General features: G+C 41.1%; 7 protein-coding genes across 13 annotated transcripts; 5 read left to right on the forward strand and 2 right to left on the reverse strand.

Annotated features, from left to right (window-relative positions):
- The first annotated feature begins 2,322 nt into the window (after nt 1–2,322).
- Nucleotides 2,323–276,167, forward strand: GRM5 (glutamate metabotropic receptor 5). 4 transcript variants are annotated; one of them, XM_049823415.1, is made up of 11 exons: nt 2,323–2,408; nt 4,802–4,963; nt 12,763–13,646; nt 130,017–130,266; nt 215,071–215,306; nt 229,081–229,327; nt 234,505–234,673; nt 238,291–238,417; nt 249,209–250,148; nt 264,874–264,969; nt 274,127–276,167. In XM_049823415.1, the coding sequence occupies exons 3-11, from the start codon at nt 12,968–12,970 to the stop codon at nt 274,947–274,949; spliced, it is 3,567 nt and encodes a 1,188-aa protein (XP_049679372.1). In that variant the 5' UTR covers nt 2,323–2,408; nt 4,802–4,963; nt 12,763–12,967; the 3' UTR covers nt 274,950–276,167. The 4 variants fall into 4 exon arrangements, with proteins under 4 accessions (XP_049679372.1, XP_049679371.1, XP_049679375.1 ...); XM_049823414.1 differs by lacking the exon at nt 2,323–2,408 and adding an exon at nt 4,056–4,146; XM_049823418.1 differs by lacking the exon at nt 2,323–2,408 and adding an exon at nt 266,542–266,703 and having other exon boundaries at nt 4,678–4,963.
- PRSS23 (serine protease 23) lies at nt 66,159–964,753 on the reverse strand. Of its 4 annotated transcripts, none has more exons than XR_007508862.1 (3): nt 964,596–964,752; nt 957,741–959,575; nt 66,159–66,169 (listed from the first exon to the last, which is right to left on the reverse strand). XR_007508862.1 is itself a non-coding variant. In XM_049823477.1 (3 exons), the coding sequence occupies exon 3, from the start codon at nt 959,560–959,562 to the stop codon at nt 958,444–958,446; it is 1,119 nt and encodes a 372-aa protein (XP_049679434.1). In that variant the 5' UTR covers nt 959,563–959,575; nt 960,754–960,871; nt 964,596–964,753; the 3' UTR covers nt 956,387–958,443. The 4 variants fall into 4 exon arrangements, 3 of the variants coding, with proteins under 3 accessions (XP_049679434.1, XP_049679433.1, XP_049679435.1); XM_049823477.1 differs by lacking the exon at nt 66,159–66,169 and adding an exon at nt 960,754–960,871 and having other exon boundaries at nt 956,387–959,575; nt 964,596–964,753; XM_049823476.1 differs by lacking the exon at nt 66,159–66,169 and having other exon boundaries at nt 956,387–959,575.
- On the forward strand, nt 331,488–350,877 carry CTSC (cathepsin C). The gene is made up of 7 exons (XM_049823473.1): nt 331,488–331,686; nt 332,877–333,022; nt 342,384–342,550; nt 343,579–343,734; nt 345,336–345,451; nt 348,888–349,019; nt 349,759–350,877. The coding sequence occupies exons 1-7, from the start codon at nt 331,521–331,523 to the stop codon at nt 350,259–350,261; spliced, it is 1,386 nt and encodes a 461-aa protein (XP_049679430.1). The 5' UTR covers nt 331,488–331,520; the 3' UTR covers nt 350,262–350,877.
- On the forward strand, nt 370,329–390,357 carry RAB38 (RAB38, member RAS oncogene family). Its single transcript, XM_049823488.1, has 3 exons — nt 370,329–370,698; nt 378,593–378,873; nt 390,148–390,357. The coding sequence occupies exons 1-3, from the start codon at nt 370,494–370,496 to the stop codon at nt 390,298–390,300; spliced, it is 639 nt and encodes a 212-aa protein (XP_049679445.1). The 5' UTR covers nt 370,329–370,493; the 3' UTR covers nt 390,301–390,357.
- TMEM135 (transmembrane protein 135) lies at nt 668,398–845,329 on the reverse strand. Its single transcript, XM_049823474.1, has 15 exons — nt 845,086–845,329; nt 830,724–830,851; nt 824,768–824,860; nt 806,734–806,767; nt 771,038–771,103; nt 730,216–730,262; nt 689,340–689,381; nt 687,658–687,804; nt 685,439–685,508; nt 679,872–680,039; nt 676,435–676,498; nt 675,665–675,741; nt 673,937–674,035; nt 672,290–672,357; nt 668,398–670,645 (listed from the first exon to the last, which is right to left on the reverse strand). Exons 1-15 carry the CDS (start codon nt 845,224–845,226, stop codon nt 670,513–670,515), a joined length of 1,377 nt encoding a protein of 458 aa, XP_049679431.1. The 5' UTR covers nt 845,227–845,329; the 3' UTR covers nt 668,398–670,512.
- FZD4 (frizzled class receptor 4) lies at nt 862,827–867,210 on the forward strand. The gene is made up of 2 exons (XM_049823469.1): nt 862,827–863,068; nt 863,955–867,210. Exons 1-2 carry the CDS (start codon nt 862,937–862,939, stop codon nt 865,281–865,283), a joined length of 1,461 nt encoding a protein of 486 aa, XP_049679426.1. The 5' UTR covers nt 862,827–862,936; the 3' UTR covers nt 865,284–867,210.
- Nucleotides 964,754–1,012,500: 47,747 nt separating the features above from the next.
- Nucleotides 1,012,501–1,140,485, forward strand: ME3 (malic enzyme 3). Its single transcript, XM_049823457.1, has 14 exons — nt 1,012,501–1,012,890; nt 1,080,977–1,081,110; nt 1,082,646–1,082,795; nt 1,100,180–1,100,255; nt 1,105,430–1,105,591; nt 1,108,557–1,108,660; nt 1,122,900–1,123,009; nt 1,135,039–1,135,136; nt 1,136,147–1,136,260; nt 1,136,912–1,137,017; nt 1,137,621–1,137,763; nt 1,138,682–1,138,855; nt 1,139,277–1,139,375; nt 1,140,207–1,140,485. Exons 1-14 carry the CDS (start codon nt 1,012,717–1,012,719, stop codon nt 1,140,366–1,140,368), a joined length of 1,806 nt encoding a protein of 601 aa, XP_049679414.1. The 5' UTR covers nt 1,012,501–1,012,716; the 3' UTR covers nt 1,140,369–1,140,485.
- The last annotated feature ends 12,948 nt before the right edge of the window (nt 1,140,486–1,153,433 follow it).

Raw genomic sequence — 1,153,433 nt, forward strand, 5'->3', positions numbered from 1 at the left:
GCTAGGTTCAGTTTGGGATTTCTGAGTTTTCCCAGCTAAGAGCTGGGTCGCTTCCTTGCACGGAACTAGAACAGTCTTGGAAGTGTTGGGCATTTCAGTGCCTCCTTTACACCTATGCACAACCGAGAGTAAAAAATGAGTCATATATTCCTTAAAAGCACACTAGTAAAATACAGATATCTCTATAAGGAATAGGTACACTTTGTAATCTATGAAGAGAAGCGGGCACACCTTAATGCCTTCTTCCTTTGCCATCCTAAACAAAATGTTTAAGATAGATCAAATGAATTGCATCCTAGAGATGACAATTTCCCTGTATTCACTCTGAAAAGAACATGAAGTTTATATATAAAACTCTACAAAATAGACATATAAAGTCAGGCCCTTGCCTTGAATTCCTCAAGGTTGGAAGAACAGCACCAACTAAGGATTCTGAGAGCAGCACCTTTGTTATAACCTGGCAGGCTACTATTTTTTTTTTTAAATGTGTTGTATAGCATACTTTGCACCTTTTTGGTTTCCTTCTGCATAATACACTTGCCTTTAGGATACTTGCTTGGGAAGAAAGAATAATTGTCTTGATTTTAATTATGTCATGACTATAAGCATGCTAGATTGTTCCCGCTTTGCTCCATCTCCTCCATCTTTTCTAGTAGGGAGTAAATACTGTTGCATATGTGTGTATATATATATGAATACAAATACATCACATCCCTCTTTTCTTTTTTTTTTCTTTTTTTTTTTGAGCTTGTTTTACAGATTACTTTGTAAGAAAGCAGGCACTTGGCTCATCTTGGCCAGTACAATATCACCTTCTTGTCCACGCTGTCTTTCATTGTGCTGTCTGTGTCCCACAGGGTTTATCCATTCTGGAACTGTGGAGAGTCCAAATTAGTATTCCTTTAGCCTTGTTATTTTCAGTCTTAAAGTCATAGAGTGGTTGGTATGCTCTTTGGAGGTATTGATTATACCTGGAGAGTTATTCATACTTTTCTTACCCCTGCAGTTTTCCATATGCATGAGCTCCTCAGAGTGCAGAGATTCAGAACCTGTTCAGCCTTGCCCAATGTGTTAGTATCTATAGGTGCTACTGCCATGGAAGTAATGAGTGTTACCAGTAGTGGGCTTATAAAATGTAGTCATTACGTCTCCTTATTCAGGTACTGCTTTATTTATTTTTTTACTGATGCTGTTGCAAACAGATACAGGAAGCTTTAATTTTATTTACTTTAAAAATAATGTCAGAGTAAGATGGGAAATCTCCTGGTAGGGGAAAAATAATCTACTGTCAGTGAAGACAGTGACTAATTTTATGGATTCTGTAAAAATGGTTGTGAATGATTAGAAGGGAGGAGGGGAGAAGGGGGAGGAAGAGAGCAAAGGAAAAGAGCCCTTTATATATGTGTATTTATTGGGACCCTGTTTAAAAGGTCAATGAGAGGCATTAGGAATGTAAGTGCCACGGCCGCCCCCATCCATTCTGTTTGCCTCCTTTAATCTTTGATCCAGCTGCTCCAAACATCTGGCACAGTGAACTCTGACTCTGGGCTCTGATTCATGGGAAGTCCTTGGGGATGTGTGTGTAGGAGCTGCTTTGCATCCACCGTGGCTGCATCCGCACAACTCTGTGTGTCCTGCTTGTGTGGGGATCATCTCCCTCATCTGCTGTGGGTCACCCACCATCCTGCCAGCCAGCCGGGTGTCTCTGTTGCCGATGAGAGGTGGCTGCTTTCTGACTCCCTCAGCACACACATAGTCCCTGGGGAAGGCAGGGAACTGCTGTGACAGCCCAGCAAAGGAGTAGCACCTCTCCCCTCCCCAGATCCCTCTGGTGTTGTTTCTTTCCAGGGCCCCTCTGCACGATAATACCACTTTCCCTTCAGTCTCACCTTTCCTTTCTACAGACACATCCCTCCCCTCCTTCTTCCAGTACGTGCTTTCTCTACAAACATCTGTCCCCTCTTTTTCTCTGTCTCCAGCCTCCTGACCTTCTAATAATTTCACAGCCCATCGTTAATGGGAAAGACAATGTCTGAGGTGAGCGTGGGTGTGGGGAGGAAAAGGAAGGATGCTCCTTACCCATCACCCTACCAGGGCAGTGACAGGAATGGAGAAGCTGCTGGTAACGAGCAGTCTCTCCCCTCTCACACAACCTTCCTCCATCCCTTCAAGCACCAGCGCAGAGGCTCTTGGAGCCCAGTAGAGGAATGAACAGTTAGAGCCACAGGCACACACACTCCCAGTGCCCTCTGCTTTAAGAACTGGCCTCTGCCAGGGCTTCAGTGACTAGAGGAGCCGGGAGAGCTGGGGAAGGAGGAGAAGCAGGTGCCAGCTGATGGGCTCCCAGCCAGTCCTGGGCTGGGACTGAAGGAGGATGTGAAGGAGAAAGAGGCCAGGTTCCACACCTGGTAAGGGCAAATAGGATCCCTATCCTTCACCCTTTGGGTTGAACGGAGCAGTCAAGCTGGTAATCTGGTGGAAGAGAGGCAGCAGTAAAGGGATCACAGGGGATTAGGAATGTGGATGGAGCCATAGCAAGACTGTCTCTCTTCCTCCGTTCCTCAACAACTCTGTCGAAGTTACTGCAGATGGGCAGGGGTGCAGAGGAGGGCACGATGCAGGTCGGATGTAGCAATGCAGTCACCCTGGGGGAGCCACATCAAGTAGTGGCCAGGATTTGGGTCATTCAGTAGTCGTTCAAAAAAAAAAAAAAAACAAACCAAAACCAATATTTTAAGCAGCAACCCGAAGAGGGGGAAACCAGCAGGGAGTGCCAAGCTGTGGAACAGTGGCAGAGAAGGGCTGTTAATTCTCGAAAATGGATGCACGAGCTAATCCTCCCCTGCAAATACAGCCTGGTAAATAGTCGGACCCGGCAGCTTTTTAAATGCCAGATCAGCTCTTACTTAAATGGCATTTTTGCTTTATTATTTATTTATTTTCTTTTACTTTATTTATTTATTTACCAAGAATAGCCTTGAATAAAGAGATGATCTCTGCCTGCCTCTGCGTCGCGGTGGTCCCTCGTTGTTTGCTGCTCTCGTTGCTGCAGCAGGCGTGTGGGGAGGTGTTGAGTTTGTCAGGGCTCAGGCTACCTAGGACCCCTCCCAGCCCCACACTCGTACCCACACCCCCACCCCCCACCCCCCCCCCAGCCCACGCTCATACCCAGCCTTGTGCCGGGGGTCTTTGCCCACTGCGGTGCGGTGCAGCCGGTGGGAGAGAAGCGGGACGGCGGAGTGTGAATGAGAGTGGAGGAGGAGAGAGGGATGGGGGGCAAGCTTTGGGAAGATGCGGGGATGTCAGAGGAGCAGGTAAAGCCTCGGCCGGCTTCGGGAGGGAAGGGTTAACCGAGGAAAGGTAGATGTGCCGGGAGCGGGTAGTTAGCAGGGGAGAGAGGTGCTGTGGGCTTTGGGGGAGGGTGGGGAAGCAGAAGAGGGTACCGAGCTTGTGGGCAGAAGGTAAGCGGATAAGAAGCCTGCCCGTGGGTCTGCAGAAACGGTCCAGGGATGCTGGCTGCGGAGCCGGGGAGGGGCTGGCAGGGAACTGTGGGTCCAGGGAGCCCCGAGGGGGGGGTGCAGAGGGGATGGAGCTCAGCGAGGAAGGGGAGGAGGGTGGCTGCAGGTGGCACCTTGCCGTGGGGAGGAGCGGGGACAGCCCGTGGGGGCAGCTCTTGGCAGGGGCATCGCTCCTCCGACTCGCCGTGCCCGGTGCTGTCTCCCTGCAGCCAAAGGGAAGGGGCGAGGGCTGGAGAGGGCAACCTGTCCTTCCAGTGGCAAACAGTCCCTCCTTTCTGCTTGATATCGCTGCCTCTGTGTGTATGTGTGTGTGTGGGGGGGGTGGTGGTGGTGGGGTGGTGGTGGTCGCTGCTCTCGCATCCTCTTCTCTCCCCTTGCCAGGGAGCAGCAGGCAGAGCCCAAGGCTGGCAGGGCTGCTTGGTTTCCTAGAGGGATCTATGCCACTTGGTGGCACTAAAAAGTTGCGCTGAAGCCCGGTGCTCTCCCGGTGCAAAGGACCCCCTCGCCCCCCCCAAGCCCGGACCCGCAGCGGAGTGCCCCGGCCCCCTTTGCAGCGCGGTCCCCGGGGAGGGGGACACGGGAAAACTTTGGCGGAGCCAGTTCGCAAAAGGCTGCCGGGACCGCAGGGGTAAACTCTTCCCCGCGACTCGGTTTTAAACAGACCCTCCCAAAGCAGCTATCGCATTTTTTTATTTTTTTTTTTTTTTTTTCTTTCCCCTTTTTTTCTCTTTTTCTTCGGATGATGCTGTTCTGAACAGATCGTCGCTTTCTTACTTGCTGGAGGGTAGTGCGGGAGGGAGGTGTCGGTTTATAGGGGGACTTGACAACCTTCAGAGCATCTGGAGAGATTTCCTGGCAGGGCAGAATGCAGGGTTAGCCCCTTATAAATGCAGAGAGGTTGCTGCCGTGCATGTGTGAGGAGGGGCGGAGGTGTTTAAGCAGGTGGGTCAAGCTGCAGCAAGTATTTAGGAAGACCAAGGCTGTGGTGGCAGAGAGCAAAGACCCATCTGTTGTTTCATCGTTTGTTTGTTTATTCCTCCTCCTCCTCACGCCTCCCCCCCCCCCCTTAAATCCAGGGACCATTCACGCCTCTTGCAAATGAGACTTGGGCGATGCTGAGAGAACAGCGTGTTGCATGGCGTGTGTGTATGTGCATGCGTTCGCGGGGGTAGGGTGCTCGGTCCTCAGCATTTGCCTGTGATCAGAAGAAAACAGGATGTGCCCATAGCTGGAGGAGTGACAATGCTAGCCGTGTGGGGCTCACCTGCTGGTGATCTTTGCAGAGGCATTTGAGGATTATTCAGCTCCAGAAGGTCTGTGCGGGGAATGCTATCTCTGCTGTGGCTGAAAATAGGAGGTGCCTACCCCTACCCATCTTGATTATTGCCACCGAAAGAACCGCTTTGCCGCCACCATAGGAAGAAGCAATTGCTGCCACTGACAAGGTAATGCTGCGAGGTGGGAGAGGGGATTTATGTCCCCCGGGTTGCGGACAGAAACCCTCTGAATGCAGGAGGAACTCTTTCCCCTCCCTTCCTCTCTCCCTCCCTCTGTCCTGCTTTTGCTCTGTGCCCTGGTTGCCAGAGGACAAGCACAGCTCCTGGGGGGCCAGCAAGCCAACTGGTGGGGTGCACCTCTAGGGGCTGCTGGGGCATCGGCGGATCAGGGCACTGGAGGGCAGCAGGCACTGATCCCTCCCCAGGAGCAGGATATGTGTGGGGCCGGGGGGGATCGCGGTACTGCAATACCTGGGCTTGGTGGTGTGTGTGATATAGCCCTTCTGTTCACCGGTGGGGATTTGTCTTGCCAGGAAGGGATAATGGAAACGGGGATGTATTTGTTTTCCAGAGACAGCCAGGCTTAGCTCAGCCATAGACTTTTCTGTGTGACCTTGGGACAAATCACTTTGGCTCTGCTCGGCGAGTCCCGTCTGTTCCTTATTTAATAATTGGAGCTAATGGCTCCGCGTGCAAAAATGGTTCATTAAGGGCTGAGACGGACAGTGATACCACTAGCCGAGCAGGGAGACAGAGACCTAAGAACCAGCGTGTATGCGCGTCTGTACCCACAGCCACTTTGTAGCTGCGCTGGGAGTTAACCTTGTCCAACAGTTTCCTCTAACACCCAGCTCTCCGAATTTAATCTCTTTGTCAACAAAACGTGGTGCTTCACGGCAAATGTGACCACCACGGCAATGTTTACCACTGGTTGATTTTTAGGTTGGGGTTTGTTTTTGTTGGTTTGTTTTGCTTTTGGGTTGTTTCCCCCCCCCCTTCCCTAAACCTTCCCTTCCCTCAGCACCAGGGACAGCGCCCGCCCCGCCGCAGCCCGCCGCCCGCGGGGGTCTCCCCGCTCCCCGGCCCGGCAGCCCACTTCCACTCGAGATCCTCCCCGGGAAGGGCTTTCTGGTGGCGGTGGGGGTGAGTGGGTGTAGGGAGAGGCCGGACCTTTCTTTCTTCTAGTCTTGAGGATGAAGTGGGGGATCATCTCGAAAGCGGAGCGGCGGAGGGTTGTCTTGAAAATGCGCCGCTCTAAATAATCCTCAGAGGGGAAGATGTATAAAGGAGTTAACTACCAGGCTCTTTTCATTCTCTATGACTTTTTTTATATCACTGTATTCCTAAATGTTTCTATCACATACTAATATTTTGCGCATTCTCAAATACTTCAACTAGGTGCTAATATTTATGCTACGTGGTCAGGGGTGCCAGGGTCAATCATTATTTCAAATGATCAGAGAGTATTTTTGAAGTGTCTATATAGGTTCTTTGTCATTTTATTTGCCAACACATTTATGACTTTTTTTTTGGTATAGCGGTAGTACTGGAATGTCACTGTAACACCACTCTTGTTGAAACTTGTTAGAAAATGGTTTTTAGAATTGCTATTGCTTTTCCTTGGTCACCTCCTCCAGGTCATACAGTTTTGTTAATTAATAAAGTGTCTAGGATTACAGCCGAAATCACACCAGGGCTATAAGTTCCTGCATCATAAGGTATAATGGGTTTTTGGTTACAGCAGCAATAAGTAGTATATTTAGCAGAACTGCAGACATCACTGCAAGTTTTGCTAGGAAGTTTAGCACCTACATATTAAAACCAAAATTGTTTCATCAACCAGAAAGTGTGTGTGTGTGGGCATATAATATGGGGAAGAACTTCCCGGGATTGCTAAGGATCTTGCTGATAATTGTAGCATTCTATGCTTATTATCTATGAAGGCATGAGATCAGCACATCAGTCTGTTATTTTCAGTGGCTGTTCTGGCCAAATGGTTAAAATTCTTCTGTGCACTTAGGTTCCCTCTATTTCTAAGTGGAATCACAGAAAACTGCTTCATAGTCTCTCCTATTGTATAAGGCTGTTTCCTTTGTCAAAGGGCTCGATCCAATGCCTGCTGGAATTCACAGAGCTGATAATGCAATGACTAATGTTTGTTTGATCTTTTAAATTCTTTTCTTTTCTTTTCTTTTCTTTTCTTTTCTTTTCTTTTCTTCTTTTCTTTTTTTTTTTTTTTTTTTTTTTGTGAATGGAAAATTTAAACAGCAGTAGGAATCTCAAAACAGAACAGTGTGCTCATATTTCATGATTTTCAACTATAGACCATTAGAGTGCATCAGGTTTTGTGTGTCCAAAGTGAATTACATCCAAGGAGTGGGAGTGTGGGACCTCCTGCAAACTGAGCCTCTCCATAGCATTGGGAGGTAGATTGCCAAAATAGCTTGAACCCAATGCTTAGCATTTGCAACGCCAATAGTCAGCAGAACTGAGCAAAGGCTTAGCTTCCTGAAGGTACACTTTTTCCTCACATTGGTGCCCATCGAGATGAGCTGAGAGCTCTCTCTCCTTATGTAATCGTTTTTCTAAGGCAGCTCCCTCTTTTCTATCTAAAGATCTTCACTGTGAGATAAGTGGCAGGACTGACTCTGGACCAGTAATTCAGTTGCTGCTTGCTACGGTTTTGTCTTCTATGATGATGAAACCTGGGTTAGCTCCTTGGGATATACTGGTTTGATCCATATCTGTATCAACTTCTATTATCTCATATCTGATGTCATTGAATTAATTGGGTATGTACTGTAAATGAATGCCTGGAAAGCATTTAATCAGCAGGTATATGGCTGTAAGCTATAAAAACATAGTGTGTAAGTAAAATTTGTCACTACAAATCAATGGATTTGGGGGCCCTGAGTTTTTGTGATTTCTCTGATCCTGAAAATCCTTTAAAGAGACCTTAAACTTTAGGTAAGTCTTTACAGATGTTCGACCAATAGCATTCTTCATGTGCATATTCCTAAGTGCTTTCTTCGATTGGACCATCAGTTCTCATTCCTTCACAGCACTGTTCTGGGATCCAATAATCTGACATTTTATTTTTATTATTTCAATCTGCCTGAAGATTTAGAGACTATGAATGAACAGGCTGTAAACTTACAAAATTGTAACAAAGAAGAAACCTGAGGGGAAGTGTTGCTCTTTCTCTCTTTTTATTTTTTTTTTTTCCCCTGATACAAAACTGGCTAAATGAAAAACTTCCCTTTGCTGAGTTTGTGTTTTACCTATTAGAAGCCACACAGCCAGGAGAATTCAGACTGCAAAAAAAAAAGACGGGTCCTTCACTCGGGGGTCACTAGTGGGCGCTGCTATAATAATGTAAGTCACTGGGAAAGGGTTTCATAAGGTTTAAACACAGTTACACCTGTGGCAGTAGAAGCCCTTAAGAAAATTCAGATGTGCCCCATGTATAAACTCTCAGCCACATATATAGTGGAAAATCAGCTGTTGTGAACTGCTGTTCATAGTCTGATTTTTGATCAAGATTTAATTAATGCAGTTAGATATTAGGGCTCTTTTTGTTTCTTTTGGTCTGACCTACTGTAAATATAGATGGACTTGCATTTGAAGTTGAAATAAATAATTTTAAGAATTGTGTGATGTTTCATGGAATATTACAGATGCTAATTTTCTACTCGGTTAAACCTCAACATGAAGTAGCTGGAACTTTGCCCTAAAGGAACAGCTGAGAATTTCTCCTGACAGAGGCTGGCATAAAGTTTTTACTGCCAGGGAGAGCAGAGGTTATAGGAGCATGTCAAGTGCTACATCAGATCTGTGTCTTCAGTCATCTGGGTAGCCCTTGAATTTTTGTCTGGGGCGAGACTGAACAAAGGACAAATAAGCAGAGTTATCTTTCTGCCTTACTACTTCTGCAGTTGCTCCAAGTGTGAAGCTAGTGCACCGGAAGACTGTGACCAAAGTGTCTGTCATCTATTATTAAAGCGTGTGACTTCAGGATTAATTTATAGTTAGATCCATAGCTGAAATAAGCTAGTAACCTTGATACACCAGTAATTAAGTGCCTGATTCCATTTTGCCTATGTTGCAGTAAATTAGGAGTAACTCCCTTGACACTGAAGAAATTGAACGGTGTGAAAAGTAAATTTGACCCTAAGTGCTGTGCGTGTTGATTTGCTTGTCCATCAATGAAAACAAGTAAATGCAGATAAATTATTAATTGGGAAACAATTCCCACCACTTTATGCATGCATTAAACAGCTCACTGTCTTTGATGCTGCTGATACCTCAGTTCTCAGTCTGAAGGCTATAGCACGTCAAACTCCCTTTAGGGTTATCCCTAACAACTTAAACAGGAGTTATATTTAAGCTTATGAAATTTTGCTTAATTTTATTTTAGTACTCATCCTGCTTGTAATAATAAACTTCCTGTAGTAGGAAAGAATGGTAATCAAAATGTGGAATGACTTGTATGTGATTCTTCTGGGACAGAAGAGCAGTGTAATTGTACATTTGAACAGTTCCCTTGGCCATCTTCTTTTCAGGAAGACATTCTCCAGGAAATGTAATTAGTGTGCTTGGTCTATCAGCTCTCTGCTCAGCCATTCTGGCCTAAAATCAGATGTGTCACCTGATTACTTTCATGGCATCTTCACATGGCATAAGCAGCTGTATCCAGTGGAAGGATGAGAGGTAATAAGCACAAATTGAAACACAGGAAATTCTGTGTAAACGTAAAAAAAGAACCCTTTCTCCTGTGGTTGTGGTCAAATACTGGAACAGGTTGCCCAGAAGGGTTGTGGAGTCTCCATCCTCAGAGATATTAAAAACCTGACTGGACATGAAGCTGAGAAACCTGCTTTAGTTGAACTTGCTTTAAGCAGGGTGGATGGGCCAGACAGCTTCCCCAGGTGCCTTCCCACCTCAACTGTTCTGTGATTTTTCAGGTTCTAAGAGCAAGAGTAAGCCTATAGAACCACATATCTATTACACAAATAAAAAGCCACTGAAATTTAGCAGGCTCACTTAGCCATGTCAATATAAATTCCAGGTTGTTTCACTGCATCATGAAAGCCCACAGAATGCATTGACTTCAGATGCTTTGGATATGAGTCTTAGGCCTAACACTATAAAACATAAGCAGTTTTCTTGGTGTAATTAGGAACAGCTTTGTAAGTCCCATGTAAATTGACTCTCATTTTAGTACAAAGGAGTACGTGAAGAAAGTTCATTAATTCTGGAGCAACTGCAGTCTTCATCTGGCCCCTCTTTTTCCCTTGGATGCCATGGAATGGAAGGATTTGATTGCTTTCAAACATGCTTCTGGGCTACAGAAATGCCCTAGCTATGAGATCTGCTGTTATTATGGAACCAGAAATATAAAGGAGACCTTCAGCTTTGCTTCACTCTTTACTCTGTATTTTTATACTGATAGATACAACTGTAGACAGAGAAGAGCAAACAGCTGTTCTTTGGAGTGAAGAAGATAAAAATGGCCTTGCTGTCCTCTCTTTCTCATATATCCTGTATGGAAATTGTTTAATCCATAGACATGAGACCTGGAACCGTATTACTAAACTTGACCAGAAACGTGGTGGATCTGTGCTGTAGAATTAAAATGGTGGATGGGGTTTGGATTACTTTTTTGTGTCACAAGCTCACCCCAATCCTCTGAACTCTATTTGTACATATGCAGCTGCACAGGCAGCTAGGTTATAAAAAGGCATCTAATTGCATATCCAGTTACAGTCTGAGGCAGAGCTGGCATTTGTCTAGATATGCTTGTGCTCTGTACATGTAGCCTTAATTTGAGAAGCTCAAAAAAATAAGCGTCCATGGTTTGAAATAACAGAGTACTATTCCTGTTCAAATGTTAATAAGCCAGTAAATAATTAAAGATTTTTTTTAAGGGATAATACATTAAATTAATTGGAGGTATAGGAATTTAATAGCTGTGATATTGTGCAAAGATATCCCCTGTCATTCGTCCTTTGGACTGTTTGCAAATTATATGGTACCGTCTTCAGAGTCACGGAACAAATAATTGGAAGACATAAGCAGTAGTGATATTCTGTAATTAGAGACTAATTAAGTTGAATTGAACTGCTGTTATTCCTCAGTGGCAAAGGGTTGCAGTGTTGATAAGCCAACTCTTCACAGACTAAAAGAAAAACTTCTCGAAGTGTTCTACAGTTGTCTGAACCTTATTTCATTATTAACACTTTCTATTACTAAAAATTAATATTACATGAACCTATTAATATTGCAATTAATATTACAAAACCATTTCTATTTGATGTTTTCTCTTTTTAAGGCTTTGGATTTCATTTGGGAATACTCACTGAAACTATGTCATGATTTCCTCTGTAAAAATACTTTATAATTTATAGATGTCTAGGTAAAATAATAATTAAACAAGGCTAACATCAAGCAGAAAAGTGTTTTTAGGTTTGCCTGTTTCATCTTCAGAATCAGGAAGCTTCTCACTGTGGCACTGTACTGAATGACCTAGCTGTGAGGGGTAAATTCAAGATTCAAATACCGCTAGATTTTCAACCTGGAAGAAACAGAGGTAGATTTCTTATAGCAAGGGTTTCTTTCATTTTACAACATCTGAGTATTATTAGAGTCATTGTTAACAGATTAGAAATGATTGGTAGGTCTGAAATGTATGGAGATTTCTATTTTTTTTTTCTTTTTTATTACATCGAAAGATTTATGTCAATAAAACTGAGACCAGGCTCCGTCCCAGAATTTTGCAGTTGTTTTGCCAGTGGTTCATGTGCATGTGGTTCACTAAGTAGCTCAGCATCTTCCCAGGTTTCAGAGTGTGCTTAACTTTCTGTACTGTCAATGGATTCACTGGCAGGTGTAGAGCAATAGATGATACTTTAATGTGCTCAGGTATCATGACCTGGACAAACTACTGTTTAAGCACTATATTTAAAACCAGAAGGATCCTGCTGCAAATCCACTGCTACGTACAAAACATTTTCAAGTACATTTTCGAGTTCCATTAACCGCAGCCCAAGATATTAATTCTTTGCTGATTCTTTCTCTTTTTTTCTTTTTTTTTGATCCTTCATCAACACGAAAGCTGAGTGCAGATTTCAGACTATCAGCAAACATAGCAGACCAAATATTTTAAGCACTAATGCCTCTTTATAGTCTCTATGTTGACTTCTTTCTACCAGTGAAGTCTGTGTAGTTGTCTACAGTACCAGGATTTGTCGAATTAGTTATTGGTGATTTTTTGATTTAAGGATCTAGAAAGATGAAAAGAATTTCACTACTCTGCTGTTTTAGAATTGTTGTTCTTCTGCTGAAACATTCACTGCTTAAAAAAATACAAATATTAAAAACAAAATCAGTTTTCTTAATCCTGACTTTTTTTAAAAATTAATTTGTTTCATGTTGTGTCTTACAAAGAAAAAAACAATTTACAGATTTGAAGAATGAGATTCTGCATTCCTTAGAATATTTCAAGAACAGCTGTTTGTCAACAGCAGTTTCATACTGCTGTAATTGATAACATGGTACAGCCCAAGGTACATTAGTGTGACTTATGCATTTCTGCTATAGAAAGTGTCTGAAAGTAAAGGGAGTTGTTTTTGAAGACACACGTTAGAAATGGCAACATCTTTCTTCTATGGAATCAAATACTTGTCTGCCTTTTGTGTTTTTGAAAGCGTTTCCCAAAAGAATTTTTAAACAAGAGTGTCAAAGAGAAAGACACCAATTTATACCAGCAGAAGTACAAGCCTAAGATTACGAAACACTGAAGTGCAATAAAGTTTTCCAGCTTGAAAATGACGGAAGCAAGTGTATATAGGAGACAATGTATTACGGTCATTGACAGCAGTAGGAATAGGTGCAATTTTAGAACAGATGACAAAGCTGACTTTAAAACTAATTTTAAAGCTCTTTCTCTTATTTATTCATTTTTGAAGGTTATGAGGATTATGATCACATGTGCAGCTCTGCATAGCTGTCCACTCGGAGATGATGGTGACTCCTTAGAGAATACTCGCAAACTCCTGGTTAACCATCAGCATAGTGCTCCTTTTATCCAAAAGATTTGATAACTGCTTTTCACCAGCTCTCCCGATTTTTTTTCCATCATGTTGTCTCTACCAGCCTAAACCATTTCCTAAAATGGTCCTTTTGCTGTTCCTTGCAATCCTGTTATTGAAGGAAGATGTCTGTGGGAACTTCGGGCTTTTGGTTTCAGCACAGGCCAATGAAAGAAGGGTGGTTGCACACATGCCTGGTGATATTATCATTGGAGCTCTATTCTCTGTCCATCATCAACCAACTGTTGACAAGGTTCATGAGAGGAAATGTGGAGAGGTAAGAGAGCAGTATGGCATTCAGAGAGTGGAGGCAATGCTACATACCCTTGACAGAATTAATTTGGACCCCACGCTGTTGCCAAATATAACACTAGGATGTGAAATAAGGGACTCCTGCTGGCATTCTGCTGTGGCTTTGGAGCAGAGCATTGAGTTTATAAGGGACTCTCTCATTTCATCAGAAGAAGAGGAAGGGATGGTGCGATGTGTGGATGGATCTTCATCGTCTTTCCGCTCCAAGAAACCCATCGTTGGTGTCATTGGACCTGGCTCTAGCTCAGTTGCTATCCAGGTCCAGAACTTGTTGCAGCTTTTCAATATACCTCAGATCGCTTATTCTGCCACAAGCATGGACCTAAGTGACAAAACGCTGTTCAAGTATTTTATGAGAGTTGTGCCATCTGATGCACAGCAAGCACGGGCTATGGTGGACATTGTCAAGCGCTATAACTGGACCTATGTCTCTGCTGTACATACTGAAGGTAAGAGGTTATTTTTTTCCATATAAGAATGCTGTCGAACTACTCTGATGGGGTCTAATAGGTAGATGATGATAGTTTGATATTGTTCAGGTTTTGCCACTCAGTTGTCAACAGTACAGACTTTTACTTTACTTAATAACTTCAAATTCTCTATGGGGCTGAAGTAGCATCATGTTGATAATGGCTGAAAGCAAAGTTTGAAATACAGGATTGTGTGTGCTCTAGGGCCACTTGTTGCTAAAAGTGCTTACTCTGGAGTCTCCTAAGTGACCTTAATTTAATTTAGTCAACATTTATTTATTTTTTCTTTATCTACCAATCAGTGTATTTATGTAGAATAGTCATTTTGACTATATTAGTAACAATGGGTAATGAGAACGTGTCTGGTCTTCCTACTGCAGAAGGGAGATAAATCATCCTTTGAAACTGTAGCTAAGTCAGAATGCGTTCCTGCCTAATATCTGAGCCACAGAGACACGAATACTTGAAATCATGTAATTCTGGCTAATATTTGAATGCAAGTTGTCCCAGCTCCTCAAGACCAGAACTTTTTCTATCCTTTTTATAATACTGCATGGAGTACTGCACCCACTTCTTGCTCTGCATCTGGCCATTGCTTTTGGGAGTGAGCAAGGAAAGTCTCCTTGAATCTTCTTTACACAATCATGCTCCCTTAGGTGTCCAGAAAATCAGAATTGTGTGCTAAATTGCTTTCCTCTTTTTATTAATTTGAGTCAGAGTTTAAGCTTTTTACCCAGTGTTCAGAAGAGTATATGATTGAACAGAAATGCTATGGAAAAGCTTACCTGATTTTGTTATTCCTTGTATTGACAGAGTTGACTGGGTTCATCTTGCTGCCAGTGACCAGAATTTCATACTGCCTTAAAAGCAGGTTTCACCAGCCCCTGTCTAATGACAACACCATTTAATGAGTTTTCTGGAATTAGGTTCTGTGACGAATTTTAGGATCTCACCGGGTTGCCTCTGTTCAAACAGACAAATGCCAAATGGAAGGCTCAGAATATGATCTGGAAATGAAAAACGTTATTAAGAGATTGAGTAGTGGTGGCAACGTTGCTGAACAGCAGCAGATGCTGCTGGCTTCATTACAACCAATAGAAAGCAGATTGTCCTTCCCACACACTGAGTATGATTCTCTGGCAGACTTTATACTATTCAAAGCCCTTTTTGGGGAGATGCTGGTCTGATGCTAGTACGTAGAGATCATTTTCCTCTTATAGATATATAGAGAGCTTGTTCTGAAGTATTAAAAGAAAAAGTTAGAACTTGCATGCAGATTGTTGCATTCACGTTTCCATCATGATAATGAAAGCTGGTAAATAACTGCAGCCTCTGTTGTGTAGAGATGCATGAATATATTAGCAGTTTAATATAACAGTGTGTAAATCACTCTACTTCACATCATGTAGTGAAGGTATTCTATGCCAGCTGATGCCTTTGGCATGGCTTAGCATGCCGCCTTCACTTCACAAATACGTATGAATAACATCATGATCAAAAATAATGCCACTGATGCATCACATTAGCATAAAATTTTGTATCCTGACTACTTTGGATGACTCGTCTAATTTTTGCTATGAACAACTTTTACACCTCTGTTTATTGAGAGGGGATGCTTATATATTCAGTGCGGGAATTGTCAAGCTTCTGTCAAGGTCTGATTCTGCACAAAGTGAGAATACTCACTTTTACCACTTCCTGTGGACACTCTGTTTGGAGCAGATGGTAACATATGGCACGTTAATCTTATGGCAGAGGAACTTTGGACTGCGCATTGGAAAGAAGGGAATAGGGACACAAGGGTGGAAGCTGGAGGTAGCTGCTATGGGCAAGACAAGAGTACGAAATGACAGAGGAGCTGGCTGTGAAGAAGGAGAAATGATGAATGATATACCTAGTACAACACGTGCCTACTTCTGCCCATATTAAAATGGACAAGATATGTGGTACGTTGTTAATACCTGAGGCCTCATATCATTCATAGCATGTTCACAGCAACATACCACAATTTCAGTGAATGAACATTAAATTGGGGTTCTGGGAACCTTATGATCCTATCATCTATTTGCATGATCTGGTCATGACGGTGAATATGTTTCCCGGTTAAATAACATCACACAAATGTTTTCTAACAGTAGAACAGATGGTATTTATAATGGGATAGACAAATACAAACTAGTCAAGGTATTTCTTTGAAATGTGACAATGTCTGACGTTCTGGACACTTTCCAAAGATTATGGCAGATGTTGTCCCTTCCAGGAACAGAAAGATTCTTTTAAAAAAACCACAAAACACTCCTATAGATGACTGTTATAGTAAAAGAATTCGGTAAACAAGCAAAAGAGATATTCTTTATTTATATTATTTTTAGTTTTATAAGTAATCATTTTAATATAGCATCTGTTTACTTGTAAGCATTCTTAATATGCTCCTATACTCAGTGTCCTACATTCATAGGTACTATTTCAAAACAGAGAAAAAAAAATTGTTGAATACCACTCCTTGCAATTTTTATTGACTTAGGATCTTGCCCACCTATTGAGAGAGAACCTTCTTTCGGTGCGTCCAGTAGTTCTGGCCATCTACATTGATTATCTTTAGCTAATCTTCATGCATTAGCCAGACTCTTCTGAAATACAATCTTTGGTTTCTGGGAAGGATTTCCAAGGAGAGGGAGACTCCTTTCTTTCAAAGCTCGACTGGGAGAAAAGAAGAGGCAGAAACAGCTTGGTTATTTCATTGCTTTGGTAGTTCCATCGGCAGATAAAGTTATAGGTCTCTTTTTGGTCTACTATAAGAAAAACCTGCGATAAGTCAGTAGCTTCATAATAAAAAGCTTTCTGCACTTACTAATCATCTGTCTGCACTGGATTCTTATTTTGGAGGTTGATCTGAAGTTGTGTTGTTAATTCCTTATTCAAGACTTCCATTTTTAAAATACACAAAAATGTTGAGGGGTTCTTATAAGCTTTGCTCCTTTGACATTTAGCATCACAGTTTAATCTAGGTGATGCCTCCAGGTGTACAAGTAACCACTAAGAGTAGATTTTTTTCCTAAGAATGGTGAGGTAGCAAGCACTATTGTCAGTGGAGCTCTTGCAATTTTAAGGAGGAAGTTTCTGCAATCCAATTAGTAGGAAATATGAGTGAAAAATGAAGGATATTTCTCACAAAGCAACAGTCATCTCCACTTACTGTAGGGTGTTTTACATATGCCAGTCAGAAATCTCTGCAAGTCTTAAATAGTCTTGGGCTGTAACTCCCCTTGCTCAGCTCTGTCAGGAATATGTGCCACTGGCATCATTATCCTCCCACGCTCTCCAACTCTTCCTTGCATTTAATGATTTGTGGGGCTCTACTCTGAACCAATCTGGCTTTAAAATAAACCTTTTTCACCCACCATCAGAGCACTTTTAAAAAAAGCCTCATCAGTTCTGAAGTCCAGGTCACACCGTGGTCTCACGAGCAAACATGTTAACACTGCATGGCAGGGAGGGAGGAGTGAGCAGGCAAAGAGGGAAACTGTGATGGGAAACCCCCTGTACTGAGGACCTATCGCTTAAAGCCTGAAGTGGGTGCCCTCAACCTTATGGATTGCTACAACAGTCATGCAGGTTGTGCTGGAGACCATTTTATTTGAAGTTTGCTTACTGATCTAATTCTTTCAGCTGACCTTACAGATGTTTTTTTCCACTGTGATAGGACCAGAGCTTAAACAAACTTTCCTTAAACCAATTTTCACTTCTAGAACCAACTTTGCAGACAGACAGCAGGTCAATAATGCAGCCGAGAACTCAGTCTGTGCCTCTCTCTGAGTCAAAGTAGCTCAGCAGGGAGAAGCCCCCTGGTTTAGTCCCCCAATTTCTCAGAGCACACTAGGGATCCTTTTTAGCTCATGTAGCTGTTGTCCACCCCCAGGGAAATTAATGCATGGAGAAGGGTGTGGACAGGAAAATTTGTGCCTGTGTTCGGATTCTGGGTGGTGATGGCTGGCATGCAGATGGGCCAGGCAGCTCAAGCACCCCTCGTGTTTTGTCTCTGCCTTTTCTTGCTTAACCACTCAACGCCACAACTAACCAGAAATGGTCAGGGAAACGGGAGAGAAGCTGGCTGGCTGTCGCAAGAGACAAAGAACTGACTGTTTACCTCATTTCCCATAAGCAAGCATGATCTTTTTGAAAGATTAGAGAAAAATATATACAATTTTCTCTTCTCCCCTCATTGTGGTTTGAAGGCCTCATTGAAAGCCTATATGAAGTCAACACTCTCTTGTTGACTAGACTGAAGTTTGGATCAGACCTTCCTAGCCAGAAACAAGGTCAGTCCCTGAGAGTCTGTGCTTAAAATTTGTCTGGAGCCAAAAGAATAATTTGAAAGGCAATTTTCATTGCCATTGGAAACCATTTATCTTGCCACTCTGAATGGAGTGAAGAGGTGATATATTCTGGAAACACAGAACAACTGAAACGCAATAGGCTAAATTTATTCGGGGTGGCAAGGGATAAATTTCACTTCATTGTGTAAAAGATGTGATTTATTTTTGAACACGGCCTTAAGAAGAAGCCACTTTGTTAACATTTTCTTTAGACAGCTCTGCAGGTAAACATCCCACCAAACCCGTCCTCACAGTCCTCTCTGATTAATATTGCTTTCCTCCATTTAAATTTATCATAAGTGCATATAAAGAGGTGGTTCACATTCATTTTCTTAGGATGTACCCAGGCGAGCGTAACAAAAGCAGAACTTTTCTTTTCCTGCAGATAAGGGTTATTTCACACATCTCCTTTCATATTTGTTCAAATGTGCCTGGTTACAAGACTATTTTTGCCTACATCCTTTGCTACCAAGTAAAGAGCAAAATGAAAATTAGTCATAGTCTGTGAGAATAGCATGAAGAAATGAATGAAAGGGCTGCAACAAGTTGACCTTAAACCTGCTGCTTGGAACAAATTGTACTTGTATGATGTTGTGAAGATTTTTCTTTCAGACTCTACGTTTTTCTCCTTTAGATACAAAAAACTATATCATGGTCAGAAATATTATTTGCTTTTCACAAAATAATATGATTGAAAATTAGATTAATTTTATTTTAAGCATAGGTGATATTTTTTCACACTTTATATGCAGAAAAAATACACATAGAAATAATGTACCAAAAAAGGTCCTTGCTAGTCCATGAAAATATTTTCAGTTTCAAAGAAAACTTATTTCTAAAAATCTGTTTCTGAAAATTGAAGTGTCTTGTCTAAAGACTGGAGAATGTTCTGTTTCAGTAATGTTTAATTTTTGCCCTTGGGTAAAACAATTACTTGGGGTTTTCTATTTTTGAAATTACTTTTATCTTTTAAGACTTTTAAACTGTTTCAAACATAAATGCTGAGATCAGGATGATCACAATTTTATATGCTCTCAATCATATGAATCTTGTAGCAAAACTAAAAAATATCTCTCATCTGAAAGAAAATATGGAAAATAGAAAACGCAGTTCCAGTCCTAACCTGTTGAGTTGTTTGCTCATTTTTATTAAATGTTGGCATCTATAACAGAGGTGGCTTTTTTCTGCCCAATTTCAAATATTTATCCTAGGATCACAGTTGTCAAAAGTGAGCAAATTCTAACAATCAGCTGGGAATACTGAAACAGAAAAGTAGCATCAAGTTACTCTTTACTTTGTTCTGCAGTGACTGACTAACGGGACAGCACTTTAACACTGCTGGCAGACTGCTCAGGCCAGACATACCCACTATGAAGTATCTTGACTGACAGAAAAATACAAAACAAGGGGTATACTCTGGAGTGTAATGGGGATGGAGATTGTTAGGGGAAATGCCATGAGACAGTAAAGCAAAAGTGAGCAAGGAGGTGTACTATTCTAAAGTGTTTTTAAAAAAATCACTTTGAGAGGAATGATATAACGTGGACTTGCTAAAAGCAAGACATTTGGATCTTCAAAATGACTCTCTTCTTTTGTTTAAGAGCTAAGTGTTTGAATGTCACTTTTTCTGTCACTTAGACTCTATAGCTACTCAATGAAAGTTGCAGTGTCATGAAACTTACCTTTGCTGAGAAGAGACAGTGGGAGTCCAGCATCCTCTAGCTTCATCTTAAATTTTTCTTAGGCCTGGAAATAGCACAGTTCTTGTCCCCATCACAAGGGTGCACCTCTTCAATCAGGGAGGGACCTATCAAGTTGATGAGATTTGGAAATCTTTCAGGAAACAGGGTTTCACTGTACAGTGCCTGTTGGGTCAGATCAGTTTTATGAAAGACGGTCTGTCTAATATATGCTATCAGTTGACCATGGGTAGTGACAGTGGTTCACTTTCCTGTATCCCTTGTTGATATTTTATCTTTGAGATGAAAGAATACATTGTATAGATCTGGCTGGAAAACAGATATTCCATAGAATTGCAAAAAAAAAAAAAAAAAAAAAAAGTATTTTTTATGCCAAGTTAGCATTGAAAGCCAAAATAATAACTTTTTTTAGTGAATGAAAGCTATAATAGAATTCAGAAGTTGGTCAAAATAAAGTGCTTGTCTTGTGGTTACATTAAAAGAGTTGATAAAAGGTAACTTTATAAGTGTTGTGGTTTAACCCCAGCCAGCAACTAAGCACCACGCAGCTGCTCGCTCACCTCCCTTACAGTGGCATGGGGGAGACAATCAGAAGGGCAAAAGTGAGAAAACTCGTGGGCTGAGATAAAGACAGTTTAATAGGTAAAGCAAAAGCCGCACACGCAAGCCAAGCAAACCCAGGAATCCATTCCCCAGTTCCCACGGGCAGGCAGGAGTTCAGCCATCCCCAGGACAGCAGGGCTCCATCACGCCTAACGGGGAATTGGGAAGACAAACGCCATCGCTCCCAACGTCCCCCCTTCCTTCTTCTTCCCCAGCTTTATCTGCCGACCATGACGTCCTGTGGTCTGGGATATCCCTGGGGTCAGTTGGGGTCGGCTGTCCCGGCTGTGTCCCCCCCAACTCCTTGTGCCCTCCCAGCCTCCTCGCTGGCGGGGTGGGGGGAGAAGCAGAAAAGCCCTTGGCTCTGGGTAAGCCCTGCTCAGCAGGAACGAAAACATCTCGGCATTATCAGGACTGTTTTGATCACAGATCCAAACCAGCCCCTTACTAGTTACTATGAAGAAAATTAACGCTATCCCAGCCCAAACCATCACAGTAAGTCAAGTGGAAACTTCATTCAAAAAGGTGTAAACTTTTAAATTTTTTGCACAAACACTAATGTTCTTTGACAGTCATAATAGAAGGTGTTTTACTCAAGGAAGAGGTGGAAGGTTCCCCCCCATCCCATTTTGTTTGGCATGTCTTCTATACCACCAATCCTGTATAAAAGTTAAACATTTTTGGATACACTGACAACTCATTAATCCAACAGTTAAGTGGGGGCTGATGAACCAGGTCCCATTATTCATTATTTGTTATGATTTGTGGTATTTCTCCATCTGTTGTATTACTTTTCTTTCTTATTCTTGAAATGATGAATTTTTCTTTTTCCATGCATATTAACTAGTGACAGGAAATTTAAATTATGAATTTGTGGAGTAATTTTTCCTAGATTTCAAGGTCAAAAGTGCAGTTAATACACTTTGGTATAAGAAACTGCCCCCCTCCCCCCCCCCCCCCCCCCTTATTTCATATTCCTTGATATATATCCTGTTATAAAGAATCCAGGGGAGATCAGGGCCCTGTTGTTATGGGAGCCAGGAAGAAGGGGAGAGAGACAGAAGAAAGCTACCCAACACCAATGGAAGCACTAGGATGAGAACCCACTTTCCAGAGTGCTAGTTTAAGACCCCAGGTATGGAAAGACTTTACCAGAGAGTAGAATTTAATTTCCTACATAAACAAGGAAAAGGACGATGCCCTGCACTTGTCTGTGTCTTTATGCAACAAAAACATAATGTGGGTAGCTTAATAGTGCAGGAGTTAAATCAATGTTGCTTCAAAATTAGGAAGGTCCTGTATAGTTAAGGAGCACAATAGATATTTACATTGGCCCACACATGAAGGACCACTTGCTGTACTTAAAATAGCTAACTTGTGATTTCTCTGAAAGCTAAGAAAGGCAAAAGGCCTGTGCTAGATCTTTTAAAATTTCAGTCTTCCCTAAGGCAGTTCTGACTAGCTGATTCTTGAATGATGCAGGAGACAGTGATCTTGGCTGTGAATCAAAAATTATAGACTTTGCTTTAAATTAATTTGGAAGTGGACAGAGGATAACATTGCATCCATCTCACTAAAATCTGATTGCAGGCTCCTGATGATGTGGAGGCATACCATGATGTAATGCAGTGTATTATATATAAATACATTATATGTGTATACATTAAAGAAGTGATTGGCAAGGTTATTAACAGAACAGTTACCATCTGCCTTGGCAACCGAATTTTGAGACAATCCCATTCATAAATCACAGTCTTGTTTTTAAACTAACGTAATTTCACTCCTCATTCTAAATATGCTGACTAGGAAAAAACATAGTTAAGATTTCCTTTAATTGAGGGGTTTGATTTTTTTTTTTTTTCTGGAAGTGTCTGGCAAAATTTATGGCTGGTCAGATACATGATCCAGGTGATATATGTGGAAGCCTCCATATAAAATCAATTACATTGCCAAAGGGCAAACAAACAATGTATGGGGAATGGCTATTGCTCAAAGTGCAATGTGTACTAGACAAGTTGGAAAGATAATAACTGGGGCAGTTGGTAAATCAGCACACTGAATGAATCCCATGGCCAAAATCCAACCTAACTGTTGAGAACAGTGGAAAGATGAGGAAAATTATCTGTTCCTCAGTCTGTTGTGATCTAGTCAAATGCTTCTTACTTGTCCTTAACTAAGCTTTGATTTTATTTTTGGTTTACCTTTTCTTCCTGAGATAGATTTCTTCTGACTTCCTAGATGATGTTACAGGCATCAGGATGAAGATGAATAGAGGTACTGCCAAAAGAAAGGTGCAAAACTGTGCAAAGGACTATGATAAGGATCTAGGAAATTACCTTACCTCAGTGTTAAGTTTTTTTGTGAACAAGATAGTTACAGCAGGTGAACCAGTTTTCCAACATTGCTGTTTTGGAGTGCATAAAGATTTAGGCAAGTATATATAAATGACAGTTGATCTAGCATGGCAGAGTCACAGAACATGCTCACCTTTCTCTGATTTGAAATTCCCGAAGTCTATTTTCCACATCTTAATTTTGCTATGTAAGATAGGTAATGACAACCAGTCATTGGTAGTTATTGCTTGGGCTAAACCACAGTGTTTATGAAGATACACGCAGAGTGTCTTCACTTAAGGACTTCATGTAAAGACAGCTAATTTCCCCATTGGGTAGTCTGTTCAGACTGAATTATCTGTTCTTCAAATGAAATGACTGACTGTGTTGCTCCAACCTATAGCCCCTTTATCTTGATACGTTCTCAGAGCTTCTCTTCCCAGGCATTGTTCTAATCTTTCTTTTGGCTAAACCAGAGAGCTTTATTTCTCCCATCACTTCTGTAAAGTGGGTTTTCCAGATGCTAAGTTAGTCTTACATAACTTATATAAACTTTTCCAGTTTTGTCAAATCCTTTTTTAAGAGCATATACCCTTTTTATTCTCCTTTTTAGGGGGATTGGTACTCCATTTACTTCTACAATTTGTAGTCAAGCAGGAAATTGTTTTCCATAGATCAGCATACAAGTTGCTGTTTCTTACCTTATTAGCAAACCAATACAGTGGTGGCCTATAAACTTGCCCTGTGTTTTTTTTCCTTTTACAGTTATCTGTCTCCATCTTGTCATAACTTGTCTTCTGCCCATTTGGCTTACTATCCCAACTTCCTCAATGTTTGTTGTTCCTTTTTCTCTTCCTATCGTGTCTTCTTCTGGTTACATTAACTGCTTGCTTCTCCCCCTGGTTAGGTTTAACTTTTTTCTTCCTCTTATCCCTCCCCAGTCAAAACAAGATTACCAAACAATTTCAGATAAATAATTCTATGAATAAGGTAGGATGCACTTATTTGGAAATTTCTAAAACTTTTGGTTATGTGATCATGGTGTCCTTTTTTTGGCTGGGATAGCGTTAAGTTTCTTTGTAGTAGCTGGTATATTGTTATGTTTTGGATTCAGTATGAGAAGAATGTTGATAACACACTAATCTTTTCAGTTGTTGCTAAGTAGTGTTTAGACTAAGTCAAGGATTTTTCAGCTTCTCAAGCCCAGCGAGCGAGAAAGCTGGAGGGGCACAAGAAGTTGGGAGGGGACACAGCCAGGGCAGCTGACCCAAACTGGCCAAAGGGGTATTCCATACCGTGTGACGTCATGCCCAGTATATGAACTGGGGGGAGTTGGCCAGACGGGGATCACTGCTAAGGAACTAACTGGGCATTGGTCAGTGAGTGGTGAGCAATTGCATTGTGCATCACTTGTTTTGTATATCCCAATCCTTTTATTATTATTGTCATTTTATTATTGTTATTATTATCCTTATTAGCGTCTTCCTTTCTGTTCCATTAAACTGTTCTTATCTCAACCTATGAGTTATACTTTTTTTTTTCCCGATTCTCTCTCCCATCCCACTGGGTGGGGGGGAAGTGAGTGAGTGGCTGCTTGTTGCTTAGTTGCTGGGTGGGGTTAAACCGTGACACATGGCTATCAACCAATGCAGATTGAGCCCTGGCTAAAATAAAGGCCATCAAAGTTGCACACTATTTTTAAAGTTCCTCCACCTGGAGTATCCAGACTTAGTCCAGATGTCTTCTAAAGTTCAGGCTTTAAAGTCCAGATCCTCACTAAAAAAACATCTGAATCTCACTAGATACATTATTCAGCAATTCTACATGTATTCTTTCTTAAAGCCTTGAGTATCACAGTTGTTCAATTTGCAGATTTGGCATTTAGTGAAAAACAGAACATTTTATCTTTTGCAAGCAAAGCCTTGAAGGTGAAAAATAAGCTGAAATTCTTCTTCCCTTTTACCTTCATCTGTTTCAACAGTGTTTATTCTCATATTCTCAACTTCATTCTCCATTACACTGGAATAAGGTCCTTGGCCAAAACATCTGTTGCACTTGAAGAACCCAACACCATACCCCATCCACCACCTCTCCACCAGGTTGCCTCAGAGACGGTCTTTGTAAGCGAGACGAGTGAGCAATCAGGCAGCATGCTGACATGCTCTTGAGGGTGTTCCCTGGCTTGCAGAAAGCGTTGTAGATGGCCGTGATCTCAGAGCTCTGCTGAACGGGAAGCAGAGATGCACCCTGACAGCAAGTGAGTGGAACTATATTTAGGCATGGAAAAGGAGCAAAAGCCAGAAGTTTGGAAAGGGATCTTACACCTTCTGTTGATGGAGGATGAGCAGTGAGGTTCAGCTCCTTTCCCATTTCCATGCCGGCTTTGCAGCTTAGAGAATTTTATTGTAGGTTTCCAAAGAAGTCCAGGGAAGAAAATTAGTAAAATCTTGCAGGTGCTGCTCATTTGGTTCTATGAGTCGAACAGAACTTAAGGTTGCATTTGATAGGTAAGTAGTTCTTCCTTTTTCTTTCATCTTTACCACACAAAAATACGGGATTCAAATCCTTTTCACATTAACAGAAGCTTTCAAAAAGATTAGGATATGTGCCCAAAATAAGGATATGAGAGAGTGTGTATTATCTTTCCAATATAAGCTTCTCATATGTCTTCAGTCATGGTTATATATATATATAAGGCTGCTTTGTTTTTTTTCCTTCCAAAAGCACTGTGGGATGTGAAGTTACCTTGTTCATTTCCATGCATATGCAAAAAGACAGGCAATTTGTCTGACCTATTTCTTTCCCTAAAGGGAAAGGATGAGACTAGCTCAAATTTAAGTGGTCTAAAAAAATGCTGAAGTTGGATCAGATACTCTCTTTCTCTGACCTGCATCTCTCCCTTGAAAGCCCAGTGTAAAGGGTATTTAGATACTCAACTTCTTTTTGGCAACTCCATGCCTACTGAAAAGAAAGGGATACGTAGACGGTCTATGTCTTACTGGATATGGGGCTGAAGGTTTTGTTCACTCAGTCAGAACTTCAATGGAGGTGTGGGTTTTTTTCTTCCAAATCCAAGCATGCTTGAGTATCTCAAAATGAAACACCTGGTACAGCATGAATTCAGGGATCCCAACCTTACGGATTTTGTGTAGGAGTCGGACTTATGGAACGACTGGGAAAGGCTAGGAATGTAGTTCCTTCTGGTAAACTACCCAAGATTCAACCAAGGAGTGTAAGCTTTATAGTTATAACAACATCCTGCTACAGAGTTTTACTGAAAAGTGACGGTTACTTGACCTGTAGCCTTACCAATTTCTCTTTTCCTCCACCATTCCTTATTTGTCTGTTTCTTCAACTGTGCGACCTTCCTCCCCTCCCTCTCTCTCTGGCCTCTCGCCTGTTAACTCGAACTGTCAGAATCATCCAGGCTAACATAGTCCTTTTCTTTTCCTGCTCCCAAGCTGATTTTATTACAGCTCTATGCATTATTCATGCGTATCAACCAACAGTTTATGCAGACAGATTCTGCTACGCGAGCTGTTCACAGGCTGTTCAGGCAGGGCTAGACGATGCCTTTAGGCACCACCCTGGGGGAGGAGTGACATGTAAATGGTGCTGAACCAGGAGGCAAGGTGCTGACAAGCCTCTCAGTCATGCATCGTTGTTTATGACCATGTCAGGCCAATGATGAAGCCTCTCCATCCACATGCGATGGTGTATGTGCCACACTAAGCCACGCTATGAGAGGGAAGACTATTGTGTCCTCAACTCTGTGCTGTGAATCTGCCTTTGTTGTTTGGTTAGCTTATGTCTTGGTGGGCTGGAAACACTACTGTCTCTTCTTCTAGCCCCATTCAACTGCTCTGGTCAGGAGTAGAAGTCAATTAAATCACCTGAACTAGCAAATTTGGCCTGAGAATACTGGGTATGGGTATCAGGACAGTGTGGTGGCTACTGGAGCAGGGAGTTTAGGATGGTTTACGTGGACCACAGGAGGCCACACCTATGTGCCCCCGATGAAATTATAGAGATCAGGCCAATGCCTTATGATGGAGAGACTGGTTCAGATACACCGAGGTTGCATCAGGCTGTACCATTACGGTGTTGTGCTCAAGTTGATCAGCCCACTTGGAAGTACGACACAGGACGTGGCACTGTGGAGCTGAAGATCTCAGCTAGTGGCTCAGCGCGACTCGTTAGATCAGAGTTACACTGGGTGTGCCTGCAGCACCTTCTGTAGCCTGCTGTGGACATGCCTCCAGCCATCTGCAAGGGGGCCTGCTTAATGAATTCATAATGGTTCGGCATTTTGTAGGCTGAGAATTGGCACACGTGGGTGTCTTTAAGCATTTGCTCCAAACACCCACATTTCAAACGTGTGATGGAAGTGTTGTGAGGATCAATACTTTGGAGAGTAAGGGACACTCAGATACTTCTGGTAATGTAGGGCAGAGAAGCTCATGGACTTGTAAATTATGTACATGTTCTGTTACCCACCACGCACAGGTTTGTGCCCTTAGAGAAGGTACTCTGAAACATTATTAGAGAAAAAGTACCCTGATTGACATACCTCCCTTAGGAAGGCAGAAAGATAGAGGACACTGGAAGCTTGGAAAACTGGAAGTTTGAAGGCTGATTCCTATTTCTCTTTCGCACACAAGCTTTTAACTGAGTTGTTTTTTCTACTCTTGAACAGTTGGTAGTGTGGGTGTTACATCCAACACCTCCGTGTGACAAATCTCAGCCTACAAAATACTGACACGTTACATTTCATTAACCATATGGGACCTAATCATGCTGCCAGCTAAAATACAGGTGTAAGTCCCAAAGGATCCGTTCGCTCTATGTTCATGGGCCCTATAGAAACTTACAGTATGTTTGCCTACACAGAGCAGGGAGTTCATCTGACATTTGCAAAAAGCATGGCTTCATTGAGATGTGTAGAGCCTAAGCTTTCATATTGAACTGAAATAAAAGGTGAGTTTTTACTGACAAGAGGGAAAGTTTTGGGGGAGAAGGGGCAGTATCAGTGTGTGCATACTGATAAATGAAAAAAATTGTTGCGGTCTTCCCAGAAAGTAGCATTTCACCATTTTGCAGTCATGTCCATAAAGAAAACTGGCCAAAGGCAGCCTGAGTCCTTAAAACAGTGGAGCATTGCCATCCTCTGTCTGCAGACAACCTGGAACAAAGCAGCCTGGATTTGGCAGTGCTTTCCCTGCCCTGTCTGTCTCACTGGGATGTCGGTTCAAAGACATGAGAGCTACATAATACTACTTGCAGCAATTTCAGCACGGATTATTTTAGCAGGTAGGCTGTGGAGGGGTGGGAGTGATCCCTGTGCAGACTGGATATGAATGCCAAGAGGACTCTTAGCAAGAGGGAAGGAAGCAGAATATCAAAGGTCTAGGTGAAGGAGAAAGACGAAAGTACAGGGTTAAGACAAACAAAGTGCAGAAATAGCAACGGTGCTTAAGATAAACTGGTTCACTAATACATTTTCTAGATCTGAGCATTTAATACACCCTAAAGCCTATTGAGAACATGCCATCTACAGGCCCTGAAATGCCTCACAAATTAAATATAATGTTACTACTAGGGAACCGAAGGACTGAAAGCTGGCATGCTGTGCTGGAGGTCTACCACGGCACCTATCTTGTTTCCCAGACCTCTGGTCTCCCTTGTGCTAGGCTATCTTTCATGGCTGATGATCACAACCTGTTACTGTATGGGAGGTGCCATGTTGGGCCCTTCCCCTGTTGTTTGTGTAAATTCCATGGGGAACACAAGGCCTGAAGTTTTTCTTCAGATCAGAAGTGAGAATACAGCAAGGTGCTCTCAAGGGACTAAATATTTCTGCAGACATAGCTAAATTTCAAGCAAATGGAAACTATGGAATATAGCGATAACTCAAAACTCTGTCTGCATTTATAAGCAGTTGATTTGTCCTAAATATGTCAAGTAGAAATGACTGAATTTTTCTTTATAAAATGGCTCTTCAAATCAATCATGTTAATAACTTCTCATAAGCTGATGGTTTCTCTCTGGCTAGATAAATATGTCATTCTGATATGATCATGGTGGAGGTGCACTAGCTTCATTACATAAGCAAGAAATGAATAATTACTTCACAACTTTGTAGAGGAGTTTGTAAAAAAATCATAACTAGAACTATGAAAACATTTGAGAGGTTTTTCTGTGTGTTTGTTCTCTGCATTAATGTCAAAAGTATTTTTATAGCATTTTCCTTCATTTTTCTTTGTAGAAAATCAACATTTTATAGGAAAAGGGGAACAGTTGTTTTGTTGTCGGGTTTTTTTTAAATGAAAAATGCTTTTCAAAGTAGGAAGAGTGGGTGCCTGCATGTTGTCATTTTCTTTTGGTGGAATTTGCTGTAGCCTTATCACCTACACACCACACCTTTGGACAGCTATGGGTTAGGGTTCATATGCCCAATGGCTGTTTTTGATGTCCTCTAAAAATAGCAATGGTGACTTTTGCAGTGAAACTATTTTGTTAATCTGCATGGGTGTGTGAGAAGATGCTCTGACTTCAAAGATCAGCATTTTGCCTGGCATTCAAAGTTTACTGAATAAATAATAAGACTGATTGCTCGGGGTTTAAATATAATCTAAAAAGTATTTGGGGCAACATACCAAGTAATTGCATATCTCAGGAGTTGGTCAGATTGCGAATATGGTCTATTTATGGGCTTTGCTTGAAATGTTTTAATCTATAAAATGTTGTGTTATTCTGAAGTTCATAGTGAGGTTTTTGACTCACTGTAATCTTTGCAAATGAAAAGTCTCCAAAAATTTACCAAGTGACACTTTCTGATAGGGAGGATTTTGTAATAAGAAAGGATATTTACTGCCTTCTTTCCAATCACACATTGCTTTAAGGTTATGAATACTTTACAAATAATTAATAAGTGTTTACTGATTACTTACAAACTACATATTATTTAGGTGCCTAACCTTTCTTACAGAAAGTCAGTATTACCGAAACACTCAGTCCTTCAGTCAAGCAATCTCCGGAGTTATTCAGGAATTCAGTATCAAGGAGAGATACCTGACCTATCTGTGGATAATCCAGTTGTGGAAAAAGCAACCCTTGGGTGCTCAGACTGGTTCTTGGTCTGAGCTACGTAGCCTTGACTCAATGCTGTGCTTGTATGGCATCCTGTCATATATTTCTGTGCCGTGCCAGTAGTGTACACAAGCATTGCCAGTTTGTTCAACAGAAACATGAGGATTTCTCTTACAGTCCAAGAACTAATTTTTTTTTAATACCACTCTGTATTTATTTGTGTATCACTGTGATTCTGTTTATTTGCACTGAAAGCTTTCCCTCTCTCTTGTTATGCATTTGAATAGCATCTAGCATCAAGGTACCCTCACCTTAGCTGATGCCCATATATGTCATTATAAGTACTTTATGAAAAGAATTTCCATTCCCAAATAGTAGCACATGCAGTCTTGACTTACTTGACTATTAAAGCCTGAGTCCTTTTCTTTCATCAACAGTTTTATTTCTTTAGTCCAGAGAGTTCAATGGAATTGGACAAAAAGAGATGACGGTTTCAATCTATCATGTACTCTGCAGGGTTCTGGTTCAGCAAGTGCTCTGAACCCTTTTTGCTATTTCCACTCTGAGCAGTTCAACTGGCTAAGAAGCAGCAAATCAAAAAATATCCTTTCCTGATAGACAATAGACTTCTGAATGCATGTTTGGCAAGTTTTTAGTATTATCTGCTAGGACAAGAGCAATGCTGATTGAAGGAATTGCCTGCTTGCCTTAATTACACGTTTTGTGAAGGACTCTTACTGTGTGTGTGGCAATCAGTTTATTCATTTTCTTCCTTGCAATACTTTTCTCTGAGCAAAGCCCCTTGACTCTTTGGTCTTGACTGAAGCAGAAATAGCTATATTACTGTAAATTCTGTAAAACCAGCACCTTGGAATAAACTTGCTGTTGGAGATCACTGATGACTAGCAAAATGTTGATTCTATGTATTTGTGTTGTTGATATGAAAAATGGTACTTGTAATACGCTGGTAGCTCAAAATGGTATCTGAAAATTATAAGCACCCAGTGGCACTTTGGGCACTATTCCAGTTGTAATGTCAAGACCTTATATTTCTCATATTTCCAAGCGTAATTCTAGTCTTTTTGGAATAGATTAACCTCAATCTGTTTGGGAAAGAGAATGGAATCTCCCTGGGCATGTGTACATGTCCTGGGTTTGGCGGGGACAGAGTTAATTTTCTCAGGAGCTGGGAGGGGGCCCAGCCAGGACAGCTGGCCCAAACCAGCCAAGGGGATATTCCACACCGTGTGACGTCACGCCCAGTATATAACTGGACAGCGGGCGGGGGGGTGGTGTGGTATCACAGCAGGGGAGGTGGCGGAGCGTCAGGTTGCGGGTGCCGAGCAATTGCATTGTGCATCACTCGTTTTGTACAGTCTTTTATTAGTCCTATTGTTATTACTGTAACTTCTCTCCTTGTGTTGTCCCAGTAAACTGTCCTTAACCCAGGAGGTTCTGCCTTCTTTTTTGTGTCCTTTCTGATTCTCCTCCCCATCCCACCGCAGGGGGTGGGGGTTGGGGGTGAGCGAGCAGCCTCCTGGTGCTTTGCTGCTGGCTGGGCTTAAACCACGGCAGTTCATCACAAAATAAAAAAGACCAAGGGCAGAGCTTAAGCACTGCGCTTTCTAACTGTTAACTCCCGCTCTGCTTCTCTTCTGGACCACTGCAATGATCCCTATACAAAGCAAATCTGCGGTAACGAGGACTGGACCTAAGCAGTGGATGCAGACTAATCTGTGTTACTTGTCCTTGTCCTGTCCCTTGTCCAGCCTTCCGTTGTGTGAAAGCCCTTGTGTGAACATAAAGAGGCAGCACCCTCCTTGTGAGCTTTACAGTAGTAAATGCCATGTAATTCTCAATTTTCAGTTGCTATACCTGAAGAATCTTAATTTGCTTGTTCTTGAAAAGCTGGTGCAATCTGATCATACCAGACCTGCCTATTCTGAATACTTCATGATTCATACTATCTCCAACTGTGCCTGGGAATTATTTTGGACAGTTCTATTTGATCCAGACAAAAATTATTCCAGGGACTGTTATAGCAATTTAATGCCATAGAGAATCATGTTTTAGTACTACGGAATGCTCTCTGGTACTGCTTTGACATACTAATATAAATGTTACCTTTGTTTTCTGATAAATATCTTTCTTAACCTGCAGGCGTATATTAAAGAAAGCAGTTATGAATACAAGCACAAACACATAGATTTTCACTCCACTCAAATCTTTGCACAGTCTTCTTTGTTTTCCAAGGATCTTAATTTCTTTGCAACTCTCTACAGCTTGTTGAGATATTTAATATCTGAAAATGTATTATTATTAAAAGTGCTTTGTTTTATTGGAGTGAATAATAAGACATTAAAAAATACTAGCAGTGTACTCACTCAGTTTTAATTAAATGAATATATTTTCTATAAACGTTATTGTTTATTGGAAGAGGTTTGATTAACAGGTGTTTGAGAAATTAAGATAATTAATTATATAAATTAAACTACTCAGGTTCAGACAGTCAAATATAAAGCAGAAAGAGCACTAAAGCAAAGATGGCTTTCTTAACCAAAGTTTTCATCCCAGTTAACAGTATCTATTGGAATGGGTTCCACTGGGAATGGATTCTCCCATTGGGAATGGAGGGAAGAGATCTAAAATCCCACAGAAAGTTTATTTAGAGAGTGTATCATGGATATCCAAAGTAGTAATAAAGTAAAAATTGTAAAAGTCAGGACGAGTTAAATCTCACAAGTAAATAAAAACAGATCACTAAACTCTACTATTGCTGTGTGCAAATTTATGAAGAAGAACAAGAACAGGTTGAGTCAACATTAAAAGTAATTCAATCTTGGCCCTAAGCCAAAACAAACATTTCTTGGCATAGAAGTGGAGAAAAAGATGGCCCTATTTAATTTTTCTTCAACCTGTTAACTAAATTGTCCCAGAGACCCTATCCACTCCATGGAGAGTCACTTCCAAGGGGTGATTCAGCCCTCCATTTTATTTAACCTCTTCATTAATGACCTTGGATTACTGCCTTCCTAACTCGGGTGCTTCAGATAAGTATTTAAAATTACATGTGCTGAATAACAGTCCTCATAAAGATGAAGACTGTAGAATATGAAGGCAAAGGTAAGTTGATTGGCAGGGAGGAGAATACAGAAGTAGAAATGACGACGACCAAAGTGGAAGAAAAACTCATCAGTAAAAGTAAAGGGAGTGTTGGATAATTTTGGTCCCAGAGGATTAAGACTACTTATCTGTGAAATCATAAACTTGGCAGCAAGGTCTTTTTTGGTGGGACTTTTAGACCATCTTCCGGGTTCTTTAAAGAAAACATCAGGGGTGGCAGTGTAATATGGGGGAATAGCACAGACAGGCAGTATGCTTTAATGCATGTTTGGGTGGGTGGAGTGATCTCATTATCTACAGAGCATGTCTCTGCAGTATGTTTGCTTTCAAACAAACTTTGAAGAAGAGGATATAGAAGTAAATGTGACATCCCAGATAATTTTAATCTTCTCCCCCCCCCCCCCCCCAATGAGATTATTGATTTTATTTTATTTTTTTCTCCCTAAAGAGAGAAAATGTCATTTGGGTTTCCTCTGTTCAGGATTTTTAAGTGGTAATATAGTGCTACAGAGGAAATTAGAGTTAGGGTTTGGGTTTCCTAGTGGTTGGAAAATGCTGCCATGAAATTGAGGTGGACAGGAAACTAGGTGACTTTGCATAAGGTTCTTCACAGAAGTCTTCAGTGGTCAACACTGGGACTAGTTTCATGTAATGTTTTTGTAACTGATGTAAGTATAATTAGTTTAGCCTCTGGGATTTTCTAATGATGCAAAAATATTAACAACTAGAAAGGAGAAAAAAAGCAATTGTACAAGAAGAATTAGAGAGTTTTGGAGACTAGGCTGAAAGAAATTGTACCGGGCACTTAAAATCTTCCCTGTCTTTAGGTGTCTAACCTAAATAGTGCAATCCAGGAGCATAGTCATCCTAAGCTTTGTCTGTAAATCAGTAAGAAATTCTGACACCTGCTGAGGGTGACTCAAGTTTTTAAGTGGCTTCCAGAGTAGTTCTGAAGTGTGTAATGATCTCTATTGGCTAGGTGTGAAGCTCAGAGTGATGAAGTTCCTGTCTTTCCTGCCACATATATTCCTTTTTCCTTACCGATTAATGTTCATTTCTGTGGTTCCCTGAGAATTCAGCACTTAGGAAGAGAGTGTGCGGGAGAAAAGAGAAGCCAATATGATAAAGATATGAAAAAGGCAAATGGGATCTTGGAGTGGTGTTTTCAGGAAAAATAGAAGAGTGTTTGTCCTGCTGTACAGGATTCTGTAAATCATCATCTGATTGTTGCAGACTGGTAGTCATTGATGTTTGGGGAAGAGAGAATCAAAGTGGGGACAGCTGCGGAGAAGGGTTATTAGTGTAATCTGAAGAACCTATCATGAAACAGGAGCCCAGAAGATTTGTCTTTGTTTAGTGGAGCAAAATGAAACCTGAATAATATCACTGGTGTTTTTAAATACATCACATTGAATGGTAATGATGGCTGAAAGATGTATGTTAATGTGTAGGCTGAGTATTAGAAGGGTTTCCAACTATCAGGTGAATGTGGCTCTAGAATAGCCTCAAAATAGGTAAACTTTTTGTCCATGCTGCAGCTGGTTTTGAGTTACAGTGCATGCATGGTCTTCAGCAGTATTCTATGTGTATTTTTGAAGAAAAAGCTGAATCAAAGTGCATCTGAAAGCATACCTCCAGAATCTTTGAAAATAACAGCAAGGAGAAGAAAATGCTTTTAAGAACATTGGCATGTTTAATCTTAATGAAGACAGTAAGACATAATGAATTTTCAGGTTAGCTTAATTTCACTCCCCAGAAAAAACATTGGCATTAAGGATCGTTGAAATAAGCTGAGCCGCATGGCTGCAAATAGGGGAAGAACAGCAATTTATAAAATGGATTCAATACACCCTGATAAATGGAACAGAGGGCATACAGCCTGATGTTAAAATCTACACCATCATTCAAATAAACCAGTGGTTATGCCATGTTCAAGTTAGATAAGGAGGCAAGAAAAATGGCCTGTTATTGAATAAAGTTAGCTTAAGCAGTGTGGCTTGTTCTTCATTCTCTTGTCCCTTTCTCTTTTTGAACTGCAGTGTGCAATAAAAAAAGAAAGCAGGATTGAATGGAATGTAGTTTTATACGTAGGGGGAATCTGCAAATCCTAAAGGAATCATTTAATGGATTTTGGGCTACCTGGTATGCTAATTACAAATTGGAGGAAAAATCGATTGATCAATAAATTTTTCTCAGTATAGGAATAGATTCCAACTGGGGACTGACTACACAAGGAAAGAAAGAAACAAACAACCCCCCACACACACACCTGAGAGATATCTCCGTGTATTCCTAAATGCTAGGCCAGAGACCGGTTTTTTGCAACTATCTTTTTAAAAAATCCACACTACTGACTGCATCAGAGACTGGAATCTCATTGCCCAAGGTGAGTGCTTTCCTCAAAGCTGTTTTCTTGCTCTTCCCTGGGCACACTGAATGTTTGAGTAATTTGTACAAAACTAAAATCTGACTGGAGAGACTGAAGGAAATCCGTATCACCATGCCTTACAGTTCCCACTGCTAGGACATCTGCAGTCTCTGCTTCAGCTCAAACACAGAAGGAAATGGAAGCTCACTTCTCACACGGGATTATTATGCCCGAATCACGAAAGGACCGACCCTGCCGAAGTGAGCAACCCCAGCTAAAGGTTTTAGGTGCGACTGTCAGGTAGAGGGAAGAGCTTTGATCTGGCTAATCAGGCACCTTCATACTTATGCAGGGCAGGCCCTCTATAGTATTTTATGCTGTCTAGTTGGGGTAAAGGTCAAAGAAGAACGTTGATTTTGGAAGCTCTGGGTGGGCTCTTCCTTGCACTGCAGAAGAAGTCTAGCTGGCTATTTCTAGGCTGGGGTAACTGGATAGCTGGGTACCTAAATCCCTTTATGTTTGTTTGTTCTCTTAACCAGGTGGGGTCACAAGTGTTATCAAGGGGAACTACTCTTATATAATTGGGTGTTTTTACCAAGAGGATGGTAAACATTGCAACAAGGTCCCCAGAGAGGTTGTAAAGTCTTCATCCTTGGAGGCATTCAAAATTTGACTGGAAAACGCCCTGAGCAACCTAATCTAAATTGTCCCTTCTTTGGAGCAAGGGGTTGGACCAGATGACCTCCAGAAGCTTCTTCCAGCTTCATTGTATTCTCTGGATTAATTGTTGTATAAGGGAAAAGCAAAGAGATAGACCACAATGCATTTTGACTCAATCTTATTCCTCCCTTCTCCTAATGTAGTATTTCAGATATCATAATAGTCTCTCAACAGTCTTATGAGACAGACTGTGACCCCCCTTTTTGCACAATGGAGGGACGCAGGATGAGGCAGCGGTCACTGGTTATTTCTAAATTCTGCTGGTGCAGCAGGACTTCCGAATCCCAAACTAAGTCTGGGTCAGACCTTGTTTCATGTAGTAGGGTGTAACTACAGCTAATAGAAACCAGAAGCAGGTGGAGTCCTGATCTCACTGGCGACACTGGGGGGTGGGAATGGTCGTGTCTTACTGAACTCCGCCAAAGAGGGGTAGGACTGCAAGCCCGGTATCTTTCCCACCAAACTGTCTGAATTAATTTGGGCAGAGTATGAACTTTCTGCAGCAGATCCAGAAAGTTCTCCTCATAAAGTACTCTGGGCAACGTGCGGTAGGTAGGTGGAGGAAAATCAAGTCTATGTTCCCTATTTCTTGTCAAGAAAGAGAACATGTGCATATGAATATAAACAGTGCTGAATTTTGTAGGCCTATGGTATCTTTCCTAGGTATCAAACAATAGTTTTAAAAGCTAAAAAGAACTTCAAGATGGGAGGTAGGCATATTGGCTGTGGGATGATATATGATGCCAATATGTTGCTAAGTATTTTTTTTTTTATTTTAACCTTTGATTATCTTCTGAAACACTGGAAATTAAAGTTGAAGTAAAAAAACCCTCTACTTTTAACTGTTAATTTTAAATACATTTGCGTTATGAGAATCTGATTCATGTTGTGAGTTTACAGACTCAAACTGTGATCAAACTGGTGCAGAGTAGGATTGTTCCACCCTGACCCTCTCAGGAAAACAAACCAGAGCTTTTATGGACATTGCAGAAATACAAAAGGTTTTCATATCAAGACTACTGCATATCCATCTGGAAATCTGTACAGCAGGAGTGTGTACTCATTCATGTGGGTGTAATCTAACTCTCTAGCTAGGTGGAATGACTGTGTGGTCACTCGAGGTCCATATTCTCAGATGAAAGACAACATTATCAGTGGTTGTACCAGGAGCTGTACTGAAGATTTCTGCCACCTTCGTGTGTGTTGCAATGTTTCAGTGCTGGTGATTTGATTATTTTTTTTCCCTGACAAATGCAGTCAGACAGCAAGCAATATTTCACTGTGTCAAGAGATCTAAAGTGGATTCTAGCTTGAATAACTGCTATTCACAGAAAAGCAAAGATATATTCAGATTTATCTATGATGAGTAGATTTAAATAATCCAGTAACTGCAGACTAATTGACTTTTATGAGTAAGAAGTGGGGCACATACTTTTACGGAACCACATATTCACATGTTCATATTAATAAATAAATATTCACATATCTATTATGTGAAATGATTAAGGTCTGTTCCAAAGCTCAAAGAACTTGCATGGGACTATTTATTATGTCCAAATATGCAAAAGAAGGTAAATGTATATAAGGAAAAGGAAGCACAGAGGAAGTAATGATGTATGTTCTGCCTATTTTTTCTCTCCTTCATCTGCTCCTACTGTCCAGTTTTACAAATGTGGAGGCAGAATTTCCTTTCCTAGGTTAGTGTTTACATGTGGGAAGGGAAGCATAAGGCCAAATTTCATCCCACCCATGAGCAGACTCTCTGCTCAAATGAACAATGTAGAGAATATGTTAAAGATTGTTTTCTGTGTATTGCTGAAGACACATGATTCCTTTACCTGCTCACCCTAAGGCGGGCTTGTGTGTTGTGAGTTTTCACATTGCTCCATAGGTTTAAATGCCAGAAGAAACCTGTCTGCTCAGACACTCAGACCTTCTGCATAATGCAGGTCATGGAATTTTTACCCAGTAAATCAAGCAGTGGAAGAAATCATTCTTTCCTCTAATGCAAGTGTTAGCAAGCCCATGAACTTGTGACTAAACCAGTGTATATCTTATTGAAAGACATTTGGTCTAAATGTGAGGCCTCCAGGAGATGATTAATCAGCTACATCCTTTAATTATGTTGCAACAGTTAATTACTCTTGCTGTTAAAAGTTGTCTTGCTTCCAACCTGAATGTGTCTGTCTCCATGGCGACATTCTTCTATGGAAAGAATAGGGCACCGTGACCTCTCTCTTCATAGAGGTTTCTATTTGTTGTCTCTCTTTGTAGATTGTTTGTCTTAATCTCAAGCTACGATCGTTCCGCGTGATGGATGCGTCCTGATAGCTTGGTGTAAATACAGAGCTCCTTTAATCAATGCAAAAAAAGTGCTTTAGATTTACACGAGTACGAGGGATGTCAAAATCTGGCTCTCACAGTTAACATGCTGCTCTTTATAGCTAGAAGAAATCCTTGTCCGTAAAATGAGCTTCAGTTTGGCTTCTGAACCAACTTAGTGAAGATTTCCAGTTTTGATTTCCATTCAACTTGGCTATCAGCCTCAGGGAGGGGGAGGTGTTCCTGCCAATATCATAGATTTCACCTTCATAAAGACATACTGAAGAAGAAATTAATCTTTCTCGGGGAGAGGCTTGCCTTTTACTGATACCAACCTGATTTTATTATGCTGTCATGTCAGGGAGCAGTTACACAGCAGTCAGTACTGATGGCTTGAGGAACCTGCTGAAAACAGAGATTGACCCCTTTATTTTATTAATTTATTTTCTGCAGGTGATTTCTTTGCATCACTTAAGGTTTTGAAATCTGGGATTCTGAGCCAAATACTACTTAAGGTAGTCCATTACACACTCCTGCCTTCTCTTTCATAGAATGGTTTGGGTTGGAAGGGACCTTGAAGATCATCTATTTCAACCCCCCGGCCACGGGCAGGGACATCTTCCACCAGACCAGGTTGCTCCAAGCGCCATCCAAGCTGGCCTTGAACACTGCCAGGGATCAATAGGACATCCACAGCTTCTCTGGGCAACCTCTTCCAGTGCCTCACCACCTGCGCAGTGAAGACTTTGTCAGCAGTTCCTAAACACACACCCACACTCTGTTCAAGCCCCAGTCAGTTACTTTATGCGATCCAGGCCTTGGGAGCTTTGACATGTCTGTCTGACTAAGCTTGACCAAAATAATCATATTCGGCTATGCATATTTTTCTTCCTGATAAAACCTGTTTAAAATACCAGAATAATGAAAAATGTAATCAGTGCTTTAAAAATCTAATTTTACTGACCTGGGATACACTAGATAGCATTGATTAGTGACAGAGATATTCAGAACCAATATGCTTTGCATTTACTCTTACTCAAACACCATCTACTGTCCACATGAGGAGATGACCTCGAACCCAGCAGCATATTTGTTATAGGATCCTGTGCTGGAAAGGGTATGGAGCTGTTTTCATTTATTATGTTCTTCAGCTTCATCCCACCTAATTCCATGCTTCCTCTCCATGGAGACGAAGGGTTTGATATTGACTCACACATGCGACATCCAGGGGATTTGTGAATTGGAGAGGGAGGAGAGTCTAGGCTGACTTCTACTGCCTGTGCTCACATAACATCTTAATTCACTAATGATTTCAAAGGCTTTGAGTAAAATATTACTCCTCGTTAAGACTGAATAAGCCAGCCTACAAATTGGTCAACTTTTAGCAACAGCAGTTAAAAAAATACCGGTCCTAATGAGATGCCTAGAGAAACAGGACCAGCCTCACAGCATGTAAATGAAGGTCTGTTTGTCCCAGGTTGCCATATCTGAGAGTGCCTCACGGCTCATGTTTCAAGGGAAACCTGTGGTTGGATAATCTGTACCCTTATTCGTCTTCCTCTGGTTTCTAAGGGGTAGAAATCATCTGATACCAAGGTGTACTCAGCCACAGCATGCATCCAAAGACAGGGGTGGAAGGGTGCTGAGAGTGATGCATGTCCTGAAGCATGCCCCAAAAAACCTGGGGTGACCCCAAAGTCCTTTCTGTCTGTCAGTTCATCAGATAAACCTCTATCTGATTTAATACCTTCAGATTTCTGTAAAGTATGATCGTTCTCGCTGTTAGTTCTCTGTACAGGTATTCAGCTGTTACTCGTGAAATTCTTGACCCCGGTGTCTAAAATAATACATATGGCATGGCAGGTTTTTCAGGTCTTCCCTACCCTTGGGTAAGGCTTTGGGAAAGTGTGAACATATGGAAGTCAGGAGGACTTAAGATAGTGAGTGTTTCACAGGTTAGATTGTTTTAGGCCTCCAAATTTAGCAGCGGTGAAGGTGAATGGTGAACCTGAGGAGGAGGCTGGGCTCAGTGAAACTTTCCCTGCTTCCCTGCCAAAAATAGGACTGGTGAACTCTAGGGCTCTGGGCAGTGTTTGCAGGACAAGGTGGAGTCATCAAAGTGTTTTTTTTGGTTGGTGGTTGGTTGTTTTTCTTTCTTTGCAGCATTGAGATTGTAATCAAAGTTGCTTTGTGAGCCCTGGAATTTAAAAAGGTCTGATTTCCTCTCCAGATTTTTGTGTTTCCCTTAATTCCTCTATCTCAGTAGCCCTGGTTTGGTACCCAACCAAGTGTCAGCTGGTTCCTCCACGCAGGCAGGAGGCAGCACATGGAGTGTTATCAGCAGATGCTGCTGAACAGGGCGGTAAAGGGCTGAGCTCTGCCTCCCTTTCCCTCGGCAGAGGCAGAGATTTGGGCAACTCGCCTCTACCCTGACACTGATTTTTGTTTCATGAAATTTCTGGGAACACTTAGCATCTTTGTGACTTCCACCTTTTTTTTTATAATGTGGCCAAAACTGGCCAAGAATTAATTAGGTGATTGACAAATACACTATGTCTTCTGAAAAAAGCAAGCTACAAGCATTAGGAAGTCTTTATGGGAACAGAATAAAGAGTAAAAATGTGTACCTTTTCAGAAAAAAAATATTTTTGAACTTCAAAGATACGCATTTTGAAAGTGGTGCTTCAAATGAAAAAGCAGGCTTAAACTCTTCCACTATTTGAATTAATTTAATAATAGTGTACCCTTTAAACTTTAATTGTGTTTCATTTTTATCGTCACCTAGTATTGTCTCCACGTACCTATAGGACAAATCTTTGTGTTCATAATTTCTGCATCAAGTCATATGTTTTGTTATCAGATAAAGCAAAATTACTCACAGGGGTATGGCAACAAGCGTTTATGTGTCTTTTTATAGCTCAGAAAACATATGTGTGTTAATAAACAAAGCATTGCAATGCCAAAAGATTATTTTGTTTCTTAAACAGATACCAACAAACACATCATTGGGGAAATTATTGATACATAATTGTATTTCATTTACATAATTGTATTTCATTTAAGCACTTCAGAAATTAAGAACATAAAACATAAAAATGTCTCTTTTTTTAATAAAACAATATTAAAAAAATGTTATTCGTGGCTTTTTATAAAAAAGACCTGTCAAGCTAAGACTTACAATGAGGGATATTCCACCACTTCTCTTCAGGTCTACCTGTTCCAATCTTTATTTTGTTTCATGGTGAAGAATTATTTTTTTACGTGTACAGATGAAAGTTTCCCTGAAGCAACTTGTTCCCTTTGTCCCATCACATGGATTGCTGTGACAAGAGCACTGTCACCTACTCTATAATGACCTTTTAGGTGCTAGAAGACAGTGAATAGATCCCTTTGAGTTTTCTCTTCTCTAGACTGAATAAACCCAGTTCTGTCAACCTTTCTTCATATATCAAGTTCTCCAACTTCCAGCCATCTTGGTGGCCCTCCACTGGATGTCCTCCAATTTTTCATTTTTTCTTGAACTGGGGAGAACCAACACTGGGTACTGCCAACAAGTCGTCTTCCATCTCTGATGTCATCCACAGGCACTTTTTCTTGGACATGAAAATGTCATTTAGGTTTGAACCTGGGGATGGACAAGATTAATCCACCTTTCCTCCCTTTTCTTCTTTTCTTCTGTTCCTGTCTTTCCCTGCTTGAATATTTTGGGTGTCTGTTTTGATTTGTATTTTCTATCATACTCCATGAGGACTAGTTGTAGAAAATACTTACAAATCAGAAACCAAGCAAAATGTATTTTTCCTTATTCCTACTAATTTATCTCCAGGACCATTTCCATTTTACTTAATAAAAAGGGGGACATTTTCCATGTAACTTGTTTCAAGGTTTATTGCACTGGTATTTATAACATTTTTTTCATCACAGTAAATACATATACTTCTGAGGTATTTTTTAATTTGTTCAGAGCTCAAATATATTATGTGGGAAGGCAGTGGCATCATAATGGTCTGATCTTCAGTGAAGTGTATTTAGTGAGACCTGAAAGCATTTGGAACTTTCTGGGGTAGAATCCATAAGAATTAATTGAACAAAATCTTCCTTATTGGCTTGTAAGAATTATTTTCCTGGATTATCCTGTTCCAGGATACTATTTATAAATATTGCTATGAAACGTAGCAGAAGGTAAAAGAAATTAAGTCATGAACAAAAGCAGCCTACCTGCCATATTGCATTTCAGTTGTGGCTTGCAATATCTCATCTCTTCTATTTTCAAAACACAGAATCTTATTGAATTATTTAATCGTTTAGTGATAGAAGAACCTGCCCAGCCGCCCTCCCCCACCCCAGCTATTCTTACCATTTCCCAGTAGAAAATATTGGCATCAATGACCCTTCCCATGCAAGCTCCTTGCTGGGGCTCATTTTTCTATAGTTAGGAATTACACTTACATGTGTCTTGATTCTGTTTAACAATTATCAATGTACTTGTTTTTGCAGAAGCAGAACAGATGAATTGATTACTGTTTCTTTTCCCACTTAAATGCTGTAGCGACACAGACGTGAAGAGCAGATGAATATCTTTGCACTCATATGCATGATGAATTTCTCAGAAATATACTGAATTACTGAATGGTATTGTACCAAGTCATGGTCTCAACCAACCATCAATAAAGTACGCTGGCTCGTATGTCTTTCTTTGTGTACATTATGCTTTGTAACCCAGAGTTCTCTATTCCCAGTGCTTACTGAGTCAGCGTAACAGGTTCTTTCAGCCCCTAGTTCTCTCTAGAAAGAGCTTGGACACTCAGCTCATCATAAAATGACTGCTGTAGAGAGGAGAAAGAGTGAAAGCTCGTATTTGTTTTAATGCTGTTACTGAAACTGAGCACAGAGGTTTAAACTAAATCTCTTTTGCCTTTTCTGCCTTTCTTTGCATTGCACATCATATGTGTCTGCCAGGGTGGCAGGCAACATCTTTGCAGACAGGGTGAAGGTGGCAGATGTCACCTCCATCTAACCCCCAGTTTCCACGTTCCAGGGTTTGAAAGAGGTGGCAGTATAGGAGATGAAGCTTAATGATGTTGATGTGTCACAGTAGACATACCTACGCATTAGAGTAAATTAAATGCCCTATCCAAAGATGACTGACAAGCTCCTTTGACCCCATCAGGCTTTGGGTTTGCCCTCTGCCCTGACAATACTGTCATTGTGATGTTGTGCTGAAGGCAGTACAAACCTCATACAACGCTCCTGAGGGTGTTCGTAATTTCTCTTAAACCAAATATCCCTTCCCTTTTTAAGCAAGGCTTGCTTTAGGTAGTTGTGTGACCTGGCTGAGTGCTGTGTGAAACAACCATTTCCCTTGCCGGCCTCTGGAGTACGCTGCTTTTGATGTGTTCACCCATTATTTACCGAATCAGTGGAGTGATATTTGACGATGTTTGTATGATGGCAAAAAAAGAATCACAAAGATTAAAGATGACCTTTTAAAAGACTCTATGAACAAGATATGCACCTATGGGTTAGTGCTAAAAGGGACCGAGAGCCGTCGGCATCCTGTGAAGTCCATGGGAAGGAAGAGAGCAAAGCTCTCTTCTTTACAGCAAGTGCTTGGCACTGGTCAAGAAATTGCCCAAGGCAGGGTTTGCCCATCATTTCTGCACACACCTACTGGCTCCTGTTGTGTAGAGAAAGCTGATGTGTCTAGAAAAATGTACTTTAAAAAAGAAAACCACTTAATTTTTCTGAGGATTCAAAAATTTGGGTTAGGCAGAAGTTTGAAAAAATTCAGACACACTTAAAACTAACAGTTATTCTTTCTTAAAAGGAATTGTATGCACTCATCCAGTTCTCAAGCACAGGAAACTGCATTTCTTCATGATTCTGTCTGAAGAGACTCTGTACCTTGAAATCAGCATGGTGGTTTGCTTCTGACTGTGCTGTGATAATCTACATCAGACTTCTGCCTTAAATAAGGTCAAAAAAAAAAAAGGTGCCCTGTGCCAACACTTGACATGTGAATACAAGACTCCTGTCAGCACAGATGCCAGTCCCAGCTGCATAGCTCAGCTGTTCCTGCTGATGGGTGCCAAGTGGTGTAGTGGAACAACATATAAATTAAGATCCTGCATATATGAATTAAGTATTGATGAATGGACCCATCCTTATGAAGCTCCCACTTTCTTCTAGATGACATATCCATTTACATTTAAACAGTGCTTAGAGTTTAGCTGGGGCTTTGGCACCCCTTCAATTTAAGAGACCGTTCTTGATGTCCCAAATGATGTGAACCGTTTGGGGTACCCTTTTGAGTCGCCATATCTCCCAGGTCTTTGCCAGCCCGATCCCAGTTTCAGCCCCCACTGCAGGCACTCCCCAGGCTCCCAGCTGGATACTGGAGGAACTGGCACCTGACTTCCACTGCAAGTGGTGAAAAATTGCCTGTTTGCCTGTAGGGCAGTACTGCCAGGTAGCCATTCACCGTGCTGCAAGCCAAGATGAGCGAGTCAGTAAGTCGTTACCCATTACTTGCCGCCCTGCATTATTGATGCCGAATATCATTAGAATGATGTTAACATAATTCTGCTCTGCTCCAGCTTGCTGGCACCAGCCAGTATAACATCAGCAGCGACTGCTTGCTGTATTGCTCAGCCCTTGTTTCTTTTTCCCTTTTAAGTTTAGTGGTTAACTCTGCTTCGGTTTATGGATGCTCGCGCTTTGCTCGCTGGAGTACTGCTCTGACGTTCTTCACTCAAACGCCTGGCACTGAACACACGTGATAATCTGTGCAGTACTGGGCACTGCTGGGTATTTCCAGAAAGAGGAAAATGGCTTTATTTCATTGTGGGGCTTTTAGGAAAACTGCTACTCAATTCAGGGAGCTTTGGAGAGCCTCTAACGTGTCCCTTAGCCGGAGGTTCTATCCATGCATTTTACACATTCTTTTTAATGGGTACGGTTCAGTTGCATAATTAGAATTTAAAATAGCAAAACAGAAGCTGAAAGACTGGAGAGCAGAAAGAAAAGAGGTCTGAAAAGCCTGGAAAACTTCCACTGACACAGGACCAGCTGAGATGAAATCTCCAGCAGCAGGGACGGATGGTGAGTGCAACACTGCCATCTCTTGAATACCCTTTGCAAGATCCAGTTTGACACTGATGTCTTTTACCCAGCGAAGCCCAGTTAGGGCTGCAGCTCCACCGCCACAGGCTGGGTGCGGCAGGCTCCCTCTCGAAGGGTAGGGAATCTAATTGATGTCCAGATGTGCTGAGAGAGGAAAAGGAACAGCAAAAAGGCAGCCAGGAACTAGGAGGAAGCTGCTGGTAGTCTGGTTGCAGTGCTATGTGAAACAAGGTTTGTTTCTCAAATCCTTTTTCGTAGGTTTGAAGTTTTGGAGCGTTCAAGGGTAAGGAGACCATTAGATCATCTAGTCTGGATTCCTGCCTACTGCAGTGTGTTCAGGGTTTTTTTTTTTTTTTGCACTGAGCCTTGGAGCTTGTTATGAACTAAAGAGGAGCTTCTAGAAAGGTATTAGAGGCTGAACTGAAAAATGAACAGATTGAGAATCTCTTGGTGGTTTGAGTTACCCTCATTCTTAGAAATGCATGTGTAATCTGCAGTTGGAATATGTCCAGCTACAATTCACAGCTACTGCCTCCTTATGCCTTTCATTGCTAAAGTCACAAGTACCTGGTATTTTTGCCTCTGTGAAAGTATTTTGCATTACAGCCATGCCCTCAATGTACCCTTTGCAAACTGAACATGCACTTCAGAGAAAAAACCACAAACAAAACCCAAACAACAGATACAAATCTACCACACTATTGCAGCCACCTTACTGCGTAGCTTCTGACATAGGTTTTACCACCCATTTTAGGTTTGATACTCTTCAAAAGATACTTTCTGTCCTCTGTCACATACTCTGATCATAGTGAAATAGTTACTGTGGTAGTACTGAAAATACTGGTATATGAATTTAGCAGTACCTGGAAGGAATGTCTCAGTTTGATACATCAAAGTGATTCCTTAGGCTCTCTGCAGATTCAGAAGCAGACTCTGAAAATATTCTTTGAGTCTTTAACACCTATAAACAATCTTTTAAAAATGAAGCAAAATTTAAAACCACAAAGACTCTGGCAAATGACTGAAAAGCTTCCTGGAACATTTACCCTGAGCTAGTGCCTCACTTTCCCACAAGGACAGAGCTCTCACTTTGGGAAATACTGTGTTAGCTAGTGTAAAAATAATATCACAATTTTACTTTTTGATACAAATGAATGAAATAGATCATGTCAGACTTCTCTAGCCTTAATTTGTCCTCATGTAAATAGATTAAGGCTATATGCAAAAGAGAAATCACATACAATAACAGTCAGTTTCTGACAGTTTATCTATTTAACTCATTCCAGTTTATATTGTTTAAGAGGGGGAAAAAAAAAATCAAAATACATTTTTCAGTTAATTGAATTGCAACCCTTTAATTCTCAAACGTTTTTTTGTCTCCCAAATCTCATAAATCATGATTTTTACCATCCTAACAATTCAGTTTACAGTGCTTTAAACTTGATCTGGTACAGCTTTATTCCTAATCTTTAATCATGAAATGAAAATTACTTTCTCCATTCTACACATCACAAAGATGTGCTGAGTGAGGTTTCCCTAACATCATCCCGTGAGCGTAAAACAAAAATTTTGTCTGCAGTTCAGATTTTTCTTGGGTTTTCTGCAGTGCTTCTCATAGTGGTTTTAGAATGCAGAATAGCTGCTTTGTGCAGATTCATTTCATACCATATTCTCCCAGGCCATCAGTCATATAATCACAGAATGGTTTGGGTTGGAAGGGACCTTAAAAGATCATCCAGTTCCAACCCCCCTGCCATGGGCAGGGACACCTTCCCCTAGACCAGGTTGCTCCAAGCCCCATCCAGCCTGGCCTTGGACACTGCCAGGGATGGGGCATCAACCTGTTCCAGTGCCTCACCACCCTCACAGTGAAGAACTTCTTCCTTACATCTAATCTAAATCTACCCTCTTTCAGTTTAAAGCCATTACCCCTTGTCCTATCACTACATGCCCTTGTAAAAAGTCCCTCTCTGACTTTCCTATAGGCCCCCTTTAGGTACTGGGAGGCTGCTGTGAGGTCTCCCTGGAGCCTTCTCTTCTCCAGGCTAAAAAATGCCAACTCTCAGCCTTTCCTCATAGGAGAGCTGTTCCATCCCTCTGATCATTTTTGTGACCCTGCTCTGCACCCGCTCAAGCAGGTCCATGCCTTTCTCATGTTGGGGGCCCCAGAGCCGAACACAGTACTCCGGGTGGGGTCTCATAAGAACAGAATAGACTCACCACATATGCAGTTGCCAACATTTTTGTTCAAAAGTAAAATTTAAAAAAAAAAAAATCACCTGTAAATAGTCAATTTCTGAAGTAGTTACTCAAAGCACACAGAAAACCTTTAAGTAGCACAGAATGCACAGGTGTCTTGAAGAAATGCAAACTCCCGCAAGGTGCTTTCTAGGGACTAAGTAGGTTAAATAACCCTGTTCATTATATTTTCTTTATCTGTATCCATATTTTCCATTCAAACATTTGCAGCTCCTTTTTGATTGTTATATGGATTTTCTGTTCTGCCGCCTGACTATAAGAGGAAAGAGACTTAAAATTCCAGGCTCTTGGCTAATTTCCTCTATGCTTTTCCTCCCTCCAGTCACGGTAGCATGCCCATATTCATGCACTTATCAAACATGGTACCATGTAACAAATACGGTACCATGTAACAAACCTCTAAACTTGAACTAATTTGTCCAAGCTGATGACAAATTTTAATATAACTCACAAATCTTCAGTAATATCTTCACTCAACTTTTGCATCCACCCAGTGCCAGGGTAAAAAGCAAATGAATTTAATAACAAACAGGGCATTTCATTATTTTTAAAGACTAAAACCAAAGTAAACAAAGAGAAAACTCACTAAAACTGTAAGGTGGTTTTTGATAAGCAAAATCAAGCTGTTCTTGGAGGAGTTTGTTCTTTTCTCTCACAAAAGCAGTTTGATAAGTGAAATAAGCCAAACAAAAGCTATACCATATATGGCATTGGAAAAATAAGGTGAGCAAGGGAGAATTCCTACTGTCTGATGATCTGCACCAAAGTTCTCTTTGCAATGTAGCTCCTGAACGTAAAACTCTGGTGTTTGTACAGTCAACTTGTGCCTTATTCAGTGGTACTTCCTTACCTCCCTATAGTGCAGCTGAAAGGATGCCGAAGGCATGGTGAGCTACAATTCTATTTCTTGGCAGTGTGAAGGGTCATTACTGTGTAAAATTGTGCATGTTCTGATGTTCAGCTTGAGGAAGTGTAGTTCAGCTGGTGTTGCTTGTCAGAATTCTTGGTAGTATTGCCCCAGTGGTGGGACTGGTGGAGTAGAGTCACAACATTCATAATTGTAAAGGAAGACTGCTGGTACAAAGGACCAGATGTCAACATTGTAAATGTCAATTTGTTTGTTTGTTTGTTTTTTTTTTTTAACTTGGGAGCAGCTCTCCTCTGCTCCTAGAGAGTTAATGTCCATTTGTGCTGGTGTACAATAGGTGTGTTTTGCAGCACACCTTCCAGTTAATTTCATTCAAAAGGAACCTAGCTGCCATACTCTGAGCATATCACCATGTAAACCAGACCACAATAAAAGGGGAAAATTGGGAGATTTACTTCAGAAGTGCGCTTTTAGTCTGAACTAAAGGTAGATGCACTCATTATTTGCTAAAAAATATACAGAATGAAAAAATACCCACTTGCTTTTGTATTTATTAGAGGTATTATTCAGAGAGCAGAAAATGAGACCCCTGGATTTCTTTTGTAAGCTGTCAAGCCAATCTTGCCAGCAATATCTATTCAGATTACTTTGGTAAACCCACTTGACAAGTTGTTGGGAAGTGAGACCAGTACAGAATAAATATCAGTGAATTTCTTGGCCTTATCCCCAGACTGCTCTCCTTCTGAATTGGCTTTTTCCTTTTTCTCCAAGGTTCAGCAGATGTTTAGCACAGCAGGACAGATGTGGATATGCAAGAGAACTTGGCTGCCAGTAGTTATTCAGCAAAAAAAAAAAAAAGGGGAAGAGGTGATACATGATCTGTGATCGCTGATCAGTACAATTTGAGTTTGCTGTGTGACACTTTATGGAATGATGGAATAAATTTATGTGGCAGACTACAAAGTCAGCTCTAAGTTCTGCTGCATATTCTGCTTGCTTTCACTTTCAATACATAAAGGTTATATTAATAAAACACTCTTGCAATTAAGTCCTTGAATGTTTCCAGGCATGGGACATCTACCACCTCTCTGGGCAACCTGTGCCGGTGTTTTGCCACCCTTGTTTAAAACAATTTCTTCCTTATACCTAGTCTGAATCTACCCTCCTTTAGTTTAAAACCATTACCCCTTGACCTATCACTACAGGGCCTATTAAAAAGTCTATCTCCATCTTTTTTATAAGCCCCCTTTAAGTATTGAAAGGCCACAGTAAGGGCTCCTCAGAACCTTCTCTTTTCCGTGCCAAACAACCCCAACTCAGTCTTTCCTCATAGGAGAGGTGTTCCATCCCTCTGATCATTTTTTAAGTCACATAAAGAACATTTCAATCCACAAAAACAGATACAGAGCAAGCCTAAGGGTGAGGAGCTGCTTGCCTGTTACCACATTATAATGCATAAAAAATCATGTGCTACACCAGAAGGAAAGTGTATGTGGGCTACAGCTCCCTCAACTACTCTTTATTACTCTAGTACAACCATCCTTTCTCTGTCCTCTTCAGGTATACAACTACTTGATGTTAGTCAAATACCTCTGTGTAGTTCATCCTCATTTGGCAGAATATTTGCTGAACATTTGGCATGTCAAAGAGAATGGAAAAATATACTCTCCCAAGGTTTCTTTTGGTAGTTTTGCCAAGTGGGGATGCAATCAATGAAGGGAATGCCCATCTTTTGGCCACAGGTCATATCTTGAGGCCTTTGCAGAGTCCATGCTCTGCAAACTCTCATTAATTTAAGGAAAGCTTGTCGAAGCCAGTTAAAAAATTACAAAGTAAGCACCTGGTGAGTTACCATTCAAGTATGGTGCTTATAACCTGTTTCTGTCCTCCTTACACATACCAATTATTTTATGCTGCTTCTTGCAAAAGGTGCCCTACATTACTTTGCCTCTGGGTGCTCTGTTCTTATATCCCTGGCTTGTACACGATGAAGGGAAGAATCAAATTGTAGATCTTAATATGATAGGGTGAAAAAAGTAATTTCGCTGCTGGAAAACTGAATTGCTCCTGAACATAATCTGTGATATTGAAGTTTCTAAAGTAACAAAGAAAAGCTATTAAATAAATATTAAATAAAAGAGTATGAACATTGCTATTAATGGACAGTTGAACCATTATTTTGATTAGGTTCAGGAGATTAATTGAGCCAAGTTTATCCGAAATCATGAGTGATTCTGGGATAGCTGAGAGAGAGTGGGGCTGGAAACTAGCTGGGAGGAAAGGGTGGGAAAAGCAAGCACATTCTTTGCCCCAGAGCATCAAAAAAAAGTTTTTGGATTCCCTGGTACCAAAACTTTGAAAGTATTGATCAGCAGCTGTGGGAGCTTATGTATTTTTCTTCAAAGCTCCGTTAGAAAATCCTCACTTTGAAGCCCTACATCCTGAAACACTATACAGACTGAAACTGATAAAACAGGAGGGATTCACCAGGCAAGGTATATGTCTACAGCATAAGTGTCTTCCTCCGAGAAGGTCATGACTGGATCTCTACTGTCAAAAGACAAATATAGGCACTCCCAGAATGAGATTTATTTCATCCTAAAGCAGACATCTCAATGACACCAATAATCTTGCACCAGAAGTATCTGTTTTTCCTGCACTGACCTTAAAGAAAGCCTGGAGTGACAGTCGTGGCTATAGTTATGTGACAGTTATGGAAAGCCAGGTCATTGAGTACGTGTCTGTCAATAATCCAGTTGATTTCATGAAAGAAAAGGTAAATAGCAGTAGAAAAGTTGTCATTTCCATGCCTGTTCCTCCTCATTGAAGAGATTTGTTCAAGTCTGGCATTCATTTTGAGTTGCGTGTTCAACTTTCCTTGCCTGTTAAACTTACTTGCCTCTCTTGGCTCCACAATGAAGCCTCGCAAGTGCCAAACAGAAAGGAAGGATCGCTTCCTTTGACGGGTATGCTTTTGTTCATGCAGCCCAGGATGTGATTAGTTTCCATCACTGCAAGAGCACACTTGATGTTTAACTCCTTGATCACCTCGACCCTCAGGCCTTTTTCCAGCAGAGCTACTACCTAGCCAGTCAGTCCCCAGCCTGTATTGAAGCATATGATACCTCGTCATCCATCCTGTTAAATGGTTAGCAAACTCCCTACCCTGGTCAAATGCGCACTTTTACAGAAAGTCCAGGGCACGGTTGAGCAGTCAGGATAAGCGATCAGACTACGGCCACCCTGTTTTGGAAGGTAAAACACAGGGACGAAGGCTGGTCTCTGACAGTTTGCCCAGTGAGAAAGAATGACCCAGGGGACAGCTAATTCTGGTATCAACGTGAGCCTGGGTTACATTCCAGCCCTGGGAGTCCGTGGCCCTGGCCTTGGTTTCCTCACTTTACCCTCTGTCATGTTGTCCCCTTCACCCTCCTCATTATGGCTGATCCCAGTTAGCTACCGACTTACTGATTGCTTTGCCTTTGAGCCTTCTTTACAGAACAAATTGAAGTTCATAACAGGTGCTGACACCAATCTCATCTGTTATACAGTGATTCAGGATAAGAAACAACAGATCAATTTTTTCAGCTAGACTAGTTCAAGCAGAATGTGTTGTGAGGCAGAAACATGTAACTTTTATGACGCTTTGAGAATCTCAGACTCAGTGAAACTTACCTAGATTGGAGTCTGTTGTCAAAACTTGTCTAAGATTATGTACATTTTTTTTACTTAATTGTAATGAGATGAGAATATCAGCTTAATTGGCTTATTTTCTCTGTGTACATTTTTCAGTTTGTACTTTTAATTCCATGAGTTATACATACAGAATTGTCACGAAAGACTCTACATTTGTAATTTTAAAACCATATTTCATATAATTCTGGCTGCATTTCCAGCAGTTGCATTGGCAATTTACTCATCAATTTCTAATTCACACGAGGAAATATTTTTTCCCCCTAATCTGGCCCCTAGAAGACATCTTGTCCTCCTGTGTGTAGCAGTTAGACTTGCAGCATATGGAATGGCTGAGAATTGAGATGTATATGTGCAGTGGAGATCATATTGAAAGTCTGCAGGAAATGAGCTATAAGTATGGTCTTTTCTCAGCCTCACTACTCCCAGCCTCATCCATCAGCTTGGCTTTCTCCTATAGCAGGAATTATGTAACAATTTTAATTCTCTGTTTGGGCTTGGATGTCTGCCTTTGTGAGGATGCTGTGTCAATCTGATCGTTTCAACAACACATTGATTATCTCCTCCAAATGCATTTTCTCCAGTGCTTCAAAAACTTGATGGTAAATTAATTACCTTGTAAGAAGTGATTTATTTTGTTTAAGTCCACTACACTAAGATACTGAGTTTTATCATGCATTACTAATACTCTTTCTCAGATCCTTTTCAGTGCATCATAGAGAAAAACACTATGACACAAAGACAGCTGGATCCATCCCCCCAGGTCTCACTAGCTACTTCTGTGTTACTAAATAAAACAACACAGGAACTGGAGGCCCATTGGCATGATATTGCTTGTATCTCTACATCTAAACTCTTATTATACAGGAGGCCACATACAGCTGTCTACTGGAAATAGTCTTTGGCCATGCTTGTCCCTGAGCCATAGCCACACACTGTTTAGAATAGCATTAGTTGACCTGGACAAAAACTCGATAGGGACGATGATAAAGATTAAATAGCATAGATGAATGCTGTTTGAGCTGGTGTTCATACCCAAGCTCTGAACCTGGCTACTTAGTTAATATATATTTATCCTTAGTTCTCTTTTAAAAAAGTGATGAACCTTTTGCTTTTTTCCCTCTTGACTTTAATCACACACTTTTTCCTGTTTCTATAATGGACCTAGAGCACTGTAGCTCTAAGTTCATGCAATACCATACAGCTCTTGGTAAGGTGCAGTGCCAAGCTAAGTTGTATGAACGTTATCTGGACTTAATGTTAGAAAGTCAGCCTATCCTGTCACGAGTGGATTTTCTAGCTCTGCTCTCCATGAACTTAGTCACCTTGATGTTGTTCTCTGTTGCCTGGTTCAAAGCTGTCCTGTGTCATTGCTGCTGTATGGTAATTCTGGGTTTGGTAGCTGCAGTTCGTTCCTTTGTGAACCATTTTGGTGAAGAACTGAGGGTCAAAGAGCCTTCTTCAGCCAAAGTAATTTTATCAATTAGAATGCAGCACTTAGGGGAAAAAATTAACACATGATTTATGGGCCAAGCAAACAGATTTTCTGGCCATCCTCAAATGTCCAGGATATCTGCCTGAAATGCTCCTCACTTTTAGTCTAGACATCATTTCTCTTTTTTTTTGGCTTTGCTAGTTATGAGACAATTTGGCAAGCTAGTCTGAAGGTCAAGTCAGTCTCCTCAGAGCCTTTGGTTTGCAGTCCTGAAACATCTTACCTTCTCAGCAGTCCTCCTAGATCGTGACTTTATCTTCCAACTTGTGCTCCCAACAACGCTCTTGATTTAACTTCAAATAGTTAGTAAAGAGCCCAGTGTTTAATACAGTGTGCTTCCATAGCTAATACCACCAAAGGGGAAAAAATATCTGAGTATACTATATAAAGCTACCCTTCTAGATTTGAGACAAACTGCCCACAAGCCTTTGGATTTGTAGCACTGCATTGCTCATTATCCCTTCACCTCTCACAACTAACCATCCAGAACAACAATCAAGAAAATGGGGGGTTATGTTCCCATTACATTCCTCCATAACCTTCATATAGTGCAGTATCTTCATTAGGAAGGTTAATTACTCTCTTTCATGCCATACATGCACTAAATCTGTGTTAAACCCACATAGTTTTGTGCTTTCACAACCAGCCCAGCCCATGCTTGCTTATTTCAATTTGGTTTGCACCAGAAAAAATTGGTTATTTCCTATCCCACTGTTAGCATGAAGAGGTTTGACACTGATTTCAGTAATGAAGAATAAGATCTTTTGTATTTTAGTGTACAGACTAGAGGTGTGTGATATGGATATTTGTCATAGATTTCTTTATGTTGGCAGGTAAAGAATAGCATAAAGAATTTATCATCCTCTTTTCCAAGCCCAATTAAACTAATAGACATGTATAAATATGTCTAGATATGAGATTTTTTTTTTGAGAAAATAATTCTATGCAAATATGGTCTAATGGTTTGGATGCTAGCTTGGAAATGATCTTGCATAGAATCACAGAATCATTTAGGTTGGAAAGGACCTTTAAGATCATCGAGTCCAACCATTAACCTGACACTGCCAAGTCCACCACTAAACCATCTCCCTAAGCACCACATCTACATGTCTTTTAAATACCTCCAGAGTCTTTTAAATACCTCCACCACTTTCCTGGGCAGCCTGTTCCAATGCGTGACAACCCTTTCTGGTGAAGAATTTTTTCCTAATATCCAACCTAAACCTCCCCTGGTGCAATTTGAGGCCATTTCCTCTTGTCCTATCACTTGTTACTTGGGAGAAGAGACCAGCACCCACCCCACCACACCCTCCTGTCAGGTAGTTGTAGAGAGCGATCAGGTCTCCCCTCAGCCTCCTTTTCTCCAGGCTGAACAACCCCAGTTCCCTCAGCCGCTCCTCATAGGACTTGTGCTCCAGACCCTTCACCAGCTTCGCTGCCCTTCTCTGGACACGCTCCAGCCCCTCCATGTCTTTCCTGTAGTGAGGGGCCCAAAACTGAACACAGTATTTGAGGTGCAGTCTCACCACATGTTGATATCTAAGAACATTACTGCCCCAGTGAACTCAAATTTAAAATTTCTCAGTCTTGAGACTGAGGCCTTACAAGGCCATTGTAACACTGCTACAAGTAGTGAAACTTTGTGATATTATGCAAATGGAGCTTGCATAAATATTTTAGATAAAACAAATGGAGAATCTCCTTTCATCTTTGATCACTGTCAGATTTCTGTTAATAAAGTTATTGATATATAACTCTCATGAGTTTTATAAATCATTCTCTGCTTAAGTGAAGAACGATGTAAAGGAATTCAAATGTCTGAAAAGTAGTTTTTATGCTACTAGGGATACCTTACTGTGAAAAGGTAACAAGTTTGAATCTACCAGAATAAGCATATGTCTTTATGTTGGTAATGAGCCCAAACAGATAGTAATTAGTATTTGTAGCCTTTCATTTATAAGCACGGTTACTAAACACTGAATATACTAAAATTCTAACATAAGCTCTGATAATGCCAGTTACCTAAACTGCTTTAACCACAAGAGAGATGTGCTTTCAGAAAAGGGTAAAAACACCTGTTGTCACCAGGAGACAAACAAATTACACATCATTAACATTGTTTATTCTTTTTCTTTGTAGGTTTTTACAGTATGCAATCAATTTTAGTCCATACTTTTCACCTTGTCTTTACAGTCATAGTAATATTTAATCACAGTTGCAAGACCAGGGAAAAAAAATAACTACATAAAATGCAAATGCTGAGTTAAATAGGAAAAAACAGCTGCAAGAAAAGAGAGGCAACTTATTTTTATCCAGTCAGAAAATGCTTTGATGTCAAAAGCCTTTAAAGATAAAATGCTTAGTATAGGCAACCCATTGAAAACCAGGTTTCTGTTTGGTGTAAGCAAGTTCAGGATCTCGAAAGCTGATGGTTATTGGTGTGCTTGCTTGCTTTGATGTTGCAACATAGACTCTGAGGTAAAGGATATGGCTGTTTTCCCCCTATAGAGTCAGATTTTTAGAAAGAAAACTCAAATTCTGTCCAATGTATAGCATAGCGCCTTGAGTAGCAGTAACTCTGACTGTGGGAATTATTTTCTGCCAGAATGAAACAAAGTTATATCAATCCAATTAGTGGCTAATATGAGAAAAGACTTATTCAAAGACCTCAGGTTATAATGGATTTATTGCTTCCTTTGGACACTTGTTGAAGTTGCTAATTACCTTCAGTATTAAGAGCATACATGTTATTTCCAGTTTAAAGAGATATCAGAGCTTGCCAGGCACATGACAGCTAAATGGACATGACCTCTAACATCAAGATTTCACCTTGGTACATAATTTTAAACTGCTGAAGTCACCTCTGGCAGATAGCTTTTTTACCACAGTATACAAATTTTCCCCTTGTGTAATCTAGATAGCTTAGATGCTTCAATCAGAATTCTTAAAAATGCCTGCGTTTACAAAACCTGTTTGGTTTCCAGATCTTTTTAGTTCTATTTTCAAATGAGATCAAGCTGGGAATTATCTTTATATGCAAGGAAATTTCCATTGATGAGTTAAAGGAATAAAGATAGTACTAATTGGTTGCATAACGTTAAAATATCTGGAATGTACGTGAAGGCTCAGGCTGTTAATTAAGATAAATTGTGAAAATAGTCGTACAGACTATAATTTCCATGTAGACTTTAAAAGCAAGAAAATTATCTTGGTGAAGGAGAAATTTATGGTAATAAATTCATCTGAGGCTCTGATTCTGGTCTGATAGTTCCAAATCACCTGCTAGTAGCACATACTTTTTGGGTTCTCAGACTTCCTTCTGTCCCCAGTATCATGTCTCTAGGTTTCTACACAGATAGTGATGGTCAATTCTAGATGGTAATTCAGAAAACTTATCGTGGGCAATAATTATGTTAAAACTCTGGATAATTTGTTAAGAAACCACCATTCTCCCTGCCTGTTTATAAACTCAGATCACATATATCCAAGTCATTTATACCTTACTTTTACTTACATTTTACTCAAGAGTGGAAGGCACTCAGTGCCTTCAGAATGATTGTTAGAAGAGTCAATTATGATTATTGTTGCTTTCAGGTGTTTAATAAACAAATGCTGAAAAACAGGTAATATATCACAAAACAGGATCAGAAAAATCCACGTGTGGTTAAGTCTAGTCCCCTGCATTTTTTTCCTGGCTCTGTTGTTACTTTCTCACCACTGATTTATCTCACCTGTTCTTCAGTTTCTCTAGGAACAGAGCTTCAACTACCTCCCTTGGAAATCTGTTCCACTGACAAGCTGTTATCACAAGGATACATTTTGATGCTTATGCAATTGCCAACCCTTCCCTAAGACTTGTATATCACCAGTATGTTGTAATGACTGCTGACAAGACAAAGTTGTACAAACCCCACTGGGATTAGGGAGCTGCAGTACTAGATGGTGTTAGGATAAGAAAAAAAAAAAAATCATGCATGTCTAGTTAAGCCTCATGTAGTTTAGTGTAGATCTCATACTATTCTAAGCGCACTTAACAAATGCCCACCGGCTTACACGTATCTACTCTTCTAACCGAGCTGCATTTATGCAGCTATTTCATCTGAGAGTCTCCAAGTGGTTCAGAAATTAAGCCTGACTGCATGCCTGTAAGACAGATAGAAATAATACTGCTTGTAATGTACAGATGAGAAAGAAAAAGCATGGGATAATGTTTCACACTGGTAAGGGAACAATTTCACTAAGCTAAAAGAGATTCCAAGTAAGGGTGGTTTCGTTGGGCTAGCGAGGTTCCTGGGCTCAGTCTTTGCTCTCGTCTCTCACCACAGGAAGATACTGAGGGGGTAGATGCAGCGTCCCTCATCCTTCTAGAGGCCATGGTGCTGTGATTCAGTTTCAGACGCGTGTGCCCTGCGCCTCATCAGGCCAGCTTGTGTCTCTGGGCCTGCCTTCTCCCTCCTGCTGTTGCTTGTCTGCTGAGCGAGGCTGGATCTTCCCAGTCTCCTCCCATACAAATTCACATCTCCAGGGTTGTTCTAGCCCTCCCATCTCCAGTATCACATAGTCCTTTCATATCCAGGATCTCCAACCTCTAGCCCTTGTAACATCCCCACTCCCTCATTTCCGTCACATCCAATCTCACTTAAGCACTGTTCCGATATCTCAGTCCCCATTTAACGTCTTCCACATCCTCCATGTCTGGTTAGTGCCACCCCAGCCTTCTCACCTTAGCACTCACTGTCCTCAGATCATACCATTCCACTATCCTCGCCCATTCACCCCTCTTCATGGCCCAAGTTATTTTCCTACCCAAAGTTCCCTTCAATCTCAACATTATCCCACACAACTACAGCTGTCAGAGACCATCATGACAACTTCATAGCCCGTTTAACTGCACTCTTAAGCTTTATCCAGCTGTAGTAACACTTTGGTCATTCAACTCCACCATAAAGGTTGTGGGACTGTCCTACTCGACCCCAAGTCATCCCTAATAACTGTGTTCACTCTCTCTCTCTTCATCATCTTCACTGCCAGACTCTAACTCCCAGCACCATCTCTGTCACTTTCTTGAGCTTTCTCCACTCTCAGGAAGGCACATGGAATACTCTTTCAATAGTTACTTACACAGGAATCATAATTATTGTCTATCTATAATCTAACGCTCATTGACTATGTCGCATAGCAAATGTTTGCCACGATAAAAATGCCTGTTACAGCTCTCTGTTTTGAGAGGTGAAGAAAATTGCTGATTTTCTCAGCTACATGCCATTCAAAGAGACAAGCTGAGCAATTCACTGGTTATTACACAGAAAAATGAGTTTCCTGGATCACAGTTTACCACTGCCAGAAAATTGATGATAGTACATTAGTGTTTTGTTTTTTTTTTTAAAGGTAAAAATATATTTTGTGTTCAGCTGAAAGCTGAGGGAGAATTTCGTACCACTTTTTTACTATGTTCTTTCTAAACACCATCTTTTGGCTGCTGAAGGTGAAAGGCTACAGAGGATGAATGGACACTTGGTCTTAGCCAGTATATTTCCAAATGTTCAAAAATATTTCAGAATGGATATTCAGTGCACACCCTCTTGATATTTGAAGATACACATTTTAAATATTTAGATCTGTAGATTTGCATCATTGCATTATCAACTACATGGTTACTGTTTGTCCATCTGCTTGAAAGAAAGGCCAAAATAAGTTGAGAAGCTGGATACTATCTTTATTTAGATCAGTACATTCATTTCTCCAAGTGAACTACAGGGGAAACCAAACTTTATGAACTGGATTGCTAGGCACTGATTGCAAGAAATACTTGACTAAAGAATGAACTGAATTTAGATGAGAGGGTTTGGGTCCGTAATTGAGGAGCTGTACAGTGAGCTTGTCTCTTCCATTGAAAGCGCTTTGTGTGACAGCCTGTGGGTGGCCCATAGTGTACTGATTAAATTTGTGCAGAAACCTTAAAGTGGAACAGAAAGAAGAAGCTGTCATTGTGTTTTGCCATAAAAGATTGTATTAGTGGAAGAAGTAGTGCTTTCATATGTTGGCAATATAGGCAAATTCTTCAGCCAAACTCCCGGTGAACTCGGTGGCAACTTTACTAAGTGACAGCTGAGAAATGCAGTTGCATGCTGTCTCGCTAACAAACCTGTACTTATGAAATAAGGAAATCAGTCACTGTGGCAACTTTTGTTTTATGCTCTGAGGGTTCATTAGTGTACAAGAATAAAACCACCATAGAAATCATGCTTCTCTTGACGTATCTGTGTATTCCCATTTGCCCCATCCCTGATCATATGAGAAGAATGAACTGCACGATTGCTGGGCCAAGAATCCTTTTTCAGGGGCATCACAAATGAACTATTCACAGCCAATAGGTCCTGTGATATGTTTTAAAGTCTATGAGTGCTTATTCCTGTTTTTGTTGAAATCAATGGTGAGCCTCCTTTTGATGTCAGTGATGCAATGAGAGCCCCAAGCACTCTACGTGAGCCACGTCATATGGAAAACTGGAAACCTGAAGAAAAACAGGGAGCAACAGAAGAAAGAAGTTGTTATTTTGGGTTCAAAATGAGATGTTTTTCATTAAGCCTCAATAAAACTCCTTTGTATGGCAGGATTGCTACACGGGTGAAAGGAATAAATTGTTTTCTTTGATCCCTGTTTTTGAATCATTGACACTGCTAATCTGAATCTGCTACCATAACCATTACTCTTCACTGCCTGCTGCCCAGAATTACTTTCTACTTGAGATTTTGCATACCTAGAGGTAACTGTCGAGTAGCTAAATTTCGCCTGCCTGACTTCCTGCTGGCCTTCCTTTTGGCCTGCTCATCATCCCTGTCTGGCTCCACGGTAAGACGGGAGGCGAACTGAGACACAACATTTTGTAGTGAGCTTTTGTGTACAGTTCTGTTTCACTGGAGCTAGGGTGGTTGTCACACGTAGCCCTGTGCAGGCACAGCTTCTGTGGCTGAAAGGTACTTCCATGGTGATTTTCCTCTGTGGCTGAAAGGGTAGTTTGGAAGAGAGAGGATAAAGAGAAGCACATATAGAGGATGGATTTCAGCCACATAAACAGGGTTCTGGCTGCGACTGAAGCACCCTAGAGCATGCAGTGCACCTCCATGGGGTACACAGATATATTGCAAGAGCTACAGGGGACCCACTCCACTCTAGAACACTAACGGCCAAGCTGGATACTGCCTTCAGCTTAACATTGTTTTATGGGCAAAAGGGAAACATAGCTGATAAGCAGAGCCCCAAACTCAATACAAAAGTATTAGCTGATCTTCATTGAGAAGAAAGTGTGTTTGTGCGTGCGTGTGTGTGCTTGTGTGTATGTGGGATGTCCTACCGTAACATATCACAGCTCCCATTCTTCACCAGGAGGAGTACGAAGGTGATGGCAGGGATTTCTTCCTCCACTTTTTTTTTTCCAGTGTTGCACCTAGTTCAGGTTGGTTTATATGTTTTTAAGACAATCTGCCTACCAGCTTCTTCCTCACTGAATTTCAGTTCCGTATCATTCTTGCTTTTTTCCTTTGATATCCCTGAAACTGTTTTTAACTGACCCACAAGGCTGTACTCACTCAAGGACCAGTAATTGCACACTGTGTTCATATTTTTATTCTAGGGTCATAGACACTTCCTTCTACACAGGAAATCTGCTTGTTTCTACTATCTATTAATTGACACTAGGGGTTACACCACACAATTTTACAAAGCCAAACTAAAACTGAAACGAGTTCAGGCAATTGTCAACGGACTGCTACACTGCTGCTATTACAGCTAAGACAAGCTAAAATCAGCTCAAGCCAAGGCAAGGCCCTACACTGTTAGGCCAATAAAAAGTCTGGGGCCTTTAACCAGTAATGGCAAATTTATACGTACAGGGCTACAATTTCACAGCTACCAAAATAACACTATCAATCTGCATTCAGGCAACTGCATCCTTCCCCATCCAGGAAATTAACCTACCTAAAAGATCATGAAAAGGGTGTGAACATGCCTCACTTGTGACAGGCAATCCTGCTTCTCTTTACAGTCCAGACTGTTGTGGGGAAGACAACAATATGTTAGGGAGAAATGTTTGGATTAGTGTGTTTTCTTCATAAATCTTGCATATACCTCAGTCTGTCAGTCTGATATCGTCCAGCTTGAATTCATACAGATAGATAAAAAGTACTTGTCAAAACCAGGCACAAATGCTAAAACAACAGCAGGAATATAGAGCATCCTTTTAAACAAATAATGTTGGAGGTGGCTGGTCCTAACACTGCTGATGGCTGAGAAGAGGAAGAGTGCTGGTCTTTGGAGAGGGAAAGAAGGAAAAGGTGCCAAATCCTGTCCAGCAGCTGAGGAACAGTTTGTGAAGATCTGCAGTTCGCAAATAGCTGTTGAAACTAGAGGCAAATGGAAGATCCCAAAGTAAAGTCAGATCACTAAAAGCCTAGAGGGTTAAAAATTAGTAAAACATAAGTCTCAGTTTTTCCTCTGAATGCTGTATTCTTTTTAGCATTACGAATTTGCTTTTATTCTGGAGAAACAGCCTCTATCACTGTACATTGTCCACAGGTCTCAGAAAGGAAATTTTTGGGGTGCCAGCCCATGCTGGTTGACAGACTTACACCTGACTGGTCAACAAATGTCATTGTTGAAGTTAGAGGCTAGTTGGAGAGAGTCACTGAACTATGGGAGTTTGTGAATAAGGAGAAGCAGACGTGCAGAGAGGTCCTTAGAGGCTGTGTCAGAAAAGGCAGCTCTAGTTAAAGACTGAAGTAAAACCATGGTGGGTCCCCCACCATCTTCTTTGACTTCCGTGCTGGAAATACTACCAAGATCTTCATGTGGTCTAATTCTTTTTGTTTTCCTCATCTTGAAGAAATCTTTATGTTTAATTTAGCTTATATTTATATTTAATAGATTTTCACGTAACAAAAACCACAATCAAAAACTCTGTTGAGTATCTGTGGTTTGAAAAGATCTAAATGAAAAAAAGCAGTACTCAATTAGATAAAGAAACAGGTTTATTTATTTTCTTGCCCTACAGAAACACAGCCTCCCATTTTCAAACTGCCACAGTTCTTCTTCTTTAATTGAAAGCCTGCTCAGGAAAATGGAATTGTCTTCAGTAACACTGCCATCTCCATATTCAGGGACTGGTATAATACTTCTCTGAACACTTCAAATTAAGTGCTGATTAGTATGAAAAGTCCACTGGCTGTATTGGAAGCGAATAACATTGTATGGAGGATTTCAGAAGTTTAATTTCTATGGCAACGAGCGTTGTAATAATGCTTTGATTTAGGATGCAAAACCTTGACAGTTGTCTTGTTTAAATATTATTAATAATTTTGTACTTTAAAAATAAATGCATCATATCTGAAGATCTCAAAATACTGCTATTCTGGAAGGAAAGTAACAGCATTGCTCTTCAGGCATAAAACAATTTACTGTTTCTTCAAGGAAACACAGAACACAGGTGGCTGTCACAGGAGAATGGAAACGTTGGACCTCCCCAGTGCCATATTCCATGCCTTTATCAGACCCAGTAGTTCACCATTGGTTTGGAACTAGCGAAATAAATAAGTATGAATACATAAACAATTTATTGGTGTTATTCTGAAGGCTTTGCATAATCACCCTGAAAGCAGAGGATAGTTTAGGATGAAGCTTCTTTCCTTAGACTCTTTCATCATTGTGGAAATGAGGTTATTTTCTCAGTGAACATCCTTCAGTCCTTGTCTACTCATTGTGCTGCTCCATCAGTCTTTGAAAGTTCAAGTCCTGACAGCTGAAAAATTGTCACATCTAATTTTCTTGATTCTTGAATGACATTTTACTGCCTTCAATCAATCATGGATAAGCATAAAATCTACTAGTATCTATGATAGTTAAAACAAATGAGTGCCCTTACCAGCCCTATGTACAACCCTACCACATGCCTTGGAATTGTAATAGATGTAGGGACCTCTGCACTAAGGAGCTATATGCTGAAGTAATAGTTTGTGTGCCCTTTTCCTCCCCCACAGGAAATCCAAGCCTTTCAGGGCAGCTATTCCAAGCCTGGCAGGCTCCTCCAAATGACGTGACACTGATTTAATCAGTATTCATTTATTTGCTTGTTCATTTATGAGCCTTTCAGGTGCACTTTGGCTGCACTTTCCAGTTTTCCTCTGCATCTACTGGACTAAGAACTTTTATGTTCCAAAAGAGACTGTATTTCTCCCTATAAATCACATCAATTGAGGACATGGGACTTTAAGAAAAAAACAATCCGTTGTGATTTGCACTAAATTGTGAGAGTTGCTAGCACTGTGAACCAGGCAGATTTTTATTTCTACCCTGCTAGCCCCACATCTGTGACAGTGGTAAACAGTGGTACGTATGCTAACCTGATGTTGGAATTAGATTGAAAGAAAACATGCTGTTGAGATTAGCCTCAAGGCTGTAGAAAGGAATAGGTTTACGCAAGACATTCTGTCAAGATATAATTTATTAAAAATGTGATTAGTTTCAGCTGCTAATGGGAGAGGGGTAGTGTGGAAAAATGTTACTTATGCTGCCAATCTATTTACACCTATTTAGAAGTGTTACTGTAGTAAGTAACTTAGAAATGGGCACAGAATTTAATGCTGAGCCTTCAAGTTTCCTTGGAAGTAAATAAGAATATGTTTAACAAAAATAAAAGATAGCACCTTCAAAACATGAAGTGGAGAGGGAAAATTCATGAGTGGCATTAATCCTGTTTTCCTGTGTAAGAAGCATTTTCTTAAAAAATAGAAAGTTTCTCTGTCTTAGTATAGTAAGGCAGTCTCTTAGTAGAATAAGGCAAAGGCTTCTGAATAAAATTTAGTATCCAAATATTTGTGTATTTTTGTCTTTTTTAAAGGAGTTTGGAGTGGTTTAAAAAGCTTTTTCATCAATGTTGTATCACAACTCCAGTTTTTAGCTGATCCCAAGAAATGTTGTCCCTGAGAATACCCAACAAATCTGAATAGCTATCATATTAAGAAATAGTGAATTCACTAGTCCTGATCAGATTAATTTTTAGATAGAAATTTACACAATTAATTTATCAGAAATTATTATGCCTTTTTTGGAGGATGCACATATTAACTAGACCTGCTTCAATCTGTCTTAAAATAAGACAGATTAAAATAACCTTTATCAAGAAGATTCAAAACCTGAGATAAGAGGAAGTAAAGTCATGTTCAAGGCATTCAATATTTTCTACAGACAAGAGGAGAACTCATAAATTTGGTCACTGCTAACAGATTCTCGTATAGAAATCAGTTACCTTTTCACAAGAGCTTCTGTCATCAATTACTGAATGACTGAGTGCAATCCTAAGAAGATTTCAGTAGACCTGTAATTGGAATAACCAAACGTTATAGGATTTGGTTTTTTAAGATGTGGACTTCTTGCTTCTTTTGAACTGAGATTCTAATTACGCTTTTCAGTAGAAAAGTAAGTTCCCAACCTGATTCCAAAAATCCATGCCCTACTTTGTGAAAAAGCAGATCCAGATTTTTTCTCAGGCCTTTAAATAGCCTATAAGCTCTTTTGTCATCCCTAAGTCATGTGTCTGCACTATTGTTCTACACATATGGAATGTATTGCAATTTTCAGCACTTTGTGATCTTTGTCTTTGAGGAACACGAGCATGTCAGTGCAAGGAACTAGCTTGTTGGTTATAAAAGCATGATGCAGTATTCTTGGAATCTTAGACTATGTATATTTATTTATAAAAGTAAATCCTGTATTATATCTAGAAATTCTAACCAGATGAAGACCCCATCACGCCAGATTTATCACAGAAAATCCATGTTCCTCTCATAGCACTTGACTATGGTGAGAACACCTCCTGACCCGTGTCATCTTGTGAACCATGCCTGCCTGGAACATTGTTGCCTAATCTGAGCAAAACCCTGTGAGAGACTGTGGTTACAGTTAAATGGTATAGTCAACAGCAGGCCCATGTTTGAGTTACCCTATTTCACATACTGGTCTAGAGAAGTCCAAATGAAGTTGCCGAGGGAGACAAAACATTGATTAGCTGTAGAAATTTCAGTTCTAGAAATGAGTGTGAATGAAGAATTTGAAGAATGAAAAAGCATATTTTCTACAGAGAGGTTTCCAAACATGAAGCCATACACAGAACAATGAAGCCCTCAAAGAACCAAAAAGCAGGAAATGAAAAATTCTGATTTCACAATGATGGTGATCAAACAACAGAACAGGTTGCACAGAAAGATTGTGGAGTGTCCATCCCTGACGATATTTAAAGGTTGACCCTGTCACTCCAAGGTTGGTTGGGGCAGTCAACCACGTGATGTCCAGACATCTCTGCCAGCCTCAATTATCCTCTGATTCTGTGAAACAAGGACTGATATTACTGGTGTAACAAAGCTGAGGTTTCTCCTATTGATCTTTTACTTGGTTCCGAAGTCTAAAGACATGGGTTGAGACACTCGTAGATGTACTCCAAATCCCACCCCTCCGCACCACAGGTACAGTGCAGAGGGCCGTGACTGTGATGGCCTTGTGGCAAAAGAGACATTTGGCCTTACCTAATAACTCCTAAAACAAGGCAGTTTGTGCTGTGGCAGCAACTACTAACAGTAAATCACCGTGTGGAAAACTGCATGTGCATAGTTTCTCTTTGAAAAGCTGAGTCACACCATGAAGGTGGCTTTTATGACTGTGTAGGATGTTAATTTTTCTGCCTTAATCAAGGCCTTGTGCTTTCTGCATCCTGCTGATGTATTCTGCTCTGATCTGCCCTCCAGCGTGTCTGCCTTTTGCTGTACTTACATGGTATAAGTCCTTTGGTGACATTTCCTTCACTGAATTTATGGTGGTACGCACCATGGGATGTGTGCAAAGCTGCTTCTGAAACTGTGTGTTTGCCTCTTACACAAAATGCCACCTCTCATTTGATATGTTAATTTCAGAATCTAATGATGTTTTAATTAAAATAATTTGAGTTCATAATCATAGATCCTGATCCTCAAAAAGGAAGGAGGGTAATGATAGCAATTGAAACACAGTTATTCAATTCAGTATATATATATATATATATATATATAAAATGCATGAACTTTTCTTAATACAAATACCAGTTATGTTCTGGCTAATTAAAAGCAATGAATATTAAAAACTCTTGTAAGGGAGCTGAAAAAAGAACGTTCATATTTTTGTTTTGGAGAACATGAAAGGACAGGCTACCATTCTTCTGGAGCTCTTGAAGACTAACAAAGAGTAGAGTTTGGTCCATTTGTTTACTGAAGGTTTAAATAAGCTCGTGTCATGGTGACAATAAATGGATATTGATGACTGTCTCTGTAACCCTGATTCAGGAAAGTGTACTTCTCAGTTCCATTATAGATGAAGAGATGTGTGCAGTAATTAAATGTGTTGAAGAATTGGGATTTAATAACATAATTACTTTAAGATATAAAGTCCTGATTCAGCAGAGGTTTAAGTACAGGCTTTTTTTTTTTTTTTTTTTTTTTTTTTAAGTTAGCTTCTAGAAGAATAAAAACCTCATTATTTTATGTGTCTCCTGCTAAGAGGAAAAGAGATGAAAATATGATCAGAGAACACTGTTTCAGCTAGAAAAAGTCTTTCTTCCAAATGAAGTTACCATTGCTGGTTCTAGAGATCTGAGACCTTGATAAATATTTTTGGATTAAAGAAGAAAATTTACCATGCAGACTATGATCTGTATTATTAGCATCCTGCTGTCTGACCTAAATCGAGAAGCAAGGAGAATGCTGATTGCCGACAGACCTCAAAACTTCCTAGCTTGAATGTGCCATGTCATGTGGAATTCACTGTATATAACTTGTAGACAAACCTGTAAGTCAAAATCCATTCAAAGGTATTTTGATAAACAGGTTTAGTGTATTTTAGAAGTAAAAGCAAGAGCTATCAGGCTGGACTATTTATTTTTCTTTTTTTGGTCTTGGATTCTATGACTCTTCCTTGAAACCTTCCCTAGTGTATAGAACAGAAGGCACTTGGCTATGATAAATACATAATGTATTCCATACCGAAGCTATTGATCCCACACAAAATGAATAAAGTCTGTACTTTCTTATGTTAAAGTATAATTCCCTTATGTCTTTGTCTCAATTGCCAGTGGTATTATATGGAAAATGAATGGTACTAAAACATCAGATAACTACTAAAATGATCATGTAAAGAAAAATGACATACAAAAATAATATGAACTGCTTTAATAAGATCCATTCAATGACCAAGGACTTCTGGACTACATTACCTACTAATAGAAACCTGCTGACAACAACTTAGAAACTCAGATGCAAGAAAATGCTGATTTCACCTTTAAGTGATAGCACTGAATTATTTAAACATAATTGCCTATCAGATGATGTGCAGAGTAGGTCTGATTTTTCTGCACAAGCCTGAATATTTTACAGCATTAATCACATCCCACTCAACCTCACTTGCAGCTGACTCCACTTCTCAGATATGTGGGGATTTGTGGGACTTACTGGTCGGTGCCCTCTTGAATCAGGCGTGCTCGTTTCTGCTGTGATGCACATAGGGTGGCATCCTTTGGCAAGGATAGCAGGGAGCTGGGTCTGAAGTCCTACAAGGCCCAGGTGACCCTGGGTTGGTGACGTGAGTGTGTAGATATCCCCCATAAATTCTCTGTTCCCCGCCTTCCTAAAGATGAAGAGTTTGCGTCCAGTGCACCGATTCCAGGCTTTCAGATTTCAGCCCGAGTTTCTTTTTGCACATTGTTAGATTGTGTTCTTTACTCTTCCAAGATGTTAAAATTTGCCTTGTAATTGGTGGCAAACCAGTAGGGTCATTTAACCACTAGACCTCTTTGTCTACAGCATAGGAGTGCTCTCCACCCCTCAGCGCTTTTAACTCTTCCAGACCCTCTGGAATCCATGAAGAGGATTATATTCAGTAGCCTATGTGGTGCTGGCAGTGATATCAGAGGACAGTTGTAATAATTTCTGGCCTCAGACCTCTGAGTCCTCCTTGCTCTGTGCCTCAGAGGCTCACGCTCGTGGGGTGCTGGGGGGGATGCTCCCGGCACCTTCCCTGTGCACACCATCTGCTGCAGAGGGTGCACGCGAGATTTAAAGTCACCGGAATATTTCCTTCTCTGTTAATTTAGAACTCGGTGAAAACTAGAATTTGTAATACTCCCTGCTCAGTTATTCAGCCACCAGTGTTGCTGTGCCCAGGGAGACTGAATGGTAGTGACAAGTTATTAGTGTGCAGCTACTGTGTTTCTGCAACCATCTAGAAGAGAGAGAAACTGAAATTCAGTGTGTGCACAGAAACCCCAGTGGAAACGTTTTGATTTTGCTTCTGTGTTCAGTAACCCAGAAAAGACCTAGAGGAAACCTGAATGAAATTCAAATGTAACAATGTTATAGGGGCCCAGCAATAATTAATGTAAAACTTTTGCGTGCTTGATAGAGGATTTTTCATTTAATTAGATTGATGGATAACGTTTTTAAATGAAAATTTAAAGAGCAAAGGAACTTACAGACCTGAAATTTGTCAGGAAAACCATATAACTGTAGAGAGGAGTGAAAAATCTCTGTCACCATAAGACTGAATAAAAAATAAAATTTCACCTCATATTTTCACTCTTCTGTGAATAAGGTGCAGTAAGAGTTCATTATACTCATTCCTACAGTCTTGAGTTGTGTAAATATATATGTTACTGCAGGAATCTCAGTATCATGAGATTCTATGGAGCATGTAAGTCCGTTCTTGGTTCTGCCCATAAACAGTGTAGAAAAAAAGTGAAATAATGATCTTCATGAAATTACTGCGTTGAAGGAACTCTATGCACGGTTGGACCACAGCAGATTTTACTTGTTAACACTTCTTCCTTGTGATTCACAGGTAAAAACCTGACTGGAGTATTCATTTACTCTCCAGGAATACTTCCTTAATAACAGATGTTTTAATGCTTGGAAGAAAATATACAGGTTTAAAATGTGTTACTAGAAGCCACATGGAAAGTGTGACAGGGTATTAATTGAGAGATATTCTAGCAGATTTTTACTGTGATGCATTAATTATTTTGAAAGAAGCACATGTTTCACCATGGCTAAGACAAGAAAAGAGGGACAGTTAGGGACCAAAACTGTTAGTGAATTTGGAGAATTTGAAGAAGAATTTTGTTCTCCCCAAATTAGAGAAATCCCCAAAATATTAAAAGCTTTAAACCGTTTCTGGTTTATTACTATTTGGGGTTGCTTTATTATTATTATTATTATTATTATTATATTTCATTTCATTTTTTTAAATAGCATTTTTAGTAGCACTGTTAGGGAATCCAGTTGCCAGTGGGAGGGAAAGCACTCCAGGTATATCCTGATCACAGAAATAAGCTGGACACCCATATTGTCAGAGCAACAGCATGTTTATTGTCATGCTCCAAGCTGTTGTCATCAGGAACAGGGCTGCCTGACTGTCACCTGTAAAAGACCTTTGTCATATGATTCACTGTTTCTAACATTTGCTTTTTCCTCTCCAAATTTCTTCCTCTTCACCACCCTCATACCTTCTGTAACAAACAGCTCGTCCCTGTTTACTCTTTCCACATTTGCCTTGATTTTGCTGACTTGATACCTTTATTTGATGTTTATGACATTGCTGCCCTGGTAATTTCTACTTTGGTCAGCACTTCTGTTAAGCTAGTACCTCCTTTTCTATCTATAATGTCTCTCATTGCTACCACTTCCCATGTTGCTATCTTATTAGTGTAATCAGAAAAGTCAGAGCTACTTATCTGCATATGGATTATTACTATTTTCCCATACACATTATTACCATTTTGCCACCTGTAACACCATGAAATGTCTTATTAGTGTAGCAACAGATCACAGCTGGCCATCTGTACCCATGTCCTAACAATCACAAAGGACCAAAACTGTCAAAAAAAAGGAAAATTCTGTTTCCAACTTGGATCTAGCCAGCTGCTCTCTCTACAACTTCAAGTACATGTAAAGGCAGTGGTCTGTCTACCATTATAAACTGCCAGTCCTTAGGAAAAGCTGGGATATTATAATGAAATAAGGGTATTCTAATTTCAGAAAGTTTATTGTGGCCTTTGTAGAGTAAAAAAACACTTCCAGGGACACTTCAGGCTAAGCATACACAAAGGCAGGCTTAATTTTCTTTAGCCGTCACCCCTTTCTGGAAAAAGGTTTTGGCTTTTTTATTTCCCCTTATTCTGGAATAAGCATTCTTGAGTGTGATAAATCAGTTATTCCAGATGTTCCTTTCTAACTATATTAATGTTGGGGATGCAGAAGGATATGGAGATATTCATTAAGGATATAGAGAGGTAGGCAGCCAAATTTATACAAGATTTCACAGATTTCTCCCATGTCTGGAGAATCATAAGATCAACTTGCAGTTGCATCTTCAACAAAAGAAGCAAAACTATCCCTTCTTGGGTATACATCAGGTTGTAAAGCCCCACCTGACTGTAGCTCTTTATGGATAATATGGATAAGCCATGTGCAGTCAGGAACAGGAAATACTCCGCAAAAATTAATCAAAGAGCATAGAGAGGGATTTAGGAGGCTGTTGGGTCCTCTGCAGAGCAGCTGGTGAAGGTGCCGAGCTGCCCAAGGGACTACCTCAAGCTGCTGAGATCAACCCAGCACGCGGAGGGAGAAGAAGTCCCCTTTTAGAGAGCTTTGACAGCTGCCAGGAATGGGAAGGTGCCAGCCTACATATATTAAAGCTGCTAGTTCCGAAAAAATAGAGCTTCCCAGAAGACAACTAGGAGAAATCTCTGGAGTCAGGCACAACCAGAGAGGGAGGTGGGGAAGAGAGTCCTGTTGCTTCTATACAAAAAGTGGCTGAAACAGTCTATTCCCGATGAGGAGGATCAATCTGTAAACACTGTCATGGAAGAAAAAAGTCTGAATAACCTTACTTCGTGCACAAAACTGTTTTAGGTTCCTAATCCACTGCAAAAGTGTGGGGTATTTGTTTTTTTGTTTGCTTGTTTGTTTTTCTCTCATACAGTGTCTTGAGGCTTTTTGGTGTGTTGGTTGCAGGGTTTTTTTGTTTTGTTTTGGTTTTTTTTTGTTGGGTTTTTTTTGGTTTGTTTTTTTTTTTTTCTCTTTCTTTCTTGTTTTTTTTTTTTTTCCTGGTACAATCACCAGCACAAGCTTTTAGTCTAAGCCTCTTTTTCTTTAGCATTTTACAATGAAGTAAATTTTTCAAAGAATAAGGGCAGAAAAAAAGAAAAAGCAATACCTGTTTAGCCACTGAATGGAATAAAATAAATGTTCCTTGGCTAATCACAATATTGATTTTTAACATTGTGCGCCACCAACAAGGGACAAAGAATAAGAGAAAGGGGATACTTAGGTATTCAAGAATTCTAGTTGTAATCTTTCACAAGGTATATAGAAAGTGGCATCCCGGAAAGGAGACTTGCATTTATTAAGTAATAACTGATTGGAGACTGATAAATTATCTATCATTTGTGCAAAGAAGAATAACAAAAGAGAACAATGGTTTATTCATCTGGGCTTAAAAATGAAGCTTAAAAATAGAATCTGTCAAAACAGGTACAAATAGGGGATGCAGGGATTTTGGAAGGTGCTCACAAGCCAGCTATGTTTGTATAACATTTTGATTAGCTTGGAGTAGCTTGAAGCAACTCTACTAAATCCTTACAAATGTCTGGATGTTGATAGAAAAAGCTATACTGTAGAGCTTAATTGACCTGCTGGAGAATACAGCCATAACTTGGTGTGGGTTAAAGTGCCTGACAAATATTTTTTTTTCCTTAGGACAAAAGTTTATCAGTCAGGGGTTTTTAATTCAATGTTTGTTTTCCTGTTATTGATTGTTGGGAAACAACTAAAGTTCTGTTTATATTCTTGGGTTATAACATTTTTTGCTGATGTACCTGGAATTTGTCATCCAAACTGTGTCCCAAAGGAGATAACATGAATTAGTAATGATTTCCAATCACTATGTGTATGGACATTGTAAAAGAAATGTTAAAATAAAGCCTGATCAGATTATCAATTATGATTTGCAATGTCCGCACAACCTTTACCCTTTCTGGAAGAAAACAATAAAATAAAACTGAAAAAAAGGTGATTAAGTAAAGCTCACTTTTAAATAGGGCTGTTTAGCCCTGTTTGATCCTGTTAAAGCTGCTATGGTATAGCAAGCAGTCCTCTTCAGTACAAAGGGTAAAGTTCTCCATAGTACTCACGCATACCCATATGCATTCACAGCTTATTATACTATGAAGAAAAGCAAAAAGCACTGAGAAAAAAAATCAGAAAATTACTGCCTTTCTGCACTGACTCAATGCAATCAATAATTGTTGGGAAGTGTGGGAGATTTCATGTTGCTTATCTTTTATAATTTTTTTTTTTAAGTTTTTCTATTTATCAACAGTGTGAATGTGTGGAATCTCCATCCTTGGAGATGTTCAAAAGCCACCTGGACATGGCCCCGGCCAACTGGCTCTAGGTGGCCCTGCTTGAGCAGGGGGGTTGGATCAGATGATCTCCAGAGGTCTTTTCCAACCTCAGCCGTTCTGTGATTGTGTGACATTATATTCTGGCTAGTCAGAACTGTATCAGTCTATTTCAACTGCAGACAAAGTCTGGACAGCAACAGACCTGTGTCCACTACATTGCTTCTTGTGTCTCCTACATCACCACCTGCGTTTCCTACATTGCCGGGCCGTTTGCCCCTACTTTGACCTCAAAGATGTACCATGAGATGCAGAAGGAATAATACACGACCTGTTATGTGAGGTGTTTAATTCATGTCTCCTAACAAGTGCAGGTTTCTTTACAGTTTGCAAGTAGTCCTGGAAAGGCCAGCAGGGTTTGCCAATGACCATGACCATGAATTTTGTGATAAATGAACAGCTGCTTGTAACAACAGCTCTGATGAGCTGTACAAAGACCCGTTACTTCAGGATTAGATGTGGTGAATAATATGTAATGATCGCTTTTTGGACTGACACAGGGAAGAACGGCTTCACTAACTTGAAGCCTGAGTTAAAGAATTCTGTCTGGATTGATCTGCAATACGGACAGAAAAAAACTTCATTTTCTAGACTGAGCAAAGTAGAGAATGTGACACGTTTATCAAATACTTACAGCCTTCTGTCAAACTATTTCCATCTGGTGCTTCTTAGACCTGAAGCAGGCTCAGTGGCATGAAAGGAAAGAGGAAAGAGGAAGGAGGAAAAGAGGAAAAAGGAAAAGAAAGGGAAAGAGAAAAAGAAAGCAAAAGCAAGAAAAGGGGAAAGGGAAAGGGAAAAGGAAAGGTGTTGTAGTTTGACCTCAGCTGGCAACTAAGCACCACACAGCCACTCACTCACTCACCCCACCCTGCGATGGGATGGAGGAGAGAACTGGAAGGTAAAAGTGAGAAAACTCGTGGGCTGAGATAAAACCAGTTTGTATTAGGCTTGCATGGCAGAGTTTTGGTAGCAGGGGGGCTACAGCGGTGGCTTCTCTTAGAAGTTGCTAGAAGCTTCCCCCATGTCCGACAGAGCCAATGCCAGCCGGCTCCAAGACGGACCCACCACTGGGCAACGCAGAGCCCATCAGCGATAGTGGTAGCGCCTCTGTGATAACATATTTAAGAAAGGGAAGAAAAAGACTTTGCAACAGCAGCCAGGAGAGAGGAGTGAGAAGATGTGAGAGCCCCAGCCCTGCAGACCCCAGGTCAGTGCAGCAGGAGGGGAGGAGATGCTCCAGGCGCCGGAGCAGAGATTCCCCTGCAGCCCGTGGGGATGAAGACCCTGGTGAGGCAGGCTGTCCCCCTGCAGCCCAGGGAGCTCCACGGGGGAGCAGATCTCCACCTGCAGCCCGGGGAGAGAGGACCCCACGCCGGAGCAGGGGGATGCCCGAAGGAGGCTGGGACCCCGTGGGAAGCCCGAACTGCAGCAGGCTGTGCCTGAAGGACTGCAGCCCAGGGAAGGGACCCACGTTGGAGAAGTTCATGGAGGACTGTCTCCTGTGGGAGGGACCCCGCAGTGGAGCGGGGGAAGAGTGAGGAGTCCTCCCCGTGAGGAGGAAGGAGCGGCAGAGACAACGTGTGAGGAACTGACCCCAACCCCCACTCCCCATCCACCTGCACCACATTGGAGAGAGGAGGTAGGGAAAACTAGGAGTGAAGTTGAGCCTGGGAAGGAGGGAGGGTTGGGGGGAAGGTGTTTTAAGATTTAGTTTTTATTTCTCATTATCCTACTCTGATTTGATCTGTAATAAATTAAATTAATTTTCACTGAGCTGAGTCTGTTTTCCTGTGACAGTACTTGGTGAGTGATCTCTCCCTGTCCTTGTCTTGACCCACGAGCTTTTTGTTATATTTTCTCTCCCCTGTCTGGCTCAGGAGGGGAGTGATAATAGCAGCTTTGGTGGGCACCTGGCATCCAGCTAGGGTCAACCCACCACACAGTTTAATAATAATAAAAAAGAAATAATAGTAATAATAATAGCAATAATAATAATAAAATTATAAGAAAAAGATGAGGGAGAAGTAAACAAAATAACAAAGAGAGAGAAAAATAAAACCCAAGAAAGACAAGTGATACAAATGAAAACAGTTGCTCACCACCAACCGACGATGTCCAGCCAGTCCCAGAGCAGTGGCCCCCCAGCCAACATTCCCCCTAGTTTTATTGCTGAGCACGACATCGTATGGTATGGCATATTCCTTTGGTCAGCTGAGGTCAGCTGTCCTGGCTGGGTCCCCTCCCAACCTACTCGCTGGTGGGGTAGTGTGAGAAGCAGAAAACACCTTGACTCTGTGTAAGCCCTGCTCAGCAGTAACGAAAACATCCTTCTTTTATCAGCACTGTTTTCAGCAGAAATCCAAAATATAGCCCCGTATAGCTACTATGAAGAAAATTAACTCTATCCCAGCCAAAACCAGTAGGAAAGGGAAAGGGGAAAGGGGAAAGGGGAAAGGGGAAAAGGAAAAGGAAAGGGAAAGGGAAAGGAAAAAGGGAAAGGGAAAGGGAAAGGGAAAGGGAAAGGGAAAGGGAAAGAAGACAAGGGAGGATTTGTAGAGGTCACTACAATAATACATATAATTCATAGTACAGTCTGTTTCTTTCCATCCATTTACATTTTGTTTAGTTTTCTATTGATTGTTATGGGAGAGTGTAAAGAGAAAGATAGCATTTTGAACAATGGATTTTCAATTGTTTAATCTTCCGTGGTAGTTTTTACATGCAACTTGAAACATGGTATTTAAATATAGTGGAAGGAAACAAATAGAGGATGGAAAACAGCAGGTATTTTCCTCATTATTACAAAAATTCTTGAAGAAACACATACACCTTTTTCATCACATTCCCAGTTAACATAATACAATTTCCTTCAACAGCTGCCACAATCTCCTCTGCTGTTTGAAGCAGAGGGCATGCATTATTTGGTCAGATGCTTCTGCCTGACTTTGTTAAAAGAAAATTTGGATCGCAGGTCTTAAAGGTTAAATGTAAATGGCAAATCCAAGCCCCTGTGAAAATGAGTTGCCAAACATGTCTCAATTATTCCTTTCAAAGCTAAATTTGTGCATAAATGTCATTAATTTTAATTATTTTTAAGGGAACTTGTCAGAGAGCTAATAACATCATAACTTATAAATACTGATGCAGAACATAAAATTGCCTCGGAAGTCAAATATTTTTCTGGGGAGATTTAGATATGCATGCTCATGTGTCTGTGTCAGACACTGGCTTACTTACTTCTAAAAGATTTAGTTGCAGTGATGAAATCTCCCATCCTAGGTAGCTGTATTTCTTCATACGATGTTCGGAGAAACAAAGTATTTTCCAAACGGCTTTTGCAGCTCCTAGAAAATGAGATGCAAATCAGCAAAAGGAAAAGCATTGGGGAAGGACATTTTGGAAGTCTTACCTTCTTTTTTCTGATGTTACCATCAACCTATACTATGTAATAGGTGCCTCTGTGACCTGGGATTCAGTGTGAAGCCACTCTGGGACTTTAGGCTGCGCTTCTTTGGGAATGTGGGCAGGTGGGGATTTCTTGGTTTTATTTTCTGTTTTCCCACTGAAGATGACTGTCATACAGAATGAGAAATGATTCAAGGTGGTCTTTGACCTGAGAGGATTCAAGTTTCCCATATGGCAGGAAGCTGTCCTAAGCTGCAGGCTGCAAAATGCATGGCACTTCCCCGCTGTCTCATCAAAGCTGGGCCACTGAGCAGCCAGGAAGGTGCGAAGTCCTGAGAATAGCAAGACGACACTTGATTCTGCAGATGAGTATTTAGGATATTTTCTGTTCCTCATATAACTTCTTCTAAGGACTGTACAATAGAAGTTACCTAGTTAGTCCTAGAAGTAAGGACAAGATATGTACTGTAACCAACAAGAACCAGAAAGTTGTCATTTCTTGACTTTTCTCCATCCAGTTTAAGGACCATAATATTCTTGGCTACAAGGCAACGTTGATTAAATAGCAACAAGTTCTCCCTCACCTTCAAGCTTTTGGTAACATTTGTCACATCTACATCTCTTATGTTTATTACATATTGAACTTTTTACAAATGAGTGAGATTTGTAAATAGTACCCAATGGTCCAGCACTTCTTCCATCAGCTGCAAACCCCCAAATCTCAAAAGAAATCTTGTTATTTCAGTGAAAGAAGTAACAGAAATGAGTGCTTTGGAAGAGTTCCCCAAAACTGTTAATTCATTCAGTTACAGACAGACAGAGTCTACTTAGATTACACACATCCTTAGCAAGAAAAAAACCAGTCATGTGTTGTAGGGTATTCAGATGGCCATAGCACTGAAAACAAAGAAGCTACTATCCATAATACTTGTGCTTTAAGTATCGTGCAGTAGGAGTATGTGGATCTTTGTCCACTTATTACTGAGCTTTATAACAGGCTACTGAGTCTTTTGGTCTTTTCCAGTTACGTAGAGGTTTGTTCTTTGAGCTCTCAAGGCCTTCATTCAGCCCAGAAGCTGAGAAGGAATCATGAATGACCACTATAAGCTTTGGGACAGGGTGTTCTCTGATACTATCATTTGTGGAACATGAAAGGGAGGCAATATTTTTAAGAGTGTTTGTCCACAACTTTGTTTTGAAGATATCTAGAATAAATTTGTGAACATTTTAACACTTATTGACATTTATTTATAACAAAAAAAAAGGCTTTCTTCAAGTTTTATAAATGAAATCTTTATAGATTAATATAATGAGACTCAGTCTAGGCAACCATACGCCAGGAAAATCATGTAGCTAGATGAAAGCGATAATACTTGGACCAAAAACTAAAATGTGTGGGTGCAATAATGAACAATTTGTGTTTTTTTTGTTTGTTTTTTTTAAAATCATACAGTTGAATTATTTGCAGAATTCTAAATAAATCCCTTATGCCAATCAATCATTCATAATAAACATTTTGAGTGATGCTCAGATGTGCTCCTTGACCCATGTAAAGATTGTTATTGGTTATTGCACTGTGTAATCTCACTATAAATAGATTTATACACAAGAATACATATCTGTTAATTTCCAAATTACTGTCTTCATATGGCTATCAAAGACCACGGTTTTCTTGTTAATTGAAAGACTGCTGTATCCTCTTTACCTAAACCATCGTATCTTGCTTCTATTTACAAAACAAATTAATCCAAACAGATGTGACTTCTGCCCATAGTTTGCTTTGTGCACAAATAAATAAAGAATTCCCTCAGCTCTGGTGCTTGCAGGTTATTTAAATGTAAATAACATTAAATCTTTAGATATGTATTAGATGCATATATTTTTCTATTACCCTGATATCTATTTTTGGCTCTGTATCTGAAGATGGATTTCCACTCCCACCTTTTCTCTGCTAACATCTTTATGAACGTGACTATAAACAGAATACTCTGTCTACTCTGACCATAAATAAGGAAAAAGACTGTACAATTACAGAGACCTTCCCCCTCCTCAGGACACACTAGGATTAGTTCCCATTTATCAGGTCCTGAATACTTTTTAGTGTTCTTTAGTTTGAGAAGGGGTTCTGAGACTGAAATGCTCCAATCCTCCAATGGAAGGGTTGTAGGTTGTAAGGGAAGCAATGATTGAAAAGTTTTCCTCTTTCCTCGAGGGCAAGGATTCAGTATTGACTTGAACCTTCATCTTCTTGGTCTTTCTCTGTCGTTACTAGTGCATTTTTAGCCAGACAAATAACACATGCTTCAGGCCATGGACACTGATTACTGTAAACAGTAGTCAGCTGAGTTTTTTAGCTTAACATTTCATCTCCCATGTCACTGCACTGTAGATTTATTTTCCTCAGATGGATATTTAGACTGCAAATGAGCTTATTTATAATTGGGCGGTTTTGAACACTCAGCGTGGTGAACGGACAGCTCTCCAATAACCTTTGAAGCGTTAGCAATTCACACAAGTACTCCTAATCTGATACTACTAACAACCTACAATCAGTCATGTCAACAGTCTTCTCTCAGACCCCAGTCTCAAAACCTTCCTCCCTGAGGTTAAGACTAAAGAACACTTTGGGCACAAGAGGACATCCACTCAAACCCCTCTATTATGTCCAAGTCTGGCACCAGGTTTTGCAACTGCCCTATCTCAACATCGTTGATCCTTATGGAATCCCATTAAATACCTTCTCCGGTCAAAGGACAAAAGGATTGGGTTTGTAGCCACTTCTTTAGTTGGGAATACTATAGAAGTTACTTAATTCTGTTTCCTTATCCCCTTGCCTGCCAGGACCCATGGGCTATGGCTTATCAACTTTAAAATATTTTAAAATTCTTTGGCCCTTGTCGTTGATACATCACATGCAAAATTCTCATTACATTTGCTGTCTTCTTTCCCTTGACGCCCGTATTACAGCGTATTTTTCTCATAAAATAAAGACATCACAGGCATTAGTGTTTACCCTTTGCCAAATACTTAATGTCATCACCAATACACTTACGCTTATTCCTTATATTGGAAAAGCTCATAGATAAATTACTTTAGAAATGTATTAAGCTGACATTCATCTGAAAGGCAGAAGAAGAGAAGTGTTAACTAAAAGAAAAGTTAAGAAACCCAGCTTTACTTCAACAGTCTTACCTTGTCGTATTTATTTCATACAAATACCTTTTCAATCCACTTTTAAAGAAACAGATATGCCAGCTGTCCTGGATTTGACATTGATGGTTTATTTCATATTGCAGCTCTTCTATCTGGAAAGACGTTCTGACCAAAGTAATTTAGTAGCTGTCTCTTTCTCGGCTTAAGTTCATGTCCCTTGTTCTTGGATTTGGCATTTGCTCAACGAGCCTTGTAACAATTACCCTTCACTTTGCAGTTCTGTATATTAAAAAGTATAAGGCAAAACTACTGATCTATTACATTGGTTTTGACTGTAGAGTTCTCCTTTGCCTTGAATCTGCCATCAATTGCCTTAACTGCTGCTGATGGTTTGCAGGGTCTGGAACTGGCTAGTAATGATGTTGCGTCTGATGGATAGTAGTTGTAACCTTGCAGCTGACAACAGCAGCAGTTTATTGTGGGGAAATGATGTAGGTTGTTTGAGCAAGAAGACATTTTATGTCAGGCCCTGAGCTGTATCCTGCTGTCAGCAGAACCAATGCTGCAACTAAACAAACTCCATGCTGGTAAAACAGATTATAATGTTTGGTCACTGGTAACACATCTGCCAAACATTTGATAGCTTCATGCTTTTTATCCAAACATTTTAAAGAGCTTAGTTGCTTATTTAGCTTGCAGATAATGCTAACATTGTTTAGATTTAGCGTAGTAAAATCAGTGTCTTGGGAGCCATATTCAGTGTGAAATGTTTTGATTAGGATAAAAACAGGGCAAATTTTCCCCACATGCACATCTCTGCCAGTATGCATCAACCCTCCCTCGGACAGGGGCAGCAACAAATCCTCTACTGTGTAAATAGTTGGTCTGAGAGGTTTCACAGAACATCATCAGGGAAATCCCTTGGCTTATGTCTCTTCAGTTCCCTCGCTGTCTCCCACTTATCCTCCATGTCTTCCAGAATGATTGAGATAAATCTGTTTAAATAATTTGCATTTTAAAAGAATTTTAATTTTTCAGTGTTGCCATTACCATCAGAAAGTTTTTCTAGAGCAGAATCTGAGCTCAGGAATCCTAACATCCAGCACTTCTACCCAAATGCATGGCAAACTTGGTGCATTTCCAAGAACCCATCTATTCAGAGGAGACTTTTCTGCTTCTCCTAGCAATGTTCTGCCTCCTCAGAAGAAAGTGATCCGAACCTCCTTGACTGCCCCGTCAGATGCCGTGGTCTGAGGTCATATAATATAAGTCTGTCACATAAAACAGCATTATGCTTCCAAACTTACCCACAGTAATCAGAACTGATTAATTATTTTAGGAACATGTTCTGAATAGAATAATATGTGTTGAAGTTTTCTTTACATCAAGCCCTTCAAAGTTCAGTACTAATACATGAAAATGCAGCTTGTTTACAGATTTTTCCTGATAATTTTGTTGACATCACCCTATTATTGTTTAAGCTAGAGAAACGTGAAGTCCTCTGAGCAAAGCAGGAAAAAAACCTGTCAACAGCTACCATCTGTCATTTATGTGTTGCACTGTGTTTAATTATGGAAATGCTCACTTAACTGGCAATTGTCTGACATGAAGTACCCCAAAATTTATTTGGTTTATTTAAAAGCTGCATGCTGTGCTTTCTGATGTCCTAAAACTCAGAATGGGTGGTAATGTTAGTGTGCATAATGCCAGTCTTTATTACCCTCATTGTAATTTCCCGAATAAGAATCTTAAAATTGCTAGCTAAAATACAATGAATTGAATTAGTTCATTTTGGAAAACAAGCAGCCTATCAGATGTGCCTTAAGTGAACATTCTGCAAACATGATTACCTTTTATAAATTGAGGCTTTGTTTTCATGATTAAGTCTTTTGTAATATGTATTTATGATCTTTTATTACCAGATTAATCTAGTAAATTGGCAGATGTGGAGGAAAATGAAAGCTTTGCTGAACTTCTAAATAACTTTGTTTTAGCTAGTCTAGGTTTTTTTGTCTATATGTAAATAGTACCTTTTTTTGACTGGTAATTTGATTCAAATACAACCAAGAAACAAATAATGGCTTCATTTAAAGTACCTACTACATTAGTTTCTATGTACTGGTTGTTAGTATATTTCCACATAACTTTCTACACAAACTGAGGAAAAGACATAGTACTTTAACTAACACTAAAGTGTTCCATCCCCAAAAGGCAAATAAAATATTTGTGTCTTTCATAGGGGTTATCATGGTTTATGGTTAGCATATCACATTCCTATGTTGAAGGTTTCAGCAAGATCTGTAAATGTCACAGCACAGAACTGTCCTTAATAAACAAATATGATTTCATAGAACTTCAATCTGCCTCATCTGTTCTAATTATCCAAACTATTTCTGGGACTGTCAACAATGAAGTACTTAGAAATCAGCATTCCGGTCATGATTTTGTCTTGCAGTATTATTGAAATGATTCACACCGACAGACGGGATCGGAGAGAACAATGTAAACAGCACAATTCACCAGCAGATCTTTCTTAGTCTTATAAGGCAGTCAAGTAGAAATTGTGATTTCTTCAAGGAGTTTTAGTGCTCTGTCTCACTCAATATTTTTTCCATGATTCTTCTGTTTGTTTCAGTGCACAGATTGATTACAAACTGTTTGCTGCGAACACTCACCGCTGAAAATTGAGGAGGTATCAGTTAGTTGTGGTTTACTGGGGAGATGGGCTAAGGTACCTTTACTCCTCTCCCCATCCTCTCCAGAGCTGTAGTGTCTGCTCCAAAAGCACACAGTGCTACCAGAGGTGCACAACCCTGGTTCCTTCCCCCCGGTCGGGCTGGGTCTGTGTGTCCCACAAGAGATGCTGTGAAAGGAGTTAGCATAGTTCATAGTCAGGGGAAAGGAAGACAGAAAACATCATGTTGCTTCCCAGAAGAGCAATCTGAAGAACACAGGAGAGCTCCCTTAATCTTGCAGCAGACCTCATCCCTAGTAATAGTAGTAGTAGAAATAGACTTATTATTAGATTTGTGAGCAAGATTCAGTTTATTTCACTCTAGTCAGGTACAAACAAATGTAATCATGTGTGGGATTCACTCGAGTTAGCTGAAAAGGGTTTTGACAGAGTTAGGATGACATTTAGATTATATGGCCTTTTCATTCACTTATTGGTTAGTGCATAATTAAGTCCTGGGCAGAATGGCTGAGGTTTTTTCTGTCTTTCTCTTTTTTTTTTCTTTTTCCTTTCTTTTTTTTTTTTTTTTTTTTTTTTTTTTTTAATTTTGTTTTCTTTTATTTGGTCTTTATTGTTGTGGGGTGTTTTTTTTTTTTCCTAGCTTGATGGACCTACATATTCTTCTTCAGGGCACAGGGGTAATCTGAAAGAGTAGAAAAAAAGGAGTGCTACAGTATTGATTTGAATGAAATGCTTCTTGAAAATTGTGTATATGTCTGTTTGTTTCTTTCCATGAAAAAACTTTTTGAAAAAAGATAAAATACAGTCATAAACCAAAATCCATAATGCCATTTTTTTCATATAGTTTTACTTGGTTTACAGAATTTCAATGGTATGTCAATAGTAGAAGAATAAAATGATGTCACATCACTTCAGAATATGACTTGTCATATCCTTCACAACTACTCTTCTTACAATTTTTCAAGATATTTTGGTCATTGTGTATGATATGAATATCATCTCAAAATCTGATATACAGTTATGCATCATTTTGCTGTACTATTTACACATTGTGAAATAACATGAAAAAATGACAACATAAATCCATTCCAGAAAAATATCTTAATCCTCGTTTCATTTGAAGTATTTCTTTTCAAAGTAACTAATTTTGAAAAGTTCTCCAAATTTTAATTTAGAACAATTTCTGAACTTTCTGTTTTCATTTCAGTCTGAAAAGTATTGAAATTCTTAGTTATTGGTTTTAAAATTGCCTGTCTAAATTTTGGCCATCTCATTCTATTACAATCTCTGGGTTTCACAAGTAGTTCCTTTAGTGAAGCAATATTGGTTTTCCACATTTCCAAGTATCTCTTGCATTGATTTAGTATAATAAAACCATTTTAGAGTCTGATCATTTCCCATTGAAACTTTCCTATTAACCTTAAAAGGACCAAGATCTTAATAACAGTATGGATAGTTTAATAATGGATAGCTTAAATTCCCAGTGTTATTCCTACATATGCACCTGCAGATTCTCCCAAGATTTGCAAAAAAATTAAAGGAAATTATGTGAACCCCATAGAAACTAGAAACAGAGTTTCTGAATGCAGGAGAGTGATAAGAAGCAAGGATCCAAAAAGTCTATAGTAGTTAGTCTTTCTCTGATGAGTTGGTTAACTTTGTTGTTTTATGACAATCACAAAGAGACAGGAGAGGAGCAAAATATATCGATTTTTGTTTCATAACATTTCAGAAAGAATGTAGCTAAAAACATCACTGCAAATTGAAGTATAAATGTAACAATCTGATTTTCTCTTCAATGTGAACATTTAGGTCTGTTGTTTTATGGCCCATGTAAGGATTGTCCCAGCTGCAGAAAAGCTTATTGCAGATGTAAGCTACGTTTAAAAACAAACAAAGAAACCAACCAAGCCCCCAAAACCTAAGAGTTTCCAATGTCTTTGAATGCTATTATGTCTTTGAACTTCCAACTGAACCACTGTATATAGACAATCTATATAACTACTATTTCCAAGCAGCAGATCAGTAGGGATTGTGTGGTGGCTTTAGTCTTTTTTCAGTCTTTGCTCTAAATTTTTAAAATTATTATCTTGAAATAAGAAAACATAGTCCAAATGTTTCCAAATCACTTCGCTACAACCATTACTTTTCTGATTCTTTCTCTATCACTCACTGATTTTTGTTCTGAATATCATTCTGTGTATTTTAGGACAAAGACTCTTCAGAATAGCTCATCTAGCTGCTTCTTTTTAACAGAGCCTATGAATTTCACTGAGTTCCCTGATGCATCGCCTAAGTTGTACCTGATTTTGTGAGATGAAGACACTCACAGTTGGTTGATTCAGCTGTGCTTTTGTTCTGTATGTTGATCAGCCTAATCATAGAGAAACTCTTACTCCCAGTTCCAAGTTTCTAGCATAAATAGACATTTAACACCTGATGCTTTGCCTCCTTCAAAACAGCATGGCCCAGCTGCCAGCATGTAGGCTAGATCGAGACAGAAGTCTGCTCCCATGTGGTCTGCTGTTACACTAACCCACCCCACAGATAAAAGTCTCTTATTTCTGTGGACATCTTCCTAACAGCACATTAACATCAGCCACTCTGTTACGGATCATAATCAAGTCACCTTGTTCTTATTTCTCACAAAGCAAAGAGAATAAGCTTCATTAGTCTAGAATACAAGGCATTTTCTTGAGCCTTTGAAAAAATTCTGTGGGGTTTTACCCACACTTTTGCCAAAACTGAGAATACTGGGATATTTCACCATGTAGAAATGAATTGTCCATCTCTTTTAATATTGAAGCAACGGGTTATAGAAGTGCTGTGACATTGTTGTGGCTATAACAGGGAAGTTTTATCCTATTGGAAGATTTTCTTCCTAATGGTGATCACACAGTAGATTCATGAACAATTTCCATTATTTCCTGCACTGTCATTTACGAAAAAGTTTTAATTTCCACTTAATCCGCAACAACCTGCCTCTATGATCTTTATTGACCCAGAAAAACGCACATCTCTTGGCGATTATGGAAGCTGGGGATCTTCATAGCTGTGGAATAAACCTTAAACTGCTGTGAAGACTAGGCTAAAAATTCAAGTTGCTCATTGGAACCTGACTGAGAACCAGCAGAATCAGACCGGTCACAGCCCAAGGCTTTCAAACTAACCCTGAACACAAGATGGCATTCTGCATTACATCTCTAGCTAACTAGGTTCTCTATCAAGTCACTTGCAAGTCACCTTTAAACCTACTAAGGGAAGAAATTTCCAAATTAAAACTTAAATTCCATCCTTAAATCCTTAAATATTATTATATGTATGAAGATTATCCGGCTGGTGGAGACGTTTGCAGTATTGATGTATAATAAGATCAAGTAAGGACAGCATGTCAGCCATAAATCCTAATTTACTTGATTATCTCTGCCTGAGTCAGGCCACAGTATGGACATTTATTTCAGTTTGAGTGCCTCATTATCTGCCACAGGTACATTGTGTCAGTGTGGATGAGGGGGGCTCAAAAACAACTTTTAACAGAACATGAGCATTTTGAAAAATGTCCTTCATTTGATAGTTGTAGAGTCACTTAGCTTCTCCCTCTGAGCTTGAGAAAGTCCTTTCTCTCTTGGACCAGGACATATTTGTACCACAAGTCACGCCTGGCTGAGTGTCTCTCTGACACAACCCTAATTTGAAACCTGGTAGCAAGTGTTCTCTGTGCACCTTCTTCCATCCTTCTAACACAGGAGAAAATTGGCCCTCTCGACTAGAGCAAATAAGGTCAGGCAAAGCCTGCTGCTGACTCGCGTGAGATAATCTGCTGCAAAAATACATCTTCTCTACAAGTCGAATGTACAACATGAAAGTTTGGTCGGTTTTATTAAACTAATTGTTTACACACTCTCAGCCTGTATAAGACTGAGATTAATAATTTTTAAAATAGAGAGGTGTTCTTAAGGAATAGTGATTGATTGACAATTCTGGAGAACAAAAATTTTTATATAAGAACAGAATAGATACAATATGTGAAAATCAATATGTTTATCCCTCCCAGAATATGTCGTCTTTGAGTGTGGCCAAGAAGAAACCATTCAGAGATGATAACCATTTGATTTTTCAGTCTTTGGCCTGAAGCTGCTAGCATGTATGTATACAAATGGCAGGCCAAATGTAGTGGTGACATCTCCTGAGAATGACTTATCTTCAATAAAACAACAGACTGTTACCAGATAATAATGACTCTGAGTTGTTGCACCTAAAATTGATGTCTGGCTGCCCAGGAGGAATAAAAGACTTTGATTTTGTTTGCCATTCACAGGATTAGAATACTAAAGAAAAAGAAAAAAATGAGCAAAGCAATACAAAGTCTGTACAATATGTATGAGGAGATAAAAATTCAATCTTATGGTAATTTTATTGCCTGAAATTGTCTGAGTACCTTCCTGCAACCTTCTTTAGACATATCTTTTACAGCATCAACCAACAAACTAGATCTATATGTAGGCACAGTGTTGTTCTAAGAATTGTTGTTTAAAGTTTCATTTAGCTTTGGGATCATTGTGTTTGAATACTTATTCATAACAATAACTCCAGTCAGTGAGGACTGTGAAACTAAGAAAAAATGGTTTTATCTTTTTGTTGAACCATATTCTGGTCTTACATGTATCAGAATAGTACCATTATAGCACCAATAATTTTCCAGTGGAAAGAAACATGTTTGTTAAAGTTCTTCTGATTAGTCCTATAAACCTTTGTGAAGAATAACAGTGTAATTATTTCACTGTTCGGTCTGCTATAGTTAAAAGAAATACAAATTTCTGCATAAGATAGGTTTGAATTCTGTGTATAAATTTACAGTTAGCAACACAGTTCACTCCTTTACTAAAGTGGCACCTCTGTTAAGCAGAAGCTACTACAGATCCTTACGTAGGTGATGCTAGACAGGGACTGCTGTGAAAACCTTCTAGCACAGGTGTCAGAGATTCCTTGTGTTCACCCATTTTTTAAGCTACAGGGATCCCTTTGTGACAAGATTAGGTAAAGATATCTACATGGTAGGCATTTGAAGTTAAATGAAATAATCCCACTTTGCACGTCCATTTGTCTCTCCTACTCTGTGTTAAGTAATCAGACAGTGAATGAGTCACACAAGTTGCTCTTCATTTGCCTGAGCTAAACGGATTGATCTTTTCCACTCTTTCATTATATGACATGTCTTCTAATTATTTTGATGGTTTTTATCTGAATGATCATCAATCTATCATTCTCCTTGTTTTTACAAAATTAATCTAACAGTAGCAGCTGTATCAAGGCCAAACACATAGATAAGGTGACCCTTTATTCTGCTTCAATCTACCTCCGTTTACGTAGAGCCTTTTGAACATACTATTGCCCAGCAACCTATGCTCAGCTGACAAATTATTTCAAGTCCTTTTCAGGAGTCGTTGATTGTCTGAATAGAGCTTTCCATTCTATAAATACAGCCTTCCTTTTCTGTTCCTAGACATGTAACTTCACATTTGGCTATATTCAAACATTTCACTAGTTTATGGCCAACTTGCTGAATCATCCAGGACGTTCCATAACTTTGGTCTATTTTTGTTTATATTTTGCAGTTCGTCTGTCTTCATGCTGGTTTTGGAATTGATTAACACATCTTAATTTTTCTCCAGGCCTTTAATAGGAACGCTAAATGCCAGAAGGTCCAGGATTACTCCCTGCAGGATCTGGCTACATTGCATTCATTAATTCCCCTTTTACATGATTCAAAAACTATCAGTCAATTCTTAATGTGATGTTTAATTTCTGTAAAATACTTTTTTTTCAGGTTTCTTAATTAAAATATTGTCAATTACTAGGTTGAAATGAATCTTATCAACATTATTAACTTTATCAGACAAACTTCTAATTTAATTTTTAAAATCATGTTGGTTTGATAGCACCAATTTTTCATACCCCATTAATGATGCTACTCACTTGATTTCTTTTTAGTTGGTTAAATTTGAATTTTCTTTGGTTAGGATTTTTATCATTAGATATGCCTATTCTGCCATCTTAATATTGACTCAGCCAAATGCTACCGGTTTAAAAACAGACCATATGGGAAACCGTTTGGAAACAGACAAAATGGGAAAGCCTGAAATGTTCCTCAGCTGCAAGAGGCAGAGTGAGCAGTCCCTTCCACTTCTTAGAAAACAAGATCTGCTACTGAAAAGAAAATTAATGTCAATAAATTATTTTTTACTGCTATTGTTATGAATCCCAGAAGCACTTGTAATTGCTTCTACATAATAACTAGAGTTTGAAAGAGGGATTTTAATGAGAACTTTTAACTCAAGTTTTCAAGGTTTTCACATTGTTTGATCTATTCATTGTGTATTTTGGTATTAAAAGGGATAATTTCACGCTTGCTTAAATCGCCCTACTTTTTACTATTTTGCATGTCATGGATGTAATATTTATCAAAAGGTGGCCTATTTTAAATATGTATCCTAATTGTTCATTTTCTGTAAGTGACTGACTCACAGAACAGAGATATCCCATCCTAACTCAGGGATTCACTGTACATTTCTTGCAGTTCTAAATTTTCTGTTTAAATCTGGGAAAATTTCAGGTGTTCAAATAATTCCATTCTGGACCCCTGGATTCCTCAGAAAAGCTGATCACAATGCCCATTTTGTGTCTAAGTAAGGGATGAATTCCAACATGTCATCATTGTTCTCAGCTAAAAGAAAGATAAAAGACTGGCATTTCAAAGACAAAAAACTACAGGCCAGAAACAAAAACAAATAAGAATCAGAAAAAGATCAAACTACTGTGCATTGACAGCTGATATTATTTTGACACTTACTGAACTGAAATATTTCAAAATCTTTGGCCTAAGTTTTTTTTGTTTGACATCTCAGTGCTCAACTGTTGTTCAGCATAAGAGGCAAAGATGAGTGAAATAATTCTAGCTATGACAGAAATTCTTGCTTTTGCTTAGTTCTTTTTGTTCCTATGGACACCACTTCATTGCCTGATGCAATTTATACATACTCCCAAGTTATTAATAATTCTCTAAGTTATTAATTTCCCTTTTTAAAAGTTTAACCAGAATGCAATTTGCTAATGGATATTTAAAAAAAAAAAAAAAAAAAAGTCCTTTAGAAGAGTTTAATTCCAGATTAAGGCATTGATATATACCTACGTGCATGGGTGCATGTAAACTGTTGGTCTAAACTCCCATGATAGTCACTAGAAATCTATTCAACGGAGTCTAACGACTAGTCGTCTCACCAGAAAGTAAGCATCAGCTTTCATACAGTTGTCCTCATTGATCTCCAGCTGTCAGTCCCATAGGATATGTATACCCTATATGTCCTGAATCATATTTGCTAGCCCTACTTTTAAGTCTCAACAATTCTAGAGCCTTAGATACTGCCAGGCACCTACTGAACTGAAGCCCTACTTGCTGCAACACCGAAGCGCACGTGTATGCAACTCAATGCGGATATCTAAACCGAGGTGTCTTCACTGACTGACTCTGAACCGGCCCCCACCCTTGCTGTCACTCAGGCTGCATCTATACTGTCAGGTCCCTATGATCCAGAGTCCACCCCTGGATCACCCGCTTTGCCATGAGTGTCACGCCACGTGTTGTCTCCCACTCTTCAAGTCAGCCGTGGGGCTGGGCACAGTTTGCTCTGGAGAATGAGGTACATGCAGATTCCCTCTACCCTACACAGTCTTCCAACACTATCCCAATGGACTTTGTGTTGCAAAGCACTGAATTATGCCCTTATGCTACCTCAGGCTATAGATAAACGTCCTCGGTGTCATCCTGTAAAAACACCAGTGTGACATGGGCATGTGACGCCTAGAAAAGACACTGCTGTGCACTGTAGACATAGGGACTGGGATTCAGTTGCCCAGTTCTAAATATTCAGTGTTATTTAATGTGTTGACGGATATCTCACCTTGCCTTCAGCTGCTGTTCCAGAAGGATAGGGGTTTCCCGTAATGCCTGTGGCATTCGTGCCAACTCTGTGCAGATGGTTTGGATACATTAGGGCATATAAATGGCACTGGGAGCCAGTAATCAATTTTTGTAGTAGTTATTTTTAATAATACAGATATAATTTCTATCACGTAGTTCATAATGATAATGATAATATTGGCATGTTTTCTCTTAAATTTTCCAAGTCCTTCCATTGCACAAGTTGAAGAAAAAATCATATTTCAAAAGTCAAATGAAAGTTCTGCCTTTATGTATGCAGGGAACAAGAGGGAAATGTCAGTCAAGTACATCCTAGGTTCTGAGGACCAGAAGGCAACTAAGTAGAACCCCACATTCACTGATGATACCTCATATCATTTTTGACCAATTTCATTTTTGTTTTAATTTCGGCAGACAGTACACATGGGATTCCTGCTATTTTTGTATACTTATAGTTGATGATATTACATTTATTCAGAGTAAGCTTAGGGGCAACTTCTTTCCTTAGGGGAAAGAGCTAACCTTCAGTACACTGTGGGAAAAAATCATTAATTAATAAGTTGTGGAAAGGCTGCAGAGAGAGAGACTATCTTAGGACATGGAAGCATTGGAACAGCTTTGATTGGCGAAGCACCATCTGACATCAGTGTTCCTCTGTGTGAGACAAAAAGTCATTTGTAAACAAACTTTGAGACAGTAGTGATGACATTTGAGAGATGAAATCTGAAAACCTGTCCTGGTGAAACCAAAACAGAATAAATGATTCCCAGTGAGTCAGAAAAGAATTCAGAGCTCTAAAGAAATGAGTCAGAAACTAAATATACTGAGTAAGCTAAAGGCATGAAAAAATAATTTTAGCAGTAGAAAGAAGCTGCAGGAAACTCAACCTAATTCAGTCAGTGGCTAATGTGATCAAAATCTGTGAACCAGTTCGATCACTTTGAGAAAAGTAGAATTGAATAATCTGTTTGCTAGCAATAGGAATTAAGTCTTTCATGAGAAAGAATTCCAAGTAAGGGAACAGAAAACAAGTGAAGAAACAGAGGGCCAGATAAGGAATAAACGCCAAGAAGTGATAGAAGTTGCGTTGCTCCCCCACTGCACGGAGCTTGCAGCTGCAGCCTGGAGTCAATGGGCAGTCCGGAGGGCTTCGAGCCCCGTGCCGTTGCTTTGCCATTGTGACCACTTCCAGGTGCTCTGCTTACTATGGTATGCATCCACAGAATTACATCAGCTGTTCATGTAAATGTGGTGGTACTAATAAAAAGGCCTTTTCCATTACTGAATACTCAGACTAGAGTTTTGCGATGCTCGTAGCAATTTAAAAGCTATACATAAGCGTTTATGGCATGAGTCACCACTATTTGCCCCTGGTTTAGTCATTAACAGGAAAACTGCACATAAAATGGAAGTTAACTCTAACTAGAAAGCATTTTATATCACTCTTTTCTCTGTTCTAAATTACACCATCCGGCACCCTCAAAATGGAGTTGCAGATGAGATCATACTGGACATCTTACAACAAATTCCCTGCTGGCTGCATTCTTTGTCTCTTCTTCTTCTGCTAATATGAGGGTCTGTGGAGAAGTATTCTTACAAGTAATAAAATATTTCCTTATGCTGAATGTGTGGGTGTGGAAAAGGAGGGAAATGTAGCTTATTCTATTTGCTAGATCTACAGTGAGAATGTGAAAAAAACCCAGAGGTCAAAGGCAGAGAAGTAGGTAGCGGTGCCTGGGATCATTGTGCATACTTTGATTTGTATAATCAGTCTGAGAACAAAACAACAGGATGGAAATGTAGAGGGCATGGGGGAAATATGAAAGCATCAGCTGAAGTGAGTAATATACACGATAATAGAAAAGAAGCTACATTTGGGAGACAGTTACATGAACACCTTTGCGACTATTATCCAAGAGCAGATTCCTGTTGTGTCCAAACAAAAGGTTCTAAATAATTCAATGTTATTGTTTCTGTTCTTGCCATAGATAGTAGCAATGCATGCAAAAGGGGAAAAACGTTTATTAGACTCTGCCAATTTTGTGCTGTGGTTAAAAATAGCAGCTGAATTTCTCAACTTTACATACTGAATTTTTTTTTTTCTGTGAGGATAATATATGCCACTCCCCTCACATCCTTCCATTGCAAAATATTAAAAAAGTAAATGAGAACATTCTCAGTGGAAGGCAATTTAAAATTGATTGAAGATGTTGAAGATGCTTTTCTTCCATATGTAATATGTTGAGAAGAAATGGTCAGACATCATGTTTATTCTTTTCTTTCCCATCCCACAGATTACTCCTACATGGAAGCACGGTCAGAGCTGTGTCTTGACAGAATCAGAAACACAAGCATTCATAAGAACTCTTTGTTTCCTAGAGGAAAAATACCATACATTTTCGTAGTAAAAAAATACAGCTGAAACGGGAACAAAATGTTTAAATGGTATTGAGAATCTTGGAAAACTTATCAAACACTAATGGGATGATAGAGGGATAGTCAGATCATTGACTTTGAGCAATAAATTAGGCATTATAAAGTCAAATCTTGTAAGCATCTAGTCCTATGGAATTATTCAGAGCCCTAAGACTAAGACTTAATAATTCTCTACATAGCTAGTGCTCCTTTTTAATAGAGACGTACTAGAAGTCCTTGAGGGGTTTATTCAGAGATACTACATACTTAGCAAGAAACTACCTGATTCTGTCCATATGGAATATTCAGTCCAGCAGTGTCTGAATATGCTTCAGAGAAGGCATCTGTTTTTCTGCACTCTTTATGGTAGGTAATTGTCAGATATAAAATAAAGGGAAAAGGAGGGCCTACTGGCCACGCAACAGGTTGGTCCAGGGATAGCCAGATTACTGTTTTCCGTGTCTCCTAAAAGTACATCTCTAGAGAAAGAAATAGAAATTCAGAATCACTTTTGCTTACTTGGTCCTTTGCATGCCCACTGACATGTCTCACCAAGACAGGAGGGGGATGTTTCCAACCCTAATAGCATATGACCTGATAACTAGTGTTATCACTCTTCAACAGCAGTAGCTGCCGGTTCGGGTCCTTCTGTTGGAGGAGGAATTAAACCTAAGCCTCCCACTTCTGAAACAAGTGTTTCAGGTGAGACACAAATATAGAAGGAATGAGCACTGCTGCCACCAACACTGAACGAACTCTGCCCCACTGTCTGCCAACGCTCCAGTTTGTATGACGTGAGGAGGTACAATAATGCTGAAATAAATAAATTTTCAAAATCAATATGCAAATACACATATTGTTTATTTTAAACTAGTAATCCAACTTCATCTGCAGTTTATTTTTTTCAGATTTGCCAGCTAGCCAGATACACTAATGATTATTGTCTACATCTCATCTCACCTGTCTAGCTCCTTCCTACTTCATCTCCTTATTTGATATGCTCTTGAAACACAGGACATCTGTTTGTACCCCCTGCAAGATTCATTCAAAAACTGCAGAGAAATAGGCATTTTGAGCCACATTTTCTCCAACTAGTCCTAAAATGTCTCCTCTAAAATGAGGTGAACTTTGCCTTAAAAGTGCCGGTATCATTCCACCATGAAGAGAGTCCAAATGACAGTCTGTATTTGATCAGTTGATTTCCATCCTGTGTTAATTTATTTGATCTGATGGAATTTCTTTTTCAGCACCATATTTCTAAGTCTTATGATGACTAAAATTGCAAAGATCATAGTGCCAAAAAGTATAGACTCTTCAGCAAGAAGTTTTGAGGGTAAGTGTAAAGTAAGTGTGTGAAGATTGATGAACACTCTGTTTAAGAAGCTTCACAGCTTAAAAGTAATTATTTTTTAAGAGGTAGTTACATGAGTTAAATTATTAAGATACCTCCTGGGTTTATCGTGCCTTCCATCACTGATCCTTAGAGCTAACATTAGTGATAATAATAGATAATGGCAATAACACTTAACAATTAATAGTGACCTCTTTCTGAAGCTCAGATATAAATTAAGCTTCCCAATCTTTTTGTGAAGTCATATATACATTTACATCAAGGGCTAATATATTGTATGCTTCTATTACCATTTACCACATTCTTACTTTCTCTACTTTTGAATTATGATCCCTTTTTACAACTTCATTTAAATTACATTGTAAGGTTTTGAGAGCATAATTACCTCTTCCTTTAGATTTTTCATTGGCAAGTACTGCATTGCAGGACACTGCCATAATATTAATGATCCTGGGGCCTTACCAAATTATCACAAGACTGTCAACAGTAGAGTATGAATGGGGACCAGTTAAGAATTCAGCCAGCCTACCCAGATTTTAAAGGATATTTCAAGGATGATCCACACAAGCTGCAGGTGGATCCTCCTGAATGCACTTGTTCCACTATTGGAAGTCATTCTCTGTCACCTTGCTGATCTCCCTTCAGTATGTAGTGATGGATTAATGTGGTGATGGGTTAGATCCCAAAATACCTTGCTGAAGTGACACCTTACTGGAGGGATCATCATCGTTCCATAGTTTGAAATCCAGGGGGTCGCACATAACTATGCTGAATGAAGATGAAGTAGATTTGTTTCACTAGACACATTTATCATTTTAAATATAAAACTTATCCCAAGCCATTTTCTTTCACCTAGACAGACAATATTCCTTTTCTACTTTCTTCATCCTCTCAACTGTCTTGAACGTACTTCCAAGAGTCAAGACTTCTGGCAAGAATTGGGGAAAAGGAACTTGCAACTGATATCATAAGAACACTGAGGATCTAAATCTTCCTTATTTGATATGAAATGGCTATAAAGTATTTTTGTTCTGACTGGAAAGCACGCATTCTGTTAAGAGTCCCATTTCAAAATAAAATTTCATACTACTTGAAGATCTGAACCTAAACCTTGGACTTAAAATCTTTTATGTTGAGGGATGTTTCACATTCAAGTCCAGGTTTAGATGGTAAAATATGGTCTTTACTGCTGTAATAGGTCAAACCAAACTTAATTATGGGTGAGTGCTTTGCTTTGCTGCTTTCCAATCTGATATTTAAATGTAGATGCTGTCTTCTGTACTATCACATCCACTGTGACATCAAAACACTGTACATAGTGATGAAACTGAACCTGCTAAATATGTATTGGTGACCTTTCTCTACTGTTCCTTCTGAAAGCTCATCAATGAGGTTGAAAATTTAAGGCTCACAACACAAAGGTCACCCATCACTTACTTACATTTGGGCGGACTTTGGCCAGGAATTAAAAATATATTCATTAACAGGTCTGTGTTTCAAGAAGGCACTTTTTCACTAAGCTAACTGTCCAAAAGATGCACTACTCATAAACGAAAAGGCATCTGAGTAGAAGAAAAGGTTTCATTTCAAACAAATCAACAGGAATAAAAGACTGAGTACCCAGTGAACAGTCTAATAGAGGTGTGATGTAATTAGCAGGTAGTTGGCACTTCCTCTTCCACGCCTCCAGGTCTTATTTAGTAGGTACCTTGCACCATTAGTTTTTCAAACCTGGCACTACAGTCATCACTGATGTTGTCATGCTGAATGTAGGAATGGTGAGGGTTAAGAGCAGTCTAAGAAGGAAAGTTTAGAAAACAAATTTTCCTACAAACTGTCCCACACCCTCATTCACCATTCTTCAGCTTTGTTGAGTAATCTTTTGTGAGCATTCTGTTCTAGTTTCGTCCATTTTCCTAACAATTACCCTCAAATATGGCTTTGTTGCCTGTATTCTGTGTTACCTCTGATATAATCTTTGCAAGTAGCTATATTACAAATGAAAGAAAATCAGTTCCAAATTACAAACTGCACAGCAGTGTTCCTTTTACTCTTGGATATAAACCATGAACAGTCAATTGAATCAATAATATGCTTGCTCAATCCTTTTATTTGGAAAAAGAAAGGTCTTTAATTATTCCAATAATTTCGTTTCATCAAACGAACTTTACTCATAAATTGTGTATTTTGGAAAGCAGCAACTGATATTTTCATATCTTGGCAAAGACTAACTACAAATACTTTAAATGTGTAGTTGAATAATGATATGATTCAACTGATACTTTGCAGATGGGTATTTGTGACCTGGAAGAACCTTGATTATTTGTTTCTTGCAGTGAAGCTTTCCCGCTGATTACTATTTATTAGCTATAATACAGTGCTACCCAGCTCTTGCATAGAGATCTGGGTTTGCTGTGCTATGTACCATGTGAAGAAATGTACTCTGAGGTAATTAGGAACAAGTATCTAACAAACAACAAGAGTGAACAAAGAAGAGGATAAGAATGTGAGACCATAACGCTATGTAGCTAGAAGATTATTTCAGATCTCACAGCAATGATTTTTAACAAATATTATGTTATTTAGGATGAGGACAATAGTTGGCTGATTTACTGAAGACATTGTAGCAGAAGAGCTCCAGTTATACAAAACAACTAAGCACTTGGTTCAGGGATGTCGATGAAACCAATAATTCACATGAATAACAAAACCTGAATTTTCATTTTAAAGGAGTTTTTTCAATTTTGACATTTGCTTTCATTCCAAAAGAGAATACAGTTTTGGCTTTTATTTTTTGTAAAAGATATAATTTTAAAAATAATGGATTTTGAATCAGTCAAAATTCTTCATACTGTTGACATTTTCTATTCTATGTTACAGTAGAAAGTAGCATTCTTTTACAGCTTTACATTTCAAACTGAACATTGAAACTCCATTTAAAAAAAATGCCAGAATGAATGTTTTTTACAAGATCAAAATTTTCCAGTTTTAATTTTTTCAAACGTAATTTAAAAAAAATGATAATTTTTTAATGTGAAGTTTTCTGTCAAGTCCAATAAAGACTACTGTGTAGTAGGCATTGTGAATGTGTGAAGGTTTTGGAAATTTGATTCCAGGCAAGGGAATCATAGTCAATCTTTTCACCATTAGGGCATGAATCCACAAACATGAGCATGTTTAACTTGCGTTAGAATCCCTGGTGAAGACAGTGGAATCACTCACACAGATCTTGATTCTGCAGCTTCTTCCTGTTGTGCTCAACATTGCTACTATGGGTAGTAGTGAGTTAAATAAAACCACATGGGCTTGCACAGTCATGGCCGTAAATAGCAACAATACTTTGATCAGGATATAAAAATAACTGCAGTAGACCAGAAAAATACCTATTTTGACTGCTAATCTCACTCTGAGTGTGTTCAGATATTTATAGAACAAACATTAAATGCTCTTCCATGACAAAGAATGAGCTCTTTCACACACTTTCTCAGCTTTTGGCAAAGTTCAGCTTAGGACCTCCTGGTCCTGCAGTTATAGCTAAGTCTTTTTTGTGATCCAGTCCTTTTTTTCCATTAGTTAATCTACTTTATTTTTCCATTATTGAATTACATCATGTGGTGGGTTGACCTTGGCTAACCTCCAGGTGCCCACCAAGGGAACACAGACTGCTCCAGCGTGGGTGCCCTGCGGGGTCACAAGTCCTGCCAGAAAACCTGCTCCAGCGTGGGCTTCCCCCGGGGTCCCAGCCTCCTTCGGGCATCCCCCTGCTCCGGCGTGGGGTCCTCTCTCCCCGGGCTGCAGGTGGAGATCTGCTCCCCCGTGGAGCTCCCTGGGCTGCAGGGGGACAGCCTGCCTCACCAGGGTCTTCATCACCACGGGCTGCAGGGGAATCTCTGCTCCGGCGCCTGGAGCATCTCCTCCCCTCCTGCTGCGCTGACCTGGGGGGCTGCGGGGCTGGGGCTCTCACATATCCTCACTCCTCTCTCTCAGCTGCAATTTTTTACCCCTTCTTAAATACATTATCACAGAGGCACTACCAATGTCACTGGTGGGCTCAGCTTCAACCAGTGGTGGGTCCCTCTTGGAGTTGGCTGGCATTGGGTCCATCCGACAGAGGGAAAGTTTCTGGCATCTTCTCAGAGAAGCCACTGCTGCAGCTCTCCCACTACCAAAACCTTGCTACATAAACCCAATATACTTTTGGACTCTACAACACTCTTTGTTGGAGTTCTGCTGTCTATCACATTTCTGCTCATAAAAAAAGAGATATATATTCTTAGAGAGTAATATTCAGACACTTCTGCATTTCTCTTTCTCTCATTTTCTACAACAATAGGAAGATGTGCACCGTATTTTCATCTTCTGCAAAACTGCTTCCTTTCTTAGATTTGCAAGTGATTTTCTCAGGAAGTGTAAATGGTAAAAAGCATGTCCAATAAACCCTGTAAAAACCAGAACTGATGTTTACTGAATCCAGAGAAGAACAGCACTGATATTAAATTGTAGAATAGTTTTATTTCCATTCAGAGAAGGATATTAAATATTTTGGGGTGAGAAGGTTCTGAGATTAAATGAAGCTATGATACGAAATAGTCCATAATTATTCATTCTTCTTTTCTAGCATGGTGCATTTGATTGACATAATGTGTTTTCATTAAGAGGAGGATTTGAGCTACAAATAATGTCTTCAATGTATTTTTGCATCAAAACCCCTCATTGAATTCATTATACATAATTGAACATGAAAGAAAGAAGACAGAAAATCCCTTAAAAAGAAAAAAACAAAGTGTTTTGTACCGGAAGATGTATGAAGTTCATTTACTCCATTTGATATGTGGCATTTTATGTATTACTACAATACTTCAGTTTCGATAACCCCAAACCAATGAGATGTTCTCAATAGAGTAGTTCATAAATATTGAAGATTGCAATCTTCATCCAGACCTGTTGATTCTCAGTTCAAGCAGTGGCTTGTTGTCAAGAGAGAAAGCTTGCTATGGAGGCCAATAAAATGTATTACACTAAGACTAGTTTCATAACATTTTTAGTAAGTAAAGATAACTGACACATCACAGAAGGAGCCAATAAAAATTGTTTTCTTGGATGATGTCAGGTTGGTTTTGGCAGAAGCTGGGAGGAGCAGGTTGACACTTGGTCAGAATTTTTTATGGAGCAGAGGGAGGGGAAGAAGCGCAAGGTCCCTGTGTCAGCTGCAGCGGTGGCAATGGATTCATTGGGAATTTCGGATCCACAGCATGGGAGAGGGACAAGCACTAGAGTGAGGCATCAGCAGTGCAGGAGGAATACTCCAGCATTTTAATTTAAAGGAGTTTTGGCCCTCAGACCTCTCCATTTTGTATGCCCCTGGAGGCATGTCTGTGGCAGATAACTAATTTTGTGCCACTTTTAGTGCATCAAGTGAAGTAGAAAGCAAATTGTCACGCAGTTCCTGTGACATCATTTGGTCTGACCTGTTTTAAGGTGGCTTCTGAGTGGTCTTGTCTCCTCAGTGCGAGAGGGAATAACTTTGGTCATTTCTAGGACCACGTGATATCGTTTTAACAATTTTTTTTCTCTGAAAAGTACAGTCTAAAGGTAAACAAAATAATTTGAGAACTCAACTGCAAGTTGATAAATAGAAGGAAAAAAAGAGGTGAAAACAGGATGGTTCATTTTAGTGAGAAAATGGAAACTTTATTTAGGAACAAGCCCGATACAAACATTTCTGTCACTATGTCTAAATAAATACATAATAGAGCTACATAAATCTGTCTACTTATCTGTCTGTGATTTGATCTGTCTGTTCATCTGCAGTCATTTCTTTAAGGGTATTTTGTGTCAGATGGTTAAGGAAGACGCCCTCTCCAATAAAGTCCTTAGAAAATTCAGTACTGAAGAAAAAAGAAAAAGGATACTGATTGAAGCGCTTAGCCAGAACTAAAGAGATTTAAGTTCCACTCCTACAGGCACACACACACACCTGTACACCCCCTTTGTGTGATAATCAGGACATTTTCATGTTGAGCTTGTGCTGCCTAAAGAATTTGTTCCACCCACCTTTTTTCCCTGCAGTGTCTTCCCATCATTGCCTTGCTCTGGCTCCATAGACAGCTTGGGAAAGGAAAATAAATTAGATTTTTGCTGTTGCAATGTCATGAGCTCTGCAGTGTTGGGGAAAGAAGGAGGTGAGAAGGCATGACGAGGAGAGGTGAGAGAGGGTGTGACTGACGCTGTCGGGGGCAGCATCGCTGTAGATTGTCATAGTAATGAAATTGCTTCTCAGACTCAGTGTTTAGTATTTTTACATGAAGGAGCTAAGGCAGCCACAATAAGTAACTCATGATGGAGATAATGGGAACTAACAACTTTTTTTCCTATTAGTGGTTGTCACTGCAGCATTTTTTGATCAGTAAGCTTCACACGGAGAAAAAGATACCTAGGGAGAAAGCAGGATACTAGTTTATGTCCCGTGTCTATGGAACAGAGCTTGCTACAGCTAAATGATGTGTGAGTAAGCTGGGAAATTTTTAGAATTTACCAGTTCTTTTAAATGTATGATGAATGTTAACAAGTTAGTGTTGTTTCCTCAGACTTGCTTTTTATCATACTGGAAAGCTAAAAGAAGCCATTTCAAAGCTAATTGCAACAAACAATTTATTCAGTTGATTTAACTTCTTTTTACCTGATGATAAAAGTATGCCAGGTTGCCTTTACTCAGAAATTACTCAAGAGTAGAGGCCATGTTAGAACAAAAGCTGTTAGAAGATCTGAATTTCTGTCCCATGATAAAATATGGGCTTAATGGGGAAAAAAATCCTAGGAAAAAAAATAGGAAAAAAACCCATAGGAAAATATGTTTCAAGATACATATTTTCACAGAAAATAATTTTTTTAAAACGAAGAACAGATGTAAATTTTGCTTTTCCAGTTACCAACATAACAGAATCTTGTCCAACTCATTTTGGTGCAGACTGCTAGAAGAGGATGGAAAATATGAGAAAAATGAAATTTTTATAAGTGGGACATTTCTTCCAAAAAGTCTTTCTGATAGAAAATTCTACTTTGAAATCCATATTTTTCACCTCATCAAGACTGGATCTATGTTATAGCCTGATAGACAAGAGAGTCCTTTGAGTTAGAGCACTTATAGGCTCCCTACAAAAAAGAAAATGTAGATCAGAGGAAGAAAAAGCAGCTCTTTTTTTAATTGCTTCAAAATTAAATGATTGTTTAATTGTCAGCATATGAAATGTCACAAATGAAATCAGGTGACTTTTTGTTTCATCCAAAGAGCCTGTGACACAGGTATAAAAGTAATTGGGATGTGTTGAGCCCTCCCCAGTGTTTGACTTCAATCACTGTACAAACCTTCCTACACAAGTCTTGGTAGATATGTTACAAACAATACAATTTGATTCTCTACCTTCAGAATTAAGTGAGTGAAATTGGAAGAGGTTTAAAATCAGACTAAGTCAAATGAGTGGGTTCTATTTTAAGCAAGAAAGCGGTGATATTGAAGTCAGCTTATATCATAGTCTATGTCACCAATTTGTCTTGGTAGCCACAGGGACAAGATCATAGTTTTGGGATGACCATGAAGGGCATTTCTAACTAGAAGCATCTCCCAGCTTTTTGCCAGCACATGTAGAAGACGAGAAATGCTCCATACTCCTGTCACATAGATGCAGTACCAGCCTGCATTCACAGTCTTAAATGTGGGGGCAGGAAGAAATATGTAGCTGTCAAGAAAAAGGTGGTAGGTGGTCCTTACATTAAGCTGTTGCCTCAGTTTAATGCCATCTTTTTAGTTTTTGATGTTGACCTACCTATTCGTATGTTTATCTATGCTCCTCCAGTTAGGTTTTGCTAGTTCCTTTAGGTTCTGGGCTTTTGACAATCTCTTGAGTCCTTTTAGATATCATCCAGCCTATCTCACAATTGCTCTGTTCAGCATATTCTATCCCGTTATAAGGGCTTATATTTCCAGTCAATCCCAGGACCATCTGTATCTCCTTCTGACCATTGCCATCTGTTCCAGTTTCTGACCAATTGCCTTCGTCACTCTGAGTCTATAAATCACACAGAAGCTAAGCCATGTGGCCTTATTTGTGTTTAATGATGGGAAAACACCCAAACCTCCTCCCCCAAAGAAGACCTCAAAATTGCTTGTATGGCAAATACTTCTGCAAAATTTCCTTGCATGGAGCTTTAAAACTCTAAATTTCTCAATAAACTGCTTTTGAAACAAATATTGGAATATAAAAGGAAAATAAATAAAGTAAGAAAAGTATACAAAATACTTCAGGCTTTTCTGTGATTTTTCTTCAAATATACATCTGAGAATGCACTTTGAGAGCAGTCAAGAGATATAGTCAGTTTGATAAAGGCTTATCATTTGGGAAATTTACTATGATTCCCAATAGAATGAAACTGTATTTTGTTGTGCTTTTTTTATGAATTACAAGCTTTGTAGATATCCATCTTAAATTCTGAACTCTGAATAACCTTCTTGTCTGTTTGAAATATGGCTATCTTGCTGTAGAGAATGTTAAAAACCAATCATAAAGAATTTATAGAAATATGATTTTGAAATATTTTTGTAAGTACATGATCAGTTCAGGTCAGTTATTTGTGGGATCATATCACTCTTTCCTTAAATGTGTTTCGACATCTGTCAGTTCATGCAACTTGTCCTAATTCCTGACAAGTTGCACCAACTATATCCCAAATTATATTTATCCCCCCATAAAAAATGTGCCAGAATAATATATTTGTACTATTTTACTTGTGTGATTCAGTGAAGACACAAGCCGACATGATTTGTTTTGATCTGATAAGCAGAAAACCGTTAAGCATCTTGAAAGATGATATCACTTTGCATTAATTTTTTTAGCAGAGAGTTTCAAACCCTTGTTTTCTTATTTCAGTTTGTGTTCAGAAGTAGCTCGAGAGTAGAAGGTGGGCTACTTTTTCATCTAAAAGTTGATGGGTTTCCATAAATGATCAACCAGTTTTTTAAATGGCCTGGTCTTTCTTCCAATAAAGTAATAAAAATTTAGTTGAATTACTCATGATCAGACTTACACTCTGGCTGAAGAATATGTTTGCTGGTTGCATAGTGAAAGTTAAGGAAGAAGTTTTCTTTGCTTACACTATGAATGTCTCATTTATATGGCACCCTTTTGTACACCAGGGCCACATGTTGTCAGGAGCTGTGCAAGCAGAGCTAAAAGGTACTTTTTCTCTAAAGACTGTAAAATATGACTGTAGAGTCCAGTCTGTGTGATTGAAATGTCCCAGATGGGCACAATAGCCCTGAAATTTTGAGCAGCTGGCCTGATATACTCCTGACTGAAAGAAAGGTCAACCCAGTCCTATACGCTATGCTCCTATACACTCAAAGAAAGAGGCAGGGTCCTCTGAAATTCTGAAGCAAGCTATAAAATCCATATGTTTCATCGATCCTCTTTTTTGCTATTGACTGAGTAGGGAACGTGGAAGTCTCTGGAGGCAATGCCGGAGCATCCTGCTCCACCAAAAGCACAAGTCAACATAGCACATATTAGGTATCTTCATACATTTGTTTTGTTTGCTCAGCATCCTAGTGGCAGTTCTAAGATCCATTCAAATCTCACCAAACATGTCCTTGTCACCTAGCCAGTCAACAATTCGACAGCACTTTCCCCTATTTTTTTTGTGTCAGCTAGGCAAGAGTGAAAAGTCTCCATGAAGAGCAGGAGGGACTTCTCTCAATGACAGTGAAGTTTCCAGGTGAGAGGAGATGAGGTTTTCTTCCCTGAATAACTGGCTTTATGTTACAATCAAAGTATAAAACATGCACCTACAAGGAAAATGGGACTTGACAACATGACAGGCAATACCGTATTCTCAGTGCTCCAGCAATCAAATCAGTATTGAGCTTTGGGTGCGTCATGGTATTGAAGAGGTTTAAAGAGAACAACGGAGTGAGCTTGGAGATATCTATGAAGCACTTCTCCCAGGTGTGACAGAGCACACAAAAGTGCCTATTTAAAAATGTAACAAGCAGCTGTAGGAAGTTGGCATCACAGGCTGATCAGAAGTGGAACTGATGTTTCAGGACGCAGTGAGAGATGCTAGGGTAAGTGAGGAGAAGCTGCTAACAGCCTTGGAAAGGAAAACAACTGGAAGTGAAAATAAGTACTTTGGCAGGGACCTAATGGACAGGTGTACTTAAGTACACCCTTAACTGTAAAAACAATGATCCAACTGACTTTACTGGAATTACATTAATTAAGCATATCCATAAATACTTTATTAATCTGGGGCTACAAGGAGTAGGTACATGGAATACCCTGGGTTGCTGGGGGATGAAATCATAAAAAATGGAACACGATGGTTTCTTTTTAATTTGTTAGAATTACTTAACTGAACATCTATTAGTGTTTAGAACATACATTTCTAAATTCTGCTGCAGAATGTATTCTTTTGCACTTCTAAAAGGCCAGCTGTCCTTCCAGAATCTCTCTGCATGTGATAAGCAGGAAAGGACTCTTACTGGAAAATGTCAGCCTTTCTAAATCTCTGTGATGCCAGAGAGGAAGAGATACATTTAGCTACGATAGATACATGTCTGCATTAATAACCAGCATCTTTGCTGAGGAGACTCCCTTGAGGAAGCTATGTCCACATCAATGAAATGCCCTCAGACTAAGATGTATTATCTTGGCAGCTGTTCTGAAGTGAAACTCACAAAATCTGAGATGGTGATGCCTGCCAATACGTATTAACAAATAACAGAATAAAGGGATACGCAACCACAAAAGTTGAGCTCAAATGACACAGAGGTTTGACAGACCCAGTAATGCAAGACAGCTCATTCAGTGTGAAGGCTGAAAGTCTGTCCTGAATTCACTTTGTGGTCTATTATTCTAGAGCTTTTGCTGCTAAGGAGGTCAGTGATTAGTAAGGTCTATAGGGACGGGGTAATCTAGACTTTTATATTCCAGCATTGATTCTCTCTTTCATTAGGTGGTTTTATACAACCTTGAACAAATTTATTTTTCTGGGTGTCTATAGGATGTATGTGAAACAGTTTTAAACCTTATCTACTTTACAGGGTTTTAAAGGCATAGTGAATAGTTAAAATGCTTTCATAGCTTTAAATGCAAGCATCATACCTGTTCTTACAGACACACACAAACATGTTGTCTGAAAATAGTCATCCATTTTTAGACTGAATTGACTTGTAGCTATGACTGGTGAAAACCACATTTTGTGATTCCTTAGCTCTTTTTTTTTTTATTGTGGACAACCATGAAGCAATGGAGATCAACATGAGGTTGTCACAGCCTTGAGAAAGGGAGGAGGCAGGACCCGTTCTGCCTTTCTCATGGTACAAAGGAGGCCTCAAAGCATAATCAGTAAGCCAGTCAACATCAATGTACAGTGATCTCATAAATTCCCAGTAGTGCCCATGCAGCAGTGTAGAAAACTCTGGTTTCAACAGATTTCCAATAGGAAATGAATGCAGAGAGCATGATAAATTCAGGTGTATCATGAAGTTATGTACTTTTCTAATACATACTCACGTGTGTACTTATATGTTTAAAAGAGTCTGGAAGACTCTTTACCCAAAGTAGTGTTCAGACGTCCCAAGTGAAATTTTACCTTGTATTTTCATATTAAACCAAATGATGGTGCTTGAAGTGAAGCTTAATTTTGCCAGAGTTTTTGATGCACAAAATATGGACTCGATATCCTGCCCTGCAGAGAAACATGGTACAATTTGGGTCACATCATAGAAGACATAAAGCTTGGAAAAAAAAAAAAAAAGAAAAAAAAAAGATATTTTGGGGGGAGGGCCTCACACATCAAGAGGTTAGTCTGAAATATCTGATGGTGGATTTCTCCAATGTGGTGAAATTCTTTGGAGGGTCCAAAAACCCTCTGCAGCACCATGAACTGAAACAGCAATTTTTGTCACATAAGAGTTCCTAGAAAGGTTTTTCTGCCTTAGTTTACCTGTCAAAAACCCGGAAAATATTCCATAATCATGTTTATTTGGTTTATGGCTATTAGTTACCTCTGGTACAATTTCTGTTCCACATGTACTGAAACCCTGGTGAATTATGTGAAGAATAGAGAACTGAAGGTAGTGTATGAGAAAAAAAGATTTAGCTAGCTAAGATTTTAAGAAATGATTATTTGAATTACTACAAATGAGTGAATTCCAGCTGTGTGATGAACTGTTAGACAGTCATCCAAGTGGTATGTTAACTGATAAGTCATCATTTTTCAACATAATTCATGTTTTTGCAATGGAATAAGTAAACAAACTGGGGCATTAAACAATACAAAATACTGTCTGTATTTCTTTTTAAGTTTGAGCAGTTCTGTTTCAGGTAGGCATCTAGGGGCCAGTTAGTTAAATTGATAGACTCAGAATGGTTTGGGTTGGAAGGGACCTTCAAGGATTGTCTAGTCCAACCTCTCTGCCTTGGGCAGGGACATCTTGCACTGGATCAGGTTGCTCAAAGTCCCATCTAGCTTGACCCTGAACACTTCCAATGATGAGACATCCAAAAATTCTCTGGGCAACCTGTGCCAGTGTCTTACCTTCCTCATCGTAAAGAATTTCTCCTTATGTCCAATCTAAACTTTCTCTCTGTCAGTTTAAAACCATTGCCCTTTGTCCTGTAACTATAGGCCTTGGTAAAAAGTTTTTCTCCGTCTTTCTTATAATCCCCCTTTAATATATTGAAAGGCTGCAATAATGACTCCCCAGAGTCTTCTTTTCTCCAGGTTGAACCATCCCAACTCTCTTAGCCTTTCTATGGCTATTGCCAAATATTACAAATGTTCATTAGTCAGTTAAGAAAAGCTTTTGCCATTTTCATCAAATTAACCAGGTTTCCAGATATATTAATTTGTGCTTAAAGTTGGGAATTGCTCTGAGGGGATATTGTTAAAGAGGCTAAGGATAGTTGCCTTGTTTCTACCTCACATCTATGACTCTGTATCCCAAACATTTTAAGCAAGGGTTTTACTGTTAACATGATACAACAGAGCTTCAGCTGTTCCAAAGCTACTTTTTGCTTTCATCGATAATTAAGGAAGGAAGGAAGGTATTTCACTAGGATTCTTTTGGTGTGTAAATGAGGCCAAACCTCGGGACAAAAACTTAGTGTCAAGAGTTCTGCCTACAAGGCTACTTTCAAACAGTCTCTCTGCTCAGGCAATGATTTTCTCCTCCTAAATCAAGTACAGAGCTAGAGTGCATACTGAAGTGTGTGTTTTCAGCAATTCCTGTTAGATTAGCCCTTAGGCTGTTCTTCAGACATTTCTTTTTTCCTCTGTTGTACTGCAAAACAGCTTAGTTTCATATGCATTATATGGTTGATTGATTGATTGATTAATTATTTAAGGCTTATTGTAATTGATATTTCGGAATGGCCCTTGAGGGCCAGCTCTGTCTCACCTGAATAATGAGCAGAAATTAAGCAGTGATTATTTTCAGTTTTCTGAAACCCAGTTCCACCCTTTGCTTTTCACGGTGCTATGTGACTAGAATAACCACATGCCCCTCCGCTTTTGCTTAACTCCAATTTCTCTGATGCATATTAACGACTAGACCTTTACTTCATACAAAGCCATAGGGCAGCAGAGTTGGAGAGGAAAGGGTTTCCTGCCTAATCAGGACTTCACACAGCACTTCATACCTGCTAAAAAATACAACATACCCTGCTGCATTGACCTTGATGCTACATGTATGTAGCTTGTGTGCATGATTATTCTCAAAGATTTCTCCAATTTTCCGTAAAGCACTGACAGACAACTGATCAGAGCTAAGATCTGGGAAGCAATGGGCTGTGACAGTTTCTGTACTTTGACAATAGCGTAGAGAAAAAGTTTGGAGCATTTACTTAATCATATTGTGTCTCAGGTTCCAAAGCTGTGAGCATGAGGAAAAATTAACATTCATTTTTAACTAGCACTTAGACATCCTTGGGTGACTCATTCAATATAAGTGAAAGTTATTACTACTAATTATTTTCAATTTGGGGGAATAGATTTAGTATTGTTTTCTTCATGGTTTAATTAGTTCAGTTCCCATGTTTCTGGGTGGTTTTTTTTTTTTTTACTCTATCAGTTTGAGTTATTCTTGTTTCATTTCAGGAATATTCTAATTTTATTGTCATAAATCTACTCAGCTTATTGAGTTTCCTTTTAGATTTCTATTGATGCTCATAGCAGCATCAGTAAGGACCAAAGGTTCTTGAGGAACATTAAATAAATGGAGTTGGACCAAAACCCCATTAGCTATTCAACCTGAATAAAGATGCAAGTTCTCATGGGATTGATTGTGTTTATAGTCTACTCAGAATGAAAATTAACTTTTTTATGGCCCACAGAAGTGATAGTTTGGAGTGCCTCAGCTCCATTCCTCTATGTGGACTAGACCCTGCAAGCTGCATTGTTTGGATGGAGAATTGCTAACAAATACTAAGGTTAATAAAAAAAAATGAAGAGTAAATCTTGGACTTCAAACCAAGGACAGGAGGAGAGACATGAAGAGCAAGACACTGTGTGATACCTTCAGAGGTGGCATTCCTCTAACCAAACGTCTACAATGTAAATGCCTACAGTTATAAGAGACGAATCCTAGCTCAGCAGGTTACAAAGGTATCGTTATTTCTGGTACTGCAAGAAGCTGGTGAGCCTGGGTGTCTGAAAGCAGTTCCTTCCCTCCCCCCAGGCACTAAATGAAGTGTGCTATTTGCCTTAGGACAAATATTTTGGATGTGTTCTGGTCCTTACATCCCAACGCAACAGACAGCAAGTAAAAGTTCCAGTAACTATGGCCAACTTCTTCCACTTTACATTACCTGGCTTCCATGTATTTAAACTCTTGACAGGCAGTGTTCATGTAGAATACAGAAAGTTCCGTGATTTTCCCGAGTTCCTGAGGGTGTCCATAGCAGTACTGTGAACTAAGCAAAAATCAGACACAGTCCATAACCACAGTAAAATCACTTTCCCCCTGAACTTCATAGAAGACGTGGTCAGAGGTACAGATTTATTTTGTATGTGGGGAGAAGAAGGGCCATTGGGAGAGAGGAGTTTTTTAAATTGAAGTTTCAGGAATAAATAGGGATGGCTGAGGAATAAAAAATTATGGAAGGCAGGTTTCTGAAGACAGGATTGTGTGAAGAATCAGACGAAGACACAAGAATGTTCACATTTGATAGTAATGCTGCTGGATATCCTTCATGACAATACCTTCTATCTGGTAGTAAGAAATAAATGTTAAACTGAGCAGTGAAAGTAAGCAGAACAGTTATTAAGTAGTAGTACAACAGACTGTTCGTACAGACTGGCAGCACATCTTCAAGGCATTTTATTTTGCTTTTCAGTCCATCCACTGGCACACTGTGGCATTATTCTTTTCTATTTTCAGGGGGGAATTCTGTAGTAGAAATTCTGACTTCTATGCAAAACAAACTCATTTTTTGCTTTTATTATTTTGCTTCTCTCATCTCCCACTGTTTTTCTTTTTTTTTTTTTTTTTTCCCCAAGTATTGCATCTTACTGTTCTATCACATTTCGAACACTTCAAGACTGAAAATGTCTTTCTCTGGTATTCACAGTGATTAGTACAATGGACCATGGTCCTTTGATCCTGGCTTCTGTGCGTTACAGTGAAGCAGATAACAGCAAAGCAGTTGCGAATGACAACAAAAAGTCAATAACGTCACTTTGGATTCTCTGAACTCTAATCAAGTTCTAGTTGCAACAGATGTTACTGACCACACTTTCCACAGACACAAAGAAAAATCTTCCTCAAGGCTCTAAACCCCTAGTTTGTCCCCTTGTTACTCCCGTATTCCATGGTTAGCTGCTGCAGTAGCTCAGAACGCTGGAGGCTCTTTGCTCTCTCCCCACTGTCATCAGTGCAGGTTCTGTGCCTTAAAGGGAGGTGAGGACTCATCATGCCATGTTCAAGGGATAGTGTAATACGCAGCTTTGCAGGGACATCACCAGCAAGACACGGCAGCAGACACCCTCCTAGTTATTACCTGAACATCAGGTTAGAGACATGATTTTAAGCTGTAGAATTTAGTATTAAATTGATTTTATTAAACCTTAGAGAAAACAGTAACTCCCTGTATTTTTGCTGTTGTCAAGGAGAACTTTGAAGAATTTGCTTTAACTGAAAGCAAGTAACTAATTCTGTGGAAACAACAACAACAACAACAAAGTCTGTTGCTTTTGTTATGAAAGTTGACAACAAGCTGATCACAGCAGGTCCCTTTTTCTTTGAAACCCTCATATGCTGCAAATCAGCTTGGAAATTTCATGGGAAAGTTTAAATATATAAACTTTCCAAAAGGGGAGAGGAGGTTGAAAGGCATCAGACTTTGATTTCAGAACAGGGTATTGTCACATAATAATATATTGTAGGTAAAATGGAGACAGTAAAAATATTAGCGGATACCCAAATAGATCCTATAACGCATGTAGCACACTAGTGAAAAAGAAAGAAAGAAAAAAAAAAAGTAGAATTTCATTTTTTTCTTTCATACCCCACAAACAAAACCAGTCAAGATAGATCTATTTTGTTTGCAGAATTTCAGTCAGGATTGGCTGCCTTAAACTGCTTATAGTGAGAGGAAATCAACAAAACATCATTAACCTTTGGGCAGGAACCATACCCAAAAGCAAAAAAAGTGTCATTAATACTGCAATATATAGCAATGATAAGCTGGCAAACATGCATGCGTTCACTCACACACATAGGGACGCACCCAATCATTTGGAGGCCAGCAGGCATCATTACAGAAGTTTTCCACCTGCCAGCGTTGTTAATGTTATTTTTACTTATGAAGCTAATTTATACAGCTTATTGCAGCCTTTGGTTAAAATTACCCACATTATTCATGTACTTTTCAGAATTACAAATAATTTCACATACTATGGGGATAGGGAGCTGTGCAAAGCAGCTCTTCCTATACATACCAACAAAGCCCAGTGCAAATCTTCTCAAACGTATTTATTGAAGAATTAAAGCTGTTTGCGTATAACAAATTGGAAATCTGTGGTGCAGAAATATTATGCATAACCTTGTAAATCAGATTAACTGGTGTTCCTTCTTTCATACAATAAATTCCATAGGGAGCATCTGTTCAAGGCAGTGCCTGGCGACCTGGCACCAGATCAGAAAGCTTGCTGCTTTCTGCACTAATTTTGGAATCTGGTCCAAGTGGGAGCATCATTACTTAAACTCAAATCTATTTTACACTGAGATTAACATGCTGTGATACCTGCTCATTGTGGTCCATTAGTCCTTGTACCGTTTGAGCAATCAGCTGTGGTGTGTTCAGCAGCTCAGTCTGCTCAGTTTGAAATCCTAATATGTTTCATAACATCAACATTCAACACCGTTGTGACCCTTTTTTAAGCAAACACACCATTACAGTTGATGAGGCAATTAGAAATGCAAAGAGGTCTGAAAAATCAGAGAACCTTGTCACAAGAACTAACCAGGTTCTTAACTAGTATTTCTTTGAATTTAACAAGAGAAATACTCATTTATTATGAAAACTATGTAAAAGCTATTGAAGAAATATCTGTTTAAGACTAAGGATGAATAACTGTAGGGGCAAACTGTGAAGGAAGGGAATGGGGTCTTCATGTCCTCAAATAAGAAAGGAAAATGAGCTTTAGAGGTAACTGACTCAAGGGAAGGATACAGAGTGAAATTCTGTTATGCACCTCAAGTATGGTGGTGCTCTATTTCTTTGCCTTTATGGTGAAGCTTTGTTTAAACTGCAAAACATAATCTAGAATCGTTTTTGTAATGATGGAGTCACTTGAAAGGCAAAATGTTTAAGTGAAGCTTAGGATCTGGACAAAGGGATATAAAGGACTATGAAGGCAACAGGCACCTAAGCCGTACTGAAATAACAGGATAATTTTTGACCTAGTTACTTAAAATGAATAATAACTACTCTGGAAGAGTCATCAGTTTGCAATAATGAAGGATTAGATAATATCTACCAGTAGTCCAACTAGTCAACAGTGGTTGTTCAATTACGTAATAATGGTTGAAGAGTAAGAAACGTATTTCCTTACTGTTGGGAGGGGTACTGCAAGGAAATTGCATAGCCAAAACGAATCAATGTCTTTGTTCTAATTTTCACAAATTACAGGTTGAGTGGTCTCTGTATTTCAGCAATGTTTCAAATCAAACATTTGTATTTCCTGCATCAATAATGAAAAATGCATCTTTGCACTAAATGCTTGCACAAGTTTTGCACAGCATTGAAATCCTACAATAACCTCAGCTGAAAGCTTTATCTGTTGACAAGAACTTGTTGGGAAAATCTGATCTGATATATTCCTTATCAAACTTAATAACAAATCAGCAATACACTTATCAAATGAGGACTTCTTATATGATATTCTGTCTTCACACTTCAAGACAGATGTGAAGATTGACCTAATATTCTTTTCATTTTTATGTCTAAATAACATCATTGTGTACTCAACAAACAGTGCACTGGTTAGAAAATAACACTGCAATTTGTTGGAGCTGAGCAGGGACAATAAAATCTATTTATGTTTTAAAGTTTTATAGTAATTTTGATTACATTTGGCTAAAAGAAAGAAAAAAGTCCTTAAAAAAACCAGTATACCTTGAACAAATATTTTGCAAAGGATTAAAATTCACTTAAAATTATTCAAATCAAGTCTACTTGCCACTGATAATTCTTAAATGACGTCTAGTTTGAAGATTTGTTTTTTCTTCATCTTAAACAAGTGACCAAAATTCAATTAATAACAGTTTTGGCTGTAACTTCAGTAGTGAAAGGGATACCAGCCACTCCATAATAAAACCATTAAACCTTCAGAGATTGTACTGGGCCATCTAAATGAAGATAAAGGAAGTAGTCTATCACCTATTGTTTACAAGATATCATTAGGAAAATTTATTTTTTTATTTATTTTCCCCTAATGCACAATCAGCCAGTGGAATGAAGCAAGCTCACAGAAACATGGGAGGAAATGTTTCCCAAAATAAGAAAAAAATTTCTGAATAGCCCAGTTCTTTCATGTGAACCTAGTATTAGATTTGTTCTCTGGCTCAGTTTCCTACCCTTAATTGGGAGACTAAATCATCTCCTTGATGAAGCTCTCACTAGAGATGGAAATTTATTTTTAAGGGTGAGAAACAATCTTTTTCTGGTCCAAAAATACATTGCAAATCAAGAAGTTTTTCCTATGAGGAGAGGGAGGGAGGATTTTCTTGGAATTAGATTAAAAAATGAGAAAGACAGAGGTATTCCCACTTTAGTCAGTGGTTCAGTAGTCAAGGTACTCAACTGGCAAGCAGCAGATCTGGGCTTCAGTCCCCTCTTCTCTTCCCAAGGATATGTAACCCCAAATCACTTTTCATTTAGGAGAATTCCCTGACTGCAGAGTGAGAAGATCTGGACTGTAGTGTACTTAAACTCATTTGATGATGGTCTTTCATTTTGTTAGGAGCACAGCCCTGTCTGATTCTCGAGGAACAGCCACAAGTTAAAAAATTATTCCCTTCGTGTGTTGAAAAAGAGTTTTATAGAAGGACCTGGGGATGAAAAGCTGGACATGAGCTGGCAGTGTGTGCTTGCAGTTCAGAAAGCCAACCATATCCTGGGCTGCATCGAAAGAAGTGTAACCAGAAGGTCGAGGGAAGGGAATCTGCCCCTCTGCTCTGCTCTGGTGAGACCCCACCTGCAGTACTGCATCCAGCTCTGGGGCCCCCAACATAAGAAGGACATGGACCTGCACGAGCGGGTCCAGAGCAGGGCCATGAAGATGATCAGGGGGCTGGAGCACCTCTCCTACGAGGACAGGCTGAGAGAGTTGGGGTTGTTCAGCCTGGAGAAGAGAAGGCTCCAGGGAGGCCTTATTGTGGCCTTTCAATACATAAAGGAGGCTTATGAGAAAGATGGACAGAAACTTTTTACCAAGGCCTGTAGTGACAGGACAATGGGTAATGGCTTTAAACTGAAAGAAGGTAGGATTAGATTGGACGTATGGAAGACATATTTTATGATGAGGGCGGTGAGGCACTGGCACAGGTTCCCCAGAGAAGCTGTGGCTGCCCCATCCCTGGCAGTGTTCAAGGCCAGGTTGGATGGGGCTTGGAGCAACCTGGTGCAGTGGAAGGTGTCCCTGCCCATGGCAGGGGGGTTGGAACTAGATGATGTTTAAGGTCCTTTCCAACCCAGACCATTCCATCATTTTATGATTCTATGATGTAGCATGTTTTGGGTGGGATTCTTTGGATGTCTGAAAATAAGGCAACTAACCAAACCAAATTTTACACTCTACAACTCTAGCCACCTCAACTAGAAAAAAAGATGTGTAAGATAAGTAGATGTATCACCTTCTGCAGCTGCTGGTTCCACTCCATTTGCTAGAGGTGGAACACAGTGCCCAGGAGGATGCCTGTTAAGTTCCCAGCTAACAAGGTTAAGATTCCAACTAGCAAGTGCTATAAGGGACAAACCACCTATCTTTCCTGTGTAAATAATTAGTTGCCTGACATTTTGCAAGTCCTTTTATTTCATGTGACTTTATTTCCATTCTCATTCTTTGTTTTTCTTGTCTAATTAGAATTACCTATTTTAGAAAAGGGACTCTCTTACATGTCTTTGTGTCATGCTTAACATGGTGAGGCCAAGATCTTAGCCGGGGTCTCCAAGAGATGCTTAGTACTAGTTGTATTCATAGTAATAGTAATTAAAGATACAGAGTTGAAGGGTATAAACACTTAGCACAACATTGCTTTGTCAGCAAAGTAATTAGTAAAAAGGTCCCCCCATCCCCTTTCTGTCTCCCTCTTTCTCTCTTCTCTTACATATCTGTGCCACCTTTGTACTTTGGAGAAGTTTCCTTTGGTTGTCTCGTCTTATGAACACTGCCTGTTACAGTGCACCACGGTCAGACTATTCTGAATATTGATTGCTGCTGTGGTGTGGCTTGATTTTTATGATCTCCATTAATATCTGAAATCAATGCAATTTACCAAGTGTATATGTGATGAAAAGGACTTTGTCTTCCCCAGTCAGCCCTGAGCCTTGTTCCTGATAGGAAGGGCAGATGAAATCTAACCCCGGGCTGAAATCCTGAAGAATGCTGTCATTTCTTTGTATGCAGTACTTAAAAAAAAAATCCAGAGACTATGGCTGGTTTGGTTTTGTTTTGTCTCTTTATAATTTTTTATTTTATTTCTTTTCTCCCTCTTTCTGGGATTTACCTTGAGGATTTTTATAAAAGGCATTTTATAATGAAACCCTTCATTGTTGATGAACACTGTCACCAAATTCAGTATTAGGTGTTTAAACAGGTCTATGAGGTTTGCAAAAGCATTGTGAGTTAGTGGTTTTGAAAAGATAAAAATGAAAATGAAGCTCTGAGGAAGCTTTAAATATGGACAGAGAAAAAACCTTCTTTGATATCTCAGTCTATTCTCTGCCTCTTCTTTCTGTGTGCTCCTTAGTAATAGTTCATACTAAACTAAGTCCAGGCAGGTTTAGATTTCAGATTAATTTGTAGAAACTCACAAGGAAAGTATCCTGCCACAGTCTTTTAGACCTAATTGTGACCTTTGTGTATATCTCTAGAAGAGATGTAACATTAGGTAACTTTCTAGCCTTTTAAAAAATATATGCCCATTCTGGAATTAAGATAAAAATTAGCATTAGAGATTGATGGGAATCAAGTTTCTAATATTCTGATTTTTAAAAAATTCCAGCTCTGAAGGAAAAGTAAAAGTTCTGAATTCCTTAACAAATGGCAATTCTCTAAAGAAAAAGACTACAAGCCATTAAAATATTTTCCTTCAGCATTACTGGAATGTTTTGTTTTATGGGATGATTTTGAATGTTTTGGTTAATTTGTACTTTATTATAACATATCTGATTTCAGTTATTTAAAAATGTAATGCATACTTTACAAAACAAAATATATTTACCTGCAATATGCATCATATATTATAGTGCACAATAAAACCTATATTCTGTCGTTTTGGTTTAAAGGAAATGAACCAAAATAAGACAGGCTGACATTTCTGAGGCAATAAGGTAAACTCTTCCCATTAAAAATTATGGCAAAGTTAATATATGCTAAAAAGTATAGCTATTGTTTTTAAAAAACTGTTTAATTTAGGCATTTTAGAGGCAGTTTACAAACAATTTTAGTATTCTTTACTTTTCCCATTTTCTTGCTTTGGGTACTATTACCAGTGATGACATTATTATTATTATTATTATTATTATTCCAGATCTAGGAGTACTTATGACTACTTCTGCAATGATCTTATCAAGCTAGACACCACACAAATGTTAAACAAAAACTTAGTCCTTAATTCACATCTTTTAAGACCTTTGTCATGTATTTTATGATTTATTTCACATAGGGGAGATTACTTTTAATATTGCAAATTTTCTTTTTCTTTTTCCTGCTAGTAGTTACCACAATTGTTTTCCAAATGATTTATACATTTAAAATATTTACATTTGTACCTTATTGTTCTAGGAAATGGATGGTATTTCATGCCCTGAATTTTCAATCCTAGACTTAACATATCAACTCCCATCACAACTTCTGTCTGGCATGCTATGAGTGAATATCCTGCTGTCTCATATTTCGTAGTTTGCAAGAGACTACATGTGTAAAGTTGAAAGTTTTGTTGATACAATCAGTCCAGAAAAAGTTCTGGAGAGATTGCTGGATCACAGAATTCAGCATTGTTAATCAACTATAGGGAGAAGCAAAGCAGAAATATAATTTTAATAAAAAGTGGGCAAGTACCACCAGGAAAAATTAAGAGTACTCATCCTAGATTATGTTTTGACATGGTACGTAGGCTACTCACAGTGGAAGATACAGATTAGATACTCCTCAATCAGAGGGAACAGAGATTGCATTTCCAGCATCCTTTCTAAGGGTCCTAATGAGACAATATTACTGGCAGTTTGGGGAATAAAGGTCCAACAATTAGCATTTTTCCCCAGTGGAATAATATTCAGAAAAATTAAGTTTCTCACAAAGATTTTAGGGTGACAGAAATCACATTTTTTTTCCTGAGGTCTAAGCTAACAATGAAAAAACAATAAAACAAAATACAGACTGACAAGTCACTTGCATTTTTATTTAATGATATCACATTGCCAAATTATGCATTTTCCTTCTGCTTTCTCTATTGCCTTTGTTATTATCCTTCCACTCAGTCCAGAATTTTTAGTTTATGACACAGTGAGCCTGTTTCTTTTCCCAAATTTCTAGCCAAGTCACCAATATCTTTAGAAAACTTTACAATGTTTCTGTATCCTGGCTGGCATCCTCAGCATTGTCCAGTTCAAAGTCACTTGCAAGTTTCATTAACACGGTTTACTTCCTCTTCAGATCATTAAGGAAGAAGCTAAATATGATAGATGACAGTGTTTAGCACATCACACGAAGCCATCATCTTTGTAGTTGAGCATCTCACAGTCAAAAGAGTTTCAGGTCCTCTGATCATTTTGCCATCTGCTCTTTGGCCAAAAGGCTTCTAGTCCATGTCCTTCCAGGAGAGCCCAGTACTCTAGAGTAACTGCATACTTTTTTAAATGCTCCCCCCTAAGAAAAAACTATCTATCTTCAGCGTTGCTGCCTGCAAACATTTTGCTGATGGTTTTCCTTCCCACACCTCAGCAAACAATAGCAGTATGTAAAGCAAGAGCAGTGCCCAAAACACATTTCCTTTACTATCAATGGCATCCTTGAAATCATGCCAATTAAAGGGCACTTGACAAGGAGATCCGGCTAAATGAGCACAGACTGATCTTCCTGAATGCTCTGAACACTCATTAATCTGCCATGCCAAGTGCCAATGCTGATCCTGCAAATGCTGAAACTTCCAATGTAATGTCAACTATACTATAGGATCAGTTCCCCTTTGCTCCGTTCCTGCCCCCAACATTGGCATTCAGATTATGAAGAACCTTCTTGAAGAAAATTCGTTTGTCCGTGAAAAATATGGCATGGCTTCTAAAGGTACTGAAAGTAAATATTATTCCAAAAGGGAATGAAGAGACATCAAGTCTAACACTCCTGTTCTCTTACTAATATAATGGCGTAATATGTAGTAATGGGGTGGAGGAGAAATGTCTTAATAGTCATTTGATGGCCCATGGGAAACAGCCTGGCCATTTCAGTCCATGCCCAGATATATTATTTTTCCCACTTGTTTCATAGCCTGAAGGCGATTTGGGTTTTTTTCAGTACTGTTTTTTTTTTCAGTACAGGGTTTTTTCAGTAGATGAGTGTGCTATAGAAATGTTTTGCTACTCTGATACTGGATCAGTCAATTAGATACTATAGAGGGAACTATTTAATAAAACTATAAATAAGATGTTAGAAATTTGAGTCCAGAATTTCCCCCAACTGATTATTTGTTCTACAATTTCTATATTTTTTCTAGTTTATTTTCCAGCTTATTATTTTGGAAATAAACATTCTTACATAAACAACCCTCCCACCCACCACCAACCTGTCCCGCCCCCCCCCCCCCCCCCAAACAAACAAAAAAAAAAGATGGAAAAAGATAAAAATGGAGGCTAGGCACTGATATTATTATAGGCAGAGGACTAGAAACTTAAATAAAGTCCTAAATTTCCAAGTGATCAAACTATCTTCAGCTACAGCTGTTGTCTTCCAGAAAGATTTCAGGCTAGATGCAGAAAGGAGCGTATTTATCTCAGAAGCATGTACTGCAAAGTCTGTACTTTTAGGTTCCTGATCCTCATCATGGGATACCTATCTCTGTGTTTGGTACCCAAGCTCTGTCTAATACCTGAATAGAGAAAGATACTTGAACATGTGGTACAGAAAATCTTTATGTTAACAATGCACAAGAGAACAAGGCAGATACAGATCACAAGATCTTTAAGTACTACTGTTCACTTGGTTTCCTAGTCTGGACCTTACCCTGAAAATAAACTTATTTTCTCTTAAGACATGGGTAGAGGAGGAGGCTAGGTTTTTTATATCATGGCCTAGTAACTACAATATGCTTCCAGGACATACTGAAAATTTAGGTCTCATTCCCTCCTTAGCCTGAATGTGTTCAAATTCATATGCTTCAGTTTCCAAAAAAGTGCCATGCTCATCAGTGTATAACCTATTTTTCTTGGAAAGAGCGTGGAAAAGACATATACAAAAGAAGTGAGACCATAATTCATCCATCCTATTAAAATTATTTTTCTGGTTAAAAAATAATTCAGGATGTGTGAATCATTTGATGTAAAAGCATCTTACATGTACTTGGAGACTTGAACGTGAAGAAGACTTGATTAATAGTGACAATTTCAAATCTAGGCAGCAGTTGCTTAAGTATGTTAGGATTGCATTTTGTTCAAGTACCTAAATTCTGCCTGTCATACTCTACCTCATGCTAGAACAAGTAAAAAAGAATTCAGAAATTATAGAAATTTCTAGATATTAGATAATGACAAATTCTCAAATCATCTGGTTAATCTACCTTGCTGAATTGATTGAAACAGTATTGAAGATTTTAATACTTCTCCTGGAGAAATTTGGCATATGTATAAGGTTCCAACGGACTGAAATGAAGTAACACTACCTATCCTGAAAAAGAAGTGAGGAAAGAGCTCAGCCAACCTAATTTAACTTCTGCAACAAGTAAACAATTGTTCACAAGAAATGGGCAATTTCATTCTGGTGTCATAAAGAAAGGACAATATGTATTCTTCAAAAATAAATCATACCAAGCCAACCTAGTATCCAGTTCAGAGCATTTGTGAAGAATGAGTGACTGTATCTTAAAATCATTGAATTTTTTATTAACACACATGAACAGTCTTATAAGCACACTAAGAAGATATGAATCTAAACTTCCCTGTGTTAGGTGCACAACTGACTTTAAAACTTCATTCAAACTGTATTTCTCACTTGTTAGCTTTCCTACAGAAGACATAAGCTCAATGGCCTTCTTAGAGATCTGCTTGGAATCCATTTTTTAATTGACATTTCCAACACTGATTTGGATTATGATAAACAGAGTATGGTTATTAAATCTGCAAACAGTACCATGCTGGGTGAAGCTGCTCCTAGAACAGAATAATCTGATACTTAAATACTGGATAAGGAATGATCGACTGAGAAGCAGTTTTGCAGAAAACAAGACCTAGAAGATTAAAATGGATCACAAACTAAACTTGAGTCAACAGTGTCACTCCATTGTTAAAAAAGTTAAATAAACTGAAATTATACAAAAAGGTGATATCTTTTAGAGATATGAAATAGTCTTTAAATTCTACCCTGCTCAGGGAAGGTACAAGATGGAAAAGTACCATATCTTCACAAAAACTGCACATCATCCTGGATGGACAACATGAACTAATTGGAGATCAAACAGAAATGTGAAAAGAAGCGTAGAAAACAGGACCATCAGAGTAAAACTGGACTTGTTTAGCCTTAAAAAAAAAAAAAAAAAAAAAAAGAAAAAGAAAAATCAAGTGGAGGCATGGTGGTTGTCTCTTTCTGAAAACATCAATCTGAGAAGCTATTGTCAGATTTGATAGGACAAGATATAATCGGTTTGAATTGAGAGAGAACATAGAAGAACTAGGGAAGGAAAACTTAATGAAAAGACTAGTTTGGCTTAAGACAGATTGTCCAGGATAGAAATGAAATCTCCACTACTGTAAAGAGCTTCTAAACCAAAAATTATTCTGTAATTATTTAATAACTAACCATTCTTTTGCCCTAGGGCAGCTTAGTCTGAAATTGAGGAGATCATATTCTTGCCTTCAACCCTGGTCTATTACTATCTTTTCCTGCTTCAGTTTCTGCATCCGAAAGCTGAGGATGGCAATGTCCTACTTGGTAATTCCCTCTGAAGTTACAATTCAAAAGCCACCTGTACCCCTAACATATTCAAATGCATTTTTCAAATAGTCTTCTAAGGTGCAATCTTTGTTATCCACCAAAAGGAAACAATTATCCGACATGTTCCTAAAATGAGACTATCTCCAAGAAAGTATTTAGTCACACAGTATAGGGCTTCTCATCCCACACAGTATACTTTAAGAATGATTAATATGCCCCAAGAAACTTCATATTATCGCCTTCAAAATCTTTTGACAAGCACTCCTGGGAAATGCAGTCATAGATCTGACTTTCAGTTACTATTCTAAATATTCATGTATTGCTGATAGACCTCTCTGCTCTCAGAGTTCACATGGGGAGAGTCACGAAACCTACTCTTGTCCCAAATGAACGTGCTGAATATGAATGTGCACACCCAGTTAAAGTGAAATTGGGGTGCTCTCTTTGGAGTAGCCTTGCCATCATCTACAGTTACAGTGCAAAATATGAGGTGTTATTATAAAAAAAGATGTTAGACATCCAGAGTGATTGTTGCTATAATAAACACAATGTGGTTATTGTTACAGCTAAGCCAATGTGAGGTTTTGTGAGGCAAAACTGCCAGGTTACATTCGGTCTGTTCAACATAAATGTGCCCCTCATTACTGTAGTTATCTGAGTTTCCCTCAATCTGTAATAGATTTATTCTTGCACCACCACTGTCAGGAAAACCTTTTTACCTCCATTTCATGAATGAGGACATAGGACAGAAAGAGAGGCACTTACCAGAAAACTCAACAGATTAATTGAAGGCCTTCAGAGTCTATCTAACTCCTGAATTATTCTTCTTTTTGCTGGATGACTTCTGGTAGTGCTCATCTACTGCAGCAGCAGAACAGGACATCAAGTGTATTTCAGAAAAGAGCAGTTGCAAACCACAGCAGAGTTAAGAATTAATATTACATGAAGGCATGTTCCAGGTTGTGAATATATAGAAGTGTGATTTGTTCACTTGTAGAAGGGGCCAACTCTTTTGAGAGGTATAATAACTAATAGCCTAAGTCAGAACTGGGACTGGGTCCAAATACCAGTGAAGAAACCCCAGGCAGCTGCATTCCTTGGGAATTCGCTACACTCACAATGAAGGATACGGGATCATAGAACGAAGTGTTCCCACTGCAAAGCCCTCTCCTCTCTGACATTGCATTTGTCTCCTGAAAGGAACAGCCTCCAGTCCGACACTGCCAGTCTCATGTGTCCTCATTTTTATCTGAAAACCAAACAAAAAATGAAAAGTATAACCCTAAATGAAAATGAAAGAGCAGTTAGAGTATGCCTGGAGTTCACTGGGAACTGTGCTTTCATTAATGATTTCATTCTGAAATGAAATGATGAAATGATACAGGAAATATCTAAGGGAAATGTCTTAGGTAGATAGAAAGAGATATTTCACAAACAAAACTACAGAAAATTTTTAATGTCTCCAGTCTGAAAACAAGGAGAGCAGTCAGAGATGGCAGCATGTTTCTACAAAAGCTGTCAAGCTTAAAATCCTTTAGCAGACATTAACATCACGGAGGACTTCAAACGTTGCTCCGTGGACAAGGCCACAGAGCTGCAGACGTGCCAGTTAACAGGATGGATCAAAGGCAGCGTACAGAAAAGGCTGTTTCCAGACTGTTCCCTTTTCTCACATAACAGCAATGTTTAAATAAGTCTCTCTTTTAAAGTTATGAAGTGATAATTTAAAAATAAACAGATGTGAGGTGCATTAAACTGTGAAACTAGGTCATCATTTTCTTAAGAGGAATGAATTTATTATTTCAAAATAGACAAGAGAAGATGAGAAAGAGAAGAGAAACTTAGGTGTTAAAGCGATACTTCTGAGCCCTCTTAGATGAGGAGATAATGAACAGATAATTTAATGAAGTACAGTTTTGTTTGGTGTATATTGTATGTTACTTCACTAAAATAATTTAAACATTAGTTATTTAAACAAAGACCTTATGAATGGAGCTGGTCTAAATACCTTTGAATTAAAACTTCTAGTCAGGAAACACCTAGTAGCGGAAACTTAAAAACTTCACAGAAAAGAGCTTAATTAATTTCTTAATTAAACATGTTGAATTTATTTTTAAATGTAAAAATATTTCAGGGTTTTTTTTAATAAAAATAAATTAGTTTCCTGATTCAAAATACATATTTTGGTTTTATTTTACATTGTAGAAGGTAATATGAGGCGTATATGAAATGATAAAATGGTCGATATCTGAATTACATATTATAAGATCATTTCAACAAATTTTTTTCAATCAGACTGAAGTAAGACAATTAGAAGTGTGGGGGGGGGTTGGTTAGCTAATATTTTTGTGATTATGAAAACATTCCTTGTCCTCAGATGTAAAAAATTGAAAATCTCAAACCCATTCACAGATAAGGAAATCAAGTTTATAGCCAGTATGATGTTGTGGTAACTAATGCTTCTTTATATTGACACATCCTGAATTGTACTATCTTCATCTATCAAGCCACCAGGATATAGGTAATCCTTTCAGGTCTGAGTTTTATGAACACTTAGCAATAGATAAATGCTGTTCAAATTGCTTTCAGTTTGAATAGAAATGATGAACATCCAAGGAAATAGATCTATGAGTTCTCCATGATCATATAGATAGCTAAGGACAGAGTCCTAACTGCAGTCATCAGTGGTTTATGTCCTTTATAAGGCCTTAGCTGTTAGATCATGCCCTCTGAATCACTTTGAGACTGTCTGTGCTTAAGGAAGTCAGGTACAGCAGTTTTAAGGATGGAGTAAGTAGTATTCTTAAATTAATCACTGAGGGAATTCTTGCCCTGTGTTGCTCCTTTGCTGTTTTCTAGTTCTCTGACACCTCTCCAAGCCCAGCCAACATTGCCTGGCTCTTTGCTTGAGTAGCCATTTCTTTGGAGAACCCTTCCCTCAACACTGTCGCTTGGTTCTGCAGGAGGAGCAACAGATAAACCTTCTTGGCAACTCCTGTCAAAGAGCGTAAACTCACAGCAAAACAAGTCTTGTGTGAGAACTAAGTGCACGTAACAGGCCATATTTTTATCAAGAGGTCTTCCATCTTGGCCGCATACTGTGCTGTGCCTCAGTTCTGCAGCGGCCCCATGAAGAAGCTCCATAATGTTTTTTTTCAGTGTGTGGCTCCAGATGAGGCACGGTGCTGGACATGCAACACGGGGTCGTGCTGAAGGAAGCCTGGTCAGACTTGTTCTGGGTTGGTGTCCTTTCACCAGAGCAGCATTTGGCTACTTGTGTTCCAAATGTTAGAGATTTTTTATCAAAAAGAGTAGTACCCTTGCAAATGTGTGTGTGTGTACATAAATAGATGTATTTCCATGAAATCCAGACTTTCAGATTTAATATCTTGTGAGGAAAGAGCTCAAAGGCCTTGAAGTTACTATCTAGCACTGAAGATAATTGAAGAGGAAAGCCCAGTCTCTGAGTAATTAAAGAAAAGATCTGGTTGGAGATATTTAAGCAGAATTTATTTTGAGGAGCTATTATCATTTCAGGTATTTTTTAATGGGATGCTTTCAAAACAACCTTTGGATTTTAATTTTTGTTGTTTTATACATATACACTTAATATAGAAACTGAGATCCCGTTTTAAAATGATTTAAATAAAATATTTTGATTAAAAGAACACCGGTTATGATTTTTTTCAACTTTCAGCACACATAGACAGCTCCAGAATTTCAGGCACATGTGATTTGATTTCATTTGGTTTGTACTCTTTAGAATGAAATAACACTCTATTGTCCTGATCTATTTGCAGACATAACTGTACCAGGAAGGCTGTGATTTTCATAATGTTATATCAGTGGCATGTGGTTGCTGTAGCTGCTCAAGAGACTTGGTATTATGTCCCCATTCTTAGTAGTGATGAAACTTTAAAAGGCTTGTACAGTCAAAGCAGTTAAATGTGGACAATATCTAGTAGATACTATTGGTGTTTTACCATGATTAATTTGAATTGTAATATTCAGAGGCTTCTAATTTTTCCATTTGGGAAACTATTCTACATCACCATATCCTTGACTTTCAGGAAGATCATCCTTGTAATCAACCAACACAATGCCTTTCATAAATATCTTCCATTAATCCCACATGCATTTTCAAAATTATACCTACTGAGATTTTTTTAGGTATTTCTAGCAAAGTTCATCCTATTGATGCCAATGAAAGCTAGTAAAAATGAAGCTCCGTATTCCCTGTATTGCTTGCAAAAACATCTACTGAGAATTTTAACCTGACTTGGCTTCTTTTCTGTGGCTCAGGTACAGCATAGATATTCTGTGTTTTGCTCTTCCTTGTCTATAAAAATGATGGTAGCACTTCTGCTTAAATAAATATGCTTTGTGATGGTTAGGATTATTACCAGCTAAATGAATGACATACTGAATTTCTTCAGTTTCACTTGAGCCTCCTCTTCTTCTACTTTGTGAATTTTCACCATGTCCTGCCTGAATCCTAAATGTCTCCTAAAGGCTGATTCTCATCTTGTTCACTGAAACTCTTATAGACCAAATAATCACCTGATAACAATTTGTATATGCAGCTAATGATAAAAAAGCTCTTGTATTTAAAAAGAAATGTGTGACACCCCAAAAATACCTAGACAGTAGAAAACGTAGTTCATTATTCCATTTGGCTGTGGTGACTTTTTATCTCGTATTGATAACCTTTAGTGTGATAGAGCAGATGTCAGTGTATTTTGTTTATTATTTCAAGATTAAAAACCTTGCTGGTTTGCTCCGTAATACAGATAAGATCTTAACAGTTTATGTTCAGATAGTTTAATTGCCTCAATTGCTGAGCAGGAGAAGCAGCATGAGCAGCCTGCAGTTTGCCTGACCCTTTTCTATCAGATTGAAGTATTATTATGTACTGTACTATATTAAGCTTCATCTGGAAAAAAGCACAATCTGTTCTTTTTAAGCTTCTTAATAGTTTCTAGTACTGATTCATTGGAAGTGGAACTAACAGATTGTTATAGTTAGACTGTAGGTGGGGATGCATATGCTTGAGTTTTGAACAAAATTCCAACTCTGAAGCAGGGATAAGTCTTTTGCATGATGATGTAATGGATTTTTCTTTAAACATGCAAAGACATATGGGAGTAGCTTTTAGAGCTGGGCTTAGGGCCAGACATTCAGGTAGGCAATATGCAGGATTCAGGCTGGCATTTTAAAAGAACCCAGCTGCTAGTTGTTGCCATGTGTGTAGGACATATTTACAAAAGCCATCAACAGCTAGCAGCTCGGATTACTGACAGACAAACTTTCAAGAGGAGATGAACATCCAGTAAAAAATTGTGATACCTTCTCCTGCAGAGCCAGTTACAATATAGAGGTGCCGGTTTCCAAACACCGAAATGGAGATGGAGTTTGGTGGGGGAGGAAGAGCTGAATATAAATTGACCATATTTCAGCTCCAGTTTGTGTTGTTTGCTGAGTCTTTTCTGCTAAACTAGAAGTAACCAAACTAAAGTAAATCAATCCCTGCCTTCTGTTTAACTTTTCCTTAGGATCTTTCTTTAAATTTAGAAGTGGAAACAAAACAGCTACATGGATAAATTGCCAGGACATAGGCAGCTTCCATCGCAGAAGGGGGAACTCACAGAAGACATTGCTCTGGTTCCAGCAGAGGCGTTCTGAATTAATTTCATTTGGAAGTGAAACTACAAACTCCTTCTCAGAGTCAGGCTGCATAAGTCCTCACCTTGTCCATCCACGTGTGCAAGTCCAGAAGTCCCTGTATCCTCCTCCTTGTGTCACAGACCTGGCTGAAGAGTGGGAACTGCCCTGTGAGCGCAAACTTGCTCTTGCTGTGGCAGTTTTAGTAGTACTACTATGGAAATGCCACAGTTCAAGAATCGAAGGTCCATGGGGAGCCCAGTTCCATACAGAAAGCATGGAGACGCTTTTCCATTGTGATCCTCGCATCTCATCTTCTAGGAAATGATGTAATATAACTGCCGCAGTTTCCCACTCCCATTCCCTCAGTGCTACATGTCTACCTTCATGCACGTACAGGTTTTCCACAGAAAGAAAGATAGCTCAAAGGAAATTCATCCTAATATGTGGTACAAAGGAGTTTAGCAGAAAAGATTGTCTTTTTCCGTCAGAGTGTTCATTATCCCCACAGTATAGCTCAAATTAAATATACATACCTCATCAAACCTCTTGCACAACAGGGGAATTCACTATGAATAATTAATTAAGTAGAGTTTAATCAGCAATGATCATGACAAAAGCTCCACTGGTGTATTTGTACGAGGGTCTTGAAGCAAAGCTACCTTCTGTTTTCATCAAATCTCCCTTGAGCTCATGCCATACAGCTATATTTTTACCAGTTGAAGAACTCAGTCACTCTCAGATTTGGACTGCTCGGTTGTTTTTCTTCCAAATGTTAAGAACATAACACTTTGCTAAGTGGCCTTGGTAGTTTAACATGTTTCCTCTCATTTTGGATGACGCATTGCTTTCTGTATGGTTTCACAAAATCTCCCTGTCTCGATACATGATGACACCATGGCATTTGTGCCAGTGTAACCTTTATTTGACTGGAAAAGAGTTAATGTACTTTGTGTTCATTGCAAGACCTACTATTTGTCAGTACTGTAATTAAACCTATTCTCAGCTTTATAGCAAGACTCGGGGTAAGAGTTTGTACATTTATAACACTTTCAAACAAAGAGTGCAGTATCTGGAACATTGACGAGATCCAGTTCTGTAAGTCAGTTAGACCTGGCCATGACTTTTCCATTGACAGTTTTTTGACAGAAAATGAAGTCTTCAGAATTTCAGTCTCTTTGAGATATAATATGGAACAGGTTTTCCTCAAACTTCCAACCTCTATGGCAAAGTTTGATATGGGTTTTTTTTCCTTTTTATTTTCTCTTAGGAAAAATGAAACAGAACATTTAATGTTGATCCAGATTGACCTAAATGAGAATAATTTTAAACAAAAAGTAGTGTATTTCCTGTCAAACAGCTTTATTTTATTTTAGATGGCCTCAGGGCCCAGTGGGAGTTGTTTGTGACTGACCCCCATTTTTCCTTCAGACTGACTTCTGAGGTATAATACATCTTTCATGAGGCACCACATTTTTGACCTCTAGCTGAACTGTTTCAGCATCTCAAGGGAATCACTTGATGCTCATGTATCACGGGAAACATAGTTTTCCCTAAGAGCATGACACATGGGGAAACACTGGGCACCTGATTTACAACTCCCAGGAAGTATTGCAACAACTGAGTTTAAAAATCCTGTGACATTTTGTCCAGGCACAATTTGCATAGTAATGGCTTTTCCATCAAGCCTGATCACAGCAGGGAGGAAAATGAAAGTCATATTAGCTAAGGAGATTGGTATTCAAGGTCTCAGTGATTCATTCCTGATGTGAAACAAAGGTAATGGCATTTCTTCTCTTCTGGTCTTTGTCTCTTTTGGCTATTCAGATGGTAAGATCTTCAAACTGGAGACTGTTCTTCACGTTCATGTACAGTGCTGAGCCCAACAGCCTCTAAACTCTAGCGCCAGGGCGATAGGGACGATTTCCCAGGTGGGCAAGCTGAATGCTTGGTGGCTCCAATGTCCAAGGTCACAAAACCAAATGACAGCCCAAATCCAATTGTCTGATTCTCACTGCTTCACATGCATTTTTACTGTCGGTGCTCTTATATACTTGTAGCTATGCTAGTAAAAGAAAGCATTTTCCTTAGAGATTCTTCCATTTGCAAACTAACAGAAATAAGTGAAGAATCAGCAGTTCCTTGCAACAGCGTCACTTTAACACTCTCCGTCTTACTACTCTACTCACTGTGTTTCTGTGGAATATTACTGAGGGGTTAAGGCAATATTTTGGAGAAGGATTTCCTGCCTCAGAGGCCTTCTTATTTAAATGAGACATGAAACAGATTTAGACAGCCAGATGGAGGAGCACAGGGAACCAGAGAGACAATCCCGGTCAGGATGATTGTCAGTGGTATCAGTACACCCACTGTTTAAGCACTGTGACTTTTATGTAGGCCTGGCAATGGAGAATTTTCCATGGTGAGACAGAATAAATAACAATAAATGCATCTATCTGTTAATATTTATGATCGATCTATCCCACAGGGGAAGAATAGATTTAAAGAAATTATGAAGTTTTTCCTGTTGTGTTGGTAGACATTTCATTAAAAAAAACCCAACACAGTAGTACAATTAGTCCATCTGCAATCCTGTGATCTCTGTAATGCTAATCCTCAATTTTGCCACCCATTCTCCCAAGTCACCAGAAGTTCTTTCTTCATAGGATAAGTTTTACCTTTCAGTGTAATTAAAAAAATCGTTGCTTTTCAGATTGCATTACGAACAAAGTCATGTTGTTATGAGTCATTGTTTTGTTTTGCTTATATTTAAAATATTTATTCTGAACATATATTTTTAGATTTTCTGAAGTAAACCCCAGAGCACTTGGCCATATTTAGTCAAGAGAATCAGAATAGACTGTGCAATTTATACATACATTGTTGTAGACATTTGGGACCAGATCCTCAAAGGTATTGAGGTACCTAACAACCTTTTATTTCAACAGTGATACAGGCTCCTGAACAGAAGTAAGGTTTCTGGGAAAATATGTTGATCCTGACTTGAAAAACGGATTAATAAATTAAAATGTTAATGTTATTTTGTTAAGATTGGTACACTGATCTGTATGCAGATATGTTACATATTCTTTAAAATATTTGCAATTTCCAAACCAAGAAAAGCTTCTGCAAATTTTAATATATGCGTATGTGTTTCTGTTTGTACTTAGGAAACTATGGTGAAAGTGGAATGGAAGCTTTCAAAGATATGGCGGCCAAGGAAGGGATCTGCATTGCACACTCCTACAAGATCTATAGCAATGCTGGTGAACAGAGCTTTGACAAGCTGCTGCGAAAGCTTCGGAGCCACCTGCCCAAGGCGAGAGTGGTTGCCTGCTTCTGTGAAGGCATGACTGTGAGAGGGCTCTTAATGGCTATGAGGCGCCTGGGACTTGCTGGAGAATTTTTGCTGCTGGGCAGGTGAGTAATACTGCGCAATTATAGCCAGCCTTTTTACTGAGTAGGGCAAAAAAACCCAGGCTAGTCCAGCCAAGCATATGTAAAACACACACTCATGGTCTCTCCTATACATGCACGTATCTAAAAGACGGAAAATAACGTCAGCCATGTCGTAATGGTACATACTGTACAAAGACATGCGTCATTCTCATGGCATGCAGGGCAAACGCAAGTCTGTTTGGCCAGTCTTAATAGCATTGTGTAAGGGCAGGCTGACACACAACATTTGAGCTGTATCATCCATTTTGTTCACTGCAGTTTAAAATGCATCATGTACACAGACAGCCTGAAGCTATGCCTCACTCAAGTAACACTGTGTTAAGAACTGCTGATGTGGCCTCTGGGTGGACCTGAAATAGATCTTCCCAAAACAAAGTTTGTTAACCATCACCTTTTCTTCCTGAGCCAGTGTGCTGACGTGCATACTGTCCCAAAAGCAATATATAGGTAATTCTTTCTCTTAGCTCAATGATATCAGTGGTTCCTTCCCTAACCACCAAAGGGAGCAAGGAAAACTCACTCACGTGTGTTCACCCAGCAGAAAAAGACCCTGGGCTAGTAAGCAGAGAAGTAAAAGATATTGATGTAAACCTAATGGGATCTTTGTATTTGCCACATATTTAACAAGTGGACCCTAAGAGAGATGAGAAAAATGGTGTACTTACCACAAAATGGAGCATACCAGGAGGCAGCTAATGTGGCCAGCTGCCTTTCCAGTGCATTATTAGGATGACCTGATGCTGCCCCAAGCATGAACCCTACAGGAACACAAAATGGTGTCAGCAAAACCAGATGTCGTGGTGAGACCTTCAAGGAAACTCTATTCCCAGTCTGCCCTGCTGCACACAGCTGCCTTTCCCCCTTGGGCAAAGGGGAGAGCAAACAGGCAACAACAGGGACTCCTGCCTCTGCCCTTACCCTTTGGCACCAGCCTACACTTTGGCAATTTCAGATGTGAATTTCTTAATTATTTCTATCTTACGGCAACTGTGTCCACCCTTCCTTTCAAATAGATTTTATCTGTAGGCTCTTCCATGGATTATCTTGGTCCTTTTCTGAACTGACACCCAAAGAGACCACAGACCTCAGGGTGAGATTTACCTAAACATATTTAGATGTCTACAATTTCGACACTTCCATGTGGGCTAGCTATCAGGATTCCCTCTATAGTTAATGGAGAAAAGTAGGACCTTCTTAGGTCCCTTGTTTGTAACGTGGACATTTCAAGTAGCCCAGAGAAATCACATTCTAGAAAAGGGCTTGTGCAAAGATTCTCTTGATGACTAGCTTTAGTGGAAAAGCCTACTTGCCAATTGTTTAAAGAGGAGCAAATGCCACCTCCACTACCTCTAGCTGAATCTGGTGCCTCGTGACCTTTGCTGTCTTCTTTTATCCTAAACACAAGAAGTTGCCAATTCTCTGCAGCAGCACCTAGATTTAGAAGCACGTAAGCGTCATTTTCAAAAAGTATGTTGGCTCTTAACTCCTCCAGACTCCAAACCATACTCAATTTTGTATGGGATTTGTTTATGTACAGCAGTGCTAAATTTAGCCCTCTTAGATGCTTTTATGAATAAGGACTTCAGGAACAGGTGATTGTGAATAAGAATGGAGCAATACAGCTTAGCTCTTCAAAAAAGCAAGGTCTAGAGAGAACTGGCTTTGCTTTTTTTCAGTGAAAAATACCTGCTTCTAGCTGCAGTGGGAGTTGTCATGCCTAATTATAAGAAAGTTGTTATTCAGTATAAGACTTCCATTCGGTAGATTGAAAGTGATAGCTTCTTTCAGAAGTCTAAACTGTAAACTGTTTGAAGTTAAAACAAAAATCCTTAATTTTACCGGACCAATTTTTGTGTGTGCATGCCTGTGGCAGTACTATACAATTTATTTGTGAAAAATGTAGCATGAACTGGAAGAGTTTACAAAGAATGAACAAGAGAAGTGCAAGGATTTTTTTTTTCTATCTTTTCTATTTATTAACAGAGAGAGGTTCCAGGGTAATGGCTGAGAAGTGGCTACTTAGACATAGGTTAATTTGTCCCCAGCCAGTAGCTGCTGGGCACAGGTATAAACTAATTGCACTTACCTTCATCCAACCAGAGCTTTCCTATGGCTGCATCAGACAGACGGAGTGATGTAGTGTCTCTACATATGGCTCTGCACTTTGGAGATCCCGAGGATCTAGGAGCCTTCCGTCTCCTTTCTGTAGACTTGATTCAGATTTGGTATTAAAAGCAGCTATAAGCCAGAAATAAACAAGTTAGTTTTGCCTACTGAGGACTTTTGTTTGGATTTGAGTCACCCTTAGTCAGGAGAGTGGACTGGTTTATGTCCCTGCAGTGCCGCAAGCCTCATGTGCAGAGTGTGGGATGTTGTGGAGCTGTTACGTTACACAAAAGTGTTCGTTCTTACAGAAATATTCTCCTTCCGCTATGGGATAATCTCGAGGCTTTGCAGCAGAGGGGAAAGAAAAAAAGCAGAAGAAAAAGCAGAGAACTTGCAGGAAGGCTTCTTGACATAGAGGCGATGCAAGACAATAACATCATTGTCCATTGATGGCCTGAGTTCCTGTAGGGTTTTAAAGCTCCATTTTCCAGAATCTTGATGTGCTGTGTGCTCTCTTGGTTCCAGCTGTTTGGCTCTGTTGGCTACGAATATTTAACTATTGATCCAGAGCTAGGCTTGTTAGTGGCTTCTGTGGAGAGCAACCTAAGGCACTGACCTGGGATGGATGTGGCACCAGGACAAACCCAGACCTTACAAGCAGATTACGTTGGGGACTTTTTGGTGCATCATTTATATAGGGGAAAAAGGTGTTTAGCAGGATTTTGAAAAGAACAGATAGTTCAGAGCACTCAAAGAGGAAAGAGCTACATCTGAAATAGAAGAAGGGTCATGCAACAATTTCTCTTGTGAAGTTACACAGGAAAATGGACTAGGGTAAGATTTATACTTTCATTCATGCTCTGATCCTGGAGTTGCTCTGGGCTGCCTATTCAGCTGAGAAGGTTATAAAAGGACACTCCAAGTTTAGGGAGAGTCCTTGTGACTGAAATGCAATGGGTTCGAACAGAAAACTTCATTTACTAATGGGTATTTATTTGTTACCACCCAAACGCTTTTTGTTTCCTCCTTGTTCTGTGAAATGCAGAATTATTTTATTTCCAAATGCGCAGAAAGAAGTAAAGTCACAAAGCCACACAGTAGCTCTATGGAAAACCACAGGAAATCAACATTTCCACTTCCTCTTAGCTTTTTTTGTTCCATTTCTGTTTTGGGTTTACCTCTAATATTTCCAATCTGAAACCTTGCAAAAATACTGAGATTTTTGGAAGCTGTGGATTCCTCATAGCACCTGTTTTATGCTCAGGTAAACAGAAAATGGAATGGCCAAGGAGAGTGCATATCAAATAAATCACCTTGTAGAGCCCCAAGGGGAGGAGAAAAGATATCCTTCAATAAACACTCCACTCTTGACATACTATGCAGTTCCTGAAATTGCATTACCTGCCTGTGACAGAGATGAAAGATGGCAAGTCATTAGTGATTGTAGCATTCCAGACCTTTTTGATTCGTGGAAAACATTTTAAATGCTTAACAAATATTTACCTCATGCATGTTGAGGAATTGGACTTAACCTCAAATAAAAAGGTGAGTGTGCTGACTTTCAAGTGTGAAAAAAATGTTATTTTAACCTAACTGTTATTCAACTTAATTGAAATATGGACACCAGGCTTCTTCTGTTTGTCCTTATTGCTTCTGTCATGCACAGGTCATATGCCAGGGGATACCCTTACAGATAGTATTCATTAGAGAATAAATAATACATTCACATAGCAGAATAGCTTTGGAACATATTTCAGAGAGAAATATGGCGTATTAATTGTGTAGATAAAAACAATTTTGTTGTAGGTGATTTTCAGCTATTCCTCATTTTATGTAATAGTCAGCCTCAATAGATGACATTTTCTTTCATGTTGTACATACACCTTCATGCTACTCCTCTTGACTGCTAGTTTCTGATGGTTGGACAAAACCTCTGTGATAACTCTATCCAGTGATAATTTTATCTGATGCCTTTCATCTACAAGGATTCCAAAACATCTCTTGGAATGACTAAATATTTTAATGCCAGGTCACATGATTTTTTATAATACAGTAGAAACTATTATCTACAACCGAAATTTTGCATATTGACTATAGCTGTCCTAAATAAAATGGGTTCAGAGAACAGTACCCCAGTACTGGATAATTTTATTCTTTTTTTGCTTGTTGGCATTATTTTATCTTATAGCAACTAATACCTTTGGGATGGGAGTCGAGCACAGTGTTGGTGACAGCACTGTTAGGGATTGCTACCAAGAGGCAGTTTGGACACCGGCACCCTGTTTTGGCATAGAAGAATGTTAAGATACATGGTTGCAGGCCTTGCATGCCTTTTACCTCGAGACAGGAGACCTGCCCTTGGGTGGTTTTGTTTAGTAGTATAGAAGTAGTTATTGTACAAATCTGCAGAGCAAAAGACAGAATTTTTGCAAAGGATTCGTGATCCCAAATGCAAGACACGAGGGCTTTTCCTGCTTTAAGGAGATGTGAAGGGAAAGGAGAAGGTTAGATAGAGGCATATAGGGATAAAATGGCTTGCTCAACATCTCCAGCTTCCAAATAGCATTCCAGAGGCAGTATTGACCTACAAGGAATTACTGGGACTTCCATATTCTTCATGTTCTAGTATGTGTATTGCGTGTCAGATTTATTCTGGTATTAACTACCTTGTTTGAATAAAGAGAGGTTAATTAAGATTATGTGCACTTCCTTTTTTATAAAATGACAAAATTAAACACAACGAGCAAAGAAATCTAGCAGAGAAGGAAATGTTTCTTTAGACTCTAGTACTGGTTCTGATTTTCAGCCGTTCAGCTGGAGAAACATGGCCAAAATTTATCAGTCTGATTTAATCTCCGCATGGCTCTTAGATACTTCTTCAGTCAAGGGTTTGCAGTAACAATATAAAATTGTGTCTTGGTTACAATATCTGCAGCAATCGAATGGGAAGTCTAGAACTACAGGGCATCCCACCGAGTTTCTGCGCTTCTTTGAAGTGCAATCAAGACTTGATGACTATGTCCTTGCGAAGATTAAGAACCACATCCTGCATTTTCACAATTCACTCCATTCTGTGATATGAAAAGGGCTGTGCCTCAGGATAAGGGAACTCTTTCAAGCATGCCGTCGTTGGCAGAGCATGTCCGGCTGAAGGTGAATGAGGGGACGACACCAGTTCTAGTAGTGTGATGATCACAAGCAATTCAGGTGAGGCTCTGGGAGGGCGCAGAAGGCCCAGTGAAGCAGTGCCCGTTCTTCTCAGAACAGCACATGTGCTATCTAACTTTCACAAATCACCTCTCCTAATAAAAGATACCTGCTTAGCTCCTGAGGAGATGGATTGGAGGAAATCGTTACTGATTCCGAGTCTCACAGATGTTGCAGCAAAAAGAGCTAAGTAGAAGGTGAGTCGTAGAGAGGACGATAGGGAGGGAGAATAAAATGTGGAGGACCATTAGTTCCGAGAAGTCCCCAAAGTAATTTGGCTGATAGGAAACTCAGCAATATATGAAGAAAATCTGGTTAGCAACCGAAAAGGGCAACTATTGCTGAAGGAAAATTAAAGCAAGATAGATGATCTGAGGGAAATGAGTTCTTTTCAATAATTTAAAAAGAGATCTTTTGTGACACTTGTAAAAGTGACTGTTGGACGAAGAAAGATCTCGCTGCAGAGGATGTAATAATTTCCCTCCTGAAAGTATGCTGTGTGGTGTGGGTTAGCATGCCTTTTCCTGTGTTTGTATAAGTCCAACTGGTGGAGAAGTTCTTGTAAAATAAATGAGGATATGAAATTTTTCAGACCTGAAATATGCTCTAAATTAATTTTTGGTTATTTCTGCTGCTTCAGAAAAATTAATCAGCCAAAATTCTTCTATCTAGAATAGTCCTAACTGGATAACCTTTGACAAAAATGTGGAAGCAAAATGTAAGATAAGTGTGCAGATGCCTTCTCCAGGGACAAAATAAGCAGGTGAAAAAATACTTTCAGCGTACACTTATGCAAACCCAGCCTATATTAGGAGTCTACTCCCTTTTTCTTCAATCCACAGTAGATAGGAGCCTGCTACAGCCTCACCTGAATGCTGTTTCCTCTGAAGAAACTGTCTGCTGCCCACTCATTTATTTATCTCTCAGTTCTCTTGCTCAGGCATCAATGTGTAGCCCAAGGAAGCAGCTATCATATTATACCTAGTAATTAAATGCACTGCAATTAGCAGCATTAAGTTGGAATCTTCATTGCCACCCAAAAGACAAAGAACTTAACGGTAAAACAAAGGTTTGATTTTCTAGAGCTGTAAAAGGAATTAGGGAAGTGAAAAGCTGTCTTCCTTCCTATATCCAAACAGTGTCCTTAGAGGTAAAGCAGATTAGAGAATAAAGAATAACTTCATTTTGAAAAGGAGCTTTGTGGTCTCCATTTACCTGGCAGCCTTGTAGCTCAGAGACCCCCAAGGTGAGCAATAGCAGCCCCCAGCTGTGTCCTGCTGCAGATGGAAGCAGTGGAGTGGCTGGCTAAGGCTGTTTGTGTAATAACTGAAAGGAGCTTCGTTTTCTTTCTATGGTATGAACCACAAAAGATTAACGTAAGTAAGGACCCCACAAGCTATGTTTGAGGATTTTAAGGAGATGAGCATGGCAAAAATCTGCACTGAAAGCAAATCAATCAACCTAATTTTCTTAATCTTTTTTTTTTCTTTAAAAACCTTTTTTTTTTTTTTTATTATTTTTTTTATTTGGTATCTACCTGACTTGTTTCTAATAAATATTGCATCCTGCAGTCCAATTTCACAGTCACTAAGATGGATGGAGGTAGTGGGAGATGGGAGTAAACTCTAAGCATGTTTGGAAGAATGTCTTCATTTTGCCGTTGCAGGAATTCTGGGATGTGTGACTGTGACATGGTGTCAAGCAAACATCAGAGAATTTCCTAGTGTGCTTATTGGCAAGTAAGCACACCTTCTACTTATGTCAATAAGAGATGTGTATGTCTCTGAGAGGAAATTTAGGTCCTACGCATCTGAAAACATAACATTAGAAAATAAACGTGGCTGTATCAGGTCAGATCAAAGGTCTATCAAATCATTGTAGTGTTTCTGGAAGGGGCCAACAGCAAATGCCTGGCAAAAAGTGACAGCAGGCCAGGATGGAGCAAAGCTTCCCTGAGCAGTCTTAAATCTACGACTGATCTGCAGTTCAGGAACCTCCTAAATCGAAGTTGGTGTCTTTGTAAGGGAAGCCCTTGTGCAGTGCACTGCTATGAGTAAAAAGGAAGAAGTGCAGACAGGGGTAGATTATGAATGAAGAGCTTAGTCCTAGGAGATATGAGCTTTAATACTAGTTCTGGCACTAGATTTATTAGTGATTTTGCATGTGTCATTACATGTATATGTCTTTGCTTTTTCTCTGTAACTGTTTTTCATGACTACTTTAGACAGTGAACAACTCAGCTAGACACTGTATTTTACTATGTAATTGTGTTGCCCTTTGGACTACCATCTCCAAATATTTTTTGATTATTCAAGTACTATCATAAAGCAACATTACTTCAGTGAGGTCAATAAGCATTCTTGCTCAACAGGAAACAAATAATTAGTTGACATTGGTAATAAATATATCCTTCTCATGACATGACAAATCATGAGTGTGTCCAATTAAATGATTTACTTCCTGAAGGATTTGATCTTTCTTATCTAAAACTGGCATTAACAACCAAGGGAAGGTAGCTATTTCAGTCAATACACTTGAATAGAGTTGTGCCTTAGCACTGTAGAAAATGTCAGTGGTTAGGAAATCAGGATGTCATTCAAGTCTTTCAGTCCTGCACTGCAGGTTCGTCTCTGCCTAATTCATGCTTGATCCATCTTGGATGGATCTGCTTACAATCTTTCAAAGATAAAAATTCCACAGTCTCCTCAGGCAACTGTCTCCTATGCTTAACTACTCCTTATACTTTTCCTAATGTCTAACCTACCTTTTTAAAGTGTTTTTTTAAGCTCATTACTTCTTGTCCTATCCATGTGAACAAAGGAAGCAGGTAATTCTCTGCCTTTCTAAGACTACCATTTATATATTTGAAGACTTATGCTTTCCCTTAACCTGCTTTGACAAGTTTCAGTGTGAAAGGAAAACATGTTTTACACTTTGGAATAACATGAGATTTCTATTCTCCCAGTGGAAATGAGACATAGGGAAAAGCACAGAAGAAGAGGTAGCAAAGAATTCTGAAGCATTATATAACATTTGTTTTCACTGCAAAAGGACAAATCCATGAGATGACCTACACAGTTGAAAAACAGACAGTCAGGCAATCTCAAAGACAGCTCCATATCGCCAACAGACCCATATTTGCAGTTCTGCATGAAATCAAGTCAGTGGCATTGCTGGGAAATTGTGTCCATTTGTGGGTTCATCTCTGTTCTCCCACTAGAAATATGTGCTTCTGATTTTACTTTTGACTTTAAAGCTCTACTCTATCCAACACCTTACTAGAACTCAAAATGGGAGAAGTCTACGGGTGGCTCACTTAAGATTGCTCTCTTCAAATATGTCTTCTGAGGTGATAGGCAATGCCCAAAGAGAACTTTCTGATGTGACCCGATTTTGAGGATGAAGGAGACTCTTCCAAGTCTAAGAAATTAAATTTAAAATACTGTTGGAACAATGTAAACTTTTTCTATTTAAGCTTGAGAAAAGATGAGATGCTTTCTTCTCCAAAACAAGAATTCAAGAGCAGAAAAGAAATTAAGATGTTAAATTCCAGCACTGTTATTCTACCATTCTGTGTAGGATACATGATAAAAGGTAACTGTTTAAAAAGTTAAAACTAAGACTGAAAATGTGATCCAGTATATATTCCTGGAAAGATTTCAAGGTAGTTGGAACAGGATGAAAGTTAGTATTATCCTTGACTTTTTCGTATCTTCAGAACAGGTATAGACTTTTGGTTAATAAAGTTAAGTGAGCCTAAAATAATCTCCATTAAATGCTTGGAATATATTTGTCCAAAACCCCCTCCAAACCTATTTCTGCTCCTTTAAAACTAACATTGTGACAAATAGAGGTTTCCTGGAAGGTACTGATTAGCGGTTCAGGTCTGTTTCCTTTCTATTATCTTTCTCTGTAACATGTGGGTATGTTATTTTCCATTTTCTTTTTTTCTCTTTCTTTTTTTGATTTATCTGCATCATCCCAGAGCCTGCACCTAGGAATAGTGACTCACTGCACACACACAAACCACACAGATGTCTGGATACAGAGAAGGTATTTATGAGAGGGGAAGACCCTGGGGTTTGTAGCTCCATGTTACCATCTCCTGATAAAGAGCATCTGTTCCAGATCATATGGTCCAGGAAGTCTCTTCTCTCGGCAAATCTGCCATCAATTCGGTTCACATCTTACTTACAAAGGCCCTTTGTGTAAATAAACGGGAGAAAAGTGTGTGGCAGAAAAAAGGAAAGAAATACTGGACCACTGGTACGGTATTCATTCAGTTGTCCCAGCTTTGCGGCTATTGTTACACGTGCTCCATTTTTTGGTTAGAGAAGGAATGTGGGAATCAGAAAGGCAGAGAGACGCTTTCCTTAACTCCACATTTGAGATGATTTAGGAGTACTTACAACATCCCGAAGATCTGAACATAAAAACATTACCCATGCGGCAGAGATTTATACCGAGGAACCCATCTCACTAACACTGCTGAGTGATTATGGAAGAATCTTACTCGGAGTAATGAAAACTTCTGATTTGTAAACTTGTGGTGTAATTCATTTTTCTATCACTCTATTAAAATGACGAAGTAGCACACACAGCAGCACATTTCCCCCTCAGTATGGCTGAATTGATAGTTTCTAGTGAAGCCATTTTGTCTCCAGAGGTTAAGGCTGAAGGCGACTGATAACGTGGATGAAATACCAAAACACTCTAAACCTCATTCTGGTGGAATTCAGTTCACTACTGCCTTGAAAAGACATTATAAATCTTGGCAAGAAGATACTGCTTTCAGGAAGAACAGATAAAAAAGCCATGTACTATTTCAAGGAATAAGGCCCAAGCTGAATACTGTTGGTCTTTTTCCTATTAATTGGAAACACGGTAATAACAGAATGGATTAAATGAACAGTATTTTAATTAGGAAGGCAAAGTTAATAAAATAAAATAAAATCTATATTTACCAAGGGGTCATATCCTTCAACCTTTATTCGTGCTGATTAGTAACAATGAAGGAAATGGAGACTGGCTGAATCATAATAAGTCATCTCTATCCTGGGAAAATGTATAGTTATAAAACGTGGTGATTTAATACATTTTAACTGGTATGCTGTTAAACATTCTTTGTCTCTCAGTGCTGACAGTGCTGATGTTAATCTTGGATGCTGACACTTTTTAACCATGAATGGCTAAGCTGTGTGCTGGTCTTGGTTGAGATAGAGTTAATTTTCTTCATAGTAGCTAGTATGGGGTTCTATTTTGGATTTGTGCTGAAAACAGTGTTGACAACACAGAGATGTTTTCATTCCTGCTGAGCAGGGCTTACCCAGCGCCAAGGGCTTTTCTGCTTCTCCCCCCACCCCACCAGCGAGGAGGCTGGGGGGGCACAAGGAGTTTGGGGGGGACACAGCCGGGACAGCCGACCCCAACCGACCCCAGGGATATCCCAGACCATAGGACGTCATGGTCGGCAGATAAAGCTGGGGAAGAAGAGGAAGGGGGGACGTTGGGAGCGATGGCGTTTGTCTTCCCAAGTCCCGTTAGGCGTGATGGAGCCCTGCTGTCCTGGGGATGGCTGAACTCCTGCCTGCCCGTGGGAACTGGGGAATGGATTCCTGGGTTTGCTTTGCTTGTGTGCACGGCTTTTGCTTTACCTATTAAACTGTTTTTATCTCAACCTGTGAGTTTTCTCACTTTTACTCTTCTGATTCTCTCCCCTTTCCCACCGTGGAGGGAGTGACTGAATGACTGTGTGGGGCTTAGTTGCCAGCGGGTGTTAAATCACCACAACTGATTTTTATATAGTTATACCAACGCATACCACAAGGAAAATTATTCCTTATGTCCTAGCAGTTAAAACAAAGTAAGTTAAATTGTTTCTGTTTGAATAATTTTCCAAACTCTGCATGTGTTCAAAGGTTTCAAGGTTTGGCTAAATTGGTTCACTTTTCAGAGCCAAATGTGCATCACCTGGAGGTTGTCTGAGTAACAAAAAGTGCATGTTAACCACCCACAACCTGATTTTACCTGAGCATTTCTGACATGATGAAAATTATCCTGTAGCATGTAGTCAGCTCAGCGATATCTTGAGGAGGATGACTGTCACAAAATGCAGGGCTTGATGTTAGCTGTACACTTAATAGAGATTTGGGGGGGGCGTGGGGGTGGTAAGCAGAAGTAGTATACTAAGATGTGTTATTCAGTTACTTGCTCTGACCACAGATATTTATACAAACATCTGGAAACTCCTGCATAAAAGTGAATGTCCAGAAACCAAAACACTAAATGCAGGTTGTTCGTCTGGTTTTGTTGATAGCTGATTACTTGAAATTGCCTTAATATAATGAATACGTAGTGGGCTGTTTTTGATCAAAGACAGAATTGCTTCTGAAGCTGTCATCTCTTAGCTGAAACTTTTGAGGTTTATGTGTCTTTTTTCTTTTTACTATAAGATATATAACTGATATTATGTAGCAAGAATAAGAAAATAGATAGCTTAATTATTTATGTAGCAATAATAGGAAAATAGATAGCTTAATTACTTATGCAGCAATTGCTCTGTCAGAAATCTAATTAGTTCTTGCTGCTCCATAAGTCCTTGTCATGGGGGATCTCCCAGTACAAGGGCTTGGGTAAAGGTAATTAGTGTTTTCTAATCATCTCCCCCCGTTATTTTACACTACATTGAACTTAATACACCATTTTCAGCTACTGGCAGCCAGAAGCTCCGTGACAGTTTGCTATTTCATTCTGGTTGTGCTCTTGTAGCCAGAAGACTGAATGATTCATACTCCACAAAGCATTAACTTCTCTCTCCAACTGAAAACAATAGGGCCAAAGAAGCACCCTGGGAAAAACAGCAATAACAAACAGCAGCAGGTACCACAGAGCCTGTGTTTCACTCAACTACAATAATTCAGCTGGGAGGTGCAGAAAGTCACACCCACAGGAATGCGGTCAAGGTGTTTCCAATCGACCAGTTGAAACTACACGTCTTTCTTCTGAGCTCTCCTCTGAAATGCCCAGGAATCCACCCAGGGTCAAGATATAGATCCCAGGCAGGGAAACAAATCGTTTTTTTCTGAGGCTTTCTTATAGCAGGCGGTAGTTGACTGTTGCACTTCTCAAAGAGTGAAGCCCATCTTGAGCTCAGGGTATATCCTCTTCTATTCTCTGAAACGAGTATTGTCTGAACCGTCAGTCATACATGTCAGAGAAAAGGACTTATTTCTCTTCAAAATAAGCAGTAACAGGTTTAAACCATAATTTCATTTTAATTCAAATAGATTTTTATCTGGATATTTATAGCACTGACAGAGAAAAGCAAGATTCATCTCACCAAAGGCCAGTGCTAAATTGGTCTGAGCTCACTTAATTAGTCAGTGGAGAGATGCAGGCATGTGCACAGGGTGATTCAAATCTTAAGTAAGGTAAATTGTCCTCTGCTGTCCCCAGTAAAGGGGATTTGGGGTGAATACATTCAAACACCTGTTACATGCTGAGAATCAAGATAAACCTTGACCAACATATCCCTCTCTCAGAATGCATATTGGCTTCTTGGAAAAACAAAGGTGTCATTGGGTGGGCAGATATGAAGTGCTTACTTGGGTACAGGTTTAATGGACACCCATTCTTTAAAAGTGAGGAAGGTCTATGGAGGGAGTCTACTCAAGGGTAGGAACTTATCCATGTTCAGGAAAGAATTCTTCATTGAATCCTTTTTTCCAGAAATAGTAAATTCACATTCGCTACTTCTGCATCTCAGAAGAGAAATTTCAAGGAAGAAATTTGATTTCTGGTCTTGATTTCAGCCCCACTGATTCTGTCTGGGGATGTTCATCGTGGCATTTCTAGTGGTTTAGGTGGCTGGGAGCTGTCAGAGACAGACGAGGGTGAATCTGGATGCATAAAACTACAAAATACTTTCTAAGGTTGCTATCTGTTCCCTGTACGTAGCAGCTTTAATCACGCCCTCTCCTGCAGGGGTCTTAAGGCAGAACCCACGGTCTCATGCAGTGTTACTGACACTTTATATGCTTATAGCAAGTGAGTATTTACTATCAGAAGAAGGCAAGTGACTTTTAATATTATTCTTGCAGATTGTCTGCAAGGGTATTTTTTGAGCTGCTGTCTTTTGCAAATGAATTTTATAAAAGCACACTGAGGTTGTACATGGCCGTTTTGTTTTTATAATCTCTGTCATTGGTCAAGAACCAGAAAGCTTCATTTAGAGTGTTTAAAACAAACCAATATTTTTTTAAAAGAAATTTATTGATCAGTATTCATTAATGAAAGCACTACATATTTTTAATTGAAACGTTATTACCAACAATTTTTCATTAAAATGTTCACTTTAGAAACAAATGTAAGATTTTATTGTGATAGAAAAGAATTTTCACAGGAGAAGTCCTCAGATCTAATAATCCATGTTCTTTCAAAGTACTGAAAAAAACCTCCAGGAGTAAAAAAAACTTTCTAGAGTTCTACAAATTAAACTATTTTCAGTACCACAGTTGCAAAACTTTGCAGCTAGAAAGTTTTTCATTTATACTGTTTTTGGGGGGGGTTTCTTTTGGTGGACATTACCCTCCTTTCTTGTGATTCAATTCATTATAGTTGTATCGCACTGGGAATGTAGTTCTCATAACTATTCTAACGATGGCATTTAAATGGGCTCTCAAATCAGACGCAGCAGCTGCAAGCAATACCAATAAACATTTCTTTTCTTTGACTGTTTTGGGTGGTGTTTTTTTGTTATTGTTGATTTTTTTCATTCCAGAGAAAAATTCATTTCAGATGAAATGCTAACCTTATTCTATGCCAAACCAGGAGGAACAGTAATAAGTAATGTTTATTAATTAAGCTTCTGTCCATGAGTGTTTCAGGGAGATATATGATTTCTGCAAAACTCTTTTTGCCTTGGCAGCCTATTACTGCTGGGACATGCTTCCTATCAAGATCCACAAAATATCTCATCCTCCTTTAAATCTCTGTTTGCATATTCCTCTCTCTGCTCCTTCTAAAAGCATGGCAATAGTTAGCATACTAAACCATCAGCTGTCATATTACCTCATGATACTATTTATTTGCATTCCCCTATCTTCATGTATTTTTATGTTGGTTTTACCCTTGTATCTGATGTTCTGTCTGAGGATTTTCTGTGGCCTGTGGCTGCAGAGGTCTTAACACCCCAGACTCCTAGATTATGTCTATGAATCATAAGTTCTAAGGTAATAATAATGATAGATTCTACTCACTGCTCCTAGTTAAGTAGTTTCCCAACTATTGGTTTCCGACATTAAAATATTTTAGTCCATTTACTCCCTGTCTGAGCCTTTTACAGTTGAGTCCTCCCTCACATCCTTAAAAAGACATAGAGAGTTTGAGCATTCAGGAGAAAACAGGTAAATCAGTCATTTAAACCAGAGATTTTTCCCAGCCACTCCTCACAGAAGCAATTCCAAACCCCAGAGATGCTGTGCAAATCGCAGGGCACAATTTGTCTTTTATTTCAGAATTAACATCCTGGCTATCTTGTTATTAGATCTTAGAAAAAACATTCCAATGGTCTTTGGTAATTAATTAAGATACAGTAAATGGTTTTCTAAATTGAATTTTGTATCTTAGTGGATATGGTTATTGAAAAAATCAATTGAATGAAACAAGTATCTTAATAAAGGCTTTTCTTCTGCATTTGAAACAAGTTCTGTGCTTGGGTTAATGCTGAAGGAAACTTCTCTGGAGCCTTGAATTATCATTACCTTGAACTAAATACTTTGCAAACAAATGTAAACCTGATTTTGCTGTATACACCTTGCTCTTTACCTAGAACTAGTTTTCTGAAATGAAAAATTCTTGTTTATGAGAGAGTCACAGATTTTATACCATCCATTCAGCTTGCCTTTCTTGTATGACATGCTCTTCAAGTGTTAGGTTAGGGAGACTATGCATTAGAGTCCTGTGCCAGATTATTACTGACTATGTAAGACGAATTTGTCATTCATTAATTCACAGTTCAATTTCAATGGTGTAAAAAATGTGTTGAGGTTAGATAGCTCTGTCAGCGCTGAACATTATTTAAGTTACTATTTTGAACAAACTAACTTAATTCACACTGTTCATTACTGGGATTTTCTTAATAGCTGGACTGTGATTTTTCACTGTTTTGCCTCCATCCAGCTTTATGTTCAGAAACACTAACCAAGAAATTTTTAAATAACCACTGTACAAGTATGTGCACAACAAAACCATTCCCTAGCTTTACAGAGTGAAAATTTAACCCGAAACACCATTTTCAAAAATTTCATATATCTAATGAGAAGACTGGAGATTTCCATGATCTCTTCTTCCATACTTAAAAAACCTAGTACTCAATTTCCTTTGTGAAATTCAGTGAATTTTGGGATCTGAAACAAAAGTAATCTGGAGTGGGAAAAGACTGAAGATAACTGATATATATGACAACAAAGCAGATTCATAAGTGCAACTGAGTTATTAAATTCTTGTCTGCAGATGTTAATGACGTACCTTTCCTCATAGCATCAATATGTTGTAAGGATTGTACAGTGATCCACATTGTTTTAAACCTGTGCTTTGTAAACCTATGAGATTCATGCACTACTTCAAGAAGTCCACAGAAGGTCATTACAATTAATAAAGTCACATTTGTTATGCATGCTTCTATCAACCAGACCCCCAGGTATCTGAATATTAATGTAAATTAATATTAATAAATCTGTATAATAATGCAAAGCATTCAAAGGAAATTGATTTCTCTGTAAAAGAACCTTTCATTTCACCTATTAAAATCATTAGAGAAAGTCCCAAAGAATTTAATAAGATAGAGTCAGGAAGTGAGACAGTATTTCTGAATAATACTCCAAAAAAAATTTCTGGATCTCCTTGTATTTGATCTGCTAAAATGTATTAAAAAGAGTCAAAGTGCCTTAAGTACTTCAATAGCAAAACCAATTTGCACAGCCTTCTTTAACTGTCTTACGTGATTTCCATGAAACAAGCTTGGAGGGTCACTTTCAGTAACAATTAGGACTTTCTAGAATGAAAAAAATAGCATACAAAAAATCCACTACACTGAAATTAAAAAGCGATTGTAAGAATGTGTCTGGTTTTTTTCCCTATTTCTGATCTCCTCTCAATATATTGAAATATATTTGAAAAGTTGCAGAGTTCCGTGCTTATATTTTCAGGAAGAAACTTGTATTTGATGTATCTTTCCAGTATTGGCACTGTATTTTCTTTTCACAAAATATCAGTAATCCTTTGAAATCAAATCAGAAAAAATTAAGCTAAACTTTTCATGCCACATCAAAAGTTTAGAGATTATAACACCTGAAGTGCTCACCAAGCCACTTTCAATCATTTATCAGCAGTCCTGGCTAACCAGGGAGGTCTCTGTTGACCAGAAGCAAATGTGACTTCCATCTACAAGCATTCTTGTAGAAGGAGGATCTGGGGAACTTGCAGGCCTGTCAGTCTGACCTTGGTGCTGGGGAAGGTTATGGAGCAGATCATCTTGAGTGCCATCACGCAGCATGTACAGGACAACCAGGGGATCAGGCCCAGTCAGCATGGGTTTCTGAAAGGCAGGTCCTGCTTGACCAACCTGATCTCCCTCTGTGACAAGGTGACCCGCTCAGTGGATGAGGGAAAGGCTGTGGGTGTTGTCTACCTGGACTTTAGTAAAGCCTTTGACACCATTTCCCACAGCATTCCCCTGGAGAAACTGGCTGATTGTGGTTTGGACAGGTGTACTCTTCACTGGGTAAAAAACTGGCTGGATGGGGGCCCAAAGAGTGGTGGTGAATGGAGTTAAATCCAGCTGGTGGCCAGTCACAGGTGGTGTTCCCCAGGGCTCACTACTGGGGCCAGTTCTGTTTAATACCTTTATCACTGATCTAGATGAGGGGATCGAGTGCACCCTCTGTAAGTTTGCAGGTGACACCAAGTTGGGCGGGAGTGTTGATCTGCTGGAGGGCAGGAAGGGTCTACAGGGGGATGTGGACAGGCTGGATCGATGGGCCGAGGGCAGTTGTATGAGGTTCAACAAGGCTCAGTGCTGGGTCCCACACTTCGGTCACGGCAACCCCATGCAGCGCTAACAGGCGTGGGGAAGAGTGGCTGGAAAGGTGCCTGGTGGAAAAGGACCTGGGGGTGTTGGTCAACAGCCAGCTGAATATGAGCCAGCAGTGTGCCCAGGTGGACAAGAAGGCCAATGGCATCCTGGCCTGTGTCAGAAATCATGTGACGAAGTGATCGTTCCCCTGTACTGGGCACTGGTGAGGCCGCACCTCGAGTCCTGTGTTCAGTTTTGGGCCCCTCACTACAGGAAAGACATTGAGGGGCTGGAGCGTGTCCAGAGAAGGGCAACGAAGCTGGTGAAGGGTCTGGAGCACAAGTCTTATGAGGAGCAGCTGAGGGAACTGGGGTTGTTCAGCCTGGAGAAAAGGAGGCTGAGGGGAGACCTGATCGCTCTCTACAACCACCTGAAAGGAGGGTGTAGCCAGGTGGGGGTCAGTCTCTTCTCCCAAGTAACGAGGGATAGGACAGGAGGAAACAGCCTCAAGTTGCACCAGGGGAAGTTTAGATTGGCTATTAGGAAAAATTTCTTCCCCAAAAGGGTTGTCAAGCATTGGAAGAGGTTGCCCAAGGAAGTGGTTGAGTCACCATCCCTGGAGGTATTGAAAAGATGTGTAGATGTGGCACACAGGGAGATGGTTTAGTGGTGGACTTGGCAGTGTTAGGTTGATGGTTAGACTCCATGATCTTAAAGTTCTTTTCCAACATAAATGATTCTGTGATTCTGTTATATTCAACTTGTCTTCTGGTTGTAAAGTGGGAACATTTTCAGGTTCTGATGAGACAAGAAATTCCACATTCAGAAAGTCCCTGTACTATGGACCCTAAGGGACAAGTTTTACTGGAATAACCAGATCTGTTGCTTTAACCATTGTAAATGTGATTTTTTTTCCATTTTGTAATCCTGGTAGCGGTGCTATTCTTGGGTAGTTGAGGCATATCTGTATTGTATACATTTTCTCACTTTTGACATTTTTCCTTTGATTTTCTGTTTATGTGCATCATCTCTCTGGTGACTCCACCGTCCTGTAAGAACAATAAGTAAAGTAATTGAGAATTATCATGGAAATCTATGTCAGATGATAAATAAGTACTTTACGAATGAATATCTCATGATGACACTAATTTAAAAACAAGCTCTTTAAAATTGTGCATTTTGTTACGGCAGCTGAATTGCTGCCATGCCAAGGAGCTCACAACACAGAGAAGCTTCAAGTAGGCTGAAAAGCTCAATGAAGGAGAGTCACTATGTTAAAAATATCAAAGTGTTTTATACAAGCCTGATGTATCATTGTAAGGGAAATGAAGTGTGTTTGTTCTGAACTGAAACTTGGCTGGCTGTCTATTTTGCAGGGACATTGAGATGTTAACAGGAAGGGAAAAGTTGTTGGATTTTATGTACACTGGATTTTTTTTGTGCCATGGTCTCTTATTCCTTGAATTTGCAAGTATTTGTCAGATGTCTCAGGTGTTATCCTTTCATGTGGGACGCCACGTTTGATGTGTTGGGTCCTGGGACAGCTGAGAGACTGCAGTCCTGGGCTTCAGGTGGGGCAGTGCCACTTCATCCTCTCTGTTGGGCACATGGGTTCACTGACTCTGAAATTACTAGAGTATGGGTATGCTCTTACCCATGATAAAAATGTGATTTCCATGCAGTCCTGTTCACAAGCCTCTTTTGGGGAAAAAAGATGATGATGATCCTTGAGTAGACTTTCAAAATCAGTAAGAGCCAACAAGTATGAAAGATACAGTAGGCAGCATTCATGATGTTTATTTAACATTTGGGTTGGAAACCTATGGCTCCTGCCATAAATCACCCCCTCTGTTGTCTATAAAGGGAAACCAGTCAATTAGCTAATGTTAGACTCTGAGATTGGATGTTTTGAATAACCTTCAGAGTTTTAAATACCTTTAATAAGGGAAAAATGTATTTCATGCATTAAGTCAAATGCATTGTTGGACTTCACTTTCTTAATAGCTGAAAATTATATTGCCTAATTACTAATTGCACTGTTTTAAATGAAGTCGTAGGCTGTATGCACCATATGGGTAAATTCCCCAGTTTTGATTTACATGAAGATGGTCTCTAAGGAAGAGTGTATTCACACAAGTTCAGTGCCATCCTAAGGATCTGAACCTGGACTGTATTTAAACACTTTCAAATGCAGAAAGAGGAGCCCACACCCATCTGCATAACTATCACTGAAGTCACTTGTTCCTGCTCATGTGGAAAGTTTGTGAAATGCTTAAAATCAAACCTAGACTTTGCATATCCTAAAAAGAAACCTGGACTTTTTTGTCTCTTCAGTGTCCAAATTCTGTAAGTAAAGCAGCTGTCCTTTATGCCTATGGATTGCTCAGAAGACATTTGGGTGTTTAAAATCAATAATAAATAAAATAATACATAAGTTCTGTTATGTATGTGACATTTTCCCTAACGGCAAAAGAACCCAAAGGCATTTTCTTTTCCTTCCCCCTTGAAAATTTCCAATCAAACCATTTTGGCCTTCTTTGATTTGAAAGAAATGTCAGGTTTGGGATTTTGTCCTTCATCTTAGAATTAATTATGACAATAGATTTACAACCACTTGCAAAATACTGCTCATAGTAGCTAGTAAGAAAACAATATTCCTATTACTTATATAGATGATGTGTAGACTTTAAAGTGTGAATTCAGCTAATGCAAATTAAATTAATAAGATGCATATACACTTATTTAAACAGCACATCAATTTTCTTTTTGTTGTCAAAAGGCTTGGAGAAAAATCAAAGAGAAGCGTGATGGGGAGATCAGATGTTACATGCCAGTATATAGACAAATTAAGTTGCCGCTACTCATTCTCTGAATAATGATGGATAATGGCTTCTGATATTTTAGGATAAAGGTAATATGAAGAAAAATGGAACTAATGGATAAGAGCTAGAAAAAAAATGTATCTAAAAATGGAAGAAGACATAGTATAATAATATATTGGAAGACAGGGAAAACCTGATACACTAAGAAGAATGTAAACAATCATAAACTGAATGGAAAGGAAAAAATAAACAGAGAAGGTGCAGAAGAGAAATGATGTTAAGGAACAAAGGCAACTACTGTGATAATGAACCAGATCATCAGCTGTGCCTCTACTTGGAAAAAGTTTCCTTAGCAGGAATTGAAATCTTCCTTAACTCCCCTGGGCCATCCCCACCATCCCATTTACACCAAGGAAATATGTTGAGGATTGACAAATAAGAGAGGTTTTTTGTTCATCTGTATGATAACCTCAAACACTTACCCAAATTAAACGGGTGGCTCAAAGTGCCTTCTGCTAGCCAAGAATGAATCTGAAAACCCAATTTCTATTGCACTCTCAATATATGACCATTCATCTTACCACTAAAAGGTTTTAAAAATTCACCATCAAAGGCTACCTGAAAATAATATAATACCACTACAATTTTTATCAGTCATTTTTCTCCAATAACTTCGAAAGAATAAATAATTATCAATGCTCCCAAAGATCTTAATTGGTGGTGAGCAGTAATCCCTATGCCAAGACAAACATTTTAACTCAAATACAAAAGGAGATGTGTTTTGGAATACAGTTTCCACTTGGGCGTGCATGAGAGTGTTAATTAGGTACTGCTGAAACTAACAATTCCCAGAGACATCTTATCACATGAATTTTGTAGAAATGTGAGTTTAAAACCATCATCAAGACTTGAAACAGGTCCAGGCAAAGCTATTACTTTTAAGATGCAGTTTTCGTATTTGTGGTGAGCCAGTAACACATCCCGTTTGACACCAATGGAATGTTTTGCAGCTCAACTTGTGATTATTTAAGTACCAATATAGAAAAGTGGCAACACCAGTTGGCTTTTTAGCTGCTGTCATTTTATATGAGATTTCAAAAAGAAGCAGAGGCAACTGGAAATGACTTCTCAAGAGCTCCTCCATTGTATTTCATTATCACCTAGTGGCACACAAACAAAAATAGTCTGTTGTACATTGTGGAAATTTTACATAAAGAAATTAGGCAGTGTAAGCATGTGGGAATTTTACATAAAGAACTTAGGCAGTGTAAGCATGTCTGTGACCTTGAAGTTGATTGATTTCAATGTTTTTTCAAAAGCTTCAGAGTCACCATGCATTGGCTATGCAGATTTTTTGTGGTCACTTAGCATGTGTTCAAGTTTAAAATCTGGCATTACCAAACTGTAAGTGCTAACAAACTGCAGTTTGGGACAAGACTTTTAAAAAGTTATCCATAGGAGCTGGCTGGCTCAATTCTTTCACTAAAACTGTAGTATAAGCTAAGGTAAACAGACTTACAGATTAGGAGGACAGGTTTTAGTCAACATGTTGAAGCAATATTATATGTATGTTATGTAGACTAGAACTGTTTTACTGAGGTTAGAACAAATCTCTGATCCTTAGAAAAAGTCTGTAAGGGTACTGAGAATGCCTTGGGACCTGGCTCATTTTATTTAATTTTAGCCAGCTAAAAGTTGGATATCTGACCCAAGCTGGTAAATTAATTTTACTCTATGGTAAATGGAAAGAGACATTTCTGGAGGACAATTCATCCTTCCCTAAAATAGACTCCTGTCTTTCCGTCAGCTATAGAAGAAATATAAGATGTCAGTTTTAGATGTTGCAACTTAGTCTGTCTGGCCCCTAGCTGCCACTGGAAAAGGGTATGGATATCCTTTAAGTTCTGTTTTATATCTGCCAGCCTTTTGCAGACGTCTCATATGCTATAAGGTGAAGTAGAAGCCTGTATATACGCAGCCGGATCAAATTCCAGTTGGCAAGATTTGGCTAGATAAACAACTTGCAAGTGATTTAAAGTTTAAAAGGTAACCTCACCCCTACGGTTTTGAAAATCAATCTTTTCCCCTCTCAACCCAAAGGACCTATCGATTTGCAATAATCAGCAAAGAAGCAGTAAAACTTATTTTGACATAGCACTATTTGATAGAAGCACAGTGTCAGCTCAGAGATTTTTTTTTCATGAGTGTTATGTAAAACATATACTAAAATAAAAACTGCGTGGTCCCAAGTATGCAGGAATGCTCAAAGCATAGTGTAAAGTAGAAAAAGAATGAAGGAGGAGGTTCATATAGCAGAGTTATCACCTACCCTAGTAATGGGTCTTTTTAAATACATTTTTGTAATTTTCCATGGTGGCTCTGTTTACCATGTGTTTGGGGACTGAATCTTAGGCTAGCTATTTGATTAGTGTGAACAGCATGGGTATTAATTTGCCTAGTCTCAGGAAGAGAGTAGGCAAGCACTTAAGTCAAAATATAGTGAATAAATGCACTTCTACATGGCTGCATATTTGTCAGTGGCTTTAACCCAAAACGTGAGTTTTGTTTGCTATGAAACAAGCAATAAAAAATTTGTATATGTTTGTTAGTAAAACGCCTAAGGAAATAATCAGGAATAGTGGCCATCATACGTGGCCAACTCTAGAATTTATTTTCCAAAACCTCTTGGTACATATGACTATTTGCATATAACATTTGCTCTGCTTTTTTATTCTTCAGTCTATAGTTCAAGAAGATATTAGAAAGTATTTCATGCATGTGACAGTGTTTGTAAAAGCTTCTGTGTGTGTGTGGGCTTGGGGAGTTACGTGTAGTATTTTGAATATATTCAGTTACTTATTTCTAAACATTTACATGATTTAAACCAAATTTTTGACACTCATCTCCATTTTACAATTTAAACACAGACCTTGAAAAATGTTATGCATATGCCTAATTTTAATTGTAGATAGGATTTGAGGGATCCTCAAGCTGAGTTTGAGGCTTTTAAAGCAATGATTGCTGAATTTTTTATCTTGCTGGCAAGGCACCTATCCAAGTGTCCATTTTCCATCACTGAATACAGCTAGGGTAGGTGAATCTCAGCATCTGATTCTGCCTGCCTGACCTGTTCCTGTGCATAGGCAGTCCAGCCAGGTGGCGTGGCAGCCACAGGTTAACAGAGCCCTACATTTTGTTGAGGCAGTGTAGTAGTCATTCTATGAACAGTGCCAACTGTCTTCATGACATCTTATTAAAATTTTCTAAAATACGTGCATTAAAAGAACAAGGTAACATTAATTAATAAACAAACAAACCAAAAAAATCACAGCCAGGTGGCAAGTCTGATAGCTTTCCAAGACACGCCAGTCAGAAACCGTCTGTTCAGTGTCTAATCACAGGCTAGCTATGTCCAGCACTTTTCTGTTTTTTTATTAGGCTTGTTTATTTCAAATATTTTCCAAAAAGAATATGCTCAGTTACACTTTTGAGAGTCGTAGGAGACCCCATGTTTGTTTATGGCCCAGAATGGATTTTCATGTGCAGTTTCTGTGGCTCCAGGTGCTTCAATGACTTTCAGTTTTATCACATAAAATATTTCTGTTAAATGTATTTGGTGGGTTTTTTTGGTTTTTTGGGGGGTTTTTTGGGGGGTTTTTTTACTACTTAGAGTTGACTGTAAGTATAAAGTGAAGATTGGGGTCTTGCTGTGCTAAATAAAATAATGTGTCTTATCCTTAAATATTTATACATGCTAAGAAGAATTTTGTTAACAGAAGGACAGAAACTTTCAGGGTGTCATTTAACTCTCAGTTCATCCTGATTATAATGGAGTCCAATCAACTGAAGGTAGAGTGCAAAATTAACTTGAAGTGTTACTGCTTCTGAGATTTGTTTTTAAGTGGAAAGGTTATTTTGTATTGGTTTTTAAAAGGTTTTGATTAATAAGAGGCAATTTTTTAGAAGGTGCCTCATCAAAAAGGATTTTTTAAAATTCTCCAACTTGTTGCCATATGGGAAAATAATTTTGACTTAGCAGCGTTTCCTGATAGAACAGAGCACAAAAATCATAGAATCGAGCACCAGAAGTACAACTGAGACCCTGTTTTGCTTGCCTCAGTCAGTCTCCCAGTAATTGTTTATGCTTATCCATGTCCATCTTGGATATTCAGCTCTAAATCTGAGCTATGAATTAAAAACATTTAGGAAAAGATCGGAGAAAAATTATCACCAGCAAACAGAGAACAGGAGGTATAGTAGCAGAAATGGAGTAACAGTGGTCGATTCTGTGTAAATACTCTAACACTTCAGCATTCATTGGCGGTTCTGCATTCAGGTGCTGCTGCCAGAGGTGGCTGTCACAATCTGTGGGTGACACATGCGCACAGGGAAGAGGATAAAGAAGTTATCAAAACTCATAGAACATACATAAATCATCAGGGCCCCAAACGGTAATTCTTCTCCTGCTCCCGCCTCCTTTGAGGATGCAATATCCAACTCTTGATCTGCAACGATACAAATCGCTTCCTTCTCACCTCACTTCAGGTCTTGTCTCCTTTTACACACCCTTCTGTAACACAGGGAGTGCAGGAGTCAACTATGCAATGGTTTGGGGCTGTGTGATGCACTTCATGCATGACACAGTTGAGCCTCGTGTAGCCCGTATCATCATTCTAATCAGCTGCAGCGGAGAAAAAACATGGGATATATGACTCAACCTGAAATGCTGCAAACCATGCAGGGATGCCATCCAACCTCAGTTGCATGTCCAGCAAAGGTAAGCGTTCTTAAAGAAGCTGGGAACCTGACCCAGTATCTTGTTTCGTCAACAGTTTATCTTCTTTGTCCCATCTTTCCCCAAGTTCCTGGCATTGTGTTACTCCAGGGAGCCCTCTAGATTTCTTGGTCCCTTTATTGCAGATGACTGCATTTCTATGGATAAGTGTATTTCCACACGTCTTAAATGAATTTTCACTGTTTCACCATCTCCTCGTTACCTAACTATTTCTCCCTCAACCTCTCCGTTTGCTTAGAAGGCTAAATGTTTCAGGCAGCCCTGTCCGAATCTCTGGCAACAGCAACTGTAGCACTGCAGGCTGCAAGATGCAGACGCCTCCTGAATCCCACTGTAACGTGCCGTGACTCAGCAGTTCAAGTGGGTACCAGCCCTCTTCCAGTCACGTCAGGCCCAGCAGGCTTAGTTTAGGGCAAACATGCCCCCAAGGCAACTTGTGCACGTAATTTGCACTAGCGCAGAGTCTGTGTAGGGTGCAGCTGACTCGAAGTCTAATGAGCTGTGTAATTTGCTCAAAAAGGCTTATGAAAATAGTTGACTACCTCAGAATATAATCATACATTTGTGTTACTAAGTAACAGATGTTGCTGTTATATCATTTAAATTTAAATAATGATTAATCTCCACCTACACCAGACGAAATACAATAAGTCATAAATTTACCTAAAGAAATTAAATAGTAGAAGCAACAACTCAGATGTTTAAACACATGGCAAAAGATTAGCTTACACTTAGAAGGAGTGGCCTTTATCTCACGGTCAGGGAAGAGTGGGTTTTCATTAAAATTCTCTGGTTTTATATACCCCCTCAGATACTTTTGATGGGGAAAGTGAAACCTGGATCTATTTAGTAGAAGTTTTCAGAAGGCTGAGATTTATTTTTTCTGAAGCTTTAGTAACCCTCATACATAAAATTTTTAATCTGAGGCAAAAGCGGAAATTTCTTTTTTTTTTTATTCTGCCTGAAGAAATCACAACAATTTTCCTAAAGACAAGTGAGATTAAACATGATTAAAAGTCATACAACCTTTAAACTTTACTAACAGCAGCAGCAGCAAGCCATTCTCTTATATGTAAGTGCATAGCTCTATTTAAATCACATTTTTATACACTGCTACAAATGAAAACAGCTGATTTTGTCACACAGCACATTAAAAGCATTGAGAGTTACTATAAGGATACTCAGTAGTGGTGACAGATAACTGGAGTGCTGTGTCCAGTGCAGGGCTTTCCCGTTTGAACATTTTTGTACACTTTTGATGTACATCAAAGTAGTGATAGCAAAAATAAAGCCTCCAAAACCGAATTATCTTTCAGAGAGAGCCCGAGAAGTTTATGAAAGGGATTACACCACGTGGTACCTGTGTCATAAGGGAACTGGTCTTAGTGAGCCAGGAAGACTCTCCCAATCCTATGTTTCTATCCGGTTTTTAGTGAGGCTGCCGAGTAGTGAGCGAGTCACAGACTTGCCATGAACACGTGTATTTCTAAGTCTTCTAAATCGCTTTTTTGCAGCTCAGCAGGAGCAAGCTAGAGACCACAGTAAAAGCGAACTCAAGTACGTTTCCAGCACAGCTTCAGTGGCTTTGATTTCATCAGACCTGGGGGATGGTCATAGTTTTACGTTCATAAGTATCCCATGAGAAGCAGCTCTGTGAACTCATGCCTTTCATGGAGAAGGATGGTTAACACTCATAAACGCTTTAAGGACAGAAGCCAGTACCTCTCATTCTCTTGTTTCTACCACACTTAGTGCAAGAAAATAAAGGCATTCTGTCAAGCAACACAAGGACAAGAGCAGCTATTTAGACTGCTCAAGAGATCCAATAAAGAGATTAAAATGTTTGAAGAGGAAGGGAAATTTTACAAGGAAGGATCTTGAGCAGAGGTGGGCAGGCATCACCGTGGATGAGAATAATTTGACTCATTAGTTAAACTTAATTGACTAGACCCATAATAGTAATGCTATCATATTTTACAGTATCCTTTGAACTTGACAGGAATGCCTTTATTAGGTGCAACCATTTAAAGTCAATAGCACATATGTATCTACTTAACATTTGTGTCTTCTAAAGTAACCCTCCTCCCACTGCTCAAAATATGACAGCGGATGATAACATTCCCACTGAGCCACATTTGACATCGCTACTGGATGTATCTGGATATCCTATGAAAGGATATCTTGTCATATACCCAGAACCACCATACTCAAGTTCATCTTTATATTCATGCGTCATACTCAAACTCATCTGCCCACGTTCCCTGCACTGACACATTGCCTAACTATGAGTATGTGGCCCTTCTCTGCAACCTCAGATACTCTTCTAGTATAGAATGAGACAAGAGAGTGAAACCTGAGCATTTGGGAGATTTAAAATTAAATAAAATGAAGGAGGAAAAAAGTGAATATAGGGAATACCAAGTTATGGCTAGAGGATAAATTAGATGACCTCTGAATACGTTAGCAAAAAATACAAAAACAATTGACCACTAGGATAAGATTGGAAAAGATGATTGCAGGAAATATTTGGCGACACTTTTCACAGTCGTTAAGTTTTTCAGGTGCTTGAGTGCTTTGCTGAACTGAGGTGTAATTGAACGATGTGAATGGATGAAAAAGATGTGGAAAAAAACCTAAAAAGAATATTTTTTTCCTTTGGACTGAAATAATGCAAAGAACTATTAATTCAGTCATGTAGAAACTTAGAAAGTAGAACTTGTCTGGGTAGGTATCTGTGTTATTGTTCAGGAATTAATCTCTGGTTTTCTATAAAGATTGTCTTTAGTAAAATTTCATATCAGCAACAAAACAAAAAGAAATCTAGGTGTACTGAAGGTGAAATAAAACATTATATTTAGCCCATTAAAGATAGTTATGTGACTATTTTTAGACAGCAATCTATACAACATGTAAGACTGCAAATTTAAAGCATATGTGTTGACCACTCAGACCAGTAATTACAGATAAGAAAGACAGAATGTTAAATTTAGAATGTCTGGCATTTTTCAAAAGTGTTCAGGGACAAGATCTTCCCTTCCAATCATCCAGCTAAATCCAATCATCCAAATTGTTAAATTATCCAGAAGGGAATTAAGAAGTCTAAATAAATGGATTTATTTTACATTTAACAAATTATAATTAAAAGTAATCCATAATCCTTTTCACTGACAACTTTTTCAAACATTAAAAATTAATGAGGTTCTTTCTTGCCTTCTCTTTCACCCTGAAACATTCTCTCACAATGTTAAAAAAATCTAACTGCAAATTTAACTGAAAGTTTTGTACTGATTACAATTGCAGTACTTACTGTTTTTCATAAATCTTGTCCTGTCTCTCATTTTGTTACCAAATAATTCATTTTTTTCCTCCAGTGCCCAATCCTTCTGTACTATACTGTCTACACTGTCTTGACTATTTGCTGTGTTGCATTTATATATTGTCATATAGACAGAGTTCACAGTGAGAATAGTCAGTGTGATGATTTACTAAAACAGATTCATCTAATTCCTCAGTAACGAAATCTTCCCATTATGAACTGGAGATCCATGTCCCTTTTATTCAAGGGGTCTGAGTTTGTTAAAAAGTCAAGTTATAAAGCACTATTCTGTTCTCATTAGGCCCCTATTCTATAATCTAAGTGACACCTGTGTGTGATCTCTGTAGATTAGTAGAGCCTAGGGGTAGGATATTGTCATTTAGTCTCTCTCTCCAGTTGTGTAGGTAGAGGAGTTGCACTTAGGACATACAGGCTTAAAGGCCTGTCTTGTGAGTGGGTGACTGACCCTTCTTCATTAATATTGCAGCTGACTTTTAAGCAGTTTAAATAAAGTGAGACAATTCCACCCTAAATGGTTAGAAACTTTTTGAAGATACTGTCTTTTACTTACAAGTGCTAACCTAATGGCCCTATTATCAAAGGATTAAAACATTTAGAGATACAAGAAAGTGTTCGACAGTTTTCAAAATTTAGGGTACCTGTTTCCTGCCGGTTTGCTAATACAGAATTTCATTAGATCTTCACTAGACTCCTATCTGCATTGTAGTCTCACTTTTCTATTCTTTCAAGTCTTTACAATGTAGTCTTTCTTTTCTAGAAAAGTTTCCAGAAGTGTGTCCTGATATCTGGTATACATAGACCCGTCCTTTTCATGTTGTAACTTGCAGTCTGCTTGCAGTTTGCTAAATCAGCAAAGCAGTATGCAGCAAAGACTGAGGCACAAAGACAAGTCAAACAGCAAACCAAAAAAGATACGTATGCTATAAAAAAAGAAGATATGTATGCTATAATTTCATCCATTTTAAGTAAAAAAAATCCTATTTGGGTGCATCAGTATCAACAGCTATCATCATCAGAGACATAGGGTAACGTTGCAACTGCTGCCTTGCAGTAAAGATTTCATTTGCAGCACAGCTGTCCATATCAGATCATGTTCACTTGGCACCTTTTATAATGCTTATGAATCAAAAAAGCCGAGTGAATAGGAGCACACAACGAGCCTCATAAGCAGACATGAGTGTGGGAAGCCAGGATACCATCTGCGAGTATCAAATGTGCCTGCCACCAGTGTAGCCAAGAACAGCCTTAGTTTCCATATGCATTAAGAGGCTATAACAACACACCTCCAGCTCTTGGCTGAATTGCTAGATACACCTATTAAAACCAACTGTTGCAGATAATCCATAAAGAAAAGCCAAAATACTTTTGGTCTTGTTAAGAGGTGCAGGAGTTTTCACTTCAGACTAGAGAATAACATCCTTACTGACAGATGCCTGCCAGGACATGGCATTTTCCCCACTCTGATACTCATCGCATGTTTCCTTGTTGTATTCTCTAAACAGTAAGTAAATACTGACGGTGGGATTTAATTCAGCTGAGTTTAAACCATGTGAAACCTCTCATCCTGGCTGTGCTGTTTTTCTGCTATTTGAAGACCTTGGAGGGAAATAAGTGTCTTTCCTGCCATCAGGTTATGATTATATAGCTTAGCTTTGATTGTCTACTTTTCATTCAATCTTCTATCAGGATGAACTACAGATACAAACCTGTATGGGCATTCAGCCCCAAGATGCAGGACCTTTGGAATCTTTTTCTCATGAAGTTTTATTAATTTGGAGCTATTGCCCTTCTCCCTCCCATTAGTGACTCTGTGTTATAGAACAGTATCTCCTCATAAGGTATAAGACCCTAGCAAAGCTACTATGGCATTAATTTCTCCCTTAGCCACAACTGACAGAAAGTCTCTATAGAGAAATCCTCCCTCAAGCAAAGGTGGGTTCTGTATTTGTTAACACTTGACTTCTGCAGTGAGGAAGAGCAGGAGAAGCACATATGGTTATCTGATTTATCTCACTGAAATACATAATAATACAAATTTTCTCCCTAGAGTAATAAAACAGGAATGATCCATCTGCGTAGTAAAGGAGAGCAAACACTGGAAAGGAAGCACAGACACTTTCATTTTAGCGTCTTAAAGTTCTGTAAGACCTTGTGGAAGGAACTGATTTGATTCCATCAGAAACCAATTGCACTCCTTCAGCGCAGGAAAGCTCGCTGCAGGTCAAAAGAGTATATTAAAAGGGAGGATTGTCTGTGACTTACATTCTGATGGTTTCTGTACAGTCAGCATAAGCTCACATTCCGTTGGGTCTGGAATGGGTCATGTCTTTCCCAGCAAGAAGCTTCTCCATCAGAGCTGGATTTCAGTTGCACAAAGTGAATGTCAGTTTGAGTCTGAACCAAATCCTCTTGACAGCCTTTTAAGCAAAATTATATTTACTCAAAAAAGTAGCATTTCATGATCATTATCTTTTCTTAAAACTGTCACTGGGATTTTCAGCTGCCACCAAGGTAAAATCATCACATCTTTAAAACCTCTGTTCATATATAGTGTTGCCATCTTGACCTTTTTTTGTAGTACCTCATGGGTTACTCATTAGTTCCTTAAATATTGAAATGCCATGAGCTAGCTATTCTTAACAGATACAATAGTACTTATGTCACTAAATATCACTGAAGCAGAGTGTAACATATTTCAGGTTTCTTCTTGTCAATTTTGGCCTTCCATAGGTGTTCTATTCAGGAAAATAAAAAAAGGAAAGGAAGGGGAAAAGGAAAGGGAAAAGGAAAGGGAAAAGGAAAGGGAAAAGGAAAGGGAAGGAAAGGGAAGGGAAGGGAAGGGAAGGGAAGGGAAGGAAAGGAAAGGGAAGGAAAGGAAAGGAAAGGAAAGGAAAGGAAAGGAAAGGAAAGGAAAGGAAAGGAAAGGAAAGGAAAGGAAAGGAAAGGAAAGGAAAAGGAAAAAGAATCTAATCCTGTGAAACATCAGAAACTACTGCCCTACAGTAGCAACTGTATTTGGTTTTGAAGAGGAAATATAGTGTCTTTTCTTCTGGTTTTGCACTTGAAATACTTGCAGGCTTTATTCCAGACCATCATAATAAAATAAATTGTATGAGAATGGGCATGAGAATGCAGACTTATCCTGTGGTACTTTATTAAAAAATTATGCAAAACTCCAGATGCAAGAGAAATAACCATGAGCTGGAATAGAAAGAGCCCTATGCCACCAGAAAACAGGTTGGATACATAGACTACTTTGTTGCTTCTTCTTGTTGCCATACTAGTACTGCCAATGCCAATAACAATAACAACAACAACAGTTTACATTTGTATAATCACTCTTATTGCACAACACATGGCAAACCATAGGCCAAATTATTATTTGGTTATACAGCTTAGTACAGGCACAGATGTTTTCATTCCAGAGTTGCACTAGTGCTGTGAAGAGCATTTTTATCTTTACTCTTCACAAGGAGTAAAGAGTAATAATATGAAGGCCTCTTTTCGATTGGGATGCAAAAGTTGTATGGAAATACAGAATAGAAAACATATATTTTTCTCAGGACCTAAAGAACCCATTTGAAAATTCTGAGACGGAAATTGTACATCAAAAAAATATGTTTCATCTCTGCAAAGGTTATAGCAGAAAGCTAACATTTGTTGCTTGTAACAGCTCCTTCCTCGATGACTTGCATCACAAAGCTAGCAATGCAGCTTTCTCCAAAGCCTGAGTGGTACAGGCATACCAAGAGCCCCTACAAGTAAAAGAGCAATATGGTAGCAACATAAGCATTATCTGAACCAACTACCTACTAAAACTTTAGTGAAGGCAACCCCCAAAGGCATCCTGAGAGACATCAAAGCCTCACCTTGGATTCAAGAGCCTTTCCTTGTAACTCATTCTGAATCAGCACATTTTCTGGACATCCCATCCTATTCAAGCACCAGGAACTTCAACTCTTTTCACTGACTGGCTGAAGACCTGTTGTAAAGTCATTTTGTCTCCTCCACAGTTGGCAGAACTTCCCCATCTGGGCTTTCAGCCTGGATTTTGCCAGACCATGCGGTAAAGCTCGCCAATGGCTTTTTGGGTACATAGAAGAAAATGAACTTTTCTTTCAGATTGCATCACTTTTTATGTTTCTGCCCTGTATCCATCTTGCTTTCAGAGAAAAAGAGACAAGCTGAGCAAAAGATAATGCTGCTTCTTATAAGAAATTTTCCAATTTCAATTTCTTTTTATCTTTTCACACTGTGATAATCCTCAAGCCAAATGCATTTTCCTGTGAAAATGGAATGTGTGTCCAGCTGAGTGATTCCAGATCAAAATGTTGGCTTCTTTAATGTGGGAAAACCTCCAAGCCCAGAATACCAGTGTTCTCAAACATTGATTCGAGCAGATATTTTCTACCCTAGATGTTTCTGGAACTGGAAGACTTAGGGCCTCTCTATCTTAGGACAACACTCTAAACACCACTGTATAATCATAGAGTACAGCTTTATGCACTGTACTATCATAAAAATACTGCCAAAACAAATATTTTTTTCCTGGATGTTTTGGACCCTTCTAAAATTAAGAAAAAACCTAGAGCACAGAAGCTTCAACCTTCAATTCACTTGAACACATGATTCTTCATGTTATTGCACCAATTTAATGCTATCATAACTTGAAATCAACAGATGTGTGAAAATCATGTTTCAGATAAGAAAATATATCAGCATATTATAGCTATAATAGTAAATAGGGTAAAGTTGTGGTTTAACCCCAGCCAGCTACCACCACGCAGCTGCTCACTCACTTCGCCCCCACCCAGTGGGATGGGGGAGAGAATCAGGAAAAAAAAAGATAAAACTCGTATGTGGGTTGAGATAAGAACAGTTTAACAGAACAGAAAGGAAGAAACTAATAATGATAATAATAACAATAATAAAATTACAATAATAATAATAATAATAATAATAAAAGGATTGGAATATACAAAACAAGTGATGCACAATGCAATTGCTCACCACTCGCCGACCAATGCCCAGTTAGTTCCCGAGCAGCGATCCCCCCAGGTCAACTCCTCCCCTGTTTATATACTAGATGTGACATCACATGGTATGAAATACCCCTCTGGCCAGTTGGGGTCAGCTGTCCTGGCTGTGTCTCCTCCCAACTTCTTGTGACCCTCCAGCTTTCTCGCTGGCTGGGCATGAGAAGCTGAAAAAGCCTTGACTTTAGACTAAACACTACTTAGCAACATCTGACAACATCAGTGTTATCAACATTCTTCTCATACTGAACCGAAAACATAGCACTGTACCAGCTACTAGAAAGAAAATTAACTTTACCCCAGCCAAAACCAGGACAGGTAAGAATTAGAAAAAGGAAGAATTTAGATCATCAAAAACCCCAGTGATGAGACCCAAGAAAAGCCTCCAGAATTAACTAGCTTCCTTTCAAATTCTTAGTTTTTAATAAACCTAACAATGTCATACAGTGCTATGACTTGTCTGTGCATTCAAGTTTGCCCCTAACTGGCTTGTGAGAGCATGATTTTATTGACTTGCTTTCTGTCATTTAATAGTGCTCATGTAGTTGTTATTGATCTGCACCTGAAGCAAAGCAATATCTTCTCTTTCTCTCAGAAAATAGTTATCCATGGCCTGGAATTATCTTACCTAAATGGAGCATTAAATGATGTGCCTAAGTTGGAAGTGTTATTATTTAGATATCTTGTATAAAGGACTCTTCTTGATGACAAAAATAATAATTATGTTCTAGGCATGGTTGCATGGAGTACAGAGAGGACCCAGGAACAAGTGTTGTCTATTCTGAACATGACCAGTTTGTACTCCAGGCTTCAAAGCCAAGAAAGTCTCTAATGTTGCTTTATTTACCCATATAGGTATAGCCATATAGAAGTAACATATAGTGGTAATAAGATGTTAGACTCTTTCTGACTCTCCAGTTTCTCTGCTATGTTATTGGAGAAGCTACTCATGTTATTGTGGAAAACTACTCTGTAGTTGGCCTCAGCTGAGTAAAGTCCCACTGCAAACTCTCAGCACACCAAACAGGGCTGAAGAAAGACCATTTGCCACATAGGTGAATAAAACATAATATGGAATAAACCAGTAAGATGCCAAAGATCTGTTGTATTTGTTTGTTTTCCTGCATTTCTGTGATCTACAGCTAAGGCTGACCACCTGCTCATAAACAGCTGCTTTCATATGTATTTGGACTAGCATTCAAAATTATCTCAAAAAGCTTATAAATGCAAACTGAACGATAAGATTTTCAGACTATGCCACAGGACTGATCTGAAAGTCAGGCAGTAGAGCTGAAATAGGGTTAGAGTTCAAATAAATTGTACAAAAGCACAAATTGCCAATTACTCTACTTTTGAATGAATGCGAGTACCAGCAAGCTTTTCTTTCTCTTTTTTCGTTTTGGTTTTTTTTTTTTTTTTTTTGAAGCAAAGCAAAATTCAAATCTTTGATAGCCTTACTTACTGGCAGAGTTGTAAAGCTGGATTTATAAAGCATTTAATATAGATATGTCTGGATGTACACCAGTAATTGTTCAGTAATTAGAATCTCTCACTAGGTTTTAAATTGGTTGCATAGAAATAGATACCACCTCCAGCTAAGCTATGAAACTTTTAAGGAGTCCCAGTGCCAGCTCCAGAAAGTGCTCAACACGGGCAGACCTATAGGATACAATCTGCATTAATTCTTGCAAAAGTCCATGAAACCACAGTGCAGGAATACATTAACAGAAGGTGAACATCTTGTCCTATTTCACTGCCTACATAGGTACTTCAAGCATCAAGGAACTACCAATTATTTTAATTATCTTCTCTCTGCTAACAATAGTGCTTGACTTCTTAGGTTTTTGAAGATCTTTTTCTGGAAAACAGATACTTTGTAAATGGAGATACTAATCTAGGACAGATTCTGATGCTTTTACTCACACCAAGTATTAAATTTCTCTGGAAGTAGGTCTGCTAATTATCACAGACAAAGGTTGTTAGCAGCAGCAGGAGACATTTCAGGCCCCTTCTCTGAATTCTCAAGGCAGAAGGTAGCACTACTTTGGACATCAGAAGAAGTGTACAAAAATGCAGTTTAAACCATATCTTTCAATGAAGGACATATTTCAAGTACTTCACCCATTTGAAAAAGAATTTTGCGCAAGATACTTCTGCCGGGAACAAGAATGAGGCTTATATGAGCTGCTGGGGTGTGAGGAAATAAAAGTAGTGAGGGGGCTTCAATCTTTGGTGCTGTTGACATGGTAGCACTTAACTAGTATATTTGGGTACATAGGAAATCAAATGTTGGTTTTCTGATTAATTCCTTTGTTTATTTGGTGCATACATTAGAAAAATAAGCTTAATATAAAAAAGCTGTGGGGTGCACTGCCCAATGTGTGAATGCTGTGGGTCTTGGGAGGGGCTGGGTTCTTTGTTCTGAGGGTTTTCTTGTGGAACTTGGATGAAGCTCTTGTTGTTGTCATCACTAACAGACTCCATGTTTTTCTGTACACAGAGATGACTTGAAATAATGTCATGACCTATAAAAGATAAATCTGTAGTCTTTGGCCTCTGTATCTTGATGAACTACATGTAAATGACAAAATGTTGAAAGCCAGGTGCAGCAAAATCATCTTCAAGCAATATTAACCCCTTGGGGAATGATAGCAAAGATCTTCCATATTACTGTGATCTGCTACACACTGTTAAACCAAGAATATTGGTCTTAAGGTAGTGTGGGTGTTATGTTCCTTATCCTCAAGGAAATAGCAAAGTCCAAGCCTGCTTCTCCTTAGGAGGAGAAGATGCACAGGATGTTAACAAAAGGCAAGAAGATGAGAGGGATTAATGGAGAATGCTGAAGGCTAAAAGAAACTCAGCATGGAGAGAAGACAGGAACAGAAATCTGGGGTTTTTGGCTGTTAAAATATCTGTGATAAAATAGGCATCTCACATGTATGTATGCATACACACTCTGATTTTGATGGATGTTCTTGATCAACTACTACTCTTAGAGGTAGGTTTTCATTGAAAATCATATGACTTTGATTTACTTAGCTTAGCTTGATGAGGCCTTAGATTTGGGACTGTGGTTCAGTTCCTTCTGCATTTGGAATCAATTAGCAAATTAACGCTCTGGCTCTATATTTTGATTACAAATATCCCTGAAGTACAAAAGGTTTCAGAACTCATATTTGGTCCCTGTTCATTGGTAAGGAGTTTATTCTTAAAAAGACGATAAAAAATCTGTTACTGTCCTTTGGGGAATGCTCATATTGCAAGAAGATTTTTTGCACTAAATTGGGATAGGAAACCAAAATAACACACTCTTTCATAGAATGGAAACTCAAATGAGGAAAAAGTCAATTTGGAAACACTGGGAAGGCAATGTATACAGAGGCATTAATTGGATTAGCACTTATTAATCCCATGTGCATATCACGAAAACTGTAATGATGCCACTGGTTTGGTGAATTCCTCTTGCTTCAGTATGCATCACATCATGGTTGAACTAGGAATTTATAAGTCTGAAGGTGCAAGTAGATACAAATTAGATTAAACTCAATAGCCAGGACCAGTAACAATTTGCTTCATCTCTGGGCTGGATGCAGAAGGAGAATATTCACTGATAAGAAGGTAAACAACCTTGTATCAAATGTAACAAAGCTCTTTTAAAGATAAATTTTCAGTTAGGACTGAGTCTGATTGGGATCAAGAACCTGGAGAGACAAAATAATTGCATTGTAAAGAGGCATGCAAAAGGATAAATGGGCATATAAATCCTCAGCACATGAAAATCATGTTTAGTCCATGTATAATTTAGTTTGCAGTGGTATTGATCATTGATGATCCCAACACAATAGGCTAACTGTAGGCTAAAGTCTAGAAGTTTTAGTAAAAACACGTTGGTGCAGTTGTATGCACTGGCACATCTCCAGAGCGTAGAGCAAAAGTTGACTTCTTTGGCTTTGGAGAAGATCTGAAAAAATTCTGCTTTTGGGACACTTCTAGATTTTTTCATGAAGGCTAAAGAAACTGCTGGGGGAAACAGATTGCTGCAGCCTCAGTGTTAAGCTGAAAAATCAGTAGAAAATCCTGATAAATAACTTTGTTTTACTTTCTCTGACATGGAAATCTCCTTTTTTTCCTAGTAAAATGCTTAGGATCCTACAAAAAGTGCTATTTTTCTTAAATTTCATCAAGACAGACTGGAGTTGGATAGAAAGACTGGGTAGGACTAGTTTTTTTAGTAGCTTGCAGTCATTAAAGTGATATTTCTCTCTCCAGATTATCCACAATAAGGACATTATATCTGAATTGGTTGATCAGATTCACTTTATATAGATAATTAGAAAAAGATCCTTCTAAGATATGGCTGACCTCATCCTACAAAAGATAACTGGAAATGGCCACAAGAGGCCATAAGTGCCTTCTCTCCATTAACTCCAAGGAGGTCTGAGTGACTAGCTCAAGTGTAGGCAGGTACCTTGTAATGTCTAGAGTAAATGCAATGAATTTTAGGGCTTTTTTTCTGCCCATAATCACATAGTAACTTTTGGTAGGTGTATTTAGGATATCCAAGACATCTCCACGGGACTGGCGAACAGCCATGGGAGATTTGCACTCTGTGGTGGTGGCTGGATGCTGGTCAAGATACATTAGAATACAATCAGAATTGTTTAGGTTGAAAAAGACCTTTAAGATAATCATCAGGTCCAATCATTAAACCTAACACTGCCAAGCCCACCACTAAACCATGTCCCTAATCACCACATCTACACATCTTTTCAATACCTCCAGGGATGGTGGCTCCACCACTTCCCTGGACAACCTGCTCCAATGTGTGACAACCTGTTCGGTGAAGAAATTTTTCGTCCAATCTAAACATCCCCTAATGCAACTTGAGGCCATTTTCTCTCATCCTATCCCTTGTTCCTTGGGAGAAGAGACCAACCCCCACCTGGCTACAACCTCCTTTCAGGCAGTTGTAGAGAGCGATAAGGTCTCCCCTCAGCCTCCTTTTCTCCAGGTTGAACAACCCCAGCTCCCTCAGCTGCTCCTTGTGAGACTTGCTCACTAGAGCCTTCACCAGCTTCGTTGCTCTTCTTTGGACACGTTCCAGCACCTCAACGTCTTTCTTGTAGTGAGGGGCCCAAAACTGAACACAGAACTCGAGGTGCGGCCTCACCAGTGCCGAGTACGGGGGGACGATCACTGCCCTGCTCCTGCTGGCCACACGATTTCTGATACAAGCCAAACTGTTCTATGATTCTATGATTCTAGACTACCAAACCATAATCCTTTTGTTTTGCCTTTGAGTATCATCAGGCTTCCTGACAGGAAAGGAGCATGTTGCAATATAAACAAAAGAAGGCAATGATTGACACTATACTCAGAGACTCTGTAAAGATCTCAATGTCTGGGCACAGCAGAAGGAATTTATATATACATGTATCTCCAATGCAACTATGAAATGGATAAACTGACTGATGAACACAGATCCCTGTTCTGTCACCACATTCTTGGAAGTCATGTTTAGAGAGCTGATGCCAGCAGAAGGTCCGGTTTTCTAGATTTAGACACCGGAGTCACTTGCTACAGTTGCAGGATGTCTCTGTGCTGCTGTGACACATCTGAGGCTTGGGCAAAAGTCATTTAAGAATGAAGGTGATGGAAAGAAATGAATGGAAGACACTGAATTAACATGTAGAAAAAATAGTATTATTATTCAGCAGATTCATTGATATAGCCTTAGCTAAGCAATGCTTTGCTATATACACCAACCATTATAAATGTCTCACTTTATACATATAAGCCTGTAGGAGTGTTTGCAGAATAAAATAGAAGCACCTTATGCACTGCTGAAATAGAGCAACAGCTTTGCCTTCTTTTTGAAAAAAAATCTAGTCCTTTTTACCATTACTCTGTCTTTACTTCTTTTACAAGATGATAGCCAAAGAAATGAATTCATTTTTGGAACCCTGGAAGAACAGATGATGATTGGAGTTTATATAAGTAATTCTCAAAAAGAGCAGTTTCTTAACCTTAGAACAAGAACATATGACATCAAATCTGAACCTTCTATCTGAAAAACAAGAGTTCAGTACAAGGTCCCTTATTTTTGATTTATCTGGGAAAAGAACATCTGGAACTCAGTAATACGTTAGAAGACAAAACGAATAAGCACCTGGTTTTGAAATCTTTTTGAGTACTGTAATCCATAGATCTTTAGAAAGCACCTGAAAATCACCACTGTACAGCAAGTCATAGTTGTTAGAATGACTGTGGATAATTTAAAGTGAAGTGTTAAATCATGGGTTGGTTGACACATCATGAAAAAAATTGCATTGTGGATTGTTACAGAAAAAGACAATAGTGACTTCTTGCTTTTAACATGTGTGGATTTGTGGCAGAAAGGGGCGAGTTTGACTCCAGCAATCAGTAGGAAGAGAAGAATTTTCTGTCTACAATAGGATTTCTTTGAAGAAAAGCATTCAAACTCTGCATGTGTCTACACCCATGGGTGATTTGTGTATAGATTTGTGTAGAGACGACACTTGTCTCTCTTTTTGAGCTGCCAGGTTACAGGGGGCATGGTAGTTGTAGGATACACTACACCTTGCAGTAGCACAAAAGCATTTTTCAGGTGACCTCTGCAGCAAAAATAATGAAACACCATACTCTTTCCCTTTGTTACCCTCATTCCTGCACTAGTGGTGATGACCTTTAACCAGTCTCACCAAGAAGATGTTTGTGAATGAGGGAGTGAGGGGAAGTCAACCTGCCTCCACCATCCTTCCTCCCTTCACCATTCTCACACAGCTTCTCCCAGCAACTGAGGCACATGGAGAGAGGGAAGTGGGGAGTGGGATGGGCATGCAGCTGGCAGAGTCGTGAGTTTCAGTTAAGAGGCTGTAAGACTAGGTATTTCTTGTATGACCTACATGATTGGCCCTCTTCATAAGTCATATAAGGGTAAAGCTTTGGGAGTGTTGCCAAAGGCTTCAGCAGAATCACTGACTGTGTGTCTGGGAGAGAGGGTGTATGTAGTTACAGGTGTAGAAAATTCAAGATAAACTCAGATACTTTCATCTGTTTAAAACATTATTACTGCAATTGACAGAACTTCCAAAATGAATCAAGGTCTTAACAATTTTTTAAGTGGATATCATGGGTCCTCTGCCTTAGAAATGAGATGGTTTCAGCTAGTCCCCTTAGAGTAGATGTAGGGTATAATTTTCTATTTTAGTGTAATTGTTCCCAGCAGGTTTTTTAGGGTTGTTATGGTCAAATATTTTTTCTCTTTCTGTCCAGTGGCTAGTAAGGGAGCCATTAATCAGACACTGACACCTACTTTGTAGACATTTACTTGCTACATTAATCCTAACTCAGCTTTTCTTTGATGTACCTATATTGATGTCTTTGGGACCACTACTCACATGAACAAGGCCTAACAGAGTCAGACACAAAATTAGACAATAGAGACAATATTCTCCAAAGGTATAAATCAGCACCAATTCAATGACATTGATGAGGCAATATCACAGCTCCAAACTGCAGTAACATTACTTTGGGTAATGCAGCAAATATTAAATAAGTCATGGGAAAGATTAAGAAAAAATGTTTATCTCTCTCTTGTGTCTACTGAAGCAGGTTTCAAATTAAGTCAATAATTTTATGGAATAAATATTTGTCCACTAGAAGATAGAATTAGACCAGAAATGCATATTATATAATGTAAGCTCACAAATAGCTGTCACGTAATACCTTTGCCCGCATCTGTCAATTAGAGTTTAGCAATTCATGGGCTGATTATGACTTTAGCTACCAGTAAGTCATCCAGACCCCAGGTTTGTGTGCACGTGTGTATGTGTTTATTGTAGATATCCCTCACAGAGCTGGAATATGTGACACAGGATTTACTGATTCCTGCCAAAGCAGAAGTTGGAAGACGGGTGGGATGCCCTTGGGCATCACAAATAGAACTAGATGCTTATAATTAGGCAAATGAAACATGCCCTGTGGATGTTTATTTAGGAAAATATGAAAGAAAAGTTAAAGAGTTTCAGGGCACTGCTTTACTCCTTATCCCTCCTAGACTCTTGGTATGAGCCCCTAGCCTTTCCAGCCACTAAGGGATGACCTAGAAGCAAAAGGTGTACTTCTATTTCAGATGTCTCTTTATTATCCTGCCTGGCCCCCAGCAGTCATTCGTCACTGGCACAAGTTTCCCACCATCCCTGTATTGTTATCTGCCACTCCTGCACACATGGGTTGTAGAGCATTTGAAATGGTTCTAGACATTTATGTCAAGTATCCCCACTACTACCCTTTTTCTGGACAGAACTCCTGCAAGTCTTAGACAAGGCACTAAATTCCCAGGCCTTGCTTAACACTGGTCAGGAATATATTTATTGTATTGTGAAAGCTGTTGAGATTGCATAAAACTTTCAATTTGCTTTCTAAGATGTAAAGGAGAGAAGCACATTTTCCTCCAAGTGGCTAGTACTGCACCAACAGCCCTAGGCAAGTGCCTGCATCATAAATCTACTGACTACCATGGAAGAGGTGCAGAAGATAACTAATTTCTCTGGCAAGACCGATTTCTATTAACAAAGTATTAAATATTGGTTGTACTAGAAAATCAGCCTGACTCAATTTCCCTTTCTGGTGCAATGATTATGTTCGGGTTTTCTTACTGAAACAATCCCAGGAATAGAGAACTTTAGGCAGACTGTAATGCAAGTGCCACAGCATTCGTATTTGATACGTAAAAAAAGAAGCTTGAGCTTCTAGTCTAAATCAAGAATAGGGACTTGAACCACAAAGTTCCATATCTGAACAGGTTGCCATCAACACTGGTTACCTTAAGACAAAAAAGAAGCTCTTTTTGTCTCTGGCCTGAGCACTGGAAGCAAACCAACCTTCCCTGTTGAAATTGAGACAGGAAAAGACTTCCCAAACAATGTCTGATTCTGATGAATCACCTACGTAATTTTTCTAGAAAATTACCAAGCACCTTATCCTTGTGTATCAAATGAGATGATTACCTTGGTAGGTCACCTTGTTTCCCGTACTGATATTTTCTGCTCTCTCTGGAAGCAATGATAGGGATAACCATTGACGAGACACTCTCGCAGGGGTAAAAAAGGGATTCTGAAATCTGAAAAATTCAGACCAGGCAGACTGTCACTAGGAAGACTTGCTTGCAAAGTGTGTTTGCATCTTTCAGATGAGTATGGTGATCAGGCTAGTCAACATTTTGTTTACCTGTTGCTTTTCTTGTGGTTCTTTCAAAGTAAATCAATTCATTGACACGGGAGAGCTTTATATTCCGGTTCTATGATAGCTGTTTACTGACCCACACACAAACAGTGGTCATAAAATCATCTTATCTTTATTCTTACAAGGTTACATATCCTCTGCTACCACAGAACACCCTTTTCTATCAGCATTCTTAAATTATCAAATCACTATTATTGATATGGAAATTAGTGCATAGGTACAAAACTACATGAAGTCAGAACACTTCAAATAACAGAGGGAAGTAGGTAATTTATTAGACTACATATAATATAAATATCTAAAGCCAACGTACAAGAATAGAAAGAGAAGCCTCACAAAACCTAAGCAAAGTTTAAAAACACGTTTCAGTTAGAAATGTCTTTTAGCTGTATACCTACGACCAGTTGCCCCCAAATAATTATTTTACAGTCATATTTTCATATCTTACATAAATGCTGTTTGCTTTCTCTTTGCTTTGAAAGCAGCAAGTCTGGACAATATTGGCAAATTGACAGGAATGGTGATATCACAGTTAATTACATTTGTAGATCTCAGATGTAAGATCAAAAGAAATGCACAAGTAAAATCATTTGCTCTACAGTAGCAGCCTGATTTTACAGGAGAAATAGCACAGACTAGACACAAAGTAATGTCAAAGGCACAGACTAATGCAAATACGCAAATTTCTGAGAAATAATGGTTTACAGTTCTGATAAGCATGGGTCTTTTTATAATAGCAACCAGCAAAACAACCCGAGACAGAATTGTAATTTAAAATTGATGATCTCCTTTGAACATTGCAGCTCAAAGCATGAAAGCTGTGTATCCCTGTGCCCACTCTGTTTCGATATGACATCCAGCTGGGCTAAGCTTTCTCTGAGCGAGCTGTCCTTATAATCCACTCAAATCAGTACAGTCATAAAACAAATGAGGATTATCAACATCTACTGCAAAATTATGCAGCTTCTGTGGCTTCTAGAGTATCTTCTTATTTCAAATACAAATTCTGTTGGTTAAGCAGTAACCACAGGACCCCCAATATTTGAAACTTAAGTATTTACAGCGTTGTGATGTTGTGATGACCTAGCACTAAGGAGCTTGTATCTAGCTTCTATACTTTGCAGGGGAAAAGAGGTGCATTGTGTGTGGCCATGTAGAGAGAAGAAAGAGATTTTACCAAAGTGTCCATGGCACAAACTAAAGTCTCACACGTCTCAGTAAAAGCACAAAGGCCATTTCCAGCAGCTTTTCCTCACGCCACCAAAGCACAAGTAGGACTTGTACTCTTCTTCATGAATAAAAACCTTGTTCACATCACATTGGCCGCAATTAGGCAAGCACAGGTGGCAATGCCAGATGCAAGCTCTTTAACTCTCTTGGCACGACAGAGGTCTTTCGCCCTTAGTGGAGGAATCTGGAGTATTAGTATTTCACCTACCACCAAGCAGCCTCAGTACTCTGTGTCGTACCCCGTGAGGAGGATGTCTTCCCCACCTGATGGCACTGGTACATGAACTCTGGCCTGATTAACAGTTCCCAGCACGAGGCCCTAAATAGTAGCTCCTGAAGATTACTGTAATAGGGAGGGAATTTGTACTTGGTTAACTAAAAAATATGCTTTCTGAGATACGGGCAAGCTTTAAAGTAGAGGTGTTTGATTCCAGCCATTACTGCAAAGAGGTAACTGTCCTCAGGTGCTTTTGCAACCATTTTGTGTACTGGAAAGACATTAAACAGGACAACAGGCATCTTTATCTTCAGTGATAATTTGGTAGGAGAGGCTCCAGATAAACTGTTATCCTTGTTTTATTTAATGAAGCTTTGTGCTACTTTAAACTCAGTCTCTCTCTCTGTATTTTTTGTATACACATTATATCCATATACATAGGAACACATATTGAAAAAATGGATGTTGGGAGGTTAAAATCAAAAAGAAATTTTAAGACCTCTTCCCTGATTGGCTGGTGATTTACTTCTGCAGTTGATGAATACCTGTAACAAAGATCATATTAACTCAAAAAGCAGCTGTGTGGCAAAACACTTACTTTTACTAGAAATTTAAATTAACTGAAAAACTAAAAAAAATTAAATAATTAGTTTTTAAAGGTACCTGCCTAAATACAAATATGCTTTTCTTTTCCTTAACCATATGTCTTCGTATGTTGTCTTAATCTGTCAAATTGAACAGATTTGAAAGAGCTGTTGAATCATTGCTTTTCCTTGACTTTTCTTGGTTGATAGAGCATGTACTAAAATGAGCACAATATTCCTGGCAGATAAATTTTAATCTCAGCAGTTCAATATATGATGTCTGTCAGGCATCCAGCCTTTTACCTGTTTAGGTATATAATACATTTCAATTAAAAGAGGTAGGAATATAATTATGCTTAGGGAAACAATATCAGAATTCTACCACTTCTCTGGTATTGTTCTTTCCCTTGTTTGTATTATACAAGGGCAACTGAGCATACTTACAGACGTTTACATTACATTAAGGGCATTACATTTCCATTTTCCTCAGACCATTTCTATTTTTGGAAATGCCCGTTGACCAGCTACTCTCTTTATCCAGTATGTTCTGTCTGTGATAACTGGGTATCAATTGTTGGCAAGACATACAGTACAAGCCCAATCTGTTTTTCTCAAAAGGAATGAGAAAGTAATGAGGTGTGTCATCATAAAAGTGAATTGTATTTCAGTGTTACACAGCTTGCTGTGTCAAGCCCCTATCTTCGTCTTGCCCACTGATTTGCCAGCCTGTTCTTTGTGTCCAATTTAGTAATAACAGAACAATGGAGCAACGGTAAGCACTGGATTGCACTCTTTTTTAGGAGATTTTGTGAACTGCTCACAGCAGGAGAGGATATTAATCCAATAAAAATGAAACAGCAGACTTCTGTTTTCATACCACTTGATTGTCATGAAATAACCCCTGCTTCCCATTGCTGTGAGAAGATAAGAAAAGTATGTTTAATAAATAGGTATACTGTGATAAAGAGAATTTCTTTATATGCAGAATAAGCAACAGCATAAATTCTTACTGCTTTTTTATTTTCTTTTGTTTCAACTCATTAGAAATATCTATATAGCTTCTGATAGAGACAACTGAAGCTGTAGTCATGGTCCACAGGTCTCTCATTTAGCATACAGAGTGCAGTCACACCTAACTCTTTATTCAACCTGGAGGCATATTAAAGCTTCAGTTATGTTGCAATTTACAAATTAGCACGTTTACTCTCGGCTATGTCCATGATTATGCTTTCCACAGTTGTTACAAGAAAGTATATATGAGATTAAAAGTCTGATCTGGGGGAAAAACAAATTAATTGGTCGTACAGGCAGTCGGTGCTCATCTGAGGCCACTAGCACAATCACCAGCTTTGGCCAGCTAGCCCACCAGTGCAAAGGTGGAAATGTTAGGTCTACATTTGTGACTGAGCAGACTGGGCTTGATACACCTCTGTCTGCTTCATTTTGGAGCAGCATTTAGGCCGGCCTGTTCTGTGACAGTGTGGTGGGTATAAAATCCAGAATGGAAAGGTCTGGGCTAAAGGCATGTTTCCCCAGATAAACTGTCCTGGCTTGGTGTGAACTAGTACCTCCCAAACAGCAAGTATGGCAACGGCACCATGGAGGCAGCCTATCCAAAAAAGAGGGCTGGGAGACAGCCAAAGGGAAAAGCAACTCTAAAGTTAGTGACTAGCTATGTTGGACTGTGCAGAGAAGGGATGTAGGGGACTGTGCTATAAGGAGAAGCAATGAGCACGAGGAACAGAACATTCTTCAGAAAGGGCCTGAGGAAACATCTATCTTAATTTGTGACTACTGATTCTTGGACGAAAGATTGGAGAATTCCACACAGTAAAGGGCTACATTCCAGTTAGGGTTGTAGTCACTATGGCAGATTAAGAGCAGTAAAATTAAGCTAAAACCCTCCCTGAGCACTAAGAAGTGCAGTGAAGTTGAATTTCAGATTGCATGCATCTCACAGATCTACACCAGAGCTGTTAAGTGATGACCCAACCATTAAGGATGATCTAACCTGCCTGTGCAAAAGGAAATTGGTAAAGTTCCCTAGATATCCCAGAAAATCTGTTCTTTTTTGGGTTGTTTACTGTGTTCTCCTCCCCATTATTTGGAAAATCTCAGTTGCTGTTATTTCGTGTAATTACATGTTAATCTCTGGAGTCATTGTTTTCTGTTGGTCTGGTCAATGAATGAGAAGCAAGAGCGGCCTCTGGATGTAAGAGACGTTCCTGTTGAGTGCCCATTGAGTTAAATTCCATGCAGAATTGTGCATTGCAAACTGTCCTTAAACTCCACATGTTTTATGGGAAAGTTATTCTTACTCCTTCTAATTTAACATCTGTTTCTGCAGTACAGCAGTCCCTTCCACCCATGCAGAGTTTCATTTAAGTCGATAGGACCGTGTCAGTATAAAGCTCTGTGATAACAGATTGCAGTGCAAAATTGAGACATGATTATATACCATATTAGTTTATGCAATATAGAAGAATAGAGAAGATTTGAAGAATGTCTCTGTTGGAAATGGAGGATCAAAAATGCACCAGTGAGCTTAATTTTTTTCTTAAAATTGGATAGCAGATATTTGGCACATGAAACAACCTTATAACAGAGCTTCTATAAAACATTTTAGACCTGTGAAGCTGAAAACTATGTTCTTTTTAATGCTGTTAAGAAGAAGCAAAATTCAAAGGCTAACAAGTTGTAATTGCTTTTTGAAAAGAAGGCTGCCTAAAGTGAAGGTTATTTTGGTCCATTTATAATGTGTACTGCAATTTCTAGCTAAATTATAGAAAATTATATGCCATGATTTTCTTGCTGCCTTTAACTAGCTTTATATGAATCTCACAGTTCATCTTTGATAATTTGCTGCATTGTACCAATTGCATTAAGTTTACAAAAATGTTGTTCCCAGACAGCCCAGATTTCTGATAATTAGCTTTCTGCAGAGACTAATGATGAGCATGCTATTCTCTTTGATGCAAAGCTCTTCAGAAGACCAACCTTCTGTATTTTCTTTGTCTCTGCTACTTACAATACTGAATAAAGTTTATGGTCTTTGAGGTCAATCTTGGGGGAGCACAGATGAATTTATTAAAAGCAGCACCATGGAACAAAGAAGCAATGGAATTAATGTTTTGCTACTTTATAATAAAAAATAAACTGGGAAGTAGGTTGAGTTTTCTTGATATAATGCATTCAAATAATTGCTCAGTTCTTGAGCAGTGTATAGAAAACAAAAGAAAAGTGGAGATTGTTTCAAATATTTTCTTGGTCTTGAATAAAATCACATAACCCATAACATGCTTTAAATACATTATACATTAAAAATTGACATTGATTAATCTACACTTAATTGTAATGCCAGTGCTTTTTAAAGGAGTATGGGATCCTTTATATTTAGAAACAACTGCAGACAAATACGATCATTAGAAAATGTCTTCATTGTGGGAAAGAACATGAAATATCATTTGTTTTGGCATTCTTCCTCTGAACTAGAAGTTTTATTCTGTGATCAGTATTTAGATTATCCCTGTCATGTTTTTCATAAAAATGTGAAAAAGGAAATGTAAATAACATCAAAATGATAACCTCTGATATTATTTAGAAAATAAACATAATACACCAATATAATACGTTGGCTACTATAAGGAGAAATCAGGTAGTAATGCTTAGAGCCACAGGGTAGTGAAAGAGTTTGGAATCATGTTTGCTGCCTGCATGGTCAGTCGAAACACTGTGTAAGAGTACTGAGAGTTAAGATATTTGAGCCTAAAATGGCCCAATAAAAAAGGATGAGACAAATTCAGGAAAGGTAATCTCATTGGTGAATATTGAATGCAGTAGGACCAAATGCAACCTCTGGTTCAGGGAGTTGCTAAATTGCCAGTAGCAGAAAATGAGCATAAATTAGCAATGGAAAGGTAACTGTGCACATACAGCCACTTCTGGCAAACATCAGAGGCAGCATACTGATCCCCATGTAATTTTGGTCTGACCCACTGTGTTAGTGCTTGTGTTTTTAGATATTTACTCTCCTTTCTTTCTTTTTTAACCATAGTCTGAATTTTCTTAGAAGTTGGAACAGTTTTCTGCTTATTGGTATGCAAACAAGCACTCTGAATATGGGAACTTTAAAGTCAAAGTAAGATATTTTCTGTGTTCATTGCTTGCCAACAGCCATAATGCTTTTCCAACTCAAGTTGAGCAATTTTATTGCTGTTCTAGTGCCTATGTACTGGGAATAAACACAAAGCACAGGGTGCATTTCTATGTCCTTGGAGTTCTTTATTTCTGTGTGCTAAGAAAAAGTTGTAGGAGACAAGAGAGCCTACATTTCTGTGTTTGATGGACACGTGTGGCACAGGTTAGTATCCCATACTGCATGTTGGATGAACACACGTATACATACTTACAGACACAGAGAGATGCCAAAAGACTTGCAGTCCCTGATGGGAATGAATAGGGCTATGGTCAGGGCTTGTTTTAGTCTCACATAAAAACTTATCCAGTAACGCTGGGACATACTCTGCAGCCCCAAGGTTTCTATCACATCTGTTGTCAAACTGATCTGCTTTGCCTAGGTTGCTCAGTGTTTGTAAGGCTGCTTTGAGACATAAGGAGAAGGACGGAAGGAGGTTTAAGTGTCTAGCTGGTTCATGTCTTCCAGCTTTTTATCACTGTCTCATCTGATAGAGTTCATCTGGGAGCCTTTCCCAGTATTGTGGCAAGGTTAGTATGAGGACAGCAGTCAGCCAGAGAAGTCCAAAGCTGAGAAGACAGAAGTGGTTCTAGAGGCTTAAGGGAAATCGCTGAAGGACATGGCTGACTTACATCTCAATCCTTGGCTGAGGCTCTTTTCATCATCATTCACAGCTTGGGTGTCAAGGTTGACAGCTTCTGCACTAATAAATAAGTGAACACATTGGCTTTTTAATACTAGTGTCTGGCCAACGCTCCTGTGCCTATTTCTGTCCAACTTAGCGCTAATTTTAATAATCTTTTCTTACCTCTAGATTGAATTATTTCAACTCATAATACACTGCATATCACTAAGCCTCAGCCATTCAGAAACCTTCAGCCTTCGGCAGCAGATTTGACACAGCTTCAGCACCACCTCAGCAGCCTGAAGTCTCTAATCTGCTTCTTGCCCCATCTCCTGCTACTGCATTAGGGGCAAGTTAAGAGCTTGAGTTGAGAGTGCATTGGCTTATAAGCCAATGTAACCATTTGCTGCGCTCTGAAGGCTCCTGAACTCCATATTCTTACCTCAGACTCTGCCTTTACTCCTGAGTCATATAAAAAGAATCACATACTTTTTAATGCATCTGACTATATTAATCACAGAATCACAGCATCATAGAATGGCTGAGGTTGAAAAGGGACCTCTGGACGTCATCTGGAGCAACAGCCTGCTCAAGCAGGGCCACCTTAAGCCAGTAGCCCAGGACCATGCCCAGTTGGCTTTTGAATATCTTCAAGGATGGAGACTACACAACCTTCCTGGGTAACCTGTTCCAGTGCTCAGCCACCATCACGGTAAAAAAGTGTCTCATTATGTTCAGACAGCATCTCCTGGTTTCAGTTTGTCCCCATTGCCTCTGGTCCTGGCACGGAGCACCACTGAAAAGAGTCTGGCTCCATCTTCTTTGTACCCTCCCTTCAGTTATTTATATACATTAATAAGATCCCCCTTGAGCCTTCTTCTTCCTAGGATAAACCACCCCAGCTCTCTCAGCCTTTCTTCACAGTAGAGATGCACCAGTCCATATTTCACATCTGTGGCCCTTCCTTGGATTTTCTCCAGTATGCCCATGTCCCTCTTGTACTGGGGAGCCCAGAAATGGACACAATACTCTGGGTATAGCCTCACCAGTGTTGAGAGGAAGGATCACCTCCCGTGACCTGCTGGCAATACTCTGTCTAATGCAGCTGAAGATACCATTAGCTTTCTTTACTACAAGGGCACACTGCTGGCTTATGTTCAACCTGGTGTCCACCAAGACCCCCAGGTCCTTTTCTGCCAAGCAGCTTTCCAGCATGTATTGGTGCACGGTGCTGTTCTTTCCTAGTTGCAGGACTTTTCACTTCCTCTGGCTGAACTGATGTTCTTGACCGTATCCTCTTGAGACAAGATACATCTTGTAGTGCATGAGACACTGAGTGAAATCCTGTAACCACGGTGACTCAGAAGTTGCCCAAGTCACAGAAGGCAAAAGCAGGGAGTGGAAGAATGAAGAACCATGCATTGTAGGAGAAGATCAGGTTTGAGACCATCTAAGGAACCTGAAGGTTCACAAGTCCATGGGACCTGATGAGATGAATCCATGAGTCCTGAGGGAACTGGCAGATGAAGTGGCTGAGCCACGATACATCATATTTGAGAAGTTGTGGTAGTCTGGGGGAGTTCCCATGGACTGGAAAAGGAGAAACATAACCCCCATTTTTAAAAAGTAAAAAAGGAAGACCAGGGGAACTACAGGCCAGTCAGTCTCACCTCTGTGCCTGGCAAGATCATGGAGCAGATCCTCCTGGAAACTACGCTGAGGCACATGGAAAATAAGAAGGTGATTGGTGACAGCCAACATGGCTTCACTAAGGGCAAATTGTGCCTGACAAATTTGGTGGCCTTCTATGATGGGGTTACAGTGTTGGTGGATAAAGGAAGAGCAACTGATGTCATCTACCTGGACTTCTACAAAGCATTTGACACTGTCCCGCACAACATTCTCATCTCTAAATTGTAGAGACATAGATTTGATGGATGCACCACTCAGTGCATAAGCAACTGGCTGGATGGTCACACTCAAAGAGTTGCAGTGAGCGGCTCAATGTCCAAGTGGAGACCAGTGACAAGTGGCGTTCCTCAGGGGTCAGTATTGGGACCAGTACTGTTCAACACCTTTGTCAGCGACATGGACAGTGGGACTGAGTGCACCCTCAGCAAGTTTGCCGACGACACCAAGCTCTGTGGTGTGGTCGACATGTTGGAGGGAAGGGATGCCATCCAGAGGGACCTTGACAGGCTTGAGCAGTGAGCCTGGGTGAACCTCATGAAATTCAACAAGGCCAAGTGCAAGGTCCTGCACATGGGTCATGACAATTCCAAGGACAAATACAGGCTGGGCAATGAGTGGATTGAGAGCAGCCCAGAGGAGAAGGACTTGAGGGTGTTGGTTGACAAGAAGCTCAACCTGACCCAGCAACGTGCAACTTGCAGCCCAAAAAGCCAACCATATCCTGGGTTGCATCAAAAGAACTGTGACCAGCAGGTCAAGGGACGTGATTCTCCCCCTCTACTCTGTTCTCATGAGACCCCACCTGCAGTACTGCATTCATCTCTGGGGCCCCCAACATAAGAACAACATGGACCTGCATGAGCGAGTCCAGAGGAGGGTCACAAAAATGATCAGGGGGCTGGAGCACCTCTCCTATGAAGACAGGCTGAGAGAGTTGGGGTTGTTCAGCCTGGAGAAGAGAAGGGTCCAGGGAGACCTTATAGCAGCCTGCCAGTACCTAAAGAGGGTCTACAAGAAAGCCGGAGAGGGACTTTTTACAAGGGCGTGTAGTGATAGGACAAGGGATAATGGCTTTAAACTGAAGGGGGGTAGATTTACATTAGATGTAAGTAAGAAGTTCTTCACTGTGAGGGCGGTGAGGCACTGGAACCGGTTGCCCAGAGAGGCTGTGGCTGCCCCATCCCTGGCAGTGTTCAAGGCCAGGTTGGATGGGGCTTGGAGCAACCTGGTCTAGTGGAAGGTGTCCCTGCCCATGGCAGGGGGCTTGGAACTAGATGATCTTTAAGGTCCCTTCCAACTTAAACCATTTTATGATTCTATGATACTTTGGCAATTTTTTCCTGTGGATCCATTCATGGATGTGTGTTTTTCCAGACTTTATGCTACTGCCCTAGCCACTGGAGCTTGTTCATCCTTGCATTCTGTTCATAAATCACCTGAATGTGTCAACCTGGACAGTTGAAATTGTCTTGACTTGAGGGTAGAAATTGTAGCAGGCAAGTATGAGAAGAGGACTTGAGAGGAAGAGAAACTTTGATGTTTTCATTTTGCCTATCTTCTTTTAACACCAAAAAGTGACTAAGAAGGGAGCTATGACAGCTTCTAAACTGGCTGGAGAAGTCCTTGGTAATTGAACTGCCCTCAGAGATCATAGAAACATAGAATATCTTGAGTTGGAAGGAACCCATAATGATCACCAATGTCTCATATCCTGTTGTAGATCTAGCCACTACCCATTAGACCGTCAAGAATATTTAGCTCTCAGCCAGCAGAAACTTGTTTAAGTTATGCACATATTTATCTAGTGTCATTTGAAATGCCCTGTAGTACTTTTGCTTCTGGCTGCAGAAATGCAATGGTGTCCCATAGGTCTTTATTTGGCAGCCCACACACACCTCTTGGATCTCAAAGATGTCTAGGTGCTTATTTATGTAGGTAACTGAACTGAACCTTAGGCAACATATTCTGAGAAATCTAGAGAACAATCCATGTTACCTTGTAAAAGAAACCTAGAGCTCGATTCAGTTTTCTATACATTGGTTTCTGGAGCTACTTGGGATGCTCTAAGATATATAGAACATGTACATGAGGCTGTCAGATATGGCACAGGACCTGTGGGAGGCTTGCACCCCTCTGGAGTGGCAGAAGGGAGTCAGGCAGAATACCTCACTGTGCCTGAATGACAACAGTTATTTGTGCTTAAGCAACAGAGTCACCCTTTGATGTGATTCACTGCAACAGGAGTCTGGATGCCTAATTCACATGTAGACACTTACATGAAGAAACCTAAATGTATATGCTTTATGCTGGGGTTGGATATCACCACTACTGTCCTATATGTTCTGTTCATTCTCATGTGCCTGCTCCGATCACATTTAGTACCAAAAATGCAAGGACTATTACAAATGAAACATCTACTTTTCTGTGTAACATAAACCTTCTCACAGAACTCCTGTAAAGTCACCCTGAAGTGTTGATTAGATCTTTCTAATCAAATTCTTCATTCCTCTTAGCTTATGAAGTCACAGGCCTCCTAAATTTCCTTTACTAAACATTTCTTGCTATATGACTGCTACAATTATTCCTATGATTCAGCCACTACTTACCATCAGTATTATTGGAGAAAGTCTGAACTGGTCAGTTAGAGCTAATGATACACTTCAAAACAGTAATCTACATTTTGTAATGGCAAAATTTAAAATCAATACTTCTGTAACTCACCTTGAGTCATTAGAAGCCTCTACGATGATGTGCTACATGAAGCAACACTTCAAGCTTGGTAACTTACAGGTGTTCGAGTCCCTCCAGTTTCAGTATGTTTGCCTTTTTAAAACATAGAAACTAGATTAAAAAAAATATAGAACTGCCAAAAATAGATTACTAGATTTTGTTCCCAATGTGTAAAACTGAAGTATGCAATTTTTTCCATAAATAGAAAAAAATTTATGGAATTCTAAAGAAAGGTATCATTAGAAACCACATTAAAACATCAAAAATATTTGTCACATATAAACAACACCAGAAAGATGAGATTTAATATATATAACATGAGGATCAAGAATTATCCTGCTTTGAGGTTACTATTTTTAACAAACAAATCTAAATCCAAAAATCATTGCATAATTTTTTATCATTTTCCTCTATCTTGTTTTACTGGCGGGTAAATTTTCAAGCACTTACAGCTACAGTCATATCTGTTTCATTCATGACAAAGCAACCCAGAGACCCAGAATTTGCCCCTTTGTCAGCAAAGTAGGTTTGAGCCTAAGTAAATTCAGATGTCAAGAAGGGAGAAAAATATCATGGCTAATCTGCTGCTCAGAAGGGAGATTAACTGTTTCTGAAACTCAGCTACCACTGTGAGGTAGTTGAGAAAATAGAGCTTTCACTTTTAGTTTGTTTTTGACTGAGTTCTTTCTCCAGATAAATTTAATTTATCAAGGAATTGAGATAATAATGGGAGGCTGTTTAAAAAAAAAAAAAAAAACCAACAATTTTTCATCTTGTAGAGTCAATCAATTTAACTAATAAATAAAACTGGTTTTTTAAACTATGAATTACTGTGCAAGGAGAATTCAAGATAGGTCTTTCAGTATATGTGCTGTTTCCAATAACTGGCATTGAGCAGCATGCATAAACTTGCTGTTCTAAGGATATATATCATGTTTAATTTACAATGAACTTGCTGGCTTAGTAGGGGAAGAAAGTGATACATGAATCCTGGGTGTGCGACTCAGCTGACTCTGATCTGAGGGTAGCAGGAAGGCATCAGAGAGCAATTCTCACTTGGAATCCATTCAAAATGGAACTGCTGAATCCTTTCATCCAGTCCAGAAGAAACTCAATTACAAGAAGTGACATTATACAACATAATAAAAGTAGTGTCAGCTCCAAATCCATGAAGGCTTGTTGACACAGGGAATGAGTCAAACTGATGGGACCATATGGTGAGAAGGAGTGTGTGAACAAGCCTCCTTGTCTTCCATCCAGAGAAGTTTGTGGCAGCATTCTTGACTGCACATACATCTCACACCCTTTAAATCCACCCGTGCAGTGCCATGCAGGCAAGATGAATGGTGGTGAGCAAAACAAGGTGTTCTGTGAAGGGAGGTCCTCAGCACAGCTCTGCCACATCCAGGCGCAGCCCAAGCTTGCTAACGCTGAGCAGGTTAGAATGTTTGTACTGCCACAAGGTTCGCTCACATAATTTGTCATAAACAACATGAATCATTACACAGGAATTTGCTTTCCCACAATGGAAATTTAAAACAATTTATTCAGTGCTGAAATAAATTGTGAAATAAAGAATTTTAGATTGCCACCAGTTTTAAAGTATCCATGCTGAAAAGGCCGCACATTCACAGAAGACTAGAGAGTAGATACTTCTGAAGCTAGTTGCAGTCTTTCCATTGACTTCGGTTGGATTTGAATAAGCTTCAGAGAAGAAGCAGATCACCTAAAATACATTCTTTTCCTCCAATCAGATAAAAGCTGGTACACAAAGCCCAGGGTGGGAATAGTTCATACTCTGCTACACTCTTGGTTCCACAGAGATCTATTCAAATTGGAAAGGGAGAAGCTTATTAAGTAAACAATGAAGATCCCATGTTATAGGAAGGCTAGATGAAATCATTTGATGAGTTGACAGACTAGGAGAGAGTTGAATTTTCCCCTCTGAAAGAGTGAAGCCAAACATTGGGTGGGAGAGATCGAAAAGAAGAAAAACAAATAAAAATCATAAGGAAGAGAAAAACAATTTATTAAAAAGAAAAGAAGAAATTAATATCAATTAGCTATGAGTAAAGAAGAGTTAGAAATGTGATTTTTTTTTCTAATGATGAAAACACTAAGGTTCTGGGCCAGCCTTGCAGAGAACAATAATGATGAAAACTAGGTAATTTAAGGATGGAGCCTGTGTCCAGCACTACAGGAAGCTATTGCCCATAGAAGAAGACAGTTGAATACGATAACTCAGAATCTGCTTTCTTGTGTGTTTGCACTAGTTAAGAAACTAGTTAAGAACACAGAGTTTAACGCTAATCCATCATTGTCCTGACATTATATGATTAGCAGACTCCCAGATATGATTTTAGCCTGAACCCAGCAGCACTTTCCCAGACAGGAGCATGGTTTGGGAAATAAAACAGGATATATATTGTTCTCAGCAGGCAGTATTGATGAGACCATCTTGCTGAGGGGAGGGAGAGAAAGAAAACATTTAGTCACAGGCAAATTTCAGAGTGCCATTTGTCAGCAGTGCCAGGGAATGGCCCCAGAATGTTATAGAAGTAAAAATGTATCATTTAAGTATTGTATTCCTAGTAACTGAACTAGGCATTGTGCCTAAAGTCGAGATGCTCAAGTAGGGGAATAGACTTTGGAGGCTGGATACAGCCAGCTACTGTCGTGGTATTGCGAAGGGATTTCCAGCCCACCAGTAGCAGTGACCAGTTTATGGTGCTAAGCTAGTCTGCACAGTAACTTGTTTATAATTATTTACAAAAGTGACTTTTTTTTTCTTATTTTCTTATAAAATCCCTAAATAAGTCATTATATTACTCCCAGGGATCTTGCCAGAAAGACTAGAGGTCAGGTGTTTTGTTCTCAGTCCTCTGACTCCTACATGTAGGCTATCTAGTCTAAGTCTGAAGTATTTTGGTCCTCTTCCAGACTGCATTTAAATAAATTGGTAAATCTTTTATTCAGGACAACTCTTCCTAGTCCCTAAATTTACACACACAAACTCTCCAGATGGCCTTCAATGCACATAATAATAGACTGAAGAGTTTACTGCAATGTAATTCCAATTAGCTGTTTTACAAGTATGGTGTCTACCTTTAATGGACAAATAAATCTATACATGTAATTAGTTTTGGGTTGTGGTTTGGTTTGGTTTATATATTTCTTTTCCTTTACTGAGCAAAACTTTCACTTGCTGCAGTTTTATCCTGGGGGATAAAAAAATAAGTTCATTGATAATAACTCCATTTGCATAGTTTGCAGAATTCTCTATATTACAACTTGGGTTTAAAATATTCTTTCTTGTAGGTTAGAATAATTTTAAACTGTTTCATCAAATATCAGATAACTATAAGTGGAATCAAGTTCAAATGAACGCAAATAGAATTTAGAGCACAAGTTACTTGGCACTTAGTCAAACTATCATGTTAATGCTTCAGATGGGGATATCCTTCATAAGCTTATGATTTGGCAAATGGTTTATCAGGATTTTATTTTTAAATAAAATGTTTGGTTTCAAAATTTGTTGAGTTAAAGTTGATATATTGCATCAGGAGAATGACAGGAAACCAAATTTAGTCTCTTTAGTTGCTCTCCTTAGCTTTTTCTATGTTAAAACATAAGCTATAGGGTACCTTCTAATTTATTACAGCTACCTGAAGGGCTAATTCCTTCCTTATCCTCCTAGTTAATTCAGTGTTACTTTAACAGATCCATACCCTTAAATAAATCAGGTCTGATTCCTGAATCAGAAAAAAAGGAGACAAGCTGACTGATGTGGTAAGTCTAAATGAAATCAAAATTACAGCTCCCAGGTAGGTGATTCTGCAAAAATATTGGGGCCTGCTCTGGTCTTTTAATGATCTGCAATGCACCAGAATGGCCACTGGCATGTAGCTGAGCTACAGAAAGGACATTTTCCAAACTCAGCTGCATTCATCCATCTTCATAATTTCTACTTCATTGCACAGACTTACTGTTCTTTCTACGAGGCCACATAGCAGCCTCTTTAAAAGTGTCACTAAGTTGGGTACCTGAAACACCCATATCTGGGAAGGAATTTCATAGATGGTGGCAGTCCTGCATTACTACTCATTCTGGCCCACCATGTCAAAGAATCTCTGTACCTATTTTATCATCTTTTCAAAAATCTTCTCTCATCCTGTCATAGATGGTTTGAGACAAGGGCTTTGTTTTTATTCACCAGTTGTGTAGCACATAGTATACCACAGACCTGGTCCATTGCTGAGATTCTTGTGCACTGCCACCAAGCAAGTAACAGGGATTTGGGGACTAACAGGGATCTGGCTAGCAGTGTCTCCTCCTCCCAGTTCACAGAATTACTGGGTTAGCCCAGTCACTGTTCTATGCCTCTAAAGGTGCTGCTTCCCAACTTCCTGAGAAATACAATTAAATGTTTTTTGATTACTTTCTTTGAGCTGGGACATTTTTGTTTCTTTTTCCAAGACCCTGGGTAGAAACCCTCTTTATCTTTCCCTGCACTTTTTCCAGAGCATGAGTAGCATGTCTCCATCTCAATGCATTCCTTACCATGCCCACTACATCGTGAGTTCTCCTTGAGAAGGTTGTCTTGTATATACCTTACAGTTTCTGCTCTCCATTTTTAGCTCTTCTTGCTTCATTTGTAGTGGGAGCTTAAGTAGCTTTGTTTTGAAATGGGCTATTCTGGGAGTGTGTGACACTGATTGGAATCAGCATTGCTCTTTTCTCATCCTGATGTTCTTTTTGTAACAATCAACTTGTGACACCATCCTTACCCTAGTGCTTCCAGCAAAGCGTGCTGTCACCACTCATTTTTGAGTGTCTGGCCAGGCATTGTAGTCAGTGCCTACAGTAAATGGGACTTTCCTTAAAACCACTGTTTAGTTTACAGCCCTAACACCTTGCTTCCAGGCTAAGACTGCAACTCTAATGGTTCAATCAGGGTCGGATCTTAAGTTGCTGTACACGTCACTGTACACACAAGACTAAAGAAATCTGAGTACAAATCACAGATTTAATGGAAGTTATTCTGCTTGTCTTACAACAGGTGTTTACCTGATACCATATTCACAGAACTGGTGAATGTCACAGGCTGATTCACATCTGAGATGAAATGTTCAACAGTAAAATTAATGAGATTCCTGCTATATTGCACAGAGATGTAACCCCAGGTTTTCTAATGTTTGAGAATTAGCTGAGTTAAACCCTAGTAATGATGAGTATGCTTCATACCACAGTTTTCAGAAATGATGAGTGAAGTGAAGCTGAACTGACTACAGAGACTTCAGATTATGTTAGCTGTTTGAATTTCCTGGGTGCACAGCTTCAATATGATCAGTGGTTTTAGCCCTATTCTTGCTCCCCAGGCATAACTGCTTACTTAATAATGTATTTGGGTTTTTTTGCAGTAGTTGACCTTATTCTTTCTTTTTTATTGCTCACTGTGATCCTCCATATGGCCAAAATGGAAGACAGAATAGTGCTGGTGTAATGGGTTTATGTTGATTACAGACTGTTTTTCACAGAAGGAATCCTACCAGATTTGATTAAATCAGTTAATTAAGCTGGATGTGAAAGGCCCCTAAATACGAACAGAGTAGCATGGAGAAGCCCAGTATAAGAGTGAATAGAGTCTTAAGTTATACTCGTTCTTATCTATACACAGAGAACAAGCAATATTCTCTTCATTACCTCTATTCTGGTCTTGTCCTATTGCTCAGTGGTTCCCGTGACTTCAAACCAACTGAAGTCCTTCAGGTCTCAGGGGGTTGCAAGCAGAGTTAGGCACTTGCTGCTCACCTTGCTGTCCTCCATGTTCTGCCTGACCATTGGCCTGAGAGGTGGGAGAGGCCCATGTCTGTGCTTTTAGGCTTCTCAAGGGCGTATCATTCCGCTTCCACAGATCTGAACACAGTCATGATATTCCATGCCCAAATGGGGATTTGCAAGCTAGATATTCATGTGTCTCAATCCTCTTGCAGGTTTAATTAGGGCGTGTGCCATAGAAAACCTAACAGTTACAGGATTAATCCCCCCCAAAACAGTCACCAATACCACTTTTGCTAAGGCTAGTAGTCAGACACAATATTTACATTTCATGTAATAGCTTAATGTTTACAGCACTTGACCAGGAGAGGGCAAGCATGCCTTCTGGGCTTTCCACAGTCCAAGGCAGACTGGATTTACGCCTCTCAAGAAAACACCCTAAACCCAAGCTAGATTTGAAAAACATGTTAAGAGGATTTCATCATGCCTCCTTCATCCAGTCTGGTGTACATCCTGGGAAGCAGGCTATACTGGGATGGGGAGAGAACATTAAACCCTCAGTGAAAACGGTGTCTGAATGGCATACAAAGAGATATTGTCTCGATTTTTGGCTCTGCTGGCAGGACTGAAGTTGTAGTTTGTGTGAAATAGTCATTATATAAAAGTTTAAAGTAGGGACCAGCCATCTTCTTTCTCAATAGAGAGTGATTCTTCATAAAGTTCCTTTCTGGATCTACTTCTAGTCACATAAAAATAAGACAAGTAAACTAACTTAGACAGAAATGCAGAAATTCAAGATGTTTCTAAATTTGTCTCATAGAAGGTTGGAGTACTGCTCAATACTGTAGGCAGCTATTAATTATTTCATGCCTTAGAGGACACAGTCATGAACTGACACTTCACTGTACTCTACAACAAAACACAAACCAATAGGACTGTTTGTCTTTTAAGAGACAGGAGAGAAAATTATGTCTGTCACAAAGTTCACAGAATCTCAGGTCTTTTGGTAAAATGAGACAGAGATTTACTGCCTTACATCTCTTTCAATGGAAGTGAGGTCTACATACTTCAGTCTAGATCCCCTTTGCCTTTTTATTAGATTAAAAAGAAAAAGTGAATGTACTTTTGTTAAATTTTTCATTTAAGTTCTCAGAAGACATTGCTGTATACAGAAGATGTATTATTCAGGTTCACCTAATGGTTTGCCCTGTCCATCATTCTACCCAGTCATAGTAAATGTTTCAAAGGGTAGAATAAAATTAACATTTTATTCTTTATAAAAATATTAGGACAAGAAGTTTAGTTCACATACTCTGAATTAAGTTATAATAAAGTAGGCGATTCTAATTACCTTTCAATTTAAACCAGATGAATGGAATTACAATTGGTTTATAAAAGACATCTAAATCAAATCCACAGTACTTTTGCAGCTGGTTCTAATGAATCAGCATTTTACACAGCACACCTGTACATCAGTAGAAATCTTTGTCTTTCAAGAATGAATCTTTGAAAAAAAAGAACAAAAAGAACAGCTGTTTCATTATAAATTCTCAAGTCCAAGGAGTTCTCAAATCTGATGAATGTCCAGCATCCTTGAGAGCTCCACTTTAATAGCCTGGACTTCTTAATGTGCTACTAGATTGAGAAAACATCAAGGAACAGTGAAAACAAAATGCATCATGCAAAACCTGATATGTTCTGCTGGGAAAGGGCACAGGATCAAAGAGATGGCACCATCCTGTTTCATGGCAGAATAGATGGCTATTGAAAAACCAATAAATGTTAGCAAAAGACATGATGTTAAAGGAAGGTGAAACAAGAGATAGTCACTTCAGGATGCTCAACGACTATAGCTAGCTATCCAAACCCTCTATTTCTTGAACGCACACACACACACACGCCATCATGTATTTGCTAATATAAATAGTAGTTCTGTAACATTGCCTTTTAGATTTGGAGTTGGCACCACTGTTGCCTCTTTGCTGGCATGTTTTACTGTTGGCAGTTACAAGCATCCTAGAGAATAAAGTAAAGGAAAAATTATCCCTCTCTCATAGAAATAACTGCAGTCTTTTTCTTATACCTTCACTGTAAATATTCTTTGTTTTCTTCTTTTTCTGTAGTTTTCTGTGATTGCAGCCTTCAGTTATTGCTTCCTTCCTATTTTCATTTATGCTACATATGCCATTAAATTCCAGGTTGGACAGTTCCTGAGTTTGGGGTTTTTTTTTCAGTTTGGCACTGTGTGGCTGCACTCTTGCTCTATTATTAAATTCGCTTTTGTGTGTGTGCTTTTACAGCCAAGACCTCCTTCCCTGCAGAAATACTTTGAAGATCAGCAAACCCTAAATTAAAATGAAAAGAGAATTCTCTGCTGTCTTTTTATGAGCCACTGGCAGTGCTGTGCTTTGAGCCAAAGCAGAGACCTAGGAGCATAAAATGTTGTTGGTTGTATTAGTTTGGTTGGCTGAGTAAAAACTATATCTTACAATGTTAATTTTGTTCAGGGAATCATCCAGGTCTTTGCTGCCAAACACAATCCCGTGAAAGTGTCCCAAGACTGTTGACAGCAATCTGCTGGAAAACACCAAGAAAGCCATGAACAGAAGAGAATCAAAATAAAACCTCCCCTACATTCCAGATGCCCTCTGTCTTTTCCCTATCACACTAGCTGTGATCAAAGCCTTATGTTTTATTTTGCTGTCAGAAGTTTCTTAGGAATTTAACTTCTAATTCCCCCCCAGCCACCCACCCCCCCCCCCCCCCCCCGAGAATATTGATGCTATAGCAACACTAAGTACAGCTTTCTGAGTAACATGGGGATGTTGTACAGGCAATGTTCTGGATCAATAATTCCCAATTTTTATAAGCCAAATTTCATACCAGCCAGAACAGATCCCACTGAGAGAGTGTACCTCAAGAGGATTTATAAGTTTGGCTTTTGTCCGTGTATTGGGCTCATATCTCATGGTTTGGGAACCACTGCCCTAGATTAGGAAAATAACATTTATTCAAGTATTTTCATGTCTTCCCCCCCCCTCCCCCTTTTTATAACAGCTCATCATATTAACATTCTCTTCATTTTTGTCATTTAAAAGTAATAAAAACCTTTGGCACTTTTAATTGCACTGAGTATGGAAATTTGGCATTCTTTTTTTTTTCCTCATGAATTTCAGAGGATTAAGCTGGATTTTTTTTCTATGAATTAAAGTTATATTTTTAGGTTTTGGTACTATGTTTATCTGTCTTGTAAGGGTTTTTTTAATTCTTATTGCCTAACTTTTCCTTCTCACATAGGAACCTCAATTTCAGAATAACACCAACCTATTCCAAAACCTGCTTTATCAGTCTAAATTTTCTGTGATTAATATAGGCACCTTAGATAAGCTAGTGCTTATATTTTAGAAGCCTTTCTGAGTTGGGCAATCCTCACTTAGAGTAAGTACTTAAATTTCCTTTACAATCCTTTTGGCAGATCTTTAGAAGGCAGTCTGGGCTATAAAAGATCAAAACGTAAGAAATCTTCGTCTGTGTCAGACCCCAGCTGCCAAGTCGATTTTGAAAAAAAAGTTCCTACTAGAAAAACTTCTGATTTCTTTTTTTTCCTGAAGGTGTTGGTTAAGGCAGTTTTGTCTCTTCACTTCTCCACATCTCTTCTTCAACTTTCTTTTTTTTATGAGCTATTCAAGTGGTTAAAACACTTATAAAAATATAGATGGATATAAATATAGATGTGTGACAAATACAGACAAGCATGAGTCTTGGGTTCTTAGCGCACAAAGACTTCAGACGTAAGCTCCCAAATCCTAAGTATACTCTGATCATCACTATCACTAATTAGCTTTCTCATTAAAGATATCAAATGTATACCACTAAGACTAATTATTCTTCTAAATCTATATAAGGCTGGATGGTCCACAACATAGCAGACATTTTAAGAATATGAACTCAAAGTAAAAACCTCAAATATCACAAAATACAGTGATAATATAAGCCTGTTTTAGCATCAGGCATAGGAGTATAGACAAGTTTCAAAACTTCTGAGAGCTATGAAACCATCAGCACAAGTTGCTTTATTTTTGCTTCATTGAAGTTATAGTTCAACCGCCCTGTTACACTAATGCTGCGTGGGTAGGCAGGCAGTTGTAACACCCTAGACTATTCCAGCCTTATGGATACTCGGATTTATTATCAGAAACAGACAAAAAAAAAGCCCAAATATTTGTGTAATCTGTAGGAGAATGAGTGGCTTCTTGTTTATGACATCATTTGCCTGAATGTTAGGGAAATCCATCTTCATGATGCCTGTTCAGACCTCAGTTGTGATCACACTTTGTAATTGATAACATTTTGTATTAGGGTATTGCCTCCCAAGTTATAAAACCTTTCCCACTCAACTTAATCTGTGTAAACACTGTGGAGGAATCAAAGTAAGACTGGTTTCTACATATCATTAGGTTCTTTCCTGAAAAATTCTACATCTGCAATGACTTGTGTTTTGTTTGTCCAGTACTACTTGCACCTTTAATTTACATTTTCTCATGCTATATTACATATTACAGTTTCACTTCTTGAGTGAGGTAAAAAAAAAAAAAAGATAAGTAAGGCAGTATATGACCTACTCATTTAAGGAAAATGGTGTTCTGCTGTTACATTCAGGCCCAAAGTTACTGCTGCTTTCTTATACCTATATTCTGCCTTTGTCGGCCACATTTACCATGTAGACCTAATTTTACCTCATGTGCCATGACTAGTTTGACTAAATTATAGTTTGCTTCTGTCTGCTTCTGACATTTCTATCTCAGAGGGTGAGGTAGCTGTGTTTCCAACAAACAGTCACCCCTGAGGGCTGAAAACCGTGCAGTCCTGTGCTGGTTTCACCTGGGATAGAGTTAATTGTCTTTCTAGTAGCTGGTACAGTGCTATGTTGTGAGTTCAGTGTCAGAAGAATGTTGATAACACACTGATGTTTTCAATTGTTGCTCAGTAGTGTTTAGACTGAAGTCAAGGATTTTTCAGCTTCTCATGCCCAGCCAGCAAGAAGGCTGGAGGGGCACAAGAAGTTGGCACAGGACACAGCCAGGGCAGCTGACCCAAACTGGCCAGAGGGGTATTCCATACCATGTGATGTCACATCTAGTATATAAACAGGGGGGAGTGGGGGCGGGGGGAATCACCGCTCGGGGACTAACGGGGCATCGGTCAGCGAGAGGTGAGCAATTGCATTGTGCATTACTTGCATATTCCAATACTTTTACTATTACTATTGCCATTTTATTACTGTTACTATTATCATCATTAGTTTCTTCTGTTCTATTAAACTGTTCTTATCTCAACCCATGAGTGTTACCATTTTTGTTTTTATTCTCTCCCCCATCGCACTGGGGGGGGGGGGGGGGGTGTGTGAGTGAGCAGCTGCGTGGTGCTTAGTTGCTGGCTGGGGTTAAACCACAACAAGTTCACACACCATGGTCTCTACCTACACATCTGCAACATGTGAACCGTGGTTCTACCCCTACTACATATCTCTATCTTTTCAAACACAGTATTTTTTCAAGCTGGGCTTTTTTTCCTTCTTCAGCCAACACAGTTTCCCTCTTGTCTTTCCTCTCCCTACCATAGCCCCAAGAAAATCAAAACCACCCCATCCCAAATACAAAAATACATTGCTGAATTTCTGTCCCACTGCACTGGAGAAGCTGGTTTTCCTATGAATAAGTATTCTTGGCTGGGCAAGTGTCAGCAAACACTGTGATAAGCTCTGGTAACTAGCCCCTCACAGACCACATAAGCAGCTCAGTGGCAATGGTGTTTCCTTGCTGTCATGGTTTAAGCCCAGCTGGCAACAGAGCTCCACGCAGCTGCTCACTCACTCCTCCCCCCCAGCCATGATGGGACAAGGAGGAGAAAATATAAAGAAAAGCTCGTGGGTCAAGAGAAGGACAGTGAGGGATCACTCCCCACTTATGGTCTCAGGCAAAAGACAGGCTCAACTTGGGGAAGAAACAAAATCAATTTAATTTACTACCAATCAAATCAAAACAAGGACAATGAGAAGTAAAGCCAAACCTTAGAACACATTTCCCCCATCCCTTCTTCCTGCCTGGCTCAACTCTACTCCCGAATTCTCTACCTCTCCCCCCCACAGCGGCGCAGGGGGACGGGGAATGGAGGTTGGGGTCAGTTCCTCACACGTTGTCTCTGCCGCTCCTTCCTCCTCAGGGGGAGGACTCCTCACTCATCCCCTGCTCCACCATGGGGTCCCTCCCACGGGAGACAGTCCTCCATGAACTTCTCCAACGTGGGTCTTTCCCACGGGCTGCACTTCCTCACGAACTTCCCTGGCGTGGGTCCTTTCAGCAGGCCGATCTTCAGTCACAGCCTGCTCCAGCGCGGGCTTTCCCATGGAGTCCCGGCCATCTTGGGGTCCTCTGGTCCCCCGGGGGCTGCCCTCCCTCCTTGGGCTGGGGGGACACGGCCTGCCGCCCGGTCTCCCCACGGGCTGGGGGGGCATCCCCTCCTCCCCCGCTCCTCCTCCCCTCCTTCCTCCCTGACCTCGGTACCCGCAGAGGGGTTCCTCTCCCATCCCAATCCCCTACTCCCTGCAGGTTCCCCTCTTCACTCTGCTCTCCCAGAGGCACGACCGCCCTCACGGACGGGCTCGGCCTGGGCCAGCGGCGGGGCCGGCTCCCACCCGCCGAAGCTTCCGGCAGCTTCTCACGGGAGCCACCACTGCAACCTCTCCCCCGCTACCAAAACCCTGGCACACAAATGCAAAACGCTTGCATAATTTATTCAGAAAAATTACCTGCTTTCCTGTCTCCAACAGCTAGCTTTTACAATGTTTGTTCAAACTTCATATCTTTGAGACCACTACAGGTCACTTGTACTTGCTTGATATAGGCCAAGAGATTCACAACATGTTATCGAGGGGAAAGGGATACATGGGCTGATAGCCTAATAGTAGGAGACTTGTCTCTGTGGAGAAACATGCTAAACAATCTTTTATAGTAGAATGCCACAGTCATCTCACCTGTAACAAAGCAGCTTTCACAAGTCTGTGGTTGCACAACCCTCCATCATCCTCACCTTCCTGGAAAGCGTGTTCAGCTCCTCTCTGTGCCCAGTCAGGATAAAAATTGAACTAAGCTTTCAGTAAGTTCCTCAGAAATTATTTTGAGCTCCTTATCTCAGTCTCCTCACTACTTCTGTTCTACTACATAGAAATTACCAAAATGTTCTCTAAATCCCTTGTCTCCCAGATTAATGGTCTAACCATCAAACAGTTGAGTGATGTCCATTCAGACTTTCTAGCCCAATTAATAAATTGCTTCAGGCAGGTTTTTATTAAAAAACAATATCAACATGTTACTTACAGGAAAGGGAATGCAAAAAGAGATCTGATGATAAATATTTGTTTCATTTCATTAAGTAGTATAAACAAATATTCATGCCAGGATGATGAATACAACAGGATTAAGAATCATCATCCAATGAAAATTTGGCTTCCTTTGTTGAGATGCTCAGACTTCTGTCTGAGATTGACAAAGGAAAATAAATGAATTTATTCTGGTTTGTTAAGAATAAGCAGGACATTCTTTAATGTGGAATAAAAAAAGGAAGTAAATAAAAGAACTGTGACCTTAGAGTAAATATTATTTTAAACAACATACATTTAAAAATAATAAAATAAAATACTCAGCTTAAATAATCAATTTTTATTTGATTATCACAGAGTTGCATTCAAAAGATCAATAAAAGTATTTTCAACATCTAGACTGGCAGGTTTGCTACTATGAGCCAGAGTTTTGCTGAAAGGGTTAGCTGGTAAGAAAAGCCACAACAGCTTTGCTGCAAATTGATTGGGATTAAATGGTCCAGAAAACATGTTCCAATAGACTTTGAAATGAAAATGAATTAAAATTGGCATGCAGGTTCTTTCTACTAAACTTTTAAATGTCCCTCAAGGTGGACAATTGGGAAGATTTTTTTTCTTTTTTTTTTTTTTTCCTTTACATTGCTTCGTTTCCTCTGCTCCTTTTGAAGTCACTGTAAGTGTTAGTATTGACTTCAGTGAGAGCAGAATTGAACTATATGGAGCATTTTTGAAGAGTTTTTGTGCACTCTCTTTGAGAAGGTCAAGTAAGTCCATTGATTTACTATTCTTAGGTACTTCTGAAGATTCCAAGTGATTTAGCATTAGTTCATGGCAGAAAAGATGTGTAAGCAGAATAAGCAAAAAATAAACCCTTTTAAAAAATACTTCCCCCCCCCCCCCCCCCCCATAATTCTATTTAACACAGGCCTTCTGCCAGCCTGTTATCACAATTTTTAAATGACATAACTCTGCTTAGAAAAGCCACTATTGAGACTTGCCATCATGGCCAAAAGTTCCCATGGCACTTAACATGGTTTTGTGCTCCAAAGTCACTTTGCCACTATAACCTTACTAATTCTACTCCTCTTCATAGTCACTTCTCACTTTACCTTTTCTCATGCTTCTCGTAGTTAGGAAAGCAAGTATATGCCCTCAATTAATATCTCTTTTATGCCAGTGAAACAGAAGAATATCTCTTGATGCTCTCATTCAAGAAAGTACGTTCAATGTTCAACATGGCTTAGTGATGTGCTATGGCAAAGATGTCATCTTGACTCTAATATTTCTTTCTATATTTACATTCTCTTAGTTGTAAATGCTTGGCAACGTGATTATGGATTCAGTACATTATATTGTGTCTGTCTTTGAAAGATTACTTTTTTTGTTTGACAAACAGATTTGAGTTCCTCAGTATTTTTAATGTTACAGAAATGTTCCCATAAACTTTTATGGAATATCTAGAATATTGTAGGCACTGAACTAAAATTAGGGAACTAAATTATTGAACTAAAAGATTAAGATATAGAAAAACAAAGCATATATGTAGACCCTGTGTTGCCCTTAGTTCATGCTGACCATTGTCAATCAAATTTCTGAAACAGGTACTCTCTATCCATAAAATGTGGAACAGATTTTCCAGCACCTGGAATATTCAGATTAGGGTTTGGTTCAAATACACTCTAACAAATAAATTCATTAACTACTCCCAGCAGTAAACAGTGTTTGTGTTGCCCATGAAGCAGCGATAAATAGTTGAAGTCATTAAAACTCTTGCCCTTGACTTTAGTATGAACCCTGAATGAAAGGATATTAAATGGAAATGTGTATATAACATTTTTAAAAAGGGATCTAACCCTACAATTAGTATGCCATTTACAGAGGAATAGCTAGAAAATATATTAGCATACATGAGTCACATAATTTACCATTTGATTTGGAGATCTTTCAATTACCCAGCTGCCACAGAGAAAGGCCTTGCTATGTATTAACTGATAAATCATGATAGGTTATGCTCTGTTATCATAAGTTATCATTGGGTTAGGACATCAAAGGCCTGGATATGCCAAGAAAAGCAATAAAAAATTCCAGATGGAATCATACTGCCTTGTCCTATGTCTTGCATATCACTTTGAAATGTTAACAAGGTACTTCTCAAATGTCAGTTATCAGACAACCTCTGTGAAATTGCATTGCAAGACAGAAGAGCATGTACTTCATGAAGTTATAATTTATTTTACAAAAGAATCAGGTATTGGTTTTGCATCACTATTGCCTAAAATTTATGTCATCCGTGTGCATCTGTGTATAATTTAATTCTGGAATGTATTTTGCAACACCGTTTTTGAAAGATCTTGTCAAATAACAAACTATTGTGTCATTGCACTTTAGAAGAGATATTTCAGTTTTCTAGATAACCTCTATATGCTATTATTTTTTCTGTGGGCCATTAACAGTCATTTATTTTCAAAGACTTTTCTACCAGATTTATAGCCAAAAAAACCCCAAAACAGTACTTCAATATTTGCAGATGAATGCATAGATTTAGTGACAGACCTGTGTTTGTGGAGACAGACATAGAGGTGCTGATAAATTTCAGATGCGGTATTCACTGGCAGTAGCTGTAGCCATAGTACTGAAATCTCAAGCCTGATTATTATGTCTTAAGTGCCTTGTATGAGTTTAAGCATTGTTTTCAGTAGTTACACCCAAAGTAGGTTAAAAGAGTCCTATCCTATCCTTTGCAGACACAGTTAGATATAGATATTGTGTTAAATGACACATTTTTACTTGAAGCGTGATCATCTCATCACTTTGTTATGCTTTTTCTCTCAAGTATATCCTGGATTGTATTTGTTTTCAACTTTATACATTGGGTACTTGTATTTTTAAGCAAATATCTTATGCAGAAGGCAATTACACCCCTAAGGTGCAGATCACCCCTGGGCCTCATTCTTATTTTTGTTAAGGACAATCACTGCCAACTCAGTACAATAAAGGAGCCATAAAAGTGCCACTCAGTGAGAATCAGGCCCACCTGAGCAGAGAAACTAAGCAAAATTTAATGGTCTTGATCTAATGGCTTCTTCTGATCTTCGTATCTGTGAATTCTCTCACATTATTTTAAAATTCCTCCTCCACATGGGTCATTGCGTCTTAAAGAAATCTCAGCAATATTTATGCTGAGAGAAGTTAATGTTTTTTTGTGACATACAAAAAACAACAAGAGATGGTAAAGAAGCCACTGGCTGCACATTTTTTAAAGATTTTCTGTACTCCCCTGTTTTGAAAGTGATTTGGGAAAAAGCGGTTACGACTTGCACTCTTAACTTCACCTGAATTGGAATGATCCCTTGTGCCTAAAGACCACTTCAGGTCAGACTTCTACTGCTTTATGTTACTGATATAAATCCTCACCCATTAAAATGGAAGAACATGTGAGTTGGTGTTTGCTAAACTCATTCAAATTCTGTTTTGGGTCTTGACTGAATATAAGAATTTTTAACTGAACGCCATTAGGGAGAGAATGCTGGGTTTAGTGAGCTTTGGTCTGGGTTTAGTAAAGCAAGCTCTGTGTATTTGTGATACTGTATCTGTTATGTTTGTGTGGACGTCAACACAGATATCAAGGCAATGCCTCCCATTGTGGGAATTATGGTCACTTACTTAAAATGCTTAACTCCAAGCACTGGACAACTCAAGTAGTTGATTTCGAATGACTTAAGTGAAAAGACATGCATTCTTTTTTGAAAATGATGTATCTGAATCTGTGGAAATGAGAAATACAAGCTGCTTCAGCAAAAGAAATACAGCAAAGGAAATCACTCTTTGTGTTCGCATTACTTTGTGCCACCAAAATATGAACGTATTCCTGTGTGGACCTGCTCTGAGTCTTCTAAGAAATTTTTGATTTGCTGCAGCAAAGAATCCTTTAGTCCAGACTTCTCAAATTTTGTGATGTATATATTGTAGATTAGCTGTCATTTCAGCACATGTATTATAGCACACTGTTTTCAAGAAGCTGCCTTTGAATGCTGTAGAGCAAGTGATGAACTGGTCAGGTTTTAAGGTCTTTGATGCAATTTCTTCCTTCAGATGACAATGAACCTTTCTAGTGATGTTCCTCCTCTAATAATCATTAAAGTGTGAGTCTACCTCCTCAAATGGTTGACAGAAAGAACTTCATGTTTATAGCATATGACACCTGAGTTATTCTGAACTGAGTTTTAGAAGATGAAGGGCTTATAAAGGTGTTCTGTGAATATCTACAGGTAACACCAACGTGAGCGCAAGGGATGAGCTAACCATCACACATTATATTATCTGAAGGCAGGTACTGAATTAATTCAGAAGGCTATGTCTTGATCTGAGCATAGAGATAGGAAGGCAGTCCTGACTGATGTCAGAGGCAAAGCTTCAGCTGATTTTAACAGGAGGAGGAATTCAGGGTATTTACACTGCTTGGGTCATTATTCTATGTCTGACTTGGTTTCTTTTGCTATATTTGGCTCAGTTTGCTGAACAAGACGTTAAAAAAAATGACTGAAATTACGGATTCCCTGGGGGACTGTGAATATTAATTTATTTGTGTTTTTAATTAATTAAATGTGTGCTAATTATTGCAATTATTGGCTTGAAATGACTTATTCTTTCTCTGAAAAAATGCTACCTAACATTTGTCATTTTAAAACCTTTGCACACACAGAATTTGCCATCTATTGTGCAACTACAAATTTTATATTAGTCTCTCTAGTTTCACTATTACTCCAAAGTAGTAAGAGTCAGTATTAATAGATGCATTATTATTTAAAGTAACTGCTGAAATATAACATGTATTTATGTTTCCTTAAATCATCTGACATTTTAACTCACTTTGTTTAAAGTTTGCACCTCCTTAGAATACTTAGATATGTCCATATGTACTGATTTACCCATACTGTTTCCCTGTTTATACAGCCAAAGATTAAGAATATTATTTATGATCAAAAGTATTCTTCTACAGAAACAATAAGATGCAACATCGCAAGTGTTGTTTTGAATTACATTTCATAGTGACATAATAGGTTTAATAATTTCACAAATATATACAAGAAGGCACATAATAGCTAGAATACAGAAATGTGAGATTTTTTTATTGCATACTACTTTTTTCAGGCTAAAAATGCTGTAAATACATACTCACAGGAAATAAGCATATTTATGTATACACATATAGATAGTAAGGCTATCTCAGTTATCTGTTCATTAATATGACTATGTTTGAATTTATCATAAAGATTGTTGTTGCATATCCATAAATGTGGTGTCTGGATGTCTAATGGAGAATCATTTCATTACTGGCAGGCCCAGTAAATCATTGACACAAGATAATTCTGATTCAGAATAAGCTATATTTCTCCTGGTGGACTTGATATAATGAAAAATCCTCTCAATCAATGCAATGCAATAGTTAGTAGAAAAATGGCATTGGCTCATATTTATGGTCATATTGTGCTGTTATAGAATTGTGCTGAGGATTTTGCTGCATTCAGGGCCATCCCAGAAATATTTCCATTTAAGATGCATGGGATGCACAGAAAATAGCTTTGTGACAACTTTTCAAGACAGTAGATTTTGCTTATCATTTCTGTCAAGACCTGATTTCTGTACATAACTTTTTTTTAATATTTGCTTATATAGGGTTAGTAGGTACATAACGTTGCATTGCATTGTGCTTTACATTTTAGTGCCTGAGAAGCTATACTGAAGTCAAGCATTCTGGGGAAGAGAAAAATCAGTATTTTCATAGTAATAATATATATTTGATTGAAATGTTTTAGAGATGAACCATTTTTTTCTTTCCTGTTTTTCTGTTGTTGCTGACATTATGTAACTGGTGTTTTTCAGGCTGTCGTTATGAGAAGTTTGCAGTTTGAGGAGCTTAGAGTGAATTATAAATATGAGTCAACAGCATTAATATTGTTGAAAAGAAAGACTGCTGCCATATTTGGAAAATATACTTCAAGGATGTGAAGTAATCTTTCTACCCTGTAACAAAGCAGTGATGGAAGCAGTTCTCATGTCTGATGGCCAATTCCCAAATAAATTTTAGGTTTATCCTACAGCGCACACACCGTCCTTTGGTTTTAGTCTCTCTTTTAGCAGTCCTTCTCTAATATGAAACCTGAAAAAAAATGGTTCCTGCTCCTCTTTTCCCAACATGTTGTCATGAAAAGAAACCATTCACCAAGCTTTCTTCCTCTTCCCACCTCCTTATTGAAGGCTTAGCAGTTCCTCCTGGTAGTTATAGGGAGAAGACTGGGGACAGTGTAGGAACTGCCTGCGGACTTCAGTGTGGGAATGTGGACAAGCATAAGAGGTGCCCAGCTTGGGATAGGACATCCCTGTGTCTATACGGACCACAGCAGGGCAGTCCATCACTGCCATCTCATCTTTAGTCCACAGAACTCTCATTTTGGTGCTCACCAGCAGCCGCACCCAGGTCACATCCTGGACACTGTTTGTCATCACTTTCAGAGCATCCCGAGGTAGCAGTGAGGACCAGCTGGGCACTTTCAGGAAGAATGAGACCCAGAATGACAGCAAGTTAAGAAAACAGCTCTTGAGAGGAAAGTTGGAAGGAACTGGGTTTATTTAGTCTAGACAAACCTGAAAGTCTATGCAAATGGTTGCTCTAAAACAAAGGCAGTAAAAAAGTGAAGAACTTAAATTGTAGCACAGATTTACATTCTATCTTAGGAAAAACAACTTTAAGAACTTATAAAGTTGTCTAGGTATCCAAAATGCCTTTCTCACTGGCAATATGTCAAATATTTACATTCTCCTCACTAAAGAATTATTCAGGAATCAAGAGATTATACTGCACAGGTTGTGTATCTTGGTGTTTTAACAGGTAACATTCAGTCAAATTTCTCTTCAGTTTATGGGACAGCCCATAAAATTTATATGTATGGATATAACTTCCTTCAGTTAGTCTGATTAGCTATGAGAGCTTGCAAGCATGAAGAAGGGGCATCACACATGGGAAACTATATTTTCTTGCAGATTGGACTGCAGTCAGGCTGCATTACTTTGCAGTTCTGAACTACAGATGCAAACAGCTGCAAAACTCTGTTTTCATGCAAATTAGATGTTGCTATAGACTACCAATCTCAAATTGCCATCACAACCTTTCTCAGCTTGGGGAAGTTTGGATACTCTGCAAGTAATTAGTACCAGTAATCCCCTTGTGCAAGGTGTCTGCCAAATTCACTGCATAGCTACTTCTTCTAGATATCATCTTGTAGAAAACAGTGTGTCATACTGCCTAAAAATAATCAGTTCATTTCTTTCCTTTGAATTACCCTTAAATTCATTTCTCTTTACAATATGCATGAAAAGGAAGACAAAGATGAGGAATTGCAATCTAAAAAAAGCCAGGCAGCAAGACAAGAATTCATTGCATACACAGTTATTATAAAATGAACTCATCTAAATGCTACAATTTGTGGCTGCTCACCAAAAGCAATTCCACCCCTCCGATATTGACCAAACGAGTTTACTTTTGCAAGACTGGTAATGTTTTGCAGAAGAGTGTGAGGACTCTTTAATATTTTTGAGCTTTTAAGATGTGGGGGAAAAAAATGAAAGAGCAGAGAAATACTATGAAAGGAAAATTAAAGACAGCCATTCAGTCAACAAACTCCTACACAGGTGAAGAAAAATTCTCAAATATATTCTCAAATGCTATCGGTCAGATTTTTGGCAGGAGAGCAATTACATGTGGGCAGAACGGTAGTTTCCATCATCGTTATGTGGCCTGCAAACAGATTTTTGCATAACAAAAAAAAGACCGGTCTACCGCCTAATGAATGCACTCATTAATTGTAATAGTTTTAGCTATAGATTGAAGGGGGAGGGACTTCAGAGAAAAAGAAGTCAGCTCAACTGATCCCAAGATACTGCTGCATTTTCAATTTAGAAAATAAGTGAAAGTGTTTACAAAAGGGAGGGCGGGGAGTCTATTTTTGTTGTATACATGCATCTCTCAGTATTTTGTCTAATCTTAGAAAGAGTGGTTTAGAAATGCATGCTAAATATTCCAGGCAGTTATCACAGGGATCCTAAAACTGCATTCCCCAGCTTACTGTTACTGACTCATGACATTTCACTCATCACAATTTGTCCAGAGCCAGTAACTAGAAAGTTAGTTTTGGTGTTTTGAGTTACTTAACGGACCAAACTAGCAGACGTGTCTCTAGCTTTCTATGCTGTATCCCACTGGCGTAAAAAGACAGAGCATCAGTTAGCTGTTGAGACAATATGTAACGTGGTGAGGAGCTGTTGCGGGAACATCTCTTCAAGTTGGTAGTCTGGATTGTCCACTTGATTTGCAGTTGGTTTAGCATTAGCCCTCTCCCTGCTCCCCTCTCCCACCCAGGATTGGCAGCAGCCGAGAAGAAGCCACTCCACCATACTAGGCAAGGAAACTCAGGTGGTATCAAAGGAGTGGTAACAAGTAATATCAAAAGAAGTCTTAGCTCTAAAACCATCAACTATGGCACCTTCGTGGAATTTGGCTGTGTCAGAGACAGTATGTACCTTTTTACTCTCAAAAGAAAAAAATGTAAACAAAAAATCCCTGAGTCATTTCAGGGAAGTAGGGCAAAAAAGCATTCAAATAATCTTTGAATAACACATATATAACATAGAATTTGCTTTGGGTAGATCAGCTGGCTCTGTATGGAATTCATTATGTCATGAAGAAATTTGTGTACACTTTGGAAAAGACCAATTTAAAAAATCCACATTTTCACTTTACCATTTATCATAATTTGTTATTTAAGCAACCCAAGTAAATTCTTAATACCATGCACCCTTTAAGGAGGATGATTTCACATTTCAACATACCAAGTGTATAGAAGGCAGAAAATGTACTCTAGATCTTTCCCCATAAATCTTGATATATCGGTAGTAAACACCCGATACCTTGATAGCACACTCATGATTAGCGCTTTTTTAAAGTGAGCAACTAACAAAAAATCTCCCCACTGGCCAAAAAAGTCATATTTGCAATTCACTGTTGCTTAACTTATTAGTACAATAAAACTATAAGAAGTTTATGTCGAAGTTTCATATAATACAGTGACTGAAAAGGGTTGCAGTAGTTTTGGTGGCTGCCAATTTGCAGTGTCAGCTGGTTGCTCTGCTCCTCTTTTACTTTCCAACATATGCACTTGCTAAATTTTGAAGCAGATTATAATTAATACTCTTCAAATCATGGGTTGTGTATCTTTCTCTATATACTCAGCTCTCAGAAAAATGAAGTTCCAATTCTGATTTGATGCAGCAGGATGCTGCATGGAAAGACAACAAAAATGTAACAGGCATTGACATTGTTCAGGAACACTTAAATCTGAACCTGTCCTAGAAGGATATTGTGGTACTGAATGGAAAAATAATCAATTATAGTATCTATTTAATCCCTTTATCAGCATAGGATTTTCTCCTTTGGAAATTTTTTAGTCCACTTGTCTTTCAAAAATTGCAGACTTTCCCTGCTTCCTTGGAAGGCAAGGAATATTTTCAAGGAAGATTTTCAGATTCTTTCCAAGAATCTGAAAACATTCCTTTAAGTCAATATTATGAAGAAAAATCTGAACCCTATAGCTGAGATTTTAAGAAATGTCATAAACAGTATAAAAGACTTGTAATGTTTAAAAATAAACCTGCATCCATTTAGTATGTAAGCATGTCAGCTTGTGCAATCCCTTTGCTGTTGTTCAGATCTGACATCTTATCATTGACTAATTGGCATTAGAGTTTCAGTTCCCACAACTGAGGTGATCTGGACTACAAAACTAACAGATCTTACATATAGGGCCAACAATACAGAATTGCTGCTATGGATATTCAAAACTGAGCGAGAGCTCTTAAACTGCCAAACCTGTGTTTTCATCAGACTATTGACCAAAGTGTCTAAATTAGGGAATATAGAATTTCTTTTGTGCTTTAAAACCACAAGGGATTATCTTAATTATACTGAAAGATAGTGTTATTTGGAATATATCTCAACCCCTTCTTTTCACTCCCCAAAAAGTAGGTAAAACAATATAATTTTCATTTAGAGTAATTTTGAGAAGACTGAGAATTTTAAAAGCAGTAGAAACAAGCATTTCCAGTTCAGAGAAAAAAATGCCTTTTCATTTAAAATATCTTGACTGGGTAAAATGTTAGCTAGCTCTAATTAGTAGAATTTCTCCCACTGTTTCTCTCACCCTGTGCATGGGGAAGTGTTTTTCCACAAGGTTCATTTCAGTGCTTCCTCTCTAGAACAGGAACCCTGATTCTGTTGGGCACAGGTGTGTGACCCACCGCACATTCCTGAGTATTCCAACTGCATCATTGGAATTAGTTGTGTGTACAGTCAAACACACAATTAATCCTAAATCAATTTCTTTTGTTTGTTGATGCTTCCCATAGCAACTGCAGAGACAGAAAAAATACAATAACAAGAAAAGAAGTAAGGGAAAACATCATGAGAAGCTGGGGAAACTGTGAGGGAGGGGCATTATTTTAACCTTCTTTGCAATGTTTCTCTAATCCACTGGGTTTAATACAATCATCATTCCCAGACATATGTTGAACTTCATCATAAGCTAATAGAAATACAGGACAAAATGGATGCCGAGCAGTCAGGTAGGTTCCTGAACTCCCTTCATCAAGGCAGGGTCGTTTATATCAGATGGATGTTTGTCTATCTTATTCTCTGACACCCCCTAAGAGTCTCCAAGCTATCCTAGTTCCTCATACTCTTTACTGTGAGAAATATTTTCCTGGTGTCTGAAATGAGTCTTCATCCTTCCGGTTTAAGTCATGAATGCTTACATCAACATGATAAACAAATTATGATTTTTTTTGCTGCAGTTTTTTATGTACCTGAAGACAGTTATCACATCTCTCCCCTAGTATTGTTCAGTTCTTTAAGCTATAAATCTTCAGATAATTCGATCGAGCCTGTTTTCTAGATCACCTTCTCACTTTTTTGGCTAACCTTTTAACTCTGTTGCTAACCACTAGCTTTTCCTTTTGTGAAGTTTGATACTAAAAGCTGTCCTGGATTTGTCTTTAGTACCTTTCTCCTTGTAGTGAACTGCAGGCCAACATTTTCTTTATTCTTCATCTCACAATAAAATGGTTAGAGAATTGCTCTCTCTTGCTTCTGATGTCCCTTGTTTGTTGCAGCTCGTTTTGTGCCTTGGCCTTTCTCTTTTTATCGCTATCTAATGTTTTTCTTTCATGTTCATCCTTGAAAATCTGAGCTTCCTTCTGCTTTTCATATATTTTCATCTCTGAGATGGGCACGCTACTGACTTACTGTATTTCCTATCCTTCCTTTGCATGGCATTTTTTAATTAAGTACTTTTAAATTCTACAATTCCTTAGACATTCCTTACAAGAGATCTAACCTTAAAATTTTCTAGGCTTGCTGAAGTCTGCTATTTTTCCTCTTTGCTCTTTTAAAAGTCACAAATGTTATTTTTCATGGTTGTTCTTACCCAATTTGCCTTTTGTCTTAACCTTCTCAAGCAGTCCCCACCTACTGATTAAACACCTACAGAAGAACCTCCTCTCTCTTGTCACTAGGTACAGCCTGTATCCGAGTAGTGTCACCTAGGCTTTCCAAGAACTTGATAGACAAACTACTGCATTCTTCTCCTACCCCCCATTATCAATAAGTCCTGTGCTTTGGAGAATGCTCTGGTAGTGGCTCACAAAAAGCTCTCTCCACATCATCTTCCAGATGTGATGGCATTAATCAGACACTTGTCACAGAAAGGACCATATACTTGTCACCTGTAAGCATGACCAGTAATCAATAGCCCTAATTCCTTCCGCATTCTGCATCTCTGAACATGTGAATGAAATCTTGATGCAACACTTCCTACTCCATTTGCCTGCTTTTCCTGAACCCATTAAATATTTTTTCTATTATCTATTTATTTATCTGTGTCTAACGATCTCTTCTGAGCAACTGTCTTATGAACCTTACCATGAAATTAAGGTTTCCACATTCTCTTATCTACTTTAAGCTGGCAGAAGTTCTCTTCCTTTGTCCTGTTTACAGTGATCTGCAACTCTAATCATTTGCTAGTCCCATAGAAGGTGTCAGTAAGTTCTGCAAATCCCTGTTATCCCTGATAAGCAGATTGACATTAGTAGCGTACTCCATGCTGTTGATCGTCCTGCTACTTACCAAGTAGATCTGGAGCGCTTTTGGAGCAAGGTCCACCTTGTCTTTTTTAAGACATTTTGGGGAGTTAAATGTTTAGGTCATTGTTGACAGGGATTGACTAACTTCACCTTTTTGTAAATGTTTTTCAGGAGGGCTAGCAATTTCTTGACTGCACTGTATGAGCCCAAAGCAGCCATCACCATCATGCATATTGAATGGTCTTTATAGTCGTTAAGTGTCTTTCTGATGACCTCTTCAAAATGCTTCAAGCACGCGCTTGCTCCTGTGCTGCTCTTCACCTGAATGTTCTCCTCCCTCCATGGTGATTCTTTCCAGAAGAAACAAAAAGACTTCATTCAAACAGGTGGAGATTTCTTTGCAAGAGATGCAGTCCTACACTTCATCTTTCTTGGGTAGCAATGCTTTATTGTCAAAGGTTGCTTTTCCTTCCTCCCACAATCTCTGTGCATGATAAGCAAAGTGGATTGAAGTCAGCACAACAGTGCCACCCATCTGGGGAAGCTCTTACTGGCGCTGGCTATTTCACATGGAAGATGGGAACGATGGGAAAGGTCAAAACAGAAAATCCAGGAAGCCACGTTCAAGTTTCTCACATTTTACCATAGCAAACATAATCCTAAAAAGTCTGCACCTCTATCTTCTATGTACATACAGTATAACAATACGTACTCTTCTACAGTGACAGTCCTGCTTGTTCAGGTATGCTCAGCTAGAGTCTGAAGGCTTTTTCCCTACCATTAGCATCCAGGGTTGTAGGGAGGGAAGTGAGGAGAGTGCTCATGACCTGTGATCACAGCTGTGCAACCCAGTCATTTAATCAGGGTCTCATTTGTCTCTATTTTTTTGTTCAGATCTTTAAAAGTGATTGTATGTACAGTAATGATCTAAAACACTGAATTATTTTATTGTGTTTATACTTATTCATTGTTATAGTTATTCATTAATAAATTTTGTAAATATTGGTGTCTCTGTGACATCTTTTATTGCAGCCTTTCTGTGACATAAAGCTATGTTGTGATTTACTGTGAGTAAACTAAACAGACCTCTAACAAAGGAGCAGAACTCTTCCCCTCTGTTTGCTGAAGGATATTTTTTCACTAAAATCTCCATCACCCTGTCATATCCTTCAAAAAATGGTAGCTGGGACAACATACACATGCAAATAGGATCTGATAATGGATAAAGAACATCATGATAATGGCCCTCCCATTTCAAGTTCATCTCTTGCTAGTACTGCAAGAGTAAAAGCCACTTTTCCTTTTTTCCTTCCTTCTCTGATTCTGTATTTTCTTTGGTGCACAAGAACTTTCTTAAATGTTGGGGTTTTTTTTCTTTGTTAGAAACATCATTAACAATTATATATTTTGTTTGATACAGTATAGTTATTATCCTGTATCACACACCAGCCTTTAAGGAAAATACACCAGACATTAGTCTGACGGCCAAGAATATAAACACAAGAGAACTGGATGAGGGGAAAACACGTCATGATCCTGAAATACGATTCCCTGCTGTGTTGAATGTGAGTGTAATATTGAAGGCAGTCAGATGAATGATATATATGAATTATTACATACATCTGACAGGTATGTCAGCTAGGGGCTTTTACTTTTGGTGCTGCAGCTGTGCAACTTCTGCTTTCTTTCACAGCAAGGTTTCTTCATGTGCAACTTGATCTTTAAGTCTTGGTGGGATCACTTTAAGGACATTTGTCCATTGGTTAAAAACCAACACCATCTATTTCTAATAATCAGAATCACGTAATCACCTAATCAGAATAAAATTGGAAAGCACAATGTGCATGCAAGTGAAAAAAAAATGAACTAGTGTAGTGATCTGTTAAGGATATCCATGTCCCATTTAATCTCTTTGGACTCTTTCATAGTCATTATTGGAATACTGTTCACCTGAACTTATTTTACTACCTGTGAGGAAGCTTTTCTTAACCACTTGTTCACCTAAATATCCTCTACGCCCCACTGCTAACGTAAAGAACTGTTTCTCTCACCAGCATGCAGTCCTGCACTGTGTTAGTGGTAACCTATGCACTTCGCACCTATGCGCCATACTCTGTGGGTGAGAGTGGAGATTATACTGGACTTCATTTGAAGCTCCTTGTCATAGCCAATTTCTGGTGCCAGAGCATCTTTCTTCAGTTGAACCAGTAGATTTTAGCAATGGATAATATGATTTTGAACCTTTCATAATGCAACCGCCAAGGGAGTACAATGATATCGCCAGCTACTGCAATGAAGCTAAGCCATTAGGAGAAGAAAGAAGGTCTAAAGAGGGAGAGGGACGACTATGAAAGTAAGCAGGTATCTCCCTCTCTGTCCCTTTCTCCCTCATCTTCACACCCTTTACAGGGTTCAGAGGATGTCACAAGTCTAATATACCAAATACATCTATATCATCCTGTCATCGACATTCCATAAGTGTTGTTACTCTACTGTGGGTGCAGAATTTAAATGTCACACACTACCAGTGGGTTTTTTTATATTCATGGAAGCCTGTTTTCCTACTCCACTTTCTCTGGCCTTGGGGGCTCTGGGAGGCCTGACATAAGAAGGATACAGACATGTATGAGCGAGTCCAGAGGAGGGTCACAAAGATGATCAGAGGGCTGAAGCACCGTTCCTATGAGGACAGGCTGAGAGAGTTGGGGTTGTTCAGCCTGGAGAAGAGAAGGCTCTGGGGAGACCTTACAGCAGCCTGCCAGTACCTAAAGAGGGTCTACAAGAAAGCCAGACTTTTTACAAGGGCATGTAGTGATAGCACAAGGGGTAATGGCTTTAAACTGAAAGAGGGTAGATTTAGATTAGATGTAAAGAAGAAATTCTTTACTGTGAGAGTGGTGAGACACTGGCACAGGTTGCCCAGGGAAGTTGTGGCTGCCCCATCCCTGGCAGTGTTCAGGGCCAGGTTGGATGGGGCTTGGAGCAACCTGGTCTGGTGGAAGGTGTCCCTGCCCATGGCAGGGGGGTTGGAACTAGATGATCTTTAAGGTCGCTTCCAACTCAACCCACTCTATGACTATATGATATTAATTTAGCATTTTCTTTACCACCTTGTCTGTCTGAGGCTTCGTTATCTCTACACTGTTGTCTCTACAATGCACAGTTTGAGTACAACTTTTATATAATGCTCTTAAAAGCCTTTTGCCCAAGAAGCTAAGTTGAAATACTTATTTGAATGAAAAACAGTTCTGTTGAATTAAGAAGTCCTGTGGAAAAGTTGAGAAGAAGAGTTATGTAATATGAAGTTGTTATTTTTATCTTTTTTAATAACTTAAAGTTATAAAATGGTATCTCTGTAGCAAATCTTCTTAGAAAGGATAACTATTCATAAAGTAATACTATAAATTTTATAGCACTCTGCTGGATTAGATCTACAAAACTGTTCCTCTGAAAAATGATAAAGAAATTAATTACAAGAAAACAGGTTTTTTCTAAGTTGTTTATGAGACAACTCCTAAAGCTGGGATACTGACAGCACAGCTCTAATTCTCTTAAATTCTATTCAGTGAAAAAAAAAAAAAAAGCACTACAGAAAACCTGTCACTTCCTGCATTCATAAAACCTGTCAGATTTTATGAGGATGGATAAAATTGTTTAAAAACTTGCCAAAGATTAAGATGAATGTTTCAAAGAAAAGGTTAAATAGCTCGTAAATTTAAAATCTTTTCTGCGGCTTTTTTTACAAAACAACCCATAAATGGTTCTAACTCTTTGTCCAGTAAATAGTCCTGGTGGAAGGTGGGGAGTGTTTGCCTGTACTGAGCCTCCTGAGTGTGACTGGGAACATTAACACCTGTGTTCATCCCTAATTGGATCTAAGCTTAAAGGTAAATTTTCCAAGTGCTGTATTCAAGCTGAACATCAGTGCTCATCTTTCTCCTTTCATGAATGTGTATTTTACTCTTTTGTGATGAGTAAATTAGTGCATTTGAAATCTGAAGCATGTTTAATAGTCCCTTCATTTTCATTCCGGACAGTGGATATTATTTTTGCCCCTGGTGAAGCTGCTATTTATTGACATTGCAGCTGTGCTAATAAGATGTAGTCAAGAGTCCAGGCTTTGATGAAACCAGTGTCTTGTGCAGAAGGAGTCACTGTCTGAGGTCTTGACTTCTGCACTGTGTGAGGACAGCTGAGTCCCCATGTAGAGAACAGGGAACGTGCTGGGGACCAAGTGACTGCAGCAGGCTTCCTGCGTGCTTTGCAATACAGGAGCAAAGTTTAAGCCAGGCAGCGAATGATCAAAATAGAACAACAGAACCATACAGATAAAGGTCACCTAAATCAGTTACGCTATGACTAACTTAAAATAGGGATAGCTTTAAACAACTCATCAAGTTTTAAAATAAGACAAATTAAACTTATTTTTTATCCGTCAGTTATTCGATGTTTAGGATTTAAAGGTTCTCTCTGTAGTCATTAACATCAGTGCCTTTTTAGAGGGGAAAAAAACCAGTCTGAGATTCTTCTATAATTCTCTAACTGTAAGACCTGGGGCTTTTGAAAAACTGAAATATCATGTTCATGATAAAACAGTAGAAATCTGCAATGCTCTAATGAGATATTTGCATTCTTAGTGAGTTGAGTGAAACTTTGTAAATGCCAGTACTTCCAAGAAAATCCATTGTGAAACCAGGGAGAGGAGAATTACCCTGAGAAGTTTGTGACATCTTGTTTGATTTGGGTTTTCAGTCACTTCTGGCTATTTGTGGTCAGAGTATTGCAAGCAGAAAGGTTAACAGAAGGGTATTACAATTCTGTGTGCAGTACAGTGTCACACACCATAATACTCCAGCCACAAGCAACCAAGAAACAGGAGCAACACATGGATCTGCATGATGCTCTGGCCAGCTTCATTAGTCATGTCTGCAGAGAGGATTTATTGCTTCAGATGCAATGCCGTACTGTCTCAGCATCTGAGCTCTGAGCTGGTATTTCTGCTTGAGCAGTGTCAGCCCATTCAAAATTTGCTTCTGGCTCTTGGCGCCAGGCTCCATTGTGCAGTACGTGCATGTCTGCAACATCGCACTGTAAGAGGTCCTGTCCTCAAGGTCACCTCCTTTCAGGTAAGAGTAGTATCAACCCAGTGTCAGTAAAACATGGAATCCAAGATTTCTCCCCAGAGCTCAGTGAGGCTTAGCATGATGCAGAGATGTGCTTACACACAGCAGATTTCAGGATCTGTGATTTTTAATGTTGTTTCAATTACTTGAAGTGGAGGATGAAGAATATATCATCTGAGTAGAAGGTGCCAATGACAAGCAAACATAAGGGAAAGGAGAACACTGAATTCTTCTGCTAGAGGTATTACAGGCCATTTACTAAACTCCACTCAGAATCACAGGTGTGGGTGTGTGTTCTTAGGCTCCAAATTTTATTTTTAAGAAAGTTCTTATTCTTTCGCATGCTTAATGTTGTCTCTCTTTCACTTGTCCTTGCAGTGATGGCTGGGCAGACAGGTACGACGTGACGGACGGGTATCAACGTGAAGCTGTTGGTGGAATAACGATCAAGCTCCAGTCTCCTGACGTGAAATGGTTTGATGATTACTACCTACAACTTCGGCCAGAAACCAATCACCGAAATCCATGGTTTCAGGAATTTTGGCAGCACAGGTTCCAATGCCGGTTGGAAGGGTTTCCTCAAGAGAACCCTAAATACAACAAGACTTGCACAAGTAAGTGAATTTATTACTTCTGCTATATAAAGAAGTGTGACTGAAGGTCTGGTGTAAGCAGCTTATGTTGGACTGAGGCAGCCTGGTCTGGTGGAATAGTGAGTGGGGCTGGAAGGAAAGAGGCTGGAATTGCAATCCTTGCTCTTTCCAAAATGATGACAACCACAATTTTAAAAGTATTCAGATCTCTAAAGAAACAAATAGGTAGTGCCTCAGTACCTGACTCCTCTCTATATTTGAAAAACTTGATGCTACTCTACCTCTATAGGCATCTAAACACTTTCAAAAATGTTGTAATCTGAAATTCAATGCTTCTGTTCTGGAACAGGGTTAATCATATTGCTTCAGCTCACAGGAGCAATGACAGAGTTAATATACTAAAAGTTATCAAGTCCACATGGTAATGATGATTATTTTTTTGTACTTCAGATAGAAGACTAGCTGGTTTGGAAGATTTCATTAGGTTTTCTTTCAGCCATGAACCATTTCAGGAAATGCCATTTTGAGCTGATCTTTTTCATTAAATTGTACTTATTTTAGCAAAAACTGCCACAACATTTTGTCATTTTTGCAAGAGTGGTGAAGACTTTTTTTCCCAGAAATATGTGGTGTGGGTTTTTTTGGTTTTTTTTTTTTTAATTACTTCTGTTAATTACTCTTTGTTTTATGAGATGCCAAGCAGTACTAAGACAATGGGCACCCTGCCGGTGCTAGGGCAAAAGGTGGTGCCTGGTGCCATGCTGGGCATTAGCCCAACCACAGCTCTAAGCTCTAAGGGACCTTCCCTCATAAAAATGCTAATATATTCTGCATACCCGTGAGACCAAGAAATGGCTTTAAGAATCAAAGTCTTGGATTTACACAACACACAACCCCATCTAAGTCCCACTTAATGTTCATAAGTCTTTCTTTTGATTTGGACAACGTCACAGGGGGAGTTTGAGGCTGAGATCAAAATTGAATCTAGGAACCCCAAAATCTCAGTGTGCACCTTCAACATTCCACTGACTTTTCTCCACTATTTTTCTTCTGCTACCTGTCCAACACAGCCTGACACAGGTTTTGTTTGTGGTATTGACAGGTACTGCATATTAAGCAGTAATCTTCATTGATTTTCCCACGATAATGTAGATCTCTTTCCTGAGATGTCAGTACAGTGGGCATGGCTGGATACAGGTTAATAAAGACCTGGTTTCTATCACTGTGCTGTGTTAGTAATGACATTTCAACTTGACTTTTCTGGGTTTCTTTTTTTACTTACTTTTTACCGATGTTCGGAGAATCTAATTTCTGTTTTATATGAAAGATTGGGAACTGTGAAATGTAGGTACCTACAGAATCTTTTATAGTTCCTAAAATACAATTCACCACCATAATAAAATTGTCTCAGGGGTGCAGGGAGATGTTATTTTAGACATGAAGTAACCCAGTCGTGGATATGACACAACTTAATCACAAAGCTTGAATAGCTCGGTTTGAACAGCACTGATCGCTGAAAGGTTTCCCACAAAGAGATCCTGAATGAGCCACAGTTCAAATAGGTTCCTAAAACCTAGGAATGTCAAACACACAAAGAAATGTGCAAGAATTGCAATCTGCTGATTTGCAAATCATGAACAGAGAAAAGGACTAATTTCCCAAATAGATTGTTCTAATTACTTTTTCTTCAGCTTTATTGTCGTATTCAGTGCTGGGCCACGATGGCTATAGTGAAAGAATGAAAACCAGATTATAATAGCTTTAATTCTTTCTTGTTGCTGCAGGGCAGAAAATGTTAATTCAGTTGTGGAGTTCCCCAGATTAACAACACTATGCGCAGCGATCAATTAAATCTGCCCATTTAATCAGGGTTTTCACACAGGAAGTTATTAGTCATCCTGTTACTCAGTTTTATGGTTTTGATTTTGATCTAGACCATCTGTCAAAATTCACATAAAGGAAATTCAACAGTTGGCCAGAAAGATGACTTGTAGATTTACTTAATGACAATTTTTTGTGTCATAAGTGCTAAGACACCTATGCTGGTTTTTTTTTTCTCATAATAGCCCCAAAACTAGGCAAGGGTGTATGATAAAGTGAAGAAATATTAAAGTTAGACAACTTTGTGGATTTACCAGCAGGAAAGACACAAATGTGTTCTCTGAGAATTGCAGGAGTAAGAGATTTTGACGTTGGGAGTTTAACCTCAAAATTAACATGAATTTTTGAGACTGCCATGGTAGTTTTTGTTTCTACCTCATCTCCTATCTTCCATATGACACTGAAAATCCTGTCTTTGTATGGATTTCTACATTCATATTTGGTTTCTTAATTTCAAGCACTCAAAGTTTTGAGTCTTAAATTGCCTCAGTTCAGACTTCACAATTGTAAAGATGACATTTGCCCTTGATGGTCACAAGCATTTTATAGACTGCCCTGACAGTTTCTGCACAATGATTAATATATTAGTGCTGCTTCAGATTTATCCAGATAAGAAAACAGGCCTGTGCCCTTTAGTTTATCAAACCGAATACATTCTCTTCTCCAGCAGCTGCATAAAAGAAAAAAAAAAAAAAAAAAAAAAGATGCTAGAGGTGTTTCTTAGGATTCCAATTTAAGAGATTGAGTTTATCAAGAAATGCTGGAGAGAAATAAAAATTTATCTTTGCATCGAAAGGCAAGCCATTTTTTACTTCTTGGGATAATGATAAAGAGTTAAACATAAAGCTGATTGTTGTTGGTAGATGAGGTCATTATTAAATGAAGTTGTCTACGTAGAAAGCAATAACCATTACTTTAATGGGGAAAAATTAATTATTCTCCACAATCTGGTTGTACTAGCATGACAAAAAATCCCAATGGTTAACAGTATAAACAACTTATTTAAACAGCAAGAAAATAAGCACAAGGAGATATGGCTGAAACCTGAATACATAATTGACTTCACCTATGCCCCCAGGTATGAATTTAATTGTTTAAACCTTTGTATTTACTTTGCTGATCCCTGCCTAGTAAAATGGTAGGCTACATTTACCTCCATGACAGAAAATACATGAAGTCATAAGCCAATGAAGCCAGCTCTAGTGACTTGTGAGGGGGTTTCAGTTTTTTAATATAAGCTATCCATAGACAGTGCCAAACAAATATTAGTATGAAATGAAGACAGGATTTAGTAAGATACACATAATAAAACTGTGAAATCAGCCAAATAAAGAGATTCCAAAAAACAATCTAAAATTGTTTTTTCTCCATTCATTTCTATCAAGCACTAAAAGGTTTCCATCCCTTCACATACACTTAGTTCACACAGAGATGAAAATTTTAGCATCAAGCCCACTTTTCATTTGCAGATTTGAACATACTTAATCCAAATGGGTGTCACTGCTGTTGCTAAGTACATTGATTTTCTGCCCAGCTGGAGCACTACAGAAAGTGAGAAGTTTGCAGACTTATCTGACTTGATTTTCAGTGTAATCAGTTCCATGCCACAGGAGAGCTGCTACAAGCCAACTCCGAACACCAAGAGTCGGAGCAAAGAATTTAAAATGCATCTTTATAAGGAGACACGTAATGGCTTCCGAACACTAGGGATTTTATGAGAATTGGATTTGGCTTCCCCTCTGGCACTAGTCAGATATTTTTTTATTATCTAAGGCCACAATCCAGTAAAGTTCGTAAATAGGTGTGCAAGTTGATCCAGATGAGTAACTCCACTTAACGACCATCTTCAGGTCATAAAAGGCTAATCCAATCCTTTGGTATTGATTGCCTGTGGACCTCTGAAGACTAGGTATGTATGTGCTTGCTTTCTTACAGACAAGTGTCCCCACCAGAACGCAAATTCCTAGTACTTCTTCCTTCTAGTGAGGGTGTTTTACAAATGCATCTCAACATAGAGCAGAAACAAAACCCAATGCAAGCAAAGTATATTGTGAAACTCTGGCTCAGCTGACATTAGGGGAAAAAGTCAAGTCTTCAAAGTCACCAGGAGCAGAAGCATATTTATTACATTTACCAGTCTGTTAAATGAATCCTTTTGCCTCTGCTGCTAGGTGATCTTATTTTTCCCATGCTGTCTAAAAGCCAGAGGCATGGATGGAACAGCATTTTTTAGGGCGTTGGTTAAACACAGAGCAAAACCAGAATACACATCCCAAGTCTCTGTGATGTAAGTGTAAGACAAAAAAAGAGCAAATTAATAGAGGCCAATGCTGATGAAGCAGCGCAACATCTTAGTTTGGCTGGAAGAGGTTACAGACTACAGAAAAACCTGGTAGTTTCATGTAAAGGAACAATAGAAACAAGAATCTGAAGGAAAGTAATGGGGCACTTGTGCAGGTATTTACAGCAGGGTCCTGACATTAAATACGTGGTTCAAAGCAGCGAGGTAGAAAACACAAAGGGAAATGATGGAGGCTGGGTAATCACAGACAAAGATCAACCACAAACACGACATAGAGGGCACTGAAGGTGAGGAAAGCAACTTATGTCTGACGTGCTTAGGAGCAAGGAGCCGGTGGCAGGGTTTATAGGGGAGAAGAACATACTCAAAGTGATGAACAGGGAAAAGGAGATTTGCAGCAGTGTTCTGAATGGGTCTTAGCAGGATGCAGAAGTCCAAATATTCCATTCATGGTTTAACCATGTGGCTTCTCTGAGATAAAAACGCCTTTTCCAAGGGTGCAAAAGTTGCCATAGAAGAAGGATGACCAGTATATCTCCAAGCAATTAAGAACAGGATTAAGAGTTTATTTGCAGAAAAGGAGATTAGGGAGATTTGGGATAAATATGAGAAAAGTTTTGCAGCTCAAGGTACAGAAGGGCACATAAAATGTAAATGCAAACATTATCTACCTGTTTGCTGAATCTCATCGAGCTCCAGCTACTTTTAATGAGGTCAAAAGGACCCACAGGAAGTCCCACAGTTTCAGCTGAACAGAAATTTTGTTTAGCAAATGGCCCTTTTGGGTTTCCAGGTAGAACTAAGGATAAAATATGACTATCTAGTCTTTGCACTGCAACATGCTAATACTCTGTTGGTTAAATTTAAGCTCAAATGCCGAAATTGGTTTAATCAGAACCAAGCCAATAAAAAAATAAGTGCTGTCAGAACAGAAGGGTATTTTCCATATTTTAAGGAATATGTCACATTTAAACCTCATATTCCCCAAACTTAGCATTCCTACACTTTTATTTTTAGATCGCAAATGAAAACAAAACAAAACAAAGCAAACCAATTTAAAATTCATTTCTATTTTTCAAACAGTGAATTAAAGGGCATTTTAATTCTCCTGAATACATCCTGTCTGTCACTGAGTTTGATACTTGATATATTATGTGTCATGCTTGGGCACTGCCAAGCTGAAGGATGGTCCAGCCCTCATTTTTATGGCTCACATTCAGAACTGGAGCTTAAACACAGTTTATCACTACTTTTACAGTGATTCTGGGTCAGGTCCAGAAATTTCCAAAGGCGGATCAGCTGTAAGGCATAGATCCAGATCTGAATTTTCTAAAAGCCTGATATAATATGAGCCAGGAGCCTACACAGACATGTCACTATTTTTGTGACTCACTTAGAGAAAGAAGCAGTGTGGCACTAAGAACTGCTATATGCTCTGTTATACCTATTTGAAAGACTTTATAATACACATTGATCCTGATTTTAACACACCTGTAACTCAAACCCTTGAATAACTTCAGTCTTCTCAGTGCTGTTACAGAATTCATCAAACTCATCCAAAATCTGACTACAAAGCTACATCTATTTTTCCTTCCCTTTATGCTCCAAGCCTTCCTCCTTCCATATATACTTGATGATATACTATGCTACTGTGGTTTTATTCTTTGTATTATAATTCCTTTTCTCACTGCCTTTCTGAACCTTGAACTTTGAAACTGCCTTCTTATCTGGGAGAAATTAGTGCCATTGTACAGGTAGACCATGTCTCTCCAGCCTTAAGAATAAAAGTAAATTATAATTAAATGTATTCAGATTGTATACATTTATTATTAGATGTACGAATTGGAGTAGCTCCTGTCATTCTTTTCTCTCAGCAGTTCAACTTCCTATATAGATTCAAATACTTCATATAATCATGTTTGTAAGTACAGAAAGTTTTATGCCAGCATTTAATGTGCTTTTGTATCTGTAGCAGTTGTGTTTCATTGTCATTTATGACCAAAGAAATTGAATTCTGCAGAAAGTGAAAGGATAGTAATATTAAGAAAACGGTGTGAAGAAATAGATATGTATTTACTCACCTTCTCCTAGGACTTACTGTCACTGTTACTGTTTTTGCTGATATTACTGAACTTGACAACAGAAGCCAGAATTCCACCTGTTTGTAGGTACCCAAGGATGCAGGTCGTCCTCTAGTCAGACTTCTGAGAGTTCTGAACATGCCTTGTTCATCTAGGCTTAAATAGACATAAACCACCAAAGTCAATTAAGTACTTGGAAAAAATCCTTTGAAAGTCCTCTTGGCATTTTAGGACACTGAATTTGGCTCCTCAGTCATTCTCAAATTTAACGTTTTAGTGTTAATCATCACATAAAGTGTAACAGTGCTCATATGGGCTTTCAGTGGCAAACAGTGAAAGTTAGAATTGGTCAAAACATTTGGCAAGTGGATTGTACTGGAAGATATTTGCTTGTCAAATTTGAAAAATATTCCATAGCAGCATGTTGATTCAATGACACACACTTTGAAAGAAAAACATTGAAATGAGTAATTTTTTGTTTTCTCATTTTAATAACACTGAAGTGTTTTGTTTCAAGTTTATAATTTACTTTTACATTGTTTCAGTGTTATGCTATGTTTTTTGCCTCAGCATCAAATTGACATTTTCCAGTGTTGCCAAAGCTCTTTTTTTTTGCCACAGAATTTCCTTTTCAGAAAAGAGAAAACCCAATCTTGAGGTTTTGTATTCATTTTGAATGGAAAAGGACATTTCAACTATATGAAATTTCTCACAGAACAGAAAATATCTCTGTTCTTCAGTCCAAGAGCCTGTAAGAAATAAAATTAGGAAAATAAAGAAATAAACTATTACGTTTGATTTTTAGCAGAAGAATACACCTGGACCCTTACAAATAACAGAGAACTCAAAGTTACTTTTTCTTTCACATTGCTTTAACAGAAAGCTCTGATGACAGATTTTTGGAAAAGGTTCCAAAAGAAGTCTTTTTCTGTATCTTTAAAGAATGATAACTTAACTAGGTATGAACACTATGCTTTACCTTGGTTCATACGTACAACCTTTCCTCTATTTTATAAGACTCCACTCATTTCTTCACTGAAGAGACATGCATGTGTCTGGGGTGACTGACCTGGTGGCATGCCATCCAGCACACGCAGATCTCGGGAAGGTTACTGATGTGTTCCCAGGAGCACAACTGTGACAGCATGGATCTGTGACAGACCTAAGAAGTCACACACCATATTCTACAGCAGCCAGGCACTACTATGTCTTTGTTGCAAAGAAAGATGAGCCTGTTGTCCTAATTTATTTTTTTTTAGATATTTGCTAAAGCAAAGGGGAAAAAAGGGAAAAAACCCACGTTTGCTGGTGGGCTTGAACTTCAAGTAACGCTAGCAGAAAGTGAATATGGGATATATTTACTAGCAAAACTAGAACCCATTTCTGTCAGCCTCTTTTCTCCCAAAACAAAAATTAGCACGAAGAATTGATGAAGTTTTTAATGACATATGTCTGGAAACTATATAGAAACTAATTTGTGAATTAGTTATAGGGAAACCTTATGAGATAGTTGGAGACTGTAGGTTATATTTCTGGTTTCTTCTGTGATGTCCCCTAGTGCTTTGTCATAAACAACCTTTTGATCACCGAGAAATTTTAAAATTAAAAAAAAATGAAACACTTCCAATCTCCCTTTATTTCAGTGTTAAACTCATTGCATAGCAAACTAACGTCTCTGCACTTTGAAAAACTAATCTGCCATATTCTGTCTCGTATTTTGTCCTCTTGTTTCTCCTCAAAGAATGAAATAAGAGGGGGGATGCCTGGAATGTAAAGTATTTTCACTCTTCCTTTTACCCTTTGTCCATTCTTTAAAATTCAAAGTATTCTTAGCTTTGGAAAAGTTAGAAAGCAGAAAAAGCATATTGAACCATGGTAATTTTCCACTCTTTAACATCCCTGCTTGATGAGGCTTTGTAATGTCACCAGCTGGCAAACAGAAAAAAAAATTGTATTTCATATTCCTTGAGGGTAAAAAGGTTGGGGGGGTGGGGTGGGGGGGAGAGGAATGACAGGTTTTACATCAAAAATCCATAAACTGATGTATTTTATTAAAGAATGTTTTCTGTTTCTTTGCATACTAAGTCCTGGAAACAACAGTGAAATTTCAGAACTTCCTGCAAGATTTGGTTTCGGTTTTCTGTATTGGGGGGGGGGGGGGGGGGGGGGTAGGGCCCTGGGAGGGTTACTGAATTATCCCGACCCGCAGCTCCCCGGCCGCCCGCCCGGCGCCGTGCCCGCGAGGTGGAGCCACAGCCCGGCGCAGCGCGGGCAGCCCGGGCCCACAGGGAACCGGCCAGCGGCAGCAGCCGGGGGCTGCGGGAGAAATGCGGGAGCACGGGAACTGCTCAGCACAGCCCGTGCCGAGAACCGCCTCACGTTGTCCACCGGGACTACGAGCGCCCTTAAGTGCTTTCCTGGGTCCGTGCCCATAAGTACACTAATTGTTTTTAAATAGATCCAAGAAATGAGCAGTTGCCAGTTGGAATCCTTGCTTGGTGAAAGAACTTGTTTCTTTTCCATCATCTACGTACCTGTGATTTGGAGAAGTGACAGCTGAAGAGAACAAATTTGGACGAGGAGTTTAGGGCTGGGCAGTCTTCTGCACGGTTAATTACGGGTTCAAGGCTGGTTTCAAAGCCATCTCTGCCCAACTCCCCATATAAACTCCCAGGTTCATGCTAACAGGCTGTCTCAGCTCAGACTGCATAGCTGTGGGGTGCACATATCTGAGCTTGCCTTCACGTGGCCCCAAAACTTGCTTCCTGAGGTGTTGCTGAGCAGCTCTCTGTGATCGCCCTTCACAGCCCACCTTTATCCTCTGCTGTGGTACTGCTGGAGTGTCCTAAACGGGGTCACTCCCAGCAGTGCGGCCAGAAAAGGTACAGGTTACGGTGCTCTGAGTTTATACCATTCTCAGACTGTTCTTCACCTTTGGTATACTCACAATACAGATAAATCCAGACATGGAGAATATATATTTAAGCAGGAAAAAGCATGGGTATTAATCACCTACTCCAGTGGCAGCAAATTCCTAAGCTGTTATTGAATGCATTTAACCATAATGCAAAGGCTCGCCTGAATCCTCTGCATATAGATTCCTAAATGATCTGTAGAATAAATATTTACATACTTATATTTCCCATGAAATCCAGGATAATTTTACTTTCATTTCAGAGATAGCACAATAACACCTAAAAAATCCAGCCAGTAACAAGCCCATTTCACTAAGCAGAGGGAAAAAAAGGAAGATAATGAGAAGCAGTCCTCTTGCTGAGGAGTATTTAGACTAGAGAAAGATGGAAGATTAAAAGTAGTAGAAAGGAAATATTATTAGATCGGAAACTGAAGGATGGATGTGTTACCTGATTTGCCATAGAAGGGACAGGATTTGTCTATGTAATATTTTGTAGACAGAAATGGCTCTGTGACTTCAAATCTGGAACTGCCTCATGATCTCACACCTTGGAAAACAATAGGATAAGCCCTTATTTACTTACCAAAATTACCTGGACAAGAAAGATAAGGGAATAAACAGAAGAGAATTGAGGGATCTGCACACATGCTCTAACCACTGAGACTCCCTCATTTCTCAGAGAATTCCACAATGTTTGATCATTTATGATTGCAAGTACTGTCCCACTTTCCTCATTAGGAATGATTTGATTCACCCTGCATTATTCCATTGCCTTGTACATCTTAATTGCAGGAGGCAGAATTTTTATTTCTGCAGTAATTATCATGATAGAGTGTTAATACTTATTGGTTCTGAGGTACTGCAGTACAGATTACATTCTATAAACATTTGGACATAATCAGCAAACTCAGCACAGATTTATAAATAGGTTGATACTATTCCAAACAATGTTCATAGGAAAATGATCTACATCCTGAAAAAATTGTTCAGTCCTACCACAGAAAAGGTACTAAGCCTATCAAAATTGCGATAAGAATTGACTGGAGACCTACAAAATGCAGCTTTGTACCCAGCCCACGCACATTGTCACGCACTCTGTACCCCCAGCTCCTGCTCTCTGCAGCATCCTGGAAGTGATGTCGAGTCTGACTGCAAACTGTGGGCCAAGAAGGATTCACAACTCGAGGAAGGCTTATTCTAAACTGGCTGTAGCCTGGTCCTAAGGTTTGAACACCCGTTTGCAGCTGTGGTGCATTAGGTGCTTTCCTAAGACACTTTATCTGTGCTCTCCTGGGGCACTTTATGTTTCAGTGTCTTTCAAAAGAAATTTGATAAGTTGTTCCGAAACTGTGACAGCCAGTCCAAACCAAAGCACAGTGAGCAAGAACGATTTGGAGATTGGCTTTGAAAGCCCACACCTAAACTGAACTAAAACATTCATGTGAACATGTCCTGCTTATCCCCAGGTGCAAAAATTAAATGGCATCATGCTGGCTTTTCCCAGTCCACAGGAAAGCCAGACATTTCTATTTCATTCTTCTCAAATCTTTCTCATATGGAACTGTACAAGATGGAGAAAAACAGATCTTTTATAGATATGGGGTTTTTTACTATAATAGAGAAGAGTTCTGCTGTGGATATTATAAACAAGCATATGGGTTACGGTCTGTGGATATTTGTTCTCTGCCCAGTAATTCTGTAGGAAGTCCTTAACTTCTATTAGATTTTTTCATTATTCTTCATTAAGAATTTAATCTGTAAAGCCAGTTCCACTGAACATTACTGGTGTCGTCATCATTAAATTCATCCATGCCACCTCTCCATCTCATGATGACCCTGTGTCAGGAAAGGTTCTTGACTGAAGACAGCACTCATGGGTGAATTTAAGAACATGTGTTTGAGTTCCAGCAAGAACAATAGGCACTAGTGCTCAAGTGAACAATGTGTTTAAGGTTACCCAGATCACACTTGTTGCAGGGATAGATTTAAAATACTTTTACTTTTTTTTTTTCTGAGAGACTACCTTTTAGCTTGTGTATTCAGCCTTCCTTTAAAACCACTCATAGGATCGCTGAGGTAAATAGGGGTACTTATATGCTTCAAGTTTGGCATGCCTAAGTACTTTGTGAAATGGGCTGAAAATTACTTTCAGACTTAACCATTTTTTTAACAGTGGCATTTTTGAAGACCATATTATGGTATATGAAAGAGCAAAAATTTTCTTTTGTCTCAGATTTTGAGAAGTTCCCCTTAACTACAGTCTTGAGGTACTGTGAGCTGACAGACTTGGCAGGTTGTATTTGCCCCTATATAGCAAAGTGAGGCAGTTAACATCTCAGGGAAATGTTTTCTCCAGCTGCAGGAAGTATATTAAAATTCTCACAACAGCTAATTCCCTCACAACTCTGTCGACAATTGCCAGCAGCTTCTGTGAAGAGCTAAGCAGCCTCATTACAAATCATCAGGTGAACTGAATGAGGTTCAATGTTTAAAGGAAGTCAGAATAATAATTCTATAAAACTGAAGCACAAAGCCCAGCGGAGAGTGTTCCTGTAAGAATTAAGTTATTACATTTTTAAGCAATCATATGCAATAAAACAGCTGAAATGTTGTTTCGTAATAAATACTATTGCTGAGGCAAAACTGATTTATTCTAATGGCTACTACTATTAACTGCATGGTTTGCAAGCTGTTAATTTTGAGGATGATTAATTGGTTAAACCAAATTTTGTGTGTTGCAATGTAATACACTTGTTCAATTTTCCACTTAATTTCAATTAATATGGGTTTTACATGTAGTCCACTGTTGCGGTTTTATGCCTATTATTTTTAATTAGGAAAAAGCAATACCTTGGTAGAACAGAACAAATGAGCAACACTGTGTGTTGTTTCCCTTTTTTTTTCCGTTACAGATATTTCAAGGTCATATCACTTTAACTATCCAAAATGCTAATCACTGCTCATGAGGTTGAATGGAACTGGGAGTGCCAGCTCCCACATGAAACAGAAGGGAAAAGGGGATCTCTCAGTCCCCTCATCCACTTAACTGACCTCTACACAATGATTTTCAGTTCAAATTATGTATCTTTACTATCCTTCCTAATGTTTTCAGTACTCCAAAATGGTTTAGTGATTAGAACTGTGTGGTGATATTCTTGTTCACCGCTGAAAAGGTGAGCTTGTAGATGCACCTATTTTATGATGGGAACGATCACCAGCTGGAGATTCTTACTCACCTCCACAAAAGGTGCCTAGACATCAGACTGGATGCTTGTCTCCTGGATGGATATTGTTAAACTAGGTGAGTGCCACCCTCAGAGTCATATATTAGTCTTCATTTCTTCCCGGAAAAAAATTGTCTGCACATCAGTCTTTTTGTGGCATAAATCACTTCTCACATTGGGCTGCCCCTGCAGCTCAGAGGGGCAGGCGTAAGCTCCATCCCTGCTGCTTGCCAATGCCTCACAGAGTGGACAGAGGGGGTTATCTGCATTCCCTTTGCTCCTGGCTGCCCACACACGGGACTCCCTAGCTGCTAGGGATTGCTGCTTGACTGATAAAAGGAGAGCAAGTGTTCTAGTAGAGCTCTTTATCCTCCCTCCAGAGCCAAATCTTTCCAGGTGTCTGACAAATTCCCGGCACCACTGATGCAGTTGCTTTATGTGCGACTCTTCTCATTTCCCCAGTATTAAAGATCTGGTGGCTGGAGTGTAGCTGGCAGCTTTGCTGATGACATATGAGGCAGAAAACCTCCAGCCTACTCTTCCTTAGCTGGACTGGTGCTGCCAACAGAGCAAATCTGTGTCATTAATAACACTGGGTTATAAAAAAAAGGCCTTCAGGGTGCTGCTGAATGAATTTTTATTGTGCATTTCACAGAAGCTTAAATAGGAAATAGAAATCCAGACATTATGTTTTAAAAGCCAAACAAAGTAAGCTCAACCAATTCTGGCTAAACAGAGTCATTGCCTAACCCACATCATCAAACCTTTCACATTTTAATGCATTCATTTGCATTGCATCATTATCTTCACAATTAGAGAGGAGCAAGAGACATAGAGATAGGAGAGTTATTAGTGCAGGAACTTTTGGTACAGTAAAGCAGTTGTGCCTAGGTCAGTCTGTTTGCACAGGATTGGTACCCATGTCTCTGAAACAAGTGTTGTCTACAAGGTCACTACAGAATAGACCCCATGTTAGCATTTACACCACAACAAAAGATTTCAGAGGATTTGGAGAGATTTCTACAGGCAGGGAGAAGTTCTGAGATTCCCCAAAACATTATATTCTAATGTTCATCACGCATGCTTTAAAAAAAAAACACATGGAAGAGAAATAGTCAAAAAATAACATATGTGAGGTGTGGAGCTGCACAGAGAAAGGCCTCAGCTGGATAGTAAGTATTTACGAGGAACCTCTTCTGTCATTCCTTTCTTCTTTTTTTTTTAAACATGGTCAATGCGTGTACCAATAAGAGCATCTGCTATGAGCTGTTTAAGACACTTAAACAGACTTTTTCCACTATTAGTACCCAACCCACCAATAGATGTCTGAAGAGCTGACGGTATTTCAGCCCCATGCACTAACCACCCGCTTTGCGATGCTCCCCGGCAGGCCAGATGACTCTGAGAACACAGCACGTGCAGGACTCCAAGATGGGCTTCGTAATCAACGCGATATACTCGATGGCGTACGGCCTCCACAACATGCAGATGTCGCTGTGCCCAGGCTACGTGGGCCTCTGTGATGCCATGAAGCCCATAGACGGTCGGAAGCTCCTGGAATCCCTCATGAAGACTAACTTTACTGGGGTCTCTGGGGACATGATCTTGTTTGATGAGAATGGTGACTCGCCAGGAAGGTAATGTTGACATTTGTCAAACTGTTTAATACCAGATGTGTTAACTGTACGCAATAGATGCACGCAGACTTGACATCAGAGCTAAGATCTCGTACTTTTATTTTCACATTTCCTGACTCCTTGTGCTTATTTTTCCAAAATAACTCTTCTTTTTCTAATCTGCATTTTTTTATGATGTTTAAGGTTAAAGATATGAGCTTTCAGGCATAGAATCTTCCTGCAAGAATTTGAGTTTTCATCTATAATATTTAAAGTTATTACTTCTCACTACAAACCATCAGACCTTCAATTTTATGTTCATAGACCATGGCAGCCACCACAGCATTGCTCTCTCTCTCTTTGGGTATTTAAATATATGTGTTTGAGAGATAAGCAATCATAGCAGACATAGTTCTTTTATTAAAAAGGTAAAATAACATCATAAGTATTGTATTGATTTGTCTGGGAGTTTTTTTCCACCAGAATTATTAAAAATCTGCCTCCATATCTTCCAAATAAAACCTTTCCACTTTCATAACAGAATAAGCTGTTGTCACACTGTGCTGCTATTAGCCAATTTGAATTTAAACAAAGCTTTTTTTCCTGATAACTTACATACATGTATATACAGACATCTATGAAATATAAGACAAGTTTTTCTTTTGCTATGGCATAAGTGCAGTATCCATATAAATGCACACTGGAAAGAGTAATGAGGATTTTTTTCTGGGTTTCTGCCTGCTGAACTCTCAGAAGATGAACAGCAAGTGTGGTAGCATTCAAAGTACATTTTTTCCCTATATTTCAGTGTGTAGATTCCTGCCTCATTCACTGCTTTTCCTCCAGTTTGATTGAGGCAGCCCTTTCTGTCTGCATTATTGGGAAGTTTTTAAACATCTTTGTGATAGCACCATATAAACAGATGACTAGAGGGAAAATTGTTCATCCTGTACACTCATTTGAATTTTGTCTTCTCCCACTAATGTGAACTGAAAGAAAAGCATTAATTTCTGAGTAGAAATGGGTAGGAAAAGGTAAATCCATCAGTCAGAATATTTTGACATTTCCAAAAATTTCTGCAATTTCAGAACTGATTTTTTTTTTTTTCCATTTTATTTGAAAAACCTGTAAAGTCAGCATTCTCTGCAAAAGAGAGCAGGACAGCCACCTACAAAGCCATCTGTTTGTGTCTCTGAAGACACAAATTTTCACTCTTCAGACTCAGACTCTAAGGAAGTGTGCTGTGAGCTGGTAAGAGAACTCAGAAACAAGCTGGCAGAAACCCAGGAAAATTTCAGATGGAAATTTATTTTCAGCACTGTTTTGGTGAGCAAGGCTGTTTTCCGCTAAACATTTCTATTTTTACAAATAGCTGAATTCTGAAGAAAAGTGCTCAGTCTGGATTTTTCTAACCAAATTCTTTTTAAAAGACTTGTCCCAGACTTGTTTTAAAGGATTTCTGTTTGCTTTTAATGGTGCTCAGATGCAGTGGACTGCATCCTACATTATTCCTATGTGCTTCACTCATTTTTTGCAGGAAGACTGCCATGAATAAATGATATGTGGCCTGCCACGAATAAATGATATATGGCATGACAACACCAATGACAATATCTGAATGTTGCAGAGAGACCTTTAACTTTAACTTTTCCTCATGCTGGCATCCTTAACAACAATGATTTAATTCCATTTGTGGCAAGGAATTTAACTGAATGTCTTGGGTCTTTTTAAATTAAATTCTAAGAAAGACAATGAAGGCGTTATATCATATGCAGTCCTTTGCTCAGTCACAGGAAGACATTAGTATTTCACTGAAGAGCATGGGGACATCACGTTGATTGTGCACCTCAGGGTAATACAACTTTAAGAAAGTCCAGCCTCACCGGATTTGTGTGTGATACAGTAGTCTACTCAAACTAACAGACTGTGTGTGGTGATAAAATGGTCCCAGAGTTTGTTTACTTTTGAAACATAGTTCTTCGTTCCCTCTTCTCCTACAATAATCATATTATTAAATCCAGTATATGTGTTTAAATTAGACAACATTGAGTCAAAATTTACTTTTTCATGGTTAAGAAGGCTTTATAGGAAGCTCCGTCTCTAACGCCCAGGTTTTGAGTAGTTTATAGTCTTTTGAGCACTGTCAAACAGTATTTGCAACAGCTGGGAGGTGGTACAGCCATACTGGAACAACTCATCTCCCCTGTTCACTTGCGTTGATAGCTGCATCTTCACTTTGTAAAACAGAAATTTAAATCCTCACAGCTGTACTGCGGTGGTGATGTTAAGCAGGAAATCAGAACATAAAAAGCCTTTCTGACCTAGATAGCTCAGGATTTTGATGTATAGCAGAAGGGGTTTGATATTATACAACAGCTGATTAATCCCACAAGATGCTTTGAATCCTGGCCCTACTCCAAAGTCCTTTATGTGTATGTTGAGCTTTAAGCAGATAGACACTCTAGTGGAGGGCTTGTTTTAGGTGAGACAGAAGACATGAAAAAAACAAATTTGTGTGGAAGGAACAGCCATGATTTCTCAGGAAGACAACAACTATCTGTAAATACTATCAAAACTCCAAAGAAGAAATTGAGAAGGCAAGAAAAACAAGATGCTGATGTTTTGGCTGTGCTACCAATAGAATATGGATTCTCAGCAACTTCACGGCAATTCTGTTTTGAAACAAGAGTTTTGCACTGTGATTAGGGCACTGCTGGAAATGTGCTACTGCACCATCTGGTCTCCCCTATCCTAAAGTGACAAACTGTCCCTGTGGTACCTCAAGGAAGCTCCAGGGAACCAGTGACTCATGAACCACCCCTATAGCAATGGACTTACTGAGTCTGGCCATTACTATCAGTCCACCAATGCTGTTCTCCACAGAGAAGACAGTCACAACATATTGAGACAATAGTTTATTTAGTTTGTTAGGTTTCTTTCCAATATTCCAGTTCCACATCCAGTATTGGGATTTATGCATGCAACTACTATTGGAGGGCTAATTGGTTTAGGTCCTGCGGCCTGTTAAGCACTGGCAGTACTTTCGTTCATCTGCCCATGAAATGCTGAATTGACAGCTTTAACAAAGCAGTACTTAGAGGAGTGTTACAATGTCCTGACAATCCTGAATAGACTCCACAGTGGCTTCTGGCCTAACTTTTTGGTTAGTGTGTTTAGTCCTTGAGCAGGCTGTTACTATGCCTGGGTACCTTAGAAAAAACCCTTGGTTTATTACTATGCATAAAAGTCTGTTTATTTGGGTTTGTGTGTGTGTGTTATCTGGATTCAATTAATTAATGTCAGTCTGGCATTCACCTCTCCAACTTTGATGAGGTCATTCTCAAAGCTTTGGACATTTCCGTCTTTATACAGGATGGAAAGTGAAATATTCCAAAATCCAGGTATATCATAATTTTTTCTTCCTAGCTGTGTCATTGCTCATTTCTTCTTCTTTTGGAAAAACTCAAGAATCATATGATATGGGTAATATCATATTGACCATTTAGTCAGGTTCCACTTTCATTTTCTTTCAGAGGTTCCTTGCAGTACTGATCCTGACCTGTGTGTGATTTTGGCATTGAATCCCTGCCATAGTTTCCCCATGGTGACAGTTAAACTCTGTTTCCTGATGCAAAGCATCCCGAGATCCATAGATAGAGACTATTATAGGTTTACTGTAATTTTTTGATGTCAGCATGGGAAAAATATTGATGATAGATATAGTATGGCTACTGCTTGTCAACCTTAAAAATGTTTCCTCAAAACTTTAGAGAGATACTTGGGTATCTTAGTTAAGAGATTGTTTGATTTAATGAGCTGGTTCTTATCCTTATCTGTACATTGGACTTCACAAATTACAATCTGACAATATCACTCTTAATCCAACCCTGTCCATACGCTTTGCCTTGGGGACTAATTTTGTGCCTGCTGCCAGGAAAAATTTGTCTCCTCATATATGAGCGAGGCAGGTTTTCTAGACCTATGATTCTGTTAATCTTCTCAGTCTGTATCGTTTGCTTATTTTCCATCCGTCAATTTCATGTTACTTAGTCAGATTACTGCAAAATCCACTTAGGAGGAGGTAGAGAAAAGCACGACATCATCAGTTCAGGAGCTGCCCAACTTTCCAAGCATGCCTTACAGAAAGGTGGCCTGGTGTTTGGCATGCCAGTAGGACGCTAGTGACTCCTACACTGTTGCTCCGCAAACTTTCTGTAAGTCTCTGTGGGAGCTAAAAAGAAAGGAGGAGGAAGAGGAACATGAACCTGAAAACTCTGATCAGTTCTAGCTCTGCTCTTAACACTTCTGTTCCCAGATAACGAGGTGATCTGACCCAAAAGAAGCCTAGGACTGAGGCATGAATACTCCTCTTCCATACCATACTGTACAAGGAATTAGATGTGTTCTAATCACTGAGGAATTATGTAAAAATGAAGGGGGTTGTATGAGTGGGAGAGAATACCATTTGCTGCTGCAATGCTGTAGAAGGAAAAAAAAAAAAAAAGGCAAGTGTCAACTTCATTCTTCAAATGCCTGGACTACAAGGTGCCTCTTGATAAGAAGATCTCCCTGAGGCCTCCAGCAAGTCCCACAGTCCTGGAGTTTGTGCCTGAAGAATGATGCCCGATTCCTCTCTGGGTGCCACACCAAATTGCATCTTGCAGTCTCACAGCACAGGGAGTTTCTTTTGATCCCACAGGCCTAGGTTGCTTCTACCTCACTTTAGGAGCTTAGCTGTCTTCAGGCTTCCTCTCTCAGCAGGGGATAAAGCACCTGCAAACAGTGAGGAGCACTTAGCATTGGGAATTGCCATTATAGGTTTAGATTTCTCTGCATCTGCTATAGAGGGAGGCTAGGACAGCTAGGGTTCCCTATGCAGTTAGCTTCGGTGCTGAAAGTTACCCAGGATGAACCCTGTCTGGCTCATTTCATTGTTTTCCTTAAGCTCAGTCACTTAACTCCAAAGTATTCAGAGAACTTTCGTGGTGATAGAAGAAAACAAATTAAAATGAAAAGGAAAAGAAAGTTTATGGTATTACAAAAAATATTGGGAGAGACTCAAGGGCAAGCATAGTGCTTGAAATTTTGCCACCTTTGTTTCAACAAGCTTGATTTCGACTGTAGAGTGTTCCTTTAATTTGAAACATTTTGTGCTGTTCTCCTCAACTCAGCTATCTCTCCTCTCTCTGTTTCCAAAGATATGAAATCATGAATTTTAAGAAAATGGGGAAGGACTACTTTGATTATATCAATGTTGGCAGCTGGGACAATGGTGAGCTGAAAATGGACGATGATGAAATATGGTCAGAGAAAAATAATATCATCAGATCTGTGTGCAGTGAACCCTGTGAAAAAGGCCAGATAAAGGTAAATATTTTCTCCATTTAATTCAGTCATGTAGAATGCATAGCCTTGAAATTTGAAAGCAAGTTTTTCTTGACTCTGACATGCAGACAGTATCCCACACCTTAATTAAATTGTACAGACTTATGTATTTAGTCCTTACTCATACCATAGTCATCTCACTGTTTTCATAAGTTGCCATTTTCTTCTACTCCTATATCTGTGAACTGCTGACTTTTTTATATTCCAAATGCTTTAGAACAGGTATTGTTTTGGGGTTTTTTTGCTGCATATTTTTACAGCATCTGATTCAGTGGAGTGCAAATCCCTGTCTGGGATTTGTCAGTACAATTGCAGGTAAATTATAAATACTAATTGCTACAATTTCAGTGCTAGACATAGACACCTAGATTGGAGCATTATTACTCAGACCTTAAGTCTGTTGTATCATCAGACAACATCAATAACTACCAGTACATAGAACTTCAGGAAATGCAGGTAAGATTTTTTTTTAATCATACCTGGTTTACTGCTTCTTTGTTTCCTAGGGTTTTTTTTATATATTTCTTTCCTCCCTTTCCATGTTGCAGTAAGTAAGAAGGGTAGATGAATCTGTCATATACTAATTGTACTGTATTATCCTTCAGCATCCCATGACACTTACTGCAGAACAGTTAAAATGCTGCAAGTCCTTATCTTACCTTGCAGTCATTTATATAAAAGCCGGTGGGTTGAGGGGATGGGCACAGACAACACAGTGGCTCAGACTGAAAAAAAGCAACTGTAATTTCTGACATGTCTTATTGGAAGCTGGATCGCTTTTCTCCTGTGTTAACATGGCATGCCTGCAAAACATGGAAGCAGCTTCAGTGAGGGGGTGATGGGAGGCTGACCATGCTCTGCAACACAAAGCAAATCTCTGCAGTCTGAGTTTTCCAGAGTTTTAGGACCCAGTCACCATGTTTTATTCACTAACAGGTCTTTGGCAGTCAGTAAGTGAGCTTCATCAGACCAAATGTGTATGTCTTCAGTGCAGGCATAGATAGTTATACCAGATTTCTGAACTTCCTTATAGACCATGGAAATAACTTAACATATTACTCTAGATCAGGAGTCATCTCATCCTCATGTAGGCTTTGAAAACAGTTGAGATGAATCTTGGTGTAGAAACACTTCTTTCTCTTCCCTGATGGTAAAAGGCACCCAGGTAGGACAGCTGGCTCAGATGAGAACACATCTTCTGCAGACACGTAAAGGAAGGTGGGGTGAGTTACTGCCACAGGAACTAAACAGGGGTCTGATGGTAGCCTGCTCCAGCCACAAAGTCACATATGGGAGAGGGCAGAGGTGGATAAACAGATAATAACTTCAGAATGGAGCGGCTCTGAGTTCCTTTATGATCTGTTGCCACAACACACGTAATGGGAAGTACCTTGTGATCTTCACTAACACAGTCTCCCTCCACCTTCTGCCCATGCTCTCAAGGGTTCTCCCGAGAGGATTCCTCACTATGAAGCCAATTCAACACACACTTAGACACGTGCTTGAAGTCCAGTGTCTGAAATGTTCTTTAGGCTCCTCATTAGGTTATTGATTATGAATCTCAAAGTTTACTTATAGTCCTTTATCTTCATGGTCTTCACAGATGATGGGGAGAGCTTGACCCTAGCAAGCTCTGTGGTGGTTTTCCTGCAGAGTTCTGTGGGACTGAGTTATTATGAAGGAATTCGAAACATTCAGTGTAATGATACCCAACATTCAGCAACGTTTGGTCCATTCATTTGAAGGACTTGATAAAATCCAAACACAACCCAACTCTATACATTTGAAATAGTGCAGATGTATGATTATTTAAATAAATACAGGTTCAAAGGATTGTCCAGATGACAAAGGGAAGGGAAAAGAATTTTTGTTTTAAAGAGAATTATTTTTGTTAAACGGGACCGAAAAGATTGTTTTACAGTTAAGAGCTAAGGCAAACAATTGTTCACGAAAGGAAAAATAAATGGATAAGGAAATAGCTGACTAAGCAATTTAATTAAAAAAAAAAAAGTCTGACCTGGTTCTGGGTAGTGAAGAACAATTATTTTGACTCCCAGAGAAGAATATATAATCCTTCTCTGGATTAACCTCCAGTTAGTTCTGGATAAGAAATGTTCAGTGTACCAGTTTTCTGACAGATTTGTCAAATTCCAGGTATTTTATAGAAGATGTTGATTTGGTGAAAAATTTAACAGAAAAGTGTAAATTAATTGTTTTCATAAAAAGCTTAGGTATTTTGATAACAACAAATGGTTTCTATTTTGCCATTTAATTTTCTTGAGTATTTTATATATTGTAAAATTATGGAATTTTATAATGCAACAAGTTTACCAAAATATGTGTCTAAAAATTAGTACAAGCTTTCTAAGAATTGATTTTCCCAGACACAAGAAATTTTGTCTTTTATTCAACTTTTCATTCAAGTTTAAAATTAAAGAAATCCCAAGATATGAATTCTTCTGGAGGACAGATATTCTGTTTTGCAAGTAGCTCTAGTCTCAACACTTACAGAGCAAATCACTTATGGTCCCATGGCCTTTCTGCCAGTTTAACTATTCAGGTGTGGCTTTTTTTCTTTTCATACTCTACAATTTTAAAAACAAAAACCCAAAATTGAAGTTTTCAAGTCCCCATATTGCTGATGAAAATGATATAATTTACACATTTTTCACTGCAGCGTTGCAAAGAGCAATCTAATTCTTTTTGATTACACTCCTTTACTTTTCACTTATTAAAATTGCAGTAAAGAAATTTGGTTTTGAAGCCACCTTCTAAATTCATCATTGGAAAAGCTACATAAGTCAACCTACTTCTTATGCAATAATTGGGAGTATTCGTTTATAAATTGTTTGGGAAGAGCAGAGAAACTGGGAATACTTTATTTCAAAAGAAAGACATATTGACAAGAAGCACAGATGTTTTCAGTGCCCAGAGATGATAAACAAGGATCTTGAAAAATCTGCATCTCAATCATGAGCGTGCAATAACATTTGCCAGTAAATTATAAAACGAGAAATCAGGTCATATGTTAAAATGGATAAAGATAACATTCTCACTCTTAAATGTTAATTAGAAATGCAGTAATTAAATAATTCTGGAAAAGACATGTTCAGTTTGATGCCTGGAAAAAATCACTGTTAACAAATCGCTTACAACTGGATGAAAAATAAGCACCCAAAAATCATTGTGTAATGAACCCTTAGGGAAATAACACTGTTGGTATGATTCCCTGTATGGACTACAATGGAGTGAATTATATGCCTTCAGTATCATGTGCTGCCTTTTGTAGGCACATTGCCATCTATGAAATTTTGAGGTTTGCTAATTCTAAGAGGGGAAAAAACATCTTATGGTCATCCCATACCTCCACTTATACTTCTGTGGGGTTGATGGTTTCTTTCTTCTGGTATGTACGTGATGGGAGAACTGAGAACTTGTGTCATATTTTGTATAACGAAACATATCATGAAAAGAAACTCCCTGGAAAATAAAATTTAAAAAAAACCTCTATCAAAAAGAGGTTAGAAAAATAAATTAGCAACTGCGGCAGCATGAATGTGTGTTTATGCTGCTAAACCAAATGTCAATTTTTGTCTCAGGTGATCCGTAAAGGAGAAGTAAGTTGCTGTTGGACCTGCACTCCTTGTAAAGAGAACGAATATGTATTTGATGAATACACATGCAAAGCCTGCCAGCTCGGCTCCTGGCCCAACGACGACCTCACAGGTAAATGAGTTGTGGCTGTGCTTATGTTGTCCATGAAAATGCTCATTTGCTGAGCTGAAGAAACAAATGCCAGATGCAAGTGAGTATGAGGACTGTTTCGGTCAGATCGAACCTGGGATTAAAGCTGAAATTTGAACTGAGGCTGGTATTTGTCTTGTCTCCTCAACCTGACCCAGGAATCCTTGGTGTAATTTAGCTGCTTTCTAAAGACCTGAGTTACTAGATCTAGAAATAAAAAAAAAATAGTCTTGGTTTTGTATTCAATCACGTCCTAACATCTAGCTGGTGGCGCAGATCTTGTCCTTCCCCAAACAGGTAGAGAAATTAAGTCCTTGTCAGAGAAATTATTAAGGGAGGTCAAATTTCAGAGTTTTATTTTCCTCCCAAGCAGGTACAGAAGAGTCATGCAATACTTTCGGTTTTTAATCTGAAAATGTTATGAACCAGTTGCTGTAGTTACTGCTGCTAAATGCATGAGTGCTCCAAACAGACATAGGTTTGCATTAGTCCTTCGATCCCCAGAAAGTCTGCCAGAAAACAGGGTTCATGTTCTCCTTTCCATGGCATAGATCTCTATGCTCTTGCAGAATACCAGTTTGGCTACTTTAGAGATAAATTACTCCAACACTTGCATCCCACAGCTTGTCTTCTTTTTGACTAATAAACAGAATTCAAGTATTCTAATGCTCAGAGCACACACCACTTCAAAATGCTGTTCAGGGATCAGGTTATTGTACCAGGCTCTGTATAGCCAAGGGAAGAAGACACAGGTTTTTTTCCAGAAGAGCTCACAGACTTGGTTTGCTTATAATTTCTATGGATAAGGGGAGAAATTTTTGAGGTGAAAGAGAGGGAAGACAATGAAAAACCAGTTTGCTGGATGAGGAAGAGCGTCAGGCAAGGCTTGGCCTATAGACAGATTTTTGTATATAAAGTTAATCCTTTCCTGGTAAGGAATGTTGCATTGCTGTAATATATGAGCTAGCTTACCTAATTATTGCAAAAATATCATTTAGCCATGAAGCTGATGGGGTATTTTTCAGAAAATGTCAAACATGAAACTTCCCTTGAGAAAAAAACTTTTAACTGAGAAAACTGAAAGAGCAATAAAATGGGTTTGCAAGTGCTCCTCCAGCTCTGCTCCCCCAGCCCTCAGCAATCAGCCAGCAAAGCCTTCTCATCTCAGGGAAAGCTTTCTTGTGCCAGGACAATGGAGAAGGGGAGAAAAAGACACCCGGCCCCATGTGTCCCACAGAGCAGAGTACTGAGGGTGTGGTATAAAATGAGGTTCACATCCCAGCTGGGCCATCCAGAAGCCTCCAAAACCCACATTGGAGGGACCAGCCCATCACACCAGGCTGGTCAGTTTATGGAGGTCAACTAGTGCAAATGGTCAACTCTTCAACCAGTGGAGGTCTTGTTTGAGCTGTGCCAGATCCCAGTGCACATCTCTGTTTCACCGGGCACCTAGACTTTACCCAACGTAGATCAGCTGGAAAAGAAGCTGCTACAAGTCAGTTAGGAGGGAACTTGCTCCAAGTTCCTCATCCAATCAAAACATAACCCACTTCTGAAACCCCAGTGATGGGAACTGCCCATTGCACTGGTGAAGTTTGAGTATTCAGCCTGTAAGCACCATATGTAAGGCAAAGTGGAGCAAACAGCCGCCAGATCGGCCTTCAGGCTCCGTGCTTTCAGCTGGGTCCCCAGGGCGTGCAGATCTCCATGCCTCCATGAGGCACCAGTCTGGGCTTGTGGAAGGATTTACCCTCTGAAGGTCTTACTTTGCCCTCAGGATGGAAGAGCAGGATGTGGTGGCAGCTTGAAAGCTCTTACAGGATGAGTCAGTGATTTCCCATCCAGCTCTGATTGTTTTAAAAGACAGTAGTTGTCTCTTTAGTCAAGCCAACTGCTTTGTGCATTACATGAGCTGCTACATTTCACAAACCATTCATCTGGCTTTAGACATGCATTTTATGCCTTTATAGGGACTGAAGTCAATAGGCACACAAAACAACCCCTTGACATCTGTGCCAAGTAATGTTCCTCGGGAGATCTAAACCTTGTTCCTCAGCCCGGCACAAATTCAGCAGGAAGTATTTGGAAATGGAACCCCCTCTTTGCCTCCATGAACACAGCTGATAAAATATGCATTCCTGTTAATAGGACACCCATCACCATAGCTTCACGGCTCCGTAGTCCCCACCTAACTTATTATTCACACGGTGGCTGGATCTTGTCTTCTTTAGCTTTGTGTCAAAACCAGATTTTAAAAAGCCTATTCAAGCTTATCCATACAATATATTGAGCTGTATTTTTAAAAATCATATTTATAGTCCCAACTTTTGCAGCTAGTAAAAAACTGCCTCTCAATCTTGTTTACAACATAAGATTTAGTAATAAACGTGAATAAAAAGTAAGGAGAGGGAGATGTACTTTGTATTCTGGCAAGGAAATTTCCCTTCAGTTTTATAAAGTGTACACCAATCTCCTTGAAATGTCCCTACATCTGATACTGCAGCAGTCTATGTCTCTGCTGCTTGATAAAGCCATGTCTTAGGTAATGTCAGCTCCACAAGGCTACACATATAAAAAGCTCATTGGAATAAGTCTTCCTTGCATGATCACCTTCAGATGAGAGTCCTGTGAATATATCAGCCATGCACCTTTCAACGTGGAGCTGCACCTCACTGTTTGCCAGAGATCTGAACTTGGATAAAACCATTTTTGGAATCCTTTCTTGGCTTACACAAGAAAACATTGCTTCATCTTTCTTATGCTCAATGACAAGCATCAGTTTTGTGCCACAAACTTCACTATATAAAAGGTGTAATGGCAGGGATGTTGCTCACAGAAAGGAAGAGAGATTAATCCTTTTTTTCAGTCACCTGTGGAATATCAGAATTCAGATGCAGGAGGGAGAAGACAGAAGGGATGCAATATGTGTAGGAAAACGAAGTTATTCTCAGAACAGGAAAAGACATTGGAGTTCTGAAGTACAGAAAGGTACAGGAAGTCCAAAGGTAGTGGGAAAGACAAGTGGGAGGAAGAGTTTCTCTTGATTAAATCAGTTACTGGAAAATATCTCCATCTAGAAGTGAAGCTGAGGCAAGAAAGGGAATGTTTAGCCACCCATATTTTATTTCCTCACAAATTTCAGTTTCATTGCTTATGCATGCAACACTCCCCAGGGACCAGGCTCCTCTTTGGACAAAAAACTAGTCATTCTCTTCCTTTTCTCCAAATTTATCTGTACCATCCTGACATGCACACCAAGTCATTTTTTTCCTCCTGTTTTAGTATCAAGATGTGCTTTGCAATCTGCACTCCCCTTCTTCCCCATGCATTGTGTTTGTAACATTACAGCACCACTTCACACAGTAGTATGGCCAGTGTGCCTGAGCCACATACTCAATTAGAGCAGAAGAAACTCATGGGTTTAAGTCCAGAAGTATTTGCCAGCCCCTCCACTATCCCTCAAAGACCTTCTTTACATTATATTCACAGTGGAGGGAAGAGAAATAGATGCCAGACATGTTTAGATACAAATGAAGGGATTTTCTTAACACTGAGGACCAAACCTAAACAAAATTAATTTTTTAGTATCTTGATGAGAATGGCTTTTTGGTACTCCAAAAACCCAAGTGACTTTGAGGACATGACCTTCTGCATTCAAAAAAGGGTGTATTGGAAAGCCAGTTAAGTTTAGTTCAGCATCTCAGAGCTTTTTCAGTGAATGTAGGAACATCTTGGTCCAGTTATCACTAGTGTTTGTTTAAGGACATTTCTGAGGTGGGAAAGAGGCAATTATTCTCTTTTACTGTGATTCAGGGACAGCACACAACAATAACAGAAACCAAGTTTTGTCTGGTGACCTCGGGGACTGCAAGGAAAGTAGATGATATTAATTTCAGTGGTACCTGGATTGTCTTCAGGCTGTATTGACATTTTTCTCATTCTCTGTGTACTCCAAATACGCTGGCTATTTGATTTTCTTAATTGGATTCCTATGAAAATAGGAGCTGAAATATTTTGAGATGTTTTCTTTGCTGTTCAAGGATAAGACTAAATATCAGAAATATATATTTTTACTATAGTTACAAAAATGCTTTCACCAAGTAAGGTACAGTAAACCCAGGATAGCAGCGTCATGATCTTGTCTGCCTGTCTGAAAGCACCAGCTAAGAGCTGGATTATCCAAACAACCCTTGAATGGAAAGGGCTGAAAAAAGGCCACCCCACCTCTAAGTGACACAACAGCCGTTTCAAAAACCTCTGACAAGACGGATGCTATATCCCATTTGGCTTGTACCGATCTGGATTTCTCCCTGAGAAGCGAGGACGACTGGCTCCCTCATCCTGAGGTCCTTGCTCGTACAGTCAGCCAGAGCTGCAGAGAACGGACAGTACTGGGAGCCGCTGCTGTCTTGGCTTTGGGCACCCTCTCGTGCAAACCACCCGCGGGGCCAAGGGCAGGGGCGATGCTCGGCATCGCATCTCGGCAGATCGCCACAAGAGCTTCGTTGGCTCTTCCTGCAGCGCGCTGATTCGGGCTGTGGCAGAAGCTACGGGGGTCTGAGGCTCGGGTGTCTCGTAAGACTGGATTCTGCCCCCCAACACACACCCTCCAAGCAAAAAAAAAATCATTCAGCTCTTGCCCGAAATATTTTCAAATGGTAACTGCTTGCTGCCATCAAACTGCTTTCTTGTATTGTTGCTTGCAGTAAAGTTACAGGCATTGGTAATTTCAGCAATTGCCTGACAGTTGTCAGCACGAGGCAGAACACAGTTTAGCCTGTGCTGACATTGATTTTGCTGCTGAAACATTACTAGGATCTCGCTTTTGACCATAGCTGGTAAGGCTGTAATTCAGACCGAGGGTAGAAGGAAGACACAATTTTTATCTGGTTGTTTTTAGCACTATTCAGGCACATCAGCAGAGGTGATGTCCAGTTTTTACCCTGATTTTCTGTGCCCTGTATGGCTCTTTCCTTTTTATTTCTTATTCCAAATGAAATGGAACCATTTCCATAAGTCACTCTCACACCAGCCTCTTGGAGAAAGCAGATGAGGTTGAGTTAAGGGTTCAGGTGGCAATATTATGACTAGGATTTTTGGCTGCCATTTTCTTCCCTCCCTTGTTGCTGGGTTTGTGGACTTTTCTTCCCTCAGTTGGTTGTTCCAGGTAAGGTGTGGACTTTAGCTTCCAGTCCATTTACAACCCAAGACTCCAGCATGAGCCACACATTGCTTCAGGCTCAAGTGAACTAGTTCAAGAACACCGAGCTTGACAAACAGCTTTTGGAGGCTCCTGGGCTGGATGAAGGGGGACTTGCCAACAAAGCCAAAGGGATCCACTTGTAATTGTGTCTTACATTATGGAAAGTTTGCTGAACATGATATATTCTGAACAAAACATTTACAACACACAAAGCCAGCATTTTTTAGTGAAACCTAAATCAAAACTTCACACTAACTTAAGGATGGACCTGATTGCTGCTATTCATCAGTTGTTTGAGTCATTCTGCACGTTTGTGTAATTAAGGAATAATTCTCCATGTGGTTAGAGAGTAACTTTAATGTATTATTTTAAGATTCATGGCCTTGCCTTTTGCTGCAATGCACAGCTAAGTTAGTATATTTGAGTTACTAGGGACTTAGGCTCCTGAGCTACAGACACCCCATCTTTCATGGTTTAAGACGTGACCTATCCCAACTCCTGTCCCGCAGAAGGGGCAGAATAAACACATGCACAGCCCTCAGCTGTATCCATTGACTGTGCAAACCTGCCCTTGCTGATGGTTTCAGTAAATGTGCCAGCCTGGGAGTGGCAGCAGCTAAGAAGCCAGCACATGGTCACCTCTACATGCCCTGCTATTGTAGCAACTATAAAAAGTCCCACCAGAACAGGGAAAAGAAGTGGTGACCATAATAGTTTGCCATAGCACCAGAACTTATTACTGAAATGTTAAAGATGTGCTCTCTCGCTTCAGTTGGTCCACATTCCATGTGGAGTTCAGGGGGCTAATTTGTCACCCAGGGCTTTGGAGAGTAATTCTCACTTTTGCCTTGTCAGTTTGGGTAACAAGTTGGGGGTTTATTAAAAAAAAAAAAAAAAAAAAAAAAAATTATAAAAGTTACCCTGCCATCTTCATATAGATTTTTATTCTGGCTCCTATAGTTTTGCATCTCAGCTCTCCATATGTGAATACCCAAATAATTACTCAAGATAGCCTTTCTCCCATCTTTTGGGATTATAAATAGGAAACATTCAGAAACATTAATATAAAATATCTAAGAGCATCACATCAGTACGCTTTGAATAATGTGTGCCAAATCCTGTGCGGAGGCTCTCATTCACAGCTACAACGTGTCTAGGTTGTTTAGGTTTTAGCCTTGGTGTTTGGACTTCTTCTATCCTTGGAAGGGTCTGGGAAAAGTTACCAAGAAAACCAAGTCTTTTGTCAGTGGCTTGAACTCACTGCTTAGGCTGCCAAACCCCACTGAAAAATATTTAGGACTTACTAAACCAGCAGTAATTTTCTGCCGGTTTTAGTCTCCACGTGCAGATTCACTGAGCTTTAGCTCATGATGTTGACTTAAGAGACTTCACTGAATTCCCTTCACTTTCCAGAGTGCATCCTATTCACAAGCCTTAGTCTGTCATGTTTACCCTTTGGAACTAGTTTAATTATATATTTTATATTGCCTACCATGAAAGGGATTTTCACTGCTAAGCTAATACATGCTGAAGGCATGGTAAGGTCTCTTAGGTGTCAAGGCTATAATAACAAATTAAAACAGAGTCAAGATCAAATCTCCAGAAAATATGGACTATAATACAGTGCTCCCTATCTGTGAACTCTTCTCTCTGATGAACTAATTTTAACGCCATATAAAAGAGAAATAAGTGACAAGTTTACCTCTACAGAGAGAGCACAGGGTATTAATAGACCTATGGCAGCGATCAGGCCTTCAAGAGCTTCTCCTCTCTGTGTTTATGGTGCAATTTAGCCCATCCCTGAAGTAGCTAGATGTTTTTCCAAAATATCAGAACCTTTTTTTTCCCCTAGAAGATCCTTATACATCCTTATGTGTAAATTGTTGGTGATTTTTGATGCTCCTTTCAGAAAACCTTTCCCTAGCGTGTCAAATGGGACTCTGGTTTTTTATATCTGCTTGTCTTGCTATTCACATGCGTATCTAGTACCTTGCTCCCACTTGCTACATTTCTGGCCAGAAGAACATAGAGGCAGTTTATGTCAGTTTTACTGGGGCTCTGGTCCCAGAAGCAGTGCACTCTTGAGCAGAGTAGAACAACTCTACACCAGCTCCAAAACGGACTGGCTCCTATCAGCCTTTCCACAAGCCAAGGACTGCCTCAGCACACTGCAGGGACCACAAGACAAGGCTGCTGGCTCTGTTCCGCATGGATTTTCTGAGCCAGCTAGGAGAGAAGACTTTCCAGGTGCTTGGATATGGTGATGAAGTGGAAGAGGTGGGCTGTGGGGCAGGATCTTGTCCAAATGACAGTTGAGCATGCACATATTTAGGGGACAGGAATGAGTTCTTCTTGTGTTACCATTTCTCAGCTTTTGCCTTGGTGTAATCCTGGCCATCAACCTAACCTGGACAGTGCTGGTTTCCCATATTTCTTTTACTTGATCTAGTTGTCCCTTTCTGCAAAGTGCCATTGTCAGAAACCATTAGCTGCAAAGCTATTATATGAAAACCTCACCAATCATTTCTTTATGAAGACTAGCCAGTCCTTAAATCTTGACTGAGGAATAAATCATTGCACAGTTTAGCATTCTCCTTGTAAAGTATACGCAGTGATGGGGGGAAAAATGGGACAAGTTTTCAACTCTTTTCTCAGGTATTTTATTAAGAGAATGTAAAAAGAGTAATAAAGCAAGGAAGGCATGAAATAGTCTGAAACTAATGAGAAATGCTTGGTTATGATTCACCTCTGCTGCAACATTAGAACTGAGCAAAATTCAGCCCCTCTATCATTGTCTGCATGTAAAGGCCAGCTGTCAGATAAAGACCTTTTCTCTTCAAATTTCCTGTCCAAGGATATATAGTAGTATTAGAAGCTGGTAACAATTTGTTTCCCCAAAACATTAATTAGATTTTGGTAAAATCAGAAATACATTTAGAGGTCCCTTACTCATAAAACTTATTGGGGAAGAACCCACATGGGGATATCTGCACACACCAGAGTACACTTTCTGTTTTCCACCCTTCTTCCACCACTCTCACTAGTATAAAATGTTGATTTTAATGATGTGATTCCTGTGCTACATTAAATGTGATGAAGTCAGAATGAAATGCAGTGTCTTCCTCACAAGGAATAAGTAAACCCTTTTAAAACCAACAAGAGTCAAATAAGTATCATCAACTAATCCTATGAGTGTTTCATAAAAATCTAAATGTCTTTGTTACATTAAGACATGACAATAATTTTATTTTTGCAACAGAAAGCTTTTCACACCAAAGCAGTTAAAATATGGGTGGCAAATTAATGTGCATTCAGTAACCAAGAGGACAATTCTGTGACACTGGAGTGACTGCAAATTTGTATCCTTTAACTGCACTAATGTCAAAGACTTGTTTACCCTAATTCTGATTTTTCTGCTTTCTGCAAGAATAAAGTACTATCTGCCTTGTACTTTTGCCACACAATCTATTGAGTATACCACCTTATTTTAGGTATTATATTTTTGATATTATTAACGGTGTAGAGATATAGAATACAGAAATACTGGGAGAAGAGAGGAGCTAAGTCTAAATCTAGCCATACAATTTAATGAAATTATTTTTACTACTAACAATGTCAGTGACAGATTTGGAAAAACTTTAAGCTCCACTTAAAATAAAGGAAAAGGTAAAGAGAAGATCTTGCATATAGAAATTCCCAAATTATAGTCCTGATGTCTACATTTACTCCTGTCCATCAGGTCATTGAGGTCCCAGGTTCCCTAATTACTTGGGATTTCTTGGCATCCAGATGCCCATCAGACAGCGCTAATTACCCTCACTGCTGAAAATACAAATGTGAGCACCCAGCGCTCCATCCCCACGGGGGGAAGCACCTTGCCATGACCCACCCTGAGTCAGGCTGACACCCCTCTATCTGACCTAACCAGGAGACAGCAACCTGATTACAACAACCCTAAATTTGAGGTCATTTCAATTTTTCAATCAAGGTTAGTGAAGCTTAATACAAGTGTAGGGGAAATAAAAGCTTTTAGTTGCATTTCCTCCACTCTGTCACCTCCTTCTTGCTGTCCTGGCAGTGCCAGCCTGTCCACTGTTGTTAGGAAGTTGCACTCCGGAGCATCAAGGTCCTCCCCCCTTATTTCTATTGTATTGGGTCTGGCTGAGATGGAGTTAATTACTGGTAGCTAGAAAGGTGCTGATAACACCCCAGTGTTTTGGCTACTGCTGAGCAGTGCTCACGCACCATCAAGGCTGTCTCTCCAACGTTCCCCCCCCCCCACACCAGTAGGCAGGGGGTGGGCAAGATCTTGGGAGGGGACATGGGCAGGACAGCTGACCCAAACTGACCAAGGGGATATTGCATACCATGTCATGTCTGCTCAGCAACAAAAGCTAAGAGAAAGGAGGAGGAGGGGGGACATTCGTTATTATGACATTTGTCTTCTGGAGCAACCACTATTCATACTGAATCCCTATTTCCCGGGAAGTGGCTGGACATCACCTGCTGGTGGGAAGTAGAGAATAAATCTTTTGTTTTCCTTTGCTTCTGCACACAGCCTTTTGACCCATGAGTTTTTCCATCTTATTTTCTCCCCACCCTGTCCTGCTGAGGAGGGGAGTGATAGAGCAGCTTAGTGGGCACCTAGCGTCCAGCCAAGGTCAACCCACCGCACCTATCCAGGCTGTACAGTGCAAAAAGAAAGGAGGGATGGCAGCAACAAGTTTTCTTCCAGCTTTTACTCCTGTCCATTGATCTGCACAGTGTGGAATGAAAAGCTTCTTTGAATTCCTATGACATGCGTACATAGAATAACTTATTAAAACCTATACATAGACTGAAAAACAAGTATCCTTAGATGGGTTGCACTGCTAATTCAGCTTTGACAGTAGTTTATTGAATTCAGTTTAATTTCACGATTTAGGTGAGGTTTTTAATTCCTCAATTCCTCTCAAAAGGATGAATGACAGATAAAGAAGTGAGCAGGATGTGCCATCCCAAATTACCTGTTATCTGCAACTCTGATCCTAGAAAATTTTTATTAGAAAAAAGGTAGCATACCTGAGAAAGAAGCATTCTCTTTTTCTTGACAGATAGAATCTGTAAGATTCCCCTTCATAATCATTGAACAAGTACCAATATCCTTCACAGTGTACAATATAATTAGTAGGATTGACATCTGGTCCTCTAAGTGCATATAGTATGCAGACAACCCTGAAGCATTTTGCACTGAGGTAATGCAACTTGATTCTGAAATTTGTTCATAAATTACTATATTTAAAAGAATTTAAAAGGAAAATTCTGCTGTGAGAGGTACTTATCTTAATCAGCTTGGCCATTTTTTCAGTCATCATGTTATATTCCAGATGAAGTGTATTACTAAAATAAGCTGTCACTGAAATGTATTTATTATGCCATTATATTAACATAATCTTAGCCTACACTCATTATAATGGCACCCTCCTGAAAGACAAAAAGAAGAGAAATATCAGGAAAACTGTAACTATATCACTAAAGAATCTCACTCCTACATACTTCAGTTTACCTTCTTTTTTTTTCTTTTTCTGTAGGTTGTGACCTCATCCCAGTCCAGTATCTCAGATGGGGTGATCCTGAACCAATTGCAGCAGTTGTTTTTGCATGTCTGGGTCTGCTGGCCACCTTGTTTGTTACAGCTATATTCATAATGTACCGTGATACTCCAGTGGTCAAATCATCCAGCCGAGAACTTTGCTACATCATTCTAGCTGGCATCTGCCTGGGTTACTTGTGCACTTTCTGTCTGATTGCAAAACCTCAACAGATTTACTGTTACCTTCAACGAATTGGCATCGGCCTTTCCCCAGCTATGAGTTATTCTGCTCTAGTAACTAAAACCAACCGCATTGCAAGAATCCTGGCTGGAAGCAAGAAGAAAATCTGTACAAAGAAACCTAGGTTCATGAGTGCCTGCGCCCAACTGGTTATCGCGTTTATCTTGATATGTATACAATTAGGCATAATTGTTGCCCTCTTTATCATGGAGCCACCAGATATAATGCATGATTACCCAAGCATCCGAGAAGTCTACCTGATTTGTAACACCACCAACTTGGGTGTTGTAACTCCCCTTGGATATAATGGATTATTAATTTTGAGTTGCACCTTTTATGCATTTAAGACAAGAAATGTCCCAGCTAATTTCAACGAAGCGAAGTATATTGCCTTTACAATGTATACCACCTGCATCATCTGGCTGGCTTTTGTGCCAATATATTTTGGAAGCAACTACAAGATAATCACCATGTGTTTCTCAGTGAGTCTGAGTGCCACAGTGGCCCTTGGCTGTATGTTTGTGCCCAAGGTCTATATCATCCTTGCTAAGCCTGAAAGGAATGTACGCAGCGCATTCACCACATCGACAGTGGTCCGCATGCACGTAGGGGATGGAAAGTCGTCTTCAGCTGCAAGCCGCTCCAGCAGCCTGGTGAACCTGTGGAAAAGAAGGGGATCATCTGGTGAAACCCTTAGGTAAAGTTTGCTAATGTGGGAGTGTGGGGAAGCAATTATGATCTTCTGAGAGTTACTAATAGTGGAAGGACAAAGGAAGATATATTAATTCCCTTTGCCTCTGCGCTGGGAGAGGAGTGAGTCCTCTCTCCCACATCAGTTTCAGGCTTGATTTAGTCAAAATGCTGTGGGAAAACAGGAGACAGAGCAATGGACAAACAATTACAAGGCTGAAAATACTGGCGGTGTCAACTGTACACTTAACGTAGGGAGGGAAACAAGGGAAATAACAACAGAACAAGAAATAGAATTCATTGCCTTCTCCTGAATGCACCCATTTACAAGCTCTTTCCCTTAAATTAATTGCATAGTGTTTGTATTTTGCCTCTAATCACAGCAGTAAGACAACAGGGTTTCTGCTAGTGCTACGTAATCAAGGTGGAGTAATAAACAAGTGGCATCATGAGCAGCCACTCTCAGGCATCTGAGGATTTGTTTCATATGACTCTTCTGTTATACCTTTTATCTCTTATTCCCTTGATTTTCCTTTCTTGTATTATCTCTTCCTGCTTTCTTTCTTTTTGTCCTCACCTATCTTCTCTTCTTTACCTTTCTTGATACCTTTCTCTGTATTCATCCTAACTCTATCAAATTCAGATGCTCACAGGCCCTGCTCTTGCTACCCTTGCTGCCATTGAACAGATACTCCCTTGAGAGATATTTCTTTGTTTCTTCACGAGGAATTATTTGAATTCAGTGATCACGAAGACAACTTGTATGTTCAGTGTATAAAAATTACAGTAAGTGAACACTAAAGAGAAAGGAGATCTCTCGAGTGGAAATACTGTCCTGCTTCATAGACAGAGCATGTAGAAAAGCACCCAGCCTAGTGGTTCGTTTTCATCTTTTCATCCCTTTCACCTTTGATATGGGTGCTAGGGGGATGATTTGGGTTATTTAACTGCTGGCATAAACAAAGAATTCTCCCTATATGAAAGAGCAGGGAAACAGTTTTGTCATTCTTCAGCTATGCATGTCTAGCCTGGAATTGACAAGTAGGTAGATTTTCCTCCTCACTGAAACACAATTGGATTTTAGGATTGGTAATACAAATATTTCCAGACATGCTATTGTTCACAACTGGAGTTGGCATAAAACAAGGGAATTTGTACTTCCATTTGTGTGTGAACCACAATTTAGACTTGAGGAAGGATTTTATTAGTAATACCTGCAGGATAGATTATGCCAAAGTGATGATTTGTTTCTGTCAGATTACTACTAATGCTTCTCTTTCAGTGACTTTGAATTGGTACAGAAATGGCGAGTCTACTACACGCTATTTTATACCTATGATCAGTTAATGATGCTATCTTCCAGTTCCTTTCCAGGTGCAGATTAGGATGCTATTTTAAAATGATAAATCCTTTATCAGCTTAAGTGATGATTACCTGAAATGTCCTTTTCTACAGCCTCTGTCTGTATGCCTGAATGACCTGAGGTGTTCAGGATAGAAGCCCTATAACAACTTCTGGGCCAGCTAAAAGAGGTATTCGTCATAATATGTCCTCAACAGGAGAGCATTCTTCCTCTTTGAGATCATTACTGTTTTCCCCTCACTTTTGCTGCAGGGCTCATTTGCCATCTCACAAAGTTTTTACTCAACAAGATGAAGTTATAGATGACAGGAAGATCTTGGGCTTGCGAAGGATTTGTTTGTCATCTGTTAAGGCCCAGTTTTGAAAGGTATTGCTCAAAAATCTTTGTTTTGTTCTGAAAAGTAAGGAGCGTACCCCGCTATTAAATATCTTTAAAGACCAGGTGTACTTTCTTCTTTTTGAGGACTCTGTTTCCATTTCTTTATATCCCTCAATGTGTAGATAATACCTGTGGTAGAGAGTTATTAGCAGAATGTAATAGTCCATCATCAACAATTACTTCTTTTTCAATAGCACCGTCTTGGAAATGTCTTCAGTCCTGAAGAGCATTGAGAGTGCCTGAGATGTGTGTGTAGGAATGAAAAAGGCAGCACAAAGCTGGTATATTGACACATTTACCTAGATACAAAGAACTAGAACATTTCAACTGAAACTTGGAAAAAACCTTTTACGTCATCAGCAGTGTTCATCAACACATAAAACAGTAACAAAGAGGACACTCCTAATGCATGTGTCTGAATCCTCAGCTGGTTAAACTGTGATGGTGCCAAGGAGTTTAGCAGTGCTCAGTCAGTGTGTGCCTGAAGGGTCTGGGAATCCATGAGCAAAATGATTCCATCTATCATGGGAAATTGTCTCTAATCAATGCCTATTTGGTTGCATGAAAGAAAACAAAACAGAGGCCTGAAATATGCTGAGTAAATTTAAAATGCTGCTCAGGACTTCATCTATGTCTGATATCATCTCCAAGAAAGAATAAAAAAAACACTTTCAGCTTCAATTCTGCTTACTGTAGAGCATGAGCAAACAGTCTGACTATTTTACTTAATATTCAAACTTTTCTTTAAAAAAAAATTGTTGCACGAAGTAATATATTTCAAGGTATTATTCAGTACAATGTTCAAAAGCTTGTTTGGATAGTTACTCAAGTAAACACTGAAGTACTCAGAATCAAAGGAAATACACACTAGAGCTACATGGCATTATTTAAATAGCTGAGGGGCTTTATTTAAAAGAGAGTGAGTCACTGTTGAATTTTAAAGAAACATGCTATTTAAGTCACCAGTGCTTAGAGGGGCCTCTATCATTAGCATTTTGCTTCCTGACACTAATTTATAGCGCAGCGTAGTATTGCATCAAATCATTGTCAAACAGATAATGCCAATGCTCCATTCAGAGTTTTCACATCAGCTGCAAAATGACAGATAACAAGACTGCTTTTGCCTAAATAAAGCAATGCATCTGTTAGAGTCCTAAATGACTTTTTGCATGGGGTGTTCCTCAATCAAGAAAACTGAGGCAAGCTGTGGATATGTGTTGGAATGATTGAATCTTCACATACTGAAATATGTAGAAGGAGAGAGTAAAACTATTCATTACCTAGTGAAATGAAAACCATTTCATGTAGGCTATTGTGGTTCAGCAGTACTCACCAAAATATATTCTACCCTCATTTAAAAGTAGGGCTAACAAATCAGACATTTTCAGATGGAACTCCACAAAGAAGAACGCTGAACACTACATAGCTGGAGTCAAAGCCACACAACCTACGTAGAGAGGCGTTTGAACCTTCTGCTTCCAGTTATCTTACCAGTTAATTTCATAGGGACTAGGAAGTAGGAAGGCCATAAATAAATTGAGCAAATCTTACCTTAAGGTCCCAGGAACTATTATGACACATGCTACACAGCCTTTTTGCAAGAGTCCAAAATACAGGACTAATTTATCCTCTCCTCATTCTCAAATGACTCTGTATCCCAGGTGAGATAAGGTCTGTATATTTCTGCTACAAGAGCTGCTACTATATTTCTAGCCATGCCTGCAGACCAAAAGGTCTCAGTCATGCTACCTCGGCCTGGAGAATAGAGCAGATGTTCCAAAGTTTCTCTTACCTTTCTTATATCTTAGCCCTGGATTTCACACAGTAATTTCTCCACTGTAGTTGTTTATCTCTTCCCGAACATGTCTTTATATAGCCCAAACCATACATGGGCCGTTTTCCAAGCTTACATATACTGACCCTTTAAACACATGTATCTCCCTCCGCCTACCTATAGAAAAGCAAGTTTGATTTCCTTTAAAGCAGGTAATAAACTGTTCTGAATGGCCAGCAAAGTGTTAAAACCAGCCCTAAATACTGTCTCTCCCACATCTATGTACTAAGCAAGTCTTAAAAATCCTGCCAATGTTTTTCTCCCTGCCCTTTAAATTTCTCCCAAATCTTCACAGTGCAGCCAGTGCTCCTCCTCTCCAATTCTCCCACTGTTGGTTGTAGATGCCCCACTGGTTCCTGCCCTCAGCTGCTTCTTTTGGAGGTCCCCAACCCACCTTCAACATTCTTCAGTTGCTTCAGCAGCAAATTCTGCACTGTTCCAGCCTGTAAGTGTTATGGGAAAAATCAAGAGGAACCTGGCATCCTTCTATAGATCAAGCTGTGACCTGGACACAAACAGCAGAGCCGTTCAGGCAGTGAGATGGGAACCTCTGAAAGAAAAGTGAGGTCAGAAAACACCATTGCAAGCCCAAGGTAAGGCTCTCTGCTTGGAGATTAGAGGCTTAGTTCGTATGCATCCCTCTTTATCTATTTTTGCAGTGACAGTGAGAGGCAGAAGAAGGGAATTAGGCAGCTAAAGTGTTTTTTAACTGCCAGTTGGCTATTCTCCCTGTGATGATGTAGGACTCATTTCGGTTTCTTCTACCACATTCTCAACAGACAGGAGCTGGTAAGTGCCCAGTACAAGCCAAAAGTACTCTCCCAAAACAATACAAGACAGATTATCATTTTCTAAATGAGTTAGGATTGCTGAAATTAACTATTCATTTAAGCAAAAGGACTAAGCAAGTACTTTCAATCTGTTGCCCAGGCAGGTAGGTATGGTCACTCAACAGTAAAGAATCATCACCAGCAAATGTTAGCCATATTCAAGATACATTGGATGTTTGCGGTACTGTGCATAATTCCTCCATACAGAGGTGAACAGCACAATACTAGACAACAGAAAAAAGATGCACATTGATTTCTGCACCTTATCATAGACATTTATCCACAGCAACTCACAAATGTCTTTGAGATTAAAGCTTAATAGCCTGGTGTGGCAGTAATGCTGTATTCCACCTGGATTTACTAGATGATGAAGTATTTCCTAAATAATTGAAAATAAACTGTGGCTGTCAAAACAAATGAACTACTCATTTGTTTTTTAATGTGTTAATTTGTCCTCTTAAGAAGTTTGTTTACCACTGTGTGATTGCAGAACTAGGCATTGCTCTGTACATATACATATGCAGAAGTGATAGGAGTGACAGCTTTCATTCAGGAGTGGGGATCCCTTGCTCTAGCGAGCCAACACTCACCCTCAGGCGAACCATAGAATTTTTATTGTATAAATCACTATTACTTTGTTTTATCTTACTCAACTTAGACAAAGATGCTCACACATCCACGTAGGAGTCAGGTGCCATATGGGAACATTTTGTCTCCCTCTCAAGTGCTACACTGGTAGAGTAATAGCAGCTTGAGGGACCAAGCGCCTGCCTTGCACAGGCATCAGAAAAAGCATTCAGGTGTCCAGGCTCACCTGCTGTTAAATGCCATTCCCTGCCTCCTATGAGGAAAACATGATAAGTAAGGTAGATTTTTCCACTGGACTGGATTCAGCCCTGGACCACCAGTGGCTATAATTAGTGTTTACATCAGACAGTCCCAAACTGTCCCATAATGAAATATTTTGGAAACAGGTGTCCACCATCACACTGTGTGCTCTGATTTCTGCAAGGAACAGCTGGTTTCCCCCTTATCTGTTCTCTCTCTTTTCCCCTCTTATGACTGACTATATCTGTTTCATTACAATTCAAACAAGAGCTATTTTGATCCACAAAATAAGAAAAATATGCTTGGATCAGCCTAGAAGCTGCCATTCATGGTTTAAAAATATCACAGTCTAAGTATTATATCATACATCAGCACGTCATATCTCGGCATCAAAATCTTGAGATGAGTTTTTTCAGAAGCCTGAATTGAAATTTCTCCAAAAGCCCCACCCTTTTTTCCTCAGGAAATTTTTCAAACACTCCCTCTAATTCTGAATCTGATTGAAATCTATTTAAAGCACTGAAAAAACAAGTGAACCGAAAATTTTCAGGCTTGAACTAGCTTGAGCAATCTTAGCGTTTAAAACTTGTTCAAGGTCTGACTACTGCTATGTTGCACTATTAGGAAAGCCCCAGGAAGACATTGAGTTTCCAGACAAATGGGAATCCCCATCAGAATAAACCTCTGCTACGCACACCGTGCCGAGGGGCTCCAAGATGCAGGCCATGCAACTCCCCTTACCCAGATATCAAATTTTGACTGGTTGAAAGCCACGATCATGAATAAGTGGATAGATTTAAAGCCATGCCCATCAAGCTATCATCAAATGTTTTTAGAATTTGTGTGTGTATTATGAGCATGAGGATTTCAGATGTAAATGTGAGAGATTCAAATTCCCTATGCCTCAGGAAGAGAAGTTGCCTGAGAGATGAAACAGGGCTGTTATTTGTCATGGAGCTTTCAGTCCTGTAAAGAAGATGGAGTACAAGAAAGACTGGGGGAGTTTTGTGGAAAGCTGAAGCTAGCTCATATTCCTCACATGTACGCCCATTGAGAAAGATACTGATCGTGAGTTTCTGCCACAGCATGTTCTATTGGGACATATTTCTTACAGTACAACTGCCAATTTTGTCTTCATTTATATGCAGCTTGAACAATTTCTTTGACACATTTTGAATGATGATAAAAGAACACTACGCTTCTCCTCCAAAATTTTTAAAAACTTTTTACTTACCAGACTTTGTCAGGCCATGGGTTATAGGTTCATATCACAATTTTCACAACCAAAGAGCTGAGGTACTCTTGGTGATCTGGGTGGTCATACGGTACACTGAGACTAAGACTCCGTCAGCTCCATTGCCTGGCAAAACAAGGGAAAGCACAATTTTCCCAATCCGTAGAATAACAGTCACAGACTTCATAAAAATCATCGGTTCTGCAGTTTCTGCAGGTAGTGCACTGATTTGCTCATAGAAACATGAAACAGAATATAGAAGAGGTTGTAACCTCACGACACTGGGCTCAAGGCTGGGGTATCACCTCTTGTACGGAGTTGTGTCAGCAGCCTGTCAGTTATGCCAGCATGGATTGCTTTCCTAGTGGAGCCTGGTGGAACCATTCTACCTTGTATAAAATAAACACTGATTGGAAAAGGCAGAAAGTTATGTTCTAGCCTAGTGAAAAGAACAATGATTTTTGATGTCAGACAATAGCAGAGGAGAGATTCCAGCCTGAGTCTCTTGTACCCCACGAGTGCCCCATCTGTCAGACTTTTATATTAGCTTTACACTAAAAGAACTTTAGAATTCTGGTTTTATTTCACTGGCAAAAAAAAAGGGGGACATTATTTGAAATCCTGAAGTTTTATAGAATAGACAAATAATTTACTGGTGGCTTTTAGTTTTTTAAATTAGCTCTTGTGTGCATGGAGAACTAATCAGGACATTACCAAAGAATGTGGATCAGAAGAACTAATGCTTAAGAAGTTACATTATAGAAATGACTGGCACCATTCTTGAGCTGTAGCAGTGACCAGCTTTTAGCCATTGCTAATCTCAGTGCAATAAATCCCAGTGGAAGGTGAAAAGTGAAAGTGCTGCACAAAACAAGACCAGAGATTACTGTAAGGCAAAAGATGTCACTGAGAAATCATCATGTCCCCCAAAATAAGTTAATGTCTACAGATGCTGTTTAAGGGGACCATCGACTACAAATTGCATGAAAGTGCTTAGACGGCTTTGTACTACGAGACAACGGCAGAAAAGTGAGGGGTAAGCTTCTTACATGACATAATGTCATTAGAGCAGGTAACAATTCACATGAGGTGAAGGTTTGGATCAATGGGTATTGTTCTTATTTAAAAAACTAAAATCTAGCCATGGTGATACAACAAGATATTATTTGTTGGCTTCATAGCCTTGCTAGAAAAGAATTTTGATGCACGCAGAAAAAAAACCACATATGACTCTTCAGAGGAAGTCATCATCATTTTGACTGATTAGTCTGCATTTATTAATGAATCAGTTCCCAAATGGATCATTCAGAGTTTTTTAATCTAATATGCTACAAAAATTTAGGTTGAGAGATTACTGAATGGTTTGAGTCCTTCATTTTTCCCTAAATAATTTAGTCTTGGTGTCTTTTTGGACAAGCTTGATACTGTGATTAATTAAACTTCAAATATTGGGAAATGACTGAAGAATATTTTATGAAATTCAGTGAAAGGTATTAGGTCTGAAAGATTTTGATAAATTGCTGCTAAAACATTCCATCTTTATAATGAATTGTTACTCTTGAATGCCGTGATTACAGTGATGTTTAATTTGTGTACACTGCTAGTGTTATTGGTTTGAATTTTCCCCTCAACTTAAATTTAATTAAAATACTGATTGATTGATACAAATTGTTTGGCTGCATTAACTGAGCGCATGTATTCAAGCCTAATTTTTGGCATTGTTTACCTTATTAAGACAGCGTCCCCATCATTTTGAACCAAGTATCATAGCTGAATTGTGCAAATTAAATTACACTGTAAACAGTTCCCTGCCTACTGTTACACATATACGGTCTAAATGATAGCAAAATGCAGTCCTGCTAGTGTACTACAAAAAAAGACAATGAAGGAACAGTGAAGAAGGGATGCTGCAGTTTGATTATTTATTTTAGGTGAAGAAAGAGCTGAGGAGGAGCTTTCTAGTTTTTAACAACAGTGTCTACCCCTTTTACCTTTTTTTTTCCATCTTCAAGCCTGTCTCCCAAAATTCTGGTGATAAATAAATGTCATCATAGACTATATCAATATCGTCCTTCAGTCATGCTGAAGATCACCCAGACAAGCCATGCAGGTTGTCTCATGGCCTTTAGCGTGTATGATGTAGATCTTGTTGCAAACTACCATTTGACCTGAGCACAGGTTTGTTTACCAAAGGAACTTCTGGTTCTTTCCAGCGCAAACTTTGATATGAACTGGCATTGTAATTAACTTGGCAAACAGAAAACTAGGACATCCACCTTCCTTCTAAGGTCCAAAGACATGAGCCAGTCTGGCACTATGGAAATACTTGCATGAATTATAAAGAATTATATTTGTACTTGACTACTGAAAGTTAGTGTGGACTGGTAGAAGAACTGGAATTTCAGCTGACTTAGCACATTTGGTTACAGATATTTTTTAATAACTGTGACTGAAATTCAAGGCAGGTATCTGTTAAAGTATATAAACACAAAACTCTCTTTTAATTTGCTGTAGTTTTCGATTATAGCATTATATATTGCAGTGATTATCTGGTTTGCTGCTAGTTGATGACTTATAACACAATTAGACATTGCCAAAAAAAAAAAAAAATTAAGTCATTTTACAGTCCACTATCCAATAATGAGTTAGCAGAAAAAGAAAGGTTAAAAATCTAATAAACAAGCACTAAAGATGCAAAACATTAGAAAACCAAATAGAGTTAATATATTAAATATACAGCATAACATAACAGATCCAAGTAATAAAAAGCATTGGAAAAGAGAAACTTCATTATTATAAATCAGCAAAATTGAAAAACATCATGTTAAACTCAGTGCCAAAGTAAGGCTTTGCAAAGCAGGCACCCATCCATCCATTTCACAAACTTAGAGAAGTTTCTAACATTTAAAATGCTTCAGAGCAAATGAGATGCAGTTTCCCTTTTCAACATAATGAAGGAAATAATAAGTAAAGTAACGAGACCTTCTTATGGCATCTCTAGTTATATATACCTGGAAAAGAGAGGACAGAAGTTCAACATAGTGAATAGAATGGATAGAACTAGAAGTCTTGTGTAAATAAGACCCTACAGTACAAAAATCCTATACAATGGTTTGATCAACGTTTCAGAAATGCCCTTTCAGTAAGAAGGTAAATAAACATACTGGTAATATTTTGTTATTGGTCTAATCTTCCCTTGAGCCAATATAATGTTTTGTATATCATTCCATCAAAAATGTCATTTTAATTCACCAGCTGCAATTGCATATGATTGCTTAATTAGAATAAGCTGTAAAAAAAAAAAAAAAAAAAAAAGATTATGCTGCACTTGAAAAAAAAATTGTGAGTTTGGCTTTAAAGTAATTTTGCTTGCTGAAATTCTGCTATTAAGCAAACAATGTTTATATGCTGATTTTTTTTTTTTTTTAAAGGAACAAAAAGTGCCATGTTTAATAATATATAATTTATTTTAGCCTTTATATAAATGGAAAAATGTCACACAATAAGCTGAGACCCCTTTAAAAGTATTCGGTGCAAAGTGAGGCAATGTCAAGATAGCATGACCAATCTCACAGGACTACTTTTCAAGAATACAGCATATTTGTAGTTCAGAGCAGCCCCTACAGTAACAACGCTAAAAGTTTTTCATATTTCATTCTTTACCACTTATGCAGAAATCTTCAACACATATTGTCTTACCTAGTCTAAAGGCCATCCTTAACTCTGCTGCTATGAAATGCAAGTTCTTCATCATTTCTTAATATCAAGACAAACTAATATTGCAGGTGAAAAATACTACTTGTATGTTAGATCTGACAACTAAAATGTGTAAGTGGGTCTGGAAAGGTGGTTGGCTTTGTAACATTCAGCAATCTGTCCAAGTTCCAGGCACAAGAACATTGAAAAGACCCTGTAATAATGATGGAAAGCAAAAAGACAGTATTTCATCAATACACTGTAAAGCTTTCTGAATTCCTTCTCCTGTCCTCCTCTAATTTCATCCTTCAGGGCTTTAAAAAAGTCTTGCTTCAGATTTATTCCAAAATAGCCGAAATGAGAGGTTTGGGGTTGAAATAATAGATATTTCCTGCTTTGACTATTGTTAATTAGTGGGAAAAATCTTGATTCAGAAAGAGGTTTAGACACCTAATACCATTTCCAGTATCTCAGACCAAAAATTGGAATCCCATTAATTAACAAGGATCTTAGGAATTAGTCACTGCAATGCTGAACTTATGTCCCCAGTACATGATTAGCCATTGCCCTACAATGAGATTTGGCTGTACAACCATTCTCCTCTTAAGTGTTTCTGTGGAAACATCACTTTCTCCACCCCTGCAAGGTACAGTTTCATCAGGACATCACTCCTGCATTGATTAGAGCTACTCTGTTCCTCTGGGGTTAACGTTGCCAAGCACATATTTGGTGCTCAATAATTAATAACATTTCTGCATGGCACTATGAGATTGCATTTGAAATATGGATCGTTGACAGCTCTCCATCTCCAACACAGCAAATTACCTTTGCTTTGCATTGTATTAAAAAACCAAAAGATATCATGAGATATCTTTTAGTTGGTTAAACTTTTTACTGAAAAAGGAGAGAAAAAAAAAATCTTATGTTTAAGAGTAAAAGCCAGTTTCTAATTGCTGCGATATTTTCTTCCAGAGGACAGATTATCTGAAACAGCTACTTTTCTCTGTTGCAAGCACTTGTCTTTTGTGTAGTCTTTCTCAACTGGTGTAGTGTGGACATTTGAACAGAGCCTGTGTACTACTACCCATATTCTACACACAGACTATTTTTCAAGGATTTGACTAAGTCTTTGACCAATTTATACAGAAATGTGGGCTATGGCACATCTTCTAGATCTGGCCTGCCAACATCTCCAGATAGGAGATATACTACCATATGGAATGGACTGCTGGTCAAGGCATCCAAGACACTCTGCATGGAAATTAAGAGAGAGCAGGGGCTGGAGGGACCATAAGCACACCTGGGTCTTATCCTAACATGAAGTCAGGACCACCAGGATACCAGCACCTGGTTCTAAAGTGTAGGCATAGTCTAATAAAGTCCATATCTAAAGACTATCATCTCTTGTCAGTACAGGGCCCCACGCCTTCACTGGAAAAAAACAACCAATCAACCAACCAACTAGGGTTCTACACAATAAAACTGGTTTCTACAGCATTGTAGCCGATAAGTATTGGTCTCATTCAGGATGATGATTCCCATATTCCCCCTTAATTTCCCATAGCTTTCATTAATTTTGGTCTAAAGGGGCAGTTTTGTTGGAAGGTGAAGAAGGCAAGAAAAAGTCTAACAGTCCTTCAAACCGGAGTGGTCACGCTGGTGTTTCCTGCCATGTATCACCTGTACATCGAGTTCCCTAAAAGCCAAGGCAGTACAGACATGGTTTCTTTCAGCCCAGGAGTAATTTTCTTTCTCTCTACTGATCCCCTCCAGAGAGTGCAGAGCAGTGCTGTGTAGATAGAGTGATGTGACAAAAGTATTTGGCAAAGGGACAAGCACCGCAGTGATTGAATTACTGGGAATTACTTCTCAAATTTCCTGTCGCTGATCAACACTTATAAAACATATTAGTATGTATCATTTAGTATTTTTCTTAAGACAACTCACACCTGTGCAAAAAAAGACACAGCCCACACCACATCCAAAGACCCCAAAGAAACACGAAAATTTACCCAAAATCTTTTCAATCCTTCAACAGAATTTAGTAGCTGCCTTTCTGCACAGAAGCAAAGTCTTCTCTCTCTTTTCTAACCAACATATAGTCCTGGAATTGACAATGAGAAAAGAAATGTATTCTTGCACATACTGCTCACACTGTAGTGTTTTATGCCTCCTCCATATAGCAGCTGAAACAGCAAATTAGTTTTCACATTAGCATTTTTTATGACGACTGTAAAGGAATATTTGAGAGGTTTTTAGCTCCTCAGATTAAATCTTTTAAAACAATCCTTTGTTTTAACAACCAGGAAGGGGACATTTCTCTAATGCAAGACATTCTGAGGCAAAATCACATCCTTTGCTCTGAAACCAGCAACCCGTTTTTAAGCAGAACTTCTCGTTTGCCTTTCCAGAATGGTCACCCAAAGAACTTTGCAGCTTCCATGCACTGGTTAGATGCACGTTCCACGCTAGGAGGATCGATTAGAGTTTGGTCACTGTTTTCATAATTACATATATGTTTAGCACTGAATGAATGGCAGTGCCACAGCTACTATGGTTCAAGGCTTTGAGGCATTCTGTGACAATATACTATTTCTGATGGTGTAATTTGTTCTTGAGTGGATGGAAAAACTTGAAAGGTTCATAGTAGTCTCTCCACTGACTTTCACAGCAGTGAAATTTATGCTAACGACTGGGGAATGGGCAATTTGGGGGGTTTCTTTATCTGGGTCACATGCATCCTAACCAGGGTTCTTCAGGATGGAGTTAACAAGGACACTTACCTTTTGTTTCCTTCTGTTGGCTATTTTTTAGTATCCAGCTTATTGTAAGCGTTTAGATTCTCCAAATTCCTTCTCTTAGTCTTGACTTTTTCTCCTTCTGTCTTGTTGGGCGCAGAGTATCTCTTTTGGTTATCGGGTCTAAAAGTAACTGTTTCCTTCCTGCTCTTCCTAAACTCTGCTGTCTTTGATGTCTAACACCTTCACTCCAACTTTATTTCCTTTTCTTTCCTGTGAAGTTTCAACACATTCTTTTCTCTTTGCTCTTTCTCTCTGGCTACCGCAATTAAATTTGTATGATCCAGTTTGACTTCCTCTGTATTTTTCAGTGAATTTATCTACTCTCTAAGCCCCTCCACTTTTTCCTCTGCTCTAGGAATCGACTTCCATTTAATATGTATGTGTCCTGCACGAGCTTCATGCCTGTCTGGGGGCACTGCATATACCACACTCTGGATTGCCTTAAAACCTTGGTAGCCAGCCCGCAAAGCTCCTGTTGTTCCTCCTTTCAGTAAGGTTATAATTTTTAAATGAAAGGACTCTGCACTGAGCACACCTCATTTTTCTGTCTCCGGTTCACTCTCAGATTCACTAAGCTTCTTCCCTGGTTGTTTATGCAATATACACTGCCTCTGAGGATCTACAACTGCATCCAAACTTTAGCCTCACTTTGTGCGTACTCAGATTATTTCTCGTTTACAGGATTGTTCTCTTGAAGGTACCTTTTGCTATTGAAATCATAATGGACAAGCAATAAATAAGTCTTTTATTCTGTAATGTTAGCAGTGTTAAAAAGTACAAGCTTCCCCACAGAAGTGTGTTAAACACCCACAACGGAGCTCATAGTGTGCGGGAATGGGATATCACAAACTCTTTGAGAAGACATCTGCAGGCATTTTGCCCAAATTTTATTGAAGCATTTAAATAGGTATTTCAACACTTAGCACAAGAATTTGTACAATTAGGGTGAAATCCACCACTGGGAAGAGAGCCAGCATAAGACCTCTTCAATGCTCACATCCCAATTAAGTGCCCAGAGAGTAAACAAAGACCAGGTCTTATGCTGGTATCCTCTCCAGGGATTAATTAGATCCTCAAGTATCCAACTGTTTATCCAAGTGAATTTTTCATCCAAGTGCAAGGTATGGTATTTAAAACATTCACAGTACTGCACTGGGTGCTAGGATTGGGGCTGATTTCACTTGACTTTATGTCTACCTCTCAGCGAGTCCTCTAGCCTCCTTTTATTGCTAATGGAGAGAGGAAGGCCCATTCACGACATGAACTGTGAGCCTACCCAAATTTTATCCAAGCAGTTAACTCCACTTGGTGCTTGCTTTGACAAGCAGAGGAGCAAGTCTGACAGAGATGGAGGGTCAGAGAAAAACATTGTTAGGATTGAGAACGTGGCCACCAGCTGATTTTTCACTGATCCTTAATTGAAATGTTGTTTCCCTTAAATTGTTTAGCCAAACCTTGTGATCTAACTCCAAAAAATATTAAAGGCAAAAGGTTAGCATGTTATTTATTCGCTAGAATTTTTTAGCTCGTCCCATATATTAAAAAAAAAGAAAATGATGAGCACCTCTCCTGCATAGCCCTGTTTGCTGTAGCACAGATCCGGGGGTTTATGCAGTTATTCCACCGCTCCCACGGCTGCTTTGCACTATACCCCACCGCTGCCACAGTAGCATTCGTGTGCATGGCCCTTTGCACAGCAGCTGCCACCGAAAGCTGAGCCCACAATCACTTCTTTCTGTTTGCTCCTGTTGTTGTCGTGATTTATTAGGTACAAAGGCAGGAGACTGGCCCCGCACAAGTCGGAAATAGAGTGTTTCACCCCAAAAGGGAGTATGGGGAATGGTGGGAGAGCTACAATGACCAGGTAAGCAAACAGCAAGTGGCCGTAGGGCAGTGTGATATGTGTGTAAACAAGAGGAGCAGCCCTGGGACAATGCCAGGCCAGATCCTTTGTCTGTAATTCCTGTGCATCCCATACAGTATGTTTAGAAAAGAAAAAGAAAAAAGAAAACACATGGCCACTGCTGATTTCTATGTTCCATCTGACCGCCAAAAAAACCCTGCACCGTGTTCATTCGAGTGATTGGAACCACGTGTCCTGTGTGATGTTGTCATAATCGGGTGCTTTGGGGAGGAGAAACCTTACACCTGACTCATTAAGCCAGTAGAGCAGATGAAGAGAGGCAGCGTTCAAACTCGGAGTAAGCAGCTCCAGAACTCCTCTGGAATGGTGGTCCTGCTACATATTAGGGGTCACATCAGGTCTAATCAAAAGAGCTTTTAAAAAGAGCAGAGAAAACCTGATCGATGAAAACGTTTTCAATATGAAAATGTTGGTTCTTCTCAATCAAAATAGCTTGGGGGGAAGTGCTGAGTTTTACAGTGGTTTTAAGGAAGGGTTTCAAACTCACTTTAAATAGAGTTTAGAACACCTTTTTCATAAATTTCTCCATTTATTTTAATTCACGTATTTATTTTCAATTCTGTTTTGGCCATTATATATTGGATGACATTATACGCCAATGTTACAATTTTAATCAGTATCTCATACTACGTTTTTTCAGGGTTACCAGGATGAGCTGTTTCAATATGGCTATTTTGATGTTTTTGTATTGAAATATTTCAAACTATTTAATTCTGTGAAATACTTGGAGATTTCGGCTATTCATCTCATTTTGAGTCCAGTCAGATTTCCAAATGTTGAACTCTCCCATAGGACAGAAAATCCGTTTCTCCAGACATCTCCATTAATAAATTAATAAGCCGCATGTGTCACCAATGGTTATAAATCTTTCAGGAAACAATACTCTTAATAAGCATTGTATCATTGTGTTACATTCTACTACAAGTTAGAAACATTTTGTTCACACTTTATTAAAAGATCTACTCATTCCTTATCAACCCCTGTAAGTTATTTATAAACTTATTTAGAGCACGGTATGGCCAAATTATACCTTTACTTTTCCCAAGTGTTACACCACAGGTGAATTTCATCATTGCAGGAGGGTATTCAGTGAAACACTTGCACAGTGTTATGTTCCCCCTGGCTATAACAATATTCACTCATGTACAAAAGGCTATCAACTATAACGCCACATAGCACACACCTGGGGGACTCCTGCTGTTTAAGTAACATCAGGAACTTTCATCGCTGACTGTTGTACGACATGTATACACGCCTGTCATTTTTTGTCAGCTGGGTTTCTGTTTCTTGTCTGTGTGTTGTCTGGATTATTTTTTTTTCCCACATTGCATTGCCTTCAGTGATATTTATTCTTCATTTAAAAGCCATCTGGAGTCACTATATAAGAGAATTCTGAAGAGCAGAAAAGTACATGTAAATGTCAAAAAACTGTATTTTGTTGTGCAGTGTTCAGCTCTGTTTTGCCTGGCCATATATAAACACTTGAAAAACTTCTTTTTTATATCTTCACAGTGAAGAATCTGTTTGCATTCCAGACTGTAATCGATCTGAGTCAAGTAGAGAGGAGAAAAAGGTTCCTGTTAAAGACGATGCCCTAACAGTCAAAAAGACTGGAAACTGTGTCAGTCTAATAGTTCCACAGCAAGACTGTCAACCGCAAGACCTACTCAAACAGTTAAGAACACCTGCTGCTGCTTAACAGAGAGTGCAATTGCATTTGATGGCTGTGTTTTGTTGTCTCCAGCCACAGTGTCCTGGCCAGTGGTCCTTGTCAAATTCCGTGAGCTAAGTAGAGTTACCACTGAGTAGCTTGGGAACCTCCCAGAGAGAACGTAGATGTTGCAGAAAGGCAAGTAGGTGCCATTCTCCTGTCTCAGTAAGTATCAGACCAGTGCTAGAAGTCACTGGGATGAAGTGCAGATGGAAAAAGACAGATGCAGGGGTCTGACCGTTTGCAAATAACAAAAAAAATCTCATCATCTCACGGGACGAAGAGGCCCTGTGATATTGACCAAATCCCACTTAAATCCTTACAGTCTAAAAACGCTATGCAGTTTCATACTGGGCAGTATTGTTTAGCTTATGTTCTCACATCCCTCCTGCAATATTATTTTTGTGTTCCAACCCTAGTGTGGATATTTTTCACATCAGGACCTAACTATTTCTGTATATTAGTCTCACAAATGGCTTGGGATTTTTCAAGATGGAAAGCGGCATAAAAATAGTAGTAATGGGTACACTATAGGATGCTGTGTGAAGCTATTTCTTATTGAGAGAAATTACTACGTACTGCATCACCTGTGAGCATCACTCACATATATCTGATAAAATCAATTATGGAATGGGATGTTTTATAAGACTTTCACAAAGCAGGCATCACAACATCTTTCTTTTTTAATTTCTTGCATTGTGTTTGCATTTCTGATTTGATTAAATGCAACAAACAAGAAACTGCTTAATAATTCACAAGAGTAATTTTTCTGCTGGCAAGTCCCATGTGCATAAATACCTTTATAATTATTTATCAGGCATGCCAAACACCTGAAATTCCTCCAATTGTGTGCTCTTTGCAGAGGATAGAATTCAAATCAACCCTTGACTCTGGAGATACAACTGGGAGAGTTAAATCTTTTTTTTTTTTTTTTCTTGTGTACTGCTTGTGCTCTTGATTTCAGGGTCAGGTAAGCTGATGGTTCCTGTTTTTCCCAGTTTCCATTTCATACTTTTAGAAAATTATCAATGAAAAAAAAATGAGAAAACACATTGACTAAGCAATGTTGAAAGCATCTTGAAGCTTTGTGCATTAGGAAGCAAAACTCACAGTTCAAGAGGTGGCATTGTCCTCTCTCCATCCTGTGAATAGGACGCTCCGCTGTAGCAGAGGTGTGCTCAGAGATGCTTGAAGTGACATTTTTCAGATCAGAAGCAAAACCCAGCACTAGCTGCCTTAATTAACAATTGCAATGAGGTCACAGTAATAGAAGAAAGAAGTTACATCTGGTATCAAAATCACTTTTGCACTTTGGGTCATGATAATAAGCGTCTTAGAAATGTTTCATTCAGACACCAGACACTTCATTTCCTATTCTAACCAGGCATGCTGCTGAAACAGCTGCCCGCATTAGCATCGCTGGTGGCTGCGCTGGGAGGTCATTGGCAAAGTTTCTGTCCATCAGCTCTCTCTCACTTTGTAGTTTCTTTCATCCTTATACATTAAAGTCATTCATATAAATGTCAGCTGTGATTTTCATGAGGATAGGAGGCATCAACAGATTACAGTTCATGGAGTAATATAAATAAATGCCCCTGCTGTTGTTAACAGAAAATAACTCTGTTTGCGAAATAATTGCAAAATATGTTGTTTACTTCTAGAACTCGGGACAGGACAAAATGAACTTTTGCCCTGTATCATTCCTCTTTTGTGTTTCATTGTTATTTATCTCCATAGAACAAGCAACATGGGAATAATTTAAGCTAAACGGCTTGAATGATATATCACTAACAGGTTGTTTGTGTGTGGCAGAACTGGCTTTCACCCAGGGAAACAATTACATAGGCATGTAGAGGTTTCCTTAAAAGCTAATTAAAATGAAAGGAATAGCGATGACATAAAACATTACAGTGGTAGAACTGACCTCATTTAGATGCCTTAAGGTTCTGCATTGAGTTTTAGCCAGTCCTCCAGCTTGTCCTGCGGTCCCAGGAGAAACTATGACTTCTTCATACAGGTATATTGGAGTTTGCCACTTTAACCACGTATTTCATTTCAGTATTTTTAGCATGTTGCAAGGCACTTGCATTCTCCCAAGGATAAAGAATTTGTGTCACCACAAGCAAAATGTATATTGATCTGAGACTGGCTTAAGTGACAAGACTAGAGAAACAAAATACACACGCACCTGTGCTTGCATGCATCACAGGCACACACACACAGATCGCCTCTTATGAAGAGTCAGTTTTTAATTAAATCTACAGGTAGCACACAAATCTTTTTCAGGCAGAGTAATTATATCATTAAGTTTTTAATAAGGTTTCATCAGAGAACTCTAAAAGCACAACAGCTTCTTACTATTTATTTTGAATAACAAGAGTTCTCCTTGCCAGAAAGTTGTATGGACTAAGTTAAGTACAGAAGTTTATCCTGCTTACCATTGCCAGCTCCTTCTGTAGATAAGACAGAAGGACTTCTCCCTTAAAGAGAGGAGAAGACTGTCCTTAAGAAACAGGCTTGGTCTGCACAGTGTTGGAGCAATAACATAACTACATCAGCTTCTTAAAAAACAAGGTATTTCTTCAAGTGTGAATACAACACTCTACTTCAGCTATTAAAACACCTAACCACAAGTTTGCTGCCAATTTTAGCTCAATGAAATTAAGACCAGTGTTCTGAAAAATGAATTTTCATGCATGGACTTATAAATTAAAGAATTTTAAAACATTCCTTATGACGGTCTTGTGAGGACAGGTTGCAAACAGATCATACAGGCCTCCATCAAGTTATTGTCCAGTATCTGTTTTGAGTTGTATCATTTGAAATCAGGAATCAGATACTGATATTGGTATGTGATAGAAAACAAAAATTCCCTTAAATATTTCTGTTAACCTCTATTGATTCCCCTTCTATTCCAGTTTCCATTGGTGAATAATGCTATGTAGTTATGCACTCTAAGCTTTCTTAGAAAATAATAAATTCCATCATTTAAACTCTTTTCCCTATTTCATTTAAAGATATTAACAAGAGAATGAGTGACTTATTTTCAAATTGCATATGCTTTCAGTAACTGTCCCAATATTAGACCTTAGGCACTCATCATCAGAATTAATTTTAGCAACTTCAGGTAATGAATGATAATGGCACCCTTGCTAAAATATGAGAGTTTTCAGCTGCTATGACTGTCAGTTCCTCTTCCCGTTTTTCATTTCTTCTGCATTTTGAAGGACCTCACAAAATGCACTTGCTTTAATAGCATCTGGCTAAAGAAACCCTGGTGGCAGAGCTATGCACCATCTCATAGATAATCATACCACAGAGCAAGAAATGCTGAAACCAAAACAAAGGACAAAGTGATCTATTCTAGACAGTAAGACAAAACATGTGTGAGGGGAGGGGAACACTTTTCTTAACACCTAAGTGGATAAAAAACATTTAATATCCCTTATGAATACAGAAAAAAGCCCTAAAGACAAAACTTAAATGACTCTAAAAAGATTAAGTAAAGGAAGAAAATGAGAAACAATACTAATTGCTATTCTGTCAGCAAGTGGACAACTGTAGAGGAAATATTTGAAATATCAGAGACTTCAAAAGCTCTCTCATTTATACCACTTTCATTCCTTGAACATATAATATCATGGTAGGTCTAGCAGGCTGGGAAGAAGTCTAGCTATCAAAATCAAAGCAGCTTTTACTAAAGAGAATGGAGAAACTATTAGTATGACCTGTTCTAAGGAAATCCTTTTCATGTGTAAAACTGAACATAATTAACCTATACTGAAAGAAAAGAAAAAATGTGCCATTCAAAAGGTTTTGTTTTACAAAAAAAAAAAAAAAAAAAAAAAGTATTTTGCTAACATTTTAGTTCAGAAATTATGTCAATGATTGATTAGAGTTTGCTCTTCTCCAGATACAACCTATACTCTGTTCTCTCTACTCAGTGCAGTGTGCCAGTGGAAAAGCAGAGTGGAGTAGAGAAATGTGTATTCAGCCAAACTTGCAGTGGAATTCCTTTGAGAGGTCAAAAGTGTAATTCTGCTGCTCTCATCTGAGGGAGACAAAATCTGTTTGCAAGAAAACTCTGAAATTTCACTAACCTAAAGTTTCCTATCATCAAAGGGTCATGGCAGAGGTGGGCATAATAAATAGAAACAACTCCATCAGTAGACTTCATAGCCCATGTTTCTGATCTATCTTCATTTCTATATTTTTAAATTGTGTACATTATCGTGGTTTCCAGCTAAGTTGACAGAGTAGCAATATGCAATTAGATCAGAATCATAAACTACTATCACTGGAATTTACCTGTAACCCAGCTTCATACCAATATATGAAAACAAGTGGTGCTCCTTTCACAGAGGTTGTACATGATTGCACACCTCAGTCCAGTGTTGACTTTGTAGTTAGTAGGTGCAGTATGATAAAGCGGATGATACATTTCTGAGATAACAATTCCAATTATTGCTGGGCAAACTACTAGGAATTTAACTACAGAGTTCATTCCTTACTGATAAATTGCTGCTTGCTTCCTATTCAGTTTTTTATATCAAGGAATTTGCAATGAATAATGGTCAAGTCTTTCAGGCTTTTGCACAAAATTTACATCAAACAGCCACTAGGTCTCCTTTAGAGCCCTAGATTCTCCGTGAGAGCCACACATAGAGCTTGATTATTCTTATTTCAGTGCAAAGGCAGTGAACGAGTACATCAGCCAAGACTGACCCAAACCCAAACTGGGATTCAGAGCGGCTGGTGACAGCTGGTCCCCTGAAAATTTAACTGTCAGCTGCCCTTGCCCAGGGCTGGACACATCCCTGGATTTCATCCTTTTACGTTCCCCAGGTTCCTTAGCCTCCTTAATAATTGTCTCCTGAATGGTGACCAGGGAGAGACTGACATGTTCCCTTCACAACCTCTTACAATCCGACCTTCAGTCAACTGAAAATGTCTACATGCATTTAGTGCTCACATACGCACGTAAAGCCGTAGGGTTTGAACACCTGTACTAAGCCAGTGCTTGAAGTCAGGAGGGGTGCTAGAATATACCTCTTTCTTCAGGCGAGCGTTTCCATTTGCATTGGCCAATCCTTCATGTTAATGGCATTTATTTCACCTCTGTGGCAGACAGGTCTGTCACTGATCCCTCTGAGCTCTGAACTCGGCAGGAGTTAAGAGACCCCACCAGGGAGGACAGCCAAGACTGGAACCAGGCCCTCTCTTTCTGCCGGATCAAAATGACAAGTGCCAGGTCACCCAGCCTCCTGGTCCAGCTCAAACTCAGCAGGAGCTGGGAGGAGGTCTCATGGTCATCGTACCAGAACTAGAGGCAAGATCTCGCCTGCTAAAGGGTCCAAATCCTGCTCCTGCTGCTGGCACCAAGCTCCCGCTGAGTTCAGGACTTAGTATGAGCAAGGAGCCAGGGCTCAGCTCAGAATCGCATGCACAGAGATGCAAAGAGTCAAAGTGATGAGGGCTACAGGTTAGTGTTTGCTTTTCCTGCTTGCTCTGACTGAGGTACAGCAAAAGGAAGGGATTGTCTGAACAGGAACATACAAGCCACCGGCTGTTCTGCCTGGCATTTTGGGGGTAGGGGCATAGCAGTTAACTTCTAAGATCCAGATAACGTCCTGGTGATCACTGCAGCAAAGGGGTGAGCCCTTATACACTCATACAGATCATCTCCCAGTCTAGCCTGTCTTAAAATACCCACTGGTTTACGTTGTGTTTGTCTACTGGATTCTGTTATGCTGCTTTTGGAGGGGAAAGCTGTTGGCATATGTTGTGTTACATGATCCATCGTAATTCCATGTAATGTAATCGTGGATGTAAACCCACAAGAAGGTTTTGTTTACATGCAGCACACAACTTTTTTTTAGATGACTGGAAGAGCTATTAAACTGATAGTGCATGGCGAACCTCCACATGAAGGCTGGTATAAAGTCATCTGTGTTTAGTAAACTATGTGTCTTGCAAACTGTTACACTGCAGGCTAACATGTGTGAGTATATCTATTTCAGGCTTAAAAAGCAAACAAACAAACAACAAATTTGTGATACTCTGCCAGGGTCTCCAATGTGGTTGTCTTTCCAAAAATCCTAAATGGCTGTAGCAAATGTTTTGGAAGCCAAAGTGAATTGTTTGAAGTTCTGTTGCATTTTATATATAAATCACGCTTATTTGTATGTGGAGACTATGTTTTTTCCTGTTGACATCATTTCAGAGTCATTGTCTGTTTCAGCTAAAAAAATATTTCTAATGGTCTTTTTTAAACCCAAGAACTACAGGTTAATGTATGTACAAACACCAGCTCATCAGCCTATGGAAGGTGTAAAAGGAAAGGAGTGGTTTCATACTACATAAGTGCCACAGCTGGCTTTCCTTAGGTAGCAAGAGGAGAAAAATAAGAAACTTTGATAAAGAGCAGGGTATGATGGGATCTGAAGAGAAACTACCCTAAGAGGACTCATTTTGCGGTAGAGTGCAGCAAAATGTTTATTGCTATCTTCAGACTCAGGTCACCGTGAGGACCTGCTTGTATAGCTTGTCCATTATTTCTTTCCTACTAGGAATATAGGTTTATTCTCTGAGCTCACCTGTAATTAAAAAAAATTAACTTCTTTAATCTAGTGGTGGCTAATTTACCAAGTACCTTGATGAAGAAGATGTCACCCATTAGAGGCATCTCTCCACCCACAACCAGCATAGCCCCTTTCTGAGTATTGCTCCAGTACTTCCAAGAACTGGGATATAAACAGATTTATTTTTTTTCCAGCCATAATGGACTATGCTTCTCCATCTCCCAGTCTGCACTCCCTGCCCCATACCAGGAATCCACAGCCACCACCCTACCCCAAGCTCCTTACCACTGAACGCTCCCAGGCCAGCCTACATACCTGCCCCCTGCAACCCAGCCAGCCCAGGTCTCTCCTCTATTCCCTTCAATCATTTACCTCCTCCTCACTCCTCCAGGCATCCCTTAGTCCCTCATCCCCCCTTCCTGACACCAATCCGATAGAAGGGAAACCATCAAGCTGCTCCCTCCCCCAAGATGGACACTGCCTATGTCCCAAGGGCAGCAACAGGAGGGGTCAGCGGTGGCCATGAACTAGCACTGGGTAGGTCACGGCTGGATGCACAAATGGCCTGGGAAATGAGCTGGCACGCTCTGCTCGGTTTTCTGGAACACTTAGGTATAAATGACAGGTACAGATATATAGCAACAGATAGAAATAGATGTAGATACAGATGATATAGATACGGGTGAAATAAGTCAGCTTTATGATGAATATAAGCTCTGGGACACCACATACCCATGGTATAGGTACAGTGATTACATATTTAACTTTGATGCAAGTTACCATCTTGTCTTGTTTCTGTTTACAGTTCTAATGGGAAATCCGTTTCCTGGGCCCAGAATGAGAAAAGCAGCAGAGGAGCACACCTTTGGCAGCGGCTGTCGATCCACATCAACAAAAAAGAGAACCCCAATCAAACTGCAGTGATCAAGCCTTTCTCTAAAAGCACAGATAGTAGCCGACACAGTAGCAGCGCTACATTTCCTGAGGCCAGTGCCAAAACGCTTTACGATGTTTCGGAAGCAGAAGAGCAATACCCAGCTCAGTACCGACCGCAGACTCCCTCGCCTATCAGCACCTTGAGCCACAGAACTGCCTCCGTCAGCCGAACAGAAGATGATGCCCCTACCCTCCAGTCAGAGCCTCCTCAGCGAAGTAGCTCCTCTCAAGGCTCCCTCATGGAGCAGATCAGTAGTGTGGTTACTCGCTTTACAGCCAATATCAGCGAACTGAACTCTATGATGCTTTCGACAGCCACTCCGGGGACAATGGTGGCCACCCCTCTCTGCTCTTCATACCTGATTCCACGGGAAATCCAGCTCCCTACGACGATGACCACGTTTGCAGAGATCCAACCGCTTCCTGCCATTGAAGTCAATGGTGCTTCGCAATCAGCTCGGAAACCTTCAAATGGCAGCGTCAAAGAAGGCACTTCAGAGACCCCATCAGCCAAGCAAGACCTTGAGGAGTTGGTAGCTTTAACTCCACCTTCTCCTTTTAGAGACTCCATCGATTCTGGAAGTGCATCTCCCAGCTCTCCGGTTTCCGAATCAGCTCTCTGTATCCCGTCCTCCCCAAAGTATGACACGCTCCTCATCAGAGATTATACTCAAAGTTCTTCTTCGCTGTGAATGTAGTTCAAGACAACGTTGGATCTCAACAGCTACAAGTAGTGAGGGGACAGCCAAGCCTTCAAGATCTCCAGTGTTTACGCAGATAGAGTGAGAGGCGTTGGGTCATCTTGTGAGAAACAGAGAGGAAGAAGAGAAATTACTTGAGAAGTGGAAACATCAGATTAATTATGCTGTTTTAAAGACAAAATGACTCTTGGCAGATTATCGTGGCCTTAAAAAAACATGGGCTTTTCAGAAACACTGAATCTATTTTTGAGGGCTTATAAGGAGTCTGTTAAATCAGTTACATACCAAGTGCTTTGCTTTAGTATTACAATGAACCGTGTGTACAATATACGGGGCAGAGGGGAAACTAGATTGTAAACAACTGTACAATGGTTTGTTTGTTTACTCTGATTCCTTACCCAGAAGTGAACCTTGATCTTTTATCAAGAATAGAAGACCAAACATTGAATGTACATTTTCTAACGGACTCAAATCTGGGACCAACCTGTCAAGCTTTCTTTCTTTTTTTTTCTATGAAGATCTCAAAAAGCAGTAATGTATGTTCGATAACTACCAAACTTTTTGCTGAAGCATATTGTGTCCGTGATACGTTACACGTGGATAACACTAAGCTGAGGCTTTGCAGTGAGTGACTGCAATATGGAGGGCTTTACAAGTGACTTCTCAACCTACACGTTTGTTAATGAAATTCTCTTCTATCAGTATAAAAAATTCAATTTGTTAACATTGGATTCACCTTCACATCAACAAAACCTAAGGAAGATTTCCTGACTATTTCACCATGTTGCCAACTAATAATGAAGTAGCAAAAAATATTTTCTGGAGTACTGTTTTGTAATTCCCTTATCAGGGCAAGTTGTTGAGATGAATATTCTCTTTCTAGCAGCACTATCAAGCTATATTATAGCTGCACTCCCTACTGAAATTAACACATTTTTATGGACATTCTTATGCTAACATTACCAGTTAAAATACTTATTTGGGCTCCCATAGTCTTTGCTTGTAAGGAACAGGTAAACACCCTAAGGATTTTCTTCATACTTTGAATGACAGAATTCTAGGAGACCAATCTGGATTATGATGAATGCTAACTGTCAGTGGAAAGGTTGTCATAATCATAATTCATACATAGGAAAAAAAAAAAACCTGTGTCAAAATCTGCTTAGAGGTGATTTAGCTACTCTTTAATAAGCAACAATTTTAACTTTATTTAGCTGCTGATGCCTTGCAGCTATGAACTGTGACAAAAAAAAAAAAAAAAAAAAAAAAGAAAAAAAGAAAAAATACTTTCAAAGCAATACAGAGTAAAGGTTAAAACAGAGAAGACCTAATGAGATATGAACCAACAGAGTCTTTCTTTGTTTCTTAGCAACTCACAGAAGAAGCAAGAGGATTCCTCATATTTTTTTCCTATATCAAGGTAGTACAGTTTAGTGCACTTCATACTGTCACAGCACTTTTTTAATACAGGCAGGGAAGAGTTTTAAAGTTTGAATAGAAGCTAAATAATTTTTGATAGGTGTAGTTACATAGAACTTGTAAGTCAGGCCCTAAACGCACATTGTATTGGCTCTCTCCTTCATGACATAGCTGTCCTCAGGTGCCAAACTTTTATGGGTTTGTTTTATTTTATTTAAGGATAGTATGAAGTGGTGAGTGATGTATTTCAATTCAGAGTTAAGTTGGTGTAGCCTTATATAGAAGACAGCCTCATGGAAGGGAGCCTTGAAATAAGGCTGCTATGTTTCATTTTGAAAATCTTTAGATCTTATTTCTTTGAAGATAATAAATATTTTGTAATCAAAATTCATACCCTCTTTTCCTCCCCCATGTCCAAAATAATAAATATTTGATCAAATAAACAAACAAACAAAAGATGAAAGCACATTCACATGCTTTAGCAAAGAACATTTTCTATTCCTTTGGGAAGCTAGTTTCACCATTATGTGCTGCACCCCAATTTGCTGCTCAACAACATTAAAAAATAAAAAGTAATACATGACTGAATCCAGGCTAGCACCTCACAGAGATACTCTAGTGACTTTGTACATCCTGCACAAGGCAGTGTTATCCAATAGCAGTCTGTGGGCACGCTTATTTTGCCAGGTACAGTCATTTACTAGCTAAGACTATAGCATGAACCGGCAGGTCACAAAACAGCTCTACTCCAGAAGGCAGGTAGATATACCAAGTCATGACTGTAGGTCCTTGTTGCTTATATGTAGTTCTTGCCTCTTCGCTCGACTGATTAGCGCAGACTCGGTTCTGCGCAGCTGTATGGTTTCCAGACCAGAGCTTGGTTTTGCCCTCCTGGTTCACAGTACTAGCATGTCTCGTCATTCTTTAGCTGCTCAAGTCTTTAGGAGAAAGCATCTTCTTTCACAGGTTACAACCCACATTTAAGGGAAGGGCATGTCCAATCAGTCTGTGACACAAACATTCTCATTTAGGGAGTCTAGACCACTTAAATGTTGTTCCTGGAAGACTTATGTGGTAATATATGTTTCCCATCAGTGCAATATTGTTTTGATATATACGGAGTGTACTGAGATAGTTAATGTGAATTTCAAAGGGATTCTATTACTATCAGTTCTCTTATACTTTAAGCTGTTGACCAATGTCCTTATTAGAACGTTCTCCACCTTGATCTTTCCCTAGTCTTTTAGGTTCCCAGTTCTGTAGTCTTTTCTTGTGTTGGTGGACACTTAATATTAATGTATTCCTGCTAAAATCTGTGGGCTTCACTGCACTGTGAAATAATCAACAGTGGAAATAAGGTTCATAGAGACAGACATGAACATCTTTTCTTAAAAATAAAATTAGTAAAAAGGAGTGAGAAATAGAAACTGTCAAACTGTGACTCAGCATAAATATACCTCTTCTGCTCCCAAATTGCAATTCTGCACAATCCTGGCCACAGCTATTGCTCAGTGCTTCTTGACAACTTTCATATACAGTGTCAAGATGATATATGTATGCATGTGCACGTGCACGCATGCATACACACGCAAAACCTTCAGTCTAACACCCGAATACATGTTTTAAGAGGCTAAACCCCTAATGTTATACAATACAAATTTTAACCACTTTTGCTCACTCTTATGTTGGGAGGAGTCACGCATCTTTTGTATATCTGTTAGCCACAGCAGAAATTTTAATTGCACAAGGAACCAAGGATGGACCTTGCTGAGATGGTACCTCCCTATTGTCAGTCTAGCTTTAATGAAAGATAGGTCAACCTTAGTGGCATTTAAAGAACGCAGAATCCATTTTAATTGTAAAGGCTGGAATGCACCAATGTCACCTTGTATGATGTTTGGATTTCTACAAAGGGAAGAAAGGTTTTTGGGGGAAGAAGATAATAATTATGTAATGACTGTAATAGTAATTCAAAGGAGCCTAGTGGGAAATTTGCAAGACTGGAAAGTCCTTTGATAGAAGCCAATGGGTTTGACACAAGAAAAAAGAAAATTATGAATAACAGACATTATAATTTCATTTTGCTCTTTGTATGCTTGTCTCTGTTTAGGACATTAAGATATAATGGCAGGGTTTTTCAGACATAAAAGCAAAGGTTACAAACATGAACGCTTTCCAGTCTAACTAAAGAATGTGCAAGTACCAAATGAATGGCTTGAATTTGCCTTCCAATTTAGTGCTGCTGCCAGAAAGGGAATTAAAGGAGTTGAAACTATTGTCATTCTTGACCACAGGGACCTCGGAAAATCCTTTGTTTCTTTTGTGCTTGAGGCCAACCCTGAAGAGTGAAGGTGTGACCACCTCTGGAATCTGTGCTTTTGAAATAAAGTGAATCACTCTGGCAGGCCAGTTGGGAAGAAGTGTTAGCAATACTGAAGAAGAACTGTATTTTTTAATTGGCTCTGAAGAGTAATTGCATGACGTTGGAGATGTGCTTCCTTGTACTTCTATCGGAACATTTGGTGCCTAGACTCATATAGATACCTTAGACCAGAGATTTTTAAACCACGGTCACAAATCACTTGCTGATGTTTCATGGGAGCCTGGTTGATCGCAAGGTGCTGGCTTCTTCCATTGATTTCCAGCTACAAAAGCAAATTAAAAGTTAAATGCTAATTAAAAATTAACTGTTAAAAGTTTTAAAAGCAAAACAAATGTTAGCTTGCTTGGATGTTTATTCAGTTGCTATGTTTGTGAAAGGAAAACTTTGTGATCAAAACTGGGAGAATAAGATTTCCAAGGAGAGTAAATGAGAAGGCCAATCCATGATTCAAGCTCTGGATGATAGTGGAGTTCACCTGGCAATGTTTTCTTTAGAGAGACCAAGACCAGACTGAAAAACAGTGTAGCTGTGGGTGTAAATTCTGTAGAGGAAAGTGTACAACTTTGCTATTCTGCTTAATGCATTATTTATGAGGTGAGAGGAAAAAACATGACAGCAACTGACAGCATACAAAAAAATGTTGGTCCTTAGGGATATCAGAGCACTATGCTCAGGATTAATAATGTGACCGTGACTTTTTTATTGTATTGGAGACCAGTGTCAGGGCTGACCCAAAAAAGGACTTTGGTGCCTAAAGGTAGGAGTTCAGCAGAATTTAATACCTACATTTAAAACTCAATTTTAAAATCACTATTCAACTGCCACCTTACTCAGACGTGTAGCGTTGTATGTCTACATATGCTCAGAACTACCCTGATCTTGAGACATCTAAGGTTTTTTGCACCTAACCCATGCTAAAACCCATCAGGGATCCAGAAAACAGCAGTTCCTGGGTTAAATCCTTGTATACACCACCAGTGAGTACACAGAGAGCACAGCACATAGGCCAACAGGATCACAGTCCCTACAAAATGGAGTAGAACTCACCGTTTGTTTTAAGGCTGTGGGTCTGCTTATGCTGTTGTTTTTGTAACAGCCTTGAGGTTAGAGCAGTCAGGCAGAAGGCAAGAGACCTAAATTCAGACCCTACCATTGCCAGAGGTGATTGAATTCTTCCTCCTGGCTGGAAAGTGCTCTAATGACTCGGTGTTGACACATCCTCTGTTCATCTCACTAAGGTAACTTCACAAGATAGAAACAAATTCCAGAGTCCCGGAGCAGAAAAGGAAAAGCTACTCTACACCCTGATAGGACATACACTTGATATAATTAGGGATGGTGTATGACCATTTAATATAAAATACTTTAAAAATCTCTGGCGCAAGGACCAGGTGAGTATTTTAACTACAAAGAAGTGGAGACAACATTTTTTCTGTGCTACTTATTGGCTCAAAAACCTCTTAAATACTTTCCTGAAAAGTGCTTTAGTGACAAGAGGAGAGGACGTGCCCTTCCTTACCTCTGTGTCTGCAAGCATCTTGTCTTCCATCTGGAGAGTCCGAGTTTTCTGGGATAGGTGAAGGAATTAAACTTGGGTTTCCCACTTCTCTGAGACTGCAGAAAAAAGGGACTCATTTAATTCTCCTCCAGTCATCTTTTACAAAGGTGACCCATCTTTGAAACAAAAAGTATAATCATGTCCAGAAATGAGTCCCAGTTGAAAATTAGTATTTTCTCTGCATTGCATTTCCATACTGGCTCAAGTAGAGTAATCTCAGACATCTTTTTCCTTGTTGCATTGCTCTCCTGGGCACCTAACTCTTCTCATAAACTTCACAGTAAGGTTAGACATTTAACGAAGGGTTCTGGCCTCCACACTAGAGGCAAATAGTATAAAAAAAATAGGTATTACACTGCATGACTTTTAAGTGCTGAAGTCCTTTACTGGCACTGGCCCTTAACCTATCGAATGGAATAGATTCCCTTAACCAATGGAATCACTCCAGATTAATATTCATGTAAAGAAAATAGAAGTTTGATAGTGGTCAACCAAGTCTAGATCTTGGCTATTTGCTTCAACAGAGAATGACTATGACAGGATGTTCTACCCACTTGAATCAAACAGCAAATGTATTTTATTAGGTTCATTCTTGAAGCAAATTTCTAGGCTTGGTGAATAGTAGCTTCCCACCATTCTTTATCATTGCTACTCTAGCAGGTATCCCAATGGGAAAATCATACTTTGACTAAATATGTGACTTGATGTGAGAGAACATGTCCAAAAATAAGAAACAGGACACAGTTTTCTGGCAGTTTCATGAATCTCACAAAAGAAAGTCAGTATTCTTCATAAACAAGAAAATCACTCATCTGCCACCCATTTCAGTGTGCACTGCACTTATTAAAGACTTCAGTTGAATTATTTGAATTCATTTTTTGCTATGGTTTATTATTATACCCTCTGTTCAAATATCTGCAATTGCCCCTTAGAGTCTTATACTGTGAAAAGGAAAAAAAAAAAAAAAAAAAAAAAAAAAAAGTGAAGCATTACGGTAAGTAAAAAATTCATCTAGGTGATGAATTGGTGTATATGGCTGGGTTTGTCTCATCTGAGTAATGACAGTACAAACAAACAATAATCATTAAGTCACTCCAATCTGCCAAATGGGAACAAATATACTATGTATATTACATGTACTAATAGGATTATATGGCAGCTGCTGGTGGTATTTGTAATTAGAAATCTATATAGAATATAGATGTTTTAGAGAGATGGTGCCAATTCTAAAAGATTTGTGTGGGCTACAAGTGCTTGTAATTATTTTTTTTAATTTGCTAATAACTTATGAACAACTGGTTTCAAACATTCTGTGAGCGTTTGTTCTTTTTTATGTTGTTGCTGCTTATACTATTAAAAAAATAGAGAATGTAAAGTTATTATTTTGATGTGAACTGAAAATGATTTTTCATAAACATTTTTATCAGCTTTGGTTTTGCTTTCTACCTGTACAAATGTAATTTATTTTAGCATTGAAAAATACATTTGCTTGTTTCTCGATTGTCTACATCATGTTATAGTTGGTGTTTATGTAGAGTCAGGTACTTTTTGAACAGTATTAAAAAAATTCTGTGATATGACTGAAAACTGGATTTTTTTTTCTCTGAAATACTTAGAGCTATGTTTTCAGTGCATTTTTCTGCAAACCAGGTGTGCCTATACACAAATTCTTCAATGATAATATCTCTCTCTTTCTGCTGTTTGAAAGATTAACTTTACGTTCATAAATAATAGTTACATACAATTCTAGTATAGTTTGATCTTTGAAAACAAACACAATCTCATTGATGAGGCATATATGGATTTTCAGCTCGAGAAGAAATAGTATAATAATCTAATCTCGAACAACAGAGAACAAAGCTGTTCAACTGAGAATTCATATATCAAAGTGGTTTTTTTATAGCTGTTGTAAGAAACCACATTACTCCTACCAGTGCAGGTTCATATCTAATCTTGAATTGCAAACAGAACATCTGAGAAAACTTTCTACATCCTTTAATAATTTGGTTTCTAGCGGTCTGCCATTGTCACCCCTAGAAATCAATGCCTTACCTCAAGTCTGGCTACACTCTGTTTCCAGCCAATAGGTTTTGTTTTACTTTCCTTGTTAAATGGAACAAACAAACAAACAACAAAACTCAAACCAAACCAATAACACCACCAACAAAAACACTTTCCTATTTCGAGATCCTCTCTATCCCATTCCAAAATCTGGCCTTACTTAGACTGGCATGAATCTGGAATAATTCCACTGCATGCAGTGAAGAGCAGAACGTGAACTGCAGCCCTCAGATAAAAAACTGTCATACACCCTATTTTCTAAACACATCTTCAGAGAGATTGCTGATTTAGTTGCTGTTGAAGAATTAAGGGGAATAATTTCATAACACAATGGTAGGTAAAGTGCCCACCTCCAGCTAAAAATAATGTGAATTCACATCATGTCTTTGAACCACCTAAAAGTCCACATCCCAAAGTAAATTCTTTCAGTGCAGAATTCCATGGCAGTTGTTTCAGTGAAATACATTGCTTTAGGTGAAGAATGTTTTAGCAAAAGAGTGCAATTACATTTCACTTTGGAGACCAGGGTTTTGAAAGCAATATGCAATACCCTGCTTCATTGCAGAATAATTTTTTTAAAGAATTCTCTGGAACACTGGATCCAACTTTTTTTGTTTGCAAGAAAAGTTAATTTATGCCATGCTCCATTACCACCTACCTCTCAGCTGTGATTATTCTGAGTTTCTATTATCACTGAAGTATGATGAAAATAATAAACTAATAAATCCCATCCCAAACCTAATCACAAATTAGTGTTTACATAAAAGGTGAGGGGTACAATTCCATTATATGCCTTCAGAAATATCAGGGCACTTAATGGTGAGAAAAGCCAAAGCTCAATTTCTTGGAAAGTTTGGAGTCTAATTTCTCTGCTTGTCTGGAGTATGACCTTTCTTTCATGTTTTGTCCATAAAGGTCATCTGATACCAGAGAAGCCTTACTGCTATGGTCCTACCAAAAAAAAACCCCAACCCCCTTATAAAGCACTGTTTTCAGTGTAGAAGGTTGTTTTTTAAAAAGCCCCTCCTAATCATATTCAGCCTGTTTCAGCTACCTAGGTCATGAAGCAGCCATAGGCAAACAGTGTCCTTAAGGGAGGCAGGACATGACAAGAGCAGATAAACAAGTTAATGGCTCCCCTAGGCCCTACCTAGCTGAACTGATACGTAGACTGGGTGCTCCTTTCCTTCTCCCGTCCTCCTTCTGCTCACAGCAGGAATGAACCTTGGGAACAAGGCTGGAATTTTAAGAACTGCAATCTGCCTTCATGTCTGTTCAGGGGCTGTTTAATAACCTGTTTTCCTATTGTAGGAATTTAGGACCAAACCGCAGTGGAGTGCATGAGGCATCTGTTATGGCAAAAGAATTAGACTAGGTTTCTTTCACACATGCAGAGACCTTTGTGATTTATTTACATTTTTTCAGGGAAGTTCAGCTTAAAAACACTATCTGCTTTTATTTGTGTGTCTGCTTGTAAGCCAAGTCTTACAATTTAGTAAATTTTTTTCAGCTAAAAGAAAACAACCAGCATGCTTGTTCACTATGATTTTGTAACGGGGATTCAAAACTTCCCTCCACATAACTTACCACATTTAACTCCTTCCCAAAGATCAGTAAATGAAAACCTTCACTGATAAGCGTTGCCTGGACTTCCTCACTTATGTTGTGAACATATACATGTTCACATGTATATGAAAAGAGTGAGACTTCAGATTTGTGTTCAGTAAGTAGACCAGAGTGCTTGTCGCAAGATTTATGCAGTATGTTACACGCACTGTGGGCTGATGCTTGGTGCTCGTGAGAGCAATTCCCAGAACCCGGGTCTCCTCTGCTGAGCACCCTCTGCCTGAGCCACTCCTGAGGTGCTCCAGAGCTTCAATTCTGATTGCACTTAAATGTGTGTAAGCAACAAGGATGTCAGCTGAATCTCAACTTAAGAATCACTTTAGACTCACATTTAACTAACTGTGTAGATACATCACTGATGAATCTGGAGAGGAAGATGCAAAGAGGACATGGAATCTCCGTCTGAGAGGACAAGACTGGCTTCTGAGGACAAAAAAAACGTACAGGATATTCACAAACTAAGGCGTCAATGACAAGCTTACATATGAAATGCCAGTAAGGCAAAATATGAAAAGGAGATGTCCTGTATTTATGTAGAAAGAATAAAACTAGCATATGGAATATTGAGATAAATTGACTAAGACAAATAAGGAAAAGGACACCAAAACCAAAAATTCAAGACTGTATTAGAAGTGCTTGCTGATATATTACTAAAAGAGTAATCATGAGACTATGAATTTAGGAAGGAACTAAAGAGGCCAATGCAACTTTAAAGTCCCTCCTGAAGGTAGACTGGTCAAAAGTGCTCAGTACCACATTGCCATGAAGCAGACTGTGGATAGGAGACCATTAAAGAGCAGGAGACAAATCCTATAATGGTCTTAACAAGGTCACTGGATTTCCATGCCGGTGTCATACTGAAATCCTGCCCCAAGCTACAAACTGTGTGAGATGACAATTTTTCCTTCCAGATTAACTTGTCCCATTTCCTCTTCTGAGTCTTTTTCTTTGTTATTTTCTGGCCAGAAAGATGCTGGACAGTTAGATAATTGCCATAGGAAGATCTGGCATCAAGTTAGTGCAGTAAAGTTGAAAACAAAAAGACTTGCCATATTCTTCTTTGGGAAGATAAGGCTGGCAAGCATTGCCCATATATGAATACCAAATGTCAGAAAGCATTCAGCCAAACAGCACGCTTCACCAAGCTCCATCTTAAAGCAACGTAATAGAGTGCCTTGGCTTGTGCCACTTACAGTTTATCCCAGCTGCCTTCCAAACAGCCCTGGGAGGCTTGGAAAGATGACTTCATTAGGTTACAAAATACCAGGCTTCTTGGTTGCACGGCTGCTCCAACAGCAAACAGCATCTGTTCAGGCTGGGGAATAGCACAAAGATAGGCCCAATATACCAAGACATGTATTTCTCCAGTGAATTAAACCGCCTTAACCACAGATGAAAATCCGTAGTTGGACACAGCTACAGAGAAGTCACGTCTGCTGCAAATGCCGGCAGACATAAAGGGGAGCTCATCGGGCAACGACAGCTTGAATTCAGTCCAGAAGGTGCACATTTCTTATACCATGTAGCAAAAATTTGTCTGTACCTTTGTTAAAACAGGCTCAATGCCAAAGGAAAGGAAAGAAATCGTATAGGATTGCATAGAAAAGGCCAAATCCGCTGTGATGGATTACATGAAAATATAGGAATTATCTTTTGCTCTATTATTCCTCAGTTATCTGCTGATGACAGACCATGAGATAGTGAGTTTTTAATTCCTGCATCATCCTTTCAATACCCCAAGCAGGCAACAAATTCACAACACGATAACCGACAGGAGATGTTCGATCATCTCATACTGCACTGATAGCAGTCGTCGTCAAAATAGCTTGGGAGACACAGCAATGAGGCCACACTGGCTGACAGGGAGCATGCAGTCAGCTGAATGAAGCAGAACACCACATATGTTTTACTAAACAAGGTAAAAAAAAAAAAAAAAAAAAAAGACTCAGATTACAGCAATATCAATCCCGAATAATTTCACTGAAAATACTGGTGATGAGTGTGAATAAGACTTATGAGTGTGTAACAGACCAGAGTCTAAGGCTGTGATCGGAGTGACTGGCAGTGTAATACTTGCTCTACTTGTTTTTTCTTAAAATGTTTCCATAGCAGAAGTTTGCCAGAGAATGTGCAGCTTTTGTTAATTAGTATTTGTTTCCCCAGCTTCTATATTTGATAATTTGCAATAATTTCTTGGCTTTGAATTTTCCTCAAAAAGTTGTCTACAAAAAACAGTGTACCTGAACTCCATTAGAAACCTCCTAAACCCTTTTACTTTTGTTATTTAAATCATTCCTTGGTAATTTTGGATTAGTACTGCCAGTACTGGTTATTTTTTACTTAAACTACACCCTAGAAAAACAAATCCCAGTTCTCATTAAGCCAGTGGGAATTCAGCCATGGAATTACTTAAGCATCAAGTAAGTCTGAAGTTTATCGTTAACCCTATTTGTGTTGGAACTGATAACAGCCCATATGCATCAGCAGGGGCACTGTTCCTGGTAAGTAAGAGCTGAAGGGGGCTAATTTTTTGCAGACTGCATGTTCACAGAAATAGAGCTCCTGACTAGAGCTGGACTTTCTTCTGACTAATACCCTGTTTTATTCTGCACCAATTACCTTTGATACAAAGCTAGTTTTCTGGGGGAGTATGTTCACTAGGATAGTTAAAGGCTACATCATGGCAGTCAGTCTCAGTGCCAGAAAATGTTTCCATTCATCTTAAATTTACTAGCATAGACTAGATATAAAGTCATGTTCTCTGTTTTAGGACTTAAACTCAAAACATGACAAAAATCAGGGTGAGACACTAAGAGCTCAGCACAGTTGGAGCAAAACTGAAGGTAATGATCACTCTGTGGTCAAAATCTTTCAGAATTTAACAAATATCAAGTCTTGTCTCCTCTTCTGTCCTATGAGGAAGAAGGGAAGAGCTCCAAACCAGCATTCAAACCCAGCCCCCAGGAGTTTTTGCTACAGCTGCTGAGACATCAAACCCCGGCCATCAGTCCAACAGTTAAATCTCATTCTCTTCAGTGATGGTTTCAATGGAGTTATCAGGCAGTGGAAGGGTATGTAGCTGGGTTAAACACATGTCATTAATTCCTAATACCCACTGGCTAGGTAATAAACATGTACTTTTTGTATATGTTATATTGTTTTTGCATTAGGGGGTTTGGTATATGACTGGTTAAGGTAGCGTTTTATGCATATAATAAGGGCTGCTCTTTCTCATAGCACTTTGCATTTTCTAAAGTTGCCATTAACGCAAACAGTAGAATTGACTTCTTTTACTTATGGGGGTTTTTTAACACTAGACAGCAGTAAAAATATTCTAGTTGTCCATCAACTTTGTTTTCCTGTTTCTCTTTAGAACTTCCTTCTAGAGCAGATCAGTACTTCTAATGCTGTAATTCTGCAGCGTGTCAGCTCACATAGCACAGCACCCGACAGGTGAAGCATGTTACCTACACAAGGAAATAAGACTATTTTTTTCCTCCACCCACACATCAAAAGAAAAGTCACACAATAGGTCAAATGCAATTATGGTTTGTATGACATGGTTTCGTTCTTCAAACATTTGTGCTTGTTAGTTGTCAATTTAGACTCGACAGACAATAATAAGGTTTCTGATATTCAGAGCCACTCTGATACTATCTATAACTGTTTGGCATTTTCAGTGACTAATTGTATCCATATTCTATCTGAATCACATTTCATAGTAAATATTTTTGTATAAGAAATAGAGACACAAAGAGTGGACCACTTATGGCAAAGTGGTACAGATTTTAAAAGGAAAATTTACTTGGTTTAGTACTATTTTAGTATTTTTGCCTTACTAAAAATGTGTCTCAGTCATAAAGATAGAAAGGATAATGGGGTTTAGTTCATTTCTTTGAGACATCTCTTTGTTATTGGCATCAACACAAAGAGCTACTGAGTTAGTTGGCCATGGTCACCCAAACTCATGCATGTTGATGGCCTAATGCAACTGTGTAGTAAAACACACTCTTTCAAACATTATTCCCTGAACTTTAAGCTACAGAATTTTTGCCTCATTTTGCACAAGCTCAAAGCAGATGCACGGTCTGTTCCACATCAGCCAAAATGTAGAGCAAGCTGAGTGGTACACGACAACCCCTCAAAAAAACCCCAAACAACCAAATTCCCTCTTCCCTTCCCTTTCTTTAACTAAAGAAATTTGTCTGTGTTTAAATATTCAACATGATGGAAAGTAAAAAAAATAAGTTGACAGAGGAACCAAGTTCAAAATTAATGAGTCTGCTAAAAGGAAGAGAATTTTGGTCCACTGTAACACAGATCAAAACATGGGGAAAAAGTATCAATAAAATGTGGTATGTAACTTCTGCCTTTCTAATTCCATTTGCTGTGTTTCCACTTTTAAAAATTGTAATAAAACTTTGCTGTGCACTGATATAGTTAGCATTGCAAAAGCCGAGTGAAGACAAGGCAGTGATAGTTTTTTATGCAGTGCAGCAAACTGAGGTCGATCCATGGCAGCTAATCTAAGGCTGACCCTGAACACATGCTGTGAACCACCCCTCATACCTCGTACTCAGTGGGATTTAGCTAATTATCTCTATGACTTGTAAAAAGACAGAGTCTTGCGCTGTTACGGGAAGGATTTACTGGTCAGCTTAAAAGGTCTGAAACCTTCTCATCCGTCCTACTTCTTCAGCACAGTTTCATTCAGCCTAGGCTATGCAGGCAAATATTCTGATCCAGTGCAATAAATCTTACAGCTAGAACCGTAGCTTTGCCATTTCTACTCTTCCCATCTCAACTGCCACTTGGTTAAAACATTTGCAAGAAGAGCCTGCAAGGAAAAGTACCATCACAAAACTCTTCCTGAAGGTTTTATTTCCAAATAGGGTTATTTAAGCACTATTTTTCTTCTGTCTAGCACAGCCCTACTTCCTAATGTCAGAAATCCCTTTGGTGGAGCAAGAATGGTACCGGCTGTCAGCTCTGTGGATTTTACTGTCTTGTCACATCGAGATAATCCTATTATTTCTTCCTTGAGCTCGCTTCATAAGGACGAAGAAAATGAAAAGCTATAAACCAAGAGATAGAAATATGAAATAAACCCCACAACAAATTATGGAGTACAGAAAGCTGTAAATATCTGGAAATTTTCAGGTGATACTCTTCATTCCAACCTGCTCGATTCCTTTTTATGCCTTATTACTTGGCTCAGATGATCCTTAGCTTCAGCAACTCCTCTCTGTGTTTGAATCAAACCTCTAATCAGATACTACAGCATAAGTGATTTCCCCCAAATCCTCTACAAATTCTATGCAGAACAAAGAATTGAATTCATCCCAAATTCTAAGCAACACCCCTAACATATCTTATCTTCTCTCACCCCAATAAATCAATAACACTTTAGCTCTTCTCGGTTGCTTGGATCCAGGTAAAAATTATCACTGAATGCCCCACTAAAGGAGCTGTTTTTTCCCCAATATGCATTTCAAGAGCTGGCCATTTAAACTTGGCAAAGAAATACAGCTAAAGTCCTCCCCAAAAGGTTATTTCATGATCAGCAGCTATTACCTCCCCCTTTCATCTCCTTTTACCCACTCCTTCCCACAAATATTTGTTATGCTAGTCCTTCTTTAGTGTTCTGGAAATATTATGGTTTGTTATGGGGAGCATAGGTTTGGGCTTGATTGTTTTTGTACATGTACTGGAAATACTGCTATGACCCTTTCACAATTGAATAAATACTCCGGTCCTAATGCAGACATATATATATGGATAGTTGCATCCTGGCAGACGTACTGTTTATTCATAATATTATTCATGTATTTACTCTTATTATGTCTCACATAAATGGTCCGCAAATCCAAAGAGAGGAAATAAAATGTTTAAAAACTTTGTACATTGGCCTTCACTTGTATCATGCTCAAAATTATTCACCTCAGAAGACATCTGCTCCTTAAAGTAACTGCTAAGTATCAGATGTTTTTCAGAGTGAATTAGAAGTACTCCTGCATAACATCATGTTGTGCCACTTCTTTTTTTTTTTTTTTTTCCCAGCATCTGAAAAGTTATTATTGGCAGATGCAGACTGCTTTATGAACTGGTGCCCGTTTTCAAATGGCATCAGCCATACCGAGTTAATGGACCATGTTTCAGCAGAGTGGGTGGGTGGCGAATGACATAGAACTATTTAGCATTCAGGGAGCCTTTTCTTTCTTGTCTAAAACTGTTACTTAAGCCTCTGCAGTTATCAAGTAGCAAGTGCCACTAGAACATGTTTAGCTTACCCCTCTGGCAGTAGGGGATAACTCTCCAGTAAGGCCAGTGTAACAAAAGGAGATTACACCACTGTTCTCCACATAGCTGGCAGTGCAACAGAAAGAAATGAGATAAAATTTAAAAAAAAATAAAAATTAAAAATGGACTGCTGAGAAGGAAACCTCCACTGGAGAAATACAAGATGTGATGCTGTTTTGTTGATATTCTGTGTTCTCATCCATGAGTTATCAGAGAGATACTGATTGAGTTTGTAACTAGAGCAACTGGCATAAAGTACCACTGAATTCACCAGAACTGTATTGATTTGCACCAGCTGGGTAATGGAGGAGGAAGTGAGCTCAATTTTGCTAACAACTCCAGTGAAAGCTAGCTTGGCTTTCATTTCTCTTAGGCCAGCTTGGACAAAAAGACTGTGAAACCTAAATAGGAAAGTCAGGAGGAGAAATAGAAAGCTCACACCGGGGAAGCGATGCTTCCACCATCATGAAGCAGGGATGCATTTAGCACTAAGGCTCTGCGCTGCTCGCAGCATTAAGGTGTTGCTGTATCTGAGAAAGCTCTAAACCACCCAACCTGGGGACTGGTAGAGGTTCGCCAGAGGTACCCCAGGATGTACCTGTGACCTTAGCAAACACTTAGACATCAGCTCATGCCATGTTTTTCATTGCCACATCTCATCCGGTATTGACAACCGCCCTGGGTGGTCTAGTTGAGCTCAGCTCTTTAAAATAAGGTGGGCTCCATCTGCCCTTGGCAGCAACAAACACTCGTGTCTGAGTAGCTTTAAAAACGGATTTGTGAGTGCTTTGGAAATTTCCTGCCTTTTCTGCATCCACATGGCTTCATCTGAAGGAGATTCTCCCTCACTTAACAAAACAAGATGCCCGAACACCTGCACTGAGCTCCTCTCCTGATCACAACAGCAAACGCTATATCAAGAAGCAGACTGTTCTCTAACCTGCTGCATTTTCAGTTTTAAACACAATAATCAAAAAAACCTGCACAATATGAGCCATCCAAAAATTTTCAGCTGAAAATTTCTCCACATCACTGCTTTTCCCTGGAACAACAGAAATGCGTAAATTGTTCCATGACAATGTGTTATCTCACATCTTACTACCTCCATCTGCTGTTTTGCACAAGTACTATCACTTTCACCTTCAAAGCCTGAAAAAAAGCAATTGTGTTTTGACAAATAACACGGGTAGATCCCAGACCTCTAATAATAATGGCTGTTAAAACTAACAGAGAAATTGAAAGACCCTCACTGAACTGCCTTTGCATTTTTCAGAATTTCCAGAAGTTAATATATCATCATCAGGTAATCTATACACCCCATCACAGTTCCTGCCACTTCAGATACAGAGATACTGTTTTTCTTAGCTTTGGAAAACACCCCATGATCTGTGAACCAAGCAGAACATACTGGCTTACATACATATTTTATATAGATGCTGGAAACCATGTGGTGACCTGCCAGGAAATTTGCTAAAAGCTAGTATTCAAACGTTGCATCTATTGATTATGATAAAATATTAACTTACAATATTTTTTTCTGCAGCTATCATATGTATTGTATGAAATTCATCTGGTTTTGATAAATGAAGGATGCTAGTTGAGGCTGAAGCCATCTTGAAGGCTCAATTCTTCCACCTTTTTTCTGTTTCCTTGAAATTAATGCCTTCCATCTGAGAAATGTTTCCTTATGTCATGACACTAATAGTTCTGTATAGCAGAGAGAGTTGGTTTTGTCGATTAAACAAGAAAACATTTGTAGCAGATTTCTGGTTCTGAATTTTTTTTTTATACCATTAAACAGAATGCAATTCTTCATTTCAACTACTAGGCAACTAACAATTTTCACAACAGTCATCGAAATTATTCAGAGAGGAGGAAATCTAGTGAAGAGAGATGTCAGATGGTTGTTGCTTGTTTAACGCCTTGCTTGCAAATGAGGAAATATAAAGTAATTGAAAAACAAACTGGAAATTTGTGGTCATCCATTGCATAGTATACGCTGTCATAAAGTAATTCATAGGTGTTAGGAGAATCAGGAATGTAACTGCTTGAGGATTTAAATTAAAGGAAGAGGGATGAGGAGCACGTTCTCCTGGGTTAAATATGTTTCACTAAGACTGTAAATCAAACATAAACAATAGCAAGAAACACTAGTGACACATTCTTGGGAGCCACAGAAGAGTAATGAAAAAGAAGCAGTTTGGAAAGCACTCTAACTTGATGCTTTATAAGAGAGATTTTCATGAACATTGTTTTTTGGAGACTTTTATTTGTTGAAAGTTATGCAAAAGGACTTGGCTTTGGCAAGACCAGTTAAACAAGCACTGGTCCATCATATAGATTGCTAACTTCATAAAATTGATTCTAATGACAAAATCAACAGTGACATGATAAATCCTCTGCACAAAAATACCAGCTTCAGGGAAACTTCAAAATCCTAAATCCTAAATCTTCTTGTCTTCATTTCCAAATATGGGATGAACATGTATCTACCTTCCTTACAAGGCATTAGAAGGATGTTTGGAAAACATTCTGAAGACGAAAACAATTATATAAGCACTGAATATATCACTGTCAAGAACAAGACAGCTCCTAGATATGTCACATTATACACATGAAGGACAACATGCTTGAGAATATAATTGTGTAATGGCTATTATTTTACTATTCTGTTACTGTTACAGGCAACCTGATACAGAATCCAACATTTTAAGACCACATAAGATTATCTGATCATACACTCTAACTTTCCGAATGTTACAAGTGACATAATTTTTCTCAGATTTTCTCATATTGGGACCCAGAACTCATTTGAAGAAAACCTACTGTCATTGTTAAAACCACTCACCCAATTATCAGAACTTCATCTCTGTCAAAGTCATCAATAGTCCTCAGAAAAATGTTACTTTCACAGACTCTGAAATATGTGTTTCCCTGGAAAAATTACATGCAATTATCACAAATTCCTAACAATACAATCCTTTCTCATTCTGCAACTGAGACCTATTCTGTCCTAGTCCTCTACTGGTAAAGTAAAAATATCTCGTAATCTTGGGGTCTATCATATTCCACAGCAAGAATGGGTCTTAGAATATGTTAAAATTAGGCTGTAGTCTGGCTTAATTGATCTTTATTTATCTGAGTTGGAAATTTAAACAAGCAAAACAAAACAAAACTACAAGGACTGTAAGTGATTTATATACAGTTGCTAACTTATCGTGGAACTGAGAATAGCTCTGCCCAATGCTGCACTGGACCCTCCAATTAGTAGAAGTGATCCATGGTTGTTGCTGGATAATTCTGAGCAAGACCTTTCAGTCTTCTATGCCTCTTGGTACACCAGTTTGCATGGAGGTGGAACATACTTTGGAAGTATCTATTTCTTTCCCTCAGAAAGAACCTAGACAACTCACTTATAGAGGATGCTCGGCTTTTGCAAAGTTAAAAGTGAGTCCTTCAATTAAATCCCATATTTTGAGATTGACTCATGAAAGGTGAAGTGCTAAAAGCTTGTTAGCACTACCGAACCTTTCAAAAATGTCAAGGGTATGTAATAGCCAGTGACTTTGTTCCCAAGATTGTCTTACCAGCTGCCTTGTTTAGTCCAAAATGAGATTTATTTTCAGTATTTACTATATAAAGTCACAACAGTTATACCTTTTACTGATTCTTGGTGGAAACAAAAAAAAAATCAAATTTATTGAAATTAGGAAAAATGTAAGGTGGACAGCAATAAATCCAAGGATGTTCTCCTTTATACCTTTGTCTTCTCTTCCTTTACATCAGTATGATGTGGTGAATTATTACTCTAATGTTGTGTGATCTGGTTCTTCAGTGTTACTCAAAGAAGCAAGATGGCCCAAAGAATTAGCAATGACATTGATAATAACATAACATTTACTGCTACAGATTGTCTCCATGTTCAACCCAAGCTCATGACCAAAAGATGGTATGATCCGTTAGTTAGCAGACCTTGGTAAAACAGTTCCAAGCAGTTCTCTAATAATTTTCACAAAATTGTCCTGCTGGATGCCACCAGACTATATGAATCCAGAGGATGAGAGATGGGTTTGGAACCTGAGATAACTGGGGATTAATCCTTGCTGATCTTGTGTACAAAAGTGAGCAAGACTCACAAAGCCTGACTCTCCAGAAGTGATGACTGCACTTGGTTTTCTCTATGCTTTGAGTAGTCTCTGGCTTCCCTTGGAGCCCTACAAAAACCCAAAGCCATGGAGCCATGCATTTTGTTCCTGTGGAGAGGGTTCTTCACCTCCTGCTATGCACAGTCACAATTTTAAACTACGATCAACTCCTGCATGGAAATATTTCCAGAAAAGCCAAAGCATCATGCTCATTGTTTGGTCTTGCATTTACTTTAAAATGCTTTCAGCTTTTGCTTCTGTCTGTGTTTGTTTATTTTTGTTGCTTTAGCAGAAAAAGAAAATATCCAAACTCACCAAGAGAACCACTACCAAAATGTCCAGCTCAGATGGCACTTTTGGTGGTTTTGGTGAAGTTTCTTTTGCCTTTTTTCCTTTTTTTTTTATTTAAAATACATAGCCAGCCATACTTAGAAATATCCAATAGTTAAAATAGCAGTGTAAGCTGACAGTAAATTACACAGATAGATACTAATGTGCACAGACAAATCCTTTCACAGAAGAAAACACTGTCCTGAAAAAATTTCTATTACAGACTACCCACATGGATTTTCCTTTCTCTCATTCTAAAAGTATGGAATAATACAAGTACAAAATGAAAAAAAGATGAGAAAGTAGAAGCAGAAGAAACCAAAGACCATACCTCCAGATCCTGACTGTGGAACAACCAAAGAAAAATGTGACCTTATTCCAGAGTCTGTAGGTGTAAGGATGCTGTGAGTGTAGTCTTTAACAAACATCCAATAAAATAACTACCAGATAGTTCACTTACCACAGCATAGATAGACAGTGTAGGCAGAGCATTAAGATGACTTAGTATTGGTGGAAGCTCTGCAGGACCCTCTATTTCAGACTTTATGACAGTGGAGGATCTTTCTTTTTTAGTGTCATTCTCACTGTGCCTGAAACAATGGGGCTTCTCTTTTCTTGTGGCTGAATGTTGATGGAAATCCTCAGAGACCTAGAGCAAGGATGTGTCTGTACTCCCTGGTTCTGGGCACCTTGTTCCTCCTGAAGAATACTGACTTGCTCTGGTTCTCTCCTCCAGGATTCTCTCTGAATCTCCAAATAGCTGCTACAAAGCCACAGGTGAACTAGCAAGTACTGTAGGTTAACCCTACGAGGGAGCTAGTGTAGAGCAACTCACGTGCAAGTTGAGACAGCTTTCATTGTGAGCTTTCTTTGACCACCTTCTGTGGTGCAAAAGTAGACATACTTGCTTGCCCCTTGCATTCTTCTCTATCTAGGGAGATGGTCTGGATAACTTGATGGTGTTTTTCTAGTCTTCCTCTGTCCCCCTCCAAGATCTTTTCTTCCTGTGGAAAAAGATGACAGTTTGGCTAAAACATGTTCTGCAAAGTAGCATGTTGTTGCAAGTAATCACTTATATATGTAATCAATGCTTAAAAAAACTCTACAGCAATTACCACTTCTTGAACTGAGAATGAATCAGAGGTTCTGACCTTCTCTGAGAAGATTTTTGAAGTCACTGCACTGTGCCAACAAATGTTTTCATTTCCAGAGTGATGAAAGCAAGAAGGATGTATGCTGAACATGTATTAGATGAATGCAGTATGTCTTCATTACAGAAACCTGCCAAGTGTCAGTACTGGAGTATATGATCAAGCTGATGAGCTCTTCTGGATTAGTTATTTATTATTTTATCATACCAAAGATTTGTAGTAGTAGACGTCTCGAAAAAGGATAACACAGAAAAACTGCAGTGGACATAGCTGATGAGTCAAAATTTCTCATAAGCAATATCTGCAACACTGCATATATGATAAGCTGGGTAATATATATGATATGCTGGATAATACCGTGTTTGTAAAACTAACATGATGTTTGTAAAGAGAATGGTTTAGGAAGGTGCTGCAACTGAGGATTACTTTCAAGCCATGTAAACTTTCTAGTGTTTCCATTATTCCCTGCTGTAGTCCGTCTCCTTCTTTCCAAATTTCATAGAGATCATTGCCTTTTCTCTTCTAACAGTTTGGTTGATTTGTTAGCAGTGCAAGCACTTGTTAAGGCCAGGGGTCACTAAGACACATCTCATTAAAGAGGTGTGCTTGGACTGTGATTCCTAATCCTTGTTAAGATTCAGAGTCCTTCAATTACAGTGTTAGTCTTGCTTATGTGCCTCTTTCCTTCCAACACATCTGTGTTAGTCTTGCTGACATCCTGGTCGTCTTCTACTTCTTGGTTAATATTGTGTTTGTTTGAGAAAATTCAAAATCTATCTTCAGATAGAAATAACTATCTTCAGTGTTGAGTCTACTGTTGCCTGATTCGCTTCTACTTCATCTGCTGTGCACCCCACAATATTTGGATGGCTGCTCTTCCTTTGTGTTTTTATTTGATGTCATTCCCAGTGCACAGGGGCTCCAACACTCCTTGGCAGCAATAGACTGTCCATCATGTGAAGTAGACAACCACAGAACTAGTCTCTGTGTTTTCTAATCCAAGAGATGAGTCGATGCTGTCTCTTCATTCCTATCTGTGTTGCCGTTGCCATCAGTCACTTTATTATCAATGCCATTTTCATGTTGCTTTGTGAGTACACAGAACAGGACATCTTGTGCTCATGTTCCCATGTTGTGTTGAACTGTTTGAATTTAGTGGAAGGTTCTGTGACTCACTGCTTCAGTAGGATGGTGGGGATATGCTTGTCCTTGCTGTGCATGCCTTCAGTTTCCTGGTGCCAGCTACAGTCCACAGCAACATGCCATTTCTTTTCTCATGGTAAAAATACTACTGGTAAAAATACTACCAGTAAAAACCCTAGCACTTGGGATTTTCTCTAGGTGATGGTGTTTCTTTGTTTACATTGACCACCTTCGCAACGAAGATGAGATCCAAAGACTTTCTCACCCAGCTATTCCTGCTCAAAGATTTGCAGAGGAGTAGGAAGCTTATGTCACTCAATATACCGTATGACTTTTATCCTGGGTAAATCTAGTGGAACTTCTTTAGTCACTCATGGTAAGCAGTGGCTTCCTTCATATTGTATGTTAACTGTCTTTCGACCACTGCAGCTGACCTGGCCAATGTTATGCTGCTATCGTGCTCAGTGCTAAATTCGATAAGAGCTTGTGACCTCTTTGCAACCTTCAAGCTTCCTTCCAAGTTAAAAGAAATAGGCGTGTGAGTGAGCTCAGGGACAGTTTGTGGAGATTTAACTTTTTTTTGATCTCTGATTTTCCTCCTTGAAGCACATGTTCTATTAAAATTTTGACCAAGTTCACCGTGACTTGTCTCCCTCTTCTCTCACACCAAGATTTTAGTTACACTGAAAGTTTACTGAGTAAGGAGCTTTGTTGAAGCTGAGTTTTACACTTGATCGTACTCCTCCATTTCAGCTCCTATGAACTTCAAGGAACAATGCTTATTGCTTGTCCCCTTTGTTTCTTTTACTAACAGCTTCAGACTGCTTTTGTTGTATATGTCCCTTAGCCACATTTTCTCCAGTCTAAAACTGCCTTTTGTCATTTTTGTGGGTTGATATTATGGCTAGCTGCACCATCTATCAGGAAACAAATTGCTCTTTAATGTAAAAACAGATCATAAAATGCAGCATCCTTCTTCAGTGCAGAGAGAACCTTGGGATCTGCCAGGCTTGCTGGAAGTGCTCTCCTTATACTGGTTAGTGCAGAAAGCAAGGTTTTCTTCCCTTCCTTCCTTCCTTCCTTCCTTCCTTCCTTCCTTCCTTCCTTCCTTTCTTTCTTTCTTTCTTTCTTTCTTAGAATGGGACATCATTAGTTGATTCTTTTCAAACTCTATTTGCTTCACCGGCCATAGTTCAGGCATTTTTACTTCCACTTTCCTGTTGACATCTACAATGCATAAACTGGATTATGCTATTTATTTTCTTGATGGTCTTGTCCCTCTCCAAAAAAAGTTCTGTTTCTTAGTCCTGTGACCTTGTTCTGAGCTACTGACTATTACTGCCTTCACTCTTTCAGTGGACAAATTCTTCTGTCCTTGATAGTAAGTGAGGTGTCTCTGGAGCTATACCTGTTTCTCTTAAGGGTATGTCCTAAAACCTGGAACCAGCTGCCTTGCATATAACTCTGCCTTTAATAACGCTGTGCAATGCCTTATTAACATAACATGCAACGCCTCCAAAGGTCCACGTGGATGCAGAAGTTCTTCACTCTGGTATGTATTCTCTCTTCTGCTGCTTGTTTTTGGCTTAAAAAAAGATTTCTCTCTAAAGTATCATTGTGTGAGGGGTTGCAACACTGATCAGTCACCTTTTTTGGCTCTTCCAGCATGTTAGGCATTATTTGTGACAGGAGGGTGTCATTCACTCCTCATTCTTCTTCTCCAATGAAACAAAAAAAAAAAATCTAACTTCTCTAAATTATTTTCATATTTTTTGTTCATGGATGACACAGGTTCTGTTCTTGCTTTTTTGTTGTTGTTGTTTTCACCCTTGTGCTGCAAATCTAACATCTTCAGAAAGATGAGTCCCTTTATGCCATTTTCTTAATCCACTTCCAGTTGTTCCCTTTTGCCTTTAGATCATATTTTCTCTTGGGGTTATTTTCATTATCAGGTTCCAGATATATATATACATGTATAAATACTAACATGTGGACTCCAAGCATGCAAACTAAAATTGAATCTTTAGCCAGAAATCTATTTATGTGGACAGTCAGCTTCAGCCAATGTTCCAGCCATGCCCATGTGGATTAACTGCCTGGGGTCCCCTCCAACATGTTTTTTTTGCCACTTTAAATGCTTCTTATAAATTCTGTAGAGATCACAGCAGCTTGCCTCTTCTAATCTGAGACCTTCGCAAAGCAACAGCTTCTGTTTGTACCAGAATTTGTGATGAACTAGTGACCAAATCTCCATCATAGCAGAAAAATTTCTCATTTGAGAACAAAGCAGGATTAGAACCTAACTCTTCAAAAATATTCTTATTTAACTTAGTCAGGACCTGAATCTGAACGTGCCATAAGGTACTGCCATCTGCCCAATTATCTCATGCTAGGAATGTACGAAGATATCAGCTGCAAATAAAAATTAACAATTTTTAGGAATGCTCTAGAAATCTGAATTCAGGTAAAAACTGTCAGCAAGCCAGGCAGAATATTCTTTTTCTACTGAGTTGTGGTATGTTATGGTTGCTAAAATAGTAATTATAAAAAGAAAATATTTTTTAATCTTTTATTGAGTTTAACGTTTAAATAGCCCACTCTTTTGAAATGAATACATTTTTAAGGGAATAGCATATGTAACAATACATACCTTATTGCCAGCACAGCAGAAAAACTGTAAGGACATTGAGTTGCGTATGGACAGTAACAGCAGGGACTGCTCTTGGCTCACCTCTCTGACACCCTCCTTCCTATGGACTGGCTGTAGAACAAGACAGCTAAAAGCTTAGTAGAGTCAGGTCAGGAAAAATATTCTTTTAATTGTCTGGCTAATAAATTCAGTTACAGTCTATTTCTTGGCTTTAAGAATGTAGATTACTATAATGGTCAATACTGATGGCAATGGTTTCTCAGCAGTTTTTTTCAAGGTAAACAGTTAAATAAGAGTAAGTCCATGTGGAAGCTGCAGTCCAGATAACAGCAAAGAAATCTCACCCCTCAGGGGTGGCTGCCTCGCTGTTTTGGACCATTTAAAACTATTGCGGTTACCAGTAACTGAGACAGTGTATCACACGCTCAGATCATAAGGCACTCAGTATTTATCAATATCAAGATATTGATAAAAAATTGCAAAAAGTACTGTGGTGCCAACAGTGCCTTGAGATTTATATAAAAAAGGGACAGTAAAAACTTCAAAGGTAAACAATTGTTTACAAGAATCCACAGAAAAACAGAACTGTATGTCTATGAAATGTCTCAGGACAAATGTGAAATATGCCAAACTGATGTTTGGCCCATGGTATAGAGGAACCTAGTGAGTATGTGCTCTGAAAAATAAGTCTGAGTCAAATGTCCTCTTTGGGCAATCAAACTGCAAAAAAATCTTTAAATGTCTATGGAATTGAAAATCCTACAATTACCTAAAATTAAGACAATGAACTAGTAATTGCAATACCAGAATCAGAAATCACTCCTGCTACAAGGGGGGGCGGTGTGCTGTGTATAATACCATCCATATGTAACACTCGTGTGAAAAGTATCTATTGTGGGAGAGTTAAAATCTGATGTACTGGAAAGATGATTTGTTAGTTTTTATATGGAAGACAGATTTCTGCAGTAGATAGAAATGCATTAGGTATTATAGCTTCTTTCATCTTTATGTATTAATGTATTCCAGTCTTGGCTATTCTAGAATAATATATTCCAGATCTGGCATACACTTACTGTAATGGAGAAATTTTCTATAATGCTGACCTATTATAACAGACACTAGATGCAATCTCATGCATTTATGTAACATTTAAACGGATTTATTCAAATCAGTAAAAATCTTTCTTTAGTTCCTCTGAATAATGAACTATTAAATGTTATATTGACAAAAACTTATAGACTCTTCTGTGCTAATGTATTCCACTCTCAGTCCGCAGGGTGAGAACATTTTCATAGCATTTCTTTGCAGATTAATTGATCTAACTGCAGTGAGGGCTCTTATCGTCCCTCTGCCAGAGCTGAATTCTGCTGCTAATCATGCTGCAATCGGTGCAATTGTGCTGCACTATGAATAGCATAGGAAAAGATCATGTTTAGGATGAGGTGGCCCTGAATTTAGTAAGACCACTGTAGACAGAGGAGAAAAGGGGCAGCAATAAGCAGTAAAATAAGTAGATAAGGATCCAAACAGATAGAGAGCATCTTTGTTGATGAAGACTGTCTGATGTCTCTGTGTCAACAAAGCAGCATCACCAGGGTGACACTTACACTTTTATTGGCAGCATCCCTGCTGTAGATGCTGTTAGTCAGCCCTGCAAGGAAATGTTTTGCTGCTGTTACTTTGTTCCCATCAACTGCAGGGGTGGGGAGAGGGGTAAGTGGAAGGATTATTCCCCATATTGTCAGTCTTGGATGAAAACAGTTCCTTTATAGGATCAGAAGTCCATGCCAGTGGTTGGGATCAAGTCTCCACAGACTGATACTTTATCCCTTTCTCCCTGTTTGCCCTGGCTATGGGTACAGCAAGGTGGTGTTCTACATCAGTAGAGCGTTAATGATATAGGCATGATTAAAGCATTTTTCATGTAAGGGAGAGGATAATTTCACCTAACTTTATAAAGGCTATAGGTGTCATTGCATTTGGACTCCATAGTTAGTCAATGTAAAGAGACAACTACTTCCAAGAGGAAGTTCATCCCCCCGCCTTAGGTGTGTACATCAGGACAGGAAAAGCTGTTGTCCAATGGTGTCTCGTGCTCTGACTTTCCATGTAACAGGGAAAATAGTTGACTAGCATAGGCTAAAGGCTTATCTTTAGACATCTACAATTAGCTAAGCAGCATTACTTTTACTGTCAGTTTTCAATGGGAGGTAATGTGGCCTTTCTCAAAATAAAATTTTTGTGACAGTAGCATCCATGGGAATAGAACTGAGAATGTATAAATCTGACTGCAATTCCCGGTCCGTTTAATTGTCAGTTAGAAAGACTCAGTATTTTGCAGAGGAAAAAGAAATAATTCAGGTGGCTGAATTGACTGGCTCAATGGACAAGGAGAGAGCAGTGGATGTTGTTTACCCTGAGTTTAGCAAGGCTTTCAACCGTGTCTCCCATAACATCCTCATAGACAAACTAATGAAGTAAGCACTACATAAGTGAACAGTGAGGTGGATTGAAAATTGGCTGAAATGCCAGACTCAAAGCAGCACAAAGTCCAGCTGGAGACCAGTCACTAGTGGTGTGCCCCAGGGGTCCATACTCAGGTTGACACTGCCTAACACCTTCATTTAGGATTTGGATGATGGGACAACCTACACCCTCAGCAAGTCTGCAGGCAATACAAAACCAGGAGTTGTTGATGTACCACAGGGTTGTGCTGCCATTCGGAGGGACCCTACAGGCTGGAGTACTGGGCCAAGAGGAATTTCACGAAGTCCAAGAAAGGGAAATGTCAAACCCTGCTCCTGGTGAGAAATAACCCCAGGCACCAGGGCAACTTGAAGCTGACAGCTGAAAAGCAGCTTTGCAGAGAAGACCTGGGGAGTCCTGGTGGACACCAAGCTGAACATGAACCAGCAGTGGACCCCTGCAGCAAAGGAGGTCAAGTGCCTCCTGGGCTGAATTAGGCAGAATGTCGCCAGCAGTTCGAGGGAGGTGATCCCTTCCCTCTGTTCAGCCCTGGTCAGACATATGTGCAGTGCTATGCCCAGTGCTGGGCTCCCCACTACAAGGGATATTGACATACTGGAGTGAGTCCAGAAAAGAGCCATGAAGATGTCCAAGGGCTTGGAAAATCTGACATATGAGGAGAGGCTGAGAGAACTGTGACTGATCAGCCTGAAGAAGAGAAATCTCAGGGGGAATCCTGCCAATGTGTAGAAGTACCTGGGATGGGGAAAAAAGAGAGGGAGCCAGACTCTTCTCAGTAACGCCTAGTGACAGGACAAGATGCAGTGGGCACAAATTGAAATACAGGAAATACCACTTAAATGTAAGACAAAACTATTTCATGGTGAGTGTGGTTAAGCACCAGCACAGCTTGCCCACAGAGGTTGTAGACTGTTCGTCCTTGAAGATATTCAAAACTCAACTCGGCAAGGCCCTGGGAAACCAGCTTTAGGTGACCCTACTTGGAACAGGGGTTTAGACTAGGCAATCTCCAGAGGTATCTTTCCATCTCAACTGTTCTATGATTTTAGATGTGTAGAGTAGAAAAAACATGAAGACCTCTTTCATCCTCATTTACACCATAGGCTTTGAGGTAAAACATCCTTGAAAGACATACCTTTGCGTTTCTGAAAGGAAGTATTTTGGCTTTTTTTGACCAGACTTCCAAATGCTGTTGCAGACACTGAGCAGCCAAGTGTGAATAATTTTGTTTGTGTGGTTCTTGCACACTATTTAACTATTCACTAATGCCTATCATTTGTACACTCTCCTAGTCTGCCCTAAAGTCTTAGATATAGTAAAATGCTCTTTATACTGAATCCTAGATTTAGCTTTCCTTTTTCCTTCAAAAGCTTCCTTAAAATCTTCTCCATATCATCTTGCCCTTGGTCATAAAAAAATCAGATGAAAACAAGACCTTCTGGGACCCTTGGTTATAAACTGTGTATACTTTCCTACCTGTGTCTTTGTTATCTATGTATCATAGATGTCTGTTACACTAACACAGTTGTTCTCATACCTTGCTCACCTTTTAACCACATATGCTCTTCTGAGCTGCAGAGGATTTTCTGGCTCTGGTGCACTTTGGAACTCACCCCTCCAGGAAGACAACGAGGCTGGACCTCTCACGGAGACCAAGTATTTTAACTCCAGTTATTCTCACTCTGAGTTTGATTTGATAGAGAAACCACTTTATTTTCTATACATTTCTACTGTCTAGGCAGCTTACTGATACTTCTCCAGAAGGCTATTTCTCTTTGTGTTCATTAGATCCCAGCAGTATATCCAAATTGCTCTCTACTTTTTGTTACCTGCAAGATGGCAAGTTTGGCTTTAGCCTTTCCAACTGTCTTTGCTCAGAGCTTGCAGCAGTTTCAGTCAGGTGCAGCTCAGGGGAATGGCTGAGCTGCTGTAGGCTCTTCTTTGATGAAAGAAGCAGCAGTGAGTTTTCTTCACAGATAAATTATGTGGGGAAAAACCACAAAATATCTTTGGGGAAGAATTTGTTGGATTAGGTACCACAGAATGTTGCCCCATAATGCCTAGACTGTTTTGGTTCTTTGAAGTTATCTTACAGAGTAGCTCCAAACATCTGGAGCCTTTCAGTTTTAATGACACTTCCCCTAGTGACAGACTTAGAAATAGCTCATCAAGCATAATGACGATGAGATGAGTTAAAATATGGTGTTAATGCCTCTTCTGAGTTGCTAATGTCTATTTTGTAGCTGATAAATTCCCTGGGCTAAATTACACCCTTGGATAGGAAATGGGTATTGCAAAAACCAATGGGAGTTTGACATGGTCATCAAGGAATGATAAGTAGCCCTCAGGGAAAACAATATAAACATACTGTCTCTTCTACTAGTCAATCCCACTAATTAAGAAATCAGAATGAGATAGAAAAATATTGATGGTGAACAGATGCATTTGCTGAATGATTATTGCAAGTCTGGTTTCTAAAGCTAACATATACAGCAGAGCACTCAATATTTTGCCATGAACTTTAGAAGTCTAATTAAGTGTTACTATCAATTCTCTGTAAAGCACCAGAAGTGTGGCAAGCATTTTGCTAAAGGTCATCTCTACATATGAAACACTTTGTATCTAGTTTAGTTGAAATACAGGTAGTACACTAATCTCATTGGCACATTGCATTCTCCGTATCTGTTATGTCCACGTTTCTCATCTTATATTATAAAATCTTCAGGACAATATCATAGTGGCTGTGATTCTAGGAGACCTGGCCACCATAGGTGGGATTCACTAATTTTAGCTATCCGTAATATAAAACAGTCATTCCACCTCTCCACTTATTCAACACATTAAACAGAACCAGGTAAGTAGTACTACCAGAAAACTGGAAACTGAGACACATTAAAATTAAAGCTTATAATCATAGAATCATAGAATGGTTTGGGTTGGAAGGGACCTTAAAGATCATCCAGTTGCAACCCCCCTGCCACGGGCAGGGACACCTTCCACTAGACCAGGTTTCTCCAAGCCCCATCCAACCTGGCCTTGAACACTGCCAGGGATGGGGCAGCCACAGCCTCTCTGGGCAACCGGTTCCAGTGCCTCACCGCCCTCACAGTGAAGAGCTTCTTCCTTACATCTAATCTAAATCTACCCTCCTTCAGTTTAAAGCCATTACCTCTTGTCCTATCACTACATGCCCTTGTAAAAAGTCCCTCCCCATCGTTCCTGTAGGCCCCCTTTAGGTACTGGGAGGCTGCTATAAGGCCTCCTGGAGCCTTCTCTTCTCCAGGCTGAACAACCCCAAGTCTCTCAGCCTGTCTTCACAGGAGAGGTACTACAGCCCTCTGATCATCTTCATGACCTTCCTCTGGACTCGCTCCAACAAGTCCATGTTGTTCTTGTGTTGGGGGCCCCAGAGACGAATGCAGTACTGCAGGTGGGGTCTCACTAGAACAGAGCAGAGGAGCAAAATCACCTCCCTCAACCTGCTGGTCATGATTCTTTTGATGCAGCCCAGGATACAGTTGGCTTTCTTGGCTGCAAGTGCACATTGCCGGGTCATGTTGAGCTTCTTGTCAACCAACATACCCCAACCCTTCTCCACAGGGCAGTTCTCAATCCACTCATCACCCAGCCTGTATTTGTGATTGGGATTTCCCGGACCCACGTGCAGGACAATTGTCGTTGTCCTTCATATCTATTTATGCGCATTTCCTAATTTCTTGACAAGATATCTACCCCTCAAGATGCCCTGGAATCACTTTATTCCAATTCTATGTTTTCCTTTCAAAATGACTGTATTTAGAAGTGTAATCTGAAGAGTAAATTTTAAAAGATTTGTCTGTGGCTGAAACATGAAGCACTGGGGAGAAAAGTGCCTTGTATTTCTTCCTCCCACTGGAACACGTCCGTATCCACATGTTCTGTGGACTTGAACATAAGAAAGCATCTTGCTTTTATAAATTCAGTTGAGTGGAAGTGATTGCTGTTGATGATTCTTTTGCTCAATGGTGTATTAGCTGTAAGCTTCAACAAAATATCTGTCAAAGACAGGCAGTTGGAGCATCTTGAACACCTCTGTCCCAGGCTGGTGCTACAGTCATTGATGTGAATTAGGAGCATCCTTACAAGGCTTTATCTCGAGCCTCTGAAACCAATTTTACAGTGAAGTAAATCTGGCCTGTGTGCTGGTAACACAATGCACTGAAATCAAAATGTATTTTATATGTCAAAAGCTGGACCCAATAATGAGTTAAAGTTGATACTTAGAGCTCAGTCATAGTGGATTACCTCCTCAAGACAGAAATAAATTTCCCAAGCCAGCAACAATCCACAAGCCCTGCTCTTTCTCCAAAGAGCCCAAGGGCACAGAAAGCCTCTGAAAGGTGCATGCAGGATGTAGTGCAAAATTAGTTCCATCTCTCACCATGAAGATGATACTGGACTAATCCTAAAAGTCCTAGAAAAGAAGTTAGTGAGGTATCACCTTTTAGGAAACAGTGGTGATAAGCAGAAGCACTTCTGTATACAATAATCTCTTCAACTAACATTAACTTGTTTCTGTACTTTTGAAACAGGCATATTTAAGACCTTTGGTGGAATAAACCTAGAGAATAAAACTGGAGAATAAATAGTTGATATATAATTCTACTGATGTCACTTGCTTTAACAATAGGCTTTTTTCTTTAAGAAACCAAAGGGTAAGATACTGTCTTGGAAAACAGCTGGCTTAGGATAGAAACACTGTGTCCTTATAAGGTTTATCTGTGGTCTTTCATGTTTTCCTCTGTGGTTTTCTTTATCTCTCTCAAGGTCAGGCTCAAAACTGAATATTCCAGAAAAAAAAAAAAGAAAATAAAAAAGCACTGTATATTGAGATAGGTTGTTGAATTTGTCTAAAAAAGCATTTCATCTCAGACTGAGATCTCTTCATTCTTTAAAATACTTTGCTCTCCTCCCAGTTGTTCTCTTATTGTCATGAGATCTCATCTACTTTGCAGAACAGTCAATTTCCTAAATCCCGGTGACTTACAGAAGTTATTTGTTGGATCAGAATTGGCCCAAGCATGAGAAACTGCAGAACTTCCTAAGAAAACAGATTTTCTCAGAAGCCCAGCTGGACTTTGAAGAATAGGTAGAATCAAAAGTTGAATTTTTAGTTTACTGAGACTGTAGTAAACTATTTTTGAAGGAACTCAAAATGGAGTCGGTGCCTACTCCGCTCCAGAAAACGAGGTGACTGATCCAGGCACCTTGGGGCTGCTGCCCCCTGGTGTAACATAAAGTCCATAGGCAGTAGGAACTGCCCTTTGGATGGGGCACAGGGTTTGGGCAAAGGTGTTAACCAGCCACTTGCTTATGCATAACAATCTCCTTTTATTCTCCCCTCTCCCCATTTTCCCAAGCTTGTTCTTTTCCAGTCCATCTTCATGTCTCCCTTTTGCTGGCCCCATATCCTCCCAAATAAACAACCCTGTCAGTTACTTTTCCTTCTCGGTCCCACTTCTGCTAACTTTGTACCCAAAGTTGGTATTTCTGGTGCTGTTACCTCGATCATCTCAGCCATACCAGGCTTGTTGAAGTGGTTTCCCATGCCTTGCCACCTCAATTCCTGGGAGGTCCCCTGCCCTCCCCTCCAGGTGCTGGTGTGGTCTGGCTGTTTCTCACACAATTCCCCCTTAAACACCTGTGTAAAATTCGTCCATCCCTCAAGGTGTTATCCATGACTTTTGTCACCTTCTCACCCTGTAAGTTGTTACATCCACCAGTTTCTCATGGTCTGTTCAGCTAACTAAGCCTCAGGCCAGGACCTAGTCATCAGCCTGCCCACCTCACCAGGGACATTTCTATTGATGAAGAGTCAGCTTTGAGGATTAATTTTCCCACTATTAATCAGTGGGTTTTGGACAAAGAGTATTCTGGAGGTAGCCTTCTGCATACAGTACTATTGTATATCCTTGTCATGTACAGGCCAAATGACTAGTAAAGGTGATACTCATTCCACTTGAATTTAAATATTCAGAAGTCAGTCATCTAAGTGGGCTAATTTACAGGTGACTCCTGTAAATTCTTCACAGGTCATGAAGAAAAATGGACAACTCTGATTTGACTTGATCCCATCCTATGACCAGTGCCTTAAGAGACACTGACTAGTCCTCTGAAAGGAACTTGCATTGACATATACCTTTTATATAGGTGATCTCAGGTGCAATGAATTCAACCCTAAGTGTATTCAGGACTGATTAGTTATCTTAATCATTGCAAATATCAATTAGAAGTCATTTTCTGTTTACTAGTTGTTCAAGTTAAATGAATCATCATCTAGATTTGATTGTTGTTTCAGGTTTGAAAGACCCTTCCAGAATCTTTCTCAAATTCTTTGCTTTGCAGGAATAATTTGGTATAAATCTTGAGCACTCATACTGCTTGCACACTGGAATTCTTGGAATACTTGGTTTAAAGAGAGGAATTGCATTTCAAGCTTAAAACGGCTCCACTGAAATTAATCCATCAGTTACAGTAAGAACATGGTAACCATGCTTGATAGAAAATGCTTCATGCAGAGTTTAGATAATATAGATAATATACAAGGTGACTATGAATAATTTGATCTGGACACAAGAAACAAAAATAGCAGATCTGCCTGTAGCAAAACTTCTATCTTGTGAAGTTACTTCTTCCAAGTGAGCTGTGACCCTCCAGGGTAAGCAAATTGGAATCAAAGCGACTAGAGACTATAGATATTAGGGCGATGTTCAGGAAAGATGAAAAGTCAGCCAAATAATTATAGCTGTGAGCACTTTTGATTACCTTCCACATGATCAAAATTTCATCTTCAAAAAGCTAGGAACTTGGCCATTGAGTCACTTAATGCAGTTTTTATCTTGACATTTAGAAAGTGCCCCTTAACTAAGACTTATTTTGGTGACTTTTATATTCTAAAAGTATTTTTTTCTTAACGTTTATAGAATATATATTTTATCTATTATATATAGTAGTATTTAATTTATTTTATATACTTCGATGATTCAGAAATTTAGTTATTCTAGACATTTTATTTTATGGAAACTTTTGGTTTTTTAACAATTCTGTATTTTAAGAACTCAAAGTATCAGCATTTCTTGCAGAACAGAGTTCCTCTTTTCCAGCCATCTATGTTCAGAATTCAAACAATGAATATTTTATTTAACCTCCATTGCTATGATAAACTCTATCCAGCTGGCCTTCTGAATGACAAAAGCTTATAAATGCAAGCCAGATGAAGGAAAAATTATATAAAGCCAGAAAGAACTTTCAACCAAGTTTCTTACACCAAAAGCCCCAAAATTTTCTCTTTTTTCCAGCTCAGCATCTTGGAAGAGTTTCCAAATGAACTCCCAAGTCAGCCAGTCTCCCCAGTAAAGCATTTGCAAACTCTGCTTGAAACATGATTCATCTCCCAAAGATTATCACCATGCAGTTTTCACATTTCTAGCAAAGGGCTCTCTTTTCTTTGGTACTGCAAGATCTCTCAGACAATAAACAACACATTCAACCTGCAAATTGAACGAAACCAGAGGTGACATGTATGGCTAAAAACGAAACAGGTCCAACTCAAACCTGTGTGAGAAAGAACCTGCAACAGAAACTCTCATGTTCTCCCTGTCTTTCAGCACAGATAAGCACAAAAGTTCGTTGGGGGGAAGGTGTTGTCTGGGATTTTTCTTTACCATAGTGTCTGTGCGTCTATCTTCAGGACAATCATGCAAACCTGACCAACACTTATCTCTGGGCCACAATATATGAACGTTAAATATTCAGAGCTAGAAGGTAAATCTGTACTTCTCCTTGCAAAATATGATAGACAAATTCCTACTCAGGATTTGTGGATGAGTATTTCCTCTGGGCATATATGCCCATCTAATGGTCCTTTTCCAGCTCATTTTGAAGGGTTTTATTTGAAAAGGCAAAAATTTCACACCTTAAACAAAAGACTTTGGGATCCAAGCATATTACTTGTAAATTAATTATTTTGTGAGCCACAGGTTCACAGTATCACAGTTAATCGGTGATTATTCCCTTATCTTACAACTGGGAATCTGAAGAAGTGATAGGTAAGATTCGGAGGGGAGACAGGAATAGATCCACAAGATCCTAGTATTTAAGCACTATGTTGTTTTCTTATCTGGCCGTTCAGCAATTCTAAAATGTAGAGGAAGATACGATTTGTGCAGGGTGAGGTTCTGCTGACGCCGTTCTCATCTGGTACCCTGTTCTATTCTCATCTGGTATCCTCTGCTACAAATACTAGGTGAGACATTCATCAATAGGATAGATACTACTCTGGCTGAGTGAGCTAGAAATCTAGCAAAAACTGCAAACTCTTTTCATGCTAAATTGAACTCTGAACCACCTGTACCTGTAGGGTTGAGAAAAACAGGTCAATACACTTTGCAACTGATTGTTACTGATGTTTGCACTGTTAACACACAACAAATATGTTTATTTCATAAATCATTTTTTGTTGGGGCTTTCTTAAGAGTGATGGGTTTTAATGTTTGGTGGGGTTCTGTTTGGTTTGGGTTGGGTTTTATTTTTAGTCCTGAATATGCAAGACTTGAAACGGATCTAATGAAAATTACCAGCTTATAGGCATCAGATTCGACATGAAGCAAGTGGGGAGAACTATTTTTAAAAGTCAACAAGGGGGCTAACTGAGCCTCCAGGGAGGGTCAAAGGTACGTTAATCTTTAGAAATGAGACAGAGTCTGATGCAAAGTCATGAAGCTGCCTGACATCAGAAGATAAGATTTTAGCTGCACTTTGTCCTTTTTAGGGGGAAGATTTAGAACGGGTAAAAACACGTGAAACTGGTAAGAAAAGAAACATGAGTGAACAATAAGACCACTTAAAACCTGCCAATAAAACCACTGATAGGACTTCTCTGGTTCTTTCACTGTGTGTCACTTCTCTGTTCCTCCTCTCTTTGAACTGTGGTTGCAGGTCATGTGAAAACAGCTATAAAACTCCTCCTATCAGATCACCAGCACAGCCTCAGGCTTAAAAGTGAGGAAACTCTTTTCTATCAGTTCATATTTCGTCACAAAATACTGGTAGGCTAATTTTTTATCAGCAGGTTCTGAGTGGTTTCTGTCTACCACATCACTAATATCATGGTGTTACCAGGTACTGCATATCTTCCACAGACTAAATCATTTAAAAAAAAAAAAAGTTATCAAAACGAGCTTTTGGGTTGATTCGGCAGAAGTATGACTGCCTGGAGTGTGTTTTGCTGCCTGGTCCAGTAGTAGCAGGATCAATAATCATTAAATCAGACCTTCAGGGGTGACCTATGCTGTTCATGGTTTGGCAACACAATTGCTGGCTGTATCACCTCTGCATTGCCCACGGAGGCTGTTAAAGAGCCTTTGGCCCCTTATTTCCTCATCTTGAATAACCAGTACTATACCTAGGCATTAGAAAGGAATGTCCTAGAAATCCCCCTGAAATAACCCCTGGAATAGCTCTGATGGGTGGAAACATCCTGTATTTATTAGCACCGTTTGTAGTGTTCAATAAGAAGCAAAAAGTTCCTTGATGGAGCGACTTGCAAACGCTACACCTAGGTAAAGGAGGACACAGCCCCACAGGGTAATGAGCCCTGCAGCCATCCCACCCATCTTTAAGCACCTAAGAGTACATCTGTGCTGCTAAACAGAGTGCCAAAAAAGCAAGCTAAAACACTGGATCTATATAGTTTGGGCTGCTGGTTAGCTGTCTCTCATCGTGGGTTTTTTCTGGACCATTCCAACGAGATTTCCCCATGAAATATCTGCTATAGAGAAGGCCAACTCCAAACAGTGTGAAAATGAGTTAGTAACTGATAATTGATTTAGCGGTACAGACAGTTTAATTTACACACTCAAGTTAGGCACACGGTCACCCATGTGGACTAGAGTCAACAACGACCTCTGAGTTCTAGGATCTGAGTTACCATCCGATGGTTTCTTCTCCACTGACAAAAGGTAGGAATGTACTAACCGATATACCTCATTTAAGCACACAAACTTGCAGCTTCCTACAATCTGGCGTTCATCATGTTGTTAGTAATACACTGGCAAAAAATGTATAGGTATTATCTCCCCATTTTGCTAATGGATGTTAATCAAAACTGTAGGCAGCAAATTCCCTAGAGCGTATACACAACCAGCTGCCAGCTTGGTGTTACAAGTTTTGTGTCTTATGATAAGCGTAAGAAAGAAGTTCTTCAGTCTGAGTGTATGAGCAGAACCAGTGCAAGGGACGGTAGAAACCACTTGCAAAATTTCTGGGAAAGCATGTAGGATATACACTTTCTGCCTGAGAGCAGTGCACTGCACACCAGCAGTCTTGAAGAGGAAGTGGCTGCTGTCTGCAGTTCTCAGAACGGTGAATCAAGATTTAATCATCCTCCTGAAGTCACAAGGCATTAAACTGTGGTTTGAATGTCTCAGCTCAGAGATCTTTCCTGAATCCTGGCTGCTAGTTAGCTGACTGCCTTTGCCTATTTCAAAGTTATTTGACTTGAGGAGTAATATTCGATGTAATTAGATCTATTGATCATAAACGCAGGGTTTGTAGTATGCATGCATCACTATTTTTTTTTCTTTTTTGAACAATAGCTGCAAAGCTACCTGAAGAAGAAACACTAACCTATTTATTATATTTGCTCTCTGGTTGCAATTACCTTGCCTCTTTTCCCAATTCATTACTAAACCCTCATTTTGCAAAGCTACTTTAATAAACCTCTGCTCTTTATTTCCTACTTAAAGCTTACCCCTTGTTCCTTTCTCCAGTCTCTATTATTGCACCGCAATGATCATCAGCGTGCATGAAGGCAGTTGTCAGGTTCCAAGAAATATTTTATTTGCAGCTAGGCTCGTGTATATTCATGAAGCATTGGTGAATGAATAAATTTCATTATCTTTTATGTTAGCACAGTCAGAAAACAGCTGAATGTTGTTTGAGAAACAAATAGGCAACAGTTCAGGAAAATCCATTAACAGTATTGAACAGAGCTGGCTAGTGGAGACACCGTGAATGTATGCAGCTTGGCCCTTTGGCTCTCACCATAAATGCTGGGTATTTTTTGGGGGGGGAGGTATAGGTAATGGGCTGGAGGGCAGCTGGATGGCTATGCTTTTGATACATTATATATATCTATAGAGAAGATGTTGGCTTTCAATAGGAAGAGATCACATTTGCCTATCATTTTGCCCTGTTTGGCACCACCCACAAGAATATCTCCACTTGATAATTACTCTTCTTTCTCCCCTGATGAATCAAAATGTTAAAGCACTGCCCAGCTCCACAGATGTTGAACATGCGTGCTTATATATGAGTTGTACAAAGTCACATGTGGAGTCTGCAGCTTAGCCAGACTTCCTTCTTCCACTACCCACTTCCTCCACCCACCCAAATTAGGTGACTTCACTCCCTGCAAAGTTGCCATGGAAGCTGTGCTCTGCTAAACACATCTCTCTGCCAGGTGTGTGTAGCTCTTACTATTGGGAATGCGAATTGCATGAGCACTTCAAAGCAGGAAGAAACCCCCTGAGGTTTTATCTCCAACTTGTTTTCCAAAACTAAAATTACTCTCTCTGTGTTTCATTACTGCACATTTTGTCTGAAAACTAGATCATTTTGTCATTAAAGTCTTGGCTGGCAGCTCATTCTTTAGAAAAACATGTTCAGTTTCATTTTTTGAAATAAAATCAGTGAAATATATTTAAACTTAAATCAGTCTTTCCCAGTTGTACCCTGGGACCAATGGTTAGTGCATGTTCTTAGTGACCCAGAAGTCAGCAAGACCCATAACTGGTGATCTGACTCCAGCTCCATGAGACAAAGATCCAGCAGCACACAGGGCACTGAGACCTTCTCAGCAAGGTCCATGAACTGTACAACCACGCAGCCCTCTGACTCTTCCCAAAATGAGGTGGTGGTAAATTAACAGAGCAGCAACAGGAAACTTCACACCTAATTGTTTGCACCAGGTATCCAATACCCATGTTGTCTTTTGCTTCTGCTTTTGAGCAATAGGAATGTAAAATCTCAGTGGTGGATGTTTCATATTCTTTCCATACTGGTGAAAGCAAAAAGCATAGGAGCATCCAAACTGAGAGATTTGTCACCTAAGCACTATTTTCCCCTATAAAATAAAAAACCCACTCTACCAAAACAAACATCCACTGTTAACCTTCATGCCAGAGGAAGGGGAATCACTAGAAAGAGAAATAACAATCCAGGGAAGAGGTTAATTGCATGCTTTCATGTACTACTAGAAAGAGTTCAGATGCTCTAATATAAATAGCCCAGATTCTTCTTCTTTTTGTGCTTCATTTCTAAGGTTGTACTCTATCAAACATCCTCCCCAAATTTAGTCTGAGCAAAAAACCTTTTGGCAAGATTGCATGAAATAAATTCACAGATTCTTAGAATTAATATTGTTTCAGATTTTTTTTTTTTATTTCTCTGTACAAAATGAAAAAAGAAAAGGCTTTCAGGATTAGTCCTCATAGTGAGATCTTTCACTCTGTGGTAATGAGTGATTCCAATCCCCTGTGCTTCCACCCACACACACCGCAAATGTTAACTTCATGTTAACCTAATAGACTTTGTCCAGCCTAGCTGCTTCTTGTAAGCCAAGAACACAAAAGAAGTGGGTGTTATGGGATGAATTGTTGCTTAGTCCCTTTCATCAGCAGCTCTTTCCACAGTCAGAGGATGGTATTTTAAACCCCATGCACTCTGCTTCGCCTGAGACTTTTGAACAGTGCTCAGCACCACGCTCTGTTTTAGTGTTGTAGGCACCAGGCTTTTCTTGCAAAGGAGGGACCAACAGGACAGCCCAGGTCAGGCAGGTAGAACATCTCTTCAGCCAGAGCCCACAAACCATGGGGAATCCTCTGCTCACTTAAACATCAGTGTGCTTCTCAAGAGCTGCTCAGCAATTTGCATGGAAAACTCAGAAATCCAGGTATCAAGTATCATTCAGCATCACTTTAGCATTTTAGTGCTACACGTTTTTTTAGGGAGAAAGAAAATGCATAGCATTCTTATTGACTGCTTTAGGAAAACAAACCTCTCATAGGCACCACCTTCTTGAGAAGGAGAGTTATATTAAACATTAAATCCATGGAAATATGCTTCAGTTCACGTCTGCCTGGAAGCTTTAAGCTACTCGCTGATGAGTTGCAAATTTTGTTGTGCAGTTGGATTGTCTGAGCACCATGGCTCATGTTCATGAACGTGGACCTACAGCCACTCTCCCAGATGCTTGTGGCAAACCTTCTGCCTTGGGTAACCCACCCCTGCCCCTCCAGCCTCAGCTTGAGCTCGGATGCCAGGCTGTGGTCCAGCAAGGCTGTACCGCATGTGTGCTGGACACGTGTGTATCGTAAACGTTCTGTCCTGCCAGCTCAGCTGAGACAGCGACATTAACACCAGTGAGATCTCTCAGAGCCCTAAATTATACCTTTTTTCCTTTCTTCTCCCACCTGTTACTTGTCCCAAATGTCTTTTTAGATAATGAGGTATCCGGGCACATCAGTTTGCCTGCAGCCTCCAGATTCTGTCAAGATAGTAATAGTCAATCTTCAAACTTCTTTGAGGGTTATGTCTAAAAACAAACCACTGGTCTTTCTTTTTCTGCCCTTATGGAATTTCCTGGTATTCTTACTTCTGTGCCTCATGAAACCACTCGGACCTTGACTCCGTAGCTCTCCCCTGGACAGAGGTAGTGAGCTCTCTGCATGGGCAACTTAGGCAGGAGATGCAACCAAACCACCACCCCAAAATCTCTACTGTAAGCTAACAGCCAGCAACATTATAGATGACCAGTAAAGAATGAGTTGATCCAGTGTTGGTAACACATTTCCATGCCTCTGATTTTGTTTTTTTGTGTTTGCTTAAAAACAAAATTCATAACAAAACCAGCTGCTGCAAAATAAGCAAAACCACTGAATTGAATGTCATCCTGGAGAACAGAAATTAAATATATTGCAAAACCAGTTATGAGAAAGCCCTTAGTTTGCAATATGCTTGTTTTTTCTAGACAAGCTCTTGCTCAATCAGTATGCGTCCAACTGGCTAACAAATTTCTTTATGATCTTCCTAAAATGAAGGCAAGTGCTGGGTTTCACGGATTTTAGCTTTTAATGCTAACGATTAACAAATCCTTCCTACTTGATAAGGGACAATCACAGGACTGTAAAAGCAATCCTGACTGCTTAAATATTCCATTATTTTACATGCACACCCCCCCCCCCCCCCCCCCATATTTTTGGGCATGTATGTTAACCTCCAGTTTGATATCACTGTACACTCAGCAATGGAAGCCCTTTGCTGCAGTTTTCCGTCTGCGTTCAGCAGTTCTTCCACGGCGAGGGAGGTAGTTGCCCAGAAGAGGTGATGATGTAAGTGGGGGAGGTTGTGAACTCTGGAGGTAGAGTAACAAGTAGCAAAGCAAGAACGAGTGTGAAGGAGCAATGAATGGGCACTTCACACTGGGAAAGAGAAGGCTAAACTCTTCTGACTCTTTTTGCAGGTAAGCAAAGAAGCAATACAATCACTTGACACTTGCCTGACATTTCTTTGAACAGAAGTGTCATTTTTTTTTTTATAAAATTAAGTACGCAGTCATATTCACTCCCTTCTGCTATAAAAGAGCCTTTGGAGAGTCCTGAGCAGGGACTGTACTTTGCCTCTCCTGTGAATGGGGGAGGACAATCTTGTAGCAGAAATACCACCCCCGAGCTGGGGGACATCGGGGCGCTTTTTGTAAAACTGCTGCAGGTTCACAGCTGCTGACACTGCTAATCTCAGTACAAACCTCCCAGGTGGGGTTTCCTTCTTCCTCTTACAACTGTATCACATGGAGGTTTAACCTTTCCTTTCTCAAACTCACAAAGCCGCTAGCACGCAGTGTCACGCAGAAAATCCTGGCAGTATGGCCTTTACAGCGTCCCCTCCACCCCAGGGCCTCAGGCCAACCAAAAAGCAAAGCAGCACACATAAAATAATCCCGTCAGGCTGACAGGACGCACCAGAAAACAGAAGCATTTGTGCTGACCACATGCCTCTGCTCTCCCCAGACAACTGCAGGCCACTGTATTTCAGCTGAACCTCAACTTCCCCAGACCAAGCCCGACTACATCCCTCTGATACCAAAAAGCCGGTCAAAGAAACTCTCTAAGGCTCGTTTTGGAGTTTCAGAAAGCAGGCATTCTTTATTGCAGTGCTGGATGCACGGGGGATAGTTCCACCTGGCGTGCATGACACAGCTTTAGCACTAACAGGTTATATAGAATAACTAATTGCATATTAATCAGATTAGTATACATATACATAAAAATAATTGCAACTGATTATCTTAGTACCGCCTACATCTGATCATGCACAATGAAGGATCCGTTTGAGTCAAAGGGCTGCTTTTGCGACCACCGACCCATTTGAAGTTCTTGCTGGCTGTCCCTGAAGTCTTTATTTGTGTCCTTGTTTTTTGATCTTGAAGCTTAACACAGTTTCAATCACATGTGGTCGGTTTCAGCATTGTTCTCATCAAGCGTACAGGAATATCACATCATAAGAGCAAAGAACTCCAAAACTTACGAGTACCTACCTCTGCTAGTTAATTGCTTGGCTATACTTTTGTCTATTGTTTCAATCATAGTGTTAGTATAAGATTTCTAATAATTATTTACTAAATCTCGCTTTTACAGCCACCTAGCAGCAAACCAGTTTCCACAGCTGGTACAAAATATTGAAACCATCAAAATATTTAGACATACCATACAGAATGTATGGAAATATGCTATCACCTCCAGAGAGCCGTGCTTCAGGAACCAGCTGGACTCCCACTGCCCAGAAAGGGGAGGGAGCAGTGCCAGCAGTCCACACGTGTGTCAGGGTGTCTGCTCGCTCCCACCCAGGGGATGCCACCAGTGAAGGAGGGCTGACTGCTTTCCCATGTCCCCACGCTATTTCAGGACTGTTTAAAACTCACAAGACCTCTCAGTCCCTTTCTGCATCCAACCTGCCCCCATACCATGGCTATGTGGTAAAGAGATGACTGCAGTTCTAAATCAGGCAAGCACTATATGCTTCACACATTTGTTGGGAGCTAAATAGGATGGTTTCTTTGCCCCCTTACAGCATTGCAGAAAGATGCCAGGCAAGGCTTTCTCTGTGGTCTCATCATGAAAACAGAGCCAAGGTCCTCACAGGGCTGCACAGTACGAAGATGACAGAAAGCAGGAGACGTTCAGACTGGATATTAGGAAAAGTTTTTTCACCATGAGGACAGTCAGGCAGTGGGACAGGGAGTTTCTGCACTCTCTGTCCTTGCAGGTTTTCAGGACCCAACTCGATAAAGTCCTGAGCAACCTGACCTTGGTCAGAGCTGCTCCTGCTTTGGCCAGGTTGTTGGAGTAGAGGTGCCCAAAGTCCTTCCCAACCTGAATCATCCTATGATCCTACACACTTGGACCTTTTCTTCTCCAGGGGGATGGAAGAGAAGTCCCCAAGTGCTCTTCATCAAAGCCTGCAATCTCCCTGCTCCAGGCTTCAGGCTGTTGCTCAGAAAGATGAGCCTCCCTGTGCAGGGACTTGGTCTCCTGCTCCTGCAGGAACAGAGACTTTCCTTTCTACCTGAAGAATGTTGGGGAGACCGTAGTGTTGAAGCAGAACGCTGAGCAAATCTCTGCTAAGCCTTATTTTGTCTGATATTTGGGAAGGAAGGGAGAACAAGGAGAAACCACTTTAGTCCAAGCCTTCACAAGCCCCACATCCAGTGACTTCAGCAGAATTCAGCAGAAGGTTTCAAAGCAAGGAGAAGAGAAGGGAAGCACAACCTCCCCTTGCTTTCTGTATTTCTCTAAAAGAGACTCACTGCTCCCACTGATAGCAGGGGCTTTGGGCCACAACTGCAAAAAGCACAGATGCATCCTTACACATATGAGAATGCAAGTATTGTTCTGAGGTGGTGAATGCACATGTGTTCAGCAAGCAGGTGCTTCCTTGGGTGCACATAATTTGCGAGCAGAGCTTGACTGCTCTTTAAAATTATCTCATCCATAAACTGTGGCATCAAAAGAGTACAAAACCAGTGAGGAAAACCCAAATAAAACTTCAAATGGCCACTTCTGAAATAAACCCTATCAGGCCTTACATCATTTTAAGTGAGAAATCACATCCGTTGGATGTGAACTTCTAGCCACAGTCTTGAATTGGACAATCAGGTAGCCAGCCCATCTTCTGAGGACATTCAACTTTTCTACCCCATCTAGAAAAGGTTGGCCCCATTGCTGTATATGTGCTGTGCTAAGAAATGACAGACACGGGATTTAAAAGCAAGATTAGATAACTGCAGTAAGATCACGGGAGCAGAAGTGAAAAGGCAGTTCCTCACCTGCAGTGCGATTGCCAGCCCTGTGCCTGGGCCAGTCTGTGTGTCCTGTGTGCCTTTCCCACGTGCTGGCTTGTGGCTGCTGTTGAGCAGGAGTCCGGAACCGTGACGACACTTCAGGCTGCATGTCCCAGAGCTCTGGCACTCTGAGGATTTTTGCTGTATGTGAAGCACTGTTTTGTTGGTGTCTCCTTGAGTAGGTGTTGATACTGCCTTGAGCAGGTGCTAAGGAGTATTTAGCAGGTCAGAGGAGACAAGAGGTTTTCTCTCTCAATCTGAGGAGTGTTAGCTTTATTCCAAATTATTCCCAATAACATCAAAATCTGAAAGTGCCCTTTCAAGAGGCATTCAGCACCACCAAAGATAGTTATTTTCATGTGCTTTGAGCAGGCTTTTTCAGCAATATTGTGGACTACCTGGGGAGAACTACTTCAGCGACCAGGAAACCAGTGGGGGACTTTGATGTACACAGTGCAAAACCAGAAATGATGTTGTTGTCCCAAAAGTGGGGTCGTTTACCTGGTGTGTGAGATGCCAATAGACACACAGAGCAGAGGTACTTTATTCCAATTCATGTTTGCGCAAAGATGGGGGCTAGGTGGTGATCCACAAAGCTAGCACACCTTCTACCTAAACAGGCAAGCAATTTATACAGTTTAGTTTTACATATTTAGTTTCCTAAGTTCTTCCCCAAAAATATTATTGGTAGTCGCTTATCTACCACAGTTTCTATTAGGCTAAAGTTTTCCCTGCTTCGAATTAAAAGTACAGTGGTCTTTTATTCTACAGCGCATGCTCAAGGAGTGTGCGTATGGGTAAGTCTTTTTGGTCTTGAATTGAGGTGGTGGTCCTGTTCTCCCCCTGTCGCCTTTACTTTTCCCCAGTTACTGAAGATTGTTGCTGAGTTCATGCCTACTAGCAATTATTCAACTTTCAGGGAATCCTGGGGTAGGATGTTCCCTTCTTATCAGTCTTTTAGTTCTTCTTCAGGGGCACAGTTGTTAGCAAGGCATGCATTGTTTATATAAGGGGTATCCTGTTTCACAAGACCTTTGTGGCCTTTTTAAAGTGGTTTAAGTACATCAATGTCCACATCATTTAAGCAAGGCTTGGTTTCATCAGTACTCAAAACAAAAATCCCCATGCTTCGTAAAATAGCGTCAGTGTTCAGAAAGGGTTCTCTCCAGCGTGTTTCCCAGGTTTCTGTGATGGTAAGTTCTTCCGCATTGCATGAATGTAGTCTGTATTTTTCACCTCTCATGCAAAGTATCCGTGTACTGTAAGGCAGGGTGAGAAGATGGATTTATACAGATGGGCCGGACCCTGCTCCTGATTGCAGCTTGATGCATCTGTTTATACCATGTAAAATGGAGGTTAGATGTGAAGAAAATGTACTGGCGCATGGCTCAGTGCTTCAGGCCTCATTCCTCTCCTCCCATCTCAACACTGGTGTTTTAGAAACTAGGACTAGTGTAAATAAATGTAAACTTCCCACAACAGCATCACTGCGCACATCTCCAGAGGACACAGTGGGATATCCACAATGCGACGCCACGCAAAGTCTCTACTGAGTGTGGATCAACACACGAACGTTATCACTATGAAAACAATCAGGTCTGCAGGGCTAAAAGCTGGACAAAATGTGGATTTCAGTCTTAGAGAAGCCTCCTTGTCCTGCTTTGGTATTTGCAAACTTACATAATGTTATCCAAAGAACCAAATGCATTAAATAATGCATCATTTATAGTGCACTGGTACCTAGGAGTTGTAGGACTCTATTGGGGTAGGTCCTGTACAAAAACAAAATAAAGAGGCAACTCCTAACACTTGCGCTCTGTCCCCCTGTGATTATCCATGTGCTAGACAACACAATAACTAGAGACAATAGATGGGGAGTACAAACAAAGACATAGTGAGAAACTAGCCCTCAGCTTCTTCCCCAAACTGATGTGAAGCAATCCTAAGGTTAATGCAAGCGAGCCCTGCAGCTCTGTAATAGGTCTGATATTGCTTCCAATAAAGTAAAAATTGCTTGCAAGAGGGCACAAGCCGAGGAGAATCAAAGAGGAAATGAGAAGGGGAAAACTGAGAACAGTAAGATGTTAAAAAAAAACACAAAACCCCACAGAAAATAAAGTAGTCTGGCCAGAAGAGGGAGAAAAAAATAGAGATGGTAGTTTTATAATTTTTAAGGCTCAGACGATGCTGTGACATGTGACTCCAACTACTGGCAGAAAATTACACATAAAAACCCATAATTTTTGCCTGTGTTTCTAAAAAAGCGAATGCAAAAAAGGCAGAGTTCTAGTTCAGTGTGGGTGGTACATCTGTTTTGTGGTGATTAAGACATATCTGTTGCACTACAGATAAGTGAGGGTTTGCAGCCTATCTCCCTGCTTTTGACATGGTACCACTTCCACCTGCATGAACTGGCTCACACTTGACATGAATGGGAAAAGAGGCTCAAATTTGGAGCCCCGGAGCCTCTTCTGCTCCATCACTGCCCCCTCCTCCCCTGACTAATTAACATTGTTGATTTTAACAAACAGGCTTTTTGTGCTTGTGTGTTATATTTTGTGTTTATGACAACTTCAGTCAGAGCAAACCACCTTTGCCTCCTATTAGCTATCTCACGCCATACAATGCATGTGTGCCAATTCAGAGTACCACAAGACAACTCATTCTTGTAATATTGCATTTAAAAGTCAAAGCATCCCTATTCATGCAGATAATGTCCAAAATCTTGTGTATTTGTGTGCTGATGTTCCAAAGACTCTTGTGGCACAATTTCAGAGCATTGGCATGTTTTAAGGCATCTCAAAATAGGTGTAAATTCCTTTTAAGCATCTTGGACATAACATTTTTGTTAACAATATTTTAGAAAATTACATCTGAAAATTATGGGAACATTTCCTTTTTTTCTAAGAAAAATGAATGATTATGCACTGAATGGCTTGCTGCAAGTTTCTCAAATGGATTCGTAGCTAAAGTCTCATGTTTAAAGATGAGGTAGACTCTAGACAACTAACTCAGTGGCTTTATAGATTAAAAACAGAAGCAACAGCTTCTGACACTCAATTTATTCTATTAAAGCCAACACTAACTCAGTTAGGTTTTTCTCTGAAGAGAAACTTTGGTCTCTTTAAAGAAAGAAAATTATCAGCTATTGAATAACAGAAATGAACAGCCTAGTGTTGTTATTTTCTTAGTTAGCATCATTCAGAAAATAGGCAATTTCAAACCTGGTGGCATATGTAAGTGCGATTCTTTAGGTTCCCACTGTGGCAAACAGTGGGAACAGAAAGAAAGAGGCTCCTTCAAAGGGCAATACAAAACAGGAGTCTAAATTGGGCTCCTTAAAGTACTCTTACTATGTTCTATATACATGCCTACTTATTCTTGCAGAATTGTAGGACTGGAGATGTGCCTCTAGGTCACTGAGCTCAGTCTGGGCTGTGGCAAACACGGCACCCTGCAATCCTTCACTCAGCTCCGTCCTAAGGGCACTCCCAGTTTTCCCCACTTTTTTGGGATAACCCAGCTGCTTCCAGGTGAGGAGCCGCCTTCTGATTTCCACACTGAATTTTGACCTGGCCAGTCTGTGCCCATCTGCTGCTCTGCCAGCAGCCATTTGGCTTCAGGTTACACATATCCTCGGCTCTGGTGTCATCTCCCCCAGCGCATTAATAGCCAGCAACGGTATGTCCTGCCTTTCATAATTGCCTGGATGCAAGGAGTGAATGGGAGAGCTGATAATAAACTCCTTTATCTCCTTTAAATGGAGACAACCAAAGTAGACTTGCAAAACCTGTGATTTGGATTGAAGTCTGATTGCATCTGTGTTTCAAAAGAGCTGAGGAACAGCCTCAGATAAAAAGCTTTTTCATTTCATATGGAAAACAAGGTGAAAGAGAAAGAGTCCAAGACAGACTCCATTTTTTTGTGGCCCTGGTGTCAAAGAAGTAAAAACCAATTAGGGACTGAAGTTGGTGATAAACAGGAGGGCAATTACAGGAAGTTTTCTGGGAGAAGACATCATATTTTCTTCCTGCCAGCCTTCAGGTTTGATGGAAAAATGGAACGTTTTGGGTTGGCAGCATTTCAGAAAAAGTGCTACAAACTGACAAGCTCTTGGCACACTTTAAAATGCAGCAGTTGTACAATCCACAAGGCAGCTTGGAGTAACAAGCAAAAAAATAAAAGAAAAAAAAAAGAAAAGAAAAAACGAAAAAGCATCCAGTGTTTGTTTGCAAAACTCAGGGTGGAAAAGCAATAATGAATATTTGGCATATGCACGTGGTTCTTTGGTACACACAGAGTTTAACTGGCATTTGGCTTTGAGGTCACACCACACAGCTGCATATGTGTATTCACCATATGCAGCCTCATTTTAAAGCTAGGCAGGACTTCAGCTGAGTTGTAGAATAGAAAAGATGTCCACTAAGCACTTATAATTGCAAATATCCTTTGTTTTTTCATTCTTTTTCAAACGGGAACATACCTGATAGGGTACTGGAAGGTTTTTTTGCGGTCTGCAGGCAGCAATACACAGCAATAAACAGAGAAACATTGGTATTTGAGTGGGAGCTTACCTTGTTGTCTCTCCGTTTAGCAGCTGATAAAGCAGAGGAAAGACTTATGGGTGCCTTCAGTTCACCAGCTCCCACTAGGCAGTAATGGTCTGCGGTGCATTGGAAATACCATTCCACTTGCCAAGTAAATGTGCTCCACAGGCTGTAGCAGCCCTTGCTGCACTGAACGTGTCTTTGTCAGCATTTTCTGAGGGAGCTCACCCAGGCAGGGCAAGCACCGGTAACAGCCTTCTGGATGATTCTGGCTTTCAGAAGTCACACGCCTGCACGCACAGAGGACCTGTGTGTTATGATGGAACTTTGCATCACTGTGATTGAGGCGGCGTTGAACTCCATGGCACAAAACTGATTTGGTTTTGCAATGGCTTAGATAGGATATTAGGAAAAAATTCTTTACTGAAAGGGTTGTCAGGTATTGGCACAGGCTGCCCAGGGAAGTGGTTGAGTCACCATCCCTGGAGGTATTCAAAAAGCTTGTAGACAAGGCACTTCGGGACATGGTTTAGTGGGCATGGTTGATCGTTGGACTCCATGATCTTATAGGTCTTTTCCAACCTAAATGATTCTATGATTCTCTGATTCTGTGACAATGGCAGCGGAGCACCCCTCAGGAGTTGGGATGTAAATCCCAGCTCAGGACAGCATTGAATGGGCAATCTTTTTGTCTGGAATAGGCAGAACCTTGTACAAAGCAGTGCTTTTAGCAAACTGCTGACTTGCACCTCAAAATAAGAAAATGTGCCAGAAGCCTGGGAGAAGTGGGTTAGATCATGAATTAATTAGTCCTGTTACGGAGTGCAGTTCAGCACTGCAACAAATCCACTGCTGTGACTGTAGCAAAAGAGATGCTGCCGTTCCCCTCCTCCAGCTCCTGCCTGCCTCCCTCCTGCCTTCCATCAGACCCAGGGACCATCTAGACACAGGTTCAGTGAGTGGTTCAGCGAGCTGATGCAATGGAAAACTACTCCTTTTGGGGGAGGGCATGTTCGGGTTTTTTTGTCTGATCACCTTGCTTACCTGCGACTGCTCAGTCTCTGGCTTTTATGCCCCAAAAGCACCTGCTGGGCCTGGCGGAAGAGGGAGGAAGGGAGAGGCTGAGCAGGACCAACCTTTGCATCTGCAGCCTGCAGCTACACCAGCTAAAGCAGAGCATCAAACTGCAAACACCAGGAAAGAAAAATGAGTTATCAATTTAACTGTTTACCTGTTTGAAAGTCGACTGGAAAGCCTAAATACAATGGATTTTATTGGAGGAGTTTTATTATTGTTTTATTTCAACATGATACAGCTGTATCGCTGTCAGGATTTCTACTTTTCATGGCCATCCAATGTCCCACCTGACCCACACGTTGTAACATCAACTTGCAGGACACTAGATTAATTTAACTTCTCTGCCTTCCCCCCCCCCCCCCCCCCCCCCAAGTTCCTAACAGTGAAAATAATAGTGTTTACCTATGGGGATGCGTAGATAATTAATTATTTCAGGTTTGTAAAATCTTTTATCTTTTGAAGGTTAAAATACTCATATATACCAAGCACTCAGACAGAAAAGCTGTTCATATATGAGATGTATTGGAAAAATGGCATTTCCCTTCAGTGAAGGCAACTCTGAGAAGTTCATTTTAATTTTATGATCTCCTTCACCTTCTTTCATTGAATCACAGGGCTGGAGGGCTCTACAAGATGTTACCATCCACTCAGCACCAGCCTTTATCTTCAAATACAGGCTGGATGTGCTCTGGGGAGATGTTTCTGGACTCTCAACAGCTCAGCCATATCTTTCTGGGAGAGGCCACAGCAAACTGGACCCAATCATCCAACCAACACCTCCTTGATGCTGTAATATTCTATGGATTTAAGTACCTGAAAGAAAGAAGATTTTAAAGTCAAGTTTTCCTATATAAAGACTTACTAAGCTCCTGGCAGTTTTGAAGATAATGGGATTTTCATGTTGCTTTTAATTACAGCAATATTTCCTGTTATTCTGCCCTAATTGGAACATTATCTGGATATTTTAATAGCATCTTAATCAACATGGAATTAGCATTGTTATTTTAATAGTCATTACAATAACCAAAGTAATAGTTTCCAGGAAGCCTCTGCCCAAATTTCCTATCTTTCAAAATAGGAGTGCAAATTCAACACCATTTAAATTAAGACATGTTTTTCCAGGAACAAGGAATTTATATTTGTACACACACACACACACACACACATATACACAGGCTATGCAGTCAAGTATTCTGTGTATCATCTTTCAGAAAAAGTTGGCAGAAAAAATAAGTCATCAGTGGACAAAAGCCAGGCAAACGAACTAAAAGGTGATATTTATATTTGACTTATGAGATCAGATTCCACTATGATTTCCGACCTTGCAGTGTGCTGTAGGAAAACCCAGCCTCACCGATGTCCTTCTACAATTTGGGTGCTTCAGTAGCAATTGCAGTGAACAGGATTTCTTTCCCGCTACCTCCAGCTATTCCTAGCCCCATGCTTCAGCAAGATGGTCTTCCAGGTGGACCAACACAACTGGTTTGGAGATGTGCCCAACTCGGTGAATTGATCTGAATTGAAGATATTCTCCCATTCCCCTTTCTTCCCCCCCTTTTTTGCAGGTTTTTTATTCAGCTGTATCATTTTCCCAGTGCATCTCACTATGCTGCACCACAGACAGGTGTGTTATTGTACCTGGGAGGAATGATGCTCTCAGTTAGAGAACCCACCAGAACATTAAACCACAGGCTCAGACTGTGCTTAAATCCCACCCTAATACTCTTTATTATTGCTATGATTATTATTATTCAGGCTTCAGACAGTGGTGGCACTTTAGAAAGCTATCTTTTTGCCCACTAAAGCCAATAAAAAAAAATCAAAACACTGAAAGAATTTGAGGAAACACACTGGCTGTTTCTAAAAAGAATAATTTAAATAGAATTCTTCTGCACTGCTTTTGTTTGTTTTATTATTAATTCCTGCATTGGAATAAATAATGAATTCCCCCCCAAAAAAAACCAAAACCAACTTTCTGTAAAACAACAGTTCTTTCCCAGACAGCTACAAGCCTCAGTCATTAATTTAGATCTCCTAGGCAAAGTGCTGTACATCAAGCTGTACATACACATTTGAGAATTGACCCTGCTCGTTCTGTTCACAAAATTAATTCCCATAATTGCTAGCAACTCTTTGAGTTGTTCCACACAGCAAGTGTCTTCCCTTAAAATACCCCGAGCTTATAGGTGCAACAAATGAATACATATTAGCTAACCCCCTCCTAAAAACCCCCAGGAGCAAGGCTCTGTGCTGCAAAGTAAACTGGATGAGTTCAATCATGCATAAAAGCATATAGTGCCAAGCTGGCTTAAGTACCCTGCAGTAAAAAAGAAATGGTCAAATTTTATAGTGAGATAATGATCATGTATGAATTAATGCTCTGAAAAATAAGTCTTTGAGTACGGCTCTTCACTTTTTAAAGGCACATAATTAGGACATTGCTCTTGCAGAGAGCTATCTGCAGAACAGCAACAACTGTCTCAGTAAGGAGTTAATTTCAGAACCTACACAGGACTGTAAAAATGCTTGTATCCTTACACCTTTCCAAAACAGGCAAAGGAAAAGACAGTCCTCAGTTATGCTTAGGTGCTGTATTTTTTAAAATTAGTTCCATTATACTGTGCTAACAGCTTTGTCAGCAGTAGGGGTGATGATACACTGACAAAAGTGCAGCAGGGTTTGTAAGAAGATATTTTTTTTTTAATTAGATACATCTGAAGTAAGTGGATAGCTTTTGTGCACAAGGATTCTTTTTTCAGTTCAGTTTTCCCTAAAATTAGCTTTTTGTGAAGCACTCCAGGCACGTAATCTTTGTGTTGTGTCTTTTAAAGTTGGCTCATTACCACTCGGGTCATGGTTAGCTCCCAGACTGGGGAACTGACCTGACTGAATAACAACCACCCCTGGGGTTTTTGCTCCCAAGATTATTTTCAGCAAGATCATTTCCTCACATCACTTCACCAGATGGTCACACACCACTTCTACTTGTAGTAGACAGACTTGCAGTGACAGATCAAAGTGGCCAGGATTGGGACAGGCTAGAAATAAATGCTTTATTTGGCATTATTTGCCAAAATTGTGATTAGAAGCATTCTACAGCTAATCCTCACATCTGTTGTCACCGAAGGAGCATCTCCCTTTTTCCCCTTGCAATTGCTGCTGGCTGTGCCGATCCCTGAGCTAGGTCTGGTGAGCGCTGGATCCTCTGCTGAGCTGATTCAACTCACTAACCCAGCAGAAAGCTATGCACTTTCTGGAGGATTTTGACTGTTTGAGGGGTTTTCCCCCCCATGATAGTGACTTCAATTACCTTACAAGAGACCAGTGCGTGCTAAAGCTATCAGGAGGTTACTTGCCCAACCACTCCCCCTGGGGACAATAAACCACCACCATTGACTTGGCCCCTGCTTGTGTGACTTTGTCCTTGCTCTCAGGAGCTTTGTAAAACACTGATAAAACACAGTTTAGGGAGGTCTTATAAAAGGTTTGATAACATTTTGGCTACAGGAGAGCAGGTAACAACTTACCTGAGTGTAACGATAAAGGACAAGTCTGTCGCCAAACACAGAAGATGTCCCATGTGTCTCACGCACATAGTCGTACTAATTTAAGGCTGTATTTCACTGACAAACGCAGGTATTTCAGTGCTTGTGAGCCATGGAGGTTTTTTTCCATGGAAGTAATTAACTCGGAATTACTACTGGAGACAAGGCACAGGGAGTTTTTACCTTGCTCGAACAGGTAAAACAAGCTACAGCTGAAAAGCAGGATCGGAGTGAACTCAACAGGCCGGACTGAACTTAAACCACCTCTGCCTGGTTTCAGTGACGATTTTACAACCGCATTATGTAAAATACACCTCTATTTGTGATAATCTATTGTGACTCCAAGGCAATTAAAAAGAAACCCATGTGCTCTTGCGCAATGATAGCCCGCAGTGGCTACAAATTGAAACTGAAAATTGAGGTTCAAAGCATAGTAAAATGCAAAGAGACAGGATCACCCAACCAACGTCACAGGGACGAGATGAATATACCACAGACCTTTTCTGCTCCTGCATATAAAACATGAAGAACTGTAACACAGACTTTTTTCCTAAGGTCACTGGCAATATTTGGGTTGCTTTTGGAAAGTGTGGAGCCAAAAAAGAAATCTCCTTGGTAAAGAAAGGAGACAGGATGATGCTGTGTAGCCACATCTCATTAGAGAGGCTTGATCAGGAATGGCAAGGCACGTGTACTTGTACAGCAAGTCCAGCAAAATGTAGCTGCCTTTGGAAAAAAAAACCCTAGAGCTCTTTTTTTTAATGCCCATAACAACACTATTGGCCAACACAGTTTTAGTGAACTGAAACAGCATTTATTTTCTTGTCTGTAACATGGAGGAAATTCTGCTTTTCCTACCAAGTCAGTGCTTCAGGATCCTTAAAAAACTGTCCCAAAAGAAGTGCAATATGTTTTTATCTCTCTGTCGGCCATCTATTAGGTGGATGCTCTAAGAATCAGAAACAAAGTGTCAAGTTAATCCTTTCCCGAAAGATTAAGAAAATGGCATAAAAGCAAAGTGATGGTGATAAAACAACATATTACTTAAAACAGTTAAAATTTACTGATGTAATTCCTAATCTGATTTAAATCAATAAAAAATAAGTTAGGACACTGATAGCTTAAACCTAGTTTAGCTCAGAAGTGCATTAGTTAAAGCTGAACTGTTGAAATCAGTAATAAGAGTATCTACATGTAGATTTATACCAGTTTAACAAAATTATTTTAAATTTATATCCATAGTTAAGGTAGTGCATCATTTCCATAGCCAACATAGTACTATATGCATGTATTGTTCCCCTGAAAGGGTTTTTTTTTATATATAACTTCTTTTAAATGAGGGTATATTTACTCATTAGTAAGTCTTTTAGCCTTCTCGATTGCACACATAAGTTTGGGGATGTGAAAACATGCACAGTTTGCATCTGGAGAGACAGTGGAAGAAGCAGCCCTTGCCTGCACACTCAGCCGTGCACTGGGCTGCCCTCAGAGCCTCGCAGCTTGGCGGGGATGTCTCGACCCTTCGACAACAGCCTGGTTGTCGGATGTGGAAAATTTTGCGTGTCACTAAATCTTCCACCTCTGGGGGCAAATTTTCTGCACTTTTTGCTGACTGCTGCTGTGTACAAAGGCTCTCGAAGGGAGGTTTTGGGGGTCCACACCCCATGCAGGACCGGCGCTGCGTGGTTTCCCGGCCGCGACGCGTGGCTGCTGTGGAAACCCTGAGTCACTTTGTGCTGCTAAACCCGCGGTGGACAAGCGGCCTCGTCCTCCACTGCTCCAAGGCCCTCGAGGACCAGCCCTGCCAGCCTGCCCCTCTCCCGTGGGCAGCAGGGCAGGGGATCTGGGCAGGAGGCTGCCCTTTGGGGGAAGGATGGGCTTTGGGGAGGGAGAGGGGCTTTGGGGTAGAGGATGCTCTTTGGGGAGGAGGACTCCCTTTGGACCCAAGGGTATTTGTTGGGGTGGGGGGATGCCTTTCGGCAAGGAGGATGGCCTTTGGGAAGGAGGGTGCCATTTGCAGGAGAGGATGCCCTTTGGGGTGGACACTCTTTGGGGAGAAGGACGCCTTTCGGGGGAGGATGGCCTTTGGGGAGGAGGACTCCTTTTGTAGAGAAGGACATCTTCTGGGGTGCGGAAGATGCCCTCTGTGGGGGAGGACGCCCTGTGGGGAAGCGGGTGCCCTTTGCAGGAGAGGACGACCTTCAGGGTGGACGCTCTTTGGGGAGAAGGACGCCTTTCGGGGGAGGATGCCCTGTGGGGAGGAGGACTCCCTTTGGAGCCAAGGGTATTTGTTGGGGTGGGGGATGCCTTTTGGGGCGAGGAGGATGCCCTTTGTGTGGGAGGACACCCTGTGGGGAAGCGGGTGCCATTTGCAGGAGAGGACGACCTTTGAGAAGGTCACCCTCTCCTGAGGAGAGAGGACACCCCTGCGAGCTGGGTGCCGGCCCATCTCCTTGTCACGGCCCTCAGGGCGGACACCGCCTTCCGCGGCGGGGACCCTGCCCCACCTCTGCCGGAGCAGGGACACACACACACCCCCCGACCCCGGCCTCCCCGCGGCCCCCACACGGTGCAGGCGCGGAGGCCCGGCCCCTCCCGGCTCGGCCGTCCCGGGGCGGGCCCGGGCCCGGGCCCGGGGGCGGGGAGGCGGCGGGGCGGGGAGGCCGAGGCGCCGGGCCCCATTTCGGCGGCGGGAGCGGTGCCATGGCCGGGCGGGCGCTGTGGGCCGCGGCTCTGGCGCTGCTGGCGGTGCTGCCCGCGGCGGTGCGGGCCGACACGCCGGCCAACTGCTCCTTCGCCGACCTGCTGGGCGCCTGGGAGCTCCGCGTCTGGCGGAGCGGAGGCCGCCACGGCAACTGCTCCCAGGCGGGTGAGACTTGCGGCGGATCGGCCCCCTTCTTCCCCTTCCCCAGGGAGTCCTGGGGTCGGCCCGGCCTGGCCGGGCGGGACGGGGAGGGGAGGTGGGGGGGTCCCTGTGAGCCTGAGGTGGGGAGAGGGGCGGCTGCTCCGTGCTATGAGGGCCCTAAAACCCAAACCAGCGGCGGGGAAGCGGGCTCCCGTCTCGGCTGCAGCGGCTCCCGCACCTGCGGGTCGGGCCCCTGCGTTGCTCCTTGCCGGGCTTAAGGCAGAAAAAGGTTGATTTGGATTAAGCAGCGTGAAACACTCGCGTCAGGCTGGCTGTGGGTGGCCGCTGCGGGCAGCGCTGTTACTGTTCCACTTTGGGGGTTTGTTTTGTTTGCTTCCATTTGGACTCGACTAGGCCTCTCGATGAGCACCCCCGGCTCATGCCGGCTCGCTTCTTCCCTCCTCGCAGCCCACAGATGCCTTCCCTCACAGCTCAGCCTGTCCCAAAGGCGGTTATTCCCGGGAGCAAGGCAGCTTCTGCTCCTGGGTGACACTTAACCGGCTTCTGCTCGGCTGCCGGCTGCGAGAGCTTGCTGCCTGGGGAGCCTGGTAGCATCAGTAGAAACAGAAATCATCCCTCCCCATGAGAGGATAATAGTAGTGGGGAGTTACTACTTGGTTCTTGTGGGTCAGTTCTGATACTTTGCATCTTTCTAAGCCATCTGCTTTTCGATCAGGTGAGGCAAGCGGCAGGTCGGACCAGTGGAGGTGAGGCCAGTGGTGGAGGGTGTCGGAGCGCTGGTGTGAAGTAACTGTGGGGCGGCTGATAGCTCATCCCACGTGTTTTAGAGGAAGGTTTGTCACAGCAGACACAGTGCCTGAGTGACACAGCGTCAGTCCTGTGTATCTGTACAGCAAGTTACGTTTAAATAAGGTGATGTTCCCCAGTGGCAGCTGTTTGGTGCTGCTGCTGTTGCTAATTAAATGTGCAAACACTGTCTAGCAGTGGAAAAAATGAGCATGTATACTCACTAGCAGGTAAGTGAAATCCCTGAAGCGTGTTCGCTTGATGCCTTTTTACGGAAGACTGTATTCAGCAAGCGTATTTTAGTATATTTTGGTATGAAATAAATGTTACAAAATTCTTTGTACTGATTTTTTTATTTTTATCTCTTCCATGCAATAATCATGCGATAACATTTGTATTTCTTGCAGGGCCTGTGGAAAGAAAGGTGCTTGTGAATCTTCAGAAGTTAGATGTGGCTCAGGATAGTCTGGGCAACTATGGTTTCTTCACTTTGATTTACAATCAAGGCTTTGAAATTGTGATAAATGACCACAAGTGGTTTGCATTTTTTAAGGTGAGTTAACATGTATTCTGCATCACTGACTTGCTAAAATGGCCTGTAATTAGGCTTCTGTTTAGTCTCTGAGTGCCACAGTGGGGCACTTGGTTATCTTTGGCTCTAAGGGTTGCCTAGATTACCGTATACAGGACTTCTTTTTTTTTTTTTTTTAAACGTATGAAAACAGTTTTCAGTGGCTGGGTAGGGAGCAGAGGGAGGGAAGAGGTATTTATATTCTACATTGGGCATTGTCTGAAAAATCTATTGCAGGTGCTATTGCTTTCCATTTAAAGCAGTTGAAGGCCTTCACTAAGTTTCCCTGTGGCCTGGAAACTTTTTTTTTTTTTTTAAGTTTTCTTCCTGACACCTTGGACCCAAGTGAAATAGCAAACAACATTGCTTTTATCTTTTCTTAAAGATGTTCTCAAATGCATGAAAACGTTAGAAAGGCCATCTGTTCTCCTTGCTGGATGATTTTTAGGATCTCAACATTTTATTCCAGAATACTACTTTAACATCTAAGGAACCTTCCTGCTGCCTACAATTGTTCTTTTGGAGTAATACTGTTAACTCCATTCCCTGTTAATGACTTCAGATCAAGCTGAAAACAGTGCTGGTAGGCAGGGGGTGGACTGGAGAAGACCCACCTGTTAAGGAGCGCTCTGCTGCTCTCCTGATGAGTGGCGTTATGAATCTGGAGGGTGGCTTGAACCAGTCTCTGCAGGATGACTTTGCTACCCTGCGAGACAGATGTTTTGTGCAGCAAGACTGCTCAGGTGGTGAGTGCAGCCCTTGGCAGGAGCAGTGAACACATTTCTTGGTTGTTTCAGAAAGCGTGATCTTGTGTCTGGTTTTAGGTGAGCCAACAGTAAACACCCAGGCCTTGTCTAAGCATAAAATCTCTGAACTTTGGGTAGTAAGGAGGGTGAAGAAATGGCTTTTGCTTTCAGTAGTCTTTCTAGGAGCTTTTGTAGTTGGTTTATTTCACAGCAGCTATTTTCAAGTCAGTATTTTTGGATGTTAACAAAAGTAAGTGATCCACTCTTCCAGGAGAACTCTAATCCTTACTGAATAGAAGAGATCTATGAGGCTCCAATTTAACTGCAGCTTCCTCCATGCTGGTTGGGCCCTGTAGGTTGTTTTACAAGACTAATGGCGAAGTTGTTTACATGCTCTTTGTTGTTGGTTAACCCCAGTAGGCAGCTAAGCGTGACACAGCTGCTTGCCTATTCCCCCCCTCAGTGGGATGGGGGAGGGATCGGAAGGGTAAAAGTATGAAAACTCGTGGGTTGAGGTAAAGGTAGTTTAATAGGTAAAGCAAAAGCTGCATACGCAAGCAAAGCAAAATAAGGAATTCATTCACTACTTTCCATCAGCAGGCAGATGTTCGGTGATTTCTGGGAAGGCAGGTCTTTATCATGCATAACTGTTACTTAGGAAGGCAGACACTGTAACTCTGAATGTCCCCCTTTTCTCCTTCTTTCCCCAGCTTTTATTGCTGGGCATGATGTTGTATCGTATGGAATGTCCCTTTGTTCAGTTGGGATCAGCTGTCCCCGCTCCCAACTATTTGTGCACCCCCAGCCTGCCCACTGGTGGGGTGGTGCAAGAAGCAGATGCTGTGTAAGCACTCCTCCTCAGCAATAAATAAAACATCCCTGTGTTACCAACACTGTTTTCATCTACAAATCCAAAACATAGCACTATGTGAGCTACTATAAATAAAATTAACTGTCTGCTAAAACTAGTGCAGTCTTATAACTGTAAACTTTTAAAATAAGAATGCTTCTGCTTAAGACAGGGTCTTACACTTGGGCAAAAGCAAAGAGTGACAGAGAAATACCTGACTGACATTCTCTCACCTGTATAAAGTAGTGACACTGCTCATAGGTTTGGTAGGTCATACAGCAAAAACTGCAGACACTGAAAGGTACTCTAACTAAGCAGAACTCCTCTGAAACTTTTCAGGCAGGGATGCCTCTGTGAGCTTCTCTACAGTGGGAAGGCCTGCCTCAAAAGTGGCAGGAGTTGCTGCCTCCCTGAGGACAGTGGAGCACTGAATGTTTTAGTATTGCCTGTGAACTCAGGTTTGAGGTGTCATCTCTGGCAGGTGGAATTCAGCAGTCATTCATTACTGGCCTTGGTAAACTCATCTGAGGAGAAATATAGTTGAACTAGTGGACTGGGAATCCTTAGGCTGATACTTTACACTGAAATGCAGAGTTACTTTACAAGCCGGTATGGTGAGCACTTGAAACAAGTGTTGATTATCAAACTAATTTTTGAATGTGAGGAATTTAATCATAGAAACAGTGAGTGGCCTGCTCTGGAATGTAAATGGAGCTGTTAGACACTAACTTGAAGAGAGTTGAGAGTCACTGAAGGCTCTACTGCTGCTATCTATACCTTGTGAAATACATCCCTGGAAGATGAACACTAAGTCAAGTGACTGATAACCACTGATTTCATGTATTCCTTTGTGGTTATGAAAATGTAAATGCATTGATTTGCAGGAGTACTCTTAAACAATATACCAAAACTGTGTTATAGAATAATTCAGGCTGGAAGGACCTTCTGGAGGTCATCTTGTCCAACTTGCTGCTCAAAACAAAGTCAGATACACACCTGAGCAGTAGTAATGCACAATAGCTTGCATTTCAAGGTCATGAATTTGTCTTGGCCCTTTGTGTGCAAATGGGTTAATTGTTAGTTTTGCAGTTGCTTTTGGTATTGAGAAATGGCAAGTTCGTCCTGCTCATTGTTCAGTAGTAGGGATTCCATCAGCAAGACATGCTTAAATTAAAGGCTTCTTTCCTTAAATATTATAGAGAGGATTAGAGCCCAATTTAGTTACCCTCTCTATAATTTTGCAGCTGTAAAGGAAACAACAGATTAGCGAGATGCAAGTATAATGGCGGAGAAGCACGAGAAAATACCACAGCACTTAGTAATTGCATTTTTTGCTGCAGACAACTAGTTGACTTTGTTAGGCAACAACTTGCAATACTGTCTGTCTGCAAAACTGTTATTTCACAATTGTCAGTAGGGACTTGGGGGGCAGAAGTGGTTCCTTATGATCTGCTTGATCTTGTGACATATTTAGATATGCATATCTGTTTACTTTTAATCCAGTAAATATGGCATTACATATGAAATAGAAATACAAAATATCTAGTTCTGGTATAAACTGAAAATGTGGTTTCTTCTAGCACATGCAATTAATGGTCTTTTAGGACCTATTCCATCATCATCTGTTGTAAAGCTTCTAGGGGACAAGTAATATACTCTGCTTAATGCATGTTCCAGAGGTTTTTGAAGAATGACTGCCTATTGTTTAAAATACCCCTACCATTTGCACCTGAAACTAATGTAAGCATAGCAGACTTCATTTGCTTAGTGTCACTCATATAATCTAGAAGCCTTTGGATTAAAATAGGGTGAACTGGAATGCTAGTTGGTGAGGGCCTTCCTCCCTAGAAATGCAGCAAGAGGAAAGCATAAAAGCAGTCTCTTAGAATATTGCTGAGGCTTGATTGCTGTTTCAAATGTGGAAAGTCATCAAAGTCCCTTTGGAATTCATTGAAAGGAAGAATTATCTTTGCTGGCAGTCTCTTGCTTTACAGCAAGAAGGTACAGAATTAATATATTTAACATGGAGTAATTTGCTATTGTTTTTACAACTTGGTAAAATTCCTTAGCTTGAAGGAATATCTCTAATAATCTTCTGAAATAATCTTCTAATGTGAGCAGTGTTCTGGAGTTACCGCTTGACTGTGGAATAACTTTTTGGTTCATGAAGCAGTTTATGGTGGTGGAACCATAACACAGAAAGCCTTGCACATCTTCCATGGCTGTGGGTTTGGGCTTGTCAGGAAAGTATTCATTGCTTAAAGGCCATTCATAAATTTCAAGGCCTGTTTATGTTGCACTGAAGTTAAATTATGTGGCTAAAAACTCATCATGGTGACAGGGCAGATAAAGCATCCTGATTTACCTACGATGATGCTTTATCACTTTCCTCATATTCTGCCATTGAACAGAGAGGGCGGAGTTGCTAGGCAAAATGAACAACAGTATTTAAGCCAATACAGTACTTAATATGTTTCTAGCATAGAAGTGCAACTGGTGCTAATTGAACTTTCAGTGTATTTTAGCTTAATGTTAAAGAATGAAGCTATTAATTACTAACAAGAATGCTGTGGGCTTGTCTAAATGGTGGCTTTATCAGAGCTACTGTACTGTGTGGATATAGACGCAGCTTGTTTGATGATCATGCGTGTTTCAGTGAGTTTTTCATAGCCTTTTGTTCCCGTGGCTTACTAAACAGACACCCTCTAAAATTTTTGTAGGGCCTCACTGCCTTTACAAGTTAGTTGTTCTTTCACTTGGGGACTCTGAGGAAATGACTTTCCACACCAAACGATTGGATTGGGTGAGCTTATCAATGTATTTTTTCCTCGGAAAAAATATAGTAACACAGAAAGCCTTGCACATCTTTAATAGCTTAAGTAAAGAATCTCTAACAGTGATTTATTTCTAACTATTGTTGTACATAGAATTGTCCCTCAAGGCTTGCCACGTTAAATGCAGCATCCTACTGCATTCTTGCTTCTCACAGTTGTAGTTACTCTGCCTGGTGTTTGTTTACAGCAAAAAATAACTTGTTTGTTTTATGGGAATGCTCTTGTTTCTCATTTAATGTGTGCTGCTGAAACGTCCCTATACTGAACTTAGATGTGAAGTTAGTGTACTGAGTCTTGGCAGAAACTTGAGTGCGTGCTTCTGCTGGATGATATAAGGATTCTGTAGGGCTATGCAAGATACAAGGCCTTAAAAGATTTTTTTTCTTTCCCCCCTCAAGGGATGGCAAAAGAAATAGGAACAGCATACTACAAAAAGCTAGAGTGAGGCTGGAAGGAAAGTTGAGGCTAGCTAGTTTCAATTATTTGATATCTTTGTAGTATTTATTTAATGTTAAGACTACTACTTTGAAGGGAGACAGTCTCGTACGATTCTTACTGTTTGTCCCTTAAGCTAAGTGGTACTACTTCTGACTTTTGAGAAGTCCTCTAGCAAAAAACAGAAGTCCAGCATTTTTTCATATTAAAACGTTAGCTCTACTTCAGCAAAAAGAAAGAAATAGATTATAGAATATACCACTACTCGAGTCACTAATCTTTTCCAGACTGACTTAGTGACATCTTTGACACATCTTTTCCTCTCTTCCCCAACGCCGCCAAATTTGGTTAAAACCAAGGACTTCCGTTTGGAAATAACCAGCCTAGATAAGTGACAGTAGTTAATGTTTAAATTTCAGAATATTAAAAAAAAATAAAAATAATTTGAATGCATTTTATTCCATGTTGCTAAAATAGAAGTATTAGAGTTGCTAATGCTATTTAATCATCCTGTAAATCAATTGAAAGGTAACTTCTAACCTTAGTTGGGCTTACTTAACTGGCAGTGTGCAACTGCTGCTTTCCTAAAGTGTAAATCTGCAAGCATAAATCTCTGAATTGCAGAATATTCCCTAGAGGAAAGAAAATGCATCTGTAGTTGATATTTGCTTGCATTTTATATCAAGTAGCAAGATGCAGTTGTTTGTTCTGATAACATCTTATGTATTTTTGTACAGTAGGGCATCTGCAAGTCTGTAGTCCTGCTCTAATTAAGAATGTGCTTCCCATAGTAAAATGCATAGGCACACTTGTAAATTTGATGACAAACGAGTGGTAAGTCTTTCCACCAGGCTCCAGGTATAGGGTAGTCCTTCTTCCAGGAACTCAAGTTGGCTTATTGCCTGAACTTTGCTTAAATTGAGAACAATAGATGTAAAAGGGGATGGGATGGCAGCCTGTGTATGTAGCACTGCTGAATCCCTGTTAAAATGCTGTGTCCATCCTTTCTTGCTTTCCTCTTAGAGAGATTAAAAATTTAAAGAAACCTTTAAATGATTACTTTTTTTTTTTTACCAGGACTAGAATTCAACATGCAATTAGAGTATGTGATGATGACCAACACAGGAAAGACTTTAATAAAAGTATACTGTACCAAAAAGCTTACCTAGGTTCAGGTATCTAATAGCAAGCCTTGAAATTTAGGTACATGAAGCCTTTTAAGGTTAATGCTGGAGTTGCTTGACTAAATTCTGGCATTGGGCAAAGTCACGAGTTGTCAGACTTGAGAAAAATACATAGTTGAAATAGAATTAAAGGTTGATGTTTTCAAACCTCAGAATTTGAACTGTGAATGTAGTTTGGGTGCCTTTCTACAGGAGTTGTTCCAGATTGGTCAGATCACTGGATATATTTTACTTAATGCTGCAGATACGAGCGTTGGCTGATGAAATTATCACGAGGCATGGCTGCAGTGGTCTTTTATTAACTTAAAAATGAAAACCATCTTCTTAAGTCTGCAGAGGAAATGTATGCAGCAGTTGTCCAGCAGTTGCTGTGTGACTGTTGTCCTCCATGAAGGGTGCTGGTCTGTGATGGGTTCTGCAGATGTGCTGGGTACTGTGCCAGCAGCTTCGGTTGAGTCTGGCATTGTAATTTGCATCCATCTGAGTCAGCGGTTGTTCATGCAATGGTGCCATGCCCCTGTGTGACACTTTGTTGGGCAAGCATACTCATAGTAGGTCCTCTAAAAGTGGTACAGTCAGATTTGCTAGGTCTAATCTGTCAGAGCCCTTCTCTGGTTGCAGTAAGAAATGCTGCATGTGGTTATAGCAATGAAGTACTGATTTGACGCTGTACCTTCTGGTAGTAAGCAGTAGGTGTCATTGTCATGGCACCGATGACTTTGCTATCCCATTTTAGCTCCTCTAACATGTGGTCCACTGGGGAGTTAACTAGCTTGTAGAAATTAAGCATAAGTATTGGGTTTTCTAAAGGTTTCTCTGCCAGTTCTCTACATCAGTGGCTCGCAATTAAAAATCAGAGGGGGTGGGGAAGCAAATTGGGGCCTTATGGATATATTTTAATTTCCTAGCTGAAAATGGCTCTTGGAGTTCAAATTCCCTTTATCCAGATGCCATTGAAGGGCTCTGGTTTTGAAGTCTTTATGTCCCTTTTTTACAGCACGTTCAGTAGTAGCTTACAGTCTGCCAGCCTACAAAAAGGTAGCTACAGAGGACTTGAATTGCTTAATTTTAGGCTTCTACACAGACTGTCTGAAATTGGCTTTTGTCTCTTGTTTTCATTGAAGCATTGCCACTGACTGTCACCTCATGTCCTTCCTAGTTTTGCTGATATGTTTGAACTGAAAGAACAGCATAAGAAACTTGCTAAATTCACTTTCCCAAAAGATAAGTTGCACAAATGGCATAGATACTATTCTGGTTATCTATCTACATTTTTTTAAAAAAAAAAAAAAGGGGGGGGTGGGCAATAAATTTTATCTCCAGTAAAAGGAGAGGGATTTCTAGGAGAAAAAAAGAAAAGGCAAGTTGTTGTTTTAATTTGCTACTTAGCAGATAACTCATTGCCTTTTTTTCCATGAAGTCCCAAATCTGTTCCACCTGTTTTAATTCAACATAACTCTCCATGCTAGGCAGGATCTGCATCTGCATCTGGTTGTTGCAGGAAGCAGGCCTATTCCTTGAGTAATCTCCAAGTATTCACATTGAAGGCCTATATCAAGAATGGCTGTGCTTGGTCTTGTTTTAATCTGTGGCAGCTTTTAGATAGAAAAGACAGGTAGGTATTAATTTGCCTGTCATGTAGAGCCAAATAAAGCTTTCTCACAGTAACTTACTGATGTAAAGCCAGTAACTTGTTGCTTTTGGTAGTGTCTGGATTTCTAGCAATGCTATTGCAAAGAGGATTTTTTTCAGAAGTCATCTCTGGACCTTGCCCTTGGTATTTGGCCAAGTGTAGTTATTTCCCATATTGCACAACCTTGCACAGTAACATAGGATGAATAGAACAAGGTAACAGCTCAGCGTTCTAGGACCCCATCCTGCTCCAGTCAGCAGACATGCTCACCCTGCTAGACAGGCAAGGGCGTAGATACGGTGCCTCTGCAACCTCCAAACTGGGGACAAAGAAAATTCCCTTTGTTCTAAAACAGCCAGAGGATTAACCTTTAATTTTATGCCTCTAAAATTGATAGACTTAATTATTTCACTATGTGTTCTCTTTCAGATTCCCCGCAGAGCCTTGACATAGTCACAAACCTCCCAGTCTCTTTATTTACTTTATTTTCCATCTTGAGGCATTTCCATCACTGTAAGCCACCACCCTCTTCAGTGAAGAGGCTGAGCGAGCATTTTGTTGAAACATAGCTACAAAATCCCTGTACCATTGTACATGTGCAACTTGAATGGGATGGGATTTAATAAAGTATTCTTGGACTAGGAAACATGGATTCTGTTTAAGTGATTTGTGTGATTAGGACACTCAAGTTAAAGCTTTTGTTGCATGGGGTTTTCAGTCTCCTGTGTAGCTTAACACAAAATGGACTTTAACCTTAAGAGATGAGTGAAGATCCTTTTATTTTCCCTGGAACATTCTGCTGTGAAAGAATTGCTAATCTAGGAAATTTACACAGCTGGGCAAAGTGTTGGTGCTAGCAGTTGTATGAAGACACATTTTACTGAACAGATTAACTTACTACTCCTTTTCAGTAGTAAAATGAAGACTTGTGTGACTGAATAAGGAAGTATTAGGACTCGGGACTTGAGGGTTTAGTAACACTCCCCTCACCACCAACTTCAAATGCCTTGCTCTCAATGGATCGTCATTCCCTCTTGTCTCAGTTTGCTAGTTCGGGTGAAATTGTTTCTTGATGCTCTTCCACCACAGCTCAAACTTAAAGCCGTTGCAGGAAGTCTCATCTTCAGTTCTGACTTCTAAAGCAGAAATGCTGTAGTACAATTCTCCCCGAGAGGTTACTTGGTGAAAAACTTACCATCCTCCCTGTGTTTACTTATCACACTGCTGTGAGTCTTAGTTTCTTTAACTTTTCCAGCAGCCCAGGGTTAGTTTGACTAGTCACATATTTGCTGCAAGAAACCACAGGGCCTTGAAGAGAAGGATAAGTACCAAGAGGTCTTTTACATTTTGCCTAGAAAGTAAATGTTGAACCCAAACAGCACCTGTTAGTTGGTACTGATACTAATGCATGCTTTGTTGCTAAAAGTGCAAGTCACAACCTGTTTGTCTTTCTCTAGCAATTTGATAATGGTTAGTTTCTTCCATCAGCTTAAGCTTTTCTTGATACTTCTTGTCTTGAAATCAAACATACTGGTTGATCTGGAATATACATTTGGCCACTTCCTCTGAAACACAGACAAGAAGCAGCTGGGTGGGTAGGGACTACTGCGATGCTAACAAATGCCCCTTTTCAACACGAGCATAACCTCTTTGCATTACAGTACAAAGTAGAAGGCCAGAATGTAACCAGCTACTGTAATGAGACTCTACCAGGATGGGTACATGATGTACTTGGCCACAACTGGGCTTGTTTCAGCGGACAGAAGATTTCTTCATCTCCCTCAGATATTCACATAAACGAGCTACCTCTCCAAAAGCCCAGGGGAAGGTAAGTGACAGATGAGTGATCTTTTACTGGAATAAAACGCTGGGTAACTGTGTGTCGTGGTTTAACCCCAGCCAGCAACTAAGCACCATACAGCTGCTCACTCACTTCCCCCCACCCAGTGGCGTGGGGGAGAGAATCGAGAGGGGGGGGGGAGGTAAAACTCGTGGGTTGAGATAAGAACAGTTTAGTAGGTCAGAAAGGAAGAAACTAGTAGTGATAAAGGTAACACTAATAAAATGACAATAGTGATAATAAAAGGATTGGAATATGCAAGTGATGCACAATGCAATTGCTCACCACCTGCTGACTGATGCCCCATTATTCCCTGAGCAGCTCTATCCCCACTCCCCCAGTTTATATACTGGACATGACATCCCATGGTGTGGAATACCCCACTGCCCACTTCTGGTCAGCTACCCAGCCTGTGTCCCATCCCAACGTCTTGTGCCCCTCCAGCCTTCTTGCTGGCTGGGCATCAGAAGCTGAAAAATCATTGACTTTAGGCTAAACATTACTTAGCAACAACTGAAAACGTCAGTGTGTTATCAACATTCTTCTCATACCTAACTCAAAAACATACCACTGTACCAGCTACTAGGAAGACAATTAACTCTGTCCCAGCTGAAACCAGGACACTGGGCGTCAGGTTTCAGCAAAAACTGTATGGACCAATTCTGTGACTGAGTACAAAGTTAATGCCAGTGATAATGTTCGGAATAAACCTGAATGCTCAAAGACAGAGGAGGATGTGCCAATTGCATCACACAGAAGCTCGCTCCTTCAGTCTGTGGTGAAGGCCAGTTACAAAACTGGTGTGGTCTAAAGATGATGATTGTAGCCTTTGAGTTAGTCTGTCTTAAGTTTCAGAAACCTTGCCTTGATCCAGTAATTGCATGTTTCTTTATCAGTACCTACCAGGAGACTCTTCCAGAGTTAAGGAGTCTCTTCCATATTCAGTTTAGAGAACACACTTACTTTTCAATCCCAGTCCTTTTCTTACTGGTTTATTTGGTTGCTTTTGTTTCCAGATTTTCAAGCAGACGTTATGTGCACAACTTTGACTTTGTAAGTGCTATCAATGCTCACCAGAAGTCATGGAGAGCAACAAGATACAAGGAGTATGAGAACTTTGCCCTGGAAGAACTAACTAGAAGAGCTGGGGGTCTCTATTCCAGAGCTCCAAGGTACTAAGGCCTTTTGTTTTGCCATAAACCCCACTGCTGCAAAGAATCTGCTTGTATTTGTCCTGGCTCTTCCTAGCTGTGTTTTGGCTTATAGCTCAGACGTTTAATGAAGTTTCAAGGCTTTCCAGCTCATTTTCTTGGAGTGCCAATGTGTTTCTTCATTTGAATGATTATTCTGAGCATCTGTTGTCTCAAGCAATTGAGACAAATAGGATCATCTACCCTTTAATCTTGCACAATAACTTGCTGCTGAATTCATATGTGCAGGAAAGAAGTTGGGACAGTCTCAGATGTCATCTCACTCTCCTGTTTACCCATCAGCTGCTTGCCATAGTCACAAGCTTCTGCCTGACCATCTTCCTGGTTCTGCTAGTTCATAATTGCAATTAAAAAAGCAGTGAACCGCATTCTGCTATTAAACATGAATAAGATTTTTCTGAGGGAATTCCCTGGTTACTTTGATAATTTGCCATGCCTGCTACTAGGCTCCTCTAATAAGAATAGAGTGACGAAGCATGAAGTAGCCCTGAGAGTGTCTTCAGGGTCTTGCAGATCACATGGCAGAGAATGCTAATGGGGATGGACACATGGTCCTGTACATTAATTTGAGGACTAGTTCTTTGATCTGAAGTTTCCCTTCTGTACAGCTGTTTTATCTTCTTTGTATTTTTGCTTTTTCTACTCTGATACTGCTGTGGATAGGAATGCCACTTACTTTTCCAAACCATGGCAACTGTATGTTTGTAGAAGAAGGTCCTACAACACAATAAAAATTCTGATTTGCGTGGGAGTATCGTGCAGATTTTCATGGTTTCATCTTATAGACAGAAGTCTCCTTGTAGATAGTCTTAAATACAGTAACCTATTTGGAAGCTCTGTTGCACCATGCAGTGCCATGACAGTATTCTGTTGGCACTCTCATGCTTTCAGAACAGACTCTAGTGTCTGGTGTTTGTTAATGGCACTTGATGCATGACTTACTGGACAAGCATCAGGTTATGTGAAAGCTGAATGCAGGAAGTTCTTGGCTTGCTGGTATATGAGCATCACTTGACTGCAAGTGGTAGATGAGGACAGGTAATATTCAATGCTTCTTCAACAGTCACAGTAAAAACTTGCTCCAGTGAAGTCTCCAGGGCAACTGGGACTGCAGTTATTGAAGTCTTGATGTAAGCTATGTCTGTGTCTGCAGTTAAACAGTCTGTAGTTGCTGTCAGTGCATGATGCTAAGGTGAGGTGCCTTCTGCAGTCAGATATTCTGCATACCTTGTGATGGCAAAGGCGTAAAGTAGCAGTTGTATAGTGGCATTGCTACAGTCACTGAGAGTTACTTCAGCACTTTGGATTGGTTCAGAAGTATTTGACCTCACCAGCTTGTGGATATGTCATAATATAGTTCCTTGGGAGAATTTGAGTATATCTTGCATCCTGCTGAAACTAATCTTTTGAGATTGACACCCACTCAGCTTAGATGGAGACTATTTCAAATTGCTTAGCATGAAGCAGGTGCAACTAGTAGAAGCTAGAACGTGACGGCTGAGTGTTAAGTGATTGTTTCGTTGCCTAGGGTGTGATACTCAGAAGTGTTTTCTCCTCTTTAGACCAAAGCCTGCACCTCTAACACCTGAGTTACTCAAAAAAATTTCAAGCTTGCCAGAATCCTGGGACTGGAGAAATGTGAATGGTGTTAATTATGTCAGCCCTGTTCGGAATCAAGGTAAAAAAAAAATTAAATAATAATCAGAACTCTGAATGAAATGTTCTGGAGCTCCTTTGATACACTTCATAATTTGCTGTTAACAAGAAGGTTTTGTCTAGTGTCCTGCTGTTAATAGATTGCACCTTTACTATGAATAACCCATGGAAACAGGGTGGAGTCCTGGTTGAGCACACTTCTGAAATGGGTGGTGGTGGTACTGGCTTATCCAAACAGCAATGTCTTTTGCTGGAGTGAAGGCCAATTACCACAGTGCCTTGCATAAAGACAGCTGTCAAGTTTTGTCCAAACAGTCTCGGTCATGGTTTTCTGCATGCTGACAGAACTGATGTACATTAATTTTTTCCCTCATTCCTGTTGATGGCAAATTATCATGCAGCTTTAATGAATAAACCCATGAAAATTGTTTATACTGCCTCCAAATCTTATCACCCTGATAACTTTAGGAGTTACTTAAATGGCTAGTTACAAGGGGAGGTGTTGGTCACTATGAAAAGTGTGGACACTGATATAGAATACTTGTAAAAACTACTTTTTTTTCTTCTTTACCCCTGTGATAGGGAAGTATTTAGCTCAAAGTAGAATTAAAAGGATACCATTCTGGTATATGTTTATTCTGTAGGGAGTGCTTTTATAGCACTGTGGTGCGAGATACCTGAATTAGATGGTTACATACTGGAGGCCAGGAGTGGACTCAGTTAATGTGTCCCTTCCCCACTCCTCAATTTCCAAATAAAGTTGCATCTACTGGTAGATATCTGGTTGCAACTTTGAGGGGAAGTGAACATAACATTAGCATGGTGAGGAGGGGATGACTTGCATCACTGGTCCCTCATTTATGGCTTAGTTCTTCTGCCAAATTCTGCCAGCTGGACTCCTGGTAGCAGAAGCATAGGAAGGCTTGTGGGAGTTCTAGTTCACAAGCTGACACACGGCACCACTGAAAGATGCCAACAAGAAATGATACGGTCCTATGTAGGTGTGAGTCCTGTACTTTCTTCTGGTGTGAACTGTGAATATCGCAAGGACTCTTTTACCTTCCAAACAGTTCAACACCTGGTCCCAAACCTACCCTTTCTTCATTGTGTCACTTCAAAGTTTCTCTAAATAAGAACTAGTCTTTGCTTTCAATAATAAAGCTGCCTACACTTTTCCTGTAATCTGAGAATCCATGCTGAGTATGTTAAATGTCTGTGCAATCTGCATTCTGCTCCATTAAATTAGAATTTTAGCTTTTAGGCTCCCAATAAAAAAAAAAACAAACAAACAAACAAAAAAACAAAACCACAAAAACTCCAAAAGATGACCTTGTGCAGAGTAGTGCTGACATACAAATTAAGTCTTGCCTACAGTAGCTTGTATGAGTTTTCTGAGGCACTGGATATCAGTGCTTCATTGAAATTATGGTTTTAGAAAGTCTTAGTTGTATATCATTAAGATTATTAGATGACTAATTAGAAAATGCCGTGGGCAAAAAGGCTGCAAGCAGTAAGATGCAAGTTGTCTGGTGCATGCAGAGGGAATTGTATGAATTACAAGATCGTGGCTTCCCAGTTCTCACAGGCTTGTGGAGTCACTGCTTTTTACTTAAGGAGAAAAAAATGCAGCATCTGAAGTGGACAAGAATTAAAAGGGAAATGTGCGTTCTCTGTAGAATACCTTGAGACATGGCAGGCTTCGTGCAACTGCAGTTGTCTTGGACTGTAATACTTATTGCCTGCATGTTAGCATCCCTGCTAGTATTTCCTGTAGTCAAGAAAGTAACGGTTGAGTTCTTGGGTTGTTTATAGAGCAGTAACTGCATCTTTGAGCCAAGAGATATGTTGTCTTTGAAGACAGCCCTGTTGTTGCTTGTTATCAACTTTACAGGGTGGTAGAAGAGGGGAACCTACAGATTTTGTTAGCCTTAGAGTGCAGTTCCAATTTCTTCCTGACTTCTTTCTGCAAGTTTTTTTCTGCAGATCAAAGCAGGTGAAAAGCCTGGTCAGCTGATTCTTCACTAGATGCTCTGTGTCTCCTCCTTACTCCTTGCAATGTAGAGTGAGTGGAATCTGATGTGGCTGAAGCTTTAGTTGACTCTGGAAGAGAATTTGTGGGAAGGCTCACAAAAGCAACTACTCTTGCAGCTGTGTTTGGCTCTGCTGATACAGTGTGGTGGTCATGCTATGGGCCTCACAAATACCACTGTGGTAGCAGAAAAGAAATTTAGCAACCACCCCAACAGACTTCAGACTGAAATGGTTGCGTTAATTGTATTTTTTACATTTTTGCACGCAAAATGCAACAAAGAGTTCTGCAGCGTGGCCCATCTCAGATGCTGTTACTGTACAACGAGTGGGAGGCACCTTTCACTGCTTCAGTTTGCCCTGCTGGGCAGAGTGTTCACGTTCAGGTTGATTTTGCCCCTTCTCTTCAGAGATACGTCTAACTGAGCGGAGGCGCAATTTCATGAAGTCTTGCTTTTGTAATAGCTCTGCTTTTATACACCTACACAGTTCAGGAGAAAAAGTATTTTGTTTTGTTCCTCAAGCCTCCCTCCTTTTCATAGCTCTGCAATATTTGACTTTCCTACTGTCAGGAAACAAAAGGAAATCGGGCACCTTGGTGACAATCAGTAGATAAAATGGGACCTCATCCAAGTAATTGTCCTTCCCTGTGATGCTTGTCATTCCACTTCCAAAGTTTTTTAATGTGTTACAGGAAGCCCCTAGGGAGTGAAGAGGCCAAAACTAGAAGCAATACTAAATTTTGATGCAAAAGTAAGGAGACTTAACTCTGCCAGGAAGCAGAAGGGAAATTAAGGTGCCTCTGAAAAGCCAATGTACAATTGCATGCCCTTGGGAAGTAAGGGGAGCTGGTGTGAATCCACTGTATCAAACCTGCTATTTATACCGCTATACTCTCAAAAGTCAGTTATTTTAGGGGTAGCTGTAGGGGTGGAATATTTTTTCAACTGGAGATTACAGCATTAAATCCATTGGTAGGTTGAAATAATCTAGAACAATATTGTCAGTATTCACTTAAAGTAGTTCATTGCCCCATAGCATATGTGCTTCATAAAGGGTTATAGTCTGAAGCAGTAGGTTATGAGCCTTCTCAGCCCTGCTAATGTGGTCCCTGTAGGTTCATTCTGAAGGAATAGCATAGGTCTTAAATGATACTACTGGAAAACACTGAAAAGCAACTTATTGTCTCTTATTCTTGAAAAAGCTTAGTGTTCCTTCACAAACTCTTTATAACTGTCTTTTTTAATTGCATGCTTAAAAGCTAACTGTATATTTAAAGTTTGCTCTATCAGTGTTCAACTTCTAATCACTGCCTGGTAGGTTTTGACTCTTTTCAGTGAACTCTAGCAATAGTTGTACCTGAATGCAGGTAACTTGCCTTGTTTACGTTACTGACAGCTCTTCGTGATTCCTTTTTCTCCCCTCCTTAGGCTCATGTGGCAGCTGTTATGCGTTTTCCTCCATGGGCATGCTGGAAGCAAGAATACGTATCCTCACAAACAACACTCAGAAACCAATCTTTAGTCCCCAGCAGGTTGTATCTTGCAGCCAGTATTCTCAGGGTAAGTACATTGGTGTATACAAAGATAACTTTCATTAATGATAATGCTGCAGAAGGAAATTGTATATTAAAAACTTCCATGCCTTCCCCATCACCCACGATTTAGTTTTTTCATAAAGTATCTGGTAGGCTATACTTTATAGTACTTTTTTTTTTTTTTTTTTTAAAGATTGCAGAGAATATTCCAGAGTTGCCAGCCCACCTTACTGTAGGGAATGGATTGAACCAGGGTAGGTGGCCTCATGGTCAGGACATTACTGGATTTTAGGCAGATCTACCTGGGAGATGGGAAATATCTAAGGATTAGGGCTAAAAATACAGCTAAATTGCAATGCATACCTAGAAAGAGTGGAACTAAATATCCTACCAAAAGCGTATTCAGGAGGAGGAGGATATGAGCAAAAGCAATGACTAAAGCTTTCTAAAGGACAGTACCCATGTTAGGACAGGTCTTTTTTACTGCATGTAACTAACTGCTCTTCCTGATGGGGAGTGTCAGGAGCAATTGGATGAGAAGGTAGTCCATGCATTAGTGTTCCCAGTATAGCTCCCACTGATATGCATTTTGTCTTGTGTGTTTCAGAAAGCTAGCTGTAGCTAACTGAAATATTAGGATTATCTGGGGTCACTGCAGTTTGTGTTCAATACTGTATCTAAAAGTATTCCAAAAGATTTGAGTAGAGAGTCTCCCACCTTAATTAACTCTCCAAGGGAATAAGCAGATTTTTTTTTTTTTTTAGGTTGCGATGGTGGCTTCCCATACCTCATTGCTGGGAAGTACGTCCAAGACTTTGGTGTGGTGGAAGAGGACTGCTTCCCTTACACAGCCCAAGATTCTCCATGCGCTTTCAAGCGCAGCTGTTACCACTACTACACTTCTGAGTACCACTATGTTGGTGGCTTCTATGGAGGCTGCAATGAAGCCCTAATGAAACTCGAGCTTGTTCAGCATGGGCCAATGGCTGTTGCCTTTGAGGTTTATAGTGATTTCATGCTTTATAAAGAGGGAATCTACCATCACACTGGGCTGCAAGATGACTTCAATCCTTTTGAATTGACCAATCATGCTGTCTTGCTGGTGGGCTATGGTACAGACCCAAAGAGTGGTGAGAAGTTCTGGATTGTGAAGAACAGCTGGGGCACATCGTGGGGGGAAGACGGTTACTTCAGAATTCGCCGTGGCACTGATGAATGTGCAATTGAAAGCATTGCAGTGGCTGCAACTCCTATTCCAAAATTATAAATGTGGAGGTCTTCATGTAGTGCCTTCTCCCCAGCCATAAGAACACACTGATTGTTAAGAGACTGAGATTAAAATCTGTCCCCTAGCTTGAACAGGGGAGCTTTAATGCAGTTTTCCAGAATAGAGCAAACAGTTTCCCTACATCAAAGGATGAACACTGTTAGCTCTGCTTTGTGCGCTGAATGCTTCTTCTCGAGTCTGACAGTGGCTGTTTTGGTAACAGTGGTGATGGTAGTTATTCATCACTGGATATATGTCTTCAGTCACCAGTTGCATTTTCTTCCGTGGACAATCTTGAACTTCAGATCTCAGAGGGAAGCATCTGCTATGATAATCTAACTACTCTGAAAGGACACTGTAGTGCCTTACTTCTCAGAAATCAGGAAGTTACTGCAATTTAGAACATAAGTGTGTATTGGGGAGGGAATGGGCAATTACACTGATTAAAAGGAAATTTTAAAGCTTTAAGTGTCCTGCAAAAACTGCATGTCAAACCTTTATCACAATAAAAATCAATTCTACATTTCAGGCTGTTACTAAATGTTCCAGTTCTGGATTTTATTGCTGCGCTTTGCAATTGATCATCTTGGAGTTCAATAAAAATTACCCCACTTTATAGAGTTTGTACTTGTGGAAGTAGTTGGTTCTTTACTTCAGTGACCTGTCTTAAGTTTTGAACTTCCTCTCAAGAACTTTCTACTTCAGCAGGATCTAAACTGGTGTGGAAGAAATATGAAAGGGGAGAGGAACTAGGTATGGTCCTGCTGAGGCCATGATTCTCACAGTAGCATCAACCAAGGTTGTCCAGGAGTCTAGTAGTCCTTGCTGTGGATATGGGGCAACTCATTGAGTAAATTGGCTAATTTCCCAGTAATCCTGCTTAAGTCCTCTCTGTTAATCTGTTGCCCTGTTTCTTTCCAATATACAAGGTAGAAAATAGAGTTGGGGGGGGGGATTGCAACATTTGGAATTAACCATTTCTTTCTAGGTGAAACTCGCCTGCAACACAGTCCTTGGTTAATGCAGCACTCATCTTTACTGTTCTTTGCATGAGTGAATAGGAGTGGCTTAGAGGTGAGTCCCAGTTTCATGGGCAGAAGATGACTTCTTTGGTAATCTGCTGTTAAAATAATATGTGACCAAAGTAGTTAGTATTTTTATACACAAAATACAATCTTAAGTTTGGGGTTTTTTTAGGGTGTAGGGAAATTTATACAGAAAAATAGTTATCTGTAATGAAAATATCCCATTTAACTTGGAAGAGAAAGCTCCCTTCAGTAGCAGAATTTCAGAACTACTTGACTACTTGTTCAAGCTGAGGGGCAGGGGAAGGATAGCTTTGTGGTTTTGGCTTGCTTTTTTTGACACACACACACCCCCCCACACACACACCCCGCCAAAGATAATCAAGGCATGTTTGGACTTGTGTTTTGCCAGAATTTGAACAAGAACCTCTGGAATAGCTTATATTGTGCATTGGATTGTTTTAGCTGAGGAATTGAGGGGGTGAGGTGGGGAGTGGAGAGCAGGGTACTTGTTCCTTCGGGTTTGGATTATTTGGTGTTCCTCCAAATGAGAGTTCCCTGAGGACTTAACCCCTGGTAGCAGCTGCAGTATATCATGAAGACTTACAATTCTCCCACACACCTCTTTGCCTAAAATATACAACCGAGCGCATGCCTTTCTCTTGCACTTCTCCCTCTCCTCCCCTTTCTTCTCTCATAACAGTGTTTTCCCTGGGGAAAGATTGTGTGTTATTTTCTTAGAAATTCCCGTGTCTGTCTATCTGTGACTGCTGTGTGGCAGCTGCACTGGTGCTAATGTGAGGATGGGAGTTCTCAGAGTGGTCTGTCACCATCACTGCCCCCGGCGACTGTCATCAGACATACTTGTTTGCCTCTGGCTGACTGCAGTATGTGAGTGTCCCTGTTTTCTATATTTCAGAGCTGCACAGAGAAATGTCAGTCAGCCTGATGGATCTTCTATGTGGCCAACATGACATACTTGAATTCTCAACTGGTTAATATTCAAGGATCACCTCCTCAAAGCTCAGGAGCAATGCATCCCAGCAAAAGTCAGGCAAAACCACCAGGAGGCCTGTGTGGATGAACAAGGAGCTCCAGGACAAACTCAAACACTAAAAGGAAGCCTACAGAGGGTGGAAGCAAGGACAGGTAGCCTGGGAGGAATACAGAGAAATTGGCTGAGCAGCCAGGGAACAAGTTAGGAAAGCTAAAGCCCCGATAGAATTAAGTCTGGCCAGGGACGTCAAGGGCAACAAGAAAACCTATAGATAAAAGGAAGACTAGGGGAAATGGGGGCCCTTTCTGGAAGGAAATGGGAGACCTGATTACCTGGGACATGGAGAAGACTGAGGTAGTCAATGGCTTTTTATCTCTGTCTTCACTAACAAGTGCTCCAGCCACACCATCCAAGTCACAGAAGGCAAAGGCAGGGACTGGGAGAATGAAGAACCACTCACTGTAGAAGATCAGGTCTGAGACCATCTAAGAAACCCAGAGGTGCACAAGTCCGTGGGACCTGATGAGATGCATCCGTGAGTCCTGAGGGAACTGGCAGATGAAGTGGCAAAGCCACTATCCATCCTATTTGAGAAGTCCTGGCAGTCTGGGGAAGTTCCCACAGACTGGAAAAGGGGAAACATAACGCCCATTTTTAAAAAGGGAAAAAAGGAAGATCTGGGGAACTACAGGCCAGTCAGTCTCACCTCTATGCCTGGCAAGATCATGGAGCAGATCCTCCTGGAAACTATGCTAAGGCACGTGGCAAATGAGGAGGTGATTGGTGACAGCCAACATGGCTTCACTAAGGGCAAATTGTGCCTGACAAATTTGGTGGCCGCCTATGATGGGGTTACAGTGTTGGTGGATAAGGGAAGAGCAACAGATGTCATCTACCTGGACTTGTGCAAAGCATTTGACACTGTCTCACACGACATCCTTGTCTCTAAGTTAGAGAGACATGGATTTGATGGATGAACCACTCGGTGGATGAGGATGGTCACACTCAAAGAGTTGCAGTCAACGGCTCGATGTCCAAGTGGAGACCAGTGATGAGTGGCGTTCCTGAGGGGTTAGTATTGGGACTGGTGCTGTACAACACCTTTGTCGGTGACATGGGCAGTGGGATTGAGTGCACCCTCAGCAAGTTTGCTGATGAAACCAAGCTGGAAGGAAGGGATGCCATCCAGGGGGTCCTGGACAGGCTTGAGAGGTGGGCCTGTGTGAACCTCATGAAGTTCAAGAAGGCCAAGTGCAAGGTCCTGCACATGGGTCGGGGTAACCCCAAGCACAAATACAGGTTACGCAATGAGTGGATTGAGAGCAGCCCTGACGAGAAGGACTTGATGGTGTTGGTTGACAAGAAGCTCAATATGACCCGGCAATGTGCGCTTGCAGCCCAGAAAGCCAACCGGGTCCTGGGCTGCATCAAAAGAAGTGTTGCCAGCAGGTCAAGGGAGGGGATTCTGCCCCTTTACTCCGCTCTTCTGAGACCCCACCTGGAGTACTGCGTTCAGCTCTGGGGCCCCCAACACAAGAACAACATGGACCTGTTGGAGCGAGTCCAGAGGAGGACCACAAAGATGATCAGGGGGCTGGAGCACCTCCCCTATGAAGACAGGCTGAGAGACTTGGGGTTGTTCAGCCTGGAGAAGAGAAGGCTCCAGGAGGCCTTATAGCAGCCTCCCAGTACCTAAAGGGGGCCTACAGGAAAGATGGGGAGGGACTTTTTACAAGGGCATTTACAAGGGTGATAGGACAAGGGGTAATGGCTTTAAACTGAAAGAGGGTAGATTTAGATCAGATCTTAGGAAGAAGTTCTTCACTGTGAGGATGGTGAAGCACTGGCACAGGTTGCCCAGAGAGGCTGTGGCTGCCCCATCCCTGGCAGTGTTCAGGGCCAGGTTGGATGGGGCTTGGAGCAACCTGGTCTAGTGGAAGGTGTCCCTGCCCATGGCAGGGGGGATGGAACTAGATGATCTTTAAGGTCCCCTCCAACCCAAGCCATTCAATGGTCCTTTATGAAGATTTTCAGTTTTCACTTTCTCATTCTTGCATTCCCCTCCCAAATACCGTAGCAGGTTCCCCCCCCCCCGCCAAATCATTCATTTCTTCAGAAAAGCCATTTCTGGTATGTGTTAAAATTCCCTTTAAAACATCAAAGCTATCACTGATTTCACTTTCACCTCAATGGATGGGACTTAACTCTGCTTTTGACGATCAGCAGGGATTTGACGATCAGCAGGGATAGAGCTGCCTGATACAGCTGGGACTGTCTCACTTTAGGTTGAAATAACGTAGGAAGTGGTGTGGGCTCCACAATGTGCTGAAGAGCGCGGCGTAATGCCCGGAGCCTCTTGGGGATGTGGTGCAGCAGCCAGCGAGGAGAGAGAGGTTTTCGGGAGGGTCTGCGTTCAGGTCTGCCAGTGACTTTGTGGAAGCTCCAGGGTGTTGCAGGAATGGGGCAGGGATGGCTGGGGGGGCTTCAGGTTGCAGTTGGCCTAAACCGCTGTGCAGAGGTGTCTGTCCCCGCTGCGTGTCCCACAGCACAGCCTTACTAATGCCCTCATCTGTACCACTTCTGCTGAGAGCAAAATAGCACTTGAGTGGTAAAATAAAGTGTACTAGCTAGGTCAGGAAGCCTGTGGGTGCTAACACTCTTGTACCCAGGCTGATTCATGGCTAACTCTGATTTCCCCCACCCCCGTGCATTATAGATGTAGATGTATCTAGCTGTTTTTAAAAAAAGTCAATCCCAATTTGAACCTTGAATTTGAAACTTTGAGGGAGAGCCCATGTGTATTTAAAAAAAAACACAACTCCTTTCCATATCCTGAACAATATGGGCAGCATGTGATAACCAAAGAAAAGGTGGAAGTTTCGACTACAGTATAAAATAATAAAACATGCTTGGCTACCCCTTCTGAACAGTGAGTTTTAAGTGAAAAGGCTTGCACCCTGTTTGACTGAGAGCCAGGGTATCTTGTGTGATGAGAAGAAGGTGTCGGGGAGTGCAGCTCGAGCAAGCTGAGGTTTCTCTGCTGGTTGCCATGGATCCTGGACATGCGGTAGGCTGAAGCGCTGTGTGAGTGTGTGTGTATGTTTAAGTTTAAAAAAAAACAAAAAGAAGCATTTAATGACATCTGGGAAGTTAATAACGACGCCCAACTTTAGGAGGTGGTCAGGTGCAGGATATTAACAGAGCATCAGTTTTATCAGTTCCCTCTGAATGACAGGTGGGGCAGGAGGAGAAGTTGAAGCCTTTCTGTACAGCCATAGAGAAACAGGCATGTGCATATGAAGAGTTTTCTGTATCGGTAAGAGGAAAGACACTAACATGTACTTCTGCCAATTATTCCTAATTGCTTCATTTGGATCAGCTGACTTGATCCAGCAGATGCTATTTAGCATGAGGTGCACAAGCTAAATTAATCTCTCTCTCTCTCTCTCGTGGTAACATCTCACTAGGCTGATAATTTAGCTCGCTCTTCTCCAAGCACATTTTGCTATTTGCAGTTTAAGATATATATGCATGTTTATACTTGAAGTGATCTCTGGGACCTCTAAATTATCTCATTAAATAGAGAATATTTTTAAGAGCTATGTAGAAGGGCTGATATCACTTTAGCAATGTGACAGGTGATAAATTTTAAGTATGGTCACAAGCACCAAAGATATTAAAAGTGATGTCTTCGCCCTAGGAGGATTGCAGAAGTTTGGGAAACATTGTGCATTCTTAAATGTCCAGCAATTCCAACCCTGATTCTCTGCATGTAAGATAGGAAAAATTTCCAAAAATTTTAACTAACTGTAGAGAATCCTTATGATTATATTTAACAAAGGAAATATAATGTACACAGCATGTGGGGTTTTTAAAACCTCATTTAATTTTCTTTTCTATTACTCTCTTTACTTATTCAACACTTGTGACAGTGATATAATATACAATGATGGCCTCCTCTATTGTTCTGTTTAGTGTTTAGCCAGAATAAATAGGATTTTTGGTCTGGACTGTACATGGGATTCCCTAAGACTTTTTCTCTCATTGGCACTGATGACTGAAGGAAACTAGAGTATCTCAGAAGATCAATCTTCCTGAAAGCAGACATGCTGTGGCCTCTGAGAGGCCGTTAGTTCACCTGGAAACCGGGCTACCCAAAGCGACAGTCTCTTGACTTTTGGCTCACTACTCTGCTCTTGGTCCTGCTGCGCCACTTCTTGCTCCCAGCCCCTTTGTGAGCCCCAGTTCTGCATCAAGGTTCTGGTAAATCCCTTCAGCCCATTTAAAATTCTGATCCTATTTTGGGACCCTCTCACCTCACCCTTTAAGTGTTTAGGCATAAGTAGGAATACTCCAAAAGCTCAACATTTGCAGGTTGGGTGACTGAGTCTGCAGTCTGTACTGTACTGTCACTTTTCACAAAGATTTCCTTCTAAATCTCATACATTAATAAGGCTGCTGAGGCTGTGAATTTTGTCACTCAGTTACATTTCTCCCTCCTTTCCTGCAGCCCTCTATTAACCCTGAGATTGTATGCGCAGGTTTAAATTTCAGCAGGATAATAACGGCAGGAAACTGCATCCAGTTGGGGGGTGGGGTGGGGGGTGGGGAGAATCAATTACAAGAAATTGACTAAAAGGCCAAATCAAATACATAAAACTCAGCAGTGGGATGATAAAATATAAGCAATGCAATGCTTCTTTTCACAGAACGTATCTATTTTCTGTGTGAGCTGCCCTGAGGAAAGAAGTAGAAATAGGGTGATTGCATCTTCCTGATTGCTGGGTGCTGATTTTTCAGTTATAACATGGGAGGGTCATTCTTTTTTTCTTTTTTAATTAAAGAGGCTGGCAAAACAGAACTTGATGTTAGCTCTATCTTATCCATTAGGATTGCAGAGGTTTGTAATAGCAGCATTAAAACTGCTCCAAATGGAAAATGAATGGGACCGTCTGGGTGTGGAAGAACCAGGATGGATGGCAGGAGATGGGCTGTAGGAAAGGCTGGTGCCGATGGCATATTACAGCATATTACATTCCCAGCACATCTGCATGAAGTCAGAACAGGTAACAAAGGATAACCTAAAGCAAGGGACATCCTAAAAGAAGGGGCAATCTAAAGAAAAAAAAAAAAAAAAAAAAAAAAAAGACAGATCACATACCTATGCCAGTAAGACATGATGGGATAGAAGAGAAGGACAAATCCTTTTCAGCAGCTTCCAGGTAAAAAGGCTAGATACTTTATTAAGAAAATCCTAATGCTTCACAGGAGTGGGACAGAATGGAGAGGCAAAAGATCGCAACCATTTTCAGATCCGAAACAGTACAAGAAAGACTCATCCAAAAGCAGCACCTGAAGGCTAACCTAAGGATGAGGAGATGATGAGGGCTGGGTAGCCGGCATCCCTTTTCCTCCCTGTTTCTGCAAGGAAACCTGGCCAAAGCACTGGGATATACATGAGTATAAGTATACTGGCTATTTGAACATATAGCATGGCACTTGTAAGAAGGTGGGTGTGAGACTGTTGCTGTATGTTTTAAAATAAAATCACTTTTCCCTCCTATAGGTCTTGTATTGAGTTTTGCTACACTGCTGCTACGGGGAAGCAACGCTAATTACTACAAAATCTCTGGCTTAAGAGTTCAACTACATGTCTCCAAGTACAGCGCTCTTCCTCAGCATTAATTTGTGCGGTGTTTTGAACCTATGAACACTCATGTATGGCAAAGCTTATGTTTACCTTCTAATTCGTTTACACCCTTCCTGCAGTTCCACTTCCACCAAGAAAAGAAACGTTGGCTGTGCCATGACAGGTGATGGCCCTCTTACGTGTGTTATAGATTAAGTAAAGATTCATAGCTGGGAGCCTGGTTCCCAATGGAAAGGGCAGCTGTCTCATTGCTAAAATGACTTCCAGAATGGGTAGGTGGTTTTTTTGTTTGTTTGAAATGAGTGCTAAAAACAGGTTAAAAGTGGTCAAAAAGCATAAAACCCATTCTGGTATTTCTGAATTACTTAGTAACTTTTTCTTATTTTGTAATGAGAAAAAGATAAAGTTTCAGCTGCTCAGCAACATCTCCTGGCATTCCTTTTATAGATATAGATATAAAAATAAATAAATATATATATACACAAACAGAAAGGACTTTCTTCTCTCTTTTTTTACAGTTCAGAATGTGGCTGAACGTCCCCATCTGGAAACTCTGCACCAGACGGACTGAGGTCCACACAGCGTTACTTACCCTCCTTATCTCTAACCTTCTCTGGTCTTGCCTGTTGAGATGAGGCTTCCAGGACCAGACCTGGCCACCATGCAGAGTGCGAGCAGTGTTCAGCACGCAGGAGCCTTTCTTGTTGAGCCTTGAAGCGCTGTGCCGAGAGCAGGCTAAATAATGAGCAATAAAGGGTGGAAGGAGCCCGTACCCAGCACTGTCTTTATAAACACTTTTATTGTATCTTATTCCCTGTTCAAAGTTTTGTCTCTGGGCAGCAGGAAGAAAAGTGGCCTCCTGGCTGCTGTTTTGGGGTGAAGTGGTTGCTTCTGGAAGGGCACTTGAGTTGCTCCTTCCCTGGAGTATGAATGAGGGTGGTGGGAAGGGGAGACCTCTGGAAGGAGAAGCAGCAAAGGGAGAGCCTGGAGGATGAGGGGGGACTAATCAAAAGAGCAAAAGACAGCCAGTACAGCCAGGCCTCAGAGAGGACAGCAAGAAAAGGTGTTCCCTTGGTGTCCCAAGGAGTCTACTCGGAGGTTGCCGAGAGTGGGGAAAACTCGAAAAGTTGCTGTGAGCAAGATTAAAGGGACGTCAGCCTGTGCTGCAAGGAGACAGTGGGCATATTTCCATCTCTCTGAATTCTCCAAACCATAGCTTTGCTCTAAATCCTGTTGTACTAAAACCTACCTTTAACATCCCAGTTTCTTTTGGTGGGCTGAGAAAAGGAGCAGTCGCATCGACTGATGTGGCCAACGCAGGAGTCCTGTCCCGTGTAATGATCAGCTCAGTGCCTGGGCCTGCTCTTGGAGGAACAGGCAGCCCTACATGCTCCACTGAGCCATTGCATGTCAGAAAGCAAAGAGAGTTTTTTGGGGCAGAAACTCTGATGTAGTCTGGCTGGAATACACCAGGTGGAGGAGCTGGCTCAAGAGACCACTCTGTTAAACCTTTCAGCAGGCAAAAATATCCACCACTTTTATAAGAAAAGCTTGCTCTGAGCAGGATGTGACTTTTCTTGATATTTGATGTTTGTGACAATGTTTTGCAGTTGGTTCGTGTGGGTTGCACGAGGGCAGTATTTGGCCATCACAGCAGCAGCATCACCGCATGAAGTCAGCAGAAGTCTTCAGTAAGACCGGATTGTTCCCTTGTCTGTGTGGGGCAAGGAGATGTTAGATCTGGGGAAACACTATGTTTTTCAGTTGTATTAACCAAAAATCAGATCCTGGTTCTGGCTGAGAATGAGTACAAATGAGGGTTCTGGGCTTTGCTATGTTATTAATAAAAGCTGCTGTAATGGGGGACAGTATGGACATATAGTCAGATCTCGGGCTTAGCTCCTCATGCAAGTGAAATGCTGTGGCAATACATTTATAATGTGCCTCAAAAAATGATTTATTGTTAACAATAGGCACTAATATATTTCAGCGTAAAAATGTCCAGAAGCATTATACTTTCTTAGGAAGATGAAAGGGAACAAAAAAAGCCCTTTTTTCTAAAAAAAACCCCAACCCTCATCTCTGCAGGTATAAAGCAATTCCTTTCTTTCTTGACCTTTCTCTTGAAGGGAGCAACAATAATGTTTCAGTTGCTCCTGTGAATGGCAGCGTGATGTGTCCCCGAAAGGTAATAGGTATGCAGTTCAATATGTCTCTGCCTCTCTGCAATCAGTAACAGGAGAGAGGTTGCTGCTTATTTAGAAATTCTCTAAACTGGGTCATTACTCATGTTGCATTTCACTTGCATGTTATGCTCTTACATCTAAATATTGAGGGTTGGGCTGTGATAAGACACAGTAGGCATTGGTAATGACTGGGTACCACTGTGTCCATCTGTGATTCTGAATCTTGAATAACCATGAAAAACTCCTCAGTGAGCTAGAGTGGATTTCTGCAAACGTTAAATTGTCACTGGAAGAGACAAAACAGGGTGGAAGTTCAGGAAATCATCTCTAATTTTCAAGCACTTTATTCTTGGGCAGATAAACGTTACTTACAGTGAGCAAATCCTGTCTCCCTGTGCAATGCCACTGATTTCAGTGCAACTGTTCAGGCTACAAAGCATCAGTCTCTATGAGTACGAGTGTAGGATCTGCCCTCTCTTTTTGTGTACACAGATACCCACAGGCAGCAGACTTACCAAGCATCCCAGACAGATGTTGAAAATTGCCATCAGCACTGGGTGTTTTGCCCAACTTTTTCTGTGCCTTTTGCAGCTGTTCTCTAAGATTAAGGGGTTTCGTTGGGTTTTTATTTCAAGAGCCTTTTGTTGGTGTTTACAATAATTTTCATAAGTCTGTCAGCCTTTTTTTCTACTTCTGAGTAGGGCTTGGTTTAGATCAATAATTTCTGTATAAAAACTGTCAGTGAGGCCTCATGAAAAGGAAACTAAGTCATCCCAGACTATTGCTGGCAGCCAGGCATGCTCAATACACCACAGAAGTGACCAGAAAGGCTATCCCTCCCCAAATGGATCATTTGGGGATTTGTAAAACTCTCCATACTTTCCCACCAGCCCATCTGTACTTCCAAAGTTGTTCTGGTAGTCAAGGGGACATTATTCCTGTCAACAGTGACACAACTTCGATGGCATTTTAGCCACTAGTTTCTATGTAATTCATCCAGTGCTAGATGTTGTAGTTTTATCAAGCTAGCTGAAGTCACTGCTGACTTTCCCACAGCTCAGCTATGCCGGGTGTAGCAGCATCTGTGGCTGAGATGAGACCTGAGGATATCAGTTTTCCTTCCTGTATTGGGTCTGGCTGACATGGAGTTAATTTTCCCCATAGCAGCCCTCATAGTACTGACTGGTAGCTAGAAAGGTGCTGATAACACCCCAGTGTTTTGGCTACTGCTGAGCAGTGCTCACGCACCATCAAGGCTGTCTCTCCAACGTTCCCCCCCCCCCCACACCAGTAGGCAGGGGGTGGGCAAGATCTTGGGAGGGGACATGGGCAGGACAGCTGACCCAAACTGACCAAGGGGATATTGCATACCATGTCATGTCTGCTCAGCAACAAAAGCTAAGAGAAAGGAGGAGGAGGGGGGACATTCGTTATTATGACATTTGTCTTCTGGAGCAACCACTATTCATACTGAATCCCTGTTTCCCGGGAAGTGGCTGGACATCACCTACTGGTGGGAAGTAGAGAATAAATTGGTTTTGCTTTCCTTTGCTTCCACAAGCAGCCTTTGCTTTTGCTTTATTCAGCTGCCATTATCTTGACCCACAAGGGGGTTTTTTCCATCTTATTTTCTCCCCACCCTGTCCTGCTGAGGAAGGGAGTGACAGAGCGGCTTGGTGGGCACCAGGCATCCAGCCAAGGTCAACCCACCACACTTCTCCTCATACCCTGAGTCCCAAGTGGGTGTGTAATTTTCTCTGAAAAGAAAGACTCACTTGGACTGAACAAAAGCCTTGATACATGAGTGTTTCAGGATGTGATCTGTGGGCTGTTGAAGGATTTAGCGATCCTGTTTGTAGGCTGCAATACAGAGACACTAGAAAGAGAAGCACAGGTCAGAAATAGCAGAGGGGACTGTTGCAGACGTAACAGCACGTGATTCCTTACCATCTTTGCATGTGTCATTTACTGATAATCATATTTTGCACAGACAAACTGCCCAACATAACGCAGGGTTTTAGAGCCCCCGCACTACTGCACGGCTCACCTTCATGCCCATGAACAGCAATCTCATAATTAAGCATCTCCTTGTGCATGACTGCTTTCAGCCTCTTCAGATGCAAAATGTACTGAAAATGGAGTATGAATATGACTTGACTGCAATATGAACTGATCTATAAACCCAGTGCACCAATAATCTGATTAATTCAGCATATAGGTCAGCTATTAGAAGCCTCTGAGCTCTTCTTCTAAGATACCCCGAGATCTTAAATTTCTCTTACTTGGCAAGGTACTGTGGATACTTCATGTGTTCCATGAAATGGTCAAGACCACATAGGATTAGGCCCTCTGGCTATTCATTATTTCATGCCAAACATTATCATATAGTCTATTCTAGTACAGTAAAGCTCTTGGGAGCTTCGCTGTGCACACCATCCATTCTGAGACAGTTGCAGCAGGAGACAAATGAGGCAAAAAGGATTGCAGCTGACAGTGCTGTATGAATAAATTGCTTGATTTCTCATATAATGGGCTGTAAGGCTCCTAATCTGTAATGACCTAAATAACTTAGATGGACCTGCACCTTAAACTGAACCTATTCCCGAATGTCTTTTTTTCCTCGGTATTAGAAATATTCTTACATATTATAGTCTTCCTCAAACACCTGGAACAAGCCTCAGGTTCGCAGGCTCTGGTCCTCGTGGGGACTTTAGTCACCCCAATATCTGCTGCTGGGGCAGCACAGCAGGGCACAAGCGGCTCGAGAGGTTTCTGGAGTGCATTGATGGTAATTTCCTGACGCAGGTGATTGAGGAACTGAAGAGGGAAGATGCCTTGCTGGACCTTATACTTACAAACCAGGAGGAACTGTATGGGGATGTGAAAACTGGGGGCAGCTTTGGCTGCAGTGACCATGAAAGGGTGGAGTTCAGGATCCTGAGAAGAGGGGAAAAAAGCAAAAAGCAGTGTCACAAGCCTTGACTTCAGGAGAGCAGACTTCAGCCTGTTCAGGGATCTACTTGGAAGAATCCTCTGGGAAGCCCTGGACAGAAGAGGGGTCAAGGAGAGCTGATTGATTTTCAAGAATCACCTCCTCCAAGTTCAAAAGCGATCCATCACCATGTGCAGGAAATCAAGCAAAGGCAGGAGGAGGCCTGCATGGGTGAACAAGGAGCTCCTGACTAAACTTGAGCACGAAAAAGAAATGTACGAGTGGTGGAAGCAGGGACAGGTGGCCAGGGAGGAATATAGACTCACTGGCCAAGTGTGCAGGGATGCCTCCACAAGTGCCAAAGGAGCTGTATGATGTCATTGTGAGACCACTCTTGGTTATCTTTGAAAGGTCATGGTGAGCAGGAGAGTTTCCTGAGAGCTACCAGGCTCAAAGGGTTGGGATCAGCTGCACAAAGCCTAGCTGGAGGCCAGTGACTAGAGGTGTACCCCAGGGATCAATACTGGGGCCAATTCTGTTCAACATCTTCATTAATGACCTAGATGAGGGGACAGGTTGCACCCTCAGCAAGTTTGCAGGTGATACGAGGTAACTGATGGACCAGAGGCGTGTGCTGCCATTTAGGGGGACTTCGACAGGCTGGGGAATTGGGCAGAGATGAATCTTATGACATTCAACAAGGGGAAATGCCAAATCCTGTAGCAGGAGAGGAATAGCCCCAAGCGTCAGTGCACTCTGGGAGGCCAACCAGATGGAAAGAGCTTTGCAGAGAAGGAACTGGGGGTCCTGGTGGACAACAAGTTGAATCTGAGCCTTGCAACCAAGCCGGCCAACATCATCCTGGGCTGCATTAGGCAAAGCATCAGCAGCAGGTTGAAGGAGGTGATCTTTCACCTCTAATTAGCACTGGTGAGATACACCTGAGTGCTGTGTCCAATGCTGGGCTCCCCAGTATGAGAGACAAGGAGGCCTGAGTCCAGCAAAGACCACAAAGGTGACTAAGGGCTTGGGGCATCAAGGACAGGCCATGGGAGCTGGGACAGTTTCAGCCTGGAGAAGAGAAGGCTCATGGGGATCTTATCAATGTGTTTAAGTACCTGATGTGGTGAGTAAAGAACACAGACAAAGATAGAAATTTTATTTAAACGTAAGAAAAAAGCTTTTTACTCTGTGTGTGGTCTAACACTGGAACAAGTTGCCCAGAGGTATTGTGAAGTCTCCACCCCTGAAGATATTCAAAATCGAAGTGTACATGGCCATGAGCAATGTGCTCTCATTGACTCTGCTTTGAGCGGGGGGGGGTTGGACTTGATGATTTCCAGAAGTACCTTCCCACCTCAGTGATTCTGTGTTATTTTAAATGAGAGCAAATATAACTTACAAACTATACTCTTGGTGAACTTTTATCAGGTAAAGGGAGTACCTTTTGTTGTTTTGTTTCGTGGTTTAAATTTTCAGTTTGGGAACCCAGTCCTCAATGAAAATTGTTTAAGCCAATGCATATTAACTTAGGATCTATTCTGATAAAAGTTCCTGCACATTAAGTCAGTGCTGCTTGATAAGCACCATTAGAGACTGATAGTCTCCAAGAATCAGACTTAAATCTACGTGAATCAGACAGAAGTTTCACTGATGTGATTCAGCCCTGTTCTTAAAGAAGATTTTTTCCGTGCAGGACAGGGTAGACTAGTCTCTAAGCTCCTGCCCTCCTGGGAGGACATAATATAGATTACTGAATATAAGAAACTTTCTAGCTTAATTTAGACATACCTATCTGTAGCACTGCAACCTATCGATCCTCATCATACAAGTAATTCACGGTACCTGAAGAGGGTTAGAACTGCTGCACTGTCAGTTTGGTCCAGGCTTTTGTCGGTAGCTCCATAGCAGCAACTCTGATGAGCGAGACGGTTCAGACTACAACCTCAGCTAGTGCTCTTACACTTTGCTTATTGAATCTGAGACATGACAGCGTTCATTTGGAACTGGAGCATTTCGGATTAATTCTGTGGTGTATGATGCTTTCACTGCCGTCTAGCCTCAGGGACAAGCCATTTTTCTTTTCCCAGAGTATTACTGACCCCGTTATTAGATTTTACCCATGGCAGACATTCTGGTCCTTCCTCTTATTGCTTTTCAAGTTGCATTGTGTTCATGTATTCCCAGGTGACTGTTCAAATGCACTTGGTGTAAAATGCACTGCAACCCATCTAAGACTTCGCTGCAGGCTCCAAAGGATAGACCTTAACTTGGATTTTATTAGGCTGTGCGGATCTATATGAAAATAAAAATTAAAATAATTCAGCCTTGAGAAGGCAATTGCATCCAATTATTATTTTTTGAGTCTGATAGAATAGAAATGTGTTTGCATCTGAGCACTAACTGTGCTCACAGAGGTAACTAAAACCATCTGATATGCCCTGAGGCATCGGTACAAGGCTGGTGGATATGGAAGATATATTGCAATGTGCAACAAGTAGCCAAGCTGGGTCCCGTTATCAGACTAAGAGTTTGTAATTGTGAGAGAGCCACAAGGTCTCACTCTTTAAATACGATGATTCATGCACCTATAGGATGCTAAAATTTAGAATCTCTTTGCCTGTGTTCTCACCGCTTCTCTGCCCTGAATCCTATCTTGCCTTCAGGTCTGATCTTGAGGGATTTCTAACCCTAGAAACAGATCCATTGCTCTAGAGGGCAAAATTGTACCCTCAACCAGTAACTCATACCTGTTTAAGACTTTTTTAACAGGGCTGCAATTGTGCTAGAGGGAAAGGTTTCAGCTGTTTTCAAGAGGTGTAGTTCCTGAGATAAAACAGACACTGCCATAGACTATTCCTGCCATCCAGACCTTGTTTTGTAGGACAGCCGGAGCATAATTCCCAAGAGGTCACACTTGGGCATGACCATTAAGTCTATACTGTTATGTTATTGATAGAGTGCTTTCAGCCAGGCTGTAGACTGAACTTTTAATGAACAAGAATAATTGAGCGCAGGAGTTATAACTCACTTCAGAACAATAACATGACATCTGACCATAAAAGCTAACTGGTACTTCCATTGGTTACATAAACATTTGTTTAGATATTCCTTGAGGGTTCTTTCCTGATAAAGTGTATTTTCTGCTAAGTTAATTATAAGTTAAGAAGATCGTAATTTAATCAAAGGAGAGTTCTTGCTATGTTTGACAAGTCAATAACCATTCCACTATGGGTATGTTTGATGAGTCAACAGTAATTTTTAACTGAATGTCTTAATCACAAGAACAGTTGGAATAGAAGAAGGGAAAATCCAAACTAATTAAATCTTTCTAGTCTAAAAATAAAATTGGGGGACGTGCACCATTTTGTTAAAACAATCAGTTTCTCTGTAAAAGATTATTCTTGCCATGATGGAGTATTCCCATAATGAAGTCAGTGAATATACTATGACTGAAATGAGGAAGACGATATATTAATAAAAGATGAACAGTTTCTGTGTAGCTAACAACTTAGTATTTAATCCATACGCCAGGATTAATTGGGATATGGAAGTCTGGCAAAAAACTGTGTAGAATTTCAATGTTTTGTATTTTTTCTAAAATGTAATCTTTTATCATATGAATTTCATCTATCATCACATCATGTGAATATATATATACATACACACACACACGTGTATATTTACCATTTCTCTGGATTATGGTGTCATTTATATTGTATGATATATAGGCCATATATTATATGATATATAGGCCATATATTATATGATATATGGCATAGGCAAATCCCTTCTAGACATTCAAAGCTACCAGGTATAATAGTGATAGCTGTGTTGTAAAACCCCTAGATAATTAGATGGTGATCCTTTAAGTACATACATTTCTAATAATTTCAATTTATTTTCTCGGGCAAAAACTATTATGTTGTGATTTCAATATGTCAGACAACATTGTCAGTTTTTAAAGGTATTTTTGTAACAACCATGGTGCTCAGAGAGGACTGATGTCCTTTTCTGTGGTATATGCCACGCAAAGAGAAGGAGTGATAAAACCCAGGATGCACTCATGCTGTCCTGGATTCCTGTCAATGTAACTGCATCTTTAATTTTATCACTTCTCTCAGAGAAAAAGATCTCTACTAATGACAGAGAAATAGTGAGAAAATCCTGAAAATTATCACTGTAAAATGAGTTTCACTTTTACACTGAGACCAACACGGTCTGTAATGCCTTAATTTGATGGAACTTTCTTAAATGTTATTATTTACAACAGAGACATGTCGAGTTTGTATCAATTCCTGCCAATTAAAATGGAGTGTTAATGTACTCTATTAATATTAGTATAGGTGTTAGAGATAGCAGAGCATCGGTTGACACTTGTGGCAAATAGCATAGTGGATAGGCAGGGAATTAAAAAACTAAACCAGCATAGGTATACATAATGTCATGTGGGATTTTAATTATTATTTACATTTATTTAATAAAGTTTAAAATGTGTCTTTTCTACAGAAAAGACAGACAACCAAAATATAAACACCGAAATGTCAACTAAACTGGCAGCATGTTTACATGTTCTTATTGCCTGAACGTTGTCGAAGGACCTGAAGCAGCAGAATAGGGGCTCGGAGACACCATCTGGTTCTCCCAGCCTAACAAGTTACTCCGTGTCAGCTGAGCCTTGCTAACTACCTACCTGTGGGTGGCAAATGCAAGCTGGTCTGGTTTATATTAACTGCCCTTAACTGTTGTCTCAGCGCAGGCAGATTGCATTGCACCAGCTCCAGGCTAAGTGTGCTTCCCGGGACACCTCTGCCTGCAGCAAATCTTTGAGAGAGAGTAACTTGGTCGTGTGCCCGAAGGGATCAGCTGGCATCGTCAAACAAGTCTTGCAGTGTTCACTTAAGACATGACCAGCCAAAATTTTCTGCCTTCCCACGTGTCACTGCTTATTACTCCTGCAGCAGAACTGCAAACGCGCAGGACATCCACACCTCCCCGCCCCGGTGCCTTCAGAAGCCGATGGAGCCAAACCAGTACAGACACGTAGTTCAGGACGTGGCAACAGTCCTCCAAAAAGGTGGAGCAAGGCAGGGCTGAGGGCCCTATCCCGCCTCAGGAGCATTCAGCAGGTGGTGCCTATAAAAGCCAATTCACCATGGAGTTCGGAGACCCGGGTACAGCTTTCCCTCAGCAAGACATTTCAGTCCGTGCTTCGCTTTAGCTCAGCAAATCACGCATCTAAATGCAATGAAGCCTCCTCCTGCTCCCCCCACATCGGAACACCTTGCTGAACACCTCGCTTGTAGCCCTACCGCCATCCTGGGGTGACCTTGATTAAGCCTATGAGGAGCTCGTTGTACCAGGGTGTCGCTGGGGCCAAGAATTTAGCCAGGTTCAGAGAAGAATTGGAAACTTAAACAAGTAACGCGATTATCCAGAGCTATTATAGCTAATGCTAACAAAAACTTTGGAAGAAAGGTAAAGCCTCATGCTTCTGGGTGTAGGCCAATCTCTAACTACACTTACTAACAGCCTAAGACCTCCAGCCACCTAATGTCGGCTCACAGTGATCTTCCATGCACTGTTCTATGAGCACTGGCCATCGTCAAAGAAGGGTAGAAGATCAGATATAATTTCAACCTCATCCAAACCACCAATTTTGTCATTTCCTCAACTGCTAAACCCTCTCAGCCTGTTCTTTTTTTAACCTCTAATCTGGGAAATCTTCAACTTTAGAGGGGAACTGTGAGTGCTGAGAAGTGCTTGGGTATTGGATCGTCCCCGAAAACGGCACTGCTGTGAAAGTAAGATTCACAGACAGCACGCTACCAGTAGCAATGATAATAAGCATGAATCACACAAAGATAGTAACTGATTGGAGTGAGCTGATTTGCTTCTCAAATTGTAGTCATTTATGCTGTCTGTAGCTAACAAGGCTAAGCCCTTTAAAATTCTCTCTCCAAACAGAAGGATACAAATAACAGCTTGGTTTTGGAAAGATAATTTAACTTATGGAAAAAAAGTAATCTTATTAAAAATAAAAAGTTTCAAGGAAAATAAGACATTTTTCTCCTCAAATTATCTATTTCCACTTTTTGTGTGTGTATATACATACAAACTTTAAAGTTTGAGTTTAGACGCTGATTATAAAAGACTGCATAACGTAAGTGTTTTGAATTCTTAGTCTATCCAGCTTTTTGGATAGATGACAAATATCTAATGCCATTTCAGTGCACATTTGGATAAGAACTCCATCAAATAATATTTCAGTAAGTGTAAAATATGTTTTCCTTTTATCAAGGTGATCAATAAATGTGAAAATCGTTCATGGGTGAGTTTCAGACAATATTAAAATTCTGGGGGTTTGCTATCAAAACCTTTAAAAGAATCAAACATCTCTAGGTAATGGGTAGGGTTCTCCAGCTAAGCTGCCAAGTTGAAACTGTCACTGTGTTCTTCATTTAAAATATAGGGTCAATCATGTCAGTGGAATGATTTACTCAAATATGGTCAATTGTTTGCAAGTTTGTTACCAGTTATTTCGGAAAACAGGACCGTTGAGACACGGGCATTCATATGCCCTAATGCCGTTATGCTTTCATAACTTCTGATTATCGGAGTCATGGGATAAATCTGGATTTTTTTGCATTTTAGAGTCCAGTTGGGTGAAAAAACAAAGCATAAGCTGTGTGCTGCATTCAGTAGATGTGAGCGTGCTTATAGGTACAGACAATCACAAATATATTAATGAAATTTAAAAATATGTATCTGCTATAATTAAATTCATAGAGCCCTCCTAGTGTGGACACATGTGAAGATGCTTTATATTGCTATAACTGCCAGTTCTAGTGCTATAATGGCATCCACACTGACTTACATTGATTAAAACCAAATCACATCCAAAGTTAAAGTCACACCGGTTTAATTTTTGCACTTTAATGGAGGCGTGAAACCTCTGAAAGGAGATTTCTGCTTTTTTTGCAGTGACTGGCATTTTAAAGGTGTCTGGAAACAAGCATAGGGTGATAAATTATCACCAAGAAGACGGTGATTAAAAAAAGGACGTAAAACTAGCACACAACAGAAACACTGTCCTCCCAGTGAGGAGTGCAACAGGGACAGGACTGTTGCGTGAATTTTCCTGCAAAGTCTGTAGCAGCCAGACTAATCCCAGGCACACCTCGTGCTGACCTTTACGCGCACACACACACACAAAACTTTCCGGGAGACTTTCTTCCCCCAGTCCCTCGCTTACTTCATCTCCCAGCAGGGCTGCCTGCCGGACCTGGTGATCCTGCTTCCGTACAAAGGGAAAGAGCCTCCACCTCCCTTCTCTCCTTCCCTCCCCGGTTCCTCACTCCCTCTCTCCCCCTCGGCCGGGCAGGATTCCTCGGGCAGAGCATGCAATCAGCGCGCAGGGAGCAGCCGCAGCCGCAGGAAAGATGCAGAGGCACGGTCAGAAGGAGCACCTCTACAAGCTGCTGGTGATCGGCGACCTGGGAGTAGGCAAAACCAGCATCATCAAACGTTATGTCCACCAGAACTTCTCCCCCCACTACCGGGCCACCATCGGGGTGGACTTTGCCTTGAAGGTGCTGAGCTGGGATGCTGAGACTGTGGTTCGGCTGCAGCTCTGGGATATTGCGGGTGAGTACAGAGGAGAACCCTTTGCCCCGTAACCCGTCCAGAGACCATACAAAATACAGACCCGAGTTCATTTGGACTAATCTTTCAGTTGGAAACTACCCGTGCCTATGCGGGGAGGGAGAGGAGATGGAGGAAAGAAAACTTCAAGGGCAGATTGAAACGTTGGAGTCTCCCTAAAGCCATCGGACCCCCAAACAAGGGGCGTCAGACTGAAACCTGCCCCGTCGGACTTTTTTCCCAAGCCCTTAGACACATGCGGGGACACGGGCACCTCTCTCCAAATGCCCCAATTCTTCCCCTGCAGCTGCTGCTGTTCAGCTTGCCTCATTAGACTAGCAGATCTCTGTGACGGGAGGGAGGGAGAGTAACAAGAATTTCCTGTTACATCTGTTTAATTTGGTGGAAGAGATGAGGGATTCAATAAGATGGTTAAAATTATTATTATAGTTTAAAAAATAAGGAGCAGGCATCACTTTATGCCTTTATCAAAATACCTTCCTTCTTCCTTTCCTTCCTCTCTCTCCTACCTTCCTTCTTCAGCCCAATGAAATGTAAACAACTTCTGACAGGCTTTGAAGAGAAGTGTTTCTATTTGGCAATAATCCTGGTTGTTAAAAATGTATTTACTCATGTTTACTTGTCCTTATTCCAACTTGTCCTTATTCCAACATCAAGCAAAAAAAGATAATTTACTCTGTGTGAAAAGAAAAAGAGTAAAGAAGTCCAGCTATCCTTGCATGCTTACATAATTAAAAAATACAGACTCAACATTGTTGCTGTCAGTGCTTCGGAGTTTTTATATTCGGCTTCCAATTAAACCCACAACTTTTTTTGCCACCCCCCTTGCTAGGAATTAATCATTTTTGATTCAGTCCACAAAATAAAAGTTTATCTCGATGGCATATTTCGCATGCTGTAAGTAACCATTTTTCATTTAGTGTATGTAGGAATCCAAATACAGCTATAACACAATAGCTTACGGCAAGAAGGAGGGCATTTTAAAACTCAATTAAATTAAGAAGTTACATTTGTTAAGTAGGGAATAGAGGTGAAAATTTTATCAGCTGTTAGGCAACTGTGCCAGCCTGTGGCCTGAGCTGCAGGTTCAGTGATCTAGTCTGGAGCAGCACGGAGTAAAACTAGTGAAATGAGAAAATTCCTGACATTCTTATCTGTGGAGGGAGTGCCTTTCTTCTACACTTAGCTGCCTCATGTCTGAGCTCTGAATTTGGCACCAAGGTACTAAAACTTATGCAACAACACTGCTTTATGCAAAACATGCGTAACCTCGGCTTTTTTGCACATCAGTAGAGTCTTGTGGTTTTATGGTATTAAATACATGTATGCTCAGTTTTCTTTATTAAAAGTTGGAATAATGGGGAAAGCATTGCTTTTATTGCTCACCAGTGACCAATTATATCCAGAAATACATACACATCCAGCAAAACTTTGCTGCATAAGAAAAAGTATTTAATAGTAAATTCTGAATGCATCAGGGACTTAAAGAATGTATTTGCATGCCTTGTTTCAGAGATTTATTACGCTACTAATCATGTGCTGGCGGATCATATGATGTAGCTTTCAGTCAGGCTGCAGAAGCAATTACACCGAGTTGTAGTACTGAATGACTAGCATGCTTTCTGAGTTATCACACATGACAGAGAGAATTACAGCATAGTACTAAATTTCATATGAATTGCTCAATTCAAAGCATCTCTGTGAAGGTCAAGACAGTGGCCGGTAATAAAAAGACTTGCTGTCTTAGTTTTAATGACTTCTGTGTAAGGAGCTTTAGCTGTTGATGGCGATACAGAGAAAATAGGTTCTGTAAGCAACACACTGAATTCAGATCAGCGTGGCGCTGGCATAGAAGTTATCACGAATAAGGCATCTAGCTGGTGAGAAAAAAAGTTGTTTAAAAATGAAAGCAAAGTAAAACAGATTGGAAATACGGAGGGAATGGAAGTGTTTTATCCTGACTGTGTCTGCTCATATATCACCACTTGCAAAACAGAAATAGGCAAGGATAAGAGGGAGGAAAATAAAATCTCTGATCTCAGAACATCCTCTGTCTTTTGGCAGAATCTCTGTTATTAGGTCATGTTTATCTTTGGGGGTAAAGCAATAAATTTTCAGTCTCTAACCAAGCTGGAGGCTGCTGGCTTAGCATTCAGGATATCTTGAATTGAAGCAAATGCATCACTATATGAATATATACGTTTATATGTGTGTGTGTATATATCAGGTATCATTTTAGCTCTTACATCCTCTCCTCCCCCTCCATTATACAGACAGTGAACTTACTACTAAGTGTTATGTATCGTCTTCCTTGCACTTTGGTGTGTGGATCAGTGGGTAGTAAATTATTTAACAATCTAGAAATAATATTCTCAAAGAGGTTTTGAGTGAAACTAGTCTCAAGATTATCCACATTATTAGTAGTATTTACATACATGGTGACTTCATGGAAGGAGTGACATACTCCAGCTGTGGTAGGACCAAGGAGTTTACCCTTGTTTACCCTTACAGACATAAGAAGAAAAAGCAAGTTTGGTTCATCTGGTGCCATCTTGTTTCATATTTAAATGTAGTTCATATTTCTGTAATATATTTCTCTGTATTCTTTAATTTGGTAAACAAAACTATAGTAGATCTAATAGCTAAATGCTGAAACTGCATTTATTTAGTTGAGAGATAAATGCTAAACAATAAGGATAACTAAGCATTAGAAAAATTAATTAATTCACGGGTAAGGTAGGTTCTGCATCACATAATATTACATTAAGACTTGGGGGTTTTTTAACAGATAATATATTCTTGAAGCTATGGGTGTTGGACAAAGCTTCATGGTTTATGATGTTATATCTGTAACAGCCCAATGGCATTAAAATCTATGAATTTATGCCTGATTCAGTGAGGTGCCTAAGTTTCAAGTGACTGATTTTTCACTGTTGCGTGTGGGAGGAGGTATACATGGTAAAATTCTCCTTGTCTTTAATTTCCTCACGACAGTTCCACTTTATTTCATTGAATGTCCCAAATTCTCAGTCCCGCTGTTCATGACCCTGTTGAAGTGTGCCATCACCTCTACTGCCGTGTCATACATCTTCAAATCTTGCTCCTCAGTCAGATTTTTTTTTTGTTGTTGTTTCCTTATCTTTTCTGCTGCCTCTGTAGGAGTGTCCTTTAGATTCATTGACAGATTGTTAGAAGGAAAGCTTTAAAAGAAACTCCTGATCATATTTTGAAGAAGGCTGCTGTGGTGAGGGCGACCCTGCAGATGCAGGCTGGGACCGCTTTTGAAGAAACCAACTATTGCAGACAGCAGATGCGGGTGCATTTGCTATTCACTCCTCTGCAAGGCTGCTCCCACTGCTGCTGTCTGTGTTTTGTGTCCAGACAGCCCTGAGATTTCTCTGACCAGCTTTAGCTGCAGATTTACTGCCGGGAGCAGCTCTGCGAGTGCTGCGGAGGGCAGAGAGCGGCACCTCGGAGCCTTCGCCCTCCCCTGACACGTATTTCGCAGCCGTGTCAGCATCACCGTTACCCCTCCTGCTGCGTACGGGTGGGCTGGAGTACTCGGTGCTGCCAAAACTGCGTTGGTTTGCTTTTGCAAGGCCGGTTCTCGTCTCGTAAAGAGTTGGACTGATGCATTGGAGACATCCGTGCAATACCGGCGGTGAAAGAACAGTTTCTTTCCCTTTCCCTGCAACTTTCACTTTAGGGAACAGCAGCCTTTGCAGAGATCTAGGCAAATGTCTCTGCAGTTGTGAAGTTTTTCAGACTGTTATGTTCCAGAAGGAGTAAACGGACTGTTCGCTAATGCCAGGCACAGCACATCCTCAGCGGTTTAGGTTTTTAGTGGCTGCTAAGCATTGCAGTACATATGCATAAATAAGATAGTCATGGTGATTTCTAGGCTAACTTACCTTGAAATTACTGTTCTGCAAACATAAATAAGTCCCTGGCTGTGGTGCTTTTATTTCAGTATAGATTTGTGGTGGGATCCCTGGGCCTGATCCTTCTGACAGCCTGCTCTTCCATGTTCTGGGGTGGTGAATACCACCTCAAGGCTTGCTTAAGTTTCAATCCATAAAGGCGATGACTTGAATTCAAGGGTGAAAATTCTGATAGTTATTTTAAAGTGAAAGGTAAAAAATGTTTAAATCTTCTCCACAATTTCCAGCTTCTCAGTGTTGGCTAAAAGCCCTCTGTAAAGCATGACAAAAGCTCAGAAGCTTTTGCCTCTTAGGATGGGGGATGGCGGCAAGAAGTAAAACCCATTGTAAAATGGGGCATTAGGCAGTTTTAATCAATTTTTGTCTTGCACTATATTTCAGATACTGTGGTTGAGACAGTGGAAGTTATCTGAGTTTTAGCACTTTATGATTAGTTTTTATAACTTTATCAGAGATGATAGTGGCTAGTGAAAATTTTAGATTTCTGTACAAGTCATGCTGGCAAATTTGTGTAGGGTGCATTTTTATAAACTATCAGAATTCAGCTGTTGATGGCTTTAAGCCCATGAAATGATAGCTTTCCCTGCTGCAGAGGTGCCACTGAAATTAGGGTAAATGTGCAGGTATGTGCCATTCAGACAGGGAGTCCTTCCCTTTAATGGAAATTTTGTTGCTTTGGCACCTTGGTCTCACTGGGTTCACTTTAAAATGGGGTAGGATTCGCCTGGTTTAACAATGAGACATCTGGTACTGAACCATCTGAGTATAAGCTACTCACCCTGGGCTCTCCAGGGGGCTGAGGGTAGAGATTAAATACCTCCATAATGAAGCTTATGTGACCACTCTTAAATGTCTATCCTTGCTTAGCAGATGCCCTCTAGATATCTCTTCTCAGTCTCTGACGACAAAGGGACCCTAATCTTAGCTGATTTTTGGAACCTAAGTTAGGGCTGATGAATCCCAACGTAAAGCACTGTCTCAATGGGCAAAGGCCATCAGACTCGTGGGGTTTGATGCCAAATGCCAGTGGCCTTGCAAGGGATGCAGTAAAGTACCATGGGCTAGATCAAACAAACATTTCACAGGTTTCTGACCTTTCCAATGAAGAGCAAAACCCATCTTCCCCAGTCCCTCTTGCAGTAAAGCAGATTCTAATGCTCAAGGCTGCCTGCAAGATACTGCTGAATACCTAATGGATCATCTATTTTCTAGCCTAATTACTGCCTAAGCCATTGTGTTGCTGAAAACCTAAGGCCAGATTCTGACACCTTTAATACATCAAACAGTGCCTATTTTTATGAGTAATTCTGCTAAATGAAAAAGTTTTAGGAACCTCATCTATTAAGATAGGTACTTGTTCATGAAAGGGAGAATCTTTGGAAAAAAAGAGTCCTTCTGGATCCTTAGACACAATATTTAGCTCTCCAAGCACAATGCAAACACCAAAGATCACTTTTTTCACAATGTAAATTAAATAAAAGTAAAGCCATTATGCAAATGACATAAAACTAAAAGTCTGTGATTTACAAACTACCTCTTTTTCCTTTCAAAGTTGCATAATGTCTTTATACCAAGTGTGTTCATGTATTAATTGCAACTGATGGGGAAAAAGACCACTTCAAAAAGGGTTTAGGCACTTTATTCAGCCAGCAGCTCCGTTCTTTCTCTTTCTTTGAAGTGATTGATGATGGAAATTGGTGAGCTTTGTCCTCCTGCATAAAGCTGCTTTTACAAACATGGTGGCTTTTCTGTGCAGTGAAAAACCTAGGAATCTGCAAAAGCAGCTGGAAGCAGGAGGAGGAATCAGTGGCATACCATTTTTCAGTACTTTGTAAGCCACTACTAGCCAGAAGATCACATCATAAGAGCCTTCTATTCCTCTAATAACTTTGATTGTTTGTGATGAATGATTTTATGCTGCAAATTAATAATTTAGTTCTTCTTCTATGACAACATCCCACCTGTCTTTGAGATCTGTGTCCCAATAAACGTGTGTAAGGCCCAAGTTTAACTGTTCTTACATCATCTACGTCTCATCTACAGTGAAAGCATTTCAAGAACTTTGCATGAGAAGTATAAAGTATCGCTGAAATACAATATGCATCAAAACCTAATTATTTATGTTGTTGCTTGCCTCACTGCTATGTTTCTAATCAGACCTTGACTTTTGTTTGAAGGCACCTTCTTGCAGATTAAAAAAAAATTTCTCAACAAGGAGATTATGGAACAGCACATTCATCTGATTAGCCCATTGATAGGAATCATAAGACATTTTAATAAAGGATAGCCATAAGAAATTTTCAATATGACCTCATATTTCCCAGAAATGATATATTTCTATCTTGCTTTATCAATGGAACACACTGTTTATTTAAGGTAAAAAAAACAAAATCTAACATGAATTTGGAGAAGACAGACATCCACTTTTGATTTCTGTACCATGTGAATGACTTTCTCCTTGCTGCAACAGCTAGCGCATAAAACCAAAGATAAACATCACAAACAGATGGTGCTGACCCCGTAAGTGCACTGAGTGCTATTTCCATTAAATGAAACTGCACGGTCTAAAAGCCCAGTGATCAGCACTCTTCAGGTCTCATCCCAGCCTTACATTTGACAGCACAATTTCCATCAGATAAAACCTCCACAGGTAACCTTCCTAGGGTCAGAGGCAGACCGTCAATCTTCTTGTCTTCCTAACCTGCTCAAAATTATGCATGTTGAAAAAATAAGGCTAGAAACAGGTTTCCATTGAATGTTGTCTGCTCTCATAGCACCTTTTCTCAGCTATGAAACGTATGGTTAAATGCAATAATTGTCTTGCTTAAAGACTGCTGTTGTCATGAGATGTTTCAGGAATTTATAATTCTTCTCTTTTTTTGGTTACATCTCAACAGTAGACATGGAATGGAAATAGAATAGTAGACAATAGAATGGAAATTCTATTTTTTCACTTCAAGAAAAATTCCATGTAATTTATTTCCATTCTTGGAAACATTTTTTCAAAGTTCCCATGCAAACAGCATATATACTAACAAGTCCACAGCTGACCAACATACCACATCCTGACATCAAGTGTATTAATTTTTTACATTGCTAATCATATAAAATGATAGATATTTACAAATGTCCATATCTGAATATAATAATATATTGCTAGTTCACAAAAATACTGTAATTAACTTCCCAGAAAACACTCTGAATTCAGCAAATAAAACCATAAAGCTTCTGAACAGATCTAGTGTGAAACATCTCCGCCCAGATCTTTTCACTGGAGCAATACAGCTCTTCATATCGCTACTGCTGTGCTATTTCTTGGAACACTTTCCATGTTTGTAAGGCTTTAAATTCACCTTTCTCACCTCTGTGTTTTAGTTTGCCAGTAAAACTATATTCATAATGACTCTAATGTCTGGTGTGGCTCAAGAGCTCAATTATGTTACTGTTGATTATTATCACTTGCATGAGAATATGCAGGATCCTCTTCATGCATGAGCAGATTAGTTGTGTTAGCATGTTTCCCACAAAACACCATATTATCAAGGAGCTTCCAGTCTGGTACCTAGATTTTTTCTGACTCCTTTTTAAAGTCCTATAACACACATCAAGACTCTTGGTACTGTCCACAGACCTAGAAATCTGGCAGCTTGATAAGACTGTACACTGAAGTTCAAGCTTGTCATAGAATTATTAAATTCCCTTGGATATTTGCTTTAAAACTCCTTTTTCATGCTATACTCTCTTGCATTTTCATACAAATGATGGTACTTATCATTACTTAGACAAAGGGTAGCTTTCCAGTGACTTGCAAAATGAAGTTCTACCTTCAGTAATGTTCTTTTAGAAAACCTACTATGTGAAATATTGACCTAGATTGGAAGCAGTGATTTTTACAAGGTGGTGGTTTTTTTCCCTTCCTACTTTCTTCATCCCAGGTCAGGAAAGATTTGGAAACATGACCAGAGTATATTACAGAGAGGCCATGGGGGCATTTATTGTCTTTGATGTTACAAGACCTGCAACATTTGAAGCAGTGACAAAATGGAAAGAGGATTTGGACTCTAAGTTGGTTCTTCCAAATGGTAAACCTGTGCCGACAGTCCTCTTGGCAAACAAATGCGACCAGGGAATAGATGTTCTTATGAACAACGGCATCAAGATGGATCAGTTCTGCAAAGAGAATGGATTCGTGGGCTGGTTTGAAACATCAGCCAAGGTAAAGTTTTCATTTCTTTTTAAATGTTTCTTCAAGTACGGAGAAACTGGTTCCTACAATAGTTCATTTGGTCAAAATGCGTACCTTGCAAAGCTCCTCTCTTGGTGGAATTAATTAAAGGTGAATTTGTAAATTAATAAATTTCTCTTTCTTATAGGCCTTTTATTGCAAAGCAAATTATACGCAACGGTCTGAAATGCAGCTGCTCTAATATGATAGGCCAGCAGTAAAGGATGTTAAGTGGTCAACAACTTACTGTGTAATAGCCTGGGGAAGAAGATGACCTTTGCCAAGGCAAAAAAGACACCTCTTATGAATGATATGAGGATACTTTTCATAATTCTTAACAGTGAATATTATCTATAAATATTTATATAACCACTTTGCCTGAGAAATGCTGATTTGAGACAATAGCTTTATTGTGTTAGATTCCAGAAAAAAAGTCAGTCTATTGCAGCGCTTGTACAATGTTTAGAGTTGTAAGCTCTCATTCTCAAAAGCCTTTTCAAAAAAATCACATATCTGGGGACAAAGGAAAGATCAGTGGTCAAAGTGCCCAATGAGCTGCTCTGAGGTTCAATTCCTTGCCTTAGTACAGATTTCCTGGGTGCCTATAAGAAAACGGAGATAAAAATCAGAAAGGGCAGTGGGACTTTCAGAGTATAAAGGTCCAAGGTACAGTGGTCCTGTATATCAATTTGAGATTTCTCAGATAATCTCAGTGCATGCAAGATTTGGAGGGCTGGCATGTAAAATATTCATTTGAACACAACAATTCAATGGATATTGTGTTTATTGTATTCTCCGATTATGAAAGCTGGTGTCATCATTAACAGCTCTGGGAAACATTTAGATGTTTTAAATGTAAACAGTTTGGCTCTGGTTTAACCTAGATTGTTAGTAGACTGAAAGCCAAAATGCTACATTCAATTGTTTAATTTCTTTTACACACTTTATGAAAGTTACTTAAGAACCTTTGAAGTGTATAATTGTATACTTGTATTTTACTTTTCTGGTCCTGACTCCTTTAAGCACTAATATTTAGAAATCTCACTTGTAATCAGCAGAAGTAACAGCAGGTGACTAGCAGCATGTCCTAGACTGCCTCAAGCATTGCATGAACTCTGGGCTGAGATTGCAGCATTTCAATACTTAAAGGGGGCTTATAAGAAAGATGGGGACAGACTTTTTAGTAGGGCCTGTTACGATAGGACAAGGGGTAATGGTTTTAAACTAAAAGACAGTAGATTCAGACTAGATATAAAGAAGAAATTTTTTATGATGAGAGTGGTGAAACACTGGCACAGGTTGCCCAGAGAGGTGGTAGACGCCCCATCCCTGGAAACGTTCAAGGTCAGGCTGGACGGGGCTCTGAGCAACCTGATCTGGTTGAAGATGTCCCTGCTCGTTGCGGGGAGGTTGGACTAATTGCAGGGGGATTGGACTAGGTGACCTTTAAAGGTCCCTTCCAACCCAAACCATTCCATGATTCTGTGATTCTGTCTTTGTGCTCAGTGTCTTTGCTTTCCTACTGAATGGGTCTCAAAACTAGTCACTGTTTCTTCAAAATGCCATTTTTAGGGAGACATTTTGGTTTAGGTCAGTGTGTAAATTACCTTGCTGTACAAACGGGGTACTTCCTATTCCTCCATATACAGGACCTGTTTTGAATTCAGGTCTGTGGTTCTCTGCTGATTTGTGCTGGGTGAGGCCACCAGAATTCAGTGTTCCTTTCTAGGATAACCTAAATTTTACTATGGACAGTGTCTAGTTCTGGTTTAAGAAAGAGGCCAAGATCTCTTACATCAGCTTCTTCATGATAATTATGGCAGAAAGGAAACTATTCCAGAAAAACAAAACAAAACAAAACAAAAACCCAACAAAAAAAAACAAAAACAAAACCCAGAGAGTGAAGCATTTGGAATGGCAGCTGTCAGTAGAACATGTGGAGAGTTAGGGGATTATTACAGGACAAATTATTATTATTTGTATAAGGATTACATATTGTGGCTCTTTCCAATATTCTATCAGGTGTGTAACTGTCTTTCAGGCCACAAATAACATGAAATACCTGGTTGTGAGTATTTGGGATCCAGTTCACCAGTGATGTGTAACACTTTGTATGGCTGTTTTCTTCAGAATTACTTTTTCTTCATTTCTGATATGTGCGTGAGTCTGCATTTGCTGGAGAGAAGAACTAATTCACTGAAAACTGAGGCCTGAAGGCAAAACCACCACAAAAATCATGTGGAGAGAAATGAGTAACAAATTGTTTTAAAATGCCTCCATCTGAAAGACTTTCAAAGAGAATGAGAGGGAACAGGATGGGCTGTTGTTTAAAGGATTCAGGAGCACAGTTTCTTTATTTTAGGTTTGGATTATAAAAGTCATACAGCTGATCACTGCCCTTTGGCCTATGAGAAAGGAATCTGTATCATGAATTCCACACATCAGCCCCCAGCAAGCACCTGTCCACCTCTTAAAAAGAACAAACACATTTATTGTGCCAAGGGCCATTGCAGGTCATGACAGAGAATGAATGCACAAACAATTTTAAAGGCCACAGAGAGGTTTTACTGTGATGATGAGGCCCGTCTTAGGCACAATTATGGAAGTATAAAAGACATGTAAACTTTTAAAAAGTCACAACAGATGAAAAGTTTTCCAAGTTTTTCTAAGCCACATAGAATTAAGATTTTGATTTATCTTAAACAAAGGAAATATCTAGATTCTTCTTACTTTATTTAAGTCAGAAACCCAAGCAGTCCTCAGGTTACCAGTGCAACCCTACAGAAACAGAAAGAAATCCAGCTATGACAAGACTTGTCTTCAAAAGCCACTGTGAAGGGAGCAGAGAGAGGTGAGGACACATGACTCTGGGACACATGGCTGATATCAGATTGTTCTTTGCTGCTATAGACTGAAGGCAAGGATCTGTTACTCTGCAATCCACACACCTGATTTCCACCCAGAACTGGAGGCTCCTGACTAAAATGATGCAAAGAAGAGTAATTCCACTAAAGGCGGTAGAATCACAACATTTAGGCTAAGTTAGATCAGAATAATTTCCCCACTTGGTCAAAGTTCTGAACTAAAACCTACACATATTTTCTAAACAAAAGTTGTTATTACTGCTATTTTAAAATACTGCATGTTACACGTACCTGGTATACTTTCAGCCTAGGGCATATTAAATAATTGAACTCAGGTCTGGGGAAAATAAAAACCTAGCTATGTTTGCTATAGAGAATAGAAACTCTTTTCTGAGCAGAATAACACTGACAGAGAAGTCATCACATTGCAGCTAGCAGTTTTAGCAGTTCAAATAAGTAATAACTTCTTCTTGTGGTATCCTGGAATAATTAGATCTCCAGAGGTTTTCTGGAGACGTGCTTGGAAATGTTGTAGCCTTCAGAGCAAACCGAATCTGATTTATGCATTTTGGAAAACAAAGGTGATTGCTTATAAAAATACATCTTAGTTCTGGTTGCCTTGCAGAAAGTAGCATGCTGTATATGTACCTACCATATTTCAAGCTGTCAATGGTTTGAATTTTTTGTCCGTAGCACTGGCAGATTACACCAAAGAACATCACTCTATTATTCCCTGGTGCTGTTTTTCATAAGTTAACTTCAACATAAAACAGTTGAGCCACCTAATGCATTCTCATGTATTAGTTTTGATTCTTGCATTAATCTAAAGGAAATACTCAGCCTGTTCCAATTTTCCGCTCCCTACAAAGACAGAAGAATTTGTTCCGATAGTTTGCCATGTAAGAAGGGCCTTTTTGGGCAACGGCACAATGTAGTATAGTCACAAGTTATACGTATCGCCATATTTCCAGCGGAGAGCCTGGTCTCTTTTATATATGAGTATTTCGTTTGCTCATATTGATTGCACTCTGAAAGACACATCCTCAGATAGTCACAAAATAACCCTTAATAGTAAATTCTTAATAAATTTAATGACCACAACTATCGTGAAAGATAAATTTTTTTAAAGGAAGGAAATTTCTCCTTCCTGTCACACATTTAATTATCCAGCATGTGGCCAGAGTAGCTGAGAGCTCCACTCACACTTCCAAGCCTTTAAACTGTTTTCGGCACCATTCCTAGTTCAAAGAGGTGAGCTTTTGACCTGGATTAGAAAAGCAGCAATTTCAAGCTTATTATCATTTTATAATGAAAACAGAACTTGTGCATCAAAACAGACAGCCAGGCAAAACTAAATGTGCTTGAAAATACCTACTTCAGAAATAACTTGAAATACCTTACAACTGACCATAGCTGTGCTGTGATTATGCATGAGTTCCTCTTTTCCCCACTGTAATTCTGCTGTCAGCAATACAGAATTAGGTGAAAAAACATTCACATTTTGTCCAAATTGCCCAGAAGGGCTGGTAGCTGTGCTTTTCAGATCCTTACTGAAGTAGGTGAAGCACACGGCTCCTTGTCAGCTGAGCATCATGGCCTGGATAATAACATGTTCTTTCTCCAGATTTTGTCTGACAGGCAGTCCACAGTATGTCATAGTGCCCAAATGCCGGACTAGGAATCAGGAGTCCTCTTTGCCACTGATCTATGGGGTGACCTCCAAAAAGTCACTCTCTCCTCTGATCCAGCCTCTTCCACAAATCAAGGACAGCAAATCTGCTCCTCTGACCAGTGAGCTCTGTGAACAAACCAAGCTCTACTGGCCCTTGTTTGAGTCACAAAATCTTCAGTTCTTCTGACTAGACAATTATTATGGAAGTTGAAGAAACCAAGCTATACAGTAGACTTGCAGAGGAACAGGATATGTGGTTTCCATTTCCATCTAGACAAATGAGGTTTGGACATGTATTTGAATTAGGCTGACGCACTACAGCTAATCTGCTGATCTGGTAACTGAAACCAAAGCAATCCATTTAAGACTGCCAGTCCCAGTTAGGGATGTATGGCTTCCTACATTGTCTTTTTAATTCACTCAAAAAAAAAAGTCTAACCAGTCTCACTGCACAGAGCCCTAGAAGATATTTTAGCTTCTGCCATAAACCAAGAAATGAAGCTGAAACCTAAGCCAGAAGCTTTCAGGTCAGATATACAGTCACTCTGTGCAGAATCCTCTGCAGAGTTTGTTTCCCGTAGCTAAAAGAAAAGGAGTTGATTCAGACTGTCCTACAGGTACTAGAGGTGTCCTACAGCTCTCTGGATCATTTCTGTGAAATACGTTAGTTAGTGCTGGCCAAAGCTGAAAATTCACAGAATCACAAAATTGTTGAGGTTGGAAGGTCATTTAGTCAAACAATTTTGTTGCAGCATATTCAACCATCTATAATAATACAATCACAGAAATTATCTTGTTCTCAGGGTAGCAGTCACAGCAGTTCACATCCATGAATTTCATGTTCATGCATCCGCTTGGCTTTTAAATTGTATGGTTGTGTTTTTCTAGAAACACAACCACAGCAATAAGGCACAACATCTTAATAAGGCTCTGCTGCCAGCAGTTTCCAAGGGAGCTCTGCTAAGGGAGTGTGTGGAGTCATTCCCTCAGATTGCTTGATCCAGGGGAGCGCAGGTTAAAACATCTTGAAAGTCATTTCCCTGCTCCTGGATTTTAGTGCGTTATAGAAATAAAATGTGGAAGCTGCGTGTTTCTCACTCGGTTCCCATCTAATACCTGAACATTTCAGAATTTGTAAATGTTTATGTAAGAGAAGTCGATTTCGTTCAACTCCAGTAGTAGAGTCTAAGGTCATGTCTCTAAGCGGTGCTGCCTTAGACCTCCCTGCGTGCCCATGTTAGGTAGCTATGCCTGCAGACGTGTTGTTCTTCACCCTGACTTTCAACGTAAGACTCAGAAGCATCATATTCAGTCAGAGAAAGAAACTACTCAAATGTAGAAAGGGAGCAGTTTTATACTAGAAACCCGACAGACAAATCTAAGATACCTGCATGGCAAAGAAAGAAAAGTTTCACCTGGAAGTGAGACAGGCCCATAAAACTAGCAAAGGCCTTTTTTCTTCCGTAAAGAGCTAAGAGCCAGGCTAGTCTGAGGGGATTTATTTCATATATTAAAATGGAATGCTCTAAATGTTAATGTACTGCATCTGCATTAGAGATGACAGATAAGGGGGAAGGCAATCCAGAATGCAAAGAAGCTTGCTGAGCTTGTGTACTGCTTTGAGACACATTCAACAAAGCATTTATTTTCCCTTCAGCTAATTGTTGCATTACAAGAATACAACATTATTTCCCATAGCAATAGGTTCAAAGGTTTTAAATCATGCATCTCTCCTTCCCTGCCCTGAGTTACTATTCTTTCCATAAAACTGCCCTTTGAAAAGATACATTTGAAGGAGATCGATCTACAAAGCAAACTGTAATTTCATTTGTGTCTTCCAGTGTTCTTTTCTGGCTTTCAGAGTTTGCTCAGAGTTATTTTCTTTGCCTTGCTTTGTTTGGTAATAGAATAAAGAGTAGCATGTGGTGATTTTCACTTCTGCGTTCCTTCTTGATGGGGTCAGGAGAAAGACTGACTCAAGTAGTCAGACATCATCTCAGGAGATGGGTTCAGGTCCTTGCTCTGGCAGGTATTGGCAGGCTGATGCAGGGTAAGTCGTTTAGGGCTGGATTCACAACTCAGTTCTTGCGTCACTGGCTGTGATGATAGTTCTTTCAGGTGCCAGGACTTACTGAGGCACGAAAGTCACAGAAATGGGTTAAGCACCTCAGGGGACAGGGCAAGGGGGGATACCCAGGAAAGAGTTTCCTAAAAGCTAGCATGCTAAATCTAGATGTCCATGTGAGAAACAGAGCAAAAGCAGGAAGAGAGGACTGATGGCAACAAAGGCACTGTAATATGGGTAAGATCCTTCCTTTTTTTCAGTAAAAAGTATCCCATGAGCCTTGGGAAAGAAAGGTGTTGCGTTCCTACCTTATCATGAGAAGACTTCAAACTATGCCATCTCCCCCTTTCCAACTAGCCACCATGTGCTGGCCCAGGTTTCATGCAGTTTCCTCTGTTTGGGGCTCTGCTTCTTCTCAATTTAATAAATGGCCATAGCAGCACTTCCCTATCACAGAACGATGCTGTGTAGATAAACACAACAAAGATGCAGTGCTGAGTAATAGCAGCCTTAAAAGTAATATAGGTAAACAGACCTTACCCCATATGTGGAGAACCGTGAAGGTAAAAGTGACCTCAGAGGAGGCTGGAAAACAAGATACAGCACTACAGGTGCATCTAGTACCGTGTCAAGAGCACGTGTCTTGATGTTTAGAAGTGGCTCCACCAAGTAGGCCCCTCAGTATGACCTAAAGAATTTGCTCAGAATATGAAAAGAAGTTAGTAAAAACAGAAAAAGGAGAGAAGGAAGATGAGGTGAGAGGAGAGGAGAGGAGAGGAGAGGAGAGGAGAGGAGAGGAGAAGAGAAGAGAAGAGAAGAGAAGAGAAGAGAAGAGAAGAGAAGAGAAGAGAAGAGAAGAGAAGAGAAGAGAAGAGAAGAGAAGAGAAGAGAAGAGAAGAGAAAGAAGCAAGGCAAGGCAAGGCAACAAAATGAAACAAAACAGAATGAAACAAGAAAGAAAAAAGTGTGAACTGCAGCAATCATTGCAATTCCTGTGGTGTTCTGTGTAGAACAGAAAAACCGTAAGGGACATGACAGTTAAGGCATTTCAACATAGAGACCCACTAAAAGACATCGTTTCACTCTGTCACCTCACCTATATTTTCTTTCTTTTTTGAAACATAATTGATTTTATTTTAAGGCATAATTGGAGCTGTTTCCATGTTTCAGTACAATTAGTAGGTTGTCTGTGATTATTCCTCTCTGTCCAACCTTACGCTGTGATTTGTTGGGTGGATTTTCACCTGCTCCTTTTTCTCTGTCCTTCCCTAGATTGCCTTTCAACACGTCCTGCTCTCTAAAATTACCAGGTCTCTGGGTGTCTGTGTTTGGATAGCAGATCACCTTCTACTGTCTGCAGCTGCTTCGCTGCCTAGCAGAATATTGATTTTTCTTTTGCAAAACACACTGTAGAAGGAGAGGTGCAGAAATCAATATTTCATTAGACAGACCAGAACACAGCAATGTCTGTTCCGCAGACCTAGGACACGGGAGTCGACACCGGAGGATTAGGGTTGTAACAAAAGGTGATAGTAGCATCAGAAAGCAAGTGGTCAAGGCATAGAGCCGGGACAGCAGGAGTTGCTTTATTGACATGAGCACAGGCTCCTTGCAGCGAGTGACTTAGCATGTCACTTCTCATCCGTACCACGTACCGGTTGTCATCTGAACCATGGGAGAAGGCTGGAGCTAGACACGAGCTCAAAAAAACCAGTTGTGCTGTCTGCTGGGTCACCCTTCCTCTCTTGCTCCCCTTGTACCCTGGCAGAAATTTTCATCCACACAGCTTAGACAGTTCATAGAGATGTTCGGGATGAGAAAATGCCTCTCCGATCCAACACACACAACGGACAGGACTTGTTATTCCTTTCCTCTCCTACAGAACAAAAGGCTAAATTTTGATTGTGTGGGTGCAAACGCTTTAAATAGTGAATCCTCACAAACTGGCACGTTTTGCTTGAAGAAGTAAAAGCACCGTCGCATAAACTTCAGCAGGCGCATCTGAAGGGATGGTGCTCTGGCAGAGAGGAAGGTGGGCATGGCCTGAAAGTAGAAGACTTTTCAGGTGGAATGGCCAGAGCTGGGGATGATCTCTATCTGTACCTAATCCCACTTCACAGCTATTCAGGAGATCTGGGCAGACACCTACCAGGGAAACAGCAAACTCAATCTAAAATGCAATTAACAATGTAATAAGGAATATGGGTCAAAATTGGTAAATACTTTCATTAAAAAGGAGAAAGAGGAATGCTTTTAAAAAGCTTTTTAAAAACAGAAGCTTTTAATTTTCATATTCCCAAAAGTAAATATTTTGACTTTTCATGTCAAAACAATACTTGCATGTTCCAATTTGGCTTTCTTCCCCCCAAAAGCTATAGAGGTTTAAAAAGAGGTTTATTAATCCAATTTCACTTTGGTTTGAATTCTGGCTGAAGTAAAGCAGCATTGGGTTTTCCTTCTGAATTTTTAGGTTCGGGTCTGGCATGTGGACTTCCATCCATCACCAGTGGGGATGAGGGATGTCCACCTATACCCATTTTATGCTTTTGTTCTTCCCCCTTTCCCACTCTTATAAAATGCTGATCTTAAGCCTCTGACAAAGAGGGTTTCTGTTAATACATCTGAATTAATCAATTTGGGAACAATCTCAGATAGTTCCTAAGGCATTATTGAAAAAATGCATGCTGCCATCCCAAGAAAGAAGCAGCACATGTGTAAATGAAATGCTTCTCAGTCCATTAATAAAAGAAAACACAAGGCAAAAGGTTTTTACTTCTGTGTTTTTGTGCATTTAACAATCCTGTTTTGTCTTCAGCTTTCTAAGCAGTATTGAGAGATATTTTTCATTGTCTATTTTTTCCAATAAAATTTCACAGCGTTCTGAAAAAGACTTTTGGTACATGCTTGAGGAATTTGCCTGTCTGGTCAGAGAGCGCCATGTGATACAGTAACATTTTAACATGTCAGTAGGGAGCTAATTCCCAGCTCTGTATTACTTTCTAGGGGTTAGTATGTAAATGACTTGTCTAAAGATTTGGGTTTTTACAAGCAACTGATATTCTTTACAGGCCAAAGATCAATTATTTAAGTTCACTTGTGTACTTGAAGAAACCTGTGAAATCTTGGTACTAATTAACATTTTCAGTTAGATCCCCAGATTTCAGCTCTTTACTGTGGTGCAAGGGGATGGTCAATGGAGTTTGTGGAGCTCTGCTGTTGATTTCAAGGGGATTAGAAATCAGCCTCACAGAATCCATTATTTTTTAGCATTTGATCTTCATATAATTGTGCCATGTCTGCTGAAACATACACACGTATACTTTGGTTTCTTTCTTTTATAGCTGAACTTCATGCTTAAACATCTCATCTGACTTTTTTTGAACATGCACATGCAAAAAAAAATGTTTCGCATGTTAAAATTTTACAGGTTATTTTATTAATGATGCTGAATCGATGCGGTGCATCTGCTGAAGGTAGATTTCACGGCATTGTGTGCATGGCTGTTTATGGTCTCAGTACAACAGGCTTCATCCAGATTCAGCTTGGAAACCTGGGAAATCTTAGATTGAAAATAAAAACATAATCTTTATGGAACAAGAGGAGTATGTGCATATACATAAATATATACATATATATTTGTATGGATTTCTATATGTATGCATGTGGGTGTGTGATATGATTTCCCAGAAGATTGAAGCTACAGTGAGGTTTCTATCTCCCATCATATAAAATGAGTAATCAATGCCAATAGTTAGAGTAGAAGAGTGTCTTTTGTGCCAGAAAGCCTGACTTTTCAGTCCAAACATATCGGTGGCTATCATTAAAAAAAAGTCCTTACTCAGCTTTACTGCTTATTTTGTATGCTGTGCTGAGCTGTGTCCCACTGATCAGGTTGTTTCAGCTTTGCTTATTCTACAGAGTAAGGGTTGCTGCAAGCTAAATGTGCTGTTGAAGTAAGGGACATGTAGAAAAAGACATGCTTTGAGTTTTGTTCTAAATCCCTAGGGTGAGAATTTTTGTCTTACAAATGAAACCAATGGTGATATATCTCCTCTGAAGCAGTACATTGGAGATAAGTCAGCCTCAACAAAAAATGAGGACTCAGAAAGATATAGAACTTTTTTTTACTGTTTTGTGAATAATTTGAGATTGTATCATTTGTTCAGTGAATCTGGTTCCTCACAGGTGTCATACAATGTGAGCATTGTATACAGAAATCTTCTGCAAACCATGGAAAAGGCTTGAAAAAATAAGTGCTATTGATGGCTGTAATTGCTGATAGGTAATTAATAATTTGAAAATCACAGTAACCATCATTCAAGCAGTCAGATATGGACTCTGGAGCTTTCCTTCAGGCATCTGTCTTTAACATCCCTCTGGCATTTGTTTAGTTTATTGAAGCAATCAAATCACCAAGAGTTTGGGGTAAATTAAAGTGAGCTCTGTGTATAATTTAAAAGAGATATGAATCATAATATACATAAAACCTAACTAACTTTAAAACTACAGTAAGCATTATTTAATACAGTCAATTTTTGAAAGCTGTTTATTAAGGAAAGTAACATTTGATGTTGCCTAGAGAAAAGTTTAATTATGCACAGGAAATATGCAGCAGGGGGTAATTAATATTGACTAATCAACCTCTCTTTCTCTTTCACTTGCAGGAAAATATAAACATCAATGAAGCTTCCAGATGCTTGGTGAAACACATAATTGCTAGTGAGAGCGATCCAGTTCAGTCTATTGAACCAGATATTATAAAACCACACTTGAATTCCTCCAAGATTGTCAGTTGTTCAGCTTGCTTTAAATCCTGAGACTTCCAGACTATTACAAGAGCTGAACAACTATGATTCACAATTTATACTTTATCCAACATATCCAGCCTGCCCAGATTGTCCATAAGCAGATTGCCATTTTCTCAGAAATATACTTAAATATTTCCATAATTTTTTGACAGCTAAAATTTATTATGAGCTGTTCATCGATAGCAACTTTTCAAAACTGCCTTTGGCTACTGGTCAAATAAGACTTACGGTGATGGCTGTGTTTTCCCAGTTGGGTAGCAACACCAGTGATATAAAAAACTTATTTCTTTGCAATGTGGTTTCTGAAAGCTTGTATTTGTGATGTGACTGCAGCAATACCCTACTTGTCCACTGGTCCTCCAGCCTGTCTTCTCAGTCCCTTGACCGGGCAACCATCATCATTACACAGCTTTGTCACCCCTCAAACTTGAATGATCTTGTTTCATATGAGGAAGATGATGGTGACAATGAAAATATAGCTGTTCAGAAAGAGACAACAGCACTGCTCGCCGTGAAATCTTCTCACTGCAAGTTCAGTCTCTTGGATGAAGTGGTAGGACTGAACATGAAGCAACATTTCATATCAGTTGTCCAGATCTCAGCTTCTGAGACTGAGCCCTGATGTAGTATTGGCTCCCTCTTTCTGAAGAGTTAAATTCTCATAGTTGTTAGCATTGTCTTCAGATGAAGCAAAATGGAAAAAGTCAAGGGTGAGGGGTGACAAAACAGGGGACTGGGGGTACAGTCTCACAGGTGAAGCAGCTGACAGTTTTCAGAAAGGTTTTCTATTCTATAAAGCCAGCATGTCCTCTGGAAAACAGTCATTGGTTTTGTTCCTGCCTTTCCATCCTTCATGCCACAGATGTCCCTGTGTGTTTAAACTGTGTATATTCTCTAAGTCCCTGCATGCATCCCTCCTCTATGTTGATTCTCATGGGAAAATTCACTATCCACACTATAATGTAACAGCTGAACTTTTCAGGAATGCCTCTGCATTGAATAGCAGGGTATTTGCTTTCTGAGAACACTCTTCTAGAAACCACAATTGTATGAATGATCACAGGAAGCAAAACGGAACAGTGCTCAGAAGCACTCCTGGAATATGTGTAGAATTTGTTGAGCTGTACTGTGGAAATGAAATGGTTGATTTTCAGAGTCTGACAAAATATACAGGTTGGTGGACTCATTCAGACAAGTGTGTCTAGACAAGGAGTCTTGACATCTGGCTGCAAGCCCCTGCAAGACAAACTTTGCCTGTCTACTGCCGTAGACAAATCACTTGCATTTTCTGTTCCTGCTCAGCCTTTTCCTTCCTAAGCTGTGAACTCTGAGTGGCAGGAACTGTCTTCTGAGATGGGTTTCTTTCCTTAGAGATGTGTAACACCGTGGAGGGGAGGAGGCAGAATCTCATGACGTCTTGTGTTTGCAGAAATCACCGCAATACTTCACTGAATACTTAGCTGGAAATGAAGGAGTGAAACTCTCGAAGGCTAATAAATAGGTTTTGGCTAGGAAAAATCGAGAAAACAAAATCCTCAAGCTGACCTTATCCTGTGAGACCTATGCGGTTCATGTGCCTCTAAAGTTCATTCTGTTACTTGGCAGTGTTAGGTTTACAGTTGAACTCAATGGCCTTAAAGGTCTTTTCCAACCTAAATGATTCTATGACTGAATGATCTGTTACTATACAGCCACTGCAGAGAAGAGCCGGGGACAGAGACATAGCTCTTTATGTGCTCTTCCTAAAGCCTTAAATGGATGTATTTTTGTCACAGAGTTTTAGAATAAGAAAGCAAGGTCTGTGGTTTTAAAAATAAAAATCCATTTCCAGAATTAATCCCCACACACACGTAGATGTAAGGATCCGTATTTATCATGAGCTGGCTTTTTTCCAGGAGAGCAATTTTCAAGTTGTCTTGATTGCAGTGTTATCCTTAACACCTGTGTTAAACATCCTTTAACTCCTGCTGTGATCTGAGTCAAAAACCTTAACCTTTCTGCCTCAGTTTCCTCATCTGTAAAATAGGGATTGATGTACACACCTACCTCACAGCACTCCTTGAAAGTTACAGTTGACACCATGCTTTGAAGATATATGTTATACAAATGCCAAGCTCTATTACTGCTCAGAATGATATATGAGTGCCCTCTAGCATAAATACATGGTGCTGTAATGCCTTAATGTTCTAAATCTATCCAGGGCTTGTCTGTGCTGCAACAATTAGCTTCAATTATTCCACCTCAGTTAACCTAGTCAACGTAATAAAGCAAAGTGTGACTGTGTGGGATTATTTAATCTAATAAATAAGTGCAGATGGGTTGCAAACAGAAACTGTGGCTGCACAGATGTCATGGTACTAGTTTAATAATCTCAGCAACAAAGCTGCAATTCAGAACTAGTGCCAGGTCAGCTATTTCAAATTTAAAGCATTGTTTAATTCAAGTCATATGGATGCCTTATTAAGGGTAACAATTCATACCTTGAGCCGACACTGGGGAACACAAGCACCTAGATATTCAGATGGCTTCTAAAGGGCTAAGTTTTCATGAGTTGAACCCCATGCTTTACTTACAAATCTGGGTGCCTCTGGTGAAGCAGAGGAAGTTGTCATTTCTTCCAAAAATTATTTTGTGCTCAACTTGCAACAAACATAGCAGTTGGTCATGTGTTTTAGTTATCTCCAGGTCGCTTGTCTTCAGTGGCTTCTAGCCAATATTCATTAAGCGTAATGGTAACTTTCAAAAATGTTTGAGAGCTATGGCTAAAGACCTGGTATAACAGTAATTAAAAACCCCCACATAGATAATACACTTAAAGTACATATAGATTTTTTCTTTTTTTTCTTCACTGTATTGTAGAAACCTGCTTTAAACTATGAACTCATCATCTGTTCCCCTTGTTTCTGTTGTGTCAGGTTTCACTGCAGTCACTGTTCTTGGGCAGATTTTCCACCTCTGGTAGATGGTGGACAGATTTTGGCCAATTTCTAGAGAAATGTTCTAAAGTCATACATATTTACATCATAAGAATTAGAAAAGTATCACGGAGAATCAGGCCTCCTTAGGAGGTTACATAATTCCAAATGTTCATTTTTATTTGTACTGAAGTGATAAGAATCTGTCAAGTCTCTTTCTATAACACAATAAATGTGTGAATGCCACCTGGGTATCTAGCAAACAGAGCCTTTTTAGAAGGGGTTGTCAGAGGCAGGCCAGAATAAAAGCTTCAATTTAGAATTAATGAGCTCAGTTTGTGCCAATACCCTTTCAGGAACAAATGTTAAATTTAATTATACTGTGTCAGTCCCTAACAGGTTGGATTTCCTTGTTTTTTATTGATACATTCTGTGCTATGTCCTCTTTGCTGGTCATTAGGGACCAGGCATCTTAATTGCATAGCCATTTCAAAATGAAACATTTTCCCCACTATTTGCAATAAGTAATAAAAGACACGAGTCTCTATTGCCTTCCAAGTGGGCAAGGATACTGCAAAGTGGATTTAAAATTAATTTTCATTCTAGTTCTCCATAAAGGCCCTCTGGGTGTCCCAGCACCAGAGCCACAAGCTGATGTGCAGGTGAAGTGCTGGGCATGAGGGATCAGCTCCAAACACTCATGAAAAATGGTGGTGGAGCATCTCCCCCCCAAGGCTTCATTTAGCAACTCAGCCACACCACCAGTAATGACAGGATGTCTCTCATTTTTCGTCTTTGAAGCTCCATACAAACAAAATCTCATGATCCTAACTACCTTGGGAAGCATACACACATTACTGATAGGAAAATGCATTGAGTGAAAGGTAAATATTACTCTGCTATTCCAGAAAAATCATATTTTATTTGACCAAGTTGGGCTTTCAGCAGAAAACCATTTGGACTCTGAAAATCAGGCTTTGTTCTTCTTATGCACCATTTTTTTTAGATCACATATTTTCATTGAACTTTTCTATTCAGGAATAGCTGTTCCCAACAGTACCTTGTGTATGCAGCTTGAATTGTTGTACATCAATATTTTCTGTTCAGACTTTTTTTTTTTTTTGGGGGGGGGGGCTTCTATTTTAACCTACCTGACCATATAAAAGGAGGAGGGAGGGAGAAGGCACATGTTTAAATAGCAGTTTTCTTTTGCTTCTTAAAACAGCTTGTCTAACTGGATGAAGTGAAATTGGTAAATACATGCAGGAGATGCAATTTTATGTCAATTGCCAGGAAACAATCAATGAAAATATATTTTACTCCATCAATATTTATGCATGTGATGGCAGGTTATATTGTAATAAAAGATGATATTTCTGATGAAGCATGGAATGTGAGTTTTGTAAAATTAATTTATTAACCAAAGTAAACACATACAAGTAGCCACAAGGTAATTCTGCTTTCCTCATACGTAGCCAATCTCTGAGACATATATATATGTATATATTTTGATAGTTTCGTTTAGACTGTTTACTTTCTGTACAACCTTTCTTTTAAACCATCCAGGTTAGTGTTCGACATTAATTAAAGGGTTACATATCTGAGACAGAAACTTTCCACCTTTTGTCCCTCCATCATCCTATTTGATATGCAATTCCAGAAGCAGCTTTTATGGCTCCAGCTCTTCAAAGAACCTCAGTTCAAAGTCTGATTTTACAAGCAGAATTTTTGGCTCACAAATAGATGCATCATCAGTTTGGGGGCTTATTATTGACCACATGCTCAATTCTTGGAAGTCTGGCTGGGTAATAAATGGACTACATTTGCAAATCAGGCAGCTGCATGTCTAGGGTGTCGTAACTGCATTTGTCTTCAGCTGTCAGGGCAAGCTGGTACCTGCAGCAATGTTACACACTTGACCTTTCATGATTCCCTAGAAATATTAGATTGTTTTATTAATTAAAAAAAAAAAAAAAAAGAAAATAAAGGAGGTGCTTGCCTGCAGTCTGAGTCTAGTATTTATTTTACAGTTTTTAGCTTTTCTGCAACAACAGCAAAAAAAAAAATTAACATTCTGGTTTCATTGCCTGTTTCCATAATGCAGCCTGACATTCTCACACCCTATGGCTGGACGTGCTGCAAGACCCACAACCAAATCCCCAGCAATTAGCAGCACTGTTGCAGCTACACTGACCAATCAGCTCAGAACGAGGAAATATCTTTGACTGCACAATTTGGGAATACTCATTTCCTGAAAATCATCTCTTTTACAGTTGCAGTGCATCAGCTGCCTAATTAAGATTGGAATCTCCGTGTTTTATGTTTCAAATGCAGTAATAATAGTTTACAAAGACAAGATATTAAACTGAGCAAAGCCACAGCATGGGACTCCCTAGAGTGGAAGCTAAGCAAATTAGTATCTCCTGGTAGACTTCTCTGCATGTCAATAGTGGGAGAAAGTCATTCCAGTCTGATATTTGCCTGGTTTCTTCCAGGAGATGAGCTTTCAGTTAAGCCGTAGTAGCTCAATTCCACAGCAACTGTAATATTTGCACCTGGTATCTAAGGAGTTTAAGTAGTTTTAAAAGACAAGCTATGTTTTCTTTCAGAAATGGTATCTTTGTTAAAGGTTTAAAAGTCAGAGGTGCATAAATATTTTCTTGGGTACATAAAAGGTAATTTGGGGTATCTAGCTCCCATGCTAATCTATCCGTGTATCTTCTGGGTTTGTGAATTCATGCCTTTGGCTTTCACAAACCATGCAAGGGAAGGGCCACGGCAAAATGTTCCTTTAGCAGAGATGCTTCAGCCACATCTGAAGTCCTGCAAAGGCGAAGAACACCAATCAAGAGAGGGGAGGCAAGGAATGCAACCAGAGTCAGGGTGGACAGAAGCACCTGGGACTAATCCAGGACCAATTTGCGAAGCACTCAACAGCAATAAAAAATGCTCGACAAGTTCCTCAGCAAGATGCAGAAATCGCTTAGAGAAAATCTGATGCAGTGTTAAGCTTCTATCACTTAGAGGTCTATGAATTTTCTAGGGCACAAAGAGTTATGTTTTTACCTTGTGTGCCTTGGAATTTGCTTCTTTACTGGCTACTTTGCCAAAAATGCCTAGTTTCTTTCAGGAATTCTCTCTCTCCGGCCTTTGGTGTCATCTCATCTCCTTGTCTTGACACTTTAGTGAGGAGCTTTTACCAGAGTCATTAGGACTGAGGCTGTCGTGGTTTAACCCCAGCCAGCAACTAAGCACCACACAGCCACTCGCTGTGGGATGGGGGGGAGAATTGGAAGGGTAAAAGTGAGAAAACTTGGGGGTTGAGATAAGAACAGTTTGATAATTTAAATATAATAACAATAATTACAATAATGAAAAGGAAAATAACAAAAAGAGAGAATAAAGCTCAAGACACACAAGTGATGCAAATGAAACCAATTGCTCACCACTAACTGACCGATGCTCAGCCTGTTCCGAGAAGTGGCCTCCTGGCGAATCTTCCCCCCAGCTCTATCTGCCGACCATGACGTCCTATGGTCTGGGATATCCCCTGGGTCAGTTGGGGTTGGCTGTCCCGGCTGTGTCCCCCCCAACTCCTTGTGCCCCCCCAGCCTCCTCGCTGGTGGGGTGGGGGGAGAAGCAGAAAAACCCTTGGCTCTGGGTAAGCCCTGCTCAGCAGGAATGAAAACATCTCTGCGATATCAACAGTTTCCAGCACAGATCCAAAGCATAGCCCCATACTCGCTACTATGAAGGAAATTAACTCTATTGCAGCCAAAACCGGCACAGAGGTTCATCCAGATGATGCCTCCAAGGGCCTCTTGTCGTCCTGCGTTAGCATTTCTGATCACCAGTGACAGTCGGTATCGCTGCAACACATGGCTGATAAAGACAAAAGGTACTTTAAACCATCCATAAACCGGTCTGCAGGCAAAGCGTGCTAATGTGCCTTGTCTGAGCGCAGCTGGCATTTGAATAAACTAAAAAAAGTTAGGAACCTGACAGAAGCTAAAAAGAGAAGTTTCCCAAAGGCAGCCGCCCCTGGAAGTCTATGTCTGCTGCTGGGCGATGTAGAGGTAATGGGTATTTAAGGCTTCATCTGAGCCCTGACAGGATGACAATTCCACCCTGGTGATTTTAACTCTGGGAGGAAAACCTTAATTCCACACCTGCGGGTGATGTAGAAGTCGGAAAACACAGCACACAGACAGCGGAGGGAGGGAGGGAGCAGCAGTTTTAAATATACCATGTTATTTTATGAATTTCTTCACTTTTCCCTGACAAGAGCGATATATTGACAGAAGTGGACTATTTGAGAGGACCCTCTATCTTCCCTGGGAACCGTGTGCATAAAAGGTGTTATTTCCAGACAGAGGTAAATCTCTGAGAGACCAGTTATAGCATATATTGTGAAACCCAGAGAGACATGTCAAACCACTGGCTGATTGTTAAAGAGCACCTTATTTCCCTGTTTGCTGATGACTACATGTTTGTTGTGCAATGGGAGGGTCTGTACATGTCAGCAAGTACACAGCTATTTAGCCTGGATGTATCTTCAAATTTTGGAGCCCTTTATAATAAACACAAAAAGGGAAGCTCTGGGTTTTCTTTTATACTTGTTGTGGCGGAGTAAAACCTTCCTGGCACCTCATTGTGCTTTGGAGAGAAAACACAGTTTAGATTTTGCTTTAGTTTAGACTTTGCTTAAGTAGTATCTGCTAGATAAAAAAGAAGCAGGAGTTACAACCTGTTATTTTTCCCTTTAAATGGACTTGTTATTAGCTTATTTGGTCAATTAGCTTATTTGGTCAATTAGCTTATAAAGCATAAACTTCTAATTTCTTTATCTAGGACTAATAGATTTCTCTTCCTAAAACGTAGCCTGAATTGGTTAAATGGGCCAGGGGGAAAGCATTGCAATGGGAAGAGGGGTTAATAAATGATGAGATCATCCCACTCCTTTTAGATATTTTATAAACAGAGTGTATATAATCCATAAGCTATGTGGGGGATCCGTGCATCCTAGGCAGATGAAATCCTAAGGCCTGGACTGTACCAGTAGCCAACATGAATAATAAACCTTTATGGTAATAGACCTTTTCAGTAGCATGTGAGAATATGAATCTTCTGTCATAAAACACAACACCGAAGTTCCACAATTTTTTAACCAGCCTGAAAATGCAGAATATAATAAAGTGTGTTTTCCATCTGTGCAAAGGTTGTCTGGAGGCTAGGCAGGCACAGTCTAGGTCTAAGTGACTTTAAAATGAGACAACTTATAAGGGTGCCCTTAGAGGCTGTGACAGTATATCAGCTGTTTAGACATGTGAAGTAAACAGAATAAACCATGTTTGGAACGAAGGGGGAATTTCAATGAAAAGCAGATCAAAGCAAATGCTGAAAGGAAGGGAGAAATTAGCAGGTCAAAAGAAATTGTTTCGTCAGTCTGCTGGACCGGCAGTTACCGCTTTTGCAACCAGGATGCACGTGTGTGCGTGGTGCAAGGAAACCAATCTGCCCTGCCAGATTCACCGGCCGCGTGGAAGGATTGGTTCCAGTCTGCGGACGGACCGTTCGGTCAGCCTTCTGTCAGGGTCATGGTGAGGGCTGGCACCTCCAGCTGTATCCCAGGTCACGGTGTTGCTCTGGGAGGCTCCCAGGAGTGCGGCACCTCTGCCAAGGTTTAGCAGCACATGCTATTCGGTTCTGTGCTTGACCAGAAGGTCTTTGACAGGCAAAAGCCATCATATGTATAAATCTATATTCCGCACTATGTCGTGACACGGAGACTCCAGACTAGCATGGATGAGCACTGTGGTACTGGCTGTGTTGTTTTTCAGCAGAGGTGATGAGACAGCGTTCTGATGCATCCTGGTATATCAGACAGAATGCAGTGATGACCCTACCAGCACCAGCTGGAATTCTTCTTTTGACTCACCTAATCCCAGGAGCAAAGAGGCACAGGGATATATGGAGGACAGCTCTTCAGGTGGATGCTTCCTTCTCCTTCCATGAGTTACTTCTACCCTCATTTCTGAGTCTGGTTTGTATTTTAGCTCGGTTGGCCACTAACAACTCAAACGTTCACTGTCCAGGTCAAACAAGTGATGTCCCTCAAGGGTCCATACTGGGACCAGTACTACTTAATATCTTCAGTGACATAGACATTGAATGCATCCTCAGCATGTTTGCAGATGACACCAAGCTTAGCGGTGCAGTTGATTCACTGGAGGGAAGGGATGCCATCCAGAGGGACCTTGAGAAGCTTGAGGAGTGGGCCCATGTGAACTTCATCAGGTTCAACAAGGCCAAGTGCAGGGTCCTCTACCTGGGTTGGGGCAATCCCCAGTATCAATACAGGCTGGGGGATGAAGGGATTGAGAGCAGAGGAGGACTTGGGGATTCTGGTGGATGAAAAATTGGACGAGTTGTCAATGTGTACATGCAGCTCAGAAAGCCAACCGTATCCTGGGCTGCATAAAAAGAAGCGTGGACAGCACATCGAGGGAGGGGATTCTGCCCCTCTGCTCCACTCTGGTGAGACCCTACCTGAAGTACTGCCTCCAGCACTGGGGTCCTCAGCACAGGTGTCCTAGTTTCAGCTGGAGTAGAGTTAATTTTCTTCCTAGTAGCTGGTATAGTGCTGTGTTTTAGATTTAGCATGAGAATAATGTTGATAACACACTGATAGTTTTAGTTGCTGCTGAGCAGTACTTACACTAAGTCAAGGACTTTTCAGCTTCTCATGCTGCCCTGCCAGCAAGGAGGCTGGGGGGGCACATGAAGCTGGGAGGGGACACAGCCAGGACAGCTGACCCCGACCAACCAAAGGGATATTCCATACCATAAGACGTCATGCTCAGCGTATAAACTAGGGGAAAAGCTGGCTGGGGGACCGCTGCTAGGGAACAGGCTGGGCATCGGTCAGTTGGTGGTAAGCAATTGTTTTCTTTTGCATCACTTGTCTGTCTTGGCTTTTAGTCCTTTCTTTTTGTTACTTTCCTTTTCATTACAATTATTATTATTATTTTATTTCAATTATTAAACTGTTCTTATCTCAACCCACGAGTTCTATTACTTTTACCCTTCCAATTCTCTTCCCCCAACCCGCTGCAGGGGAGGAGCGAGCGAGCAGCTGTGTGGTGCTTAGTTGCCGGCTGGGGTTAAACCACGACATCCACGGATTTTTTAATAGAAAGGAAGAGCAGAACTCGTATCTCGCCCATTCCTGCCTGGATGCAATAATCAACATGGTACAAAGCCACACGGCCACAGGTTTCCTTTTCCTTAATAAATCCTGAACTACTTAACAGAGGGTGAATGAACTTCATCATAGCTTTTACAAGCTTTACCCCTCAGCTCACGAAGCCCATGGCCTGGTGACTGGGGATTGTTGTAGAAGCACAGTTAAGAATCAAGCCTAAGATTTAGAGGTGTAAATTCTATAAAATCTATAAAATATCCTCTGCAGTTTTATAGCAGCTGTCTCTTCTCATTTTTATGTATTGCCTCTCTGTGTTTATGAATCACAGGTAAATTTTGTGCATAGAAATGAAATAGCTGCATTTGCTTTTCTGTAAAGCCAGGTTTGATTTAAGAGATACAAAAGCTATAAATATATCAGGATACACATTTTTCTTCTCCTTTGATAACAATAAATGGATTTGTGATGTGATTTACTACTTAATAAAGAAAATGAGGAGGAAAATAAAAAATGCAAATTAAAAAATGCAAACAGGGAAAAATTAATTGCAAAATGTCTTTTAAGTGTTACCAAAGAAATAAGAGAGAAGCTTAAAATGGAGACTCATAAAAGGATACTCTCATTAAGTAAACAATTGCAAGGCAGAATAAATGCATATGTCAAACAGATGGGGCTGTCAGCAAGAACATGGTGGAGCAATGTGTTGAGATGATTAAAAAAACCCACGGAAAGTAGGAAACGGCATGATAAGATTATTTCAATTTAAACAGGAAAGAAAGACAACATTGCAAATTCGCAGGGGAAACAAGAAGGTATTGTAGGTCTTCTTATGCCGCATTGGGTAAAGAGACATCAGCAGTACCAAACTACTGCAGGCGTACATTTATAAAAGGGGAAATCAGGATTGCAAATTGCACCAGAGATTTAGACTAGGTCTCAGATTTGTATATACTTAATGTCCACAAAATAGGTACACTGAAGTATCTACAGCAACAAATTGAAGTAAAAAAAGATTGAATTCTGGAACCATGGCAGCCCTGCAGCTCCCGCTGAGCTGTCAGTGGGTGTGTTACTGTTATACAAGGGAGACACAGGAAATACAAAGCCAACAACAATGCTTTGGAAGTATTCAAAGGTCATGAGGAAAACCATCCCCGGATAATGGTATGTTGGTTTCAGAATCATAAGATTCTTTTAAAAACAAAATAAAACCTTCTTTTCTGATTTCTGAACACTGAAGGCTTCACACAATTTTCCTTCCAGCTTTTCTCATCAAACAAGATCTGGAATAATCCTTTTTCTAAAAAAGACAATGAAAGACAAAATTCCCACAGACCCATGTGATTCCAGAAACTGGGAGCTTAACAAAGCTCAGCAGAAGGATTGCCATTAACTTGTGTTAATTAGCAGCTTTGAGTAACTGTCCAAATTCAGCTGTCATTTCTGAAAACGTTGGCTTTAGTACAATATAGATATAGTATTTATAGAAAGAAAACTATACATACTTATAGTAGGTATAATTTATGTACAGTATTATCTAAACAGTTTGCCTAGTACAACATATAGCAGATGTTAGAGGTATGTGTGCAGCTGTAGATGTAGGGCTGTAAAATTTCCAAAGGGAAGGACGGTTCCTGCCAGGAGCCTGCTCCAGCGTGGGCTTCCCATGGGGTCCCAGCCTCCTTCGGACACCCCCCTGCTCCGGCGTGGGGTCCTCCCTGGGCTGCAGGTGGAGATCTGCTCCCCCGTGGAGCTCCCTGGGCTGCAGGGGGACAGCCTGCCTCACCAGGGTCTTCATCCCCACGGGCTGCAGGGGAATCTCTGCTCCGGCGCCTGGAGCATCTCCTCCCCCTCCTTCTGCACTGACCTGGGGGGCTGCGGGGCTGGGGCTCTCACACATCCTCACTCCTCTTCACCCAGAGGCGCTACCACCGTCGCTGATGGGCTCAGCCTTGGCCAGCGGTGGGTCCATCTTGGAGCCGGCTGGCATTGGCTCTGTCGGACATGGGGGAAGGTTCCAGCAACTTCTCACAGAAGCCACCCCTGTAGCCCCCCTGCTATCAAAACCTTGCCACGCACACTCAATACCGTCCCAAATCAACTTATCCTCCTATTCGCCTTTCCTTCCATCACAGAGTTTTTTCATTCCTCCTACGTTTCCTCTCCCTCCAGTGCTGGCCTTACTACAGCCCAGTGCCCCAGTGTCCTGTGCTGCTCTGACCGATCCTACAGCGACCACCAGTACTGTGGACCTGGCCCTCAACTCTGCACTCTTGCAGCAAGCCACCCCTTGCTGTTCTTTGACTGACTACAGATAGCAGCCAAGCTTTGCCCTTCCCTAGCTTCTCCTAGTAGGATAATTTCTTGTGACAGGTTTAAAAATCACAGCAAGAGCTTGCGCTTACTAAGACAACCAGACAGACCTCTAAAGGCAGAAAATTAGGACAGATCCAGGAAATGAAAAGCAGATATATGGTGGATCAATGGAAGGTAGTGTTTTATATTACAGCTCACTGATTAAAGTACCTTCACAAAATGTGTGAAAGGACAGTTCACTGTAGTCTCTTGGGATTTATCAATCCTAGCATGCTACAGAAAGGGTGATGTAGAGTTTCTTTCCTATTTCTCAGTGACTGTTATACAAAAGCAATATGCCTGATAAGGTGAAGATCAAAGCAAACCATCCTCCAGATTAAGTCCCAAGTGTGTCTTCCTTTTCTCGGTAAGCGAAATAGAAATACCAAGGGGAAAGATTCAGCAGCTGAGCTACTGAAGTGTACTCGTCATTCAGCGCATGGGCCAATTCCCTAGGAGATGTCCAGTAAGGTATTTAAACTTCCATCCCCCTGGGACCACATCTCAACCTAGCAGCTGAATCCTTTTTTCTCCCTCTTTCTTGTGCCTGTTTTTGCCATGCTGTACAAGGCACCATGACTGGCCTCACAGAAATCTTCACTAAAATCAGAGGTGGTCTGGCAGCCACAGAAATCCTTGCAATTGAGTCATTAGGCTGTCTAAGATTGCAATCATTAATAAGAAATCTTTCCGTTTGCTTGTAACAGTGACAACAAAAATGAGCTTTTCTCAGATCATTCTGCTAGCTTTTCTCAGATTTCTTCCCTAACACAGCAAAAATCTCAGGACAGCAAGACTGTGTGAGAGCCAGGGAAGACTGTGTGTACCCAGACACCGGACAAATTAGTGGAAGTGGAATCTACTGAAGAACCACATGCAGCTTGGGACATACTTGAGCTAAGAATAGATGGTAGCTGACAATAGCTGAGACAATACCAAGGACATGCACTCTTCTTACTCTCCCCTCATTGCTTTTGATGATTAGTGGAAATAGGGCACTGGACCCTTGGACTGACTCAGGATGAATCTTTTTGTGTCATGCAATAAGTGGAATGAAGTCAGCTGAAAACTTTTTGGGGGACTACAAGACTTCATCCAATAGGAAGCCAGGGTAGTTGAGCAACAATTTTTTGGCCTGTGTTCTGCAAGAATCATACTGCGTGTTAGGAAAATTGTTCTTCGGTAATCACTTGGAGCCAAGCAATTTGACATCCTGAGCATTTGTATTTTAATTCTTAGTATCATGTAAAATGTCCCTTTGCCTAACATGTTGTGGTGGGTTGACCTTGGCTGCCCACCAGGTGCCCACCAAGCCGTTGTATCACTCCACCTCCTCAACAGGACAGGGGGAGAAAACACGATGGAAAAGCTCATGGGTCAAGATAAGGACGGGGACATCCCCCAGCAGTTACTGTCACAGGCAAAAGAGACTTGACTTGGGGAAGTTAAGTTAATTTATTCCCAATTAGTAACTGTACGATAGTGAGAAAAAAGAACAAATCTTAAAACACCTTCCCTCCACCCCTCCCTTCTTCCTGGGCTCAACTTCACTTCCAACTCTTCTACCTCCTCCCCTCAAGTAGCGCAGGGGAATGGGGGTTGAGGTCAGTTCATAATGCTTCATGTCTGCCACTCACCCCTCCTCACTCTTCCCCTGCTCCAGCAGGATCCCACCCAGCCCTTCACGAACTTCTCCAGTGTGAGTCCTTCCCGTGGGCTACAGTTCTTCACAAACTGCTCCAGCGTGGGTCCTTTCCACAAGGTGCTGTCCTTCAGGAACAGACAGGTTCAGCATGCTTTCCTCACAGGGCCATAAGTCCTGCCAGAAAAACTGTCCCTGCATGGGCTACTCTCCATGGGTCCACAGGTCCTGCCAGGAGCCTGCTCCAGCACGGGCTTCCCATGGGGTCCCAGCCTCCTTCAGGCATCCCCCTGCTCCGGCGTGGGGTCCTCTCTCCCCGGGCTGCAGGTGGAGATCTGCTCCCCCGTGGAGCTCCCTGGGCTGCAGGGGGACAGCCTGCCTCACCAGGGTCTTCATCCCCACGGGCTGCAGGGGAATCTCTGCTCCGGCGCCTGGAGCATCTCCTCCCCTCCTGCTGCACTGACCTGGGGTCTGCAGGGCTGGGGCTCTCACATCGTCACACTCCTCTCTCTCACAGCTCCTATGCAGCGTGTTTTACTATTTCCCAAATAAGTTATCGCAGAAGTGCCAACAGTGTTGCTGATGGGCTCAGCTTTGGCCAGCGGCGGGTCCATCTTGGAGCTGGCTGGAATTGGCTCTGTCCAACATGGGGATAGCTCCTGGCATCTTCTCACAGCAGCCACCCCTGTAGCCCCCCGCTACCAAAACCTTGCCACATAAACCCAATAAACCTGTCTCTGACATGACAAATGGCTCAGTCTGTTTTCTTTTTCCCTTACACTTTTATCAGCCAACTGCTGTTTCCTAAGATGTTGACATCAAATCTAAGCTTGTGTCCTTTTCTCCCTTTAGACTTGGGAGAGCAAGAAAGATGTTCCAGAGAAGATCTCACTTGTTTAGATATCTGTCTTAGGGACTCATGAACAATCTGTGGTTATGATCTGACATTGGCTGTGTCAGAAACACACATGACCACATAACCAGTTGGCTGACCTTTAGACAAAAATTTGGGTGAGATGGATTATCACGTGTTCTGATAAACTTGCCTACAACAAATAAAACCGAAACCTAGAAAATGTTAATTGTGAAATGTTTTAAAATGTAAGAAGTACAGCATAAATGTAGAAAAGTAGATAACATAGAAAAATCCTTTGCCTTCTAATAATCTTAGGTTAACACTAACTCCTGTAAGGGTATTTTAATTTTTTATTATTATTATTATTACTATTTTTTTTAGTATTTTGAGAATGTCTCTTGTTTTTCCCCAGGGACTACAGATTTTCTATGAGGCAGATGAATTAAGATTTCTATTTCCTCATCCATTCATTCCTAGTTTCCTTTGGTATTTGAAATACCTTGCCTGCGTCTTCTTTGATGCCCTTTTATAAGACAAACTGAGACATCAGTTTACTGGTGCTTGTTTTTTGTTAATAGTCAGCTGGCTCTTTCTTGGCAATATCTTATCTTCCTATATTTTATCTTTTGTCAAAGTTGGTAACAGATGATGAAGATGAATTTTTCCTTTCCAACTAAGATTTTAGCCAATTTTAGCCAATATTCATGCTGTAGCAAATGTTCCCCTCCAGGTCATCTGGTAGAAGGTGTACTACCACTTGTAAATGACTATAAGCATATTAATCTTGTCATAACTCATTTATGAGGTTTTAGCTAGTCAATCTAGAATAAGAATAAGAATGCATTCTATCAGCCCACAGATTGATGTAAATTTTGCATTTGTTGCATTCTATTTTTCCCCCTCTTTGTCTCAATGGTTGTCCCCTTTGTGGTCTGTATAGTTTTGACAGTTTGTGGTTGACCCCATTACACTGATCTAATTGATGACCACTTGAATTATGATGACAAAGCAGCTGTATTAATCATGTAACACATCTGACTTCTTTTACCACATTAGCCCTCTGGGAAATCCTTTAGCAAATTATATCCACATGTTAAGCTCCTTTGAACAGTCAGTTCAGCTAAAGCCTTAGCCACCAAAATCCATTTCTTTTCTTTAGAAATCAGTCTCCTAATTTCTAGCGACTTAGCCTTTTTTCCACCAGGTTAAAACCAAATTATATGCATATTTCATGCCCAAAGAACATTCATTTTAGTACAGGCAAATGGAATGAATGCAGTAGCTGTCAAATTATGTGAATTGTAAATTTTTCTATTCTGAAGTATATAACAACAGCCTGCAAGCTTGAAGAGCTTCATCATTCTTCCTTTTTCCTATGTGCTGAAAATTACCTGGAATATTTATCAAAATGAGTAAAATGTGCTCAGTTTTCACCTTACCCTGGAAAAATCTTTTTGCCTCATCTCATTCGGCACGGTAGAAACAAGAAAGAAAAATCTTCAGTGTGGACATGTGAGGCAATTCAGTCTTCTTTTGGTTGGACTTTTTTGTTAATAGTGCATCCTGTAAAGAACATTAACATTTTCCTGCCTCAACTTCATGACAATTTGTATGCAGTGATGCCACAGTTCAGTGTAATGACTGCTTATTTGTGTAGGTGGATTGCCTTTCAGATGTATAGGTCTGCACTGCGGCTGCCTGATTTACGTGGCCTTCCAAGATAAGTGCATATGGAAATCCCAGCTGAGAGGCCCCCTTTCCCACAGGAACAACACAAAATCTTAGCACCACTTAACCTCATAATTAGCTCAGAAGTCATATGCTGTCCTTGCACTACATCAATAAATATCAGCTCAGGTGCGTGAGTTACACTCTGAGTAGACAAGTGATGTTCCTTATGCTTCATGCACCTGATAGAAATGTAGTCAAGTTAGCACAATACTGAACCTCGCTGCATTTACCCTGCATTTCAACACCGCTTCTTTGGTCAGATTTAGCATCTTCCTGCTTTGTGGCTTCTCCAACGTTCAGAGTTCTGCCTGCCAAGTAGTCCTAGAAATAGACTCATTAAGGGGAGATTTGGAAAGAACTGGGTTATAACTAGTGGAAAACACCCTTCTACCGTCACACTCCACCAGTCAGATGTTAAGTGAATTGGAAAGAAATGGCAAAAATACTGATTTCTTTAGGGCAATTTTAAGAATTTCACTGCAACAGAGCTTCAAAGCTCATAAATCTGCTAACCTTTCAGAGACCCAAGAGTTGCTTTTGCACAAACACAACAGTATTATTCAGTAGGTGGACCAACAGACTGCTGTGGTGGGGTAAAATCTCTCCTATTATTCAGCTATACACAATGGAGATAGCCCTAAAAAGTGTTAATCACAACTTACAGGTCTTGTCTTAAAGGACTTGAGGTGTAATTACTGACCGCACCTGAAGTATGAGGCCACACAAGTGTGACAGCAGTAAGCTTACACATCTACCTTATTGTTGGGCCTTATTTCAATTATAAGTGTCTTTAAGATAAGCAATTCTTCTTGCTTGGTGTATTGCAGGTCTTATAATGGAGCTACTCTTACAGAGGCATTTGAAAGAAAAGGAATAATTCGGTATGTTAGATAAAATATTTTTTTGAGCCTTCCTAGTGGGGAAAAAAAGTTTTTGCAGGTATTGTGGATAATTCTCTGAAATTATTTGGTTTCATTATTCTTCCTACAAAAATCCTAATGGTATTAAAATGCTAGTTCAGTGTATTTTCTGATAATAAAATATCTTATATGCATGTATGTTTTGTGCAGTGAATCAGAAGTTTATAAAATGTGTTCCTTGAAATACCTGTGCATCTAACCTACTGTTGTAAAATGTGGTTTTCTCAGAAAGATAGAAGGCATGGGGGTGGCAAAACATCTTGATACAAAGCATACACAAAGAAATGCTGACACTGTAAATGACTTACGAAGCTACATTAAAATGCTGATTTTAACTCCCACTGTGCCTTAGCAGCAAGAAACATTGTGGGATTTTTTTAAAGACATTCTCGTGATGTTCATCACATTGATTACTTCGTACTGTTTTCCTTTCTGCCCTCGTTAAACTGGAAAGGGTACTGCTGCCTCACTGTCTGCCTCTGGGGCTCGATCCACCCACCCACAGCTTGCTCTGCCCGGCTCCCACCAGGTCATGAAGAGCAGACAACTGGTTTGAAAGAGAAATATCTCTTTATATGACAAAATAACGTGCACATGTCTGTTTAGGGTGAGGTCTTAAAGAAATCTCTTTCCAGTTTCCCACCGTTTACTCCTGGAAGGGATATTTTGGCATACAAGAGCTATTTTTCTAGGACACACAGTGGCTTTGAGGTCAGCTCACTTCTATATTCACCACAGGTTTTAACCAGTGAAACACTTTCATTTTCACAAAGAGTTGAATATACTTTTCTCCTGTACTGCATTGCCTCTGAGCTGCAAGGGGAAGGGATGGAAAAAGTACGATTGCTTTGAGATCTGTCTGGGTTCCGACACTGCCCCAAAAGCCTTCCTATGGACATATTACATTTGAATCTGGGGGGACAATAAACCTTCAGGAAGGAAACAAAGGTTGGAGACAAGCTTCCTGATGAAAAGGATAGCTACCTAGATCAGAAGATACTCCTAATGATATGGTCATTACTACCAGAAGAGACAATGGAGACTTGGCAAGGGGCCTCATCCCTGATGTGTTAGATCCAACCTCACTTTAAACCAGAAAAGCTGATCTGCCAGTAGATTTTGCCTCTTCCTCCTTCCAAAAAATGTCATCCATGAATTCACAGGTCTTGCAATATTTCTAATTAAAAAAAGAAATAGCAAGTCATCACGGAGAGTGATCATTGTAGGTCCCTTCCAACTGAAATAGTCTATTCTTTCAGGCTGGACTGCAATCGAAGATAAGAAGTCAGACACAAAGGACACCACTAGGAACTTCTCTCTCTCTAACCGTGCAGCACTTTTATTCTAGCACACTCTCTGGGTGATTGCTCCATTATGTTGGATGCCAACACAGAGCTTCACATCAGACCCTTTAAAAACCCCAAGTGGCTGTACAGAAGATGTGGGCTGTGCTGGTTAGCAGGAGATGACGATAACAGGAATATTTTGGTTTATGTACAAAATCCTGCTATCTTAAAAACAGGAAAAACCAAAAAAGATAGTCAGTCCCCCAGCTCTGAGCTTTTTCTTAGGGTATCTCTTCTTGTGCTTCAGTGGCTGTGGTTGATGTGGCTGTGCAGTGCCCCTACACCTCCCTTCTATCCACACAGAGCAAGAATAACCCATAGCACCTCCTCCAAAATTATTAAAATTCCTCAGTGAACTTGCATTGCTTTCTGATTTGAGTGGAGATATGTGTCCATATTTAGGATTTCTCAATATTTCGGGGCCTTTACTCCTCAAGGGAGCTCAAAGATTCCTCAGACCACTTGAGTGAAAAGCAGTAGCTACATTCAGGTTTTTTGAGCAAAGTTTAAAACAACGGACAAAATTCTCAATCTGCATCTGAAGATAACAAGTTGAGTTGGGTGGAGAAATGCAGGAGAATACGTCTTGTATATTATTCCTACAGCACACATGAACATACTTCCCCTCTCTTCCTCCAATATGAAGGGAATGAAGAAGCATGGTCAGCAAAAGTATTGCAGCCTACTTCCTGAAGTAACAACTGGTAAAAATACCTGGAAACTCTTTAAAGAACCCTTCTGCTGCCAAGGGATCATCAGAGAAGATTTTTCCATGGTGCAGAATTTACTTGTCATAATGGATACAACCTTCAGGAAAATCTTTGTAGAGGTCATTAATTTCAGCTCCAGAAGGCACTCTTGCTATTGTAGTAAGAGTACTGCATAGTGAGTACTATATTGTACTATTAACCATGAATCCAGTATGCTGCTGAACAGTCTGGGGGATAAAGCACAAAATCTTCAAACTGCAGGAGATCCATCTCCGTTATTCTATAAATGAGATTATTGGCTTCCTTGGCTGATAAAATACGTTTTTCATTCCACAACTCTTACAACTATAAAACTCTTTGAGATTTATAAAAGGAACAATAATATAGATATGAGCTCTGCCAGATGTTATTAGTTGTGAAATAGCATAAAATGACACCGAATGACACCAAACATTTAAAGATCTATCCATTTGCATACAAGTATCTAAATATAGATTTACATCATGCTTCAGAAACAACACTGGGTTGCCTTAAGTGACTACCATTTGATTAATTGAGGTGTTCCCTATTTTGATCTGTCTTTTTAATGATTTTTTTGGTACGTATTTCATGTAGGTATCATTCATACCAGTAAATCATTGGGAAAAAAGTAAACAGAGGAAAAAGACAAATGGTATCATGCCGTGAAAATGACTATCAAGAATAATCCTGAGCAAATGGATTCGTGATGGATTGTTGTCTTCTACTAATAGATTAACATTCTATTATTATCATAATCATAATTTTTAATAATAATATCAATAATAACACCTTCTCTGTAGAATATATAGACACGCTTATGAGCTGATTATACCACAAAATAAAAAAGCAATGTCCACCTGAAAACAGTAGACAGCAAACAAGGATGTAAGCAGGCTAATATAAGGAAATCATATATTAGGGGATTGGACTAGAAATTTTGGCTCATCCATTCTCGTTCTCTCATATCTTACGACACGTATTGTCATATTAGGTCACAGTGTCTAAATATCATGCATGAATGCATTCAGAAGACAGTCTAAAGTCTTTTGGGAGTGTTTATTATGGTTTTGTACCAAGCATAGCACAAAAGATGGCTGTTCTATGAGTAATGCTTCTTCAAGCTGCTGGAAAGCAAATTTTACATAATCACAAAAATAGCTACAGCTCCTCTTTATTTCATCTTTTGTTTTACTACTGCAAAGCACCATTGCAGGTCCACAGTGAACCTCATTTCTAGTCTGTGCTTAACAGTGTAATCTGTAAAAATCTAAAAAAAATAATGCATTCCACCAACTTAAAAATGCATACCTAGCTATATGATTTTTTCAAAATAAGTTGATCAACTCATAATGTTTCTGTTAAAATGCATTTCTGGTTCATGATATAAAGTAACCTGCAATTGATTACATTTTTCTCATACAAATGTCATTAGTTGAAAAAAAAACCCACAAAGACAAAGCCCCCTAAAACTTCAATGGGAAATGTTGTAATTGACTCAAAGTTCAAAAAAAAGGCAATTTGATAAAAATTAGAGGGGAAAAAGGAGATCATTTACATCAGCATTGCTGCCAAAGAACCACCATTTCTTGATTAGACCTCTCCAAAAGAAAACAGGAGTCAACACAGAAGGAAAGGCTGTTCATACCCAGCCTTACTCTTGCTCCTAACCATGATCATTTCCATTCAAAATCGACCAAATCCTCCACTCCCTGTCTCAGAAGAATATGTGTGTCTAGTCTTCTTTCACAGTGTAGCTCCATTTGCCTAATCACACATCACTTTGTGGAAAAACAAATAATCAGTAGTTCTGCACGCTAATCTCTTCATGACAGCTCCTTCTGGAAGGAATTGCAGCTTTCCACTGTGACAGATTAGAAAACCCTCCTCAGTATCCATCACTGAATTTTCCTAAATTTCTTAAATTTAACTTTTCCTAAATTATAAACCCAGATGTCACATACGAAAAGCATAAAATGCCCTGCTCCCCTTATAAATATTAAATAAAGGTGACTCAACAGACACTCTGGAAGATGAAGGACTTGCACCCTGTGTGCTGTCCTCCACTTGGTTGCATCTCTTCATGTATATTTACTCTTATCAGGATTGTTAGGACAAGATTCGATGTTTTGGCCACTGTTAATGGAAGAAGGTGTGCTGCTCTCTTCCCTTTAGCATCTTTTTGCTTTCCTTAGCTTAGGTTAGGAAACTAAAAGTGTCTAGAGTGCAAGAAACCGCTCCAACCCATGAAGTTTTAGACCATTAGTAATGCTGGAATTAAAAGATTAAAACATTTGTTTCAAGAGCTAAATAGTCATGTTCTCTTATTAATTTCACACTCTACTAAGCATTATGCCATACTTTGCAATGCATGGATTCATCCCACACATCCTGTGCAGAAAAGTGCTTTGGGCTTTTGTTTAAATTTGAGTGCTCTCCTAAATTAAGATTCCAGGCTTTATACTCTCTGACATTCGTTTCCTTCTTTTATTTCCTCCAAACCCAGTTCTCAGTGTCCTTAAAAGTGTTTACTTTGAAAGCCACACTTAAAACTCGGTGATTTTGTGAAGACCCAGCACAGACGCTTAATTTGGAGATGACCCCAGACCTCATATGCCCAAATGCTTCATTGAATCAGGTCAATGGGGCCAGGGCTAAGTTAATCTTTAAAGGTGCTCTGTGCTCACAGTTCCTGCTGAGGCGTTTCTATCTGTGTTCCTGCACAGGCATTTTTAACATCTGGCTGGGTTTGCCTGTACTGCATAGCTGGGTGTATGACAGACTCTCGGAGGCAGACTTTTACCACTCGGGCACGAACCTACTGCTTTTTTGCTGTACTGTGGGAAAGAGTCCTCCTTATCACATTAAAAATGCAAGAAACAATTAAAGAATCCCACTCTTAATGAGATGGTACCTCTCCCATCAATTTTAAGCAATGAATATTGCAAACTGCTTTTCAAGCATGTTAGATTAGTATTCACCACTCTCTGTTGTCAAGGACAGAAGCTCCCGCTGAAACGTGCTGAGCTCCTGACACTTGCAGGATCTGTGCCGAGCCTGAGTGTTGGGTGGCTGTCACATCTAATTAATGTCAATCCCACCTAGGGAACCTACCTCTAAGTCACAGTCCTTAGCCAGACAGACTGAAGTTCTGTTCTAGGTAGAATACATGGAGTGTATTCATTGAATAAACTAAATATAGGGTGTGTCAATTTACAAAGCAAAAAAAAAAAAAAGCTAGACAAATTTCTATGTAAAAATACCTAATTTTTGCCCATGGAAATGAATGTACATGTAATGATTTAAGTGCTGAAGATCTTAGGGGAAAAAAAATCAGTGTCAGTATTGTATGCCTTAGGGGAAAAAAACCCTTCATCATGAGAGGATTAATTTACCACTGACAAAAGCAAGGTAAAACCCAAACAGGCATCAGAGAAAATATAACATTCATTGCTGAAGCTATGCGAGTCAGTCAGCAATGTGTAACAACTCATTGTTCACTCTAAAGGTAGCTACTACAAGTGTTTTAAGTGACAGAAATAAAGCATGCTTCAGCTTTTTAAACAAAAGGAGGAATGTGAAACCATGATGTTTAGCACAGAGTTGATCTAGCTGGTTAGTGTATGCTCAGGCAGAACCAAAATAATGCAGGAAAGAGATTCAGTCATGAACTTGTGTTGAGGGAATGGATGTCTGTAGCTGCTATTAAAGATAACAATTTCTGCTAGCTATAATCTTATTCCATCCCTTTTCTAATCGACTTGTACATTCAAATTCCTGATTGCAACCTATATGTATAAAACCTTTTACAGTCTTTCAGTTTGGACAGTACTGCAGAAAAGAAACAGACTATTATAATGAATGAAGTTACTTATTTTTATGACATCTTTGAAAAATGAGCAGAACAGGGTTGTTTGGTAATAATTTGTATGGCGGTTGTACAGTAATGTTGAAAGTATGCACAGAGATCTCTCAGGCTGCAATATCTGTGGAGGCCTATGAAATTCCGAAGGGAACAACAAGAAAATAATTGGCCCAATGTTGGCCAAAGCACACATTTTCATTGTTGCAGGGTCTGGATTCCTACTTGGAATAATTTAGGTGGGGACTGACCTCTGGGTCCCAATTTAGTCCATCTGCCTCCTCAAAGCAGGTCTAATTTCAAAGTTAGAGGAGGATGCTCAGGGCCTTGTCTAGTCAAATTTTGAAAATCTTCAAAGATGACAATTCAGCCACCTGACCTTGAAATTTTCTGTGTTGGAAGCTGTGTTCATTGCTCCTTGTCTTTCACTGTGCACCTTGGAGAAGAGTCTGGCTCCATATTCATTACCTCCCTTAAGACCATTTAGGATACATTTAGAAATCATCTCTTGAATTACTCTGCAGAGATGCTGGCACGCCTTCGTCACCAATTTCAATAGCAAATTTAACTCAACTTTCCAGAAGCAAATTAGGAACAGAAACAAAAATGTCATTGCAGGGAGACAGAGTTTTAACAGCAATGGTCTCTCTGTTCATGCAGAAAATGTATATCTCATCTTGATCCAAACATGCATTGAAAACAATTAAAGGACAACTGTCACTGTTAGATCCAAAGAAAAAAGCCTTCAGTTTAGGCAATATCACATAAGATGATAAATGTTAAAGTAGTTAAAGTTAAATGTACTTTTATTGCTGGGGTTCTCCAGCTCAAATGGGAATGCATCCAAACCCAAACTTGTTGTGGACTTCATTTCTACAGGAAAACTCCCCCAGGTAGAGGATATATGCGTCTAAGATGGTCATTTTGTTCTGCAAGTTCACCATAATAAACCAGTTGTTTGCCACACATATTAAACCTCCATAATCTGTGGGCAATCACAGAATTTCTCAAATTGATGTTAAACTTACTGGGCAGTTACAGCAGAAATAAAATTGGCAAAATATTTTAGAAACCCATAATGTATTGCCTTGACTTTCTGGCAGTGATACTTTTTTTTGTGACACTTGTAAAAAAAATTCAAGGAAATACAGGGAGAGATTGGTGCATTACCCACCTCCACTTCTACTCACATAGTAGTACCCAAAGAACATGAGAAACCCATGCTCAAATCCCTGCTTATGCCAAGGAAACCGAACCATCCTCTCAGTTCCAAGAAGACAACTCCAACCATAACTATCAGGGCACTAGATACCTATGTTTAGACACCTGACTTACTACCCAGTTGTTGAATTTTAGTTGTTAATATCCCCAATGCCTTCTAACTTTTTCTTTTTCTTTCTTTTTTTTTTTTTTTTTTTTTTTTTTTTTTTCTGGGAGAACATATGTATACCTATTGTCCAAGATTACAGTCCTTTGTACTGAAGTTCCTTGAGCCTGAGTTCGGACTACTGCACCTTGTGCCAGTGAGCCATCCTGGACTCCACGTTGGTAAAGATGCCCATTAATGATATGGCAAAGAGGGCTAGCAGGGAAATGTAACACCGTAGGAAAAAAGCATGAAAAGCTAAGTCCCACAAAACCTGAAGAGTTTTGCAGCTCTTCTAAGACACCCAGACAACTCCATTTGCAGAGCTTCTCTGCTGACGTCTCAATCATTGCTAATCACTTCATGTTTAGTGGCTTCCAGGGACTTTAGACAGGTTACATTGGTATTACTAACAGTTCAGACCACACTACAACAGAGAGAGCGCTATTTTGCAAAATTTTCACCCAGTTGATCCCAGAGCTGGTTTTAAGCAGCTGCCATTATCAGCAAGAGCATCACATTTAGAAAGTATTTAGAACATATATACATTATATACGTGTACATACATAAATATATATAGCTGCTTTATACTTTAGAATAATATTACAAATAATGCACTCTCCTACCTTGTCTCTGAATTAGCTTCAGTATTCCTTCTTCCAACATTGGCTGTAAGTTTTTTCCTGTAAGTTTTTTACTCTGATGATTTTCTGCAGGTCTCCATGCCTGCAAAAGCAAAACTCGATTTCCACACTAAGCTGCACCATGGCTGTGGGGTTTATTGGACTCCCATTGAGACACATTAATGGTGCCCTGCTCTCGGGCAATAATGTCACCGTTATTTTGTGTCATTCTCATCTCTATAGATTTCTATAAAATATGCTCATAAAGCACAAGCAGCAATCTCAAAGATCTATATTTCCCATTCTTATTAAAGGTTACCTAGAAACATCTGCAGCACAATAACAGTAAACTTTCACACATCCAAGAATACTTGCCATAAACTGCTCCATTGTGCCAATTAAATGCGGTATGAACTCCACACAGGGGAGCACTTTATTGCTTCATTATTGGTTTTATATCATTTTAAATCCTGTTCACTGCAGAAACAAACATCCAAACAAATATTTAAAAAGCTAAATGGGGAAGTATAGCATAAGTTAATCTACTACCGGAACCTTTAATGTGTGCAACTCCACATATGGCATATCTGTGTTGAGGGTGCAATAAAATATTTTCAAAGGCACGAAGAAAAGAGTATATTTGCCTTTTTAATAAATGCAGTTAGACATAATGGGAAGTGATCTGACTGGTAGAGTGGGCTGACTTAGACAGTAACATGTGCTGGTGATACACATATTGCAGTGATAATTTAGGAGGAGCACAAACCTAGAAAGGCCCAATTCACTGTTACAAAAAACACGGTTGTGTGGGGAGATTAAAGATCACCTGTTGAATAAAGAAATTTGCCAGCAATGTCATTCTTCATCACCATCAGATTGAAAATTCTGGGTAACAATTGCCTTTGGTGTAATCAAGTGCTGGTATTTGAGAAAAAGTAATTAAGTTTGAAAGCTTAAGTTTCCTTTAAAAGTCTAAAACTCTCTGAGCTTGGAGAATCAGAGTCCTTGAGTTGCTATTGAAACCCAATGAGGTGGCAGAGCTGATATCTTCCTTGCGTGATTAATGACAAAACTGGAGGACTTAAACAGCAGGTACCTCAGAACTATAGTGATGGTGCCAGTTTAGATTCGTTAAAATGCTGCCTGTCTGCTCTTCCTGGTATTTTATCATAGGATCTTTTGCCAAAGCATTTTAACTTTCAGTCTGCATGGTCATGTCCCAAACTCAAACAGCAACCAAGAGAGACATAATTTAATTTGAAGTCATAAAGTGCCGCAAAGAACTTTTTGTGTTCCTGGAATCATTTATACATAAAGAGTTCTGGACTTTTAAACAAATTTTCTTTTTTGAGCATGACACTACATCTATATCAGATGCCCCAGCATAGTGTTCCTCCTGAATTTTCCTGTTCTAGAGAAGTTTAGTCCATCCATGGGACAAGCCACAACTTGAAGCAATGGCTTCTTATCCTTGGCAGCAAGGCTGTGTCAACACTCTACCAGATTTCCCAATCATCCCTAGCAATCCGGTTAAACAGATGAAATTCAATTCAAGGGGGAAAAGTGGGTGGAAAAATGCAATCAGGATATTAACGATACATGGTGGAAAGCAACCAACTTGGCTCTCTGTGTAACCCCTGTAGGCTTTCTGCTTTGAAATAAAAGTAATTAATTCAGAAATGTGCAAAGCCTTTTCATGAGGAGAACATCTATTTTAGGATTACACCACTTTGATTTCAGAATGCAGTGGCCACTTGAGGGCAATTCCAAACTAGATGTGGAATAATACCTGACAAACTTAGTTGAATTCCTGGTGATGACAAGCTCACAGTATCACTTGCCACCATAAAGTAGTGCATAATCCCATCAACCCACATTTCATTGTGTTCATTGTACTCTTTCCCACCTCAGCTGGCAAAGCTCTGTGAATCTTTTCACTACTAGTTACAACAGCCACTTTTTAGAGAGCTAGTGAAAAAGATTTGTAGAAAACTTGTTGTATTAAGATCCCAAAGGATTTTGAGAGAGAAAGGGATGGAATATACACTTGAAGCATACACTGAGAAATCAAGAGGTCTAAGGTAGAGGTCAAAAAGAGAACTTCATTTCAGCTTAGGTTGCAAAGGAGAGGGAAGTGTAACAGCAGAAAACATATTCTGTACCATAGCCCAGAGCTTAGAAACACAGATTCAGCCACATATTTCTGTTTATTAAATATGGATTATACCACATCTTCTTCTGGAGGTGAATGACTGAAGAGTTGCAAGAGAAGCAGCAAGAGGGAAATACACTTCACAACTCGGCAATGAGGCAGTAGGGAGTTCTTGCTCCTGATCTAGTGTTTGCTTCCCTGAGCAGAGTCTCACTCCTCCTGCTCCCAACTGTAAGCTACTTTCTGGATTTCCTTTGCTGGGTTTGCAGCTTTTTTACTTAATGGCCAAGCATCAATGATGCCTCCTTCCTTTTGAGGAAAACTTCTTTAATTCCGTGGACTCCCAGCTGTCTCAAGGAAAGTTGTCAATATGAGTTTCTGCACATACCATACACAAGAAGCTCCTCACCTACCAGGGAAGTGTAAAGCTCTTTGTAAGGAAAATACAAGTGTCATTCCTGAAAAGCCAAAGCAATCGGAGGCCAAAGAATCAGCTTGCATAGCAGTGATGTTTCCTTACTTCCTACAAAATCTCAGGTTAAAAAATACCCTTTGAGCCTCTGCAATGATCTCAAGTTGAGATTCTGTTTCCCATGGGATGATTTGTTCCGCTGAATCTGCACGATTCAGGGTAACAAGTCCAACTGCTGTCCTGCCTCTGAGCAATGAGTGCTATCCTAGTTCTCGTTGCAAATGACTGCAGTGCAGTTCCCCGAAGACCAGAGAACAATTATGATGAATGAACATTGCTGATAACAACGTGAAAATGTTTTCAATCTTATGGCATTTTCAAATCCTTTAATCTGTCACACTGAATGGCACCACTACATTTTTACATTTATAAAAGAATGTTACTCTTTGAGCGTTTGCTGCAGCCCCTGTGATCTCAGAGGAAGAAAAAAGGAAAGAAGCAGTCCTGTTATCTTACTGCCTGTATCTACCCAAGCAAAAGCGCTCTTTCTGTATGACTATGATGTGATTATAATGGAGATGAATTAGATTGTAGCCTCAGAAGAAAACTAGAAAAACATAATGGAAGTCAACAGAGTTATTTTGCATTTTACTGTGTGACAGAGATCAGGACCTCCCTCAGTTTCCTTCTTTAGTACCAGTTTACAAAGTATAAAGTCTGCAGTGCAAATATACCTTTTTAAAAAATAGTGGGTTTACTCTCCTTAGCTGGCCAGTTTGCCTACAGAATGCAAATGGAGGGTTCAGCCCTTTCTCCCTCCCAGATGAATTTCAGTTACTTGTGTATTAAAACTAGCTTAATACTCTGCTAGCAGTTTCACTCACACAAAACAAAGCACATATTCAAGTAATGATGCATATATAATGTTAGGTCTCTGCCTCCATTTTACTTCATCCTGTGGTTAATTGCCTCACTGCAGACTGCCAATTAGTTTGACTCCCAGCTGTATTCAGGAAGTCAACTGGGAATGCCTGCGTAAGCCTTTGAAGTCCTTTACATTATCTGCTAATCTAAAAAGCTTATCAACACAGCATTTGAAAGGAAGAAATGAATACTTATTAAAAAACATTAATCTTCTCTAAGCTTTATGAACTGCTTAGACATAGCAGGAGATGCTAAAGTGACTCTTTGTCCCCTGTCCTCTCAATTCTCTCAGGATGCTCATGATAACACTCAAACTGTAAAAAAAGCCTTTTTTTTTTTTTTTCTTTTTTTTCCTGTTGTTGTTTTAAACAGTTCTCTAGATACCGACGAAACTCTGTAGGAAGGACCAGCTGGATGTTTTTGTTAACACGTGCTGGTCATCACCACCAATAACCTCTGAACCCACCTGGCTGAAGAGTTACAACTGAACTTGATAGCTTGTGCCTCAGAGACAGATTCTGTCATCACACCCTGCTGCAAGGCAGGAAAGAAAGTGCCAGGAGGCCGTGAAAAGTCTTGAGATGTTTCACCTGAAGGTGGAACATTTGTTTTCTCTCTTTAGTAGCAAGAGCAAATGAGCAGAAACATAGGTATACTCACTGTGAAGCCCTAAATTCTACACTTATCACTGCTAATTATTCCCCTACAGTCTGGTTTTCCTCTGACAAAACAAAAGCTCTCACATCTGCTTATGTATGCCACAGGCTGATGGTGAGAATATAATTAGTTAATAATGATATTGCACTTCAATAATGTTAGATTTGGACGGCTGAAGGCTATTGCAGCATCCCCAGTAAATCCAAGCAGCTGGCAGGAGTTCAGATCCTCACCCTAACTTTGCTGAGGCTTGCAGAAGGAGTGCCATAGGCACAAGAACATCTTCCTGTGGCTCACAGGCTAAGGACATTGTCCTACCCTTTTTTAGGTTTCTGGACATGAGGAAGGATCTGAGCTTTTAGAAGAACTTCTCCTCTGCCCGGTAACAATTATGGAGAGCCAGAGCAATGGTTTGGTTAGGTTGGTAAGGATCCAAAATAGCATTTCTGCTTTTCATTGCTTCTGGTCATTACTTCAGCAACATTCTTTCTGGCTGCGCTAGCTTGGTTTGCTTCAAAGGATGTACAGTTCTGTCAATGCCATATGTATCGCTCTCTTTTTATTCTCTTCTTTGTCCTCAGTCTATTGAGTCAGAAGCAACTCTTTTCATTAGCTGCTGTGAAAAACTTATATTTGGTATTTTGGTTTGCATTCTAGTGGCCTTTTATGTTTCTAGCATTAGCCACTCGTTTGTGAAGGAGGGCTCATGAAGGAGCTTACAAAATTAAATACGTAATTGCGATTTCTTGCAGATGTTTATCTTTCTTCTTTGCTGTTGTTTCTTTTGAACAAAATAGCTGAAGTTATTTAAGCTGAATGTCCATGACTATGTTTTGTCAATGGAAAAGCAAATTGATTTTGGGCTGGAATAAGTGATTCACCTTGCTAACATAGGAGTATGAATAGGAGGAAGAAATACTACAAAATTTCAAAAGATGTTCTTCCCATTCTTCATCAATTATTCCTTATAACCCCTTTTTTTCTTCTCTGCTTTCTCTTTCTTTTCTTCATTTTTCTTCTCAGGTCATATCTCTGCTTCACATGTTCATATCTTTACTTTTACATTTACTGTTGTTATTTGAAACATATTACAAAGCTTTCCCTACAAAAAAACTCTATCACTACATGCGTATAAATATTGGATAGAAAATGCCATTCATGACCTATTTTTTGTGATACAACATGAAATAACTTGAGCTGTTCTGGACTCTTATCTGTCAGAATCATATTCAAAGGCAATAATATTCTGTAAACATGGAAAAACCCACAACTTTCTCTTTCAAGGTTTTATGTATTTGCTTCCATCATCACAGGTGGATGGATAGATGGGTGGATGGATGGACAGATGGATTGACTGACAGATACATAAGCATATGTGGAAAACTGCAGAATACACATTAGGATATCATGTTAAAAATATTTTAGTTTTGGCTATTAATACGTGTCATATAAATGTTCTTTGTTATACACAGACTTGAAATTAAAAACAGGAAAGAGAAAAGTAGATACAGTGCTTCAGAATTATGCACTGGCCTGGAAATTAAAAAGAAAGTGAGTTTCAAGCTCCCTGAAGTATTCTCCTGATGTAGAGAATCAACTTTTTGCTGAGCAGTGATGAGTTAGCTCTTGATGTGAGGCAATTGTGTGAAGCTATGCTCTTTGGAAACGATAACCTGTAACTCCCTGGGGTCAGCAAATGAAATAGGCAGCTCTGCAAAGTCACTGGACCACTGGACAATACTTCTATGAATGATTAAAATAACAGAGGATCTATGGTATTCAGAGCATCTGCTATTTGAAGGCTGAGGTTTTTAGCAGCAGTCAAGATGTGATTTGTTTCATCACTAACTAATTTTCTGAAGGAACTGGCGATTTTTATGACAAGTGATTTTACAATTAAAGCACCACTGTCATTTTTCTTTCCCTGGCATGTAATTTTTGGTGTTCATTTTTTGAGAAAGAAAGAAGAGTGGAGACTACAGAAATCACATTCCCTATGTAGAGGGAAAAACAGTAGCACGGGTGCAACTTAATCCTGATAGCTCCCAGACTGGGTGGAGTAAGAACACTGTCATGGTAAGAAGCTTCATACAGAACAACATGAGATACAAAAAGCTCCAAGATTTCAAAAGTATCTTGGGTACAGACTAAAGTTGTGTAAGTTACAAAGTTAGTGATTCCTATAAGGTCTTGTTTTAAAGGTTGAAAAAATGTGGATAGGTATATTCACATAATAAGCATACTATTCACATAAAGTGCCTACCTACCATAATGCTTATGAAACCCATTTTACAGGCTAGCGTAGGAGCTCCTTTGACTAGAAAGGCATGACCCCTGATTGATAACAACACATCAAACACATACAAACATTCATCAACGACATTGTACCAGCTTAAGAATGACTCAGAGAGCTGTTATGACTCCATCTGTTTCAACAGTAGTGAACCACGCAGCAGAAGAAATTCTAATTATACAGCCTGGGTAGTTCTTAAAACTTTCAGGATGAATGAGAACAGTAACCAGTTTCCATACTGAAAGGACTAAAAAAAAAAAAAAAAAATAAATTAACAGAAGCAGAGCCTTGCTAGGCTCTGAAAAAACAGCTGCTGTCTTTCCAGGGCTACTCTTTAACACATGCTGTCTAAGGAATAGGCTTTTCAGAAAAAAAGTTTATACACTTTGACAGAAATAGCCAAACATCTTCCATCCAGTTACAACAGATGGCAGTTCAAAAGACAGAGGACATCTGTTTATGACTCATCAGACTTTGCAAAAGATTGTGAGAATTTGAGATAGAGCTCTCAACAGATTTGATTCCTCATAGGTGAGAACAGAGTCACCTCCATATGGCAAAAGGTCTTACGGTGATGCAAATTTGCAAAGTAATACTCATTATTGATCAAGAAGTTAGTGTAGAGGTAATATGCAGGTCTTCAGGGAAAAGTTACAAGATGTGGATGCGTAATGCTTTCAGACAGGATGCTTTGTTCCTATAAAAAAATTTATTTTGAGAATATTTCTCCTTTTCATTTTGTAAATGGAAAATGCAGAGCCAGGAAGCCAGCTAGGAACACGTTCTTTCACAAATGTTTCATTTTTAGTTAAAGAAATTATGAAGTGAACTATTGTTGCTGGAATTGTAAAGCTGCAGTGATTCAGTGGTAATGATTGTCTCAACTCTTTTTCTTCTCTATTTGAAGCATCATTGACAGCTGAAAAATATCATTTTGTACCATGCCAAAATAACTGTGACTTTGTTATGAAAGATATCAAGAGATTTTCCACAATCAATGATGGTTTTATCTCTTCCCAGCTGGTCTCATGCATTTCAAATATTGTATACTTGAACTCATTTACTAGAGTTAACACTCTTCAATGTACGTACACAGGGCTGTGTAAGAGAATGATGTTAAATAACAACGATAGAAAGTTTATCCTCAAAATCTCTCCACATATGTTCCAATTAACTTCAGCTGACTTAAGACATGGCCTCATATAGGCAGAACAGCTATCAGCTGACCACACCATTTTTAGTGTCTTGCAGACTGAATATCACATTGTGTTTATAGTGTGTGGATTAACCAAAGACACAGTCTGTGGAGAAGCTGCAGCTGTTTTCTGGAGATGTATAACAGCAGGGATAAACGAGGGTTATGCTATCTCACTGCTTACATATGCTCATGGACTTTATTGGTTTATTTACCTTCTTTCACAGGCTGACAGTAGTCTAATCCACATATAGCATTTTGACTGCAGAAATATTAGTTTGTGCAGCAAATGAATAACTTTATATAGATGTGAGCAATGTAAAGTGGATTTATAGAATGGCCTGATATTTTATGTCACGACATGTAAGATCCAAGAATTTTCAGGTGCTTGTCATGAACAGAATAAATAGCTTTGATTTTCTAAATACGTTAGTGACATGGCATCATGGAAATTGTGATGAGCCAAAGGTTTTACGCCAGCAGCTCCACTCTGTTTCCTAAACATAGGCAATTCTGTGTCAGGACATCCTTCCTGTCCTCTCGCAACTGCTCCAGATAAGTGTGGGCTCCTCTAAGTCTTGTGCCATATATTCTGGCTTTGTGAATGTATCTCACATAGCCTAGGGTATCTCAAATAGTATTAGATGCCTAAATTTAAGTAACTGAACTGAGCTTTGAGCGTGGGATTCAGCATCAAAACAGGACATCAAAATGTGAGTGTCTACACATGAGCCAAGTGTTTGAATTCATGCTTTAGTCAATGTAGTTAGTCAATACCCTCAGTGGAGTGACTCAGCTTACCCAAAAGCAGATGTCTAAGGGCATGACCTAAAATAGCCAAAGCTAAAAAGACTATGAAGTTGGCAAATCTGATGGAAGACCTACAGAAGACCACCGCTCTTCCGGGGCAGCACCTGAAGTCAAGCAGGATAACCTCAGTGCCTGAAATGGTGCTACATACCTAAATCTAAGCATCTGAATCCACCCTCAATCTCAGCTGACTATGGTGGAAGGCAAGGCACGGAGTTCACACATTGACACCTAAGTTTGTATCTAAGCCTTGGACCAGTAGTTTGGCTTTAATTCTCAAGCTGCTCCCACTTGCTGTGCATTGGTTCAATTCACAAAGCGGTCCCACCTTGAATGTATACATGAGGGACTGAGCCCATGGATGGTCATTCAGAGACCATCAAACCATATGCAGTATGGGCACCTTCAACCTACAACTCCAAAGTAAGTCTTGATCCAAATAAATGATGCCCCAAGCCTGTCATTGTTTAAGAGACATTTGGACAATGCCCTTAACAGCATGCTTTAACTCTTGGTCAGCCCTGAATTAGTCAGGCAGTTGGACTAGATGATCACTGTAGGTCCCTTCCAACTGAAATACTCTATTTGATTTGATTCAGTTCTATTCTAAACCCATCAAGTGGCAGATACTATAGATACAGTGGTGGCAACACCTATTACAGAATCATAGAATAGCTTAGGCTGGAAGGGGCCTCGAGAGATCATCTGGTACAACTTTCATGGGAAAGGGAGCCTGTATGAGATTATCTAGCACCCTGACCAATCACATCTTGAAATCTCCAGTGATGGGGACTCTACCGCATCACAACTGGAGCTTGTTCCAGTGAGTGATTGTTCTTACTGTACAAAATTCCTTTCTTATGTTGAGGTGAAACTGCTCCCAGTGCAACTTCTACCTGTTGCTGCTTGTCTTCTCCATGTGGCTCCTTGGGAAGAAAGAGCCTTCCTCTGTTTAGCTGTCCTTTAAGTACTGGAAACTGTGATGAGGTCCCCCCTGAGCCTTCTCTTCTCCAGAGAGAAGATACCTAATTTCTTCAGTCTTTCCTTATAGGGCAGCCCTTTGATCATTTTTGTGACCCTACTTTGGACCCTCCCCAGTCTGTCCGCATCTTTCTTGCATTGTGGGGACCAGAAATGGAGACAGTAATCCCCGTGTGGCCTGACAAGTGCTGAGCAGAGTGAGATGATCATGCCTCTACCTCTGCTAATAATGCCCTTGCAGATGCAGCCCACCATTGAATTTGCTTTTATTGCTGCAACAGCGCACTGCTGACTCATGTTCAGCTTGTTCACCAGGATCCCCAGGTCCTTTCAGCTGCTCCCCAGCCACAGAGATCCAGGGGAAGGCTGTGGGAAACCGTGTCGAACACTTGGCTGAAGACCAGATAAACAACATCCACTGCACTCCCCATGTCAACAGAAAAGGTTATTTTGTTGTAGAAGGTGATCAGGTTAGTCCGGCATGATTTATCCTTGGTAAATCCATTCTGTTTTTTCCCAGTCACTTGCTTTATTTGGTTAGTAATGCTTTCTAGGAAGACTCGTTCCATTACTTGCCCAGGGACTGAATTATGACTGATGGGTCTGCAGTTTCCTGGGTCCTCTTTTGGTCCCTTCTTGTAGATGAGTATGACATGTTTCATAGTGCTGATCTACTCCTGCTATGACAAATACTCATGTAGCCTAAAGGTACGTGTCTTAATCTCATACTTAATCTTAATGTGGAATTCTACCTTTTTTAAGCATAATTTAAACCAAAGCTTAGCTGATATCCAAGTTCACCTTGCAGTGAAGCTCTTAACTGTCATGTTTTTAAAAAAACCACAACTGTCTTTCCGTGACGACTTTCCTCAAACTGCTAGATGATAGAGGCCCTAATGACAATGGACGACTCAGTCTCATTTCCACTGTGATGACCAGGACAATTGTGAAAGAAATGTGCACCATACTTTTTACTCCTGCCAAAACCATCCGAAACAGCTGTGTAGTTACATCTATGGTCCTCACCATCCACAAGAAGTGGAAGCTTTTTTGCTACCTGGATCTCACAGCAGTACTTAAGGAGAAAGTGCAGAGGAGTGTTGGCTGTGGTTCAACCCCAGGAAGATGAAAGATGGCACTTTCTCCTATCAAAATGAGTAAACCTGAAATACTTACCCTATATCTAAATTAAATTCTGCATTCTTATCTGTCTATTCCAGTCAAGGGACTGGAACATTCAAAGACTGACCCCAGAAGGTGGTCACATTCATTAGGAATGTGTGAAATTACATCTGAAACAAACAGGAAGAATGTTTCATGAGAAAAGGGTTTCTGGAAAGAATTCTATCTGGAATTGAAATCCCACAGCATGGTAATTTATACTGAATACACATGGAAATAAAAAGATATATAATTTGTAGATTCACACACATACTTACAATTACTTGTAAAATTGACCTGAAGATTTGTTTTGGGTTTTTTTGTTTTTCTGACTCAGTTCATGATTGCATATTGTACAGCAGTAAAAACATCCCATCACAGAGAGTTTAATGAAACACTCCTGGAGTGCATGTTTCTTAAGAAAGAAAATAATACCTAGGGACAGATCTCTCTGCTGTGGATTACTACAAACTTTATGAGTTAGAGAAATATACATCTATTAAAAGATTATTTTGTTCTTTGGGTATTGACTGATTCCTTTACTGTTATAAAAGGGAATAAATAATATTTCCTACTCTGCTCTTTTGAAGGAAGAAAGAGTGAGTGTGCAGTTGTGAGCTTTGAATAACTTTACTGCTTCTCTTTCCTTGACAATAAAACTATCTACTCTATTATAAAAAAACTTTCAAGACAAATGTTTTTATGAAAATTCAGCAGTGGAAAATTGCCACGGATTGCAGTTTCCCTTGGGAAGAAAAATTGATAGGAAACTCCTTTGAATCTTGCTAGCACAATAAACTACAACATTTCATATCTATAAATAATGGGGAGAAATTACTGCAAAAAGCAACCCAGCATTGGATGTGTAGAAAATTGAGAGAATCGATCAGAAATGCTTCTGCCTTGATGTTCCAAAATAAATGCAAGCAATAAATATCTTATTTTCAAATTATTTCAGGATAATAGATGTATCTTTACTGTACTCACACAAAGAAATTAATGATTCAGTATAAACACTGACAGTGGCACAGAATACATAGTGTAGCAGGATAAAATGTTCATAGGAATTCATACTACCTGGGAGGTGTTTTGTAGTAAGACTTGAAGCAAAAAGCAATCTGCATTAAATAATGCTAAGTACTGAACAAGAGAAAAAATTTAACTTGGTGAAACCTGTTATCCCATTCTGTTGAAATAACACACTTTTCTTCCATTCTAAGCCTCCTGCTACGTCCTCAGCTGATCACAGTGTGGATCAGAGTCCCAGTTATTCTTCTAATAGATCCTTATGTCATATTTGCATGGTTACATTCAAAATCTTTTTTTTTTTTTTTTATGGGCAAAAAGAAAGCACTCCTCTTTTAATATATATATTTACACCTTTCTGTATTGGTCTGCAGCACGAGGTTATACCCAAGTGCACTATATATGGTGGTTTTTACCCATGTTACCTCGTTGTTCTCCTTGTTACCCCTAAACCCAGTTTTGTCCAGCTCCAGATCTGCAGGTTTTTTAGCTGAGTTGTTTGATGTGTGGGGTCTAGGTGCCAGGCTGTGCCCCATCCCCTGCCTGCACTCCCCTGCCCTGAATCCTGCTCCTCCTCTTCTCAAGGACTCTCCTCTTGTACCAGACCTGAAATTCTCTGAACTGCATCATTGCATTAGAGTCATAAAGATCTCATTCAACCTAGAACAACTGGTTTCTACTGCTAACTGTATAAAACTACATTTGTACCACACAAAGATAAACAAGAGTAAAAAAAAAAAAATTAGCAACAGACACCTGATCAAGTAGAGAAATTGCTGTCACAGCTAAATCAAGTCACACAAAATTGCAGGCAAGACAGAAAAATTTCAGACAGAGCAAGCCTGAGTCCTGAGACCTTACAAACTCAGTAAAAACTTATGGTCAATGGCAATACTGTAGTACAGGGCTACATGGGTACAGTATGTTTTACAGAGACAGAATATCTGCAATACAATTCATCCAGTTGAAGGAATGGAGCGAAGTGTCAATACACTTGAAGATCCCAGATTGCCACTCTGTGAGTTTATACTTAAAATGCAATGTAATCAAAGAATTCTAAAACTATGTACTGGGCAAACAATAGAAAATAATAATCAATAACAAAATGCAGGGAATTGATCAAATATCTAAAAAAGGAAACCATGTCAAGGTTCTTCAAATATAAGTTACTGGGCAGCTGATCCCTGTTATTCATTTTTCAGTAACTGTATAAGCTGTGTGTGCTGTATTCCCTGCTATTGGAAAATAGTCCTAAAAATGAATCCAAATCTACCACTAAGTCAAACTTTGTGGCTGGGCAAAATTGGTGAAGTCTGGTCTCTGGAGGAGATGGGACATAGACTCTGAACCCGCCATCTATGTGCAGTGCGTGAGCATCTCTGCTCCCGAGGTGCTAGCTAACAAGGTTTTTTTCTTAGTGGAACAGGTTAATCAAAAACTGTGCAGAAGACAGAGCATGGAAGAAGCAGCCAACAGAGATTTCCAAATTTGAAGATCAAGAATTTTCTTAAAATTACTAAATTCATGTTAGTTAGGAAACAGGAACTAGGAATGACCATAACTGATGTGATAAGTATAATACCCTGCAACACATAAGCTCAGGAGAGAGAGAGCCTGCTAATATGGTAAAATGTGATTTAATTGGAGGGCAATGACACCTATTATTCTGAGGCAGATGTTATTGAGTTTGCCAACCTTATTGAGTTTGCTACATCCTTAATTATTCAGTAGTACATATCCATGTCTGCTCTCCTTTGGATTTGTTTAGGTGCCTAAAAATAAGCAACGATTGCTATTTAAGACAATCTAAGATATCTGAGATATCCGTACTGGGCAGACAGGTATGACACTGGACCTATAGGAGACCCACACCCTTCTGGAATGACAGTCAGAGACCAAGTGACTCAAATAGCCCTTAATGTACCTACATTAAAATTGCACACTTTGGGAACCAAGTTCATTTATAAAGTCATAGTCATTATACTGAGGTTAGGAAGGAGATAGGATGGTTCTGGCCTGGAGTTCACTAACTGCAAGAAACCCTCCTTGTGTATGCATACATGTGCAAATGCATATAGTGAAATACCTGGTAAAAGAGCCTAAATGGGACTTTGGGATATTTGAAGTAAATGGGAGGGGAATATTTTGCAATGTGACATTTTCCTCATTCTATAGTCTTAAATCAAATGATCTTGGGATACTAACAATATCTTATGAGAATATTTTGTGCCTGAGTGTTCTTTCAATCCCAGCAAAATACAGGGTTGATTTGGTTCAGGAGAAAGAAAGCATCCTCACACAGTCATAAGCTAATAAAACTGACATCTGCCTCATCATTGTCTGTTCACCATTCTGTGTTTGTAGATAAATAACACTGGAGAAGACTTCTATCCGTGCCTGAAGGGCCTGAGTGGAGTCAACTTCTCCCTCCAATCCTGAATGAGAAGACACGGTCAGTCTGCTTCAGTCATGGGAAGGATTTAGTAAAGAAAACATGGAAGGGAGGATGAGTGTTGGGAGGAAGGGCAGGTGGGTATAGTGGAGAAGCAGAGGGATATTTTGTGTCTCTGCTGCCATTATAGAGAAGCTGGAAATTAGCTGTAACAAATTTGAATGAAACAAAGAAAAGGTGGGAACAGAAATCACTGCGAAGCAGAAGAGAAGCAGGACAAGTAATAGTAGGATTACACGGGAAAATTCAAGGCTTTAGGACCAAGATCAGTCTCACTATGGGGGCAAGGACAAAGCTTAGACAAGGAAGAAAAAACCATCATTTTCTTCCTGCAGACAGAAGAAAGCCATTGTGACAACCACAGAGTTGTTGCCTTTTTGCTGCCTTCCCAAGATAGTAGAAAAATGCTTTCTCCTATTCAGGATGTGGAAAAGAGGAAAGGACAACTGGGAAGAGCACAGCATGTGCAGAAAAATACAATACCTTCCTTCCACGGTGTGTGCAGCCTTAAAGCCTGGTCTCTGTGAGGTAGAAAAGCAGCGAGAAGATCCATGAGCAGATTGGTACTGCCCTGCAGCCGTCACTAAGAGAGCAACAGCTGTGTGTATTAAAATTACAGTCATGCTTTCCTCTGGGCAATGTGGTTTCTCCTGAGCACCAGTAATGAGGAAAGTTTGTATTGCTTTGTTGAAGACAAAAAGCTTAAAAGAAAGTTTCAGTACCCAAGATGGGGCAAGCTGTAGGGGAGTAATGTTTCTTATCTCCTTCCTTCCACAGAGGCAAAAAAAGTACCAAATAAAATTTGTCCTAAAATATGCTTGTGTTTATATGGGGGATGGAAGACACAGACCAAGAAGGAGTTCCCTCACGGTGCCAGTTGGATGTTCTCCCATCAGTGAAAGCTCTGAGAAAGCAAGACTGGATGAAAAAGAGAGTGAATGGAGGACAAGATCTGCTTCTTATTTAGCCTAGAACAATGCAAGCTCTTCTTTACAAAGTTACCGTTGAAAATTAAGAAAGTTGGTGACTAGAAAACCTGGAATGGTTGTTGCATAACTTTCATTCAGCAAAAAGGAAAGACATCAAATCAGACATCTGCACTTTGTGCCAACAGAGAGAAACAACTGCTTATCTGAAAGAGAGCACCTGATAGCTTTCTACAATGAGATGACTAGCTTGGTGGATGAGAGAAGGGACATTTTTTATACGATATCTTGTTTGATGACATAAATGACAATCCCACCATTTTTCTTTGTTAAGGTAGTTTGGAAAACTGGTGCACAATTTCTTGGTACACAGGTTCTTCTCACTGTGGGGTAAGGAACAGAATAAATAAGGACTGGCATCTTCCCAAAACAAAAAGTGTTGCCATTTTTAATGTGAATTAAAGACATTTTAGGAGTAAAATGAAATTGCAGTGGCTGAAGTTTTTCTGACTGTGAAGAAATAAGCAATCTTATGAAAACATTGTGAAAGAAGTAATGGTGCTGTCTGCTCCCTACAGAAGACCAATATAATGCCTAAAGAAAAGCTGGATGACTCATCATATAGCCTGGAGGTATTTCTAAAGTAGCTTCAAAACAAAAAGGAGAGCTTAGTCACTATAGCTTCCTGGAGAAGGCAGAGACGTGAACATACAGGGTAAAGAAGAAAACACACACGTTACCAACAATACCCAACATGTCATGGAATTCAGCAATACTGATTGATTGTTTCTTTTTCCATAGAAATGCTTGGCTGAACCTGCTGTCTGAAAAAGAGAAATCATCTTTGGCACCTGCATTTCACTTACTTATAATGACAGTTTAAATTGCAAGAGAGATTTTGACAACAGTAATTTTCTTTTCTAAAGAGGAATGGGACTTTGAGAAATGAGTCCAACTGATGTTGAGTCTGTGACAAAACATATTCAAATCCACATTCAACCATAACAGTAAATTACTACAAACACAGACATTGTCAGCCTGTGACCCTACACATCATTCAAGAAATCCTGGAGACTTGCACTGGAAATGTTTGATTATTTATTACATGTTTCTTCAAACAATGCAGAACATGACATGTGGTTTGTTGATTAGACAGCATCACAACCTTTCTTGGTAAATCCCTCTTGAAAATGAGGGAGGCATTTCAACACATAATTTTCTTCCAAGTGGGACATGAAAACAATAGAAAACAATAGCAGAGAGAAATTAGATGGCCAGGACAGATGCTCTTGTTCAAAACTGGACTGGAGTCTTATCTAGCAGAATATAGAGGCCAGAGGTTTTATACCAGAGGTGAAGAACATTGTTCTGAATAATGGTGGAAAAGTTCTTTCAGTCTGTGCTGCATGACCTCAATTATATCAAATACTAAGAGACAAAACACAGACCATACCAAACCTCTGGGTTCTATCAAACCCCTCTCAATTAGCAGTATAAAGACTAACAAGCAGTCTACAGAAGAGATTCACATACCTAAAAAAGCCCTTACACAAATTCATGCAAGTTAAATGTCATAATAAAACCATAGCTTCCTTCTACTCGGAAGAGAAGTAATGAGGTATCAGGTACTAGAGGAATCAGGTACTCGACATGAATGGACCCAACAAACTGCCAAAAGGACAAGAATGGCAGTCAGTTGCCTTCATCTCCCGATGCATAACAGAGACATTGGAGTCCCATGGGCTTTCTAAAGAAGTTTTTATTCTGCAAGGCTAAAACTTTTATTGCAGAGACATTGAATTCACTGTCATAGTATCACAAATATTGGTTGGAAATACCACCAGAATACCAGTTTGGATGGAATTGTGTCTTTCAAAACCACACGCTTTTAGTCATCTACCCAACAGTGTAATGTGGCAAGAAAGATCTTAATAACAGTAGTTTCAGAAGAACAAGTCTTTAAGAACTGATTACTGATGGTGAGATGGACAACACTATAGAGACAATGACTAGTCATAAGAGAAAGAGGCTTACCAGGAGAAGGCAAATGGCTTGGGTATATGTTTTGAGGCCACTTCTGCCTGAATACCTGGCAGGCCAGGAACAGGCAAACAGGTTGCATACGTGCTTATGAAGTCACCTCTGCCTCAGGAGAAGGCAAAGATTGCAGCTCATAAAGAAATGTAGAATATAGACTCTTCATCTTACTAAAAGAAGGAAAAATTGCCTTAGGCTTAAATTCTCTTGAGAAGACAAGAATATAAGAAGGAATAGTTCTAGCATTTGATCTAGACTAGGAAATGCCAAGTACCAGTAACATCAGAAAATGAGCTGAAGATGATTTGAAACTCACATACAACCTTCTGACAGTACAACAGGGATGGAGGACTAATGATTTCAACTGCTGTGGAGGGAGACCAACGGAAATCATATATACAAAGAATCTGTGGGATGGATGGAGGCTGTAGAGGCCTTGGCTAAGATTAACTAACATTAAGACCAAAAGTTAGGCTGTAAACTACTTGTACCTGTTTTCAGAGGGCTAACAGATGAAGCAGCATGATAACACTTCACTCATCAGCATTCAGCATTATTCAGCTTTATTTGCAGATCATTGGTGTATCAGGAGTTCAGTCTTCATTGCTGCTACTACCACAAATATGCTAGAACGAGCTTCTGCCTTCCAAAATAAAAAAAAAAAGTGACAGAATTGTCTTCTGATACTTGTGGTTTATGTTCAGTGATGCCATAAGGGCCAAGAAAGATATTGACAACTTTATTGCTCTTTCAGAAAGAGAACACGATTATCAAAAGGGATTCCACATGAATATAGACTGTGATTCTTGTCCCACATAATCCAGTTTTAGTAGATAACTGTGGTTCAAGGGGAAGATCATATAAATCTGTGACTACCCAGATTTTTCAAAAGGGCAAAAAAGATAAGAAAGACTCTTTTCTTAGTTTAATACCTCACTGAAAGCAATGCAGGAGACTGTGGTGAGTTGACCCTGGCTGGACACCAGGCTTTGGTGGGCACCTGACATCCAGCCAGGGTCAACCCACCACAAATACCTATTTGTAGTACAACAGAAGAAATTGGTCTTTTCTGCAAAGATTAGTATTTAATTGAGGACAGGTTCTGGTACATAAAGAAAAGTAGCATCAGCGTTCTTCAGATCTGTGGAATGAAAAAAAATGTATCTACCAGAGAAAAATGAGATAAGCTCAGTTCTAGTTATAAGCTAGCACCTTAAAAGAGGAAGAAGAAAAAGAAAATGTAATTAATTTCATTCCCAGAATTGCCAAAATTATTTTGGTGCAACAATAAGACTGAAGATGAGACATACCTGAAAAAAAAAGTCATATCCTACTTTCTATAAAGCATAAGACCACTCAAAAAGCTAATGACTGTGCTTATTTACAAATGAGAGGAAAAGGTGTTAAAGATGATGCAAGCTCATATTTAACTGTAAAACATGCAAGCAGATCTCATCCAGTTTCAGACTGCAAATGGGAACCAACTGGTCTTCATTTCCTGGCTATTCACAGAACAGCTGGAGACATCATCACTTATTAAAACTAAAGAACGTTTAACATTTCAAACTATTCTCCTTTAAAACTTGAGGTCTGGAATTACCTGTAAAATATTAATGAAGCGTTTTTAATATTTTTTTTCTTCCAAAGAATATTTGGGAGGGTTTCGGCACTGAAAAAATGTTCCCAGTAACTGGGAACTCTTCAAGATGTGCATTGACATTTCTGCGTACAGCAGGAAAGCAGCATCTGGCCACTGTTTTGTAACATTTGGGATGGATTCAAGACATTTGAAGTGAATTTATAACTTTAGTGATGTCTATAGTGTAAACATCTGCATTCAGCCTTGTCCCCTTTGAACTCCTTTGTAGGCAATAGAAATGGTCACTTCTGGGATGTGAGTCATCTGACCAAGCAGGGGATTTAATAAGGCACGTCCTAGGTGTACCATTTGTTCTACATCATCTATAAAGGGATTTTAGGGTCCTAGGCTTGAATAAAGGTATCTATATGGGTTTTTTTCAGATGGGCCCCTTAGGATCTCTAGTTATAGTCATCCCTTATGAACATCTACCTCCTTTTGAGGCCTCAGGTGCCAGCAAAGATAAAGGGTAGGAATGTGTAAATAATCTTTTAAAAAAATCAACATTTTCATGGGAAATTTCTCTGCTACATAAGCACTGGGATGTGGCTGAACATGAAGCTGCTGCCTGTCAGACCACACAGCAGGCAGAAGAATCTCTTCATTCGTAGGCAGTGCCAGTCTGTTGTAAGGTGTCAGCAAAGCCAGGCACAGCCTTGGCTGACTCCTTGGTGAGAAGGGGCAGGGTGGGAAGTACACACTTCAATTGCAAATGAAACTGGATTACCTTCCTGCAGAAAATATAGAGGGTGACAGTCTGCCTCCCTTAGAGTTCTGAGATCTAGAGAGACCATAAATCAAAGCAGACACAGAGAGTTTGGGTGCCTCCAGCTTCCTGTTGAAGACTAATTAAGCATACATTGAATGATCCAGAAACAGCTAGAAAAGTGATGTTGAATCGTCAATCCAGTGTCAAACATCAGCGTTATAAGGATCAGTATGTCCTGGTCTGGTTCACGGTGGCACCTTTCATGGCATAAGCTCTTATCGAAGTCTTCTGAGAACAGTCTTGACTTTGAGATAACTGACCTAGCGTGGGCGAGCATTTGGGGAAACGAGTCGCTTCTAGGACTGGAAGAAGAGTTACAATTTCTTGCAAGTAAGGTTAGCAACTGGTCCCTCCCAGAGATGGAAAGGTGGTGCATTTGCATTGGGACCAATAACAACATTAAAACAATTCTTGAGGTAGCTCCTGGGGAGACAGAGCAAGAGGGCAAAGAGGACTCCACAGTCAGCCATGACAGTGATGGTGATGGAGGTTCAAGATGAATAGTGAAAATGCTTGACACAAAGTAGGTGTTCAGTTTACATCTTGGACAGCAAGTCTGGGTAGCCATAAAATGTTATAAGAAGCACAGGATCACAGTTCAGGACTTCTCTATCTTGATATGCACTGCTAGAACTAAAAAATCTCTGAACAGACAAGGCATGTCTCACAGTCTGTGTTGACTGCATACAGGGATAATCATTGGAAGGAGAAATATTTAACACCATTGTTTTATCTTCAATTCTATTTTACATGCCAAGGAAGATTTACATAATGCTGCTTTTAATGAAAGCAGAATTTTAAAAAGAACATTGCAAACTTATGTCAAATTGGTGAAATGTTAGAAGTCCAAATGCACTACTCCTGACAACAGATATCTGAAAATGCAAAGAGATATCAGAGTACGGTTATCCAAGTTTTTCAAAAGAGGCTACAAATAAAGGAAAGAACCACCTGTTGATTTGGTACTCTACTGGAAGAATTACAGACCTTGGACAAAGTGCAGCTTCAGTAAACAGAGTTCTGGAATAAAATAAAACAAAACATTACCTGTCTGTCCTAGTACAACTGTCTTTGATAAATGAAGACTTTGATCCATAGAGAAGCATATACAGGGTGTGTGCTCTTCTTATTGTGGAAAAAGGAAAGAATTTAGCAAAAAGAAGAAAAGATGTCAGCAACACATGCTCTAGCAGATGGAAAACAGTGATATGAGCATAATTGGAAGAAACACTCAGCAGCATGTCAAGACATTCAGCTTTATTGCTTGGGTGTAAAGATCTCTATTATACCGGCCTAGAAGCTTTGACTGACATTATTTTCACAGATGTTTTTGAATGAACATCTACCTCCCAGAATTTAAAAATTATATTCCCCTCTAAGATTTCCATTTGAACTGCAGTTATGCTGTATGTGCCAAGAAATTATTGATTGCATAACTAGTCTATGTTAAAAGTCTCCTTAGACTTCCTCAGAAGGGAATGCTAATGCTCCTTTCTAAAAGGTTGTTTTGAATGTTGTGGAGAAGTTCTGGAGCATATAGGCTAGTGATAAAAGAAAAGGAATTAATTGTGAGGACACATGGATGAGATTGCCTCCTTTGAATGTTTTTTTCTGCAACATACAAAGAGCTGAAGCCACCCACTGAGCTAGTCAACTTGTGTTCTCTTGGTGGTTAGTGGAGCTAAAAAGGCACCTTTTAAGGTGAGACATCAAAACTAACATTTCTTAGGCACCTTAACTCTTTGTATTGTTCATGAAACAAGCTGGGGGAAGAGTGCTTAAAGACAGGCACAAATATTTTCCAGAGTGGAAAATGTGCAAGTGATGAAAGTTTGCCTGAAACAATTATATCTTAAGTTTCAGCAGATTCTGAAACCTCTGAAAGATACAACAGCTATCCCTAACAGAATATGAGAAAATAAAGACAAAACGAACCCCAATCAAACAACAAATACACCTGAGTGGCATGCGTGCGGAGTTCACTACAGGTATGTGATAGGAGTCTTGATCAGCTTTTCTCCCATCTCTCCAAATCTTTTGGACTGGACTTTTAAAAATTAATAAGAAGCTTTGATACCTGTATAATATGTACAAGGAAACTACATTGTCCCTTCATGACATAGAAAACTTAGCCTTTTTAAAGACAAAGAAGTCTTCAAGAATTTAATTCCAATGCATGCTCACTTTGCGATAATTGAATAATAGAATCATAATTATTCTAAAGACAGATGTTTGACTCTACTAATGGCATTATACACTGAAATGCATTACACACTACAGAAAAAACCTCAAATTTTTGCAAAACAAATAAGAAAACCTTTGAAGCATTATTAGTAAAACATTGTAAACCTTGAAAAGTGGCACGCAAGCAAGCGTGATAGGTGGAATATTTATTACCTCATAAGAATAAGCTAGTATTTGGTTTAATTACACATCAATCAATGGAGAGGAAAAATGGACACAGGCATCCCAGTCATTGAACATATTCCAGCAATATTAAGAACCTAGTAGAAAAAGAATATGCAGACAAAAAAATTCAGTCCTACTTCCCACAAGCTATGCAACTGCCTTCTATGAAACAAGTCAAACCAAACTAAGTGATAAAAGTATATGTTTTTTTTTCATAAAAAGACACTCATCAGGATAGTAAGATATTCAGCTTAACTATGAAGCTACAGACTTGACTATCAAATGAGAATAGAAAACATGTTTGGTTCTACTTCTATTTTCAGATAAACTGAGATAATTTTGACACCTGCAGAATATCTGAAGATATATTGTCTATGCCAAGAAAAACGTACACAACATAATAACAATGCGCAAAGAAAAGAACTTTGAGAAATAACTGGTATCTCTTACTGAGCTAGTGACAGACTGCATCTCCAGTCTATCTCCAGTGACAGCCATTTCAGAAGGATGATATAAACCCTCGATTAGCCAAATCATTCAAAAATCAAGTAGAGCTACCTCTTGATTTCATAAGCCACAGGAACCAATGGAGAACGAAGAGGAACGTCCATGCCTGAAGTAACAGGAGAGATATCCATAAATTCTCCCAGGGGTGTTCCTTAAGGGAAAACCAAAGGGGAAATCATGGGCTTAGTAGTGTAGTAATGCTGTGGGATGTCCAAAACAACCCTTCCTACACCCTCTGCCCGAAGCATAACGTTATGAAAATCCCAACCATATGAGGGGATGTGACCAATGCTGAGTACATGACATACATCAGTGAAGAAAAATCAGATTTGAGACACATTCTTTGCTTGAAAATGGCTAGCAATTGGCCTGACAAAACCCACCAAGAAGCTCATAGGTTTAGATTTTTCCACGGTTTTAAGGTTTCCCTTGAGGAATTAAGAAGACTATGAGAAATGAGCATCTATCTGCAGAAATCAAGCTAGTGCCTTGGAACTTATCCAAGAGCAAACAGCTCCACCTGTTCTGGAATGACAGACACAGGCCAGGCTGAAGGTGGAAGTATTTTTATGACATTCTGCAGCAGAAACAAACCAAGACACAACTTGATTGGACTTCCCACAATAGAAGCGAAGAGAAAGATTGCTCTGAACATATTGAAAACATAAAAAAAAGCACTAACCTGCATGTAAGACATTTGACTTTATAGCATGAGTATAAAGTTCTGGAACAATGCAGATCACTGACTAGCTATTTTACTACAAAACCATGTACATCATTTTCTTCCTGCCTATTAAAAAAATAGCTTTCTTTAGAGAACTGCAGTTCACTGACAACAATAGAACATGTGTGAGGAAAGATAACATCAGAAAAGGCTTTTTGATGAATCTGGCTTTAAGAAGGAAGGGCAAGTACGTGGTGAACGTATGCAAAACATAGTCTCAAATCCTGATAATCACTGTTCCAAAGACAGATGACATGAGTTTCTGGCTTCTAGATTGTGTATAGGAGATCAAGAACAGAAGTATCTCTAAATGTTTTAACTTGAGTCAAAAATTATACACATAATAATCTGAAATAAAACTATTACCAGACCAACCATTCACAGAGCAGGAACAATGCTGAAAATTCATAAAGTTTATCAATACAGCATCCCTTCAGCCCTGATTATGAGAAATCAGCATAAGCCCACTAGTATAATAATAATGTAAATTGCCTCATATACAATATACTAAAGCTTCATTGTAAAAATAGTTAATAAATTACGGACATTGTAATGTAATCGTCATTAAAAAGTTCTGATCTGCATACATTGAAACGGCTGAAGAAATGGAAATAACTTGCTATATAACTCATTCTTGGTTAAACTGATCAGGGATCAGGTGTCTGCTGAGACTTTTGTAACCTTTTTTAAAGCTTTTATCTAAAGCACATGATCATCTTTCCTCAGAGCATAAGAAGTGCAAAGAGCAATGAGAATTTTTACAGCACTTCTGAAAAATGCCAAAGGCATGCATACACTTTTATTAATACATCACCTGAATTTTTCACTGTGGTGCACAAAAGTTCTCTAGCAGAACTCTTAGGGGAAAGATGACTTACACGCAGTTTCAAAACAAGTTCTCTTTAAGCAGCCTTTCAAACAGAAAAGTGCAGAAATAAATCAATAAAGAATGATGTAAATCATCATCCTATAGAGGAACGGATTACTGAAGCTCCAAGCAAACATGTTTCCAAAGGTTCGGTGTTCAGTGCAGACTGCTTTGACCACAGAGGCAGGATTTTTCATGTCAGTCTAAAACATCGTATATTGTATCAAATTCCAAATGATGGAAAATGAGACATTGGAAACTATTTCCCTCTTTATTCCCTAGGTAATATAAAAATCCCTCAACCAGACTGCTAGTCCCTTTATAAATACAGCGGTCCAGAAGGGAACTTGGCAAAGCCAACTATCTTTAACAGAAATTGCCTATTTCCTTTATAAAAGGTATTTTTAAAATATTTCTCTATTTTTTTTCTTGAGGCAAAGCAGAAGAACCTGCATTATACAAAGTTATATTTTTAGAAAGTAAACAAAAAGAAGAATAAAAAGAAAATATGACTCTGATCTTTTATTCATTTAAAAACCTTGACCCTGTAAATGCATGTTCTAATCCTGTGGGTCATGGGTTCAATTTCCCTGTAATGACAAAGATGGTAGTCATTACATTTGCAAAGGATTAGCCATTACATTTGTTGGTTTTGCTTAATACATAATAATTAGAACCTTATGCTCTACAGTTTTTCTCTGTTTAACCACTTTTCATAGTATCCATTCAAAATAATATGTACTGTCAGAACAGAAAAGAAATATACCACAGAATTGTTCTGGTTTATATTATTAAGCCTTTTCAGTGAAAGTGGGAAACCAAAGACAGCTCAGTTTTCTTGCCCCAATATTTCCTGCTTTGTGATATTTTTTGTTGGTTTATGCAGTTACCAGGATTCTTAGAGTACAGACATTTATATTCTAGTTGTGAGCAGTTGCAATTAACAGAAACAAGAGGGGAATTAAGCAACTGGTAATGAAAACAGATATTAAGAGGCTGTGAAAAAACACACTCAGAAGTTTTCAGATGAAAAGTAAAAACATTTTCACATCTGGGTCAAATCCGGGTCTATCCAAGGGTGACTGAGAGTTATTACAGTCTCACAGCTGTTCCCTAGCCCGTGGGAAATGAACTGACTCTTTCGGACACGGATCCCATCCACAAAAATGTCATTCCTTGGTCTAGAAATGTTCTGAAAATTCACTTGGTGCTAACCCAGGTCATCAAATATTGCAAACAGTATCTGATGCCCCTTGAAACTTTAGCAGCTGGGGAAAAGCTTTTGAAAATTCCTACAAATTGACTGACGAGGCAGTGTTGTGTAAAGAAATCTCAGAGCAGCAGAGCTTCGGTTCATGGATTGTATTGTTGTCTGAACAAGAAAGCACCTTGCAATGCACTCCAAAGCAGCCTGCAACAATGTAGGCACAAACAGTCTTTCCTGAAATGGTAGCTTTGCTGAGATTTTAACAGTAGGATCTTGAATTTATAAGATTTGCATTTTTTTATCAAACTGCTTTTTAAAAGTCAGGTCCAAACTTCATTTCTTTCATCCCAGATAAAATTTGCAGACAGAAATGGTCCTTTTTTTTCCAGGAAAAAAAATCAAATAAACTATTAAACCACCTTTGCCCACAACACATAAATTTAAATTGCCTAGCTCTCTACACCTAGCTGTTGCAGAAAGCACTGAATGGTTTTGAACAGTCAAGGGAAGGCTGATCGTGTGTCATTAAGCTGGTCTGTGTGCTTCACCACCAAGGCGAGAGCAGAAACAACCGCAGAACGCAGCCAGTGGCATCCTGAGCCTCTCTCGTGTGAACAAAACCTCATCAGGCTCAGCTTTTCCTGTCACTGGTTCGTAGATAGTCCCTTGCCTGCAAGAGCCAGCAATCTTATCATTTCTAAATCATACTGCAGCCAAGGGCGGTATCCAGCGAGGTTCTACCAAGCACCTCCTGCTTCAGTTAAAGGGAAAATGAGCCTCTGCTTCGGCTTGCTGCTGAAGTTGTAACAGTCCACACACCGAGGAAAGAGCATGACCGAGATAATTCAGCATCCTCACGTCCCTTCCAAAGGGAAATGTTGAAATTTAAACTAAAATTTCTATAGAGGAAAACTTTGGAAGATTTAACTCAATGGGAAGGTTGAGGGAAATCATCCAAAGTTTTCATTCATGGCCCCAAAGAATTTGAGGCCATTACAACATCTTTTTAATAAGACAAAATATGTTGTTTCTACTGTACTATCTGAATATATTTGATTTAGGTTTGTTATGTGTTGCACATGACAGTATGAAATATTTGTTAAAAAAAGGTTTAAATATTCAGAAGAAAGTAAAAAATTATGTATTAATAAATTTCCCCTACAAAACAATTACCTAAAATAACACATTCTTACCAGATATTTTCCATTTTCATGGGCATTGACTTTCCCTGTGAAAAATGTTTCTCTCAAAGGTTTAAATTATTTTTTCTTCTATTAACCAGCACTAGAAGCAGAACAGAAGACTGTTTCCTTGAATAAAGGAACAAAGTTAAAATCAAAATTGCCATACTAAAATAAACACTCCAGTGGTCTTTAATTGAAAACTAACCTGCATGATACAGATTCTGTGAGTCTCTGATCACATATGCCTGCTGTGTACATGCAGCATTTAAAAATATAAAGCCTATTCAACTTTTACATCAAATAGGTCTTCATAGTAGAGCAACCAAGAAAATCATAATAATACGAAAGAGGTTGCTGAACCAATTCAGGTAAAAAAACCAATAAGAGAAACAGAAACAGATGAAAGAGCTAAGAGAACCCACAGAAGAGCAGTGACAGGGTTGTACTAGGCAAGATGATAATGCCCTTGCTTATAATTACATAATCTTCATTGGATATGACACAATTAGGATACTATCTTAGGGATATTTTTGTGTAACTTTCCCACTCTGCATCTCAAAAGGTTGTTTTTCAAGGATATATACCTGAAAACTCCTATGAACTATTGCAGGAAAAACTGTTCACCACAGAGTGAAAAAATCAGTTATTTGTACTGCTACCAAGATGCTTAATTGAGGGACCAGAGTAGAAAATCCAAGGAATGTCAACAGAAGGGGTTAAACCAGTATTGATTAGCTCAGGTTTTGTTTTTCTTAAGAATTCAGAAGAATTATAAATGTACATTTTCAAACAAGGCTTTTATCTACATTGGGTGTTGCACATGGCATAAATGAACTTGTAAAAAAAAAGTGTGTTTTAGTAATTAAAGTTTGAATTCCTTAACTATGATATCTTTGATAAGCTGTAAACCATTACTTTAACTATTTACGAAGCATGTTTGATAAGTTCTATGCTTTTTTCTACTAAAACCATTGCTGAATTTCAAATACATGTCAATATCAGTCAAAAAGACAGCAAGAGAAATATTTCTGCTCTATCTCATAAGAAATAATTTCTTCTTTTACTGCCCCTTAATAAGATGATTTTATTAGATTTTTGAAAGTGTTTTCTTGGATGGGAGAGGATTTAAGTTATGAACTGGAATTTTCTGTCTAAAGACTGGGCCAAAATGCAAAATAATGTTTCTGGTACTTTTGTAGGGGTCTTTAAGGCAATACAGAATAATCATAAGTTACAAATTTAGAGTTAAAATTTAAGCTTGCATTTCAGACGCATTAGCACACTGTCCTACACATGGTATACATTGACGAAATAAGTGAATTTTATGAATGGGTGACAATGGAGGGATCTCTTCCAAATTAATGTGCATTGGTATCATGAACAGAAGAGACTTTTGTACACTTTTAAGTAAGAAAAATTTTTCTTTGAGTAAGAAAACTGCCAGGAAGCACAGGGTACAGCAAAGGTAAGAAATTATGACATTCCCCAGCTCCCTGCCCAGTTTAACTACTCTCCAACTAGATTCCAAAGACAGTTACAACGGATTTACAAACCTTCTTGATATAAGCTGGATAGTCCCTCACTGCCTTAAAATTATACAGCTCTTAGAAATCTTAGCAAGAGAGCTGTTACAGCACAGTGGCCTGAGGGTACCGACACGGCAGTGTTTGTAGGGAGATGTAATAACCTTTATGAGACGGCTACCCTTTATGAGCTAGGAAAAGGAAGGACAAACGCTCAGGTACACCAACTTTTCTTTAAATCTCTCTCCTGGTTTTCTTGTCTATTTTTTTCCAATTGCATTATCTGACTTCATGAAAAGTGCTTTATCTCCTACAAAAGTTGCCTTGCTAGTAGCGTACTTCATAATCCTCAATTTACAAGGAAAACCTTGGCTGTCTACAACTAAACAAACCAGGTGTCGTTGCAAGTTTCTAATCAAAGTCCATACCCTTGTAAATGTCATCCCTTTATAAAAATTTTGATTAGGCTGTCTAGCATTACAACACAAGCATCAGTTTGGCCATAGAGAGCTGTGACTGTATAATTGCTGCAGATCCCCTTCAAGACAGCTTACATTGCTTCATATGATCTTAGTAAATAACTGGACAGCTGTACCTTATAAAATCAGTTGATTTCCTAACAATGTCAGTAGAACATTTTTCTCAATTGACTTAAGTTTTCAGATACATTTCAGTCTGTTTAACCTTCCTTGAGTTCTTACACTTTCTTGGGTTTCTCAGTCAATGTTACAAACATTAACTGGCCATTAGCAAATATTAGATAAAATGTAATTGTGAAAATGAAAAAACATGTGTGGAACCTGAAAGAAAACATGCATCTTCACTACCTTTTTTTCATTTAGTTTTACTAAGGCCTCCAGTCTATCAAAGGCTTTGAATCTCTTAGATTTTAAGACCTGTAAAATCTGGCAGAAATATTTCTGACATATTGCATGTCACCCTGGAGAGTACAATATGCAGGAGCTGGAATTTACTAGGCATATTAAAAATCAGCATTTGCAAAAATCTCCAGTACTAAAATATTTATGGGCTTCCCTCATTTAGAATATTAAAAGCATTTCAAAGCAGCTTCCTTAGTAATCTGCAGCACTCGATAAGTTACTAAAATGTAGAAGACAAAAATATTAAAAAAATAAAATTAAGGTGAAATGTAAATTGTTATTCATCCTACAGAGTATAGGAAAAGTCTTGAATAGGTTATTTTAAGGAACTTTGTTAGAGATCTGAAAACTCTCATGGAGTTTTTTCCAGGGAGACACTGCTCTTCAAAGGAGGATGAATGAGTTATCAGCATATAAGTAGCATTCGTCCCTAGGTGTCTGGTTTAGATACTGATGAGGAAACAGTAACAGATTTTGGTAAAAGAAAGAATGATTTGCTCAATTCCACTAAACCATCATAAACTAGTCAGTGTCTGTACAGAATCACTGAAGAATTAATTTGTTATATGCAGTGGGGGAAAAGACATGAAACATTCAGTCTCTCAGCAAAATGGTGTGTATTGTTTCATATATAACTTTCTGAACAATATAAAAGTTTCTCATCAAGCTGTGTCTTTACTACACAGCCTTTCCTCAGACAGAACTTCTAATCATGTTCAAAGACAAGGTTTTGTTCAGTCTGAAGGTCGCAGTTTTGCCTCAAACGAAGGACTAAGGCAGAATGGAATAAGAACGTGAGGGTTTGACTTAATCACATTTTTTTCCCTAAAGAAGAAAAAGGTAGTCTCTCCAGTTTTAAAAATCTGGGAAAGGAGAAACTGAGATGTGGTAGGAAACTTTCAGGACATTCAACATTCAGTGGGGTTCTGCAAAGCTCAGGTATTTCTCTGTGTCTTCAACAACTCAGTCCATTAATACTGCACAGCAGGTACAATCTGCAGAGCATTTAATCTGTTTGCATGTGCTCTACCAAAAAAGGTGGAAGGAGACCCAAGCCTTGTGAAAAGTCATCTAGTACTAAGGCAAACAAGCCTACTTTATATGAGAACAATTCTGGACAATCTCTGAAGTTCAAGATGAATTGGCTACTGTTACCAAAATTTGTTTTTCAGTAATTTCTCCATGAGCCTTAACACTAAAATCTCACTAGCCAGCCAAAAATTGTAAGCAGATTAGAGAAGACCGTTGGTAGAGTGCCCTCTATGAATCCCTAGCAAGTGTCCTCTGATGTGACGTGAGATGCAGCCTGACTTCTGCAGAGTTTTAGGGAAAAATCTTTCTTGGTTTCTGTGAGTCCCCAGACTGCTAAGTGCAAAGGAGATCATTAAAGCTGGCCATGGCTTGTTCTTCTGAAAAGATTCACGTTATGTTTCTATCCACAGTACTGACAACAGAGCCATTTTGAGAGGTTACTTTCTGCAGCCTTCATACCATAGCTCTCAGAGAGATACTTTCATGGGCTTCAGACTTACTTGCCATCCTCATAAGGCAAGCGACTATTTCTTATACAAATATCCCTACTGAAATGTAGATCCTACTCCTGTGTACTTCCACACATAGATATTTGCAAAAGTCCCACATTTCCTGTGGTAATCTATTCTCAAGTTTTAGAAGACCTAACGTCTAAACATTTTGAGGTTCTTTTTGCCTGTCTAAAGAAATTGTACTGGATCTGGTTGGGATGGAGTTAATTTTCTTCATAGTAGTCCATATGGCGCTGTGGTTTAGATTTGTGAGCAAGCAGTGTTGATAACACACCATTGATTTAGCTATTGCTGGACACATCATCAAGTCCTTCTCTGTTTCTCATTCCGCCCCAACCGATGAGTAGTCTGGGGTTGACAAGAAGCTGGGAGGGGACACAGTCAGGACCGTTGACTCCAACTGACCAAAGGGATGTTCCATGCCATACAATGTCATGCTCAACAATAAAACCAGGAGGGGATTTTTTCCAAAGTAGACATTGGTTGGAGACTGGCGGGGCATCAGTCTGCTAGTGGGAAGGGCTGAGTGATTGCTTTTGTATCGCTTGTATCGGGTGTCCGTTCTGCCCCCCGCCCCTTTTCTTCTTCCTTCACTTATTAAACTGTATTTATCTTGACCCATGAACTTTGCTCACTTTTGCCCTTCCTATTGTCTCCCCAACCATGCTAGGTGGGGAGTGAGCGAGTGAGCAGGGGCTTAGCTGGTGGCCAAGGTCAACCTACCACAGAAACAAAATATTCCTTATCCTTCCAACATGGTGACTATATACCATTACTGATTAAAAGAATCTGGATTTCTTTTTTTAACTTAAAACAACTGGTTTGGAAACAATAAAAAAGTAGATGAGGGCTGAGATGTCAATTTTTTCATCAACAATACAAAAAATTATCCTAAAAATATCATGATTGTGGGGTTTCTACAGGCAGCTCCCCTAATTGTAAATATGAATACTGACTATGATACTCGTAGCATCAAGAGAAATATGACACATATATATAATAAAGCAGATAATTCCATGGCGGATGAGGAAAAATTTGCAGCAATTCTTTTTCACAGAAAGGTTTTGATAGTAATTCACCTACTGCTTTCTGTACATAAAAGTGCTTCACTCTGTTGGGAGTATATTTAGTATTGAGCTTGAACTCACAAGCAATAAAATAGTTTAAGGGCTTGGGCAATATGTATTATACCAGTCTTCTGTCTCTTGAAAATCCTCACTGAGTACACCTGAGCTGTCTGTAGAATTTTAAATACTATTTTTCCTTTATTATCTCCCCAGCACTGAATTGGTTACAGAAGTGGTTCTTGGTTTCTTTGGGTTTTTGGGTTTTGGTGGGGGTTTTTTTTGGTTTGTGGTTTTTGTTGTTTTTTTTTAAATATGTGTTTATTCAACTTTGCTATATAAGAATATTTAATTGGATACAAAACAAAAATTACCATCTGGTACTAGTGAAAGTAAGTATATATAGAAAGCAAGGGTAGGGCAGATCTTTCTTGCTAATAAATATGTTTCAGAAATATCACTGTTTTTACATTCAGTCAGAAACAGATGAAATCCATGCATTTTCTCTCCTGCTATGTATATAACTCCTGATAAAGAAATGCTGGACAGCCTTGTGATTATTAATTTTTCTTCAAGTTCTTTTTAATCTTAGTCTTTGCTAACATTTAGTCCTACAAACACCCAAGCTTAGTCACTGCATTTTCTGCTAATGTGAACATGCAAATACAGGATCAAGACCTTCATTCAAGCATGCATACAGAGCAGAGCACAGGCTTTATAACCAGAAAGACTAGTAATGCAAATACATTGAGCAGGAAGAGATTTCCCTATTCAAACAGGTGTGCAACTTTTACCTTGCCTGAATATCTGTTAGGACTGGCAAATACACATGAAAACCAGGCATGCAGGCAGTGTGCTCTTTGTTTGCATATGCAAAATCCGTAGCACATTTAGCAACAACTTTAATGGGTTATATACCATGAAGAAATGGAAGATATTATAGACAGACACATGCATATGCACATATAAATAAATAGACATTATATATGTATATAAATAAGGTATCAACTCTTGTTCTATTTTCCTCCTTATTAACACGAATAAAAAATAAAGTTGAAAATACTGTCTCTTTCTTGGTAGGATGGTTTAAAGTTTTTACTTTTTAGGGAACAGTTCTTCCTGTAGCTGGTACAATGCAATATTTTTCTCTCTTTTACTTGAATTTGCTTCAGGAAGTCATACTTTTAAGAGGAAATTGTAAAGAAGAAAATTACCTTCTCATTCTGTTAAACAAGTATCAGACAGAGATCTTCTTCCTCAGTGTCAGAGATCCACAGTATAGAGGCACCATCTGAACAGTCACCGAAGGCTGCTTTTATAGACATTGGGCAGAGATGGGGTTCAGCAAAGGGGTCTATTTTAATCTGAGATTAAATTTGGCTTAATACTAGGTTTGTCTCTACAGGCAAAGTAGCTTTCATACGGATGTCTAATGCAAGGACTGTAGCTTTCTGTATTTGCTTACTACTGTCGTGCAGTTTTCCTCTGGAAGAGAAATTAGTTTTTTCAAGAAATCCGAATGTCAAAAACTAATTGCCTGGTAAACCAAACTCTCTATCCACACATGGAGTTTACACAGCTCCTGTCATAGGAATATTTGAAAACCTCATAATATGTTTGGTTTTTAACAGAAACTAGAGACAAGAACACTGTGCCATCATCAAAATCAGTTCTGGTGAGAAATCAAATAGCTGTCTCATGGCGGTTACGTATTCAAGTTAATATACCTTGGAGGCAGATTATACTTTTTCAGCACAGGCTTGGACATGGACAATTTAAGGTGAGATGTCCAAAATCCTCAAAGCTGCCCTGACTCTTCACCCAAAGCAATAAACTAGATTCTGTCATTTACTTCATCTGGATCTATAAGTGGTTTTGCTGATTGTGTCCCTGCTCAGAATAACATAGACTAGCCTGTACTCCACACAGCTGCTTGGAGTGAGGTTTCTTCAGCTCTGTGTGGAATGAATACTCAGCCATTTCCAATACTAACAAAAATACTCAAATCTATGTGACAGGCAGGAAAATGTTTCTGTGCATGTTTTCATAACTAGCACAGAACGAAAGACAATGTGGAGAGAGAAAATCCCACAAGTTTGTTGTTAAAGCTTTTGTATGTGTCAATATGCTCTTAAAAATGATTATATGAGGCTTACTTTCCTATCAGGAGGATGCCGGAATAAAGCAGTTTTGGGTGATCATGCTTTGTCTATATCACGCTGCAGTCTACTTACACAAATGGGACACTTGATTTAAAAACAAATTTGTTTCATTTATCACAAAGACAGCAACCTTGGGAAAAAAAAAACAAACACAAAAAAATCTCATTTATTTATCCCAGAAAGCTTATTTGCTCCCAGAATAAAAGAAAATTAAACAACAAAACAAAAGAAAAAAAGTCAAATTAAAGCCCTTTCGTATCCTCTGGCTGCATTGCTGCATTCCAGTTCTGCAAGGAGAAATAGTGCTCTTTTTTATTAGCTGGCACTGCAAGAATTTAAGTGACCCAGCAGTCAACATTTCCCACTGTGGCAAAAACAATTTTGTAATTGTCCTGTGAATTAGGGAAGTGAACTCTCGGAGGATTCTCGCATCGGGTATTTTCTTGGGCGATGATGTGGAAATAATAGATTTAATGAGAACAGTGTAACGATGTGGAATACAATTTCATTCTTGAGTAAATTTCACATCTTTTCCAACCAGAAAGTGGATTAACGTAAAGCGTCAAGCAGGGAACTAACCTGGCGATCCTGCTGCTAAACACAAATAGCAGAGTGGCCAGATTTGCATTACAGCAGACTTTGATACAACGCAGGAAAAATAAACAGGAAAGCGTGCAGTGGTTAGAAGCAGAAACCACAGCGTTTTTAACACGCTGTGGGATTCATTCATGTGACTCCCCCTCTACTGGTGATGGAAATTGCTTGACAGGAGCTGAGCCCCCCCACTGAAAAACTGTACCTCAACATGTGCGGTAATAAATTAGGAATTATGCTTTTATAAATCCTCTACCCCCGGAGCAGCTCTACTCCAGTTACACAGCGGTGTCTGGGTGTGCTGAAAGGTGAAAGATGAAGAATCAGTGAGTGCCCTCTGCTGTTACCTCCGTCACACCGGGACAATATTTCCACTCTTGCTGTATATGTGCATTAAGTCATTGCAGCGAAGTGCCAAAGGCTCAGCGTTAAGTCTTCGCGGGGAAATTCAGGAACGGGGCCATCTGCGTTAGGCACAGCTCTGCGCTGTGGTCGCTCTTCCCTGGAGAGGTGATCCTCTCCTCCTTGGAAGCTGTAAAAGAAATTGGAGCAGATGCCCCCGCTGGAGCAGACCCTAGAGCTCTGCCCCTTTCCCTCTCCACCGGCCAAGGCTCCTGCCTTCCCGACAACCCCTCTGGCACTCTCCCCACCACAGGGATTAGGAGCAAAGCTGGTTTCCCAAGCAGTTTATGCAATTCATCTTAACCCTTATCGGGCCATGCCAACGGGAGGAAGAGGGAAAGGAAAGGCTAAAGCTTCTTGTATTGCGTTGTGCCTTGGCTGCACACCCTGGACGTGGAAGGGATCCTCTGTGCCGGGCGTTGTACACAGAAACACTCCGTTCTCAAGTGTAGGCTTCTTCTCTGTGTAACTTTGTGACTTGACAGCAGATGAACACCCTGGAAGGCGATCAGAAAAGGGACTAGAAGAATAAGGAGGAATCTTGTGAACTTGTCATTTCCTATGTGATAACCATCAGGGTAAGAGTCCTCTACCTGGCAGACAGGACCCAAGGCTCTGAGATGAGGATGGAGATATGTGTCTACACATTTATGTAAATTAGCAACTGTTGAGTCAACATTTGGGGCATGTTGATTTGAATAAGGTACAAGACCTGAAGGCATCGCTCTAATTTCATCCTATGTCCATGTGAGCACAAATAATGCACTACCTTGAGTGTCCTACTTTTCCTGAAAGCAAAGAATTGGCTTGGGAATTACACACAATGAGCCACATTAGTTTCCAGGATTTCAGCATAAATCTTGTCTTGACCAGCACTAGAAATTGGCATGTGTTAGTTTTGTCTTGGTTGTCGTGCTCAACAGGATAACACCCATGCCATCCTGATTATACTTCTTTGGAAGGGGACTAATAAAAGAGCGCAGCTCCCTTTATTCAGTTTACTTTCTTTAGACTATTAGTTTTACAGCTGACTCTCTCTTTTACAGCAAGGAAAATGATACTTAGGATGTAGACCTTGTCATACTGGGTACAATAGAAAAGTTTCAGTAAGCAACTCCAAATAGTCTTGCTGAAGATGCTTAAGTCTCTCAGGACTGTAAGTCTTGAACAGAAAGTCAAACAGTGACATGAAGAATCGTCCCTTCTCTGGAGACCTTAAAGTTCTAAAACAGATTTTCAAAATTCCTCTCCTGCATGACAGGAACACTCTGAAGTTAGCTGGAAAAAGAATAACTCTGTCTTTGCATGCTCTGAATAAATTTGTTTGCCTTTGAAATATGAAAGACTGATTTATGGGTAGATACGAAGAATTTTTAGATGACCACTTGTCGAGTCCTTCCTATCATCTGCTTCAGCGTATTCTACAGCTGATGCCAACAACCTAGAAAAGGCAGAAGATGGGGACTAACCAACGGAGAGGGAGTCAGACTGCGTTAACAATTTTCCACCAAGCCACGAGGACTTTAGTCTTGATTCAAGGGAGGAGGTAATGCACAGACCCTCCCTTGATTCATTGTCATAACAAATGCTGTGACATTCAGTACTGCTTGAAAGCTTTAACTTCATCTGTGATCAAAGTCTGATAAAAGAACACCTCTTATTTCCCCCAGATATTTCTTTCTGTTGATTACCGCTGTCAGTCAGAGTACGTACTGATGTGACTGCTTAGACAACAGACCCCACAGCCAAGGTAGCTGTTCAAGTCTCCTGTGACAAATCAGTGGTATATGCAGGAGAATCAAAGGCATTTAACTCTAACAGAACTCCTTTTGAAAACTCCTGAGACTTGTATCAGGATACCCTTAGATCCTGAAACAGCAGCTCAAGCACTTCTAGTAAACAGGAAAATACCAAAAGGCTTTCAGCAGCAGGAACATCGCCATTCTCTTTCTCAGCCTTTCGGCCGCTGGTGGCATTATTCATCCCTCATGCCTCACTGGTAATTTTTGTTCAAAGAACCAACAAAACAGCAAACACTGATTTACAGAAAAGCAAGCTAATGATTGTGAAGTAGATCACAGCAACTGGTTTTGCCTTATAAGCAAATTTCTCTTTGTATCCAGTAGGGTAAAACCAGCACAATCTGAAATTAGAACTGAAATGTCCTGAAAATAGGTAGGAATATCAAAACACCTTCTGGTAACATATCCACCTATCTCCACCAATGGCTTAGGCTTACACTTTGGGATAACTCCTCTTTACTGGAAAATCTTTAAAACTAACAGAGATGAAAAAAAACCCCATAAACAGTGTCAGTTGGGTTTTTACAGTGTCTTAAGGTGTACTTAATAGTTCTTGAAGAATAAAATAAATCAATGCACCAGCAGTATGGCTTTTATGCATCGTTTCTATCAACGCTACTTCTAGTAATTAATACACAGACTTAACACGTGTCACACAGTCAGAGCCCTCGATCTATGCTATGTGTTCACCCTTTGGTTTTATGGTTCTTGTGTATAATCAGCCTCAGTTTGATTCAGTTTACAGTAGTGCAAATCAAGAATCATTGCAGAGCTTCTAAACGTCCTCAGGACCACTGCATTGTCCTTCTTCCAGCCCTCCTCCAAACTGTCCTGTAGTCAGATACTTGCAAGATGTTTTGACAGTGGCCGGACACAGAGCTGCACTGCCTTTGGAGTCGGCGGGGAGGATAGCATTTCAAGGGCATGATCTGCTTCATTTTTAAGTCAACTTTCAAAGCAGCTCAGTTTAGTTGCCTGCCAAGAGATATCTCTTTCTCCCATTGATCTAAAAAAGGAGTCAAGGCGACTAGGTCATACATAGACCTCCACACAGCAAATCCCCAAACTCAGATGAGATGAGTGGCTATTTTGATAAGCTACACCTAACAGTTAGACCAAGGCTGCTTTTGTTTCAAAATTCATCTGCATCTGTCTGCTGCCTCCCATTTTATGGCTATTCATCTATTCATATGTAAGTACTTTAGGTCAGAAAACCCTTTGGCTGCAGAGTGTCTGACAGTGGGATCCTGTTACAGCATTAAGACACAGCAGTGCATTGACACAACTAATAGTAGTAACTCATTTGAGTGACAGTGATGTAAAACCAGATGGACATTAAAAACATACCCTGAAGGATCATAACGGCAAACACAATAAGAGATAGTTTCAATATCTCAGAATTATATTAATTCCTCTACTTTTAGCACTAAAACATCACCACTTTTCTCCCAATTCATGCTCTTCCCCAAAACATTGAGGTTCTTGATCTGCAATAATCCAATAATACAAGCAGCTAGCACTTGCATAGCGCTTTTCATCTTCAAATCATTTTGCAGATGTTACCAAGTGAGTAAATATTCTCCTGAGAATGAGGTATAGGAGGTAAGATTGCCAGCACTGAGGTACTCAGGTAATAAATTTGAGGTTAGATTAAATTTTCTGCTTTCAGATCTAAGCAGTTCCTAAATAAAAACATCCCAGTTTATGTCACAGACCGTTTGAGTATTTCTGAAATTTGAGTGAGAAATTGTCAAAATGAAGACACTTAAATTATGAGAGCCTTTAAGATATTAAATGCCCTCACTTTCTATTCCCTAGTCATCAACTTTACCCTCCCCAGATATCTTGGCACAAGCCCTATAAATCCTTTAATGACAAATATTCCTAGCAAATTCAACAGGACTTTTCCAACACGTGAAACACGGGGAAGACCAGGACAGAATCCCAAGGTCATTGAACACCCTCTCAGCTTGGTAAATGACTTGAGTGAAAGATTTCTCTTGCACAAAATATGGATTGGATACCTTGTTCTGTTTTGGGTAATATTTTGTTATCTATTGTCTGCCAGTGTAAAGTAATGCAGAATAACTCCTGTTTTCCTATAGTGAACTCTTAAGTTCTGGATTTCACCCTGGTATCATGTTTGTGTGTTTCAAATAAAGAATATTTGATCTAAATTTTCTCTCAATACAAGCAGCTTATAAAAAGCTTATCTGGGAAGCTAGCATGGTGGTACTGTCTTGTCTATAAGTGGTGTTTTAACACCTAATGAAAACCACAGCATCAATGAAGTGTAGCAGATTTCTGACAACAGCAAATTGTATGCATATACATTTCTATGCAAATTAGAGACATATTTTCTCAAAACATGACCGTTGTCTTTTCCCTTTCATGGTTGAAAGATGCTAAAATGTCATCTCAAATTGTTCTTTATTTGCCTTATGGTTTTACTAAATCCTTTTAAAGAAATTAAACAGCCTACACACTGACTCATGACAAGCTTTTTGCATTTATTTTTTAACAGATGCCCAACAGTGTTAAATAAAGAGCACTGTTCCTTCTCTCAGCATAATTTTCCATATGTAAAAACTCTGTATTTTATGGGAGATGCTTCTTATGGAATAAATCTCGCCCACCCTGATTTAAAAAAAAAAACCCTGAAGTCTAAACTCTACGCAGTAGTAAGATCAGATTTCAATAGAGGTTATAAACCTTGCATACGCTTAACAGGAAAATTTACTGAAGATTGATTTGGATAAATTGTGACGTACTTTTTAAAGGAAACTGAATTTTTATTTACTACTCCCTTAAGTAATTTCATAGTAACTATAAACTAAACCATGTTTGTCCAAACAGGATTAGTTTGTTTAAAAAATCAGGGTTGGAAGTAAGACAGCAACACAGAAAATATGTTACTAATATGAATTCCCTTTGTTTGTGAGAGTTTGGTAGAAAGCCAACAGATTAAAGAAACAGAGCGCATATCCATGAGGAATAATTTTGTTGTTGTTGTTACAAAGCACTTGCTAAATATTTAGAGTGATATGGAAGAGAGAGAAAACCAAGAAGGTTAAATTATCTGTATCATCTTTTTCCATATCAAGAAGCTTACAAAAGAACTGCCAGAGTAAATCTGTATTTCATCCACTCCACAGTCTGCAGAGCCAGACAAAATGTAAAACATCACCTTCATTAAGAATTCAGGGGCTTAAGAGACACATTCTTAGCTTTCTTCTTCTTCTTTTTTTTTAAAAAAAATATGAATTTACAGACATTGCTGAAAATGTTTTGGAAATTATCTTCAACATTTTCTGTTTACCAAATGTAGTTTATGATAAATTATACTGACATGTTTAATTTTCAATAATTTCATTTATTTCTCAGAGGCTTTAGGGAAAGTGAACACCTTAGATAATTTGGAAAACTCTTCACAGAAAAAAAAGAAAGAATGTTCTTGAAACTCTTTTCTCAGAACAAAGTGTCTGTTTCTAAGAGAAAACCAAACTTTACTACCTTGAATGCAAATAAGTAGTTTCCTGTCTAAAAAAAATGAATCTTGTCAGTCACAGCATTAGATTCAAAAGACTGTCTTGTCTACTTCCACACAGTGAACTGCTATTTGCAGTTCATTAATTTTGTGTAAATAACTCTGGCCTACTTTTACCAAGACACTTCGTAAAGTATTTTCTGTATTTCTTAAAACAACCACTGGAAAAGAAACCACTCACTTGGCATTCAGAGGCCTAAAAGTTTCTCCTGGACAGGAAATTTTCCTTTGTTTTGCGATGCTCAAGATCTTTTTCAGGAAAAACATGAATGTGTTTATGTGTCTCTTACTGGTACTGAAATATTTTTTCAGCACAAGGAGTCAAAACCCTTCCCACATCCCACTCACATCATTGTAGCTGTATAGCTTGTTCCAGCTCTGTAGATCATGGCGGCATCTTCTGGATATTTGTGAGGATATATCCAGCCACACTTATTTTCAGCCATATGCTGAGGAGCTGGTGCAATTCAATCATGTTTACATGGGGCTAAACCAAACCTAAAAAACCACTTTCACCTAATGTGAGTTGCATCTGCCTTTGTCTTATGTCCCACACAGACGCCCATACACAACACCATGGTCTGCTTGGTCTGCTGATCAGCCAGCACTCCTGACACCCAAATAAATAATTGTGACATGCTGGATCGAGCCTCTCCCCTTGTCAGAGAGGGATTCACATGAAGGAAATAAATAAAAGAGAAAACATACATGTCTCACTTGCAGACACTTTCCTATTTGTCATGCTGTGGGCACAGAAGAGAAGGAAGGAATGTCAGGGGTAAACTACCAAGCATTGACCTACTGCCTTGTTTCGCCAGGCCAGGATGCCATACCGATGGGTATGAAGAACTGCCAGACAGAAAGGATTTAGGACCAATCCCAGGCTCGTGTGGAGCACAGCTCCACCAGCCTTCAACAATGCATAATATTATACATAATACAAAATACCTAGGAACTGTTTCCTAAACTGCATTTTCATGTGTGGAATCAGTTTTCAGGAATCAGCTGGTACCTCCACTGTAGTACTCCCATGTCTCTCCAAAAGTAAATGCAACTGAAGGTCAAAGTGCAGCACGAGCTATGGCATTTAAGTTAAAAATGGGTCACAAGGAGGAAAATAGTTCTTTAGTTATAATTGTCATGTAGTTGGGTATCAGGGCTGTGCAGGCCTGCACACCCATGCACCTAAGACATAAATTCCCTGGGTGGTCCAGGAGCTCGTCATCTAACAGGATGGGCCAATGGACTGGTTTGAGACAAAGGACCAGCTTGAAGCCTGCTGGTGGACTGAACTGTCACAACTAAGTGCTTGACTGCTTGTTCCGGGTGGGAATTTCGGACAGTTCTAGAGATTCCCTCAGGCATGTCCTGCTGTGTCCAGCCCACACCGTATGCTTGAAGGTGGTGTTCTCCTGCATGGAGAACCTGTCCCTTCCCTCCAGACAGACCCTTGTGTGGTTCCTGCTTCAGGAGAGACCAAGCTGGGCACAGGTAAGACACCTGTATACAGTCAGTATACACTGTTCCTGTAGAAATGGTGTACTGGGTCCGGCTGGGATGGACTTAACTTTCATGTAGGACAGTCTTTGGTATGTATTTAAGGTATTAAACACATACAAAATTAAGACATTAAATACATACATCTCCCAATCCAGCTGAAGATGGCACTGTGAGGACCCGTGCAAGACAGACTCCCTTTGCCTCCTGGTCAGCTACCAACTGTCCTGAATTTTCAAGAGCTTTGATTGCCCATGCGAGTGTTACCCTATGCCAAGAGCTGAATAAATGAGATTTTCTCTCTAGCAAACACTCTGCCATGATTTTCTCTGAAACAAAAGGCAATTTACATCAACATTCCTGTCACTCCCAGAACAACCCTCCTTCTGTGTTTTATACTAGGTCTCACCGTTCTGCCTTTTAAAATTTATAATTAACAGTGTGTCTTCTGGAGTGATTAAAGCCAAACTAACCAGAACTTTCAAAGTTAAGGGGACAAGAGGCTCTGAAGCTGGGACTGCAATAATGCCCCAAGCCAGTGAAAGGAGAAATATGCAAGTTTGGAAAAAGGTGACTGTAGCGAGACAAGTCTGAGATCAAGCCAGGATGACAAGTCAACAGGTCCAGTCAGAGTCAGCATCAAGGACCCACCTGCAAAATACCTCAGAGACCAGTAGGGAAGACTGAGCTTAGAAGACCTCGTAGAACAAGTGGGATGGATAGGTCTCCACTGAGGTTCCTTGCTGCTCATCAATGCAAGGGCTAACAGCCCACTACCGAAGCTCGCCCTAAACCCACACAGCCAAACCCCAAGGAGCGGGCATGTCCTTAGGGCCCTGACAGTGACAATAAACCCCAAAAGGCAAGTTACAAGTTGTGGATGAGCTACCCAATCTAGCAGAGGTGCTTGGAAATTTCTGCTTGTATCATGAATATTTCCTGATTAAAATAATTAAGAAGTATCTTATCTTTTTTTCTTCCTCATCTACTTTCAAGCCATTACCAAAGGCTAAGTAAATAATGATATTAATTATTCCTTGTCAAGCACATTCATTTACCAAGAATAATTCTTGCCACCTTTTATATCCAATGATTTATTATTAAATCTCCTAGCAACCACGATTTTTTTTTGTGATATTCAGATGTTTAGAGGTTTGCTGTGAAGATGGTAAATAATAGGTGACTTGCCTTTTGAGACAAGTCACTCCAGAGAAGCAAGTCTGTATTATAACTCCCCCTTGCAGCAGTAACCAAAAAACCATTTATGGTTTTAATATTGCTAATTTTGTCAAGTATTTTTCCTTTGTCCTGCTTGTATAACTGCTACAAAAGCTAATGGGAGTTTTTTATAAAATCCATAGTAGGTTGTTCTCCCAAAACACTGTAACTTAAGCTAATTTATTCTCTAACTAATCACCAGTGGCAAAGGTCCTGCAATATAAAATAGCTACTATTTTATTTTGGCTGAATGTCCAGGCAGGTTTTACAGGTTTTTCACACAAAAAAACCCTAAATAAAGTACTGAAAAAAACCCAAACCCAAATGTAAGGACATATGTCACGTTAAAACACTGTAAATACTTCAAGTATTTTATCTAGTAAAATGTGATTGCATACTGCTCTCATGACAGGGTCTAAAAATAGAAGTTGCTTCATATGGTTCTGTATCTGTGACTGTTTGTTTAACTGGTACTCCAACTACTTGCTTTTTAAAAAAATGGGCTTTAGTGTGAACATTCTTTACGTGCTGAATGTAAAAGCATTACACTAGACATATGTATGTAAAAACCATTATTTCAGATTTATGGACTATAATACCTTATAATATATAACGCTGCAGGTTACTTTCTTGCATGTTTAAGAGACGTAAAAAGAAAATTATTAGAGGTCATGTGCAGTGCTGGGCTTTTGCCTCTGTGTGCAAATAGTAGCATTTAACTAGAGTGTCAGGAGCCCAGGTGGTTGGTGTTTCTCATTAACTAGCCCTGCTGAGCTCAGCCATCCCTTGGGTTTTGGCCACCGTGGTCCCTGCACAGATACCTGTCACACCCAGGGGACATGGGGAACTGCTTGCGCCTGTCCTCTGGAGGGTCACCTGCTGCTGGATTGCAGGAAGGCAGGGCAGTTATTTAGTTATTTTTTTTTTACTTATTTGGTTAGGTCTTTACTTAGTTAGTTAGTTAGTTAGTTACGGATGATCCATAAAGAGTAGGTTAAAATGGTAGGTAATCACCAAGCCCAGTCTGTTTCCTACAGAAAATGCTTTTGGCCTCCAGTTCCACCTTCTCTCTTCTCCCCCCAAAACAAACAAAATCTCCTACCCACTAAAGAAAGCAGCCATGCCAGTCCAGGTGCCCTGAGATTTTTTGTGTAGATACAATTGTCTGTACCCAAATTCTGCAGATAGTTCAGCACGTACAGATGAGTGGTGGAGTTTTTACAGGACCCCGTCTCCCAAGAAGCCACATTTTCAAAAGGTCTCTGAACACCCAAAAGCTTGAACCCAGCTGTGACTATGGATGAATGAAGATGACATCCCATACTCTCTCCCTGCATTTCTTCTTCATCTGGGAAACTGTCATAAATCCTTCCTCTTCCTCACCTTTTGTTTATAACATAATTTCCTTTCTATGTTGGAAAAGGGATGAGATGACAGTGCTCAAGAGATTCTGTTGTGCCTGTGGCCTGCAACATGAATAACAGTTGCAGTATTGTATAATTCAAGTATATCTCAATCCTTTCCATATCGATTAAAACACAGACATTTCCCCTCTTTTAATATTGTCAAAATGTACAGTCTGTTTCCACTTAAGATAGGAATCAGCAATGATCCCCATGCTCAGAGATTCACCAAAATGCCCCTTTCCAATAAACTGTTTATGAAACAGACCTAAGGGATCAGAAAAGTCTGAGAAACAAAATACCTGTCCTTTGCCATGTCCACACATCTGTGCCTTACCCTGCTCGGGGCACCAGTAAGTGAACAATTTCAGGAATTATTTCCAAAAGCCAGGACTGCTTGAGTGATACCAAAAAAGCAGCACTTAAAGGGTTGAAACATCCCTCTCTCTCTTTGAAGTTACGCAATAAATCCCATCCTGTGACACAACATAAAACCTGAAGGGGAAGTGCTGGAATTAAAATCCACTTGATTACACCAAGTCATTTATGCTTCATTCTCCAGCTAGGCTGCTGTTTGCAGGGGTGGAGTGAATATTAGGAATAACAGTCCGAAGGTCTTTGACTACTCACCAACATCTACGTCTAGTGAAGACTTGGAAGTCCCCCTGCGTGGGGGCAGCAGAAGAGGATCACACAGCTTCAGAGGTGAGGACAGCTAGTGTTTGGACTGCAACACAGTCCTTACGCACCTACAAAAAGTGAAATTCTCTGTCCGGTTGGGCTTGCCTGCTTCTTATGTATTGCTACAGCGTCTATGGACAACCACCATCTTGTCTGCAAACAAAACCCAGACTTTTGAAACATTTTTAATAGCTTACTCAGAGCAATGTTGAGAAGCCAATAGTCCCCCCTGCTGCATTTCAACTCTGTCAAACGGGCACAGAGCATTGCATTCAAAATTGCTCAGCACAAGGAGCAGCAGGCAGAGCATTGAATTAAAATGATGTGTGGGAAGTAAAATAAGGAGAAACAAATATAAAAGGAGAAACAAAAAGAGAAAGAAAAAAGTAAAAGGAGAAACAAAAGTAAAAAATAAAAGAAACAAATGCCGTCAAGATGAGCAAGAGTATTTGCTATAGCTGTTGTTTCTGTTACATTATCTGCTGTTTTAAACCCTGCTTAAAATGAAAGGAATTTTAATTCAATGCGGTGGGATATCGAGAAAGGCTGTGTATCTTTACTTCTCATGGTCTCAATCATTACCTAATGCGAATCTTTTCCTGGAAAGAAAGAGGTCCCTTTCCTTTGGTTGTACTAGCAAACTTTTTTGTATGCTGGCAAAAGATGGACACTGATCAGAAAGCATATAATGGGATTGCAGAATGCCTCAGAGCTGTCATAAGAAATACTCTGCCAGTATAGTTCATAAACATAAATCAGGCTATAAAACTGTGAGGTCAGGTAAGAGTTCATGAGATAGACCTGAGGGATTTTGTATTTGCCTGTGGTGTGGAAATGTTCAGGCTTGCATTCCTGCATAGGGGATGTGACCCTTCCTTTCCACTCAGCACTGGTGAGATACTTCTGGAGCGCTGAGTCCAGTCCTGGGCTTCCCAGTGCAAGAGAGACACAGAGATACTGGAGTGGCAAAGGGCCATGAAGATGATTCAGGGCTTGGAGCATGTGTCGTGCAAGGAAAGAATGAAAGAGGTGGGACTGTTCAGCCTGAAGAAGAGATGGGTCAGGGGAATCTCATCAATGTGTAGAAATACCTGATGGGGGGAGTAGAGAAGGTGGAGCCGAACTCTTCTTGGTGCCCTGTGACAGGACAAGAGGCAATGGGTAGAAATTCTTATTTAAGCTTTAAAACCCCCATTTTTTTTACTGTGAGGATGGTCATGCAATGGAAAAGATTGCCCAGAGAGGCTGTGGAGTTGTGGAGTTTCCATCCTTGGAGATATTCATAGCCTGACTGGACTAGAGGTACCTGCTCCACAGGACCCTGGCTTCGAGCACAGGAGTTAGCCTAGATGATCTCAGGAGGTGCCTTCCCACCTCAATCCCATTATGTGATCCTGTAACAAACCAAATGAAAACAGAAAATCAAAATTCTCAAGAAATAACAGGGTTACAACGACAAAAAGCTCACAATAAAATTGTGAAATAGGCAATGCTGATTTTGCTGAGTCAGCCTTGCTGGAGCTGTGTTAGCTCTGAGACTCACACAAGAAATCTTTGAGTATAAATTGTTTGCCTTTAAATGTGTAAGTTGTCATGTAAAGAAATATTTCTTACAAAATCTGGGGGTGATATTCACACAACGAGGAGCTTACCACAGCATTGGAAAGAATCTGGATGAAGCCCATAGTGTATTCAATGGGAGTTCTGACTGACAATACAGGTACTGAAAATTTAACAGAGGACTTGATACTTTGAAGTCTTGTCTAGTAGGAATCACTCAGAATTAAGAACTGGAGAGGATCTCTTCTTGCTGAAGACTTTCATATATAGACATGGAAGGTAAGTTTAGTCTGAATTACACTGTTATAATATTAATTGGTTTTTGCTTTCTAGGTTCTCTTCAGCCAAAATTCCTAAATTTCCTTTTTTTTTTTTTTTGGAACAGAAACTGCTGTTCAGTCAAAAAATTAAATGATCATTTCTGAACAGCTAGATTAAGATTATTTGGCTATTTTCTCTTCACTTGTTTTAAATCTGAATGCTCTTTAAAGCAGAAGAAGCAGTATTAAATTTTCATTTAACTGCACCTTAAGCCAAGGAGTTGTAGGGCTGCAGTATTGCACAAGTCACACAGCAGCACATACTTTGTAAGAAATCCTTTGGGAGATCCTCCTTCCATCTGCAGTGCAAAACAAATGACAGTATCATGGTGAAGTACTGCGGTTTTGTAATGGCTAATCCTTGAGATAGCTGTTACGTAGCATAGCCAAGACTACAAAGGTTAACCCAATGTAAGTGCAAGGTAAGTGTAACAATCGGAGTCTCCCTCCACTTATACCAGTTTTAAGCAAGTATGACTGATGACTTTGGCAGGGTTATTCCTCAGCTGGTGTGGTGAAGGCTTCCGATCTTCATCGTCCCACTAAACACAGCACTAGAGGGCAAAGGTAGGGAAAGCAAGTGACAGCTCTTGGTTCAGCTTCCTCTGACTTTGTTTACCTCTAATCCCAGACTTCTATTTCCACAAGATTGCATAGGACGGGCTAGTTGGGTTAGTGCTTTTCAAGGTGGGATACTTGCATATTGCATGTGCCTTCAGGCCAAAACCCCAATTGCTTTCCCAGCTTCTGCAGACTGAACTCTGGAAGCAAGGAGAAAATACCAGACCACACATATGAGTGTAAATACGGATATCACAGGGCATCTAAATAATCCCACTGTGCCATCAGATTTAAATCTGTTTATCAAAACTGTGCCTTAAGTTTTTCTCAAATGCATTATTAGCATACATACAGCCAGTGTGACAAATCAACGAAAACCCAGATACTCTCCAGAGGAAGATACAAGTTAAAATAAGCTATTCATGTCTTTAACCACAGTATCATATCGAGGAAATTATTCTGAGTAAGCCAATGTCATTTTGTTTACATGATTAAAAAGCACGTCTCATCAGACACTTCACTTTCACTGTTACTTCGAATGGCATTTTAGGACAGGTTTTACTGATTCATGCTAGCAACTTCATTGAAATAAGATCTTGCTAGCTACTTTTTCCTCCCAACTAATGTTTTGCAAGTTAATTCAGCATATTGCTTTCTGTTGATAGAGAATATGATCTTAATTTTACTGGGACAATTGGAAGTTTAGCACAATTTTTAAAAGCTTAGAAGATGTTAGAACCTGTAATTTTCCCTAGACTTCAGTATTTTCTGCAATTGGTCAACAAACTGTAAAATTACCTCATGACTGACACTTGTTATTCACTTTTCCTTTAATAAAGTTTCTTATATTTTCAGAATTCATTGGGAAATGGCAGAGAAACAGACTGGATTTTTATATTTATTATATCTACAGGCAAAAGAAAGTTAAATCAGTTCAGATAAAATAAGAACTTCACTGAATTCTTAACCAAAACTTAAGAGATTTTAGCCAGATCCAGGAAAATTAAAAGAAGGTAATCTCTGCTATCAGTAGTGAGAATCAATCTCAACATGAAGGTCAAGTATAGAAAGAATTACACGATGGAGTGTTTGCATTAGGCCCATTATGTTGAAGTTATTAAAAATGTGTGCCTGACTGAAAAGAGAGGAAGAAGGAGATCAGTGGGGTTAGATACCAGGAAGGAAACAGGGTAGGATATAGAGACATCAGGAAGCTGGAACCTTCAGCTGGAAGCAATGCAAGTAGATAGGAGTGAGCAGTGATAAAGAACTAGAGACGAAGATGTCATGCACATTGAGGTGTACTGGAAGGAAAGAGAATGTGAATGTCTGGATCCAGAAGTGGGAAAGGTAATATGAAAGTTTGCAAGAGCTGAAAAAAGATAGTCCAACTAAGTGGAGGTAGGAGCAAAGATTAGATGTGAATTTGTCATCCTCTCAAAAGCACAATACTGTAGCTGACATCAAAATCCAGAGGCTTCTGTCTTCTGGGACAGAACTAGCAGAATATCTGTTGGCTACTGCAAAGAAGGTTATGTGCCATGCTCCGTCCTACTCTTTTACAACATATGCCTATAGAAAAGAAAGCTATTTGGAAATTAAGGATAAGTTCCATGGGGGAAAGAGGCAATCAATACGCAGTGTGCCTAACTGGCTGTAAAATTATACATGACAACTAACAAGGAGCGTGGCAGTCACAGCAGAAAACAGTTCAGAAAATGTCACTTGTAAGTTTGAACAGGTCCAGGCACGTCATACATAAATAGGTATACTGCTCTGAGTGTGCATATGTGTGCGTCTGTCTGCAAGTTTGCACAAAAGAGACATAGAAATGCTTATGTATGCTTTGCAAAGCTAATGCAGTGCATTAGGATATATACCCCACACGAAGGAAGCCATAGCTGTTTTGATTTCAAGATGATGAAAAGGCAGATACCACTTACTATTGAAGAAGCAGAAAGTTGGTATTGTTCTCTATTGGTGCTTGCCAGCCTGCCTGAAAAACGGGAAGGATTCATGGCTAGGTTTGTGAGTAAGGGGGAGAGGCAGATTTGGTTGTGGGGTAACCATTATTGAGATGATCGTAGACATGTAGCTTACATCTATTGCAGATTGTCTCTATCAGATGCAGATTTTAAAGCCAAGTTGAGCAATGTTTGTGCTTCTGCAAGAGTAACGCAGAAGTAGACAACTAATTAGGAAAATTGCCAAGGAAAGTATTAGCTGAATACAATTGATCTATTCTAAATAATGTCTCTATGGCAAGAGGCATGTATAAATATAAACACTTCTGGTGTGCAGCAACAATGATTTTTTGACTGGTTTATTTTCATCCCTCACAGGCAGGACCTTTCTTGCTTGTGCACAGATCATTACATACTCCAGGATCTTCTCCCATTCTCCCATCCTCCCATAGATATGGGCTTATCTCTGATCATCTGTTTCTGGGGTTCTCCACAACTCCCCTTAATTCCTAATAACCTGCCAGGAGGTCTGTAGGATGCCTTTCTCTGTTGCAAGCCACAAGTTTACCATAGTCCTCATACTTTTCTCCATAAGTGTCTGAGACACCCGTTGCACTTCCAGGCCCTCATTCCCCTGTGGTCATCCATTTGCTCTTCCTCCCAACATGTTTGTTTCCTTTTTTTCCCCCCAGAAAACAAGTCCCTTACAGTGTAAATGTCTCATTTCTCTTCATATCATTGTAGTATCATAGAATTATTTAGGCTGGAAAAGACCCATAAGATCATCAAGTCCAACCGTAAACCTAACACTGTCAAGTCCACCACTAAACCATAGATTCATAGAGTAGTTTGACCTTTAAAGGTCACCTAGTTCCAACCCCCTGCCATGAGCAGGGACATCTTCAACCAGACCCGGTTGCTCAGAGCCCCGTCCAGCCTGACCTTGAACGTTTCAAGGGATGGGGCGTCGACCACCTCTCTGGGCAACCTGTTCCACTGTTTTACCACCCTCATGGTAAAAAATATCTTCCTTGTATCTAGTCTGAATCTACCTTTTTTTAGTTTAAAACCATTACCCTTTGTCCTATCGCTACAGGCCCTACTGAAAAGTTTGTCCCCATTTTTTTCATAAGCACCCTTTCAGTACTGAAAGGTCACAATAAGGTCTCCCTGGAGCCTTCTCTTCTCCAGGCTGAACAACCCCAACTCTCTCAGACTTTCCTCACAGGAAAGATGTTCCAGCCCTCTGATCATTTTTGTGTCCCTCCTCTGGACTTACTCCAACAGGTCCACGTCTTTCCTGTGCTGAGGACCCCAGAGCTGAATGCAGAACTGCAGGTGGGGTCTCACCAGAGTGGAGCAGAGGGGGAGGATCACCTCCCTCAACCTGCTGATAAACCTCCCTTGATAAACCTTTCAGTGATGAACACTTGAGTCAGCAACCACTCTGTTCCTCAAGGTGGGGAAATAAGATCTGCCTGTGGCAGCATAATTACAGGATTATGCACTCATTCCCTGGCCCAGAGAATTTCCTCTGTTGCTGACCATGGCTATTAGAAGTTCTGAGCCATTTCCACAACATCTGTATCTACAGATTGAAGAACATTTTTTTAGGTTGTCAAGCTAAAATCACAGTACGAAGTAGGAGTCTTGAACAGGGCTCATGTTTTGTCACAAAACCAAAGATTGCCATAAGCATCCTATGATGGCTCCAAATCACCCTTTCACCCAGAGTACAGTCTCATATCCAGCACTATTTCATGAACAAATACAGCCATCAGTTTTTCACACTGAAACTTAAACATCAATGAAAAGTACAAATGTCAGAAGGTGGAACTGCAGCTGGGCAAACTTGGGCTTTCACTCTTCTTCCTACTGAGAGACCTGTCCTCAGGCTGTCTTGACTATGGACCTTACTCGGTAATAATCAATAATCGCTACAGCCATTATTATAATCTTCTGTAAACTTATATTCAAGATGTAGTAAAATACAAGAATTATCTTTTTTTTTTCTTTGTGATCTAATGGTGATTTATAAACAATAAACACATCTCAACACAACACAGAATGAATAATAAATGTCTCATAATTTGCAAGATGAGCACAATATATTTATGCTTTCCCTGAGGTCTTTGACAATTAAACATCCTACATCACTTTATGTCACTGCTCAATCTTATAGGAAACCTATAGTACCATAAAGAAATATTGTCCTTTAAGAAATTAATAAATAGCTAAGATCTTAATTTTCCTAGAATTAAGAATCTCAGTCAAAGTGGGATGATCAGCTGGATCTTTTATGCAAATCTGATTAAGTGGGCATTGGGGGGTTGTTGGTGATTTTGTTCTCTTTGAAAAAATGAGCTATCAGTGCTCAGTTAGCTTGCTTTATAACACCACATAGTCTCCACATCCCTCCCACCCCCAATATATGTATATTCTTATATACTTATCCAATACTACCTTTTCATATTTTTTTTTCTTTAATTTTGTTGCTATGGAAATCTTCCCCCATAGTGTCTGCATTGACTCAAAAGTGCAGAAAGCCTTTGAACCTGCAGCAATCTTATGTTTCTTCAGGACAGTTTGGCATAATGTTAAGCAAATGCAAGTGAAAATTATGTCTATAAAGAAATGTTCTCCGCTATTCTGCACCTAAGAAATCTAGCTCCTTTCAATGTTTGCATGTTTATTTTAGCAAAAAATAAACAAGCACTGTGCATATAACCCTTCTCATGCCAAAGTTTCCCAAGGATCTTAACAAATGACACACAAACTGCAAAGATTACTTGTCAAGTGCTGGAGTGCAAGTGCTTCTGGAGAGCAATTGACAACCTCTCTGATACCAGCTTGTTACCATTTGTCTCTTAAGGAAATGAAAAAAAAACAACTTCAAAAGTCAGCATCCAGTTGCTGTTGCTGTATTTGGCTAGGACTTCACAAACACCCTGAATGTTCTGCAAAGGACTGTGCAAGGGCACAAAGGGGATGGGAACAGGGGGGTCCCATTTTGTGGGAGAGGTCTCCCTCAGTTTCCACTCTACCATCCTGACACGGCAGGAGGTATAACAGTCCTGATTCTGTCCAAATGACATAAGCAAAGGAGATCAGTGGAGTTTTATCCCTCAAAGTAGTACAACTTCAGGTATAAAAATTAAAAAGAAAAAAAAAAGGAAGACATATTTCTGGTAGGTCTTGGAAAAGGTATTAACGGAAAAATCAGTAAAAAAGTTCAGAAAACCTTACTTCAAATAAAATGGAATTTTTCCACCTAGAAATCGGGCATCAGTTCATCAATTACGACTATAAAGAGTTTTTTCCAAAAGTCTTTCTCTTGCCTATTATATAACACTCTCCTTCTTTCCTCCTTCAGTCACAGCATCTTTTACCAGAATGCCTTGAAGTAGAGAAATACTAAATTTAAAAGTGTCTTGAAGATTGTATTATTTATGCAATCTACCAAATCATTACTTTAGTCCCCATTGTATCACTTTCTTGTGCCTTTCACATGTTTTGTGTCAGTTTGAGGGTCTGACATATCACCTCGCTTGGCACTCACCTTCCTCCAAAAAAAAAAAAAGGGAAAAAAGGAATTAAAAACAAACATAACAGAACAGAACATAACGTAACATATAAATATCCCAACCCACCTAAAAATATTCCTCATGAAAATGCCAGGAAAAATGCTTCAAAATGCTCCAGTGACTTGAATGTGGCTTAACAAGTACTACTGTTTTCCATTCATCCAAAGGAAGCTTTTCTGTAGTGTGATCTATTTGTATTTCTGAATGCTAGCTTGAACTTTTTTTGAACCCTTTACCTATGCCATCTTTTGGATTTCTCCCCTTAGTGCCATGCACAGAGTAATTATGGTAACAGTGAAATGGAGAAAGATCTTTGATGATGTGCTCAAATACGGCTCCAATGAGGCAAACACCAGCTGAGGATCCAGTCCATAACTTTTCCTAAATCAGTATCATATTATTTCTTTAATAATGAGAGGACAGAATAGTTCAGTGCAAGTGGAACAAACAGCGTTCTGTGTCTATTACACTCATTTTATTATCTCCTTGATCATTTTGAACTAATCTGTGGATAATTCAAATCCCTTTGCCAATTTGAGCAGTATGTACAGAGATACACTACAGAGCAAGGCAGTTAATATCCCTTTCTATGTATTTTATCACAATCATGCCTGGAATATGGCATTCAATTCTGGGCATCCCTGGAGTGCTCTGAGAGCTAGTGATGAGACAGGCAGAACTCGTCTTTGGAGGGAAAATAGACAGCTTTAAGCATATTCCAAATGATTTTTTATCCAATGTTATTTCTCTTCCTTTAGAGTGTTCCAGGAGAGAGCAGATTCAGTTATCAGGGAGGTGGCAAGATTGGTCTCAATTACACACCATGTTTCCCAGTAACGTGTTAAAAACGAGGTAGCAATCAGTAGAAGATATGAAACTTCCCTAATTTATTGGAAGACCTGTATTCTATATATACAAAATACAGTATTGACTTATGAAATAACTTTCTTGCTAATTAAAGAAAGTTTTCTTTGTTCTGTTCATTTCTTATGTTTCAGGAATGATGAACATTAATAGCCCTTACAGAAGGATGGTCATTACTTCCATATATCTGAGCATGAAATATGGAAAGTTTCATTAATCTTAAGAAGGAGGTTTCGAAGAAAGATGACTGAATTCCCTTTCCTCTGATAAGACCTTGTCCTGTTTTCTTAAGTGAAGGGAGTTTTGCTGAAACCCTAATGGGAGCAGGGTCTGTCCTTTAGACAACACTGGCAAATCAGTCTAGGTTAGAAAACATCAGAGTTTATTATTGCAAAACGCAGATATTTTCTTATTGTGAACCAACACCATTTTCTTTCCTCTTTCATAGAATTTCTTTGCAAGCAGAACATTCAATTTAACTTTTCAATCCATGAGCAGCTAAGTACTGTACTGCCGATTCTCAATGGGATAGTTCAGAATTGGTGATTGACTACATATAGCTATAATTTTTAAAAGATTAATTCACTGGTGACCTAAATACCTACACAGTGGCAAATTGAAAAATGTTCCTAGGCAACAAGAACCTATTGACACAATGAAAATTCCTCCTTCAGAAATTGTTACCTGAAGCAGAGCAGCAAAGAATACATATCAGATTTGAAGGAGGGTAAGAAAAAGATGAGCAAGAAACACACTTAACTTTTCAAAAATCATTACGTATGTTCATATGATTCTGTTTTGGTTTTTTTTTTCTAGGGATGGGAGACCTCCAGGAAAATCCAAATGAGAAGTGCTGTCACATGTGATTGGGGAAAAAAGTATCATCAGGAGAGCAGAACTGCTTCAAGAGTGATGGGTTGAAATGCTACCACATCAGAAATGTGGTCCTTCTCACAGAAAACTCCTGATCCCCTTGAGTTATTTAAGATCACACAGCAGTTTCTCAAGGGCAGGTATGGGCAGCCTTCACAGTCCTTGTAGAATAGCTGCTGTTGATTATTGCATTAGTGTTGGACTCCCTAGCATAAAGCGGTCAGTAGCTGACTGAACACTTTACTGTGCAAAGTCATGGAAGCATCACTTGAGGACAGAAGTAGCCTGTTACCAGTAGGAAAACATTTTTCTTTCTATAATGTCCCTGTCCTGAGCCCTTAGGGTGACCTACAAAACGGCTCTCCCATCTCCTCCAGAAATCCTTGGGAACTGAAATGTGTAATTTGTCTGGCTGCTAAAAGTTATGGATACAAAGATATGACTTTTCTGTCAAAATAAAAAGTAGTTCCACTCACTCTGACCTCCCTCTGTATCTCATAGGAACAACAACCTCATCACGCCTCCATTTATTAACACCACATTCTGTTCCAAAAGTATCAGACAACTGTTTCTTCCCAACTGCTCATGCATTATCATAACAAAGTTAAATTCACAGCTATTGTTCTCAGCCTGTGCTTGATGTGAAGTGTCCTGCTTCTTGCTCAGGTCTGAAGAAGAGTTTGTGACTTTAAAGCTTGCCTGTTCTTCCAAATCTGTTAGTCAAATAAATTTCCCTACTGCCCATGCCTTATGAAGGGAGCAATGCACACTTCCCAGCGTAAAGAGCCATAACTCTTGGAGTCGAGGATACTTTCTCTGAGGCCTGGCAAATCGAGTCGTGCTCCTTTATACACCTAATGCACTGAGCTATGGACGATGCAGTGCCTAAGCTTTATGCATGAAAATACAGGTTTTAATGACCTTTACTTACACTATCTTTCTTAATGGGGGACACCTTTGGGAGAAATTGATGAAGTATGATCCTCTTTAGATGCAGCAATTAGAATCATAGAATGGTTTGGGTTGGAAGGGACCTTCAAAGATCATCTAGTCCACCCCCCCTGCCATGGGCAGGGACATCTTCCACTGGACCAGGTTGCTCAAAGCCCCATCCAACCTGGCCTTGAACATGTCCAATGACAGGGCATCCACAACTACTCTGAGCAACCTGTTCCAGTGTCTCACCACCCTCATCATAAAAAAAATTCTTCCCTATGTCTAGTCTAAATCTACCCTCTTTCAGTTTAAAACCCTTTTGGTAAAAAGTCTCTCTCCATCTTTCTTATAAGCCCCTTTTATATATTGAAAGGCCAAGTTCTCAAAGTAGACTATACTAGTAGCTACTTTACACTAAAATGGTGCCAAGGAATGTACTTGGGCATTGAAACATGCTGGTCTATAGTAGTAAACCATTAGTGTGTTTTCTTGGCACAGCTCAGGAATCATAATTTACACAGAGCATCCTCAGCTGCCATTTGGCACATAGCACCCTATTTTGAAGACTAGGAGACCTAACATATTGTCTGTTCCTTGCCAAGGGCCAAGGGATGTTCTAAGAGACATCTAATATGCTTTCAAAGTGGTTGCAAAACTGAAAAACCCTAAACTGTAAGTGAATGGAAGATCACTGCAAGACAAAATTACTTTTCTTTTTCTTTTTTTCCTGTTTCCCCTCCCCCCCCAAACTATAGCTGTGTTTCCACATTTGAGTATTAGCACTAGTTATTTTGAACTTCAAAAGGTCTGGGGTTTTGTCTGTTAAATGAAAGTGTTGTTAAAATTCTTTTTTCTTAAATGAAAAGGCAAAATATAATTACATGGCAGAGTAGAGACATTTTTACCAGAACTTATAGGGGAGATTTCTTCAAAGAAGCAAAGTTATGATTTGCAACCAGAAAAGATTCACACAAGTTATTTTGAACTGAAGATATATGAGAAGGAAAAAGATCGTAAACAAAAGATTTCCCCCAGGGTAACTGGCCCCTTCCTTTTTCTTGGCATTATAAGTGCTGTTCAAAAGTACTGGAGAGACGTTCAAGTACAAGTGGTTAAATTTAATCGTTGTGCAAATAAATTTCCAAAATCTTCCATCTCCATTTTCCAGGAATTGTATGCAGACTGAACCTTCTGCTGAAATAATTTTATTTATCTGATAGAAAAATAAATTTTCTACTTCTGTGTGAGACATTTTATTCTACCTACTAAGAACACAGGAAGCTTGACACAGATGGAAATTTTGGAAATGATTAGTAGAAGATGGAAACTAAGGGATGCATAATTAATTTCTAGCAAACAATGTTCTAATACCTAAGTTTGTAAGCTTACAATGGTTTTACCTTGACCACTTTATGAAACTATGAATTTGTCTATAGAGGGACACTCAGTTATTAGCTCACTTTTGTAAAGTAAAGTGAGCTTTGGCATTGCTTAATATTGAAAAGCAATATTATATACAGTATATACAGGAACGTTACTAGAAAGTGAACTTTATTGTATCCTTGGTCGTATACATTTGGAATTAAGTTAGCAGTTAACCGTATTGTAGTGTCTGAACACTGACCAGCAGCATTACACTATGCAAAACAACAATTAATTTAATCCTTTCACACTTCTAGGAATCACCTGTGGAGGAAGGACTCCAGACCAGAACTCCCAGAAGGGTAAGCATCCTGGAAGAGGAGAGTAGCCTTTAGGCACTGGTTTTCCATTTTGCTTTCTCCCATCCTCTGGTTTGCTGAAAACCTGGGATCAGATTTTTACGGCAGTGGAGATTTCACCTAACTGGCCTCAGACTCACACTTGTGGTGGGAGGGATTGCAGTTCTTTTGCCTTCCTTCTCCTAAAGAAAGCTCACTAATTTGAGAGAAAGCCCACCTCTGAGAAGAGAGGAGGTCATGGTTTTGCTATAAAAGAGCACGTTCAAATCTAAAGGCAGATTGCCTTTGGTCCTTATCCTCACCTTTTATACCCAATAAAAACACAAAGAGGCCGAACAGTGATGCACTTGTGTTCATAGCCGTATCAGCGAGAAGGATGGACTTTTCATCAGAGCCACTGTTTATGCTCTTTCATAAGAACAAAAACATTAGTGGCCAAGTGAGAAGTGCAAGGCAAGTCTGTAAAAGTTTTGCATCGATCAGTAGATGAGGTTATCTATGTTTTTCCTTAGACATGGAGAAAAGGGCAAAGCCAAACTGCATGTGTTAGATTTGGGGAATGTTTGGGTCTCTTCCCTGACTAAACTGGGAAAGAATTTGAATCTCTTCCTCTCGCTTAATGCATCACTGTCCTGACATCTGAGCTTCAGGGTGTTCTGGGTGGATGGGGGTCAACAGCTCATATTTATGGGATACTTTTTAAGGATAGTAAATTTATTGCAGTGTAGAAGAGGAAAGTGGTGTACATCTCAGTTTCATCTGACAGGAAAAAGCAGTCTATGCCCATTCAACTGCTGGTAGAAATCACAGCTATAGATGTAGCTTCTTCACCTTCTTTAAGCCTTCCCCTCTCTATGCTCTCTTCCCCAACATTCAAGAAGTAAGGGGAGGTTATGAGAGCCTCCAGAAGCATTTTGTGTGTTAGCATCTAGCAGAGACACCCTAGCATTTGCCCAGGTGGCCAAGAAGGCCAATGGCATCCTGGCCTGTGTCAGAAATTGTGTGGCCAGCAGGAGCAGGGAGGTGATCGTCCCCCTGTACTCGGCACTGGTGAGGCCGCACCTCGAGTCCTGTGTTCAGTTTTGGGCCCCTCACTACCAGAAAGACATTGGGGGGCTGGAGGGTGTCCAGAGAAGGGCAGCGAAGCTGGTGAAGGGTCTGGAGCACAAGTCTTATGAGGAGCGGCTGAGGGAACTGGGGTTGTTCAGCGTGGAGAAAAGGAGGCTGAGGGGAGACCTGATCGCTCTCTACAACCACCTGGAAGGAGGGTGTACTGAGGTGGGGTCGGTATCTTCTGTCAGATGGCTGGAGATAGGAGGAGAGGAAATGACCTCAAGTTGCACTGGGGGAGGTTTAGGTTGGATATTAGGAAAAATTTCTTTACTGAAAGGGTTGTCAGACATTGGAACAGGCTGCCCAGGGAAGTGGTTGAGTCACCATCCCTGGAGGTATTGAAAAGATGTGTAGACAAGGCACTTCAGGACATGGTTTAGTGGGCATGGTTGATGGTTGGACTTAATGATCTTGAAGGTCTTTTCCAACCTAAATGATTCTATGATTCTATGAATTTGACTCCTCATTGGTAACTAAGTAAGTGTAGCAAACCCAAGGTAAATGAGAGCCCAGGAGACGGCCCTGTTAATTCCAGAATTTCTGTGCAACTTTATTAAAGCCAGCTACAACATTCCCGAGTCCTGCTCCTCACTTGATCCTTGTTTCCTCAAGGTTCTCTCATCTAGATTATTGCTGTAGCTCCCATTCTGCTGGAAAACTCCATCTGCTTGTCTCTCATGAGGGATAAAATATCATGAGGACCATCTTGCTCTCACTTTCAAAGGCAAATATCAGATTTTCCTTGGATTGCTCTGCTCTGGCTCTTTCAGAAACCATCCTAGCACCATGCTACCGACCCAGTTTCTTCCTCTAGCCTCGTGAAGATAAGGTGGGTTTTTTTCTTCCTAGAATGTTCTGCTATTTCTTTATAGTCCCACTTCCCTCCAGAAACTGTAACTCCTGTAATCCCCCTGCTTTAGTATAGCATTTGGGACAGCAACCTGCTAGAGTTAATCCTGCTCTTAAATGGGCAAAAAACCTGCCTTGTTCAGCATAGGATTAAGTCATTCATTCGCTCAGAAAGTGTGCATGAAACCCCATGGACTTGTGACAATATGATAAAGAGGATATATTAAAACATCTGGAAAAAATATGGAAGTTGTTCTCCTAATTTATGCTCTCCAGAAAGGAGCAATATGTGAATATTTTTCCTTTTCCATGAAATGGTGGAAACAACTTATTGACACACAATGGGACTACAGAAGAGCAGAATGAACCAGTCTTCTTAGATGTTGTGAACTTTTCAGTCTTTTCACTTCTGTAATGGAAAGTAGGTCTGTTTTTTTAAACTGTATTTTTTATGGTGCTTTGGAAAAAATAACTTGGATGTCCCAAGTTTCATGAAATAACTGGTATGCCTACCATATTGCTCCTTCTCTGAATCTCCTGGCTCTTGAAATATTTATATTTATTCCCATGTTCTTGAGTTTTCCAGCCAGGATAACAAAGCAAACTAGAAAACAGACATATTTAAAGATATCCCAGGGAGGAAGATAGTTCACAATCATACATATGAGCAGCAACCACTGCCTGTGAGTTCATGTCATCAGCTGAATACCATATGTTATTATAGTATATGCAGTCATGTTTGAATGAAGACTCAGACATAAGTTGAAATTCTCAACAGCAAATTTTGCAGAGATAATAGAAGTTCATGTAAAAAAAAATCTGCACAGGATGCTTCTACAGCTAGGTGGGAAATGGTTTTCTAGGTTTTCCCTGAAGTAGAAAGGTGACTGGACTTGAAGATGGGTATCTCTAGTTCATGCATCTTCTCCACCATCTTCACACCTGAGGTTTATGCTGTGGTCATTCAGTCATTTTAAAGTGGCAACTAGAATTGCTCTTGTTGAATTAATCTACTGTATTTAAATTACTATATAATAGTTGGTACTTTTTTCTCCAGCTCACCAGGGTGTCTGGTATCAAAGGTGTCTGTCTCAGGAGATCTACAGAGAAGATCATAAAACTTCTGTTTCTTCTCCTACCTTTCGTTTGTAACTTGTAAGATCTGAAGGTCAGAAACATAAAATCATTAGATAGTGATCAATGTATTTTTGAATTATTAACATCTTGTCCAGTACAATGAGGTTTCTGTATTTTGGGGTCCCATAAGCACTACATTAATAGGCTAAGATAAGTCTTAATTTTTGCCTACCAGCTCATGTCTACCTAAAACCAGAAAACATCACAGCAGCTGTCCTTGCTGGTTTTCATTTTAGAGGTGCCAATAACCTAATGAAAAAGTGATATGTAAATTGTAAGGATTAATTAATGCAAGGCCCAATTATGTAGAAGAAAATGGAACTAATATTTCATCTCTTTACTCATCTGTTGAAAGTACAATGAATAAATATTTAGTGTAAGAGCCTCTAGTTATACAACCAATCTTGCTTAGCAGCAAATAAGTGTCAATAATAACTAATGATGCAGCCATGTGTCAAATAACAGGATATGGAGCACAGCTGGATTTTCAAGGTGAATGACAGATTAGAAAAAGCTTAACAAAATCTTAATAACACTGCATTGTAGTTATAAAAATACATTCACTTCTCTAATCTTTTTATAGCAAAGTGTGTCACTTCAAAATTTTTACCCATAAAACTCTCTTGTCATTATATCACCTCTCACTCCTGTATGTTGACAGACTCCTCTCATAATGATGGGACTTTACAAACCCCAGAGACATACATAGTGCATTCACAGGTGAAGCAATGTGGCCAAGCGGCACCTGATCCCAAGAAATGCTCAGCCTGAGGCCAGGAGTTCTTAATCATTTCTGAAGGATGATCAAAAAAATCCTGCCCATCACTAAAGCGTTTTTTTTTTTTTTCCTTTTGAAGACTTGATATCCATTCAGTGCTGTATTGGGTTTGCGTGGCAAGGTTTTGGTAGTGGGGGGGCTACAGGGGTGGCTTCTGTGAGAAGTTGCTGGAAGCTTCCCCCATGTCTGATGGAGCCAATGCCAGCTGGCTCCAAGACGGACCCACCGCTGGCCAAGGCTGAGCCCATCAGCGACGGTGGTAGCGCCTCTGGGAGAACAGAGTTAAGATGGAGAAAAAAGTTACTGTGCAACAGCAATTGCAGCCAGAGAGAGGAGTGAGAACGTGAGAGCGAGAGCCCCGCAGCCCCCCAGGTCAGTGCAGCAGGAGGGGAGGAGATGCTCCAGGCGCCGGAGCAGAGATTCCCCTGCAGCCCGTGGGGATGAAGACCCTGGTGAGGCAGGCTGTCCCCCTGCAGCCCAGGGAGCTCCACGGGGGAGCAGATCTCCACCTGCAGCCCAGGGATGTCCACGGGGGAGCAAATCTCCACTCTTTTTCCTATTGCTCTGGCTTTTTCTAGTGATTTTCACACTGGTTTTTTCCCCTTTCTCCCTTGTAACATTGGATAGTAACATATTCCATGCATCTTTTTTTACTGTGTAGAGTGAAACAGGTGTCTTCTCTTTAGATTACTTCTGAAACTAAGAAAAGGCCACTCAGTAAAGAACTCGGATCAGGTCCCATAAGGAAATCTGCACAGGGTTCGCTTGAGCCATCCTTTGTGCTCATGCTGAGGCCAGTGCAGGACGTAAGGAAGGAAATGAAATGTCTTTGCAGCTGTGAGGGAGCCCTGTTGGTAGCCAGTGTAGACCGGGGCCACCAAGACCTGCCTTAGCTGGGGCTCTCTGTGTGGTAATGCCAGTGAGCTGCCAGCACAGTAGAGAGAGCTGGGAATTCGGGTTCTCCAAGTCATTTCATGCCCCTGCCCATGCCCGCCTTAGATGATGGTGGGGGGCGGGGGGGGAAGGGTCTTTAGAGCAAATTTTTCCTGCTACATTTCTGCAGTGCTCCAGGACATGCTGGGTCATTCTCCAAAGAAGCCTTCTGATTGCACAGCATCATAACGCATGAACTTCATGGCAGCTATGAAGGCAGAACCCAGGCTTTCCTGCTCCCTATGAGCAGATTTTATCATTTATAAACTAAAACAAGAAGGTCATTTGACCATTAGCATTGTAGGGTCACTGTTGGGACCCAGCGCGGTTCCTGTTGGGAGGAGGAAGGAAAGGATCCCCTGTCACACCATTATTCTCTCTTCTACAGGAATTCTTTGTTTTCCATTATTGCACCATCTCAGTCCTTGCCTGCTTCATTATTTTTGGCTGATGACTAAACTATTGCCTTCTATTTTTCTGCGTAGGTAGGATTTTTCTAAAAAAGGAAGCAGACCGGCACTAGCTCACTGCTCGGGTCTCCAAAGGCACCCAACACACTTCGCTGAGATTGGAGCTGTGTAATGATTCACAGGACCTGCATTCAGTTTGGCCTCCTTTTGGTCTATTAACTGTCCATAAACAGAGGGCAATTTCCAAACAGTCTTTTCCCTTGCTCCAAATAATTTTCCTATCACTTTTTATGCCAGTGTAATCCTGCTGGCATTCAGCAGAACTCCTTATGAGGAATTATGAGTGCTTATAAGAGGAAAACCAGATATGGAATCTGGAAGAAATATTAACATGCTGCAAACTTCTAAATAATGGTTTAAACCAATTCATTATTTTCATAAATATGCTATTAAAGTGACAAAATACTTTTTTTTCCTAGTTTCTATTAACATATACTCAAATACAAAACAGTACTCAAAATTTCACTTCCCAGGACAAGCTATAACAGTTGTACCAGTGGGATGGATGTTCAGATGAAAAATGTGGATGTTTTTAGTTCACCTGCAGTGTAAAAATTAAAACCACGAAGCTCCTGAGCGGGCCAAGAAATCCAGATTCACAGTTTTTCCTCGCTGCCTAAGTGCACGTCAGTCCTTGATGCAATGCCTGCTCTGGCACATTAAAGGAAGAAAAGGTTGTTTGGTTTGCTCGGAGTATTCCCATAATTAAACCCAATAAAGCTTTCAGTGTGAGTTATTAACTTGGTGATAGAAACAGACGTTTCTAAACCAAAAATAATTATATCTGATGTGATTCATAAAATTTTTAAGCACAGGATGTTATCTCACTGTAGCAGTGTTATATTGCAATATTGTCAATCCCAAGTGCTAAAAAATACTTCCATTCATGATACTTTAAATAATACATTTGAGAATCATTTACTTTCTCTTTCATAAGGCGTGAAGTGCATTTTTATATTTTCTGACTTTACTCTCCCAGGAGTTAGAAACAGGACATTTGAGGATGGAAGCTGGGAAGTTATTCCAGCTGCTGTGGATGGACAAGGAGTATCTCTGGTTCACCACTAATTCCATGCTGTGAGTTACCACCTCTCTGATCCGCTGCCCCTTAGCCAGTGACCACTCCCTAACCCATATTAGTCAATCAGACTAATTATTTAAAGTGCCACAGTTTAGTGGGAAATGTATATGTGAACATGACAGATTCTCAGCATTAGGAAGAGCCAGTTCTATGCTGCCAGAGCCTCCTTCCTGGCATAATAAGTCCTATGACCTATGATGAATAAAAACACATTCGGCACAGTTATACTCTGCCAGGACTAGGACTCAAACCCTGTCAGACTCTCCTTGCTTGCAGTTATATAGAATCAAACACTTTTCAGTAGCTGAACAAAAGCCATTGCTATGTTTCATTTTCCTTCCCAGAAGGAAGTCTACTGGAGGTAAAAAAAAAGCTAGGACAGACCTGTCAATGGTGGCAGGTAGAAGAAAATTACAGCTAAATCACTGAGCCCAATAGTTTTCTGAGTAATATGAAGCTGATTTAAAGCAACAGCTGGCCAAAGACAGTGGCTATGAATTCTGTCTACTAAATGAAGAAAAGGTGACAGATTTCAATTTAGAGAACAGTATTAATATTAAGGGATAGTTAGATTTTTCAAATGTTTCATATCTGACAAGAAACACCATTTAATTACTATTAAAACTGACCTTTATTGGACGCCATATGGCTAACTTAATTTGACTCATAATTTGAGGACAGTATAAAATTGCCAAACCTTAACATGAACAGGTAAAAGTGATCTGTCTGACGTCAGCCTCTCCATTAACCTACAGATATGTGACACATCTGGGGAATCTGGGCTCAGAGATACTGCTCTTAGAGCATCACCAGCTTGAGACAAGTAATTAGAGCATCTGAAACAGAAGGCTTGCATGTGCCCAAATTCACTTTTCTGTTCCTCTCTTACACCAGAGACTCCTTCAGAAGAAGCACTAAGGTCTCCGTTTATCTGCAAACATATATATATTTATTTAAGTCCAAAAATGTCTATATTTAAAGAGAAGCTTTAAAATTAAGCATAAAGCTAGGTTTGTTTCTGCACTGGGACAAGCAAGGAATAGAAACAAGGTCTGTGTTGTAGCCAGGTCTTCTTTATTCCCTTTTCCCAATTTCCATCCACTTCTTACTTTCCTAAATTGATACCTGCTTCTTTTTAAAAATCCTTAGTCATAATTATTCATTCATATAGGCTGTTTCTTTCATGCCTCATCCCTTTCTTGTTTACTCCCAATGCTAGCGTTGGACCTCTAATGCAGGTGTCTAGAATTGAGTTATTCCAGTTGGTCCATCAAGTTTCATTTTCTTGAATAATTTTCTGGGGAGCAGAGTTTTTCTTAGTGTTGTATTTTGGTCACAAGGATCTCTTCATTATAGTAAACAATGAATGGAAAGCTGGGATAATGTCATCCCTGCTGCAGTTTGGGGTAAACCAGTAGAGCTGCATCAAGAATTAATTTAGACCAGGATGTCCAACTTAGACAATGACTACAGGGGCTATATTAAGTGGAAAAATATCTGAAGGTAGTCAAGCAGCATAAAAAAAAACAGGACACAAAAGAAATGTTCTGTGCTTTCCAAAGCACAACGCAACGCTTTTCACATCCTAATTCCTTTCCAAATAATGAAAACTCTCTTTAAGATGAGCGGATAATTTAAATTTATTTCTTCTTCTAAAATCTTTCTCAATGAGAAAACAACAATAGCAATAGCACAGGGAGATGTCGTACAAAACGGTGTTTTATCCTTTTGAATGAGAAGATAATACAGAGGGACATTATGGTCACAAAACTGTACGTAGCAGACACAAGTTCCAACAAATCTGTAAATTTGTCAGCAGTGATAATACAGAGTTAGGTAACCTCAGAATTTCATTTCCCAACAATGCTGTTTGTTGTCTTGTAGGTCAGCTGTTGTCTTGTAGGTCAAGAGTACAAATCCCTGAAAAGCCTGGTTGCTTTTAAAACCACTGTAAACACAAAAGTCAGCCCCTTTCATAGACTGATTTTTGGGGCTGTGTTTGAGGAAATGACCAGATTAACCATGGAAACAATTCCTGAAATATCTCATGCTTGAAAAGACAAAGGGAGAGAGAGAGGGAAACTTTCACTTTGCATTTGCCTTTTTCACCCAACTTTGAAGGAGTTCAGGGACGGACATATGGTGCAGTACGCACTGTCAGTAAAATGACAGCTACTCTTTCACCCTTGGGCAGCAAATGGAAATGTGGCTGGTTTATAAGCCAAATTCTAAAAATAACAAGTGTTCCTTTAAGATGGCAGAATAGTGTGACTCATGCATCATTCTGACATAAACATGACATCCATTGCAGTTAAATCATTATGTCCAAATGCTGAAGTCAGATGCAGTTTGACCATTTTCAAAATTACTTATCAATCTTTCAAAAACAGTTAAGCATCAGTAGGAAAAATAACAGCAGTCTGGAGATCGTTTGCCAAATATTAGATGCTGTTTTTATTAGGGATTGAAATCTGAGCTATGAATTCAATCACTGAAGTCATAAACGTGTTAAAACCAACCTGCAATCAGCCATGTCATGCTGACTATTATATAAACTTAAACGCCTGGGAAACTTAATAGCTTATTTAATGGTTAATGTACTGAAGTGCATGGGGTACCTATTACTGCCGTAAATTGACTACAGGACACTGAGTAACCAAGTAGCGGCCTCTTTGCCTCACCTTTCCAACTATAAAATGGAGATGATGATAATACTCCCTATGTGGCCAATGTGTTCCCTTCTAAGCAGGAACTTTCACCATTAGCTTGCCAAAACTTATGTATCTAAAATGAATGTGAGTAGGTACAGCTAATTGCCCAAGATTGCCTTGTAGTGAATGGAAAGAGATAGGCACTTTCAGGGACAGCTCTCTGAGAAAATGAGATGAATCACCTTCTAGAAGGATCTCCAGCTGGCTACCAACTGAGTCCAGGTGTACAGTTTAGACCTGTATTTTTCAGCCTCACCAAAAAGTTCAGCCAGCTGTGGTACCCTGGGGGGATGAGGGCTGAAGCAGATGGCCCCAAGGAGAGTCATTGCCTGTGGTGAACCAGTCTCCAGCAAACTTTGCTGCCACACCAAGAAAAAAGAAAAAGCAGGACACTAAATTGAATGTGCCAGTGGTCCCAGTGGTGCTAATTTGGTCCTGCAGAGCTGTTTACAGCCCAGGGTACGCTGGAGTGGCCATTATTTCCCTTGACTGCTTCTTGATATCTACTGTACAGCCACCCAACTCCCAGCACACGTGGATGCTGAGAAGGGTACGAGGAAACACTGAGGAAATAAGGTTGAACTTCTGTTGGTTTGTGACAACAGGAACAACGCAGAAATACATGCTACATATTCACCCAAATTCTCTCCATATTGCAATTACTGCTTCCACTTTTTGTCATTCCACTGAACAAAAGTGTAGCTGCAATAAGCAGAGCGTATTTTATTACTGTACCAACAAGACCGGTATTACTGCTGCTAGGAATGGCTTTTAGCAGCCTGACATAATTAAGCAATTAATACACAGATGTAACCAGCCTTTCATGTGCCCTATTCCACTTCCTAAAAGATTGCCTGGGCTGTGTCATCATGTCAAATTTTTGCTTCACAAAGATGTTTTTTTAGAAAACCTTCTATTTTGACAGGTGGGACTTTTTTTTTTTTTTTTTTTATACTACCAAGCAAATGTGAAAGCCCATGAAATTAGATTAACTTCAAAGCACTTTAAGGAAAAAGCAGAGTAGACCTATAAAAGCAGTTGTTTTACTTTGGGCTGAGGAGCTCAATGCAGCAGTGAAAGGAAGGCTCCAGTACCCTCCTACGGAACCACAGACACCAGCCGCTCTCATAAAACAAGGACCCAAGCATCCTGGGCTGGATGCTCCCTGTCGGCTCAATGTCAATGTATCAGTACCTTCTGCTCAGCTCTAAATAAGACATGTAAACCAAGGTAAGAAGAAATGAATAGGTCATGAAATGTAGGGTTTTTCGACTGCAGGTGGAGGCTGAGGGAAGAGGTGAGTCCCGTGTTTCCCACTGATTACAACTCAGAAGTGTGTGTTCTCAGATGCATCTTTTACCCACGTAGCCTCAAAAAGTGCATGTGGGGAAGTTGAGCCTGAGACAGAAGGACTGAAATCTACTCATTCCTTGTGAAGGGGACATTCAGCAGAGCTTGCTATATTACAGCACTGCCCAGACTTCTTTATGTGAGCCGCTGTGCAAAATAATAGGAAGGAGTTCTTCAGAGAACTTTCCAAGGTCCTCCAAAAGTATTCCAAAGTTTTTCCAAATTCACTTTCAAAATAAGTGAGATGGAAAAAACATCAGAAACGGAAAAAAAGTCTCAGGTTACAGAGCAGGTCAAGAAAAGTTTTAGGGGAATAAAAATAAGTGGTCTCCTTAGTTTCATCCCCGATGTACTGTTCCTCGTCAAATTTTTCCTTCATATTGATGCTGAAATGACAACTACATTTTGTTTTTCGGGGAGAAAATCACTCACCATGGGATCGTTCTGTGAAGTCATCAAAGAGTCATATGACAAGAAGGTTTAACCATCATCCGTGCCCACATATAACAGGGTTTTTTTCAGTAGCACAGCCTTTTTCGGCTTAAATTTTGGCTACTGAACTCATGGCAAGTAAAGAACCAAAACTCTCCTGGCATATAACAAATTAACCAAATGTACAAATGAATAGTAAAAGTCAGACTTGAGGAACAGCTCTATAACAGCTCTCAGACCCATTCCCAGTCTGAGGAGCTAGATGCTTTCAGGAAAATTTTTCACCGTAGAGGTGACCAAAAAAAAAAAAAAAATTAGTTCAAAACAGAACATAAATAAATTCAAGCCTAAAAAGAAAAGTTGCTTTGGCTCTTCCACACTGCTGCTTCCTTTCAAAGTTTCCTTTTCCTTGTGATGCCTTTTTATGCACTCTTTGATAAACACAATTAACATAGTCTGTCATTAAATCCCTATAAACTATTGTGCCAGGCACACAGCTACTTTCAAGGTGTCTAATTCAGCAAGGTAAACATTAACAATATTTCCATCAGCTCCTGGAGTTTTCTCTCTGATGGAAATTGTGCAGCTGCACACAGGGGCTAGATTAGGCACATCATGGAGAGTTTGGCTGTAGCAAAACTGGACTAATGAAAGTTTCAGATCTGACAGTGAGGGAAGGAGAAAAGTGGCGATTACTGGTGGTTTGTGGCGCAAGAGGACTGGGACCCACAGAACACTTCTATGATACTACTTCAGCTTTGCTGCCTGATGACCCCAGGCTGGACCTAGGGTCCAGACCTAGGGCCTGTGTTCAACAGCGATGGGGGGAATACAGGACCACATGGGCAATTAAACTTCAAAACTGCAGCCACTTTATAGATTTACACTTCTTTCCATGGTCTGAAATGTCTCCATGGGCAGTATTGCATCACTGGCATTATTTGTGTTGGGACTTTTTTCACCTTATCTAAAATATTAATAACTAGCAAATGATTCTGAGAATGCTTGAGGCTGAGGTGTTATTGAGACGGAGAAATGAAATCTCATCATCTTAATAACAATATACAGGGAAGTCTCCTGTCTCCACACAGGTTCTTCCAACAAAAGGAAAAAAGTCATCCTCTGTTCTTATACAAGCAATTACTGATTTGTGTTTTCTGACACAAAAACCTACTGGGAATTCAGTGCTAGCAAAAAGCGCTAGTTTCATGCCCCATACTTGAAAAATGGCATGCCCTTTCCAATCCTTTACATTTTATCAAACAATAATATTTTTCCGTTTCCTCTACTTAATTTATAAAAAGACATCCTTAAAATTACTTGCATTGATTTGCTTGCAGACCCACTGTTAACAAGATTTGCTTCATTGCAAATGATTAGCAAAAGTCCAGTCATTGCTCAGTAAGCAATAAAATCTAATTTATCACTTCAATAAGACTACTTTGCAGGATGCAAAACAGCGGGAAATTTTTAAATCAGGAAAAAAAGAATGTATTTTCCTCATATAGATAATAACTGAAACTTTTGATGTCTTTTCTGTAGAAAAGAAAAATATAAAAATCCACTTTAATTGGAGTGCCATTGTAAAGAGTAACTATCCTTGATGTCTTTTGTCTTTGATGATCATTGGTCTTTTAAGACTGCAGATACTGGATAAAAGTGTTTGTCTTTTATTTATGGACCAAACTACAAGAAGATATTTCATTCTTCTGTGAAAACTGATCATCCAAATAATCTGAATATCAAAAGAAATATTTGCATCTAAAATTAATCTCCTGTGCACGCATGTCTAGCCTAGGAGCATCTCTTTTCTCATTTTTCCTGACGTGGGTTTCTTGGGGATGCATAAGGTTTATGATTTTCCAGTGATGTAGTTCATAAAAAGACAAAAGGAAAGCAAGAAGTTTTCCTGAACAGGTACTGCAAACTATTGCCAGAGATTCAAAAATTCCAAGCTTCTGCTTGCTACTGAGAGAGACACGAATCCTACCTGCATTGGAAGAGGTCACTGTAAACAAGGCTTTGCTACATGAGCTGTTCTAATCAGTTTATTTAAATTTCATGGAAAGCTTTCAGAAACAACATATTATCATTCATCTAGGATTTGTCTGAAGTGGATAGTTTTATTGCTTTGGGTGTGCTGGTTTATTTGAAGTGTCACCAGCTTCCCAACATGGAGTAAAGTGCTTATCCTAGTGTACCTTGTTCAAATTTATTGGTAATTTTATGTGGGACTTTTATTTCAGTAGATGAATTACACCTCCAATCCAAATAGCGTTATGAATAAACTTAAGTGTCCAACAGAAATTAGGTTCTAATGAAGAAAGGAGAAGCTCTAATGAAGAAACTAAAAGTGAGTGATTCCATATATTACAAAAGGATTGTATGATTAGCTGCAGTGTTAGAAGTAGCATATCTTTTCTACGTATAAAGAGGCTTGAGCTAGCAATGTTTGCACTGATGGCTGCATCCAGTTGAGCTGTTCTTAACTATATGTTAATCATTTGAGTGAAGGAGAAAAAAATCGACCAGATAGTGTCCTAACCCCACTATGAGTGTCCCATATGTGATTAACCACAAAACCTGATGGGTCTTAAGTGTGCCACCCCAATTGGTACTTGGGTTTTGATAATCTAACCGTCATCCCAACCCCTTAAAGCTAAGTGAAATGCATAAGCAGCTCACTGAATCAGAGCCATAGCTAGTGGTAACTTTATTAATAAGTTAAATGATGCAAAGTCATCAGACACCAAAAAAACCCAGCTACCTTACCTGAAAAAATCAGTATGCCATTAGGATAGGATTAGCTCCCGATTAGGTCCAGATTAGCAGTAGGTGAGGGCATGCCAGAAAGGATCATTCAAATGCAGTTTTCAACTCAGGGCTCAGTTTAGTCTCCCATGAGCAATCACAGCTCAGTTACCACCCACACACATGCCAGGGTCTGAACTTGGTCTGGATTACCCCAAACCATCACTTGAACATGTCAGATCTGTACCTCGTCAATATATAATTGCTGATATACAGCATCTGTCAAAAACATGAACTGAAGTAATTTCATGGAAGTGGATTTATGAATAAAATTGGCTGAGTTTTTTCAGGTTTATTAACTAAAAAAAATTTTGAGACCAAATTTTCCTAGAACTAAGTAAAAATAAAACTTGGCAATAGTTTCAAATACAGAACAAAACAAGGAAAAGCTGTGATAAAAAGCATTATTTCTACATTGCTAGGCACTGTCTCCATTTTGCAGATGAGAAACTTAGATGCAACAGGACAAAGTACAATTTCCAAAGCCCTTGGTTTTATTGCAGAGCAGCCCTTAGGCAGGACAGCATGCGATGTTCCTGACAAGCCTTGATGGAGCATTAGCCTCTGCTTTGGCCACAGGAGCCGAGCACTGGAAGAAGCAAATTTTAACAGTTGCCAGTGCATTACATTTCTATCTCCCCAATCACATACCACCACTATCTAATCTCATAACCCACTGTAATTTCCATCTAATTAAGATGGTAGTTTTTATATAAAAGACTAATCTTTCTTTGATTTTTCTCCTTCACTCTCTGTCTTGTTTTCAAAGACGTATTGAGCTGCAGCTCGTGTTGAGTGAGAAAAGGGCAGGGTGATGCAAGCACTTTTAATTCTCACTTCCCGGATGCCTCAGGATCTGTAATAAGGAAAAGAGCCAGGTCTGCCATTACAAACAAGCTTGACAGTGCAGGGGTCAGCTCTGACAAGGCACTGAGCGATAGCAGAGTGAGGGCTGCATAAATAGAAAGAGAAAAGAAAGGGAACAAAGGAAAGAAAAGAGAGAAAAGAGAGAAAGGAAAGAAAGGAAAGAAAAGAAAGAAGTCCAGCTCTTCTAATCTTTCCTCTTTATTTCCTTCCATCTCCTCTGCTCTGCTCAGAAGATGTCTTTCTAAACTTGAATATTGAAAATAAATAAATGAACGCTTGATAAAAGTGAAATTTGGAACAGGTCAAGCAGCACCAGATTAGTTTTGTTAGAAACTAGGCTCTAAGACAAGCTCTTGGAAATGCTTCTGAGCCCCAGGCTGAGGAAGAGGAGCAGGAAGAAATAATTGGGGCAGAGGGAACCCCCATTTGGTTTGAAAACTTCTAGGTAAACTAGAGAAACAAAAACCTGAAGATAATAACAAAAAATTTTACTCCCATTGACTTCCCTTTGACTGATCACCACAGTGCATTGCTACTCAGGATACTGAAAAATTTAATCTCACTTGAAAACCTTTGTCCTGAGAGTAAGATTTTCAAATAAGAATAAATCTCCCCAAGAAATCCAGCCTTCTGCATAGCTTGGGAAATGGGTAGTGATTGTTCTTTGATGTTCAGTCTCTTGGAAAGCAACTTAGATCACATTTGCCCTTCGTCCTGCCTGTGGCATTGGCTTCTAAGAGAGTTGGCCTGCTTAAATTTTAGCTTTGAATTAAGAAGTTCAGTAAAGGAGCATTAAAACTGGTTCCCAATCTGACTTTGAAAGTTAGTGTTCAACTTCAAAAGGAAATCTAGCTGTCCATTAATGTTTCCAAGCCAAACAGCTAGGCAGATGCTGAAAGAAGAAAAACAACACTTTAATTTCATCTTGTGGGTATGGAGAGAGGAAATGAGGAATCAAATAAGAAAAGTGAATAAGAGAAGGGAAATTTGTAAGGAAATATGGGGGGCAGGGGAAAGTGAGGAAAGAGAACTGCTGTGATGAACACAAGACTAGCTGCAAAACAAACAACAAAAAAGAAGCTAAAAAAGTGCCCTCGGGTGTCACCTTTGAGGCACAATGCGTCAAACTGGCCTCCATACTAGTAAAACAATTCATCTTTTTGGCAGGCTACAGGAAAGTGATAGTCAAGCAAAGGTTTTATTACCATTTTCTCCTGTCCCTCAGCCATCTCTTGCCCTGCTCTCCTCTTGTTACTGAAACATTACGAGATCCTTTTGTAGAAGAGTGGCTATTTATTGGCTCCCGAGTAGATTTGTTAACATCGCTTCTAAAGTGAAGTGCTCTGAATCACCTACTCCTCACCCAGAAAACTGCCTCCTCTATGTGTGTCTCAGCTGTTGTCCAAATGTCCCATAAACTGGACATGTGCTGCCAATCCATGAGATGGACACCTCACATTTTGTAACAGCTTTTCTTTTTCGGAGGTCATCCTTCACCTGCTGACAGCAGGGAGCACTGCAGACAATTTGCTGGAGCTGGAAGACTCAGGTGGGCATTTATTAGTCTGTTCTGTGCTTCTGGGTTTTTCCCAAAGGATGTGACTAAGCAGATGAACAATTGGAAGAGCGTGAAGACATTTTATAGTTGTATATTTAAAGGGTGTCTATGTCAGTCTGAAGAAATCAATACGGTAAATATTTAATCTCAAATACTGTTAACAGTACACCAGCTAAAGATTATTCCTGACTGCGGGAGCAATTCTTGAATACCTGAATACTTAAGTGTCTCAGGATACTTTAGAGAAACACAGAAGTGCCAAAAAGTGCAGACCCAGGACTTTTTTCCAAATTACCTCTGTGTAGTCTCATCCCTTCACACCAACATACAATAAGACCAGAAGTTAAAATAGTGAAAGACCTGATGGGTACAATGGGTACACAGTGCGGCACTGCATGAGCCACTTCAAGCCTGAAAGAAGTACACTAGCTGGAGATAGCACCCAACAAACACAGCAATATCACTTCTTGACCCAAATAGAGACACAAATATAGCATCCATTTTGTCAGTAATTTATGTGGGTTGGTGTTACCTTAGAGAGCTGTGTTCCCGCTATTCTGCACAGGGCAGGAATATCCTGAGCTCTGTAGAAGTTTTTTTAAATGCATCCTGTTTTAAGGACTATTTAGGAATACTCAGGAAAACACTACAGAGAATTTTCAGACAGAAGCAGGTATTGCCCCTGCTTTGGCTCTATTGCAAATATTCAAGCCTGACTTTGCAGAAGATCCCTGAAGCCCAAGCTGTAGCTAAATAACCAAAACACTAAGAAAGTGAAAAATTGTGCCTCTCCTGACAGTGAAATGGAAGAGAGAAGAATCATTCTCAGGGGAACAGTGAGAAAGTGAGGAAACTGTAGGAGGGAGGAGAAATAGTGACAAATAATGTTCCCATACTCTTCCACCACGGACCATGGTCAGCGTTAGCAACAGTAGAGGGATCCTTATGCAGTGTGCTGTGACAGGTCATCACCCTGAGTCCTGCGAGCCAATGGTCAAATCGGCTTCTACCATAACATGCCAAAGAAAAAGAGATATGTTAGAAGGTCCAGGTTTCTGGAGCACCCGGACGGACTATCAGGAAAAAAAAATAGTCTCTCAGTTGCACAAAAGTGTAATTGCTTAGAGCTTAAAGCAGTAGCATGGTATCCATTACGTGGGCCCTTCTGAGCCAAGCGGCAAGTCGGAATGAAATGTCCTTGAGGAGAGGAAACCAAGGCCTTTGATGGACATCAGACCCTTCCCAACCTTGCTCTCCCCAACAGAGGATGAGTGACGCATGCAGAGATGCGATGTCTCCCAGATTGTAGCTCCAGACCTCTTTCAGGCATCACCCAAGTTTGAGAACCTATTTTCTCATGTCCTCCCAGGCACTAGAGGTGTGCAGGTTGTGAGAAAGGCTTCTTCTCTGTTTCAGAGCTTTGGTCCGTTCTCCATTTCAGTTACATTTCCCTGATATATGTAACCCCTCTCCAGAACACCCAATACACTGAGCACTCATCTACTTGCCTTTGCTTTGCAGGAAACACATGTGCATCTATGGTAAGTGGGATCAAGGTAAGGTTTAACTCAGCTGCAACAACTGTTTAATATACAGCTTGCAACCAGGCCTAACTCTGTACCATCCCATCCAACAGCCCTTTGATTCAAAACTTTAATTCTCAACTACACTTTTTTTGATATATACTTCTTTCACACCAAATGGTTTGGGACTAAAAATTCCCTCTATTTTGCTTCTGCTGGAAAACAGCAATAGAAGATCATCTATCCATGCACACAATATATCATCATAATTTCTTACTGTGATAATAATTTTCATGAAAAAATAATGGGTTTATTTTTAATATTAGTCTTGTCTCAGAAAAACAGTTTGTTTGTTTTTTTTATTTGGAGCTACATAAGAGATGGGTTTCACCCATTTTATGGCATTGCTTGTCATTATGCAAGGTAAAACATTTCAACATAAACATTTTGTAACTTAAGCTATGTAATAATCAAATGTAAAATCTGTAACTAATTAAATCTAGGAATATCTGAATTAATAAATAGTGGCAAAGGTAGATATGCCAAAATGACAGTCAGTTTTTTCCTTGACAAAACAGAGTATTAAATCATGGTCTAGTTTTGCAATACAAAATGAATGACATGTAATTAGCTTATTTGTACCTTTCAAATCTCTCTTTTCAGACTTCATCCCGGTACTTTTCCATTTGTTATTTTTACAGAACCATATTAATGGAGCTCCAATTATTTTTAATCATCATCATCTGAATAATTTACCTAAAATCTTTCAGTCTGGTTTTCCTGTTCAGACTATTTATAAAGGGTATGCAAATGCTCCAGGAATTTAAGCAATACACCATGTGCTAAGAGCTAAGCACAAATGTCTTCCAAGTGTGTGCGCAAACACAAAAATTATTGAAGTTTGAGGAAATCTGTCCTTCAAGCAATTCATTCACAGGGACCTTCTACCTCCCAGATGATGGAACAAATGAAAACAAATAGGGCTTTCTGCCTTTTTTGCTCATTTTCACTCTTGCGCACATTACCCTGAGGACTGAATACCCGATCTTTGTCTCCTGCTGGAGAAAGGCAGGGGACTGACTTGGCATAAGGAACTCACAAGACGTGGAGGTGGCACATCATCCGCATTTCCCCCCACCAGGTCAGTGGCTAGCATGGAAATCCCTCAGCACTGCAAGCCTCCTGTGATATTTCCTATGGGAAGAAATTCATAGAGTCAGAAATGGAGCTGCAAAATCTTCATGTCGCCAGAAGATGTGTTTTGCAACGTGGCTCCGTATTTTCTCAATCTTTTGCTTGCAGCACTGTGAAGAGCAACAACATCATCGAAAAATGAATGTTGTTTTTTAAGTGCAAAATAAAACACATTGACTGCCAGCTTGGAAGGGAAAACTGGGATAGAGAAGTAAAAGGAATTTGCGGGCTTCACCTCTCCTAGAATCAGGAGTTGGATCTCAAACATGGTTCTGTATGAAATGTCACCTTGACAAGCACTCACAGGGAAATCGAATTCCAGCTGGACTGCGTAATTCTGCAGACAGAGCTGCTGGGAAAACACAGGCAGCTCTGGGCATAACAACTTCCCAGGACAGCAGAGAGCTGTGAAATCCCTATAGAAAAACACTGGCTCGCTCACACTACTAAACGGCAGAGATGAAAAATGCTTTTTGCCGCAACCCACAGAGCCTAATACCTTCACTTCTAACTTGGTGCAAAAACTACCCACATGAGAGAGGTGCAAAGTTTGAGACTTGCAGCAGAATCAGGGAAGTGAACATCCAAAACCCACTGGAAATAACAACTAATGGCCACAGTGGTCCAAAAGGGCATTTTTTTTACGTACGAAGTCAGGCACCTTCTGTCAAAAGGATCCACCTTCTGTGGATCCAGGAGTTGGTCTCAATGAGCCTCTTGGTTCCCTTCCAACTCAGGATATTCTGTAAAGCTGGCACAAAGAGCAAAGGGCTGAGCGAGGCAGGGAACGGCATGACAGCATCAAACACCATTGTATTCTCTACTACAGAAAAGTGAAGCTCATTTTTTTTAAAATAAGATTACCAAGCCAGATCATTCTTGACACAAGACAAATACCTTTATCTGAACATCCAGCAAACTTCTTGAACCAAAGGAGCACATGGTAGGAAAACAGAAGAAATTCAGAAGTAAAAATGCCCGATGATTATCCCTGTTGTGAGTTGAAAAACACACTAGATTCCAAATAAAGATAACAGGACCTGTCAAGGTTGCCCTGATCAAGAAACAGTGAAACATAAAGTCTCTTTTTTTATAAACAAGCCCAGAGCCTAGTTGAACTGTTACCGCATTTGGAAACCTCAACCTGCCTTGTCTTCACCATCAAATTGCAAGGAGTTATTAATGACAACCTGAGTGAAGAACACTTTTCACTTTTTTCCTAGCATAGCATCTCCTGTTGCCTTGATTACGATCTTGAGGGCAAGTACCAGCACAGATAGGGACTGTAATGCTAAAATAATTACAAATTTCAAACTGAAGATTTAAAAAAGCCCCAGCAATTTAATCTCAGAAAAGTTATTAAAAGAGGATAAAACCATAAGCATCCAAGGCAGATATTCTGAAATTTGTCCACAAACATGCCAAATGCAATGAGAATAGGCTTAGAAAATTTAATTTGGAGTCCACTGCTTTCAGAGCCTCTGAGAAATAGAAAACTAACTTACACTTGAGAAAGCTTCATTGTAACTATGTTGTTGTGACACAAAAGTAGCTGTACATTTTTCATCATGTTGGATTTATATTTTGGAACAACCTGCCAGGATTAATACTGATTGAGGGATAAATGCATTGTGCATGATGTAGCATTCTGTAAAAAAAAAAAAAAAAAAAAAAAAAAGACTTTACATCTCTTCAGCAGAGATGGCCATCATTTTTCTGTGCTTACCCTTCATTACAAGAGTTCTGCTGTTGTTCTAACATACGTTCTATTTATAAATATCCTATTGGAGTTTCACATGTACAACCACATTACATCTCATTAGAGTCAAAACACTGACAATACTGTATGCCAGTCCCTGGAAGGGGAACAGGCAGAAAATAGGAATTGACAGAACAGACATTTCTCTACATCCCTCTTTTTGCCCCTCTTCTCGGGAGAGTTCAAGGCGCTGCGCTCGTTAAACATCTGCCTTACAGTAAGCAATATATTTTATTAATGTTACAAATACTTCACATTATTCATAAATAAGGAATAGATTAATTTTTTATGAATTCCCCATGATGAGGAATTTTTTGTGTTGTTCAGGCTCCTGCTCAGTCTTCAAAATGTCTTTTCTCTCCTTTGACAAGGTCTGTTTGACAAAGGCAGAAAGTTGTCCTTCAAGCTAATAAGTCACACAACCGTAAGCACAGGGAAGGAGCATGTGTTCTCTGTTAGATATTCCTAATCAGCATGACACTTCAAATAAGTTACTTTATGCAGCACAAAAATGACCTTGGATTATTACTTTGACTCATATTTTATGTTGTCAGCCTGCAGAATTTTAATTAGAATTGAGAGTTCAGGAAATCACTATATTCAATCCATCGACTTCTTACAACCCTGAAAATTATTGTAATTTAAGCAGTATCAGAACAGGAAAAGAGCTTTTGAGGTATCATTTTAGGAAACCAGGTCCAGGTTATTTATAATAGGCAAGGGGATACTTGTAATTCATTTTCCTCTCAAAGTATTCACATCTGACTGAAATCTTTCTGATTCTGAAAAGCTTTGTACAGCTGTCACAGCAAAAACTGGCTACAGACTTATCAGGGCAAACGTTCTGTCCCTTTTCTGGCCACAGGGCTGAATGTGTTACTCTCAGTGCTCCCTGTTTTGGGAGCCAAATCTGCACCTGGTTTAAGATGCCATTTTGTAGAGGTTGGGAAGGCAATGGAAGGAGTTTTTTCCTTGACATGATTGTTTTTATGCCTCTGCATGATCTTGTTGTTAATGTCCATTACTATACTTCTGAATAACCTTCTAATCCTGAAAAAGGATGAGGGTTTTTTAAACCACCTTACTCTCCCCTGGCTTTTAGCTTCAGCAATATCATATGATAAGGAGTTCTACAAATTATTTGCAAGTCGTGTGAGAAAGTAGGTCTGCTTTTCAGGTTTGGTTTCCTCTCCTTGTGTTGTTAGACCCATAATCATTTTTAATTCTGACAGGAATAACCTCCAAACATCCTGCAACAGGAAATGAAGTCAAAAAAATCCTCCTCTGCAGCTTCTAAGAATTTCTAGTTCCAGCCCAAAGGTGCTCCTTTCTGGCAATACGAAGCAATTATCAAAATAATAATAAAAAGGCCACAGCAAAAGATTGTCCGTGGCCTCTGACAGAAAGTCATTCTCCATTCCACACTCATCTCTAGCCAGAGTCATCACTTTGGTTTATTAGCAAAGACAGGCAAATGAAGAGGAAAATGTTTCTTCTTTGTTAAAGGTACAGACTACCACTAAAAATCCGGTTAAGTATTTCTACGTTATTTGTCTTCAAGATGTCATCTAAAAACATCTTTGGGGATCTTTTTTGTGTATGTCTATTGTTGTGTGCTGTTGTAACATAGAAAAAGGGTTTTGCCAAGGCATGATTTCATTGATCTTGGAGTTTCGAGCTACTGTTTGATTTCCAAAGAAAAAGGAACTTTGCTTTTACCTTACATCATCTTTCTCACAGCCATTACAAAAATATTAGAAACTGATTTGCTTTTACATTGCCTCAGGAACTAGATAAGTATCTTTAAAGTTTCAGTTCTGCCTACACCCAAAAAGTATGTAAGGCCGGGCAGATACGGGCAGGCAAGATATTACAGTCCACTGACCATTATTCTGAAAGGCTTTAAGAAATGGTGGGAAAATAGAAAGCAGTCATTTTGACATTAATTGACATCAATTGGAGAACATTTAGATCAAAAGGAAATACTTGAAAAGCAATCCCGAGAACAGCCAGCAAGGTTTCTTCTTCTGTAAAACAAAGCCAATCTAATTTGTTCCAATTATTCAAAGCTATACTAGAGGTGGGCAAATCTTCTGGATTTGTGAACTTCTGAGACTACTTTCTAGGTTCATAAAAACAAATTAAGACCCATGAATGGATTTGTTAAAAAGTAAATAAAGCTGAAGCAATTTTACTTGTAGACTAAGGTCAAATGGCAATGTGACTATAGAGGCTGCAATCTTCAGCCACTGAACACTTGCAGATTTGTTGTGTTTCATACACAAAGTATGTGCTTAACGCACCACAATCCATTAAGCCATCCTTAATGGATGTATAAGGTGAAGAGCCCTTGGTTTTCCACCTTGTCCAAACTGCTCTGCCCCTTTCTACAAATTTTGTGAAGTTACCAGATTGTTCAGAAAAGAAATGCTGCGTGTCTCTCTATATTAATGATGTTGCCACTCACTGAGCTAATACCAAAGCCCTTACATGGAGCCCCACGAACAGTAAGTCTGAATCTCCCTTGGTCCCAAAACTTGATACAGGTTTCTGTTGGTCTTCCTCACTCAAAGTTTGGTAATGTCGGTCTTTTCCCAACAGATTTGCTTTGTATCAGTGAACTTATCAAAGCTGTGCTGGGTCTGAATGTCTCTCTCTGGGCACCTCTCAGCAATCATGTGTCTTCCTGAGCCATTCCCCCATTTCTGAGACTGGCTTGTGCTATATTCATCATGTTCCCTGTCTTTTTCCAAATGGTTAAATCTCTTTGGCAGCATAGCTCTTCTTCACTGACAGCTAAGAAGTCAACTTTTAGCCAGATCTTTATCTGCAGTAGGGAAAGACCAAGGTGGGGAATTCCCTTCCCCACCTCCAATGACAAGGAGTTTGAGACAGAGAGTACAAGCAGAATTTCTCTGTTCTGTGTCTTCTGTTGGGAAGAGGCTGCCTCTATCTCTTGCTACTGACAGCCTCACCAACACTAATCAGGTAAAGAGGTAGTTTGACTAAGCATTACACATGCGCCAAACCCAGTGCATTGAAAAATTCTCATGCAACTATAGCTCTGAAAAATGTTTCCAATTCAAGACATGCATTTCATAGAATCACAGTATTATAGAACCATTTAGGTTGGAAAAGACCCTTAAGATCATCAAGTCCAACTTAACTTAACACTACCAAGTCCATCACTAAACCATGTCCCTAAGCACCATGTCTACATGCAAACCATACCCATAAGGTTGTCTACATGGCTTATAAATACCTTCCAGGATGGTGACTCAACCACTTCCCTGGGCAGCCTGTTCCAATACTTGACAACCCTTTCAGTGAAGACATCTTTCCTAATGTCCAATCTAAGCCTCCTCAGGCGCAGTTTCAATTACCTGGTGAGAAGATATAGAAAAAATGGAACAAAACCATTGGCAGAGATGCAAAGGGAAAGTCTGCGAGACAACACATGCAAATGGCACCATGGGAATTTAGAAGGGGGGGTGTTTATTTGTTTGTTTTACCGTGCAGATGGTCAAATGTTAGAACAGGTTGCCCAGAGAGGTTGTTGAATTTTCATTCCTGGACATATTTAAAGCTTGACCAAGCAAGACCCGGAGCAATCTGACCTAACTGGCCCTGCTTTGAGCAGGGATTGAGACACAGGACACCAGATGCCCCTTCTGAACTACACTGCTGAATGAATTGGTGATTTTACATGTTTTGCTGAACTGGGAACTGAGACTGGTTACAGAAATGTATCTGTTAACATTTTTTCCACCCATAGGTCACACTAAAAGATTATGTGTAAATTTCATAGAAGTTTGCAATGATATTTGGTTCTTTAACTTCCTTTTCGCTTTCACTTTGTTCCTGAAGACCAAAAGAAGGACTATTAATGATAATCATTTTATAGCCTTAACACATCTTCTAAACCACATCTCCTTTCAAAATGTATTGTCATTCTTATATTTCATTTCTAAATTCGCTTATTGTCCTTTTTTCTCATGTTCTGAAAATAATTCAGAATTGGAAATGCCTGGCGGTGCTATCATTATCATCATTTACAATCATCTTCCTTTCCCCCCCACTACTCAAATAATATAGCAGGAAAAATGAGAGCAATTCAGGACTACTGCAAGCATTATTATTATGAAAAATTCACCTAGAGCTAAATCCATTAAGGAGTCAAATGCCCGTGTCCTAACTAAGAGTCTTTGCGTGTAACAAAGTCCAAAACTGATTGTCTCAGACTCCAGTCACTCAGTTGCTATGTCATGCTGCAGCACCAAAGGACCAGGAATAAAGTTGCCTGCAGATCTGCTCCAGTCCAGGACTGCAAAGTTCTGAGGGTCCTGGAAAGCCAACACTACCGAGAGCCACAAGAAGGCAGTGACATCTCCCCACCTCCCCACCATTTCAAATACTAGACTGTCTCAGGGAGTACCAACCAAGCAAACCCTGACCAGGTGAAGAAGAGGTGTTTGCCTTTTCCAGAACAACCCGTTATTAGGACACTCACCTCAGCAGCTAGATTTCTACGTCTTTTCTCCCCTGAGGCAATTAGTCTAATCACCAGATTCAGTATAAACTAGGGGAAAGCTCTCTTGCTATGATATCAAAGCTGTTCTGCTTTATGAAGTGATTAAATACTACCAAGCCACAAGGCAAGTAAGAAAGCGAGTACACCTCCGTAATAAAGTGTTTAGGGTGCTCCTATGGCCAGTGTAACATTCATATTCTACTTCCCCTCCAAACAGAACATAAATCCTGTTTCTCCATTGTCATTGCTTCAGGCTTGAGGAAATATTTGGGCTGGATGTCATCTTAGGTTGCTTTCTCATAACAATTTCAGTACCTATATCGATTCATCACAATTGTAGTAGAACTAATGTGTATTTTGGTCATACCTGGAGATGCAAAATGGTCATCAGCAGACAGATGGGCTGCCATCATTTCCACCAGTTGCTGCTGTTACCTTCTCATCTGCACAGCACTGACTTTAGCCAGATGCCCCGGTTCCGTGCAACCAGCCAGAACACATTCACGATCTGAAACAAACTTCCATGACCTGACACTACTGATAAAATCAAACTTGCAAGGCATTTAAATAAGCAGGGTTTGTCAACTGTTTCGATACTTCACAATGTTTTAGTAAGTATCTTTCTGTGAATATCAGCTGCAATTCTTGCTAAATCTAATTCAGATTTGCACCGAGCCAAACAAAAGATACGTGATTTAGCTGAAACAATGAAAACCTACTTGAGCAATAACCTTGAAGCTAAGAAACAATCTATTATAGACATGATGTTTCTATTGTTGTAAATTTTTATAAATGTATGATTGGCGTATTTTCCAAGTACATTTTCCCATTTTCTCTAAATAAGACATAACGCTAGATTTGTACTGCCTAATTTAGGTGTCTAAATTGACAACAATATTTCATGTTTGAGTGCAGGAGGATTATTTGTGACTTAGAACTAATTTCCAGACTGAATGACCCTCACTCCTATGATCGAGGGAATGGACAGAAATAATTGCAGTGTGGGTATTAGGCAGGCAGCCGATTTAAAGTCCCTAACTCATATGTCAAAACTGCTGCTCCCAGGTCATTGTGCATCAGTAAAATCAACTTTTTTTCTTCCTTTTTAAGCTAGAACTTTATTAAATGAAGTCATCTTTTTTATCTAACTTTGTCAAATATACCTCATCATTATGAGTTAATAGTCTTACATGACATTTTGAAAATTAAAGCTACAGTTTATGTGTTCATCCTGAGAAGTCTATATACGTGTACTGGCTTTGGCTGAAATAGAGTTAATTTTCTTCACAGCTTCTATACTGACATGGTTTGGATTTGTGGTGAAAACAGTGTTGATAACCCAGGGACGTTTTAGTTATTACTGCACACTTTCTGCTCCTCACCCCACCCCACCAGCAAGTAGGCTGTGGGTACAAGAAGTTGGGTTGGTACACAGCCGGGACAGCCGACCCCAACTCACCATATGACATCGTGCTCAGTAATAAAAAGCTGTGGGGAAGAAGGAGGAAGCGGAAATGTTCAGAGTTATGGCATTTGTCTTCCCAAGTAACTTCTGTGTGATGAAGCCCTGCTTTCCTGGAAATCGCTAAACATCTGCCTGCTGATAGGAAGTAGTGAATAAATTTCTTATTTTGCTTTCCTTGCATGTGCAGCTTTTGCTCTGTCTCACCCCATAAGTCTTTATGTCAGCCTGTGAGTTTTTGTACTTTTACCCTTCCATTTCTCTCTCCCATCCCACTGGGTGGTGGGATGAGCAAGCAGCTGTGTGGTGCTTCACTGCCTACGGGGGTTAAACCATGACAATATGGTATTTGTAGAAGTTACATGAGGGTCAAGTTTTATATATATGAGTTTCTTCACAGGGTTTTGGTGTGAAACAGTACTATCCTGTTTTAACATGAGCTGCAGCTTCTGCTAATTGTGGTGAAAATGACATAATGCCCCTGGCTGCAAAAGGCAATAAACTGAACATCTTCTGAAGCTTCGAGTTTCTTATGGATAAGGAAATTTTTCTTCCTTTAAATTAGTTCTCCCATGTTCTGTGCCCTAGTCAAGCTCAACTACTGCTCTGTAAGAGCTTTCAAATATTCAAATATTCCAGTTCTTACAGAAAGAAGATCAAGGCACCACAGCTTGGAGACCCATTTTAAGAGCACAGCTTTTCTCCCTCACCAACCACGAAAACTGAGGACAATTACACTCCCATATCAGGAGACAACATTTGCTGGGGGAAGCTGAGGAAGTAATTTTAGACTAAGTTTCTTCCTCTTCTGTCTGTACTGTACCTCATACCTTTAGATGTCCAAGTATAAATCATTGTAACAGCTGTTTTCATAGGGCTGAAAATTAAAAAAGCTTACATACAAGAACTATGAGTTAATATAAGCAAAACAGAATGGAGATAACATTTACAGAGCTATATTGCATTCTCTAATGGAATTGAAATTATCCTAGAAACTTAGTAGGTCTGTGCCAATAGTCACTTTATTACCTGTATAAGTTTAAAATTCTCCTGTATGACATAAGCCGATAAACTCAGTGTGTCATTCCTCATATTTCAGAGGTGAAGTCATTGTGTCAGGCTCTGCTAGGTGCTATAGAGGAAAGTTACTCCATCCACACTTTAACTGAGGGAAACATTCCAACTGTTTTTGTCAGTCTCAAGATAAATGTACAGTAAAGCCACATCGATCCCTTGTGATCGCATAACATTTCCTTTCAGCTTGTTTCCCTTGTATTTAATCTATTTGGCTAAGGTGTGTTTTCCAAACAGCATCCATCTCAACCTGAAGACTTCAAGTGATAAAGAGTACAAGACTCCCTTGACAGTTTGCTTTGGAGTTTAATTGCTGTCATTAAAAATGTGCACCTTAATTTGAACATAAATAAGTCTGCCTTCATCTGGCATTGAAACTGGTTCTTATTTAACATTTCTCTCGTAGACAAAAAAGTCCTTTTATACCAGGCAGTTTTTCCCATTCATTTACTTATCTACTATAGCACAGTCACTCTTCCATCTTCTTTTTTTGATGCATGAAGTGTGTTGAGGTCTTTTAGTCTCTCACGACAAGACACCTTCTATGTCTTTGCATCATTTTAAGGACTCTGGAAAGATCCCTTCCCGTGACAAACCAGAAAGGTCATGAATCCTCACCTTGTTTCCTTTGGCTGAATGGCATGGGCAACAGTGGCTCTGCAATTACTCCTAGCCCCTTGCAATCTCATATTTGGCATGAAACCTGGCCTACAACGTGCATTTCTCTTAGTTCCCTCTTGTTTTTTCTTCAAGACAGGCTTGAGAGTTGAACTCCAAAGGATGCTATTTTTCTTAACACACAGAGGCAAAGGCAGTGGTTGCCAAGCAACAAGAGCCATAGGAACTTTTTTTCTGAAAATGTCTTCCTCCCACTCAGATTTTTTCCATTTTGGAAGCTTATAGGTACAGAGTATTTGCATGGAAAAGCAGCCACCTAATGTCCTTTGAATCAAAGCAATGATCAAAGGCTTAAAGGCTGTGTCATTAGAGAGTTCAAAAGCATCTGGAATTTAATGCTGTTAGATTTGGCTTGGTGGCAGTCAGAATATTCTGAATTTTTAATGTTGTTTTTCCCATCTCAACATTAGCCAGAAAATGAAACTGAATTATTGGGACCTTATTGGTAATATCCAATACTGAATTTTGAAGAGTCTGACTTTTTTCTTCCTAGAAAGAAACCACAGGGCTAAAGTAGTTGTATCATTACAGGACCTCCATGTATACCTAAAAATGGAAAAGTACTGTTAATGCCATTGTGCAGATGGAGAACTAAAGGATGATGACATGCTTGAACTCTGTCATTTTCAGTGCCCCTAATTTTTGCCAGATCACAGGAATTTTACTGCTCAAGCTTTACATCACTTATTATACATAAATTGAATGAATGAAAACATTTTTGTACTTCTGGACCTACTTTTATGACCAACTACATCCTGGCTCCAGGTCAGAGAGAGACCCAGGCATCTCCTGCATCTCCTCCACACCCCGACTTCCACAGAAAAGAAACCCAATAGAGAGATCACAGCAGGTCCACAGAGTGATCTGGTCAAGTCTGCAGGCTGGATCCATAGGGGATCAATATCCCAAATCAGACTGTGGTTAGTGACAGGTTTAGGCTCAGTTCCGGCAGAAAATCAAGATCCTTTTTGAATCTCTCTCCTGGACTTACCCATTTCAGTGACATTTCTGTGAAATTCTGTAGGTGCTTTACCCACATCTACATTTCAGATACCTAAACTACACTCGTGTTGGTAAATTAAACAGTGCAAAGGATTTTTTCCAGGCACCAGAATTCAATTATGTATATTATTAAACACATATGTTTGTTCCCATGCCTTCTAGCATTTTCCCAGAGAGACTCAGACCCAATATTGACATGGACACAGGCTAGGAACTATTCCCAGTAGTTGGTTTGGATGCCTGTTTTGGAGAGCATGGGAGTTTAAGAAGATGAATACAGACCATTTCTGTATTCTGCCAGTTGACCTCAGAGACAGGAAACATTCCCAAGAAAATTTAATTTACTAGTATACCAAACTTTATGACTTAACTGTATCATTGTGCACAGCTCATACAAATGAAACCTCCTTTAATGCATGTCTGTGCTTTTTAGGTAGTCAATGGGGAGAGATCGGTCACTTTGCTCAATTTTGAGCACCTAAACTTGGTGGAAGGAGATGACTCTTCACTTTTTGCTTCCTGTTTAGATGTCTGGATCTCTCCATTGATCCTCCACACAGCATGCACGTTTGTTTCTGGGGTGAATGTTCTCAGCTCCAATGTGCAGTCCAGAAAAGTTTGCTCAAGTGATTTCTCATTAAAGAAATTCATTCCAGGCAAAACGGATGAGATCACAACAGATTTGACTCCTGCATTCCCATGCAGTCCTCAGTCCCAAGAGTCCCAGCAGACATCTCCACATTCCCTGACAGTGTGTGACCTCAGCCCATGCAACACTTTTGCCTGCCAGGTTATGAAGATACTTTACTGCAGCAAATTAGGTACTTTCAATTCAAACAAACAAACAAACAAGGAAATAAAAGGCTTTTAAGACTTAAAGGCTCCAAAGAGATGCCAGACAGTCCCTATACAGTGCAGTCATGGCCAGTCTGCTCCACAGAGCCAAGTCCTGAAAAGCGTAGACACAAGCTACTCAGTACCATTATATTGGCAGCCAGGGATCACTTGCTTTTGAAAGACTGCTTCATTAGATAACTGAAACCTCAGTGAAAGTGGGAATATCAGTTTTTCTTCTTGGGATCCTCAGTGCTAAATGGTTTGTAGAATAGCATCCTAAACACGTCACAGAGGCATGGCAGAATAAAGACTTGAACTCAGGTGCTCTGAGTTCAAAGTAATGAAATAGCAACTGCTTGCCATCCCTTGCTAGCCTCAGCTAACCACACAGACCTCGATGGCCAGACAATTTTGTATGCACTGCTCCTTGCTAATCCCGTTCAAACTCCAACTGTGACTCTAACACTCCTCTGTAAAGATCAGCCTAGGAGACATCCAAACCAAAGCAGTCAAACATACTTTCAAAATAACCCAAACAATTGCACATCACTCTATAGCCTGTTCTGTCTCCAGAGACAAATAGGTTTTGTAGGACTCCGTTCTGCACCTATAGATAAATTTCATTAGTTCCCAGGAAACAAGGTCTCTCCTGAAGGTCATATTCCCTCAAGGCATTTTGTAGACACAGCTGGAAGTACAGTTAGATTTTTGCCTTCAGCGTTGACTACACCGAATACTGGCTTGAGAGAAAGTAACTCTCCTTATTTAAACAGTAAGAAGAAGAGCACATTGTCACAATGTGGAAATGACTTTGCAGAAACAAGGGGTTTAGGAGAAGGTTCATCTTTGTTAAACCCCAGGTGAGATAGCTGGAAAAAGTGGATGGCCTTCCTCCAGCATGATAAGAAGAAACAAAATCCAAGATAGACAGAACACAGTTGCTATTAGTCCAGCCTCATTATGTTAATCAATTACACAAAAGAGGATGGTTTGTAGCTCTGGGGTATTGGCAGGGGAAGAGAGAGCAGGAACAGGGAGAAAAAAACATCATTAGTGACTGTAAAACAGAAAGGGGGCAGAAAAAACACTGTAATGAACTCCGTAACTAGTGTTTCTGCTGAGATCATAGTTCTTATAATCCAGTGGTTATGAATTCCTTTTCTATGTTTGTCTTTAGAAGTTATTTTTTAGGTTTCTGTTGCATTTGGATGTGAAGTGGTTATTTTGTGGAAAATGCTCTTCCATTGATAACTGTGTGTTTTTATCCTTTACCAGTTCTCTGCGTGAAGTTCTTTCTGATGCATAGTGGTTGTTAAGTGTCACCCACACAATTTCCAGGAGGACATTTTGTGCACTGCATGACGTATATCAAATTCTGGGGTAAAAGCATATGAACCGTGTGTTTTGCTGGTCGTATTGTAGGAGTACAAATTGCAATGGCTGTGAAGATGCCTTGGCAAGTATAACATTTGTTTTGGTGTGTGCTGGATTACGGTAGGATTGCTGCTACCGGTGAGTCTGGCAGAGTGGAACATTACAGGAAAGTGGTGCTAAGAGATGTAGGAAAAAAGTGTTTCAATCTTCTTCCGAAACAGACTGCAGGTTTGGGGTTTTTTTTGGAGTGTAGATTCTGGTAGGAACAAACAGAGACAAAGAAGAATATTTAGTGATGACAGCACAATTTTTACCTATTCTTTCACAAAGCAAAGGGTCAGTTGAGTATTCACTGAACAGATGTACTTCTTATTCGTTCACCCATAAAAGCAAGATGCAGTCACACAGTTATGGATCAAATGTGTGTGGGCATATGCCGTGCGTGTGCCTCCCAGTGGATGCATCTGGACCAGGAGTCTGAAATTCCCAAACGCTAAGTCCACTCCTGTGAGAAAAAGACTGAGATAGTAATGTCTTTCATTTCTATTTTTCTTTAAAGAGTAAAAAAATACCATATTGTTGCAGAAGTTCTTCAAATCCAACCCTTGACAGACAGACAGAAAAACAGGGTAGGAGACACCAAAGTTATTTCACTAGAAACATAGGAATAAAAAATAGTGTTTAACTTTCATTGTCAATGCCAGAAAGCGTAGTGAAATAATACAAGCCTGACTGATAACAGTAAGAGTTATTGTGAAGCCATATACTTCCAAAAGCAGCCTCACACTTTAAAAGCCTGCCTTCCAATGAATGGAAGTGCATTTACAGAAGTGGTGTTCATGGTTTGTTCTATTTTTACATTGCCAATCTGGTTACAGTTTGCTGTTTTCATTTAAATATTCCTGAAAACATCTCAGTTTATTCATTTACAGTTAAAAAAACAGTGCAGGATATTTATTATTGTTAACCTATTTAAAGCATCTAATAAAACTGCAGTTATTCTGGGGAACTAAATCAAACCAGTGTAATAATTATCTGGCTGTATGGATCAAGGATCTGTTTGCTGTTGTTGTCCATTGATGATGGAGGACTTCTGGAAGGAAATACAATGAAAGGAGACCACATCATTAGCTAAAGCAAACATACATCCACGGTGCCTTCTCTGGGTATCTTAATGTCACACTGCCTATCATAAAACTGTTCCAGTCGCAATTAAAGTTCTACCTTAAACCTGATTTTCTCTATCAACAGGGAACACAATTACAAATTGTTGCTCTCTGGAAGCAGTAAAAGTAACCTCTGGATTGCACACATAAAATACACATAATACAAATCTTTTAGAAAGAGAGACAAGGAAAGAAAATTAAAATCCAGCTTACAGCTGCATCTTATTTATACCAGCCCATATGCTTAAATAGGTATGCTCTCCACTCTCAGTTTGTTCTTAACAGAATTGCACAGCTGGGGATCTGATAACTGGGCATGACCTCTGTCCTTGTCTTAGTCTTCTTAGGTGATGATGTGATTTGAGGACTCATGCAACTTTGTGTATTCTAACACGTCTTGCAGTTCCATTCAGATTTAGATCCTTCAGATCCTCCTGCTCAGAAAGGATTCCTTCATGAATAAATAAATAATTGTCAAAGTAGTTTTAATCCTTCTGCCACCAAGTTCATGGCTGTTCCTATTTTGAAAATGCATTACCCTTTCAATATGACCTTTTGCTATCATCTGTGCTGGTATTCTGGTCAAATGTGGCTGCTTATAAATGGAGATGTCCTTGTTCGTGTTGTCAAATTAGACTCCCTTTATAGACAGTGGGGAGAAATTGGTATTTCGGAGTATGAGTCATTTCACAAAAATATATGTGGAAAAAACTGGTTAGACAAATAACACCCAAAGGTATCTTTATTTTTCTTTGTCTATACTTTGACGTGTGGTTGCAAGGCCAAGTGTAGATATTTAGCTCAGATGTAGAAATTTAGGAGCTGAAATAAGGCCATAGGGTAAGATTCTGTTGAAAAACTGCATTTAGATCTGTATGTGTAGGAGTCCACATGCTGAGATAGGTGTCTAGGCTCCCGCCACAGGAACTGAAGACCTACGGCTCAATTCAATTCTTTGCCTGCACACAAACGTTGTTCAAGATGCTGCAACCTATCATCTGGCATCTGCTCCAGAAGTGCACAGGTGTGCAGCAAGTCCCTTGTCTTCATATGTGTGCAGACATCTCACACACTTTAGAGCATCTCAGATAACACCAGTTGCTTATATTTGGGCAACTGAATTTACCTCTGGATTAGAATTCTTCTTTGACTCTAAGGGAACCTTAACCACATAGCACACATACAGACACCTACATTTAGGTTCCCTAATCCAGAGCCCAACGCCAGTCCTACTGATGGACACTAAGAAGGGCTAAAGCCTCCGTCCCTCAGGTCCTGATGATGAATAGCTTTTGTGAAGAATTGTGCCAGTTCTTAACTATATTGTAATCATGTCATTAAGTTCTTTTTCATTTGGCACACCAACACTCAGATCTCAGCATGAAGCCCTTTGTCACATTCAGAAATACATATATCATAAAAAATGCATCATTAGGTGAACATATTTTATATAATCACATACAATGCACAAGGGGATAATGCACAAGGCTTGGTAGTAGTTCTTGATTGCAATTTAACACAATGACAATCAACTTCTCTGGGATGATAATGACTTTGGGGTTACCGAGCACATTTTCAACTGCAGGTAACACTGTGCCTGCAAGTAATCTACCATATTTGAGGACTTAGCCCCAAACTTATCTGTCCTAAGTTTAGGTTCACAGCTGGGAAGCATAAGCAAGGAGCTCAGCCAGTCTAAGCTTCTTCAGATCACAGTAACACCCAGGGGCTGTGTATTGCCATCTCTTGACTACAGGACCTTTTTTGTGCTTTAGACTGTTTATTTAGTTGCTCAGCATAGGTAAACTAAGTCTTGCCTTTAAACTTTGAATTCTCTGCAGCTGAGTTCTATCTGTATTTTTGGACTTCCTAACTACACAGGGTTGAGGAGGCACAACTGGGCTGTTCAGCACTACTGAGGTAAAATAATTAAAAATAATTAAAAATAATTCAGTGACAATTCTTACACAGTCAAAATTCCTGTTAAAATGAACTAGGAGCTTGGCTTTGAGGGCCAAGAGAGTAGATTAATGCTGACTCTTGGCTTGTCCCAGCATTAAAAATAGCTAAAGCACTGGAAATGTAAATTCTGATTTTCAGGACATGGAAAAAAATATCTTGCTATAAGATCAAGAAACGGATGATCCTGCCATCCAGTATTTACTAAGGTATTGAAATATGAATGTTTCCTAGGAGATGAAATATTGACTATTTACATCTGCGATGTGTGCCCTCATGTAATTTTCCTGGACATTTCTAAGATCACTTAGTTCCCTAGGGTAGGACATGAAGGTACAGCTGCACTTGTCTTAGTGGTTTTTCTGCTCTCTGCCTTTTGGTACTATATGAAACAGCCAATTGATTTAAATCACAGTTTGTCCTGTGAAAAAACCTGCAGATAGTCTTATACTGTATTTAATCTGATAGTCATATGTATTAAAATGATTGTAATCAGTGCTCATTTCTGATTGCTGACTAAAAAAGAAAGTTTTATGTTTAAAATCTAACAGGCAGTTACAAAACCTCAGCTGTATTCTTAGCTCTGATACTGACTTGGTGACTTAATTAAGTCCATTATTGCTTGATTTTCAGAAGTGCTGAGAGCTGTTGATTTCATCTTTAAAAAGCATCTGCTTAATACCTTGGAAAATTAAGCTACTAATCTCTCCCCATCTCTGCTTCCCTTTTTGAAACTGGCGATATTTAGTATTTACCTAACCTTCAAGGGTATTTGGAGGCTAAATCCATTAGTAATTGAGAGGCAATCAGATAATTTGATTTATTCAGTGGGCAAGTCTATAAATAAAATAAATAAAGATAGAATGTCAGATTTCTGACATACAGCAATTCTTTCCAATATCAACTTTTCAAAAAACTATTTCACTCCTACTACTTCAAGAAAAACTGGTGAGCACACAAACCCCAACGAAGATCTGAGTGATCATTAAAAAAATAAATCCTTGATCTATAAATGTTGCATGTCTAAGAAATGGATTTAGAGCAGCCAGCGAATGTTGATGCTGTTTCCGATAGCCCTATTTCATGAAAAAATTTGATTCACTTTCCAGTTATATTTACTGGAAATATTTCCAGCTATATTTTCCAGCATATTTACTAAGCATTAGCAAATACTTTTCCCCCCTGTTTAAAGCTTAGAATACACCCTCATCTATCTTCAAGATTTTAACTGTCAAGTTGCCTTTTTCCCGTCTTCTTTCTTTATTTTGTGTGAAAACATATAGTTCTACTAACATCCTTCTTTTGTACAAATGCACTTAGATTTCTCATTACAATGAACAGTAACTTTGGTATTTTGTATTGTACAAAGTATCGTGATGAAGCAAACAGACACAAGGGCAACTCAAGGGAGGTGATGGTTGTTATTTAGTGTGACAGTCTGGTTTAGTTGACTTCTAGGAATTTCCACCAAGAACTTATGGGAATCTCCACCAGCGACATGGTGCAGAGAATGAGTGAACCTGAGAGACCATGTAGCATTTATTCCCCAAAATTCCTTGAGCTCAAAGGCATACCTAATGTGTTTTGAGTGGTATGAATGAATAGGTGCAGCTGACTGAGAATAGGTAGTTTTCTTTATTTGAAAAATCACTTTATCTGACTGCAGATCTGGGGCTGGTAAAGCAATAGCATCAGCAGAAAGAAAAAACAGGAAACTTGAGAATTACAGCTTTAGGCATCTTTCTTTTACCTTTTCTGCATGGGTGGATGACTGCAATGTTATCCCACTAATAAGCAGGGAAAGAAAGATTTCTAATGTTGCATGAGACAGCTGGAGGAGAGGGGAAGTGGCCTGAAAGATATTTAGGTTTTGTAGAAAAAGGATAAAAAAATACAAGTAAACATTTGATTTTTTCCATTAACTTCTTAATTGTTACAGTATTTCTTTAAGTGTATGTGCAGCAGGGTTATAGTCAAGTTTTACTACATTAAAATTTATAGTCTACAGATGAACAATGCAAATATGCTAACACATTTTTATGGATACATCAAAGCAAGAGAGAATGTTCTGGTAACTGTATCACAGCCATGAGCCAGCTCCTTCAGACAAAACCATTACATAGACTGTCCTAGACTCTCAGCAGAGTGACCGATGTGCATCAGCAATCAGGAGCAATACAGATCTGCGTTAAGAATGCTAGAAGTGAAAAATGTGATTTACTTGGGGAGAGCAGTCCAATAGCACTGAGATCCCAAGCTTCTACCAAACGAAACTGCTATTAAGTTGGGTGATGCAGGATGTAGTCACAAAGTAGTCGAAGAGCCAGCAGGTGGGTTCCTGCAAGGTGCTGACTGTCTCCCAGGACAAGCTGTTGAAATCAGTGGAAAGATGTAAGTCTTGAGCACCTCACCAGATCAGGCCTTTTTTTCATGACATGAATAGGTAGATTATTTGAAAAAATTCTTACTCCTCTATGTTAGTGCTCAGCTGCAGCGTGAGAGTCCAGAGTTCAAAGGAAGCGACCTGCCTTCCCTGGTTATCAAGAGCATTGGGAAGTGTAAAGAAAATAAAATTAATCTCCCTTCAATGAATGAACATTAGACTTCCATCCATCCATCCATCCATCTGCAGCTAACCTCACAAATGGCCACGCTGAAGGCTGAGCAGCCTCCCAGCCTATGCTGTTTCATCCACTTGCTTACAAAAGAGCATCTTGGACAAAATGCTTTCTTCCAGCAAAATTAGTCCAGTGTTTACTCACTCCATGTGGCTACCTCAGGTCAGGCAATCAGCCACCCTTTATAATTGGCTAATATTTTAAAATATAAATATTTTATAGAATATATTCCCCATTTTTCTGAAGGCCAGCTAATAGCTAGTTATGGCAGATGTAAAACATTACAAAATCAGTACAAACTCTGTGACATTTGCTCTGACTTCATATATTTATTATCATTAAATATTTGACAGACAAAGCATCCATTAATTAACAAATGATGTATTTCACATCCTGCTGTCTTTGTGACAATGGGAGATGTTATTAAGAAAAACTATGCCCAGAAATAAAAGCAGCTTGGAGAGGGAAAAATTCCATTCTTGATATAAAATGAGTACAATGAAATAATATAGAGGAAGCTAAAGAAGTAAGGACAAAATAAATGGTACTTTCCCGAAGTCCAATTATGCACATTTAGTATGATATACATAAAGCGAACCTAGGCTTAATTGATTGCTATGCCTGTGACTTGCCTCCAAATTACCTAGTGCATCACTGGGTGAGAAAGTGATCCACTCAAATCAACGGGGCCACAGATCAAAAAGATGAAAACTGGCTAGACTGAGGCCAAAACAAACAAACAAACAAACAAATAAATAAATGCGTTTTAGATATTATTTATCTGATGAAGATCTGTCTTCAAGGAGCTCTGTTCTTGGTAAGACCAACAACATCAGGCCCAGGGCAAGATTAATATGTTCCCCATCAAAGAGCAGCCAAATACACCCGACTAAAATCAACAGAAGAACTGTCATATGCTTCAAGAAGCACAGGAATGGTGTGCTCTGTATACCTCAAATATGAGGTGTATGGCAGACTGCCACAAACCCTTTCTCCATAGTTATTGTACCTCTAACACAAAGTTACATCTGGGTACTTCCATCACAAAAATTATCCTTGTGACTCAATAGGGTTCACAAAAACTTCCATATCTCAGCAGTATGAGGAACAGTATAACTAAATTAGCCTCTTTCATAGCCGACCAGTTCTTCAGTACAAACATCTGTCCTTCCTTTTTAAGATCAGACACTTTTTTATGATTAATTCCCCACCAAGACATCATTCTTGCAAAAAAAACAGCAATAAAGATTTAGGAGAGCTTTTCATCTTTCCGGTAAAGAAACTCAGTGCACTATTTGAAGTGATTTGTCATATGAAGAGGTTTGCATCATAAAACATATTGCTGCTATAGGATCGTTTGACATTTTCACCTGTTCTATACAGACAAGGTATCCACCCATAAGCAAGCTTGAGTTTTGGCCAAAGGAAATTGAAATTATGCTTTCCTTTGAAAATTTAGAGTCACCTAGTTATATTTCCATATAACATCCACTTGGAATATAGTGTGACTGTGTAGCCCTGTAATACTGTATGGCTATTGCCCATAACAGCCCAGATGTCTTGTACTGAGTCTGCAGGGCCTCAGGACTGAGGTTTTCTTGACCTGCTTGCAATCTGTATGACTTGATTTACCTGTCACAGCAGTTTCTCTAACTGATTAGGTGTCTGAGGCTAATTTGTTTTACTTCCCTTATCTTCGTGTGGTACAACTGCAGTTTTATATAGATAGTAGTAACAAGCAGTTGTTCTGTGTGGAATGAGATATTTATAACTCTAACACAATGATGTAGTGTACAGAAATACAGACCTGGCGTAACAGCAGAGGCCCTGAGACGTGAAAGCACAGGACGGAACATAGAGGAGTGCAGGCATGGGATGATAAGAGATGAGGCACAGCCTGGCACTGCGGAGCCCACGCTAGAAACAATTCAGGAATAGTCAGTTAAAAAAACTGTCCTGGACCTGGACAAAACAGGCTGTACTGGTACTAAAAGAATAAAGAAATAGTGTCTAACATAGGTAAAAAGCATGAATCTTGGATACTGAAAGTGGTATCTTAGGTAAGTTGCAGTGTGTTTTTTCTCTTATGCATAGAAAGTAAATTGAACTGGATCCTGTAAAAGCAGTACTCTTAAAAATACTGACATAGATCGTATTTGCGATTATTCAGCTGATGCTAACGATTCTTAAGAATTCAAATACTCCTGAGGACAGCAGAAAGCTGCAAGCTGCAAAGACAGTGAGGCACTGCGTGCTCAGCATCAGCCGGGCTTCACCTGCTCAGTACCACTGTGTCAACCCTACAGGCTTTTCTACAAAGCTTTTAAAAGCCATTTCCTGCCATTTTTTTCTAATTTCCTCATTAAATACCTTCCTGGTCACTATATGTCTTTGCTCCATGATATGTCATAGTTGTATCTTTTACAAAACATCTACCTTTTTGCTCTGACTTGTGCCCATTTCTTATTTCTGCTGTCCGTTTGGCCTGTGCTTCAAGGCCTCGCCTTTCTCCAGCTCCAGTTATTTACTGTCCCTTTGATTCTTTACCTGTGTTTCTAGCCAGAAGAGCTTCTTCAGTCATAGAATAACTCAGCATTTATAGGCCTATGTGACATAATGACCAAGAGTAGCTCATATCAGCTGTCCCCTTTGGTCTCACCAATGGGCGATCTTTCTTTTTAGCATTTCTGTGGTTGGAGAAGACACTTTTACCTGGTTTTACTAGAGAAGACGTCTTTACCTGGTGTCTTACTCACAGGTGTTCAGTCACACACAGCAGGCAGATAAGGGGTGACATCATGATTCCATCACATCTCTTCATACCCCTTTTCCAGAGCCATTGGCATCTGAGGGTTTCCCAGTTAGTAGATGAAGAACAGATGAATAATGGGAACATTTGAGGAAATCAGAACTATGAAAGTTATTTTTTCCAGGGATTGAAAGTGAAGGTTTACTTTTCCAGAGGTCTCTATTAGGATTTATCACAAACCTGGACCTGAGAGAATTCAAACAGGAAACTTTCGTCATGAAGCTATTGGAAGATTTTTTTAAGGACACATTCAAGCGGACTTAAATGACTAGGACTCTTTAAATGTTCCTGGCAAATACTGTTAGAAATGTTACTAGCATTTCAAACTGCAAGTGAAAATTCACAAAAAATGCCAAATGCAAAAGCCCCTTAATATATAGCAAGTTCTTCTCTATATAGAATTTTGCAAAAATTATGGTCAGCTTTAAGAGACAGAGGGGAAAAAGAGGTGATACCAGTGACATCTACAGTGCTTGCAAATCTTGGGATCACCAGAGCAAAATACCATAGAATATTTTTACCAGGGGAGGCTTACAACAATGATATAAGCTAGCCAGCTACCTCTATTCTCAGTTTACACCCACTCAGCACCATAACACCCTTCAGAAAAAGACAGATGTAGGGGTGTGAAATATCATGTGGCATGCTCAGTGATGATCAGCAGCGTATCTGTCAAACGCTCAGACAGTATCAGGGCACAGGGGTGCAGGGACCCTCTGCAAAGTGACAGTAAGGCAGAAACGAGAACTGGCAGCTGGATAAAAGGCCCAAGTGAAGCCCACTATGTCACTGGTGAAAACCAATAGCAATTTCTCCTTTTAAAGAATAACATCTGCTTCAATTTACTTAAAATTGCAGAATCCATTGCTGTCTCCCTCCCTGCTGCTTTCTTCTTCTAGGGTGCATTTGTATCTTGAACTATTAGCTTGTCATACGTGTGATTAGGTTTTGAAATTTGGAATTTAGCTCGGTTATGCTGCCATCTGTCAGGATCTGGTGCCATCTGTCAAAATAATTCACTTGGATTCAAATTACTTCCAAACTGGTGGCAACGTGAAGGTCTCACAGAAGTCATGGCATTCAATCACGTTACATATGTATAAATTCAGATATGTCATAGTTATTTACCTCATAGAATAATTGTATTATCTGTACCTGTTTCCTAACCTATAAAACTATCACAGACTTAACAATCTAAATTCGAAAATTTAATAGCTAGATTTTTAAAATTTTATCTCAGGAGCTCTTTTCAATGCTTAATTAATATTGTTTTCAGACATTTCAAATCTGTGCATTACTCGTTCTCATTGTATCTTTGAACAAGTGAGCTCCTACCTCCTGCAAGGTCAGGATTCATCACACCTTTTGCTCACCATTTTAAAATTTGATCATCCACTCCAATTCAGTGTTTTAAGTCCCTTCCAGAGTCAGTCAATTCCAAAGAGTTCAATCTTAAAGAAGTAGGATAAATTATCATCGAGGTGTTTGTCTGTCTCTCTCCAGTAACTGCTAAACTATGCTTCTTCTCCAAACACATGAAATAAAAATGGTTTTAGAGTATTTTTTTCTTCCATTTTGATGATTATCCAAATTGACTTCCTCAGGGAACTCTTATGGAATTTCATAAGGCTTTTTAACATAGCAGGGCACAAAAAGGTCCAATAGCTAGAATATGAGCAAAATTCAAACTTAAAGATAGAGATTTTAAACAGAAAACTCAAATCGGGTCAAAAAGAGCAAGGAATGTGGCAAAGCCCTAAAGAAGTATTGCCTTTTGGAAGTTGAAGAAATAGAAAAGTCATAAAAGGAAAGTAGAAATGGAGGTGAAATAAGTTTCAAGAGAGAAGTAGAAAGAGTATTCAAACCAGGACATCCTGATTCTCAGTCTTATACCTTATTCCACAGCTCAGTCATCTCCAGTGCTGGTACTGCTGGGCTGCCTTATTATTTTTTGGTAGCCTGTGCCCTAATCTTCTTCTTGTTTGCCATTACATCTACTAATATTTGTTCTTGCCTTCATTTCTTCTTGAACGGCTCTTTCCTGTAATAATTATTTTCTTGCGTAAATGATCTTGCCAACCTTTTCTGCTGTTTCATTGTAGGAATCATTTAAAGTCATTATTCTTCTAACCTAATTTTCAAAGCCGATTATGACTTCATTATCTTTGTCTTGCTATGTTATACATCCATATCATGTTTAACATGTAAGATTATAATTTAATGAATCACCTCCCATTTAGTATTTATTTGAAAATTAAGTCATAAATCAAATACCCAGAACTCCTTCATTATAAAATCAGTGCAACTATGACAAGCTGGGTGAAATGAAGTAAATCTATTTGTGAAGTGGAAAGATGCAGGAGATGGGGATGATTGCCTTGTACCAGGCAGCAAAGATGTGAAAAGACACTATAGGCCTGCTGAAATGTAAATACTTGCATGAAGCAGATTTTACATTTCTTAGTGTGAAGGACCTGGGAGGGGACAGAATTACTGAAGGCAATCTCAAAGGAAATCTAAGAGCTAGAAATGCACCAGTTATGTTCTTAAAGGGTTGAGGAGGAGCAACAGAAACAAATCTCCTGTGAAGCTAAACTGTAAGTATTGGAAGCCAAGGGGTCATCCTGAGGAGTTAAACCACCTGCAGCCACAGCAGAGCACCAGGCTTCCACAGCAGTGGAAGTCCTATTGAGCCAGATGACCCGCCTGACCATGTGGGTCTTGGCACTCAGTGGAGCATGTCCTGCAAGGCATCTGCTCCTTGCTTTACAGAAAGCCCCACAGTCTGGGAAAGAGGTTCCCAGCTTCCCTACCCAGGCCGTGGGCAAGGGTCTGTGGGTCATTCTTTAGAGGCAATACCTTTCCTCTTGGAGTGCCTGGAGTGCTGACATCCTACTTTCTCTGAATTACCCCACTGTACTGGATACCAACTATTAAAGAGATGAACACACCCCCATCAAGGTAGGCAGTCTACATAAGGCCTTCTCTGGTCATCTTCATCCTGCACTTGACCACATCCATTTGGTGTAGTTGTGCAAGCGTGTTCCTTTCTGAGGGACTCGACAGAAATTCTGCTCCTACAGAGCTGAAGGAGAAAAACAAGCCAACATTTCACAATACTGCAGCAGTTTCTACAAAACTACATTGGATCAAATCTTCATGTCTCCAGCATTTATAGTGACCCTGGGATAAAAGCAAGTGTTCTTTTGATCTCGTTAAGGCCAAAATAAATTAGCCGTAGTAGTGAGCCAAGCTGTGCTGAATTTGGCTTTGTTCATGGTTATTGCTCTAGCACAGACCATTGAGCAAGAGACTGAAAACCGAGCCTCACATTAATAAGATGTGTTATCAATATTTTGGAGTCTAACAAATAGCAGCCTTTTCCTTATCACACTCGCACGTTTCGTTCCTAAAGAACTGACCACTACACTCTTTAGCTGAATTTTCCCAGGTCTCTCAACCAGTATGGCTAGCAGTTTCTCAGAGTTGAACAAACTCCTTGTTGATACCGACTCCTGGGGAAGGGGTGACACTGTACAGTCTTTTAAGTCATGGCTCTTCACAGAGGTATAGAACAGATCAGAAGAATTTCACCCAAAATGTTTAATTTCTTTTCATTGGCTACAACGAGAATTCGGGGCAAGCACGTATGTACTTGACTAAAGTTAGGTGAAGTGGATGTTACTGTAGGTTTATAAACTAAACCAATTCTAAACTGTCATCAAATTATAACCAAAAATGGAGCAGCATGGGAAGGAAAAGCTATCTACCAAAGGCACATTTGCCTTTTGTTTGGTTACACACACTGCACAGTGAGGGGACTTATTTATTTTTGAAGCTGCAGTGGAGCTCACGGACATCACTATTTTTATTTTTTGAGTTGTCATACTTCATTTTCTCAAGTCAAAGATGTGTCATCCTTGAGAATGAAGGAATGCTCTCAGTTAAGAACAGCTAGGAAAAATACTTGGTTTTAAGAGGAAATTTGAAAAATTTGAACCCATGTGCTATAACTAACAGCAACTAGCAGAATAGCTAGTTAACATGATCATTCAAAACTATGGTGCAATTATTAATGACCTAGTAATGATGTACTGTTAGTGCAGTAGGAGATTAGTTAAGAGTGGTTTTGGTCCACGTGATTTGTTGCCTCTTGCTTTATGAGTGCTTCAGAGTGTGAAAGGAAGGCTTTCAAGTGTCTGTGGGAAATGACAAGTTGCTTTTCCATACAGGGGAATTCTTAAGGCAAAGGAAGGGAACCTTTAATTCACATAAAAATGGGCAATTTATACTTCAGGGAGGCCACGCAACAATACTCAGCTCCGCATTGGCCATTATTAGTGCGGAAGATGATTAGGCTGTGCTACTCCAGGCCTCGTGGATGGTGGTACAGCCTGGTGTGTGCTAAAACCCCATAATTCTTTTCCTGAGTCTGCTGTTAATTTGCTGTGTGATCTCTAGGTCAGTCATCTCTGTGCCTCGCTTTTTCCTTTAACCTGCCACTTTCTTAGCTGCCTAGACTCTCTTAACACATGTTCTCACTCTGACAGCACAGCGGGATGCCGATCTTCTGGGGACTACCATGTCACAAACAGTAATAACAGTCCCTGTGCCTCCTGTGGCGTACGAAAAGCCCACTGCCCATGCATCGGTTTTGAGTATGGACTATGATGTTGATGGAAGCACTGAGACTATTGTATAGGTTAAGCACCGTGAGCATTCAAAGCTTTTTCTTAGACCAGAGAAATCATTGTGGATGACACTTTTCCATTTGTATTCATCAAAACAGTACTTTAAGACTGCCTTCTTTAATTATATTGCAGATAATTTTCACGCTGATTACAAGCACTTTACAGTGACTCTTTTGCAGTCACTGATACAATTTTTTAAAATCCATTGGCATTTTCTTGTGAACATCTGTCTGAAGTGCTGATTGCAACATCCCCACTCAACTCTATAGGGGGGAGCAGCAGGATTGCAGCCTAATGGACTGCAGAGCCAGAAAAGCAAGAAAGGGGAAATGGCACAAACAGACAGAGGAAATCAAAATTATGAAAATTTACATCCATAATGTAACTGGAATGATTTCACCACCATCATCCCAGGATGATTTCATGATCCTTTATCCCACCCTGGCAGTTGCCCATGCTGCCTTTCCCTGTTGTAAACTATGCTGTAAAATTGATGCTTTCTTTCTCACTTAGTTGTTTTCATGCATGAAGGTTCCCACAATTATGTGGGTGCAGGAGGCATGTCCCACTTGGAGACCAAATTATCCCATGCCATGGGCTGACTTCACATGGAGTATTCATACTTTCAGTGTGCAATTCGCCGCTTTGGGAATGGAGCACTTATGGGAATGCTCTAGATGTGCACTTAATGGGAGGAACACTTTAATCAGGTGCCTTGTACCATCTAAAGCAGATACCTCAGTCCTGGATTAATTGGAAGGGGTAGGATGAAATACTCTGAGCCCCTTAGCACCTCATGTGGAAGGGACACACACGTGGCTATTGAACCCTTTGCTGCATCTGCAGGTTATGGCCCTATGTTTAATCATCTTATGTTTCTCTTTAACAAACCAGTACTAGCTTTACAACAGTGTTTTAAGGCAGGCAAGGAAAACATGGCCAAGTTTCTCAAAACTGACTGATTCATTCCTCTCTTAAACCCACACGTAGCCCTTGAGGTCTACATTTACCATGCTCAGTTCTGAGGAAGATCCAGTGGGGAGACACTTTCATTCCTGAACCTCTGGATGATCTATTGCTCCCACCTTCCTGGCACATGGTATTAATTAAAGGTGATCTAATGCTATAGTACTTCACAATATTAATGCTAACTCATCTCCCTTTTTGTACTATGTCATGCCCTTTTGCTAAGGCTTCCTCTGACAGCTCAGTTTTTGAGGACGGAAACACAGCAGTGACACACCTTTCTCTGGTTATCACTGTGAACACATTTGTTTAAGGAAACTTGTTGGGAATTTTATCCTAAATTAGTTCAGTTTGCATTATAATGGGTTTCAGTGTTTGAACTTGAATGTTTCATTTCAAATCAAACCCTTCCAAATACTCTGTTTGCAGCAGAAGACACAGCCTTTGGATAGCTGCCACCCTGTTTAGAAAAATAAAAGATGCGAGGTAGGCAGTGCTGCCATAATAAGGGACAGCATCAGGAGCACCAGGACAGGGACAACACAGTAATTACAATGGCTGATTAATATGAACAGAAAACAGTGGATGGGATTAATATTAAGCAGACCAACACATGAACTAAATCTTTTCTCCCTGCCTTTCTAATTGTTTCCTACTGCATTACCTGATTCCAATTACCAAATTAAGACCTATATTTAAACTTCTCACTAATGTACCCTATTTTATCTACTTCTTCTTTCCTCTGTTTTGCTGTTTTTTCATTTTGCTGTCAGAATTGCCTATAGAAAAATGCTGGAATAATCAGGAAAATGCAGTGTGCAAGTGAACTAATGAAATTTTGCTGCTGCATGTGCTATGTTGGGCTTTTTTTACTGTTTAAAGTGCTCTGCAAGAACAGGTCCCATTCAAATGTTTTTCTGATCCTCAGTAATACACAGAGAAACACCCAAACAGAACAGATCTAGCTGTAAACCAAAATGGACACAGGGTTGATACCAGGTGTGTGAACCCCCCAGCAGTTTGTCCAGCTACTGAAATCTCTGCTATGAATTAATTCCTGCATGCTGCAGCCTTGTTTGCTTCAGTTCAGTAGAGTAACCCTGGTTCCTGCAGCACTTGAATGGATTTTAAAAGCTTTGAAAATGGCATTTTTATGCTGTCAAATGGTAATGACTTTCCTTTGGCTAGTTCCCTTAATTAAAGGGAAGACGCAGAGCCGACAGCTGGAAATGAGGGGGCTATGGCTGCAGCAGGGCTTGCAGTGACTTCCCCAGGCATGAGGGACTTGTGCGCAGCACGGGGAGGTAGGGGACTGCTGAGTCTAAATTAAAGTTCTTATTCCACAGTTACTGTTCTGGAACGGAGTTATTTCTATATGTAGGTCTTAAGTCCTGCTGTCGTGCTTTCCCCCAGATCGCTAACAGTGCCTCTGGCTTGCCTTTGTCATGCTCTTAAGGTCACAGACTGAGGATGGCTGTGAAAGAAGCCATCTGAGAAAACACACTGCAAGGTGTGGTGGGTCCAGAGTTGGTTCAGGAATGGACGGATGGATGCATGCATGGGAAAGACGTCATAAACAGGCCAAAAGTGGACCATGAGTGGTGTTAGAAAGAAATGTAGGAGAGAAGGAGGTGGTACCTAAGCTCCAGAGCAAGTGGTTGAACTCGGGCTACTCACTCACACATCACGGTTTGGAAACCTTGGGTGCTGCTACTGAGGAGCTCTCTTCTGGCTGGCACTCCCCATGTTCCTCATGAGCTCGTTACCAGGGTAGAGCACAGGCCTAATTACACACTCCTGAATACGTATTTTTAGACTGTGCTGTACTGTGCCAGGGAGACGTACTCTTAAACAGCCCCCTTCACTTCTATAGATGTTTGACAGCTACTACTGCACTAAACCCAGTGCAGCGATGAGGACGTTATTGTTAGCCATGTTGTGTACAGAGGAGGACATGAAATGCAAGAATCAAATTGCTTTTCTCAAGTTGCAGAGAGCAAATGTGTCAGTGTTACTCCTGCATCCAGGAGCTCTGGCTGTGGATTAGGAGGGATTCGGACATGGAGACACAGGTGAAAGCCCTCCCTCATCTCTGTCCTAGTACTAAAGGCACTTGCAGGTTTGTATCAGAGGCTTAGTAAGACAGAACAACCTTTGGGCTTTCAGTCACCTCTGGCTGCTGCTTGAGAAGCAACAAGGTGGTGGAGATTCTTTCCTGTGCTGTTCCCTGGTCCTTCCCACCCATGCAATGACCATGGTCTTTTCAGAATTCCTCTAGATAGAAATAACCAGGCAATGAGCTGTTATTCAAGAGAATTATTTTGAAAAATAGTCTAAAAAGGCAAAGGAAGAGCTGATAACCTTTCGGAAGATGAATTTTCTTACCCTTCTGGCAGGAGGGTTTCAGTTAAATGTTAGCCTGGTGATGAGTGGACCTTTGCAGAGAGTGGGCATTTATAAGCTTCACACATTTCTAAATAACACCTTTGAAATCCCAGTGACGGCCTAGTGCTTACCTCCAAAAAGGAAAGCAATTAACAAAGAGGACTCTTCAGCCATAGAGCAACCACTGCAGCAGTAATGGGCTCAACCATGAACTTTACTTTTACTTTTTTTCAGAGTATACCTGCAATTGTGGCTGGAGTTATGGACACTGCCTGTGAGGAACCCCTGTGCCTGCAGTTGCCCTATGGGATAAGAAAAGGCTATGGAAAAGCAGGGTAGGGTATCAGTCTGACACCTTTTACCAGCTGTGTGCTCTTCAGAAATCATACTATGTGTAGATATCAAAGTTACTTGAGAAGAGAGTTGAATCTGGGATTTCCATTTCACAGGTGGTTGGCACCAGTATCTTTGTGCTCCGAAATGAAGGTGAATCACTGCTGTACCTGAAGGGTGATCCTTCCTCAGCAGGACTGGTAGGATCCCAGTGTAGTGCTTCCCCTCAGACTGTTAGCATTTAAAAGGAAATACAACATTTATGTTATAATGTGTGTAAAGACAAGTGCTGAAAGGAGGAGTCAATCTTGCCTGCGTAAGGCTGCGAGTTTTTGCTCAAAGCAAAGTTACAGGATTTATATCCATCTTAATGGAGTTACTGGGAAGTTGAATTGCTGGTTTTGGTGAGAACAGAATTGAACTGTAGGCTGGTTTTTAACCCCATATAGAAGGCAGTGCCACCAGCATCTGCACTAATGTCAGAGGGAAAATTCTTTTGACTTAGAATGCAAAAGAAGAAATTGGTTTCTTTAGTACAGTGAGAAGGCAATGAGAGAAGTGCAACAGAATAGAAATATTTAGTAAATGAAATACAAGAAGAAATGTTGTGCTTTAATATCAGCTATTTACTGCTTTGGCTCAGTGATCATTTTATGCAGAAGGCAGTAATTTAATGTACTAATGCACCACAATGTCACAATGGAATTCCTATTTCTAGAGTCTATTGTTATGATGAATGACATCTATTTTAGCAAAGAAATGATATCCTTGAATGAAGCTTGTTGTAGGTATTTTTATCTTGACTTCACTGACAGATTGAGACATAACGATATTTAAGAAGAAATCTATAAGCAATGCTTAGAGCCTTACTCCCAAAACAAGGAAAAATGCTGTCTCTAAAGATGATTGGATGTGGTGTCTGAGGCAAGATGATATAGATGCTTCAGTACTTGCACACCATAAGGACCACCATCTGCATGGGACTGTAAATATAAATAAGTAGGAGTTTCTTCTAATCAGCTAATTTTTTTTACCTTTACAGTCATCAGAGGAAGGAAGTGTATAAGCCTGCTGGATGGTTGCAAGCTCTTTCTTCTGTAGTCTGCTCTGTGTTTGAAGATCTGCAGTTCTGTAGGAACCAAGAGTTGCTCCTGCCCTAGGAAACCCATGGATGTCTTCTAGTGTCTTCCTGTAGAGGTAGCACCAGGTCGGGTGGCAGAGTGAAAGGGTAGTCAAGATGAAGGCTGCCAAGGCTTATCTTTCCTGCAAAAATCTCCTTCTACTGCCAAGAAGAGAGAAAAACTGCCAGAAGTTTGATTTCAGCTTCTTTCAGCTTGATGCAACAGCTTCTGAAGCAAGGAGCCAAAGGCACAGTTTGATTGGAAAGGCAGCCGTTCGGGGCATCAGAGATGTAACACTGACAAACAATAAGATGACAGAGACAGGGACAACTGCAAATAATATTGACTGGTGGGAAGCAGGGGTGCTTTTTCATCTGTGTTGGAAGGCAGAGTCACTTCTACATTGATCAAGGGTCAGATCTGGGTAACGCCTTGTGTAGGTAGGTGGGAAGCAAGAACTTCTGCACCTGTGTGTACTGGTTGCCTAAAATATGACAGGAGCAAACGTTCACAAAAGGCAAATCTAATTAATTAAAAAGCAAAGCTCACTGAAGGGAGAAAAGAAAAAGACAACAGAAAGACGAACAGGATGGCTAAGCATAACTCTTAGCCAGCTGCCCCCTCTGCCTTCAGCAATAACACCGTAATCAGAGTTTGTGATGCTCAATGAGAATCTTTACCCCGTCCTGTCGGACAGCAAGTGCCCGGATAAAGCTGCCCCAGGGCTGCCCCATGTCCAAGCCAGCTGCAGTCCAGTGCTCATTGCTGTCATCAAACCTGTCACAGCTGGCTCTGCCACCATCCCTTTGCAGTCTCTGACTTGACTTTACTTGCTACCTTAGCTTGGGGTGAATGATCATCCCAGGCATATTTAGGCTTTGTTAGTGACTCAGACATTTAAACACTGTTAAGTCGATAACATTTCCTCTGTCTTTTGGCATGCAAGTTTTTTTTTCTTTCTTTTCTTTTTCTTATTTCTCTTCCTTCTCCCTTTCCTTTTCCTTTTGCTCCAGAAAAACTCCCAAAGATGCAAAAACTTACAATACAAATTAAGCTTCCTTCAGGCCTGCCCATTGGTCCCTTTCATTCCACCCCCTTTTCCACTACAAGATGCCAGAAAAATATTTACATCCCTCTGGAGATGTCCAGGAGGCAGGGGCATGTTTCTCTTTTAGGCCTCAGGTACAGTAGACATCTCCATTTTTTCCATCTCCAGCCCACAGAGAATTCAGGCTCATCCATTACCAAGATCTAACCTTTTAAGGTGATGTCGACATTAGGAATTCCTGCAGCATAATAAGAGCATATCTGTAAAGCAAAATAGCTGATGCTGAGGATCTGCTAGCTGCACTGTACAAGCTCAGGAGAGTTTTACTTCTGCAGTATATTCCAGAAATTGGACACCCATTAGTGACTGGAATGCATTAAGAGTGCATCCATTGTGTGTAACTTGCTGGCCTAGTTTCATCTGAAAGAAGTATCTAGTGCACTCACTTGGAGACCACTTCACCATGTGATTCAAAGCATGGCATGTGGGGACAATCGGGACATTCCCTTCAAAAGCACAATTTGAAACTAATGAAGCTGCATCCAAAACCATAATCCCAGCTGGAGCAAAAACCGGTATGGGTGTCCACTCAACTCCTGTGCTGCTCTCATCAGAGAGCTGCCCTGCATCAGCACGGTGGAGTCACCTCCTGCCATCTCTTGTTGCAAAGCCTTTGCTGATGGCTTGATGAAGGAACAAAAGTTCCTCTTTAACAGATGCATTTGGTTTTTTAAAAGATGTATCAACTCCCTTCTAGCTTCTTTTTCTTTCAGTTGGTGACCCCTGGAGGCTCACAGAGAAGCCCCACGGGGCTTGTATGTAGGAAGGTAATGTAAATGAAGTCTTCCCATAGAGATATTTTCCTCATTTCACAGACAGCTGGTGACAGAGTCCCAGTCTTTATGAAGCTTTTGCCTGCTCCTTGTTCACCAGATCATGGTGGTAACAAACACCCTTCCCATTAGCAGCAATCCCACGTTTTCATCGACTCAGGCAACATCTCTGAGTAAGGATGTGCTGGGAGTGGTTTCCTGCCTTCCTCTCCTTTTTAATCTGTTTTAGTTTTTCGTGTGTCACTGTCCTTCCTATTGTCAAACTTAACATTTTGCTGCACACAAAAAGGGAAGACCATTGGGGGTGAAAAATTAGTCCAACTAAGATAAAGTAAGTTACCAGTCCGGTTAAAATGATACCTTCACATCATCCAATTAAAATAAAAGGAGAAATTAATAATGTAGCTAAAATACCAATGTGTGGGCCATTCCATCCTAGAGCTGCCCCTCTCACGCAGGCTTTTTGTAACTCTCTGGTAAACCCTGGATTTCTGGGAGTCCAGATTTGTTTTCTTTTGGCAAGAGAGGAATTGGCCCAGTGTCCCAAGTTCCCATCACAAGCAGGCTGATGTTGAGGGTTCTGTTTTCTTCCGACTTCTGATCCTTCTCTGTTTTGGGGTTCACATAAGGTTATTTTTACACTGCTATCATTCCACAATATAATAGTATGCTTACTCATGGTCATTGTATGGAGTTTTCTATATATGGTAAGGTTAAGTTTTACCATATATACCATGGTAAACCATGATCATACAATTCAGTTAAACAAGATGGAACAAATTCGCCATTGAGACTGAGTTAAGGGTAGTGCATAAGGTGTCTGGTTAAGCTGTAGTCAACCGAACGTTTTTGATGTTAGATTTTAGATGCCCAACTGCTTGCCGAAGCAACATGCAAAACAGGCTAAGGCAAATGTTTAGGCTAGGATAAATCCTTGCAGTCTGTGACCTGTTACTAGTAACGACAAACTCACATGTTCTGGGTTACTGTCCTCCTCCACTACAATGTCAGCGTCGTCGATGTGTTGAGGCAGAAATTAAACTTTATGCAAGACAGTCCAAATACTAAAGAAGAACTTTTACTAACTGGAAGAATACTAACCAGAAGAACTTCCAGACTTGCAAGACCAGGAAGTAAAAACTAACAACTGGAAGCTGTTTTAGCTGTCTTTGATTTACAGCTTTTGGAGGGTTTATAACAGCTTTATAACACTTGGTGCTTTGCTTTTGCTTTCACACACACATGCACACACAGAACCCTTCATCTTCTGATGTCTGAGACTACTGGGATTCATTAGCGAGAGTATTCATCTTGTCAAGGATGAATTAATAAAATCCACTGTAAGTATTAATCTGCTGTTGTCAAATGATAATTGCAGATGGTGATTGCATCAACCTTCACCAAGTTCAGCAGATGGAAAAGTCCTTGCACCCTTGCTTTAGACACTTGCAGCTGCAAAGAGTATTTTTGTGTTTCCAATCGGGTTAAAAACTGTGACGTATTTCAGATTACAAAGAACCATAAAACTTTTCTTTTTCTTGCTTCCTAACTGCTGATAAAAGTCATTTTTAGAAACTGATCACATCCAACAGAGGTCTGGTGGGCTACAGTATTCCTAGATACCAAATGATAGAGGGGAAAACTCTGGGAGAGGGTAAAAGAAGGCCTCCTGCACAAGTGACGTTTGCTTCAGGTACCATAAGCAGCATCAGGCCCAACAGTGGAACATATTTGACTTTTGAACAGGCATTTTAAGTCCAATTCCTCACAGAAATTAGATGTCTGCATCCAAGCGAGACATCTACTCTGCAGTCTACAGTGAGAAAGGCACTCTCAGACCAAGATTCATCTCATCCTTAGGAAGATATCTAGAGCTGTGTGTTGGGTCTGGCTGAGTGGAGTTAATTTACCCCAAAGCAGCCGTCACAGTGCCATGCTTTGTATCGGTACCTAGAATGGTGTTGATAACACGCCAATGTTTTGGCTACCGCTGAGCAGTGCTGGCACAGCATCAAGGTTGTCTATCTAACCCCTCCTGACTCCCACAGGCCAGTAGGCAGGGGGTGGCAAGAGGTTGGGAGGGGACAGAGCCAGGACAGTTGGCCCAAACTGACCAAAGGGATATTCCATACCATGTGATGTCATGCTCAGCAATAAAAGCTAAGAGAAAGGAGGAGTTGGGGGGTGTCATTCATTAATAAGGCATTTGTTTTCCAAAGCAGCCACTACATGTACCAAGGCCCTATTTCCCAGGAAGTGGATGGACATTGCCTGCTGATGGGAAGTAGAGAATAAATTGGTTTTGCTTTTCTTTGCTTCCACATGCAGCCTTTGCTTTTCTTTATTAAACTGCTTTTATCTTGACCCATGAGTTTTGGTGGTGGTGCATTCCCCCCCTTCTCTTGGCCGATCTATGAACTCAGGAAGTCTCACTGGGCCTTAGCATAAGTGTAATGACTTGGTTGATTAAGCATCTCTTGCCTGTACCAGGAACTCTTGCATGGCTAAGACAGGGAGCTGCACTTACTGTACCAATGATTCCTGTTGCCTGGCAGAGGCTGCGGATGGGAGTAGGGATAATTAGTCATTTCCTGACAACCTTGGGACATATCTCAGTCCTATCCTGAGAGCCTTGGAACATGCCATATCTGAATCTTAAGTCATTCTCTGGCAGCCTTGGAGCCTTCCTCATCTGAATTGTAACTCATGTGAAACGGTACCAGTGCTGCTGGAATCCCAATGATTTGCTGATGACTACAGCAAATCATCTCGTGAACTTATAAGCAGAGGTAGTAAGTGAGACCCTTTGAGCTCTCCTGGACCGCAGTTGGCTGTGACCAGCATCTCCCTCTGAGTGGGACACCTTTCAGAGCTCACGAACTCTTCAGTTTGTGAAGATTGGAGGTCTGCCACCGAAAGCCAACAAGACTTGGGTTGACACTCTTCACCCCTTGAGGCTCAACTCTTCACCCATTGAGGAAGATGCCAAAGCATTTGATGTGAATATTTTCACTGAACTCGAGAGGAATTTTTAACAGGTATACCTCTTTGACTCACGTATATGTATATCTCTCAGCATCTTTGTGGATATGTGTGTACTAGCCTGAATATTACAAAGATTGCTTTTCAAATCTATACATAAGTCACTGTTGTGAACTTGATTCAAACTGAATGAATCTCAGGCTGCTATTATACTCATAATCCCTTTAGATATAAACCGTTGACCAAGTTTGGGACTACAAGTTGATCCAGCCACAACCAGACTCCAACAGGAGTTTAGAAATCAAGGGGGTCTTCTCTGAACCTCGTAATTCAATGGGAGGGTTTTCCCTTACTTTTACATTCCTGATCTCTGTACCAATCCATCCTAACCCGATTTTCCTTTGTATGTTTCTTTCTTAAGCTTTTGCATCATTGGTCTCTGTATATATAATTTTAGTTTGATTCGAACTTAATTTTCCTGTGTACGTCTCATCCATGTATTAAGTAATAGAGTGAACCTTGCCATCAAATTCTGTGAATTCATGCTTTTACAAATTCCTATTAAATCATCTTTACTAATACCCTTGAAGGTGATTCATTAAGCAGTCCAAACCACTCCATTTTGCAACAGTTTTTCATCTCATTTTCTCCCATCTAGCTGAGGAGCGGGAGTAAGAGAGTGTCTTGGTAGGCACCTGGTGGCCAGCCAAGGTCAACCTACCACAAACAATCAGATGAATCATGCCCTAGAAGTGCCCATTTCTTCTAGGGAAGGAGGAGCCCAGGATGAGCGGTTCAAATATGGGCATCTACACTAAGGTGAGATGAATCCCACCATCTACATCCATTCCAACTTCCTGATTAAGAACTGAGACTCTTCATCTCTCTTATAAACTCCTCTTAAGTCATGATGTGAACCACTCTTCTGCAGGCATGGTAGCAGTCCTGCTTATGTCAGCAGGACTGTTCACCTGCTCACAACCAGATGAGCCTAACAGCAATGTTGGATACGGTTGGTGGATGCATTTTTTGGATGATTAGCACTATACGCTTTAGTTTCCCTGTGTGGAATAAGTGTTGATTCATACTAACCAGACGGTGAAGTCAACTGATGAAAAACGTTACTCTGATTCTTCCTGAAAACAATTACCTATGTTTGTCCCAGGCAGAGGATCTCATTTCTTCCAGAAATGTTATGGTAAAGCTTTATTCTCAGCGATTTTTTTTCTAAAAGCCAAGTAAGCTTTTCAGTTAGAGCTTAGGAGGGAAAACAATTTATTTTTTTTTAATAATTCCAATCTGACCAATTCCAATTTCTACCTGACATTTTTTTCTCCACAGTCAAAGCCAGTCTGTCACAATGTTCTTACAAAGAAACAGGCAATAACCGATTTCTGGCACTCAAATACAAGCTTTCTTTTAGCTAAACTCCAGAATAATGAAATACCAAGAAGTAGAGGCTTATATGTCAGCAAACAGGAATCCTGTTTATTGACAATTTCCAGGGGCTCTTTGAGCAAAAGAGCAGTACAAGGACTGGTCTATGGGAAATGTTTCTGGTAGTGCTCAAGCCTGAATAACATTAAAGGAGAGAATTTTTGCAATTTCTCTTATGCATCCAACTGTGAAGTTTTCATTTCTAGGTTAGTTTTTTCATCAGTTCCTTAATTAAAAGTAATCAGAAGACTGCTAAATATTTTGTTGTCTCATATTAGAAACTCACATGCAAATTTAGCATAGCATAGCAATTTTATTCCTTCAGTAAGCAATAGTTGCTTTGCAATTTCAGGCTTGGAAGCTTTAGAGTCATTGTAGGATTCTACAGCGATACAAAGAAACCTCCTTATAGGACCTAAGTGTTCTAGACACAACAGGACAAATTCTGGCACAAAGACACTTACATTACTGAATTTTTATGAAAATGAAAATGATCTGAAGGTACCCACAAGGTATGTCACCCTGCAGAGTTAACTAAGGCTTTAAGTTGGATCTAACTTCTGATCCCCCTTTCATCCACAGGCTAAGCCATCTCACTGGAGTCTGGTGGTGCTTTAAATCAGGTTTGATGCCAGCCAGCATATACAAAGGATATAAGGTCAAGGTCCCACTGTTTATTTGAGCTGGCATGTGCCTGATTTGCAATGGGGATAAATACAAAGTCCCTCCAGTGGCATCTGATACTGACTCCACCTTCCCAGAAGAAAAAAACAGAAAATATTCATATGTGAACCCAAGTTTCAGAACCCAAGAGATCATTTGGGTATGCCTTTAGAAACTCTACCAACATGGGGGAGTGAACTTAGCAACATGAAGATATACCAAATCATACATAGATAGTGGCTAGGTTTAAAGGTGTCCCACCCAGAGATGCTAACTCTACTGCCAAGACATAGTTTAGAAAAGCACCATATAGGTATTCCCTGCACTTGGGGATGTATCACTGGATTGTACCCAGGTATAAACTCAGGAGTGTGAAGAGACGATCATAGTAAAGCCCTCTTGCAGGAATGCAACATGACCACCCATGGCCCTTTGCTATGTTACAGACATAAGTTTTGGTGCTGGAAAAATGGGGGTGTAGGCAAACCTCCCTGCCTACTGCACCTCACCAGGGACCACATCCCAGTAAATCAGTGGACAATTGTCCTATTCATCCTTGCCCAATGCCAAAGCCCATGAACATATTTAACCAAGAACTTTCTGAACCTGCAAGGTCTTCACGTTTGCACATTCCAGCTTGTGCCGGACCCTGAATAGATCACTTTCTGATGAATTGGTTTTGCTTGCCGCAGGTCTAGTATTAGAGCTGGCACAGGTGCCCAGTGATATCCTGGCCAGCATTCTGAGACGCACTTTGTATTTAGAAGTCTAGTTTCACATCAGAGCAAAGATTCATCACAACAAAAATTTCTAAATTAATTCATTTAAAGCTTTTATTTTTAATAGGGAAATGGAACAATATAGGCTTCAAGAGATTTCAGGCTGTGGAAAAGAGTCATGACTCTAGTGAAGAACAGCGAGCAAATTTTCCAAACTAATTTCCCTACTTCTCCCCCAAGCTGTATTTCCTGCTGCTTGCACAGGACAGGAGAGGTTGATAAGTTTATCCTGCCTGAAAATCTCACATATTGTTCTGAGCATCTCTTGTGCAAATAACTCTCCTCTGACTGCAAGGCTTTTCTAGCACTTCAGAGCTCAGCTGGCTGGAGAACTTCTCAATTCCATCCTACGTAACTCAAGTGTATGGTCTACTGCTCAAACTGGCCTTTTACCTTATCAACTCTCCTCAAGTACTGACGTTTCCAAGATGAAGCATTCCAACTTACAGACATCTAATTCACCTCAAACTGTCCTCAAATTCTAATGGTTGAAATATGCCCAGCTTGTGGGACAATGTATGTCTCTAGCATCCCACCACTGTGGCAAAATGACAAAGGCAGCAGTAGAGAGGTGAATTTATGCTTGCTGTCTGTAACCTCTGTCAGTCCCAGTACTAGCAGGATTATGTCTGTACCAGCTTGCAGTAGATAATTAGCATGATCTCATCCAAGCATGCAGAATGTGTTTATCCACTTAAACAGTTTGCTTCCTTCAAGAAATATTTAGCCCACAGAAATTGCAGACACTGAATATTTCCAAAACTAGACTCTTTCTTGTATTCATGAATCATCGGTGGTCTATTTCTATGGCATTACATACTCTATTCAAGAGCAACACATTATATGAGTTTATACCCCATTTTTGTGCCATAATTGATATTCACAATAAGGTGTGATACGAGTTAAATAAGTTAAATCAAATTATGTTCATTTTCGCAATTATTCAGAAGAACATATGCTAATGAATTTATCAGATTAAGAGAGAGGAATTTGTCTTCTCAAACATATAAGAAAAAATTCCTTTTTTTATGTAAAATGATGTTTCAGATGCTGTGATTGAAGACGACATGTCACTCAGGCAAATGAGCACATACTTAGGTTAAGCCACTGGCATCAACTGATTCAAGGACATCCCCTGATAGGTATGGGTTGTTAGAAAGTGCTTATCTGCTCCTTGATTAAGGGCCTGTATTTCCATATAAGTGCTTAGAAGGAGCCTCACCCAGGAAAATGAGTGCCAGTTACAGATACTACCAAGAATATTCACTCTGTGAGCAAAGTTGCCTGAACATCCTACAGCTGTAGACCCAAAGTAGAAAAAGTTTCATTTTAAGTTGTCTAAACGATGACAGTTTTTTAATCCGAGCTATAGAACTAAAATGTGGGGACAAAAATCCAAATCTAAATGTAAAGAGCTCTCTAGTACTTTCTAGCATGGAAACTACCTACCTGCTATTTCTACAACCAATTCTTAGAACAGCATCATAGGTTTGACCACAGGAATACAATTTCTGACTTTTTAAAATAATGCTGCACAAACAATTTTTGTTACTTCTGAAGGGAGGAAGAAGCAAAGCAAATTTTCTAAGAAATCTTAAGCAATTGAGAAAGAGCCAATAAAGCGGCTCGGAGGAGTTGTGGAGATTCAATACTTGGAGTTACTCAAAATCCACCCAGATATGGCCCTGAGCAACCTGGTCTAGAGAACCCCTGCTCTAGGCAGAGGTGGTGGACCGACAGTCTCCAGAAGTCTCTTCCAACTTCAGTTATTCTATGATTCTATTTTCCTATTATATTCAAGCCTATTGTTTATCCTGAACTGATTTGAACTGATTTTTCAAATGATGGAACAAAGAGCTGAAGAACTGTTTCTTGAAACTCAGACTTACACACAGCTAAAGGAAACTTAGAACCTCAGTTATGAGTAATTATGAAGTGCCAGTTCCAGATGATTTCAAATTCTAGTCTACATATCATTTAAAGCTTTCTAGTAGATTTTTTCAGCATATGTTTCTTTTTTCCTTTATATTTTTTAATTACAAGAGGAGAAACTTTCATTTTTAATATTTCCAAAACGTGTGAATGCTTTTCTTTGCCTCTAATTCTTATCTGCACTTTATTGTCCTTCAGTAGGATTTGTTTATTGTAATGTTTCAGTTATTAAATCCAAAAGGATTAAAAATTGCCTTAGGATGAAATCTTCATATCTATTTTTCACATGACAGAGATTAGAAAGTGTAGAGGAAAAAAAAAAAACAACCCCAACATCACAAGAAATGGTTTGTGCAGTTTCTTTTAAGTTTTAATACTATTTAAGATAAGTCTTTTTATAACCAACAGTTAGATAACCTGCTGTTATTGATCCCACAAATATCCTGTTTACTATTAGTGGATTGCATACAAATGCAGCATAGTCTGAGAACTGTAGGAACAATGATTTGCACTCTTACAAGGTTTATCATCAAAAAGTGTCATATTGCTTCTCTTTCCTGGGGTCATAGTTGAAAATTATCTAAGCAGGTTATGGAAAATTAAACTTCAGGATGGTTTGGGAGATGCTTTCAATCCAAACATTCTTGTGAATATGCTAAGTAAGCCTCTGGAAGATTTCTAAGCATTCCTTCAAGGAACCACAATCACTGGCACAGATAGTCTTTGGAAAACAAAGGAGCATAAATTTACCAATTCAGGATTGGAGATGTAATGTGGATTACAGGCATGCAGGCTGGAGGGGGCTGAAGAAATGAGAATATTATGGAATGCAAGAAAAAAAATATTTTCAGTAATAGTAAATGAGGGAAACAGGTGACAGAACTGAGAAATATGTCATGTTGAAAAATAAATTCTTTAAAAAACAGCAGGTTTTGGGCTTCTGAAATAATTTTGAAATATGGATCAGTTCCAGAAAGATTCAGACAGAAAAAGGAGAAGAAATGGTCCTTTAAAGAGTCAATCTATTTCTTACTGATATTGTTTTAAATGCAACATTACCTTTACTTTTTTAAAGCAAAGTTTTCATTCTAATGTGGACTTTTATTTAAATAAAAAAAGGATTAAGTAAACTGGGAATGAATTGAAACACTTCATTTTTTATTTAAAATACTTATTTCATTCAATGTTTTGTTTTCTGTTAAAAACAGTTTACAATGGGACAAGCATTTTCCCTTAGTTTTTTGGCTGAGCAGACAAACCAAAAATGCCATTATTTACAAATATCTATTGAGCATACTTTGATCCCCTGATCATTTCCCATAGAAATGCTGAAGTTTCTTTCTTTTTTCTAATTCAGACTCAAAACAGTGTAATCAACTGGCTTCAATAGTAAGGCACAAAACGAAAATTTCATTCCTGTCCCTTGGTGATATTCTGTGGCTTGTGCTACAACCACTGTCATAGTAAACAGGAAGAAATGTCCTTCTGGGTTTAAAAGAAATGTTTATTATTTGCCCAGTGCATCATAAAAGTTAAGCAAGTTTTCCAGCATTCCCCGAGATAACACCAGCAAAAATACCTGGTGAAATGGGTAATGATAATCCCATGGGTAGTGAAGATCAAAGATCAGTGAAATGATTGAAGAGAGATCAGAGGACACCTTTAGCTTCATAATCATGTAGACAAATATCTTTTAAATAAATCAATTATTATTGATCGACTATTATTTATCAATTAATGGTGACTCAGACATGCTGCCAGCCACCTCCAAAAACAGTTTCCAAGACTGATTCGATGAAAAATACCAAGTCCTTGAAAAGCAAGCTGTAGGGTCAAGTGCTTGCCAAAAGTGAATGGGCTCTCTGAATGTACTTATATCACAGGAGACAAAATTTACATGTTTGGTGGTACAGGCACAGAGCATATCTACATATGGAAAGATTTACCAAAGTCTACCTGTGCTGCAGTAATAAGGTGTTGTAACTGAAAATCCATCTTAAGCTGTGTATTAATTTGTTCCAAACTACATGGACATTCTGCAGCATTTCAGTTGCTAACAGGTATCTCATATATTATTAGGTAAGGACTAGGATTACTTTCCTGAGGTCTAACTAGATGACATGGTAGAGCATTAAATCTCTAGGGAAACTGCAAAAAAGCCACTTTATTTCTCCAAATGAAAGACTTAAAAAACCCCCAATCTCCAGCCCAACAATATTTCCAGCTGCAGTAGGTCCAAACTCATTATTTGTTTGACTTACAGAATACACATTGCTAAAATGTCTTTTTTTCCTGGTTGCAATTACACAATCTACTGTTTTATTAAAAGTGACCAGACCGGGGGGGGGGGGGGGGGGGGAGGGGGGCGGAATTTAAAATGTGTTAAAACCCACAGAATTTAAAACAGAGCTGAATTTGACTTATTGTTTTGTCTTGCTCTGCAAAGAAAATAAACATCTGCCAACCAGATTCTATCTGGATATCTGTTTGTCTATGCCTCTTCAATACCAAGATAAAATGTGGTTTTATTTGATATAGGATAGCACAACAAATACTATTACATAAAGTAGTATGGAAGGAAAATTAGTTCATAGTGTTTGTAGGTATTAGGATAATGAAGGAATGTCCAGGCTCTGCTCTGAGGAGTTCTAACACAAGAAAACATATCACAATGACAATGAAAATGGCCTTACAATGAAATTATCTTGTAATGGAAGAAGAAACACCCTTTTCTGTCCTGGAGTGAGACAATATCACCCCTGGAGTGTCAGGCAACAGGCTTTAAGTAAATGAAAAATACATGTGACTCATCCAGAAAAAGTACACCAAGTGAATCTAGCCTGGAATAGAATACCTTGTAGACAACAGAGCAGCAGTAATAAGGCTTTTCATGCTATCTTCTACAACATTCTCACAGGCAAGGTAAGGGAAAATGACCTAGGTGAAATTCTTGTCAGACAGAAAGCTCATTGTGAACCAAAGTCAGAGAGTAATTACGAGGAAGTTACACCAGCAGTTAAACCTGACAGATTTATCAAGTGCAGTTCCTCCAGGAGTCTGTGCACAACCCACTGCTAACCATATTTCTGTCCTATCATCCTTGTCTTTAATATGTATAGCGATTGCATTTTCAGCTGATAAAAATGGAAGGAAATGGGACTGAAATTTGACATGAACCTGATAAACTGAAAAAGTGGCCTGATAATTCAGAACTAAATTCAGAAAAATATTGCACTTTAATAGGAATTATTAGCTTTACAAGCACCAAATGGGGAAAAACTGCTTAGGAAACAGTTTTTCAAGACTGTAGGAATCTGAAAGAACAACAAGTCACACAGAAGTCTACAATATAGTCTGCAGGGCACATGAAGTAATCCTTCTGCTCTCCATAGCTTATTTGAGTTCTCAGCAGAAGTTGTGTGTGAAGTTTTAGACACCAAAATGAACCACTCAAAGTCCAGAAGAAAGCAACAGAAGTAATGACTAGAGGACTGTAAAACATAGCTCAAGAGGAAAAGGTGGAAAGACTGAGATTTTTGATCCAAAGAAGAAAAAGCAGAAGAATCCCACAGTAGTAGTTTTAAAATATACAAATTGTATCTGCAAAGAGGAAGGAATTGTTCAAGTCCACTGAGACTGGGAAAATTGTGGAGATCTAAAACCTGCAGAAAGGAAAATTTTATTCAGGCACTAGGAAAAGTTTTATAATAGGTAAGACAGCAAAACATTGGAAAAAGATGGCTTAAGAAACCTGTGGAATTGAAGGTTTCTGAAAGATAAGTTAGACAAAGTTCAGTCAAAATGGTCTACATAATAAGTATTTGGGCTGAAGGCTAAATAAAAAGCACTTTTTATGGTGCTTTCCTGTCATATTTTCTATGAGTCTAGGAAATCAAATTCCTGTTCCCCTTAGGTGTCATTTTTGTCAACTGCTTCACTTACAGAAAACACTGGGTGCACTGTAGGTTCTACCAGAGTATTTGTAGTGTGGGCTACAGCTGTGCTGTCATCTGAGAAAATCAAGACAGCAAAGCTGGTTTTCATACAGCTCCCTTAATTTGTACATCATGGAGCCCTTGACAAAAAAAAAAAAAAAATAAAATCATTGTTTTCTTAAGCAAGATATGAAAATGATGAAACTGGCCCAAAGTCGATCACAGAGACAGTGACAGAAAAAAGAATGGGCATCATATCTCTCAAGCTCTTATCCTCTGTGTAATGTAATAGACAGCCTGGTTCATTCACTGACTCATTCGATTCATGCTGTATATCTTTGGATCCTACAATTGGACATTTTTTAAACATCATCTCACCTTTACACCCTATCATAAGCATACAAAGAAGACCTTGAGCAACCTAATGTTACCTGGAATTTGGCCTTGCTTGTAGTGGGGGAAGGTGGACCAGAGCACCAAACGTGTTCGTCTGCCAACTTAAATTACTCAGTAACTCTATGGGTCTCTAATGAGAAAAGGCAACTCCTACATACAGACCCTTACATAATAATATCTTGAATGGACCTCATGGACCTGGCTGAAGGTAGTTTAGAGTGAGGCAGAGGTGCCTTGACCTGTGACGGCGGTCACAGGCACATCACCGTAAGTAGAGTGAGAGAAGATGTGCCAGAAAAAGAAGGATGAACTCCAGCACGAACACAGGCTCGTCTTCCCTTCTGGAGCCAGGACTGGCCAGATCATCCTGCCTGCAGAAAGAAAAGACCACACCGTGCCTATTTGTAAAGAGGAACCGTCCAGACCAGAGGTGCTTGTTTGTAGAATAAACTCATGTTGGTTATCAAACTCTCATTCTGTCTCACTTTTTCTCACCATTCAGTACTGTAATTCTGCACTTAACATCTCGTCACCACACCAAACACAATGTTCTGGCTGACATCCAAAGAGCTGTTGGACTTGGCCAGATAAGGTTGTATATACACTGCTGCCAAGCCAAGACCTGCCCTCTTTCAGTACTTAATATTTTTCTTCATTTCAGCTGGGCTATGCATATACAGAAACTACTTATTCAAGTACCAAAAATGTGCATGTAGTGAGACATTTTCTCTCTTGGCATAATGACAATTGAGCTAGAAGAAAAAAAAAAAAATTGAAGCAAAAATAACAAGAACCACAAGAATAAATTTGTCATCTTTTACTTCCCCTTAAAAACTGCCCCTAACTACTTTGTATGTTTCAGAAGCGTTCCTCATATTCCATTTGACTTGAAAATGTGTCATGCAGAACATCTGAATAATCTCATTAAGAAAGATGTTCACTTGGCATTGTGTATGTTTCAAACAAATAAAACTTCTATGAATTCCAAAGGGGGTAGAAATGTAATTTATTCTTGGTTTAACTTTTCAGTATTGACAGCCATTATTTATAATAAGTAAAAGATACACAGTACATTGGGACACACCTTCTATTGCCTGTACAAGCATACAAAAACTCTTCTCTCCGACCATGCCTGCTTAAAATCCACCCTGCCAATTTTTTAGCTGTGGTCAATTAAACATTGCTCTGCCATGGGAGGCATACCATTACTCACAGACGCTCAGTCAACTGCAAAACAAAAGCAGACTGTCACAGACTTGTGGGTGTTTGACAACCTGCTCTGCACAGCTGCACGCTGAGAATGCAGGACTGAGCACAGTCCAGTTCAGCTCTTGTGATATATAATTACTTGTATACTGTTATCATAAAGATGTCATCCTCTCTGTAATTAAATCTGTGCATCATTAAATAGTCACTGCTTCACTATTTACAAAAGCAGTGAATTTAATTTCTCATGATACTATTCTCTGAAAGTGTTTTGATGATTTGACATATTTTAATTAGCTCCAAAATAGCATTCTTCTTGTATCAACTCTGCCAGAAAGAAGTTCTTGCATTTAGAACAACAGCAACTGTCTGGGATTGCAAGGGATCAGTGTTTATCTGTCCTGTACACTCTCAGCAACTCAGAGATGTCCATTTTATTCTTTTACAGGCTGTCAAAAATGAACTGTACTAAATCATTCAGAAAAAGCATACTTAGTTTTTTCTTCATCTGTGTATAGTTGTTGCCACCAGGTTTCACTAAAGTTTCAAAGCCCCGTTTCTTCCATTTCTAAAATACACCTGGAAGGTCACTGATGCCTTTAGACTGAGTCCATCCACCTCTGGCAGAGGCAAAACAAAACTGCAGCTTCAAAACCACCTGACTGCAACATCAGCTCTCTGTTGTCACCCCAAATCGATGCCTGACAATGGTCAAGAAAAGTCAGGGCTGTGACCAGCAAGGAAGCTAATGGTGTGAGCACGTACAGGGCACTGAGCTGGGCTTGTAAACGCAGATGAGCACATCATGCACACGTAAGCACAGCTTACGTCACATGTAAGCACAACCGAAACGTAATGTTTAGGTCAGACATGGATTCAGCAACCATCCCCTGATGTCTCCATCTCTGCCTCTTAAGAGAGGGTTTTGTGGCTTATTACTGCCTGCAGATTATCTTGGCCACAGACACTGAGGTTGATCTGGAGTGACAGCACACTCCAGTTGCTGAAAGCAGTATCCTACTAACACTCCCTCTCCATTTATCCCAATCCGTGCCCCTGCATGCAAATGTTTTGCTCACCGACTTTACAGTCTACCAGTTTGTAGGAACGCTTTGAGCTTTCCTACAATGGGAAACCACTGTGAGGTTCCCAGCCTGGGCACTGCTACATGCTCCGTGAGATGTTCTGGAGCGCTATAGAAACCGCTCGTGGGCAGCTGAGTGCCTGCTCCTACACATGGGGGCAAACGGAGCCGGGAGGACTGCTTTTGCCACTGTCCCTGTGTATTGCGGTCACTAAAGATACTAAATCAGGGTGCTTAAATGCAGGTTACTGTAATGGAAAAAGAGTGACTTGCATCCAGGCATGGGCCTTTTTTTCAATTACTAAGCCTCTTCTATCGGTAAATAGCCCCATTTCTGTTACTAATAACAGGAAGAGATTAAAACAGGACCTCTAAAATAAAACTCATAAGGTAGTAATTACACATCTGAGAAATTGTGTTTCCCTATCAAGTAGCCGTACACAAGGCAAAGGGAACTCGGTTCTGACCAGCCTGATACAGCAACACAATTCAGGGTGCAACAAGCAGATTCTGCCCAAAAATGCACACGTAGTGCTGCATCCTACAGCCAAGAGATGCCCACAGCACCCATTCATAAGGGTTCCCAGCACTAGGGGCCACTGAGAAGCTGCCTGCTGCTGGCATAGTAACCCAGCTCATGGCTGCCTTGGACTTGTTGCTACTTCAAGAGCTAAAGCCCTGTGACAAGGATGTCATGTCTCCATCAAGACCACGAACACCATGGTCACAAGTAACTAGCACAGAACCAAAGGAACAGGAAGAAATTTCCAACAAGCACTTTGACCTTCCCTCTCCCCTTGCCCTCACCAAGATATATTACACAGGATCATCTCTTCCTCCCCCTCTATCAACTGTCCTAAATGTTTCTAAATAATACACGGGGACTGCTCTGACTCTAAAGAAGACCGATAGGGCACAATCTAGCACCTGGCAGACTGGCTTGCTGACATTGCAATGAGTTTGCCTGACTCTCGGGCCCTAGTTGCAAACAGCGAAAAACAGTAGTTTAATTTAGTGGAACATGTGTTTGCAGTTTCTTTTTTTATTACCATGGAATCCTGACTCTATAAAATTAAGCCAAGGTTTTCCATCCTTATAGGCCCTGGAAATTACATTTAGGCACTTTTAAGTGCTCTGGTGCACCCACAAATTTCACTCCAGTCAAGCTACAGATGCTCAAAACATATGGACAGCTGGATACTTTCATCTGGATACTTCCACCCTTCACCCCACAGCCAAGCCTGACAGGATTTAAGTCAGAAGAGCTGAATAAAGCACCTAGGTAAATACAAGCCAGCTTGTGTTAGCACTTAGTTCTGGTCAGAGTAGTTGGGTTTAGATTTCAGTCTTAACAAACAAAGAATTTCAAAATGTACCAATCTGATTTAAACTGATAGTGCCCCTTCCCACTTTTCCTCTCCCCGATGCAGAGTGTGATCCAGTCCTCACCCACCTTCTCCCACAAAATGTTTCAAGTTTCTTTTGCCCAAGATCCCTTCTGCTGTTGTAGAAAATACTGTTCATTAGTGTAACAGGTTTTGCAAATAAGGCCATAAGAAAAAAAATCCATTTCCTAAATGTCAGTCATAGGGATCCAGATCACAGTTAGTGCAGTCAGAACCTGTTCATCCCTATCAAACAGGAATAAATGCCAGACAGCTTTGCTAGCTGCTCCTGCCAGCCAGACAATGCCAGAACATCAAGGACATAAAAGCCAACAGCAACAAAATGCACACCAGTGCATTTCATAGATTTAAGGAACACAGTGATGCTAGGAAAACGGGATTATAATCAAAGTTGCCAGCTTCTCAGAATTTAGTTGCACATCTCAGGAATAATCTGATTTACAAATTTTCCCAAATTCTTGATTTCCCAAGAATCTTAACTTTCATTGTTTCCTAATCCTGGTTTTGGGGAGGAGTTTTAAGAAAATTTTGCTCTTTAAAATTAAATATGGTATATAAATCACTCAGATATTGTTAATTTCTCAAAACATTTCTCCTAGTCCCAATCTTTTGGAGGTCCTATGCAAACTTCTGTGAATACAATTACTTGGCAATACTATAAACAGCCTTCAAATCTGAAAAGCAAATAAAAAATAAAACAGAACTGAAACTATGGAAACTGCTGGTTGATTTTGGAGCTGTTGTGGGAAGCAATCCATTGAGGGCAATAAAAATAAAAGTTAAGATAAAAGTTCAATCCTGCTTTCATTCACACCGAGGTAAAATTGGGTGTAACTCCAGAGAAGTCAGCGGAGTTTTTGGAGCTTTATTTCATTACAAGTGGAGACAGGAGCTGATTCACTCTACAGTCTACTGAGGAGGAAAGACCATCAAATTTGAGAATACTGAGAAACAGGAAAACAAAGTCAATGCCCCAGCAGTCTGACCTACCAAAGCATGAACCACACAGTCAAACCAAGGTTTACTTGCTGCCATGAGAAATCCTTGGGGCTGATGACTGCAATGAGACATTTCATCCAGTCTTGCTAGTTAAACTTGGAACTCATATCCCAGTTTCTGACAGAAATCGTACCCATACATGTTTTTTGAGTTTACCATCAAGAAGAAAGATGGTTCAAAACCTGGAGCATTACACTGCGTTTCAGGAGACACAGACTCAGGTCCTCAAAGCACACAGGGTTTAAACACGTTGGTACCAGGTGATTCCAAGTGGGGGCTTACTGTTGAAATTATGAAAAAAAAATTATTTAGACATCAGCTGGCAACACTGACCTTTCTAATTCACTCTGGCAGGCCTTTCTGCAGTTTTTCAGAGAGGTTTAAAAGAAGGCTTCTGCAAATGAGCATATGCAAGGATTAGAAGTGTTCATCATTCTTCCAGCTAACACTTTTCAAGCAATTTCATAGGGTGGGATCACATATAACTATCTCACATACATGTTTTGCAGAGATCTTGTCATGCTATGTGCTGGTTTTAATAAAAAAAAGAAAAACAGGTATTTTTGGACAAGATTCACCTGACTGCTATTTAATATTTATTTTTAGGTGAGATCAATTCTTTTTTCAGGGGTGCTCTTTGGTCTCCAATCTCTCCTCAGAGAGTCTGTGTGTTTCTGGCAGTTCCATTTGGGGAAATTGTCCTTTAATTCACACAAAAACGATGTGTTATGTCAGTCTTGAAAATCCAGATCCCCAACCACAATGATGTGACATTACCATCCACGTATTTGCACTCTTAAAAAGGCGCCAAATGAGCCAGTCCACACAGACTGAACAAGAACAAGGTGAACACAGGGAGATGTACTCACTGGTAAGATAGAGTTACGAGCAAAGAATAGGGAAAAACCTAAGAGTACAACTTGTGGGGAAGGGAAAGGGGATATATACTCTGTAAGACAAACTGTCTCAATACTGGTCTGTAAAACACCCTCAAGTCAGTTTGAGAATCATGTCTCTTTTCTCCTTAACCAAGTAATAGTTCCTCTAATTGTCTGTTCTCTTTTCAAGGTGTTCAAGATCCCTTTTGAAACCTACCTTGGAAGGCAGCCAACAAGTCTCTGCCCCTGTACTGAAGATCTGCAGCTGAATACCAATTGATTTCATTGTGTTATGCTCTGAGGTTTGATCTATACACCCAACGCAGAAGAGAAGAGAGACTGAGCTTTGAGTAACTTGCTTTGATAAAGTAAACTTCATGAAACAGAAGACTATGACTAGTTAATATGAATTACCTTTGCCATCCGAATGGGACAATGCAGACATCCTACCAGAGCTGGATATCTGGGAGGCTGGATATCTTCTGTTCTCCTGATAGTAGATCAAACCAGCAGAACTTTTTCCCTTTGACAACCAGAGTGCTGCACTGTGTAGCAGACTGTAGGAAACACCCTTTAAAACATACAAACCAGTGAACTGTAGCTCAGTGACAAGGCAGAAAGTCCTTCAGCAACCTTTGATTCTTCAGTGTATCATTGAAACTTGCTTGCATTAACAGCCTACTCAGTATCATGCCCTCCTAATGCCAATAATATTCATCTAAGAGATAAAAAAGTGCCATGCTGAGAGCTTTGGGCAGCTCCTCCTTTTGCAATATCAAGACTTCTTAAAAGACTTCTGCCAATTCAGACAGAGCCAGCTATCACCCAGCCTTTGACAACCACAGAGCAAGAAAACACAACTGAGAAATCTTTTTTCCACTATACGTTCAATCTGCATAGGGGCTACATAATGTCTTGCAGCCAGGGTTTGGCTGTGAGTAAAAATCCAGATGAAAAAGAGAACATAGGGAAGAAGCAGGCCACTCTCAGCTCAACAGGCCTAGTCTAAGCTCATAGACCTTTTTGTGCCTCAGTTTGGTTATCTAAGCATAATATTTCCCCAGCTCAAAGGGCACTGTGATAGCTGGGAAGCAGCTTGGGCAGCTGGAGTGAGGTGCACGTAGACAAGTCCTGTTACCTTGAGGATGCTTAAACAGGAGTTTGACAGCTCATTTATCATCATTAGTCTTTGCCAGGGACTTTATGGTCTCTTGGATTAAGTTTGTTGAATGTTCTGCTAGTATTTGCTCCAAAATCACTAACATACAATTTCGAGTCAGAGTATTGATTGAGCCACACTCTCTTACTTGCAATTATTGATGAGTCAACGATATCTGTTCAGCCCGGAGTGTGTTCAGATATTGATTATTTTTCATGATTCTGCGTGTGTTCATTAAAGGATTGATATTTAACTGTCTAAATGAAAAATACCATCATCCATTTTGCCCATAATAAACATAAGATGTCATAATTTGTCAAGATATGGAGAGGAAAAGGGCAGATGACTCCCCCATTCTACTAGACACAGGCCAGGCAATGGAGAACTAAGTCTTAATAATTGAATCTGTTTGGACAGACATTCAGTTAAGAAAGCCAGATGTAAGCCACAGGGCTAATCAAATTACTATCAATAATCAGTATGATTAATCTGGGACCACCTGAAGTAAAGATCTGTAAAAAGGTATTAACCTGAAGAGCTCATAAGCTGGAAAAATAAATTTTGGAGACTTAAAAATGGAAGTAGGTAGATATTCCCAAAATGCACCCCATCTCAGAGTTTTATGTATACAGGTCTACCATTTATTTTTATTTACCCTGAAAATTCATATACATATCTAAACTTTTAATGGCACAATAGAGGCAATTCCTGAGGTGTGATCAAAAAAGAAAGAAGACCTCTTTAGGAAAGTTGCGAAGGCTGACAAGGGAAGAGAAAGGAAGTTCAGCTTCACTGACAAAAACAAACACATTGGGAGTAGCGTAGGAAAACAGAGATGTGAACAGGTAATGATGGCAGGGTAAATGGAAATAAAAAATGAGAGACCCAGGGATGACAGAGTATGTAGATTTGGACAGACAGAAGCATATACCTGTTTATGTAGTGCTCAATCTGTGGGTGCCCCTTGCTAACATCAGACCACAACCAACAAGAAACAGGAAAAGAAGGTTGCAGAAATGCACACAGACAATTCAGAACTTCAACCCAAAATATCTTGCATTCTGGCAGAAAAAAAAAAAAAAAGCTTTATTAAAATGGAAATTTTCAAAAACAAAACAGCAGTTTCAGCAAGTAACTGGCACATTTTCCTAAAGAAAAGTACAAAGCGTATTCTACCTAATTCCAGATCACTTACAAACATTTATAAAGTGAGTCTCATATTCATGTAACTTCAGCAGTTTCCCTCCTGTTCATCATTCCAGGTATGTCAGAGGGTTGGGGCATTTTATGGAAAATGACTGGCTGACCTGCGCTTTCCTTTGTATTTATCAGTAACATAGGACTTCTTGTCCTTTTTGAAGTTGCTTGAATTACTTCCTAAGTTACACATGGCTTTCTCAGTGGCTCATCTCAGCCTGCACACCACAGATCTGCTTAGAAGAATCGCATGCAATACAGTCCTGTAGAAAAGAGGGGTGGAGAGCTGCTTGATATTGAAGGATCACCTCCTCCAAGCTCAAGAGCGGTCCAACCTAACATGCAGGAAATTAGACAAAAGCCGTCTGCATGGATGAACAAGGAGCTCCTGACTTAAACATAAAAAGGGAAGGTACAAGCAGAGTCAGATCTACCAGGAGGAATACAGAGATACTGCCCAAACACACAGATAAGGAATAAGAAAAGCCAAAGCCTACCTGGAGTTGAATCTGGCGAGGAACATGAAGAACAATAAGAAAAGTTTCTACAGCTCTACCAACAGCAGAAGAAAGACTAAGGAAAACGTGTGCCCACTGCTGAATGAGCTGAGGGACTTGGTGACAAAGGACAAAGGACCTCTGAATGTCTTCTTTGCTTCAGTATTTACTGGTAGGAGAGGCCTTCAGGAATCTTAGCCCCCAAGACCAGATAAAAAGGCTAGATCAAGGAAGATTTACCCTCAGTGGAGGGGGATCAGTTTAGGTAACACTTAAACATACATAAGTCCATGGGAACTAATGAGAGCTGAGGGAGCTGGCTGATGACATTGGAAGGCTACTCTAGCAATGGTAATCTGGGCAACTGGGAGAACTTCCTAAGGACTGACAAAGCAAATGTCACTTTTATCTTCAAGAATAGCAAGGAGGAGGATGCAGAGAAGTACAGGTGATCAGCCTCACCTTAATCCCTAGGAAGGTGATGGAGCAGCTAATCCTGGAATCCCTTTCCAAATTTATTAAGCACAAGAAGGTGACTGGGAGTTGTCAGCATGGATTTATGAAGGGCAAATCATGCCTGACTGAAGAGAGCCTTCCACAAGAAGTTGAGTAGCTTAGTGGATAAGGGGAGAGCAGTGTATGTTCTTCACCTTGATTTTAGCAAGGTTAAGTGTCCCATAACTTAGTCACAAACAGATGAGGCATAGACTAGATAAACGGACAGTGAGGTGGATAGAAAACTGTTGCTAACTGCCAGGCTGAAAGGGTTATGCTCAGCAGCACGAAGTCCAGTTGAAGGCCAGACATTAGTGACATACCCCAAGGGCCAATACTGGAGCCAAAACTGCTCACCATCTTCATTAATGACCCAGAAAATGGGACAGACTGCACCCTCAGCAGGCTTGCAGATGATTAAAAAATGGGAGGAGTGATTGATGCACTGGGGGGTTGTGCTGCCATTCAGAGGGACCTTGACAGGCTGGAGAAGTGGACCAAAAAAGCTGGTCTCTGAAAAGCAGCTTTGCAGAGAAGGATCTGGGGGTTCCAGGGGACAAGATGTCGAACACAAGACAGCAATGGGCTGTTGTGGCAACGGTGGCCAATAGCACAGTGGGCTGCTTTAGGTAGAGCATTGCCAGAAGGTCAAGGAAGGTGATCCTTCCCCTCTACTCAGCACTGGTGAGATGTCTGGAGTGCTGGGTCCAATGCCAGGATTCCCAGTGCAAGAGAGACTTGCTGGAGTGAGTTTAGCAAAGGGCTCCAAAAGTTGTTCAGGAACTGGAGTACTTGCCGTACAAGGAGAGGTCAAGAGAGCTGGGGCTGTTCAGCCTGGAAAACAGAAGGCTCTGGGGGATCTTATCAGTGTCTACAAATGTCTGACGGGTTGGAATAACCAAGATGCAGTCTCAGTGGTGTCCAGTAGCAGGACAAGAGGCAAGGAGTACAAATCAAAATAAAAAAAAAATCAATCTAAGCCTAAGAAAATGTTTTGGGTTTTTTTGGGTTTGTTTTTTTTTTTTTTACTGTGAGGGTGGTCAAACACTAGAACAGGTTGCCCAGACAGGCTGTGTTTGAGTACTTTGGAGATAACTCGGATTCTGACTGTACATGGCCCTGGCCAACCTGCTCTGGTTGACCTTACTTTGAGCAGAGGGGTTGGACTAGACTATCTGCAGAAGTCCCTTCCTATATCAAGTATTCTGTGACTCCATGATTCTGTATGAAGGTGTATTCATATCACTAGTTTTTCAAGAAACTACAGCAGGACTGCAGCTATCTAACAAACTCAAGGCCAGGCAGTTTTCCTAAGTAGCTGCACAATACAAAACCTGCTGTGTCCTGGGAAAGGAGGGAAGCAGACTCCCATTTCTCCAGGCAGAAGAGAGAACTGAACCCAACCTTTCCACATCCTATGTGGTTTCCTAACAAATGGGCCAGGAGGTTAGTGCCAATGAAGCAAATGGAACATGAAGGACTTTATTCCCAAGCCTGCTTTTGGGTGCTTACATTTAAGAGCTTGTTTCCTTCTCAGCAGAGAGAGCTGGACTCTGGAGGGTGATGGAAAGCTATGAAAACCAGGCTGCTGCTCTGAATGGCCCTCTGAACAAAAGCATATTGTTAAGAATAATTCTGCTCTGGCCCCAACAGTACATGAGCTACCCTAATGAGTTTTTCCAAGAGCTATTGTTTCTGCCAAGCTTCATGTCCTACATTTGCATATCCTGGCATTTACAATGCCTTGAAAATTAAGAAATAAAAAGCACTGCCCTTTGCAAATCTTAAATATGACTGTAAGCAAATAGCTTTCAGCCTGCAGACTCACAGCACCTTCATGGCCAGAAATAGCCCAAGATGACTACCACCCTGATCACTTACAGCAGAGCTGCAAATCTTACAGACTGCATGGGAGAACCAGCTTGGCGTGTCTGTACCCGTGTGTTGTGCAAACAGGCCTGGAGGGCTTTTGGTGCTGTCGAGCTGATGGGTGACAGACTGACTCTACAGCAGAGTCGGTAAGGGAGCTGGAGTAAGGAAAAGAGGGAGGAAAGTCTGCAGCATAAGACTGTAATAATATTTTTGACAATGTAAAAAAAAGTTGGTGGAAATTTCTGTAACAGGTAGAGATTTCAGACCTTTTTCTCTTCTCGGGCCTTAAGAGGTAGAGGAAGGGCAAAAGGAGATGAATTCTTTGGTTATAAATAAAAACAGAACGGTAGCATGAAAATTACATTATTCAAAAGTAAAATTGAATTATCTACCCTGCTATTACTGAATAGGGTGTTGTAATACAGAGCCCTGACTCAGATTTTAAGAGCAGCATGTACAAAAAAAAAAGAAATGAGCAATGATTTTACAAGGTCATTATAAAAAGACCTGGAAATACGATTAGACTCCAAATGGAAACAAAGAACTAATTTAGAAGATTGGTTTTGTTTCTTGTTTTTCTTTTAAATCTGTGCCATTGAGAAACCTCATCAGGCACTGGCAGTATTACAATGGTGGTAAGTAGGCCAGATGGAGTCAGGTTACTCCTGAAGCTTCTGCTGAATTTCATAGCTGCCTATGAGATAACTAATTGTTTTACTTTCCTCAGTCCTAGTAACACTTTACCTAAGTTTGATATGCACTTTTGAGAACTGTTTTTCCAGAAGAATGTGGATGAGCTGAAGAGAGTGTAGTGGAGTTTAATGGGATGATCAGTTGGATGGGTCAGTTGTCCTCAAATGTATGAGAAGGACCTACAAATCAGACGAATTATAGAATTATAGACTGAATTATAGAATGGTTTGGGTTGGAAGGGACCATAAAGATCATCTAGTTCCAAGCCCCCTGCCATGGGCAGGGACATCTTCTACCTTTCAGGTTGCTCCAAGCCCCATCCAACCTGGCCTGGAACACTGCCAGGGATGGGGCAGCCACAGCTTCTCTGGGCAACCTGTGCCAGTGCCTCAGCACCCTCACAGTGAAGAATTTCTTCCTAATATCTAATCTAAATCTACCCTCTTTCAGTGTAAGACTTCTTAAGATGATTTAAGGCTCCTTCATGTCCCCTATGAATATAACAAAGCAACTCATTTTTTCCCCTCCATGAGTTTCCACCTGCTACAAAACTTGAAAGTAGCATTTAGTTCACAGTCTAGGGAGAAAGCTTCAAAATGTTTTTCTGTAAAACAGACTTTAATTTCCTTATAAGCTCTTATTCTACATGTTATCTGTATATAAACCCTGAAAGCCAGTCTGCTGTTCACACTCCCAAACCCAGCAGCTGATACCAACAGAATCAGCTTGATGTTATCAAATCCAGTGAACTCAGCTAATATACATAGGAAATCTTTTTATATTTCAGATTATGTTACAAACGTTATTCTGATTGTTTTCTCTAGTTCTCTGGCACCATATTGTAATCTTTTCCACTTCATATAGATGCATCAAGATTTATATCACTACAAGGAGATTTTAGCTGTTACTAGACCCGCAAGACAAATTGCTAATTAAGTTGGGGAAGCTTTAAGGCAGGGTTATGTTCCATGGGCAAAAATGTAGCAGGATGATGAATTATACAGCTCAGGTTTTTGTGTTTGTTTTCCTGATGAATGCACTTTAAATTGCTGGGTAGGAGAAGGCTTTGATGAAACATATGGGTGACATTAACACAACAGAGTACAAGTGTCACTAGTGGAAAGTTTTGGCTTTAACTTTGTACTCTATCTCTCCTTGTGTTATGTATAGTTTTTTGAAACAGGCCCACGTCTAGGGCTTTTTTCCTCTTTATGTAGTTGGCAGTTTTCATTCCAAAAATGTTGCATTAAATAAATAATTTGGAAAGTTGCAGAGAAGTAACCTGTAAGAAATTGTTATGGTAGCATTGGTTTTACCTTCACTGCATGAAAAATTCACCATGGCATCATTTTTCCTACTTAAGATTCAGGTTGGCTTTACAGCAGAAAGTGGAAAAGCTCTGCCTTTTCAGGAATAAAATAGCTCTTTGATCACTTTTTCCAGCTAGATATTTTATTTTTTTATTAATTCCCCTTCACCTTCTTACAATCCCTTAATTGCCTATGCTGGACACAGTTCATCCTCATTTGTCAGCCAAACCCTGCCCCAGTACCTCAGGTGCAGCCCCCCAGCCAGCTCACCAGGCTTCCTAAACTAGCATCCTCAAAGTGCCTCTGAACCTTTCACACACGTTCACACCAAGACAATGTGAAGCAACTTCTTTCTTATTACAAAGGGTGTTGTAAATAATAATGACGCAATTATTATAGCACAAAGCCACATAATTTTAGGTTTGCATGGTGTGTTTATTGAAAAATACCTGAAACCTTAAAAAAACTGTCTTCTCACCAGAAATGCCATTTACCTGCAACAGAAATGCCCTTTATATACCAAACTATCACCAGCTGTGTGTCTTTAGAAAACCTCTTTTACCTCCCTCTGCATCTCTTTTTCTTGCCTGGGTTATTTGGACTGTACACTTCTGATAGGAAGGATTGTCTCCTGCTGTGCTTTTGTACAGTGCCTAGTGAAACAGCAACTTCTGCGTGCCACCGGGTTGAACTCTGTATTCACCTGCTCCATGTCAAGGCACAGCCTACAACGTTAAACTTCTCCAGGACTGAAACCTGCTCTTTGGTCACTGCACCACAGGCACTCATAAAAACAAACAGTTCAGCAACTGAACCGACCCTCACAGGGTTTGTGCATCATGGCTTTCTGCATCGTTTTGGCTAAACTGTTGATTGGAAAATATGTCTCAGCCTTTAGCATTCCCTTGACAAGCTTTTTAAGAAGTAAACAAACTAGAATTCATGATCTTCCCGCTCAGTGCAAAGGTCTTCACTTTAAAATACAACCTACAAAAACAAAATTAGAGGCTGGTTGTTTCAGGTGAGACGTGTGATCAATTGGGAGATGTTGATTTATTTGATCAGAAGAGTTTGCGCCCACCGTGTACTACACTCAGGTGCTAGCCTGAGAGTGTAGGTTATCTTTAGGATCATCTTTAAAAAACTGCCTGAGTTTGACACAACATTTTGGACAACTGCAGCTTTGGTAGAATCTTTACCCAAGAGAACACCCTGTACTTTACCTAATGAGAGCTAGAGGCTGTACTATGGCTTGTGCATGTATAAAGCCATATTCCCCATCCCACCTCAGCACCCTCTTTCCTCTGCAGATTACTTACCTGGGCAAATGTATAAAAGAATGAAACGGGATAGTGCACTCACTGTGCAGGATGGTTAGCGATGCCTGGGGAGGACACAGAATACCATGTCCAGTCCTGATGCAACTTTCTTAAACGTGCATGTGCTCACAAGGTGAACTTGGGGACCATTGTAGCCCCAAACTATCTATTGTGTAACAGGTAGCTTTTTGGCATGATTTGACACTATCATCCAGTGGTAAAGGATGCTTTCACAGATCACCCAGACATCCCCCTAGAGTCCCAGGAGCCCTTTTACTATCTGCTACACTTCACCTGGGGAATACCCTTTTGCTATTCCTTCAAATTGAAAAGGACACTCAGTCGCAGTTGTCCAGTGGAGCAAGACCTGATAAGAAGAAGATCCCTTCAAGAAGGAATTGACTTCAGGAAGAGGTCTCTCCCCTCTTAAATGGAGGAAGAAGGGGACCCTATAGCTCAAAGAAATTCCTTACGGGGTTTTACTGCTGTAGGTCAGTAAGTGAGCTGATAGTATTTCAAAAGGCAGTTGGGCTAACAGCATTCGAAGGCATCTTTCATATAACTCAGTAGGGTTTATGTCAAGATTTGATTAGAAAGAAGGTTAAATAGGCCTTCTTCCCCTCGTCATATCGATATGAAAGCGACAATGCTCTCCATCCCTGTTTATGGGAAGAGTTTGCCCTTACTCTTGGTCATAACTAACTATTTGCAGTTATTTCTGACATGCAAGGGAAAAGAAAAAAGGCAAATAGTGCTACATATTTGGAAATAAAGTAGATTTTTGTAACTCCCAGATGGCTTGAGGATTATCCAGATCTGAAGGCAATCACTTATGGCTTTATAGCCTAAGTAAACCTTTTAATAAGACCGGAACTAGAAGACACTTTCATTTTTCTTTCTCTATTGCTTCTTAGTATCACTTTCAAAAGGACCTGCTTCTCTTCAGCAGCTCCTAGAGCACTGGAGACTCATTCACATTTCTTCTGATCTTCAGTCATGGTACAGCATCACCAGTATTACAGGGTGCCTTCCATTAAGGCCTTTCTTGCTTTTGAGATCACAATTGCAAAAAAAAAGTAACAACAGAGTGAATTTTCCCAAATCAGAAGTTCTTGCCATGTCCTTTGTGCCAGAAAAAGGGTCTGATTATCACATGCTGTAGTTGCAGTGTCAGCCCCCAGATTGCAAGGAATCTTGTAGAAGGGTGAAAGGGATTCTCTCAGCCCCTGAAATGCCATGCTGTGGGTGAGAAGCACTCTCCAAAAGGTCCAAAGGGCTTTCAGTTCCCCACTTTTCCTGGGGGGATGGAAGACATGTGTGTCTGCTTCACTTAGACGCTGCTTCATACACACAAAATAAAAAGCTAGTCTATTCCAGCAAGGACAATAGAAAATATAAAACTGCAAAATACAGACAGGCAAGGAAAGAAAGGTAAACCAAGAAACCTTATGAGGTACCTGCCTCTTGTCAAGGTCATCTTCAGCCAGCTGAATGGAGGAAGATATCCTGCTCACCAACAGCCTTTCTGTTTGCAGATCCCTGGAAGGGGCCAGGGTGGCAGTGACCGCAGACATGGTTACTCACCCGAGTCACAGAGTATTTCTCCGTCCTCTACGTATGTCTTTTTTAACAGGTCCTGGTCTCTTTTAATCAGCTGTATCCCTGTTTATTTCCTTATATTTTGCCACATGTATATTATCTTGATGTTCTCTAGTGCCCAGATAGACATAGGAACAGGGTAAAATGCAGACACACTTCCTAACAGTTAGGTAAATTCAGAGACAAACCAGAAGAACATAAGACGTTAACAGAAGCCAGGCAATGTTTCTACATCTCTAACACAAATACAGCTTTGGAGATCACCTGCTAGAATCAACCTTATCCTTTAAATCTGCTTACAAAAGCAAAGAGAACAAGATTTGTTGTGCAAAGACACACTAAAATTGCACAGTTCCCGGGAACTTCTAAAAGGCAAAACATTTGTTAGTGTGTCTGCATTCTAGTCTCTTTACAAGACTAAGCCCCAGTCTCCTAAATGACATGTGGAAATCCTACTGAATTTCTGGGGTTCTTTTTAGCCTTACCCTGGTCACTTCAGGCTATTTTAAAGTAGCACATGTAAAAGACTGAAGGTGGAGTAGGGAATGGAGGATTAGGTCTTACCTCAGCTCACATCCACTGAGATGTCCTGGGCAGACGTAGATGGTTTAAGTAAAAAGAAATGAGCAGTTTCAGAAAGTACAACTTCAAGTCAACTGAAGATGGTACACCAGTCATCACTACATGACACTGGGTTAGACACTCTTGAAGTTTTGTCAGTGTCTCCCCTCAGAATGAGAGTAAATGACTTCCCATGACTGCATTTTTCTTTGTATCTTGCAAGTCTGTACCTGAGGGGTTGTGCAGGTAGAAAGTTTACTTTGCTTTGTTTGGGATTTTGGGTTGGCTCTTGTAGCTCACTTTTTTCAGTCACAGAAGCTGGTGACAGAACAGGTTTCCTGGACACCTTCTGGTCTATATGTCACAGATACATATATAAAATACCATCTATTTCTCTTCCTTACAAGGCTTTAGATGCCCACTTTCATTTAGACGGTTTCTGGTAGGCCTTAATATATTAAAATGAACCTGGGACCTCAAATCACATTAGAACATCCCATCAGTGTCCCATAGGTGGTCCATAGGGCATTGTGCCAGTGTTACTGGCTGAGCCATAGTTTCGACATTGGTTGCTGGGGCAGTCACACCTCTGCCAGTCCCATCTAGCTGCTCCTCCTGCCACCTGCTGTTACCCTTGCCTCTTCCAAGCATAGAGCACTAAGAAATACAACCATTTTTTCACTCAAGTAAAAATTCATTCCTTGAAGTAGAAAATACAAAGATGTTCTAGACTGAGGGTCTGGGAAGCTGTAGAATTTCAGTTTGTCACTAAGTGGCTTCCTAGAAACTTTAAATAGGCATGTTATCAGTCACTTTTTAGACATGGACACAAATTTCTTTGCCCCCAAATCCCACTACAGTCAGATGAACAGCATTTAGTGTTTTAACTCTATACTCAAAGGAAACACTAACATGTAGTAACTTAGGGCTCCCGGCAGCAAGACTGTGGCATCCATGGGATCAATTGGCCAGGGCTCCAACAATATGCTGACAAAACTCATTTACTTCACTGTAAAACCATGCTATGAATCACAGGACTGAAAGCTAATGTCAAGCCTCCCTTCACATTCCCAGGCCTTTGGGAAATCATAGGTGTTAACTAACTCTGGGTCATTGGCACAACTGGGTTTTTAACACACCATTTGATAGCACTACATACCAGTGAAACAGGCTGAGTTTACTGAGCTACTTGACAATTTCCAACATAACTGCATCAGCAAGGCTCCTGCTGTGCCTTTTCAGAGCAATACCTGTGTGTCAGACGTTACCAAAGCTCATGCTACTCCATGGGTCACCCATTTGTTATTGGTATCATGACGATAGACAGGAAAATTGTGCCTGTATGAGTGAACAGAACCAGGTCAGATCACGTTCTGTGACTATCCACACTCCTCAACTGTTAGCCTGTCCTTGCTGTACTTCTGGCCCGTGCCAGCCAACACTCTCCCAGAGATGTACAGGACATAGTTTGGGGAATAGCACAGGGAAGGGGCTGTTGCCAGTGGGGACCAGAGAAGTGTTTTTCCCGTTCTGGGGAGCAGAACAAGGAGTTAGACGTGGAGATCCAAGGCATGCCATGCCAATTGTCTTCAGGGCCTGAGGCTGGATCCTGGTCCATTTTATTTAAGAGTGAGACGATGTACACATGGACCAAGCACAAAGCAATGCAGTCCAACTTCAGTGCTTCTCCTACAGCCTCAGCAAGAGAAGGTCATGTCACAAGGTACCTAGAAGAAGAGCTTATTTTTTCAAGAGTAGAATAGCAGGAAAAACACACCTGACCACCATTTGGCCCAGTCACACAGCTTTGTTCACATCAGCTGAGGGTCTGACCTATTTTATGAATTACGTTTAAAAAATAAGAACATCAAGCATTTTGTTGCTTGTGACTGGCCATATTTTATTGTCCCTTCACCTTCTTTTTTCCACAAGAGTTGTCTAAAGTGTTTGGTATGCTCCACTTTCTCCCTCTCAGTATGCAAAAGCTATCCAAGACTGGACCTACTCCGGTTATTGATATATCTAAATGGATGAAGAGGCTTTTTCTCTCAGGCACTCTCTTTTGGTGGCAAAACTGAACTTTTATCAGCCACAGCCCAGGCCCTTTTATTTGAAAAGTCATTTAACAAAAGCTTCCTCGAAAGTGCCCTTTGACATCCCTACGTGAGATAAGTAGATCATGCTAAGTGATCAGAATCTTTCCTTCCATCCTTAAAAATAGTCTAAATGCCATAAAGCAGCTTAGGGGAGGTTTCCCCCTAGAAAAGCACTAGAATTCTGTTGTAAGCAGCCTACACCAGTCCTCCCAAAGAACTGCACTGCAGTCCAAGGCTATAGCAAGCCAGGTCCTCATAGCCTGGCTCTAGAACTGTTTTTGCCATCGCAGCAGCCCAGAACCATGGAAACAGAAAATTACCACCTTCCCTTTGCTGACTCTCAGGAGCTGTCTCTCATAGATTCAGCCTAAGTGTCTGCTTACACACAAATCTCCAGAAAAAGAACAGCAACAAAATATTTATGACTCTCTGGTATAAAATTAATTAGTCATTTTTCTGTCAATCTATAGTTCCCTGTTTTAAAAGTCAACACAATTCCTTTAGGTGATGACTGGGCACAATATTAGTTGGAGAGCCCATAAGGTTTTTGTAATTATCTGGGCTGCAAACACTTAGCTAATATGCTTTACCTTTAACTCAGTTATGTCTCCATAGTAATTGCTGTTCACGCAGTATGTTTGATAAACCAGGATAATATTCTTTTTATGTGATTCTTCAAAATTAAGCTAATACAACACCAAGTATATTAATTTTTATTGACCCACTATGGAAAAGCTATTAAGGTGCTGGTCATCAGCCTAATGGCAATAATATATATTCCTTTTCTCTCTTAGGATCTGAAGTATACAAAATGGCAATTGATAACAGATGTGCTATTCAGATTAATAACTGAATGGAGTAGACCTATGAATACAAGAGAAATCTAAAGTGATAAAGTGTTTTATTCATTGCCATTAGGGTTGGATTTCCATCCAAGCAACGCAGCTGAAAGGAAGACAGAAATCATGCCAGATTGACTCTAGCAATGTGATATCCATCTGGATCTGACCTCTGTGGACGAGAAGGAGCTACACCATCTGACTGCTGCTGAGGCCAGAGGTTCTGAGCACTCACTTGAAAACAAAACCATCTCCTATACAGAGATCCAGCCATGGCCTGACCCTACCGCTCAAGACACTCTACCAGCACAGAACTGAAATAGTTCTTGTCCAGAGGCAACGTACTCTCTGCAAAAGTATAAATAGCTTGGATCTCCATCTGTCATTAACTGGTGCAAGTCCAATGAAGATAATGCTAAATGGATTTATACCAGATGGCCCTGAGCTTCTTAGAAAGTCTCTCACATTCAATCAAAACATTTGTTATCAAGAATTATCTGTTATATGAATTATCTGTTTTTATCGGATGTTTTGTTTGCTATGGATTGCTGCTGTTGTGTTCATTCCGCCTTTAGATTTAAGCTGTTGGGTCAAGGACACGAGGACTCTACCACCAGTCCAGACCCATTGAGAGGAAATAAAACAGCTTATACTGTGAAAAAAAAAAAAAAAAAAAACAAACAAAAAGAAAACAAAGAAAAAACCAAACCACCACAATCCCCCCCTGGGTTCCTCTCCACCCCAACTAAAACTGAAAATGCAAGGAGGCAAATCCTTGAAAGTACAAGACTTAAGGTGTTTTACTCTGTTTAGCAGGGACAATGTGCTTGCCTGACTCTGTTGTGCCACAATAAAGTCTCTGGTTGCTTTGATTTCTTCTGGACCCAAAGTTCTTATTTTCAACAAGCCACATATTTGAAGGGAAATTCTTGAAACCATTTTGTAGTTCAAGGAGACTGCATGTTTTCATCTTTGAAACAAGAGATTAGACAACAGGATTTACTGTTGGTCAAGTTAACTTCATCAGACATTGCTACCTTTATTTCCAGTCTTCACAAACAAGCAAGCAATAGCTTAATTTATGCAAATTGATATATATTTGTTTACCCTTTAAATCTGGCCCTAGAGTTTCTGAAAGAGTTGCCTGCAGTCATTCAAAGGTTGAAGAACAGCCCTTTTTGCATAGGTATGAAGTATAAGAATGACAACCAAATGCCTCAGTAAAAACCATGCATCATTTATAAAGATTTCGCAAATGCAAATAAACAGAACCTCAAAAGCTATCTGCATAGGGCTTGTTATATGTAAAGATAAAGAATCAAGCATGTATTTATTACATATGACATACTTATTACTTATATTACTGGCAAATATTTTTCCTAGTCATGCACTTTCTATAATGTGCTTTTTCAACCAGCTCAGTATACACCTAGTCAACTATTCCTTTTTCTTTTTCAATCATTTATTTTTAAATGTATTTATTTGTTTCTAAATAAGGATTATGGCTAATGGATAAATAGTAGGCTCTGAAAGGTGGGGTTTCAGTAGGGCTGTGGGACAAGTAAAGCACTACATTCAATAATATGAGGGTAGAGTGATGAGATACCTACAAGAGTTCCCTCAGGGTTCTCTAGGAACAGACCCGGTGCACGTTGAAGAAAAAGACCAGCTCATTTCATTTTATGATCTCTTTCCAACTTCACTCTGTTTCCATAAGTATGTAGTTAAGTAGAAATGGGAATGATGCCTGACTCAGTTTAATGAAGTTAATCACATAATTGTCTCTAACAACAGCAGGAATGGAATAAGTATACAGCCCAATGGCAGGATCCATGGTGAGCACCTTTCTTGTAAACCCCCAAATTTCTCTACAGATTTGCCTTCTCAAGGTCTTTTCACATAAGTAGATTTTCAGATTGTTTCTTTCCTCTTGTGACTTGCCTTAGTCAAAGAACATATTTCAGGTACTCAGAGACTTTGGCAACAGCACAAAGATTTCCTATTTATTTATTACCATTATGAGCACCGATACCCAACCCCAACTCCTGTCTTAACCTCTTCCTTAGCCACTTTTTCTTATTTTATTTACTGATAATGAGCTCTAATCCACAATCTGAGAAATAATTAGTCCACCCAGGAATCACTTTCTCAGAAGCTGCAGTGTGGGTTTATATCTCCTGTTGCAGTCTCCTTCCAGCTGTACCATGCAGAGGCCTATAATTGGCTCTGTGTGCTTTGTACAGACACACATTATTACACAACTTGGATTTTCTTTCACAAGAGAGAATACAAAAAGTGACAACTATGAAAGCCTATTTTCAGACATCACTTGGTTGTCTCAAAATCTAATGAGAACTATAAAAATGTTGCATTAACTTCTCAATCTTAATTTCTATGAATCCAAAGCAGAGATCAGAATAAAACCTAGTTCTTCCAATTTGCATCTGAAAAGGAGCAAAAAATTCACAACAAATAACTCCTTTGTCAAATTAGATGCTGGTTAAAATGCAGAATGTGCAGTTTCAAAAGTGTTGTCATTATAAATAATTTTTTCCTGTATAAATTCCTTTTAGGTGGTTCATTGCAAGATTTGGTACCCGCTTTTTTAAACGTTGTGCAAGTTACTCATATCCCAATGCTGCTATGAATCTTATATAATAAAAAGCATACCGTGAAAACATGAGAAGTTCTATCCTACCAGAGGATGCAAGCTAGCACAAAATGCTACATCATCTCCCTAAATATCAATTATGTACTAGGCTGCCCTTGTAGACTGCATCTGAGGTGGGCTATATAATCTCCAAGCCTTTCACTTCATAGGCAACTGTTCAAGGTAACGGGCCATTTGTAAAAGATTTGGGGAGAAGAGGCTACCCCTTCCTCCTGCTGCAGCTGTAGTTTTTTTAAACTGACTTCAGTTCTGGAGGGTTTTGTTCTTGCTGATAGGTGCTTGGTACTTTCTGAGCAAGCTGCATGGATCCAGCTGTAAGGGATCGACATGCCTCTTCACTTTCTAAAGGGGTTTAGGTCAGCGTCTAACCACTCCGGAGCCAGAAACACTACTTGTGCTTAGGTGAGGACACAAGCATGCAGAAAGCTTTCATATAAGACTGGGAGGTATGCAGGGATTTTAGAGTACTCAAAAGTTTAAACAACGGTTAAGAAGTCTTTCTCTTTATTTATCATTGGTTTTGGCACAGGCACCTACCTTGTCTTCAGAAACCAGTCCAGCCCACTGCAGTGCAGTCTCAAAGCATCCCTTTGCTTTGAAGTCAGATCCTGGGAAAAAGAAAAAAAAATCAAACTGCAGAAAGAGGAGGTCATCCTTCCCCCTCTTTAGTAGCTCAGCAGTAAGGGAACCTGCCTAGATAAGGAAGGATTGTGTTTAAAATGCTAGTCTGCCTTCAGGGATTTGAAACTTTCCACTTTCTAGGCAACTGTTGTTAGCACTGGGATAAACCCTACCTGCAGAATTTGCTGAAACCGTCTAGTAGACTGTTTCACTTTGATGGTACCATAAATATACATTAGAGAGAGAAACTATCTGTGTGATATAAATTACACATTTGCTGCATCAGTAAATAAAACTGGTTTTTTTCCAGGTGAAACCTCTCCACAAGGCTATAGCCTTGCTCATGCTTCTGGAGCTCATTAAATATTAAACTACTCTATTAAAGTGAAACTGGTTTAGTAGTCAGGATAGAAAAATTCCCCTTTGTGCATGAGGCTGAAGTCCAGGTTGCTGGTGATACTGGTTCCAATCTCCTGAGGCAGGAAAAGATCAAAATCACATATTCTCATTACTAGGCATTGGCAGGAAATGAGACAACCACCTCCTCTCGCAGCTACAAGCAGGAGCAGTACCTGACCCAGTCTCCACAGCAAGTATCCAAAACCTTCTGAGAGAAATGGATTTAATACATGCCTTCCTCCAGTGCTTGACAGGCTCAGACATCTCCCTCTTCACCAGGTTGACTTTGGTGGATCCCCTTCTGAGGTACCATACACCCTCATACAGCTTCTGCTAGGTTAGAGGGCTGATGAAAACATAGCACTGTAGTGCTTAGCATGTTGCAACATAATTCCCCTCGCAGATCTAACTGTAAGTTCTGTGAGAATCCCTTCTTCCTCTTGGTCTTACTAATAAAACCTGGGATCTATTCTAAAAACATTGCAGGATTTACTAGACCTAATCAGTTGTTTGTTCTTGATACCTAGTGCACCTGGCTCATTCCTTTTCCTCTAATCAGGATGCTGCTCTAAATGCTTTCAGGTCCATAAATTTCTTGGAGGATACAGATGATTGCTTAAAACCATCTGGCCTTGCCAGGTGGTATAATATATACTAATCAGCTATGGAGAGCAGTTCCCTTAGGAGCATTACTAGTTATCAGCAAACTTTGGATTTGTCACATTTTATCAACTACAATTTCCATAATTCTATTCCTTCATCCTATTGCTTATTCTGTCTGCTAATGCTGGAAGGTCTATAACTGTATTCACCAAAACGTCATGAAACTTTGATTTTGAAATCAAGGTTTCAAAATCAGATGTTCACAATTGTGGAAACACCAGGATTACAATTGCCTGTGAAATTGTAATTCATCTCCTTCATGCACACACTTTGTTTAGTCTCTAACACAAAATTTACACTGTTTGTTTGTTTGTTTGTTTGTTTGTTTCCCGACCTACATCTTGTTTGCTGTCCAAGATGTACAGCACTCCTCAAACAGCCATTTAATAGTTTATTTTTTCCTCCCTCTGAAGGGTAAGCAGTCCCATGAATGCTTTGGTTTGAGATCTGCTTAGAGGGCAGAGCAGTTCAAACTAAAGCAAACTCGTCTTCTTCTGAGCTGAGTTTGAGCAGCTTGCAGATAGAAATAAAAAACAGGATGCAATCAGCAAGATATTGTATCCCAATAAGCATGTCCACATGCCCACAAAGGAAGATGATGTAGGTTCCCTCTTCAGCCTCCCTCAAACCTGCTTCTTCTTCAACCACTGCTTTGACCAGCAAAAGTCAAGAGCACGGACACTACTGGTAGACAAATCTGCTGGGAGTGATGTGAAATCCAGAACATGACATTCATTACAAAAACCACGGAGCTGCCAACCTACTTGTATACATGAGTGCTGCTACCCACTCAGGCAAAAAGGTAGAATCTCTTGAATTGAACTTAAAGTTAGAAGCAGCAAACTTTGTTACTAAACTGAGGGCTATCTGAGCAATCCTTGCACCAGCTTTTATGAGCACAGTCTGTTACCTAGTTATCTCTCAGCTATCCAGAATACCTTACCGAATGCAAGGCAATGAGCTCTTATTATGATCAGTAGGAAAATATGCCCCAATCTCTTACGACCATTTGTCTGAAAGAGTAAAATCCCAGAAGCAAAAAAGGCAAGATGCCTCCTTCTCAGCTCCCAGCATGGCTTGATCAAGGATTGCACACAACCAGCTTCTGTCTGGTTCGTTGCTGTCGGTATTCTGGAGTACATGCCTCACAACCAAATACACAAGCCTGCGGAAAAAGGTGTGTATGCCAGGATGGCATGGCTAGGAGGATGTAAGCTGATGTTCCTTGGTGGCCAGCATCACGTAGGCTTCAATTACTACTGATTATCTGCATGCTCCATTTGCTCTAGCAGGGATCTGCTTACAAATTAATGGTGTTCAAGTTGCCTTAGGAAGCAACCTAGAGTAAGGATGTGGCACAGTACCCCTGTGAGTACCCAGACCTCAATTCCCTCTCTACAAGGAGATAATTCTTGAAGGTATGTACTATCACTCTTAACTCCTTTAGAAACTTCCCCATAAACGTGTGTTTTCCCCCAGGAAGGAATATGGAAGAATTACTCCTTTGGGAACGGATTCTGTCTAAAGCTCTGGTAATTTGAGCAGCATGCAACAGGTTGGAAATGTGAGAAATGGGAACTTAAGACGACTTTGGCCACAGAGAACCCATTGCCTTCAGAGGGAACATGCTACTGAGAATAAAATTTCTGCTTTGAGTACTCTGTGTAGCTATTCTCTTGTGTTTGTGATGGATTTATTGTATGCTTTGATAGCCTTAAAGAAGACTGAACTCCTTTTGTCTCTTTTCAAACCTACCTGAAACACCATTAGTCCAAAGGCACAGCGAGAACCCGAATGTTTCTGAACTTGTCTCCTGCTGAGAACAGGAAAAGCTCGATGAAGGTCTTCACGAATTTCAAAAGGCAAGACAGGCTGCTTGAAAAGTGGTGTTTGTTTGAGTTATTGGGTTTGTTTTGGGTTTGTTGTTTTGTTGGGGCTTTTTCTGTAGCAAACTAGAAAGAGACAAACTTGTCCAGAAGGGAAGTTTTGTCAAGAGGGGCAATACCTTTTATTAAACCAAATGCTACAGATGGAAAACAAACAAGCACATTTTAGGAGTGCACAGAACTGAAGAAAGTTTTATGTGCCTTAAAACTTGCCATCTGCTCTAATACAAGGTATTTCTTCTCCCTAAAATTCTTCTCTCGTGTATAACCTTGGAGCATCATAAGTATAAAAGAAATTTATATTTATTTGATATTACAGATCTGTGTGTAACAGAATAGCCACTAGGTCTCTGGGCAATAAGTCGATTTGATTTATAGGGAAAAAAGTTAATGCCTTTTCTTGATTCAGAGAACTAACTTCAACTCAGGTCCCACACATTCTAGCTCTTTGCTTGGCTGATTGATAATCTGCAATGGAGTGCTTGCTCTCTCTATGATCTGAAAGTTAAAATTTATCCAAGGTCAGAGTGATGTCTCAGTAAAACCTTTGCCACGAAGCTGCTTTCCCATAAACAGAAAATATTTATGCAATCAACTATTTTCTGGCCAAAAAGATTCTCTAAAAAAAATTTTCATCTAGCTTTTTATCAGGCATTGTAGAGACAGGCAGGAATCAACAGTAATAAAAAAATTAAGGAAAAGCTGGAGAAAAAATAATGCTAAACCCAAAATATTATGATATATCCTTGATCACAGTTTCTGTCAGCCTAGGCTTGGATATGGGAAGAAAGGGAGGTTTAATAAAAAGTAGAAAAACAATTCTCATTAGCAAGTAGACAATTTCCAGAATGAAGTGCTCTTGAAAATACCTGTGGAGGGTTGACCCTGGCTGGATGCCAGGTGCCCACCAAAGCTGTTCTATCACTCCCCTCCTAGCTGGACAGGGGAGAGAAAATATAACAAAGGGCTCGTGGGTCAAGATAAGAACAGGGAGAGATCACTCAACCAATTACCATCACTGGCAAACCAGACTCAACTTGGGGAAAACTAACTCAATTTATTACCAATCAACCAGAGTAGGGTAATAAGAAATGAAACCAAATCTCAAAACACCTTCCCTCCACCCCTCCCTTCTTCCCGGGCACAACTTCATTCCCAGATTCTCTACCAACCCCCCCCCCCAGTGGTGCAGGGGGACAGGGAATGGGGTTTACGGTCAGTTCCTCACACCATGTCTCTGCCGCTCCTTCCTCCTCAGGGGGAGGACTCCTCACTTTTCTCCTGCTCCACCGTGGGGTCCCTCCCACAAGAGATAGTCCTTCACAAACTTCTCCAACGTGGGTCCCTTCCCCGGGCTGCAGTCCTTCAGGCACAGACTGCTCCAGCTTGGTTCCCCCATGGGGTCACAAGTCCTGCCAGAAATCCTGCTCCAGCCTGGGCTCCTCTCTTTCTCCATGGGGCCACAGATCCTGCCAGGAGCCTGCTCCAGCGCGGGCTTCCCACGGGGTCCCAGCCTCCTTCGGGCATCCCCCTGCTCCGGCGTGGGGTCCTCTCTCCCCGGGCTGCAGGTGGAGATCTGCTCCCCCGTGGAGCTCCCTGGGCTGCAGGGGGACAGCCTGCCTCACCAGGGTCTTCATCACCACGGGCTGCAGGGGAATCTCTGCTCCGGCGCCTGGAGCATCTCCTCCCCTCCTGCTGCACTGACCTGGGGGGCTGCGGGGCTGGGGCTCTCACATCTTCTCACTCCTCTCTCCAGCTGCAGTTGCTCCACACAGGTTTTTTCCCCTTCTTCTTCACTCTGTTCTCCCAGAGGCGCTACCACCATCACTGATGGGCTCGGCCTTGGCCAGCGGCAGGTCCGTCTCGGAGCCAGCTGGCATTGGCTCTGTTGGACATGGGGGAAGCTTCTAGCAGCTTCTCACGGAAGCCACCCCTGTAGACCCCTCGCTACCAAAACTTTGCCATGCAAACCCAATACAATAACTTGGTTTGAATTAAAGAAGGGTAATAAAGGGATTTAAAACAGATCATGACAATAGAGTTCTATCTTAAAGGATCCAGGCTGCTGTAAGGTGATGAGAAGTGTGAGGGGGTATTGGTGTTATTTTAAAAACAGAGCAAAAAAACACCAAATGGCCCAACAGAAGAAGTGGGTTTCGGCCCTTCGACAGACTTCTTAATGAGACTCAAAGTTAATTCTTTGAATTTCCTTCTCCCTGTGGCTCCAAAGATTACATTTCCTTTTCAAGAAGCAGAGTTTAAAAACAACACTTAAATGCACACATTGTTCAGATACCTGTAAGCACTGCGTCCATCTGGTGCTGTTTTCCCTGATGAGTGGCTTTCATACATCAGCCTAATTTTTTATTTAACTTTTCACCTCTTTGATAGTGACAATAAGTTACATCTCTTCTTATAGCCACTGCCAGGTGCCACAAAGGTAGAACTGCTGTCTGTACCTCCAACTGAGTGGGTAGTACTTTAGGAGTCAGTTAGTTGATGTGACTAAGCCTCCAACTCCAGGCAACCTTCTTTTGAAAATCCTGGCATTAAAATGAGATTAAGGAATGAAACAATAGAGTAAACATTGGCCAATCAGTGTAGAAATGCTGAAGAGAGAAGGATTTCTTTGCAGACCACAGTATTTTAAATAACAATCTACACAAAATAGAACTCACTCTCCAAATAAGATTTCTAGCAATGTTATTTCAGAAGGAAATGTAGGAGGTGATGCGCAAACCAGACCTGCTAATATCAAACCATAGCACACCAGCCTCCTTTTTTAGCAGTCTAGGAAAATATCACCCATACACATTTGGTTCCATCAGTGACATTTAAAAGACCGGTTTGTCGTAATGTGGTCAAGCTTTCTATACCTTCTGTTGGTAGCAGGGATGAATTCTTTCACAGTAAGGGTTTTTCACATCCTGTCCCAATATTTCCTGCTAACCATCTTTGCTAATCACAACCAACTGTTTCAGTGGAGGAAGAGAGAAGAGAAAGTCAGGCACTCTGACGAAGGCAGCAGAAATGGAAGGGATGTGGCACTGACCCAAAATTTCTCTGAGGAGTAGAAAGGGAAGGATGGGAAGCATCACCCTCATCTGTAAGGAAAGGAGGTGCTCAGGCACCCCAAAGACTGCACTCCTAGAGCACAGCCATGCTAGAATCATAGAATCATTTAGGTTGGAAAAGACCTTCAAGATCATCAAGTCCAACCGTTACCCATGCCCACTAAACCATCATGACTTTTGCCAGGTCATCACTTGTTTTCCTTAGCTCTGAGTACTGAGATGCTTTATGCAGCACTATTCTCTGTGGAGCAGAGGGATAAAAAAAATATCAACGTCTTGCCTCCGACTTGGAACCAGGACAATTTGCCTGAATTATAGAAGTCACTGTGGGACTTCCCCTGCTCTTCAGCATCTCTGTTACTGACTCCAGACCCTAAGTCTCCTGGGTGAGGTTCACAGAGCAAGCCAGGTGCTGCTCTGCCTTCTGCTTCCCCACGCTCCTGCTGAGTGGGGGGTGAGGTGGCAGCTATGGAGGTGCAAGGCTGCTGCAGGTCAGGGTAGTGTCACTGCTCCATGTCTTTTCTCTCCACGTGCCCCCTTTTTCCCTTGCGATGACAATTCCCTCTCTCCGTCACACAGCACCGCCTGTACCCCATAGCCCTGTCCTCCTCTTCATGTACAGCCACAGCTGCTGAGACGGAGAAGGGGGAGCAGATCCCACTCCGTCCCATCCCACCTCTTCCCTGTCCCAACCAGACTTGAAAGGAATTCTGCTTTTATCACCAGCTTCCACATGAAGAAATGCACTTTATTGACTGGTACAACCAACAGGCTGCAGCAGACAAGCACCAAAACCATAGCTGGAAAAGACATCTCAGTGCTAGGTCCGTACACAGTCCACCGGGTCCAAGGCTGACTGGCTGAACTGCTTAGCTTTACCCAGCTCTGATTCCCACACCTGCAGAACTGAGCCAGTGGCATCCACTCAGAAGTTAAAATTTAAAGAGACACAGAAATCCAAGACGCTTGCCTTCCTCCACTGCTGAAGTAAGAGGGACTGTTAACAGATTCAAAATAATCAAGCTCAGGAATCGAATTTAAAAAAAATTATAAAATGGCCTCAGTCCTGCAGAAAGTGTTGTGAACTTAATATGGGCTGATTCTGTCAAGAAGAAGCATGCTAACAGTAACCATTTCACTCAGCTACACCAGCAGTGCCGTCATTTCTCAGCTAGAAGCAGATCAGTAGTAGGCAATTTTGAATGTCAGAAGGAGCTATATTTAAAACCGTACATGTTTTCATAAGTCCACGCAGTGCACAGAGCCTCTTCCTGACTGAGGTCAAGCTGTTTCCCTGACTCATTTCACAACAAATTCTCCTAATTTCTGTTCTGAAGTGATTTTTTTTCCCCCCAAGGCAGAAAACTGTATTTTGAGTATTGATTGGAAAAGGTGCCAGGACTTTTTTGAGTGAGCACAGTTTGCCCCCCCCCCCCCCCCGGCTCCAACCTCCCTTTTTTATGGCTGCCTGAAGTGTGAATGGGAAGAAATCCCAGCCCGTCATATGGTGCTTTCTGAGGAACAAGACATCCCAGCTTAGCTCTGCTCTAGACTCCTTATCTCCTGGCATCCCACAGGCTGGAATCCTCTTCCCTTATTCCAGTCTATTGTAAAGCATGTATCTTTATTATTACAGCCTATTACAAAGCATGTATCTTCATTATTATTTTGACCATTTATCTGCATTAGTCCCCTACAAGCTGAAATTGCCAAGTTCTTTCTGATCCTGCGTAAAAAATATGCTGTATGCATAGGCTTATTTCAACATTCAGATGTCTTTAAATACGGGGGGGGGGGGGGGGGGGGGGGGGGAGGGTAGGGGGGGTGATTACTTCCCATCTCTTTGTTGCATGGGAATCATATTATCTAACATTAGCTGTGAAGCTACTTATATAGGTTGTTGTCATGGTTTAACCCCAGGCAGCAACTAAGCACCACGCAGCCGCTCACTCACTCCCCCCCATCTGGTGGGATGGGGGAGAGAATTGGAAGGAAAAAGGTAAAACTCGTGGGTTGAGATAAGAACAGTTTAATAGAACAGAAAGGAAGAAACTAGCAATGATGATAGTAACAATAATAAAATGACAATAATAATAAAAGGGTTGGAATGTACAAAACAAGTGATGCACAATGCAATTGCTCACCACCTGCCAACTGATGCCCAGTTAGTTCCTGAGCAGCGATCCCCCCGCCCAGGCCAACTCCCCCCAGTTCATATACTGGGCATGACATCACATGGTATGAAATACCCCTTTGGCCAGCTGGGGTCAGCTGTCCTGGCTGTGTCTCCTCCCAACTTCTTATGCCCCTCCAGCCTTCTCACTGGCTGGGCATCAGAAGCTGAAAAATCCTTGGCTTAGTCTAAACACTACTTAGCAACAACTGAAAACATCAGTGTGTTATCAACATTCTTCTCATACTGAACCCAAAACATAACACTATACCAGCTACTAGGTAGAAAATTAACTCTACCCCAGCCAAAACCAGGACAGTTTTCTTTATAGGTACAGGGAGGGAGATGACAATTTATTCCATCCAAATGCAGACTCCTGTTCAGTTCTTGCTCTTTCTCCGTTGAGTACAGGGAGAGCTGAGAGAGCCAGCTCAGTCTGCATGCCTAAATCTCAGGTAGCTAATGTTAAGTGTATCTCACTCTTTCCTCCTGGTAAAACTAATCACAAAAACTAAAAACCAACACTTATTCAATTATTCTTTTTTTTAAGCTATATTATATCTCCACTGGGCTATTTTGTTTTCTTTGGTGGAAATCCAGGGATTGCCCAAGTAGCTGCTACACTTCAATTCTGTATCTGAAAAACAGGTATCCTAATCACCTTCCCTTACCTAGAGACAGTGCAAGGAAAATGTCAGTGATGATTTGCCGGAGCTTAGATACTATTTCAACAAGAACCACAAGTATGTGCATAGCTGCAATAGGATGAATACTGTCTATTTAACTACTGCTGATAGAGATCAAGAATACAACTGTCCTGTTTTTAAACGCAGGCTGCAACAGAAAAAGTAAGCAGAATGGGCTTAATTCATTGTGCCTATTAAGATCACCCAATTCCAACCAACTTCAAACTAATCATCAAGCTTGAAACGGCCATTTAGGTTCCTCCTATACTTAGCGGAGAGATACAGGTATCTCCAGAGGACAATTTTCCAACACTAATCTTAGGAAGAGATGAAATGGCCCTTGGATGTGTTTACTTTACTCCCTTAACTGCAGAGGAAGGCACGACAGCTTCTTCAGACAAACTATCCAATTTTTAAGTAGCTAAAGTTAGGCACATTCCATCAGTTATGCTTTCATTACAAAAGTATTTACTTAATTCCCTTAGTGCAGCATCTCATTAACTTGAATCCATTTAACCATTTTGGACAGACATCAGAGCAGCAACAAAAAGAGAGCTCAGACATCAAACATGTGACTGAAAGGAAGGACGGTGGCAATAAAATTCAGAAAATGCCACCATTCAGTAATCAGCCGGAGACAGTGCCACACAGTCCTCGGCTGTTTAGCATCACAGCAATATCTTCCCTGTGTTTCAGCAAGTAAAATGGGGACATTTTCATATTAATGTATTCTACCTAAAAGTAAGAGTAGCTAAAAGATCTGAAGGTTGGAACATGTTGCTCAACAATAACTTACCTAACACAGAATTATTGCTGGAATACTGCACACAAATACCTGAGGAGTTGCTGCAGTTTCAAAGGATTGGGGAGAAACCTTCTCTTTTTGGAGAAACTACGACATCTGCTGGTTTTTAATGAAAAACCTAGAAATACTTCATTATTACCGATTTTAAAGGAGGCATATTCTGGGGGGGGGCACAAATGTGACTTTGGAGATGCAAATGATGGTGACAGAGTTGCAATGCATCAAGACAGACACTGAATTTTTGCAAACCCTGTGATGTCACCAAGGGGTAAAGAGAAATTGAAGGTCAGCTTCACAGACAGGCTTCACAAAACATCACAGATCACTGGACTCTGACAGAATTGCTCTCAAGATGTAGGAATTCAATATTTGGATACAAAATTTAAGCACAATTTTCTGTGTTTCCTATTGCTCTCCTATTAGTGCATACATATAGATACTGTAACACTGCATTCAAAGGCACAAACTCTTCAGTTGTGCAATGGGAAGCAAAAACATTGCAGGGAGAAGCAATAGAAATCAGCCAGTTGCTAGCAATTTTTACTAATAGGTTTTTATAATCTTATTTACTAATTAGATAAACCATTGTAACAATGCACTAGAAATGCTGGCCTGTTCTCAGGTACCTGTTTTTAAATAAACGATAAAACCAGAACTACCATACATGTGATTTTTAAAGACATGTTACTTTTCACAGGCAAAGGAGTAGCAATTCGACATGCCTCGAATTGTTCTGCAGAATGCTATTCACCACTAAATGCTTGCACATCTCCCAGCAACTGCTGCTTTATTTCAGCCGTGTGTGAAGTGATCCGTTCTTACACTGTGGGCACAATCACATTCATACACCACTTTTGAATGTTTACAATGAGAGATGACACGTAAATGGAGGAAGTTGTATTGCTAAGTATGAACATTAGCACTAAAAAGAAAAGCCTTCCCTTGCACTTGACGGTCAGAGTTCTGGACCCATTCTTCTCAGCTTAGAATAAAACTGAAATAATAGTCAATGTTTTTATCACCTCCAGGTTGGTTTATTATTGCAGTATACTATACCAGACAAGGCCACAAGGAGTCAGGTGCAGTCATGGATGCAGGAAAATGGATTATTTTCTCATCTGTTCAAGATACAGTGAATAAAAAAGTACATTTGTAACTGGCAGTAATGTGCTTACAGTTGGTGTCACTGAGGAACAGAGGGCTTCCTTGCAAACTCTGCTACTGTTCAACAGACCTCAGCAGCACTGATTTCTAAACCAAGAAATTAACAGAAGGCTGCAAAGAATTAAATGTCTCCAACTGTATCTTTCAAGCACTCCAATAAATTTGTCAGCTTATCCTGCTGTTATTGCCATAAACCGGCTAAAACAGAAAGATGACAATGACAGAATGCCGTCAGCCAAGACACCAAATCATTTTTTTTCTGCATTCTTGTCAGCATCTTGTTTGAAAAAATCCCAACGTCAGAAGAAAAAAATACGGAAGATTAAAGAAAACCTTCTGAAAATGTCAGTACGCAGAACTATACCCAGATGTTCAATAGGAAACCAGTCACCGGAAACCTGGAATTGGCATCATTATATTCTGATGTACAGTACAAAGAACACTTCCAAGGCAGAATTGGCAAAGGACCAGCATCTGCTACCTGCTAATTAACACTTTAAACATAGCATCGCAGGTGGCTGAAATAGAACAATGCAAACCTGGAGCATCCTGGCACGCCGAACCTCAGTCTGTTGGGAGGGATCTCACTCCCTCCCTCCTCGCTGCAGAATCCATTCCAGAACTGCGTGCCGTGCTCTGCATTTGTCTGCTTCTTCATTGCCTTGACAGCCAGTATTATAGTTATTTAGATGTTGTGTAACTGTATTAGTTAATGTTTGCACAGTGCTTTGAATATGTGAATTGCTATCCAGCTATTCAGTATTATTATTTCCATTAGGATGAACCTTAAAAGCATATTGAAAAAGACAGTGCTTAAGTTGCATAACCTTCTTTGAAGAGGAATAGTAAATCCATCAGATCTTGTCAAGATGATGTACTACCTGAAATTCCTGAAATTATGTCTGCTTTTGCAATACACACACGTGCGTGCATGCACATGCACACGCACACTATTTTATTTCAAAAATCAGGATACTGGTTTAACTAAACCTTGCTTTTATTACTATCAAATAGAAAAGAACTACACCATGAATATATTACATATGTGATTAAGTTAAAATCAAATAGCATGTGTTAATGTCAGTGTCAAGAAAACTAGCCTTGGAAACTAGAATTACCGATGTTCTTTTATACTGATCTAACTGTGTCCACATTATATCTTGTACAGGCCAGACTAGAATTTTATTGGTACAGAGAAATTAAGCGGAAAGGTGGTACAAGTGCAATTATACCACTACCAGTTTAAGGACAGAAATTGTAATGTGGATACTGGAACCAAAGTAAAAATGACTGTTCTAATTCCAGGATAACAGTTAAGAAGAGTTATGCATTTCAATATAAAACTAGGCATATGATGAATTGTATCAGTATCACTATAATGGTATAGACTAATATCTTACGGTGGCTTAACTTTCTATATCAAGAAGAATTATGTTGATTTGAAAAGCTGTGTAGTCAATCAAGTGAAAAAAAAAAAAAACAAACCAGTTTTCCACCCATATGGGCATAGATAATTCAAAGCCTCCTGGAGATTTTATCTCATAGAGAAAAACTAGCTAGAATAAAGTTTGCTAACTTGAAAGTAATCAGGACCCACTTACTTTGGAAAGAAACCTACAAAGCAAGAGTGGTGATAGCTATGGTCGATATAAAAGTGGCTATGTTTGCAGAAAGACAGGGGGGGGTTTATATCAATGCATGGGAAAAAAAAGGACAAACTTACTTATTAGAAGCCAGTCCATTTCTTCCAGCTATAGCTTTCTATCTAATGAAAGTTATCATCTCTCTTTACAAAGCACGCTCCATTTAAAAAAATGATAGATTCATCTTACAGAGGTAATAACTTCACAGAACCTGTCACATCTGCTGACAACATGTTTTCTTTAAAGCTGAAATCAGATGAAACATTCACTTTTTAACACACAGCCTAAGGGTCTCAGCCCACATTTGTTGGTTCAGAGGAAGTCTGGAAGTACTAGAATTTATTCAATACCCATAGGCTGAGCAGGTTAACGAAGCACCAGGCAAGCTGGAAGTTGTGAAAGAAGTTGGGTTTGGTTAGCATTTAGTCTAATTTCTATGGACTATGGGCTTAAGGGGTTAATCAATATTTGAGAGGAAGGATTAATCTGAGATTCATGTAGATGTCTTCATCCTTCTGAACCAGTCACTAGAGCCCCTGTTACAGCTGGTGAAGTAAAAGGGACACTTTTAGAGATGATTTATCCCAGTGTAGTTTGTAAAATAAAACAGACAGCCCTTGATATGGGAAGACTGGAATGAATAGTAAAATTATAAGACAAAGAGATCCCACATTGGGTCCGACACTGTAGTCAATAATTAAGAGTCATAATTGTGCGTTTAGAAGGCAAAAGAAAATGTCATGAACATGCTTGGGTTGTCTTCCTCTCACCACCTCAGTTAATATAAAGAAGAACAGTCTTGGAAGAAGAAGGCAGAGACCTTAAATCCCTACATGAGGCTGTCTTGATGGTTAAAGATTTACTGAGGAAACAGAAGCTGCAGTTTAAAGTCCCATCTCTGTTCTTGCCCAGCTGTCCTGCAAAGCTCAGCTTAGCTGTTCGGCACTTCCCTAGACCAAGAAGCCCTTGGGAAACTGCCCTGTCTAAGGGCAGCCATCCAGGAGAACAGAACAGCTTCTCCTCTTTCTGCATTTTGGAGGAAAATAGGAAAAAACCAAAAGGTCCAAAGCCAAAAAGCCAAAAAAAAAACCCCAAAACAACTCTGTAATGAGTAGTATCCTCAGCATTCCTCCTCCACCCTTGCCTCTGAGTTTTCCCTTCATCAGACCAGTGAGATGGTTGATCCACACCACTCCATTGCTGCTTCTCTCCCAGCATCCTTTCACCCTCCATTTGGACCGTCTCCCCAGGTTCCGCTTCTATTGCCTCTCTGTTCGTTTGTGCTGTTCATCAAACACATCCAGAAGGACAGACAGAATGAATCAAGCCTGTGACACTATAAGGCTATTTCCAGCAACCCTTTTCACTCAGCTTGTTCCCTTTGCTCCCTGGACCCCACCACGCGTTTGTCTTACCTATTCCGTCTGTTGGCCTTTGGGCATGGACTGGGTCTCACATGTCCATATTGCTAAATAAAAGTGTGTAATGGGGCAAACTCAAACCCTGGACCTGTAATCACCCACATCACTTACCACTCATTCCATGGTTCTTATCCTTCTTTAGGTAGCAGTGTAGATGTCAGCACAGTGTCCACAAAATCCTTAGTATGATTGTATAGATTGCTTCATAAGCTCTCCCCCCCCCCCCCAAATATTTAATGATGCTTCTCCATGCAGGCAGCTCTGCAGAGCTCCTCCTTCCTCGCAAATCCCCATGCTTGCCCATGTGTGTTTGTGTCAGATACGATCTCTCTACTGCTCTGAAGAACCAAAGTTAATTATGGCGTAATCCTCACACTCTTACCTGGTTCTAAACTGAGGGTTCAGACAACTCAGTAACCAAATCCATGAGATTAAAAGCAGTCAAATGCCCTATAGTCCAATACACACATTTAGGGTCTTATCTTAAAATCATTTCATGGGAGAAAATCCTATGAAGTGTACAGGAGATTTCCTTACACTGTACACAGGCCATTTCCCTAGCTTGACTATGAATGCATATTTTTGACACACTAGCAAGCAGGTGTCAAAGAGACTTCTAAGTGAAACACGTAGCAGCATTGCACATTAACCAGCAGAGCGTTCAGGCCCATAAAGTAACATTTTGAGGCAGGTGTGTATCATGGGAGATAGAGGAATCATACTGGCCTGAAGGCTGGGCTAAGGTTGCTCTCTGACAGATTGACTTTAGGCAGCTGTATCAGGTTGTCACAGAAATAATCCAGACTCTTAAACCTTGAAGGACTTCAATAATATTTTTTGTGCATCTTTGTCTCACCTAAGAGTACGGAAGAACTAAGTGGGTTATTTTAAAAAGCACTTTAGTGCTAATAAAAGCTCTGTACAATGCAGCATACAGTGTGGTTTCTCCTGTGGCTGAAGGTCACGTCTCAATCAATTAAGGAAGAGTCGTATGTTCTTCCAGATGCTTTCCATGCACAATTGCAAAATGGACTGAGGTAACCTCTGTCTTTTTCTTAGACTAAATACTCTGGAGCAGCAATGAGCTGTTGAAATTCAAGTCATATCTTCCATCCAATCTTCACTGTTCCCTCAGAAATGCCATCTGGGGGCAGCCAAATAGGAAAAGCAGTTAGCTGATCTTCTGGCACCTTCAGTGAGATTAATGAATCCATCATGGGAGAGGTCAGACAAGGTAGCTCCGCACCACTCCCGAGTCACTGCCACAGGAACACAGGAATTATTTTAATCTCAAAACTTTTCCTCCAGCTTTTCAATTTAGCAAACAGCTACCTTTGGCAGGAACCATGCAAAGGAGCCTTGGGCTTAAATAATTTAGCTATGTGGAAAGACGGAGGAAAGTAGGTGGAGGGAAGGCTGGGGGGAGAAGCACTAGTACATTTGGAGTTACAAAATTTACTGCCATACCAATCACAGGAGGGAGTTAGAAGTCATATGCTTATTGCAGAGAGAGATCCTCAGAGAGCAGATAGGTAGGGAGAAAACCGTCATTTATCAAGTTACGCTGGCTGTCATTGTGCTGCAATTAACTCTGGCTCAGTTCCAAAATTTCTGCATCAAATGATACTAACACTAGCCTTGTGGAAAATTATCATTTCTTTGTTTTATCAAAAAGTTATCAAATACGTGTTATGTCCTTTTGATTTGCATAGTTTCTGTAATTTGTTTTAGGGACAGGCAGGAAATAAAGGAAGCAGAAGGAAGACAGTTCTGCAGGGACAGAACGGAAAACCTGTCCTGGAATAAATTCATTTTCTTCTTAGCAGCTGGTACAGTGCTGTGTTTTGGATTTAGGATGAGAAGAATGTTGATAACCCACTGATGGTTCAGTTGTCGCTAAGCAGTGTTTAGACTAAGTCAAGGACTTTTCAGCTTTTCGTGCCGCCCTGCAGCAGGGGCTGGGAGTGCACAAGAAACTGGGGGCGGGACGACACAGCCAGGACAGCTGACCCAAACGAGCCAAAGGGGTATTCCGTACCATACTACCAGTATATAAACTAGGGAAGTCGGCCAGGGGACACTGTGGCTTGGGGATTGTCTGGGCATTGGTCAGCAGGTGGTGAGCAATTGTATTGTGCATCACTTGTTCTGTATATTTTAAATTTTTTTTTTCCTTCCTTTTCTGTCCTACTAAACTGTCTTTATCTCAAACCATAAGTTTTACTTTTTTTTCCCCCTGATTCTCTCTCCCAGCCCCCTCGGGGTGGGTGGGATTGAGCAAGTGGCTGTGTGGTGCTGTTGTGTTAAAGTGTAACGGAGTTTGGCAGAAAATAAACCTCCCTTGCATTCCAGCTTGTCCTCAGATATCAGAGGGGCTGGGGGCAGCTAGGCTTAGCTTCTGAGTGATGTCCAATTCAGCACTATAAGTCCAGTCACATTCAATATATTGAACTATCGCAATTACGGATGCACTAATAGTGCACTGTACATTCAGTTTAGTCACATTCAATGAACAGTCAACGGCCAGACTTAAGGAGTTAGTTTAAGGAAAGAACTATCACAGCTAGATTTTAATGAATACTACAGTTTATTAAAGCAACAGTACAGGTTCTTTTAGATTGCTGGTGATAAATACACTGTCTGCAAAGCACATGCAAATAATAATACATTCGGCTACAAGCACGTTAAATTATGGAAAAACCCTATAGAGATTTCCAAGTTTCCCAGGGAAGCACTCAGTATAACTGAGAGTTCGAATCTAACCCAACAGGGGGCCCTGGGCAGGCAAGAGAGGTTCAGCCCGTCGACTGATCCCAGAAGTCAGCGATGTCCTCCTGACTTGTCTGTGATGGTGTCTTCCCTGCCATTCCTCCTCTCTTAAGCCCTTTTATATTTTCTTATTTTTTAGGTGGAGCTTGAGTGACTCCAATCATACATACCTTTGCTTTGATCAGTATAAAATCTCCTTGCTTTACTTTTAAAGATATATGCTAGAGAAAATTCAGAGCGCATGCTCAGTGAGGGGTGCTTGCACCTTAAAGCTGGGTAGCTTTTGGGATGGAGGTGTGTTTTGGTATTGTAATGAGATTATAGTGAGCAAAGTTCACCCAGAGAACATGATTGAGCATGTCACTACTCCAGAACTGAGCACTTATGATGTAAATCAGAAATAGGGCAGTAGGTCGAACCCCTGTTATTTCACCTCCTTGCTTCAGTGGATTCAATGCAGGGACCTACCGTTCTTGTTCCTACCATTCCGGTTCCCTATCCCTGTGATGATATCACAGAGCCTGGCCACAGCGTTTTTTCTCAGAGTCAGCATACCAAGCTCCCCTGGTGTTGCTAACAGCTAAGGTTGCAGGTTATGTTGCTTAGGGAATTACTATGGAAGAGATTTCGTGTATATCCACCACGTTCTACCCTGGAGGTTTGCCTTCCCTTAAGAGCGGGACATATCAATAAGTCACGTCTAGCAATCATTCCACAGGTACTTAGTTGCCAGCTGGGGTTAAACCATGACAAAACCCAAAGGTTTATTGCAGAGAGATGCTTATGTAGAGTGGGCAGGTAAGGAAAAAAAAAAAAAGTCATTTATCAAACAGCACTGGTGATCTAGTTGAAGATGGCTCATTACAGGAGGATTGGACTAGACGACCTTTAAAGGTCCCTTCCAACGCAAACCATTCCATGATTCTATGATTTTATGATCAGTCTAGTGGTGCTGAGGCAATCCTGAGGTGGCATATTCTGTGATGCCCACTTTACTGTTAACCCAAAATGAAGGAACGGTGTGCAATTACCCTTTTCTACAAGCTGTCACTAAGGAGGGTTGTGCATCTTCTTTCAGAGTAGAGAAGTGTTTTCAAGAGCATTAACCAACTCTTTTGGGGCTCAGTAAGGTAAAATACAACATTTTGCACTAGGTAACACTAGGATAGGAATAAATTCACCCATTTCTCCTCAGCATGCGTGTGTGAGTTGAAGCATAAGATAGATTCAGCCTAAAGTAATTTGGAATGTAAAATAAAACTGTTTAGATACTATCAGTGAAACTAATATAAATTATAAGTCAACAGTTGACATAGATATCTTTAAAAAGTTTAACTCTTAAGACGGGTTTTCTCAGCTATTAGCCTACAAACTAATTTTGTAGTGAAGAATTAGCCAGGTATCCTTCCACCTACTGACAAGTTTAAGGTCCAAAGCACAGGGTGAAGGATGTTGAGGCTTTGTAATGAGGCAACAAGATGCAGAGTCAAGGTTCAGCTTGCTGAATGGCAGCTCTGCAAGTTGTTTCTTACATTCATTATGCAGGTGAAAGTACTAGGCAAAGTCATGTAGCCATTTCATGCCAAAATTTGGAAGACATACATCAGCCAGTCTCCTACCTGTGCTAATTGCTGCTCAAAATGTCTCACTGGGGCTACTGTTCTTCACTTCTTTTCTGTCCTTGTTCCCCCACCCTAGCACTTCTCCTTCAACCCTTTCTATCTGCTACAAGAACCAGAGATTTTCAAACTCTGAAGTGTATCAAAGTGCTGCAGTTGTGCAGCGATGTCTAGGACTTCTGCCAGTGCAAGAGAAATCAGATTCTCTTTGAATAACTGCTGAAGGAGAAATACAGTGGTTTATCACACATAAATGCATGAAGCTCTCTCCTCGCAGCCCACCAATTTACATTATGTGTTGCATCGTCAGTCTTGTCTTCTGAAAATGCACAGAAAGCAGCAAGAGTGAAAGCCATAGTATGAAAAGGAATTTTATAGACAAGAAATTAACCTGTTATTAGTGTAGATGACCTTGAGCTTCACATCCCACCAGCCATGTGGTTGTCAGTATGTCCAACCAAGAAGAAGCCTGCAGTCTTTTTTTTGCAGCTGGCACACCATAACCAGCTCTCTGGGAGCCCTGGGCACCCCTTTGCCTCTGACAGCAATCATTTGGCTTCCATTAGGTAATTATGATGAGCAAAACCATTAGGAATGTCGTGGGTGTTTCTATCAGGTATTTGTTTTGTGTGGGATACTTTCAGATAGAGAGAAAACCATGGCTTAACAAGGACTTTGTAAAGGAATGTTATATAAGCTTCCCACGTACATAACAGTGTGGTGTATCTATTTTCAGGCTTAAGAGAAACACTTTTGTTCCCTACCATTCATGTCTTTATAAATTTCTCAGTGGGCATGTGACTGTGTCATACACTCAAAGGCAGCACCATCTCAAAGAACACTTTTGCAAATGTTACATCCCAGGAAAACCAAGTACGCTGCCAGCCCTCCAACCCTCAGAATGGTCACTCTCTGTATAGAAGCAGTGAGAGCTTCCAATGCAATTAGTTATCCATGTTCTTTTCCAGAAATAATGCTCATAAAGCTCTGACAACACATTAGGTGCTCTGCAGCTGAGGCCTAAGATGTGGTCTCTGCCTAAAAACTGTTAAGGAGCTTTGAGATAAAAGTTGCGTTCAACACTTAACGCTTACTAGTCCCAGACAATCTCACTCTCTATAGATTATTTTCCTATTCCATTTTGAAATACATTTATAGCTTCTGCAACTACATCCTGTGGCAATTAGTTCCACAGGCTGCTTATGCCTTTTTCTGGAAAAAAAGTACAATATTTATTTTGCTTTATTGCTGCTACTTGGTATATATGTGTATATGTGTGTATGCATATATATCTAGTGTGTGTGTTGGTACTGACTACTTACTTGCTGAGTATCCTTCCTGAGCATGTTCTGATTTTAGAAATGCCTGTGAAAGAAAGATAAAAAGATGGAGTCACAGAAGCCCAGGTCAAAGAATTTCCTCATGTAGAAAGAAAGGATGGAGGGTAGGTTATTCTGAAGATTGGAAACGGGATTAAAAATAAAAGAGGAAGGAAGGGAAGGAAAGTTAGATTTGGGGAGGCTAAATGTGGTGTCTTCTTTTCTTTAAAGCCTACCAGAGCAGTTCACAAGATGGGTGGTTTATATTTCAGGCAGTAATATTTTCTGCAATCTCCTCCAAACATACCGCTCCTCCGAAACATACCTGTTCTCCCTCTATCATCCTAATATGAAACAACATTGATTCTTACTACATGACTAAAAGCTGACCATAGTTAAAATCTCCAGTGATAATGAAACAGCAAGCTTTAAGTGCCACCAACTTATTAGTGATCTCTTAAAGAACACTTTCTGTTTCTTACACATATGAATTGACCTCTTAGCCTATTACTTGTGTTAGAAGAGCTCCATGTTAATTTTTCAATGCAAAAAATGAGTCCATGAGCATCGTTAGCCCATAACCCCAGCACTGCACATGATACTGAAAGAGATTTCTGAAACAGCCAAGTGCCTGCTCAAGGAAGTAGGAGAACTAAGACCATTATCCAGGATGCAGATGGTTATTAATTCTGAAAAAGGTTTAATTTCCATGTTCCTTTCTCCTCTGATGATCTTAGAACATTTTACAGGGGTAATTACCATTGCCCCCTCTGCCTTTTGCACATCTGACTGCAGTTTAGGGCAGTTGTGCAGAAAACCAGTCTGCCTGGTTCAAATCAACACTTATTTCCATGGTCTTTCATGACAATTTAAGGGGGGGAGAAACACTTCCTGTATCTCATTCCTGCCTTTTCCCTTTCCCCCTTTTTTCATACTTGACATGGCATTTGTACAAACCCACATCTCCAGTCATGACCCAAGTATCCAGAAAGAGAAAACTGATGGTATAGTTAACCTGCACACAGAAGTAGACAGGACCTTAGCTCTACTAGTAAGATACAGCAACAGAATTCCTTACTCCTGCCTCACATTGCTACCTTATCCAGAACTGTTTTACATATAATTGTAAGATAATCTTGTGAGAGATTTCATAAATATGATGGTTAAAAAGCTTTATCTTCACTGATGGTGAATTCAAAACTTTAAGTAATTTTTATCTGATAAGTTTGACAAGAGCTTTTATGGAAGGATCTTTCACATAATGTATTTGAGTAACAAAGACAGATACGAGGCTTTTACAGGACAAACAATAATATATATTTTTCAATGCACTTACCGCACTTCCAATTTTTTCTGGCATTTGTAAAACCCACAGTAACTGTGATGCGTCAATTGTTGAATCTTACTCAATGACTTTACTCATTAGACTACTAAACCAGGGGGGGAAGGAATCCACTTCATGAGAAACTTCATTGTCTTTTGGCATTGTGCAAATATTCTCAATTAATCTTAAAGTAATGAGAATTTTGGAAAGCAAAGGTTGCAGTGAATGTTTGATGAAGTAACAGTATGTCAACAGTCTAAACATGGCTGGATTATGGAAATGAAATTTGGATAGGGAATTCAACTATTAAAGCAGAAAATGTCTAATTAAATGGAACCCATGCATTAAATTTCACTTATTATCTACACAAGAATTCTTTCTCAAGTTCTATTTAAGTAGTATTACACAGCAACATATAATTAAAAATCTAATACCACCTTCAAGTTATAAAAAGCATCCCACGTTTAACAGGAAATAGCAGCCCACATGAGAGATTTTCATTAACCGAAACAAATATTTTCACTATCAGAATGTATTTGAGGTTTTATGTTCAGCATACAGAACACGGTGCTGATCTCAAGGAAAAAGTAAAAGCAATAAGAAAATGCATTCACAAGTGTATGAAGTATTTACACATCTAGGTAGCAGAGGAAATGCTCTCAGCTCCTGAGTGTTTCATAAACACTAGCATGAATATTCATATTTCATAAAGTCTATATCCAAAACCTCATCATCTGCTTATTATTTGCTATGTGCCACTCTCCCAGTTAACACATTTCAGTAATTCAATCCCAAATCAGAAACAACTGCACATAATTTACATTTACAAAAGATCATGAATGGAAGAAAGTCGGTCTGCAGATAGCCCAGGGACTGATGGCAATGCTTGCCAGCCCCTAGTGCCAGTGACAGGGGTGACAGATTGGTGACCTTGTTTCCCAGCAGAAGATGCATTCCTGCTGATAGGCATTGCGCCCTGATATATTTAGGCTCCTTTTTCCTGATGCCCAGCTTTGCCCTCAAATGAGACAAAGAATTCAAACGCTGTGTTAGCAGTCATTGTGTCCCCATGATGCCTCAGAGCCCAAGTGACGGTGTGGGATGCCAGTGTGGCCGATAAAACAAAGAACAGAAACAGGTTCCCTGTCAGATGCTCACAACTGGAGCTGGGTAATATCATCACTGGAAGAAAAAACACAGGGACAGTTTATCGGGTTAAAAATAAATTTTCCAAGAACCAGTAATCATCATTCACATTTGATGAGTGATTTCAGATGTAAAAAGATACCTGGAAAAAAACCAAAATTGTTTATTTCTTCATTTTTAGATGAAGAAATGTGAATTTTCATTTTAAAACCCTTTTTAAGAATTCTATTTTTTTTACCACAGGTAATGTTATTCCTGAGTAGAAAGCTTGATGGCTTGAATATCAAAGTGAAAAATCTGTTAGAATTACGTATTTATAGTCTACTTACTATTTAATTACCACACAAGCAACAACAGCCTGAGAAAGATGGGAGACATAGGTAGTCATAGCAGCTTCCTAACAGTTTAAATTTTGCCAAGCTGTTTCCAAGCATACCAGCAAAAGATTGAAAAGATTTGAAAAGCGAGACCTCTGATCAGTTCATGAAGATGTTCTTCCCAGTCCTGATACGTCTGAAAGAGAGTTCAGAAGAATTCGCTTGAAAATTTAATGCTTGCTGATAAAAGCTATTATGTGCTTAAGGTCAATCAATCTCTGACTGGTTGTTTTGTAACTTCATGCTTCATTCTAAATAGCCTAACAATACTATATTCTTATAAAAACAACCTCTAGTTCACTCCACAGCACACACAGAAACAAAGACTGATAGCAAATTCCTCCCAGACCACCTAGGATGGACCTATAAAGTTAAGAACGTGAATAACTGAACATCAGAATAGCACAAATATTTACCAAATTATTTTAGCTGGCTAGCGAAATACCCATGTCACCCAAACCCAATTTTTCCAGTGGAGTTTACGTCTCCAGACCAGCGCTAAAGTACCGATTATAACTAACACATTTGGGGAATCAGGGAATTTAAAGACTGCGAAAATTGATGAGAAGAGAAAGTAATGGTGGTTAATACAAAATGAGATCAAAAGAAACCCATCACTATGAAATGGGCTGTGCAGAATATCTCCCAGTATAGCAATTGCGTTAATGAGCATGCAGTTTCATGAAGCCAAGTTGTTACAAACACTGGACTGCGATACTAATTACAACCTATAAAATATAAAGAGCTTATAAATATAGAAAAGCTGCTCTAAAACCTACAGTTACCTAACACATAGATGTAGATCCATCAGGAAGATACCGGTGTGAATTCTCTTGCTCCCCAGGCGAACTTCTGAGATGGGACAGTTAACGTGCATAGAACAAGAAAAGGGTGCGGTGAACTAACATCGTGATGGATTGAAATACCTTTGCGAACGTGAGGGAGGGTTCTTCAACTCTGAAGCAGAAAGCCAAGTCAGTCACAGGAGATCCAGGACACCTTGTGATATTAGAAGGACCTGAACATGGGAAATTCGGGCCCAGGATGCAGGGTCAGTAAGGTAGGTAAGCATATGCCTTCTAATTTGAAGTCAGTTGAACGGTACCCAGAATCACCCAGTCGTAGGGCTGGAAAGCTACCTCTATGCCATTAAAGCTACCTCTATACCATTAAACAGAACAGGACCAGGAGCCTGAGCCTTCGTGATGTGGCCTGACCTCATCCCTGGTGCAGACCGCCGAGCTGGGTCCTGGCCATCCCTTGGCTATTCCTATACTGGTCAAATAATGAACCTCAGGCCCAGAATTAAATTGTCTGTACTGTTCTGTTGCTAGAACAGTCCCTGGCGCGGGACTCCCATACTACTCCCTAAACAATTCTCAAGAGTTTGGGATGTAGCGTGGACCAAGGACTGCTCCCAACAGGCAGTTCAGGTGCAGACACTGGTTTTGACTGTAACAGATTTTAGAAGTATAGAAGTAGGCTCTTCTCTGCCATCTGGCCTCAGTGTCAGAAATGGGTCCCAAACTCTTGCAACCCAAAGAGCGAGCTCCTTTATTTTGAGGGGCTTTTCAGTTCACAGTACCTGACAAAGGTGAGGGCTGTGCTGCAGCCCAACACAGAGATTTTTAGTATTAAAGTGAGGGAATGGGCTGCCCCCCTTGAAGGGGATGGCACGAGGACATGCAGGGCTGCTTGAAGGTACAAAGCTTGCTGAGTACAGCTGAAAGCCAGCGTCGAGGAGCAAAGGAACCAAAAGCGGTGCACTCCCATCCGTATCAATTTTTTGTGACCACTCTGAACATTCCCCAAAGTCTTTGTATTCAAGTGATGTAGACAAAATGCCCCAGGAGCAGAGAGTTAACAGGTAACAAAGGGAATTAACTGTTAAGCAATATTTGAATCTGAGCTGTGACCTTTCATTTTACAGTAGACACATCTATTGGATCCAGTCTCAGCTCTTTCCTTTATCTCTGATACGGTGATTTAGTATGTAGACATACTTACCATGTCTTACCCTCTGTTTTTGTACAGGCATTATGCGTCGGGAATCCAGTATTTGCTAAACACCATAGTAACATCATAGAATCATAGAACAGTGTGGGTTAGAAGGGACCGTTAAAGGTCTAATAGCTATACATTTATGGCAAGTAGAAGGTCTACACTATAAATGTATAGAAGCTATACATTTATGGCAAATTATAATAAGAAGTTGAACATACAATACTTTATCTTGGCATTCATTTTACAATTCATGAAGTGTATTTTTTTAAACTTCTAAATAATATCTTCTTATATATGTACCTTTATATTGGTTCTGAGGATAAAAATATTGAAAAGTCATTAAGATCTGGAAATTGGGCTGTAAGTGATCAAACAAGTAAATTGATCATATAGTGCAATGAGGGATGATCATCAAACAGTAAATTAAGGCTTGTAAGATTGGGATAACCATCTGCATTTATGAGAACAGCCAAAAATAGGTTTCAAACGAGAAAAAAAGAAAATACGTAGGCTTCATTCACTATCTCTTCTGAAGTTGAATCTGAAGTCACAATATTGACCTTGTAACAAGCATCCTATTAAGCATTTAATTTAGCTCAGGATTCATGCTCTTCGAAATAAATAAAGGTAGGAGCTGCAATTCATTCACTGGAAGCTTATAAGAGACTTCCGCACCCTCCATAACAAACACCTCTGTGCATGTCCCAGTTGCTACATCTGTAAACCAAACTGGGTATATTCAAAACTTCTTCTGTGAGTGTAACACACTTTCAGCAGCACATGGCTGGAAGCTCTGTTACAGCTGTATGGCCCCAGGGTACCTGGCTAGACCCAATGCTCTTTTGAGAGCAGTGAGGAAAACCTGTTATTCCCTTAGACTCTTCTTTAGGGACTCTTTCATGCCACAATAGACCTTTGGTCTGGCCCCTTCGAGACATTCCCATGTCTTTTGAGTCCTGTATTGCTGACAGAAGAGATCAGGCAGAGAGAAACATAGGAAGGGTTTCTCTAAAATTACACTGGCACAGTTCATTCTGACCTAAGGCCACAATTTTCACCTTTCCTTCTCATTTAAATTCATCTTGCTGGTTATTTTTGTGGCACAGATTGCTTCCCTGCCCATTCAAATCATGGGCAATGCATAAGTAGGCTCCATCTTCATTCCCTTCTCACTTGTTTTTTTCCACGTGCTTTTTGGAAAGGAACTTATCATCTGCTTTCTCTTTGCAATGCAACAAAAAAACTGTAGGAAAACACAAAGGAAAAAGAAAAATCTTCCCTGGATGGATGTTCAGATTGCATCCTTAATAGGATACGTTATCTCTCATGCACGTAATTGATGGTTCAAAAAGCTATCCCTACTTTTCAATATTGTCTTCATGTTGCTGAGGAGTCTTTTTGTAAATATTTGCCTTTGGAAAAAGGATAATGACAAATCACTTTCCAGGTTTCCATGACTGTTACAGTGTTTAATTTATTTTGATTCATTCTGTGTTTACATCTGCTTTCAGTCTTTGTGTCCCGTCCTTTGAGAATTCACCTAATCTACTTAGATTTCCAAAAAATTGACTGGGAATTTCATGTTATGGTCTTTCTCTTAAAAAAAAAAAAAAAAAAAAAAAAAAGGCATTTGATTTTGTCATTCTTTCCCCTGAAAGATTTGTTAAGTACAGGATATAACTATAGCAGATGTGAATAAGAAACAGAACTCCCAAGTCATCTATAACACAGAGTTATTTCCCTGGGATAAGAAGACCTTTTCCTTTCATGGCCTCATCATAGTTTGTACCAGCTCTTAGCTAGACTTTCCAGTTCACCTCATAGACCCACATGAACCATAGAAGCAAAGATCCATATTTTCAACCTCCATTCAGCAAAACACAGAGTGCCCTTAATGCTAACAAAAGTTAAACACATGGTTAAGATCCTTTGAGCAATTGTCTGAAAGTGTCTTATCACTTCATTATCTTTTCCATTGCATATTTGGCATTTGACATCCCTTCAGTTGCACATCTAATTCCAAGTACATAGCTAAAACACGGGGTATACGTTTTTAATCATCCTTGGTTATGAAGCAGCTGAAAAGATTCATACAATGGGTGAACCACACAAAACTTACACCTGCAAAACAGCATGTTTATTGCAGATTTCCCCATGAACCAGTCATGTGCATGAGTACAAATCCATGTCAGCAGATGTTGCCCCTGCCAGCTGTGCAGTTTGAAAGCTGCTTGAGGTTGCCTAACACCATTTTCTTCAGAGGAAAAAAACCAAAACGAGCAGATGCAAAGAGAATATGTTGTCTTCCTCTACAGTCCGTTTTCAAAGGCAGTGATACTCAGATATTCCTACAGTCAGGCACAGTAACAAAGAGACTTCTCCCATCCAGCCTTAACTTCATCAGTCATATCTTTCACTCTTCTGTCCTGGTTTTCCACCCCCAGTTAATGATATGAGGAGAAGTTGTTGTACATTTGACTAGCTTTTCACTGTGGTCTTCGTGTGAATTTTGACAACACATGAGGATCTGTCTAGGCTTTAGATTGAGCTGGAAAAGTCCATTCTTCTGTGAAGAGGAACAGTCTTTGCCTTCTCTGTGCATTTTTATAATGACTTTTCGGGACCTATAATTCAGAGGGAATCAATCCACTGATGCTGACAAAATTTAACATGTATTCCAACATCTTTACCTTTTTAAATAAAACCTGATTTGAAAGGCAAAAGATACATTATTGCAGTGATTTCTGGTTTTCCTCTCTACTACTTTTGGGTTTCTTCCTTTACTGTGGTGTCTACTCCATTTCCTAAGTCCCTTAGTTTAAATTTGAAGTGAAATAGTTTCCAGATGTAATTTTACTGCTCCCTTACCCACATAATGAAAACTAAAAGACACTGTAGAATCCCTGTTGAGGCACCACTATCAATAAGTTTGGCAAATACCCATCATAAAGCTCTTTTACTGCTCTATTGACTTAAAAAAAAAGTAAGTCATCTAGAACAAGATGAAGTGCAATAACAGTTTAATAGTAACAGATTCACTTTGGGGGTGTTATGATGCTTCTTGAGAACTTTTGCTTAAAATATGCATAAACACACACAGGACACAGTTTGGCAAGTGGAACCTTTCATACTCTATAGAAATAAAGTGCAATTAGTCAGTTGCAATTCAATTACTACAGGCTAAATAAGGCTGCTGAGAAAAAACACACGCTGTTTATTCCTAAACCAAAGTACTAATACAGCTTTAATGTGATTTCCCTTTAGCGTTTCTATAAAGTCAGTTTGCAACTTTTTGGTTTATAATAACAAGCAACCAAAAAACCCCAACTTTTGCATTTTACATTGAAGTAAATTTGAGGCTTGTGTCAGAGATGATTTATTCTTGAAACTCAGAGTAAAATGACTGACTCTAAAAGGCTAAATGTTTTATTTTCCTACTACTAAATTTTAAGTGTAGCAAAATCTTAAGTTTCAAAGTCATCTTCCTAGCAGAATGCAGTGTACTAGCCTCCCTCTCTCAAAGGGCTTCTTAATCCATGAGGACTTTATTTCCCCCTTTAAATAAAATAGAAAATAATTTGGGTTTTTTTAGTCCAGACGTACTATATTTTTACTGGATATCAAATATACTTGAAGCTTACCTTGGCCCAGGTAATGTTTTTAGAAATAGAGTTCGGACCATAATACCAAAATGGATGGAGAAAATCAATCACTGCATACAAAATTTTACCTGTAAGACCCATATTTCTGAATGTATTCTTAGAATTGTAACAAGTACACCTGAGCAGCCTCAATGAGGTCAGAATTCAGGTCAGGGAGTAAATTGGTTCCCTTCAAAACAATGCAATATCTCAGATTTTACATAAATGGAGACGATTTCATCTTGTCAGTAATTTTCAAAGCAGGAGACAGTAAGAATTACCTAAATATGAAGTTTAAAAGAAAATAGTAACATTAGTAGAAATTAGTAAATTAGTAAGAAAACCTTAGTACCAACTTCAGCGGTTAGAAACCTCCCTTCTAAACATCCCCATCTATGTGCACAAGGAGGGGCAGAGGAGAAGCTGGTTATGTGCCCACAGTTCCTCCTGAGGACGGCTGCTCTCTAGACCTGCTCTCTAGACCTCGTGCCTCGCCACCTTTCACCCCATCCAGGACTTGGTTGTCCCTGGGCCTCCAGCTTTCACTCATACAAGAACATATAGCCTGAAAAGTCCAAATTTTCTCCTTTCCATGACCTTGGTCCTTCAAATTATTTTCTTCCACGTTCAGTCGGATCTCACTGCAGCTTTTGAGCTATGCGTTAAAATATTCACCAGATGAGCACCAGCTGTTGCTGTTGGGCATGAGCTGGCTCCTCCTTTGAACAACACCACATTACAGCATCCACTTCTTTTCTGGTGTGAGTTCAACCACCATTGGCTTAACCCAAGGTGAGAACTTCTAGCAAAACCAATAGCTGCTGGCAGAGGAGAAAAATTTCTGTTATACCAATGATGTTTTCCTATTTGTTTTCGGGAAGAATCCAAAAATCTTTCTCTTCAAGCTGAAGGCTTTCCCTTCTCTCTCGCTATTATACTCAGGGATTTTTCAAGAAAACACTCCTTGTCACAGAAAACCTGTTCCTAACATCCTCAAATACCCCTCGTTTTCTCTTTTGCATTCCTTTGAATGAAATTAGCCACTGGAACAAGAATCCTGCAACATTTGGCATTTAAGGGAAATAGCATAGCAGGAAACTGGTCTTTGGAAGGAGTGCTTACAATGCTGAAGATCACGTGAGCTCCCGGCTTCCAGTGCCAGCCTGTATCCTTTTCAATGGGATTGTTGAGACCTGTCTTGAAACCCAAATATTGCCATGAAAATTGTCTGCATTCTCTGATTCAGTGGAAAAGGTATTGAACAAAAATTTCACTTCCAAACACATTTATATTTCATCTTGACCCATTGAAACTGTAAAATGGAGTGGGTATAGCTGTTAGAGATGGTCAGGAAGGGTTGTAGTAGCTGCAATCTGCTTGGACCATGTTCCATACTGAGATGTGGAGATGCACGCAATTTACAACATAATTTTGCTTATAGAAGTCTATGTGAATGAGTCACTAACAAAGGATATAATTAAAGAAACACCATGAGGGGATGCATGTCTTTTGTAATAAATAACAAAAATCATATGGAGGGCCATATTGGGCAGAGATTTTCTAATTAGACCATTAAACATGTTTATGCTGATAGTCCCCAAGACTGACCAGAGGAGAGTATCTACAAATTGGTCGGAGAAAAACACATACACCTTTTCATTTCCCATCCACCAAGGCCTATGAAATTAGAAGAAATAATATAAAGTGCACAATGGATAAAGCAGTTATTGATAGTCTGCAAGGGAGAAATTCACATTGCCGAGTGGACAATTTGGCATACATATTCTTTCCCATCTTTAATTCCTGTGAGTCTATGGAAAAAGCTATTGACTACATAGACATGAAATATGCATAATTGCATTATGTCACAATTTTATGCTTAGCATCTGGCAATGATTCTGTCTCCAAAGTAAGAAATTCAGATATGACAACAATGAACAATGAATCTGATTCTCATCTTCACTAAATTGGGTTTTCATTGCTGTAATTTCAGTCTATTTTTTCTCCTAATATTCAGTCATTCTGATATCAGCTGATTCAGGATGTGAATAGCTAATTAGATTTGGATGATTTCATGCATCTCAAAGAAGAAGCTGAAATTTGGCTGAATCCTTCTGAAAAAAAGTAATGCTAGAAGAGTCAAGATGTACTGCTCTGTAAATAAAACCAGTTTTCATATTCTATCCAAACACAATAAGCTGTTTGTGCCTCCTGAGTAACCCCATGTTTTAGGTTACCGACTGGTTTCATTAAAGGTCAAGAGGCAACTTTCTTTCTAATGGCTCTGAAGCATTAGAGAAGTTGATTTGTGAATCAGACATTCTTTTGTGTGATAGCCTCCATCACCAGACATGAGTAGCAGCTAGAGGTGAAAACCTCTACAGCTACTTGTCTAGCTGTCCCACCACCCCACTGTATAAAATCTCTTAACTACCTTGCTAATCGGGGCCCATAAACAAGTACTATGTAACTATAACTTGTATTAGAATAAAGCATTCGGAGTGACAAAGCAAAGTTGGTTTTCTTGGTCCTTAAAGCATATTGTGAGTGTTGAATCTCACTGCCAGGTTGGACAAAGAGGTATTGTAATCTAGTAACACAAGATGTGTCAGTGAGTAGGTCAGATCATACACAGAGTGAGTTAATTCTGTTTCAGTCTCCCTTTTGGAACTTCTAAACACTTTGATGAGCATTGGCCCCCTTCTCAAGCTAACTCGCCTGAAGGCTTGTAGACAAAGTGTAGGGAAAGTTCCCAGAAGTTTGCACCAATTTGTCTGAAAGGGTGCCGTAAGCACTCCTATCACTCTATTTGAAAACAAAGACTTTTTGGAAACATACTGCCTCTGTTTTCAGAAAACAATGGCTTTCCTTGAGATTGGGTAAGGATATGTCATTAGTGCTCTTGGCCACAGACCTTAAGATATGCATCATTGCTAAGCTTGTGGCCATAAGACCTTCTGTTATCATATCAGCATCATATATTTTCCTGGTTAGTTCTCACACAGACAAGCATCTAATTTTAAGAATAGCTGTGCCAGTTACAGTATCAGTTATGTGATGATATTTGTTCAGTATTATTTTGGATTACAAGCAATTTAGATCGCAATCCTGCTCCCCCCAGTGGTCACAGTAGTCCTACCATTGACATAACAAAAGCTAGATGAGATGCCAAGGGAATGGCAGAGCCATTGTTCACCTGGCCGTGACTTCTACCAAGAGAGATTTTCATACTCATGTCTAGGGTTCGTTTCCTGTAGACAGTTAAACACTAAGTACACAGACAAAATGGAAAAGATCCTGATTTCATTTACTGGCATGGTTTTAAGGTGAAGAGATTGTACTTAAACTGGTGTAACTAAGAAAAAATCCAGCCAACTGTATCAAACCCAGGACCCATAACATTTTCTTCCTTTCAGATCATACGTTAAAGTATTTCTCATTACATTGCAAAATCCCCCTCAGTCTATATCCTTCCTGTACTCACATCTGTCTTTCAACTGACAATGTCAGTATCACGGCAAGTCCATTACCAGAATATATGCTGCTAAGTACTCTATTTAACAGAATTTTATTCTTGACAGATTCAGATTCTTTCAGGCTTGCTGTTATTTCCATTTTGTACACTGGAACAGTGCCAGGCAGACTTGTGCAATAAAAATACCAGCACTGAAATGAAGTTTTTAACTCTATCAGATAGAGAAAGAAAGGAAGGTAATAATCAGGAGTTCAGTTAGAGTTTGTAACAACCTTATGAAAGGACTGAATGAGTCTTTTACTCCGATGTTAGAAGAATCCGTTGCAATACACTTGGACCTGATATTTTTTGCCTTTATTTTGCTTTATAAAACAGGGGAGTCCACTAACCACAGGTGTGCTGTTCTGTATTTGCAGTGGCATTAACAAGACCAGCTTCCATTTATGCAGATTGTTCACAGTTTTGTTGACCATAAAAATCCTTGACCATCATTAGAAATCTGGTCTGCACATTACTTTGGATTCTGCTGTTGCAGGACTGATGGTCTCAGCTCTTTCCAAGGGTATTTCGGGTCTCGGCACGCACAAGCAATTTGGTCTTTTATTCAGACCACTGACAGGATCAGTCAAAACCACAGACTCTTCCCTCTCACAGATTATTGGGGAAGCTGATTTCTTCCGAAGATATTCAAGATGAAAGGAGAAAATAGACACAACCAGCAAAAGGGCCTTGAATGTCTTTCTTCTTTCAGTGAAATTGCAGTCATTCACAACCCAGTTAAAAGTCCTTAAGCAAACCACTTCAGTCACAGCTTGATACCAGCCCTACCTCTCTTTTGGGTGGCTTCATTCAAAGAGCAATTGTCTTCGTTTGTGCCTTTTCTACAAGCTGAGGACCAAGTAACAGGCTGCTCCTTTTCCTGGGCTGTTCCTGGGCTGTTCCCCTCTCTACAGGCTTAGCACCAGCTACACTGGTCCCTTTTTTGAGATGCAGTGACAAGGAGCATGCCGTGAAGGAGTGACGGGCTGTTCATCGGGCACAGCAGGACTCTGCCATCCTGCTGCTCAGGACCACAGCCTGAGCTGTGGCTGACTCTGTCTCAGGTTTCCCATTTGTAATTTACACTGCATCCCCTAGGTCTGTAACCTGACAGTCAGATATAGTTCAGCTTCTAATGATACATATCTTTCCTTCAGCCCTTCACCACATTTCCCCTACCATTGATTTTGCCTGAATTTAGACTATACATAGCTGTAATGCTAATGTCACTTCAGGCTAACCTCAGCCCACGCCCCAGAGATCTCCCCTTTTCATTCCCTGTCAAGGTTCACGTTACACAAAAACAGTAGGACTGAGTTAGACTGAAGGTCCATCTGTCTGACCCTGTTACAGGCACGTAGCCTCCAACAGTCTCTCAGCGTTTTTTTGAGACAGACTGGGATGGGATTCAGGTACCTAAACGTAGGTGCCTGCTGTCCTTCCAAATCCCTGTGTGTATCTTGCTTGGCACCCAGCTGCTGCTCCAGGAGGGCAGAGGTCTCCTACAGGTCCTGTGGCACATCTGCCAGCTCTGTGCAGATGTGTCACGTACTGTAGGATATCTATTTTTGGCAATAAATCCCTAATGTCACGTCTTTATGTTCAATAGCCTTTGATAAATTTCTGAGCTAATGAACTTGCCTACTCTTTAATTACACAGTTTTAGCACTAAGAAACTCTTTTGACAAGGAGGTTTGCAAGTTTTATGAAAAATTGCCTGCTTTTGTTGGCTATGAATGTGCTATCCACTAGTTAACCTGTAGCCCAAGCAGAGGCCTCTTGCAGCTATAGAATAGATGCACACACAGCTAATACAATAAATATTTGCTTGCCTTTAAACCTGTACATAAGCACACTAAAATACCACGATCAGCATCATCATAAAAGCATATTGTAACACTGTAAGGCCACAAATAGTGTTTTGTCACGCAAGTAATTTAAAATATAAATAATCGCCATAACTGCAAAATAAAAATGGTGACTTGAGATATGGCTTCAGAAATAGGATGCACAGAAAAACATATGCAAGTACTAAAATCTGCAAGATGAGAACTAAGGACTTAGAGCGGGCAGGAAGGGTGTGTGATAGAACCAGAATTCCTGCAAAATAAGCAAAACCAGTACAAGGCCTGATCCCAAAAACAAAATATCAAGAACAGATGATATCACCCCCTTTTGTTTGGGGGATGGGGTAGAAAAGCATAAAACTTCAAGGGTGGATAAGAAAAAATGGGGAACACAGCCCACTTCATTTCTGGCTTCCCACATCAAAATGCTTTGAGGACTGGCCAACTCAACCTCAGCGACTTAGGACCATCAGGGACCGTAACCATCAATGCTAACTAAAACAGCATCAGTTCCACGTGTATACTCACAGCTAGTTCAGGATAAGCTCTTAAGGGATGAATCGTTTTGTATATGTAGTGATAATGAAAGTCCTTTCAATGTCATTCATGATTTTACAGACCTCAGTCAACTCCCACTCTTATCCAGGGGCGCCTGAAGACCCCTTGCTGATTTATTTATTCAAAATATGGAAAACAATTTTTAATTTTAAACATGCTGCAACCTTTTTCTAAAAATTTTTCAGTTCTGCTATAGCCTTGTAAGATGGAGGAAATAGAATTGCTAAAATTAAAGCTCACCATGGCCTGAGTGGAGGCATAACAACATACACTGCTATACTTTCTGTTCTTCCTTTACTAATTGCTAACAGTCCATTTGCTGTTTTGCCTGCTTGTGATATTTCTTGTGGGTATGGCAGAACAGGCCTTCCTGTCTGGCATCTTCAAGTGTTATTTAATTGCTGCTATTTAACAGCATTTATATATCATATTGCATGGACTTTTCCAATTTACAGATGAAGTTAAGATCATGTTTAACCAACGTAGGATTAACACGTTCAGTTGCAAATAACTTCAAACAGGAACTTTGCCTAACTAAATCACTAGCTCAGTTATGGTCTCTGGGCTTGAATATAACAGTGGGAGAAAGAAAAGAGATACCCAGAAAAGAGCATAATTTTTTTTAGAGTTCTCATATAACACTACAGAGAAAAGAGGAGTTTGGGGTTTTTTAATGTAATTCTGGCTGTACATTGGGATGCAAATAGTACCATATCCCCTTACAATGGAAAAGTAATTCATGTAAGAAAGAATGAAAGGTGTATTTATGTTCCTTTTCAGTGCTGTTTTTAATACACAGTTTCTTTTGGTTTTGTTTGGTTTCTTTGAATCCCACTCCTCCACAGACTTCCGAGGACTAGGTACTCTGTTCTTGCTTATTCTTCCCGCTGCTCTGCTGGCTGTAGCAGTCCAATAGTTACTTCAGCTGAATATAGCTCTGTTAAGTTCCAAATTATTTTTCATTATGGAAAATGTGTGAAAAGCCAAAAAAACTAAGGAGAACAGACTGAAACAGAGTCTGTAGGATAGTGTAGGCATCTTCCATTAATTCCATAATTATCCAAGAGATCATAGAATATTCTTGGCCTTGATAGCCACCACTACATTCAGTTACACTGGGGTCCCTTCTGCTCCTGTGTCTTTGCAGGATTACAGCTTTAGAGTTCAAAATATCTAGAATTAGGATTTTTTCTACCTTTATGCTTCTGTAGGACCGAGAAGTATTAGTACATTGTGCTTATTTTCATTTTAGATATTATGAAGGCTTATTTAGTAACCTTAATAAGAAGGTGCATATAGATATGTCATGTATTAAGAATACTCATGAATGTAGAGATTTTATGGATTATTCAAGCTGAATAAGAAAGGAAGATATCTACCCCTAATGCAAAAATTCGTCAGTTACTCAGGAGCTTATTGGCACAATTTAGGTTTCAATTCTGTAAGACACTTCAGGAAGATTTAGATAAAATGCCACATAGGAAGTTACTTGTAATTTTAGTATTTCTGTAAGATTCTTCTTGCTTCACTTTACCAGAGATGAAAATCAGATTATCTGTAATGCTTGAGTAGAATAGTCTATCACCTTGCTCTCTGAGCCAGACAGCCACTGACATTCCCATTTTCATTTTCCCATAGTTGACAATAATTTACCACTTTTGTCACCCCAGTCGATTTTACTAGCCATGGATCCCATAGTTCTACCTTTATACAAGCAGAACTCCTCCAGATCCCCCAAGTAATGTCTGGTAAACAGTCTTACACAAAAAAGACATTTATCTCTATAACAGCTACTTCTAATTGAAACCGAAAAAGAATTTTGCCAGCCAGTAAGTATGTATTCTCCTAGTAGTGTCTCTCCTTTCATACCAACACAAGTTTGGTTTATCACAGACACAGCTTGGAGAGTCTTTGTTACTTAGGACAGCAAATAGAGATTGGCATGCCAAGTTTAGTCACTATATATGCTGTGCTCAATATTAAATTATTCTTCCTACACTGCAACTTTTCCTTGTTTAGGGAATGTCTTGCACATAACTTCAGGCATCAACAGCTTTTTCTTCTATAAATATATATATATATGCAAGTCCCCTTATTTTATTGAAAATGGGCATTTTTCTCCTATATATCTATTTTACTACCGATCAGTCTCCGAGCTACAACAGGTCATTTGCCTTTGTCTCTTAGCCTTTGTTTTTAGGGACACAGAGCAGCTCCGTGCTGCTGAGAGTAAACTAATGCGTTGGCAACATGCATATTTACCTCTGTTCAGCACTGTCAGTGAAACACCGTTGGGTGCCTCTGCGCCTTGGGCAGCCCTAAATACACAGCAAGGACTTCAGCCATTACCTCAGAGTTTGATTATTTTTCTGACTTTTTTTTTTTGGTGCCTTGAAGAAGGCTTTTTGCCCCTTATGTGGGAGACCAGGGGAATGCATGGAGGGCTGCCGAGGGATGGGCCATGAGCCAGCTGAGGGATTACGAGTCAAGTTTAACAGGCAGACCAAAGTGGATGTCGTTGTTGTAGGTGTCTGCTATATGATCAGGAGGAAAAGGCAGATGAGACCTTCTTCAGGCAACGGGAATAAGACTCCTATTTACAGGTCCTGGTCCGTGGGGGGGACTTCAACCACCCTGATATATCCTGGAGGGACAAACTAGCAGGGCACAAGCAATCCAGAAGGTTTCTGGAGTGTGCTGATGATAACTTTCTGACACAGGTGACTGAGAAGCCAATGAGGGGAGATCCTGACATGAGTGAGCTGGGCTGAAAGCAGGATCCTAACCCTGGACTTCAGGAGAGCAGACTTTGGCTTGTTCAGAGATCTGCTTTGAAGAATCCCATGGGAGACCACCCTGGAGAGAATAGGTGCCAGGGAGAGCTGCTGGCTTTCAGGAATAACTTCCTCCAAGCTCAGGAATGGCTCATCCCAATCTGCAGGAAACCAAGTAAAGACAGCAGTAGGCCTGTAAGGGTGAAGAAGAAGCTCCTAACAAAACTAAGACTTTAGAAGGAAGCATATAGGAGATGGAAGTAGGGACAGGTGACTGGAGAGTAACTTAGAGATGCTGTCTGAGTGTGCAGAGATTGGGTCAGGAAATCCACAGATCAGGTGCAGTGAGCCTCACTACACCCTAGCCTTCTAAGACAGGATGACCAGCTTGGTGGAGGAGGGGAGACCACTGGATGCTGTTTATCTTGATTTTAGTAATGCTTTTAACACTGTCTCCCATAGCATCCTCATTGACAGACAGATAAGTATGGGCTGGATAAGTGTTTATCCTATCTGTAACTCTATCCTAACACCTATGCAACAGTCTTGAGACAGAAGGAGCTCAGAACAATGCTTTCTTTGTCAGATGAAAGAACAACAGTGGTGTTTTCTCTGAAGGAGGAGTCCAGCCACAGCACAGTCCAGCGCTGCAGTCTAATACAATATTAATCTAATCTCTGAACACCACCTCACCCAATCCAAGATGATGTCAGGGGAAAAAAAACACCACTCTTTTTGAACAGTCAACACCTGCCCAAGGTCGGCACACACCCTCTTCTCCTCCCCAAACTTGGCTTTTACATATTAACAAGGAAGCAGGACTGGGAACTATCTACCAGCACCATCTGCTGTTACCTTAGAGAAGGTATATCGTGATAGACAGAGGTATAAATGTGTGACAACACTAACAAGACCCCAGTCCTGCAGTCATATCTATATAGATAGCTCTATGTTCATATGTAATCCCAAAGTTTTTCTGGGTATAAAATCACGTCCTTGGGTTTCTTACTGAAACTAGAATTCACATACAGAGTACCCACTGACTTAAAGCCTATTTCCACAGCTTTGGCTTTGTCTAAGGCACTCTTTCTATATATAAGAAGGTCAGTTTAGTAATGACAATGAAATGTCATTACACTTCTGTAAGGTGGGAGGATTTGGAGAACCCTATTCTCTTGCTTCTGCTTTTGTTGTCGGTTGCTGCAGATAAAGCAAGAGGAACTTCTTCATCACACCTTTCATGGGTAAGCTATTTCCCATCTATGCTACCAGAATTTCGAAGAGCGTAAAGTAGGAGCTGAGCTACCAAATGAAGGAAAACTCACCTCTACTGTTTACACATATTCTTTGTTCGAGTATTTTCAAGGTCTTTATAAGAATAAGTGATAAAACGAAACAAAAAGGCTTGCTTGCTTGCCAGAATTTCACAAAAATTATTCATACCATCAATTTTTAACTGACATTATTTGATCTTTCAGTACGGTGAACTAATAAGGCTTTCAAGAAACTGTGCAGTGTTAGAAAGGGGAGCTCTCAACGGTTGCTAAGAAACAAGTATATATTTGTAATCGCTTTTTTACCCCCTGGCAGCAAGGCCTTGTCATAGACTCAAGAATGTTTCCCTCGGAACAAATCTCTGTCATTTTCAATTAGCAGGCTAAGAATTTAAAAGCTAATTGCTGATTAGTATAATGAGGTAGGAGGGGGGGTGTCTGCTAAAGTAAAGGTAGAAAATCATAAGCAACTTCTATGTTAAAGCACTAAACAGGACATGCAGGTCTGAGCATGTTTTTCATCTTTTCATTAGCAGGGTCCATAGCGTGGTTTTCATTTAGGCCAACTAACAACCTCCCAGGGAAAGGCCAGGCATGGTTCAGGGGGTACCATGACGAGGCAGCATGTCGAGTAGGTAACTCGATGCAGCCACCCTCTTTTAGGACGTGCGAGACACAAACTGTCGTGCTGGTTGGCTTCAGGGCCAGCAACAGTCCCCAGCCTGCTTTATTTGCAGCTATAGGTATAGACATAGAAACCTGAAAAATCAAGGAATAAATAATTTTAAGAAATCACTATTGGAAGAAGTGACACTTTAACACCTTTGGAATTTTTCCTCAAGTCTTTTTTTTTTAAATGCCATCTTAGATCTGACTAGCTTTCTGATGTGTAATTGCATTTCTTTATTTTAAATACTCCCTAGTCCATTACTGTATGTGCCATGGAAAACAACCTGCTAAAATCCTGTGCAGATTTCTGTTTATGTGAACTGTTCCCTTTGCTGCCATGTGGCTACTTCCCATGAGTGAAGTTAGGCATGTGCTGAAGCATTTATAGAAGGACTTAATGGACTACGTAGGAATATGGGGAAATCAACTGTATCCAGAGCACTTCCAAAACATGCAGAATAATAAAACTGGAAAACCCTAGAGATTTTTTTTCTATTTTCCCTGGAAAGACTTACTTGTAACAACAGAGAAAGAGTTTTAAACAACACCATGACGTTTAAATTAACATTCCTTTTAAAGCAGTGTCTGCATGTAAAGAATAGTCTTCAGCTTTTATGAAAGGTGTTTTTTACAGGACCCTGCACAGATTGGTTTTTTGGTCCAAAGACAAAAAAACCCCAAAGTTTGAAACCCAGATGAAAAATGGGCAAGTGATAAATTACAGAGGATGACAGTGAGAGGGAAGTACCCAGATTGCTTGGAAAGCTGGGAAGCAAGGAAGCAACACATGCTTTGAAATTTTATAAAAGCACATCTAGGAGCAAAGAGTGTTGTCCACAGATACCGGCTGTAAGACTTAATCTTGGGAAACAACCTGAAACGGAGCTGATAGCATGGACTAAGTGTAATCTCCCAGATATGTTGATTTGCAGTATATGCTATTATGTATGTGTTTGAAGCAGCTCTGACCACTATAGAAATACAGTGCCCACTTCTGGATCCACAACAGATTTTGATACATTGGAAAGGTCTTAAAGAATCGCAGAGTGATGACAGATTTTGAGGACAGACCTTAAAGAGAGCAATTCAGGAGCTCACTCTGGCTGGTTTAGCAATAAAAAAACAGAGATGACTTCCTTAATCACAGGCTGTGAAAGTTTGGATTTTTAAATTACTGGAATTTCTAAAGGTGATTGAAAAAGATTGGCTATTGTCTGCTGATTGCATTTGTTTTTACCATATTTACATGATGGATTTATTGTTGTGTCAATGCACAGCTTATTTTCAGGAATGGAAAAGAGGTGTTGCCTTCCTCCGAGGCAACGGGAGAGGGAGCATAATTAGTTATGCTGAGATGAATCACAGCTAGGGACAAGGGGTTGTGTCTCATTAGAAAGACTTGATCCAAGGTTAAACCCTCTTATCAGATCTGTCGGGATCGAATTTTTATTTGAATGAGTCTGGCAGGTTGTTTTTCTAGGATTTCGTTCAAAGCACAGGATCTAGCCTGTTTCCAAGGCTCTTTTTATCAGTGGTACATAACTCCTTTGCCACTGCAGGAGGATCACTGATCTTGATCTTTCTTGCTGCCTTCCTGTGGTCATAGGTTCTGATTTACAGTAAATTGAGGCATACTTTATGTGCTCGATGGATTCTCCATCTATTATATAGCTTCCAACGATCGTGGAGACCTGGATTTGCTGATCCAGGAATCATTTCACATCCTATACATTCTTTTTCTAGACTACATAAGCGAACAAGTACTTGACTCTTCAATATAACAGAAAAGTGATGTCTTTCAGAGGCTAAAACGGAAGGTAAACTATTTCAGGTTAGAATTAAGGTAAATTTTCTTAATATGAAAATATTTAACTTATTAGAACAGCTTACCCTGGGCTGCTATAGAAACCCTGTGGGGTTTTTTTGTTTGTTTGTTTGGGTTTTTTTTATATAATCTTTTAAAACTTCAAAAGGACGTCTGTATTGGCTATGCATGGCAAGCCAAACTAAGTGACGACAGCCACTTCTTCTGACTTCATAACATGTCACATTTTTTACCTTGTGAAACTACAGTCATATCAAACCCAGCCCAGGCCTAGGGGAAGGTAAAAAATACACTCTCGTTTTTGCATTTCCTCACCTCTTTCAATGTATTCTTATATAACCAGGCAATGTCAAGGTATAAGCAAAATATACTTTTTCTGGGTGAGCTAGACAGTCAAAGATAGCAAAACAGCCTCACTACCCACATGGCAACTACCGTGGCTTGGAAGAGCAGCCTGGCACCTGCTTCTGCAGAACGACGGCATCTTCCAGCAGCAGGAGTCGCTTCCCAACTCCAACGCAACCCCAACATCTTACACTTGGTATTTCTACATGAAAGTTTTCCTAATTTTTTCTATTCTCCTATGCAATTTGTCTTATATGAAGATAAATATTAGTGATTATTTCTACAACAAAATTTCTGAAGACTTATTGTTTTGTGGTCAGGTATTGGCAGAGCCAAATATTAAACACCATCTACTATTACCTCAGAGTATTACCCCTCTTTGATCATTAAGAACTTGGAAACATGTCTGTACTGTTTAATTAACCCTCTCTTATTATCCTACCGCCATACAGAGATAGTAGGCATGGTATTAAACTGAACCGTGGCAATTATTATTATCTACTACCTTTTAATTGACTAACCTTTTCTTGTATAAGAAAAGCTTAAGGGAAACATATTGCTAATTTTGGAGAAAAACAGACTTGCCTTACTATCCCTTGTTACATTTTTGTCCTTTCAAAGAGAAGCTTCTATTAAACACTTTCCTTATCTATCTCATTATTTCACACCTGTCCTGAAGAACATCTTGACCAGATAAAGAAAATGTGAGCCAATTAAAGTAAGTATGTTTACTGATGGGACACCTAACTCACCTGTGTAATTAAGACCAGACATTTAATTTAGTTTTTAACTTCTAATGTGACCCAGAAAAGCGTCCTCAAAACTTTCTGCCACAAGGAGCGAGCAGACTGCAACTTTGTCTTTTATGCAAGCCTTTCACCTTCCATTTAATCTCCAAACCTCCTCCAACGATTTCCAGGTCTCCTCCAGACTTCTGGCTCCTTACCATCCATATCTCAGTGACAATTCCCAAAGAATAAACTTTAACATCAGTCTGGGATATCAGACCCTCTTTTTTTTTCCTAATTCCCATACCTGCAGCATCCTCTGACCTCGTGGCCATTTCTCCTCACTCCTCTCCTCAGCCACCTTCTTGGGTCATAAGGTAGCTGTCACTCAAGCATGGAATGAAGCCAGGGAAATACAGAGAGTACAGTGTCTGCTCAGATGCAGCAAAGCCACTCCTAAGCATCCTGCGTGCAGGCCAAAGGGAGACCAGAGAGGTGCAGTGCAAAAGTCGGCTTCAAGGTTAATACTTCATTAAGTACAAGAGAATGGTGCAAATTGTTTGTATCTCAGCACCTGAACTAGAAAATAATTAAATACCTAAGTTATCCGGCAACGAAACAACCCCATCAATTTTCAGTGTCCTAATCTCTGGGGAAAAAAATGATTAAAATTACAGACAGGTCCAGAGCCCCCTGAGCAGGACTGTTGTCCTTGTCAATAATTACCCTCCAGGACCTGTGTTCTAACATTGATTTTTAATCAGAGCACCACTTAAAAGTAATCATTATCTGGTGCTATTCTCATTTGCACTTAAAATAGTGCCTGGAAGCCCCACTCACATCTAAGCTCCATTTTGCTTGGAACAGTACACATGTGTAATGAAACCAACAGCTCCTGCTGTCCAGAGTTCACTTTTTACGGAGCACTGAAAGAAAATAAAGCGGAGGAAAGGTATGGGAAGACAAAGTATAGGAAATGAAAGGATTTAGCAGAATTTAGAGGACTTACAGATGCAGAGTGGAGAAGCTTGTGAAACTGGGGGCTATTTAATGGTTCCGTTTAACCATGACGTGGAACAACTGGCCATCCTTCCCTCGCCCGTGGACCACTGCTGGCTACCTCTGGCATCGGTCTGGCCAGCGTGATGTGTCCCACCCCCAGGCTGGGGGCTGCTGGTGACACACTGGGTAGTCCCTGGAGAAGACTCCTGCGCCTGCTCCTGCCCCTCTGGAGCAGGAGTTGTGAGTACAACTTTTGTCCCGCTGCCGGGTGTTCGTAAGTCTCACAAACTCGTGCAGGAAAGCAAGTAGCATGTGAGCAGCTTTTTCTTACAGGAGCTTCTGCTGTTCTCCAGAACAGCTGTCTGGCACCTCGAGCTGCTAAAGAGACGCTGTTTCTGTTCGTCTTTTTTTGCCAAGGATACCCTAACAGTACAAGATGGTCCACGAATCCTACACAACGAGAATCAGGTGGGTCTGTGCTGCACAAAGAAGCTTTCTGGCCCTGATCAGGGTAACCATACCCTTCTCTTAGGAAGTCTTTAGATGCACGCAGGACATCCATAACGGTTCACATAAGGTTTTTTCTCCTGGGTGCCCCTATTCCAGTGGCACTTGATGAAAACTTATTGGCATGAAAAACCTGTAATGAGAGGTTATGCCATACCTGTCATGACAGCCACGTCACAGTTGTATCACTGCTTTATGGAAACAGCCATCGTCACGCAGCTGAGTATGCAAGGCCAACGTCTTGCTAGGTCACCACCCTCACGACATCATGAGTAAGGTGTTCCATAAGAGTCCCTCTTGGGTCTCCTACCCTCTGGGTCTATTCAAAAGCAGTTCTCAAAATAATTTTATTTTGCAAGAACCTAAGGGGGCAGCCTTTCCCAAAGACACAGTGTATAGCTTTTAGATGGATGTCAGACTGCCTCAAGTCACCATAAAAAAGGTTACAGCAAATCATGCTCTGATGTTGGTGTTCAACCTACTCAATATCACAGATGTCATTTGAAAAATTTCACCTGAAAAAGTCTGCTAGGTTAATATTGCAGTCATCTTAAAGCAGAAGCCTACTGAAAGAAATATTAAAACACAGAGAATTAAGAATAAGCGCCCTATTTTTTATTGCATTCTACTACAACCACATTGGCTTTGCAGAACTTATAGTCCATACTAATTCAGAGTTCTGTCTTCTTTCTAGCGCTCTCTAAATATGCTGATGCAAATGTCGTTATTAACTAGCACTACAGGGGAAACAACAGGTAGAACAAGCAATACTTTAAAAAATGGTTATAATCCTCTCCGCTCAAACCAACCTTCCCCATGTCATTATCAACCCAGTAGCAAATTCAGCAAAGAAGGTGGAGTAGATAGATAGGGATAGGTAGATACTAAGATGTAAACCATATGCAAAACACTGCCGTAAAATACTGTGACTTCAGCTACTATTTTATTGTTTAAGCAGTAACTGAGTGCGGAAGCCATTTCCTAACAATCAATGAACATAACTCTGCCAGGACAATCAATCTCTGTCATGGAATCCATTATTTAGAGGGGGAAGTGGTTACAAGAAAAATCCTGTAAGCAGTTTGGAAGTTAAACTGAGAGAAGTTGCCAAGGGCCATCTTCTCAATGGATATGAATCAGCCACTTATGAAGCCCGTGGCCCATCATCGCCTTATACCAGCTGACATTAGAGATTCATATGTTGAAAAATTGGTACAAAAACTTCTTACTGCCATAGGGACAATGGTCCATTACAGGTATTTATCTTAGCAACTAGTAACTTGTCCATCAAATGCGGAGTTCACTCTCAGCTGTTCACCAAGATTCTAACGTTTTTACACAACCACACATACAAATCTGCATTCCTGTTGAAGTGAACTGTACTTCAAAGCCCAGAATTAGATTTCATGTTACTGAAACATGAACCTACCTATCCAGGTAGGTTTCTTACTCACACAGAGGAGCATTTTAATCCCCAAACAACACAGCGGAGGTACTTGTGCAAAAAAGTAGATGTGAAGTAAGGCCCCACAGGTGATGTGATACTGCACAATGCAATACCTAGAAGTCAAGTATTGAAGTCAGAAGTCAGGTGTCCAGTTCAAGGGCTAGAGGTTGTACAGCCAAGGTAGAGACCCTGCACATTGAGCATAGGAAGGGGAGGCTCTGACCTCCCACCCACCAGCACTGGGATGCCCTCACACATGAGATGAAATATCAGAGAAACACAAGTCCATCGGATAGACGCGTATCTTCAAAACTGGGTCTAGGCACCTCTGCAAAATAGGGCTTTAGAACCTGAAACCATGTTCACCTCCTTTTCAGTAGCATTGTGGTAGGATACTTCCCCAGGAAGGGAGACTTTAAAGCAGGATTCTGAGTCCCAAATCCCGCCATTAACATATTCGACTGTCTTCAGCAGAGAAGAGCAGCTGAGTGTAGTCTCTTGTAAGTACTGTGCATAATACATCTTTGTACATGTTCAGTGGAATATTAAAGTGGATTTCCTGGATCATCTATCCCTTTTCTTTCAGGTCACAGGCAGCCACATCATATAATCTTTCACATATAGTCATATATCTTTCATGAATTAACCAAAGTCTGTCCTTAACAGGGTATCTTATTCTCATTCCCTTTACCACAAGAAAGTTGTAAAACCTTAAACCTTGTACTAACTAAATCAGAAACAAAAATCATAGAAAATTAGATTATACCCATTTGTTCTTGTGCCAAGGTTGGCCTTTAACTAAAATATCTGAACTCATTAGGAGATGCTTTTACTCCCGATGTACTTATGAGAGAAATGTATCTTCTCTTAATCTTGGTTCTGCTCAAGCCAGCAAGTCAAAATCTGTTGTGTGAGGAGACATAAACAGCTCCTCCATTTCTGTGATACTTAGAGTAACTCTCTCTGCAAGTCTTTGTTTTTTTCCTTGATGGTAACTCTTGTAAACAATATTGCTCATGTGACCTGCTCAGCACCTTGCACGTTTTCTACCCGAAGTCCCTCAGCTGATATGTCCCAAACTCATGTTTGCCTTTTTCACAATTTATTCCCACTCATGCCACAGTCATCCTGTAATCAATTCATTTCTATAGAACTTTCCTTTCCACTATATCTTCCAGCTGATAATTTCCCATTTGAGGTTCATAATTATTTCGTAAGCTCAATCCAGGTCTCCTATTCTAACCCTGCTCATCATACACTTCTTCCTGTGTGACAGTCCAATTTCCATATACTTCCAACAGCTCCGTGCCAGATTTGCTACTGAATTCTAGCAAGATTTGAGGCATTGCATTTGCACTGACTTCATGCCCCTGGTGTACCTCTGTAAATTGGTAGAGAATCATGACACATTTGGTGATGATAAAAGTGGCACATACTGCTTAGTATTCATTTTAACCTTTTTTTTCCCCTTTCCTTTCTGTTGTTCCTAGTCCTGTATAGAAGGATGTACAGCTAGCACTTTCCTAACATAGATTTATAATAAATTAATTCACATCACATTTGACAGTCTAGTTAATTATAATTCTCAGATAATTCCCAGAAAGCAAAATACCTAATTATCAATGCAAAATAAGCCTTTACATGTTCAAAGAAAAAATTTAAATAGTCATAAATAGAGTTATTCATCCATCTACAGTTCCTTCTATTAAGAACTGTCAACCAGATGAAGCATGGCATCAGATAACACTTTTCCTTTTTGGAAAATGGAGACTAGTAAAAAAGCGCCCCAATTCCTTATATTGTGAAGATGTAAAACAGATCATTGTTCTCACTATAGGAATCTGGTACTTTTATGACCTATGATATTTTAATTTCTGTCCATTTGCCTATATGTGGGATTATTGAGCCTACTCCATTTATTCATAGTGTTGTGGGCTGTCCAGGCAACTATGATTGCTTACAGAATAGCTGCACAGAGGGGAAAAATCACACTAGAAAAAAATAGAAAGAGAAGCCAATAAAAGAAAAACACAGGTAAAAAGATGATAACTGGTGCACCATGGCACTAACAATGGAACAATATTAGTCATATACTTTCTTAAGTTCTTGTTGCACATACTGGTCACACTCAAGAATTTCAAATAAGGCGTATTACCACCTGAGCTGAATGGAAAGAACAGTTTAGCATTCAAAGGCTCAACCTAAGATCGGGCTGAGAGCAAATGGCTCAATTTAATCCACATAGAAAAACTCTATTCTACTCCAAAACATGCTGGCTCTATCCAGGCTGCTTTCTGGAGGACAGTCCCTGGCCCAGACTATCCCTTGCTTTCTCATGGGTCCGAACCATGCCAGGAGCCATGCTAACAACTAAACCACTGCCTGCCAGTACTTAAACCATGGTTTAACAGACACAGTCTAAGGAATCAGTTCTGTTCCTGCCTCCGCTTCGTATTCCTGCAAACTCAGGGAAAAATTCCTTCAGATCTGACTCTACTCCATTAAAATCCATAGCAATCTATGACTTTAGTAGGGATGAATTCTCCACATCTCTATTCCCTAGCTGTAAAATGGCAACTACAATTCTAGTTGGGGGTGGGGGGTGGGTGGGGGGGGGGGGAATAGAAAACCTTTAAAAGATAAGATAGCCCTTTTTCTAGGGAGAAAAGAAATAAAAATACGAATTTCTTTCTTCCACTCTCCAAATGCTGTTTCTAGATCAGCTGTGAACACTTCAGAGTGAGGGATTCTGCTCTGGTACACCTATGAGCACAAGAATAACTTACGGATAAACCAATGAATAAATCTTAGTACATTTGTTTCTTTTTGCTTCTTGTCCTGCTTCTTTCAGTTCCTATCTATGAGGATCTTATTTTTCATCTAAGGCTCATTTATGACATTTCAGAAACCAAAGAGCAATTTGTACGTGCTGCTTTAGAGAGGTAGAGAAAAAGCTGGTTCCAGTATAAAATACAGATAGGAGGTGATTCTCATCCTTGTGTTAGCTCTAGTTTTCATTTGCAGGTACTGACCATCAGTCCAAATAGGCTGTAGTTAGACTACAGAATGAAAACTTCCAAATTAAAGTCATCCTTATGTCAAAATGTAATCAAATTCTGAAGAGTCAGAATTATTGTAAAGTATTAACAATTTTTTTAGAGATATTGTACTTGGTAGATGAGTCTTTTATAAAGTAGCATGGTGTCTGGATGAACACACCTTTGATATTCACTCCCTACCCCAACTGGTTTGCACATTTGGCAATGATTAGCTATGTCAGATGGAGCTTTGAGTAACTGAGACTTTTCCTTATAGCATGCAACTCCAGAATGCCCAAAAGTTTTATATTAGAAAAAGTAACAAAAATGAGAAAAAATAGATTTTCAAATTGGAAAAAAAAAAATCAAAGTATCTGGGGAAAAGAATAGAAAACAAACTATTTATACCATTCCCTCCCCACTGTCTGTGCCCTCAGAGGTGCGTGGGCTCCTGCTACACTTGGTTGCAGCCAATTAAGTGACTCTGTCTGGCAGCAAACTCTGCACAGTCCCCTTTGGTACCAAGAAATTTCCTGCAATCAATTTTGTCTCCTGGTTGCTTATTCTCCATTTTTTACTGTGATCTTGCAGCATCTACATGAGCTCCACCCTGTTACCCTCTTCCTAGGCTCGTTCTACACCCCCTGAAACCTGTTCAAGCTCAGTAGCATCCTAAGGGATGACACAATCACCCCTCCAAAGGGCTCTGCTTGGCCCAGACACCTAAAGGAAGATATACATTGCTGGTAGGAAAGAAGTGAGAGCAATCTGTTGTGGAAACGTGCCTATATTTTATGCTTCCTAAACAACAAGCAGTTTTTCCTGCACTATTTCACCTGCATGCATACTGACACTACAACTGAGTTTCTGCAACCGACCCAGAAATCAGCTAAAGGTTTGTGCTGGGATTTCAGCAGAGAACGTGTTTGCCCACAGTCCAAAACATTTCTTCGGCATGCTGAAATTCTGAGTTCCTCATCTGACTAATTTCCTTAGAAAAGAAGGGCTGCACTGCACTCCTGACACGTCAAGGCTGCCATCTGATGCTACCTCAGCCCTTGCAGAAGGCTTGTTTCCAGCCTGTCTTCAAGATGCCCACAAAGCTATCTGCTGCCGTGACAGAGAGCCCCAGGACTCCGCTAAATAGCAGAAGGGAAGAAATTCCTCCCGAGGACAATTTGCAGAAGGAACACGACTTACATGCTCAAAATTCCTGTTGGAGGATCTTTTCTCTCTCCATTGACCATATGAGGAGTCTAGGGAGATTAGCCTTCTGACTCAAAAGCTGCTTTTAGACACTTGAAGTTCAGTAATGTAATTCATAAGATTGCTAAGCATATATAACTTTCTAGTTTTCAACAGGTAAGAGATGTAACTACATTTTGTTGCCTGTGATAAAAACTAGATGCTCAAGGTAGAGGGAGGCCCTAATCAGTCATCAGGTACATCCATTGCCAAAAATGGATTTTCATCTAATTGGCAAATTTTATTACATTTTCCAGTTGAGGTTTGAACAGCCCATATCTGCCCTTCCACTGATAAAGAAAACAGTGCAGACAGTGGCTTTGTCTCTGCTACAGATCAGCAGGACAATTTCTGGAACTGAATGTACAACCACACAAATTATTTGTATATGTCTCGACAGGAAGCCACATTTTCCCAAGGTCCTTGGGGAAAGCCTTTACCGAGACTGAAGGGACAGAGAGCTAGCAAATGCTCCCAATACAATGCTTGATTAGTGCAGTCATAAAGCATTGAACTGAGATGAATATTAAAGTCTTTTTAGGAAAAGGAGGAAATTGAGACCTCCTATACCTAAAAGAAAATTCTCACCTCTCAGTCAGATCCAACACCATTCTTATTTTCAGCTCTGGTAAAGGCTTCAGATGCCTCTGAAAACCATCTCTCGTTTGCTTAATTGACTTGCTGCCCAGTGCAGCAGTGCCCAAAGCTTTCCGTGTCCCAGACTGGCAGCACCTGGGGCGAAGGAGTGGGTTCAGCTCTTAAAACTAATTCCCACTTGACAGGAGTGGAAGCCATAGACAAAAGGCTCTGGCAGCTCCCAGTCAAGTACAAACCCTGAAAGAATTTCCCTGAATACTGAATTCTTCATAGGTTAGCTAATAAAGGAGGTGAGCATTATGTTGTCAGCAAAAGCAATGACTTTCAGCTACCCAAAACAGAAAAAATACATGTATTTCTGCTCAGTCACAGAAGCCTTTAACAAGAGGATGGCTTGTTTTCAACTTCTTTTTTTCCCCACCTTAATGGTAAAATTCCACAAGGACTTTACGACTATCGAGGTGTGTTTTGCAGTGACTAGAGTCATTGCATAATTATGAACAAAACAGCACATCTTTTTCCTCATTTTCTTAATCTAAGTGGAGCAAATGAGTCACTGAGACAAGAATACATGCTAAATTCCTAAAAAAAATAAAAAGGTAATTTTAGATATGACAGAAAACAAATGGATGAGACTGAGTATTATATAACATGGCCTTTTCTATCCTCCTGTGTCCTAGATACAGGTGCAGACCTGCACTACTCCAAGTTCCCCAACAACGGACCAGGTAAAAGAGGCTGTCACCCTCCATCCCAGACATGTGATCCCCCAAAAACATGTGAAGATACCAGGGAAATCTAGTACACACACAGGCCCTTCAGCAAAATAAATAACTATCGGGGGGAGCAAACAGCAAATTCAATGAATATTTCATTAACCACTTCAATTCTTTTATTCCCTAAGGGGGTTAGTAGATCAAAAGCACTCTCACACCTTCTAATCCAGTCCTCAAACTTTATAAACACGTTGAGATAGGAAAGGCAATTTGCAGGGAGCTCTGAATCACAGAATGGTTTGGGTTGGAAGGGATCTTAAAGATCATCCAGTTCCAACCCCCCTGCCACGGGCAGGGACACCTTCCACTAGACCAGGTTGCTCCAAGCCCCATCCAACCTGGCCTTGGACACTGCCAGGGATGGGGCAGCCACAGCCTCTCTGGGCAACCTGTGCCGGTGTCTCACCATCTTTACCATCACAGTGAAGAACTTCTTCCTGACATCTAATCTAAATCTACCCTTTTTCAGTTTAAAGACATTACCCCTTGTCCCATCACTGCATGCCCTTGTAAAAAGTCCTTCTCTGGCTTAATTGTAGGCCTCCTCTAGGTACTGGAATAACTCAGATGCTCTGCTACCATACTCAGTGAAGTTACTCAAGAAGCAAAATAACCCATTCCCTAGTCATCAGCCACCAAGGGGACGGGAGTATGCAGAGGCTGATGCTGTCCCTCCCCTTCCCATCCCTGAGGGAACAACCAGAGAGATGAAAACCACATCTGTATCCTACCCCAGAGCAAAAAATATGCTCACCACTCTTCTCCAACCAGTCCTTCTTCAGCCTGGGGGCTATTCAGCTGGCAGGAAATTATTTTCTATAGCAAATAAGCAGGCAGCCCCAGATGTACCTGGTCCCTACAGTGGGTCAGCTCCTACAAGAGTGAATCCAATGTTCAGAAGGTGAAGTAGGGATGCTGGCTGGGTAGGAATGGGCCTCGTGGTCAGAAGACAAGCAGGGAACAAAGACATGTGGGAGTGGACTCATGGGTTATTCCTAAGAGGATTTTGTGGAAAAGGAAAAAAATAATAATGTTGCTGAGGAAGAGAAAGAAAAGAGACTAACAGAAAGGAATGTGGAAAATGTGGGAAAGATGCTCTACAAGCATCCAGGATATAGGCGGGGTATCAAAAGTCCAGAGGAAAGCACACAAGGGGTTTGGTGGGAGGGTGGGGACTCAATGTCTCTGAGGACATCTGCAACCCAAGCTAAGCAGCTGAGACAGCTCTTTGGGACTGAGAGAGAAACAGCAATGCCAGGCCTCTCCTGGTCATGAAATAAGGGGGGAGGAACACAAATTACAACATTTTGGTTGTCAAAATGAAAATGTGCAGGCTGGCTGTACAGCAGAGAAATGTCTGTGATACACCAAATGTTTGACCAGGATTATTCCACTTTAAAACAGAGCTCCATTCCCTGACTTTGGGTTTCAGCAAGAGATGCCTTCTGATGGGGTATAGACGTTCCTCTTTCTTGGTTTTATTGCCTATTATTTTGCCTTACTTTAAATAAGAAGGAAATGTAGCTGGTGAAAGTTTATGGACCCTCTAGGGGATGCCCCCGTCAGAACAGAATTTACTGCAAGCATCCTTAGTTTCCACAAGCCAGAAATACTTATTAGATCAGTATGGATGAGAGGGTTTTCAAATCTAACACCAGGGTATAAACATTTTGTCCATAAAAAAGGCAAATTGGGTTTTCACTCTGGAGAGAAACATCCATAAATCAATCAGTGGATGGTGTAATGCAAAATGCAGTGTGAAGCAAGAATCTCAAGAAACAAGAGAAATAAAGCGAATTATGTCAGAAATTTGAAATATAGATGGTAATTGCGATTATTAAGTTTAAAATCCAATAACTCATTTAGCGTCAGAAGTGGTGGGGAGCAAGCTTTTAAGACTCACAGAGGCCACTGGTTTTCATGAGAAGCAGCAGCTGTTTCAAATACCCAACTGTAACCAACTGGGAGAATAGAAAGTTCAGCATCACTCCTGGAGATCTGCTTGCTTGACGTTAATATGAAGAATAAACAAATGTCATAATAGGCTGGTTTTCTGCAAAATTCTATTATGCCTTATAATTTAAAAACACATTAAATGGTATTTCTTCTAAGATGTTTGTTTAGGGTTGACATTTAAACATAGGATTTATTATTTATGTGGTTCTTCAGACAGTTTGTCCTTTAGCTATACTTGAGGGATATGGCTTTAAAAAATGAGTCATGGCTAAATAAGATTGCTGTGGAAAAGAAAGAGATAGGAGAGGAGATAATTCAGGTGTGTCTCTTCAAGGGCAATTCTTGGTCATGGTACAAGCTTGAAAACAGCATGGCTTGAAAACAGTGTGACTTGAAAATATCAACAAGCGGGGGCTCCATCCTGTTCAGTACTGACCAGCTTTTACAGCCACTACCACTGCCTTTAACTAGTACTGAGGATATTTAGCAACTTGCAAGATAAGGCCTGTATCCACCTATAATATCATATGAAAACATCAAGCTGTAATTTACTACTTATTGTGAGTCAGGAAACTCCTGTGAATTTATTTCAAGGTGGAATTCAACTTTCTATTTCATTTTGTTAACAAATTATCATGCTTCCTCAGAAAAACAAGCATAATTAATTTGTTTGGGTTTAGATGGCAAAGCTGCTGGATTTAATTTCCAATCAGTCTCTCCCAAGACTTTACAGTGAAGATAGGGTTATATTGAAATCAGTGGAAATGCTGTTTGAACAAGGACTAGAGGAGTTGGCTGTACATTGGGTTTTATTATGGGATTCTTGTTCCAAGAAGGCAAGCTGATAGACACTGTGAATATCAGTGTTAGTTTTTCAGACCGTTCTTAAAATTAGTGAATTGACTCAGGCCAATTAAAAAATGTGCATAGCTGGCATATGTGATTGTGAGCAATGTTACCTCCATCCTGCCAGACTAGTGTGTGGCACCTTAAAGGAAAGAAGTTGGAGATCTATGTCACTTAGGTCTTAAAAAAAAAAAAAAAAAGTCTCCTTATCTCCTCATAGTACAAATCATCAGCCTCGCTAATTAGCCACCCACTTGTTCCCAGTCTATTGAAATGCCGACTAAAACCATTGCTTCAGACCATGCTTTCCACTCCTGAAGACAACCTGTTGCTGATAGAGGTAGATCTATGAGGTATGGTTGGATGAACACAGGAAGGAAAGGCTTTGCAGAAACTGGAGTCAAGAGCACACATACATGGATACAATGAAGGCCAGAACAAGTGGCACCACACACTCCTTTTACACACAGGCTATACATTTGTCCCGCAAATTCCTCATTTCCCATAATTTGTCCTTTTAAGGGCTGTTGATGCAACTTGCTTTAGGACAAGGCTCACCCATGGTCATTTACTGCATTTCACTTGTTGATCATTAATATCAAAGTATGGTATCTCTGCTGCTTGGAATTAAGCACAGTTTAAGAAAAAAAGGAATAATTCCACAAGATTTGTGTTCTGGTAACGTGGTCACACAGTCTTAATCTTCATTTGCAGCAGTGGGATCAATGTTCAAAGAATCATGTGCTCCAAGAATGAATTCATTCCAAGACTTCATAATCTGCTCTAGTATATTCCCAAAGGAGAAAAACTGGCTGTAACAAACAGATTATTCTTTCTGCTTTTCCCAAGGATTTAGAATCAATTCCTTACAAGTCACAAATCACTCAGCACTGTCGTACCTCTCTTGCTCTACAAGGTATTTGGGGCTGGTCTCACTCCACCATGAAGGTCACACATTGCTTTGTTCTGAGATCCACAGGGATCACTTCAAATGGTGGAATAAAAGGCAGTACATCCATAATGAATGCTGTTAGAAGGATATAATTTTGAAAAGCTCCAGACTGCTTCTGGATGAGTGCCCTGCTCTCAGAGGCACTTGAAAACACAGATAAGGGGATCTGGTTTTCAGGCATCAGTTCTCATGTGCATTTTTATGAATGATCTTTGCAACTTTGGTGAGAGTTTTTCTTCTTGTTTTTTAGCAGTGTCACTGTCAGGCCCTGGGAAGCTGAGCTTTGCAGCAGGGATCAGCGCCTCACTCAAGCTCTTAGCCCAGCCAAGAGAACTATGTGAGCCAGTTCCTTTCTACTGCTCAACATGGCACTTGACATGTCTCACCCTTGTAGTTGTCTTCAATCCACTTAGCCCTGACTGCGTACTCTGACTCCTGATGCTGGAGTCCTAGGTCCTCATTCCAGTTTGACTGTTCAATATCCAAGATTTACTCTTTAACAGAGAATACCTGGCTTTGGCCTGGACCCACTGTCCCGTCCTGTCTTCCATGGTGTCCTGACTGCCCAAACTTTGACCAATGGTCTTTCCCACACCACCAGCTTAAAAACAGCATTTTTTTTTCTGGTTTCTAGCACAGGCTTGTCATTCTTGCAATACCTGGCTGCCATCCTCATCCCTGAGTCCAGCCTGGCACTAGACCCTGTGTGAGATTTCCCATGTCTTTGTTGCATCCCTAGTGGCTACAGCTACAGAAAGTCCTCTGTTCCCCTTACTGTTTAGGATTTTGTTTTCTTAGAACATGTCAAGGTACTGTGCAAAAAAACCTTTTAAGTATTTAAATGTTAAGAATGAAAGCCCAGGCATGACTCTTCTGACAGCTTTTCTGACTAATGATAGCATTGCTCTCTTGCTCAATGATTCAGCTCTTTCTACCTCTAGCACTTTTCCTTTTGGTTGGCTTTAAAGAACAAACAGTCTGAGAAACAGTAGATGCCAATGCTCCCTGAGTGCTCACCAGCACATCCCTCTGGGCCAACATTATCAACACTTTAACCAACCCATAAAAGCAGCACTACCCTCAGTCCTCTTCCTTTGAGTGATTTACCAATAGGCAACACTTCCCTTCAAATCAGACTTTCCTCTATTATAATGTGTTTTCTCATATTCAGCTTGTCTCTAAGCAAAGAAGGTAAATCTCTTTTCACCCAGTTGTGTCTGCAGGGTAGGTGTGTGTACCTGAGATTGTCATATACACATTCTCTCTATTCTGAAAAACAGGCTCTTCCAAACTTTGATATCTACCCAAGGATTAAAACTCTGGAACTTAAACTATACTCATGCCTACACTATAACATCTAACACTAGGAGAGATGAAGATTGCCTTAAGCCCATCCAAAAAAATTAGTGGAGTAATGGCAGATTCCTCACAAGCATTGTAGAAACCCTCATTTTTGACAATACAAAATCTCAGCTCCACTGAGGTAACAGTTGTAAGTTAATGGTCACTAAAGACCTTCATGCCATCTGTTGTTAGAAATGTCTGGGGATGTTAATATGGTTCACATTCTGCTCAACTAATTTCCTGACATTCTCTTGTTGGTGGGGTGTAGATGGCTTCATACTCAAGGTCTTTTTTTGATCCACTGCCTAACTCTTCAGAAGTGTTCTGAGAAGTCGTATTTTCTTCACTTACTGGATACAGAAAATTACATGGTATTTAACCCAATTAATATGGCCTAGATTATGCATTAGACTAATGACAACACATCTTAGGAGTAATTGAGAGTACAGGTGCAAAGACAGTGTAGAGGGACTTTCCTATAACCCCATGGCATAGATGCAGAGAGCCACATCAGGACATGATGTGAACCTAGGGAGGCAATACACAACTTCATGGATCTCCTCAGTCTACTGTTAGCCTGTACAGACAGGCTTATGGAACGTAACATTTCTTGTCCAAGATGAAAAGAGCAGCTACTGCCAGCTGCAGTCATTAGTTTTAGAGAGCTCTATGGTGCTGTATTGCATTTCTGTGGCAAGGTTTTGGTAGCAGGGGGGGCTACAGGGGTGGCTTCCGTGAGAAGCTGCTAGAAGCTTCCCCCATGTCTGATGGAGCCAATGCCAGCCGGCGCCAAGACGAACCCGCCGCTGGCCAAGGCTGAGCCCATCAGCGACGGTGGTAGCGCCTCTGGGAGAACAGAGTTAAGATGGAGAAAAAAGTTACTGTGCAACAGCAATTGCAGCCAGAGAGAGGAGTGAGAACGTGAGAGCGAGAGCCCCGCAGCCCCCCAGGTCAGTGCAGCAGGAGGGGAGGAGATGCTCCAGGCGCCGGAGCAGAGATTCCCCTGCAGCCCGTGGGGATGAAGACCCTGGTGAGGCAGGCTGTCCCCCTGCAGCCCAGGGAGCTCCACGGGGGAGCAGATCTCCACCTGCAGCCCGGGGAGAGAGGACCCCACGCCGGAGCAGGGGGATGCCCGAAGGAGGCTGGGACCCCGTGGGAAGCCCACGGTGGAGCAGGCTCCTGGCAGGACCTGTGGACCCATGGAGAAAGGAGCCCACACTGGAGCAGGTTTTCTGGCAGGACTTGCGACCCCGCGGGGGACCCACGCTGGAGCAGTCTGTGCCTGAAGGACTGCAGCCCGGGGAAGGGACCCACGTTGGAGCAGTTTGTGAAGAATTGTAGCCTGTGGGAAGGACTCACATTGGGGCAGTTCATGGAGGACTGTCTCCCGTGGGAGGGACCCCACGGTGGAGCAGGAGAAGAGTGTGATGAGTCCTATCTCTGAAAAGGATGAAGCAGCAGAGACAATGTGTGAGGAACTGACCCCAACCCCATTCCCTGTCCCCCTGCGCTGCTGGGGGATATAGGTAGAGAAACCGGGAGTGAAGCTGTGCCTGGGAAGAAGGGGGGGGGGGGGGGGGGGGGGGTGTGGAGGGAAGGTGTTTTGAGATTTGGTTTTATTTCTCATTACCCTACTCTGATTGATTGGCAATAAATTAATTTTTCCCAGGTTCCCGTGATGGTAATTGGTTGCGTGATCTCTCCCTGTCTTTATCTTGACCCACAAGCCCTTTGTTGTATTTTCTCTCCCCTGTCCAGCTGAGGAGGGGGGACTGATAGAACAGCTTTGGTGGGCACCTGGTGTCCAGCCAGGGTCAAGCCACCACAGATGCCTAAATATCTGCTAACAGAATTTGGTCTTCTATGAACAATTCCTCCATGACCCCAAGGGAATCCACTTCCTTCTTGCGCTATAGTGAATGAATGCACTTCTTTTGCAGCATATTGGTAGAGTGATCAAAGATGCCAGAGAAACTGAGGAAAGATGGTAAACAAGACAATATAAAACACCTCTGGGGAATGGGTTTTGCCAGCCTAATATCTATGAAAGCTGTTATCTGTGCAGAAGGAGTGTAAAAGACAACAGACATAAATTTTGTGTACAAAGTACAAATGCATATCCATCAGAGAGTGGGATAAGAGATGAGATGGGGGAGAATGTCTTTCACAAAGTTTTCTGTTTACACTCTTAAATTCCCTACTGAAAGCCACTCTGAAATCTCTTGCGTGCCTCCCTTCCTCTGTATTGAACAGAACATACATTCACTACAGGTATCCTACTTTGCCATTTTAAATTATTTCTTATCTTTAACTTTAGAAGGTTGATTCTATTAATCAGAACAAAGGAGAGTGTGACAGCTAGAAGGGTAGCTAGGGAAAAGTTTGGAATATTTATTACAGCCATTTGGGGCTCAAGGTATTCCAGTCTTATTTAATATGTTGACATGTTGAACACTAAGCGATTTTTTTATCATCATCACTCAGCTCTGATATATAAATATAGTCATCTATTAATTATACTAGCAGATGATATATATGAAAAATGCCTACTTAGCCTGCAGTTACGAGAAAATGCATTATACTCATCAGGGCTGCCCCAAGGGCATCAGTGACTTGTCCTTGTGAAGACATGCTTGGCCCTCCAATTAAAATACTGAGCAGAAAACATCCACCTATCTCTTGAGACAGCTACTTCCAAGAGACAGCAAAAAATGCCTTTCCTTATCCTCAGCGTATAGGAGCTAGAACAATTTAAGAATTAGAACGTTGTAACGGGAGAGGATTTTTGCTGTTTATGAAGAAACTTCCCACGCAGTACCACTCAAAAAATATAAATGCTACTTGCTATGCAGCCGTTAGAGCTGGGATTGTCTGTTAAGAGGGAATGCCAAAATGGTGTGGAAGCAGCACAGCAGGAAAAACCCTCCTTTCCAAGCCCAGGGGTCCAGTACATCAGGAACAGTCAGGGAAATACTTGAATTACAACATGCTCCTGTGATGCCTAGCTACAAAATAGTGCCTTGATGCTGTGGGAGATCAGGTAAACTTCCCTAAGCTGTACTGGGGACCAAAACCAACTTCAGGTGCATGAAGGTGTCTTTGTTTATTTTTTTCTGACCATCTACTAGCTACGCTGTGTCAAATTGGAGAACCTGACCCAGAGTAAGAATCACTTCATGGCCCCAGATTCTGTGAATTGAAGGTTATGCTTAATTCCTGCTACAGTAGTTAAGAAGTTAGACTAATATAACAAACTGAACCACAGTAGCTATCCATAGATGTTTTCTGTGTTGTTGCAATTACCATTTAATCTAATCTGCATGAAATTGGACTGCAGTGGGCTTCCTGGCATTTTCTCATGTAAAGCATCCATATGTAAGCCTTTACCACAGTTTAGGTGATACATAGCAATTTCTTACCTAACAGTGAGTTGAATGTAAATCTGAGTCTGAAGAGCAGCAGGTCAGATCCCTCGGCCCTATAAATCGGTGCGCGTTGACTGGCTTCACTTAAGCTTGGCCAGTTTCTGGTTGTATGCTTTCCTTTCTTTGCGGCCTCTTCTAAGAATTCTTAGAGTCAATTCCAGCTCAAAGTAGATCATGACTTCTTTGGAAAAAGCCTTCAAATTCCCTGAAACTACTCAGTATTTACTGAGTAGTGAAAAGAAGCTCATCCATGCCTAAGTATTCTAGTGGTTAATATAGCCTTCCTATTAATTTTCAATGCAATTTCTCAAGAGTCAAAATTGAAATTCAGTTTCTGGATCTCAGAGTAGCATAATCTGCTAGTCTGGGAGTTGTCTGTTACTAAATTTTGTTCCCCAAGCAACTACTTTTCATAGTATTATATTCATAATTTGTTCATACTCTATCCTTAATGTGATTTGCCGAGTGATACAATGTGAAATGTAAAAGGATGAAATCTGCTTTTCAAACATTCACAAATAGATTTTGAGAGTGAATGAGTTCTGCAAGTGTCTACAATAGTCTGGGTATCAGGTTAAAAAAACCACAAATCTATCAAGAAATGAGCTTGCTTCATCTATTCTGCTGCTTACTAAGTTCTTTTTTTATAGTAAATAAAACTTTTGAATTGGTGGTACAACTTGAAATAGACTTTTCAAAGTTAAATACTACCTCACTTCACTGTCTTAATAACAGAAGAGATGATAAGCAGGAATGACATTAATAATAAGTATTCTCAAATGTGAGGTGCAGGACCTGAGTGCAGAATGAGATACAGCTTGCCTCGATACATATATCTGTAGGAATCTAATCAAGATTGATCTTATCATATTTAGAGCCTTAGAGTGTCTCAGGTGGACTGGAGGCAGGAAAATGGCAAAAAGCTGTTACTTCTTGTAATCCCAGGCAAGGATAAGAGAATGAGTCATTAAAGTACCCTCACTCAACAAGGAACCAAAGAAAATGTCAAAGTAGCAATACAGAAGACCTGTTTGAAAAGAAAACAAATTCTGCCTCCTGACTGTCCCTGAAGTCAGCATTGTTTTGTGTTCAGTGTAAAATATTTAGATGCTGAAGAACTGAAAACTAAATTCTGATGGAGTTCCTTGCTGACTCACTTGCTCCAAGAAATTCATGGTCATACTTTCCACACGTACCTGCCTACAGCCAGGACAACGCTTGCTGTAGATATTGTCTCTTTTTATCCATCCTTTACACAGCCATGAAATAGGAGCCATGTCTCTGCCTCCCCGACTCTACATCACAAGATGCAGAACAACAAGAGAATCCCCACACGTGACTTATAGAAGTTCACTCAAATTTTAAGGAGAGAGAAACAAAGACAGAGAGATGATCTTCTTGCAATACTGAAGATTCCCAGAAGTTAGAACAATAAAGTTTACAGTATACTCCTCTGATTATATTTTCCCCACGTGATCACTGTCAGAGAATAATAACTGAATACAGGAAGAGGTCATGTGACCCATGGTGATTTAATGGCTTTTCTTCAGAATTTGGCTTCTCCAGAACCGATCATTGCTCTGTTTTGCTAAGAACTCAGTTTGGCCCCAAAATGTTCACTCGTGTTCCTTGGTTCGGGCAGGCTGGCAGTCAGCGAAGCAGCACGACACTCTTCAACAACAGCCAGAGGGGCACGAGCCCCTGCGCCAAATTTACCACCCCATCCCCCCCCCCTTCTTTCTGCACACTCCCTGTTCTAATACATCATGTTATCTATTGGTTACATGGTCACACACAATTTGTGTATGGATGGGTGGACGTACATATGTGTATATACACACACGTTTTTCCTTTCAACACGTACACCAATTGCCATCCAGGTGCCTGACGAGTACGTTCGTGCTGTCGGGGACTAACTAGTGTATTTGTAGTTATGACCAAGTCCAGCTTGGTTCAGGTGAATTACAGGCTTCTTTCAACTGCTATCAGATTCTCAACATTTGATACATCCAGCATTATCTATCAGTCCCCACCCCAGCAGAGGTCTACCACAATAGTTGACAGCTTCTTTCACTAGCTGTCACTCACAAATTTGCTGGACCAGTCCCAGGCCTACCTCATTACCTGTATTTTCACGGAATAACATCTCACACAGAATGCAAACAACTAATCTCACTCTGCCGAAGGTGTCAGCTTTCAACCGTCATTTGCTACGTTCGCAAGCAAATGCCCTTCCACTGTCTCCACATCGCCTTCCATCTGCGAGAAAAGCTCCTTACAAACACGAAAACCCCACTTCTCAGGCTGAATGCATCCAAACTCAGCTGTGGTTAGGCATCTGGGGACCCTCTGCTTGTCCGAGCGACTGGTGCCATCTCCCTGCTGCTTTGCTCTCCCCCCAGCCTCTTGCCTCCAGGCTTATACTGAGCCTCATAAAGGGGTCACGGTACCAGCTGGAGCCTCGCTTGCAAAACGCAAAAAAGCAGCAGCCTCAAGGCTCTATTTGCAACTTTCTTTGCATTGAACGAGGTGTCTTTGACCTATAATAATATATATCTCAAAGTGGATTCTAAGTAAAGAAATGATACATACCAACAACAATTTTGTTAAATCGTGTGGAACTTTGCCAGACTCAGGAAAATCTGTAGCATCTGGCAGCAGACTGAAATATATAACTGCAACCAGGGAAATATTGTGAGTTTACTATCCTGGAAAAGTTTACTGTCCTGGAAAATTGTTACTGTACGAAACACATGCCAAGTTAATATTGTAATGAATTTTATGGCATGGAACTGCAGTTAGCTAGTGCTTGTAGCCAGAGGGCTATATCCTCAGATGGTGTAAAATAAGGGAATGTGGAGGAAATCATAGACTTATCAGGAACAGACTTTTAAATGTGGAACAATTGGCCTGAGAATAAACCTGCTGTCGCAAACCTTCTCTTACAAAAACGGACTCGGTGATTTTATGTGATTGTGAACACAAGAAATGCATAACATCCAATAAATTTAGAGGAAGACAGATGCATAAAATCTTGAAGACAGATGTATGAAATCTAATAAAGTGGTCTAAGAAAATTTCTTAATAACATAGAAGACAATTACTCCTTGCTGATTCATAACCCCTGAACATGGAACTATCGTGTCTATGGTTAGGATTACCTGAGCCCACTCAGAGAAACTTTTGTAGCTCTTACCTGCTTCTTGCAGAGGTCTTGGAGGGGCTAAGAAGATAGGTGGAGTGGAGAGAGAAGGGCAGACACCAAGCTCTTGCAGAATGCCTTCACCTGGGTAGTGCTAAGGTCCTTTCCTTTGCAGTTCTGTAGTCTGCCTTCCACTTGCAGGTCTGTTACCTTTCACCAAAGCTGCTGCCGCAGTGTTTTTCCCTGTTCTCACACTGATGCTGTTATTCTCACAGCATTGAGCCTGCAAGCCCTGATATTATTCTTATGTCTGATTTCTCAGAAGCAATTGCCACCAGAGAGAGAATGACTCCTTCCTTTCCCCTGCCCTTTTCCATCCCTTCTTTTATAGCTTTTAGTTTGCACCAGAGGAAAACAAAAGTTAGTCAATAACATAGTAGATAATAGTGATTTAAATCTCCAGTTACAATTATCCAATAATATATATCCAAGCTAAGTGTGAGACACTTGTGCTCCATTCAGAGCAAACAGTGTTTTAAAAAGGAGCATCCAGAAGGGACTTTGAGCAGGTTGAGATGAAAGCTGTATGGTTACTATGGAAAAACATGGTGGAAAATTATCATCACCATTAGCATCACCTGGAAAGGATCCCCGGCAGAAGATGCTTGCATTGGAGACTCTGTTGCACTTCTTCATGGCCAGCCATGTGTGAAAGTTTTCACTTTCTCTTTTCTCTCTCTTTGATTTGTATATTCCCCAAAGGTAATTTTAGAGTAGATGTGTGCCATCAGGTATAGACTCCGTGAATAAAACTTGAAGCATTTAAATCTGTCTCGGCATCCCTTGGGCAACACCACCGTATGCCCACCGTTATCTCTTGCCTAGGGCAGAAAAATGACCTTTCAGTTCCAGGGTTGGCGCTGACTTAGCATGTAACTTTCTACAAGTTATTTCAGCCTAGGTGCAGCCTCCCGACAGCAGTGATTTCAGCTTAGCAGATGGGGTTTGAGCTTTTATTGCTGTTAACCACCTGTAGCTCTCACACACTGGAGTTTGAGAGAGCTCCCCACTTCTGAAAACCAGGCCATTTTAGTCAGCTCCTGACAAATTGATTTGGAAGCAGAAAAGTCTAAGTCACTTTGATTTTCTAAGAGTCAGAACAAAGGAAACTCTTCTTCTAAGCAATGATGTAACTTGAATGCAAACCTAACCATTGTGCATTAAAAATGGATACTCATCCACTAGGTTTATTAGGTTTTTGCATGGAAATACAAAGGTGAAACATTTCATCCTCATTAGTGAAGGAATGATGAACAAATAGTGAAAACAAGCAAAGATTTTGTATAACTGATTCTTCCTGCTGGTTTTGAACAAATCTGAAATCACTTGCAGTGGTATGCTTCTATGACTTTGCAATTCCATCCAGGGCTGATCAAATAAGTTCATCAAATCGTCACAGAACCAACAGAAATTTTCCTAAATAGGCTTGAAAACTTCAAGATGAACATGGCTGTAAAGAAATAAAATGGATCAGAGGGAAAGTTCAGCCTTCAAAGCAAACAGGGCTTTCATGATGCCAGAAGAGTCACACCACACTGAATGGAAAAGCAGAGCAGAAACTGTTCAAAGACTGTACAGTGCTGTATATTCTGGGGCAGCTGAAAACATCACAATATGCAAGTAATCGTATAGGTAAACTATATGCTGTGGACTTGGACTTGAACTGATTTTGCTATTTTGTATTACATTTATTTACTTAGACTCTGTATAGCATCATAACCATGTCTAGTTTCCTCTCCAACAACAATTAGCTTAAGTTATATTTAGAATAACAGAGAATATACTTGTCTTACTCAGATTTCACTTACTGTAGCTAAGCACCAGGAAGTATTCAATCTGTGAAAGGACCCAGTAAAGGAAATATATATATTATATAAACAGCATGTTTCTACTGTCTCCTCTTTAATATTCTCCAAGACATTATTTTAGTCCTATTCACACAGACTAGTACCTTTTTCTTCAAATAGCCTCGCTGATTTTAAGGTACTGTGAGGGAAGGTCAAACTTTATTCAACATACGTAAGAGTAAGAGGCTTTTGTGAGCATAGTGGAAGAGCAGAGCTTTCACAAGAGATGTGAAGGAGGAAGATGTTTAATGCAAGAAGCTTAATGTCAATTCTCATCTGAAATATGAAGAGCATTTTAATAAATTGTTGAGCAATAGCCTTTGTCCTTCTCTCATATCTATTAAATTGAGAATCCAAGCTCAACAAATATATTCCAAGGAGAATTAGAAGACAAAGAAAACTGGGGGAGGTTTCCCATGTAGGTATTTTTCAGAGCTAAACCCAGTAAGGACTTTAAAAACTGTTTAAATTTCTTGTAAATGTTTATTTTTTGTGAGAAGTTTCTATTGCAGCTGCCATTTTAAAATCTCAGTAATAGATCTATTTTTCAGTACATTTCTTGATTTGTTTTTTTTCCTTCCCTCTTCAGTATAGAATTTTAAACTAAGCTGAATTTTATATGTGATAATATTACCATCATAATTTGGTATCAGGCACATTGAACAGTAGTCAGAGATTGTGAAATGAGCCATATTTTGTTAGTTAATGCTTGACCTAAATCCTAATGATGTCTTAAAACTTATACTAATTTTCTGTTTCTTACTGGGCAACTTTGGTTTATGGGCTTGATCTTCTTGCTTGTACAGGAACCTGCAAGAATGACTCCGTTTAACTAAATACTATTATATCGTGTTATAAAGCCCTGTGCAAATCTTTGCCTTTTTGAAACATCTTGCAATACAAATTGGTTTCCTTTGCTATTCACTGATGTATTAGAGCTATGCTGCTCCACAGCAGCAAATTAACCATTGTGCTTTCTTCCTTTTTACTTCACAGAGTTGACCGTTATCAAAGAAGGGCTGAGGGCAAAGAAGGCAAGTGCGGAGAATTGAACACACTGTACCAACATACTGACAGGAAAACTGAGTCCCTCGGTACAGCGTCTTTTTTCTCTTTTTAATTTGATGAAATGGACATGGCTGTCAATTCTACAGTGCTTCTGTGAGTAGGACTCTCCTGATCAACAAATGTGGATATTGAACAATTGTAAGATGATACTAGCCAAATGAAAAATGCATCTGGTCCCTGCAGTGTGTTTTTATTCTACAATGGAAAAATTATTCTTTCCCTGCAGCAAACAGCCATTCACCCAGGCTCAGTTTCCCTTTAACTAGATATTTCTGCAGTTTTCCAGGGTCTTAAAGCTTTTCTTTGTTTTCTCTTTTAAAAGGTCTTTCTTATTCCTCCCAGTGTTCACAATTTGATAATATTCATCTGAGCTAGAACAAAAGTTTATGAAGTGGCTGTTTAAAACAAGCCTGGGAAGTGCACATTGCTGGACTTCATGGGAGGGGCAGGTGCTATATGCTCCATACCTTGTAACAACAGTCCCACCATCGGCTCGGTGTCCTGCATACGCGCTCCGTGGTCTGCTTGTAAGGTTCCTGTAGCTTACTTCAAGTCAAGTCTGCTTACTCCCATAAAGAAACATAATAATTCTGCAGAAAGTAAAGCCTTAGGGATTCAAATATATTACTTAACCAAAAAGTTAGATGGTTTAGGCTCAGAGGTGATTTCATTTTAACTGAAGAGAAGTTTCTTATAGTACAGCTGAAAAAGGTATGTGCTATTATTTTTCAGTCTATTAAATTTAACTCTGAAAACTTCAGCTATACTGAAAAGGCACAGAATGTAGTGCCGTCTCCAATACAAAACCCAAACCTACTGAACGAAAGAAGTCAAGAGACTTCTAAGTTGTGTTCGGTCCAGTTTTCATGTTCTAGATTGTTACTTTCCCAGCCCTGAAACAGCCTTATGCAGATATAGATGCAAAGATAGAGGAACCAGAGCCAGTTTCTCTGCACTAACCTTCCAAAAGACTGAACTGATAGAGATGGGAAAAGTACGAAGAGAAAGGGAATGACTCCTGCTGTTTTGGGACTAGTTGAGCAAACAGGGACTCTTGGTTACTACTCTTGGCTATGAGGAGTGATTACTGAGCCAGGCGATTATTTCTAGGGACGAGCACTGGCTTCATTCAGTCACCTTCTGAAATAGCTCACAACTGGCAGCCTCCTGTATCCTAACAGCAGGGAGGCTTCCCTCTGTGTTTTCATTGCTCTACACAGAAAAGGCAGTCAGGGTTGGCTGAAGTATGTTTTGGAGAACGTCTCCAACTCTGTGGTTCGGCGCTGAATGCAGCAGGATGAGGTGAAGGAATTCAGTATTTGGCTCATTTGTAGAAAGTCCAATACTGTGTGTATGGCAGGGAAAGACTCACTGGCACTCCTGCGTTCGGGAAACAACCACGACCTCTGGAGTGGTGATGATTTTTTCTGTCTGTGCTATAGGGTGCGAGGAAGATGGTTCCTCACGCTTCTCTTGTCATAAGCATCTTCCTACTTCAGAGGGAAAACAGTGTATTAGGAACCTTCTTATTTCTCTCTTTTCCGTGTCAGTATTCGAATGAAAGGCCAAGGAGCACTACTTAAAAAACAAACCATGTCTATTTTGTATTCGTACTGTGCCAGGAAAGGACATACCGTCTGTCTCTAAGGTGGTCTGATTTATTCAGTCTCCAAACCACTGTTTACATAAGGAGTCAACATTGTTTAGTGTAGGCTTCAGCCTCATCGACATTCATTGGTTCCACCGTGGTCTCAGTCAATCTCAAGGTTTCAGATAATAGCTTCGGTGTCTGGCCAATAAGTAGTGCTCATGTGAAGCCAAGCAACACCATGTTAATATTTATGTTGACAGATGGATTCATTCCACAAAGCAATGTTTGTTGCTGGCAGATTATACGACACCCACTTAGAAATGTTGCACAGCATCCTCATGGGGGAAATTCCCTCTCCTGTACTGGAGTAAAAGCTCCTGAGGTGATTCCAAGCTGTAAATTGTCTTTGTGTCACTACAATTATTTAAAAACATTTTTTTATCTTATTGCATCAGTGTATTTGACTTTTTTATTTTATCAGGTGTGAGGCAGACCTTTCATTATCAAAAGGAAGGCCCCATCAGTGAAGCTTCTTGCAAAGCACAGATGCTATTCCCAGGCACTGTGTACTGTCCTCTGCCTCACAGAGTTACACTCCGGTATCCACCTGTGAGCAGATGCTGAACTACTTCCAATACCCTTCAGTTTGCTTGTAAGTCAGCCCTCAACAAAAAGTGATATAATGTCAACAGGCGTTTTTGGCAACCATTAAGAACACCCAGGAGGAGCAAAGCTTGTCATTGAACCTTTAATGAAACTGCACAAATCTGCAACAGACTGAACAAAACTTATTTCCTTTACATCATTTCATTCTCTTCAGCTATCAAACATAGGTCCTTCAATATTTAGGTGAAAACAAAGTGTTAGATCATCCAAGCAAGCCTCCTGTAAATCCCTGATCAATTTAGTTTACCTGGTTGTATCTGCTCTTGGGATGAATAACTTGTATTGAACAAAAAGGTTATTCATGTTTGGCTAAAGCAGGCTTCCTGGGAAGGCAGTGGAAGATATATCAAGTGCTGGTTAATCCACCATCACTGGCAGAAGTTGTCTCCCTCTGTTTCTTCGTTTTGTCACTTGAATGATCTTGCTTCCACTTCTGGTTCTTATATTCGTCTTTTCCCCCCAAAGAGCCCTTTTAGTGCCTGTTGTCTCCTATCCATGAAGGCACTTGCACACTACAATGAAGCCACTCTCCAAACAGACTGAGCTGTGCAACGCGCTCACCCTGCGGAATTCCCTCAGCTTTGATGTCATTCCACAGAATCCCAGACTAGCTGAGGTGGGAAGGCATCTCTGCAGCCCACCTAGTCCAACCCCCCATCTCAAAGCAGGGTCACCTTGAGAAGGGTGCTCAGGACTGTGTCTAATCAGGTTTTGAATAAATTTCAAATAATAATATAAATAAATAAATAGTTTGCACAGGTGTTATTTTCTCCAGAAACTTTAAATGGTTCTACAGAGTAACCCCTCATGCTCCTCTTAAGTGGACAATCAACTATGGGAGGGTTGTTTTTGTTAGTGATATTCTGACAAGAAGAAAATAGAGCATAAAAAATTGAGTATCATCAACACATCATGTGGTAATTACAGCACTTAAACACGTAACCAGACAATGAAAAGCCAGGGATTTTCCTTGTGTAAGAGAGGACAGCCACATATTGTCTGTCTTGACTGGTGAAAAATGATTTGATTAAAAAACCTGAAATATTCTATCAGCCAAGTCTGAGGGCACTGTGGAGGGTACATATAGAAGCACTGGGTATGTATATATCTATTTTCAGAGGCAAAATGATATTGCCTTTGCACTGGTTATAAATTTGAAGGATAACACAGCCAGCAAATTTCTGTTGTTCAGAAGAGGGAAGGGAAAAAAAGCCCTCTATGAGACAAAAGGGAGTTTGCGGTCTGTAAAGGCAGGATTCACCTCACCTAACCTTAAGTGTCTCAGGGTTAGATTTCTAGTCATAGGTGGCCATTTAGTCCACATTTACCGTCACTGGAGAAGGACGGACTACTTCAGAGGTAGCTTCTTTCCATTTGCCTTAGACATCAATCCTAGATCAACTGAGTCAGGCTCTGCAGCTTTCTGCCTTTCTTTTCATTGACTAAAAACAGTCTAAAAGGACTAGTTTTGCATTGAATACTAATTTATACATAGATTACATTAAATGAGATTAACTGCACACTCAGGTTACAAACCTGTAAAATTACTTTATGGTGAAACACCCATGCCACTGTGCTTGGCAGAGATCAAAAATGAGGGTAGAAGAATCATGACTTTTTCTTGTTTCAAATCAGGGAAAGACGTGTCCCAAGACCAGGTGACAGCAATCTTCATGTTTATTTGTTAAGAGGTTTCTAGAGCTCAGCTACTTGTGTCACAGGAAAAACAAATCTGTTGAGCATTAGTCTGTTTTTCCATTGTCTTAATTTCAATTCCATTTCACAAAAAAATTAGTTTATAAGAAGATGAATTACTAAATTGGGAGCCTGGCTGGAAATCAGCAATTTTAGTTGTCTTCTGAATGTTTTGGGGGTTTTATTTTTCTTTAATAACTCTGATTTTTATCAAGAGCTGGGCATTAAAGGCTGTTCATTAATAGAACCTTCATCCCTAATTTGGTACTTTTTTGCTAACTAGGAAGAGTGTATTTGGACATATTCATATAAGCAATTACGTAACTAAACCTAGTTTCCAGAATATTAATACTTTACATTTACACCAGAATCTTAATACTTTAAATTTTTAACCACATTTTCTAAGGAAATGATGCCTTATGGCATATGGTCAGACTTTGTATTCCATCTTCCTCTCCGTGATGCTCACTAATAAATTCTGAACCCTCTAATTTCAACAAAATCTGACAGGAATTCAAGCACATTATAGTCCTGAAGATTTCACGATACCCATATGAGATGAAGCTCCTCTCATTGCCCTCATTAAATGAAAGGTGGCAGCAAGAATTCAAACCTTTATGAAGACACTGGAATTCTGCATGGAATAAATATACTATAAGTTCTCTGAGCACAGAAAAATGGTTCATTTACATTCAAATCTTTCCAAAAAACACATAATCTAATAAATGCTGCTGCTCATGGAACAACTTGTTATTGCATTAAAAAATAATTTCCTTCATATTAATATGGGACTATTCCTCTTTCTTTGCTGGTGATATATGCTAACTTGAAAAAGACAAAATTAGAATTTAATTTTAAATGCATAAAAGTGGTATTTTCCATCTTGCTGCCTAAACTAGCCTTGTACCCCATTATATTTGAGATCCAGGATTCTCCAGGGAAAAGAGCATCTGCTGTCAGAGATATAATATATCCAGTATTGTACCTCCATGCCTAAAGTAAACACTGTGTCTCACTATATGGCATTCATGTTCTATGAACAAAATAATTTACTTTATTAAAGACCAATTAACAAGCGGGGAAGTTGCCAACTGACAATATTTAATTTTGCATAAGCACAAAAATGATCCCAAGTTTATTTATTTTTCAATTCCTTCTAAAAATGCCAAAAATATAGTATTCGTTAACAGAATTTCTGAAGTTGCACAGGTCTAAGTTCAGCATTCCAATCAGAGTTTGGAAAGGTAAAATAATGTCGGTTGGAAGGGATCTGCAGAGATCTGCTCTGTCCCCCCACACTCAAAGCAATTTCAACATCAAAGTGGGGTCATATTGCGCCAGTCAAGTTTTGGAAAGGTCTAAGAACGTCCCCACAAGCTTGTTGGCGCCCTGCTGCAAAGCTTCACCACCCTTATGGTGAACATTTCTTTTCTTGTGCCCAGGTGGAATTTCCCCTGCTCTCATGTCCGCCTGTTCCTTGCTGTCCTTGCGCTGGGCACCGCTGTGTCCAGCTACGTTTTCTCCATCACCTCCCACTGGGCAGCTGCGGACAGGAGTAAGGTCCCTGTCCCCTTCTTTTCTCTGGGCTGAACAAGTCCCAGTCCTGAAGCCTCTCCTCAGATGGCAAGTACACCAGTCCTGATCATCCTGGGGGCCCTCTGTTTAACTTGCTCCCGTTTATCGATGCCTTTCTTATACTGGGTGCCCTGAAGTGGACACAGTCCTCCAGATATATGTCACAAGTGCTGGGTAGGGAGGAAAACCAATTCTCTAGACCTGCTGGCTCCACTCTTGCTGCTGCAGCCCCATGCATGGTTAGCCTTCATTGCTGCTACCTCTGCTTCCAGAAAACCAGCCCGGTGAAGAATGATTAATGTTTACCTGCCCAGTCTATCACACCCTAAGGCATCATAACACAATGGTGTTATGATCCAAAGGTGCAGTATTAGAACATTTTTTTTTTTTTAGTCTACCATAGTCATATGAGTAATTGCTTTTTAAAGAAAAGAAAAATATGACAAATCACTGTTTGATTTATGCATTCGTCCAAGCTAGCCATAATCATCCAGGAGACAAATAAATAAACAGAACTTTCACACTTGGATGGTCTAGACTAGAAACCACAGACCTCACACCAGAGTGTGAGACAAGAGTCTCATAAATAACAGCAAAATGTGACTCTTTTTCTTTTTTAAATTGTATTTTAATCAGCTTTCAAACAACAGCAAAACTTTCCAATACAAAATACAGAGTGCGTGGGATAAAACTTCAGGTCAACAAAAATTGGTGAATTCATTTTGATACAGAACTAGAATTCTGTAAGGATACTATAAGAACTAGAACCTAGAATTTGAGATTAAAATTGATGAAATGCTTCCATTTCATCCTATTTTGCTATTCTTGACTCCAGTACGGTTTGTGGGCATTGTAGTCAGAGCCTGTCTTCAGAGGGTCATTACCTGCAGCTGCAGAGCTGTGCTGAAGCACCTGGGCGTCCATGCTACACCTTTTCTTCTGTCAGCTTCTCCCTCCTCCTGACTATCTCTACCCAGGTCCCATCCATCTCCTCGGAAAACGTCTGGTGGCCACAGTTCTACAGGCTCTCCTTCACACAAACAATTCAGGTGCAGCAGCTGAGCCAGCACACGACCAAAGGCAGGGAATTGCCAAGTCCTCTAAATTCCCAGGTATGAAATGTTATGGGGCAGAAGAAGCTCCTGGACCTGACGCTACCCAGGGCAAGGCCAGCCCAGCCCAGCCCCAACAACCATGGGCTCCTCTGAGAAGGTACATCATCTCCTGCCCGCAACATTTTGGGACGTGCCTCTCTCCTTTGGGCCCAGCCCTTGGAGGTACCCACTATGTGTCTGACGGCCTTGAACATATGAAGGTTTTTGTTCTGTGGCTCACATTTCAGGTTAATCCATTTTTTCATATATCCTCATCACCCCGTAGACTATTGCCATGAAGTAAAGAGCAGCTGAAAGTTTCTCCCTCCACTGCTGAGAAGAATGGATGGCAAGCTTTATAAGCACATGCAACGAGGAAAGAATTAGCACTTCACAGAGGTGGTAACCCCAAGGAAGAACTCGTTAATAGATACAAACATAATTGATTTGAAGCCATTTGTATTCAATGCCACTAGATTAGAATGACTGTAATAAAACATATTAATAATATTAATACTCCATTAAATAATTACACCATTAAAAGTGCACATTTAATTTCCAAATTTAGTTTTGCCAACCCCCAAATCAGAACAGATGGCTCCCTGTAGCAAACAGGGCCTCAGAAAACACAAATTTGATTCAGAAACACACAAGAGTCCCTCAAAATGAACATTTCTAGTCACAGAGTCTTTAATGTCAGGACATAAACATCAGCAATCTGGTAACACGGTTTCTAAGCATGTCACATGAATTTGGACTTACAACAGAGTTTCCTATGAAAGACAAGCAACACTGTACACAAACTCACTGGCCAACTCAGTTAAAAAACTGAGTGATTGAGGTTCTTTCTTAGTAACATGTTCTAAACTAATATAATCCCTTGTGCATAAATTGAAGGAGTAAAAAAGGGAAAAAGTGTCTTGTTAAGCTCTCTCCAAAGTGGTTGCAATGGCCAACTCTGGCACCAGTCAGACTAAACCTCTAAGTGAAGGTCATGGGTGAAAGACTGCAAATAGATCTCACGTCCATGTTGCAAAACTTTATTTTCACAACTTGTCAGAGACATACAACTGGCACAGGAGCTAATTCTGCTGGGAATGCATGTTTTTCTCTCCTTCTCTCCACAAGGGGAATTCTCCATTCGTCTTCTGGAGTCAAATTTGGCCTCGACTACCTGAACTGCACAGAGTGACCAGACCATGCTATTGAAGACAACACAACAGGTCCTAATTGCGTATTCTGTCCTGCGCTTAACGTGTTTAAATTTACGGCATGCCAATGATGCAGAGATGGGATGTGAACAAACTGAAGTGCAGGATCGGCTGGAGGGAACCTGGTGATGATCAAGGGAAAGAGATGAGGAAGCCAACAGCACGGATCACTGTGAACAGGGATTGCCAAACCAAAAGATCAAACTGCAGCTACTTCAGAGTCGTGCTTTGCTAGAGGAGGGCTGCATGAAGGACAACATGGCTGAAGTAAGTGTATTTTGCTTTGGAGTACTTGGACTGGAAATACTCAGGAGTGGTGGCTCAAACAAAGAGGTGGTAAGTGAACAATGAGAAGCAAGGCTCTTTTTTTTTTTCCCACCATGTGAGTATGGCAGGCATTTTCTGACCATCCCTTAAAATACCACAGCAAATGTTGAATATTATCAACCCACCTAAGACAAAAATATTCATTTCATTGTCTTATTTAGGTCTTGTTGCATGAAGTACCACTGCCATGTTACACTGGTCCTGTCAGGAGTCAGGATTTCAGTCTGAATACCCAGTTGACTTTCCAAGTTAACCAAACAACTATTGCTCCTAAGAATTATTGCTCCATAATTCAAAACTAGATGTCTAAAAAGACTTTGCATATAACATAGTATGTAATATTTTGTTAATATTAGCTATTGAGGCAAGTAGATTGAGTAAGGACAGCCAAGAAGATGGACTCGCACATCAGAGAGATAAACCCTTTCAGTCACCCCAATCCAGTCAGAGAAATCTTTTTGGCCTACAGCAGTACACCATGCTTCTGAGTAGGACCAGAACTAACAGTGAAGGGGCTGAGACAGCTTGTCCTAAGGTGAATCAGGATCAGGCTCTTTGGGCTGAGCGTTGACAGAGCCTCTGGGCTTCGGCTGGCCTGGAGGCTGCCAGCATGTTTATAAGTTTTTCCAGATGGAGTGAAAGTGCTCAAATCCTGGGAAGCAAGACACTTCCCACTCAAATTACACCTATTTGTCATATATGGCTTAGTCACACTGCCCATTAACCGACTGTCAAACTTCTGATGTCTGTCAAAGTGCTGTATTTTGGCTCCTGTATTTTGGTCCCACACCAAAAGTTACCTGAACTTCTTCGGGTTTCGAGACAATTCCTCTTTGTCTTTCACACCATTTGCCACCGAAGCTTTAAAGTCATCATGTCTTTCAGAGATACCCCCAGAGATTTCATGACTAACCTGAGACACCCTTATACAGTGCTAGAGTAAAATTTGTCCTCTTCAATATATCTAGGTTTTCTTTCAGATTTCATTACAATGGAAATTATGCAGGAAAAGATGGTGAAACTGAGTTAGAGAATTTTGCAGGTGGTAAAAACTGAATGAACAGTGTTATATTTTGTTTCCTGTCATTAGCTGCTTTTCTTTCTATTAGTTAAGCCTAAAATTTGGTGGCACCTAAAATTTAAGAAGGGATTCAATTGGTTTAACCTGGGCATGGGAGATGTAAGTAAGTCTGCATCTCAGGAGCAGGGATGTTTTTGTTTTCCCCGTCTATTTGACAGCTCACAGAAACCTCAGCTGCAAAAACTGCAGATATGTTTCAGATCATTCTCTGTCTAACTACCTCCCAGCAGACTGCAGGTGAGTGCCGGGCAGGAGGTTAATGCCCCATCCCGGGCAAAGCTGCCCCCGCACAGCCCCGCTCCAGGCCAGCCGCCGGCTCCGTTCCTTCTGCTGGCAGCACAGCAGCGTTTCAGCAGCAGCATTATTTATCCAACTTGGTGTCAGCCCCGTATCATTTTGCTATTGAAACAACACTGCATGATCTTCGTGAAATGGCTGGTTATGCGTGAGAGTGTGGGTTGTTATTCTGTCTATTCAAAGGATCAACAGAAATAATACAAAATTCAGTAGCCCTGAGCTTTTGCCTTCCCCCGCCAAAAAGAATTCTGCTCCCTTACTCATAATACTACTTGTGGCTCTTCTTCATCCTGCCATTTATCCCAGCGACAGATAACAGGGTGACCGTACACATTTTGCAGGCTGTGAAGCTGAGGCAAAGCTTTACCCGATGCAAGACAGCAGACACATGGTTGGCACCAGAGGCAGCCCGGCTCCACTTACTCCCACCGTCCCCGCTTTGCTCCATTATGTGCTACAGCGAAATTATTACCCCTTGGACTAAAACAACACACAAGCAGTGCCCCAGAGCCCAGTACCAAATCAGTTTATGCTTTACTAAACGAGCTTGTGTGGTTTCCTTTCTTTTTTTTTTTTTTTTTTAATTTAATTTTTGTTCCACATTTTTGAAACTTGAAAATACGCTAACAGTAATCGAGAGCAGAGAGGTCCATGTGGTTATATGAATCCAGGAGTGAGAAGCACCATAACTCTGGTGCTTCAGGTTTGTGAGAAGCTGAGGTAAACATCAGACAACGGTGACACTAACCTCTGACATTAACGGGCAAACAGTGAATTTGAGCATGTGCAAGCTGTCCAAAAGATTTACATGTGTAGCTACATACAATTTGTTACATTTAAGGCCTCTAAATCGGATTTGGAAAGGATATTTTAAACAGCATTTTCCCCACCACAACCATTTACAGAGCGAAGCATTGCAACATTTTCCTACAGCTTACAAATCACTGTGCGTAGGGAATGTCAGCATCTGGCATCTGCTAGGAACATGTAACATACATTGAGTAACAAAGCTGATCCCTGGATAGCTCATTTATTTAATAAGTAAAGACAAAGACTTTACTCAGTTCCTCCTGCTGTAGCACTGAGATGGCAACCTCACTACTCAGCTATCCCAGCAATGCTTTTAACCCTTAGCCCTGAGGCTGGCACGTAGACATTGAACTGCTCCAGTTCAGCCACGCCGTGGAGTTTGTTTCTCTGTGTTGTGCCAGTTTATCTCTGAGCACCGTGCTTATGCCCAGAGAACAATAAGTTATGTTATTTGGAAGCCACCCTTATGCATCATGCCCGTCACTGTGAGTTTCAGCAATTAAAAAAATAGCCCGTTCGAAGATGCATTTGCTCTTGAAATGGAGGAGAATGTGTAATTCTGGCACACCTCACCCCAGACATGCAGAAATAACTATTAAAGCTTGACTATTAAAAAGAAAAGTATACTGTCCTGCTTTGGAAGTAATCCCGCTTGTCTGAATTGCTGCACTTAACCCATTAGCCACTGCAGCCCACTGCTGAGCAGTACGCCCTGGAAAATCAATTACCCAGTCCTTTCGTGTTGTGGTAAGGACTGGTAGAAGGAACAGGTTTTAAAATTAGGGCAAAATCTTCCCCAGAGTTGACTTGGATCCAGCAACAAAATTATATGCATATTCAACTTTAAAATTACAAACTGTAGTACCGCTACTTATTAGCTGTAGTTCTGCAGAGCTACCAGTGAGCCATGAATGTTTTGCTCCCTAGGTAATTTAGCTATGTAAGACCCATCCATACTCTATTAAACAAATCAAGAAAGTATATTGAGAAAGCTGGTTTAGGGTATGAATAAACAGATGCCAGAGTCTGAATTGTTGCAACTTTACTGCTGAACAACTTGGAGGCGATGACTGTTAGGCAGTCATTTATATCTTCCTAGCATGTTGCAAAAATAAAATAAAATGAGCTATTTTACTTCAGGGAAGTTAACTCAGTTCCTCAGCAGTAAGCCATGGGGCCACATTAACTCATTTTCTTGCAGTCATATGTACACGCTTTTAAATTCCAAGTCTTTGAGAGTTATAAGAATAAAAAACTATCTCCAGGAAAAAAAAAAATACTGAAAAAGAAAATTCCAAGCTATACTATCAGTAATAGGTAATAAATAAAACTCCATTTGGGAATTAAAAAAAAAACACAAACAAAATTAAAAAATCCCAACCAGCACCAGGATGAATAAAACAAAGGCAAAATTTTGACCAAGAAACAAATCACCAGGTAAGAAGGGAATGGTTTTGTTTCAGTAGAAATTAGTGCATGATGGAAGAGCTTCATGTTACTGAGGACCTGACTTCTTTAAAAAAAAAAAAGTGTTTTCTGGCTTTTCTCATCCCAGGAAGAGAAGACTTGACTGGTGAGATTTCCTGTGGAGGTGGGTGGAGAGGGGGTAAGGTAAACACTAAAAGGATGAAGTGCTGTCCCATAGCACACAGCTGGACATTGCAAACTAAGGAAGGCTGACAAGCATTGGGTGAGATAAATTATATCCCAGAGATCTGCGGGAAGCCACAAGGGACAACAGAAACCCTTTTTGACATAATGTTTTGCATGGAGGGGGAGGAACTAAGCAATGAAGCCAAGGACATAATTCATTTGGATTATGGTAAATGCTTTCAGCAGAAGGTTGGAAAAGCAGCTACACACGGAGGAACGAGCACCATGGTAAAGAAAGAGGCTCACCTTGAACTTACCTCTGTTTCCCAGCCCTTAAGCTGAATGTGGCATTCATACCTTGATTTTCCTGAGCAAAAACTGGTCCTGAAGTGCAGACTGCTTAGTTATAGATAAAACAGTTGCAATTACCAAAATAACTGTCCCTGCTAAAGATGTGCATCTCAGTTCTCTGGTCAGCAACACACCGATGGGAACCGAGCAGGCAGGGAACGAGAAGCAGTGCATCATAGCGACAGGGACAAGCAGTCGCAACATCAAACTTCAGATGCTGCTCTGCCTGGAAAGTTCATAACCCAGAAGAAGGTTTGCAGAAGATCCTGAAGTAGACCACCACGGCATGGTGGACTAGGCTGGAGGAAGAGACAGGCACCTGCTATTTCAGCAGCCCCAAGAATCGTCTACAGATATTTTGGATCCTAAGACGCATCGGGTGAAGAAGAACAGGGTTTTGACAAAGGAGGACAGGTTTTGGCAAGCTGGAAAAGATGTCAGGATTAAGAATGTCTCTAAGGACATCATCAGGGTCTGTAACGATGTTGAGAGGCAGCCAAGCACTCCATGAGATGAGACTTAGATGCCTGGGGAATAACGCACCATTGATAACACCAATATTCATGAAGTCCGATACGGGAACTGTCTTTCGTGATCTATATGGGAAAAGCATGCTCAACGCTTGGCATGAATTGAGCCCTCAGAGAATCTACTGCTTCGGTCTCCACGTGTCCTCTGGCTGCCCCCAGCGTGATGCACAGCAATTCTGACAGAGAAACAAAGACAAATGTTGATGACTTTGAGGATAAATACCCTACGCCTCATGTGGACATTGCAAGAGTTCCCAAACAATGCGACCCAGTCCAGACCAAGCTAATTTAAGAATTTATTGGTCATTCATTGCTCTTTCTGGAATAATTTGGTAAGCAAAAAAAGGACATCAGCTTAAAACACAGCAATTACATTTGTTTGGGAGGGGTTTTTTAATGTTCCATTTCTTCCCTATTTTTAGCTAGTTGGGCAGCTAGTTTTATCCGAGTGATGTCCAAATCTCTTCTAATGAAACTTCGTAAGTGCAGGTCACAAGCTGGGTTTTAGCACTGTCTGTAATCAGAATTCAAGCTGATTAAATGCATGCTGAGGGGCAGCCAGCATGGAAATGGTCTTAATAATCTCAGTTTAAATTGAATTAAGAGTGCATAGACCTTACTTTTATCAGAACAGCTACTAATTTCTCCTGAGGAAACCTACATACATTATTTTTGTAAGGCTAAAGCTCTTTCTGGCTCCGCTATAGGAAGGTAAGTGAAAACAGTTGGACTGAAACAAAAGAAAATATCTACAGGATCTTGGAGAACTCTGGTGTTCATGCCTCTGAGCCCCCATCTTCTAACACATACATGTGCCTTGTCAAACATGCTTAGTGCATTGGATGCAAAATTTGGCCAGATAAGGCCAGTTTTGCACAAGGAAATTTTAGGCTTAAATACTTGAAATTTTCACAAAGGGCGGCGGAACAAGAAACAAGAACTTTTCAGTGATCAGCTTAACGGACACTCTGTCTGCTGCTCTCAAAATCCAGCTGGTTTATTCTAATTGTCCTTAGAAGGCAGAAAAAGTGCTCAGCAGCCATCCATTCTGCTCAGGCCAGCAGCAGTGAAATCCCAGCTCCCTTCAAATATCATTTTTCATCTTGTTTATAAAGTCTGCTAAGTTCCCAAAGAAATAAGGTCTTAGCTTTGCCCTGATTGCAAAGAGATAGGGAAGAACATCAGCAGCCAGAAGCCTGTATCTGTTTGCATCAAATGTTTTTGTGTGGGCACAGAATATCAAAAGGCTCCTTCACTCGTCCGCGCAATCACTTGGGTCTGAAAGACAAATTCTGCAAGGCCAGAGAAGGGGAATTTTTTAGCAGTGACAAACCCTGTTGACACCTCCACTGGCGTGATGCTGGAACAACTTCCTTTGGTGGGTACATTAAATAAATGTAAGCAGCTACCAGTGCAGCTAAAAAGATTTTCTACTTTGGGACATATATATATTCATTTATATATATATATATATACACATTTATAGAGGGAGAAAACAGCATGTCATTTGGATTTTGACTTTTTGAGGCAAAATTGTCAAGTAACCACCAACTGCCTGGAGCCACAGGAGAATCAGTTACAGTAATAGTCTCCATTATGATAAAGGTCCTTTTAAACTATACCTCAGCAGACACCGTGGCAGATCACTAGAGGGACTTCTTATCTGTGAAATCTCCCTTCACACGCAGCAGCCTGACAGAAACAGAAAAATAGGGTTTGGTCGGTTCATCCAACTTCTTCTGTCATTTTAGACTGTATTTATCAAAAGGGAACAGTGTTTCTGCCAAAGGTAATATTAACATAAGTTAACATGCATTCCTGCAATTAAATCTCCCTGAGAAACATTGTGAAGAAACATCTTTCTTCAGTGGTTTTAACCCAAAAGCACAGCCATCTGAAAGCCCATCTGATTGGGAAAAAAAGGTGACAAACTGCGTGGTTTCCATTCTCCTAACAGGGAGAATAGCATTAAAATAAGATGACATTGGTCCAGCGCAAGGGAATGGAAATGAAAAAAATGTAAATACTTACTCAGTGATGATACACTGAGGGGAGGGAGGGGTTTGTATCTGCTGAAGGTAAGGGCAGGTCGGACATGGATCTGCAGGTGGAGGCTAAGGCTCAGCCACAGACAGCCAACCTATGCCAGCTTTGCAGAGCGTGTATTTTTTATTTTAGGAGAAGGCAATTCAGACCCCATCTCCCAGCCAAGAAGGTTGTTTTTACTTGTATTAAAATCAAATTATAAAAGAAAGCCCCAGCCAAACCCACAAAATTCTCCTGGTTTTGTGTTACAACTGGATGAAACCACCACTCAGCTTTACGTGGTTTCCACGCAAAAAGATAAATTATACTCAGATTTGGCAATAAGAAGAAGAACATATCCCCCGTTCAGGGTTAAAAGTGAATGAAAGCTGCGTGTTTATGGGCTTCCTCACAAAGTTTTTCCACAGCTGTATCTGTTTTATAAATAGAACAAGTCAAATTAGTTGTAGAGTAATATCCATTACAAAAGTGGCCCCTCTGTATTTTTCCACCAATTCATACTAATTTTTGTTTATAAAAATCGACTCTTTGTTTGGAAGCTTTTTTGCCAATATCTTGTTTGAGCACTTGTACAGTAAAAGCCAGGGCTCTTTCTGACTGGCCAGTGTGACTACTCATTATTTTTTATGTGTCAGTAACTACAAAATCACGAAGTATTATCTCCACTCCGTGAGTGGTAACTGAAACACCAGAACCTAAGAATACTAAGCTATGAACAGTTTTCTGGGGTGACTTTTTGGATGAACTGTTCACGCAAAAATCCACAAAATTTTCGGGAGTTTTAAATCTTTTCAAGTATACAAAGCTTTCCCAGTATTCACAAATAGCAAATATTTTTTTTTTTAAGCCAATCTTGGCATCATTATTTGGAAAATACTAAGCCATTCTTTCTGCAATCAAATTAATCCTATATGCAAGCATGTTTATCACTTAAGTCTTAAAAAATATTGTACTATATCCCCTGACTGTTATGGTATTATAAACAATGACAAAGTTCTTTCAAAGTATTTATTACAGTCCTTCAAACTGTAATTGTAAATAGACAAAATGAGGGAACAGGGGGATAGGGCTTTTTAGCCAAAAATAGCAAGATAGCAAGAATAGCAAAATAGCGAGACATTGAGCAATCTGGCCTAGAAACAATGCAACTGCACTACCTTCAAGTTGAATAATGCAACCATCCACTACAGAGAGCTGAGGTTTGAGGTAGGGACTTCAGCGTTGCATTAGCCTTGCACTCACCCATTGCTCTCTTTGAGTGACAAGCAAAGTGGGGAAAATAGCTTCTAGTCAAAGGCGACCAGCCAAAGCCCAGATGGATGCCTCCAGATCTCACAATTATTACCAGACCATGGATCTTCCTGCTCATTTCAGATGGGATATCAGGCCTTGAGATCATTGATCCCAGGCCATCTGAGAAATATATCTGCATAAAGGAGACAAACCAGCATTTACTGAGAATATATAGAGATCTTAGTTGGAGAACACCTTCTTGGAGCTGGTACAACCCAGCCCTACAGCCAGCATTTTTTTTCTTTATAAGAAATATCTGTAAATTAGCTTCCAAGTGCAAAGACAAAGGAGTTGCCCAAATGAAGCAACTGGGGAAGGATGTTCCAAGTGAGCCTAAAGCATTTCAGTCACCCACAAGCAGTGAGACAGGGAAAAGATTACTGTTGCAAAACAAAGCAGAAGAGAGCAGTCCTTTCTTCTTACTGTAATAAAAAGGCTTGCGAGCTATGATTTGATTTTCTCTCCATATAGCCACGGCTATTTAATAACCCAGGTTGCCACACTGCAAATTCAACAGATGCAGAGTGGTGGAGCATTCGCAGGCCTCTTTGCACAGGGTTGATTAAATGCTCAAGCAATTATTAATGACTGAGAAAACTGGCTGAGAGAACTACTGTAATCTTCCAGCGCAAGAATAGCTGTGGAAATGGCATATGTGTATACATGCTCCCCATAAAACTATTTGATAGGAAACTTAAGACATTGTTCCCATATAGTTTTTTTCCCCCAAAAGACTCCCTAAGCTCTAAGCTCCTACACAAGAGTCAGATAACCTCAATGGTCAGTACAACAAGTCTGTGGTATCAGCAGAAAGAGGAACTTTTCTTTTTTTCTCTGGGTCATGTTCTATCCATTGTGTTGTCTGCAAAGTCTCCTACAGGAGAAAACCCCACCAGAGATGAGGGCTCATGAACACCAAGAAAAGTTGGCTCCGGGCAGGAGCAGCTCCCCATCAGTAAAGCATTGTGAGGGCATCCGTGGGGAGATGGAGGATCACCAAGCCAACAGAGCAGACGTGGCCATACATGAGTTAAGCCATCCCAGAGAGTAAGTACATGGGTTAGAGCAGCAGGCAAGGGCCGTGGCTGAGTCTTTTGTGTAGTGACCGGGAAAGAGCAAGGACCGAAGAGAAACTGGAGAAATCACAGTGTGAGGCAAGGGTTTAGCTGCACAGGAAAACTAGAGCCTTTGTGGGTGGAAGGGAGAAGCGGGGGTCATGCAAACAGCAAACACCTTCCCAAGGCAACCAAGAGGCACCCTTGTGCCATAGCAGTGCTCAAATTCCACAGGCAATATGGGAAGACTGACAGGAAACATCTCCCAGCATACACAGTTGTTCCTCCTCCGTTTTTATACCATACCACGGTGTGTTACCACGAGTTAAAGGACCAGCCCTTTTCCCCAGGGTGGGACATGTCTGTACACCAACTCCATCAAGAGCATCAAACATGAGGAAAGGGCTTGGTGAGAGACCACCACCTCAAGTCAGACCTGGGTGAAAAAGGACACCCACCGGTGGGTAGTACTTCTCACACGTGTGTTGTTAAGTGCATACAGAGGGCACAGCAGAGCAGTTGTTCATAACGGGCTATGACTAATTATTTTCATGTGCCAGCACATTTGGGACCATATTTCTTAAACAGTAAGTTCTCGAAGAGTAACGAGACCTGAGGGTGCTTACCACACCACTTATCTGTTGTTAGAGCACACTACTAATGTGTCTGTGGGAAGATGAATATTAACTGAGGGGCTGGAATAAAAGGTCATTCGAATGCCAAGAAAAATTAAATTAATTGCATAAAGGCATAAACCGGTGCTGAATCAATCAAACACCAGCACGCTAATAGAGACAAGATAGGTAGGTCAGCTGCACCGGGCATCCGCTCTTCGAGTAAAGTCTGGGTCTAGGAAGCAGAATTAAGTTCCTGCTCCCTGAGGTCCTCAACGTCTGGGTCCTCTCACTTGCACGATACAACGGCATGACCAGACACGCTGTGCTGCTGCAGCTGACTTGGCTTAAGAGATTACAGCCCCCAGCCTGTCCCTGGCCACTTGCCCCCACCTTTCCCTCACACTACATCTGATGCCAGTTATTACCCTTCCATAGCCACTAGCAAAAATGTGCTTGTATTCAGGTTTAGCTATAACTTTTTAGGGCATTTTACTTGTTCAGATCTTTAAAGAGGACATTTTGGCAGACTGAGGCTAGGAAAAACTACACAAGCAGAACTTAGGAGGAGGTGAGGAAGACTGGTCACCAGGATGGTGGGCTAAAACATTTCACACCAGCTCAGCTATGGCCAGATCAGCTCAATGGACTGTGCATGAAAACAGGAGCAACTCTTCAGAGAGTGACCTTGCAGCAAGCATCAATAAAGGCAGGTGACAGAAGCATCTTATTTTCAAGATTTGGGCTGAATTCTGTCCAGCCAGGGACTCGGATGGCTTCACCATGACGTGGTTTAACCCCAGCCAGCAACTAAGCACCACGCAGCTGCTCATTCACTTCCCCCCACCCAGTGGGATGGGGGAGAGAATTAGGGGGGGAAAAAAAAAAAAGGTAAAACTTGTGGGTTGAGACAAGAACAGTTTAATAGAACAGAAAGGAAGAAACTAATAATGATAATAACAACAACAATAAAATGACAATAATAATAATATAAGGATTAGAATATACAAAACAAGTGATGCACAATGCAATTGCTCACCACTCGCTGACCGATGCCCAGTTACTTCCCAAGGAGCGATCCAGCGATCCCTCCCAGCCCCACTCCCCCCAGTTTCTACACTGGGCATGACGTCCCATGGTATAGAATACCCCTCTGGCCAGTTGGGGTCAGCTGTCCTGGCTGTGTCCCCTCCCAACTTCTTGTGCCCCTCCAGCCTTCTTGCTGCTGGGCATGGGAAGCTGAGAAATCCTTGACTTAGTCTAAAGACTACTTAGCAACAACTGGAAAACATCAGTGTGTTCTCAACATTCTTCTCATACTGAATCCAAGACATAACACTATACCAGCTACTATGAAGAAAATTAACTCTATCCCAGCAGAAATCAGGACACACCACTACTGTATCTGACAGCCCAGGATCTCAATGCTCTTCTGCTTCCATTTGTCCCACCAAAAAGAAGGCCCAGAGCTTTGGGGGTTTTGAGTGGACCTACAAGCAATGAGATACCTGCCATAGAAATCCAGGTGAAGAGGCAGGTTTAGCATAAGATGTGGAATAGTATAGATTCATGGGTTGTATTTGTGACACGGAGATTGTGCAGTACAGAAGGGGACCTCCTCTACAGCCACGAATGTCCTTCACTCGTCAAAATTACCCAAAAAAGATCCCAGCTGGGAAGCACCATGTCAAAGTCAAGACGGCATGACTATACTGTCAAAGCTGCTGCTGCTATACAAGACGGGGCAGTCCTTGAGCTACAGCTGAATGGCGTTCAGGCACTCTCTTGTATTCCACTTCACTCCAGCACATGAAAAATAAATCCAGAAGCAGAACTAGCTAAGGGCAGAGAGCATACAACATCAGAAATGACTGTGTGAGATCTACCATGCTGATCCTGTGGGAGAGGAAAGTGTTTCTGTGCCAGCCTGCTGGGAGGACTAGTGTCACACAGAAATCAGGACAGACACGCTGGCAGAACCCAAGCAGAACCTGAAGCTGCTGCAACGTACCATGTAGCAGGCACTGCTGCTCTTCGGCAGTGGGGAGCTCAGCACCACCCACAGATTTCTGTGAGCACTTGCGTATCATACAACCCACAGAGGATCCTGCGAAGTTTCTATTTTGCATGGCAGAAGTGTCAAACATGCTCTCCATTTTACCTTGCACTGCATGTGAAAGAGGCTTGCTATTTGATTTGAAGAATGGTACCCGCAGTGGCTAAAATATGACTACTCTTTATTTAATTACACACAAAAATGCTGGCCCTGCTGACAATTTGTGATTTGGTCCAAAACCCAAAATGGCAAAATGAAAATATCTCCCAGATCAGCAGCAGCTTTGGCTTTATCTGATGAACCAGAAACTCGATGCAGTAAAGATTAAAGATGTATCTATGGTTTTGCAGTCCTGCATGATACCCAGTAGGGCTGACCAGACATAACACCAGTGCTCTGCCATAGGCAACTCGCATTTCTCGTCTTGCAGCTTTCTCTCTGAAAATTCACACACTCCTGTTTCCTTCACTGATGATAGTCACAGAGAGCAGGTTTCAGTGCCGTACGCATGAAGGCACGCTGCAAAACCGACCGCGCTGGATGTGCTTATAGTGCTTATAGTGCATTGCAGGGACACTACAGATACCGTGTGATTCCCTAGCCAGCCATTACAAAGCCTAAGTTAGATTCATAGCATTTCTATAACAATCTCTTCAGAAAGTGGTTTGTGATCCCTTCATGGGCATTGCCTGCATTTTAGAGCCAGAAGGAACCATGGCACTGAGAGATCTGGAATCACAGGGGTTACTCAAAAGGCCCAGATTCCCTCTTCAGAAGTGGTGTGAAAAATTCCAACATCAATCCTGAAAATAAGGCTTCGAAATTTGTCTTCTATGTACCGAAGGCAATTCATTTGAAATAAAGGGTTTTAAAATGTAGTAGTGGCACTCTCTACTTCCCTTGCTGGAGTTTCTACCCCTTGGGGCAGTCACGGCTTCAGTATTTGACTCAGCTCAAGGGGTAAAATATTTCCTGGGGAGCAGAGATGGAATAAATGGTGATAAGAAGAAAGTGGAGAAGGCTGGGAGGTCTGCAGGTTTGTGCAAGGGCCCTGTACTTAAGCAGCAGCTGTGGTTTAGGAGGTTTTTGACCTGCACCTTCCCTTCTCTTCTGCTCTTCAGTTGTACCCAGGGCCAGATAAGCTGTTCCTGTGGCCATGCAGCAACGTGACAAGGGATTGCAGGAGAAAGAGCAACCTCTTAAAATGTTAATGACAAGCTAACTCAGCTATTATTTCTGAAAATAAAAAACCCCACCAAGTTGGTTACCATTTAACAGCCTTATCTCAAAGTAAACTGAGGAAAAGGAAAATCTATTCATGGACATCCATGAATTATTATTTTGCCTGATGTGCAGGTGATCTGTAGATGTAAATTCCAAAGGCATGACAAGATTAGAGCCCAGGACCCCTCATTGCTGCTGAAAGCACCCCAGGGGTTTCCTTATCCTTTTGTAAGAAAGGAATCAGTTGCTGCAGTTAAGGGCAGCAGCGTAAGACCCTCAAACGATAGAGAGAATATCCCACAGGCAGAAAGGAATCCAGATTTGTCATAGAAGTGATTTACTGTGAATTTTTGGCTCAGTTCTGCAACTCAGATTGAAATTCATCCCAACAGTCACCTTCCATATGTCTGAAATCGTGTGACGCTCATTCTTGTCGGTACAATGCAATAATCGCTAACTGGCAGGTTGACCAAATACTTTCCACAGTCGCAAAGAACAGATGTTGCACCATTCCCTCTGGCTTTTAAAGATAGAAATAATCGGTCTTTGTGCTCACATACTGACTTCTACTGCTCCATGATCTCAACACTCTTTCATATCCCTACCATCTCCTGTGAAGCAGGAACAATAATCCCTTAACACAGTAAAACAGGCTGTATTGGCTAAAAAAATGCATTAGGAGAGGGCAGGCAAACACAGGTAACTTTTCCTTGGCCAGTTCAATTACTAAGGTCTGTTAATCCTTGCAGCATTCAGTTCTCCTCCAGAAAGCTCAAGACTGAATTAGGCTTTTGAAATAAAACAACAACAACAAAGTAGATTGTGTTTTACAAGGTTCAGCTTGACTAGAACTTTATTTTTTTAAATATTTTGGTTGGTTTATTTTCATCTTGTGAAAAACATACTGTAAATCACCATCTACAAAAGTCGTTTTTCTACAACCACTAAATTGCTTTAAATAGTTTGCTTTGTTTTAAACTAAACTGAATAATCTCACACTACTATGAGTTACAACGCTGACACAGATCATAATTTCTTTTTTTTTTAATTAAATTTGGGGGGGGAATTTTGAAATGTATTTAAAATCTAATAGAATTGACCAAGAGAGAAATAATCCCGATTTAAACAAAACAAAACAAAACAAAACAAAACAAAACAACTTTGACCAGTTCTATTCTCTAAAAATTTCCAGAAGATCACTTTTTTGTTTTGGTTTGTGTTTTTTGGCATTGTCCATGTAAACCTCCTTCCATCTGAGCAATGCCATCAAGGTAGCTTGGTCTGCCTCTGTAGGTCCCTGAGGGTAAGCAAGAATTGCTTTCCCCTCACACACAAGTTTCTAGCTGCAATCCACATGCTTGCTTGTTTAGGTTGCATGGGTCTACACAAAGAACATTAGGATGAAGCCCAGACAGCCTGCTGCTTCAAGTATCTGAAGACAAATAAATTTCTTATGTTTAACAGCAGTACTACTAACATGGCATGGCAGTTCAATTATAAGACATATTGTTTGGTTAGCCATCAAACCTTAAAATATTTCTTGTCTGAAATCACCCCAACATGAGAAGTTTCAGTCCAAGTATCAGAAGTATATTAAAGACCTAAAGCCAATTTCTCTTCTTACACACTCCAGCATCACCAAGTATTTATATGCTAGCCTACAGTCGTAAAACCAGCTCTGGTCATAACCAGCCTTTTCCCAAAAATGAGACTGAACACGTCTGCCACTTCTGCCCCTGAGCAACAGGACACCAGTTTGGAGACAGTCCTGCAGGGTATGGATCACTCTGCCCTCCCTAAAATAGTTACAGATGCTTATGAAATTGGAGGCTTGAGCTACAGTCTCAACCCTAAGTGAGGCCAGCAGAGAAGCTGCTGTTCACAAAATCCCAGAATGTTTGAGGTGGGAAGTGTTGTCTGGAGATCGTCTAGTCCAAGCCCCTGCTCAAAGCAGGGTAAGCAAGAGCAGGTTGCTAAGGGCCTTGTACAGCTGGATTTTTGATATCTCCGTGGACTTCATGCTGGTGATCACAACCCTTTTAGCCCAGCAGTTCAGCCAGTTTTCAGTCCACCTCCCTGTTCATTTTCCTACCCTGTACTTCATCAGTTTGCCTATGAGAATATTACAGGAGACAGTGTCAAAAGCCATACTAAGGTAAAGATAAACAATATCCACTGGTCTTCCCTCATCCACCAAGCTCATCATTTCATTGTAGAAGGCTCTTAGGTTGGTGTGGCATGACTCCCCCCTTCTTTAATCCATGCTGACTACTCCCATTCACCTTCTTGAACTCAGTATCTTTGAAAATGGTTTCCGGGACTAGTCTTCCCTGCCTTCTCAAGGTGAGGCTGACCAGCCTGTAGTTCTCTAGATCCAACTTCTTGCCCATCTGGAGACACAAGTGACAATGGGTGAGAGAAATATAAAAAAATGAACCAAGAGAGCATATCTAGCCAAGACATCCATCCTGTTTTCCTCATCACCGAGGTTTGCTGCTGATCCGTCTCGTTACTGTAAAAATTGGAGCTGTCCCACATAAGCAAAGTAAAGTTTATTCCTCCTTTTTGCCCTGCACTGGACACAGCCAGACACAGCTGTGTGTTGATGCCCGCTTAGGAAACCCACAGCTCATTCTGTCTGCTGATCGTACCTCCAGGAGACGTCGGGATGGTTAAAGTTCCCCATGAAGATCAGGATCTGTGAATGTGAGACTTCTCCCAGCTGTCTGAGGAAGATTCAACTACTTTTCCCTGATCAGGTAGTCTGTAGTAGACATCTGCGAGAACAGCACTTTCTAATCCTAATCCATAAGTTCTTAGTTTATGGCTCATCACCTATCCCAAGGCAGAGTGCCATGCATTGCCAATGCTCGCTCTCATAAAGGGAAACTCCCCCTCCTCGCCTTCCGAGCCTGTCCTTCCTAAAGAGCCCGTATCCAATCTCACGAGCACTCCAGCTGTGTGAGCTATCCCACCATGTCACTGCAATCCCAAAGAGATCTTAGCCCCGCAACTGCATGCAGACCTCCAGTTCCTCCTGTTTCTTCCCCGTGCTGCACATGTTCCAGTGCCAGCACTTCAGAGAGGTGCCCAGAGATACTGATTTCCCAGAAGAGGCATGAGAGCTTTCCTAAGGTCTCTTCACCAGGTTGGTGAAGGCTCCAGTGCGTTGACTCCAGTTGGTTTTGGACTGGTTTGTCAGAGCCAATTTCCCCATGGCAGTCAGGGTGATGACAGGGTGTGAGTAGGAAGATGCTCCCCAAGACCTGCACCTGCCAAGAAGGGCTGACTGATGAAGAGGATTTGCTCTCCTCGCTGTCCCCTTTATTAATCCCTTGTCAACCTCAATGTTCAGAACAGGCCTGTGAAATTTTGCCACTGCCAAGGAAAAGTTTTCATCTGGTGCCTTTAAAGCATCGCATCTTCCTGCACACTCCTGTTTTGCCAATGTGGACATGATCCTACTGAGTAATTTCACACTCCAGGCACCCCAAAATCTCCCACCATTGACAAAAAAGCAGATTCATTTTCCCTTGTGATGTGCATGACCTATCGACATCCTCTTGTTTGGTTTTATTGGTATTTCAGTCCCATTTACAAGAACTGGGACCGTCACACAATCCTGATGTGATCCTTCAGGGGCACAACCTACCTGACAAGTGTCCTCAAAAACAAGGAGGTAAAATTTATTTCAGAAGAGGGATACTCAGTGGGTTGTGGTGATTCACAGAAACTCATCGGCCACCTTGGGACTGAACCAGTCAGACTCTAATCCACTCACAAAAGAGAAGAAGCCATGAGGCCTGAATCTATTTTCATTTATATTCTAGAAAATACTGTTGTTAGAGAGTAAATATCATATGCAAATAAAAGAAGGAGCCGTAGATTCTCAGCAGCAGAAGCCGTGTAAAGTAGCTTATCACTGGACTACTCCACGCATTTCAGTGATGCCAAATCCCAGACTGCAATGAACTGAGAACAAAAATCAGAGAACAAACCCCACACATTTCTATGAGATTTTCATACTTGATCATTCCTTTGAAATGGAAAGATAAAAGCACATGGCTTTATATGTATTTATACAATGCCACCTAGTGTCATACTGATCAATCTTTTTTAATCCAAATATCACCCAATATTTTTTAAAAAATCAGTCTCTGCCTGCACATTGTCACCAAAATGCTTTTCAGCTAGTGAAAACCAGCAGTAAGATTATATGTTCGGAGTTCATTCGTTATCTCCTTTTTCTCCATGTTGTTTGTTAGAGTGCATGTAGCAATGTGCCTGTGAACGTAGAAAAGGCATTTAATTCCTATTGTTCTTAATTTGCAGCTGTTTTATAAGCCACTTTCTGGTTTCACACACCGAGAAACATGATTTTTTATGGCACTTCTGTATCTAGAACATCTTTGCAGTCAGTGGAGAAAACCAGGTGCTTCTAAGGACTATGTCATCTCACCCTAAAACAGATATAAAGACAGGACAGATGAATCTCAGCCCCAAAGTGCCTCTTTCTCTCTGCTGACTCTCTCCACTATTCTGCAGTAGAGAAGCAGACAGTGTCTACCCCCACCATCAAGGTAAGCAAAACCTCTGGAGACAGGGCAGAGTGGAAGCTAGTGTCTTCTGGCACCAGGGTGAAGGCTCCTGCCCCACCTAAGGGCTTCCAGCTGCAAAATGGATTCACCGCCATCAAAGCTGAAGGGGCGTCAGATGCGACTACAAGCAAAAGACCTGGTCCACTTAGCCTTAAATCATGCGAGACTACCAGGAAGAAATGGCAAGTCATTGTAATGAGTCGCTCCCTGCTGCGGGGGGACAGAGGCGTCTGTCTGTCAACCTGACCGAACATCTGGAGAGGCTTGCTGCTTGCCGTGGGCCAGGATCCAGAATGTTGTGGAGGGATTCCCAAAGCTGGGCTGGCCCTCTGACTACTACACCCTGCTGTTATTCCATGTGGGCACAAATGATACTGACAGGGAAAACCTGGAAAATATCAAAAGTGAGTACAGAACCCTGGGGGCAGTAGTTAAGGGCGTGGGGCCCCCATGGTGTTCTCCTCAATCCTACCAGTGAGGGGAGAGGGGGGGAGGAGAAGGGCACGCTAATAGGACAAGTCAGTAACTGGCGCTGGTGGCAGGGTTTTGGGTTCTATAACCATGGGACCCCGTCTGCAGAATAGCATCTGCTTAGAAGAGATGGGTCCGCCTCACTAAGCGAAGCTATTTTCACCAACAGGATGGTTGACCTCATAAGGAGGGCTTTAAACTAGGGAAAACGGGGGAGGGAGAGAGTAACCAGCAGTCCTGCAAAGGCATGACGTACAGAATCACTGAGCAAAAGGCATGGGGTGGTGTGATGGAAGGCATCACAAAGTCAACGAAATGAGGCTGAAGTGGGATCACCTTCAGTATGTAACCAAGGAAGAGCCTACAAGGCGCCATTATGGAGAAATCCCCCAAACTCCCCAGGAGCTCAATGTGCTGGGGAACCTCTCTGAAGTGCCTGTATACTAGTGCCGCAGTATGGGGAGCACAGTTTTGCGGGGCTACAATTTTGTTGGGCTCCCAGAGATGTGGTGGGATGGCTCCTGTGACTGGACCATTGCAATGAAGGGATACAGGAACTTTAGGAAGGACAGGATGGGAAGACAAGGAGAGGGTGTTGCCCTTTATGTGAGAGAAGAGCTGGACTACATGGAGTTCTGCCCAGGGATGGTTGAGGAATCGATGGAGAACTTACGTGCTAGGGTTAAAGAGAGGACAGGTAAAGATGACATCATAGTGTGTGTCTGCTATAGGCCACCTGACCAGGAAGAACAAGTGGATGAGGCCCTCTACAGACAGATAGAGCCTCATGTTTGCAAGCCCCAATCATCTTGGGAGACATCAACCACCCTGATACATGTTGGAGGGACAACACAGCAAGACATAAGCAATCCAGGAAATTCCTGGAGTGCATTGATGATAACATCCTCCTCCAAGTGACAAGGAGCCAAGGAGGAAAGGTTCTCTGCTGCACCTTATACCCACCAACAAGGAGGGGCTCATTGGGATTGTGAAGATCACAGGCAGCCTTGGCTGCAGTGATGATGAGATGCTGGAGTTCAGGATCCTGCGGGCAGGGAAGAAGGTGAAAAGCAAACTTACAACCCTAGACTTCAGGAGAGCACACTTTGGCCTCTTCAAAGATCTGCTTGGAAGAATCCTGTGGAATAAGGCCCTGGAGGGAAATGGTGCCTAAAAATGCTGATTAATATTCAAGGATCATATCCTCCAAGGTCAAGACTTTTCCATCCCAAGAAATAAGAAGTCAGGAAAAAATGCAAAGCCTGCATGGCTGAAGGAGGAGCTCCTGGCCAAAATCCAGTGAAGAGCCACAAGGATGACGAAGGGACTGGAACATCTCTCCTATGAAGAGAGGCTAAGAGACTTGGGATTGTTCAGCCTGGAGAAGAGAAGGTTCATCAGGGATGTGATGTGCATAAATACCTGAAGGGAGGGTGCAAAGAGGATGGAGCCAGGCTCTTCTCAGTGGTGCACAGCGCCAGGACCAGAGGTGACAGGCACAAACTGAAACACAGGATGCCCTGCCGGAACATCAGGAAATGCCTTGAAGGGTGACCAAGCACTGGCATAGGTTGCCTGAGAGGTTGTGGAGTCTCCATCCTCAGAGATACTCAAAAGTCATCTGGACATCATGGTCCTGAGCAACTGGCTTTAGGTGGCCCTGCTTGAGCAGGGGAGCTAGATGAGATGACCTCCGGGGGTCCCTTCCAATCTCAACCATTCTGTGATTCTGCAAAGGGAGCTCGCAGAGCCTTGGTCAGTCTTCCACACTGCAGACCTCCAAAGTTAGGTGAGTTGAATCCCATTTTCTGTATATGAAAGAAAAATATTGGCAAAAGAAATATTATATTTTGAAAGAGGGGATAAAAGATCTTGCTGCCAACCAGCTCAGTGCTTAGGTCTCTCTCTCTACTTAAGTGCTTGGAACAGGCTTGGAAGGAAAGGATAATCAAGGTCAAGAGCTAGAACTGTGTCTTATCTAAGATACATAGTGTTCAATGATTTGGACATCTTTCAGGAGATAATGGACTTCTTACGTAAGTATAATGCAGAGTAACTATTCTGTCTCTTTTTAAGCAAATATTTGATATAGTGCTTCACATCCTAAAATAGGGTCGCCTGAAAGAGGAATTATCAGGCTAACAAGAGGTTATTCGTGCTGTTTCTCAATAGACACTCTGGGCACTAAGCCTATTTAATGCTTTCATTTTGCTGTTGCCCTGTATCCCACTAAATTCAGGATTGTGATTGCTAGTAAAAGGCCACAGGCTTCATTCTATCTCTGCAAACCCTCAGGACTGGTGAGGCTTTGTTCAAATGTGTCTCAGCTTGCCTAAAGTTTTGCTTTAACTTGTTCAGCTGTAACAGCATTTTTTCTAGTGACTATGGTAGCTATTGCCTAATTTGTTTTCTTTGTAATAATAATGTGGTGAAACCGTAATTTTTTATACAGACAATACTTATTCTGTACTAAACGATTTACGACCCCAGGGTAATGATACATTGTACAGGAAAACAAGGCTGGTATGATAGCAGAGACCTTGAGAACGGGGACACGTGATGTGGTGTCGACAGGCAGCGGGTGATTGGAGAAGAGACGTGCGTTGGCACTGGAGACCCCCAAAGCTATAAACAACTCACCAGTGGTCTGTTAAAGAAATGAACTCCCGGAGCTGGGCAAAACAGGTTTAGGGGTAACAAGAAGACCAAAGAAGTAGTCTTTTCACTTGAGTCTCATTGATAGCTGGAATTGTCACCTGCTAGCCTGGGCATTGATCTAGAAAAGCCGTTAAGCCTATGCTTAACTTGAAAGAGCACTAATGGAAATCAAAGCTTGAGGCAAACAGGATTTAAGCAGAAGTTTAAGTAGCTTGCTGAACTGAATGGGTTGTTCATATAAAAATATTGCAGCTCTGTGAAGCTGAACAAAGTTTTCCAGTTCCCTCATGATGAAGTAATATTCCAAATACAAGAAGAATTCGGTTCTCAAAATGTATGCATAGTTGTGAACACAAGCTTATAAATACTTTCTTATTTACTAGGAGAATGATCTGTCTTCACAGTTACATTGTTTGCTGTATACCTACTTCAAATTTTACAGTCTTAGTCTAAATTATTTTAAAATTACATGCTTAAAACATTAGTGCCAAGAACAAGCTGGTGCCTTAGAGAAACTTAGTCTCAAACCAACTTTTTTTCCAAAGGATTTATTGATTTATACAGATTGGAGTTTTCTTCTTTTGCAAATGGGCTGTTTTCTCCCCCAGCCTCTATAGTACAGCCGTGTAGCCTCACTAGGCTGAATCATGGTCTTGCACCATGTACAGCCCCGGTGAAATGCTGCTAAAGTTAGCATCTAGTGGGGTGAACTGCATTTAAATGAGGTGAGAATCTGACTGATTCCAGTAGTCCTGCTTTACTGAAAACTGGAGGGAAATCAGGCTGCAGATTTCTAAGCCTTCTCGTGAAGATAACCAGCATCAAGTTGTCTCCTGTGCTCAGACCCAGAAAGTTCAGTGCAACAAGTCCTCAGCTGGCATGAACTAGCACAACGGGGCATGCAGAGCACTCCCAGCTTGTACCTGCTGAGAGTTGGCTCCAGAGACGCTAATGTCCTGGGATGACAAACAGCACATCAGGTCTATTAGGCTGTTCATAGCTGGTTGTCTTAGCTGTAAATTCAGCTGTTACAGGATTGGAAAGGCGGTGGGTGGGAAGGGAATTGGGCAATGTGACATCCTTTGGGGCTTTTTCCTGGCTGGTAAAGTACTGCCATTTCCCGTGTGGGTGTAATTATGCAGTACTAACCTTTGCGCTCTTTCTGGTAATCCTCTACCAACATTAGAAGAAATTTCCATTTTGGGCACATCTTGGTCTGCTGACATCCTGGATGATGCAGTTTCAATGCACCAGTCACTGGTGGGCTGACAATGAACAGAAAACAGGAGAACTCATCTCTTTCAAGCAAAGAGGTGAGAAGTGGATGAATCCTGTATAGCCCATATTAAAAACAGGTCAACTCTCACTAACTGTGTTTAGCTTTAACTACACCATTACTTGCACCAGAAATATCTATTCCTACCTGCAGTTATGAGCTACATAAAGTAAAGGAAAATAAAGCATGGAAAAATCTAACCAGAAACAAAGCAGAAAATTTATTACCACTGGCAAAATCTCATGGCCATCAAATGACCGGATCTGGGTCAGATGACCTCCCATGGTCTCTTCCAAACTACATTACTCTGTGATTCCCTGACAGCAGAACCTTCTTCTGTTGTACAACTGCATAATCAAAGATCATCTTTAATCAAAACCAGCTCTCATTATTTGATCCAAAACCCACATGCTTACAGTTAAAATGAAGTATCCTTTTGAATGAACAGGGCCAGACAGGGCATGATGGGCACTGAATGAAAGAGGAAACAAAAGAAAGACATTGAACAGCTTTGCCCAATGCCACAGAAGAGGCTGAAAGCAGAAATGGAAATAAAACACCACGCACGAGTTAGAATAAAGGAGGAAATGGAGTTTTGAATCACTAAAACAAGTAAGATTGAGGAACATGATTGCTGAGGAGGGAAAGTTTCCAGAAGTAGTACTCTGCAGGCAACAGTTATTCCCTAATGCTTCCTTCCAGACATGTGTCCAAAATCCCCTCAAAACCCCCATGTCCCCTGGAACAAGAGCAGTGTCATCGTGACTAACGGTGGCTCAAGACCTGGCCACGTGCTGCAGAAACTCACAGACAGGCCTGGCTGTGGGGAAAACCCCCCCGACTGCTCACCAAGCCACAGGGGGAGAAAGGGGCCCACATTTTGCTCATTTAGAGATCTCTGTTCAGGAATTTGTCTTCTCTTTCTTTAAACCAGGATACTCAGGAGAGGTGGCCTGCAGACCACATCCACGTTCGTAAACAGAGGAGGAGCCATGTCTGGTCCCTGGGGCTCCTCTTCCAGCAGCACAGCCGTGCCCAGAAGGCCTCACGGCAGCAGGGTTATTATCCTCCTGCCCACGTAGAGCTGCATTCCCATAATATCCAAAAGCCCCACCAGCCTGCTCAAAGACACTCATCCCCACCACTGCCCTGGGGAAGCCCCGTGCCTCCCAGCACCAACTGGGAGCATGGGGCAGGCTGGATTTTAAGGCAACATGCACTATGAACGTTTCGAAGCTAATCAGGGCGCTGGCAGACCTGTGTATCTGGCTAGCCATGTCTCCATGGGCACTACGCTGTGGATGACCAGTGGCCATCATGTGAGTTTCCAGAGAATAAGGCGATGGGAGGTGGCATGTGGTGGGTTGACCTGGCTGGACACCAGGTGCCCACCAAGCTGCTTTATCACTCCCCTCCTCAGCTGGACAGGGGGAGAAAAAAACCCGAAAGGCTCATGAGTCTAGCTAAGGACAGGGAGAGATCATTCACCAATTACAGTCATGGGCAAAACAGACTCGACTCTAGGAAATTAATTTCATTTATTACCAATCAACTCAGAGTAGGGTAATGAGAAATAAACCCAAATCTTAAAACACTTTCCCCCCACACCTCCCTTCTTCCCGGGCTTAACTTCACTCCTGATTTTTTCTACCTCCTACCTCCTGAGCAGCACAGGGTGATGGGGAATGGAGGTTGCGGTCAGTTCATCACATGTTTTTTTCTGCTGCTCCTTATTCCTCAGGGGGAGGACTCCTCACTCTTCCCCTGCTCCACCGTGGGTCCTTCCTACAGGCTGCAGTCCTTCAGGCACAGACTGCTCCAGCGTGGGTCCCCCGTGGGGTCACAAGTCCTGCCAGAAAACCTGCTCCAGTGTGGGCTCCTTTCTCCATGGGTCCACAGGTCCTGCCAGGAGCCTGCTCCAGCGTGGGCTTCCCACGGGGTCCCAGCCTCCTTCGGGCACCCCCCTGCTCCGGCGTGGGGTCCTCTCTCCCCGGGCTGCAGGTGGGGATCTGCTCCCCCGTGGAGCTCCCTGGGCTGCAGGGGGACAGCCTGCCTCACCAGGGTCTTCATCCCCACGGGCTGCAGGGGAATCTCTGCTCCGGCGCCTGGAGCATCTCCTCCCCTCCTGCTGCACTGACCTGGGGGGCTGCGGGGCTCTCGCTCTCACGTTCTCACTCCTCTCTCTGGCTGCAATTGCTGTTGCACAATAACTTTTTCTCCATCTTAACTCTGTTCTCCCAGAGGCGCTACCACCGTCGCTGATGGGCTCAGCCTTGGCCAGCGGCGGGTCTGTCTTGGAGCCGGCTGGCATTGGCTCTGTCGGACATGGGGGAAGCTTCCAGCAGCTTCTCACAGAAGCCACCCCTGTAGCCCCTCCCTCCCCGCTACCAAAACCTTGCCATGCAAACCCAACACACGGCATGTCATGAACGATCTCTCCCTTGGGGAGCCCAGGACCCTGCCTGTGGGATAAGGAGCAGACTAGGGTGGGCAAAGCTTGGCAGGAGCATTGCCTGGGAGAAGCCCACCAGCAGGGCAACAGAGTGTCCGCCAGCCCATTTTTCTCACTCCCATGGCTCATCTGAGCTAACTTCACAGCCTCTTCAGTATGCTGGGCTCCCTGCCTTCTCCTCTCCCCAACGGCCTCTCCCCTGGTCCCACCACCACCCAGGATGCAGTCCCCCAAGCTCCAAAATGCATCAGGAGCCAAGGAGGACAGGGAGAATGAAAAGCAAAGACCTCACACACAGAGCTGTCAACTTGGGCCGCTTCTCTTTCATGATGTGAACATGTTTGTTGTTGCTGCTTGCCCAGGTACCTATAGTAAATATCTCATTTAACCTGTTTTTTTTTTAAAAAAGTCATTGAGCAAGAACTTTTCAATTTCCAGTTTTCTGATGAAAACTTATAATCCTCTGGGGAAAAAAAAGGTGCAAGAATATGGCTTTTAAAAAAAATGTTTCAGCAGAAAAAATGAAAGGACTGCTGGAGCCCTTCCAAAGAGGAACAGGAGAGAGAGCAAGTCAGGGAGCCTTGTGCAGCCTTCCATGGCCCTGCGACTCTGCACAGGGCTTGACCTGGGGGATGCTCTCCTCCACTGTCCTCCATTACCCCCCCACTTGCTGCAGAATAAGAATATTTATTCCATAAATTTCTCTCTTTACAGAGAGAAATACATCAAACACTTCAAAACAAAGCCAATGCAACAAACAGCAATGCCCATGCAGGAAAAACCAGATATATCAATTCTGCAAGTCAAAAGTGTTCTGCTTTCTAGCAGGGCATGGCATTTCACAGACGCTGCAGGGTGTAACTTAGGTTTCTCCTTTTTCACCTGCATCCTAAGGAAGAGAGCGAGGATGCCTGTAATGTGCTAATTTGGATAAGTGGGCTCAGCTGCTCTTGGAGCCCACGTGACCCCAGCCTGTGTTGCTGTAACCTGGTACTCGGGGTCTTCTCAGAATAGATGCTGCTGACAGCAACTGGCATGGAGTACCCCAGCTCATATTCCCACGGGAACCAGGAAATACTATCATTCCAATTATTTCCAGACCATATTGGTTTTTAATCTGGCTAGTCAGTGATTAAAAAAAAAGTTCCTCTGCAGGGTTTGATTTGTCTCAGTGTCAAGGCTGCTAAACATTTGTCCAAACTGATTGACACCTATATAAATACAATTTACCTCTCCTGTTTCTCCCCTCTCTGTCACCAGCAAGCTTGCTCACTGCTGGCCTGCCTGGTCTTGCCCTCCAAACACAGAGAGCAAAGGATCGCTCTATTTCCATTTCATTTCTGTCGGCTATTTCCACTTCTCTATTCTTTTCCTTCCTCCTTTACGATATTATAAAGAATTTTACTAGCATTTCCAGTTGTGTGCAATGGTTCAGGGTATTTCACTGGTCAGCTGCAAGTCAACTGAGACTCCCTCAGGGAGTCTGATCTCTAGGGTGTGAGGAATCAGCACTAATTGCTCCATCAGTTTTATAAAAGGTCATCCTCGGATTTTGTAGGAATCCATAAAGGAAACCTTCCAGACGTTTGGGGAGAGAGGTCTTGCATTTTGCTTTTTTCCCCTAAGGTAAGTTCAGCTCCCTGAAAGCCGTTTGCTCATCAGCTGCCTAAGGACGAAGGAGGCGGAGGCAGCAGAGATTGCCAAAGACTCTTTCCCATGACTTCTCCCACCTTAGCTCTAGGTATGCTCTGACTTTGAAGGCGAAGATGGTTCTCCAGGAAGGGTATAATCTTTGATGCTCCTGGCAAAAGTTGCAAAAGATCCTCCAGCCTCTGGGTCATTATCACAGCACCCGGCCGTGTCCCCATTAGGCTCCGTGTACCCAGGGCTGTACGCACACAGCTGCTCAGCAAATCGGGCCAAATGGGCCAGCTGTGTCTGGTACCTGGAGGGATGGACCCGACAACGGCCACGTCCTGCAAAGGGCCCAGCTTGTGCAGAGTGCGGGAGAGGCAGCGGTGGGAACCTCGGGCTCGGTGCGTGAGCATCCGCTGGTCCACGGTGGCGGGTCCGAGCCCGTGCTCACGCCCTTTGCTGGAGCAGTCCCCGCGGCAGGACATGGATGTGGCTCAGCGCTCTGTTATGATGAAGCAAGGGGAGGCCTTTTTTGTACCAAAACCTCACAGATGAATTGCAGCATAGCAGACCCAGTCCTCAGAAATCTTTCTTGGGTACTTCTGTTCTCATGTAAACTCCAGCTGGGGTTCATCCTGCAAAAACAAAAGACAACTCCTCTCCCTCCTCCCACGATGATGCGATGCCCTTTGGCTCAGGGCATCCCTGCCATGGGCAACCCAGGGCTTGCAGACCCGGGTGGTGGGGGCTTACTTCCATCGAGGGGGTTCAGGGACCCAAAATGTGGCACTCACTGCACCGAAAAGCACCCCAAGATCAAACCCACCAGCACCCACCGGTACCCACCACCATCCTGGTGGGAGCCTCTGTCCCGCACTCCGACAGCACTCATCAACAAACTGCATCCAGCCAAGTCATTTGAAAACGAACACAGACATCAAGCGAGATCTCTGCTTTTTTGGGGTGTGTCATCAACAGTTGCAAACCACGAGGGGTTTGTGGTCATCACAGAGTGAGTGTGAAGGTTTCCAAAGAGATGGGTGGGCTTTGGGTCCAGCTCGCACACTGGATGGAATCCAGCTCCCACTGGAGTGAAGTCTTGCAGCTGCATCAGGGGAAGCTGCATCCTGAGCAAAACCTGCCTCATACTCCTTTGCTCGTCCAGAGGCAACTCAAAAATCAGAAGGTAAAATTCTGGCCCCAGTGAGTTCAAAGACTTCAACAGGGCAGGACTTCATGCAAAAAATCCTTACTGAAAATAGACTGCTGAGGAGGGACAAGGAAGAACGTATCAGTGTAGAAAATTAGTTTGACCACCATTTATTTGGCAGAGATAATTTATCTAAATGGTTTTATTCCGTAAGGTTCATTTTTAATACAAGTTTGTATTTTTACCAGAAAAAGATTGGTATCAACACTCAACAGTACAGACTTTTATAAAGCATTGATGGGAGAGGAATACATACACACTTCATCTCTATTAAAAATGAGCTTCCTTTGTATTCTCCTTTGATTAAAAAAGAAAATCAGATGTCCCTTCTCACTGTAGCATCACATTAAATGACACGAAGCAGAACAAAGCAAAGTCAGCAAAGTCCCAAACCTTTTCTACCCCACACTGTGGTCACCTGTATGAGTGTGCATGCCTGTAGATGTATTTTTGTATATGCCTAAGCCATCTTACGGCATCAGAGCAATTAAGAATGTGAAGGATTCCTGGGTGAGGAGTTTTGGAAACATGTATTGATGTGGAGGTATTTCTCACCTTGGCATCTGAGCACTGCGTGCAGTAAAGAGTCCTCGTCTTCCATGGGGGAAGCAGAAAGCAGGGCTGGAGCTGAGTGTTCATGACAATCACGTAGGCAATGGGCTGTGTGGCTGGAGAGTATGAGCAACCGAATCTGTAATACAAAACTTTCTTTTCTTCAGTTCTTTCAACTGGAGCAAACCTCTAAAAGGAGACAAAAGCAGAGGCCAAACCCCACGGCACTTTGCAGGCTTCTTGCAGGTTTGAAGGGTGAGCTTCTCCCAAAATGTCTGGATGAGAGATGGGTGATTTCCCCCAGAAAGGGGCACTCTCTCAGGCACAGGGATGGCAGGAGAGTGAGAACAGAGATCCCCTGACCTGCTCAAAAGATGATGCCACATTCATGTGCTGATGTCCCCATGTCTCCTGCAGGAGAAGAGCTGCTCCGGTCCAGGCTCACCACCTACCCCCTAACACTGATCCACTTTTTCACGCATGACCTCAGAGCCTGTTGCACACACTAAAATTAAACCTACAGAGCAACATTTCCTCTGCTTCACGTGCCCCTGCACAAGGAGGAACCCCATCCAGTTCACAAGAGACATTAGAAATGGCAAATGCCTACAAGCAACTTGCAGTCGGAGCCCTACCTCTCCTCTCGAGTCCCTGTCTCTAACGAGACTGCACAATTTTTACTGCCTCCTGGTTTTGTTAGCACAAAATGTACTGTCTTCCCTGTGGAGTTTAACATAGGCCCGCCCAGCCCATCATCAGCTTTTTGGAAATCTTATATATGTTGGGAGGGGCTGTTTTCCCTTACATGGTAGTGATGTGTTTTCCTCCTTCATTTCTTGAGCTTAAAGGCAGAAAAGGTATTTTTGTTTAAAGAAGTAGTGCTGAAAGGCTGCTCATGAGAGCAGAGAGGGCTGCTTGGAAGTCAGTATACCACCAGACCCAAGTGGTTGGCCATTGCAGCACATCCTCTCAGCAGGCTAAAGATACCCCTGTGGAAAATGAAAATGCTCCTTCCGTGCTGCAGGAGGCACCTCTGCCCTTGATGGCACCTCTAGGAAGGGCTTCTCTGGCCAAGGAAGGAGGGCAGAGATGCATTTGCTGCCCCAGGACACCTACCAGAGCAGCCCCCGTAGGTGGCCGTGCCTGGGACACGCTGACTGCTGTCACCTGTGCAGCAGGGACTGTGGTTAGCACGGCTCTGTTGGCAAAATAAATGCCAGCCTGTGAAATTCCAAGTGAATTCACAGTGATTTCCAGAGAGTGGACCAAGGGGTGAGCGAAAGGAAACAGGCAGATCCATCTTCGCTCCACATGCATCTGGCTTCCTCCCCTGCTTTGTCTGCCTAGTAAATTATGGAGGTTAAATCTATAAAATGTATATCACCCTGTCTAATCCCAGCCCTTGACAAAGCAGCACTGCTCTCTCCTAGAATGATTGCCCACAAGGGAAACATGTTTATGTCCATTACTGGTTCAGGCAATTAATTTGCAGCCATGCTAATGAATCCGAGAGCTCTTTGCCTGGTTTCTCCCTTGCTGCCAGGCGCTTGGCTGTCTGGGCAGAGTCCATTGCGAGTAATTTCTCTGCATATGCCCTCAGGCCAATAGGAAACTCCATGACTCACTTTCCTCCCTTGCAACAGCAAGAAGCAATGGCTGGGAATCAGAAACTTCCTGTGAAAACAAAGGGACAAAGCCTTGCCTTGACAAGTCCCATCAGGACGTAAACTTCCAAATCACAACAAAATCTTTGCAGATCTGCTGGCTAAGGCTGCCGTGCCTCTCGGCTGAGCCCCTCTCGCTGCTTTCTGCTCTGAGGCGAGCACAGCAGCAGCCCCACGGCCGTGCTGGGGGTGTGGGAAGCCCTGTCCCTCCCCACGCATCGATGCTGCGTCCATCCTCCTAAACTGGAGAGTGCCAAGGGATGTTACTGGGCCAGGAACGGGCGGGCTCTCAGTGCTAATTCATTAGCAAGCTCCTTGGCATTCTTTGGCCAGGACCAACAAATGCGCGGCCAGCAGGTCCTGGAACACGTCCAGGAGTTTGCATGGGCGAGACCTCGTTTCCTCTGGACGGTCTTGAAGGTGCCTCCGAGGTCTGGCCTCGGCAGAGGGACACCCGCATCCCCGCGGGCACGTGGGAGACGGGGGGCTGCTTAGCACTATCGGACATCTGTGCAGGAGAAGCATCGGCACAGAAGATCCTTAGAGATGGTCACATCTGAAACCAGCACACAAATGGCAAGCTCAACTGCAGCTGGGGTGGATATTGAGAATCGTGATTTGAGGCTGAAGCACCAAAAAAACGAGAATGACGCTCCTAAGCCCTCTGGGAGCCTAGTCCATGCTCTCACCTGCTGCAGGAGGGAACAGGCAGGAGGGGAGGGAGATCTTTCTTCTATGTGATGGCATAAAGCGCTTAAATTGTCAAGTCTTGGGCAACATTTCCCAACACAGCAAGCAAAAGGTTACTCTTATAGCACAGAAATATCTTAAGGATCAAGAGTTCAAAGAAAGATTTGGTCTAAGGATCTGAGCTAAGGACTGAAAATCTGGCCCCAACTCCCCTAGGCTCCCAGGAAAATTACTTTGCCTTGCTACACACGCTGTTTTATTTGGACTCACTCTCATCTCTGTGAGAATATTCTCCTCCCACCCCAACTTATTAAAGCAAAATAATTCATGGTATCAAAAATTAATCCCATGCTGAGTGGTATTATGATTGCTAGACCAAGCAGTAATTCCTGTCCAGCATCCCTCTCTACATACAGATCAAAGCCAACATTACAGTCAAACACATCCTCGGCTGAGAAAGGCAGCTCCACTGCTGCTGTTCCCAACTGAGCAAAAAGTTGAGCTCCCCCCATTGGGTCATCTTTGGATTTTACATGCCCTGGAGCAGGGATAGAGATAATCTTCAGCAGCTGTAGGTTGCTGTGGGGTTGATCGAGAACCGTGAGGGTGAAGGAGGACAGACAGGTGAGCAGAAACTCCAGCGGGGGTGAGGAAGGCTTCAGCATACGGCTTCCCACAGGAGCACTGCAAATGCTGTTTTTCAGCCTCCCTCTATTTCCCAGAGCTGCAAAGCAGTGAACGTGAAGCCCGAGGCTGCGCTCAAAAAGCAGCTGATCATCAGAGACTGCATGGAGCCAAGTTTCCAGGCAGGCCAACATGCAAAGAGCACTATCAAAGAGGGAGGTTCTTCATCAGCGTAGCTTTGTTCTGCATGCCACAAATTGCAAACTGCGGGAGGCCGTTGGGCTTGTCTCAGACGGCAGCGGCGAGTCTGGCTCAGTCCAGTTGGCTGGGACTGATCTAATCAGCCCGGTCCCTGGTTGACTCCAGTAGCTCCTTGAGAAACAGACGCCAAGACATCAGAGGTGGTGAGCGGCCTCGGGCTTAATGATCTGGAGTTTGTTCTGGTGGGCCGCTGGTTTCCTGTCCTATTTCAGCAGGAAATTTCAGAGCGAGCAGATGAAGGTGTTCTGTTGCTGGTCCCATGCAGAAAAACATGTATGAAAGCTGATGACTCTTGCTCCTTGTAAGCCTGCAAGCATGGAGTAGAGTTAGCAAGTCACATACCAGCTTTTTGACTTCCCTGATATCCCCTGCGTGAGCAACACTGTTTTGCTTTTGGGACCAACAGCAGGGACAGTTGAAGATTGTGGCCGTGGGACAGAGCCACTTGACTAAAGAGAGTTGATTTCCAGGACACCTCCTTGCTGTCAATGGGACCTTGCAGAGGATTCAGCTGAACTGTTGTAGAAAACCAACCAGATTTCTGCATCACCCCTGGTCTGTTGGCTGGGAAATCAAGGCTGTGTGCCTTCAAAGATGCAGTCAAGCCAAAATTTGATAACCCGTCGCAGAACATTTGGGTTGGCAGACCCAACCGCAGTTGTGACAGAGCTTGATAGTCTCCTTCCAAACATGACCGAGAAAAGCCGCGTTCCAAGCCACCCTGACAACAGACCTGCCTTAGCTGATCATGGGAGAAGTGCACAAATAATAAATTTGGGGCTGCAGCCAAGAGGCCTAGATCAGCTCCATGCAGAGGACCAGTGCACTCCCACAGAAGACCCCCAGCCAGGATGCCTGGAGTTTCCTTTACCCCTGGGGAAAGAATATTCCCAAGCACGACGGGGCTGACACAGAGCGCCGGGTAACAGAAACATAGGGAGGGACTAGGTAGAGGTGTAGGGACAGGATCACCTTTTGGGGAGGCACTGCTGGAGATGGGGCTGCTGGAAACGCACCTGGTTTCCCTCTGTGATTCCATAAGCCAGGAGCACTTCGGGCAGCAGCCAGGACATCTTCCAGGCATGGGGAAACACACCCGCCTGGTGGATATCTCACCAAGCTGGTGAGAAATAGTGAATTTTACTGCTTGCAGACCGTACCCTCCCAGCGGCAAGGGCTGGTGCCTCCGGTGTCTGAGGAGTTGAGGTGGCCTGACGCTGTCTCACCGGTCCCGCTGGGACTTTCGTCAAAGTGCCCGTTCCTCATTACACAGTACCCAAAGCTCCCCTAGGTCAACGGCATGCACTAGTAATACAGTTTCAAACCACCCAGGGGATGTCACCGGTGCACCCGGGGGTCACTTTCTGCCTCGGTTTCAAATTGTTTACAGGATAATATTATTTGTGTCCAAGGAAACCTAAGAGCATCTCAGTGCAAGATGGTTTGAGATGTTAAATCTGCTTGTGAATATAATCACAAGTGACCCAGGCTGGAAATGCCTGATTTGGGGGTTTTTTTTACAGCCAATAGACAATGAGCAAAACAACATTTCTGGGTTGTTCAGAACTTTTTTTATGCTTGTATCAAAAAGGTGCAAGCAGCAGCGTTTTATTGTGGGACTCTCTCACACCAGGTCTGCTCACCTCAGCCCAATGGGCCCCTTCTTGCAAGCTTTTACTGCCTGCAATGGGAAAGCAGGTCTTCGGTCTTTAAAATAGTAGGAAAACACAGAAAAAAGCCTTGTTTTTGTCCCTGACCCTGTGTGATCAGGACTTCTGTAACCTTCAAGCCGTCCTGGGAACAGTCCCGTCAGCTCCTGCTCAGACAGCCACGGCAGCGTTTTTAATGTCTCTGTTGTGGCAGCTGAGGGGAAAAAAACACTGATTGGATTCCACCGGCATGAGAAGATTAATCATCTGCCTGGATTTCCAACCAGCCTCTTCCACCCTGGGTAAAGCCTTGGCATTAATATTTAAAATTCTTCTGACCTCTCTCTGTTTTAATTAGCAAGCGGGAAACTCCCTGGCCTGAGCCAAGGGAAAAAAAAAGTCCTTAAGATCAAAGTGGGCTCTAATTCACGTTTCTGCTTGCCACGTTCAAAGGAGCCGGTTGGTGAAACGAGTGTCGTATTTGGTGGAGATCCATCAGCTGCAAAAGGTGGGTGCTGTGTCCTGAGTGAAGCGATGCCATTTTACCATGGCCAAAGGCAAGAGGGAGCATTGGGTCATTTTGCCAGTACATCCACAATGGCAATATTAAGCTCCTTATGGGGGAAAAAATATCCTTGCCTCAAATATTACTGTAGAAGTATCTATAGGATAAATAAAACTTTCAGGGTCTTCTACTAAATAAGAAAACCCATGAAACTGTGTAGCTCAAGGGAAAGCGTCGAACTCTTCCATTATATCCTCAAAGGAGTAGGAGAAAACATGTTTGTTTTGTAAAAGGAGGCAACTTGTGAAAGTGAGACCCACCCCCAAACGGAGTCACCTGCAAGTACCCGCAGTGCTAGATTCATTGGGATGCAGAACAAGGGCTGAAGCCAGGGAAACGCCAGTCTCCTCGGTGAAGGGCTCACTGCTTTGAAACACAAATCTGGAAATGGAAACTTCCAGACCAGGATTTAGGCACAAAGCTATGGCCACCAAAATGACTTCGCTGGTCCCAACTGTATTTTGCTACATACCACCCTCCGCCTGGTCCTGTGTTTCTGCCACATCACGGCAAGGATTCATAACCCTGATGCTGATGTAGAGAGCCTGGGCCCTGCCTCCACTCCATGTTGAAAGTAGTTGTGGAAAAGAAATCCCAAACAAAGTAAAAGCTCAGTTTAAGCATCACTGATTTTCTTGTTCTCTGTCCTTTTGTGCCCTGTCAGTGCACACCCACCCCAGGACCACTTGTCCAGAAATATTTTCCTCTGGCAGAGTTGGAAATTGAAGCATTTTCACACAAGCTGTCCTGAATTTTTAACTCACCAGGCAAAGGGCTGAGCTCAGACCACAGCAGCCCTCTCTGCCTGGGATGTCACCAAGCATCTGGAACAAACCCCTTCCCCCATCTTCAAATGCAAAAAGCACAGTGGCCTGCGCAAAAGGAAAGGAAACTCTCAAAGAAGAGGGGGAACAACCCAACAAGTTTTCTGAAAATTATTTTTGAGCCTTACTGACAGTTCTCAGAAATGTCCCATCTAAGATGGCTGGGGTAAAAGGGTCCCAGGCCTGCTATGGGAGGTGTGGGAAACTGCTAGGAGAACAGGTTGTCCACATTATGGAAGGCATCTTGGTTCTCATTGTGGTTGAGAAATGATGAGGAACATGGAGTTTCTTGACCACACAACAGAAACCCGTATTTTGTCAGAGCAGCCTTGCCTGGAGGGATGTCACCTGCAGAAGGCAGAACTTCCGAGATTGTCCTGGAGACCCAGGTGTGAGACAATACAAGGAAGCTCAAGCTTCCACCTTCAGCAGTGAAATCACTCCATCTACACTGAAGCAGTTCTGATGTTTTACTCATTTTCCTCATGAGCTGAGACAACACTAGCTATAAAAACTAAAAATGTACCGTTGTAGACACTATTTGCTTTTATTACTAGCCCTCCAAAAGATCAAAATTTCTGTATGCCTTCACGCGCTCCCTGGTGGAAGTATCTACCACGCACGAACCCAGCAAATCCGCAGTAATCTCAGCCTTGTACTACATTTAAAATGATTCTGTAAAAGAAATAATCCTCTCCTTTAGTGGATGTCAGTGGCAGATGTCAGCACCTTCATCATCACCTCCAACAAGGACTGGGAATAAGCAATGAAGGTCTGCAACAGGAGCAATCTCAGGCAGCCTGAAAATCAGCTGAAAGACGGCAGGCAAAGGATATTGACAAGTATCCATCATAAAAGATAAAAGAACAACCGCAACCTTCACTTTGCGATTTTGCACATGTATCAGCCAAGGCCAGAACGCCTTGGATTGGGAGGGGAAAACTCTAGGTCTCGATTGCTGAATTCTGCTGCTCCTTAAGCAGCTTTGCCGACCAAAACCCAAGCAAAAGCTGGGGTGTATGGGGTGCACCCCTGCCTGACTGCTCCCTCGGGCAGGAGCGGCGCTCCCCGGCTGCCCAGGGAAGGAACGGCTCCGGAGAAGCAAGAGGAGGCACCCAAGGGCCCTAAATGGAGCTTGTAGGACAGAAGGGAGGACAGGGGACAGCTGACACTGGGCTGGGTAGAGGTGAGGGAGGGATGAAGTAAGAGGAACTGGGGCAAAAGGCTGTGATCTGACACAGGGAGCACGGGGGTGCGGGTGCAAGATGGGGACGAGAGCCACGGAGGGAGAGCTGCACAGTACGGGCTGTACGGCAAGAGCAGTAAGGGGTGGTGATGAGCTCTTCAGAAGAGCTCTGCATGCAAACAACCTCAAGGGAAGGCGAAAAAATTGCCTACCACAGGCACACGTGCTCCTGGGAGCCACGGATGAGGCAGCAGCTCTCGGTGCACCCTCCTGAGATGCCTGCAGGGAGCTGAGCACCATCTCCCTGCAGAGCCTCCCTAAGGACACCCAAACCTCTATCAAGGAACGGTGGTATCTCAGGTTGACCCACCACTTCCCACCACAGAACGGTTTCGGTTGGAAGGGACCTTAAAGATCATCTAGTTCCACCCCCCTGCCACGGGCAGGGACACCTTCCACTGGACCAGGTTGCTCCAAGCCCCATCCAACCTGGCCTTGAACAAGCCAACAACCTCTCCCGAGCAAGTCTCCCCCTGCCTTCCTCTGCAAAATCAACTTGTTTGGCAAGAAGTTTGACGTGATCAGATACCCATCATGATCAAAAAAATAAATAGCCATGCCACATCAGGTGGTAGGAAACGCTGCCGTTTCGGTCGCATGAGGCCCAACAGTCCGGCCACGAGGCGGGCAGAGCTGGAGGCGTGCAGCTTCTCGCTGCCTTCGTAATGGGCTACGTGGCTTTCTCTGTTTAAAACAGAAAAATTAAATAACGTCAACCCATATTGCATAATCACCCGTGGAAGCGCAGAGCTGAAGTTGTGAGCTCAAACTGCTCCGGCATCACCTCTTCATTTACACTGCGCTAGGACTTCACTTTGTAACAAACACGCGCAATTTAAACGCTCAGTGACATTCCTGGTGTCCCTTCAACACCAAGTATTACTCCACTTACGACTCCGGATGGCTTATTAGCAACAACATCGACAAAAAGCCACTTTTTCAAGCAGCAACTGTTTATTATTGGGAAAAACATTAGGACTTTATTTTTTTTCTCTTACATATACTTGATTTGAATAAAAATAATTTAAAAATTTTTAATTTCTTTTTATATTACATGAAAATAACAAGGACTGTGAATTTTGGAAGCAAGAAAACATAGGCAAAACTGTCGTTTAGCTGCTGAGATGTAGTACTTGGATTTGTTTTAACTCAAATAGAGAAACAATCACAATTGTCATTCCAGTGAAGAAAATTAATCCATCTATAAAATATCTTGAAGTTTGAGAATGGCATATAGTTACACTAGAAAGTATTCATAATATAGCGTGTGAGCTCTAAGATATTACCTAAAATATATAACTTCTCAGACTTTACAAGGTCAAATATTTTAGACCATATTCCAGTGGAAAAACACTACAAACCTATTACAATCCTTTTAAAGTTCTTGTTGAATTAACTTTTATTTCCTTCTGAGGGATTTCAGTATAATATTTCAAGCAATAAAATATTGCATACAAACTAGCTTGCAGAACTTTATTCACACTAACTTGGACAACAACCGCTGCTTTAAAGGATGAAGCACCTTCAGTAACAGCGATAAAGCATCCCTGTTACAGTAGCTGATGAAGCAGCAGATTTTGTGCACAGCTCTGTACAATTTTCATGACATTTCTGTAAATCTGATAAAAATTACTGCATATTAAGTAATAAGAAATTAAACTAATGGGAATTAAAATATGCTTAAGGCTGGGGTAGGATTACAGTGTTACAAGACAAGGATTCTATTAATTAATCCAATTCATGTCATCTGACAAAGACTTTGATAAAACACTGTTTTCTTCTTTTTTCTTTTTAAAATACATGCAACCTACTGCAGTTTCCATTTCCTGGCTTACCTCGTCTCTTTTCAGTTGAATGTGAATATAGTTCATCTTTTCATTAAGTTCTAGGGTAACAAACACCATTCAGCAACATCTGAATGGATTCTAATAAAAAACTAAAAGCCCCCAAAAGCAAAAAAAAAAGCAATTAGCATGTCAAGGTCTTGCTTTAGAACACAAACTATTATCTGCGGAAGTACGCAGGGTAAAAATGAGACGGAATTTGCGTAGGTAGCTATTTGCATTGAGTACCATATTAAATTTAATGTAACTGTCCCAGCCGTGGCTGGCTGATGGACTGACGGAAAACCACTCTTCACTGAGTACAAGGAAAAAATACTATTAATACGACCGTCAAAACTGTTCTCTTGTAATGGTCTAACCTCAGGGGTCAGTTCTCTTTTAAAGGACGCTGGAAATGCTGGCTGGCGTCGCAGCTTGACAAACAACCCGCTGCCATCTAAAGCGACAATGTCAAGCCCTTTAAAAATAAACATTTAATTTCAGTGTATTTTGGGGGATTTTTTTGTTTTGTTTTGTTCTTGGCTTTTTTTATTTTTGTAACTGTCTGCTGTTTCCAGCACCATCTCAGAGGCTGGAACGTTTCATTCCTTCCTCTGCCGGTTTTGTCATTTTCCACTTGGCAGATACTGACCACCACACCCCGCTGCTCCTCGCCGCGCAGCACTCGCTGGTACCGCCTTATTTTCCTTGTCTGTTATCCGTATCGTCAGTGGGATTTACAGCCCTGGAATGTGACTTCTGAATTAATACGCATTTTCTTTTCCGAAGGAATGCCTTATTTTGCAACCACGGCTGTGTAAAAATACTGTAATTTTAAATAATGAGCGGGCGGTGGCTCTTTTGAGATAAATCAGTGGCGCAATTTAGAAAGCTAAGGAGGCATTTTCACCCGACTGCAATAGTTTTAAGATCAGGTAACAGTTCGGACCTAAACTATGCCATTTGTCTTCCTTTGTAAATTAAGAATTACTTTTAGTTTTACCAAGAAATATTCTACTGGTATGACCTACAGAATTTCTGAAATTATTAGGCATATTTATGTTTTACCTCTCTTCTCTAAATATATTACTCATTTGTTTAATTCTCTCAGGAACCTACCGTACTGTCAGCCAACTACAGTAATCCAGAAATATTTTCTGTGTATGGAAGGGGCTTAATCACAAAGCCACACCTTCTTGCAAAGCTTCAGTATTTTTGATTGGTAAAAAGCATTTCTCATTGAAATAATACTGAAGTGGAGCCCAAGCCCTCCTCCATATATACAACTGTTAAGTTAATTAACTGTTCAGGACAAAACGCTGATCACATTCAATGACAAGATATACTATCGTTTTCAAGACAGCTCCAGCGGTAGCTCTGGTGGCACAACCGTGTATCTTGGGTCAAGCTTAGGTGTGAAATCCTTGAAGTTCTTAGATGCTTCAGTACCAAATACATCTAAAACTTTCCTGTTCATGAGAGCAAACCTGAAAAAGAAGAGACATTAGAGAGTGAACAGATTATTCGTTTACTTTTGGACAAAAATAATATTAAAAATTACATTTTTAAAAGGATTAATTTAATTTATTTATAAAATTATTAAAGTTATTTCACTTCATAAAAGACTATCCAAATCTTTGAAATACAGGCTTCAGTCTGCACCGTTTAGAGACTACAAGTTTTTCATCCTGGGCAATAAAGATTTAATAAAAAAAAATAATCAATTGACAAATCTGATTAATAGTGCTTTGTGTAAATATACTTTATATACGCAACCTGTGGAAAAAGGGAAAGGAGAGAGTCCCCTTCTACTTTTAACTTCACGAAAAAAGTAAACCCAAAATATACTACTCTAATATACTACTCTTCTTTCTCACCCCAGTTTCACAAACTCTGGCCATGCCTGCCCAAGCGTGAATAACAATTTTATGGGTGTTACAATCTATTTCCATCTCTTTAGTCTTCAGAAGTGTTGAGTGAAAGACCTATGAAACTTCAAAAGAATCTGCCTCTATGGAGAGAGTGTCAAAATTACTATTACAGAGATTTACTTCAGATAAAAAAACCCGAGCAGAATAGAATTTCTCCTCCCTCCTCTCTTTCAACTAAAGCAATCTTAGGATTAGCACAAGAGGGAAAAATGCAGCCAAAATTGGACATCTGCACTGACATCATCCCCCGTATCGTGTTTGTATGGCCTCAGAGGTTGCCTGCAGAGGGCCTCCAGGCGTCCCAAGGAAAGCATCCCACTACGTCCAGCGATGTGTTCAGTCACCTCGTGTCCAGCTAAGAGTGTACTGTGCCATGGGGAGCGTGGGTTCAACATGCTCCAGGGACCGGCCTCTGATTTCACTTCTGTTTTTATAGCCTGGAGAACCCGCTGTCACGACAAGCGTTACCTTTCGTAATCCCATTCATACAGTGACCTACGTCAAGATTTGGATGCCTTGTTTCTGTCACGTACTACATCAGTATAACAGCGTACACTTCGCTGAATTGTAATTTTATAACTCAGCTACAGCAAAATCTATTTTAAATGGGAAGCATTTTAGATCCCTGCAGCAAATAAGAGAAAAAATATCCAGTAAGATATTACAGTGTAAATTTATGGTTATAATCAGTGAAAATTTTTCATTAGTTTTCCAAGAAAAAGAATTCCTTTCCTAACTGAAATAAATGTTCTGCAAAAAACTATTGAATCTTCAAAGTATTCTTAGGAAATACTCTGACATTCCTAATAATGCTTTTAACCATGTTGTTGATCACTGTAAATACAGATTTCTTCAACTCCTGTAGTTGTTTACTGGATTCTTCGTATTCCACTGAAATCTCAAAGCATTCCACCCTCCAAGTGAACTAAAGATAAAAAAGCCTTCAAGTAAACCACCCATCTGCTCAACAGTCTTAACTAGATTTAAGTCTTTACTCCTGTCATTAGACTAAACCTAGGAGCGTCGCTTCAGCAGCAAAGGACTTCAAGTGGACTGGAAACCATTTAAAAGCAAAGTAAATACTCAGGAAATTAGCCCATACGTACTCTACGGCTCTGCTGTTGAAAGCAAATGACATAGAAAGTTGAATGCCATCAATGACGTGTTTAGACAAGCCATAACATAGCCCTGACTACATACCTGCCCTTTGTTAGTCGTAAAAGAAATTTCCAGTACGAAGGTCTCAGGTTCTGAACTTCCATGACAGCCTGCAAGGAGAGTATTCTGTCAGAGCCAGCGTCTGGCAAAAGCTTCACCTGCTACATTACGTTGTATGTAATCAAAATCAGTGAAAGGATAGTTATGGAAATATATATTATTTTTCAATTATTTTTTTTTAAATCTTCTCTTGACTCATGGACCAAAAGCAGCTGTGATCACCGGCCAAGGTCCAGTACTGTCAGTAGACGAACCACTCACAGCTGAATTTGATGCTCTATATAACCACCACCAGCCCAGACTGATATTCCCAGAAGACTATCTTTCAAAAAGGGTGGCAATTAACTTCGATCTCATTGCAGAGAAAGCAACCATAATCCTTATTATTCCTACATATATGATTTTGCACTTGTGGATGCCAAATTTACCGGCTATTCTATCCCTCACTCACTCTGCATTTTGTGATCTACTATTTCTTGTAGTCAGTCATCTTTAGATTGCATGTTACATATCTTAAATGATGTTATATAACCAAAATCCTTGTCTTCTCTCTATTCCATTACTTTACCAGGTCACTTAGGAATATAGAGAGTAACGAACATCTTAGCATAGATCCCTTTGCTAATTTCTCCCTCCTTCCTCCCTCCTAAACCCAGTAATTTCTTTCCAGTCTTGGGCTCCTTTTCCAACTAGTTATTGAGTAATGAAAAAACCCTTTCCTCTTTTTCTCATATTAACTTTACTTCTGTCAGCCTCATACAATGGTCCTTGCCAATAGTATTTTGGGGATTTCAGTGCTGCAGCCCTTCAGGCACATCCCAGGCACTAAAATATCTCTTTGTTTTGATACTAGAATGGAAGATATTCCCACGTATATGGGAGCAATGAGGAGGAGGAGTGGAACTGTCCTGTTAAGCATGGGACAGCAAAAGACTGCTTTAGGGTCATTTTATATTCTCTTTCTTGAGGGGTACAAAAAATACATATAGTTATGGAGGCCCGGAAAACATTCAGTGGGATGTTTCAGCAGCAGGTCTAGAAATAGAGAGATGTAGTGGAACAGTAGAGTAATTTGGGTACCACTGAAAAGGAGCTTTTCTAGCTGACGCAGCCAATAAAAGGACTGAGGGTGAGGGCATGTAATTGACTTGGAAAGTGCAAAAGATGACCACTACGGCTTGTTTCAAACATAAAACTTCAGATTTTCCTAATTTTTGCAGATGCTTTCACATAAGCAGCTTTAGTTCAACTTAGCTGAAAGTGAAAACTTCTAGTTGATTAAAGAAGAATTGTTTATATATGTTGAGAAACAGTCTGTTCATATGTTTATGAAAGCCCATACATTTATGTTCATCTTCTCCGGCAACGCATTTTGAGATCCTTTCCAAAGAATTCAATGCTTTGTATAATGTATTCAGCTATACGCAGATGAGAAATTTGAGTCCTAGAAATGACCTTCCCACTGTGGCACTCAAAAGCAGGACGCAGGAGCCCTAATTCACAGCATCTTGCTCGAACCACTACATCACAGTCTTTTCTGTATCACTGTAACCCTGTACTCTGCATTTCCTTCAACATTTGACTTAAACTAGAACAACTTTGTATTCTGTTAGAAGACAATATACTTACTGCCTGAAAGCATATCGATGTAGAAATGGCATAGATGACGCTGTCTGCATGAGGAAAGTAGGGAACCTTCCCTGCTTCAATGCCCTTGAAGTATATCGTCTATAAAAATAAACAAGAAATCCTGAACAAAAGGAGACACTAGTAAAAGTACCTTTTAACTTTTTAATTTTACCTTTTCAAAGTAACATGTCAACATTACTAACTTATGCTCATATATTGTTGTATATGCCCACAAACGTGACATTGAGATAGCTTATAGAAGTTATCCAAGATCAACAGAATAAGAGGCTATTAATGTATAGAACAGGATCTAGCAACAGGTTGGGTGTTAAAAGGGTAGTATAGATCTTAAAGATAAAAAAGGGAAAGTTTGCTGTGTTAAATTCTTCATTTTAAAAAAGCAAAAGAACAATGCAATAACTATTCCAACAAAGTGAATATTCACTGTTCTTAAACAGCTTGAAATCACATACTTTTCTTTCTGAGAAAACATGTAAAGTTTATTTTCCTGAGCACAGCTTGACCTTCCAAAGCAGCACACGCCTCTTTGGTCAGTTACCCTTGGCTCGCATAAGATGATAAAAGTAGTAAAAAAAAAAAAAAAAAAAAAAAAAAAGAAAGAACACACAGCACTTTTCTTACTTCACTGCAGCCACAATGTCTCAAAGTCCAGAGAAAACCATCAGCAATACAAGATAATATTGGTTTTTTACAACTGGTGTTCTAAAAGTCAATAAGGATAACTCAGATTTGCTTTTATATAACCAATATGCGAACTACCTTCAGAGCTTGATCCCAAGGAGCAAGAATAAACAGAGTGTATCTTCCCTTTTTATGTTTAATTTTATGCTTTAAAAAAAAGTTCCTTCTTTTTATATTCTTTGAAATGAATTCTGCTCTGGTAATGGAGGTGGATAAATATCACTAGGGAATGAGGCCCTTGAGGTCTGCAGCAGAAAGCTTTGTGATTTGGGGATGATGCATAATAAGAGAATGCTCTCAATTTATTTCAGTTGTGCGGTGGGGGAAATAACCATGACTAAGTCCTGATTTTATGGAAAAATCACAGTAAAAAAATCAAAAGCTGGTAGAGCAAAGTACATACAACATACCCAAAACCTACAAACTTGGTTTTTTTTTTTCCTGGGCTCCTAATTTTAACAGGTTGATAGAAATAATTCATGCCTGAAAAATAGTAATTAGAACAAAGTTCGTTGCAAGGCTGGGAATTCAATCAGTTGAATACTGACAAACAACTCCAGCTATAGACTAAAACCTAAGCTATTTTCAGTTATCTTAGATTGCTGAATGCCAAAATTAGGGAACAAAGGCAGGAAGTTAAGCTGTAGCTTTTGGCAATAAATCTGCAATTAAGGACTAGGTCTGATTTACGTTTCTGGCAGAATAGACATTCTTGGAACTTTCAGATTTAAAAAATCTGCAAAAGCTACAAAGCAAAGGGCTATCAGATTAAAAAAATCCATGGAGAATATACATGGAGACCAGTGGATAAAGGACTTTAAAAATGAGTCACAGAAAAGAAAATAAGAAAGAAATGAGACCACAGAATGGCACTGCCTCTTGGCACATACGTACTGAAACACACCACCACCACACAACTTTGTATTATACTGGAATTGTCTGACAAAGCCTGTGAAGTTCATTTTCTTTTTCTGCACTGAAATAATAGATGAAATGAAGCACTCTGTTACAAGGGTAATATCTTACCTCTACTAATTTGGACACCAGATACATAGAGATAGTAGTACTTTTGTAAAACATCATAGAAATTCCTGCTAGACACCCTGTAACAATCAGAAAACAAAAGTACTGTTAAGATTGCGATTTATCGTTGCTCTTGCAGTATGTCAGCCCAACAGACACCGCATAACTTTATGCTTTCTGTTGCTACAACAAAGTTCAGTGACGTTCCTGTGCTGCCCATCGAAATATGGTTTATGCCATTACAAAACAGAGAGCTTTGAAACCCTGAAATACACTTGTAGTTCAGTGCTCAGTAGCGCCGCATCAAATTTCCTCTCTCATCCCACAAGCAAGAGAGACCTCTCAGGTTCCAATACGTGACAGATGCACAAAGAGCAGGGAAGGACGGATTTCATGGCAAGAGGGTCCTTCTTTGGATCGAGCGGAGCCCATCCTTTCACATGTGTATTCTGCCACGTATGGAAAAGGCAGTATTTGAACCTCACATCTCTAGAGTTGGAAACTAAAGGACAAGTTCACATTGGTGCGTACAGTAATATATTGTCTTTGAAGCTGACCGTAAAACCCACACCATTTGGTTGAATTTGCTGTACACTTTTAATTGCATCTCTTTATTTGAAGCTACTTGAAACACCACTGTCACTCTGACACAACCTTGACGTGCACAGTCCTATTTTCATCACAGAAGTCCGAAAAGGGAATGGGAGGACAGACAAGAGAAACATTTGCAGAGTCCCAACAGAGGCAATATAAACTTCTTGTCATGGACTCACCAGCTACAAGCGCATGAAGCTCATCATCTAGGTTTCGTACCCAACGCAGGAAGCAACTAGTACCCTGTAGGTCAACAGAGAGCAGGATTAGCCCTAGTTACTTCTCCTTCATAACACATAGACTGGAGATATAAGCTAGCAATATAGCACGCACAGACTGGAGATATTCTTCTACAAGCTAGTAATATAGCGCACAGTATGAAGGAAGAGTGTAGTGTGATAACACCCATAATGCACAATACCTGAAATGTTTCAGTGTTTTAATTAAGTTTACCTCTACCATTTCTTTCAAAATCAGAGAGCAGATCAACCTAATTTGAATACTAATCTAATTCCAAAGCTAATCTTAAATTCACATCATCTTCATTTGCTGTAGTTGTCTAGACTCTTTCCCACGATAAAGTCTGTTTTCAACTACACACCAAACACCTTGTGATTTTTCCATACATCCAATAAATTCTGGAACCAGGAAAACACATTAATCTAAAAAGTCAGAACTGCATATGATTAAAAGACTCAGTGAAACGCATAATAACCTGTTTGTTGACACAGGCAACAATACACAGCTGTTCAGGCCAGAATGGATGTAATTGTGGCTTAGGCTGCATTAAAATATATTTCATTTGGATGACTGCAGGTTACCAAATGATCCAGATTGTTCCACATCTGCCACATCCTCTGCGTTGTTTTTTCAACTGTTTTGGAAATCCATACTTTGTCTCCAAATTTCATCCCCGGTAAACTTCTGCTTGCTTCCAAATGGTTCAAGATCTGCTTAGTAAGGCCCAATCCAGTGGTGAGAGAACGTTATATAATTTATTATGGCAGCCCACTGATGTCTACTTTGAGATATGTGTCAGCCTCTTAATCCACCTAATGTATGCTTTTCATGGAATTAAAGCATGATTTATGTTGGAAGGGACCTCTGGAGACCACCTGGTCTAGCCTGAAGCAGGTCTAATTAGAGCAGGTAGCTCAGGAACTTGTGCAGTTGAGTTCTGAGCATCTCCAAGCAGATGCCTCACTGGGCAACCTGTTCTAATATTTGGCCACCTTCGCATGAAAACGCATTTCCTTGTATTTCTTTGGAATCTCCTGTATTTCTGCTTGTAACCATTGCCTTTCATCCTATCACTGCACATCTCCAAGAGGTGTAGGTAGCAATAAAATCCCCCCTGAGCTTTTTTTCTTCAGCTTAAAACCCAGTTCTCCCAGCTGCTCCTCGCACATCCCACGACCCAGTCCTCAATAATCTTGGTGGCCCTCAGGTGAACCCACTCTTGAAAAAGACATTAAAATTAAAGGAAGAAATTAAGTCATATCTGTGTCCAAAAATGGACACAGTACCACAGATGTGATCTCACTAGCTACTTTACAGTGCACATTTTTAATAAATAAATTCCTTGAAAAGCAATTGATACACTGCAATTATGACAGTCAACTTTCCTACTCAAACTTGTAAACTAGTTTAAAAAAAGAAACGAGGTGACATAGCAAACTTATTTTCTGCAAAACCATGTTTGCTGACATTAATTAACAGTAAGGGGAACACAAAATATTAATAGTACAGCTACTACCATCCTACAATGGCATTTTGGACTGCTTTTAGGGACAACACAGACTTTTTTTTAAAAGCAGTCCATAATGCAATTCCTTTGGGTTCAAAATGCATCAAGGATTTCAATTTTTTTTTGGCTGTGGTCCAATCTTTTGGAGTGACTAGAATCTCTGCTGCCCTACATGCTTATTTCAAACTGGAAGAAAAATATAATGCAACCCAGATCTGTGGAAGTTATGGAATACAAACAATAACAGAAAGTAGAATCATAGAATCATTTAGGTTGGAATAGACCTTTAAGATCATCGAGTCCAACCGTTAAGCCAGCACTGCCAAGTCCACCACTAAACCATGTCCCTAAGTACCACGTCTACATGGTCTTTTCAATACCTCCAGGGATGGTGGCTCAACCACTTCTCTGGGCAGCCTGTTCCAATGCTTGACAACCCTTTTGGTGAAGAAATTTTCCCCCAATATCCAATCTAAACCTCCCCTGGTGCAACTTGAGGCCATTTACTCTTGCCCTAGCACTTGTTACTTGGGAGAAGAGACTGACCCCGACCCCACCACACCCTCCTCTCAGGTAGTTGTAGAGAGCGATCAGGTCTCCCCTCAGCCTCCTTTTCTCCAGGCTGAACAACCCCAGTTCCCTCAGCCGCTCCTCATAGGACTTGTGCTCCAGACCCTTCACCAGCTTCGCTGCCCTTCTCTGGACACGCTCCAGCCCCTCCATGTCTTTCCTGTAGTGAGGGGCCCAAAACCGAACACAGGACTCGAGGTGCGGCCTCACCAGTGCTGAGTACATACTTAATAAACTGTAAATAAAGGTCAGATTATCTGAAAAGGAGTATCTACAGAACTTAATTACGCTTTTCAAGTGGAGCTTTTAAAAGACATCAAAATAATTTCAGCTTTTACACTCTAAATACTTTTTTCTCTAAAGGCTCCTTCAAGTTTGAGTAAAAATGTAATTTTCAAATAAACTGAATGAACAACCCATTTGCACTTTGCCATAAAAAATCTTAAACTCTGTAACCTTACAACTTCTTGTCTCTCAATCTGACTGCAAGTCAAGTGAAATGCTGTTTTGCTTACAAATAACACTTGTTTTTTTAATTTTCAGTAAGAAATATTTACCCTGAGTAATACAGAATTGTCTTAACTTTGCAGAGCAAGTAAAGTGGCAGTTGAAAAATGACATGTGTGATTAAGAATATAAAAGTGCAAAAGCCACTTCAGCACTGCACTATGCAATATATTCTCCCTTAGGGCATGTGCTTCATCACATTCTCTTTTGGCATAAATAAACATAATTCGATTAATTCCAACAAAGCTGTACGAACACGTTATCAGTTTGCAATCTGTCATATATAATGGTGTAGAAGGGTAGATTTCCAAGTCGTAATTGCAATGTCTCCTCAGCTGCACATGATATAAATTCTGCAATCTCCTGCTATTTAGTGTCAAGTAAGAATTCCAGATATTTGAGCCAAAAAAAAATGTGCAAATGGCTTCTCTCTGGCAACACTGTTGTTACTGCAGTCACTACTTGTGTCTACACTGAAATGTTTCTGTGTAACTGCAAGTCCCTTTGAAATCTGAATTCACTTTCTCTGAAGTCCTCCCTATCTCCTGATCCTGATACCATGCTAAAAAATCCACCTGATTTATTCAGAAATTATAGAAAAACACACACAGAATGGAAGACTAGTTTTCTATTTATAACTCGATTACTGCGACACTATAGAATTTGTCAGTGACATGCTGTAGCAAACAGTATCAGCAGTACTAAGTGGCTGGACATTTTAGCTCTTTGTGATATTCTGAAAAGTGAAATAAAAACCTGGGCATTTGTAATTTCTGTATGTTATTAGCTTACTTTGTATATACTGACAAAAGATCCCAGAAAAGCTCCAAGCTGGAAATTTTCCTTGTTGTAGAAGAGGGAAAGTAGCCGGGATGGTTCTGTAAACAGATGCCGGAAGGTGGATGGAATGCGAAGGCAACATTGGATCAGGTAACCGATGCTAAACATCCTAATGAAGCCCTAGAGAAAAGAAAGAAACATTTTGTGGTAAGGAACCACAAATTCAGAAAAAGAAATAGCAAAAACATCTACAGAAGTACTTATTTTTGACATCCATCAGTTTAAAACCCACTCTGCAGATACTCTGTAAAATGCATACCCATCTTCAAATTCAAGACCAGGTTTCTTCCCCTGCCCCCGATTCCCTGTAAAATAGCAAAGGCAATAAAATCATAGACAATTGACTCTCCTTCAATTTCTATGAATATCTGAAAGGCCTCAAGGGACAAACTATTTCTCTTCCGCTCCAAAATTCTGTCCTTTGAAATAATCCTGATGACTTCATTTCCAGGTTACTGACCAGCTTTTAACCACAAATGGGTATATAGCGGAAAGCAATGTGGTGGAAAAAAAGAGCACTTCTAGACTCAAATGTCTGGAGAAAGCTCTAAAGGAGGAAAAAGTCCACAAAAAATAAATTTCAGAAAGTGTGAGAATTAGAAATTGACCCCAGTGGCTTGGCACATGCTCACGTACTTTCCCTCAACCGAACTGGAGGCTGAGTGATGCCTGCAGCAAGAAAAGGGGTGAAACTGGAAGGAAGGTTCTGTGCAGAGCTCCTGAGAAAGGATAACATGGGTTCCAACAAAGTTTTCTTACTACTCCACCTTGGATAGAGATCTGCTTTTTTATACCACGTCACAAAACCACACGGACTTTTTCTTTCCAAATTCTTCTCCCCAGTTTCTTATAACTTCTTCCAAAGCTTCCTATCATTATTCTTACCCTATGGCTGAACTTCTCTAATCATTCAGAATAGAATCCATCCATTTTTTGGTTGGAAGATGCCTTATCCAAAAACTCTCTGTGCACTCACTATTGGCAAATAAGGCAGGCACCCAATGCTGTAGTTCATTTTTCAGAAGATACTCAGGGACACCGAGACAATTCCAGTTACAGGGACAACTGGCAGAGGGTTTGACTGAGCAACCTTTCAAACTCAGAAACTCAAAACATTTTTGTGTCCTACAGAACTTTATAATGCATCATAAAGCTCATAAAATTTTATTGCGGTTAAACATCCAGTAATAAACTCTTCCTGAAGCAATTACTCTCCCTGCTACTCAAGAAGTGGTTTATGTGAATCAAGTGGAAGAAAATATATTGTGTCATCCAATGATCCAGTAGTTATGAATGAAAAATTTCCACTACTTCGTCTGCTGCTCTTAAAGGTATGTAAATTGTACATACCAAAGAGCTAACAACTCAGTGTTTTCTCATCGTGTAATGAAAACACCTACTGAAAGGTATGAGAGGTAGGCAGAGATGTAAATGCACTGTGAATTTTGTGGAGTCAAGATGTCAAAATTAAGATGAGCGTGTATTTGCACCTGAAATTAAGTACCCTCGTGTGAACTACACAGCCCTCATCTTCCAAAAAAAATTAGATTATTACGATACCAGGTACCATTATATAAAAAGAAAATCCGAAAACCAGCAGTTATGAACAAAGCCCAAAATAAGGGAACAAACAACAGTATGCTATGTTTGACATTTTCACTCAGCTGTAGGAAAGGTTACTCTGATGGGGTGAGGAACACTGCATTTGGAAACACTTAAATTCCAACTGGAAACACTCAACTATATCTGTGATTTTAATTCTATGAGTAGCCTACTTAGAAGTGCTGAACTGAAGGACTGAGGCTTAGTTTGGTGTGCACCAAACAGCAGTAAGTAGTGCACAAAATCCTTCTATTTAGCTCATTAAATCAACCAGATGAATCCATATCACACTTAGAGATCTTTTTCAGAGTCACAGAAAGTATTACATCTTATAATCAATGCAGAATATTGTAACTTTTCCCTTCCATAAAAAGACCTCAAATAATAACGGAGGTTGAAAACAGTGGAGTAACGCAGGACACTCTAACAAGGATAAATGATCGAAGAAAACTCTGCTAAGAGCCATTTCTCCACAGTGATTTTGAGTTGGGACTCAAATCAGCCACAAGTAGCAGCACAGTGAAACAACTACACATCTGCAAAACTCATTGAATAAACCTTTTTTTTTTTTTTTTTTTTTAGTAACAGATTTCGTAAAAAAATAATAATACCGTCAAGATATTGGCTATAACTCAAATTCAGAAAAGCATGTGTGTGCACATAAACAGAGTTCAGTAACATACCAAAACTCAGTCAACCTGTGGCAACATATTAGGAATTACTTAAAAAAAATTATTTAAAATTAATTTGTTAAGATATCTAAAATTTGTTTGGGGTATACAGTTGCCCATGTTCTTTCAAGAGACAGAATGCAGAGATTACAATCATCAGAAAATAGTCTCATATTCTTTTTGGTCATCCTAGTCATTAGGTAAATTGTGAGAGTCATTTGGTGTCATCTGCAGCATCAGCAGAAAAAACGGACAACTGGACTACGACTGCGGGCTAATAGCTCCTCATTGTAACCAACTGGAATAACAAAAGAGGAAAAATATTGTTTGACTGCTTCTAGTAGCTCTTTCCAGACATTTACAAACCCAAAGTATTTTAAATACTTCAAACTTGAAGGGAAGTCTGTTAAATTAGGTGGTATGTCATTACTAAATGTTACATAAAAGCTATCACAGATTATGTCAACTAGCTAATGTACATTTAAATGTGAAGCAGGAGAAAAAGAGCATACAGTGACAATTAAAGCACAGATATGATAATAAGATGACAAGATGTTCAAGGGTAAGGGAAAATATAGCATGGAGGGGAAAGTTTGGCAATAAGCAGCTCATCAGATCATTATCAGATTTGAAAGCTCCCTTACAGATACAGAATTACAAAATCATGCTCAAATCATGTCAGCTGACAGTTATTACTGATCTGACTCCAGGAACAGCCATAGACAGAACTGAAAATGCTTTAAGAATTTTTGATCTTTAAAAATCCAAATACATCAAAATAAAATTTTTTGTTCATGTTTTAATTTAAAAAAAGAGTCACAGAAAAGGCAGGAAATTCAAAGATCTGGCTGCCACTTCAGTGATATTTCCCTGATTATATTATTGTAGTCAAGAATAATTTACACCAAAATACTATACAAGACTGCTACAAGAATGAAGTCTAGTTCAAATGCACAACTGGTTTCTTTAAAGAGAGAGCAGCCTTGTAAAAATGTCTTTTTTAAATTCTTATTTTTAGTCAGGTCAAGACTTAGTTCAGCTCCATTATCAGTTGGGTTTTCTTCTCTGCTCGTCCCCTTTCGAGGGTACATGAAACGCAAACAAAATGATGCTGAATAAACAACTGAAGAGGACAGAGACTCCTGAATATCCCCTTTTCGGTTTTCCTCTTCTTTTCATCATTAACACATCTTCCTACTCGCCTAAAAAAGGACAGAGAGAGTAGTGTGGGGACAGTCTATTGTAATCCGAGGAACTCACAACCTGGAGTCAGACTTGCGTCACTCCGTTAGAGTGACTGAACAAGACTCACTCCTATTTCTTGGCCACCCTTCTATTTTAAAGGCACTTCAAGCTCATTATATTCTGTAATGGTCAGATCACCTCTCTCTTTACCCACAAAGACTCACACAAACAATCGTTCTTCCAGCAGATTATGACAGTTTTCCATGGAGAACAGGCATCCGTTCCATTATGAGTACTCGTAACAGAAATCCTTACTTGTTTGTTCTAACTGCGCTTGTAAAATAAGACAGTGTTATGAGGGTACTTACAGATTTGACTGGTGAGCATGCAGCACAGAATACATAAGGATTTTGCGTGAGATTAATAAATAAACTCAGGAAGCAAGTCTGGACTAACAGTAGCTAAGAGCCAATTACTGTGAAATATGCCTAACGAAAGACAGCACTTCATGCGCAGCAGACTGAAGTTATAGCAAGGCACCCATGTAGAAAGATGCACACTAAGGAGGTACCACTATCAGCAGAGATCTGGAAATGCAGCATATCAACCCATAAAATCACTTCTGCTTAACTTTATTCTTTGTTTTGAAAATAATCTTCGTTACAGTCTTGGACGTTGATTCCAAAGGCCAGACGGTGATATTTCTGGGGAAAACACAGATGAAGGCACAGGGAATGTTTTCTCCCAGACAATGCTGACCAAACACGAGCACTCAGGAGATGGAGACAACGTGGGCCAGGAGGCACCGAACAGCAAACTTACTGGGCAAGGCACTGAACAAGCACAAAGCAAATGGCAAGTCTGTGTCCCCAAAGATGTTATGCCTTGAAGAAAAGAGCCCAAGAATGAAGCATTAACCGGACCGAGACAGGGGTGAGATGTTATAAAACCATAATTTTAATCTGGGTTCTGTTAAATGTATGTCGTACCTACAACAGAAAAGTGACATAACTATCCTGAACTATTCGTGAATGCTCTGCTGCGTATTCTCGTTGTAATTCAGCACAACATTTAAGCACCATCTCAAATCCTACCAACTCCAGGGCAGCTTACATCCATGTTACACAGTGGTATGCTAATATACTGCAGCGTAAAAAGAGCGTTAACACAACACAAAATTGTTGTTGTTATTAAACGTACATGAATAAATGTGCTGGATCTCTTCTGGTGCTAAATTTAAGCATAGCTCTCATGAGATAACATTAACTGTATATAAGATTTTAATTTAAAAACTTTATTTTTGAAAGTAATATATATCAAAAGCATCTGAAGATACTCAAATCCATTTTTGCTGCTCCACATATAAAAAGGGGTAAATTATTAAGTGATTGAGATCTTCTGGAGTCTTACCAACTCCTAAAACAGGCATAGCAGGTGGCACCACCTGTGCCAACCCAACGCCAGCCAAAACAAATCTCTACACAGCACTCCTCTGGAAAAAAATAAAAAATATGCGCTGATCACATCAATAACGAAGGATAAATCACGCCACCGGACATAAACAGCTCTTCCTGGGCGCAGCAACTGTGACCAATCTCTCGTTACCCTGAGCCCTTAAAATAAACGAGCGGAGGAGCGAGCCCAGCGCCCGGCAGCAGCGTGCCAGCCCCGCGCAGCTGCACGTGCGCCAGGGCTCCGGCTCTGGCAACCGCTTGCCGAAGCAGCACATTCCAGGTGCTTTATTTCGGGTGGAGTCGCAAGTGGGCTCAGCCGCGAAGCGGACCACATAGTTAAACAAGTTCCTTGCTTGCTAGTCCATTTTTTTTCCCACGCGTTTTATGTTATTCATTCACTACAGCTAATCTGAAAGACCAGAGAACTTTAACCCACCCGCCCTCCCCCATCCTAAATTGAGAAAATCTGTTTCCAGGCTTGTCGCATTTTCAATAGAAGAATGAGTAACAGGCTCCTTTCTCACTTCCTAAGCTTATGCTTTTTCTGACTAAAGACTTTTACCCTGTCTTTGCCAGAGTTTGTCAATCTAACTTTTTCTGCACTTACTTTAATACAATATGAGATGCAATTATCTCCATAGTGTTTACAGCATCTATGCCTTGGGCCGTGTTTGCACCTGCAAAAAGCACAATGAAACACATATTAACTCGTAGCTGTTTTCAGCGTCATCGACAGGAGACTTCATAAATTTTTCTTGCTTAAAAATACATAAAGTGCTATTTTCCCACCACTCAGTCTCCCCATTACCCACTGAAGGGCACTGTGAACTTTTATGATGCTATAAAAGGACAATAAAAACTAACAATACTTTAGTTGTACAGAAAGAAGTGTCTGCACACTTATTTGGACCCAACCTCTTGCCATGCTACACGTTAAATACAAAATTAAAGAACAAGGAGAAGTGATGTGACCCTTCCCAGTTTGCCTCTGCTCCATGGCTCCGGAAGGGTATTTGACCAAGCATCCGTAATCTGTGTCCTTACATCTTTCATACCACTGTAAGGTTCACCGGAGGATAACGCAGAACATACAAATGCACAGAGATACCGTGTGAGACCTCTCTCAATTACAAGCCTTTCGCTTCTGGGCTATTTCTTCTACTGTGTAGATTTTTATGTAGCTCTTACTTTGGACTGATAATTTGACCTTGAGCATTTAAGAGAGACTGGCTTGGGATGGTGGGACACGTGGATTGAAAAGTTGTTAGCCCTGCATTATGTAGAATTAAAAGAAGTAATGTCATACCATATTTTGCTATAGCCAGGTATTTAAGTTTTAATGCAAAATAAATTACACAATCTATATACTGTGTCAAATATCTTGGAAGTTTTGAATCATGTGCTATAAAGTCTAATGGCCATAAATCATCTGTGAGGTCAGTTTATATAGCAAAAACTGTAATGAGAATGTGATCAAGTTACAGATATTTAGACTCAATTGTACTGAAAAGAACCATATGGAAGAGAAACCTGTGAGAGCATTAGGACTGAAAACTGAAAGTTTTCTGAATGTCTGCGTTGGGAGTTTCAAAACCTTAAAGGAAAAATGCTCTTCTCCACCCATATTCCCTTGATCCTTGTATTTAATGAACGGTGGAAGAGCTATGAACTCTCTCTAGCAAACTGAGTAAGAGGTATTTAAGACAAAATAGGTATAAGCAACTCAGCTAAAAGAATCTGCATATGGCTGGAGCTGTCTTCTCCTTGTAGGTCTTCTGTGGTCTAATACAGTCGTGTCTGAAAAGACACTGCTGACCTCCCTCGTATTTTTCAATTAAAACCCGCAGCAAACCATACGAAGTCGCCATGTGATGTAGGTCACTTCATGGTTGCTCATTACCTGAGCAAGTAAGATATGCCACTACTTGGAGAACACAATGCACTTGGAATGCACTTGTTCCTCTCCTGCATGTCAGCAGGTAAAGATCTGGTCATAAAACTGCTCCTGGTGAGGTCAATGGAAGTGAAGATTCACAGGCGTGGTATGAACAGACCCCTAGGCCCTTTCTTATTCCATCTTCCCTGTAAATGAATGATTCCTTGTGGTACCCAACGTGCCTGAAGCGGACAAGTCAAGCACAGCAAGAAGTACATCATCTGAACATATTAGCCTGAAAAGCTACCTGATGTAACTTCTTTAAGCTCATACTGAAGGACAATTAAATTGGATCCTGCAGACCGGGAGGGAACCTATCTTACCTAACTTCAGATGTCTAGATCTGACCTCGGGCAAAACAGTTTTAGACTCACTCTTCGCTTTGCAATATCCTATTTCCTGACAGTGGAGGCAGGCCACGTGCTACCAATCCTGTTCTTAGGCAGTTCTCCTTTACGCAATACAGGGGTGTAGGTCCCCAAAAAGATGATGTAACAGTCACTTACAGGGATCTAAGTAAGGTCTAAGTAACGCTCCTTCAAAACCATGCAATTTCCCCTCCTTAATATCACTCCTAGCACCAGCAGGACCATGCCATGAGCTGGTTTTGCTGAAAACCGCTCTGTCACTCAGAATTGATTGAATTTTCTCTCCCTTGTTAAGACAACTGCACGTTGCGAGTCATTGCTCTGACATACAGGTCTTAAATTCTGCTTTCATTAGAGTTCATCATTTGTCACTGCTAACTACCCAGTAAAAATGAAATGCAAAACACTTAAATGCAGAGCAGAAGTATTGTAAAACATTGTCAAATACAACGTAACAAAACATTAAAATGAGCTAAGTAAGAATGATTCACTTTGATTTTTCTTTTGTTTTCTTTGACTCACACTTTGTCCATGAGCTTTTTTGTTAGAGCCAGTATGTTCATTGGCTGTGACACTTTTTCACAATGCTTTATCTTTTTATCTGTTTTTGAAAACGCTGCTTCAGGTGAAAATGAATGAGTGGGGATTTCTTCTTTCCCTACAATGAACCTGAAGGAAAAAAAAAAACAAAACAGAAATTATATAAATAACTCAAAGAAAGTCATTAAGTCCATTATAAGTCTCTCTTTCAGACAAGCTTGAAGTTACCCACAGGTCTGCAAAAGAAAATGCATCCTATACAGCTACCAAACCTTGTATCTCTGAAAAGGTGACTCCACCAACATGTATTTAAACTTCAGATAATGGTCACAATTGCTGCCAGGAATTTTTTTAAACTAGGAACAAAAACCTTACTAGGGAAGTCCATCTCTCATACAAAAGAAGAACACTAAATAAGAAAATAAGAAGGCATATGAAAAAAATCTCAACTATCTCCAGCAAAATGGGGTTACATAATGGTTGATAATAACTATAATATTTTTATAAAATATCTGCTTTGTAAAATCTTCAAAATGTTTTTGCTCCCACCAAAACCATCAACTTTGTTTTGCTTGGCTTCATCTTCAGCCCCTTTTCTTCACCCAGAAATTGATATTGTCAATATACCAGTTCATCTTAGGTGTAGAATTACTGTGTATTGAGGGCAACAGAGGACACAATGGCAAGATGTTTCCTAATACTTTGTACTATAATCCAAGTTACAAGTTACGCTGTACTGTGGTAGTCTTGCTCAGGGTGATGAAGGTATAAAAAATTTGTCATTCAGTATGTGGCCGTGAACTGGTGATTTGAGAAAGCACTGTTTCTGCATGTTGCCATAAGAGTGTTTCGTGTCCATATTTCTGGACTGCAGACCGAATTATTTAACTGTTGCCACCTTATATAAATTCCATGGCTGTTTCATAGCTGTAAACTCCATAAAATATTTCCCACTACCAACAACAGCAAGTCTGTCTTGCTTGACTTCACCTCTTTTCTTCACCTGCGAGTTGATACCGTCCACGCGCAGGGCTGAGTGCTGGACAGCAGAGTAGGTAAAGGAAAGATAAGGAAAAAGTTTCTTTGTACTTCTGACACAAGACACGAAGACGGGAGAACTTTGTATAACTACAGCAACTGAGTGAGTAACACCAGAGGGTCCCATTACAAAGTAAATTCTAGGAGAGCCTGGACCACAATGGCAGACACAAGGTTTAGTGGCGCGTTGAGAATATCTCAAACTAATATGCTACAAATCCATGCTTTATTTGGGTGCTGGTTACAGAACTACTGTTGTCTTCATTAAACATTTTGTAAATGCAGCAAATAAACTCCAGGTTAAAACACAGCAGCCATTCGCTTACAGAAGAATATTGGAAATCGGGAATCCCAGTTTTAGAAAGACAAAAGGTTAACACTCCTCCAAAAACATGCAACCGTATGTCTGCATTTCCTTTAATAACGGTCCCAAATATGAAAGGATTCCTCTCTTGCCAGCATATTATGCCTTCTTCAAAATATGCTGTATAACCCAAAAGTTTGCAAAGTTTTATAGCAACCATGATTTTTCTTAGGAAAAAACTTTTCATACAGTGCAGCTGCCACTGTGCACGATTCCTCAAAATCTTCACTTTAAGCTGTGTACTCACAGAAACTTTACTTACTTTAGTGCAGAGTATGTAAATCCTTTCAAGCCATCTTTGCACCTGAAACGTAAAAACAACAGTTTTTTCTATAATGGACTGCTTGCAAAATAAAGTGTTACAGATTAAATATCATGTAGAAGGGCAGCAGATGAACACCAGCTTCCTATGAACAGAAAACAGCACATCTGTAACAAGTCTGTGGCTATCCCCAACTTCACAGTTGTCACCACGGCCTTGGGACATCTCAGAAACAAAGGGTACAGCATACAAATGCCAGCGCTTCTCTCTTTCATCCAAACCAAGAGTGGAGAAATTTTTAAAGGATGGTGACAGAACCACTGGGGTGACAATGGAAGACTGCATTTGACAAAGAATTATTGCTTTACGGAAAAGAAGCCATGATGAGATTCACAAAAATTAAATATTACTGCAAGTGGAGGAAGAAGGGTTGGACCTTGATAAAATACCCATCCTCTTGTGAAGAGCTGCAGGGAACAGTTACTCTGACTTTGAGATAAATTGTTCTACTTTGCAGAGTGCTAATCTCTGCAGCTCCTTATTTTAAGACAACTCTCAATCTGAAAATCCTGTTTTTTCAATTATATAATGGTTGTTGCGATTCTCAGCTTGATCATGTATATGCTTCCTTACAGACTATAGCGTTCCTTGTGTGAATAGTGACCGCAGTAAAGAGTCCGTAACTGGCTGTGAAAGATTTGGGTTATTGACTTTTTTCTGCCCCGGATCCAAGGAAAGGAACTGAAGCTTGCAGCTGCTACAGATTCTTCCTGGAAAACTTCTCAGTGTCATGTTGGTAGCAAAGCACGGAGCAGATACTTGGTTTCCCCCCACCCCCCCTTTTCTTTTTATAGACTTGCATGGGGAATACATCATGGTAAAAAATGCATTCCTGACATAATACATAAAGCACAAACTAGTAACTTATCAACACCATCATTTCAAGAACACGTCTACTCTAAGGGAGGACAGGACGGCAGTCGCAAAAGCTTGGTAAGTGGGAGCAGATGAACACAACCCTTTCCCTGCTGCCTGCAGGGACCACGTTGTCGCCGGAAAGCCTGTGCCCTCGCCCACCCGAGAGCACGTTACACCAACTCCCAGAAGACACCATCCATCGTCCTACCGATGGCCGGGCACCCACGAACAGCAGCAAGAACGTAATGAGATGAAAGATGTTCACAGATCAAGAAAGTCTTGCTTTGTCCTGGTAGGCAAGGACCTGGTGCAGTGCTGGCAGGATGGCACAGCATTAAATGCTCCTGGGAAACTCTTCCCAAGGGTATGGTCTTCAACGTATGTGTTTCCAAGGACTTGGTTTTGTCACCGTGTGCACAGTGATAAATGAGCATGAGGCACAGTTACAAACAGCCCCAAAAAATCATACTAAAGAGTTTCTTTTAAAATGACTGCACCTAAAATACTGGTTGCGTATATGTGATCTACAGGGATTCAAGGTAAACCCATACAAATAAAATTGCTTACTGTAGTTCTAAATAATATAGAACTTTGTAACCAAAGATATGTAAACATTTTACTTTTTATGATTCTTTACCTATGGAATTCAGAAGCTGAACATTATCATAGCGCTTTTACAGAAAGATGGACTGAAACAATTGGTGAGTGATGGACTGAAACAAATGAAGTCAGCTTTGCCCAGAGATCACAACAAATCACTGGCCAAACTACAGAGCCCCAATGCACAGGGTTTACATCATATACCCGCCCTATCCACAGAACCACGGCCCGGTATCACGACTTTGATTTTAAAGCTACAATTGAGTGTAAGTTAAATGTCCTTTGAGTTGAGGGCATTCAATACATTACATCTGCAAACTGCCACCTCAGGAATAGGGTCTTAGTTTCTACTTTTCTTTTCCAGTAAATTAAAAACATACACAAACTGAAATGTAAACATGCATGGGTTGCTAGAATAATATTGAAACAGAAAAGTAATCACAGTATGAGCATAATGATGTTTTTGCCTTCATCACTCCAATGTAACTGCATTTTTGAGTTGCAAGTGTTCAATTATTCCTTTATTGCACCAGCAGATGTCCCTACCCAACTAGTGCTCAGACTGACCTGACATGACTGATGCCATCCTAAAATTCATTTGCTTTGAACTGTCCTCAAAGAAATTGTCATTCAAACCCTTTCTTCACTAATATTGAAATTAAGAAGACATCTGAATCACCGAAAGAGAAAACAGCACTCCAACCCCCTCCTCATTACTCCAAGAAACATGAAAAAGATTTCTAATGCCTATTCTAATTACACAATTAAAGTCAATTCTATGCAATAAGTATTTGGTATATCAAACTTTTATTAGATATTCTTACTTTTCTTATTTTATTAGTTATTCTACATAGTTATAGACCTACAGCTACGAATCCCCCTGCAAAACGCACTGAAGTTAAATACATAGCTCAATATGGAAGTAATGCTAAAGACAGTTCCATTTTTTTCCCATTAACTTCCTGATTTTTTTAATTATAACACAGTATAAAAGTACAATTTAAGTTCTTAAATGGAACTTAATTGATGCTTCTTGCTGTCTAAAATGTCTTGTGTTAAGTCATTATGCAAAACTAATGGGTATGTGGAAATATTAAGGGTTTCAAAAACAGGAGTCCCAGAGAAACAATGTTTTCGATTAAGAGTAATTTGCACTGTAACTTTCCCTTCTCTGACATGGCAATTTTGCTCCTGCAAATGAAGCAACAACCAGTGTCAAAACTAGAAATGTAATTTTTGGCTTTACATCATGAATTCAGTATATTAAAGGTTTCAGAATACTGGTCTAGAGATTGAAAATGCCTTATTTATTCACTCACGAGGTACGCAACACTGGCAGCAACAAAAAACCCCTCCACACTGACTCCAAACATGCTTCTTTTTGGGGAAGGGACAACAGGACCCCATGCAGGGACAGCATGGAGACATCACAAATTCAGTGACTGGCCTCGACGGTGACTGCTGAGGTACAACGCTAGCTGCAAGTGGCACGTTTCACGAACACCTGCCTGCTAATAACTGAACTAAGACTAATGATTTGCTTCATACAGCCACTAATTGGTAATAATAATGCCACCACTAATTGGTAATAATAACTTTTACTCAATGCTTCATTGCTCAAGGGATGAAAACGTCTGCACTCTGCTGCTGACCCCCGCGAGCCATTCAAGCTGCAAATGAGCAGAGTAAAAGGCACCACGTGTGCCCAGCATTGCAGATACCCCTGAGACGGGAAAAATCTCAATAGTGAATTATAAGCTTGTTTTTAGGGTATTATTCAACCTGGAAGGTCTGAGATTATGGGTGAGTGGTACGCCGTTGGAGGTACTCGGTGTAGCTCACCTCTGCTACCATTCCCACCTCCCCAAATGACCCAGGGAACAAATCCCAAGCTGCAGGAGGGCAGCACCATTTTTTGCCCAGCAAGCAATAATTTAAAGGGTGCATAATCTAGTCACATTTTCCCATCAGATGGGAATTTGTCCCTGGTAAACAGCTAGCGGCACCAGCGACTCCGTCATCTGTCCCCGTTGGGCACAGTGTAGCTGATCACACAGCAAAAACGCTCTGCTCTGTTCCAGCTTGGGTTTGGCCAGAGCCGTGGTTGGAGCCAGAGAAGCAGAATAACCAAGGAGCCATAGCAATTAATTTGGGTTCTCCAAATTTCCTGCTGGGACAATTTTGGCACATGAGCAAATAGGGTCGATTTTAGTAATGCATATTTATAACATAAATCAAACTTATGGCCACACACATTTATTTTTTCTTAAAGAAAACAGCAAAAGTGGAATAGAGCCAAGGCTTGATACTAACTATATTTCCTACAAGACAAACTAACTCTAATTATTTATGTTTGTGTATGTAAAGAGGTGCTGTACATGAGTTTACACTACTCTCCCTCCATCCTGTGGGAAGGAGAAGCTCCCACACTGAATTCTAAGGCTGCATGCCAGCAATTTTGTTTGGGGGTTTTTTATTAGTATGTCTTCTCATAACTCTTCTAAAGATTTTCTCCATGACCAATTGATATACCCTGAATAAGAAGCCTTCTGAGGAAAATAAGTCACTTTTCACCCATGGAACTGGTAAGGGGAAAGCAGCTCACAGCAATAACATATACCGTGTTTAACAACATCCCCATATTGCTTATGTTATCCTTCAGGGTAAGAGTAAATTAGAAACTCTTATGTGCAGAGCTCTCATTACGGCCATGTGGGAAGGAAACCCTGCAAGCACAAGACATGTGTTGGCATATTACTGCAGCACATCTGCCCGTAAAGATTGGCCGGGGGGGACCATGTTTCTGAGTTAAGGTGTCTTGTTTTATGGAGAAAGGAGGATCACAGTGATGAAAAGTGACGGTGTCTGAACATGCCAGCCACATCCCTTAGTATTAAATGCCACGCTATTAGGAATTAAAGGCTATCTACGCTCCTTTGTGAGCTGTGCTGAACTCTGGAGGATAATCCATTTTCTGTTTTAAGCTACTTAGAGGGGTTACTACACCTTCCTCCTTCTGTTTTTCTATCCTTCATTCCTCATCTTCTCCCCAGTGTTAACAGTCAACACTTTCTGAAATGTCTTCTGTACCCATTTCTCTTCTTCCTTTTCTATCTCCTCTTTCGTTCTTTCTTCCTGCAAGTTGAACTCCTATTTTGTATATCCCCCATCTGTCCTCTAAACATTATTCTCAAAAGCTCATTTCTTTTTCTTAAAAAAAAATAATAAATAAAATAATAATAAAAAAAAAATCCGTCAGCACCTTCTCCACACCTCCTCATGGTCCGACACTTTCTACCACGCCAGTCGAGTGGGTTGTAACTACAAGATTGAAAGTGCAGAATAAGCACTACTGAATAACAGGATTATAAAGAAATTCAAGACTCAGGGACACATGCTTAATCATTCTGAATCACAGAAATTAAAGAATTAGTTCAAGCTCAGTTCTAACTTGTTTTGAGACCAATTTGTTTATGTGGTGACTGTAACATAAAATCACATTTTGGAAATAATAGTTTTCCAAAAGGGTCTGGGATCCAAGAACAATTCCAAACCAGTAAGACTGGTTACACCTCACCGGTGTAACTATGTAGAAAAGAGTTACTTTAAAATGAGCTATTTTATACTTCTAGATATAAAATAAGAGCTAATTTACTCAAATCTGGTAAGATAAAAGAAAGCAATGCTTGTTCAGAAATGTGTACCACTAGTATTTTTCCCAGTGGCAGAATACACATTTTTGTTTTGAAGTGGAAAATATGACTTCTAAAAACTATGACTAGACATGCCACAAAATCTATTTTTACTTGTCACTACTTAGTTGCGGTGAACTTTCCAACTATCTGAACAGTACCTAGATCCTTCTCAGTGACCAAAGAAGAACATGATTATTGTGCTAATCCTAATGACAAAATCCATCAAGCTGTCAGTGGTTTATGATGAAGCTGCAGAAAGACATTTTACACCTCATTTAGATAAATCTATGGGAAACTAGATCCTAAAAATCTTTGTAGATATGGTTATACAAGAGTCTTCTGACTACAGGAACTACTCATGACTTTCACATCAGCTTAAAAAAAGAATACTCTGCTTATGCATTTTCCTATCAGAAATAAAGTGCATCAAATCTAAAACTGCTGCACCCTATTTGGAAGCAGAGAGGCAATTAGACGCAATTCCTTTGGATCAAACCCATTACTTGCAGTTGAGCAACATCTAAACACAGAGCTTCTTTTCTAGATCTATAGCTACAGGCGGCACAGGAGATCAAAAAGCAGTAAGTTTCCTTCCTAGATGGCTAGGTTGTTCTAACATGGAAAATTCAATAAGATTTTTTTGCTTTTTCGTTTGTATTTATGGCCGTTTCAACTAATCACCTTTATTTGTATTTTATTAAAGACATTAAAACTTGAATATCTCACAAAGATAATTCAACCCAAAAAGAATATCCGTATTTCAAACTAAGTTATGGTCCCCTGCATCGATGTGCAAACATTTTTGTCCATCCATCCATCCAGACAGAAACATACCTCTTAGAGACACCAAACAATCATTTTATCAAGGCACATGGAAATGCTGAGAGCAAAAATAATCAGTTCCACGCACCAGCTGCTGTTACCTTTAACATTTCCCCCAACATCAAACATAAACCTTTCCTTTGTGCTAAGTCTCCACATCCCAACTTTTCCCAGATGATGCAGGAACAAGAATAACCACCAGCTTTCCTCTCTTCCTCCACTTTGCCAGGACTGGGATGGAAAAACTGAGGGAAAACGTTTTCTTCCCCTCCTTTCGCCAAGGGTCAGGAAGGAGGCCCCACCACCTTGGACCACGCAACCCCGGGAGAACCAGCGACGGCTGTAGGCAGAGAACGCGTCCCCACAAGCTGCCTCCTCCAAGACTCAATAGGGTCACGAGGCACAACTTGTGACTTGTGCGCAGGAAAATCAGAGGCAAATTTAAGGGACAAAAGGATCTATACCCGGATTCTCTCCTCTGAACTGCCCCTTTCTGGATTAAACATTTCTTTTCTTCCTATCTTTACTCACAGGTCTTACCTATTCAACCCAGGACTATGAAAAAATTATAAGGAGCAATTATAACCAAAATATCTAATCTTATACCCCACGGACAACACGTAGCTTTTAGAAGACCTATCAGAAATCAGATTAAAAATAACTGAAGTCAGAAGAGTTGCAGCAGAAACTCTTATAAAAATTGTACTTCAAACTATTAAATGTGCAATGCAGCTGGGATCAAAATGCAATGAAAAGTCTCATTGCTTGTGTTTCCAAATCAGATTGATAGTTTAACTCTTGTGTGTTTAAATAAAAAGTGAAAGAATGTATCCGTGACATTTCTTTTAGCTGTGCTTGCAGTATAAAATGATCTTTTGAGAAGGCTATGTTTTTGTAACTATTACATGTGGCAAATATAAAACTACCTTTTTTAAAAAAGTAAATGAAGAAAGAAAGAGCAAGTAGGGACAATATTCAACGAGAAGGATGAAAGAAGCACAGTACAGGATGTACATTGTTTTTTTCTAGACCTATATTAATGCATAATTTACAATACTTGGAAAGAAAGGGTGAATGGAGATGACAAACAGTGCAGTCAACAATGAACTATGGTCCCATTAAGCTTTCACGTAAATCCAGGGTATTACATTTTTGAAGAAAAATTCTGCAATTCTGGCAAGAATGTGACTCTGCAATTGAAAAGAAAGCTGTTTATACTGAAGTTAAATTACAATACTGGATTCAGCGTCGTAAACCAAAGCTGTTCTCAATCAACATTTCACATCTGATTGCTAATCAAGTTTTGTGTGTTATTGCCAAATATGAAATCAGATTTCTAGTGATGTTAATCATCCTGCTACTTACAACACTCTGATTTCTTCAGAGATTAGTGCTTCCTGAGATGTGCGCTTTTGACTAAAGAGAATTTCTCTTAAAAATCTTAAAAAAAAAAAAAAAAAAAAAAATAAAAAAAATTGGTTTTTATTATTTTAGCTGGATGCAGCCCTTCCGTGTCTTTGTGTAGCAACAATGTTGTGCTGTGGGCTCCAGAGCAGCAACTGAGTCACTCGGATGGCCACGTTCCCTTCTCAAAACCCTTCATCAAAGCCCCTGCCTCACACAGCTAATGGAGGAAGCCAACGTCAATTAAAAGAGCTGATTAAACAATGAAGTGAAGGATTTATCTGCTTAGTTCAATTTGTTTGTTGAATTTTGGAAAGTGATGCTGTTCTTCCACTACCCAATTTTAACCTCTTTCTGACAAGCGTTTTATCAAAAAACGGTAACCTTCTGCTACAGCAAAACCCAAACGCTCTCTCTCCAAATCAGGCACAGAACAAAAAGAGGAAATGGCAAAAAAACCCTGAAGGCATGAAGATGGGAAGTTCAAATTGCCTCTAGGGGCATGAGGATCCAGAGAAAGGTACCTTGACGCGCACACAAAACCACGTCCACCTTCGCGGCTGAGGCTGCGCCAATGCCGCTTCATTGTTGTTGGAACAACGAGCACAGTCAGGCAGACACCAAAGGGACGTGCTGTTATGAGATTAAAAAGTAAATGATCTTAAATTCATACTGGGTTTGGCTCAGGTTAAATAATGGTGGCGTTTAGCACAGGTCTCCATGTAAGATAGAATTGCTGCAAATTTATCTACTGCCATATTCTCTGGCTTTTTCTAGTGGCTCTCTGCAATTGGGGGGGGGGAGAAAAGAAAAAAAAAAGAGGCTAAGCTTGTTGGAACTGTTTTCTGTAAACATATTTCATGCTATTTGCAGGTGATTCAAAATTTCAGTGAGCTAAACGTCTCTCATAGAGACTGATTAATTCAAGCATTCAAGAGAAATGGATACAACCTTTGCTTTCCCCAAATGATCCCATAATTGGATTGAGGGAAATGTTTGGCTGTTTGCTTTGTTTCAATCTGGGGAAAATATGATTATGAGGAGACGATCCATTTATATTTTTATATTAACCATATCTCTGACATTTAATAAAACTGACATACATAATCAGAATAAACTTATGATGAAATGAAAAGCTATAAAAAGATTTTAAATAAATTAGCCATCATTCTGAATACAACCAGGCCATTGCTGAGTTAGGTTACAGACTGAAGATATGTGCCTTTTAGATCAGTGAGCTGTTATTTGTAATGCACTGACTTGAAGTGAGATTTTCACTCTGTCACTCAAAAATATTCTTAATTGTCCATAATGCAGAATGCTGCCGAAATCACTGAGACTGTTACAACTAGGCATTGAGCCATAAGCATTAGGATAGCATCAGTTGGTTGCTACACTCAAGCTAAATGACCATGTTGCAAAGTTTGTTGAAACTTATTTCTGGCTATGTAATATTTCTTTGTGATGACTGCCCCACGAAGATTTACCTGCTTACCTGGAGTTTACACACAGATCATGATGCTGTGCTGTGTAGGCGTGCCTCTGAGGTTCCTAAGTATCATAGGAAGTCTTGAAAATACATTAAAATCCCAAAACCAAGCTCAAAGAACCACAGGGTGAATAAAATATTTGTGCACAGCCTCAGAAAACACTATTTTGAGAACCAAATCTCAGTGCTACCACAGAAATTCATTCCTGAGTAACTCCCGTGCTGGTTTATACTGTAGCAAGGGACCAAATTTTACTCTAACATAGTTCTATTTTAAATTACTACAGTGCTGTTCAAATAGATCATATTTTTAGTGCTGCACATCCAGGTGCAGTATTTGAAATAGAAAGTTGCATCACCAAAAAAAAAAAAAAAAAAAAAAAAAGCAGCCAAGGTCACAGTTGGAGAGGGGAAGTGTCACCTCTGCAATGGACTTCTGGCCCTTTCTTATTCTAATAATCACATAAATTTGGCTTCTGAACATCTGTAATGCTTCCAATTTTGATTTTTTACAACAAAGAACTTTAAAAAAAAAATTGAACTCCATACCGAGCATGTGTGCAATCACCCAGATAAAACACAAAATCTCCCCCAACATATGAAAAAACTAATTATGTAACATGGAATATTTTCTGCAATTAACTAATTTAACTAAGTGAAAGAACATGGTATTTATGAAAATAACCTTCCAAGAATTATTGCTGGGAAGTTAACTGCTGTTGATATCATTGTTTACAAGATCAATAAAACCTCCCACAATTATTTCGCTTTGCAAATATACCAGGGGCATTTACAACTACTATGCAGAGACAGTATGAAAGCCTTGCCAATTCCTATCAGTGTAGTGAGAGTGCCACCATGTCTGGACTCCATCACAGTGTCCCAGAAATTACCAACTTTCTTTATCTAATTTTCACATGGTAATTTGTAGTATCTCCGAAATGCAAAGCATGAACACGTGAATTGAATCAAGGAAATCAGAAACCGTAAGTCCAATGCATACATGTTGGCATGTCACAACAGATAAAAAACTTTTGGTCAAGGCATTATGGTGGGTTTTTTTGAGGCTGGGGTGTTGTTTTTTCAAACTTTGAGACTGGAAACACTGCCCCAAATCTCCATTACATTTCATCTATACAGAGAGCTCTGGACACTTGCTTACTCCTTTGCACTCACACAAAAGACATGAGAAAAAAAATTAGAATTAAAATTATTCAAAGAAATATCAGACCCACTTTCCAAGCTAGGGAAGTAAGGTATGTCACAGGGATATTATGATGAGCATTTTTTGTACTTCTCTTGAGGAACACAGAAATAACACCAGGCAGCTGAAAGAATGCACCCACTTCAAAAGCAGGGTGACTATATATCACTGAAAAAATAACATTAGAAAATTTCTGCTACTTTTCTAACCCAGTCTATATATACAAACTATATTTTGTTGTTCTCCAGTGCCATATGCTAAATATGTATGTAATTACATGGTTGCCCAATTCTAGAATGCTTCATCAAAATATACATCTACATACAACTGATGTGCCTTTTCCTAAAACATATAATTAATCAAGTATTTAACATCCACTGATCGGATTTCAGCACAGTGGCAATGTTGCCAGTGACATCTGATATTGGGAATGGGGGTTTGGACTTTAAACTATACCTTGTTTCACCTCCATCCAATTCTTATAGAAGTCAAGAAAGTTTTAAATGCAAAATACTCCTCAACAATTCACAAAATACCTGAAGACACAGCAAGTAAAGACACTTAGGTAAGTTTTGGGCTGTCAAACTGGGTATAAGTAACTCCCATAAAAATCAATATCCATAAAAACAATGCAATTTTACTCCTTGTCCTTGCAGGATTTATCCAGAAGTATAAAGATACGTTATCCTGATGCAGCTTTGGGAGCTAGAAGTAATGTCCGCTTTAGTAGGAATAAGCTGATATAAGTGGAGAAAGCAAATGGCAGTCTGTTCAGAACCTCTGTTTGCCTTTGAAAAAAATTTATAGGGAACGATAAATATTTAAAATAGCTCACCAATTAGATGAAGGTGAGTATTATTAACCCCAGTTCGGTTTGTGATATTTTAAAGAATGATTAGCTCCTCTCACCATTTCTCAACTATTTTAAACTTCTATTACCTTCAACTAGCTGAGATAGAAAACATGTGACACTACACTAGGAAGCCAGAACTTATACATTAAAAATGTAAACTTATTTAGCAAGGTAGATACGTGGCACTGACAAAACAGAAACAAGCCATCCAGAAGTACTGGTTAACATTATCTAAATGAAGACATGCCAGAACCTCTAAGGTAGAAGCAAAGCTTGTTTTAGGTCTGCAAGTCAAAGTTTGAATCCAAATCATTTGCATATGCAAACATATCACCAAAGTCACAGAGAAAAAACGTCTGAAAATCCTTATGACTTGTCTCATTTTTAGTCAGAAAACCTCTAATTTTCAACAGCTTCTATGCTTTATCAAGCACAGCCATCATCAAACTCTGCATCTTGGTAGTTGCCACTGCTCCAGTAACAGGGAACAAAAAATACATGCAAGTTCCCAAGTAATATATAAAGAGCACAAATATGAGAATATTTTCTTTTCCTTCCATACTTTTTCTTGTTTTCTTGCAACGTATGAAGCGTGGGACCAGTTTCTAGGGGAAGTTATTACTGGCAAACACACGATCTTCTGTTTATCGTTATCAAGGAAGGCTGTCAGGTGTCCCGCAAGTGTATGGCACTAGGGTGTCTTGCTACTGCACAAATCTATTCCAATCCCCCCGAACCAGTCCCTCTGAAGGCAACTCTTTGAGGGCACATTCACACGAGCGAAGCAGTCTGACATGGAGCCATCTACAGAGTTAGCTGGGAACACAAGCTGAAGAACTCCTGTCCGTGTCACCATCGCACTACGCCCAGGCGAGTTGGTCCTACCAAGAAAAGCAATGATTAAACTGATCCTGGAAACTGGGCTAGCACTGCATGGCACCACTGTGCCACAGAAACGTCACATGTCAATGGCAGTGTGTCTCCTCCAAAGATCTACCTCACACAAAATTAACACTCCATTGGAAAAACACAGAAAGTTGGTCTTTTATAATAGGTAAGGCCTAACCCTTGCTATCTGGGGGGAAGAAAGATCCTATTCAGCCTTAAGTTCATCATAAGCACGGGTAACCAGCATAACTAATAGCATACTTGTGATGTGTTCACATCTGCTTTTGTCAGCTACTAAATATGTAGCACAATCTTCACCTTCTTGGCAGAAAGTCATCCCATTTCTAGCAAAGGACAGTTACAGACTGATTATGAGCCACCGATGTGACTGCAGTGGTGAAAAAGCTAACGTAACTTCAAGATGCTTTAGACAAGTTATTTTTAGTAAAGACAAAATCAAACAATAAACATCATACTGTCTGGGAAAGGAGGAATTAGACAAAACTGCAATTCAACTGGCTTCCTAAGGAGGAAGGTGCCTACTGTGAGAAACCATCATACATAAACAGACATCGTAAAGCACCTGGAAGACAACAATGAGGACGTGTCTAACAATCAACACACACTTGTGAAAAAAAAATCCCCAACAAAACCCTTTTAACACTGGGTAACATTTTGTGACTAGAGACAAAAAGCAGTATGTGTCGTACACTATTGACTTGATTCAGGCTTTGGACCCTGAAGCACGTTGACATTTTCTTTTAAAAATAACCAGGGAAGCACAATCTAATGGCAGATATCTAGAACAAATGCTAAACTGGTTAGACAAGAGTAGTGAGAGAGCAGTTATCAACGGCTTCCTGACACACTGGAAGGACATACTAAGTGGTACTCCACAAGGACCTCTCCTGGATGTCCACTACCCAATAACTGCGATAGTGAGACAGGTGACAGAGCAAAAAGTGTATGCCTGTTACGTTTGCAGATAATACCAAGCAGAAAAGGGCTACAAGTGGAACAGATAGGCTCAGAAAAAATAGGATGTTATTCATCAACTGCATGTGCGTCATATATACGTAGAAACAATCAACTATACAAATACAGGATAAGAACGGTGGAGGGTCAAAATGCAAAAGCTGCTCTGGGATGTAGAAGAAAGGCTACAACCTGCAAAGCACTGAAATAATTGTCTTGCTTTATCAGGTTTATCAGCTGAAATAAATTGTCTTGCGCATCACACTTCAAGGTGGACTCATTTCAGGGAAACCAGAATAGAGCAATGAGAACTATTTGTACGGAAAGTTTGAAATAACTGGGGTTGTTCACTCTAAAGAAGAGGGGAGATGGCTAGAGGGAGACAAGGAAAGAAGAAGCTGGGAGGATGTGAGAAGCGTTCACTACTTAAGTTTGCTACAAAGTGAAGGGAATAATCTGTTTTCTTCAATGTTTGTAGTGGACGGAAGAAGAAGTCATAGACCAAAGTTGCATCAAGATATATTCAGATAAGACACTCAAAAAATCTTGAAAAAAAAAAAAGGGGCAAGGAATAGGAACAGATTGTTTATGGATATCATGGACTGTCCATTACTGGAGATTTTAAAGAACAAGTTAGTCAAGATATTTGACAGGAATGGACTAAATGATGCTTCCTGAAGGTATAGATAAAATTAAACAATCTCATGATTTCTTTAAGTCCTTTCATTTTATATTAAGAGACAGAAAAGTTTAGAAATGCTTAGGAGCTTATTAAGAGAGGAAGAAAAAGCGGAGATCCTCCAGAGCTGTTCTGAAGGTTTCTCTGTCCTAATAAAGGAGAAGTATAACTGCAGCGAAGGAGTATCCAGAAGGGACTCTCGCTCTGAAGGCACTATTCTACCCAGGTCAGCCCTTGGTTCCCTCAGCTGAGAAAAGCCTCAAAAAAATACTGAATAAGAGCAGGTACATAAGATTTTAACTTTGAATTCACTTGTTTCTTGTCTGAGTTTTCTTTCACTTCCAATGTTGAAGTCACAAATGTAACCATTTGTCCTCCTAGAATAAAATTCGTGCTGTCCTCATTTTAAATTTAGATAGCAAGCTCAACATACTTTGTTGTCCCTGAAAATATGAAGTCAAATAAAACTGGTGTGGCAAACAAACCTTCATGTGGCTGCAATCCCAGCAGGTTGGGGAACAGAAGGTGTTGGATTATGTTTGCTATCCAAAAGTAAAGGTCAGTTTTGGACCTTAACTTTAACTATCAGAACATGAAGGAAAAGTACCCCTAAGCGTTACCTAGTGTCCCTCAGTTATGGGTCAACAAAGAGGCACAACTGGGTAAAAAAAATCTATAAGACCACAATAGACACCTGGAGAAGTGGCACAACTGCCTTAGTTGTGACATGCAACCGAGGGACATCCATCGGAGGGCCAGAAAGCACATCGGCCTCTACTTCGACAAGAAGGTAGAGCCAGTAGGAATTAACTGTTCTATTTGCTTGTGCCAGGTACTTTTTCCAAAGCCAACATTTCATAAGAAACGATGTCAACCGTGACTGACAGACCAAGGACTCTGAGCATGAAGATGTGCGTAGCCATCCAGGTTAAGCAGACGACGCTTTCTCTCCTTTTGCTGTGAGTTTTCTTGTATGGAGTGCTTCAGGAGACATCTTATGTCTCAATCTTGCTCCTGAGATGAGTGCCCTTTATTAAGCTTTAGTAAGAATAAGTAAACAATCAGGAATTTCCAGTGACATGTCCCTTTAATTACATCAGAAGCACCAAGATGTGGCAAACTAAAGAGAGAGTCTAATACGCAAGGGAAACTTCTGGCCCACTTGACCTGCGAATACTACACATTCTAGCAGGAAAGGAGGAAAATCAGTGGACAAAGGATTTGCACCATGAACTATTCCTTCAGCTCTGACAGCTTTCCAGTGAAAAAGTTCAGTTTACAGTAATATCCAGGATGTTTGGACTGTTTTTTTCAGGGGATTACATTTCTCCGTCTATCTCTCCCCAAGCCAGAACATGTCTTTTTTCTAACTGCACCTGATGCTGACTCACCGACTGTTCTGGATGCTGCAAAGCCATGAAAGCAGCTTAGACAAGGCTGCTTAATTTTTAATTTGCAGTAATTAGGTGGAGATGAATCCAAGTTCTAGTGGCATGTTCTTGGCGGTTTTTTATCACTTTAATACACTCATCGATGTTATGTAAACAATTTTACAAAGTTCATATAGCAGATGGCAATTCTTGGACCTATACCATTTTGAGAGTTTATAATAAAGTTATAAAATGTACTTCATGCAGAAGCCAACTGCAGAAAAAAAATATTATGGTTTCAAAATTTCACTTGTAATCCAGCAAGTAACTACAGCAATAACTTTACATTAGTATGAAAACCACAAGTCAACAAAATTATGCTTAAGTTGGGCAAGTTATTATTAAGTATGCAAACCAGGCAGCGTGTGCCATCTGCATGGTCATTCTGTCTAACAATTACTTACTGAAGTTTAATTTTATTAATTATTTTCCACTGGCTACTGGCATACAACTTTGTCTAAAAATAGATTATTATACGTGTTTCACCCAAGAGATACTAATAGTTGAAGGTAAAAAAAAAAAATATTCGTAGAAGTTGAAGAAATCAAAGGTTTATGAAATGGGGTAATTGTATGAATATGCAGATTCATGGTAAATTTTAAATATATACTCACAGAAGACAAGTTATTAAATAACTAAAAATAAATTGCTCTTCAATAGGATTCAGGAAACCCACGGCACTTGTGAAAAGAGATGATTAGAACTGTAATCAACCAAGGGCTGACGTTTTTCCAAAAAAATGTGAAGAAGCCATGTTTTGAAATTATGTGTTTCAGTCTACAATACTGAGAATAAGGAAAGGATTCATGGCAAGGATTAGGATGCTACAAATCATATGGAACATATGAATAGGACTCTGTTTCCATGTATCAATAGGGGTTTAATTTCTGAATGAGAAGCTTAAGCAAGGGCACATTCTTTTGTAAAACGTCCCACGGGTTTCCTAGAATACACAGACTTGGTAACATCCTCAGTTCTAACTTTACTCAATAGGTTCTTATAAATCTGCTATCAACATTTCATTTAATGCTTAAAACGGTAAAAGATTGGAACCGATTTTCGAGGAAGATAAGAAAAAAAAGAAATAAAGTACATGATAGGTAGAAAATTAAATTCTCTCATTTTACAAAGAAAAGTTTATCAAGAAGAATTGGTTGTAACTTCTCAATGTTTGCCACTCTGGCTGCTATCTGAAACCAAGATTTCCCAGGGAAAAAAAAAATAATAAAATCCTCAAACAGCTGGAAACCATCCTAGAGATACAAAATAAATCACTTGCTAGTGAATTCCACACTCAGAAGCCCTAATCAGTACTCTATACAAGCAACAAAACAAACAAAACCCAGAAGGAACATTAACATCCCTCGTAACTGGTGTCTACTAATTGCAGAGCATCAGGACAGCTTCAATGGGAAAGCAGAGACTGAATAGAATTGTCTGATAAATCTATTACTCTCAAACACTCCACACAGTATTCCTGACCCTGTAGGTCACAACCTTTTGCTCCCAAGTCACTCATGCAAAGGGGGATAAAGAGGTTTAGCCCATTCTATTAAATCCTTGTAATTATTTGTTACAGTTTTAAGTCATCTAGCATTATATACACAGTAATTTGGTGAATCACACATGCCCTTTTCAAATGAAAATACAATAGACAAAATGGATGTAATTAAAGGTAGCCCAAAACTTCGTGAGTTTAATTACTTTTATGTTTAGCTGGTAAGAATCCTGTGTAGTAGACAAATTAGATATAATAGCCTCCAATTATGCCTAAACCAAACAAATGTGAATTATTTCACAACGGACAGACATTAGAAATTTTATTTAAAGCTTAAATCTACACCAAAGACAGGAAAAACACATACTGACCACAACAGGGTATGAAAAACAGGGTACCATCAGAGAGCAGCATAGTCATAAGTAAATCTTTGGATAGTCAGTTTTCATTCTCAAATTTCAGAACACTAACAGTTTGCTGTCAAATATAATATTTCTTTTATGGAGTAATTTGGCTGAAATCTGCCAACTGTACTGTATAAAAATGATTACTTCACCTTATGAATCACTTTTCATCAACATACTTTTAAATACAGCTGTGAAACTTTTGTTCTAGAGAAAAACAACAATTTTACATTGTTGATTTATCTGTGATAAAGCAAAGGGTGGAGTCTGGGGATTTGGGATTTCTTTTTTGTATTCATTTACTTGTTCAAAATTTAAGTATAACTAACTATTTCTTTCACAAATAAATTTTAAAAAACCATGTGCATATCTTGCAAAACAGCATTACATGGCAATCAGTGATAAACGTGTTTCATGATGTGCTTGCAAAAAATTGACCTGTGGAATCCAGTCGAGTTTTGAGGGAAAAAGTCCCACCTCAAGTCCAGAATATTAAGAGTTCTGGACTTCACTAGGGAGTACGTTTTAGATGTATTTCTAATCCTACTACCAATGGTGAGGTCTAAACCCACCAGAAACGTGTCCTCTTCAAGGGCCGTATCTTGCAGCACAGGCAGAAGCATCTAAACTGACACTCCGAAAGGACAAAATAACCAACGTCTGTCTTACTCATGCCAAATACTACTAGAGTATTTCATTAATTCTTTCCTCATTTTCAGATTCATGCCCCATCCCTGTGGGCCAGAACAAAGTACGTGCAAGGAATTTTAGCATATAAGGAGCAGAGGAAAGTTCGCTACAAGCAACGTGCACCATGAAAAGCTTCAGTGCTTTCTGAGCTGTTTCAGAAACAGTTCCCACAGGGGGAGGGTTTCGTGTTTATAAAGTGGATACAATTACACTATTTAAAAGATCTTTTCTGGAAGGCAATCCTCCAGTATGTTGTGTATTCCTATGCTCAGGGCAAATGTTCCAGAGTTAAGAGGCTTCTTGACAGAGGCGAGAAATGCTGATGTCTAAGAGACTCACGAACCCCGTAGGCACAACCTTGACAAAGCAGCACATGCCCTGAAACTTCAGAATATTTGTGTGGTCAAGTCACAGAGGCTCCACAGAGCCCCCCCTCTGCATTTTGATTTGGTCACACACATTTTAGCTCCCTCTTGACCAAACTGTATCATTTTCTTTTATCTAGGATGCGCCCCAGACCCTCCTATGCCTTGCCCATGGGAAACACAGAACACCTTTCCTCACGTGGAAGGCACGTCAAGATGCAAGAAATTCCGTCGTGTCGGTGTCCCAGAAGACGAGCGACTAACCCTGCGCCTCTGCGTTAAACCCACCGGCCTGCCGGGACGGGTTTCCGCGCGTTAAGAAATTAAAAGAAAGCACGCTCAAGAGTTGCCAGTGTTTTGTACAATTAAGCTGTAGAGACAGACGACGGAGAAAAGACGTCTTTTACCTTCTCTCAAATTTATGTTGCGCTCTTCGAGGATTCAGATTTTCTTACCGGACTTTAATGTTGCCCAGCCTGTTTTGTTCGAGGTTTGTACACAAGGTTTTTCTGTTGTCCCATCAATATGGAATTTGCAGGGTTGCAAACAGTAACTTAACTTTAAAATTGATATTGAAATTATGTTCCAAATTAATTTAAATTAAGAATTAACAATATTCATCAACTTTTTGCTCTGGTACTTCAGAGTATGCCAGAAGTTTTGGTACCAGACATTTCCATGCAAAATACTATTATTTATTCATTCAATGATCAAAATCTAAACTAAACATTTTGTGAGTTCAATAAACGCTACCTCCCACCAGTAAACATACTCACAGAAATCTTTTCTTACATTTAAACACAACTGAATTATATTCTTTTAAAGACGACCACACTTCACCACAGAAGACAGCAAATAGGACTGCTCCCTGTTTTCCCTCCCCTGGGTCAACACAGGGGAGACTGTATTCTGCTTCTGTAAACTCCTTCTTTTATGGCCCCCTGATTAGAAGCAGGGTTTAAGAGGTAAAGATGACCTTAGGTGTGCTTTCAGCATTGGGTTGAATTTCAATCATAGAAAGAATTTTTTTATTCATCAATGAAATAAAAAATAGTACAGCATTTTCTGTATGTTTTTAATTGAGAAGAATTATTTTTATAAGCGGGTGGCTCAATTCTTGAATTAATTTGGCATCCTGAGTCACCTATATGTTTTCATGTCCTGTACAACTTAGATTTTGAGTATCTGCATACAGATAGCATTTCATTGCTATACAACTAACTTGTCAGCACATCATGGTTAACTTCTCCTCTCCCTTCACGTTTTTTTTCTTATAAAGAACTTTTTTTTTTTTTAAACTATGAATAGAAAAAGAAGAAAAAGTAAGCTATATTGAGAAGGGTGCACATAAATAGGTATGCCTTTTTAGAGACAGGAGAAATACCAAGACATTTAAAAGCCATTTATTATTGACCATACAAGCTTTAAGGCATTTTGATCATCCACATTCAACTTCTCTAGCTATGAATAAACAACAGGAGAGCCGCAAAGTTGCTTAAAACCAGTTAGGTTAAGTAAATTTTGTTTTTTTCATTAATAGTTAAACCAACAAGTTCTTCCAGGAGCAAACAAATGCATCGAGCCGGATTTCCTAGCAATTTGCACAGCAAGCGTAATCCAAGAGTGTAACACCCTCGTGCGCTCTCTGGGGTCTACGCCGGACCGGGTTCAACCAGGAGCCTGTAATCACCACTACAGCTGTCTTGACTACACAGCTGCTTATTGTCATGAAAAAAACAGAATTTTCTGTATCTTTGGGACCTTTATGCTTTTGCAAATATGACCAAAACTGGCTCTCGGGTTCAAAGGTTCCTAGGAAGAAGACTGGCAGAAAAACACAACAGCACTGTCGCAAACATCGCTCCTCCTTTGGAAACCAGGCAAAACACGGCTGAGGGGCCAGGATCTCACTTGACAAACATAGACGAAGTTTTGCAGTTATCTCCCACGACAGAAATTATGTCTGTTAAAGGGCTAATGTGAAAAAGATACACTTAAGAAAAACAAACTCTCCTCGAATCTTATCTTTTTCACATCTCGTCATCTGTTTTTGTGGGAAGTTTCTATTAACATCTGTTCACAATATGATTTTCAGAAGTTGCATATTAAATTCAATCCATTATATTTTGAAATGGAGATTCTCATAAATCATTTTTTTAACCCCTTTTCCCTCAGACTGCCTCACTCCATAGGCACAATGCAGCTTAATTTTAAATCCACAGTGGATTTGAAAATCCTACTATTTGTTGCTTAAAAACTCATTAAATGAGCAGTTTCAAAACTTACACGGGACATTTTTCTAAACAGATAACACCACAACTACTACAGTGATCTGTCATAACAAGGTGCCTCCTCTTTTACAAAACACTCAAGGAAACACTTCTACAAAATGATTCAAAGTGACACAGAAATGCCACAGTTTGTAATTTCCTAAATCAATGCTTTAATGAATACGATAATTTCAGCTGTAAGTACCTTACAAAAAACCCCACACTTTGTAATACGTCTATACAAAACACCAACTGTGGATGTGTATATAAACATATATAAACATTATAAACCAAATATGATCTACGTTAGTCTTTAACCCTCTCAGTTCCCACTATTAGTTTAAAAATTAAAACGTTACACCAGCTTGCACATCAATGTCTATAGGTATAAATTCATATATACCTATACCTGGACAGAATTATTCACTTTACTGGCAAAAAATTTACTTATTTCTCCCACATCGGTCCTGATGAAATTTCAGAAACTATGACATAAAGGAAAATTTCCTGTTTGACAATATTCCTTGTTTATATTGTTCAGAAACACTTTTGCTCAAGGTTAGATTAGCTGAGAGTGCACATTAGTTACTGCAGCATTAACCATGCAGTCACAACGTGAAAGCAAACATTATAAAGAACATTTTCCATTTAGCGGATAAGTGCGGAATAAAACTGGAACCTAGGTGAAACAGTAAAGTACTAAGATTTGGGATATCCATGTTTTCCTCATCTTTAAATGGGGTTCCCAATATGAGAGAAACCTCCTTTTTCCTCCTGTTGATGTTTTTTAAAATGGAGAATGTATGGTGGTCCACTCTACCAACTGACATAGCATGCAAGAAAGGTGTGGAGTTTTACTGAATGTTGCCAAATTCCTTCATGAATCACAATCGCTCATGATACATATGTGTATTTATATATATATTTATATATATTTATATACACATACACACATTCTTTTGTCTTGTCCTGTAGTAGAAGTACCTGTCCTCAGGGGTAAAATTTCTGTTAGATGCCATGCCCAGACTGTGGCAACAGAGATTGCAAAGAGATGGTTGCAAAGAGATTGTATTGCAGGATCATGCCCATTTTTCTTCTTGAGTGATTAAGTGTATTTATCCCAAGAGTAAGTAAATCTAATTCTCAGCAAGGAACACTACATTTCTGATAAGCAAATCTTCTGCTGTGACCTTTTTCCAGACACTCATCAGGCTTACCTGCTGTGAAGCCTTTCACTAAGGAAGATACGAAAAGAAAGAGCAATTAAAAAGTAGATTCTCCTTTTCTAAGCGTGTGACATTCAGTTGGACTCAGGCAGGGAGATCAAGACTTGGTTGAATCTATTTAGATTTAAGAGACGTAAAACATGACTTCAGATCTGGGTGGTCTGTGTAATGTCCAGGAATATATGAACTGGCTCATCTTCAAAATAATATTTTTCTGATTTCTCTTCCTCAACTAATGAATTTTCCTCAACTAATGAATTATATCCACTTTAGCAATAAAATCACATGGTGGTGTCTGACAATATTGTTCCTTTACATATACTGCTGGGTATATCACTGATATCCACGTGTCTCTTGAATTCAAAATAATGGGATCACATTATTAAAACTATTACTGCAACTGGAAGCGAGGTTAAAAAGTTGGAAGGCGCTGTTTTTATACAACTTTATAAACAGATCAAAAATCTAATTTTAATCATGACTAAGAAAAAAAAAAGTCAGTTTTCCATCTGTAAAATTAGCTCTGTGTGAGGCACAGATCACATATTTTGGTGAGATATCTGCTGAAGCCAGAAGAAATCTGACAAGGCAGAAAACAGCTGTAAAACTTAGTCCTCCCATAAACTGCTGAAGAAATCAATGTATCAAGCTCCTATCTTCTGTAAGTCTTTTCCTGTGACAAAATCAGATTTTCAATAAAATGAACATCTGTATAGTGCATCTCCACAGCACCTCAAGATTAGTGAACACTTCATGAATTCTTAACTCTAACATAAAATTATCATTCAATTGAATCTAATCTTGGCAAGTCAAAAAACACCTCTGATTATGTATCTCATAAATGTACTGATTAGTTTGAATTTTTATTTTATATTTCCTAGTTCCCAATTATATCTGATCTTTACACAGGAAGCAATTGTTAAGTACTAATAAGTATTAAGAGAATATTTTATTTTCCTGTATTACGGATGTGAATATGAGATATTTCAATAGTAAATGTGCTAAATACAGCATTTAATTTTCTGAGACCAAAATCCACAGTATGTCAGCTTTAACTATGTAGTAAGCATTCCTGTTAATGTATTATAACACCATGCCACCCAACAGGCACTGTCCAAACATTGTATTTGAAGAAACACTGTCACAGTCATGTGGCTTGAAAAAAAATAATTTAAAAAAATGGCAGAGGAATGGGGAGAGAATTAATCTAAACCCTGATTTCTTCTGCAATCTGGCATCAACACATACATCACTTGTGCTGCATCGTTCCACCATCAAACATTCATCAACAGGTTATCTCACCCACAAGTTTTCAAGCAGCTTTGAAATCCAAACAACTTCAATTTAAATGAACCAGAACATCGCTTGCTAATACACCTGGTCTCTAAAACATACATCCCACAGCAGTACCGCTAGATATCCACCAAAATACGCCATTGCCAGAGACCAGAGCTGCTGCAAGTGGGACTCCAGCTGAGCCTAACAGATGACTCTCTTTGGACACCATGACCTGAACTCAGACCATCACCCACTGACAACACTCACTTCTTCAATATCGAAGAATTTCCCAGCCCCAAAAGAGCCAGTGTAGCCCAGCAGACCCCCAGCAGGACGACTTCCACGTGGCTTCCTCTGTATTTCCTCAACCTACAACAGCCAGGCTTTCACGTACATTATTAATGTTTTCTCCCAATTGCTTCCACGAAGGAAAGGGAAATTCCTTCTCTTCCATCCCCCAATATAGGATTCACAACCCACACATCATGGACAACTTGGCAACCTGCTCCCTGTCACATTTTTTAGGCGCTACATCGAACTGAAGATACCTTAATCAGTTTTTCAAGAGGAGAGGGTCACTCATACTCATGACCAACCACATGTAGACTTGTTTACGTATTACGGGGCCTCACTGCAATCACGACAGACTTGGCTACACATCTGAAGAGCGTTCCTATTTCTTGCAGCTATGGCCGACCGATGGGGTTTGGTCTGCGGCTTCACAAGACGCGCTGCGCCCTGCAAGAGCAGTTCTCGGCTGTTCCGAGGTCACTACTTAAGCATTTTTCTCCCAAGGACAGGGGCAACTGCTCGTTAATTAGCAGAACTGAAATATGCAAGGACCTTATTTAACAAAATAGTAGTTTGACACATGTTGTCCCCGCCCCCCGCAACTATATAATCTACCGTTTTTCCATCTTCCATCAGATTCCTACTCTTCCAGGACTTCGCAGAGGTACGACAAGGAGCTACCTCCCCTGTTCAGGGGAGGGCAGGTGGGGTACAGAAGACCTGCGGCGCAAGCCACAAGCCAAGTGCAACCCAGAAGACCACTGCTCCATCACGGATTTTTCTGAAAGTACCTTCTAGCACCGAGACTTTTTAACTCGATGAAGGATCAAGACCTCCTGGGGTGGAGGATGATGGAGGTGGGGGGAGGTTAGTCACCCATGATTCGTACTCAGTTGCCAGCTCTCCAGCTGGGTTAAGCATTGCGTGACAGACTTGAAATCCTGATCAAGTCCTTGATTTACATTTTGGCATGCTTCACCAGCACTTCTCAGCAGGACAAGATGAATCATTGATCTGTTCCAGTACAATAATTTCTATGTATGTTCATAACCTTGGAAGAATCTATATAAAATTTGAACACGCATTTAGTTTGCACTGTGCTCAGCTGGATGATTTTCAATCTTCAAACACCGAATTTTATTCAAGTTGTGCAGTTACATTGGTGCTGCGTATTTTTGTTTGCAAGTTTAAAACAAAATTGATTTTGAAAAAAAAATTAAAAAATCATCTCCTAGGTCTTAATTTGGGTCTTAATTTTTTTGAGATAAATAGTTCATAAATTAACTGTATCAGACAATGTTGCTCTTAAAGATCCTTGACCTCAGAAAAGCTTGACTTAATTGCTGAATAAAATATATGTAGCAAGAGACACAGACAACCCTTGAGCACTTTTGCTGAATTCTGCCTCAACCAAGCTCACGCGGGTCAGACGCAAACAGAAAGAGAACTCACATACCAATGGAAGTAACTACAACTGCCAACACTCGAAGAGCTCGAATAACTCTCCGCCATCGCACAAGAGAAAACCCCCATCCCGCGTCCTTCACGTATGGCAGAGACCGTCAGCATTTTGCAGGCTCGGGACTAACGGAACATTTCCTTAATGAGGTTTACAGACATTTTTCTGAAGCTGTAACTCCCAAAGCCTCCAGAGCACCAGGAGCTCCGGGCTCCCACCAGCCCTGACCTCCTCTTCGCAGGCGGGTGCTGCTCCAAGTCCGAGGGTCGGAGGAGCTCTGCTTCCCACCTCCCACCTCGCCGGCTCTGGAGAGACTGAGCTTACAGCCCTGCCTTCCCTTTGTTTTTCCTCAAACGAAGTTTTAGGCTCCATTTGATCCTTACAGCTCCGCTTCACGTTTAATTCTGGCCATTAGTATAAAGAGGAAACAATTATCTGATTACAGACAATATTTTACACGATGCAAACGCGCTTCCCCCCCCGTATATATCTGAGTACGCCTGAGATTTTATAGGGGGTTATTTAAGAAATATTCATCATACAATTATACAAAGGAAACAATGAATATTTTGCATCACTGAGCCTTGCTCAAGCTGGGGGACACCAACACATTCACCATCAACTATCAGCTTACTTGATAGTGAAAGCTAAGCAATTTCTGTATGTTTGTTAGATGCACGTATCAGAAAACATTTGAGATTATATTAGACTAAAACCCCAATTCCAAAATACTACTTTTAATATAGCAGGTAAAATAATTCAGGTAATATTCCACTTAGAATAGTTCTTAGAAACAAAAAAATCTAAAAAAGTGCTTATCTATCATTCCAACAAATTAGCATGAAGAACACTTTAATCAGAAAGAAACTTAAAACAGTCCTTATTTTTCCTCCCTTGCCCTTTTTTAGCATAATGAATAACAGAAGTAAAAAGTTCTTTAAAATTCAGGAAATGTCATTGTAGAACTACAACACCTGGTATTGAAAAAAAAAAAAAAAAAAAAGGAATTTACTATTAATTCTTAAAAAACCCTGAAAGATCAGACGTTTTCACCTTCAATTACATTACTTAATGAGACTGCATTTAAGAATACTCAAAAGAAAATTAATTTTACATTCATTTTTCCCTTCCTGAGAAACGCTGCATTTTTCTGTAATGCCTTTCATTGAAACCTAGATAACTGCTTTTCAACGGGTGCATGTGCGTGCAAATGTGCATATCAGTCACAGTGTTATCTATAATTCTGAGTACCAGGTGGCATGTTCAGCATACTTTTATTAATCGCTGATATGCTATTTGATTGCAAGGGCACTTTAAGAAGAGGGAAATGCATGGGATTATGCATAGTATAAGATTTTAACGTGAGGTTTAAAATTAGTATTTTACATTTTTCAATTAATATTAGCTGTCTATGAATCAAATGTGTCTGAAGTAAGGGTGTGCTGAGAGACTGAGAGTGAAAGTGCAGCAAAAAATCACCAGACTGCTTCGGCAAGTCATCATAACAACTGCTGGGTAACTCACTATACCCAAAGACAACCGACAGCATATACGCAGACAGCAAACCCACTGTAAATGATGACATCTTCAACTTCAGCTTATCAAACATGTAATGTAAGCAAATGTTTCTAATACATGCCAAGAGAAAAGCATGGATAGCGGGTAAGAAACCTGAATAATTTATTCCTGCACTTTCCCTTTATGTTCATCAGTTATTAAAACAAACTCAAGCACTTCATGACACACCCTGAACAATTTTGATGATGGCCAAAATCAATGGATTTCCAGTAGGATGCTAGCCTATATTATTTCTAATAACATTACTCGTTAGACTAGTACTGCTTGGGGGGGTTGTGCTGATTTAACCCAAGCTGATGCTGCCTTGTCACCAACTCACAGCACTTACAGTACAGTGACAACTTTCACACTCTTATCAGAAGCCACAAATAATGCTCCAAACTTCTTAAAAGATGTGAAAGTTGAGCTTTCAACATAAGGCTTACCCTTTGTTTGTACCCATGAGAAGAGGTGTATCAGCAAGAAATTATCAGTGACCTGTCAGTGTGTATTACAGATTGACACCAGAGGATGAGTTAAATTCCTGTTTCATTAAGTCAGCTTTGGAAGGTGACAAATGCAGAAAACCTAACAGTGATTCCTTTTAGCTGGGTCTAAATCTTAACTTTTGAAAAGGACAGGGACAAATCAAATCACTTTTTTGCCTTGTTTTATCAACTATTCTTTACAAAATTAAAAGAATAAACTTGAAACAGAATTCCAGAAAGAAGCTTTTCCATTTATTTCTACGTTCTGGTTTCAAGCATTTTATTAATTTAGTATTTCCTCAAGTGCTATAAGTTGTTATCTATTTATTTAGTTCTTCATGCAGCAATAGAAAGAGAAAAGAAATTCTAAAACAGGAAATCAATAATTGGAAAAACCTTAAGCTAATTGGTATTTCTGTTGTACAACTGATGAGATTTCAAGATTGAAAAGATTTCAAACAGCCTTCTGCAGCAGCTGTTAAATAAAGGTCTGGGCTACAATCATATGTCTTTTTCTTTCTACAGGAGACCTTGCACTCCTAGAATAAATGCATAAAAGCAGTACTAGAGACCCAGTATGTGACTACTACCATGCATGTTTATGTTGCATTAAATCACAAAGGTGTTTCAGTTACTCCTTGGCACGTCACCTCCCTCTTATAACCGATCTCTGTTGCTTCAGTGACGTATTACTTATTTTGCTAGCAGTCCTTCCTCAGAAATTCTACCGCTAAATACAATTTACTGTTCTCTGGCACCTAGATGACATACACAAAACATAACACTTCTAGTGGATTCTCTTTAAGGAGTGATGGTTTACTCCTTATGCAGGAACAATTCCTGTAGGCAACAGAAACTTCATTATATTAAAAAATCTGATACGAATACCAAAATGTATATGTTTGACACCACCCATTTAGCCTCCACTCACAAATGCCTGCCCACCTGAGCAGTCCTCCTGAGCTCAGAATCAACACGCAGCCTCAGAAAGAGAATCATAATTATACTTCCACTTATATCAAAAAGTTATATAGAATAATCACATAAAATTCCAGAAGGTAGGAATAGAAGAAAATTCATGTAGTCCGTTCTCCATCAAAAACAAGGACTGCAGCTCTACCATTTGTGTCTAACCTGATCTTCCATGACGGACAATGGAATGCTGGAATCTCCCTGTCTGTGAACAAACTATCCCACTGTTCAGCGAGTCTTAATATTAGAAAGTTTCTCTAACATAATTATTATCAACCTGCATCTACCTTGCTTCAATTTTAGTTTATTATTTCTTTTACTTTTCACCAAAGAGAGAATTCATTATTCTTTTCCTCATTAGAGAAATACTGCATACATGATAAGACTATTATTGGTCTAGACTTTTTCTAGACTAAAAAAAACATTTCAAGTAATTTCAAGTTCCTCAGAGAATATGGCCTATACATGTCTGATCATTCTCACTCTGCTCTGGGCTCTGCACAGTTTGTCCACATATAGACTGGATTTTGTTACTCCAGCTGACATTATCAACACTAAGGAGACATCAATGGTAACTTCACGTGCTTTGCATGCTATACTTTTATCTATATACTCAATTACAATTGATTTTTCCACATCCCGATACTTTGACTCCTGTTCAGGTTGTAATCTAACTCCTAGGCCCTGCTATGAAGAGCTGTGACCTAGGAAGAGGTTCCAAATTCTCCGTCTGTACAGTTAATTCTTTCTTCCAAAGTGCAGAACCTTCCACCAAACTGCATCCTATATTTTGGGAATATTTCTCCAATTTGCCAAAATGTTTTGAATGACATATTTATTAAATCTGTGGATAAAACCAGACATCTTGGAGGCCTGGTTGGGTCTCATCGTTCAACAAAGGTATTAATGACCAGGATGATGGCTTAAGAGTTGATATTAAATCTGCGGATGGAACCAATTATCCCCAGACAATACTTCCACTCTGACAGTAAACTCAGTACTCCGTTTTTTCATCCAGTTTTAAGTAGGAGTTTTTTTCTACAGTGTACTTTGAGGCCTTGCTTATGAGAATGTCACATGAGAGTCTGTCTAAAGACTTACTGAAGATATATGATATCCTCTATTACTTCTGAATCAACGAAGCCTCTTATCTTCACAGAAGGAAGCCAGATTGACTTGACACAATTCATTCTTGACCAATAACTATGCACACTGTTATTCAACTCCTTGTTTCTTCTAAGTGTCTTCAAAGAGTGTATTTGAGGAATCATCCCTGAATGTTTTGGCATTTGCATGATCCTGGGCTAAACACTACTTTAATGTTTCATTGAAAAAAATTAACTATACTTTCATTCAAATTTATACAGAAAAAACCCAATCTCTCAACAGTATCCTGACATAGCAGCAAATTACTATTTAAACTACCTAAGGTATTCTTCCTACTTTAAAAAAAAACCATAAATTTTAACCTAAAATGCATTAATTCTTACTCTTTAGAGCAAAATCTCAACTATGAATATAACTGTTTTAACTTAATGTTTCTTCTGGTTTTTCTTCCCTTAGTATTTACTTTTACAATTCTCTTATTGACACAATAAGCGAAATTCAAGTTTCTTAAAAATCCATTGAAAATTTGCCATTGAATTTTTGAACCATAGTTTCACCTGATGATTAGACCTATGGTTTGATATTAATGTTAGTAAGAGCAGGGTCAGATTCTGAATTACAGTTTGCTATTACATTAATCAGATCAGGTTAGTTTGGGGCAAGGATTATTTAGGCTAAAAGTACAAGACTAGAAACCTTTCCTCGGTATGGTTTTTAGTCAATATATCAAACATACGAAAGAGAATAAAGAATGTCTCATTCTTCAGAATATTTGAAATGGCCCATAAAGTCTCAGTTTCACAGAAGAAGCTGGGTTTTCGCAGCAGTTTCTTGTTCTGTGAAATTGAGACTTTATGAACTGAAGCGTGTCTGTGAAAATCATCTATGACATAATTTATACTCTTCGAACCAAATAATGTATAAGCAGAAGGTAGAATGAAGAAGAACGATGTAATTCAATGTTTATAAAATAGCAGACATTTGACAGGCTTCAAATTATGTCTAGGATACACTGATTGATACCATTATCCTTTAGCGTGTTTTCCCTGACATTTTATCTTAGGGCCAAAAGCCAAAAGAAAGACCACAAGCATCTAACCACAAAGTAGCTCTTATTTTCCTATTCTAGTCAGCAATTAGCTCACAGGAACAGAATTCCAAGTATTTCCAATGCCTGTAGTTAAAAATATGCCTGTTTCTAAAATGAAATATAAATGTTGTATGTTAAAAGCCATATTTTTGACTGCACTCTTTAGACTACAAATATATATTCAAGTTGCACAGTAGTTACATGTAAAATATTTAATCGTGTGCATCCTTTACATAAACAGAAAGATTATTTATTTGAAAAATACATACTAAACCATGCAGATTCTAATGAAATGCAATTGCTTTCTGCTTTTTATGAAATGAAGATTTTCTGCCCTGACTGCTATCAAATCAGAAACATGTGATGAGTGTGAGTTACCAGTTTAGGACTTGTATTTCATGACCACAATGATGTCTGCAAGAACTACAGCTCAGTTTCTCCGCAAAGGATTGTAGCAATCAAATAAACACAGGTAACATGCAAATGACAAGCAGGGATTTCTGAAATTTAATCCATCCTCTAAGAATTATGATTTATTTCTTGGTGTGACTCTCCTTTCCTAGATGCATTTTGTAAATAAACAGATCATTCTTAAAAGTTTCGTAACTGCTGCTCAAAGGGATCTCTTCTTTCTTTCTTTAATGTCAGGAGGATTTTGGTTTTCTAAATTAAATAAGCAACTACACAGACATGTCCCTCAGCTCAGCAAAAAAAAGATAACTATTTTTAATAGAGCAGCAGCAAAAAAACAGGAAGAACTGACAGGAAACAGTTGGGAAGAAGAAATTAAGCCAAGGAGCTGAGAGAGTAAAGAAAACAAGAGAAATAAGAGTACAAAAGCATTAAATCAACTTCACTTTCACCATATTACAAAAGTACATCTCTTACATCCTAATTGACATTTAAAGTTCCTCAGGAAAATATTGCATAAAGTCACAACAAAAAGTAAAAAAGAAACTTTTATGGTTGCAGTCTGCTTGTTGTTCAGCACTTTTTCTTCCCCCACTCCCTTTTGAAAATTGGTTTAAAAGAAAAGAGCTATTAGGAAATTGAAATTCACATTCCCGCTCTCTCAGAAAGCCAAAATATAATAAAAACTATCCGGTTCTGCTGATAAAAAAGAAATCAAGAATACATCTATTGAGGTAGTGTTTATTTGGCTTAAAACTCTATCTTGTTATACAGCTGCTTATATACGACTCCCTACCCTTAATTCTCTGACAGCAATTCTGTACCACGCCCCACTTTTTAAAGTTAAATTATGTCCTCTAACAGGAATGCAGAAGAGATAGCTTTGTGATTTAAGAACTGGACTGGAACTCTATGGCTCAAAGGCATCGCTACCACAGGTTTTGTACCTGACCTTCTGCAGGCTACTTAAATCTTCTCCCTTAGTACTCCATCTGTAAAATGCAAAGTGCCTCAAATGTCTGTGAGAGGGTAAGTCAACTGGCTGCCAAATTGTTACTATATAGTACGCACATAAGAAAAATCTTACAGAAAAATAATTTTAAATAAGGAAGGAAAAGAATAACTTTCTGTAATGTTTGGCAATAAACGCAGGCAAAATATATCTAACAGTTTTGAAATCCTGCAAGAATAAAATCCAATCCCTCCACCCCGTGAATGGACCTTTTTAGCTCCAGGACTAAAGCAGGCGGAAACCTTGTCTGCGCTGTGCTTCCACTCGCAGACCCTGACACGTTACTGCCAGGATCAAAGAGAGAAACCGAATCTGCGAAGCTCAATTGCTTCCTCATCACCTGACTTGTAATATCAGCCTTGTTCCGACCAGAGTCTCGGGAGCTGGGAGCCACGGGGGTGACGTGCGGCACTGCCAGCAGTCGCATCCCCGGAGAAGGCATCCCGGGGCGGCTGGGACACCGAGGTCCCCAGCAGCCACAAGCGGTTTATTCTCAAAGCCTGAGAACCAGAAGCTGTTTCCCCTCTTTTAGTTTGCATTTAAGGATGACAGGAAGATGATAAACAGCCAAAGCCCCGACACATCAATATGCTAGCAGGACAAAAGCCCTTTGTGATTGACAGACGAAACCTGAAGAAGGGGAGGAGACCCTCTTTTTCTTTCTTTGGGGATGGCTCTGGACAGAGACGCCTGAAATTTTAGCCCTCAAAAGCTTCTCCCGTTACCACCAGATCACCTTGCAGGTAAACACCTTCCTGGTTCACTGAGTCACTGTTACATATCTGAAAAAGAATCTCCACTGAAAAGTGATAATGGTGGAAAAATACTCCCTATTGTATAGCCATAATTCTTGCACCCCTTGTCTGTAGGCAACGCATTTCCTCTCTCGAGGAGGCTGTGCAACTGGATCCAACTACATGTAAAGCAATCTGTTAAAATGAGGACAAGATTTACTGTTGGAAAGGTTTAAATAAATTCCAGGAGCCTATGTACCATATGTCTAAAAGTGACCAAACATGGAAAATTACATTTAATCTCTTCATACTATATTCAAAAGTTAGTATTTTCTATAAAAGAGTAAACTTACTGATTTAGCAAATGCAATGAATAATTTGCAATAACTGGTGTTCCATTTTAACTCCCAAAGAAATTAATTATTTCTGTAGACTATTTAGTTACATTTTTAATAGTGTGTACACAGTACTAAACCCCCTATTTCAGTTTTTTTTATAGCATGCAAATTGCCACGTGTACCATGCAAAGTGGCAATGGAAAACATATGATACTTTTATCAAAAGGTACTCCTTTCTTCCCATGTAGTCGTAAAATCATTTGCACTACTTAATCCGCAGGAAACAATGAAACAAGCCACCTGAGTTTAGTGTAAAAGTGGTTTTGTTTCTGTTTAAAAGCAGCGAAGCCCAACAAAAGAGATATCACCCACTTTAAGAGCACCCTCCTGACTTTTGGCGTGTAGCACTAAGGAACAGATATATTGGCATATCTCAATATGAAAAGTTGCAACCACAAAAAGAGCTAGGAATTAGAATTAGATGGGAACTAGAACAGCGTTTTCTTCACTCGCTGACAGCCAAGAAGGCCTACTCTGCAGCCTTTCTGCATGCTGGAGGATCAGAAGCAGCGTGATTTAACCAGGGGAAAATCAAAACCCAGGCCAACTTCAGCCCACACAGTTAATATTCCTCATTTGGACCTAATCTAACCATAGCTTATACCTTCAAGAACAGAGGTAGTTTGAAGACAAGAGTATAATACAACAATAAAATACCCGCTTACTCATTTCAATCACTATCACCTTTTCAACTTGAAAGACAAAATGAAAAATAGTATGAACTGGGACTGGAAAACCTCCTTTAACAAGAAAGGTGGTTCAAAGGATTCCAGGCAGTATCCATCCTTTTAAAAAAAAGCCAAAAGGACAATGATCACCTTTATTCTGGGCTATCATTTGAGCATAATAAGGTTTAGATAATGCTTAAGTATATGAAAACAGAGTTGAAGACGGAGTGCTGCAAGAGCATATAATGTTTCTCTATTAGATCAAGAGGCATTAAAAAAAAGGAAAAAGTGACGTGGTGACTCGTAAATCGGGTACTAGGATGATCCAATATGCTTTTAAGTACGCAGGCTCTATGAAGAGCTTTAGTAAACCAAAGACACAAAGCCGCCCTACAGCCCTAATAATGCAACCACCCATGTTCTCCTGCTCCTTTAGTTACAGCTGGTTCATGGCCGGTGGAAACCCTGTCCTGCTTGGCCTCTTACTCCGTCACTGCTGACACTGTCCCGTGCCCCCTCCTCGCCCTTCTCTCTTCTCCTCTGGTCAAGCAGCGCATCTGATAACAAGAGCTGGTAAAGGAGAAGCGGCCAGTTTTGGCGCTCTGCGTAGCCCACCAGCCATCCTCAAGAGTACCCAGAGTCAACGGAGTGAGAGGGATTCCCAGAAGAAGCCGTTCTGAAACGTTTTCTTCTGGGAAAGGAGAGGAGCATCCCTCTCCCCGCCGCACGCAGCGCCCAGCCAGATCCTCCTCCCAGCCCCTTCCCTCCCCTCGGCTCCCACCGCGACGTGGGGAAAAACGACACAAATCGCCCGTCTTCGCCGATAACAACGCTGCTGGCCGTTGTAAACTCTATCTCACCTTTCCTCTTCTCTTGCCTGCTTTTCAGGAGAGACTGCGGAGCTGCCGGCTGGGATGGGGGGAGGCAGAGACCGGCACTGGGCACCGGCACGGCTCAGCACCAGGTAACAGTTGCTCTGATTTTTAAGAGATGCTTCTCTCCTCCTAAAATTCGCTATCTAAAGGAGTGTTTGAGGTATCGTAAAGATGTTTATGCTTATCCCTTTCAACACCTGAATCTTACAGTATAGATGCCGAGGCTTGGTTTTGCTCTCCGTGACGCGTACAGACGCGCGCTCTATAACCTCTTAGCGGAGACGCACGGACCGCCCGACGTTGCTTGGCTTGGCACGGCAGCCACCAATGGCTGGCAGTAAAATAACGAGTGCCAGCAATATAGACTGATGCGCCATGCATTTCCTCAGAAGGAACTGTAAATACGACAGGCACCGAGCGATTAACAATCATCACCAAAATGTCAAAAGTCTTCTCTCGGGGTATTTTCAGGAAAGTAGTCGGGTAACTCCTGTTATCTTAAGACTAAAATAAGTCTGCTTTAGTAACATTTCTGTATCACCAACATATATATTCAGAAGGTAAACACGAGTATTAAATGTTACACTCTAATCCCTAAACTCACTATGCTGTTAACACATACTTTCTCAAGAAAATTTATACGGCACCAGGAAAAAACCTTATTAAACTGAACATTTTTTGACAGATGCCTAATTTAAAGGAATACTTTACTATTCCCAAATTGGCAAAAAATATGACATACATCAGGTGAATATTACCAAAAATGCATGTGGAATTCAGTAACAAGTCAATGATAACATGGTCGTGTATTTTTTGAAAGATAAAAGAACGGCAAATTTAAATTGCCTTCGCTGTTCATGAGATGCATCTCTAGGACACATCGGATGTATAAATGCTTTCTCTTTTTTACTCTTGACAAGGATCTAAAGAGATTACAAAGTTTACTGTAGTTTCGTACATTATATTACTGTACAAATTAAAATAATTTCATTTAGCATTCAGAAGGAGGCTTTCAAATATTTGACATAGTTTTTCCATGTAGAAAAGAATTCATTCTATGATGTCTTTCTCCTGTCATTCCCATCCACAGACTTTGGTAATAACCCAGAAAGATCAATACTTAAATATATACTTTTATATATATATAGATCCCCTTCCTTTTTTGCAGAGTACAAGGTATTTTTTTCATATTTTTCATAAAGAAACAGTGAAATGCAGTGGAAGTCTGGTGAAAGAGTATCAGAGAGAAAAAAAAAACTGCTTCATGAAAATAAAGAAGTAAAAATACTTTTTCACCTTTTATTCTATTGGTATATAAAGAAAGGATCGATTATCTCACCTTTCTACTCATATTTGGATTTGAACTAAGCCCATGCAATTCCAACCCCAGTGCTCTGCCAGAGAAGTGTCAGAGTTAACCTATAAGGTTATCTTCTCATCTGCAGCCCCCTCCTGTGATACCATGTTTTACTTTTGCTCACACTAAATAAAACAAACTGATATTTATAGCATTACTTACCAGAGTGAATGTTTTCATCTACTCACCAGGTCATCCAAAATACCTCAGAAATCAAGTTTCATGACAGTTACCAAAACAATGCTTTGAACCACTAACTTTGAGATGTTTATATAAGGACAGTAAAAAACATATATTAACACAGAAAAAAATTCTCATCTGCTTTTTTCTTCTGATTTATTACCTAATAATTTAATAGCAGAGGACTTTTAATGTACTCCTATAATTCTACAGCAAATATAAAAGACTTCAAAATAATCTTTATAAGAAAGGGGAAGATTATTTGAAATTAAATCCATATAATAACAACACCAATTGTTAATCTTGCTTATTCTACAGTAAAAAAAGAGAGTAGAATTAGAAGGCAAAAATATCTTTCAAGTCGTTGCTTCTGTACAAAAGGGAGCTTAGGTGATTAAACGAGAGACTGACACAGCACTGGTACCACACATTTTTAAAAGAAAATAAAGGCACTTTGAAATATCATGTCAAAAATACTGAATAAATTATAGGATATGTGTTTCATGGGGAAAGAAGAATAAATAGCTGTAATTTGGGAGGCTAGAATTTCATTAATGAGATAAAGGGCTCTGCGAACAAAAGGTCCTTTCTTAAAGTTTTTCAGTGACTTTACACGAGTTTCAGTATTCCATCTTAATGGCAGTGTATGACATTGCAACTGCACTTCTTAGATGCTCTTTTCATTGTATTTTTCATTATCCATTTTCAATCAATATGCAATATATAAATGACATTAAGAGATCAGGAGCTTTCTGTTGTGAGGTACGCAAACTCCGAGTTATGAAAAACACCATGTTCTGCTTTTGACATCACAGCAATAACTTCTGATTGTCTGAAATTATTGTTTCAGAAAATAACATTTTAACATTTATCTCCATAGAAGACAGACTTCATCCTCAACTTATGATCAATCAATCATCAAAAACATCCAACTTCCCATAATAGCTGGTTTCAGCTCATACATGGAGCTTTCCTTTCTAGGGTTGAGAGCAGATGAATTAACATGTGCCTATTATAAACTGGTAGTATATAGTCTAAGGATTAACTACTATAGCAACCAGCGCTGTAGTCTGCCAACACATACTCACCCAAATTGCTGGATTTTCTAAGTTTATGTGGATAGGATTTATATGTAGGTGTTCATTTATTGTGCAGAGATTGCAAGTTTTCTATTATGTGGATTTCTTCAAATATGTATAAAAGCACAGCCATTGCATCACCCTTCCAAAAAAACACCAGTGTAATATTCAAAATAAAACTGCTGCTAAATTCTACAAATATTTATTTTACACATTATAGGATTCCTCCTGCTTGTTTGTTTTATTCTATTCAATAATTGCAGAATGGTATTCTGGACAGCCAGTACCATGAAGTATTTGAACTGAAATAAGATGACATGAAATCATGGTATAATCAAAACCTTTCTACCCACAACCTTAATTCCATGCAATTTTTTTTTTTTTTTTTTTAAAGAGAAGCATTAAAGAAAACTGTGCTTTTGTTACGGGACACTTTAAAAACGGTGCATTTTAAAACAAATCATACATGACATCATATGACATCACAAATTACTTTTTTTGAGTAAGCGGTAAGTATTAAGTCCTGGTGAAGTTCAATGTCACCTGAAAATTAATTCCTAAAGATATGGGAATGTTCTTCTCCCCAGATACACTTCTGTACGTAAGTTTATTAGGAAAAAATGGGTAGAAGGGGAAAGAATCCCGTTTCAACTGTGATTACCTATGCATATGCACTAAATACGTGACATATTGCACTATACAAGTTACTGTATACTACAACTATCCAGAAATGAGTGACGCGTGTTTTCATCACTTCCAGTGGAGTTGAGCAGAAGCATTTTGCGAAAAAATGGAGGTACAAGTTAGGAGAAAAGTAACAGAAAAGGAGGATGGAAGAGAAGAAAGAAAAAAAATACTACACTAAAATATGCATCCTCTGTCTGTAAATATAACTTTCTTGCTTGTAAACCTATCATCTGCATTTCAGCTGCTTTTTTTCCTAGTGTATTCTTCTATTTTTTGTCCTGTCTGCTGACAAAATCTTAGTTTTTTCCCTCTTTGGTCAACTCTCTCCTTCCCTCTTCCTGCTGTCTTCCTTTCTACATTGCTCTTCTGAATTTACCTTTCGTTCTGACTCCCTTCTCATTTTATTTATTCTGGAGTAATTATTCCTGGGTTTTCTTCTACCATTTCAGTTCTGTAACCTCACTTCTTAACTCTTGAGATTTAGCACCTTCTTTTTCTTGTTGTCCTGTAGTAGATGCAATAACGTTTGAACAGTCCAACAGACTTTTGGGAAAACTCCAGTGATAAATATCAAGGCTAGTGGGTGAAGTTTTCAACTAGTGTGAAACATCTGCCATAGGGATGGGCTAGGAGGATCAGGGGTAGCAAGTCAACACGATGTGCGGACAAAGCCTTCCAACAGAGAGTAAAGGCATTCATTTTACAATTGGATAAACCCTTTCTATACCACATGAAAGGAAGATTATCTGAATACTTCCATGTTTTTAATAATAAACTCCCCAGATCCATTACACAGGCTTCTGAGCCTTTCTGCTGCTTTGGAGGCAGAAATCAGATGTGTAAGTGTTGGCAGAGAGAAGCATCAGCACATCGTAACTGCCTGGCCAAAGGACCGTTACATCATTTGTTTTGAAAATAACTCAAGATTGACATTATAAAAAGATACTGAGAAAATTCATTATACTAGAAAAGGAAATATTCCAATAAATTGAGAACTTGCTCATACTTCCATAGATCAAGATTCATACACCTATTAGAAAAGTATTTCCTACTAGTGCTGGTAGGAAAATACCCACGTCAAGGGAGAGATATGATAATATTACAATTACGTGCCATATTGATTTTGTTCTCTTTTAGCGGATAACTATCAACCAGAGCGCTTGCCTTTCAGAAGCAACACTCAGCAAGCCAACTTAACAGGCTGTTATTAACATGGCAACCTGAAAGACATCCTGAAAGCCATGTCATGTATAGAATATATCTTAATTCCTCCACGAAGGAAACAGTTCTGAACAATCCAACTCAAATAACTTTTCATCTCCTAGGTTCAGCAAAGATCACCCTAAGCCATGCTGGCATGCACCGCTTCCTTCTTAAGATTTCCTTCCTCGCTATCTAAGCGACCTTATCCCTGCTGCAAGTTGTTATTGTAAGAAGAAATGTCTTGCTCTGTTATCTCTTATCCTTTCTATCACAGCCAGCAAGAACAGACTGTCTATTCTCTTCCTCTTTTCAGCAGTCTTGTACACACATGAAGACAGTCATTCCACCCTTTTTTTTTTTTTTTAAGTAAACACAATCCATCCTTTTAAATAAGCCATGTTTTCCAAACTCCAGATCACTCTCCGCGGTTTCTCTGACTCTTCCATATTCTTCTTGGCATGTAACAATCAAAAAGGACACAAAAATGCACCAAGAACTTCTTAAACTTTAAGTGCAACAAAAAGACAACTTTATACATTTCAAAAACTCTGTACCTCCCATTACAGTGTTTCCCTTGTTACAGGAATGTGAAATTGTTGACTTACACTTAGCTACCAGTGTGCAACAGCTACTGTTGGGTCTTTTTTCAGTGAACTGCTCCTTAACCATTTGATTCCCTACAGCTATAAGTATATTACCCCAACCTTGTCGTTACTAAACAGCTTTACTGTTTCTCAGATCGCATCTCCAGTTTGCGTTTATTCGAGTTCCAAGTCTGTTCTGCAAAGTAACTGCAGTTCCCACCCAGCAGTCTTATCTACACGTGTGATTAGCATTTTCACTGTTATCCTTGTCATTATTTAAATATAAAAATATTAAACAACAGAGGACCTGAGTAGGTGCTTGTCAACACAGTCAAGGCATCCTCTGTCTGACAGCCAACCTCTGCCAACAACTCTGTCCACCTACTGTCCGGAGGGTTCTGTACACACCCAGAGGTATTTTCCCCCAGACCAGCTCTATCTGTTTTTTTTAGGAAAGTACCACATGAACCACTGTGAAGAAGTTCTAGTCACAATACCGATTACACTGAGAAAGGGAAAAAAAAAAAAAAAATCCCCAAAACTGGTCTCTGCTAATTATTTTTGATAAATCTACTTTGCCTTACCATTTTTTTTGTTTACAAACAGATGGGTTTTTTTTTCCCTGAAAATGAAACTAATGGACCTATAACTACCTAATCTTCTATTTTATTTCCTCTGTTACAACACCAAAGACAAAGGAGTTAAATTTTGCTCATGACTGCTCAACAGCATATCCATCAACCCTGGCATGGAGGGACTAATTTTAGAACAGAAAGTGGTTTGTAGCCCTTTCAACTGCTGGTATTGCTGTGTCAGGTCAGGGAGGAATTCACCAAATACCCTGGGCTCTGGTCAGTTCTCATTTAATTTCCAGGTTGTCTCTAAAACACTGGTTCATTACCAAAGACATAGACAGGAGATAACTAGCTTCCTCCAAAACCATACAACATTTATAGCTTCCACCAGCATTTCAGTGTTTTGAGTTGGTTTAATTAACAAACAGACGGGTGTCCAACTTCAACCTTACAAGTCAAATTCTCCCAGGCTGTTACGCCATGACTATGGGAAGTAGAAGAAAATAAAACAAGGAGAAGACTGCCAATGCAAGGGTCTTCATGGGTGGTAAATGAAAGGAGGAATGCTTCTTTGAATTCTTTAAATTAACAGCTCTCTCCTATCCACAGACTGTTCTTGGGCAATAACCGTACATAATAAGTAATGGAATTCCAAAAAAACAAGCTGCAGCTTCCAGTTTTGCTTTTACCAGGGGATCATATGGCTTGAAGAATCATAGACAGCTACATGCCACAGAAAATTCTGTCAAAGGGCTGTAGTCAAAGGTTACTTTAGCAAGTAACTTTTCAGCTTGAGATAAAATAAAGAAAATTTGAGAGGCCTGCTATTTAAAAGGGAAACAATGACAAGGTAAATGACTTACTACATGTATCTTGCAAACCAAGAGAGAAAAAAGTTATTAAAATGAGTGTCTCATCCGACCTCACTACCATATGTTTTAAAAAAGGAATACAACTAATAACTTGTGAAAATGTATGTGAAACTAGTTTACTCTAAAATAAAAAGAAGGTAGTTACACCTGCACGCATGTCAAATATTTGATATTATTTAAGACTGTAAAACCTCATTTTCCTGTTCTCCTCTATTTTCACTACAAGAAAAAAATGTTATCTTCCCTGCCATAAGCTATTTAAGAACATATATGAAAAGCAGCATTTCAGCTGTTTTCATACTATGTAATGTTAGATCTCCAGGGTCTTAATTAGGAGATGAGAGGAGGCTCCTTAAGTAATCAGTATAACCTCCAGAAGATTTAAAACATTTAACCCAGCGTTTCCTTTTTTAGCCCAATTACACTCACAGCACTGGGGTTTTAATGCCCTGGAAGCACTCTACTCGACTCAGAAAGCCTGAGTCGAGAATGCACAAGTTTTCAGATGAATACCAAAAATCAAGTAAGCTCTTAGAAATGCTGTTTAAAGCAATCTTTACAAACATACATAGATAAACTAGCAACATACCTGAAAAAGAACATGAACAGAGCAGCTGTGATGCAGAACAAAAGGACCTACAAGAAGGAGAAAGAGTGTTATTACATAAAACATCACACTACTACTGCGTGTTCTGGATCATAAAGCTTTTACGACCGTTACTATAAAAGTTACACTTTATTTATACGCTTGATGGGCCAGAATGAAATCTTGTCTGAATCCACCAAAAAGGATTCTCTTGTTTCTAGTGGACTTTGAGCCATTCCTGTCAAAGTTAAAAAAAAATATGAAATCTAAACCAGGGTAGTAGGACAACAGACACAGCAAATGATGCCACTTAGAATAGTGGCATTAATACAAAATAATAACAAAACAATAGAATGAAAACAACAAAGTAAGAGAACAGAAATTTAAACATTATATTTTGTCTCTTTGCTTTTGTGATTTATTCAAATATCATAGTGCTAGCTTCAGTTTAAAAGGCAGCACATTTAAGAAGTCTGTACAGACAGTTGCTTCTGCTTAACTGCTTCCCAGCAAGTTTGAGAGTAGATAATTCTATTCCCAAATGAGAGTATCCTTTCTAGTAGTAACACCTTAGCATTAAACTCACTTTGAGTAATCCCATCTTGCTCTAGATCATCAACGTGATCATACACGAGTCAGTGAGCAAACTTAGCAGCTCTCCAGCACTGCGAGGGGAACATCCTACTTCTTTCTCCTGTCCCCTCTGCTGGGGCTCTGGGCTCCTGCCTCCTCCTTCCCACCTGCACAGTGGCTCACAAACGCTGAAGAAAACAAACTCAAGGAGGAAAAAAAGCATAAATCAAACCTTTGGAGAGTTTTCTGCCAACTTGGTGAGATAAGGAGATCACTGGAAGGGTATAAAAGCACCAGAGCAGGCACAGGCGAAAGGGAAGGCGGGGACCGCCGTGCCAGGAGCAGAGAAGGGGAGGAAGGATGAAGCCGTCCTCCTCGAGATGCCAACAAGCCGTCGTACCTTGACTGTAGCACTGCTTGTACATACGGCTGTTTCAGAAACAACTACACCATGCTTTAAATTCATAACCTGCCTTAATCCACTCCATCTTTGGCAGACGCAGATTAAGAGTGAGAAAATTTTGTTCTAGATATACTGGCCCGTATTCATACCACTGTTCTGGAGGGAAAAACCTTACAGAAAAATTGCAACTGTTTTAGAAAACACTTGCACTTATTCTCAAGGGTTGACAAAGTCTTGATCATGATAGGATACAGATAGCTTAAGTGAAAAGAAATGGAAATGCTGGCAGTAGTGCATATTTGAAGGTTATAAACACATAGAACAGTAGGCTGCTGCGTGTTGATACAGATCAGAAAGTGTGATAAAAATTTAAATAGGAAAGTTTACAATGACTTTCAGAGAAAAAAAATCTTACAATGAGACTATTTCCCTTTTCTAAGTCCTCTGGCATGTGACTTAAAATTAGGTCACACGAGACATTATAATGTTTGCTGTGTAAACTACCCATTTTTTTTTCCTTTTCCTTCACCAGTACTATTGTATTTTATTATTCTGCATTAAAAGTGTGAACATCTGAAGTAATTTTATATGAAATCATGAGGGCAAAGTGAGGACAATGATATATTTCAGTTCAAACTAGCAGCACAAGCAGACTTACATTTAAACCTGAGTTTACTTAAAAAGATCTGCCCTAACCCTCCAAAGCTCAAACCATATTTAATCATTCAAACAACAATCATCAATTCTCTGGATGCCATTTCTGGGACACAGAAGGGACAAGAAGCCTTGACAGCCCGAGCAATGAAATAAGTGAGAAATGGCAAAGAACCAATTTTTGGGCCAGGGGAAGAGTATGTCTTTCAATATTAAAAACACTCACTTCACTAAAGAGTCTCTTTTTCTTGACCTTTTTTCTTTTATTTCTTTTTTTACTTTTTTGGGGTTTTGTTGTTTTTTTTTTTTAGTAAGTTTGATAACAACCTAACAAGTATTTATACAAATCATTAAGATTCCCTCGGAGCGTTCTTCTCCAGATTAAGGCACCCCAGCTCTCACAGCCTCTCTTTGTACGAGAGATGCTCCAAGCCCTTTAACGTCTTCATGGCCCTCACTCCAGTATGTCCACATCTGTCTCATACTGGGAAACCCAGCTCTGGACACAACACTACAGATGTGTCTTACCAGCTCTGAGTAGAGGGGAAGGATGACCTCCCTCGACCTGCTGGCAATGCTTCTTGTAATGCAGCCCATGAGGCTGGTGGTCTCCTTTGCTGGAAGGGCACTGTGCTGGCTCATGTTCAGCTTGGTGTCCACCAGGACCCCCAAGTTCTTTTCTGCAAAGCTGCTTTCCAGGTGCCCCCAGTATATACCGGTGCCTGGGGTTATTCCTCCCCAGGGGCAGGACTTGGCACTTCCCCTTGTTGAAGCTCACGAGGTTCCCGCTGGCCCATTTCTCCACCCTGTTGAGGTCCCTCTGGACGGCAGCACGACCACCGGGTGCAGCAACAACTCCTCCCAGTTTTCTATCATCTACAAACCTGCTGAGGGTGCAGCCTCCTGTCTGCTCATCCAGGTCATTAACGAAGATGCTGCTGACCACAGCATGGACTCCTGGGGTCCACCACTACTAACTGGCCTCCCGCTGGACTTTGTTTGTGCTTTGAGTCTGTCAGTTCAGCCCAGCCAGGTTTCAATCCACCTACCATCAATTTGTCTATCATCTGTATTCCATTAGGCAAAAGCTGGGCAACCTTGCTTAATCAACTTTTATAATTATCAGATGTCTTCTAGAACTTAAAAATATTCTTTGAAGAAAATAAGACGTGGAAGACCTTGGCCAGGTGGAAAAGATGAAACTGACACAATTTTTGTAAATGAGAAGTTCAGGGAATATTGGATGGTCAACCAGGCCACTTCCAGTATCCACAACTATATTAGAATAAATTATTTGAAACAGCTAGTTTATAAACATCTAGATAACAAGACAAGAAGAAACAACCAACACAATAAACGACTAAATCTGTTGTACTTTTCTTTGACAGATGTTTTAAGGAAAAGAGCAGGTGTCATTTACCTGAACTTTAATGCACCTTCGTGGCAGTTCCATATGTTAATTAAGTAAGTGGGCACAGAGCTCCTCAAGAACACTACAGGAGAAAACTCTAATAGTTAGCACTTCATTATCAAACTAAAAGGCATTCTAACTGAGGTCACCAAAGAGGTTTTGCTTTCCTCTTCGGTAATGATTTGAACGATGGAACAGAGATTATGTCACAGATTCACAAAACCCTTTAGAGGCCAGGTAAATTATGCAAAGAGATTGAATTGCCCAAAGTCAACAAGATGAAATTCAACAAATAGAAACATGAAGTAGCTGGCAGGAGAAATCACACATGCAAAAACCAAGACAAGAAACAACTGTGTAGGCAGTACAAGAGTATAACCAATTCCACAGATCACAAATAAATAAGCCCCAGCAATGCAATGCTGCAGAAAGCGCCGTAAAATATTACAGACTCTTTTAGAAGCAGAGGAGGCAAGACACAGCAGCATATTACTCTAATGATCTGGTGCTAGCAACACCCCAACATAAAGCTTTGGGCACTACTGTTAAAGAAAAGCATAGACAAAACAAGACAATCCAGAAAAGCACAATGAAAATAACAGGCATGTAGTGTACAGCTGGTGAGAAACTGCTTTAACTAAAAAAAAGGTAGCTAGTGACAAACATGACAACTATTTTCATATAATTATCACATATTGACAAATCTGTCTCATCGAGTACAGAAGGAAGAAGACAAAGCTAAATCTACAATGAAGACAACATAGGTTAAACATTAGGAAGAGCTCTCTCTATAGGGAGAGAGCTGCCTGTGAGACTGTGGAATCTCCTTTATCAGAGGCGTTTAAGATCAGTAAAGGCAAACGTCTCCTAGAAATGCTCTGGGCATGTTTGACACTGTCTCTCCCACACACGACTGAAGGACAGCAAGATGTGCAGTTAAACCAGACCGTTTTACATTAAATGCACAGCCCAACGTGGCAAGCCCAGTGATTGTCTTCTTATCATAGCACAAAGAAACAGAAGGCAAATGGCCATCATGCTCCAAAATCAAGCTACTTTCAAAACAAGCCTTTTTTTCAACTTTTCCCCATTCTATAGAATTTTTTTGTAGCATCCTCAGTACAATATGCATTGCATTTTAAACTTAAAAGCAACTATACTAAAAGAGAGAAAAAATACTAAGGCCTACAGAAATATAATTCTAAATATTGAGTGAATTTAAGCCTCATAATCTAGTGGGCAGGAAGTCTCATTTTGGATTTTTCTTGCACAGTCTGTCACTTTTTGATTTACAATACAAGGTCAACAAATTATGCTTGGCAACACACAGACCTTGAAACTTTCCAGCTGCAGAAACAGATACAACAAGCAGACAACCTACATGTTTCTAATGAGAATGATACGCCCTAAATATTTTAACATTTTTAAAAAGATGCACATAGGTTACAAGGAAAAAAACCTATGCTCCAGGAAAGGTTAGCGTATTTGGTGTATAAAGCACACACTGTAATTTAATTGATCATATTCTACTTTACTGTACTATACTAAACCTTAATAAAAAAGGAGAAAAGTTGCTGACAAAACTTAAGTACTTTTTTCCAGATCTCTGTTGGCTGAGAAAGCCTTTTTTTTTTTCTTTTTCCCCGAGAAAGCTTAGTCCTCATATAAACAGCATCACGAAGCAACATTCAGCAGTTCCCAGCTCTAAGCACAAAACAAAAAGCTCTGGCTGAAAGCAGTTACCAGCAGCCCCAGTAACACCAGCAGCAGCAGCTCACAAATGACTTGCCCTCACAGCCAGACAGAAATCTTGGACCAGAGGAAGGAAAAATAACACTGACAAAACTATTAAAACTACTCTTGAGCCTCATGTATTCAGACTTTTCGTGCATATTACCTAATCCTAAGGTTATGTGTATTCTCCTTAAGCATTTTCATTATAGTCAGATTTCCTGGGGTAAAAAAGTCTCTGATTGGAGGCTGCTGGATCTCCCATACAGCCAGAATAGGAGCACGGCTGAAGTCTAGGATAAAATAACACAGACCTTGTAATCAAAAAGAAAAAAACACTGAAGCTACACTTAATCTATGTAAATGAGACAGGAGGAGGGAAAAGGGACAGATCAGGGATATCAGCTGCTAGAAGCATTTAGAGTGTCAGAGCTACAGTTCAACACTGGATAGTGTTAAACCCAGCTCACAGAAGAGCTCAGGCTGTTTCAACCACTGACACATCAACACTTGACTTCAAGCATATTTATTCAAGAAGCCTGAAAACCATCACCTTCTTGATCAACCACTTTGCAACCTATGTGAGAGCTATATCTACACTTGATGATGAAAAAAATAAAGGTACTACTCCTAGGTCCTGAAGGCTGTGTGCTACAAAAAAAAAAAAAAAAAAAAAAAAAAAAGAACTGTCAGCTAAGGTCTGCCTGACGAAAATTTTATTGGTAAAAAATAATGGAAAATTAGAAACCCAGATAAAAGAAGTCACTCCAATAATTATTACTTGAGCCAATTTCTTCCAAAAGTTACAAAAAAGAGAAAGTGGACTTACTATTATACATACATTATTATTATTACAATACTATTACATATACTATTATACTCTGCTCTCATGAGACCCCACCTGGAGTACTGTGTTCAGATCTGGGGCCCCCAAATTAAGAAGGACATGGACCTGCACGAGCGGGTCCAGAGCAGGGCAATGAAGATGATCAGGGGGCTGGAGCACCTCTCCTGTGGGGACAGGCTGAGAGAGCTGGGGTTGTTCAGCCTGGAGAAGAGAAGGCTCCAGGGAGACCTTATAGCAGCCTCCCAGTACCTAAAGGGGACCTACAGGAACGATGGGGAGGGACTTTTTACAAGGGCATGTAGGGATAGGACAAGGGGTAATGGCTTTACATTGAGAGAGGATAGATTTAGATTAGATGTAAGGAAGAAGTTCTTCACTGTGAGGGTGGTGGGGCACTGGAACAGGTTGATGCCCCATCCCTGGCAGTGTCCAAGGCCAGGTTGGATGGGGCTTGGAGCAACCTGGTCTAGGGGAAGGTGTCCCTGCCCATGGCAGGGGGGTTGGATCTAGATGATCTTTAGGGTCCCTCCCAACGCAAACCATTCTGGGATTCTAGAATTTTTAAATCAATCACTAATTAATATTTCTACAAGCATGGTTATAGTAACAAGGATTTAATACTAAAATGTGCTTGCTTTCTCCAATAACTACTTTTTAATACAGATTTTCAGTTTTACAAGCATTTTGAGGAAATAGTTCACACAATTTTTTTTAATCCTGAAAACAAGCCATTTATCCACAGAAGAGCTTACTGCTGTCTCTGCTGACAGAGGTTACAAACACTCTTTCATTTTATACACCTAGTTGAATAGTAGTATGGTAGTTGTAATACCTTCTATTATATCAGCTAACATTACCAGGGATGAAGGAAGATGCTCCATCGGATTTTTGAGTACACAACCCGTCCTTCAGATTTACTCCTACTTCAGACATGAGGAAGGATTTTTTGTACCGAAAAGCCATTCTGGGTTTTTCCATACTTATGAATTGGTCTAATAAAAAACTCCCTAGCTTTAATCCTAAATCCACAGAGCCTACACAAACAGCACTATAATTATATATTGGTGCAATCATAGAAATTTGTCAACTGTTGCTTGTGGTTCCTGAATTTTATTTCAAGACATGTTACTGCTCCAATAAAAAAAAGCTTTCTACAGCTCTTATTACTAAGATTATCTCTTAAGCAAGCTCCCTTCTATTAAAAAAAATTAAAATAATGGAACTAGACATGCAGATTAATATAATGGTCTTGTACTCCATGATCAAGGAAACAAATGTGCACGAAATACCTCTTTTCTACCCGCACATTACATAACTGGTAGCATCCTAATCAATGAACTGTCTTTATAAAATTCATAGTCTGTTCTTTTCCAATGACAAAATAGCTGGTTAAAAAGCATAACATTTTCTATAGTTTTCTAGTAGTTAAAGGGGATGGAAATCACTGAATCTTTCTCAGTAATCAGACAAAGATACCAGAAGTCATATAAAAGATACCAAAGATACCAAAATTGCGTAAAAAGAAGTTATGTGAAAATAGGTGCCACGTTTCATTATGTTCTGCCCCTTAAAATCTGATCTGATGATCGCCCTGACTAATGTAAGTAGTTACTCTCTATTATTATTTAATGCCCCAGGCAAGAAATTAATAGAGTAAATAATTACCTGATAGAATTAGTCACCATCAGCTGACATGGCAGTTCTTACATAAAACAGCTACATCTTCACCTCTATGGGACTAAAGGGCAGGACTTCAGCCCTGAACCCATGAGCTGCTAATAATATCAGCTCTACCGCCGAGTTCACTGCTATAAACAGCGCTTACACTCTGACATGATGCAGAGGAAGGCTGTAACAGCCACTTACGACTAGATTATATCAGCAATGCACTTGGCAACTGGTTTTCCTGAGCACTGAACTAGTTTCTATCTGTTCTCTTGCTCTCTACCTCAGTTCTCCATTTACTGTCCCAAGTGAGTAAAAATAACTTGGGGAGATTTTTATTGCATCCCCCATCACTTTTGCACTAGCAAAAAAGATATTCCTGAGAGCAATGCTAACATAACTTTATTCTCACCAGCTAGAGAGCTAAAAAAAACCCAGAAGAGGTAGCTACAAAGAGCAATTTAATGCCCAGAATACCTGACTTTCAATAAAACTAAAGATGCCAGTATCTCAACGCTTTTGGCTTTTTCAAGAGAAGATGCAAAGGTGGCTGGAGTATCAGTAAAAGAGCGTGGGTGAGTAAAGATTATTCTTTATTTTGATAGAAAAAAAACCCAAAAAACCACACGATGGTGAGAACCTGAAGTCTGCCAAATTCACACTAGTAAGATAGCAACTTTTTCTCTGGTTAGTAAGACTAATTTACCGAATATGGTACACAAAACAGTCTAAGCACGAGTTGTACACTTGATGCACAACACGGTGAGACTCACCAGCCAGTTTTAACCAGTTGTTGTGGTTTAATCCCAGCCAGCAACTAAGCACCACACAGCTGCTCACTCTCTACCCAACACCCAGTGGGATAGAGGAGGCAACTGGAAGGAAAAAGATAAAACTTGTGGGTTGAGATAAGAACAGTTTAATAGAACAGAAAAGACACTAATAATGATAATAATAACAATAATAAAATGACAATACTAATAAAAGGATTGGAATATACAAAACAAGTGATGCACAGTGCAATTGCTCACCACTCACTGACCGATGCCCAGTTAGTTCCCGAGCAGTGATCACCACCCTGGGCTAAGTGCCCCCCAGTTTATATACTGGGCATGATGTCAGATGGTATGGAATACCCCTTTGGCCAGTTTGGGTCAGCTGCCCTGGCTGTGTCCCCTCCCAACTCCTTGTGTCCCTCCAGCCTTCCTGCTGGCTGGGCATGAGAAGCTGGAAAATCCTTGACTTTAGACTAAACACTACTTAGCAACAACTGAAAACATCAGTGTGTTATCAGCATTCTTGTCAAACTGAACCCAAGACATAACATTATACCAGCTACTAGAAAGAAAATTAACTCTATCCCAGCCAAAATCAGGGCACCAGTAAATGACTGGATGATTATAATGGTCTCCTCCAGTGTCAGTATTCATGAAAATACCATTATTCATGTGTGTATTTTAAATAAACGCACTACATATACTAAAACATGCATTTGTTCATACCTCAGCACAAGCTTCTGAATCCATTGCTCTTTATTTAAATTTCAGTACTGAATATAATACATACTTCGGATCTGTCAAATGGCTTATTAAGGCTGTAGTAAAAATATAACAAAGGCTGACAGGAGAATATACTCCTGAATCCTGCAGCAGCTCTGTCACTATTGCAACCTTCCATCTGTCTGTGCCTCAGAGTCCCTCGTTCCTCTCTCCGAGGCCAGAGCTGTCCCACAGATGGCACCTCAGAGGACAAACAGTCCTCTTAGACAGGGACAGGGTGTTCTGAACGACCAACCTCTGTATTTGGCCACAAACTCCTTAGATTTTAATCCCCCGTGGAGAGAGAAGGAGCCAACAGGGAATGCAAAGCATTCTGAGTTTCCTCAAGCACGTACAGGTCTGGAATGACCGATACTCCGAGTCCAAGATCTGACAGAGATTTAACGAAACACATACGCCATAACCGAGTATTACTCTCAGTACCTGCTGTACTATGTACAAGGTTTGGCACTGTCTGGTTACTCTGAAGTCATACACTACCCCTCTTTTACACATTAATTGAAAAATTGTGATCTACCTTCTTTTTTTTAAAGATACTTTTTAAAAAGTAATCTTTCTAATATCCCTTATTTCTGTTAACAGCACCCTTCAATTCCCAAGAACTGTAGTGAGTAGCAAAAATGAGCTATTCGAGTCTCAGTGTCGCCATTGCCTGTTAAAGAAGTCACACAGTTCCTACGCAGAAACGTCATTATTAAAGTTTTTAAAACAAAGATACAAAGGTATTTTATGTCGAAAACATGTAATTTGATTTTGTACAAAAGCATAATGACTTATGGAAAATGGTGGTTGTCCTTCACCAAACTCAAAATTTCCTGTGATCTCAAAAGACATAGGCCAACTGAAAATCCTAAAATAGAAACATATCTCTCTGGACATTTCAAGTTATGCAATGTTTTCCCTTCTTTCTATAGTAAATCCTGTTAAACCAAAACCTTTAGAACACTTGGTGTTATTCTGTACTTGAAATCCACTGTATTTGGGGAGAATTTCATGAGCTATCAAAAGTACTGGTGAAAACTCTCGTCATATTCTTGGTCGTCCACGTCATGATTATTTTTCTAGTTGAAATTAGGTAACTTCTGAAGCAATGCAACATTGCTGCTACTGCTTCAAAATTGACAGGCTTTATGAAAAAGCAGAAAACAATTTGTCAGATCCTTATTGGGCACTTGGCCAATTTAGCTACACCTGCACCACTTCAGCTGTTAAGAGGCTCCCGATTTTTTTCTGCCAACAAGCCTCAAGCAATCTCTAGACAGGTAAGATCAAAAGAAACACTAGTATGTGTTATTAAACAAGATATTACGTAGATTCATGTTAAAGCACTGTTGTCTGATCACGATTAAATGATTACAATTGGCAAATGTAGAAGGTAACTGAGCCAAGACGGGGAGCACCTGCCAGCCTCAGAAGAGCATGAAAGAATAAAAGAGAAAATTAAACCCTTAATTTTCTAGTTTGCAAATTCCTTATATACACATATAGTTAAGTGCTTTAGCACCCTTCATTTGTTGTCTCAAAACACACTTGTCAAGTCTCTTCCCCTGTTTTTTGTATTAACTTAACCACAGCAAACAAATCTACAACATACTTTAATGGAGCCATGAAACAGCCATTCTTAAAGCTTTTCATAAGAGTCCACCACTTTCAAGGATGCACAACGCCTGACAGACTGAAGTATAAAAAAAATTGTCAAATGAAACAGCAGTGCCTTACTATTATGCCTTCCTAGAAGAGGAAAGAAGAGCTATTTTACAGTGTATCATATTGGAAGAGCTGATTTGGGCCCATTTCTGAAACTAATCAATCCTTTGACACACAACCTGCAGGCAGCTCTGACACCGAAAAATGCGGACACACCTCCAATCCTGTTCTGCACCTTCTAGTACTCCCAGGTCTCCAAGTTATGTCCCAGTCTATAAAATACAAACCCTCAATTATCAGCTGTAAAAACATCACTCCGTTAGGCTGCCACACAGCTGTCCACAGCAGGATGGCAAAGATGATCGGGGGCTGGAGCACCTCTCCTATGGGGACAGGCTGAGACAGTTCAGCCTGGAGAAGAGAAGGCTCCAGGAGACCTTACAGCAGCCTGCCAGTACCTAAAGGGGGCCTGTAAGAAAGCTGGAGAGAGACTTTTACAAGGGCATGTAGGGATAGGACAAGGGGTAATGGCTTTCAACTGAAGGAGGGTAGATTTAGATTAGATGCGAGGAAGAAGTTCTTCACTGTGAGGGTGGTGAGGCACTGGCACAGGTTGCCCAGAGAAGTTGTGATTCCCCGTCTCTGGCAGTGTTCAAGGCCAGGTTGGATGGGGCTTGGAGCAACCTGATCTAGTGGAAGGTGTCCCTGCCCATGGCAGGGGGGTTGGAATTAAATGATCTTTAAGGTCCCTTCCAACCCAAACCATTCTATGATTCTATGTTGGAGTAAAATTTAGAATTCAAATAGATTTTAAAAGCTCACTTGACCTCCTGAACAATAACTTGATCTTGCAAACGCTTGCATTCATTACTGTTTTTACAGATGCAAATACTCCCAGGAACTTCCAATCAATAAATATCTCAGTGATTAACCCTCATAGACTCTGTGGTCTGCGCCCATCCGTTGCTGTTCAAATGACTTTGACAAAAATAACGTAGATACTCTTTCATGTATCTATAATTAAGGTTGATTTTGTGCTGGGTTGTTTTTGTTTGGGGTATTTTGGTATTTCTATAGGGATTTAGCAGCTATTTCACCTTTCCCAGCTTACAACTCTTTGAGCACAATATAATTTTTCAGGGTATTCACAGCCACAGAACAAATGTAAGTGAATGCAATTAAAAGCGCAATGATATCAAGCCATTGCACTTACCTAATTCTCATTCAATTCCCAAATCTAAGTTTTAAACACCAACGCTAATTTTTATTTCTGATTTTATCATATCTTTTCCATGAGTTTAGTTGCCTTGCCTCATTTTTCCTTTCCCTTAGTATTCATGGTTTTCTTGTCAGTGTGATTTCAGCTATAAATTTCCTGTACTTAAAACGCCCAGTTCTGGACAAGTGCAACTTTTCTCTGGTGGTGTTTTCATCACCCTTGTATAACTGGAGTTATACAAAGGTGTTCCTAATCCAACTTTAACCAGTATAGATTTTTATCAGGGAATAATATTCTCTCAAACACTTGAAGCTGAGATTTTATTTCGTACAAAATCTGTTCTTGCCAGCTTTCTCCCATTAGCTGAATTGGTCCTCGTTTCTTATTCCCCAAAACCAGGGCAGCCCTACAGTTAGTTTCCTCTTTCTGGCCTGGCAAGGACCCTACATTTATAACTGTTAACTCTGGGAAATTAACAAATTTACACAGAATAAAGTATTCCTATGCTTTTGAGAGTTCTTTGTCAATTATCTACACCTCAAGAACTTATAGCCAGGTCTCAACCAAATTCAGTAAAGCTACCCATCCCAAAGAGAATGACATTCCTGCAAGATCCACTGAAATTAGGTGGTAGAAAGTGGCCAAAATTAGTGCTGCCGCTGCCGCAACCAGAAGAACTTTCTGACTGCACATGGAAGCCATCTCATCCCCTTGGTCTGCTATTTTTCAATAAAATAGCTGAAAATAGTTATGGTTAACTTGTACGTTATACATGCAGCTTAGTCTCGAGGAAAAAACAGACAAAATAAAATTACTTTATGTCAAATAACACCCTAAATAACATGCAATGCTTCTGAATACAATGCCAAACCTACACACACGCTCTCAAGAAACTTTATATGATAAGAAAAATAGACTTCAGCATTTGTTCTGCACGTAACTCCAACTTTATCCTAAATTATGCCAAGAACAGCTTTAAAACATATGATCTACAAGGAGTAAAGTTTTCCACGTTTCTTTAAATTCACCATTTTACACCAGAGTAAAATACTTCTGAAATACCTGAAATAGGCCCGTTTAACTGAATTTGGGTCCCCAAAATCCTAAAATGCTATACAGGGCTTTGTTCTTGCTGTTTTAAATATTCGTTCACTTCAGAACTATAAATGACCTACAAACTTACTATCATTTTAAATTTGCAGATATTTATATACTTATAAATGTAAAATTATATTTATCATTAATACATGCTACAGGGTCCAGGATCTTCATTGGCAACACATGCGAGAGTTTTATGTTACACCACCGGACTGTACTGAACCAAATTTAAAAATCTACACTTCCAACCTACATTTCAAGTCTAAGATTGGGTCACTGTGATACTGCTACAAGCTGATGAGTTCTTCACGATGGTTACACATCTTGCTGTGCAGATTTGCTCACCGCTGGGCCGTGCTCTCAGTTCAGCTTCAGGCTGAAGCTTCATGAATTACTTTCAAACAACATCAATTTACGCAGTCACCGCTCCTCCTCTCCAACACCTTTTTTTGCTGATTACTGCCATGTGTCTTCTGCTGGCACAGAGATGCACAGAAAAACAAATCATAGACCTGATCCATCTGAAAGTAACTATTTTCACCTCCCAAGGACTGAATGGAGGCAGGAACAGGCAGCTGGGGTTCACGCCTGCCTAAATAAGCTTAAGCCACACCAAGATCAAATCACAGCCTGTTACTCACTGCAGACTCCTAACAATGCAGTCAATTCAGCCAGCACAACTTGAACCTCCCATCTTTATAACTTTGATAAATAAATGTGAAGTAGCTGTTCAATTAGGATACACTGAAAATGCGGAATTAGAAATATACTTGAAATATGACATTGCAAATGAAAACTACAAAAACACTAGCATCTCCAAATATTAAATCCATATGTAAGCTGAAACTTAAATCTGGTTACTTATCCTACAAGGGCATTACAAATGTAGTAAATACTAAAATAACAATACATTTTCTTAGTAGTCTGTGCAGATGTCTCATATTAGACTTCTGAACATAACTCCTTAGCTCATATTACGGATATCGTCCAAGATTTCATCTCTACCATGAGGATTTCTGCTTGCCTCTTTTTCTTCCAGAGCTCATAATCACTGAAGAATTACAAGGTTTGATATTACCTTAGTATCCAAAAAGGAACTGCAAGACATATTTGTCTTTAAAAGTTTACAGGTGTTGAAATAATTTCGTTGCTGCAGAGCACATGTATTAAAATAATATTCCAAGCATAATATTCTGTGCAAGGCAGCGTCATGAAAACCACTGTATCCGGTAATGATTCATACTGGTGAAAATTATAAACGGTATCAGAACATGATGAAAGTCTGACAAGCACTAAAAGCTCGTAAAGGGACAGGTTTAAAGGAGTAGAAATAAATAATCTATTTTGATAATTCAGAAATAAACAGCAGCATTTTCCCACTATTGCAACCGCTTTAAGTGGTGTATTCGATAATTAGGAGGACAAATTTTAAAATTACTAAAAATTTTGGCATGCTCCAACTTACTCTAAAGTTAGTTACAATGGACAAATAGTTATTTTTCAGGCTCAACAGCACCCTGACCCACGTGCCCGTTCCCATAGCTGCCCCCTCTGTTCTGCTGGTGAGACTGCAGGGCAGGGCCAGGAAGGAGCTGAGGAAGCCAATACTGCAGCCAGGAGAAATACGCATTAAAGAATGCACTCAGGAACCGTGGATTTCTTTTCTTAAAAATATGTACGACTAGCAGACACGTACTACATATGGGGTTTAGATATATATACATATACAGTGGTATTTTGGTGTTTACTAACTGAAGAAAAATATTTTAAATTGATTATAATTATTTATGTTTATGCAAAAATCCTGACACCTTGCATATGTCGTCATTTAACATCGGTATTTCTGTATCTTTCCACTGCTTTGCAGAGTTTTCAATACCACTGTGAACTACACGCATTTCTTTGCAAGTACGAGCCTCCCTGAGAATGTGAGGAGGGGGAAATAGCAGGGTAAGCTAACGTGCCTCTCACATTTCCCAAGATAGGAGCCTCCGCAACGTACAGCTGACACTAGTTGTCATCGTAAGATAGAGTTAACTCCTCAGGGTAACGAGGGCTCTTAACATTTTATGTGACCAAGCTAGGAAAGACATATAATCAGAATTGTCTGGATGAGGGTGAAAGCAGAGATTACGTTATCTGTTGAATGAAGGAGTTCATGCTGCGATGGAATTACTTTTCAGCGAAGCTTCCCGAGAAGGCATAGATACTTCTGTGTCCTGGGAAACGAAGGACTTAGCAACTTGACGAGGTTCTTGCCACGGGTGTCTACTCGGTCCCGCTGCTGGAGGTTGCCTTTACTTCGGCTTTGCCCCGCAGCAGCGAAGCAGCTTGTGCGAGCGCTCGGCATCCACTTCGCTGCGGCGAGACGGGTAAGGGAGTCACACTGTTGGCGACAGCTGGGCAACGTAAAACGACTCATTTTGCTTCAGAGACCCCTCATTTTGCTTCAGAGACCCCTCATTTGGTTGTTTCAACCACCTCCTACGTGGAGACTGAGTGGAAAGAGGAGATGCTAAGCAGAAGCTAAGAGAAGCACTACTTTAAAGCGCTCTAGCTAGATTCACTTTCCCTAAGTTTTTATTAAGCTTTAAGATTCTTAGAACTAATAAAAAGAAGCTCAAAACCGATATGGAAATCAGTGGAAAAATAAAGGTGTTTTACTGAAATACTTATTAATGTACTTCTTTTTAAAAGATTACGCAAAGGCTCACACACCAGGAAACAGGCATTCTTCTATTACAGAACTTCAGTGTCAAGTTTCTTCTAACACCACCTCACAGACAGCTCCCAAACTCTTCCAGAAAAATACTATTACTCTTTTTTATTATTTCTGTGTATGAATCTGCATTTTCCCATTTAAGTCCACCAGAGCTGGACAAAATGTAGCTGTACACATGAAATCTTAGCAAAATCAATGTTTTCGTCAGAAAGTAGTAACTGATGTTACTCCTTTTCTCCTAATGATCTCTTTCACATTTTAAGCAATGTATTTTTCATGAATTTGACCAGTGTCCTATGCAAACAATTTTGAGCTACAGCTACGTTTCAAAGAAAGGAAAATTTCAGAAAACAGAAACATTTTTCTATTCTTTACAATAAAATGTACAGACCCAGTAGAACTGAATTTTTAGAGTAATACATACCATGGTAAGTGAGGTCATGTATTGCAGAAGCACTAAGAATGAAGCGTATTATATCTCCACATCTATTTTCTGATCAGTAAAGTACCAGCAAGACTTCCAAGAAGCCAGAACTCTAAAAGTGGATAATGCACTTACGTGTTGATGGTACTGTGGACGCATAACAGATTTCCTTGTAAGACATCTGACATCCTCTCCTTAACTTGTCATTGTTATGGACCAGTATTTCTTGAGTTTATATGAGGCAGTTCAGACTGTCTAACTAGAAATTAAAGGCTCTCACCAGAATAAACTTAAGAATTAAAAATATTCAACAAATTGGAGAGAGCAGACCTTCTGACAGCACCTTTCACGGACAAGATGTACAAACTCAGGAAACAGCACCAATAATGTCCACTGCGCCGTAACGAACAGACGAGATTCAAGGGTCACGTTCCATCTGCAGAAAGGGTTGTTTCCTGAAGGAGGCAATCCCTTCATGAGCTGGGTAAAAATCATCCCTCCCTCACCAGGCTGAGATTATACCCCTTCACCTCTTTGCCTGCAGACTTACACATTCGTACTGAAGCCGTTCAACTTGTTTGGGATACCAGGCTCTTAACTTTGGACACCAAATTCACGCTATTTCTGAGCTTTTTCGCTGGGTCCAAAATGGTGGTATGTTCATCCCAATAATCCCTTTGAACCTGGTAAAGTGTTGGATAAATAACAGGATGTTCCTGTAAGGGACCAGAAAGCTGAGTCTCCGACAGGTCACCGAGCTGGTTTCTACAAAGATATTTTCACAAGGCTGTGCAGTGGCAGGTGGAGGAGAATCCTGGATTACCTTAAAAAACACCCGACCAAATTTAGAAGAGCTTTGCATTGTTGATAGTTACTAAGACAGAAGACTGGGCCCGCACCCTTCAGGGTCAGTCAGCATCTCTTAAGACCATGTAGGAGTAAAGCATGAAAACTGAGACAGAGCACAACTTTGGGTAGTCAAGCAACCGAGTAGAGCAGTCTTTTTGCCAAACCGGTTGTCAAACTTCCAGCCCAACTAAGACGCATCAAAAAGATGTACTTAAATCATCACTCTGCACACGTGCAAAATCAGAAATTCTATTTAATATTTGCAAAACTCAACCACAGAACTTGCTTCTGCAGAGACAGCTGCTGCTGAAGAAACATAAAACTGGACACCTTCAAACACACGTGCCTGGGCTGCCTACGATCTACAGCGCCGTCTTATCCCTCCTTGTGACTGGAACGGGAGTCTTGGCATGAAGAACCATCACATGTGTTTCATTATTTTTACGCAAATAATGCAAAATACTGCAGGGAGGGGAATTCACCTCATCTAATGTTATCCACTGGGCTAAGGTTTTATTTTAAGCTCTCTTTAATTTAGGCTCTCCACTTGATAAGGAGAGCCTAAGTAAGCACCTCCCTGAGATGATAAAGTAACTAGTCCAGACTAGGAGACCTTCCAGCACTCAAGCTGGGTGAGGAGCCCTCTCTTTCTTGCAGCAGCACCTCTCTCACGCACATCTTTCTCAGTCTAAACCACACAGCCATCAAGTACTGTATCTATGTTTCCCTTTTCAAATGTTTGTAAATACTTTAAAACTGATGACTGGATTTAGCGTTAAGGAAACCATACCACAATCAAGATGCTTTAACAAAATTTTGAACTGTTTCAAATTATGACATTTTTATCTGTATTTCACATTTGATTTTGCTGCAGAACCACAGCTAAAATTGAGTAAAAGTACCAGGTCTGCATCATCAGAGCATGTAGTACAACACGGCATGAATGAGTTGAACTCTCTTCCAACATGCAAGTTCTAAATTTCAATACAGCACCCACCAAGAATTACCCCACGCGAACAACTTACATCTGAAAAATGTCTTACCCCACTAAAAACTAGAAAAAGTTATTTTTAAAATGTATTTTTGTTAGTTTATGGAAAAATAAGGTCCGTTATAAAAATTTAAAGGCTTGTCATATGTATGATTTTTAATTAGAGGAGAAAAATAGAGATTATTTAAACCCTTTCATTAATAGTTTCATTAATGAAACATCTGCATTCAATACAGTTGACTACTCCTCTAAAAGACATCATCAATTATATTCTTCCCTGTAAAATTAATGCTATACATTTGAATCTTCAAAAACTTCATACTTTCATAAGTGTTATGAGATTCCCCCCCCCCCCCCCCCCCCCCCCCCCCGCAATAATGCATTCAAGTAATTCTCAGCACTGAATTAGTGCTAAATGTCACCAGAGCCTACCTCACCATAGCTTGCCCGGTGAGCAACAACACAAGGACTCACATTCGAAAGACCTGTTTGGTTTGGTTGATAGCAATGGATGAACATCCTCTAGTCAAGTACAGTAACTCTAAAAAGACTTCTTGCGATAAGGAGAAAAACTGAAGGAAAGCACATCATGAAATCACTCAATACACTGAACTGTGTAAAATGACTTAACACGAACATCTTCAAATACACTACCAAAGAGCTCAACCAATTTCTTTATGCTTTCCAGAGCACATCTGCTGTCCTTTTGAACTGCCTCATTAAGTATTGCTCTGAAGTACACAGACACCAAGCTTTATCTAGCGAAGATTACAGGGCTCCACACGTCACTCTTTCAGAAAACATAATTTAATTCTGTATCATCTGCAGCTACAGTCCACAAACAGTGCAGAAGACTAAATGATTTGGTTACGTCCCAGCAGTTAAAGGCCTTTTTGATTACAGGATAGACGCTTTGAAGCGGTACGGCAAAAGGTGAAATGCACCTATAGGTGGTCGTGAAATATTTGCTCCATTAAACTGACTCAACTTTTCCAAATCGCCACTGAGAAATCCTGAATTTCCCAAAGCAAGGTGTGTGAACAGATGAACTGCCAACTAATGAAGTAACATGGCATTCAAAATGGGATTATACTGAGAAAATACTACTTAAACTTCAAAGACCACAGATAATTATAATATAAATGGCATGATCCAAACGTCCTTGAGCACTAGGATGACCAGTTGAAAACACCTTTTCATCTCTCAGCTGCTCCTAGACAGTCTCTGCAAAAACAGTACTAGGAACAAATTGTGGGGCCAGTCCCCTACTCCACCAAAATACGTTACCTTGATATGAGTTGTACTCGCAGCATAAACAAGCTATGAGAATATCCACCAGCAACAATGCTAGAATCCTGTCTTTCCAACTGCAAATTTAGCACTTTTATATCATTAACACTGAAAACAACACAGCTCACTATACTATCAATGGGTTAACAAATTCAAGTCCAGAAAAATTTAAACTAAAGGTAAAATTTCTTTCCTGCAAATCACAGCAATGTAACTGAAATTAAACTGCTTTTAGTTTAAAACCTGTTATCACTGGAAACTCTTTTTAAAAAGTCAGCAGTTTTGGCATAATTATATTTCTGGTCTGTTTCCTCAACAGTCTCAAAAGACTTTCCTGTAAAACAGCTTAAGTGCACATCCTACTCTGTAAAATGCCAGAGTGCATAAAATCAGGGTATCCATCACATACAGATGTGATCTTTTCTTTCCCAATAGAGCACGCAGGAATAAATCAACCAACCAAGAACAGATCCCAGCAAATCTTTCGAAAGTATCCTAAAAGAAAAACTTCTGTTAACTTAATAACAGACACCTGACATAAATAAGACATCATAGGTTATCTCATCAAATTTCATTATTCCATATTTATGGGAATAATTTCACAAACGCTCCTGAAGTCTTTGAATAATCTGTTATATCACAATTTCCTGGGATTTCAGGGATTTTAGTAATTTCTCTGAAACCCAAGGAAGTAACAAAAGGATTTAATCTTTAATTTATTCCCTTAATAGCAACCACAACAACCCACCACCGCCCAGCACCACAACCACTTGCACTCACATTTGCCCAAGCAAAGGGCTATCATAGTGAGGCCAAGAGCTCCTTATTTTCCACCAGCCAACAAGAGCTGTTCATCAGAGTATGAGCCGAAGTCTATAATCTTACAATTTAGAATAGGCTTATTAAAAAGCTGAAGAGAGAGTTTTGTTGTTGCTGTTGGTTTTATTTTCTTTTCAGAATATCTTGCCTGCCTTACTACCTTCTAGCACTGTTACAAGTATTATTAAATTACTTTTTTGCATCAGCTTGTGGAGGCAGAAATCCTTTGAGTTTACAATCACCCGTATCTACACATTGCTTCCTACTTTGCAAAAAGTATTTCCAGCCTAGAATCACCTCTTCTTTTTGGAACCCAAAAGAAAATATTTGGCATTCCCTCCATGGGCTCTCACAGTCATTAATGACTAAAATTATTCCTTAGCTGGATCAATTTCCTCTTCACAAGTACCCAAGTTCAGGTGGTGGTTAAACAGAAACAGCTTTGTTAACCCACACCCATTAAAAGTAGTGAAATAAAATACGTGCAAAACACAGAAAAGACAAAATCTGAGACAGAAGATCCCCAAACATACTCCTTTTCCAGGAAGTATTTAAACAACGTAACACAAAAGGAGGTTGGGAGCAGGAAAATATTCAAGGATTCAGATCGGAACCTAAAGGACAAACCAAACTATGTGCAGCATCCTTGCAGGCTGCTCACAAATCACCGGCCTCTAAATTAAATACAGGAAACAGGAAACACCGTGTGACCCCCCCCCATATTTGTCATTATTTGCACTATTGTCACTATCTGCAAGGTACGGTTGACCTCACATGGACCTTAATGTTCACGGACCGCAGGGAATCATTACAAAAGTGAAAACAACGGAGACAAAAGCAGAACGGAGCAGAGCAGGCTGCACATGCCCCAGTACAGCTAAAATTCAGACGAACAGATCAGGTTACGAGTATTCAAGCAAGTATACACCAGTGTAAAACATAGACTGATAGTTTCAGCTATCAAATTACAGAAAAAACCTTGTAGAAATACAATGCCATTATACACAAAGTTTTTATCTGGACACTACTGTAATAGATTAGTCATGTTACAGATATTTGGCTAAAAGTTTGAAAATAAATGTAGTAATAGTTTTGGTGAACAAAAATGAAATACTGTGCTCACATAAATCTCTCTTTAATAAACATCTTGCAAATAATACTTTAAGATACTTTGTTCATACAATCAAAATGATCCTATCACATAATAACAGATAAAAATAATTTGCATCAGCAGCATTAATGTTTTTAACACTTCAAATTACTTACTTGGCATCAATTACAGCCCCTTTTGATAACAAAAGAAATATTGAAAAAAACTCGACATATTGTTAAGAGGAGCACAAAAGACTTGGATATCTTCTCTTTGGTGAAAAGATACTCTCAGTAGATACACAAAGGGATTCATGCTGAGAGGAGGCAACAAGTAAAGCAAAAGCACTAGCCATAAACTTTCAGCGGGGGTTTAGAAAACTACTTCCTTCCCGGCAGTGGGAAGTACTCAACCTTACTGATGAGCGCATCCAAGTCCTGCGGTGACTAGGGCTTGAACATTTAAAAGAAAAATGTCTAGTCTTTACTGTTACAAAGATATTCTACATGTAAACCAAGGGGAAAATAACATCCTATTATTTCAGTTCATAAGGTTGTGTTTTTGAGGTGTTTTCTCCTGTCACACTTGATGTGCACCCACATGCTATATGAGGTTGCTGGGGTTTTTTCTGAACATCAGAACACCACTTCTTTGAGCAAACTGATATCTTCAGACCAACCACTGTAATTTTCCGTTTCAAGTGTAGTAATGACAAAGCTTTGAAGCAGGAGACAACCTGTTTCACAGAGTCTGGAGCACCAGGTGAGAGCAAAATACACTTGAGGTCATCCCTTTGCACAAGTTACTGTGTTTGCTGCACTCACTGATGCTGTTTTGTTCCTGTGTAATTCAGTTGCTTCTGTTACAGGGACAACACAACTTGGACAAAAGTCTGTTCACCATGAGACAAGTTCATAAGGACTCAGAAAAATATACAAACTCTTCTAATTCACAAAGTAATTCGTTTTGTTCTCTCATTATGTAAGGGGTTTTTTTCCACATCTACTAACCCAGGACTTTTTTTTATACAGGAGTATTACCTCCTGGCTTTTATATGCCCCACCTCCTTATCGCTTGCCATAAAACAAATGCTATTGCAGAATTATGCTATTCAACCCCTGGAAAAAGTGAAGCTGATAATGAGCGTCCTTCCACATTCCTTCAGAAATAACTGAGCAGAGCAGTGCACAACCAGAAGCTATTCACCAGGGGAGATGGATCATACAGAAGCAGGCTGGTAACAGCACAGCCCTTATAACATATGAAACGCTGAAGGAGGCAACAGCAAAAGGTTGACAGGAAGGCAGAAAATGAGTTCAATTCTTCTGGAAATTATAAAAGAGGGTGGTTTTCGTAGGGTTGGGTCTCTATATAAATTGGCTACTCCCTAGCCTGAGAGTAATATGAAAGATGCATTTCCTGAAGCAAAAGGGAAAAGGAAATAACGACGAAGACATTGAGGGAGACAGTATGGAAAAGTTCAACTTGTTATTTTAAGTTAAGAAAAAATGCCAGGAATCCAGGAAAGAAAAAAATATTACAAGAGGGAGGCAATTTTTGTTTTAATTTTTTAAAATGTGTTAGAAAGTTAGAGTACAACTTTAAGGGGAAATATTGCACCCAGTAAAACTGGTTTAAACCCTCTAAACTGCAGCCAGGATGATCACAGAGGAATTGAAAAAAGACCCGTTAGATTCAAAGAAAATGTCTGAACAGCTTATTTACAATTAAGTAAAACACAGGTTACCTGAGGAAGATTAATTCACTAGTACGACTTAGAAAAAAATGAAACAAAATGGCAAGAACAGTTTTACCACTGCCCCATCATCAGTGGAAGTGGTCAATTCTGGGCTAGTCATCAGTCTGCTCACTGATACTTAGGAATAATTAAACCTGTCAGGACAAGGAAGAGGAATAAATTAGTACACCATTAAAAGTCCTTTTCAACCCTAATTACAAGCTGCCTTACTTTTGTCAAAAAAACCCCCATGTGTTAGGGGTTTTCTGTCGCTTCCTTTGTGTTAAATAGCTTTAGTTTAACTTGCAAAATTAAGAAACTAAAGTGAGCCTTGTACAAGGTCCTTAACTTGGTATCCATGTACAAATATCGTAACATCAAAGCAATTCTCAGATTGTTTCCAGAACTTCTGGCAGAGTTTCATACTATTTGAAGAACACCTTCTTCACTACTGGGGCAATGAAATGCTTCTTCAAACACTCACCAGTATTGTGGCATATTACCAAGGGAGAAGCACATATAAAAATATTGGGGGGGGGGGGGGGGGGGGGGGGGAGGGAGGGGGGAAGAATCACAGACCATTATTACCATTTGCCTTCTTAAAACAAAAACCAAACTCACAACACAGAGATACCACAATAAAACACAATGAGGGCTTAATACTAGCAGATTTAGTATAAGAACCTATATGAATCTGACCCGAGGTCCCTATGCTTTTAAGCAGAAATAAATCTAAGACACAAAATAGTGAAGATTAAGCAACTAAAAAATAAAAAAAGAAATACTTCAGAATTTAATTCTGTAATCTTCTGGTTTGTTTTGAAAATGTGTCCTCTATTGGAAAGCTTCAATATAAAAATTGGGAGTCTTCTTAGGTCTTACCTATAGTAAGTATTGAATCTCTAGCAAAGATTTTTTTCCTTCCAATTAAAAAAATGTTTGCACTACTAAGGTTTTCATCAATAAAAAGACAGCCTTACACAACTGGATATAAAATTCTTGGATATTCTGAAAGGCTGCAACTTTGCCAATTCTATAGAAAAAAAAGGATAAATGGGTACATAAAACAAAACTCCTAAATATTTTCTCTCCCCTAAATATAGCAGCATTTTTATCTGCTTGTTAGGTCACCTGAGCAGAAACTACTTTAGAATCATTGAAAACATAACAAAACAGGTCTTATCTTCAAAGGTGGTGGTGGGATAACCCAAAGGAATTTCAAACCCTGAGATACCAACAAAGAATTTAATTATGAAGTGATTTACTACAGTATTTTGATACTATAATCTGACTACAATACAGGAATAGGTCAAAGAAGAACTCAAGCAGTGTATCTTCAAATGTTTAATACTCATATTTTCAAATGTTTAATATAATGCTGGGTAAGATCGTCACAAATAGAAACACAATTTTTTTTAAAGAGATCTTAAATAAAATTCCTTAAGATACCCTGAGGGAACTAATACAGACAAATTTGAATTCTCATTTATACTGGGAAAATGACTGAATTAGGTATTCCAGCACTAAGAGCAGCTTTGTCTAATTTTAGCTTTCCTAAAATCCCTACTTAGGGACTTTCACATTGAGTGCTGTGGGACTGGAGACATCTTAATAGCAGACAGCACAAAAATTATGTTGTAACTTACAGACAACCTTTCCCATAGCCTTCTCCTGATCAGGTGGTTAGATTAGTCCAGAGTCCCCACTCTACAACAGGCTGTCCCAGTCTTCCCAGTACCACTCCAGCAAGGCTTCCACTCTCTAACCACATCTCTCTGCACACAGCTCTCACTTTGGGGATAAAGCTATAGAAGCACAAATCTGGTGGGCTGTTTCTACCCATTGTAAGAAAAGACTTTGTCTTGACAGCACCTGAAAAAAAAACAAAACAAAACAAAAAAACAACCCACAACTGTTGAAATACCGGAGAAAATGAAAATGCAAAGACACCCAGGTCCGTGGGGCAACAAGGGCTGAGTTTCTGTGAGCCAGGGATGGGGATTGCAAGGTTGGAAGTCTCTGCCTGGCCACTTAACAGAGACACAGCAGGACTTCTTCACACTAGGGTACAAGCACGTGTCTTTGCACAACCACATGGAAGAACAAAAACCAGCCCAAGGCAAAACTTAGAAATGTCTTATTGTCCTGGTTTCAGCCGGGATAGAGTTAATTGTCTTCCTAGTATCTGGTACAGTGCTGTGTTTTGGATTTAGTATGAGAAGAATGTTGATAACGCACTGATGTTTTCAGTTAGTCTAAACACTACTTAGCAACAAGTCAAGGGTGTTGTGGCTTCTCAGGCCCAGCCAGCAAGAAGGGGCACAAGCAGTTGGGAGAGGACACAGCCAGGACAGCTGACCCAAACTGGCCAGAGGGGTATTCCATACCATAGCACGTCATGCCCAGTATATCAGCTGGGGGGAGTGGGGCTGGGGGGGATCACTGCTCAAGAACTAACTGGGCAAAGGTCGGCAAGTGGTGAGCAATTGCATTGTGCATCACTTGTTTTGTATATTCCAATCCTTTTATTAGTGTTGTCATTTTATTATTGTTATTCTTCTCATTATGAGTTTCTTCCTTTCTGTTCTATTAAACTGTTCTTATCTCAACCCACATGTTTTTTTGTGGTTTTTTTTTTTTTTTTTTTTTTTTTTTGATTCTCTCTCCCATCCCCCTGGGAGGGGAGGAAATTGAGTGAGCGGCTGCGTGGTGCTTAGTTGCTGGCTGGGATTAAACCACGACACTTATTTTATGGGCCTTATATGGCCCCTAATGAAAGGAAGGGCAGTACCGTGGCATCTCTGAAGTGGCAAAGGCTGGTAGGGCACGAGCAGAGCGAAGACTTGGGCTAAGAAGATATTACGAGTTGTTAACGCAGCCGCGGCGCTGCCCGCTGTACGGTCACTCCTGGTCCTGACACCGCGCGGCTCGCGGCCGGCCACGCGAGAAGGAATCGAGTGGGAGTGGATCTCCAAAATCCTCCGCAACGTTCAAATGCACAAACTGTTCTCTCTGCTTCACGCATAAGCACAGCATTTGAAATGTTAAACAGCGGCCACTTTCCATTCCAGTATCAGTAACGTAACCTCAAGTTATAATTTTGTTTGCGTAAAAATGCCTCAGGGTAAGTGACTGGGGGAGGAACCTTTTTTTACCCAGTTACTTGTCACTATGTCCATTGTCGAGCAGCACTTTAATAAGCTGTTGTAGTAAAATCTTGTACTGATATTTTAATATATGCTAGGGCAAAACTTATCCCAAAGCATTTATTATTAGAGTCAATAAAAATAAATCTCTCTATAGTGTATTTTAGGATAAACTACCCTTTTTTTCCCTGCACTAACTGATAAATTGCCATATAAACCATCTGTGCAATGTTAGCAAAGTACTAATGAGTGGTATTTTACAGTACCATGTTGTTAATATCAAATGAGACTGCATTTAATACAGTTTCATCAAGCTGATGAACACAATTTACCATAATGGTGTATTTCTGTCTTTTGTGTACACAGTTCCATTACTTACAACAATATTTCCTGTATTACTTTCACATTAAAATAATCAAAATAATTTGTGAAACAATGATAAATGCTATTTCTAGAAATTGCATATACTTGAACTGAAATAATTTATATTGGGAGATTAAGTTACAAAAGAATACTAATTTAAGCAGTTTCCCAAGTACAGTTAATTGTTGGAAGGAATGCTTTACAAAACAGACACTTAATGTCTCACACTGAAGTTATTTCTTGATAACCACTGCCTCTACTGGGCCATATTGTTTATCAGCTGCTAGTTTTAAATGGCTCTTCTCTATTAGAGATGAAACAAGAGAATGAACTTTAACATCTTCAGTGGCTACCAAGAACATGGAAACAGATAGCAATCAATCTTTCCTTTACACATTATCATTACCATTCAAATAAAAATTAAGTGAAGGACACCTTCTTTAAGTGCAATAAAACAATTCCAGGGTCAGATTTGATTACATAAAAGTTCTGAGTTTCAGTAACTCAAAAGTTTTTTCTTTAAAAAAAAGTGTTCTCAAACATACTTCCGAATGTCTGGAATTCCAAGCACTTTTCTCAAAACTGGAAAACTGTACCCACTCAGTCTCTTGCACACAGTACTTGCAAAGTAAAACTGAGTTCAAGGACATGCAGATGACATGCAAAAATTTTGTCTACGTTTTTCTCCCGAATTTACACAAAGTTCAATGAACTGTAATGAATGCCACAGGAGAGGAGTACATTGTGTACAAAACAGTTACTGAAAAGAAGTATTTCCACATCTGCCTCTGTTCAGTTCCTTCCTGCACAGACTGCAAAAAGGCACAGCTCAGAGTGCAGAAAATTCAGAGAAGTAAATGAAAATTGACTGTTGAACTCTTCTTACCAACAACTTATCAGAGATTTAAAATCCAACACACGCCCAGGAGTCAAAGTACCTGACTTAGAAAATTATAAAACCAGAGAGGAACTTTGTAAAGAACTCAGTTCATCTCTACCTATATCGTGAACACTTCAGTAATATACAGAAGGAAGCAGTGATGCTGTTAATGTTATCCCAAGAAAACACCAGCCTTTTCTTCTAAGGAGTGAATCTTAGCTTCCAAACTTCAGCGGAATTAAAGAAGTAGGCAAAGCAGTATGATTCATCTTACAACCCAACAATATTATTAGTCACTAAATTTGTAGCATGAGGTTCACAGGGTGACCCGGAGCATTACCTTTTCACTGGATGGTTGCAAAGAACAGAGATTGCTAAGCCGCTGGGACCCAGCTCCACTGGAACCCAAAACTGCAGGAGACCACTTGGGTTACCAAGACCAGTGCTCCTTCACTGCAGGTAACCCCATTAATTAGTTTATGATAGGAATTAAGTACAGCTATTGCATGACCGATTGCAAAATAACCAGTGGCATTTTGCCCTTACAGTTGAAGAGTTAAAAAGTTTACTTTTCACTTTTACTTGTATGACTCCAAGTTAGTCGCTTATCTATCTGAGCCTCGTGTGGAGATGTAAATACTACGCCTTCTTCCAGCCTTTTTCCAAGTTTGTAGAGGTAGTTAACTGTTCAGAGGAGGAATCATCCCTTAAGTTCATGTGTTTCTTAACACATGCTGCTGGTGCGACTGTAATTCAGGTGTCTGAGTGCATGTGTCTTTTATTATGTTGCCACGTGGTGGGTTTTGCAAAAGACCTCAGCCTCCTTCATGAAAGGAGGTGAATCAAGATTGCATAGCAAAGAACACCTCTATGAGGGGCACCATCCCCATTTGCTTTAGAAAATTTCAGCCTGAGCTGTTCAAAGTAAAAATACATGCAACTGAATATAGGCATAGAAAGGGACAGACTGGTAAGTTCTACTGACTGACAGTGCTACAAGCCCACCTACAAAATAGATTATTGAAAGCTATATTCATGCATTTTAGGAGAAATCTCAGCATCTTTTTAAAAATGGCTGTTTACTACCCAAAAAAACCTACTCCTCTTCATTATAATGAGAAATACCCTAGATACACCAAGGATGGTAAATATAAGCCAGCGTTGGTAAACATCCCAGGGACTGTAAATATAAGGCTAAGACAGTGCTCATTCCAATGAACCTTTCAATGCTCTGATTAAAAAAAAAAAAAGATTTTAATTCAAGTACATGCTTAAATTATTATTTCTTGTCTAGCAAAAAGTTTAAGTCACTTATTTGGTTAAACACTGTTGAAATCAAGGGGACCTATACACATACTTAAATTCACTCCCTACTGAGTAAAGCACTAGAGCATGTGCTAAACGTGCCGTTGGGAATTAGTGTCTCATGCTGCACGCTCTTGCAAATATTTAGGCATATGTTTAGTTTTGTTACCATGAATATTTCCACTGATAAACACGTCCATAGCTATTAGCAGGAACAAGACTTTGAGCACTACTGAAAAGGCAATTACATTGAACAAATTACAACAGCAATATTACTTCTCTTTGTAAGTGAAAAACCCATAGAGATGAATGAGAGATTTATCTATATGAAGAGATAAGAGTAAGGGAGTCGAAACCTTTAAGGAGAAAAATATACTACAAAAGTAAAGTAAATTATTATCACAGATAATAAACATTAAAGTCCATTTTGTTTGCTCAACTTCCACTTTTTTTGTCAGAACCCACTGTACTTCAACAGGGTAAATAAATCAACAACACAGTATTTGTATTTTTAATTCTGCATAATTAATGAACAGTTTTCCCTTTTACTGCAATCAGAACCCCATATAAGAAAATATAAGCCAATTGATGCCATATGTCCCTCTGAATTGTTATTCCAGATGTATTCCTTGGAGTCACAGAATTGAAGTTCCTGTTTCCTTTAAATAACACATTCCTAAAAATTCAAACAAAGTAGGTTTTTTAATTTTTTTTTTGTAATTTTCAGATCCTTCACCTTTTTTTCCTATAACCTGAGTATAAATTAGAGAAACAATTTACCTATGACATACTGAATTGTCAAGAAGCACACATGCATTTAGCTTTAACTTTTAGCCTGAGATTTCTATGACCAGAATGGTGACCTTACACTTACACAGGCATTTGAGAACTAATTTTCAAGTTTTAATTTCCATTAGCACAGAAGAACTTCACCCACACAGTGAAGCAGTTGGATTTGATCAGACCACTTGTTTTTAAGAAGCTGCAAAGTTTCATTATTTTTCTCTTTAGCCTGTAACAAAGAAAGAAATAACAATGCACAATTTTTGTGGGAATATTTGCTTAATTGAAAGTTAACAGTGCTAAGTACTGCTAAGAGAAAATCAGAAACAGGGAAGGGAGTTTCAGCAATAGCTTTCCCACATTGCCCTGCCAACAACCTCAACCTTGTTGGGCCATTTTCTCTAAGGGCTAGAAGTAATTAAGTTTCATTGCTAAATCAGTCTTGAGCCTGTCTTGAGCAGAAAAATCACTTATGCTTAATTGCATGTGGTGATGTGCTGAGCAGTCCATTAGGCAGACTGCAGATACCAGTTTATTTTTTGCAGCTCTGCAGGATACTTAAAAATGAAAGGTCATTATTTTATCCAGGCAGTCACTTGTATAATACGTATTTCCTACAGAAAACAGTGCTACTTCAAAAAAGGCTCATTATTTGAGTTTATGTTACACAGTTATACCAAATATTATTTTGAGGGTTGTTGAATTTAAAAACACAAGTTTCTGAAACTTAGAAAAAATGAAACTGGATATTTGTTCTATTATAATAAACATATAAATATTTAGTAATTAATGTTATAATTTTATCAACTGTAGTACAAATATTTAAAACCAAGTATATATAAAAAGAAAAAACTAAGCTGCCCATCACTTTTAATATAGGAAGATGCATATATTCCTATGTATGTATAGTCACACACACACATATCTGAACACATGCACAAGTCCACAGGAATGTTCTCCATGACCTTAAGAAACTCTGCATACTGTTTGCTAATCAGAACCACATATTTTTCACCTGATTCCATCAACAAAGAATTAGTTTCCATAAAATTGTAACCGACAGGAACAGATTGGTTTCATGGTTCAGAGTGGGAGAATTGTTCCAACAGTTCACGCACGCTAACATTCCTGCTGCTAGCAGATCAGATCTTCACCTATCGTAGCCATCTCACACTAAGATACTAGTCAAAAAACCCAATATCATTCTTTCTGAGAGGATAGCGATTTAATATTGTAAAAATGCTACAATAAATTATTACAATAAACCAATGCAGGCAGTCACTACAGACCTTTAGCAATAAGAAGTTCAATTGACGCCCATTATTGCTGATTCTTGAAGTACCCACCATGCTCACACTTGAGCACTGAGCAAAGGCATTTGATCTTTTCCATAACAAAGACTTGCTTTACATCTGTAGAGGTACTTAAATGTCTGAGGCTAGACTGTTCTCCTAAACATGCTGTTATCTAGAGGTACAGGGTTGGCCTCCCAGAGCAAACTCATAGAATTTCTTTTAAAAAAAGGAAGAAGATCAAAGATTTTTAAGTATGAACTGATTTCAGATCACTGGAGTGTGGTACCAGACTTAAGTTGTCCAAAAGAGCCAGCTGTTCTCACCCAAAGAGGATCACCATTTGTCATACAATGGAGATGCTCCAGAGTCTCTTCCCACCTGCCATGAAATAATATTACACCAGAGATACTACACCCTTTTTTCTGTACCAGTTCCCAACTCTAGTAATCAACCTCCCTATAAATTTGAAAAGAATAACAGTATTTTCTCATATCTTCACTTTCTGGAAAGAATACTAAAACCCTTAGCCTTTTTAAGCTGGAATTGCTTACCTTAGGTACTGTCTTTTTGATTTTGCTACAGCTTTATAGAAGGTTGAAATTTTGAATTTTGTATAATATTAATCAAATATATGCCCAATAAAAGTGTCGTTATCCTAGTTTTATACATACAGAAAAACATACTACGAAGTTAAAAGATTTGGCTCTTTAAACACAAACAGAATTACACAGAACCACAACAGCTGAGGTTGGAAGGGACCTCTGGAGGTCATCTGCTCCAACCCCTCTGCTCAAGCAGGGCCACCTAGAGCCAGTAGCCCAGGAATGCACCCAGATGGCTTTGGAATATCCAGGAGGATGAAGACTACACAACCTTCCTGGGCAACCTGTGCCAGTGCTGGGTCACCCTCACAGGAAAAAAGCGTTTCCTTGCATTCGGACAGCACCTCCTGTGTTTCCGTTTGTGTCCGTGGTCTCTGGTCCTGGCACTGGGCACCACTGAAAAGAGCCTGGCTCCATCTTCTCTGCACCCTCCCTGCGGGTGGATAAGATCTCCCTTGAGCCTTCTCTTCTCCAGGCGGAACACTCCCAGCTCTCTTGGCCTCTCTTCATAGGTGAGATGCTCCAGTCCTTTCACGATCTTCATAGCCCTTTGCTGGACTCCTTCCAGGATGTCCATGTCTCCCTTGTACTGAGGGGCCCAGAGCTGGACACGGTACTCCCGGTGTGGACTCACCGGTTCTGAATAGAAGGGAAGGATCGCCTTCCTCAGCCTGCTGACAACGCTCTGTCCGATGCAGCCCAGGATACCACCAGCCATCTTTGTAGCAAGGGCCCATCGCTGGCTCACGTCCAACCTGGTATCCACCAGGATGCTCAGGTCCTTTCCAGCTGGGTTGCCCCACCATGTCCTGGTGCCTGGGGTTCTTCCTCCCCAGGTATAGGACTTTGCACTTCTCCTTGCTGACCTTCATGAGGTTCCCAGCAACCCATTTCTCCAGCCTCTCAAGGTCCCTCTGGATAACAGCACAACTCTCTGGTGTACCAGCCACTCCTCCCAGCCTGGTGCCTGCGGACAGTACACCCTGCCCCATCACCCAGATCGCTAATGAAGATGCTAGACAGGATCAGACCCAGTCCCGACCCCTGGGGTACACTGCTAGTTACTGCATTCCAACTGAACTTTGTGCCACTGATCAACACCTTTTGGGCCCGGCTGTTTAGCGAGTTTTCAGCCTATCTCACTGTCTGCTCATCAACTGCTTGTCTACAAAGATCTTATGGGAGACAGTGTCAAAAGAGAAATATTAGTTATTACTACTTATTGCATTCATTCTGCTCCCCTCTCCCCCTTTCTCACTCTTCATCATTTTCACTTATCAGTTCACCAGCTACAATCTAGAATTACTCATTAATAAGGGAATATAAACTATTATTCGTATGACTTTCTCCAAACTTTGAATATCAAACAGGAAACAGAAAAAGCTTTCTCACTACCTGTAGCACAGTCATCCTCTTTTTAGAAACCCCCAAAAATGCATTTCAAATTGCATTTAGGTTTATGCATTCTGTTTATATACAGGACAATTAAGAGTTACTAAAGAGGACTACATTTTTTTTGTTTGTGCATGATCAAAGATAGTTTAACATATGGATATTTTCGTATATTTCTACCTTAAATTTACATCAGACACAATTCCTACAGTGTATTCATTTCTCCCATTCCCTAATGAATGAATTCGACCACTTCACTTTAAAATTATTTGGAGCAGGTCAATATTTTTTCAAGGTTCATGATGATGTTTAGTAAGAAACAGAATATCCTCAGGGAAACTACATATTAACAGACCGGAAAAGTTCTTCATATTCATTGCAGGTTTTGAGACAAATTTACTTTCCTCTTCATGATTAAAAATTAATTAAAAACCCATAAACCGCATAAAATGGATAATCCAGGGCAAGCTAGACAAATAACACCTTCGCACAACTGGATACATGGCAAAAACATCGCTTGAACACTGTACACTGGAACACCTCAGAGGCAATCTGGTGGTCTTCCTCCCCAGGGTTCAATGGTATTCTCCCTCTCCACCCCCACCCCCCAAGCTTTAGTCTTCACTGCATTAAATCAGAAGAATTATTTACTTTTGACTTACTTCCAGATAATATAGATAAGGTATGCCAGTTGACAGCAATTAAATTACCTTTGAACTGTTACCCATTGTGACCTGCCAGAAGGATTTTCCAGATACCAGTACTATTTTTCAATACTTCTGACATGTATCCCCCAAACCGAAACCTTAAGTAGGTAGACTATAAAACCGTTCTATCCTTATGGATACGTTTTATCCATTTGCAGCTCCTTTACAAGAAGTTATAAAGACAGGCTCAATACTACTTCCAAGAAAGATTTCACTAAAGAGAAAGATTTAACTATGTATGCCAATAATGTAAAGGGTTTTTTTAATTGATGTTTCAGAACACTGATCTAGGATACTTTTTTTCTTTTTTTTTTTTTAAAACTCATTTCTTTTGAAAAAGCTAAAAATCAAAGCATAGATTATTCTCTTGGGGACAGTGAGAGAAGAGACCTCCCTTTAGAGGAAAGGGGACTCAGACCTGCCTGCAAGTAACTCCTTCCTTTTAGTTTTGCAAATACTTTTCAAAAATAAAGAGTGTAATGATAAGAGAAATTAATACTGAAACCTACTGGCACTTTGGATCTTATACCACATATCAGAAAATATGGTTTGGTTAAGTCAAATTGATGCTGTTTTGCAACTTATTAAATTAAAAAAATACACATTTTTCTGTGTACTAGCAACTCTTAACCAGGAGGGAAAAAAACACAGGGTAAGATCCAAGAGACTGACAATCCTACTTTGAAGGCAGAAAAAAACCATGAATGTTATGACATGACCTTACAAAAATTTAAGTTTCACTGTACCAAACCAGATTTCTTTTGTAATGTCAAACACAGTTTGCTAAGAAGCTTTATAATTTCAGTGAGGACAAGTGAGGCTCATTTTGACCAACAGTGCTGCTTTTTAAACATGTCCTTGACTAAAGACAGAAGGCTTAAAAAGTTGAGAGCCTTCAGGACCACAACTACAGTGTCTCTATTGCTGTAAGATTTATGTAAATCTGAGAAAACATCTTTCCTCGCATATTAACATGACAGTAACAAAGTATTCAAGACAAAAGCACGGAAACCAGAGACGTTGGGGTAGTCTGTGAGAGAACTTTTGAACCCCGGATAATAAAGACATCTTTGTGATAGGAAGGTACAAGGGCGAGGGGATCAGATGTCCACTATCCCATTGCCATTCGGCTTCTAATGTGCCTGTTAGTGATTAGGCCTGGCATGGCCCCAAGCTGAAATCACAGGAAACCATGTGCCCAAAGCAATTTTATTTAAATGAAAATTAATCTCAAGTGATTCACAGTACTTCTTCAGAACCTAAAATGCTACGGTTTATGAAGTCTTCCTGCATTTCGTGTATTACAAATGAGGCTGGGCAAAAATACAAGCAGAAACATCACTGTGACAAAACCCAAAATTTAAAAATCAAATGTAGAATTTGGTAATTTCTAGACTAAAACCCTTCATATGGAAGAGATCATCATTTAAATGAATTCTCTGTTGCATGTCACCTTTACAGATGACAACTAAATATAACAACCGAGGTGTCCTAAGACCCCTTTCAAATTTCTCCAATGGCAAGTAAAATTAGAAAGTCCCTTCTCACAAAAAAAATTACAGTTATTGCTATTAATAAAAAGGATTCTTGTCTACATAACTTAATTCCACAGCTGAGTTTCCAGGACTCTACACTGCACTCTGCTATGACATGGTAGACGGGGAAGAAGAAAGAGGGCAAAGAACCTTGAGCTAGCAGTAATGTCACTTTAACATTGTCCCCTCCTTTCCCAGGTTGAAAATCTTTCTTAAAATCAACACAAGATAAAAATTCACAGTTAAAAAGAACCTACAGGTATATATATGCATGCATACATGTATCCACACATATAGTTTAAAGAGACAAAATTGTTCTAGAAATGTAACTTCACTGACTACTGAATTTTGTGATCTACTACTTATCATTTAGTGCAACCCACAAATGCCAGGAATGAATGCTTTCACAGTTTCTTCAGCTTTTAATAACGTTTTAAAATTTATTATTTACTTTAATAGCATTATTCTAAAATATATATATGTACACATCCCTTCATATAACAACGTAGCCTATGGGTCTGATTTCTGAAGAAACAATACTCTGTTGAACAAGAATTATCAAAACAAGCATTTTATCATAAATATATAAGAATTGCTCATCTGGAAATAACTGCATTGCTGTTACTAAGCTCCTTCCTATTCGGACCAAAACAAACTGATGTTATCTTGAGAGTTGTGCCAGTGCTTGTTTTAAAGCTTGAACCCAAGTCACACAGGTGGCACTTCAACCATGTCATCTTACATCTGTCACAACTGAAAAGCAGATGCTGAAGTCTGTGTAACTGCTGTGCTGCATGAAGAAGTATTTCATATTGCTGTTTCCACCGTTATGTGTTTACTTGCAAAAATATAAAAGAAATTGCATTTTAAAGATCCTTACTAATCCCCTTGTTTAACTTTTAGCTAAAAATTTAATCACAAGTGTATCATTGGTATTTACTATGAATACAAAATCCACAGAAATTACTTCTTACAGATATCTAGGCTAAATTCATAAAGCTTTGCACTTCACATTATTTACCTTACAGAAAACGCACAGAATGAAAATTTAATTCCTAAATCTATTAAACATAGCTTTAAACACAAGCAAAGACACGTCTTCTTCCAACAAAGGACACCTTCAAGCATGGGTATCTACTGCCATAGCAATGCATATCATTACATGTAGTACACCATAAGGCCACAAGCCATTTTAGGTTGGAAAGTACATAGAATTACTTAAATTTTAGATCTATTTTTACTTCAAATTTGGTTGACAATGGTATTTTTATAGCTAAGAATGCTCCAGCCTCGTTATTTATGAGGGTACTGGTTTGACAATTCCCTTTAAGCTGTACTCCTGCTGTATCTCCAAGACAGAAGACACACATACTTGGGTGGACGTTTGCTGAAGTTCACCCATTCTTCCATATGGACAATATAACTGGTAATTCCGAAAGGAACCAGGAGTCTGCACCAGCAAATCAACATAAACTCCAGTTGGAGGTTGGTCATTAACTCACCTGGAAATGAACTAAATGGGTTGAGAAGGAGAGCCAGGACTGCCATTCAGCCTCTGCTTGTTTCGTATAGTATAATATCCATCAGAGTCTTAGACGGCTTTGGATAGATGTCTCTTCAGGCTCCCCAGCTAAACCCAACTGCTATTGTGAACTGAACCTCTCCGAAACTTACACAGCCTGCAAATCCCTTTTTATACTTTGTTTCCCATGGCATTTCATGAACAAAGGCTTTTATATTACTGGAGGGGGACCACCAAATATCTAAATTAATGGCATTCTATTGTAATGCTACAGACTGAAGACTCTTTCTTTCTTCAAAACATCTCAGCTGTTGTAGGCATTTTAAAACGGAGCCTATCATATAGCCTAAGTTCCTTTTTTGCTCTGACTCTCCTACACAGGTCTTTCTCTTCTGCAAAATTATTTTCTTCCTGTCTTTGCAATCAGAAGACACTACATGAAGATTTTGAAATTTCCACCATACTGAAGGTTCCCCATATGCCTTAACACTTCAGACAGAAGAGCACAATCCATAGGGCGCAGCCCTTCTCTTCTTCAGTTCTGAGGCAGCAAAGGGTTTTTTCCGCATAGACTTAATGAATTCTAAAGACACATGTCTGAATTCTTCCACCCAGAAGTCCCAGCGTTTTTCAGATGAAAAGAGATTAAGACAGTTTACAAATTCATAAAGATGTTATAAGAAATGAGTTAACACCCACAGAGTTCATGCATGGCTGGTATCAGTTCCAGCTCTCTGGGAATCATGCCTCTACCATTTTATCTCTGTTGTCCGTGTCAGCCCACGTATTTCATAGTGGGGTTTTTCCCATTAAGGATTCCACCCTCTCCATCTATTCTCCTGCTTGCCTCTACCACATTATATCTCTGTTGTCCGTGTCAGCCCACATATTTCATAGTTGTTTTTATCCCATTAAGGGTTCCATCCTCTCCATTTATCCTCCTGCTTGCCTCTACCATTATATCTCTGTTGTCCATGTCAGCCCACATATTTCATAGTGGGGTTTTTTCCCATTAAGGATTCCACCCTTTCCATTTATCCTCCTGCTTCTGTTTCTGGATGAGCTGTGTGTCTTTGTTTCCTTCCTCTGCAGGGACTGAGAACATCGGTCCTGCGAGCTAATTGTCCTATCAGACCTGTCCTTCTTGTTCAGTAGCTCCACATGACGTACAAATCGTAGGTGACGCACTGGTTTGGGTACATCACTTGCTCAGCGTGAATAAAATTGGTCACTTCCAGTTAAAATTAGGGAAGTTTTCTCTCTCTGTGTATAGTCACCAAACTTCAACTTGGCCTGCGTCAGATGTATTCCACCTTCCTACCACGCATCCAGTGACTTCTCATAGCCACTGCTGCCAACCCTTACTCCTGCTCCTGGCTCTCCGCCGGGGGTTGAGCACACGACAGCAGAAGCTCCAGGGGATGCAGAACTGGGAAGCATGAAAAGTCAACTCTGAAGCACTAGCCTCCTCCTATTCTTCTTCTCACCCTCTTCAGTAAGCTGCAGTTGCTCTTGTTTCTCCAATTCTGTCACTGCTGCCGCATCAGCCAGCACCCACGAAGAGAGCAGCTCTGTCTGGAAGAGGCTGGGCGGCGTGAGGAGCAGACGGCAGCAGGTCTCAGCCTGCTGCATGAAGACCAGAAGCAGAAAAAACAGCTGGAGAAGCTCTCTAGGTGGCATCAGGGCCAGCCACCCTGAACGCACAGCTCTCAGTTATGCCTGTTACCGACCCTGAGCCCTGTGACATTAGTGAAACGTACCCCAAGACTTCCGAACGCAAGCACAGCTGTAGATTTCCCGTGATCACATCTGCTCGTACAGTTTTTGGATCATTTGGGAATGAGCTAGAAGCACTAACAGAAATGAATAAACTCTACAAGGTTCTGCCTCATGCTCCACCCCAAAACAAAGCAACTGACAGAAGTAACTAATTAACCTGAAAAACAACATATTGAATCCTGAAAATAAATTCTGCTTCTGGGTTTGATTCCCTCCCACGGATGCTACTACACTTCCATCCAATCAGGAGCAAGGGAACTCCTGAGAAGATTCTTCAGGAACGTTTGTGATCTATATCCCACAGTTAAATAATTTTTAGCACTATGTACCCAATTTTGGTAACTACTTTCGGCAGCGCAATTTTCTAAACTCTCAACAGTAATTATACAAACCACATGCAAAAGTCAAAAAAACCAGTACAACCTCATTTTTCAAATTCTTCAAGGATAACAAAGGAAAAACTGAAAAATTCTATATGCATAAAAGCTTGATGAGTCCCAATGAATGAGGAAATGCTGGAAGGAGGCACATTAATCTGTTCAGTGCTGCAGACAGAATATTGCCTTTTTTTATTTATGACTTTAAAACAAACAAGTATGATTTTTGCCTTCTAATGCTGAAGAGTTTTACCACCTCTTAAATGTTAAATGGGGTTACATTTTTAAGTACTGCTGTGAAAGCTGAACAGCACTTTTGCACATTTGGACTGCTGCCTCTGTAGTTTGGAATTTCCAATAAACAACTTGCTCTGCTTTGATTTTCACTGCCAAGTTCACACTTTTCAAACAGAATACAGTCAACTTTAGTTCATATTCAACTTTTTTCTGGCTCCCTTTCCACTTACGCACTGTGCAAACGTTCAGCAATTTCTTGGAAGAGCTAAACAAATTTTAATATGACTCTTGATAATTATATGTTTCTTCTGGAAAAATTAATTACAGTTGATTCATGTCATTCCTCGTTTTCAGACTAAATAAATTATAATTCACCAAGGAATTTATTGAAAAGATCTTCCTTGAGTGAAAACATTTTTTCCCCCTGCATATAGCCTGATGAAAATGTAAGAGAGAAAAAAGGTCTTTTTATTTCTCCCACCACCTTCTTGCACAAAAAGCCAACTCTGTACAATTCTTACATGTTTTATCTATAAATTATCTAGCTTCGCATTAACTGCATTACCACTAAAGCCCAAGGAATACATCAGAAATAGTGTCACAGGACACAGTACGCCAACGTAAAGTTTACCATCATCAAAAAGACGCACTTTCACCCAGTTCCTTTCTCACTAACCACGGCTACATCCTCTCACCACTTATCTTGCTGCTTCTCATCTGGTTCTCTCTAGCCCTTGAGGCAGTTTAATTGATAAAAGATCAGAGGGAATATCTGAAGACAGAAATAAAACTTTTTCTACCACATCAGTGAGCTGAACTGGCTCAACATAAGATGTATCAGATATAGAAATTGCTAATATTGTTCACAAAAAGAGATCATTATGCCTGTAACCATCCCAGTATTTTGCATTGCACGGTACAATTAGTTACACTTAATTTTTCACAGTTCACGCCATTCACTAGCTAACTACAAGGATGGAGATTCCACAAACAATCTGGGCAACATGGTCATTAAAACACAGAAAATTAAGTACCCTTCACTGAAAAAACCTAAACAGAGAATTTGGAAGGGTTGCACATATTCCGTAACTAACACTTCTGGAAATTTCATTACACTCCTCTGTAGAAAAGAATGAAGAGCAGTACATAAAGAGTATAAAGGATCCATATATTCAAAAAAAGCTAAAACTACAGACAATGGCAGGACAGGAAACCTCAGGTACATCTTCAGACACTGATGCAAAGATATATTACTTTCTTTCAAAAGAGACATTAAGGCAACTTCATCAGCATAAGGAACTTTTTACAGCACAGCTGGGATTCCAGCATAAGTCTGGGTCTAGATTCCAGATTGAATGCTGTGTCTGCTTTTCACAAAGTTACCTAAGAATTTGATCAAAATCAGATTACCATGAAAAAACACTGAGGTTTCTACATTTAAAACCCTATACACTGTAGCATCCAGCTGTGGCGATGCCCAGATCAGTTCTCATTTCCAGTGTCATGACTGACTGTAGTATTATTTTTTTAAATGAAATTCAATCTAAGCATGAATTGCACCACCTAATATGGGAGACTTTTAATCAGCAATGTTCAGAACAATGTTTACCTGATATAAAACCACACAACAAAGGAAACAAACGTTCACCATCAACAGAAGTATGTATGAACAACATAATATTCAAATATCTTTATCCTCTTTAGAGTAATTAATATATTAATACTTTGTATACTACCTGACATTATGATTTCTTGAAAGGAACAGAGAAAGGATGAAATAATCTCTCCACAGCTACCCAATAACGAAGATCGACCTCGTGAATTTCTCTAGATTCTACAATTTTTGATAAACAGTGAAAAATTACCTGGCTAAAAGGACATTCTTGTGAGTCACTTCTATTATAGGGCTAAATTATGATTCAGGCAAAGAGAAAAACAGAGTGTTTTTTGAAGAATAGCTCATCTCCCACTGGGCAGGATTTAAATTCTTGTCCTCCTTTAAAAAAAAACCCTATAACATAGGTATGCAAGTTATATATAGTCCAGCTCTCTTCACTTACCTGAAGACGGTATGTCTCCCAGGAATTTATAAAGCATTTCATTAATAAAATATTATACCACATGTGACAAAAAAAAAAAAAGAGAAAGATATATAGATATATTTAGCCTTACTTCTCCGTGTCTTAAAGGTGTAATCGCTCCTCTTGCTACTGCCATTCGGAACAATGTTTCTGTGGCCTGCACCAAACACACACACAGACACAAATTAGTTATTTAAAAAACAGACAACCCAGCTCATGAAGATTTTTTTTCAACTTTTATAACTTTTTTTTTTAAAGTGTCAGCTACCTTTAGCACCCATTTTGCAACTGAGTCACTTCAGTAAGTTATTTAGAACAGTCTGCACAGGTTAGGCAAAGGTTTATGGCGAGGTGAGAGGTCTATCGAGGATTTTGGCCTCAGCATAAGTAACCACCTAAACAGTGTGTGGTCCCTCCTGCGACACTGCAGCAGTTACACAAGACTCTTCATACAGGTCAGAGATGCTCAGCCCCATATAACGGTCTTTCACAGGCTGTCAGGTACAAGTAGGATACTGAGGGGAAAAAAAATAGCTATATGGTATTTTACAACTCCTGAAACGAATTAATTTTAAAAACTTCTGTTTAATATTCGATTATATAAATTAACAAACAAGTATCAAAAAACAAGAGCATGATCCAACTCTTCCTAAAAGCACCCGAGCCCCTCTTAACTCTTAAGAAGGGTGACATTACAAAACACAACACTGTCACGTGCAAATGACAGGGAACACAACTTTTGGGAAATCTTACATTAGATTAATCTTTAGTTAGGTTGCATACCTTTCTGTGTTAGTTGTCCCATCCTTTCTTTAATCCAGTGGGACAATTAGCACATACTTCTGACATAAACATAGATTACTGACTTTTAATGAGGGCTATAATACCAGAAAAGTATAGGTTCTGTACCACATTTCCTTCTACAAGCTGACTGCAAAAAGGCTTGAAAAAATTCACTGGTTACATAAAATCATGGATTGACACATCAGCGTACACAAGAACAGATTTGTTTTAAAGACTTGTTTCCATAGCAAGTAGTGAAGTCGGTTTCAATTTCAACTGTAACGAAACATGTTTTTAATATCTGGTTCTAATAAAAAAAATATTCTAACATTTAAGGAGCTATGTTCAAAAGTAATTAGCAGCCTGTTTGAAAAAATGTTTAGAAAGTTTCTAAATAAAAGTAGCTTGCAGAAGCTGATTATCTTTCTGAATAGTGATTTAAAAAATAAGCAGCTCAATGCTTACACGACTGCAAGACTTGCTGGGTTTGTGCTATACTACCTTAAGACAGCTGTATCTCAACAAATGTAATATCAAAGACATCTCTTGAGATTAATTCCTCAGTCTTCCTAGACACAGATTAAGTGGGTTTTACCCTTTTCTAAATAATTGCGTGCAGAAAAGAATTTTATAAAAGAGCTTTTAATTACCTTATATCCCCCCCCCCCCCCGTCTGTAAATGAATGTGTGAGCTCCAGGACATTGGACTGCAAAAATGTGTTACTTCATTTACACCCGTGACGATGCAGGGCAATGCCCAAGTGCAATTCTTGTTCTCAAACTCTTCTTCTTTGAGGGGTGAAGTGAACCTCATACAATCTTTTGTATTTCCCAAAATTGGTTTCTTTCACCAAGATTTTTAAGGATGTTTCAACCAAATTGAGCATTCTGTCAATACAGCTAAGCTGCTTTTGTTTCTTTTGAAAACCACTGGTGTGTGTGTGACTTTCTTTTCACATCTACTAGTAAAAGATCTCTCTTAACACACTCCTACTCACATCGTTAATGCCAGATGTCATTCAGAAACAAGGAAAAATCACAGCAACGGCCAACCCAGCACCATAGATGTCCTCCTGTGGGCACCACTCCTGATGTGCAGAGCACCACTAAGAAGATTAGCCCTACAATCACGATTCCTACCCAAACAGCGTGGGGGGACGAGGCCACCTATAGCCATTCATGCACCGACAACGACAGGGCTGGAGAAAGAGCTATTGCGGGTTTAGGTATGCAAAATCCAAGAGAATGCTTAAAGAAGTTCATCTTTCAAAAGAGTAATCGGTCACGAGCTTACTGTTGGTGTAATGATTAAGGTGAAGGAACTGGGCATTAGTAGAAAACATTTCAAGTTTGTATCCCTTCAACAAAGAAAAAGTGTGAATGTGTTCCGACTGGAGTAAGGCAATATTCTGCATGGAAGAACGAGATGAAACAATTAACACCTTCACAAAACTACAACATCACACAGACTAATGATAAGAGTGATCAGGCTAGGAAAAAATTTGGCCAGTCTTAAAATCTGAATTTATCTGCAACACTTCTGTTTTGGACAAACTTCCGCACTGTCTTCAATTTCCATCTTTTTCCCTTCTGTCCTGCAAATGCAGGCAAACCCAGAATCGTTTGGCAGAGACCACCAGGGTCATCTGCTCCTACTCAGGGCCCCTTGGAGCAGGTTGCCCAGGGCTTGTTCAGGCATCTCTAAGGATGGAGGTCCCACAACCGCTCTGATCAACTTGTTCCAGTATTTCACCACAACATTTTCAGTGACAAGTCCATGAAAAAATGCAATTTACAGATGACCTGTAAATTCCCTGTGCTTCCCAAAGAAGCACAGCCCAACTCCCCAAATTCTCCTTAAGTGGTGGAAATGCTTCGCGCCAGCCAAGTGGAAGGTCAACCTTCCTTCTGTGGTTTCTAGCTGTAACAAGCCAAGCCACACCGAAATCCCGAAACACAGAGCATTCTGCTGGCATTCAAGCTGTACAGGTTGGATAGGGAGGAATAAGCATGGAGGAAGGGAACTTAAAATATAAACGTACCAAAAGCTCTCTTTTTTTGAAATGCTAAAGACAAACTCCATCATACTTAACGCTCCATAAAGAATAGGGCAAAAAAAGCTGCATGACTCAATCCCACAACAGTAATGAAAAAAGAACACTATGCTGACACACCTCGTATACTTTCTGAAATTCTGTATGTGATGATATCTTGCTGATAGTAAAGGGATCCCTACAAGACACCAAATCTACTTTGACTAAAAATCCAGTTTATTGAACAACATTTTGCCCGGTATATTCTTGGTTTTTAATTTAACTGATTATAATAGTCAATATTCATGCTGCATAATATTCTCATACAACTTGTTTCAATATTGATTAAGTTTAAATCCATTTAACACGAATGTCACAACTTTAAATAATTTTTTTTTAAGTATTAAGTATATTGAAATGGGAATTTTGTTTATTTAATTGGATTAAATCTGATAAAAAGATGCAGAGTACTGCCCTGTCACAAATTAATCTATCTTTCAACACAGGCTACCTAGTAAAATAATTTCTTTGACGTCTTCCACAATAGATTTCTATTGGAAAAGTTTGACAAATTTTTAGGCATTAGGTCAAAACTGCCCTTCTGCCTCACAGAACAGTTTTCCCAGCTCTTCTGGTTCACAATTCACAGTATCCTTGAGCAAAGAGACCCACAGTTACATGCCATTTCAAATAAGTTTAATTACCTGGTTTCAATCATTAAAATATCTTCTAAAATTCTTGCATATGTTTATATTAGACATTTGTCCACTGAATGCCAAGGTTTTACATACAATTACATTTAGTGCTTCCTAATTTAAAAATACAGCATAAATTACATCAATTTTTAAATGCTGAAAATATTAAAATAATCTTGTATTTGGTGTTAGGATGTGTGACTGTGACTATGAAATACAACTGACTGGAAGTATTTATCATTATGTCAGGATAACCGATTAAAAAGGCAAAACGGCCTATTTACAAAATAATAATAGCGTTCCCAAAGAAACCACTGACTAGGAATTCAGAAAATTCTTAACTGCTTCTGCCTCTGTTAGCATTAAGTATTTCATTATAATCAGATTTTGATGAAGCTGTAAAAATTTAAGATTTATTTGCATTCAATTCACTATGAATAAGCCTTAAATAAGAATCATTACAGGCTTAGGCAATGACTTCAGATACTTCTGTTCAGAGATGGGAGTCAGAGGTCCATAAGAAAGCAAATTATCAACAGATGGTTTTAGTGATCTCAGTGTGAAATAAATGTGTTGCCAAGCTGATAGTTACTGAATCCTAAAATTGTTCTTCATTGTAAGGAAAGTAAGTATACTGTGTTACATTATACGTGAGGTGAAATGGCAGCCTAATGTATCTTACCATTCTGTAACGCCGTGCAAGCTCTAATGTCATCTCCAGACAAAGATGACCAACTGTTCCCCCTCCAAGAAAGCAATCACTTCTGTTCAAATTCCTTGCAAGGGGGGGGGGGGGGGGGGAAGAAAAAAAAAAAAAAAAAAAAAAAGAGAAACCACTTGTATGAACCAGAACTAAAATGGAAAATAATTGTGCATTATTGATGGAAATTGTAGGAAAAACAGCAAGAAAAACAGTACTTTAGATTCCAGATGTTTTGAATTTTCTAGGTATTCACAAAAATAAAATGGTCTTATAATACTTCATCAAAATACTTACTGTTTTACCAAAGTTAAAACTGCAAATGCAAGCAGTGGAGGGGATTGCTAGTGCAAATTAATTAATTTAGAAATGTATGCTTTTTAATCACCTGAAAAATTTTGGCATCTACATCTAAACATGCATTTTAAAAAAAAAAATATTAATTCTGTTTAAAGATATGTCCTGAACGGCTCAGATCTTTGGAAATCATTCACAGCAATTTACAGTTTTAATTAATTTGTTATAAGAATAAAAATGGATGAAATACCACAGACGACTGTTTTTTCATTCCTATTAAGTTTGCTGATCTTGGCTACAATAGCTGGCTGACAGGTCTGGCCTGTAAAATTTATGCTTCTTCATGAAAGCAAATTACATTAAAAAAAGGTTCTTGACAGTCTATCTGAAATCATCACTAACATTTTTCAACTTGATTTCATGTTGCAGATGAACTATTCTTACAGCCCGTATTAGCTAACCATCACACAACTTTTGAAAACAAGCACACGTGCTATAAAAAAGAGATTTGGTAAGATTCAGAAGCAATAATGAATAGGAAAATGTACAAGAAGTTTCCAAAATCAAAATTTTTTTCCTAATTTCTGTCCATAAATTTTCAAGTGTAATGCAACCCTCTCCAGATGACAGATCTAACTTAACAGATGAGGTTTTTTTATTGTTACAGCTTTTGATGAAATTACTACAATACCAATATAGAATTTACTGCCATTCTATATATTTTATGAATTTAAACTGTATTTTAAACATGTTAAAATACAACACTGAAGATGAATTGATGCTTTTAAAGAGACATATTTCAATTCTTATTTTCTGGAAAACTGTAAAAAATTTCATTCATTCCATTTTACAGGTGTGAATTCCATGTACCTCTGTCTTTTACTTTTTAAAGGCGTCCGAGTGTCTCTGCCTTCATTACTGAACCATTTGAAGCTTACTTGTACAATGAGCAGATCAGTATATACCTGACATCTGAAAGACATAGGTTCTTTCCATTCACCTATTAGATCAAATCACTTCTTACCTTTACCCTCCATAAAAGCAACTTAACTGTGACCTCTAAAGGTGAAACAATTTAAATCCCACAATAAAGCATATTTTACAGAGTTCATGATAGCCTTGCACCCATTTTCTGAAAATTCTCTAATTTTTTTCCATTTTTATCTTTCAGAATGCCACCACCCAGAGAAAATATTGCACCAAACACCCACCTTTGCATTCTGTAATATTTGATCCCCCTTTCCTCTGGTTACTCACACAACATACGTACACCTTTATTGGAAGGATAATACAATTCTACTATAGAAATCACTTTTTACTGCCTGTCCCAAATGATAATAAAGATGCACATAAGGAATGGAAGGACACATATCCACAGTATTCACAAGCCCCAGCAATTATCAGATTGCAGAACTATCTCGTGGAAGCTCTGGACACACAAGAGAAGGGCTAAATCTGCTCTAATTTATGGGGGAGGAGGGAAGACCAGCTTCAAGATTAGAGGGTAGAAAGCAAATAAAGCACACACCTGGCCACGTATCTTATACAGCAAAAGTACTAACCGAAAACCATTTTCCTTTCTCAAATAATAAATGTATGTTGATTCCCTAACTAGATATTTGGGGTTTTGTAAAACTCATCACTGATATAGCATAAATAAACCAGTATTAAAAGTAATGAAATTAATAGCACAGGTAGCTCTTTTTGAGTTATGTCTTGCTCCTTCCTTAAGAGTATTTGCAGATTTGTTGTGTAAACATAAGTTCAAGTTTACACACAAATATTTGATCAGTTCAGTGTCATTTCTATTACACTAACAAATTCCATTTGCTCACTGAACTAAATCTGCACTCTCAGGGTTAATGAACTCTCTGACGAATTCATTTACCTCTACCCTCCTACCTAACTAAACTACCCTGATCTTCCTAACACCCAAAAGATAATATACATCGCTGTGACAGACTTTGCATTTAGCCTTCGCCATGTCTCCGCTGCAAGAACACCCCCTTGCTGCAGCCTGGCTCACGAACCTCGGCCTCTCCTTAAAAGAGCTTTAAAACTTACAGCTGCAGAACACACTCAAATGAACTAAGCGCAAAAATAATCAAGCACTGTGCGCTGCCAAGAGGATGAAATAAAAGCATTAGCATTTATTTATCTTAATCTGAACCCAGTATTCTGCAGTTGTGGTATTTGTAACTATTTCTAAGATTATGATAGTTTTTTTTCTTCTCCTGACTTCTCTACCTGTTCTTCTCCCTTCCCTTTCTCCCACCCCCCTCCCAAAAAATGCTTGGTATTTAATTGGGATTCCTGGTCCCAGCCTGTAACTGACTTTCACCTTTTTCTAGTTTTCTCTGCAGAAGGGATTGAACGGCTCAACACTGCAATTAACTAAATATCAGGAAGCCAGAAAAAAAAAAAAAATAAAAATCCGGCAGTATAATGCTCATGAACTGAATTACCCACAAACCAGGCCAGCAGCCAGCATAGGAAACTGGAGAAATAGGCCATTTAATCTCTTTTGCCTTGACAGAAACGCCAGAGAAAGGAGGTCCAAGCGAGGCTGCCTCGCCACCAGCACTGAGCTGAGGTTTCTGCATCGGAGAGACGATCCACTGCAGCTAGCTAAAACCTTCCTCCTTTCCGATCACACAGCAGAAGGACAGAAAACAGCTGCAAGCCAGCCTGCAGAAAGCACATGACAACTGTCAAAAATGGTTTTCATTAGTAATGCTGCCAGATAGAATAAAAGATAAGAGCCGAAAGACCACTCCGGCTAGCCCAGGAATACACGAGCACACTTGCACGTAGTCGGTGCTCCCCCAGGACTCGGGGGCAGTAAACTCTTCAGATTTCCAGCTCCAAAATGGTGAGGAGTACATGCACCCATCCGTCCTGTACCCTCCCTGCAGCGGGAAGACTTCCCACCTCCCTCCAGCCTGTTTGGAATTGATCCACGGGAGACGTTCCTGCTGCCTGGCTGGGGGCCATTGGAACAGCAATGTGCAGAAACAAGAGGTCCGGCTGAGCTTGATGTAGCCACCAAGTGTGAGGATAACAGAGCAACACTGCCCTGAGCCCACTGCTCTACTGAACTCCAACACTACAGAGAATCACAGAATGGTTTGGGTTGGGAAGGACCTTAAAGATCATCTAGATCCAACGCCCCTGCCACGGGCAGGGACACCTTCCACTGGACCAGGTTGCTCCAAGCCCCATCCAACCTGGCCTTGAACACTGCCAGGGATGCGGCAGCCACAGCCTCTCTGGGCAACCTGTGCCAGTGCCTCACCACCCTCATCATAAAATATTTCTTCTTTACATCCAATCTAAATCTACCCTCCTTCAGTTTAAAAACATTGACCCTTGTCCTGTCACCACAGACCCTGGTAAAAACTCTTTCCCGATCTTTCTCATAAACTCCCCTTGAGTATTAAAAGGTCACAATAAGGTGTTCATGAAGCCTTCTCTTCTCCAGGCTGAACAACCCCAAGTCTCTCAGCCTGTCTTCATAGGGGAGATGCTCCAGCCCACTGATTGTCTTTGTGGCCCTGCTCTGGACTCGCTCCAACAGGTCCATGTCCTTCTTGTGTTGGGGGCCCCAGAGCTGAACGCAGAACTCCAGGCGGGGTCTCACAAAAGCAGAGTAAAGGGGGAGAATCACCTGCCTCAGCCTCCTGGTCACGCTTCTTTTGATGCGGCCCATGATATGGTTGGTTGACTTTCTGGGCTGCAAGTGCACATTGTCAGGTCACATTGAGCTTCTCATCAACCAACACACCCAAGTCCTTCTCCGCAGGGCTGCCCTCAATCCACTCATTGCCCAGGCTGTATTTGTGCTTGGGATTGCCCCAATCCAAGTGCAGGACCTTGCACTTAGCCTTGTTGATCATCCTACACTTAACTACATCTCTGCCTGTCCATCCATTCCGACTCATCGCTGGGATTTTGTAGCACCTGACCCTGTTGGTCTGAAGAGCACTAGTGATGATGATCACGCAAGAAAGCCGACAGATGAGAAGGAAGGCTGTGTGACATGGCAATGAGCACCAGCATGTTCCTGTAGAATTCATTCCCAAGCTATCATAAGCAAGTGAAGCCAGACTTCCGGAACACAAGTAAAAGCAGACTGAGGTAAGCTTTCATGGTCCACTCACAGTTCCTCAGTGAGTTATTGGGACAACTGAGATCAAAATCCAAAGACCCCTGATCCCTGTTCTCTACTCTAACCCCTAGAAAATGGCAGAGATTTAAACACTCAGTGACACCAGCAAGCTATTCCAGCAGCCTTGGGTCTTGTAACAGACATTTTTAAGTTTCACTATGAGCACTAAATTAATGAGAGCTGCATATTTAGACAGCTTTATTTCATATTATCCAAGCATGTGTTCTGGAATTCCAGACTAACTTAAATAGTCATTTACAACTCCTTTATCTGCCTTCAATGACCAGAATTTCTTGTTAGCATGAACCCTGGGCAGGTTCAATTCAGTGCATTCCCTACAAGCTTTGTAAGATTTATGTTCAATGTGTTTCACAACCATGGTCCTTTTTCTTCAGGGGATTACCTCATCTTTTACGTTTCCCACTGGTAGCAATTTTATGTAGTAGCTCTCAGTCTTTGCAAATGGAACAAAAATTTCTTCGTCTCAATTGGTTTGTTTCCATGTATGGTAATTTACCCACAGAGTTTTGAGTTAAACTAATACAAACCTAATCTAAAAAAACATTTTCAAACTAGTGATTTATCATCACCACGCTGTAAACAATACGTATTATAGACTACATTTACTTTGGATAAGACACTCAACTCACTTCCCAACCTTATGTTTAAACACGGGTATGTCACAATCTTTCTGAACGAACTGGAAACAGAACACACAGGTTAATGCCATTTCATTTTTGGTGCAGTTTATAAAAATGCCTCCCTCTTCTGTCTAGAAAAGTTTCACTGATGTTGGACAACAGCTAAATTGTTTTCAATGAAGGATATGCGTATTCCGGAGATGACCTAACAAAAAATCATTTGGTATGATTTATCACATGCTGTTGTCTGGAAGGAAAAAAAAAAGTGATTAAAACCACTTAATACAAAATAATCAGCAAGAAATGTCAAAAAGTCACATCTTTTATGGGGAATGGTAATTAACTACCAACGTAATGTAGTATTCTGAATTATTATTTTTAAATCAACTTTTTTTTCTTTCAAGAGCAGCTGAAAATTTCAGGGCTTAGAACAATATTTTGAGAGCTGGCAGAAGCGTTGGTCAATCTCTTCCTGTTCTTGAGAAAGCTATTCTAATTTTGCCCAAGAGTAACTAATAGAAATCTTCACTTACAGGCTGCATAATGCTCAACAGAGTTTGCATGTGAAGCCACTTCAGATAAACTGAATGAGAACGATTTCTTCTTCCCAAGCATCTTTCTCCAAAATTGACATGCCAACAGTACGTCCCGGGTCTGAGAATAGCCTTCTCTGCCAAATAGTGTCGGGCCCATAGCAAAGCACACTGGCATACTGTTTTCTCTTTCCAAGAAAGGCAGGAAGCTTTTATCATAAGACCAATCTCAGAAGGAAGCCACACTTCTCCTTTACATACATTATCAGAAGGGCCATGTCTATTCTGAACACTAAGACTGTTGACAGAAGCCGCAGTGCAATTGTACTTCAGAAGCCCTGCTTTGTAATAATCAAGGTTTTGACGTAACTCCTACAAGTAATCGTTAAAACGTTATGCCAACATAGAACACAGGAAAGTAGCAGTCTGTCAAACCTGCTCGAACAAGAATTATGACGACTCACCACCTCTAATTTTGGGGCTAAAGAATCCTGAATTTCCAAAAATCCAGAATTTACCCATGTATAGTAACTAAGTTTAAAACACTTCACTTCTGTCTCCCTGTCATGCCAGGAGCTGGATATTCCTCCTTCCCACTCTTAAAATGTTTTCCACGAAGGGAAGCTAACTGGACTGACCCTGACAACTGATGAATTACCGTAGCCGGCCCATAAGCAGGACTGGAGAACAAATACTAAATGTCAAAGCAGAAGAAAGTACCACTAGCAAGCTAAATCAGTAAAATGCCCTTAAAAATCAAGGCATCAGCCAGACTCAGACTCAAACCCCCTGAGATTAAGTTGGCTCCAATCTCCAATGTCTTGAAACACATCAGATCCAAAGAGGCTTTCGGTCAGGCCTGCTCGACAATTTTGCAATCACCAAAATTACTGTCATGAATTGACTTCAACACTATGAAAAATCCTTGCCTGATATATAACGACCTGGTAATTATTGCCAACTAGCTCTGTAATCCTAACAATAACTGGGCATGTTTTACTGTAGGGAAAAAAGTTTAGCCTACTCTAATGCAAAAAATATGAGACTTGATTTCTACTATCACTTATCAGTGGTCTCAGGGGATATTAGCCTTTCATTAAAATTTGGATGGTTGCTATAGACAATGGTAAAAGAAGGAAATATACCTACATGGAGATCAACATCAGGTCTGTAAAATCCCTGCTTCACTTTCTCTAAAATTTGGAAGGCAAATCACAAGCAAAGCAGGAAGAACCACAATGAGATTATTGGTAAAACAAGTAAAGTTCACACATAAGAACTGGATTCTAGCTTTTGTTCTCTTATCTGATAGCAGGCAAGACAACTGAAATACAGAGGAATTTTCTGTAAATAGGCACACTTTGGTCTTCTTTCCCAAGGGTAGGAAATTAAGACATCCTAAAAATCTACTCCTGATGGTACTACCATGGCAATTCCTCCTCCAAAAAAGGAATAATGCTTTCCACTTACCTCCCAAAGTCATAAAGAATACCGAATTAGTTATTTCCATCCATTGCCTTGAAAACGTACAGACCAACTAACATTCCAACATGCTAAAAAAAACCCAAGCTGAAAAATTTGGAAAGAGCGAGGGGCAAATGTCTCAGCTTTCTAACACTGAACAACAAGAAGCTATGGAATACTTTTCAAACACCATCAGAATAAATAATTCTAGGCAACTACTTCTCATGCCTAAAATGGTCACCATACTTGCCACTTTACAGCTGATTGATGAGGATAAATTTTAACAGTCTGTGAAGTATTTACAGGCTTCAGCTGATGAGCGTCAGAGAAAAGCCCATGGAGGAACTGATAACCTTTATTTTAAGGAAGTTTTGAACACACACAAATGGTTATGGTTAAAACAAAATGTTGAGCAGCTGCTAATGCAGAAGACATCTTCAATCATTTACTGGGAACAAACAAGGTTCCTGAGGAAAAGACATTACGTGATTGCACAGTTAAAGACCATTTTTATGCACTTGTACAGATTGAAGTTAAACAAGCACCTCATTAGTTCAACAATTTATCTCCATAGATTGATATCCTATGGACATTCTGTAAGCAGAGTTTAAGCTTTAATATAATTTAGAAAAAAATGTGATGGTCGCTATGGAGTGAAAACAATCTTTCTCTCTGGCCTGTTTTTAAACATAACCTTCCCACAGATACAAATGAATCATATGACTGTATCGTAATATTTTGCACTCCAACTATTAATTCCTCTCATGATGACATGGAGATCTTTATTATTCAGTATTGTTATTCACAAGTGTATCGTTCTCAATTCTTATTATACTGAAAGATATGTAACCTTAAGGCTGAAGCATCGTGTTAGTAACAAAAACATGAATCTGTAAGAATAATTATCCCTGAAGCCAGCTTTAGAAATCTAGAGAAAATAAAAAACTAAACTTAAAAGAAATACAAACTACTTAAAATACAGAAAAAACGCGTTCACCACAGATCTCCACCAGTGCCACCTTTCAAATAAGAACCACTACGAATGCAGTCATTAGAGTAATATTTAATCTTAAATTTCCTTCTTATTTTCAGTGACGATATCAAAGATTCAGTTTCTTCCAGTAAAAGACAATGAATCCAAAAAGCAAAATGCACCAAAAAAAACCCCACCAAACAAAAGCCCGCTTAAGAAACAAGCTTTTTGCACATTGAAGTTAACAGAAATTTTACGATGTATTTAAATAGAAGAAATATTAGTCCAAAACACGGCACTTTAAAAAAAATTCATACATATCATACTAACCAAGTTATTCTAGAACAAATGCTTCTCTGGAATTAATATTTTATTCATGATGGATTTGAACTATTAATCTAAATTTGTTACACTGTCCAATACACAATACACAACACCTGATTCCTGTACGCAAGGACACCACCATTAAATTCTCGTTTAAAAAACCCTTGAAAAAGACTTATTTGGAAAACCTTGCATTCCCATTTCATTTTTGCAGCACAAGACCAGAACTAATTGAATTGTTACAAGAATTAGCAGGTGAATGTCTGGTGGTACATTTAATGTAGGTTTGTATATTCTGTCATAATAGTCTGCTCTGTTCATAAAAGGTATTTATGAAAATAGGAAATCTGCATGTGCCAGTGCACAACATATGACATTTACACAGAGCAAAGACAAAGCAAGAGGTTTTTAAGTCTGCAGTTGAATTTGCACATTTATAAGGATAACACAGGAAGCATCACCCGTAAATCACCTGCTATATTTACCAAATCCAGAAACTGCAGCACGGTCCTAAGCTACTCTAAGTGATGTAGAGCTGTACCACAATACTGGGAAAGCAGAGAAGGCAATAAGGAGATGGCTTAAACATCAATTTAAATTTAAGCTCAAATTCTTGCTGCCTGCCTCAGGTGCAGACAAACCACAGAATCCCTTCACCAGACCACTTTATACCCCTTACATTTACCCAGTCTCTTTATGTTAAGCATGTAAGGAAGCTAAAAAAACTATATGGATTTTAGGATTCACAACAAACGCGTACAAAATAACATACAAAAATAACAAGGAAGAGGATTTTTGACCGGGAACAAAACGTACAGTTATTCCTGGCAAGGTTTAAAGGTACTAAATACATGTAGTAGGTCTGTTATATAAACTGCGCTGGATTGCATGGATAAGCATGTTCGTTTGAACAGCCTGTACATTAGCACAGCCAAATAATAGCTCATACCTCGTGGGGACAAAGTACATAAATCACACTTACAGAAGAAGGAACTGGGTAAGGAATGTAGCAATACTAAAAACAATTTAGAGACCGTGGCAGACAATCAACTGAGCCTAAAACATGCTGTGCTCCCCATCAAATGAGCAAATTAATCCTGATAAGTGCAGAAACATCAAATAGGCTCATAAATCAGACTGTTTAATGTCTAATCTGGGCTCACACTTTAGAAAGCTTTCAAAACATGGCTGAAGAAATGATGCGTCTGTTTTGCAACATGAAGAGTAGCCAACAACAGGTTAAGCTATCATGTGTCAGGAAAGGTCTTCACTACAAGCTTTTCCCTCATCTATCAGATGTTAAAAAGTCTCACCTCTTCACTGACGTAATATGCAGAAAGAAAAAAAAACAACAACAAAAACTGGTGCTGAAGCTGCTAAAACTGAAGGGCTTGTTGGCATTTAAAGGAGTTGCGTAATCAAAACATCAGAAAAATTATTAGCACAAATTGTCAACAGTAAGGTGCTCCCCAGATGCAGCTGTGTTACAGGCTTTACACCAACACAAGTATATATGGGAACACTTTCTGATATAGCAGCCAGCTCCTTCACTCAGTGGAAAGAGGGAAGGAATTACCATTTTACAAAAGCCTCCGGATAAAACAGCTTCAACTAGAGTAGTGAGGTGTGTTTTTGTTATTTCAAACACGGGTCTTATCAAAGGAAGCAGCAGCTGCTCATCTGTGTTAAGTCTTTGTTTAAAGGCCCAGGGGCTGTTTAAAAAATAAGTTATCAACCAGAAGTCACAAAAAAAGGCTAATGGGAAAGGTTTGTCATCAAGCTGGGAGAGGTCTGTCATCAAACTAGCCATTAAATTATAATGGCTAGCACAAGTTGCAAGTAAATTCTATTCCAAAAATTGATCCAGAGCCCTGATAACTGAAAGAGACCCTTCAGCCCTTCCCCCCACCCCGAAAAAGGAGATGGCGTTTTATGTTTCATTTTTAATTATTCTGACTCGTACCACAGCGGGTCTTTCTCAGTTTCTTCCTATGCACCAAGCTTTCATTTCCACAATACACTACAGATGGGAGGCATAGCAACACACGATCGTAAACAGCCAGACCCCATTACAGCTTCCAAAATGCAAGTGCCACAGAAACATGGAGACGGGAATCGGGATTAGGCTTCAGAAGTTGCTGGAGTCTCTGTGGCTGGCACCCACGGAGCCAGAAACGCAGAATGAATGGATCTCTCAGTGTTTTATAGTAATTAGGTACATTTCTGAAACTGGCGCTTCGATTGCTTCGTCTGCACTAATTGAGCACAATGCAAAACACTGCTCTGAAATGCCAAACAGCAAATTTAACAACCTTATAAAGGAGCCAGGAATACAGATTCTTTTTTTCTTTTTTCTTATTAAAGAAAAAAAAAAAATGACTGGCCTAACTTGTCGCTGCACAAAACAGAGAGCTGGAAAGTGTCCAAAATTGCTCTGTGAGTGTTGTTTTATTAGCCTGAGACTGTTAATAAATATATTGTAAACGAACTTATACTTGCTTGCCTGGATATAAAGAAAGAATTGTATCACTGTTCTTACAATGTTTACAATTTACTCTAGTTCTTCACTTTTTTATCTTAGTTACACTGTTTCCTACGCTAGTTTACCTTAGCAACTGACATTTATTTGGTCCATAAATTACCCTAATGCAGTTTAATGCTCTTTCATAAATTTTACAAACACAACACTTATAGAACGTAGACTCGTATTAATTAAAGCCATGCCTACACAAATCTAACATTTCCTTTAACGTTTTTACTTACTGCTAATTCTGGAAAACACATAGATGGACAAAGGCTTTCTCTTCCCTTTCACCAGGTGTGTTTTTAAAGTTTAAATATACATATGTGTATTTTTTGCGTGTGTACCTTATTACCAGTGTGCCACAGCTGATAAGATACAATCTTTGACAGGAAGAAGACTCTCTTCCAAGGATTTGGCATACCGAGCAACAAATTAGATCCTTTCATTAAGAGAAACTTAATTAATTCTTAGCAATTTCCACTTTTGACTTTACCACTGCAAGACTTTCATTACTTAATTTGCTTGTTAGAAACACCTTTAGCTATTTCAAACTCTAGATGTTAAAAGTCTTTAAAGAGTAAAAGTTGACACCCTTAATAAGAGTTCAGGAAATTTGAAAAAGGACTTGTTTCTTACAGGAACAAGAAAGATTTGAGGAACATCTGGATAGACGGGTAAGGTAAATGCTAAGGTAACTTTGGTTTTGTAATGTTTTTCATGCCTGAGTTTAGTTTGAAAAGGGAAAAATACGGCTACTGTTATTATACAATAGTGGCATATGAATATTCAATGAATATATTGAATAAATATTCACTATATATAGCAATAGACTACAGAACAATATAGGAAGATATATATGACAGTGCATGTAATACGCACTTAACACGCTATTTAGCCATACTTCTCTCCTATTGGCAAATACTTTAAAATCTGCTATATTTTCCACAGCAAACGCATCGTACCGATTGGTAAGAAGAAGAACCTGAAGCGCCACGTGCCCTGCCCCGGGCTCACCTCCCTCCCTCGTCCAAAGCCCCTGGGCTCCCAGCACACGTAACCCAAGGTGGGCAACGTAAACAACCCCATCACCAACCCGCACCCAAGATCTCGCTGAACGCCCACAACCACAAAACAACTCAGGCTGTCCTGTGCAAGGCAGCTATCCGCCGTGTTGGAAGTAGAGGATGAAACTCCAGGGTTTGTGTTTGAGCCTGCTCTGGTCACTCACTCGCCGTGAGCGCAGCGACAGGTCTGCGTGTCCACAGCCTCGCACACACACGTTCCCATCACAGGCAGCAGGAGGTGTTGCTCACAGGCATATATAAACTCTACGCAGGCATTTAATCCAGCATGACATCTTTGTGAACAATTTAAGCTAACACAGCAGCACTTGCACCACAGTAAAACCTTAGAGATATGATAAATAATTTACAAGAGCAGTGCAGTCACTACCAGTGTTTGTTTTCTCAGTGGTCTTTATTAAACCAAATCACCAGGATTAAAGCTACTACAACAAAAACTGGAGACAGACATGAGTGGGTTGACAACTCTTCTGTTTGTTTAAGCCAGCCTTACTGAGGAGACTCGAGTTAAATATGACCAGAAATAAATTTGTCATAGTACAATTTCAATTCTCAAATATCTGGAACCAATTAACTTTGGGAAAGTTTCAAAAGGGCCACCCAGTAATAAACACAAAATAATTTGTGTCTGCTGTCTTGTTTGTGATAATTTTTTTTATTGCTACCTCAGTTTCAGATGTCAGAGTAATGACTTCCACATTCCGATTAAAATGTGAATTGAATCCATATGGAAAAGATGCTCAAACCCATCAAAATCAAAAGAACTCCCTTATTTCTAACTTCTAACACAGTGAAGTTTATAAAGCCTAACATTTTCACCATTCTCAATTTAAATTAGGAAAATTTTAATAGTATTACCAAAAGAATTAGATACGTCCTCCCATTATGTATCTATTGCTTCAGGGAAAGGTTAACATAATCTGTTTTAATTAAAAGTCTCTAGCAGAAACACCATTTAACCCTTTGAATGATGTAACAGTCATAATTGCCCAAATTATTTCCTTTCCTGGTATAATTATTTAGGAAATACATGTTGTTATGATTAAATAATATTCTACTCTTTCAGATATTTAAATCAAACATTCCATATACAGCATATTTGTCTTCCCACTTAAAAGTACACTGAAGAAACCGCCACGAGTCAAAAGAGCTTTAAAAAGAAGCTATCTCCTCCTTTCTTCAGCCACAAAGTCGTCATCCTTTTCATCCTTACAGCCTGAAAACAGAAATACCTCTCCTGAAGTTGCAGTTCTAACTAGGTAACAGAGAATAAACGGAGTTACAGGCAGAACTGCTAATGGCATTTATGGTTCTTTATAGCTGTCCAGTATTTCTTTATATTTCTTTTAAAACAATTATTTCTGCCTCTATTTTCTGTGACAATTAACAGGCCAAGTGCTTTTAAACTAGTGAGAAAGGAAGGGGAAGAGATCTGCTTTGTCTGACCACAAGGTAAAGCAAAACTACAGTATCAGTGTCGTGAAAGTCTTACCAATCACGTTGCTAAAAAGCTCTCCCGTCTCCATCCACTGGGACAGACACTTCCATATTTGTCAGAGACGAATAACCTCAGCTGAAGAGAGTACTTTCCACTATCTGTATATGTTGACAAATGATTTAGTAAGGTAAGCTGCACCGTCTCTGCGTAACTGGGTGCTAACAACAAACGTGCGCTGTATGGCCAGAGATGCCACCAAACACGCTCCAAAGAACCAGACGCCGTGTGGCATCCCTGCGTTTTCTCTCACTGCTCGCCACAAGATGCCTGGTCGTTTTACATAAGGTAAAAAGAAGTAAGCATAGAGAAAATCCTGCTCGTATACGATAGATCAATGGTTGCATGGACTGCTAGGACAACGAAAAACAAACACACGGGTAACAGGCTGCCCACCAAGAGGCAGTGGGAAGCGGAGCGATGTGCCTCAGCAAGATCTCCACTGGACCGCTTGGGGTCCGGTGGGTCAACCGGCTAACTGCGGGAATCGCGTGGAAGTTGAGAAACACCGCAAAACGCTTTCCTGCTGCAGGAGTTGAACTGGCCCGAGGTACAAGACTCACCTCCCCAGATGCAAGACTCACCTCCCCAGATGCAGATGTATAAAGTCTTTGAACTCACGCTCCAAAAGCGGAAGGCAAAATATGTGTCTTAAACTCACGAGCACAAAAATGGCCATACCAGAAGAGGCCCACGACCCAGCTAGCTCAATTCTTTGTCTCTAACAACCAGCAGTGACAAATGCCTGAAAAATACCTTCCCTGCTATACACTTCAGCAAACTACAGGGCAGAGCTGCCAGAACAATTTGATTGCCCTAATGAATTATTTTTTCCCATGATTTCTCTCGTTGCCCACAAGAAAGCTTTTGGCACCCACAACCTCCTGCGTCAATGAGCTCCTCAGTGTAGCTTTGTATGTGTGTGTACCAGTTTGTTTTGAACAGCTAACAGTTTTCTTTGGCATCCCTTCATTCTTGTACTACAAGTAAATAGTTCATCACTATTCCCCCTCTCCATACAAACACGATTGTACATACTTGTCTCCTACTCCTCCTTAGTCATCCGCCCCCAGGCTAAGTTTACTCAGTTTAGCTCCTCCACTTACACCCGTTCTTCAACACCTTTGCATCTTTATTTTTCCACAAGGTACTTTCTCTACTTCCATTACACTTTAAAGAGGAGCAGAACTGCAGACAGTAGTAAACCTGTCAGCACACCCATGATTTATATAGTGGCATGATAATGATTTTTCTGTTTTATCCTCTATTCCTTTCCCAATCATCCTTAATATTAAATTGAGGGGGATGAGGGAGTGGGAGTGTTTAATAGCTACAAAGTGTTGAACTGACATTTTGCTCATAATTCCAACTTCCTGTCCCTCTGCGTAACAATTCATATTCCAACACTGTGTATATAAAAAAGTATTTTTCTCCCCACATGCATTACATTACTGCCACTTCATTAACAGAACAGTATCATGAGAGTCTTCTGCAAGTCTCCAGAACAAGCTTTCATTTTCACAATCCTAGACAAATTATAAATAGTAAAACTTTGTCTTCTCAGTTTCCTCTTTTCCAGAGCATTTATGACAAGGAAAATCAGTGCTCCTCCCCATTACCTAGTATTTTGCCATAATTGTGTGATCCTCATTTTTGCAGTGCCAACCTGAACGTCTGTGGCTGAATTTAAAGAACTAAAAATTGAGTTAGTTGATGGTTCCATGAAACCTAGCAATATGAAGAAAGAAAAAAAAAAATCAGGTTCTGTGCTTCTAAGTTCAGCATTAAGGTGCTTATACAATTTATCTGTTTTGGTTTTTTTTTACCTGCAGAACAGGAATATTTTATCAATTCTTCAATCAATCAATCTTGCTATTCTCTTTGTGAACAATTATGCCCCTTTTTCTGACCAATCTATTTTTCCAGTTTTCTTCCAAAGACACATCTTACAAGTCTTTAAGCTTTTCAGATTACTATATAAAAGGAAAATCTATCCATATTTAAAATCCTAAATGCTGGTTTTTAAATAAAAAAAACCCAAGTTTTTTTAAAAGAAAAAAAAAAAAAACAAAAAAACAAACAACAAGTTTTTGAGATAAGCACAGAAAGTACAATACGCTTCACCCTTTTTCCTTATTCTCACCTTCCATTTTCTTCCTCAGCCATCATGTAACACACTGGAAAATTTGTAACCTTGCCTTTTGCTCATTTTTGCTTTTCTATCACCTACTCCATTGCTTACCAATCCAATGACAAACAGGGGGCAACTACCAGCTTTGCTCAGTGACAATTTGTACAAATCAGTGGTACACCTTCACTATTTGTAGTCTTACCACTTCCAGCAGTATCCACAATCTCAGGCCACATTTGCACTTTCTGGGAGTCACAGGTGGTTTTACCCAATAAAGCTCCTATTTAAGATTTGAACGTGGACCTTGAGGATCATCATATGTGCTTATCCAAATATTTGTCTATATAATCTCAATAGCCAGTCTAAAAATATTTCATGAGAAAAAAAAAAGAAAAAAATCAGAGGCTGTCAGAGTTACTGTGTTTTAATGAGATAAAATGAATAATGAGAGGAAATTTATCAATCTAATAGATATTAGTGATTATTTAAAAATATTCCAAGAGCTCCCGATGGGGTTTTTGTCCTCAAAATTCAGTTCTAGCACTATTACCAAAGCTGTTAAGTATTTTTCTTCAAACCACCTGTTCAAACTACCTGTAAACTCTTGCTCCATTTGTTCCCACCCATTTTCCTTAAAAGCAAGCAATATAAACAAACACTCTTTTTTGTTCATGATAATGTTGACCCATTAAAGTCTAACACAAATACGCTACGCAAACTTGTTTTCATTAGCAAAAAAGATCTCTAATCAGGGAGACTTCCTGTTTTAAAAAAATCTCTCATTTTTCTAATCAACAGGTAAATATCAGTGAAGTAACAGATTAATGAATACTCTGAATTTAAAATTACAAGTCAAAATTTAAAGCAATGTTTTGAACACTGCTGAAGATAAATAGTATGCAACCGAGTACAAAACAACAGTAACCAGAGATCAGTGTAGAATTATTACATTTGCAAATATTTATTGCGGTGCATTGAAGCCAGTGAAGTAGACTTGGCAGGTTGAAGGCAGTGAAAAGAATCATGCCTATACTACAGCCCCCCAAAAATACATGGTCCTATGGCTTAAGATAGATATGCCCATATCATGGGACCCACACGTACAGCCTGATGATGATTTTGCACTCAAGATGACCCAAGAACTGAAAAAATTATGTTTAAAATGCAAAAATTAACATAAACTACAGTTTTTGCTTCTTAGGGTACTGCAAAACACTGACTCACTTTCTTCATTTTAGTGCCTAACAGTTTCTTTGATCTAATGATTTCAGTAAATCTCAAGTAATTCATTATCTACTCTTGCTAAAGGTCATGATCCTCACTGACAGACTGCTATGCTGTCCTTTCTTCTTAACCCAGTGGCAAAATTCCTGTAGCCGTAGTTTCCTAATACTGCTTATAACACTTTTCTGTTTCCAGTTCACAGCTGTTTTGGAAAACTTTCACGGCATAGGTTGAAGGTTTTCCACACCCCGGACCTGTGGTTGAGGCTTCCTTCCAACTCCCCTTCCGCATGAGAGGATGCTGGCTAACACAAATCAGTTTGACTTGAAGTTGCTGCTCAAACTACAGGTTGTAGTAACTCCATTCAGTAAAATTCCAAAAGTAATCTTTCTAGTCTGACAAACGTTCTTTGAGTCTCTACATGCACAATATACAACCTACGTTACACACAGGCTAGAATTCAGAGTGAAAAATTACAGATTATTGCCCATTAGTAAGACTTTCTTAACACATCAGTGAGAGGCCTCACTCCAAACGCTATCAAAATAGAAATATTTCCAACCTCTGGTATATTTAGATTCATAAATTGAGTATAAGCAGGCAATCATGCAATTCAGTAAAAATCCCATATAGATTCTCTTTTGGGGCGAGGGGGGGGAGGTGTCCAAGAGCTTTGTTATTTATGACCATGGCAAAGTTCTCCAGCAAGGCTATTTACATCACTGAATTCCCATTACCTCTTGCTTTGCCTAAGGCCACTAACTTACTATGATTTGCAAGCATTAGCAAACAATGCCCATATTCAAGTTCAGTGTATCCATTTCAACACAAAATGGTTGATATTGTATACCAGAGTGGTGGCTCAGGACTCAAGGGGCCAGTTTGCACAGCTTAACATGCTCAGGAACCTGGTTCAGTTCCCAGCAGTCTTAATTAGGCTAAGAATAAGAGACATGGTGAACATCAAGGTTTAAATGTAAAGCAAAAGGGTTATTCAAGCAGTCATTTCTTGGACAGCAGAGAATTTCAGAGTGTTACAAGAACTGTTGTCACCAAAGACAACTGCCTATTTTTATCTGGGACAATGACCATAATTTGATAAGCTCCTGCTGGTTAATAAAAGCATCTCTAAAGACAGAAAATGAGAGAAAAATAGAGACAAAGACAGTATGTGCATGCGCGTGCATGTGTGTGTGTCAGGAACCAGGGAAGGGGTTTTGTTGTTCTTAAACAAAAAAAAATTCCTATTCAAACACCTAAAATATTTACAATTTTCAAATATTCAAAGCAAATTCAATTATTTATAAAGTAATTGTAAGCAGCTAGTGGGGCATGAGCTTACGCATACACAGAGTATATACTTCCAACCCAACTGTACAAGCATTCTTTGAAAATTTTTGCAGTCTGACAGATATTTAAAGATATTTTAATCAACATACTGATCTGCAAAAGAACACAGAAAATTACGTATATGAAATGCTGCAAACAGAATTTTGTCTCAGGAATTGTACCAGCAAATTTGAATGAAAGAGACTGAAGCCACCAGTTACTTTATCCAACATTACTGACACAAATGATTTTATATAAATGAAAGCGTAACTTTTCAAGATTAAGAGATCTGCAATTGATCACTAACATTGTAAAATATTCAAAAGTGACAACTTATTAAGCTTGATTTTGGAGGAGGGTTAAACAAATTCAGGACATTTTTAATGAAGTTATTTAAAATTCACGGAAAGTCAATCTAACACATCTTACTGAAACCAACGTACGTATTTTTTTGTAACCCAAGCTATGGTGGATATCCTTAAAAAAATTCAGAAACATCGCGTATGTGCCAATTCATCGACAAAACATGTTCTGTCAACACAAACCAGGTATTAAGGTCAAGAAACGTATGTTTTTAAATAGATAGCATTCAGCCCCGCTTCCCCATTCCCACTTCAGATCATTCTTCTCCCTAGAAATACTGAATGTGGAACTTCCATTTCCAGACTTATTTTAACAAAGTCTGCAAAAATCTCCTGCAATCCTCAAGACCCGAGAAGAGCAGCAGCTATTGAAGTACTCCATTGCTTCTGAGCAGACAGAGAAAGATTACTGAACCATAAAGAAACTGCTCGAAGAATCACACCACTCACGTTACAAAAACCATTAAAAATTTGCATGGAAGTGACCATATGAGACCAACCTCAAACAATGCAGCTCCTCTGAAATAACCCTATTTAACAGAATACTGTACTAAGATAAGATAACTGATGCACTGTTGAAAGTTCCATAGTGACCAACAGTCTGATTTGCTGATCATTGCTCTGTGGTGTGCAAAGGGTAGAAAAGACAGGAGATTCAGAAAAAAATCCCACTGTCACACTCGTCTCTTGATTTTCCTGTAAAAAATGCTATTAAAGTCAGTTTGTCTTCTAAAGACAGAACAGTCTTAAAGACAGGACGCTAATTGGAAAGTTTCACATGCGAACAGGGCTCAAACCAACATAAAAAACTGCCTTAGGAAAACCAGTCAGCTTTAGACACAGCTAAAATAAATCTTATTCTGTCTTCAACTTTCCCCACATTTGCTAGATGTAGTTTGATACCTCAGAATTACTTCCTTCTGCTTTACCAAAAATGATCATAATTCTACATTTTCTTAAATAATGTTTCCTCGTTAGAGCTCAGCTTTGGGAAAGGATTTTTTTCCTTTCACTTTTCCAACACCAATATTTTTTTTTCAAGCTGACCTGTCTTCCATCCAGACTGACATTTACAAGCTGTGCTAGAAGTTCTCCTCCTCCGCTTTTCTAACCTTATTAGAGGCATAAGGAGCATATCACAGAGACAAGATTTTAAATGAACCACCTCCCCCTGAATGCCAAACCAGTGACTATTTACACAATTAAAAAACTTAGTCTCAGCACTGTTTAAAAAAATCTATGTATCCTGTAACAGCATCATGTAAAGAACTTAAACAGCCACGTGTTAACATTTGCCAGTTTACACAAGGTTATATCCGATTATAAACATAAGTAAAAATATTCACTTATTATTTCAAAAGTCTTATTGTAAATTTTTATACATAGCCATGAGACACACCTTTTAACACAGAAAATAATTCTTCAAACTGTAGAAGTGAAACAATTATTTCAGACTGTATATGCAAAGGTATAGTTTTTGTTTTGCATCACAGAACTGTGAAAAAGTAGAAGCTAACTAATGTTTTCCAAAACAACTCATTTTTCTACAGAAAAAGCTGTTTATAATTTTTAGACCAAACCTTTTTTTGCTCCAAAACTTTCTGTGGAACCAGTATTGAAGCACTGCAAACACATTATTGACTTTTATTTTGACAGCTTAGAGTTTTAAAAGGAGCAAAATGATTTCCGGGCTGAAATTGCTGCTCTGTTTAATTATCATTATCCTATAAATGACGTCAGAACAATATCAGACTAGAACTGGAACTAGTATTCTAGGAGTGTATATAGGTAATTAAAAGCATGAAGGATTTAATTTCAACTGAAACAAACAAACTGGAGCACAGAAAATAATAACTAAATGTAACATATAATTAATCAGAAACAATGCACGCTCATTCCACCAACCAGTTCTATGGTAAGATTAACAGTGTGTAATTAAAAAAAAGAATAAAAATCAAATCACAAACCAGCAGGATGAACTTACATTTTGTAAACTGTATTCTTAGAAATATTTTCATTCTGCATATTTTGAACATGGAATTGAAGCTTTCTTACTCTATAAAATGAAATCAGTACTCACTCCAAGACTAATTTTCATCGTATTTTATCAGTCCCAGAAACTGTAATGGAACAGCTCGACAACAACTATCATCAACACAATAACTGGAAGATTTTAAGTAGGACTGCCAAAACTTCAAAAAAATAAAGATTTCAAAATTCTATACAAAAAAATTTCCCAGTTTTGTTAAAAGGCAGTAGAGACACATAGTTGAAGTGGGTATTTACAGATCTTAGCCAATGCACTCAGTTAGCAGTTCTGCTGATCCACTGACCTCTGTATCTTTGACTACGCACAAGTGCCTTTGCCCCTTTCCTTTGTGCTCCAACAAGAGCGAGCCGATTAAATTTTGTGTGTTTCTGGTAAATCTGCTATCTGACAATACATCATTACAACTGTTCCCCAAAACATCAAGAGTTGCAGACAACCCAGCTCAAGAACACCTTTCCTTCATTCTTTATGCCTCAGCTCACCGTCTGATGAAGTAGACACGTTAATAGCCCATTGCCTCCAACACTGTCTTGTTATGTACCACTCCCACAGACAGCAGGACATCATCCACTCTGATTTTGAAGCTTCAGCGGAAGACTTCAGGGTTTGGGGCGAGGGAAGGAGCGATAAGCCTGCAGCAGCATTTTACCCACTTCGCTGAACACCCAGGGCATTTCCCTCCTGCCAGCAGCACCTGGACCCTGAGCTTTGCTCTGAAGCAGAGGTAAAGATGAAAATGGCAAATATTGCTGCAAATGGAAGAAATCCCTCCCTTCCAAAGAAGTTTCCATTTCTACACCTGCATTATCACATAAAGAGAAAGCACTACTCTCGCTTAAGGTCCACCTCAACTTCTTCAGCCCTTGGACTGCATTTTCCTCCCACTTCTCCCAGACCAGAGCCATTTCCCCTTCTTCCCAAACCTCACAAACTCAGAAGCACGAAAGGGCAGCAGAAACTGCCAGGTTAACAGGGACTGCTGCTGAGAAACAGGGATAATACCTGCATTTCTTGAAGGTTTGAGGAGGAAAACATGACTGCCTGACAATGTAAAGATCTGAGAGAAGGGAAGATGACTCCTAAGATTGTTGTGAAGTAGGAAAAACAGGAGACTCTTGCTCTCACAAGCTTCCCCGGGGAAACCTCTGAAACCGTTTCCTTCCACCAGGAAAACCCTCAACTTTCTTGAAACACTACTTGGTTTTCACCGGCTAGGAAGCCTTGAATTCTCTCTTGACCCATCTTCTTCATCTAGCAAATCACTGCCCACAGCCACTCCCGTAATCAGAAATGCTATGTACACTAAAGATGGGTGTCTGAGAGCTCTTCAGAAGCTGAAGTTAAGCATTACTTTCATCTCAGTTACTAACTACCAAAGAGTTAACTATAAAACTCAACTAGCTTTCTTTAGTACTTAGTATATCTCTGATACGAAATTCTGCATAAGCTATAACCTTTAGCTGAGAGGTAAGCCTGAAAACTGATTTGCAATATTGACACTTTTGCTAATTCTAGAAAGTCAAATGGGTAGTTATTCACTGTAAAAGATCACGTTAAAGGAGCATATAGACAAGTATTACACCGAGCTTCTAATGAGATACACTGGAAAGTTCAAAAATGCGAAGCAGCTTTGCATAGAAAACAAGAGACAAAGTATTAAATGTTTTCTCTGACTCTTGCCAAATGTCCTGCTCTGAAGTGATGGATGAGGTTTCCTGAGGCTAAGATGCCAAAGCCAATTAGCCATGTCAATCCACAAGAACGCCAGCTGCCAGGATCTAACTTTATTACTGTATTACTTAAAAGTGAAGACATCAGCAATGTTTAAGTTCACATGACTCCTAATTTTAAAACCTGCCTTTTAAAGATTTAGGGTGGGGGTAGTGACAATGACCTTAAGTTTCAACCTTTTAAAATCATCACTGAATGCCATGAATTATCCATAATTTGATTATGTAAAGTATTCTGTTAATCAAATTAGTCTACATTATGCTCGATTCAAAAGAAAGTAAGACTTCAGCTTATTCCCCTCCTCATATGAGTTTTATGTAATGTTTATATTTAAAAGTAGCAATTTATTTCAATATTGCCTGTTTCAGTCGCCAAACTGCCTATCCCACAGAACATGATATGCGTAAAGTATATAGCTTACCCATTTATGGCATCTAATTCTGAATTCCAAAATAAAATTTTTGGAAAGTGTCTTGAGCATTTGTCAACTAGAATAAAACATGCCCAAGTCTTTGATTATTTAAAAACATCTGCATTTAATTTCTAAGCAAGGAGTTTGGAAATGTTGATCATACAATAAACTTCCCTGCACAGTCACCACAATAAACTCAATGATTCCATGAAATGGTAAAATTTTTCTTCTGCTTAAGTACCTGTGGAAGAGATCTGAACATTACTGTCAGGCATTAAAAAGCACCCATTTCTTTTGAATAACTTCCATACTCCTCCGAACTACTCAGAAAAATGTGCACCTTTTCAAGTAGTCTACCTTAACTTTATTAACATCTTAATAGAAACCATTTTGGCTTTTTGCTACTACTACATTTACACTTCCTTTACTTCACCACTCCGGTATACAACTGGTACCTGGTATTAACAGCATTTCGTCTCAAACTGTTATGTACCCTGGGGATGCTGAGAGAATGAGACAAAAGCAGAAGTACGACAAGGTTAAGAACAGTTACAAGTCTTCTGAGAAGAGGAAACAAGCTTTCTTTTCCATATTCTTATTCAAAACAGGGTTTAGTTAGTTTTAATTATTTCTAAGCTGGAGGTTTTTAATTATTTCTGCAAACACATGTATATACATACCTAGGTATTACAGCAAATAAAAAGCATTAGAAGAGCTTAAAATTAATAAAAGCTAGTTCTCAATTATCGATTCTACCTGTCAGAGTGCAAACCAAAGGACAGAGACCTGAATGAGTAACAAGTATGTTCTAGTTATGCATATCTTTGAATCTGTAAGCCCTCATTTCATTATGATTTTTTCCTTCCTTTGAAACATTCCTAAAAGACAAGTTCCTGTTTTGAGGCTTTATTTTGCAAAATAATCTAAGTGGCATTAGCACCTGAGAATGTTGTATTTCATTACCTTTTAATTATAGAGTATTAAAGATTGCCTATTGAAATTATATAAAAAAAACAAACCACATTTCTCACTTAAGCACACTTTCTTCAAGTCTAGAGTAACGTGTGATTAGCTTTCTTCTTTGAGAGTTGCTCTTTAAAACCTAAAGGATAAAAATCCATCAATCTTGGTTCTTCTTCCTGAGTTTGGTAAACCAGATAACATTCAAGTCCTCTGTCACTGTCAAAAAGTGCATTGGTGATGCCTGTCTCTCCATGCTGTGACCACAAGCCACACCACAAGTATCATTCTGAGAACAAGGGACAGACTGCCTGTTTTTAAACTGTGAGACAGAGTAAATGATGTGAAGTCCGTCGAACAAATGTCAGATGAGCTCCATCTGAGTATGCCTTCTATGAAATGGAAAAGATGTGAGCTCTTTGTTTTCTATCTCATTTTTCCATTAAGATCCAGGCAGTAAAGGAGCAGAAGCTACAGAAGAGGTTCTCCTAAATCCAGATGACAAAATAGCAGAAAAATACCATTCCGCAACAAAAGGCAGGACCTAATCAAGGAACATCGCGTGACCTGATAGAAGCAGAAGCAAACAACCCTTCACAAAATCCTAAGCTACAATGCGGGCCAAAGTAGTAGCACAAATGCCACTATTATAAACGGGGATTCAGGACTCTCAGCTGAGCTTCAGACTTGAGATGTGTTAAGGAAGAAGCATATATTAGAACTGTAGCCTCAGGGAAAACCCTAGTGAGTTGATATCGATGTCTAAATTGATACCAGAGAAGACTTGTTTCTTGTTAACACTAAAATTAAAGGCTTAACTTGTAACAGAAGTTCAAAAATTATAAACTTCAGCCAGCAGCAAGTCATCACCTGAGGCAGTTAGTCGAGGCAACAGCAGAAATTTTGCCATAAGCGAGTACTTGAGACTTCTTTCTAGACAGTACTAAATCCTGTCCTTTTTCCTCCTGCCTTACCCAGGCAGCAGTGACAGATGCTTCCCTAGGGAGATTGATATATTGCTTCAGAACACTGTCCCAACACTGGGCTTCGTCCTCCATGAGGCAGGAATTACTTTATGATCCTGAGTTCCAGCTCAGCGTGGTTTTCAACGAGGAAAACCCAAGAGCTTCCCTGTGAGCTTTCAAACAGGAACGTTTTTTCTCTAAGTTAACCAGGAGGTCAAAAGCAGAGTATCATAGAATCATTTAGGTTGCAAAAGATCCTTAAAATCACCAAGTCCAACCATAAACCTAACACTGCCAAGTCCACCACTAAACCATGTCCCTAAGTGCAACATCTACATGTCTTTTATCCAGGGATGGTGACTCAACCACTTCCCTGGGCAGTCTGTTCCAGTGCTTGACAACCCTTCTGGGGAAGAAATTTTTCCTAATATCCAATCTAAACAAAATATCAAAGTACTTGTGCTGTTCTAACAATAACTTGTAAAACCGAGAAAATAAGACGACTTACTATTCTAACAACAAAGCTAGCCTGGTACTTAAGGGTTTTTGCCTGCAAGAAGAAACTAAGGAATGGTTTTACTTCAGCTGACGCACTATTGACTCAGAAGGTGACAACACAAGGAATGAAAGGGGAATCTACCCTGGACACCATTAGAGAATATACATACACGGTCCCTGCCAGCTGTAACAAAAGCTGCTGTCACCCCAGAAGAAGGGCACAGGTAACAGTGACAAAGCAAGGAAGGGATGGTGGCAGGAGGACAGCTAGCATCCTGGAAGAGAAGGGTCTCAAGCATTTACTTGATGCACTTTCAGTTATGGAAATTACTTCTGAAATGTTAGAAACACCAAAAAAATTCCAGGTATTCCTATCTCAGCTAATATGCTAAAAGAATAGCTAAGCTCCCCCATCCCAGAAGTCCTTGTATAACGTTAATGCTAAATATTACATGGAAGCACAGAACAAAACTTTAATAATCTAAAAAGAAAAGGGAGGAGTGGTCAAATCCACTTTATTAGAACCCAGCACTTCTAAAATTTTAAAATATGTATTGGGTAAAAGCAAATCCATCCGTGCTTCTTCATTCTGGATTGCCTCCATCTTTTTACTGAAACGGAATTATTCCCAATAGAGAAGAAAAGGAGCCAGTTGGTGCCTTGTTTATAAAATGTCAGTTTAGTAAGTTTAAACAGAAAACATTTTTTGTGTATTACAATAAATAAACTGTGTAACCAAATATAATGGTTTGCCAAAACAAATGGGACGTGTTAAATACCTATTATTTCACAGAATTATGAATGAAAAAATGACAATCATGAACTTTTATTTTAAAGGATATTTCTGAATTGCTAAACAATGTTTTATAGCATATAACAGCACTAGGTGGTAATTTCCCAGAGTTGCAAGTTATGCAAATGACAAACATGATTTTATAGTCAAACAGCAAATTACTAAAAAAAAAACAAAACACCACCAAAACAAAAAAAACACCACCTTCGGCCTGTATTATTCATAGTATCCTCCTGCATTCAATTGCAACTGCCACAAGGTATTTCTTGAAACATCCTTAACAACTCAGACACATTGACCATTTTGTACAGAAAGCATTTGATAAGCTGGTGAGAAAAATCACTGAGGAATGCTCAATGTTAGAGTACTTCTTGTGTGCAAGTACCTTCCTTTACAATATTCCCAGTTTGCCTTTAGCAAGAACTTAAAACTGCAGGATCAGCAAAAGCACAGCTTAAAAGTGGATTTCTGTTGCTGCTTTTTCTCTTGCCATAGCAAATCTCACGCCTTTCTTTCATCTCCACAAAGCATGAAACAGTAACAACAAATTTAGTGTATATGGAAAGTGATATTGGAGGGCCCTTGGCCTCAGACAGTTGAGCCATGTTTTATAATGTGCCCTATCTCTGTCAACATTGGTATCTACTTTGCTGCCTGCATGTGCCATATATCTTAAATTAGGCTAACGGCTTTGATTTTTTTAAAAATATTGCAAAGCATGAAGATCTGGTATATTTTGAATCACTATGACTTCCACCCTGACCCTGTAAAAAAAACCACACAAATATCTGGAGTTAGAGCTGATTGAAGAGCACTGGATACTCATTTTTCCTTTAGAACTGAGGGATTTCTTTTTAAGTCTGTGCTTCAGCATTTTTGCATGCTCCTAGACTGAATATTTCAAGCTTTAAGAGCACAACTCACATGCAGCCTTCACACTGACTGGTTGGAGTAAACAAAGATACAGCCAAAATGAACCCATATTTAGTCTATTTATGCAACTGAAAAACAATTCAACTGTGAAACTGCTTGAACTACTTAAAACTGCAAGAAACTTTGTGCTCAGCTGCATCACTTGTTCGCTATCCTATACAGAAGCAGAGCATCACCCACTGGAATGCCTTTGATCAACTTGTTCGGTTCAGTATTTGCTTAATGTGAAGAGTATTTCTTGGTAGTTTTAACCATTTCTTAATTGGACTTGAAAAACAAATGAAAAAAGTATTTCTGAAACAGCAGTCACAGGGAAGGAGCTGGTATGTCTGAAAGGAACAGCAAGGAGGTAAGCAGGCTCTCAGCTTCAGTAGCAGGCTGTTAAAGCGAACATGGTCACAGCAGCTCTCTGAGGTTTTCCAAAAAATGTCACAAGCTTGGATGTACAAAATTTTGAAGTTCTTCCCTTATATTGCACTCTTTTTACACTCTTGACTGTCGTCTCAGCATTTCTCTTCATTATCACCAGTCTTTAATGTATGATCAGCGCGTTGCACTGCATCTGGGAAGATGTACCCTTCCTCCCATACATGAGGACCCATGTACAATACTTCATAAATGGCATATGCACTGACGACCTAACATCAGCAGAACGATAAATAAAACATGAGATCTTCATATTTCTGTATAAACTTTATCCAGATGTAATTGCTGACAACAATTTCTCCAACTCCCATATCCAGGACTTCCATAATACCCTCTCTCTCTGCCTCTCTTTCTAGGCTCTTGCTAAATTTCTCTTCATGTTAACTGCAACAAAATTCATCCTTTCCTTTCCCCGCAAACCTATCACAACATCATCTGTTCTTTGCTTTAGCTAGAATAGACTCTACATTTTCTCATCTTTCTTCCACTCATTATACCTACAACACTCCCACAAACCAACTCCCATTACCTCAGCCCAGCTCCAGTACCTTCATGTCTCTTGCCATAATAAATTCTCATTTCTCATCTTTAGATTGTACATCTCTGTCTCCTTTTCTTCCTACCTTTTTAATCTTATTTTTCAAATGTATACCCTTCCACTCCCTAATGCTCTCTCTATGGCTGGGCCAGATTCCTACACCTCTTCCTCCCATCACACTCAAGAACCAGTCCTCAATGGCATCACTCTGCCTTTTGCATCCAGCAGTCTTATGTTATACTTGAGCTTTACATCATTTAACCAATGACCCTAAAGACCAACTCGTTAATATTAACATTTCCAATTTTGTAAGTACAACATCATACGTTAGAAGCCATAGTTCAAAATGAAGAAAGCCTTTGATATAGTGATGCATAGTTTGAATTTCAAACACTACACGTGAAGAAACTTCCATTTTTTTCTGATAAAGGAAAAAACCTCACATTTTGTAGTTCAGCATATGCTAGGATAACTGCCTCTTTAGCGTAGCAATTCAAAGACAACATAGCAGTTTCCCTAAATTTTTGTTTCTCAAAAGTTTTATATCAAATTCACCCTAATCCAGGTTAGTCTCTTCCTATCTTGCATCTTGAAAGCAGCCTTTGTTTGTTTTGTTTGCAACACACAAAAAAAAAAATTCCTAATCCAAAGACATGGTTTCTTCAACTTAAAAGCAACAACTCAACTGTTGAGCCATTCACAATGAAGTATGCCATTAACTGTTTTGAAACATAAGAGCTATACATCTTACTCGTGGGCAGTCATTAGTATCATCTACTTTTCCAGATAAAAATAACTGCAGAGATTACATTTCACTTTCCACCTTTTGTTGGAATCTTGGGGTTCCTTTTGATCTCAAATTATCCATGAAGGATCATCTTATATGTTCACTACCAATGCATCTCTTACGATTCTAGAAATTTCTTGACTTTAACATGCGCAATCCAAAATAGAACTTGAAAGGCTCCATGCTTCTGTGTGGTCCACAGCATTGTCTACTGCTACTCTGCTGCAGGGTATTACAGAAACATCAGGTCTCAGACTGTAACTAGTTAAAAATCTCCAAACCCACGTGTTCAACAATGTTAGGGCTCAGGCATATTAATTTACTTCTAAAGACTGACTTCCAGTGAGAAGCTCAGAAGTTGATTTTAGACTCTGAATATCAAAATTAAAACTACAGATCCTTCACTCCTATACTTATTTCTAGTTCTTATAAAAAAAAAAATCCAAGCCATGAAGCGCATTGCTGTATAGTTTCAGTTCAGCAGAAAGCTAGTCTAAGCAAGCAATTTTATTCAATTTTTCCATAGAACATATATAACCTAAACAGCTTATTTTTAATATGTCATTTTATTGTGTAAGCAGCAAGGAAATGCAACTGGGAAGTTCAGGGTCACATAAATCTATAATCACCGATTCATTTAAAATTAGCCAGGACACTTATTCATCTGTTTCTAGTAGCTCCAGCTTAGAAATCAATAAAAATATCACCTTTAGAATAAGAGTCCTTAGACACACTGCCTTTCACATTCTACTGCATTTCACTCACTGAACTGAGAAACAGCAGCCATGCATAAAGACTTTAAACCACCTTTCCCCTTTTCACTAAGTAAACTCATCTCTGAGGACAAACTGTAACGCATTGCCAACAGGAGAATAAAAGTAAAATTTTCTGATCTACAAGCCCTAATAAGGCTATAAAAATTCACTGCAGCAACAGTCATGATAATTGCTTATTATAACCAATAAACCTAATTACAGCTACCTCCTGTTCATCTAACCGGGCAAAGGTACACATGAAGAATCACGCAAAAAGCCTCAATTATTATTGCTCAGGCTGCAAAACATAGTTCAGCAAAATGTGAAACAAAACAAAGGAATACATTTAGTTCAATGAATATCTTAATAGGTCCTGACACTAGTTTTACAGAACACAAGAAACACAGTGTCATTTTACAATCTAGCTGCCATCACTAATGATTAAAATTTGCCAGCTTTCAGAATGGGGCATGCTGCAATCCAAAAATGACAGAAATAAATGTTTTCAAGGCTTCTAAGTGAAACTTATCAAAGGATATAAAGTTCTAAACCAAAGTCAAGCAACACAAATAGAGAAACATCTACCGTGATTACACAGCTTGCTAACAAGATAAATATGTCATGACCAAAGGCAGTTTATGAAGCAAACCCTGGTAGCCCCGAGTTCACCAAAGATTTGTGACTAAAATAAACTATTATGCTGAAGAGAATATCCATTGCCTGGAATGGCGTCAATAAAATGTAACTGTATCAGTTAACTTTTCCCTTAACACCATCCAACATCATGTGAACTGTGTGGCATTGCAGCTTAAGAGCCATGAACATGATGACAGCTTTCTCAGAACTGGGATACTCAGAGGTACTGCTATTTAAGCACACCTATTTCACCCTTCTCTTGAAAAGGCCATCCCAAATGAATGATGACATGCCCAACTAATTATCACCATTTTTATAACCTACGTTTCCCGAACATGGAGTTTCTATGCATTCAAGGAAATTAATTCAATGAATTCAAAGAAAACTTCAAACCTTTCAAGGTTAACATATCCTTGTAGGAATCCAACTTAGTTCCCACGTGTTATTGAGGGCCTGAACATCTAATTAATTAAAACTCAAGAAAAGGATTTTTCATCTTTCTACAAGTTAGGAATAAAACTTTACAAAGAAAAGGAATCCTAAAGGACTCAAATCAAGCAACTATAAAAATTAAAGTGGTCCTTGACAATAACAAAATTAATGGCAAGTATTAATTTCTTCTCTTCTGAAGTCTGTAAGCTCCACTCACAAGTGAGTCTGTAATGACAGGCAGTCTTTGAATACAGAATAACTTGTTAAACACTAGAATTTGAAAGAGAAGTCTGTAATGGGTTTGGCAAATGCATATTGAGAGTTTCCAGGATATTTACCTGCTAGCGAACATATGATGTCACCTTCCTCCCAATATCTTCAGAATTACAAGAGTCACAATCAATGACTTCACAAAGATGGAAGAGAAGTTATCAATTTTATCACCCTAGTCTGTACGGCAATACACTGCCTTTGTCTCATCACTTTTACTCATGAATCTTTTCATCATCATCATCATCATCAGAGAGTTCTACACTTGCATGACTCTACTGAGACCCCAGCAAATTGTTACAGGAGTCTGGAAAACAACTCTTAGGTTGTTTCCATTTTCTGTAGTTTCCCTGACTCTTTACACAACTCAAACTTTATAAAAACCTCAGAACCTCAGATAATTCTTTTGGCATAATAAAATCAGTTCTAAAGGAGTATGATCGTGTAACATGTTTGCATGTGCAATATTTGATATCAGTCTGAAAAATAATTAATTACAAAACTAAAGTATATGGTGTTGGATTATTCACCTGCAAAATAATGAACATTAAAAGTACCAGATGCCATTCTACTATGGAGGAGATCTATAAAACTACTCATTTTCCTGGGGCTATGATACAAGAAGTTTTCAGCATAACACAAGGAAATACTTTTCAGCCTCTGCTTTACAGCTACTTCCAGAAGACCTTTAGTCACACTTTGCTCTTAAGATAATTTTATTTACCTAATAACACATAATTCTTAAGAAAAGAAAAATCCTGGAAGCTTTAAAAAGGCAAGGAAATAAGATACGTTCCCAATGGCACTTACATATTTTTGTTCTTGAAATAGAGGACTACTTACTTGATTGGCCATGTAAATTGTGAGGAGACCTCTCCTATAAACAGAAATGATAAAATCAGTGAATGAATTAAACATTTTTTGCACACTGAAGAAAAACACTTTAAGCATTGAGGATATTTTATTAAAGAGAGTTTAAAAAACAGATTATTGACGCAGGATGAATCATTACCACCCTATAGAAAAATAAGTATGAAACCAAAAATAGCACCTTGATAGCATGGTATCCAAAGCAGTGAGGAATTACATGAACCAAGTTATATATAGCAACATGCTACTGCATGAGTCCTGAAGGCTTCATGAAGGGGTAAGGCACCTTGAATTACACAGCACTTGTCACAAAATAAAAGCCTACCCATGAGCTGGCAACGTAAGCATACAAACCATGGCCAAAGCCTAAGTTAAATTGTGAATTTACAGAAAAATGCTTGTGTGTAAGCTTCTGGTTTGTGATCAGTGCTATGGAACTTAAGGCACCTTAGCCCTTCTGCTTGCATTATCATGAAAAGTGTTCTCTACTGGGACCGATGATGCAGAAAATTTGGCTTAAACCAGCATGCCCTGCCTTTTCTCATTGAGAGTCACAATGCCAACAATGCCCTAGCACAGCTGCCACCATTTTCTCTTCTAACCTTTACCTATTTTTTTTTTTGGCCCTCCCCCCCCTTCTATTTTCAGATCTCTCCCTATGTCTCAGTCCATGGCTCACTCTGCTATTTACATAGGAAAAGTATAAACACGAGCTCACGCTCTCACACATTTGCTGATGCTACTGCAGCACAAAACAAAAACTGAACTCTTGACTATGCAGATGTAAGCTGCTCCAGTAACAGACTGTATTAGATGTCACTGTAGAGTCCAGATGAAAAAAACATAGTTATTTTATGTACATCATTCGCGAGTCACCATCGGCTTGAGAAGTGGAAAACCTTATCAATGCATAATAGCTTTGCCCTCATTCCTTCCTCCTCTTCTGCAAAGATTAGCTTAGAGACTATAGCCAAAGTTTGGAAAAATCAGTTTCAGCAGTTCTTACTGCAATGCTGTTCTTAACTTCTTGATTATACTGTCAGCCTTGTAGTATTTGGGATTTTTCTTATTGTCCCCAATGCAGTTAATACACAAAACTTGAAAATAACATAGAAGGCACCACATGTTCAACCGTTAAAGTTTCTCAATATGGAACTGAGATTATAACCTGATCTCAACTTTGTCTTCACATCATCCAGGATTTTTTTTATACGGCTACTACATGTATAACAGAAGGTCCAACCCAGGCTTGTATGTTACATTTTGTCATGAGACTTTTAAGTTTTCAAGCATTCTTAGAGCGCTTAAGAGAATGGTATGTTAACTGAACATATCTTGCTAAGACATCGGTAGAAGCAGCAAGCAAAACAAAATCACAGGTAGCGGGAAACGGAGAAATTCCTATTGCATAGTTCCCAGGCTTCAACCATCTGAAAAAAAGTTTATTCAGTATTTTCTGACCCCATGTTTAGGTGTTTATAACTTCGCCAAGTTACACATCCAGATCAAGGTTTTTCACAGCAGATGTCTAAGGTACAGGGATATATTCCACTTAAAAGCTTTAATGCTTTCACATCACATTGAATTTGTGGGAAGCAATGATGCACCATCCTGAGTTGTGCAGGTTGGTCTCTATTCACAGGGAAGATTCAAATTTGGCTTAAGTTCAAGACTTTAACTAGCAAAATCAGTTTGGGTTTTGTTTCGGGGTTTTGGTTTTTTTAAAAGCAGAGCTGTGAATCTGCTGTTTTGTATACCTTTTCCACCTAGTACCACTCTGTGCCAGCTATTAGAAACAAGACTCTAGCATGGAAACCTAAGAAAAAAAACACCTGAATCTAAAGATTTGGTGAGGTTGAGGCACACAAGAAACAAAAAGACAACAGACAGGGAATAGCGTCTGTAAACATTAAAGCAAAAGAGACCTCTACAACTTGTAAGAGAGCATCAAAATAATGCATGATGTTTCTGACCAGAAAGGGGTAAAAATTTACTTAATGTAAGAGATAAATTCAACTCTGAAGCTGATCCATAAACAATCACCTAGTCTATCAGCCAATTAGCTCAGATGATAAAATAATATTGGTGTCCTGACCCTCCTGATTACCAAACTGGTAGCCGATACAGTTCTGTGTCCTGTAAATTTTATTTTAATTCATTCTTGTAGGGAAAAAACTGGATATTTCATGTTTCTTGCCCCCCCCCCTTTTTTTTTTTTAAACCCCTTTAGTAGAATTAAAAGTTTAGGATAAATATCCAAACACTCAGCTGTTTGGAAACACAGAATTAAATTTACCCATGAGAGCTAACTTGGTAACTCAATATACTTCAAGTATTCTGGAAAACATCAGAACGTCAATAATGTCCTGCAGTAACAGATTTACCTGCGAGAAGTTACCAGCAGCTGCTGAGTGACAGATGCAGCTTTAAGAGTATAGTATGAGCACAAAACAGCATGACTATTGTATGTGCACATAATTTACTTGGTGGATTCTCTCCTTCACGCAGGCAGGGATGACATGCAGGAAGGGTCTTTTAGCCTCCCACTGAATTTTTTTAATTTTTTTAAGTACTAAAAACCTAAGAATTTAATCTAACAAAGTTTTAGCTTCTATTGTGGTCCCTTTTGGCTAAGTGTAAAAATGCAACTCGCCAACCACAAAGACAAAGAAAGGAAAAGGGGCTGGAGAAGAGGAAGGAAAGAAATGAGAAGCTGCAGTGCGGCTCCAGTGAGACTGATGGGAGAAGTAGGTGGTCAGGAGGAGGGAAAACATGCAGACAACAAATGTGAGCAAGGAAGTAACTTCCGGAGCTGAAAATACAGAAAGTTGCCAGATGACATCATCTGAAAGTGCCTGTGGCAAACCCATCTCTGTCTGCTGCTGTACGAGGCCCTGGCTAACTCCAAGTAGACAGTTTTCTTCCTCCAAATTAATTTTGTGTCCGTTTTAAAAATAAATAGCCCCATGTTTCTAGGAAGGAAAAATAAAAAAAAAAAACCAAACCTCTTCCTGGCCCTGTGCAAACGTGATCCAGCAAGCCTAACCCAACCCTGAACTCAACTGTTAAAAAGTGGGTGGAAGTTCAGAAAATGTTGCACTATTTTGTAGCAATGACAGCTGATGGAAAACAGGACAGAAAGAAGGAGGTAGGCCAAGTAAAAGGGTCACTGGTACAATCCAAGGACTGTATTAAAACTGCAGCTGGTAAATAAGACAAGAACATAATTGGGAAATCATATTACAAGAGCAGGAAATAATTAAACAAGAAAAATAATTAGTCAGCCATGTCTAACCACCTGCTTTAAGGAGGTTTAAATATACTAATAAATAGCTAACATTTCACCCCCAAATTCCATGAACGTTAATCTCAGGAGCACCAACATCAGCAGGTAGTTACGCCAGTGATGCTCCAGCAAGGTCACTACGGGAAAGCCCAAGCAGATGCACACAAATCCATACTGCCCTTTCCTCCTCCATCGTCTCCATCTCATGCCATTTTCTTCCAGAGGCTGCTCTCACCAACATCTTCATTTTGGCTTCCTGCTGCCTTCCTCTCACCTCTTCAACTGATAGCATCTCCCATAGCCTACTTTGTTTCTGACGACTTACAGGATCTTTAATTTGGGAAGGAAAAATGCAAGCTAGGGGCAAAATTCATGAGCAGCAAACCAAGGCTGAACTAGGACAGGGATGTAAGTCAGCATCCAAGAGAGCTGCATCTGTGGGACAAGAAACGGGATGGCACATCCTGGTCGATCCTGCCAGTCTGCTGTGTTCAATTAAAGAATCAAAGAAAAACTCTTCTGAAAAAGTCTTAACAAGACTGGTATCTTTTACCTGAAAAGGAAGATTGCACAAAAGCCATCACGTTTTTTAATTACCCTTTAATTCAAGTACCAAAGAGCAGTAGCATTTAGCATACTTTTCATTTTGTTTCTCCTTTTTTTTTTTTTTCACCCCCAACTCACACTTTCACATGAATTTTCTTGTTTCTTAGAGAACTGAGCAGACAATGCCTCAGAGTTTAATTATTCAGCACAGGTCATGTCATCTCTGGCTGAACAATTCCAATCTCGCGGATTCCACTTTTAATGTTCAAATAACAACAGACCACAGGCTTCCAGAAGATAATTCTCTTGTTCATTTATGCCTTCTTCAAAGAAAAGTTTCACTTGATAAAATTTGCTTTTCAGACAACTTGGTAATGTTCAGACCAAATTCTAACAGCAATAGCTCTTAAACTATGGCCTATAAACCTCAACAGAGAAACACATATTTTTGTGCTTGCACTGCCCCGAGGAAAGAGTCTAAAGTAACAGTTAAAAAAACCAAAACGCTATAGGATAAAAATAGCAAGTAAGCCTAGCAGTGTACTGGGCTGTATTACCAGAAGTGTAGGTAGGAGGTCAAGGGAAATGATTAATCCCCTTTACTTGGCACTCACTCCACCACACAGAGTACTGCGCCTGGTTTTGGTCCCCAACACAAAACAGGCATTGACCAACCATCAGGGACAACCACAAGCAAGCTGGGGAGACTTTGACTTGACCTGAGGAAACAGCATTTTCTCCATCAAGATAGTCAAGCATTCGAACAGGGACTCAGAGGGGCTGTCGGACCTCTGTCCTCAGAGGTTTGCAAGGCTGACCGGACAAGCTCCTAGGCAAGCTGGTCTCAACTTGGTGCTGGTCGTGCTCCAAGCAGGAAACTGCACTAGCTGACTTCCCAAGGCTTATCTGAACAATTCTATCATTCTATGGAAAAAAAAAAAAAAAAAAAAAAAAAAAAGGTGGGAAGCAACTTCAAAATATCATACATAATTTTCTCCACAAATTATAAAATCAGAAGAGATTACAGTGATAAATAATCTGGTTTCCTAACTAATATTAAGCACAAACTTTTCTTTAATGAATTAGCCACTTCTTTAAAAAGGTCAAATTTGTCTTTAAGTACTTCCGATGAAGTCACCACAACCACAACTTATTCTAATGCTACTCACCTTTACAGTTTGCACCCTACTTTAGACAAGAATCAGTCCAGTCAATGAAACCGGTTACTTCTTTACCTCCACTGTAACACTACAGAGTCCAACCAAGTCACCCACATACCATTTCTTAAACAAAAACTGAGCTCCTTCAGTTTTTTCCACAATGCTCCCTAACATTTTAATCACTCATGGCTTTTTACTGAAACTGTCCCAGATTTTCAGAACTCATCTTCAAGGACTTAAAATGAAAATACAGGAAATAAACAGATTAAAGATTTCCTATTCTTTGTTTAATCAATAGTATTTTAAAGCCAAAGAAATCACTAAGTGCCACTCAGACTGTGAATGGATCTGCCTGTGAGCAAGGTATTTATATTTTCATGTAAATGCTGTAAATTCTAGAAAACTTATTTGATTGAGGTCAAAATCCAATTCACCTTACAGAAGTTAAAAATCCCATTCATGCCAACAGAAGCAATGACACCTGTCCAAATCTACATGCCAACATATTGTTTGTGGAACAGTTTTCCTAAAGAATGTTTTCTTGCTTAGCTTGACACATTATAAAATTCAAAGAATACCTTTACTTTCACAAGTAGCATGAGCTTTTGCCTCATAAATCATACAAAATACCAGTTTTTAAAATACAACCAAGATGTTTTTTCCTAAGAAACTAACTGCCAGTTCTCTCTCCTTATTTATGGTTTTCTTTAAATATAGAGCCATTGCTAAGGTAAAAAAAAGCAACCAAAAAAAAAAAATCTTTGCCTGAAGGTGGGATGAATCCTTAGAACATGCTTATGATCATGGCAATTTTACCATAAATTAATTATTGCAACCGCAGCAGCACTCAAAGAAAATTTCCAACAGAAAGCAAATACCTTCCCTTTCTCTGAACAGCCACAGAAGAGAGGTAGGGGCCTGTCTCTCAATATTCATTGCTCCATTTGAATATTTATTTCTTTCATATGTTTTTTTCATATGTTTTGCCTTGCCCTGTCCATCTTATGTGTCTAATACGCAGCATTCCAGTCCCTGCAGCTTTCTCATCAAGAACTTCTGGCGAGATGAAGTTTAAAGCACTGTTCTCTTTATTGCCTTGTTTCTATTAAACAACAAACCTTTCCAAGTAGACATCCTGAAATCTAAGCATTCACTGGAATTAATTAAACATATTTGAACTACTATAAATGCATTTTTTTACCAGTCTTGTGGGTTTTATGATCACATTTTTTCCTTGCTCAAAACTAACAGGGAAATAAATGAACAAGTCAGAAATAACAGGAAAAAACAGAAATAACAGCAAGATGAATACCACTACGTACAAAATTATCATAAATTGACTAAACAAGCACGTCTTTCAGTCAGAATAGCTCTAGGTGTGAGCTGTAACAGTAAGCCAGTAAATTCACACCACAGGGCGAGGTACGCACTAGGGCAAGTACACCGATGCCATACCCTGCTACAGCTCTTGTAACCCAGCGTACAGCAGCAGTTAGTAGTAGAGATGGCTAGAAGGAGCCTGAAGATGGATAAAGCAGCATGTTAAAAAGCTTTATGCATGCAATTAAGAGAATATGTTCTCTGATTAAACAGTCTCAGTGATAGGTTATGTTTCTCCAAGTATATAGTAAATGTAAACGGGGGGCAAAAACCCACAAAATAAAAATATTCAACTCACTGCTAAGAAAAGAATGGTTTTAGCTTTGCCATAAAGCTTTTTAACTTCATCCCCAGTCCAAAACATCATGTTCCTACTAGTTGCTTTTCCAAAAATTCTTAGAGTTGTCAAACCAACAAAGCTTACCAGAGAATAAATAGGTACTAGAATGAAATTAAACTTGCCTTTTCTTGTGACCCACACGACAAGATCTGAACTACGTATGGCTTTAACATAGTGAATTTATGAAAAAAATACTTTTTTTTATTAAGTTTCCTACAAATTCAAGTTTGAATTTTATATAAATACTACTACTGTTCATTAAGTCTGCTGCATATTCTGACAGTTATCACCTTATTTTAAACTGATAATCCTTTTTTTGGATTCTCTGCAATTCTAAGAATTCACAAATAAAACTACTTTCAAAGGAATCAGTGAATTCAAAGGTATATGTGGTGTGGAATGTAAAAAAAAAGGTGGAGAGCACATAACTTATACTGTACTGACTTTTTATAGTAAAATTTGGGAACATTTGTCCTTTTTTAAAAAAAAAAAAGAAAGAGTTAACTCTGGCTTTAATTTCTGAACATAAACTAAGAAGCTAACATAATAGTTTGTAATGGCTCCCCAGACAGGATTTGTGGTCTGCAAAAACAGGAAGAATTCCTCCCCCCAGCTTCCCTCCCCCCACACACACTGTAAAACACACCACTTTATAACCTGCAGAATTAAATCAAGCACACAAATCACAGGTTTCCCCGAAAAGAAAAAGGTCAAAATGAAGACGGGTTTTTTTCTGCTCTACAGCAGCTTGACACCACAAGCTAAGCAACTATAGATGTGGAGTTGTGATTGCATCCCTGTAATAACACAAGTACTACAGATTATGTTTAGGGTATCGTTAATCTCTTACACCCACCAATTTCCTACTGACAGCTGGAGGCCAGCAGTGAAATGCTGGTGCAAAAGTTCACTTAAAATCAGCAGGAACAGATAAGCTTTCAAAATAATGCCAAAAATTATGAAAACAGACCTAAGCAATAAGTTTTCAAAAAATAAAAGGATTACTTTTTGAGCTTAGTAAATACCAGTAGCAAGTTTTTCACATGAAGATAATGTTCAGACACATAACTTCATGTCAAAAATACACAGTTTAAGGACCCACGATCCTTTTTTTTTTTTTTTTTAAAAAGGAATTTTCTATTTCAAAATTTTGGGTTGTTTAAGGTAGGAAATGGACACTTTACAGGTTGGGGAAGTTGAAGTTGCTCAGAACTACAAATCAGTAATGCTTGCTTTGAGCATTACATGTTAAGTAAAACAGTTTCTTGCAAATACTCAGAATTTGTTGTTCTTAAAAGGAAAAAAAATAAACTCAATATGTTCTATGATTTGAACACATGCCAAAGAAAGGGTATGAGAAAACTGGAAAGGGAGAGAAGCCAAAAAGAAAATATATCTACAGTAATACATTCCAGTTAAATTAGTACCAATAATTCTTACAGGGTTTTCAGCTAGTGCAACACAAGATAACATCTACAGTTTAATTTTTTAACTATTTTGTACTCTATTTTATACAGATTTTCTTTCAACGTTCACTTCCCTCTTCCTCATCTCCCAGTTTCTCTATGGCGTCTACAGAGCCAACAGAGTCAAAACAAAGGCTGACCCACAGAGGGGAAAAAACCTCTTAATTAAAGTGTGCTTTAACCTCACAAGATTCCATGAAGAGATAAAAATCGGATTCCAAAAAGCTTATTAGTTTCATAAAAGGATTGACTAGTAAATAACAGAAGAATAACAAATTAATCAAACCTCAGGAAAAGAAATGAAGGATTTCCAGTGATTTTTTTAAATTATTAACATTCTTGGTATAGAAGGCCTATCTAGTGTAAGGCCCCAAGTAACAATTTCTTTGGACTGTTGATAGTAACACAGAATTGGTTTTAATTGGCTCAGTCAATCAAAAAGAAAACACTCAGTTCTTTTCTGGGCACCTTCTCAGTTGGGATACAACGTGCTGCTTGGCTGTTCTGTCTGGAAGGTACGCACGTAGGGCACAAAGGCAAATACCCCCTTACTGAGCAAAACTGCTTTCGGGATCCTCAGCAGCATGGGTCATCGCTTCTATGTATTTTACTGGCAAACACTATTGTCTCATAGCAAAAAGAGGACATAATGGACAGAACTGTTAATAAAATTAGGAAGAAGAACAAGACAGGCACGGAAATCGCTGCTTACTAAAGGAAATAAAAACGTGTCATTTTCTGTCCTGGGATGTGGAGGGGAGAGGGCAGGAAGGGGAAGCAAGATGTTTTACCACAGTACACTGCTGTAACCTTCACCACAGAAAACCCTTGCATGGTTAAATATAGCAAATCATTACCATTCTAGGTTTCTACCTCCACACTTTTCCTGCTGCAGGAGCTAACAACGTTAATTCCTTAGGAGCAATGAGTCTACAGGAAAGAGTCACTTCATTTACAGTGGGTTTATAGGTGTGGCTCATACAAAACAAAGATTTAAGCTCCTCTCATCTGTACTACCTAAAAACAACATCCTAAAAGCAGACCGGAGGAACATATCACAGAAAAGTTCCCTCAAATACTTTCACAGCCATTGTACCAGAGGCATGGTGGGCACAGATGTTACTTCGCCAGGTAAATGTCAAGCTTTTCATTGCCACATCAGCCAGCACTGTAGCCAGCTCACCTAGGCAGCATCTGAAGTTTATTCTATACTAGCAGAATATTTATTATTCCCCCTCTGGGAGCTGCATGTTACACGCAAGCATTCAGACACAGAAGATGTATTAAGTGTTTGCTTAAGCCAAGGAAGTCCAAATGAGTGTCTCCTGGATGCTACTGCTGAGCAGACAGAACAGAGTAATTACTCCAGTGTTTGTGCCATTTGAATCGACATCAGACTTGCAGAATAGTCCAGTGTTCAGCAGCAGTCTGAATTTTAACATTTTATCTGTAGGCATTTCAACAAGATTGTAAGTTTTCTATGATTTTTTGTGGGGTTTAATGATGAAAAACAGAATACAAAATTATACTAATACTCAGATGATTACATTACTTTTACTTAGTTTTCAGCCTACAAAAACAGATTTGCCAAAAGTGGTCCTTAGAATAATAAAAAAATTAAACTTTAACTATAATCATGTCTCAACTACTCATGGAGCAGCACAGGAAGAGCTAGATACACAGAGACACCTGGGATCTACCAGAGCTCATAGCTTGACCTTAGCACTGCCTTTTGTCCATCCAGGCTGGTCCCATGTGAACTGACAGAGGCAGTCCAGAGCTTAATGGGTGTTGCCTGTGATGTCTTTACACGATTATTCATGAAGTAACCTCACGGCTGGTGCTGTGCCTAAGCTGGTAAATCCTGAAACTCAGGGAACTGGAGACCATTGAGCAAATGCAACCAAATAGTCCTGCATGATGCAGCTCAACCCTGACTGTAACAACACTAAGAGAAAATAAACCCAGTCTGCAACACATCCCCAGAACCACAGGTATGTATTTTACATGGGATCTTCCAGAATTCTTACTCTGTCTGCTTGTGTTATCCCAGAAAATGAATTATCAACTATAAAGCTGTAGCTGCTTTCCTGCTGTTCCATCTTGTGCAAGACTTCAGGGACCACACAAGCAAGCTGGACCAAATTTTTCCAACACTCCAATGCTGCAGGCCAAAAAGTCCTGAAACTTGGTTGGTGAACACTTCTGCAGACATGCTTATAGTTTTTCAGAAGCCTGATTTGTTTATAACCTGGGCTGATTGACTATAAATGCATGGGGCTGGAATCACTGATCCCCAAGGATCCTTCTTGCTCTGTTCACAACTATAGGATTCATCTTGCCAAACTTTTGCTAGCTGAAGTGGATGAAATCTAGCTTAAGAGTTATCTGGACTGCCTTTGTAACTGAGACATGCAATGGTGATTCATTCAACTGATTGGGAAGAGCTGACTGGTATGTAAGAGAAATACACATTCCAGATGGTTAGAAAAGTCAAAGCATTGTAGTAAAAGTAACCACTTCTTTTTAAAAGGCATGCAGAAATATAAGGATTATACCTACATCTTATGTGCATACACAGAATCACGAGGAATAAAGGGCAGGGGTGAAGGACACACTGATCGTAGAAATAATTAAGAGCACAGTATGGGAGAGAGGATCTTTCTTGCATAACAAACAAATTGGTTTCCACAGTTCATTTAAATGCAGCAAATTTAACTCTGCAACTACTTTTACAAATGGAGCACATAGTTTACATCTTGCTAGTAACACAGCATCTTTTTATGACCCACAGAGGACATCCTTTTCCTTTACACAAGACTGCTTCACAATCCAGCTGCAACTTAAATGACAGCCTTCCCTTCATCCACTAGGCAGGTGACCTTGTCATAGAAGGATATCAAATTAGTTAAACAGAACTTCCCCTTTGTGAACCCATGTTGACTGTGCCTGATCATTGCATTGTTCTTTAAATGCCTTTCAACAGTACGCAGTATAATCTTCTCCATAATTTTTCCAGGAACTGAGGTTAGACTAACAGGTCTGTAGTTCCCTGGGTCTTCCCTCACACCCTTCTTTTAAATTGGAATAACATTGGCTAGCTTCCAGTCAGCAGGAACCTCCCCAGACTCCCAAGACCTTTGGTAGAAGATAGAGAGGAGTCCTGCCATAACATCCGCTAGCTCCTTCAGGATCCTGGGATGAATGGACTTGTGAACGTTCACCTGATACAGCTGGTCCCTTACAATTTCAGCATCCACAAATGGAAAGTCACTGTTCCCACACTCGTGCTCCTCTGAATCCAGGCAACAGGCAGCCCAAGGTCTATCAGTATTATTAAAGACTGAAGCAAAAAAAGCATTGAATGCCTCCGCTTTTTTTCATCCCCATTAGTCAGATGACTATCTTCAACAAGTATCGGTCCAATGTTTTCTTTAGACCTCCTTTTACTATTGATGTACTTAAACAAGCCCTTCCTGTTGTCAGATACAACAGTGGCCAGTTTCAACTCTGAGCTTTTGGCCTTTTGTGTCTTCTCCCTGCATATGCAAACCACAGCTCTGTACTCTTCCTGCAAAGCCTGACCATGCTTCCAGAGGTCATACAATTTCTTCTTCCTCTTGAGCTCCACAAACAGTTCCCTGTTCAGCCAACCTCGTCTTCTGCCCCACTTGCTTGACTTACGACACAGTGGAATTGCCTACTCCTGTGCTTATAAAAGGTGGTTCTTAAAGACTAACTTCATTACCATTGACTTAACTGAACACAGTTAAACCAACTTCAGGAACTTTTTCTAGAATTATCGTGTAATGCTATAACAATAAGTGAAAAATAGAAATCTCTTTGAAAATATGAACAGAGTTACGATTGTCAGGGATATACCCTACAGAGATCATCAATCGTTCCAGTGTAAAATACCAGGCTACTGGGGTTTTTTTTCTAAACTGGAGACTGAGAGTGTCAGGACAAACATAGCATAAGCCAGGTGATCCCATTTCTCAGAAAGACAAATTACTGTAAATCATTGATTAGAAATACTTTAGCCCTGTGCTGGGAAAGAGTTCCCAGCTCTTAGAGCTCCCACAATGATCCAAAGTCAGCAAGAGAAGCCACTTTCCAAGAAAAATACTCCTGAGAGCTGCCCATCCTGAACTACCTGCCATTCACAATGTTCCCACAGTCACAGCATGTTCCAGATGTGAACTCCTGCACTCCCAGGCAACCTTGAATGATCAGTGTTTTCCCTCCCTCTGGTAACTTAAGAGCAACCTGGTCCAGTGGAAGGTGTCCCTGCCCATGGCAGGGGGTTGAGAACTAGATGATCTTTAAGGTCCCTTCCAACCCAAACCATTCTATGATAGGATTCTATAACTATACTAGTAGCAGCCCTCAAAGCATGCAGCAAAACATGTTCAAATGTTTACATGCTGTTACTGTAAAAACACAGATCTCTCAAACATTGGCTCTCACCGAGGCAGTTGCTGAAGCGCATTGGATTTTAACATATTTTGGCTTAGAAACAAAAAGCATTCCCGTTAACTTCTACAGCTTGGCTCCGTATTTCACAGTAATAATCACTCTAGAGGAGTAAATCTCCAAAATAAGTTGTTTCCCTGCTAGCTCTCTTTACCAGATTACACCACAAAATACTCATGTGAGTGATCCAAACTTGAGGGTTTTTTTCACTACAACACAAAAAATCCTCGCTCAGTGTAGCTTCCTCTCTCAATTTCTTACCTGTAGCAAGTGAGACTAAAGCTTGCAAAAACACTTGCTGTGTTAGAAGAGTTTGTTTACTTGTTTTGATCACCCACCCCCCGATACTGGTGATTTATAGGTTTCCCTAAAATACATCAAACTGAAAAACTGTAAAACATTTTGAGAAAGGAAATTGTTACCTCAAGTCTAAATATACTATACTACTGTACAGAAATACATACCAAAAAAGTTTGTATTTAAATGGACAAACTTACAAAAATGCTGTATTTATTTACAGCATATACTTTTTACCATTAATATGCTGCCATATTCTTCCTTTAAAAATGTATTTAGGCTAATGGCATTTATGGCAAGCAAATAACCCTAACAGCAACTGAATCTTTCATCAGGAGAACAAATACACAGTCTAAAAATTCCACATTGTTCTTACACAAATGTTTCTGCCAGTTTTCTAAGCAATACATAGTAATACTTTTGTTCCCAAGACCACTAAATATATGTGTATATATAGATACTCTCTATAACATGCACTGTTGCACTATATCACTTTTTAAATGCACATGCTTTAAATATTTTTCTGAGTCCAGTATACTGAATTTTTCTGATTAAAAACACCCAAAGTTTTCAACTAAAAACATGTTGCCAATAGTCGCCCAGAGCAAGATTTTACAACCAAATTATAAAAGCCCTAAATCTCAAGTTTTATAAGACCATCAGTGACACAGTCTTAACTGTAGCGACGAGACAGGCGCCTCTATAATGTTAACAGCCAGTATGTAAATGTTAATGCAGCCTAAGGGGGGAGCAGGGGGCAATCCCAGAAGGGTCCCTTCAGAACTGCCACAGAACTTTTAGGTGGCTGTAGTTAAAACTTTCTTTGGCTTAATTACTTACAAAGGGGGGTCGGGGGGGGGGGTAGTTAGCCAGGTAAGACAATTAATTTCATTAAAACTGTAATTGTGCTCCTTCGTAAAGCTTTAGTTATAGTTCTTGAAACTCACTAATACATTATTTTTTGAACAAGAGTCCAACAAACTGAAGTTTGACATTTAGCTATTAGAAAAACACAACTTAAATTGTTTTGAAATATCAGCACATTTACAAAACACTGAAGAGAACATGGTTCTTTTCCTTGAGAGTAATCACAGAGGTCTTAAACACAGGCTCTTCACTGAGCTATCAGACTTCTTTGTCATAGAAATCAGTAAGGTACAACCGATCTAATCCGATTTCCAGGCTTCAGCCAAGCCTCAAATCACATTCCAACAGCTTCATTCACAGCAATTATAACAAGTACATTCAGTTACTTCCTTGCCTTCTAACAGTCTTGGTGCTTCTAGAACAAGCTTACAGTACCATGTCTTTCAGTCTAAGCCACATACCTTCTCCTCTACTATATGCTCAATTCCTGTTGATAACATTTAAGAGATGTTGGGAAAAAAAAAATGACAGGAGACTGTAACTTGGCATAACAAACAGAAACCAAAAGCAAAATATTCATTTTTCAAAATTACAAACAAATAAAATTGCTTCTTATCAACAGTTTGAAACAAAACCTATAGAAGTAAACAAGGAGCACACCAGTAAAACAACTCCATACAAAGGTTAATAAAATAAATGTAATGATTTCCTAAGGAAGCTTAATGAAATTAATGTAACAGAGTCATATCTCTATTTTTGAGGAGACATTAACACAACTTTTAATATCTAACACTACAAAACTAAATTCTATGACAAAAGAATTGTACATTTTTCTTTAATAGAAGACGTAAAAAAGGTGAAACTGTAAAGAAAATTGTATTCTTTTAAATACACTTGTGCAAGCACACCTTGAAGCTTACTTACTATCATAGTTATTATGACAATATATATAAAGACTAATTAAAACATTGACATCACAGCCAAATAATCAAAAGGAATTAGAAAAATGTACATTCTAATGAATTGTGTACATTTATCCAGGAAAAGGGAGTACTTTCCTTATTTGCAAGAACATTTTCTTTGCATGTGAAAACACATAACACACCAGTAACACCAACAATGTTTTTTGTTTCATTTCTCATTTTTCAACATCTCTGCCAGAGGCATAAACACAGAGAAAAGAAATAAAATGGCAGGACTAACACTAACAACTATTAAAAAGATCTGTACTGTATAAGACAATGTACAGTCAAAATCAGCAGAAATTTAATTCTGCCCTTTTAGCACTTCTCAGAGCACCAAACGTATACCAGCTATGCAGCTAACAGATGTCAGAGTGTCAATTATAAACTCTGCACTGGCCAGTAAGGATGCGTCCTCCTAATCCTAACAGGCAACTCACACTGCTTGAGTACCAGAAAAAGGCAAAAATTCTGAGTTACTCCTACAGGAGTAAGGGACTAGAGGCATAGAATATGAATCTGCACATTACAAACACATAATCTCCATGTTTATGTATCTACATTCAATTATTATCTAAGAAATAATTCTTATCAAAACATTACTTAATCATAATAATGTGACTAGTTCTCATCCAGTAATCTCACAGAACACTTATAGGTACATATACAAAAAAGTTTACAAGTGTGTTTATTCCTTGGCCCCTTCCACAGATCCTAATAAAATAGTCTTCATAGGCAAGATAACCATATTTTATAATCAACAAATAGAATACACATGGACACACTAACGTGCAATCTTTATCTTTATAGAAATGTAGAGGCATAATATAATGCAAATAACTTCCTGAGTTTGTTTGAAGTCTCTGTGCAATGTCACCTCCCCTTCTCATTGCCAGTGCTATATGCAAATTTGCAATTACGTATTACAGATAAAAACTATAATCAAACTAGTTCTGTAACACATTAGAAAATGTGCCCCTCCTCAGCATTATAATGCACCTAGACACACTATCCATGTCTTTTTCCCATTCCTCCATAAGAATTATAAAATATACAAGGCTGGCACACACGAACAGCAACACTTGGAAGAAAATCTGATTTACAAGCCTGCTGTTCCCAAGTTCAGGACTGACGGGGATGCTGTGCAAGCAAATGCCAGTGAGGTACTTAAAATAGGGTATCCACTTGGGAAGAGATTAAGTGATTAAGTTTGATGTTGCTGCCAGCTGCTAGTAGCAATTTGAAGGGCTAAAGATATGTTTATGAACTCAAATCAGGACTTTTTCCCACCTCCCCGATTTTTCAATACAATTTGTTGTAAGCTACTCAGGAGACAACTGAAAATGCCACTATGTCTCCACATCAAACGTCTGTTTCCTAAGAGACAAGTCTATTAAAGTTTGATTTTGCCTGTAACAGAAGCTAACAAGCAAAGAGATGTGAAATCTAAAAGTCATATTTCACTAAGTCTGTCAGCAGTAGAATTTCACACATTATACATAGTTACCATTTTATAACATACCAAACAACTTCATATTTAAGAAAAACTAAACTTTCAGCTACCTTTGGATGCCATTTAACAATTTTTTTTCATTAATAACAATGACCCCACACTTTCGGCTGTGTGTGTTATATTGCAATACCAATGTTGCCTTTTTACATTTTATCTGATGTAATATAACCTGAACTTTTTAGGCAAAATACCTTAGGTCACACATTTTGGATTCTGACAGAAAGGAGAGGAACCTTCCAGGAGCTAAGTATTTCAGCTTTATTCATTAGACACAAGCTGTACCAACCTACTTCTGTCATTTTCACACATCTCTTTCAACTTTTATTTCTTTCAAATTTCCGATGCTAAACAGGAGCCTGCTAATGTGTCAAAGCTTTCATACATTGCCGCTAAGACTTTTAGAAATCCCTTTTTGACATAAAATTTGTTTGCCTACTCTTTTTGCTACATTTAAGCTTAGCTTTGCAAGTTTTTCAAAGTTGTTCCACTGTTACACAAAAACCTTGTACAGGTTCGTGCTCACAAGCGGTTTCAACTCTTGACTCACAGATACTCTGAAAGCTACAAGAAACTCACAGATGGACAACCAGCCTGACTTCTTCCCCTTTAATGCTAGCTAGACATATTAGAAGTCTGACACACAAAATCCTCACATTGTAACAGGTCTGTAGGAAAAGTTGAGCTAGTGCTGTCACTGATCATAGAGAAAAAATGCATTTGTTCTCACCACAAAACAAAACACGGATGCCAATGGCAGTGCTGGAGTCTAAGTAACGAGACAAAGTTCTACCAAAATTTACCCACCCTCTCAGGAAGTAATTGCCGTGCAATAAGATGAAGATCAGTCAGCTAGAAAGCACATTAAAGATAATTAACCTTTTTAGTAAATTTATTACAACTATTTTCTCTATAGTTACATTAAAGTGATTTAGAAGTGCTCCCACCTTTCCAGAACTTCTTACACATCCTCAACCTTCAAAAACAACGGATAATGCATTCTTTTAAAAGGACACAACTTTGACAATCTTACCTAAAGCTTGGCTTGGGCTTTGCTTACTCCATGACTGAAGTTTAGGAATGGGGACTGACAGTCAGTCAACAACATGGTGTATACATATTTGCAGTTATTTTGAAATGACTGTTTAAGGAAGTTTCACATATTCATAGTAACCAAAAATGTGTTCACATCACCTCTACTACTAAAACCCCCTCATCTTAAAGAGTAATCCCTTACATTACCCTTTTGTCACCTTCTCTGCTTTGAATAAAACCTACTAACTAGATGACTAAAGTATCTCACTCCATATTAAAGTAATTAAGCATTATAACTTTCACTATTGACGCAAGCTACCAACATAAGTTGAATTTCAAGACATTAAAACCTTACAACACAGGATTTCACCTGCCACCTTTCATGGCCACACTACAAGTGGCAGCTTTCAGCTATCCTTGGAGTTTCATCAGGCAATCCTAAGCAACCCAATTACATATTAAACAAGAAAAAGAAACCACAAACAAGAAACTGAATGTTTGTAAAGTGTTTTTTTACTGTAGCTTTCTGGATTTAAATCTAAGGTTGCAAAAGACACCATTTCAAATTAACCACACTTCCAACATTCTGAAACAAAACCACCAAATTGTCAACTGTCAATCATCAAATGACCAAAACAACAAATACTATATAGAACAAAAAATCCATAAACACAAACCGTACCTGCTTTTCCTTTCAATGAGAATAGCCATATAAGAAGCAGGTAAAGCAGCACCAAAGCCAGGAGACCAGAAGTAGAATTTTCCAAGTATCCTCCTGAAAATGTAATTTGTACACATATTACATGCAAAGCAACTGAAACATTCATGTACCATATTTTACCTTTATCATAAAATTATGCACACTTTATTAAGATTAATGTTGTCCCTTTACATTAATCAACACTTACAAATAAATATTAATCATTATATTTTTACAGTTGGATAGTCCTCAGGTTCCTGAAGTGCCTCATAAACATTAAATGAAATAGTTCATTAACATATCCATGTCATTTAAAGGATTTCTTTGAAGCAAAGTAAGCAGTGCTTTCAAGACATGTTTCTGAAAAGTTGGAGATATTAATTACAGAAAAATCTTCTGAAAGAACTTATAGTTGCTCCTCGCTCTGCTACTTGTCCAAGTGCATGTTCAGGAAGATGTGCCTTGTGGAATGTAGGGATGCAATCAGGTGAGCCAGAAATCAAACCAAATTATTATAATATAAATCACACTCCAAAGAGATAGTAAACTGATGCTAAAAACAGTAAACCACTCATTTAACAGTAAGCCAAGGAATCAATCTGTACATTACAATTGGAAGCAACAGTGACATCCCAGTTCTATTAAGGTCAGAAAGCTATCTTTTTTTGCAACAAGATCTGGATTTCACTTAAAGAGTCCACACAATTTCAGCTATCAAAATTCCTCCAACAATAGGAGTTGAAAAAAATAGTTACACAAATGACAACATCGAATAAAATATTTCTATTAATTGGTCACTGTTAAAGGAGGAAAACCAAAATGCATGTCAGACACAATGTCACCAACCATATTTGGTCTGTTCAGGACACCTGCACCTTCAAACTAATCCAGGCTGATCACAGAAGCAAACAATAGTCAGTCAGTCATGAAATTTGGTAGCATGATAATAAACATACTTCAATTACACCAACATTGCTCAGCTGATAAGCACTATCAGTTCAGGAAAACAGAGTGTTACAATGGAGGCTACCCTTCCAAAAACACAGTGAACAAAATACAACAAACAAAATGGCAAACACATACAGGGTAGAAAAGGAAATTTTCTTAGATAACATTTCATGTTGACAACACAGAAAAAAGATAATTAATCAATACTATCCGATTAGCCCACTTTCATTCTTGCTGTAAGAGGCATGATTAGCCTTATTTCATACTTCTGCAAAAATAACATTACCAGTGAGCAATGCCAGCTTATGCTCGTAAGTGAAAAGAGAGCCAGTGTATCAGCAGCAAGTGATGTAATGGCAATTACACACACTGTTCATTCCCACAGCTGCAAAAGGATAATTTCTCAGGATGACAATGCCAAATGCTGCAGGAGCTAGAGTTCATTATTAGGACTCTCTTGGAAAGCAATTACTGTATGAAGTTTCAGAGAAGCCATTTTAAACATCTTAATAAGTATGAACACATCTTACCAGACACACCTGTTAAGTAACAGAACAAATGTCTTTTCTGTGGGAAAGAAACAGGAATTTGTTCTTTTGGCATGGTTTAGAATTCCTCTACGAATGCTTACATGTTTGGTTTGATAAGATTTCGGAAACAACATGTTTTACATAATAAAACTAGTGGAAATTAAAATGTCTGATCAGTGAAACATTTAAACTTCTGCTAAAGTCAATGAAACCAAGTTTTTGTTATTATTTGCATGGTTATTTTCATATGGTCTATGGTTAGAAATTGGAACAAGAAATAGGAGTTCTTTCAGGTTATGCATCTAATTCCTCAATGTACAACTGTATCCAAAACTCAGAGGCTGGTTGGTACATAAGGTTGAATATAATTAAGCAAGCTAATGTAAAGCTATACATAGACAAACTTAATTACTGTAGTTGCTAGACTAAGAGAACCATGTCTTCATGAGGTTTTCTATTTAATAAAACTGAAAACCTAAAAATCACACCTTTCATTTAACAGATGTAATGCTTGTCAACACTGGAGCCTAGCACTTCCGTCTGAAGCCCAGACGGACATAGTCTTCTGGATCTCACCAGTGGAAGAGATTATAGCCCCCAGCTGGCCTGTCACACATCCGTAATGGAGATCATCACCCCCACGGCTCTGCCAACAGAGCAATCTGTACGTAATCCCTAATTCACTTCAAGAAAAAAAAGGAGGAGGGAAAAAAAAAAAATTAAAGTCAGCCAAGTTATCTTGATAATCCTTTCTAGAATAAGAACACCTAACCACAGCCTAAGTCATTGCTGATACTGGATTCAGGTGGTTTTGAAATTTTGCCCCGCTATGAAATGGTAAGAATACTAAACAATGCCTGAAATTGTTTTAATTGTACTTTCTTGCCTAAAGTTTTACACCCTTGAAAATATTTGCAGTGGTTTCAATTTTGGTGGTTTTCTCTAGCTGAAAGGAAACAAATAAAACAAGAACATCAAAAAGACTTATTAGCATAAGCCAGACTTCTCACTGAGAATTACATTTCACGTTTAGGTCTTTTAATTGTTACTGGATGACTAAGACATATTTTTGGTATACACAGTGACTGAAGATTCGCTGGAACTTTAATAAAGGTATGAACAGATGAAGCGGTCGCTTTATCCAAGACACCCTATATGCCTGCCAACACATCTCCTTGGTGCTAACAAAAGAAGGAAACAGGCAAGTCTTCTCAAATCAGGAATTGTGCAGGTAAATATGAGTTAACATGTCCAGCTACAAACCCTTTAATCTGTTGCTTTGGTCTAGAACTCCAGGAGGGTAAGATCAGTCAACCGCACGAGGCTTGCTGGACAATTTTGCTTCTGAGTTACTGCTGCTCCCACTATAATATACTTTCCAACCAAAAAAGATACAAAAACTGCAGCAGGCATCCTATTATACGACACTATCGCATCCAATCTCTCACCACTATCTAGAATCAGACCTAGAGCATCTAGGTCTCCACAGTCGCAGACAATCTCTTTGCGTGGTTGCAAATCAAGTTCAGAAATACTCAGGCCACAGTTATGCAGAACACCACAGAGGTACTGATATTTCTTCAATGGATTAAAACATACAATACCAAATCACACTCTGGGCTGGAAAATGACATACAATTTCTTTTGCTCTCAGGGGCTACTGAAGGAAGTACACTGTATCACACAGCAATAAATTCAAGGAATCATACAAGTTCAAACAAAACATTAAAAAACCAAATATAAAAAACATACAAATTGTTTGGTTTTTTTTAAAAAAAAAAAAAAAAAGAGTGAAGTCTCACATTTCCATTCTCTGTCACCCACCCAACAGCAGATGAGAGAAGCAAGTTTATATGGCTCAAGCTGCAAGAGAATGTTGATATTAAGTACATTCCAAGTGAAGTACTTGTCAACATTATGATCTTAGGAGAAGCTCTTAAAAAAAATAAATAAAAAAGCATACAGTATTCAACTTGTAAAGTTGTCATGTATTTATACGGCTTTCTGGCTTGTTCTCATTTTCTCTCCAAATAACACTTACTCAGCTCCTTGACCATATTCAAGTACCAAAATGACTTGTTCAAAGAACCTGTCCATGACGACTGTAAAACACCTTCCTGATTAATAGTAGCTAGTTTAAAGCCCACCCCCGTGTAAGGATAGGACTGCTTTTTTCCTCCCAATGCATTACTTTGCACTTTTCTCTATCAAATTTCATAAGTGATTTTAATCAACAGATCTTTCTGAAATGGATGAGAGTCAGGTTTAGATTTCCTGTAACCTAAATAATCTCATGCAATCTCTCACACTACTCTTCATCCCTTTTCCAGACTTCAGGTATATCCAAAACAAAGGACACAGCAGGAACATCACTGGCAACCTCTTCCTACTATGAAAACTGATTATTTAGCCCTTGTTTTATTTCATATATATATATATATATTAACTACCTGCTAATTACTTACTAATTCCTGAAGACAGAAGATCTTTCTTTTTGATTAATCCTAGCAAGCAATCTTGTCAAAGTCATTTGGGAATTCATGTATAATGCACCAATCGGATCATCAACAGATATATAATTATGCTTCAAAGGACACTAGTAAATTTGGAAAGTATGATTTTTCTGATAACCGTGTTAGCCACTGTTTTCTGAAATGTCATTTAATAGCTCTTATATATCCTATTCACTTAATTGCTCAAGCTCCAAATTTTATTCTGGTCAGAAAAGCTGCAAAATGCTCCTTATAATTGGACACTCATGTATTTCAACTGGCACAATGCATAAGGCTGCCTAAACGCTTTCTTTTGCCTCTAGTAGTGATTTCAGCTCACCAGCTCCAGTTAGCACCCTAACCATCAGACTAACATTTTTTATTTGTAAGTCCTGCAATTGCAAGTGGTAGCAGTCTGCAGAGACCCTGCTGCAGGTGACAACTCTTCATGGGCATCTCTTTGTAACAGAAAAACCATGTACATCTCCCAAGATGTTGGTTGGTTACTCTGCTGCACAGTTGTAAGAAAAGTAGGGTAAGCATTTACATGTATCCCTTCTCATGTTAAATTGTTAGAATCGCCCTTTGCATGGTTTTGGCCTGGGTCAACCCGAAGAATGTTTCAAGGGGACTTGGAGGGCACGTAGACTACGTACCATTTCAATTACCCAGTCTGCAGCTGGCCATGCTGTTTTTCAGGTCAAAACAGCTTTAGACAGCTATGCTTCACATAGGTGAAACTGATGTCATACCAATTGGCTTCAGAGTAAGACACTAATCTCTTACCTGCTTCATTTACTAGCACACGCATAATCACAGAACTGCTAGATGGCTAATAGCCTCTGTTAGAGGAACAGCTGAAAACAATAAAACTTAAAACCACACCAGCTTAATTTAGAGAGTAACATCTAACTACAGCACTGAAGTGAGACTATGCAGATTTACAGGCAAGTACATGGCAGGATAAGGAAGACCACTGTATAGCTCAGAGGAGTAAAGATAAATCAATGTACAACTCAGATTGCTAGAAAAATTCATATTCTTTAGAGCTCATTACTTAAACATTCACTTTGAACTTTGCAAATTATATACTTTAAAAGTGTTCCATGGCTCCTCAGCCAGCTCTTCCTCTTAGCCTTCTCCCTCAGCTTTGAAGCAAAATTTAGAGGCCTCTAACCAGATCTAGAAGTAGGGCATAATGGGTTTGATTAACTTTTGGAGGAGCTGTTGAGTGCACGGTCAGATAACTTCCAAAAATTCGTAGCTACTGTAGGCTTTACATGTCTATGTATAACATCTCTTACAATAAATGCATTTAGATCTAGGACATCTTCATATTCATAAACAGGAAAGTTTAGTTTTTAACTATCCTGACAGTTACTTGAAATATACACTGGAAAGAGCTCAGAATACAGAAGTGCCATTTATACTCATTTTTCAGACCAAGCTTGTATCTTACAGAACCTGGGAAGCTGTGCTGGGATTTCCTTCATTTATGACCACAAATAAGGGAAGTACAAACTTGGATGGCTGGATAAAGTTTAGCATAATTAAAAGTCATCATAGCCCTGCATCAAGGAAATAGAAACCGACATCAAATTACATCAATTCTTTCTAGGAGAGAATGATTAGGCTTTCTCAGTTCCCCTCTAGAATATATTTGAGTTTCCCCACAACAATCTATTTTGAATGAGTAAAACAGAGAAAAGGAAGCAAAGTGAATACATTGACTTGTTTACTGATTTTGAAAAAAAATCACAGAAATGAGGAAAAAAAAAACCAAAACACACAAAGGTTCATATTCAAGTGGTAAGACCAGAAATCAAGATGATGACACAGCTATTGCTTTCTTAATCCGACCCATTACAAACAAGCCTATTATTAAAAAAGACAAATTATAATATTAATTGAAAACTTGCATTAAAATAGCTTTCCTATTACATTTCATTTTTAGGACAGTATACCAACCTTAGAATGCAAAAGCAAGCAATATACAAGGTCCCATTTGCTGTCAGAAAGGAAGTTGATTGCAAGATCTCAGGTAGCAGTTTGTGCAAATAATAGTCAAGTTTTCGTTTCCTGAGAATAGCTGCAATCTGAGGGAGGAGGGAAGAAAAAAAAAAGCAGGGGACAAACTTTAATTCAGTTAGGCTCCTTTTTGCACATTGTAAAGAAAAATGAAAAAGGAAAACAAGACATGCCGATTTAAGTAGTAAATCAAAGCCTCTTAAATTTGTTGGGTTTATGAACAATACCACAAAGATTTCCTTTGAACTTGTTCCAGTTGTTACAATATTTATACCAGGAAATACATGAAGCAATCCTAAATGGGAAGTATAGGACGAATTTTATTACCTTGTTACCATTGGCCATAATAGTCAGAAACCTTGTCTGCCAGATATCAGAACTTTTTAGATGTGATAAATTTACACTGAGTTTTGTCTTCCAGACAATTACACTATCACATAATTAAGGTCAGAATACCACAAAAGTAATCGAAATACAGGCCTTACACAGTGTCTATGAAGTGATGACGTATTTCTAAAGGTTTTCTACTCCAATTAACCAACTGCAAGTCCTCCAAAAAATGTTCACCATCTGCTGGAAGAACAACACATTCCTGACAAATTTTATAGAAATAGTATGTTATCTCTAAAAAAACGCCTATAGCGGAAAACAAGCTCGATCTGAAAAATAAATGTTCTTTTTGGTCAGTTTAATGTATGTCCCATGTTTTATAAAGAACAGTTACTTAATGAATCAAACACTGAAGGTCCTCAAACTCTTTTTTGTCCACAGAAATTCTGCAACTATCTAATAGGAAGGCGTAAAGAACCAGGCTTTTCTCAGAGGTTCACAGGGGTAAGACAAGAGGCAACAGACAAATTCAAGTATGAGAAGCTCAGATTAAACCTAAGGAAGAAAAATTTTCACTTGAGGGTGGCTGAATATTGGAGCCCAATATTGGTTGCCCAAAGCAATTGTGGACTCTCATCACTGCAGATCCTCAAAACTCAACTAGAAAAGGCCCCAAGCAAGCTCATCCAACCGGCCCTGCTTTGAGCAGGAGGCTGGGACCACATACCCTCCTGAGGTCCCTCCAACCTGCGTGTTCCTATGATTCCATGAAATTATACTTTGGGTGCACCACAAGACAGATTTTATTGTTTTTTCTTTTTATTAGCATTATCATCTTTATCTGCACCGATCTTCCAGGTAGTCTCAAAACTGGCAGAAGTTTTCGGTCAATGCTTAGAATTAGAGAAGTTCAAAACAAAGCGAGCTACATCCTGCTGGTGCTGATGAGAACAACAGAAGATGTCCTGTTGAATAGGTATTGGCAACACCTCTCAAAGTCTCAGTTCCTCAACTTAAAAACATGGGAGAGGAATCTGTTCTTCTGAAACTGTCCACTCATACTGAATAGCAAGTAGATGTTTTAGATGCAGAGATGGGACAAGGATTCTGCTAAAACTAACACAGGAAAGTTGTGCCAAAATCTGTTCCCAAAATGAAGCTTGAATTAAGGATGAAGGAGAAATACATGCAAGAACAGACTTCTGAAAACAGATTTACACATTACTTAAGTGTCAAGACTGCTTAAACAATAATGGATTAGGCAATAATGCAATCCAGATAATCTTTCTGTTTAAGGTAAGTCTTAACGTGGTCTAAATGCCAGATCACTAGTTGCTACCTCCTCAGCTATTTCTAGTGTATTGTACAGAGGTCATGAACATTTGGAACAAAATAACATTTTGTTTGTTTGTTTTAAGAACACAGACCTTACACCTGAAGTGTGAAGCCTTGCTTCCTCTTAACAAAGTGTCAGAAGTGCAACAGGAAAAGACTGGTATCTTATAAATGTCAAATAAAAGTAAAAAATTTATTTCTGTAGCTTCTCCAGTGAGTTCTAGACTAACATAAATTTCTGCTTTCCTTTCTCTTTACTATATTACTCCCAAGTGAAAAATAGAAAAGAAGCAGGAACAACAACACACAAACCAGTCCAAAGAAACATTGCTTACGATAACTGCGTGAGCTGTACGTGTTAAGTGCAATGGAGCTTGAGGCATGCCTACCAAACCAAACAAAAACAAATAATGCTTATCAAAGTTCTTTATAGACATCAGCTAAACTAAATATTGTGTACAGCTGAAAACAGGCAAGAGCAGACTATGGAGGAGAGGAGGAGAGCCTGCTCCACCACCAGTGGTGTGATTACATGGAAAAAATACCAGAGAGATTTCTGGACACCACCTTGCTCTCCCTTTCAGTTCCACACATTTCACAAAAGTACTACTAAAGTTGAGGTTGGCAAGACAGAAAGATTATGAAACATCAGACTGCAGCAGTTCACAGTTCTCACTGGGATACATTTCACTCAAGTGAACTGGGAGACAAAGAGATGAAGGCCAAATTCTTAGAATAAATGCATGGCTCAAGGCTTAGCAGCAGACATTGGTAGCAGATAGCAGCAGAAGGCATCAGGACATCCAGTAGATACTTCCTTGGCAAACCATTAATGTCCATGAAGATGCCAACAGATGTAGCAGAAGGTCTGTAAGTTACCTTAGACTTCCTGTAGAGTCAGACAGACAGAAATGAACATCTCATTGACATTATGGTCTCAGCTCTCCAGCTATAAAAAGAGCATACAAATCCTAGAACACCTTTGCTTAGGCACCTCAGAGTGGTGTGTATCAGGACCTTAGTGTTGATAGCTGTAAAAGTTAGTTTGGGGTGTTATTCACTACAAGAATGAAGGACTACAATTCCGATTCAGCTCACTGATCCAAACAGTTGACTATAATGTATCCAGGAATGGCCAAAACCAGCTCCATACATCCCATTACCCTTGTCACCCTTCTCCGTAATTTCTTAGTTTCACTCTTCTCTTTTTGAGATGGAGTGACAAGAATTTTACAAAACAGAATTCTTCAGTGCTTACAAATTACTGTAGAGTTTCAGCTTTAGTAAGATAGTACGGCATGTCTGCAACATGAGTGGAGCACTGCTGTGTGAGATAACGCCACAAGTGTTTGCTGCTATATGAAACCAAGACACAATGCTCCCTCCCCTCAATCTCATGCTGCCCATGCTGCCTCACCTCATCTCCTAACACAGAGGTTCAGCCATAATCCAGGGAACAGAACAATATACTCCTCATACCACTCTAAGACCTTGATTTCATGGGAGAGAAAAGCACAAACCACTTCCAGTACTGCCTCTCCCTCTACTTTATTTCTGAAGCCATGATGTTCCTCCTGCCTATTACCCTTTATGGGAAGGAGAGGACTGCCAAAAAAACATCTGGAAGCAGGGAGAGCAAACTCTACCGAATGCCAGTGGATTATGACCCAGGTTTCACTTATTCATGACTTCTCCTGGCAGACCACAGCAATGCAGCCTTACCTACCTCAGGGTGAAGAATGCTCCAGCATCTCCTTTGACTAACAGCAGCTTAGGAAGACATCAGATCTGCTGCAACTTCCTACCCTGGCTTTCTGTAAAACACTGAGTCACTCTTAAAATCTCTTCTTTTCAAGGCACCCAACAACCTGGCCTTAGGACATTTAGAAGGACTACACAACTCTGGGATAAAGACTGTCATTAACAACTCCACCCTTCAATGGAACTTACATTTAACCAAGACAACCCTCCCTTCCCTGTACAGCATCACCTTTCCTTTTTTAAAAAAAAAAAAAAAATCAGTAACTGTGGAATAAAGTTTCACAGATGCTAAGAGCTATCACTGACTGCTCCGTTTTCCATTCCAGATAGAAGGCACATGGCTTTAATTTCTCATTTACATAAATACTGTATATCATCCATTTAAAAAAAAATATGATAAAACTGTAAAATCAACATGTCACCCTGTACACACATCTCTCTAGGGAAGAGATTACAAAGGGAATAAAAGACCCAATATAACCAATGTCCACCATATATCCAACATACCATAAAAACTCTATCACATAAACCAATATGCTTGTCACTGACATTTAAAGTAACAATTAGATAATGGCACTTTCTCAAACAGATTTGCTCTCTGCAGGTGAAGAATATCCAGGTTTGCAATACTTACCTAATGTTAAAGATTTACTTATTCATCAAGAAGAATTCCAACCCTATCAAGAACTAAACATTTGAGTCAGGGTAGAGTATAACCCCTCCTTGTAAGTTAATTTGCAAGAATTCCAAGATACCTGGAAAGTAATAAAGAAAACTCATATTTCAAAACCAAAAACTGGCATTTTCTTCTCACCACAATTTTCTTATGACCTATGTAAGCATTAAACAGAGACTTCAGTACTCATTATCCACAATCCATACCAACAGCTGAGCTGTTTGCCTTTAACAGCCTTTGCAGCCCTTCCTGCAATTTAACTCCACTTTCTCTTCTCTCAAAACCAGCAGAGCTCAAGCCACTGGAGCTCTAGAAACAGGATAGACTCCAGCTTTGCTAACATTTTTACAGTCTCATCTTCTAATACAGTCAACTAATAAATCCTGTCTTTCCCAATCTCCCATAAGAAATACTTTACTAGATGCCCAAACACTCAACAACTAAGAGCAAAAGGGAATTTAAAACAAATCATGTGCTGCCACAGGGCAGATGGCATAAGAATGTCCAAAGTTTTTACAACTTTCTAATTTTCTTCTATTCACATCCACAAGTTCTAGCTCTTGATCTCCCTTCAGTCCAACAGTCTGCAGACAAGACAGATATACTGCATAAGAAACAAATGAATCACAGTCAGAGGAAATAAAAGGATCAATGGGGGGGAAAAAAGGATGAAGCAAAAAGAATCCTAGATATCTCATCATTAAAAACATGAACAGAAGAGCTAGAAAAAAGATAACAGAGAGAATGTTTCAGGAAAAAAGCTGAAAAGAACAGACTTAATTCCAAAAAGAAAAAACTAGGTATGTTAAAATATTAAGAAATAAGTAGTCAGAAAATTTTCAAGCATTCAAATACCATAACACAGGCATTAAAGGATGTTTTAGTATTTTAAATGCCTATTGCTAGTTTTCCAGTGATTTGGAAACCTATAAGACAAAATTCCAAGCCTCTCCTACATACATGAGTAGAATTTTGTCATTTAAATGACAGCAGAGTAACACATACATAACTATGCTGAAATTTTAAGAAAAGAAGAAAATCTCACAGCAAAAAGTCTAAAGAATTAGCAGCACAAGTGGAGACAGCTTAAGAAAATTATATTTATTGCTGTGTTTACTTCACCTGTGCACAAGTTGTACTTCACAACTAAAACCCAGAAAAGACTATTAAACTACATAGTTTACATACCACTGGGTATTACAATTATGAGGGCAAATATATGTGCATCTGGATGAAATTTATATAGACCCACAACATTGCAGTCCTCAGACAACCAAACTTTCGCATGCTGCCGTCAGACAAGATAAATACATTACTCTTTAATAACACCTCCAAGTGAGAAATTCATTTGATGAAATATACCCTGATTGTCCTTGTGTGACATCTGTGCCCTACACACAGGCAGGAGAAAGGGAAGGGGATTAAACATCTGCCAGTGTGACTTCCAGAGAAAATATTTCTGGCCCCAAACACAATTAGTTTGGTACTAAGAATGTGGTCAGGTAAAGCCTCTTGAATAAGGTAAGTCAAGCATGGGGGAAAGATTTCCTTTCCACACCGGAAGACTGACCTAGCACTGCCCTGTGTCCCATTACCACCTATGGGAAAACTGAAAACAGAAAGACTCTGACTTATTTTTAAGAAAAATAACTCCTTTCCTCACTTCTGCACATAACTGTTTAAAACTTGAAACCCAAAATTCAATTATGCTTTAATGCAGGCCCTCATTAATTCTACACGAACGAAACAAACAGCAGGATTAATACATGATGGATATCACAGCAAAAGACATGACCACAAACCTATCCTCCAAAACCTTGAATATACAAGCACCATAATGATTCCCTAAACACCTGATTATCTTTTATGCAACTAGCCCAGACAGGAAGATTTTTCCCCTCTCCTGTTCATCAACCCAGTATAAACTGACCGCATATTTGCTCTCCAATGGTAATAGTGCCATTTCCCCTGAAGTTTAAAACAAGCTCTGATTTAACTCTCACTAAAACACTTTGGTCATTATCATCTTGAAATAGATAGATAAAAGTGTTCATATATATGAAAAACTATTTAATTCATTCAAAAAAATTTGCTATGAAATTATATTTAGCATAAGTGGAAAAACCATGAAAGACAGGCTACTACATCTCTAAGACTCTTTTAATGTGAATAGAAAAGAGGATAAAAGGAAGAAGTGTGGGGTTTAGACCATTATGTACAGTACAATACAGAGGGGAGTTGGAAGGAGGAGATCACCCCTCAAATCAAATGCAAACACTCTTGAAGTAATACACTAGTCACTCTGAAGAATAAACATTGTTAATGATTTGAACTCTAAGCCTTACTGTATTAAAAAAAGCCTGCTCAGTAGAAATAAAGAAATAGAAAAAAAAAATTCCAGTATTAACTACAGAATTCACACAACTGCATTTTGACTCTCCAACATGAAAACATAATTATGAAAAATCAGTCTGGCAGATTCAAGATACCATCAGTTTCTGGAAAAGCATTACTGAAGTCCTTTCTGTTTTTTAATTTAGTCTTCATATACAAATTTTAAGCTCTATAGAACTAAGAAATCAGAACTGATTTATTCTGTCTTAACCACGGGAAGAATATATGCATTTACAACACCATCCTTAAAACACAGCTGCATAGTCTAGTGCAAGACTTTGAGCTAGGCTATCAATGTGTTCCAGCAGAAAAGGAACGTGATACTCAAAAACAAGCTTTCCCATGATCAGAGGCACCAGTCAGGCCTGATTATTTCAATGATGTGTCATGTAACACCTACAAGTAATCATCATCCAACCGCAACAACCTGAGCTTCACCTCCAGTAACCTCAGACTTTACCTATGTCCCTGAACTAGAGGCATCACACACAAAGTACGGTTTGACTTAATGAATGTGCTAACTGCCTGACCAATATACACAATCTGACAGGTTACATGGCAGGCCAAAAAACCACAGACCTTGCACCAACTCTGCCATCATGTGTACAAGATCCTTTTTTCTCTCCCTCCTCCATCAAACCACCATTTCCTAAGTTTGTACAAAGTGTGTGTCTTCAAGAACACTACCCCTCCGCCAAATTTTAGTGAAATTAGCCAACACATACAGCACTGATTGATGGAAACTGAAAAAAAGTACTACCATCTCTTTCTCATTCCTTCACAATAGCCAACTAAAATCAAGCACATCACAACAAACTTTTATTTAAAGAAAAGAAAAAAGGGAAGGAAAAAAAGCCACAGAAATATTCAGACACCTATCCAAATCTCCAGGAAGGCAGAGTTCAATGACATTTATAAGAGTGACTATCTGGCACATTTAGGCACCTTTAAAATGCAAATTTGGAGACATCAATAATGCTGTGTAGATGGTTTATATAATACATATGCTTCAAGTCATTAAAAAGCCCAGCAAAATTTTACAACTTTAGTCACCTGTGCATGCTAAAAGCAAAGCAATCCCCAGTATTTAAACCAGTTAAGGAAATACCTCAGATTACTTAAGCAGCAGGCAGAGCTACAGACTGATGTCAGATTTTTCATAATTATATTCAATTATTTATATGTTTTTATAACCATATGCAATTCTGTATGTATTTTACAAGAACATTATTACTTTGCTTTATAAAAATCATTTTTAAGTGCTTTGGAGTAACTTAATCTCAAAATGCCCTCAGGTAACACTTGGGTTTTGAAAGACACTGCTACTCAATCAGCAACTTTTTTCTCATGCCTCCTCTTAAAGATTCAGATTTGTTGTTCCTCAATTAGCTTGTCCCTCCCTGATTTCACAGATTACAAAACCTGGCTTCCAGATTTTTTCCTTTCGTAAGTCAGTTCCTGCAGTACTCTGAGGAAGAGCATGTGCCTCCTGCTCTCCGACTTTCTCTGTCCCTTGTGAGATGTTATATGAGGATCATGGTCAGGGGGTTGGGTTGTTTTGGTTTGGCTTTTTTAAAATTTTCCGTATCATCCACCCAACTAAAAAAAGAAATGAACAGTACTCATGTACTCGTTGAATGACATCTAAATTACCTTCAATCCTGGCATCACTCTCATTCCATGACAGCTTATCTTCACCACTTGTTTCCCTTGTACGTAAACAAGTAGAGGGCTATTTTTCCTTCCCCTTGAAATGTCTAACTCAGTATAATTTTCAGTGATTTTCCTCCTACCCTGGAATTCTTACACTCTACTATGCAGCTGTACCAACTTGAGAACAGATTTACATCTCCTTGATAAACAGTTCCTTTAATGATTTTTGCTGGTTCCCAGTATTTGCAGTGTCTTTACTAAGATCTTTGCTCAGTCAAGCCTACGGCTTTCCCTGGTTTCCACCATTACTGTGATGCAGGCTCCAGGTTACTCCTTACATCTTTGAGCACAAGTTCTTCAGTCTAGCTGAATTCATTAACCGATTCTTTTAAAATTCTCAGTATCTCAGCAAAAGACTATTTTTGTTTATTTTCAATTTATGAAAGAATTTTACTGGTCTGGCCCAAAAGCCACCTGAACAGAGCAGAACAATCACAGCCTGGAATGAAGATGTCGCAACCAGGTTCTTCCTTTAGTAACATTTAAGCTAATTTTAGTCATATTTAACCCAGCTTCCAGAAGAATCTAAAGGCAAGAACACACTGACCTACATGTCATTCATAACACAGCACAGAGATATGGGACAGTACTAAGATGATCAGATATCCCAGCACAATGCAATCACACACCACCATCACAGCAACTCCAGGTACCAGGTCCTGACAGAAGGGAGCTTCTTGATGGCCTACCCTAGAAATCCAAGCTGGCACACAGAAGCATATTCAAGGGTAACACTAACATCCTTTTTAGCCTCCCCACCCTACTTTCAAATACACAATGGTTCACAGCACAAACAAACAATCACATTTTAATACACTCAGGAATTCTGGACTACTTTAGAGAACAATCTGGCCTGTACAGCCTTCTCACATATCTCAAAAAGATGACACATGATGACTACGTCTACGCTGACAGGTAAGACAGGATCTGTTTTAGTGTTAGCAGGCTGCCTGGCTTTGCTCAGGACCAGTCCAAAGAGCTCTCTCTAAAAGAAACCGCAAGTGAAGCGAGCCTGAAACAGCAGCGGCACAGCCAGTGTGCACCATCCATCCTTGGGGCTGACCTCTGGCCCTATCCTACAGCAACGTACATATAGCCAGGAAAGCAATGCGACACTCGCACTTCATTCTGTTCCACCTTGATCTTTGGCTGCTGATTCTGTCTTCCATCCAACAGTTTTCAAAATAATTCATTAGTGCAATAATTAGCTTTGTTCTTCTTATTACCTCTAGTCTATCAGTGATTTACCTGTGAAGAGACCTGCCAGCTGCCATGTGCATGACTACCTGGCCCATGCTGTACTGGTACCAATGTCCCTCCCACGTTTAGACAGGAAGCAAAAACACGTTACACTTGCACAACTGCTGACAGCGTTTGTGTCTTTAACAATATTATATACAATGCTGCCCTAGAGAGCTTATAAAATAAATAATACAAGTTAAGAGAAAGAATACAGATACTCAGGGCTTAGAGGGCGTAGGAAGACAACAGCACTGGAATCATAAGTAGGGGAAAAAAAAAAAAACTTTTGACAGAAAGAGAAAGAAGCAATTGGCACCTAAGAACCTGAAGGCTATTACAAGCACAGGAGGAAGCAGATATGGCACAAGTATGAAAAATATTACAAATTAGACCAAAATGAGTATGGAAAGGGTATGAGCAGAAATTAAGTGAATAAAATCAATAAAATACAGCAAGGCCCAAGGATCGTTTAAAAATGTACTGGAATAGCAGACTCGGGTTACACCTGTTCTGCTAAACAATTGTCTGAACCATGCCCCAGCCCAGAGGACACCTCAAACAGACCCAGTGGCATCCAGGCTGCTTTAGGCCTGGTGCTCGTCTCCTCTACGCCAGCAGATCTGTCTTGGAGAGAGATGTCTGTGTCAGAGCCAGGAGTAAGCTAACAGTCAGCGTGAACCACTAAGGGGCCAGTGCTCAAGCTGTTGCCTGGCTGTGTCATTTAGCAGCAGAAGCACACCCGGTGAAGGAAGGGCAGCAGATGTAGGGTGGGAAGGGGCACGTGCTGGGGAGGAAGGTCAGGAGAGATGTTGGTGGGGAGGGGAAAGGTGGGACAGACCCTAGGCTGGAGAGGCAGGGAGGGAGCCTGGCTTAAATTAGTGAAGAAAACAGATGATCAGACTAGGAGAAAGAAAAGGTGAAAGACACAAATGAATCTTGTCATCCCACAGGCAAAAATTTAGAAGAATTAGCTTAACCGCAAAGTAGCAAACAGATGATTTTTACCTTATTCGGCTTAAGAGGAAATGTTACCACCAGATCCGATTACCTCAACATAGTACAAAGACTTCATACTAATGACTAAGCGTATTCAACTACTGCAAAACACCCACCATCATCAAACAAGTGCCTAAAACCTACAAACCCTCAGGAAACAGAGAGCTTTGCTCTAACACACGGGATGAACGGCAGATTTCCCATGTGAAATCAACAGAAATCCCCAGAAACAGAAGCCAAGACAATTCAAATCCAATATTCCAGGCTCTCATTTCCCTTTCCCTAGCTTTATGAAATTTCCCTGTGAAATCATTTTCTTCTCCCCACCTCTGTGACTTCTAGAAGTCTGAATTCTTCAACTTTGAAAATACAAGATTACACCTTCACATTTTCTTTAGCCTTGAGTAATCTAAAACAGAAGTATAGATAGAACAAAGTACAACAAACTCTGATGAAGGACTTTTTCAGTAAAGCTTTCTTAATGTATCAAAGCTGGCAGTTTTTAAAAAGTCTAATTCTAAGGTTTATGGGAGATTATTTGGGGTGTCTTTTCAGGGTATAGGTGTTAAACAATTTTTAACTTTTTGTTTGTTTTTGTAGAAGTGGATCTCAGAACACTTACACACTGGGACACGTGGTTTGTGAAATTAATTTTTATTATGTAATATTCAGTATTAATTATTAAATAGGCATTCCTGTCAGCCACTTCATATAGGAAGGGACAATTCAATTTCAATATAAAACCTACTTTTGCTAAAGCAATCAATTTGTACTAAAGCAAAAATAAAGACAGTGAAAGTATGATATCCAAAGATTGTATTTTTGCCAACTACAAAAAAATAAATACTGAAGCACAGTTATTACAAAAACCCCAACAGTACAGCACTACTTAAAAGCAAAGACTCTTTACAGTCATTTACCGAAAACCATACTGGCACAACCTAATTTAGCCCCACCGGTCTCCCATTGACTGAAGAGCAGCAGAGCATTTAAGAGATGTGGGGTGTAGCTGTTATGAGTTTGAACTCCGGGTTCTAACTGTCCCTAACCACGCTCTCTCCCAGAACGACCTCTAGCAATTTATTCTCATCTATTCATTCTCATTCATTTCCACACAAGCTTTTGTGAAAGGAAACCCTTTCATCTGCTTTCCTTAGTTATTAGCTTGTAGCAACAGGAGGAACAAACAAGCAGAAGCCATTTTACAGGCTTGACAGAAAAATGAAGTGCAATTTTTTGTTGCCAAGCTGTACAAAGGACTGGGACCAAGTACTACCAGAACCATTCCACACATACACTGATACAACTATAGAGATAAAATAATGTAAGTTCGTCCCCTTATGTGAATCTTAGAACACAGAAAAGGACTGAACATTTGTGCTGTCCAACTGTGATATTCATTTACCAATACAAGGTTTTCAGGCACAGCTTTAAGTAAAGCAAAGAACGATGTTAGTGATGACTCTCTTGATTCAGGAGTGTTCTTTCCCTGCCAACCTACTTAATGTGCAAGGCTTCTGCTTCCTCTTCTGCAGTCCCCACTGCACCCTTTCACTCTTTACCTTATGCTGGCTCTGGTGCTCGTCAAACCCTGCTTAATAATCAGTTAAATTCATTAATGCAGCTTAACATTACCCCAGCTAAAAGCAGGGTAGTAACCTCTTCTGGGTTACTGGATGAATCAAATCTGCTCAAGGAGAGAGAAGGTCCAAGATTACACAAAGAAAGGAGCACAGTTATGTGTCTGGGAGCAAAGGAAGGCAAGTGCTTCCTCCCTCTTTAGGTAGCAGCAAGATTTTAAAGCAGCTCAGCTTTAGATTACTCTGATAAGTCCAGTTAAACACTGTCAACAAAAACCTAAGAAAAATTAAAAATGTAAAGACAACGGTGCAAAAACTGATGCAGAAGTTTTGCAGTACAGCACAACATTGGTTGAGAAGGTTCCCACCCCACCTTGGATTTGTGACAAGATGTAACTGTTTATGGGGCCACAATGTAAAACAGATCAGGAAAACATTTTGGATTTTTAGGTTTGTTTTTTCTTTTCAAAGAAATAAAAAGGGGGAGCTTTCCCCCTAACCCATGACAGCACAGCTGCGTGAACCGTAACATAACTATGAGCAGGAGTCTCTCTAGCAGGCTTGGCTGGAGAACTTTGATTTAATTACAGAGCTGTTGAATCTACTTTATCTTTAGCCAGACCTGACAGACCACCACTATACCTCTCATGGCTCATTTCAGGCCCATTCTCTGCCAGTACAATTATTCATGCTCTCACACAGCAAACAGGATCAGAAAACAGATACAAAGAAAAAACTACTGGGGAAGAGGGCAGAGAAGGAGAGGGAATGTTCTTCTCACTATTAGTTTCCTGATCCAGCTCACTGTATGCTCACACAAACAGCTGCTGCTTCTGTTTGTGTCAGTTCAGAGTGAAAATGTTCACTGTCAGACATGACAGCTTCTTAGGTCCACTCTGCTACCAGTTATTAAGTTTTTTTTAACGTGTAATTGGATGTCATCACAATTTTCACTCAAGGAACACTTCTGTGGGAGCTTAAACAAATTATGTCAGGACTGCTGCAGTCCCACTTCTTCCCTTCTCTTTATTACATAGTTCAATAATTTTGTTGTACCAGCACTGGTACAGAGTACAGACTCAGTAACTTGTTTTTCCTTCTTTAAGACTTAGCTTGGGGCCAGCTCAGTAGTCAGCTCACTACTCAGTCCTTGAAGCACCACTACAAGAGAAACACAGAGGTCGGGACAGAATGAAGTGCTCACCTGCAGCAACTCCAGCTCATATCAGCTTTCAGTATATGTTTACAGAGATGGATGCAAACGGAGTCCAACTCCTCTACCTACACCCTTATTTGCTGGAAGCAAGCCAGCTGCTGAGGTGATATAACCAAGTCTAACAGCACGCTCAAACTAAGATACCTCACCTGTAGCATACTTTCTCAATACTTAAAGACTCCTTTAGCCTTAAAGTATCTTTTTAGCCTTGCTTCATCATACAATGGAACCTTGTTGATCCTAAGGCGCTGATTACCAAGGTTTCACCAACTGCAATACACATATGCTCTTGCTGCTGCCAAAGATACAATACTAGCCTCCCAGGCAAATATTAAGTCTTTTCATTCAGCTCTCATAGTTACTGGAAAATGATGAAAATACAAAGCTGAGGTTGTGCCCTTGCCCATGCCCTCCTACCCCACCAGCTTCACCCCTCTCACAGCATGTTATGCCACCAGACCCCACCACCCTCTATGCCCTTCTTCTCCCCTCCTAGGCCTAGATTCAACACACTCCCCCTCTCCTGCCCCCACACCCAAGCACCAGGCTCTCCCCCTCAGACAACCCTTATGCCCTCCAGCCCTCAAAGCAAGCCGCCCCCACCACCATCCCTCTCCTCCCCAGCACCTGACTGCCCCCAAAACAACCTTTTTCGCTCTTCTGCCCCCTCAGCCCAGGGTCAGGCTGCCCCTTGACATCTCTCCTGCCCTTCCTCTCCCAACACACACCTCTCCCCCGACCCCAGACCAGCCTCCCTTCCTTGATACGCCTCATGCCCTTGCATGATACACCCCGGAGCAAGCTCCCCCCGCTCCGACATCCCCCCTGCCCTCCCCAAACACCCCTCATGCCCTCACCCCACGCCAACCCCCACACACACATCCCTCGTAACCCTTCCCTTCCAAACCAGGCTCCCCCCGCCCCGCCACCCCTCATGGCCTTCCACCCAAAAACAAGACCAGGCTCCCCCGCTCCTCCTACCCTTCCCCTAGACACCCCCACCCGCCCCCAAGGCCAGACCCTTCCCTCACGCCCACCCACCCCCCCCCTTGCACCCACCAGGTAGAGGGTGCCGTAGATGCGGAGGGACTCGGCCAGTGCCCCCTGCGTGACGTGCAGGACGGCCCAGGAGCACCGCGGGTGCCAGGTGTGCCCGATCTCGTAGCAGCTGTGGGGGATGGACTTGCTCAGCGCCGCCATCTTTGCCGCGCAAGGGGAAAGGGGGGGGGGGGGGCGGCAGGGGGGCGCGCGCGGCCGCCGCGTCACCGCCGATGCAGGAGAAAGGTCGCGCGGGGCGCTGGTCGGCGGCGGGGTTACTCGCGGGCAAGCCGCTTTTTTTCCCGCCCCCGGCCCGGCCCGACCCACCTCCGCGCGGCTCGCGTGAGGCCCGCAGCCAATCCGCGGTCGCCGGGGGGGCGGGGAGCGGCGCGTGGAGGGAGACGGGGGGGGGGGGGTGACGGGACGGGGGGTGGCGCGAGCCCGGTGGCGGGCTGCGCGCGGGCGGCCGTTGGTCGCCGTGTGTGTGTGTGTGTGTGTGTGTGGAAATCGTCGAGGGAGCGAGAAGCGACGGCGGCGTGAGGAGAATGAAGGCCAAGGGAGGCCGATCCTCTCTGGTTTGGGGAGGGGATGGCGTTTTTACAAAAGCCGCGGAGGTGGTGACTGGCGGCGCGGTTGGAGCTCAGCTGCAAAACTGGCACCTGCCTCCAGCTTGAAAGTTTTGATTATTTTGGGACTAAATGGGCTGGGTGTGTCAGGACCTGGGGATTTTACTTAGGTCTTTGTTAAGCAACAGTTTGCAGACACTCGGTCCTGGTGCAGCAAGTACGCTCCGTACCTTCTGTGCAGTGGTGAAGTCTGGAGGGGTTATTTCAAAACCTAGGTGGGAGGTAGATCCCCCCACAAATAGGAAGATCAGCAAAGTAACCTGCGGTCAAGTATGGGCTTGGAACAGATCCACAGCAAGAAGATGCCTCCCCCTTACAGCCTGCCTCCAAATCCTCCTCCTGCAGAGCCTGCAGAGTTCCCCTCGTCAATCAGACTTGAGACCAGGCTGTACCACTCCCAACCAGATAGAGCAAAGTTGTCATGAATTTCGCAAAAGCCTCTACCGTTCCTTCCAAGAAGCCTGCTATGGGTGCAAGAGCATACTTTCATTTCAAATTTAGCAGCCCATAGATGGGTAAGTTGGACGGTTCACAGAACTTGGAGCCACTGAGAGGCTATTTGCAGACTCCCAGCAAATCTGCTCCAGGAGATTTTTGGCCTAAATAGTTCAATTATACTATTTCAGTCAAGCGTGCTTGACCGACCAACCCTCTGTTAGGTAGAACTCTGCCCATGGCAGTCTGTGTTTAGAATCCAGTAGAAGACCCTAGAGATAACTTTAAATTCAGCTTTAGTGCTGAGGTACTGCTGCCCTGCAGCTGCGGCTGCGTGGCTGAGTAAGGGAGTGAATATTGCTGTGTGCTGACCCTCGTAGGGAAGCAGCATTGGCAAGATAATCTGCTGCAATATTGTCTGGACTTTGGCTTGGACCCAGTGCCTTGCTTGCTGTTTTTGCATTACACTGTTAAAGAACTGCTTGTGGGCAGAAAAGGCAATTATTGCCTAAGATATGGATTCTGTCTCTCTTGCTTGCGTGTTTTGGCTTTGCTGCTACTCCGGGCTTAAGGCTTGCTTGCTGCCTTCTATTTGTGGGCAGGGAACTATGGCACATACAATATTAATAATTGCACAAACTAATAATTTCGCTTCTGAGACAGGGTTTTGCAAACAGACCTAATTTTGTAGGCCTTGTCCTGCTCAAGTTGAGTAAAATTGGTAAAGAAGGACCCAACAGGATACCCTGTTCATTTGTGCCACAACCCTGATCTGACTGAAGAGCTGCCTGCTCAGAACTGGAGGCTTTTGCATCTCTCCTGTGGGGTCAGCTGAGGAAGCCTGAGCCAACAGGCTTTATTAGCCGAGGCTAATATAGAAGGTGGCACAGCCCTGACCTTGCTCCAGGCCCTTTTCCATGGGGTTGCAATACTCTGTTCTGGGAAGAAGCCCAAAGGCTAAAGTAGCATGGGAAAACCACCAATAGCCCAGTTGGCATCGCGTGCCAGCCCAGGCTACTCTGTCCTGGGAGAAACTTACCCTTGATTGGAACTGGGACAAAATAGTCTTGGAAAAGGAAGGAGTTACATGAATTAAAAAAGCATTGACAGCCTTTACTTTTGTCCCTGTAAGTACCTGGGGCTTTTGGGAGCTCTCCTTGTCGCATGAACAAGGCTGTGTACTGGGAATAGCAGGCCGTCTCTATAACGTTACTTAAACGAATGTCAGTGATGAAACCAGTGGCATAAAGCCAGGTGACGTGGCACACGCTGTTCAGGACTTGCCTTGTAATATCCAGGTGCCTTGGAGAGAGTTACTCAGAGTAGTCCCAAAAACAAAGCCAGGGAGTGAGCTAATCGCTAAGCAGCGTGAATGGTGGGGGAGTTGAGAGTGCTCAGCTTACTCCCTGGTCCTCATTAATGTGGCAGTATCAGATATACCAATGTGTTTGAATAAAAATTTAGGCTGCCAAAAATGTCAGATACGCTTGTGAGCCTCGTTAGACTAGGACAGCTATGATATTCAGGTGCCTTGTGCCACAGAAGGGAGCGATGTGGCAGCATCTTAGTGCATTTAGACTCTCAGCTCCAGTTGCCCACACACCTGTTTGCAGCTGGGTTAACAAAACACAGCTTTCAGCACAAGTCCAGCGCCAGACTCAGTCTTTAGCAACAGACCTTAACTGGTGGACAGCGCTGCAGTCTTCCAGTTTGCTTATACTGGTGATAGCTGATTATATTAGGGAATCAGATGGCTTGGGTGGCAATTGCTGAATGAAGAACAGTAGCGCCTGCCTTTCCAGGTTTCAGTGGGTCTCACAGCCTGAGAACACTCTCTGCTAATATCTTCAGTGTCTGACAAATCTGGTGTCTGCAAGTAAATTACATATCTCAGCCCATGAGAGTGGCTGGAGGTGTGAAGGCTACCGACTGCCTTCACAGCAAGCGGGTATCAGTATTACAAGGCGGTCTACCTGGGAATCCAAGGCACAACATTTAACTAATTGGAACAAAATCAGACAGGGAAAAAAAGAAACCTGAGGAAAGAAGCCAAACGGGGAACTTCACATTGCAGGAGGGTTTGCCTTCCAAATGTATTGGGATCTGGGAAATCTTCCTTCTAAACTTTTTTAAATATCAGAACAATCTGGAAATGTTTTAACTTGGAAGAAATTGAATGCTTTGCCCTCTTTTCAAGCTGCTTTCCAACTTGTGTGCTTTTTTTTTTTTTCCCATGTATTTATTTTCTCCCTTGGGACAGGTGATCCAACTTTTCCCTGCTACTCATGCAGTTCTTGGAGCCTGAACTTCACTTCTAGAAGTAGCTTCTCTTGTCCGATAAGAACTGCTCTTTCCAGCAGAAGGGGGTTTTGCCCTCACTTAATTTTTCTTCTTTTCCCATTCTTCCACTCTCATTGTTTTTCTCCTTCGGTTTGTTCTCAACATCTGTGCAATTGCCTCATGCCTCCATCATAAAGTTTATGAAATCCAGACTGAAAAATACTCTGCTGCTAAAAAGTTAGGGATTAAATTCATCCTGTTCAGGTCAGTGGAGGTAATGTGTACACACAGACATCTGCTTCCTTCAGTAAACTGCACAGAACTGTGGAGATGTTGCTATGCTGTTTCTTCTCCAGGGAGCTGCCAGAATATTGAAATTTGTAAAAACCAGCAAATTTCAGAAGAGAGCTGAAGGCCTTTGAGAAAGGAGGTCTGGAGTTTCATGCCATCAATGATGTATCTAAGGATAGTCAGCTCCACCAATGTCCATTTCTTTTCAAAATCCAGGACAAACGGTAAGTCCAGTATATAATTAGTTTTGTAGAAATAAACCACAAACTTGTAATGTATCCCTAATGCTTGCAATGGCTGTATTGAATGGGAATGAATGGCTGTTAATTGAGCTGGTTTTACTTTCCTCCAAGGAAAGAAGGACCCTTTAAGAACTACTTTCAGCCTTGTCTCCACAACTACTTGCACTTTAAACTTAACCCATTTTTCATTATTTGAAGAGAGATTCTCTTTTGGCTTACAGTCATGAATGCAACTTGTTCATTTTTTAGCAGGGAATAATCTCAAAATACCCTTGTGTTTGCTGATATTTCAAGGTAAAGGAATTAACTGGAAGTTCTCCCATTTTCCAGATGTAATCTTTTCCAAAACAAATATGGGATGGGCTGTGGGATAATACCCTGTGAACGTTTTAATACACACAATAATATCCTCTAGTTTATACAAATCTGGATTCTTTCCAAACATAAACGTTGCAGTCTTTCTTGCAGAGGTACCAAGGATTACAGCAAGAGAGCAAAATCATAGTGTTCACCACGCTGATTCTGCAGGCCAAACCAGGAGATGACATACTGAGCCGTATTCATGCTACTGGCGTCAGTAGAACTGAACTTCAACTGTATTATTTAGCCTATGGTGCTGCTGTTCCTAGAGACAGTGATTTCTTGTTTCTAAATCAGGTGACAGAATTGGTTGTTAAAGGCTAAATTGAGCCACTGGGTTCACTAGAAAAGGAGTAAGAGGCAGTGCATGTGGACACCATCCCAAGAGCAGCCCAGTACAGCAACTGTGAACCTGCTGCTTCTCTGCTGCTTTCCAGGAAGGTGCTTTCCATAGTTCTGGAAAGAATGCAAAATCACATCTTGCATTATCCAGGTACCTCAGCCTACTCCCATGCTCGAAACTCCCTCTCCCAGATAATAAAGGCTAGTTCCCTACTTCGATTTGACTGAAACCTCTACAACCCACCTTTACACCACCTAGATGGAATAAAATCTTTTCTGGTGGAAAAACTGTGTGCTATCAAAGGGTATGTCTGCCCATACTCTACAGTCACAGTGCTGTCTCTGGAACTCGTGTCATTCCTCTGCCATCCTCCCTTCTGGATGTTTATCAAATTCAGCAGTCGGGAAAGACCTGTCCCACATAACTTCTATGTCCTTCATTTCTGCATACCAGGTGGGGGCAGCAGCCTTCAAACGTGCAGGTGACGTTCACCCTTCCATGAGTGTGAGTGGGAAGGATGAGAGCAGGCTGGGCTTGCACACTGCTGCACACACGGGGCTCTGAGGCAGCATCAGCTGGGTCTCCACTCCTAAAGAGGTCCAAGAAGTGAAGCAGAGCTCTGGACCTCTATTGTCTATGCCACCTGATTGCTAATTCACTGTCTGCCTCTTTTTGGGGCCTTTTAAATGACATCTGAGATAAATATGCTATAGAGAGGTCTGGCCCTAAGTAGGGTAGATACAAGCTAGTCATTACCATTTGCCCGCAGGAGCAGCAGTTGGTGGTTGGCTGTTCTTCAGCAGCATCGATCTTTAAGGAAACAGGAGAGAAAAAGGAGGCAGGAATGAATGATGAAATCCTCAAGTAAAAATTTTTTGTTTGCCTCTCCTCTCCACCCATTTCCATCTCATTTGGTGTCATTACTGCAACACTATTTATGCTTCAAACACAAGCATTTTTTCAAAGCCAAAGCAAAGAATAGCTTCGTGAACATGAGAAAAGACTCAGAAGGAGCCATTTTTATTCTGTTTGAAGTTCCTAGCGTACTTAAAGTTTCTGTAATAAAACTGTCAGTCCATCAAGTTAGGCTGCTAAGGCCACAGATAGAAATGTAGTTATTCTAAGCAACCGAGCACCCAATGGCTCCTTTGAAAAGTAATGACAGTTTCTAGGAAGTCAGCACTTTTGAAAAGGCTTTCAATTAAAGCCTGAATTTTTCCAGAGGAATAATGAACAGTAAATTTCAGCAACTTAATTTTCAAATGGTCGTGTTGAAATAGCCTCAGGACTCCGATCGCTCCTGCTGCCAGCTCGTGGACATCACAGCTGTAGAATTCAACAGCCAAAGTAGCAGCTGCTGAATCACTGTGTTTTGCAGGTTTGTGTTTTCAAGCAGGCTGGCAGTGATTTTAGGTTACCCTGCAATGCTGTGTTGATAAACCACATCATCCTTCAGCAGGACTTTGGGCATCCAAAGCTGTGAGTAGGGTGGATGACTTGGAGGAGGCTCTTTGAGGCAAGCTGCTCCCTTTGCCTTTATTTTCAGCAAGATGTCTTGCTGCAAGCTTTATTTGCTTTATTTGCTGAAAGGTGTCTTGAAATCACTTCATATTGCAAATGAAAGAAGCAACACACCCGTGATTACTATTAGCTTTTGAAATACTTGGTTTAGGCGGGCAGAGGTGGCATTCACCTTTGGACCTCCTGTCAAAATTCAGGGCACTATAAAATCCAGTTGTGGATTTGATGGGACAGCAAAGATACTGATAGCAACAACAGACTCTGCTTTTAGTTTCTCTCTGCTGGACCGAGCTTTGAATGTACATGAAAAAGAATCAAGGAAAGAAGTTGAAGCAAACTAGTTAAAACTCTCAAAAGAACCGTTTTTAAACATAGAAGCATTCAGAGAACAAAACCTCCTTTTCAGCACCCCTGGCTCATTTCTAGGGGCCGTTTCTTACATTTCTGCTAAATCAGTTGAGAAAGTCACTAAAGCATAGCAACATTGCACTGTCCCTAGGAAAAAAAAAGCACCAAAGATCCTTGAGAAAACTCTGAATAGCGCAGAAAGCAAGAACAAATGTTTTATATATGTGGTATTGTTAAAACTCCCAAGTGGCATAAATATAATAAACAATAGTGAAGAATGGGGTATTTCTGTTTGTTTCCCCACACTTGAGATGACCTAACCTACCTCAGGCATGGTTCCACTTTTGGACTTGTGAGTTACTTGATCGGTCCAAACTTGTGAAAATAAACACTATTATTCTACTGTTCTACATTGTGCATTCTTTTGTTCTCTGTAAATAGACTGAGAACTAGCAAATGAAAGTAAATTATAATAAAATACAAATCAAATAAAAACTGCAGATAAACCAAAACCAACACATGGGGGGAAAAAAAATTAATAAACACAAAAATAATGAAATGGTATACTCATCACTGAACACAGCTCTGTGCGCTCCAGATGACTTTGTCAGCATTTTATGGTTCAGTTCTGATCTCATTTACAGACGTCTCCTGCAGAGACTTCCCTCATACTAACTCTGGTGTGGCCAAGAGAAAAATCTAACATTTTAAGGTCAGTATTTTCAGAGAACCCTGTGGGAATTAGATGCTCAGATCTCATTGGATTGCAGTGCAGGCTGAACACCCAACTTTGTGTCTCTAAAAAAATCCCCTCCTTAAAGTATTAGGTTATTTCTTTGGCCCTCCCAATATTGTCTTCCAGAGAACAGTTTCCAGTGTTTAGTTTAGTTGTAAGTAAATGCTGTGGGGTTATTTTGGTATCTGAGTTCTCAGCTAGAAAAGATGAACTTGAGTGTAAATTCTTTAATAGGAATAGGTCTGGTCTTTGAGCCCTAAGCCCAAAACCCCATCCATGCCTCTGTGTAGCAGTAACATCTCAAAGGCATGTTTTGCAGATCATCTAATATTTGTCCAGCTTTGTGCACATCATGTGTTAAGAATTACTATTGTTTATAACATAAATGATAGGGCTTTCACTACTCCCTGGGAGAGGTCATTTTGCAGCCTGATGTATGTCACTGTCAGATGGTTTCTCTTGATATTCTTACAGTGGTTTTTAGCACTGGAAGATTTTGAAGATAGGGAGCAGGAAACTTACTGCATTGGCTAGAGTTCGGTATGCATGTGCATATGCCTGTGCATAGAGATGAGGTAACTGGTCAGACATGGTATCATTTTACATTCCCCTCCCACACCAAGAAAGCACCTTCCTTCTACGTCCTATTGATAGAAAATAAAAAAAATTTTGCTTGATTTTGAGAGGAGAAGAGGTGTAATGGTAATGTTTTATACAGATCTCTTTGGTCAAAAGCCAAGGGGGGAACTGATACAGCCCTGGCTGGGATGGCATACTGCCCGTAAAACCAAGGCACTAAGGGTCGTTAATGACCTGATGTCCATGGCTGTGCAATTTATGTCTCAATGCCATGAAGCAACATTAATCCAAATGATATATGTCAAATAAGTTCCCTCATACCAGAACTTTAGTAAACTTTACATGGGAAATCACAACATATGCAAGAAAGTATACCTCCTCCCGGCCCTCCCACCCCCACTGAACTGCATCTGTCTCTGTGTAGGGAGAAAGATTTTATGTAGAAATAGTGCAGAAAAGCATATTTTCAGATGATGAAGCGAAATTTTAAGTTAACTATATAGCCCAGGTTGAAAGAGTATACACCTATTACCACTGTACAGAGGAGCTATAATTAATGATGATCCAAAAAAAAGAGATATACAGGTTTGCAGTACAGCTTACCAGAAGCTCATTGTCTCAAAACAAACATCATTTAACATTCAGCATCTCAGTTTGGTTTAGCTGAAGAAAATAAACCCCAGGGCCATCTCTTACCAGTATCACTTTCTAGAAGGACTTTTGAAAATCCTCTTTTCCCATGTGTCTACTTAACAAATGATCTCCTGAAATGCTGGCTTTTTACTTACTGAAATCATATGCTTGGGACCCAGTTCATCCTTTCATAATTCAGAGGCTGGAGTGGCATGGCATCATTATACTTTGTGTGCTAGTCTTACAATAAAGCTGTTAAAATCATCCTCTAGTCAGGTTGAAATCAAGAATATTTATCCTACAGTCATGCACTGTTGCCCAAGGGTTCTTGCATAAGTTCTTCATTAATCCCCACCCTCCTATTACATTTGAGCCTATGTTAGTTCCTCTTAACTTTACCCAACTACCTGGAGGAAATAAGGAATGAGATAGATAGACATCCTAAGCTCCTTTGATAGTCAAGGGAGAGTGGAGCATCTCCCGTGCAGCCCCATTAGATCTGATCTGGACTCTCAAGTACCTTCTCTGTCTGCCTTGACTACATAGGATTCAATGGCAGACTAACCTAGCAATGGCAAAACCTATCAAAAAAGTCATCCTTGGCTGCACAACCCCTACATCAGATGCGTAGGAAGGAGAGGCAGGGTTTGGGGCATCACTGGCCTATTCAGTGGTCGTCCCCATTGCAGTGGTCTTGGAGTGGTGGCAAAGTGCATCCTCGAGAGCCTTTCCTGCGAGATTAAAATAAGGAGGGGTCAGTCTAGGTCTTATCCTCAGGAACTGGCTGCACTGGAGCAGCAGATACAGTGGCTTTTGTCTAAATTGGGAGCCCGACCCTTCACTGCTTTGCACCTTGCGTTCAGAGCAAAGGGGTTTGTGTGTTGATCTTCTTTCCAGCTGATTACTTCATATATCTGGAGTGATTTTCTGTCATAAACTGAGTAATAACCTTATATCTCAATACAGCCCTGTGCCCAGCTGTGGCTTGAAATTTTTGTATTTGGGAAATAATTGGCTTTAGTTTTGCTCGGGGAATATTTGGGTTAAACGGCAGCTTTCTTGTGTTTTTTATGCACATTTTTAGGAGTTTTCTTTTTATATTTTTCATAGTTCCCCAAGGATGTGTGTATAGTGTCAACAGTAATGAATGACATGAACTTTTACCATAAGGAACTGAAATATCATGGTAATCTAGTATACACGGTAATTTGGCCCCATGGAAGTCTCTCTGAGGAATAAAAATGCCTGAGAAAAATGGAATTCACATAAACTGTCCTTATTTTCTAAGTTCATCTATATGTCTGTGGGGAGCTAGATTAATTGTCAGCCTCCAAATATAAATTACGCTGCTCAAGAACGAAAGATCAGTATGTACTGAAATGCTTGATCCAGCAATAATAAAAATAAAATTCTGCATTTGTTCCATTGATAACAAAACCTCGGTACAGCACTAAAATACCATCATGATCAGCACGGTAGAAAAGCATGAGGGTGTAGTTCCTTGACAGTTGAAGCCAATCTAAACTGATCTGTTTTCATTTGTGGTCACACCACCCCTCCTCATCATCACAGGACTATTTATTTTATTTGTTTTCTGACAATTAGTACCTGGACCTACCCTGTCAGGGAGTCAGAGTAAGAGCATATATGCACATAAGGTAAGGTGGGTTGCACACCACGTAATCACCTGTACGTGTGCAAGGAACAGAAGGTAAATGTAAAATGACAGCGAAGCCTTCTGGACAAGAGTGAATGACATTATTTACGCTCAGACTAATTTTGAAAGTCCTTTAGTCTGTGTAACAGTAATCCATATGATTAATTTGCCAACTTGGGTAGAAATTAAGAAACCTGTTTGCCAAAGACTTGCCAAACCAGTCCTTCTCACTGTCTGGTATGAAGTTTATGTGTTTGTCTTCATATGAATGTAGCACTGCTTTAGCTGTGTAGGAATAGGTAAAAAGGAAAACTATGAATGTCATATACGAATGGTTTATGGAAGAGCAGCTTTGTCTGTGTGAGAAAGGGGAAGAAACTACACTGGAAGAGGGACTAGAATAAAGCAGGTATCTTTTGCAATTATGTCCATGCTATATGTATAAATATATTAGCAAAAACTCATCTCCTTAAAAGAAATAATTATACCAGCTCCCAAACTGAGTGCATACTGTGATCATTTAAAGAGAAAACAACCTATAATAAATCAAAAAATTAGAAAAATTGCAGAGGAGACTGGAATTTGGAAATAATTAGCACTCAGTGACTATGTTTTAAATGGCCCACAAAGTGAAGAATAGTGCCACTGTAAACCGGACAGTCCAGCTAGAACGGGAAGAGTCAAGTACTGCTGCCTATTTAAACTCCTCTGCGATTCTGTAAGGACCTGAAGGCAGCCATGTGTATAACTTAAAGCCACTTTACTGGGGCGTGAAGCGGCTCCTTGTGAGAGTCGTGCCAACAGTCCCTATCAGCAAGGGGACAGGTTTCACTGTTGTATCCAGTCCCCCTTTGTGTATTCACAGACGCTACAAAAGCGGTGTGAGTGCAGCAAACTTCACCTCCTGGCAGATGTCGAATTTCTTTCCCAGGAGAATGACCCACCGCCTGCCTAACACAATACAAAGAAGGGTTTTTTTTCCAGCCGTGCCCTGCAAGTCAATACTTGCTGTTATGTAATTAAACACACCATATCAGCTCACATGGGCTTTTTAATGGGGAAAAATAGTACATTTTAAGGTTTGTGGCCAGATTCATCAGCACGCTTGACAGCTCTGTGCTGCTCCAATGACACAGAACAACCTGAAGCCTGCAATAACTGATTGATTAAACCAGCTTGTCGTGGTATCACTGGAGCGGTGCAAACCAGCTGAAGCGTATCGGCAAATCCACCTTCTCAGCTCTTAGGTTGAGGGATTTATATCTCAGCCTAACTTGATTTCCAAAGTTTAAAAAACTAGTTAATTCATTAATTTCCATGTTTAAAAGCTTGTTATTTACTTCTTGAGTAATAAATCAATTAATTTAGATGTTTAAAAGTTTAGTATTTACCTCTTGGGTAATACATTTGAGGAGAAAGGATTATAGGATGCTTTCAAAAACATCTATCCCCTATGTCCCTAAGCAGGTTTGTGTGATGTGGGTGACAACTGGATGTGAGGACCAGGACCTGGTGCAATCTGGGTGAGTGAGGAGCAGTAATTTAATTCAGCATGCCATGCAAGGCAGAAAGAGTCCTTCTTAAATCATATCCAGTGAAATTTGCTTTACAGAATGTACAAAACGCCACCGAAAGCCAAGTACAATGTTGCTTGTGGAGAGCAAATATATGGGAAATAACCTCCAATGCTGCCATAGAGTTAAAGCAAAACAGGACGCAGAAAGGTTTAGAGGGAAAGATGACTCTGCAAAAATGAAACTAAGCCGTATTTATAAAACAAGACTCGTGACCTCTCAGAGAGAGAGAACTCAGCCTGTCATTTTCCACCACGGTTAAATCAAGCCTTGTGAATGATTGGTCTATTATTTCCAAAACTTTCAGGCTAATTTGCTATTGCGAAATGAAATTTCTTCAAACGAGACAAAAAGTGCATTCCTCCATCAGGATTGCACCCTGCACATGCCAAATCTGAAGTTATAAAACCAAGCTGTTTTGGAGTTATCTAAGCATTAAAAAAAAAAGGGGCCTCCAAACAATTTTCTCAGAAGAAAACTGTTCATAATTTTCCAGAAAAAAAAATAATCCCTTGGGCTAAGGTCAAGTGTGGGAAATTTCAAGCCAAAATGCAAATCCCTGAGCGTTATAGAAGAAAAGATGAGTAGCAGTTCAAACTGAAAGTCATTTGGGGAGGCAGAAGCACTGACTCTAAAGTTCAGGCTGAATTTTGCCTCCACTGTGGTCTGATTTTCCAAACAGTCTACTAATTTTCCCCAAAGGAACAGATTTTCTTGAAATTGGGCACACTGGATGTCTGCAGCAGAGCTTTCCTGAGAAGTCTAGTAAAATCAGGCAAGGGAGGAGGGCTGGTTGTTTTGGACGGGTTTGTATTTTAGTACAACATTATATAAATGTAGCTAAACCCTGAAAAAAACATTGTGCAGATGTTTTTATCTCACCGGATCCTGTCAGTGACTTTGTCTCGCAACTTCTTGTCTTTTCTGCTAATCTGGCTGGAGACTTATATCAACCTCTGAATTATTTAAGGAAAGGGGCTTTGGGAAAACTGTTTGAAAAAAAATAGAATTAAAGTTATTCTTAAGCCCAGAAAGAGAAATACCAGTGTGAAAAAAATACTAACACATAGATGAAGTGACCTTATATGGGCACCTTTCATCTTACGAAAGTTGTGGCCAGCTTTGTTTTCAGTGCCCCATTGAACATTGTGTGTGATACATCTGTGCCTGCTGGATTTCTAACCGCATGAATAATCTGAAAAATCTTCTTGCTTTGTCAAACATGTTGATGCTATCTAAATGCAAAGGATTTCTCAAAATGTTGCATATTAAGTAGCACTGAAATTCCTGTTTACAATGCTACAAAACCAAATTCTGAGGTCTCTGTGCAGACCAAAATATTGACTTTCAGGGGTCATGGAGCAACTATTGACCCATGTTGGCATGCGAGGAATTACACATGTGAATGCGGATATGGGGTCTGTGTGTCACAGCTTAGCTGCACCAAAGTACTTTAAAGTAAATTACAGTTATGCCTGCATGAAAACAGAGATTAACAGCATGTCAGGAGACCTGCCCTCGAGACTCCATTGCTGGTACTGTCTGTGTCTCCCTTGGCAGAGTGAGCTGGCTCACATGGAGAGACCAAAGGTAGAAACCTAAGTAAAGTATCCTGAGAGCATCAGGAGCCAAATCCCACTGGATCAGGCCCAGAGGGATGCTACAAGGCACCATGGCAGGTAAGTTTGCACATACTATATACTTTATTTTAAGGTCTAGGACACATTCTGTCCCACAGAGATCAACGTTGATTGAGTTAACGCCATTGAATCAGAGTGCCACTCTGTGCGCTACCTTGTGCGCTGGTATTATATATGAACATTTTCTATATAAAAATGTGTGTGTGTATTAGCATATGTGTATATATGTGCATAAATACATATGCAGCTCACTGCGCTGTTTTTTCTCCCGAGGTGGAGTAGACCCATGATCACTTGAAGTGTCATGACAAAAAAAACCATTTCTTTTCTCATTGTTACTGGACAACTGAAATGCTGATTATAATGGATAAATACAGCAGGATAAATGCAGATCGGGGAATAGACGTATTTCCTACTTCAAAAAGGCCAGCCTCACAAAGTACAGAAGTAAGTAGTGGAGAGAATTTATATTAAGCATGTGAATAGTAATTAGGAATCCATTTTAAATATATTACTAGGTGCTTGAAAAGCCATCACTGAATAAAGAAAGTGATCTGTCTTGATTAAAAAGTTCAGCTAACTTTATAGATGGAAAAATTAAAGAAAAAAATTAAAAAGTTAATTAAGTTTAAGAAAAGCATAGATGTCAAACAGTAGAAAGGAGACATTGATTTGAATTAATATAAATCCAAAAGGAATGACAAGAATGTGATAAAATAAGCAAAACCAAAAAGTTATTGGACAGACGGTCAAAGACAATAGCGTTTTATGTAAACTGAGGCCAAGAGAAAGTCACTCATGGTACTAGTCCATCATCCAATGCAAGTTCTGGAATTGTCAGTAAACAAAACAGGTGACAGAAGCGTCCAACAGATATTTTTGTTGTATGTTGGAAAATACATACGAGTTGCATGATAGAGATAACTAATGGTACTTAATGCATTCTTACAATTTCAGTGTCCAGAAACAGCTCTACAAGTTACACATTCTGAAACCCCTGCACATTTAGATAACCTGTATCCAAGATCTTTAAAGAACTCTCTGCAACGGTGATATCAATGTTCAGAGAAGAGTTCTGAACCTTCTCAGATACCCTGCAAGATGATGGAAGACTCTCAGAGATGCTGGTAAGCGTTACTTATTTTTGTAACATAAAAATATGCCCGTAGCTTTAATATGTATGCAAAAAACCCACATACAAACTTAAGGGGGAAATAGTAATAACAAGATAATAATAAATTTTAAGTAGGATTTTATATTCATGGAATTCCTATTATGTGAGTTGCCTTCTGCAAGTGTCTGCCTATCCTAGCTGATCTAAAGAGACCAGGGATGCTTCGGCTACTAATTCAAACATATCCATTAAGACTGTAAAGGATGGTTTGGACTGAAAGTGCTTTTCAAACAGCAGGGTCAAATCTTGCTCCTTTAAAATCAAAAGTATGATTAAAGAATTGGAAAAGACGCCTTACAGTAAGAAACTCAGGAAGTTCAATCTATTTTGCTTACTACGAAAAGGTCAAAGGGTGACTTAATCACAGCCTGACATTACCTACAGGGATAATCTTGGTAATGACTTCTCAACCTGGCCGGCAAAGATAGAACAAGAGTCAGTGGCTGGAAGCTGAAGATAACTCAGACTAGAAACCAAATATAATTATTGGCAGCCACAATAAATAATAATTATCGGGGTGGCTGCTTATATTTTAATGAAAGCAACCTCAAAATCAGAATCAGATTTATTAAAAAGTACTGTAAGTCAGGCAATAATCAAGAAAGGAGCATGGCTTGTGCTGTGCCGGATTTAGGCCAGCGTCTCACACTGCCCAGTAATCTAAGAATCTATAAACCCACTATCCCGGAGGTTTGTTATTTTGATCTGTTTAAGGAAACTATCATGTACGTGCTTATCATGGTGACATTTAATCACTGTTAATATATGCATAAGGTTCAAAGCAGGGTAATGACCATTTTTTCAAACTCTGACTTCTCGTGTGATATGCCACCGCCTCTCCCAGCGCTCTTGTTTTGAAAACTAATTCCCATTATCTAAAAGACTTTCCAAAGCAAACACAGCAGTGTAGCACTTTCTAGTATTTATTTTGTGTTTTCAAAGAAAAGGCAATAGCAGTAGGGTTTTTTTTTGGGGGGGGAGAGTTCTTCCTCTAAAAAGGTACTTGTGTCCACTGTAGCTTTAAAATGCCCCCCTGCCCCTTTACTGAGTCCAAGGACCAGGTCCACGGGCAGAGGGTTTTGCTGCGTAACTCCTGAATATGCAGTAGGTGAGTTTTTCCGTGGGAATTAGGCAAAGGTCGTATTCTGGTAGCAGCAAACTCTGCTTCGGTGCCTAACTGCAACAGAAGACTGCAAATGAAAAGGGTTTTCATACACTAAGACAAAGATTCATAGTTTTTAAGGTCACCATGATCCTCCCTCTAGTCGTCCTTCCTACACAATTTGGACAAAAAAAAAACCCCAAAACTTCTCTGCCTCCTGGTTTCGAGTGTTTGCATGGAGAGCACCCATCATCCATTCCCCACGCTTGGCTGATGTAGGCGGTGAACTCGGTGCGGCTGGGAACAGCTCGGTGGCCGTGCGTAGCAGCACACTGTGTGCGTTCTCAGCATTATCACCCACCCTGATTAGCAGCTGAGCGCTGCTGGTTACAGACGGCAAAGCTTGGGAGTAAATACGGGTCTTGCAAGATATGGTCGGGTTGCTGACTCCGTCGTCAACTCTTTACCTGACCTTGGGACTGTAGCACTGTCTGCCCGCGTGTTTAAAAAGCTAAGATAATATTACTTGTCTGCCTCACAAGGACTTTGTGAGGTTAGAGGCACTGTTTATTGGAGCTAGCTGTAAAGTATTACAGTGATGAGAGCTATGTAAATATCTATGCTCATGAAGCCTCAATTAAAACACTATCCATCTTGCTGGAGGAAAGCACACTTAAAGCCCCTCAGTCCCTACAACGTCGCAGAACAGCTCACACACACGTTTCCCACATCTCAGGGGTGAAAAAAAACCAACGGCAATGGAGCCACACCGGGAAAAACTGCAGTGACCGAGCACGGGGCACTTCACAGCGTGGGTTTTGCCGCGGTTTACGGTCTCGTGCCTGGAAAGGAGCCGCTGTTAAGCACTGCCTTGGTCTGTTAGTCTTAGTCTTAGCCCGGTGATGCAGCCGGGAGACCCTGGGGAGAAGCGGAGGCCACGAGGTGCGGAGGGAGGCATAGCTGCTCGCGACCGACATGCTCAGGAGCACACGCACATGCCACACGCCGTACACGCGCGGTAAGAGGTCGCTTAACCAGGGCTTTGCCGAGCATTTTCGAAGTGCTTTACAAACAGTTCATTAATAGATGACATATTTTTGCTAAAGGCACAGCCAGCTCAACCAGATTTTATTACGGGTGTAAATAATACCGGGAGAATCTAAGCATGAGCCTCATTTCTCCGCTCGTAATCCCTCCTCCGGCTGACACGTTAAAGGTCTGCTTAATCGTCCAGGCCTTTCCCCTCCAAGTCCACGAATGCTTCATCCACACTTTCTTGGTTTATGGCGATCTCTAGGAACGCCAGAAGGTACCTAGCAGTGCCCTCCAGGTTTCTTGGCCCCGATGACAAAAAACCCACTAAACCCCAGATGTAACCCCTCGGCCAGCGTTAGGAAGAAAACCCGGCGGCTTAGAAAGTCAACCCGGATGCTTTTAACCCGTCAGCAAAGAGGCTGAGCACCCTTGGCTGAAGAAAGACAGGCCAGGAGCGAGGGCAGGGCTGGGGCACGGTGGGCCCCAACACGCGTGGGGGGGGGGGGTGGGGGTGGTGTCTCAGCCCACCCTCTCCTTGGGGAGCTGGACCTGGGTGCCCTGGGGAGCCCCTGGGACCAGCACCCATGCTGGGGAAGGCACAGGGGGGATGTCTCCCAGGGGCACCAGGCGCACAGGAGGGAGGGAGAGAAGGGGGTACCGGGGAAGGGGGTACCGGGGGGGGGGGGGGGGGCAGACAGGGACAGGTCTCCGCGGGGTGTTTCTGAGGGGACGGGGGCTGCAGGTAGGGGATCCCCAAAAGGAGAAGGGGACGGGGGGGGACGACGGGGGACACCCTTGCCAGCAGTGGTGGGACGCAGCGCGGGGGTGCGGGTCGGGACTCCGCAGGGAGCGCTGGCGGCGGGGTGAGGGGGGGCGCAGGTAGGACACCCCCCCCCTTCTCCGGCCCGGGGGGCGAGGCGGGCCGGGCCGGGCCGTGCCGGGCTCCCCGGGGCGGGGGCGGCGACGCGGGGAGGTGCCGTCCCTCCCCTGGGCAGTTTCTCGGCGAGGCTGGTTAATAGCGGAGCCGCCCCCGGCCCCTCCCCGTTGGAGCCGGCCCGTACGGCACGGCACGGCACGGCGCGGCCGGGGCCGGGGCCGGGGCCGGAGCCGGGGCCGGGGCCGGGGCCGGGGCAGGTGGGGGGGGGGGGGGGGGGAAGGAAGATGGCGGGGGGCGGCAGCGGCGGGAGATGGGCCGGTCGTGCCCGGTTGCTGGCCGTGCTGCTGGCGGGGCTGCTCGGCGGAGCGGGGGGGTTCGGCGACGAGGAGGAGCGGCGTTGCGACGCCATCCGTATCGCCATGTGCCAGAACCTGGGCTACAATGTCACCAAGATGCCCAACCTGGTGGGACACGAGCTGCAGGCGGACGCGGAGCTGCAGCTCACCACCTTCACCCCCCTCATCCAGTACGGCTGCTCCAGCCAGCTCCAGGTGGGTTCCGAGGGGGGAAACACGCCCCCCCCCCCCCCCCCGGGGGTCCCCTTTGTGCGTGGGGAGCGGCGGGGTCCCGGGGAAGCTCCCGGAGCTCCGGCCGGTCGGTCCCCTCCCCCGCGTGTTTCTGTTGTACCCGAAGTGCCGCGACCCCCGTGAACGGGAAACCGAGGGACCCCCGCCGAGGGGTTCCCCCTTCTCCCGGGCGAGGGAACGGCAAAGGTCCTTGTCCTCCCCACGGGCGTGGGCTCCATCGGACAAACCCCGGCTCGCTGCGTGGGGCAGAGCCCCCCCAACGAGCACGGCAGCCCCCTTAGGCTGTCGGGTGGCAGAATCGCGGTTATCCAAAAGCCGAGGGCAGGACGGTATTTCATTGCCGGTGTAAATACGTACGGGACCGCCCGGCGAAGGGAAGATCGCGAACCAAAGCACTTCAGTAAATGCCTTTTCTCCTGCGTGTTTGCTAGCTGTGATATCCAGGCAGCGCCTACAACAGATACTTGTGTTTGTTTAAACCGCATCAATTTGGGGTTTTTTTTGCTTTCCTAAATCGCACCCTTGAGGTTTACGGCTGGCTAAATCCCGCCGGCTTTATTGAAACCCATGGGCCAAATTTACATGGAGCTAATCTGGGGAGTAAAAGGTTCAGGCTTTGGCTTCAGACCACATTCGAACTGAAAGAAGACAACGTTGTTAGGTTGTTTGGGGTTTTTTTCTCCTTTGTTTTTATTGTTCTTGGTTTATTTGTTTTATGCTGCTTCCTGTTTTTTAAGGCAAAGGACCAAATATTACTGCTAAAAAGGCAAAAAGAGAAAACTCTTATATTATATTTTGACCTGTGTCATTTTCCCCTAACACGCTTGTGCTTTCTGTTTCTCTCTTCCAGTTCTTCCTTTGTTCGGTCTACGTCCCGATGTGCACAGAGAAGATTAACATCCCCATAGGTCCCTGCGGTGGCATGTGCCTCTCCGTCAAAAGAAGATGCGAACCCGTTTTAAAAGAATTTGGATTTGCCTGGCCGGATAGCCTAAACTGCAGCAAATTCCCACCCCAGAATGATCACAACCACATGTGCATGGAGGGCCCCGGAGACGAAGAGGTTCCCCTTCACAGCAAGACCTCCTTGCAGCCTGGAGAAGAGTGCCACAGCATGGGATCTAACTCGGATCAGTACATCTGGGTGAAGAGAAGCTTGAACTGTGTCCTCAAGTGCGGCTACGACGCTGGCCTCTACAGCAGGTCAGCTAAGGAATTCACAGATATCTGGATGGCCGTCTGGGCCAGTCTTTGCTTCATCTCAACTGCCTTCACAGTCCTGACCTTCCTGATTGATTCATCCAGATTTTCCTACCCGGAGCGCCCAATCATATTTTTGAGCATGTGCTACAATATTTATAGCATTGCTTATATTGTGAGGCTAACTGTGGGCCGGGAAAGGATATCCTGTGATTTTGAAGAGGCAGCAGAACCTGTTCTTATCCAAGAAGGTCTTAAGAACACAGGATGTGCTATAATTTTCTTGCTGATGTACTTTTTCGGGATGGCTAGCTCCATCTGGTGGGTTATTCTGACATTGACCTGGTTTCTGGCTGCAGGACTCAAGTGGGGCCATGAAGCTATAGAAATGCACAGCTCTTATTTCCATATTGCAGCCTGGGCTATCCCCGCGGTGAAGACCATCGTCATTTTGATTATGAGACTGGTAGACGCAGATGAGCTCACCGGTCTATGCTACGTGGGGAACCAGAACCTAGATGCGCTGACGGGCTTTGTCGTCGCTCCGCTTTTTACCTACCTGGTCATTGGGACTTTATTCATTGCAGCGGGACTAGTGGCCTTATTTAAAATCAGGTCTAATCTCCAGAAAGATGGAACTAAAACTGACAAACTGGAAAGGCTGATGGTCAAAATCGGTGTCTTTTCAGTGCTGTACACCGTCCCGGCAACGTGTGTCATTGCCTGTTATTTCTACGAAATCTCCAACTGGGCCGTTTTCCGCTATTCGGCAGATGATTCCAATATGGCAGTGGAGATGCTCAAAATTTTCATGTCCCTCCTGGTGGGTATTACATCAGGTATGTGGATCTGGTCAGCCAAAACTCTGCACACGTGGCAGAAGTGCTCGAACAGACTGGTGAACTCAGGGAAAGTGAAACGGGAGAAGAGAGCAGATGGTTGGGTGAAACCTGGGAAAGGGAACGAGACCGTGGTGTGAGAACAGGACGACACCCCGATGGTCTGCTCTCCCGTGAAGGACTGATCGTGTGTAAGCATTGCTGTGTAAATGTTGGGAGTAGAGTAGGGAGACGGTTACACAACCTGTCTCTGGGGGATGGAAGAAAAAGCCTTAAAGAATAAACAGCAAAAGGATCATGCTGCAGATACAATAGCCATAAACCGTGCTGCCCAAAATAGGAAAGCCCAGGAAGGCTTTAAAAGCTGTGAAATATCCAAACACATTATCTTCCTTTTTTTTTTTTTTTTTTTTTTTTTTTTTAAAATAAAGCAGGATGCAATACACTGAAGTCTTTAGAAGCTGAGGGACTGTAGCCCACAGCTGTGGGATGTTGTTTTCATCTGATGGAGGAAGGGCGGTGCAGGGCCAAATTCTGGGCTGATGTAGGGGCCAGTTACCAGAAGACAGAGCACCCAGGACCTCAGTTAGACATCTTCTTTCCGAGTCCAGCATCGTGAAGGAGGCGCCTACCGAGGTTTGTGTCTTTATGCCCTGGGGAATTCTGCTGCTCCCATACAGAGGGGACACCACAAGTCAGCCGAGGCTCAGGGTCTCCAACAAATACCAAGTGGACGTTCCAGCTCTGAGAGTTACCCATAATGAATAGGATTTAGTGAGGTATTAGTGAGGACGATTCTTTAAGTCATCTGATGGTCTAATAATAATTTCAACTCATTGTTTTTACCATCTGTAAGCTGGTCTGAATTGAAAGTTGGCTCTGCCTCGAGCAGGAATTTGGACCTCCCTAGATCCCTTCCCACCTGAACTATTCTGTGGTTCTATCAGTATTTCTAATTTTTTAAAAGCTTTACTCAAGGCCATTGTCAGAAGTAGAGGAGTCAGTGGGAGCTGGGAAACTGTGTATGGTCTTCTGCATGGATTATCATTATCCGCCTGCCTCCACTCCTGTCCCTTCAGGTGCTCCTGCTGTTTCCAGCGGACTACTTTATTCTGCTGTATTTAATAGCTTTAAATAAAGTCTTACATTATAATGTTCCTTCCTCCAGGAAAGCGAAAAATGAGTTGAGGGTCTCTTCAAACAATGCCAGTTTTCTCCATGTAAACATACCTGGCTCTCTCTGGAGACCAATTGCATGAAGCAATTAAGTCTTAATATATTTCATTCAGCGTGATGGTATCGCTGCAGACGCCAGTCTGGGGAGAAGTGAAATGTTAAGTTCCTTGGCAACCTCATGTTCACACAGATCAGTTGTATAATTATGTGTGTCAGTTACAATTAGAAGAACATTCTCAGCCCGTGACATCGCAGTACAGCTGACTGCCTCACAACGATGCTCCAATTGCTCACTGACGGCTATGGAGTTTGGGGGTTTTTTTAGTATATATTTACACGCAGAACATGAGCAGTCCTTCAGTCCTCAGTCCCCAGTTTTTGTAAAGGGATCCCAAGAGAAGAGATCCAACTTCTTGCTGAATAATGTTGTTTCATAGCAACTGTTGAGTTTTCTTATCCTTTTATTTGAGGAGGCGTCAGCTTGTGCTCATGGGGAGCTTGAACCTTGCGTTGGGGGCTCGTTTGGCTAATAAGAAAGGTGATGCAAATAGAAATATCCCAGAAGCACTTAAGAGAACGCTGTTCTGATGCACTATCCCTTTGAAGGACCTTCGGTTTTATCTGTGTGCCCTAAACTTTTTTGCTTCATTTGTTTGTGTGGAACCTAGTCAGCTGCAGAGCATCCGCCCCGGTGCCCCGACTTGCGCGACCTTCGAGGGCAGCTGAGAACAGGCACTGCTCTGTTGCAGTCCTTGCTTTTCACACAGGTGCCCCGTGTGCTTCCCAAACCACAATTCATTCCAGCTCTGGCCGTGAGCACTAATCTGTCCCAGAAGTGCGTATTGTTTCAATGTCAATGTTGAAACATGTGCTAGAGCACTTTTTTTTTTTTTTTAAAAAAAAACAACAACACAAAACCAAACCCCAAACAAACCCTAATTGCAGTCTTTGTGGTTGGGCTCCCTCTCCAGCAGAACAAGTGACAACTTGACACATTCTGCTCAGGACGCACAAGCATTGTCTTGGCCAATGCTACATACCAGCCGAGCCTTTTCATCATCTCCGTAAAGTCTTTCGCTATTAGTGTTGTGTTTGGATCTGGTTATTCCTCTGTGGACAAGGAGTTCTGCAAGTAGGAGATCTTCAGATCGCCAAGTTTCTCCATCGTGAGATCTTTCTCATGGCACAGAGAGGGATGTAAAGTCAGCAACTATATGTTGACTTTCACGGGGTGAGACAGAGTCGTAGCCTTCTCTTGTAACCTGGTATTGGGCTGTGCCAAGGTATCATGTTCACTCAAGTGTCCTTCACTCTGAAATGGTTTGGATACTCTCCTGGCCGATACGACCCATGTTTGACCTGACTGATTCAATAAACAGCATTTTTAACCATGTTATGTACACAGGAGTGAATGTTAAGTAGTTCCTTGTTATCAGATCCCTGCATCTCTGCCTGTGACCCTGGTGACTGTGACAGACGGGTGTCCCCAGTGATTGGAGACGTTGGAAGTGAGTCGGGTGAGGATAGCACTGTGTAGCCCTATGAGGGACCTGGGGGGATGTTCCATTAAAGAGTGTGAGGGTCTCAAAATACTATGGGGAGGAGGTGGACTGGGGAGAGACACCAGCTGCTGTTCCTGAAGGAACATCTTTCCCAAGCAATCAGGGGGACACTGTACCAACCCAAAGCAAAATTAGGTGTTGCAGCAATGAAACCATTCCATAAATGTATTGATCCACGTGCATTTAGCTTGCTCCGCTTCGGGGCTGTGTGAGTGGGAAGTCACAGCAGATAGCCTAAAACCCAGTGGTTGAGAAGAGTGGGTATGTGCAACTCGGATGTTGTCTCGTTTCAATGTTGTTATGAATTTAAAGCCAAAAAATGTGTGACTAATCCTGTCTTGGAAGTGCAGTTGCTGTGGTTATACAACTAGAAACTTTGCAGCAGTTACCTTCCTTGGCCAGCCCCTGGTCCCCTCTCTCCCCCTTCAGCATGTGCTCTTCTCACTGCAGGTTTCAGAAGCGTCTGCCGGAGAGGTACAAGCTTAGCTCTTACGTTAAACAGATAAGTTAGCTCCTTTTTCTGAATTCTAGGGAAATAGACACTGATTATTTTGGGGTGTACAGAAAATATATCTACTTCAATGTATGTACTGTAAATTTCTAATTTATCACTGTAAAAAAAAAAAACAAACAACTTTGCTATTTAATTTTTATATCAAAATAAAATTTTAACCTCTGTGGATAACTAAGGTCTTCCTGGCAGCCCTCATGTTTTTGGTGAGTTTGTTTCTTAAATTGGTTTCATCATTGTTGTTGGAAATCCTTTTTTCCCCTGAAGGAAGAAGGATTGAAATGCTCATGCTGCGGTGAAGGGATGCTCCGAATGGGTTAATCCAGCACGGTTTGTGGGTTGTGAGAAATAACCAAGAACAAAACATCATTGGGCGATGGTGAAAGTACGTGCACGCTTCAGGGCTTGCACACAGGATGGACAGAAACCCTTTCAAAGTCGGCACACGGGTCCCGGGTGCCGGCTGGGGATGCAGCTGGAGCTTTGGGCTTGTCTGAGCACGTCTCCAAAACCAAACGAGAGTGCAAGATGCAAACACAACCGGCCGCTGCTGGAGCACTGCTGTGATGTGGCTCCTGGGGAGAGCAGAGCCTCCTGTCAAGCTCCTTTTTATTTCACGTATTATGGAATACGTGCATCCAAAGATGCACTGAGCATTCGGATCTGGGGTGTATGGTGGACAAGGGCAGCATCACCACCTGCCTGTGGAGTATATGAGAACTATTAGTGGCTTTTGGAGGGGGAAAATTCTGCTTTTAGTAACATACTTGAAATGCGTTTGCTCCTAGGGGTAATTTCAGCCCTTCAGAGAACAGATTCAATTGATTGTCTGCATTTTCTTGCAATGTATTGTATTGGTTTTGTTTGGCAAGGTTTTGGTAGCGGGGGGGGGTTACAGGGGTGGCTTCTGTAAGAAGCTGCTGGAAGCTTCCCCTGTGTTCGAGAGAGAGCGAGCCCATATTAGCCGGCTCTGAGACGGACCCGCCGCTGGCCAAGGCCGAGCCAATCAGTGATAGTGGTAACGCCTCTGTGATAACATTTTTTAAGAAGGAAAAAAAAGTTGGGACGGAGAGAAACTGCCGCCGGAGTGAGGAGTGAGAACATGTAAGAGAAACAAGCCTGCGGACACCAAGGTCAGTGAAGAAGGAGGGGGAGGAGATGCTCCAGGCGCCGGAGCGAAGATTCCCCTGCAGCCCGTGGTGAAGACCCTGGTGAGGCAGGCTGTCCCCCTGCAGTCCAGGGAGGTCCACGGTGGAGCAGATCTCCACCTGTAGCCCGTGGAGGACCCCACGCCGGAGCAGGTGGGTTCCCGAAGGAGGCTGTGACCCCGTGGGAACCCCGCGCTGGAGCAGGTTCCTGGCAGGACCTGCGGATCTGTGGAGAGAGGAGCCCACGGAGCAGGCTTTCTGGCAGGACTTGTGACCCCGTGGGGGACCCGCGCTGGAGCAGTGTGCTCCTGAAGGACTGCACACCGTGGAATGGACCCATGCTGGAGCAGTTCGTGAAGAACTGCAGCCCGTGGGAATGGCCCACGTTGGAGGAGTTCGTGGAGGACTGTCTCCCGTGGGTGGGACCCCACGCTGGAGCAGGGGAAGAGTGTGATCAGCCCTCGTCCTGAGGAGGTGAAGCGGCAGAAAATAACGTGTGATGACCATAAACCCCATCCCTGTCCCCCTGTGCCGCTGGGGGGGCTTGGTGGTGAAATCCGGGAGGGTAGTTGTGCCCGGGAAGAAGGGAGGGGTGGTGGGAAGGTGTTCTGAGATTTCATTTTATTTCTCATTACCTTGCTCTGGTTGATTTGTAATAAATTGAGTTAATTTTGCAAACTGAGTCTGTTTTGCCCGTGACGGTAATAGTGAATGATCTCTCCTGTCCTTATCTCGACCCGCGAGCCTTTTGTTATATTTTCTCTCCCCTATCCAGCTGAGGATGGGGGAGTGATAGAACGGCTTTGGTGGGCACCTGGTGTTCAGCCAGGGTCAACCCGTCACATGTATCTTTTAAAAAATTAAGCTTATTAATGCTTCACTTATTTTTCATTCCTTTTTGTCATTTCTGTTCACAGTTAGGATATACAGTGGCAGCGAGGAGTTCCTTCTTTTTGTCTACATCCCTCGCCAGTTTCTCTGACACTGGTAGTACAGTTTGCAGTATTAGTCATCATCTAAACCCACTTAATCATCTCCATCATGAAGCATTCTCTGTGCAGGATTACTTAATTATCATAATGTTATTCTAATAAGAACCTAAATCAGACTAGAGTGGATAATAGTGAGGGTGCGCTATAAAGAAGACGGTAGGAATTATCACCTGTGTATCTGTAGCTGATCAAGTTTTGAAGAGCAGCATCTAAAACTGGTAATTAGAGTGATTTGCTCATGCCTTTGGCAGCTCATCACTATAATGTTCTCAGGTTGGTGATTAATGAGATCTCTGAAACTTATAATTAGGAGTCTTTAATATAGCTACAGTTAAATGTAACAACCATAAAAGAAAAGAGCTTCTCCGGGAGGGAGCAGGATCTCCCTCTTGTCGTCAGGGCTGTGCACACCAACAGAGATCCTCAGGCATAGCGTTCGAGATGGTGTTGGCTGCTCCAGGTCCCTCTGATGGCCGCTTGTCCTTACATAGAATAGTCTTTATGAGGACTTTTTGTGGGGTTTTTGCTATGTAGGCTTGGGTTGTTTTGCTTGCTTGGTTAGTCCTGTCGTGCTTTTTTTAAGCTGTCTTTAAAGAGAGCAAATGTTAAAAAGTTTGTAGCAAAGGAGACCAGAGTTCTGCTGCCAGAAGTCAGGAGCATCCTAAGCTTCAGTGATGCAAAAATGTGGTATCATGAGACCCTGGCTTCGCTGGCGGAGTTTCCGCCACACCACCTCCATCGTCAGCCACTCATTCCCGTAACTGTGCCACATTTCAGCTCCTCCTTCGTTTTGCCAGTACGACTATTTGCAGCGCTGCGCTACAAAGCAGATCAGCAAACCGATCTGGGTTAAAAACATCCATCAGAGGTTTTGCTTTGTTTTTTTGCTGGAGCTTTATTTTTAACTTGGATCATGTCAGTGATCTGGTTTATGCAGCAGCCCCACCGAGAGCTGTACTGGCACAGCGAGGCAGCAAGAACTGCCGGGGGAGCAGGGGTCTGGATTGCATCGCCTTGGCTCCTGCAGGCATCGTTCTGTGGAGCTGCTCCCCAAGCCCTCTTGCACCATTATCCCCACGAGGGGATGCACCTCTTGCGCCATCATCCCCATCCCCAGACCTGCGTCTACCTGCAGGGATGTAGGAATGGGCAAGAGACAAGCGGCAACTACTCGACCATTCCAGCTTCCTCAGCCTCGGCTAAAATAGCAAAGCCTTCAGCAGGGCTGTTGGTAACTCCCCAAGTGTAATGCTTCGACTGGGACGATCGAGTCCAGCTTTGAACTGCTCAGCTACAGGTGAAAGCCCCATTGCACAGCCCCATACCAGCTGCATCACCAATGCTCCGTAGTGCCCTTTTCGGCACGGTTGGGCTAATTGGCTCAAAATATATGCCAGGAGTTTGCAGCCTCTGTCTCAACCTAGGATGATTCAACCAGACTGCCAAATATTAATGTAGTTTGAGTACAAAGCGGAGCATCTCTTCGTGCTTGCAAAGCCAACGCTGGCTGCACGAGAGACGAGGCAGAGCGCGGTTTTGCTGCACCTCGGCAAGAAAAATGGACGAGAGGATGGGTGCAGATCAGGCAGCTTCCAGCTGATGCTGAGCTGGTACAGTAGATCCTGTGTCGCTAGTATTTGCTGCAGCTGGGAAAGGATTTCTGGCCAGAGGTCCTGCGCATCCTGGCAGACTCCAGATGTTGTAACAGCTTTGTGTGGTTAACAACCAGCTGTTTTGCTTTACACTTTGAGAACAGCCTACCAAACACTCACGACAGGGCTGGAAGAGCACAAAGGTGGCTTAGAGGGTAGCGGCAGCAAACGAGGACTCACGTGTTAAGGTAGAACTGAGAAACTGTTCCGTTTTCCTAGTTTTTGGGGGGAGCAGGGAGCTCCCGTGCGCCAGATGTTAGGTACAACACCAGAGGAAACGGGTCAAACTCTAAATACAAATATTATTGCACTGCAAAGTTTACTGTAATTCGTAACTTTTGATTTTGTTGCTGTGGTTGCTTGCCAAAAGCAAAAGTGCTGATTAATTAGATCCACTTCAAAGGATTCAGGAAAGGGAGACTTAACTTTAATTTTCTCCATTTTAAAATCAATGGTTTAAAACATAAAAAAAGCAGAACAATTATCCATGGCTTGTCGATACACTGGCAAGATAAATATCTTCATTTTATACTTCCATCAGCGTTTAGCTGGTTTCCTGCCTGGTGCTCTCACTTCCTGAGCTTACTCTGAGGAAGGGAAAAACATCCTTCCTGCAAAATAGATGCAAATCATTTGACAATCTGTTTCTACAATATTAAGGTTTAAAACATTATTATGCAGAGAAACAGCCTGACATTAAATGTTTTAATGGATGAAGCGAAGTATTTTCTTCCGAAGCAACTCAGAGTTGCTGTCACTCAAGTACTTGGTAAGGGATGATAAGCGGAGTGCCGTGGAAAGGCAGGAAGTGAGACTTCTCAGGGATTTTTCTTGCATTTTTGGGTCTTTCGCTTTGCAGCAAGGAGTGGCTGACATCTAGCGGCAGCTGCACCCTGGCCCCAGCCCCTCGCCGCTGCTCTCCGGCCCCGCTCCCCACTCGTGTCCAGGCCATTCCCGGGGGGTTGCTCGGGCCAGATTTGCTTTTCGTGGCACTGCAGGGCTGGGATGCAAATCGGGGAGCTGCTGTGGGACTGGGGCTCCTCGCCTGCCCCTGCTCCCCAGCCCTGCCAGGTCTGCGCCCCAACCCGCGTCGCATCGCTCCCGAGAGGGTTGGTACCTCCTTGGTAAGACCAACACCGCCGTAGGCTTTCCTATAGTCCCTATAGAATGGGCTGGGTTGGAAGGGACATTTCAAGGTCATCTAGTCCAAGCCCTCTGCCATGAGCAGGGACATCTTCAACCAGATCAGGTTGCTCAGAGCCCCGTCCAACCTGGCCTTGAATGTTTCTGGGGATGGGACATCAACCACCTCTCTGGGCAACTTGCTGCAGTGTTCCACCACCCTGGCTTTCTTCCAGGCTCCTAATATTGAACCCACTAAATGGGTGTTCAGAGGGAATGGGGTGCAACAACAGGAGGGCCATCCATCCCCTCCCTCCATCAAGGCTCCAAACCAGCATCTGGAAAGGTGAGGGCAAAACGGGGCACGTACCGCAGCTGCTGGTGTGAAGACTTTGCCCAGCAGCATATCTGCCAGCCCTGGACCATAAGTGATGGTTTGTACCAAGTGCATCAGCTAAGGAAATCACGGGCTCACCCCCCATTTAATATTAATCTCTCCTTGCTCAGCCCTGGGCTCAGGGCTGGTGTGGCTACAGCAGGTTGCTAAAGTTGCTCACGGAGAAAAAGAAAAGACCTGATAACATGTTGGTGCGGCAAAAGGGCCAAAAGGGTGTCTGTCCCCTACTCTGGCAAGGAAAGCTGTTGGTAGCAGAAGGCAGCAGCACACAGACTCCGAAAAGCTTGTTTGAAAGACTTACCATGGTCTCTTCCTTGCCTTCACGCCAGTTACTTTTAAAAGAAAAAGGACTGGGAGAGCACAGCAGCAAGGAAAGCCTCCAGCCTGAGATGATAGCCTTTCTTCTTTCTGCTGCCATTTGGCAGCGGTGGAAAAAAGCTGGCAGGCCCCAGGCAGAAAGCAAAAAGCATTTGCAGAGTCACGCGCAAGAGAACCACAATAAAACTGTAGCATCTTTGTGAAAGGTAGGGGGTGCGGGAGAGGCCTGGAAATGGGGAAGAGGGGTTCTCAGAGGAGGAGGGAATACATATATAATGCTGAAAATTCAGCTACAGAGGCCCCAGTGTATGAAAGTTATGACAAACAATAATACCATTCCACTCATAAAACAATCGTGTTTCTACAGCTGTGGCCTGAGCGGAGCCAAAAGAAGTGAGGAGCCATCCCTGCTTCCCTGGAGAACGGTTTTATAACCGAAGCAGGGAAAGGGGCAAGTCTCATCCTGCAACACCAGTAATTTATCCTGTCAGCGTCAGCCAAGCTGGCCCTCGGTTTGCCGTGGGATGGCCTAAGTTTCGCTTCTGCGAGCTCACAAGGTCCATCCCTCTCCAAAATGCCCGAGAGCAGCATCCGTGTCTGCCAGAGCCCTGCCAGCTTCGGGATGTGCCAGGATGCTGCACAGGGCCACATCCCTTCCTCCCCTCTCCTTGGGATATCAGGCGCTTTTTCTTTTTTTGGCTGTGAAAAGTCAAGTCTGAGAGACGTGGCCACCAGCCCAGTCCTCCTCGCTTGTGTGGCCTTTCCAGTAGCTGTGCTCTGCAGCCCCACGACTCCCTCCCGCAGCCTGGGCTGCCATCAGGAGTCAGGAGTTTGCAGTCCGGTTCCCAAATCTGCTACTGAGCTGCTGTCTCGTGTCACAGAGGGGGTGGCCCGGCCGTGGTGGACTAAGAGAGAGAGCAGGATCCAAGAGCTCCCATGGCTGTTGGGACGTGAGTGATGATAGGATGAGAAGAAGTGGCCTCAAGTTGCACCAAGGGAGGTCCAGAATAGGTATTAGGAAAAATTTCTTCCCCCAAAGGGTTATCAAGCACTGGAACAGGCTGCCCAGGGAAGGGGTTGAGTCACCATCCCTGGAGGTATTGAAAAGATGTGTAGATGTGGCGCTTAGGGACATGGTTTAGTGGTGGACTTGGCAGTGCTGGGTTAATGATTGGACTTGATGATCTTAAAGGTCTTTTCCAACCTAAATGATTCCATGATTCTATGATGCTACTGTGGTACCGGGCCACGCAGAGGAAGGCAGTGTATGGGAATGCAAGGAGTGCCAGGACTTCCACACCTCCCTGGCTCTGCTAAAGCAACTGAAGCAGAAGAGGCATAAATTTTTAAATGCTCATCTTTGAAAGCCTTTCCCTACAACCCCAGAAAAACCTAGTTCACCTCCTGGAGACAGAAGAAAGACCAAGAGGTTTGAGGATCTGTTGGCCCAGAGAGGCACACAGAGTGGGCTGAGCAGGGGAAAAATCTCCACGTGAATACATCCACAGCAAAATAAAACCTGGCACTTCACATTCCATTCCCTACTGCACCTGCTGGCTCATCACTGCTCATTTAAGGAAGTAAAGAAATTTCTTCCGCATGAAGAGGGGAAGAATCTGCTTTACTGAAAAAAAAAGTCCTTTCTCCATCTAAGTTCTATAGCTCATCTACAAATCTACACACAAATTTGACTAAGAGTGGGTTTTTTAACTAATGTGGACATGCTCGTAGGCAGCCTCTAGAAATCCCTATTGCAGAATCATATTCTTAATGAAGACAAAACTCAGGTTAAATAATTTACCTCCCATTACAGACGAAGTGATTGCTGAGCCTGGGACTAGAAGGCCGGCATTTATGGACCTCAAGCTGCATCTCTTTCTGAAAACTGCCCTCATGTTCTTAATTTCTAGGGAGCATTAGAGCAGGTAGAGGCAGGGCTGCCACGTGTCCGCTGCCGAAGGAGACGGAGCTGCTGCGCTGCACGGTGGTACGAATGGTGAGGAGCGGCTGGGACTTGGGTCAGGCTTTGGAGAAGGAGTACAGATGTGACACCAAACCCAGGGTCTCCTGAGCCTCGCCATGTTCTCGTGCTAACGCATGGATTCCCCTGGACGCAGAAGAAAAAAAAGACAAAAATCTCTCAAATAACACAGAGGTTGGAAAACAGGCTGGACTTGAGCCCCGTAGAGCAGAGGAAGGAGGAGGGAAGACACCAGAGAGATGCAAACTCGAACAGCGTGGAAGGAGAGCTCCAAGGTGCCCCAGAGCGTGGGCAGACGTCGGTCCTCGGGCCGGCCGTGGCTGCTCGACGCTCCCACGGGGCTGCCGGCAAAGGGACAGCACGGGACACCTCGAAGACACGGGGTGTTTAAACTAATGGGGGCACCGCTGCCCAAAGCCGATGAGGCAGCGCCCGGCTCTTGGCAGAGCTGGAGGGTCAGTAGCTGCCCGCAGAGGCAAAAACCGAGAGTGAAAGATTTTCAATAAATGCAGCTGTTTGCAAAGTGCGTGTCTGTCCACAGCTGATCATAGAATCATTTAGGTTGGAAAAGATCCTTAAGATCATCGAGTCCAACCGTAAACCTAATACCCTTTAGCCCTTTTTATTTATGGCTTAATATGCTCTAATCATGTCTCACGTTAACAGGAACACTTTAAGCTGGCATCTGAACAGGACAAAACCAGCATTTCAGCTCAATCTGATCGCGGCTTGGAGGTACTTGCCAGCTTCAAGCCACTATCTGAGGTTCCTGTTTCATACTTTAAACCACCAAACATCTGCTGGAGGTGAGGGAAAGTGGTTTTGGCTGTGACTAGAACATAACATGTTATATCTGTGAAGGTAATAGCCATTTGTCTGGTAAATAAACAGAAGAAAATAATTGCTATCCTTCTTGGCTGGGTTCAGTAACCACTGACTTGGCCACAAGCAACTGTAAGAATGGTTACAATCCAGTCGCCGTATAAATTAAATTCCCTGAGGGCTGGGCTTGGTTCTTGGAGCTCTACCTGCAATTCAGTAGGGCCCTATGAATCCAGATTTTTATAGTTATCACTCACGATGGAAAAGGAAGACTTCATTTCAGTGTGCATTTCATAAAGAAAATAGAGATTAGAAAGAAGGAAGACCTTTTAAAGAAGTACCAAACTCTCAGGAACAAGAAGAAATGGAGAAAGGATTGAAAGGGGCATTTCCATGGCACGAGTGTGTGGCAACACCATGCAAATCCTATTTCCTCTTGAAATGGGAATACGTGAGGACAGACATATTAATTTCTGTCATTTTACTAAAGAGCTGGCTTTTTAAAAATTATTCTACATAATGTGAGTATATCTTCAGTTGGATCAACTATCTCAGCAGCTTTGCTGAACAACTTGAATGCATCAATAGGAAAAAATGGATTTGTCTTCCAAAACACTGATTTTGACTTTTGATTTGAAGTATTTCAACCTAAATTTTGAGGGAATAAATACCATTTGATTGATTACTTCCAAAATATTGACTTTGCTCTGGAGTGTTTGCTCAGTGACCAGCCTCAGAGCACTCTGAAATCATGGGGGTGTTGTTTACTTGCTTGATGGATGCCAGACTGTTGAGCAGAAGGAAGGCTTCGATAAATCATTTCTGACATTAACCTTGCAGAAACAAATTCCCATGAGTATTTGTGTTCGTTCTGCCACCAGTGCTTGTGCAAACATTGCAGGACAGAATTCACACCGCTATCTTTCTGTGACTAGTTTTGCAAACAAACAAAATTTTGCCACTGGCATTTCCAGGCAAAGTCGCTGGGACAGGCGGGGATGAAGGAAAATGCACTTTGTTTATTCAAACAACTGTTAGTGTGTCATTAGCAAATATGCATTAACCTTTCATAACAGATTTGGGGGTTGATAAAGAAAAGAAAGCACGCACTGGATTAAGCAAAGAAATATCATTTTTATCTGTGTAAATAAGCAGAATGTTCCAAATGGCCAGCATCTGACATCTGTACTTTTTGTATGTGCATTTTTTAGTGTAATCTCTATCTATGCCACAAAATTTTCCCTACAATTTGTTGTTTAGCGTAGTGATTATGTGATTAAGATGGTATAGGTCAGACCTTCTTGAACTATCATGAGAAGTAGTTTCTGAGGACAGACACAGTAAGCTGGTATGTGGCAAGTACAGGGTACATATGCATACATACATATATTTATATTTTTAATTTCAAAGCTCTCCTAATGATAACCCTATGTAGAATTGTCATAATCTCTTCAAAAACAGCTTCAGAAAAAAACTCTAACTGCAAAAGCTCTAGTGGAACATCGCTCTGCAAGGACACGGACCCGCTTGCACTTGTACTATGGGGAACTGTGACTTCTTGGCTGAGCACCGCTGCCTGAGGTCTGCCCGCACATGGGCATGTCATGTCAACTCCACGAAGGACTAGCTGAGACCTGAAACCCCACTGGTGTGCCACCACTTTCAGAGCTGGGCTCTTAATTGCTGTCTGTTTCTAAACAGAAAGTCTTTTCTAACAGCAAGTCTTTTCAGTGAGCCCTGAAAACTAATTTTTAGACCTTGAGGGCCAGCTGAGCGCATCCCAGACTCAGGAGGAGACCTTGGATGTTCTAGAGACCTACATGGAGCTCAGCCATTTTCCCATTCTCCATTAGGAGATTCAGGACATGGTTTAGTGGGCATGGTTGATGGTTGGACTTGAGGATCTTAAAGGTCTTTTCCTAAATGATTCTATGATTAATTCTGTTGAGAACAAGCAGCAAAGTCTTGCTTCTGCCACTAAATTACGTACGAGGCTCTGGCCTCCTTTGGGAAGCCGGACTTTGGCCCTGTTCACTGCTTAGGGAAGGCCGTGGGTTAGACTCTCCTGGTGTGCGACGTGAGTGGGCTGCTCAGTCCCACGCGGTGCTGAGGGGGTGTGCGGGGGTCCGAGGACGTTCCTGCTGCAGCAACGTTTCTCTCTGCCCACACTCCCACACGGTCCTGCCTGGCACTGCCCACCCACGGGTGCATCACCCAGGGTTTCTGCCTGCTGGACCACCTACCCATGGATGGAGAAGGGTGTCCCAAGGAAGCAAAAACCAAAACAAAAGCTTTCCAGGCTGCCTTGTCCAGCTGCTGTACCCTACATGGCTAAATAACACCAGTCTGCCCAGTCTGGGACGGACCTTTCCACCAAACATACCTCAGAGCCAGGGAAAGCTTTATTCCTCTGTAACCCACAAACGTCACTCCCTTAGAGGCAAAAACCCATCTCTGACCTCAGCAGAGCCTTCTGCAAACACTCATTAATAAAACACCGCACTTTCCTGGCTGCCCCTGTAACTTTTGCCACATGTTAAGCTCCTCGGCAAGGAGTTGCTTCAATGATTTCAGGGGTCTCTTTTCCAGAAAGATAGATTAAAATTCTGCCTTTGACAAATTAACAGGAAAACTTTCCCAGTGTTTTTTAGCAGGTGGTTCTTCCCACATCACCAGATTCAAAGTCCCTTGGAAACGTGTTATTTTTACTTGGCAGAAAGGTGAAAACAACTGATTGAAATGTGAGAAACCAGCATGTGGGCTCGACAGACCACACTGCCCACTAGCCTGCCATCGCTCATTCATCCAGTCAGTTGCAGTGAGAAGGAAAGGAATAGGGTTTTTCCCTTCTGGGAACACCAGTCTGGGGAAAACAACCCCTCTGAGCCTGCACTCACTGCTCAGCGGTGAAGCCAGGGCAGCCCCATGCCATCAACCACCACTGGACTCTCTCCAGTATATCCCACCTGCAGTGGGAGAGAGTCCAGCGGAGGGCCACAAAGATGATGCAAGGAACTGGAGCATCTCTCCTATGAGGAAAGGCTGAGAGACCTGGGACCAGTCAGCATGGATAAGAGCAGGCTCAGGGGGGAATCTCATCAGTATATATGAATACCTAAAGGGAGGCTGCAAAGAAGATGGAGCCAGGCTCTTCTCAGTGGTGCCCAGTGCCAGGACCAGAGGCCACGGGCACAAGCTGAAACACAGGAGTTGCTGTCTGAACATCAGGAAACACTCTTTTTCTTGCTGCAAGGGTGATCCAGCACTGGCACAGGTTGCCCATTGGTGCTGTGGACTCTTCATCCTTAGAGATAGTCAAAACCCATGTGGACATGGTCCTGGGCAACCAGCTGAAGGTGGCCCTGCTTGAGCAGGGAGGTTGGGCAAGATGACCTCCATAGGTCCCTTCCAATTTCAACCATTCTGTGATCCTGTGACTCCTGCCAAAGACAAGCCTGCAGCTCTGACAGTGGGAGAAATCTTCCAATTACACCCTGGAAACTGAATTTCCTGGTGATGAACACAGGACTTTTCCCTTATCCCCAAGTCAATCTTCTTTCCACCCTCCTGATAGGTCACCAAATCAAAGTGCAATAGCTGCAAATTGAAAATTGAAATCCTTCTGTGGCCACAGACTGGTGTGTTCCCATGAGTAACCTCCACTGTGCCTGCGAGAGCAAGTCTAGGAAAACAAGTCTGCTGTCAGCAGCAGCCTGCATCATGTCTTGAAAATCTCTGGGGATCTGCAAACTGAAAGAAGGTTAAAGCCTCTGTTCCAGTTAGCAGCCTTCATGATCCTTTTGTCCTTACATTCATCCAGGAATGAGGAATAATGAACAAATTCTCCTGTCAGTTTAGCTATGCGTGAGCAGTGTTGTCCTACACGCAGGCACACAGCAACCTTATCCTGTCCCTTCTACAGAGGGAACCAAGAGATGCATTTCTGCAAGTCCTAGGGTGCTCAGACTTTTATTAAATGCTGTAAATGTTCAGTTTGATGGATTGTGTAGAAAGCCTTTCTGCTGAAACAACTGAAGAGGTTGCCCCTCAGGAGTGAAAGGCCAGCCTTATCCCAAGGCACAGGCCTGACCGCTTGGAAGGAAGAAAGAATTTGTCAAAATAAAGTAAGAATGCCTGGAATTTCACCTGGTTTCAGGGTATGCAAGTGCAGTCTGCAAGCAGAGAGGGGCTGCTCAGAGATGCCACCCTGTCTGCCTCTTTGCTTTCTGTATTCCCAGCTCCAGCCACCCTTTGGGTCCTTGTGCTCTTGACACTTTTGAAAGGACAAATGCAATTTACACTGCTTAGAAGTAAAAATATTTGGACGTAAGTTCTGGCATGGTGAGGGCATTTTTAAGTCTTAAAAATGATCACAAAGATTGTCGAGAAGTTTGTATTCCTCCTGACACAGCTAAAAGAAAATGGTATTTGAAGAATAAGAATCTCTGGCATCTCTTGATTCAGGATAGATTTGGAACTATCTTCTCCTGGCTTCAGTCTAAGGGCTGAACATTTTGTAGACTTGTGCTGCTAATACCCCTGCCTTGGCCCACAGAAGCTCACCTGGTTACTGGTCAGTCAAAGGCAAAAGTGTGCTCGACTCGAAAACCTGCGTCCGTTCCATTGACTTAACTGGGACCAACTGATCCATGAGCTGACATGTATTTATTTGTCTACCTGTTCTGTTCCAGCAGCACAAATGCACCCGCTGCCTTGGCTCTGGGCAGACAAAGCAGCTTTGATAAGGGGTCTGTCACGTCAACTGCACATGGCGTACTTCGGCAAGCTGCCATGCTCACGACAGACTCATTTTATTTGCATTTTGCTCTCAGTGGTGTGAATTATGCCTCAGCCAGGTCTTTCATTTGCTGGCGTTTTCACGATGCCCCTATGAAAGTTTGTACCCAAGCAAGCTGTTCTTCCTTCCTATTGCCCTCATGCTTTTTAACTATGTTGCTTTACACAATTTCTGGGCCTTTTGGGGAGAAGGTTCTGATGTACCTCCTTAGAAGGGCCATCCTACACAGAGAGCCAAAAGGAGATGCTTTAAAGGTTATTCAAGACTGTGACAATCTGTGACACGAAGACTTCCATAGACCATCCCAACTGGGGCTTCCAAAGGTGTCGGTCCCTTCTGAAGCTGGAGGCTTAGGTCTTGCTCTTTGCTACCGAGGATCTGCCAGGCTTGCTCATCTCCTGCCAATGACAGTCAACTTTTATACCGATCCAAAATCTGCCACCCCCAGCCCTCTTCCTATGCCTGCTCAGGCCTTGTAAATCTTTCACCACATTAACTCGGTTTCTACTGTATATTTACAAAGGTTTGTGACCTTTAGCTGTAGTCAATCATTCCCCATGCTCTCATTTGTCTCTTCCCCCCCCCCCTCAGCGCCTTCATCACACTGCCATTGCCTGTAAATGATTTACCCAGCCCTTGCCGAGCACCAGCTGTATCCCTTGAGGCACATACAGCTCACTAGCAATCCTGCTCTGGTTTAGACTTTCCAGATTTTCTGGTGTCTCATTCAGATCTCCTTGCCCTCACATCAGCGCTTGCTCCTCATCTTCAGTGCAGCAGATGACTGGCTGCATTAGAAAGGCTCTGGACATGACCTGTAAGTGCAACGTGGGCAGTAGCTCCTGTGGATGGTGGAGTGTAGATCACTGGCGTGGAGTTCTGGGAGTGTGTCCTATTTAAACACACCCTTACACGTATCTATGTTTATATCTGTATGTGGTCACAACGTTTGCATGCATTATTAGTACCTGGGTGTATTTTGCCTACAAAGTTCAGTGTCAGTAATTTGAGGATGCTCAGCTCTATCTCCCATCCTCTGTGTGGGTTTATTATTCTTTAAGTGTCCAAATAATCTTTGAAGTGAATGTAATAAATGTCAAATTAAATGAATTAAAGTTAAATATTAAATTTACATCTAAATCTTAAATGTGTTTAAGTAAAGTGAATTTAAGTTAAAAAACGCTTGAAATATAGACTTATGGTAAGCAACACAGTTAGCCCTGGGGAGAACGTCCTGGCTCACGTGCAGCTGTTCATCCAGCCGTCATCACTGGGACATGGGCAGGATCGCCACAGCATCTGCACCTAAAGCAGGGGTTTAGACCCCAGTCTGGAGGCCTGGGAACTGGAATTTTAATGTTTCACTTCCCAGCAGTGCTGCGTCTAAGTCCCTTAGTTTTTTCCTTGTTTTTGAATGCTTGGATGAGGTTGCCAACAGGAATGCCTACTACTGCACTCGCTAGTGGAGTTTGGAATATTAAAATTTATATTTTAGGGGGGCTAATCAAGACTGGCAGCTCATCTCTTTGCTGGAAAAATTAGTGTAATATTAGGGATAAGCCTCTGGAAAGTAAACTAACCGCTGTGATAAACAAACTCTTTGCCTGATCAAAAAAGTAAACCTACCAGTAAAAGTTGATGCGTTTATTGACCACATGCGCTGAGCCTTGGGTTAAGTTACAGGTCAGACGTGCTATGGCAGCAACCGTTGCCTGACAAAGCTGCGGATGGACCGCAGGGACGTGAGGGCGCGTTGGCAGAGGAGCCAGGAACCAGGCAGAGCATCCACGACCAAGCCCGCTCGCTTGGACCGAGCCTGAGCACGGGTGTTTTGACCCTCTCCTAAGTGAGACGAAGGCCACGGGTTAGTGCAGAGAGGCAAATACGAACTGCAAACCCAAACCCAGCAGCCACCAGCATCCTTTCAGCCACTTTTCGAGGCGGGTGGTCGAGTTCCTCCGTGGTCGCCACAAACCCACCGGGGCTGTCGGAGAGGAGCAAAAAAAAAAACCCCCCGGGGGTGGACCGGGAGGGTGACACCCCAGCAAAACCTTCCTCAAACAGGCGGCCATCCTTTAAAAAAAGGTGTTCCGATCCTCCCACTCGTGCTCTCACGGAAAACACCCGTGGGGTGACGGGTCTCGCCGGGCCGGGGGACCCCGCCGCTGTCACCACTAGGTGTCACGGCTGTCCCGCAGAAGCCACCTCGTCCCAGCCCGAGGGTCCCTTCTCCTTGTCGGCTGCCAGAAATTCCCCCCCAGGTCCCGGTAAGACCCTGGGGAGGAGGCAAAGCCTCTGCCTGGCCCTCTCCTGCCTCCAGGGCAGGGGGGAGCAGAGGCGGGGGGGGTCCCCCGGGGGTCCCCAAAGCCACCGGGGGCTGAGGGCAGGGAATTGGAGGCGGCAGGGCAGATTTGGCAGATTGGCTTGAAAAAGCGTGTTCCTGCAACGAAACGTATCCCCAACCGCTAGCGTATAAATCCTATCCTGGGATTTCCCAGGTGTCTCGGTTTACAGCCTGTGCCCGTGCTCCAGGAAAATTGTATATGCCTTTAGGGGGGGCGACTGGAGTTGTATGTACCCAGGACTTCAGGTTGTTTCACACGTGTCCTACACCGGTGTTATTAAGAGTCTCAACCCCTTTCCCTTTCTGTGGTGCGTTTGCCCAGAATGGGTTTCCCTGGTTTATTCTTAAGCTCTGTGTGCTGGGTTTGGCTGGGATAGAGTTAATTTTCTTCATATTAGCTAGTACGGGGCTACGGATTGTATCTGTGCTGAAAACAGTGCTGATAACCCAGGGACGTGTTAGTTATTGCTGAGCAGGGCTTACCCAGAGCCAAGGGCTTTTCTGCTTCTCCCCCACCCCACCAGCGAGGAGGCTGGGGGGGCACAAGGAGTTGGGGGGGACACAGCCGGGACAGCCGACCCCGACTGACCCCAGGGATATCCCAGACCATAGGACGTCATGGTCGGCAGATAAAGCTGGGGAAGAAGAAGAAGCAAGGGGGGACGTTGGGAGCGATGGCGTTTGTCTTCCCAAGTCCCGTTAGGCGTGATGGAGCCCTGCTGTCCTGGAGATGGCTGAACTCCTGCCTGCCCGTGGGAAGTGGGGAATGGATTCCTGGGTTTGCTTTGCTTGTGTGCACGGCTTTTGCTTTATCTGCTAAACTGTCTTTATCTCAACGCACGACTTCTCTCACTTTTAATTCTTCCGATTCTCTCTCCCCCATCCCACCGGGGCGGGGGGAGTGAGTGAGCGGCTGTGTGGCACCTGCGAACTGGAATTTTAATGTTAAACCATGACACTCTGCTTCTCCACAGAAGGAAAAGTGGCAAATACTTTACATACTGTAATTTCCATCCTGATCATAAATCTGGCATTTCAGAGAAATGGTCCTGAAAAGCATCCCTATATGAGGTTTACCTAATCCTTTTTTCTATTATGTTTACCACCGTCCACATGCCCGCATCCAGCCAGCCCCTCTGTTTACTTTTCCACTGCTGGAGCTGGGATTACTCCCAGGAGGAGGCTGTGTGGAACAGCCACTTCCCATTGCGATCTGCATCATCGTTAAAGCCATTTTGGGTCTGTTTTCAAGACGGCATGTGGGAAATGCGCACCTCCTCCCAGTAAAGTAAATTAATATTAATTGAGCTATATGAGAGATTCCCTGTGAGCGGTAACAATGACAATAGCAGATGAGCATTCTATAGGCAGAGCTTGACATGCCTGAGTATCACTCGTTCCCATCCTCCCGTGGTTTCAGGAGTTCCTCAGCCCATTCGTTTATCAGACGCGTGTTCAGAAAATTGAAGTCAGCACAGGGAGCGCACAGCGGGGTGCCTCCCAGCCTAAGCCTTCGGGCGTCCTAATAGCTTTTCTCTCTTCCCATTACGTACATCATTTCTGATGACAACTTCATGAAATGAAACATAATTTTTATTTTCACTTCAGGAGTCACTAAATGGACTCGCTGCTATGGTTCACTGTGATTTGGCATACAAGAACAGGAACCGTGGAACAAAACAAGAGGGGAAGCTGTCATTTCACGATGCAAGCACAGACTACATTCAGGTTCGGTAATTTGTGCATTCATTGATGGCATTTTGTCAAGAGTTTTGGTAGACAGTGAGAGGAGCTCTGCTGCCTTTATCACAGAACTGAACAGCATTTTGGGTGTGATTCACGCTGCTGTTAAGGGGTGACCATCAGCCAGTCATTTAAACTCTCTGCACCTCTGAGCATCACTCCTTTCCACTAAATTGTTATCTGACTGTCTTTTTTTTTTTTCTGGTTGTTCAGTGCCTGGTATGGCAGGACAGTCTCAGGTGAGGCCAACAAGCGCATCAGGGATCTGATACATCTGAGTACAGCAAGCTGCTCTGACTCAGAAGCACTGATGGGCGTTTGTCTCCTGTAGGTGCCAGGATCCCAGGACAGTATCTTTGTGTGAAATCAAGAGAGTTTGCAAATCTATTTGGATGACTTCACACGGGAAAGGCACAGAAGTCAGCATTAAAGGGATATGAGAAATGAACAGAACTTGCTGTACTCCACTTAGGGAATAAATCGCCAGAAGCCTGCAATTAAATCTTGCAGACGGGAAGCCTTCTGGAACAGGGTTACTTTCTATACAGAGTACTTGACAGTTAAAATTGACATCTGTTGAACTTTGCTACATAAATATACTTGTGTTTCTTTCATTTATGAGTCATAGTAGTCCATTTTACTTATTTATGTAAGACAATGCTTTAAGAAAAGATTTAAAAAGCAGAAGTGTGGTCACTGGTGATGCTAAACACACCTGTCCACAAGAAAACTCAGTAAGATGTTTGGGAAGGAATGATTTTTGCATGTGGACTATGTTTATTCATTTTATGACAGTGTAAGCTAAATAGCATAGCCTTACATCTTCAGAAATTAATTATGAAATTTAGAAGGCAGCTGGTCCCAATACTAAGAAAACACAATGGAAAATACAATGTAAAAATAACGCTCTAGCTCTCCGCAGGGCGTTGTACTCCCGTGTGGGCAGCCAGTCCTCTCATGAATTTTTAACATTACTAGTTTCGAGTTCCTGTGCTATTTGCAGCCTCCAAAACCCTATCTATCTGTCAAGATGCAGTGCCAAATATCACTAAGAACAAGCAAAGCCACTTGTTTAAAGGCTCAGGAACGCTCAGATTCAGCACAGAGAATACAATTAGATAATAGCTCTTGCCCTTCCTGGAAATGAGCTGTATGTTTCTCTTGCTAACATTTAGCTGCTTTAACAGATGGTTTAGAAAATTGGATTCCATTTCCCAGGCTGAGGACATGAAGTGAGCAAAACAAAGATTATTTTCTTTTTAGGCAGCACCCTGGGACAGAACTCAGACAAGTCAACAATTACCCAGTGGCTTTTAATCTGAAGACTGGAAAAAGCTGCTTGTATGAACTTTGTTTTGCATGTCTGGGATAAAACCCAGAAGCCTCCTCAAAATTTCTGATAAACTTCTTCTCACTTCAGCATGGGGTCACTGGTCAAAACTGATTGACTTTTCACCCCGAACAACAGATTGATTGTACCATTGATCTGGGGCATGAAGAGTATCTTGAGAGTTCCAACTCCGCCAAAGTCAGACCAAGAACTTGAATTTAGGTCCCTCCTTCCGCTCTGAGGAAAATGCTCCAGTCCCAAGGTTATTGATTATTCTGATGATCTGACTCACATTTTTCATTACCTACTCCAGATGGAGGTATCCGTGATGGAGAACACAAAACATTTTAGTTCATCAGAATTCATAGGATGGGAATATAGTTGAGATGCTGACTGTGAATTTTTTACTACCAAGTTCAAATGTTGAAATATTTGCTACAAAATATATTTGCTGGAAATATATCCTGCCAAATACAAGGTTCCATAGCTCCCACTCCCACTGCAAGCCAACCAGAATACTGTTTCATGCCCATAGCAGACGTCTGTCAATCCTTGTCAGTGTTTCATCAAGTAAGAATCTCTGCAGGTGGAAAGACTATACCATTGGAATTAGACAGGTAACAGTGAAGTTGCTTTTGAGAAGAAAAGCCTCAAAGATAATTCTGGAGGACCAACCCAACCCATCACAGATAGATATTAATTATGATTGTGAAGACCACAATCCAGCAGGGATCCTGAAGCATATGTTTCCAGTCCATGGCACTGTTGTACAATGTGGCGATTTAAGGACAAGAGACTGGCATACCATTTCCCTCAATCCTATTTATACCCCACAATTTTACAACAAATAGCTCTGTAAAATGCAACTAGTTCCCATCCACGTACCATAAAAGCAAACATACCAGAATACCAAAATACCAGACACAAATTGTCATAACCGACATCCACCCACAATCTTAAAAGCAGAAACATAAAAATGCAGCCCAAATAAACCATCCCCAGAATGTAAGAAAAGCAAAGTTGCCTACAAAATGAGGTCTAAGAGCATTTTTTCAGAGCTGAAACGGTATAATGTATGGCTAGGACCTCTGGACATAAGGGTGCAAACATCTGGAGAGTCTGCCTTAGAGCCTAATATAACGTGGATTGACCTCACCCCTTGTAAGCATGAGAGCTAAAATTAATACTTGAACATCTACTGCTTGTGACAGAAAAGCAACGGGGCAGACCATGCTCAAGATGCTTTGGTAGGACTGCTGGGATGGGACAAGCCTTGCCAAGGAAATAAGATCGCAGGGCTTGAGATGGGCGTACTTCTTGAGAGCTTCTCAAGAGAGAAGATCAATTTAATGAGATATCCGAGGTCTGAGCAGAAGGATAGGTCAGGTGAGAAAGAAGGCAGGCAACAGCAGAGACTTTTACACCAGACCCCAACACTTACGGGTAATCTTTTCATTACCCAAAGGTCTCGGCTGCCCTGTGGCAACCATGACCATAGAGGAGGCTGGACAGAAACCTCCTTTCCAGGCAGTTCAGGCAGTGGTGCTAAACAGCTGGCTGTAGTAGAAATGTAAAATCAGAGCCTTTGACAAAGTCTGTATCTTCCTACCATTATAACTGTGGTTTTATTCATTTCATTGTAGTACCAGTTTATCTGTGGGTTTTTCCACAATGATGCTGAGAAAGTCACAAAATAGACAGAAGGACCATCATTGTCCTCTGAGCAAGCGCCTCTAGTGCCAGCCTTTATAAAACCACCGTGGTATAGAAGCACCCGCAGCGCTCAGTATAGCAGGTTTTTCTGTCTTTCAGCCTTTAGAACAAGCCAACACTATTGGAAGAAAGCTGTTGACATGGAAGAACACGGGACAAAATATAATCTCTGATGTAATTTCAGGGGAGTTTCACCAGAGATTTATCTGTCTATATACTTACTCTGGCAAAAAATTCAGAGAGAACATTTGCATCCAGAGATGACATCCTCTGCCAAAACAGCCCTAGGTTTAGATATCAGTATCGCTGCAACTCTATCTCCAACTGTGTTCAGAAGACTTATGTTTATACATACAAATGTATACACATAAGTACATATTTTCCCAATGTATTTTTGAAATAAAGAAGAAAGATTGCCGGCGTACACAGTGAAAGACCCAGGGAGTTCAAAGCTTTCCATGACAGCTGCCTTTATTGATTTCTCTTATGCCTTTGAAGGTGTTGGTTTCATCCTGAGCGTTGGTAAAACTGTGAACTTTTTGGTAAGTTTGAGAAAACTCTTTTCCACCCGACTTCAAATACACCTCACGATCCATACACCTAGTGGTGCTATCCATAGCAATGTGAAGGATGTTTGTACGGGAATGCGCTGGAGTGAGATTTAGGTTCAAATTCCGACTGTCAGAGGAGCATCCATGCTCCAGCTCGTGGGCAGGTATGAGGCCATCTGTAAGCACAATGCACCCAGCAATTTTCCCATCTGCTGCCCATATGGGATGAGTGACTGATATGCACCTACGGACACATAACCCATCAGACAGGCTGGAGCATGCCCTGCCTCTTCGATATGTGAATCTGGGGCAGCCTATGAAATGCTGCACAGGCGCATCATCTCAGGTGAGTTTTTCAAAATCTGTACCTGTCTGTCACCTATAAAACTGGGACGGAAGACTTGTTTCCTCCATTTTTGATGCTTGCAAACTAGAGGATTTCTGAGTCAGAGTTCACCTCTAACCGTGGGGTGTATTTAAGTCTGGCCAGGAAATGTTTTTCCTGCCCTGTGTGAAAATACTCAAGGTTCACAAATGTTTCCAATCGCTCATTCAGGCAAAACAAACACCTTCGGAAGCACAGGGGAACCTTGACTGCAACAACAGCCTCAAGGCGCACAGATGAGAACTCCTTCCTCATGGGAAGACCGTTTCTGTGAAAAACAACAGTCAAGGGAGACTCCTTAAAAGCACTGGCTCAGCTGAAGAATCCGGTAAGGGGTCTGCTCATTACCAATGCTTCCTGCTCTTCCACACCAGAAAAGAACGAAGGACCGTCACGCTAGAAGCATTCTGAGCTTTCACCATTCATATGCCACTTCCCTTCATACATTGGAGAAAATTCATTTCTTAGGAAGACTCGGGGTGTTTGCTCTATCGTGTTTCAGGTACCTTGAGGGAGGGAGGGAGCCAGCAGGAGCGAGATGCAGAAGCGAGATGCTTCATGCTGCAGCTCTCTCCCTTATGTTTATCTCAGAAGTGCTTGAGTGTATGACGTTCCTTGCTGCTCTTGCCTGGGAGAATACTCCGTGTATGAAAAATCAATAAAGAAACAAACTTCTTACAGGGCTAAACTCAAGCCAGTCGATAGAAGAGAGACTGCTGGTTCTAGCGGTCAGGCTGTCTTAGTGTGTTGGGTATTTTTCATTAAATCTCATCTGTACTGTGCTATAGCTTCTATACTATTCCCAGCTTCAGCATAGTAATGATGGGGCCTTGGCAGAAATAGTATTAGGGCAATAGTGATGGAGACAACAAAGGAGCACGCTACACTTAACTGTTTTAATACATTTCTCCAAGCAGGATTTGTTGGCCTCTCCAGGACCTAGAATTCACCTGAAATAAAAATCACATGCGGACACTCCTGATGTTTAGTGAACTCCGATCCTAATCTCATTTTTAAATTTTTATCAAATTTTGACTACTCAGGAAAGATTGAATAAAATATTGTTTCTACTTTATCTTTCCTTGGTCCTTGTCCCAGTCTGTAGGAACAGCACTCATGATGGCTAGAGATATGAAATAATCCATTTTTTCTGGAGAAAAAAGGTTATCTGCAGCCCAAGTTATCCATCTGTATTTTATTTGAACAAAGAGACAAAACCAAGATAATCCATTTTCAGCCAAAATCAACAACCTTGAAAAATACAGTCCTGTCCACCAGCTTAGTCATCCTGCATGTTGCCCATTTGACTGGGTTCAGAGCAAAACAAAGAAATAAAAAGAATAGTGTGTGTTGCGTTAGGATCTGTACCAAAGTCTGTAAGGCGAGCCAGAGAAAAAATGACTCACACACTGGGAAGAATTCCACCTGTTCCCATCCAAATTACGTTTCCCTGTCAGGCTGGAAGCAGCTGATGCACTGGTTCCCATGGGAATATTTTCATCTTGAACAATATACACATTTAAAACCACTTCCTGAGTTTGTCCTACTTACGATTATGTTTGCATTAAATGCTGTCCTCTAACCAGCACAGAGCCTGGTGCTGAGTGAGCACTTCTCCTCCCCCAGACTTCAGCTCTGCTCTGATTTTTTAAGGAAATCAAGGGTAACTAATGTAAGAAAAGCATTACTACCACCAGGACTGGGAAAGCCATTGAAAAGTCCCCTAGTGAAAAGGGGGTTAGTGGGAAGCAGGAACAAAGGGAAAGATGCCAATCCACCTCGAACATAGGGAACAAACAAAAATTGCTCCATTACATTCCTTTGCTTGGTGTCTGAGCGATGGTGAGGAACGATAGCAGTAACTTGCTTCTGCGTCATTCTTGATGAAGCAGTGTGAGCGAGAGAATTAGGCATGAGACTGGAATTTATAGCTGTGTCTACGCAGACACATACAGGCAGATGTGAGCTTGTCTTGCTGTGTTCTCAGCTAGCCAAATATCAACAAGATGGATGTGGTTTTACTGTGCCAGATCTGTATCCGTCTGTATGAACTTCTGTGATTGTCTTCTGAGGTCTAGTTCTGATGTTGCCCCTAATTTGTCTGTGACTGCATGATCATTTCTGCATTTCACACTGTCTTCTACTTAAAAGATTTTTCAAGAGCGACAGTGTGTTGGGGGATCAGTTCTCAGTTTGTGAATCTATTCTTATGCAGATGTTGGACTGGCTCTGAAGAGAACTGGGTCCATTCCCTAGCACAGCTAATATTGCTTCTGTTTTCATGCATGCCATTTATTCTTCTATCTGCAAAACAAGGTTAAATATTTCATCACTTGAATTGGGGTTTATAAAAACCATCTGTCATGTGAAATGTGTTTGTAAACTAAGATGTTATTACAGTGATTGTACGTAAAATAAGCACCTACCATGCAAGTGGTAAGACCTCCTACTAGCTTGAGCTTCTAAACAATTTTTGGTATTACTGTTATATTGTCAGTACTTATTCAAACCTTCAAGAAAATGAAGAAAATGAGCCCTAATGCAATGGAATGGAAAAATAAAGACTATTTTTCTATTTTTCATAGAATCGTAGAATGGTTTGGGTTGGAAGGGACCTTAAAGATCATCTAGATCCAACCCCCCTGCCATGGGCAGGGACACCTTCCACTAGACCGGGTTGCTCCAAGCCCCATCCAACCTGGCCTTGGACACTGCCAGGGATGGGGCATCAACCTGTTCCAGTGCCTCACCACCCTCACAGTGAAGAACTTCTTCCTTACATCTAATCTAAATCTACCCTCTTTCAGTGTAAAGCCATTACCCCTTGTCCTGTCACTACACTCCCTGCTAAAAAGTCCCTCCCCATCGTTCCTGTAGGTCCCCTTTAGGTACTGGGAGGCTGCTATAAGGTCTCCCTGGAGCCTTCTCTTCTCCAGGCTGAACAACCCCAACTCTCTCAGCCTGTCCCCACAGGAGAGGTACTCCAGCCCTCTGATCATCTTCATGGCCCTGCTCTGTCCTTCTTAATCTGGGACCCCCAGAGCTGAACGCAGTACTCCAGGTGGGGTCTCACCAGAGCAGAGTAGAGGGGCAGAATCCCCTCCCTCGACCTGCTGGTCACGCTTCTTTTGATGTATCCCAGGGTACAGTTGGCTTCCTGGGCTGCAAGCGCACATTGCCACACATTGAATAATGCAGATTAGTACTATATTCTAGTATTCCTCCATTTGCTGTTGATGGAAGGAAGGCATTTCACTGCTTCAGTCCTAACTAGAATAGTGCAGAATGTTCCTGCGTGGTTGTTCTTCAAATAAAACTCATACTCTTTAAAAGTGAATCTGATGAACCTTTAGGTTAAGGTCATGAATCTCTCCGTAGCATGTTCATAGCATAGATTTGAGCCAGATGTTTTACATTTTTCATGCCTGAGTCATGAGCTGAATATCTGACTATTGACCCACGTTTTGGAGTGAAAACGTCAAGAAATCCTTTGCGGTAACTGCAGTTTCCTGTCAGCTGGAAAAATGTTGGAAACTCTTTCTCATGAACTTCTGTCCCTCACTGGCTGTGTTTCCTGTCCAAGACCTTTCTAAGTGGGTTGGCATGGTGACAAACTTTATCTAATATGCAATGGCTGATTGGAGAAAAAAGGAATGTAAGTGGCAGCTTAGACAAACTATAAGGAAACTTTTTTTCCTAACTCAGTTTTTTAAGGCAAGAAGGCATATGGCAAAAGAATATAATTGCAATTTATGTATCACTCAGACTGCTCCCCTCAGAGCACTTACTAACTAACATTCATGATTTCATTTGTACTTGGCAATATTCACATTTAGATGTACTTGAGCAGATTAGGTTTTGTAGTTACCAACAAGAAAAAGAAAACAACATCATGAGAGCTTGAAACAGCCTGGAAGGTTGAATATTTATGTTGTCAGGACCTGATATGACCTTCGTTAAAATCTACGGAAAGAATGAAACTGAATTCAGTATGAGATTGATCAGGACTACAAGAATGAAACTGAATTCAGTATGAGATTGATCAGGACTACAAGTGCTTTCTATACCACTGTGGTTTTACTTATGGGGCAATAAAGGACAGGGAGAAAAATCTTTAAGCCAGCAGTTGTGCCAGACTGGCAGCATTTGCCTGAAATCTCCTGCCCCATCAGCATTTGTTGACCAGGCTTGGTAAAAAGATAGATGAGCTCATGTGACTTGTTGAGGTGGATTGCCTCTTCACTCACCTGAAGATCTTGAGCTTTGAGAAAAGGAGAGCTAGACTGAGGAGTTAACCTTCTTTAGATGGATAACCAAGAAGCAACTAAGTCAGAGATCAGGTAGCAAATTGGGTACACTGTTTTATGGTTGATTTTTTGAGAGGGAAAGATGGGGTTAAAAAAATCCGTACCAGGTCTGCAGTTCTGTGTAGCGTGTTTGCACAGAAAGCTGCGTGAACCTATTTCATTTATTATCCCAGATTTAATGACAAGTGAAAGCTGCTTGGCCTTCTCGCTGATGACTCTTATAATAAGAATTTAGATCACTAGGTTTTGCAGTTTTTTCTCAGGAGAATCTTGCGTTTAGCTTCCTGCATAAGGCACACTAGATCAGGCTCTACGACACTAATGTGCAATGGTCATTATTTGAACTGGTATCTTAGGAGCCTTGAAAAAAAAACCCCGGAAACAAGAGGTGCTGCCAGGACACATTTTGCTTTCTTATGGGGCATTTAATCATGGTTCTGCTACATCATAGACATTACAATGGTGATGTAGCTGATGATTGCAAATCTACACAAGTCCCTGAAGAACCCCTCAGTTATTCCTTTCCTCTGAAAACATTCAGCCAAAATCAATAAGAAATGAACTTTTGTGATTTCTTATCATTAGATCGATATTTCTTAAGTCAGATATTTACAGAATGAGACTCAGCCTTTCTGGTGAGGAATAATAAGAAAGAAACCCTCCACCCTGGTGTCCATATGGCAACCACTCAGAGCATACACTTCTCAAGGAGCTCGTAGGCAAATCTTGTCATTCTGAGACGTTCAAGAACACAAACCACAGACCGCTGTTCCAGGGGACTTTTCTCTTGTGTATCCAGTCTCAATGTTGCTGTAGACTCTTTTCCTTCTGTCTCTCTTTGAGCTATAGAAAATCGATCAGCTGGTACTGCTGATTTTATTAGTTGCTGACAGGCATGCAAGCTTCCAAACTGGATTGTGTCTGAAAGTTTAAGTAGCTTCAGGGGGGAAAGTACTAAATGTGAGGTGGCTGAGCCCAGGTGCCAAGCCAAAATGCATAAGTAGCCACTGCAGTCTGTACATCCATTCCATGTCTGGAGGAACATGCACATAATGAGTCAGACTCTTCTACTCCGCGACAAAGATTATAGTAGTATAAATAAGAGGGGATGCAACGTCACTGATTTTTATGAGATTGTATGAATTCTTCAAAAAAAAGGTGAAAAAGCTCACTTGAAAAAGCTAGATGTAAAGTGAGACTCCACAATTAGATAAAAAGTGAGGCATCAGCAAAACCAAAGAAGTCATTGCCAATATCAGAACTATATGGTCAATGTTGGAATAAGAGGAAAACCAGGACAATGTCATGGGAATCTACCAGCACTAGGTATTAGGTAGAAAGGAGGAGCAAGAAATTCCAGCCTTTATTCCACAGTTCTGTGCATCATTGCGGCTCATTTGCACCTTCTGCAAAGGCAAATGACAATAAAATGCCGTTGTGATAATTCAGATTGATCTCTTAAGCCATAAGCGCTGCTTGGTTAACTCAAACTTCCCAGCCTGCTTACTTTAATTACTGCTGTCTCTCATCCGCGGATATGTACATGCAGCATTGAAGCTTAAGACATACACCTAGTGTGTATCATGTAGTGGTGGCTAAGGAGGCACTGAAAGGGTTATGACAAAGCATGAGAAAATGGTCCCTCAATTGTCAAGTAGTAAATTTGCCATGTTGGGCCAAAGCTGCCTTTATTTTTGATTGTAGAAGACATTTTAAGGTGTCCTGAATTGGGACAAGTTAATTGTCACCCCCTAACTGCTTCTGAATTCATCGCCAGGAGGCAAATTATTCAGGACAGAAACAGTACCTTTTAACTAGGTATTTTGCAATGTCTAGCCTGATATTTAGGCACAAGCGCAGTACAAATAATAAGTATAATGTAATAAATAAATAAATATTCAAGACATAAAGCAGTATAAAATAAGACCACTCATTTTCAAATACGTTCACTAAGATAATAAAAATACGTGGGCAGGAAAAAGATTTTATATAATAAGACATCATTCTCTTCATCAAGCACAATTAGGCTATTCTTGCCAGCTGAAAGCACAAGTGATTCATAATTAATTCTGTATTATAGACCCTTCCCTTAAATAAATGAAGTTTCTTTTACCAGTTTATGTAAAAAGAATTCAATGCCTGAATGATCTTGCAAGAGATGTTTCCCTTTGTGAAAAGCTTTTCCCTTCTCCCACCTGAAATAACGTGTTTACAAGTGATAATACAGAAAAGCTCTTATTTAAAAGTGCTCTGAGCCCAGAGTACTAGCAATTAAAACAATCATGAAATATAATCTCCATTCTACAGTTAAAGCCTCAATCGATGCCCCCAGCAAGTGGTATAAGACACAAGCTGTCCCCAAACAGACACTCACAATGGGCATTCCTAGAAAAAGGAAGACAATTTTGTAGGTGATAAATCTGCTTGTCACTTGACAAAAAAAAATTACTTCCATTTGTGATACATTACTCTGTATAAACATAAACACTCTGTCTGTGCACATACAACTTTCTCATCCTCTCTGTTGAGATGTACTCAGAAACTTTCCACGCTGTGTGTCTATCCCCTCCCCATCCACTATATAGGAGGTTATTTTTATAAATTCACATGTATCAATTTCATTATCATTCAGACTGTGAGCTCGTGTAACAACAAGGACATTTTAATCCCATTAGCAGGCTTGGTTCTGCTCCGATCCAAGTTCTAGCTTGCAAAACAGACCAAACAATTTTGCAGGTGTAAGACAAGACATGGCAATCGGCATGGAAAGATCATGTTTGGGAAGAAAGAGCTCCTGGTGACTGGAGTTTGGCCAGTCCTCTGCTGGTATAGAACCAAATCTCAGACCTTTCATCTACTAATTTCTCATGTCCCCAAAAAGGGGATGGTGACAAAGTGAGTAGGAAGGTGAAGTAGAATGGAAGGAAAGCCAAAAACCTCCAATTAGTCCGTACAGGTGTTCAGGACATACTGCAGTCACACCTTTTCTAACATTTGTCATATAGTCATATTTGTCAAGAAAGCAAATATAATCAAAGAATCATAGAACGGTTTGGGTTGGAAGAGACCTTTAAAAGTCATCTAGTCCAAGCCCTCTGCCATGAGCAGGGACATCTTCAACCAGACCCGGTTGCTCAGAGCCCCGTCCAACCTGACCTTGAATGTGTCCAGGGATGGGGCATCGACCACCTCTCTGGGCAACCTGGGCCAGTGTTTCACCACCCTCATGGTAAAAAACTTCTTCCTTGTATCTCGTCTGAATTTACTGCCTTTTAGTTTAAAACCATTGCCCCTTGTCCTATCCCTACAAGGCCTGTTAAAAAGTCTGCCCCATCTTTCTTTCAAGCCCCCTTTAAGTACTGAAAGGCCCCAATAAGGTCTTCCCGGAGCCTCCTCTTCTCCAGGCACTAATAAACTGGCAGTAGTCATGTGCTTTTCAACGCAAAGGGTATAACTGTAAAGAGAGGATATGGTAACACCACTTTAGCTATATATGTAGGAGCAGGGTTGGCAGCAGAGGACATCTAGCGGTGTCCAGCTGTAAACGATAAGAATAAAGAGGAGCCTGTGCACTATTCCGCTGGCAATGCTGGCTCCCAGGGTAAGGGTGCTGTGTTCGGGTGCTGCAGGAGCAGCTGTGTGCCTTCAGGAAGCAGCTCTGCTCCTGCTCTTTGCAGCTCAACAACATACACCTGCATTGCACAAAAATGGGGTATCTCCGGACGCAGGCTGGGAGCAGTTGTGGTTTATATACTTATATGTACACATGGAGGAGGAAATCCACTACAGGCTTGTCTTTTAATGAAGCTATGAACTAAGCTTATTCAGGGGTGTAAAAAAGATCACTTACAGTTTTTACTTACAAAAATATAATGCCGGGGTGTATCAGAAAAACCTGAACTAAAACTAAACAGCTGATGGCATCACATAAAATGATGTTACCCCTTGGGTTGACATACTCTGCAAAAATTCAATGAATAGTCACATTTCCAGCAATATCACTGTCGCATGCCTGTGTACCCCTCTATTACCCACTCCATGAGATATTGCACACTTACTCTGAGTCCACAGAGAGAAAGCTTCTCATAATGCCTTTGCCATATAGCTGCAGAAGGATGGCTAATTTTATTTATTTATTTATTAAAAAATGCAATTGAAAAGGGAGGCAAGGAGGGCCACTGAAAAGGCCGTGGGTTTTGTTCAGCTATATGGCAAGCATATCTTTGGGATGGATTTTCAGCACTGTACCCTCTCTGGCCCCCATCCAGCAGAGCACTGAAATCTAAGGCTGAAGTTAAACACTTACATGCTTTGCTGGACTAGGGCCAGCATGCTGAGTACTTTGCACAGTGAAATCTCAGGTGCATTTGTACAATAAACAAAAATAACACTAAAAAAGTCACCAGATGTTCCAACTGTGTTCTGAGAATTTATTTCTATACTCCTGGAAAATTGAGTGCTGAGCAGAAACCAATCAATAGGTGAAATCCAATGGATGTGGCAGACTGCTTGGTGAAGTTAATTTTGTGAATGTGTCTGCAGTTTTGCGCAGAATATCCAGCCTGGTAAACTAGAAGTTTTTTAATTATCCTGTTCCAGAAGACAAGGCAATTTGACACTTATCTGATTGCCCAGATTGTCAAAATTCATATAAACCCATTTTTCTTGGAGTCATAGATTTTTCTTTTGTTTGCTACTTTTGAAAAAAGAAAGAAAGAAGAAAAAGCATCCAATCCAAGTGCACATTCCACTTCTACTTCTTGAACGTTATGAACAACAGCTTGTTTGGGCTGAAATATTGACATACAATACTAAGAGAATCTCATATCAAGATAAAAGGAAGTGCCAAAGATCAGGAAACGCTAACTTGAAAATTTATGTTACGGGAATAATGTTTTACCAGATCACTTTTTAAAGAACCCGTTATAGTGAAGTAGGAAAGTTTGCTGTTGCAACTTAGCTTCCAGGAAGAGTACAAACCTTAACCAGAACTCTTTGAGCCTGACAGCTCAGCTAGTTTTTCAGCCCCACATAGTAACCCACCTACTCAGACCTTAGTAACGCAGCTTGAAAAGAAGGATGCTGTAGCAGTCTGTGTCATAAGCCTTGTTAATGTCAAGGTAGACAAGATCCATCATTCTTCCTTTATCCTCAGACCTAGGTGTGTCATCTTAGAAGTTAAAAATGGCTTATACTAGGCAAATCCATGTTGGCTATAAAATATACATGACCTTTCTCTACTATCTTATTCCAAGTAAACATTTAGTCACTTAGATGAACAAAGTATTATTACGACATGCTGAGTTCATCTTTTTCTTGGTATGGACTTGGTACACAAGGGAAGAACTGATACAGTGTCAGGCTTTGGTAATAGTGAGGCAATTTTTTCACTTAGAAGACCACCCTGGAGACTCTGAGGCATGGCTACAGTCTCTTCAGCTGAACACTTTTATCTCTGGACCTCATCAGTACTGCTTTTTAATAGACCGGATATTGTGTGATCTGAGACATTAATCCACAATTTCCTTTCCTTTTTAGCTCTTGGGGGGCGGGGGGGGGGGGGGGGGGGGAAGAGATAAATGGAAAGTTGAGGCAAAGTGATGATCATTTCTTTATGTTTCTTGAGAGAAAGGACATACCACTTTTTGTTTGTTTTCTAACATAAGTTCTGCATAGTAAGATTGAATGTAAGCATTGAGAACCCAGCTGTTGTCTGAGGTATCTTCCTGCCACACATACACTCTCTCATGAGAAGAACTCACCATGATACAAATAAAAGTAGTTAATTTTACCTCACAAGCACCAGTGTCCAACCTGGGGAAAAAACCCAAACTCTATTACCATTTCTGCCTTTCTGTCCTATACCTGAAACTTTTACCATTCCTGCCTTCCTGTTCTTTACACTGTAGGAAGTTTTTGCTCCTTCAGTTGACGCTCACCTAGAGATCTGCTACAAGTGAGTCAAAACTTCTGCTCCTTTGTTCAGAATGAACAGCAGGGGAATGGGACAGGAGTCTCTTAACGTGGCTATGCTGTCGACTGGTGAAGTTTCTACTCCCTCAAGACATGAGCTAGCCTTGGATTTTCCTTCACCCCACCCTTTTGTTCAGGCCTCCTCACCGGAACTATGCCTTCGTTAACGGAGTGGAGGGCTGAATTAACCGGCCGCGCTCCGGCTTGACGGAAAACTTAGAAAACGCAGGAATGGAGAGGGAAGAAACCCTCTGAAAAAAAACACTACCAAAGACAAACTCATTCTTGTTGGTGAACAACCCGTAACTCGGCGGCAGGGCGGGAGCATCCGCCGGCCTCCTCAGCCCAAGCGGCGGTTCAGCACCCTGGCCAGCGCCCGCGGCGTCCCGCGTGGGCGCATCCTGCGTGGGAGAATCCCGGACCCGCCGCTGGCGTGGGGCTGCTGCCGGGCAGGCTGCTTGCCAGAGGGGCTGGAGAGGCGGCCACGCTTGCGGGGGTCTCGGAAGGCACCCCCCCGACACCCACCCACCCACGCAGGAGGCAGACGCTTCTTCAGTAGTCCCTTCCACAAAATTCACGCAGCCCTGGCCTCTAAGTAAAGGGATTTAGCGGGGTCTATCGATGGGCCCGGGCCACGCTTTTCCTGCCGGCGTGGAAGTCTCAGTCAGCTTTTTAAGCATGAATACTTGAACCAGCTGCAGAGAGAGCTGTTTATGGCTCTCTGGCCCCAGTGATTTCTTGGCTTCTATTGAAAGTGCCTGCAAAGCTCCTAGGAACGGCAGGTTGCCTTGCTATGACATTTCATGCTTCTTTTTTTCCTTCACTCCGGCTAACAGTGGCTTATTACTGCTTGCAAGGCTTTCTCAAAAGAAAAACATACCCATGAGCGAAACAGTGGTGCATTTCTTAGGATGCATTCATAAACAGATGGCAGGAATTCACGACCTCCCGGTGCATTACGTGCTGTTGAATGGGAGAGAGTGAAAGGGGAAAAGAAAGGTCTGCAACACGGGAGACGTTCAGACCCCTGAAGGTTTACTTTGTTAAATTCACCGGTGTACAGTCCTCTCTGATTGCTTCCCACCCGGTGGTGGCCACCAGGTCTCAGAGCCGGTTGCCCACTGGCTCCTTCTGTCCCTACGAGGGATGCTTTCTCTTCTTTCATTTCCCGAAAGAAATATCTTTACGTGATAAATCCTGCCCCTGCTACCCTCGCCCAGACCTTGGGTGTCCTGATGCCCTGAAAACCATCGGCACGGGTGCCACGGGCTGGTGCTGGGTCTTCACCCCCCCCACCCCCCCTCACAGATCCCCCATGGAGACACGCCTCTCTCTTGCCAAGACTTACCCACCCACCAGCTTTTGGGGTCCCCCCCCCCGAAATTCACAACGCTCCGGTCCTTCCTGTCGCTCCCAAACCCGGCGCCCCCGCAGTTCCAGCCTTCCCCGGGTGGGGACCCAGCCGCGCTCACCGCAGCTCCCGTCCGCCGCCGGCCCCGCTCCTCCCGCCCCGTTTCCCACCCCCCCCTCTCCCACCGAAGCGGGCCATGCCGCCGGGGCCAGCCGGGGCCGTGCCCCCGCCGCCGCCGCTGCTGCTGCTGCTGCTGCTGCTGGCGCTGCCCGGCCCGGGGCCGGCGGGTGAGTGCGGGGAGAGGGGCGCCGGGGACCAGCCCCGCACCCTGGGGACGCGGGTTCGAGTCCCGCCACCTCTCGGCCGTGGGTTCGAGTCCCGCAGCCTCTTGGCCGCGGGTTCGAGTCCCGGCAGTGCCGGGCAGGAGGGGTGGAGGTGCCGCAGTTGCCGGCAGGGAGAAGCCGGAGGGGTCGGGCAGTTTTCGGTGGGGGGATTCCAAGAGGCGAAAAAATAATCGGCAGAATACTGAATGGTGCTACGTTTGGGTTGGTTGGGGTTTTTTTTTTTTTTCTCCTCTTTCTTTTCTGTTTTGTAAAAACCAAAGTCTTTTCTGCTGGAGTAGCCTGAAAGAGGAACTGGGATGCGAGGAGCTGGGTTGTGAGTTGCACGTTTTGTTTTGGAAATGCTCGTGTGTCGTTTGGCGAGGGCTAGGTGCCTCGCACGGATTTTCCCTTTTTACTCATTGGCCCTGACAGACTTAAACCAGGCGCTTAAAGGCTGCGTTAATGCATCAGTGTAAGAGCAGGCGCTCTCGGGTAGCCCCTGCTGCCCGGTCATTCTCCACAGTGAGTATGGGCAACTGCTGGGGAAAAGCTGATGAGAAAATGAGGTGAACCTGCCCTGACCCCCCAAAACCTGCCCCGACCCCCCAAGGCAGGAGCCAGGGATGTCCTGGGCTCAGCCCAGCACCTGGGCTGCGCCAGAGCAGGCATGAGGCCTTGGGACTCTCTGATTGCCATTGCCATCCTCAGCGGTTTAATTACAGCGCTGTAGTCACAGCTTATGTAAAGATTTGTAAAGATTCATGTATGTAAAGATTCAGCAGGAGACCTGAGAGCTCTTGAGTCTCTCGCCCCCCAGCACTCCCGGGGTGGTGTGCTCACTTCTACCCGTGCCCACATGCTACAGGGGCAGCTCTGGGGCTGCTGCACCCTCCTGTCCTCGGACACACGGAGACTGCCTTGCCTGGAGGACAGGCCTCTTCTGGTGGTGTTCTCCCCATATCCTGCCTTGGCAGATGGGTTGGTGCTCTGACAGACAGTCACGGAGATGCTCTGGTGGGCTCTTGGGTCTTGGTAACCGTTCCTTCTCTGTCTTCTGTTGTCACTGTTTGAGCCTTTGCAGATGGAGAAGAAAATTCTAAGTAGGGAAAGAAAATACAGGTAAGTTGGTGCCAACAGGTTCGGTATGAACTTCTCCATTCTCATCCCCTCTTCTGTCCCTATAAGCTATTTGCAAAAGATGGGAGCATTGCTATAACCATGCATTTCTCCCCCAACCCCATATGTTCTGCTATGAGGGTCAGAGAGCAATGTTATGGATCTCCACAGAAGGATTCTCCTTCTGATGCCCCAAATTGGGCACTTACCTCAAACTGTCAAGATTTTCCAAACAGGCTTCTGTGCTAGTCTAGAGTTAGATATCTCTCTCCTATCAGTTTGGGTTTCTTCATCTATGGAAACAGGATATGTTTTGTGATCTTTGCTGAGAAAAGCACAGCTGAAATGTCTTTACATTCCTTTTATATATTGCCTAGAAAAGCGCAGGAAAAAATAGCATAATTATTGTGAAATATAGTTGTGGGGGTTGGAGACACTCTAACTTTGAATTTAGGAAGCATACAGAAAGATAAGAGCCATATACTTATTTCCAGGGCTAAGATTTCATTGGCCTGAAAGTGAAACTTCTCCCAAGGACACTGAATTGTGAACTCTTAGTGCAAGACATTACAGGTACCATCCCAGCTGAAGAAGAACATAAAAATATATACAATACATATCTACAAGAAATGCTCAGTAACCTACCAAAAGGGTCAATGCTGATGGAAAGAAGAGAACTAAAAGAAAAAAGAACCACCCACTTGGTCCCTTCTGCTACCTGTTAAGTCATGGCTGTGCATCAGAAGCATTTCTAGCAAATGAAATAGCTCAGGTTATACCATGAGAAACCAGAACAAGACCACCATCAGTGACATACTACAATATAGCAGAAACACGTTAGAAAAAAGCAGCAAAAGGAAGAAATATATTCCCATGAAACACATTGCCATTGAGATCTCTCACGCTTTAAAGTAATAATCCAGTCTTGTGTATGTTTGTGGGCTTATTTTCTCAGTTGATCTTATTGTAAATAAATGTTCCTCTGCCGAGAACTTGGAAGAGATAAATGTACCATTAACAGATGTTGTAAGCAAAGTACAGACGTAAATAGTATGTTACGTACAGTTATCAGCCTGTCAGGTTATATTATAACCTATTATAGGTTCACTGGACACGATAACAGCTCAGCGCAATTCACCTAATAAACCTAGTGTAAGAGAAGATCAGTTTAGTCCTTCCTTTAGCCCCATTCTCTCTGCTGCCTATTGTAAGAAAGTACTTTGTGTTTTTTATATCAACAGGCCAGTCAAACCGTTGTGGTTTGAGCAAGAAGAAATCAGCTGACATGTGAAGGGCTTTGGAAAGTGCTTTTGGAGAGTGGTTAATGGAGAAAAATCCTTTGGACCCTGTGGCAGAGACACACATCTTTTCTTGATGCTGTATGCACTGCTTGGATTATTAAACTGGCCAAGGGGAAGGTAGAGGGAGTTGTTGGTGCACCATGAGCCCTTCCACAGGGACTCGCGCCTACCACTTAGGTGCTGTCAGTACTATATCATCAGAGAGCTGAAATTTAGAGCACCTATTTGTGAAAGCACCACTGTTCAGTGCTACTCACAGAAACAATCTGCTACACTGAAATAAACCTTTTTTGAACTAATTTGTGCTGGAGGTGGTCCAGGCCCCACTCAAGCAGGGAACTCGAGTCCCAGTTAATACATGCTGATTTGGCAGCAGGTTAAAGGCTCTTACTACTTAAGAAACAAAATCCCGGTACATACTTTATAATAAACTACTCTGTCATAGTCCTCTTTTTTTGGCAAAGAGTTAAAGAGTTCAGGATGCTGCGGTTCATTCTAATGTAGCAAGTATGAGCAGAAGAGACTACTCTGACTTCTTATACTCTTCTAAATCTGTGCTGACACATTCAGTGATTTCACTGGGGCCAGGATTTCACGCTACCATATTAACTGGATGACAGTTTCCAGACGTATGGGTACAGTTGGAAATGCAGAGCATAACCCAACAGTATTTCTACACCACCCAGGGAAGCAGTGAGCAGAAATGTCACTACCATTCATAGAAAGAGCTTAGCTGCCTGGGGCAAGGCTTTTTAGCTCAGTTACAGCATCGGAGTGACAGAGCTGTGCTGATCCTAGTGCCAGGGCCAGTTTGCCTGTACTGCTCCCTCCGTGACACACAAAAGTTTGGTGTGCTCAATTTCAAAATCAGAGCTTTTGTATGTAAAAACGTTTTACTCACCTATTTACACCACTGACCAATAGAAAAAACTTTATGTATTTATGTATTATGTAATATATATTATGAACTAGTTAGTTTATTCTGGATGAAGATAGTGCTCTGTGAGCCATAAAAACAATGAGTTTTAGAATCACAGAATCATTTAGGTTGGAAAAGACCTTTAAGATCATCGAGTCCAACCATTAACCTAACACTGCCAAGTCCACCACTAAACCATGTCCCTAAGCACCACATCCACATGGTCTTTTCAATACCTCCAGGGGTGGTGACTCCACTACTTCCCTGGGCAGCCTGTTCCAGTGCTTGATGACCCTTTTGGGGAAGAAATTTTTCCTAATATCCAATCTAAACCTCCCCTGGTGCAACTTGAGGCTGTTTCCTCCTGTCCTATCCCTCGTTACTTGGGAGAAGAGACCAACCCCCCACCTGGCTACACCCTCCTTTCAGGCGGTTGTAGAGAGCGATCAGGTCTCCCCTCAGCCTCCTTTTCTCCAGGCTGAACAACCCCAGTTCCCTCAGCCGCTCCTCATAAGACTTGTGCTCCAGACCCTTCACCAGCTTCGTTGCCCTTCTCTGGACACGCTCCAGCCCCTCCATGTCTTTCCTGTAGTGAGGGGCCCAAAACTGAACACAGGACTCGAGGTGCTGAGTACAGGGGGACGATCACTTCCCCGGTCCTGCTGGCCACACTGATACAAGCCAGGATGCTATTTTTTACCACGTCATGGCTGTGTGCTGACATCTTAAAAAATGGCAGAGTTTCTGACATCGAGTAGTCATCTGCTGAAGTGCATCTCAGAGACAAGAATCTCTCATTGCTTTTAAACTGTATTTTAACCACGTTTTGGGGTTTCCAAGGTATTTTATACAGTACATTGAGTCAATCCTTAGCTGGTCTGACTCATGCAAATCAGTGGTGATAAGCTGAGCTCTCTCTTAGATATGCAAGCTAAGAGTGTAGCCATCTTCTATCCCTGTGTATAGTCCATCTCAGTCATCACAACTTTTTATGTAACCCACAACACTCCTTGCAATGAAAGGAATGCTGTCATCTGAGAGTCTGGGTATCTCAGTTTCCTTAGTGATATGTCTGAGTCATATTAGAAGTCTGTGGAGTATTAGGGTACACCAACACTCCCAAATAAAAGAGGACCAGGATCCAGGCTGAAGCACTGGGCATTTGGTCAGTCACACTGCTTGGCCAGTAGCTCCATCCTTGGCTTGCCTGTGCTTTTCAAGGACGCCTTCTAAGCTGCCACTTACTGTGGAAAAGAATTGCAGCAGGATACCTTGATTTAATCACAGAAATATGCTTTATGTTTATTTTGATGACCACTGTAGACTCAGAAGTAAATTTAACATTTTTAAAAACTATGAAAACATAGCTGAAAGTTTCATAAAATACTGAAGGTTAATTATGTATAGTTATCTATTATGTTCCTTATACCTTTTAGCAAAAAAAACATTCAGACTCAGCCATAGGGATACAACCTTCAGTTTGTTTGCAGGGGAGGTAGGAAAAATCTGGTTTTGGATAAAGAAGCTATCAAATAAACTAAAAACTGTGCTAGGCCAAAAAAAAGTCTGAGTAAATAAAAGAAGCCAAGTACTAGCAGATGACGTACTTGGCTGGCAACAAACCTAACTAGACATACGAGACAACATTAGAGACTTCAGCTGAACAAGCAAATTCACAACGATTGACTTTACACAGATTAACTTGAGATAACTGCAAAGCCGCTGATCACCCTCAGCCTGCTTTACTGTTTTTTTCATGATTTCTAACCTCCGAGAATTACTGGGAACCTCTGCTCCATCAGAATCATCAGATGAGCCACATCTCTGCATATGAGAATCTTGCAAGGATGCACTGCTCTTTCATAAATATCTGCTCTCCAGGATCTGAGGCCCAGGGACCTGCTAGCCTCCTGTAAGAAACAGCTCAGGGACACAGAATCACAGCATGGTTGAGGTTGGAAGGGACCTATGGAGGTCATCTCATCCAACCTCCCTGCTCAAGCAGGGCCATCTCGAGCCGGTTGCCCAGGACCATGCCCAGCTGGGTTTTGAATATCCCCAAGGATGAAGAGTCCACAGCACCAAGAGGCAACCTGTACCAGTGCTGGGTCACCCTCGCAGTAAAAGAAGTGTTTTCTGATGTTCAGACGGCACCTCCTGTGTTTCAGGTTGTGCCTGTGGCCGCTGGTCCTGGCACTGGACACCACTGAGAAGAGCCTGGCTCTGTCCTCTTTGAAACTTCCCTTCAGGTATTTGTAGACATTGGTGAGATCCCCCCTGAGCCTTTTCTTGTCCAGACTGAACAGTCCCAGCTCTCTCAGTCTTTCTTTATAGGAGAGATGCTCTAGTGCCCTCATCATCCTCGTGGCCCTTGGTTGAGCTCTCTCCAGTATGTCCGTATCGCTCTTGTACTGATAAGCCCAGAACTGGATCCAGTACTCCAGGTGTGGCCTCACCAGTGCTGTGTAGAGAAGGCCCACATCCCTCAATCTGGTGGCAACACTTCTCCTAATGCAGCCCAGGATGTCTTTAGCCTTTTTCGTGGCAAGGGCTCATCGCTGGCTGATGTTCAACTTGGTGTCCACCGGGACCCGCTGGTCCTTTTCTGCCAAGCTGCTTTCCAACTGGTCAGTCACCTGCATGTACTGGTGCCTGGGGTTGTTCCTCTCCAGGTGCAGGACTTTCAATCTCCTTTGTGGGGCTGCATGCAAGACATGCAAGAGCACATACAAGAAAGGTTCTAGTTGTGCCCAGCCTGAACAAAGGAGGCAATTTCCCTGCACTGGAGCAGACTGAAATCTAGATCTTAAACTGAAGGTATGGCAATGCAGACAGGTCCCAGGTTATGCGAGCAAGGTTAAGGGACTAGAGTCACGACAGAACCTCTGTGCTGTGCTCCGTGGAGGTCCTATCTCTCCCTGTTTCATTCCCCAGTTTGGCTAAGGCTGGATACACCCCTGTGGCACCTGTAAAATCAGGTTGGAGGACTCCAGCTACTTCTTTTCCCACTTCTACTTCAAAATGCCAAAGGAAGAACCAGTTTTGAGATATTTCAATATTTCCAGCTTCATCCAGAAAATAAATGTAAACAAATAGTTCCACAAGCAGCAGAAGTGATGGTGCCTGGTTTCCCATGACCTTTTATCTCTTGTTTGGAATATCCTGCATCCATGAATGTGAGCTTTGTTCCAAACATTTCCCATTGTGTGGATTCTATGCCATAGAAACCCTTCCATGAGCCCTTCCATCTGTATGTGAAGAGGTGAGATAGATAGACACATAGGCTCATACAAACTCCAGACAGCGGAGAATCACACTCATAATGATCATAAAATGAGCAACAAAGCAGTAGATGTTCGTACAAGTGCAAGCTGTGATACTAATGCTGTTCAGATCTTTTGCTTCCACTGATTCTCTGTAAGAGCAAAGGGAACCTTTGCTTCATTTTTTCACCCTTCATTGTCATGGATGCTTCTGAGGTTATACTAGACATGCCATGACTTTAATCTTGTTTGGCAAATTTTACTTTTCTGGCTGGAACTGGACCTGGAAAGAATAGTTTCAAAGAAGCAGAAGATTTTCAAAGAATCTTTAGAAAAGAGATTATTGGAAAAAGTGTATCTTTGTTTAGGATTTAGTAAATATGGGTGACAGATGCTAAGAATGACATATTGCACCAGATGTTTTATGTATGTTAGGAAAAGGAAGTATTAGGGTTATAGCACAGTGAATCTATTTGTTAACCTTTCTGGCAGGTGTTGAAGGGAGGACTTATACATAAAAATGTAATTTGCATAAACTTTGGAGTATGTGAGGAAGATTAATCATCCTGCAAACTTGGGTCAGATGCTCAGCTGACATAAAATGATGTAATTCTACTGGACTCAGTGCAATTATGGTGATTTATACCAGCTAAGTATATCATACCTACCCCTATATTTAATTTGTTTTCCTAATTAGAATTGAGATCAGAATATAAGCAGTGTTCAGCACTCCTTCAGGAGTTTTTCCATTATTTTAACTGTTAGTAGAATGAAAGATGATAACCCTCACATCCTAAGTTGAAATCCAGTATGTAACTGTACACAACCGTATGGGAGGAGGACTTACTCCCGAAAGTCTTGGTTTGTAATTTTTAATCTCAATCATTTGGGAATTAAAATCAATTATTAACAGCCTAAATGGCTCCCAATCAAAATAAGCCAGGATTCAGTTTAGAATAGGTTTGATAGAATCAACACGAAAATAACCTTCTCCGGGTCTTGGAAATAATAATTAAATAGTTAGAAATACCTTACAAATAATTGTAAATCTCTACATCAAATCCAGTCCCTTTGAAGTTTGCTAATGTACCTTAGTGATCTTGTAAATTCATGTGACATGCAAAGAATTTCAGGAGTAGTTTTAGAAGTGCTTGAGACTTGCAAAGCTATCCATGAAATATATAGAGACAAAGAAAACTTTTCAAAGCCCTTGAGTGACTTCATCTTCCAAATCATATTCTCAAAACTGGTCGAGTACCTAGGAGCCTAAAATAGATGGAAACTAGTAGAGCTTCTGTTGCTCAGCTAATTACCACGTCTGAGCTGCGCCCAGAGAGCTCCCATGCCCTTGACCAGAGTCACTTGAGCGCCGTGACTTAAACAACCAGAGGCAGAATAACTTGATTAGTTAAGACTGTGTGACCATACCTTGGCTTCCAGGGACATACTTCCAAGGCTATGATTTTGAAGTCAGTTGGGCATTTATAAATGCAAATGCCACCAGAATTTACAAAGCCTGTTGCAGGTGTGCTGCACAAGCTGAGTTCCCAGCAGAAAAATCTCTCTGAGCCGTGCCAAAGGTGAAGGGACAGCAGCAGAAATAGATGTTACCATGAATGGGAATAGGAAGAAATTGTTTATCTCTCCCTGGTGTCGGAAGTCAGCTGCTGAGAAAGCAGGAGGCAGAAATGAGTTGTTACATGAAGAAGAAAGGGCTGCACTGAGATGGGGTATGGGGTGAGGGCTGCTAAGGGGCTGGGACCTGTTCCTGCCACTTCTCCTGGTATCGGAATGGGAAAGGAAGGGCTGTCTCCATAGTTACTGCATTTCTCTCAGTGCCCTCATAGTAATGCTGATGTTTTCTGTAGACAGCCTAGGGAAGAAAGTAAGGCCCCCTCTAATCTGCTGGCAGTTGCTGGAGGTGTGTTTTTTGCTGATCGTTTTAGACTCAGCATAACTTTTCTATTGATTCTGCAAAAATAACTTTCTGATTTCTGACCCAGAGCAGTTTTTCTCATCCTATTCTGTGGGAAATGTTGCCTGTTCCATCATTCACAGACCACAAAGAAGATGATCCCCAGCAATACCTCCATAGCAGTAATTGGCCACTTCTTAATATTACATACTTGAGAAAAAACCCTGGAAAACAGTCTTTTCAATTTGAAATGTTCTGTTGTATATGATAGCAATGATCAATCATAGCAGACATTACCAGAAGTTCCAAAGTTGTATTTGAAGTATAGTATCTTGCTCATCACTTCCCTGACGATTTGTTTGTCCCAAGATAATTTTATTCATTAGAAGTTTGGGTTAATGATACTCACATAGACTCTTCATCTTTGCACTAGGGATCACACTCTAAAGATATTTAGGAGCCTAAAAAGGCAGTAGGACATATTTTTCTTCTAAGTTGCTTTTAAAAATCCCACTAGGCAAATTCATGTTTCTTTAGGTGTGCAGGTACAATAGAAAGTCTCATCTGAGCCTTCAGACAAACAGACTCGTGGAAAGCTGAGTGCTATTAGATAGCTACTGTAATCCACAGAGGCCAGTAAGGGACTGGTCTCAAAACATCTACTGGCTAGAATATATAATACATTGTTTTTAGGTGACAAATATATTGGGATTTTCCTGCTTCCTTTGGGAACCTAGGAGTCTAAACTACCTCACTGGAGCTAATTATTTTTTCCTGTAATTCATCCTAAAGTTTCCTCTGCATAACTTCATCCTATTACTCATAGTCTTACCTCATGGCCCACAGTCCCTCTGAAATTTAAAATTACATATGCTTGTATGTAATACATACACAGCTTCTTTCTATGTCCTCTAGCAGTGTCATTAGATTATGTTATACTTGGCTAGATTTTGAAAACCGTTTTTTTCTAATATAATCTTTGTTGTGTCATTATATGTAATTAATTGCTGGTTTACTCTAAACTTCTGCCAGTTCACTAATGTCTTTGTGTTGCTCAGTTGCCGCCCACCTGAACAGTTTATTAACCTGGACTGCTCACTAAGTCAGTGCTGCAAAAAAAGCTGCACTATAAATCCATACAATATAGTTGGCCTATATCGTGTTTAAAAGGGGAAAATCAACATATACCCTTTCCTAGACTCCATTTGCCTGAGTCTTCTAGCATGAGGTTATTATCCTTCCTTTTGCATGGCATTTCTTTCCTTCACAACGGTATTAAATGTGAAATAGAAGCAGAGTTTCCATTGAAATGGAGCGAATAGGCTTTGCAGAATTTTACATTTGAAAGGAAATGGAAAAATACCAGAAAACATCTATGAGTGCTTAAAACCACCTATTTTGGTATTGAGGGACACACAGAGAATAGAGCACCCTTTTCAGCTAAGAGGGCAAAGGAGATAAAATGCAGGAAAAAAAGTACCCTGAGTCATTCTGCAGATGGGACTGGTGGAAAAGCAGGAGAGTTACATTTGACTTGTGAAGAATTTGACAAGTTTATTTTGCATGCGGCTGGCACTCTTGGTACCATATAGCAGGGCTAATTCACGTCTCTCCGGACCTCTTTCAAAGCTGTTAAACTCCCACAGCTAGAGCACAGCGTTTTCTCCCCCCTCACCTTCTCAGCTCCAAGTACCTTGCGCAGCGGGTGACATCTCTGTAATGGCAGGAGATGGAAGCCGCTGCTGCATCTTTTCCTTCAGTAGGTTTCAAGACTTTCCGCAAAGATCGCACTTAGCTTGAAACAAGTTGTTCCACTCGCTCGGAGGGACTGCAGTGTGGTACTAGTGTACGTGCTAGAGAAGGAGCTGGTACAGAGGTCCATGCTGCAGGACAAGGCTACCATGCCACCCGCCTCCTGCTTGCAGTGTCCAGGCAAATGCTTAAAAGAATCATGAAAACTTTTTTTAAAGATAAACTGTTCCATCTTTATATTTGCCTCCTGGTTTCTGCACATTTTTCTTCTCTCATTTTGCATTTCCAAGCCCTTTTTCAGAGGCAGGATGAGCACCAACTTACAGCTAAAGCTGTGAAAACGACCATGAGGTTTGAGAATGGCCAACAGAAGCCATCAGAAGAACAGCCCTACAGCCCCGCTCAGCAAAGCAGCCAGGGAATATGACCTTCAGATTTTGGTACTATAAATCTCAGGACTATAACCTGTGTTAAGAGCCAAAGGCCGTGTTTACCAACTAAGCCACTTATTTTGTTAACGATGCACTAAAAGGAGCAAAATCTCTTTCTTGGCCCCTGGGGCACTGTTGGCTGTTAGCTCCTGGGACTTCTGCAATCGCTGTCCAAGTAAGTACAAGCAGAGCTGTCTCTCGGTGCAGCTGGCACCAAGGCTGCTCTTGGCATTTTGACCGCTGGTAAGTGGTCTGACCACTCTAAATCCTCTGACTATTGCATTACCTCATGATCCAGGATGAATTCTTTGCCAGTGACTCGGAGCAATGAGAATTGCTACTTGTTTTACAAGGGATAATAATGGAGATATGATAAATCAAGGGGAATTACTGTATCTATTTGCACCGTTAGAAGTTCCGTTACATTCATTTTTTTTTTATCAAATACTTTCTGTTCCAGTGGACTACAAAGCTTCTTAATCAGCAAAAATAAGCAAAGTAAACTTTCAAAAAACTGTAATCACAAGGGACATCCCCAAGATAAAAGCTATCATGTTAAAATATGTTTTCTTATTTGTGTTCTTTAATAACTTGGATGACTAAAACTCAAGGAAATATAGAGTCAAACTCCTTTTGGAAGTTCATAGTCCGGCCAATAAAATACATTCACATGGTGGAGATCTCATAAAATAAGTTTTATGAGGGAAGTCAGTCATTTTCAGTGGCACTCGTCTGGCAACATTAGACAATACATTATACTTTCTACAGTTTTGTGGGACAAATAAATGAGACGCAGTGCACAATGTTCTGACCATTTTGAATCTGACCCAAATCCAAAGCTCTAGGGGAGGTTTGAAACCTCACCTAAAACAAGATTTCACATTGGATCCAAACATAACATGGGCAAAAGGAAGACAGAAGCAAGCCCTTATGGAGTATGAGAAGGTAAGTCAGTATTCAATTCACAATCCAGTGCACTCCAATTGAAGTCAAGAATATCTCAGATAAGACAGAAATTTAAAAAAGGAAAGCTAATCTAACAGCCTGCTAAACAGCTTGGGCAGTCACTTCAGCAGAGTTTCAACTTATATCCGAAATACAGGGAAACTATGCAAAAAGCAGCAAAATATCCACCCTGATCCAGGCTGGAGGATGCAGCGGATACGATGTCTGCACTAGGACAGGTCAGTAAATGTGGTTTCTCAGAAAACTAAAATCCCAGATTAGGAAACACATCTCAATATTAACGAGTTCCCCAAACCCTTTAGACTCCCAGGGATTCTGGAAATGGGTGCAGGACTCAATGAAACAGGGACAAACTGCTACAGTGACCAAGAAATAGATGCGAGGTTTTTTGCTTTTGCCTTTGTCCAGGGCATGTTAATTATTACAAACAAAACAAAAAATAAAACCTTAGTAGCCCAAAAAAGGGACTAAAAGAGCTTTGACTTCTCTCTTCTTTAAGTAGCAGGGACATTTGTTGCATCTTTCAATCACCGTGCTCACTGCAAGCTAATTCATTCCCATACTTGTAATAAAGTGGTGAACAAAAGATTTTTATCCAAAGGTTACTTGTAATCCAAATATACTTAGTGGAGAATTCATGGCTGGCTCTACTCAATAGTACAAAAAATATATTTTTTGGTGTGTGGACATACCTGAAAAATAAAACAGGATTTTGAAATATATTTACTGCAAAGATGGTTGAGTGCATTATTTTTAGATCCACAGTTCAATGTGCATGCAACTCTTACGACCACGTACTGGACAGAAGAGGTAAATGCAATTGATCCAGTGCTGTCAGTCAGAGCATGCCTGGCCGTCCTTCCTTTTTCTCCCTTTCACGAGCAGCCCTGAATAAAGTACCTCTTCATCCGTTCTTTCATCACATCTTTGGAAATCTGCTATAACCCTGAATAAGGAGCACGCCACGTTCCTGTAAGTCTCAGGCACTTACCAGACTGCACCTTCTCTTCTTGCTACTGTTGTAAAATCACTTTTTAGCTCTTTTATCTCTGTACTAGTAAGGATGGACTTTATCTCACTTAACTTCAGATAGCTATACTGTAAATGTTTACTCCCGCACTAGTCATCTAGGCTCACCTTACTGCTTTTGCATCTGTTGTGTTATAAACACCCATCTTAGGATAAAGTGACTCCCATCTGACAATGTATGTATTTCCCTCTGCTTGCCACCAGGATAACCCCACTGACTCATTACGCTGCAGAAGTCTAAAGGGGGACAGGTAAAACCTTCTCCAGATGTCTGCTCATTTCTTTGGCTGCTGTTGCTGCTTTAATAGAACTGACATGCAAAGGCACTGATTTTCTCCAGCTAAATGAGTTTTGTGCGCTGCTGGAGGTAGAGGACACCTGTCCCTGCTTTTAGGAAGGCTGAGCTCCACGTGAGCTCATCGCTGAGCTCGTTCTTGGACACTGTCACGACCATGCTGTTTTGATATCAAGAGACAGCGGAGCCTGTGACAGTGTCTACCCCCCTGCCCCCTGCCTTTTTCATTATAATTGCATTCAAAAACCAAGATGAAGAGAAACAAGCCTCATTTCACTGATGAATACTTCTGCTCGGGCTCAATAATATTTTTTGGTGTTGAAACATGTTCCTATGCTGCAAAAATCTGTGAATCTGTTGGCCCTGGCTCTCCACAGCTTACACCTCGCATTATTTTCATTAAGATATTTCTGATCTGGTTTGATTTTAAAGCTTTCTTTATCTTGAGTATATGTCATAGAAAAGGACGCAGGGAGAAATAACGTTTCCCTTTTCCACTAGTTAAAGAGCTAGACTGTTTTGGTAAAGCCACGCGGTGCGTGGGTCCTCGTGGAGATGAGCAATGCGTGGTCCTGGCTGCCTGGTAGAAGAACCACATCTTTGTGAGCTCTGAGGCTCTGCACCTGAGCTGTAGGGCTGAGCTGAGCTAGAAACAGGAATCACATACAAACGTGGAGTGAATAACTCACCCGCGGGCTTAAATTTCCTAAGAGCCTCTGTACTTTTAATGCCATTGCTAGGTAACCCTTTGATTTATCTTTTAAAATGTGGTCCTAAAGCTGGTATTTGTCTCACCTGAATTTAGTCATCTAAAATTTGTGTGCTAGTCGAGGCTGCTCAGTAATGGAGTAACACTCTTTTTAGTTGCTAAAATGAGGGTGATGGGTCAGTCCCCCCCAGGTGCCGGAGGACCCGTTTCCAGTGGCTCTGGACTAGAGGCAGTGTGTGAACAGAGGATCGCCTTTAGGGGAGCACAGTTTGCCCCCACAAAATTGCAACACAAAAGGAGTTTCTTCCTTGCTTGTATTGGATGCTTAGGGGCATATGTTTACAAGGTCAGAATGGTAGAAAAAGTAAAAGGAACTTTATTGGCGAACTACTTTGTGTGCTAGGCTAAGCAGAATGATTATTATATGGACTGGATAATTGGAAAGGTTTGGCAATTTGAAACTAGACTGAACAGCTGAAAGCAGTCCCGGGTACAAGACAAGACATAAGGGTTGTGTAGCGTGCAGTTGCGGCCTATGTAGGCATTGTGTCTATGCTAGGTATCTCCTGGAATACTTAATACGGGAGTTTCTGAAATTAGAACTTTTCATTTCTGTGGTAGTGATGAAGGTTTAAGGACAGAAGTGTGCACCTGTGCTGTGTTACTTTTTATTTCCTGGTAATTTTTGAAGACAACGTAGGAATGCAAAAGCAGGCTGTAGGAAGGCATGAAACCAGCATTTACTTTTCTCATGGTTTTTTTTTTTTTTCTTTGAGTCCTAATAAAAGGGTTGACTCCACATCTTTTAAAAGAAAACTAATATAACAACAACTGACTTCTGAGTCACTTTATTTAGTTATTTATTGTCGTAGGGGATGAAAAGTGTAGGACTCTGAGGAAATAAATTCTTTCAAGAACAGGATGAAAAATGCTGTTGTTCATGTCAATTCTGGGATTTTAGACTTTAGCATGAACCCAGTTCTGTTCCCTCTGCTCAGTTTGAATACTTAGATGGAAATTAATGTTCTGGTATCTGCTCATTTTTCAATATATGGTGTGTGGTTTTGTAAAAATAACAGTGATTTGTCTATAGCATCAGGAAAAAAAGCACTGAAAAGAAAGAGAAGGCTTGTAAAACAGTTATGGGAGGCTCATGCCCTGCGAAATTTCTTCCTGAGGTAATACTTCATTCCTGAGGATATGGGTCAAAGATGGACATCTTTGTGTTGGAAGGAAAATAACATCAAATCTAGTAGCTGTAGAGTGCCTTCTGGTTGTCATCCGCATTTGGTGAGCCCTACAACATGGTGCAAGACATCAGCCTTGTACATCTGTACATCTACTATAGACTGTAGCATTTGACACAGGGAGTGAAGGAGTGAGCCAGTTTGGCCCATAATAGGTAGCCTGGAGGAGAATACAGTGTGCCTTTTTGCTGTAAGTGTGGCTAACTCCTCTAAAAAATGCCCCGTAGATAAGACACTGAAACTACTTCACTACACTGCTTTTGGAAAAATGCATGTATTTGATTAATCAGCATTGATCTTAACATGCTGAATTATAGCATTTCAAATAAACACTGAGGAAGGACCAAATAAACAAAAACATTATCCCTAGATAGCTTAGCAATTTTAACTTCAGGATTTAAGCTGTTCAAATAACCTTATTTCATAACATGCAAACATAGCAATATTTTCTGCTCAGATGGCAGGTGATGAGAAACAAGGTTCTCCAGGCACTTTCTGCTTGCTTTGGTAGCAAAACAAAAATGTAAGGCAAGAGTCAGAGACGGATGGCAGTCAGATTTGCTCTAAGTGCCTTGTGAAATGTGGTGTCTTTTTGAAGCCCCAAGTGCTGGGGTGATAAGACCACATGACAATCTGAGTTTTCTTGTTTCATACCTGGGTCCTTGGGTTTGAAAAGAAAAGCTTGAAAACACTGACTCTTCAGTTTCATGGAAAAGTAAAAATGGCCCATAAAGCAAAAAAACCCCAACCAACCTTGAAATGTATTTTTTACTTTAAAACATGGTAAAATTCTGGACTGATGTCATGGGTTTAGAAAATTTGCAATTAGCTGTATTTTAATAAAGCTTGAATGCAGTTGGCTGCACAGCTTACTAATGAGTAACATTTACTGTTTGAACTGCACCAGGAGCAGACTGCCAGAAAATGATCTAATGATTGACTATTGCTTCTCATCTATGTAGCTATACCTTTCGCTCTCTTACTCCAGGATGAAGCAGGCTAATTCTGGAGGCTCAGATGAGGATTCCTCTCTTTCTTTTCAGTACTGTTAGTTGGAGTGTGGGGTCATACAAGCTGGAAAACTGATCCTGACCTCCTATGTCCACAGGTTTCTGCTTATCCACAGGCACATGAATGACCCTGCAGAGCTTAGGCTTTTCTGGTGCTGCTTGGTCTTTTGAAGCTGGCAAATCTACCTGGTACTTATGTCTCTAAATGATTATTCTATAATTGCAGCCTGTTTGAGCGTAAGTAATCCTATTACAAGTAAACTTTGGCCTTAAACCTGAAGATGAAGCCAAAAGGCAAAAAGCAGCCAAATCACATTCTTCAAAGACAACTGCTCTACTCCAACAACCTCGTACATTGAATTCTCATTTAATTTACAGAAACCCATGTTCTTTTTTGAATTCTTAGACTAACATCTTAAGTAAATAAGATGCATTTGGACAGTCCATTTCCTCTGTATCTTGTTGTCCTTCAGAAAGAAATTTTTGGGGGCTTCGGAGAAGGCAGCTTCATTCCTCCAGTTAGCAGTATGGAGTTTAAAGAGATATTTCATGGAAGTTAGTGTTGCTCTGAAGATACATCAAGTTATTCTCTTCAATTGCCGAAGGCCATCACTCGTGACAGGAAATCTATGGAGGTTTAGTCAAAAGCAGAGCCACTTTCTGAGATTTTCACATTCTTCTTGGTTCAGATTTGAGAAATAAAGTATTAAGCTGTATTTCTGGGTTTCTGAATATCCTGGACTATCTCCATGGGAATGAGAGCTTTTGCGTCATAGATGGCTGCATAGAAAGGGCAGGAAAATTGCTATTGCTACCCAGTATTTGTCCTGGCAACTTTGCTGTTTGCCTACCAGCCATTACAACGCAATAATGCTTTTCATGAGTATAAAGCTGTGGCAGCTTATTTGGAGTTATGGTTAAATTCCACTTCGGCTAAATACACAGAGGGACTTCTATTTTTCCTGTTACTTCTTTAAGAGCTGTGGAGTCTCACTCTTATACAATACCATCTGCAGACCAACATGGTATCAGGCTCCAACATAAAAATGCTTTGTAGATCTTCTAGCACAATACAAGCACTGAGAAAAATAAGCAGTTGGGATAAGATGTTTAATGTTTTTCAATAAAGCTTTAGATTTTACTCTCTTGAGTAAAATGCAAAAGATTGGTAGACAGGCCAGGGTGAGAGGTCTACATTTGTATTTCGGTGCTAACTGGAGTGAGGAACCCATTACTTCTGGAGTAATGAGCATAGATGCAAATCATGAGTTGCTGCATAGTGCAGTTAAATCCCTTTGTATTTCCTTACTATTAGCACGAGCAGCCTGCTGGTACATGAGGCCTAAGCTTACATCTCTGTTCTACAAACAGTTCTTGCTACTTCTCCATCAAATGTGCCCAGATTTTTCTTCCCCTTCTTTGTTTCCACTCTCACTTGATGATATCTCTTGCTTTCCAGCCTGCTGTGTTCATTCTCCCAGTTCCAACTGATTCACACGTGGGACAGAAACCTTTATTTTTCTGTGTTTATGTTTGCAGAACACCTCGTAGCCAATGGAGATACATAGAGAGCCTTCTTCTGCTAGCCGGATGGGATGAAGAAGTTCTGGGTGATCTACTACCCGAAGCTATTGTATTTTGCTCCTCTAGTACATTCTTACAGATCGCAGCCACTGTGAATTTATTAATGACTGAGGACAGTCATCTCCGCAGGCCAAGAAGTGGTTTCATGCTGCTGTGCAGGATTCGATGAACAGGTGGCTGCGTTTGGCTCTGACGAGCTGCAGGGTGAGTTGCAGGGCTGGAGAGAGAAAATGGCAGAGAGCTTTAAGAACAGCTGGAGACTTTATTGCTAATCACCCTATCTAGTGAGATGTTCTTGGCACATGGCTTTGTGACAGAAGGAATTACAGTGTCTGATCACCCGCCAAAAATACCTAAGCATCAAATCCACCTTGTTCAAGGAGATGGGAGAATTGTAGGTCCTCTGTGTGGGAAGAGGGCTAGGAGGCACACAGAATTGTTTGCAAGGAGCCACACGATCTCAATATGTAACCTCCAGGGCCATATACCTTTGGTGCATTCAAGGGGGAGATAATTCCTGGTCTTCACATCATCACATCTGAGTAGAGAACATACTGTAGCCTGTGTATTTCTGCTTAATACCAGGGGAATTTTGCAAGGACTTTGTGTGTCCTTAAAAATCTCCTGAAACTTGTGTCCTAGTAACGAAAAATTACATTATTTGGAGTAAAATGGGGTTGTCAGACTTCACTTGACATGCATTCCATTCCTCTGCACATGCAGATCTGCTAGTTCAGCCCTGCACTGCAGCAAGACCTTGCAGGCATTTACCAACTTCTAGGGCTTCTTTTCTTCTCTCTCTCCCAGTCTGAGGAAGAGCAGAGAGCTGCAAACCCCATATCTTTGATTAGGAGGATAAACTGGAACATTGTTTATGGTAAGACTCAAGAAGGTGGCAGTCCAGGTCTAAAGACATGTGCCTATCCTCAAAGAATGACCCCTGAGTCCAGCACAGTATGCAGTCGGGTAATCTATGGTACTTGTACATTACTTGCTCATTCCACTGCAGAGCTCCAGTCTGTGCCAGCATCATATCAATACCAGCACAAGGAAAGGGTTCGCATGAACACAATTTGTGTTTTGGGTCTGCTTTGTAGAGCTGGCGCCCCAAAGGTAAAAGAAAGCAGAGAGGAAGGGAGCAGCAATGAATCTGACCTTAGCGTGCAGCTGAAAGCCAGGCTTCTCGTGGGCTGAGTACTTGATTTTTTGAACAAATGTGTTTAATTGTCTTTAATTTGAACAATTGCCAATAGACTGTCTTTGTTTCTGCTTCTACAGTGAAGTAGGACTTTGTGTAGAGTCTTTGTGCACAGAAAGGTTTCCAGACAAAAATGTTAGACTTGCATGGTACGTTTGTCCTCAAACAGAAAAAAAAAGCTAGAAAATCTACAGTCCTGGGCTAAGCATGCAGACCAAAATGTATACAAATATAGCGGTATCTTTTTACGCATATTCAGCCGATCTGTTATATAGGAATTGCCATTCTTCCCAAGTTGTCTCAACATGTGAAAGGATTCCCATCTGAAAGACACACGTACACCTCTAAAATGAGCCTGGTCAGTTTTCCAGGTCTGTGATTTCTTATTCTCTAGCTCCATTTCTCCTTGTCTTACCTTTTCCATCTTAACAATTTGAAGAACTATGAAAAGTGTTGAAGAAAAGAAATTCTGAACTGACGAAACAGACTGAATCATCTCACAAACTGTTGTAGAAACTTGCAAAGTTAGTGTCTACTTGTCATTTTATCTAACAAATAAGGAGCAGCTGGCATCGTGGTGTAGGGCAGATACTGTATTTTATACTGCAGGCTAAATCTGCACAACCTTTTCCTGGACTCGACCTCCTCTTCCCACTGTCTGACCCCTACAGGGAGTGAAGGTAGCTGGGATGATGAGCTTTGGACCATGTGCTCTGCCCTTCATGATTACTGAATGTTATGTCATGGGGAACACCAGTATCTTCTATATCCTAGAGAAAGCCTACATTACTGGAGTCAGTGACTCAGAATTTAAACAGTGATTCACCACTAGTTTATTTTCAAGACAGCATCCCTGAAACTTTTCCCTAGTGCTGGGGTATGAATTCTGTGTTTGTTACCACATGGCTATTTCAGCAAAGTCCCAGTACTAAGATCTAGCTCTAGTTCTCACAAGGCCAACATGCAGGCTTTCACTTCATGGCAGGTTTGTAGTCAAGAAGACCTAAATATCAGGTCTGACCGGTACTTCAAGCTACTAGAGAAGAGAAAAATCCTTAGGTGCCCACATTGTTTGCATACTCTACAGCTTTGCTCCACCAGTATGCCTATGTGGGGTGATCATAATCATTTCTGCTTTGCAAAGAGCCAAGTATTGAACTTTTCTGGACTCAGGTCATTCAAGAAAATTTGTCTTGACAGAAGAGACAACTTTTAAGAGGACAACCATTTAACTTCAATCTGATCTAGACTCCACAGCACTCAGACTTGGAGATGACATTTTGATCCCACTCATTGTAGACAGTACTCACAGTGACTTGTTATAAAAATGCCTTCAAATGCTGATCTCAGCTTCTTTCCAAATCACTCCACATACTCATGGGGAAGGTCAGTTTTAGTGCATTTGTTCATATAAAAGAAAAAAAAGAGCAAAAATCCCATAAGCCATTCTGCATACGTGTGCCCTCGCATGACCAAAGGCTTTATCTATGCTTCAGCAACACATCAAATGTATTAAGGCAGTTTTGTCCTGAAAATTTTTACAGCATGAGAAGGCAAACAGCATAATTTGAGTAAGTGAGAAGGAGACAGTCAAAGCACAGACAATTCAACATATGTGAACAGCCTGGTTTTTCAAATTTGTGAGAGCTGGTTGGTTTTATTCAGCTGTAGGAAAAGATGGGTAAATCAGGACATTCGTGAAATCTTCAATTTTAAACAGAGCAGGACTGCCCACCATTCCATCCAGGATGTGCTGGCTGATTTCTTACAAGAGGAGAGAATTAGGTCTTCAAGAGGAATTTCAGAGAGAGAAAGATGGTAAGTTTAAGGCTGAGTGAGATGTAAAGTGTGAATAGGATCATGGGAAACATAAACAAATACTGGATAAAGTTGGCTTTATTGGAAGAAACCTGATGAGGGACAAGAGCTGGCCAGAGCAGAGCTATGAGGGTCTTTGGATGTGAGGACAAGCTGGAGCTTGATGTGAAGAGAAGCCTGAGGTGCAGGGATGTCAACCTCTTTCCCTCTCCTGCGCGGTCTTGCTCCCCATCCCTGGCTGTGAGATTTGCCCTTTTCCCTCCCTCGGTGGGTCAGTTTGCTGACAAAGAACAGCACGGCCAGCGCTGCGGGTATCTGAGCTGGCAACCTCTCTGCCATTAAAATTGAAGGCAGCGTAACTTAATAGGAAAAGTCAATACTGCGGAGAAAGAACAAGCCTGAACGGCCCTCTGTGTTCTCCCTTTGCAGAGGGACTGGCCCCGGCCACTGCTTGCATCTACGCGGGGAGGGTTAGCATGCTATTAGCATATCATTTAATTCACTGAAAGAGAGGACTTGTATGCCAGCAGCAGCTCAGACGGACATGATCCCAGGGCAGTTGCATTCCCTCTTTCGGAAGCGTTGCCATGCGTACGCCTCTACACTCGCTGAGATGCAGAAGCAGACAGATGGGTTAGGTGAAAAAGGAACTCGTGCTTGGAGCAGCTGAAAATGGTACGAAGGGAAACGAAGACCTCTCGGTGGCATTCACAGGTGCCACTCACCCTTGGGTTACCACCTGAATTCTTTGGAGTGCTTCACATTTTGCACCGACTTTGCTTTCTCAGTTGGATGTGAGGGTTGATCTTGGTGTTCACGCTATCGCTTGTTGGTGTTGCAGGAGCACGAAGTAGCCCCATTCACAGACCCACCTTCCCCATCCTGCGGCATTTAATGACTCCTTGTAGCACAGAGCTTACAGTCCGTATACAAGGCAAGACAAAAGGGCAAGGAAAAACAAAATAGGTGAAAAGGACAAAGTAACAGTGAAATTATCATAAATCCGGTAGTTACAACCACACTAAATGTAGCAAGACTCAAGGCTGGCATTCTCACAGCCTGGCTCCACTGGGGAGTGTTTTGTCTGGCTTATTAACAGAGGTGAGCTTTTAATTAGTATGATCTTGAAATCAGTGGGATATCGGCACAGTAGGAGTAGTGGCTGCACTTCAAGACCTCCCATTTAAACTAGCCTGAGCACTGGAGAAAGAAGTCTTAGATGAGAAACACCAATAAAAGCCACAGCATATTTCAGATTTCTGAAAACTTTCATCAGGATCACTCTTCTACTCACAAGACGAAGAATGGAAAAATCTGGCCCCTATTAAAGAAAAGCTCTTGATTAAAATGGCGATTTTAGTGCAGCTTTCAAAGGAAAATCCTATTTAAAGCTCCTGTTTCCTCATTTTGATAGATTCCCCTGGGAAATGTACATAAGGATAACTCCTTTAGAAAACACAGTGTGCTGTCCTTTGAACTTAGATGAAATTCCACATGGAAAATATAACAGCTTTGTATTCTTTTTGCTAACAGAGTCAGCAGAAAGATATAGGTATGCAGAATGCAGTATATATATATATATATATACACATACATAAAATAATCATCTACGCCAAAGGAAAGGAAACAAGCTCAGGGTTAAAAATGTCCAGGAAAAAAGGATTGCGTGTCTTGTTTCTGCTCTTACTGTGAGAGCAGGATTCTGCACTGTTAGGTCCTGCAAAATCATCCCACCTCTGCTGAGAGAATATGAGTCTGTGTAAAAGTCAGATGTATCACTGCTTATGCAGAGGGGTAAACATGCTTCATCAAGCATGAACTCTCTTTATGATAGTGATCAAATAATTTAAAAAATAATGCTAATGTGAGATTTGTCTATAAAGTAGGGGTGAATTACAGGAATGTTGATAAGCCAGGAACTGGGAAGGTAAACAGAAAGTAGGCTCAGACATAGATTTTAAAGCAATCTGGTCATGTTCTTAACCCAAGCGCAGGATTTTATGGTAAGCACATCTGTGCTTAACGTGCTCGTCACACTCCTGATTGAGGACCATAATGGGGGACAGTACTGCGGAGCTCTGAAGCAGTGGGTACCTGGCATTGATTTGGATATTGAATAGCAACTCAATGGACAAGAGTGATGTACTCTGTGCTCTGGACAAGTGCATTGCTTTTGAGCAGTATTTTGGGGAAAAACTTGCATATTGATCATCAAGAAAAGAAAACACTTGTCAGCAGCAGATTTGCCAAGTGACACATCTTGGGTGTCCATAATTCTAGAGGTTTTTTTGCTTGCATGGAGCAAGTACCTAACCCCAGGGTAAAGGTCAGTGCCAAGGATAGTCCAAATGAATTGATTAAGCTAAATCAAGGTTAAAGTGTGTCAAACAACATCTTACCTCTCAGGAACAGAACTACTCCAAAACCATTTTCAGCAGTCTGTCCTCATATTCATGGCATTGATTTTTTTAATTTTTTTTAATTTCCGTGCCACCCATAAGGATACTTCCACAGAACCAGGTTCAATAGCCAGTTTATGTTTTCTTTTTCAAGAATGGAAAACATCATGTGTGGGATTCATCTGACCAAATACAGCCATCTGGTTCCAAGCTAGTCACCCTCTGACTTCCTTTAGACTCTGCAAAGAAAAAAACACTTTGAGGGAGAGGTTTGCCTCCTGGTAAAGACAGCTAAAATTAGGCAAATTAATTGTGCCCTCAAAGAGAATATTTCTTGCTTTTCCTTGCAAGCAAGCTGAGAAACACTAGCTCAGATGTTACCATGTACACTAAAACCATCTAAACTTAACCGATATAAATGCCAGTGTATCTTATTTTGTGCCTTTTTTTTTCTTTTTCTTTTTAAGTATCACCAATGTTGTGGGTTTTGCTCAATTTCTGATGTAATTTCTGATTTGTGACTATTCTGCCATTACTAGGTGAGAATACAGAGCTGCCTCCCTTCTCCACAGCAGGAGGACACCACTCCATTCTGGAGGATACGGTGTCACCAGCTCTTAGTGCTACAGTCATTATCATCGTCACCATTATCATATCAGGGAGTGCTTACTTGTGTTTCCTGAAATACATCTGCTCTGGATGCTGCAAAGCTACCCAAGTAGTACCAGCTGGAAGACTTGATCCTAGCAGGTCTGAAGAACAAGTCTAATCTCACCTCATCAGGTGATAAGGAATATCAGTAACTGAGAAGAAATATCAGAAAGCCAAGAAGACAAGCTATTCAGCAAATAACAACAACTAACAGACCCCTACTTAATATCAGGGATTTGCCATACCGTACTCTTTGTAACTTTGATTGGTTCTTCCTAGGTATAATGAATCTTCTTCTGAAGTTTTCTGATGAAATGCTACTATAGATCACACTTTCCAGTAGTATTTGGCTCTCCTTGACAATATCTTTCATCCTCTCTGATAACATCTGGTTTACTGTATTTTTCTTGATACTTGTCTGCTTTCACGTGGATTTGGGGTTCCAGAGTTCTGCCATTGCTACCAAGTGTTCTCTCTTGGAGAAAGAGAGAAGGAGCCCAGGACTGGATATCTTGGGAACTCTGAATTTGTCATCTTTTGAAACTGTAAAGACAAACTGGACACATTTTTTTGGATCTCCGAAGGCGAGCCTTTGCTCTCCATATACAGAAATCTGAATGTTACGGTACAGCTTGCATTGTATCAGAGGTCAAAATAGGTGTTCTAGTGATCTTCTGACCATCTGATCTTAAACAGATCTTCTGATCTTGAACTCTATGCCAACAAGTACTCATATTTCTGTTACTAACAGATCTTTAAAGTCCATGTGTGCTTTTTCTTTGCTGTTGAAAGATTTCATTTTTTGCCATGTAACCAAGCTGCTATTGGGCAACTGTCAGAACCACAACTATACTGACTGTTTAATAAAACTCCCAGCTGATACCATTGTGGCCATGCAAGTGCTGTTCTTCCAGTTACACGTCCTATACAGTGAGGAAAACATGTTTGAACCATGTTAGCTGCGGGGAAAAAACCACATCTGGATGACATAAAAAATGAATCTGAAGCTTTCTGACAGCAGATATTTTTACTCTTTCCTGGGATCAGCTGAGAAAATGAACTTCAGAAGAAAATATCAGTGGAATGGCTCTCCTTGGGTCATTTTGGCTTAAGTTGGACAGGGAAGAATTGAAAAGCTTTTTGGAAGATCTGATTGTGGGGTTTGCTGTGCAAGTCCCAAAGCAAAAGAGGTACAGATAAATAAAGGTAGACGTCCAGAGATGGCCTGCTTGAGACCTACCAGCATCAAGTCTTTGAAATGTGAGTTGTTTATTACTAACACATTCACTGAGGCAAACTACAGCTGTATTTTCCCTCTTACAAATGTACCTTTCCAGGAGATATTGCTTTTCTGTCAGCCTCTCCTCTTCCCCTTTAAAACAAAACCTAAACAGCTCTAGTCTTTGTTTTTACAGTAAAAAAAGCTTGAAAATGGGATATTTGAAATGCCCATGAGGAAAAATTTGAAACTCTTATTTTTGCAAATCTGCCTGTGTGGAATGAGCCAATTCACATTTTTTTTGAAGAGCTGGGTTGCCAGCACTGTATGCCAGGCAGGTTTTGGATCTGATTCGTGTCCCTTGGGCATCCAGTGCTCCTACACCAACAGCAAAGATGAAATACAAGTGCCAGCACCACTATTACTCTGGGAGGGGGCCAAAAAAAAGCAGTGCGTCTCTGCATTCAGACCTGGATATCATTGCGCAAATACAATCCGTTATTCTTATTCAGATTTCACCTGCAATTGATCAGCAGCGTTTATGCTTAATAATGATATGTTTATCTTGCCAAGTCAAAGCTGCGTAAGTGTTTTGCCTCTTAAATCTCCATGTATTTCAGTAGGTCTGTGTACCTGTGTCACTAGTAAGTTAATTGAAGAGCTGATTTCTATGAGATGAAAGACTGATGTTGACAAATCTACTTTACAGCTGTGCATATTGGTGAAGAAAACAAAATAAATAAATCTGATCCCTTTTTCTTTGTATAAAATGACCATTGTGTTTTCATCTGTGAAAGTTTCCATGACTTACATTTCATACCAGACGGGTATTTGTGAAAAACATCTAGCAAGTTTCAGCAGTCTAAAGAAAGCCCATGAGCACTGCTGGTAGCTATCAATATATTCTGGTAATTGTTGATATTTTGACAGCTGTATTGACAACACAATATTTTGTATTTTGTTTTCATTAAAACCTTTTCTCACATCTTAACCATTTCTGACTGGTACCCCTAAATAAAGTCATCAAATGCATAACTCTGATTCTTCTTGATCATTGATGTGTTTGGGTTGGTTACTCCCATTCTAGGTACCTGTGGTATCCTGGTTTTACAGAAAGGAATTGCTCTGCTCAGGTTTGTTTCGATAGGCGATCAGCCTGCTGCCGGGCTCTTCTGGCTGGGAGTAACGATGTCTGCCTGCGCAAGGTGGATTTGAGAGCCCCGGTTTCTTGCTTTTCCAAAGATCTTCTATATGAACACCTCAGAGCAGATCTAACACCTCCACGGACCTCTGCATATCTGTCCAGCATCAGTGCAGCTTGGGGGAAGCCACACCAGCAATGCCCACCAAACCCACACCCACAGCTCCAGCTGCAGTTTCCATCCTTTCCTCCACTGGGCAAGTAATTTAATGAGTTAACCAAAGAAGAAACAGAAACAGCTTCGCGGTTAGGGTACTGCCCTGGGAGACAGAAGGCATGGGCACTACTCCCTTTCCCTGGAATTTGCTTCTCTATTTGCCATTAATCTTCAGAAAAGAAGCCGTAAATGGGAGCAGACCAGGATCCACTCTTCTCCCAGGTCAGCTGCCCGCTCAGCCAGAAAAATATGGGCCTGATTAATTTTTAATATTTTTATACAGCATGTGACAGCAGGGCTGAGCGTCACAAAAGTCGGAAGGAGACTGGGGGAAGTTAGCAAAAAAGACTTGGGGGTCAGAGTTGGAAAGCCTCAGTACCCGTGGCTTGCAGGGAAATCTAAACCCTTAAGCCTCATTTTTTAAGCCCATTTTGCAAAACGTGACTCTTCCTCCCTTGCTCACGCTCCACCCTTAGGAAAAAGGCCCCAGCAAAGGAGCTACATCGACAAAAAAATTCCTACGTAACTATCCACCAGAGGGAGTTACAAGAATGCAACAAACCCAGACTGAACTCTAAATTGTCATAAACAGGCTGGGAAGAGCCGCCCGTGCGCTCCCCAGGACAGGCAAGCTGCTCCCTGCAGCTGCTGGTACGGAGCCTGGGCTGAATTCAGAGAAATACTGACCCAAATCTGCATAATCTTAAGTGAATACTCAGTGAACTCTAAGGAATTGCTCTGTGCATTGCAGTAAGCAAGTGTTTTATTAGAGTGGGCTCAAAATACTCAGCGCTTTGCAGGATCATATGAGGAAAAGACAAGACTCTGGTTACACCTCTGCTTTTATTTTTCACTCACTGGTTCACTTGTTCGAAAGAAGGCTAAGCCAGGGCCAGCCCCGTTTCTGGGAGGCCCGGGGAGGAAGCCTTGGAAGCGAACCCAATTGCTTCCACTCAGGAAAAGTTTTTGACAAGGCTGCCTCTGACACGCAGCGACGGTGGCTGCAGAAACCGCTGCTCTGGCCGGATCCCGGGTCCCTCTTCCGAAGAGAAAAACAGTGAAATGGTGATACATCTCCAAGCAAAGTCTAGGATAAATCTCTGGTTCAACATGAAGTCTACCTCTGAGATCTTTTTGTCCAATTCATGTTAATACTATTTTCAGCAGAGGGGAACAGTGCGTACTATCCCTTTATCAAAAAAATGGTCAAATTCCTGCCTCCCTCTGCCCCAGAAAGCAGGCAAAGGATCACAGTGCTAGCAAACCATCATGGAAATATCCCAGATTAAAAATACCATTTTAGAGTTGGTTTTAGGTTGGTTGTTTTTTTTAATGCATCTCCTGGGTATCCTAGATGCTTGAGCAGTTCCTAAAAGAAATTTAAGAAAAAGCACAGATGTTCTTCCTCCACTCTGCTGGAGACTTCAGTCCAAATTCTGCTTTATATTAGAATAAAGGAGCACAAGGAGTTAATCCCAGCTATGTGCTTCGACACAACTCCTGGCTCAAGCCTAGCAGAGGCTGTGAGAAGATGTTAAATGAAGGTGATTCCTGCCTTGATGAGATTATTTTCTAATAAAGAAAAAAAAAAAAAAAAAAAAAAAGGCACCGCAATATTAGAAAAGGAGCAGGCTGTTGTTTCTGCGACCGCAAGAACTGTCAGGGGAACAGAAGGAGATGCAGAGAGGGTTTTGCCTTAGGACATTCCTGAGCCTGAATTCCAGCCCCAAAAGCAGCCGGCCCCCAGCCCAGGGCACAGCCCTTTGTCACCTCTCCTCCCTCTGTAAACCAGGCGTCTTAATACCCCCACTTTTCAGAGGAATGCTAAATAAAATGCCTTGAAGATGAAGTGCCTGTGTTGCTGTCACGCTGCCAATTCTCCTGTGCAGCGCAGATTCATATCGTAACAGGAGCCAAGGTCAGGGAAGCATTAGTCAGTCTGAATTTGGCAAACGGGGGTGTTGGTGTCTGATAGCCCTTGCTTGCAGATTAGATTAGCGTGAAATGCCCTGCCTAGGTTATCCTTGAAAATCACTTCAGCTACTGCAGGAGATGACTGGTCATTGCATTAGCAAGGTTGAAAGCAGAACAGTTACTTTCAACATACATTTGCTTCACCAGTCCTGATTTTCCAGGTTGTTAGTGTCGGTTTAAGCCTAAATGATTTGAATGTAAATATCCCCAGTCTTTTTAATGGGGAGCTACCAATCTGTTCATATTTAAGGTAATGTTCTTTTACGCGTTTCCTCTTTTCATGTCTTTCAAGCATATCCGAGGGGTGACTACTGACAGGCCATTTTCCATGGTGGTTCTCTCACTGCAGAGGTCTTGTTAGTCCTGTCCGAGGGTGCAGGGTTTTGTACAACGAATTACTGCAGAAAGACCGTGATTTAACACCCACTGAGCCTGTACATCCATGGGGTGCAGAGCAGCACAGAATACCACCTCGCCAAAGCAGGGCATCCACATCACTGTAATTTCTTAACTGACAAGCCCTGCCATAAGCAAGGCTGATGAGCTTGTGTGCAATGTCCTCTGCCCGCTGTGCTCCCAGTTTTGGAGTCAGCTAGCTAGGTCCCAGCCGTCAGGCATCACGCTCCGGTGCTCCGTGTGATGAGGGGCTGCTGGCAAGTTCATCCTTCGCTGCTGGGTTGGAGAAAACATCTGGGATGACAGCAGGTAACCTCGGTCCTGTGACAGGAGATGAGCAGGTCAGGTCTGTGAGGCTTGTTTTGATCATATATCAAGAATGTCCTTTGCAACTCTAACATACTTATTTTTAATTTTTTTTTTTTTTGATAGAAAGGCAAACATTAAGAATGAAGAAGAAAATGCCAAGTGGGTTCTCAATGCTGTTTGCCAGTCACGTTTAGTTTGCTGTCACTTGTAGTCTAGAGGAAAGGCGAGTCTTTTGAAGCACTACTGATACTGTTAGAAATCTAAATATTTGCACTGCCTCTCCGTGTCTCCATCAGTCTCACATAAGACACCAGCTCTTCTGTTAGCAGTTGTGAAGGTGGAAGTCCTGATGCCAGCCGTGCTCAAGTTGTGGTGGTGAAAGCAGGGACTGTGCTGCCTTGCAGTGACGCAGGGCTCCAGCTCTGCTGTCCTTATAGCCTTCCCCTCCTCTTCCCAGTGCGTGCACGCACTCCTAGGGCGAGTTTCCATCCTCTCTGCAACAGCGGAAAAGCACGAAAAATACCAAGATTGGGCCAGTGTCCGTATTAACAGACTTGGGAAAAATGCCATTAAACCCAGTCTAGAGCATTTTTCATTTAATTCTGTGGGACTCTGACAATAAATAAATGTTATTACAGGAGCTCCTTCTACTCTGCTTACCCTGACCCTCATTCAGTAAATTACATATGGTACAAGAATTTGAAACAATCACCCCAAAAAGGAGGTATCTCCCACTCCACAGTTGTTCTGAAAGAGATCTGTTTTGCAGCAAATCAGCTTCCTTTTTGGAAGGGACAATATTAACAAAACCAAAGCGCGTGTGAGGAAAAGCCAAGACGAGGCCAAAAAGGCATTCAGCTGTCGGTAAACACTCCCTCTCCTTTATCCCCTACCGCTCCCTTGTCCCCTTTTTCCCTGGCACAGGAAAAAAAAAAATCCTGATGAAGCCACAAATGACACAAGGCATATTTAATTTTTGCAGTGAAACCAGTGTGAAACAACATCGGGCTGATTTAAAGCCATACAAACTGGGGATATGTCAAAGCAGTTTGTGTAGAAGCATCCCAGGACAGCCACGACGTTGCTGAAGACTGTGATGGAAGCGGGGCCAGGAGTCACATGGAGATGAGTCCTTGCAAAGAGTCATTTCTAATATAATCAAAGGCAAAATACAGTCCAAAATGAGATTGCTGTAAATAAAGGGAAATTTTATTAGTTCCAGATGGCATCATAACACTAAGTTTCAGAAAAAAATCAAAGCCAACACGTTGAAGAAAATAACCACCCCTTTTGGCCCATCTTACAGAATGAGGTATTGGCATCAGACAGCTTCTCTGGATATGGAGATGGTTATTCACATACATGCTCCGTAAAAAATAGGAAAAGGAAAAAAAAAAAACCAAAACCCCAAACCCAAGAAAAGGGGCTTCCTGCCTGTGTTCTCCACATTTCTATTATAATCTGGTCTCTATACATTTCACCAGGTGAGACCATGGGTATCTTTTTTTTCTGCCTGATGAATTTTGATTGTTTCAAAACTGAATAAGTATGTCACAAATTTCTATCTGAAAAGTCAGCTGTACCGTGCACGGCTACTGGCAGGAATAGAAGTCAGGGTTATCTGTGCCTTGATTATCTTTGAAGCAAGAGAGCCAAGTTTATGAGGAAATCAAGGGTGGCTGCACTGAACCCAATAGCATAACTTAGCGGGTTCAGGATTTCACACCAAACATTCCTCCTGCAGTCTACAAACTGAACCTGAATCTGGAAGTCAGGTTTGGCTTTCTCTCACTTTTCCATCACCAATAATCTGTGTTTGGACTTTCATAAACAGTTGTGTTTATAATCCATAAACTAGAAACCCACTTTAATGCTGTGAACGTGTTGTCCCTGCAGAGCTCGCAAGGAGAAGCAGCATTGCAAGTTTATTTTAGTCAATCAAGTCAGTTGGTAAGGTCTTGCTTAGACGCAGGAATTCAGTCTGCTGCATAAGCAAGGGCCAGACATGTTTACATGTTTCCATAGTCACTTAATAGCCACCACATATGAAATCCCCAAGTTTTGCATGTTTTCAGATTAAAAAAAATTCCACCTGGCTCCTAGCCTTCATCCTGTTCCCATTAAGACTTCCCTAGCTTTAGCTGACATCTTGGGTTCGACAGAACAGTAGCTACACATCATTTGCCCAGATACGCCATATTAAATTTTTGCTCAGTTCTGGCCATTTGTTTGGCTGGCTCAGTTTCTGTCTGTACCTCTAATTCTTATAAACATTGTAATATAGCCTGTTCACATTTTCAAAGTGGTCAGTCCTTCTTTGCCTTACCTAGTTCTGTGTGTGGCAAACTCCTGTTTATGAGCTGCCATGTGGCTTTTTCCCGATGCTTCTTTTCTTTCCACAGCTGGTGTTACTGATGATGTCTCTTCCAGGACCAGCAAAAAACCTATTCAAGCATCTTTAGAAACTTTGTAGGTTATGGTTTTTAGTTTTATTAATTCTTTTGCTGTGTGTGGAAGTTGGTGACTTCTCAGAGAATGAGAGTAGCAAAACTAACTGGAAACATGTAATACTTCATCAGGAACACATGGACTGCTCTAGTGGCATAAAAAAAAATATTTTTGTATGGTTGTGGCTTCTTCTAAGGCTGGCACGCCCTTTCCGAGGGGCTTTCTCTGCCCGCAGGGCACTGCACTGGTCCAACCATTTTCCTCCAGCAGTGAGGTGACAGCTGAAACCGTGGCTTCTGCCTGGAGGGTGTCAGGGAAATACTCACCCTGGTTGTACCTCTCCTTCATATCAGTGTGACACCGGTGTCTGAGACTGTGAAGCCAGAGCCTTAGCCAACAGCTGATGACTCTTAACCACGCACCTCTCAGCATCACTGCACATCACCTGGCGGACAACAGTGGTTCAGATGAACCCAAGCAAGACTAAAGTGATGCTGGTCAAAAAGGTGAAATGCTTTAAAGAGCTCACTTTGACACCGACCTCATGTCACTCCATAGCACACGTCTCCTCGCTGTCCCCATGTTGAAGAAACTTGGAGTCCTTCTCAGAACTTGCAAGACAACAGTCTCTAAAAGCACCTTACTTCATCTCTGGCAAGCTAGGAAATTCCCTTATTTCCTCCTGGATGAGGCCTCGGTGACCCATAGAGGGTCACCGAGGGAGGCCTTCATGACCTCCCATTTGACTTGTTGGGATTCCCTGTTTGAATCTGAATGTGAAGTCCAACTCAGCTTGCTTTCCCCATGCTTTGGGTTTCCATCAACATAGACGTCTCCACTGGCTCCCAGGCAGATTCCAGTACCAACGATCAAGTCCATTTTAGTTTCCTGAGACAGTGATGCTATCTCAGGAATAACAAAAAGCTAAGATTAAGCTTAAGACAAAACAAAGAAGCATTTTCTTCTCCTTACCAGAGTCACGCTATTAGAGGAGATCAGACACATTCAGTCCCTGAGCACCTTTAGGAAATTAGGCAAACCCTTCCTGCCTGGATCAGCTCTCTCAAAATGTGAGTCAGTCTCCGTCACTGCAAGCAATTGTTTCTGTCTCAGCTGCAAGGTCATCTTTGGATTAAACTATTTCCAGTTTACTTTTGAGGAATATTCACTATCTGAACGCAAAGGAGGAAGGCATTTCATTTTCCTTCAAAACACTCATCCTTTACACAGACCTAACTAGTCCTTCCGCTGGGACAATGTCACTTACATAAAGCTGAACTTCCTAAATAAAGCTAAAACCAGCTACTAGGAAAAAACCTGAATTTCCCTAAACATTAGGAAATGAGGGAAATGCCATTAAACATGGAAAAAAAGGGCACTTAAGTTGTTATTCTTTCCAAAGCTTTGTATTATAATCATCGCTTTTACAATAGCACCAATATAGAGCAATTCAGGTAAGAATCCCCCTGAGACAAGCATTGTGCAAAGTCCTTACAGTGCAAGGCAATCCCCATAATAGCAAGGAGATTAATGTTGAAGAGACTGAAGTATTTAATAGCTGAATGTCCTGTCAGTGAAGTCGAATAATAAGCCTTCTTTTCACACACCATTTGCTTTCAGTGAAGGAGGATAAATTAACCTGCACGGTGCACCGCACTAATGACTTCCAGTATTCAGGCTAGGTCGCTTTGGATAAATCTGCCTGGGAGACCTCGGGCAGACGTGAACTCGCTTGCCAGGGCTCAGAGCGGGGGGACGTAAGCCGGCTTTGACCCGACGGCTGCGCGACCACGTTAGCACAGCGCTGGGGTTGCGTTCCTCTGCCCGGCTGGTCTAACGGAGGGGAGGGGAAGGATAATTCTGTAGATAGAGAGAACTGAGGAAGAAAGTGTTTAGGTGGTTTTCCTAAGGTCGCTCAGAGGCACTGGCTGGGATGGCAACAGGGCACAGTAGTGAAGAGCAACAAGACAAACCTCCTTTTCTGGAGGGTGAGCAACCCAACATTGTCTGACCTGGGTTTGGAAACCGTGTAGTAGAGAAAAAGCATTCATCTCCTTTTCTCTCTGACCGTGCTGGCTGCAACTTTACCGCATTTGTGGTTTTTTTCGTGAATTTCTTTATGATTTTCCCTATTCCACCACTGGAGCCCAGGGTGAAGTGTTAGATACCGGGGGGAAGGTGAGTGCACACAGAAGGAATGCAAGTGTTGGGGGAAGCCGGGCTGCCAGACGGCATCTGCGTCCACTGCTGAAGGCTACGATGGTGCTGACACACTGGGTTATTTCTGCTGTGATATTACCCGGGTGTCTAATTAAAGACAAGGTTAAAGACACAGCCTGAAAATTAAAGTTGTGAATACTTACGAGCGGAGATTTCAGATTTCACTTTAGTGTTTAAAAGGTCAGCAGCTTTATAGCACCTGCTAACCTCCACTGAGATACATCCCAAACACCCTCTCAGGTAGCACAAGCCTCACTTTAGGGCACTGGGACGGCAGAGGAGTATTCCCCTGCCAGGACTAATCAGAAAAGGTTGCACTAATGAGAAACTTACCCAGATTTTTCAGACTTAAAAATGCTTGGTAAAAACACTCTTGGGGTTCTTTCAATATAGGGAATTAAGTAGTTTTTTATTGCAACCATGTCAGTGTATTGTTTAATGCATAAAGTGCAGGGATAAATAATATTTTTCCATTAGGCTTTAATTGAAAATCAAAAGAAGTACAAAACCATATTTTAAATCGAGCTACTTATCCATGCCAAAGAGCATGAGTCACACATGATGGTATTCATGGAGAAGCCAGCAAAGCTTGGAGAAATATTTTGGTGTTAGGTTTCTGTTCCATATCCAGAACCAGACAAACCGAACTGTCTAGAGGGTGAAATCTGAGAATAACAGTGGTCAAGATTTTCAGACTCAGGTGCCTAAGACATAATTCCATTCTGAGGGACTTTGATAAAAGATAATGTTATTGCTTGAAATTTTGACTCCTACAAAATTTCCAAGAAGTTGACAGGCACCAGAGGTGTTCACTGCAAAGGAAACCGGGGTGGGATTCAAGTACCTACTTGTACGTATCTGCATGTGAACTAGGGACCATGCTCTCATCATAGTAAATATGTATGGTGCCTCAAATGAAATTATAGTCGATGGAGCCTGGAAATGACTCAGTTGATTATCAGGTGACTCCTTTAGGCTGTAGCAAATTATGCCGAAGGCTCCATCGTCTGTATTTGCTGGATTTCCATGGAGTATAAAGGGAGCAAAGACACTTAGACCTCATGTACACATCAGCACTTACATATTTTAGTGTGCAACTGAATCCCATACCAGATGTTAAAATATGGACCACCTGTGTAACTGTAGTCAAGATATCTCAAGCTGTGACTAAACCAGTTGTGTCTCAGGTACACCCACTCCGTACGGAGGCTACTCCTTTGTGCACATCACACTCTTCCCCTTGCACATCTGTTTCTTCACAGCAAGGAAACTGAGGCTCTCTAAGTACCCTTGAACCAGAGGTGAATACCCTAGCTCAAAGCAAAATGCCCGAAGAGTTTCTTCTGTCCACATGGACAACACAAGCCACTCTCAAGCTGCAAGAATTACCTGACCATGCCTTGTGTCTACAGGTAACAGACTTGAAAGCTGAGGTTGAAGTTTGACCTCCAACCACGGGAAAATGAAGTCAGCCCTAACACTGACAGCCTGGGCTATCTGCTTTGCGCTGTGCTGGCATGAAAGGTATCGAAATTCCTGACCAAAACCACTTTCTATGATGCTGTTTCCATGAAAGCCAGTCTTGGAAACCAAACATACACAAACACTGTTCTACCAGTCCTTGCAGCCTCCCCTGGCACATCTTAGAACTGCCCCAAGCTTCCAAATATTTTTAAGAACTCTTCAGGTTTTGATTCTCTTTCTTTTTTTCTTTTTTTTTTTTTTTTTTTAATTTATCTATCCATTTCGCAACCTTTTTTCCATAGGAAATTGTAACAGAAGCCTGATCACTGGCTCTTGTTACATGGACCTTTAAATCTCTGTGGGTTAACACTGGAAATCAAGGGCTTCTTATGTTCATAAAGCTCCCTGCAATATCTAATCTATATAACAAAGGGCAGGAAGAGAGGGAAAATCAGTCCCGAAGTCCTCAGAGTTAAATGTCCGAAAGGCTGAGGAATGCTGACAGAGGGGGAGGCGGGCGCCTGCAGCCCAGCAAGAGATTGCAGAGATGCTGCAACTGCTTGTAAGCAAGGCTGTCCTGATAATCAGAAATACCTAGAGCACTCGGCGTCACCGTCGCTGTAAAGGACATCGAAGAGTATATAAAATGACAAGGGCGTTCAACCGAGCGTACCCAGATAATGTGTTGAAAAATGAAAGAAAATCAAGGGGCTGGGGGGGACAACTGACAGACAGGGCTCCTCGGCTCCGCTTTTTGCTCCGCCATTCCTGGGGTCCAGCTTCCTTAAGAGCCAGGGCTGAAGAATTGAGCACTAAGGAATATGTGCCCCGCCGTGCAGCCCAGCCGCACTGACCTCACGCGATGCCGCAGGGATGATCTGCGAAGGCACAGATTAAAGCCTGGAAACATTTCCTGGGAAGGGGTGAGCCTCACCAAACGTACGGGACATTTTTATAACCTTGCCCCTCAGGCTGAGACTTAGAAAACAACAAGCAAGCCGACCACAAAGGGTCACATTGCCAAGTAAGGCAATGATATAAATACACTTTGAACAAGGCAACTTTATCGAGAAAGGAAGTATTAAGAGCTACAGTGACCAGGCAAAATGGGAGAAAGGAGGATAAAGACAGACCAAGATAAGGTTAATGAAGAATGACAAATAGAGCCAAGTGGCTTTTTCCTGTTAAAAAAAAATGCCCCTTCTACTTATCAAGCTCAAGGACTGAGAGGGGACTTTCCTCGGCCGAGGAGCTGCACAAAGGGAGCCCCAGCAGCAAAAGGGAACTGGTGCCGCAGAAACCCAAACCTTCTCCCTTACAAACAATGGGTGAAGCTCTGGTCCAGCCACAGGTCAGCCTGCTCCCCCTGGGAAGCCCACAGGGAATAATGTGGATTATTCCCTCGGGGCACAGGCAGCCCAGGGCAGTGCCTGGCTGCTACCGCTCTCCCTGAAGCCAGGCAAAGTCAAACACAATCCGATGCAGATTCAGCCCTGCGAAAACATATTTGATTGATTGCCGAGATTTGTCATTTTGTTATTCCAGAAAAGTTCCGAGAAGGATAATAAAATGAAAGGATTAATTAAAGAGCAAGAATTAATCAAAAGCAGAGCAGGGCCTTCTGGCTAACAGACCTTATTGCACTTGCAGCAAGAATTGTTTTAATCTCTCCATGGCGTGGGTTTAATTTCTAATAATTGAGCTCCCTACAGCCATTTGCAAGCCAACTTCCCCGGCTGTCACCCGACCCGAACCTCTCCTCCGATGACTGCCTTTCTAGTGGGTGGCAAAAGTAGCATGGTCAGCAGCAGAGCTGGGAGACCAGGAAGAGTCTGCCCCAGTAACTGGCCAGCTCAAACAAAACTGAAACCATTGGAAAGAATCCAAACTACTTTCGAGGACGCTGGCTCAGGGCTTTTGAGATTTCGGGCCAAGATGACAGGGCTAGAAGTCATAGAAGCAGAGCAGGTGTGAAGGTCAGGGAGAGATTTATATGATAGCACCCACTGCCTGTTGCGCAGTTGTCCTGCAGAGCAGGGTCTGCTACCGCCACACTGTCTTGCTAATGAGTGAGCTTTTGCTAAGCAGTGTCATGACCCTCAGAACAATCATAGGCCTTAAATAATTGACCTGACCAACGTGACCTCCCTGCACCAAGTAGCCTTGTCTCCAGTCCCGTCTCTGGCCCCATCTCTACCTGCTCCTGACCAGGCTGTCTGGATGGACCCCAGACCTTGCCTTGTCTGATGGCCACGGGATGGTCAGCAGAGCTGGTCACCACTCTTGGCCCACCTGCGACTGCACCCTGTCAGGGATGTCACTGCCCATGCTAGGATCACCCTCAGCTTCCAGCTTGTCGTCCCTCGTGGAGCAGCTCCACTCTTGCTGCTCCTGAGCAGGCACTTAAATATCGTATACCTGGCCCACACATGAAGACCCCATGACTAGCTAATGACAGCTCTTGCAGGCATCCCAAAGTGCCTTCCATACTCTGCTTCACCGACCTTCCCAGCTTTGGCAAGTGTCCTATGAGCAAGACAACTGGGCACAAGTGTCCTCCCTGCAAGTCAAATCAAGACAGCTGACCTTCAGGAGCACCTTAAAGACATATGGATGTTCTCCAGATGAAGAGGGATTTGGTTTCCAGGCCAGCCAACTCAATACTCCTTCCAGTTTTAAGTTCTGAAGAAGGGGGTTAAGTGAAAGCTTGGGTTTATATACAGATATAGTCAGGTTAAAAACAGAGCGTTATGTCATGGTAAATTGTATGTTATATACAAACTAAAAAAAAACCAACCCCAAACCAAAAAAACAGTTTCATATACACACATCCATACGCTTTCATGGTTTCTTCTAGCTCAGCTCAGACAAAAGGACCCGGGCATTCTTATCATTCAGTCTCAAATTCAGATTTGGGAACTTTGGATATGCCACTTATAGCCTAATTTATCCAGCATTAAGGTAAGCTTGTAATGGCTCATTTCTCAGAACTGCTTTCAGTCTTAGCTCATTACTCTTTACTAAATATGTGTACAACACCGATTGACACTCACTTCGTATGACATGCAGGTAGACCATCACCTCAAAAGCGTATCTGAATAGCAAAGCATTACTAATGAGAACTTGCGTTTTGATAAGGCTGAAAAATTTTGAGAAAGAGCTAGTGGCAGTAAAAAGATGGGTGGAAAACTCTTAGTAGCTGTTCTTTCCAACAGGAAGATTTATGACCTCTCACGCGAGCTGCAGAGGGTCTCCCTGGATCTTACCTCCAGACAATGAAACATTGCACTGAAAAGTGGTAGTTGCTAAGAATATCTAAAATGAAATATTCCACATGGCACCCTTTGCGTTTCCACTTGGACCTTCTTTTGACCTCTAAAAGCCAGTCATTCTCATCACTTTTATCCCATGCAGATATAAACATTCATCACTACTTCATTTCATTAGTATATATGCTGAGATGCAGCTTCAAAGCAGCCCGTTCTTTACAAGCTGAGATGTGCAGCACAGCCAGGTCTGTGCCTTACTGCACAACTACCACAACACTCAGGATATCTGGTGATAATTTGTTCCAATAACATTTTAAGTACTCTTTTTAACAGTAATTTAATTTTGTCTTTTAATAAAAAGGCAGATGTAGGCTGCAGTGGAACAATTCTCTGCATGGAATACCTTCTGAACTCCAGACAAACATGTTTTAATAGTCTTCCCTTGCATATAATTTAAGAAGATTTTCAAATGTGGAGATGCTATCCAGTTACCATCACTTTGCTGGCAGCTGCTTCACAGACCTTTTCTACTCTACAGTAAAAATAAGCTATCAGAAAATGACAGCACAAGTAAAATATGGCCAATATGATAGCTTTTGGTAAGAGTACCATCTGCTCATTTAAAAGCAACAAGCATTTAATATCCTGTAGTCACTCTTGTTTTTCAAGCTTTTTACAGTTCTGAAATATTTGCAGGACAAAGGTCCCAGAAGTCCCAGGCAAGGGGAGAGAGATCCACTGCTGGAAAAACAAACCCAGACCTAAAGAGCTCATCAACAAGATCAGCAAAGAAATGTCACTTGCTCCACTGGGTCACATGCAGTCCGTGTTTAGAGCTGCCTCCTCGCTCATTAAAACCCTCTTCCTTTGGACCCATCCCTCCTCAGAGAGAAGAAGGAGAATTAGTTTAAAATCCACGCAAAAAGTTTGGAAAATACTAACTTGTCTCACTTCATGCTGTGCAAGGATTTCACCGTAAAGAGAGCAGAGGGATCCAATAGATCTGAACATGTGGAAGTGCTTCTTTGCTGACCCAAAGGTTTTAGGGAAGCTAAACCAGGCCTATTATTGAATTTCTTTGTGTATGCTGTAAATTACTAAAGAGAGGTCCCAGATTTCAAAATCTGGCCTGGATCTCAACCTCCCAAAGAGCTGGGCTGATTGATTCTGTGGTTATAGTTCAACTGCTGTCACGAAGCCAGTTGCAAAACTGGCATGTGGTTCCAGCCTCAGATTTTGATTATTTTTGGACCAAGAGCCGAGTGCGTCTGGAGCTGGGATTTTACATTATGTCTCTATTAAGTAACATTTTGCAAATGCTCAGCCCAGAAGGAGAGAGTACATTCCAAGGGGCACCGACTGTTTTAAAACAAAATTGTTTTTTAAGTCTCAGGTTCCCATCATCAGGACCTGAGCAGCACTGAGTGCTCCTTGCAGCCGGGCAGGAGCTGCCTGCAGCCCACAGCTCGAGCATCGCCCTCGACGGAGCAGTCCCACACCCCATCCGAGTCCTCTTCTCCCTCTGCCACCCTGCAAAACCTGAGCCACCACCACCAAATGCAGCAGAGGTATCCCAAGGACGCGTCATGCCTCTAATGGCAAAAAAGGACCGTGGGATTGTGCACCTCTGCGCAATCCCGCCACGGGGCTGCGACCAAGCTAATGCTTCCAACCTTGGTACAAACGCCCAGCCCTGCCATTCTTCATCACGCCATCCACGCTCCAAAAGCTGAGCCTTAACAAGGCACTTTCCCAGCTTAAAACCCTCCGAGCAAAACTAACCCCGTAGCGACAAGCTCTGGGTGCAAAGCGATGGAAAGAGGGAAAGTGGGAAATCTGGTGACCTTCCAGGTTCAGTGCCTTTTTGGCTGAACTGTATGTGATGATGGGTGGATGAGGGGAATAACAGACGTGTGGGTTTTAATTAAGGAATTCAAAAACCTGTTCTTTGATCAAAGCAGTGGGAAAGCCTCTGCATGGCATTCACTTATCTCTAGGTTAATCTGTCTTAAGGGTCTGAAAAACACATTGCATCTGCAGTAATTTTTACTGTTTCTGGCCATGTGAGCCGTGTCACTACACATGTCTGGAGTTCTTGAAAATACATTCAATGACCATGAACACTAGCCCAGTGAGTGAGTGTGGGTGAATATCCCATAAAATGGCTCATACCCCGAGGACAGCATGGGTGACTGTATTGTACATTTTCTGCATATTCAACAAAACAAGGATTTGGGGGCTACCGATGCCCCTGTGGCTCCCTTGTATCACCTGCACCATTTACAAGGCAAAGGACACAAATCAGTAAGTGGTATTTCTCCAGAGAAGGGTCACAGAGGCACAGACAAGAAAAAGTAGTTTCTCCCATGGTAGCTCAAGAGAAGTCGTCTGTCTCCTGCCTTACAGAGCTGTGCTAATTACCTGTCCCTGCTCCCTTTTAGCACTAATGAAGTCAGTGTGTCTAAAAACACTTGATCTGAATGAATTATGATTCATATCTTAAGTAAAGTGACTGTCAGAGTTAAGCAGCCTTTTAAAAATGGAGTTCCTTGAAATACTGATACATACAAACATAACTCAATAAAGATCACTCTTCTAACATTATTACCCATATTAATTACAATATGATTTCTTTCTCTTCCCCTCCCACTTACTATAAAGTGCTAACAGAACTATGAGAAAGTGAAGTGCTTTTTAACCCTGGATTGCAAACCATCAACACAGCTGCAGATTCATTTCCAGTTGCAGATGCTTTCTGGCTAATGAAGTTAGAGCCAGAAGAAATGCAGTTTGGCTTTGATGTTTCAAACAGTTTACGGGCCTGACTGTTGGAAGGGGGAAAAAAATAACCTTTTATTTGTACTTTGGGCAAATTAATTTTTGAAATGGCTGAAAGGCAGACAATGAGCCTTGCACTATCATGCTTGCAGAGCTGCTTTTGAGATTGAAGCTAAACATAAAAACTTTTTGGATGGGAGCCTGACGTGCTCCCCTGGGAATAATTGTGCAACAGCAGAAGGATGAACTAGATGATGAAATAAATCTTTTTTGCCATTACTGTCTGTGATTTTAAAGTTATTAGAGTGCTACTAAGGACATGATAGCAGGAGAGACTTTTAAGACTCTTGTAAAAGACTTGCAAGAAAAAAAAAAAAAAGGCAAAAAACCCAGCAGCTGTAAAAGCCAAAGGCACTGCCAGGCCTGCTGCCACACTGTGCAGCTTAGGAAATATAGCAGTTCTATGAATTTTTAGAATTCCCCACCATCACTAGAAAAAGGACAGAACAGGCAAGTGACAGTCTGCAAAGAGGGAAAATGCTCAGGAACTGCCATCAGAGCAAATGTCAAGGTAGGAACCAGGAGCAACCGAGAGGGTGGAAAACAAATCTCCTGCCTAGAGGACAAAATCACCTAATGTGCTTGTGAAGGACAGGACACTTCTAGTCTTCTTGCTCCAGTTCATGTCATATTTTCAGTGATCAGAGCAGGTGGATAGAAAATTATCCATTGCCTGGAGGCAGCTGAGTGTCTCCAGATGTCAAGGAGAGGAGACAGGGGGCAAGGAGAGTGTCCCAGCTCCGAGCTGGGCTCCTACAGCTCCATCGAGAAACTGCGAGGGAGGTGAGAGGGGCAGGAGCAGGAGGGAAAAGGAAAGCATGACCAAGGACTCTGCAGTTTGCTGGAGCTCAGAAAGTCCCTGGGTGAGCTGACACCTTGCTTCCAGACATGCCCTGAGGGCCAGCAGAGATGTAGGAGCCTTTTTTCATTGCCTACTGTTCGTGGCCTAATGAAACCTGCATTCAAAAGACCTTTTGGACCATTTTGGGGATCTTATCATAGGAAAACAGTTTGAGACAGCTCTGAAGCCCTATGCTCTTTCTCTCTGGCTCCTTTAGGATTCCCATTCAGCATACATCAGAGCATGTTGGTGTCATCTTCCTTCCTTATGACAGGCGAGGTAATAAAAAAGATGGGATAGGTCTTGGTTTTTCACAGGTAAGAATAGGTGAATTACAGGCAACAGTGTACAGTGAATGAGAAGGAAATTCTCAGGGAAGAAAGTTATGGCAAAGGGAGATGTGGAAGCATGTGGAGAAAACGGTGCAAGAGAGGGAGTGGAGCTGTGCTCAGAGCTCAAGAGGTGCAAACCCATAGAAATCAGTGGAAAAATAGGTAAGTAAGTGACTTTTGTGAGTCTTCTGTGGGAGTGAATAGGATCCTATTGCCCAAACTCCTGGAATCACCCAGATATTGTAGGTTTTCTGCACATGAGGATCCTCAAGCATGTTGAGAGTTGCAAAAGACCTGGCTCTGTATTTCCCTTAGTCTTGCAACACTGTGAAGAACAACCTTGAACAACCTTTCATGTGATTTGGGTCTTTTGAAGGTGGTGGTGGGGAAATTTCTCCACCCACAAACACAGCATCAGATCTTGCTCAGTACTACAGCACTATCCTGAAACACATCTTTAATGTGGGGGCTTCACAGCATATTAAAACAGCACATGGCATCAGCTCTGGAGGGGCCTGTACGACAACACGCATATGAACTTTGCAAGGTGAAGGGGAAGATAAGAAGCAACGGAGGGAAAAATTAGTGCTATGAGCTGCCCAGCCAAAGCAGAACATACTGTGGCTTTGAGATTTGTGCTGTAATATCTTGCATGGCTTTGGAAAGGTCACACATAAAAGGAGAAAAAGGTTAGTAGCTAAATGCTGCAGAAGCCGCCTGAGAGGAAACAAGTAGACAGGAAGGGACAGAGGCCTTTTTTGTAAAGGTTCCAGGGATTTGGGACAGAGGCAGGCACCTACAAATGGTGCGACAAAACCAGGAAAACCTCTTTGAAGGTCGAAGCAGTTTTCCTGTTCCTGAAGCAATACTGAAGGGATTTGGTGGAAGCAGGCATGCCTTTTGGTGAATGTGGTGGTTTCTGCTTGCGTTTGATGTGGTCGGAGGATCAGAACAACACCAAAAGTGGAATGAGATATGAAGCACAGGTTTCCTGACTTCAAGCTGGTTTCCAGAGCAGGTGATGTGATACTGGGCCACGTGTCCAGAGTGATGTAGCCAGCGTAAAACAAACACTCTTTGCAAAGGGAGGAAGGGGAGAAGCTATTGAAAGTGGGAATGAAAAGTGAACATACAAAATACAATGAAAAGATTCAAATCCCTGTAAATGTGCAGAGCTAGGCATGGCCAATCGGGGTCAATTTCAATTTTAATTTTTTTTTCAGTACTGCATTTAGTCATAGTTTCCTTAATTTATTTGGCCTGTGGCACGGTAAGTAAGTCAAGTGGCAAAAGGAAGGACAGTGCTGAGGCCCATCTCAGGTCTGCCTGGTGATCAGGGCTTGCATTTTCCTTTGAGGACTTCACAATCCTCCCCCACATCAATGGCTTTCATTCGATCCCAGAAAATCAAAACGCTTCTCAGAGATGGGCAGAAGTCCTAAAGATGTGCTGTGGAGCTCACGTCTGACTCAAATCCCTTTGAATTTTAAGAGGAAATGAAGTATGTTCCAGGCTGACCTTTCAAATCTATCTATAGTACTTTGATGCTGCTAGACCAGTGTCTTAGCACCTTCCAAATTTAACAGTTTTAGCTGCCGGCTACCTTTCCAAAACAGGAAAGTTCTGCTCTCCTGTAAATGAGCTAAGAGCCCTCAGCTCCTTTTAGAGACAATAGAGAGAAACAATATTATTCAGTGATTCATCTGACCTATTTTAAACATCAACTTTAGGGAAACTTGAATCATGACCTACAAAATGGCTTCTCCTCTCCATTGACTGTGAAGAAGTATTTATTACATTGTAGACATCTGCATTTACTCAGTCCAAATTGCATCCAGAGAAACTAAAGCCCAGACTAATTCTCTTTATTTCATTGGAGTTTGACATTTAAAAGTCTTCCAAACTTGTGCGTGGTTACACAGACAGGGGAAGTAAATCCAGGTCTGAATTCCAGGCTAACCTCTGATCACTGGATTATCTCCCTTCTGGGTCTGGTATAAAATGAGAAATGGCTTGGTTTTAGCTTCTTCTTCAGTTACAACTAAATTCTCCAAACAGGCCAATATGGTTTGAGTTCTTCTGTTCAACAGAGCATAAAAATTCTCAGAAGGTTAAATCTCAGTATTTCCTCCATGTCAGAATTCTTGCTCAGAATGAAATTGTCTGATCATTTAAAACTTAATCCTAACTCTAATTGTCTCAAATTTTCAGCACACCAAGTCTGTCTAAAATCACATCTGTCCAAATTATTTTGCTTCAGACATTTACATTTGAATCTTGTCAGAAAGCTCTACAGCTGTTTGAGTTGTCATCCTCTGCCGTAGGTTAGATGAAGTTGTACAATAGGGTGAAAATGGTTAGGATTTCTTTGTAGTGATATCATTCAGTTATCAAAGTTTGCAGTAAATTTCTCTTCTAACTCAACTAAAGCACCATATTTTCCAGGGAAAACAATCATCTTGCCTTTCTCTTCCCTTCATGTATGCTTCTTTTCCTCCATGCCAATTTTCTCCCCTCTTCTACTAGAGATTTTCTCCTTCACTGAGGAGGTGGAAAAGGGGTTTCCACCCACTTCTACCTGTAACTGAACCACAGTCCCCATAATGAAGAAACAGATATCCAGTCCACATTTCACATCCTTTTTGCTGCCTTAAGACTCCTTCTTCTTTAGTCATCCAACTCCATACACAGCTCTTCCTGGCATTGCCTTCAAAACACTTTGAGTGGCTCTAGAGCTCTTCACCTCTCCTGTCTCAGACCCTCTGCTCCCTAACTCCTGTCAGCCCTCAACTACAAATCTCAGAGCTCACTGACTCTGCCTGTTATTGAGGTTCCCTGCTACTTTCCTTTATGAGATCCCGGTTAAAGGTCCTAAGATCTTGGCAAACTCAAGCTGTAAGGTAGTGATGTTCTTGATGTTCAGCTTCCTGCTGACATATTCTTGGAAACTTCACTCATTCCTGGGTTGAAACAAGGAGACGAAAGACACTGTTGCACTGGTTAAAAAAAAAAAAAAAAAAGGGCAATATTTTGGGTAAAAAAAGAGCTGCTGGATTTGGAAGAGGAGCTTATATTTTAGCAGATCAGGTGTTTGCAGCAATTGTATTTCTCTTCTCATTTTCTAAAAGTCTGCCCAAATCTGACCAATCTCTAAGCTCTCAGAGAAAAAAACCTCTATATTTGCTCTACAGAAGCTTCTTCTGTGCAAAAAGCTACCGTCTTGGAAGAGCCTGTCCTTACTGTGCCTGCTCAAACCTTTCATTTTTTTCCCACGTGCTCAAACCATTTACAGTCATGAGAGTGTGGTGCTAACCTGATTGCAAAGGCATCGAATCCACCAGACCTCTATGACAGCTCCAGTTGAAGACAGCAGGGACAAACATTGACTTTCCCAATGACGAAGAGCTATGGCTGGTGCTGGAACTGAGGGTTGGGTCTTGGTTTCTGCTCTGCTCTGGGTGACGCAGACTCCTAGGAGCACCAAGAAAGAAGCATTTTAATTCAACATGGAAATGTTTAAGACAGGAGTAGGAAAAAAGAAAGGATTAGCAGGTAGCTGGAAATTTGGGTTTAGGAAGAAGTGACAGAGAAGTTGAGAAGGATCTAAATTTTCATGTGAGACTCTGACTTGGGGGATCTGGTTCAGGACAGGTAGGCAAAGATGCAGATTTGGAGTCAATGCAGAGGTGACATATAGGCTGAAGAAGTGACTGCATGACTCCTATGTCTGCGGGGAGATGACGAGCCAGCTCAGACCACTGGCGATAGGGATCAGCCCAAGTGAAGGGGTGAGCTTACAAGGAGGAATAAAAGCCAGTAAAGAGGTAACTGGCTGTGGAAGGAGATGGGGACTGGACTGAGAAGCCTGGTGAGTGAGCCTGGGAGAAAGAAGCTTTTACATTCACTGTCTTTTCCAAGGAACTTGCAGCTTCCGTTAATGTTTCACATAGGCAGAGGAGGAATATTTCCCACTGAAACAGTGCAGGGGTGGAGAAGGGTTCTGGTTTGGCACATTCACAGCAAACCTGTGTACTGTGACCTCATGATTTTAATCTCTAATACTTTCTTTTTTCTAGCTGGATGGGCTTTTTACCGATTTATAGATCAGCTCTTCCCTATGGTAGACATGCCATCTCCAGGCAGAGGCCCACTCTTACCAGCCTCCTGGACTAGCACTTTTACAGACACCTCTTGGCTTTGACCTTACTAGAAAAAGCTCTTTGTGGACAGTCACCAGTCAAGAGAAAGGGCTGAACATCACCTATCGCCTCGTGGATAGACATGGTTTAGGAGCTGGATCCCACAAGACATAAATCCCATGCAGTTTATGAGACCAGGGTCTTGTTTTCAACTTGCTGGTACCCGGACCCCACAGCAGCTGGTGGATATTTCCATTTTTGACATAAAGAAAGACAGTCCTTGGGCTTGACACTGTGTTTGACACAAAACTCTGATTTTATTTGCGAGAAGGTTGCTCCCTCATCATTTGCATCTTCTGGAGAATGGGTTGCATCCAAACATGTTCCTATCTTCCTTCCCTTCCTAGGCTGGGCTTGCTCATGCCCATTGGTATTTGAAGAGTTATTCAACACTCCAGAAGAAACGGAGCCAGCTTTGTTTCCAGGCTCCTATTACTCACCTTCTTTATCTCTTAGCTAAAAGCTTTAATGGATCTGTTTTGTTAGAGCATTTGAGGTTGGAGGCTATGAAGGACTTCAAAGGTATTTAATAGCAGCTTTGTCACTGATTTTGTAAAAAGACCACATAGTTTGATTAAAAGTAAACTCTGCTCACAATACTGCATGGAACTCTGCTGATCTATTTTTACTGCATCACAAATAAAGCTGAGGAGAGGGGGAAATCCAACTGACTAAACAGGACGTGCGGGAAGGATGGAACACGTCTCCATCCATATTACCCAGGTACTCATTAACTCTCTGATAACCAGTTTAGACAACACAAAGTGGAATGTCTCCAGCACCAGATGGTAGTGATGAGGAAGAAAGAGGAGTGTAGCAGACAAGATAAAACTTGGCAGGAAAATATACAGAGGAATTTCTGTTCGTTAGGGCAGAGATCGGAATCTGAGTCCTAATTTTAACCATTCCTTTGTTGTCAGGAAGTGTCTGAGAAGTATAAGGACAAAGATAACTCCCATCCCTGGCTACATAGCTGGCCCACCCTCAAAACAAAGAACTATCTAGTGATGCAGTTTATGATTTAGCTCAAATGATGGAGGGTCTGTGGTGTAAGACCATGGTCTGCGTGTGCTGCTGACCAGTGTGGGTACCAGATGGATCCCTGTAGAACAGTTTAAGTTTGCCATCACCAGACCGCGCTGAAGTTCAGAAATGTGAGCATCCTCTTGGCCCACGCAACTTTAATTCAAGGTTGATGTACATTGATAAAACTGGTTAATTAAACAGTACCATGCGCTTTCTCCAGTGTGACCCAGAGCATTACAGTATAGCCTCATCCTTTTCCACAAAGAACATTCTATGATTTTTTTATTTTTTTTTTTAATAAACAAAAAGCAAACTTAGGCAGTAGTAGTGTGGAAGGTTTACTCTTTAGAAATGATCAGTTACCTTTGATATCTTTCTGGATGCATGAAAGTGAGCCTTTGTAATGAGGAAAGCATTCTCCCAAACTAATGAAAAGTCTCTCTCTGAGTGAAGCAGAAGAATTTTATTGACAAGGATCCTATACAGGCTTTCATACATTTCACTGTGTAGATAGACAGATATTTTTGGAATGCATCTCCTGATGAGATATCAGGGCTGTTATTAATTCTGTCTGTCATTTTTATTGAAAGCCAAACAAGTTGCATATAGTGTATGAAGAGCAAATGGAAACCTTTAGTGGCAAGTAGCACAAGAACCCTCAAGATCAAAGCAAGCCATGCTTTTTCTTTTACATGCCTTTTAATATACCATGTTCTGCCTTGGTAAGGACATTTAGCAGGCACATATCATGCACTACGCAGCAAAAATACGTGCAGAATCAGAAGTTGCAGACTTTGATTTCTGTGTTTATTAAAGAATACAGTAGCAATGGTACGTGGTCTCCTGTGAAGTGTTGTGAGACCCGAAGCAACCATATGTATTAAATTCAGAGGGATCATGTGAAATAGTTCATTAAATCCTGCAGCCTGTCCCCATTTCACCTTCAATCTACAGATCTTTCACAAAAGCAAGTGTGCATTGCTGGGTGTATGGTTTCCTATGGCTTGTTCCTTCAGCAACAGGACTTTTGGAAAAATAATGCACTTGAAAGCAAGTGAATGCAGTGAATGTGACAGCGTTTGGTACAAACGTTAACAAAAAGTCTCCCTGCACATCAGTCCAGAGGCTCCAATTCTCCCTGTATCACAAGGGAAGACATTATTATGGAAATCTGGGAGCAGCTAACAACAACAAAACAAAACCCAAACCCAAATAACTGAAAGAGGAGCTAGGGAAGTAGCTTAGTCAAACCTAGGAGTGATCAAACAGGATTTTCTCAGGTCAGATGGGTACATGACTCTGGCTGTTGCACTGTGATGGTGCTGGAACCCCCAAATCCCAGTTCGGTGCCAAGCAGCCAGGACTACCCAGGCTGCTCCCGCTGCCCTGCATTGGGGAACGAGGGGTCCCAGCAGCCCCCAGCTCATGCCAGGTCACTCCTGCGCGCTGGAGATCCCCCCAAGGCTGTGGCAGAGGCAGGTCGTGCTGGGAACCGTGCCCCTCTCATCAGCAGCAACTCCAAAATAGTGGGGGATTGTGTGACCTAGTGCCGACGATATTCGTCACTGTGATTCCTGATTTAACTCTTCCATTCAAATATGCAAAATATTTCATACCCCAAACAAAGGATTTCTGCTAAAGCCTTCCATAAACTGACTTCACAGTCTTGTTTTTGTAATCTTTCCAGATTGCAGGAGTCAAAACTGGGAGGAAAAAGAGGGCAAAACTATTTTTTATGGGACAAAAGAAAAGATTCTTCTATTTCCAGATGTCTCACAGCCCTTTCAAGTGTAGAGGAGGATATTGTGACAGCAGTTTTAATGATTCTTGGCTTCAGATTCACATCAAAATTGTGTTTTATCTGACATCAGAAGAATGAGCTGTTTTATCATCATGAAGATGCTAAAGATCTTGTGTCTGCTCAGATTAGTAACAATGCAAATAAGACAGCTATAGAGAATAAAAAAAAATCACAGTTGTGTCCTTAGGCTTTATCTGTGGTTTATCAGCTTCTAAACAATCAGCTGCATGAAGAAAAAGAACCAATACAGTGTTTATGTTCCGGATTAGAGCTTAATAACAATGAATGTATACAACTTTTTCCTAAGCTTGAAACCTAGATAATTTTGAGATTTTGTCCCATAAGACCCCCGATTATTTTGATAATATTACACTAAAAGCTGTGCCCCAAAACTGTAATCTTAATTGAAGTATTTCTTTCTGGTGAACATTAAAATAAAGATTAAAGTGAGCGTGATGAAATAGGCCAACTATTTTGCACATAATTTATTGCAGATTCTTAGCATTGCTTAAGCAATGATTTAACTTATAATAATTGGTTTTGGTGGACCTCATTTAAGTGGATTTCAGCAAAGCAATTGAAACAGTGCCATATAGGGAATTATTAGCTAAAGGCTCTGGCCGAAGCAGAGACAAAAGGTGCTGACAGGGGAACCGTCAGGGTAGAGAGATGTTACAAGCACAGTTTCTCAAGCATCACTCTCAGACAGTCTTAACTACAAATATTCACCAGCAATGTTTGCACAAGAAGAAGGGGCACATTAATGAAATTTGCTGATGACATAAAGCTGGTAAGAGCAGCAGAATATCTCACAGGAAGAACTCAGGGAGCCGATTACTGAGAAATACCCTAAAGATATTTCATTATACAAAGCTTAAGATCATGTACTTAAAAGGGGATTGTGTTTCCTGAATGAGGTCTGGTGGAAACAAGGAGACAGAAAGTCTGTTTTTATGGTGAAGCCTGGGAAATGGGAATTTCTAATGCGGATGTCTCCACAGTACCTACAAGCTTGAGTCCCCCTCAGGCAGTTACGGTTCTTAGCACTGGGAACAGCAGCAGTGGCCACAGGTACTTAGAAGAAATACGAATATTTCTGGGTACCCGTTTGGAAACAGTTATTTCATGGGTACTGTGAACTGAACACATCTCACAGCTTCTCTCAGGTTATTCTCTCATTTTTCAGTCTTCTTCCTGTTAAATAATTACTTCCCGCAGGAGGCAGGTGGCAGGTATTGAGTGGTTCCTCCGTAACGGCGAGAGTGTGGCAATCCCCCTCCCGCTTGGCTGTAGCCGGAGACGTCCCTGAGGATGGGGACGAGTCCTGCTGAGCAAAGCCGCTCTCCTTCCACCTGCAGAGCGCTCTCAGCCTCACCCTTTATTTCAGGGAAAAGACGCTTCGGAGTTATCCGCACATCTGATGCGTTCCCAGCATGAAGGGTTGCTTTTCCCCCACCCACACGCTCTGGAAAAGCCTTTCCTGCCCTTTCATTGCCCACAATGATCCCTCAGAAGGGCCGGCTGGAGAGAAGTACTCCCACACGACTGGTGACATTTAAGCTGTGCGGCAGATCCCTTTGCGCACGGATCCTGCTCCCACCCAACACAATAGCAGAATTCGGTGGGTGCGGGATGAAGCCCAGTGTGACATTTTCTTCCACCCCACGCTTCTCTGCTGAGTGAAGCTTTTGTGAGATGGTGGAGGTCAGAAAACCCCTGTCGTTCCACCTGTTTCTGCAGCCTCTGGTCCCACGGTCGGTTGACCCTGCGCTGCAGTGGTGCGTGCCTCCTCACATGCTCCTTCCCCTACCAACAACGAAACAAGCCCCTGCGTGCTCCGTTCAGACCGACAAGAGAGTGTTGTTGAATGCTGTTGATGAGCCATAATACCATCTTCCAAGCAGGGACACCATCCTCCTTCCCATGGGGACAGAACACCACCCCAGGAAAAGTTAACTGAAGCAGGGTCTGATTGGGAATTCATTAGAAATATAGCCTTTTACAGCAATTCACAGAAACTGAAGCTTTGTTGAAACATCCGGGTTTCAAACAAGGTTTGATCAGAAACGTTTCTTTGACCCAGATGGAAATTTTCAGTTAAGACCAGAGCAAGCGCCACCTGCCTGTCCCAGAATGATCAGAACAGCCAAGCCATTGGGTAGGCACCCTCTTTGCAGCAGGAAAGCACAAACTTAACAGTCGAACAGGTTTTCTGAAGTGCACCTTATTCCCTCATTTTTAAGGATTTTCATCACAGGAAGTTCTCTTTTCCAAGAATGGGCAGGAACAGAAAAAGAAAGATGGAGACAGTAGGAAAATATCAAAAAAGAACTGTTTTCTAGCTAGCTTACACTTAAACTCATCTAACTACCCCATTTAAACCCACCCCTCTCTGTCTGATGGCAAAAATCGTTCAACATCAGCTCGGAAGTGGGACTTTATGTTAGACAAGCCTTTAATGAACTTTTGCAAATGTGAACATTTTTGTCCTCTTCTGACCTGCCCGTAGCAGTAAATACACCTGGCTTCACAGGTAAGGGGATGCAAAAAAAATAATCTCGATCATCATTAACTTCTTCATGTATGCAACCTGTGGAAAATCACCAAATCCATGATGATGTGGCATAAAATAGTTATAGGAAATTGTTTAGGATAAACTGGAAAAATTTATTATTCCTTATTACTGCTGTCACTCCAATAAGAACTAACAACCTTCATATTCCCATCACAAGTCAGTATTTCATGAACATGCTCTTTGTATTAGAATTGGCCAGGCTTGCCAGAAAAATACTCTCCTCACCAAATTGGCATGAACGGTGATTTCCAAAACTGAAGTGAACGCAAATAAGCAAATGTCAGTTGACATGTATCAGATATTTTCATTGTAAGTGCTGTTTAAATTGAGTATTTTATATCATTATCATTTGCTTGGTGAAGTAATAGAAGTGTTTAACTTCTTGTAGATCTCTGCTGATGCATACTTATCTTTTAAATGGAATTTATTGTAAAAAAAATAAACAATGTCCATTAAAAGTTTGCAGATGAACATTCATTGTCCCCCCCCTGAGCCACAATCACTTAATTAATGTTAGAGATCTTTAGATAAAAAAGCATATGAGGTTGCTTCATGACTCAACCTATTCCCATTTAGTTCAAAATCAATCCACACCCAAAGCATCACTGATAATTTTATCCTGGCAATAATCAGTGTTGCTGGTAGTGTTTGGGGCATGCTGAGATGTTTCTCTTGTCTTCTCTTGTTTAATCATTTCCCTATAAAAGCCCACACTACCTTTAACAGCAGGCACAAAGCACATGCAACCTAACAGTCACCATATGAGACAGGAAAAAACATCTTCTGGGTGGAAAAGACCAGGTTCCTAATTCTAACATCACTGACACTTAAACATTTTTCTTGTGTACCTATAGCCAAGTCATAATCTAAACTTCTCATATGTGCTGCATGCTGGACTCAGATTTGGTATTTACGCACTCATTTTAAGAGGTTTAATTTATTCAGCTCATAAGGTTTTCTTTTATACCTAGTAGAACAGGGAATGGAAATGAACAGTATTATTCATCAAAACCCTACACACATGCACATCCATACATGTGCATATATACACAGCAACCGATTCACTAGGAATCTTGCTCCTGTGGTACAAATCATATTGCCCTTTCATTCTTTGCTGCACTTCTCCGTCCACGCTTCCTTTTTACTCCAGGAAAGCAAAGAAGTCTTTACCCACCCATCATACTTTATCCACCCTTTGAAAGCTTCTCTTCTCAAGGCCTGTGCATATTGCGTTGGCACGCTACCAAAACCCACTAACAAATGGCAGATTAAGTGGAAACACGGAAAAGAATTTCAAGCATGTATTATACTTGCTTGGAGTTCAGCGTGCAACTTTAAGACGAGGGCTGCCCTCTAAACAGGCAGGCCTGGGAATTCAGTTGCAAAACAATTACAGATGCAAGGAAAATACCTTTCCTCTGAGAAAGAAACTTGATGATATTCTGCAGTCCTCAGTAGGCTAAGTTCACCGTGTGCTCTGGAAGAGCTCGGCATGGTCTGTGCTTTCTCGAGACCTCAGTTTCCATCTCCAGCACTGTTCTTCAAGGGAGCTATACCACATTAACTAGAATTTTTCATATGTCAGACTCTTAAAAGATGCAGGAGTGGAATATTGTAATCCTTTCCACTCACAACCGCAACAGCCCCTCTATACCCATCTGCTGTCCTGCCTTAAGACACAAGAACAGAGGCACTTGATTCAGTTCTGCAGACTATCGGCAGTCATGATCAGTTGGACAATAAAATTGCTAGTGTCATGCCTGTATATAGTTCATTTGTGCTTCCTTGATGAACTATATGTCGGCTGCATGGCCATCTTTCTGATGGTTTAAAGGTCTGGTTTTAAGAGAGCTGTTTACAGCATCAAAGCAAATATACTCAGAATGCAGTTTCCAAACCTGCCTAGCAATGGCCCAACCCTGCTCTGAATGAATACACTGGCAAAATTACCATCAACTCAGGCGGGACTAGGTGAAACAATGTGTAGTGCAACAATTCTGCCCATGTTATCTGAGCTTACCTTTTCTTTCCAAAAACAATCTGGAATGTTTGCATAGGGTGTACAGTAGAAAGAGAGTCTCCCACTCCCGATTACACTAAACTTGCTGCATGGATTACTTAAAAAAAACCACAACTTGCTCATGTTACTCAAGCTCATTTGCCTTCTGCACAACTCCACTCTGCCAGTCATCTCAAGAGAATAAAAAAACCTCAGTTTACAGTCCAACGAAGCAGTTGAGAACATATGATGATGGATGGGAAATATGCCCCATAAGCCAGGACTGACGTTCTCAAGCCCACATTGTAGCGTGCACATCTAGAAATCAGGAAAGGTGTATGGACAGAAATTCCCAAATCAAAAAGTAGAACATTTCTGCACTCCAGTGTTCCTCAAAAAACTGTGGGTTTCACTGTTGGCTTCGGAGGAACTTTTTTCTTACTGTATCAACTAAAAGAAAAAGAAGACAGACCTGATTTATGACCTTAGACTGACTAGTTCAAATTCCTCCATAGTTTACTGACCCTGAAGTTAATAAAAAAAATGTGACTCTTTAGTCTAATAGGTTATTTTCAGCTTTAACTAATCTGAGCTCATGACTGGCTTTGGAACTGCAACAATCATATAAAAGCTAAGATTGATTATTACCGTCCAAAGACAAAGGGTAATTAAGTCTACTGGGGAAAAAAACCAAACCGCTAAACAAAAAAAAAAAAACTTGTAACAGGTGAGGACAAAACAAAATTGAAGGAAAATAAACGGCACTGAGGATATTAATAAATCTGTTCTGTATCTGAACATCTTTACAAATAAGTAACTGAAATGAAACTGAAAGTGCAACCCAAGTAGAGTACAAATACAAGAATGTCTGCATTGAAATTCCATAACTTTTCTTTATTCACTGTGATACATTCAAACAAAAGTGCTCCAGATAACAGCCATAGAGTAAAGGAAATTAAAATAAAAAGGCAGAAAAAGACCATCAGATACATATGGTGATTATTCATATTTCAAAGCATTAATAACTGCTTGTATCTGAGTGCACCAAAAGCCCACATGAGGGTCCATGTTTTTGTATGCTACACCTATAAAAATAATAATCATAGGCAGCTCTAGCAAAAAATGTTTTTCAGAACTAGAGCCAAAGCTATCACAAAGATAAAGCACCATCAGGCATATGTTTACAAATGCCATAGTAATTAGTAGAGTGTAAGAAAGGCTTAGCTGAATTAACATTTTCTTTGTATTTGTATAGCACAGGGAAGCTCTGCTTCGATTCATTCCTTCCCATTTCACACCAGGGACTTGCATTTGCCCCACAACACTAAGCGCCATGGGCAACTTGGTAGGCTTCAGGAGACAGCGAGAGATGGATGGGTGGAAGAGAAACTGGAACTGGAGCCAGTGTCTATCCTCCTATTTAAAATAGTATTGGCATGGCAACATGTACTTAACCATGTTACTGCAATACGGTGGCACAATCCACCTGAGCAACATTGTTTGTACAGACCACATTGACTTCCCAGTGCTGTCTGCCAAGCTACAAGTATTTAGCTGCACTGATTTTACCTATAAAACACAGTTCTTGTTTTAAAGTCCAATTCTGCTACAGTAAAAATGTCACTGTTATCTGCAAGAGACAGCAGAACATCACTTCATAGCAAACTCAAAATACATCCTATAATGTGGCTCTATTCCAGCCGTAGAATTACCAAACCATGCATTTGCCAAGAATTATTTGTAACTCAACAGTTTGACGGGAGGGCGGGAGCCCTGCCGCAAACAACACAAGAAACTGAAGTCAAGATGCCGTACAAATTACACTGTCAAAGGGATATGATAGAGACACACTTATAACTCTAGGGTCCCTCTACCTGGTGTATTTTTAGGTAGAACAGCATGGATCTACAACAAAAAGGGTGAAAACTCAGTAGCACCCTTGTCCTGCTCTCCCTTTTACCTGCTTTGCAGGCAGCAATTCAGATGGCCAGCAAGACCAAAGACAGGCTTCCCCTCTGAAAATCTGAGTTGCTGACATGAGATTTTCCTTAAAAGATGTAAGTAGGTCATAACAGAAAACAAGCCTCTGTCTCCATACGCTTTCTATGATAGTATATTCATAGGGATCCTGCTAGGTGTAAGACTATGCCCCAGCTGCTGTAAAGATTTAAGCCCATGTATGATTTGTGTTTCCCAGAGCAGGACACAATGGCACTGCTCCTATAACCAACATCATCTTCACAGTCAAGTCTTTGCAGCATCGAGGTCTGTTTGCTTAAAAAGCATTTTTCTTAACTATGTTACTAATAAAGTCTCAAATCACTCAGGCTGAAAGAAGGTTAGAAGTGTTACGTGGTTATTTACCCTTCACGCTATTTGTGTGGCATTCATCTCCCACAGCGCATGCCTTGCCCTTTTCACACTCCCTTTCTCATGCAGGAACACAAAGCTGTAATGTTTGGGTTGCAAACACCATTAAATGCCCCTCTTCAGCCCCCAACAGCACAGAAATATTTTCTTTTAAAAGTTCAGATCAAAGCATTTCTACTAATCCTAGGATTTATTAAAACAAACATTGTAGGCATGAGATAGTCAACAGCGTCCCTTTTATAAGATTCTTTGGAGACGGTTCTGATTTCGTACTGTTTACTGATCCGCCCCTAATTAATCTTCAGTTGCTCAGCTGCAAATTCAGCAAGTCCACCTGCTCCTTCCCCACCCAGCAGACGTTCCTTTCTCCCCAGTTTCAAGCTGTAATGACAGCACCACACAGTCCCTGTCCTAAGAACCAGGTGGCTTGCTTGAAAAGCTATAGATCACATCCTGATGTTACAAGATCGTATCACACACATTTGCAGCAGAAGTCTTGCCTTTCCTCAGATGAGTAATTAAAACCAGTCATTAAGTGCTTTCAAGGAGTATCATTGTCTTTATCCTTCCCTGCAGTCAAGGTAGTTGCCTTTGATCCAGTAACAGATCTGTGCGTATTTGAGGGGTGTGATGCGAACAGCTACATTGAAATCCTGAGGGGTGCCATTCATGTCCACCCACTGATGGCCTGAAAATATTCCAATAATTTTACGCTCCCATTTGTGATTCTGCCTCTTCCACATCCTCACATACACCCCAGATCCACTCGCACCCGGCTGGGCATCGCACTGCTGGTACAACAGGTCATATGTTTCATCTTTGACATCACAGAAACGGTAAACCAGGTTTCCTGGACGATCATTGTCATAGCCAGAGAAGTGAATCCTCCCTCCAGGCAAGTGTCTTGCTGGTGGGCTCACACCTATCTTCATAAACTTTCTTTTATGAGGCTTCTTCAGCTCCAGCAGGGCATAGTCATAATCCATGCCAATGTCATTGGCATTGCCTTTGATCCATCCTTTGGGGACATGTGTCCGTTTCACTCGGATCCACTGGAATTTCATTTTCTCAGGCATTGCTGAGTTGGTGATATTGGCCCCTTTGCTGCCATCTTTCAGTTTGGGCTTTAGGAACCCCACCCGCAGTTTCTGAGCTCCTTTGACATAACTCTTGCCATCATGGATACAATGAGCGGCAGTAAGAACGTGCTTTTCAGCCACTAGCGTCCCCGTGCAACCTGTAGATAGCTTCACTGATGTGGAGAATGGGTAATTCAACAAGAAGTCTTTCCCAAAAATGCTAAACCTGCTGTCATAGCCATAGATCTGCCTCTTAGTTCGAGATTTGCCTTGAGAGCCATCACCGCCGTTGCTCAAAATATATATGCCCACTTCAGTTTCAGTGAGGCTACCATTAGCATACAAGGTTTCATAGGACAGGTAGTTCTTCACTTCTTCATAAGTTGGCAGCGGAGAACTTTTGTGGCATGCTGGGCCACAGGGAGATACCACTTCCAGTCTGGCTTCAGCATCAAACTGCGGTTTGTCCAAGTTAAGAGTAGACTGTGGCAGTATAACTGGAACTCTGTAAGATGGCCAAGTTGGCTTCCAGTGAGAACTGGAGGGCATCGCATCTTTAGCAGCAAACAAAAGGAGGATTAAAGTGGACAAGCCTGCCATTCTGAATGCCGGTCTGTGGAAAGCAAAAGGAAGTCCAGTTACTCACTCAAACATGTTGCAAGATTAATCTACCTTGCTAAGTAATGGCTTTCTAACCAAATATAATATAATAAGGGTCAAGCAATTTGAATGGAGCCAACTATCATCCAGTACTTAGATTTCTCAGTAATAAACTAATGCCTTAACCTGTATCTTGAAACAAGTGTCCCAGGTTAACACTGAAACACAGGGCATTTAACCCTTAGATGTGCTGAGCCACCAACTCCCAGCTGACTTCAATGGGAAGTTATGGTATTTGTCTGCAAATGGCGTAAGGAAAATTCAGACCTTGTGTAAATTCCTGCATTCAGAAACCACAGCTCCTGCAAAGAGTGAATGTGTCTATCTTCAGCTAGATTACAGTATTCTCTGAAAGCTCCCACCTACTCTCTGACTCCACTGAGAGACATCCTTAAATCACTTCACACTGTTTGCTGTCTTAGCCAGAGACATCAAGCTGATGGCAGGAACAGGCAGGTGGACAAAGAAGGTAACCTGAACAGGAGTTGGGTTGCAGAACATGACCGCATGGGAGACTCGCTTCCCCTTGCAACTCATACCAGAGGAAGGTTTCTGCTTCATGTAGCATTCGCTCTCCCCTAGGCTTACATGAGAAAGGGCGATAAGATTATACGAGGGCAGCTAATCAAGTAAGTTTACAATTCTTGAGGGAATTTTCATTTAACATACTGGCTTATTCCTTTATAAACTCAATTAATTAGAAATGCAAACCAACCCCCTCTGAGCTCAGGGAGGCAAATGAGACTGTAAATGTGTTTGTGAACCACAGGCAGAGAGCCTCAGACTGCAGAGAACAGCGTGCTCTAGTACTGTGTCAAGAAAATGTGTAACTTCAGTTTATTTGAAAATTAGCCATACAGCTGAATCGCTGCAGGAGGCATTGCGCCCTGCGCAGGAAGGCAGGCAGGATCTCCCTCATACAAAGATTATTCAAACAAAACTTCACAATTATGTTGAGCTTACACATATTTAAAACCCTGCTGAGGTTACACTGATCACAACTGCAGGATCATTCCTGACATACCTCAAATGAGTTAACCAAAGCAAATCATGCAGGAGATCACCACAGCTATCTAAGAATAAAAAAGAAAAATCCTTCTCTCTAACGCTTTTTGTAGGAATACTCCATACCTAAGCTGCACCAAAAAAGACTTGAGAAGCTACAGACTGCTGAAGTCCAAAGGTGTCCAACTCAAATATTGGGCCTGGATTCTTCCATTGTTGGTAGCATCCTCTCTGGGAATGAAGGCTGTAATTAAAGCACACAAAGTTCAAAATATCAATTGACTCATGCAGGCTATCAAAAAATTTCCATTCCAAAAAAACAGATGTAGATGAACAGAGCTGATGGTACTGATGCCACAGAGGCAGGCACTGACTCTTCCAGAAATGACCAGACATTCTCTTGGTAATTTTTTCATTAACAAACAGGACATCTTTAAAGGGACATATTTTTTTCCAGAAGGGTTAAGCTCTATAGAATGTTTTGCTTTATACCTAGCGGGCAAGTCATGCTGGAAAATACAGGCCATTTTAAACATGAATCAGAATTGCATAATTTTTTAATGTCCCAAAATTGGAAAATACTTGCTTATGTATTCAAGGAAAACCATCAGCTCCTCTGGCTCCTTCCACGGCAGAGATTAATATTGGATGTGGCTGGGTTTTGCAAGCTATGAAAAGAGACAGTCTCACATTGGAATAAGGATGGTCTAGGGAAAACTTGCTGTATATCAAATATGCTCGTTGTATAACAGTGATTAGGAAAAGATAAAAAGAAGGTAACAGGGACAAATGATACCACTCCATCACCACAAAGACAATATACACTAGCATAAGTCAACTGTTAACTGTCCTACTTGTGACAGTGAGGACTGTACACAGAAATGTTTACTGGTCTTCCAGTTAGAAGCTGAGAACAGACTAAATCACCGTTATGCTGTACATCAGGTAGCAGATCCCATCATTAAGAGCATGTATTTATAAGCAGTCTGCTCTCATCTGCTTCACACCAAAGTTATTCCTACAAATTACATTTGAAGCTTTCTTGATAGATGGAATCTCCTGTCTAAATTGCACCACTAACGCCACTTCTTGGTTCTAAAAATCATTCATGCTAAGTGAACCAATGCTGGCCTTTGGCTGGTTTATTTAGCTGGCAGGGGAAAATTAGAAGCGTCTTGTCAGTTATTTGCACAAGCAGCAAGATTCCCTCCTGCCCATCAGCACAGCGACTGGATGAAGGGACCGTACCCAACAACTTCTCTGCTTCCTTGGAGAGCATCACCCGGGCTGAGAAGAGAAATTACCTCTCCCTGCAACCTGCCCTCCCTTATCTCCCCACCATCACCGCTACAGCAACGCCAACACTGGAAAAGCAGTTTTAGACAGCAGAGGGCAGCCGCCCTATGAAGAGAACAAGACAGGAGCTGGGACTCAAGTTGGTCCCCCAAAAAAGGCTTCTGAAGATGGTATCTGTGCCTGTGCCGTGCCCTGTAAAGTGGTACTGACTCCACTTTATGTCTCTGAGCAAGCCTCCCCACACCCCTCCCCTGCTGCTTCTGTGCTATGATCACATTGCAGAGATATGGGATGAAAAAAAGCCTTTTTATCAATTATAGAACTTTTCTATTATTTATTAAATGCTATTAAAACCTAACAATAAAATAAAGTTGTGAGTTTATACCTGACCATAGAGGCTAAACAGTGCTCACGAACCAAAGCATTTACTGAAGACTTCGTAATTATGTCTTATCTGGAGACATAACTGGTACTGAATCAGCTCTGGGCAGCAATAAATAGAAAAAATATGTCTTATTTATAACCAGATGCCAAATTAGTGCATAGGACCTCTTCTGTGTAGATCCTTCCTCCTTAAAAAATAAATAGTTATGCAGAAAGATGAAGGAATTTTAGAAGTAGTCTAAATTTAAAGAGAGACCTACCAGTTAGCCTCTTATTTCCTTTTCCTTTCTCTTTTTGTTTAAAACAAAAACAAGAAGCTGCAAAAAACAGGGTTAACACTCTCTATGTTCAGCTACTCACTCACAGGTGACCCTGAAAGATGTTCTCAAACCAAACAAACAGGTAAGAAGCCAGTACTTCCCTGAACAGCTACCACAAAACGATACTGAATGAATTACGACGTGCTGCTCTACTGTAGTACTGCTCTTCTGTTTCTATTTAAACTGTGTCATAAACTCAATCCACCCTTTGACTCAGTACAAAGCCCTGCTCTGATATCCAGCCTAGGAACCCCCTAGAAAGCGGTTTGTACATAATCACACTTGCTAATGGCATTAAAATTGTTTAGAGAATGGAAACAGTGACAGCTACCCCGGGGCTCCCCACGCCGCTAAAACACTTTACAGACACATTTTCCTGCCTGCTACGGGCATTCACGCCTCGAGATAGATGTTGGTGAAAGAGAAGTGCCTTGTTCAGGACAGACATGAATCATTTTCTAATAAGCAAGTAATTTTTCTGGAAGAGCTCACTACTTCAGGGGTGGTTCTTGTAATAGATGGTTAAATAACAATAAATCTTGAAACATCCACTATGAAAGCCCATGAACTGAACACTCTCCATTACATTTTGAAATGAAGAAAGTTTTTCCACAGTGCTGGAAGCCAGAATGATTAACACGGCAAAAAAAATGAAGACAGACAGTAAGAGAGAAAAACCTGCCTCGAACCAAATTTTAAAGGTGAACTAAATCACTGCCACACCAAAATACCTCCGCCGCTTCTCTTAGTCACAGAACTTGTTAAAACACAGCAAAAATAATTGAGTCGCAGTATAAGAATTACAGAAGCCTTACTGCCATTAAAATCTAACATCTCTATTAGCCTGCCTGCGATGCTGAAGGTAGTGCGAGAGTTGCAGTGCCCTACCCACTAGACTGAGGGCTGCAAGAGATGTCTCGGAAAACCTGAAACGAACTTTGATGCTGGCAGGCCAAGGGTGTCTGTTAACATACACAATGGGCACAGCAGGTATTTTGACACGTCTGTCAGTGACACATGCACACACAGAGGAAAGGGATCCTATTATGCGTTTGCCACTTAGTCCAATTACTACAGAATATTTTCACTGCCTCCTTTCGCCCCCCTTTCTTTCCTCTCCCTCTCTCCCCGGCACGTAAAGCAGCTTCGGTTTCACTGTACAAGGGCAAACTGCGTTACAGGCGGACAGTGGCGGTCAACTTGAACAAAACAGTAAGCCGTAAGCAAGGACATGCGTCCCCAGGGCTATCAAACCAGCCCAGCCGTGGGGCAGCCGCGCAAGCGGGGTCTCCGGCGGGACCTTACCGACCCCTGGCACCTCGCTCGGGGCAGGAGGCGAACGACTGCCGCAGGCTCCAGCAACCGCTTCGCTGAAGAGACCGTGTCATGCACTTCTTAAAAAAAAACCCACCAAACCAACCCACCCCCAAAATCCGGTGTCCTCAGTCACGGTGATGAACCCAAGCCTAGCACCGCAGCGGCTCAACCGGAGAGCGACTTCTGACGCCTCCCAAGCGTTCCACGCGGCAAAGGCGAGTTTTTATCGGCTGCTTCCCCCGCCAGACGCCCCTTCCAAGTCAGCCACGGACACCGGCGAGCAGCGGTGCTGGCCGCCCCGGCGCCGGGGACCCGACGCGGGGAGAAGCCGCGTTATCCCTTTTGTTTCCCCGCCGCCGAAGAGGCGGCGCCGGGTGCGCTCCCGTTGATGCGAGCGGGGTTAAAAATTAAGCTCCGCGGGGGAGGGTTCGCCCCGAGCCGGGACGGCGGCTCCCGGCAGCCCGGCCGGCGGCCGGTGCCCCGCAGCGCCGGGCTCCCCTCGGCTCCGCGCCCGCCGGGCAGGTGAGGCGGCCGGCGCCGGGGCACCGAGGGGCGAGAACGGCCCTCGCCATCCTCCCCGCCGCCCCTTTGTCCCCCGGGGTGACCCGCACCTCCGCGGCACCCTCCCGGCCGCCGGGACCCGCTACCTACCAGCTTCCCGCCGCGGCGGCGGCGTCTCCGGGAGCCGCTCAGGCAGGTGGCGGGGCCGGTCCCATCCCTCCCGCCGCCTCCGCGGGGCTCGGGGGCGCCTCCCGCCCCGTCCCGTCCCGTCCCGTCCCGTCCCCTCCCGCCGGGCGCCTTCCCTCAGAGGCGCGCTCCGAGCGGGGCGGAGCGGCGCGGGGCGGAGCGGCGCCTCCCGCAGGTGGCTCCGGCCGTCGCCGCCGCAGCCGGAGTCCCGCTCCTGCTCTCCTCCGCTCCGCTCCGCAGCGCTCCCGGCGGCGGCGGCGCCCTCTGGCCGTCCCACCGCCCCTCGGCGGGGGGCAGCGCCGGGCGAGGCCGGGGCCTCGGCCTCGGCCGTCCCTCCGCGCAGGCCTACCGGTGCACCCTGTGGGGCGTCACCCCCTTTTTTTCCTCTTTTACTGCTGTTTGCGTTTATTTCCTGAGGAAAACCCTATTTTTTTTCCCTCGTCTTTGTTTTTATTCGCGGTGTTCCCACACTGCGGGCAGCTCAGGAGCTGCCGGCCGCTCACCTCAGGGATGGCTGGGCCACCCCGGGGCTGGGGTGGGAGGTTTCGGGGTGCAGTGGTGGCACCTGGGCGGCCCCGAGGGCACCAGACACTCTCTGTCCCCGATGTCTGGGTCCCCAGCGTGGCAGGTCCCTTCTCGGAGGGTCCCTGGCCATGGGGTGAGCCCCCGGGGTCCCTCCTGCCATCGCAGGGCATAAGCTCCGGGAGCTCTGCGGTCCGTCACCTATGTTGCTTGGCCAGGCAGATATGTGAATTTAATTGTCGGACACATTCTTTGAATGGGCTTTAATTACTCATCCTTCTTGAATCCTTATAATGATATCTGGCAAGAAAAGAGGAAACCGGAGCCAAGAAGGCAAAAATCCTGCAACATGTTTTAACTCTGCGAGAAAAATCCACAAAAGGTTTTGCCAAAACTTCCAGCTGGTCACCATTACCCCAGAAAGAAAATACAAATTTCACAGGGATCAATTTATTTTCTGCCTTCTACTGACCACGTCACCCTGCTGCCACCCTTACAAAGGACCAGGAGGGCTTGAAGCACAGCAAAAGCTCTGCCTCACGCATGGACCTTACGTGAGGAGCTGAGATGTTACAGCATCTTACATTCTTAGACGTGATTTTTCTGATTTGCGTTTACTGGGGCCTAGCACCAACCCCATTTGGGTCTGTGGAAAGGTTTTAACGGGTGGTTGGAAAAAGCAAGCGCTACAAAAATCGTAACTACTCAGACAAGTCTTTCTCAACGTGAAGGGAGATGTCCCCAGGGGTAGTGGGCAAACATCTCTACCAGAAACACAGGTAGAGAATACAACTGGTGTCAGGGGGGAGCAAGGGCTGGTGACACCGGTTCAGCTGCTCTTGGGCCACCAGTACATGATCGTGCAACAGCAGGGAAGATACCTGGAGTGTCGCTGGGCAGCTAACGAGTAAGACTCCATTAGCAGTACCATACTAATCACAGATCCCTTCCTTACCTGGACTCTGTGCCTACTCGCCTCCTGATTAGATACGCAGTCCCACTGCTACGCTGTTTTGCATGGATGGAGGAGGTGGACCATGTCTTGGAGGGGGTGAAAGCGTTGTGAGGTCTGGTTACGTAGTGGGAGTCAGGGCTGCAGCAGTGGCTCAGGTGGGCTCTTGCTTTCCACAGGCATACAGCCTCTTCTGTCACAAGTGCCATGCGTGCTCCATGGCCTTCCCAGCTTTCCTCTCACAGGTCTTCCTGACTGTAGTAGGTCACCACACCAAACGAGGCCTCTTGATCACTTCTACTCTTCTGACAAAGTACAGATTGCCCAGCAGTCTCTTCTAGATGACTGCAAACCCTCCACTGAACAACTCTGTATGTCCCTTTCCTGCTTTGTCTCAAATGTACCAGCCTTCCTGTGTCACGCTGCTGTTTTCAAGAGTCTCAGTGGGAAGAAGGAATAAATATTAGTGTAATTGCTTCCTCCTTTGTATGTTTTCCCCAATTTTTTATTTACAGTGACTGTGAATAAATTCTGACTGACTAGAGAAGGATTGTTTGATCTCCAGACACAAATTCAAATAGACGCAATCCTAGAAGATATGACACTGATAGAAATATTTACAGAAGATGGGGAGGGGCACAGATACAAGACGCTGCTGAGATACATATGGTGGGATTCACCTCACTTAACTGTAGGGGTTTGGGATGCCCTGGCTGTCCATGATACAGCACAGGACTACAGACCTTCCTCGTCTGGAGCAGCAGCTGAAAGTCAGGTGGGATGCCCTAAGGCATCTCGAATGAGACTAGAAACCTCATTCAAACCATAAACATTTGCATGTAGAGGTCTGTGTGTGAGGTGTTCACTCTGTGCACCTTAATTGCCAATGAAGAGAAAGAGGCACTGTCAGGGTTTAAGTTGTCTGACCTACATTAGGCACTTAAACAGGAAAAGATGAAGGCATCCCATCCAGAAAAGGTGTCTATGTGAATGTCCATAGAGACATCCCACCACACTTCTCATGGTTCCCTGGTGTGTTTCTGTCTTCCTGTGACTGCCTGCTGTCTCTCTACTTCTGACTAGGGGAAAGGATCATCTTCATTTTGTGTTGTTTGTACAGCATGGGGAGCTGGTCCATAGCTACCAGTCCACAGTATTTCAGTTATATGGATTATAAGACATTATGTACTTCTATGCACAACACAGATAGATGCATAGGAGCCACAAGGCTTGGTATCTACAGGACTCCTGAGAATGAAACCTTAAAGAAAGTGTTGGGCAAAACTTCTTTCATGCCAAAAGCTGTGGAGAAGAATGTTTAGTTTGAAATTGAGTTATGAGGCAGTTGGTTGCCACAAAAATTTCTAGATTTTGTTTTTAGGGCACACATAAAACCATAAGCTCAGAAGAGACAGTTTGCCTGGCCTCTCTTAACGCCCGCCTTAAGAAAAAATGAACCACTGTCCAGTTCTCTCCAGAAGCTATAGGCAAAGTCTAATGTTTTAACTTTCTAATTCAAAAGAGGAAAAAAATACCAATTCTAGATTTTTTTTCCCCCCCTATGTGTATAATTCTTAAGAAACAAGAGCTCTGGAGAAATTGGGCTGCACAAGCTTTTTTAAAAAGAGAGTGAAGTCCAAGATCTGAGTGTTACTGTGAGCCATTGTTGAGGCAAAGAGCAATAAGTGACAACATACGTTAGGGTGAAGAGGTATTAGCTGTACTATATTGTGAAGTGATAACACACACGCTGGCTTTTCAGCACCTTGCGAGTAAGCTGAAAATGAAACAGTCTACAGGTGGGAGCCCTAATGAATGGCACTGTCAGGAGATAATTTCTCATGGTTGAAGAAATCTTTTATTCTGCGGGGAAGTGAAGTAACCTGGCATTATGGGCCTGTGCCAGATTCCACCGCAGACAATGGAGCGATTTCAGAGGCCACTGAGTCTGGAAGGAAGAATGACAACCCACAATTGGCTCAAATGAGTCCTCCCATTGCTCACTGCTGATGTAATGCAGCAGAAAAGGCCCTGGAGTTCCCCCCTGCAATGGCAGCTATCCAGCAGGCTCCCTTCTCCTTGTACGGGACAGAGACTCACAGATGCCCCGTTTCCCAAAGCTCTTTCTAACCAGGGGAGGAATAAGTTAAAGGTGAAGACACTCTCCATCCCTTTGAAAACAGTCTATTCTGAAGGCAAGGATGATGCAGACTGGGACTTTGGAGAGGCAGGTCCTACCCCCATCTCTGCCCTACTTCATTGCAGGACTCCAGGAAGGCTCTGCTGCCTCGGTTCCCAATCTGTGCAACGAGTGCGAGAGCGTCTTCTACCTCAGTGCAGTGTTATGATGATAAATACAGTGATGGCTGTGTGCTGCGATGATGGGACAGGGAACGCCAAACATTTGCCTCAGAGATGTTGCACCGTCAGATGATAACACCCAGAGAGAGTGAACTCTTTTTCTTAGGTTTTACAAGACTGTGGGTGCAAGGGTAGTGGGGGAGGCACTTACTGCTCTTCCCAGAAGCAAGGTGCTTTTACTGACAGCTCTTAAAGGAAGCACGTGAGAACTGAGAATCTGAGTTGTTTGGTTTATTAAAAAGTTTGCCCAGTAGGAAAACTGACAGCTGGATGTATACAATGTCCTTCCAGCATTGGTAAAAATCTTGTCATCAGCGAGCGTGATGCAGTGGAGCAGGTGGAGGACTCCAGCCTTGGAGAGGATTCCTCTGCCCAAATAAAGACAACTAAAAGCTAGGCATGACCACTCCAGGTTCCTTTTGCAGGCCTTTAGGGGCTACCTCAGAGGGCAATTTATTACATCCTAAAACAGGATATAAGATAGGCCGGACAATCGTTCCTTAAAAGCACTCATTTCCTTCCATTGTCTATTAGGAGAGGTTAAATCTAACTTTTTGATGCCTGCAGTTACATGAAGTGAATCCCACTCAGTTGTAGCCATTTTCTTCCTGGGTGAATAGGGATATTTGAGCATTTGGTTGCAATTCATACTAACAGGGGACGGTTTCTGCTGCACAGTTCCACCTGCAGACATAACTGTGCAAATAGCGAGCTTTGCCTGAGACAAATCAAGCTTCACAGAAAGTTTCTAAAATTATTGGAAAAGTAATCTACTACTATATGGGAAACACAAGAGTTAATATTGGACTGAAAATACAGTGCGTTTAGGAATAATGTTGTAGGTTTTGGTGTCCCATCCCCCCCCCCCCTCACCCCCCCACCCCCCCCGAATTCTCAATTGAAAGGCTTATTGGGATTATCTCTATCTGTCAGGCAGGTCATGGGACTGTCTAAATATCTGCTTGAAATAGAGTATATTATGTAGAAAGCTTTGATCAAATGATGAGATGCATAGAAAGAAGAAAATGAGGAAGAACATTTTAAATTCAGCTTGGCTCAAAAATTCACAGCTATATATATTATATATTTTCTTAAATATACAGATCTTGGGAATTACTGCTGTTTGTATTACTGAAAACATTTCTGACAAGTGATACTTAAACTAACGGTGCCTCTTTAATTTTGTGATAGTGAAAACTTGTTGAAATAAAACAGGCACCTGGATTTGCTCCGACAAGACTGAGATTCTTGTAAGACACCGCATCTTCACCATTTGGATAAACAGCATATAAATACAATGAAGTAATCCCAAAATAACACCTTAAAAATAAAACACTGCAACTGCACTCCCTGAGAACTTCAGGAATTTCCTGAAAAAGGGAATCTTCAGTGTAATGCAAAACTGGATCACATTCATCACTACTGTTTTTGTTTTTATGCTAGCCTGTGTCTATCTGCTGGGTTTAGATTCTGCTCAATTTAGATAGGTTTCACTGCTCCGTCTGGCAGTTTTGAATCCACCATGTACTCACCTAAGAACAGTGAGCTATAGCATTTTACAAGTGCTGTATGTGACCATGAAGTTACTGTATAGTTAGAAGCTCATTGAGGGTTATTAATAGACTGCTTTTCAGCTCCTGTTGGAGATCATACTCACCTCGTGCCCAGCTCGTTTAAAGAGAAGCCCACGTTCAGTGCCCACAGCAAAGGAGAAGGTTTTGTCCCCGCAGTGAGAGCCCACGCCTGCAGAGCAGATGAGCTGGGCACAGTGTTCGGTCAAACCTTTCACCATCTGCCTGTCAGCCTTTGCAATGATGTTGCTTGGCTAATGCTGGGAAGGGCCTTTCCTAGTCCTGTTGTACAGCAAGAATTGGTAGGACTTCTAATAAGATGCTTGAGCTCAGACTTAGTTGGGTGCCTGGTCATGTTGCACCCAGCGTGAAGGCACCCTGTAGTTAGCAGCATGACTCGTAAGTGAGAGACCACATCATTTTTCAGACTATGTTCTAGCTATGGCCCGCCTGGCAGCACAAACAGAGTTAAAACTTCCCTCAGGGAGAGGAAGAGTTGAAGGTGGTGGTCTTGGCAAGATGATCCTGCAACAGATGTAGGCCCTGTGGGGACACCTAAAGCAAGTGTATCTCCCCAGCTTAGGGAGACAAAGAAAAAGGAAAAACAGGCAGGGATTGGACTATTGCAATGAGCAGTTCTGCCTTAATTTCTCAGTCAAATAAGCCTTTGCTGGTAGAATTTCGGTGAATCCACATAATGCCTGTGAATCGGTGCTCCGAAGGGGAATGAACATAGGGTCCAGGGCGTACAGGGGGGCTGTTTAGCCATCACAGGCAGCACATGGGACTGTCTGATAGGGGCCACTGTCTGAAACATGAAGAGGAGTCAGATTAGAACCAGGAGAGGTCAGTTATGATTAGTTTGGGAACAGGTAAATAAGATTAACCTCAGCTAAATTTAGCCACCTAAAAATTATGCCAGTAGCCTAAGGAAGGCCATCTTTAAGTCAGAGGAGAGAAGGTATCTACAGCAGGCAATCCATCCCACCCATGTTAGATGCTGCAGTTATTACGGAATGAACGGCAGTCTGGAATTACTTTCTCTTGGGTGTCAATAGAGGCAGCCTAGACAGCTCATGTGGAGAAGACATTTGGCTTTTAAAGTTAGATAGCGATACACCGTTCAGAGTTAAGTGCTTCTCATCAGAGAATTGCTCTTGGGCGGCTCTTGTTCACATCTTGTCAAGATGAGCTTGGCTTGTTTTCCAAATCTAGTGTATCCAGCTATGAAAACAGTGATGATTTTTCTCCCAAATAGGCAACCTGTTTCACTAACCTATGATCCTTTTCCTTCCCTTGTGGCAGATGACATCTTTCATTTGCAAGGTAATAATTGCAATTTTATGCTCCTCAGCTGTGACTGCAGCTGCAGTACAGTATTTAGTTCTGGCTACCTAGTTCCTTGTGAGATGTAGACAAATTGGAGGTGATTAAGAAAAAAATAAACAAAAAGTGATTAAAGGTAAATAAAAAAAACTTGTATAGTTTATCATAGGATGACTCTAACAGTCTACACTTGCAGTGTAAAGTATATAGGACCCTAAAGAGGAACTATTTCACATGGCACTAGGGAGTATAATGACAAGAGTATAATGTGATGAGATAAGAAAAGACATATTTGGGCTAAATGTCACCAGAAAAATTTCTGACTGTGTGAACTGGTTGTGAAATAGTATCCCAGGGGATTTCCTCACCCCCCAAGAATATATAAACTGTGTGAGGCAAAACATTAGGAAAGGGAACAGTCCTGAATATCATGTGGCAGTTTAGGCAATTCAATAAGTCCTTCCCAGCACTAATTACTACAATCTGCAGTTCAAAGCTTAGAAGATAAGAAAACCATTTGATGATATGTCTTGCAGAGACGCATCCTATAAGAAATATTTGTAGCAAGTCTGGATTTCTTATAACTTATTTCCGACAAAGTGTGCCTTTGAGTGCATTTCAAAACTCAAAGTCGTCTAAAAATAGCCCTGTGCTGCTCCATACTATGTACCAGGTTCTTACTGGTGGTCTGTAAATATTTCCTCTCTCAAATGTACTCAGCGAAAAAGCCTGTTTCCGAAATGTCAAATCTATGTTCTCAGTCTACACTCTTTCAGTTAAATTGGATTCCCTTCTGTACCAAGGAGAGAGATTTAAGTGGACAAATTTAATTTTTAATGACATGTATACAGCCTCACACAAACCAAATCAGATGAAGATATAGATACTACGGACATGAGTCTGAGGCCAGGTCTGCACCAGCAGCTGAGTGATGCATCAAACCTGTAAATATAATTTAGAATTTAACATAACTTTCTTATCCTCACCCTCACTGACAATATGAACTAAGAAAAGCAGGGTATAGGAACCTGCCTACATTTAGCGACAACCTACGACAGTAAGTCTGAGAGGCATCCCAGATAACTCCATGGCATTGTTCCATGGTCACCTTGGCAGAAGACTTCCTGGGACAGGAGAGGAGTGAGCAGTGCCCCCAACCCAGACAGCCACACAGGTACACCCTGAACGGTAGTTCAGCCACACTCGGGAGAAGTAAAGGTCCTGACACTGCCCTCATCCTCGTGTATTAGTAGGAGGATCCCATATAACTACTGGTTAGAGTAGTGGACCTGGGCCGTGAGGCAAGACCTCAGCCAGAAGTACCAGCTTTTGCTGTGCCTTAGGTGCTGCAAAACACTTTGGTCTGTCTTCACTCGATAGCCAAGTTACCAACATGGAGAGGGTTTTATAGCTGGAAGGAAGCACTGTCATCTAGCGTGACATCCTACACTACCCGGTGGACTTCTCTGCCCCTGGTCACTAGTCTTGTTTGAGCTAGAAAGACATTTTAATGAACAGTCAGTCTTGAGCTAAAAATTCTCACAATGTAGCTATACATTACAGCCTTTGGTTCATCATTGTCTAGTTATTTCTATTTATACTTCAGCCATTTATCAAGTTATGTTATGGTCAAAGGCCTTAAAAGTCTTAAGTATACTGTATTAGTACAATTACTTTTATTCTAAAACTTGCAATTTCATCAAAAGCAATATTATTCTTTGACAAAATCTGTTTCCATAAATCTTAATTATATTGCTTTAATCCTTTGTGAAATATGATCAGTCTGATTATGTGATCTGAGGTTGGAATCAACTAGAAAAGCCCACAGTTATCTGGGTAATTCCATACATCCTATTCAAATACTCATATTACCTTCACTTTCTCCCAGACCTTTACAGTTTTCCTTCTGCTTTAGGACTAATTGAAAATTGACAATAATGGTTAAGAGAGCTTCTTGGCAAGTTTTTGAAAACTCCTTATTTTAAAATGTCTAATTTTAGTAACAGCTGTAAGCAATAATATTTAACTCTTGGAATGATACTTCTGTTAGCTGGCAAGGCTAATTTGTATTTTCTGTGTTGATTTTCGGTCTAGGAAACTGTTTTAGGTAATTTTTAGAAAGGCTCACTGTCATTGTGGGAAATCCAGAATACATCATTCAGACTAAGTCACTTTCTCTATATATTGCAGAGAGATCTTTTAAGTAGGTATTTATCCTGTGTTTCAAAAATGTTTGAGATCAATGCAACAAGCATGATTATACACGGAAAGACAGTTTTAAAATAACAAATTCTCTATTATGTTTCATTAAAAGCCAGCTGTTTGCTACCAGCAATGAACACAGAAGGGTCTGCGACAGCAATTCTCTTAAGTAATACTTTGTCTAAGTGTACATTGCTTATAGTATTATGCTGGTAGCTGCTGACTTGTTCCATTATATGACTTTCAAACAAACTCTTTTACCCTTGCTGTAAAGCTAAGCACATTTTTTTCAAAGTTCTTAGTAAATAATTGCCGGATCTCCATTTACAAATATAGAATGGAGCAAAAATTCCTAACTGAGCCTGTGGGGCTGGGCAAACGATCACAAATGTTTAAATATTTGATTGGAGAAAAGCCAAATTTTGAATGTCATGGAGAGTGGCCAGTGCCAAGCATCCAGTTCTTCTACAGGACCTGAACGTTTGAGCTGGAGCTAATTGTTTACCCAGTCTGTCTGCCCGAGCAAACAAGCTCCTCGAAGCTCATTGCTGTGAGTCTGCCCGGATCCCCATTCCTCAGCCTTTATGTACTTATTAGGCTTACAATAAGGGACGGCACCGAAGCAAGCGCAGACGTTAACAAAGCCAGGGGAATGCCAGGCCTGGTCAGAATTAAATCAGTGTGTGGTGAATGCTCTTGTTCTGAATGTTGCATATGGGGTTTCTGTTATGAGGGTAGGCGAGTAGCAGAAGGAGGGTGAGATGGAGTTGGGTCCCCCGTACTGAACTCGACAGGGAAAGCTGACAGCTGACTGAGCCCTAATTAGGACCCGACGACCTGATCCTGCAGGCAATATTCTCATTGAAATAAATGGGAGCTCTGTCTGATTAAGAACAGTATTGTATTATATTGCTACATATATTATTTGTATTTCTCCAGAATCCACAAGTCCTAACTTAGTTTGGAACTGCATTGTGCTATACATTATAAAAAAAAAGAAAAATAAAAGATACTTTCCCACCCTATTTTGCAATCAGGATAGAAAAAACAGTCTATCTGCCTATGTTTGCACACCATGTTGCTGGCACAACCTGGAATAAAGCCGATGTCCCCTGAACCCCTGTCCAGTAGGCAATATTACTCTAATTTAATTAGGTTTCTCAGCTGCATCCCTAACCTTAGTATTTAACTCACCTTTGAATTTCATATTCTTTCATAGTCCATATTCCTATAGTAGTTTCAGGAGACTGACAGAGATCCCATAATAAAAACCCATGTGACATTTGGTAAAGGACAGGACTTTTAATTTGTCTCTAATGTGTTCGAGAAGATAAAAATACATCGGTGGAGCTGATTTTCTTTCTTCTGGGAAATGGCTGAGAGAGAGAAAGCAAAAGAAATGCAGAGCTGGAGAACAGCAGCTTTTGAGATTAAACTGATTCTCTTTCCAAAAGTTATCTGAGGAGCTGTTTGTTTCCTCATGGTGCTTAACTAATTTCATAGTTTGACAGAGATCATCCAGATTATTCCCCAGTGTGGGAATTAAAAAGAGACTCTCAGTTTCGGTAACAACCTCTGTGATTTCCCTCTGGGATCAGTAGTGTGCTGTAGCATCAGAGGGACCTCTTGTGCACCAGCAACCTGCTCCTTTAGCGTGCGGCAGGCTCCGTGCTGGAGCAGAGGGACCTTCTGGTCTTCCTCACTCAGGCTCTGGCCTTTCTGCTGAGACAACTGATAAATATGTCAATAAATGGTGCTGTAGGAAGGCTGGCTTTAGATTACAAGCCCATGTCTCCAAACTGTCAGCTGCCTTGGACCTGATCTGAATGCCTGACAAAAGGGAAAACTCCAAGTGTCATTGCCTGGCCCTGACTCTCCTGGCTGACTTTTTTAACCCACTGAGAAAGGCTTTAAAGTAGGTTCTTCTGTGGATGGAGACAAAATCACAGAGGAGACAGGGTACTGGGGGAGGCCCTTGCACTCCCCAGAGGCAGAGGACATCCTGGGGAGCTCCTGCACACTAACACACCATCTGGGAAACAAATAGGAGGAACTGGAGGTCTGTGCCGCTGCAGAGCTATGCCATCGCTGCGATTACAGAGATGTGGTGGGATGTTTGCATGGCTGGAGTGCATAGATGCACTCAGAGCTGTAATACATGCATACTCGCTCTTTAAGAAATACAGAGAAGATGGGAAGAAGGCTGTGCTCAGTGCCAAGGAGAGCTCCAACATGCAGGATGTCTAGATATCTCCAGAGGTCCTTTACGAAGTAAACTTCTCTACAGTTCTCCACGATGCGTCTTCCTTGGAGGATTATTCTTCAGCCTCACAGATCTCTCATCAGGAGGCCAGACAACATTGTCCATTTTCCCTTGTCACAGTTTATTCCCCCTGCCTTCTGCTAGAAAACATTTTTCCCTCCTGGTCATTTGCCGAAATTAGCGATAAAACTGGAATTACAAAGACACTGCCAAGAAGACAAGTTCCTGACATCCTCTGCTGAAAAATCATTTGTGTCTGGGAATATCAGTCAGTATTTAGTTCTCATTTTGGCAGACTCACATTCAATCACTTCTTGCAAGCATTGCATTTATAGAGAAACACAGGGCAACCTAAGAAATCGTAATTGGTTAAATGATAAAAGCAGAAGCAGGACAGGTTTTCTGCACTAGAAGTAGGCATTTTACTACTGTAAAGTATCAGAAGCCCAAAAGCCTGTTAAGGGGCAGTCACAGCAAAAAATTAAAGCTGTCGCTCTCGTGAAGGGCTGGGCTGGGATAGAAGGTCCTGAGACCGACAGGGGGGCTAAACAGAGGGAGTTACATTTGCACTAACATCTCCAAGTCACTTTACCCTTATCTGGACTTTCTTTGAAATGCCGGATGACATTTTGTCTTTCCCAGCCCTCCACGTCTCGCTCTGACCTTCCCCCCTCAGCCCTGGAGCCATCAGGAGAGGGAGCTTTGCCTCTGCTGCCCAGAAGCCTTTAATCATTTCCATGCCCAACTGCAGGCAGTATCATTCTCCATCCTTACAGCAAATAGTAAACTGGAATAAAAATTCACTTTGAAAGCTGCTTTGCAAACAATTATTTGAAGGGATACTACTATTGGAGCCATAACGTAAAGAAATGCCAAGTGAAATTTTGAAAGTTTATATTTAAGCTTTTCTTAAAATCTGTCTGAAATTACTCTGACCAATCACTTTGCGTATTCAATTATATTAATTTACAGCTGGTGAAAACTAATGTCCAGTGATAGAAGTAGCTAATTGTTTTATTAGAATGTGGTTAATGGGTAGGATGTACATAGTTCCATGCTTAGCTGCTTTGGGTGATTTCTACAGCCTCTTTATTATTTGGATGTCCATCCTGCTAGACCCTGTCAGAAGTAGCCTTCTGGAAGTTGAAGCAAAAGACTGGGGTGGGAGGCAGTTGCCACCTTAATTCTGCAGTCATGTTTTCCAGTGATTTCTGAGGAAGAGGTCCTTTGGCACTTAAGCGGGAATGACTGCAGACTGGCAAAGTCTTTTTCACTTAGGGGTCCCTCTGTGGCCAGAAGAGAATTTTTCCAGAAGAGATTTTTCCAGGAAGCTGAATGCAGTCAACTTCAAATGCTCAATGCAGTTACAGAATCAGGCACGGCTCCCGCCTGCCAGCAGAAGAAAGGGAAAGGCAATAAGCAAGTGACTGAATGAGATATGTACAGGTAACTGTGCTGACACTTTATTTCTGCTATCTCTGGTCTTCCCACTGTAGGATCCAGATCTCATATGGAGAAAAGAGGCCACGCAAACTAGGAAGGATGCACAATGCTGCCATAAGGGAATTAGGACCAAGTTATCTGCAGCTGAGAGATATAATTTGAGAGAGTCCATAGGGGTGCAGTGCAAAGAGGAGGCAGCACCCTGGGCTACAGCAATCAAATCAAAATCACGGGTGAACTTGAATGTCTCAAGGACAAGGAGCCAGTGGCCAGGCAGGGATTCATGCCAACTGTTCTGAAATGTCAGCATTTCTCTTGCTCCGTGGCTCAGGGATACATTATCTTTTCTGGGTCAGGCAGCCTGAAAATATCGCTCTGGTGAAAACAGGTGATTCAAAGCCTGGCAGCTCAGCTGGTTCCACACCCTATGTATATACATACCCCTGCGAACCCGCTACAACACAAGGCAAGGGTGGAGATATCTGAGGGACTAATAGCAAGTGGGGCAACAGATACACAGCTTCTCTCATCCAGAGATGAGGACGAGCTGTGGGCAGTGCTAATGAGGAGAGCAGGTGCCTCTACAGTCACCCCTAGGTAAATCCTCACTGCCAGAAGACGGCTTATTCCTCCATCATAGATATTAATGCTGGTATCTTCTCCTGAAAGCTGGAGACTTTCTTACTGGAAGTCTTCTGGCACTGTTCCTAGAAACATATCACTGTGGAAAGTTTTTATCCACCTATTTGCTGGATTGTACCAAAGACACACACACATATATATATATATTTATAGGTTAGCTGCATTTCTTACTAGACTGTTGACACTGTGTAAGAGCAAACCAAGGGACTTAGTATCTGGATTTCACCAGAGAAAGAACCGTACATTTATTTCATCTTTATCTACCTATATGATAATGCAACTATAATTAAAGCATCTACGACTGCCTGAAAATATTCTAACAGCATATTTTTCCTGTTTCATCTACACAGAAAATTTCTTCTAAAACAGTGCTGACTTTGATGATATTTTGGGTTGACTTCTTTGACTAGTTTTTCATTTCACAACAACTTGTTGTCTCCAAACATATTTTGTTCTATGTTACATTATATTAATACTCCAAAAAGCTAAAGTCAGAATAGCATTCTTTGTTCTACCATAATAGAACTGGCATTAAAATGTTGGCATTTCTTGTGGAATGGAAACTTGAGGTTTCAGCTAGATCTAATAGCATCTGTTTCACAGAAATGGAGAAAAGTTTCCCTTATATCTATTCCCTTTATTATTTTAATATAGACTAAAACTTTAAAAGCAGGGACTCACACCTGTTTTGCAGAGTCCAGCTGTATTCTCATAAAAGCAGGGAGACATGGTTGTGTCATAAAACGATCTTAACCTCCATGAAAAATTTGGTTGGAAATCAGAAAATGTACTTCCAGCCAAAATCAGTCAATAGAGATTCTGTCTCTGTTTGGTGCTCCAATTAATTTAAACTTCACATGTCATGGGGAGGAAAATGGAATACATTATCCTTGACAAGTGAGGTTGGCAAGCTATCTCAGTAAGCTGGATGGAGCCAGGAATGATGTGTGCAGCTTCGCTTACCACCCCTGTGCTTCACTGGGTGAACCTCCTCCACATTTTCTGAGGGGCTGTGTTGGAGGAATGATTCTGCCCAGTCTTTTTTTTTTTTTGTAGCCATGACAAAGGCAAAGTTTCTGAGTCTTTGCATCTAATAAAATACGAATCACAATGAGGAACCCAGAACTACAGCACCTTTTAGTAGATAACCATTTGCACAGTTTTTGCCAGTTGTGAGCTGGAAAGAAGAGACAGTTTTCCCATGCCAAGTAAAGGTGAGAGAGGCCAGTAGTTTAGCTTGCATCGCATATCTTTTCCACAGTCCCAAGCCAAACCACTGCTATAGATTTCCCCCCTCCCACTCGCTGGGCTTTCTAATGTGAGAAATATCTTCCCATGGAAAGCAGTGGTTACACAATCACATGGGATCCTGCCTTACTCATACTGCTGGCTTCTGGCTCCGTTTTATGAAACCGGGCAGAGATGCCAGAGTTACCCTCAGGCTGAGATCTCTCCTGTAAGCAGCAGCAGGAGAAGTCAGAAAGGAGTAGACAGGCTCCAAAAGACCCTTCCAGTCATCATAGAAAGTGACTTCTATTTGACTAAACAGCAGGCAAACATCCCATTGCATATTATGGCACGTGCTGCCAGAAGAGCAGGGGATATAAATCTGAAGAGCAAACCGCCCCTGCTCCAAGAAGACCCTGAAGTCTTTTTGTAAGACAAAGATGTTCAGTTCTGAGTCTTAGATAAATTCCAATCTAAGTACAATGTCCTTATCTGCAGTTCTTTGACAGTAGCAGTTGGATACTTATCCGTCACTCTGACCTTAACAGCTCTACCAGTGCCGTTTGAGTAGTTGCTCTGCTGAGCACCAACTTGGATGAGAGTATTTCAGTGCTAAGCAAAGTGTGCTTTAAGTATTAGATTTTTAAAATGCCTTGAGAATGTCAGACTATAAATTGCAAGCTTATTGAAAACCATCAGCATATCCACCTGGAACCTGAAAGGTGAGGAAGAGGGCTTGGTGAACCCAGATAGCCTCAGCCTCATCAGCCCACGAGCAGCATGCTCACTGCTCTGCAGAGTGCTAAGAGGGGAAGCACAGCTCTGGGCCCTTCGACTGACCCCCAGTTTATCTGGACGAGGTAGACATTAGGCATCTGCACTGCGTTTCTGCCCTAGAAGGTGGTCAGCAGCCTCAGTTACCTACAGCTTAATGGGCTTGACGTGCTTTATGTGACGTATCTAAGACTCTGCCATGGATGTGAACAGGCAGGTAGGGCATGCTGTACAGAGCTGAGCAGAAAGGTCTAGAGAGCTCAATCAGACACTAGGAAGGAGTCCTTTCTACAAAGGCAGAGCTTTCTGCTAGGGCTGTAGAGGGAGATAGAAAAGCAAGATAAATACCCTGAGATTAATGTGTGGAGGTCCTCTCCTCACTCCCAGGCTGCTTTGCCTTTACCTTGCTGAGCACAATGACAGCATTTCCTTCAAAATGTGTCCCAGTGGAGACACAGCAGGAGAGTGAGTTGAAGCAATGCAAGTTGATGGCACCCTCACCTGCAGGAGCAAAGGCAGGGAACCTAAAATTACCAGGCAGAAGATGACCATCATCACTAGATGTCATTTGCCCCAAATCAAGCATTGTTTGTTGATGGGTGTGCTGGAAATAAAGATTAAGGAAGTCATTCTTTCTCTAAAAGACCTTTCCACAGCCAAATATGGATGGAATGAGGTCTGTAGCCATTTAAGGAGGCCTTAGCTCCTATTTCTACTCTCCTGCCATGGCTCTATAACTGCCTAAGGAGCAGGAGACAAGGAGAAGACCAAAGCCCATGCAGTTGGGCTAGTAAACGTGAATGGTGGACAGTGCAAGTTCAAGTATAGCAAGCATGGTCTATAAGGTGCTCACAGACAACCTCTACAAACTGGGAACAGAGAGACCATGCAGAGGTTGTACCATGTGGAAAAACAGCAGCCTGAATCTTTCAGAGGTATGGAGGGAGCAGTCAGAACTCAGTGTGGGTCCAAGCTCTGCTGCCATTGAGGCTGGCAGAATTTTTAATCAATGTCTCTTGTCTGATAACTGTAAGTGTTTCTATTCTCACTGATTATAAGTCCCTTCCAACTTGAGATATTCTAGGATGCCATGCTTAGGGAAAGCCACCCAGGACCTTGACAAGGTGTCTTTTAACTTATATTAATCTTCTGCAGAGGGTGGTACAGACAAAAGGAGCATATGGGACAAAGTAGCATCAGAAAAGGAAAGTGGTACGCCCATGCTATTCAAGGTATTAAGCCTTCAGAAGCCCCTCTTCGAGATCTTGGAGGCAACTCCTGGCAGTGGGAACAGCAGCAAGTCTATCAGTGGGTTCCCTGGAAAGTCTGCACAAAGTAGATACCAACATGGAAAGTAAAGTTACTCTTCATGGGGATAACTGTCCTGGTACACATAATATCTGTTTTTCCTATTGGAATTGGCATCTAATTCCCAGGCCATGACTGATGAGTTGTAAAGAGGAATATGACAATGGTAAGAGACATTTTTCTTCCTCATAGAGCCTCTAAATCCACCACCAAGTTCCCAGGCCCAAAACACTCTCCATCGAGACTGCATGGATATAATGTGAAATAAATGAGTTTCAGGCTTCTGTCCCCCCACTTTGGGCCACTTTGACTCCCAGGAGCCCCCAGTATTGCCCACAATACCATAGTGGCATTTTTTGTTGTTGTTTTCCACTGCATTAAAGCAACAGTAATAACAGAGTGTCATGAGACCAGCACCAAACAGAAGAAATCCTGCCAAGTGAAGCTGTACTCATGTACAGCTTGAAAGCACCAAGGAAAGGAACTGTCCAGAGAGTAAAACATTTCCATGTTAAACTTATGATTTAATACTTGTTTAAGTTAAACATTAATACGGGTAAAGCAACTTTCAAAACAGAGCCAGTGCAGAGTTGATCCAAAAGTCAACAGGACAAAAGAATCTGGAGCAAAAATCTGAGCCAAACCACTGAAGCTGATAATGTCTGGCAAGAAAATTCACCTCAGAGAAGAGCTTGGAGGACAACAAAACTCCACTAAAAAGCCCAAATCAGACCTCGCCCTTTGCTGACTGTTTCTCTGCCTTTATTCTGACCAGATGTAAAAGCCTCGTGGTCTTGGAGGCCTGTGATATCTTTTCTAAGAAGGCTCTGCAGGATCAGGGTTGCTTATGCACTTGGGGATTCAAATTCCAGACTGAGCTGCAGCTGACCCTGCTGACTGGAGGCACAAGGGCAGAAACCTTTAAGTGACTCTGGCCCAAACTGTATTTACTGACAGAGAGCTGGTCTTGAGCTTGCCAGCTATTAATTGTACTTTGACAAATTAGAAAGGCTTCCTGTCATCCATCAGGGTACCCACTTCCCATTATTCTGGGCTAACAGTCTGTAAAATGAAATGGCAAACAGAACTTCATTAAAACAAAGTGAGACACTTTCTCGGCTGGCAGGTTTGCAAGGGTAGGAACTGAACCCCAGGGGTTGCACTTTCAGCTTCATCTCTGACTAGCTATATGAAAAAAAATGGACAAAAAGTCCTTTCAGCAACCTATACCTAAGTTTACACATTCATCAAGCCGGGACACTACTACTCAGAGACCTCCTGAGAACTTTATGGAAATGAATTACATTTATAAAGCATTCTGTGACCCTGGATGGATTCAAAGTATTAAATTCTTATTCTAAAAACATCCAGATTAGCTGTCAGAGCACTAAATATTATTATTACAATGATTGGAGACCCAGGATAGGAGTATTAAAACCAATATAAATCATGTAATTAATTTATCATCCAGCAGAGTACAAGGGAAAATACATTCCCATACACCTTGGCTACCCTCACTTGCCCAGATTCATCTGCCCTGACTGTACGCCTGCAGCTGAAGGTAACACCCGAGTCTCCCAGTGCAGAGACAAACAGACAGCTCCAGGACTGACTCAGATCCTAGGTGGGCTGACTCAGTCTCTGGAAGGTCTTTATCTTTCCAAATCTTAGACTTGGTCTGTATTAGTAACTTAAATGCGTCCAAGCTCTAGCCCTGAGGTGAGTTGGCACCATGCACCCGCCATCCAGGACAGTAATTTTTCCTGCTCTCCTAATCAAGGTGTCTCTGTAGGGACCACCAGGTGGGAGCAGTCCCAGCCTGGTGGGCTCCCAAGTTATGACCAGGGACTCTTGGACAGGGCTAGTACCCTCCTCTACACCCATGTCAGGGGCCCTTCTGGCAGTATAGCAGCAGTCCAAGTCCCTGAGCCCTGTAACATTCCTTGGCCTGTTTATTAGTGGAGGCGTAGCCTTAGATGTACGAGATAAGTGTCTGAAGTTAGCTGAGATGTGCTAGGACAACATGGCTATGTGAGGGACAGGGTTAACTCTTTCCATCCAGTAGCCATGTGATGATCCTACTCATCAGAAAGGAGGGACAGCCCAACATCTAAGTTGACAAGGTAAGTCTATATAACCTAAATACTTCAGAGGAACTCAAGAGAACCTCCTTTTGGTGCTCAGCGCTCTTGGAAAGCAGCTGTTTATTTATGGATTTAAGCTTGGTGATTAAGCGCACGATTGCAGCCCTGTATTTGGGACCTTCCAGAGCCAAGGGTAGACAAGGCACTTCAGGACATGGTTTAGCGGGCATGGTGGTGTTGGGTTGATGGTTGGACTCAATGATCTTAAAGGTCTTTTCCAACCTAAATGATTCTATGATTCTATGTTCTCAGCTGTTACTGGTCACCTGGGTTGGGGGTCCTCATCATGCTCTCCTGACAAGTGTTGCCTCTTGACTAGTTACTGACTGTTGTTTCCATCCTCCTCTTCCTGATTATGATATCAGTAGGTCTGTTTAGTAAAATACTTCTCCTTCATCATCTGTATGCCAGCATCTTTGCATTTATAGTGCTTCTCACTGAAGCATCTCCCAGCCTCTGTGCACAGCTGGAGAGCGCTGTGTATACCAAACATACAGATGAAAGGAATCTGGGCACTTGTCCTTAGCCTGAGTCAGTGTGACAAACCCAGGAACGCAGGTCAGGATGTCTGAGTTGCAGCCCCTGCCTAACCCAGGAGACCACAGTGCCTCACAACTATAATCTGAGCTGTTCTGATCCCACTGCTATAACCATGCCCTAATGAGTACCAGATACATCCACCTCCACAGGGACACAGGGAGAATGAGGGAGGATTGCCCCCCTAATGCCACGGACAGAAGAGTAGTTCTTGGAATATTTACCAAGCCACTGAAGCAAAAATCTGGTTTTATATTCCAGCTGACTGTTTTTCAGTGCTTATCAGCCCCTCTTTTTACACAACAGCCATTTTACAGCCCAAATCCTTGAGACTTTCACTAGAAACCTACTATGCAAAGGCAACATGGCTAGCATCTGATGTCCTAGTATCTAAAAAACAGCTGCTAGTGGCAGCAGAATAGAAACAAAGGGAAATCAGTCTGTACAGTCCAAAGTGAAGGAACCTTTAGCATTGTAAGCAGACATCCATTTAGATATATATTAATATTTCTATGATGAACCATACCTAATACAGCTATTGCAGCTTCTAAGGATTAGGTGCTGTCTTTAAAGGCTTGCAGTTACAATTAGTCAGAGCTCAGGTAGATCATATGAAGTAAGAGGTGTGGGAGTATTCACATGTCTGAGCCTACTGTGCTTAATCCTCAGCATTTAAAATACTGCTTTTAACTTGCCTTAAAACATTAACAAAAGGAACTAAAACTTTACATGCCAATTAAGAAAAACTGCTCTAGATTTGGCTCTTGAAGTGCTTTGATTTGATTTGAATGTAACTGTTTGGATTGCATGGATAGTAAAAGGCACATGCCTCAGAGTGTCAGCTTTTATTCCTTTCGGGCAACCAGCATCCCCTCAATGCAAAGGATTAAATCAAAACTAAATTAAGAGACATACTACAGAGAAGGCTAGCTGTGTACTTTTCAATATGGACAAAGCAACCCTTCTCCCCACTGGTAAAAATTCACGCTAGTGCAGGGACCCAGCACAAAGCCTAGACACCACTTAAATATCCTGCTGAGGGGCTTAAGTGCTGGCTAGGCTTTGTGCTAAGCCTCAGTAGTGGATTGAATATCAACCACAAGAAACAACAGGGACAAACGGCATTTGGATTTTGCCCGTGTCTGATTTTGTATTTCCACAGCCCTTTTTTGGTGGGAATTTGGAGTCAGCATGAGATATAGGATGTGGTTTCACATTTCACTTCATACCTGAAACCTGCCTTTGTAATGAAAGGGGAATACCGATATATATTATCCATGATAATAATTCTTCGATGTAAGTGGACACTGCACATAAAATATCTGCAGACCAATTACCACTGATCAAAGACAGTGCCACTCATCTGAAGGAAACTGTGTGACGTGAGTCATTTTGGCTCAGGGTTTCCAACGGAGATTTCCCAATCTGTGTCTTCATCCCCACACTAAGAGTCATTGTGCCTGTATGCAAGCTGGGGGCCTAACCATGCAAACAGACGTATGCATGTGGTCCCTGGGGATCCTGCTACGGATTCCACGTGGGACTCCACCTGGGTTGCTAAGACTGGTTCTTCACTCAAGCATCTGTATTTTTTCATACAATGGCTACGTTTGTATCATAGATTCCGCTTTCAGGAAATAGGGTGCAGTTGTTGTTTGTGGCTATTCTGAACTTCCCATAATCTATTGATATTTCCAGCCAGGGCAATCATGTGGGTTGGCTGCTATAAGAATCAGTGCCTCTGCTGGCTGGGTCTGCCCATGGTGCTCTTTCTACACAGCTGCTTCAGCCCTTTCTTCTTCGGCTGCTGCTTCTCATGGACTTTCACAAAAGGAAGCTCAAATGGCAGTTGTTAAAAGCCTCCAACTCATCACACCACAGACGTGTTTGGAACAAGATCCTGAGTTGCATCCTAGAGGTAAAAGAAGGGACACAGGAGGTGAGCGATGGTATGTGTGCATGGGAGGGACTAAATGTCTTTGTTTATTTAGATTTAAATAAGAAAACATAAGAAAAAGCTTAAGCTGGGGATCAGTGGAAGAATTTATTTCAAAAGTCATGACGGACACAACTTAGCAATATACGTCCCAAAAGTATAAATATACCAGGCAGTAAAACTGCCTTACGAACCAAATCCACATTTGTGTCAATGTACCAGCCCAGGTGTGAAGCAGTACAGCTTCATACAGCAGCAACGTGCCCAGTGCACTCAGGCTTGCTAATCTGGATGCAGAACTGGGCAAAAGCCAGCTGTCAGCTTCCAACTCCAAACGTTGCCCTATTGAGATCAGGGAGCGAGTCAAGGAAATCAGAGGTCCTGAGAAGTATTTTCACAGTCTTTCTATATCTTTTACCAAAGTGTAACACTGCATGGCAGTTAGCACTGGGACTGCCATAGCAGAGCGGGCAGAGGGCCACCATGTCCAGCATCCTCTTCCCAAGAGCCTGCAGCACCAGATGTTGCTGAGGATGATACCAGAAACCCTGTAAGGAGCAGTTCTGTGTGTATTCAGTTCCCAGAGGAACTTAGCACTTTATCACTGCCAAAACACCTGATCTGGTTTTGGTTTTTGCTTTAGAAATATTTTTCCTGTTCCTCTGGATATTCTTATTAGCCATATAAATGCATTGGCCCTTTCAAGAATCCTGCTAAACTCTTGATATTAATGGCTATGTCTAGACTAGTAAATTAAACAGGGCCATGACACTAGCTCTAACACTGACGCATGCTTGTCTATATTGTTTCATGGTCCCTTGACATGGATTAGCATCAGCTAGCAGACAATACCTGAGCACAGTGTAGAGAACAGCACATTCTTGGGACCATTCCCAATAGGCAGCCTGGGTGTGGCCACCCTGTTTTTAGGGTGAAAAGAGTTTAGTCATGTGGATATGAATCATAACATGCTCTTTGGCTTCATGCCAGACAACACTCACTTGTCTGTTGCATTTAGTAGTACAGATGTAGCCAGTGGAACTTTTTAATAACAAGCTCCGTGGAACAATTAAGCAAACTGTGAAAAGCATCACTAGGTACCTTTTGAAGAAAGCCCATAATATATAGATAGCAGGTTGATCCCCTCCAGGGGAAGAAACAACATTTCCACAAAGATCTTGATGCTGTGTCAAAGCACAGACTGTGTCATGAGGTTTTTGCCACACTTCCCAAACTTTATCGGCAACCTAAGATTAAATGTACATAAGGAAGGCTTAGCACTGTTCCTCCCAAATACCTTTCCGTGCCTGTGGGCATGTTCAAGGCTTGCTCAAGACAGCTTGGCTTGAATCTGATCAGTTATCTTCAAGGCAAACACAAATAACTTCTAACCCGAGGTGCTTTTACATGAGTAACGAAATGGGAGAGTTTGGATTGCCAGCCACCACCCTAAACAGGTCTTTGGATTGACAGTACACGGATACTTTCACAGAGGCAAAGAATACCTCTTTGCTCCTGTGTGCCGCTTCTGTAAAGAATTTGGATGCTGGAAAGGACTGACTTGAGGACTCTGCTTGTTGCCAACATTCTTTTTTCTTTCTTGTTCCACTGAACCCAGAAATCTGTGGGTACAGACGGCGCAGAAGGATACCTAAGGGTCAGTGGATTGATTGATCAGTCAGTAAAAGGCAAAAAGGCAAACCAGCATCACTATGGTTTGTAAAATCAAATATTGAGATAAAAACATGCATGGCCGAGTTTGGTAGAAATGTTATACTTAATACACAGGAGGAAGTTCATAAACATCTTAGAGACAATTCTGTAGTATTTCTGTTTTGTTTCAGTATTATACATTTGCCACATAAATGTCGGATCGAGACAAGGGACAAGTGGAAATGATACACATTGCATTTCAGAAAGCATCGGCGTTACCTTTCACCATGAGCAATTCTGGTAATGCTAAATCATTTGGGGAGATGAAGGATCTGGCAGAAAGCTGACTGAGCCATCAATTCCTACTGATTTCCAGCTCATGCGGAGATCCTAAGTGTCTAGCTACAACTGAATGGAGAGGGAGGGATCCTTGTTGGGAAAGAGAGGGAAACACAGAAAAGCTTCTCTGTTTAGCTAAATGCACAGGCTAGGAGTATACCAAAAAAATGGACTGCAGACATTAAAGTTTATGTTCATAATGGTCTTCAAACACCAAAATAATTATTTAGGTACAGAAGTCAAATACTGGAGTGCCACTGGCAGCTTTGGATCCATGTCAGCTGCTGCATGACACTACAGGAAAAGTTCTCATTAATGCTTAAGAAGAAATATTTTGGTGTACAAATAAAGCCTCCTACACCCTTCCACCACCTCATTGCTAGGGGTCTTTATTAAAGATGAAGTTCTGGTGGGACCCTCAAGATGGGCATTCCTCTCTTCTTCCCCGGGCTCAGAACGTATCTACCTGCTTGGTCTCGTACAGAAAACAGCCAGGACAGGACATCTCTGTTTCATGTGCTGCCCCTTGCATGTAACACCTTAGCATCACTCAGCTGGGACAGGAGGGAAGCTCCTGTTTAAACTCTTGCTCTGTCTGAATCCATCCACATTCCAGGTGAGTGGTGCCCTCACCACGGGCTGCCTTCAGTCACTCCTGCCTTTTGTTACTACTCCAACTTTGTACAACCTATTATACTCAAAGCTGGCTCAAACACTTCTGTCTGACATTAAAAATATTTACTTATTTAATATAATGGGGGAAGTAAGAGAGCTGAAGAAAGGCCAGTTTCATAATACCAAATAAGATGGTACTTGGAGCAGTCACAAAAGGTAACAGCAGCTGGAGAGCAAGTCCCTGCCATGAGAAGGCCTTTGAGTCGATATATTGTGGGTGTCAAGGGAGTCCCTTAACCACAAGGCTGTGGAAATTCCCCGTTCAGCATACTACCTTCTTCCTTTTCACAGCATTAAAATGCTCTGTGTTCAGAAAATAGGCGGTCTAGGTAACTAGCGTGCTGCTACAGAGAGTATGAGGGATAGCTTCTTCAAGGCTGGGCCACATCCACACATTATCTTGAACCTGATCTCACTTTTCTTGTATTTCAGGCCCATGGTGTTCCCCTAGTTTCCCCTCCTTCTCTGTTGCTTCCTCTTATGAAAAGCCAAGAGGTTTCAAGGTACCTCAGCACTCATCTTCATTTACTGATATTCAGTATTCATTTACTGATATTCAGTAAATGTGCTTTGATGATGGAAGGGTGACCTAGGTCCTTCATTCAGTGATTTTGTAATCACTCTGAGTTGTATAGGTTAATACTCCAGCCTGGTCCTGCAGTCCAGTCTGAACCCAGTTTGGAATGTCTGCACCCTAATCACTCGTGCATGTACTTTTCTAAGAACAGGAAGAAATTGTCCACAAGGTCTCTGTTGGCCTGTGTAATACAAATATGAAAATATTTTCAGTCAAGTTAAGTAGTAGAAAATGCATCCAAAACAGTGTTGAGTAACCCTGCTTGAGGAGAAAAGTGTCTATAGAGTCAGTGGGAATTGATATTGATGTCTCAAAGGACTTGGGAATGCCAAGGACAAGGCAAACCAAAAAAGGCATAAGTAAATATTTAACAGAAGACTGCAAGAACTTTCCCTTTTAGGTAAATCACTCTTCATATCTGAGTTCATTCCAAGGTGAAAAGGGCAAAAAGCAGTTAAGTAGGCATCATCCGAGCAATTCCAGAAGCAGTGTTGCTTATTGGAAAATCATTAACGAAGAGTGAAAGATAAGGAGTTTGAAAAAGAATTGGATAATTGATGACACTGTCTTACATAGAGATGAGAAGTGGATGTTCTGTTAACTACATCTGACTTGAAACGGTCTGCTCCCGCCAGTAGATCACTCTGCAAGCACTCTCCACAAAGAGGTAGAGATAGAGATGCATCCAAATCCTATTCCTAGGCAGATTACAGTGAATTTTGCCTCCTGCAATCAGTGCAATACCAGTTTGTTCTAAAGCACATGCGTATTTTCCCATACATACATGCAATTCCACTGGGTTCCTCTGTCGTGTTCACATCCAGGCCCTCACAAAGTACCTGAATGGTCCCAGTAGAAGAAATATGAAGCCAGACAGGTAGGTCCATGTCTTGCCTTGATCAAGCAATGTCACAGGCAGGTGAGCAATGTCTTGTGTGGCCCTCTGGAAAAATCAGTGCTTAGTTTCATTAATCTATTAGGACGACTTAGGAAAAACATGTCTGACTGATTTATTAAATTACCCTTGCAGGAGAGTTTGCTTAATGTATGGTAGGTACATAGTTCTTCCCAAAAGAGTTACTAGTAGGATGGTAGTAATTCAAGACTTCAGAAAGTCAAAAGATGAAAAAGCTAAAAGCTGTATCTCTGTAAAATCTAAGCACCACTGAAATCAATTGAAAGATTATTGCTGCCTATGATAGGAACTGGAGTTCACCTTCTAGAGACCTAGTTCCTTTTAAAGCATTTCAGATGGCAAAAATCTTAATTTACCACTGCTGGTTTTAAAGCTTCACAAATGACACTTTTTTAAGGACTTATTTTATTATAATGAAAAATGCTTTTACTTCTCTTTAACATTAAGCATTGTGCAAACTCATTCTGGCTGAAAGGATGGTCATTTTTTATGTTGGATGGTTCTTATGACAAACAACTAAAATATGCATCTGGAGCTCTTGGGCTTATGGGACTTAAATCATTAAAACATTTTTATGGGAAAAAAATTACGAGTACAAATAAAAACCCCTACACTTCTGGTCTAAGGGAAAGTTCATTCAAGGGTACAGCACCCAGGGCACACAAAACTACTATTTAAGCGTACATATGCCTCAGATGCACTATTTACATGTACATATGCCAAACATCTGTGTGTGTGTTTGTGTGTGTAAAGTTTACATGTCTTTTATTGGATTTGGCCATGCTTACTTTTGTATCCAACAGCCTGCTTTGAACTGGGACCCACTGGTTTTTGAATAGGTAAGGATCAAACTTCTTAAAAACAGAAAACAGAATGGTAGAGCCTTTTTCACACCAGATGATGCTGCGTAAACACAAGGGTCAATTCAGCCATGAGAAGGATAAGTACTAGGTAACTGGGTATCCTGCACCTTTGGTGCTTCCCTAAATTCAGGGGCAATGCAATGATTATTTTTAAAATTACCTCTGCATCATAATCTGAATCAGAATGTTAAAAAAAGGCCTAATGACACTTAGCTGCTTCTTATGGGAAAAGACTTGGTATTGAGATGGGTTTATAAAACATGTGTGACCTCTGGACAATTTTAGCTGGTGTTGAAAACAGGCTCTATGATTCTCAAATGCGAGAGCAATGGGGAAATATGGCAGAAGATTATCACAGGGAATAGAAGGTAGTTTGCTTAAACCAGGGTGGGCCTCCGAGTCTAATACTTTTTCCAAGAGTCTTGCAAAGGCTTGAAACCTTCTGTGCTCATGGTCAAAATCTCCCTCACTAGCTAAAAAACCCAAGTGGTGCGTTTTGGACAGCCTCATACAGTCATGGGTAATATAAAGATGATCTCATAAAGGATATTGCTGGCTCAGTAGGTACCAACACACTTTTACTAGTCCCTTCCTAACAGAGTGGGTGAGCGATCTCACAGTACACCAGCAATGCCAATGACTGCTTGCTTGGTTATGCTGGCATGGAGGGTATCACACGGGATACGTGAATGTTAGGAAACATCTGCTGGAATGGCTTAGCTGAACTCAAATATCTTCCTGGAGCACAAAAAAGGGGGAGGTTTCTAAACCACGTAGAGCACAGACCATAAAGGGAAAGGTTTACAATCCCTAACTCCTCCTCCACTTAAGGGGCTTATGATTTATTTACATGGCATGTTTTATAATACACAAGGGATACCTTGTGATGTGGGCTTGGATTAAACAAAAAAAATGTAGCTGTAAGTCTGAAACTCGGTCCTTTCTCTTGTTCCCAAGGCAGTTTTATAACATTCATATTTTGTATTAATACAGGGTCCAAAGAAGAAGGAAGGAAAAATTACTTTGGGAAGTTGCTCAGTGTGTGTTATAAGGAGAGCCCATGGAATATATGGGGAAATAACTGACCATATACTATCAGTGCCAAAACCAAAACTGTGGTGGTCTACACGACTACCTGAATAAAAGCAATATGGTTACTGCGACTTTGCCATCTATCCGCTAAGATGCTAACCTGAGAAGGTTAGTTTTAAGCCTGTCTGAATAGCTAATCAACATGCATTTGCTGAAACTCCTTTCATAGTGCCTTGGAAAGGATCCACCTTTGTGTTAGGGTCAGTTAATACATTTTGTTTTGCAGATATGACAGTTGACGTTGTTTTATATTGGTGCGTACAGCAGTTCAGCTGATGGGCAGTGATTAATTAAGCTGTAGTAACGCAGCCCATTTGTTGCATTCCTGCACTCAGATGCCTGAAATGGCATTCCCCGTGTTCCCCCCTGAACCCCAAAGCTCAAAGCCTCAGTTCTGTTCTACAACATGTAACCACATACTTTGGCTTGGCCTCTGTGCAAGGATGCCCATATGACAAAGCCCTTAGTAATACCATTATCTTCATCTGTCCTTCTGTCGTGGTTTAACTAGGGAAGAGCGGGGAATGGGGAGGTGTCCTGGTTTCCCTGCTCTTTCCCTAGCATTAGGATGAAGTTACTTGATATATGTCAATTGCTATATCACTACTAGAGTAAAGATATTTTTCTTCAGTGAGATAAAAATGATCTTTTCTTAATTCTTATCTAACATTAGGAAAATCTTTAAGGGAATAAATAAGGAAGCCTGCTTCTGACAGGTTGTCTTACCAAGTCAAAAAAACAGCCAGTTTGTATGTGAATTGAATGTATTTTAACATAATTTTTTATAGCCTGATGTTTATCTAGAGATGGGAAAGTGATCCAGATAATACGATTCATCAGTCTCCTAGGAGTATTCCTGATGGGTATATATGAGTGCTCTGTCCAGTCTAGCTGAAACTCTGACAAGGGATGGGGTTTCCTCAGGTTCCTATAGGTCACAGTTTCTCAGCCTAGTAGTGCTTCTTGCATAAGAGCTATTTGTTCTGTTTTGTATTTGTGCATTTTATTATTATTTATTTCATATTATTCACTATTAATCTATTCATTCATCCCTGTACTATTTTCCCATAATACATTATGCAATATGTATACAACATCTGGCATTTGGTATTTGTTCTCCCATCCCTTCCCTGCAGGTAAAGGCAAACACACTGCAGCACACTTTGAGCTAGGTTATCCTCAAAACAGGACAGCAGAAAGACTTTTTGGTAGCTGAGGTTCACTCTTTCAAGCTACTTGGGACCTTCCTCCCTTCTCCTGTCAGCAGCCACATCCTTCAGTTGCTGCTTCTGATCCACAGCACTTCTAAACCTTCCCAGCACTCCTCCCTGCTCCGTGTAGAGCTCCATAAGAGGATGTGGCTCTGCTTGAAGGAATTATTGCCATGTGAATTTTGTGTCAGAGTCTCAAAGGAATCCTCCGGCTCTCCCAGATGACACGCACTCATCTAACACACTCAGGAGCAAGCTGAGCTCACAGATGCAAGGCCAGGTTACCTACATTGACCACACGTTTTTATCTCAATCAGCTTTGTGGAGTAAACAAAAATGCCTTCTTCCATCTTGATTGTTTCTCACCGTTGGCCTTTTTACATCTATAAAAAGAGGAGTGATCTATCTTGCCGTATGTCTGCCAGGATTGTAGGCAACACACAGCCACCATCCGGTGTTGTTTTTCCAGATATAACCTGTCAAAATGGAAGGAATGAGTCAGTGTTGTGCAGAGCAAGAACAACACGATTAACACCTATTTCATGTGTGTTCCTGTCTCCATATCTTGCAGATGAGGGTTTTGGATTGTTGGGGTTTTCAGCACGCAGATTCCTGGGTGTCCTATACACTGTCTTACCTGTGCATTAGTACTGATAGGATCCATAAACATCCATTCAGAGGTGCAGACTTGCCCTTTCAGAGGGTTAGGACAATTCTCCTTGTTGGCACCTCTTCAAAGGCTGCTTCTCAGCTCCAGCTTTGGAAGACTGCTAAAGCTGTCGTGGGAGAGAGCCCGTGACACCCTCCTGCTGCGGTCGTAGGTTTGTTTCCAGATGCTGAACAGTGGTGTCCTGCCAAGTTGGGTACCTGGCACTGGGAACGCAGCTGCGATGGTGCCCAGGGCGATGCTTATGCACTACAAACTGTTTCCCATAGGTGGAGTGATTTGTTTAATGCTTTGTGGTGGCTCTTCACGTTTGCAGGTTAACTTGGTAGGTGTGGCATCACTCCGGGCAATCTGACAAACTCATTTCAAAACAAGTTTTTGACATAATAAGAAAAAAATTGTCTTCAGCATTCAGACAGCGGAAGGAAATTTTCCTGTTAAAGGAAGTTATGAAGACAGTGGAATTGCTACAGGATTAATTAATGGAGGTTTAAAGCAATATTTCAGCTGTTTCTAATCACTCATCATCTCCCTTCAGGATCCCAGGGATTCAGGATGGGCAGACCCTGTGGTCACAGCTTTGTGTGTTATTTAGAGGGAAAACAAAATCTAGCACTTCAGGCTTTCTGCACTCCAAGAATCTTCCGTTCTCTTCCTTCAAAGTGCATCTCAAAACCCACTCACTGGCAAAGCTGTTGCTCCCACCCTCTGTTAACATCCAAAATCCTTCGCATGACAGAAGCATCCTCTATCTGATGCTAACGAGTCCCTGCTATTGCGTGTTGCAGCTGTAAATGTCTTGGGCTTTGGCCCATGAACGTGTTGTTGAGGGGTTAGTTGGGACGTGGGTTCACAGAGCATCGGTCACATCCTGGTAACTCCTGGAGCATACTCCATGGGAAATGTGGCCTGATTGCAGGGAACTTGTTCCCCGGCGACTGGGGCTGAAGCGTGCAAAAGGCTGTTACCACAAAATAGCTGAAGTGTTAGAAGTTCATTACTAGTGAACCTCCTCCCAGTCAGTTGTTGATGTGACCATATCCTGTTATTGTCTTCCCCAGCATAAATCCCAAATATTTAAGTAGGACTTTTATCAGACAAACAAAATAACCTTGAATAATAGGTAAAACAATCCAAAGGCATCTAATCTTCTGGCATTAGCCTTAAAAAGGAATAGTCCGTGATAAACAAAGCTGTATTTTGAAACTAACTTTTGGCACAGAAAAGTGACTCCGATGTCATTGTTCTGGGTGTGGATGTAAAATATGAGATCTGGCTTTGGTCCTTCCAAGCCATTGAGTGTCTACACAACCACCCTTCCCATATAGTGTCTTTTCTGAGGTGTGATTCGTGGCGAACTAAAAAAAGGTTCATGGCAGGTAATGGCTGATATTTATTGGCATGAGGAAAGAGTAGCTGAAAGGACTATTAAACCAAATCATAATAAACTATTCCTGCTGGTCACGGCTCATTAAATTTTTTATTAGTCTTGCCGGCAATTTTCTGTATGTAGGTTTTGCAGATGATCTTCAAGCTGAGCCAAAATATGTATTGTGAATTATCCTGACCTTGCTTAGAACAGCTTTGTATGTTTGCATGTGTGCCTATAAAAATGCTTTCTCATAATCCGTATCTGAACACTGCCAGATGCATTTGCCATATTGTAAAATACAGGACGTCATTCACCTCTGGGGATTAAAGGCAGTGCTATTTAATGACAGGGACTGAATGTGCTGCCCTTGATCACACTGGGCCATGCCCTAAGAAATCTGTTAAAAGGATTTTATACCACCAACAATGGCCCTAGATTAATCCAAACAAAAAAAAGAAGATGCAACATCACAAGCTTCCACACAAACCAAAGTCTAAGCTCTGTACGCAGCAGGGACATACCTTTTTTGCTACAATCCCCCCTATATCAGTCCCTTTGCTGCCATAGCTTTCTGTGCTACACATCAGTTTAGTCACCTCCTGTTACAGTGTGCAGCTTCCCCAGCTGCTGGTACAGTGCCACGAGGATTATTTCTATTTGTATCTGCTGCACTTGTGGTCAGAAGACCTATGGCACTCAGCATTGTAACAGTCCAACGGAAAAGATGATTACACCCAAGAACCTATTGAAAATCCAAATGGGAAAGATGGCCTTCGTCTTAGGTCACTAGGCTGGACAGGTGAAACTCCTCTGTTTTGACACAGACTTCCCATGTGATCCTAAAAAAGTCACTCTTTAGTTATGGTGCAGATTCCCTACTGAAAAATAGGAATCACAGGAGACTGGAGCAAGAATTACCAGGCTGAAGATGGGAAGTGCTTTGACACCAGAGTTACAGAGGGCTCCTCGAGAGGAATACAGAGCTAATGCAAACAGGACCATTTCATGCCTCGAGTTGTTCAATTACAAATCCTGGAAAGAGATACTGTGAAAAGGGGCCAAGTTCAGTGTATATTTAATATTTCACTGCTGTTGGTTTTGGCAGCTGCTTTGGTGATCAATATACTGTAGAGCAGGACTGTCACTTCCCTTCAAAGTCATTAGAGTAATGCATGACTCTGCAATCTTTCCAGCACGTTGTGTGCTGCATAGCTTATTACCAATCACGCATATTTCGTACTCTCGCCTTTCCAGAGTTAAAGCTGAAATACATTTTCTCCTGATAAAGGTCAGGAAACCGGTTTATATGCAAACTCTGACATTGTGGTCTTTGGGGGATTCGAACAGATTGTAATACGAAGTTTAAATGTATTTGTTTGGAGGCAAACTTACTGAAATACTAATACTTTTTAGTCTTGGTTATATCATTACGTGTAAAACACTGGTAATTGATCTCTGCATTGGAGGTCAGACCATGAGAGAGAGGAGCAGATATGGTGGTCCTGGACTACTGAAATTTGATCGATCATTGTAATTGCTGGAAAAAACATGTTCAGAAAGAGAGATGAACAGGACTAATGAGGACTTACCCCCTGGCTCCATGTTTCTCTCTGCAGTCCCACAAATGGAGCCTACCATGGTCTTCTTTCCAGGGCTCTTGTTTCTCAACTAAGGTATTGGATTGTCTTGGTCCAAAATGGGATACTGGTGGCAATACTGAAAGGTCACAAGTCAAGTACGATAGCAGAGCACTGCTGTCCACATCGGCTTAATTTTGTGAATTTTGGGACTCAGGACATGATTAGGACCTTAACAGCCCAGCTTCAGCTCCTCCAATGTGTCTGTTATCTTTTCCCACAGCTGCATTACTTTTTGCGCCATGCTGTTCCATGATGCCAACTGCTTGCGGCTGGGCAGATGGTCAGGAGAGGCATCTCATCTCTCTCTCATTGATTTTATGCCTACTTCGTATAATTTACTCTTTTGTAATTACTTGACTTGAAACTGCTTGATTGTGCATTCATTAGAGCTATGTAATCCTGTGGTTTCCTATAAAATCTCTTTCCTTTCTTCAGTTCCTTCTGCTTGCTTGTTACAACTACCTTCTGCAATCTTCCATAAATCAGGTATCAAGGTTGGAAGGGGACAAGGATAATTTCTGACTTGGTTCTTTATAGGTCATTCCCATAATATACAGAGCACCCACAGGCTTAGGCTGGATGTCCCACCATGCAGAGTAGGGTTGGATAATCTTCCCCGCCACACTGCAAAGCATCCTAGCAGCTGTCCTACCTCAGCAAAATGAGCAAGAACAAAAAAATATTGAGACTTTTACTTCTTTATGCCATAAAAATAAGATTTTCACCTGCGGTTTGGCTGTATCGCGTTGTGAACTTACATGTTCTCATGAAGAAGGCCAGCGCCAAATACTGGGCTGAGAGATCCTTGAGCAAGCCCTAAATGCTGCAGCAAGTGCTGAAAAGATGCTGGGGGCAGGAGGGGACACTTGGGCATTGTAGACTCCACTGCAGTTTTTGCAGAACGTCGGAAGGAGACACACATCCAATCTGTCTGATGGAAGCACCTAAGTGGTACGCTGAATTGTATCCACCTAAGAAGCAACCTTTTAAAAGTCAGAACCTGTGTGGTCAATGGAAAGAGGTAAGTGCCTTTGGAAACAGCCAGAGGCAGGCTTCCACCTAAATTGGGTGCCTAAACTTAAACAGCCTTTCCCGCTGGCAGCCTTGAACAGCACCTGGCTCTGCAGTGACTGTACAGGAAACCCACCCTATAAAGGACTAGAGTCATTATACTAGGTTTTGGAAATTTAGGGTGTAAGTTAGTTGCCTAAATTACCCAGACTAAACCCCATCCAGACTCTTAATAATCATGGGACTGAGGGCCAATTCTGCCACAGGTAGGTACAATTTACAGTTCCTACTCCCATCTGCATTATCTGTTTTAAACTCTGCTGCAGTGCAGATGTGGTATGCTGCTAATACTTGATGTTCAACACCCGTAAGATGGCTGCAGATCGGTGGGTGACTCCCACTGTTTCATTAATGAGGTCTGTTACAATAATTCAGGATGATTATACACACCACAAGACCTTTATTATTATTTATTATTGTCTCATATCATAAAGGTGTATCTAGCTACATAGAAAATTTTTAGTGAAATAATAGCTTCATATTTCTTCACAGTATGAAAAATAAAAAAGCCATCTTTGAGTAGGATATGGAAACAGTGATGGGTTCAAATGATGATCAGAACTAATGAACAGAATTCTGGGTTTCTGATACCCTGTCATATCACTAGGCAAAATGTCACCAGGGTGTTTGAACCTGAATGCCTCAGCTTCTCTTTGAAAAAAAGCCTGTATCTCTCATGATGTTGTGAATCTTAATTGACTAATATTTTCAAAGCACTTTGTGCTGCTCAGATGAAAGACTTTTCTAAATGCAAAGTATTATTACATGTTAAGTTCATGTCTGGAGCAAATTTGTAAAACAAACCATATGAAAAGCAGAATTAAGAGTGGAAATGCTGATCCAGCCATTAATTACTTCACATCAGAGAGTGGGCAGAGGGTCTCCTTTTATGTTGTTTATTTCAAACAAACAACTCTGGGAATCTCCTGTGGAAATGAAATGCAAAAACCAAAGCCCTTTCATGGGTATTTTTGGTTTATCTCCACATGAATCTTAAATTCATCATGTGGAGAGAATGTGGAACACATTTTTTCCCCCCGTATACACTCACTTTCCCACAATGAATAAAATCCATTTTCTTGCACAGTTTGCCTGCTTGCTCACCCAAGGGTAACAAAATAACCCAGGAAGCAGGAACACCCTGTCCCTGAACCCTGTTGAAATCTAAATAAATAAATTAAAGAAGAGGAGGGATGACTCGGAGGGTTCCCAGGCAAACCTGCCTTATTTAACATCCTGTATATAGGGACCACGACACATGAGCCCCAGAGCTCCTAATTCCTTAGCTATTGCTCAGCAGTGAGTAATAAACCCTAGCTCAGTGACTCACACAGGCTCCAAAATGCAGCTGAGTGTGTGTTGATAAGCATCCAGGTTTTAGAAAATGTGAGTGGGAAGGGGAAGATCTCTTGTGTCTGCCTGTATTGGAACGGGGGAGAAGCCTGGCACACTGTAAGGGCACTTCTGCACTTCGGTTACAGCTGTTGGTACGCAGACTATCATACCAGAGGTTCCCGGCACATTCAGTACTCCAGAGGAATTTTACTTCTGTATTTTGTCTTCTCTTCCACCCTCCTTCCAGCACACACACGTAGACCTCGTGCTTTTTCAGATTTAATCTTTCAGTTACCAAGATTTCACTGCTAGAGATACAACATCTAACCAGGAGTTAAGCTGTCAGCTGAAATCTTTCTCCAGCTGCAGGAGAAGCCTTTCCCAATGAATACTGATGTGAATACGCAGTGAAGAAGGCAGCCAGCTTCAGCGAGAGGAAAATAATCTTTGCCGTAACTCAGTTTCTAAACTGTAGTGAACAAGGCATGCAAACCAGGCTTCTCACAAGTGGTCTGTCTCTAAGGATTACTCCTAATTAATTTTGCCTGTTTAAATATTAGACAGCAGCTCAAAGGTATGCCTCCATGCTTAGGATGAGAGGAGTCAGGCACTTCCCAGCTGGTGATTCACTGCCCCTGAAACCCTTAGTTTAGGATGCGAGAAGGTGCCCTCTGGAGACATCCTTCTCTGTTCGCTCAAGATTAGGCTCACGAAGAGGCTCTGTTTGCCTAGCTTAAACTAGCCATCCCATTTCCAGTGGTTTAGCAATATCTAATGTCTTAGGAGCATTTTTTTAGGCTTGGAGAAGAGTGGCTGGAAAGCTGCCCAGTGGAAAAGGACCTGGGGGTGTTGGTCAACAGCCGGCTGAATATGAGCCAGCAGTGTGCCCAGGTGGCCAAGAAGGCCAACGGCATCCTGGCCTGTACCAGAAAATGGTGTGGCCAGCAGGACTAGGGTAGTGATCGTCCCCCTGTACTCAGCACTGGTGAGGCCGCACCTCGAGTCCTGTGTTCAGTTTTGGGCCCCTCACTACAGGAAAGACATGGAGGGGCTGGAGCGTGTACAGAGAAGGGCAACGAAGCTGGTGAAGGGTCTGGAGCACAAGTCTTATGAGGAGCGGCTGAGGGAGCTGGGGTTGTTCAGCCTCAGAAAAGGAGGCTGAGGGGAGACCTGATCGCTCTCTACAACTGCCTGAAAGGAGGGTGTAGTGAGGTGGGTGCTGGTCTCTTCTCCCAAGTAAGAAGTGATAGAACAGGAGGAAATGGCCTCCAGTTATGGCAGGTGAGGTTTAGATTGGCTATTAGGAAAAATTTCTTCCCTGGAAGGGTTATCAAGCATTGGACAGGCTGCCCAGGGAAGTGGTGGTGTCACCATCCCTGGAAGTATTGAAAAAGTACGTAGACAAGGCACTTCAGGACATGGTTTAGTGGGCATGGTTGATGGTTGGACTTGATGATCCTGAAGGTCTCTTCCAACCCAAATGATTCTATGATTTTATGATTCTATTTAATATGGTTTTGGGCTTCACGAGGTTCTTCATTCATTTTCTTCTGTTACACAAAGTTTTATTACAGCACATTGACAATTTGACACTTGAGCAGATAATAGTTTGTCTTGCGATAAAGAGATGGTATCACTTTCCTCTTTTTTTGTTCTGGCGGTTTGGTTTTGAAAATGTGTTCCAATACCCCTCGGTTGCTCACTGCTCTGAACCCTTATATGTCCTGCTAATCAAATGTCAAAGGAGAGGAGGGTACTTAGTTGTTCATGGCCATGTCGGCATTCACAGCTGTGTTTCAGTGAAATATCCACTACTGCATAATTTGAACAAACACTCCACCCACATACTGCTGCTAGATGTGTGATTTATCCTGTGGAAATATTTTGATCTTAGCAGGTCTTCAGATTTTAGAGACGATCTGTAATTTGTGTGTGTGCTTTGACCTTAGCATGTCTGTCTAGCTTTCTCCCCTCCTACTCCTTCCATTGCTGGCCAGTGATGTTGGGATACAGACATATAGTTTTACATGGCTTTTGATATGATTTTCAGACGTGAAGTTATTTTGATATCAAGTTGCTTTTTATGATTCTAGGGGAGTGTCTCCTCATTTAAGCATGGCTCACTGCAATCTTTGCTGCGTGCAGATTTCTCTCTCTCACTGATGAATTGCCTCCACTCAGCCCTGGAGAATGAGCTTATTCATCAGCATTGCACATGCCAATAGGTGTTAGTGGAATTAAACTGAGCTCCCTAGGGATGGACCTTTGGCTTGCTGTATCCTTTCCTCCTAGCCTATAAGTAATACAAATTAGTTTATCATTTAAGATTCATTATGGCATAAACTAGCCGTTTTGCACAGTTCACCATTGCAACGTTCTGTGTTTTCCCCAAGTAGTAGATGGCAATTCGTAAAGCATTAACTTTCACATGTGGCATTTTCCATGGGTTAAAAGGCTTTTGGAAGCCTCCTACATTTCTGCACGGACCCAATAGTCTGTACAGTTGTGATGGCAGCCTCTGCACATTACAGCTACAAGTAGAGGCTGTTCTTATTTTGCCTACTAATCCATTCATCTCCTTTGCAATGTCAAAATTCCCCACTGTGACCTAAAGAATGTCCATTTGCAAAAAAAAAAAAAACAAAAACAAAACCCAAACCCAAACCCAAATTCATTTCTGCCTGGTACAGTGTTATGATTGCTGTTTTCTCTCCGTCCTTTAAAAAAAATCTCTCTCTGACACATAGGTCTGGCAGCTTGTGCTGCAGCAGTTCACAACATCAGCAGAGCCAGCTGTCCACCCCCTTTGCCAGCAGTTCATTTCTCAGAGCAGAGTCAGCAGAAGAGAAGATCCGCCCAGTCCCCAGCAGCTTCAGTGCAAGGTCTAGCTTCAGCTGGAGCTTGGCAGGCCCCGATTTTTAATGATGGACAGCAGTTCTGATTAGAAAATGAACGCATTGATTAAAATTCCTTTCTACAGTTGGCTCATTCAGGCAGACTCCATGACTTAAAAGTGTATTACCTAAACTGTGTTGTATCTTCTCAGCAGAGTATCTGAGAGAGCCTTCTCAGCGGACTATCTAGATTAATTGACTTTTAGCAGTGCAAGCTTTCCTGCGCTTCTATTAAATGGCCTTTTAAAGCGTTAATTTCCTATTTTCTCATTTTCTTGTCTCTGTAATAAATATGTATTTGTAACAACAAGCACTCAGGAAAAATGCTGTGTGTTTGGAATGAAGTGATCAAGCCAGTGATACAAGTCTGCTAAACTTCTGCTAGTGTAAATAAGAGGAACACTTATGTCAGAACAAGCTACAGTGATTTATAGCAGCCAAAAATATAGGCCCATTGACTTCAAAAATGTTTGTCCTGATTTATTTTAAGAGGCCTAAGAGACTCAAAGCCTCCTAAAATCAGACCCAAAGGCTTTTTGGAAGAATATCTTGGAGGTTATAGAATTGATTGAAGACTTCATGAACAGATAAAATTTTTGCAAACCCTTGTATTGCCAAAAAAGAGCACTTAATGAGAAAACCAGCAAACATTTCTGCTTTACTTATGTAAATAGCATGCTTTTATGCCACATGATTTAAGAAGCCTGTCACTTCTTTTTTTTTCTTTTTTATCATTGCGTAGGACTCTGCAAAACATTTACACTGACTTTACACACAGGTTTTTTAAATGGCAGTGAGATTGAGAGCTCCACTCCAGGTACGAGGGCATGCCAGCAGCCAGGTACATCTGTACCTATTCAATGGCGCAGCTGACCTTTCAAGCTACTTCTCACTTTCAGTTGTTTACTTTCCTTATCAGTCCTGTACCTCATCAATATACCTCTGCAGAGCTCTGTCACGCCTAACGGGATGCACAGCAAAGTTCAGGAGGAGGCCGCTGCCCTCTGTGACTGGTTATCGCTCGAAAATTTCACGCCTGCGTTTTCCCCTTGCCGAAGAGTTTAAAGAAAGCACACGTTCAGGTACAGTGCTAACGAGATGATTTTACTAGGAGGCAATTTCACTTGATAGCTACTGATTGTTAATTGCGGACTAATATAATTATACAGAGGCCAGCTGAGTTAAAGTGGATTTCTAAAAGGGCCTTGTACCATACTGGCACCAGTTTCTTTAAGAGCCTGAAAAATCTTCAACAGATTAATTCTTCCAGTCCTTACTCTTACTACAGTTCATACTGGAGACTTGCCCACTGAGGAAGATATCCTTTGGGATAGGGGTGAGTATAAAGAGTAATACATAAATATAGCACTTGGAAAATGCTCCACCTAATGTTAAAAAGGCTTGTCTTCTAGGAATAAGATTCAAAAAATGAAGGGAGGACAACTGCCTGGTTGTAGGGAGAAGGGTGAAGAAATGCTCTGCATGCAGGCATGCAGGTTTCTGCATGATATTTTCTCTTTCATGATATCCAGGTTCAGTTGGCTCTGCAGGCATTTTCATAATGTTCCCTATGTACAACCTAGTATTATTTTCTCATTTTGCAATAATCAAAACCAGCTATTTTTAGACCTCACCTTTTCACACATAGAAGTAAAACACTTAAAAATCACATTGGCAAAGAAGCCAATGAATACAATGTTTATGAAGTATAAATTATCATCTCTCATTAAAAGCTTCTCACACTGTTTTGTCCTTTCATCATTGTCCTGGTTTCATCTGGGATAGAGTTAATTTTCTTTCTAGTAGCTGGTATAGTGTTATGTCTTGGATTCAGTATGAGAATAATGTTGATTAACACACTGATGTTTTCAGTTGTTGCTAAGTAGTCTTTAGACTAAGTCAAGGATTTCTCAGCTTCCCATGCCCAGCAGCAAGAAGGCTGGAGGGGCACAAGAAGTTGGGAGGGGACACAGCCAGGACAGCTGACCCCAACTGGCCAGAGGGGTATTCTATACCATGTGATGTCATGCCCAGTATATAAACTGGGGGGAGTGGGGCTGGGAGGGATCGCTGGATCGCTCCTTGGGAAGTAACTGGGCATCGGTCAGCGAGTGGTGAGCAATTGCATTGTGCATCACTTGTTTTGTATATTCCAATTATTTTATTGTTATTATTATTGTCATTTAATTATTGTTACTATTATCATTATTAGTATCTTCCTTTCTGTTCTATTAAACTGTTCTTATCTCAGCCCACATGTTTTACCTTTTCTTCCAATTCTCTTCCCCATCCCACCGGGTGGGGGGGAAGTGAGTGAGCGGCTGCGTGGTGCTTAGTTGCTGGCTGGCATTAAACCATGACAATCATATAGACTCGTACTGCCCTAGAAGATTTAGGAATGTCAGAACATGACCTAAAATAATTAGAATCATAGAATCATGGAATGGTTTGGGTTGGAAGGAGCCTTTAAAGGTCACCTAGTCCAATCTCCCTGCCATGAGCAGGGACATCTTCAACTAGACCAGGTTGCTCAGAGCCCCGTCCAACCCAACCTTGAATGTTTCCAAGGATGGGGCATCAACCACCTCTCCGGGCAACCTGTTCCACTGTTTCACCACCCTCATTGTAAAAAATTTCTTCCTTACATCTAGTCTGAAACTATTGAACTAATAAAGCCAAGTGCTAATTGCAATTTTGCACAATCGAAAAAGATTGTTCAGAAACATGTTATGCTTACTTTTGTGGCAGCAAGTCATTATTGAAACCTCCTTCGACCAAATTCTGTTATGATGATAAGTATTTTATTGCTTTAAAGCCAGAGAGGACTGTTAAAACTCTGGTTATCATGAACTGTTAAACTTGCTGCATATCAGCTCTACACGTACATGTTCCCATGCCATGACAAATGTGAGCTATTCAGAAACAGGCTAACCCAACCATCTGTATGCTTACCCCAGTCATGCTGAAGGTAATACAGATCACTGTAGTGTACTTTCACTTGTAATTAACCCACCTCAAACTGCCTTCACAGCAGCAGTGAGGGAGGATGTGCATGGGTGGATCAGGTGACATAGTAATTTTACCCCTCAGTAACTTGTATAACAGCTCTTGTTCATGTGTCTGAGTCTGAACACCTCCTTGACTTCTTTTATATCACAAAGCATTATCAGAACATCTTATCTTTTTTTGTGAGCTGCAAAGTCTCACTCAGCATCATTTTAATGAATCCATACTATTAATGCAATCTTTCAATTGCACAGTTTTCTAGCACGAATAACAGTGCAGGTCAGACTTGTGGCACATTACTAGTTGGAAGGTCAGTTGTGCTCCTTCAAATAACAAACTGAATTCTAAGGAAAAAGATTATCCACCTCCTTTTTGTCTTCAAAACCTTCTGTTTAGACATGTATGATGTTACTCAAAAATAGTATCATATGCTAGATGTGAAAATGTACTCTTGCACTGTATAGAGATTTTTTAATTTAAAATATGACTAAAATTTAGAGCTGGACTATAGCAGTATTCAAGTGCTATTGAAGCCAACTGTAAAACCTATGCTACCTCCTATGGGAGGAAGTTCAAAGCCCATGCCTATGAAAAAAAATTTCAGTACTAAAATAAATCAAAACTATATGCATGTGTTTCACTATAAACTGATTCTGTTTAGTAGAAATTAAGATGTTGAGTAGTGCATTGTCTTTGCTGTTCTGCCCAATTCTCTTCAAGAATTTGGACACTGAGGATCATGCAGGTGCACTACAGGGTTAATGTACTACTTAGGACATCCGTAGTAAGATGGGAGGAAAACAAACAAACAAAAAAGCCAACATTTATATTAGAGAGGACAGGAGAATTTATTGACTGAAGTGTGTTTATCTCCATGCTCATTTTTCATTTTAAAAGGTGTAAGTACAAACCATCATCATTATCACTTAAAACTAGCCAAAGCCAGGAAAGAGGTCCAAAGGTCTGATTAAGGCCTTAATTGCACAACTGCAGATGTTTTTTGTCTAGACAACAGCAAAGGCTCTCACTGCTGAAGAATAACATTGTGAGAGCGTATGTCAAGGAAGTAAACTGTGACAAAGGAAGCCTAGTGATAGATGACAAAGTAAGCAAGAGACTGACAGCCAGGACTTATGGATCCTGTTCCCAGCTCCATCACTGTCTGAGTATGTGACCATGAACAAGAACCTTCTGCATGTCCCTCCATCTGTAACATGTATGAGAAAATGTGGAGTTAGCACAGTGACATTAACCATGCTTATATTCCAAAAGAAAAAAAGACTTCAAACTTTGCTGTGTGGGACAGGCTGCAGTAATAAAGATTTTTAAGACCACAGAGGATTGTTATCCCATTGTAGGGATCTGCTATTTTATGGTGGCATGCGATCATCTGTGGTGTTTTGTCTGTAACCTTAGGTCTTGTATTTGTTAGAGGTGAACAGAAGGGTTCTGGGGCTGCTGCATCTGGAGCAGGCTTTGTCAATCCTTGTGGATTAAACATCAAGTATGTAATTGCTTGCAGTTGCAAAAGGCTGGTGTGATGATCCCTGTGGTGCCTTCAAATCCCATGGTCTGACCCAGTCTGATACCCTGCATATGTCATATAAATTGAGCCCATAACTTCTAACTGAGCTAAAGCATACCTTTATCTGTAATGTATTTATTTTACTATATATTACTCTACAGATATTCTCTCTCCATGTATGTATGCATATATATACATTCTATAGAGCAATATGACCAAGAAGAGCAGTCTAAATGCTACAGCAGATGAAAACATTATATCACCTTCTATATGGGGAGCTCGCCATAGCTATCTGTCATCCAGCTGGCTCTAGACTCTTCTATAGCACTTATAGTTTTTCTTGCCATTGTTTGTTGTACAGAGGGGTCCCAATCAAAACTCACGGCTCCTGTTGTGTTAGGTGTCTTGTGTCATGATGAACTTAAGTTAACAGTCTGCATGAATGGATAGTATATAGTCACTGCAAAATCTAATAAACCAGAAGACACACAGCTGTATAATGCCAAGAATTCTCAAGGTATGTGGTTTGAAAACCACACCAATATAAGTTTATAACTGCAGATCAATTCATTTCCTCATAATGCCATAGAAGAATAGACATTATAAGGTCCCTCTTTATATGTCAGAGATTCATTCTCTAGTAAGTTTAAAGAGTATTTCATTGGCATTCTCTTAGATGCCAAACTGTTAAATGCAAGGCCACAGCACAAAGAAGTTTCTTAAATTACTGGAGGAATAAATTAGCTCTTATAACACGCTTTGAAACTTCAATTGCATTCTGTAGCAACCCGCAAATCCCCAAGTGTATGTAGAATCCCACTCCACAAACAATTGTTTCCTTCCTGCTGCTGAAAAATAGCTTAAATAAAATCCTAAGAGCTCAATGCTGAATATAAGTGTGCATTTCATTGCTTTATAGCTTCTTTTGTAACATTTTTTCTAGTTTTTTAATCAAGAATTTAACCAGCGCTTCAATCAAATTTGTATTCAAGAGGCTTGCATGTTAGACAAAGTGCATTCATGTGCATCTGACAGCAAGCACTCTGCATCTTGGAGATAAAGACTCTAAATCAGATTCAAGCTTTATTTTGCAGTGCCAGGTAAATTTTAGAAACCCAGCATTTGTAATTTGTTTCTCACTAAGTTGCAAAAAATCAGCTTCATGGCTATTGTCAGCCAATAGGAGGTAAAAGATGAGAAGCCCCCTGGCAAGGCACTATTCAGTGTCTGCACAACAGCAGGGAGACAATTCATGGCTGCAGAGAAAACCTTATTTTTACTTTTATAAATATATAATTCATCCCTGCTCTGAGAAGCATATAAGCCAGAATTTTAAAATGAAGGAAATAAAGTATGTGAAAGAGCCCATATAGTAACAATAAAGTCAAAAGCATACGTGTGCATGAGTATATATATCTTCCTGTGGCAGTGTGTGCATGAGCCAAAAGTGCTCAAAATGGTGTGAGCTTGTTAAAAATAACCCTTCATATAATCCTGCCCTATATCCTCAGCAGACAATAGTGGGAGATCTTATATGTAGCCATTTCTGCAGCTCATTTAGAAATGAGCTACTACAGACACAGCTCTTCCCTCACTCTGCATCTTGCGTTTTTGCCAGTCCGTTGTGGAAGGGGTGTGCAGGAATTCCCACCTTTGCCTTTTGACCTGTTGTGTAGCCCCAGGCAAGTGATGTCCCTGTTTCCCTGCCCACATTTGTCCCTCTTGCACATATAGACCATAAACTTCTAAGGGGGTACTGTGAAAGGTCCCTGACGTATTTCCAGGCACTCTTGAAATGGAGATAATAATTCTATCAATTCAGGGCCAGGAAAAGAAAACAGACTTCTCTTCTGACAGTTCACACACAGCTTTATGGTTTTGTCATGACCCTCGATCCAGCACTGATAGGGACAAGACAGATGTGCAAAGTCAAGATACATATGGCCACTCTCTCCCAGGAAGCTGTGCCCCCAGCCAGAGGCTGAGCCAACAACTCGGGGAGCTTTCTCAATTTCAGATTGCTGCTTTGGGAGAACATTGTCTGACAACCTCCAAAGCAAGCTATGAAGCCCCTTTATTTTGTTGTCCCTTGGAACAATATTAGGCAGGAGAAGCTGATTCACTTTTGAGAAAACTGTGTGAAATCCTTTCAGTGAAAATGAGTTAATTCAGTTAGCTTATGGTGTGCTAGTTGATGGGCATTCCTAGTTTAAAAAAGGTGTTCTGCTCATGTTCGTACAAAAAGATGCCGTGATTCACGAGTTCTGAGAAGGCACCTTGAAGAACATTAAAAAGCAGAATAAAATTCCTGTAGTGTTTAGAAAATTGGAGCCCAGCCCGAAGAGGTGTCACATTTACCTTCACTCGCTCAGGTCCAATGTCAAGAAATAACAATTCCCTGCACCATTCAGGAACAGACCAAAGCCGTCAGCCTGGCCAGCGGTCTTGTGGCATGGGAAAGGCCTTTTAATGTCATATTTCCTCCTCCCACAGCTTCCCTGTCTTTTACCAGGCAAGCATGGACCATAAAGTTGGTTTTCATTATTGGTGTCTGCCTTCCATGGTAGCTGTGCTGATGTCTGTGCTTTTTCATCTTGCCTTTAATAGTACTTAGTCATCTACTTCTCCTCTGATGCAAAATTAAGTAAGGTCTACCAGAAGGTTTAGAGGATTAGGAGGCTGCAGGCCACACGGCTTGTAGATACAGAAGCCAGCAATGTCCTGTATTGCATCTTCAGTATTTGATACAGATGAGTAAATTTAAGCAATCAGTTCTGCAAAAGACCAAATAAAAGTTATTCTTGCTTGGGTTGATCTAAAGATTCAAATCTATTTCCAATGAAATTTTGGAACTTTTGTTGTTAAATGCATTATTTTTAGTAAATCAAACTCACACAGTAAAAAATTCTTAGAAAATCTGTTTGCAGTAAATTATTTTCTTCTAATTGATTTTTTAATTCAAAATTGAGACTAGTTAGGGTTTCAGCTTCACTGAAAAACTGGAACCCTTCTGTAGAAATGAAAATATTCTGTGCTAACACCAATTTTCATCAGGAAAACAACATTACTGTAAAAAAATAGTTGTTTTCACTAGACCATATTCATACTTACTATTTTACAGTTTTATAGGCCTTTCTGTATTTCCAAAAAGTTGGAAATTTAGTCCATTGCAGGTCTGAAGTCCTCCCAAATTATTTGTTCCACCTACTTACAATGACATAATGAAAGATTTTATCCAGCCCTGAAATTCTCTTCCCCTCTCTCGTGGGGCTTGTGTATGTGTGCAGCTGTCACTAGGCATAGATGATATAACATTCATCGTACAAGGAAACCTCTTCTGCCTGCAGATATTGGGTTAAAAATGTCAAAATAGTTTGTGAAAATTTTGCATTTGTTTCAGGTTGCAGTGTAGATTTTTTGAAAATACTGTCTCTGTATCATACAGAATGAAGTTTCTCCTTTATGAAAGAGGCAGCGATGAAGCCCATGCATCACCCCCTAGGTATGCTCATAGTGCAGTAATGTATGATGGTTTTGACTCCTCACAATTCAAGATGCTAAAGCTACTAGTTAGTGAACCAGTTCAAACAAAACTAGCTGGCACTCTTTCCACTGTTCATAGTGGAGGTGGCAAGCACAGGGACCCCAAACAGACCTTCTGCATGTAGTCTAAAACAGTTTAAGTTAACTCTTAGACATACACAGTCAAATTACACTGAAGTTGAGTTCTCTCCTTCTCTTAGAGCATTTTCAACACAAAATTCCGGGATGCTTTTCCCAAGAAGAGGCACACAGTATTTTACAAAACAGGCAAAGTGAACGTATTTATTTTGAGTTTTGTTAGCAGTGATCTTTCCCCTAGATAGTGGAATTAGGTCCTGCGGATAGGAAGAGCTTGTCTTGATTCTCCAAGGCACAGTAAATGCATTTGCTCAGGGCCTGAGGGTGGACACCTATCGCTCGGAGAACTAATGCTACTGCCCGAGATGCTTCTCAGCTGTGCAAAGCAACCTCATTGTGCTGGCACTCAGCTTGGCACTTTCTCCTCTGTCACATAAATCTCCTCAAACAACTTAATGGTGCACTTTTGCAAAGCAGACAGGGAAGTTTTTCCTCTTTTTTATCTTTGCTCACTAGGAGTGACTCAAGAATCCGGAGATTTAGTATTATGGACTCTGCTGCAAACAGCAGTGTCAAATGTCCTGTTTGCTATGCACATGGCCACAACCACCACAAAGACATTGCAAAATTTACAGCAAATCTGTAGTGGGGTGGAGAATAGCTCACTCAAATTTAGGCTGGCTGAGACTAATGTGGGGCTGGCTGGTGGGAGTAGGAAAGCTTTGACAAGCTGGCAACATATTGACTTTGGTTTTATGCAAATTGATCCTCACAAGATCAAAGTCTCAAGGTTTTCCCAATTTATAGCTATGCAAAAAAGCAATAATAGTCACAAATTCCTTCTTGTGTCTTTCACGCACTAAGAATCTGCCTGATTATAATCTGGCCTCAGGGATGCACATAGTCCTTACCTCCACTGTCTGGATCTCCCCAGTAGTGCGTCTCCATTTATGGCCAATTTCTGGTATTTGAAAGGAAAGGGGGAAAACCCCAAAGACCAGACAAACCACCTCACTCTCAGAATGTATCTGAGAGGGGTGAGGGGGGGAAGTCTTTTCTTCCTCACGGTCCTAGTAGTTATTAAGTGGCCACAATCCTCAAGTATGAGGTTTGAATATAATAATTGTCTTACAGCAGAGGCATAAATATCCTAAGCATGCAGAGGGCAATGCATGAAGCCATATACTCTTTAGGGAGAAATCATAAGGTCATGGAACCGAACTGAATGTATTCTATTCTATTCTATGGAGTGCCTATAAAATACCAAGGCAAGAAAGGACAACTGTATCCATCTAATCTTTCACTCCCCATTCCGTTCTTTTCTGCACAGACTGTACCATTTATTGCCCCAAATATTAAAGCATATTAAAAAATAAGTCTGCAGACAGCAACCCAAATGGAAGGAGAAGCTGGAGAGCGTCCCTCACCCAAAGCAGACCTGAGCTTTGTGACAGGGGCACAGGTGTGGAAGGCAGCGTTGATCTGAAGCTGGAAATGAACCTGAACCCTCCACTCTTTCAGGGACTAATGGGGGCACTGGGTTTTTGTATGAGAAGTGGTAGTAGTGACGATGATGTCACCATTTTAAAGGATAAAAGAGCTCATTTCTTTGAAAAAAGGGATGCGGGGACCTGCCTTCTTGAGTGAACAGAATATACAGGTTGCAATATATAAAAAGTATGTGTAGTATAGATAACAGATATTCTACATACGCAGTACATAGGTTATACATACAGTATAGCGCGCCTGTAGATTTCATACTCCGACTGAAACGCCTAACCGCCCACAGCTGCTCCGGCTCCAGAGAAAGGAGGGCCGAGCACCCCTTTCCGAGCCCTCCCCGGGGACGAACAACCCCTCCACGCACCTTCGCTCCCCCTCCACGTCCCGCCGGGGTTCGCCTGCACCACAGCCGGGCGGGACGGCACCTGCCCCCACCTCAGGGCCCCCCCTCACACAGCAGGGGCCCAGGCTTTCCTCTCCTGATGCCCTTCGTTAAAGGCTAAAGGGAGAAAACACGGAGGGAAAAGGAGAGAAGACCGCAACGCGGCGGCGGGGCGAGGGGCTCCCTCAGGCGCCGCGATGGCGGGAAAGCAAAGCCCCGGCCGGGCCAACCGCCTCCCCTCAGGGCCGGCCGCGCTGCGGAGGTGGAGCCCCGGCGGGCACCCCGCCTCCGCCCCGCTCCCCTCCGCCGCCGGCTGAGCCTTAACAGGTAACGGAGGAGGCGCGACCCGCCGCGGGGTGGAGGCGGGATCCGCTTCCCGGGTTGCCTTTCGCTTCGGCGGAGGACCGCCGGGCCGGTCGCACCTGCGCCGGGCCCGGCCCGCCCTCTCGCCGCGCCCCTCCCGCCCCGCCGGCCACCGCCGTCCCCGGCCACCGCCGTCCCCGCTCCGCGCCCGCAGGAGCCGCTGAGCAGGGCGATGGTGCCGGTGTGCCGCCTGCTGCGGATGGCGGGGGCCGGCCGGAGGCCGCTTCTCCTCAGCGTCAGCCGGGGCCGCGGCTGCCAGGCGGGGGGCGGCTCGGCTACCCGCGGCGGGGCCCTGGCCGTCAAAAAGAGGGGCTACGACATCACCAGGAACCCCCACCTCAACAAGGTGGGTGCCGCCGGGGGGTGTGTGTGTGTGTTTGTTTTCCAGCGGCCTGGGTGAGAGGGAGGGGAGAGGGGCTCGGGGGCAGCCGGGAGCCGGGCGACGGTGCTTGGCGTGGGTCGCAGGTGTCCCGGTTTGCCCCAGCGTGCAGCCCCGCTCTGAAAGGGGGTGAAGCGCTGAGGGGAGCGGGGCTGGGAAGGCAGCAAGGGGCCGGTTTGATGGGCCTTCGTCTGCTGGTTCAGTCATCGGCGGTCTCCTTCGGAGCCGGTCGTCCGGCTTCCCTCGGCCCGCTGCGGCTCGGCGGTGGTGGAAGAGCCTGCGCAGGGCAGGAGCAGCTTTGGCCGGGACCTGAAGCCGTTTGCCTGAGATCACGAAAATACCTGGGGTGTTCTGATGCACATCGTGCGAAGCGTGTAGCAGCGGAACCGATGGCTCGCACCGTCACGTTGGAAGAAGCACGCGTGTCTGTTCCTGTGGTAAAGCTTCCTTTCGTCGCGCGTCCATAGCAATGTGTGTTCCGCTACCAAAGCGGCATGTTTTGCTGGGATGAAGATGTATTGGTTCTCAATTCTGCAGAAACCTCAATGTTAATTAAAAACAAAAAAAGCTTTAGGAGAAAGGTTTTCAGCAAGTCTGCGAGGTGTGGAAAATGAGACCCTGTAATTTAGCCCCATGCTACTTTTCCATCCGTTTCCATAACTTAAAGGGGGAAGAAAAATAATCTGGATGCAAATTTGGGGGATCATATGTGTCGGATTCAAGAACGTTGGGTTCGTTTCTTCCATTAATATTGCCAGCGGTAACTATAAATATGTTAATTACCTTAAAACTAAGCAGGTATTAAACATGGTATTGGTAGTTGATGGGGCTGTGACTATTTATCATCTGCTTGGTATGTTGTTATCCAGTATACAAGCCTCCGGTGACTTCTGGACTGGAGACTTTTTGGATGACAACTTTTACTTTGTGTATTATGCTGTACGCTGGGCTGCATCTCCTGGTGCCATTTCAACATCCATAAAGGTGCACCCCTAAGGACCAAGGCATGCGATGACACAGGATGTTACTGAATATGCAACAATTTTGTAAGCAGTCTGGTTTGAATCATTATACAGGGCGAGTCTGTAAGACTGAAGAGAAATTCCCAGCTATCTCATAAGCAACAGTAATTTGTCAGCATTAAGTGGTTTTGATGGGGTTTTCTTTAGCATCTGGCTTGTTCGCTTGGGTGTTCGATGATAGTTACAAAGAGCGACACAGCTCATGTTTCTAGTAGTCTTACATATGTCAATTTGAACTGAAAAATTAATACTTTGACTTTTGCTCAGTGTAATGCAATAACAACACATAAAACAGTTGAATCTATCATGTGTTTTAAATTGATCTGGCTACCGCAGAAGTAGACTTTCAATGTCTCATTTGACAATTTTCAGAATTGAGGCTTTTCTAAAGTGTTTTCCCCCCTTCCACTGAAATAAAGAATTTTTCTTTAAGTCTAAATGGAATTTTGGTCCATGTTGAGAGAAGGGAAGGAAACTGCTTTTGTTAGAGGTAAAATATATTCTAATGTCCCATGTTTAATTGGCCATGAGAGATCTCCCAGCAGGTCTCCAGCATGGGTGTTTGCTGTTTATGTTGTTATGTTCCTCTGTCAGTACAGACCTTACATTCATTGATGTAGTCATCTACAGAACAGGACGACAGAAATGGCTAACTTCTATGGTAAGAGGTAAGGACTACCTGTTCATGTACCTAGGTAACTAGCAACTTGTTAGTAAACACTGAGGTCCTCTTTCAGACTTTTCTAAACAGGCTTCTATTTCTCTGTTGCTCTTAACAGTTTGTTGTAGTATCTAAGGAATTAACTGTGTTCAACTGAAATGGGATATTTCAGCCAGTACATATTTTGTCAATGTATGACCGATGGCCCTTTTGTCTGCTACGCTGCAGTGGAGTAGGTCAAAATTGGGGATCTCTGTAGGTTTTCAGCTGTTGTACTCATTGCATAGCAATTACTGTTTATCCCTTTGGTAGCTAAATGCAGGCATGGGGTCATTGCTGTTTTTCTGCAGTGGCACTTACTTTAAAGCTTTCATCTGACTGAAGGCTGCTTTGCAGGGGATAGTCCTTACATCTCTCCAAGAACCTCTGAAGAAGTTTTTCAGAAGTGAGGCTTTGGGCAGCAAGTGTTCTGCTGCTTTATTCAATGCCCTGACTGTTTTACAGCTTTTGGCTGAAGTTTAAAGTCTCAGTCTAAAGCTATGAAGTGTGTGGTGTTTATCCAATGAAGAAGACTATGTCCCTCCAGCAGAATCACAGACAGTTTTATGGTCTGAGGTTATTGATCCAAGTCTTTGCTTGCTTACTAGGTTGAAGGTGCTTTGAAGAAGAAGCACACTTGGAAGTCGCTGCCGCAAGGTCCTCTGTAATACCCTAAATATCAGTAAAAGCAGGCTGTCTTCCGAGAAGCTCCTCTGTTTTCCAAATCTGCCTGAGAAGAAAAAAATAAATAGAAAAAACGGTCATGGATGTAAGAAATTTGCAGTTGTTTCTTTCCTTTGCTCATTGTGAACTATGTGAAGTTGGCTGTTTTTCCTGATGTGAAGAAATGGAATTCCTAAATATTGATCAAGGGTGCCAACACTGTATTAGGCATAGTTTGTAAATGAGTTATCTCTGGTCCTTAAATTATTTGGCCAATCTATGCATCATGCTTAAGAGCTTGCTTGACTAGGCATTTGGGGGAAAATTTAGAGGAAAAAGCTGTCTTGCAGTTAAGGCAAGACTGCTTTCCATCTCTGAGACTGGGTTTGATTATGTCTCAGGCTTTCTGTGTGACATTGGGGAAGTCACGTGCAAGGAAATCTTGTAGGTTAAATCCTTGGACAGTAGGAGGAACTTTGAAGACGGAACCAGTTATGCTTCATGTGTGCTGATGAGACTTCAAGCGCGCTGCATGTTTCTGTACTATTCAAATACTGTTCTTCCTTCTGTTGTGAAGTATTACAGCCCATGTCTGATCCAAGGGCAGGACTCGGGAAGTGTCAGCATTCTTCTGAAGGGTACTTGCGATCTTAAAAGGCAATAGCAGTTGTTCTCAGTTGACAGACCAGTCTCGGAAATAATAGGAGGATGAAGAAGAGCTTGTTGCATGTTTTCATGAAGCGCCTCATGAAGTAGTTCTTTTCCTGCCTTTGAATGCTGCAAAATTGGAAAACCTAAATATTTTAACAATGTTAGATAACCATGGTGAGACCATTTTGTGGCGATCCAAGTGCAAGCTCGATTCCAGGAGGATTTGTTAGAAGCTTTGGCCATGTGTAAGTAAGTGACTTGCTGACAGGGCAGCAGTAGTGCTGGACTTGCTGAAAGACAAGTCTGTTCTACTGTGGGGCCTCAGCCTTGTGAAAAGCTAATTCAGCACTCGGATCCTGGGAGAAAAGATGGGGCATCTCTCACCCACTACCTTATTTATCAAAGTTGCCTTGTGTTTGGTGTGGTCATGGCCATGTTGTGTCCTCTCTCTGGTGCTGTCAGTTCTGAAGATTTGTGCAATTCTGCTCATCTCAGATGTGCTGTTCATGATTCCCCAGTCCTTCCAGGGACTTGGTCAAATTCACATGTCCTCTCTGTGTTTTTACAAACATGGGCTGAGCTGGGCAATTCCCAGTTTGACCACACACCTGTAGGGACTCAAAAATCTTGTCTTGTCCAAAATCGACTGTAATTTTGTTCGTGACATCTGACTGCACTTTTCAATTGGAAGGTTGATGGCACTTCATGCATTTTGCTGGAAGTCCTAATTTTGAGATAAATCATGCCTCCTTGGAGGTCTGCCATCACAAACAGATGCAGAACTGGAGGTCACAGTTTGTTTTCAGAGTGGCAGGATATTGCCGTATTTGAAGCGTCAAGATAATACGCTAGACTTTTCTGCAAGGTGCAGTGCAGGGGTCAGAATTTGGGGTCTTCTGTGTACATCTGGATAATGCCCTGTACTCTTCTGATGTGCATGCACGCTCTCCATTGCTTTTCATGGAATGTGTCATAATGAATTACCAAAAAAAAACCCTCAATAAAACAAAATTACCAGTCTGGATCTGTAAGAATGAAACTTTGAAGAATTGCTGTAGGTTTCTACAGCATTTTTGAAATGTACTGCTGTACACATCATTAAAATGCTGAAAGTTTGTTAGTCCTTCAGCTTCGTGGGGGTCAGAATTGAGCTAACTGAGGGTTCTTTGAACATAGTTTCAGTAATTTGCCACTGTAGCTGAGGAAAAAAATGATAGTCTTGCACATGGCTGTACTCAGCAACTGCACTGAAACAGGCCTAAAATTAGCTGGATTTGTAAAATGATTGCATTTAAACAAAATTAGTAATGGGCACGAGAACAGTGTGTCTGAAATGGCAGTTGGCAACATCAAATCAAGGCGGGATTCTGTTTTCAAATTGGTAAATAGCCTCTCTAAATCCACAAGGTTATATTCTTACAACTGGAGTTTCTGGTTGGCTAGCTTTAAGTCTGGATAGACATATAACTACTGAGGTCTGCCCAGGGTTTTAAGTGGCTGTGTGACTCCCAGCATTTACCATCTGTTTATGTTTTGCAAAGTAAGAGTATGAGGTGGGCACAGTTTGGAGGTTCCCCTCTTATTTTTCAGGAGCCCATAGCTATTCGAGCAAGTTTTAGGGGACAAGTTTTAGACTGGACAAGTTCATTTTTAAAAAAAAAAAAAAAAATCCACTGAGGCTTACTAAATACACTAAAACCACACCTGGCTTAGAAAGTCCCCACACTGAAAATGGTGAAAGGATGGGAGTGTATAGGGGAACCTGTGTTATTTACTCTCAGGGTTTATGGCTGCTGCTGGAGACAGGATGCTTGTGCAGATGAAGTGACCTGATAGGACTCTCTTGTTTCTAGGGTTATCGGACAAGACGCTTTCATGGGCAAACTCTGCAGCATGTGGGCCCCTTCAGACCCAAGCCAAACCATAGCTGAGAAAGAGCTCTTTATCAAATCGTGCTCTAACTCTTCTAGAGTTGAAACACAAGTGAGCTGGAGCACTGTGCCGTGTGATGAGTCTTCAGTGGTGTCCAGAGCAGAGAGGCTGTTTTCATGTTTTTACTTGTTCTTTATTTCATCAGTCAAGCCTAGGTGTATTGCCATTGACTTCAGTGAAAGCAAACTCTGAGGAAATGAGCTTTGGCCCAGTATTTTGGCAAATGTCGTGGTGTTCTGGAAATATGATTGCTCAGTTAGCTTTGTTTTGGCCTTCATCCTGGCACGTGGAGTTTCATTTTTGTTTGTTTGGTGTTAATGTCAAGCATATCTTTTTTTGAGTCCAAAGTATCTTTTGGCAATGGCATTTCCTAATGTTTTGGTACCAAAGAACTTGTCATTATGGCATGGCCAGCAAACTAAGCCCAAGCTAAATCTGTTGCTGCTTCTGGTATTAGCAGCAGCCTGTGAAAGTCCCTTTGCTTCCCCAGCTTGGATTCCAGTTCCTCTCCCTTATTATAGCCAAACCAGGAGGCCATCTGCCTTCCTGTCCCTCTGCGTAATCTCTTGCCAACACTGTTGCTCTCCCCTTTGGGATGCCTCTAATGCGTTGAGAGTAAAGCTCTTGTGGAAAAGCTTGGAAGTGTGGAGGAAGTCTTTTGCTGCCAAGGCAAGAGGGGTGCTGATGCGGACCCTGCCTCTGTGTTGTACTAACCCTGTAATACATTGGTCCTTGTTTTGCCTTTAGCCCTTGTAAATGCATTGAGAGGTCTTGGAAGATTGGTTGGGCAGCTTTTATAAGTGCTGAGTTTGTTTGCAGTCACTATAAGATGTTAATAAAGCCAAATTGTGTTTGGACCAAAATGCTTGTTTCTGTTTTCTGAGCAGTTTATGTTATAAAAATACCTTTAAAATTGCCTTTAAGTTGTGGAAATTTATCAGTTTGGCAGCTGCCTATGTTGCTTTCTTTTTATCATCCCCTTTCTTTTAGAGAAACCTTAATCCTTACACCAGGCATGTTTTGGTGGGGCAGAGCCAAGGCTGAATGTAGCTCTTGTTTCATAGAGTGGACTAAGTTTTTTGACATCTGAATAAGAATTGCACTTAAGTAACACAAACTGTTTGATAAGTAGTATGAAAAATGATATTGTTGCAGTTAGAATGGATCTAGGGCTGAACGTTACAGCTTGTTCAGCATTCCTGTTCATTGCATGTAGCGAAAAGTGTGGCAAACAACCAGTTGATTACTTTGGCAGCACTGTAGATGTTGGTGGGAAGGCTGAGCGTATTATATGTGGGGCTGGTCCTGCAGTCTTCATTCCACTGACCTCAGCAGGCTTCAAGCCTTGCCCACTTAAGTAGCATGACATATAATGCTGTTGATGTTAGAAACTGTGTGCTGCTGTACGTTGAGATGAGTCATTAGTACTCGTCAGAATTCGTGATGATTTAACTGAAGCTGCTGAAAGGCGGTGCTAATTCACAAGATGAAGAGAAAAGCAATTGTTTGTGTCTTGGTTTTTATTTCAGATGGATTTGCCACGCAGTAAGGTACCTACTAGAGATGGATCTGGCAGCTTTGTAGTGCTGCGTGGCAGAGTTTGACCCCTGAATTTTTCGGTTTGGTGGGTCAGATCTGGCAATTGCTAAAAAAACCTGGACCTAGAGCAAACTCCATTTGACTTGATTTTGAATAAAGAGAATGTAAATTGAATTCCTCTTTAGCTTCTATAGCAGCAACCTCCAGAAGAACACTCTAGCTGCTGTTGCTGGCATTCATTCAGAGCTGAGAAAGGGAAGGTAGGTCTTTAACGAATAACTGCATTCTACTGATACCCCTTGCTGAAGGGGGAAGTTATGACAGTTTATAGTATTTAGGCTCCTCCAGGGCTTTGGGATAGTTTTCTTTCTCTGACTTGCTATAAGTGATGCTGATTTACCTTCCTGCCTCCACGACTTGCCTGGGTGATGGGAGGTACTGTGTAAACATCTGCTTTTGGCCGCTTTCCTGTGGTTTCAGTGTTTTATTCATTCTTCATTTCAAAGAGTACCACTGCCAGCACGTGCACCTGTGCAGACAGCACTCAGGCATTTCTAACACCAAGCCCCTTGCAGAGTTAGGGCCTGGAGTTTGATGCTGGAGCTGCCAATGCACGTGCCTGCTGTAGCTGAAAGCTGGATGCTGCCCTGCACGGGAGAAGCCTTGCCTTGTACCTGTCTCTGATTAAATGCCATGCAGGAGTATAGATTGTCCTGTTTTGTTGCTTGTTTGGTTTTTGGTTTGGTTTTGGGGTTTTTGTGTGGTTTTGTGATTTTGGTTTTTTTTTTTACCAAGGGAGCAGGGAGCGAAGAGGCAAATGGTTATTTTAATTATCCTTGGGGTTATGGATCCAGAAATATTCCTACATTGGCAAAACCTAGGAGACAAGTCAGGCTGAAAAAACCAAAGTTTTTGCTTTGTCTCTTGCTTTTCCTCTGACTATTACTTACTTTTCTGTCTTTTTCTCACTGACTTTATCAGACCTGCTACCAAACCTTGAAGACCCTATTGTAGCTTTTGCCCAAATAAATTCTTTTGGGACAGACTTAGCTTTAGAGCTGTTGGTAGCAGGTCAGACAGGCCTTGATGCTTGGGGGAGAATAAACACTGTGCTGTAATTCCCTCTGTTTCAATAGAAGGCTTAGCACAACAGCAAACTTGACTTCTTTCAGCTTATAATGTGCTCTAGTAGAGATGATAAGCATGTTTTTAATTTTTAACCTCCTCTTTGAGGCCCAGGCATGACACTTGCTATCTGTATCCCCAAACAACATGACATTTTGATAAATGACTTATGTATTGTCAGCCTAATACAATATCTTTCTTTTAAAAATGTTTCAAATGGCAAAGCTTTTTATAGTTCTGCAGCTGCCAAACACAAAACTCAGACATACACTGAGCAGACTGTGGTTCTGACAGAGAAAATAACGCCAACACAAAAGTTTTCTGTGTATCAACATTTTCTGCTTCACTTCACTTTGCAGCTCTCTGTTGCATATGTATCCTTTTTCAACACGTGGAACCACGGAACTGAAACAGATTTTCAGTAAATACCTGTATTGTATATAAAAAAAGATTAGCTCCACATCTCAGAGCAATTTTTTCTGTGTGTCTAGCTTATAAAGTTGTCTGTTTTGTAGTATGTCCATATGGATTAGCTCTGTTCAGCCTTGTAAAACATGTAGTTAAGGATTTACTGTGTTTCTCAACATAGGAAGGAATTAGTTGTTTCAAATACAGCAGTACTACATTCTCCTGGACAAGACATCTTGAGCTTTAAATCTTTGGCTTGGCTAATGGATTTGTCACTTCACATAGCAGTTAAATTCATTATGAAAACTATTAAATCTCTGTTTAATCTTTATTTGAAGAATTTGATGTGAAACCTGCAGGTAATTTTAGCTGTGATTATCTGCAAACGAGAGAATGTACCAAATCCTGTCATTTTTGGAAGTGTCCAGATTATTAAGAGTTTCTGTTGTCAGGATGGTCTAAGCATATAAGCAGGGCAGGGGTTGGAGGGAGAGGTAATATGTTTTTTTAGGCCAGCTGATTTAGATGGGGGGGAGGGGGAAGAAGTAAACCCAGGGGAAGAAGTAAACCCAGGGATTTTCATGTTCATAGCCCTTCTTCTAGCAATTCTTTTTTTTTAATCCCCAACCAGTTGGTCCAATTAAAAAAACCAAAAAAACCCAAAAAACCCACCCAAAACCTCTCCTGGTTAGGCATTTCCTACCTCAGAGGGAATTAGATGTCTTCATGTTGCCATTTGTGTCTGTAGCTAATTGCTGGGATAAAACAACTGTGTCTGTAAATCAGATCACTTGATCACAATTATTGGAGGGACAAGGCCCTTCTCTCCCCTAATACTGTATAAAGGTTTCTAAATCTAGCCATAAAATGGGCCAAATAATGAAAATTACTTGCTGAAGTGCCTAATCTGAATACCATGGAAAAACCCTAAATATAATTTAAAAACGTATTGTATCTCCCATTGATATGAATTTTTTTTTAACAGACTCTCTTTAAAAAAAATCTGCTGGGGGAACAAACCACTTGCACTAGTGCAGTGTGCACAAAGTCTGAATTCCAGCAGACTCTCTTGTAGGGAAGAAAAAAAGAGTTGTGCAACAGTTGCAGGAGGATGAAAGACACTTGCACTAGAACAGTTTAGCAGTTCAGGTGGTTTCTGAGTGAGAGACGCAGTTGGCGCAAGAGGATCTCAAAGGATTTGAAGTGATGAGGGTGTTGGGAGGAAGAATTGAAAACTTCTCTCTTCTCCCAGTGCCTCATAGATAGCTGGGCTTGATGGGTGAAAGTGATGGAAAGCAATGATAAATGTGACCATGTGCTCCAAGTAGGTGTGTCTACAGAAAACTTACCAAGTGTAAACTTAGGAAGTGCAAGTTAATGCTGATTGTAATGCAGAATGGCTTGCGTTCTGTGGTGTCTGCTACTTCATACTCACTAGTGAATTTGTTTACATTGGTGTCTTACAAGCTTGTCAAGTAAATCACATTCAAACACAAACTTAGTTGCTCAAAGGTAATAAAAGATTTTTTTTTTTTCCCTCAAGTTTGGAGGATTTTCAGTGCACATACCACTGGGACTTGTTTCTCATTGCACACATGCAACAGATTCCTCTTAGGTTTGGTAAATTGCCCAGGTTGTGATGTGCAGCAGTATTTATTAGAAGGAGATATGTGTGACATGCCTTTCACTCCGTATGCTGATGCCAGCAGCTTTTACTGGCTTACGTCGAGGGGAAAAAAAAAACCCCAAACCCTTGAAACAGCACAGAGGTCTCCCTGAGTATTGCTTTTTGGTTTCTAAGAGGCAGCGTAGGTTTAAGCCATTGGAAGGCTTTCCGCTGATTTCAATCAACTTTGCATCAAGCCTTTTTTGAATCTAGGAATAAGCAATGGCATCATTCAAGATGTAAGATCACTTGATCACAAAAGGATAAGACTAAAGCTAGTATAGTGTGAAATTTCACATCTTGCTCTGTTAATAGATAGTAATTAAAATGGAAGCATATGTGAAAAATTGTGCTTATTAATTGTTTAAGACAAAATCTCAAAGCAAAAATGGAATTTTCCAATATCATCAATTTCTAGTGATAGAGAATCACATGAAGGCTCTAGCTGCTTCCATAGTTGTGTGTCCCAAATATCAAAAGTACTTTTTCATACTCTTTTGTTTTAGTGTTATCTATCCGAGCTCATTCATTTTCCTTATGACCTTTGGAGCAACCAACTCAGTGATGCCTTTCCAATGCCAAAAGCTGTCCTCTCACATGCAGGCAAGAAGAAAGAGCTGGGCTTTTTCACAAGAGCTGCTGGAGGAAAAACAAGGACACTAAGCGAGATATCTTAGAGCTTGAAGCTGCCCTGGAGAGTCCTTGTAGTAGCTTAATAAAACTTACAAAAGTGCCTTTGAATTGTGACCTTCCAAATGTCCACTGGTCAAGGGTAACTGGGATTATGAAACCAGAATGAATGCATGACTGATGCTTGCTAAAACTGGGCACTCTCCCTAAAGGCAAGTAATTGTTTTGGATTTAACATGTTAACTGTATTTGAAGTTATAAGATAATGAGGTCATTTCTCATATAAATAGAAAAGAAGTGATGCAAAGGTGCTGGAAAGCTGCAGCAAGGCTCTGGCTGCTGCTGGAAAAAAGGTTTGGTGTTGGCCACTTTTTAAAAGTTAATTGCATTTTAAAGATAAGCTTTAATGGCTTTGGCAGTGAGAGTGCAACAGTAACCAGATCTTGTTGTTTTGTACAAGTGCCTTTCAGGTTTCTCTGCAAGGTCAAATGTCCTATTGACTGGCAGCTGGACTGCTTTGCTTGTAGGAATGTAACTGGTATTTGGTGGAGTTGCAAAATGAGTTTCCCACTGAAGCCAAATATAAAAGTGTGTGAGAGTCCAGCAGTTTCACTTCCTGCAAAGCTGGAAACCCTTGTAGAATTTATTAAGATTTCCTGCAGGGAAAGAGGGATATTAATCTTGTTTGACTTACAGAATCATAATATTTGCACTGCAATTTGTAACACAGAGCAAGAAGTTTTCAATTAGTATTTCCTGAGGAACAGCAAATTCAGTGAAGTGGATGCTTTTAACTTTTTATTTTATGTCAGAGAATAAATAAAGCAACTCACAGGACCTTAAATATTCCACAGTGTTGGAGTAGAGAAGAAGAGCAGAGAACGCGATTACAGATCTTCTAGGAAGCAATGGACATTTGAAACCATTCTCAAGTCTTTCTCAATGTCTTTGCTTGGTATCATCATAATATAATCTCTGAACTGTAGTACTGTGTCATGTGAACTGTAGTACTGTATCAAGTCTGCTTGTAGGGGGCATAAACTTCAGTCTTGTTGATAAAAGAGTCACTTGGGCAGTTCACCACTGGTTTTAATTTTCCTAGTGTTGCAAAATTTTTCTCAAACTCTGAGCTGATTGCAGTGAACCCTGATTTGGGGCCCAGGCCAAATTTGCTTGAAGTTCTGTGAGCCTCTTCCCTTTCAGGCTTATGGTAATTTCTGGTTTGTAGTAATTTCATACTATGGGAAATGCTTTATGTTAAAAAGAAACTTAAACCTTAACTTTGAGGCAGTGTTACTTTTTCCTATCCAGGCAGAAAAATGCTGCTAGGAGAGTTAAGGGACTTGGGCTGAGGAGCCTCTAGTATGTGAGATTTTCCAGAACTGTGGTGTGTATGGTGGTGGGACTGTCTGGGTGCATATTACTTTATGCATTGCAGATATTCCTCATCTCCATTCTGGATGAGATGGGCCATGTATCTGGGACTTCTGGATATCCAGCATCTGCTTTACTTATAGTTCTGTACATATGCAGAGGGTGATTATCTTTTGGAGGCATTGGATTTACTGCCCACTTGCAGATTAACTCTGCATGTAGGACTGTAGCTCTGACCCAGCTTCTGGACTTTCAGAAAACCTGGGGCAATGGCCAAAGTCCTTATATTTTTTTCCCCAATAAAATATCTAGGTGGAAACAGAGGACATGCCTTGAGATACCAGTACATGAGAGAGTAGATCTCAAAGCTCATTCTTCAGAGAGAACATCTATATACATGTTTGGTAATTCACCTGACAAATACGAGGTGAAGACAAAAAGGTAATAAAATTGTAAATAAGTTGCAACTTATTTATTGCTCTACAAATTAAGAAACATCTTCATTATCTAGAATGCAACACTTGGGTTTAGAATTTTCTCCAACTTGAGCCTGAAGTGGAGACACAGATTACTTTTTCAGTCCAGTGAGATTGTGGTTAGACACATCATCCCTGGCTGTGGTTGCCAGATTCTGGCAAAATATAGCAACTATTGAATTTGAACATCGAGACTTGGGAAAAAAGAAAAGAAAACAACGTCACTGGGAGAAATACTTGTGGTTTATTATTTCTTATTCCAAATTCTTGGAGTCATTCAGCACATAATATGTTTTTCAAGGCATGTATCATTCAGCTTCTGCTTTTCTTTCATGAGATTAATTCAGGCATTGAAGTTCAAGCTATTGAAGTCCTAACATGCTCGCTGCATTAAATCTAATAATTTTGAGCTCCGCTGTATTTCCTATCAAATAGTTATGGAGGGCAGTTTCTGAATCACTGATACGCATTCGAGAAATGATTGCGCAGCCTTGGGCATCATGTTGGCATATTATATTTCACATTTAGTTTTGGAGCACATTTCTGAGACTGAGAAATAGAGTTATTCTCACTTCAGTGGGGAACTGAATTTAGCTAACCCAAGGTAATGTGGGACATCTGTGGCAGACCAAGTAAGTGAACATGAGTCTTTCCAAATTAATTCCCTAACCATTCAGCCAGCGTACCTGTTTGCTCAGTTGTCTTATCATAGCATCTTTTATCTGTACCAGCAGTGATCTCAACCACAGCCTGTTAGAAACATATGTGATATATCAACTGCTATATCCCATACATGCCATCAAATATGCATTGTTTTATAAAATGAAAAGCATCTTGTGAATTATTTCCCAAAAGCTGTGTGCAAAGGAAGTAAGCACTAATAAGCAGCTGTTCTAGGAAGCTTTTTAAAATTCTGTTTACTAGAGCTCACTTCGTTTTTTCCATTAATATGCTTAGTTAATCACTTAAAATTTCTGTGTTTATTATGTAACAGTTCAAAACTTCCAGTCTCACTCTGTGTAAGTTACAGATGCCAATACCTGTAAACTTGAGGTAATTACCTTGTGTACATTATTAAAGTAATAATTCAAAGAGAGAACCAAAATAGGGTAAATATGCTTAAAGCTAGTGGGCCAGAGACCTGGGTGTGATCTGTGGTCCCCCTGTGGCTGCTGCTTAAGCATCTGATTGGGCAGATGCTACAAGCAGTGATTTCTTAGAAATTGAGAGATTATTGGCTTGACTTTCCTCTCATTTTATTTAATGACACCTTCCAGCAAATGTCTAGGACTAGATCCAAAGCAGATTGAATTTGATGGGAAACAAATGAGTAATTACAGCCCTTTGCAGTAAAGTATTCAGAGTTATAGCCTTATTGGCTTCATATTGTTTAAGAAAGTGCTTTGCTGAACTAGGCCATAGGTTTTTGATTTAGTATCCCACTGCTGTAAGACTATGACTGTCTTCTGGCCAAGGCCTCTCTGAGGAGTGGCTTTATAGGAGCGCAGCTGGGTTGTAAACAAATGGTGATGCACTTCTGCATTCAGAAGGAAGAGACACAAAATTAAAAAAACCCCAATAATATATCTGTATTACTGTGTATTACCAGACAGAAGAAAATCAACTGCAAAAATAAAATGAACTTGCAGGATGAGGTTCAGACAGCTTATAATGTATCCAGTTGGCATTTGCCTTATTAAAGGAATGAGAAGAAAAACACAGTCACTTCAGGTGTTAAAACTTTTGAATGCATAAATTTGCTCGCAGCTTTGCTGAGGTCACATGGAAATTTTTCATTGAATCACTTTCTTCCTTTAATTTAAAAAAGGAGCAGCAGAAGAGTAGTGGATAAAAGGAAAGAAAAGTCCTCAAGCAGTATGGCAGACCCTAATATTAGTAGTGGGTTTAGATCCTACATTCTTTAATGCTAGTGTAGGAGCTTGACCTGTCCATCCCAGGTACTATGCAGTAACTGAGCAGTTTGGTTAAAATATGATTCATTAAATAGACACATTACGGTGTTTGGAGCCAGGGTCTGCCTCCAAGCCAAGGAGAGCAAACCTTTTCTCCTCCCCAAATACTTAGATGTTAAATTTTCGTTCACTTTGTCTTGCTGCAAAAGTACATATTCTGATACATTTGCTATTCTGGTTCACAATGCTCTTGTCCCAGCTTCCTCATTCTTAGATTTGGGAAAACAAGTGAACTGTAGCAGTAACAAAGACCATAGTGAGGATTGCCTATAAGGTATGACAAAAGGAATAAAACCTCACAGCCATGGCAAACTTGGTCTCTCTTCTACATACCAGTCATCTTTTCAAGCAAAAAGTCTGTGTATTTCTTGAAAAGAAAGCTTGAGATCAGCAACATTGTGTAAATGTTTGGGTTTTGATCCTACAGGTCCTTAAATGCAGTGCTTACAGTCAGGAAGTGGAATCCTATCTGCTTGATCTGTATAGAAAAACCTGATAGCAGGTTCAGGATGATGCACAAATTCTGAGATCTGGTGGGAAAATTCAGTGGTAGAAAGATCTGTGAATAATATGAATGTGGATGACCAGATCTGTGTAAAAAAATACTCCAAAGCATGGATTTTTAGTGAGGACAAAAATAAACCAGGAATGTTTGCTTCATGCTGAGTTTTAGCAATGCGGTTCCAACATAAATGTAGTTTAGAAGTTGTTGGCTTTTGGAATATTTTTTTTGTGTGTGTGTGTGTAAGTTATTCAGGTAACCTCAAGCTTTGCAGAACTGCTTTCTTTTGTCTGGGGAGGGAAAGGCTTGGAGAAGCATCAGGACAACTTTTACACAGAAATTTTGACTGAGGCCAGCATAATGGAGTAGGGAGGTACCTGATTCTATAAACTTTGACGTAATAGGAAGCTAATTTAAAATGTGCAACTGCAGGGGCACCCCTCTGTACTTACCACAATGTTTTAGTCTGAAGTAAGATTTTGATAGGTACAAAATACACATCCCCAACAGTATAGGATTTGAGCAACTTTAGTATAATTTGGATACTCATCAAAGTAGAACTTAACATGAAATTTGTCTGACACTGTTTTGTTTTGCTTTGTTCCATAAACAAGCACATGCATGTGCCTAGACCATGATTTTTGGCAGAATCTGGCCTCCTCATTCTGAGTCCTAATTCACCCCTGCTGTTCTCTGAAATGAAAACCTTCTGATTTTCCTGCAGGAAGAGGCATTGCTACTGCCATCTGCAAAACATCAACATCTTCTACATCATGCTAAAATCACTCTGACCTCTCAGCATATGATGACTTTTAAAGAATGTTCAAAGGCATATCCTTATCTTCTGTTAAACACTGAAGTTAAAAGGCTGAATATGTCTTGTCATGTAACTGATTTGTTAAGGTGGACATCAGTTAACTTAATGGTGTTTCTTGTCAGCCATTAATCCATGCTTCAGTTCTTTTAATCTGGTGATGGGAAAGCGATATGTTTATCTACTTTGTATTAACCCATTATTTTGTGCACTTTGTATTTTACAATTAACACTTCTGTGAAGCAATAACAGCTTTTAAGTGCTGAGCTTTGAATAAAACATTCTGGATGTATTTGCACAAGCCATCTCTTTCAGAGCTCACCTTTATGAATATTGGATATAGATCACGAATGGAAATGCTTGGGAAATTAATTCATAGCTTCAAGCCTAAAGCTGCTTTCTGTGGGTATTCTGTAATACTTTTGAGAAAAGTGTGAAATATTCCATGCTATTAATATAACCTTATTCTGAATATGACATAGATGTCAAAAATGGATTTTCATCTGACACTGGGAGGTGGTTTGTGTTTTTTTTTTACCATCACGAGTACAAGGTAAGGAGATGAGAAGCAAAATCTCTGTCCTATAATAAAATGAAGAGTGATAGCAAAAGAAATTTGATATGTTGCCTGTGTCTATACTGTACTTGGGCTGGCTTGGAGGAACCCAGGTCCTGGTTCTGTTTGTCCATTTATCCTGGTAAGCAGCCCAACTTCAGCCTGTCTGTGATATTTAAAGACCCTTGTGCAGACCATTTCAGGAAGGAACATGAATGGTCTTGTCTGTTGGCATCAGATCACTGAAAAAAAGATGAGAGGCATCTGAACCTCAGAGTGATCTGCTGCCCTGCAGCAGATAGACATATGCTTAAGTGTACTGTAAAGCGCAGACAGTACTTCGGACCTTTCCTTGGTCACAGCAGCCTGATCATCGTGGTAATGCTGCCTTAGAGGGCTTTTGAGGGTGAGCAGGATGGGCACGTGGTGAAACAGGCCTTGAACCTGGCTTTTTAAAAGACACTGTAGAACTAGGTGGTATTTCTGTTTCTGAAATCTTGTATAAAATATTTTTGTTTCCAGTTAGTTTACTGTTGTCCATATTTAAGCAAAAATAAACCTCTCAAAATGAATAAAAGAAAAAGTGATCCTGTACAGTGAGGAAGGGAGTGAAGTTTGCATAATGCAGTTTACAGGTCGAAAATACTCAATAGCTGCAGCGCAGCTACTTTGCCTCTCCATTCTGCATCAGTAGCTCTTTGCAGCACATTAGTACAGGTACAGGTATATTGTGCCACCCTGAAGTCAAGGAACGGATCATTCTTTTAAACTTCACTGGTATATCTCAAGAAAACAAAGGTAGAATGAATGCATATGCCTCTCTCTTGCCCTTTGAGGACTTACAGTGGCGAGAATTTACAGTCAATTTTAAGATTTGCAAGATTTTCTATTCATCTGGCAAACCTGTTGAGCTACTAAGGGAAGAAGAGAGAAACCATTTTTTAATCCAGATGCTTTTTGCCACAAATAAATTCATTTGTTGGATGTGAGCGTGTAACTAATTTAACTGCCCACAGTTTACTGAGCTTTCTGATACATCTAGAAACACTTTAGGAAAACATCTGACTTGAATTTGAATTGAGGATTTTCCATTAGAAATACCTGTTTATCTTAACCTGATGCCTGATGAAGCACAGTGTTGGTGGTATGATGGTGTTAAAAGAGATGTTTGTAACCCTTTAGCAATTTTAAAGGGTAGGTATTGTAGATGATAACATATAAGCTCTTGGGGAAATGGTGGCCATAAGATTTTTTAGTGGTTGGAGGTTTCTGTGTGTGTGTGTGTGTGTGATATCCAGAAAGGTTGTAGCATGACCTCTAAAATCAAAATCAAGTATGATGTATTACCCACATCAACATCCAGGTAATCTGCCAGATCTCAACCGTTTTGTGATCACTAGCAGCCTTCCTTGGACTCTTAATTGACAAGTACATCCTGAGGCTCGTTTAAAACCACAGCTGATGGGCTGCTTTGCCATGTGAGCTAGTCACAATGACATAATTAAATGTTTGCATTCACAATCTGGTTATGGTCTCTTAATACAGGCTTTGTAGCTTGAGCTCATTCCTGTCTCATGGGAACACTTCAGTCAACACTTTCTGTGAATGGGGCTACTGTGAATGGGGCTACTTTGAATGTTGTGTTGTACTGGATTCCTGCTGATGTAAAAACTCAAGAAATCCCAAATGGCATACAGCAGACATAAGCAGTATCTGTACTAACAAATTAAACATACCCAAGACAATTCTTTGCCACTGAGGCCAGCTGCAAGGTCTGCATGCACACTACTAAACTCTTACCCTTCAAAACAGTGGGTCTGCTTACTGGATATGGTCTGTGACCCATCATAACTCCCAAGTGGCTGATCCAGGAATCACCAATCCTATAAAGAGGACTGTGGCAGAATTTTTGAATCTAACTGCTATTGGGAGACATCATGGCTTTTGAGTTAAAATATGGTATTGGTAATTACAGCTTTTCATAATCAGCAGCTGTTATGTATTTATTTAATTATTCCCCTATGCTTGTTTTTAATATAATTTGTTATGAAACTGCAGTTCTACTTTCGATATTAACAAAAGTACAATTTAGGTTTTGTTAGCAAAGTTTTCTTTAAATCTCAAAATACAGACTAGGGTTTTAGTTCTGCAACTCATTTGCAGCTTGCCTGTAGTCTTTCAGTTCACCTTACTACTTCCATTTTTTCAACTAGGGAGACTTTTCATTCATACTGGGTTTTGGGGTGGAGGTGGTGGGGTTTTGTTTGTTTGGTTTGGTTTGGTGGTTTTGGGGGTTTTTTCCATCAGTGATGACCCCAGGGTCTCATTTTTTTTGTTGCATGCTTTCTACTTAGAGACTGGTGTATGAATTCCCATATGAACCATTTCTGGATAGAATTAGAATTTCTTTTTGGAGCAGAATGTATATCTAATGCTATTCTTAAAATACAAAATACACACATGCATTTCACATTGCCTTGCTGTTCTTGATGATGTACCTCAGTTGTGCTGTTAATGTCTGTTTCTATTGCTTTGGAATAGGATGTGCAAATTATGAATTACTCTTTTCTCTTGTGTGACAGCGTCTTGCTTTAGTAAGACTTAAAGTGGTGGCTAAAAGCTTAGAATATGGAAAAGTACGCTGACCCCTTTGAGCATCAACACCTCTGCTTCCCCAGACCTCTGTGCTTGCAACTTGACAGTGTAAATCCGGTGTGGTCTGTATGACAGCTGCTTGCTGATTTTTGCACTAGTCCACAGCAGTGTCAAAGAGTTGAATACCTCTAGTACAACAAACAGGGATTTCCCACCCACATTTTTAAGGAATTCTTTGAAAATTATATTTCTTGTGGGCTACCTCAACGTTGGTGAATCATGCAGCACTAAACCCACAAATTATAGCTTGGTTAAGTGGTCTTGAGTAAACAAAAATTTCCAGTATTTGGAGAAGAATTTGTGACCCTAAAAGCTTGTCTTTTTTTTTTTTTCTTCTTTTTCCCCTGACTGTATTGATTGGCATAGCCAAACTTAATGGGAATGATTGACATATGCCAGGAGTTCATAATTCTTATGCTGGGAATGGCAACACATATGGTTAATCCAGAAATGGCTAATGCATTTGCTGAGCATTTCCAGGTGGAAAGTTGTTCATTGCCCCAGGAGGGTACTTTTCCCATGGACTAGTCTTTCACAATGATGACTAGTATGAAAGCTGAGAAAGTTATTTGCAGATAACTTTATACAATTACATTGATCTTTTTAGTTTTAATATTTTATTATTTAAAATATTTAATTCCATAATAATGTCTTTTAAATCTTGGGTTCTTAATTGGTTTGCACTAACTAGTTAAAATTTATGGTGTGTTCTTTGCTGCTTCTCATCTGAAGTGGGCAGCTCTTTCAGAGAGGAATGAAGAGCCCATTTATGAGGTCTGTTTTCTGGAACAGGGTTGCTTAGAACTCCACAGCTTCTGGTGGTTGCCAGTACTCAGGCTTTTTTTGGCCAGTTGATGGAAAAGCCCTCCTACCTGCAACACCTATAAGGTTTGCGTGATTGGAAGGTACATACAAAAGGTTTCCATAGAGATATCTGGGGGGGAAGAGGTCCCAAATATGAGGCAAGTAGTCTGATGGATCTCCAAAGAGCAGTTCTTCATCAATGCCAGAATAAGTGATGACTTCTGTTTCAAATATTAGCTCATCATCCTTCCAGAAAAGATGCTTGTCAAGGGAATTATCTTGGATGGTGTTTGGTAATTGGTGTTCCAGAGTTAATCAGCCAAGTTCAGAGGGAGTTTGGAAAGTTAGGTCTACCTTGCTTCACAATTGCCCCTTCATCAGCGGTTTAAGCTCATTGCTCCATGCTTTTTGTGGACATGGTAGACTCTTGCTGACCTTACTACAGAGGCAATCAACTACAAGGCCAGACAATCAAATTGGACTATCAGAGACTATAAGATCTTGAACTGCTGCAGCAATTATCTTCAGGGCCTTGTGACACATTCTGCCCTAAAGCAAATGTTCATGCTTGAACATAAAGCTTTGCCACCATAGCAGTTCACAGACCCTCAAAGGACCCTCATCTGTGCTGTGGTGCAACCCCTTCTGTGTGGGTGTTTGGATTTTGAAAGGGTTTGCTGCATCTCTGAGTCCAGAAGGGGCTCTGCTCATTTGTAGAGTGTTGTGAAGTCTTCTTTCTACAAATAAAGGATGTGTTTCTGTATAAAAAGGGAAAAGATGTTTTGAGGTATTTTTTGCAGACAGATCTCGCATTCATTAAACACCAAGAAAAACCTGCTGTCTATGCTTAGCAAGACTCAGTTCAGAAGTGTTGTCAGTTGTTAGCGTGGGGTTTCAGACAGATTTGGCACAGGGAGGGGGTTCTAACTAAATGACGCACTCTTTTTCTGTGCTATGCTTCAGCACTTCAGAAAGGCATTCAGTTCTTAAATGTATTAAACATCTTTCAAGAAGCACTGCATCTTAGTTTCTAGCTTCACAAACTTGCAAGACATCAGTTTTGTCTTGACTATTTATCTGAGGGAAACATGCATAAATCCTGTAAGTGCTGTTAGCTGGCTACATGTTTACGCGTTTTTAGTAGAGACTGTGTGATGGCTTTTATGCTGCTGTTCCAGAGGAAGATTGTGCCTTGCCAGTCTTTTCAGTGACAGTTCACATAGCCTCTTTTCTGTAAAGACCTTTTATGGCCACGGAGTTGCCCCACAAGCAGAAGTTTGAGAGACATCCTGGTATATTTAGGAGTTCTCTGTGTGTGTACATATAGAAAAAAACCCTCTGGATGATGTAGCTGCTTTGTAATTTTGCTTTCTATAGAGTAAAATTTCCTTCTCGATAGCCTTGCAGTAACAGTGGTGTTACATCCAAACAGTTTCAAATTGCAAAAGCACTCTTTAATCTGTTACTTTACAGTCTGTTCATCTAAAGCCATTCATACATGTTTCATTGTGTCAGGGGTGCTATTTCCATAGCACTACCTGTACCACATTTGAGCTTATTTCAGCATTTTTGCCTAGCTGTTGTGGCTAGAAATACACGTATTTCAATTACAGAACACACTCGAGTCAGCGTAGGGCTTTTTGGCCAATAACTGATGCTGGATGTTATTTGGCTCTGTCAGTAGGGTTTGGCTGGTCAAGCTGACTCTATTCTGTCCTTCCTCCACCCAAACTCTGATTTGTTTTCCCCTGTTACACAGCTTGGAAAGGAAAAATCTGAAAGTGAAGAAATCTCAGAGATTCCACTACTTCATTCCCAGTCCTCTGCCATTAGGAAATCCAGTTCCCCCGTGAATAATAACCACCTCAGTGCGAAGGTTACTGTATAGAAAGTGCAGTCCTGTGTTGGTGTTAAGAATCAGTTCCATGATGTGCAGCTACTTGAGTCGTTCCTGATGCTGTTTCAGTGCTTTATAAACTATTAGAACATACTTTTGCCTTTTTAGGGGATCTTGTTACAAGCCACTACTTGGTAGTAGCAGAATTTTGGTTTCTGCACAAACTGTGTGGTAAGATCCCCTGGCACACGCCTCGGCTCTGCAATGAATTGGCCTTGGAGCATTGATGCTAAAGATGCCTGTGGAGAACCCCACAGCGAGAAACAGTATGAAAAAACATGAGAAACTTGAACTAATTTGGGGTTCTTTGTATCCTGCCAAGCAAATGGTTCTTCGTATCCTACCTTCTCTTGTATCTCGGGGAGCTTGATAATTTTTCTGCTTGGATATGTCTACGTGGCTTTAATTAGACCAGACCATTTATTCTGGTATCCTGTTCTCACAGTGGCCAACAGCAGATGCTTAGGGGAGAATGGCAATAGGCAAGCAAGCAGCGACAGTGCTTCGTGCCACCAGCAGTTTGCGGCTCAGGGACATACTAGCTTAAATCATTGCATTTAATAGTCTTCAAAATCTTACCCCCCTGCTTGTTAAATGCTTTTAAACTCCATATTCAAAGAAGTAACATACAAGGCAAGGAGTTCTTTAAGATGACTGAGTATTGTATAAAGAAGTACCTCATTTTATTTTGAACCTGCAGTTTGAACTTGTTACTGTTTGATGCCTTCTTGCTCTTCTATTAGAAGAGACTGTGAATAATCCCAGATTTCTCTGTCCCTCCAGGAGAAGTATGATTTCCAGCCACTTCTTAAGAGGGACTTCTAGAGAATCTCAGCACCCGAGGTGGTGATGGGATGAATGTGTTATTGATGAAGGCCTTGTGGTGGTGGTTGTGCAGTAGGACAACGTGTACTAGCCTAATTCAGTTTCTCAGATTTAGGAACCTAGTACTAGGGCTAACTAGATAGGGTGGATATCTGTTCTTTATTACCAAGTTTTCTGCTTCATGTAATACATTAGTAATGCTCAGATGTTCCTGACCTCCTGAATCTCAACACCATTTTTTCCAGTGTTTGTGGGGAAGAGAATAACACCTAGAGTCAGGAAATGTGGATACCCTTTGAAGCAGATTGGTTTTGAGTCACACCAAGGTTAAAACCTAACAAACCAACAAACAAAAAATACCCCCCCAGCCCTACACAAGATTATCATCAAAAATTAGCACATCTAAAATCAATGGATTTTTTAAAAGTAATTGGTTCTCAGCCAGTTGCTTAAATTCTCATGGGAAATGAGTGGAAAATTTGAAAATAGAATGGAGACTTGATAGTGAAAAGCCCTAGTGTGATGGAGTAGAGCTAGAAAATGAATTTGAAATGTACAGTTATATGAAGTCAATTTTCTCATTTCATAAGAAAATAAGAATTCTAAAGCAGTATCTAGAATACAGCTCTGCAGTGGAAATTACTTCCATAAGCTGAAGCTGTAACTTCAAGTGCATCACATAAGCACATATTCCACAGCCTCAAAACATATTTAATAAATTGATATGATATAATTTCAATACAAATAGCTCTGTGAAAAAGTAAATAATACTGTGGTGGTAAAGCTGTAGAGATAAGCCTTAAGGGTCTTTGCAGCAGTTTTTATATCTTGGAATTTTTTAGAAAAAAACCAACTGTGTAAAAAACATTTTCTTCTTAGGGAAACCATCCTTGTTTACTTTATGTAATAATCTACTCTGTGCCCAGCTTTAATTTAAAATAAATAAATAGCTGTGATGCCACAGGCTGGGCTTGAAGTTTCCACATATTTTGAAGTCATCTGCTGCACAGCGGGCTCTGAGGATTCGTTATTAGCTGGTAAGGGAATGACTAAAACCAGCAGGTTCATCCTCACAGCCTCAGGGCAATCTCCCTAAGATGTCCTGTGGAGCTGCAGGAGCAGACCCTAAAGCTCATTTATGCTCCCAATGCACCTACTTTATCTTACTGGGCACTCATCTGCTTCACTGCGGAGTATCTGTGAGCTGGGCTGAGTATGTCAAACTGGGCTTCCATTCTGTAGAGAATGTGAAAGAAAATAAAACTGAAACCTAGAACCAAGGAGAAAATGTTGCTCTTCGGGGAAATATGGAGATGGAAAGCCCTGTCCCTTCATTCAAAATTGTGGGGAGGTTTCTGCCACTACAATGCTGGAGATGTCACCTGGGGATGACCTGAGGGCAGAAAGGGAGTCAGGGCAATGGTGGGCTTAACCTTCAATATTGTCCTCGGAGTAACAGTGTGTCCATAAAGACATCTGCAAGGACCAGTATGACCAGTAGTGCTCATCTGCTGTCTGGAGAGGTGCAGCTCTGGTAAAGCATTCTTCAGCTTTGGCTCTAAAATACATTTCTTTCCTCACTGCATCGTTTGTAACTTTGATCTGTCAACTTTTGCACCCTAGGTGCCTAAGCAGCCCTCCTGGCATGTGTTTCCAAGCTGCTTCTGCAGGAAGCCCTATGGATCTGTGCAGTTTCATCTGTTTTGGCTATTTGTCATCACCGTGGTTGGGTTTTGGGGTTTGGGTGTGTGGGTTTTGGGTTGTTTTTTTCCTTTCAGACTGTAACTGGGGCGTCTGTTATGGTTGTCATAATTCACCTCGCTGGCATTCAGGGAATTTGACCTGGAATTCTTTTTGTGGGTCTCTGTTGATTTGTGGTAGAGTGCAAGGAAGTGAGCTGTTTTGTGCTGAAGCCTACTTAGAAGTTGGGAATCAGCTGAAAATATTATTCAACTTTTCCAGTAGGGCTGGTAGTGCTGGACGAGTGGTCAACCCAAGGTCTTTGTGAATAGGAACAGCTAGAATCAGCCCTTCAGTTCATAGAATGGTTTGGGTTGGAAGGGACCTTTAGAGGTCATGCAGTCCAATCTCCCTGCCACGGGCAGGGACATCTTCAACCAGATCAGGTTGCTCAGAGCCCCGTCCAACCTGACCTTGAATGTTTCCAGGGATGAGGCATCAACCACCTCTTCGGGCAACATGTGCCAGTGTTTCACCACCCTCATCATAAAAAATTTCTTCTTTATATCTAGTCTGAATATACTGTCTTTTAGTTTAAAACCATTACCCCTTGTCCTATCGCTACAGGCCCTACTAAAAAGTCTGTCCCCATGGTTCTAAGGTGAGAACTTACTTCAGGGTTTCATTTATTTGCTGTTTAGAACTTTTTCTTTTACAAAAGTATCTTTCAAAATTTTTCGGTGGAAAACTTTTGTTTGAAGTTTTCCAGCTTTTGATTAAAATGAAACATTGAGACTCTCTGGTTTTTATTTATTCTTTTTAAGAAAGTTTTACCTTTTGTCACTAAGTACAATAAAAGGCTACCTGCTGGTTTTTGCTCTTCTTCCTGTTACCACGTTGCAGGGGTTTTTTTATTTTACTAGCTCTAACTTAAGAAGCTAGAATAGTGAAAAGGGAGTTTAAAATGTGGAAGGAGGGAACTGACATATATATATTTTCTTTTAGAAAGACAGAAGAGGATAGGAAGAAATAAGGTTTAAATAACAAAATCCATCCTACTCCAAGGGTCCTACAGGCAGAGATAAACTCAGTGAGCACAACCACCTGAGTTTTTTAATAATCCATCTGAGGAAAAATGAGGCAAAAGGCGAATAAGCAAATGGAAAAAATCTTAAAATAAACGTATTCCTGTAATTATATAGTCTAGAGCTGTACAGCGTTATGTGACCTGGGGTCTCATTGTGCCAATTATGATTAATTCAGATAGTGAGAGACACCATTCTCCTGTCCTCTGCCACACAAGAGAAGCAGGGAACGGGAGAGGGATGATTAAGATCAGGAGGCACTTGGCTTTGTTTCCTTCAGGCAGATGAACAAAGATGCAGACCCCTTGGTCAGTGAGTGTCAGTGCAGAACTCCACCGGGATGAGAAAGTCTGGAATGCCTGGTTTAGGTCACCTTGCACAGCCTGCCAGGTCTCAGCAGCAATAAATACTTTGATTGTCGTCTGTTCCTGGTCATATTGTTGTCTGAAAAGCGGATTCGTCACCTGGTGTGCAACAAGCCAATAATCACACACTCGGGAGAGACATTATTTACTTCATATTCGCTCAAAGATGGGTGCTAGGTGGTAATTCCACGAAGCTAGCACACCCTGCAGTTAAACAAGCAAGCAATTTATACAGTTTTAGATTCACCCACTTACTTTCCAAAGTCCTTCCCCTAAGTCATTAGTGGTCGTCAGTTATCTGCCACCATTTTTCTTGGGCTAAGGTTTTTTCCGCTTCGAATTCGAAGTACAGTGTTCTTTCATTCTACAGCACATGCTCGGGGAGGGGGTAAGTCTTTCAGGTCTTGAATTGAGTTGGTGGTCGCGATCTCTCCCTGCCGCCTCTTATTTTTCCCCTAGTTTGTGCTTTTATGGCAATTATCCAGCCTTCGGTGACTTCTGGAACAGGATGTTTCCTTTTTGTCAGTCTTTTGTTCCTTCTTCAGGGGTGTAATCACTAGCAAAGCCTGCATCGTTTATACAAAGTAACCAGGCCTACATAGTGAAACTATTGAGTAATGGTCCTCCTTAAAGGACAGTGCATCACGTTTAACCCTAAATTGAGCTGTACTGCCCCAGTTAGGCTGTAACTCAAACATATGACTACAGCAAAACTTGGTTTGCTATTGGTGTCCAAAACTATGTTCATTTTTCTACTGTTTTCATTCCTTTTATTCCAAAAAGTGAGTCTAAATGATAAGATCAGCGTTGTACTCCAGTCATGTTATTCTCTTTGCTCTGTTAAACCCACCTGTTTTTTGCAAACTACTAAGGAGGCATGATCCTGAGCAAGCGGACCTGCTCTGAGCAGGGGTAGGACCATATGACCTCTGGAAGTCCCTTTCTACCTAAATTAATCTGTGACTGTGTGGCGTACTCATGTAACTGAGGGAGATTCTACTTCAGTGAATTGTGTTACGGTATTTGGGGGTTTGCTTCCACTGCTGTCCTGGACAGCTAGAAGAGCAGCTCTGTCCTTGTGGTTGAAGCCAGGAGCTTAAGGAATTGAAGACTCTCATTTCTAGCTACTAATTTCTAGCTATTAAAAAAAATTTTGGTTTGTTTCCTTTTGTTTAGCTTGACATTAATTGATACTTTGTTGCTGCTTAAGGGATATAAAATGTAGGATTTTAATGTTCTGTAATGTTTATTTTTAAAGTGAGACCAAAATTAAACTACAACTTTTGGCAGAAGGCATATTTTTTTTTAATCTGTGCCAAAGAGAACTGTTGTTTCATTTCTCCTTCCCTATTCCTTAGCACAGAGCTCTCAAAATTGAAAAACCTGCACATCCATACAGCATTTATGAAGCAGTTAGGAGCAAGGACATCGCTCTTGCTAGCTAGGTCTTCACAGATAACTTAAACCTGCTCTTGGATGGCAAGAAGTACTTTGACAACCTGTTTTCATGCGCAGAAGTCTCTGGTTCATTTAAAACTTCAAGCCAGGGCTTGACCTGTATTTTTTTTTAAAAAATATTTGGGCCGTTGCTCAAGATGAGAGTCTGTGTGCTCGGTATAGCGCTATAGGGATGTGAAAAATTAATTCTGAGATTAGCATCTCCTGACAGTGCTTTGTTTATGTGAAAGCCAGGCAGACAGATAGCTGCTGCCATCTCATCTCTCACAGGTGCCAAGATAAAATCCTTACAAATAGCAGTTCCACACAAAAATTAATCCATATTTTGCAACAATTTTTCAGACTCTTTTATCACTATTATTATTTTTAAAAGATTTGTACATAGGTGATTTCTTTGTTTCTTTAAAGGCCATCAGGAAGACCTGTCAGTGGCTTATTCTAGAAATAAGAGAGAGCAGAACAACTGAACTTCCAACATTTAGATATCACCTGCCATCTGGAAAGGCTTAATTCACAGTAAGGTGCAAGTCTGGACATGAATTCGTAGTGCTCGAGCTCACTCAAAAAAACCCCACACACAATAGTTTAAAGGTCACATTAGGTAGTGGGAGTTGTCAGGGTTTCTGTGCAAACTGGGTTGAAATTTCATATCTAAATAGGAAGACTATAACATTGGATCCTTACTATTGGCTTTTCTGCCAGGACCATGACTCTAACTGCATACATGGAGATCCCAGGGGCAGAAAATACTCTCATATGTGGAAAACCCAGTTACCACCATATCTGTTGCTTCACGTGTTGTCTAATATTTGCCCAGAGGTGAAATGGGGAGATGCTGTCAGCGATTGTTTCCTGCAGGAGTTGATCAAGGTGCACCACAAAACAAAATACAATCCTTGATTTGGCATTAAGTAACCTGCCAGATCTGGCTGAAAATTTTGCAGTTTTAAGTGTAGCTCATACCAGTGACTACAAGGTATTTTAGATTCAGTGTCCCTATAGAGATAAAAAGGCCAAACATCCACCACAGTTGTGCTCAGCTTCTATAAGATTAAGTATGTGTGCATGAAGAAGATTAATAAAAGGATGTTAAAAAGGGCTTTTAAGAGAATTAAATACTTACAGGATGTATGGAGATGCTGAACAATACCACACCAGAATTGCTAGTATGGATCACCTTTTAATAAGCGCTTAGAAATGGTCAAAGGGAGCAGGTACAGGCTAAACAGCAAAGTAAATTAGGTTATGAAATGATGGGAAAGCAGGCTTTGAAAAGCTGAGAGCATATCCAAAGGATGAAAATGGAAAGGATCCTAATCTTTGGTAGATGAGACATAAAAAATATAAAGCAAAAAGAAGGAACAATTAGCTGAAGGACTCAAAACTAGTACTAAAGTCTTCAAACATATCCAGAGCGAAAAGCTGACCAGAGAGTCTGTAGCGTCACTTTTTGATCACACTTCAAAAAGGAGCAGCTGGAGATGATGGACACCCCATTGCAGAGAAGCCAAACTAATTATTTGCATTGTTATTCACTATGGAAGAAACAGGTGAGACAGCCATAGAGCATTTGGGGGTAAACTCAGGAAAGAGTATGTCCAATATTGAGGCTACTGTGGGAGAAGTTATGGTACACTAGATACTACAAACATGATGGTGTTCACCTAAGAGCTCTACAAGAACTCAAACATTAAGTAGCTGTGTTGCTTACAGTAAAATGTATCGTTGCTTAAAACTTTCTCAGTATCTGAAGACTACAAGGTGGACAATGGATGTCCACCTTAAAAAGATTCTAAGGGAATGTGGGGAGCCACAGACCTGCAACATCAGCAAAGTAGCAGAAACTCTCTAATAAAGGATAGAATGAGTAGGTGCTTGGACAAATAAAATCTGCTGAGGAAGAATCCAGATGGCTTCTTTAAAGGCTTCCATAAACCTCTTGGTTTGTAAATCTCCAGAGGGATCAACAAATACATAGGTAATGTGGTTGCTTGATATTGTCTATATGAGTTTTGATAAGATTTTGATGCAGCCCTTGCCAAATACTTTTTAGGAGGTGAAGTAACAGTGATAGAGGAGGGAAGATCCTGGCATGGTTATATCAGTAATTAAAAGATAAGAACCAAAGGCTTGGGGTGAATGGAGGGAAGTTACCAGTGAAGTCCCAGAGGAATCTGCTGAGATCTGTCCTGCTCAGCTTATTCATAAATGCCCTGCAAAAAGGGATGTCTTGACAAAGATCCACAGAAGGGCAGTGGGGTTGATCAGAGATGTAGAAGGGCTTCCATATAAGGAATAACTGACCAGATTGGGACTATTTGGTTTCCAAAATTGTGAGTGGCAAGGAAAGGGTGGACAAAAATTACTTTAATTTTCCCAGCATGTATGAAACGTAGAATACTATTTTTATGAGCTACCTCTTAGAAGAAAATCCCCAGGAATTAAAACAGGAAGACTAAAATGTCACAAGTTCCCTTTGAATTTCTTAGTACTTTCGTTACTTTTCAGACTCTAAATTGAGATGTGAGTTTAATTTGATTGGTTTCAGTCTTTCTTTTTTCATTTTATTTTCTGAAGTCCTGGCCATCTCCAGAGCTTGATGAAGTCATATCTTCTCCTGGTATCTCAAAGTCAGACACAAAGTGCTTCAACACAAGAACTCAGAATCAGTAACAATTTTCAGACTCCTGAATTTGCTCCTCATTGCTCAGGGTTTTTTTGGTAAGACACACATTGTCTAAGTGAATGGGTCTAGAGAGACTTGAGTTTATTTGCTTCTGCTAGAAAACTGGCCAGAAGTAACATAGCTTGACTTCAGAAGCCTGTGGCCACATTAGTTGCTGATGAAGTGGCCTGCTGCTTTGTTTCCAGAGTGGAGCAGCTTTGGGTTCGTTTAGATTGGAATGTAAGAACAGTAAATTTGTGCACGTTCATGTAGGTGTATGGCATAGCCCCCAGATTGTTCGTAATCTTCTGACGGATGTTGCAGACCTGCCAGAATAGGAGGAAGACAGGAAAAACATTTTCAAGTTTATCTGTATTGGAGGGCAGGAAATATCATTTAAAGCAATTTGCATTCATTGAGCAAATAAAGGATGATGAGATTAGAAGCAGCCAAAAATATTTCAGTGGGTGCTCTTTCAAATTTACTTGGTACCTCTCCTGCATTGTACCTACTTGTTTTTCATGAATACACATGAGAGTTAGATCAGCCAGGCTATGCTTGGATCTGATATAAATAGACACAAAACTTTTATTGCCTGTGGTTTTGAGTCCTTATTTTCACTTAGCCTGATTTTACCCTGTTGTTATGTTACATCAGTGGAGTTGCCCCAGGTATTGCTGATAAGTGATACCAAAATCAGACTTTTAATGAGAACTAGCCTTACTATTTCAAGTGAAAATGGTTCCCTTAACTGTTGCCAGGAGAGCAGCGCTCATTTCCAAACCAGCCCAACTGTTGCTGACATTTATTTGCTATGAGAGTTGTTGCAGAAGTATTGGGGTTTATGCTGATCAATAAAGGGACTCCCATAAGCCGTATAGGCCAAAGTATTAAAGCTGTTAACTTTTTCCCTGCAGATCACTTAAAAGACTTACTTCATTAAAGGGGAGTGGTCATTAAATCACTCCCATGAATGTAAAATACTGTTGTGTTCACGTGCAATACAATTAAAGGTTTCAGGCATTCCAATAAGGATCAGCCCACGCTGATCCAAATCACTGAACAGGAAATGCTGCTAGGCAAGATCCTGAGCTTAACTAATTAATTTTAGTTTATGTATTAAAGTGTTGATCTAGATAATGCAATAATTATAAATGCTTGTGTTTGAAGACCATGAAAATTGCTAAAAAATGAAATTTTGCAATCATCAGAACATGAAGGTTGGTCACATTTGGCAAAGAAATGTTTGTCTTGTCCCAGGGCAGTGTGTCTGTAATTAAGATGCAAGTAAAGGCTCTTGAGTAGACTTAGCGCTCTGAAACACATACCAACTTTTAGACTCACTAATGTACTACTTCTGTTGCATGCACAGTCACAGAAATGGGTATTTTTGCAATACGCCCAGCAAATTATTTCAAAAACCAACCCAAAGTCCTGAATGCCCCAACTATCCTTTTTACACTGTGTCCTTCAAATGACTTATTTCTTCCCAGGACATTTAGTTTAACTATATTAATTTCTGAATGATGGAATGAGACAGTGTTTTCAGGGTCAGCAGCTGATTTCACACTCCTGCTCTTTGCCTTCAGGCAATGGTTTCTCACCCACTAAAGAGACCTGAAGAAGTTTGTCTGTTGTCCCACCAGTCCCTAAATCAGCTGCTTTCAAGAGGGCGTAAAGCATATCTCCAGCTTTACAGAACTAGTTAGCTTATATCTGAGAGTATTTGTCACTTCACTCTGTTTAGTGAATTGCTACTCCCAAAGGTTCCCTGCAACTGTCAGATCACTGGGAAGTTGTTTTATTACCAGACAAAATTTAAAGGTAAGGGTTAGGTTTGCTCATTATCTTCAGAGAATAAAGATAATCATAGGTTATGATTGTACTACTTGAACATCTATAAAAGAAAATCATAAGAAAATGTACTTCTAGGGAGTATTTAGCAAATATCCTTCCTTTTCAGCAGCAGTGTCTTGGCTCACTGCAGTAGACTTCTCTTCCAGCCACCCAAGGCAGGTTTGCCAAAGAGCTGACTCTCTTCTTTGTAGTATCCTGTGGTAACTCAGGGTGAGACTTGGCCTTCTGTAGATGGGACAATGTTTCCTCCTTTCTCTGTCCTTTTAAGCTTCTAGTTTCGGGCTTTTCAATAGGAATTCTGCTTTAGGACTTGCATTAAATATATGTTGAAAATGCCTGGTTTTTTCCTCCCTTGGCATCTGGGCTCTGGGAGGACACTGATCCCCCATGCTGCTTCTCTCTGTTTTCCTGACCTCGTGTAACTTAACACTTCCTACCCTGTGCTCCTCAGTCACCATATCTTTTCTGGCTTTAAGCTGATTTTACCTGTTTGCAGCCTTCAGAAAACCCAGGTGTTTAAACACATACCTCATTGGATTTGCCATGTGGAGCTTGCTGCAAGCATTTCGTACTTCACACACAGTACAGTGATGTATATGCCAGATTTGGCACTGAGTCCTGTCCTAAATTACTCCCCCACCTGCCCACCCTTGCTTTGTGTTAGTTGGAGGATTTTGCTATTACAGCATCGATGGATTGGTTTGTTGCATCTGAGTGTGCTTTCCTGAAGGCATGACAAGTTTATGTTCTGCCAGTTCCACAGTTTGTTTCCTTTTGAAGATGAAAATACAGATTCTTGACATGCACTGCAAATGTTATATTTCTATTAGAGTTGCATTCTGAATCTCCAGAAAGGCAGTTCCTGCAGGGACCTTAAAATCTAGAAGATTCACAGTGTCACTCTACCGCCTGTACTATATCTTGCCTGCAATTTGTTGTCACTTTACTTTTCATCCACTCCAGCCATGTACATTTGATATGTAAATATAGGGGGTTTCTAATGTGTAGGACACAGAAGGTTTAACTGCTTTAAGAACAAAAGATCTAAAGATGGTATATCTCTAATGTCTTCTGATTCTGGTTTTCATCTGAAGCCTGGGTATGTGTCTTGCTAAAATGTCTATTGCCATTGAGAGAAAAATGACTGTTAGCCAACCATTTTTTCTCTTTAAGAGTTTCACAGTTAATGTATTTCCTACCTACATCCACTTCAGCAGCTGTGCATGTGCCTGTATACAATTATGGAAGTAAAACTTGCTCTAGTTAGAACCAGAGCGAGGTGTTAACTGTGGCCTTGTGTCAGCATGATTTCAATTCTGCTGGTTAATGGGAAGTTAGTGCAGGCTTCTACACAAGCATTTTCTGACTTCGGGGGCACCCTACAGAAAAATACCTATTGTATCTTCTGTGATCCTAATATAGCCAGGGAAACTCAACACAGAGATATGGAAGAAGTAATAGGAAGAGAGTGAAAAAGGAATTGCTGCAGGATGTCGTAAACACGGACAGCACTGCCCAGAGATTTGAAATGTGCACTTGTCTCCTTTCATCAACTTTTCCCTAAGACTGTTTACTTAGCTCCTCAGCTATTGCCAGGAATGCAGTTATCCTATTTTAGGCTATATGTACTCAATAAAGCTCTAAGCCGTTCCCACAGTGGGCGAGAGAGGCTTTGAGCTGGTGTCGTGATGCTGCAGTGCTGTGGTCCACCAAGCTCTGAAAGTATTTAGAAGAAACTTATTTGCTTGAAGGTGCTCAACCTCTCTGAATAACGAGCAAACATTTAAATGTAGCTTTGCTGTTTGGTCATTTTTCTCTCACCTGTATAAACTGAACTTGCTAAAAGTACAAAAAGTTGATGCCTGCAGATAGTCTACCAAAATCGGATGCAGAGGGAGAGGAGGGGTTTTGAAGCAGAGGGAGCGGGCGATAGACACAAGACGCTGTAGAGCAGATGGAAGGGAGGAACTGATATAAATATAGCTTCGTTCTATGTGTGTTACATATCACCAATGCCTCTGCTGAATCATCGGGTCTTGTGTTTTTAACAAATCACCCACTGGTTATATGTGTGAAAATACAGTGAAAATACAGGAAAGAAGGATTTTATATAACCTGCTGCAGAAAAGTACTTGCTTATTCAACCTGGTAAGCTATGAGGATCATAATGCCTTCGCTGCTGTATCTGTGAATGCTTTTTGTATACTGCATGGCCTCTGTTCTGAATCTAAACAAACCAACTTAAACTTAAACAGCCCTGTGAGTGAACTCGATTCAACCTCCCTGCCAGAAAGGGAGGCCTCTCTCATTAGCAATTTCAGATGGAGCAACTTTCGTTTGTCTGGCCTATGTTCTTTGTACTGGGTCTTTATTTTTTTATGAATAGACTAAAAGGTGGAAAAATAGTAGCAGTTTGGGGGGAGTGGGGGGGCGGGGAGAACCGAAACAACCATCTTTGAACTGCTTGGATCAAATTCAGCCCAGCAGCAGAAGTCCAACTCCAAGTGGGGCTGACTTTGGCACCATCGGACACTGCCTCACCACTGATGGGGCTGGATTTGTCCCACCTGGAATTCGAGAAACAGGCTGTTTCTTGTGCTTTCTTCACTCTGCTGCTTATTAAGAATTTGACCTTTTGAGAGGTCAGTGTCTTGGTGCACCCTAGAGTTGTGTAGGTGAGTGGGTGTTTGAGCTAAATCTTCAAATACAAGTCAGCCCTGGAGCTATCTGAAGGAGCAACATCTTCTCTTCTGCTTATGGCTGACTTGCTGCCACTCCTCCGTGACTTTCTGTGTTGCACCATCACTTGTTTCTGTGAAGGCTTTTTGTTGGGACCCACGCGCTCGTGTCTGATTTCAGCTCTGTTACGCGTTCAGCTCATGTTGAAATCCTTGTGCTACTTTGCCTCACTTCATTCAAGTGTTCGTCTAACAGTTACTTAATTTTTCCCATTGCTCTCTACAAGGTGAAACACAGGGTCATCTGTTTACAGCTACGACCTTTTTCACTAAGGCAGTAGTTTAAAACAGATTTTTTTTCTTAGGCATCAGCTCACGACCTGATGTCAATGTGAAGGATTTAAGAAAGCCTGTTTTGGCTGGCATAGCAGGCTGTCTGTCTGTGCACATGCCTAAACCGATCTCCTGGTGGGGGTTCAGAAGGGAATTCCTCTATCAGGAGCAGCACACAAAGAGCCAGGAGCATTTCTGAAGCGGGGAAAAGCTCACATTCCTCCAGGGCATCAGCTACCTGCGGCTTCAAGGGGGACATGCAACGTGGGACCTGCCAGCCCTTTGCTCAGGGGACCAGCTTGGTTCTGGCATGTGGAAACCCATCTCTGACTCTCTGTTCACCGCAGCATTTGTTACACATCCTCCTGGAGGAAACTCTGACATCCAGTTCCTACCTGCTGTATTAAAGCCCCTTAGTTTTATTTCTTTCTGGGCAAGTCGAGGGCACCGTGGTCTGTAGCTCCCCACAGTGGGAGATCCCTGGTAATGCTTTAGGCTTGAGTGAGTTTGCAGGGATGGAAGGGGGGGCGGTGGCTGGATTTGGGTTTTTTTAGCTATCTCTGCACTTGGCCTCTTTCACCCTTTGCAGGAGGTAAAATATGTCCCAAGTAATGAGAGGGGGTTCTTTGTCAGTTTGTCTGCAAGGTTCAAAAGAGCAGAAATGCTTGGTAGCTTTTGTCTCCTGTTTGGGAAAGAAAAATGCAGCCCTCAAATTCCTGTTGGACTGTTGGTGAGTGAAATCTGTCCTGGACCGCAGCAGTGCATCGGCTAACGGCAGGCAGGAGAATCTCTCTCATCTAGAGAATACAAGCACACAGGCATGTGCAAGCCAAAGAAAATCCTTAGTCATAAATGAGGAGGTGAGGGATTTAAAAGCAGATTCTGGTTTTATTTGGGTCAGTACCTTTGGATAAGGTTTGACTCAGACGAGGTGGTTAACATTTTTTCCAGGTTTCGGTCTGCTTCTCTGAAGAGCAGTGTGTGCTCTTCCGATGATGGTGCCTGGAGAAACACCCCAGCTCTGCTGGTCCCTCCTGGGAAGAAGCTAAGCCAATCTGCTTGGAATTTCACTTGTAGTGTGCCAGCTGGCTCCTCAAATGGGCATGGGATTTGTTGATGTCCACAGGAGAGAATGAGGGGAAGAAGACGGGAAGAAGAATTGTGCCTTTGTCAAGTCCCACCTCCAGCTGCTGGAGGAGGGTGTTATATCGAGGGTGGTGTTGAGTGCACCCAGTCTGTGTAGGGAGGGAATGCCCCTCATGAGACAGCCTTTAGCTGCAGCAGACCTTGTCTAGGACAAGTTGTCCTCTGAGATTAAGGTCCCTGTGGCTGATTCCACAATGTACTGATCATGGGAAGGACACTGGTGAGCAATGGACCGTGGATCTGGGTCACACTGAGGGGGATGAGCCACCCACCACTGTTGACCAAGTGCATTGAACTGGGGATTGAGTTATTTCAATAAGCAGCCACTTAAGTCTAGCATTTTCCAGGCTGAAGCAACACAAAATAGACTTTCATGGTCCGTGCATTGGCCGTCTTACAAGTGGCTGTTACCCAGAGCAGGACAATCCCACATCCATGCTCCAGTGTTGCACTTGCTCTTGAGGCTGAGACGGTCACAAAGAACAGAAGAGGATGTTCCATCTGATCTTCACCCCATTACGTTACTGTCATTTGTTTGTTTACGTCTGTATCTGTGGATAATGCCCTAAAATGGGTTTGATTACGTAAGAGTTTTTAAACCCAGCTATAAAAAGTGTTGGTTTATATTATATCTTTTGAAAAACAGATAGTGAAGAGCTCTAGAGAGCTTTTTGAAAAATTTATTTATTTATGCCATCCAACTTGTTTCACTATAATCATATTCGAGTAGCATCAACAGGAGTAGCTGATGAGTTTTAGTGGGGACTGTGCTTCACACACTTGTGGTTCTCTACCTTCAGTATTACACTAAGTGATTTCAAGAAGCAATATTATTTATAACCATAAAAAAGCATGTAAAGTTTTACTTTTTAAATCCATCATCATTGCATCTGTGCATTTCAGCAGCATCCCTGTGCACTACAGCTGGGAATTGGCCACCAGGCACTGAAAAAACCCAATCATTTCCAGGCAGGCTGTGACACAGGTCTGTGTCACAGCTCTAATTCTTGCCACAATTTTCTGAAGTTGTAAAAGTCAAAAGTCAGTGCACTGGAAACTACATTTTGCTACGGATGCAGGTTAGTAAGGGCTTTTCCAGGGGAGAGGGTTCATGCAGCACTGAGTGTCCAATCATTCCTGTCTCATGAACTCAGTGCTGTAGTGGAGGGCTGCAATAACATCTTTGCTGCAAGCAGATTTACACAGATACACCCAGAACAAACATTTCCTGTCATTTTTTATCTTCTTTGTTAGTTACAAACACAAATGTCTCCAAGGACAATCAAATGGGAACACTTTGAAATGAACCCAGGCAGTGAGCAAGTGCATTAACATGCAGGATCCCATTTTAGTTTTCTAATTAAACTCAATTGTGTTCTCTGACCTGCATTTTAAATACTGACTATGTAGTGAGATTCATACTTTTTTCCCCCTAGCCTGGCTCCTTTCAGGCTTTGTTCAGCGTGTGAATAGCTCCATTAGGGAAATGGGAAAGCACTGGACTATGCATTGAGTTGCTATTTTGACATTCCAGAGGGAGATGCTACTAAGCTGTAAATTACAGAATTGGACATCATTGGTTTGAATTCAGATCAGTTTGGCCTGAAAAGCTGGATTTAGCTATTTGACCTGCCCTGACCCATTTCTGTCTTTTGTTTACTAAGGTACCTGAGTTGTTTGCTAATTTCTTCCTACTCGACTGTGTACAGAAATCTGAAGTATTCAAATGTTTTAGCCCATATCTCTTGCTTTGGTGAAATTAAAAATAATTTTGTGCTTCATCATAATATGAAATTTCTAAACATTTTTTGTTGCTGCCCTTTCTTTTTTTTTTTTTTTTCCAGCATGCCACAGTTTCAGTAGTGTAGCTACAAAAAAAACAATTGCTTAGAAAACCCATGAAACTCTGGACATTGTTGAAGCTAACATTTGATACAATGATTAAAACCAGTATTTACAGTTACCTGAGATGAGGTTGTAAAGGTACTGGGTTGCAAACCTTGACTCCAGGAAGAAGTACCACACTCTCTGCTTGAGTCAGAGCCTGGTGCAGAGCTTTGGTCGCCTGTTGGAGGGACGGAGCTGGGGCAGTAAGACCAGTGCTGATGGGTCTGTGCTGTGCTCAAGACAGATGCTGAAGAGGCAGCAGTAGCAGCCCTGAGATGGAGGGGGAGGTGGAAAGAAGCAGTGAAGTGAAGAATATCACCCATTTTCTCAAGTGAGATTCAGTTACAGAAAGGTTAGGATTTAAGAGACCTGGGGTAGTTCCCTGGATTTTCCTGTTATTTACTTAATGAACTTGAAGGTTTGGAGCATTGCTGAATCACCATAAAAATATGGGTCCTTATTTTCTACTTCCAAAGGCCTTAAGCTGAGTGTGTGAAAGCCTCAGCTGGTACACATGTAGGTGCAGATAGAGTGTTCAAGCATAAACGCCAGACCTTCAAAAGGAAACCCGCTGGATGCAAAGCAAATGCCCGTTTGCCATCCTTGCAAATCGTTTCCCACTTTTTCAAATAGCTAGTGCTGGCTGTTGTCTGAGCCAGGAGAGCAGGTTGCTTGGGTCGTTGGTCTGACAGCATTGCTGTTCTGGCTGTTCCGCTGCACCTACCTTGCTGCCGGCTGCTCTGTGTCCTGCCTGCGCGTCCTGCCTTTTCTCCAGCTCTGGTAGGAGACATCCCATCTGCTCCTGCACTGCAGTTCCCAGCTCTTCAGAAACACGGACACCCAACTTTGCTACCGCAGCACGCTCACTGCCCTTGAAGGTGCTGGGGGATGGAGGGAAGCTCGCCGAGGTGCTGAGCTGCTGCTTCTGCACCCTCCCCTGTGGGTAAAGGTCTTTCAAGCCAACGTGCTCCCACCTCCACAGCTTGCTGACTGAAGCTTTTAAAAAGTAGCCTGTGGCATGGACAAATGTAATGCGGGAGGATCACTTCTCCAAGTTGTCTGCTTCTTATTCCCTTTTCGATTTGGCCTTTGGAGAGGCTAGGATAAATGGGAAGACATAGCTTAAAGTTGTTACTTATTCAGGTCTCATAGGGAGGCAGGAGACGCCTTCTTGGTTATTGCTACCTTTCCGTGTCTACCACTAGGTTATTGGCCAAGTCCGGAAGAGGAGACCTCCTGAAGTGTGAATTACGGTGTTTATCCCCTATGGCTGTAGGTCAAGAAATGGGGAAATTTTTGGTTTCACTCCCCCAGAGCAAGTCATGAATGCAACAATACTGTGCTCGACATTTGGTTTGTAGGTTGGCTGATGCAGGGTCGTAAAAGGCCTGTGAACCAGGCAGGCAAAGCTGATATAAAGGGGTGTTCGTAGCGGGGAGAGGAGCTGGTACCCAAGCCCCGTGCATCTCTTTGCCTTTCCATTTCAGCACAGGGGATTTGCAGGGGAACTGTGAAAGTCATGGATTACAGGTGGCATTGCTGGGACTTTGCAATGAGAAACAAGTCTTCTAGCTGACTGCAGCAGCCATCAGCTGGCTCCAAATGTGAGCTGGCAGCCACCTCTGCCTGCAGCCCTGAGCTGTCCTGGCTGATTGCAGCCACAGCTGAGAGGTATGTCTAGAGGTGGAAGGTAATGCCTGACAGCAGTGAAATGCCTGCATGCTGTACACGCAGCTGCGATGTAGACTGTGTTAGTGTGAAGAAATAATAATTCAAGAGTGCTCGTTACAACGATGTAGTTACAGCCATGCCTAAGCTTAAAGGAATGGGAGGGAGAGGAGAGGGGTCAGGAAGGCAGAGAAGATGTACAAGACAGAAAATGTACATTGACTGCATTCCCTTAACTCATTTTTGCTTTGTTTCATGATTTCAGAGGCATTTTTTGAACTAATTTTTATACTTTTATAATGACCGTGGCCCACAAAGTGAAACAAATCACTTGTTCCATTTTGCCTCTTCCAGTCCTGCATTGTCCCCCGCGAGAAGCGCAGTGCAGAGGTCCTCTGGCAATAGCTGTTGAGTAACTCATTCTGATGGGAGCCTACTGCTCTTTGAAATACCCACTCTAGGATGTTTTCTCCTGAAATGTGAGATGTAGCCAACATTTCTGGTAGTGGCGGCTGCAGTACTTACTTTTTATCAGCTGAACAGCTTGTGCTTTGTGTGTTTTGGATGCAATATGTAGAAATAATATGGTAAAATTACTCCATTGGTATGTTATCTCCCCATTCGCTCTACTCGCTGAGCTCTCTAAGTCCTCATGGACTGGGGAGGTTTAAGCAATCTGTGTTTGTCAGGTGCTGATGGTTGCTGCTGCTTGAGATTGTGTGAATGCTGTTGGCGCTGAGAGCAATGTTTCCCCCTTCCTGAGTTTACTGAAACCAGAAGAACGTCCCATTGTGCTCCCATGTGCTTTGCTATGGCAGAAGACAGAAACTGGGAAATCCCTCCTCTCAGCTGGCTGTTAGAAATTCAAATGCCAGCAGTGATATAAAAGAAGTCTCTCTTTTCTGTGCTTTTTACTGCGTTCTGAATATTGTAGGCTCTGAGTTAGCAGTGATTTTGAAGGAAATTTAAGCAACGCAATGCAATTGTTGTATTTGCTCATTACATTTGCTGATGACAACGAGCTATGGGGGGCCTGCGAGCACATCTGAGGGCAGAACTAGAATTCAAAATGATTTGCACAAACTGCAGAAACGATGTGGAAAAGCATACATGTGAGGTTGATTTGCAGTAATCATCAGTGCAAACACAAGATGAGGGGAGAAACCCAGCCAGAGAGCAGTTCTGCAGGAAAGTATCAGCGGGGGTTGTGATGGATCTCAAACCAAACACAAGACAACAATGTCATACTGCTGTGGAAAAAAAAGCAGTCTCCCTATTGGAGTGTCCTTTGCAAGATATGTTTAGTAAACCTTCTCCTCTCTTTGGCCTGTGTAGTTGAGGTGGGTGCTGAGCCCCATCTGGGGCACCGTGCTTCCAAAAAGATGTGGCCCACTTGGCCAGAGGGTGGCCATTCGATAAAGGAGTGAGGGTGACATGACAGTGGTCTTCAAATCTATAAAGTGGAGCAGTAACACAGAGGGATAAATTGTCTTTTGTAGCTGTGGGAGATATGATGGGAAGCAGTGAGCTTGTGAGAGTCGGATGACAGGAGGGTCTTTCTGGAGTGAACTGAATGGACAATGTGAAACTTGTAATGTGGGAGATTGTTAGGACTAAAGCAAAGGTCTGTCTGGAGAGACATACATGTAGCTCATCTTGCCTTACAGTGGAAGAATGAGCTAGATGACCCTCTCATGCCCCTTCCAACCCCCTTTTTTCTCTGATGCTGGGGCCAAAGGACAGTAACTTTGCAGCTGAGTGGCCCTTAGACGCAAAGGGTGTGTTGGCTGTGAGATATTTCCACGGAGGCTTGGCTGAGTGGGAAGGAAATGAATCATCTCTCAAGGCCACTTGATGGGGAATGTAATCTCTTCAGGTAGATCAATAATCATGCGTTTCCCTCTACACCCCAGGAGAAGTAATAGGGGCAAGCAGCATTAGGCAAAAAAATTTGGCTCATGGCTGCAAAATTGTGCATAGATCTCCCTCCAGATGTATGTCCTACCCTGCACCAACATGCAATGACATGGTGTGGGCTATGCTAGCAGGACAGTTGCAAGGAGAGAGGAGCTGGATCATCCCCTTGAAGCGTTCAGCTGGGGTAACAGTATGCAAAGGGAATTAACTTTCATTAAAGTAGCAGATTCACCTGGAAGTACGAGATTTGCAGAGGCTGCTGCTATCTGTGGATTTATGTTGGCACTGCGAGCACAGTCTGAGATCAGAACGATGGAAATGCAGCATCCAGAACAGCAAATTCCTGTTCATTGATTTTCATAACCCTTCTTGTTAAGTCTATACCGCATAACCACCTCTGAGCACTTGCTTTCTCCCTCCTTCAATGCAGCAACCAACCACCTTTTTAACCAAGGAGAAAACTGGAATCAGGTCAGAGTTTACTTTAGCCAACAAAATTACTATTTATGCAGAACATGAAGCAATTTGGGCTTTGTGCAGTAGGGAATAAGATGGTAATTACAGTTTGTCGTTTTTTCCTCACTCATTTCCAAAAAAATAAAAGACCAAGATGATTTGGGATTTATTTGGCAGATTTGACACCTGTGCTTACTTCCTGGGATTGAAGGGGAGAAAGCAAGTTGGAGAGTTCAGTCTCAGACAAAAAAGACATGTCTAGAAGAAAACCAACCACGATGCTAATAATTCCAGTGTGATGCCATTATGGTGTGTCTAGGCTTAAGCACAGTCCAAGGAGCTTTAAACTCCTGAATACTAATTCAAACATGTTTGTATAAAGTGGATAGTGTGCCTTGACCATAAATAAAAGGCATGAGGGAAAAGTCTTGGGGGTAGTTTTGGGCCAAACTTGCTTTCAATGAAGCCCCTCAAAGTTTTGCCACTAACTTCAGAAAGGTCAGATTTCACGCTTTGGAAATGATCCTTCCTAGAACTAGAAATAGACTGAGCTTTTATATAGGCGGATGGGGTTTGTCTCCAATTTCTGTGAATTTTCCAGGTTAGCTTTGGGAGTTAAGTTATGCAAATAAATTAAAAGAATTGGGAAAAAGCGTGCATGTGTGTGCCTGCATGTGGTTTTAGAAAAACATGTTGAATATATTAACACTGAACGAGGGCGGAGGGAATTCATAAAACGTTTTACATTCTACTAATTCCTGAGCTACGCAACAGATGTAGGAGTAAACCAAATGACACTGGTAGAAAAAGGTTTTTGCAGAGTTCAGTGGACATCTGGCTACAGTTAAAGGATGCTTTTTTAATACAGGATGAATACCCTGTTAAAATATGCAGTCCTATAGGTTCTGAATTGGGAAGGGCCTACATTAGTCAAGGGGACTATAAACAAAGATGCGTGCTATTGGGGGAAGTGTTCAGTAACTTGCACGTTATGAGCGTTCAGTTGTTTTGGCCCTGGATCTAAGAATCGCACTGATGAGCTGTTCAGGATTCAGAAAGAATCCAAAGAAAAAAAGAGGGGGACCCTGAACTGCGGGGAATCTTCTCACTTGACGGCTGCCTTCTGCTGTGACGTTAGCTGCAGGAGGTTGCTGGTTCAGCTTAAGACCTTACTCCAGATCCTACTGGGGTGGCCCAGTACTGCTGCTGGTAGTGGTGTTCCCTCATTTGTAGGCTCCATGTAGAGGTTGATGCAGAGACCTGGAGCTTTTGGACAGGGCAGATTCCTCAGCAGGTTTTTTGAAGGCTAGGAATTTATTTTTAAGGAGTGCAAGACTTCATACCTTATGGCTGTTTTAAGGCTGATACAAGCTTTTCACATCAAAAGGTTCAACGTGTTTCCATGGGACAAGAGTTGTGCACTTCCAGATTATTGTCATTCCATTGGCTCTACTTCACCCTTTCTGAGGTTTTGCTATGCTTTTCATCCACATGTTTCTCCCGTTCTCCTATTTGCAGCTGAGCTGTGCCTTAGGGAAGTCATAAATCCTTTGCATCACAATTATTTTTTTTTTTTGCAGAGGGAACACCTGTGACACCAGGAATTGGAAGTTAGTGGACCAGATCCTGGTGATATGGGAGTTTCTCCTTCTTTAATAAAATTTCAAATGCAGCATTTCGCTGTGCTCTAAATAACTGCATGACACATGCTGCATATTGCTGCTGGGAGTAACATTTCTGGTGACCTTGTCTTAGGAAAAACTCAAAGACTGTATTTTACACTCTTCCTTCTGTCCTACTGTCCACCACCTTCAACAAAGTCCATGACATCTCTCTTCTGAAGCCCTGACATCCTTTGCCATCTGTGCTATTTGCCTCTACTCATACTTCTCTCATCACATTTTTCTTTTCTTTTCACTGGTGGACTTCTTGGGGGAAGATCTTCTGCCATTTGTCCCCTTCTCTTCCCTTGATCTTTGAGAAACTCTAACTGTAACAACAAATGCAACTACTACCACTACATGTATATCTTATGGTTATAGTTTTCCACACGCAAATCTCTTTCCAAACTACACTCCTTTCTCTCTGAGCTCCAATTTTAGCCTAATTCAGATTCAATCTTACCTGACCTTTCTTAAGGCATATCTAGCTATTAGCTCGCCTCTGTGTACGTAGGATGGAGAACTTGATACTTCATTCCCTACCTTCTTTTTGGATTACTGTAAGCAGCAGTAACCTCCATCCTGATGCTTAACCCATACCCTGTGTCTCTCTAAAGGTTGTACTCAGTACATCTGCACGTTATCAACTGCTTTTGGCGTAACATCTCTAATGTATGGTCTTTCTTATGCTAAAATGTCACACAGCTATAATTTCATCCAGGCTTTTAGAATTCTGTATCTGAATTAACCTGAAGCATTTTTGCTTTGTTCCTAGCTTTTCTGTGTGCTGCTATTCTTTCGCCGCTTTTCTGTAGTGAATCAAACCAGTCTTTGCGGTAAGAGCGGTTCACAGGTGATTCTCATTGCATGGCTTCTTTCATTTATTGTCAAGATGTTGACTCCCAATTCAAAGCAGCCTGCAACATGAGCCTCCATCATTCCCTTGTTATATTTTCTGCTTTCCCTCATTTTCCCCCACATTAGAAAGAACTTCCTTTGAGTACCACCAAAGCTGCTACACCTACCAACTTTTCAAAAAACAACTCCCTTACCAAGTTAAGATACTGATATATCAAAATCACTGCTTATCTTGCAGGTACATATTTGTGCTCTGCTGCGTGCCTGTACCAGCTGGACCTTCCTATGCTTTAAAATCTGTTTGGGGCAGCTCTGTTCGTACCACCTCCAGGACAACCGCTCTGGGTCTCACTAGCTGAGCCCCCCCCCACGGTGCCATGGTAGTTTGAGAAGGAAGTTTGCAGAATATTTGGTAGGCTCCATCTGCTTACCTCTGAGCCCTGGCCTTTGAGAGTCTTCCTTTAACCTTTTGTCCAGTATGGAAACAATGAATTAATTCCTTTCTCATTTTAGGGAAAGTGCTGTAAACCTTTAGCCTGTGACCTCCCTGAAGGGCTGTGCTGGCAGGAGCATGCTTTGCGCGTGCTTCTCAGCCCTTCCTGCAAAGCTGAAACTAAACATCCATGTTTGGCTACAGTTCTTATGCAGTCTGGAAAAACTTCCCTTTGGTGCAGTAAAACTGAAAACTCATTTTGCACATTTCAGCTGCAGACCACGAAATTCAACTTGTGAACTTCACATGGCAGCGGTGTTGGAAAGCTGAAGTGTCTTTGTGTTTGCAGTAAAATGTATGTGGAAAGTGAGCTATTGGGAGAATTGAGATCATATTTAACTTAGTATTTACTACATGTCACATTCGTAGGGTCAATGATGTATTCACAAAATTTGTGAAAGAATTTTATAGGGCTGAAGTACAACATCCCTGGTGATGGAATATTATTACTAGGAGCCATCCATACCCTTTGGTGTAGTGCCATCCCAAAACTTCTCCTTACAGGCTCCTGACCCACGTTCTCCTTGGTCTGCTCTGGACACGCACAGGGTGTAGACATCTACAGCAGAGGTAGTTCCCTGGTCTTCCCTTACAATCAGTGGGAAGAAGTAAGCATTTACAGGGTACTATCACCCGAGCTGAGAAACTTGCCTGCAGATGAGATACAGCGGTATTGCCTCTCTTAGGCCTTTTTTTTTTCAGCTGTGAGAAATGGTGTTGTTTTACGCAAACCTTAGCTTTGCTTAGATACCCTGGGAGCTCTCTGGTGAGGCAGGAGACCACCAGCATTAACACTGATGAAGCATTCCTGGTGTGAGGGGTGGGTGAAATTAACCCAGCTTGAACCTGAGCCACCAGGCAAGAGAACATGGGGAAGGACTCTCTCTCTTAGCAAAAGTGTCTTTTTTTATATATAAAACTTTACAGAAATTATACAAGACAGAAGGACTTACTTTGGGGTTTTTTGAGGTTCTGAGAAGAGGACCCCATATCAATCCACATGTTGGGTTTTTTTTTTCCTTTAGAAATGAATAGGTGATAAAAATAATGTCTTTATGGACTCAAATACAAGCTTTCTGAACATTCATATATACCATACTCGGAGCATTAACTATCTTTCAACATTTATTCAGATTGTTGGTTTTTAGTATTTGTCTTTATTTTTTTTGCTCACTAGTATAAATAGATGGATGATCTATAACATATGTAGTTCTATAACTAGCTAAGTCTGGTCAGCAAAAACATATATAGTAATGTTCTGTGGAAATATGCTTCTTCCAGGTAAATGCCATGAAATTACTTTCCAGGCACATAATCATTTCTCCACTGAAGAAACACAAGCTCTTTCTAGGCCCACAGCTTCCCCCATAGGGTCTTCCCCAGTTTACACCAATTGTGTAATTCTACTTTTGGGGTTTTTAGTGTGGAGAATCATTGGCATCACATCGTTATGGGCGTCGTATTGTTATGGGCATCTGTCACGGACGGAGTCATGCACTTCACTCGCAAGAGAGAAACAACGGTATATTTTTATTGATATAAGGCAGGGAGTTAACAAAGTTCAGTGGTAAATGTGACAGTGGTTTAACAAGATTCGATGGCAAGGTACACCCTAGTATTTACTGCAGAGAGGACAGGGACAGACAAAACTGTCAGGGAGACAGTCCCATCGAGTGACGAGGTTCAGAAAGGTCCCCCTTGCTTTCTAAACTCTTTCTCAGAGAGGAGTCTAGGTGTGGCTGGATCCACTCCTAGTCCCAGACTTGGGCAGCGGTTGATGTCTAAAGGATTATATATGGGCAATCAATCCTTTATATCACCTAGCTAAGATTTCAAAGTTTAGCACGCTATTAATCACTTACCAAGAATCTGTTGCAGCAAGAAATCTCTCAGCCTCGAGGAGTCACCTTGAGAGGCGTCCCTACTCATGGGGAGATCCTGGCGTACAGCCCACGCACAGCCATGCAGGAGAGCTCAACGGGCCCTGGGCTCTCCACTATTTATGGAGTAAGATGATTGACTTATATTCATATTTGCATACTAGCCATATTTTGGTTGGCACATGCTCAACTAGCCCTCAGCTGTTGAGCAAGATTTATAGCCCTTAGCTATTGCGTTGTTCTCTGTCTCCCCAGACTTCGACTTAATCCGGACGCAGCCATCACCACCGGTAGCTATTGCTTAAGCAGAAAAGGGCGGGGGGGGAGCACACTGCCACAGCATCACACCACTAAGCTTTCCTAGCCTTTTTCCTTTTGAATGTTCCAAGGAAAACTTCGGTTAAAATTTTGGGAGAAGCGGTTAAGGCTGGTCTGCTGCTGCTACTGAGTGGCATTAGCAGGAAAAATCTCATACAGTGTCATTGTCTACTTTTATTCTGCCCTTCGTGGTTCACCCAATTAATTCTGAGGGTAACTGTTGCATATTAGGTAGCTAATGATCAAGTAATTTATGCTGATTACGTACCTCCTGTGGTTGGTAATGCATCCCAATTACGTGAAGCAAGGCAGAAATTTGGAGCGTCTCTTGCTCGGCGTTTCTTGCTCTTACAAAGAACAACGTGCTCTCTTTTCCGCTCTAGTGTATAGATCCGTAATGTCTGTTCAATAGCTATATAGTCCCTCTGAGGAAGCATTCCTTGGCAGTCTGCTATGCTATAGCATGATTTTCCTGCTTAGCCACATCTTTCCCCAACAGGCCTGGTTATTGCCAAAGCTGGCACTGTGAGCTCCTAATTTGCGTGGCACGCTCAGCTGGGAGTCATGCAGCTCGTTGGGAGTAGCCTGATTTTCTATGCAGACATTTCAATGGAGCCATAGGCAATAAATCGGTGTCCTATGGCGAGGGTTTTTTCTCCGTGTCACTCACAATAAGAATTCAGCCAAAGATCCTCTGTGTTTTACTCTGAGACGAATGTCATCCTAGAGCAAAATGACTTGCACAGAAAGATTACTTTAACATAACAAATATTTTTGAGCTGACTTACTGACTTGGCTGCGGGCATGCTGAGAGTATTGCGAGACTTGTGCTGAGGATGTAGCTTGTCGTGCTAATCAGTATTGCTCCTCTGTTGTCTTCTGCCTCTCTTTACCAGTTGTCTCTTTGGGATAGAGCCTATCTTTTTTTCATTGCTTTGTTTTGATCTCTTTTTTCTTTTTTTATAGGGTGCTTTGCACCCTAAGGCTGTGATGCATGACAAGCTATTCTAATACGAATATTTTTAAGGGTTTGTTCATAGTCCAGAACAAAACTTTAGCGTTTATTGAAAAGAAATATACTCGAATTCTCTCTGTCTGTCTGCAGCTCACAGTCCTCTCCTAGTACCTGGAATGCATTGAACTTATTTGTCTGTGCTGCTGTGAAGTGATGCTCTTAAGTGTAGTTGTCTATACTAAATGCTGCCAGGCTGTTTCTATAAAGGGCTATGTCTCACCACTGTTTTTTTAATAAGGAGAATTTATGTTGATTAATTACTTAAAACAAGTAAAATGTTCAAAATGCTATAAATGATAGTTTCCTCCTTATTTTCAAAGGAGTTTTACTGAGAAATGAATAATGCAGTACGCCATAGATTTAGATTGTAATGACAAAGGAGAGAAGTTAAAAGGTAAGAAAGCAAGACTAGGACTCCCATTCTCTAAAGAATTATGTGTACATTTGACATGTCAAATGAGGAAAAAACCCATGTCCAAAAGCCTTTGTAAAATCAGGAGGCCTTCATTTCTGGTGTTTGGAAAAGAATGAAGTCAGAGAAGGAAGGATGTGCAGGGGACGTTTCCATGAGAGAGACAAAATGACCGCAGGGAGAAGATTCAAACCTGCAGTGATGAACACAGTGAAAAAAACCTTTCTCCTCACTCAAGTAAAAGACTCCAGAGAATCTGGATTAGAAATGTAGTGTGCAATGGCAGCAGAGAGACATTAAGGTCACCTGGATACCCAGTCCCTATGGATTAGCAGACTTCTCCAGTTACACCTTTGCGAAAACCTTCCCCATCACATTCCCACTCTTAGTGCTACACTGCTCAACAAGCTTTAAATCAGAATATATGTACCCTGTGTATATAGAGTGTCTGGCACGGGTGGGCATCAGTCTCTGTTGGAGGCTGCAGGTGCCACCGGACTCCAAGGTGGGAATACTCTGCTCTGAGCCTGTGAGAGGGGAGGGAACTCAATCCAGAACTGGCAAGTCCCCGTGTGATGAATTAACTGTGGCTTTTCTTTCTGCTGCGGTGGGAGCACCCAACTCTGATCTCGGTTGGAATCTGGGGGCTTTCCCACAAACTTAATAGCACAGGACATGCTACGGAGGTAACGTGTCAGGAGCAGAGCCGTGCTTTGTGCAAGGGTGGGCTGCGAGCGACAGCCTGTAGTGGAAGTCTGCTAAAGCCTTCCGAGCCCCCTGCCACGTGTGACAAAAGGAATCGGATATTATGCATCCCTGAGCTCGCTCACAGGTGGCACCTCGGTATTTTGACTATCTGTGAAGGTCCCCTTCCCACTTTACCTGGAGGGTTTCTCCTCCTGGAGTTGGTTCTGGTCTAAAGAAGGAGCAAAGGACAAGCAGTGAAGTGGTGGAGGGGGGTATTTGTATTGCCTCTGGTGCAGGCATGTCTGGATGAACTCCTGGTTTGACCTGAAGACTTCCTTTTTTTTTTCTTCTTTTTTTTTTCTTTTTTTAACCAGCATTAGGGAATTCCTCACCAGCTTGTTCTTGCAGTAGCCAGGCCAACAATGACAAGAATGTGGAAATCAACTAAGCAATTATATTCACAGTGGTGGTTAACAGCATCCCTTCATCTGAAACAAATCAGTTACAGTCCAGTGAAACCTGCTGTACCTAGTGCATGTACATAATAGAGCCCTTGTTGTGCATTTGCAGAGCATGCCAGATCACTTAAACAGGGTCGATGAGAGGCAACAGGAGAGAAATGTTATGTTTTATTAACCAGAGACACAGAAACCTGGATATTATCTTATTTAACCCCCTTCCACACAGAGAAATCTGCCATTGTATTTATAAAGGTATTTCTCCAGGTGCTGCAAAATGTTGTAGGAATGAAGTCTAGAAGTATAACTTCGAATTAGCTGTGAACGAGGGCAATGAGCAATTGCCAACCTAGGAAAAGTCAGATAGCAGACATAAAATTAGTGGAAGTTATTCTGACCTAGGTCAGCTCTGAAAATCTGCTGTATTTTCTATACCACCGTTGTTTAACCTGTGAACCCCAGGAGTGTGTGAATTGCTTCTAAGCATGTCTATGAAGGGTGGTTAGGAGCACAAGTGCACATCTGCTAAACAGCAAACAGTGTACGGACATTTCTAAAAGAACATTTGCATCTCGCTGGAAGATTTTCAGTGACCTACAACTCAAACGACACTACAAAAATGCAATATGTTATGATAGATAGAAGCTTATAGAAGTCAGCCAGGATGTGCAAGTGGCAATTTGGAAGGTCTGCCCTAAGGTACGCTCCCATTAATATGAACCCTGACGTACATCTAGAGCAGAATTTGATCCTGCGTGTTTCCAGACCTAAAGAAATCAGCTTCTGCTCTTGGAAGTGAAAGGCATTAATGGTCCCAGGCTGTGCACCATAGAAACTCCTTGCTTATGGGGCTTTTGTTGTCTTTTTGTTGAAAGGAGGGGGAAGATGCTTCTTCAATATTTTCATTGACTTAGTGGCTGTTAGCAGGTTTGGGAAGATTCTGCAGCTGGGTTTGGCAGTGTCCACCCAGCAGTCATATAGTTAATGCAGCTAATGCCTGCTATTGCTGAATTTGTTGTTTGAATTACTCTCTAGTCTGTGCAATTCTCTTGAAAGTGAAAACAAGCTGGTTCAGAGTGAATTGAACAACAGGGTCCTAAATGGGAGGGCAGCATGAACTGCAGTAGCAAATTTTCATGGATTAATGGCCAAATTGTTGCCTTATTAAAGTCCGATGGCAAAATTCCCGTAGGCTACAATAGGGACAGGATTTGACCCTAAGAAAAGATCCCATTTGAAGCATTTGAGTGTCTCCCAAAAGCCAATTAATTAAATCAGAGGCGCCGTAATAACTGAGCTCAAATTTATTTCAGGACAAGGAAACGCAGTTAGGAGGTCAGTAAATGCTCGCCATGTCATTTCTATGGTGATTTCATTGCAGAACTCAGCACTGGCCTGTGTATGGTGCTGACAATAAGGCTGAGATGAGAAAGAGCCTGAAAGAATCGCATTGTAACCGATGAAAAGAAGCTGTTTCCATCAGCCACCTCGTCAAGCAACTTGGCAAAGCGGAAGCAGAAAGGTCTCTTCTGGTGACTGACCTCCACCACATTTCTCTGCTTTCAGTGCCATCAATAGGCACCACCTGGCTCTGCTCCAGGCTCTAAAGAAAGCTCCAAGTAATCAAATGGTTCCTGACAAAACCATGCTAACAGAATGTGTCTGTCTCCGTGGTACAGTTTAATACCTGTGCATCATTATTCCCTCTTCCTCTAAAGCAAAAAAAAAAAACAAACCAGAAAAATTACATTTACATGGCTCTGTGGAAAAAATGTGTTATGCATTTACTTCTAAGGGGTTTTTTTTAATTTTTTTTTTTGTTCATGGTTAAATAGAAGAAATCAACTGGTAGAGGCTTTCCTGAAATGCCATTTTATCTTAAAGCACTTCTACTAGGGACACTAACCTCCTAATTAGGGATTCTGGATTCTCTTATTAACAAACCAATAAATGCCAAGCACATGCACATCTTCTTAATATGCAGGGATGCTTTGAGCCTTGGAAATTGCAGAGGAGGTCTCAAAATTAGAAGGTGAGGAACTTGGTTGTCCAACAAACTGTACATCTAGAAAACTCACATAGCCCTCTGAATGAAGTGAAACTCTGTAGTGGAAGCAACTCACCAGTTACAACACTGTGGTGCAGAAACAGCATCCAACTGGAGTAAATGATCTGGGGGGATGTGCTGGCTCACTGGGGTGAGATGGGCTGACCTATAACAAGCAGGAAACTTGATTTTCTATTTTTTGTTTGTTTTCCTAAATGTTCTTTCTCCTTGGCTGGCAATGGTTATGCATGTGTTTGTCTGTTAGCAAGTTCTTGTTATCAGAAGGCAGCCCCAAAACTTTTTTTTTACTTAAAGCAGTCAGGTAGTTTGTCTAGATCCATTTATACTTGTTCTTCTTTTTTCATTTTCCAGATGCTTTTACTCTGACTTTATATTAGGGCTATTTGGCTAGAAATTAGACCTCTCTTTGAAAGGAATTTCTAGTGGCTTTTTTGTGTGTGTGTAGCCAGCCCCTCTCAGGATAATTTTATTTTACTGAGAAAAGCAAATGTATAAAATAAATAAAATACTAACACCCACTAGAGAATCTGTAGTTTCTTGTTACCTTTCCAATCAGAGTTGTGGCGGTATTTAGGCAGTGATATATTAAATCTCTGGGATTTGAACACAATGCAAATTAGAGACCTATCCTATTAATATATCTTTGATAATCCCAGTAGATATCTTTCTGCATCTACAAGTACCTAAAGACCCATGGAAAATATGGCTCTGTTTTCATTAAGTAAATGAAAACTTCATTTTCATTTTGACTTAATAGATTTGATTCTTGATTCTGTTTTGGTAAAAGAATGGAGAAAGAAAACAACTTCTCCTTTATCAAATATGAGTTGGTTTTCCAAATTTGTGGCTAGCCCAAATGGAGAAAAGATACTATACCTGCTAGCTAAACTGAGATCCAAAGATATTAAGGTGAGACATTTCAGAGTAGCAGAAATGAAAGGATTTATGTCTGGAAGAGTGTACTTCATTGGCATTTGTTACATACAGTACCTGATATTGGACTTTGATTCTGTTGACTCTGTGTAAACTAAAAAGCGTGAGTTTTCCTTCCAAGAAATGTAGCTTGATAATGTAACGTTTCTTTTGTTACAGAAGTTATATTTATTTTAAAAACCTTAAGTCTATAATATCATAGAATCATAGAATATCTCAAGTTGGAAGGGACCCATAAGGATCATTGAGTCCAACTCCCTGCTCCTCACAGGACCTCGCAGATGTGATTATACCTTGGCATGTCTTGCCATTGCTTCAACTTTCACTTAAAGGAGGTTTTATTTTTTAATAATAATGGAATAATTGTCATTATTTACATTTATGTTTTTGTCTATTAAACAAATCCCAAAGACTCAATATATCTGATCTGCTCTGGATTCAACATGAGTTTTGCCATGTAATTGGCTGGAGCCAGGGCTTTACCACTGGAATCCAGTTTGTCTTAAGCTGGAAAGAAGGCCCAGGCTGCATGCTAAGCCAAACCCTCCGGCTAAGAAACAAAGAAAGCTTAGTCCACTTTGCTTTCCCTTTCAGTACATACAGGGTATGATTTTGCATGGCCTAAATGCCAGCTTCATAATTTCCACCGTAGCCTGCTGCTGAACAAAGGCCTGCGTTACGCTCAGAACAAAACTGCAAGCCTTGGGCAGAAGAGATGGCTTTCAGACAAACTTCTGAAATTGGCTTTAAAGTTTTCATTTTTGAAATTCATTCTAGCGGAAGGATTAACTCAGTGCTTTTGTCTTTAGATCCTCCTAGGTGCTCATCTTTAGACATCATATCACTGACTGTCATCCTGGGACTCGGCCACGGATACGCTCCCCTCCTTCCTTCAGGGAGTCCAGACTGTTTGTGGTTAGGCTCTCCTTCGTTGTGCTTCATGTTTTTGAAGGGTTGAGTTGACAGGGCTTTAGGAATAAAAGGTTGTTTTGAATTGTGAGGGATAGAGCTGCTGAAGGGAAAAGCTTTTGGTCATTTCCAGAAGGTCACACCCTGGATCTACTTGACTTTCTCTGAAAGCTTCTTCCAGTGCTAGATACCCTGGACAGCATGTACACAGCGTGCACACAACTTGCCCTGGGACGTGGTATCTGCCCTGTCTCAGAAGCCCAGACGCTGCAGTGGTGCGGAGATCAAGCTCTGTATCAGAATTCAGTCTGTGTAACCAAGGGCTCAGTCCATTAATTTCATTAAAAAAGCAAGACCCAAGGTTTAACATTGCTGTCTGGAAACCAGTGTATACACTTGAATGGAAGGCTGATGATAGACTCACAACAGCCTCTGTCCCCAAGGGAGCAGATAGCCACTCTGTGCCAACTGGAGTTATTTTGTGATCTTCAAATTGGTGTGCACCGAGTTGCCTAACACAGCCTAGAGCAACAAATGCGTGGGAACTGTCTGAAGGATCCTCTGTATTTACCACTGACGTTATTCATACACAGAATGTTTTCATGAAAGTAACCAGTTACTACTAACCAAATTTTAGTGGCGAGTTTTCTTTATTGTGTGGTGAAGTAACAGTAAGGTTCATCCTGCAGATTTGGCACTAATAGTATTTGCTTCCTTAGTTTCTGACATGCACACATCTAATACCAGCTAGAAAAAACAAAAACCTTGCTTCAGGAAGTCATCAGAGGAAATACGATGACAGTGTGTGACAACTGCAGCCCAAACACAATGTTCACTGACATTCTTGGAAGCTCCAAATGATACATCCTGGAAATAGCAACTTCTACAAGATAATCTACCATTAATTATCAGCTCTGCCACTTAACTTCTTTGCATTTTCTGTGAAAGAAAATCAGAAGACAGAGAGAGAGATGGGGCTGAATGAGCAAGCGGCATTTGTGTTGTAATAAAGCCGTAGAAACTGCTTTAGGAATGGAAATGCAACTGAGCTTGGAAATGCCAGTGCCCAAGTGACTTTCTCTGGGAGCTCCCCTTGGTCCCCAGAGGAACGGAGTCAGCTCCTGGGGCAGTGCGTGACCTTGCTGTGGGAGCTGAATTATCCCAGGGGCTTCCTCCTGACCATTGCATGGTATTAGCTGCACAGTTCGTAACCCATTAACTGCTCATTTTCCCCTTGCCCATCCCATTCTACTTTTTTTTTTGGTCACGTTGTTCTGGACAGAAAGGTCTAGGCAGTTTGTCAAGCTAGTTTCTTAACCAGCTGGCTGGACTCACCTGGCACTCGCTTAGTATGATACTTCTGTTGTCATTACAGCCTTTCAGAGCTGCAGGATATGATCCTCCCGAGTTACTGAGTGTAAGTCATCGTGGCATTAACAACTGCAAGAGACCTTACACTCAGGTTCTCCTCTTGCTGCCCTTGATTAGGGCTTCCCAGCAGAAAACATGTTCCTCAAACAGCCCCCAATGTTACCAGCTTGCAAACCAATCTGTGCAGCTCAGTGAAGGAAAAGCCTGCTGCCTCTCTCTGACATCTTATACTGAGTTCTGGGTCCGGAGGGACTGGACTAGCACCCTCATGTAGAGATTGCCACTTTCTCAGGTAGCGATCACCTGGGTTTTGCCAGCTACTCTATTGCTCTTAGGCAAGTTTTCAGACGCAAGGATATAGTATCACACACAGACTACTGAGACAATTACAGAGGTATGAAGGCACAAGCAAAACGCTGTCCTGTTCTTCTTAAATTGCTGTTAGGTTCTTTACCAACAACAAAAAAAAATCTGTCAGTTTGCTTACGCAGGTATCATGAAGAGGATCCCATCTTTAGGGATCCTGGACCTTTGTCCAGAGCATGTTTTTTATTGAAGAGGCTGTTGATGCAGTTCTATGCGCATCCTTAAATAACTGTTAAATAACTCCCTGGGGTGCCTTTCAGCTTCACGCCTTCCCTCTGAGAGCATCCTTTAGTTCATCAACATCAATTATGGATCAGTCAGTCAAAACTGCTGACCTCTTCTCCTGTGTTGGGAAAGGATGTTGTCGTGTGGCAGCAAGGCAGAGACGCAGCCAGAAAGTAAATGATGTTGGTTAACGACTGACCTGGCAAAGTCAGCACTTCTGCATACTGATGGAACAGAAGACAAAGCTTTTTTAAACACACAAAAGACACGTACTCTAACAAACATGTTTTTATTGTAAAGGATAATAAAGCAGAGTGTGACTTTTTAGGTTTTGTTCAGTACCAAACATAATGGTAAGCTAGCAACCTTAGAAGTGAGCGCTACTCAGATTTTATGGATATTGTGATAAGTTCTTACATGTGAGTTTCAGCCCCAGGAGGAAGGTGGTTGTGCCTGATAAAATATCATATAGTCATTGAGAACTGACAAAATCATACTGAACTGTAGCCTTGTTTTCCCCAAAAAGTAGACTGATGGGATGGGTTGGCTTGAAAGGTACCTTTAAAGACCATCTAGTTCCAACCCCCCTGCCATGGGCAGGGACACCTTCCACTAGACCAGGTTGCTCCAAGCCCCATCCAACCTGGCCTTGAACACTGCCAGGGATGGGGCAGCCACAGCCTCTCTGGGCAACCTGTGCCAGTGCCTCACCGCCCTCACAGTGAAGAACTTCTTCCTTCCATCTAATCTAAATCTACCCTCTTTCAGCTTAAAGCCATTACCCCTTGTCCTATTGCAGCAGGCCCTACTAAAAAGTCTGTCCCCATCTTTCTCATAAGCACCCTTTATATTTGGAAAGGTCACAAAAAGGTCTCCACCTAACTTTTCAGCTCTGAATGCCCAGGGCTTTGGTTATTTCAAACACTGAGCAAGTTCAAAATCATTTTACATTTGCTTTACTCTGATGTCGCTGCATGACTGTGGTGCCAGGCAGAGGAGAATCAAAACCCTGGACTGAAATCAGAGTTTGAGGGATCTACTCCCAAAGATGTGCCCAGTGTCATCAGCTGGTTTGGAAGAAAGCAAAATCAGTGGCCTTCCTGTTGCCCTCCATGCAGGTCTTTCTCAGCAGGGTGTAAATGAAAGTCACTTCAACCTTCCCAGGCTTTGCAGACTCTGGCTGGCTCTGCCTCCAGTGCTCCCCCCACTGCACCCATGCTCTTCCAGCAAGGCAGGTATTAAGTTGAAACCCAACTTTGAATAGCAGGTTTGATGGTTTGGTGCATCAGCTGGGGTCTCCTAACAAACAGAGGTGCCTAAGTGAAATCAGTGCTTTAGCCATTGCCTTTTCCTGATCATCGACGTAGCAAATTATTTTGGGATAGTGCTTGTGTATTCAAGGAGCCTGGACTCTGTTTGTTACCCTTAGTGCAGTCATGCTTCATCTTTGCGTCATTTAGCCGAAGTGTTTCAGTTACAGAAGAATGGATGTTCTGTTAGAGGAAGGAAGCTGCTGCATTGGCCTCGGACGATACTCGTCTAAGCTAGGAGAGGCTGGAGTAATTGTGCCGAGGTGAACATGCAGCAGCTGTGCCAAGAGCAATATTATTTGCATTTTAAGTTATAGCATCTAATGGGATCAGGGACAGAACCATTTTTTTTCTAAACTCATTTGAAGGTTTGCCAAAGGGGTGATTTACAGCTTCCTAGTAATGATGAACAGTTCAGCTGTCTTGACCAACCTGTGGTCACGCATGTTGCAAACTGACGTAAATATTTTATAACATCTTGCTGCAGTTCCTGTTCCACAGAAATGTTTGTCAAACAGCTCAGGGAATCAAAAGGGGTTTAATCTTTAAATTTAATCTCAGAGCAATTGTACTTTTTTTCCCCCCCCCCCATTCTAAACTTGGATAACTTGTTTCATACTGCCCTTGATTAAAAACAGTTGGAAGAGGAGGATGGGAGTTTTCATTTTTGAACTTTTTTGGAAAAATCTAGGGAACTTTATTAGTTATTTGATTTACAGTTTAGCATAAATATCTTTCTAGTGCCACAGGTGCTTTTGAAACTGGAAGTGGTTAAGCTCAATCTCAGGAAAGTGATAAAAATTAAAGCACTTGTATGAAATTAGTGGTATTTTGTCACCTGGAATATTTGGATACAGTTCTACTGACACCATATGGAAAAAATAGAGCTGAAATTTTGAGGAGCAAAGAAAGTGGAAAATAAAAGGACTATATCATTGGAAGAATATTTAGAGGTCCTGGGGGGAAGTTTGATAGAAAGGATGTATCATTTTGTATTTGTGTTATTGTACAAATTGCAGTCCAGATGCTCCAGTATTGGGGCCAAGCATGCTAAGTGCTGTGCATTCAACTGCATATAATTTAGAGACAGCTCCAATCAAGTTGACAATAGACCAAGATAGCAGGGAGAGTGCACACAAAGGTGATGAGAGCTGTAGACACGAAAGGTCAGATCGCACGTATGTGAGCACTTCATACATCTTCCTTTTTCCTCTCTGCTTTAAAAAGGAAGAAAGAGTTTGAAGTAAAATATTCAGACAAGGAGGAGGAGAAAGGGCTGGTTCAGAGGGTAGTCACAGTAGGCTAGCTGCTCTCCTGGTGATGCTAAAAGTAGTTTGGACAGTTGGATGACTGATCTCAGAATTTAAGCAAAACGTGCTTGGCAAAACAACAGCCCTTGAGGTTAGCACGGAGATCATCTTAGGGCTGGCTGGAGGCTGGATTGGAAAAGGACATGCGTTTGTGCTACGTATATATTATGTGTGCGTACATACAGCTGTAGCTACCTGTCAGTGCTAAAAAGGGGTTTTGTGAAATAACAGTTGTAGAAATGCTGGAGTAAAGAGAGAGAGAGAAGCAAGATCTTAATGCCTTGGGAGACAAAATAAAAGACCGTCAGAGGGCTGAACCTGTGGAAGGCTGAGAAGTGGGAAGAAAAATATCATCATGGTGCAAAGCACAGCTAAACTCTAAGGTGAGATGCCAAACGAGGACAGCATGAAGATCTCCTTTTGCCTTCCAAAGGGAAGCTGGACACTTGAGAGTGCTGTATGTCTCTCAGCGGGTGCGTTCCAGTGCCAATGGGCGCTGCAATGGGTGACTGTACCTTGGCCCTGTGCACATCAGATTAGCTACCGTTTGTTTCTCTGTTGAGCCCCAGCATAAGCTGCCTGGGTTGAAGTCCATCAACGACCTTGCAGTGTGGATGGACTGCAGAAACAGTGAGGGAAAAACAAAAGCAGTGCCAATTACTCAAATGGGAGATGGAGGTTCACACAGATTTCCTGCGGGATGCTCTGTTGTTTACCTGCATGTTTAGTTGTCTTCAAGTGGTGGTTGTATAATTGGAGGAGAGCTTAGTGGTGTTTTTTCACTGAGATGGCAGATTTCTTATTTAGAGCCTGCTTTATTTCTCATATTCCTAATTTTTAAAGGAAAACATTGCCTTTTTCTAGAATCTTTTAGCTGAGGGGATATCTGAGTGGTTTGTAAGCATCTCAGATGACCTGTAGTGCTCTGCAGCAGGCATATGTTACATCTCATTAAACAGCTATTAATATTGTGGTTCAGAAGCCGAGCCTGCTTGTCCTGGATTAGATGGGAATGAGCACAGAGCATCTGGTACTGCTCAAGAAGCTGCTGCTGCTGGTTCCTTTCTACAGAGCTTTGGTAGAAGCAGCATACAAGGACATATGAATGGTACAGTGGAGAAATCATCTCTGGTAAAGTCAGTAACAGAACTACTCTTGGTTTCATTCAGATTAAGCTTCCATCCAAGCAATCTTCTTGTGAAACAGCTAGTCCTATGGCTTAGGCAGTGCTTTTCAGTGGTGCTCAACCAAATAGAGCCATCAGCAATCATCCATGAACTGTAATCCAGCTCCAACCTACATTTGGAGCAACCTCATTTGCTGGAGCGGCAACAGCAAATGAGATATAAATTGCGGAGAGACTCCTCTCCTCCAAACCCACAGCATGATGCAGTTTGCGTGCGAGCAGTAAGTGCACAAGATTCATTTTATGTAATTTGCTGGAACCTCAAAAGGAAGTTAGTGCTCTCTATAGTACTGAACCCAAATTATATGCAACCACGATTCACATGACCAGCTGCCTGTACAATGGAAGAAGTTCCCAGACATTGTAAAACTGGCTTTTAAAACTGCATTTTCTTGAAGTTTTGGATCACATTTAAACCTTAAAATTGCCTTGATCTTTCTTCTCAGACATACTTGCTTGTTCGAATTGAGGATGAGGGCTGGTTTTCATAGACTTTGGAATGCAAGTGTTGTAATTTATGCTGAATTCTTCCTGTCTAGGAGAAACATCATATGTGGGAGAAATGTGTGCCTGCAGCATCACAGAAACTGCCATACTTTGACAGAAATACTGGGGTTTGTGCTTGGCAAATCTCCTGCAGAAACTGATTTTACCTTGTTCCCTCTCCCCACGAGGTGAAAGAATAGCATCCCCCACAGATGAGATAGATAGCCATGTGGACTAAGAGCTTCTCATTTCCATTCTGGAATAGCTCATTTCACTCGCTAATTGGCATAAAAAGGTGTGACGGTGGTAGGTGTAAAACAGATGTGGAATGATGCAGGGGGGCTGGGAATCACACAGGAGAGACACGAGGTTGTCTTCATTTTCTTGGGAGTCAGAAAGGCCAATCCACTGGGATCCATGTGCCAAGATCACGTGGGGTATTTTTGATGGGGGCTGAGAATTTGGGGTTCGCCTCAGGAATCTGCCCATGGGCTTGGCTGTAGCACAAAACCTGATGTTCTCATTACTGCTTACTCCATCAGGCCTCCCTTCTCTACCAAGTATTTTGCTTCCATGAAGAGGCAACCACTGAATGCTTCGTGTTTTAAGCTCATCCAGGCAGGAACAGTCTTTTACTCTGCTGTATGCGTGTATGCATGCACCATGTGTCCCACTCTGTTTGGGACTCTGTGCTGCTCTATTGCTTCTAATAATTTCTCAAGATTTCTTGTTTTTTTCCCTGTTACACCAAGTTTTTCTGTAGCATGGCAGTCCTATTGTCCATGCAGTGATTTTACTCTTCTCCTTTACTGAAATACACTGAAGCTTGTATTTCGATACTTTATGCATGTAAAGACATTTGTGGATCTAGTCAAAATCAAAAGAAATAGCAGCCTAATCTATTTCTCACTAAAGCCAAAGTCGTATTCCTATTAGCTTGGCTAGAACTCCATGAGGATCTTAATACTGTGTTTGTGGGAGGAGGGCAGGTATTGAATTTGGCCCAAAATTTGAGTTTCTTAAAAAAACAGCTGTATCTTGTTACCTCTTACTTGGCATTAATTGTCTATCTCCATCTTTCCTATCAATAGAGCAATGCTGCTATTTTTATCTGCAAAGTTCATAGGTCCTTCACAAAACCAGCCTGCCAAACCAGCTGTTCTTTGGGGAAGTTTGTCTAGCTCAGTTTTAAAAAATCTGTTTTTCTCAATGCATCAGAATCTTGTTTGCAGACAAAACACATATAATTTCTAGCATATGGATTTCTTCTTTTTTTTTTTAATTTGGTTTCCTTTCTGTGGAGGAAAAATTACTACCTTGGAGGCTGGCAAACTGTGGGAAATAGTAATGAGTTCTCCACTAAATTTGGTATAGAGCTGTACCCCTGCAGTCTGAAATCACAGAGCAGGGCTTGAGGAGCTTTGCACTGAAGTTCCTCCTATGGATTAAGGAATAAACCCCTGAAGACATTTGGCTTATGAGTTTTATTTATTGAGGTAAACCTCCTGTAACATGTGGGAACAGCATGGCTTTACTTCTTCTTGGCTGACCCTGTCACATCTTGCCCATCACATGCCCATCAGGGATGTCCTCATCAGGAAAGCATTTACTTCTGTGAGATAAACTGTGCAGGATCAGGTCCCTGGTCAGTAAGTGCTCTGGCTCAGGGACTTTGTCATATTCCAGTTCTACTCACTCTTACATTGCTGTAAATCAAAAGTTGTAAGACAAGGTAAAAATGAGAATAATAATGGAAATATGTCCCTTTAATCCAGTGAAAGGAAGTTACTTGCAGAAAGCAAAACAGTTACTGGTAAAACCTCATTAATAGTAGGGACAACTCAAGTTGTAATTGAATTAGTGGATCTCATTAAAGATGCTTCCCCAGGAACTGAAACAAACATGAAATTTAGTTGCTTAATTATCTTTGTCTTGGAGGTTTTTCTAGCATTCCCAGGCTCTATGGGAGAGAAAGGAACGATATTGAAAGGATCAGAAATCCACGATTATATTATTTTGTAACAAAGGAGATGGCCAAGAGTTTGGGATTTTTTAGCTAGTGACTTTGAACCCAGAAAGAGGTATAGATGCTGTGAGAAGAGTTTGTGAATCATGGTCAACAAAAGGTTTCCCCAGCAATAACTGCTGAGAAGGTACAGTGGGGAATCTTTCCAGCTTTCAGAGAAGACACACTGAACAATGTCCTCCCCATACCCTAAAAGGTTCGGGTTTTCCCCAAGCTTAAAAGCACAAATTAAAGGTAATTAGAAGATATTTAAATGAGAAAATGAAATATTAGTCCTCCGACGTGCCTCCTTCACTCTTTTTATACAAATAATATTTTCAGTACAGCTTTTCCAGGGTGGGATGCAGTGCAGGACAGGGCCCGTGGCAGTCCATCCACAGCAGCAAGAGAAGCTGGAGTAGCTGAGAAAGAGCACTGTGAAGAGGGTTATCAAGTCAGCCAGAGATGAGGAAGCTGCAGTAGCATCTGACCTTTGTAGAAAAATCTTTCACAGTGTAGAAAATTGATGGGTTTTGCTGTTTGCTCTCTGCTCCCCAGCCCCTGCATGTGGTGTCAGTGGGGATTAGTTTAGCTTCTGGCGCTGACCCCTTACGGCAGGAACTTTTGCTTGCAGATAGTCCAAGTACATCCCGGCTGTAAAATTGGACAGGTGCAAATATCTACAGAAAACACATTACAGGAAAAATCTGTACAAAATAAGCTTATTAAGTTCCCTGACCATTAGGACTTCCCTAGCGTGGCTGTTAACATACTAATCATAAAGGAGAAGCGGATTAGCTGTGCCTGCTCTCGCAGCCTGCAGTGGTGATCCCTGTGTGTCTCCATTTTCCCCATGTCCCCTTCCAGCACCCTGCTTTTACCAGACTAGGAATGTAGACTGTTCCAGAGACTGTTTGAAAATGGCTGGGAGATGTTCACTGATCCCTGTTTACTCAGCTCAGAGACTGCCAGGCCAGCTTTCAATTGCACGGATTAGGGGCTGTGGTCCCGGCAGGCAGGCTGAGAACCACGGCTTGAGTGTCGCCATCACGGAGGGCAATGGCCTGGGACTGTACAAACTGCACAAACCCCTTGGTCTGGCCATACAAGCCACCCCGCAGCCCGCCCCGTGCTGTAGCTGCTAGTTGCACTCTAGAGCACAGGCATATGGAAAGATGCAGTAAGCCAAGACTCTGCTCCAAAAAGGTGCTGAGCAGCTGGAGATGGTCTGAGCCACAGTGGACTCTGCATGTTCTGCACTAGGTAAGGCCTAATTCAGCCCTTGATTAAGCCCCCATTGCCTTAACAACAGTTTTCTGATACCCTAGGAACTACCATTTTGTGTCTTTGTTCCCACCTGCAGAAGTATGATCTATAATGAGTAAATTATAAGGCTAAGCCATGCTTGCATCCCTCCTGCTTGTATTCATCCCTGAGTGAAATACCCCCTTCTCACTGCTGGAGAGTGCAGGCGGTGATAAAACTAATTGTTATCTGTGAATTGGCTTCACCGTTCAGTTTCTGAAATAAGTGGCTTTCATGGGCTTGAGCTGCAAAGAGGGAGCTGCCGCATAACAGACTTGGTGCTGTCAGCGGTAAGAAAACAAGCATTTGGGGTTCTTTGCAGCAAGCCTTTTTCAGCACAAACCCCCTTGCTTAGCCCCTACGTAGCGTGAAGCCTTGTGGGCAGCTGATGTTTTTGCCTTTGTTTTTGGGTAGTGACATAGCATCTGCCCTCTCCATGACAACTCGTTTCCCACACATTTAAAAATGAATCGGAGCACCTGGCTTTAGCTCTGCAGAGCTGTGGCTCACCATCTAATCATTAGACCTTTCAAGACCAGAAAAAGAGTGGTACAATATGGCTTTCAGGCAGTCTTAAAAAAAAAAATCCAACCCTAAAAGCTTTAATCTTAAACATAGCGATACCTCAGTGAATTCCAGCTTTTGATCTGGGGCAGAATGTGTTTCCAAATTCATTTCACGCTGTGCTGTTTCAGTGAATATAACCAGTTCACCCAGGGGTCCTACTCCTAGACCTTCCGAGAAACTTCAGAAAGCAGCCTTCAAAGTCAGGGCAGGCAATTTCTGCTCTGCTCCCGACCCTGCTATAGAGCCACTGTATGGTGGACCAGCTCTGTACTTAAAAGCGTGTAGGAGATTTAACTGGTTGTGAAGGCAGGGACTTCCTCATCACGCATGGTTGCAATTGCTCCAGTATGAGGGTGGTTATACTGGTAGAGCTCATTCAGATGCAATAAATACAAAAGTGCAGTGAGCTAGAGATGTATATTAGTATGACCATGCTTACCCTTGGACTGTTAACAGCAAAACTGTGGTTGTGTTTGAACAGTTTAATCTGCTCTTGCGATCCAAAGACATGTATTCATGCACATAGATCTCCAAATTGCTTAAAATTAGAGTTCAGAGTCTTGCATTTGCTGTGCCTTGAAACAGTGATTTGGCACCAGAGACTGGACTCCTGGCACTATGTGGACCTAAAAACTAGCCAGAGTTGTGCCCAAGGCGTGCACGAATGTCCCTCCCAGCCCAAGTTAAACAGACAAACTGCTTTACAACCCCACGCTCCCTTTTGACCCTATTCAGTCTTATTCATTATTACATTAATTCCCAATACCACTTCAAGAGGTTTCACAGCACACTGCTGAACACTTTTCAGCCTGGTGAGTTCCCCTGCAAAAGGAGAAAAAAACCCAGCAGAACTGAAGGGCGAGTGCCCAGATACAAGTGCTTCACCTTCACGGCAGCTCTAATTCCATCACAGCTTTTACACGGCCCCTGGTTAGAAGAGTATCTGCTGCTGGTTTACTTTTTTTTGCTGAGCTTCAGTTCTGTTCCAGGGGATGAACAGGGATCAGGTCTGTGACCCTGATCACCCAACCTGTGATTTGACTCTCTAGACAAGCAAGTGGAGTATTTACTGCCAAATATTTCTGTCTCCCATTATCTATCCTCCATGTTCAGAGGTTGCAGGAAGTAAGTAGCTTGAAATTTTATCTTTTTTTTTTCCGTTCATTGCAGATAAACTTTGACATTCATAGTAGCTATATTTTCCCTGCCATGATATAACATTGTCAGTGTAAAGCCAAATAGTGAAGTAGAGCTGATGTCCAGTATTGGTCTTAGTCTAGTATTTCAGAAGTTACCAGTCTGGAGAATACAGATGGTTGCAAGTTTTCTGATGAGAATATGTTGGGGTTTTTTTAAATTCAGAAATGATGACTCACAAAAACTCAAACTTTGTCTTGTGGGAACGTACCAGTTCTGCTATGAAACTCATTTCGGGGAAGGCTTCTCAGGTCCAGAAAGGAAATTTGGGTCAGAAATGTCAGGCACTTCAGCAGAACCAGCCATGTCATGGGTACAACAGTCAACAATGACCACAGAGACCTTGATGCCATTTCTGGGTTTGACAGCAAAATCTTGACCTCCTGCCTCCTGGGCAACTGCTGACTTCTCATCTGCTGGCTGGAAGAGGGATGATTTCTCTGTGTCATGTTCTTACATCAAAGATTTTGAAAATAATTGGCTCTATCCTGATACAGAGCAGAAAAAAACTATGAAAATGCTTGTGGGAAAAAGACTGTTTTCTTCTCAGATGTCCCAGAGGCTGAATATCTTTTCTGAAATATATGAAGACTTTTTTTTTTTTTTTTTAATTTGCGCTAGTGCACAATTTACTAATAAAAGAAGTGTCACACTATGTACAAAGCATGGGTCTGGCAAAAAGGAGAATCAGTTTCAGTCCTTTCCTCTCTCCTGTCACAGGTTACTTGGCATTGCCGATAGTTTGAGAAACATTTTCACCAGCATCTACACCACTTACAAGTAAGCGGCTCTTCCAGTGGTCCATTCCCACTGCTGTATGTCCCCAGTGGCTGTGCCCAGGTTTACCAATGTCCGTGTAGCCATCTATAGTGTATCGTCAGCCAGGGGAGCTGCTCTGAGCTCAAATGACCTGGTTATTTTTAATCCAGGTACTTCCTTTCGCTGATTAACCATGTGACTGCACACATGCTTGTGCTGGCACAACCATTGGGATGGCACGAGGACAGGAACAAGCAATAGGAGGCGAGGGAAGGCTGCCAAAACCAAGTTCATCGAGATATGTCCTCAGTTTTTCTTGTGCAACAATAGTAACAGTTATTTGTCATAGAGAAATACTAAATCCATGGAAGAAAACAGCAGTTTAACAGCTATGTAGTCATAAAGCTGCTCATTAAGATTTTTTCAAGCATTTGTCTGTGTGCTTGGGTGGACGTAGTCCAATAATTACTGATTTTGAATATTTTACTTCCAGCTGTTCATCAAGATATGAATCAGTTCGTTAGTTATGGGTGAAGTTTTCATTAGGATTTAAGCTCCTTAGACGCTCCTGAAAATGTTTCCTTCTATCCTGCTGTCTAATCTGCTATCAGCATAGCAGAAATCCCATTAATTAAGGACTAAGACCTTTTATAATCTTCTTCCCAGACTGCAGAATGCGTTTACCATTGCTGTTCGTCAGGGTGAGTCCAGCACAGGGCACTGCTGGTCGTCTGGAGCATCAGCCCCTGCATGCACAGGAGCGGGACACGCTCAGGCTTCTGCCTAGGAAGGATGAAATTGTCCTTTAAGGGCAGGGTTATCCCACCCAATCTAGCATTCCAGCTTAAACCGTAGGCCAGTGTCAGCTGCTTAAAAAGACTTGTGGCACTCTATGTGCTCCTTGAATAAAAATAAAGGGTTAGCACTGAGGAAGCATCCTACATGTCATGTCTGTCTTCTGCTCTGCTAATATGCCATTAATATACATTGTGTCTGGTGGAAAACTAGAAGGTAACTGAAGTTGATGAGTTGGGTATACTATTCAGTATGCAAATCTGAATCTTTGCTAACTGGAGGTTAGCAAATGTGACACCCATCTACAGGAAGGGCGATAAAGAGGATCTGGGGAACTGCAGGCCTGTCAGTCTGACCTTGGTGCCGGGGAAGGTTATGGAGCAGATCATCTTGAGTGCCATCACGCAGCATGTACAGGACAACCAGGGGATCAGGCCCAGTCAGCATGGGTTCATGAAAGGCAGGTCCTGCTTGACCAACCTGATCTCCCTCTGTGACAAGATGAACCACTTAGTGGACGAGGGAAAGGCTGTGAATGTTGTCTACCTAGACTTTAGTAAAGCCTTTGACACCGTTTCCCACAGCATTCCCCTGGAGAAACTGGCTGCTCATGGCTTGGACAGGTATACTCTTCACTGGGTAAAAAACTGGCTGGATGGCCGGGCCCAAAGAGTGGTGGTGAATGGAGTTAAATCCAGTTGGCGGCCGGTCACAGGTGGTGTTCCCCAGGGCTCAGTATTGGGGCCAGTTCTGTTTAATATCTTTATCAATGATCCGGACGAGGGGATCGAGTGCACCCTCTGTAAGTTTGCAGGTGACACCAAGTTGGGCGGGAGTGTTGATCTGCTGGAGGGCAGGAAGGGTCTACAGGGGGATGTGGACAGGCTGGATCGATGGGCCGAGGCCAATTGTATGAGGTTCAACAAGGCTCAGTGCTGGGTCCTGCCCTTGGGTCACAACAACCCCATGCAGCGCTAACAGCCTTGGGGAAGAGTGGCTGGAAAGTTGCCCGGTGGAAAAGGACCTGGGGGTGTTGGTTGACAGCCGGCTGAAGATGAGCCAGCAGTGTGCCCAGGTGGCCAAGAAGGCCAGTAGCATCCTGGCTTGTATCAGAAATCATGTGGCCAGCAGGAGCAGGGCAGTGATCGTCCCCCTGTACTCGGCGCTGGTGAGGCCGCACCTCGAGTCCTGTGTTCAGTTTTGGGCCCCTCACTACAGGAAAGACGTTGAGGGGCTGGAAGAGCAGCGAAGCTGGTGAAGGGTCTGGAGCACAAGTCTGATGAGGAGCGGCTGAGGGAACTGGGGTTGTTCAGCCTGGAGAAAAGGAGGCTGAGGGGAGACCTGATCGCTCTCTACAACTGCCTGAAAGGAGGGTGTAGCCAGGTGGGGGTCAGTCTCTTCTCCCAAGTAACAAGGACAAGAGGAAACGGACTCAAGTTGCACCAGGGGAGGCTTAGATTGGATATTAGGAAAAATTTCTTCCCCAAAAGGGTTGTCAAGCACTGGAACAGGCTGCCCAGGGAAGTGGTTGAGTCACCATTCCTGGAGGTATTGAAAAGACAATGTAGACGTGGTACTTAGGGACATGGTTTAGGGGTGGACTTGGTGAGGGTAGGTTTACAGTTGGACTCGATGATCTTAAAGGTCTTTTCCAACCGAAACGATTCTGTGATTCTATGATTCTAAACCTGTCATGTGATTTGTAAAGGATTGTGAGAGCTGGGCTTTCAGGAAGGCCATTGAAACTAGTAGGCGTGAGCTAATTAAGTGTTATAAGAAGAGCATAAAGTGAAAGAAACCCTAGGAATGTATACATTATAAAGTTGTACACACTGTAGAGACAACCAAATTGACATGGCAAAAGAGTGTGGATCATCAAAGCCCTGCTGATGCTGGGACTGGTAGTCCAGAAGCTGTAGGGTCTGGGTGGTCCGAGCCCCACGGTCCCTGCAGGGGAGGGCTGCCTCCAGGCCCTCAGGGGCTGCATGCTGTTGCTTGCTTTCCTCTTGGATATCCTGTCTGGTAGTGCATATTGTGGCATTTGAACGTGCCTTCCTCTTTTTTTTTCCCAGGGAATGGCTTTTACACTTGAAGAGAGGCTGCAGCTTGGAATTCATGGCCTCCTTCCTCCTTGCTTCTTGAGCCAAGACGTTCAAGTCCTCCGTGTGATGAAAAACTATGAGAACAAATCTAATGATCTAGACAAGTATGTCAAAAACATCTTATCTCCTCCTTCCCTCCCCCTTTAATTTTCAGTTCTTTAAAGCTCCCAGGAAGACGTGAGGATCCTGCTTCAAGGCACACAGGTTTCCCTCGGAGTCACTTTTTTCCAGCTGTCCCTACTCTCCAACACCAGGAGTGTTTATTCTGGCCTGTCTGCCTTCACCTCTGTTACATGCCATCCCAGTCCCAGAATAGCACTGGTACTGCTTTTTCCTACCACCTCATTGCTGGAGAGCTCTGGTATTAGCCTAGCAATTCACTGTACTTCGGGTACAAGTACAGAACAAAAAGGCAGTCCCTGCCCCAGAGCACTGCAGGTAGAGTGAACACGTCCTGCATGTACCTATCTGGATGCTCATTCACTAAAATACTGGATAGAAGAACAGAAAGAACCTGCCAACTGGTAGGAAAAAAGTAAACAAACAGAAGCAATGATGTGTATTGGCTAATCTTTCTGCTCCTGAGCTTCCATTGCATCCAGTATTTTCATCAGGGTTATGGTGCTTGACGCCTGTTGTGATGGACGGTAGGGTTTGCATTTCCATCTTTCTCAGCTGCCATTGATCTGGGGACTGAAACAGCAGGATTCTTCCCCTGTAGAGCAATTCCATTGGCTTTTCTGTGTCACAAATGCCTGTGTCGATCTTGCAAATTATATATTGTTGGCAGTGTGTGATGCCTTTTTGAAGCCACACTGCTTGGGTGCTGAACGCAAAGGGGAGTTTGTCTTATGTTCATACAAATTTCTCAGACAGAAAATAATTTGCAATCTCTCTTTATTTTTCTGAGGTTTTCATTTTTCTGTCTTCAATTTGACAAATTCTGTCTTAGCCGATAAAGCATTTTCAAGGAGGAAAAATCTTTGGGAGAAATGTAACGTATTGTAAGTCACTAAGTGGTCATATAAACCCAGTGATGCACATGTAAGTCTGGACAACACTAAGAATACAAAGTTTATTTAACATTTCATTTTCTAAATTAATGTGTTTGTCCTTTTTTTTTTTTTTTCAAAGAGGGAATTTAGCTATCCTTCTGGTTTTAGTGATTAAGTGATTGAGAATGCAGGATAATGGAGAGAGAGGTTTTGTGGAAATATTTCAGGAAAGACAGTGCTTTGAAATGTGCGTATTAACATTTGCATATATGCATATTTCATCTTCTAGATTGCATAATAAATTTTTATAATAAAGATGGTGTCCCACTCTGTCCCAGGTAGCCCTCAAGTCTACTTTTGACCTTTTCCATTCAATGCATTTGTTTTTAATGCAAGTTCCGAAATTCTGAGGTTATACATGGGTCTGACTTCCAGTCCTACTGAGTCTTCGTGAGCTGTCAGGATGGTGGAGCTAGTCAGGTCCTCTGGGGAATTTTGCTTCAAGCATCTGCTCATGATGTAGCACTGAAGAGTGTCAGGGCTTGGGAGAACTGAATACGTACTGAGCGAGCCAACTACTGCTTTTTATGAAACTGCCAACATCCATAAATACTGATATATATCTATTTTATTTTACTTTTAAGGTATATTGTTCTTATGACATTACAAGACAGGAACGAGAAGCTTTTTTACCGAGTGCTGACCTCTGACATTGAGAGATTCATGCCCATCGTTTACACCCCAACGGTTGGCCTGGCTTGTCAGCAGTATGGTTTGGCTTTCAGGAGACCACGGTGAGTGAAGAGGCTGTTCTTGCCCCTTTTTTTAATTTTATGTGAATGTTTCTTTTGTATCGACAGTCCATCTTTATGTGGGTGGCCCAAAACATCTAAAACTCGATCCTTCATCAAAAGATGGACCAGCAAGCAGCTTCGTGTGTGTACATTTCACGATGAGCTGGGGAGTCGAGAATAGCTCTGCCTTCTTCCTATAAACAGCGAACAGAGTGGTTTTGTTCTCAAACAGTACTGTACAGTCTGTGCAGCTTAGCTCCAAACAGCTCTCTGAACTTATGGCTGCACCCCTCCCCATCTGCTGTCTCAGGAGCACTGAGTGCCTTCTGCGGTGCTGGTGTTTGAGTAATTGTTGGATTTTGGATACGTTGTGCTCATTTTGAACTTTTGTATGCACTTCCACAAACCACCCCACAAGAAACATTTTCATAGGAGATGATGCTCTGCATCAGTGCCTTCCTCGCTGCTCAGAACACTTGCTGTGTAAATTCATGCAATATTAGACACTCTGTACTGTGCTGGAAGACCCTGTTCTGCGTAATTCTTCTTAATGATTAATGTTTAGGTAAAGACCTCATTAGCATTCTGAAATACATTTTAGTCCTTGCCTGAAAATGAAATAGTAAGGTTCAGTTTTCTTCGCAAGCTTTTTATTGTTTTGTCCTTGAAGCGTACCAGTAGACAGATAAACATTTTAGCTTTTGCTGTAGGAATATGCAAAGTAAAGGAATGGAATAATACCATTTCAAAAGCATTTCAAAAGCATGAGGTTTAAGCTGCAGTTTCAGCTGAGACTAATGTGGTATGTGGGGAAACTGAGGCAAGTTCTACTAGCTGACTCAAGGTCACAGGGGGACCCTGAGGCAGACCTCGAAGATGTAAGGGCTGTGCAGACAGATAATGAATAACATATTATGAATAAGGTTATCTTGGCAAACACACTTGCATCCTGCTTGTCATCAAAATTTCTACTAAAGCCACTGTATTCCTTCACATGAGCTACTCCTCAGAATTGCTTTTTGTTTTGTGTCTATCCCAGGTAATTGTGCTCTGTTCCCTGATACCCAGCTTCTGGATCTGCTGGGCTGTGGTGAAGTCTTTCATCTAGTCAAGTCTTGATCATATCCCCTCCTCCTCCTCAGTGTGTATGAGGAAACCGGAGAAGGGATTGCTCTTTGTACAAGGGGACATTTACTTCTTCTGGGCAAGAGTAAAAGGCAGCAGAGATAAGAGAGCCCAGACTCTGTCTCCAGGTGTTGAATTGTGAGCATTGTCAGGCAGGGAAGAGCACACTGCTGGTTCTCAGCTAATCAAAATTAACAGCAACAATTCCTGCCGTACAGCCACTGTGTCTTTGCCTTCAGTCTGCCTTTACCTTGCAAGAAGTTAAAACAATATTTGGGAGTTTTGCTTCTTTCATTTTCCATCCCTGATGTTATCCTCATAAAATCAGGGGTGTCTTTCCATGTACTGGACTCTTTCTGCAGTTGTTGCTGTTGGAGAATTCCCCTTCCTGAACCCACTTTGTTCTCATGTTTTAAACCCACAGTATTTTACCACTGTGGTAAGAACATCTGTTCTCATAGTCTGACAGTTTTGCTGCTGAACTTGGGCTTGGAGCTGTTCTGGATTCCAGCCCGTGGCTTCTGCAGGGAAGGACAAACTATCATGCCCTTAGTACACTGAATTTCCTATGGCGGGGAGTTTGTTTCCCTGAAGATGTAGAGTGAATTTCAGCCTAGCCTCAGATTTGGTTTTAATCAAGGTTGTTTTAGCAAAAGAGTGGTTTTATTGCAAAAAGAAAAGAGCTATTATATCATGTAAAGTGATGAGATTAAAATGAGAAGCATTCGTATGTGCTTTTTTAATCAATCTGACTCTTATTGTCCTGCAGTATATATTTTCTGTCCTGGAGCATATCATGTACATCAGGAGCTGGCCTGCAAGACACTTAGTTCAGCGTAGGATGCCAACACTTTCTGCTAAAATCATTGGGACGTGCAGATTTGGGGAGTTCAGGAATTAAGATCTAAGTCTGAATTTCTAGCTCTTCCCATGTTTGTTATCCTAAGCTGCACTGGCAGTCTGAAAAGCTGATTCTTCTAACCTAATTTTATTTGTATTGGAAGGTTTTTAAAGCAAAATGACATCTATGTAGTTATATTTCACTGACGTTTTAGGGAGAACATGGCACCTAGAGCTGGAGAGGATGTCCAAGCCATTCATTTTTGCTCTGCTGTCACAGGAAGCCTTATCGTATAATCCTGTTCGTTAACTGATTATGTTTGATTTTAAATCTGCAATAGAGCTGCTGTACGTAGCCCATTCCAGTATTTAACTCTCGTATAAGTAGAAAGTGTTTTTCCACTAGTACATAACCTAAATGTTCTTTGCCAATGTCATCGTCTCTGCAGTAGCCTTTTCACAGTAGAAGACTGGGATCACGTTCAGCCTGGTGGTTTTCTTGCCTGTAGTTCGTGTTGTTCTGTCTGGGTTGTCCCATTCTGGAGTCTCCTGTTTGGCTACATTTCTCCTCAAATGCACCACAGAAGAGTAAGCACAGCTTCGCCACGGAGGACTGGCAGTGTCAGGGAGACTGGAGCAGTTAGATTTTAGCTTTTGCTAACATGTCCCAGCGTGCCCTTGCCTTTTTTGGCATTATCTGAGTGGTCCGGTCACTGTAATTCATTTTGTCATCTTCCTGTGAATCTTTTCTTTGACACAATTACCCCACCAAATGTGTGCCACTGTATAATTGTGCTTAGCATTTCTCCTCACTACATGTCCTGCTATGAACTCTGTCCTGTTGGTTTTGGGTCATCTCTCCAGTGAATCAAAGTTTTTCTAAACCTGTCCTCCGGAGTGCCACACCTCCCAGCCTGACTCTTTGGGCGACAGGGAGCTGTTTTGAATGTCTGCTGCAGCAATTACCTTTTCATCCAAACTGTCACACTTAATGCTGTTGGTCAGGCAGGAGAGATGAGATATCTCAGTTTTAAAATACCATATGGTGCTCCAACATGGATGGATGTGCACATACAGGATGCAGTAGAATCATAGAATAGAATGGTTTGGGTTGGGAGGGACCTTAAAGATCATTTGGTTCCAAGCCCCCTGCCATGGGCAGGGACACCTTCCCCTAGACCAGGTTGCTCCAAGCCCCATCCAACCTGGCCTTGGACACTGCCAGGGATGGGGCAGCCACAGCCTCTCTGGGCAACCTGTGCCAGCATCTCAGCACTCTCATCATAAAAAATTTCTTCCTTATGTCCTATTTAAACCTACCCTCTTTCAGTTTAAAACTGTTATTCCTTGTACTATCACTACATGACCTTGTAAAAAGTCCCTCCTCATCTTTCCTGTAGGCCCCCTTTAGGTACTGGGAGGCTGCTATAAGGTCTCCCTGGAGCCTTCTCTTCTCCAGGCTGAACAACCCCAACTCTCTCAGCCTGTCCCCACAGGAGAGGTGCTCCAGCCCCCTGATCATCTTCATGGCTCTGCTCTGGACCCGCTCGTGCAGGTCCATGTCCTTCTTAATTTGGGGGCCCCAGATCTGAACACAGTACTCCAGATGAGGGTCTCATGAGAGCAGAGTTGAGGGGCAGAATCCCCTCCCTCGACCTGCTGGCCACACTGCTTTTGATGCAGCCCAGGATACAGTTGGCTTTCTGGGCTGCAAATGCACGTTGCCAACTCATGCTCAGTTTTTCATCCACCAGTATCCCCAAGTCCTTCTCCTCAGGGCTGCTCTCAACCCACTCATCACCCAGCCTGTATCTGTGCTTTGGATCACCCCGACCCATATGCAGGACCTTGCACTTGGCCTTGTTGAACCTCATGAGGTTCACACGGGCTCACTTCTGAAGCCTGCCCAGGTCCCTCTGGATGACATCCCTTCCCTCCAGCCTGTCGACCGCACCACACAGCTCGGTGTCGTCGGCAAACTTGCTGAGGGTGCACTCGATCCCGCTGTCCGTGTCCCCATAGCACAGCTTGTGGTGAGGAGGGAAATCTACAGAATATTATGCAGTCTTTCTGCAGCCACAGCAGCAGCAATTAGTGACCTGTGGACACAATAAACTTATTCCCTGTGTTGAGATATTTCTCAGCCCCATTAGTGCTTGGCTTTATATTTGAAAGTTGAGCCTGGAAAGATTAAGGCACAAGTAACTTGCTTACAAAGCAACTCTTGTACGAGAGCATCTGAAAATAGTCCTATGAGGTCCAGCAGGGCTTCTCTCATCAGAATACATTTATCAGTGTTCGCATGGCTGCAGATTTTGTTTACCAGATACTGCTGTCATAATTGCAGGGCTCAATGCCTCTTTTACCTTTCCTGGTCTCTATATATAAACTATTGAGGGTGGATCTTTTACTTGCACTTTTACTGGGCTAGTGTCTGGAGTTCTCATTCCAGGTCAGGGCTCCTGCATCCTCTCTGCCAGCAGATTTATCTGCTCCAAATGGGGTCAGACACCTGCTATTCCTTCCTTTCGAAAAGCTACCCAGCCAGCAGTCTAAAAATACAGGCTTTCTCTGTTTACCGGTAGAAAAGAGCTACTAGGAAAAAACCACTTGCAAACATCCGACTCTTGGCATGCTTATCTATGATGCCCATAGTCTCTCTACTTCTTCTGGTGGGCCAGGCAGAGTTCCTGATGCCCCAGCAGGTTCCTGTCTGCCTTCCCCAAACTCCTACTGCCTTTCTTTTCAGGAGTCACTTTAATTTCTTCAAGCAGCCTTATTTTTTTAATGTGGCTTCCAACTTTTTCCTATGTGATGAAGAGTCAGAGGTTTAGAACAACTGGAAGAGAGGTGGAACCATCAAATTATTAAGATGATATTCTGGCACTGTCCCCTCAGAGCTCTGAAGTTTTTGCTGGAAGGTGTCTATGTTGAATCACATTTTTCCTATCTTGTTTTCCAGGCAGCTCCCTGCTGAGTTACCAATATTCATTTATTCAAAGTCATGCAATAAGCATTAAAATCTTCAGGCAAAAGTACAGTATCATATTATATTTTGAATTTTTAAAATAAAAAATAGAAATTATTGTGTATTATGTAAGTACAGGTTGAAGTACCAAGCAACAGCACCTCTGTCACACTTATGATTAAGGACCCTGTCAAAATCTCTCTTCTGTGATCCGACCACGTTAAATAAGCACAAGAGAAGAGCAACCATGTCCAAAGAGAAGTCTTCCTAGCCATGGATCCTGTCTGCAGCAGTGGCCAGTAACAGAAGGAGTACAAGACTAGGGTAGGCAAATGTGCTCACTTCTTGGGGGCTTCTCAGGCTATGCTCCTCCTCATTTTGTGTCTCAGGGTCTTGCAGTTGTAGTTTTGTTACAAAAATCTGCTGCAGTGTTTGGTTTCACAAGTTCTGGAATGGTTGTGAGGGGGCTCAGATGTATGCAGGTTGTCAAGGCCAAAAGATATGTCTGGAAATAGTGTCCCAAGGTGACAAGACTTGTTTCACTTGTAGGTGTAACTCCAGATGATCAGGGATGACCCAGACTTAAGGGAGATTTCTTGCAGAGCTGTACAGCTTCAGATCCTATGGCTGCACATACGCAGCTTTCCAGTCTGCCTCCTGCAATCCATCCCTGGTTATTTACTTCTCCCGCCCACCACCCCTGTGCCTCCACAGATGTTCGTGCAGCTGTGCAATGATCTGATTCAGGAATAAATCTGGGTAGATCCAAGTCTCTTTTGGGCCAGACTAGCAGTAATCCATATAGTCAGTTTTCACTGCCAGCTGCAACAGGATTTGTGCTGATGTGATGAAAGGGATGTGCAGAAGCAGGGGCCAGCTGCTCAAAGCATGGGGAGAGCAGGTTTGCTGATGTTCAGCAGCAGTGATAACTTAATTGTAGCTTCAGGCAAAGGACAGGTTGCCCTAGGTACCAAGGAACATGGGCCTTGGAAGTGCTTGCTTTTCAAAGCCTTTCAAAGCTTTTCAAATTTTATCCTCGTCAGAAATTTGGTAGGAGGAAGGAATGAAATGTAACAGAGCAGGGCTTGCAACTTTTTGAGATGCTAAAAGACGGAATGAAGGAGGAATCTTTGTTCTTTGATCCCATTAACAGAAAGCATCACGGTTATCTTTGGAAATGCTTCTACCAGACCTAAAAGCTTTCAGACTGTGGTTGAGAGTCCTTTTTTGCTTTAGAGTGAAGATACAAAGTCCTTTACGAAGAAAAGTGCGTAGTAGTATTGTGATCTTTTTTCTTTTTTTTTGCCTTTTCTTTTTTTCAATGTAAAATGTACATAATGAATAACATGGGTGTCCTTATGCAGCACAGGACTGAACATGTGCAATGCTATTTAAAAGGTATTTTTGAAGCTGGAGGATCTTTTTTAATTGTGACAGTACCTTTGGAAAGCGACTTTATACTTTTTAACAAAGAGAAAGCAGAGAGAGAACTTACCTCAGGGCATGGAATCAGGGTTTTATCTCTTCTGTGATAGTGAGGGATAGTTTATTACAGTGGCATAAGACCTCAGTCTCTCGAGACACTGGGAAATTCATGAGCATACTGGTATTTGAAAGTATAAAGTCATCAGCTGCTCTGCAAAACCTTTTGGCATCCCCTGAGAGCAGGACTGGAACAGGTTGGTACGTCACCATTGGAGGCAAGCTACAGGGACAGAAAAAACTTAGCTGAAGTTCACTCTTCTGGAGACATAACTATCCTTGAGGACTGATTGCAGAACAATGCAAAACATGTTGGGGTGAGGCTGAACCTGGAGAATGAACGCTAACAGGATGCAGATGGTGCGAAAATTAAGTCTGACAGAATAATGATCTGTCTCTGATGAAAAATGAGCAAGTGAAACATCAGTCAGTCTACAGAACTGTCTTGTCAACAGATCTGGCTCTGCTGAGGCACTTTTTTTTAATGGTATTGCGCAGTCTAAGCAGCAGGAGAGAAGGTTACCTGCCATTTCTAGACACTTTAAACCCAAACCAAATGGAAATTAGAACGAAGCTGTAAATTCCATAGACTTGTCCCTAACCACAGAATTGTCTGCACTCCCTCTTCTATAAAACAGTGGAGACCAAAAGTGAGTGGGAAGACTGGGGTTTGGATTATTGTCCCGGAAATTGTGCTTTGAAACTCCTTTAGGCAATCTCTACTTCTTGTAAAAACACCGGTTGTCGTAACTTCTCTTGTTGCCACCAGCCTGGTTCAGCCTTCTTCCAGAAGCAGCTGAAGTCAGTGGAAGAGAAGACGAATGTGTTTAATGATCTGCATTTAGATAACATCACCACAAGCAGACTGGTCTTGTAACAGGCTGAAGGAGGGGATCTGTGGAAAGTATCATGGAAACAGCGTGTAGTCAGGAAGCCTTGAAGAGGTTGGCAGGAGATACAGGTGGGAGACAGTGCTTGGTATGGGACCAGGTTATGGAATGAGGAGGAGAAGACCATGGTTGGGGTAAGTGAAGAGGAAGCAGTTAGCACAGAGGGAGCCCAGGGCTGCTGAGAACGGCTCAGCCTGTCTGGAAACCTCTGCAGAGAGAGGTGGCAAAGTAGTTCAAGGGTTCCCACTGTTCCCTCTGTGCTGACCCCATTTTTTCCAGGCAAGTCTTTTCAGCATGCTGTACCCCCATCCTGGTGCCTTCTCTGTTCCCCCTTCAGTTAAGCGGTTCTCAAAATGGGGAGAGGAGCACAGATTTGCTTCTGGGTGTACGGAGAGAAGAGCCGGTGTACCAGCCATAATCTCAGGTACCGTGAAGACTGGGGGAATAGAATGGACACTGTTGGTGCTATGAGGCTGTACCACAGTTACTACATTGCGATGGGAGTGAAAAAGGACTTGCATCCATTTTTTCATTAGAAAAACAATCAGTGCTTCTTCTTCTGTATCTCCAGTATATTCTCTCTCTTACTTTTCCTGAGCAAAATATATGTGCAGTGGCTCTAACAACCAAGAGAAACTTCCATGGGCATGAGGTAAAATCTCAGGCCCCCTGAAGTTAACAGCAAAGTCTCATATTAATTTACAAAGGTCAGGCTTCCCCCTGCTGTCAGAGGTAATTTGAAATTCCCTTCTGTTGAAATTCCCTCATTTACCAGGAAAAGCTCAAAGGAAGAGGTGGAGTTGGCCAAAAGAAAGAGGTTGACCTGGTGAAGGAAATTCAAAAGGATGTGTTCGCCTTTAATCTGGTATAAATCTATGCTGCTGCCACAAGGAACAACCCCACCTTAAACAAAAAATGCCAAAGACGGGGAGTAGGGAGGAGAATTATTTAGAATAATGAATACCAGGATGTAAATTGGAGGGGAAATCACACTGGCTATCATGAAAACCTTGGACAGTGATATCCATTGGGTTGTGGGACAGCCTCCTGTGGACTATGCATCGTGACCTGGGGACATTTTTTAAGAGGAGCAATCCTATTTTTAACTTTTTAGTTTATGGAATATTTATATTAATAAATGATACATTTTTATTATATAGTTTATATTGACTTTCATATGCCACTGCAGGGTAACTGTGAGGTGCAGTTTCATGTTGCTGTATAACGGCTGTGTCAGAACTAGCAAGCTAGCACCCTTATCCTCTAATAACAGGGCATCCATTTCTGAAAGAGAAGAGAAATCAATAGGTAGCATAAAAAGCTGTGTTGCATTTGCCGAAGACTTTCCCAACAGGTCTTCACAGAGCGAGGACTTCTGTGCTTTGATACTGCAATTCTTACCTTCCTTGGGTTTTGCTGTGTTTTGGGTTTCGTTTCTGGAGAACTCTGTGTGCAGATACACCATTCAAACATTTTGACAAGGCAAACTACACACATCTTAAGTACATTATTATGGAAGACCTGCTGTAAAAGCTGCTGATATTTTCTGTATTTGCTGCGATTTATGGCAAAAGTTAGAATTATTTATTAGCTGGATTCACTAAGACAGAGTATGCCAGGTTAGATTCAATTTATCTGAAAGCTGATTGCTCTGATATTGTCAAAATCATATTTCTTTTCTTTGTCAAACTTTGTCCTAATTCTGTGTTCATTCTTGGGGCTCCCTGCAGTGCACTTTAAAAGCGAAGGTGTGGGTCTTGGAATAATTTGCACAGTTCAGGAAGGAACTATAATCAGGGTAGGACTTAATTTACTTCCCAGGGATTTTTGATCCCACCTTAACCTCTGTACTGACAAGTGAGACAGAATATATTATGTGATTAGCAGTGAAAACAGATAAGGGCTCCTTGGTCAACATCACTGAGCAACAGCACTGATTGCCCGTCTCAACACATTTCTCTCTGCAACCCTGTAATCTTCCAGTTACTGAGATACTGCCAGGATTCAACATACAGGCAGGTTTAGGACTGAGCCTCCAAAAAGGCAGAGAAAAGTCAGGGCTGAGTCGTATTTTCCTACACTTAAAGTTGTTTTTGAATGGAGAGCTTCAAGCCCCTTGAGCGTGATGAGCCTAAATGCAGCAAAGAATACTGAATTTGGGAACTGCCCACGCTTGCTGGTTGGTGGAATCCCTGGGTGGTGGGATCTTATGTCTCACCTCAAAGCCTGGTCTTTACCCATGTGCATCTGTAAATTTATGCATGGGTGGCAGAGTAGTTATGAACAGCCTGGTTTCTCCCTCTCCCTCCTGCACATCAGCAAGAAGGGAGCTCTGGGTGCTGAGGGTAAGCAAGAGTCAGACCCCGTGCTGCAGACCTGCTTGGCTCTTCCCCAGCCCTTGACTCCAGGGGCGCAATCCTCACATAGACTGCTCAGAGGTCCTCTGAAACACCTCTGCTGAAACACCACTGCTGAAAGGGACACTGGAAAAATCTGGTTTCTGAAGTTTTCAAATACAAGCAGGATTTAACCACTCAATTATGCTATGACATGACAGTTTTCTGGTTAAACCAGAGAATCCAGTCCTGAGAATCCAGTAGGGACAAGCAGCTCACGACAAGCCAAGAGCAACGTGGGTCTGTTTGCGTCCTCCCTTAATCCTAGACTGTGGATAGCAGAGATTCATTGGGGACCTGATGCCAACCCTCTGCACTTTCACATTGCTGCATAATGACCAATAACAGTAGTTACTGAGCTGGTCTTTCTCCATCGACTCTCCCCTGGAGAGGAAGAAAGGGCTATTTATTTTTTAGGCTGTTTCCTGACTAGCAGAACCAATGAACCCAGGATTCCTCCTGGTTTCTGACCACTGTCCCCTAACACTTCACATTTGTGATACCTTTTGTTCCCTTCCACATCCCTTTCATCCCTTCTCCATATCCAGCATACTTAAATTATAGGATATTGCCTTATAAATCTCTGTATAGATTTCATTAATAGTTGATTGTGCTTGGTTTTTATTATTTTTTCATCAGTACCTCAGGGTACTGTTCAGCATCCGACAATTTACAAAGAAAATTATCTAAACCAACAAAAAGTTCTTGGCTTTATTATAAACAAATGTGCAAAAATAGCTGATGAATCACCACAGAGATTTTGTCCAATTTGATGATTAATTGTACTGTATGTAGACAAATCAGTGCATGCTAGCACATACTTTCTCTCCAAAGCCTGTAGCCCACAGGCATTTATAATCTCAAGCTCCCTAAAAGAGCCAAGCAATTTCAAAGTTTATTTTGTTATTCTGAATCCTCTTGTCCTGTTCTGGCAGAGACCTGAACCAAAAAGATCAACGATAGGGGTGCAGCTGGTGGAAATGTCTCTAAAGGCTCATATTGCTCAACCTGTCAATTCTGTGTATGAGTCTTGAAAGTGTAAAGAAATAAAACCAAGTATAGGGCTTTACTGTAACCCCATTTTACAGCACCTCTAGCACAGACTGGCCTTTAATCCAGAGTGGGTCCTCCAACCTGTTCTTCTGGCACAGCAGTGACAGTTTTCTGTGGTTAGCACGCAACAAAAGCCAAGGCCATCAGCCGATCCCTCCCTCACATGTGTCTCCGTTGCAGCCTTGGACAGCCAAAATACCTACCAGTCGTCTGGGCTTGGGGCATAATTCAGCCAGACTCCAAAGAGGACAGAGCAGCGTGCGGCAGCAGTCAGGATCCTTCCACAGTGACAAGCCAACTTGACTTTTTCTTCCCTGAGGGTCAAGATAATTTTGCCAGGTGAACTTCAATGTTAATCTGAGACAGTCTTGCTCAAAGCTTTCCTTTATGTCAGGCAATGGCTGTGACCACTGCAGAAGGTCAGCCTGTGCCATGCCTGTCAGGACCCTTTCCTGTGCAACCTCATATCTCAGCGCAGGATTCTGACTGCTGTCTCCCAACTTTTTCTTGGCTGTTCAACGGCGGCCTGGTGCAGGCTCGGATGTTGGCAAAGATCTGACTCATCTCTTTTGTTTGTTGCTTTTTTAAGCAATGGCTTCCCATGGACTTCCTACCCTTTCTGGGGGAAGTCCAGGCTCTACTAAGTCAAAACACTTTTATATGGGCACGATTTCATCATTTTCAGGGTGTCAGTGGAGATGCTTAACCTTTGTCCTGAGCATTTTTGTTCTGAGAATGAGCCTTTCCTATCCAGATGAAAACACTGAATCATGATGCCTGCCTGTCTGATAACAGCATTGTGAGTATGTTAATTTTTCTTAATGCTAACCCACCCAGTAGTCTTTATCCTCTCCTCGCTTGTGGAGTAAGTTCCTCTCATAGCACCCAGACTAGCAGTTAATAAGTAGAAGGAAAATGAAACAAAAGCCTGAGTTTTGTTGCCATTTTCATCATTTACTCTTGCAATTCATTGCATGCTGGTATGTCAGCACACACATGAGGAGCCAGGCACTTTGCTAGGCGCCCCTGTCATGTTGGACAGCAAGCGGTGTGTAAGTATCTGGAGAATCAGGGACCTTAGCTACCATTTTCATCTGCTTCCCCTCATCGGTCCCTCTTCTCAGAAACAAGTAATTATATAAGGCAAAGACTGGTAGCCCATTAAAGAAGACATCTCTGATGTTTCTTTTCTGAGATCCAATAAACAAGATTGATGGACTGATTGCTGTGCAGAAAGCACATGTAACTTGCAGTTGAGTTTTTTGTGTTCTTCATGCTACATACCAAAACCCGGGCAAGCCTGACCATTGCAGTATCTATTTTTGGATAATGCTGTTCAAATACATACCTCCCCTGCTAAGCAAGTATCTTTTTTTTCAGAGAGTAGTCCTTTTAGAGGAGTGAGGGAGGAAAAGAAGGATGAAGCTGCATTGGTTGAATGGGGGGGGGGGGGGGGGGTGTTTTTCAACTCCTGTTAACTTAGAAGCTTTTGAGATCCATAGGGACGTAAGTATACAAATATGGTCCTATCTTAGCTAGTAAGGAAAATTCACGTGTAGCAAAGAGTAAGGTCCTTTTGCTTCACACTAGTGTACAAGTCAGCAATCCAGTGCCATCACCTGTTCTGCTCTTCTGTGGCTTTTGACCAGGATGGTAAAGTCAGTGGATATAATTGCTGACTGTTATTCATATATGATAAGTGTAAAGAGGCCATTAATCATATAGATGTTAACACGCAACTGAAGTCATAGCAGCGCTACCCAAAACCACAGCACAGGACAAGACTGTAAGAGGAGCACAGCACTGGCCAAAGAGGTTTTTCATGGAGCCTGATAAAGCAAAGGCATTGATTGCATTGGATTTCTGCTTGATTGCATGTCAGGGGCAGCAGTAGGCTAGAAAAGTGGGGTGAAACAACGCCGGGAGGGTTGCAAACACAGCCACAGAAGCACTGGTAATTGCCAAGAAAAAGCTATTCGGGAGAAGGAGTGACTTTGGGGTAGAAGGGAAGTGAGGAGAGATTTGGAGCTGTGAGGAAAGAAGTTGCATAATCTTTTTCACTCCCCTCTGGGTTTTGGGAAATGAAGCTTTGCACATGCTCTGTAAATAAACAATAGTGCTTTAGAGATAGCACTCCTGGCTCCATTGTACACTGTTTCGTCTAAGGGGAAATAGCTCACAAGGCAGCATTGCTAGCCACAAAGATCAGAAAGGGGAACACTACTTTGCCTTATTGAAGAAGTAACTGCTCATTGAATAAAAGCATTAAAGAATATTTTGGTTTCCTAATACCTGAGACATGTTAGAATTCGTTCCTTCCCAAATATCTAAAAGAAATGAATGTTATTCTAAAAAGCCATCACCAGTATCTGGCATTGCTTCCTCTGAGCATCAAATGTGTCCTGTCTTCCTTGTCCCCGAACTCTTTCTAAAATGAGCCTTGCAATTCTGGCATTGTCTTCATTGTGGGTCTTTCAAAATGCCATCAGGATGGCCAAGATCTAACCAGTACTGAGCACCACAGCAGGATCCTTCCCATGATAAGGTGTGTAGCTTTATAATTTCTGGAACACCTCCATGAACTCAGCCAGAACAAAATCAGAAAGGAAAGAAAATATCCCTGTCTTAGGGATGAGAAAAGGTCTTGTGTGGCGTAGGTGAACATATCCAACCCCTTTGACAGATTCTGCATTGACGATCTGCAGTCTGCTGGATCCTACAATCCAGTTCAGGCAGCTTGACTTGACTTGCTGAAATCCAGATAGAAATACTGTCTCCGTGACAAATTATGAAGTTGTAACACTCCTCAAAGTTTTCTGGAACCTTACAGACATGCTCAGTGGCACAATAAAATCTAGTTTGACTTCCACCTTAACTAAAGGCAGCTGTAGTGAAACCTGTGATGTTAACGGCTGAGTAGGAGACTGGAGCTCTGAAACCCTAATGAATGCAGGTTGGAGCATTCTGCACTCTGAATTACCCCCACAAAGGTAACAGCTCTCTAAAAGTTACTGTTTAGCCAGAAATAGTGGTAGAGTGTGTACATTCTGGCTTGACATTGCTGGGGCAGTTAATTTTTACTAAGCTCTATTTCTTGTATTTTTGCCCCCATGCATGTGCGTTTGGCTTCCAGCTAACTGTGTGCATAGCTTTTTCTCGGGGGGGGATAAAGATATACAACAACTTAGCCCATGTAGAATGACAGGATCCTGGGCACAGGTGAGTCTTCTTCAGAATGCTTAGGCTGCATCTTTTCTTCCGAAAAATCAGGTTAATTTGTTTTATTGTCACTTGGATATCTCTTATTTACTACTGGTCCAAATAGATCAACCTGTCCCTCTCAGTATTCAGAGCTCTTCTCAAAGCTCCTGTTCTTTGCTCCTGTTACTTCTCCTATAATCTGTGTACCCTGGAGAGAAACCTGGCTGCTACTCCTCTGTGTTCATTCATCAGCAAACCTTTTGCTGAGACTCATTTTGCAGAGCTTGTCTGTTCTTTGTGCCTGCCTTGCAGAAGGGATTTGGGGAAAGATTAACCCTCTGCCAATTTTAGGCATCTTATTTTGACAGGTAAGTTGGCCAGCTCATCTCTGTGGGTGACCATTATCATCAGGGGAGAGAGCACAGCTCTCCTGGGGATGATTCAAAATGAGGACTTAGTAGTGACCCCCAAGTCTAAAGTCTGATGTGTGTTTTACATCTTCTTAAAAACACAGTGAACTCACTGAACTGCCTGTCAGAGTTGGTCGTTTCATACTCGGTCTACAAAGGGACTTCCAGCTCACCACTACCAGGATCCTCTTCTGATTGCCTGAACACCTGATGGAGGCCACAGTGCCTGGACCAGGTTCAGGATTGTGCTCCAGCTGGGTGCCTAAAGTCACTGGAAACTGTTGTGTTTCATTGAAACTGGGTCCTTGGCTCTCAGACTCAAGTGTTAGGGAAATACGAGGCTTGCTCAGATACGTGCTCACTTCACGATGTGGTTGTGTCAGTGAGAGAGTTCACTTTCCCCAGGTGGGAAACTATTTCTGCTCCTGAAGGTTTCCTTTCCACGGCTGGTAGTGCCATTAGTGTGTTAATTGTTAGTCTAAATTAAGCCATCTGATTTTGCCTGGAGTAAAGGAAGGAGCAATTTTTCACCTGAATTGTTCTATGCATGTGACAGCAGAGATAAGCAGCTAGGACTAGGGACCTGGTCTGTGGCATGGCCTGAAGGGAGAGTGAATGTGTGTCATAGCCATTTTGTTTTCAGAAGAGGATCCACAGAAGTCAGCATACTCGATGGGAGGGCCTGCTTAACATCAAATAAGCGTAATATGTTTAAGGAATACAAATTCTGAGAGGGGTGCCTCTCTGTGCTTGGTTCTTAGCCACCAACCTGGCTATCTAAGCCAAGCCAGTCCCTTCTCAGGCAAGACATGTCGTGGTGATAGCCATGAAAGCCTTTCTCCCAGCCACGTGGTGAGAGCAGTCATCAGATTTTGGAAGACCCAGGCTGGACTCTCGCTTCTGCCAGATCCAGAGCAGGGGCTGGAAACCAGCTCACTGCCCTCCCAAGACAACGGTCAGCGCCAGGAGCTCGTGGGTGTCTGCCCTCTCCACTTTGTGCAAAACCACTGGCAATTCACTGAGCCACAGGACCTGGGTAGACAGCTGGGTTTCAGCTTCTGCTGCGAGCACTGAATGTCTTTCAAAGGTTAAATAGCTGCTGGGCTCCCTTCAGCACTGAAGAGACGTGAACATCTGAGGCACGCAGCTAGACACTTAAGTAATAGGTGTCTTTATTACATATGGAAAAATGCTACGCTAAAACAATAGCATTGTTTTTAAAAGCATGTCATAACTTGAAGTATCTGCAATGATGTTACTAATTTTTGCTTTTAATTCCTGGCTAATAACTCTTCTCTAAATGTAGATGGCAGCAGTACAGTAACCCCTTTTTTATGAAGATTAACATCTGTGAATACTGCCTTTGAGATAGGCCATGTGTATGTGATTAGTTCATTGGGTACTGGGCACAGTTTTAAAGAATTATGCTAGATAAATGAACCATTACTTTCCTTTTATTTTTTTTTTTTTTGCATTTCTGATCTTTCTGTGTGATTGTGAATTGATCAGTGTTGAAGTCAGCACTTTTATTTTTCTTCTTTTCAAAGTGAAGGGCTTTTTCATTAGGATTCCCACAGTTAACTGTGGGAAGATATCTGCCCCCTAGAAGAGTCTTGTGAGAGAAGTCTTTGCCCAAGAGAGCAGCCCAATGTTGTTTGATTATTCATCACTCATATAGACTTACAATAGAGGTTGTTTTCAGCCTCCTCCAAAAATGAGACTTTTTCTAGCTAACATTTCACATTAGAACCCCAAACCATGACCTGATCTGAACTTACTGGGGATGAGCAATAGTAGAGCGACATAAGCAGCAAAAATGCATTTCTCTGTTGTTCCAGCTGATACTAATCAGCAGCACAACTCCTGCTTTTGTGAGCAGATAACAAGGCAAGGAAAATGAGTGCCGCCTCCTGCCAAGAGGAGTTATCAAGTTAGAGCCCTTGATTTGTGCTGATTAGAGAGCACTGTGAGCAACATAAGCAATTTCCCCTGAGACAGGTATGGAGGAGGTTTCTTCTTTAGGGTTAGCCCTGCCTAGAAAGAGCTTCAAAAAATCCCAAAATATCTGAGCAGAGATCTGTCAATGGGAATAACACTATCCTGGGTATTGGAAGAATCCCTGCGAAGGATACTATTTTTGGTAATAACAGCAAAGAGGAGAAAAATAAGCACAAGCCTAAAGCATGTTTCAAGAATGCTGTCTTTCAGTTCCTAATTTTATTAAAAAGAAGGCATTTTTGTTTAAATCTTGAAGATGTTTGTGTTGAGAAGTGATTAACCTTAGTGCAGTCAGGTATGCTATTGTCCATGTAAATACTTCATACTGAGGTTTCATTCAAACATTTAATTTTCTGTTTCACTTCTCATGATTTTGGGTGGTTTTCATTTGATGAATGCAAGTGTCAAAAACTGGGGTCAGATATTCACACAAAAACCAGTGTTGCAAGGGCAGGTTTGGCTTGGTCAAACCAAAGGCCATGGCAAATATTGATCCAATCAGATCCAGTTGGAGCTCTGTTGACTAGAGAGGAGACCCAAAATGTCTAGCTCTGCAGTAGCCATCCACATCATTGACATTGGCAATTGGGTGGGAAGGATCGTGCTTTCACTGTTTGAACGGCCAGCAATAAGCTCCCTGGGAAAGAACATGTAACAGGGCTTATGGTAAAACCATCATCCTCCCCTGCATTTATCAGAATTATTTTAACTAGAAAGCTCTTCTGCACTAAGGCAGAGTTTGCTCCCCAAAGCAAAGGCATTTCACAAGGGTGAAATGTGCAACACCAGTGGCTGTTGAGTGAAGTTGCCATTAAGGATCTTGAGCCTTGGGGTTTTGAAATGAGAATATAACTTGTTATTAGCAGTCCCTTGAGGTCTCATTTCCATGTCAGTGAATCACCTGGTTTTGTGTTTAGCAGCTCATTTCCCTGCATTTTCAGGTTTCACCTGTTTTATTTTATTTTAGAGTTGTTATTTTTATTACAAGGCTTATTTTTCTTCTTTTTTATTCCTTTCTTAGGGGGTTGTTTATCACCATCCATGACAAAGGCCATATTGCAACAATGCTAAACTCTTGGCCTGAAGAAAATATTAAGGTATGTGGCATGTCTTCTGTGGCCTGGGAAATTACAGGGAGTTGGGTGCAAAATGGGTTATTGAATGGAACTGCTTGGCATTATTTACAGAATTGCCTATTTAAAAGGACAAGCAAAGAATTATTCTCTTCCTCAGGGTTTCCAGGCTAGACTTCAGCTCAACTTCATTTTCCAGTCCAGGTTGGGCTTCAGAGACTCTGTCATGTGTATATGTGGTCAAGAACAACTTTATCAAAGTAGCAGGACCTTGGTTAATAAAAAGTGTGCATGATAATAAATTTGTACAGAATAGGGGTCCTAGTGAAGAAGTAAGATTTGTGTGTTCAAGAATTGTGTGGCTAACTTGCAACTTGTTAGATGTACCAAAGCTCTTTAAGATATCTCTGTAACTGACTTGCTTGTAGGTCTCCTTCCCAAATCCAGTGAGTTGTGCAGCATCCAGAACACTGGCAATTCAGCAAATAATGTTTGATATCCAGTAGCTGAAAATATTAATGACACTCCACCCAAAAAGTGATCTTGTGAAGTGTTTTTTCACTAGAGCTTGGGGCTGGGCAAGTCCCTGGCATGAAAAGAAGTCAACACTTGAGACAGGTCTCGCCAGTCACCTCCTTCCATCAGACTGAAAGTACACGTGCCTGGGAATTACCCTGGCTGTTGACAGAGCTTTGGTCCCCTATCAGTTAGCTGTTTCTTCCAGGAGCAAAGGTTTGGCAGCTGAGAAAATCTTGCAAGCATTTTACATTTCTAAGGGAAAAAAAAAAGGATTTATCATGTTTCCAGAAAAAGTAATCATATTCCTATAACTTTGTCTTTCGAACCATGGAGAACAGATGCAAACTAGATATTTTGTCCTTGCTCTGTCCAAAGAGCTCGGTATTTCCCTTTGTTTCTGCCTCAGGACTATGAGCAGAACTCGTTATGGCTAATAGAGATGTTTTTGCAGATGGGGAAACTGGCACAGAAAGATTAGAGACCGTTGCTGAAACAGCCCCCTCTGGCACCCAAAACAGACCATAGGAAGGGCAGTGGTCCATGGAAGAGATTCAGACTATATGCTTTCTGGGTTTGCCAGACTACAAAGGCAGCCAATTTCATCAGCATCGTGATTTTGGACCCCAGGGTTCCTTGTGTGTTTGTACGCAGACTTCTCCATGCCTGAACTAGTAGGCACTGGAACACTTGAGATTTTGAGATAAGTAGGGAGGCACGTGCACTGCACCTAAGTCCCTGGAGGGACCCAGTTTTTTGAAAAGGCTTGGACCACACTGAACACCAGCAGGAGTAAGTCCCATTAAAGACAGTGAAGAAATACTTGGAGGTGCTGCCCCACCTTTTGCTTTGTGGCTCCTTAGAGCTTCATGGTAACAGCTTTTACTGTGGAAATGGGAAATCTGGCTCGCAGGCCTGCATCCTCTGCCTGGAAGGGCTGGAAAGGTGCTCTGCTTAGCTTAGCAAAGCCTCAGCCAAGCTCTGATGTGCCCCACCTCAACCCCTCCTGTTGAAGCTGAGCTGCTCTGAAAGAATCAGAGTGCTGGTAGCAGAATGAGTGGGAAGAAGCCGTTTCTGAGCATACTCACATGGGAGTGTGGGGGTTTTTGTGTCTTTTCCAGGGTTGCTAATGAATCCTGCCGCGAAGAAACAGTGGATAAAATGTCGATAGCCCTCAACAGTGATTCCCTTTGCTAATTGTCTCTCTGGTTCCTGAATCTTGTACTCTTTTCTGTATGATAGCCCAACTAGAGCAGAAGGAATGCAGAGAATCATGCAGGATAGTGGTGTTGTAGGGTGTCATCCTGGCAGTTATGAGTTCAAACCACCCCAAAATGAGGATAATCTAGAAACCATATCTCCTATTCCTAGGCAAGCATGCAGCCTTTCAAGCTACCAGACTGGCCTTCCTACCTTCCTTCCCTCCCTCCCTCCCTCCTTCCCTCCCTCCTTCCATAGGATGGTCACCCTAGAAGTAGACTCAGCATCTTGAATCCCCGTCAGGATTGCTGCTATACAGGCTGTTCAGACTCATCCTTCCATCTAGCGTTTTCTGTTGGTGCATTCAAGGCAGAGTGTTGTTTCCTCCTGTAAAGGCTGACATCTTCATGCAATCAATAGAGAGAAGTGGGAATGCCAACAGTGGCACTCGCCTCTCTGCATTGCCTTGGCAGCTTGGAGGCCAGCGTAGTGCTCTGGATCATTCTGCTGGGCCAGATGTCTCCTACTTAGGCACTGCAAAACTGGGCTAGCTACATACAGCCTATGGTCCAGAGTCATTTCAGTTAACATCAGCTGCCTGAAGACTCAGTGTCTAATCTCAGTTTGTAAGTACTTCTGCAGTGATCAATGAAGAGGGAGATGAGCATCTTCAAAGAGAAATACCCCTTTCATCCCTTCCCAAAACAGCTGCTGGAGGGAGGAGATGTACTCTGGAGGTTTCTGTCTCTCCCCATCAGCTATCAAAGAAGTTTAGAAACTGGTTAGATGATTGGCTTAAACTGCACACCTAACCTTTAGCCAAAGACTTGACTAGTCATCAAGAAAATTTGTAGCGCAGCTGGAAGTAGAAAACAGGTTCCTAGTTATTAAACCAGTGGTTCAGTTAGAAGGGTCTGTCCTGCTCAGCCAGAGATTAATGGCCTGTTTGTTGAGTTTTGATCACATGAACGTGAGCAATTAACAACATTACTTTAATATGCTTGTATATCAAGTACCCACTAAAACTTTGTGCTTTTTTATTTCATTGGTTTTTACATCCAAAGATCCACAAACAAATGTGAATCCAGTTTCCTCTCTCTGATACAGATGCCAGTCTGTAGTCTCTCGTGCTGTATTTTCTGTTCTCCTGTATTTTTCAGTGTTACCTTGGGGAGCTTTTGTACCTATAGAGTGCAGCCCATCTAAGACTGCGATGGGTATGTAAGTGCTATCGAGAAGTTTTTAGGCTTGCCTGAGAACACTTATTTATTTGGATGAAAGGGGATCTGTGCTTCAGACCAATATTTTGGTTCATTAGAAATGAATTCTTTTTTTAGAAAAGGGATTCTCTGCATAGTTAGGATTTTGACTCCTTTTCATTTAATTTGCATCAGTTTCAGGATGAACCTGTAGCAGCGCATATGCTTGCTGCTTTCCCTATTCCCATTACTGCCTTTCAGTCCCAATTGCATCTGGGTGTGGTAAAGTGAGCACACACCCAGAAACAGATGGAGCCCACCCAAAAAGAGACTTACCCATCACTAACACCTCACATTGACTCAGAAGGAAAAACAAATAGGAAAATGTTAGAAAATGGAGGCGGATAAGTGTATCACTGCCCTGATTGTGAATTTCTGGTGGCAGGGCTTGTTCAACCTCTAGCCTAAGGATAGGTGTGTAGTCCTTTTAGTTTTACTAGGTTTTTCACTGAAGGTTCTCTTTCAGGAATTCTAACTCCTACTGACAAGGAACTGGCAACAGCAGAAAACCAAGTATTCTACATATAGCAGGACCATTTCAAAATAGTCTCTATTACGCTGGAGGGCAAAATAGATGTAAAAAGCAGAATAGATGCATGAGTCCTCTGTATCTGTAGTTTCTCCTCAGGCTTATTCCTGAACTATGTAATGTAATGTAGTTCTGTTCTGCTGTTACAAACATTGGTTTATGTTGAGGGAGAAAATAGCCTTGGGATGTGTATATAGTTTATGCTGAATAAGAGCATTTGGTTGTTCATTGTGAAGCTACAGTACAAAAATTTAAGTCCTTCCATGGTTTTTCCCTTTAATCATCTGAAATATGCAGGGAAAGGACACTGAAACAGATAAGTACGATTCTTCCTGAAATAGGAAAGTGCAGCAAGAGGTCTATTCCATTCCTAAACAAAGAGATGCTTCTCCATCACAGTAGTAAACCCATGCATCTTTATTACCCACCCCCTCCCCAAGGAAGTACATCTATTGAGATAGCTTCTAATCCCCCATTCTCTTATTTCTCACTAAAGCACATGCATGTCTATGTCCTAAGTTTAGCCTTAACTTTGCAGATCAGCAAATAAAGAACTTCTCTCCAGTCGCCTTCTTTGAAATCCAAGCTAGACTGTGCACTTGAGTCCCCCACAGTCTGATAAACCATTTGGTGTGAGCACTCTGTTCTCTGAAGTGCTGGGACAGTGTTGAAAGTTGAAGTTTGTTATCGTGTTTACAACTTCTCTCCCGCAGTGGGACTGGACACCAGTATACTCCTGTTCTTACTGGATTTCAGAACTGCCCCAAAGAATGCCGGACCCTGGGGACAAAACTAACCTAAAAATGGGGAAGTTTAGTCAGATCTGCTTGGTCCTTTGCCTCCTAAGGTCTCAGTGATGTACAGTGCAGGTTGAACAGCTCAGCTTTAGCCTTCTAATTTGGACATCATTAAGGAGGCTTTTATTTCCCTTCTTGTCACAAAGAAATGATACAGTAATGAGAAAAACAGAAAATTATGGATGAGAGATTTTGATGAGTTGGCTTATTACAGTATTGCCAAAATGCAAAAGGCCAATTGCACAAAGAGTTAAATGGCAATTGTTTAACTCCCAGCTGGGTGGGAAAAAAGGTCTAATATTAAACACATAGAGTGGGAGCCTCTCTGCAGTCCATGCTGCTGCCCGTGCTGATGGCTTCTGTCTACCTGCCTTGCAGTCGGGACCACAAGCAAAGGGACCCGGTTACAATGAGTTTTGTTTTCATTATCTGAAGTTGGCTACTCCACAGCTACTCTACAACAGTGTGAAGACACAAGCTTGTTACTTCCACAGATGCAGTTCAGAAGCATGAGCACTTTTGTACAGAGCTCTTTTTGCAGAAAAAAAAGAAAGGAAAAATCAAGGCCAGATCTCTTCTGCACAGCTTCTGGTTATAGAGCTGAGGATGCACAAGAGCTGTGGTGGTTGGGCTCTTCTACAAGTGACTTGAAGTGTTGGCAAGCAGAGCTGCTCCTCTCCCACACTGCAAGCAGCTACCTATCGGCCACACTATCTCCACTACAAAAAATGAGGAGCCCTTTATCACTAACAGCTAATTAACATGGGATCATGTAGAAGGAGCAGATACCCATTGCACAATGCAACTGCAAAATGGCATCAGTGTGAAGGCGGTGGAGCTGCTTTTGCTTCTATCGCCTTGGCAACACCATACAACAGTCTCTTTTGATCCTCCTAGGCTATCGTGGTGACGGATGGAGAGAGGATTCTCGGGTTAGGAGATCTAGGAAGTTACGGCATGGGTATCCCAGTGGGGAAGCTTGCTTTGTACACAGCTTGTGGTGGAGTTCACCCGCAACAGTGTCTCCCTGTCCTGCTGGATGTTGGCACAGACAACGAGGTAAGACTTACTTTTTTCATAAATCTGTCAGAGGGGAGAAGGGATTGAGATTAATGCTTATCTGACCCAGTTCCCTAAATGTGGAGGGAAAGCCAGAGACATCCAAGATGAGACGATGGCTAGACCAGCACTGCAGGGATGTAGGCAGGTTTCATTCCTGTTTGATGCTCAAGGAATTGTTGCTCTTATGGGGCATTAAAATAAACACTAAATAGCCTCATGTCCGCTGGTGAGAAGACTCAGAGTGTTGCCAGTTGGATCTGAAGGGTCAGCTCGAACTTTCAGGATGACAAGGTGAGTTGAAAGATTTTGTACAGGAAGTCCTAGATTTATTCTTCCTCTGGTAATTGTGAGAAAACAGGCAGATACTTGTGTCTGCGTAGAGGTGACTGTATTCCAGAAAATGGAGAATCCCTGGTGGGTGTTTTGGGAATGATTAATTTCAGTGTTTTGTCAGATTGCACACTTTACTGCACATGATAACCAGACAAGAGGACTGCATCTGTTTGCAGATTTTTGCCTTATGACTCTGGCTCAGAAAGGCCGAAGTGCAACATTTTAGCAATGCCAGAATGGACATCTGTGAGGATGTCTTTTTAAAAATGAATATCCTATATTTATCTGTGAGGGCCTGGGTTTGTCCATTTTTGTAAAATGTACTTGTGCCTCACTTGACCCCAAGTAAACCAAACACATGTTTCTTGAGAGAAATAACAAAACTGGGGTATAAGAGCTTTGAGTTCGTGTATGAAGACAAACGAGTGCTGATGTTTTCAGACATGCCTATGCTCACTGGAAAGCTAGATTTTCTGCAGCTCTTTCGCTCCAGACCCAAGTGTCTCACACTGGACACTTGAAAAGAATGAAAGAAAACAAAATCAGTGGCCACAGATGACATCTGGGATGAGATTCCCAATTAACTCTTTGGTCTCTAGTCCCAGGATTATTTTATCCCTTTAGCATAGCGGCCTGTCATGGACTTGTGGAATACAGGGTGTGCTCATCTCAGCCTGATCCACAGTCTTTCCTGAAAAGTGGGATCTCTGACTTCAGGCCCTCTGAGGCTAAAGCAGGAATTAAGTTTCAGTCTCTCACTTTGTGGAGTTTCCAGTCAACAGACCATTGTACTTGACTTTGGCTCCTTCATCTCTTCCTTCTCCTCCATGCTGGTCTGCACACCACCAAGTGTCAGCATGCTTTGAGCCCCCAGCTGGAGCTCCCCCTCCAGAGGGACTTGTGTCTAAGTGCTTCCTTTCCCATGGGAAGCTTCTGACTATGCATGACCATCTCTTTCTATCTGAGCATCCAGGGGGACTCTAAAATCCAAAGTGGCACCAATGATTTTTAGGCATCTCCAAGGGTCAGATGGTGTCGGAGAAAGGGACTCCCAGAGTCAGTCTTGGGGACTTTTGTTCTGCCCAAGATCAAGTGTTGCTTATGTGTCCAGAAGCAACTCTGTGAAGCTAGTTTCCACAGCTGGGATTAAGCTATAGAACTTCCTGTTTTCCAGCCATATAAACAATATATTTCTTTACAATATCAATATATTTTTTTATTTATTTAATGGCTTTCTCATGTGCATAAACCCAGCTTAACCCAACCTTAAGCACATCATACAAGCATCCTGCCCCACGACTAAACTCTTATCATTGCAGAAAGACACCTCCTGTAGGCGTTCGTCCTGTTCATCTCTGCCTGTTAATATATGGTGAGCCTAAGGGGACTGTGTTGCTAACACAGGCACCTCAGGTAGAGTGGAGTAAATACAGCAGTCATACTGTATTTTCAGCATCAATTCCCAGCTTGTCTTTCTGACAGTCCATAATACTTTGTATATTCTTTCAGCAAATTGGTCTTTTTTCGGAGCTTGGCATTTCTCAGCTTGCCTATGGGAGAATTTTATAGTCCATGAACCAGCCCCAGAGCCATGGTGCTAAAGGAGCAATCAGTGAAGTAATGCAAATGGGTCTGCTTTCTGTTTCATGGCCCTGAAGAGTTAATGTATCAAACTCAGAGGAAAACCTCTTTCATCTTCCCTTCTAAGGGAAAACAGCTGTGGCTGTAAAAACAGATCTAATTTTAGCATACCTGCCAATATTTCGGGCCCCTATGGCTGCAGGACAATAGGTTTGAGATGGCTTGTCCCCTTCTCGTGTGGATGATTCAGTTCCTGAAACTGGAAGGGAAGTAGAGCTGCTTTGCGGTGACTCACAGAGGTGTTGGCCCACCTGCCTCCTGCCACTATCTGTCCTGTAATTTTTCCCAAAATATATGCTATTTTCATGCTGACTCAGTCCTTTTTAGGTGGCTTAGGGGTCTTGACTTAACACCTGCTGGATTGGTTGGAGGAATGGCCTGGTTTTATATTCCTAGAGGAGCCAAAAATTAAACTAATCTGTTGTATGAAAATACCTTGCCTTGACACCTGCAGATAACTGAGGTGAATGCTAGGTAGGTGCAGGGTTTGGGAGCATTTTGGCATCTCATCACTAGTTGTGGTCAACTCTGGGCTGTCACCTAAAAGCCTATATGACACGTCATTTCAAGCTACTTCAGGCGATCTTCATTGCTCAAAGCAATGGTCAACAGCTTTCCTGGTAACCTCAGTGCAAAATTAAGAACTGAATGAACAGTAAACACTCCACACGCAAGGTCAGTTTTATTCACTAGGAGTGAGGCACCTTAGCAGGGAGCCTTTGGTAGAGCTGTTCTGGGGATGCAGAGCTCCATTTCCTACAGTAGTCAAGAAGCATTATATCCCTCCAACTTTATTTACACAAAAATATAGTCCGTAGCTTCTTATTGAAACTCTCTCTGCTCGGGAGGAGCTTTGTGAGCTGGCCTTCACTGCATAGTGAGTAAAATTAATATGACCACAACAGACAAACTTTTTGGGTAGGCTGGGACATAAATCTCTGTCCATCCATGGAAGAGAAGATGTCAACAGAATTGCTTTGTGTCCTAGGCTCTCCTGAGTGATCCACTCTATATTGGACTGAAACACAAGAGAGTTCGTGGGAAACAGTACGACGAACTGATTGATGAGTTTATGCAGGCAGTTACCAACAAGTAAGTGGGATTATATACATGGCTCCTCTGGGCTGCTTCCATTTAAGAACAAATGTTGCAACTCATGAAATAAATGTTAGTATAATTGATCGTCCAAGCCAAGAAAGGTCATTTAAATGCAAGTCTCCTGGGTGGTCTACAAATGACTCTTTGTACTTGAGCGCTCTGTGTCAAAAATATTTGTCTTCAGAGAACTGAAATGGGACTGACTATTTATAACCATTTCCTGTCCATATAGACCAGAGGTGTCAAACGTATGCCCTGTGGGCTGTATCTGGCCTCCATCATGCGTTTATGAGCCTCATCCAGCACAGGCAGAATCTAAACTTTGGTTTGTTTACATTTTGTAAAGGAAGTTTCTAGCTTTCACCATTGTGAAGGAAATCATCTAAATGGAAATGGCGTGTTAAATGCTGATGTCCGTGTGAGTCTGCAGACTGCCTGTCTATCGCTTTGTTAAAAATAGGAGAACCCCTGCTGGATGTAAGTGCAAAGTGAGAAGGCCAGGTTTATAAGCATTGTCTTTTTAATGGTGGGACAGACAAAGTGCATATTTCTATTCTTACTTACTAGCTGGGATAGAAGGTCTCTGATGTACCAGGGAGTTTGATATGGGAAAAGCAGAAACACAACCTCAGCGCTGTATGTGCATCTCTTGCAGTGCATTGAGTTCCTCTTTCTAAAAAAAAGAAATATATTAAAATCTCCTTGACTGTCTGGAGAGGTTACCATAAGAAGGAAAGTGAGAACAACTGTTAAGGGAAAAAAATAACAATATTTGGAAAGCCCCAAGCCCCTAAGCAGCTTTTTCTGCCTTTCCTAAAGCAGCAGATGATATTGATAAGGAGTGGAAGAGAGCTGTGGTCTGTGCCTGATTAATAGGCTGCTGCCTGTCTGTATGTTGTAGGGTCTTTTCTTCACAGCTGAAGGAGCAATGTTTGATCGTCCCTCTTTCTGTGTCTCCAGCCGGCTGTATGTGTGTGTGTGTTCCTGCATAAGTGGAAGGGAGTGGGTGGTACGTGTGTCATCAGCTCGCCGTTCATCCTGTCTGCCTTGAGGTGGGAGGCATCACGTCCAGTGTCTGATGACAACGCCTACCTGCCCACTGAGGAGCATATCTTTACGTACGGCCTGACCGCCCAGCTGGCTGTGGGTGGAGGGATGTAGGAAATAGGGGCTGAAATGCTGAGGACCGTTCAGTCACAGCTGATGAACCAAGTTTTGAGAGGGGCGAGTGCGTCACGGAGAATTTCAGCATCTGTTGATGCGGTGGCTCTGTGCAGTGTTGTGCTGCACTCTGTACATATGCGGTGCTGCTGTTAGGACAGGAGTCTCTCCTTTGCTGTTCAGCATCATGGTGTAGACATGTCCTGTATGACGGCCGGCCAGTACATCGACCCACCCAGCTGTGATTGGCCACTTGCTATGTAAAGATACTTGCTATCAGCCAGTCCTATAGCCCCTATATCTGTGACTATGAACACAATAGCACTGCCTTGCCTGTTGGATTAAAAATACCTAAGGGTGACTGCAGAGAAGAGAATTTTCTGTTTGTGCTCTGGTTTGTCCTTCTTTATATTTGATAAGAAAGCTTGACTGAAATGTCAGTTGGTAACAGCGTAGTATTATGGTAGACGCTTGTGGGTTATCTAGGGGGAAGACATTTTTGGAGGCTAGAAAGCTTGTAAAACACAGCTAGGAAATCACAAGAGGCTGTACAAGTAGAAAAGATTTAAGAGCTGTTGGGGGTTGATTTGTGGGTTTTTCTTTTGTTTTGATTGTAGTCACTAATTAATCCTTCAAGGAAACTGTCCCACTTCCTTCTGGCCAGGAGACCACAGGGCTATTGGAGTGTTGGTGTTGGTGATAGAATGGGAACAACAGAATGAGAACCCAGATGATGGTCTCAGCCATCATAAATTTGGCTCTGAGATTTATGCTTGTGGTGTTAAATGTAAAGCTCGTTGCACCTACTACTCCTGCGATGTCAGGGCCAGAAAAACAATTTGCCTTTTCTGTGCTTGCTGCTGGAAAGGAAGGATTCCCTGTTATTTTCCTGTGTTTAGTTTACATGAGCTAATCTCCACATTGCAGGGAGAAGACACTCAGCCATGAAACAATGAACTTTTATCTTGGGAGGAGGTGATGTCATGTCTAACGCTTTCATCCAAGTACTGGGAATCAAGTTCCTGGGGCCCCTGTCCCAGCCTTTCTATTTCTCTTAGCCCAGATGAATTGCTTGAATGCAGTAAGCCCCCAAAATGTTCTCTGCAAAGTGGGGCTGGGAAATTCTACTTTGCAATTCTCCATTCACATCTGTAAAGTATTTGGAGGTCCTTGAGTGAAAGGAGCCATTACCCTATATTACCATCCTGACCACCAGCATACTTTAAAGCATTGTTGGAGTGTGATCCTCTGTGAGCTCTGGGCTGGTGAATAATCCTGCTATCAGCCTGGGTTTGGCAAACTTATATGAAACAGATTCATTTGGTCTCAAATTTCCACTGGAATGACTGGATGCAACCCAGTAGGAGCTCTTGCTTCTGTTACGAAAGGAAGCAGAAACTGTTCAGAAGGTCAAGAAAATGCTGTGTTATTGTAGCCTGCTTCCATGTGTGAGGAAACCTGTGAGTAGGAACTGCTGCGATCTTCGGTCTGCTGTGGTTTCTTATGCAAGTCTATAATGTCACATGCAAATTCAGTTATTTGGGGAGGAACCTTTCGGGTTGCCACAAGTCTCTTGCAATTTGGGGGTTTCCTTTTCAGCTTGATCTTCATGCAGAAATTCTGTCTGCTTCCTGAGGGTACTTCAGCTTCTCGTGGAAACCATTTGTCAGTTCTTCTGCAGGAGTACCTCCCACCCTGTCAAATCACTGCTGGCTCAAGGGACATTTGTCACCAACGTGGAATGTGTCAGAGCCCACAAGAAAGCCAGGGGAGTGAAGATTTACTCTTCTAATGGAATAATAATATCAAACAGATGTGAAATTTCTATAGCTGGAGACCCCTACAGTCGGCAGAAAGGGCTCCTGGTCTCATAATAGCCACCTAGTAATGAAACAAGGAGTGTGTCAGAGGCTTCGGAGTTAGCACTTACAGTATTCTGAAATAAGGTGTGAACTCTGGGCAATTTTAGAAAGGAAAGCCCTTTCTGAAACAGCTGGATAAATTTCTGCATTTTCCTGCTGCCTAAACCTCCATTCATTACTCTTTCACCTAAAACACATGACATGACTGAGCTCTTGTTAAAAAGAGCTCCAAGCTGTGCATTTTGCTCCTCTTGGGAGGCAACTACATGCAGAATTTGTCCCGTTGAGCCTAGCCTATGACTGAATGAAGCAGGCTGACAAATTGCTGTTTTCTCACAATGAGTAATATGCTTTGTATGGGAAAATACACTGCTTCAGTTCTCCCTCTCCTCAGTTACCACGGCAAAGGGCAAGTCAGTCTTATTCTTGAACTGGTACATTTTTGTAGGCTGGAATAAACATTTACCCAGAGTGTCCAAGGATCATAATTGCAGTAACCCGCGAATTTCTGGGGCTTGCCTGTATGAACAAATTAAGGTTGAAATCAAAACTCCATGGGAGATGCGTTGTGCTGGGGCATGTTCTCTGGGCTCTGAAGGGCTTCGGCCCAGCAGCTACAGTAACCGTGTCGCAGAAGCCTCATTAAGCTGTCATAACTTCACTCCCCTTTCCTTTCCCATCAGTGCTTATTAACAGGGTGACAGGGTAACAGAAGCTTTCTATCAGCCTGTGCCATATGGCAGAGCACAGACGATATCAGGAGATCAAGCACTCAGTTTCTCAAAACGGGAAAAGAAGGAAATTAGCTCTGCTGAGTTTGTTTTTCCTCTTTGCCTAATCCCTTCCCAGTACTTTTACCCACAAACATAGCAAGTCAGGTCCCATGTGCTCTCCAACAAGCAGAGCCTGTTTGAAAACAAGCTGCCTCTGTTCCAGCAGTTCTCCAGGGCCGTGGATCACAAATTCGCCAGCACCTTTTGGAAACAAAATCACCAGTACAGGTGCCCTCATATTATTTCTTCAGATGCTGTAGTTAACTTGGCTAATTGATCCTGAAAGACTAGACTTAAGTCTCTAGGCACCACTGGCCTCCACAAAGCCCTGGCATAATACTGCTAACACCCAAAGTCCCTCCTCAGCATCTACGTCTGTTAGGAGACCTGCACCGCATCACCAGTGCCCTGGCAGGGCTGATGGTATAGACTGACGCCAGCCTTCATGGGAATTTGAGGTGGCTATTCTCCTTGCCTGTCTACCCTAGTTACCATGGCCAGAGGGACTCTGACACCATCCAGAAGGGAAAGGTGATGGTAATGGGAAGAGCCACCCGGCTGCCCGTTATCCTGGCTTGATGTGGGATGAGCTTATCAGCCAGCTCCTGTGATCTGCTTTTAGCCACTGGGTGATATTTGCAGAACAATATTTAGGTTTTATTAGCTTGATTTTCTGCTACTGAGGAATGATTGAGCTCCAGATGTGCTGCTACAGGATCACTGTGGTAATGGACTTTTATTACCTTGCCTTCAAATCCTTTGGGATAACGCGGTTATGGATGTTGAAAAGCCCTCTGCCGTAGGCTTTCTGTCTGTACTTTCCACCTAAACCACAGCTGGTTTAGAAAGATGTAGCTGGAGAAGATCTGTTTGTGCGGAAGGCAGGTGGTGTGGCTCCATTCCTTGTTGTCTGTCAGAGGGTAGCTCAAGGCTACATCTGTGGGTCAGCACTAATATAGTTGCATCTCCTGCTTATGCCGTGCTCTTAAGAAGCCTTGTACCTCCAGCGGCAGTCTTTCCTCAGACACACTGCAAGGAGGATGACGTCATTTTGCATAAAAACACAAGAATGGCCATAGCAGCCATTACTGCTGGTCTTAGTGCTTGGAAGTCATGAGATCTGTGCGCAAAAGAGTTGGGGGGGGGGGTCTGCTGTAAGGACTATAATGAAGGTTGACTATGATTTTTCAGGATTTTTTTTCCAAGAACTCTGTGGTTGATCTTGGTGTGATCTTGCCCCGTATTCTGTCTCTAACAGTAGCTCATAGTAGATGCACTGGCATATGACTGAGAACAGCCAGCATGCAATTCTTGGCATACCCCCCAGCTTCCAGTCATGCAAGATTCAGAGATTTCCTGCTATCTTTTTGCTTCAAAGGTCACTTTCATTGACTTAGCACTCAGTGAATCCACAGCAGGCTGTATGCTTCGGAGCATGGTGGCTGTATTTATGTTGGCAGAAACCTAGTGAGACTCCTACTCAGTATTAGAAATAGTCTGCAGCCTAAGGTGATGGTGAGGCAGGCAGCAGGTCCTGTTGGGTTCGTGATGCAGCTCCCTGGCATAGGATTTCTAAACCCAGGACCCAGAGTTCTAAATTTTGTATTGGCTAGTTTTTGCAAAACCACCACCTATTGGCTCTAAACACATGTTCCAGCATAAAAGCAATTGCATTTTTGTCTCAGTCATGACAACCATCATAACAGCTACATCTGCTGTAACAGTCATGACTTCTAATGTGGATCCTTGGGTCCAACTTTCAACGCGCTATGATTAACCCGGCAATCAATGAACCTTACTCATTACATTTCTATTTCAAAATGAAGTAAGATATGAGCATGTTTTCTAACTTATCTATTCATCTCTCCTTTTTACACTATTAGAACTATTTAATGAGTGATATAAATAGTGCTATTAAATCACATCACAGTGCTGAGTGAGGGTTTGGAGGTTTTTTCCAGTGGATTCAGAAACAGAATGTCAACTTTTATCTTAATTTATCAAAATTTTAGTTTTCATTGTCAGTTTTTAAAGGGAAAACTTGCCTTCCTTTTAGCTCTGTGGAAGTCTTAAAAATTAAAGGCTTTTTCTGATGTTAAGTGTAACGTCTGTCTGCAGCCTGTAAGCACACAAATGTTGTAAGCTCTCCCTGTAAACAATAGCACACTTGCCTGGCCCCATGCCTCCAAGTAGTAAACTTGTCTTGCTGTTATCTCTTTACCTATCTGGGTTTTCTCTTCTTGGCGACAAACATATACAAACATGCAAGCAGTGCAATCCCAACGTGAGATTTCTGAGACATGAATGGCAATAGAAAAGCCTTGGTCTTCTAGGACATACTTACGCTTTTTTGTAACCCTGCCCATTGCAAAGAGCCCAACAACCACACCAGAGCTGCCACCTGGGCTATCAGCAGACTCAGAGGTGGGAAGGAACTGGATCTCCAATAGCAAGAATGAGCCTGGGCCTTGCACCCTTTTTCCATGGGATGAACAAAGGCACTTTTTTCCATCTAACCCTCTTCTTAGCTTGGCACCAGTGTTTCCTTATTTAAGATTGCTGGTGCTGTCTCTATTTCTAATGTAGATGAAAACGTATCTTGTTCTGTGCCTTACGTCAACCTTGGTGTCAGATGAGACAACAGTCTAGTTTTCTTCCACTCTTGTTTGTGAAAACTCAGTTTGCAAAGACTATGGGAACGACTTGCCTTTTCTCTCTCTGAATCGTAGAATCACAGAATGGTTTGGGTTGGAAGGGACCCTAAAGATCATCTAGTTCCACCTCCCCTGCCATGGGCAGGGACACCTTCCACTAGACCAGGTTGCTCCAAGCCCCATCCAACCTGGCCTTGGACACTGCCAGGGATGGGGCATCAACCTGTTCCAGTGCCCCACCACCCTCACAGTGAAGAACTTCTTCCTTACATCTAATCTAAATCTACCCTCTTTCAGTTTATAGCCATTCCCCCTTGTCCTGTTGCGACATGCCCTTGTAAAAAGTCCCTCCCCATCGTTCCTGTAGGCCCCCTTTAGGTACTGGGAGGCTGCTGTAAGGTCTCCCTGGAGCCTTCTCTTCTCCAGGCTGAACAACCCCAACTCTCTCAGCCTGTCTTCACAGGAGAGGTGCTCCAGCCCTCTGATCATCTTCATGGCCCTGCTCTGGACCCACTCCAACAGGTCCATGTCCTTCTTATGTTGGGGGCCCCAAAGCTGAACGCAGAACTCCAGGTGGGGTCTCACCAGAGCAGAGTAGAGGGGCAGAATCCCCTCCCTCGACCTGCAGCCCAGGATACAGTTGGCTTTCTGGGCTGCGAGCGCACGTTGCCGGCTCATATTCAGTTTTTCATCCACCAGTATCCCCAAGTCCTTCTCCTCAGGGCTGCTCTCAGCTGGCCTCTTGAGGAGGTGCCTGACCAAACTGACCCTTAAACTGTGGCCAGGAACTGTATGGCAGAGTAGTGCTGGTCTGACCAGAAGCCTGCTAACAATTTAACAGTGACAATGGCCTTGGCACACTGGCCAGACTCAGGTGCTAGCGTTGTTTAACTTCCTAGAATGGACTTTGTTTTTCCAATCCTAAATGCTGATTATTTGCCAAGCGTGATTTTTTTCTCATGACGGGCTCCTTTAAGGAAAATTTCATTTTTCTTGGAAATCAGAACTTTGCTTGCCAGCGTATCAGGCAGCAGTAAGAAGAACTCGAGGACAGGGGCAAGGACAATTTGGTGGTTCTCTACGTGGTTTTATCTAAGACTATGAGTAGGAGTTGCAGTGCATCAAAGCAGATTCTTATATCATGAATGACTGAAAGCAGTGCTACAAATTGTCAATTCAGACAAGGACTGGAACCTCCTTCTTGTGATTCTTTCCATAAAGGAACTGGACCTTCTTGCAAATACAATTTTTTTCATGCATGTAGGAGTTTTTTATACTCCCTGCTCATGGTGAAAAAAAACGCCCTTTTGATACCGATCAGCAAAGGCACTGCACAGGTCCTCAGGCCACCCTTGAAGTTCTGACTTGTGCAGTTTTGGTCAGATGCTTCTCAAATGGTAAGTGCTGCCTCATGAATTTTTTCTTCTTTGACCTCGTGGCTCATAATGAGGCTGGATGAACTCAAAGAGGTACATACAAATGAGGATGAAAGAACCAAGTTGCATAATGAGACTGTACAGGCAATTGAGAAGTCTCCTAAATAGCGAAGCTAAAAGCAATGTCATCAGGAAAACATCTGCCTCCCTCTTCTGGGATTTACGCTCCTTTGTTCCACACTTCATGCTCATCCAAGAGAGATGTGCATCATCCTCTACAGGGGATACAGATTCTAAGAACAGCATCTTTCCTGTTAGCACAGCCCAGAGATTTAGTGTCGCTCTAGTTTGATAGTAACAGTGCTGGAACAACAGTACAGTGATAAACAGAGCATGAATCCTACACTTGTTTGTTTTCCAGGAAATGGAATAATTTCTTAATAAATACTTTTGGGTGGTAATCTTTACAACAGACTTGTAATATTGTATGTGTTTATCTTCTAGAGGCACCCTTCATTAGGGTGACAGTCTTAGACTATTATTTTGATCAAGAGCATATAATTTCATTAAAAATCCTGTTTGTGCAGAATTTGCTATGCAAGGTCTGGAGATCGGACAAAAATGAGCGTATGGGACCATTCTATAAAGCGTTTCCCAGTAGGCCGTTTTTACAGGAAGGTTTTTGCAAGGTATGGGAGAGAAAGCCAAAATTTGGGACATAATTATTTGTGGCACAAAACCCCAAAATATGCAAACTAGTGAGACAGCAATATAGTCTTTATCATGAAAGACTAGTGATTTTTTTGATGAGGAAGAACTGACAAAGTACACCTTTTTGGTTCCAACTCTATAAAATGGCTAAATTAATTCCAGAGATGGTAGAGAACAGGGTCCCCAGATGGTGGTCTGGCAGCCAACAGTGAACCAGGAGACATGGTGATGGTATTAAATAATGACTATTGTAGTGTCACCAGTTACAAGACAGAAAAGAGGAACTGTTTTTAGAGAGAAATTAAATTCAATGTTTTATCTGAAGAAAACACACAGAGCCTTCAGCAAAGGATATCAGAGTTTGCACCTGACATTAACCTGCCATACCACAAACCAGTACAGCAGAGTTTGGCTTGTAACTCCAAAAGGTCTCATTTTTGCTGAAAAGTGTGAATGTGTTGTAGTGGTTGAGGGGTGGGTGTTAAGACATTACCCTGGATAATATTTAGTGACCATGAAAGACTTTGTTGTTATAGCCCCTCCCTTTCTATCCAGCATATCTGAATTCTTTCAAACCCACCTCTGTCAGAGAGATACAGAAATGAACTGTCCAAGTATCCTTTTCCACAGCCTGCAAATATAACAATTACTTATGCTAAGGGGAAAACTCCAGTTTTGGGGTCAAAACCCAAACCCTTCCATTTTTGAAAGGGGGGGAAGAACTGGGGAATGGAATAAACCAAACTGCAGATTGGCACTTGCTCTTTTTCAATGTACCTTGGCGACCTGAAATCCTGATAGTCTACATTTGAGCTTTCCTTTTAGATAAAGGCAATTAGATCCTGGGTGTTTAACTACTAATGTCCCACATGCCGAGATGATAGAGTGTTCTAGGGAAGATGTCATTGACGGTATCAGGATGAGATTACTGCAGGGAGCCAACCTTAGCTGGCTGTGCCTTTCCTGGACTGGAAAACATTCAGTCCTGATGTGACCTGCTGCTCTTGGCTCTTGGCTTCAAACTCTCCTTCAGGCTTGGAGCTGAAAGTTAGATGAGTCACATGGATCGGGAGAAGCATGGAAGAATCTATGAGAACTGGCAACAAGCCAAGCAGGCTGACTTCAGAAATCCTTGTTCAAATACTCACTTTACAATCATTTTTTCTAAAAAGAGACATTCTGCACCTATAGACAGCAAGCATGTCTGTACTAACTGGGACTGCATTCATGTCAGATGTCGTAAGTTAAACAAAGCAAAATTTATTAGCTGGTTAGACAAAACCATACCTCACTAAAATGATTCTTTCAAAAAGAAATCATTAAGTTTGGTTTCTTCCTGGGAACTACAGTGTTTCCAATGAAGCACAACAATTTTGCAAAATCAGTTTTGTCAAAATCCAGTTTTCATTTTAAAAATGTTATGATGGGGGGAGACTGGCCCGTATAGCTCATTCCATCCTCAAGTATTTCCATGTACCCTGATAGGGCAGCACTTGGCTACCATACAAAAGGGACAGAGCAGTGCAATTTCTATAGAGAAGATCAACAAAGAAATTACAGGCTTTGAAGGACAACAAAGCATTGCACTTGAAAGGGTGATAAGCCAGTGACCTAGGGTGCATGACATATATTTAAGATCTTCCTAACCAGCTGTGATAATTAGATAACATTAGATTATCTCTTCTAATTTAGGTGTCTAAAGTTAGACATCTAAATTTAAGTTGGTCATCTTAGTCTGTCTTCACAGAGACTGTGGAGAAAGAGACATCTCATGAGATGTTATCTACTTCCATTTTCTACTTAGACTAGTTCAAAGAAGTTGCTATTGGACGTGCCTCTTTCTCTCTGTTGTCTGAGAGCGCAGCTTGTCTAGCTGGGTGTTACACAGCCAGCCCTTAGGTATGAAAAGGTAGTGGAAGAAATTCCATTCTGTGCTGCATTTTGTTGGCTGAATTTCAGTACAAGTAGCAGCTCTCAAGCCACCCTTTCCCTTTCCAGTAACAAGTATTCTCCACCGTCTCTCCCGAGCTGGGGTTTTTTTTTAGCATTGCTGCATATTAAAGCACTTCTGTGCTCAAGTCCCAGGTTGACTACGTTTTACTTTTGGACGCTACCCAAACACTCTTTGTAGAGCATTCTGAATTCCTTTGGGATGAAACAGGTTATACAAATCTTGAGTTACTGTGCTGTGGAGGAAAGGACAGTAGAACTGACTCATCATGTTGATACTCACAAGGATGTTACTGCAAATGGCCCCAGCAGCTGTTTTGTTCATACTCCTTGCTAAGTTTATCCTTACACTGCTCAGGTCATCCTAAGATGGAGCATTGCACACAGCCACCAAAGTACCATTAGGAAAGAGCAGTAAGCATTAACTGGTGGATTTCTGAGATAGCTCAGTAAGTCAGCTGCCTAATTTGTGTTTAATTTCAGTGACTTTGAGCAGCACAAGTTCTTTAAAGTCCTCTCAAAACCCCAGTAAAGTGGGTAGTCCTTGAGGACTAGGATCATCATCCCAAGATTCCCATCTTTAACTGTAAGTCTGAAATATTTGGTTCTTTCATTTAAAGCATCCGGTCTTAGGGTCTTGCCATGACCAATTTGTGGTCTTCATTAATGAAAACTTCAGTTCTCACATTATGCAAAGCCTCACATAGGCTCAGAAATGTGGTTTATACTTTAAAAAGCTCAGTAGACATATTACAGAGAAAAAGAAAACAGTCTTCAAAAAAATAGCTTAGTGAAAAGAGTGTGCATTCCAGCACTGTCCTGTCATACTGAGGGACAGGAAGAGAAATGAAGTGTTTATGGGCCACCATACTTTCCTTGTGCTCTGCTTAATAAAAAATTATCAAAGACAAAAATAAATAGAAGTAACTGTGCACTCTCTCATGCTGCAGACCACGAATGTGAAGTGAGGAAAGAATTTTGTGCTCAGAAGAGAAAAAAAATGTTCAGGTTAATACATTTGCAAATTTGAGTCTGTAGTCAGGGAAACCCACCCACCTACCCTTATGCTCTTTGGAGAGCTGGTCACACATACATTAATGCTGGCTGAGATCATTGATTTTATTAAGCAAATCAGTAATGTTACTTCCTCAGTGATACAAATAAATAATAAGACTGGTGTTAGAGAAATAGTTTCTATAGCAACTGAAGTTGCTTAAAGATTTGCTAATTCTTTGCTGTGAGATGTTCGCAGATGTTCTGGATGGTGTGTCATCTCCCTCTTAGCCACGTTTTCCTTACACATTCAAACGATGAATAAGAGGATCATCCATTTAGAAAACTGATTTTCACAGGCACTTTCTGTATTGTTTATTTTGACAAATTCCTTGGATATCCACAATGTCCATTTTGACTTCCTAGACTTTACAGAGAGAAAGAGACTTGGGAATCTTCATCTATTGCTTTTCAGAGTGTTGCTCAGCATTTCAGAAGAAATTTTGATACTGGATATCTCCCTGAGAGCTGCCGGAATCTGCAGTGGAGAGGCTTAAAGTGCATAAGCAGTCTGTCCCTCAAATACTTGGTGTAAACTGCAGTTAGCAGCACAGTGAGGACAATTTAAGAGCATCTTATAAAAAGAAGTGCAAAAATTCAGTAGGCTCCAGTTGCTGTTGAACATGGCCTGTCATACAGGGTGCAGGAAAGAATTTGTCCTGTCCAAAGTCATAAAACTAATGGGAGCAGTTGTCCAGTCCCTTTTCTAGGGCTTTTTTCCCCTTGAAGTATGGCAAGCTGGCATTTCTCCACCTGAGCATCTAGATCCTGCTGAATTTCAAAGCCTGTTGGTCCTCTGGAAGATCCATGCCTAAACCTCCATACCCAGGGTGAGAGTTGTGGTGCAAATACAGCAGGGATGTTGCACAGGGCTCTTTTGTGGCTCCTTTCAGGACAGTAAACAAGAAGTTGCTGCCTTTCTGGCCAGTATGGCTACTCATGCTTGCATCTGCCTACCTAGAGAGGGATTACTGGACTCTGACGTTGCAGAGTGGGGAGTAAGTATACTTCATAAAGTAGGAGCTATCAGATGGCACACAATAAATATAGACCAATGTTAAAAGCAATTTTTAACCCCTCTGCACTGTATTCTCTTTCCCTGCCATGAGCAGGGACATCTTCAACCAGATCAGGTTGCTCAGAGCCCCGTCCAACCTGACCTTGAATGTGTCCAGGGATGGGGCATCGACCACCTCTCCGGGCAACATGTGCCAGTGTTTCACCACCCTCATCATAAAAAATTTCTTCTTTATATCTAGTCTGAATCTACTGTCTTTTAGTTTAAAACCATTACCCCTTGTCCTATCGCTACAGGCCCTACTAAAAAGTCTGTCCCCATTGTGGTCCTTTTCTAAAAGCAAGCACAGAGAACGTGAAGCAAGCATAAGAGCCAACTCTTTTCCCTTTTTGAGACCAGGAGGCGTACGAAGCGAGAGTTTCTCATGATGGACAAATAAAGGAGCACAATGCATGTGCTTATCATTGTCTCCTTGCTGACAGATGTACTTGAACTGGAAAATCATAATAATAAAAAATTCAAGGCCCTTCCAGGAGAGCCTGACCGCCCGCACTGCAAGTGCCATGAAAAGAACTTTTCATGACAGGAGCCACAGTTCTCAAATGGAGCATGTTTTATCCAGTATCGATTTCTAGTTTAAAGCAGGAGTGTCCCCTACCTCAGATTTCAGTGGCAAAGGAGGAAAGTCTGAACGGGAGGTATGTAAGGTGATGCTGCCTCGGCACTGCTTACGGTCCCAGAGAGGCTCAGGTCTCTCACACAGTGCAGCTATTTAGAGCCCTCTCACCTGCCTGCAGCCCAGAGGTTGCTAATAGTTGCGTTACTCATTCCCTGAGCTTCTCCCAGTGCCCTATCACATTTATGTGAGAGAAAAGAGTACTTTGGGCCCTTTTAGATTTTATTTGCAAAGCTTTAATGCAGCCTAGAGTCATACAAAGTGCTGAAAGTGTGTAGATATGGAGCAGTCTGAATATTACCCAGTTTTTAGAAACTGCACGCTTGCCCTGATATTACTGGACAATTATGGAAAGTTTGCAATTATTTCCTGCCTTTTGACTCTACGGGTCACTAGCTGTCATTGCGTGCTGGTTTCCTGCAAAGCAACTCAGTGGAGAGAAACATTTCCAAAGCACAAAAACGTGGCTATGAAACCACACTGTAAAGCATTCAGTCCGTGTGGTCCTGCAAGCAGGTTTTTTCTCATCTCTTGGTCACCTACAGCTGAAGTGGGTGCTTGGTGGTGTCCCTTTAACTGAAGTTCCCTTTGCAGTCAGATTTGATGTACTGCAACATGGCAGTTGCAATATCCATTGCAAAAGAGCATCTCCTTCGCTTTGAGAAGCTCATTGGTAAATACACCACTGAAAATTTGTCATGCCAATAGTCCAAAGATGCATATAGATATGTATAGATATATATACAGATATATAGGTATACATATTAAGAAGCCCCTTGAATTATGAATGCAGTTTATTCTTGGTGACTCCACATTTCTGAGTGTATGGACCTTGAGAAGGGTGGGATCCTGTTTGCTGTTACTGTGATTCATTTCTCTTATGATACTTTTGTCTCCGCATGAGAGTTATCTAGCTACATTGTCCTGGTAAAAGATGTCTATATCATCCTATGTTGTGGAAATATTTTTATCCATTTTTAATTACCCTTTAACTTGCAGGTACGGCATGAATTGTCTGATCCAGTTTGAAGATTTTGCCAATGCTAACGCTTTTCGTCTCCTCAATAAATACCGCAACAGATACTGTACATTCAATGATGATATTCAGGGTAAGTACTGTTAGGAAAATGCAAATTTAACCTTCACCTTGTCATGAGGAAAGGTGATTAAGATCACAAGAGTGTTTATTATACAATACTCAGATGTGTGATAAATTTTAGAGTTTACACATAAGCATTTAAAAATATAAACAAAAGCACAGCAATCTAAGTTGAAAAGTGAGTCTCCATTGTTTTTAGGAATTTAGCTGTTCACTGCAGAAGTGTTGTTCAGGAGAGAAGATGGATCATGTGCTTGAGATTATTAAGGTAATTTAGAGAGTTCCATTAATTTTCTGTAATTTATCTAAAACAATGATGACGTTTTAACAGTTATGCAAGGCTTTCAGTTTCCATGAGCCAGGTGGTCATTAGCTGATCCTGGCATTGTCCCTCAGTTGTTATCCTTGTTATTACATGCACAGATGAAAAGGTAAACCAGCTTCTTTCCTTTCCATGGATGCTAACTCCACAGTAATCTGACAACAGATACGTTCTCCCCTGGAGTGGTTAACGTAACTCTTCCAGCGCCAAAGAGAAATGACAGCAGCAAAGCTGGGGCTATAACCAGCATTGCTCCCAGGCCCTGTGAGGCTCAGCGGTCAGCAGAATTGCTCAAATGCACAAAGGGATGCAAGCTGCTTATTGGTGACATCCTGGTCTGGTGCTGACTTTTCTTTAAACCATTGGAAGGGCTGTTTGCACATTCAACAGGGACAGGATCTTCCCAAGTGATTGCAAATAACCAGTTCTTCTCCTGTGAGTCCCTTCATCTTTTCTTCTTTTGTCTAGTCCTGCCTGCAGCATGCAGAAATTTCCAAGGTTTGTTGATTTAATTATTTGCAGTCGGTTGGGCTTATCCTCCCTTGTACTTGAAAGAGACTGAAGGAAACACCAGTACCATTTTTCACGCAATGCTGGTTCTTCTGTGAGCAGATTTTTCAGCACTATTTCTGCATTCTTCCATCTAGCAATATTTGGGAGTATTTGTAACAGCTTGTTCATATCTGTCATGACACAAGGAGTAAGACCCTGGCTTGTGGGAATATGGTTCCTGTAAATAGATACATGGTCCTGCTCAAAGACACTTTCATGAAGAGGGTTTAGAAGCAGAAGAGCTTAAGGCATTTCAGAGAAGGTGAAATATTTATTCCTGTAGAAGAAGACTCATTAGGTGTTCCTGCCACCCACAAAAGCTTTCAGTGGAGAGAGGAGCACAGAAAAAGAGAACACAGGAGATAGATGCATCTTTGAATTGAAGTCTTGAATGGAGGAACCAAGAACTCAAACTTTTCTGGAGATGGACAGATGAAACCCATAATAAGAAACCGATGATGTAGAGATTTATTTTGGATTAGTTGCTGTCTCTGCAAGTGGAAGGGGACTCAGCAGTTAAAAGGAAAAGAGGCCAGGCAATGTGGCAGATCTGTAGGCCTGGATGGAGGTTTTCTTGGGGGAACTAGAGTGAACTGGAAGGGTTTCTTGGTGAGTGGGAATGGTTTCCTAGATTGACAGAGAGAAGAAAAAGAGGATATTAAAGCGAAACTGAAGACTCTGAGTGGGAAGCAGGAGACTATATTTTTTATACTTTCTTTTTGGCCATAGGTCATAGCTGAATGCCTCAGACAATTCCTGGAAATTACTCCCCCGGAGGGGCAAACCACATCCAGGAGGATGCTGTAAAACAGCATTGCCATAAAATGGACTTTGTCTGCTTCTCCCCAGTTAGATGTCTGTCATGGTGCATGGGAGATGTCAAGTCCCCTGAAAATTCTCTGGAGTCCCACCTGTTAAAACAGTAGGATTTTATCTCTTACTAGTAAAACTCCCTTGTATTCTCAAATAAAGCAGCTAGCTGGCATTGGTTTCACAGTAGCAGATAAGGTAAGAAATCCTGCTGATCTTTTGCACAGACAAGCAAAGAGTCAAGGGAAGCAAGCCACTGTTCAGGTGTTTTTATGTAGCTGTCAGAAAGAAAAGGGGATTCTAAGCCAGGGTTGTAGTCAGGAATGAGCTTTGAGGGCCTTTGGGAAGCTGAAGTAACTTGGATTTGCTCAGTTAACTCTGTCTTGGAGTCATGCCAGAGATTAATGGAGTTGAAGCTGGGATGAGTAGTCTGATTTACTCACCCTAATATACTCCTCTGTATCCCCAGATGATATAAGAAAGGTAGGGATTGCCATTTTCTCACTTACACCCTCCTGTTCTTTGGGTTTGCCTCAGGCCCTCTCTTTTCTAACATGCTGGTGTTTCATGACTCGACTACTTAAAAAAAGTGGGAGACTTCGATGCAAATTGTGGTTTAAATGATTAATGAGAATTATACAAAGCCTTGTTTAAGCAGGCCTGGTTCATTTTACTCAAGTCAGGCAGGAACAGACCTCCTGAAGCCTGAATTATCCCAGCTTCTGAGCTGGCATTGTTTTAAGTATATTGATTTCAAAACACATCTTAGGCACAAGCAGTGCAAGTTAGATGAGGCCTGAGCTATACTAATTTAAACTCATTGCCCATTGGTTAGTGGGACTCTAAATGCAATGTGCCTACATACACACACACAGACGAGATGTGGGAAAAAGTATAAATTGCTCCACTTAATCTCCCTTAGGCCTCCCTCTTGCTGTCCCAGGGCCTACACGAACAGAAAGCAGTTTAAAATATTAACGCCTACTTTTTTTTTTTTGTCAAAAAAATTACAAATTACTGTATTGCCAAATCCATCCTAACCCTGCAGAATTAAAGTGACTTAGACCTCTTCCAGTTCGAACCAGCCTGCTGATGCTGAGTGGGATGCCTGCCAGGTACCGCAAACTGGGATGAGGTGATTGCTCTTATTTTGAAAGCCATTAGCCTGGGAGCTAGGAGGAGCTGGCTCGTAGTGCCCGCGCGTGGGAGCTCCCCATTAAGGGAGTGCTTCTTCTTCCTCTATGGGGGTGATGACATCAGTCCTTTCCCAGCTCTGTCTGGGTTCATGCAAGGGGCAACAGCTTCGATTTCAGCTCTATGGGAGAAAATTGTCACTTCTTCCTTTTTTGCAGTAAAATAACAGGACAGGTGGTGAAGCACATATGAAATTGGAGGGTAATGGGAATACTTTAGATCCTGCTCTTCCTCTTCCTGCTCTAACTTTGCTCCACTGAACTGTGCACAGTGATAAACAGAAAGTAGACAACTGAAAAGTCTTACAAACCTGTCAAGTCTTGTGAATCCCTGAGACAGGCATCTCTGGCTTCCTGCTTCATACAAGAAAATATATAAAATCACTGAAGAGGTTAGTTTGGAAGGGACCTCTGGACATCGCCCAGCTCTCACTTGGATATTCGCAATCTCTTTGTGCTACCCGTTCCAAAGTTTTCTCATCTTTCTTGTGCATTTTTTTCCCCTGATACCTAACAGGAATTTCTCTAGATGCAACTTGTGCTCATTGCCTCTCATCCTTTTGCTATGCACCTCTGAGAAGAATCTGGCTTTTTTACAAACACTCAGTAAGTAGTTGTAGACAGAATTTAGATGCCCTCTTAGTCTTCTCCAGCCTATTCAAACCCAGGTCCTTCAGTCCTCTTTGTACACCCTGATCATATTTATGGCCCTCTTCTGGACTTGCTCCAGTTCGTCAATATATTCCTTGTGACAGATGACCTCAAAAGTGCTGAAATAGAAAGAAATTATCACTTTCCTTGCCCTGCTGCCTAGACTTCTGTTGACGCACTCTAGCAGGCTGTTGGCCTTCTGCACCACGAGGGCGCATTGCTGGCTCATCTTCAACTTGTCGTCCACCATTACCCCCAAGTCTTCTGCAAAGCTGCAGGACTGAGCATTTGCCTTTGCTGATCTTCATGAGGTTTCACTGTCCCCAATTTGTAATCATCCAAGAACTTGCTGGGAGTGCACTCTGTCTTATGATCCCGGTTGTTAATAGAACTTAAATAGTATTGGCCTCTTGGTACCACTTTGTACCACTGGCCACAAGCCTTTGAGCCTAGCAGCCTAGCCACTTTTTCACCCACTTGATAGTCCACTTGTTCAGTCTGTATCTCTCCAGTTTGGCTACAAGGATGCTTTGGGAGATTATTTCAAAGGCCTCATGCAGGTCAAGGAAAGCAACAACTGCGACTCTTCTCTCTGTCCACATAGCCAGTTGTCTTATCAAGGAAGGCAGCTGAATTGGTCAGCCATGATTTGCCTTGGGAGAGCCATACTGTTCTCAATCACCTTCATGTTCCTAGATATACCTTCCAGAAGGTCTGCTTTGTAATCCCCAAGGTTAGGCTGACTGAGCAAAAATTCCCTGGATCCTTATTCTGGGCCTTCTTGAAGATGGGTGTGACATTTGTCTTTTTTCGGGAATTAGGAATCTCCCCAGTTACCAAAACCTTTTAGAGAATGACTTTGTAATGCCATTGACCACGTACCTCAGCATCCTTAGATGTATCTCATTAGGTCTCATGGACTTAGTCTGTTGAATAATCCCTGCTAAATAGGCAGGAGTCCATAGAAACCCTGTAAATTTGCACACCTAAGGTTCTCAGCATGGGACTAGGGCTCTGTGTGCATGTGTCTCACTGTCTTTGTGGTAAAGAGCCTGTCTAATTCCAAAACAGCCTTCAAAGATGTGCACTGAGTAACCAAAGAATCAGCAGGAGTTTGTGCCTGGGCTGAGCAAAAGTGGGATCAGATGCATCAACCTGTGATTGGAAATGTTTGTCTCAGCTTATGGTGCAACAGAGATCCTTCTGTACGTAGTTATCTGATCAGACATAACAAAAACATTCCTCACTGCAAAAGTGGTTGAACACTGGGACAAGTTGTGCAGAAAGGCTTTGGGACTTTTATCTTTTGAGAAGGCCCTAAGCAATTTAATCTAATTTTGAAGGTAGCCCCACTTTAAGCACATACTGGATTAGATGACCTCCAGGCATCTTTTCCAACCTTATTTTTTTTATGAAAAGTTCATTCTCCTGGTTGATCAGTGTGTCCATATTCACGTATCAAACATCAATTCTTTTTAGGCTTAGATTGCTTACTCAGTACTGAACAGCAGAAGTTGTTCTGCAAGTTTAGTCAGAGTTGCAGAAAAATGAAGAAATCTCTAATGTGTTATTTAATTAATTGTATCTGATCATGTCATTCAAAAGCCTTTCACACATATGGGCAGGGCAGAGAGAATAGGGCACAGAAGCATAAAGCCTACTACCTCTTGGCTCTGGGCATCTTTAGCAGTCTCTTAAAACTAGACCCGATGTAAGTGTAACATTGATAGCTTCTCAAGGAACCACCAGTCTGAGTGTTTCAGATATATCTATATCCAGTTTGAGATGCTGTGAACAGACAGGATTTCTAAAATAGGCTGAACCCCTACACCATGCAAATGAGAATTCTTCAAGGCTCCTCAAGATGGGAAACCCCAAATCAATAGCTACATTAAAAACACTCAGCCTTTTGTATTTCCATAGTCCCTCCACAACTACAGTAGTCTACAGACAATGGACGGGGGTCATCGCTTTCGCAGAACCTCTCCGGGTCTTTCCCCAGTCGTTAGAGCAATGATTCCCCTTTGCTGTTAGATGTGTGACTGCTGATGAGCGTCAAAATATCCCTTGACCCACCAACCACCTTTTCTCATTATCTTAGCAGATAACCTTTCCCTAACCTTTCCGGCACACTTCAGGAAGCAGCGTCCCAGCCTGGAGCAACCCTGCTCCCAGACCTCCGCGGAGGTTGGGAACAGGCTGGTCGGAGCAGCTTCAAACACTTGGGCAAGTTAGAAATCGACCATGTGCAAACGTGGCCTATTTTGCGGGCACGTTTCCATGTGCTGTGTGAAACAAGCGCAGCTAGTTTTTGGCTCAGCGTTGCCTAATTTCGGCAGATTAAAATGGTACAGTATCTTACTTTGTTGTTTCAGCTGGCGTGGAAAATGCATCAGTAATTATCACAGGAAACTAAGGAGGGGGGGAAGCACAATAGGAAGGGAGCGCTGGACGATACCCTGCTGCAGAACAAAGCAGGCTATGTCCTGCCAGGCAGCTCCTGAGCAGCACGCTTTCCGTGTGGGGATTTACCCAGCCTGACAATAGATGTGGAGATGTTCTCAGTCCTGTAGGTGTTCACCATGACCAGGCCCCCTCAGACCTGCTGTGCCCTGCAGCAGAAGAGGCTCCTGCATTTTGCCTTGATGCTACTGCATTAACTGTTTAAGGGCCAGCTCCTAGACTTGTGTCTAAATCACACATTGCTAAACAAGCCAGGTCAGAACAGTATGGACTCCTGGGTGTAAATGGGCCTCGGTGTCTTGGACTTAGTGGTGCAGGGCCCTAAAGATCTGGCCCGTATCTTCTGTCATTTGGGGGATGTGTTTCCCTTTCCTCTCCTGCTTTTCTTGTTCACTGTTTTTCTTGTCACTGGATGCCATTGCAAACTCCTCCCTTGCAGTAAAGAACAGCATACGTCACCTCTGTGTTAAGCTGTCTGTGATCTTTAAGTCCAGGCTAAGGAGGCAAAATGAGCAGAACAGGGCTGTGCTCTGACCTGGTTTAGCCCGTTGGTATGAAACAGCATCCACAGGGTCTCCGCTGCTGCGATGGGGTTGGGGATGCTTTCCTGCAAAGTGCTGACAGCCGCCTGGTAGCCTCTGCCTTTGTGGACGAGGGGGTTTGGTCTGCCCATAGGCACAGCCTCTGCGCAGGTATGAGGGAGGGCAATGCTACAGGCCAGCACCGTGACGTATTTTTAAGATGCTGCACTGTATAGTCCAAGCACTTTACAGTGGAAGGATTAAAAACGGGCACCTAGAGATGACCTGTGTTAGGCATCTCCTTTAAGATGAGCTCTGCGTCTCCGTTGTCAGACAGCTCTTCACCATACCACCACCTCTTCTGGGTCACTAGTGTCCCTAAGTCTGTAAGTGGAGAAAGCGAGTTCCTTCCCCGAGGAGTGATGCTTTGTGTTTTACTGCTGTTCTTGTTGACTTGCTCCACACCATTTCTAGGTTTATTTTCTTAACATCTTACAGAGGCCCTTTGGGGGAAGGCTAACGCTAGCCTGCAGCCATGGAGGTGAAGACCTTGAGCTGCAAACGCTTGAGCAGCGTTTTGCTTCGGCTTTGTTGTGTTTGACTTTTGATTATGTATTTGGGGTAGATCTGATCAAGCTCCACTGCTTTCCAGTAACAGGCGGAACTGCTGCAGGGAGCTAATGTGAACCAGGATTTGGAAAAGCCCTGTGCTTCCTCTGCGTCCATAAATTTAGATATATTTTCTTGGCTGCCCTTTGCTGGAGCTGTTAAACCAGTGTTTGCTGTTCCCTGGGCTCTCATCTTGGCATGGTTTTGATGGGGCAAACTGCAAGCAGGTGGGGCAAGGGTAAAAAATAAGAGATCAGGCTGAATTAGACCATCTCTTCCACCAGTGTGCTGTAGAGAGGGGGGAATCACCCACACGGGTACTGTATGCAGAAGCAGGCTGCATGCTCCCTTCACCGCTGCTATCAGAAGGATTTGGCATGGTGGTGATGCTCAGCTCCTCTCAGCCAGCGCCCGAGCCAGGTGACAGGGCAGTGCCAGCCCTCAGCACGGGGAGGACTCCTGCTCCCAACCACCCGCAGGGTCCCCGCTTCTCCCCACGTCCCTTGCTTAGCCACTGGGTGCTGTCACTCGCGGCACAGCCTTGACACCCGCGCTGGGCAGCACTTGCCCTGTTGCGCTCCTGCCAGCGCTGCCCGCAACTCCGTGTGCGAAGCCGCTCACCCCTCTGTCCGCTCTCCCCGCTCTGGAGGAAGGATAAGGTCCCCGGCCGTGGGTGCCTCTGGGCTGCAGCTTTTTCCATCTGTGCCGTGTCTTGAAGCTGTGGAGCAGATCCAGATCCTTGCCCCTGGGTTTTGCTCCAGCGTAGCTCCACTGACATCTACTGGGGCTTGTTCTTACTTACACTAGTGCAAGTGGAACGTCAGCCTCAGAGGGGTTTTCCTTAATGTTTTACAATATTCTGAACGTGCCTGGGTGTCAGAGATTAATTCCTACAGGGATGGCCGTTTTCCTGAGTGTACCGTAGTTTTAAATGCCTCTTTTCTTTGCTGTTCCTGTTGCTCTGGACTCCCCGGAGAGGCTCCTGAGGTCTGTTTGCTATTTTTGTGATATTATATTGAGCGTTCACTTTGAGTCTCGGACAGACGGGATGATTTGCCAGCATTTTCCTTTCTTCTCCCTGTGTCCCTCCATATCTCACCACAGATACAGACCAGCCAAGCTGGCTCTTGCTAATTACTTAAGGAAGTAGTTATCTGCAATAGCAGCATTTAATCTCTTTGGAAAACAGATAGACCAACGTGTTGAAGGGTGGTTGTTTTTTCTTGCCACAACTCATGGTGAGGGGTTTCCCCCCCCCCATCTCATTTTTTGGTCTTTTCAGAATTGAAGCACAATGATTAGCCAATTCCTTACACGAACCAGCTGTGAACCCTCCTCCAGAGAGTAGCTCTATTGTTCCATGCTCAGAAATTGTAATTATGAAAGAAAAATATTGAGCTGAGGCCAAGGTACGGTAACTTTGTTACTTGAGTAATGGGAGTGAGATGCAGTTTGGGAGATGTGGAGGGATTAGAAACACATTGGAGAGAGAGGAGGAGCATTAGGAATGGCAGAGCTGAACAGAGTCCTGCTGTTAGTCAGAGCTGCAGTGCAAGTGCGGGGGGATGAGTAACGGCACACCCAGTCCCACAGGTCTCCGTTCTGCAAAATGCACACTGCTCTGCAGGCTGAATCCGTGCACCCTTTCTTTCCGTCGGCCCCACTTCTCAAATTCCTGCTGGTAACATCTTTACAAAGATCTTGAGTCCCTCTGATGAATGTCCCCTGAGCATTTTCCATTTAAATGGGTTTGCAGATACCATCTGATTTGTGCCATCAGACTTCTTGACAATCATAGGGTATACAGCAATTTTTGCCTAGGTCAGAACAAAGAGAAACAAGATATTTCTCCAGTTATATTTCTTTCTTTTAAATACTTTCCAGGCTTCTATTGCTGCTGATGCTGTGACCTGATGCTTACACTGTCGCACTGTAATTGTTCCACTGTTGGGTTTTTTTTCCTCTGATCAGTTCCCCACTCTCACCCACATGGGGATTTGGGATTTCTGTGCCAAGTAAGCCTGGGAGATAGCGTGTGACCATGCGTGAGCATATGCATAGGTGTTCCTATTCTACTGCGTGTCACAAGCTTGGCATCTCTGACAACTGTGGGAGCCCGGTCTCTCCCTACTTCTTTGCAGTTCAAACTGCCAGGGTGTGATCCCTTCATCCACAGTTTAGATGTCTGCAATAGAAGTGTCTACATGTATTCCAGTTATCTTGTCTCTCATCAAAAACTGTGCTGGTAGTGACGCTTTTAGGGTGCATTTCATATGACCCAGTTGAGGTGTCTGCTTTAGCATGAGCAGGATCATAAATGTTTGTTTAGAGGAGTCCCGTCCTTAGCATCTAGCATGGCAGCAAGCCAAGCAGTCCTGCTGATTATAGACATAACGAAATACAGAGCATGAGCATGGGCTAGCTATGTGACACCCATAAAAAGCAAAATCTAAAAACTAGGCAATTATCATAGAATCACAGAATGGTTTGGGTTGGAAGGGACCTTAAAGATCATTTAATTCCAACCCCCCTGCCATGGGCAGGGACACCTTCCCCTAGACCAGGTTGCTCCAAGCCCCATCCAACCTGGCCTTGAACACTGCCAGGGATGGGGCAGCCACAGCCTCTCTGGGCAACCTGTGCCAGTGCCTCACCGCCCTCATAGTAAAGAATTCCTTATATCTAGTCTAAATCTGCCCTCTTTCAGTTTAAAGCCATTACCCCTTGTCCTGTCACTACAGGCCCTACTAAAAAGTCTCTCTCTGGCTTTCTTGTAGGTCCCCTTTAGGTACTAGAATTATCTGGTTTTCCTTTTAATTCCTTGGATGTTCATTATCTTCCTCCGTAATTTTTCTAGTCTGATGGCACGGCATTTCCCCCGGTAAATACATTACTTTAAATACAGCTTAAAAAAGACAGAGATTTAGTGCAGGCGAAGCAAGAGGAAATCCTTCATATACATCCCTCAGTTGTCTGAGCTGACATGTTAATACTGAAGCAGCAGAGCACTCAGTGGCTGGTTCCCTCCCCATCAACTCCCTTTTAAACTGTCAGAACTCAGACGGTTCTGGGTCTGGAAATAAAATGATACAAACTGTCTTCTGAGGTAACGGAGGGAATTCATCCTGGGTGCTGAAGCGAGTGTCTCAAGTGATTCATTGCAAGAAAGAAGCTTACGAAGCCACCAACCATTATTCTAGTCCATTTTGTGTTCAAGACACAGATGCTTGCAACGCCCTCATGGGTAAGACGTGATGCTGCTGCAGGATTGTGGCCACTGCCAGCTCTGCTAAACCAGAATCACTCTTAAGTGGCACTAATTATTAATTTTTGGAGAACGAAACTTATCAGAGTTATAAACACAAATTGTTGGTGAACTAATGGTACTGATAAACACTTCTGGTCTGGCCAGTAAAGATTTTGTCAGAGTGGCTTATCCAGATTCCCTCAGCAAAATAAGCCGTATCAATACAAGTCACATCTCTGCCACACTAACTGTGGTCCCACTAGGTTTTCTGCTTGCGTGGAAATAATGAGAGAGTAAATCATTCCCCGATGCCCTGATATACCAGTAGATTTCTAGTTTAGCTGTGGCTTTGGCACTAAAGAAAAGCAGCAGGTAAAGCTGAATTTATTTTCTCGGTCCTTGACAGATGAGCAGCACCATCTGCTGGTTTCCCTGCTCATGGTCATGCTTTGCTCATGAGCTGCTCTGTTTCCCAGCCGGGCTGTTCGCTGATGCCTGCAGCACCCCAGGCCCTCAGGACCCTGCAGCGGCTCTCACTGAAGCACTGGCTGATTGACAGCCTCATGCACTGGCTGATTAAATGGGCAGGAAAATAGGAAATGCTGGAAATCTGGTGAAATCGGGTTTATTAGCCTAAAAGGGTTCATCGTCTGCCCCACCCCTGACCACCCACACAAGACTTGTTACTTGTGAACTCCCTGATTTCTCACAAAGTTTTTGAAGATGAGAATGGAGAGACCAGCATTAGAGCTGGGGACAGCATCAGAGTTGGGGCACATCCGAACTGGTATGCTTTAACACACTGAGGAATAAAACTAATGGACTTGATGATCCTTTTGGGTCCCTTCCAATTTGAGATATTCTGATAAAACTGCCTCCTTCATTCCTAGCTCACCTTTAACGCTTGTATCCACATTGCCGAGGTGACCCGAGATGCCACCAGTGCCTGAATCCTCATTAGTCTGTGCCTTACTTGATTTCTTCCCACCATGTTCCTTCACCTGGGATAGGACATTAGGTGACTACTATATGTGATTGATGTGGGGTGAAGGCAGGTTTATTCAGTCTAGACACCTGCCTCTCTTGATGAATGGAAAGCTGTACATATCACGGTGGCTGTAACAGCAGGACTCTGCTCTCCATTTACTGGATTCTTTCTCACTAATCCGGGACCAACTCATGTTCTCATTGACACCTTAATGCTTGGAAGTGAAGCATGATGGCTCTGAGTCAGTGTATCACAGTATCAGGGAAGTGGAAAAAGAGAAGGTGGTGCTGGGCTGTGAAGGTAAATGAGGAGAAGAGGATGGTAATTCCGTGATCACAGAGGATTTTGTGACAAGGGTGCCCAAGTTCAGACCACCACTCTGCTACGGATGTCTTAGGTGACCTTAGACAAGTCACATGCATCTTATACCCTTGGGAGTTAAGTATTAATTTCTTTTGGCATTCTAGGATTTGGTGTCCCTCTGACTATATAGAGGGAAATTGGTGTTCTCCTGCCTTGCAGGGGTCTTCTGAGGATTAATATTTCAGAGTAGTGAAGGCACTCTGAGCCTTTAGTGACAGGATCTAAGAATGGTTCCTACCACAAGGTTTCTAACAGCGTATCAGTAGGGTAGACAACCCACTTGCCAGGATGTCCATCTCATGGTGTTTCTCTCTTTTCAGGTACTGCATCTGTTGCAGTTGCTGGCATCTTTGCAGCCTTAAGGATCACAAAGAACAAGCTCTCTGACCATAAGTTTGTTTTCCAGGGAGCTGGAGAGGTAAGAATGTTCTTGAATTTGTTCCTAAATATGATCTAAATTCAAATTGAGAGAGAGAAAAGTCAACCATGAAACTGCCTGCAAGGCTTGGCTTCATGAAAACAAAGCACAGAAGCAGGTTCCTTGTTACTGGGCAGGACTGGGCCCCATGGGTGCATCTTGCTGCTGCATAGAAGTTGCCAGCAATCTTTCGCTGCCTTCTTGGCCCATGAGTCCTGGGCAGACTTCCTGGATGCTACGAGGCTGCCCATGTGTCAGTGGGGCTTTAAGTACCTTGAGGGAACTCCCTTATGAGGCAGGGTGCTGCAGGAACATTAAAGAGGCTGGTTTGAGTCCTCAGGGCTGGTATTTAGGGTAAACCAGAGCCTCTTTAGCAATAGAGTCAAAAGGACTCAGACTCAAAAAACTTTAAAAACATAACCTCACTTTTTGGAGTCAGTCATTGCCCCCATGGCAGAAGTCAGGTAGTCTGTATGGCACCTTGCTCAAAGAGACAGGGGGGGGAAAGTTTCTAAAGCCTGGACATCTGGGCAGGAGGGCCAGGCACAGCTGTAGGACCACTAACACACACAGCATGTCCAGGGCTGCTTCCTCAGGCAGGAATGGGAGAAGAGGACTTTCCTCTTGGCAGTACTTCAGATGCAGCAATCCTACTTCACTTTGAGCTCCCCTGTACTGGCACCATCACCAAAGTTTGTTCAGTGTCTGCCCCTTTTCTTCCCCTGCAGCAGCTAGTTTAAATGATGGAGACAGCCTCTACTTGTCAAGCCTCTACCAGCACCTCCACTACTCCAGTCTCACAGGCAGCCTGCTCTGCTGGACGATTGGGGATTTTTATTTATGGCAGCACCTACAATGCTAAAATCAGCCCTATGCCTGTGCAACCACAGAGCAGAAGGCCTCCTTGCTTTGTGTGGTGCTGAGACATGACTCAACATATCTCTCATTTAAAATCTTCTCCCCCAAAAGATGGTGATACCCCAATGATGTGTTTATATACTGTGTTCCAGGCTGCAATGGGCATAGCTCATCTCATCCTCATGGCCATGGAAAAGGAAGGAATTTCACGAGAGGATGCCATCAAAAAAATTTGGATGGTGGACTCCAAGGGACTGATTGTGAAGGTAAATTTGTCTCCAGACCCGAGCTCCGGTTGCCCGCCACCTCCTGCAAGCTAGAGAGAGGCCAGAGCAGGCAGATACCTTGGACTCCTGTTCAGCCCTGGAGTAAGGGCTGCAGTTTTATCGGTGTCAGCAGAGCTGTTCCTGCTTTCAGAGGACTAGGTCCTCTGAAACAACACTGTACCAACAGCACTGGCTGCCCTTAAGGCAACACTTTGGGCTGGGCCTCAAAAGAGGTAGGTAGGATACACTGCTGGCCATGGTCTCAAGCAGTGCTGGAAGTCTTGCATGTCATATGGGGTATTACAACAGCAACATTGTGCCCTGCTTGGTGACCCAGCCTGGCCCAGCTCTACTCTGCCCTCCCTGGGTCCTCCAGGCCTCTGCCCTCGTCCCTTGACTTGAGGAGACTTGTGCTACATGTACAACTTCTTTGCCCTGGCAGCCGGATCCTTCTTCCATACAATCAATGTATTTTGGAGGGTGAGAGGAGCCCCATGTGACATTACACCAACAGCTCAATGCCTGGCTGGCTGCTCTGTGGAATCTGGTTTAGGTGGAGGGCAAAGAGATGAAATGAACTGATGAGTTACTACATTATGTCTCCACCTTTTGCCAACAGACCAAAGTTTGACGACTCCTTTTTCCTCACAGGGCAGGAGCCACCTGAACCATGAGAAAGAAATGTTTGCCCAGGACCACCCCAATGTGAAGACGCTGGAAGAGGTTGTGCAGAAAGTGAAGCCTACAGCAATTATAGGTGGAGTTCCCTTGGCACAACCTTTTTACGTCAATTCAATTCTTAGGAGAGTTTCTGTCTTTCTTCCAGAGCCTCCTTTTGTTCTCCCAGTCAAAATTAAATGAGCTTTTTTTACCTCCATTTTGTCAGTTGAGCTTTCCCCATCCTTTCCCCTTCGACTGTGGGGCACAGGCTTCCTCTCTTGTGGAGCTCTAGGAGCCCTCCCAGACAGGGCTGCAGAGGGAGGCACTGAGGGATGCAGGATCTGGGGCTCTCAGCACCAAACTTGGCCCTGGCAGGCTGAGCAGGACGAGGATGACAACAGGCAGCTCGGGCAGGTTTTGGGAGAAAAAGTGCTGAGCCTTTGGGATGCAAAGTGCTGCAGCCGGACTGGACTAAACATTGATCCCCACTCTGCCCAGAAGAGCAGAGGGCTTTATTTTGAGACAGGCTTTTAATCTCGCCATCATACGAGAAAGAAACATTCCCTCCTGCATCTCCAGAGGTGGAGCCTGTTGCCTCCCACAGTTCGTTTACCCATAGAGGCGTTCAGGAGGCATCAGCCCAATGCACTGAAGTCAGATAGTCGGAAAGCACCGGCTCACTCTGCTGTTGTTGTTTTAGGTGTCGCAGCCGTTGCAGGAGCTTTCACTGAGAAGATTTTGAAGGACATGGCAGCCTTCAATGAGAGGCCCATCGTGTTTGCCCTGAGCAACCCCACAAGTAAAGCGGAGTGCACAGCGGAGCAGTGCTACCGCCTCACCGAGGTACGGGAGCTCAGCGTAGGGAAGCTGGGTGCTCCGGGTACGCTGTGGCTATGACTGTACCGAGGAAACCACAGTGGTGCACGGTGGGTGGACAAGTGACAGTGGGCATAAACTGAAATAAGAGAGGTTCAAGCTGGTCAGAAAGAAAAACTTTCACACTGTGAAGAGAGTCAGGAGGTGGAAGAGGGGCCCAGATTGCTCATGCAGTCTCTGTCCTTGCAAGTTTTCAAGTCCAGGCTGGATAAAGCCCTGAGCAGCCCGGTCTGATTTCATAGTTGACCTTGCTGTGAGCAGGAGTTTGGGTCCCTACCAGCCTGAATTACTTTGTGATCCTCTAAAGAAAGTGTTTGCCTCCTTGACCCATAGCTGTCTGAGATGTCCCATCCTCCCAGGGTACCGTCCCCTGTGTTTTGCCAACCTAGTTGTTTATGTAACAGTTTCATCACCCAACTTGGACCCAGTGTCACTGAAGAATTACTGTCATGTGGATTGACTTGGCGTGAGAGAGGAGGCCTTGTCTCACTCTCCCCTTTGCCCTCCCCACCACCTGCTGCTAGCTAGAGCAATCACACAGCCCCCACACCTTTATCCCACATGAGTCTCCCTTCACGCTCCACAGACGGTTGATAGAAAGGAGGAGAGACTCCTTCTCGACAAGTTCAGAGCACCTGCAGTTGGGCAGTGCAAACACCCACTCAGTGCTCAGTGGCCCTGTCCACAGCCCTGTTCATGGCTCTGGGGACCAGGCCCTCCAGAAGCATCAGCTGGAGATGGCTCTGGTGGAGATGCCTCTCACTTGACTGGCTGGAGATTTGTCCACTTGGTCACCAGAGTCCCCTGAGCACTGATCATGGCAAGCAGCAGAAATGTAAGATTTCTCTTCTGAGGTTGGATGCCTCTTTCTATCTCTTTGATCAGGGCCGGGGAATATTTGCAAGTGGGAGTCCATTCTCAAAGGTGACCCTGCCCAACGGACAGACCTTCTTCCCTGGCCAAGGAAACAACGCCTACGTCTTCCCAGGAGTGGCACTGGGAGTCATTGCCTGCGGAGTCCGGCACATCTCTGATGATATCTTCCTCATCACAGCAGAGGTTTCCAACTGGCATTTAACTAATATTTCTTAAGAAATGATAAGAGGCACATGCACCTACTTCAGGTGTTTTCAAGAACCTGGCCTGGGGCAATGCGTTGAGTGGAAGTGGCACAGCCTCAGCAAAAAGCTTTCCAGTCTCAGGGAAAGCTCACGTTTCCATTGCACCTACAGAGGTGCAGGAGCCATGACAGGGTTCTCCTCATTCTCCACAACTGCTTCCCTGGCACAGCACTTCCACCATTCTGGCTCCAGTTTTGAGTCTGTAATGAAATATATGCACACGTGTATTTCGAATAGTTCAGCAGTTCCCATTGAGAACTAGTCCCAGCTCTGCCACTGCTAAGGTTTCAGCCACACATCATATAATGCTAGTGAATGTGGTATGTCCTTGAGACCATCCACCTTTCTTTTCTTTCTAGTCTATTGCTGCCGAGGTGACAGAGCAGAATCTTGCAGAAGGAAGACTCTATCCACCCTTGGACAGCATCAGAGAGGTGTCTCTCAAAATCGCTGTGAAAGTGAGTGTTTCCACTTTTATTTCTACTTCCCATGGTAGGGAGGGCAGGAATTGCCTTGGCATCATTTTTGCTTTGTGGTTTGTTAATTCAACTTATTCTACAGCCTAAACCAATGATTCTCAGGAATGCTTCCAGCTAGAATTGCTGCTTTGATTTCTCCAGTCATTAAAGCCCAAATGTGAAAAATACCTTCCGATTCTGGATGCCTCACAGCTCACAAAGCTCTGCTTTATTGCTTGGAGCTGTGAGTGTTCAGCACTTCAAAAAATCAGGTTTAGGGTCAAATTCAAACATGACACAAGTTGCCAAAAGATTTTAGGTTCCAAATTGCTATTTTGGAACCTCTCCTCCTGTATTGGATAGGGGCCTAAGTACCTAAATACTATTCCAGATCTGGGCTTGTTGTCTAATTGTGGGATTGGTGCCCTGTATACATCAAATTTGTAATTCCTGGTCAGGGGACACCCACCGAGAATCACATTGGCCTGCTAGGAATTACTGGCAGATGCACAGTGTAGCTGAGGAGCTTAAGGGTGTGAGCGGAGGTGGGTAAAGGACTGCTCTCCTTCTTTAATTGCACATTCCAACCATTTTGCCAGGGCAGGGGTGTGCATTTCTAAGCAGCCAGTAATTGCAGGCAGCTTGCATTCCCTCACCCAAGGGATGAAGCGCAGCCGACTCACAGAATTGCATAAGAGAAAAAAGAAAAAAAGGACACAATTTTGAGGGGAGGAAAGAGGGAAAATACAGCCAGGGCCAAACTGCAGTTGGTTTCAACTTCATAATGTGCCAACCTTGTTTCATCAGTTCATTTTGCTTATCTTTTTGCAGATTGTTGACTGGGCCTACAAGCATGGTCTTGCTTCTTGGTACCCCGAGCCAGCAGACAAGGAAACCTTTGTGAAACGGCTTGTTTACAGTCCTGATTATGATTCGTTTGTTATTGATGATTACAGGTGGCCCCCCGCAGCCATGCAAACACAAGATGTATAAGTTTTTGTGAGAACTGTTTTTTCATTTTTATCATCAGTTCCCATAGTTCATACCACTGCTGATATAAATGCACCTCCAGGCTTGCAGAATGGTAAAAGTAAATGAATCCAAGTAGTTCTTTTATTTGCCGCTTTTTCTCTGTGGGAGCGTATCAGTAGGGAATAAAACAGAGTCCAAGCTGGGCAGTCAGTACTCCAAGGAAAGACAAAGACTATGGCTGCAGCCCGTCCCAGTCAACCAGTACTGCATGTTGCTGCCTGCTTAACATACTGCCCAGCTCTCAGCTCACCTGCCTTGGGAGAAGCTACCTGGGCCACCATGGAAGCAAAGAGTCCCATTCCTAGTGGGAGTGCCCATGGGAAGCTCAGAGCCCCACTTCCATGGTAGCAGCCGTGTGCGTGATCATCCCTCACACACAACAGTCACACTTTGCCCGTGGTTCTCTGGATGTGATGGGAAGGGTGTGCATTGCCCTGGGAGAGGTACACACTTGGGCAGCACTACCCTTTCCTGCTTTTGAAAGTCTCCATGCGGAGCCTCATGCAACCCAAGCTGGTGCACGGGCCACACAGCCTGGCACTGTCCTATGCCCCACACCTTTGGAAACAAACCCCAAAACCTCCCTCAGCCCCATGGGGACAACAGACTCCCTCCCCTCTGCAGTCCAGGCTGCTCTCCAAGGGAACAGGAGGCAAGGGACACACAGTGGGGAGCCGAGCTGGAGACCAGGGCACCCCCAAACCCACACGCGTCCACCCCACTGCATCTTCTGCTGGGCCCTGCTAAGGAAGCACTGCCACCAGCCACAGGCCCTCCTGGGGCTCTGTCCGTATCACAGCGTCCCAGGAAGGGATGCAAAACTGTCCCAAACTCTGTCCCAGTGGGATGATGGTGTTCCTGACTGTAACTGGGAAAGAACAGAGCGGCTTGCTGGCAGCTCTTCCCTTCCAAGTTCTCACCGCTCACACACAGCACAGCCAAGGCTGGTTACCACAGTCTTTATTTAGTATCTTTAAGTGGCTTTAGGTACCAGATAAAGCATCTTGTCCCTTTGCTGATGCACCGCTCCAGTGTCTGTGTGCTTTTAATGCCAGCACCTTTCACGCTCCTCATGTAGGTAGGTCTTGTCACCTACACTAAGGAAGGAAAGAGAAAGCCATCAAGTTTCAGGTTCAGGGAGAGGCACTGAGAAATACACTTCCTGAGCAAGAGACCTTGAAACTGAGGCTTCCTTTCCTTTTCCATGGCTTCTGGAAAAAAGTCTGCTTTTGAGAAGGGAGGTGGGAGGGTGGCAATTACTTTTTTTGTTTCAGAAAGGTGCCTACACAGCTTCTCTTACTTTCTTCCCTCTTCTCCTTCTCATGCACCTCCCCGTTGCTTGACCTTTCTGTGTGTTCAGCTTCTGAGCCTGACTTCTCAAATATTAGGCAAGGAAGAAAAAAATAAGAGGGAGAGAATGCCTTATAGGTGGAGCCACAAAGAGAGAAAATTTTCCTGAACACCCTGGGAGCATCGGGGAGCACTCATCCAGTCTCATGACAGTCACCTCACAGTCTTCCTCTTCAAACACTGCCAGCCAGAAAGGCGTCGTGCCTCTGCCAATGGGGCCAAAGGCAAGATGCGTTTTGACAGGCGGCTTGGAAGTCTTCTTCACTCGTCCAGTTTCAGACTTCCAGAAGCACGTTTTTTTTTACTGATTCTGGTCCAGCCTGTTTTAGCCAGGCGAATATTGAGTCCAAGAGAGGGAGGATCAAGCCCTGCCCTTGCCACAGAGGGGCCTCTTTTTATCCTCTGGCTCTACGTGATATCTGTCACGCCTTGTAGGGACAAGGCCAGCCAGAGAGATGGCAGCCCCTGCCTGGCTCTCTGAGGGCAACGATTAATCCTGGGACCTGGGTACCTTCAGCGCCCAGCTCCCCTGGAGGAGGCAACGGCTGTTTCGGGCAAAATCTGAAAGTGCCTCCCGTGCCTGGGCCCTCCTCCCTGTAAGCGTCTGAGCCATCTCTCACTGAACTCCAGAACAGGCCAGGGTGTTGAACAAGCTCAGACGCACATGGAGTGATCCCAGGAGCATGTGGCCCTCTCCCCATATCGTGAAGTCAGGCCTGATCACTGGTACCATCTGTTGATTAACGACTCTAGGCAGCTAAGCACCATAAAACAGCTTGCTCACTCCCTGGCAGTGACATGGGGAAGAGAATCAGAACAGTAAAAGTAAGAATATCTCTGGGCTGAGGTAAAAGATTAAGAAGTAAAGCAAAACCTGCACACACAGGTACTCCCAGCAGCCAGCTCCCACATTACTTGTGCTGTTAGGCTCTTCCTCTAGCCTTGCTTCTCCTTCTTTTCCTCCACATGCCCCTTGGGAGTCTGAAGAGCCCCTTCGTCAGCAGCTCTTCCAGGTGCTACACAGAGCCTGATCCTGGAAGCAAGGAGACAACCGGATCCAGTCCTTGGGAAAGATCTCCCCCTGGCTCCTTCCCAAGCAGTGGGCAAGCCCTGACACTGAAGGGAACCCCCCCACCCTCAGTCAGTCCCCCATTCTTGTAGCGACGCTGGGTTCCATCAGACAGGGCCCGTGTCCTGCAGGGTCGGGGAGAACAGGCAATCGCAGCGGAAGGAACCTGAGGACAAGGAGGACTGACCGAAGGCAGCGGTCTCCGAGGGCGTTAGCAAAAGAGTAAGGAGGAAAGCGAGCGTGCGAGAGCGGGGGGGCACGCGCAGTAACGGCACGGGTCCGTACCAGGTGCCTTTCCGGCCCTCGTGCGTCCCGCTCAGGCCAGGGTCCTCCGTCGGGGCGCTGGCGCGGGAAGCCGCCCGTGATGCCCTTCTCTGTCCCAGGAGGAATCCCAAGAAGGCCAACGGTATCCTGGCCTCTATGAGAAATAGTGTGGCTAGCAGGAGCAGGGCAGTGATCGTCCCCCTGTACTCGGCACTGGTGAGGCCGCACCTCGAGTCCTGTGTTCAGTTTTGGGCCCCTCACTACAGGAAAGACATGGAGGGGCTGGAGCGTGTCCAGAGAAGGGCAATGAAGCTGGTGAAGGGTCTGGAGCACAAGTCTTATGGGGAGCGGCTGAGGGAACTGGGGTTGTTCAGCCTGGAGAAAAGGAGGCTGAGGGGAGACCTGATCGCTCTCTACAACCACCTGAAAGGAGGGTGTAGTGAGGTGAGGGTCAGTCTCTTCTGTCAGGTGGCTGGAGATGATAGAACAAGAGGAAATGGCCTCAAGTTGCTGCAAGGGAGATTTAGGTTAGATATTAGGAAAAATTTCTTTACTGAGACGGTTGTCACACATTGAAACAGGCTGCCCAGGGAAGTGGGCTGGAGCCCTGGGGTACACTGCTAGTTACTGGCGTCCAACATGACTGTGTGCGGCTGATGACCACCCTCTGGGCCCAGCTGTTCACCAACTTTTCAATCTGTCTACTCATCCAACCAATATTTCCTCAACTTCTCTAGGAGGATCTTAGGGGAGACAGTGTCAGAGGCCTTACTGAAGTCTCAGTAGACAATACCCACTGCTCTCCCCTTGGGCTCGGAGCCAGTGATCCTGGAATATTAACCAGCTTTCCCAGGCCCCTCTTCCCTCCAGGGCCTTATCCCATGCTACTCTTCCAAGCAGACCTTTGAAGAGGTCACAGTGTGCTGTTCTGCTCTTTGCAGTCCCCCACACCATCCCACAAGTACTTATATTGAATGAAGCCAATTGTGGGAAGCACCATGGCATAAATATTTACTTGAATGGCCTCTTCTTGTCTAAAGGAACCCCAGGTGTAACAAGGCCTGGGGCTTCTTTTTGTGTGCAAGGATGGCACTGGGGGGGTCATTCCCACCCTGCCCCTGCCTGCAACAATCCTCTCGGCCAAGCTACACTGACAGCCTCGATGGAAAAGGTGAGTGCAGTGGGTTAACCCTGGCTAGCTGCCAGGTGCCCACCAAGCCACTCTACCACTCCCCCTCCTCAAAAGGGCAGCAGGGAGAAAAATACGACGAAAGGCTTGTGAATTAAGGACAGGGAGCTCACTCAGCAATTGCCATCATGGGCAAAACAGACCCGACTTGGGGAAATGAATTTAATTTATTGCCAGTTAATAAGAGAGTAGGATAACGAGAAATAAGAACAAATCTAAAAGGACCTTCCCCCCACCCCTCCCTTCATCCCGGGCTCAACTTCACTCCTGACTTCTCTACCTTCTCCACCCCAAGCAGCACAGGGAGGTGGGGAATGGGAGTTGCAATCAGTTCAAAACACCTCATCTCTGCCGCTCCTCCCTTCTCCCTCTCTTCCTTTGCTCCAGCATGGGGTCCTTCCCACGGGAGACAGTCCTTCTCAAACTTCTCCAATGCGGGTCCTTCCCAGGGACTGCAGTTCTTCAGGAACTGCTCCAGCGTGGGTCCCTTCCATGGGGTGCAGTCCTTCAGGAACGGACTGCTCCAGCATGGATCCCCTGTGGGGACATGGGTCCTGACAGAAAATGTGCTCCCTTGTCTCTTCTGACTGCTGCTGTGCAGTTTTCACCTCTTCTTAAACATGTTATCACAGAGGAGCTACCGACGTTGCTGACAGGCTCAGTTTTGGCCAGCGGTGGTGGGGGGGTCCATCTTGGGTCTGGCTGGAACTGTCTTTGATTGACATGAGGTAGCTTCTGGCACCTTCTCATAGAATCCCTGCAGCCCGACTATTACCAAAACCTTGTCACACAAACCTAATACAGTGAGCTTCGAGACTTCTACCTCTTCCCCATTCTGTCCCGTGCTAAGCACCTCTTTGTGCAGGCTCTCTTCTCCCCAGGCTGCTCACTGACTCCTCCCTGTAGCCTGGCATTGCTCCTCCAGTTGGTTCTCTTGGCCAAGGGCAGAAAGGTCTTGGGCCTTTAGGGAAAGAGAAGGCTTTTTTTTTTTCAAGGAAAAGCTGTCTTTGTGGCAGGCACAAGTGAAGCACCAAAGCAGGACTTCTTCCTACAGTAGATCGCTTTCTCTCTTGCCCTCTCTCCCAACAAGAATCCCCCTAAGGAACCTAGGCCAGCATTTTGGACCACCCAGCAGTGTCTCATGGAAGGGGCAGGGGAGAAGGGATGGCCACCCCCAGGCACCTGGCCTGTGGAGTGTCAGTATTGGTCTCTGTCCTGAGGGGAAGGCCTGCAGCTGAGCACCCGCGGCAGGAGGCCACAGCTGAGCAGCACAGCTCGGGGCTACCGCCATGTGCCATGCACCGTTCTCCAGCAGCCATGCCTTCTGCTGCACGCACGGGTAACCTTGTGGTAAGCACAAGCTGAGGAGGAGACGATTCCTGTTGCGTGTTTGCAGACTGCTGCCAGCATGGGAGGGCAGCTTGTGCGGGATGCCAGAAGGACAGAAAGAGCCAGAGCCCAGACGGAGACCTTTGTCTGAGACGGACATAAAGGAGCCAGAAAGGCACCTTCTACGTCTCTGTGTCATTAGCGTTCATATTTCATGAACACCAAGGAGCAGCAGCACAGAGAGACCAGAAGAGAAGTGTCTCTGGGCTGATTTCGAGGCTCACACGGAGCATATTGAGAGGGACAGAGCCCGGGCACGGGAGGCACTTTCAGATTTCGCCCAAAACAGCCGTTGCCTCCTCCAGGGGAGCTGGGCGCTGAAGGTACCCAGGTCCCAGGATTAATCGTTGCCCTCAGAGAGCCAGGCAGGGGCTGCCATCTCTCTGGCTGGCCTTGTCCCTACAAGGCGTGACAGATATCACGTAGAGCCAGAGGATAAAAAGAGGCCCCTCTGTGGCAAGGGCAGGGCTTGATCCTCCCTTTCTTGGAGTCTGGCAGCCCAGGAATTAGGGGCTGCCCTGGGGGTGGGTTGGCCCCAGGGGAGAGATGATCAGTCACTCGAACCCAAACACCCTGGAGGGGCCGAGCTGCTGGTGCATGATGTGCCCCCCGCTTGTGACACGCGCAGTGAGGTGGCGATGGGGCCAGTTGTGACCTAGAGACACCTCCCCCTGACCAGCGCTGCTGCCCGCGCCAGCCCACACTTGGCTGCGAGGCCTTCAGGAGCGAGGTGCTGGCTGCTGCTTCGCTCTTGAGGAGACGCCTCACAGCGAGGTGCAGAAGGCAACTGGAGGCAGCGAACCGGTGTGGGACGGCTGCTTGGTGAAGGACGGAGGAGGGCCGGAGCCAGATGGAGGCCAGGAGCGCTCCCATCCTGTGTCGTGGCCGCCTCATGATTCCAACTCTCATGAACCTCTCGGATGATGGTGAGGCCATCGGGCGCTGCCTGATGAGCGCTGCTGTAGGGGGGGCTCCCCTCTGGTGCCGCAGTTCTTCCTGGGGAGGGTGTATCCCAGGACACTGGCACCTGCCGCCTCTGCGACTTGGGCTGACGTGGAGCACGACCTCCCTTTCTCTTCCTTTCCAGAGATTGTGAGAATTTGGGATGGCGTATCCCAGTACATCCTCCGGCAGCTTGCGCTGAACAAGGTGGGCTTTGCCATCTCCTCATCCCCTCCTACCCTGCCCGTTCCAGCAGTCCTCAACATGCGAGCCAGCTGCTAAAGCACCAGAAACATCCCGGAGGCACCCTGCTGATCACAGGCGTGCCACCGGCCCCGCTGCTCTGACGCTTGGGACAAAAAGAAGAGCCCAGCTGCAGCAGAAGGAACCGATCCGCGCTGCCTGCAGCTTGCTCATAGCCCACTGCCAGCATGGGCAGCCCAGCATTCAGCCTGAGCCATTTCTCCAGGCTTTCCCCACTTGCTGGAAAGCCCCTGGGGGGTCCTCCCTAGCCGAGGGCGTTTCTCTGCTCTGGAGCATCTCTTGAGGGAGGTGAAAGGGGGTGAGACCATCTCCAAAGCTCACCAGGCTGCCACCGTCCAGCCCCTTCCCCATAAGCCGAGGCGCAACAGCCCATCGCCTTGCTCGCAGAAGCTGTGTCCCATTGCAGAAATCCTGAGCCCCGTTCTTCCTTTTGTCTCGCTTTTCAGGGCGTCACAATACCTGGACTGGGCACCTTCTGCCTTATTAAACACTATTTGTCCACGGGGGGCTCTGATCTCCTCCACACGCTGAAGCCCATCTTCCAGCTGTCGGAGAACTTTGCATGGGTTCACGGGCTCCAATACGAGAAAGAAACTCTTCCAGGTAAGCAGGCGGATGAACAGGATGGCCTCCCCTTGTGAGGCCGTCGGGGTGCCTGCGGAACTGCTGCTGCCAGGGGACTGAGAGGAGTCTAGGGCTCCTTGAGAAAGGCCTGAGATCAGCCCGAGCTCCTCACAAGCAAAGACAGCCCCCCGCCTTCCGCCGGCTGCCAAGCCGCAGCTCCCGAAAAGGTCCCTCTCTGCACTGTTTGCGCCCTGATGGCCGCATTGACCGTCCTTTCTGCTCAGGGCAGCTGGCACAGCTGCAGGTGCCGGCGGGCAGCAGGAAGGATGTGGTGTGGCGTGAGCGCTGTAGGGCACCAGGCCCTCGGAGCTCTGTGTTTTCAGGGAGTCTCTTCTCTCCAGTGTTGCCTCTCAGCCCGGAGAGTGCTTTGAGCTGGGGACAGGAAGGGGCTAGAAACATCTCGCTTTTGGGCTGCACCAGAGCAGTATTCGAGAGAAGCTCTGTAGCACAGCTTTGCCCGTGGGCTCGGTGGCGGCAGCCCGTACTTGACTGTCCTCTGCTTCAGCAAAGCTACTTTGCTCCGCACTTGTGTTTTCCTAGGTGCTCTTTCCATTGTTCTCTTGAATTACACCTCGGTATCCTTGGACACCCGCATTCCTCGGGACACGGTGCAGCGCTGCGTTCAAGAGACCCTGCTTTTTCTGTCTTACACCCTGGCAAAGAAGCAGGATGTGGACTTCATCTTCAAGGACATGGGCTGCCTGCGCTTCCGGAAGAACAAAGTCAAAATGCAGTTTTCCGCAGACTTTGTTTACAGCCTGGATAGCACCGGCCGCCTGCTGAAATCTCTCCTCAGCGTGAGTGTCTCGCTCCGCCAGCCCTGCCGTGGGTTCTTGGGAAATGCCCTGAAAGGCCGCTGGCATTGACTTCTCCTTGTGGGTCTGACTCGTCTCCTGCTTGAGACGGCTGCCTCTTGCCCTTGCACAAAGCCAGGCGGCATTATGACTGGGGAGCAGGCGCTCGCTGTGCAGCTCCTGCTTCCAGTAAGGACGGGGTTAACACGGAGGACGGGGAGCTCTGCCAGAGGGCGGCTTTCTGCCTTAGCGGCCCAAAGGCAACGGGCTCCTTTCCTGGCAATGGTCTCACGCGGGGCTGTCTCTCCTGCAGAGGTCAAGCATGACAGGGTCAGCCGTATCGGGCAGAAAGGACGCCCCTTCCCAGACGGCTTCTGGCGATGTCGTCGTGTTTCCCAAGTGAGTACGATTGCTTCTGCAGCCCTTGGCCGCTGACCACGTCGGCAGCTTCTCAGCTTCTCTTGGGTCAGCTGGTAGTGCCAGGGCCTGCCCGCTGCTCGGGAAGGAGCTGGAGGGAGATCTTTCCCAAGGCCTGGATCCCCCATTACTCCACGCTTGCTCCTGCTTATCTTGGAAGATGGGTGGATTCACAGCGCGGCCCATGGGCTAGTGATTGCCCCTTCCCTGCCCAACCCACAGCAAGCATCTCTCAGAAGGTGGCACCAAGCCCTGCAACCCTGGGAGGTGGCACCCTGGACTCAGGCTGCCGTTGTCATCTTGCTTCCAGGATCGGGCGCTATGTAGCACCTGGAAGAGCTGCTGGGGAAGGGGCTCTTCAGACTCCCAAGGGGCAGGCAGAGAAGAAGAAGAAGGGAGAAGCGAGGAGGGAGGAAGAGGCTAAGCGAACAGGTACTGTGAGAGCGGTGGCTCCTGCGAGACCTCTCTACCCTCCCCTTTTGTGCCTTCTGCTAAGGGCAAGGGGTTCAGAGCCACGGCCAAAAGCCTGTACTTTGTACAGGAGGAGGCCCTCCTGTGACAGTAGCTCTGCAGGCCCTTGGTAGGGCCCAAGATGGCAGGGCAGCCCAGCGCTTCCAGCTGCGTTCGATACTGCTTAGACCCCCTCTGCACTGGGCTCCCGTAGCTCCGCTCTGCTGACAACTCCTCCGTGGGCTGGATGTGCCCAAAGGCACACTCCGGGGCCACGATGGCAGCGGAGAGACGCAAGGCTCGCCTCCCCGCCTGTGAAATGCAGGGAGAAAGGAAGACCAGTGGGAGCACTGTCAGGCCACATAAATGAGAATCTGGGCAAGGTTCCGAGGGAGAAAGCCCCAGGCTCGGATTGGTGTGCGAGAGCATCCCCCTCCCTCTCTGCTAGCCCCTTTCCCCAGCAGCACGCAGAGAGGCTTGGTCCCTGCCTGGTCGCGTGGTCACCAAGGGGCTGCTCTGAGGAGCCTTTTTGTCACCTTCTTACAGGACCTCTCACTGAGAAGCGCCAGCTGCTCTCGCGCGAACGTCTCTCTCCGGCCAGACTGCCTCGGGTGACGGTCGAAGGAGACCTGGGCGAGGCTGCCGGGGCAAAAGAGCCTTCCCTCAGGTGCGGCTGGTGGGGAGGTGGAGGAGGCAACCCCAGGGCTCTGGTCCTTGGGGCAGCGAGAGCCTGTCTTTGGTCAGAGGGTCTTGGTGAACTCCAAAACCATTGCGACACGTGTCCTGGCAAGCTGCCCTCTCCTTGCGGGGCAGTGAGCAGAAAGCAGGTTTTAGCAGGGGTTGCTCTCGTGCCCCCGCTGCCAGCGTGCAGCCCTGTTGGGACCTGCCTGCAGACGCTCACAGCAGCAGGCTACGGTTGACTTTTCTCCTCCTCTGTGGCTGAAAGGGAGCCTCTTCTTATGGTCAGAGGGGGGCAGGGCTCGGGGACTGGCAAGGGAGAGGGTTCCTCTGGACGGGGTCTGCGTGTGGGCGCCTCAGCTCTGCTTCTGGGGGCTGCTGCCGCAGCTCGGGTCACAGCTTCTCCTAGGGACAGAGCATAGATAAGGGATGGTCCATGCGGAGAGCTGCCGTGTGCTGCCCATGCGGCAGCCGGCTGGCGAGCACAAGCCATAGCTGAAACTCCCCCTCTTGCTTTCTTGCAGACTGCCGGCAGTGCGCGAGGAGAACTCTTCAAGGAAGGGAGACGGGAAGAGCAAGCGGTCTGCTACGGCCCGGCCCCAGACTCAACCCCCTGTCTGTGAGGGTCACCGGAGAGCAGGACAGGTACCCCCTGCGGGCAGCATGCCTGTGTCATTCGATGCGCGCTGATTCTGGACATTTCCCTCATTGACTTCGCTCTCACCATTGCCTGCTTTTACTCCCGGCAGGAAGTCTGCTACCTGTGTATGCAGCGGGATGAAAGGAATGCCCGGGCATCGCTGGCTGAGGAGCGGCTCCAGAAAGAAAGGGAGGAGGAGCGCATGTGGGCAGAGTACCAGGCTCGCAGGGAGAGGAATGAGGCAGAGAGGGCCCGGGTATGTTTAAAGCACTCCAAAACCTAACCTTTCTCTGCCCACGGGGGGCCGCTGCAGACACTTTTGCCCTCTCTGTGCTTGGCCTGGAAGCTTCCCTCCAGGAGAAGGACCGGCGCTTTCTGAGCCTTTCCTCCCTTGAGGATGAGGCCTCCTTCCAAGGCCACCGCAGGGAAAGCCGCCTTCCCCTGGGCTTCAAGGCCAAAGGCTGAAGCCTTTCCCGCTGAATTCCTTGGAGACAGAAGGCTGCAGGGGAAACTGTCCTGAGCTTGGGCAGACCCCGCTGGGCGGCCTGCCGCACCGTCGAGTGACAGCTCCTGGCTTTGCACCTCCACCTAAAACGCGTCCTGTGGATTTGCTTGCCCCGTAGCTGAAAACGCAGGCTGACAAGCAGAAGCTGCTGGAAGACGGCGCATCCTCCCTGCAGCTTGCGGAGCTGGCGAGGAAGGGGAAGGCTGGCGAGAAGACAGCAAGTTCGGTAGGTGCTTTTCCTGGGAGGGAAGACCGTGCCCACCCCGGGAGCTTCCTTGCCAGAGCTGGGGCATTGTTTTCCCAAGGGCCACGGGCGAGGCAGAGCAGCGGCAGGAACGGGCTCTCCTGCTCCCCGGGAGCCATGGTGTGAAATGCCGTGAAACACACCCTCCTGGGGTGCCTGCTCGTGGAAGGGCGGCGAGCAGGGCGGTGGGCAGGGATGGTGGGTTACAAGCTGCAGGCAGCATGGCGTTTGCACTGGGAGCTCCTGCCGTGCCCAGCACGGTCCCCTCCCTGCCTTGTGCTGCCTGCAGGGAGCTGAGCGCGAGGTGCAGGGGCCACGGGGGGAGCGGGCCGGGCCCTGGCCCCGCTCTGAGGTGGCACTGACAGCTGTGCTGAGCACACGGCTGTGCTCAGGACCTGCAGCTACACCAGCGGCGTCCCTCACTGGGGCCGGTGCTCTAGCCTGGCTTCAGAACGCCCACTGGGTGGCCAGGGGGCTGGATGACGGGCGAGGTCTTTGCATCGCCGCCTCCCGCGGTGCTGCAGGTTGGAGTGGGCTCGGGCCGGGGTCCCACCTTCGTCTCATGCCAACACAGGTGCCGCTGATGCCCGGAGGATGGCTCGCCGTAGGGGGTGGCGGGCCGGGTGCTCAGATGGCGCCGGTGGAGCGGAAGCAGCAGCAGCTTCTCATCCCTCGCCCCCCAGAGAAGGCGGCAGAGGCAGCTGCTCTGGACGAGTCACTGAGCAGGTAAGCGAGTGCCAGCTCCCCCAAGGGCCCGTGCGAGCGGAGCGGCAGCGGGTCGTCGGAGGGACCCGGGGTGCAGGCTGTCTGCCCGTGGGCTTTGGTTCTCCATCCGTCCCCTGGCTGCTGCTGGCAGGGAACGACGGGGAAGAGGCCCCGACTCCCGCTGTCCCCCTGCAGCCCAGCGGCCGGCCGTGGGCTCAGGCTCCCCCGGAGACCGAGGGGAAGGAGGCTGGTGGCAGGCAGAGGCGGGCAGCTCGACAGCCCAAGCGAGAGTGTTCTCCTCTGCTGCCGCAGGTGCCGTCCCGTGCGGGGCATCCGGGTGCGGAGGCTGCTGGAGAAGAGAAGGGAGGCCCCGTAGGAAGACGGGCGCAAGAGCAGAGCGGTGGAAGTCCCGAGGGAGGCTGCAGAGGAGCTCCTGCTCTGGTGAGCCTCTCCCGCAATGGCCCGCGTCCCCCTGCCAGCAGCCCCTTGGGCAACCGGGGCCCCGGGCTCTCCCCGCTCCAGGGGCGGCAGCAGGCTTTGGATCCTGCGGCCCTCAACCAGACATCCCTCCTGCTGCAGGGCGAGCAGCCGGCTGCTCCCGGCGAGGGGTCCGGCTGGCGCCCGACACCCACGGGCGGCTCCACGCGGCTCCGTCTCCGGCGGGAGCCGGTGCTGGGCTCCAGCTCCTCAGAGCCCGTAGCCCCTGCTTCCTCCCAGCCAGCCTCTGCAGCCGCCCGTCTCTGCCCCGGCCTCGCCCGGCGCCTCAGCCCGGCGCCACGCAGCTTCCCCGCCACTGGCTGGGACACGAGGGGCGTCCGCAGAGCCACAGAGGGCGTCCGCAGAGCCACAGAGACCGTCCGCGGGCTTCGGGGCTCCCGCAGGCCAGGCGCACGGCCAGGGGCGCGGGGCTGGAGGGGGCCGGCAGCCTCCCTCTCTGGACCTGGCCCTCGGAGCTTTTCCTCGTCTCTCCTTAGCGCCTCTGAGAAGAGCCACCAGCAGGGCAGGACCAGCCTGAAGGGTCCCAGCGCTCTGAGTCCTGCAGCGTGGAGGAGAGGCTGGCGAGTCAGCGCTGCCCTCTTGCAGCTCTCGAGCTGCCAGCAGAGGAGGGGAGAGCGCTCCCCGGGGCGAAGCCCCACTGCCTAGTGAACAATAAAGAGAGTTGCTTCCAGCGGGAGGGTCTTCCGAAGTATTTGTCTGCGGAAGCTGGGAAAGGAAGATGGGTTAGCAATCCTCCAGGGCATCCCACAGGTTGTTGTGTGGCGCGAAGGCAACGTGCAATGTCTCACGGCATAAACGGTTGCCAGAACGGCCTCTCCTTTCTGCAACGAAGCTCAGGCGGACCCTCCGTCCTGCCCCAAGCAGCTTTGTGGCCGGGCTCACCAGGCTCTCTTCTCCCTAAGCTGCTCACTGCCCCGTCTCTGTAGGCTGGCATTGCTCCCCCTGTTAGTTCTCTCGGCCAAGGCCAAAGAGGTCGTTGATTTCTTTTTGCCCTTGTACACCTC

This window comes from Accipiter gentilis, chromosome 19 (assembly GCF_929443795.1).
Source record: "Accipiter gentilis chromosome 19, bAccGen1.1, whole genome shotgun sequence".
Lineage (NCBI taxonomy): Eukaryota > Metazoa > Chordata > Aves > Accipitriformes > Accipitridae > Astur > Astur gentilis.

Bases quoted from the DNA above. Each gene is read 5' to 3' on its own strand.
- GRM5 (XM_049823418.1), top strand. From the start codon at position 12,968: ATGGTCCTTTTGCTGTTCCTTGCAATCCTGTTATTGAAGGAAGATGTC. The intron at 234,674-238,290 runs GTAAATATTTTC...TTTTTGTCTCAG, and splicing joins GTGAAAAAGGCCAGATAAAG to GTGATCCGTAAAGGAGAAGT. The intron at 264,970-266,541 runs GTAAGCAAACAG...ATATCTTCACAG, and splicing joins GGGAGAGCTACAATGACCAG to TGAAGAATCTGTTTGCATTC.
- PRSS23 (XM_049823477.1), bottom strand. From the start codon at position 959,562: ATGGCAGGCTTGTCCACTTTAATCCTCCTTTTGTTTGCTGCTAAAGAT.
- FZD4 (XM_049823469.1), top strand. From the start codon at position 862,937: ATGTGCCAGAACCTGGGCTACAATGTCACCAAGATGCCCAACCTGGTG. The intron at 863,069-863,954 runs GTGGGTTCCGAG...TCTCTCTTCCAG, and splicing joins GCTGCTCCAGCCAGCTCCAG to TTCTTCCTTTGTTCGGTCTA.
- ME3 (XM_049823457.1), top strand. From the start codon at position 1,012,717: ATGGTGCCGGTGTGCCGCCTGCTGCGGATGGCGGGGGCCGGCCGGAGG. The intron at 1,100,256-1,105,429 runs GTATGTGGCATG...TGATCCTCCTAG, and splicing joins GGCCTGAAGAAAATATTAAG to GCTATCGTGGTGACGGATGG. The intron at 1,137,018-1,137,620 runs GTGGAGTTCCCT...TTGTTGTTTTAG, and splicing joins GAAGCCTACAGCAATTATAG to GTGTCGCAGCCGTTGCAGGA.
- RAB38 (XM_049823488.1), top strand. From the start codon at position 370,494: ATGCAGAGGCACGGTCAGAAGGAGCACCTCTACAAGCTGCTGGTGATC. The intron at 370,699-378,592 runs GTGAGTACAGAG...TCTTCATCCCAG, and splicing joins GCAGCTCTGGGATATTGCGG to GTCAGGAAAGATTTGGAAAC. The intron at 378,874-390,147 runs GTAAAGTTTTCA...TTTCACTTGCAG, and splicing joins GGTTTGAAACATCAGCCAAG to GAAAATATAAACATCAATGA.
- TMEM135 (XM_049823474.1), bottom strand. From the start codon at position 845,226: ATGGCGGCGCTGAGCAAGTCCATCCCCCACAGCTGCTACGAGATCGGG. The intron at 771,104-806,733 runs GTAAGTAGTCCT...TGTTTGGTGCAG, and splicing joins CAATTTACATGGCCAATCAA to GCCACAGAAACATTGTTCCG. The intron at 676,499-679,871 runs GTAAGCTAATAA...GTTGACCTACAG, and splicing joins CTTTTGTCAGTATATACAAA to GGTACTAGTTGCTTCCTGCG.
- CTSC (XM_049823473.1), top strand. From the start codon at position 331,521: ATGGCCGGGCGGGCGCTGTGGGCCGCGGCTCTGGCGCTGCTGGCGGTG. The intron at 333,023-342,383 runs GTGAGTTAACAT...TTTGCATTACAG, and splicing joins AGTGGTTTGCATTTTTTAAG to TACAAAGTAGAAGGCCAGAA. The intron at 345,452-348,887 runs GTAAAAAAAAAA...TCCCCTCCTTAG, and splicing joins CAGCCCTGTTCGGAATCAAG to GCTCATGTGGCAGCTGTTAT.